Source organism: Manis javanica, chromosome 13 (genome assembly GCF_040802235.1).
Source record: "Manis javanica isolate MJ-LG chromosome 13, MJ_LKY, whole genome shotgun sequence".
In the NCBI taxonomy this organism is placed as follows: Eukaryota; Metazoa; Chordata; class Mammalia; order Pholidota; family Manidae; genus Manis; species Manis javanica.
Genome location: NC_133168.1, coordinates 4,294,261 through 5,447,693, shown reverse-complemented (window position 1 = coordinate 5,447,693; position 1,153,433 = coordinate 4,294,261). Strand labels below are relative to the sequence as shown.

General features: G+C 38.7%; 2 protein-coding genes, 1 long non-coding RNA gene and 1 other non-coding gene across 7 annotated transcripts; 2 read left to right on the top strand and 2 right to left on the bottom strand.

Annotated features, from left to right (window-relative positions):
• Positions 1-342,558: 342,558 nt before the first annotated feature.
• Positions 342,559-880,121, bottom strand: LOC140845796 (uncharacterized). Its single transcript, XR_012124706.1, has 4 exons — positions 878,323-880,121; positions 861,585-861,723; positions 724,359-724,448; positions 342,559-343,542 (listed from the first exon to the last, which is right to left on the bottom strand). It is a non-coding gene; the product is annotated as an uncharacterized lncRNA (long non-coding RNA).
• On the top strand, positions 591,892-592,022 carry LOC118971330 (small nucleolar RNA SNORA18). Its single transcript, XR_005059735.1, has one exon. It is a non-coding gene; the product is annotated as a small nucleolar RNA SNORA18 (small nucleolar RNA).
• Positions 880,122-891,393: 11,272 nt separating the features above from the next.
• HACE1 (HECT domain and ankyrin repeat containing E3 ubiquitin protein ligase 1) lies at positions 891,394-987,656 on the bottom strand. 3 transcript variants are annotated; one of them, XR_012124705.1, is made up of 24 exons: positions 987,340-987,656; positions 981,379-981,433; positions 980,282-980,371; positions 979,426-979,530; positions 974,206-974,281; positions 970,642-970,773; positions 961,679-961,761; positions 954,831-954,927; positions 953,638-953,739; positions 952,831-952,937; positions 948,541-948,691; positions 932,593-932,927; positions 932,026-932,094; positions 931,706-931,793; positions 917,788-917,899; positions 917,597-917,694; positions 917,330-917,417; positions 913,747-913,896; positions 913,035-913,231; positions 904,810-904,941; positions 898,684-898,782; positions 898,331-898,456; positions 893,839-893,952; positions 891,394-893,318 (listed from the first exon to the last, which is right to left on the bottom strand). XR_012124705.1 is itself a non-coding variant. In XM_073220855.1 (24 exons), the coding sequence occupies exons 1-24, from the start codon at positions 987,413-987,415 to the stop codon at positions 893,216-893,218; spliced, it is 2,730 nt and encodes a 909-aa protein (XP_073076956.1). In that variant the 5' UTR covers positions 987,416-987,655; the 3' UTR covers positions 891,394-893,215. The 3 variants fall into 3 exon arrangements, 2 of the variants coding, with proteins under 2 accessions (XP_073076956.1, XP_073076957.1); XM_073220855.1 differs by having other exon boundaries at positions 898,331-898,401; positions 987,340-987,655; XM_073220856.1 differs by lacking the exon at positions 980,282-980,371 and having other exon boundaries at positions 898,331-898,401; positions 987,340-987,655.
• Positions 987,657-1,024,572: 36,916 nt separating this feature from the next.
• On the top strand, positions 1,024,573-1,151,184 carry LIN28B (lin-28 homolog B). 2 transcript variants are annotated; one of them, XM_073220853.1, is made up of 5 exons: positions 1,024,573-1,024,934; positions 1,033,499-1,033,547; positions 1,040,774-1,040,958; positions 1,093,048-1,093,232; positions 1,150,079-1,151,184. In XM_073220853.1, exons 2-5 carry the CDS (start codon positions 1,033,514-1,033,516, stop codon positions 1,150,356-1,150,358), a joined length of 684 nt encoding a protein of 227 aa, XP_073076954.1. In that variant the 5' UTR covers positions 1,024,573-1,024,934; positions 1,033,499-1,033,513; the 3' UTR covers positions 1,150,359-1,151,184. The 2 variants fall into 2 exon arrangements, with proteins under 2 accessions (XP_073076954.1, XP_073076955.1); XM_073220854.1 differs by lacking the exons at positions 1,024,573-1,024,934; positions 1,033,499-1,033,547 and adding an exon at positions 1,039,953-1,039,962.
• The last annotated feature ends 2,249 nt before the right edge of the window (positions 1,151,185-1,153,433 follow it).

Sequence of the window (1,153,433 nt, the reverse complement as noted above, 5' to 3'; positions counted from 1 at the left end):
GCTGTGAGGTTCTAAGCCTCACCTCTGTTGATCCACAATTTCTCACCTGATGGCCCCCCTGCGACTGTGCCTGTCTTAGGTTGTTCCTCCCTTGAGGAATCTTACCCGTCTCTGGCTAACCAGTCATCTTCCGGGGCCATACAGGGAAATGTAAAGTTGATAAGTGAGAGAGAAGCAATATTGTTTGAAAAGCTTAGCTTTTTACTTCTTTGCAGATTTATGCCCTGTGGCTTCTATGCCCAGCACTTGTCTCGAGGTATCTTTACCACTTGGAAGAATTATGATACTCGGTGAATTCGATATGAGGCACGAATTCTATTTAAGGGTTGTAATTAGGAAGGAAGAAGAAAAGCTATGGAACTAGCAGACAGAAGAAAATATGGGAAGATTGATTATTTACTTGACATATATTCTTGTAGAGTAACTTAAGCATGTATAGGTTTTAAACTACTAATTAAATTGCACACACACATTGACATAATAGGAGTAGAGTTACATAACCAAAGCAGACCGATTACCAGCCATCTCCAGTGAAACCAAGAAAACCAGTTAGGCACCCTAGGCATTTGTGAAAATTTATCTATGATATGATGGATATTGTCCAACTGAACTTGTACAGTCTGAGAGAAATCAGACAAATTAAAGCAACCCATTCCTGGGAACTGTTCACATCCCATATGTTCTTTTAACAGTAGATAGTCTGTAGTTGTAAGATTTTGAAGTGCTACAACTTGCACTTCTCCTAATTCTTGGTTGAGTTCCAACAGTATAGATCCAGTCAAATTTGTTGTTTTACTGTATGCACAGGCCAGCTTAGATATCTCCTTCTTCATTCCCATGGCAAGTCCAGGAACTGGTGGGATGAATGCAGCTACAACTATAGCAGCGCCTGGATCTTTGTTGAGGTTTTTTGATGATCATCTTCTGGTATGACTCTTCCAGAAAGTGTTGATGTTGGAAGTTCTTCTTCATATTGTATCTTAGTTCATTTTCTGGGTAGGAAAATTCAGCTTTGATCCTCTGTATAAACACAAACAGACCCTTTGCCCACACTTTGATTTGCCCTTTATACCATTGTGTAGAACTCATTGGAGGTCACCACACAGGAACTGCATTTTTTTTTAAGAGAAAGGAATATTATGAGAAAAATGTACCTCCATAGCCAATCATCTGACACCCTTTAAGTGATCAAAATTAAGGATTTTAAAGCATGCATTAATCGTTGATTTACAGTTAGTTTTATCCTATCAGGGAGTAATCCCCCTTTTCTTTCTTTCTTTTCTTTCTTTTTTGGTTATCATTAATCTACACTTACATGAAGAACACTATGTCTACTAGGCTCTCCCCTATACCAGGTTCCCCCCCACAAACCGCCCTACAGTCACCGTCCATCAGCATAGCAAAATGCCGCAGAATCACCACTTGTCTTCTCTGTGTTGTACAGCCCTCCCCTTTCTACCACCCCACCCATTATTCATGCTAATCTTAATACCCCCCTTCTTCTCCCCCACCATCCCTCCCTACCTACCCATCCTCCCCAGTCCCTTTCCCTTTGGTACCTGTTAGTCCATTCTTGGGTTCTGTGATTCCGCTGCTGTTTTGTTCCTTCAGTGTTTCCTTTGTTCTTATACTCCACACATGAGTGAAATCATTTGGTATTTCTCTTTCTCTGCTTGGCGTATTTCACTGAACATAATACCCTCTAGCTCCATCCATGTTGCTGCAAATGGTAGGATTTGCCCTCTTCTATGGCTGAGTAATATTCCATTCTGTATATGTACCACACATTCTATATCCGTTCATCTACTGATGGACATTTAGGTTGCTTCCAATTCTTGGCTATTGTGAATAGTGCTGCGATAAACATAGGGGTGCATCTGTCTTTCTCAAACTTGATTGCTGCATTCTTAGGGTAAATTCCTAAAAGTGGAATTCCTGGGTCAAATGGTATTTCTATTTTGAGCATTTTGAGGAACCTCCATACTGCTTTCCACAATGGTTGAACTATTTTACATTCCCACCAGCAGTGTAGGAGGGTTCCCCTTTCTCCACAGCCTCACCAACATTTGTTGTTGTTTGACTTTTGGATGGTAGCCATCCTTACTGGTGTGAGGTGATACCTCATTGTAGTTTTAATTTGCCTTTCTCTGATAATTAGCGATGTGGAGCATCTTTTCATGTGTCCGATGGCCATCTGTATTTGTTTTCTGGAGAACTGTCTGTTCAATTCCACTGCCCATTTTTTAATTGGATTATTTGTTTTTTGGTTGTTTAGGCGTTTCAGCTCTTTATATATTTTGGACGTAAGGCCTTTATCAGATCTGTCATTTACAAATATATTTTCCCATGCTGTAGGGTTCCTTTATGCTCTATTGATGGTGTCTTTTGCTGTACAGAAGCTTTTCAGCTTAATATAGTCCAACTTGTTCATTTTTGCTGTTGTTTTCCTTGCCCAGGGAGATATGTTCAAGAAGAGGTCACTCATGTTTGTGTCTAAGAGGTTTTTGCCTATGTTTTTTTCCAAGAGTTTAATGGTTTCATGACTTACATTCAGGTCTTTGATCCATTATGAATTTACTTTTGTGTATGGGGTTAGACAATGGTCCAGTTTCATTCTCCTACATGTAGCTGTCCAATTTTGCCAACACCGTCTGTTGAAGAGACTGTCATTTTGCCCTTGTATGTCCATGGCTCCTTTATCAAATATTGATTGACCATATATGTTTGGGTTAATGTCTGGAGTCTCTAATCTGTTCCACTGGTCTGTGGCTCTGTTCTTGTGCCAGTACCAAATTATCTTGATTACTATGGCATTGTAGTAGAGCTTGAAGTTGGGGAGTGAGATCCCCCGTACTTCATTCATCTTTCTCAGGATTGCTTTGGCTATTTGGGGTCTTTGGTGTTTCCATATGAATATTTGAACTATTTGTTCCAGTTCATTGAAGAATGTTGCTGGTAGTTTCATAGGGATTGCATCAAATCTGTATATTGCTATAGGCAGGATGGCCATTTTGATGATATTAATTCTTCCTAGCCACGAGCATGGGATGAGTTTCCATTTGTTACTGTCCCCTTTAATTTCTCTTAAGAGTGACTTGTAGTTTTCAGGGTATAGGTCTTTCACTTCTTTGGTTAGGTTTATTCCTAGGTATTTTATTCTTTTTGATGCAATTGTGAATGGAATTGTTTTCCTGATTTCTCTTTCTATTGGTTCATTGTTAGTGTATAGGAAAGCTACAGATTTCTGTGTGTTAATTTTGTATCCTGCAAGTTTGCTGTATTCCGATATCAGTTCTAGTAGTTTTGGAGTGGAGTCTTTAGGGTTTTTTATGTACAATATCATGTCATCGGCAAATAGTGACAGTTTAACTTCTTCTTTACCAATCTGAATTCCTTGTATTTCTTTGTTTTGTCTGATTGCCGTGGCTAGGACCTCCAGTACTATGTTAAATAACAGTGGAGAGAGTGGGCATCCCTGTCTGGTTCCCGATCTCAGAGGAAATGCTTTCAGCTTCTGGCTGTTCAGTATAATGTTGGCTGTGGGTTTATCATATATGGCCTTTATTATGTTGAGGTACTTGCTGTCTATTCCCATTTTGCTGAGAGTTTTTATCATGAATGCATGTTGAATTTTGTCAAATGCTTTTTCAGCATCTATGGAGATGATCGTGTGGTTTTTGTCTTTCTTTTTGTTGATGTGGTGGATGATGTTGATGGATTTTCGAATGTTGTACCATCCTTGCATCCCTGGGATGAATCCCACTTGGTCATGGTGTACAATCCTTTTGATTTATTTTTGAGTTCGGTTTGCTAATATTTTGTTGAGTATTTTTGCATCTACGTTCATCAGGGATATTGGTCTGTAGTTTTCTTTTTTGGTGGGGTCTTTGCCTGGTTTTGGTGTTAGGGTGATGTTGGCTTCATAGAATGATTTTGGGAGTATTCCCTCTTCTTCTATTTTTTTGGAAAATTTTAAGGAGAATGGGTATTATGTCTTCCCTGTATGTCTGATAAAATTCCGAGGTAAATCCATCTGGCCCGGGGGTTTTGTTCTTGGGTAGTTTTTTGATTACCACTTCTATTTCGTTGCTGGTAATTGGTCTGTTTAGATTTTCTCTTTCTTTCTGGGTCAGTCTTGGAAGTTTCTATTTTTCTTGGAAGTTGTACATTTCTCCTAGGTTTCCCAGCTTGTTACAATATAGGTTTTCATAGTACTCTCTAATAATTCTTTGTATTTCTGTGGGGTCCGTCATGATTTTTCCTTTCTCATTTCTGATTCTGTTGATGTGTGTTGACTCTCTTTTCCTCTTAATAAGTCTGGCTAGAGGCTTATCTATTTTGTTTATTTTCTCGACGGACCAGCTCTTGGTTTCATTGATTTTTGCTATTGTTTTATTCTTCTCAATTTTATTTATTTTTTCTCTGATCTTTATTATGTCTCTCCTGCAGACGTTAGGCCTCATTTGTTCTTCTTTTTCCAATTTCGATAATTGTTACATTAGACCATTCATTTTGGATTGTTCTTCCTTCCTTAAATATGCCTGGATTGCTATATACTTTCCTCTTAAGACTGCTTTTGATGTGTCTCACAGTAGTTGGGGCTTTGTGTTGTTGTAGTTTGTTTCCATAAAACACTTTATCTCCATTTTGATTTGGTCATTGATCCATTGATAATTTAGGTGCGTGTTGTTAAGCCTCCATGTGTTTGTGAGCCTTTTTTCTTTCTTTGTACAGTTTATTTCTAGTTTTATGCCTTTGTGGTCTGAAAAGTTGGTTGGTAGGATTTCAATCTTTTGGAATTACTGAGGCTCTTTTTGTGGCCTCGTATGTGGTCTATCCTGGAGAATGTTCTATGTGCACTTGAGAAGAATGTGTATCCTGTTGCTTTTGGATGTAGAGTTCTGTAGATGTCTATTAGGTCCATCTGTTCTAGTGTGTTGTTCAGTGCCTTGGTGTCCTTACTTATTTTCTGTCTGGTGGATCTGTCCTTTGGAGTGAGTGGTGTGTTGAAGTCTCCCAGAATGAATGCATTGCATTCTATTTCCTTCTTTAGTTCTGTTACTGTTTGTTTCAGATATGTTGGTGCTCCTGTATTGGGTGCATATATATTTATAATAGTCATATCCTCTTGTTGGAATGAGCCCTTTATCATTAGGTAATATCCTTCTTTATCTTTTGTTACTTTGTTTATTTTGAAGTCTGTTTTGTCTGATACTAGTATTGCAACACCTGCCTTCTCTCTCTGTTGTTTGCATGAAATATCTTTTTTTCATCCCTTGACTTTAAGTCTGTGCATGTCTTTGGGTTTGAGGTGAGTCTCTTGTAAAGAGCATATGGATGGGTCTTGCTTTTTTATCCATTCTATTACTCTCTGTCTTTTGATTGGTGCATTGAGTCCATTCACATTTAGGGTGATTATTGAAAGGTATGTACTTATTGCCATTGCAGGCTTTAAGTTTGTGGTTACCAAAGGTCCAGGGTTAGCTTCTTTACTATCTTACTGTCTAACTTAACTCACTTGTTGAGCTATTATAAACACGGTCTGATGATTCTTTGTTCTCTCCCTTCTTATTCCTCCTCCTCCCTTCTTCATATGTTGGGCGTTTTATTCTGTGCTCTTTTTAGGGGTGCTCCCATCTAGAGCAGTCCCTGTAGGATGCCCTGTAGAGGTGGTTTGTGGGAGCTAAATTCCCACAACTTTTACTTCTCTGGGAATTGTTTAATCCCTCCTTCATATTTGAATTATATTCGTGCTGGATACAGTAGTCTTGGTTCGAGGCCCTTCTGTTTCATTGCATTAAGTATATCATGCCATTCTCTTTGGGCCTGTAGGGTTTCTGTTGGGAAGTCTGATGTAGGTAACCATTTTTTTCTCTCTGGCTAGCTTTAATACTTTGTCTTTTTCTTTGATCTTTGCCATTTTAATTATGTGTCTTGGTGTTTCCCTCCTTGGATCCCTTGTCATGAGAGTTCTGTGTACCTCTGTGTTCTGAGAGGGCATTTCCTTCCCTAGTTTGGGGAAGTTTTCAGCAATTATTTCTTCAAAGACACTTTCTATCCCTTTTTCTCTCTCTTCTTCTTCTGGTACCCCTATAATGCAGATATTGTTCTGTTTCAATTGGTCACTCAGCTCTCTTAGAATTCTTTCATTCCTGGAGATCCTTTTATCTCTCTCTGCATCAGCTTCTCTGCATTCCTGTTCTCTGTTTTCTAGTCCATTAATGGTCTCTTGCATCTCGTCCATTCTGTTTTGAAGTCCTTCCAGAGCTTGTTTTATTTCTGTATTCTCCTTCCTTAGTTCTTGCATATTTCTCTGCAGTTCCATCAGGATGGTTATGAGTTTTGTTTTGAATTCTTTATCAGGAAGACTGGTTAAATCTATCTCCCCAGGTTCCTTCTCAGGGGAAGATGTAACAGATGCCAAAGCTGTCTGGGTTAGTCTTGTCTGGATCAAATTCTTTTCCTTTTCATGTTGATATGTGCTATTCACTGTCAGCTGGGAGAGCCAAACTTTTCACTTGCTACTGGCCTTTCTTTACTGGGACAACTGCGACCTCTAGTGGCTTTTGTTGGGCAATTACATGTAGACTCGGTCTTTGTGTCTTGCCCTGCCAGTATTGAGGAAGCTCCCTTGCTGAGGGCATACCCGGCCTCAGGCTGTTTTCTCTGCTATGGCCGCACCCTGGAGGGTAATGGATGGGGGGCTGTTTGGCTGTTTACCTCTGTGAGGGGTTTCAGAGCTGTTGCCCAGGCGGTTAGTCCACCCAGGTTTCCCTTGAATTTCCAGCTGCTGGAGTGTGACCTGGGTTGTTTCCATCAGCTTTTGCAAACCTGTCCCTTTAAGACTTTCAAAAAGCACTCGCTTTTCTTTGTCACAGGGGCATCAGCTTCAGGACCCACTCAGAGGTCTTGCTGCCCTGTTTCCCTAGTTTCCAGCCCTCCACGCATGCACTGTGTCTGCGCTCTGGTGTGAATGGCTGGGGCTGGGTGTTCAGCAGTCCTGGGCTCCCTCTCCCTCCCCGCTGTGACTCCTCTTCTCCCACTGGAAGCTGGCATGAGGGGCGCTCGGGTCCCACCGGGCTGGGGCTTGTATCTTACCCCTTTCACCAGGCACTGGGCTCTTGCACGTGTGGATGTATTCTGGCTGTTGCCCTGTGTCTTCTGGTCTCTCTTTTAGGATTAGTTGTATTTGTTGTATTTTCAAAAATATATGTTTTTGGGAGGAGATTCCGACTGTCCTACTCACGCCGCCATCTTGGCTCTCCCCAGCCAAACATTGTTTTTATATATCAATTTTATCTTTTATTTCAAAAACTTCTATACATTTTAATAAAATTTAAGATCAGTCTTATGGAAAACATTCACATATATAAACAGAAGTAGACTGAAAGGCTTCCTGAGGCAAAAATCTGCCATGTTATTGCTTACAAATTTCATAATGCATATCACTGAATGATATAAGAAACTGGAAAATTACTATCTTCAGGATAAAATCCTATTCATATTGATTATATCTATTGCTGTCAAATTCTGAAAGATTCTTACTTGAAAGAAACAAAATGTCATAAGTTCCTTCTCTAGGAATTGGGAATGTGAAGTTGTAAGGAAGTGTTTCTAAGGGACCTTCAGCTAAAACTACACAGGGAGATTATGAGCAAACTCAAAGGATATCTTTCTAAGCCCTGTGACATTTGAAATGTAGTTCTAAGATTAATACAGCCTTAGATGCATGGATCATTCTGCCAAAAATTACATACAAAGTGTTAGGATTTACCTGTATCTTTTGGGGAAATACAGAAATACAATTCAATTTGCTGCATATAAATGCTTTCTCATTTCAAAGTAATGGATAACACTGGGCATGCCTTGTACATGAAATACAGACTGGTTTCTTTAAAAAGAAGATATATATTGAAGAAAAAAATGACCTCCATAAATATAAACACTAAATTTGTGTTTGTGAGTAAATGGATTCATGGATAGGATATACTCATTTACAAAAAAAAAAATTGGTATCCAGGGTGTAACTCCATGTTTGTTAATACCTTGAATATTAATATTTTTTAAAGAGACTTTACTCCCTTAGAGCAGTTTTAGGTTTATGGCAAAATTGAGCAGAGAGTACAGAGTATTCCCATATGCATAGTAACCCTTCGGGCTGTCTGTTTTGTTCCATTGATTAATTTGTTTATTCTTTCACAAATACCACAATGTCTTGATTACTTTAGCTTTAAAGTAAATCTTAAAATCAGATAGCGTCAGGTCTCCAAACTACTTCCCCTTCAGTAACATGTTGGCTATTTTGCGTCTTTTGTCCCTCCATATCAATGTTAGTATCCATTTCTCATATCTGCAATATACATTTCTGGGATTTTTATTGCGACTGCATTGATTCAATAGATCATGTTGGGAAGAAATGATATATTGACAATGTTGAATATTTCTAAGTATGTGTATCTCTCCACTTATTTAATTCCTTGATTTTGTTCATCAACATTTTGTAGTTTTCCTCATATAGGTATTGTACATATATTTTGTTTGCTTTATACTTAAATATTTCATTTATTTGGGTGCTAATATAAATGGTATTGTGGTTTCCATTTCAAACTCCACTTGTTCATTGATGGTATATAGGAAAATAATTTACTTTTGTATAGTAAACTTATATGCCACAAATGTCCTATATCACTAATTAGTTCAGAAGTTTTACTGAGGATCCTTTCAGGTTTTCTACACAGATAATCACATTCAATCTGTGAATAAGGACAATTTTATTTCTTCCTTCCCATATGTATCCCTTTTATTTCTTTACCTTGCCTTATTGCATTACCTAGGATTTACAGAACAATATGCAAGGAGTGATGTGAGGTGACAATCGTTCTCTATTCCTAGTGGGAAAACTTCTAGATTTTCGAAAGTGTGATGTTTGCTGTAGGTTTTTTGTTAGTTGAGCAAATTCCCTATTCCTAATTTGTGATTCTGTCAAATGCTTTTTCTTCATCTGTTGATATAATCCTGTGCTTTTTCTTATCTGTTGTTATGACAGATTACATTAATTGATTTTTTGCATGCTGAACCAAGCTTTCATATCTGAGATAAATCCCACTTGTTTGTGGTATATTCTTCTCATACCTTGCTCAGATTTGATTTACTAATATTTTGTTGTAGTCCTTTAAGTCTTTGTTTAGTTTCATATTAGGGTATTGTTGGCCCCACAGAATGAGTTAGGAAGTATTCCCTCTGTTTCTCTCCTCTTGATGAGATTGTAGAGAATTGGTATAAATTCTTCCTTAAGTGTAGAGTTACCAGTGAATCCATCTGGACCAAGTGCTCTCTCTTTTTGGATATTATTAATTATTGATTCAGCTTCTTTAATAAATACAGGCCAATTCAAATTGTCTGCTATTCTTATATGAGTTTTGGCAGATGTGCCTTTCAAGGAATTCGTCTATTCCTCCTCAATTATCAGATTTTGGGAAAAGTTTGAGCAGCATAGTCTGTAATTGTCATTTATAGCTAAAAGTTTAATGCTGAGTTTAAATATGAATTTAACTAATTTTCTACATGCTGGCCCTGTCCATTTCTAATAGAGGGTTGATGAAGTTTCCAACTGTAATAGTGGATTCACCTATTTCTACTTGCAGTTTTATCTGTTTTTGCATCACATTTTTTGATAGTTGCTAAGACCATTCAAATTAAGAATTGTTATGCATATTTGGAAACTTACCCATTAATTGTATAATACCCCTTTTTATCCCTGATAATTTTCTTTGTTCTATTATCTGCTTTGTCTGAAACTACTATAACTATTCCAACTTCTTTTTGATTAGTGTTAGCTTAGTATATCTTCATCTCTCTCTTTGCTTATAACATATGCTCTTTATTTTTAATTGGTTTTCTTGCAGGAGTTAGGCCATGTTTTTTATCCATCTTGACCATCTCTCTTTTAATTAGCATATTTAGATCATGCCATTTAAATTGACTGAAGCTGTATCTGGACTCAGGTATACCATATTTATTAGTGTTTTTTGTTTGATGTCTTTGTTCCTTTTTATTATTTTTGTAGTTCACTTTTTTTGCCATTTTTGGTTTTAACTTATCATTTTATATGATTCCATTTTCTCTCTTTTTTAGCATATTGGTTATGCTTATTTTTATACCCTAGAGTTTGCCTAGACTCTGAAGTATAGATTTACAACTAATTTAAGTTCAAATTAAATAACACTATACCACTTGGGTAGTGTAGAGTACTTATAACAACAAAGTATCCCTAATTATTCCCTCCCATCCAGTGTATCAATTCGGCCATTCATTTCACTTATGCATAAACTATAATCATGGAATGCATTATTGCTAGTATTACTTTGAACAAGCTGTTATCTGTTAAATCAATTAAGAATAAGAAATATAAATTTTTATATTGACTTCACTTACTCCTTTTATCTTTTTCCTTTATATAGATCTGAATTTTTGGCCTTATTATTTTCCTTCTCTCTAAAGAACTTATTTTAATATTTCTTTCAGGATAAGTCTACTGACTACAAATTCCCTTAATTTTTGTTTTCTTAGAAAGTATTTATTTCATCTTCACTTTTGGAGGTTAATTTCATGGGATGTAGAATTCAAACTTGCATTTTTTTTCTCAACACTTTATTTCACTTCACTCTCTTCTTGTTTACATGATTTTTGAAGAGAAGTTGGATATAATTCTTCTATTTTCCCCGTTGGAGCTAATCTACTTTTTCCTTAGAATTCTCCAAAACTTTCTTTCACTCTGGTTTTCTGCAGTTTGGATATGATATTCCTTGGTGTGGATTTCCCTTTGGTATTTATCCTGACTGGTATTTTCTGAGTTTCCTGTACCTGTGGCTTGGTGTCCAATAATAATTTATCCATTGTTATTGCTTTTCTTCATTATTATCCCTTTCTTCTTCTAGTATTATCATTTTATCTATGTCATACATTTGTAGTTGACCCACAGTTCTTAGAAATCCCACTTCACGTTTTTTAGCTTTATTCTCTTTGTTTTCCATTTTGCAAGTTTTCATTGACATATCCTCAAGCTCAGATGGGCTCCCTCATCCATGTCCAATCACTAATAAGCCCATCAAATGCGTTCTTCATTTCTGTTACAGTGATTTAGACCTCCAACATTTCTTTTTATTTTTTGGAATTTGCATCTGTTTACATTACCCATCTGTTCTTGCATCATCTTTTACCATTATAGAATTCTTAACATATCAATCATAGTTGTTTTAAATTCCCAGTTTGAAAATTCCAACATCACTTCTTTATCTGAGTCTCCCTCTGATGCTGGGTCTCTCTCTTCAAACTGTGTTTTTCAACTTTTGGTATATCTTATAATGTCTTTTCTTGATAGTTGTATATGATGTTTCGCATAGAAGACATTGCTGTCAATAGCTTTCAGTAACATGCTGGTAAGGCGTGGAGTGAAGGGGAACAGTTCTATGGTCCTATAATTAGATCTCATGCCTTTCGTGAGCCTGTGCCCCTTAGGCTGTGAACTTCCAAGGAGCCTCTCAAATTTTATTCTGCCTTAAGTAGGACAGGATGGTTAGAGGAGACTGGAATTGTGTATCTTCCTCTGTTCACATGGAAGGCTACAGTAGGCTGGAACTGGGAATTTCTTTTCCACAAAGATAGCTAGGCTACAGTGAACTCCAGTTGGTTAGGTTCTGGTAAGCAGTTAGAGTAGAGAGGAAGCCTGGTTAAGAGGAACGGGATGCTCTTGTATATTTCAAAATGATTAAATGATTACTTTCCCCCTTCTCCTGCCAGAAGTCCCAGAGGACTTTTGTCCTATATTTACTGTAAGAACCATATTACACTATAGGAGATAAAACTCACAAAGTATGGGAGTCTCCTGGAGTTTTTAACTCTCAGATTTGTCCACACTAAGCCTTTAGCAATTGTTCAGTTACAGTTCAGGTTTTCTCCAGTGGTACTTGTTCCTGAGGAGATTTATGCTTGCTGGTATCTAACAGAGGTAGTTGTGATTTTTCTCTCCCTGCCAATCTGTATCTCTAATTTGGGGATCAGCAGTGTGTGGTGACGTCGTCACATCTCCTCTATTTCTAAGAAGAGGTTGCTTTTCAGATGTTCAGCTTTATACCTCTTAGGACAATGAGTCCACTTCTAAGTTCTTAGACTTGAAACCAGAAATGGCACATGAATTTTGTTGTATTGTCTTTTTCTCACCCATTTCTTGAATGGGTGTATATTTATATCCTTCAATGTTATTTATTTATATCCTTCAGTGTAACTATACGTTGCTCCTTCCCTATATTCAAAGCTACTGATTAGTTTTTATATTTATATATATTTTTTCTCAAATATTTTAAAGCTAGAAAGAATTCATTTTATGTGTTTTACAGAATACATTTAAGTTTTTGAGGTTTCTTTTTTGTGAAAATGAAATAATTTTTTAACTGAAAACAGGCCTTACATACAAAACTAATCATTGATTTTTTTTAAAGAAATCACACTACTTTTCAATAAAATTTGTTATGCCTTACAGGCTGCACATTCAGTACAAGACCTTATTAGTCTCTTAGTTTATCATTTTTATCATTTATGCAGTGTGCACATTATCCTACTTACAATTTATATTTTAGAATTTAAATTTGTTGAATTACTATATTAATCTAGGTCCTGGCGAAAAGAAATTTAATTCAGATTATTTAATTGGAAAAACATTAATGTAGGACAATTATTGCAAGTGTGAATGTCCTAAAAGAACAAATAGAAGAAACTAACACACTTAAGTACCGGCAATGTCGGGAAAAAACAACTTCCCGGAGGAGCTGAAGAGCATGAAAATTGTGTTAATGGGACCATTTGAGAGTAGAGAAGTATCCGTCAGCCTGGATGGGGCATGGAGGAACCCAGCTTCTGCAAGAAAAGCTGAAAGAAATACCCTAATTTCTTTCTCTCTCTTCTTATTCTTTATTCTCTTTCTCTTTCTCCTTCCAGCGGCTAAACCCAACCAGCATCCTCCTCACGACCAGCATCCTTCCCACCACTGGCTCAGGTATGCATTCTGTAAGTGTAGAAAGCAGGGTGAGGATATGCTGGAGGTGGATATGGGGTGGGACAGGGGGTACACAGAGGATGAGTGACACAATGATTCTACTGTCGGACAGATTCAATTTGCAAAAGTAGGTGAGTGTCTAAAAAGTGATCCATGAATTAAAAAAGCACTTAGATATTACATACAGTTCACCAACAGTTCAGAAAGATGCCACGGCATTTCAAACAGAAGAGAACTCCCATCCTAGGTGGTACTGACACATACGGCCGTTAAGCCAAAGCAGCTTTCATTTTATTTTCCAAAAACAATACTGATCCCTCTGGGAAACCAACACAATCTTTAATATAACAACCTCAAGGTAATGTTTGAAAGTATGAAATAGATCAATTTTGTAAATCAAGGTTTAGAAGAAATATATATGCTTCTTTTAATATTGATGGAGCCCTCACAACAAAAAACAGAAGTCACATTTGATATGAAATTAGAAAACCTCTGTGAATGTATCATTATACTCTGAGATCAGAGGAAGTGTGTCTCGTCCACACTTCCACATGAGAAGATGATCCTACGTACATCACTGGTCCATAAAGCCTTAGCGCAGTTATGGTCACACATACAGATGCTGCCGTTCTGGGCATTCCAATAAAGCACTTAATGTGCTGAATTCGATCAACGCTCATTGCATATAGTATATACATTTATGTGGCAGAAGAGCAAGGCAGCATTTTATCTTGCGCTAATAATTCATGTAACAGAAAAATAGATGGTCTTCTTTAATTAACGACTATGCTGTAGATCGTAATACAAACTAACAAGTGCCCTGGTATCAGCCCTCATGACACCCTGGCTCTGTGTGTGCAACAAGGACAGTCATGTATACGAGAAAAATTAATTTTATCTGAATTCTAAGAATTCCTAGTCTTATCAGAGAAAAATAAATGGTGATCACTGATGCGCTTCCTCTTTCTTCATCAACCTTGAAAACATAATGAATGTTAGTGGATAAAACTCTCGGTCACCAAGGATGCACTTCCCCAGCATTCCAAGCAAAAAGGTGGTCTACGCATATACTTCTCTGCTGCTAACTACTTTTTCCCACTAAGTTTTGGGAATTAAATGTGAGATTTGAAATTGAAGAATGAGATAAAAAGATCTCTTCCCACACACATGTATGTGGGGAAAGAGCAAGACAACATTTATCTTGCGCTACTAAGTCATGTAATAAATGACATGAACAATGCTATGAAAATCATTTCTAAGAGTTCAAGTGTTGCTTGAGTGGCAAATCTTAGTGAGGCTCCCATTATCCATCTTTGCCTGAATTCTGAGGCCTAAAATATCATGATTTCTTAATGTTGATGACAGCATGATAATATCTTCAGAAGCCTGCACTGGAGGCTAAGCAGAGTGATAGCCAACAGTTTTTCTTTCTCAACATGTCTTCTCTTATTAGTGAAGGAAACTGGTAAAGTATCAAGTATATTTTTAAATTACTCCTAGTGCTGTAGCAGATCATGAAGAAATACTTTTCAGAAATGAAGACAAGATAAGTGGATTGAAAACAATAATCCTGTTTGCCAAGTTAAAACTTCAGAATTCCAACTTTTGAAAGAAATTGATCATTTTTGTATCTATTGGAGACAGAAAACAGTCTTCAGAAAGAAAGCGCACTCCAATTTCTGGGTCTGACTGTTTTTTGAATATATCTGAATCTCTAACACATTCATTCAAATTCTGGATGCCACTTTCAATGACACATAGTTGTCGTGACATTTAGTAGACACACATTTAGAAGACACGAATCTGACCACTCCTCATGGTCTTTATAACAACTTAAATGGATAACTTTAACTGTTAAAGTTTATAAAATATAAACCATTTTATTTTATATATTAATTTTATTTATTGTTTCATTTTAGTACTCATTTTATTTGTTATTTATGTGATACAATTGTAAATAAAAATATTTACTATTTTTAGATAAGATTAGTGATAACATGTAGTTTTTAAAGCTTGGTGATTAGTAAAACTAGTTAAAAGATAACACTTTTGAGAAATACTACCATAAAGAACATAACCTAAAATCTTTAAATGCCAATACAAAGCATAAAGAAAATAAATAGGTGGAGATTTAGGAAACTATCATCACAAAAATGAGGCTTACTTTTATATCAATAAAGCATGTAAGTGTGTAAAATCTACATTTGTACGTTCCAACATGTGTTTCAGGCAACTCAAGATCTGGGTAAGTGAGTCTGGGAAATTCTGCATCATATAACCCCAAATAAAGAGTTAAAGTGCATAGAAAAAGACATGCTATATCTTTCAGTTAATAAACATCATAATTTCATTTAACCAAAGACTTAAAAGGTACATCTGATGTTTTATTACATGTAATACTTCTTTTTACTAGCATAATTGGTGTTGAGTGGAAGATAGTTTAGGAAAAAGTCTAGATCACTGATTTCCTAACAATGGAATTTAGAACTGTGTAATTTGAAACAAAACAGATTATACAGTTTAGTTTTACAGACAATATGACAATAATTATTAGTTCATTAAACACTAGCATGTATTTGTCACTCCATGCATCTTCTTAAATCAATCCACTCAATACATGAGTTGACATAATAAAACCAAACTACTAATTAGAGCATAACTATACAGCATTTTTATTTATTTTATAAAATAGTTGAAACACAGTCTACCTTCCTTCTCGTTGCTTCTTAAAGTGCAATCACATTCCATCCTCTACACTTCTGGAAATGCTTTCATAAGAGCAGAAACCATCCTTATTAAAAATATCATATGCAAGTTAAAATGAAAAATTAATTTTACCTTAATTATTTTCCTTCCCTATAATTAGCAGCTAATCTTAACCACACATAGCTACAGGCTCAGAACCAGTAAATGCTTGACTGTTGGAATGATTGGGGAACTTTACTTTCTGATAATTACAAGACATAATTACTTTGGAGCTTTCTAAGACCTTTCAGTAATTAGAGAGTTTTCTAATTCAGTCATAACATTTGTATTACTAATAAACTAAGAAGTCCTACACTCTAATAGCTGACAAATTTTAAAGAAACACCAATTCTAAAAATGGTATTGCAGGCTTAAGGGGAAATCATTTAAGTATTTAAAAGCACTACATTTTTCAGAATCCAACTTTAGCATTTTTCTTTTATAAATAGATAACCAATTAAGATGTATGAAGCCAATGTTATAGTCATATAACAACTGTGTCTAGGAAATACAGAATAATTAATTTAAAAAAACATTTAACAACTTAGAAGAAAATGTTATCTCTCTCATCAGCAGTCAATATCCTGAACCAACCAAGAAAGAGAAATGTTAGGAAACTGACTTTCAGAGTAATTCACATAAAACTCTTTCACTAAGGATTTGAATGTCTTAAGATGGTAGGAGCAGTTTAAATTTTTTCATATGACAGTGAATATGACATGGAACTTGTTCCTGAATTGTAATCTGAATATAGCAAAGAGTAGAAGTGGGAAACTCATGCTTGAAAGTTGGGGGAAAGTAAGCAAATTCCTGAAATTCTTATTCAAGTTTACTTTTCTTTCTGCTGGAAACAGGTTTGGTTTGGTTTTGAAGTTATCACTGTCACTATGACCTAAATGTGGGAAAGCAATGACAGTGAGACAGGATATGCCACAGTAGACTTGGCAAAGAGCAGTTCCCCTTGAGCAGCAGGAATACCCGGTAGTGTTCTTTCCTGAGGAAGCATGAGATAAAACTTGTACATATTTAATTACCACTCCCCAAGCATATGCAATTGGAATATGTTTACTTGTATGGGAATCTCAGCTATATTGCACTGAGGAGTCTCGTGGAGGACCCTAAAATGCTTGGGATAAAACAGCAGAACTTTGTGTGTAGGAAGATGTTAAACAAGTTCTCATGCTACCCTCAGATAAGACATACAGGGAGTATGCAGCTTTACCATCTAAAAGAAATGTTCACAAGAATTACTGTACCATAAATGCAAACTAAAACATGCCACTTACTATTCAACTATAAAGTGTAAGATGGTGTTTTTCATAAACATGCTAATCTTAAAATTAATTATACTCAAAAATATTCCAGAACAAAATGTTATTTGACTTAAATCAGTATTACTCTGAACATGTTCATTGTAATGAATCATGTCAATGGAAATTCTTGACTGTATTCATAGATAATGACAAAATTCCCGACTCTTAAACCACTAGACACAGTCAAGCCCTATCTTTAATACAAATAAGTGAAGCAGTAACATAAAACAGCATCTGATCCTTTCTTACTTCAACATTGTAAACTTGACATTAATTATTCTTGTTATAGTAATTCCAAGTTTAATTATAAAAACGCTAGTATTTTATTACAAATAGGATACAGAAGAAGCTATAGGTTTTACTCCTGAAATTTCTATGTTTGAAGCAAAAATTGGTATAATAGCAGTGTTTGGCAGCAGTTCAGTACAATGAGCCACTCTTTGCACTCCCAAAATATAAGCTGTAATGTTCAATAACTTACACAAAGAGCCACGGCATGAGTTGGCAGTCACAGAAATGATTTCAATCCAGTCTTTGTCACTTATTAGCTGAGAAGTCTGAATTCTGAATACACTCAGTACTTACTTCCTAAGTTTGCTGTGAGGAAAAAGAATTTATTCATAGGGAGCATTTAGCACAGGTTCAGAAAGATATTAAGTACTAATAGTGTATAAAGATTAGTGCTCACTTAAAAGCATTCTGAATACAATTTATATTAAAGAGAATATACTTTTTTAATTGTAACTTGTAGCATGCTATGTGAATATGAGCTTGCTTTATATTATAAGATGCTGAAAAACCCATAAAATTTTTCTGATTGGTATGTTAATATGAGTGTTGATGGAATATGTTCTCTTCATTTTTATATAAAAGCAAATGTGTCAGTAAGAAGTGGTAAACTTCTGAACTTTGTTTTAATGCAGCTTTTGAAATGGTCTCCAGGCTAACCCTAAGAGGAGCTGGGACTCACCTGCCCAGGTGTATATTCCTCGTCAAACACATTTTTAGAACACTTCCTGAGTCTCCTCTTAAATGAACACATCCATCACTTTTAGAAATACATAAATTGCCTCAACAGCAGGAGATCTCTTCATCAGCTAAGGAGACAGAACTATGATTTTGGATTTTATTCTAAGTAGATTGGGAAGCCACTGGCAGGCTTTAAGCAAGAGCATTTCTTTATGACATTTATGGTTTAACAGATTTACTCTGACTGCCAGACAGGGGAGGGGTTTGGGAGGGGCAAGAGTGGAAGCAAGAGGTACAGTGCAGGGGCAACTGTGGTAATAAAGGCAAGAAATGAAAACAGTCCTTTAGACTTTTTAGTAGTATAGGTAGTTATAGGCAGACAGATTTATACATAATAAAGAATGTTTAACCAGCAAGTGCAGTCTGAATGTTCCCTGCAGCAACCATTGGCCTCCTCCTCTAATTTGGAAGGCAACAGGAAGTACAGGAGACACTGATTAAAATGTTTCAGTGACAGACAGTGACTCTAGGATGACTGCAGGGACGCTGCGAGGCTCCTCCCAGATCTTCCTTCAGGAATGCAGGACTTACAGAGCCAGCTGTCCAGAGTGCTGCAGAGGCTGGCCCTCAGCTGTCAGTCATCTGCTGCAGAGAACTACCACAGCCATGGCCCCAGCTCCTGCCAGGTAGCCGGCATCTGATGACCGACGGGTGCGGAGGACAGAAAGGCATAGCTCCTCTCCCTAACTCACGGAAGTTTTCAAGGGCTCTCTAACTTTAGAAATGCCTGTCATGTTGGCTGAGGGCATCACTTAGAGGGCTTTGCAACTCAAGTGCCAAATCTCGCTCTTTTTCTTCCCTTCCACAGGAGCTAATCCCAAGAGCACTTTTAAATGAACGGTCCGCACATACAGTGGCTTTGGTTCAGCCTCACAGGCTCACCTCCCGCATCTTGCCGTGCTCCGCTTGCCCTTCTCAGAACTCCTCACGCTTCCTCTTTCGGGAATTCAAGGGCCCTGATGCCTCCATTTAGACTGGCTTGTTGTCAGCATTGCGTCCAGTGCTTCTTTACTCACATTCTAGCCCAATTCAGTTATTTACTTCTGGAGAACTTCCCCCAACCCTTCACCCTACATGAAAGGCTTTGCTCACCCCCATCGTCCAGGCGGAGATTGACTTTGTCATTACATATGCCGAGACAAAATTCGTTTTCAGTGAATATCTGCCAACTGACTAGAGTGGGGAAAGAAACTTATGTATGCATCATATAATAAACAAAGCTGTGAGAAATTGATTCAAATCAACTGGAGCTATATTCCAGATCTTTTTCTGTCTGTCATGCAGTTTGACAAGCATTAATTCTAATAACAAGAATAATAATAAATACAGTAAGATTACCAATATCTAAAATTAATAAAGCCCTAATCTATTATCTACATCTAATACATACCTTTTTACACAAATGATACAAATTGAGTATATATTTGAAAATTGTGTAGATATTTTGATAATATATCATTGATACATGATATGTGATATTTATGATATATATATAATTGAATAGCTATTATATATCTCATATTTTATTTATCTTTTAATCTATTGGTGGACACAAGTTTATTTCTGTATATAAATAATACATTTTTTTGGCTATTGAAATAATGCTTCAGTGACAAGGGAACATGGTTTCAAGTTTCATTTCCCTAATGATGAGTGATATGAAGCATTTTTTCATATACCTGTTGGTCATTTGTAAAATTTCTCTTGAGAAATATCTCTTTGTGTTTTTCACCCATTTTTAATTGGATTATTGTTTTGCTATTGAGCTGTATGAACTCCTTATATATTTTGGATATTAACCCCTGATCTCATATATATAGTTTGCAGGTATTTTCCTCCAGTCCATAGTTGCCTTTGCATTCTGTTGATTGCTGCATGTGCAGAAACATGTTAGTTTGATGTAGTCCCACTTGTTTATTTTTGCTTCTCTTACTTGTGCTTTTGGGGTTATATCCAAGAAAGTATCGCTAAAACCAATGTCATGAAGCTATCCCTTATGTTTTCTTCTAGGAGTTTTACAGCTTCAAGTTCTACATTTAAATGTTTATTCCATTTTGAGTTGTTTTTTGTGTATGATCTAAGACAAGGGTCCAGTTTGTTCTCTGGCATATGGATATCCAGTTTTCCCAACACCACTCGTTGAGAGAATCACCTTTCCCCATTTTATGTCCTTGGCACTTTAGTCAGAACTTAGTTGGCTGTACATGCATAAATTTATTTCTGGGGTTCTCCATTCTGTTCCATTGATCTATATGTCTGTTTTTATGCTAGTAACACACTGTTTTAATTACTGTAGCTTTGTAATGTATTTTGAGATCAGGAAATGTGATGACTTCAGCTTTGTTCTTCGTGCTCAGGATTGCTTTGGCTATTCAGGGTAGTGAGTGTTTCTATAGAATGTTAGGATTATTTTCTTCTTCTGTAAAGAATATCATTGGGATTTTGATAAGGATTACATTGAATGTATAGATAATTGGGTAATATGGATAGTTTAACAGTTTTAAGTCTTCCAAACCATGAACACAGAATGTTATTCCATTTATTTGTGTCTTTAATTTCTTTCATCAATGTTCTGAGGTTTCAGTATACAAGTCTTTCATCTCCTTGGTTAAATTCATTCCTAAGTATTTCATTCTTGATGGTATTATAAATGCAATTGTTCTCTCAATTTCCCTGTTGGGTGACTTGGATAGAAACAAAATTGATTTTTATATGTTGACTTTGTATCTCATAATTTCACTAAATTTTTTCATTCTAACTATTTGTTTTACTAAATTCCTTTTTTCTAACTATTTGTGTGTGCATGTGTGAAGTCTTTATGGTTTTCTATACATGTCTTCTGCAAACATGTGATTTACTTCCTCTTTTCTGATTTATATTGCTTTGATTTCTTTCTTTTATTTTCCCTAATTTGTCCAGCTAGGACTTCCAATACCATGTTGAGTAGTATTGGCAGGAGTGCGCAACTTTGTCTTGATTCTAATCTTAGAGGAAAAGCTATAAATTTTTCTTGAATATGTGCTATACCTAATCTGGTAAGGGTTTTTCAACAAGAAGGGATGTTATGTTTTATCAAACAGTTTTTCTGCATCTATCAAGATAATAATGTGATTTTTACCTTTTGTTCTCTTAATGTGATGTGTTACATTTATTGCTTTGCATATGTTCAAGCATCTTTGCATCCCTCGGACAAATCCCACTTGGTCGTGGTTGTATGGTCCTCTTGATGTGTTTGGCAAATTCATTTTCCTAGTATTTTGTTGAGGATTTTTGTATCTATGTCTATCAGGGACATTGGCCTATAGTTTCATTTTTTGTAATGTTTTTGTCTTTGTTATGAGGGTAATGCTGCCTTCATAAAATGAATTTGGAAATAGTCCATCTTCTTCAATGTTTCGGAAGAATTTAAAGACTGGTGTTAATTCTTCTTTAAATATTTCATAGAATTCACCATTGAAGGCATTTGCTCCCGGGTTTTTCTTTGATGGAGGAGTTTTTATTACTGATTCAGTCTACTCATACAGTATTTATCTATTCGTATTTCCTGTTTCTTCATGATTCAGTCTTGATAGATTGGTATTTCTAGGAATTTATCCATTTATTCCAGGTTAACAAGTTTGTTGGTGTATAATTGTTCATAGTTATTTCTGACGATCCTTCTAACTTTTGTGTCATCAGTTATAATGTGTCCTTTCATTTTTTCATTAGTTATTTGTCTATTTGTCTTCTTTTTTCTTAGTCTAGTCTAACTTTGGCCATAGTTTCTTCTTCTTTTTCTAGCTCCTTGAACTGTAAAGCTGGATTATTAGAGATCTTTCTTCTTTTATTACTGTAGGCATTTATTGCTGTATTTTTCCTCTTAGTATTATTCTTACTGTACTCCATAAGTTTTGGTATGTTGTTTGTTCATTTTCATTTGTCTAAAGATATTTTTTAATTTCCATGTTGAGTTCTTCTTTGACCCAATGATTGCTCAAGACTGTGTTGAGTGATTCCACGTATTTGTTAATTTTCCTTTTGTCACTGATTTCTGGTTTCATTCCACTGTGGTAGGAAAAATATATTTGGTATGATTTCAGTCTTCTTGATTTTAAGATTTGATTGTGACTTAATGTGAGCTATCCTAGAGAACATTCTATGTGTGCTTGAGAAGAACGTCTATTCTGCTGTTACTGGGTACAATATTCTGCATATGTCTTTAAGGTCCATTGGTCTGTACTGTTCTTAAATACTGTTATTTCCTTACTGATTGTCTGTCTGTTCTATCCATTATTGGAAGTGGGGTATTGAAGTCTTGTACTATTGTTTTATTGATGCCTATTTCTGCCATCAGATCTATGTTTGCTTTGTGTATTTATGTGCTCTGATATAGGTACATAAGTAGTTATAGCTGTATACCTTTTATATATCATTTATATAAATGATATAAATATATATAATTATATATCTATGATATTGACCCTCTTATCATTATATAATGACGTTTTTTGTCTCTTGTGACTTTTTTTTTTACCTAAAGTCTATCTTGTCTGATATTAGTATAGCCACCCCTGCTCTTTTTGTTATCATTTGCATGGATATCTTTCTTCATCCTTTAACCTTCTATTTCAAAACAAAAACTAGTCTACTTTGATACCATAATTCAAATGTGTTAATAACTGTACTCAACACTAGAAAGTTTACTGTTTTTTAAAACCTAAAAATTATTATACATTTTAAACTGAAGGCATAACTTTTACAAAATTTAATGCTCAACAACTTCAAGTATAAAACATTTTAAAGTATGTACATGAAATACAACTTGTCTATTGATATGCAATAGTGATTATAAAAAGTTTTCCATGTACTTAAACACTTTTAGAAATGAAAAAGCAATAGACGGCAGATATGAAAAATACTGCTTATAGTTAGTTCTTAGCACAGGGATAGAAATGTGGAACATCAAAGAGGGAACCCTTCCAAAACACAACCACTGTGTTGAATTGTGTGTATTTGCATACACACAATTCAATGATGATGCGAATTGTGTGTATTTGCATACAACATTTGCTGTAAAATAAATGTAGATGAATAAAATAAAGATTTATTATCTTGTTTCTGATTCTTTGCATCATCTCAGGTCTACAGGAAACAAATCAGTTACAGTATTCTTTACTTATTTTCTTCCCTATTTTAAATTGCTTTTCTTGGCAAACATTTCAGGAAGTTTTACGCATGAGAAAAACAAGAGTGTTTGAATTGATAAAGGTTGTGAAGAGCAATATATTAACTAAACAGAATTTCTGTAAATACATTTTAAAGTAAATCTTATAAACCAAATGTCATAATTATTCCACTGATACTTATACTATTGTGACATGCTCACTCTACGAATGAGCAACTATTCACTAGAGAGTCAAGCTTTAAGCAGAAGTAGGCAAATGCATTTGTTCTGTGTTTCCTGACAAACAAAGCAATTTCCTTGGGTATTCTGTTTGAATAAATGTGCATGGAACACATCTGAAAACAGTAATGTTAGAATAAGAAGAGGATACACCTATAATGCAGTCTCTTCTCAAATAAAGAAATAAATTGTTCACTGAAAATTTTCATAAGTAAATTTCCTTCTTCTCTGACTCTTTTTTGAATGCTGCCTTTAATCTTTTGTGGTGCAGATTTGTAATTGTATCTAAAAGATACAATATTTATGTTATGGAAATGCGGGAGGGTGAAATATTTAGGTGTCTAAAGTTATCCCAAACCAAAATAATGCTACCCTGAAGCAGATCTCAGAAATATAACAAAACAGTTGCCTAATTTATTCCCTTGGTTGTCTTTGTTTTGATACACATATAAGTGCAATTTGATGAACTGTATCTAAGTAAGTAGATATGAAGGAATTTCAGCAATGAAAGCAATTGTAAAGATTATTACTTTTTTAATGTTAATTTATATAAGTAATCACATAAAGAAGTTTATATAAGTAATCACACAAAGAAGTTCCTAATGAGAAGTTAAGGGTTTTGTTTTTTGCCATTTTAATGTCTGGTAATTGTAGGAAAGAGGTTTTGATGAATTTCTGAAATATAATGAAAAAAACTAATAATCTGAAGCAATTTTATTGCTAAGAACAAATTTCAAAGTACTCCAAGTGAATATAATAATTTTGAATCTGGAAGTTTAATTAAGCAGGGTTTTCAGGACAATTACAAAATAATGGCCTATCCAGGCAGATGAATTATAATAAAATTATTTTATCAAGTGCATTAAGCCCATTCACATTTATTGATATCACTAGTATGTTTGGTCATAACTCTGTTTATTTTGTGTTTATCTTTAAGAAACTGACATAATCACTCAATGCAAAAATAGCATTATTTTGGATTGAAAGAAAGTCATTGTAAAAGTATATATTCTTTTATGAAACATGTGCCTGTATTCTAATTTTATTTTTTACTTTCCAGTTACAGGTCCTAATGTGTTCATATTATATATTTATTCTCAGTCATTTTAATTTTCTGAACTCAAGTAACCATATGATGTGAAGAAGTACTTGTTTTAAATTAAAATTAAAGATAGTACAATATTTTAAAACTAGTTTCTCCACTTTATATTAGTTATATTCTAGGTCACTGATTTTAAAAGAAATTGTACATGCCAAAAGATCAGCGACTGTAAATAATGTCAGAATATAGTAGGTAAATATTTTGTACCAATACATGATTTTAAACAGCTTTGAAAGGGTCTAAGAAGAAATTTTATGCAGTCAGTAGTATTTATTAATTTCCTATTTTGAACTCCTTAAAAGGCAACTGAAGATGTTCTAAATTACTAAACTTATTTATTTGATGAAAGAAAGTCTCCATTTCATTTCATAACTTTTATCCCACAGCGAATGACCACATAATTTAGTAGTTTCAAATGATCTTTCATAAAATTGAATATAATTTGCAGTTAAGCCAGATCTTTCATATTAGGTTTGATTGATTATTAAAATGAAATCATCAGTTTTCCCATAAGTTCATTAAAAATGATATGTATCACTAAACTTATCAATTAATTTAAAACTAAAATGGGCTAAATTGCATGGGGCATACATTCCATGTATTAAAACCTGAATTACAGTATATGTTAATGATATATGTGAGAAATCCTAAAATAATATATTGTTATCCAAGTTCATATTATAGAAAAAAATATGGTCATAATTTATGATAAATTATTTATATCTTTCAATGTAGTTCTGCATATGTCATTTCATGAAAGGTATTAAAAATTAGAACTAGATGGCAATCCATACTAAATTATAATTTAATTATTCAATACTCAGCATTACTCCCCATGTAGTGCTCTTTTGAATTTGTTTCTAGAACTTTGTTGATTTTCGTCAGTTTGTAGGCTATGTTTTAAAGATTTCTATATATGCTCAACTTATAAAGATAAGAGTTTGTACTTCTTAATCTACTTAATCCTTGCTTAAGCTAGTTGTATTTCCTACTATGTAGCCAGAACATTTTATTAGTGGATGGTATTATGAAATCCTGAGTTGGATAATAAACAAATAAGCGCATATCTGAAGTCATTATTTGAGAAATCAGTCCACACAAGAAAAGGAGCTTAGAATCAGGAATGAGTTTAGGAGAACTGTGTTCACTTGCATGTTAACTTGGCAGCAAGTTGCATTTTCCAAGTTTCTGTTTCAATTGACAATGCAGTATGGCAGAAGGAAAAGTAGCATGATATCGCTAATTCAAGAAAAAAGCAAATAAATGAAATAACTGACTTTTTGTCTTAAGAGATACCTTAAAAACCCATGAACCCAACCCTCTCATCTTACTAAAGAGGACATGGAGGTCCCAAAAGATAGTCACTTTATCAAAAATCAAAGCTATAATTGAGTATTAACCTCAGTAATCTTTCAATATAAACCAAATTCAATCATTTATTCTCAATAGTTATTTATCAAGCCCCTTCTGTATATAAAACACCCTTGTCAGATCCTGGCAATGCAGAAGAAATTGAAATGTTCCTTTAACATGTAACTTAGTTTTTATAAAGTAATTAGTATATTTTTCTCATTCAAATGGTAACTGTTTTAATAAAAAGAAACAATCAAAATGAACAATAATGATTACATATTAAACTTACTATCAATAACACCCCAGGTACATACTTAACTCCTCAACAATTCTAGATTTTCATAGAAGATTTTAACTATTGAAATTGGTTAAGTTTTTGACAGGAGCAAATATCATAAAGATAAACCAAGAACATTAATGCATTATCAAGTCTGATGAAAGACACTTCACACTCACATTATTTAGGTGTTAATTGTGATGACCCAACAGAAGATCCAGATTCACTTCATTTACCAAAATTTTGAGTGTGTAAAAAATGATAAATGTCTATAATGACGTTCTATTTCTGCCTCGATGAATCTGGAAGCCATGAATCCCACTTCTTCACTGACAGTACATTATAGTATTGGGCAAAATATTTCAAAGATTAATAGCTTGTCAGGGAAGGCTCAACCTGATAAGCATTATCTATAAAATTATATATCCCTATGTTTGAAATTATTTCATGCAAAAATGTGAAGAACTGCAGAGCTTGCCTATAATATTTTTAATGAATATGGAAAGTGTCAGTGTTTCATTTAAAGCTTTCATGAAGAATGACGGTGCAAAGTTAAAATAGAACCCTTCAATCAAGTAATATTTTAAAGATTGCAAGCCAAGTGCAGCAGTTTGGAATCACCAGCTGACAAACTGGCATGAAGAATCAGAGGAGATCTTACAGAAAGTATGACATCCTTGCAGATAGGTTAAATTAAAATCTATCAAAATGTAAAAAGGAAGGGGAGAGAGAGATTTTTCTTGACTCTAATAGAGGGAACCTGCTGGTGAATATAGAAAATTAGAAGTGTTGATTTAAGCAGAAAAGTCTCAAAAACTGCTATAGGACATTGACCCAGATTGCCTGGAATTTGAGAAACTTACCCAGACGCTGGAAAATTTCCATAACTATGTGAGATATACCAATCCTAACTTTATTCACTCTAACTTCAGAGAAACAGAAACAAGCTTCCTGAATATTGTTCTTACTTACCCCAGTGATCTCTTCTTGGAAGAAATCAACGCATCGCGAGGCAAGCTTAAGTGCCAGACTAAGAAATGAGTTCAGCATTCTGTAAATTTACAAGCTGTAGAAGAAGTGTAGGAGACACCCAATCTGAATATGTGAAGCTTTAGTAGATGCTGCCTGAAAGTCTTGCAACACACCCATTCCGATTTACATTCCTACCAGTTGTCTGTGAAAATTCAAAGTGCATAAAATCCTTCCTGTCTTTAATTTTTTGTGTGTTTTTCATTTATTTATTCCAGAGGGTGCATTACATTATCTTATTGGGATTTAAATTTAAGTTTTCCTAAGGACTATTACGGTAAAGCATCTTTTATTATGTTTAATATTTGATAGCTTTCTCTGTAAAATACCTATTCGAGCATCTTGCCCATATAACTATTAGGTTGTCTTTCCTTATTGATAGTTGAGATGGAAATCAAGTCTCATTTTTCTTCTTAATATGGACATCCAGTTGAGCCAGGATTGTTTATTAAAAAGATAACATTTTCCTCATAGTTATGTAGTGCAACCATGGTCATACGGCCATGTATGCCTGGGCTCACCCACACATATAGTGTGTGTGTGTGTGTGTGTGTGTGTGTGTGTGTGTGTGTGTGTGTGTGTATACTAAAGCTACAAATTTTTATAACGAAGCAGCTAGTGTGAGTTAAAAAAATTAGCATGTGAAATCTCAATTTTTCTGTTATTAATAATCAACTGGATTTCAGTAATATTTGTGTCTGAAAACTGACTTTTTAAATATAGTATCTTATAATGATACTGAATGAATTGACAGTCCTCCAAGTTTCTTTTTATATTTCTCAAAATGATTTGATAATCTTAAAACAAATTTGTTATTAAAGGTAGTGATGAAATGTTACCTTTTGTTGCTCTTTCCATTAATGCTCTTAATCGTGTCTATAGAAACCATAGCTTGAAAATAAGACGACATTGAAATGAATAACTCAAATGGTAAAGAGTTCATTTTAAAAGCTTCCATCTGTGCTTGAAAAAATGACTTATAGAAATATTTTGATTGACTTATTTTTAATGGATAAAATCATACTTTATACTAGAAGTTGAAAGACATTGAGGTATGGTTTCATTCCATTTAAACATGTTTGAACATTCAAAGGAATCAGAAATAGAGGTAACTCTTTCAGTGAGTTTTGTGTTATAAAAGTTTGCCAACAAATGATACCTGTAAAGATACTTTGTGGAAATGTCTGATCATTTCATATGAAAATTAAAAATGTTCTCACTTAGCCACATTTGCTCTGAGCTTCCTGAATACTTCAGAAATTGCAGAAAAAGTATTTTCTCAGTTAGTAACATTTTGGTTTAAAGATTGTCAAGTGATGCCAATAATTTCAGATTTATTAAACATAATATGTGATTTTGACATTTTTGGGAACTGTTACAGAAAAAAAGGCCATAAGATATGTTGCTTTCATTAACTGAATGGTGTGGCTTGCTCTCTCTCTCTCTCTCTCTCTCTCTCTCTCTCTCTCCCTCCCACCTTCCCCTGGCCCCTGACTTTGGAAAATATATTCAACAAAATAGTTATGTGTACAGAAAAGTACTAAGATCAAAATTATTAAACTTATTAATACTCTAATACTATAAAGCTCTGAATCTGAAGCCAGTTTGGAGTTGTTTTATTCTTTATTACATAAAATTAATTCTTCAAAAACAATTTTCATTGTTCATTAATTTTTCTTACTTTTTTTGCTCATTTTAAAATTTTTCGTTTATTTCCAATTTGGACTCTTCTGATGCACAATTTTTATTATTTCTGCACAAAAGCTGTAAGATGCTTATTTTTTTCACAATAAAAATGCTCAGTAATATGGATATGTAGGCATAACTTATAATCTGATTCTTTTTCTTATATACAGATCTTACTTTCATTCTGAGAAATGACTGACTGCATCCTTACTGACCTAATATACATTTTTTTCTTTTTGAAAATATTTTCTTATAAATTCTACTTAATTTTACTATAATAAGAGAATATGCCCTTTATGATTACTGCTATTTGAAGTGGAGGATCATCTGTTAGTTTAATTTTTTTCTCGTAATTATTTCACTAACTGCAGTAAAATGTATTATTACCATGATTTTTATAGGTCAGTTTCAGATGTTCAGAGGTGCCCTGTCGCATGGCATGTATGCAGCAGTTTTGAATTACAATGTAGGTTGTATATGTCCTTTTCAATACACCATGAACAGCTTGCCACATTTTTTCTTACTCTATACCTTTATTTATAAAATACTTATTATCTCTCAATAGAATATATTTATAGGCATATCTCCTTACCTCAGTCCTTAACCATCTTTAAATCATGTTCTGTACTTTTACTAAGAATCCCATTAAAACACAAATTTGCAAGCTCACATCCTTTTCCTTTAGACAAATTTTATTGACTTTCCTTTGCCAAGCTGAAGCCCAAGCTCCATAAAAAGGCACGAAAAATCTCACTGTGGTCATTGTTTCCACCCCATTCACTACACAGCAACTGGATATGGTTATGACTCCATTCCTTTCGCTGTTTCCTTCTACCTAGAGCTTTGTCTAATTCTTCTTTCTATTGAAAAAGTCTTTTCAGAAACCACATACTCCTTCAAACTTAGCCTACATGCCCAGTGAATCAGGACGAATTACAATTTTCCCTCTTTTATTTTGTTATTACTACATTACATAAAAATAATTATATGTGTGTGTATGTCTACATTTTTCACAATAGTATTATAATTATATTTTTGTTTTGTAGTTTGTTTAATTTACTAGAGTTCTAAACACTTGCAGAGCTTTTAGTTTCTTGCCCACAACTGCAGTTGGCTCACTGAGGGTAAGATAACTACGTGCCCGCTTGGCAAAGCTGAACTGAACATGCATTTTTTTTTTGAGTGGGCATCTCTCATACTTATTGATCAAATGGTTGTTAACAACAAAAAAATTCTGTATAGGGGAACCAATGCTCAATGCACAATCAATAATCCACACCCGACCTGATTCTCATCACTCTCTAATCTTCTGAAGCATAAGGAACAAGTTCTTACATGAACAAATTCTTACATAGTGAATAAGTTCTTACATGGTGAACAGTACAAGGGCAGTCATCACAGAAACTTTCGGTTTTGAACACTCATTATGAACTATAAACAATCAGGTCAAATATGAATATTCATTTGATTTTTATACTTGATTTATATGTGAATCCCACATTTCTCCCTTATTGTTATTATTATTATTATTATTTTTAATAAAATGCTGAAGTGGTAGGTAGATGGAAGATAAAGGTAGAAAACATAGTTTAGTGCTGTAAGAGGGCAAATGTAGATGATCAGGTGTGTGTCTGTAGACTGTGTGTTAATCCAAGCTAGACAAGGGCAATAAAACATCCACGGATGCAGATTTCTTTCAAAACGGGGGTGAGGTTCTAAGCCTCACCTCTGTTGATCCCCAATTCTCACCTGATGGCCCCCCTGCAACTGTGCCTGTCTTAGGTTGTTCCTCCCTTGAGGAATCTTACCCGTCTCTGGCTAAACAGTCATCTTCCGGGGCCATACAGGGAAATGTAAAGTTGGTAAGTGAGAGAGAAGCAATATTGTTTGAAAAGGTTAGCTTTTTACTTCTTTGCAGATTTATGCCCTGTGGCCTCTATGCCCAGCATTTGTCTTAAGGTATCTTTACCACCTGGAGGAATTATGATACTCGGTGAATTCGATATGAGGCACGAATTCTATTTAAGGGTTGTAATTAGGAAGGAAGAAGAAAAGCTATTGAAGTAGCAGATGGAAGAAAACATGGGAAGATTGGTTATTTCTTTGACATATCTTCTTGTGGAGTAACTTAAGCATGCATAGGTTTTAAACTACTAATTAAATTGCGCACACACATTAACAAAATAGGAATACAGTTACATAACCAAAGCAGATCTATAATTACCAGCCATCTCCAGTGAAGCCAAGAAAACCAGTTAGGCATCCTAGGCATTTGTGAAAATTTGTCTATCATATAATGGATATTGTCCAACTGTACTTGAACAGTCTGAGAGAAATCAGACAAAATAAAACAACCCATTCCTGGGAACTGTTCACATCCCATATGTTCTTTTAACAGTAAATAGTCTGTAGTTGTAAGATTTTGGAGCGCTACAACTTGCACTTCTCCTAATTCTTGGTTGAGTTCCAACAGTATAGATCCAGTCAAATTTGTTGTTTTACTGTATGCACAGGCCAGCTTAGATATCTCCTTCTTCATTCCAATGGCAAGTCCAGGAACCAGTGGGATGAATGCAGCTATGACTGCAGCATCGCCTGGATCTTTGTTGAGGTTTTTTGATGATCATCTTCTGGTATGACTCTTCCAGAGAGTGCTGATGTTGGAAGTTCTTCATATCGTATCTTAGTTCATTTTCTGGGTAGCCAAATTAGACTTTGATCCTTTGTATAAACAAAAACAGACCCTTTGCCCACACTTAGATATGCCCTTTATACCATTGTGTAGAACTCATTGGAGGTCACCACACAGGAACGGTTTTTTGTTTGTTTGTTTTTTAAGAGAAAGGAATATTATCAGAAAAGTGTACCTTCATAGCTGATCATCTGACACCCTTTAAGTGATCAAAATTAAGGATATTTAAAGCATGCATTAATCATTGATTTACAGTTAGTTTTATCCTATCATGGAGTAATCCCCCTTCTCTTTCTTTTTTTTTATCTTTAATCTACACTTGGATGAAGAATATTATGTTTACTAGGCTCTCCCCTATACGCAGTCCCCCCTATAAACCCCTTTACAGTCACTGTCCATCAGCATAGCAAAATGTTGTAGAATCACTACTTGTCTCCTCTGTGCTGTACAGCCCTCCCGTTTCCCCCACCCCCCACATTATGCATGCTAATCTTAATACCTCCCTTCTTCTTCCCCCCCTTATCCCTCCCTACCCACCCACCCTCCCCAGTCCCTTTCCCTTTGGTACCTGTTAATCCATTCTTGGGTTCTGTGATTCCGCTGCTGTTTTGTTCCTTCAGTTTTTCCTTTGTTCTTATGCTCCACAGATGAGTGAAATCATTTGGTATTTCTCTTTCTCTGCTTGGCTTATTTCACTGAGCATAATACCCTCCAACTCCATCCATGTTGCTACAAATGGTAGGATTTGCCCTCTTCTTATGGCTGAGTAGTATTCCATTGTGTATATGTACCACATCTTCTTTATCCATTCATCTACCGATGAGCATTTAGGTTGCTTCCAATTCTTGGCTATTGTAAATAGTGCTGCAATAAACATAGCGGTGCATCTGTCTTTCTCAAACTTGACTGCTGCGTTCTTAGGGTAAATTCCTAGGAGTGGAATTGCTGGGTCAAACGGTAAGTCTGTTTTAAGCATCTTGATGAACCTCCATACTGCTTTCCACAATGGTTGAACTAATTCACATTCCCACCAGCAGTGTAGGAGGGTTCCCCTTTCTCCACAGCCTCACCAACATTTGTTGTTGTTTGTCTTTTGGATGGCAGCCATCCTTACTGGTGTGAGGTGATACCTCATTGTGGTTTTAATTTGCATTTCTCTGATAATTAGTGATGTGGAGCATCTTTTCATGTGTCTTTTGGCCATCTGTATTTCTTTTCTGGAGAACTGTCTGTTCAGTTCCTCTGCCCATTTTTTAATTGGATTATTTGATTTTTGTTTGTTGAGGCATGTGAGCTCTTTATATATTTTGGGTGTCAAGCCTTTATCGGATCTGTCATTTACACATATATTCTCCCATACTGTAGGGTTCCTTTTTGTTCTATTGATGGTGTCTTTTGCTGTACAGAAGCTTTTCAGCTTAATATAGTCCAACTTGTTCATTTTTGCTGTTGTTTTCCTTGTCTGGGGAGATATGTTCAAGAAGAGGTCCCTCATGTTTATATCTAAGAGGTTTTTGCCTATGTTTTTTTCCAAGAGTTTAATGGTTTCATGACTTACATTCAGGTCTTTGATTCATTTTGAATTTACTTTTGTATATGGGGTTAGACAATGGTCCAGTTTCATTCTCCTACATATAGCTGTCCAGTTTTGCCAGCACCATCTGTTGAAGAGGCTGTCATTTCCCCATTGTATGTCCATGGCTCCTTTATCAAATATTAATTGACCATATATGTATGAGTTAATGTCTGGATTCTCTAGTCTATTCCATTGGTCTGTGGCTCTGTTCTTGTGCCAGTACCAAACTGTCTTGATTACTATGGCTTTATAGTAGACCTTGAAGTTGGGGAATGAGATCCCCCCTACTTTATTCTTCTTTCTCAGGATTGCTTTGGCTATTCGAGGTCTTTGGTGTTTCCATGTGAATTTTTGAATTATTTGTTCCAGTTTATTGAATAATGTTGCTGGTAATTTGATAGGGATTGCATCATATCTGTATATTGCTTTGGGCAGGATGGCCATTTTGACGATATTGATTCTTCCTAGCCATGAGCATGGGATGTGTTACCATTTGTTAGTGTCCCCTTTAATTTCTTTAAGAATGACCTGTAGTTTTCAGAGTATACGTCATTCACTTCTTTTGTTAGATTTATTCCTAGGTATTTTATTCTTTTTGATGCACTTGTGAATGGAATTGCTTTCCTGATTTCTCTTTCTAATGGTTCATTTGTTAGTGTATAGGAAAGCTACAGATTTCTGTGTGTTAATTTTGTATCCTGCAACTTTACTGTATTCTAATATCAGTTCTAGTAGTTTTGGGGTGGAGTCTTCAGGGTTTTTTATGTACAATATCATGTCATCTGCAAATAGTAACAATTTAACTTCTTCTCTACCAATCTGGATTCCTTGTATTTCTTTGTTTTGTCTGATTGCCATGGCTAGGACCTCCAGTACTATGTTATATAGCAGTGGGGAGACTGGGCATCCCTGTCTAGTTCCCAATCTCAGAGGAAAAGCTTTCAGCTTCTCGCTGTTCAGTATAATGTTGGCTGTGGGTTCATCATATATGTCATTTATTATATGTTGAGGTACTTGCCCTCTTATTCCCATTTTGCTGAGAGTTTTTATCATGAATGGATGTTGAATTTTGTCAAATGCTTTTTCAGCACTATGGAGATGATCATGTGGTTTTTGTCTTTCTTTTTGTTGATGTGGTGGATGTTGTTGATGGATTTTCGAATGTTGTACCATCCTTGCGTCCGTGGGATGAATCCCACTTGGTCATGGTGTATGATCCTTTTGATATACTTTTTAATTTGGTTTGCTAATATTTTATTGAGTACTTTTGCATCTACATTCATCAGGGATATTGGTCTGTAGTTTTCTTTTTTGTTGGGGTCTTTGCCTGGTTTTGGTATTAGAGTGATGCTGGCTTCATAGAATGAGTTTGGGAGTATTCCTTCTTCTTCTATTTTTTAGAAAACTTTAAGGGAATGGGTATTATGTCTTCTCTGTGTGTCTGTTAAAATTCCGAGGTAAATCCGTCCAGCCTGGGGTTTTTTTTCTTGGGTAGTTTTTTGATTACCGTTTCAATTTCTTTGCTCATAATTGGTTTGTTTAACTTTTGAGTTTCTTCCTTGGTCCGTTTTGGAAGGTTGGATATTTCTAGGAAGTTGTCCATGTCTTCTAGGTTTTCCAACTTGTTGGCAATTAGTTTTCCATTGTAGTCTTTAATAATTCTTTGTATATCTGTGGAGTCTGTCATGATTTCTCCATTCTCATTTCTGATTCTGTTGATTTGTGTTGATTCTCTTTTTCTCTTAATAAGTTTGGCTAGAGGCTTATCTATTTTGTTTATTTTCTCAAAGAACCAGCTCTTGGTTTCGTTGATTTTTGCTATTGTTTTATTCTTCTCAATTTTGTTTATTTCTTCTCTGATCTTTATTATGTCCCTCCTTCTGCTGACTTTAGGCCTCATTTGTTCTTCTTTTTCCAGTTTCGATAATTGTGATGTTAGACTATTCACTTGGGATTGTTCTTCCTTCTTCAAGTGTGCCTGGATCGCTATATACTTTCCTCTTAAGACTGCTTTCGCTGCGTCCCACAGAAGTTGGGGCTTTGTGTTGTTGTTGTCATTTGTTTCTATATATTCCTTGATCTCTATTTTTATTTGTTCATTGATCCATTGATTATTTAGTAGCATGTTGTTAAGCCTCCATGTGTTTGTGAGCCTTTTTGTTTTCTTTGTGAAATTTATGTCTAGTTTTAAACCTTTGTGGTCTGAAAAATTGGTTGGTAGAATTTCAATATTTTGGAATTTACTGAGGCTCTTTTTGTGAGCTCTATTCTGGAGAATGTTCCATGTGCACTTGAGAAGAATGTATATCCTTTTGCTTTTGGATGTAGAGTTCTATAGATGTCTATTAGGTCCATCTGCTCTACTGTGTTGTTCAGTGCCTCTGTGTCCTTATTTATTTTCTGCCCAGTGGATCTATACTTTGGGGTGACTGGTGTGTTGAAGTCTCCTAAAATGAATGCAATGCAGTCTATTTCCCCCTTTAGTTCTGTTAGTATTTGTTTCACATATGCTGGTGCTCCTGTGTTGGGTGCATATATATTTAGAATGGTTATGTCCTCTTGTTGGACTGAGCCCTTTATCATTATGTACTGTCCTTCTTTATCTCTTGTTACTTTCTTTGTTTTGAAGTCTATTTTGTCTGATATTAGTACTGCAACCCCTGCTTTCTTCTCGCTGTTGTTTGCCTGAAATATATTTTTCCATCCCTTGACTTTTAGTTTGTACATGTCTTTGGTTTTGAGGTGAGTTTCTTGTAAGCAACATATAGATGGGTCTTGCTTTTTTGTCCATTCCATTACTCTGTGTCTTTTGATTGGTGCATTAAGTCCATTTACATTTAGGGTGACTATTGAGAGATATGTACTTATTGCCATTGCAGTCTTTAAATTTGTGTTTACCAAAGGTTCAAAGTTAGCCTCTTTACTATCTTACCGCCTAAATTAGCTCACTTATTGAGCTGTTATATACACTGTCTGGAGATTCTTTTCTTCTCTCCTTTTTTATTCCTCCTCCTCCATTCTTCATATGTTGTGTGTTTTGTTCTGTGCTCTTTTTAGGAGTGCTCCCATCTAGAGCAGTCCCTGTAAGATGCCCTGTAGAGGTGGTTTGTGGGAAGCAAATTCCCTCAGCTTTTGCTTGTCTGGGTGTTGTTTAATCCCTCCATCATATTTAAATGATAGTCGTGCTGGATACAGTATCCTTGGTTCAAGGCCCTTCTGTTTCATTGCATTAAATATATTATGCCATTCTCTTCTGGCCTGTAGGGTTTCTGTCGAGAAGTCTGATGTTAGCCTGATGGGTTTTCCTTTATAGGTGACCTTTTTCTCTCTAGCTGCCTTTAAAACTCTTTCCTTGTCCTTGATGTTTGCCATTTTAATTATTATGTATCTTGGTTTTGTCCTCCTTGGATCCTTTCTGTTGGGGGTTCTGTGTATTTCCGTGGTCTGTTCGATTATTTCCTCCCCCAGTTTGGGGATGTTTTCAGCAATTATTTCTTCCAAGGTACCTTCCATCCCTTTTCTTCTCTCTTCTTCTTCTGGTACCCCTATAATACGGATATTGTTCCTTTTGGATTGGTCACACAGTTCTCTTAATATTGTTTCATTCCTGGAGATCCTTTTGTCTCTCTCTATGTCAGGTTCTATGCATTCCTGTTCTCTGGTTTCAATTCCATCAATGGCCTCTTGCATCTTATGCATTCTGCTTATAAATCCTTCCAGTGTTTGTTTCATTTCTGTTATCTCCTTTCTGGCATCTGTGATCTCCGTCCAGACTTCATCCCATTTCTCTTGCGTATTTCTCTGCATCTCTGTCAGCATGTTTATGATTTTTATTTTGAATTCTTTGTCAGGAAGACTGGTTATGTCTGTCTCCTTCTCTGGTGTCTCTGTGATCTTGGTTTGCCTGTAATTTTGTCCTTTCATTGTGATAGGAATAGTTTGCTGAGCTGGGAGTAGTGACGGCTGGTAGAACTTCCCTTCTTGTTGGTTTGTGCCCTTCCTCTCCTGGGAGAATAGTGACCTCTAGTGGCTTGTGCTGGGTAGCTGCACGCAGACAGGGCTTCTGCTTCCTGCCTGGCTGCTATGGAGTTTATCTCCGCTGTTGCTGTGGGCATGACCTGGCTCGGGCAGCTGCTCCAATGTGGTGGAGTTGCATTTGAGGGGGTGCGGCCAGGAGGCCATTTATCTCCGTAAGGTGCCTCTGAGCTCCCTGCAGCCCAGGGGATTAGAGTGCCCAGAGATCCCCGGATTCCCTACCTCTGGACTAAGTGTCCCACCCTGCCCCTTTAAGACTTCCAAAAAGCAACCGCAAAAACAAAACGACCACAAAAACAAAAAAACAAAAATAAATAAATAAATAAGTAAAATAAATAATAAATAAATAATAAATTTAAAAATTAAAAAATAGCCACTCATTTTTCTTTCTTCTCCAGCACCGGCCTCGGGCACCACTCACCGGACTTGGTGCTGCGTTTCCCTGGTTTTGGGGTCCCTATCCCTTTAAGACTTCCAAAAAGTGCTCCCCAAATCAAAACAACATCAACAACAAAAAATGGCTGCTCGCTTTTCTTTTGTTCTCTGGCTCTGGTCCCCGATACCCACTCACTGGTCTTGCTGCCTCTTTCCCTAGTATTGGGGTCCCTGTCACTTTAAGACTTACAAAAAGCACTTGCCACAACAAAACAAAAAAAAAGAAAAGAAAGAAAAAGAAAAAAGGTGGCCTGTCGCGTTTCTTTTGTTCTCTGGTGCTGGTCTCTGATACCCGCCTGCTGGTCTTGCTGCCCTGTTTCCCTACCCTAGTATTGGTCTCCCTGTCCCTTTAAGACTTCCGAAAAGCACTCACCACAGCAAAACAACAAAAAAAAAAAAAAAAGAAAAAAGAAAAGATGGCCACTCGCTTTTCTTTTGTCTAGTGCCAGCTTCAGGCACCCGCTCACTGGTCCTGCTGCCCTGTTTCCCTAGTATCCAGGGCCCCATGCATGCACTGTGTCTGTGCTCTGGTCCGGATGGCTGGGGCTGGGTTTTCAGCAGTCCTGGGCTCCTTCTCCCTCCCGCTCAGACTCCTCTCCTCCCACTGGGATCTGGGGGGGAGGGGTGCTCAGGACCCGCCCGGCCCAGGGCTTGTATCTTACCCCATTCGCGAGGCTCTGGGTTCTCACAGGTGTGGATGTGATCTGGATGTTGTCCTGTGTCCTCTGGTCTTTATTCTAGGAAGAGTTGTCTTTGTTATATTTTCATAGATATATGTGGTTTTGTTAGGAGATTTCTGCTGCTCTACTCATGCCGCCATCCTGGCTCCGCCCTGAACATGCATTTTTATATCAGTAAGGATGACGTATTTCCATGCTTCTCATAAAAATTAAAGGCAACAAAGTAATCTATTTCATCAAGCAATATTCTGTTAAAATCAAACTTATGACTGAAGGAATTGATTGTAACTGAGAAATAATCTTCAGGTTAGCATTCATTCTCAATAGTAAAATATGCAAAATTACTAATACAGTCTTAGATGTACATCATACTCAATCTATCACATCTTATTAGAATCTGCTTTCAAAACTATGTTTTTTGTTCCTAATAGGAAATATAATATTGAATTCACTATCATAAGCAGTTTAGTGGGCTGAATGATGGCCAAAAGTATATGTGCATATGCCAACCTCTGGAAACTATCAATGTCATCTCATGGGAAAAATGAGTGTTGACAGATGTTATTCAGTGAAGGATCTTAAGATAGGGAGATCGTCCTGGATTGTCTGGTGGGCCCTAAATTCAATGTCAAGTGTCCTGTAAGAATGTCAGTGTTCTCTCAGAGACACAAGGAGGGATATACAGAGAAGAGAGGCCAGGTAATGTGAGCATGGAAACAAAGATAGGAAGGATGCTTCTATAAGCCCAGGAATGCAGAGTTCCCAGCAGTGGGAAGGATTCTCCCCTAGAGTCTTTGGAGGGATTGCAGCCCTGCCCACACCTGTATTTCAGACTTTGGCCTCTAGTGCTATGAGAGAATAAATATTCTCAGCCACACAATTTGAAGTAATTTGTTACAGCAGCCACAGTAAACTAATACAAGAGTATTTAGGAGGTGCTTCCCTCAAGTTTATTGATAATCAATATAAATGATAACTAAGAACTTTAAAGAGATCTCCTTTTAAATATATAGGTTATAATAAAGTTTTATTTAACAAATCAGAAATAATTGCATGTTCTGTATCACCAAGAACATGCAAGGTGGTACTGAGAACAATGTTATTTTTAATGACTGAAAACCAAATAAGTCATTAAGATAAAATAGCTTATTTTATAGCTAGGATTTTCTCCTTCAAAATGCTACATTTCTGTCTCAGAAATATTTAACTAAGTAATAGTGAGAATTGCATTTGAAATTTGCAGAATAAGGCAAATTAATATAAAGTCGTATAATGAGACCCTTTTTGATAATGGTATATTTTCATTTCCTCTTATGTGTTGCAAGTGTTAATCCAGGCATCTTTTTCTGCTTTCAACACCACTACTACATCAGCTTGTCACCTAAATAACTGTAATTAAGCTTTCTCTCTAGTTGCTGATTACAGTATGCTGATGAACATTCCCATTAGATTTAACAGCCTCCTTCATAACATCTACAGTAATCATCACATATTATAATGTCTTTTTCACTGAAGACTTCTTAAATAATCTGAAATTTAAATTGAACAAGACTTAGATTATTGCAATCTAAAGTTCAACAGGCGCTTAATCATAAAGGTATAAGTATCATATCATTAACATCTGTAAGGAATAGAATAATACATATCCAGGGAAATAAACACTTAAACTCAGTGGTCATTGATCCACGTTATTTTAAAAATTAACATCACATCCTTCTCTAGAAATTTTTTTTCTAGAAAGTAACAGGCCAGAAAAAGGTGATATTTTTCAACTGAGCATTTATAACATCCAAATATTAAATTTTTGAGAGCTTTAAGATACATAATGTGCAGAACACTAAAATTTTAATCATGTTAAAGTTCTATAAGCACATATTAATGTTGTTATTTCAGTAGGTCCTTATTATTCATAGATATAAGAGAAAAATTCATGCATAATGAAATGTCCAGATATCCAAGAAATATTAAATTTTATTATGACTGTCCTTAGATTTGGCCAAGAGGAGGTGCCCCATAACATTGTTGAAGTCACACACACAACACACACACACACACACACACACACACGCTAAAATGCATATGCACCTCTGTCACTCGGCATCACCAGTATAGAGAGCTAGCATGATCCTAGCCCTAACCATCAGTTCTTATGACTTGCACACTTCAGTTTTTAGAGAAGTGCCTTTCCACATTTCTTACCCTATGGATGTGAAACAAAAGACAGCTGAGTTCTAATGCTATAATGCTTTGTGTTTTTCCACTGTCAGTATAAAGCATCTCATTTATCCATAGGGTGAGAATAAGAAATTTAATTAAGTAAATGTACACTAATATTGGAATTATACATGTCATTATTTTATTTATTCAGTCCATATTTCTGGTCCATCATTTTTCTGTGGTACTCTATAAGAAGAATATGGTTCAATAGACAAAAGAAACCATATCCAAACTTTCAGAGTAGGTGATTGGATCAATTTTAAACTTCTGTATGTATGTCATTTGCATATGTATATATAGTTTGAGTATTAAGTGAAATTCACTACTCTTTATTAAAAAATAATTATATTACAGCATAGGATATGAAGGGCCACTGTCTATTTGAATTGAGAATTATATGGATTAGATTTACAGCCTTAATTAACAAAATATATGCTATGTCCTTATTTTATATACCTAGCAACTTATTATTTGAAATATGCATAAGTATATTGCTAAGTGGTTGGGAAAGGCAGAGGGGAATATGCATGTAACACTGGAAACATTAAAACAATAAAAAAAATTAATGTTTAGGTCTACAACAACAAGAAACTCACCCATCTATAACACAATCTAATAATCCATATATATCTTGTCCTTAGCAAGAGTTAGACAAAATGTTGACACATTTTGGTTCATGAAACACAGCAATCCTTAATTGTAAATAATCTAGCATATCTCCATTTTTCACTTGTATTCTTTAAATCTAAAAATTATATTTGAAGCAGCCACCTGAAAATGATAATGCAAATGTCTTTTTACTGTAACTTTACATCTAATTCAAATCTTATGCATATGTTTTCACTGCTCATTATTTTGGTTATCCTGCCAGTACAAGAAGTGTGATTTTTTAAATGAAATTCTGTGTACATGTTTCTAATATAGTATTTTCTTTTCATAAAACCGGAACCGTGAAAAACCATCAACCTATTCAACTTTCAGAAGCCTCATACTGTTCATTAATTACTTCAGTTCTCATTCAAACATTTAGCAACACCTTTGTTCAAAAGTCATTCTATCTGAATTTACTTAAAACACTTAAATAAAATTATCTATCTAGTTTTAGAAAACTGTAACACACAGGATTATATACAATAAAAAGTATATTCTTCCCTTCCATGCCAGTGTCTCTTACCAAAGGTAATCATTATCCACATACATCTAAAATTATGCATATACAAGTCAGATACTTCATATTGTGTATCTATTTTTGTACAGGAGTGAACACATGTAACATCGTTATACATCGTGCTCTTACTGATATTAAGTAGTAACACATTTTGGAAATTTTTCCTTTAAGGCCTATATGAGGGACTTTATTTTTAATGACTGCATATCACTTTTCTATATTGATGTAACAAAATTTAAACAGTTCTATAAAAATGGAATTAAGTATTTTTTCTGCTACTCAAGAAATCTTGCAATGTATACCTCAAGACATAGAACAGTACAATTTTCCAAGTACATTCAAATGGCATATTTGTAGCAATTAAAATTCTATATTAAAGAACATATTCTTTGATTTTATTGAGAGATATTACTGAATTACTAATAAAATGATACCAATTTAGATTTTCAACAAAAGTTAACTGAATTAGTGACATTGGAGGTAATAGAAATGCATTACTCTCCATCTTGTCCAGGTTAAACTTTCCTTACATTAGTTAAATATACCACTTCTTTTAAATTGAGTTTTCCTGTTATTTAAAATCCTTGAATTCTCTTTGAGCTTCTTAAAGTTTCTATGATCATCCACAGTGAAGAAGGCCAGAATATGCTATTCAGTTTTGGCCTGGGAGCGGAGTCATAGTATCTCTCCCAAGAAAGAAAACCCATCATAATCTTGAAATTATTTTTATAAACTGTTGATGAAGCACCTCTCTTCTTCACAGACGTTAAAGTTTTGGTAATTCCCTTAATTTCAATAATGTGCTTTTCCTAAATGATGTACTGTTCTGTTGACAAGTCAGACCCAGAGAACACATACGTTTACCATTTGTAGGTTTGCCTACATGAATGACTGTGGGGTTGTGAGGAACTCGGTTCATTTCCGCCTTTTAATTTCCCATAATACAACAGAAAAGAACAGTGGCAGAAGAAATCAATCCCAACTTGTCCCTTGTTGAATACCAGCAAGCACAATGTCGCAAAACCAGTGGGAAGAAATGAAGCATAGATTTCCTGCGGACATTTGCAAAGTGTTGGTGTCAAAGTACTGCTCTAATACAGGAAAGGTTAGTCCTTAACAAATTAAAGCACATCTTCCTTTTAAACTGTTAGTTGGTCATTTGGATTAATTTTAATAGCTTTTTTCCTTGTAAAATATATAACTCCATGTGATCAGATACAATCCTTTAATTATTCTTCAGTCACATACAAATTTCTTTATCATAAACATATGGAAAATTTGTGAGGAGGACCTTTTCTCAGACTATAGATTTATTTCCTGTAATTAAAAAAACAAGAGTGTCTCAAAATTTAGTTTCTTCCCATTATGGTTGGCTCATTTCCCTTGCTTATTAAAAAATATTATATCTAATTTTCTCCTCACAGCTGTTATAGGTATTTTTATATCTAATATATATATTAAATAAATTTTTTCACTTACATAAGAAGAGATGTTATTTCTAAACATACATGACAATATATTTATAATATTAATATTTTATTTATATTTATCAACAGTTACACCAAAATAATTCTTTGCCACTTTTAATTCCACCGTAACTTATGGAGGACTTAAAATCAATGACACTTCAGGAACAAAGAGTATACTTCGTCCCTAGCAATAGAAACTAAAGATTCTTGGAAACAAGTGGGTGACTGCACAGCTGGGACAAGAATAATGTAGGGTGACCCTGGAATATATTCCTGCGCAAAAGGCAAAGAAGTGCTCTAAGAATGACGTCAAACGCTTTAGGAGCAGACTAAAGCTGTGAAACTCTGGGCATCAAAAGAAGTAATCAAAGTAAAGGATTTTACAAAAAGTCAAGGAGAAAGGAAGAAAGGAAAGAAGAGCTACATAACAGCACAATGTCAATTAATAAAACAGAAAAATGATTGAACTAGAAAATCACCATCAGACAACCGTCACGGTAATAACTGACTCAGACAAGAATCAAAATAAATTTTAAAACTATTCGGTGCCTATTTTGCGAGAAATTGGATATTTATATAAACTCAAAGTATTTATAATTATCTTTATGATTATCTTTAAAAATATTTATAATTATCTTTAACATGTGCATACCTTGTAGACAACACATTAACCAAGTGATCAGTGTAATACCCTGGGTAATGCAGCACCTGGTCATTGAGTGCCTTCTGATGCATCACATGATAGACAAGCGGACTGTGCAACTTCCGTGGTATTACTGCCCCACAGCCATAAGCTGTGCCTCATCATGCAACATCGTATGAGAAATATTCTTCAAAATACCTCCTGTAGTCTTTCAAAGTATTCAGGTCAAGTGAAAGAAAAAAAGAAAAGACTGAGGAACATTTCCAGATCGGAGAGGACACTTACATGCAATATTTGATCTTGGTTTAATCATGCACCATAAATAAGTGAGATCTCTGAAGATGATGATATTTTAACGATGTTGACTTTCTGATTTTGATAGATATACCAAGGTTATGTAAGGAGGGTTCTTGTTCTAAGGAACTAAACAGGGAAGTATTTTAAGGGTCATCATGGACTGTGTCTGATTTCTGAAATACTTCAGAAAAGTAGTAAGATGCACAGAGAGAAAATAAGAGAGACAGAAATTGAGAGACAGGAACAGCAACTACAGAAAAATATTGACAATCAGAAAGTCTGTGGGAAGGGTACAAAATTTTGTATACTTGTTGCAAATTTTCTGCAAGTATAACATAATTTCCAAAGCAACAGTGTAAAGAGGAGCAACGAAATCACATGCAGAACTCTCATATCCCACTGCTGAACTGAATGAGAATGCGCATTTTAAGTAAGGTCTTCAGGTGATTTTTATAGACCTTAGTTTTTGAGAAGCACTGCTTAAACGTGACTTAGTTGGGAAAATAAGGCATAAAGGTCACTTATAATTGTAAGTTGTAGATAAAACAATGACAATTTGGATACATTTAAGAGATATTTACTGAAATTCCAATAAAATGCTATGGTTTCTGAAATTTGCTTTGAAATATCATTAGGTGGGAATGAAGTTGACAAGGGTATAAATTAAATAACATTCAGCCTATGATGATAATTTTAACAGCAAGAAGAATACTTTGAATTCCCTGAGCTATTTCTTTTGTTTGTTTGTTTTTTGGATGTTTCTATCTTTGTTTATATAACTTTTCCACAATAACAGGTTCATATGAGAAAAAAGGTCTTGATAATAAAGACCATTAGGAAAGAACAAGAGGAAATGATTAAGTTTCCTAGGTTATTATCTAAAGACCACGTCCACAGAAGAAAAATTTGTTCCTCTTTAACTTTGTTCATATGATTCCCTTCACCATATTTCATATTTTCTTCTTTTTTTAATTGAAAACATTACTGTAAATAACTGGATTCAGCCAAGTTACAGAATACAAAATTAATAGACAGAAATCTGTTGCATTCCTATATACTAACAATGAACCAACAGAAAGAGAAATCAGGAAAACAATTCCATTTACAATTGCATCAAAAAGAATAAAATACCTAGGAATAAAACTAACCAAGGAGGTAAAAGACCTATACTCTGAAAACTGTAAGACACTCATGAGAGAAATTAAAGAAAACAAAAATAAGTGGAAATCTACCCCATGCTCATGAATAGAAAGAATTAATATTGTCAAAATGACCATTCTGCCCAAACAACTTTAAAGACTCAGTGCAATCCCTACCAAAATTCCAACAACATTTTTTTTCAATGAATTGGAACAAATAGTTCTAAAATTCATATGGAATCATGAAACACCCCAAATAGATGAAACAATCCTGAGAAAGAGCAAAGCTAGGGAGATTATGCACCCTGACTTCAAGCTATACCACAGAGCTATGTAATCAAAGCAATATGGTGCTCTCACAAAAAACAGACCCATAGAACAATGCAACAGAATAGAGAGCCCAGATATAAACCCACACACATGGTCAATTAATATACAATAAAGGAGCCGTGAATATACAGTGGAGAAAAGATGGTGCTGGGAGAGCTGGATAGCTACATGCAAAAGAATGAAATTGAATACTTCCTAACTCCATACAGAAAAGTAAACTCAAAATGGATCAAAGACCTGAATGTAAGACATGAAACCATAAAACTCATAAAAGAAAACATAGGCTAAAGTCTCTTGAACATAAATATGGGCAATTTTTTCCTGGATACATCTTCTTGGGCAAGGTCAACAAAATAAAAAATGAACAAGTGGGACTCCATCAAACTAAAAAGCTGTACAGCTAAGGATACCATCACCAGAACCAAAAGGCAACCTACAATGTGGGAGAATATATTCATAAATTGTTTATCCAAAAAGGGGTAAATATCCAAATATATAAGAGCACATATGCCTCAACACCAGAAAAGCAAGTAACTCAATTAAGAAATGGGCAGAGGACCTGAACAGACATTTCTTCTCAAAGAAGAAATACAGATGGCCAATAGGCATATGAAAATATGCTCCACATTGCTAATCATCAGGGAAATGCAAATAAAAACCACAATAAGATATCACTTCCCACCAGTTAGGATGGCCAGTATCAAAAAGACTAAGAACAACAAATGCTATCAAGGATGTGGAGAAAGGGGAACCCTCCTTCACTGCTGGTGGGAATGTAAGTTAGTTCAACCATTGTGGAAAGCAATATGGAGGTTCCTCAAAAATAGAAATACCATTTGACCCAGAATCCCAATCCTTGGAATTTACCCAAAGAAAACAATTTGTCAGATTCAAAAAGACATACGCACCCCTATGTTTATTGTAGCACTATCTATAATAGCCAAGATACAGAAGCAGCCTAAGTGTCCATCAGTAGATGAATGGATAAAGAATACACAATGGAATACTATTCAGCCATAAGAAAGAAACAAATCCTACCATTTGCAACACCATGGATGGAGCTGGAGGGTATTATGCTCAGTGAAATAAGCCGGGTGGAGAAAGACGAGTGCCAAATGATTTCCCTCATTTGTGGAGTATAACAACGAAGCAAAACTGAGGGAACAAAACAGCAACAGACTCACAGACTCCGAGAAGGGACTAGTGGTTACCAAAGGGGAGGGGTGGGGGAGGGTGGGCGGGGAGGGAGGGAGAAGGGGATTGAGGGGTATTATGATTGGCACACATGGTGTGGGGAGGTCATGGGGAAGACAGTCCAGCACAGAGAAGGCAAATAGTGACTTTGAGGCATCTTACTACACTGATGGGCAGTGACCGCAGTGGGGTATGGGGGGGACATGATAATATGGGTGAATGTAATAACCACATTGTTTTTCCATGTGTAACCTTCATAAGAATGTATATCAATAATACCTTAATAAAAATAAATGCCATCACACTCCTTGTAAGTGTGCATGAGAAATAATGATGCTGTACTGAAAGGAGCAAAGAATTCTTGTTCATCTGGCCTTGACATCCGGCAGTAGGGAGAGAACAACAGCAATAATAGTCTCCCCTGAAATTCATCATCACCAACCACTCAACATTCAGTTTTGACATTGCCTCAAATTCTCTCTGTGGCCTCAAAAATTCACACAGGTCATTTATTTTGAGGTGATCCTATATTCAGGGAGCCCCAGTCAACTGCAGGGGCATGATTTAAACCCAAACCTCTAGCAATTACTACAGATTCGAAGAAAAGTTAGTTTAGAATTAAAGACTTCAAAACATAAAAGGATAGTAAAGGAAAAAACAAAACAAAGCAGGAAACCAGGGTGCAAAACATCAAAACAATACAAAATTGAAGGAGACTGACAAACATTAGATAATGGATTTATAAAGCACAGAGTACAGACTCAATTTTAGAATCAATTAATAAAAGAGGGACTTTAAAATATAAGCTAAAGAAAAAAATTACCCTAAAAATGAACAAGAATATTTGACAAATAACCAAGTAGAAACTCCATAAACGGAAAGTGTAGTAATCACAGACTCCGTGGGAGACTCCTACAGTATTTTAATGCAAGGACAAATGCCTAGCTAGTAATTTCTCCATACTTTAAAAAATACTTTTAAAGAACAAAAGTCCATTATCTACGCCTACTCTATAACTAAGAAAGACAACTGTAAACCATGTTCTGTATATAACTTGGGAAATGAACTCTTAAAATAAGTGACAGGGGTGTCTGAGCCCCTTCTGTAGTGAGAAGTTCAGGTGGGGCTCTTGTAAAATGTGTGGTATGAAGGAAACCATTGGTCAGAGAACCCAGAGAACACCCACGAGTGTTTACTGTCAGGAGAGGACCCAGTTCTGAGTGTTAACAGTGAAGATTGTGTTTGGGAACCGAGTGGATCAAAGCACCGTCAATTAGGGTATTACAAAAAAGGAGTAAAAGCACGCAGATCCAGAGGCGGCAGTCTTAAGAAGGGGCCACTTCTGAGATGCTTGCAAAGGGATCCGTGGAGCAAGGAAATCGGGGTGAAAAGAAAACTGTAACCGATGACAAGAGCATCACCAAAATATGGGAGCAACCGGAAAACCAAAGGCAGCCAGACTGAAAATAGTATCATTACACTGAGAAAGTAGGAAAGCCATCCAGACCCCTGGTTCTCTCTGTTGGTAAGGCACCCAGCTACTTTATGAAACGTCCACACATTTAAAATAAGAAAGATTTCTTATTTTAAATGTAGAAAAATAAAAGCACTACATGTCTGAAAGATGTATAAGAGAAATGAAAAGAACATGTGAGCCAAAACATTTCATACTTAAGTATTTATCGGCATGAGCTATGTTAGAAAAAGAAAACTTTAGGAAAACTGTGATTTAAATTCAACTGCATTTTCAAAAGCATTGCAGATTGAAAAGAACAATAAGAATAAGAAATCTCAGAAAAAGATAAGGGCTAACAAGAGTAGGTAAAAAGGGAACTAATGGACCCAAGCATGAAGTTGAAGAAAAATAAAAATAACCTCAGAAATGATGACTAAGTTACCAGACACTCAGAAACAAAACATAGATAATAAATAGATATGCTGTGAAGTATGGAAAGAGACATAGAGAATAAAAGTGATAAAAGCAAGAAATGAAGGCATATAAAATGGATCTGAAAGATCCTAAGAAAAGTTAAATAATATAACACTTCAAAATCTGATTTGGAATATCATCTCAGGTGATTCAGGATAACAAAACTATTTTTTGTATTAATACTAAAATATTATTTACCTTTTAACTATCACTCTTGGATATGTACAGATAACTTCCAGAGACTACAGGATCTGTGTTGACATCATTGCTCTGATGGATGATGAAATGTGTGCATTCTTGCATCTTAAAAAATCTCACAGTTTTATTTCCTGAATTGGTGAATATTGATAGATTAAAATGCAAATAAATAAAACCTCTTTCTGCTTCTCAGTACATTTTGAAAATGTAACGAGCTTCTGAGACCAATGAAGACTGGAAAAATTCCTATGTAATTGGAAATACCAAAAAGGAAAAAAGTTGATGGAACAGAACTCACATTTAAAACTCTAAAAAGGAATCTTTGCTGATTTAAAATAAGACTTGGGTATGCATATTGAAAGAGTATATGGAGAACTGGGAAAATTAACTCAGAACTGTCAGCAATAAAATACATGCTAATTATATGTGCTATCTTAATATCAATTAGAGTAATGTTCATTTAAATATAGCTCCAATGAGACTCATGCTTGAGATTTGTTCCATTTTCAAAAACAAGATTGACTGTCTGCTAATGAACCAAGTTCCAGTGTTTGTCTCATGAAAGATGTAGGCAATTTGGTTAGCTTCTGTGAAACAAAGTTTCCTCATCTGTGAAATGAAAATAATAAAAGCTCCTACCTTATTTAGCCTCTCAGATTTTGTGGAGTTTAAAGAATTGATATCTAACAAAATGTAGAATTCAGAAATAGAGAAATCAAATAGAGAAAGCAATCAATAAATATTATAAATGCTATTATATTATTAATATTGAAGTAAACATTAAAATACAGATATGCTCAAACTTCCTGGAACAAAATTTCCTGGCTCATGGCACAGACATTTTCACTCCTGAAAAATTTCATAGGTAATTCCAACACTCACCATGTTTTGAAAATCATTTTATTTGCAATGCCTCATCATATTTAAGTATTCCCGTCATGTTTAGTATCGGTGTTTTCTTTAGTAGTCTAATACTTTTATCCATGTTCAGAAAACCTTCTTTCATTCCAGAATTAACATGAAATTTTACACTGAGTAGGTATGTGCTTTAATCAAATGACATTTAAGATGTCAAAACTGTCATGTGATTTTCTCCTTTGCACAGATGAACTCATTAATAATTTCCTTAAGTTTTGACTGCCGTTGCTGACCTACAATATCTCCAACTTGATTGTGTTCAAATGTTAATACACAATTTCACGCGATTTGTTATTTCTCTATCATTTCTCTCGACTCCTTTGAGTTCCCAAAGTTGTTTCAAATATTTTTTGAGGACCATTGGTTCAATGTTTAATAGTTCTCTCTAAAAAATGGATTATGTAAGTAAATATGTTTTGAAAATTATAGATTACATGAATTTAAAGAATCTCCTTGCTACTGAAATCTTCAGAATGAATTCATTAATATGGATTGAAAATATTCAAAGGACAGTTATTTTAGAGAATATTTCTAAAATTTATGTAGAACAGTGTTAAAGAATACTTTCTAGAGTTCTTGCAATTTCTAAAATGTTAACATTTCTGAGGTCATTTAATTTGGTTTGATAAGGAGAGGAGGCAAAGTCTGGGGCTGAAATCATCTCAGAATTCTATCATGTTTTTAGAATGAAGAAAAATCTTGGCAGACATATATTAGGAAACTTTAAAACTTCATTATTTAAGAATTGTCATTTAACTGCAGTCACCTCTCCCAGTACTATTATTTAATATATTTTTGATTATTAATGTTCCTGATTTAAAACTAGCTACAAAATAGGGCAAATGAACAATGAAAAACCTTTTAAAAGCACAATTACTATAACTATTCCCAAATATTAAATTTTCTAATTTTATCAACCATTAAAAATTAGCCTTTTCATTGTTGCACAGGAAATTTTCATGAATATATGTAATACAACTTCTATATATATTGAACAATTAACTATATGAATATTTCACAATTCCAAAAGTAAAAGTTTACATTCCATTTTGCAGCAAGCTAAAAACAATGCATTTCACTCTATTGTCTCCCATAAGGTTTGGCATACATGCTTTCATAAGATAACAAAGAAACTAAACATTTTAGAATTTGCCTAGTTAGTGCTGAAAAGTCAGTAATGACTATATATATATGCGCTTTTAGAAGTCAGTGACTAAGGATAATGAAATAATCTGGATTTAATTTGTGTTTAATATAAAAAGGGATTGGCTCTCAGCCAGTATTCAGATTTATTGAGTCAAAAATGCTGTCACAGCTCATGTGTACATGGAACATTAGTCATTCATTTTGGTAAAATAACATAATATGAAGTATAATTTATCAGGACATCAAAATAATAGCTTTTACTTCCTTTCCTCACTTCTCTGAGGACACGCACAATAGACTCTATCACTATGCGTGCACTCTATCGGGGCTAATTGAAAATAGATGGTACAATTAACCTGCTTCTTAGTAAAAAGCATTAACACTTACTGTAAAAAGTCTAATCTCAATAAAAAGAGGTTCACAATGGAAGGAAATGTGGTGAATAATTCAAACATCTGATTTTCTCGTACAAAGTAAATTAAAGAAAGAAAAAGTTAATATAACAATACCCAAAGCAGCAATTAGATAATTTGCATTCCTAATCTTTGCTTTCGTTGTCACATATATTCCATTTCAGAAGATTCTATAAATGATTTAACACAATGACTCAGTATTCAGGAGCAAGACAGCAGAACTGAGCAGGTGGTCATAGAACAAATAGGCTGTAAAGGTAATCCTTACAGTATGACAATTAACATGCAAGCTCTCATGTAGGAAAAACTCATTGATTATTTTATCTCAACAAGTTGAATTAAGATTCTTTTGATGATAAGCTATAATTTAACTCAGAACTCAATAACCTCTTCAAAGATATCGACATTATTCACTTGTCCTTTTAAAAATAAGTAATCTCTAAATGATGATCATTTCAAAATCTAAAACTTTCAGCTGTCTCCTGTTTCTTGTTAATGTGATTGAACTTCTTTTATATGTCTTATAATGTAAAATAAAAAAATTTTAAAGGTAGATTTAAAGCACACAGTTTGTAAAAGTTGTTACCCCTTTTTTCTTCTTTTTTTAGGGCAGACATCATTCATCAGTCTAAAACTATTCCCTGCTGGGTCTAGCCTTAGCTCTAGAATCCTTTATAATGTTCTCGAGGATGCAGCCCTCCAGTCTTAGAGATTGCTGTAATAAAAGGAAACCGTTTGACAAACCCAGCTTAGGGCTCTCTTTGCTTATGGCTGGAAATATTAATAAATATTAATATTTTAATGAAATAAGATTACATAAAATTAATTCTACAAAATTCATTTCAAAAGGGTCAGCATGTAGATTATGTAGGAGTATTATTTTGTTGTGACTTGAGGAAAACAATATCATATTTCAAACAAAATAAATAAATCTAGGATCCCAAAACTGTAATAACACATTTTCAGAACTCTTCAATTCATATCCTTAAACTAAATGAGTAACAGCACGAAGTCAGTCAATGTATACCCTATTCTAAGCCTGCTACCTCGGTCAGCTGTGCCAATGTGGAAGTGGATTTTAATTATCCCTCATTACTGACTATAAGCAATAATGATATTAAGTCCTGACCCTCATAGCATTCTTTTGCTTCTATTTCTTCTTTGTTTTTTTCCGGCTTGCTTAAGATATAACTGACATGTAACATTGTCTAAGTTTAAAGTGTACAACCTGTTGGTTTGATACACTTACAGACTGCCAAACGATCACCACCAAAGCAGTAACTAACACCTCCATAACCTCACACATTCACCATTCATTTTCTGTGGTAAGGACATTTAAGCCCTATTTCTTCCTCAGGCTTGGTGATCCTCACAGTCCCTCGAATGTACACATTTAACCTATGTGCCACAGCACAGGAAAGCTGCCTGACTCTTACAGGTGTGACTATTCCCAGCAGCCTGTATATCATGTTAACTTCTGCCTAATTTAAATCATGACACCCCAGGGTAATATATATTGCAGTAAATCATACTGACATATTTATTGTTCTAGTAATACAAAAAATACTCTGGACTTTTAAAACATTTAGCTTAAACTTTACTGAAGAGCCATTCTTTTATTATTTTTTTTATTAAGGTATCATTGATATACACTCTTATAAAGGCTTCACATGAAAACAATGTGGTCATTACATTCACCCATACCATCAAACCCCTCATACCCAATTGCAGTCACTGGCCATCAGTGTAGTAAGATGCCACAGAGTCACTACTTGTCTTCTCTGTGACTAAAGAGCCACTCTTGAAGCAAATTTTTGAGTTGACCTGCTAAGGATGGCTACTATGGAATGATATGAATAATATATGAAATTAGCACGTGGCTAATAATTTATGAAAATATCTCATAGAAGCTTGTTTATTCTATATTTATTAAATATTTCTATGAAGCATAGTTCTATACCAGAAACAATTAAATAAAATTAAATATATGTTTTCTAGGTTATACTTTTATTTCAATATAAATTGAGGACATTTTGTTCTGAGTATGGCTTGAGATAATTTTTGTACAGCAGTACATTGTGAGTCAGAGAGAGAAAGTTAGTGTACCTTTAGATAACATAGGTAAATGGATGCATTATAGAAATTCTGCACATCATTTATACGTGTCCAAATGTAATAGCATAAAAAGCATCATCATAAATCATTTCCCTTTCATTATTTAAAGTATAGTAAGGTCACCTCCAAAGTTAAGACAATATTAGCCATTTTATTTATTATAGGATGGAAAATAAAGCCAGCAACCTCTTTTAGGACTTCAGGTACATTTTCCCTTTGAATTTAGTTTCTTCTGCCTCCCTTTTATGATATTTGGTTTTACCAGGGAAACAAAGCCCATGATAATGTGAAACATAAATTTCCTGAGCTAAATGGAGTCCATTAACTGAAACACCGAATACAAAGCTGTTAGATAAGGAATGGCAGGTTACCATAAATTAAGCAATAGCCATTCAGGAGAGGATGACAGTAGAATTTTAAAAATCTCAGTAACTCATTTGTCAACAACTAAGACTATATCCTGTTTACAAAGATGCAACATTAAATAAAGAATGAGGAGAAAAACTTCATAAAATCCTTCTTTCCATTTTTGACAATACGTAAGATCCTGTCATCGGATGGCTGTTGAGTCCACACTGCCTGCTGACAATCTGGTTATTCAAGAGCCAGGAGAGAGTGAATCATTTTTGTGTTATTTTACATAAATTAAATCTGTTTATAAATCATTTTGAAGAGTGTGAGCTATTATGAGAAGTTGAGGGAAAGTTTTTGTGTCCTAATATGGAAAATGAGAGTTTACTTCTCACACTGAATGATAATAAGGGTTAGAGACAGATAATAGATAGGAAGTTAGAGAGACGGCTAGTTAGTTCACACTTTCTTTTAAACCAAACATGTCATATGCACCCTAAGAAGTATGTGTATTGAGAATATGAAGGGAATGACAGCATACATTTAAAGATCTCATATTGATGAGTTACAGTGGAAAGAAAATTCCTGTACCCTTAATGTTGATGTTGATGACAAACTTCCTCATGAGATGCTTCTCCAAAGAGTAATAATCCAAAAAGAGGAAAGAAATTATAGGATTGAGTAAGGGACTGATTAAGACACATGCAAATGTTCTTTACATAATTCCTATTACAGCTCATTACTAGCACTCTCTATTTCAAAGATTACAAATTCCTAAATAGTTACAGCTATTGTTTCCATTATTTGACAATATTGGTTGAAAGTCTTGCACAAGTACCCTAAGCCTATTTTGTTCAATAGTTTCGGTACTTGACATGTATTTAATGAGTAAGATTACAGGTGGAACAGATATTTTAGGTAACTTTATAAAGAGGTTCATCACAATTTTTTGTGTGATGAAAATAGAACGTAACTAAAAATTAGTAGCTCTAATTGTTTCATTTTGTTGTCAGGCATTATATTGACTGTAAACTCACCAGTGTAGTCTCTGTTTAGGTGACAAATAGCTTCATCTATACTTCAAATTCATATCCATCAGAATCATTTCTTACTGTTCATTTCTATTAAATTAGAAAACAATCGCTGTAAGTCATTAGGATTCAATATTTCAAAATTTTATCAAAATTTTGGGTATTTCAGAAAGAGTAGACACAGATAAAGAGAACTGTCACTGAAATATCCATTGCTTGGAAAAATGATGAGTATATCACACTAAACTCTAGAAATTTGACTTTTTAACTTTACAGAAAATGCCATGGTTCTGTGCCACAGATTGTAAAATAATTATTCAACGGTATGTATTATCTTAACTGGTCATCTCTTTCCTTCCCCAAAAAGCAGACCCTGAGAAAAGGACAAGGCATGTATCACCCATGAGGGCCGTGGGGGGACACTGGAAGGAGAGGGGAAGTGATAACGTGTAGGCAGCCAAGAAGGGGAGAGTTCATAAGCCAGCTATTGCCGTGAGTGACTGAATCTCAAAATCTGGGAGAAAATCTTGGAAATTTTATAAAACCTACTTCAAAATTATCTAGGGGGAAAAGGAGTTGGAGCAGTTACAGTTGTACGCATCAGTCATTCATTGCTTAAGAGCTGCATCCAAAGGGCCATTAAATCCTAGCCCATCCCAACCACGTGTGCTGAGAAGCAAAACATACTCTGGCAACCCAAGAACGGCTCTCTCGCCGTGACGTGGGTGCTGACCGCCGGTGGTCTGGCCGACAGACACCGAAATGGTAAGTGGATCTGAAGGTGCATTGCGTTCGCTACATTTCTCCTAAACAGAAGAATTCACATCCCATGTCAGCATGACAGTATGTTTATCACGAGCATTTTACAAAGTTCTTTCTACCCGTAGATTCTTTTTGTTGCTATATGTAATTAATTTTATATTTCAGTTATTCAGGTTGAAGACTTTGATCAGTCTCTTAGCGGGATGAACTACGCAAAGCAATTTTGACACACAAAGAGTCCATGAAAATTACATGAGAATACATGTAAAAGATTTCATTCTATTGAACATTTCTCAAATAAATTAGTGTAATATTTTTATGAAATATAGTTTGTTTATAGAAAATCAAATTTCTTGTGCTACAGATAAAAGTTATGTGAGGGTCTATTATTTTTGCAACTTCTCTGAAGTTTAAATTTAAGTAGTGAAATATTTTTGATTTTCAAGATGTTTTGAAAAGTATGACAATAAAAACATAAAAATGTGTGAATGTTATATATTTAATAATCATAATAAATCATCTATGTCATATGTGTCATACAGATGTGACACTGCTTAGCTCCCTTCTCACTCATCACCTTTGACACTTGATGGACTTTCAGGACACACACCAGGTTTTTATAGGCTTTAAAATGTAAACCATTACCCTAAAAGTATAGTACCAGGGCCAGGCTATGATGCACCCTTACGGGGAAATTGTAGCACAAGAAATGAGATGCTCCATCCTTGCCACTTTTCCAGAAGTTAAAACAAAAACATCTCTGTGAGCCAAAGATCAGATACAGACTGTTTAAAACAGCTGTTATCAATTACTTTCTTCCCTGATGACTGAAAAGCAGATGTGATAATTAAATGACAGAAGTGTCATACTTTAGGCAGAAGGAATAATTCCTCATAGTACTACTTGTGAGCAAGAAGAAATGAATCCATTGTCTAGAGGAAATTATAAAGTATGTGTGTGGACCTTGAAGCCTGGAAGAACTGCCTTTGCATGAGGCTTGTTTTGCTGTTATCCCTAAATGTGAGGCTGCCGATTACAGGCTCCCATGGCCTAGCTTCTTCACCATCGGGCTTCAGGGAGCATTCAAGGGACCGAGTCAGATGTTCTCAGGGTTCCTACCTGACACAAGGCCTATACATGTCTCGATGGAAGATCCCTTTTTTATTGTGCACCATGTATGTATGAGTAGCTGAAGTTTTTAATGAAATAACCACCCCCAAAAAAGAATAAACTAAAATAACACCACCATTAACTTATCAAAAAATAACAGAGATACTTCATGACATTAAAATGATCTCTAAAATATTTTATCTTACGAATCACCATAGGATGAAGAGATATCATACAGATAATGTATGGGAACAAAATATTATGATAGGAGACCTATCATTTACATACTACTTGATAACTTAAGTACACATACACTAAAATCTATTTTATTTTGGTAATTTACAATATATTTCCCTAACATTTCCTTATTTCATATAGATATGTGAACGTTTATAGACACTGAATTACATGATAAAGCTCTTGCAAACTTGCAAATCACTTGTTGACTAGAGCTCTTATTTTCATCCTGTTGCAATACATTTTCTAAGTAAGATATTATGTTTCTAGTTGAAGACATGAGTTAATAAATCGCTTTTGAAGGTGATGGAATGCAAAACAAAGCAGAATTGTTTGATAATCACCAAACCATCTGTTTGCAGTATGTACCAATATGCTGGACATTATTACTGCTAGTCTAAATTTTTATACAATAAAGGAAACCACAGTTTAATGTAGTCTGTTCCAAAGTTTTCCTGTTTTCAGTTTGATATTTTATCAGTGAATAAAGTAAGTAAAGCATATTACAGAAAAGCACAACATAACAGTATTTCTTACTGCAAATTAGTAGATTAGGAAATTGATTATGTAAAATCCATCGTTTGAAAGTGTTCCCCATTTGCTATTTTGTGAGTACATAGCCTTTCCTTTTGATTTCTACTGATACTTTCACATTTCACCTGTGAACATTTAAGTGACAATTCATGCCTTAAGGACGGGTCAGTATTTTTATTGCTGTAAGTCATCAAGTGCACAAAAACCACCTAAGAGTATATACTGAGAAACCAAAATGAGTTATTAGCCTACTGAGGGATCTAAATAATAAATATAAATTAAATACAATTTTTAATTACATAAATACTCCTTTATTTTAAATTTTGTAGGAAATTAAAAGAAACATTCCCAGTTATGTGATGTATTTCTCATTCAGATGATCATCTGTAAATTAACAAATAATTATATAATAAATTGTTTATAGATGGAGCGTGAACCAGCTATAAAGGAAAAAGGAAGAACAATGTATGTATCTCCACGGGCAGTGACTCTCAGAGAAAGGAGGCCTAGAACACCATCATGCAACATATCAAATGCAAATAAAAAGAGCGTAAAGAAATATAATGTTCTTTACTAGAAAGTCAGTTCTTCTTACATAGGTATGTAGCATTATACATGAAGGGCTAAAATATAACTAGAAATGAAAACATTAAAGTAATAGCAGAACTCAACAACAAAAGCTGAGAACCTTATAGCAATATTGTTAGCAAATAGGCCTGTGCCCTCATTTAGGAACTTGTCATTGTAACACAACTGTATTTGTAGTCCCATTTTACAGGTAAGAAAACTAAGGTACAGAGATGTTGAGTTTCTTTCCAAAAATAAGTGCATTTTGAATCTTCAGGCTATGAAAATGCATATTTCAAATTCTGAACTGTTATGCTATATATACTGCAAGTGTGTGTGTGTGTGTGTGTTTATGTTTAAATTCCTGAGTTTTTAGAATTCCAGACTTAACATGGAAACATCTGCATTTGCATGGCACTAAGCTAAGTGATCTCTCCTTCCTGCGCGAGCTCACTGCTGTGCTTGTAGGAAGACGGAGCTAGTTCCTAGGAATTGACTGATTATTGTTACATCGCCAGATCAAGATGTCTGGTAATCTACATTCTCAAACACGTACAGAACACTCAGTGCTTCCTATCTTCACGTGGCATCTTGTAACACTTTGACGCAGCATTTCAACCTAAAATTACAGCAGTACTTGAGAGAACACAGACATACACACACACACACACCCCTAATTTAAGATTTTAAATAAGAATATTCAATCTCATAGTACTAGTATAAAAAAAAACCCACAATGTGGTGATATGCAATTAACAATCAATGTAACTTTTGTAGTGTTAAACCAATCACTGCTATTTGAGATCCTCTATTCTCCATCCCTACCTTTGTGTCTGAATGATTGTCAAAAAATATATATAACTTGATGTTCATATATTAGCAGAAACAGATTTTCTTCTTCATCCTCTTGTAATATTGATTGTTGTATATGGGCAATTATATTTTTGTCTTCTAAACATAGGCAAAAATTTGGAGGTTTTTGTTTTGTTTTGTTTTTCTTATTATCATAGGGGTGTCACTCTCACCCTTGGGAATAACAGAGTAAGCGTTTGTAAGGATGCAAACAGCCCCGGCTACCTGTGTTTTGACATTTGTGTGCTAGCAGTGATCTGTTTCTCAGAGTTTTTTTTGTTTTTTACAAACCTTCTGGGCCAGGAAATAACTTTGCAGGGATTACAGTTTGATGGGTCATATAAGAAACAAGCTTTATATTAAAGCATTTATAAGCTACAGATACTAAAGGGAAGCTTCAATTAGATTCTCAAATTCTCATAGAAAATAAGTGTTCTCTTTCAGCTTTTCTTTTTTGAGAACTAATGCTCCAATGCACAAACTGCAATGCATTCCATATGTTTTACTCTTTCTTTCGTGGAACTCTTTTTTTTTTTTGATAATTATTTTTTATTGAAGCGTAGTTGACACACAGTATTACATTAGTTTCAGGTGTACAACACAGTGATTCAACATTTATATACATGATAATTCTAGCTACCAGCTATCACCATACCAAGTTGTTATAATATTTTGACTATATTCCTTATGCTATACATTACATCATGGTTACCTATTTATTTTACAATTGGAAGTCTGTACTTTTTTTTTTTTTTTGTAAGGGCATCTCTCCTTTTTATTGAGCAAATGGTTGTTAACAACAATAAAATTCTGTATAGGGGACTCAATGTTCAATGAATAATCATTAATCCACCTCAGGCCTAATTTTCGTCAGTCTCCAATCTTCTGAAGCATAATGAACAAGTTCTTACATGGTGAACAAGTTCTTACATAGTGAATAAGTTACATGGTGAAGAGTACAAGGGCAGTCATCACAGAAACTTTCAGTTTTGATCATGCATTATGAACTATAAACTATAAAAGTCAGTTCAAATATGAATATTCATTTGATTTTTATACTTGATTTATATGTGGATACCACATTTCTCTATTATTTTTATTTTTAATAAAATGCTGAAGTGGTAGGTAGATGCAAGATAAAGGTAGAAAACATAGTTTAGTGTTGTAAGAGAGCAAATGTAGATGATCAGGTGTGTGCCTGTAGACTATGTGTTAATCCAAGCTAGACACAGGCAATAAAACATCCACAGGCGCAGCAGATTTCTCTCAGAACAGGGGGAGTGATGTTCTAAGCCTCCCCTCTGTTGATCCCCATTTTCTCACCTGATGGCCCCCCTGCGACTGTGCCTGTCTTAGGTTGTTCCTCCCTTGAGGAATCTTACCCGTCTCTGGCTAACCAGTCATCTTCCAGGGCCATAAAGGGAAATGTAAAGTTGGTAAGTGAGAGAGAAGCCTTATTGTTTGAAAGGGTTAGTTTTTTACTTCTTTGCAGATTTATGCCCTGTGGCTTCTATGCCCAGCATTTGTCTTGAGGTATCTTTACCACTTGGAAGAATTGTGATACAAGGTAAATTTGATAAGAGGCACGAATTCTATTTAGGGGTTGTAATAAGGAAGGAAGAAGAAAAGCTATAGAAGTTGTAGGTAGAAGAAAACATGGGAAGATTGATTATTTCTTTGACATATCTTCTTGTAGAGTAACGTAAGCATGTATAGGTTTTAAATACTAATTAAATTGCGCACACACATTAACATAAAAGGAGTACAGTTACATAACCAAAGCATATCTATAATTACCAGCCATCTCCAGTGAAACCAAGAAAACCAGTTAGGCACCTTAGGCATTTGTGAAAACTTATCTATGATATGGTGAATATTGACCAACTGAACTTGAACAGTCTGAGAGAAATCAGACAATTTAAAACAACCCATTCCTGGGGACTGCTCACATCTCATATGTTCTTTTAACAGTAGTCTGTAGTTGTAAGATTATGGAGCGCTGCAACTTGCACTTCTCCTAATTCTTGGTTGAGTTCCAACAGCGTAGATCCAGTCAAATTTGTTGTTTTACTGTATGCACAGGCCAGCTTAGATATCTCCTTCTTCATTCCCATGGCAAGTCCAGGAACCGGTGGGATGAGTGCATCTATACCTGTAGCAGCGCGTGGATCTTTGTTGGGGTTTTTTGATGATCATCTTCTTGCATGAGTCTCCCAGAGAGTGCTGATGTTGGAAGTTCTTTTTCATATTGAATCTTAGTTCATTTTTGGGGTAGCCAAATTAGGCTTTGATCCTCTGTATGAGCACAAACAAATCCTTTGCCTACCCTTTTATATGCCCTTTATACCATTGTGTAGAACTCATTGGAGGTCACCACACAGGAACTGCTTTTTTTTTTGTTATCATTAATCTACACTTACATGATGAATATTATGTTTATTAGGCTCTCCCCTATACAAGGTGCCCCCTATAAACCCCTTTACAGTCACTGTCCATCAGCATCAGCATAGAAAAGTGTTGTAGAGTCACTACTTGTCTTCTCTGTGTTGTACAGCCCTCCCCTTTCTCCCACTCCCCCATGTATGATAATCTTAATACCCCCCTTCTTCCCCTGCTTATCCCTCCCTACCCACCCATCCTCCACAGTCCCTTTCCCTTTGGTACCTGTTAGTCCATTCTTGAGTTCTGTGATTCTGCTGATGTTTTGTTCCTTCAGTTTTTCCTTTGTTCTTATACTCCACAGATGAGTGAAATTATTTGGTATTTCTCTTTCTCCGCGTGGCTTATTTCACTGAGTATAATACCCTCCAGCTCCATCCATGTTGCGCAAATGGTAGGATTTGCCCTTTTCTTATGGCTGAGTAGTATTCCATGGGGTATATGTACCACATCTTCTTTATCCATTCATCTATCGATGGACATTTAGGTTACTTCCAATTCTTGGCTATTGTAAATAGTGCTGCAATAAACATAGGGGTGCATCTGTATTTCTCAAACTTAATTGCTGCATTCTTAGGGTAAATTCCTAGGAGTGAAATTCCTGGGTCAAATAGTAAGTCTGTTTTGAACATTTTGAGGTACTTCCATACTGCTTTCCACAATGGGTGAACTAATTTACATTCCCACCAGCAGTGTAGGAGGGTTCCCCTTTCTCCACAGCCTCGCCAATATTTGTTATTGTTTGTCTTTTGGATGGCAGCCATACTTACTGGTGTGAGGTGATACCTCATTGTAGTTTTAATTTGCATTTCTCTGATAATTAGCGATGTGGAGCATCTTTACATGTGTCTCTTGGCCATCTGTATTTCTTTTTTGGAGAACTGTCTGTTCAGTTCCTCTGCCCATTTTTTAATTGGGTTATTTGATTTTTGTTTGTTGAGGCATGTGAGCCTTTATCGGATCTGTCATTTTCAAATATATTCTCCCATACTGTACGGTTCCTTTTTGTTCTATTGATGGTGTCTTTTGCTGTACAGAAGCTTTTCAGCTTAATATAGTCCCACTTGTTCATTTTTGCTGTTGTTTTCCTTGCCCAGGGATATATGTTCAAGAAGAGGTCACTCATGTTTGTGTCTAAGAGGTTTTTGCCTATGTTTTTTTCCAAGAGTTTAATGGTTTCATGACTTACATTCAGGTCTTTGATCCATTTTGAGTTTACCTTTGTATATGGGGTTAGACAGTGATCCAGTTTCATTCTCCTACATGTAGCTGTCCAGTTTTGCCAGCACCATCTGTTGAAGAGACTGTCATTTCGCCATTGTATATCCATGGCTCCTTTATCAAATATTAATTGACCATATATGTCTGGGTTAATGTCTGGATTCTCTAGTCTGTTCCATTGGTCTGTGGCTCTGTTCTTGTGCAAGTACCAAGTTGTCTTGATTACTATGACTGTGTAGTAGAGCTTGAAGTTGGGGAGTGAGATCCCCCCTACTTTATTCTTCTTTCTCAGGATTGCTTTGGCTATTCGGGGTCTTTGGTGTTTCCATATGAATTTTTGAATTATTTGTTCCAGTTCATTGAAGAATGTTGCTGGTAGTTTCATAGGGATTGCATCAAATCTGTATATTGCTTTGGGCAGGATGGCCATTTTGACAATATTAATTCTTCCTATCCATGAGCATGGGATGAGTTTCCACCTGTTAGTGTCCCCTTTAATTTCTCTTAAGAGTGACTTGTAGTTTTCAGAGTATAAGTCTTTCACTTCTTTGGTTAGGTTTATTCCTAGGTATTTTTTTTTTTTATGCAATTGTGAATACAGTTGTTTTCCTGATTTCTCTTTCTGTTGGCTCATTGTTAGTGTATAGGAAAGCCAGATTTCTGTGTGTTGATTTTGTATCCTGCAACTTTTCTGTATTCCGATATCAGATCTAGTAGTTTTGGGGTGGAGTCTTTAGGGTTTTTTATGTACATTATCATATCATCTGCAAATAGTGACAGTTTAACTTCTTCTTTACCAATCTGGATTCCTTGTATTTCTTTGTTTTGTATAATTGCCGTGGCTAGGACCTCCAGTACTATGTTAAATAACAGTGGGGAGAGTGGGCATCCCTGTCTAGTTCTTGATCTCAGAGGAAAAGCTTTCACTATCTCGCCATTCAATATAATGTTGGCTGTGGGTTTATCATATATGGCCTTTATTATGTTGCGGTACTTGCCCTCTATTCCCATTTTGCTGAGAGTTTTTATCATTAATGGATGTTGAACTTTGTCAAATGCTTTTTCATCACTATGGAGATGATCATGTGGTTTTTGTCTTTCTTTTTGTTGATGTGGTGGATGATGTTGATGGACTTTCGAATGTTGTACTATTCTTGCATCCCTGGGATGAATCCCACTTGGTCATGTTGTACTATCCTTTTGATTTATTTTTGAATTCGGTTTGCTAATATTTTGTTAAGTATTTTTGCATCTATGTTCATCAGGGATATTGGTCTGTAGTTTTCTTTTTTGGTGGGGTCTTTGCCTGATTTTGGTATTAGGGTGATGTTAGCTTCATAGAATGAGTTTGGGAGTATCCCCTCCTCTTCTATTTTTTGGAAAACTTTAAGTGGAATGTGTATTAGGTCTTCCCTGTCTGTCTGATAAAATTCCAAGGTGAATCCATCTGGCCCGGGGGTTTTGTTCTTTGGTAATTTTTTGATTACTGCTTCACTTTCATTGCTGGTAATTGGTCTGTTTAGATTTTCTGTTTCTTTCTTGGTCAATCTTGTAAGGTTGTGTTTTTCTAGGAAGTTGTCCATTTCTCCTAGGTTTCCAAGCTTGTTAGCATATAGGTTTTCGTAGTAGTCTCTAATAAGTCTTTGTATTTCTGTGGGGTCCATCGTGATTTTTCCTTTCTCGTTTCTGATACTGTTGATTTGTGTTGACTCTATTTCCCTCTTAATAAGTCTGGCTAGAGGCTTATCTATTTTGTTTATTTTCTCAAAGAACCAGCTCTTGGTTTCGTTGATTTTTGCTATTGTTTCATTCTTCTCAATTTTATTTATTTCTTCTCTGATCTTTATTATGTCCCTCCTTCTGCTGACCTTAGGCCTCATTTGTTCGTCTTTTTCCAATTTTGATAATTGTGACATTAGACCATTTCTTTGGGATTGTTCTTCCTTTTTTAAATATGCCTGGATTGCTGTATACTTTCCTCTTAACACTGCTTTTGCTGTGTCCCACAGCAGTTGGGGCTTAGTGTTGTTGTCGTTTGTTTCCATATATTGCTGGATCTCCATTTTGATTTGGTCATTGATCCACTGATTATTTAGGCCTCCATGTGTTTGTGAGCCTTTTTACTTTCTTTGTACAGTTTATTTCTAGTTTTATGCCTTTGTGGTCTGAAAAGTTGGTTGGTAGGATTTCAATATTTTGGAATTTACTGATGCTCTTTTTGTGGCCTAGTATGTGGTCTCCTCTGGAGAATGTTCCATGTGCACTTGAGAAGAATGTGTATCCTGTTGCTTTTGGATGTAGAGTTCTATAGATGTCTACTAGGTCCATCTGTTCTAGTGTGTTGTTCAGTGCCTCTGTGTCCTTACTCATTTTCTGTCTGGTGGGTCTGTCCTTTGGAGTGAATGGTGTGTTGAAGTCTCCTAGAATGAATGCATTGCATTCTATTTCCTCCTTTAGTTCTGTTAGTACTTGTTTCAGCCATGTTGTTGCTCCTGTATTGGATGCATATATATTTAGAATGGTTATATCCTCTTGTTGGACTGAGCCCTTTATCATCATGTAATGTCCTTCTTTGTCTTTTGTTACTTTCTTTATTTTGTAGTCTGTTTTGTCTGATACCAGAATTGCAACACCTGCTTTCTTCTCTCTGTTGTTTGCATGAAATATCTTTTTCCCTTCCTTGACTTTAAGTCTGTGCATGTCTTTGGGTTTGAGGTGAGTCTCTTGTAAGCAGCATATAGATGGGTCTTGCTTTTTTATCCATTCTAATACTCTGTGTCTTTTGATTGGTGCATTCAGTCCATTTACATTTAGGGTGATTATTGAGAGGTATGAACTTATTGCCATTGCAGGCTTTAAGTTTGTGGTTACCAAAGGTTCAGGGTTCGCTTATTTACTACCTTACTGTCTAACTTAACTCGCTTATTGAGCTATTATAAACACGGTCTGATGATTCTTTATTTCTCTCCCTTCTTATTCCTCCTCCTCCCTTCTTCATATGTTGGGTGTTTTGTTCTGTGCTCTTTTTAGGAGTGCTCCCATCTAGAGCAGTCCCTGTAAGATGCCCTGTAGAGGTGGTTTGTGGGAGGCAAATTCCCTCAGCTTTTGCTTGTCTGGGAATTGTTTAATCCCTCCTTCATATTTAAATGATAATTGTGCTGGGTACAGTAGTCTTGGTTCAATGCCCTTCTGTTTTACTGCATTAAGTATATCATGCCATTCTCTTCTGGCCTGTAGGGTTTCTGTTGAGAAGTCTGATGATAGCCTGATGGCTTTCCCTTTGTAGGTAACCTTTTTTTTCTCTCTGTCTGCCTTTAATACTTTGTCCTTGTCTTTGATCTTTGTCATTTTATTTATTATATGTCTTGGTGTTGCCCTCCTTGGATCCCTTGTCATGGGAGTTCTGTGTACCTCTGTGGTCTGAGAGGCCATTTCTTCCCCTAGTTGGGGGAAGTTTTCAGCAATTATTTCTTCAAAGACACTTTCTATCTCTTTTTCTCTCTTCTTCTTCTTCTGGTACCCCTATACTGCGGAAATTGTTCCATATCAATTGGTCACTCAGCTCTCTTAGAATTCTTTCATTCCTGGAGATCCTTTTATCTCTCTCTGCATGAGCTTCTCTGAGTTCCTGGTCTCTGTTTTCTAGTCCATTAATGGTCTCTTGCATCTCGTCCATTCTGTTTTGAAGTCCTTCCAGAGCTTGTTTTATTTCTGTATTCTCCTTCCTTAGTTTTTGCATATTTCTCTGCAAATCCATCATAATAGTTATGACTTTTGTTTTGAATTCTTTTTCAGGAAGCCTGGCTAAATCTATCTCCCCAGGTTCCTTCTCAGGGGAAGATGTAGCAGATGCCGAAGCTGTCTGGGTTAGTCTTGTCTGGATCATATTTTTTTGCCTTTTCATGTTGACAGGTGCTATTGACTGTCAGCTGGGAGGGCCAAACTTTTCACTTGCTACTGGCCTTTCTTTACTGGGACAACTGCGACCCCTAGTGGCTTGTGTTGGGTAATTGCGTGTAGACTGGGTCTTTGTGTCTTGCCCAGCTGATATGGAGGAATTTCCCTTTCTGTGGATGTGGTCTGCCTTAAGGTCTTTCTCTGCTTTCGCAGCGCCCAGAGGGGTAATGGACTGGGGGGCTGTTTGGCTGTTTACCTCTGTGAGGGGTCTCAGAGCTGTTGCCCAGGGGGTTAGTGCGCCCGGTTTCCCCTGTAATTTCCAGCCACTGGGCTGTGTCCTGTGTTGTATCCATCCAGCTGTTATGTCCCTGTCCCTTTAAGACTTTCAAAAAGCACTTGCTTTTCTTTGTCACAGGGGCATCAGCTTCGGAACCCGCTCAGAGGTCTTGCTGCCCTATTTCCCTAGTTTCCAGCCCTCCACGCATGCAGTGTGTCTGCGCTCTGGTGCGGGTGGCTGGGCTGGGTGTTTAGCAGTCCTGGGCTCCCTCTCCCTCCCGCCGGGAGCTGGGGGGAGGTGTGCTTGCGTCCCGTCGGGCCGGGGCTTGTATCTTACCCATTTCACCAGGCGCTGGGCTCTCGCATGTGTGGATGTAGTCTGGCTCTTGTCCTGTGTCTTCTGGTCTCTCCTTTAGGATTAGTTGTATTTGTTGTATTTTCAAAAATATATGTTTTTGGGAGGAGATTCCCACTGTCCTACTCACCCTGCCATGTTGGCTCTGCCTTTACAAGAATATTTTAAACTTCAAATAGAACATGACCAATAGAAAAACTCTAAAATTTAAATTATTTTATAAGTGCAAGAAATATAGCTATTGTAGTTAAGCATTTACCAGGTAACAAAATTTTGTAAGACTACTTATTTGTTCCTTGCTATTGGCCCAGCATGCTGCTCTGTGTACTATCAAGTACCACATCTTGTTACAGAGTCTGGACTTTGGAATCAGATCCATCTAGGTTCAGTTCTCTCTGTGATCAGTTGCGTCATCTTCTGCATTTATATCATATATTAAAGCCACAACTTCTTTACAGAATGAAGATAGTTACCTACTTTGTAACTTTGTAAATAAATGTGATTATTGGTATTATTTATATGTGTTAAGTCTAAAACCTTGAAATTTGAAATTTTAAGCCCTTTCTTATGGATAAGAAAATAGATTCAAAAACTAATTTGACTGAGTATTGCATTACTAGAAAGTAGGAGAGAGAAAACTAAGCCTCAGGTGTGTTTGACATCGAAGCCTGTGTGCAATTCATTAGATTTGGCTGAGGGAAAATTTATATGAACAAAAAATGCAGAGAACCTAGACATACTGGAATATATTTTATGATGGAACAGCTCTGACTAAAGGTGGTGCTTCTGGGGTTTATAGAAAAGCAGCTCACATAGCCCTACTCTCTCCACCTGTCACCCTTCCCTGCTGAAGGAGCAATTAAAAGGGCCCTGTTAGTCCAGGAGCCCAGTGGAACAGCCTGACAGCCACTACATTATATTGCAAAGTTCTATAATGACATGCAATGTGTAGACCAAAGGAGACCACACTACAGAAAGTTCCCCTAATGCACACAAATTTGAAAATTGTAACTATAATGGAAAAAAAGATAACCAGTTGGCTAAAGCAGTATCAGAAATCCTGATGGGCCACTTTTAATTGAAATGAGATTATACCCCCTTAAGCTTCCATGCAGTGAAATGAGACAAGCTGGAGAATACAGCCACCTGTAGTTTTGCTCTAGAGATTGTTCTATTTATCTCCCAAAATGAATTAGAATAAGCTCTGAATGCACTAATATAGAGATAGAGATTCCATGATCCTCATCACAGTTTAGTCATCATTATAAATAATGCTTTCAATAAATTCATTTACCAAGGTAGATTCAGTGAATAGATAGAAACAAAGTGGTAAGGGTTGAACTGTAGATAGATGCTGAGAAAATGATATTACACATAGACTTCACTAGCTAAGAGTTTGGCTGTAGCAGGGAAAAGAGCTTGAAGGAGAAATAGTTAAAGGGCCTTTCTTCTCTATGCATCTTAATGGAATACATCGAAGTCTTGTTTGTTTTGAGGGAAAAAAAAATCAAACATAGGTGATAAGTAGCTTCCTAGAAGAGAGAGGAGAAGCCAGGTGTGGGGTAAATGGCAGAATTTCCAGTACTTTCCACCTGGCCTTAGTCCGTTTATATATCAATAGGTGTTTACAGCTGCAGCCTCCAGGCCAAGGGGTGGATAAATGGCCATTCTCTCTGCCCCTCCTCTCCATTCCTGGTATGTAATTGGTCTGGCGTCTGCCAGTCACCAAGGTCCCGCCCATGGAGTTCCTCCCGGAATGGGCGGCATCAGGGCTGCAGGGATACAGAGGGAGCCCGAAGGGATGGGATGTGGCCTAGCTAGCAAATTCGAGCAATCTGTGAGTAATAAAAAGTCTTTCTCCCAACCTACTCTTTCCCTTGACTTACCTTGGTTTCACCAGCTTCATAGAGGATTCGTGCAGGGCCGGGAACACCTTTCCAGGGAACTACACCAGGATAAAATAAACCCAGGTAGATGACTCAGAATAGGTGGAGGGGCAAAGTCCCCTTTATCTCGGGGGAAAATGGGAAATATCCATGAGCTCCAGGGTAGGTCTGAATGAAGTGTATCTGTGAGATCAAGTGTGCATGAATTATAATTGGAAGATGGTAGGAAATTCAGGAAGTTGACATCTAATTGTTTTTATTTTCTATTGTAATGTAAGAAATGACATCATCTCTGGGCAAAGGAAAAGGAAAAGGTAGTAAAGAAGACCTAAGAGCATAGTGGGGATTTTTAATACCCACCAAAGGGAATAGTGAAGGTGCTGACTACCTATAACAGAATTGCCAAGAAGTACTGAACTGGTAGCTGCTGTTTGGAACCATGAATTTCTAATGACTCAAGCAGTTTTGATTTTTCTTCAGAGCACTCAGAAGTGTGAATATAGAAACAAGAACATGATTATGGGATTAACTTATAATTGGCATTTTGCTTCATGGATCCAGGAAAAGGTAAAGTAAATGGAGCAGTTGAACATACAGGAAAGAGAGCATGTAAACACTGCAGAATCTTAGTTAAGGAAGGAAGAGACATGAGGAAAGGATTAATTTGGACAACAGATAAAACAGTAATAGAATAATGATAATGATATGCATAGTATGATTAGTGAGAATAACTAAGATTTATTTAGTGATCACTGAATGCCAGGAAATGTTCTTATTGAATCATTATAACAAACATATAAGGCTGGTGCCAGTATTAACTGATCTTACAGATAAAATAACTCAAGCAGAAAGGATTAAGTAAGCAGCCCAAGATTACTCACATAGCAAGTGGTTAAACAAGCTGAAAAGACTGAATGTCAAAATATCTTTGAAAATATGGTGAACTGGGAGTCACTGAGTAAGAGGGTGAAAAAACAGGATGCTAATTGTCAGGTATAATATTAGAGTCTGAGATTTCAAAAGAAGAGCATTCAATTAACAAGAAGATGTGCATACAGACAAGGGATTGTGTTGGCAAAATAATGGAAAGTTAATATTTTAGAGGCATGATAATTACTATTTTGAGTCCAAATATTAAAAAAAAAATTTGCAGTAACTGCTAGGGAGAAGATTGGTTTTTAAATTCGATCTCCTTTTCCTTATCTTTCAACCCAGGATTAACTGAGAGTTCTTTTTCCCTCCATTTCTTTGGTTTCCTAATGGCTCTCTTTATAACCTTTATGAAGAGAACATTGTCTGCATTTGTCCTCCTCATAAGGAATGTGTATGGAATATTTTTATTCAGGTCTAATAAGATAATAAAATTAACATTGGGAATGTCAAGAAATTATGATAGATGGAAGAAAGTTCATTTATATGAGCATTAGGTTCCTTGGGGTTTGTGTGTATCAAGAGCATAAGCCACATATTAGTCCTCAGTGTAGGACAATGGTCAGGAGATGGATGCCAGTAATCAAGTAGTGAAGCAACTGGTAAGTAAAATAGCAAAGGAAAGGAATCAGCAATGAGACAATCTGTTTGCAACTGTGCTTTTACCTCAGGGTGTCAGCACTCTGACAGTCCCAGGGAAACTGTGCCCACATTGAAGAACCGGAATTTGGACAAGGTGAGGAATTAGAGGCAAAAAGTAAGTATGTGGGATAACGTAATTTAAAGACTGGATGTGATGTCTTCAGAGTAGCCAGTGGAAGGAAGGATGGCATAAAAAAATTTGAAATAGAGCTGAGTAGAAACACTGAATGGAGAATTTCATCAAAATAAAGACATGATGAGTGGACATTTCTAATTCTTCTGTGAGAGTGTTTCTTATCCAGCAGATGTGAGAAAGAAAACAGGAAAAGACATCATCTTTTTGGATGTATCAGTATGACAGGAATGAAACATATATAACTAACCAGCCCCAATGCTTATTTATTTTTTAAGGGCAGGATGTCTTTTGGTATTGGATTCACTGAAGACACTCAGTATTGGGTGATATCTGATTATTCCAAGCATTCTTATGCCTGTAGGAATGCCAGAAATGACACCAAGCAATCAGTCCCGTGGAAGTACTAACCACTGCCCAACAAACAGAGATCTGAAGGACACCAAACAAAAGAGACCTATTTGTGTGCTATGACGTTTTCCACACATTCTTAAAAATGCCATGTATACTGCTGATTAATCATGACAGCAATGATCAAATCTGTCCTTTATAATTGCGAGGAGGAATTTAGTGGTTTACCCAGACTCTATGAATGATGCAAAATTTTAATCTGTGATATGTATAAATGACAAAGTACAAGTCATTTGTTAAAAGTAAACAATAGTGTCTTTACTGCTATGTGATTAACACCTGAGTTATCCAGACATAGGTTTCCTTTCATTAAATGTTGCCTTTCATTCAGCAAGAGTTATTATGTCACTGATATTTTCGAGGGTCACAATTTAGAATTAGATTTACTTATATGACAATGAATCTTTGGACACTTAGATCTCATCCTGGCTCTAAAGGGTTGGCATAATTACGGAGCGTAGAGAGTCACTCCTGAGTTTTAATGCTACATATATGATTTTCAGCTATGTGATCATAGGTCCCTAACCTTCCCTATGCTATGCAGTCAATACTAATACCTATTTCATAGTAGGCATTATAATGAAAAATGTAAAAGGCTTTAGACAGCATGTAGTCCACTGCAGGCCCACAAAACATGCTATTTGATATTATTAATGCTATTTTTCTAATTTATTATGGGTGTGGCTACAGAGACACCAGAAGAACAATGCAAGCCATGTGATAAGACTCCTTGTTTATTTGATGTGATTTATTTATTGTTAGACATGGACGCCCATGGAAGGTGTCTCTGGTTGAAGATTGAAGAATTCTCCAGTGCTCAGAAAGGGTGATAAGGCCATTCTTTTAGAACACAGTGAAAGAAAATTCTGGGAGCTGTTTTAATATGATATCACAACCTATTATAGAGCTTTTTTCTGTGCTCAAATGCTGAATAGGGTTCTTTGACTATGCCATTTGAAAAAGTAGAAAGGCTTTATCATTGTTTCTAAAACATATAACAAAAATTGATATTTTGTGGATCTTATACTATGCCACAACACAATAACAGAGTACATGTAAATAAAGGCAAAAGTAGGTCTAGAGAAAAGATTTCTCATGGTGGTAATAGAGTCATCATTATCAGAGGTTATAAAGTCAAATAATGTGATACAGATTCAAAAGCAGCTGCTTAATTAATTGCTCTGCACAAGCCATGTAATTACAACCTAAGGCAATTTCATAAAGGGTGAAATTTTTGAAACAGTATTAATTGTACTATATTAGTGTATTAGAAATTCTAGATAAATTCCTTAAGTTGCATAATGATGAGAGGAATATGAAATTATTTACATTCTATTGTAGTGAGTCTAGTTGTCTTTATTTGATGCTTAGAGGATGTCAGAAATACTCCCTTTGCTGAAAGTTATTCACTCTTTTTTTATTATTCTCTCCCAGTTTCCCCCATCATTACCATATTTAGCAGAATACAGGACAGAATGACTATTGAAGCTAGTAACAAGTACATGTGTAATAAAAGGACAATGGGGATTTGGAAGAGAGATTTGTAGGGAAAGTAAAGCATCACGGGGAGAATGCAGGCATCTAGATCCAGAACATCAGTTTTAGGTGATCCCCTTTCACTGAGTCTTTCAACAATACATACATTTTAAATTGTATTACCATGTGACAGTATTTTCCCAGGGATAGGTGATAGAGCAGTGAACAAGACAGAGTCCTTGCTTTCATGAAGCTGCCTGTCTAGTGTGAAAGATATTAAACCAATGTAGAATATAATGTAAAATCAAAGGATTTTAGGATCTGATTATTCTGTGTTACATAAAGAGAGAAAGATAGAGACAGACATGTAAATGTAACTTTCACTTGAGGTTGAAGTATTTTTCAAATATGGCGCTTGTAGTTCAGAGAATCATACAACACAGATTATATGGTAGGCATCTTAGTCTTCATGGCCATTTGCTGCTCTTTGGGTAGTCATTCAATTTGCATAGGAACCTGCAGCAAACTAAAAGTAACTTCACAAAAGGAAACAGTTATTTATTAAATAAGATACAACTGTGTGTCCAAAATCCTACAGGTTCCTCCTGTGTTTCTCCTATCAAAATGTGCTATATGATCCCTACAGCTTTTCCCAAACAGAAATGCATACCTCCTGAAAAACCAGACAGCCTTGGTTAAAAGGCTCAAGAGACAGGGATTCTGGCAAAGCAGCCTGAAGAGCCTTCTTTACCACGGGGCCTAACTGGAAACACGCCGACTTTGATGACACTTAGAAAAGAGGTCCCAGAAATAAACCCAAACATAATATATTGTACATTTAAAACCAGAGAAAATACACAAATTCAGAGCTGAACAACAATTCTGTTGTTTTCCTAAAACCAGCCAACACAGTGCCTTTTTTGATGACCAGATAATTCATGAAACCTTCAGGCCATACCAGACCTCTTGTACCCCGTATCTGAGAACTTGCAGAAAAACCCTGCTGGGCCTTTGCGCTGACTAACTCCCTCCAGCACCGTCCCCGAAGTTCAGTCAGTCTTCCCATACTTCGTTCCAGACTGAATCCCCACTCCCTTCCCGAAAAATCGATGTTTTTGAGCCATGTTCCACATACAAACAAAACTTAAAACTTACGTTTGTTTGTACCTGGAGATACCTTTTCATTTGGTGGGAGCTACTGGGCAGGGGGTGGGAGGAGGCGTTGTGTCTCAGGTAGCTGTAACTTCTTTTCCTTGATTGTAACTATACAGAATGATTGTTATATTCTTTCTCACTCTTGAATGAGGTATTCAGATGGCAGAAGGGAACATGACCTATAGTTAATTTCTGGCATGATTACTTATATTACCTGAAGTTGCAGACTCTTCTATATCTAAGACGTTGCTGTTTTTTGTATAATTGACTCAGTTTGCAGAGTTCACAAAAAGAGCTAAACAAAGGGAATTACTGGTGAAATAGATTGTGTACGTGTCCCAAGTGAAGTCACTATTTTCAGGGAAGACTTTTCAATATTTATACTATAGCTTATCAATATAAATGATTTTATAGATTTTATAGATACATTACATATGTATCAAAAACTTAATAATTAGCACAAATAAAAGATTGATTTTTTTTATTTGTGCATTTTTTAGGTTCCAGGAACACTGAAGAAAATGCAGTTATAGATAAATCCTTGTAGGTCCCAGATACTGCAGTCAGAAATCTAACTAATTTTAACATACTTAAAACATAAAAATAAAGATTAAAAAAAACATTTAGACCATGAGAGTGTTAAAATTAAAAAAAGTTTAAATGATATGAACACATGTGGTTCAATAGCACATCTAATAATTGACATTACTAGTGCTTACATAGTCAGGTTTGTCTCAGAAAAGGATACTTGTTCTTTTATTGAGAGGACCACTATTCTGTTCAGAACATTTCGGTCAGTACAGGATATATTCACTAGCAGTTTCAGTACTAGGTGAAGGCATCACGGGGGTATGACTTATGACACATGCTCTCATTAATGGTTACAGTTCTAGTTACCAGCTTCAGATTTTGTAATTTCCTAAGAAGTATGACTATGACTTTTACCAGCATGAATCAATAACTAACAAGAGATTTTAATAGGCAAATTAAAAACGTAAATGTAGAGTCATCCCTGTTTATCGAATGCTTCTGAGGATATCTAGGGCTACAAAACCTAAGGTAGCCTCTGTCTTCTACTACATACATCAGCCGAAAAGACAAACCATGTACATAAAACTTGACAATGGTGGACAAACAGTTGCAGTATCGTAAGATATACAAATTACTGTCATGTAAACTGAGTCGCAATCATGGTCCGGCAGAGGGCAAAGGATTTAAGCACCCTCTGCTTCTGTTAATACAGGCTTTATTCTACTTATCTATTTTGATCAGCAGAGAAAAACCTCTGCTGATGCAGACCCACCCATGCATAAATATTTGGTAGTATTCCTTGTTGGTTCAAAAACTGGTCCCCATACAGAGAGGGCCAGGAGAGACCGAAGAGAGAGGCAGACCGCTCCAAACTGTAGTGGCAGGTCTAAAAAGCAAGGGAACTTATTGGCAGAAATGGTCTCTGGTGACTGCAAGACAAGTAGACCTCCAAACTTGCCTGCAATCATCTCCTAAGTTTACAGAGAGGCCTTAACTGGATTTAGCCATGTGTTCAGTCTGGACGGTCTCAACAACACACTGTCTCCTCAAATCTGCATCCCTAGTAATAGCTCCTGATGTGGGGATGGTGAGCGGAATGTGTGCTCCAAGGACACAGAGGGGCCGAGGAGTCCTACTGCCCGGGGCCACTTGAGAGTCAGCCACCACTCCGTCCTCCTCCAATGATCCTCTGTACGTCCGTTGGGGTATCATCTAAGGATATTCACATGTCGAAACTTCTAGAAACATAAAGGATAAGCAGACTTTTATAATGCCACAAGTAAAAGACAGCTAATATAGGAAAAAAAAAATATATGGATCAGTGGTTTTTCTTTGTGATGATTTAGTTGGGAGTAAGGATTTGGGGTCATTATACATGCAGACATATATGGACTTTCAAATGTTGACACATATTTAGGCAAAACTAAAAGAAACTATATGTAATATGATTTGTGCTCAAGGTAATCCCCCCAAAAAAAAGACAAATTCACAAAAAGGAAGAATACAATTTAGAGATTAATAAAAGTAGATTCACACAGATAGATCTCAGGCAAAAAAACAGGAGCTCTATACCCTAAGTTACGTGTACAGTAGTCCCCCCTTCTCTGTACTTTCACTTTCCACTCTTTCAGTTACCAGTGTGGTCAACCACAGGCCAGAAGCAGATGATCCTCCTGACACGTCCCCACTAGCAGCCTGATTCTACTCATTTTCAACGCCTACGGCAGCCAGCTCACTTCGTCTCATGATCTAGGCATTTCATCACCCCACATCATCACAAGAAACAGTGAGCACAGTACAATAAGATATATTGAGAGAGACTACATCCTGTAAGTTTTATTATAATATAATAGTTATTTTGTATTGTTAGTTATTGTGGCTGATCCCTTACTGTGCCTAATTTACATATGAAACTTTACGGTAGATAGGTATATATAGGAAAAAACACAGTATATACACTGTGTTTGATACTGTCTGTGGTTTCAGGCTTCCACTGGGGGTCTTGGAATGTATCTCCCACTGGATAAGTGGGGACTGCTGTATTCTTTTAAACAAAACAAACAGAATTAATTTTTTCAGCTTAGCAAAGCAAGCTATCTATGTTAGCACAACAGGAATGCTGCCATTTTAATAGGATAGGAGACAAGTGGATTTACTCTCAATCCTTTAAGCTTCTACTTCAGGAGCCTGAAATGTGCTAAAGAAGTTTCTGATCCAATTTTAAAAAATATTTCAAATCCATTGAGATTCTCCATATCTCTGGAACATGATTATTTTAGGAACATCTGTACTTCCACTGTGCTGCCTACTTCTGTGTTGATATGAAAATGGAAGAAAATTGAGCAAGTTCATGTGGTTCATGTGAAGAGATAAACAGGGGAATAAATAGAGTGCTACTCAGTTGAAAGATGAAAATTTTCATGAAGTTAAAATTCTGTTGAGAACTTGTACTTAGCACTTTCAACTAGATTTCTCCTTATCACATGTTAAGTAATTATGGTTAAAATAAATTACAAAAAGTTAAGGATTATATTTTTAAAATAACATTCATTGTAGATTTTAGTTACAAGATACGCATATCCTTACTATAAACATTTTCTGTAAGAGAGGATTTAAGAAGAGAAGGAAAAGACTTAACTTCTGGTTTTTTCAATAAATTATATTTTGACATATTAAGCAACAGTTTGTAGCCTTAAAAACCTTTGTAAAGAGATGCAACAAAATATCCATATTGCTTCTGAAAACAATTGAACTGAAATGTGAACTATAATCTTTGAATATTTGAAATATTCTCCTTTGTTTTCCCCTTCTTTTTTATGCTTTATATAAATTCTGTAAGATATAACTGGCTTTGATTTTAAAGAAGATATTTCACTTCATCTGTGCTATTCTCAGAACATGTATATTCACTTATGACCTTTTATTGGTTTTTAGTTTAAGTAATACATAGGGGTCAAAGAGCAAAGTTAACCAAGATCTGAAAATTTCATAACAGAAGGAAATCAAAATGTCAGAATAAAAAATATATACATACACATGCATATATATCTAAGTATTTACAGTGTTACTACAGTATTCCACACCATCTCTAAAGAATTAAATCCTCAATCACTTCTTTCATTATCCCCATCACCTTTTGGCAAATGATTTCCCTAAGTCCTCCCTCTTACAGCCTTCTTAACTGGTGGACCATTTTTCCACCACAATTCATGTCCTAACTCCTGGAATTGGGAGTTAAGTGTCCTCTTTGCTTTCCATTGTTGCAGACAACACTGAAGTTCACACCATTGGTCCATATTACTACACCTGAATGAAAACTTTCATCTATACTCACAGATCATTCCCACTTATATTTTAGTTTCCTGCTTACTGTCAGTTCTTCCAGTACTGCCCCTGTATTAATCATAGGTAGTTTCATTACACACAGAGATAATCATTCTTTGAACATTTCTCTTCCAGTGATCTTACCCTGTACACCACCCCAGCTATTCTCTTCCATAGTCATGCTCTAGACCGCTACTGCAATTTTCCTCCGATTGTCATTTCAAGTATCCCACACTGTTATGGGCTGAACTATGTTCCCTCCCACCCCCAAGTTCCTATGTTAGAATTTGTAACTCCAAGAACCTCAGAATGTGACAGTATTTAGAGAGCGCACTTCAAGAAGTAATTAAGGTAAAAGTAGGCCCTATGGCTGGGCCTTAGTCCCGTACAATGGTGTCCTTATAAGAAAAGATCAGAACATAGACATTTGTGTTCTCAGAGAAAAGACCATACTAACAGAAAGAAGATGGCCTGCAAGCCAAGGCTTGGACTTCTAGCCCCCAGAACTGTGGAGAAATAAATTTTTATTGTTCAAGCCACCTAGTTGGTGGTTATTTTGTCATGGCAGCCCTAGAAAAACACACAATATCTACAACCAATCTACATACCATACAACTGGAATCTACATACCATATATGTACAACTTGATGAATTATTACCAAGTAAATGTTCTCATGCAACATGCAAACCATGTCACCGTGATGCCATGTAATCATATAACACAGTTAAACATTTGATCCCTCCTTGACTTTCTCTTTCTTCACAGGACTTGTTGGCATAAACACATTCCCGGTTAAATCAAATTGTCCCTCTTCTTTGCATTTGCATCTGTACAGGTAAATGAGTCTAGAAAACAATCTGCCACCACATAGATGTTGTCACTTTGAATTCAAGAAGGTCCTTGATGTTGATTACCTAGGTTCACTCTCTAACTTTCTAGGCCAGCGTTCAGCAAACTTTGTGCATAAAGACCAGATATTGAATATTCTTTGTGAACCACATGGTCTTAGATAATATGTAAAGAATGGGCATGGCTGTGTGCCAATATAACTTAACAAAAACAGGCAACAGTTTGGATTTGGCCTCTGGCCTACAGTTTGCTGATTTCTTTCTAGATTACTATGTAAAATCCTCTCTTCTTTCCTCAAACAAAACCTTCTAGCCCATTCTCATTCCTAGATTATGATTTTGGTTCTTAATCCATTAGAAAACTGAAGTAATCTTAAAAAAAAGAATATGAATTATCTCCCTCCATCAAGTCTAGACATTTGCCAGCATCTAGACAGACACTATTTTCTTTTCAAGGACTATAGGTTAACGTTTCATACTCCCGTCTAATGCCAATGCTTTGTTGTGCAATAGATTCTCTATCTTTATCATCTACCAGAAAACATAACTCAAGCAATCATCTTTCTCCCAACTCCTCATTTTTTTCTCTTTCTACTGGATCATTTTTGTCAATTGCAAAAAAAAAAAAAATACAACAAAAATTAAAAAGAAAAACCTCTTCATAACTCCCACATCCAGCTTATACCCCTGTCTGCTCCCTTGTGTAAATTTTGCCGCGGTTTTATATTATATTGCTTGAATCCAATTCCTCCTCTCTGCTTTTCCTTTATCCCACTCTAATCAGACGTTTTCTCTCACCACTCTTCCAAACTCTCTTAAGAGTCAGCAGTGATACCATTCTCACTGCAAAATCCCAGGGTCAGCTCTTCAATGTCTGATCTTCCAGTAGCACGTGGCAGAACTGACCCCTTCCTCCTCCAGCCCGTTTTTTTCTCGGAACCCTGCACGCTCTGGATCTCCTTTGTTGGTTACTCCTACTATGAGCGCATTCATATGCTGGGAGGGCTCAGTGCTCAGATCTGCACTCGTTCTTCCTTCTGTCAGCGTCAGGCTTAACGTGATTAAAACCCGAACCTCAGTGTCTGCTCTGGTCTACCTAGCCCTTTCTCATCTCAGTGAATGACAACTCCACTTGTCTGATTGCTAAGAGCAAAACATATTGCTGTCCTTGCCTCAACAATTTTTCTCACATTGCACATAAAATCCATCTGAAAAATTCTGTCCATTTTTATCTTCAGTGTATATACAGAATCTGCTACTTCTGAAATTCACTGCTAACGCCCTGCTCCAACCCAACATGATGTCTCATCTCTGCCTGCATTATTGCAAAAGCCTTTAAAATTGTTTAAAGCAGCCCATGATAAAGAAGGCGGTATTGATGCCACAGAGTACTCTGCCACAGACACACGTGGGACGAGCCCGGGGCCACCGCCCCGCTGCACGTCTGAACGATGTTCTACCCTTGATCCCGGCCGAAGCGCCTACGTTCCCTGTTCCATTTCCTGCCTCCAAATCCAAGTAATCGAATAGCCTTTTATCCCCACGGCAGTCCAGGGAAACCACGAGAGCATTGAGGCCCCAGCGGGTGGCAAACCGGCCGCCGACAGGGAGCCGCTGCGGCCGGCTGGGCTCCGAGCTCAGCCCCACGCGGAGCGGCGCGGGAGGCCGCAGACAGGTCCCCGCTGCGCCCGGGGCCGCGCGGGACGGAGTGCGCACGCGCCGCGCACGCCGCACGCCCCGCGCGGCGTTTCCCGCAGGCGGCGTGGGCATCCCCCGAAGGCCTGTGCACGCCCCTCCCTGCTCCCGCCCTCGGGTCCTGCAGTCTGTGCTCAGCCTGTCCTCAGAGGTAATTATTTCCAAGTATGAATAGTTCATGTCACCCTTTTGCACAAAACCCTAGAATGGCTCCACTTACAGAGCCTGCAGACTTGCAGCATGGCCTGCGAGAGCTGCACCCACCAGCTCCTGGCTTTCTTACTAACGTCTCCCTACCACCCTTCTTTTCACAGGACCCTCAGTCCCCCAGGGCTCCCGGGAGGTCCCTCGACGAACATGCACCGGCTTCCGGCTCTGCACGGAGACCCCCGCCTTCAGGTTTGTGTGTGTCGCCTTCCCTCACCTCTTTCAAGTCTTTGCTCATTTGACAGCTTTTCTGTCTGGAGGTGTGTTCTGAACCCCCCAGTTAACATTGCCATGCGGGGGCCCTCCTTGCCTACCCACTATGCCTCGGTTTGTTTTTAATTTTATGGTTCTTGTTAGCACGTGGCTCCTCCTAACTCACTGTACAACTCCACATTTTATTACCAGCAGCTGTATTACTAAGCTTCCTAGAATGCAAGGATTTCTTAAAATTTATTTTAATACCTACAATAACGAAAGCAGTATTTAGCTCATGGACACAATCAAAAATATATGTTTTATTTTGGAGACTGGATAGGAAAAGTAAATATTTGGATGAACAAATATGAGAAAAATATATGAAGACTATCAGTATATGAGTTTAACTTCTGGAATCATGCATTGAAACTAACAAAAGGTGCTTTGGGGAAAAAAGTCTAATTACCTTAAACTTGATCAGTTTTAGTAATTTCATCAAGATGTTTTGTTACCATATAAACAGGCTGCAGGTCTGTTTCAGTGGAATAAGTAGATTCCTAGAAGCTTGAAAATTTTTAATTCTTCACCATATGTCAACTCAACAAACCCCTGGTTATCAGGAAACTACCTCTGGCAGGATTTCACGTAAATACAGTAACTTTACTTGCTTAATTTTTAGAAAAAATTATGTGCCCCAAAATTTAATAAAACATAATTTTCACATACTTACCTAAATAAGCCATTCCTCTTACTGCTATGAATTCTTAGTCTACTACCTGAGCTTCCACTTCTACACATTTAAAGTTCAAAATTACATATGTGCTTTAATCACATATACAACTACATACACATGCGTATTTTAAATTGAAAGATAATAAAGGCAAAAGCCTAAACTGCATTCAATTTCAAGTGCTTGATAGATCATCACATACAAAGTTAACCCTTTATCTTTATGGTGTTAATGACTTTTTTAAGAAAGCATTTGATATATACTATGATAGGTAACTACCTTAATTTTTTTTTAAGGAAATATACCAGCAACCTCAAAGATGGATTAAAATCAAGAGTTAAGAAATCAACGTGTTTGTACAGATACATATTTTAGTTGAAGTAAAATAAACACACATATTATCAGGATGTTTGATCACGTTTCATTTTGCAAGTAGACGTAGCTTTAATGTTGAAAGCTTGATTCTGAACTGAGTACTGCTTCCAGGCCCAGCGACAGTGTTCATGTGGATGTAAAAAAAGTAAGTCGGCTACTCATTTCTACTTTTAAGACCTGTTATCTTTTAGCTAATAATATTACTATTATTAATGGAATGTTTGAACTCTTGAATATATATTTTGAATTTGGCTATTCAGCTTTGAAGTTTGAGGTTCGGTTTTTCTAGTCTATCAGAGATTCTGTCTCATAAATATTGGAACCTCAGGCTTGATATTCCAATATGTAGATACTGTGAGTGACTATTCTTAATAAATACTAAATATATTTTTCTCTTCACTGATGTTTCAAATGTGCAAATACATGGTAATATTCTCATTGAAAAGTTTAATCAGTTCAGAAATATGTAAACTAAAAAAGGTGAAAATCCTTTTTTAATAAGGCCCACATTTACTTCCTTATCTCAGAGGTAATTTACTATGTCCATTTGGTCTTTTCCTTTATATTGACATAAATACATATTTACACATGCATGTATATTTAGATTGATGAATTCTTATTGAAGATATTCTGCAAACCTGAGATTTTTTTTCACCTAATATTTCATATATTTGTCCAGCTTATTCTTGGAAATCTTTAACATTCCATAAACATGGATATGTTTTGAAGCTGGGACTTACCTAATTACATAAGATATGTTATTCTTCTATTGAATTTCTGAAACATGATACAAAACCTTTAGCCTTTAGGGAAGTTTAAAGTAGAAATGAAATATAACTCCATTTCAGAAAGGAATTCAAACATTACTTCATTTGTTTTTTCTTTTATTTTTTTCTGTTTTAAGTAAATTGCAGACCAAGTGAAGAATCTGTATTTTATTATATTTTCTAATGAGCAAATTTAAAGTATATGAGAACAACATTTAAAGAACTGTCTTCATATTACAAAGTATTTTACTATAATTTACCTCAGTAAGTTAAAAATTGTAGTAAACTATGAATTTGCTACTATTTCTATTACAGGTTACAGAATTGAGTCTTTTGACACATAGAGGTTTAATGTGTTGTTCAACTTACAAAAAGTAAAAGGCAGAACCTGAAATTGAGGGCTCATATCTTGAGACTCCAAAACAGAATACAAATATGACTTTTTCCTCTTCCAATTTACCATAAATATTTTTCCACATTTGGTTTTTGAATAATACATATTGGTGTTTTCTTTATATTCTAGCATTATGTATTCTAACACTTCTCCTTCCAAAAAACATTAGAAGTGGAATTTAGCAAGCAGACAAGACACCCCAATTATGAAATGTATTGTATTTGATGATTTGAGGCTTTTTATTATAAATCAATTTATCATTTAAGATAAGATTTAAGTTCAGACTATATTTTTTAAAAATTCAAAAAGAGATAAAAGTGTGAGTTTCTGTTTGTCAGTCAAAAAATAACAGCTAATGCATACTTAACATTGACTATGTGCAGACACTATACTAATATTTTCAAAATTATAGTATTTATGCTAACAACATTCCTGCAATAGATGGCTTAAATTCTATGTTGTACAAGAAAAACATAGACTTAGGTTAAGAAGTGCATTCAAGATAATATAACTAATAAATAGTAATATACAGTTCGTGTCAGCTGTTTAATTTCAAAAATATGTTCTTAACCTCTAAATTACTGTATTACATTTTCCTGTTCACATTAGTGAGTTATCCTAATGTTTAAATAGCAAAAAGTTTGTGTATTTTCAAGTCCTTTTGAAGAGATCTAGATAACATCCAGCCTTAATTCATTCCCTATAGAGATATTCTTCAGAATGCTGAAAGAAATGTTGCTTTTACCTTTATTTTCTTAACTATATAGGTTTTGACATTCAGATCCATGTTAGGGCTTAGGATGTAAATTGTACGCCTGTAAAATTTTCCATTTTGTTAATGTCTTTTATGTGGCAAATCCCTCTTGCTCCTTATTCTGGTCTATGAGTGTAATGAGTGTGTAATGATATCCAATATTCTGAATCATTTTATGTATATACACCATATGCATGCAAATTTGATTTGTCTAATACTCTGATCTTTAATTTGCATTTTCATAGAACTAGTTGAGTATTATGAGGTAGAATTATATTGACTGGTTTCAATATCTTAGAAAGTTAAATCATCATTATATGGGAGATGTTTGAAGGCATTAATTATAAATGAATCATGAAAAATATTCTCAAGGCACACATCTTGAGTTATAATGTGATAATAGCTACATGTCCTAAATATTTATTTTAGAGTTATGGTTATGCTTTGGTTAAAAAATTAAACCGAGCGACTTCAAGAGGAAAATATTCGTTTTTTTAACTTGAAATACTAATGTGAATATTTTTACATAATTCTAAGCTTATACAAATTAGACACAAATGCCATAGGTATATAATGGCATATAAAGTCCAGAGATACCAAGTGCATACAATGCATTAGAGATTTTTATTCAAGAAAACTAATGTTTACTGCCACTACATTTTTAAAAATAAAATAAAAAAGCTCCTAATCTGAATCATTAGAAACCATATGTGTCCTTGCATGAGACTTTTGCCCTTTATCTTCTGCTTGAAAACTGAGAGCATTTTCAAACCAAAAGGCTTGGGTCAGGTGATGGAGCTGAAGCTAGCTAGAACTAGGTTACTGTCCTAGTATTAAACCAAAGGCCTGCTAAATATGTGCAGGTATCTAATTTGAGAAATTACAGTCAAACATGATGAACAAAAATCCTGAGACATGAAAAATTGGGTAAAGGCAGGCAAGTATATGTGCGGTTGGTTTTATCTAATCAGTGTTTCTCAGTCCTGCCTGGGCACTCACATCAGTCTTCAGTCTTTTTAAGTATGCAAATAACTAAGTTAAACATCAATATTATGGAATCAAAATTCCCGGAAATATCAAGAGATGTATATATTTTAAAGGTTTCACATGTGATTCCTTAAGACCCACTCCTATACAAAGTGAAGTAGGAATTGGATGAAGACAAAGCTGAAGTACACTCAGGGGAGAGAGATGAATGAGACACATACCGAAGAAAACCAGGAACGGGTGCAGTTTCAACCAAAAGAAGTTTTATAGAGGGAAAAGCGAAGTAAAAAGAGAACTAAATAGTTTCACTGTAATTTAGGAACTAGCAGGTAAGGGCTGACTTCCAAAGGGTATTAACAGTACAAGAGTTGCATTGAAGGATGCAACTAGAATTCTGCATGAAGAGACCCAAACGTGAGCGGAGAAAAAAAAAAAGAGATAAGTATGAGCCAGTTTTTTGGGTAATATTTGGATAAGCTGGGTGAGATAAAATATCTTATTAAAATATATTTCACCTGTTTGTTTTTACATGTTTAACGTGGCTACTAGAAAACTTATTACGTATGTAGCTGGCATTATATTTCTACCGGACACTGCTGGTTTAGAGCTCATCTGCTGCCTAAGGACTGATTTGCCAAAGCACAAGTATTTGGACGAGATGAAGCCCAAAGCAGATCACTTCTCCCCTCCCACAAGTCCTAGGTCCCAAACATCCCTGTTGCTTATTTTCATGGAAGAAGGCAACAGCAGAAAGTAATGTCCACCTTCAAAGTAAAATGGTTATTTTACTAGCGAAATGAGTTTGGGAGTAGTGATTTGCAGTTCTGGGTAAATTAACTGTAGGCAAGTCTGAAGAGACAAAGGGAAGGTCAGCTTTTATTAGGTTTTAGGAGGAAATGTGAGAAGGGCTGTTTTGAACCAAAGTTCCCTGGACAAGAATAAGGGTTTGAGGTTATGGAGATTTTTCACTGGGTGCAAGCAGTGATAGTTCTGTGTGTGTGTGGTCCCGGGGGGGGGGGGGGGGGGGTAATCTACCCTATTCAGTGTAATTTGTGGATTTCACTTCATCCCCACTGAACAAGTGCCAGCTGCAAAGAGTCTAATGCCTGCCATACCATAAAGCATTCAAAATATAATAAAAACTGTCATTAAAGTACTTAGCCAATTTCTTGGCACATCAAAAATGTTTAATATATTTTTATTATTTTACTCTTATTCAAGGTATAAAATGATTACCATTTGAATATAAAAGTTTACAGTCAATTTTTATGGACTTTCTCTTTTAGCTCAGTTTTAGTTTCATAGAAAAATTGAGTGGAAAGTACACAGAGAGTACCCATAAATTCCCTGTCCTACATCTGCGTGCTCCCCCACCATCAGCATTTCACACCCAAGTGGTACATTTGTTACGATTAATGGACCTACATTAATATGTCACTGTCACCCAAAGCCCATAATTTACTTTAGGGTTCACTCCTGGTGGTGTACATTTTATGGGTTTGGACAAACGTGTGATGTATGTCCATCACATTATCATACAGAATAGCCTCAAAATCTCTCTGTATTCTGCCTCTTCATCCCTTCCTCCCCCTTAACCCCTGGCAACCACTGGTCTTTTTAGTATCTCCATTGTTTCCCCTTTCCAGAACATCACACAGGCGCAATCATAAAATATGTAGCCTTTTCAGACTGGCTTCTTTTACATAGTAATATACCTTTAAGGCATGTCCATGTCTTTTCAAGACTTTTTGCATGTATGCTCATAAGTGATACAATCTGTAGTTTTTTCCTATTATATAATCCCTTCATCTAGTTTGGTGTTAAGGCAATGCTGGCCTCATAGAATGACTTAGGGAGTAATCTCTCTGCTTCTGTCTTTTGGAATAAACTGTGGATAATTGGTATGTTTTTCTTCCTTAAATATTTGGTAGAATTCACCATGGAACCCAGCTAGCCTTGGTACTTTATGATTTGGAAAATTATTAATTATTGAATCAATTTATATTCAGATTGTCTATTTCTTGTATGAGTTTTGGCATATTGTGTCTTCCAAGGAATGGTCCATTTAATTTATGAAATTTGTGGATGTAGAGTTGTTCATAGTACTCCTTTCTTATTCTTTCAATTTTTATGGGATCTGTAGTGATGTCATGTCCTCCATTTCTGACTGGTAATATGTGTCTTCTCTTTTTCCTTAGTTAGCCTGGCTATGTAGTGCACTTTTTAAGAACATAATCCAAAGTCCTTGTTGGTGATATTTTAAAACTCCCCTTCTCATTTACAGAAGAAGAGAATTGGGAAAACCCTTTCCTTTCTCTATTAAGAGTTTTGCTTTTGGTCAAAAATATGGTCTACAGTGACAGATCATATACCTGTGTCTTTTTTTTTTATGTTGAGTCAAGATGTCATCTAACTATCATATGAATTCCTTCAATGATTAGGGATTTTAGCTATTTTTAATCTAAGACATATAAAATTCATGTTCCATGAACATATGAACTTAGCTATGGACTCATTCATCCATTCATTTAGTCATAAGTAATAATTGAGCACCTTGAGGCATACACTCTGATAGTTTCTGAAATGCACTAACCAATACACAATAACTCTTCTCTGGTGACTATGTAATAGTGGATAAATAAAGAATTAAACATACTCTGTTACTTAACCACAGGTAACCTCAGTATTACAAAAAGACTAGCTATTTTCCGATTTGCTGATGGACGCATCAGAACTAAACATTAAGTGAAAAATAACAATCCCGTGATTTTTCCTAAGTAGTTTTCAGTTAATAAAAATTCTATGGCTATATTATTATTAATATTATTAATCCTTTAAATTAATTCAAAAATGTGGTCTAGTTCTTTAAGGTGTAACTCTGCTTTATAATGTAACTCTAATACTTTAGAATGTAACTTAAACAAATTCTGTATGTTGGGATGATGTGTCTTTCATGCCCAGATCTTGTTTTGAATCTTGTCTTATATTCCCTGTCCCTCATTGCTACTTCCCAGAGCTGGCATGCATTTTTTTCATAAATATATCACTTTATTCCTGTATCAGAGCTTTTTTTTCTTTCTGTTATCTCTGCTAAGAACTATTTTCCATTATATTTTCCATCACATTTCAAGTCAAAGACTGTCTTCTCAAAGAATTTTTCCTTAAATCCTTACCTAAAACACTCCCTGCCCTTGTCACTAAGTTTTACTCTACCCTAATGCCCAACTTTAATACTTACTCCTGTGTCCAATTCCTATTTATTTAATATTTTTTTACCTGCTTATTGTAACATGATCCCAACATCACGAATATTCCATGCAGGTAGGTGTCAGCACTCTTTTCATCACTGCAACTAGCATTAGATTATTTTCTGACTCATAGCCAAAGTTCAACGAATAGTTCTTGCAATACTGAAATGTAGTAAGAGAAAAAGGCAAAGTACACTGTGTAAAGCAAATAGTTTTAATATATTCTTCTATTATATGCAATTTCTGATTAAGAGGGTTGCATCTCTCCTTTCTTTGTGTATGTATTCTCTAACCCTTGTGGTTTTATTTTACCTCAAAGTTTTATGTAACTTATTTCTACTTAAACACATTTATATTCATTTATATTCATGTATTTTTATATTGAATCCTTTGCTTAAAAGTTGATAAATTCTTAAAGTATTTTTTCAAAGAGTCATTCATATTAGTACCACTTTTTTGCACTCTTTGCCATTGTGAGAACAGCGAATCACTGATATTCTCATATATTGTAAGTGGAAAAATAATCTCTTTAGAAACATCTTGTTTTGCCAGAGTCAGAAAACATATTTAGGTGACCAAAATGGACAGTTATCTCCCTCAGAAGTTCACAAGTATCTATACATCCTTAGGTGTATGTACAGTTCGCCAACAGCTACTGCTCCCAGTCCTCTTCAATTCCTATACAACCTTGAATCTCTCGGTGGTTATATTTAAATGAATTCATATCAACTTAGGACATTCTGGAGAACTAGATACTTTGACATTAATATATATAGTATATACAGTATGTATATCATATAATATACATGTATATGTACATGTCATATAACATACAAGTGTATATTTTATTAAACAAATACACACACACACATGCATTCACTGAAATCAGGTTCGGTCAAGAGACCTCTTCCTTCCCATCATAACAAGCAGACTAGTGCTCTCAAAGCTCTGATGATTGTATTAATTACCTGCTTTAACCTTCCATGCCTTCCCACTTAATTTAGAATAAAATTTAGCTCCAAAAACCTACAAGTCTCTGAAGGCTGTAGCAAGCTAGAATGAGCCAGACAAAAACTTATCCTAGGCCCCCAAAACATTTCTGAACAACTAGTGTTGAGCATCTCTGAAAAATCTGAAAAATGTAGAACTAAACAAGACTGAGTTTGGGAATTCATTTCAAACTTGGGCTAGGAATGTTTTGAATGTCACTGGTATAATGACATGAACAGTGGGGTTTGAATCAATATATTTCAATTCTAGTCCTGGAGAGGCCACTAATTTATTATCTGTATGACATTAGACAGTTACTTTGTTTTTCTGGGGCCAAATTTGTTCATGCATAAAATGAAAGTTTTTCTCTGGAGCATTTTCTAGCATTGCAATAGCTAAAAATGTATTACCGTGGAAAATGATCTTTTAGAACTAAAGTATTCACAGTAGGAAGGCCTTGGGGTGTCTATGGGTTGTGATACTTCAGCAGCTGAAAAGAAGTTAATAACAGCATTAAATATAAGAACTGCCCATATACTGAAAACAATACTAGGGAAAGAATGGCACAATGTGCAAAAAAATTTTAACAGTGCCTTCTCTTTATAAACGAGTGAAATTTTTGCCTTGAACAAAATCAAATTTCTTCACCTTCCATAAGAATTTTTATTTTACTTAATAGGAAAATAGAAATTTCTGATATTTATACACATGAAATAAAATTTTTCATAAGTTTTGATAAATATATAGTTTAGCTAACATGCCAATTATCTTTACAACTGCCATGTACTTTAGTGGAGTTCAATATCATAAGGAATAGGGAAACTACAAAATTACTTTTCTATTTTGTACTTCAAAAGTGAAGTAATCTAGAATCAGCACACATCAAAAATGAAGTAATCTTTTTGATCGTGTGACCTGATTCTTTAATACTGTATCTTATACTACAGCCTAAAATGTAAAACCAAGGAAGGTTGTGTTTTCAAACCATACCTAGGAATGTTTTGAAAATGCTGGTATAATGGCATATTGATTAATTCTGATTAATTAAGAGATGTTGAATTTGAAAGAGGGAAAATTACAGTACCGAGGTGCCATCCCTGAGGGGAATCATAAATACCAGGGGCAGTAACATTTTAAACAGAACTATTAAGTCAAAGAAGACATTTCTATGTATGGAAGAAGTTGGGGGCCAACTTCAAACGCTGAGATTATTATTCGAATTGGGAAAATAAGGTTTTTCTATCTGATAAAGCAACTTCTGACATTAAAAAGTAGGTTGAGGGAAAGACTTGTATATATTTTTTTATTGAAGTATAGTTGATGCACATATTATATTGGTTTCAAGTATACAACACAGTGGTTCATCTGTTCCCCACATGATTAAATCTGCACCCCAACCAGTGCAGTTACTGTCTTGTCAACACAGAAAGATGTTACAGAATCATTGGCCATATTCTCCATGCTGTTCAATAATAAAGGATAGAAATTGATGGTAAAAAACAATAGAGAGGTCTCATAATGGAATAGATAGATACAATAATTCTTTCTAAGTAGAGATGTTGATAAGAATATAAGACTAAGAGACAGAATCTGAAATGGTTGTGCCGCATGAAGCTGTACCCCAAGCATGAGCTTATACCCCCAAAACATGTTAATCATTCGCTAGCCATTTAGACAAAGTTAACCTCCGCCTTGTCCTCGCCTGCAAAATCGCCTTGTTTGAAGTGTGGTTTTGACATAAAAGATGACTTGTAGTTGTTTCCTAACTTCTTTAACTCTGTTGAAATTTTCCAAGGTCAACATTATCTTACCTGCTTTTGATCAATGGCCATAATTGTGAATCTATGCACATAGACAGTTTTCAATAATAGTTGATGATGAATTTCTCCTATAACCTAGATTTATTTTCTTTCTCCTTCTATGGGAAGATAAAAGTGAGTTCAGTATCTCAAGGTGCTGTAGGCCACATCAAATTTCAACTATTCTTCCCATATTCTATATTTTATCACATAGCTTATTTGGAAAATAGATTTCTCTTTTACACTATTTTATTAACTTGATTAACTTTTCAATTTTCCTGTCTCCTCTATTGTCTGGCTCAAACATAAATGATTCTTTTAGGTTCTTTCTATTTCACTAGAGTCATTAAATTTTACTTATTATGTATGAAGAATATAGTAATAGCATCAATATTATTACTCTGCTTGAAGGGGATTTTATATGAGTGTACATGTGTGAAATGTGTTTTGAATACTCTGAAGTAGATACATCTCCCTCTTCTATATAATTTGAAATAATTATTGGAACACAGTTAAATGCAAGGTCACAGCCTAATGGGTTCAGAAAGTCAAAGGAAGAAAATGGTTAGAGTACTTTCATGGAGGTTGTTTATTGTGAGCAAATAACAATTATGGTTTGCTCTTCTCAGCAATAACAACAAGCAAGAAAGAACAGGGTCCTATATCAATTATTACACTAAGAGTTTTCAGTTCAAGAACTATCTAGTGGAAACAGGAATAATTTAATGCGAAAGTAGAGTGTAAATATTTTGCATAAACCAGTTATGGCAGTTACATTATGCTGATTTTGTGAAGCTGCACTTTAAAGAGGTTCTGTAGAGATAAACTTATATTTTCAATCACTTAGTATATTTACAGAATTCTGCCACTGTTTAGTCAACTGCTACTCTTAAATTTTCCTGCATAAATTCTTTCCTGAGAACCTTTATAGCTTTATAACTTACTACCTTTAATGCACTGATATGGATATTAGAATACTGGGCATGAACTGTGACCTTCTAGTAAAAGTATGGCATCCCTTTATCTCATATGCTTATACCCAGCTGACTTAAAATGTGTCATTAAAAAAAGGAACTTGGCAGTTGTTAAAATTATGATAACATATTCATAAAAAATAATGCAGTTTTATTCTATTTGCCAAAAAAAGATTATTCAATTGCCATTTGGTACATGAATTTCTTTTAACATTGTATGACTTGTATACTTGACAGATTGAGAAAATTATAGTATGCTAGTGTTTTATTGAACAAGGCAAAATTTTTTTCATAAACACTGATCATGATTGTTTTGTGTATTAGTTTAAGAGTTTGGTATTTTAAGAATCCCTTTAGTTTTTCCATTGTATGTGTCAGGAATAAATGGTTGAAATTCCTTGCTAATTTGTGTGTGTGTGCGTGCGTGTGTGTGTGTGTGTGTGTGTGTGTGTGTGTGTGTTTTTGTGTTTGTTGTGTGCATTTGTGTATCTTTTTGTAATCCTGGTTTCAGTTGTTGAGTTTCTATGGAGATTTACCTTAGATTTGGCACAGTCTTTTCTCTTTCCTGTTTTAGTGTTGCCCCAACACAGCCCTAGTCAATCGAGATGAAATACGCTTAGAAGAGAGAATAGGTAATAGCCCACATAGAAAATTCATCCAGATAACATTGGTAAACTGCCAAATCTGGCCTCCACTCTAAAACTTGATAGGTTCCATGCTTACAATGCCAGCTTCAAGGAGCATATTAAAAAATAATTTGTTCCCAGGAGATGTATGCTGAAAAGGTATTTTGTTTTCAAGATAGTTTTAAAATATTTTTGTTGTAAAAGCAAAATGTATTCTTTTCAAAGAAATTAAGGAAGAGAAATAAGCTAAAGGAAAAGAATAACAAACAAAAGCCTATATTTTTACCTAAAATTATTGAGAACCATATGTGTATTCATATCTTGAATGTAAATTATGCCATAGTATGCATTGTAACTTTCATTTTTAAAATATTCTTGAGAACGTATCCATGGCAATCGATATATTTCTGCAACAACTTGTAATAATTTGATAACATTTCATTGTCTTATATCTCACATATTTTATTAAGTTCCCACTTTGGTATAATTTCTAACCTACAGAAAAGTTGTGAGAATACTAAAAGGAATTCCCATATAGTTTACCCATATTAGCAGTTTTTATATTTTTTCTCTCTCTTCTCCTTCTGTCTCTCCTTCTGTCCTTGTCACTTTCTCTCTCTCCTTCTATTGTATTTTGCTAAGTTATTGGAGAGTAAGTTAGAGAAACCATATTCCTTGTCCCTAAATACCACAGTGTGTATCCTAAGAACAAAGACATTATCTTCATAAACAAATTATAGTTTTGAAAATTTTTAAAAATTCCATGATACAAAATGATTCTCTAAATCATAGTCTATATTTAATGTCATTAATTCTTCCAATAATTTCTTTTATGGCTTTATTTTCCTGAACCAGGATCCACCCACGATTTAGTTGTCATGACTCCATGTCCTTTACTCCTGAATATGTTCTAAGCATTTCCTTGTTTCTTGTTGACACTTTTGGGAATTAGAAATGGTTAGTTTGTAGAATGTGCCTCAACTTTGATTTGCCTGTTTCCTTGGGATTAAATTTAGATTTTGTATTGTTGTCATAATACAGAAGAGGATATTTCTACCTGCATTCATAAGAAGGCACTCGATGCCATTTTGTTCCAATATTGGTGATTTTAGGTTGGATGACTTTTCAGTGATATCTCCCAGGTTTCTCCACTATAAAACTACTATTTTCCACTTATAATTAGTAAGTGATTTAGGATAAGATTATATAAATACTATATTTCTTAGGAAAACTTCGTATGTTTTAGTATCCATACCTGGTATTTTTGTATAGGCACTCATACCATTTACAGTAAGGTCCATTTGATTTCTTCGTTTCCAAACTGCATGCCTTTTATCTGTTCTGTTTTGTTTTTTCTATTACAATGACTAGATCTTCCAGTACTATAGAGCTGACTAAGAGTGGTGTGAGCATACATCCTTACCTCCTTCCCTAACTTAGCGTCTGTCCAGTTTGCAGACCTCAATGTGGAGTCAACTGAAATGTTATGTCAGAGATAACTAATTTTAAGAATTTTGATAGTTATTACAAATTAAAGTTTGTACCGAATTATACTTTCACTGCTAGGGTATGAATGTGCCCATTTCCATATAGCTTATCAATAAGTGTTATAAGTTTTTAAATCTGTACTGAGCTTACAAGAAAAAAAATATTTGATAGACTAATTTGCATGTATTCAAATATTACAGAGGTTGAATATTTCCCATATTTTTATTGGTGTTACATGTTTATTCTTTTGTGAATTCCTCATGCCCATTGGCATGTTTCCATGTAAGTGACCTTTTTCTTACTGATTGGTAACAGCTCTTCATATAAACACCTTCATCACACATCAAATCCCTATTTGGTTTCATCTGTTTCAGACTTTTGTTTCACCAGTCTGTCAATTCCTATGCCATTGTCTACCTTAATTCCTAAAATTTTTTAATATACTTTAATATTTGATTGTATATTTTTTATTCAAATTTGAAACAAGTAGTAACCAAAGAGCATGAACGAAATTACACTGCACTCTAAGAGTTTCTAAGACTCAAACATGAGCAAATCAATGTCTTTACTTTTTCATGCTTCACTTAAAGTTAAGTCATGCCACCAAAACCATCAGTTATATTTCAGCACAATAGATCCAAAGATAATTCAGCTGCTTCTTGAATGTATCATAGAGCTGCAACATCTAATATTGCAATATTAGAAATTTAAAAGGTGACATAGTGCTACATAAGGTTTTCTTATCTCAGTCAGTGTTGGTCGTAGAATCCATCCAGGTTTGAAACCAAATAAAGCCAGATATGAGGAGAATATAAATCACAGAAGCTGAAAATCCTTATGGTGGATTTCATCAAATCATCATAATCACCAAACAAAATACATGCTGAATGTTAATGTCTATTGCTGTTATTCACTGTCATTTACCCTGAGAATCCATCTCTGGCAGGAATTTAACAGCTAACTACAAGCAAATTATAGCCCCATACCTGACCATAAGTTCTATGTCACACATTTCTAGGTACAGATGGATGAATCTATAGCAATCAACTGTGAAGGTGTTCTCCATTGCCAAGAGCAGGATTGTGTAGAAACTTCACAGTTAAACATTCTGATATTCTGTTTCCCAAGTATTCTTGAATTGCCAAGTAAAAAATAAAAAACTAACTCTTCTCTAGCCATTATAAATGCTAAATTCTAATTATCTGGCTCAGGTGTACCAACAGAGATTGTCTCAGAAATAAATCCCATAATCCTCTCATTTCGTCACCATGCCATTTGTTATTTCTTGCTATTAAACAGATGTTAATTGTGTTAGCAAAGGTTACTGTTTAATCTTAGTGGTTTTCACTTGTTATTTTATCATTCTGTTCATGCAGAAAAACTGATGTGGAGTTCAGATTTCATTTTTGGCACTTACTTTGGCAAAAGATTTATTTTCCCTGAGCCTTGGATTTGTATAAAGAAAATAGAAATATACAAAGTTTTTGCAAAGATTAACTGAAGTAACACATGGTAAATGTCTAAAATAGTGGTTGGTATATGCTTAGTACACCAAAATGTTGGCATCTGGTGAAGTTTTCATTTTATAGATACTGTTTTGTTTTGAGGTAAAAAAGTTAATAATTTTTTTCAAGGCAAAATAGTTATTGACCCATTCCAAACCCATTCCCTGCTGCTGAATAGAGCTCAAGGAACTCGGAATGCCTAACACTTTTCTGAAGAAGAAACAAAGAATAGGATAATGGACAGAGATAGAAATATTTGACCTAACTTGTTGGCAACTAAAGACACATCATAAGAAGTAAATTCACATGCCTTAGAAATTCTCAGCCTGATGCCAGAATGAACATAGCGCCCTCAACGTACAAGGCAGCTGAGTCTTATTACCTCCAGCTTCTTACTGTCAGCTCCTACTGAAGGTACTCTACTAATAGTAAGGGATTACCAGACTGTTGGTCGAGCTCTGCCATTTAGTTGCTGTTTGCCCTCCACATTTCCTTTCGGGAGCTGATAGCTGGACCAAGCAGCTATTATCCACAGTCCATTAGAGCTCAAAATGCTCTAATTGTTGACTTAGCTCAGTTACAGGTTATTGAGGGAAACAGGTTCTAACTGAAGATGTATTTATTGGTTGCTTATATGGGATTTAAAGTTCTCATTTTTATTTAGGCAACAAAATGATATAAAGAGATTCAATTAATGTTTTTGAGCAAGGCCACATACCTGCCTATTTGATGAGGATATAATCAAGTGCGGAGAAAGATACGGTCCTGATTCTGAGAAGCTTCCAGTTTTGTTGAGGAGAAACATGAGAATAAGAAATTGGAAAAAGAAAGCACAGCTTAGATAAGTCCTTCAAAATGGTTGCACATGATGTTATGAAATTCTATAGTGAAAGTTTTCCCTTGTCGTAGAGCCCATGGAACACTTCCCTTAGGGTGAGATATTGAAGCTGGGATCTGAAGGGTAAACCCAAGTCCACTTGGTGAGGAGGGACCCCAGGGGGAACAGGTTTCGTGCAGAGAGAGGCCGACATGTTAAAGGCCTGCAGCAGAAGGGAGCTTCACAGCAGCAAATGTACTAAAAGGAAGCCCACCAAGGCCGGAGCTGGAGGGTTAAACTGAAGGGAGAGGGAATCAGGCCCGACTGTCATTCATCCGCCATTTCTTTGCACTATTGTCCATTGAATATACACTAAGCACTAGCTAGATTGTTTTTCAAATGCTGGACTAGAGCAGCGAACAAAACGGACAACTTCTCTGAGCCAGCCCACAGGTAATATTAAATAACTTTTCAGAGAGTTAAATCAGGCTGAAATGATGGATGTGGAAAGTTTTATAGTGATATCGTCAAAAAAAAAAGTGCTTTCCAGAAGAAGTGATATTTAATAGGACAAAAAAAAAAAAATAAAGGGCTGTGTTCATAGTGAGAACAAGGGGAGGAGCATTTCCTGCAGAGAAACAGTTTGTGAATAACCTTATTAGAGTAATAAGCTTAAGCTAAGTTACAGAGAATAGAGAGAAGACCAGTGGGACTGAAGCATAATGAGCAAGAGAGAAGCGGGCTGACGTGACACTGGGGAAAGAGGCAGGAGCCGAAGCACAGGAATGTATAGACGGGGGAAGGGACTTTGTTTATCCTCAAAGCGATGTCAGTCTCTGAAGGAGGTGTGCTGGCAATGGAAATGGGGGTAGGAACAGGGAGTAGGGAGGTAAATCACCTCATCTCATTTCTAAAACACCAGGCTGGCTTCTGTTCATAGAATGAATCCTGTAGGGGCCAGATCAGAAGATCTGTTACAAGGTCATTAAGTCAGTCTAGCTGGGGGAGGATGACTTTTCGTACTGTCTGGATTAGCGCAGGGAGATTGGTCTCAGCCTGATAGGTATTCAAGAGGACACACTGATACATCAGGCTGAAATGGAGGAGGAAAGAAGCATGATGCCAATGTTCTGTCGTGAAATGTGGCATGGATGGTAGCGCTCTTGACTGAACTGCAGAAAGTGGAAGAAAAAGCTATTGGAAAAAAATCTCTGAAGTTCAATAGTTCTGTTTTGACAATTAAAGTTGGAAATGTCTCTTAGATATTCAAGCAAAGCTGTCAGGTGTATAGCCTGGTAAACAGATCTGAAGTTCCAGGTAGAAGTCAGGACTGAGCATATAGCCTTGAGAGTCATAAGCATACATGGTAGAAGATGAGCCTCCCTAGTGTGAAATGGAGATATTTAAGGTCGGATGGCTGCAAATCAGGACCTGGGTCAAACCTAGATCAAAGTTAGATTTTATATACTGAAAACAAGATTGTATCTCCACTGGCCTTTTACGTGAATCATTTGGGGTCAAGCAGAGTGTCCACACACACCTTTCCTAACCATTCACAGTTCCTACCCCTCAACTTGTCAGTCTGAGTACCATTCTCAGCTTTGAATCTATGAGGGAAAAAACTCTCATTATGCACTTTCTCCTGCTATACATTCACCCCTAGAAAACCTAGACACTCAGAGAAACTGCTTATCTATGCACAGTAATCTACCATTCCTATTCTATATCTTTCTCACACCTCTGCTCAATTCCAGAAAATTTTCAGCTATGCCCTGTGGAATTCAAAGGCCATTGGCAGCAAAACATTGAATTTCTCAGCCTCTTCTCTGAAAGTTTCTATTATTTTATTGCACTGAAATACTACCTGGCTTCTCCCCAAGGACACTGTTTCCCCTGCAATCCTCTAGGGGGTTAGAAGGCATTGTTATTAGTGGGCTGGGAGGTCTAGCGGTCCTTTTGCCCCTCTTCTCTTTTTAGAAAATTCTACAATCTGTCTCACTAAAACCCAGCTTTGAATCTCACCTACTACCCTTCATTTGTTACCGTCATGTTCAGATACCAGTCGCTCCATCTGTGTGTTCCAGAGATGCCTGTTCTCGGCTCACTGTCACTCTTTCCATACTATTCCAGCCTTAATTCTTGGTGATCTCAGTAGACATGGACTTGATCCATGTAACTCAAGGTTTCTCTTCCTTAACTGACCTCCGAATCATCTCGGCCCCCACTTGGCCTTAGCCACGTGCTCCCGAGGTCTCATCCTGGGGCTTATTATTGATGATGAAGGTCACCAGATGCCCCCCCCCTACAATAACAATTACATGCGCTTCATACTTTGAGCACCACTCTATCTTTTCAATGCTCTTTATTATCCTATTTCTCTGTAGTCCTTTTTGCACACATACTCAATTCCCTAGCCCTAATTTTGTTGTACTCATCCAGTAAAATCATAAACCTGTTTAATCCCACTTTCTGCCTTCTTTACATATGAAGTTGGTGCAGCATGAATAAAAAGAACAATATCCTGCTGCACTGACTGCTTACTACAAAATCATTATCATGAATGTAATATATTCCTTAATGTTTCTCAGGAATCCCATCATTCCTCCCTGCAGGTTTTTGCTCTCCTGCCATCCAAGGTGCAATTTCATGGCTTCAAATCTCTTCTGAAACTTAGTACCATCTTCTCTCTCTTCATCCTTAGATGATGGACTTGATCTCAGCTTCTTGGAGGAAAGACTGAAATAATGTGGAAAGGCCGTCACGCGTTCCCAGCCATCCCGGTGACCCCCATCCACGCTCAGGTAGTCCGCCTTCCACTCGCATACCTAAAGGCAGATCTTCACTTAGTGACCATCACCATGCTCTTAGCTCTTCCATAGCATCACTTCGCTAGTTCTCCTCGTTCCAACATCATAATTTTTACCTTTTTACTAAATCATTCTCACTGAATGTAAATATCCTCTTCATTAAAAAGACATTGTCAGCTCCACTTTTCTCACCAAGCGCCATGCCATTTCTTTATTCTCCTTTGCAATAAAACCCTCCTGTCTGTAATTCCTTTTCTCCCATCTGAAACAAACCCACATGAATCAGGTGCCATTCACAGTGTGTCAGCACCACCGCTTGCATCAGTGTCACCTATGATGACGACATAAGTGAGCATGGGGTTTTCAGTCTTAACCTTGCCTGTCATACCAGCGGCATTTCACATGGTCGATCCCTCGCTTTCCCTGACCCACCTCTGCCTGGCTTCCTAGATATTAGGCTCTCCTGGTTTTATTCTGTTCTCTTCGGCAGCTCCAACTGATTTTCTCCAATGGTTTTCCTCTTCTTGGCCTCTTCATTTTGTAGTTTCCCAGGGATTACTCCTGTTTTTTTTTTTTACTATCCTTATTCTTTTGAAAATGCTAACAACTTTCATGGCTTTAAATACTATCAGTATTTATGACTCACCAATTTATATTTCTGCTTTGTCCTTCCCCTTGAATCTCAGATGGATATTCGATTGCCTATTCACATTTCCACTTAGAAACCTAATAAATTTTGGCATCTCTAAGATGGACTTTGAATTATTTAGACCAAAACCGAGTATGCATCTTTGACTACTTTTTCTCACATTTCACATCCAATTCATCAGTAAATGTTTTGGCTCTGTCTTCAATATACGCCTCAGTACACTTGCCCTGACTGATCCATTTGTTTAGAATGTTTCTCTTCCCAGTTTCCACATAGCTAATTCCTTCACCTCCTCTACATTCTCAAATGTCACTTTAATAATCAACTCTGCTATCCTGTATAAAATCACAGCATCCTCAAACATAACTGTTACCCCTTACTCTCCTCTATTTTTAATAAGCTTTTTATTTTATAACAGTTACTGATTTGCAGAAAAATTGAGGATATAGTATAGTCAGTTCTCAAATACTCCACACCAAGTTTTCCCTATTATTAATATCTTACATTATTAGTATAATCCATTTGCTAAAATTAATGAACCAATATTGGTGTATTATTTTGAACTAATGATTGTAATTCCTCAGATTTTCTTAGTTTTTAACTAATGCCCTTTTTTTGTTCAGGACCTACTCAGGATACTACAACAGTATATTTAGTTGTCATGTCTTATTGGGATCCTCTTGGTTGTGACAGAGTCTAAGACTTTTCTTGATTTTTTTGATCTTGACAATTTTAAGGATAATACATCACACATTTTGTAGAATGTCTTGAGATTTGTCTTTTTTTTTTATTCTCGTTGTTACACTGGGGTTATGCATTTTTAGAGAAAGATCATAAAGAAAATGCTATTCTCATCACATCATCTCTAAGATATATACAACCTACATGATTTATTGCTGTTGTCTGAGGTGGTGTTTGTGAGGTTTCTTTACTATAAAATATCTTTTACCCCTTCCTATTTTGTACTTTTTAAAGGAAATCACTATGTGCAACCCACACTTAAGGTATGGGAAGGTATGTTCCACTTTCTTGAGGGTGGCATCTACATTAAATGTTTGGAATTCTTCTGCACAAATTTGTCCTTTCTCCCCTATTTATTTATATATGCAAATATTTATTTGCATGAGCATATGGCATAGATATTCATTTTATGCTTTGGGTTATATTTCTGTAGTACTTTATTTTGTTGTTCACTTTATTCCACGTTTTGGCCTTGGGAACCTTTAGTTGACTTCTGTGTCTCTTTCTTTGCCATATCCCCATCATTGTCTGGTTTACTTTTTTTTTTTTTTTTTTGGTAGAACTCTCTTATTTTCTAGCACTCAGAGATACACCAGGCTCATAGCGTATATTTTCTGCCCCAGTCCTAGAGTCATTCACCTCTCCAAGGAGTCCTGGTCCCTCTTACTGCAGCCTGAGTGCCGTGTGCGCACTATTACATGGATGTTGTTTTTAAGTCCTCTTTCCTGCAGCAAGGAAATATGCCTCTGGATACTAACCCGTGTATCACACAACTATAAATATTTCTACATGCAGCCATCTGAATTTGTCTTAAGCTAGTCCTGAGTTCATGCTGATGTCTCTCTTTAATCCAGTACCACCTGGATCATTCTAGGTTCCTTCCCAAGCTTACTTTGTAAACTCTCATTCCAACAGTGAAAAACCTGCCTCCCACCATTTGCCGTACACTTGTTCAATTTTTCAGTTGTGGCTCACATGTCTGGCAGTACTCCTAATGTTACCCCAAGCCCCCATGGGAAGCAGCTTTATCAATCGGAGCTCAGTATTCACATACAGTCTCCTTTGTCCTTATTCTTGCTGCCTTTACTTGTTTCTGAATCACTTAGGTCAATGTCATTTTCTTCTACCTCCTCAAAGATAATTCCATTTATTTTTCATACAGTTAGTACAGTTTATCACTTCTTGCAGTCCATCCTGGAATCTGGAATCCCTTTGCATTCGAATTGTTTTTTATTTTAACTTATACATATTAAGGTTCATTCTTTCTTATATAAAGTTCCATGGATTTTCATAATAAATATTGTCATATATCCACCATTACATGATCATGCAAAATATTTTCACCACCCTAAAATATCCATTGTCCTTCGTCTGTTCAGCTCTATCCTATCTCCCAAGCCCCTGACAAGTACTGATCTTTTTATCATTTCTATACTTTTCCCTTTCCTATATTTCATATAATTAGTTTTATAATATGTAGCCCCTTCAGATTGCTTCTACTTAGCAATATGCATTTAAGCTTCATCCATGGCTTTTTGTGCCTTGATAATCATTTGTTTTAATAACTGAATAATATTCCAATGAATGAATGAACCACAATTTATGTATCCATCCACAAAGGATCTTGGATGCTTCCAGTTTTTGATGATGATAAATAAAGGTGATACAAATTTTCATATACAGGTTTTGGTATGGACATAATTTTCAAATCAGTTGGATAAATACCTAGGAGCATAGTTGTTGCTTTGTATGGTAGGATTACATTTAGTTTTGTAAAAAGCTACCACAGTGTCTTCAAATTGTACCATTTTGGATTCCCAGAAGCAATGGATAGAAGTTCCTGTGCTCCATATCCTTAATAGCACTCAGTATTATTAGCTTTCTACATTTTACCCATTTTAATATGTGTGCAGTGGTTTCTTATTGTTGTTTCAATTTTCAGTTCCTGAACTTGCTGGGCTGAAGTCCTCAGCACTACACACACACACACACACACACACGAACACACACACACACACACGAACACACACACACACACATGAACACACACACACACACACACATGCACATACGTACACATGCACACACGCATACAGGACTGGAAAGGTATATTTGAAACAAACAGCAGTAATTATTTCTGGATGCTTGGTTTTGGAGTGCTCTTTTTATTCTTTAGTATATTAAAAAATGACATCTGTAGATTAAAAAATATGTTGTCTAAGTTCTTAGCAAACATGCATTAATTTTGAAATCTGAAAACATACAATTTTTAGAAAGCATTCGTTTTAAACTTAGGAAGTAAAAATATATCCACTAATCTAACTTCTAAAACACTTAGGTTGGGAGAACTTTTTAATCATCCCAGCTTTATACTGTATTTTCTAAAAGGCTTAAAATGAAGTTAGGAATAAACACAATAAAATGAATTCAACAAAAAATGTCAGACACTTATGATGTTGAAATTGTTATTATAAACTAATTGCTGTTGCAAACAAGAAACAAAAAGTGGAATTACTTCTACAAACTTGTCCAGATGAAATTTGCTCTATGCAGTGCCCTTTAAATGGGAAGTGACAGAGTATAAACGGACCATACAGTGCAGTGTGTGCATTATCAGTGCACTGACACGGCCTCCTTTGCCTTCTCCCTCTGATTTAATATCATCAGACACAAGGTGATTTAGAACATTCTTGGTAATAATGGAGAGGCTGAAAGCAGATGTGGAGATATTTTTAATGCCTTTTTCCTCCCCTAAGGTTTGTTCTTTAGTTAAGGCTACACTGTGGAGATTATCAGTTTGTTGCGGAACGTAATGAAAATGAATTATCAAGAGCAGATTACATTGACAGAGGGAAAAAATGTTTTTTTCTTCCAAACTAGGTTGCTACCCAGTACAAGTAAAAAAATGTGTGTCTGTGCTTCTGTTTGTGTATCTATGTGTGTGTCTTTATCAAAGTTTTAAAACTTGGTAACTTCTAATGTGCCCCTGGAGTAAAAAGAATGACTTAAATTATCAGATGATTAAGCAACTAATATTTCAGTCTTCATTAAAATGTTTAAAATAAGGGCACCCTTAGAAAAACTTGGAAATTTACTAATTCATAGCTTTATTTTTTGGTATACCAAACCAAAAATTTTTCTAAAAATTAGACATTGTTGTAAGATCTCTTTACATAACCATAAGGCATATGTTTTCTTCTAAGTTATGTACACAAGGGTCTTCACATACAAAATGAGGATGGTCTTTTTCTCAATTACTGTATTTGGATTTAAAACTGTACCTAAAATTTCTTAATTTATGGCTTGTATGGGTGGCAAGTTAACACATACAAATATCTATTCAAATTTACTTTTATCACAACATAGATTATCACACATCTCCATCAGTCTCTGATAGTTTAACCCTTTCTATCTTTACAAACCCAGAGGATCGCTAATAATAGTGAATTATATTTATATAATTATAGTGAGCATTCATTGGTCTACAAATGAGATACGTACTTGTGGAACAAAATTGGCTGCATGGAGGGCAGTGATAATGTGTTACTCATTTATCTCTGTTAAGAATTACTCTGTATTACTATTTATCTCTGTAAGTATTTCTCTTACACAAGTTTGCCTTTAGCTGTATCACAGCCCCTTCATATACATTGTGACTTGGCTCATGTGCCTTCAAGGACAGTAACTTTAAACATGACCTTTTTTTTTTATATCCTCCAGCAGCCAGGCCAAGCACAGACACAGCCAGACCTGAACTAGTCCCGAACAGTGCAGGGAGGGCATAAAAAAATGTCCTGTCGCTTCTTTTTTGCTGGGTCTCAAATTATCTTTCACTCTTAGCCTGGTGTCCTAAATGCCTGAAGCCAGAGCAAGTCTACTTCTCGAGTCCCTCATCCTTTTGGGCAACTTTGCTTTTTAAATTTTTTACTTTATTGCTTACCAGTAGCTGGACCTGTCAACTCATCAGAAAGAGTAAGATCAGGATAGAATTCTTCCTTCAGGTGCAATTGCTAAAGCTCCATTTAAATTCCTCCAAAATCCTAAACTGCCCATCTTCCAAGGGGAGGCAGGTGCCAATAGCCATCTTAAATAGACTCTTCATTGTACAACTCATCCATTTTGTTATTTTCATGTAATTATTATCAAAGACCTTTTTCTATACTCTGACACTTCCGTCTTTTACTCTTTAGCTTGCTATATTTGCCTTTCCCTTCCTCAGATGATTCCAAGTTGACACAGTCTGAATTGTCTTTTACATCTGTAGTTTTATACCTGCTTACAAATGTTTAAAAGATCCAATTTGATTTTAGTTCTTTTATTTGAAAAACTTGAAAGTCTTCATTACTCCACCTCTTCTACCAATTATCCCTAAACCATTTCTTCTGCTTCAGTCAGCTACCCTTTATTGTTGCACAATTTATAGGTCATTTATCCATGTTGAAGTCTAAAACATTCCTCCATGGAAACTTTTCTTATCCACGGATGTTCTTTGATGTTCTCTGATGCATTCTTAACCATGTGGATGCTAAACTCTGTCAAATCCTCCACTGGCTTCTCAGACTTGGCTACACATGAGAATCAGTTAGAAGACAAAACACAATTTCTTAGCCTGAGCCCCACACCAAGAGATTTGAACTTACCCAGTCTGGGATGAAGCCTACGTGTAGGTGACTTTAATATGCTGCCCACGTCCCTCCAGATGATGTTAATGTACAGTCAGGGAGAACTCCTGGGCTAGATGGTATCAGACAGAGACAAAATGTGAGGGGTGTATCTCCTTCTAGTGACTGTCTGATACGGAAGGACCCAACTAATAGACACACAACAAGTAGAGCACAATCAAATGTAAATTGTTTTGAGCTTCATATAAAAATTTGTGGGTAAAAAAATTTTAAATGACAGCTATAAGGAAAAGACCTGTGAAAAGAAGAGTAACCAATGAAGGCTTTATAGAGTGTATCAAGTTAAGCTGGATGGTGTGAATGGATTTGGATAAATTCAGAGAAGGGAAAAGGAGATTTTAAGACTTTGGAGGAGTGGCAGTGACAACAGATAAAAGCTCAGAGTCCTACTTAGCATTACCTGTGTGAGTGGAATACGTGTGTTTGAAAATTAGGAGAAAAATAGGTAAATAAGGCAAGAAAATCAGCAATGTATCTTCCTTTTTGCCCCATTTTGACCATTCCTAATGAAAAAAACATCAGGTCTTTGATAGATTAAAACAGTGATATGAAAACTGGTGTCTGACTACCACTGGGAAGTGTCCATGAGATGATGAGCTATGCATACAAAGAGGAACATATTTTCACTAACACAGAAAACTAGGAATATTCTAATCTATATGACACTAACATTAATTGTTTGGTTGCTAGAATGCAGAGAGAGCCAGATTAGAAGAGACATGGGATGAACTCTTATTTTTCACTGCAGTGAAAGAATGTTGGAGAAATAAGGCAAAGGCATCTTAATAAAATCATATTCTGAACCTTCCTTTGGAAATGTGAGTGCAGGGCATGCAGGATAAGAAACAGCAACCAGCACATACGGATTGAAGATTTCTATTAAGAGAGTGACTACAATAAGCAGACAGCCTGCAGGGCGAGTTTCCCTGTGAAAATGGGTGACTAATAAACATAGTTGTAGAAACCCACCCCAACGCCAGCCCCTGCTCAGAGTCAGGCCTGCAACCCTACAGCCAATTAGAACACCGACCCTTTCAGAGCTTTGTAGTGAGGCGATTTGAGATTCAAGTCCAAACTCTGTTGCTTACCAACAGGGTGACTTAAGGCAGTTTAACTTTTTAAACTTGGTTTTCTTATCTATAAATTTGAATCACTAGAAAAGTATCTACCTTATGGCTGTGTCATGTGGAATAAGTAAAATAATGCAAGTAAAGCAATTAGCTCTTTGTATATCCTAGAAAGTAGAGCTGTAGTCACAGGAAAAATAATTGTAGTGGAATTGCTTCCTTACAGAGTCAGCCTGCACAGGATTTGGAGCGTCAGGGATGCACGTCTTACCCTGAGACTGCCAAGCCTGGAGAGGCACTGAGGCAAGTACCCTGTGCCTCTGAGCCCCATGTGGCATTCAGAGTCTGCAGGAAGGAAATCCCAGATCTGTAAACATTCTCCTGGAGTAGATCCCCGGGAAGGGGGCCAGCCTGGAGAATCATAGCAACTGCCACTCTGAGAAACAGACTTGTTTACCATGAACAGAGACATTAGAACATCGTAAAAAGGTATTGATGGAGTAGAAGGAAGTGTGCTTAGAACTCAAAGGAAACAAAAAGCTTTTAAATACACAGTAGAAAATACGATAGGCATGGATTTATATAGTCAAGCTATATAATCTGTAAGAAAGAACTCCCTTTTACTAAATCAGACATAATAATTGAATTAATAAAGAAAATAATAATAAATGGAAGAAGTATAGCAATAAATTTAAAATGAAAAATAGTAAGATAACAAGTATATGTTTAGATTAACTGAACATATATTTCAAAAATTGGAAGATAAATACCAAATTTAGTGTCAAGTTTTACCTTTATGGATAAGACTGAGAGCACAAAGAGAGGTACTGGTGAATTTCATTGTAAGATGTTCAGCACTATTTGACTTTTAAAACTATTTATATAAAATACTGTGGAAAGTAATAAAATTAATTTAAAATATGATTTATAATAAAATAAAATATTATGGACACTATGTGAAAATTCTGAAAAATACTAAAAGGCAGTGATGCAACATAGAAGAGAACAAAAAATTGTGCTTGGGAGAGTATGTCTTCAAGGAAGGGAAGGGTCCTTGAAAAAAAAAAGGAAGTGAGCCTGTCTGTTAAATTGTAGGAAATTTAATACAGACTATATAAGACACTTTTCAAGAGATGGGAAAAAAAGATGCTTCGTTCACAGAAGTGAAGAGAAAGATACCTGAAAAAGTTGAAGAGAGGGCCAAAACAGCAATATTTAATTCACATCAGACACAGACACAGCATTGCATACTAGTCATGGTACACTTACACAGATCTCAGGGGAAAAATAAAAATACAGAATGAAATGAATGAGAATGAAAAATGATATTAACTACTGGCAGGAAGAAGTTAAGGGTTCTGGTCTGGGATTCCGTCCCTTCTGTAGGAGTGATGCCCAGGGAGGGACGGGGCAGAGGCGGGGGGCGTTGAGGCAAGGGGAACAAGCACATAACCTTGTGTCATCTTTCTGTCAACTGGACCTCTGGGAAAAGAGGCTAAGGCTGTTTGCTAGGAGGAAGAGGCCTTATCTTTGAACTAAGGATTTTCTATTGGAAATAGTATTCAGGATGTATGAGACCTGTTTCCCTGGGTAACAACTGCCCAACTCTGGGGTTAGAAACGGCAATGGTTCAAAATGGAACTCTTCCCACAATGGGAGATGATACTGTGAGCCTCACTCTTGAATCATGACTATTATTCTAGAACAGAGGTGCACATTCAGCAGGAAGACAGGATCTGAGAAGCAACCCTTAATGCCCCAGAACTCTCTGCCTTACGTCTTTTGATTTCTCCTATCTTTAACAGTACTTATTAAAGCTTGATATTTGATGAGATTTTTGATGCATTTAAGTCTGATTTGGCAATATTATCTGTATGTTAGCTCAATTATGAATGACCTAAAAATAGAGAAAACTAGATGAACTTAAAGGTAGTTAAATCTCAAGATGATAACTGAATAAATGCCAGAAAATATATAGGTCAAGATATTTTGGAAAGTAAACAAAAGCTGGAATCTACAAAGAGAAAATCTTCGTATTTCAGTATATATGTTTATATCCATTTTTCCATTTCCAGGTTTTCACACACACATACACACATACCCTCAAACCCACAAATCCTACTACATAGATAGAGATGATATAGATGTAAATGTAGGCATAAAGGTATATCGATATACATGATTTCTCACATGTTGCAGATGAAAAAAATAAGGTCACATGCTCAGGTCACTAGTATTAGGATTGCTTCATTTGAACCGAAAAAGCAATCTGCATTTCCAGCTTAAATTCTCAGATTGGAAGCCACAGGTTTCGGGAGTTAGGCATGTCTAAGTTCCATCCCGCTCTACAGTAAGAATTTCATACTTCTCTACGCATTTCTCTGTGAAGATTTGGTCACTACAACCACTTGTTTTCGCTTTCCATTAATTGATCTATGGGATCTACATAATTGGGGGTTTGGGCTTAATCATCATTAGTGTTGGACATACAGAATGAAATAAATGGAGATACTTAAACCACTCTTGATTTTTAATTATTTTAAGAGTAAATGGACAAATATGATAAAATATGAAGATTTGCAAGAGAATCCCTCCCAGAACAAAGAGAAAGGATGTGGGTAAACATCACCATTCCAGCTTCCTCTTACCCAGTCGTGGAATACTGGTAATCATGGTTTTGTGTTAGAGGTGGAAAATTTTAGGAAGGGAAATGAAAAATTTTAGCTTATAATATTTTTGTGAAATATTGGTTGGAACTGAACAGATTCCCAGAGACCATGCAGACCGTATTGTAGCCAAAAAAATATAAGTCTGTCCTCACAATGCTATTACTTTGGGACCTCCAAAGCCCTAGGATCACTAAGAAAAAGGGTACTAATAGCCAAAACAACGAACTCATCAAAGGCCATAACAGTACTAATTACAGGAGCTGCCAGATATATTATCACAGTTGCATTTTAAATGAAAGAGAAATGAAACACACAGGAATTAAATATTATGCCATGATACAAAGCAATGAAGATGTGATTTTGGCCAGAAATGTCTTATTCAAGAGTCCTTTCTTTACATATCCTTCCCACATCCCTCCCCACAATAAGTACTCTTTGGATTAATGAGTTACATTTTAAGATTTCTTGGGGTAGAAAACTTAAGCACAGAACTATGCCAATCAGCAAAGAACCTGCAGCTTCACAGCTGCTCTCATTGTTTTCATGGGCATATGCAAGTTTTTATGAGTAAATTGATCTCAAGAGATTAAATCCCAGTCCAGAACATTGTATGAGCTAATCCTTATTAATAAAGATTTGTTAAATGATTCACTAAATTTCAAATCAATACAAGCGTAATGTTCTATTCTGTTGACAGGTCCTTATTAGGAACCTTCTATCATATGCTAACCACTCAGATAAGCTTCTTAGATTATCCCATCTGAACTTTAGCAAACAATATGAACATTGTAAAGAAATCCTAGGGACTTCATTTACTGGGCTGTTACTTATTTTGAATGTTTATCACTTCCATACATAGTAGAGAATCGATTCTATTACGTACATTAAAATATAACCAAACTAGAGATGAACTAAATTCTGAGGAATTTTATTTTATGTGGTACTGCAAAAAGTTCATAAACATCCTACCTTTCCTATTGGAATGTATTACCTACTTTGCATGGCCAACTCTAAATTTTCCAGGTAAGCCTAAATATCAGTTCTACCATGATATTCATCACTGTAAATATCACTCCTCATTAGATACCAAAGCTTCTTGTTACAGAGTCTCCTAACAATCTGTATGTTCCTTTATTACATTTATCACAGTAAAATTGTATCATATTTTACATTCATGTATTCATTTCCTATTTCCTCCAGTTGACAAGTGCATCCATGAGAGCAGGAACGTTATCTCTGCTGCTAACTGCTATTTTCTGAGAAGTCTCCTGGCCTAGAACAAAATACTCATTCAGTTGTATTTGCTGAAAAACTGAATAATTTGCAGTATCTTGGAAGCTCAATCTTGAATCATATATACAAAGAAGCTAGGAGGTGGGAGGAAGAAACTAATTTGGTCGTTGCTTCAGGATTGAGATTTTGGTTCAGCTTGCCACTTACATTTCATGCATGATTCAGTTTCACGACTCAGACAAGCCTGTACGGGAGACATCACTATCCTTTCAGAATGGAGGATCCCGAAAATAATATACTCTCTAGCTGTATTCAGAAAGTGCAGATTTCACCAAGGTTATACCATGGTTTCCTTTGAATATAAAAGATGTTTCTGTACCTCAAGAAAGTGCCCTTTATTAACCATATGAATTATGAAGTAAACTGATCTAAATTGCTAGACCTTCCTGTGTTCCTGAGTGGAAAAGGCTGCTCTTTGCATGTGCTTGTGCGCGCGCGCGCGCGCACACACACACACACACACACACGCGCACACACACGCACACACGCACACGCACACACACACACACACACACACACGCACACACACACCCCTAACACACAGTTGTCATTATCTTTTGAATGCTCATTTATAGGAAATAAAATACTCCATAAAGTATATTTCATTTCCTCTAAAACTCAGCTCAGATATAAAACCATTTTTATGGTTTATACTGGTTTAAGTCATTTCAAGTAATATTTTTCAGGCACAAGAACAAAGCATCTTTGGTGTTTCTGAGGCCCACAATTTACTATCTAGCTGTCTATTCCAAATAACTACTCCAACACAGGCAGATTATACAAATATTCCAATATAGGTGAAACAATTTACGTATCTTATGTAACAACTTCTGTGAATATGCCAAAATGTAGCATAGAAACAATAGACTTTCTTCTTTTCTTTTTCTTTTTCAGTTAAGAAGCAGTAACAAGATTAAGATTAGAGTGATCTCTTACACTGATATACGAAGTCACAAAAAGCAGTGTGAAAAGTATAAATATTATTTAAATTTAATAAATATTTCCTAAATACCGTGTACTGGACACTCATCTGTACATTAAGCAATAAATAAGTTTTGGCCCTGTCCTCCTAAAACATATCATCAAATGTAGTAGTAAATTGATGAATAAATCATGTATTAGCTGATATATATATTTTTATATATATAATAAAATACAGTAACAATATAATATATGTATTACATAATACACAACACATAATATATATAACAAAAATAGAAACTTTTTAAAGTAGTAATACAGGAAAGCAAGTAATAAATTTCATCTGATGAGGTGGAGGGTAGGAGGTGGAGGAAGGCTTTACAAAGTGAACCCTTATATTGGTTTAAAGCATAACCAGGGTTTACTAGCAGAAATGAAGGCAGAAAGAAAATTCCAGAGGTAATGACATGAGTTGGAGATTGTCATTGTCTTTCCTACCAAGTAATATAAAAATAAAGATGCTTTTTTTTGTTGTGGTTCTCTTTTATGTAACTTATTGAATTGAGAGGTGAAGTTGGCTGGGATGTTTCTGAGTCTTAGTGACAAAAAAGCAAGCTTGATTTCTTATTAAGAAAAGGGAAACAATAATATAATTCACGTTTTTTTTGTCAAATCATCAGTGTTTATTTTATTTATTTATTTATTTTTTTTGAGAGGACATCTCTCATATTTATTGATCAAATGGTTGTTAACAATAAAATTCTGTATAGGGGACTCAATGCTCAATGCACAATCATTAATCCACCCAAAGCCTAATTCTCGTCAGTCTCCAAACTTCTGAAGCATAACGAACAAGTTCTTACATGGTGAACAGTACAAGGGCAGTCATCACAGAAACTTTCGTTTTGATCACATATTATGAACTATAAACAATCAGGTCAAATATGAATATTAGTTTGATTTTTATACTTGATTTATATGTGAATCCCACATTCCTCCCTTATTTTTATTATTATTATTATTATTATTATTATTATTAATAAAATGCTTACGTGGTAGGTAGACGCAAGATAAAGGTAGAAAACATAGTTTAGTGCTGTAAGAGGGCAAATGTAGATGATCAGGTGTGTGCCTGTAGACTATGTGTTAATCCAAGCTAGACAAGGGCAGCAAAACATCCACGGATGCAGAAGATTTCTCTCAAAATGGGGGAGGGTGAGGTTCTAAACCTCACCTCTGTTGATCCACAATTTCTCACCTGATGGCCCCCTGCGACTGTGCCTGTCTTAGGTTGTTCCTCCCTTGAGGAATCTTACCTGTCTCTGGCTAACCAGACATCTTCCGGGGAATGTAAAGTTGGTAAGTGAGAGAGAGGCAATATTGTTTGAAAAGGTTAGCTTTTTACTTCTTTGCAGATTTATTCCCTGTGGTTTTTATGCCCAGTATTTGTCTTGAGGTATGTTTACCACTTGGAAGAATTATGATACTCGGTAAATTCGATATGAGGCAAGAATTCTATTTAAGGGTTGTAATTAGGAAGGAAGAAAAAAAGCTATAGGAGTAGCAGATGGAAGATAGCATGGAAAGATTGATTATTTCTTTGACGTATCTTCTTGTAGAGTAACTTAAGCATGTATAGGTTTTAAACTACTAATTAAATTGCGTACACACATTAACATAATAGGAATACAGTTATATAATGAAAGCAGACCTATAATTACCAGCCATCTCCAGTGAAACCAAGAAAACCAGTTAGGCACCCTAGGCATTTGTGAAAACTTATCTATGATATGGTGGATATTGTCCAACTGAACTTGAACAGTCTGAGAGAAATCAGACAAATTAAAACAACCCATTCCTGGGGACTGTTCACAGCCCATATGTTCTTTTAATAGTAGATAGTCTGTAGTCCTAAAATTTTGGAGCACTACAACTTGCACTTCTAATTCTTGGATGAGTTCCAGCAGTATAGATCCAGTCAAATTTGTTGTTTTACTGATGCACAGGCCAGCTTAGATATCTCCTTCTTCATTCCCATGGCAAGTCCAGGAACTGGTGGGATGAATGCAGCTACAACTACAGCATCGCCTGGATCTTTGTTGGGGTTTTTTGATGGTCATCTTCTGGCATGAGTCTTCCAGAGAGTGCTGATGTTGGAACTTCTTCTTCATATCGTATCATAGTTCATTTTCTGGGTAGCCAAATTAGGCATTGATCCTCTGTATAAACACAAACAAACCCTTTGCCCACACTTTGATATGCCCTTTATAAAATTGTGTAGAACTCATTGGAGGTCACCACACAGGAACTGCTTTTTTTTTTTAAGAGAAAGCAATATTATCAGAAAAATATACCTCCATAGTCGATCATCTAACACCCTTTAAGTGATCAAAATTAAGGATATATAAAGCATGCATTAATCATTGATTTACACTTATTTTTATACTATGGAGTAATCCCCCTTTTCTTATTTTTTTTGTTATCATTAATCTACACTTACATGAAGAATATAATGTTTACAAGGCTCTCCCTTATACCAGGTTCCCCCCTATAAACCCCTTTACAGTCACTGTCCATCAGCATAGCAAAATGTTGTAGAATCACTACTTGTCTTCTCTGTGTTGTACAATCCTCCACTTTCTCCCTCCCCCCATATACATGCTAATCTTAATAACCCCCTTCTTCGCCCCCCCTTATCCCTCCCTACCCACCCATCCTCCCAAGCCCCTTTCCCTTTGGTACCTGTTAGTCCATTTTTGGGTTCTGTGATTCCGCTGCTGTTTTGTTTCTTCAGTTTTTCCTTTCTTCTTATACTCCACAGATGAGTGAAATCATTTGGTATTTCTCTTTCTCTGCTTGGCTTATTTCACTTAGAATAATACCCTCCACCTCCATCCATGTTGCTGCAAATGGTAGGATTTGCCCTCTTCTTATGGCTGAGTAGTATTCCATTGTGTATATGTACCACATCTTCTTTATCCATTCATCTACCAATGGGCATTTAGGTTGCTTCCAATTCTTGGCTATTGTAAATAGTGCTGCGAAAAACATGGGGGTGCATCTGTATTTCTCAAACTTGATTGCTGCGTTCTTAGGGTAAATTCCTAGGAGTGGAATTCCTGGGAAAAATGGTAAGTCTGCTTTGAGCTTTTTGATGAACCTCCATACTGCTTTACACAATGGTTGAACTAATTTACATTCCCACCAGCAGTGTAGGAGGGTTCCCCTTTCTCCACAGCCTTGCCAACATTTGTTGTTGTTTGTCTCTGGGATGGCAGCCATAATTACTGGTGTGAGTTGGTACCTCATTATAGTTTTAATTTGCATTTCTCTGATAATTAGTGATGTGGAGCATCTTTTCATGTGTCTGTTGGCCATCTGTATTTCTTTTTTGGGAGAACTGTCTGTTCAGTTCCTCTGAACATTTTTTAATTGGATTATTTGTTTTTTGTTTGTTGAGGCATGTGAACTCTTTATATATTTTGGACGTCAAGCCTTTATTGGATCTGTCATTTACAAATATATCCTCCCATATGGTAGGGTTCCTTTTTGTTCTATTGATGGTGTCCTTTGCTGTACAGAAGCTTTTCAGCTTAATGTAGTCCCACTTGCTCATTTTTGCTGTTGTTTTCCTTGCCCGGGGAGATATGTTCAAGAAGAGGTCACTCATGTTTATGTCTAAGAGGTTTTTGCCTATGTTTTTTTCTAAGAGTTTTATGGTTTCATGACTTACATTCAGGTCTTTGATCCATTTTGAGTTTACTTTTGTGTAGGGGTTAGACAATGGTCCAGTTTCATTCTCCTACATGTAGCTGTCCAGTTTTGCCAGCACCATCTGTTAAAGAGACTGTCATTTCGCCATTGTATGTCCATGGCTCCTTTATCAAATATTAATTGACCATATATGTTTGGGTTACTGTCTGGAGTCTCTAGTCTATTCCACTGGTCTGTGGCTCTGTTCTTGTGCCAGTACCAAGTTGTCTTGATTACTATGGCTTTGTAGTAGCACTTGAAGTTGGGGAGTGAGATACCCCTACTTTATTCTTCTTTCTCAGGATTGCTTTGGCTATTCGGGGTCTTTGTTGTTTCCATATAAATTTTTGAATTATTTGTTCCACTTCATTGAAGAATGTTGCTGGTAATTTGATAGGGATTGCATCAAATCTGTATATTGCTTTAGGCAGGGTGGCCATTTTGACGATATTAATTCTTCCTAGCCATGAGCATGGGATGAGTTTCCATTTGTTATTGTCCCCTTTAATTTCTCTTAAGAGTGACTTGTAGTTTTCAGGGTATAGGTCTTCCACTTCTTTGGTTAGGTTTATTCCTAGGTATTTTATTCTTTTTGATGCAATTGTGAATGGAATTGTTTTCCTGATTTCTATTTCTATTAGTTCATTGTTAGTGTATAGGAAAGCTACAGATTTCTGTGTGTTAATTTTGTATCCTGCAACTTTGCTGTATTCCGATATCAGTTCTAGTAGTTTTGGAGTGGAGTCTTTAGGGTTTTTTATGTACAGTATCATATCATCTGCAAATAGTGACAGTTTAACTTCTTCTTTACCAATCTGGATTCCTTGTATTTCTTTGTTTTGTCTGATTTCCATGGCTAGGACCTCCAGTACTATGTTAAATAACAGTGGGGAGAGTGGGCATCCCTGTCTATTTCCCAATCTCAGAGGAAAAGCTTTCAGCTTCTCGCTGTTCAGTATAATATTGGCTGTGGGTTTATCATATATGGCCTTTATTATGTTGAGGTACTTGCCCTCTATTCCCATTTTGCTGAGAATTTTTATCATGAATGGATGTTGACTTTTGTCAAATGCTTTTTCAGCACTATGGAGATGATCATGTGGTTTTTGTCTTTCTTTTTGTTGATGTGGTGGATGATGTTGATGGACATTCGAATGTTGTGCCATCCTTTCTTCCCTGGGATGAATCCCACTTGGTCATGGTGTATGATCCTTTTGATATACTGTTGAATTCTGTTTGCTAATATTTTATTGAGTATTTTTGCATCTACATTCATCAGGGATACTGGTCTGTAATTTTCTTTTTTGGTGGGGTTGTTGCCTGGTTTTGCTATTAGGGTGATGTTGGCTTCATAGAATGAGTTTGGGAGTATTCCCTTCTCTTCTATTTTTTTGGAAAACTTTAAGGAGAATGGGTATTATGTCTTCTCTGTGTGTCTGATAAAATTCCAAGGTAAATCCGTCCGGCCGGGGGTTTTGTTCTTGGGTAGTTTTTTGATCACCGTTTCAATTTCTTTGCTCGTAATTGGTTTGTTTAACTTTTGTGTTTCTTCCTTGTTCAATCTTGGAAGGTTGTATTTTTCTAGGAAGTTCTCCATTTCTCCTAGGTTTTCCAGCATGTTGGCATATAGGTTTTCATAGTAGTCTTTAGTAATTCTTTGTATTTCTGTGGAGTTTGTCGTGATTTTTCCATTCTCTTTTCTGATTCTGTTCATTTGTGTTGATTCTCTTTTTCTCTTCATAAGTTTGGCTAGCGGCTTATCTATTTTGTTTATTTTCTCAGTGTACCACGCCTTGGTTTCATGGACTTTTGCTAATGTTTTATTCTTCTCAATTTTGTTTATTTCTTCTCTGATCTTTATTATGTCCCTCCTTCTGCTGACTTTAGGCCTCATTTGTTCTTCTTTTTCCAGTTTCGATAGTTGTGATGTTAGACTATTCACTTGTGATTGTTCTTCCTTCTTTAAGTGTGTCTGAATTGCTATATACTTTCCTCTTAAGACTGCTTTCGCTGCGTCCCACAGAAGTTGGAGCTTTATGTTGTTGTTGTCATTTGTTACTATATATTCCTTGACCTCTCTTTTGATTTGTTTGTTGATCCATTGATTATTTAGAAGCATGTTGTTAAGCCTCCATGTGTTTGTGAGCCTTTTTGTTTTCTTTGTAGAATTTATTTCTAGTTTTATACCTTTGTGGTCTCAAAAATTGGTTGGTAGAATTTCAATATTTTAGACTTTACTGAGGTTCTTTTTGTGGGCTAGTACGTGGTCTATTCTGGAGAATGTTCCATGTGCACTTGAGAAGAATGTATATCCTGTTGCTTTTGGATGTAGAGTTTTATAGATGTCTATTAGGTCCATCTGTTTTACTGTGTTGTTCAGTGCCTCCTTGTCCTTACTTATTTTATGCCCAGTGGATCTATCCTTTGGGGTGAGTGGTGTGTTGAAGTCTCCTAAAATGAATGCATTGCAGTCTATTTCCCCCTTTAGTTCTGTTAGTATTTGTTTCACATATGCTGGTGCTCCTGTGTTTGGTGCATATATATTTAGAATGGTTATATCCTCTTGTTGGACTGAGCCCTCTATCATTATGTAGTGTCCTTCTTTATCTCTTGATAATTTCTTTGTTTTGAAGTCTATTTTGTCTAATATTAGTACTGCAATCCCTGCTATCTTCTTGCTGTTGTTTGCCTAAAATATGTTTTTTCATCCCTTGACTTTTAGTCTGTGCATGTCTTTGGGTTTGAGGTGTGTTTCTTGTAAGCAGCATATAGATGGTTCTTGCTTTTTTTTCCATTCTATTACTCTGTGTGTTTTGATTGGTGCATTATGTCCATTTACGTGTAGGGTGACTATTGAGAGATATGTACTTATTGCCATTGCAGGTTTTAAATTTGTGGTTACCAAAGGTTCAAGGTGAGCCTCTTTAGTATCTTACTGCCTAACTTAACTCACTTATTGAGCTGTTATATACACTGTCTGGAGATTCTTATCTTCTCTCCCTTCTTATTCCTCCTCCTTCTTTCTTCATATGTTGGTGTTTTGTTCTGTGCTCTTTTTAGTAGTGCTCCCATCTAGAGCAGTCCCTGTAAGATGCCCTGTAGAGGTGGTTTGTGGGAAGCAAATTCCCTCAGCTTTTGCTTGTCTGGGAATTGTTTAATCCCTCCTTCATATTTAAATGATAATCGTGCTAGATACAGTATCCTTGGTTCAAGGCCCTTCTGTTTCATTGTATTAAATATATCATGCCATTCTCTTCCAGCCTTTAGGGTTTCTGTCGAGAAGTCTGATGATAGCCTTATGGGTTTTCTTTTATAGGTGACCTCTTTCTCTCTAGCTGCCTTTAAAACTCTTTCCTTGTCCTTGATGTTTGCCATTTTGATTATTATGTGTCTTGCTGTTGTCCTCTTTGGATCCTTTCTGTTGGGGTTTCTGTGTATTTCTGTGGTCTGTTCGATTATTTCCTCCCCCAGTTTGGGGTAGTTTTCAGCACTTATTTCTTCAAAGACACTTTCTATCCCTTTTTCCCTCTCTTCTTCTTCTGGTGCCCCTATAATACGGATATTGTTCATTTTGATTTGGTCACACAGTTCTCTTTGTATTGTTTCTTTCCTGGAGATCCTTATATCTCTCTCTGTGTCAGCTTCTGTACTCTCCTGTACTCTGGTTTCTATTCCTTCAATGGCCTCTTGCATCTTATCCATTCTGCTTATAAATCCTTCCAGGGTTTGTTTCACTTCTGTAATCTCCTTCCTGGCATCTGTGATCTCCCTCCGGACTTCATCCCATTGCTCTTGCATTTTTCTCTCCATCTCTGTCAGCATGTTCATGATTTTTATTTTGAATTCTTTTTCAGGAAGACTGGTTAGGTCTGTCTCCTTCTCAGGCGTTGTCTCTATGATCTTTGTCTGCCTGTAGTTTTGCCTTTTCATGGTGATAGAGATAGTTTGCAGAGCTGGTACGAGTGATGGCTGGAAGAGCTTTCCTTCTTGTTGGTTTGTGGCCTTTTCCTGGGAGAATAGCGACCTCTAGTGGCTTGTGATGGGCAGCTGCGTGCAGACAGGGCTTCTGCTTTCTACCCGGTTGCTATGGAGTTTATCTCCGCTGTTGCAGTGGGTGTGACCTGGCTCCGGCTGCTCCTCTAAAATGGTGGGGCCCCCATTGGAGGGGAAGTAGCCGGGAGGCTATTTATCTCCATAAGGGGCTTCCATTCTCCCTGCTGCCCAGGGGGTTAGAGTGCCCAAAGATCCCCAGATTCCCTGCATCTGGACTAAGTGTCCCACCCTGCCCCTTTAAGACTTCCAAAAAGCACTTGCCAAACCAAAACAACAACAACAACAAAAAAAGAAGAAAAACACACGATTTTCTCTGTCCTCAGGTGCCAGCCTCAGACACCTGCTCACCAGTCTTGCTACCCTGTTTCCCTAGTATTGGGGTCCCTGTCCCTTTAAGACTTCCAAAAAGCACTCACCAAAAAAAAATAATAATAAAAAAATAAATAAGTAAAATAAAAAAATAATGGCTGCTCCCATTTCTTTGTTCTCTGGCGTCAGCCTCAGACACCTGCTCACTGGTCCTGCTACCCTGTTTCCCTAGTATCCAGCACCCCCACGCATGCACTGCGTCTGCGCTCTGGTGCGGATGGCTGGGGCTGTTTGTTCAGCAGTTCTGGGCTCCCTCTCCCTCCTGCTCTGACCCCTCTCCTCCCGACAGGAGTTGGGGGGAGTGGCACTCGTGTCCCATGGTGCTGGGGCTTGTATCTTACCCCCTTCGCGAGGCGTTGGGTTCTCCCAGGGGTGGATGTGGTCTGGATGTTGTCCTGTGTCCTCTGGTCTCTATTGTAGGAAGAGTTGTCTTTGTTATATTTTCATAGATATATGTGGTTTTGGGAGGAGATTTCTGCTGCTCTACTCATGCTGCCTTCTTGGCTCTGCCCCTATAATTCATATTTTTAATGCCTACTATGATTTATGCATCATTCATAACTTTTCACACTTACTAGGTTTTTCAATTCTCATAGCAACTTTTTATCATCTTCTGTTTATAGATAAGGAAACAAAAGTCCAGGAAGTTAAGTAACATACAAACGGTCACTGGAGAATGAGTAATACAATACCCAGAATGAGTAATTATGCCTCCAGAGCTTGTGCTCTAATATAAGGATCCAGTCTTTTGAAAAGGTAAATTCTAGACATAAAATTAGGAGTTGCACTTTGAATATGTTGATTTTGAGGTACCCATAAATTAAACCTATGCAGAACTGTTAACTTACAGGGACTTTGTGTCTGACAGGAAAAGGATTTTTAAGGTATAATAATAGAGATTTTGAAGTCATTCCTGTGAGGATAATAGCTGATATTCCCTAAAGAATGCATATATTCTAAGATAAATTCAAATGTTAGAACAACAAGAAATAAAGAGATACCAATGAAGAGAGAGAATGACAAAAGGTCATAGACAAAATGCAGATTACATTGTGATGAATGAGACAGAAAGTATGTGTTAAAGCTGGAGTTTGTCAAGGTGTAATTAAAATCTTGATAAACATTTTATACACAGAATGTATGTAGTACAGTATTCTTTAAAATTTTAATAAAATTCTAAATTTTCTGTGTGTACATTAATAGGTGTTGCAATTGAAATGCTGACCTTCATTCCTTTAAGTAATAATAATTGGTAGGTTCGTAACAATGTTTAATAGCTCTTACCTCAATGTTTCATTTGTCTCTTTATTTAATATTATTAAACTTTATGAACTCTTGCAAAAATGAAGCAATTAATCTTTATAACCTCCCCTGTGGGTAGATAGATGGTTTCATTATGATAAAAGAGAGACAGAACATGTTTGGTTAAGTCAATATTTCAGTATCAGCAATCTTTTCAACCCACAAGAAGAATTAATGTTTTTTCTATCCGTAGTCTCCTTTAAATATGCAAGTTATCACATATTCTTAATTTTGTTTATTCATTTTGCATTATTCTCAACATTGTAAGAAAAATCTACAAATATAGAAAGCATTTATTAATCATTTTTAAATAATTTAAATTGGGTTTAATAACAATCTTTTATTTAAAATCTGTTTCCTCATAATGTATGTTTTATCCTTAAATAAAATGTGAAACATTATGAAGTATATATACTGAAAAAAATGGTTTATAAAAAAATACATGTTTAACTGGATCCTAAAATAATTATGTGTAGCTATTATTTTCATTTTATGTATGGCAACATCTACTTTATTAACTTTGGAATTGTAGGTCAAAATTGAAGGAAAATCACCTACAGTGCTGAGATTCCTAATCTGTAATTTTGTTCTTGATTACTGTTTTCTAGTATCAGGGAAATTATTAAATTTCCTCTAACTGTGTCTGCAAGTTGTTCAAAAGTCTCAAAATATTTTTATTTCTTATTCTTTCATCAAATTCAGTTGTTTGAACTTTTGTTTATTCACAAATCTATGTATTTGTATAAATTGTTTTAAAATTAAAACAGGACAGATACATTGCAATTCCCAAATAACACCATTAGTCACCTATTTCCAGACAAAGATTAATAAACACAATATGCCAGCCACTTTTAAAATTATAGAAAGAAAATATTAAATTACTATTTTTCAACTTTTCTCCAAGAATACTGTGTAAGCCCTTTAGCAAAGGGCTTAGTAAAGTATAGATACAAATTGCCTGCATTGCTTGCCATGTCTGTACAGGTAGTAACCTTATCAGAAAAGCAAATAAGGTCAGACTGCCAGGACTTTTTCTTGACTGCCCATATTGACTTCCACCACCCAGCTCCAACCTCAGATTGAATTCTGGTTGCTTATGACTTTTCCATTTATAACTCTTTCTTTAGATTTCTCAGAATTCATATCATATTTACTTTTCAGCATCCATTATCTCCCAATTATGAAAATAGGGGTAGTTTGAATGTCAGCAGTTTTCTGTATGTTTTTTATTTTTGCCATTACTCAATGTTTTTTCATAGTAAGTTTCCAATAATTATATTTTATATTATTTGGCATTTTGATACTTTATTATCAATTTATTACTTAAGTAGACTTAAGTATACACTTGTAGAAACATCTATCTTTGGTGCTTCAATTACATTAACAAAGATCTCACATACAAATTCCAAAACAAAGTAATACCAGTGTACCTGCTTTAAATCATATAAAATCTGTTTTCTGCAAATTTCAGCTATTGGAATAGCTGTCTTGCTTGAGCCACACATTTTGATGATCATCATCCCTTGAGATTGGCTACCATCACCTCTAAGCAGACAGGGACAATTGAAATAGTGTAGTTTAGTCTGTATTTTTTTTTGACAATTAAAGCTGACAGGGGTTTTATTTAGTACACCTTAAATGCAGGAGTAGCAATCCCGGTCACAGCACCAAATATGTTACACATTGAGGTTGTTCTCTTTAAATAATGCTTACAAGCACTGTTATTTTGGGAGGAGGGGTTACCCCACCTGGGGCAAGTTTCTTATGAATTCCCTCAGAATGAAGGCAAGGTCATGAAGTTGGCAGGTTGAAAGGGGGTTTTTATTTTCACGGAAGTAGGTCTCCATCTCTCATCCACTCTGGCTTCCCTCTGCCTGTCTTCATTCTCTCCTAGCTCTCGTGCCAGGCTTCCCTTCCCTGCTCTCCGGCTCCCTGCTCCCACGCTTGGGCCTAATCCTCCAGGAGCCACGGGGCCCCGCCACTCTCACAGCACCCTTCCTGCTCTCCCAGTGGCCTCTAGCATCCCTGGCACCAGGAAGAGCTCTGTGGGTGGGTCTCTGGTGACCGGCAGATGCCTGGCCAGTTATTTACCAGAACTGAGGAGAGGAGAGAATGGGTGTTTCCTCCCCACCCCTCCCCTTGGGCAGGTACTCCTGAGACTGACCTATGCTCTGTGCCCTGTGCCCTGTGCCCAATAAACACCCTACTGATGTGCAAACAGGCTTTTATATATTATATATATGTGTGTGTGTGTGTGTATATATATATATATATATGTGTGTGTGTGTATATATATATATGCATGTATACACACACACACCCAGTGGGCACTATTAAGGCCAGATGGGAATCCTGGTTAGAAATTCCCATTTTCTCCACATGCACCTTTATCATTATTACGCAAATCACTGTAACCTATACAACCTTTTTTTTTAATTGAAGTACAGAATATAGTCTAGTACAATACAATGTAATTTATAGCCCTCAGGAATGTTGTTCTGGGGAGTATTTTCGAAGAACAACCATACATCAAACTTCCATTTAAGCCAGTTGAACATTTCTTACTGAGAAAGCCAGTTACTGAATACTGTTTTGAATAATGTGTGACATTTTCTGGAACAGCTCTGTTGTACCTATGAAGCTTTTATTCGGAAGTCAACAACTGAGAGACTAATCATGAATATCTTGAAACTATTCTGATTTCTGGTTTCCCCAGTTCAGACTTTTTCAGGAATGGACCTCTTGTTTCTGTGGGAACCAAGAGCAGACCCTGCCACCCTGACTGTGCCACTTTGGCATGCACATTATTTTGACCTTAAAACCACGAAGGCCCAAGAGACTCAGGAAGATATTTTGACCTCCCCCTCCCACACACACAACTGCATAAAAGGAATTCAGACGGACGGGCTGCTCCAGCAGGAGAGCTGTGTCCGAGGATACCAATACTGTAATGTGAACCAGGGGAGATAGAGAGGCTCCAGGCAAGCCTGTCTCTGTGCCCCATGTTTCCATGCGGCCCATCAGGTATTTGTTTGCCAAGCATTTACTCTTTTCATTTGCTTGCAAATTGCTTCCCTTTTCCTGTGAAGTCTCAGATGCCTACACCCTTCTTCCTGGTTCAGGATGACATATGCACCTCACTCTCCCTGACTGTCTTTGGAACCCCCGTCTATGGCTTCCCCTTACATATGTAATTAAACTTTCTGTTGTTTCTCCTGTCAGTCTGTCTCGTGTCAATTTGATTCTTAGATCAGTTAAAAGAACCTCGAGGGGTTGAGGACATTTCCTCTGCCCCAGCACTTCAAAGGTCATGGGGAAGTGAACCTAGTTGCAGCTCACCCATTCCTAAAAGTAAGATTCCAGCATCTAAATTATTTCTGGCAAGAAATTTAAGGGCTGTTCTCTGTGTCTCTTGAAAACTCACAGGCAAATTAGTGCATAATTGCAAATTCCCAATGGAAGGGGATTAGTTAATTTATCCTCAAGCTATAGTTTAAAAGGAAATTCTACTCTGTAACAACTGAAAAGACTTTTGAAAGTATATACTTAGTGCAGCTGGGATGGATTCAGGATCTGCCTTCAGCCTTGCAAGTCCAGAACTCAACCAGAGCTGGTCAGGAACCGATTTCGTATTTTTTTGAGAATTGTTAATTCCCCATAAGAAGCTAATTCATTGTGTCTATCTGGGTCAAATGGTGTTTCTATTTTTAGTTTTTTGAGGAACTGCCATACCAGGAAATCTATACATACTTAGAATATATCAAATAAAGTGAATATCTTTTAAGCTACTTGAATATCATTTAAGCATCTTGTATTATGTGGCATTTTACTACTCTCTGTGTGAACCTGAGTTTAGAATTAACTGCTAAATGGCATCTAGCAACCCTAATTCTCCTAGGATTCAATTTCATGTTTTCATCTCCAGCTCAAAATTTCAGCCAAGATAGCTCAGTCTGTGGCAGAGTCAGCAGAAATAACAGCTATGAAAATAATCAGTTCTTCTGCTACACTATGAAGACTTTTTAAAACACTTTATTAATGCAGTGTTTTCAAACTCTCAGTGCTAAAGACTCAGAAATTTTTTTGTTTTGTGTCAGTTTCTAAACTATAAGCAAAGAAAAGTAAAACATTAGAAAATTTAATTAAAAAGAAATAAAATATGTTTTTTGTTTTTTAACCTAAAATTACTCCATCAAATTGTGTATTATTTTGGGCATACTCACTTTTAATTTCTGTCTGGTTTCAGGCTGATAGTTTTTAAATCGATTCTGCTCCTCAGACTACAGTGATGAGACCGTCAGACCTCATACCATCTAACAAACGATGCTTAGAAGAACATTTAGAGAGGTAAGAGCGATTTCTACAAAGCAAAATATTGAAAAGCCGTAATGCCACATATTCACAGTAATTTTTAAAAATTAGTATGAAATACTTTGTTCTGCCACACAGTTTTATCTCATTTTCTTGGTTCCATTGGAACTTATTTTATATGGGAAATGGAGGTCATTTTGTATAGATTTGGTTCTTAGTTTTGGAATTGAATAAACTGAAAACTAGCTCTTTATGTGAGATTTCATTTCTAAAATGTTATGTTATCTATGCCTTTGCTTCACTTTGCTCTCTCTGCCTGAGTTCCTTTTCTTCTATTCACACAGAAAATTTAAAATCTGACAATCCAATAAAATCCAGTTCAATTGTTAATATCATCATGAAATCGTCCCACATTCTAGTAACTGAAAATTACCTTTCTCTGCTTCCAAAACTCTTTCTCCGGTCTTCCTTTATGGCATACAACTTAGAGTCAAGTCACGGGTGTGATACGATGTTTCTCCTAAAAAGGGTGCTCCATTCATGGGAAGTCTGTATCTTATCCAGTTACCTCTTCATTGTATTATTTTTCCTCACAACTCCCTATTGTGTTTATTCTCCACACTCACTGTATTTACTAATTTAATATTTGGATTGTTTTTTTTTCTGTGTCCTGAAATAAACTAAAAATTTGTGACACCAAGAATCTCATCTGACTTCTTTAGCACTCTATTTTGAGCAAATGTAATAGTAATAATGAAATGTATGTGCCAGAAATTATTCTAGGCCATTCAGTTCTAGATTGCAATGATTGCTTTATCATATATATTATGATAAAGAAAACTAAAGCACCCCTTTTAGGTAACTTATGCAAGGTATGACAGTTGCTTATTAATTAAGAGGCTGGGAGTGATTGACTCTCCAGTACTATTTTCAGAGAATGTAGTATTAACCGTATATCTTATATACCCCTAATGACAGGAATATGGTAGATGATCAATACATATTTATGAATAAATTACTCATTTCAAGGAAAGCTTCTATTTAAGATTACTTATTTTTCCAAAGACATGGATTTTATTTCAGAACACAAATTATAATTAAGATTTTTTAATGTAATATACCTTTTCAGAAAACAGGCCAGCTATTGCTAATCAACATATCTTTAATTTATTTATTAGTAAGCAACAATTTTATAGTTCATAAAGAACTAAAAGATAAAAGAAAAGCTGTTTATCAATTTGTATTAGAATAATAGCAATCTAATAAGATTTTTTAAATTAATTGATATTGGCTATTTGATTGAAGAGTTCCGTTAAGTTGGCATTGCTATGTAAAATTCAGTTCAGCAAGACTTTTGAGAAAAGTAACTGTAAGAGAACAAATATTGTTTGAGAACCTTTGACATTGTGTAGTGATTAGTGTAATAGAACAGTAAAATAATAAATTGTTTATGAGCAGACTACTACTTAACAAAGGCTTTAAAAATAATTTATATAAGGAATCTAAATATACTTTAATGCAGTGCACCATCCAGTGTCTCTGAAATAGGAAATAGAGTTTTTATTAATAAATAGGGAACAATTGCTATCAATAGCCTTAAGAAAAAAAAAACACTGTTTTTCCAATAACAATTAACCATGAGTAATAGAAAGTTTGCCCAAATGTCATTCAAAAAAAGATGCAGACAGTGTTTCCAGAAAGAATAACGAACTTGAAATACAGGTTCCTCACTGCCACTTTGGTTCAGATTGAAGATTTATGCTCTGGGTCATTTATGTTTCCAGAGAAAAAGGCAGGAGAATCAAAACAATTGAAACGATGCAATTTTATTATTAATGAAAGTAAAACTAATGTTGAAACATCATCAGCAGTTTCAGCTCCTGTTCACAATGGTGAGGATTGGATTTTACTCAAGAAAGTGAAGGGCAAGCAGGACAAAAATAATGGATATTCAGGAGAAAAAAAGGGAAGCTGTAGATCAAATCATCCAATGTAACTGTAATCTTCCATGAAACAAAAACATGAACTAGGTAAATTGTGAATATAATATTTACAGAACCTTACAGTTTTTCTCCAAAGCTTATCAAGAAAATACACACACACGCACATAAGGCCATCAGGAGATGCTAACCATTCTATTTTCTTCCCTTTAGTTGCTCTTCAGAATATTTATCCAACATTAGAAAACATAATAATCGGTAAAGGAAACAATAAAACCTAATCATGAAAATTAACCAGTAATTATTTAATTTTTATTGACTTAGAATGGGACATCTTTTAATATTGCTCTTCAAGGCCTGATTTGCATGGAAGAACTGCGCTGCCAAATGCAAATTACTGTCTAAGCGTCACATGAATGACCTGCCAGTTCAAGAAAAGTGCTTGAGTTTAGGTGGCTTCTTTGTGTGCCTTCAATTTATCATAAACATTAATTTAGTAAACTGCAGTTCACTTAAATATCTATGCAGAGAACCGTTGCTAAGGTTTTTTACAGGCAAATTTGACCAAAAATGGATCAGTTCAGTAACGCAGGAATAGATTAGATGTTTTTCTTTCAAGATTTTATCTCAGTTTTCAGATAAAAAACTCAGACTCCAGTGAAATTGATGGCTTTCATGATTGTGGGATCAGAAAAGGGGCTCTTCTCACCTGGTGAAATAGAATTATAGCAGCTTGGAGGCAGCTGGTTGTAAATTATCAGGTCATTACCAGCAAAGTCAGTCCAGATCAACCCACGTCAGAGGAGATGGAGCAGCTTTCAAGATGCTGGACAAAGAGGAGCATTCAGAGAACACAGTGAAAAAGAATTTGTTTACTGATCTTTTAACCAAGCACAGTGACTAGTAATCAACATGTTTATCCTGACAGTTACTTTTTATAATTCATTACAGAGGATATCTCAAATGAACAGGGGATTATCTTTTCAGGTGTGTTACATACAGGTCAACAATTTTACAATAGTAATGAAATATATTATTATTGGCCAATTAAAAGGATGCCCAGTGATAATTCTAATAAGGCAGGTTATAAAAGCAGACAGAAGCTTGTAAAAATAATTCAGGTTGTTCTATGGAAATAAAATTATTCAAAAATGAGAAGCTGTCAAGAAGAATTCCAAAATGTTAGAGAAAAAATGTATGTGAAATTAAGCAATACTTAAAAAACCTACTGTCAAAAGGAAAAATAGAATTTTTAAACAAAAAAGGTCAAATGACAATAATAGTGGTATAGAATGAGCACCAAATCTTCAATAAAAAAAAAGGTTTCAACTGTATTGAATTAATATCTCATTGCATGAAAGTTCTAAACATGGACCCATTTAGTACCAAAATTACTAAAAACTTGTATAGAAATGAAAGACACTGAAAGATATCTCTTAAAATATAAAATAGCATACATCAAGGGAGTAGCTTACACTGAGAAAAAATATGCATAATTTTGATTGGGGTCATGAATAATAATTTGTGAGGTAAGTAAATGTTTGGCTATTTTAAGTTCCACAGCTGTTGTATGGATTGAGGTTAATTTTTTTATTATTCTCAAGATGATGGTTATTTTTACTCTTTTTAAATGTTCTAAGATTTTTATATTGATGCAAGTTCTTTATCCTGTCCAACATGCCATCATAAACACATGGAATATAAATGGCAGCTTACAATAGTCATCAAAGAAAAATTTCTGTCAATCTTCTGTTAGTTTAAACATCAATAATTTTTTGTAAACCATATCAAAATCAGGCACTAGGTTAAATGCTGAGGAGAGTGTGATGATCCAAACAGACATGACCTTGGGGCACCTGACTGAAGGTCGAAGTGAAATGGTAGTGAGGTAAAAAGTAAAATGACCCAGGTGATGAGATGCACGTGAGTAGCTGTAGAAAATAACAGTGGAAGTACGATAAGTAGATGGCTGAGCTGTAAGTGAATAAAGAAGTTGGACCAGCCTTATGACCTTAAGGAAATGAAACAGCCTCATAACTTATATTATACACTTTCAAAAATCAGAATTATCTTAAATAAAATTATACAATATTCATTTTTATTAATATGTTGCAGCAAATTAAGTAATGTAGATAAAGCATGAAAGATGTTATCTGGTTTGTGCCATTACAGGCCAGTTGATAACAGCTAAATCTTTGGTCTGTGGTAACTGGCACGTCTGTCTTACTCAAGACTCACTCTCCTCCTGATGGAGTTAGTAAGTAATAAGAACAACAGACTGAGTGGATTCTGGAGTAAAATCCAAATAATAAATAATACTAATAATGTAAATTAAATATGAAAATATAAATAAAATGACCATAATAAAACTTACTATCTGTATGCCATATATACTATATTAAATAATCAGTGTAAAACCCAGAGCTCTGTTTTCTAAATCAATGTTCTTTAAGTAAGAGATTTACAAGCCTGGACTTAGCATCTGGATTTTTAAGAGTCGGTGGTAAAGGGGGGGAGTTCTAAACAAATTACAGATTTTCAACTTACAAATGTACTTTCCTAAAACTTACCTGCTCGAGAATGAGCCAGCAGTTCACACAGCTCTCGGGCTTCCTGTGTTTTCCTTCTCACTTTTCACAAGCTGCCTTCTTCCACAGAAGAAATGTAGCTACTCAAGCATCGCTGAATCTTAGGTTGGTGCATTGCCTAAGGTGTGAAACATCTGGGTGCCTATCACAGGAGTATTTTGAAAAAATTTACTTTTCCATCACCCTCTTGTCAAAGAATGAGTGACATCTAAGGGTGAGTCATTTGAAACAAAAACGTGGCATCCGAAGAAGCAGAGGACACAGAGGGGCGTCCGTGCCTCATTTTGTTTTAGAGTTCAGAAGCTGGAGAGGAGGACTGTAATTAGGATGCATATTAACATGCTAAGTTGACTTTTATTCCCAGGGGAGTGACTTAGCTGATAGATTTGACAGTAAAGACTGGCCTTTTCTGGTAATTTCCCATAAGCTGAGTCAACTAAATTTACAGCTTCAGAGTTCTGACAAAAATATAAGCAGGTGATTATATATGATAAATTCCTTTTTGCAGAAAGTACTGCAGTGTTGAAAAACCTTTAGGTTTTTCAGCCTTTTCTGTAGATATCAGATGAAACAAGTTGCTTCTAAATAAAAGACTTAAAGCATAATTAACATTCATTTTGTTAAATAGCACATAAATTGTGTGTATATGTGTGTGTATACACATATTACTCAACTTCAGAAAACATGGAAAGAAACAATTGATTTTTGTCCTATGAAGAAATTAATATAGTCCATTTAGGTGGGTTCCCTAAAAGCAATCAATATACCTAAGAAAAGCTGACAGCACAAGAGGAATTAGATCAGGAAGACAGCAGATTATAATCACTACATAAATATGCAATATTATAATACCCCTTCTTATTCTTGTTGAAATTATCCAGCATCTTCATCTTATCATTTATAACAAAAATTCACTTTAAAATATTCGTCTCAGAGTCTTCAGCTTACCTTTTGTTTTGGACTTCATATTTGCCTGAGTCCACTCTGCATATGTTTACATTACATTCCTTGGTTTGGCAGAGAGGTTTTCATATCGCAATTCTTTGAAACTCATTGTAGTTTCTCATTTCAGAAGCTGTTTCAGTTATATATTACCATGTTTATAAAATGCTACCGCAAACTTAGTGGCTTTAAACAACAGCCATTCTAGTTTCTCTCTCAGATAACGCAGCCCATGAATGTGGGCAGGGTTGAGCCCAGCGATCTTTCTGTACCTTACAGCAGGGACTGAGTCAGGTGCTGGTACTCGGTTGGTGGGTGGGCTGGTCTGAACAATCCCAGAGGGCCTCACTCACATGTCTGGAAAGGAATAGAAGCCTGCGCTTAGCTGGTCTGCTGCCAAGGGGGACTTTGTACACGGCCCCTGACTTCCTAGGAGGGAGAGTCTCTAATAAACCCGGTGGAAGCTGGGTGGCCTTTTATAACCTAACCTCGGAAGTAATGTAGCACTAAACCTGACATGCTCTGCTGGTGAAACATTCACAAACTCTCCCAGTTCTGAGTCTAGACATGATGAATCAAGGGAAGAATGCCAGAAAACCTTTTAAAAACCAGTATGGTTTTGGTGAACAATTATATGAAGTTCAACAATCTTTCTCAATTCAGACTCTTTTTTTCCCGTTCAAATTGAATACAAATATAACTAATACTTTATATTATTTAAAATCTCTTAATTACTGTGCATTACTTTCACAATTCTATAAAAATATTTTTTCTAAATATCTGTACTTCTTTTGGTATATAAACGTAGAAAGATGTCTGGAATTGTATTTATACAAACCAAGAAGATACACTCCTTCTGATAAGCCTTAGCCACTGAAATAAAATAATGAACATAAAGACCCTCTTTGTCCCCCCTTGTCAGCCAAGCTCCTGACATACATCTCCATCTGGTGAGGGGCTGTAAGGCATACTAGGATAGACGCTTTTTTGTGTCACTTGCTTTACAGGTGACTTGTGGAAACTACACCTAAACTCCTACTTAAAAAACTTGATCTATAATCTGGGTTTATGGAGGAGGAATAACAAATAAACTCTGTCTTACGATTTGATTTTAAAATCACTGAATACTTCCTCTGAAAAATGTGGGGTTTTGTTTGTTTTAAGTAATAGAACATTTTCCCCAAACATCAGAAAAAAAGCTAAAACAGTGACTATTGAAAGATAAAGTAACTGCTCATAATCATTTACACTTACACAGAACCATATTTTGGAAAGATGTTATGGTATTCGAGGCAGAGACTTCCTACAAAGTAAGGGAAGTTTGTAGAAGGAACAGGCGAGGAGGGTCTCAGGTCAGAGCTCCCCGTCCTGCCTGGAGCCGACACTGAACCAGAAAACGTGAAATGACTTGCTGATTTTATGTTTCAGGCAAAAGGTAAAAAGTGAGCTTTTAAAGGAAGAAATCAATGTGAATCAAATCATCACGGAAAAATTAGCTCTTTGACATGAAACCCTTCCAGCATTGCCTCATAAATTGGGAGACAGGTCAAGATGAACAAAATTGTTTGATTTCTGGAAAAACAAAGATCTTTAGAAAATGCACAGCATCAAAAACTATGGATAAGAACAGTAAAATAAAAATGTTTTCATGTTTATCCTATTACGGGATACACATGAATAGTTTTCCATGGTTATGTTTAAATAGTTTTTATTTTTGCAGTTGAGAGAAAAGCTGAAATGATCAGTTACCACTACATTTTCTAAATTGCCAGATAAATATTGTAGGCGGTGATTAGTTTAATACTTTGATCAATAAGCTAAATTGAAATATCCATTATTCAACTTATATCAATGATTCCTAGAGAAAAAAGTAGCCAAAGCCAATTTGTAGATAAAGAGGTATTCACTATAGAACATATCACTTTTTAATGGTTACTTAATAATAATAATATTTATTTTAATCTCTGGGCCAATTTATTATCTTAAATATATTCATATTAAAATGTTACTAAAATTCAGAATCCCAACTGTAAACTAGGTCCTTATTTTATGGAACATAATCGCCCACAATGTAATGCAGATGTCAGAATTTAATCAAAATTCTGCCTATAAGATATACAAGTTTATGCAAAGATGTTTGTATGTATTTTGATGTCATATAGGTATTTATATATATATATACACATATATATATGAGTGATTATAATTTTATTATTTGGTATAGAAATTACAGGAGTCACAGAGTCACCAATTATATTTGCATTTAGAAAAAAATCATGACTGTAAAATGTTCATATCCTCTGACTCATCACACTTCCTTATTTATTTATTCTAAAATACAAACTCATGTAAAAGATTTTCATTCATGCTTTGTATTTAATAGTATGACTCTTAATTCCAGTAATCACAGAATGGTTAAATTAGTATCATACCCATTGAAGTGCTTAAGGAAATATTTTAAAACATGGCAAAATCTCTAGAATATAATGTTAAATGAAAAAATAATACAAATGTGTAAATGTTACTTAATTGTTAAAGTTATATTAATAAGTAACATTTAAAAACGTTATATGATTATATAGTGATTATGTCTTTCTCCACAAATTGCATGTGTATATGTGTATGTCTGTGTGTGTGTATGCCCTTTCTATATAAATTTTTTAATTTTTCACATAATATGTACTAGCACTCTGCATTTTTCTGGTTGCGTGAACCTCCATGAACTAAAGATCTCTGCCCTTGTGGAATTAATGTTCTAGTGGATGGAAAAACAAATAATAGAAATATATAAATTATATATTATGTTAGAAAATCGTAAGTGCTGTGGGAAAAGAAAAAGTTGAGTAGGAAATAGACACTGAAAAGGCTGTCGATGTGGGTGAAAGTTGTCACTGTGGTTCTCAGTGAGGTGACATGAAGGCGAAGCCGTGTCAGGTGAGGGTGTTGAGTGGCGTACCAGAACAAGGATGAAGGACTGCAGTGACGGCTGCATCAGCACTCGCTGGTCTGGCCTGTTTGAGAAGGAATCAGTGTAGCCAGTGTGAACACTTAAAGGGGCAAAGACAGCAGGAGAAAAGGATGAGTCAGAGAGATACCAAGGGACCAGATCAGATCAGTCTGTGATCCTGGTGGCCGTGGCTTCTCCTCTGAGCAAGAGAGGGGCATTTGCAGAGGTCGGAACTGAGGTGTGCTACCGCCCCATCTTTTGAGCTTGTCCAGGATAAACTGGGTGACTCTCCTCCGGGTCCGAACAGCTCCTCTCCTGAGTCCGCAGTCGGTCTGCAGGACAGCCGGGGTGCTGCGGGTGGCAGCCCTGCTCAGCTGAAGTGGAATGTCTGTATCCTTCATATTCTCTGATTTTCCAGCAAGCTGACCTCTTCACATGTCCTCAGGTCCCAAGAAACAGCAGGAGGAAGGTCTGAGGCCACTTAAGGCTAAGTTCTGACTCACATAACTTCATTTCCAGTGCATCCTGTTGGTCAAATCATATGAGTCACAGTGCCAACCCAAGTCCAAGGGGTGACTCCACTTTTTGTTGAGATAGGGTTCAACAGCTGTTGTGACAACATTTGGAATCTAACGGTCTGTCCTCTGACCACAACTGCTTACAGTCCTCCCCAACAAAATATGCTCACCCTTATTTAAGACCCTAAAAGTCTCTTCTGTTATGGCATCAGGCTTGAAATCCAGGATTTTGTGATCTACTGGATCCAGATGAGCTTTGTCTCCTCTTTATCCAGAAACATATGAATTAAAAAAAAAATTATCTGCCTCCCTCACATATAACTACGATGGTGATACCAAGAAGGGTGACTGGAATAGGTATTCCATTAATGATTACTGATTTTAAACTGAAAGTTCAGTTGTAAAGAATGACTCTAAGTTGGAGACATATATATATATATATGCATATATCTCCACCCATATATAGGGGTGAACATTGGGGATAGATATGGAGCTTTGAGCAGAGAGAGCAGCATGTGCGAAGTATGTACTAGAGTTGAGAGTGTAATGTGCTAAAATCATGTAAGGGGAAAATGGTAAGAAAGGAAAGCAAGTGCTAGATTGCCAGATCAAAAGGCCTTGAAAAAGATTGTCATAGTCACTGCAAGGTGTCGATCACAAAAATGACATAAACAGAGTTTTGTTTAAGAAGATAGTTATGGTTACAGAGCAAAAGTCCATGAAGATTTGCAAGTCACAAGGCAGCAAAATCATGAAGTATCTTGGAAAAATTAAAGTTAAAATGATTTATCTTAACTAAGAAAGTAACAGTAAGAATGGAGTACAAGTCGATAATCAAAGACTCAGTCATGCTAGGTGGAAGAATGACAGGAATTGGTGACTGAGTGAACATTGTGAATGAGGTTGAATATGCAGATTTTTCTCTTAAATTTTTAGCTCGAATCAAATTAGAAGCACTGTTGACAGAGACAGGAATACATACGGAGTCTTTAGGGGAACAGTGTCACGTTTAATATTGGATATGTTTAGCTTTAAGAGGTCTGAGAAAGCTAGGATATAATCCGATACCTGGTTCAGTGAAGACATGGGCATTATAACCAGGCTGTGACCACATATCTCATTTAGAGATGCCTTTTGGAGCTAAGAAATCACTTCAATAGAATGGCAGAATGTGGGACGAGAGAAAAAATTAACAAATTAGGACTGCTTACAATCGAAGAGTTGTGAAAGGAAAGAGGAATAATAATGGCAGTTATAAAGAAGCTGCTACAATTGTTGAACTTAAATGACAACATGTGGACTTTGTTGTATATCTGCACAGCTAGTAAATAAGGTGTGATTAAAATGCAGAGCCTGTCTGCCTGCAGAACCCATGCTCTCCACAAACCACCTGGTGGGCCTTTTTGAGTTGTGTCCTTTACAGAACAAGAAAATACAAAAAAACTGTGTGACCATTTGTATACCCCAGAGAATGTGTGCTTTTTCATCTTCACTAAGGACCATTTAAAATACTGGGGAAAATAGTGTAGGGCAATAATCTGTCTTAAGACCATATAAAAATAATCCAGCTGCTATTAATCACTCACATATAAAAGATTTTTATTACTAACTTCCCAACAACCTAAAAAGTTCTAAAAAGTTTGTATTAAAATTCTTACATTGCCCTACCATTCCCTTGCAGAATTCCTGTTTAGAAAAGCCTGGTGTGTAAATCTCTAGCATCTATAAAGGAATTTCTCATAGATAAAATAATTGCAAATAGACAAAGTATTCAGTGAGCTTATTTTTAAGAGCCTGGTACATATATATTATGGTCAGCCCCTTCATTTTCTTAGTGTGACTGTGTTAAAACAAATTTTTTTAGTTCACCAAAACCAAAACCTGATTTTCCCACTTTGGTGAGTGATCAGTGTAATACAGTGACCAATGGTGTGCATTTTTGGACTTAGCTTTTAATAGTTTTGATTGGAATTCTCTTCTAAAATGGAACGTCATCTCTCAGACTTAGTATTTCTCCCAATTCAGTCTATAAACCCAGGGTTTAGTGTGGCCACCTGCAGCCTGACTAAGGGTTAGCAAAGAGATTTTCACACTGGACTGCACATTCAAACACTTCAGGAATTTAAAATGCCCTCGGCCAGCACCTTATCTCTTGAAATTTGGATTAACTACTCTACTATGGTGTGTACATATGCATCAGTAGTTTTTTAAAAATTCCCCAGGTGATCTTAAGATATCAGCAAATATGAGCACCAGCTTCATACCTGATCCACAGTAAATTTCAGCTAACATTAGTGTTTTTAATATTTAAAAAGAAGTATTTCCCGGTAAGTTATATAAAACACTTATTTTATGCTACCCCCTTATATTGAGTAACCAATTTGTTTTCTCTAGACAAGGCCTTTGGAAAAAAGTCTTGAGCAACTGTAAAATAGCAAAATTATTTCAATCAAGGGGTACTTTGGAAGAGTTAGCCCTTCAAAGAGATTTTAAACTATTGTAAATAATGTCTTTAATTTCACTTTTTAAAACTGATCTTACACTCTCACTGAAATGAAACTAAGGAATGCCATTCCAGGCTCCAGTCACTTCTGTGAGCTTTAACAACCCAAACACGGGCTGCGAATGGCGAATGGTGGTGAGAACTGCGACCTTCAGCAGTCATCATTCAGATTCACCCAATATCTTAAGCTTTGGTGAAGCAGGATGTTTGTTAGTGTGTTTACCATCTTTGCTTTTTTTTTTTTTTTTTTAGCTTCAAACTAAATGGAACGAAAGCCTTTCAGTATTTAAAACTCTGAAACTGTATAGCGGCCCATCTGGAAGTACTCTGAGACAGTCTTCTAAGGTAAAGCTGCCACAGTTTGCTTACCACTTACGTTTAAGAAAGAAGGAACAGTTCATAGCAAATTTCCGTATCCTTTGTGGAACCCTTAAAAGTCCACAGGAAACATGTCAGACAATGGGCAAGTGGACCTTCCAGACATACTTTTAATTGTATAAAAAACACCTGATCTATTTTCACAACCTACACCATAAAAAGTTCAAGAAGCAAATCTTGTCTCAAAAACCCTTAACTTGATAGGGATTTAGGTGGAGTTCTCTAGGTTTTGCATAGCACTTTATCTAGGTGATGGTATCAGTGCAGTAGAATATAAGAGCCTTGACATTAGGCATAATGTTTTATTTAATTTTTGTCTTCATTGGGGCTTGGTGCATAAATACTGAACACCTTATTTACTTAATCAGCAAGTGTATAGTATAACACTTCGTGGCATACACCATATAGACGACTTAACACTTTTACAAAGTAGAATTAACACTTTTACAAAGTAGTGTTTGTTATTTTAAACGTAGGTGGATCAGAAATAACTATAAGTAAATTTAGTTGCCTTACTCCAATACAGCATAATGACAAATGACAATAGCCATGCTGGAATTCAACATCAACAACAAATAATTAAACATTGAATGAACCTGACAGAAGACCTTTAAAATGTTGCCAAACTCTGTTTGGATAAGCTGAACGTTTACAACAAGCCTAATGATTTCATCAGTCTTAATTATAACTGTGGTTTAGTAAAAGACTCACATCCACTAAAAGTAATGAAGAATGTGTCAGATGTTTGAAGAGAAACAATTAACCACTGCCCAAATGGTTATCGTTTTGCAAATAATCAGAAACTGGGGAAAGTGATGGTAATTGCAAGAGTAAGTCTATTGTCTGTGAAACTGTACATCGATTCCCTCACAGAGCAGCTCAGGGTGATGAATTCTTAAGATTTATGTGCAACTCCTGCCACTTTCTGTAAAATTTCATAAAACATTTTTTCTGTGAATATTTTTCTTCAAAATAAAAAATTCAAAAAAGGCAACTTGTATAAACATTCACACCATTTTGCTTAAAAATATATATATGTAAGATAATTTGAGCAAAATATGTTTAAAAGGAAATTCAAGTTTTTACATGAAAGTTTCTTATATTAAAATTAGTACACAATAACATCAGTATTTGCCACTAGGAAATTATACAAACTGGTGAGCATTTCAGTATTGACCTTGGATTATTCGATTGTCTTCAAAATACATGCAAGCATTGTAATACTTACATTGATATGTAAGTGATTGAACATCATTGGGTCCATACTAACTTGTGTCCCACACCGATTAGCATTTCCTGTAAACATTTCCATCTTTGGAGAAGGGGTACACATTTAACATTTCAAATATGTACAGCATTCCATTACGTTAACCTTATATACTTTGCACAGAAATGATATTTCTGTTGGACATTTAGTTCATTTCTGATTTTTTTATAGAGGTTCTGAGGCCATAAACACTTTGCCTAATTTACTTTAAAATTTCCTCTTGAGGAACACTTTCCTGAGTGAATATTCCTAAAAGGAAAATGCAGATTTAAAGTACGTAGGTAATTTTGTTGGTTCATTTTTTTTAAATTGTGAAGTTTAACTCTAGAAAGAACATACCATATTTTAAGTATCATAAGAGATACATAAATTATGTGAACCCAGAAAGCCAACATGCCATGTTTAAGTTTTGTTTGGAGAGCTTAATAGGAATATAACTGTACCTTGAAATTGCTTTATTTTGCATCTCCTTAATGGCTACAAATACTATACTTGCCTTTATAAAATGCCATGCTGCCCATTATTCTTTATGTAATAAGTATCATAATTCTGGGGACTAAATACCAATTTAGATTATTACACTGATTCGGTACTAAGTTTATTCCTTGATGCATATGTTTCATGGATATTTTTTTATTCCATCAATTTATCTGTACACTTTTATTTCAATCTGGACATATGAACCCAAACATCCAGATTACCTCCAAAATTCTCATTGCAAATATGATGAACAAAAGAGCCATAACAGTGTTCCCTTCAGCAAACAGAAATCTTTAGGCAATTTCAATAACATAAGGTGTACACAGGGTTGAAAAACTATGAATGTCTTCTGTCTCAGTGCAATCAAATAATACATATTCACAACAAACTGCATTTCCCAGTCGCTATTCTAAACAGCAGTAGACCAGGAAATGTGTTCTCACTGAAACTTAGGAGGCAGGCGATAAAATTACTGGGTTAAAAATGATACCCATTTAGCATAAAAATCAGATGAACTGGATTCAACACAGTGCCGTTCTATTATAGATATTGTGCACAAAAAACCACAATAGTTATTTTCAGAGAGCAGATAACAGGCAGGACAAAACTGTGTTCTTTGAGAAGGGATACAAATGACGCGAGCCTGCTTTGGGCCGGGAGAATCATCCTGAGCTGGGGTGGAGGGAAGGGGAGCCCCGTCGTCAGCATGGCAGCCTCGCTGAGCTGAGGCAGTCGAGGTGGGGACTCGAGGACACTAGGTGTATGTCCTTTGTATGGCCGAGTACAGGAGAGAAGGATGCTGTGCGGAAGAAAGCTGTGGAAATTTTCACCGGGTTTCCTCTGACCACAGCTGTTCATGAAAAGGAAGCTGAACATGTTACAAAGTGAAGCTCCGTGAAGCTGGGCAGAGTGCAGGGGAGGAGCTGTGAGATGAGCAAACGGAAAGAGCCCGTGCAGAGCTGGAGGATTTTCCACTCCTTCCATCAACGGTGTAGGATAATTTGGGACTATTTGCACACCACACACCCCCAGAGGGACACACCATATAGGGTGGCTAATTGTAACTAGAACTGCTCCAACCAAACGTAACACCAAAAAAAAATGTAGGCTAATCGACAACTAAAATTTAAGAAGAAAGTTAAACATTCTTCAAAGAAGGAAGAAAACAAAATCCAGCACTGCCTAATGTAAGACTCATAATGTCACGATGCTAAATTACTAGACATGCAAAGAACTGGGGAACATATGATCAATAATTGGAAGGAAAATCAGTAAAGAGGAAAGGACCATGAAATTAAAGAAATCGTGGAAATAGCAGAGAACAGCAGGGCTGCTAATGTGGATTTTTTTCCCCTAAATATATTGGAAAATTATTTGAAGATTTGTGACAGTTTAAAACTTTATCTTCTCTAGCTTGCTTCGTTGTAAGAATACAGCATATAATACATATAACATACAAAATGTGCGTTAATCAGCTTTTTATGTTATTGGTAAGGCTTCCAGACAGCAGCTGTTAGTAAATTTGGGGGGAAGTCAGAAGGTACATGTGAATTTTTGACTATGTCTGGGAGTCAGTACCCCTTACCCCCACATTGTTCGAGAGTCAGTTATAGTTATTTATTACTGCATAGCAAATTTCTCCCAAATTCAATGGCTTAAGATAGTGGTATCGAACAATTTCTGTGAGTCAGGACTGGTCGCTTAGCTGGCTGCCTCTGTCTCAGTCTTGAACCACGTTGCCCTTAAGGTGTCACCTGTGTCTGTGTCTCATCTCAGAGCCCCAGGAATGCCCCCAGGCTCTCACAGGGGAGACACATGAGAATCAAGAAAGCTTCTGGGTGGTGCAGGCTGTGGGCAGAGACCAGCAGCGGCTGCTGAGAGTCCACCCAGAACCATCTCCCAGCCCCAGTACTCTTACACCATTGGGGGGAAGGGCGACAGAACCTGCAGCCCAAGGGTAAGGAGGAAGCTGCTCCATCTAGGGAGGGGGCACCCCACGTGCACCAAATCTCCTCCAAGACCCACCTTCCCTGCGTCCCCTAAAGGCAAAAGGCCTTGATATACAGGGATGAAGCCAGGAACACCTATGAACCTGAAGGAATAGGTAAAAATTCACTGATGGGGTAAGGAAAACAGACTAAACTGCTCACAGGGCTGAGGCTAGAGAAAGTGCCAGGTTCAGTAGGAGATCTGGGTGAAGGAGGGAGAGACTTAGGAAGGACCCCATCCCAGGACCCCGATCACAGTACCTGCTTCAGAGGGAGACTCGCTCTGATCATTAAGCAATGTCTCCAGCCCACTTACCGCCAACATGCTAATGAGCATCAAGTAAAAGATTCACAGTGGGAATCAACTGGAGAGCTTCTTCCCGGAGAACAGCGCTAAAGAAAGACCCAAAGGCAGGCTCTAAGAGAACCCTCTGGAAATGCTGCCCTCACCCCAAGCACAAGGGGTCACTGGAAGGATCTGAAGCCCTGCTGGCACGCGGACAGTGACCAGAACAACATGTCACTTGAAATCCAACCCAACACTTCATCAGATCATCAAAAAGCACCGCAGTCAAGATCTAGCAGAAGGAAAGCTATGCTCATCTGCAAGCATAAACTCGGTTTCTGTTGCCTACACAACTTCAGCTTTCAGAAGAAAAACATTTATTTTCTTCTGACAGTTTATACAATTTCTCTTTATGACTGTTTTTCACCAATATGACTATTGTATTTATATGTTGGTGAGGCTTTCTCTGCATTCATTATTTTGGAGCCTCACTGAGCTTCCTGAATCAGTGGCTTGCAGTTCTCTTCAAATTCACAAGTATTTCCACTATGATGTTTTCAAATATTTTTTCTTCACCCCCTGCCTCCTTGGAACTCAGTAACGTCTGTGCTGTATTGCTTGGTACATTCCAGCAGATCTCTGAGTCTGTTAATTTCGTTTTCAGTCTCTTGCTGTCCCATGCCTCAGTTTGGGTGACTTACACTGCAGTGTCTTCGTTGTTTTATAATGCCGTCTTCCATCTTCTGTTAAACCCGTACCGTGAGATTTTTATTTCAGATTCTGTTTGTTTAGCTCTGTCATTCCCATTGTTCTCTTTATATTTTCCGTTTCCTTAATCACTCTATTTCCATTATCCTTTAATCATTGAGCACATTTTTAATAGATGTTTTGAAGGTGTATTTTATTAATTTTATTATCTCTGTCTTCTCTTCCCCCTATAATTTGATATTGTTCTTGTCTTTGTGTCATATTGTCCTGCTGCTTTGTATGTCTAGAACTTTTTGATTTGATATTGCTTGTCTGGATTTTTTTGTCTTCATTAAAGAGTATTTTTGTCAGGCATATAAGGTGTTTCCAAGTCAATTTGATCCAATAGAGGCATATTTTTTCAGCTTTGTTCGAACATGAATAGAGTAGACTTTAATCTAGGACTATAAATGTATGATAGCATTTTTGAAGTTTCTCCTGAGTTAATCATATGGTGAAGAATTGTCTCTCCCCTCTGCCAAGATGCAGCTCATAGAGTTTAGCCCTGTGTGGGCCCTGAACTTTTCAGCTCAGCATCTCCCCAGTGGCTGTTTTTCCCTACTATGTTGTTTGCCTGCCTTAGACAATTTCACCATATACATCTTCAGATTATTTTTTAACCAAACATTCAAGTTAACCCTTGTGTGGATTCACAGACCTCTTTATCTGTGTAACTCGCTCATCTCTGATATTCTTTCCCATGAATTCCAGTAGCCTCTGCCACCCAGGGCTCCAGTCTCTATCTCCTTTCATTTGTGTTGCTGTGTCGTTTCTCTGCTCGTGTTAGTCTCTCTGGCCCCAAGGCTGGGAAGGGCCATGAGGAAAAATATGAGGATAACTCATGCCATTTAATTCCCTTCTCTTAGAAAAGTCAGCCAGTATGTACTCTTTCAAGTTTAATATCTAGGAATAATTTTGCCCAGTTTTCTACATTAATTTGCAGAAGATAGATTCAGTACCAGCTATCAGTGGGAGAAGAAGTTTCTCTTTTGAATTTTTAATTTCTGTATTACTTTCTTTTTCTAAAAATCCAGTTATGTTAAGTCTAAGTCTGTTCTTAATTTGGGTTTCTTTTTTTTCCTCCATAGAGATTTTCAGCTTCTTTTTTTTTTTTTCAAATACACTGATCCAGGTCAATTTATAATCTGTGATAATATTAACATAAGACATTTTTGTGAATTGATCAAATATACTTTCTTCAGGTATATGTGCCTTATATCCTCACAGATTTAGTGATTTCTGTGTCCTCATTTTACTTGGAGCATAATTTCTGGGAATTTCTGTGGCCTATGATGCAGGTACAATTCTGCAGATAGGCTTTGTGTCCGTTTCCAGGAGGGGTGTAAGAGGACTATTGGCCCAGGACCGCTCTAAATTCAGTTCAAGGCTTGAGGTTTCACTGACCCAGCAGCTTGTGTGAATGATGTGCACATATCTGTGGGAGGGCATCTCAAAGGGATAACTTAACTCCTCAGGGGCTTTTTTTTAACTCCCGCCATAACTCAGCACCAAGGCAATTTTCTTTGTATAATCTTGCATGTATAAAGACAATTGGATTTATTTTGGGGTCACTTTTACACCCCAGGTGGCATCTGCTTCTTGTTCCTTCCCCATAGCCCCTGAGGTCACATAACGGTATAACGGTACGCCCCAAAATCCACGGAGTTTGCGGCTATGTTCAGGGTTAAAGCTACTTCAGTTCTGATTTCTTCTGTAGCTCCTTGCCTGCACTGACCTTTTTGCCTAGCAGGCTACCAACTTGTATTCAGAGCCTTTTAGAATATTTAAAAATACCTACTTTTTCATCCAGAAGGGGTTATTAGTCCATTATCCCAGTCCCTATCGAATATCATAAGTGGAAGTAGTCTGACCTCATTCTCCAAAGATACAGTCAGAAAGTATAACATGACATGTATGAAAAAAATTAAACTCTAAACCCTGATTAATCAGGTGACATGTTTCTTGAATATATAGTTAGATAGTTAGAAAATATCAACTGTGTTCCAGATAAAATTTACAGCATGGCATCAGTTAAGAAGAAAAACTACTTAAAATGTTGAAGGACAAGAAGAAAGTCCTAATTTCTGTATTTTAAGAACTAAGAACGATATTTGAGAGAAGATATCTGCAGGAACTTGAGTTCCCAAATGAAAAACCTTATGTAAGTGATAAAAAAAGGAAAAAATATTTTTGAAGCAGAGGAAATATTCAAATGAGTCTATGAATAGAAAGGAATTTTAAAAGAGAAGAGCATATTGATATAGCTGAAGCAAATTCTATAAAGCAATTTTTTTAAAGATCCTGGTATATGGAAAGTATTGGCCCTAAAACTAAAATTATGCATTATGTTTATGAAAAGTAATTGAAAATCGAATCATAGCAATGAATAACATGGTAAAATTTTTCAATAAGAAAAAAAATGCAATCATCCAGGAAAAAGAATATAATATTAAAAATAAAGCCAAAATCTAATTTATCTCAGCCTTCTCCAATTTTTCAAATATTAGAATAATAAATAATTTAATAGGTTTATTAAGAAAAATGTTAGGATTTTGGAATTATGTATAATTACATAGAATTTGAATATATATAACTTCTAAATATACACACACACACATTTTGAAATTATAAACACAGCACTTTATTATTGAAATGTGAAAACAGTATGAAGTAGGGTATCTTGAGATCAGCAAGGACTAAAGAAACAGATACTATTTTTAGATAAAATACTTGAAGAATTATGCCAAAACAATAAAAGTAAAATCCAATGTTCAAATAATTGAGACCATAAATAATTGGGGATGAACTCTCAAAATTAATTATCTCATAAATGATCTTAAAAATATTTTCCTAGTAAGCTAAATGCCTAGAATTTCTCACTACATTTTCTATTTTTTGTTTGTTTTTATATGTACCATTCTTATTTGTTTTTCTGCATATTTAATAATTTTTGCTGAAAACTGGACATTTTGAGTATTATAATGTGACAGCTCTGAAAATCAGATTCTCCCTACTCCCTAGGACATTTTATCACTGCTTGTTACAAGCAGTGACAAAGATTGTTTAGTAACTTTTCTTGAACTATTGTTGTAAATTTTGTATTCATTCTGACATGTAGCCCAGCAAGTATCTGTCAAACTTAATAGTCAACTATTAATTTAACAGAGATTTCCTTAAAGCAAGATTTAGGTGTTTTTTTACTTTGATTACACTTTCACCTACATGCTGTAAACATTTGATTCAGTTCTTGATTTCTGGTAAGATGGATTCTGACCATCTCTGACATTTTATTCACAGCTGTTGTAGAGGAACATGCTTTTGGAACCTATTCCACCACTTTTGCTGACATAACTCCTATTTTTATTTTTAAAAAATCATTTCATCCTTGTTTTCATTTATACTCCTTTTTATAAATATAAAGGCTTGCTTTGATCCTCCTTTTCAGGTCATCCTGTGGTAATCCTTAACATCCATCTCCAAGTACATGACTCTGCCCTATGGACTACAAGGTAAGTTTGCAGTTCTGTCCCTCGTGGTTCAATGTTATGACTCAATGTAGTCATTTGACTTAAGAGAACTGGTGGTCTGTCTAATTTTAGGTCTAGCATTTTGTTACTGGATGAGACCCTGCATATTTCTCTCTTCCCCCAGCCTAGCACAGAGCAGCCTCTGAGACAGGGTAGCTCCACAGCTTGGATTTCCGACTGACTGCAGTAATCAGAGCAGACCTGCCCACCGGTGGGCTGCAGAGAATGTGAATGAGAAATTAATCTTTGCTGTGTTAAGCCACTAAAATGTTGGGAATCATTGCTATATCGTGACCTAGCCTGTTGGTTCTCAAATTTGTTGGCCACAGGAATCTGTTATATGCTTTAAATGTTACTGATGACTCCAGAGAGCTTTTGTGTATGTGGATTATATCAGTTGATATTATGATATTATGAAACCTTCTGTGTATTACCATAATTCTAAAAATTACTATTTTCCCAAGCAAACAAAAAAAATTAATGACATGCTCTATTTTTGAAATTTCCTTTATGCTTGATTTGATAGACTATTAGTGGATTCAACCAGCATCAATATTATCTATGGATTCTTAGTAGTTTCAGGATAAAGTCCCAATTGATGAGGCCTGTTACTATCAGACCACTGTTCACTTTTTAGCATCATCTGTTACTCTTCTCTCTGTGACACCACCATGAATTAAGCCTAGAAGCCAGGGGTGCCGGAGGCATTTTTAGCCTTGTTGACCCTGTTTGCCTTCTACCTACCCTGTGACCATCCTCCCAATTTCCCAGCAAGCCCTGATCACCTTTGACCTCTCAGTGTAGGTATCACTTCTTCAGGAATTATTTCAAAGCTGATTTATTTCACCTACTCTTTTCATAGAACTAGTCATACTGTTTTGCAGTTGTCTGTTTGCTGGACAATTAATTTCTGAAGATTGAAAAAATCTGTTGATGGCTGTGTTCTTTGGTTTGTTCTATAATGTTTGTTGATCACCTCTTGTGCTATTTGCTAGGCAAATATTGGAGGGCAGAGCACATGCAGGAAAAATATTTGCACTGTTAGTATTTTCTTTAGGGGCTTTACTCAAAAGATAAATAGGGAAAAGTTTTATTTCTGCAAACTCTGCATCCAGCTGGGTGGATCAAACCCATTATCACCAATGGGCAGTGGGAATCTTGATGACAACCCGATCCACCTCTTTGGGTTTCCATCATTTTCTATTATTAGAACAGTCTGACATTGGTTTTAAGAAATCATATATGTTCATTTTTCAAATACCAAACTGAATTCCTGTCCAAGATTCTTTACCTCCCCTGCTATCATCCCCCCTAAAGTTGATTCTTCGGTGTGTATACAAGTTTGAAGGGCAGGGAGGCTGTTGCTCAAACACCTCTCCGTGAGTGCTATGAGAGACCCGTCTCCTGATCTGACCGAGTGTGACTTCTGTTCTAGCGTGTTGTCCGAGGCCTCGAAGTGGACACACACTGCTTCCGATAGGCCCCACAGATGAGGGGCTAACTCAGGAGGAGGCTTCTTTGACATCTGTGTCTGCCTTCTAGACTCTGCCTGCATGTCTTAGCTGACTTCCAAGTGGCTTCATGTACCATTTCTCTTGCACGTGCTTTCCCCCATAACAAGGCAATATTTTTTTCTACGTAAGCTTTAATTTTCCTATTTCTTTTTTTTATACTATCAAATAGGAGGCCTGTACATACATAGGGCTCCATGTAAAATACCCGCTGGGGGTGGGGAGGCAGGTATCAGTAGCGGCTGGCATTCCTTGCTCCACGTCTGCTCGTCAGCCCCCCACCATGACTTCCCTCCACAGTTATCTTGCTCCTGTTCTGGTAGCACAGGGGCGTGTTGCCAAAGCTGTTGGCTGAACAGATGATCTAACCACAGAATCCTAGATTTTCATTCTTCCACCCATCAGCTGATATATTATTTCCTATGGGTTCCCACCCATAGGTTTTTTTTTTTTTGTAAAAAGGTATTTATTGTTGGTTTGAAGACTATTACTATGTCATTACATTCAGTTAATGAATTTTTTTATCGTAATAATAACTTGCGAGTGTAGAATTCTTTCCTGCAGATTCTGAAATTTTTTTTTGAGAGGGCATCTCTCATATTTATTGATCAAATGGTTGTTAACAGTTAACAATAAAATTCTGTACAGGGAACTCAATTCACAATCATTAATCCACCCCAAGTCTAATTCTCATCAGTCTCAATCTTCTGAAGCACAACAAACAAGTTCTTACATGGTGAACAAGTTCTTACATGGTGAACAGTACAAGGGCAGGCATCATAGAAACTTTTGGTTTTGATCACACATTATGAACTATAAACAATCAGGTCAAATATGAATATTTGTTTGATTTTTATACTTGATTTATATGTGAATCACACATTTCTCCCTTATTATTATTATTATTATCACTATTTTTAATTAAATACTGAAGTGGTAGGTAGATGCAAGATAAAGTTAGAAAACATAGTTTAGTGCTGTAAGAGAGCAAATGTAGATGATCAGGTGTGTGCCTGTAGACTAAGTATTAATCCAGGCTAGACAAGGGCAACAAAACATCCACGGATGCAGAAGATTTCTCTCAAAACAGGGGGGTGAGGTTCTAAGCCTCACCTCTGTTGATCCCCAATTTCTCACCTGATGGCCCCCCTGCAAATGTGCCTGCCTTAGGTTGTTCCTCCCCCGAGGAATCTTACCCGTCTCTGGCTAACCAGTCATCTTCCAGGGCCATACAGGGAAATGTAAAGTTGGTAAGGGAGAGAGAAGCCATATTGTTTGAAAAGGCTAGCTTTTTACTTCTTTGCAGATTTATGCCCTGTGGCTTTTATGCCCAGCATTTGTCTTGAAGTATCTTTACCACTTGGAAGAATTATGATAATCGGTAACTTCAATATGAGGCACGAATTCTACTTAAGGGTTGTAATTAGGAAGGAAGAAGAAAAGCTTAGAAGTAGCAGACGGAAGAAAACATAGGAAGATTGGTTATTTGACATATCTTTTTGTAGAGTAACTTAAGCATGTATAGGTTTTAAACTACTAATTAAATTGCACACACACATTAACATAATAGGAATACAGTTACATAACCAAAGAAGACCTACAATTTCCAGCCATATCCAGTGAAACCAAGAAAACCAGTTAGGCACCCTAGGCATTTGTGAAAATTTATTCTATGATATGATGGATATTGTCCAACTGTACTTGAACAGTCTGAGAGAAATCAGACAAATTAAAACAACCCATTCCTGGGAACTGTTCACATTCCATATGTTCTTTTAACAGTAGGTAGTTTGTAGACTCAAGTTTTGCAGCACTGCAACTTGCACTTCTCCTAATTCTTGGTTGAGTTCCAACAGCATAGATTCAGTCGAATTTGTTATTTTACTGTATGCACAGGTCAGCTTAAATATCTCCTTCTTCGTTCCAATGGCAATTCCAGGAACTAGTGGGATGAATGCAGCTACAACTGTAACAGCACCAGGATCTTTGTTGACGTTTTTTGATGATCGTCTTCTGGAATGACTCTTCCAGAGTATGTTGATGTTGGAACTTCTTCCTCATATCGTAACTTAGTTCGTTTTCTGAGTAGCCAAATTCGGCTTTGATCCTCTGTATAAACACAAACAGACCCTTTGCCCACACTTTGATATGCCCTTTATACCATTGTGAAGAACTCATTGGAGGTCACCACACAGGAACTGCTTTTTTTTTTTAAGAGAAAGGAATATTATCAGATAAATGTACTTCCATAGCTGATCGTCTGACACCCTTTAAAAGATGAAAATTAAGGATATTTAAAGCATGCATTAATCGTTGATTTACAGTTAGTTTTATCCAATCAGGCAGTAATCCCCCTTTCTTTTTTTTATCATTAATCTACAATTACATGAAGAATATTATGTTTACTAGTCTCTCCCCCAGACCAGGTCCCCCCTATAAACCACTTTACAGTCACTGTCCATCAGCATAGCAAAATGCTGTAGAATCACTACTTATCTTCTCTGTGTTGTACAGCCCTCTCCTTTCTCCCACCCCTGCTTTATGCATGCTAATCATAATACCCCCTTTCTTCTTCCTCCCTCCTTATCCCTCCCTACCCACCCATCCTTCCCAGTCCCTTTCCGTTTGGTACCTGTTAGTCCATTCTTGAGTTCTGTGATTCTGCTGCTGTTTTGTTCCTTCAGTTTTTCCTTTGTTATTATACTCCACAGATGAGTGAAATCTTTTGGTATTTCTCTTTCTCCGCTTGGCTTATTTCACTGAGCATAATACCCTCTAGCCCCATCCATGTTGTTGCAAATGGTAGGATTTGTTTTCTTCTAATGGCAGAGTAATATTCCATTGTGTATATGTACCACACCTTCTTTATCCATTCATCTACTGATGGACACATAGCTTGCTTCCAATTCTTGGCTATTGTAAATAGTGCTGCGGTAAACATAGGGGTGCATCTGTCTTTTTCAAACTTGAGTGCTGCATTTTTAGGGTAAATTCCTAGGAGTGGAATTCCTGGATCAAATGGTAAGTCTATTTTGAGCATTTTGAGGAACCTCCATACTGCTTTCCACAATGGTTGAACTAATTTACATTCCCACCAGCAGTGTAGGAGGGTTCCCCTTTCTCCACAGCCTCACCAACATTTGTTGTTGTTTGTCTTTTGGATGGTAGCCATCCTTACTGGTGTGAGGTGATATCTCATTGTAGTTTTAATTTGCATTTCCCTGATAATTAGCGATGTGTAACATCTTTTCATGTGTCTGTTGGCCATCTGTATTTCTTTTTTGGAGAACTGTCTGTTCAGTTCCTCTGACCATATTTTGAGTGGATTGTTTGTTTTTTCTTTGTTGAGGTGGGTGAGCTCTTTATATATTTTGGACGTCAAGCCTTTATCGGATCTGTCATTTATGAATATGTGCTCCCATACTGTAGGGTACCTTTTTGTTCTATTGATGGTGTCCTTTGCTGTACAGAAGCTTTTTAGCTTAATATAGTCTCACTTGTTCATTTTTGCTGTTGTTTTCCTTGCCCGGGAGATATGTTCAAGAAGAGGTCACTCATGTTTATGTTTAAAAGGTTTTTGCCTATGTTTTTTTTCTAAGAGTTTTATGGTTTCATGACTTACATTCAGGTCTTTGATCCATTTTGAATTTACTTTTGTGTATGGGGTTAGGCAATGGTCCAGTTTCATTCTCGTACATGTAGCTGTCAGTTTTGCCAGCACCATCTGTTGAAGAGACTTTCATTTTGCCATTCCATGGAATCCTTGTATTTCTTTGTTTTGTCTGATTGCCATGGCTAGGACCTCCAGTACTATGTTAAATAACAGTGGGGAGAGTGGGCATCCCTGTCTGGTTCCCGATCTGAGAGGAAATGCTTTCAGCTTCTCGCTGTTCAGTATAATGCTGGCTGTGGATTTATCATATATGGCCTTTATTATGTTGAGGTACTTGCCCTCTATTCCCATTTTGCTGAAAGTTTTTATCATGAATGGATGTTGAATTTTGTCAAATACTTTTTCAGCATCTATGGAGATGATCATGTGGTTTTTGTCTTTCTTTTTGTTGATGTGGTGGATGATGTTGATGGATTTTCGAATGTTGTACCATCGTTGCATCCCTGGGATGAATCCCACTTGGTCATGGTGTATGATCCTTTTGATTTACTTTTGAATTTGGTTTGCTAATATTTTATTGAGTATTTTTGCATCTACATTCATCAGGGATATTGGTCTGTAATTTTCTTTTTTGGTGGGGTCTTTGCATGGTTTTGATATTAGGGTGATGTTGGAGAATCTTCTTTGAAGAATTTTGGATTCCACATGTAAGTGAGATTATGCAGAAAAATACATTTTTCTGTGTCTGGCTTATTTTCACATAGCATAATGCCCTCAAGGTTCACCCACATAGTTGCAAATGACAGGATTTCCTTCTTAAAGCTGAATGACATCCCATTTTTTATGTACACACCACATGTTCTTTACATTCTTACCCATCAGTGGACATTTACGTTGTTTCCATATCTTGAATATTGTGAAGCTTCAGTAAACTGAGAAATACAGGTACTTCTTCTGCTTTCATTTAGTTTGGATATATTCCAAATCCCAGAAGTGGGATTGCTATGAGAGTTCTATTTTTTTTATTTTTTGAGGTACCTCTATACTGTCTTTCATCATGGCTGTACCAATTTCAATAATATCTTTTTGTGTGTGAGAAATCCTAATTTTAATAATTTGTGATTGAAGAATAATAAGGCAGAGCTTAGAAACCCCTAACTGTGTGGCAACGGAGGGAATTACAAGAATGGACAGGTGTCACCAGTGGAGTTGTGGAAGGCGCTGCCAGCTTAGGGAAACCAGGTGCTACTAACAGATCCTCTGTATGTATTGTTGAAAGTCTTCACAGTGTCTCCACATCCTAAAGGACCCAGTAATTGTCACACAGAATATTGAAAGAAGAAAAAAATCAGATGCGTCCTCCTAAAACTTTTGAACTGAAAGGATGAAGAATTTACAAGCTTCCAGAGGAAATTACCAAGTATCCTATGAAGATTCAGACCACCACTAGAATTTTCATTGCTAATTATTAGAGAACCATGGAATAATTTCTAAGCATTCTGAGAGAAGATAATTTAAACATAGAAGTTATACTTCATCAGTTATTTGCCAGGTGATGTATGCATCCATGTATAGATTTAATCAAAGCAATTTATCTTTCAGAACTATTGCTTTGTTTTTTTAAAGATTAATAAGACCTATAAACTTCCACAATAAAATGAAAGAACTGAGAAATAAAGAAAAATAAGAGGCAGATAAAGAGAACTTTTAAAAATATTCCTGTAGACAAATCATGCCAATAAACTTTGAAGACTTTGACAAAATATGTCAATATATAAGAACATAAAAATAAGCAACCTTAATCCAAGTAGAGAGGAAAGACTCTAATGCACATCTATGAGCATAATTGAAAAATATGATTACAGATTTGTAGTTTTTCTTAAAGTCATATACATTTTCCTACATCTAGTCTCTCCATGATTACACAGACACAGCAAAGACTCTACATAGATATACCTTTTTTACAATTTAAAGAAATATCTTTTTCCAATATAAAACTTTGAACCTCACTTTGCCATTAAACTTGATTATATAGCAAATTAAAGCTAATTACGTGACCCAATATTTTCTTCTATGTTTTCTTCACAATCTTAGCAATATTTAAAAGCAAGTGAATTTTCTAGATGTGAAGAACACAATGCTGTTGTTCTTCAAGAGGAACACTTACAAAATTTTAGTATATAGGTTCTCCACCTCCTTGTCTCACTGTTGGCTAAATAAATAAATGTTCAGTCGTCCAAAATGTAATTCTTGTATAATCATTGGTGGAAATACAGTGCATTACCAAAATATTTTTTCTTAATTTGTTTGAATAAAACATACATATTTGAAACACAACATCTTTTTTATGATGCATAGCTCTTCAATGGAAAATTTAATTTATAGAAATTGAATGAATATATTAAAATAACTTGGCTCTATTTGCCATTTTATTTAATTTTTTTCTGGCTTGTGTTTTTAAATAACTACTAAAAGAGCACACACTCTTGCTAGAGTGAGACACCTTGAACTCTCTGTTGACTGGTACAGAATACAAATATTCACATGGTTTTCAAGACTATGTAGATTACAAGACGAAACAGAATTGTTCACAGTATTTAAAAAAAACTTTTCTCTAGTGCCTACTAAACACTTCAAAGGACTGTGGAGTTTCCAATGGGACCTCATCTTCCTTGTTTGAATTATTTTAGACGTGAGAACCGTGAACATAGCTATGCATGAGAGAGAAACACAACGCACATTTTTATGTTCAGAATTTTATGCCTACTATGTCTCCCTTACCTTCTCTATTCTTTGCCAGCTCAAAATCGGCACAGGGTAAATCTAAAATATTGTATCAGCAAAATACTCTTTCCTCAGAAATCAAGAAAGCAGTAAAGCCATGGGGAGAGCACCCCTGGGAGACTTTATTCCACTGTGACCTAGGAAAGGAATATGTCCACTGCCTTTTCTCTTCCCTAATTTCCTCATGTGGAAATTAAGAAACAAGGGCATGTGTCTTGTCTTTTTTAGGGATTGTTGTGGGAATCATGTAAGAGAACATTTGGGGGCAAATTTGTAACCTGCAAGGTGCTGAAAAAATTTAAATGTCTAAAAAACACTAACGGTGAAAAACAAATAGTTAATTACCACCTTCTGGTAATGGGGTAATGTGATAATGTGATTGATACAAGCAAGTCTCAGCCTGCTCCAAAAAGGTGAATCCCCAATACTTCCTAACTGCATTCGTCCCCTCCCTTTTTTAATAAATTAAGTAGCCTATGCTATTATCTAAACTAAACTTCTGCCATAGAGAACTTTTTAAAAATTGCACATATAAAAATATAACAAGCCTTTCAAATTTCACACAGAAATTAGGTTTGGACTGCAGGTCTGAGACCTATTACTCAATATTTATTGACATAGATATGTGATTTAAACTAAGATGAGGATAGAAAAATGCAGTCATCATCCATCTATTTGGCATGTCTGTGAACAGCTATTATGACCTATTTCATTACACCTTTTCATTATGCTATTTACTGTGTTAATTGAAACTTTATGACGTTGAAGGTGTATGAAAGATTCTTTAAGCACGTAGCATATACCAGAATAAATCCCCTCAGACAGTACATTTTAGACCTCATATTTATGTTATAGTACAGACTTACCCTTGAGAACTCAGAGTAAAGATAAATGATTTCCACTTGAGGGTAGATGTGATCACCATGGCTCCTTTATCAATTGATTATTTTGTTACCAAGTCATCAGGTCCGGATCACAGCTCAGAACCAAAATCCTCACCTTTGGCAAAGATAACTGGGCCCCACTGGGGCAGAGCCGGCCGAGGCCCGCTGTCCAGCCCACAGTACGGCCGCACTTCCTACTGACGTCAGAAAGAAATTCTAAAGGCCTTTCTATTTCACAATTCAAGTTATGATCCAAAATACAAATATGTCTATTCTTAAAAAAACTTCATGAATAAATTTCATTGAATTTATCATGTTAAAAACTTTAAAAAGAAAACTAATAATATTTCTAATTTGTGCTGTCAGGACACAGCAAAAGCATTTTTAGGTGAGAATTTGAAATGTACAAGTGATGCTGACAAATGTATTTCTTCCTTAAAAGTTAGATTTTGTGGTAATGGATTTTTAAATAGGTGACTAATGTTTTTGACAAGCCTGAAATTTCTTGAAATGTTCTCTTCATTCATTGGAACAAAACGATTTGGCGTGAATCTCCAAGTCATGGGACTCATAAGTCTTCAGAAAAAATCATGGAGCAAATTTCCAACTGTTATTTTTAGATGGGGTAAAAATGCTTAGGATTAACATAACTGGCTATGTTCTGTGTTCTACAGAATGAGTAGAATATCATTTGTGAATTTAACTCTTACCTGAAATCATTTTAACAGTTTATAAAATGTCTTTTTTCTGTTTCAAAAATCCACTTAAAAATACAGTCTGTGTATGTACCTTCATGCTTTTAGAAGAAAAACTACACATAGTAATAAAATACTAAATAGCATATATATATATTTTTTGCCAGTTTGGAAAGTGGATCTTCACTCCAGGCACCTGACAGTGACAGTAACTTGCTAGCAGAATTTAACAAAACTTTACATACTAACATTTCATAAGTCTGTAACGGATAAGTAGCACTTTCTTTCAAAATATACAGTGGGCTATAGATTTAAGATGTTGCTTAAGAGGAAAATAATAACGATATAAGTTGTCAATTTTTGAAATACATTTCAAAATGTATTTGAAATACATTTCAAAATGATTTTGGATCATTTTACCACATCAAATACAGCTGCTTAAGCTTAACCCTTGTATAGCCAAATATAAACAATTACACACAGACACACACACATCTATTGAATAGCTGCCTCTAAGAAGACAAAACAAATTTCTGAATTTTGCTTCTAAGACGATCAAAAACCATTTTTATTTGTCTGAAATTTTTCTTGAATAGTATGTTAATCAAATTTTATTCTCAAGCAGGTGAAATTTAGCACTATCCATCTAACTCTAGGAATAGATACTGAGGTCCATTAATTTTAGTGATTTGTTTTCATTTGACCATAAGTATCCCAGAGCTTTTAATGGAAATCATACCATATAGCTAATATAAAATTAACATCTTTCATAAGGAATATTTGAAAGAATCCTATTACATGGTTTTCTCCCACACCATTAAATAAATGAATAAGTGGGGAGATTCCTTTGATGTAAGGCAGGAGACTGGAAAAGTACATGAGCCATCACACAGGCCAGTTCTGAGCACACAAAACGGTGTTATATTGGTCCTTAAAAGATAAAATCCCGTATTTTTTATTTGCAAACACTCAGCGTGTCGTGTGTTTAGCCTCTGTGTGGTCTGCTACCATGATACCATCATAACTGATGGTTATTCCAATTCTCATCCATTGCCATACCCAAGTTTTCTTATCTTTATAGCAAGATATTTTTTATTTATCAGCCAATATGACTGTTCCTTTCGATATTCACTCTTCTTTTCCATGAGAATTACATATTTTTATATTGAATACATGCGTTATTCTACTTCCCCTTTTGCCGTGAGCATATCGGTGGCTTCCCTGAGAAGTGCTTGCTCTCGGGCTGCACAGCCACAAAGGCGGCAGCTCGTCCCCTGTTCCTCACTCCTTGCTAAGTACCTTCTCTCTCCTCTTTCTCGACCTCAACTCCCCTTCGCCAACTCCTCCCCACTTCTAGTACCACTACCGTGAACTGGGTGCCTTCCAACTACTCTAAATAGGGCCACCTAAGCATTTTACATAAATGCTTGTCATTTCGTAAATATTCTTCTGTCCATTTTGGAGATTAAGCAACTAAAATCTAGACAGTTCTAGTAAGCTCTTTGTTCTAAACTTCATTTTCTTCCATAATCCACATTCAACTACCTAAACTTACTTGAGAGTGGCTGGTGTTTAGGGCTCATCATCATTTTTTTCACCAAGAAAAAATTAGTAGGAAACAAGAAGTATCTGTAATTTTGGTCACATTACCATAACCAAAAACATATCAAGAAAAATTCCATATTTCTTGTACTACAGTCTCATTTCCAGATCATGAATTATGGAAATCTCCCCTTAACCAACATAAACTTTCCTTTCTCTGTTTTTTCATTCCTGATTCCAAACATTATGCCATATTTCCTCCAAGGCACCCAGCCGTCAAGAGGTTTAAATAGTCCTCACCCAAAACATCATTCAAAGCTGAAACATGAATGTAAATATCCGTGGTAGGATCTTCCTTGTTTTGTCCTCCGTCTCTTTGGCCTGCATGGGTAGGGTTGTGGCCGAGTATTCCATCTGCTTCATTGTTTTATTTTGAAAAGCATAAACTTCTAGAGAGTTCCTGCATGCCTTGGTTGGGATACTCTACTGAAGACTAGGATACTTTGGTATAACTTAAGGTTAAGAGAAGACCTAGAGGAAAGGCTAGTGGGTCTTTGCCCTTTCATCCTACAGGTAATAGCTTATCCACTTAATGGAATGTCATAAACAAAATTCTAATTTAAAATTTATGAAGTTCATTAAAATTCACTCACAAAACATATTATGAATGTGACCCTTGGTTAAAGTTGGAGATAAATGTAACAGCAGCAAAATTAATATGAAAACACAAATTTGAATCTAATTTCCTTACTACTTCACTTATAAACGATTTCCATTTATTCTCTACTGTACCAATAAGTACCCTAACTATCAATAGTCTTTGAACAAAATGACACCTTTTTCAAATACCTTAAGGAATTTTCCCAAATACCACATTTTCTTCAAAGGCCATTCACACAGATTCTTCTCATTTACCTTCATGTACTTGGAAGTAAGTAGAGGCAAATTCAGTCACCAGTCAAAAGGTAATTTAAATGTAAAGGAATTATATGACTTTTCCAGTGGCTCAGCGTGGTAGGGCCAAGAGCAGACTGCTATGCAGACTTCAAAAGAAGTTACTCTAAGCCGACAAATCAGTGATGGATAGTTTCACAAAATTACTGCAAATGTTTGAGTGGCTCGCAATTTCCTTTGGCATCTTTAAGTCATATCAATATAGCTCTTCCTTTATTTGGCTTGCAATTTGAATATGCAAATTTCCTTAGGAAATATTTCACGAATATAGTTCCACAAGGACAGTCAAAGGAGATCAAGTGCTTATTCCATATGTAAATGGCCATGACAGGCTTATGGATGTTCACCAAATACAAAATACCTCTGCTTTATATCTATACAAAATTGTCTTATGTAATTCCTAAGTGTTCCTTCTCAAGGGTTAGATCAATTATTTTGTCTTTAATTTATTGAAATAGATCTTGGACAAATATGAAAAATGAAAATATTTATTTTTCATAACTATATGAAAAGAACTATTTTTCATAATATGAGCATATTTTAATTCACAGATTCCACATTACTAGTTAAGATTATCTCATGATTTTATCAGTAAAATTAGCACCATTATAAATAATAAACATCTACATCTTTCTATACACATTTATTTTCTTAGATTAATTATTTAGTAGATTTGATAGGGAAACTGTTTCAGAATATGCCAAATGTTTCTTTTCAAAAACCTTAAGATAGTTATATAAATGTTTCAAGGATAAACTTGGTAGACTTTTAAACAGAAAGCTTAAGTTGTGGCCAATCAGATTATGTAAATAATGTAAAGTGGGCCTGGTACATAACAGAGATATGGCAAAGTCAACAAACAAGTGTATGCACTCTGCAGACCAGTGAGATGTACTTGAAGGCATGTGGGCCATCGTTTTATGGCATCTACCGAGGACAGTGTAAGAGCAAACTGTGGCATTTATTTGTATGTACTTAGCTAGTTTAAAAAGCCCTTTAGTGACATTCTGGACATAATCTCATATGATTCTAGCAAAGCGGGTACAAATTCTTTAACCAAATACACACACACACACATATACTACAAAATGTTAGGCAGCTTTTGCAAGTGAAAGTGGCTTGAACCTCTCACATGACAGGTTTGTCCTCTCACATGACAAAAATCCAAAGAGCAGTAAATCCAGGGTTGTTATGCCGAGGCTCACCAATGTCGGGGATCTGAAACAGCTGCTCTGAGCTCTTGGTTGTCTATAAAATGGACGTCAGTACTTCAAACAGTAACTTTCCCGAGGTAAGAAGGAAAAGGAGTGGTGAGATTTCTTTAAATCTATCAGTTCCCTAGCACAATTCCCTGACTTTATAGTAAACTGAATTGGATCAACTTTCCAACTCTGAACTACTCTCTAATAAAAGGAGGAAGCGCTTTTCTTGAGTTAGTTGTGATACCCACCTACCCTTAGCACACCCCATGTCAGCTACTTAACAAGGCCAGTTCTGTCAGCAAGAAAATAGAAAATCTGTTAGAGACACAGGGAAGAGAACTAAGCAGCCTGTCTCCAGAAAGCCCATTTTATTTACAAGCTTTTTCATAAAAAAATGTCTTCAGTATTTTCCCCTACTTTTAAGTAACTTTTGAATCTGCTGGTGAATAGTTCTAAGAACTCTCATTTATTCCCATTTTTATTCAGTGGGAATAGCGATATTCCTTATAAAATAGCCTAAAATGGTCCACTCTCTGGACCCCAAAGCACTGAAAAGTTTAAGACATATTTATTAAGTACATCAAACGTGTGATCCAGAGAGAGAGAGTGCCCACAGCTTACCCGGTGGCAGTCCCCAGAGAAATGAGTGTCTGGGCAAGGTCAGACCCTGGGCAAGGTCAGACTCTGGGCAAGGTCAAACTCACAAATACGACACTTTGAAGCTGACTGTAGAACCTCATGACAGTTCCTAACCATCCCAGAACACCCAGAAACCTGAATAAGGCCAAAACTGTCCAGGGTAGTCTCCTACATGTCCAGAAGAAACTAACCTAAAGTACCAGTGGGATTCTAGAGTCAAGCACATCCTTAAAGGTAAATGGAATCAACGTCAGACTGAAAGACACCACCGAGCTGTGGCTGTTCCCCGAATCAGCAGGGCGCTCAGTATGCTGGCGCTCTGCTGTCCTTCTCAAAAGGAGGGGCAGGACTCACAGAGGGAGCAATCTCATTTCTACATTAAAAATGGAAGTGCATCAACTAATTCGATATGATGTTATTTCTTAGTGTGGAAAAGGGCAAAGTGAGGCCAACTGGAAGCCAGTAGACTCAGCATAAAGTCACAGAGGTGGCTCAGGACTGGGACAGACCCAGAAGCTCTTGTGTCACGGAGAGAGCAATACACCGCATTGTACCTAATAGGCAAGGAAATGATATTGATATTGCCATCTCTTCACAATTTTTCTCAGTGGAACACGTGGTGATTTTACATAAAAAAAACCTTAAGAGTCACTTCATAAAGAAAGCCAACTTTGCAATTGTTCTTCATTAGACTTTAGAAAGTGTTACTATGTGAAAGCCATGTCATTCTTGCAATGGAAGTACCTATATATTGTATTCTAATAACCATGTACCACCCAGGTCATTTTAAAAAGTATGTAAAAATGTCATATAATATCCCAGCAGATGAGACTTGGAATTTATTTTAAGGAGGAGCAATGATTATAATTTTCTAAAAAATTCTCTAGCTCCATTTCTATCCACTACATGTATTCTTATTTCTTAAAACTATTACCACAAAACCAAATTTCCTCATTTGAATTCTCTTTCATTTGTACATTACTCTGTAGAATGGGAGTGTTTTTATAATGAAAAAAACTTCTATTAAACTCACCTGAAAAATGTCAGAGTGACAGTAAAATGTCATATTAAGAGTACTAGTTTTTTTGGCATTGAAGGGCATGTCCTTCAAAGCAAGTGACTGATTCCTACCCAGCAGATCCCTTTTCATTAGAATCACCCTGTTTTACTTTCCCTGAACTGGTGTCCTTCTTCCTTTCCTGATCGTGGTGACATACGGTCCTGCGAACAGGCTCCTCCTCAAATGTGAATATGGTTTTTATGAATCCAATAATTCTTGGCTATGATATGTGTACCTCCTTGATATTTTCTCAATACATGGTATTTGAATTACAGTGCATGCCAGTTGACAAATTCCTGAAGCAAGATTTCAGATTGAAGAAAAAAATTAGAATAAGGCAAGGAGGGAAGTATATTTTACCAAAACTTGGTTTCTTTGAAAAATCATCAATATGTTTTTAAGTCAACTAATGCTTCTGTTAAACTCTTAATGCACTTATGAACAGGCATTTTAAAATTTAACATATTTTCCGTAGATGTGAAAAGCACAGTAGTACCATGGGAATAAGCAAAGCGAGTGTATGTGAAGTTTTATTTCCTGTGCCTTGACCTCAAGAAAAAAATACATACCTATGTAAAGTTGGATAATTAAAGATAACATTTATTTAACTACAGGATAAATAGCTTAGATGATAATTGCCATAGGGTGAGGGCGTTGCTCAAATGATCCACAGAATACTTACAAGCTCTGGAACACACTGAAAAGTTGTTTTGATATTAACAAAAATTCTGAAATTTGTCATCTTATATTTCACTCTTAAAACTCATAATTCACACACCACATTGCTCAATCTCAAAACTCATGTATCATCCAAACCTGTTCAATTTAACATAATAGTTTCCAAATTGATTTGATGATGGAACATCTGTAAACATTTTATGTAAATGCTTTTTATTCCTACACATTTTAGGAGATGCCCCTAAAGAGTAGGAAAGAAAAATGGGACTCTTAGTTGAGTCTCAGTTAGGCATTGTTCTGGAGATGGAACTTCTGAGTTTTTAGGAGGCAAGGATTTTTTTGTTTGCATAAAACCTTAGGAGAACATAGGCAGATAGAAAAAGAAACCAAACATTTCAATCCAGAGATTCAAAGGAATTTTAAGTCTCATCCCAATAATGAAATCACTCTTCAGATTCCAGTCCCATCCTTGGACACATCTAGTGATTGGAGAATCACTATTTTGTTCTGTAAGCAACGTGGAGCTTGTTGCCATATGTCTTCAATCAAGAACTAAAAAGACCTAACCAAGTATCTTCCCCTTCAGCAGAAGTTCCCTTGGGCTCCTTGGCACTGCTCTCTCAAATCTTTGGTATTGTAAACTAAACCTGCTGAAAAAAAAATGTAATAGCTTTCCGTATCACAGTTTGTCCTGCACTTTTCACCTGTCTTCCTTGTTATCATGTCATCAGCATTTTGACCACCTGGTAAGTACAATGAGATGAACTTCTCTGGAGGAATCCAAAATCTAACCTTCAGAAACATTCTACTCGATTGTAAGAGAAACCCATGTAGTTCAGGTCTTTACTCTTTCTGACCTTCATCCATCAATAGTAGTGCGTGCAATACTGGGCTATGTTTGTCAAGATGGAAAAAGTAACAGGATGGCTGGATGTTCCTGAAGTGAGATAGAAAGCAGGGTATGTGAACACCTATGATCCAGAGTTATCAGCCTTTAAAAGAGAACATTGAAGAGAGTCATCCAACATCAGACTGTCAGCCACACCAAAGATAATTGATGGAGAGGTATATCTGCTCTTATTCCATTTCTTAATGTCATTTAAAGATCTCACTAGGCAACCACTCCAGGCATAGCAGCCTGAGAGAACTGGATTACGATAACCCTGTGGCTATAGTTATCTTGAAAAAGCACATTCTAATCTATTTGGATATAAGAATGAATAGTCACTTATCTGTGAGAGATATATGCCAGAATCACTGCCTTCTCTGTGGTCATCAATCAACAGGAGAATTTAGAGATGATAAATTAACCTGGAGCACATGAAATAAATGTTTCTGAATCATCATGTGAAGCAAGGACCTTGACAGTGGGATCCAGCTAGTGTGACAAAAACATATTTTATGGATATTTGGAGAGGCTTGGTCATGAAAGGAGTATGTTGTTACTGATGAAGGGAGAATTAGTTTTCATACTGACTATTTCTGCGATATTACCTTGCCATTCAGGTGTTGACACAGATGATAGCAATACCCATTGTCACTATGGAACCATGGTGGCTAGGGTGCAGGTGACTGCTAAGGTAGGATATCACTTTGTATGAATCCAAGATCATACTTCAAATTTCCTTCTCATATTGTGTGTCTTTACTGATTGCAACTTAATGCACAGGCTCAAATCATAAAGGCCTACTCTTAAACCTAGAGCCAAATTCTCTAGAGTGCAGAATATTGAAGATGAATTAGAGAAGTTGGGCAGAGACATCCTTAAGCCATCCGCACTGTATGTAAATTAAGAATATAATTTAAGCCAAGAGTCAGAAAGTTTGCTTTATCTGGTCTCTGATTTAGGCTGGGGTCCCCAGCTGCCAAGGTCTCTCCCTGGCAGGGTATATGTACTTAGGAGATACATGACTTGACCCTCCAGCTCAGCGGCCCCTTCTGCCTACTAATGTCCAAACCCTGGCACTTTTTTCTGCCCTCTAACACCAGCTGACACCCGAATAACGTGACAGGCATTGTGAGGAGGGCTTTGTGACCTCAGCAGATGTTTTGAGTTCCTGCTTCCCTGACATCCTGTCAGAGGCAGTCTGCCCTCTCCCAGCCCTGCGGCCAGAATGGCTTCCTGCAGCCTGTGTCCGTATGGAACTCCGGCCGCCTTCTCAGGGATGGGGAAGGTCTGGTTTCAGCTGTAATGTAACTCTGACCTTTACACAGGCTCTTAGGCTGAGCTTATTTTCAAGGGCTTTTGATTACCACATATCAGAGGCGGCCCTTGCAGCTGCACAGTGAAGGCATCTAAACATTTAGGGTGGGAGTCAACATTTTAGTCACTTTAAAGTTAAAGTCTAATTAAAACACCTAAAAAAAGTAAGTTCAAGATGCACCATGGCCTGCCGCTGCCAGTCCGTTTTCCGAAAGCTGCTGCAAGGAAGAATGGTGGATCCGAGAGCTGTTATCCAAGGGAGAAGCTGAACTGTCCTTGCCTGTGTGATGAAAGCCCGCTTGTCTGAGTCTAATACTTGATCTGGCCACAGATTTCTATTTACGCAAGATTTTTCAACAGTTCAGCTTCAAGCACCCACTGAAAGATCTGCTTCTGGGTTTTTGCAGGGCTGGAAGTAATGCAGGGAATTTTTTGTTTCTTCTAAAAATAATTCGATCTCTCATTTATACTTATTTATGTAATTTACTATTTGAAGGTTTAATATGTAAATATGTGTATCAGTGTGGACCTTTTTCTTGAATAATATGCCATATCGAGGAATACCCTAAGTCTTTTCACATTTGGAGGTTTTTCATGTGAATGGGAGTGTGGGTCACCCTTTACTTATAGACTACTTACTGGATGACAACCTGAGGTAAAATGATAAACCCAGCCTGTCCACAGTTGCTCATAAAAGCAGTTCTCTGGATGGTGGCCATCCTAACTGGTGTGAGGTGATATCTCATTGTGGTTTTAATTTGCATTTCTCTGATAATTAGCGATGTGGAGCATCTTTTTATGTGCCTGTTGGCCATCTGAATTTCTTCTTTGGAGAAGTGTCTGTTCAGATCCTCTGCCCATTTCTTTTTATTAGTTTTATTTTGGTATCATTAATCTACAATTACATGAAGGACATTATGTTTACTAGGCTCCCCCCTTCACCAAGTCTCCCCCACATACCCATTCACAGTCACTGTCCAACAACATAGTACATAGTAAGATGCTGTAAAATCACTACTTGTATTCTCTGTGTTGCACAGCCCTCCCCGTGTCCCCCATGTACTATACATGCGAATCGTAAGGCCCTCTTTCCTTTTACCCACCCTTCTCCCTCCCTTCCAACCCATCCTCCCCAGTCCCTTTCCCTTTGGTAACTGTTAGTCCATTCTTGGGTTCTGTGATTCTGCTGCTGTTTTGGCCTTCAGGTTTTCTTTGTTCTTATACTCCACATATGAGTGAAATCATTTGGTACTTGTCCTTCTCCGCTTGGCTTATTTCACTGGGCATAATACCCTCTAGCTCCATCCATGTTGTTGCAAATGGTAGGATTTCTTTTCTTCTTATGGCTGAATAATGTTCCATTGTGTATATGCCGTTCTTCACTGCCTGTGACGGCTACCTGCACTCCTGGAGCAGCCACCAGGTTCATCTCCTAAGCTGCTGTGGGCGGCATGTCCATCAGAGCAGCGTGGAGCCCTGCAGGGAGTGGCAGGCATGCCAGGTACGCTCCTCCATGCTAGCGGCAACCCTACTGGGCAGCTCTGTGGCAGCAGCGGCCTTTGGGTCTGGCCCGTGCAGCTGTGCATTGGACTGGGATTCCGGTTGGCTCCTAGGAGCACACCTGCTCCCTCTGGCTCTGCTGCGGGTGCACGTGGGGCTTTTCCACACAGGCTTCTACAGGGCTCTGGCTTCGCTGCCGCCGGTGCATGCAAACCGCACCCGGGCTGTTCAGTCGCCCCGCTGTGGGCTAGCCCTGTGGTGCACGGATCTGCTCTTAGTTCCTTCTAGCGCTTCCGCCCCCGGCACACACTCCCACTCTCCTGCTACTGGGCCCAGTGTCGGGGTCCATGCCAGTTGGAGGAACGACTGGCAGGCTGCCTAGTCCTGTGAGGGGCTCCAGAGCTTCACTGCCTCCTTTTAGGGCGCCTAAGTTTCCCTGGTGTGCCCAGCTGCCAGGACAACTTCGTCCAGCCATGGGTTCCCTGTCTCTTTATGACTTGCAGAAAGCACTTGCTTTTCTTTTGTCTCAGGGATGCTGGTTGCGGGGACCTGCCCCCAGGTTTTGCTTTTCCATTTCTCTAATATGCAGCACCCCATGCACCTTGTGTCTGCATTCCGGGTGCCGATTTCTAGAGCTGGTTGTGTAGCAGTCCTGGGCTTTCACTCCCTCCCTGTTCTGACTCCTTTCTTCCCACCGGGTTTTGGGGTGGGGGAACGTTCAAGTCCCACCTGACCACAGCTTGTATCTTACCCCCTTCATGTGATGCTGATTTCTCACAGATGTAGATGTATCCTGGCTGTTGTACTGCATCCACTGGTATCTCTTTTAGGAATAGTTGTATTTATTGTATTTTCATAAATATATATGTTTTGGGGAGGATATTTCCTCTGAACTACTCATGCCACCATCTTCCCATGATCCTCTGCCCATTTTTTATTTGGATTATTTGCTTTTTGTTTGTTGAAGTCTGTGAGCTCTTTATATATTTTGGATGTCAACCCTTTATCGGATCTGTCATTTATGAATATATTCTCCCATACTGTAGGATGCCTTTTTGTTCTATTGATGGCGTCCTTTGCTGTACAGAAGTTTTTCAGCCCGATATAGTCCCATTTGTTCATTTTTGCTTTTGTTTCCCTTGCCCAGGGAGATATGTTCAAGAAGAGGTCACTCATGTTTATGTCTAAGAGATTTTTGCCTATGTTTTTTTCTAAGAGTTTTATGGTTTCATGACTTACATTCAAGTCTTTCATCCATTTGGAGTTTACTTTTGTGTATGGGGTTAGACAGTGATCCAGTTTCATTCTCTTACATGTAGCTGTCCAGTTTTGCCAGCACCATCTGTTGAAGAGACTGTCATTTCCCCATTGTATGTCCATGGCCCCTTTATCGAATATTAGTTGACCATATATGTTTGGGTTAATGTTTGGAGTCTCTATTCTGTTCCATTGCTCTGTCACTCTGTTCTTGTGCCAGTACCAAATTGTCTTGATTACTGTGGCTTTGTAGTAGAGCTTGAAGTTGGGGAGTGAGATCCCCCCCCCCACTTTATTCTTCCTTCTCAGGATTGCTTTAGCTATTCGGGCTCTTTGGTGTTTCCATATGAATTTTTGAACTGTTTGTTCCAGTTCATTGAAGAATGCTATTGGTAGTTTGATAGGGATTGCATCAAATCTGTATATTGCTTTGGGCAGGATGGCCATTTTGACGATATTAAATCTTCCTAGCCAGGAGCATGGGATGAGTTTCCATTTATTAGTGACCCCTTTAATTTCTCTTAAGAGTGTCTTGTAGTTTTCAGGGTATAGGTCTTTCACCTCCTTGGTTAGGTTTATTCCTAGGTATTTTATTCTTTTAGATGCAATTGTGAATGGAATTGTCTTCCTGATTTCTCTTTCTATTAGTTTATTGTTAGTGTATAGGAAAGCCACAGATTTCTGTGTGTTAATTTTGTATCCTGCAGCTTTGCTGAATTCCGATATTTGCTCTAGTAGTTTCAGAGTGGAGTCTTTAGGGTTTTTTGTGTACAATATCATGTCATCTGCAAATAGTGACAGTTTGACTTCTTCTTTACCAATCTGGATTCCATGTATTTCTTTGTTTTGTCTGATTGCCGTGGCTAGGACCTCCAGTACTATGTTGAATAACAGTGGGGAGAGTGGGCATCCCTGTCTGGTTCCCGATCACAGAAGAAAAGCTTTCAGCTTCTCGCTGTTCAGTATGATGTTGGCTTTGGGTTTATCATATATGGCCTTTATTATGTTGAGGTACTTGCCCTCTATACCCATTTTGTTGAGAGTTTTTATCATAAATGGATGTTGAATTTTCTCGAATGATTTTTCAGCTTCTATGGAGATGATCATGTGGTTTTTGTCCTTCTTTTTGTTGATGTGGTGGATGATGTTGATGGATTTTCGAATGTTGTACCATCCTTGCATCCCTGGGATGAATCCCACTTGGTCATGGTGTATGATCCACTTGATGTATTTTTGAACTCAGTTTGCTAATATTTTGTTGAGTATTTTTGCATCTACATTCATCAGGGATATTGGTCTGTAATTTTCTTTTTTGGTGGGGTCTTTGCCTGGTTTTGGTATTAGGGTGATGTTGGCTTCATAGAATGAGTTTGGGAGTATTCCCTCCTCTTCTATTTTTTGGAAAACTTTAAGGGGAATGGGTGTTATATCTTCTCTGTATGTTTGATAAAATTCTGAGGTAAATCCATCTGGCCCGGGGGTTTTGTTCTTGGGTAGTTTTTTGATTACCGATTCAATTTCATTGCTGTTAATTGGTCTTTTCAGATTTTCTTGTTTCTTTCTGTGTCAGTCTTGGAAGGTTGTATTTTTCCAAGAAGTTGTCCATTTCTCCTAGGTTTTCCAGCTTGTTAGCATATAGGTTTTCATAGTATTCTCTAATAATTCTTTGTATTTCTGTGGGGTCCGTCATGATTTTTCCTTTCTCGTTTCTAATTCTGTTGATGTGTGTTGACTCTCTTTTTCTCTTAGTAAGTCTGGCTAGAGGCTTATCTATTTTGTTTATTTCCTCAAAGAACCAGCTCTTGGTTTCATTGATTTTTTCTATTGTTTTATTCTTCCAATTTTATTTATTTCTTCTCTGATCTTTATTAAGTCCCTCTGTCTGCTGACCTTAGGCCTCATTTGTTCTTCTTTTTCCAATTTCGATAATTGTGACATTAGACCATTCATTTGGGATTGTTCTTCCTTCTTTAAATACACCTGGATCGCTCTATACTTTCCTCTTAAGACTGCTTTTGCTGCATCTCACAGAAGTCGGGGCTTTGTGTTATTGTTGTCATTTGTTTCCATATATTGCTGGATCTCCATTTTGATTTGGTCATTAATCCATTGATTATTTAGCAGCATGTTGTTACGCCTCCATGTGTTTGTGAGCCTTTTCGCTTTCTTTGTACAATTTATTTCTATTTTTATATCTTTGTGGTCTGAAAAGTTGACTGGTAGGATTTCAATCTTTTGGAATTTACTGAGGTTCTTTTTGTGGCCTAGTATGTGGTCTATTCTGGAGAATGTTCCATGTGCACTTGAGAAGAATGTGTATCCTGTTGCTTTTGGGTGTAGAGTTCTATAGATGTCTATTAGGTCCATCTGTTCTAGCATGTTATTCAGTGTCTCTGCGACCTTACTTATTTTCTGTCTGGTGGATCTGTCCTTTGGGGTGGGTAGTGTGTTGAAGTCTCCCAGAATGAATGCATTGCATTCTATTTCCTCCTTTAATTCTGTTAGTATTTGTTTCACATATATTGGTGCTCCTGTATTGGGTGCATATATGTTTATAATGGTTATATCTTCTTGTTGGACTGAGCCCTTCATCATTATGTAATGTCCTACTTTATCTCTTGTTACTTTCTTTATTTTGAGGTCTATTTTGTCTGATACTAGTATTGCAACACCTGCTTTTTTCTCTCTGTTGCTTGCATGAAATATCTTTCTCCAACCCTTGACTTTTAATCTGTGCATGTCTTTGGGTTTGAGGTGAGTCTCTTGTAAGCAGCATATAGATGGGTCTTCCTTTTTTATCCATTCTGTTATTCTGTGTCTTTTGATTGGTGCATTCAGTCCATTTACATTTAGGGTGATTATTGAAGAATATGTACTTATTGCCATTGCAGGCATTAGATTTGTGGTTACCACCAAACGTTTAAGGTTAGCTTGTTCACTACCTTACTGTCTGACCTCACTCGCTTATTGAGTTGTTATAAACACAGTCTGATGATTATTTCTTTCCCTTCTTTTTCCTCCTCCTCCATTCTTCATATGTTGGGTGTTTTGTTCTGTGTTCTTTTTAGGAGTGCTCCCATCTAGAGCAGTCCCTGTAAGATGCCCTGTAGAGGTGGTTTGTGGGAGGCAGATTCCCTCAACTTTTGCTTGTGGGGGAATTGTTTAATCCCTCCTTCATATTTAAATGATATTCGTGCTGGATACAGTAGTCTTGGTTTGAGGCCCTTCTGTTTCAGTGCATTCAGTATATCATGCCATTCTCTTCTGGCCTGTAGGGTTTCTATTGAGAAGTCTGATGATAGCCTGATGGGTTTTCCTTTGTAGGTGACCTTTTGTTTCTCTCTGGCTGCCTTTAATACTTTGTCCTTGTCTTTGATCTTTGCCATTTTAATTATTATGTGTCTTGGTGTTGCCCTCCTTGGATCCCTTGTCATGGGAGTTCTGTGTACCTCTGTGGTCTGAGAGGCCATTTCCTCCCCTAGTTTGGGAAAGTTTTGTGCAATTATTTCTTCAAAGACACTTTCTATCCCTTTTTCTCTCTCTTCTTCTTCTGGTACCCCTATAATGTGGATATTGTTCCATTTCGATTGGTCCCACAGTTCTCTTAAAATTCTTTCATTCCTGGCAATCCTTTTATCTCTCACTGCATCAGCCTCTCTGCATTCCTGTTCTCCGTTTTCTAGTCCATTAATGGTCTCTTGCATCTCGTCCATTCTGTTTTGAGGTCCTTCCAGAGCTTGTTTTATTTCTGTATCCTCCCTACTTTGTTCTTGCATATTTCTCTGCAAGTCCATCAGCATGGTTATGACTTGTTTTGAATTCTTTTTCAGGAAGATTGGTTATTTCTAACTGCCCAGGTTCCTTCTCAGGGGAAGATGTAGAAGATGTCAAAGCTGTCTGGGTTAGTCTTATCTGGAACAAAGTTTTTTTGCCTTTTCATGTTGATATGTGCAGTGGAATGCTATTGACTCATCTGTCAGCTGGGAGAGTCAAGACTGTTTCCACTTGGCTCCTGGCCTTTCTTTACTGGGACAACTGCGACCCCTAGTGGCTTGTGTTGAGGAATTGCGTGTAGATTGGGTCTCTGTATCTTGCCCGGCCGGTATGGAGGAAGCTCCCTTGCTGTGGGTGTGGCCAGCCTCAGGCTCCTGCTCTGCTCTGGTGGGGCCCCGGAGGGGTAACCTCTGCCCATTTTTTAATTGGCTTATTTGCTTTTTGTTTGTTGAGGTGCATGAGATCTTTATATAATTTAAGTGTCAACCCCTTATCAGACATGTCATTTATGAATATATTCTTCCATATTGTAGGGTGTCTTTTCATTCTATTGATGGTGTCCTTTGCTGTACAGAAGCTTTTTAGTTTGATGTCATCCCATTTGTTCATTTTTGCTTTTGTTTCCCTTGCCCAAGGGACTAACAGTTACCAAAGGAAAAAGGACTGGGAAGGATTGGTGGGAAGGGAAGCATATGGGTGAAAAAGGACCATTATGATTAGCACCCATAATGTAGCAGGGGAGCCACGAGAAAGGCAGTATATACAGAGGAGACAAGTAATGATTCTATAGCGTCTTACCATGCTGACAGACAGTGACTGTAATGGGGTGTGCGGGGGGGACTTGATAATAGGGGGAGTCTAAACCATAATGTTGTTCAAGTAATTATATATTAATGATACCAAAAAAAAAAAAAACAGTTCTCTGGTGTCTGTACTTCTGCAGGTATTTGTGACTACTTTGGGAGATAACCGTAATGCTTATTTACTCACTGCACTCTCTGAAAGAGCCACTTTGAAACTTACGTCTGTAAGATGCATTGCTAATATGCAATGTATTGCATCTACTGAAGTTCTAAGTTCTAGTAATTACAAAGTTTCAAACGTAGCCTCTTCTATCAAATATAGTATTGCATGTACAAATATAAATACTCCTGACATTTGTGACTGAAATATTCAAAACTGGTTCACTCATCTCTCCCCACCTCATGTACTGCATCTGCTCATGGGAGGCTTCCGGATTCTAATTAATTGCAGTTCAGTTTCAGAAGATCCCAGTGTCTTCTGGGTCCTTCAGAGAAATGTTTAAGAAGGCTGGTCAGGAGATTGATAGAGGCACCATGTATTTTCTGCAACTCATGATAAGCACCACATACCTTTACCAACACGTCCATTGCATTTGCTGGCATTCTGGGGTGTGAGGCCTTCCTGGTTCCATGACTGAAATCGCTCAGATTCATCTGAGCCACCGGACACCTTAAGTGAGCATTAGGTCGGCTGGGTTTCAGGGTAACTGTCATCGGTTCTAGTCCAGCTCCTAGATCGGGAGGGGAGGGTGGCTCAGGCTGCCTTCTTTTCTTCTGAATCTTTTCTCATCATCCTTGCCTGTTTTATATTTTCTCAACTTTTAATGTTTGGCTGCTTCTACCAGCATGTAAGCCCCAGGATCTACTCCTCTGAACAAGTAGAGATTCTGAAAGGAGGCATACATTTCATTTACTACCAATAAGACATAACTGTTCATAATGAATCTGGGGCTTCTCTCTAGAAGGTTCTACAGGATAATGTACTTAGAGTCAAACAAATATGTCTCTTTTCTTTAAATATTCCTGATTTTTCCTATGTATTTCCCTTTATGTGGTGTGTTTCCAGAAAGTGAAAGAGCAGGCCAAGAGAAGCTAAGAAACCAGAGAAGTCATTCAAACAAGTTGCCATTTCCAATTAGAAATAAATATGAGACAAACCCCTTTCTATGTCTTTTACATCCCTGAAGGACATTTGTGTACCATTTAAGCATCACCACAGTCCCACTCTGCCTGGTTTAAGGAATGACCTTCAGTGAAAGAGTCTGATGAAATAAACGTCCTCACCTTTCCTTCATATTCACCGCAGGGAATGTGTCTTTGGCAGCAGAATTCCATAACAGCAATTTTAAGTGAATTGTTTATATGCTTTTATTTTCTATCTTAAGAAATTTGTGTTTACAATTTATGTTTATCTCATGTTGTCTCCACCACAAAATATAACACCAATTTCAGGAATGAACATACATCACATTACACTATTAATCCTGACCAACTTTTCTAGGATTTACTTTTCTATTCAGTTTGGAAAATCCTAACAACTAAAGAAATAATACTACTTTGTAACAAATTTGGGCTATTTACAGATAGTATACACTGTTCTGCAGCATTGTCCTCATGATGGACAAATTTAGGTAATTAGAAAAACTCAAAAGACTGACACAAATGTCATAAAGAATATGTCCAACATTGACATCTTCTGACATAATTACTTGTCTGCTGACTTGCTCATCAGATAGTAGCTGTGGAAATTTAGGGAATTTATTTTTTTAACCATCCATTTCCTTATTAGTAAAGTGGGTATATTACTATTTATCTATATTAACAATGGAGGGGTCTTAGGAATCTATATTTTTAATAAATTTTTAGTTTTTCCTATGCAGCTACCCTGAATTTGGTCCAAAAAAAAGTGCTAGAAACTGCTGCCTGAAAGAAACTGTGTTTCATCAGATTTTTGTAAAATCAATCTGTTTATAAAATTAAATATTAATAAGTCAGTGAAAAATATTTCATGAAGAAGGGCCCTAAATAAAAACTAACACCTAAGAAAAGTAAGTCATTTTAATAAGTTTATGGGGGGCATAGTTTAAGTATAAAAATTGCTCTCCTGGGATTTTATGCTTTTTATCTTTACACCTATCCCTTCTTTTCCTTGTTATTTTTGATGATGCCTGCTTTTCTTGTGTGTTTGGGGGGGAGTGGGGCTTGAGGACAAGCATTCAGTGCACAAAAGATTTGTGCAAATCTTTCTCTCATGCGTCCTCATACAAGGGGTATGCAGAATAAAGGTAGAGAAACACCTCAGAGTTTTCATCATCGTACGTATCAATGTTATTGAATGGTGTCTTCTTCAGTATTGAAAAACAACATCTATTATTTCTGTTTTCTATAATATGGAAATTGGCAAACTAGCAAGCCAGATTTAGTACATACTGAAATAAATTTGTTTGCTGCTGTTGATAAACATGCCAAAGAATTTAGAGAAAACCCTCAAAGGAGAGAGAGAGAGAGAGAGAGAGAGAGAGAGAGAGAGAGAGAGAGAGAGAGAAAAGAGAGTGGGCAGTAGAGGTGCGTGAGGGGGGAGGAGGAGGAAGAAATAGAATATTAAAATAAAGATGTAATTAGCTTTTGGAAAAGTTGACAATCCAGAAATTTGTGTTATGGAGTTTCAGTGTTTAATCATATGGTGGGCAGCACACGTGAAGCTGTGACCTCTGAGAGATGACCCGATTGTCAGAGCCAGGAGTGTGTCCACGTCCAGAATGGAGATGACAAGGTCACTCGTCTCTCTCGTCCTTGGGGGGGATGCAGGCAGAGGCGGCATCTTCCTCTGAAAGCTTTTCTCACTAAGCAAGATTGGAAATGAACTGTGACTCAGAAATATTTATGCAATAAAAAAATAATAAATTAAATTACATACTTTTAAAAAGTATTCAGGAAAAGATGTCATAGGGAAATGTCAAAAGATGAAGGATAAAAAGGAAAAATATTTGCCACTAATGTTGAATATGGAAGGTAAATTTCCATAATAATGAATCCTTTTTAAAAAAGAATAAAAATGAAAACAAGACTAAAAAATATGAACAGATCATTCTGAAATTTGTGATATAAAAACATATACATTCATGATATGAAAATATATAAAAATATATGAAGGTTCTTAAATATATGAAAACATTAATCTCCCTCACAATAAAAAGTGAATTAAAATTACACTGAAATATGGAAACATGTCACCTACCAAATTGACAGAAATTCAAAAATTGCCAATGTTTCTCCTAACAAAACTGTGGAGCAATAGGAATTCATATGTGGATAGAAATGTACAATTTTTCAGACTTACAGAAGAGAAATTGGTAATAATTGGTAATATGTTATAAAACTGCATGTTCATTTACTCCTTAACCCAGTCACACTTTTATGAGTTTACCCTAAAGTCGCACCTCAAATAATCTAAACTACATGTGCAAAAGTTTATTAATTCTGGCATTCGTTTCAGTTAAAATATATGAGAAACAGTCTGAATACACATTAATAGGAGATTAATGTGAATAAATTATGGTATTTAACACAATGGAGTTCTATAAAACTGTAAAAAAGAGAAAGATATTTTGAACATATCTGAAATGTTTTCCAGAATATATTGTTAATGAGAAAAGCGAAGCATGAAAAAGCCCCACTTACGTGTAAGGAAAGGGAGATCATGTGTGTCTATGCCTGTCTGCATACACACACATACATGTTGTGTGTTGTTTTATCATGAAACAACATACTGTTTACCACAAAACACATTAAAAATAAATGAAGATGGAGAGATATTTAAAATGTAATACAAATAGATATATGAAACTAACTTCATGTCAGATACATTACAGAACCACATAGAAAGTAAAGGTGTAAATTTCATTATGTCCTATATATATATCAACAGTTAAATATGCATTTTACTATTATTATTATTATTATATATAACTATCAATGATCATATACATGTTAGTTTTGATATCTGAGAAGTTTCACAATCTAAAAAAAGATTCTCTGAGTGCCGTAGAGACACCTGTAAATATTCAGGGGATATTTTAAGAATATAGGCTCTGTAATCACACAGAATATTCAAATTGTGTTCTTTTGTGCAAATTCTTTAACACTCTATGTCTTCCTTATCTATGAAATGAGTTTATGAAAGTATCCATCCAGCAATGTCCCCCGTGAGGATTAAATAGTCATTAAACTTACACTGCTTAGAATAGCACCAAGCACATAAAAGGAGGCTAATAGATAGTGGTCGGTAATATCGCAGAAACCATTTCTCTAGGACCATCAGCTTGTATCTAAACACCAGTGATAGCTAAAAGCAGTGTTTTAGTGACTATATCCCATAATAGCAAATAAGAGTCATTCTCAACTCGGGGAACTCAACAGCATCACTGTTGACCTCTTTGAAATTACAAATGAAACACAAAGACCTGACATCACCAAAAAACTATTGAACAGGAGTTTTAAACATCTGGCCTAAGTCTTTATCAAGTTCCAAAATGTCTTAGGTGATACTGATAAGCACTCCCTTGCGAGGAACCCCTGTGATAGGAATGTTGAGGAAATATTATAACCGAAAGGAAGTAATAATGAGGCTATCACTTCAGACAGAGAACTGAGCATGAGTTCTTCTATTAGAATTCCTCAGTTAGAGTAATGATTCTATTCAAGCAGGGTCGGTGTGACAATTAATGGAGATGAGAGAGAGAGAATACCTAGTTCCTTATTAGTACTCAATGAATGATGGCTATTTTTTTCTGTTCTGGTAGAAGGTTGGAAAAAACACATAGAAAGAGGATATGTATTTCTAAGAGATCATAGATAATGTAATTTAGTATATTTTAATAAGATCTGTCATTTTGGTAGAATTTTAAGCTGTTAGTTTAAGACCATTAGTCCAAATCTTATAAAATTCAAAGATACCACCTATTTTCACAAGTAATTGAAGGTCTTAGTACAATTTCAAATAATGGATTTATGCTGCTGACTTGCGCAAATAAATGGGTGCCCTTGTGAACTGAAAGATATTCTGGCGTGTTCATCGTAGTCCGAGTCCGCAGCTGCATGCTGATCAGCGCCCCTCGCTCGTCCGCACACGGGACTCCAGCTCAAGCTCTCATCTGCACGCTCTTCGGAGCTCCTTTTTTCCGCACTATTCAAACAGCCAATGACCTTTGTAATTAAGAAAATTAGTAGCAGGTGGGAGCTTATTTTTCATGATGTTAAGAACAAACTGTTTAACTTAAATCTGAACTTTTTCTTCCAATCCTTTCTGATTCCTGACAGATATTAATCATGTGAAGCTGGAGACTCTTTCTCATTGTCTCTGATCAAGCTCTTGAACAAACCCTTTGCTTTTGTATGTAATTCATATGACGAAAACATTTAAAAATCATCTAAAAAACATTCTAAAAACATCTCCTCTGTCAGTCTTTTACTTTTCCCTGGAACCTCCAGTACCAACATGATAACATTGGGATTTGGCTGGTGTTCTAGCCGTATTCACACATTTACCTAGATTATTATAAATGAAACCGACTGAGGCCATTTCCTACAGGATTGTAATTATTTATTTTAATGAGCGCACATTAGTGGATTAGAAAGTTTCAACATCATAAATGGCAAGAATCGGCCTTGTTTCCTGTCTTTTTGCTTTAGAATATTCTTAAATCATATTGACTTGAAATGATCTTATTTCCCTATGGCTTCTCAAAAGAAGTATCAAACAAATTTTTCTTTTAGCTTATATTTCAATTGCTTAATGAATTAAATCGTAAAGACTGCCAATTGTAGTCACATCTAGATCATCTACAAATGAATTAGGTTCCTTGTGAACCTGCAGTAAATTTAATCTCAGACCAGTTTATTTATACTATTTAACATAGCTGTGCTCTGTAGTCTCCCACCACTCAAGAAAAATATGCTAAAGAAACCATCGTCATCTCAAGAATGGGAATACCAAAAGGAAAAAAAAGGAAAGTAACAGAAGAAATTTTTGAAACACTAACACCTGAAAATTGTCCCTAAAGTCAGACACAAAACCACAGTCCCAAGAGGGTCAGAGAACACCAAGAAGGAGGAATACAAAAAAACCCACAAAAAACAAAAAACAAAAACACATCTAGGCATACCATCTTCAAACTGTAGAAAATCAAAGATAAATGTGATTTATCCAGGCTTCTCTTAATTGAGTACTTTTATCTATAGAGGAGCAAAGATGAGAATTTCATCTGACTTTTCAGAAATCATGCAAACAAGGAAAAAGTGAACTGAAATACTTAAAGTGCAGAGATAAAAAAGACTACCAACCTAGAATTTTTTATCCTGTGAGATTATTCTTCAAAAGTGAAGGAGAAATGACTTTTTCAGACAAACAAAAATTGAGATCTAACAGATAAAATTTTGTTTAAAATGTAATTCCAAAAATACAGTTTCCTGTGTACATGTCATGTACATACATACGTATCATATATATGCATATATATGAGCACACATTTATGTAGCTTATGTACAAGTGAAATAAATGGCAACAATGATACAGAGACAAGAGGGACCAATTAGCATTATTTTGCTACTATAAGGCATTCATACAACCCATGGAGTGACCTAATGCTAACTGGAAGTGATCTTGGATTAGCTGTAAATGTGTTTTGTGAACTCCAGAACAACCATTAAAGAAAGTTTAAAAAATAATATAATTTATGTGTTAAGAAAGGAGAGAAAATGGAATCCTATAAAGTGCTCAATTAAGAGGAGACTAAATAAATTCAGAAATGAAAGAGAAGACCTTGGGTTCATCAGTTATAACAAAGGTACCAATTTGGTGGGAGATGCTGATAGTGGTATAAACTGAGGTCAACTCTGTTGAAACAAAAGGTGGGAGGGTTTTTAAATGCTGGAGTGCTATGAAGGAAAGGTACTGAATGACATCGGGGGTGGGGGAGTTAGTACAGTTAGGTCACTAGGTGCTTATCAAACTTAGAGAAGAGGCAGAGACTAGAAGAAGGAGGCCATATCATTCTGAGGCATACGTGTCAACGATACAGATCCAGGTCTTTGGTAGACATTCCTGGGTCATAGTAGATAAACCCCAAAGGGACCAAGAAAGAATTTGCATTTGCAGGTTATCTAAATTAATCCTTCTAAGAAAAGGGAAATCAAAGGCTCTTAGTCAGGTTTGGCTGGATGAACAGGAAGTTCAGCAACACTGAGCTTTCTCAGGCGCGTTTTTTAAAGGGGCTGGATTGTCATATTTGGAATATGACCTTGAGCTGATAGAAATGATGCTAATGTTTGCTCAAGTCTCTTAATGTTGGGGGTGAACAAACTCACATGTGCTAAGTGTTCGCAGTTCTTACAGGTCAAGGTTGAGGCCTAGCTGAGAAAAGGCCTGACCAGAGTTTGGTCAAAAAGAGGTCATCTGTCACCATATAAAAAGGTGAAGATGAATTTTCCATTTTCATAAGCAAACTATTGTTCTGGGAATTGTGGTTATAACACATTGCTTAAAGAATAGTTAACTTCTACCTTGACAAGCAAATCATTTTCTTGCTGTTGAGAAAGGCTATATTACTGTATTTCACTTTAATTGTATGCATATACTTTTCTTAATGGAAATAAAATGTTAAAGGTAATATTATTACCAGCTTAAGTTTATTTTTCAGCACCTTATTCAATACCAGATTATCTGTATCTGATATTCAATGATAAAAAGAATTTTAATTAGGTTATATTTAACATGTAAAGCTAATTTTAAAATAACTCATATTTGTTGTATTTTTTATGTTCCCTTAACAAAAATGAAAGTTGAAATGCATGAATATTGAGCACTATAAAAATTCCAAATAGAGTATACAAAAAGAAGAAAACACTTATGTATTCTGTATTAGAGGAAGATTACCATATTATAAACATGTAATTTTAGGAAAAAAAAGAGTAAGCACTTACAGTCATAGTAAGTGCTTAATTGAAGTTCAAACAGTTTCCTAACTCCTCCATGCTGCTTGTTTGGGGGTAACCCAAAAAAGAACAATGTACCAAACAGCTGGTGGAACATTAAACTATTCCTGTTAAACAACATGAAAAAAGAAAGCAACTTTTCAAACTTTGCCTGCTAAGCCATAATTGCACACCTCATGCTGACAAATTAAAAAGCAAACAAGTATATTCACATTTAAATAATAAGTATTGAGGCTGTAAATGTCAAGCACTTCCCCATGGACACTCCTCATTTTGCGACTCACATACATTTTGGGTAAGATATAATGGTAAGCATGACAGGAAATGAAGGTGCAAATGTTTATATTTGCATTGTAAAACCTTCCCCAGCTATGATGATTGTTCAAGATGAATAGATAGGTTTGTTTTTTCAAAAGGTCCTCAGTTATACAATTTATAGTAGGCTTCACAACTTCCAAAGAAAGAAAATGAATATTGGACCCAATATACATGCAGAGAGAAAATATTTGCAAGGCATGTAGCTTATAAAAGGCAAACCCAGGAACTTTACAATTCAGTAATTAAAGATAACCCAGTAAAAATTTGCAAATGATATGCACATTTACAAAAGAAGATATACAAATGTTTAACAAGCACATGAAAAGATGCTCGCCATCTTTAGTAATCAGAGAAGTGCAAATTAAAACTAAAATGGGATAGCATTTCACACCTGCTAGAATGGCTACCGATATATAACACAGCAAATAGCAAATCTTGGAAAGCATGTGGAGTAATGGAACTACTCATAAGTTGTTGGTAGGAATGTAAAATGGTACAATCACATTGGAAAAGAGTTCGACAGTTATCAAAAAGTTAAAACTACCATACAATCCTAGCAACTTCACTCCTAAGTATCTAAGATAAATGAAAACGCATCCCCACACAGCTATTTGCACACAAACTAGGTTACATGTAAGGTTCACTGCAGAATGACCTAAAATAGCCCAAAACTGGAAACAACCCTAAAAGTCATTTAATCGTACACTTGAAATGGGGGAATCATCTCATTTAAGTAAAGTATACCTCAGTAAAGTCATTGAAAATATTAAGCTTTCTTATGTCTATGTATGTACGTTTATATCTATAGTCTTATCATCCATCTGTTTGACTTTGAATTCAGATATGAGATAAATATCATGAGGATGTGTATTAAAAAAATTTTTACATATAAATACACACAGAGATGTTTGTCCTAACAGTGAGTAAGTGTGATCTGATTGATTAGTTTGACAATTGAGACCAGCACTTAAAATTAGGTTATATGAAAGGTATTTTTTCATAAACAGGGTGGGCAAATCTACAGTTCTGATGAAAATTTTAATGAAAACATAAGATATAAATGCAAAATCCAAAGAATGCAAAAAGTTTTGTGTAAAATAAGCTGCTGGTAAATGAAAAAATAATAGGTAAAAATTAATATTATTTTGCTTAATCCTGTTAGAAATTCTTGGATACCCTTTTTAGAAACAGAAAAAGTTAATAGACTCTAAAGCATTTGTAATAAAACTCTTTTACTATCAAGTGTTTCTAAATATGTGTTCATCAAAGTCAACATGAAACTATTCAGCTTACTAGATGTTAAAACACTTAAAATATATTTTATATAAGATTGTGTAATTTGGAGGATACAACTCAGAAGGAGTTCAAAGAATTGAGTGACATTATCTTTCCAAACTATTCTGTTTTTACCCACCTACTTTATGTTAAAAACGTTATCCTGTTCTTATAACTATAACATTAAAAATAGGCATACAGAAGATGCTAAAACCCATCTCGTGCATATATGAACCTAGGGATATATAAACCAATTGAAAAAACCTCTCATTCTTGGTGGAAAGAGAATCAAGAAAGGCAGTAGAAAGAGCCTATTGCAGTGACCCAGGCATTCAGAGAATGCACTGACAAGACAGGGTTAATAACTGGATTTTAGACCGAAAGAAGAGAAATAATTTTGAGCATGCAGACCTTAAAGATGAGGAAGAGGAAAGTTGTGTAAATGGTAGGAACGGAGTGTTGACCAGAAGAGCTTCTTAGGGTCAGTTATTAAAGTACATCAGGTTATTTGTCAGACCCGGCTTATAAAGAGCCAGAGAAGCTCCAAAACAATATGTAAATGCAGGGATAGAAGTGGGAATATCCCAGGTGTGACAATTTAAATATATAATCACAGATGAGCTTTCCAAGCCTGTCATACTGAGAGAAACAGTATCTAAATCCATGGGACTATAGCCATAAAGGAGTGGCCCTAAGAAGAGATGTCAGAGAGTAAAATAGCAAATTGGTACTTGAACGATGAGAAACATAAATACAGATTTATATTAAACTTAAATGAAACTGAATAACATCTTATGTTCAGAGCAAATGGTACCTTAATTTATGGTAGGATTTCAGAATCCGTATTTTTAGTATTTTAGAAACATAATTGTTCTGGCATATATTATTTCAATAGGCTAAATAATCATGTGAAAAGTAAGCACAAACAGAAATACCTCTCAAAACTATAACTTAGGCAAGTTTCTTAATTTTTATAAACTCAGTTTTATCATGTCGTAGTGAAGCATTTACCACTACATCTGGCATATAATATGCTCCCATAAATTATGGCTGTTCGGTAGTAATTGGTATTGTCATCATTCAGTGATTTTGGGTTTAGAGGCAAATAACACTGATCTCGCAAGCAGTTGATAATTATACATAAATACTTGCACTGGTATTTTAAAATCTAAACTTGATTTAAAAGGAACTGAATTCAGAGTAGGTTAGGGGCGTTTTGAGGTTTGAGTCAAATATTTACACTCATTCTGCAGGAGCCTTAAAGAGCGAATATGTTACAGGTGCCTGGATCTTGGGAAGCCTAATTTTCATTTCAGTTAAATCAGACTTCACTTGTCTGGTTCCCCTATTGGAAAGAAAAATGAGAGGGAAAATACCTACTTGTGAGCTTTGTTTTTGAGGTTAAAATGGTAAACATAATGTATGGGAAGCACCTAGACCAGTGAAAGCCACATCGTGGAAGCTCAGCACGCGGTTGCTCTGTGTACAGGTTGCAGCAGATGCTACTGCTGACCGTCCAGCCCTCTCTCCACGGTTCAACTTCTCAGTCTGTCCTCTTTTACCACTTGCCAGATCCACATGTTCCAGGGACCTTCAATTCTCACTTCCTAACACACTGGTACTATAATAAAGGAATCTGAAGGTCCCTTGCTTATCTTTCAAATGCCCTTTCAGAAGCTTATGTCATTGATGTTGTAAAAACGCTAAAATTGGAGGACTTGTTTTAAAAAGATGGACCCATAAGGTGACCCCTTAAACTCTAGTATAAGAAAAGATGCAAACAAGTTCATAAGACAAAATGTATTTTTATTCATGTAAAAAAAGAAAAGATATGTCCTGGATGTGTGATAGTTTTATCTCTATATCTTATTCTGTGCTGAAACATTGAACAGAGAGTAACGGTCCTTGATCCATTACTCAGAGTTCCCTCCCAACACTGCAAGTTTGATGAAAATTTTAATGAAAACATAAGATATGAATACAAAATCCAAAGGGAGGGAACAGGTATGCGTCTTTTGCTAAAGAACAACAGCACGTCTGTCTTTGGGTGCCCAGCCCCGTGAAAGTGATCCTCAGCCAATTTTCACGAGTTGCATTACGTAAATTGATCATTCTGTCTCTCTCTCTCTCACACACACACATACACACACACACACTAACCACCATGAGTTAAATAAGAAATACATCATGCTTTTAAAGTAGCCTGGATATATAGTGTATTTATACTTCATAACTCACCTTAAAATTAACACCCCAGAAGTATATTTATCATTCTGTATTATCTGAAGTAGGTGACAACCAGGAGAGAAATGTGACATTTTTTTCCACCATTAATATTTCAGATATTACCTGGCATTGAAGGGCAACCTGTATTTTTAAATCAAAGGGAGGACATTGTCTAATAGAAATGTCATTAGCTTGAAGACAACACATACAACTCCAAATACTGGCTTCATCACCTACTATTTTTGTGAGTCCAAACAAAGTAAATTCCTTACTCACCATAAAGGAATTTTGTGATACTCAAGGACAGTAGTATATTAGGACTGTTGGTTTGGATGGGTAGTGTTACAAGTAAACATCTTGTATCCATTTTTCTTTATTTAACAAAGTTTTTATGATCCTAGGGTACTAACTCTTAAAAAACTTACAAGTAAAATAAAAAAGCATTTTAATATTAAAATATATGCAAAATACACAATGACTGTAAGAGAGTAGTCATAAAGAAATTAATTGGTCCCACCACACTAATAATTTTTCAAATAGATTCAACATGATTAACTGTTACCTAGTATCATGAACACCGACACCTGTGTACACATGATCACATCCTCTAACAAGTACATGTGCCCAATAAAAAATCAGTCAAATATGTGCTCAGCATATTTTTAGGAAAAACAATCTTTAGAAAAGATAAACTAAACAGATATTTGGGCAGTGTAATAACTAACAGAAACTGACACTTCTTGAAAGCTGACCATATGTGGCACATACCCTGAAAGTTAGTGTGTTTAATCCTGGAGGCCAGTTAGTTTATCAGGAGGTGCCGTCATTATTTCCATAGTACAGATGAAAACGCAAGGCAATCAAAACAAGCACACCGAGAGCACATAAAGTAAGTTGCTTAAGGTGACTGGGCCAACAGAGGGAGAGAGAATCATTTGGCCACTCTAAGAAGTAGTGGGAGAATCTGCACAGAAGACATGTAGATATAGAGTCACTCTCTTTTTCTTATTTTAATTTTTTATAGAAGTATAGTTGAGATATATTAGTTTTAGGTGCACACCATAGTGATTCAACACTCATCTTTGTCCCAACACGCTGACCACAGTATGTGTTGTTGCCACCTGTCACCGTAAGTTGTTACAGTATTATTGACTATTTTACTCACGCTGCTCTTCGCCATTGCACAGCATCCCTGAGGTAGCTTCCAACTGGAAAGCCTGATTAAAGTCTCATGTGTCTATGTTTAGGAGTTCGTTGCAAATACCATAATCATAAGGGTGGGTGACATTACCTGCAACTGCTACTGAAAGAGTCAAATTCACTGATTTATTTTACAATGACTTCACAACATGAAGATCCAGTGAAAGTTGTTTCGAACTGTTTTCAGGCAAAGATGGTAATATCGAGTGTGCTTGACCTCCCCTTCACCCCATCCCTATTTTCTGATTGAAATCTAATGAAAATATAGAGACAAATGTTGAAGTTCAAAATCCCTTGAACCAGCTCAATTTGCTGTGGACATCAGTGCGCAGCCCACTTGGGGTCATGTTAGATGTACCGCCCAGAGAGGCTGCTGCGTGGGGTCATCAGAGCTGTTTCAAGATCCCTTCTCATTATTGCCCCTTTCTTCTATGACAACTGCAGGAATTTGTTTCTCAGTAATTCATAAGTTAGGAAGCTGCATCAGACAGAAAAATGTACGCTGTATATTGAAAGGTGAGCTAAATAATTAGCAAGGGCTAGAGAATGCAAGGGCATTAGTGCTGTCAACTTTCAGGGTTTTTGCACATCTTCTGTCAACAGAACCAGCACAGCTTGCATCAAATTTTCCAGAGATACAGTCCCGTCAGCATCATCAGAACACCAGACAGCAAGAACCGAAGCAGTGTCTTTAGCCCTGTAGAGCCACCATGCACATCAGTGGGCGTCAGCAGAGTATCGGAGAAGAGGATTCAAAGGGATGCGGTGCAGAGTGAGGCGCAGGGGGAGCACACAGCAGCCCTGCCCCAGGGGAGGCTGGAGGCCCCCTGTGACCTCCTCATTAAAAGATGAGTGAAGACAGAAAACTAGCATGAGGCCCCTGAAAACATTTTGAAAATCAGGATGGGCAGTTGATGTGTTGAAAATACAGAGCACATTTTTCTTTTAAGATTTAGCAATGAAAAGAATACTTTAAAAGCATACGATGTATTTCTCCAATAAACATAAAAACGGACTGGAATCCAAATGGCTTTTGGCTAATAGCCCATAATCTCCCTTGAAAATTTCCAGGAAAACAAAGTAAGTAACAGAATGAAACATAAAGAACTATAGCCGGCAAGTTATAGTTAGCCTTACTAAGGATGAAATCTCAACAGCATTAACAATAACTCTAAGTGAGGTGGGGTCCAAAGCACACACACAAGTCAAGTTTCAGTATATCATTTATTCCAGCTGTGCCTCATGATAGGAAGGCAGCAGGAACAATTTGCACAAGACACAAAGGTGGTGCTTGTTTTGAAGGTGGAAACAAGAATATAAAGGAAGCAGGACAATTGAAAAGTAAAACAGTAATGGCAGAGCCATGAAAGACCATCCATTGTATGAAATGGTATCGTTTCTATGCTTTAATTAGTAATCTTTGAATTGTACTTTCTAAGACATGATGGTGTCTGAATGCAGGAGGAACTATTTTTTTGTGGTAATTAAAATCCAGTTTAGAGATAGGAGGCTAATAATTATAAAAAATAAGAATATACTAATTTTTAGAGAAGAAAACATTTTAAATGTGCCTTTTAAGAACTCTTTATCATGCTAAGATATTGATAAAATTTCCATTTTTTTAATAGTAATTGCATTTTTAATCAATATAAAATGGAGGGCATAAAGCATAGTTATATTTCTGTAATACAGTTACTTTTTTTAATTAAGCAATTCATTAATCAGAAAACTCATTTATGAAATCTGGCATTAAAATTTCACCCAATGGCATATTTATATGCCAGGTAAGAGCTCATTTTCAATTTGGTTTGTTGAGGTATTTCTCTCAGCTCTGAAAGAGATGAATGGACTTTGTCAGAGACACCTGACTGCAGAGGTAAAGGGGGGCACAGTCCAGTGTATAAATAGTTAAAGAACAGTAATAATTATTTCATTAGGTGTTTTATAACCTTCATGACTGTTCCTATTAGCAAGCTTTCCTGCATTCCCAACAGTGAAGGCTGTTTTGAAACCCCTTGAACGTTTGTTCAATCTCTACAACAAACTGTCTGGACAGGAAGCTCCTGCAGGACCCAGGGCTGCTCAGAATCACCCTTTGAAACCCCAGGGGTCTTCTAACCCCATTCAGCCTCTCATTCTTGTTGTCTTGGTCTAGGACACCCTTAATATCTTGGTTCTCCTGAATGCATGAGCCCACCAAAGCATCTGGCCTCCCTCTAAATGAAGTCTAAACCCTCCAACATTGCTGACGGGCTCCAATGGAGTTATCCTCAGAGAGCCCTCCTTTATCACACTCCAGGCCCCGGCCACCCCAAGCTGTTCTCATTTCTTTATTATGTTTAGCTTTCTCTTATCTCCTAGGCTTCACATGTGTTTTCATAGCAGAACAATCATAACTAAAGGCATCTCTTCTCTTTGATAAGCCCTATATATTCTGTAGACCTTCCCTGAAATGTCACTACTAGGAAATCTCTCACAAACTCCACAATCTGAATTTGTGAGTTTCTGTACCCTTCTCCCATAATACCACTCTTCACACGCACTGTGTGACTCATTCATTTCTATCTCCTGCTGGAGTATAAATGTACCTGGTGCATCAGGGTGTGGTCCCGATCTATCAGAGGACTGGGCATCTAGTAGCACACATGTCATGGAAGTAAGAAAAGGAAAGAAAAAGAAGGAAAAGGAGAGAGAAGGCAAGGGGAAATTGTAGTTTAAAAACCTAGGTGTCTTCTGTTTCTAATATTGTATATTAAGAACTAAAAAAAAAACTGGCATTTTTTTCAGAGCATCAAAATGACTTGAACTCTCTGTCATCTCTTCCAAGAGGTTACTCTCAAACAGGCAATAAAAAGTTTGTTCACCTCGGAACATTCCCTTTCTGTAAACCACTAAATTAAGAAAGATTGCAATTATTTTCCATGGATTTCAATTTATAATTATCCACCCAGATTCCTCTGCCCTTCAACCTAAGGCTGGTTTTCAAGATTGCCACTAATTTGTTTATTCAACAAATATTTCTTAGGTGCTTATTGTATGTTAGATATCATGCTACTTTCTTTAGCAAATAGTCACTCATTTAATTCTTAAAACAACCATATGAGTCATATGCTATTGTTACCACCATTTTAACAGGTAAGTACACTGTGGCACAACTATTATCTAAGTTGTCCCTCCTCCCAGACAGCCTGACGTCACAGCCACCGCCTGTAATCTATGCTATTCTAATGCAGTTATTCCTTTTGTTAAAATCTCAATCAAATACATTTCAGTGCCGCACAAACTCCTCTCCCCTCTCTCTCCCTCACACACTCTCTTTCTTCTTCTTCACAGGGTTTTCATGTGTGTGTGTGTGTGAAATTTCTTACTAGATGTAAAATTCATGGTAGTTGTCCTCATGGCCATTCATAAGTTCTATAAAAAAGTGATTGAATTGTAAAACAACGTTATTTATTGTGTTCTTACTCTTGATTTCTGCGTATCTATTTCAGGTGCTAATACTAAGTAGAACTATATAATAAAAGGCAGAGGATGGTAGTTGTCAGAAAGATGTAGGAAAAAACCGTGCATGTAATGGGACCAAACGCGAGGAACTCCTGGGGTTTGTTGAAGCAAACTTGATGAGGGCTGACAGGGTGTCTGGCTGCCCCTACCCGCCAGTGGCTTGCTCCCTCAGTTCGCCTGTGCACCGTGCTCAGGAGCCCCACAAAATGCTGGATGGGCCCCCCAGGGCTCTTCAGAGCTGCGGCAGCCACACAGGCAGCTCGGGCTTTCTCACACGCAAACAGCACACGCTGCCATTGCTGACCTGTCTCGCTCTATGTCCCAGGGATCCTATCTCAGAGGCCATGGGTTTCCTCAAGAGAAGGACAAGGGCTCTCGCCCTTCAGATCCCATATCTGTACTGGGTTACCTGCTCCGGGAGCCCGCACTGGTCACGTGCTCCGGGGTGGGGGAGGCGGGCAGCAGAGTGGACCACATCGCACCCTGTATGCTGACCCTCTCTTTCCTGTATTAGGACAGAATCACACGGTCTTGTATGTGGGTGGGTGGGGAGCAGAGGAGTTGAGAGAGTGGGTGGTCAAAATAACTGTTTCTTTTGCTGTCTGTACGAGTTTTGGACCTTGTACATGAATCCTAGGCTCTTCTTTTAAAAGTAAAGGATTTTGTGCTGTTCTTCTCCAACGCCGATCTGATAGCTTCTCCCTAAAATTTATCATGGCCAGGGTATGGGCAGTCGGTAAGTAGAAAATTCTAGCTAATGTCTCAAATTATAACTCTGCTCTGTGTGTCCAATATGATCATATAACAAAAGAAAGTCAAAAGAACACAAATGCACCCCTGCAGCCCCTCCCCCGCCCCCACCAGCTCACATCTGGTCCTTATTCATTTAGATTCCGTTGTTTGAAGACTTATACTGAATTGATCATAAAGACCTGGCTCTCAGATTATTTGGGGCTTTGGTGTTAAAACATTTATCCACCCAAAAACCCACCACAATAAGCCCAGCTTCTCTAAATTTTTTTTTCTTAAAGAAAAGTCATACAAAGAAATAAGCCTCTGCTTTCAGTTCATCAACCCTGGGGGAACTGGAATGGGACCCACCCTCTGTGACCTGAACAGGGAGTTGGGAAAACTGAGCAGCTTCAGCTATGCAGTGAACACCGTCCATGCTTAGGTGCTGCGTGGAGACCAGTCTACGCAGTGCCCCTTCCCACAACCCACACTTAATCTCAGCACCTGCAGGTAGGAAACCATTCATCTTTAAGCACAACTATTTAGAAGAATACAGAGTCCCACAGTTGTCCTGCCTCGGAGTCAGGGATAAGATATAAGGAAATGCAGACAGAGAATCTAGACACTTTCTTTTTTAATTTCTTTGTCTACTTTTCCCACTAAAGAGTACTGTTTTCTTTATTTAAGACCCTGATATTAAGTCTCCATCTCCATTTGCCCTGCCAGTGAGTAAGGGGATGTGGGTGCTCAACCGGAGACATAGCCAGCAGTGCATCAGTCAGTGTGATTGGAAAATACATGCTAAACTAAAAACCCACAGTTGCACTTCCTTGAAGAAAAACCTACTATTTACATCCTTTATGGAGAAGCTCAGCCTTTGAGAAGCTAGGCACTTATTTTACCACATAAACAAATAAAAGAAAAATGAAAACAAAGCACAGTACAGAGTAATATATACTAAATTTCTAATTGCTTTCCTGTCACCCATTTGTTTATAATGTGCTGAGTACATTGACAGGATAATAACTGAAGAGCATGACAAATGTTTGAAATGTTTACAACGACCTCAGATCCATTGCCAGCATAAAATAGTCACGGCATGCGTCAGCCAGCATTTCCAGTTTTAATTGACCTGAAAGATTTGCAATTATGGGCCTCTCTTCTAAGTGTGTTTTTTATTTTTATTAAAGAAGAAATAGCCACCAAATTTTTTTTTGCATTAAGTAGGTCTCATTTTCTAAATCAGTTCTTCAATGTGAGTATTCATTCTGATAAACCAAAACCTCTCTGACATGTTTTCTGCCTCAAGAGAACATATTTTGCCTGCAGCAGGCGGCAGTTGCTGCGTGCCGTGCATCTGGGAAACGTAGCTCAGCCAGAAAGAGCCGAGGAAAGACAGAGCTGGGTCACATGGGGCTCTGCTCAGTTTATCCTCAGACCACTCAATCCTAGGATCCTGGTTTTTCTATGTTGTCGCTTGGAGTCACTGAAAATTCTTTCTCAACTGCCATTCAGACTGGAGAAGAGCTGTGGCAGCATCCTCTCGAGTCTCTGAGGTTGTGCACAATCTCAGAGGCAGCAGGTAGGCCTCGTTCTTCCCTCCAAATCTCTATGGAAGCCAATGGTACAGTATCAAAAAGGCAGATCGCTTTGCCTTCTGTGGCTGCAGGAGGCTGTGCAGGTAAAGGAAGGGCTGTCACAGAAACATAGAAACATACCGACCAGGCTTCCAAGGCAATGTAGCAGCTTGGACACATGTTTGTAGCACCTCCAAGGCCCTGAAATGAAATCCAGAGCTTTAATACCTATATAATTAAGGTGCATCGAAAATAAGTACAAACGAAAAGAGAAAATAAAGGAATTTGATAATGCTAGGTAGGAATAAAAACCCAAAGAACACAAAGTCTTTGTCCAGTTGTGAAGTAAAATCTTAGGTGGCATGAAAACTGGAAATGGGGATGGGAGAAATAATTAACGTCTCCCAACTATGAGCTAATCAAAAAGAAATTTATAAGGGAACTGAAAATTAAGAACAAAAAGAGACACTTTTTAAAATTTGAAGCACTGAGTCTTACACATACAGAGCAAGTACTAATCTCATATGTGGTCCTGAAAAGGTGGAGATTAACTGTCTCAGCGTTAGGTGTATCGTTTTTAAGACCCCAGGGAATAAACAAATGGAAACTTGAAAAGGAGAGGATGGCCGCATCACAACCCAAATTTGATTAATCTAAAATTTCATAAAATTTTCTATTACCTCTTTCAAGATGCTATTGTCAAAATCTGTTTGAGGTTATGGTGGTTCTTGTTCTTTTGTGGAGGAACCGATATTCTTCTAAAGAAAATTTTTGTTTATTCTCTATTTTTAGTGCCTTAAAATTTCAGAATGTCAGTGTGTGTGCATCTCTGTGTGCACAGATTTTTACAAATTCCATACCCATCTCTAGGCCTCTTCCTGCTGTACTTTGAAACATACTTTCTGCTTTTTGGGAAAAAAATCATTCAGTTTGGTCATGTCGTCTCACTAATTCATTTCTCCTCGTACGCCTGTTTTTTAGCTCATATTTTGAGCTCTTCTGTTTGGTAGTTTATTTATTCTCATTGAACAAATGTTTCATTTATATTATCTGTATTACTTTATCTTTGTGGACACATACAGACAACGGTATTTATCCCACATTTTTCTTTTTTTACTTAATTTTTTGCTCCGTTAACTGCGGTTCCCTCTGTTTTCAGTTTGTCGTTCAGTGTTCCATGCTGCTTCTGTGGTACTCGATTTTGGCAAATATTGATTCTGTGTTGCGCAGCCACCTTTATATTTGTTGTTTGTTGTATGTTTGTCCTGCTGGGCCTGAGGGGAGCCTTTCTCCAGGATTTTCCCAGTTATCAAGGGTCTGCGCTATTTCTACACCCGAGTTCTCAAACTTACTACGCACTCCTGGAGGCAGAACATACAGTGGCCTCTGCCTGGGCTGGGAGGCGGGTGTGGGGAAGAAAGCTGCACGAGGAGCCTGCCACCCATGGCTGATCCTCCCGAGAAACCTCCGTCCTCCCAGCCCGTTGGTGGTGCGGGGCGCAGGTAGGGGTCCCGAGGCCCCCAGGTCTCTCTGCTGAGGGCTGGATAATACGCACTCACAACAGCTCCGCACGTTTTGTTCTGTGGCTTCCTTCTTTGGTCCAGTTTCTACTTGCTTTCATTTTTCAGGAGTGTCCTAGATCTTAGATATTGTAAAGATATTCTTATACTGAACCCAGGATAGCCTAATTCTCCATTCTCTTGGAAATACTTAAAGAATGTTAGTATCACATTGTAAATTAGTGTTATCCCAAAAATATCTGCATAACCATTTGCTACTTGGTATCATCTTGTGCAAAAGAAATGAAGCAGAAAATGTGTTTTGATAGTTTTCATGGAATCAACTCTGCTTGGAGAATGTAAACGTATAATTACACATGGTTTTTTCCTACTTCGGGTAATAAAATACAGCAAAGTTGGAGAAGATGCCAGCACCTGTACCCGCTCTATATTTAATTTAATAGTAGCAATGCTGCTCAAAGATGAATACTGTCTTAAGGATAATAACTCTTCAAAAGCCATGAGCCATGTTGCTGGCCTCTTCCTTGCCTAACTCAGGGAACTACGAGGGTCATGGTAGCAACATAATTTTTTAGACAAGAGTAAATTATTCATTAAATATTAGATTCACGTGAAAAGTCTACAGGGAAAGTTATCCAAACCCATTGACAAAACTGTTTCAAGACATGTGTTGAGCCCTTTTGAATCCTTCGACTCTGGTCAAGCATAGTCCTGCCAGAGTAATACATCATCAAAGAAATTCACCCCACACAGATGATCAAAGTTCACAACATAATTATCATTAGAATGACTATTACACAATTATTAAAATAGAAAAACAAAAAACCATATATATGTGTGTGTGTGTATACATACACACACACACATATTTAGAGAGAGGAAGAAAACGTTTGCTTTTTGTGGTTTGTATGTAGTTGGTAATCGAAATAATATACTTCAAATAAAATGAGTACAAGTTAACAATTACACTGATTTCTGTAAGCACTATTTGCATTCAGTTATAAAATTGATCTCACATCAAGAAACTGTATGAAAAGGAAAACAAATTTCCAGGTAACATAATTACAGTCCAGGCTTTTATAAGAATTCAGAGACCTGTGTATATGTCAGTATCCTAGGGTCACTTTGTACTGTCGTTTTGCAAAACGTCACCAGTGGGAGGAGCTAGGCAACGTGTACCCACAACCACATGTGCATCTACAGTTATCCCAACTAAAGAAGTGAAATCTGTCTAATTAAAAAATACAACTAAAAAGTGACACATCAGGGGCTAATCTGGAATGAAATGGACTCTTTGGGGCCCAGGGACCTGCTGTCTTTCTGCCTTTTTTGCCTGTACCTTTATCATATTTCAAGTCTTTTAGTCCCTATTCCTCTTCCTACCCATCTACCAAAAGAAGAAAGAAATGAATTTGAAAACATTTTTTTGACAGAAGTTACTTAGGAAAAATCCATGAATCAATCTTAATAACACCATAGATATGTAGAAATATTAGCTACCTAAAAACAGAATTTTCTCACAAGTTCCACTCTGTATTTCACATTGCATGAATGATTATAGTAATAAATCATTTCTTGCTTATCAATCCATTTTTGAGAATCAAAATGCTAAATATATGTTTTAAATATTAAAAATAGTGTTATTCTTAATTTGACTCAAATTTAATGATTAAACGAAAAGACAAACATTCTAAACTTATTTGACTTGGGTTCTACATTTCTGCTCTTGAAAAATTCTGTTACTAGCAGATCCTCATTTCACTGGATATATAATGAATAAATATCAATTTCCCAAACTGGGTGTAAGCAATTGAATTATCTTGTTATTCACATTTTTTATTTCAGATGTAACATCACTGCAGAAAATCGGGTGATTTCACACATCATTTCAAATCACCAAAAATAATCATGCATATTTTTAAGAGTTTTAGTGTTCCATTTTATAGCAAAACATGAAGAATATATTTTTTCTCTTAGGTTTAAACTCTTTTCACTTGTTTGATTAACAAAACCAGCTAGATAAGACCATTCAATGCTCCATTTCCTTTTGTAAAAGTTCAAACACAAAATCACATTGTCATTACAAAGACTACTAGCAGAATTAAATGTGACATACAAAACATTACATCATTTTCCTTTTACCTCTTTTTAAAGAGAACATGTTTGAGCATGAGCTCATCTTCGATTGCAGGTGAAATGTGATCCCATCATCTGTACCCTCACCTAGGGAACAGAAACTGTAAGCTGTGTGCATTCGTCCATAACCTTAATATTTTGGAATGATCTCTTTTCTTTTAATTCACTGACAATATAATAATTACATCACTTCAGAAGAGACTAGAAACCCGAGCAGGCTCCACAGAGAATTTTAATTTTAACAGTTTTCTAGTAGTTTTTACCAGATGACACTCCATTTGGTGCCTGGGATTTGGGAGTAAGACAGCACCTAGAGGAAAAGACAGGTTTCAGGCAGCTGATGGGAAACTGTTAGTTTTGGAGTTGAGGTTAAGGCATCTACAGAATATACAAGCAGAAATCTCCACTAAAGGAAGTCAGCAAGAAGGCTGAATAGGGAAGCTCGGTCCCTCCTTCCCCCCTTGGTGACACCAGTTCAACAATAATACATGGACCGATTCCCTTTGTGAGAAATCCAGAAAACAATTAACAGGCTCCTGAACCCCGAAGAAGCATGAACCCACCCTCATCGAAGCCAGCAGTAAAATTTGTGGCACTGATTCTCTTTAGTCCCACCCATCATCTCAGTGTGGGCCAATCAGAAGCCTTCCAGTTCCCAGCTTCTTCCTGGAAAGAGAAGAATGTAACATGTGCAATGTGAACTTCTCAGGAGGCTACCCAAGAGAATGCTGTCTCTCTCGCTCCAATCTAATCACTGGCGGCATCAGGTTGGGGCCAGTGAGAATGGGGGTGGTTTGCACTAGGACATACTCACTCCCCTGAACCCCTCACCCTGGCTCTGTGTGGAATAAGCAGGAGAAAACCCCAGCTTCTCCCTAAGGAGGAAAAGAGAGTGTGCATCTATTGTTCTGGATTGGGGGAGGGCTGCCCCCAGGAACCTTCTCTCTCCCCTGACGTGAGCTGGCATGCCCCAGACGCCTGGGAACTGCTAGGAACCAGAGAGAGCCTGTGCTGCTCCGGGGACCCCCAGGGTGGCAGAGAGAGGCCAGCACAGCTCGGCAGGCTGCGCGGAGACCAAAGCAAAGCACACATCCAATACAGTGGCTTTTCAGAGGACTTCCCGAGGGGCTGGGGACCACCTAACTCTGACCACTAATGGGACCCAGCATTCTAGAAGTCAGGGAGGTGCAGAGAGCAAAGGACACTTAGGCCGTCTGTAGCAGCTCCAGAGAACGTGCAGAACTACACGCAAGACACCGAAGAGCCTTAAAAAACAGGGACATCCTGTCATATGCTACAATATGGACTGACCTTGAGGACATCATGCTCAGGGATACAAGTCAGCCTCAGAAGGACAAATACTGTATGATTCCGCTTAGATATCTAAAGTAGTCAAACTCACAGAAGCAGAAAGTACAATGGTACTTGTCAGGGGCCATGGGAAGGGAGGACTAGGGTACTGCTGTTTGTGGGCATGGAGTTTTAGTCATACAAGATGAAAAAGTTCTAGAGATCTGCCGTACAACAGAGAACATAGAGTTAACAATAGTATACTCTACACTTAGAAGTTTTTAGGAGACTAGATCTCTGTGATTCTTATCAGTTACCAAAAAAACTTAACACCCTCTGGTCAGTTTTTTCCTTGAGTTTCATGCTTAGAATACCTAGGAAGAAAAATGAAAACATTAGGAAGTTTTGAAAAATACTGCAAAAAATAAAAAAAGAAATATTCATAAGGCAGTCAGATGTATGAGTGTGAAACCATGCTCTTTGGTGGCTATATTACTTAGCATGGTGCAGCTGAATAAATAATCATTCATTTTTAGTTACCAAATTTCAAATTTAACTTTAGAAAAGTAACACTCACTTTCTATAATTACCCTTGTCTAGATAGATTACTCAGAATCTGAAATCCCTCTGTAGCTAGAGATTTTAGATTACTCATCTGACAACCAAAATTTACTTCACATTTTCTATTAAGCCAAGATCTTTATAACACATCATGAAGCTCTTTATCCCCAAGCTGAACATTTAAGATAAAACTAAAATTCACAAGTAATAATACCAAATCACAAATCTGAATGTTCTACCCAAGTGTGCTTGTCAGCCCTTCCCTTGTACAGCTTGGGAATGTTCCCCATATCAGAGAGAATTCTAGAGTGTAGTTTATGGTTTTCAAATCACATGGTAGGTATTTGTTGATAAAATATAATATAGTGTAATTTTACATATGATATCTGTTAGTGTCCTGGAGCCCTTTCTTGTTGATTAGGTCCTAAAGCAGATGTAGGTAAGTGGGGTACAGATTAGAGTGTTGAATGACACGGTTCATTCATACACTTTTTCTACCCCATACCAGCTACCCAGGGACCAGGCAGAACTGTCACATTGTCAGGTGAGTTAGGAGTCAGGTGAGTTAGGATACTATATTCTTTTTGGTTTCAATGGAAGGATTCACCTCGGTTACATCAAGTAATGGAAATCTGGTGTAAGGTTACAGACAGGCATATCTCAGCTACTTCTCACAAAAACTCTGGAGAGGTAAAACAGTCAAGCAGAAATTGAAGGACAGAAAACTGCATATAGCTAGGGTGGTCTGAGTGCACCTGCACTCAGTCTGTCAAGCTAGATTACCTTGAAATCCTTCAGCTACAGCCATCCCAAGAACTTGACTCAAAAACTGTCCCTAAACGTCGTTGTGCCTCTCTTTATGTAGCTATTTTGAATGTATGTTTTTGTCTTCTGCTTTGTCACTTACAACACTACAACAGGCCTGATGTCCACTGAATCCTGATCACCCCACTTCGGGAAGTACCTTGAAAGACCCCATTATGAGGTGCTGCCCAACAGACAAATTACCTGGGAGCAAGTGCCAGTTCCTGGATCAAAAATATGGAACCACAAGTGTGGTGTTGTGTTGTTAGTTCTGTGGAAGAAGCCCCTTAAAAAGGACTCTGTATGGATACAGGAGGGGGGGCCTTGAGAAGACAGGACCACAGGTTGACCCACAAGCAGGATTAGGACTATTAGAGGCTCCCCACTCCCCCCACCCCGTTTCTGTAATGTGCATTCTGCTTGCTTTCTCTGTTTTCAGACATTGACCCAAGGAGACAGACTTCAGATAGAACTGCGGATTTGAGGCTATCTCGAAGGTGCATGTGACTGAACTCAGTGAAGGCCTCTATGTGAACATCTAAGATTTGGCAGTGGAAATCTCCTCCTGTGGCCACCTGAGACAAACTAAATTTGGTAAGGTCCCTTGCTTATGAAAATTCCACCTACCAACTTGGGGTGGCCTGCCACTTCTCTCAGTCTCTGAGTACAGGCCTGGTGTGCAGACCAACAAGGGGAGCTGCCTCGCCCAGGACAGCGGCAGGCATTCTGTCCGGTACTCGCGGGGAGAGGTCCATTTAGAAAAGGTGATGTGGTGAAAGGGGAAAGGGGTTGGCAACCAGAGCAGCCACTAAGTGAGCTTACCACCCTGAAGAAGCTGTAGTCGGGTAGAAAAGACAGGAGACGCATGACCGAGTGCCAACTGAAAAAGAACAGCAGTCAAGATGGCGGTGGGAGCCATGGGTGGAGGGTGCTACTTGGTGTAAGGCTCCCCACACTGGGCTTCTCTCCTCATACCTCTCACCTGAGTATCCTGGGCTTTTTAGTTCATTCAGTGCAGAGAGTTCCCAAACCTCTGATTCTAAATTTGCTCCGGCACCCGTGTGTGGCCCGTGGACCTGGCAGTGTGAGTCCAGCAACTGCTCCTTCCGAGACTGTTTGCACCTCAGTTATTGTTTCCATGCACGGAAGGTAATAGGGTCCAATGAAAATTTCAGTCTCTGATGTACTCCCAACTTTTAACGGCTTCCTGTGGATGGTTCCCAGAGGGATGGGATGGGGACCGAGATGATCTCTTTTTACTATTTATGCACTCATTAAATAGTAGGATTCTACGTGATTGGTTTTTCAAGTAAAAATTTTTAAAAAGCAAGAATTTACAGAGTAACCGTTCTGGATATAGGTATAATTTATAAGTGTATATTTATAGACAGGACATTTTATATGTGGAAATTACATCACTGAGTAACAATATTATGGCTGAGCAGGGAAAGCTCTCTTTTACCGTCGTGTAATTCTAGCCTTGCTATGAAGAAAAGCTCAGAGATACGTACCAGAAGTATAACATTACCAGTGAAACATGGGAAAGGAAGGAAAAAAGATGAACTTGATTTGAGCACAAATATGCTTTACAAAAATCTTCCTAATAAGTCATAAAGATATAATATTAGTAAAATGATGTACTTCTATGTTCATATTTTAAATATTTCAATTCTTTTGTAATCAAGAAAAGAAATATGGCTTCAAGTTACCTACTGAAGTTCAAGGATATAGATATTTGGTTAATTTCATGCTATTTTGGTGATCTAATTTGAAATCAGGCAAATACGCAGATGCATTACCGTAAATTGACTTTGAACAGGGGTTCTGCCCATGACTACCTACAGCCACATTGAAATTAGACATTGTTTTACTTGAGTAATTGTTTCAGATAAGATCAGTCTTCTATTTCCATTTAATCAGAATGTACTGTTTAATGTTTGATCACACCAAAACTAAAGAGGAAATTAAGTTCTATTAAGTCAAAGGAAATTATAACCGAAAATATTTTTCCTTGTGGCTGAAACAAAATTTTAAAAATTAGAAGATAATTGCTGTGTTCTTAAGAAAAACACATTCATTGTTCTTTCCAAATAGCAAGTTATTTATGGAATAGATTCTTCTTATTAACATTTATAGTGATTGATAAAAGATTCTTTACTTTATAATACCATGAAAATAATTTGGGAAATTTAAATGCTACATTTAACTAAGTTTTTGTGAAGAGTTGTTCTTACATATTATTTAGGTCTTGTATATAATCTCATATATATAACACACATGATTATTGAAAGCTGTATGTTTACAAAACCATATAAAAGAATGTAGCAAAGGCCAAGAAACAAAAGGGTTGAATCACCGCTCCAGTCCAGTTGTTCCAGGATTTAAAAGAATGATAATAAGCTTCCTCTTTCTGAATACCTAAGGCTAGTGAGAGAGAGACGGAGAGACAGAGCAGAGGAGAGAAATTTGGCTCAGCCTTCCTCCCACAAAAAAACAACAAAAAAAAAGAAATTGGTTAGGGTATGATGCAAATTCTTGGCCACGGACAACCGGGGCTGAAGAATAGTAAACCTAAACCTTTCTGTCTGCCTTCTAAAACAATGAAGCCAGATATAATTCAGATCACATAGCCGATATAAACTATCTCTAGGTAGTAGAAAATTGTGAGAAATAAGAAAGTGTCAGAATTTGAACTTTATATAGACACATTGAGGGAATGAAAATTTGTATTTCCAGACCAAGTTTTTTTTTTTAAGTAAAATACGTCTGAAAGTGTGAGCAGCAAGGCCTGAAAGAACATACGGTGAGTATTGTAGTAGAAGAATGAGTATTTAGGAGAAGTATTATTTTGGTTAAGCAATTATTTTGTAAAAGTTGTCTTGAGTCTCCATGGTGCTTTTGGCTATTTTGTGGTACAAAGATCGCCTTGGGAATCCCCACGAGGCTGGAAACACAAGAACAGAAAATGCTAAGTAACAGCCAGTAAGTGGAGTGGGAACAGACGAGATGAAGAATTTTCTAGGGATCCCACAGAAAATTTAGAGACTCATTTTCCTCCAAACCCACATTGATCACGTGTTCCGGTCGCTCTGCATGCTGCTGAGTGGGCTTAGTTAGAACATTGATCATCCTAATTTGATCCAGGGCTCCAATACCTGCCTAAACGTCCACAGGGTTTAATAAACTGTCTCTGGATAAATCTCTATGAAAACGTCATAGGTACACAAATCAATGCTTAGGTGGAAAAAAAATTGTTTTACCCAGATTCTACATTTCATGGCAATACGAAGTGAAATGACTGCGGTCACGGATAACAGTTAAGCAGTTGGCAACCTCAGGGTCCATCGTAACCTCTCTGTCCAGAAGGTAACCCGAGGCTACACTCCATCTGTCTCAGGGTGATACCCCATCATCGTGTTCAGACACGGTCTCTCAAATACGGATTCTACCCTCTGGGCCCCTCACAGACCAGCCTCTACCCTCCCTTCCCATAGGGGCCTTTAACTCTACGTAACCCCTCCCGGAGGGCCGCAGTCACATCCCCCACCTGAGAGGAGCGGTCCCCCCGCCACAGCCGCAGGCATCTCCGCGGAACACTGAGCGGCCTTTAGTCGCCCTGGGCAGTAGCTGACTCGCTCTGCAACCTTCTGACCAAAATAACAGACCATGCTGCTCACCGAAACTATTATCCGGGAGCAGCAAGAGATGAGCAGTTCAGACGCCCTGCTTTCCCCATCGTTATCACATGCACACCCCTCAGTTCTTTCTCTTCTCTCACCAAACTGTTACCCTTGTTGCACAGCTGTTTTACTGGGTCCTCCTCAAGTTTTGTGGCATAATAGAAAACCCCTCTGCTTCCCACTTTCACCAGCTGTTTGCTTCGCCACCATGCTCCCGTGCTCCCAGCTCCCCCACAGCCTGGAGCAGGCGGTCCTGCAGCTCACCGGATTCAGAATTACAAAGCGACACCAGCCCTGGTATCACTTACACTTTCCAGTACTATAGCCGTTCCTCCTCCGCCTTCTTATGCAAAAAGAAGCGATTCCCTGGGAGCTCTGGTCTTCCGACTGTACGTACTCCCACACTCCCCCTTCGGGAGGATGCACAGGCCCGGAGAGCAGTATCTCTCTTGCTCCATAGCAGGCATAGCTCACCTTTCTGTGCTCCACTCACTGAGCTTTCCAGACACTGTGTTTTTTACACACTGAAGGCTGTGCCAACCCCTGCATCCAGCAAGTCTGTCTGCACCGTTTTTCCAACAGCCTTTGTTCCTTCACATCTCTGTGTCACAGTTTGGCAATTCCCACAATATTTCAGATTTTTAATTAATATTATATTTGTGATCCGTGGATCTTTGATGTTGCTGTTGCGATTGCTTTGGGGAACCACAAACCGTGCTTACATCATGGCGAACTCAATCAGTGAATATTGTGTGTTTCTGCTGCTCCGCTGGCCAGCTGTTCTGGGTCTCTCCCCCTCTCCTGAGACACAGCCATATTGAAATTAGGCCAGTTAAGAACCCTACAATGGCCTCTAAGTGTTCAAGTGAAAATGTATCTTTCACTTTATATCAAAACCTAGAGATGATTACATTCAGTGAGGAAGACATGTCAAAAGCCAAGACAGGTGGAAAGCTGGGCCCTCCTGCACCAGTGAGCCAACCTGGCTAAAGGGAAAGATTTCTTAAAGGAAATTCAAAGTGAACACACCCATGGTAAGAAAGAAAAACAGCCTTATTGCTGATTTGGGGAAAGTTTTAGTGGTCGGGACCGAAGATCAAGTCAGCCACGATACTCCTTTTAGCCAGAGCCCATCCGGAGCAAGGCCCAAACTCTCCTCAAGTCCATGAAGGCCGAGGGAGAGGAGGAAGGTGCAGGAGAAGAGTATGAAGCTAGCAGAGGTTGGTTCATGAGGTTCCAGGAAAGAAGCCATCTCTGTAAGGTGAATGTACAAGGGGAAGCAGCAGGTGCTGATGTAGAAGACGCAGCGAGTTATCCAGAAGATCGAGCTACACTAAGCAACAGATTCTCCATGTAGACAAAACTGAGGAAGAAGATGCCATCTAGGACTTGCATAGCTAGAGAGGAGAAGTCAATGCCTGGCTTCAAAGCTTCAAAGGACAGACTGACTCTCTTGTTAGGAGTTAATGCAGCTGCTGACCTTAAGTTGAGGTCAGGGCTCAATTACCATCCTGAAAATCCCAGGGCCCGTGAGAATTACACTAAGTCTATGGGGCTTGTGGTGTATAAATGGAACAGCTAAGCCTGGACAACAGCACATCTGTTTATAACATGGTTTGCTGAATATGTTATACTCACTGTCGAGACTTAGTACTCAGAAAATGTTGCCTTTATAAATATTACTCTCATTGACAATGCACTGGTCATACCCAAGAGGTCTGATGGAGATGGACAATGAGATGAATGCTGTTTTCATATCCACTAACACAACATCCATTCTGCATCCCATGGATCAAGAATTTTAACTTTCAAGTCTTATTATTTGAGAAATACATTTGTAAGGCTATAGCTACCATAGATAATATTTCCTCTGATGGATCTGGGCAAAGAAAATTGAAAACCTTCTGGAAAGAATTCACCATGTAGGTGCCATTAAGCACAGTTGTGATTCATGGGAAGCAGTCAGAATGTCAACATGCAGAGGAGTTTGGAGGAATTTGATTCCAACCCTCATGGATGGCTTGGAAGGATTTTTACGAGTTTGTGGAGGAAGTAACTGCTGATGTGGTGGAAACAGCAAGAACTAGAATTAGAAATGAAACCTAAAGATATGACTGAACTGTTGCTGACTCACGATGGAAGTTGAATCAGTAAGGAGTTACTTCTTATAGATGAGCAAAGGGAATGGTTTACTAAAATGAAATCTACTCCTGGTGAGGGTGCTGTGAAAACTGTTGAAATAACAACAGGGGATTTAGAATATGACATAAACTTAGTTGATAAAACAGCATCAGTGTTTGGGATGATTGACTCCAGTTTTGAAAGAAGTTCTTTTGTGGGTAAAATGCTATCAAACAGCATCACACGCTTCGGAGAAATCGCTCATGAAAGGAAGAGTCAGTTGATACGACAAGCTTAGGTATTGTCTTATTTTTAAGAAATGACCACAGGCACCCCAGCATTCAGCACCCACCATCCTGATCAGTCAGCAGCCTTCAAGATTTAGGCAAGACCCTCACCAGCAAAAAGATTATGACCCCCTGAAAGCTCCGATGGTGGTGAGCATTTTTTTAGCAACAATGTATTTTTTAATTAAGGTGTGTACATTGTTCTTTAGGCATAATTCTATTGCACACTTGGTAGACTACAATATAATATAAACTTTATGCAATGGGAAGACAAAAAATTTAAAAAAAAAACATTCATTGAGTTGCTTTACTGCAACATTTGCTTTATTGCTGTGGTCTGAAACCAAACCCACAATATCTCTGAGTTATGCCAGGACCTGGATAATATGAGATTACTCCAGTGCCCCTGGGAAAGCCAACCTCGTTGTGTTCTTTCTTGCACCCTTGATCTCCTCACCTCTGATGAACTTAATCTCTAGCCCACTTCAACTGCCCACTCATATTGCCACAGAAAAACTTGGTTACAAACCAGGAGCACTTCATCTCTGAAATATTAAATCCAAATGTTCCATCTTCTTATCATAATATGATTTTCACACATTTTACCACTGTAAATGTTCTCCAAACTCCTGAGACTCAAGAAATTCTTCTTCTTACTTCTTTCTGCAACATGAATGCTTCCCTTCCTGGCCTACCCACTTTGAATTGTGTAACTCACCCCTTTCCAAAATCCAACCTCCTCCCCACTTTACCTTCTGTTGTTCTAGGTCAGAAACATCAAAAACTGGAATCAACTAAAATATGCTCTTGTCAGAAAATCACACACGCATGTGAATGAATGCCTCTAAGTCATTAATGCCTAAGACTAGCGCCTCTTCCTGTTTGTCTTCTCTATTATCCTCTACCCGTAAGTGTTAAACCTAATTATGCCTACTTCATAAAGTTGGGGGTACTTCCTATACATCAATATACCTCCATCCAAATAATAACCTATTTTTATCTTTCAAAAGCAAAGCAAAACATCCATACATCTTGGAAAATAGATCTTTCATTGCATTACGGGTTTTTTTGGTATCATTAATCTACAATTACATGAGGAACATTATGTTTACTAGATTCCCCCCATCACCAAGTTCCCCCCACATACCCCATTACAGTCACTGTCCATCAGCGTAGTAAGATGCTGTAGAGTCACTACTTGTCTTCTCCGTGTTGTACAGTCCTCCCCGTGCTCCCCCACATTACACATGCTAATCGTAATGCCCCCTTTCTTTCCCCCGCCTTTATCCCTCCCTTCCCACTCATCCTCCCCAGTCCCTTTCCCTTTGGTAACTGTTAGTCCATTCTTGGGTTCTGTGAGTCTTCTGGTGTTTTGTTCCTTCAGTTTTTCCTTTGTTTTTATGCTCCACAGATGAGTGAAATCATTTGATACCTGTCTTTCTCTGCCTGGCTTATTATGTCTTTCCACCCCCACCCCCCATTTATTCCTCACCTGAATTCCAAACACAGATTGTTACATCACTCTGCCAGACATGAAATGGCTCCTGAGGACGGCTCCTCGAGTTTTAATCCATTAGATCTTCCATGTTTTACTTGGGCTCTTACCAGCTATTAGCACTTTTGACCCCCTCATTTCTTCTTCAGACAGTCTGTTCTCTTTATTTCTAGGATAACACTCTCCCCCACTTTATTGCCCTCCTATTTTTCCTTGCACCTTCATATGAATTAGGCTCTTCTGACTTTGTCCATGTTTTTGTGCCCAGCAGGTCTTTGTTCTGTGCCCACATCACACATTACAATGCTTTTTTCTGGAATTATCTCATTCAGATCCATAGCCTCAGTTAATTACACACCGATGACCCAGCAAGAGAAATTCTGAGATGAGACTAGTCTTCCTACAAAGCTCCCTAATATTACATCTAACTTCCTTCCAGATAGTTCGATGTGGCAGTCCTCAAACACCAAATGCACTAAGTCCAAACCTGAGCATCTGTCACTTTTTTTCTCTCATTCTTACTATCTACCAAATTGCTCCAATCTTGAAACTTACTTATCAACTTTGGCTTCTCTTTCTCTCCTGGATATCATTGTACTGGTTTCTTTATGTACTAATTCCCTGGTTCAGGCCATTACCTCTTTCCTAGGTCACTGGCAGACTGCTACACTATCTACTACACTATCTGATGCTTTCTGTAAATTTAATTTAAAAATTTAACAATGAAAATTTGATTCCAACACTCTGTGTCTTAAAATGCTTAATTGCTTCCCATTAACCTCTGGATAATGTCCAAACTCTGTGCTACTTACTCATGACCTTTCTTTAAAAGCCACTTCTCACCATTTCAGATTATTTCTTATTTTTCCTCTACAACCCTAATGCTATGCTGTACCTCAGTAAAGACAATCTACTCTTTCCTTATGTTATGTATAGCGCAGTTCCCTCCCACCCCCAACCTCATTTCCAAGCAAGATTCCTGAAATATATTGTCTGATCTACCAGCAAAAAGATTATGACCCCCTGAAAGCTCCCATTAACTTAATTAATTAATATCATTAATTAAATTAATATCAGCAGACTATCTCATTCTTAACTTTGTGTTTCCACTCAAATGCACCCCTGAGCATTCCCATGGACTCCTAAATCCAGATTAATGCATTAAAGCACAAGTCCTTGGTACTCCGAGCATACACTCTTCACTTGATGCATCATAGTTTGTCTTTCCCGTGTTGTCACTTGTTTGTGAATCCCATGATATGGTTGTGAATTCCTAGAAGGCAGAGACCATATCTGTCTTACCATATTCATCTATATATGCCAGTAATTTGTATATATGATACATCATTATTTGTTGAAATATAAATGAATGAATGAGAAAATAAATGTAATATCTCAAGAGAGATTCTAATTGTTTGGCAAGGCATAATCTAGCAGACTCTCTCTTTGGATAGAGAGCTCAGGTGAGGGCACTCCATGGGCTGCTGTCTAGTTAATAGAAGCCCAGTTTTGCTTCAGACATCCATTTCTCATCCAACCATCTGTGTCCAGCATAATGGGGTCATGTATACTATAAGCAGGCAAATTATGCACAAAAAGTCCCTATGAGGAAGTGATAGGCCTAGATATTGGTCATATTCACACTTCCTACAAGATAGCAAAACAAATGACAGGGTACCTCCTTAATCTGTCAAAGGTATCATTGTTCAGGCCTCCTTTACATGCCTATTTTTCTAAGAAGCTCTTGGTTCCCATTCCCAAAACTGAAAGAGGATAACTCTCCCAGACATTTCCTGTGTTTTATTATTATTTTTTTATCATTAATATACAGTTACATGAGCAACATTATGATTACTAGACTCCCCCCATCATCAAGTCCCCCCCAGATACCCCATTACAGTCACTGTCCATCAGCATAACAAAATGCTGTAGAATCACTACTTGTCTTCTCTGTGCTGTACTGCCTTCCCCGTGCCCCCCCTACATTATGTGTGCTAATCACATTGCCCCTTTTTCCCCCTTATCCCTCCCCAGTCCCTTTCCCTTTGGTATTGGTTAGTCCATTCTTGGGTTCTGTGAGTCTGCTCTGTTTTGTTCCTTCAGCTTTTTCTTTGTTCTTATGCTCCACAGATGAGTGAAATCATTTGGTACTTGTATTTCTCTGCCTGGCTTATTTCACTGAGCATAATACCCTCTAGCTCCATCCATGTTGTTGCAAATGGTAGGATTTGTTCTCTCCCCATGGCTGAATAACATTCCACTGTGTATATGTACCACATCTTTTCTATTCATATTATTCTAGGTCATGAGCTATTGAAGAGAATAGACTAACTTGGGTATTTAGTGGCTGGTAAGATCTGGATAATAGTAGATGCTTAATGTATCCAAGTTGAATGTTGAATAAAGGACTCAATGATCATTTGAATGAAGAAACGAATTCCTAAACCAAATCATATGAAAATTTTAAAAGGTCACACACATTTGTATTGTTTCTTTAAATACGTGTTCACCTAGAGGGTAGGTAGCTGGCAGCTTTACTGGTCCATTAACAAACTTACATTTCCAAAAAGTAAAGAAGGCTCCCAATTATTTATATCACAAATTCATTGCTTGAATGCAGTCAGCTATTTGCTTGTCAGTACAGTTCTCTGCACGGAGTGTATGTGCAACATGCACATTCAGCTAAATTAACCAAGTGGTTGAACTGCATTGAAAGTAGATAGTGTCTCTACATAAGATACTGAAGAAGACTGAATCACAAAATTCTGGGGCTTCTTTATCCAGTGAATTGAACCACACCGTAAATAATTAACAAAAATTAATAACATCACTCATGCTGGAATGTAAACTATACAAGACTTTTTTTATAGCATATTTATAAACTTCCCTCCCCTGTGAAAATTGTTCTTGATGAATTGGTAGATCAAGTCTTTATTACTTATTAAAATTGTAAACCAAAATAAGAATCAGTAATAGTCCTTCTAAATCAAATTGAAATAATAATTGTCTTTTGGAATATGTGATTATTCCTTAGCACAGTTGTCATCTGCAACATTACCCCTAATGTACTAAAAACGAATATGACTCCCAAATTAAAATACATCTGGTGACAGATGGTCAGATCTGTTTTTAAATATAAGAGGCCCATAGTGTATAATAACTGAACTGTATGTAATGTTTTTTCTTTTTCACTCAGTAGCAGAGCGGTCCATGAGGAACAGATGTCTGTTTCTCCTGCTTAAAGTGAGATACAGTTCTAACCACTTTTTGAGTGAGTTTTTATGTAAAAAAAATGTTCTCAAAAAATAATCTTTGATATACGTAAACTACTCTTCAATATCAGTTCTTTTATAGAACTGCTGCCTCAATATGCTTGAATCTGCCCGTTTTCTATAATATAAATACAATGAAATAAAGATACCAAATGGTGTGATGTTCACTTTTTTCTACCTTCTTATAATTGTTACCCAGTATTTACAAGCTGGAGAGTTTTTTTAAATGCTAATGAAATTATTACTAAAAAGGCTGCTTCTGCTGCTTAAAATGTTGCTGCTTCTTGATAAACAGTCCTTTAGTTTAGCCTTAATGTACATTTGCTTGAGCCACCCCCGTTCATCAAAATTATCCATTTTTCCTCCTGGAACTCCTCCTTCATACATTTCAGTGAGATACAATTCAGCAATTATATTAACCGAGAGGGATTTGAAATGGTCTTTACTTCTCTTACTCTGGAAGTGCTGGTGCCCCTGGGGCTTGGCCTGCAGACAGGTCCCCCAGCACTCCCCTGAGACAGCAGGCCCGTTCACCTGGCCCATGTGTGCCCAGGCTTCCTGTGCTGTTAGGGTCTCCGCCCTCCCCGGGGCAAGGGCACCTGCCCTGTAACTCAGAGGAGGGCTTCTTTCCTTCCAGCTTTACTTCTCAGTGGCTGAGCCGCGCTCTTCCTACCATACTTGAGATTGGAATTTTGGAGCTAGCTGACTGCCTCCGACATTGACACCATTTTCACTCTGTGCTTTCAGGAGTGGAGCCTTGCCTAATTTCTTCCTGTGGAACGCCTTTCAGTTCTCAAAACCCAAGACAGAAGTGTACTGGGTTGTCAGGTTCTTGCGTGGACATGATTTGCTAATCCCTCTCCAGGATATAGGCGTTTCTGTCCTGTTTTTCACCTGTGGTGCTGCTGTTTCCCTCTGCTCCTCCTTACCTTACAAATAGGTACCCTTTCCCCCCGGCGTGCCGTATGGCAGTATATATATATAAGCTACCACCGGGAGCTAACATTGATTGGAAAGGAATACAAGTCCCATTTCAGATTAGTTTAGATTTGTGATAATTTTAGAATTGTATTATTTTCCTGATTATATTGTATGAAGTTGATTTTTTTTAGTGTTGATCAGCACGCAAGTTAGTTTTCTTAAACGTCTTTGCTCTACCTGATTATTTTAGTGTGTTTTAGTGGGTTGTGTATTTTTTCCCTTGGGATAGTTACGCATTTCAGCCGTGTCATATTCCGACTTCCCACTCTATGTGGGGACAGCTGGTTGACGTGGTAGTTTCGTTAGTGCCTGCCTGACATTTAGAAAATGCTCTGTAAATATTTCTGTGAATTATGTAGCATATGTTCTTGAATCCAAAATCTGATTTAATATGACACTATAAGAAAAAACCTAGCTCAAAGGGCATAATTTATCCCCATTAGGATGTATGTCCCTGTGAGGAAGTATAATTATGATACTATACAAATAAGCCTTCTCCGACTTGGAGTCCTGTTGTACTTGGTGCACTGCACTTACGCGTAGCAAAAAAAATGTACGCTCTCAATGAGAACCTCCTTAGCATTCTTAAGAGGGACAGTAAGATATCAAGGTAAAATCAAACGTTTGGCTTAATTCTGGCAAGTACAAGTAATAACGACTTCTGAATTTAATCATCTTTCCTGAGAATCTAATTTTTTGGACATCAACTTAACGACCATTCCAACAGAAATGCAAAGCTGTCAGCAACAGTAAGAGACGCAGTTCTATGAATGCTTTTGTGCCCAAGTCTCCTACTAATATTAACGAGCTTAAACTTTTTCTTTTTTAGTAAATGAATTTCCCACAGGCTGATCAACACAATGCATTCTTTCAAAGAGCATCCACGCAGTAAAAGAGCAGGCAATAAAGCCCATTCATTTTCAGCACTAAAAGGAATTCAGCACTTTATTCACGGTGTTTTATTGTTTGTCATTCATATAGTCCAGTGGCATCATTGTTCAATTATATGGAGATTACCTTAGATCCTCATTGCATGAAAATATATGGAGGGAAAATTGGCTCTGTCTATACATACAGTAAAAGGTCAGAATTTGACAAAAATTAAAACGTGTAATTATGCTCCCCCCCAAAAATACGGATATGGCGAACTATCAAGGTGATGAGTGAGGCAGAGTTTTTCTTTAACTTTTCACCCTGAATATTTATCAATACCTTAAAAATGAGTCAGGTTCCCATGAGATAATGTGATCCTAACAAAACTTCAGGGAACTTATGTTTTATTATTATTTTATGGCTATAAGTTGATTTCAAACAGACTGGAATGGGTAGGATACACTGACCAAAACAATGAGGGACTGGCTACAGAGTGAATTCTTTACAAGTGACCATTAAACATGTGAACCTTTGCTCAACTTGAGCCAAAACAGAGAAACATAAACCAAGACACCCCGAGGGGGTGTTTCCTTTCCTATTGGCAGGCTTCCACAAGTTTAACAACATACTTTGTTAGTGAGGCTGGAGAAAAATAGGCATTCTCAACTGCAAGGTTACAAATTAGTGCAACCTAATGGGGGAGAATTTGGCAGGACTTCACAAAATTAGCCATTCACCTTTGACCCAGCAGCCCTACATCTATAAGTTTACACTGAAATATTATGTTCTACTAACACAAAACAATATGCATGCAAGAGTATTCATTGCAGATTTATAAAAATAAAATACTGAATATCATCTAAATGCTCACCTGTAACATTTCTGCTTTCAGCCAAATGGAATAGTTAGGACTATAGTTACCCTCCTGCCTGGAAAAAAAAAATTAACTAAATTAAAAATAACCAAATACATACAATAACAGCTTTCATTGTCCTAATTATTGAGCAACAAAAGACAGTGATCCCTCAGAGTTGGTGCATTATTCAAGGATCTCTACAGAATCACCAAGATATATAAATAGAGAGAAAGAGAATGGAAATGTCATTGCTAGGTATCGGCTCACCTGAGTGTGGGAGCTGAGAAGGCCCATGCTTCATCACGGGAGGCCCAGGAAATCAGGTGGTGAAGCTCAAAGGCCTGGGAGACCTGGAGCACATGATGTAGGTCCTAAGCCAAGGCTGAAGGCTTGGGAACTGGAGTGGGATGCCGATGTCCCCGCTGAGCCAGGTGTGCAGAGACCAAATTCACCCTTCCTCTGCCTTTTTCTTCTATCCAGGCCCGCAGCTGACTGGATAATGTCACCTACAGTGGGGAGGATAAACTCCTTTTTTTTCGGCCCGCCTATTCAAATGCTGATTTCATGCAGAAACACCCTCACACACATACCACATATAATGGTTAACCAGATATCTATGCGTCTGTGACCCAGTCAAGTTGATATGCTCACCATCACAGACAGACAGCAAATGAAGTGAACCCCGCCCCAGCTCCAGAGGGCTGCCTTGAGAGAGGTCCTAGGCCATGGCATGGGGAGGAGGCCCTGAGGTGGACCCAGCAGCCTCTTGGTGTTGAGCAAGATATGGCTGAGCAAGGAAACCAAAGTGACTGGCGTCCATAGAACAGAGAACCAGAGAAGTGAGCCCTGCACAGGAGGAGAATCCCAGATGTCTGCAGAAGGGTCACCACATGTGTGAGCAGAGTCAGCCAGAGGCCAGGGGTAAAAGCATCTCAAATAGTAGAGGGGGTAGTGTCCACACTCACACAGAGCTGGGAATAGTGCGTTCCTACCAGCAGGACTCACAGTTCACAAGGCGTCAGGTACAGCACCCCGGGAGCTCCTGCCTCAATAGAGGGGAGCAATCAGCCCGAGGCTGAACCCTGCTTCAGATACTCCCAACAAATCACAAATCATACAAACATAACCCAAAAAGGATCGAACTGTTTCCAAGTCACGTGACTGTGTCCCAGAGCAAAGGTCAAGAATAGGGCCCTGGCTGTTGGCTTCAGAATTCTGAGGTTAGGAATGAGGGAAAATCAGTCCAGCTAACAGACAATATGAATAAACGCGTATTTCTCAAAGCACATGAAAATGCTAGCCCCTGAGGCTGACCACTCGTCACAGGATCCCACCCATCCATCCTTCCGCCCTGCCCACCTTTCTCCATGCCCAGGCTTTGGAGTGTCAATTCCATGTCAGCTTGAATGAACTGACCTTGCTCAGCCTTCCTGCTTTATCCCAGCAGTTACTGGATCAATGGTTGGACCAATTTCTTATCTAACTTTGAATATGATGCTAAGGACAGAGAACTGAATAAAACCCCATATAGTAGTTCTATCTAGTGAGGGTTCAATAAAAGTTAATCCATTTGAATTTAATATATATTAGCTAGGCTTTTCTTGTGTTTTCTGCATTATCAAGTAGCTTCCAAGCATGTCTATTTTTGTGGCTAAAAATCTCCTGGTCCTACTTGTAAAAACACAGATCTTTACTAAAATACTTGAATGGCCCTGTATTTCTTTTAGCGGGGCTACAGCTGAGTGGATGAGATGTATACACAATCATAGGGTTTGCAGTAGCTTTAAACAAACACAAGTGGAAATCCAAAATGAAATGGGAACCACAAAGTGAGAGGTCTTTGCAGACAGTTCACTCACAGCAGGATTCATATTGGTCGTGATACTGGACTGTATCACACAGTTTCTGAAGACACTTTACACTCCAGCTATTTATTACACTTGGGCTCCAGCAGCCCAAGTCAAGGGAAGGATGTATGAGGGGGGAAGAGAAGGCTGTTCCTAAAACAGCTCTTAGAAGTCTCTGGTTCTTAAAGGAGGAATTCTCTTCATAACAAAAAGATTTCTGTAATGTTAACCATGCTCTGCTTTGCTTTCTTTATCAGGAAAGGGGGACACATAGATACTTGTTTATGGCTTTCTGAATTATATATGAAAGGAGACATATATGAAAACATGAACACAGACCGTAGACCACTTCTCAGCTTTTACTACTTCCACCATTTTGTGCCTGTATCAAAGTCATCAATGTGATTTTATGATCTTAATTGCCGACATCAGAAAAACGAATGCCTTCAAAAAGTCTAGGCATTCCAGGGAAGTCTGCCACTGGAAGCTAATTTATTTTCAGTTAAAAAAAAAAGTTCAGAAAGGGTCATTTTTTATTTTCTTGTTTGTATATCATTAAATCACTGGACAGAACTATATCTAAGATAGAAATTACCTCAGGCGATTGTGATCCCATGTGCATTTTTCATTAAAATCAGCAGGACTCGCTTATAAAACATAGTTTTTGAAAGGAATCAATTATTCCATAGGTCAAAACAAGAGTCTCCTAAATACAAGGATGATAGAATTTCTCATTTGGACATACAAAAATAGTCATGCAACCTGAAGGCTAAGTATACAGAGGGTCCTAATATTTGAAGTACCTTCTCCCAGCAAATGACACAATGACATGGCTGCTGCAGGCATTACTTACACAGGACACATAGTGTCTCCATCAGTGCATGATGATTGCCTACTTCTGTTACTGTCTAGAAAAATTCTCAACTATTGGACAAATGTATGGAATAGTTTAGGATATATTTTATATATTTGGGCAGAAAATCTCTCTTATTAATGGTCCTCAAACTTGACTGCATTTTAAATTCACGAGACCTTAACCAGACCCTGACATCAGCACTAAGGAAGCACGAAGGTGATTTCTACATGCAGGCAGTGGTTTGATCTTTAGGGTTCATCAGAATCACCTGGAGGTGTCAAAGCAAATCTGAGAAGGAAGAACAAAGCTTGGGGGGATTACACTCCCCAAATTCAAGCTCTACTACAAAACCATAGTAATCTAAACAATTTGGTACTGACATAAGAAGAGGCCCATAGATGAATGGAACAGAGAGCCCAGGTATAAACCCATACATATATGGCCAATTAATATATGGTAAGGAGGCAGGGATATACAATAGGGAAATGACAGCCTATTCAACAAACTGGTGTTGGCAAAACTGGACAGCTACATGTAAGAGAATCAAACTGGATTATTGTCCAGCCCCATCCACAAAAGTAAACTCAAAATGGATCAAAGACCTGAATGTAAGTCATGAAACCATAAGACTCATAGAAGAAAGCATAGGCAAAAATCTCTTAGACATAAACATGAGTGACCTCTTCTTGAATATATCTCCCCGGGCAAGGGAAACAAAAGCAAAAATGAACAAATGGGACTACATCATGCTAAAAAGCTTCTGTACAGCATGGGCACCATCAGTAGAACAAAAAGGCATTCTACAGTATGGGAGGATATATTCATAAATAACATATCCAACAAGGGGTTAACATCCAAAATAGATAAAGAACTCACACATCTCAACACCCTAAAAACAAATACCCTGATCAAAAAGTGGGCAGACGACCTGAACAAACACTTCTCCAAAGAAGAAATATGGATGACCAACAAGCACATAAAAAGATGCTCCACATCACTACTCATCAGAGAAATGCAAATTAAAACCACAATGAGATATCACCTCACACCAGTTAGAATGGCCACTATCCAAAAGATAAGAAATAACAAATGCTGGCAAGTGTGCAGAGAAATAGGAACCCTCCTACATGTTGGAGGGCCTGCAAATTGATGCAACCTCTGGGGAAAGCAGCATGGAGTTCCCCCAAAAAGTAAAAATAGAAATACCATTTGACCCAGTAATTCCACTCTTAGGAATTTACCCAAAGAAAACAAAATCCATGATTCAAAAAGACATATGCACCCCTCTGTTTATTGCTGCACTATTTCTAATAGCCGACATATGGAAACAACCTAAGAGTCCATCAGTAGATGAATGGATAAAGAAGAGGTGGTGCATATGCACAGTGGAATATTATTCAGCCATAAAAAGAAAAGAAAACCTGATATTTGCAACAACATGGATGGAGCTAGAGGGTATTATGCTCAGTGAAATAAGCCAAGTGGAGAAAGACAAATACATATGATGTCACTTATTTGTGGAGTATAAAAACAAAGTAAAACAGGAGGATCACAACAGCATCAGACTCACAGACACTGCGAAGTGACTATCCCCAAGGAAGAAGAGAGCGGGAGTCCACCTTGGGCACGTCTGCCTGCATCATCTGGCCTCTGCCTCTGTGCCTGTCCACCTCCTTGCAGCCCCTGGGCAGAACTCTTTATATGGTCAGTAATTAATAACTCATTGCCCACATGTGTGCAAGCCTGTGCCCACGAGCCTTGTATGTTCACATTGTGAAAGCAGAACAGGGTCAGGTGAGAACTCTGGCCATGGAACCTCCGTTTTCTCTATAGTCTAGGTCGTACTGCAGGGTATTTTATTAAGCAGGTGTTGTAGACTGAATATGTCCCTCTCAAAGTCACGTTAAGGATTGAAGCCCTTGGCCACAGTGTAATGGTATTTGGAGGCGGAGGCCGTGGGAAGGCATCAGGGTCAGGGAGGTCCTGAGGTTGGGGCCTAGACGGGCATGGAAGGTCGTAGGGTTAGCGCTCTTACAGAAGGAAATGCTGGGGAGCCCGCTGCCCAGCGTAGAGAGGTTATATGGGCACGCAGAGCTGGCAGCTCCCTACCAGCCAGGAGAAGCCAGCTCGGAATCACACCTTTATCACTGGCAACTTGACCTTGGACTTCTCAGCCTCCTGAACTGTGAGAGGTAGAATTTTGTGCTTTGTTATGGCAGCCGAAGTAGACTAATAACAGTAGGTCTGGAAATGTGCGTTTGTGATGAGGTCCCAAATGATGCTGATGCTGCTGGTCTGGCAAGCGCACTTTATGACCATGTCTGTGAAGCACTGCCCCAAACATTGATGTAAATACAGGCACCTGGGGAATCTTGTTAAAGTCCAAGTTTGATCCAGTGGTTTAAGAATGAGTGGGGTACAGATACTGCATTTTTAACCAGTTCCCAAGTGATGTTAATGGACTATATTTTGGTTCTTAAGCCACAGAGACTGAACATTCAGCGTGTTACCCTTGGAGCTGCAGGGCGGTGCCTGGAATAATTGCACCGACCCCTCCCAGTATCTCCCCAAACCCCCGCCTGTTTCACAACCTGGCTGAAGTCTCACCTCCTAGGAAAAGCCTTCTGTGAGCAACGTCAGAAGTAAATTGTCTCTTAAATTGCAATCCTTACTTATTAGCTTTACCTCTCAGTTACTGTTTTTACTGTCCTTGCTACCTATTCTTGAACATTAGCTAGATTCATGCACTGTGTGAAATGCTTTGCAAACATTTTGTTTCATCCTCCGAACACTAGGATGAAATGTTTTTAGCTCCAACTTAAAGTAACCAAACACAGAGGCCCAGAGAGTTTAAATACATGTCCTAAAGATGCAAAATCAAAGTGTGATGGGCTGAGGGGTTTGCTGAGTAGGTCCTACCAATGCCTGGCAGCCAGAATCATGCCTTTATCTCAACGCTCAGCAGCCTTCTTTTGAAGTGAAGTACAGTTGCATATTAAATACGTGATCCAGTATGCTGAATATGTGGTTCCAGATGAGAGACAAAAAGAGTTGTCACAGAGTTTACCATGTAGTAGAGGAGACAGATATTGATGCTGTAATTGAATTGATTAATTCATAGTTGCAGAATGAGCTACGTGCTCTGAAATAAGTGAACTGCACTGTTTGAGTGAGCATAACAGTAAACCTGGGGTGGGGAACAGGAAGGTGGGGGGGCAGGGGACTCTAGGTCAGGGAAAGTGTCCAGGGCCCTGAGATGCCTAAGCCATCTAAGGATGATGTGTCTGGAGATGAGCAGGTTGGGTTCCTTCCAGGTAGATGAAATCACAAATAACCTATCATGAGACAAAAATCTGCTACTTTCCAGAAATTGAAACAAGACCACTATGGCTGTACTACAAGGAGCTGGGGAAAGGGGCAAAAGTTATGCTAAGTGTGTGTTATTTTTATTATTATAATTACTTTTTGATTGCACATAAAAGACTTTATTCTTGATTACTGAGAGTTTATACCTTCTTTGTCTTCATGTTGGGGTTGCCAGATAAAATATAAGACATGCAGTCCAAATTTAATTTCAGGTTAACAATTTTTTTTTAGTGTGTCATGCATTATTAAGACATACTTACAATAAAAAAATTCATTGTTTACCTGAAATTAAAATTGAACTGGGTGTCCTGTAAATCTGGCAAGACCTTTATATTGAAATCTTTCCTTTATTTTCTCTTAGTTTCTACCCAGCAATAGCTTAGCACATTCACTAGCTCAACACATCTTAGAAATGCCTCGATCACATGCATGTAGGCACAGAACACATGCACCCCTGTAAGTGTTATGGAGCATATACTACACAACACACATGTTCTAAGTGCTGGGGATATCACTAAAGTGAATAAGATAGGCAACTTTCTGGTACGTACATTCACATCACACATCCCCAATACATATCAAACTTGCCATGTATCAACAGCCAGGGGCGGTGCTGTACATACATCATCTAATTTAACCCCAGCAGAGTTACTACTATTACATACAGCACGTCAAGGTAATTCTGACAGGTAATATGCATTAGGTCTTATTAACCACGTTATTATTGTGGTTCAAAAGTTGAAGAAATTGAGGCTTAGGGAGGTTAATGAGTTGCCTGTTGTAACAAGCCAAGGGCCAGCACATCTGTGTGGCTGGAGAGCTAACTACACTTATGTGTCCTACTGCACTCCCTCTAAAAAAGCCAACCCTGCCCTTCTCCCCAGTTACGGTTTGGATATTAAGTTACTTACTTATTAGGTTATTTTGTTGTTTTTACTTTGCTACTTTTAAATGAAGAAGGAGAAAACAGAACTTCCTTAAAATGCAATTATGTGATTATTTATTGCTAATGTGTTATTCCAGTGATGTAAGGTATCTTGTAAAGGATTCTGTTTCAATATGAAGTTTTACTTTTTACCATACTAGTCACTCATGAGGAGACAGATAATGGTTTTTAGCTCATGTACTTTCCCTAGTCTCAAATGGAAGCATTATAACTTTCCCTCCCTGCAAGTAGACATTGTCATGTTCTTTAAAAACTCTTTAAAATGAATATATCTTCAAGATGATGCTTATAAAATGATATTTGAAGAATTTATGGTCTTAAAATTCTACTATAAAGCCCCAAACCACAACAGCTTCTAATGGGGTAGCTAGAGTAGAATTTTCATGTTCTTTATAATTTAATCGTTTGTTGCCATACTTTCCTATTCTGGAATTGTGGCTGTTGTGACAAAACTGCTGTGAAACTTTTGAGGTTACTTATTGTTAGGCGACAGCCTGTAACATGGCTAGACAAACTGCAGTTTTACAGTGCTTTCGATTTAAATGTAGCCTTAGAGCTCCCTGACTCCAACATTAAATGTGATTTATGGTTTGTGATGTAAAAATACTAGGGCTCAGATGGCTTTAAGTAACTTTGAAAATTAAATAAAGAAGAAAATGTAATGACTAATCTAAACTTGCTGTAAAATATTAAGTATGCATTTCAAGTGAAAGAAGTAAGCTAGCAATAATTTAATCTGTGCCATAAAATAAATCCCAAACGGTACTCTTGCTGAAGGCGTTTTCTAAATACTTGATTTTTAGGTCACAAAGGAAATAGAGTTGAAACCATTAGTTACTGCATTCTGAGCTGTTTATTAAAACATTTTCCCCCAGATATCTGTTTTAAAAAAAAAATCTAATTTGAAAGGTAAGTGAGTTAGGGTAGAAGAAGAGGTCTAATCTAAAGAAGAATAGAGCATCTTGTTTGCTAGGTGAGACTTCTTAACGATCCATGACAGTGTAAAATGACGGCTGCTACACCTGAGTGGGTATAGAAGAAAATCTGACTGTAGGAGCAGTTGTAGCCTTTATTGATGACCTGCTAGGAATGTGGGCAAACTGCCAGGCCCGGACATGCAGCGATACTTCTCTGATAAGTGAGCATTCTAAACCTCCTAGATATAAATTTCCCCAAAATACCCAAGCCAGAAATAATATCCTAAGTATTTTGAATTAAGCAAGACACACAGGTTTGTCATCCATATTATATTAATCTTTGAAACGTATGGCCCAAGGAGGAGACATAAAAGAGAACAGATTATCTCTACTGGAGGAATTAACACTTGAAAAGGAAAAGGTTTTTAAAAGTTGCATCGGAAGGAAGCACAGCTCATCTTAAATCTGCAGCTCGGTAGGAATTTGCCTTTCCCAGGTGGATGTCCAAAAAAATTCTGCAGTAACACAAATATTTTGCCATAGCAGCTACTAGAGTTTCTTTTTTCCTCGAGGTCTGAAAATTAACGGCAAATGCCTCACTCAGGATTTGGATGGCAGTGTGGGGACAGCTCTGGGTCTCACTGTGAGAAAAATTCAAGAATGAACACAAAAAGCCATTGAGCATTCAGAGTGTATTTGGCAAACAAGATTATAGAAAAAGGCAAGAGTACAGGGCCAGGAGCAGGGCTGTGAGAAGCCCTGGAAGAGGTAAACCCAACGGGGAGCCGTTTTTATGTACCCGGGGATGGGGATGGACAGTCACCAAGGGAGGTGAGCTTCCAGGGGGAGCAGGCGGAGCCTTCCTGGAGTTGGGGCTCGCTCCGCCCTCCCACTGGGCGCAGGATTCTTAGCCACATTAGGTCCCCAGGGGCCCGGTCACACACCCGGAGGTGTGATTTTTTTTACAATGCTAATGACAGAGGGGTGTGATTTTTACTATGTCAATGGATTTTGAGGGAAGTTTGGGTCAATTCCTCCTCCATGTGCACCTAGCCCGTTCTGACCATCCTGTTATCTGTAGTCCCACTCCCCATGCTGCCTGAACAGCTTGCACAGAATGTGCAGAATGTAAGCAGGCACCGGCCACAGCCGCCTCCTTCTTCCAGTTCATCTCCCCCTGACTACCTGCTGTAACAAAAAGCAGTATCGTTTTGTTCCTTTCAAAGATGAATAGAGTTGAGTTACTCTAACCTATCCCTTGGACATATGAGGAGGCTTTAGTTTATTTATATTTAAGATACATATCAGCAGCTTTGAGCTGTTATTCAGAAGTTGAGCTCTCAGTCCAAGTCAATTTGGGTAAAATTGAATATTTCCACGACGTATTTGGAAACTTCTAATCAGAAATGGGTATTTATGACGCCAGCAACAAATGTAAACTATTTGCACATAAAGAGATGAAACAGAGTAAAACTGAGGAAGAGGAAAAAGAAGGGTCTTCCCTAAAATAGCGACCAAGTGTGGTTCCCTAACCAGCAGCACAGACATTGCCTGGCAGGCATCTTGTTAGGAATGCCAATTCTCAGGCCCCACCTCCACCTCTGGAACAGAGTGAGTCAGAAACTCTGGGGTGGCGCTGTGCATAGATGCTTTAACTATCTCTCCAAGTGACCCCGGTGCAGCCAATTGCAGGGACACCGCTAAATTTCTGATTTGATCTGAGAGAAAAATACCTAGTTCTCACAGAGGCAGACAAACATGTGAAAATTCACCTGGAAGGGTGTCACCTTTCTTCGTCCCAAAGACAAAGTTCTTTAAGGGCAAATAAAAGAGAAGTAATTATAAAAAAAGAAAATGGAGTCATGGTTCAGAAGAGCTTTAGAAAAAGGCTATAGAATAGGGCCACGTTTGAAAGTAAACATGAAACAACATTTAAAAATACAGTTTTTCTGATTTGATATTATTAAAAGAAAAAGACTATAAGATAAAGTGGTCAGTATGATAGTCTTTGTTAAACAAAAAAGCACATGCATATACACACTCTTATTAGTATTTAGATAGTTGAAAATATCTAAAATATCTAAATCTATTTACAGTGGTTATTGGTTGGAGAGATTATAATTAACTTAATTTCAGTGCTTTTTATGTTTGCTATGTTCAATATGTACAACTTCTATCACCTTTGAATTAAAATAATGCTATTTGCTTTACTGAGCATCCTCTAATATGAATCTAGGTTGAATAAAGCCCCTGTTGAGAGGTTGGCATGGTAACCTTATTACAATTCTTAAATAATTGTGAGTGGCTCCCAGTCTGTCTGCAGATTCAGATCCACAAACTCTGAAAGCTGATTCCCAGCCCCAAAGATTATGATTCAATTGTTCTGGGCTGTGGCCTGTGCCTTAGAAATTTTAAAAGATCCCCAGATGATTCTAACCCATTTGGAAGCCAGTGATCTACATGGTTTTAAATACATGTGTTAGAGTGCTACCTTCCAAAAGTAGAATTAGGGCCATCAGGTTGTGATGGAGGTAGGAGTTTAGAAGGACAAATTTCTGGTTTTTACCTTATTTTGATACTCCCAGACAAAGTTTTAGGATCCTGCCCTCATTCGTAACAGTCAGTGCTGACTCAATCTTGACAGCATTAAATATTATATATTCATCAGAAAGGGGAAGCTCTTTTGCATTGCTAGACACAAAGCCTCAGTGGCAGGTGTGCTCAGACAGGATTCATTTAACAGTGGAGCCAGGGTGCCGCTGTTGGAACAGCTCTTATGTGTTGCTCCATTCCCAGGAGCAGTTTAGAGAAGGGGTCCTTCCATTTTATGGCAACACTTGGCACTCAAGTTTACCATGAAGCCCTCTACCTTCTAATCAGCAGGAAAAGATCATGTAAAGAATCTCATGTGGGAGATCTACATAGGCCAAGCCTCAAAGCGAGCCATACAGTGGGAAGGAAGTCCCCCTCAGGATGAGGCCAGAAGGAGGCTGGGAGATGAGGTACCGTTTCCAGATAGAAGAAATGAAACTGATGGTTAGCTAGACCTGTCTTTGAAGATACCCACTTTTCTGGGTTTGTTAAAGAAGCTGAGCAATATCATCAAAGTGGAATCCTCACAACCTGAGCATTTGATTTAAAATTCATGCAAACATTATTTCCTGCTTGGTACAACATTGCGGAGCATACCCAGTTGGACATTATTGGAAATTATTATTGGGAACCTTAAAGGCTATTAAAGTCTCATGTTGTTACTGTTCTTTTAATGACCAAACACAAACTAAACGTCATACCACTGAAAAGACTGTCACAAAACCATTGCCCCTGGACAATATCAAAACACTACCAGAATGTGTATTTTTTTGCACATTCTAGAGTTAATCACTGGATTACTGACTTAGCCAAAAAATATCATGGTCTTGCAAAATAAATTAAATTGTCCTTTTTTAGTGTTAGGGTTTTTTAAGTGTCTGATTATTTTATTAACAGCTTTCTTGAGGTATAATTGATAGACAAACTGATCATTTTTAATGCATATGATTTGATGGGTTTGAATTTATGCATAGAGCTATGAAACCATCCCTACAATCAAAGTAATAAGCACATCCATCACCTCCTTAGTCTCCAGTCTTTTCAAAGACACACCTCCTTTTGAACACACTCCTGCTGAAAGGAATTCTCTTTGACAGGGTGCAGATTCTCATAAGGAAGAGCGGCTGCTGATCAAAGTCCGGAGACCACCACCGATGCTGATGATTATTTGAAGCTATGACACACCCATCTGTATACATGTGCACACATATACATATAAACTCATTCATATATTAGAGCTCATATTCTCAAAAGTCTGTGTTCAAAATTAAAAATGTTGATTATTTAAACAGAAAAATTGCACTTTTATTGGGACACTCTGTGTCATTCACTTGTTAAGCACTTGCTCAGAAGTCCCTGCATCGTGACCTCACTACAGTACTTCAGTTTCAACCATAAGATCGTCAATTGCATAAAAAATAAGTCAAAATCAGGTTATTTTCATTGCTCTGTGAACATTTTCATATTGATTGCAAAATCCCTTTTTTTTTTTGCACATTGAGGATTGTTCGTTGACAGAGAGATATAAGCATCCACAGATTTATGAGCTGAAAGATGCCATTGCCCTATTTTTGGAACACCAGGGAAAAGACCAACTGCTTCAGACTTCTAAAAAGATAAATTTCAGGGGAGCTCGGTGTATTTGGAAGATACAGTTAAAACTTTAAATACAATGAATGTAGAACTTCAAGGACCAGGAGCATCGTCTTTTTTGTCATCTTGTATTTCAAGAGCTTAGAGCTGAAATATCACTAGGAGTAGAGTGTACTAGTTCTAAAAATACATCAGTTTTTGACTTAGTGGAACATTCAAAGAAAAGATTCATGGAAATGATTTCTAGAAAATATGTAAAATGGAATTTAGTTTGTTTCCCAGGATGAGTTTATGTGATAGATTCCTGATGCGATAGCTTACAGTCTCACTTACCCACAAAAGGGAATCCCTTCCTGGTATCCCATTCTCGCCTCATGGTAGCCAAGAAAAATATTTGGAACTCAAAGTTGACCAGTTTTCTGAATAACTGAGGAAGTCTCTTGGATAAAGGCTATCCAGGAGTTGAGAAATACTGCTTTGTTTTCTCACAAGTCAGTCACTATTCCTTTTTTCATATATTCAGGAAGTTGTGGTTTTTGTTTTTATTTTTGTTTTTCCCCCTCCTTCAACTTCCACTATGAAAGCAAGTGGACAAGTTTGGTATTCAGCATGCTCTGTATTCTCCCCACACAGAGAAACCTTGTACAAATAGTAAATAATCACACTGATAACAGAAAATCCAAGGTGTGGGAGTCTATCTCAAATCCAAATGACTTACTTCCTAAAACTGCCACTGCTTTAATGTATCTTTAGTTTTATTTGATTTATTTCAAAATTTCAGATAGTATTAAAGAAAGGTAGGAGCTAATTATGTTTATCAAAATAGTTGCACCACTTGTACTAATGGTTCGCCTTTCTAAAACAAGACCGAGGGTCTCTGCCACTTCAGGGGTGTTTTCTGTTGTAGGAAAAGAAAGCTCTCACCAGCCTTCATATTAGCCTTCTCATAGGATCCCACCATTTTCCACCCAAATATTTAATCCATCCTCAACCAGGAAATCCTAGTTATTAACCGTATGTTTATTCTGGCAGTTGGGAAGGAGATATCCTGAATTACGGGTATAAAAATCTAATCCGTGGAAGGGGGTATCTGACATTGTAAATCAATATGTGAGCATTCTGCTGTGGAGAACGCCAAGGCCTTGGAATCATGCAGCTTCGCATCTGTCTCTGTCCGCTGGCTTCCTGAGCCACGTCGGGCAGGCAGTGAGCACCAGATCCATCCCCTTCATCGAGGAGCAGGCAGCCCTGTTTCTAAAGGCTGCAGTGACTACTGCATGACGTAACATAAGCACTCGGTTTGTTAAATGGGACATAATCATAAATACAAAACAAACGGCAGTTATTAAATCAATCCCTTTTCATACCCATTAGCTTGAGCCAGCCCTTAGTATAAGAAGTATCTCCTGAATTACTAACCATTGATTTTTCTGGACCACAGAATAGGACAAATCCCTGTTAAATGTGGCTGAGCCTTTGAGAGTAAGAGTCCATCCACTGATTGATGGCAATCTCTAGGTGGATTAGGTCGTAGCCACCTTCTTTTAGGACCCGAGGGGCTTCCCAACACTGAGGAGAATTTGCTATAAGTTTCCTTCATCCCCAGCTGTTCAGTGGGTATCTTGTGTCCTTTTGTGATAGAATAATGGCCCCCACAGGTGTTCATGTGCTCATCCCTGGAGCCTGTGCATATGGTTCCTGACCTGGCAGAGGGGCCTCTAGATGTAATGAGATGGGGAGAGGACAGCCAGAGCTTGCACTGGTCTCCACCTGGTCTCCGGGCTCTGCCCCAGGTGCCCTCGCCCTTGCAGAGCCCACTCTGGCTCCTTTGTGGCAATGCCATTTGTGAAGTAAACCATAGCCATTCTGTGACAGCCCTTCTGAATGCTTTAACTCCTTCTAGCCAATCATCAGGCTTGAGGGTGGTCTCCAGACCTTCCAACAGAAGGTCATAGACTTTTTGTTTAAGCTTAAATGATTGGACAGATGCAGAAAATCAGCTATTCATTAACTTGCTCAGTTAGTTTTAGAATTTCAAGATCAAATAACTTCATCTCCAATCCTAATTTACCAGTTCCTACACACACACACACACACAGTCATATACAGCGGCATGTATGAGCACACACACAAACATACAGACCACATTATAATGCCTTGACTAACAAGATTATTAGTCTGCATTCGCTGTGTCTCTTCCCTGAGGAACAATCTTGTCAACCAACAACCTACTTTACCAGAACATTTCACAGACAAGCACTTCTTTCTCTACTTTTGGTAGATTGGTACACGTCTGCATTATCCCCTTTCAAATACTTGCATTGAATATGAAATAAGCTAACATTGTAAAATGACAGTGACTACCAGGGAAATGCTTTCTAAAGGTCCCTTTCTTCTTTGTTCCTTCTTTTCCTTCTTTGCATGTTGGGACCAGGGGAAATTTTTTCCTGTAGAGCCCTCAGTTACAGTCTCTGAAAACTGTCCAACTTAAAAAAGTTCCTGAATTTTGAATCTGTTGAATTAGAGGCACAATGTCATGTTGATATGCTCTTGGAAAATTTGAGAGGTGATGTCAAATTGAATTTCTTTGTGCCCCTGTCACCAGTCACAGTAGCATATTCCCACAACATTACTTCATACAATAGTTTTAGACCATCCTGCAGAAATGGGACGAAGTTAAATGGATGGTGCCCATAATCTCCAAACTGGATGAATAGATTATTTAATTGCAACAGAAAATAAAGGTCTTTGTTTTGCTCACATACTAATATCTATATGAAGTCTGTTGTTTGTACCTTTGCAGGGTCATGGTCTCTGCAAAAATTTAGCAATGTGTTATTTGAAACAGCATGTTTCCTAAAGAAATAAGTGCAACACTTGTGTCCTTTGGGAATTTGTTTTAGTTTACAGTTTAAAAACACTATAAACACAGCTTTCCACTGGTTAAGTTAACATAACCTTCAAAATATGATTTTAGCTTCCAAATGTGTGCCTGTAGTGTCAACATAATTAGTGACCCTAAAAACATTCATGTGTGTATTCACATGAACACAACTATTTCTGCAGCATTCTAATTGAATTTACTACAGTTTAATAGTAATAAGTCTCTATAAATTACATGTTATAAAAAAATGAGACAGCATGAAGTATGGTTGTACAGATGACAAATATCAAAATGACTTTAAATGCATGCATTTAATATTATGAGTCTTTTTCATGTAAATAGAACTGATCATGACAGTATACTCAAAATGTTAAATAATTAATTTATGACTTCATAAAGCACAGATTTATGGAAGTCATGCTTGTCTTACTTTTAAATACAGTATTTGTGCTTCAGTTGGAAGTGCCATAAACTAATTTTAAAACAAAGCATATGGCCCCAGACAATGTTTTAAATGAAATCCTATCTACTAGACAATAAAACATCTCAGGACATCAAGTACTTCTAGCACTCAAGACTGGTTTGTTCAGATTTACAAATGTAACACACAACTCTTTCTAACTGCTGATTTTCAAAAGTCACAAGTGGAAAAGGAGGGAAATACTCCCTTAGAATATGTATGCTTAAACATTAGGTAGGTATTTTCTTACCGAGAAGTTAAGTTTCTTTATACACTTTTATCCAAAAGTAATTTTAGTGAGCTCTTCATTGAATAAAAATTGACCTCCTATAATAATCTTAAATACTTTGTAATGATTTCATTCAAAAATTGATAAACATCTCTAGGCATATGTCTGGGTGGTGATTCTGATTTCCACAAAGCAAGCGGAAAGAGCCTGGGACTTGAAGCCAAATCTGTTTGGTTTCAGCCTTGGACTGGCCCCTCCATTGACCACCTGATGACTTTGATCAAATTCATTATTCATTTTAATCCCATTTGATCTATTACATGAGGAGTCTATGTTTGTAATGACTTTTTAACGTGATGGCCACAAACATAACAAACTGGAAAATAACTCCTAACAGCAAAAGGAACAGAAAATGCCATAAAGCTGAGCAGAATTCTGACTTTTTGCATTTCCCTCTTCACAATTTTCAAACTCAGAAAATTCTGCTAAACCTTAAAAATAATTTAACAAGAGACAAGATGGCCATGCAGTCGTATGTAGTGTGCGGAAGTTGGGGGTGGAGAGTAAGATGATCAATATTTTCCAGGATCATGTCAAGATGATACAAGAATCAAGATGAATTTCTTTCATCCCTTTTTGAGATGACCTCCATCTGTGTGATGTTTTGAGAAAGCACATGCATCTCAGAATGAAAACATGTTAACATGAGAGATTTACTGGAAGTCTTGTGTTTTTGTACTTGAGAAATGAACCTGAGTCTTTGAGAGCAGAAATCCTAAGAAATATTTTATTGTAAACTATTTGATTTCAACAGACCGGATTTGGACTATGATCAAGGTTTCACTTGTATCCCACTGGCACTCCAGTCCAAGGAAATCTCCTCATGCCAGGTGAGACCTCAGCCTGGGAGAGGGTCTTCACTCTGATCAGGGAAGGATTCCTGAGCAGGCTGAGCAGATACAAGCAAAGAGCAGTTTGATGAAGCAGAAGTACACACTCAAGGGGGGTGCGGGCGTGCTCCCGAGGTGGGCAGCACGGTGGGGTTCCGGTGGGGTGGCCTTATAGCTGGAGTTTAAGCAGGGGGTGGAATGTTCACTGGGATAGGTGGGGTTTTCTTGGAATAGGGAGGGGATCTTCGGTGATGCCCCCTTTTAGTCCTTAGCTGGTCAGCCTCAGAACTGTCATGGGGCCCAGGAGTGTGACTTCGGTATGCGAACAGGTGTATAATGTACGTGGAGGTGAAGTCTGGGTCAGCTTCTCCGGTTTTGGCAGGTCCATTACCTATACCTTCCCTCCCTACATCCTGGAGAACAGTTTACAAGGAATGTTTAGAATATAAACAAGCATCTAACCAAATATAAACACTAGCCAATGTCCCCACCCCCCTCACTACTCATGTCTGGCTATCTACCTGCTACAACAGTGTTAAAACCATTTCTATTAACATTATAATTACTATTACTATTAATTTCCTATATTATTTACATCATGTGTCTTGTGAAATAATTGTTGTATCATTTTACTCATGACTTTATAAAACAGTATTTCAAGAGAGAAGAAAACTATAAGGATAAAAGTACCCTACTAACCCAACAAATGGATTAGAGGAAAGAACGTTCCTAGTATGATAGAACCTCGAAAATTTTTTGTGATCTTGTAAAGAGACGAGAACAACTTATGCTAAGGAAGTCATTAAATTTGGTTTATGTTCTTTAAACACAATGTATTTTCTCTTAAAGCATATTTTAGAGCTCACTATATTGTTTGTGACTTTTAAAAGTTAATTGAAATGCCAAAGTTTTGAGCACAAATCATAAGTTTCATTTGACCTTTTAGGAAAAATTGTTCTTGTATATTCTTCAGGAGATGAATTTGCTCCTCTACCAATCACGTTAGAATGAGCCAGGTGGCAGATTACTTAAATATCTCGCCTTTCACCTCAGGAGACTGGAGTTTAAATGTGGCTTAAAAGAAAAACCCAGGAGTGATTTGAGTCTATCTGGAAACCCAGACAGTTGAGCTTAAGTAGCAATTACTTGCAGCTGTGGAGATGCTCTTTCAGAACACATCAGAAATGTCATAGGACAAGATTGCAAGGTTTCAATAGAGGTGTAAAGGCCATCTAGACAGTCCATGTGGGATAAAGCTTATCAAAATAATGAACCTGAAGGTCTAGAACTTTCCTGGTCAATGAAAACTACCAAATGAGCTTACTGGTCTTAAAAAAAAAAATGGAGCAACGAAGAAAGAAAAAAGGGCCGTCTTAAATAGATGAGATTAAGCAGTGAAAGCATGCCTAAAGACGTGCTAATTATAATGGCATATGAAAATAAATAAATACAAAGGATGGCTTACTAGCGCCCTCTAGCGTACCTTCTCTGCTGTTTTATGTGGAGTATGTGTTTTTTGGGGTTTTTATCATTTTCTTTTTCCTACAGTCTTAGTACAGGTTTGAACATGAATTCTAGAACAACTGAAAACTTAAAAAAAGAAAGAAAGGCATGATAGCTGTAAATTCTAAAAAATCAAATATTAACATTAGGAAAAAATAAAAACAACAGGTAACCTCATGATATAATTACACTGCATTAGTGTCAATAAACTGACACTAGTGGCAAATTAAAGAAGGACCGACAGAAGAAGGTGTCTTTCTCCCTCCCCACGCTTGGGCAAACGGCCTTCTCCCGGGGAAACGTCTTGCCTCACAGTCACTCTGTTGTGCATCCTGGTTGTATCGTGTACCACCAACAAAACAGATTGTTTGCTAATTGATATGATAAAGCAAGACAGCCCAGTGAAGAGTGATAATTCTGGCTGCAGCTAGCAGCAGCTGGTGGAGAGTTTGATGGAAATGCTGTCATCTTCGACACAAACTGCTTGGAACTGACTCTTCACTGTAAACATAGGGAGACATGACAGAAGCCTCACACACCTACCTTTTTTTTTTTTTTTTAAATGAAATGATGATTCTGCTACAATATTTGTTACCAGCTGGTAGCATCTTAAAATAAGTGCAGCGGTATCATTTATTTTCTGTACAAAGCATATATAGGTAAGGTAAAAACTTTAGTCCCTTGCCAGATGCAGGCTCAGGAAAAACATGATGTTTGCTTATGGATTTTTAGAAGGAAATAAAATAGCCAGTACATGAACTTTTTCTCTATTAAATATTTGCAAGGTGTAAATAAATCAGAACAGTAAAAGGTATCTGTTACTTCAAGTGTTTATAAATTCAACCGCAGCATATTTGAAAAGTAAAAATTATTTTCACATGTGTATGCATCTTTTGCAGCAGAATACTGTATATCCCAATGGGACTTACCCTCTGAACATAGAAAAGAAGTACTTAAATGAAGCATTTGTAGGTGTGTAAACTGATATTATTAGGCATTAATAAATGTCTAGAGTGACATCAAAATGCGATTCTACACAGAACAGTCTTTTGAATCTAGGTCCCTAAAGAACAATGGCCATATGATAAAGGCAATTCAGGGAAAAATGGCAAATGAGACAAACGTATATGAGAAAGGAGGCCCAGCAATGAAGGGTTAGGAGATCTGCGGCTTCCTTCTCGAGGAGGAATACTGGGAAAAGGGAACAGAACCCATGCCATAGTATGCAACATTCTAGTGTGTTTGTGCAAAAGAGCAATTATTTGTGATATTAGTAACTCATTTATCCTTTCTAGTTCTTTGTACTTGATTAAATAATTTCACCTCATCTCAATCGCGACTGTAGAATAAAATATGATTAGTAAAAATAGATAGATTACACTCTGAGAATTTTCAAAGTAGAGGGAACCCCATATCACCTGTCTAATGTATCCACCCCCCAGACCCCAATACTTAGCAAATGAGGAAACTGAGGCACAGAGAGGTAAAATTAGATGTGTTTAAGATCATGCAGCAACTTAGCAACAGAAGTAAAGTAAATCTCCAGTATTCTATCCAATTTTCAAACTAGCTAATTTTTGCTGCAGTGCAAAGTCTTTTTAAAAGGCTTTAAAAATAGCTCAATTTTCTAACTTTTTAAGCTTAAGTTTTTACAATTTAGTTCTTAAAATGAGCAAAGGAGCAGACTCAAGGGAACAAGCTGCAGAATGGATTGAAATCCCATCACGGTCGATGGCAAATTGTTTTGCAGTCTAAAGTTAATCCTGAGGTAGGACCTGGAGGACTTTTAATTAAGTAATAACGAACATCTACACATCTGTGAGCCTGACTATTCACTCTGGATATTGAGTTGAGAACCATTAACTGACACAGTCTAGCAGTTTGGCTTGTATAACAAGTAACTCCACACCTCCGTTTTTCTTATTCTGTCATCTCTCCTCTCTACCCTAAATTCATAAGGAAATTTGTGAAGATAGTCATTGTATTTATGGTCACTATTGAATACAGTCTTAACATGATTCATTTCCACTGCTTTTTTCATATATTATTTTTATACTGTGTTTATACTAAAAAAGGGTTTTTCCAGATTTCCAAATGATCCTGATTGAATGTCTGCCTGTATCTTGGGGCTCAGCTCCCAGGCTTCTGAGCAAGGAAGCTGATTTCTTAGTACCCTGGGCCTCCGCCATGCCGTGGAAGGTGGATCCTTTGTGAGCACCACCCACAGGCCCAGGAAGGGAGGGAGATCTTAGATCACAACGTGTCAAGCAACACGGTGATTGAGATGCATTCCGCCGCCTCCTCCCCTCTGCTAACAGGACACGCTCAGCCTAAGAGAGTACGCAGCAAAATGCCCAGACCAAAAACATAAAGGGAGGGAGCTTGAGTTCAGCATCCGCTTTCATTTCATTTCCAAGTTATAATCCATGGATTTTTTTCCCCTCTCCTGTGAGCGTTAGTGCCGCTGCGCCATATGCCGCTGTTTGGAGCCGTGTCCCCCTGGTTATCCTTTAATGGGCTTGACCTGCGGGAAGGATGGTTTGCAACCAAGCTAATTACATAAATCCACGCCAGGCTCTATAAATTCCATGATAGACTGCTCTTCTGGGAGAGTAAAAGAAAGAACAATCTATCCAAAGTCTCAAACCTCTTCATATGTTTCATCTACCAAAAGTGCGCATTTTATAGCATGATGAAAGACAAATTATCCTTGCTGATAATTTGAGTTTTCTTCCCCCATAGAGTTAATGCATAATTAAGATTTAAAGCTGGAAAGCACAATTTAAGCAGCTAGTCATAACTGTAGTTAAAAATCTAATATTTCATTACCAATTTTAATTTTAAAAATTCTGATAGGGAAAAAAATGATTGAATGCTAGTTTCTCATAAGTATTAACTAAGTAAAAACAATGGGAAATGGGCAAGTTACCAAAGAAAACTCATTTATGGCTCTATCAACGTAGATAATTAAAAAGCAATAATACAAAATAGTCACATCAGAAAAACAGAAAAATTACCAAAAGCAATATGTATAGGAGAACTACCTGAAACCTGTAGTTAAGACCCAAAATCAAATGTCCCTTGTATTCTGGGCATATGTTTTTTTTTGACACATTTTTTATTGACACATCTGCCACACACATTTTATAGAGTAATGGCTAAATTTTACAGAATTTGGGTACATACTGAACAGTAGCTCTTAATTGTTTTGAACTGTGAAAGTGTTTAAATAGACCCATCTAAGAATGAAATTTGAACCATGCACGCTACTCCTCGTTTTAGCAGAGTAAAGATAAATAATTATTGAAATATTGAGAAGTATTATGCATGCATATCATGAAAAAAAAAATGTCCCATGAATTTATCTGTGCCCGCCAAGATCACTGTTTAAATATACCAAGTGGTAGTGCCTAAGGAAAACTTTAAATAATCAATTAGTCTAAACGTTTTTTTGGTAAATGACAAAAACAATTTAAGTAGTAATGCTGCATTACTTGAAATTAACTAAACATTTGTTTTCAAAACCATCAGCCTAATTTGTGGCTACTTTTTGATACTGCTTTAGTGTTTTGGTTAAATATGTGTCATTTTTAAATTGCATCAAAATATTTTCTTCAGTGGATCCATCTTTTGAAAGAGTAAGGGATTGATTATCTTGTGATACAAGTTAGAAAGAATGAACTGAACAGCAACACCAAAAGATTATGCTCTTGACATTGAGAGCTGTCGCTTATTTTAAGGAACCATTGCCTGGTGGCATTACGTCCAAAGAGTACTACTCTTTGAAAATGTTTTTCATGAGATATATGGACAACACTCAATGAACAATTGAGTACTTGTGAAAGTGCTATCATACCAAAGGACTTAAACGTTGAATTAAAACATGTTCTATGTAGCTACAGGAAGCTAAATTTTGATGAAAATAAAATGGCTTTGCTCCAAACGAAGGACTACTAAGAACCACAACGAAAATGATGGTAAAGCTTTCTGGGTGACCCCGCTAATAGAACTAATTGAAAAAAGCGTGGCATTTTCATTGCACGTAGTTTCATGTTTACACTTTACGGAAATACAGACTCCCAAGCAGAAAGGACTCCAGGTATTTTCTAGACTAATGTCAGCCTAGTAGAGTTAGGATGACATACACGTGATTGTCCGTTCTACTGATGGGAGGAGAATTCATTAGTTCACAAGGCAGACCCGTGTGTTTTTGTTTCTGTGTCCTTGAAATTTGAATGATCTGATCAGTTTTTCCCATAAATTCAGAAGGTGGACACTAACATCCTCTCCATATTACAGAACAGGAAACTAAATCTTAGAGAGATTTAGCAATTTGAGGAAATCATACACACAGCAATCGGCAAACCTGGAGTTTAAATCAAATGTTTCTGAACCCAAATCCTATTTTAACTCTTATATTCTCTCTAAGATGACTTTAAATTACATATTCCAACAACATTCCTTCTGTTGTAGACGGCAGGGTTTCCAAGTGACAAAGTCGAAGCCTATAGACACAGACTTTGTCCAATACTCGTCATGAAAGTGATACAAGTAAATATGAGACTAAGAAAAATATGACTTAGCATCATTAAAAAGGTGTACTTTGTTTTTCTGTACTGAATTAGCATTAGATCTGTGAGAAACCAAATCACTGTGGTTTTGCGTATTGATAACAAATTTCTAATCAGTGTTGGGTACTTACTTTTCATATGAAATAGTCATGGCTGGCTGGCTTAATTGACTCCCCTTTCTAAATTTATACAAATATATTTTGACCCTTATTATTAATGTAAAATTAATGTAATTTATGTTCCTGCTAAATTTCATCATTTTTAGTTATGTATTTGCATACAGGTAGGAAAAATAGCTACCCTTCCTAACTTTTTAATATGTATAAGTTTGATACATATTCCCAATGTGTCTTCATTCAAGGAACTGATCAGAATGTTGGAAAATACATGATCAAGAACAGCCCTTTAAGAGCAAGAATATTTACACTAATACAATAATTCATATTATAGGCACCATGATAAATAACATTTTTTTTAACATTTAGTTTTGGCAAACATATTGCAGTTTAATATTCATTTCCTTATTTACTCCTTACAACACCCTATAAAGTTGACCCATTATTATCATCATCTTACGCTGAGAACCCTTAAAGGGAACTTAAGTCATTTGCCTGGGGTGACACAGCTGGTAGAAGCAGAATCAAGGGGTCCGTCCCAGGATTTTCCAGTCCAGACCTGGAAGCAAGAAGCCACTTTCTGTTGGGGTCACAAAATGGTGAGGACTTGAGCCTGGTAGTATCAGCAGCTCGGGTCTCAGCCTTGTGGTAGTTTTCAGACTGGGAAAAGGAAGCCAAAACAGGGAACAAAAACAAGCAAGAAAGATACATACAAGAAAAAGAACTGCTGATTTGTGAAATTTGGAAAAGGGCTAATGCTACTGGAGTTCCAGATTCCAGACCATTCCAGCCACCACCAAGGGAATGGCATCCACTTGGTTTCCCTAGATCACCTGGCTGCTGAAATGTTTGCAATATAAAAATATATGGGAGAGGAGGGAGGGAAGAGGGGAAGGGAATTCTTTGAGACAGGAAAGGGAGAGGAAAGCAGGGCCTTGAAGGCTGTGCAAGGACTGGGTTCTGCATCCAGTCAACGGGGCTGCACTTTGAGGGGTGCATATAAATGGAGTCAAATACTTATGTTTATCCTTCACAGTGGTGTCTTCAGTGATTCCTGCATGTTTTCCTAGGGCAGGTCCATTTTCTCAATATTAAACACTGTTATTCACATTCATTCATTTTGTCATAAAGTCCAGTGTTTGGGTAAGAGTTCCATAGCTGCTTATCTGTATATTTGTTTTATTTCCAATTGATTTTATGTTATGTAGTTGTAAATGACAATTGTAAATGGAGCATAGCTAAATTTTGCATTTTCAACTCAATCCAAGAATGCTTGAACTTTAGTAACGTTACTTGGCCATTTCAGATTTTTTATAATTAGTCATATTTTGTCTTATTGCTGACATAATTTACTTTACTTTGTTTTAATGGAGTATACATATGCTTCTTGTTTACTAATCTTCCTTATTTCGCTCTTTCATGAAAAATTGAGTATTGTTTCTTGTCCTCTCTCCTACTAACCTGTAGTGGTTTACAAGTTCTCCAGCTCCCTGTTCAGTCTAGTGTATATCCTTAAAGTTGACGTTACTTATTTCTTCATCAAATGAAATTATAGCTAAGCAATATCTATCATTTCTAACTCACAAAAAGCATATTTAAATCTGAATTATAGATTAGCAGTATAAACAAATTACACCCACCACACACCTTTTATTATGCTTATTCTCCCTGTCTAGAAGCCCCGACTGCCAAGATTTTATTGAAATCAGCAATAATCTTAGTTTAAAGTGGGCATTATTTTTAATTTCTATATTTTGTTTCCTAGTAATTAAAATTTCACTATAATAACAATGGCTATTTAAAAACAACTGTGTATTATTTTCTGTTGTATGTTTTTTTTGAATTATTTATTCTGATTATAATTTTTTTTCTAAGTACATTTTGTTAATTTTTTTTTAAAGGAAGAATATATGGGATACGTTTCAGTTTCCTGCATGGTTGAAGAGTGTTTATCTTGTCCTCATATACAAATGGGTTTCAAAGACTCATACCCTCCAAACTCTATGAATGTTGTTAAGCCCCGTATGAGAAGTCTGAGAATCTGAGTTTCATATTTTTGTGGCTACACTAATTTTTCTTCCTGGAAGTTACAGGAGTCTCTCTCTCACCCTTGAGTTTAGACATTTTACCTTCATATCTGTGTGGGTATGTATAATTACATGTGTGTATGGTTGCTATGTGTGCAGATGTGTGTATTTACACCTTTGCATAAGAGTGTTTTCATATAATGTAGTAAATTTGCTGTTTTATTTTGGGGCAAGATGGGAGGGAGCATTAACCTCTGAGTTGAGTAACATGATATAAAATATATAGAATCATAAGATACAACTGAATAAGTCACAAGTGCAAAGGAGAGTTTAATACCTTCTTAGTCTTTGTGGCATATTGCTTAGTTTACCCCTAAAACCTGTCTTTCTTTCTCCCATAGTTACGAGGTTTAGATTGGAAACATGCTCGGCCAGGTGGAGACATTATTTCCCAGACTCCTTGGTGAGTCGGTATGGACAAGTGGCTAAGTTCTCAACAATGAATGGTAAGTAGAAGGGATGTGTGCCACTTCCAGGTATTGGCAGAAAACTTTAATGGGGTCAGTATACTCCAATGAAAGTATGGAAAACCGGGAAGCATTTTAACACAGAATACACACACATACACATACACAAATCCCTAAATAAGTTCCCTATTATTTAAAATACACAGTTCATAATTTATAACAACAATGAAGTTATTAAGTGAACTAGAAATAAAATTAAATATTAAGCAACAATTGGAATAGGTTAGAAAATAATCATTGCATTATTAGGAGATGAAACTCAACTCTATTTAGGGGAAAATTCAAAGCAAATTCAACAGGTCAGAGAAAGAAAAACTGAGTTGGCCTCACTATCACAACTATTCAGAATTTATCAGAACAGCTGGAATTCTCTCATGACTGACTTGCCCTGCCTGTTATTTCCCCAGGCCCTTACAGTTCTGAATGTGGATGTTAGTGGGATCCATTCCAAGAACCCAATGGACCAATTCTCCAGGTGAGCTTCTCTCGTACATGCATGAAATTGAATTATGGGCTAATATCTGCACTGTAACTTGAAGATTCTCTTTAAAACTGCCCATTTTTTATTGCAATCTTTTTTTCATAATAGATATCATGCATATGGTGAAAATAATTGACAGAAACATACGTTTTTTTAAAAAGGCAATGGTTTAGTGTAGGTAAATGAGCAGTTACATGGAGCAGATTTAGTAGCATTCTCCTTACTGCAAATCCCTTAGAAGACGTCTGAGAATAAGTAGTTCCTATTCTCTTCCCCTAAAAATACCAATCTGTTAACACTCAGGCTTCTAAAAATTCGCTAATCCCTAACTTCGCACGTTGCCAAAATTTATGTTACATTAAATCTTTGCTTTCCAAGGATTGGGAGTTTCCTTTCCTTAGTAAGAAATAAATTTACATAGGTTCCCCCCATCCCAGATTTGAATAGCGGCCTCTTGTTTAACACAGGTAATGATCCCCCAGATAAAGGTGAGACTCTACCAAGCCCTTGAGAAGGTTCCCTCCCCTCATCATTCATAACAATATTTCTCCTCTCTGTACCCTCTAGAAATAAAGTGTCCTTCTGCCCAAGAGGCGTAAATAACTGACAAACACCCCAAAGCACCCCTTAGTTGTTACTCTGGAGGAATAAAAGGCCGACTTCCTAACAAGCCATCTTCTCAGGTGTAACACACCCAGCTGGACATGTGCGGAGAGGAGTACTCAGTGATTTGACTCAAATCACTATCTTTTAACGTGATTTTAAAGCTTAAAATGAAAGAAGAGAAGAAAAAAAAAGAAACCATAGGATTATTAGAATTAAAAATCGAGTGGATATTTATAGAATTTTATATAGAGATAGGCATGAATAAATAGGAATATATCCTTTAAAACAGTTTAATTTGACCTCATAAATATAATCCTGCACTTACAAGGTAAATAATATTAAAAGGAAAATTACAGAAAAAAAGGTTCATTATCATTAGTTTAAACATTACAGATCAATAAAAAGTTGCTGTCCTATAAAAATAGCCAAAGGACAAAATTAGAACATTTTTAAATGTTGAAAGTAAATATCTGATAAATTAATTCAACCTCCATTTTTCTCAAAGATATATACTTGCATTCAACAAGCTGCATTTCATCTTCACAGTAGTACCTTATTTTTGGAGGAGCAAGTTTTTTAAATAAATATTTAAAGCTGGTAAGTGTAGGAGGAAATGCTCATACAGTTGGAATAATGTAAAAAGAGATAAACTTTACTAAAATGTTAGCCAAGAGATAAAAATGTATATAACTCTTTTTATCAACTGTTCAGGGAAACACTAAAATTTAATTATAGGATGCTAGTGTATTGTTGGTATACAAGCAGAAATAGTGTTGAGAATACCATGTAGGTTTGATTAAAATGCATTATAATCTTTGCAATCGAATTCTGTTGAACCATTAAATGTAATTCTGTAAAAATAACTTCTTAATGTCATGCCAAGTGTGATTTCCATTTGAAATAACAACTTTGGACTTACGCACTAAAATTCAAAATTGATGCATAGTTCAATTAACCCTGATGTACTAGTACAGTAGTATATGAAAAGGCTGGGTGGCTGCACAGGCATTTTGCTGAGGCTTTTGATGATACAACACATGTAAGAGGCGTATAATGTCAACCAATAAGAACAGTTCCCAAAAACGTTTAAAGGGTTGTAGCTATATAAAACTGGTGGGAAAACAGCCTGAACCCATCATGGGCTTCTGGACGACTCAGGAAGTTAATTCAGTAAAAATATTAGCAGCTGCAGTATGTTTGGGATACCAAGGATTGGTTGTGCTCTGGAAATTGCCTTTTAGAGCTGGGTCTTCTCTTAAAATAACTATGCATGTACTTAACTTTCATTGTTTTTATATTCTCGTAATACCCTTTTTCCTCTGAAAGTTTGATCTTGTAACTTCTCTCATCCCTCCACTTTTACACTTCCAACTCAAAGGAAGCAGAGGGAAATCAAAGAACAAAAACCACAAGTGCTACATAGCACAACTCACGTGAGTGAAATCCTGTCTTTGTTGCCTCCAACTAGAAAAAGCCCAGCTGGCACGTGAGGTTCAACGCTTCGTCCCACTGTGTGTTTTTCGGTCTCTGCCGTTAGCATCCCCAAGCACTCCGTGCTGTGGTAGCTGATTCAGGGAAGTTCTCTGCTGAGATGTTACGCTATTTGTGATTGCTGTTTTCATTATAACCATTAATTATATACCATGAGAATTTTTTGTTTCATCGTAAATATTTTTTGGATTGTGTTAGAACTATTTTAATGGAAACATTTGTAGTACATGCTATTTCAGTAGATGACAATGATCTAGGCCAGGGTCTGTTCTGAGAGGCAGCTTTGATTCTCATTTGATATTTTACAATGACTAATTTTTTAGTTAAGTGAACCCATCATGGGGTCTTAGATCTTCTACTACAGTCTACTCGTTTTTTTATTAAGGTACCATTGATATACACTCTCTCATGCCCAACATCTTTAATCCAAAAACCTACTACAGTCTACTCTTACACTCCTTGACACATAGCAGAAAAAAATGAAAGGAAAATACTACATTAAAAGAGATTTTTTTGTTGAATTATCTCTTTTTTTTAGATAGACTTTATTTTTTAGAGCAGTTTTAGGTTCACAGCAAAATTGAATGGAAAGTACAGATTTCCCATATATTCACTGCCCCAGCATGGGTATTGTTTCCCCCACTAACAACATCCCCCACCACTGAGAGAAATTGACATACCTGTGCTGCTGACACATCATTATTGCCTGGAGTCTTTAGTTTGCATCAGAGTTCATTCTTGGTTTTATGCATTCTTTGGGTTGGGACAAAAATAAAATGACATGTACCTGCCATTATAATATCATAAAGAGTAGTTTCACTTCCCCGAAAGTCCTCTCTTATCTGCCTATTCAACCCTCCTGTCCCACTAATACCTGGCAACCACTGATCTTTTAATTGTCTCCATAATTTTTCCTTTTCCAGAATGTAATGTAATTGGAATTATACAGTATGCAGCCTTTTCAGATTAGCTTCTTTCTCTTACTAATGTGTATTTAAGTTTTCTATGTCTTTTCATGGTAGCTCATTGCTCACATCATCTGCAGGTAGTGATAGTTTCACTTCTTTTCTGATTTGGAAGCCTTTTATTTCTTTTTCTTGCCCGATTGCTCTGGCTAGGACTTCCAATACTATGCTGAATAAAAGTTTGGTAAGTGGGCATCCTTGACTTGTTCCTGATCTTAGAGGAGAATTTTTCAGCTTTTCACCTTTGAGTGTGATGTTAGCCTCTGATCTTACCATATATGGCCTTTATTATTTGAGACATGTTCTCCTGTCTCTACTTTGTTGAAAATTTTTATTGTAAATGGATGTTAAATTTTATCAAATGCTTTTTCTGCATATAACAAGATTGTAATATTTTTATCTTTTATTTTGTAGCGTATCACATTGACTGATTTGCAGGTTTCAAGCCATCCTTACATTATTAGAATAAATCCCACTTGATCATTTTAATTTATTGTATAATTTGATTTGCTAATCTTTTGTTTAGGATTTTTGCATCTTTGTTCATCAGGGATATTGGTACTGGTTCAAGGTGACAGTGTAAAAAGATCTTGAATTACCTCTTCCCGTGGATACACTGAGTCTACAATACATGGAACAATTTCCTCTTAAAAAACCTAAAGCCTAGCTGAGTGATGACTGTACATCAAGCAAATAGAAAGAAAGCCACATCAAAGCAGTTACTGGGACACAATTAAATCAGGGGCTGGAACACAGTCTCACCACAAACTTCACCCCTGGTGCAGTGACCCAAAACTAGGAGCACGTTCAAAACCTAGAGTGAAGAGTTCAAACTTCCACATAAGGCACTTCAAATTTAAGACATTCACTTGAGAAATGAAACCCCAAAACATGTAATTTTTCCCTATTTTTATTGAAAAATGATTGACTTATATCAGCATATAAATTTAAGATACAGGGCATGATGGTTTGATTTATACATATTGAGAAATTATTACCACAGTAGATTCAGCTAACATCCATCTTCTTGCATAGATACAAAAGAAAGAACAACAACAAAAAAATATCTCCTTGTGATGAGAATAGGATTTCCTCTCAACTTTCCTAAATATCACACTACAATGTTAGCTGTAGTCATCATTTTGCACATTGCATCCCTGGTCCTTATTTATCTGATAACTAGAGGTTTGTACCTTCTGAATACCTTCCTCAAACTTCCCCTCCTTCCATCCTGTGCCTTGGGAACCAAAAGTTTGGTATCTTTTTCTATTTCATTTAAGTGAAATCTTAGTGTTTGTTTTTCTCTCTCACTTATTTCACTTGTGGAATAGGATTGGTGAGAATGGGCACCCTTTCCTCGTTTCTGATCTTAGAAGAAAGCTTTCAACTTCTTACCATTAAGTATATTATTTGTGGGCTGGTCATATAAGTCTTTATAATGTTGAGATATGTTCCTTCTATGCTTAATTTGTTAAAGAGTTGTTTATCATGATTGGATGTTAAATTTTGTAACGTGCTTTTTCTGCATCTATTGAAATAATCATATGATTCTCGATGTTTCATTCTCTTCATATGCTGTATCACATTGTTGATTTGTATTTGTTGAATTATCCTTGTATCCTAAGCATAAATCCCCCTTGATCATGGTGTATGATCCTTTTACTATGCTGCTGTTCAGTTGCAAGAATTTTACTGAGAATTTTTGTGTCTATATACATCAGAGATATTGGCCTATTTTATTTTGTAGTAGTATCTTTTCATGATTTTGGTATCAGGATAATTCTGGCCTTGTAAAAAAGAGTTTGGGAGAGTTTGGGAGTGAAGCCCGCTGGCCCTGGACTCTGTTAGGAGGTTTTCAATAAACTTGTTCAATCTCCTTATGAGTAATTGGTCTGTAGAAATTTTCTGTTTCTTCCTGATTCCATCTTGGTAAATTATATGTTTCTAAGAATTTATCCATTTCTTCTAGATTGTCCAATTTGTTGGTGTGTAGTTGTCCATAGTAGCCTCTTATGAGCCTATGAATTTCTGTAGTATCAGTTGTAATGTCGCCTGTTTCATTTATAATTTTATTAATTTGGTCCTGATTCTTTCTCCCTGGTTAGTCTACTTGAGAATTTATCCATTTTGTTGTTCATTTCAAAGAGCCAACCCCTAGTCTGGACAATCTTTTCTGTTCTGTTTCTGTTCTCTATTTCATGATTTCCTTTCTTCTGCTAGTCTTGGACTCCATTTTTCTTCTTTTTCTAGTTGTTTAAGGTGCATACTTAGGCTGCTTATATGGGATCTCTCTTGCTTTTTAATGTAGACATTCATTGCAGTGAACTTTCCTCTTGAAACTGCTTTTGCTTTATCCCCCAAAAAATTAAAACAAAATTTGTTCTGATATGTTGTATTCCCATTTTTTGTTTGACTCAAGAAACTTTTATTTCCCCTTAAATTTCTTTTTTGATCTATTGGTGATTTAGGCAAAAAATCCCAATTTTTTTTTAAACAAATGGGTCTTGTACCCCAAGAGGTGGTAATGGACTGAGAAACACCTCTTAAAGGGCTTGTGTGCTCACTCACCACCCCAGGGCCCAGCTTAGAGGCAGCTGTCATACCCAGACTAGTAATGAAGGATTCATTCATTAATGCAAACACTTAATGAACACCAACATTGTCAGTTACTGTACTAAGCCATACAGTACTCATATACAGTAAAATATAGACTCTGATCTAAAAAAGTACATTGTCTAGTAAGAATAGGCATTTAACTGTGTTTAGTCTAACTGGATGTAATTCAGTCTAACTAGATTTCTTCTGAGAAGGATCCACTTTCTTTTTCTAGACACCTTAAAGGAAAGTAAAGAAGAGAGAAATGCTGGCATACACAATTAGTGCCCTATATATTTGGATGGCTGCAATGTCGCCATTAAAATCCACATCCTGCAGCCATTCTGGTGGTGCCATATAACTAAGGTACCCTTTAGGAAGATCAGGTTATCACTGCTGCCCAGCAACCAATAATCAAAGTCTATTGTAATGATACTCAACAATTTTATACTGCTTAAAAATCACTTCTTTTTGTGTCTTTTGTGAATGTTCGGAAATTCCTTCATCTAGAGCACTTGTGATTATACCAGGTTTCCTCTGGTGTTAGTTATTTTCTTTTTATTTCTCCTTCACTAAATGATGTACCTCTTCACAGGAGCCATATTTTACTCATATGTATAGCTCAGGAGTATTGCATGCTACTTAGCAAGTGCTATTTGCTATCTTATTATTTCCACATGTATTGGGTCCTGTTTGCCACACAATCTTGACCTGTGCCTGTTGTAACGTTTCATATCTATAGGATATTCAAAGCCTTGCCCCAGGTATCCATGTCAGAGTTTGATACTGGCTTCTATAACAGCGTATCCAAATCCTATACTGAAAACCTCTTGTGGCCCAGCAGAAGTAGGGGTAATGAAGGCAGTATCTTCTTTTATAGACAACTGCTGCCATCCTTCCCCAGGAGCCCTGTGGACTTAGAAGCACTATAGCAGCATCTCTCCCATTGATTGTGGACTTTTCAATGTCTGCTTTTCCTGAAATAGAGCTAAATTGGCCAAGCTAGCCCTCTACAGTCACGTAAGTTCCTCACTTGGCAGTGTGCCTGAAACCCAAGGGAACACCCCTAATGATGTCTAGATAGGTCCTCAGCAAGCTGTTTCACCAAAACGGATTCTGGAAAGAAGGTCAGATACGTACAGTGTATAAAATAGTTCTTCTTTTATTAAAATAAAGATTTTGTTTAAAAAGCAGGTTACTGATAACTGAGGTTCAGAAAAGGTCTGTTTAGATTTAATCAACTCTTGGGAATTGTACCAAAATGTAGGCACAAAGTACATATGATAAAAAAATATCTACAAGAGGGAAATAACAAGACACTAAGTAAAAATAAAGGAGATATTAGGTAAATTATGAGACAACAATACAATTCAGTATGTTGCTGTGTACATTACATTGTGAGCACAGTGGGAAAAAAAACCATAAAACCATGAAGAATCCTTTATATAGCACTAAAATAAGGCTACTCAGAGAAATCTGTTCAATAGAATCCCCTCCCAAGTTGGTGCTTTTTCATCTTTCCACACTTTGGGGCTTTCTATTTATTTGGTGGTGTAGACACTGTTTCCTTAGCACAACCTTTGACATTTTTCAGGAGTTTGATGGCTTTTTTGAGGGGCTTCTGGAGAAGAAGGCCTGTAAATCCCACTTTAAGAACATATCCTTTTAGATGTGAGGTGCTTCATTTACCTGCTTCTTAGGGGGATTTGCGTTTTAGGAGTGGATGGCTAGACTGTAATTATTGTAAATGACTGAATTGTGAGCAAAGGCTTCAGCAATCAGAATATGTTATATCTGATTCTCCTTCAAATAATAAAGATGGCAGTAAATCCCTGGAGAAACACAGAGCCCATTCCCTTTGTAGCTCATGTAAAACCCAGTAGGGCTGCTTGTACTTAACCGTGGGAATTCTGATCATACCTGTGTGTTGTTCACAGGTCCCGGAAGGGTGAGTTGAGCTCAATTTTGAGAAAATTGTTATTTAAAAATTTTACATATTTATTTAACATATGGCAGCATCTCTTAGGAGATTCTCACTAAACATAAGTGATTAATGAACTTGGAGCCTAACAAGATTCACATGTGGGTAAGCTTTCAACATGGCAATGCTAATTAATATCAAAACAATCTTTATCTCTCTTGGTATTTGAGCTCTATTTCTTACTAATCCATCACATTTTCTTTTCAATATATAGATGCCAAAATTCAAATCAACAATCAGGTTTTTCTCAACTATGAATCAGTCAATTTAATTTTGAAGATATGGTGATTTCTCAAGTTGGGTATGTGAAAACACAGTATCCTATATTCTACTGATACGTACTAATTGCTGTTGGAAAAGGTCATTCACTCCCAGGTTTTCCGAGACCGAAAAAAATATAATATCTGCTCCTTCATGTTTGTACCTAAGAAGTCACCTGATTTTTTAAAATATTGAACAGTGGGGTTTTTTTTTTTTACATATATACACAATTTACTAACAAATCTCCTGTTGACATTAATTTTTTTCAATAAGGCTGCTATGAATAACCTTGTACATTTATCCTTATAAGTGCTTTTGCTGTACTTCAGCAGGATTATATGAAATGAAATTCTAGTATACTGCAAACTTTTTCAAACCATTACAGTTATTGGATACTTTTTGCTACAAGTCAGTGGCCACATTCTTTAAATGTACCCATGGGGCATTTATAAAAATAGACCATGTACTAGGCCATAAATAAAATCTCAAAAATTTTCAAAGATTTGGTTTAACATAAGCAAAGTATTAGTGTTAATAAAGTTAGGAATCAATTTTAAAAGATACCTTCAAACAAATATCTTCTAAATAGCACCAAATCAAATAAATTATAATCAGAAAGGGAACATGTTTGGAACTGAATGACAATCAAAAATTAGATGTCAGAACTTCAGAGATCCATCTAAAGTAGTCAGTAGAGAAAAATTTACTTTCAAAAATTTTTATAAGGAAAGAATAAAGTCTGAAAATTAATGAAGCAAGCATCCCACATATGAAGTTAGAAAAGAAGACAAAATGAGGGAAAATAAAGCAAGAAGAAGTAACTGTGCATATTACTGTATAAAGAAATTAATGACAGCAGTAAACAGCAAATGAATGGTAGTGGCTACCTGTGTGTAGATGAAAAGAAAATGTGTTTTGGCAAAGTATATAGAGAGCTGCAACTGTATTGGTTATGTTTTACTTCTAAGGATGGCAAGTGCATATGTGTTTATGCTTTCTATATGATGAAATACCTCATAATAATATTTTTTTGGTATCATTAATATACAATCACATGAGCAACATTGTGGTTACTAGATTCCCCCCATTATCAAGTCCCCACCACATACCCCAATCCAATCACTGTCCATCAGTGTAGTAAGATGGTATAGTCACTACTTGTCTTCTCTGTGCTATACTGCCTTCTCTGTGTACCCCCACAATGTTATGTGTGCTAATTGTAATGCCCCTTATTCCCCTTATCCCTCCCTTTACTCCCACCCACCCCAGTACCTTTCCCTTTGGTAACTGTTAGTCCATTCTTGGGTTCTGAGTCTGCTGCTGTTTTGTTCCTTCAGTTTTTCTTTGTTCTTATACTCCACAGATGAATGAAATCATTTGGTACTTGTCTTTCTCCGCCTGGCTTATTTCACTGAGCATAATACCCTCTAGCTCCATCCATATTGTTGCAAATGATAGGATTCGTTTTCTTCTTATGGCTGAATAACATTCCATTGCATATATGTACCACATCTTTATCCATTCATCTATTGATGGACACTTAGGTTGCTTCCATTTCTTGGCTATTGTAAATAGTGCTGCAGTAAACATAGGGGTGCATATATCTTTTTCAAACTGGGCTCCTGCATTCTTAGAGTAAATTCCTAGAAGTGGAATTCCTAGGTCAAGTGGTATTTCTGTTTTGAGTTTTTTGAGGAACCTCCGTACTGCTTTCTGCAATGGTTGAAATATTTTACATTTCCACCAGCAGTGTAGGAGGGTTCCCCTTTCTCCACATCCTCACCAGCATTTGTTGTTCCTAGTCTTTTCTATGTTGGCCATCCTAATTGGTGTGAAGTAATATCTCATTGTGGTTTTATTTTGCATTTCCCTGATAATTAGTGATGTGAAGCATCTTTTCATGTGCCTGTTGGCCATCTGAATTTCTTCTTTGGAAAATTATCTGTTCATATCCTCCACCCACTTTTTAATCGGGTTATTTGCTTTTTGGGTGTTGAGGCATGTGAGTTCTTTATATATTTTGGATGTTAACCCCTTCTCAGATATGGCATTGACAAATATATTCTCCCATACTGTATGATATCTATTTGTTCTGCTGATGGTGTCCTTTGCTGTACAGAAGCTTTTCAGCATGATGTAGTCCCATGTGTTCATTTTTGCTTTGGTTTCCCTTGCTCGAGGAGATGTGTTCAGGAAGAAGTTGCTCATGTTTATATTCAGGAGATTTTTGCCTATATTGTCTTCTAAGAGTTTTATGGTTTCATGACTTACATCCAGGTGTTTGATCCATTTTGAATTTACTTTTGTGTATGGGGTTAGACAGTGATCCAGTTTCATTCTCCTACATGTAGCTGTCCAGTTTTGCCAGCACCAGCTATTGAAAGGCTGTCATTTCCCTATTGTATATCCATGGCTCCTTTATCATATATTAATTGGCCACATATGCTTGGGTTTATTTCTGGGCTTTCTAGTCTGTTCCATTGGTCTATGGGTTTGTTCTTTATAATAATATTTTTATTAAATAAAATTGATTTTCTAATAAGCAAAATAATAAAATAAAAATTTCCAAAATGTACCTAATAATCTCCCTGATTAGTAACTTACTCATTACTAATTTACCTTTAGCAAAAATATTTTGAATTTTAAAATGTTTTGTAGCCAAAATATTATCTGAGTATTTTCTCCTTTGTCATTATTGTTTTTCAGCACCAAACCTAGGAAACATATGAGAGGAAATATTATAATTTTAAGACATTTATTTCCAATTCAAGGGTTTAAAATTATCTACTTATTCATTTAATCCTTTAACCTATTTCTTTTTTCTCTATTTTCTCTGCTCTAGATCTCTTCTGTTAACTATGAAAAAGCAGTGAAATGTAGCTTTTAAAGGGACTGAGTCGTAATAACCACAAAGACAAATCAAGCAAATTAAGTGCATGTAATTGCCATTAAATGATTGTAACAAATGGTCATGTAAGATTCATTTTGTCATACATACTGTATAATGTGACATAAACTATTCTTTTGTTTCTTTTCCCCTTTTTTTTTGGACTTTAATTTCCAGTTAGTCATCGGCTTACATCTTATCTCCCACCATAATGGCAGAAATTAATGGGATAAAAGTACTCTATTCAACGACAAATTACCATTCCACCGATCTACTTCAGTAAGTGCCAATTCCCTCCGCACCCATTAAAAGGTTTAGAACAGTAGAAATGTGCTAGTTAACTAAAATTGTTTCTTTTCTTAGACCATAAAACTTTCATTCATTTCATCTGTTAAACCCCTTTGTAAATACAGTAATTTTGAAGCCTTTCAGCGTTGTGTGATCCATATTCTGGCATTGTGGCTATTCTGGATTTCTTCCATGGTACTTTAATTTTGCCGTTCAGTGAGCAAAACTTCGAGTTCTCTACGAGGACTTGGACTTAAAACAGGCAGGGATGTACTGTGATGAGACAGTCAGTCTTTTCCCTTGATGAGGGCGTCTGGTCAGAAAAACCCTTTTGTTTTTAAACTAAAGAAAGGTTTTAAATAAAATTACTCCCTAAACACTAACAATGTTTTCTCAGTGTTATAAAGCATCATAATCTAATCGTGTTGAGAAAATGTTTTTAGTGGCTGTTGTTTAATGATGAAATAGACATCTCTGTTTTCTTCGTTTAACCTCTCCAACTCAAAAGAACAGTATTAGGGAATTCCATGTCAGAGAGTAAGTTAACAATGACGTATCTTACATCATTAAATCCTCAAAACAACCAATGAAGTAGGTCCTAGTAAATTTCATCTGGAATCTTAGGGAAGTTGGCTAATAATATCCCCAGAGACAAACAGATGACAAGCGGCACTTCTGGAGCTCAAACTCATGTCTTTCTCAAGGCCAAAATAAGCCAAATATTCTAATAAGACAAAATTAATAATTAATTTAATCAAAAATATCTATTAAGTGGCTAATATTTGGGAGGTAGTATTCCTGACATTGAAATAGATAAATAACTGTTAAACTCACTGTAATGGTGAATTTCACCTTTACTGATGGTGTATCTAGCTACCAATTTTATTACAATTCCTTAGTTTTGCTGTTACCATAAACTAGTTATCCCAGATTTATTGTTAGCTACTCTAGGCCACCATTTCTTACAGGATATTTTTATGAACCATATTAAGAAGACCTTCCTTTATAAACAAAAATTGAAATTATATCAACCAATAAATTTACATTATTAAAACATATGGTAAAGGCTAAATGCTTATACCTAGAGCATACACTTAGATTTAATACATCTTACAATAACTTACTTTTACATTTTGATTTTGAGTTTTAAGATTTCAAATACCCACACATACATTATTGAATTATTTTTATGATATCTTTTATACATGATTAAGGATTCGGGTGGAAATATCTCATATTAATCATTTTCAAGTCATCTATGATTTTAGGTGTTTCTTACAGTAACTTACCAAGGGAGCTCAGAGAGTGAGTATTACTTCTTTGGACTCTCTCTGCCTGTACAGTCCTTGAATCAGCTGCCCCAGTTTTTACTTGGTCTCTGGAAAGCCACATAAAGGGAAACCCTGTGGGTTCCAGCCCACTGACAAGCAGATCTAGAAAAGTTCTGTTGATTGCATTCCCACTGTTCTAGTTCATATTTTTCATCTATTAATTGCATAGTTTCTGGTCAATGACATTACTAGCTCCCATTTCTGCCCCTCATCTCCCACCGGTTATTGTAACACAGATTCTTACATATTTCCTTGAATGCCTGAAGCCGTGTTGCTGTGGGGCACGGGCGCCCTACCTCCCCTCCCAGATCTGGTGCATTTGAGTCTCTGACTCTGTCTCTCTTGGTTCGTGTCTGTTCCTTTCAACTGGGGGCTTCTTGAATCCTTTACCTCATCTTGAAAGATCTTTCCTTCCTAACTATTTAGGAAACCTTTGTGTTGGGGACTGCTGCCACCTAGAAGACAGGCTGTGCCACTCCATACATTTTGTTCTGTATTTACCCCACAAAAGCCTTATAGCCAGATTTCACATCATTCCTTTCCTTTAGATGAGCCCGAGCCAGGTAAGGCCATTTCTAGGGAATTGTGTGTATCAGTTAAAAAGCTAATCAAGAAATCATTTCAAGAGAAATAGCAAAAATATTCTTGAACTACCTAATTACCTAATTAACAGGTCCTAGCCTACAAAAATTTAGACACAGAATAAAAGAAACGCTTACCTGATCAGAAACACAGAGCAGCAGACTGACAAGTCCTTTAATACCTCAGGGCATCTGTTTCTTCATCTATGGAGTGAGTGGGTTCCATAATAACATCCATAAAATATCTTTCCACTTAAATAATTTATAATCTATACCCTGATCAGGGGAATCTCTTGGCAGCTGGGTTCTCAAAGGCAGATCATTGTGAGGCCTTATGCTTACTTAAGAGACTGTGTTTATATAGATCAATATTAGTTACCTGGCAAATCTATCTTCATGTTTATATCTTTATATCTGTTTTATGTACGTATCTATCTGTATCTCTGCTGCCATTGAGCAGTAAGGGATCCAATGGAAGGCTCGACTTGATACATGGAGTATAGAAAAGGAGGATCTTCCCTTTTAGAAGGCTCTGAGGAAGGTGATATTAATGGAAATTTGTTAGGAAGTGGACAACAATGACCCAATATGCAGAAAGATTTTCTGACAAAACAAAATAAGAAAATACTGAAAGCTGTGAATCCTTTACCCATTCATTAAAAGAAAACACATTCAAAAATGATTTCAGGGCATCTGTGGGCTCCCTGACTGCCATCCATGGACTTCAGGTTTAACCAGCCACTGGAGCGAAACGCTCAGCAGGTGAAGGGCTGTGCTAATTCAGGGTGGTCATATGGGAAAAGGAAGGCCATGCAAAAAAGGAGGGTATGAGGACAAATACCATTAAAAAGAAAAGCCTTAATTTTCCCTGTTGAAAACAAGGGGGTTTCCTCTCCTATTTTTTTCTTAGAACATTTTCTTTACAAAACTATAATTAGTTTCTCTTTTCTTTGAAATGTATTCAAATCTTTTTGAAAACTGGTTAGTTCATTTGTCAGCAATGTCTGGAATGTGTGTTCATTAGGAATGTCTTTCTCTAGCACCTGGGAACTATATCTTTGAAATGAAACATTGAGGGGATAGCACCCAATCTCCCAGTTTCTGTGGAAGAGTGGATACCTTTGTCACCCTGCAAAATTACCTCCTGTCATAAAGAAATGAGAAATTTGTTGTTTTTCTGGTTAAAGTTAGTTAGCTAACACAGATGGGCACTCCGGCTACAGCGATGGGGTTTTACCATGTAAAACTACAAATGACAAATGCTGTTTTCAAGTCTTCTACTTGTGTTAAAACCAACTCATCCAAGTAAATTTGAAGTTCCAGTTGGCTTTATTAAGCGATTCATGAACTGGGCAGCATCTCCTCTCTAGCAAGTACAGGGAGGCTCTGAAGGTTAACGGAAAGGGAGAGGTTTTTACAGGCAGGACAAGGAAGTCATGAACAGGAAAAAAGAATATTTTAAGTAAAGTCACTTTCATTTGGGGACAAAAGGGTCTTATTAGGTGGATTCCTTTTGGGGGATGGAGAGGACCCATGTGAAATTATCAGTGCTGACCAGAAAATCCTTGACTGCCTGCATTTCTGGGGGAGGTGAAAGCTGCAGTCAGGTTGGGCATTGAGCTCTGGGTGAGTCAGCCTGGGCCCCACGGGGAGCCTGTGCCTTTCTTTCTAACACTTGAGAGTAGCTGTTGTCCATCTAGAAAACTTGTATGTGGTGGGTTTGTAGTAATTTTCCCTCTACTTTTCTAGGCTCTTGGCTGAGACTCTCCGTAATACAAGACAGATCAACAGGAGAAAAACAAACAGAAATTTAATAACATGTGTGCCTCTTGTATCCATGGGAAATACCCAGGAACACCGAGTAACCCCCTAAAATGGTGCAGCCCACTGCCTTAAATACCACTCTTGTTAACCACAGAGGGGGTGGGAAAAGGGGGAAGCCAGTGATGGGAGGTGACCAGGCGGTGTGCAGTGATCGTGGATATATGGTGACGCATATTCCAGGTTAAGCTTATTCAGCAATGAAAGTGTTTTCTCTCTATACTACCTTTGTGGAGAGAATTTCTGTGTTGGAAGAGATTTCATATTTTAATTGTATTTCTCCTTCAAGGGTTGGGTAGGGATTATATATCTAAAGAAAATATAACTAACCAAATTCAACTTTCTAATCACGATGTTGGGTAAACCTGTGACAGGCATCCTGCAAATCTCATCTGAGTGTCTTTCCAGCAATCAGTGGTGGTGACATCCGGACCCTCAGCTGAACAAGGTGACCCCAGAGTTCCTCTCAGTCTCTGATTTTCTCACACCGATTTTCTTTGTGGAGTAGAAAAGTTGCATTCAATTAACTTCTCTCATTGCACTCATCAACACATTATATAAACACTTCTTTATTCATTGTTACTTTTGTGTCAATACTGTGCTATAGTAATAATTTTACTCCCTAATTTATATAAAAGATTATGTAGGTGGTAGGTATGTTTCTGTGTGTGTGCCAGACATCACAAAATACGAGGAGCAGTTTTTTTTTTGAGTTTTTGAAGCCTGGTTGCTGATTCAGTCCTGTCTCCCAAATGTTCTTTGTTGCCTATTTATAATTTCCTTATAGTCTTCCCCACCCCCATCCTTTTTTTATTTTGGAGTCTTTCCATCACCCCCTAATATTTTATCTACCGAAAGACTGCTTGCATATTTCTTAAATGTACAGTTCTTGGAAATTCACCCTGGTGTCTTCCCTTCCTTCTGGTTAGGGTTTCAGTTCCTTTGTAACCACCACAGCCCCTTTGACCTCAGTCAGTTTTCTCAGGAGTCTCCCAGTATGCATGCCGAAGCAAATGGTAAATACTGTCTGGACCCCCCGTTAGCATGCTTAAAATTTATTAGCTCCTCTCTTTTCATCCAGAAGCAGAATTCCTGCTTATTGAGGTGTGCTGGGATCTGGTATCCTCAGCAGCAGTTCTCTACAAGCTGGGCCCTGTGGAAAGCCTGGGTTAGAGGTCCAAGTTCACCACCCGTCAGCCGGGTGAACCACTGCTGAGGCTCCATTTGTTACTGTGCCGACAGCACTAAGCAGAGAGCCCCTGCCAGAGGAGGTGGCCTTATGAGGCCGCCTTGATTGACTCCTTTTGCTATTGCACAGTAGCTCCGTCCCCAAGACAAGCTCCTGGGGATGCAAGGTGCCGCTGAGAGCAGAGTAGGAAATGTTTGCCACCAGAACAGTGAAGGTAATATTGGAGATACAGGAGGAACCCTGAAAGGCTCCCAAAAAGATTTCTTGTTCACTTTCCACCTCTGGTTTAAGAAGGCAAAGAAATGGTGGCCTCTTCACAGTGTTTGTGAGGTGACCTTTTCTGTCTGTAGTGTCTGAATAGAACACTGTAACCCCTGGAGCTGGAATCAAAGAAACCTTGTGGAATAAAGCAGCATAGCTCCCAGGCACATCAGGCCTTTGACCATTTTTTCCAGAAAAGAATATGTATAAACAGAAGTTCCAGAAATAACATAAAGTCAGACTTCATGAACTGTTCATCACCTCTGCTTTAATGGGATCATTATAACTGGCATTCGGCATGTGTTAATGGCATCTAACACGCAGGAACTTCTTTAATATTTTGGCTGTTGTATGAATAATGATCCCTGATTTAGGTTTTCTTAATGGCTCCTTAATATCAACTCTCTGGGCAAGAAAAACTGGTCAAATGTATGAACATTTATATTAGCAGCATGGAACATGTGCATGTCTATAATCAAGGCAGATTTTCACATTGCAGTTTTAATGATTTCTTATGAAAAGTAGCTGTTTGTAAGGAGTGCATCTCCAGTGTATCAAATGGCAGCATATTTCAGCCAAAAATGAAAGTACAGACACTAGGACACTGATTTATAAAGCAAGAAAAATCTTGTACTTTTCAAAGAATTTATCACTTAATGGAAGCTTCATAGGCTTGCATTTTCCTTCTGTGTATCAGAAATTATTTTCTGCTAAAAGAGCAGAGAAAAGATGTTCTTTTGTCCCATTCTTACCTACGATTCTCCCTTAAGGTACATCCTGTACTTTCTGGTATAATGTAGGAAGAGAACATTATTTCTTTGGGCATCTCACATTAAGGAAATTTCTAGATGAGCAATAACGCTGTTATGTCCCATCCCTTAGAGTTTTTCTGAGCCTCCTAATCTTGGGCCACGTTAATTAGATGTCTAGATTTGTTGTGGATGTCGAAGAGAACTTCATGTGCAGGAAGGCTTGGAGGGGGAAGACAAACTGTCAGCCTGACCCAGAGAAGGACCTGCGCTTCTCCTGACAGTGTCAGTGCTGGTGTAGGTAGGAGTTAGTATGAAGGTAGAGAATACGGAAGCGTGTGTGATTGGAAAAGAGCTCATTTAAGTATTGTGTGCCGATCTCCTCAGATTATAAAATATGTTAACACTTGTTTTCCAGTGTTTCAGCTACATGCCTTGGACCCCCATATTGCCTCTGGTAAGAACATCTCTTCTCATCATTCCTCGTATGATAATCTTGAGTCCTTCAGCATGTTCACCCCTGTCTTGTGTTTGTTACACAAATTTGCATGGTCCTGCTCACCCACATTTCTGACTCCATGTCTCCATAGCTTTCTTCAGAGAAAAGGAATACTGTGTTAGCATTTCCAGGTCGAGAGGCACCGGTTCCTCTCCTCCATGTCCCTCTGCTCTGAAAATCCCCCGCACATTTCCCACTGGCTCCCCATTCCGTTCTTGTTCTCACTGTCAGTAGCCAGCAGACATATATGCTTTTCCCAATGTCACGTTCCCAGTCCCACAGTAAAACGAATCCTATCATTCCCAAGCCTTTTACATCCTGCCCACCTGGAATGACCATGCTAACATGGGAGGAAGGAGCTGAGCTTCTCTTCAGAATTGCAGTTATGATCATTAACATTACTTATAATCTTTCTTGATCTCTTTCTATTTTCTCTGAAAGAAGTGAAATAATGACAGGTTAGTATTAAATGGTAAAATGCTGAGATGTAATTCATCTTAACAAATATCTGTTAAGAACCAACTAGATGCTTACTCATATGCTAGAAAAAGAAGGAAATAATTACAGTTTAATGATTGCCTACTCTAAACCCTGTGTGCTGTATACAGTATACATCATCTTATTTAAATCATCAGAACTATGCTGTGGAGTATAAGATCTAATAAATTTAACAACCACTTTTAGTGGCCTTTGAGAGATACTTAGTCCTATTTACAAATCAAACATTCAAATATATTAAACTGTACTTAGAAATTTTCATGTGCAATCTTTTTAAATATATTAAGAATGAAACGCTTTTCATAAGTTTAGTAAGATTTAGTCATGTCTTTATTCTTAAGTGATCTCATATAACATATACACTTGTTAAGATTTCTGTTTAAAATCACAAATCTGTATCAGTTAGTCAATTAAAAATTTTAATTGAAACTGCAAGAATAACTTACATTAATTAGCCAAAATTGCCTAAACACTAAAAATAGTTTAACTGTACATACAATACAAACATGAATATAAATACTATGGTTTGATTATTTTAATAATTCTGCACTTAATTCCAAATCTCCTTAGGTCTAAAAATAAGTGCATATAAAGAAAATAATCATGTCATCAGAAACAATTTTTGAAGTGACTTTCTGTGGTTAAGTTGTCTCTAAGATTCATTATCTCCTTGTACATTGTACCAGGGTTGATCTTTATGATCAATAGAACAGAGAAGAAATGCTGGCATGTCACCCTCGAGATTACATTACAGAAGACACAGCAGGCTCCTCCTTGATCATTCTCTCCCTGGTGGATGGCTCACTGGGGGAAGCCAGCTACTCTGTGAAGAGGAAACAGCCCTGGGGAAAGGCCCATATGGTGGGGAACTGACACCCTCCAGCCAGTAGCCAATGAGGAGCTGAGTTCTGCCCGAACAGTGTGACTGAACAGGGAAGTTGATCGTCCAGGACCAGGTGGGCCTCCGGGTCACTGAGTCCCAGCCAGCAGCTTGGCTGTGACCTCATGAGGGCCTTTGAGCCACAACCACCCAGCGAAACTTCTCCCAGTTTCCTGCCCTTAGAAACTGCATGAAATAATTAAAGTTATCTTAAGCTGCTAAACTTGGGAGTAATTTTTTTGCACAGCAATCGATAACTGGTATACCTTTTATGCAGATTTCCTGAGTTGGCTTCCTCAGTTCCTGTGATTTTACTAAATGACCAAAAGTTCAGCAAGTCTGTGATTGAATTTTTGTAGTCAGTGCTAATGAGATACAAAGATCAACCCTGGTACATAACCTAAGGGATGCATATCCACCAGGCATACAGTTGCCATTTCATTGACCCTGTAATTCGAGAGGGAACCCAGAGATCAAGGTGGTCACATAATCTAATTTCAATTCAAATTCTATTACCTAATTCTCCCTGATAATAATAAGAGACTGCAAACTTCAGCCTCCTTCTATTCATTTGATTGGATTTTGTATTTCCTTGGCTTCTAAGGTAGGTAAATTTATTCCCGCCAAAGGCTAATGACCTTAAAGAAGCTTGCATTTTCTTTTCCACATACCTTCTGCTTGATGGCACCATACAACTATTACATATTTAATTTATATTCAGTGGACTTGTGAATATCTCTCATGGCTTTCTCCACTCAGGCACAGTGTCGAGCATTAGTGTGGTTATGTTTCCCATAAGCGGCCTTTGTTGTCTTATCTCTCTGCCTTTATCAGCTTCACTAATTCTGTCTAAAATGTTTTTCCTCTCCCGCTCTGCTCTATCAGATGATCTCTTATCCACCTTTTAAGGTCCACTTATGCAGAACTTTCTTGCCATCCTCTCTCAGGAAGATAAGACTTGCCTCTCTCTATGTTTCAATAATCTAAGTTTTGTAAATGAAGAAAAAAAACCACAACATTTCAATTTCTTTTTCTTATTGGCATGCCTTCTACCAGGCATGCATATGACTAAGAGCAGAGTTTTTGTGTGAGTTCATCTTTGCAACTCCCCCAGCATCTAACCCTGTTTAGATAAAAAGGAAATAACCCCATTAAACCACTTTAATGTGGTCAGAATGTGTTGGGTATGGTCATAAAATACTTTCTTTGCAAGCACTACTGCTATTAAACTCTAAAGAGACATTGCATAATTCTGTGCCAGAGCACTTGGGGCCTAGACAGTGCTCCACGGGCTGGCTTCAGTGGCGCTGTCGCCCGAGACGAACATTCTTTACTAGGTGTTCTGTCCATAACACTAAGTTTATTGGAGCACCTCACAGTGTATAACATAGAGTAAATGTTTGGTAAAGATATGTTGAATAGATGACTTAATAGTACCTCAGAGGAAGACACAATGCTGAGAAATGCACATGCATAAAAGACATCTTTAAGACTCTAAAATTGCTCTGTATTAAGAGATTTAACATGTATTGTTTCATGAGACCTGTGAGGAAGTATCTCTTAATTAGTTCCCCAGAGTAAAGCTAAGAATCCTGAATTACAGAAATAATTTTCTCCTTTTCTTTAGCTGTAGATTTTCAGAATTGCAAACAGCAATATAGGAAAAGAAAAATATATTCTTATCACTTAGCCAATGATAAGTGACCATTGTCTATTTTCATTTCTACATGTACATGGAAAACACTTTTGCTTTTATAAGATTAAAACATTTCTGGGAATAGCTTTAAAGTAAAGCATCAAAATGACTTTATTAATCTCACCTTCCATGATTTGTGTCTTTATTTTCAATATAAGAGAATTAAAGTTTAAGTGCATTTTAATTTCATTTTTTCCTACAACTGAAAATTTTCCATTTACTCATATTTTGCTATTTTGTAAATGAAACCTAAGCATATGATTTTTAAACTATGTTCTAAAAGAATGCGTTTCAGCTGGAATATATTGCTGAATAAAAGAAAGAAAAATTTGTAGGTCACTGTGTGCAGCACAATAGTAGAACATTTGATTTACTGCATAACTCTGGACTGTTTTATACAATGGAAAATATAATAGTGTCTGTTTAGCTCTCTTGATTATTTTGTGCAATAAAAACGGGTATTTTTCTTTCAATACAGAACTGACAAGCTATGGGTCAAACCTCAGCAAATAAAAGAGGGTCCTTTCTATTTACTCTGAAGAGGACGGTTTAGAAAAATACTCTGTTTTTATAGTGGAGATGCTGTGACAGCCTGTATCTTAGTGACTATTTATAATATTTTTGTGGTGTTCAGTAAAGGCGAAATGAAGAAATAAAATGGCCATTTTATTGGAGTCCTATCTAAGCTTTCACTCCCATGGCCAATATTAAGCATGGAAACGGTCGTTGATTGGAATGAGATGCTTGGTCTGGTCACAGAAAGATGGATGGCCTGAAGAATTCTTGCTTCACCAGCTCGGTGAAGAACACAGTAGTGTGGGCGCCTATTTGTCCTTTGTTAAAACCTCAGAGGTATTTTCTCCTGGCCATGTATGCTGCTTTCTTTTGAAAGTTTTTAACAAGATCAGTCTGGTAAGTGTGCATCAGGATTTATACCTCGAGTCCTTCAACCTTGTTTTCATTTTCCAGTTATGGAAAAAAACAGGCAGTGGAATATCAGAAGGATCTGACACTCATTGCAACCCAGAGAGAGAAAAGGCCGTTAACCAAAGTTAAGTTCATTGCAGCACACAACTTGGTGAATCATCCAGTGGCAGAGGAGGTAAGGATACATTCTCACCACAATGTTTCATCACCTACTTGTAATGGCTCTTCCGGCTTAACAATTCGACTTTCTCTCCTGACCTTACCTTACTTTCCCAAACCGATATTCAGTTTGTAAAGCCTGCCGTAGATGACGGAAATCTCTCATCAAATAAAGCCAAACATCTATCCTTTTTGTTATAGGGCCCTGGGTGTCTCCTGCCCTTTATGATTTGGTTTCTATCTCCTTTAATACCCTCACCTCTTATCACAGGATACCTGAAGTCGCAGAATTGCCAGGACACACCCTACTCTCAGGCAGTTCTAACACATACGTGCTGGTCTCTCTCCCTGGATTGTCTATCTTTAGCTTTCTGTACTTGGGGAGATCCTAGTCACCCTTGAACACACAGTTCTGATGTCATCCTCAATGTCACCTTTTCTTCTCTGTCCATACTGATTCCTTAGACATGTATTTATTATTGTAATTATTGCATTATTATTCTGTCTACTCTTGAGTAATCCCTTAGAATAGGAATTATGTTTCCCCTGTATTTACATCCTATGCTTGGTACCTAAGTATAGTCCCTGCACATAGTAGATTCAATTACTGTGATTGAATTGAAAAGTGCCAAGCAATTCACCACATCTCCTTGGTGGCTGTGTCTCTCCTGGTTGGCAAGCTATACTAAGAATCTACTTATAGAATTTAATTTTCTTTCATTTCTAATCCTTTAATGTTCTATCATTTCCTTTCATTTTCGCCTAAATTGTAAGAACTACATTGCTTGCTAAGCATTGTCTTCCTGTTAAAAACACAGATATTTTACAAGTTGTCCTACTGAATGAACCTGAACACCAGGAGTAATCTTAAAAGATCTTCAGCTACTACACCTGCTTCCCCACAGTCCTTTTGCAACCCACATAAATACTGAATGCAGAACAGTGAAGGGGCTGACCTGAGCTGCTGTGGGCAGCGTGTTGCCCCACAGAGGAAGCAGTGTAGTATCCATTTTCTACGTATTATTTTCAGCATTAATACAATTAGAAAGTCTTTTATTCTCTCCAAAAAGGCAATAAAAAAAACACCTCCCATTAGCACAATGTGGTCAGAACACTGAGACACCTGACCAGAGAACTCAGAGGATACAGACTAGAAAGGAAATGAAAGCCGCAGGCTATCAAAATACAAAGAGCATCACTTTTTTTGTTAGAAGGGAACCAGTGGATTCTAGCAGATTTTAAAAATCTTCTTCTCTTTAAGTCAGTTAAATTGACTTAAAAATTGTATTGGAAGTAGACTCCATTCAAACTCCTGAGCTGAGATGTAGTGTTTCCTCAAATAATAACAAGGACTCAGTTATAAGTAATCAATATTCTGTCAAAGAAAAAAGTAGCACACAACACATCGCAAAAGATAATAAGGACAAAAAAAAAGATGAATCAGGATCACAGACAATATATTTGGTTCAGGGCTTTTGCCAATCTTAAATTCTGGATTGGAAATTTAGATCAGAATTACCCTAGATAGGCTGCAGAGCCTGTTACATATAGTTACGCCCATGTGAACTATAGAGTATGAGTTCCAGTCATTATCAATCTTTTACATTTATTTCACTGATAGACAAACTCCTCTGGTGATTTACATTCTAACAAGTTTTGTACTTGGTTTTCATGCTAACAATGGATGGTACAGAACAAGCCATAATGTGAAATGCAGTAAAAGTAAAAATGCAGTCCTCCAAATTAATTTTTTTTAAATTGACAACAGACAAGCCAAACCATGCAGTTTATAGATTTTCAGGATAGGGGCAAGTGTGTCAATGTACTTGGGTGTGTTCTAAGCGTGCCGTTGCACACAGCAGGTGGCTTTTATCGGCCTGCTTCATTCTGAACCTGAGACACCAGCAAAGGGTTGATGGGGTTGGTTCAGCAACTATAACCAAAACAGTAATTTCAAAACAGGAAATTTTGTAACCCTTATAAACAAAGAGGTTAAAATACAGGACCATTCTTGTGCTTAAATGAACAGACCACAGGTATCCTTCAAAATGCTTCTAAAAGCATTTTCTGTAGAACATTATCCCATTAGAACAGATTATCTGCTCAAGAAAGAAATTCCATGTCCAAATATTTGGGAAATGATGCTGAAAGTTTTGGCAAATTGTTCTAGCTTTGCCAGTGGAATCTAAAACATAAAACAAATTTAATCCCTCATTCAAAAAGTCAAAAAAAAGCCATTTTTTCCCTTATAAAAACAATTTTGCTTTCCTGATTCGCTATTCCGGTGTTTTGAGAGCTTTCTGTTTTAACAAACCATCTGACAACTCCACTTAGTCATTTTTCCTCTAAAGTATGTTGATTATATTTAGTGGCCTTAATGATCACATTTTGTGGCTGCAAAATAAAAATTAATAAACATTTGCTAAAATTTTAATAATATCAGTTTATTTCGGAAATAAATGGAGCACTAAGCAAGCTCTAATTTAACATGGCTTTCTGTGCTCTAATTCACTTCTGTTTTCTCAGCCCCCGCATTGCTTGGGCTGTTTCGCAGTCTGAGCACAGAAATACACTTGGAAAAACTCTTGGATGAAACGTGGTAAGAAAAAGTTGAAATACATTGAGCAGCTCAGTCCCAGGACACCCCTAGGAAACTCTGGAATGTAACCTTTGAAAAACCTGGATGACCTTGTGAATTGACCAGAAACATCAAAACAGGAGGCTATGCTGCATATACATTCAGAATTCGAAAGACAGAGCCACCTTCTGTTGTGAAACAATGGCCTTTGTTCATCAGTGTCTGGGTTATGGCGGATTCTTGAGTTTGATGGGGTGAGACTCTAATTTAATTCTGACTACAGCACATTGGATCCTAATGAGCCAGTTTTCCCTATTGCCTGATTCGCTTTGTCTATAGTTAGATGCTTAGGGAGGCCCCTGCAAGCACATTAGATTGGAGCGCAAAAGCAGGGCCCCACGTGACCTAAGGGAGAGAATATATTTCACTGTGGAATTACAACTAAGTTTGTGGTTTACTGAAAGTTAAAACGATAAAGAAGCAATAAGTATTTATTTACTATTTTTTTAAACTTTTTTTTAACTGGAAATTAATATTCATTGTGAATAAAATGGTAGTTCTGTTCATTTGTCTATCACGACATCAAAAAATATATTCAAATGGATTTTTCACCGGATTTGGAAGTTCGTTTTGGAGTGGTCCGACTTACGGTGCAGGCTGCGTGGCGCACTCCACATTCACATGGGGATGGCAGAGGAGTACATCTCGCCCAAGGCCTGGCCTATACTGAGCCCTCAGTTTCTACTCAGTAAGGGCTGCTCTTACTCATTCCCCTCGTCCTCATTTTCCACCTAGAGGTCACTTACGGGTCGCAAAGTCCACCTGAATTCTTCCCTCTTTTAGTAACCACGTGTTGCCCCCAATCCCCATCTTTTTTTGTTGTTGAAGTTCTTATAATAGAGAAAATGTGTTAGTAAAATTTTCCTTAAGTTTCATGAAATAATTGTCACTTCCCTTTTTATTTTCTATGTAAGGAAGGGATCTGTGGGCAGGGTTAGTTTGAGAGGACGTGGAGTCACTGACCAGTGTTCTTCTAGGTCTTACTGCCCACATTTCCCAGCATCTTCATAGCCTGACATGCATACATCAGTCACCTCATTTGTCAGACAAACATTCTGATTTTGGTTTTCTTCTTGTTGTAAAAAGGAATGTGTTGCCCAGATGTGCAGCGCCCTGATTATGTAATTTTTGCTCCCACATGTGTGTTAACTTCCATCTTATAGTGAGCTCACGGCTCAGGGCGTGAGTCAGCATGACTGTTGCTGATGAAAACCTTATTCATAACCATTTTCAACATCTTGATTTCTGTGTAACCATAGGCAAAAAAGTTCTACCTAAGCTAACAGTCTTTTCCGGGATCTCTCCTTCAGTATGTGAGTTATAACATTTGCTTTTCTTGTGTGAGAACAAAAAAACACCCAGAAGTCTTCTGTAACCTGGCTTCTGCATATTTCAGAAGTGTTCTTATTATCTTGTTTCAGTTTCACTTTTCTTCCCATCATAATTTTCCCAATACTTACCATATTTATAAAAACTCTGATTTTACAATTTATGAAAGATGATACCATTGGTTTTATTAATGATTGTGTTCCTTTCTGATGTTTGAATACATGTAGTAAGCAAACATCATTTCAGTCTTTCTCCTTGGCTTTTGAACTAAGACACATACAAGATGCCTTACAGTTGACTGGTATTTTTCTTGTTGTAGTAATGTCTTTTTCACAGTAATTTCATAATATTTAAAAACTTCAGTGATTTTCATAACTCTGGCAGTTCATCACCTAGAAATTCTGTCACCAATTCTAAAAACATCATGAGGGAATCATAACCATTCAGTATCATAAAAATGATTGTAAGTTAATAAGGTCTATGGAACATAAGTAGGGAGCAATTGAGAAAAGGGAAACTGATGGAATGGAAATTATATGCAAGAACCAGTTGCAATTAAGAACTACTTTAAAAACAGCCAATTAGGTGAGAGAGCTTTCTATCTGAGAGAAGCCAAAGCATTCGTGAACTTTCTCATCAACTAAAAGTGGAAAGGCTATTATAGCAATGAAACACATTTATGGAAGTGATTAAGGACCAGAATGTAGAAGACAGAAATGGTTAAGGTTAATCACATTCATAACATCAAGCAACAGGCCCAGTGATTGTTAACCCTACAGTAAATGCTTCCTTTGAACTGTTTGTAGTTACGGTAACCCATAAATGAATTTGATGAGTACATCATGCCTTATTTAGTTTATATTTTTATTCTTTTGCTTGTTTGGCAATAAACAAGCTCTTTTGTATTCATGTGCTATTTGGGAACTTGATATTTTATTTCTGCAATTTCTTCTTGGATGCAACTTTCAAGCATACCTGCAAGAAAACACAGCATGTGGAACTTGGCATCTAAGAGCTATTCTTATCCATCTGTTTGCTTTGAAGTTGTAGACTTTTAAGATAAGGCAACTAACTTCTAACATTTTGAAAATGCAATCATCTAATTATACCACTAGTTACATTAGTATACTACATATGTTTGTGTGGTATTTTAGCAAAGTTTTCAAATTCATTGTTTCACTTGATCTTCGCAAGATCCCTTTGGCCAAGCAGAGCAGGTGTTGTTATCATTGAGACAAAAATAAGCTACAAGAGGGAAAGTGTCTTGCCTGAGAATTCATAACAAGCCATTTATTGGGAGGGCCATGATTAGAATCTCTCTTTCCCATTTTATTCAATATCTTTAACATGCTATTGTTCTGTTCTAAATTCTTTTCATGCTCTCTTATTACTTCCAACCACAAAGTAAAGAAAACTGTTTTAAGCATTCTCTATGGATAATCAGAAAAAAATGAAAGGAATAATAGCTTGGCTTCTAATGTCCCTACTTTGAGCCACCGAGTTAAGAAAACAAAACAAAATGTATGTTGATGGTGGCTGTGAGGCTAGAGCATCACAAAGCCTTGGTTTCCTGCCTCTGAACGTTGATCTGTATTGTCTTCCATTATTGGTATTTAATATAGACTGAGGTTAAATTTGACTCTGACCTTGCTTCTTAGCTAGTGTAGAGAAGCCTTCAGAAAGTCAGGGATCATTGCACCGTGCCAGCATGCATCACCTCCACCCCTGGGCTTGCCTGTTTTCTGCTGGATAGTGTCTCTGCCACAGTGACTTGGTGGGTTGAGCGTCAGTGTGCTGGCAAGTCACATAAGGCAGCTAACCGAGAAAAACTTCCCATCCCCTTACCGTGACTAAACGTTAGACAAATTTCTTCCTGACTTTAGGCCTTTGACTTTCCTTTTCTTAGAGCATTTTTGTAAGTTTTTTCTCTGATCCTTTGAAATGTCAATCTTCTACAACCCAGAAATGTCTTCCTCAAGGACCTGAGAGCCATCCTTATGAACTGTAGTCACCAAGAAAAACAGTGTCCCTGTCTCCCAGTCTCTGCGGGAGGATAGGACCCTAAGTCCAACAAATACCAATTACCAGCACGGATGGCCCGACCACACTGACCGCCCTTCCCCGTGTGTCCCCCAGTACTTTTCCACTGACTCAGCCCAGTGCCTAAAAAACTCTCCTGCCTTCTGTGTCAGGGAGTTGAGTCCAGTGTCTCTTTCTCATTGCAATAGTCTTGAATACAGTCTTCCTTGCCCATTTAACTCCGTGGCGACCATCGCCTCATCTGGCGCACCTCCACCTGCTACAGTTCTCTGACGTAGCTCTGCCCCATTTGAAATTGTGGAGGCCCTTTTCTTCATATTCCAGCAGGAGAGACTTCATGGAAGTTGTAGCTCAGTCTGATCAAGGTTTTCTTCCAAGTCTATCTTGTCAGGGCTGGGCCCCTGCAGGGTATTTCAGGTACTTCATGAACACTTAAAACTTAGGGAAAAACTGCCTCTTGTTTCCATAGAAAATGTTATATGTGAAGCTGGACTTTAAGAACATTTTCAATCATTTTGAGAATTTTTCACATTTAGTTGTGTCATAAAGGATATACATTTTCCCCTTAACTTCATTAGCACCCCCACTTTGTAACATTATATTGATGGTGGGGAATACTAGAGCCATATTATTCTGTGGCGTATATTTGTTTTCAAGAGTGTTCCATCTTATCAGAGAGAAAAAAAGGAAGTGTTTCCTGACATGAGTGAAATTTTACTGTATCCTGTATCAGTGATTCAGTCAAGGAACAATGTAAAAGAATGTTGGGATTTTTTTTCCCCAATCCTCAAAATCTCCTACCCTAAATGGAAAACCATAATAATTAATTGCCAAGAGCATCATTATGTCAAATAATCTTTGCTCCTTAACTGATTAAAACTTTTGTTTTATCGTTTTTTTAATACCACTATTACTATTATTATTCTTTACTACTGACCAATATCCCATGTCAATTTCTTAAAATGCAGAGATTCAAATGCTTAAAAATAACTCTAGCTGAAAGGCAAATAAAACCTATTGGCTACAAATGCCTTTATGGTCTAGCATATCGGTCAAGAAAAGAAAAATATTGAATAATATGCAATATTTTCAGATAATGTTATAAAAGTAGATAACAGCACAATATTGCAAACTATACTCACATGGCCAAGGAACGTTTGGATCAACTTCCATTGACTACAAGGGGTTTCTGATCTGGTCCCTAGTTCCAAAGATTTCTCTGTAATATTAACTTCATCTAGAGCTCATCTCAAGCTGCAGACCCCTACTTTCCGCATCAGCTCCAACCTGCACTACCCCTGAGCTACCCTGTGGTCTTTCTGACCACTTTTCCTTGGTCCAGGATTCTTGATCTCACCATCACCAGGTGTCTTCATATCACAGACCCCCCTTCTCTTCAGCTCTGCCGTGACTGAATTTCCCTGATGCCTGATCCGTGTGAGCCAGTTGGGGTTGACCCCCCTGCTTTTACCAGCTATTATTCTTTGGACAAACAGAAACAATATTATTAAGATGATGTCCCACAAGGCAGAGCAAGACAGTGTTAGAGCAGGATTAGCTAGAAAGGGAGAATGTGGAGGATGAATCACTGAGAAATAGGCAAAAAAGAAATGCCATTTCCTACTGCCTTTCCCAGCACCTCCTGGTGGTCTAGCATAATCACATTTTTCTTCCACTGATTTTATTAGCTACAAAGACTGCTGCTATGAAGACGTTCTGTCATTCATCTAACCGTTATACCATTTTGTTGGGCTTTTAGATTTGTCCAATGTCTCATTTTAAACATGGTGTAGATAGAATTATTGTTAATAAATCTTCATCTTTTCCTTAATTTTCCTTAAAAGATATAATACTTGGAATAAATTAGGCCAAGTCTATGTTGTATCTGAGGCTTTTTCATGCGCCCCTAGAGAATTTTGACCAACCTCCCATGTAAGTGTACTAGAATCAACCATATGAAATTCTTAGTAGTAAAAAATATGACCCTTAAATTGTGTATGGTTCCATCTAATGTGAATCATTGTACACAAAATAACAGTGACTAATACACTTTTCCATTTTTGTCTAAGTGGTTTATACGTTCCTTGTTTATTCATAAGAGCTCTTTAGGAATCTATTCTCACACTAAATCAGATAAATATTTTCCCATTAAAAAAATTAATTTGTGATTCATATTTGGAAGTGTAAAATTCTTTAAATTTTAACAGTGCATTTTGGAATATGGTATATTTATTATTATAACCATTATTATTATTATTATAGTAGTCATTCCAGTGAGGCTTATGTACTATTTATTCCTTTCCCCACTAATTTTAAATGCCATGTTTACTTTATATGGAACTATTAACTATTACAGTTGCTCTTCTTACAGAGCTTAAGAGATTCTGGGAGAAGGATGGGCTTCTCAATGTTAATTTCAAGTTTTTGCTGGAAGTAAGAAACCTTTGGTTAAAACAAAAACCATAGGCCAGCTAATTCTCTGTGCGCTGATGAACTGTCACCCAGGAAATACCTTCCATGCCCCTAAGGAATTTGAAAAGCAAGGTAGAGACAAAATAATACAACTAGCAGTAGGAAGGGACAGCTGGAAACCACTTCCTCTTTCTGCCTTCTCTTTTGAAACTTTTGTGTTTTTCACTGTCTTTCTGGCTCTCATGTTCTTTCTCAGATTCTATCTTCTGAACACCAGCTAAGCTGCTCAAAGTAGAAAACTGATAGAATATTTTGAAAAGTTAAGATATTCCCAAAAGTAGTTTTATGAAAATTTAGAGGTGGAATGAGATTGTACAGTCAACTATTCCATGAGTCATTGTATATTCAGTGACATTTGAGGGAGAGAGTGAAAAGTATTACATGTGTTCAGTCAGGAAAATAAAGGTCTAATACCAGTCCAGAATTTTCCTCTTCAACCACGACGTTTGCAGAACTGGGTTTACGTTTGCTTTTTATAAGTCAGACCTAGTGAGACCACTGAGAATTCCTCAGTTATATATTTGGTTCATGAGGATAGTTAGTTGCCATTTGTTGATGATATTACTGTGGTGTTTTTATAATTACATATCATTCTACTTGTCAAAAATATTTAAGTCAATTATGGCGTAATGTCTTAAATACTTGACGGACTGCTACTGGTGTTAGGAAGGGGTTTGGTCTGATGATGCAGGGAAGCTGAACAGGCAGGGAAGTCAAGAAAGCCAGCAGTTCCTTACACTCTGTCACAGAGGGGCCCTGACCTCATGTCAGACAGGCCTCAAATATTCAGGGAGAGATCCTTTCTATGGAGTCTCCAAGGGGTATTGTTAGGCAAGCAAGTGTTTGTTGACGGGCTGGCAATGATGTAAGCTAATTTTTACCTCACATGCTCTTTCCCAGAATTCTCTGATTGCCCACTAAGCATTCAGCTGCAATGCAGATTTATTTTAATGACTTTATAATGAAGAAAGGTAACTTCAGGACACCCCAGGAGCATGCCCAGCTGGACTCTAACTTGTGGAATGTTTCTGTGGTTTTACTCCTCATGCCAGGGATTTTCTCATTGGTGGTAACTATCTGCAGTCCTGCCTTCTCTGTGGTCACTGCAACCTCTCCTCCAGCTGATCTCTGGCTTCCTGCCTAATGATGGGAAGATCCTGAGGCTAGCAGAAATAGGACTCATATTTGGTAGTATAGAAATCAACCACAGAAAAAGGCTTTCTGGGAAAAATTACTGATTAGAAATATTTTTTAGACATTCAGATGCAAACATAGGTGGGGATTGTAATTACTGCAGCACAATCTGTCTTATAGTTTTGAATGCCCCCCAGACACACCATTTGAGAAAAAGCAATGACTAAAGAAGACATTGATAATATATAGTGTTGTCAGAGAGAAAGTAGATATAAATGCTTTATCATAGAAGTGAGCAAACCTTTTCTGTAAAGGACTAAATAGTAAATATTTTAGGCTTTGTAGGCCACGTGGTCTTTGCTGCAACTATTCAGCTCTGTCATTATGGTGTGAATGTGACCACAGACAATATAGAAGCAAATTACTGCCCCCGTGCTCCCATAAAACTTTACTTATGCACACTAAAATTAGAATTTTCCAAATTGCACTTGCCACGTCCTTTAACATATTTTTGCAACCATTTAATAATATAAAAAACAGTCTTATCTTGGGGACCATTTAAAAACAGCTGCAGCCGGATTTGACCCCAGGGGCAGTAGTTTGCTAACCTTTATTCTACACAATGAAATGAAATGACAGTTTCAGGTAAATGACTGGAATTCTCCAAGGTAGACCTTCTCCTTTCCCTAAGTCTAGGGAACAATCTCAAGTATTTAAATTTAGATTTTTAAAACAACAAGTATTTGAAATAAGTGGAAACTGTACCAAAAAGAAGCAAAACAGGAGGGAAACACCCAATCATAGTAGTGATTTGTTATCTTTAAGAGATGAGAAGAAAAATTATATCCTTTATCAAGTGCAGTAGCAATCAATACATGTGTCTCTAAGTCTAAATTATCTAACTATATAAAGTTATGTGGTTAAAAATGTTAATTGGCTTACTCATGTATTGCACTGATATGGAGAATTAGGGCTATGGAGGTTCTACCCTTCTCCATTTCACTTGGCACATATTGAAAATTAATGACCTTATTTGCCTCCGCACTGAGAAAGTGAGAAGTATCGGTAGACCTTCATGGTAACTATCCTTCATAAAAGAGGAAAACATCGTGGCAGTATATTGATTCAACATATATTTATTGCCTCCTTTATGCTGTGTGTTCTAAGCAGCAGAATTAGAATGATAAACAACACTGGTAGCAAGATTTTTATCTGATCTGTGTCAAGACAGACATTAACACAGGAGGCAGTAACAGCATTGCTTTGAACTTCAGAAAAGACTCCCATTAATTAAAACTCTACTTGGACATCCTAGCACTGTCAGATTAGCTGATATGATGATCTTATTCAGATGCACAACCGGCATTTTACAACACTTAATATGACAATGGAAAACTAATGAATTAAATTGAAAAATGCAAATAATTCTACATTCTTAGAATATGGCAACAATTTGCTTACTGAGTTATAAACAGGAGGATATTCCCCTAACATCCTTCTGGACAAATAAATGTTGTGTTGAAGGAACTGAGACTGGTTCCTATAAAAATGCATTAAAATTTCAGTGCCTGCTTGGGACATGTTTGAATCTGCCCTGCAATATTTCAGGAGGTCATAAAAAGAAACTTTTTGAAATATGATACAGAAGGAAACATATAATCAAAAATAAGCTCAGGGCACTGGTCATTGAAATAAAAATGAGTAAGGAAGAGGATCAAAACTGAAAATTATCGACTTTCTCTAGGAGGAACTATGTTATATCATATTTATGTTTAAATCCAGGTTTAATTTTAAAATGATTTTACAAGTGGGAAAAAAAAAAACTCCTAGCATCATAATTTCTAGTAAGTGTTCCAGGTAAAATTTATCATTAAATAGCTTAAGCTCATTTTTGTCCACTTGATGTTTATATGAAGGTCTTTAAGAGATACTGGAGCAAAAAAAGTTCAGATAGGGTTTTTTTGAATAGACACAAACATTGCCATATGCCATATACCCCTTAGGTCTATGTGGAATGCTTTCCATTTAAGTGAAATTTCTATATCCTTGAAAATTCACATCATTTTGTAATTAGCCTAAGGACTGAACTAGAGAATAGTTAAATAAATTAAATAAAAGCATGTAGAAAATATTATATTGCACTTTAAAAGTTTCATTTTTGTTTCCTGTAATTGCATCTAACTTCACTAACAGGGTATCTCCATGACACAAAAGAAAGATCTGGGAAAATAGCTAATACATTTGATATAAATGCTGCTAACTCCTTTTAACCTTATTTTATTACATTTAACATCACTTGTGAAATGACACTGGCTGAATTGTTTATGTGCAATATTTATTTTGAATTTTTTAGTGGTCTTGCTATCAAAATATCAAGTCATTGCAGAATCTCATGCTCTAAGTAGATTTCCAGATAGAAAGATATAATAGACTGGAAATATTTCCCTCACCAACAAAATCATCTAAAAATACAAATCTGACAAATAGGGTTGTCAGGCATTCTAAAAAATATGTATCTCCTTCTGCTCTTTTATTTTTATCTACTTTTCCCTTCTCTCTCTGCCTTTATTTAGTATGCAAGGGTAATGTAGAATGTGTATATTTTCAAAAATACTTTTGTTGAATTTTTCAGTTAATGTACACCCCTCAAATATTTTTTATTAGGAAGGTTACATCTTTTGACATTAATTAGAGGTCATCAATGTGCCACACAATGAGCAAATAGGCTTTCCTCTTGCAAGATGAACTGCAGTCTCTCTTTCAGTTGATAGGCCAACTGATTCCGAAGATTTTACATAAAGATAATATTGTACACTAAGTAAAACTGCGCTCCCCTGCCATACACAACAGTAAATGGGAACACAAAGAGGATTGAAAATACCAGGAAATAAATTGTATATTTTTTTTAGGAACGAATAGGGTATTGAAGCTTATGTTGTCAGGGTATCCCAAATTTGACTGATCATCAAAACAGGTGTTCAGAGTTTTAAAAAAAGTGTCTTGAGTTTCCACCTCAGATCTACTGAGTGAAAGTATACATGTATACAAATTAAAATACGTATTTTACAACACCCCTCCCTGGCCATGATGAGGGTTAGCAAGGTTTGGGACTAACACAAAAGTGCTGCTGGCGAGCATAGATGGGGCTGATTCGCTCAGACCGAGAGGTTAAAGGTGAGAGTGAGAGCAGCTCCAACGCAAAGCTACCCTTGGATGGGCTGGAAGCTTCCACTGGATTGCGATAGGTCCCTGTGAGCAGGATGATGACTGCGGGACTGACTGAACACCAGGAGGGAGCCAGGCACCATGCAGAGCAAATGCAAATTCTAAGGAGTGCGGCCTCACCGAGAAACACTGAGATGAGAGCCACTGCTGTCCCCGCCGATCCGGTGGACAGGGTCAGTGACTTCCTGGAGGCGGCAGCGCCGGCAGCAGTGAAGCCCCGGGGCTGCCTTGGCTCTGCAGCTAGTCGGCCAGCAGCAAATGCCAGGCTTTGGGGCAATTTAAGCCTCCCTCACTTGTTCTGCCCCTGCTTCTCCCAGGCGTTGGGGACAAGGTCGGAGAATCCAATCCCAGGAACTGGGGGCAAATCGTAAAGCTCTCACTCTCCACCCTCCTGACCGGCCTCGTCCGAATTCCCCTCTGCTGGGTACCACTGAGCCGAGTCGGCCCCTCACTGAGGCAGCACGTGGCTGAGAGAGCCCCGTGTGCCCCGTGGCTGTGCCCACGTGAACAGCTCTCCCCCATGCCGTGCGCGATCCTCTCCTAAGCTCCCCAGATTGCCCTAAAGCCGGGGTGGAAAGGCACGGAGACAAGCAGGCCCTTCTTCCATTGATGCTGTGGTCGCCACCAGCATCTTGTGCAGTGGGTGACTGGGCGCAGACGGGGTCGGGCACGTCCATCTCCAGATGCTCAGGGTCCATCTGTTCTCTTTCCTAAAACCTGGTTCCCGATGAAGTGCCTGCGCTGGAGGCCTTACGCGGGTCCTGCTTCTCTACCTCCTGTTTCTCCCATTTTGCAAAAGAAGGGTACACCTTCCTCCCGACCTGAAATCTCCCGGATGCTAACGGAAGGAAAGTTTAAAATACTGGTGCCAGAGGAGCCTCCTTTGATAAAAGACCCTTAAAATTGTGTTTATTCATCTCATTAAGAACACACACACACACATATCTCAGTATGTCAATAAAAAACTGTATATATATATATTTGGGAAAAATTCTTTGAGTAGATGTTGGTATAGTTTCTAGAATGCAAAGGAACAATGTAACATTTAAAAGAGAGATTGTTCATGTAACTTTTTTACATGAATCACTACATTATCACATATTGCAAATGTTTAAAAGAATTGACAGTGTAAAAATCGCAGATAAATGTAAGAATAAAGCTAATCTCTTTAAGAACAAGTGATCAGGCCAGATCAGCAGCTTTCCTGAAGTAGCAACGATGCAGAAATCCTTACAAAGCCAACACTTTACATTTGGTTTCCTAGAGTTAGATTTTCTTATTTGGAAAAATATTTTCTTTTTCAGTAAAAAGCTTGATTAGTGTGTTTGTGTGTGGGGAAGGGTGGTGGGGTGGGGATATTTTTCCCTGGGGGAAAGCACTCTAATTTAATGTTGTTTTCTGTTCCCTTTGTTCATTTATTTTTGATGTTCAAAACTTAATTTCTTCCTCAACAGGCAATCTTCAGTTGGAAATATCCCTGTTGACCTCTGTCTTCAGTTCTGTGTTAAAATGTTTGTGTGCCATTTTATAAGTTCACAAGTCTAATTTTCTCCCCAGAGGGTGTTCACAGTTTCTTCAAAGACTTCAGTGCTTATCTGTTGTCTGAGGTTTTCTTTAACGGGGCTCACACGTTCTGTCTTCAAGGTCTCCCCTGGTCAGCTCAGCAAGGAAAAGGAGACCCTGAGTGAAGTTGCTCTAAACTGGCTGCTGTTAATTAGGGAAGTCAGAACAAAGTGCCTTCTACTATGCTGTTTTCACTTCCAATGGTTTACCCAAAATCTAAATTGGACACAGCAGGTATCTAATTTGAAAATAAATATTTTTCCTCTCTTTGATCTCAACCTTTTTAACTTAGAGATGACAGCACTAAAAATGCATTAAAAACAAGTAAAGCAGATTCTAGAATGTTATAGGCTGTGATAGGACTCTGCTGAATGAGACCCCAGAAGCCCAGATCTTCATTAATAGGAGGCCTAATTTTCCAGATCTGTAATCCTGTAACAATTTTGGCTGAATTCGGTATAGCTCAGACTCCAGTAATTTTGCTTATAATGTTTGGATGATTAAAAAGGCCAGTTGTTCAAAAAAAACAAAACAGGAACCTTTAATACTCCGCATACCCATGAGTCGTCAGCTCCTCCAGCAAATGCGCCGTAACAGCTCAGGCGGACTCTTGACCTTACACTTCCCAGGACGAGCCCTGCCACACCCGTGTGCAGGCCACCGTATTGTCCCTCGTCCCGCAGCCTCCAGTCCCGGTCCAGCTCTGTGCAATGTCTTGAAACATTCTTACTCGGCCTCCCTGTAACTTTCTCTTCTGTGAAATTCCCTCACCTCTTACTGTGCTTTCTTGAAACCTGTCTCTCCTCTTGAAACCACGGCTTTCTTGCATCACTCGTAAAAGGGATGGATGTTTTTCTCTGCCTCTCCTGTGCCTCTGCGCTTGGAGGTGGGAAGGTTTATTTTTGTTGCTTCTCTGCAACTTCCCCTGATTCTCTTTCCTTCAACCCTACAAGTCATTTGCATGAAGCGATGTCATCAAACTGTTGCCTTGTTCCAAGCCATCTATTTGTCACCTTCCCCATTTTTAGTCACTCTTCTTTGTTGCTTAAAAGATTTTGGCTCCTGATACAGTGTTACTGTCAGTATCACTACATAGGTCATCATTCTTGAAGATTTCAAAATCAGTGTAGATGGTGTTTTCAACACCCTAGCTTCCCACTCTTGGTCTTTTCTGCTTCTCTGATTCTATCATCAACCATCCTGAGCCACACACTTCCATGTCATATTCTTAACCTTGTTGTTAACAATAATTGCAGGCCCCCTGTAATCCCACTGAAAGATATCCCATTCTCTAGCCACCCGGTTCTATCTTTCCAGGTCAATACCTCCGGTAGCCCTAAAGGAAGGTCCTCCTATTTTTCTTTTTTATCAGCATAAATTTGATGACTTACAATTATTACAATCCCCTCATTGTTTACCTCCTCAGCAGCCATGCTTCATGCACTCTCTTCACTACACCATCAATCATACTTATAATAAAATCTCCTACCCTGTGCAGGCACCTGTACAGTTGAACGCAGCTGAAAAAAAATGATTGAAGTGAAAGTTTAGGTTATTGATTTTAGACCTTTATTCTTTTCTAACATATGAACTTAATGCTATAAATTTGCCTTTAAACACTGCTTAAAAGAAATGCATACTACAGATTCTGGGTTTAATATTTTCATTTTCCCTTATTTCAAAATATACTTTCATTTCTTGAGACTTTGATTGGCCAATATGATATTTAGAAGTGTGTTGTATTTCCAAATGTTGGGGAAGAGGGTGTTTGTTTTTAGCTCTTGTTCCATTCATTTTTAGTTTAATTTACCTTAATTGATTTCTAGTTTAATTCTGTGTGGTTTCAGAATATACTTTTATATTCTTTTAAATTTGTTAAGGTATGATTTGGGAAGCAGATGTAGGTTATCATGGTGAAACTTTGATGCATATTTAAGACATGCATATTTTGCTGCTGTTGGATAGAATGGTCTTCTATAAATTTCAATTAGAATCAAGTCGATTAATAGTGCTCTTTGGATGAACTATATGCTTATTGATTTTCTGCCTGCTTGATCTTCAATTACTGATAAGAAGGAATTGAATCCTTCAAATATGATAGCATGTCTATTTCTTCTTTCTGTTCTATCAATTTTTGTTTTATATGTTTTAACCCTCTTCTTTTAGGTGCATACATGTTTAGGATTGTTGTCTTCTTAGATAATTAACTCATTCATCATTATGTTATGCCTGTGTTTGTCTGAGAATTTTCTTTGTTTTGAAGTCTCCTTTGTCTAAACCTAATATAGCAACTTCACATTTCCTTTGATTAGTCTTATATGGCATATCTTCCTGCACCCCTTTATGTTTAACATATTTGAGCCTTTATGTTTAAAGTGAGTTTCTTGTAGCTAACATATACTTGAGTCTTTTTTGCTTTATCTACTCTAGTGATCTTTGTATTTTATTTATTTAGACCACTCACATTTAAAGGGACTATTGGGATACATGAGTTAGTATTTACCATGTTTGTAATTGTTTTCTATTTGTTACCAGTGCTACTTTTTCTAATTTTTGTTTTTTTAGTTGAGTATTTTGTATGATTTCATTTTATCTCCTTAGTGTATTGAATATATTTCTTTAAAAATTGTTTTAGTTCTTTCCTTAGAGTTTTTGATACACATTTTCAAGAAATCCAAGCATACCTTCAAATGGCACTCTTCCAATATGTGTACTACAAGTACCTCATAATCTTTCCCTTCCATCCATTGTGACTTTGCTCTCAGTAATTTCCATAGTCCATGTACAGTAGTCACCAAATGCATGATTACTGTCATTATTTTAAACAAACAATATCTTTTTAGGTCAATTAAGAATTTAAAAAGTAATTTTTTGAACTTTCATTTATTTCTTCTCTGATATACTTCCTTTCTTTATGTAGTTACAAGTTTCTGACTTACGTCATTTTCCTTCTGCCTGAAAAAATTCTCTTAATATTTTTTGCAGGGGAGGTCTGATGGTGGTGAATTCTCTCAGATTTGTTTGTGTAAGAAAGTCTTTGTTTCACCTTCACTTTAGGATAATTTCACTGGATACAGAATATTAGATTTGCTTTTTTTTTTTCTGTTGACACTTTAAATACTTTATTCTCTTCTAGTTACATCGTTTCTATGAGAAATCCACTGTAATTCTTACCTTTATACACTCTGTAGGTAAGGTGTTTTCTTCTGGCTTCCAGTATTTCTTCCTGTCTTCAGTTTGCTGGAGTTTGAAGATGATACGACTAGGTGACTAGGTGTGGTGTTTGGTATTTATTCTGTGGACTGTTCTCTGAGCTACCTGGATCTATAATAGAGTCTACAGCTGTTACTATTTCAAATGTTTTTTTCTGCTCTATTCTCTCTCTCTCTTCTCCTTCTGGTATTTCAATTAACCACATCTTAGATACTTGAAATTTTCTCACAGATGTTGGAATATTTTTCCATTGTTTTTCTCTTTGACTTTCAGTTTGGAAAGTTTCTATGAACTCATCTTCAAGTTCACTGATTCTTTCCTCAGCTTTATTGAGTCTACTGTTAAGCCAAAGATGTTCCTTCTGTTACAGTGTTTTGTATTTGTAGCATTTAATTTTGAGTCTTTCTTAGAATTTCCATCTTTCTGCTTGAATAGCCCTCTGTCTGTGCAGGTTGTCAGGTTTTCCATTAGGGCATCTGACATATTAGTCTTACATATATTAAATGCCCTGTTATTTCTAACATTCGCATCTATCTGAGTTGCGTTCTGATAATTACTGTGTCTCTTCAGATTGTTCTCCCTGCCTTTGATGTATAACTTTGTTGAAAGCTGGACATAATTGGATGCACTGGAGATAAATAGGTCTTGTCTGCAGGGATTTACGTAAATCTGACAAGTTGGGCTTTGTTTAACATTTTCTGTAGCTGTAGGCGTCACAAGCTTCATGTGTCTCTAATGACCTTGTTCTTGCTTCCTGTCTTCACCTTGGGTTTTGTGAGTTCTCTCCCTCAGACACAGTTGCTGTTTGTACGTGTTTCAGCCATGATTCACCATTATTATATTGGAGCCCTGCTGGTGTAGTAATAACGTTATGGGGGGTGGAAGATTTCTGTTCTCTTCCAATTAAATCTGACTTCAAGCAGTCCTGTGCCTAAGGACTGTGACCCTCATGATATGACGTCCCCTACGCCTCCTGGATTCAACTGAGATGGGAAGGCTAAAGGGGGCTGGAGTGGGAGGAATTCCCACTCCAGGTTAGGCATGTTTGGATAAAGCTCTGGAAAAGTTCGCTTTTCAAGGGAAAGGAGATTTTTGTTATGGAGAGTCCTGGATGTATTTCACAAAGTTACTTGCATAGTCTTCCTGCCAGAATCATATGGTTGGTCTTTCTAGGATCTTCATTGTACGAATCTGGTGGACTTTCTGGAGGTAAAGCCTGTGACAGTGTGAAGCCCCACGAGAGGGTGTGGCTCTTAGATATTTCTCATTCTCATTCGTCAAATGAATTAATGAAGTCTCATTCACATTTCTCTAAGTTAGCCCCCCAGAATTCATCAAAGCTACCATTTAAATTTTCTCTCACTTCATGGCTCCAGCAGCCTCTGCTCCAGGTAAGCACCTCTCAGTGATGACCCTCTGGGTTTGCCTGTCTCTCCAGATTTTGAGGTGGCAGTTTGCCCTTAACTCAGCTCTCTGATGGGTCCAAGGAAAGTCACTGATTTTCAGGTTTTCCAACTTTTTCTTGTAAAAAATGCAAGAACAACTTTCAAGCTCTTCACAGGTCTGCTTTTCCTACTATAGTTTTTATCATCCGCTGTGGCTTATAATTTTACCTATTTTTCTCATCCTGTGACTTCATAGATAGAAGTTTGTTTCAGGCTACGCACATCATAAGCTGGTTCCTTAACTCTTTTAGAATATGAATTGTAATACTATATATTAGAATTCAGGTCAGTCAGAATTTTATTATGATAAATAATGAATTTCAAATAATATTTCATCGTATGTTTTAGGCTCTTTTATTTTGCACTGGGTTTCAATCGTGACAATAAAAATAGCCAGCATTTCTTAAATAATTTACTGTGTGACCTGTGTTATGGAGTAGAAATTTATCTTGTTTGTCTAATTTATTTTGTATAAAATCCCTATAAGATAGATATTTCTACCATTCTCAACCTTACTCATAAAGAGAATTCAGAAAGATTATGTAACCTGCTAAATATTACAAAGCTAGTAAGCAATAACAGGATTTGAATTTAAAGCCTGATTTTAGTCTTCACTCTTAATGTCTACATGCTGTCAACTCCCAAAATTTCCCTTAGAATTAGCCACGTGATTTACTCCCCAATGGCAAAACACAATATAAATACTATTTTATATGCTGTGGTCCATAAGGGAAACACACATTTGATCCTGGTACTGAAACCACCTCCATCTACCCAGGATGACAGGTACTCCTTACACTAAAACCAAAACATTTTCACCAATCCTAAAGAGCAAATTAATTCTACTTATTTTATGTCTTCACATAGGAGAACACTTTACACCTAATTTGTAATAAATGTGCCATCATATTACTTTAGTTTAGATTTTCCTTAAGTGTTTTATTCTAATTTTCCCATGGACATTGTGGAGAGTGTTTAATTTCTTCATAACGTACTGCATTAAAGAAGAGCATGGTGTTTCCACTTCTCTCTGTACTCCCAGGCCTTTTGCAAGGTGATTTTGAAGCTCTTCCAGTTAAGAGGTTTGGTTTATTTCTTCACTCTGTGAATTTGATGTAGGCTTGTGACTTGGTCAGCCTTATTAAACATGGCACAAGTGGTGCTGTGTCCATTTCAAGCTTAGGCTTCCAGTTTAGGCAAGCCATATGTTTCTGTCTTCCCTTTCAGATACTTCCTGACCCACCATATAAAAATAACCAACCAGTTGGATGATAGTTATTTGGATGACTACATATGACCCAATAACTCTGGCCCAGTCAACAGCTAGGCAATCAGAAGACGTGTGAGGTGGGGCCGTCCTAGATAAACCAGTCTCAGCTGACTAACTCAGACACACGAGCAGCCTCAGCTCAGATCAGCTGGAGGCGGCATAGATCAGAAGGACCACCTGACCAGCTTGTACTCTCGGTGGCAATAATAAATAGCTGTGGTTTTTAAACAACCAAAGTTGGAATGATTTAATATGCAGAAAAATCAGATACAAATCACATGCTGGACCAAATATATAGCAGGTGGTACTGTATGATGTAGAATTATTTTATTTCATTTGTTGAAAGGAAAATAAAGCTATTTTAAATGGAATATCTCAGACTTCCTATGGTTATTTAGTTATTCCACATAGATGCAGAATTCCGAATAGTTACAGTCATAGTAGTAGCAGTTGTAAGTATAATGGTAAACATTTATAGCATTTTACATATAATAGCTGTTTAATTCTCAAAACCCATGAAATAGGTTTATTATTTTCCCATTTATCTGTGTTCTCAGGCACAAATAATTTAAGACCTTAGGTCTATTTCAACAGTTTAAGACTTAGTTTTCTTCATTTTCCTAGCTAGGCTTCTTCATGTATACTCAGAAGGTATTTTTTTATTTTGTCAGAAGGTTTTAAAAGTCTTTAATTAAGATATAATTAGCAACACAACACCTGTACTTCAGGGTCCTGCCAATATATATATATATATACAGCACCAGCTACTAATTTGCAATTTGCTGTCCCAAATACATCTTAACCTGAGTTTAAAATATAACCCAAAATGAAATATTAACTACAAGATAAATAGTTCACCAATTTCCTTTTCTACATCAGTGTAAACTGACCTTTGGGGATCAAAGACCCTTGGAAGTATAATGGAAGATATGAACTGTCCCTCTAAAAAATGTGCACATGTAGCAAATATGTGTTCAATTTTAGAATTCCTATACCACCTTGGAAACCCATCTTGGAGCCTCAAAATAAGAACCTCTATTATAGATAAATAGAAAAATTAACTTTTTGACAGAGGCTAAATCATGGAGCTTTAGAGCTATGTATTTAGAAGACATCATTTATATATATCACTTCCCATCACAGCCCTTACTCTCCCCCATTGCAGGGCTTGTAATAATTTTCTAAAGAAGAACTCTGCCTTTCTGGCCCACAGGAAACTATCACAAGACAGTGGATATTGTATTGTGTCTAAGAATTTCTTCCACTTTATCAGTTAATGAATAGACTTGATGTGAAACCAAGGGAAATATTTTCAATTCTCAATGTCGGGTGAAGTTGTGCCTCTCTTAAGCAAATACTGTATGCTTATATTGTACAACAAATAGTTCTGTAATTGTTCATGGCTTCCTTTGGGCTTTTCAACAACTTTTATAGGGGAATTGTAACATACGTTTCTATTTACTAGCTTTCTTTTATTATGTTTTACTACTTGACTACCATTTTCCTTTTAGTTTTATTTTTATTTGTGCTTTCCTCTTCTTTCATCCTTTTTATTACATGATTTTAATTTTGTACGATTATCTCAAACCTTTGCAGAATGAAGTGGGATACAACTTCATATGTAAACAGGAATAAAGAGATAAATAAAGTCTTTTGAAATAGTTAAGTCATCGATGTTGTCCTTGTAATTTCCAAGGGATAATGAATTTCACAATGGACCTTGTCAACCTTTTCCGGGTTTTAAGTTTCTCAAAATGAAGTGTCTTTCACTTTGGAATTTTATAGTCAGATTGACATTTGTTGTGCAACATTATTTTGGAATGATAGAACACCTTTAGAATAACAGAATTTGGATTTTTTCTTAAATTCCCAACTCGGAGGCTGGCCTGTTTTTGCCAGGTGGCCAGATCCCCCTGCACCTGTGTTGCTCTGTATCTGAAAGTGGAGTATAAAATACACTAACTCCCTTCCCCTTGAGGAATGTGCCTTTAGACCTCCATCCGAAGCCACGTGCCGTTGCCTGTGGCCAGTGGCCAAGGGTTTCTCCCTTTGCTCCAGCAGGTTTCTGGTGCTTGTTCTTTGACACAAGGCTTGCGGTAGGAAAGGGGAAGTTTCCTGACTCCTTCCCCGGGTCAGACAGTTTTTGCTTCTCCCATTTACCTTTGCTGGGAATAGAAGCTACATTTTCTTGCCCCTTCCTCAGTGGCTTACAGGTTTTCATTCATATAAGAAAATGTTCAAGAAGTGAGTGTGGATTTCTGCATGTGCACCATAAAGGAGGAACTCTCTCTGGTCCCCTGCTCTATTCCCGGTCTTCCTCATGAGCACGTGACAGTGGGTCACAGTGAAGAACTCTGGGTGATTAGTGTCACATGTCCTAGATACTCTAGACTTTCACCAGGTCCTCTCTTGGCCTTTAAAAATGCATTAATATTTCAGCTGCTTTTTTTTACTCTATTATTGTATTGGTCACTTCTTACTCTTGTGCTCTGTGAATGTAAAACAGTTCATGTAAACCTCCTTTCCTTAAAAAGCTTTTCATCCTGGAATTTACTTCAGCCTTTACCTCAGTTCTCAGATGGACTTGAAGTGTTAAAATTTTGTAGGCTTTTTTCTGTTTTTTTTTTTTTTGGTATGTGTGCATGTTGTTTGGGTAGAATTGATGTTTTCTTGTGGATTTACACATTCTAAGGCATATCAGATCCTGTCCTGGGGTTCAAAGACCTTATGTTCAGCATCACCTCTTATTAAAATAGTTTCTTGGCATTTATAGTTGTAGAATTTATAGTAGCAACTCTATGCAATCCATTGGAAAACACATGCATTAATTTTCGATTGGAATCTGTGTTAAAATTGTCTGACTTGTGTAGTGAGCCTAGCCCAATCTTAGCTTGTGTGTGAATATAGCTGAGTCCCTCAATATTTGCACCTCAACCAGTCTTTGCTGTTCTTCATTGTTTTTCACATATGCTGGAAATAATAAATATGCCTTTCTGACATGCATAGATTTAACTATTTACAAAAATAATGGATAATATTAACAAATGTAAAAGTCTGTTCTGTTCTATTTAGAATATGTAGTAGATTTCATGATAGGTGTCTGACATCTTCTGATGTTCTATCTAATCATCAAATTAACAAAAACATAATATAGGCACATACTTTCCTTTTGATGATATTTGGGATGTGAATCATGTATTTCATATAGATAATCAAACACACATCAACTTTATGCCTATTTAACCTAAGAAAGTTATTTAGATCACACAATATAATTACTGTGTGTAGAATGCTAGAAGTAAATGTTTGGGGAGTGGGTGCATGTCCTGGTTAAGTGACTTCCTCAAGCATTCAGCCTTATAGCGTGCATCATGCAAATTTGCACTTGAAAAAATTAATAGATTAATCTGTGTCATGGATAATCACCATCAATATCATACTTTTGAAATAGTAAATATTAAATCTGTAAAGGGCAAAGACCTACTGTACCATAAGTGATGGCAATGCGTCATCATGATTAGCTTTTTGGCTGAATTAATTAATGTTTAAAAATGGACCCTAGCTTAAGTTATTAACATTTTATGAGATAAATACCAGCTTTTCGTTTTCCACTTTCCACTCTGAAAATTACTAAATGACTACTTTACTCGAAGCTTAATAAATATATTTAGTTGTAGCTTGATAAATATCTTACAGAAGAGATAAAACCAAGTTAATGATATGTGTCCAGTAGAAATAGTCTTCATATCAAACTATAAAAGTCATTCATCTCTTCTCTATAAGGAACCAATCTTCATAAGCTGTAAGAACTGCCCATTTGACACACTCTAGTAATTGTAATTAACACATGTACATCTACTTTGCTGTGCTGTTGTGGAATAGCTTTTGTATTTGTTCCCCGAATGGTGGTCTGTGTATTGTGAGTAATTCAATCCCCAATACTGTGTGTCATCACTTATGACAATATAACCTATGAAATCAGTCATCTTCTTTGTTTTTCCTTATGCTAATTAAAAAAATCTGTCAATATAATGACACTCCAATTCTGAGATGTGTTTGGATATAAATGCTCAGCTATTCTAATCATTTTATATTCACTGTCATGTCAGTCATGATGGTCTTATGTGGTGTTATTTGGATGCAATTTCATTGTAAGATCCTACAAAAATCTTTAATTTCTTGCTCAATTTAGTCAAGTCTATCTGCCTCAGCATATCCAGGCTTGGCAGCATTGCTGTTTTTTGACACGTCTGTCTGGTATGTGGGTATTTGAAACGTGGGAAGCAATGTGCAGGGAGCAGCAAGCCTGTCCCCCAAACAGTTTAATTCCAATGCCCTGAATCTGGTTCAGGTTCAGTGGTTTGATTTTGAAATGGGTTTTTCTCTAACTCTTCATCTTTCCTTCGGTAACTTGGATAAGGTCAATTAGACCCGGAGAGGAAATGTTCATACCTAATGTGAAAATGCAAATGATCGGCTTGTTGTTCTTGTGACAATGCCAGGAATTGCATGTGTTAGTATTACATTATGTGGTAGTAAAGCCGATTTGATCATGGAGAGCTGCTTTCCGCAGCTGTGAATATCCCCTTTCGAGCCAATGGAAAACACCAGGAGGCCCAACTGTGAACATTCTTTTGAAAATTCTATTTACAAAATGTATCCATTAACAAACTACCCCACAGCTTCCTGGGAATTAAACAAAGTCAGACCTGGTAAAGTAAAAGTGCTACTAAATAAATGGGTCTTGCTCATATTGAGTTTCTTGTATTCAACTCCCAGCAGAGTAGAACTGGTAGGTTTTCTTGGAAGTTTAAAAAATTTTTCAATTTGTATCGATAAGTGGCCCAACTAGTGTAATCACCAACAATCAAAGGTCTAAATGGGCTTTGTAATAAAAATTTAGATGATACTGTGCCTTACAGAAGTATCTATAATTTGGTTCCAAATTTTTCATGAACTGATTATAACTTACTTGAAACCTATTATTTATTGCCTTATGCTAGTTGTTTTTTCTTAATTGCTTTTTTCCCCAAATGACTGTAAGCTTTTCAAGGACAGAAGTAATGCTTTCCTTTTTTTTTTTTTTTGTCCATAGGTCTTAATACTTAATGGGCTTTTCATATTGCTTAATTGGTTAAATATACAAATATACTAATATTGGAAACATGTTTTTTAATTTGCTGAGATAGATTTGTACAAACATAACATTAAAATCAAATCTTTATTTCTCCTTTAGACAGAAATTTCACACATTTTTACATCATCAGAGTTTATGGATGTGAAATACACCAGTAAAATATACCATATATTTATGTTGTGTTCATCATTTTTCTTAATAAGATTAATAAGACACTGAAAATATATCAAACTCTTGTAACATTTAGCCAAATTGTATTTTTTTTTAAAAAAACCTTGTTATTTCTAAAATAAAGGTCAACATTTAGAAAAAGAAGGATTCTAGTTCCCTGTAATGACTCCAGCAAAACTACAATGGAATAATCTGATAGCTTTTCTTGAGGACTCCTAGTAGTGAGAGGTGCATTTTCTCTCTTTGGTGGCCTGTTTTTGTGCAGTAAGACTGAAATGTATGTAAAGGTTTCAATGAAGTATATTTTACCCTTTCAGGATATGGACCCTATTTCAGTCTAAATCTTTCTACAAATAATCAAAATTGCCTCATTTCTACAGATTCATCCTAGATCTTATGCAGTATAGTAGGTGGAAAAAATGTTAAGCTAAAGAAACAGCAGAACTGCATATGAAAGGTAATTCTTGTCAAAAAAAAAAAACAGAAAAGACTTAAATCTAGGTATAATCTGTGAACAATTGTTTTGAATTTATCTCCCATCTTCCCATAGCATACAAATGTATATAATTAAACAAAGAAACTCCAAATTATGGATCCTCCTAAACACAAATAAAAATACTAACAGTGAGTATTTTTACATAATGCATAATTATATATAATTTACATAATACATAAAATATGTATTGATGATATCTTTTTTTTATTGTAGACCAATAGTAGGTTTCTGAAATGTCATCATTCATGATTGAAATAATCATGGTTGTGCCATTTCTGTTAAATTAACATTTATTGAGGTAGGGTCTTGGGGTGTCAGATGGGGAGTCATGATTCAATGAAGACCAACCAGAAGGAAAGTGAAACAGAGAAGGCTGTTACTCACAAGCCCTGGAGGAGGCACACGGCTCGAGGGATGACCGAGGGAAGTCAAGGCAGGATGCAGGCAAAGAGCAGGGCGGGACCCGGGACTAACATGCTTCACATCATCTTCTAGGATGGTGCTCCATAAGTGGAGGGCTTTTGGGTTCCTGGGCTAGGGCTGGATAGGTCCATTCAAATTTTAAAAATGGGGCTTTGTTAAGATTCAGAGGGGTCTTACCTAAGGGGTGCAGGATGGGAAGGCCCCAGAAGGCAGGGAAGAATACTTATCATGGGGTGATGGTAGAGTCACATCAGGAACTTCATGTGCTTGTGACTCTGCAGGCTGTTACCAGGGCATGTGGTCATGGGAGGGGCTAGTGGCAGTTCAAGTCCCCTGCCAGGGCACCCAAAATGGGTACCGTGACAGCAATATTACGGAGTAGTTTAGCCGGCTCTCCACAGTCCTTTAATACAGCTAGCAGTGTCTTGCTATTTCCTAAGGAAAACTAGTCATTGGTAGGGCCTGTCCCAGCTGAATCAGGCCACCATCCTAGAAGATGAGACACAGTCATCTGTTCAAGGCAGCTTTAGATACACATTAACAACAACTGATTTTCCTGACATTTAATCCTGGAGAAGAATCCTGTAGTAACGCAAACATTTTAAATACACAATTAGTCTAAATCTCTATCAAGGAAGGACTCCTGTCTCACAGAACTCTCAGGAGCAGGAGAATAAGGGTGTGAGTTAGGAAATTTAATGCATGTAAATGTAGAGGGAAATGAGCCTATTTAAGAGCGCTGTGTAATGATGCTACTTGAACCTTCCATGACTCAGACTTTATGAAACACAGAAACCATCCACACTGAAATCACTGAACTCAAGCTTTGAAATAAGAACTATGTTCTATTTATGATACATTAACTTGATGGCGGACCCTTGATACGGATAGGAATCCCCATTCTTTTCTACCTAACACACATAGTAGGGTCAAAACTTCATGTATCAGAACCTTCACTTCGTAGGACTCAGAGGTAAATTGCTCAGTTCTGTGTTGCTCTCTTTCTGGGCTCTGAATTCCACGTGGTTCCTGTTCACAGCCCTAGTCTCTTTTGGGGATCGGTTCCCTAATTAGGAGCTGTAGAATGTGCTTAGTGTTCACAGCTGAAGTTTTCGAAGTTTACTCTCCGGATTAGGAATATGATCTTCCTTTCCCTCTGTGCACTCCAAAATAGGCACAGTTTTGAAATAAAGATCCGTGTCTATTTACACCAAGTTTTCTTTTCCTATGTGTTTCATTACCCCTTCCCTCCCTGTCTGTGGTCAAGAAGAAATATTAAAGAAAAAGAAAAACAAAACACTTCAAGGTAAGTGTGCTTCCCGGCTGAGCTGCGCCACGTCACTTCCTCTGTGACACCCTTAAACAGCCCCAGGACTTCGGTGCTCAGTCAGTATTTACAGATTATGTTTCATTCTTAGTAAGATGTGGGTTATCCTGGCACATGACTGTGCGAGAGTACTTTGTATGCCTTTCTTTTTCTTTTCACTTATCATTTTTTCTTATTCCCACCCTCAAGACAGATTATAAATGGGTAGAAATCATTCATATATATATGTATTTTTTATATTTCACAGCTGAAGGCATTGTAAGCTATCAAAATGTACCTTATTGTTTAGCTGAAATAACCATGGGTCTATTTTAAAAGAGAGAGTCTATTTCATCTAAGGAAATTACTAATGGAAAAAGCAAATGGTGAATCGTGTGGAAAATATCCTATCTACCTGCATAATCCATTTATATAATGATGGCAGATTTGTCTCCTGAGGTACCGTCTGCTTCTATCGGTCTATAATTACGGATTTCCAAATTGGGACGCTGCACCGCGCTCGCTGGGAGCACTCGCAGATATTTCTGTCCTGGTAGCAGGGCACCTTCTTCTCCAACTGCATTACATGCTGATCTTTCCCTAGCTCAGGGATTAGCACACTTTTTTCTGTAAATGGACAGATAGCAAATATTTTAGGTTTTGCAGGTTCTACAGTCTCTGTTGCAACTAGTCAACTAGCCCTTTTCAACAGTGTCTGGCATTTATTGAAAATAAGAAGTAAACTTCTGTCCAGGCGACACCAAGGAGCAAAGCAGAGTACCGGAGTTATTTTGGTTCCCAGCAGGCACATAGCTGAGGAAATGCTGTAAACTGGAAGAGATCTGGAATCTGGGCAAAAGTGAGTCAAAGCGAAACGGCTTGATTTGGTTGCTAGGGACCTCAGGGCCCTGGCAGCCATCTGCAGGAGTAGAAAAGGTCTCTGGGAGTGCGGGGAAAGGGCCTCATTGAAGGTAAAAGCCTGGCCCTTTCGGAGGAGGGCACGCTCTCAGAATCATTTCCAGGGGCTGTGGCCAGTTCAGATGGCTTCCCGGTGAGTCCAGATGGCAAAAGCTGGCTGTCCCTGGGGGCAATGTGCTGGGTGATGGTGGCAACAGCTCAGGTGTGCAGGCAGACGTACATCTGCTAGTGTTTTTACTCTGCAGCATCGAAGAGCTCTAGACAGTTGTAAACAAATAGGTGTGTCTGTGTTCTAATAATACTATTATGATTATTATATATATATATATATATATATAATACTATTTATAAAAGCCTGGATTTGGCCTGAGGGCTGTAGTTTGCCAATCTTTGCTCTAAGCCATTATACAGCAGCCCATTGGCCCTTTGTCATTCTTCAGTTCCCCAAACCAAGGAGGCTCCTCCCTGCGTCAGGTGCTGTCCCACCCCTTAGAATGCTCTTGTCCCTAGAGAGTCCGTCGTTGGTGCGTTGTCTAGGGGGTTTTATAGGCAATTGAGGATTTTTTAGAGAATATGAAAAAACTTAGGGGTGGGGACTTGGTAAGTGGTCCCTGAATATTAAAAATTAACTTAACTGTAAAAAAAAAAAAAGAATACTCTTGTCCCTGCTCTTCTGCATTCTTGACTTCTTTTATTTCTTTTGACTTCAGCTTAATTGAAACAGGCTCACGAACAAGGTGGCATTTATTCTGGTTTACCTGGAACAAACTTGATTTCCGTGTGTGGTCCCCGTGTAATTACTGATGTGTGTCACCTGTCACTTTTAAATGTGACAGGGTTGGGATGATAAATTAATGGTCACCCTCCTCAAAAAAAACTTCTCTGACCTTTCTATGTAAATTAGGACACTACCAGAGCATCCATTATTTATATGAGAAACACTTGCTAGAATTTGCTTTATGTATTTGTATTATTTACTCTGAGCCTTTCCCTAGCAGAATGTGAACTGCACGGGGACTGAGTCAAGTCTGTCCTGTTCACGTTACCTTTTCACTCCAAGTGTATTACACGCAGAATACACAAATGCTCAAAGAGGTTGGACGGGTGAGTATGTAAGTATTTGCTAAGTAATTTCAAATCTATGCATGGTAAAATTCTCTTGATTATGTTATCCACACTAACAAAATACTATCTCTTACATTTATTGCTCATTACTAGAGATTTTCTTTCATTTTCAACAAAGAAGTGGATGCAGGCACTTGCACTGATTGGCCTGGTGAGAGTGGGGTCTAGATTTTTGCTTCCTGTTTCTCTGTGGGTTTTGGAGCAGAGGTGGTCTGGACGTGTCTATACTAAGACCTACTTGGATAGTCAAAAAATAGCAGTGCTCTTTGAATGGGCCTAGTTTAATCTCAAGAAAATGAGACTTCTCTTTCTCCCTGTCTCCATGAAAAAAAAAAAAGGAAACCTATTGTCTTGCTGAGAATCTTTAAGAAAAAAAATCCCTCAGATTTGCACCACCTTTTTCCTGAATTACTACTTCAGCCATGATAACTTTTTTCTTAATGTAAAGGGATATGATTTTTCACTCCTTCCAGAAAGGTTGCTCGGTCTTACTAAAGGAATGCAATGACGTTCACTGGGAATAAAGGAGTTTTGTGAAGCTATGCAAAATCTACATAAGATGTAAAATTTTCACACACCTTCAAAGTACAGGAATTCATTTGTGCTGTAGCTGAAAATACAGTAATATATTCTTGTTAATTAAACTGAATTTTTATTAGTCTTAGGCTGCTGGAAAAAAGAAAAAAGGCTTCTACTTACTTTGGGGGGGAACCCACACAACTTGATATAAAATTTGGTAGCAATCAAAAGCTTTTATTTACTTCTAAATACGTGAATACAGTAATATTTTTAATTAGCATGTTCATTTTGCTTTTTGAATATATAAATTTCTGTTCTAAAACCTGCACCTCCATTAAAATACTGCTTCCTTATTCAAGTTGGGAATTAATCAAGTTGCTATGCTTTAAAAATATATTCCTTTTTGTTAAAGAATTATTTTTATTAAATAATAATTTATTTCATTAAATGTTAATATAATTGGAAAAACTATCAATGAGTTATACCCATTTTGATAATATAGGAATGATCCAATTTTGAATCATCAAAATCATTCATGAGTTATTTTCAGCTATATACAAAACATATGCAGAAATAAATAGCATGTTTTCCTTAGCATTAAGTGACAAAGTATGACATTAACAACAAAATCAGATGGTGTTATGGGCTAAACTGTGTTTTCTCAAAGTTCATATATTGAAGTCCTAACCCCCAGTACTTCAGAATGACTGTATTTAGAAATAGGGTCTTCAGAGGTAAGTAAGTTAGAATAAGGTCATTACTGCGGGTCCTAATCCAATATTACTGTTGTCCTTATAAAAAGCGGAGACTAGGACACAGATATGTATGTCTCCAAGCCAAGGAGAGAGGCCTCAGAAGAAACCAGCCCTGTCGATACCTTGATCTCAGACTTTCAGGCCCCACAGTATAACAAAAATAACAAATCTCTGCTGTTTAGGCTGCCCGGAAAATGTACTGCATCTCCTGAGGGTGACACCGTGACACCGTGGTCTCTGACTTCTACTCCAGGTATCTGCTCTCCCACACACACTGACTGCAAGAACTACACTTTACTCCCTGGTTGCTGCAGAATCTCTTCTCACTATAAAGGTAAAATTGAAAAATGAAAAATTACTGTAAAAAGATCCTTGAGTCTCTAAAAACTTAAGTCTGGTCTATTTCTAAGTATATTGACATTCAAATAAATTGTAATTTTTGTTATGATTCATAAAATGTTTTCACATCCACTATCACTGTTGTATTTTCATAAAATGCCATGCTTGGTGGGGTAGACAAAATTTTACTCTCTGTATTTTTTCATGAAAATCTTAGGCTCTAATGTAGCTCATAAAGTCGGTACATGGTACCCCTGTAATATTAATCAAGATCTTTTTATTTCAGTTATCTTTCTGGGATACCCCATTGCCCAATTCTTTATTTGAAAACCTTTAGGTCCTCAATAATATCGCTTAGTGCAGCATTCTTCAAATCGTAGGTTCTGACCCATTCCTGCCTCATGTTGTCAGTTTAATGTTGGACATTGCATCAGAGATGACATAAAGTGGAACAGAATAGATTAGAGCATATCACTGGAGCAAAGGATAAATATTGTTTCTTTCCAGGTTTTTTCTGTTGTATTTGAGGGATTTGCATGTTGCTTTCCTACTTGGTTGTAAAATAAAACAGATTTCTTAATATAGGTTACAGTAAGAAAATATTTGAAAACCATCGCCATGGGATATGTCTTTCATAAGCTATTTAAAAACATTTCTTTCTAATGCTTTGGGATTTGGTGCATGTGCTCACTTAGCTTTATCTTCTTAACTTGGAGGCAAAGCCCTGGACTGAGATTCTCCTTATTACTTCCCCCTCAGAGAGTGTAGCGCTGATGGTAGACACGGAGACTCAATGACTTGAGTGTCCGGTTGTTAGCTCTGAAAGTCACAAAAAATGATCCTGGTATGTCACTACTCTAATTTCACTCACTCACCTCCTGAAAGATGAACTTCTGCAGCAACCCATTCAGGTGGCACTTCACATGTTGTTCTGAGTATTAAACACTTTCTCCTTAGGCCATGTTCTCCCAGGTATATTTTAATACATATTTAAAAATTCTGTTAGGTGTTTAAGGGAAAGAACCCAAAGATCGACCCTAACTGTATCTTGAGAAAAGTAATTTAGGTCTTTCCCAAAAGTAGGCTTCAGAAATGAAAAAATTCCTTCTAATTTTTCACTTGCATTTCTTTAAATTTATACGTTAATATATTTATAAACATGTTGATATAAATTTATGTCAATAGTTGAGCATTATATAAATATTCCATAAACATGACTCTATTTTAATAAAGAAAAACACACATGCACACACACACATTCATTCAGGACTCAAAATTAATCCTGGAAGCAAAATTCCTACAGAGACAAATTGAGAAAACTTGTTATTAGGAAAATGCCAAACCAGAATGATGAGCTTTAGATTATGATCCAAATATCAATAAGGCATGGCTGTGTTACAGGGGAGAGTGGGAGGTTCACCCATCAACACCTGCCACGGGAAGGTGCTCATGTAGGTATTTGATGATTCAAATATTGAAGCAGTTAATTTCCTTTTGATTAATATTAAAAGCATATTGCCCAGTGCTGGGTGAACAACATACACACACACACACACACACACACACACACACACACACACCTACACACATTTATACATGTGGGACCTAAATAATTTTGAGTTTAATAAAATAACTTTTTTCAGTTTATTTGAAACAATTAGGAAAACTAGGAAATTTCAGATCATCAGCCAAGTATAATATCCAAGCTCTTTAAAGAAAAGCTCCTGGAACATTTGTGTTTCCTTTGTAATCCACATGGTTTCAAAAACTAAAATTCAAGTGATCAGTGTCTAAAGCAGGAGTAATTTTTTTTTTTTTTTGTAGAATGCCTGGTGTTAAATATTTTAGGCTTTTTGAGCCACGTGGTCTCTGTCACAGTTACACAGCTCTCCGCTTACAGTAAAAGCAGCCGCAGATCGTGCTGGAAAGAGGAGCATGCCTGTGTTACAAAAATGTTCATTTACAAAAACTGGCAGCGGGCCACTTTTGGACCCATGATCCATAGTTACTCATCCTTGGAGGGATAGAAATGAAAGTGGCTTTCAAACTGGATGTATTTAAGTTCTAATTTTTGTTTAGTATTTAAATTGTTATCCTCTCTAAGTGTGAATATGGTTGCCCTGCCCTTCTTTATAAGCTTATAGCCTGAAAAGTGTGTAAGTCTTTTAGTCTTTTTTCTCCGGGTTTAGGAACTGCCTCTAAGAACAACACTATAAAGTTCAACAGTTGATGGCATGTAAGGTGTATCAGCTGAAAGTTAACATTCTGAAATCTGGAGTCAGGTTTCCTAGTCAAAATGAAAAATAGTAAAAAAAAAAAGTTCGGTTTAAAAGCAAATAGGTTTTAAGAAAAATCTAGTCCTGTCAATCTTAAGGATGAAATCACCATCCATGAAAACATTCTTCGAAGTTTAGGTACCAATACATAAGAGAAAGTACACATACCTTTCTGAACTATCACTTGCTCATTTCTCTTGTCATACCCCATGAATCAGTTGTCACAATGCATGATTAATTTATGTTTTGAAATTTATGTGTATTAAAATATATGTGTTGTATACATAATGAAATTTATGCTTATTAAAATATACATATTTTATATATATATATATGTATGTAATACATATATAATGACCTATCTGCTTTGTTTCCTATTCATCCAGTGTCACCTCCCCACGTTCTGTCCTGTGTCGGTGGGTACTGTCAGGAAGAAGAAGGTTACAGTTGTATTTTCAACCTGGATAAATACTCTTTTACTTTATCTTATAGAAAATTCCAAAGGGCACCGTTACTTCTTTCTTAATAGTCACTTGAATGCCCGTCCAATGTGCTGCTTACTTTCAAAGTAAACATATAATATGAACTCTAATGTTAAGGAGGAACAAGTAGTTCGTGCTACTTGTCATATTTGAACAATATGGAAAAGTTACAAAGTTTTCCCCTCTTGGCAGATAAGAAATTAGTAAGAGATAAGACCTAGGAAGGGTTTGCTAGATACAGAGAAGTAATAACCATAAGTAATGTGTTTCTTCAATTTATAACCAGAAATATGCATAATTATGAATGATATATGTGTATAGTAGATAACGGAGAGATCTGACTTAAGATGTGCATACATATTCTCTCACACACACTGTACCAACACACAACTAAGTTCTTTTATATTGCAAACAAAATTCTTTGTATTATATGTATGGAGGCCAGGCTGTTGAAACATTTGGGACTGGCATTAATATATTCTTTACCATACAATAAATGATACATATGTATATATGTGCTTATATTCCAATTTGTACAACTTGTAATATTATTAATAATAAACTTCTTAATAATAAATTAATGGCATTTTACCATTAGTTATTAAAGTAAGATTTATAGAAATTAAAATGAATTTGATATGAAAACTTCTTTTAGTTACTTAATAAATAATTTATAAACTGTGGATTAGTTTACATACAGAGGCTAAATTAAGGTTTTAGATTTAGCCTAATAATTACGTAGTAGCAACATCTGATTTGATTACCATATATCCATATATCCATATTAATGTGCAAAATTAGTTTGGGGATTTATTTATTATGTTCAAAATGGAACTATATTTTTCTACCCACCTAAGCCATTTCATCAGAGATAAGGCAATTTTTTTCTTTCTGGAAAATATATAAAATATATTTTTTGCCATGGATTTCTTAGGTGAGAATGTTATTTGGATAAGAACTTTATACTTCCATATTAACTTATCTATGAAAGTCTGTTGAATATTTCAAGGAGGTTAAGAGAGAGGAAGGTCTAAATACTGCACCATCTTATGAGGCCACCACACGCTGAAGGGTGGGCCCAGAGTGATGCTTTACTAATTACTTAATTCTTCATGGAAAAATATGTCCTAACAAAAATAGTTAATAGAGTGAAATCTCTGATAATCATTCAGATATTCCTGGTTCAAGAAGGACTACGTCTAATTAAGTGTATCAATGAATTACTTCTCTCCACAAAATTTTCCCCCCTCCCTCCCTCCCCCCCTCCTCGTCTTCCTTCTCTTTCTCTCTGGTGATGTTCAAACTTTATATGACCAGTTTCATACCTATTTGTTCGTTCTTATCTCTTAAGTCTACGAGCTACTTTGGGTTACCAGAAATTCTGTTTTATTTTGTGGTATTTTCAAAATCAATTGCAGATATAACGAGGGTCCTGGATATTGAGGAGAAACACCAGGAAATGCGGATACAGAAATACAGCTGTGTTTGTCTCTGGTTTGGTTGACGGCCATCTGTCAGTACGGCAAAGTCAGAATCCTTGATGTGATGCTACAAGTCTGCAACCGTGCTTCTGGGGCTGAACAGCAGAAATGGAGGAGTTTGAATATTAGGTAAGTACCTCTGATTTCTTTTTTATAGGGCACCACGTGAGTTATGACCAGGGCATAGTCAGAGTACATATTTGGGGTTCAGGTCCTGATAAGACTTCACACTAGATGTGCACACTTGGACCTTTACTCTGCCTCGGGCTCCCTACCTGAAAAATGGGGCCGATACTAGCATCTACTTCACACAGTTATTGTGGCACTAATTACCAGAATGTAAAAAATCGCTGCGAGGTGAATTTTAGCTTCTTGTATAAGATTTTTAGAAGTTACTGTTATCTGTATCTTGGAATTTTGAATACTGTCATTGTAAATGAGAATTTAATTGATAATGTAACTGGCAATTTAAAATTATTTTTAGTAAATATTTGTGTTTATTGTATTAAGATTACATATTTACATGTATATGCATAATTAAAAATATTACATACTGTAATAGTGTTCCCTGAAGGCATTTGATAACATAAAACCTGATTTAAAGTCTTATTATACGACTAAAATATGTTTGTCTTTCACTGTCTAATTTTAGATTTTGCCCAAATATCTGATAGTGGAGTCGAAGACTTTTCTCCACTGACCTAGTCGGTGAAAATGAGGCTCCCCTTGATTAGACCATCCTTGGCTTTCTAATGATACAGCCTCTATGTGTTTTAGGACATAAATCTTTTGTCCTACAGTTAGAGCATCTCATCTTGCCACCAGGCTGCTCCTTCAGTTCCTGGAGATCTGCACTGTGGTGGTCGTCTGACCTCTGGCGAGGAACCATTAGGCCTTCTTGGCGGAGATGCTGTCCCAGGGATTGGTCCTTGCTCTGCTCACTGGAGGGATGGGAATGCAGACGTGTTTGGGGGCACGGGACAACCATGGCCTAAGACAAATGACATGGATGCTGGAGTCCAGAGGCTGAGATTAAATCTTAGCTCAACTACTTTCAGGGTGCTGTGACTTGGGGCAAGTCACTTAAGCTTCCGAAAATAACCATTGCAGGTTTCCCAGGGGTTGTTGTGAGGATAGAATGAAACAGTCCCCATAAGCCACCTGGCCTAGAGTAATCGCCGAGTCAGTGAGGACAGTGACAACACAAGCCTCTTCTCTGTGTGGCTGACTTTCCACTGCATGGCCTCCAACTGTCAGTTCTCTCCAGGGGGTCTTCTTGTGAGAGAAGTTTATGTATATCTTTCTCATGACCACATTTAGTACTAATGTGGCAAAAGCTTGGATTTGGGCACTGTGGGTGTATTTACACCACAGAAATTGGGAGTGCTACAAATCAGGGCTTTTCCCTCCTAGAGTGGCAGTTAAATATGTACCAATATGCCACTGAATAAACTTTATGTTAAAGCATTATAAACTCTGTTACGCTTTAAGAATTTCTTACACATATGTAAGAAAAACCAGTTAACAACTACCACTTATTGAGTGTTTAACATTCTCCTAGCCAATATAAATAATATTAAAAAGGAGAGAGCATACAAGTAGACCTTTCCCTCCCTGAGCCTCTAAATGAGAACACAGCCCGAAAGGCATTTTGATTAAAGTCTTGTAGAGGGCCCAGCTAAACTGTGCCCAGATTCCTGACACACAGAAACCATGAGATAATAAATGTCCATGTTCTTCTAAGCTACTAAATTTGTGGTAATTTCTATGTACAATAGAAAACTAATATATTGTATTAGGAAATTCTTAGGTTTTGTTTGTTATGTTTATTTTGTTCCTTTCACCCAAGATAGTTGACAGTCAAAACCTGTGCTCAAGAGACTTAGGACTAATGAATTATACTGCTGGAACGGAAATGATCAGAAATAATCAGAGGAAATATTTTTTCTTCTCTTAGAAGGGTTCCAGCCATGCTCAGACAATCTCTTTTCCCTACAACCCTTCTTAGTCCTTACTCTCTTTTGCTAGAATGAGAAGCTGGAGGCTTTGAAGATGGGAAGGAGTGAACAGACTTTTGTACAGAAGCATTTAGCCCCACATCTCCCTTGACTTTTTCATGCCTTTGAGAATGATCTTGACTTGATCTTTGACTCCAGCTATGTAAGGCTTCGTTTTCTGCAGGATCCCAAGGATAGGCAAATCTGAACAGATGCCTAATTAAGAAAACACAAGACCATGTATCTTCAGTTGGTTTTCTAGTAAATTTTTTTTTCAAATCCCAATCTCATCTCAGATAATGGACAACAATCAACAAAAGATAATTCCTGACTTGGTAAGAAAAGCAGAGTATTTCAGCAGCTGTTTGTGTTGCTCTGTCTGGTTTTAACCTGTGCTAATAAACCTGCTGTGAACATTGATGTACAAGTCTTTGTATGGACATACATTTTCATTCCTATTTGGTAGCTATCTAGGCACGGAATTGCAAGATCAAAGGCAAGTCAAACTGCCTGTTTTGTAGAACGATTGCATCATTTTATGCTCTCACTAGTGTTGTATGAGAGTCTTAATTATTCTGCTTGTTTGTCAACACTTGGTATTTGCCGGTCTTTAATTTTAGCCATGCTAGTGACTATGGAGTAGCATCTTATTATAACTTGAATTTGTATTTCATTCATAAAAAATGATGCTGAGCATCTTTAATCATACATGTGCTTTTTATCATGACATCTACTCAAGTACTTTGTCCATTTCTATTGAGTTATCTTCTAATTATTAAAAGGTTTTTCTACATATTTGGCATACAAATCTGTCAGATTATGATATTGAGAGTATTACTCCTTGCTTTTCTTCAACAATCTCTTCTGAAAAGCCAAAGTTCTCATTTTTAATGAGGTCCAATTTATCAATTTTTTAGTTAATACTTTTGTGTTCTAAGATACCTTTGGATATCTGAAGTTATGAAGATTTTCTTGTATGATTTCTTCTAGAAATTTAATTGATTGTTTTCTTACGTTATTAGTAAAGTATTCAAAATCCTATTGTAAGCATTTATCATGGATTATTTCTTCCCAGTCAAATAATGGTCATTTGATTATTAGCCTGTATTTAAAGATAAATTCAACTTTTTTCATTCTATCTTATAAAATTACACAATTATAAAAATTTCTAATAATTCACACTTTTTTAAAAATGATTGTTTTATTATAATCCATATTCTACCTATGGCCAAGTAATTCTCACCACGAGACTCAAGAAAACTGTCATTCAGTAAAGCTGAATAATAAACCACTTCACATAATTGTGAATGAAAACAAACCTGATGAGAATTTTGTATCTAAATAAAACGGACAGTTCTAGGTAGCTCTTTTAATGCCATATATGACATACGATGTCTTAAATCTGTTGTACTTTATAGAACAGAACTCAGTATAAATTGTGATCCAATAATCAGTTATAAAATTATTCATCAATCCATTATTTTAGTAAACTTTTGGTAACCATAATTGTCATCCACATTTTATTAAGCATGAGGGGGTAGGTAGAAGAATAGTTACAGAAGCTACAAAAGGTACAGTGCATTTCCAGCCTATCTGAAAATATAGAACATGTATAGTCATAATGGTTGAGAGGACATCTTGAAACTTTGCCCAAGCACCCAGCAGAGGTCTTAGAAGAGAGAATGATTCAACAACTACCTTCCAGCATGCACATGAGTGTGTATACAGCATTTTCATAGGTATTTTCTCATTGGATCTCTAACAACCTGTGAGGTCAGTGCTCAAGACATATTTGTTAAACGAAGTAATTCTAGAGAATAATTTCAAGGCAACATTACCTAAATAGTTAATATTTAGATACTTCTGTTTAAGGACAAAGAGAACATAAAGCATAAAGAAGGTCTCTATGAAATGACCTTAGTCAGGCTAACTAATTAACATAATATGTATCCTTATTTAAATATCTAGATAATCCCATTGGCATCTTGAGGGAAGTCATATTTTTAAGCAAGCACATAATACTTAAATTTGCTGCTTAATTATTCACAATTACATTTCATTTTGACTGTGTATATAGAAATAACGTAGGTCTTTAAAATTATCACCAATTTTCTTTGAAATATATTTAAAATAATTCCCAGATATAAATAAATAAGAGCAGTTCTCCCCAAAATAACTTATGCCACAGGTTTCCATTTTTTGCCACATAAAGGCATAGGATTTTAAATGTTTATATTTGGAGAATATGAAATTATAAAACTGGGCTAAATACAGCTGTGTTGTAACTCTGGCCCCTGGGTCTCATAACCTTTTTGATCATCATTTTGATTTTATTCCACTGAATCCAGAATATGTACCGTCTCAAGGTGCTCTTAAGAAGGTAAACGAGTTAATACTATTTTTCCCACATTACACATGAAAAAGAAGTTCAGCAAAATGAAATGACTTATACTCAAAGACATAGAACTCAGCCCATGTGAGAATTAGTATTTAGGATTCTTTCTTTCTGCACTAGCTTATCTGTCTCTTCTCTCATTCTCTTTGGTTAAATAAAATCACCATAATATAAATGATAGGTTCCTGATATATGTGACAGGTCATATTTTAGCTAAATGAGCTCTTTTCAACTCTAGTTAGGTTTTATACTCTAGATCCTTCCATGTCCTTCCTCAAGATAAGGATCAGCTGGAAATCTTACACATTGTTTTATTCATGGCTCTATCTGCAACAATAAAAGGGAGCTAAGTGTGTAGCAAGTAGTCAGTAAATATTTGTTGAATAGATGCATTATTCACCAAATACAGAAGAGGTGTATCTCTTCTCTCCTATCAAGGTCTCAGCACCATCCTATCCCCACATGGCCGATTGTCTGATAGTGTATTTCTCTGATGGTTTCATAATTTCCTCAACACATATCAAAGCCTTTTTTTCCTTAAAGATGTTAGCATGAAACTAGGTGGCACAACTAGATGTTTAAGAAAGAAATTTGTTATTTTGAACGTAACGTTTAAATTTGTTAATAAATTAAATTCATCACATTTATAGATGTGTTACAATTAAAAGTAAACCACCTTATTAAAATATAATGGGAAACGTTAGCACAATACCTGGAACCCAATAGGCACTTAAAAATGTTTAACTAACTTCTTATTCTTTCTATCCTCAAATTAGAAATAATCATGCCATATACTATATCATCAATTTGGACTTTTTCTGTACATCACCATAATCTTTACAAATGTACAGGTTTGAATTTTCAAAGTGTGGCATTCTTGAAAACTTTTCTTTAGTGTAAAATTCTGTACATTGGATGACAATTTCCTGTGGATTTTAATTATATCCATAATGTGATTATTCATTCAAGCATGAAAGAATATTGATTCTGTAAGTTAAATACCAAGCAGAAAGAAAACCAGAAGCAACCAGAACTCTGTGCTTAGGACCTGTTTTTTTCTGTATCTTGTTTTAATCTTGTGGGGAGCATTTCAAAGGCTACCAGTATATTGGAAAAATTTCTACTTTGAAGGTCATGTCAACTTTAATAATACATGCCAGGGAGTAAATAGGTTCCCAGTCATCAGGATATTGAATGAATGCATGCCAGCACACACACACACACACACACACACACACACACACACAAGCTTGGTAAGTCTGACATCTTAAGAAGCTTTATAATTTTTTATAGCATTAGATTAACTTTTTCCCTGTGGCTTTCCTTGCCATGGCACTAATAATTCTTACAGCAATATCAGCAAAAAACAACTCTTTCTACCCGTATCAGTTGATGATAATTAATGATGACACATCTACACAATGTCAGACCTCAGCAGCAAGGGGTTAAGCTCTGTCAGTCTATTCCCATTCTTTCCTCATGGAAGTCATGGACAGCGAACTCAAAGGCTTTCTGCCATCACTGGGCTCAAGCATTATCTTCTGTCTGCCCCACACATGGTAATTGAGGTAAAAAAAATTCTGGCCAATGAAGTTTAATGAAGTTCTTCAGTCCTATCGTGGCCTGTCTCTCTGCCTTGGTGCCAGAGGCTAGCATCACAAGAACTCAAGCTGCAGATAGAAAAGTTGGGTATCAGAAGTAATGATTTCTCTGGATCTAAATTCATCCACTCCTTTCTTGTTACTAGCTTACACATTGTTACTGACTTACACTTTTTTGTGGTCTTTCTATGAAAAAGCTTAAAGGAAATAAATTGAAACGAAGATGTAAAGAAACTAGTACCGATGCATGGATTCCTCTGAGACAAGGAAAAGTCTCTACAAGGTACCGTTGCTCATTAGCCCCCCTCAAAATGTAAAAAATACATAGTGTTCCAAGAGAAGCTAATAGGTTTTCATAGATTCTTATATGCCTCAGATCCTGAGGATAAGGTTTTTTTTCCTAACCTTTTAGGACTCTAATATGTGTGTTGAGACACTAAAATACTTGACATTTCTTTCTTGCTATTATAAATGGGCTCTGTTAAAATTACATTTTCTGATTATTTGCTATCATTTATAAAAATAAATTTTTCTATATATTACATTGGTAATTTGTAATCTTGCTAAATTAAACTCTAGGAATTATTTGGTACATTCCCTTTGTCTTTTTTTCAATAAATAATCATAAACATACCACTCAAAAATGGAGATAGTCCTTCCTTCCTTCCTCCTCCTTCTTCTTCTCTCTCCCTCTCTCTCTCTCTTCTCTTCTCTCTCTCTCTCTCTCTCTCTCTCTCTCTCTCTCTCTCTCTCTCTCTCTCTCTCTCTCTCTCTCTCTCTCTTTCTCTCCTTTCTTTCCCCTTTGGCCTTAATAATCATTAGGCCCTGCAGTGTAATAGAAATGATGAGATTTCAGATCCTTCCCTTGTTCTTGATTTTGATTTTAGAAGGAATGTTGTAAGTTTTTCACCACTAAACATGGTGTTAACAGTAGGGGTTTTGTATTGTAGACACAGCTTATCAGAGAGAGGGTTCCTTTTATTCCATTATTTGCTGAGAGGTTTTCATTATGAATGGATTTGAATTGAAATTGGATTCTTATTTTAACATATTTTTAATTGTGAATTGGTGTTGAACTGAAATGCTTTGTACATCTAATGCAATGACCTACTTAGTCCATTAATACAGTATTAGGTAGAATTCTAAGAGGGCCTCGACACTTCCAGCCCCTGCTGTGTATACACTGGCTACCAGTTATATAGTGAAACAATAATTTGTGTGTTGCCATGAAGGGTGTGGATAAAGTGAAGGTTCCTGTGGCCAGGATTCCCACCTGGCCCTGGCTGGCTAGCTCACTACACACGTGTGGGCAATACGTTACTATTAACTCTATATAAAGAGCTCTGCCAGGGCTCTGGGTGACGCAGTGGCACGGCTGCACGGCTGCAGGAGAGCAGAGATGAGACTGGAGTGATGGCAGCATCCAAGACAGAGACTGAGACAGCTGCGGGGTGGAGAGGCCCCGAGGCAGAGACCGGCCTCTGCGTGCATGAACATAAACCACCCCCTCACACGCCTATTAGCAGTCCAAGAACTGGTGGAGCAGGGAACTGTGGTGGGATTTACTTAATACTAGCAAATGGCCTCAGTGGCCCAAAACCCGGTTCTGAATCTGATGAAGCCTAGACCTGAGTGGCTGAACTTCCAGAATCTCGGGAACCAGCTCCAACACACGACATTTGTTGGCAACATTTGTTAGCAACGAGGGACACGTTTCTCCACTGTGGATGATGGTCATTTTAAATTCACAGATGCTGAATAAGTGGATCTAACTGGTGCCATTTGTGTTGCCTCGGCTGAGGCCAGCTGACGTCCAGGAATCAGGTTTCATCTATAAAAGGCTGGCATCCTTTTGAAACTTAAAAAAAAAAAAAAAGACTTTTTCACTCTGCAGCTTCAGGTGTGCGGGGAGCGAGCGGGTCCTGAAGGAGCGGCGGGGAGGAGGGGCCTGGGGCGGGGGCGGGGCCGAGACACCTGCTGCCCGGGGCGGAGGCTGCCCGGGGCCCTAGGACGCTGCTCACGCCCCCTGTCCCGCGCACCCCAGGCCTCGTCCCCTCCGCCTCAGTCACAGGAACGGGGCGCCTCACAGCTCTGACCCAGAGGCTTGCAGGGGCCGAACCGGAGGCCAAAGCGAGGAATCTGCTGCACATGCCTGGACCCCAAATCTGGAGCTGTCCTGGAGGCGGGAGGTGCCGGGGTGGCTCCTGGGGCCTTGGTGCGGAGCCCCGGTGGCCTCACTGCCCCTCTGCCGGCGTCCAAGGCCGCAGCTGGAACGCGCCGTGCCGGCCTCGGGCTGGTGTCTCCCCAGCTCCCCAGAGTTTAGAGTTGGACCTGGGAGTCAGTCCATTGCTGCCTGTCCTCAGGCTTTGCCCGGAGAACAGCCTCAGGGCATCGCTCTCTGCACCAGCACGGCTGCCAGCACGGCCCCGGGAAGCCGGCCTCTTCACCCAAGCCCTGTCTTCAGGAAGGTTCCCTTTCGAGCCATTCATCCATCCGTGGACGCTCAGACTTGCTTCCACGTCTGGGCTATTGTGAATAATGCTGCAGTGAACATGCGGGTGTGGCTAGGCTCTTTGGTGATTTCATTGTCTTCGAAATACCCAGAAGTGGGATAGCTGGGTCATATCGTAAGTAATTTTATTCTTCATTTTTTAAAAGAACTTCCATACTGTTTTCCATTGGCTGCACCAATTCACATTCCCAGCCACAGGGCACGAGGGGGTCCCCTTTCTGGCCAGCACTTCTCTCTTGTCTTTTTCATGCCACCTGTTCCAACAGGTGTGCGGTATCTCACTGTGGTTTGAATTTGCGGCTCCCTGAAGCTTAGTGATGTGGAGCACCTTTCACCCACCTGTTGACAGTCCGTATGTCTTCCTTGGAAAAATATCTCTTCTGCCGTGTATTGTATATTTGAAAGTTACTAAGAGGTTTTAAAAGTTCTCATCACACACACACACACACACACACTGTGTGTGTGTGTGGTGATGGTAACTAAACTTACTGTAATTATTTTGCCATATATACATGTATGTCATGTACATCTGAAACTAATATGTCAACTATATCTCAATAAAAATCAAAAGGTCAAACTATAATTATAAAAATAAGTAAATCCAAAGGATGGCTCTTAAAAAGATAAGTAAGCTTGGTAAAATCCAATTAAATAAAAAATTGGAGTAGAACTTCATAAGCTTTAGTATGAGAAACAAGCAGAAACAAAAACCCAGAGAGTTTAAAAGAATAATGCAAAACTGTGATGATTTGAAAGTCAAAGAAATGGGTAATTTCTTAGTCAAAATTATGTATTAGAAAAAATAATGAATTATACTGATTTTGTCCTTATTTATTTAAATATTTTTAGCATTTGATTTAATAAAGGAAATAAAGTAGCAGAATAATATGTACCTCGTAAACTTTTTATAAAGCATAAATAGCGATAATGGATAAAAAAGTGCTTAGCAGAATGTTACACATTGAACAGGTGTGTAACAGCTGGTAGACCCTTATCTTTGGCCATTAAGTTGATGCCAAGAAAGTCGCCACTTACTTTGTTCCATAAATCCAAGCCAAATGTTCTTGGGTACATTGACACTGGAATATGAAGGGATGACTATTAGGGAAAGTAGGGAAAGTTGGTTCAGATTGCTTCTGGAGTGATTTTGAACTCCCAGAGAAACTGTACCACTGAAGAGTTTCAACAAGCCTCTACTTCCACCCTATTCTTTCAACTCTACTAAACCTTTCAGTGCAGATAAAACTTTCATAGACTTTTCCATATTTCTGAGTGTTTAACCTACATCCTCTGCTTCAATTAATAAATGTCATGCACTTGGTTGTATTGTTTGCATATCCAAAAGATATCCATACCATTTTTTAGGTTGCTTTGCTTTCAGTCAATAAAGATTGATTTGGCAACTTAACCAAGAAGCAAGTGTATTGCAAAGTTTGTACCTGTATTTTTTGAGCTTAGCAACATGATCTTCGGATGTATGTGTGCTGGTGTGTATGTGCTGTATGCTAGTTGATACATTTTTTAAAAATACTTGATCTGTACACAGTTCTTAATTTCAACTGCAAGTGCCAAACTGTAAAGGAAATGTCTAAACTATTCTCAGGAATACTTGCTATCCCAAGTTTTATCTGAGTTAATATATTCCAAAGCTAATGCATTGTAATCAGAGCAGAAATTTACATGGTACAGATTATAGAAATACCCTTGTTTCATAAAACCCTGAAATGGTCTTGGGACATGGAGCACATTTCAGGTCTTGGGACATTTGTTTCTGCAGAGCTCAGAAGCTGGCCAAGAAACATAAATTGCTAAGAGTTGGTAAAAAGCACATTGGAGTTGGGCCAGATATTACCCCTGAATTAAAAGAGTAATTTAAAAAACAGGGGGGAAACTACATTATTTTTAAGCCAATAGCTAACATAGGGATTTCAGACAGAGAGATGTGTATTTTGATTAATTTTGCCCTTTTCAGAAGGATCCTGGCAGCTTTGTCCTTCACCAGCTGGAGTTTATGGAAGGCCTTATGGAACAAGTCAGCCAGCAGGGAATTACAATAATCTCATCTTCGTGGCCTGCATGTGCCTTGCATGAGCAGCTTGCTTAAGTAAAGCGTGTTTCGACTACCCAGGAGGTGAAGCACAGAGGTAATGCGGTTTTCCTCGTGGGACCAGACTTCCCTGAGAAGGTCAGGATCCTCATTTACTCCTATTTGCCTGATTTCTTGAATATTTTGGGTAGAAAGAGAGCAAAGGGAGAAGCTGTTAAGATTAATGATACTCCTTTAATTATACAGTAAATCTCTGTGACCTTCTAAATTTAAGAGAGAGTTAAGGTTGGCAATTTTCCATGGACTTTGATTCATCCTAACTGGCACAATTTTAATAAAATGTAGATAACCACTGCTGTATGCCCAGGTTCACGCTGGGTACAGCATGTCGAATTTTGCCTTAATTATTTAAATTTTGTGCATCTGCTTTGCTTAGCTCCCTTTCTTGGCTAAGAACAATTTAGGTACTATGTCCAATGTTGGTTTTTCTCTGAGACTAACACTTACAGTGCTTATTTCATATGGGATTGGCTTCAGACTGGTGCCAACGGTAAGTTTATCACATTCACACCCCTTCTTCATGGCCGTTTTCTAGCACAGTACCTATCACAGTGTATCTTATCCAAAACACAGTTGATCACATGAAAACTTCTTTATAAAGGAGAAATATCTTGTTGCATGGTCTACACCATGTAACAGTAACTCTATGACCTTTTAAGGCCACCACATAGTATAATTCCTCTTCTGCCCTAAAGAAGATGACTTCCTGACATGTGTACTCTTTGAGATATTTCTCACCAACCCACAGTTATACATCAAGGAGTAAAACTATAGGGCAAAGCCATTTTGACTAGAATTTCTAGACTATAGTCACTTTCGATCTTTGCCCTTTTCTAGCGGAAGTTTCAGATTTTCTTTGATTTTTAACATTCCCTGATTCACTGAGGACTTAACTGTAATTATTACATTTAATCTTTTCAAGTGTGGATAATGTTGACTTTTATGGTCTTTATACCATTTTATTCAGTCTAGTTATCTGTGTTTACCATTTAGACTTTTCCCCTTGAAAAGTAAAAAGAATAAATTAGGCTTTTTGTTTTGGATTTTAAATGTTGCCTTTTCTATACATCCATGTAAAATAAATTTGGGTTGAGCCGATGAGAAATTGTCCTATTAGCTCTACTGTGCGACCTGCGTAACATACAGACTAAAACAGTGAGATGTCAGCATGATCTCAAATGCTATTTCCAGACAATCTTCCCTTGTTCCTAATGCCTTTACTCCCCACGTCCACTGACTGCTCTGATTATCTTTGATAGTCTTCAATTATCTGAAAAACAGTTGATTAACAAGTGTTTGGTTTTTATCCCTTCGTTAGTGTTGTGGAATGGGAAGCTCTTAGAATAAAGTGATGGCATGAGAGGACAGGCGACCCAGGTTTACTCTGATTCCACTTTCTGCAGGAACATCTCCCATGATTCTCGAGGAATGACATAAACTAGGAACAGTAACACTTCATTGTTAACACGAGCTCTGACCCCAGATCACCATGTGGAACTCCAAAGGGCAGAACACAAGTTTATTTTGATCAGGCTAAGTGGCTCTGTGCTTTCTCCCCCTTAAGCCCATTTCTGAATCTGAGAGCTCGCCATGGTAGAGAACTAAAACCGACCAACGAAAACAGAACTCCAACACCTGCCTGGGGAAAACGGTTCAAAAGAAATGATAACAAGATGTTCTAGTAACTCCAGGCAGCTTTACTGCAACGACTTCAAGTCGTTCAACTCCTGGCTCCCACGAGCTGCACCCCAGAGCCTCTGAGCACTTGAAGTGACTGCATCAAAGTACTATTTTCACAGAACTCTTCTCTGAAGGCAGCCCCCTCTGCATTCCTGCTGCGGTTTCCCTCCCTTTCTTCTGTACGCCTGTCTTCGACACATCAAATCTTGAAGGCCTTTGAATTTTCATTTCCCCCAAAATTGGCCTGCTCCTGTGTTCCTGTTCAGATGCAGGACCGCAGCCTATCATTTTCAGTGGTCAGTGACTTCCCCAAACCGGATGGTGCGACGTCCCTGTTTCAACAACTCTATGCATGGTTTCCTCTGGCCTCAGGGTAAAGTACGAGCATGCAAAGGTCCTGTGGTCCACCTTCCACATTATCTTTATTACTCTGTGGCCAAACACAGTGCTCCTGTGTATGTCAAAAAGTGATTTTTTTTTTCATTTCCTGTGCATCTTGCCCACTTTTGCCTCCTGGTTTTGTAAAAGCTGTTCATTGACCAGTGTCATTGTTCCTTCTGTCTCCTGCATTCAGCTAACTTGTACATCCTGTAGGTTCAGCCCCAGGAAGCATTTCCCGGCTGTCATGGCTCCAGCACAGGTTAGCCGTTCTCCACAGCACCTGCCGTTTACCTTATACCGCTATTTACTGAGCGGCAGTGTCTCCCGTTCTTGAGTTTGCTGCAGTAAGACTCAGTAGCTACGGTAGGTCCTGTGATACTCGGGCCTCTACTCAAGCACATAGCAGACACTAAATAAATATAGCCAAATATACCAATAAACTTGACAGTCTCAACAAGATCATGTGCTTGGTCCAATATCATGCATGCATTTATGAAGTTCTGAGAGTTGAGGTGGGGACTCTGATTAACCCCAGTGCCTTTGCACTTGGTGGACAAACTCCACAGGGCCTTGTTATTACTACATTCTGGTGTTGGCTCGTATTAGGTGTACACTCCCGTTTATAGAACTCCAGCCCTTCCACGTTCTTCACTTTTGAAGAGCACACATGAACCCAGAATCACTTCTCTTTGCCTTCAGATATTCCTCTATTTGTAAGTACCTAAAAATTTTTAATTTAATACCCATGAGGAAAATATTTCTCTGTATTCTCATGTTTCGCATCAAGTATTTTCCATTCTTGAAGGCTGCATATGCAGTTATCACTGGAGCTAACGGTTCTGGTTGGTTAATGTGTGCTAGAAGACTTGCCCGTGTAATTTTCTATAGGACGATTGTCTCTGAGCTATAGTACGATGTGTTTTATGGTTTAAGAAGAACTTTCCCATGCTTCTTTTATTTAATCCTCAAAACAGCCCTTTGAGCATCATCTCTGAGTTATAGCTGATGCTCATAGACATTTTTAAGAACCAAATACAATACACAGTGTTCTATCTTCAGTTCTTTTGTGTACCAAAGTACAGCGTATGGTTTCCTAGTATTTTATAACTGTATTGGTTTTATATTAGATTTTTCCCCCATTTAAAAAAAGTACCCCAAGAAGAGGATATACGATTTATTCACGAAGATATATGAGAATTTTTGTCTTCTTATCTTTGTATGAGACAAAAAAATGAAAATGCAAGTTTTCCTTTTTATATTACTTTAAGATCATCATCTGGTACAGTTAATCCTGAGCAGCAAAGAGCATGAGGCCTGTACTTACACTGCAGGAGACTCACCAACCCCGCCGGTAGCTTCAAAGTCAGAAAATACGACTGTGTTTGGAAAAACCTCTGTTTCCCACACAGAAGATCATTTACTCCATTAATTTTAAAGAAAGGGAAATCAGCATAAATTTCACAGATTAACAATGGTCTGTGTATTTATTGTACAATGTATTTTCCATATATTTGTGTACATCATTCTTTTACCTTAAATATACTGAGGAAATACATAACTTTTTTTCATGGAAATTTCTAAAGTAATAGTTCCATAATCACAGGTGACTAGCATCAATATATTCCTGTTAAACTGCTCTCTAGGGAGTCAAGTCTTCTTGCCTCTTATTTTTATAGTGTTATTTCTTGAGATCTAAGTGTTATAAGCTTGTACTTAGATTGTGGACAAGATATTGCCGTGTGTGTGTGTGTGTGTGTGTGTGTGTGTGTGTGTGTGTGTGTGTGTGTGTGTGTGTACATTCTTATTTTACTTAACACCTTCCTTTACAGCTAAACTTCCAAGACGGTTCATGTCAATCTAGTTGTAGGAGTACACTGCTTAGGTTTAGAAAAGTTTCTGCAGTTGGTGAAAAATGGTGCATAAGCTGTTTTTAGAAATGTTCAGTGCTTTTAGGAGAGCGATTATGCCTTCGCAGATATGTCTTTATCTCTCCTATGTCTGTACTTCTATCTACATCAGTATATATATCATTATCTCTGTCTCTTTCTCCATCTATATCTGTTCATCTTTTCTGCTAAAAATAGAAGATCTGCTGACATGCATTCATATGGAGCAATGGGATCTTACTTGTTTTCGTGGAGCCTCTGTATTTTCGAGTTCTCCCTTTCTCTAGACACCAATGTCTTTCTCATCAGTAAGTCTTATAATTTAATCTCCAATTCTGCCTTCAGATAATTCCTTACTCTGTTCCTGTCTTCATTCGTCTAAGGTAAAACTTATTGTCTCTCTCCAAGATTACTGCAGTAGACGTTAAAGTGAATTCCCTGCTTTGAGTAACATAATATGTAATCATATCTCAAATTTCTAAGGGTTCTTTTTCTTTTTTTCTTAAATTGAAAAAATTTAAGGATGTCTTCTCTCTCATCCTTCTCTAGGGTGGAGTAGCTTGCTATTTTGATGAATGATATTCTGAGGAAGGACTGCTCTCCCCCATGCCAAAGAGCTTACAGGGCACTGACCTTCTCCTTTGCCCCTGCCCGCTGATCAGTGGCTCTAGGAGAATGGTCTGGGACCATCTAGTGGCAGCGTAGGAGCACGGTTTTCTTTGCCCCTGCTGTTGGAATTCAATGGATGTGAAGTAGATTCTCCCTTGGGTAGATGTGGGTATTTTAGAAATCCTATTTTCCTTTAGGTCCAGGTAGCATTTGTTATTTCTCCTTTGTCAGTATTTTTTTCTGCTTCGATCTTAAATCATATATGAACACAGGTCTGATTTACTGGCATCAATAAACCCCCAAACAAGGTGTGTAAGTTAGCAAACCTCTTGAAATAGACCCGGACATTCATTTTGGAAGCAAACTAACAAATGTGTTAGATTTATGTCAGTTTTTTTCCAGTTGTAGAGTAGAAGCCATCGCTGTTCACTGGTGACAGATGTTCTTGGTTTGAGTGCCAGAAGCAGGGCTTTGCTGTTGAGTTTGACCAAGGCAGCATGCCTGAGGAAGCAGTGCCATAGCCAAGAACAGAAAAGCTTTTTTGTTCCAGGAAAGAATAAAGACACAGCACAGCTGCCTCAATAAAGGCGCAGCTTCTGTGTAAAGAAGGTGGGGAAGGAGGGAGAGGGGCTCATGGGTTTGCTGGGTGGGACCATGTTGCCTCTGATGCCATGTTTCCCAGAGGGTTCCCAGACCAGAAGCATCATCATCTGGGCACTTGTTCAAAGTATGGACTTTCTGGCTCTGTTTCCCAGAGTTTGAGGCAGTGGGTCTAGAGTGTGGCTCAAGAATTTGGGGGGCAGTGATTTTGGTTTTAACGTTAACTGCCTAATTCTGAATTTACTTTGATCTTTAGTTTGTAAGGGGAAGGTGCAGTAACTGTAAGATAAATTCTAACTGATATAAGCAGGTGATGAGAGGCAAAAAACGGCCAGGCAGTTTATTTGAGCGCAATCCCGGGCAATGTTCCCCGGTCTGGCTAGTTACAGGCCGGAGAAGTCACGTGCAACTGGACAGGTGGGGAGCTTTTAAAGAAGGAAGGGGGAGGCAGAGCATAAATTTACAGCGGCACGAGGATTGGCTAGCCTAAGGCACATTTTTCAGGTTGGGAGGGGGCAGCAGCCGGGGACTTTGGCACGTCATCGGTGTCTGATGTGCTCACCCCTCCCTCCGGTGGTTTTAACTTTAACTGCCTAATTCTGAATTTACTTTGATCTTTAGTTTGTAAGGGGAAGGTGCAATAACCTTTGGATCTCAGTTTCTCCATGAAAAAGTGGGGGTATGTTACTCTGGGAGGAGGGGGATCCCCACTCTGGGAAAGTTCATTATGAATTTGGTGAGACCAAATAAAGACAGTCAAGAAAGGTCTCAGACCATGTTTATTCTCAGGGCAGTAGGTCAGTCTGTCCTGGCCCCCGGGTGCTTCCTTCTGCTGCCCAACATGGGGCTGTCTGCTCCCCTCCTAGCTCCAGGGCTCAGGGGCTTCCCTCTGCCAGCCGCCGTCCTCTCCTGTCTCTAGGCTTCCCTTCCCCAACCCCAGCGCTGGGAGGACCTCCGTGGGCAGATCTCTACGGTGACTGGCCGACTCCCGACCAGTCAGACCAGGTGCCAGGGTGTTCCCTGCCCACCCCTCCCTGGGCCTGTACTCGCCAAGGCTGACCTCGGGCTCTGTCACGGGGAGACATCCTGCTGCCCACAGATATGCCAAGCAGGCTCCTTCTGTGGACAGTGGGCAATACAGGCAAAGATACTGGTCACAAATTTGCATTTTCTCTGCAGGGTATTAACATGGTTGAAATTTGGGAAATTTTGCTATGATAATGTTTCTGAAATATTGCGATCATTTTACCTATATGAGTATATGTGGACTCAATGTATTTTCTTGGATGAGCTGTGTTTGAGAATTCACTGGGTGTAATTTAAAATGGGAAATAGGATGGGGAATCGTTTCTCACCCTTGGGCACGGTTGGATTGACTTAATTCACACATTGTTCTGGCCTTTTCCAGAGCCATGTCAAGACAAAAGCCAGTGCCAGCAGCAGTCCCAGGGCGCATAGAGGAACCCTGGTGGTGCTGAAGAGGCATCCTCAGGGCGGCGGCAGGCCTGCCTTCTTCCCACCTTGCTCTCCTAGACCTCACATTTCCAACATGCAATGACTGTTCCAGTCCTGAAGTGGTGATCATCTGGGAATATATCTTTGCCTCTCTTCTAGTCCCTCTTGACCTACTCATCCACAAAGGAGGGTGCTATCCTAACTCAGGGGTGCTATTCTGCTGTGTGTGTGTGGCTCTACGTTGTCCCTGCTCTTTTAAGCTCTGCCTGCCACAGTCTATAGGTTTTCCAGGTTCCTGCTGCCAGGGAGGCTTCTAGATCCTTGTCATGCAACACGTGGTCTGCGGGTCAACAGCAGGATCCTTACCCGGTTGCTTCTTGGAAATCAGAGTCTCCAGCGTTATTACCCTAGACCTGATGAACAAGAAATCAACTTTAAAAAAAACTTTTTTTATCAAGGTATGATTGGTATACACTCTTATGAAGGTTTCACAGGAAAAAACAATGTGTTTACTAGATTTACCCATATTATCAAGTCCCCACCCATACCCCAGTGCAGTCACTGTCCATCAGTGTAGTAAGATGCCACAGATTCACTATTTGCCTTCTCTGTGTTACACTGTTCTCCCCGTGACCCCTCACACCATGTGTACTAAACATAATACCCCTCAGTCCCCTTCTCCCTCCCTCCCCATCCACCCTCCCACACCCCTCCTCTTTGGTAACCACTAGTCCCTTCTTGGAGTCTCTGAGTCTGCTGCCATTTTGTTCCTTCATTTTTGCTTCATTGTTATACTCCATAAATGAGGGAAATCATTTGGCATTTGTCTTTCTCTGCCTGACTTATTTCACTGAGCATTATGTCCTCCAGCTCCATCCATGTTGTTGCAAATGGTAGGATTTGTTTCTTTCTTATGGCTGAATAATATTCCATTGTGTGTATGTACCACATCTTTATCCATTCATCTACTGATGGACACTTAGGTTGCTTCCATATCTTGGCTATTGTAAAAAGTGCTGTGATAAACATAGGGGTGCATATGTCTTTTTGAATCTGAGAAGTTGTATTCTTCGGGTAAATTCCAAGGAGTGGGATTCCAGGGTCAAATGGTACTTCTATTTTTAGTTTCTTGAGGAACCTCCATATTGCTTTCCACAATGGTTGAACTAGCTTACATTCCCACCAGCAGTATAGGAGGGTTCCCCTTTCTCTGCATCCTCGCCAGCATTTGTTGTAGAACTCAACTTCTTAACAAAATTCTTCGGTGGTTCATAAGCCATTAATATTTTGGAAACACTGATTTATTTATCCCAAACTTCCAAGATAATATGAATTATATGGGGTGATTTTTAAAAATTGAGATTCTTAAGATCCATCTTTCTTCTTCAGAATCTTCAAGGGCAAGTCCTAGAGAAATATGGGAAACATTGGAAGCCCATCTCTCACAGTCTCTACCAGCACTTCTCAAACTTCACTGTGTGTTCACATCCACTAGAGCTTTTTCTTGCATGCAAGCTCTGATTCCCTAGGTCACAGTTGTTGCCTAAATTTCTGCATTTCTAGCAAGCCCGCAGGTGAACCACAGGTAGTGCTCAGTAGTCTGGTCAAGACATCAGGGCCCTGGGTAGGAAGCAGTATATGACTTTGCAAATGTGTCTGATGGTCTGTCCTTTGAACAGTCTTGAGTGTAGGGTCCTAAGGTCAAGATGTACAGAGAGCAAATTAGTCTGTTTGGGGCCCAGGACTAAACAGTGTTCTCCAACTCAGACTGACACATAATGAAGTTGTTATTTTTTATCTCCATAGGTTTGATTTCTATGTCTGTTCCTAATACACGAAAGTGTTTTCGTGTATCTGTGTTGGTTTAAACCCAAACAAGGTTTAACAAATAAAATGACTGTGACTCATTTCCAAATCCCCTCTTCTCCACAGACAGTTGGACTAATATTGAATTTCTACCCCATCATCTCTCCCCAATAAACCATTTCGTTTTACCATAAAGGTGTCTCTAGGTGAGCTAAGATTTTTGCTAGATGCTTCTGAGGCCAGCTTTAATGTGGTCAGTGCCTGTCTCTGTGTGAATCAGAAGAGAGAAACAAGCATCTGTTAGCATTTTGCAGTTTCTTTAAGGAGTGAGAGATTCCACCGAGAGGGATTCTGGGAGCACTAAGTCATGGATCCCCGGGGCTCAGTTCAGCTGTGCTGGTGGCACAGAACTGGAGAATCTAAAATAAAGGAAAAAGCAAGGGAAATGTGGTGAGACTTTTGTGTCTCAGTATTTGCTGGGCACTGGTGTGATCTGCTCCTGTATGCTCAGGCAGAGCAAATGCTTTGGAGAAAAGCAGACATTTTGTGGAACAAGGCGAATGTGTATTTCCCATATATTTTTTCCATAGAGGAACTTATTTAGAATAAGCATTTTCATGAGGGGTGGAGCTTTCTATGGTTAGCCCCACCTTCAGCAAAAGCCATGAGGGCCAGGCTTTGGAGAGAAAAAGGAGTAACAAGCCAGGAGTATTGAAATTGTACAGTAGAGGCTTTTTAATTTTTTTTAGTAGGATTCATGTAGGATTCACATTTCAGAGCTTGCCAAAGATGTTCTTCAGTTTTTTTCCAAGCCAGTTTTTGTTATTATTGTTTTATTTAAATACTTTTTGTGTCGCCCTTGTTTCACAGTTTCTGTTGGAGGATAGGTGCTAACTTGTGTGGGTGCCTTGCCCACGTTATAAGACCATCTCTTGTCACAAACATAGGAGTTCATTTTCCCCTTGGATAAAGCTAGCCAGCTAGCACAGATGGCCACCCCAAATACCAAGTGAATATGGGGTGAACTGTGTGTGGCAAACGTGCATCCTATCTTCTTACTTGAGGACTAGTTATTACCGTAAAAATATATAGTAATGGGTTGTATTTGCTCGGCTGTATAAAAGAGGTAGGTTGTTTTTTCTGTCTACGTATTTTGTAGCAGATTGCCTGTGACGCCCATCACATTCTGGCTTAATGCTTATTGAATAATCAAATTGTTTCCTTTCTCTTCTACCTTTGTGGAGAAGTTTTCCAGATTTGGAGGAAATTTTGCTTTTAGTTATATTTCCCCAAAACTACATGAAATAGATAATCCTATTTCTAGAGTTTTAGAACTTCATCAAATATTAATTAGATAGCTTATATTAAGAAAAGAAAAAGACATCTAAAAGATTTCAAGATCAACAAATTTGTTAATTTGCTAACATAATTTTTAAATGTTCTTTTAATAAATCCTTTTGCAAACTAAATAAATTACATACATATGCACACACACCTTACAGGGAGAGGTCTTTTTAACCCCTCCTTTGGTGCATACGGACAAAGAATATGAAACCAAAGGAGAAGGCTGGAAGACAATTTTATTGACCAGAGGGAAAGTACACTCTTCAAGAGACAGTGGGCGGCCTGAAAGGTCAGGACCCGCCCACCCTGCTTAGCTGAACGCTTATTGGTTTCCTGGGGAAGGTTGAGGGGTGGGTTAAGGCAGAGCTACTTGATTGACAGGCTCAGATTCTATGGCTGCTCTGGCTCTGTGCATGCTGTTACCCATAATGCATGCAGAAAGACCTGGGCTGGGGAGAGGAGGACCATAATGCTAACTTATTCTGTGATTGTGTGAACAGGCCAAGGTTGTTCTCAGAGTGTCTTGTCTGGGTGCCCTTTGGGCAGGCATCAGCCTTGGGGATTTCCCAGCTGTGTCTTCTCGTTTCAGGCAAAAAGTGGGTGTCAACTTGCTTAGAAAGGTTAACAACTCCACCTCTCCCTTCCTGCCGCTCATCTATTTTTTTAACTGCATGCTCTAACATACGTGTGTGTATGTCACACACACACACACAATGTCCTAGTAATTATATGCTCTCTGAGAAGAGGACCTGTGTTTATACTTTAATAAATAGCCCAGCTACCTACAAAATTGTTCATTCCTTTTTGGTTCCTTGAATCCTTCACTTGTAAATCGGGTAACTTATTATCTAATAAATGTCAAGAAGGATTTTCAGTGTAGCCTGATTGTCTTGGTACCTGTAGTCGCTTGCTTACCTGGTTTATATCCTCATGGGATAAAATTATTATAAAGAAGTGCTTTGCAGTAAATGCCATTACTTAGATCCTGGGATCGATGCAGTTTCTAAATTTGCCACAGAGATGGTCAAACTGTCCTTCCAGCCTCTGGTCTTTGAAGCTTCAATAGTAGCAATAATCATTAGTTCATTTTTTTTGATAGTTTTGTCCCAAATGTACTTTATATGATCCATTTAACAGCAAGTCGGGTTTCTCCTTGCCGATGTGGCTCTATAAGGGCAATGACAATAAAAGTAAGTAAACAAACAGTACCTATTCCACCGTAAGAAGAAAAATTAAGAAAATGGGAAGTTAATCTACTGAAGTTTTGCATTTCTTCTTCTAAAGATGCAAAATAAAAGGGAATACTCAAAGCCCTTTGACTTGATACTGTTACTATGTGAGAATGTTGACTGGACTAATACTGAATCAATTTGAAAGAAGTTGTGAAATCTGTGTGCAGGGACAATCGTAGTCACTTAATAAAGAAAACACTAATATGTAAATACATGTTTATATAAAGAATCCAAATGAAATAAAACGATTACTGTTCCCTCTAAGATCATTGCTTAATGTTTAGTCCTTGTATTATAAAAACAATGGTGAATACTTAACAAGGTGAACAAAAATGAGTTGAGAAATTTAAACATAGTCTCACATTTTAATCCAGTATGGTGGTGAGATCTGTTCACATATGGGTGAATTTCTGAAGTTTTGGTGGCTCATGGACTCTGTCTATGGTGATTTGATGTTTGCCTTTCTCAAGCAAAATTTCGTGAAAACAAAGACATTTCTAAACAGCTGCCTGATTTTGGACTGTGGCTGACCAATATTAGGAGAGGATTGTTGTTCCTAATCAGAACACACATCGGTCTCTTTCTCATGCAAATGATTGCTTCTAACAGCACTTTGAGTAATAATTCAGCCAAGGATTGATTCTGATTGTATGGGGTTGCTAGGAAACACCCATCACTGAATGTGGGTAAAGTTACTTCTCCTTTACAGTGCAGATTTTTTAGGATGATGGATATTAAATTTTAAGATGATGTGTGAATTAAACATTGTCATAAGATTGAAAATAAGAGGTTTGGTTCCTTACAAAGATGTAGTTATATAAAGAATTGATGGCTTAAGTTTTAATCTAAAATTCCGGCTTTTCAATATTGAGTAAGTGCAATTTCCTTTACATGGCAGTGTTTCTGCTGTGCATCCACAAACATGAGAGGATATTAATTAGCATGTTGTTAGAGTGTAAGGGACTTTAATAGCCTAACTGGAAGGGCACCCACTTGTCCCTGGAAGATTATAAGCAGCAATTCATGAGCTATAACTGATAACCAGATGGATAAGTATGGATTTAATGTTATTTCTTCTGGGACCAGAATGTCAAAATGAATGTCTAATGAGGCTACTGAACAATTTTTAGGAACACAAAACAGAAATAAATCAAGCAGCAGTTTTAAGAACAATAAGAATGGAATAATGCCATCTTAATATTATAAGAAAAGGAGCGAATCTTGGGAATTTAATAATTATTAAATATAAGATAAATATAATAGTTGATGACTATGCCTATTTAAATAGAATGTGAACCTTATTCTAATTTTGCTTTTTAATTGGGTATTTTAAGCTGATATATATTGGTGAAATGTGTACCCATGGCTACAAATTAAATGGCAAAATTGTCTTGATAGCAGCTAGAGTAATTGGCTAAGCAATAAGAGTCATTTCTGCTTGAGAAAAATACACTCTTTGGTGTCTCTTTGAATCCTATAAAAAGGAAGCGTTTAATTTGAAATTTATATTAATAAATATTTATGACTTTCTCAGTCAATAGAAATGATTGAAATCTCTATGAGATAATAAAAGTTACCAGAGATGGTTGAGATAACTTGTATTGTTAGAACAGAGTCCTCTAATTTTATAGAATTATTTTGAGAATTTGGGTGGGTATGTGTATTTGTAAAACAAACATATTCCTTTGGAAGAACTTTATTCTTTATTCTAATCTCTTTGATTTTAATTGTGTTCAAGGCTAAAGATTGAATAGACCAATAACATAAATATGTGTTACTAGTTTTAACTCACCGATTTGAAGCATCTTGACACAATTAACATGCATGTGTTGTTCCCATACCATTTGTAGGATCATTTCTTATGCAACAGAGAGCATGAGCTACACATACATAAACACATGTCTTCACAGGTAGATATTTTTTAAATGAGTAGTGATCTTTGAAAGAGAATCTTTAAGAGAAGAAAGAGAATAATGGGATTTTTTTTTTTGAGCTGCCCAAAGAAATGGTCACAACATTTGGATGAAAGCCATCCAAAGACACAGTCAGTATAGCAGTCACCGTTAACAATACTTGTCTTTTCCACAGTTTCAGTTCAGAGGTCAGATGATGCCTCTGACCTATTGTCAGAAGGTCAGTAGTAGCCTAACGCAGTATCTCAGTGCCTGCATCATTCACTTCATTTCTTCATCTCACCTGTAGGCATTCGATCATCACACATCGTCACAAGAAGGGTGAGGACAGTACAATAAGATATTTCAAAGATAGACCAAATTCATATAGCTTTTATTACAGTACATCGTTATAATTATTCTACTTTCTACTTTATTATTATTTATTGTTGCTAATCTCTTGCTGTGCCTAATTTATCAAGTAGACTTCATCATAGGTATATATGTACAGGAGAAAACAATATATAGAAGATTCAGTACTGTCTCTGGTTTCAGACCTCCACTGGAAGTCTTGGGATGTATCCCCAGGGACAAGGGGGAACTACTGTTTGGTATTGTAGCTAAAGGCTTGAACTGTAGCGTCCTTCAAAACTGGGTTTAAATCTGTGACCTACAATTAAACGTGTTATGACTCTGGGAAAATACTTATTAAATAATCAGTTTCATCATCTGTGGATTGGGCAAATAGCATCTCTGCTATAGAGGTCCCATATGAGTTAAATGGAAAACAAATGTAAGACACTTTAGGTGTTTATCACATGGTAAACATGCAATAGCTGCTAATTATTATGGTTTGGTTAACATGAGCATCAGGTAAACATGAAGATGTCTGCAGTTCGGTAGGTTGCCTTTCTGTCATGAGTTGCTTTCTTTTAGCCACCATCATTTTTTACTTACTCTTTTTAATCTATGCTTTGGTACTTTTTAGGTCTGTTATTTTTTTTGAGTTGTCAGTTCCTTGTTCATATTCTTACATAGGTGGTGCTCACTCTGGAAAAGAAGGAGCTGTGAAAACCGAGCATTGCAGCTTCTAATAATCTAAGCAAGGCCACGTGTTTGGTAACGTGAGCCTCTCCATTACATGTACAAATGGAGCCAATAAACACCTTAAAACTCCTTCTTTTACCCAATTTCCACATAACTCTCTGCTTAAATATGTCATCAGTGTCCATATTAGAAATAAACTGTTTAAGATATGAATCTCTATTCCTGCAGATAAATCTTGTATAGACTTAAGCTAAATACTGCTCAGTTACTAGCACCCTAGGCTTTAGAAAACAAATATTAGCTAGAGTAAAAATTTTGAACTTGCTCTATCTTTCCAGAATTGTTTCAGATTTTGAGTGTTTTTATGGAGACTGTAAGGCCGTGTGCAAGAATTAAATGCTGAAATGGACTTTTCCATATAAAAATGCTTATTCAGAGCCAGTCATGACACAGGACAGCTTTGCAATATTTTTACAGTTATGATGGACTTACATTAATCCATATTCATTACCGTTCTTTTCAATGACTAATGGTATTTGCTGGAGCCTAGAAGAAGAGAAAAAGACACAAAAGAGGAAGCTATCCACCACTCTTCAGAGCTTGGTGAATGTATCAGCTCAGGTTCTCCAGGAAGATGCTGAAATACGAAGAGACATGGAGTAGATTTATTAAGATAAATCCTTGTGAAGGAGGAAGGGAGAGGGAGCCGGAGGAAGCAGGGGGAGCCCTCAGACCGTGGTACAGGATGGAGCCCTGTGAGGAAGGGGGACTGGGCGGGAGGAGCTTCAGGCAGCAGTGCCTTCTCAGAGAGACTCCAGCAGGCTGCAGAGCAGTTCCCAGAGACCCCGCTGTCAGAGAGGGCCCACACTGGGCAGGAAGGGTCCGGCTTTAAAAGCCCTTCCGTGCTCCATCATTGGTTGGGAGCAACCCAGGGGAAGTGTGTTCTGGCAAAACGTGTGACAGTGGGGGGCTGCCAGCCAGCCATGTCCTCTTGCAGCAAGTCACTTGAAGAGTAATCTGACCCCCTGGTGAGCCACCGCAGTAAGTCTTCTACTCAGATTCTTGTCCGGCTTCATCACAGAAGTCAATCATCAACCAGTAATATACACTTTGGCAATGCTGATTCTGATATAAGGAACCATGACTTCAAACTCACTGTAGGTCATTTTTACATCAATACCCCAGTTAATAGGAATTTTCTTAAGTATTTGCAGTTGATTGGTTTCTCTAGATCAGTATTGAAACATTCCTGTTTTCTCTCATTCCATAGGTTGCCTTTTCATTTTGTTGGTTGCTTCATTTGCTGTGCAGAAGTTTTGTAGTTTGATGTCATCCCACTTGTTTGAGTTTCATTTTGCTGCTTGCTCTTTTAGGTGTTAGATCCAAAAAATCATCGCTAAGATCCATGCCAAGGAAGGGGTTAGTGTCCAAAATACACAGGCAACTCCTACAACTCAATAGCGAAAGACAAAACGATCCAATTTAAAAAATGGGTGAAAGACCTAAATAGACATTTTCCCAAAGAAGATATTCACATGGCCGACAGGTATGTGAAAAGATGCTCAACATCACTAATCATCAGAGAAATGCAAATCAAAACCCCAGAGACCTCTTCACACGTGCTGGACTGGCCATTATGGAAAAGACAAGAGGTAAATGCTGGCCAGGATGTGAGGAAAAGGGAAGGAACCCTTGTGCCCTGCTGATAGAAATGGAAATGGAAACGATCTAACTCTGCTGACAGAAAATGGGTGAAGTGGGTGAAGAAAATGTATGTATAAAGAATACCACTTCTCCACAAAAAGAAAAGAAAAAGAAGAAATTCCTGGCCTTTGTAACAACATGGGTAGACCTTGAAGTTATCAACTAAGTAAAATAAGTCAGACAGAGAAAGACAAATATTACATGATTTCAATTACATGTAGAGTCTAAAAAAAACTCATAGAAATAGAAATGAGTGGTTATTGCCAGATGTGGGGGTGAGGGCTGGGGGAGTTAGGTGAAGGTAGTCAAAAGGTACAAATTTCCAATCATAAGGTAAATAAGTTCTGTGGAAATGTACAGCATGACCATAGTTAATAATACATTTTATATTTGAAAGTTAAGTTAAAAAAGTTCTTTAAAAGTCCTCATTACAAAAAATATTTGTAATTGTGTGAGGCAGTGGATGTCCACAACACTATAGTAATTATTTAGCAGTGTATTTATGCATCAAATCGTTAAGATGCACACTTTGAACTTTACAGCGCTGTGTTGTGTGACATACTGCATAATGTTGTGTGTCATTTGTATCTTAATAAAACTAGAACAAAAATAAAAATTAAAAAAACATATGAGTTTATGCTAACACACCCCCTTGCTGGCTAATATCCTAAATGATTATTTCATTTTCTTTTTAGTAAACCTGGACAAATTCTTCTCAATATAGGAAATCAGTCAATAAATCCAATTCGATATATGAAAGAATACTCTCAAGTTCTTATCACACTAGATACTCTAAACTATATTCCTTAATTAAGCCAGAAAACAGAGAGCTCTATACATGACCAGCACACTCCTTCACTGATTGATTGATGCATGAGTGAATGGATAGATAAATCAATTTATTTATTGATGGATTCAAATTGTTAAGGATAGTAACTAGAAGGTAAGTAAGACCTGCCTTCAGAGAATTCCCAGTCCAGCAGAGAATAAAGACTAGGAGACTGATCACAACAGTACAGCAGTGATAGTAGCTACTCTGCTATCAAACTACAGGAGAATCGGTAAATATATAGAAGAGGCAGGTAACTTATGATACCTGAGAAGATGTCTAGGAGAAAGTGACACCTCAGGTGAGTATTCAAATGAAGTTCTGTCAGACAAAGGTAGGAGGGGTCAGGCTGATTTCAGGCAGAGAAAACTGCATGTATGAGTGACTCAAAGTGCAGATGAGTGGGGCCAACGACTGCTTGCTTAGTGGAAGACGTTTTAAATGCCTACTTAGGTTCTGCTTAAGCAGATGTCAGGTACATTAACTGAATGATTACCACGAGAAAAACATTGTAGCAATGAGTACAGGAATTTTTCTATTCAAATATTTTTAAATTCATAGAATGACTGATAAAAAATGGCAAAAATGACAGTAGTGGAACTGGAGTCCTCCGTAGTGCTCCGTTATAACCAAACAAGAATTGAAGTTAAAAGCCCGGATTTACCTCTGGGCTCTACTGCTACTGAGTATCACATCCCTTGCTGTCTCCGAGCTGCGGTTCCCTCTGTGTGTCTCATGGTGTTACCGTGAAAGTGTGTGTAAAGTGTCTTATGAATTCTGAGTGTTACACTTATACGTAAGTTTTTGCTTTTGTTATCATTTTGGCAAATGTTCCTTATTGTGTAACTTTCAGAATATATAAAAGCATGGGATGCTGGAAATAGGGTTGCCATACTTAGCAGATTAACGTAGGGTGCAATACAGTATTTAGAATATACTTGTGCTAAAATGTCATTGTTTATCTGAAATTCAAAGTTAGCTGGAAATTTTGTATTTATTCGGAAATCCTAGTGAGAAGGGAAGTAGTAGTGGGGAAGAGGGGTCCATAACACTAATAAACATGTTTAGGAGGCGGGCCGTGGAGCCATTTTACTCTGTGTACTTTTTGCTTCCCCCTAGAAATGAGTACGTGTTCTGTTAGAAAAATTAAGAAAATAAATTCAAGCACAAAGGTAACAGTTGTCAGAATTATTAAATATCAGGTAATCCTTATTAGCACTTTTATGCATTTTCTTTCTACACATAGGTGTATATATCTATATAAATTTAGCATAACAAATAGAATCATTTTGTTTATATTTTGATATAAATTGAGTTATTTTTTATGTAATGATATATCATAAATGCCTATGTGAACAAACCCAGGTGCACATTATGTAGCTTATAGCCTGCAGGTCATTCCATTGCCTAGATCAACAATTGATTAAAACAACTCACTACTGTTGGAAGTTAAGTTCATAAAACCTCTGTATTACAGAATCAGCAGGAGAAGTATATAGGAAAATCAGTACACATTTTCTTACTTTTTTATTATTCCCTGAGTCTGGATTCTTTGAAGTAAAATTCTTTGGTGAGAGGAACAATTATTTGGCTAGATTTTGACTTAACATGACTAAAGTTATTTCAAAAATGTTTTATGCATTTAAATTTTATGAAATAGTACATGGACATAGTTTGTCGTATTCCAGCAAGAACTCTGCATTGTGATATCTTTGACCATTTCCTAAGAAGAATGGTGTTTTGTTGTCATACACGTTTTTTGATTCCTGATCAATTTTAATTGTTCGACACTTGTTGGCCACATCTATTTGTTCTTTGTCTCCTCTGATAGCAAACTGGCTGCTTCGACATCACCTCATTCCTGTCTTCAGTCCGCCTTCCTTAAGGTAAAGCCTAGCAAACTGGTGCTGTTTCCCAAACAACGTGGCTGGAGCCCACGCAGCCCCTCCTGTCAAGCACAGTCATGAGTTGGGTCTTGTTTGTTTCTTGTCCGTCTCCTCTGCTGCACCAGCGTTTGGGAGTCGCGTTGTCACTTCTCTGGCTTTCCCGGCATCTGACTGCAGTGGCGCATGGCAGTCAGAGCATGATTTCTGTTGGAGTAGCTCTCGCTGTGGCTGGGCATCACTCCTGGCCAAGTAGCACTGGAGATGATTTCTTTCCCCACCCTTTCTAGAAATTCTCTAAATTTACTAATGCTCTAGTTAATTCATTTCCGTGTGTTCAAGCTGTAGGAGATGCTATTTTAAACTACAAAGCCTGAACAGTATGCTTTCTTGTGTCCATTAAGCATTTATTTTTCTCCTGAGGTTCATACTTTATTATTAATTTGCAGTAGCATTTTACATGTTGAAGCTTACAGTTTTCCTCATCACGCATATTGTTTTCCCAGTTTTCTCTTTACTCTTTAAATGCGTCTAACAGTTGAGTGATTGTAAACTAGAAATCTTAGTCTCTTTTCTTAATATGTGAACGTATGAATCCAAAGCATCATAGAGCTACAATATTTTTAGAGTATTTAAGTTCACTGAAGAAGAACATTTGGAAATTAATGCAGGTCATAAATACAATGTTAGATATGCTTCCTAGTTTAGATTCCAGTTTCCCGCTCTTCTCGGCTGCACCTCATGTTCCAGCAAATATTTGCTTCCAAGCTGAAGTAAGGAGAGACAAAGACATCAATTAGAGTTAGACTTAGATGCACAGGAAAGAGAGGTGAAACCCCCAGTTTTCTTCCCAGAGAAATTTTGGTGGAAAGTGGAAGAGGTGAGAAAGGACAGGACAAGTAGAGATTGAAAATTAAAGTGCCTCAGAGAAGGTGAGGTGTTAGATACCTCAAGAAATGTGCTGAGCCTAATAGTCTTTTAAAGTAATAATATTGAGACTTTGAACTCAAAGCCTCGTATAATTTCCCTGCTCGCATGCGGGGATGTACCCCACTGAAGTAACCTTGAAGGAACAGCGGATAGGCACTGCATTAATGGTTAAAATTGTTAATTCTTAATACTCTTTAGTTAATCCCTCCTGGTCTCCGCAGAAACGTTCTGTAAGCCTTCTAACCGAACTCCTCGGGTGAAGGCAGATACCGACACTCCAGTGTGAGCCGAGGTGAGGCTCGCCAGCATAAGCTGCACCGGCCGTCTACCTCAGGTGCAAAGGCCCCGGGGCTGGCAGTGCCCAGGAAAAACAAAGACTGGTGGGCGACAGACGAGTAATTACTGTGGATGTCACAATATCTTTCACCTCATGTTTTTCTTAAAAATTGTCTTATATGCTTTCGACTATGTGTTCTTCTATATTAATGATCACTTTACCAGGTTATGTGAAAACCCATATTTTTTTTCTTTTATCTGAGTAGCACTGAAAATATAGATTAGGTTGGCATCTTTGTGAGACTAAATCTTCCCATTCACGAGCCTAGTTTATAGCTCTATGTATTTATTTACTTATGTGTATTTAGATGTATATGGATTTCTGATTTGTTTCTAGTCCATGTATTATTTATTATTTTTTCTATCAAGGACACTATATATATAATATCTACTTACACATTTTACAGATACAGCTACTATGTATCCTAAGGGAAGCAATGGTTGGGGTGATTAGAGAGTCACCCCACCATCTTATCCAGAGTCCCAGTGAATTCATTCCTTAGTTTTATTATCTGAGCTGATTCTTTAAAATACCAAATTTTATAACCAAAACACTGCTTTAGAATCTTTTGAAAAGCAATTGCTGGCCACACTGTATCAAGCTTAAAAATGTCAAGAATAACTGAGCATGGAATTGCATCTTTAGAGACAGGCTAGTAGTTGAAGCAAGAAAATATCAATAAGAAAATGCAGAACATACCTTTTATAAAGCTGAGTAAATATTTGAAATGGAAGCAGACAAAATGGAATTAGAATTTTGATGGTGAGTATTTCTGCAGGTCATATGTTATGTGTATGCATATTATTTACACTTATTTCATTAAATGATGTTATGGATTCTGAAGGAGAAAATTAACGAGTATTTCACACATCTTAGTTTCAAGCTCCAGTTGAAAAACCATTTTCTACTTTGTAATCAAGAATATAATCTTAACTTTATGAGAAATAGTTTTAATGTTTTTGCTTTGAGAACTGATGTAAGCTATTTTATCTCTCCATCATTACTTTCTCCTAAATTGACTATTTCTTGAAAGAAAACAAAATTTTTTCCAGTAAATGTTTTATCCAGCTGTTGATAAAGAGCACCATGCCCAGCACCCCTTTCAAAGTGCATATGCAGCCTCATTATCGTGATTTTTTAAAATTTATCAACTTCTGCTTCATTCAGCAGAAGTTGGTCATAACCAATAAGCTTTAACCTCAATGCTATTATTTTTTATTTAAGCTCTTCTCCTATTCTTTGGTATCTAATTCCACAGTTTCTTTTTGGCTAGATTAGTTTGGTACTTTTTCCTTCTAAGGCTATATGCCTATAAACAAAGGGGGTGCTGGAATAAATCTTGGTTCTTTTCTGACAGCCCATTTCAGAGACTCTGCTCTCTCCCAGGTTGTTGATTCGGCCATCGCAATTGTACATCACAAAATACCCGTGAGGATATGTTTTGACCCATTGTATTCTGCGCAATGATCAATTGCCTGTCCAATTTGGCTCTGCACTTATTATTTTCATGGAAATTTCTTTCTTGGTCTTTTTAGGTTTGCTCTATTTCCTTCTGCCTCCACCCATACCTACTCTTTATGCATCTTAGGGGTTTCATAAATTAAACTCTAACATACACATAAGCTGTTGAAAACATTAATGTACTGACAGTTACAATCAAAACCATTCCTGTAAACCTGTATTAGGAAATGCTGATTGCAGGGAACTTAATGGAAGGGCCCTACTTTCTGGAGTCATTTGTTTTGATAAGAGCCTGTGTGTAAATTCTGTGCAAAACATAGACAGCTATTATGCAGTTAATTATGCACAAAGTAAACATGTGCAACTGCAAACAGCCAAATGCCACCTAATAATGGATAACTCCAGATTTATGGTATGCATGCCCAATCTATAAAGGCTTCTACTCATGAATCTAAAATGAATGGAACATTACCTAAATGATCCTGAATGAAGGATTTAATACATTGCTCTGCCCTTATTGCTACTCACTTCTTGTCAGCAGATTTTTCATTTTACCTTAATTTATTGTACATAAACACTATGCAAATGTTTGGGTCATATTTAAAAACATATGGCTTGTGCTTATGATTACTGGGTAGGCATTTTATTACAAATTACTTGCTAAGCAAATCACTCTCTTAATTATACAGGTCAACATATAATCACCGTGCTCACATGTACTTGTTATACAAAGCTCTACTAAGTAAACATACTGTGCATAAATTAGGGAATATGTTTACGTATTGTCCCCAGCATGTGTGTCAGGAATGCCTCCTGATGACTTTCATCATCAGTGAAAATGGAATTTGTTTTATAATGAGCACTTCAAATTTTGTATCTTCTGCTAGTATGAAATTGTTCTGAAATTTGATACCCAATGAAATGTATTATTTGATAGTTTTTTATCTATCTCCAAATGAAAATAATCAATGGAAAGTTAGCCAGTAAATTACAATAACATATATTATTGTTACATAATTTATTTGTTCTTATCCTGCTTTATTATAGGAAATTAATGACTTACAAAAAGGCCAAAATTGCAACAATTTAGGGAATATCTAAAAAAATATCTGCAGGTAAAGAGAAAATAAAGGTAGAGGAAATAAGATACAACATGATTAAAATTAATTCACAAAAATACATGCTGAGAGACTTCAGAGAGCTGGACAGGTTTTTTTGAATTCAACCATCTTATTAGTCAAAACACAGAAAAACAAATGGTTAATGACACAGTATGTCAAACCAGTTCACTGCTTCAGAGAAACACATTTACTCATGGTTCTGAAATTACTGAAATGTATCCTTTTGGAGAAAACACTTCAAAAAAGATCCCATATGTGTCAATGTAGGTTCATAGATTATTAACAAATGTGCCACTGTGGTGCCGCATGTTGATAGTGGGGAAGGTTGTGTGTGCGGTGGACTGGGGGTTTGGGGAGAGAGTATATGGGAACTCTGTACTTTCCACTTTATTTTGCTGGGAACCTAAAACTGCTCTAAAAAGTTTATTAATTTAAAAAATCCTGAACAATATCATCATACTTACTTCTCATGACAGGTTGTAGGTTGTTCCACATTCAACCCTTCAGAGTAAAAGGATAGCATAATTCTACATATAACTGAATAAAAGCTGCCTTCTTTGGGCGATAGGAAAAGTGATGGGTATACAGGTCAAAACAAGGCAGTTTTGCTAAGCAGCATTAATAAATGCCTCCTTTAAAGTATTTCTGTAAATTGATATGTATTCCAGATTCTAAATTGATATATATCCCAGACTCTTGTGTATATTTATATGAGTAACACACAGGTAAGGCGTGCACAGATAGAAGAGATAAAAAAACAGACAGAGTAGTTGGGAATGGTTGGTCAGGGGTTCATTATAGGCAGCATTTTGCTTTTGCAGTTGCAAATGTTTACTTGGTGCATAATCAGTAAAAACAGACAGCTTCACTTGTGGCTTTAGTTGTCTTCCATACATTCTTGTGCACCAGGGCATTTATGGAATTGGAGTAATCGAAGGGCTAAGTGCCTCATTTACTTTGAGAAAAATGTTCAGCTACTTGGATAGTTCAGCCAACTATGACTTAGAACAAATTCTGTAAGGTGCAGCTATACATCACCTTATTTCTTTCAAAAATGTTTATCTGATCATTTCACAAAGACAAAACAAAACAGGTAATAGCAGATACAAGTTCTTGTTTAAGTCACCATTGTTATTTTGTGCTATGGAACTGGAATAGGTGAAATGCCAATGCATATGGCTTTTCTCTTTCTTGCATAATTACTGCCTTGCCCTTTCCCATTGCTGTTACTATCAACTCTCTTCAGATGAGAGGTTGTAGGGTGTGGGGGAACATGATATTATGTACTCTTCAAATATGCTTCTGGCTTGATTACACTGCATCTCTATTTATTCTAAAAATCAATAACTATTTTCAAAATGTGAATGAGATGAGAGAGTTGAAAAAGTATAAGAAATGTGCCAGAGCCTTCATTTAAATATTTTCTATGTACTAAATATTTTCTACATTCAATTTCTTTTAAAAAGTAGTCTGTTTACTATATTCAGTTAAAAAAGAAAGTCAGATTATAAACCTTTCAATAGATACAAAATTCAAGTTGTCAAGATTCTCTTCAAAATTCGAGTGTGTAAATCAGTATTGTCTTATATTTCAGGCAAAAACAAGCCATTCTATTTAACTTTTCTGTGGTGACTGTACATATTTTGGAAAGTTTTAAGCTAACTTTCAATATAAATGTTGCTTAGCAATTAATATTGGAATATTGAGCTAAAGTGCACTTTATGCATTTTCCACATGCTTCATCTTTGGAAGTACAGAAATTCTTATTTTTTTGCTATTCTCTTAAGAGTGTGAAGCTCATTTACAAGATTTTAAAACCAGGTTATCTATTAACAATATGTTTTGCCCACATATGCACAATTGAATTTTTCCCTTTTGTGACCGACCATATTATCCTTAAGAGTAACTTCTTTAAAACTTTGAGGATTTATAAAATACTTCTGTCAGTACTTTCATTGGAGTGGCCTTAATCCTTATAAACCTTGGCATGTATTTTCAAATAGGCAATCTAAATTTGACACGCTTATCTATGAAAAAAAAAAATCCTGTAGATATTTGTGTAGAGTTGTTTTACTCTAACCAAGGAGTTGTAAAGGAAATTTGTTTTTATCACAGTAAATGCCACCTTCCATTCAGTGTGGTTATTTTCATATTCCTAGATACAGCCTAAGTGTCTCACATCTGATTTAAATTTGCAAGAGACATGACTAGAGTGTTGTAGAGATGTAGGTAAGATTTTTAAACTGCAGAGATCTATAGGTAAATTTTTTGTCCTATGCCCTCTAAACAATTCTAATAATAACTAATAAAGGAATTAACATTTATATTTTAGAAAGTTTTCTCTCCTTACCACCAATCGAAGAAAAGCAGCTTTCAAGAGAACTTACTGAAATGGACAGAAGCAGAAAAAAACAACACAATAGTAAACTGGAATATTAGTGGCAAAATCAACTTCCCAAAACCCTTGGAAAGGGAAGAAAAAGCAAATGGAAAATATTAGGAAAGCTATAAGAAAGGAAACCTGGAAGCTGAATGAAGAGATTTAAATAAGGAATATCATCCCTATAATATGAAAAAAAGCTGGGAAATGTATCCATGTGTATACCATTTCTTTGTAATACTGTGTAATTCTAGTAATCCCATTTCCAGTTCTCTACATTTCTTTCTGTAGATACATATTTCCATCTGATACCATCATGTTCTGCCTGAAGGAGTTCCTCTATCATTTCTTGAATGTGCATCTACAGGTAATAGAATCTTTTAGCTCTCATATATCTGAAAAAGTTGTAATTGAGCTTTTGGTTTGTGAGATAATTTGCTAGGTATAGAATCCTAGGTTGATGGCTTTTCTTTCAATACTTTATAAAGATGTTCTACTCTCTTGCTTATGCTGTTGTTGATGGTAAACCCACTGTCATTCTCACTTCTCTTCCTCTAAATATAACAGGTCTTTTTCTGTTTTTTTTTAAAGATATTTTTCGTTATCATTAGTTTCAATGTGACTAAGTGTAGTTTTTTTTTAATGGTAATTTGTGTTCTGGGGGCATTAAGTGTTTTGAATCTGTAAGCCTATAGTTTCCATTAAAGTTGGAAAACTTTTCAGGTACTATTTCTTAAATATATTTTGTCTCAACCTTAAATGCAAAATACAATTGAATGCATACTGGCTGATTGAACTTGTCTAACAACTAAGTGATGCACTATTCATTCTTTTCAATTCTTTTTTTTCCTAATTCATTTTATGTAGCTTCTATTGCTATGAGTTCAAGTTCACTAATGTTTACCTTTCAGTATATAATTTGATATTAGTCAAGTATATTTTCTTCTCAGACACTGTTATTTTTATCTCTAGATGTTTTATTTGGTCTTTTCTGTATCTTCAATGTCTATACTTTACTTTTTGAGTATGTGGAATACATCTTTAATTACTATTTTAGTGTCCTTTTCTGCTAATTCCAACACCTGTATCAGTTCTTGGTTAGTTTTTAGTTTTGATTGATTTTTCTCATTATGGGTCATATTTTTGTGCTTCTTTCCAAGCCTGGTGATTTTTGTTGAATTTGAGAATGTGATTTCAACTAGTTGGGTGCTTTGTTTTGGGAGACAGTTATATAACTTAAAAATAGTTTGATCCTTTTACATTTTACTTTTGAAGATGTGTTAGATGAGTAAGAGCCTTTTGATTATATCACCTTATGCTCACTAATTATAAAATTGTCCAAACTTACTAGACTGAGTAGGCACTATTCCATACCCTAATATGAGTGTCTAGTATTATTCCCCTCTAATTCTTTTCGGTAATTCTTTCCCTGGTCTTTGGTAGTTTCCTTAATACTTGTGCTGATTAGAAATCTGAATACTAAAAGAGAATCTCTGCAGATATGTGGGTTTCTCTGTGTAGCCTTCTCCTGGGTACTCTGTCCTGAAATTTCAGTGCCTTGGACTCCATGGATACTCATTCCATCTTCTCCACTCAGAGAGTGATTGGATTCCAGCTCTTTGCACAATGGCCTGGGCATTTCCTCAAGGCAATAAGCTATGGAAGTCATCAGGTCTATTATGTTTCCTTTTAATTTCTCTCAGGATCACCATTGTTTACTGTGTCATGTGCAATGCTGTGAAGATGGCTGTTTCATGTAATTTTTTTTCTAAATTTTTTTGGTTGTTCTTTTGTCAAGTGCTGAGAGAAAGGAAGCAAAATCCCGTCCGTGTTACTCCTTCATGTCACAGGAGAAATCTGTCTAGAGTTTTATGTGCTAGGTTCTCACAGTGGGTTTAGTGGTTTTATGGATAAATGTAATTTTGTTTTCATGGATATTGGAAGATCATTTTAAAATGTAACATTGTACTTCTCTCAACAATATGTGAAAGTATATTTTCCTATGTCACCTCAAAAATTGGTTGTTTTTAAATGTTTCCAGCTGGGTAAAAAGTTATCAATCGCCTTTAATTTGATAGGTTGCATTTCTTATAATTCAATTTAAGCATGATTTCTTACGCTTTCTGATCACCTGAACTTGCTCTTTGTGGTTGGCTGAGTCACATATTTTGCTCGCTGTTTTTCTGTCGTGTGGCTGCCCATTTCCTGACCAATTTGTAAAAGACACATCATGTCTTTGAAAAAAATTGATCCTGTCTGCAACTTGCACTGTAAATATTTCTCTCAAACATATTTTTTATTTTCTAGCATTTGTTTATTGGTTTTGTCTTACACCTGATTTTTAATTTTTTAAATTTTCATTTAAATTATTTGACTGAAAATAGCACATTGTTTCTTTTTATAACATCAAGGTTTTATAGTAGCTTGGTTAAGAAGGACAACCTGGATTTTTCCTGGATTGCACAGGTAGTGTTCTAGAATTCATTGGTAGTGTTCTAGAATTCCTTGCAAGAGCTAGGGTCACTGAGGCTATAAATAGGAACTGGAACCAGAACATCAATTTCTATGTCCCTGCCATTTTACCATATATGTTATTGGAATAATCATAGACTAGTACTTAAAATAGACTTTCAGTTTCCAAGGAAGGGAGAGACAGACAGAAAATTAAGACGTTAAAACATGAGCTTTTATTAATTCAAAACATATGTATCTGTTACATCTAGATTATTTTGAGAAACAAGTTATGTTGTTAACTGTCATCAGCATATCTAGCAAATGAGATTCAACACATTTCATAAAGTTTTGTTTTATCAATCAAATCTCTAAGCCAGCTGGTAATAATTCTACTTGAGAATGGGATTTGAATGTGTGTTTCAATACATACAGTGGTGATGAAAGAAAATATGAGTATATAGTATTAAATGTCATAAACTCTTTTAAAAGCATCCTCTTGAAGGTTTCAAAGTTCCAAAGAGATACAAGATGGTAACAGATAGATGTGAAACACGTTCTGAGACTATGTCTACCTGCAGGTGGAATAGTTCATTTTCAGTTGAACAATAATAGTATGCATTTCAAAAGTTAATCTTCTCTCTTGTTGCAACTCTAGTAGAATAGTCATACACTAATTCACAATTGGAAGAACTTGTCTTTTATTTTGGCTTTAATAGCAAAAGAGTTTGAAACTCTAAATTTTTGTTTTGCTTTATGTACTTTTGAAGCTGTCCAAATTTCACTCAGTGCTATTCTTCCCTTAACATCATAAAAAATCTGATGAAGAAAGTGGACATCCAATTAACCACTCACCTGACAGCCAAGCTTCCTCTTAAGAATATCTTAGCTTTGAGATACACTGAATCTTGACTGTCTCATGACATTTCACTATCAAGCATTCAGGTGAGTTGCATTAAGGACCTTAATTTCCCTGCCCATCTCTCATAGTAGTGCTTCAGAAATGTCCACTAATACAGCAATTAATGCAAGAAGACCTAAATTCATTGTCATAATACAAGTGTTGTTATTCAGTCTGCTGTACTGTCCTAACCTGCAGCCCCAGACAGTAGTAACATTTATATGTGATGTGTCTTTGTAGAGTCAGTACATTATGCCATATTAAAAAGAAATGGAAAGAATACATCTAAGTGAGTTAGAAACTACAAAAAACAAAATGTTTTCAGATTTCACCAAGTGAAATATTCTATTCAGAATAAATATTAAAAAGATTAGTTTTTTGTTTTTAAAATACAAGCACAGAATTTTTGTAAATTTGCTCTTCATTCCATCGAACTCATTCATTGTCTACCCTTATTATTCCAGCTTCACTAATAGTCTTAACAATTTTTCAAGTTTAATATTAATTATTCTAATATACTGTCAGTTCCTCAAGGCTTACCCTGTGATTTTTATGTCTCTTGTATCTCCCATGACCCATGCATGACTGCATATATGGCAGTCAAAAAAATTATTGATTTTTTTCTTCAACAGTTTAGAAAAATATATTGGATACATTTCATGTGACATAACTACTAGTGAAGTAAATTAACACCTACTCTCAAATAACACATATTCAGTAAGGATGGTTTAAGAAACACCATAACACACACACACACATGCACACACACACACATTCACACACACCATACACACACACACACATTCACACACAAGCCAAACAGAAATTAGAAGAAATCACCCATGAAGAGCTAAAAAAAAATGCTCTGAAAGTTTAGAAAAGAGCTTAGAAAACTGACTGAGTAAAATAAAAAATTCTCCATGAGGAAGGTAATTTAACTGGCTTACTAGGGAGTTTAAAAACAAATGGAGGGGAGGCCATTCTGTATAAAGAAAACACACACCCAGCAGTTTGAAGGCATGGGTGATTTTCTTAAGAAAAAACAGAACCCATTTGATCCAAACATAGGGAGTATTCACAGGAGTGGAGTAAGGTATTGTTAAGAAAGGAAGTTCAATAGAGTAACTTTGAAGATCTGATTGCCTTTATGAAGCAATTAGTGCATCAGGCAGCTTTCCCTCTTAGCAGATGGAGAGACGCTCTACTGAGCTGCACAAAAGGAAAGGCTTTTAAAGGTAGAGAGGGAGCAGAAAAAAAGGAAATTACTAGCCAAGGATCCATGGTTTCCGTCAAGGTCACCCTCCTAAGGGGAAAGGAAGGGGCCTAGAAGTGAATTCCCTAGTGCTGACCGGGCCATTCCAGGTTGATTGGACGAAGGTCACTGCGTTCACGGGCAGGCTGAGACTGCAGTTGGGCGAGGCATTGAGTTAGTTTGCTGACAGAGGGCCATTCACCTGTGTGACTCCATCTTTGGGCCTGCGGTTTTCTTTCTAGCAGTACAGTATCTGAGGACACATTACATAGCTACAAACATTGGGAAGCAGAGGAATTTAGGTTGAAAATGTGTTTTCCAGTAGATAAATGGAGTGACAAAGCAACAACCTTAAATGCACTGAAAGATATATTTTCAGCAATATTAGAAGACTAAGAAAATCCCCAAACTCAATATTGTCAATATTTCTGGAGGCAACAGATCTGGGCAGAGGGGGAATGAAATTAGATCTCAGAAATCTCCAGGAATTAGTCACCCCTTAAGGAAGAGCCCTAAGGGGAACTGTCACATTCAGCCTGTTGTGAACAAGGCAGAAGGGGCAGGGATTGACTGTCCGGTAAGCGTATAGAGAGATGACATGGGGATATCAGACTGACCCGGAACCCGAAGTTCGGAAGGTAAAAGGAAAATAACGATTTTATACCTATTTACATGATCAGGTAACTCACTATAAAGTCCAAACAGTGTCTCATGCCAGCCAATAGCTTGTGAAGAAATGCGAAACTCTGAGCTGATATTAAAAACCCTCCTGTGCCAGTTTAGTTTAGGGTAGGTAGAGAAGTCAAGGTCGCAATCTCTAGGTGTAGCAAAACAAGAGAGAATTCATGAACAGGAAAAGCTGGAAAGCTCCCTGGCCCACTCATCCCGTCCAGAGAGCATGGTTATGAAATGAGTTGTTTGGGGAAATGTGCCAAATGTAAATAGGACCAACAAAATGAAAATATGTAAGATTGATATAAAATGTTGCAGAACACAAGTGAAATTTAGCAGTACAAGGTTTTTCTAAAAACAGATCTGCAAAACTCATTACAAAGATGTTGTCACAAAGTAGACACATTCCAATATGAACTTTTTTTTTAATGAAAGAAGCAGTTACTTCAATAAAGAAAGACCAGAAAACATATATATAAAAATTCTGAAATAATAGAGCCAGATTGCAGGCTGGTAATCAGAACTCAGAAAATAAATACAAGAAAAAGACAAAATCATTTGAAAATGAACCCTAAATTACAGGAAGCACATGGGAGAAAAGATCTCAAATAATACCAGTAGTAGATATAAATTATAGCACTGAAAAAAATTTAAAAGGTGTTCTTCAAAGAAGTAGAGAAAAAAGTGATAGATACAGAAAACACTCAAGAGCGAGTCAACATACTGGATTCAGAGTGCCAAAATATAAGACAGCAAAATATAATAAAATGTTCCCATTGAAGTGAAAATATGATAGCATATTATTTTAAATGGCATTATATTTAGATTGCCCACTTCAAGTTAACCTTTAATTATAAACATCAATTCAGTTATCAATGTCCAGCTTGATTTTAGATATCTGTCCTGTTCACATCCATATCTCAAAATTTTATCATCTTAAATGCCTAGTCAGATACTACATTTCTCAGGAATTTCAGTATCCCTAAAATTATCTGCCAAATAAGATGAGATCACTTGCTTGTTTAAATTTCAGAGAATTCATGACAGTCATTACAGCTTGAATTTGCCTTATAATCTGTTATTTCATTTTATTTTTGTCATTCATCATTTTATTAGCATACAGATTTTATATGATTTTCTGAAGTGACATGGTAATAGATAAACTACTCACCTTTAAAATATTTAATATTTAGAATGTGCTGTTGAACATTGTGGGTATTCAGTAAATATTTGCTGATTTAATGAATCATGTGTAAGTGTTGATGACGAGGTTAGATGGCTTTTTTTATGGGCTCAGTCCAATAAAGGTTGTACTTTTGTCATGTACCCATGCATTTTATATATTGTAATTTTCATTTGCAAGGTAAGATAACTTGAGCCATGATAAACAAAGAATGTTATATGTATACATCCAACATGATTTGAGATTGAACTTACTAGATCTCCGAATCAAACGTAGGAGTTCAGGCTGTAAATGTTAACATATTTCAGAGACTTCTTTCCCCACTACACTTGTGTCATTAATTTTTATCCTCTCCAAAGTTTGTTCATTTACAGATGCTAATTAGATTCTTACACTTTCAGGCTTTATCCATCATTTGATTTAGCCAGGTTGAAAAAAGAATACAGAGATGGTAGTTTTCATATTACATATTACGGGTTCATTATTTTGTGCCTCCAGACTGTCCGATACAGAATTGATTCATGTCTCTCTGTAGCTTTTAAATTGCTTTGCATTTTGTTTAACTGTCCACCAGCATCTTCCACCACTTTCCTACTTGAGGGTATACCTTGAATGATACTGAAATAGATCTCATTCTTTATGCTTTTTCACTCCCTGGCCTCTTCAGAGTGTTCTTGCACCACCATTACTAACATGAAAAATTGATGCTTAGGCTGAGAGCTCTCAGTGTCTTTCCTTCATTGGAAGGGCATATTGAATCATTTTTTCTCTGCTTTTCTCATGCTTTTTGTATTCATCCATCAGAGCTGTTGTCTTGATGAGTTGTAATTGTTTCCTTTTACGCCTCTGCCTGCTGGGTTTTTAACTCTTCAGTGATGTGAATGTTATCATAATCTTTATAAATCCGTTATTTTAGGCAGTGCTTGGAACCTATGGTGCTCCATGAATGGTTGGTAATTATTTACTTATTTTTTACTTTAAGTGAAACTAAACTCAGTTTCTATTTTCTCGCCAATGAAGTTCCAGTAAAGTTGATTTTAAAAAATGTTCAAGTCTTTGGCACATGTGGCATTATAATCTGTGGTCCTTCAGGAACCCTGATCTCAAAAACATTCCCATTACAATGGATCTTTGAGTAATGTGCCTTATCTTCACTTTTTTTTTTGCTTTCCCATCCCCTTTGCTGGATAACCTGAGCAGGCACCATCATCTCTCTGTGCTTCACTCTCAGCTTACGTAAGGTAGGGATGATAGTAACACCTACCATGGAAGGTGCTTGTGAGGATTGAATAAATTTCTATACATCAAGTACTCTGTGTGTGTGTGCATACCCACGTATGTGTGTATATACTTATTCCCTTAAAATGGTTCCTGCCAGTATTACTATTTCCAGCTGTTTTTAATCTATTTCCTTTGTATTGACTTTATACAGTGCCCAAGTGGGAAAAGACCTTGCAGTATCCCCTTGGGATGCCACCCCATCCTGTTTGTGGCAGTTCCTGACAGAGGGTGCTTCCCAGGTCCTCAGGGGTTTTCAGTGTGTCTACAACAGATGGAGGTTTTTTTTAAAAGCTCCACTGTCAATGGTCAGAGCCGTTCCCCAGAAACAAGATCATTCCCATAACTTCCAGAAGCAATTCATGGGGAATGAGAGTTTTCACCTAATTGTGCTTAATAGGAAGTTGCATTTTTTTTTTTTGCATATAGTTGATTTTTTTTTTGAGAGGGCATCTCTCATATTTATTGATCAAATGGTTGTTAACAACAATAAAATTCTGTATAGGGGAATCAATGCTCAATGCACAATTATTAATCCATCTCAAGCCTAATTCTCATCAGTCTCCCATCTTCTGAAGCATAACGAACAAGTTCTTACATGGTGAACGAATTCTTACAGAGTGAATAAGTTCTTACATGGTGAACAGTACAAGGGCAGTCATCACAGAAACTTTAGGTCTTGATCACGCATTATGAACTATAAACAATCAGGTCAAATATGAATATTCGTTTGATTTTTATACTTGATTTATATGTGGATCCCACATTTCTCCCTTTATTATTATTATTGTTATTTTTATTTTTAATAAAATGCTGAAGTGGTAGGTAGATGCAAGATAAAGGTAGAAAACATAGTTTGGTGCTGTAAGAGGGCAAATGTAGATGATCAGGTGTGTGCCTGTAGACTATGTGTTAATCCAAGCTAGACAAGGGCATTAAAACATCCACGGATGCAGAAGATTTCTCTCAAAGCAGGGGGGATGAGGTTCTAAGCCTCACCTCTGTTGATGCTCAATTTCTCACCTGATGGCCCCCCTGCGACTGTGCCTGTCTTAGGTTGTTCCTCCCTTGAGGAATCTTACCCGTCTCTGGCTAACCAGTCCTCTTCCGGGGCCATACAGGGAAATGTAAAGTTGGTAAGTGAGAGAGAAGCCATGTTGTTTGAAAAGGTTAGCTTTTTACTTCTTTGCAGATTTATGCCCTGTGGCTTCTATGCCCAGCACTTGTCTCGAGGTATCTTTACCACCTGGAGGAATTATGATACTCAGTAAATTCGATATGAGGCACGAATTCTATTTAAGAGTTGTAATTAGAAAGGAAGAAGAAAAGCTATAGAGGTAGCATATGGAAGAAAACATGGGAGGATTGATTATTTCCTTGACATATCTTCTTGTAGAGTACCTTAAGCATGTGTAGGTTTTAAACTACTAACTTACTTGGTGCACAAATATTAACATAAAAGGAATATGGTGACATAAACAATGCAAATCTATAATTACCATTCATCTCCAGTGGAGCCAAGAAAACCAGTTAGGCACCCTAGGCATTTGTGAAAATTTGTCTATGATATGATGGATATTGTCCAACTGTACTTGAACAGTCTGAGAGAAATCAGACAAATTAAAGCAGCCCATTTCTGGGATCTGTTCACATCCCATATGTTCTTTTAACCGTAGATAGTCTACAGTCATAAGATTTTGGAGTGCTACAACTTGCACCCCTCCCAACTCCTGGTTGAGTTCCAACAGTACAGGTCCGGTCAAATTCGCTGTCTCACTGTATGCACATGCCAGCCTAGACATCTCCCTCCTCATTCCAATGGCAAGTCCAGGAGACGGTGGGGTGGATGCAGCCACAACCGCAGCATCGTCCGGATCCCTGTGGAGGCTTTTTGATGATCATCCCCCAGCAAGAGTCCCCCAGAGAGTGCTGATGCCGGAGGCTCCTCCTCATATCGTATCTTAGTTCATTTTCTGGGTAGCCAAGCTAGGCCTTGATCTTCTGCGTAGAAACAAACAGACCCTTTGCCCACACTTTGACATGCCCTCTATACCACTGTGCAGAACTCATTGGAGGTCAGCACACAGGAACTGCTTTTTTTTTTTTTTTATTAAGAGAAAGGAATATTATCAGAAAAGAGTACCTCCATAGCTGATTATCTGAGACCCTTTAAGTGATCAACATTAAGGATATTTAGAGCATGCATTGATCTTTGATTTACCAATAGTTTTATCCAATCAAGGAGTAATCCCCCTTTTCTTTCTTTCTTTCTTTTTTTTATTTATTTTATTTTATTTTTTTAATCTTTAATCTACACTTACATGAAGAATACTATGTTTACTATGCTCTCCCCTATATCAGGTCCTCCCTAACAACCACATTACGGTTACTGTCCATCAGCTTAGCAAAATGTTGTAGAATAACTACTTGTCCTCTCTGTGTTGTACAGCCCACCCTCCCCTTTCTCCCTCCCCCCATACATGCTAATCTTAATACCCCCCTTCTTCTCCCCCCCCTTATCCCTCCCTGCCTACCCATCCTCCCCAGTTCCTTACCCTTTGGTACCTGTTAGTCCATTTTTGGGTTCTGTAATTCCACTGCTGTTTTGTTCCTTCAGTTTTTCCTTTGTTCCTATACTCCTCAGATGAGTGAAATCATTTGGTATTTCTCTTTCTCCGCTTGGCTTATTTCACTGAGCATAATACTCTGCAGCTCCATCCATGTTGCTGCAAATGGTTGGATTTTTCCACTTCTTATGGCTGAGTAGTATTCCATTGTGTATATGTACCACATCTTCTTTATCCATTCATCTACCGATAGACATTTAGGTTGCTTCCAATTCTTGGCTATTGTAAATAGCACTGCAGTAAACATAAGGGTGCATATGTCTTTCTAAAACTTGATTGCTGCGTTCTTAGGATAAATTTCTAGGAGTGGAATTCCTGGGTCAAATGGTAGGTCTGTTTTGAGCATTTTGATGAACCTCCATACTGCTTTCCACAATGGTTGAACTAATTTACATTCCCACCAGCAGTGTAGGAGGGTTCCCCTTTCTCCACAGCCTCGCCAACATTTGTTGTTGTTTGTCTTTTGGATGGCAGCCATCCTTACTGGTGTGAGGTGATACCTCATTGTAGTTTTAATTTGCATTTCTCTGATAATTAGCGATGTGGAGCATCTTTTCATGTGTCTGTTGGCCATCTGTATTTCTTTTTTAGAGAACTGTCTGTTCAGTTCCTCTGCCTGTTTTTTAATTGGGTTATTTGCTTTTTGTTTGTTGAGGCGTGTGAGCTCTTTATATATCCTGGACGTCAAGCCTTTATCGGATCTGTCATTTTCAAATATATTCTCCCATACTGTAGGGTTCCTTTTTGTTCTATTGATGGTGTCTTTCGCTGTACAGAAGCTTTTCAGCTTAATGTAGTCCCACTTGCTCATTTTTGCTGTTGTTTTCCTTGCCTGGGGAGATATGTTCAAGAAGAGGTCACTCATCTTTATGTCTAAGAGGTTTTTGCCTATGTTTTTTTCCAAGAGTTTAATGGTTTCATGACTTACATTCAGGTCTTTGATCCATTTTGAGTTTACCTTTGTATATGGGGTTAGACAATGGTCCAGTTTCATTCTCCTACATGTAGCTGTCCAGTTTTGCCAGCACCATCTGTTGAAGAGACTGTCATTTTGCCATTGTATGTCCATGGCTCCTTTATCAAATATTAATTGACCATATATGTTTGGGTTAATTTCTGGAGTCTCTAAACTGTTCCACTGGTCAGTGGCTCTGTTCTTGTGCCAGTACCAAATTGTCCTGATTACTATGGCTTTGTAGTAGAGCTTGAAGTTGGGGAGTGAGATCCCCCCTACTTTATTCTTCTTTTTCAGGATTGCTTTGGCTATTCGGGGTCTTTGGTGTTTCCACATGAATTTTTGAATTATTTGTTCCAATTCATTGAAGAATGTTGCTGGTAATTTGAGAGGGATTGCATCAAATCTGTATATTGCTTTGGGCAGGATGGCCATTTTGACAATATTAATTCTTCCTATCCATGAGCATGGGATGAGTTTCCATTTATTAGTGTCCCCTTTAATTTCTCTTAAGAGTAACTTGTAGTTTTCAGAGTATAAGTCTTTCACTTCTTTGGTTAGGTTTATTCCTAGGTATTTTTTTTTTTTGATGCGATTGTGAATGGAGGTGTTTTCCTGATTTCTCTTTCTATTGGTTCATTGTTAGTGTATAGGAAAGCTATAGATTTCTGTGTGTTGATTTTGTATCCTGCAACTTTGCTGTATTCCGATATCAGTTCTAGTAGTTTTGGAGTGGAGTCTTCAGGGTTTTTCATGTACAGTATCATATCATCTGCAAATAGTGACAGTTTAACTTCTTCTTTACCAATCTGGATTCCTTGTATTTCTTTGTTTTGTCCAATTGCCATGGCTAGGACCTCCAGTACTATGTTAAATAACAGTGGGGAGAGTGGGCATCCCTGTCTGGTTCCCGATCTCAGAGGAAATGCTTTCAGCTTCTCGCTGTTCAGTATAATGCTGGCTGTGGGTTTATCATATATGGCCTTTATTATGTTGAGGTACTTGGCCTCTATTCCCATTTTGCTGAGAGTTTTTATCATGAATGGATGTTGAATTTTGTCAAATGCTTTTTCAGCATCTATGGAGATGATCATGTGGTTTTTGTCTTTCTTTTTGTTGATGTGGTGGATGATGTTGATGGATTTTCGAATGTTGTACCATCCTTGCATCCCTGGGATGAATCCCACTTGGTCATGGTGTATGATCCTTTTGATACACTGTTGAATTCTGTTTGCTAATATTTTATTGAGTATTTTTGCATCTACATTCATCAGGGATATTGGTCTGTAATTTTCTTTTTTGGTGGGGTCTTTGCCTGTTTTTGGTATTAGGGTGATGTTGGCTTCATAGAATGAGTTTGGGAGTATTCCCTCTTCTTCTATTTTTTGGAACACTTTAAGGAGAATGGGTATTATGTCTTCTCTGTGTGTCTGATAAAATTCCGAGGTAAATCTGTCCAGCCCCAGGGTTTTGTTCTTGGGTAGTTTTTTGATAACCGTTTCAATTTCTTTCCTCGTAATTGGTTTGTTTAACTTTTGTGTTTCTTCCTTGGTCAGTCTTGGGAGGTTGTATTTTTCTAGGAAGTTGTCCGTTTCTTCTAGGTTTTCCAGCTTGTTGGCATATAGGTTTTCATAGTAGTCTTTAATAATTCTTTGTATTTCTGTGGAGTCTGTCGTGATTTTTCCATTCTCATTTCTGATTCTTTTGATTTGTGTTGATTCTCTTTTTCTCTTAATAAGTTTGGCTAGAGGCTTCTATATTTTGTTTATTTTCTCAAAGAACCAGCTCTTGGTTTCGTTGATTTTTGCTATTGTTTTATTATTCTCAATTTTGTTTATTTCTTATCTGATCTTTATTATGTCCCTCCTTCTGCTGACTTTAGGCCTCATTTGTTCTTCTTTTTCCAGTTTCGATAATTGTGATGTTAGACTATTCATTTGGGATTGTTCTTCCTTCTTCAAGTGTGCCTGGATTGCTATATACTTTCCTCTTAAGACTGCTGTCGCTGTGTCCCACAGGAGTTATGGCTTTGTGTTGATGTTGTCATTTATTTCCATATATTGCTGGATCTCCATTTTAATTTGTTCATTGATCCATTGCTTATTTAGTAGAATGTTGTTAACCCTCCATGTGTTTGTGAGCGTTTTTGTTTTCTTTGTAGAATTTATTTCTACTTTCATACCTTTGTGGTCTGAAAAATTGGTTGGTAGAATTTCAATATTTTGGAATTTACTGAGGCTCTTTTTGTGAGCTAGTATGTGGTCTATTCTGGAGAATGTTCCATGTGCACTTGAGAAGAATGTATATCCTGTTGCTTTTGGATGTAGAGTTCTATAGATGTCTATTAGGTCCATCTGTTGTAGTGTGTTGTTCAGTGCCTCTGTGTCCTTACTTATTTTCTGCCCGGTGGATCTATCCTTTGGGGTGAGTGGTATGTTCAAGTCTCCTAAAATGAATGCATTGCAGTCTATTTCCCTCTTTCGTTATCTGTTAGTATTTGTTTCACATATGCTGGTGCTCCTGTATTGGGTGCATATATATTTAGAATGGTTATATCCTCTTGTTGGACTGAGCCCTTTATCATTATGTAGTGTCCTTCTTTATCTCTTATTACTTTCTTTGTTTTGAAGTCTATTTTGTCTGACATTAGTACTGCAACCCCTGCTTTCTTCTCACTGTTGTTTGCCTGAAATATGTTTTTCCAGCCCTTGAGTTTTAGTCTGTGCATGTCTTTGGGTTTGAGGTGAGTTTCTTGTAAGCAGCATATAGATGGGTCTTGCTTTTTTATCCATTCTATTACTGTGTGTCTTTTGATTGGTGCATTAAGTCCATTTACATTTAGGGTGACTATTGAGAGATATGTACTGATTGCCATTGCAGTCTTTAGATTCGTGGTTACCAAAGGTTCAAGGTTAGCTTCTTTAGTATCTTACTGCCTAACTTAGCTCGCTTATTGAGCTGTTATATACACTGTCTAGAGATTCTTTTCTCCTCTCCCTTCTTATTCCTCCTCCTTCTTTCTTCATATGTTGTGTGTTTTGTTCTGTGCTCTTTTTAGGAGTGCTCCCATCTAGAGCAGTCCCTGTAGGATGCCCTGTAGAGGTGGTTTGTGGGAAGCAAATTCCCTCAGCTTTTGCTTGTCTGGGAATTGTTTAATCCCGCCATCATATTTAAATGATAGTCCTGCTGGATACAGTATCCTTGGTTCAAGCCCTTCTGTTTCATTGCATTAAGTATATCATGCCATTCTCTTCTGGCCTGTAGGGTTTCTGTTGAGAAGTCTGATGTTAGCCTGATTGGTTTTCCTTTATAGGTGACCTTTTTCTCTCTAGCTGCCTTTAAAACTCTTTCCTTGTTCTTGATCCTTGCCATTTTAATTATTATGTGTCTTGGTGTTGTCCTCCTTGGATCCTTTCTGTTGGGGGTTCTGTGTATTTCCATGGTCTGTTTGATTATTTCCTCCCCCAGTTTGGGGAAGTTTTCAGCAATTATTTCTTCAAAGAGACTTTCTATCCCTTTTCCTCTTTCTACTTCTTCTGTTACCCCTATAATATGAATATTATTCCTTTTGGATTGGTCACATAGTTCTCTTAGTGTTGTTTCATTCCTGGAGATCCTTTTATCTCTCTCTATGTCAGCTTCTATACGTTCCTGTTCTCTGGCTTCTATTCCTTCAATGGCCTCTTGCATCTTATCCATTCTGCTTATAAATCCTTCCAGGGATTGTTTCACTTCTGTGATCTCCTTCCTGACATCTGTGATCTCCCTCCAGACTTCATCCCATTGCTCTTGCATTTTTCTCTGCATCTCATCCCATTGCTCTTGCATTTTTCTCTGCATTTCTGTCAGCATGTTCATGATTTTTATTTTGAATTCTTTTTCAGGGGGACTGGTCAGGTCTGTCTCCTTCTCAGGTGTTGTCTCTGTGATCTTCGTCTGCCTGTAGTTTTGCCTTTTCATGGTGATAGAGATAGTTTGCAGAGCTGGTACGAGTGACCGCTGGAAGAGCTTCCCTTCTTGTTGGTTTGTGGCCTTCCTCTCCTGGGAGAATAGCAACCTCTAGTGGCTTATGCTTGTCAGCTGTGCGCAGACAGGGCTTCTGCTACCTGCCCGTTTGCTGTGGAGTTTATCTCCACTGTTGCTGTGGGCGTGGCCTGGCTGGGGCTGCTCCTCCAAAGTGGTGGAGCCCTGTTGGAGGGGGAGCGGCCGGGAGGCTATTTATCTCCGTAAGGGGCCTCTGTTCTACCTGTTGCCCAGGGGGTTAGAGTGCCCAGAGATCCCCTGATCCCCGGCCTCTGGTCTAAGTGTCCTGTCCTGCCCTTTTAAGACTTCCAAAAAGCACTCTCCAAACCAAAACAACAGCAACAACGAAAGAGGAAAAAAAAAAAAAAGGAAAAAACGCGCCATTTTCTTTGTCCTCAGGCGCCGGTCCCAGGCACCCGTTCACCAGTCCTGCTGCCTTGCCTCCCTAGCACCAGGGTCCCTGTCCCTTCAAGGCTTCCAAAAAGCACTCGCCAAAAAAAAAAAAAAAAAAGGGAAAATCACGCGATATTGTTTGTCCTCAGGTGCCAGTCCCAGGCACCCACCCACCAGTCCTGCCACCCTGCCTCCCTAGCACTGGGGTCCCCGTCCCTCCAAGGCCTCCAAAAGGCACTCGCCAAAAAAAAAGGGAAAAACGCGTGACCCTCTCTGTCCCCAGGCGCCGGTCCCAGGCACCCGCTCACCGGCCCTGCTGCCCTGCCTCCCTGGCACTGGGGTCCCTGTCCCCCTAAGGCCTGCAAAAAGCACTCGCCAAAAAGGAAAAAAAAAAAAGGGATAAATGCGCAATCTTCTTTGTCCTCAGGCACCGGTCCCAGGCACCCACTCACCGGTCCTGCTGCCCTGCCTCCCTAGCACCGGGGTCCCTGTCCCTTTAAGGCTTCCAAAAAGCACTCACCAAAAAAGAAACCGCTCTGGTTTCTTTCCATCCACCAGGAGCTGGGGGGAGGGGCGCTCGTGTCCCACCAGGCCAGGGCTTGTATCTTACCCCCTTCGCAAGGCGCTGGGTTCTTGTAGGTGTGGATGTGGTCTGGATGTTGTCCTGTGTCCTCTGGTCTCTATTTTAGGAAGAGTTTTCTTTTTATATTTTCATAGATCTATGTGTTTTGGGGAGGAGATTTCCACTGCTCTACTCACGCCGCCATCCTTGCTCCACCTCCTGGAAGTTGCATTTTTAAAAGGGAAAATAAATCAGGAATTATTAAATCATAATTATTAATGTTATTACTTGGTAATTCATATCTGTGTTATGGGCATATTGATCTAGGAACCATAAACTTCCTGCGGATTATTACTATAATTGTTACCGACCCTTCTGAGGAAATAAACAGCTCTGATTCTGCTGAGAAATATGTTTTTACAGTCAAGTGGGTAAAGCTAAGATGAAAAGGAGTGATCTGGCTCATCTATAAAATATTTGGGGTAATACTTGTCTGTGAGTTAAATATGATTTCCAAGGGCCTAAGACAATGTTTGACATTCAGTTATGAAAATGTAAAGAAGTTTTAAAAATTGCTGCAAATGCATATGCATAATACTTAAAAATCACATTCTGAAAATTATACATACATATATACATAAAATTATATATAATTCATTTTTAACTGATGTTTTGGTGACTAATTCCTGTGTGTTCAGCCCATGTATAGAAATTAATTTTATTAAGTATACTTCAGAGACATTTCCTCCTTCGATTCATTGCAATCCTGGATAATTATATCATTTTCTTCTACTTTTCCTTTTTTTTGTATGTTATATTACAAATAGATCTTAATAATTATCTTCATTCGGGTCTGCTTCTTTGTCTTCATACCAGATCTTTCCCTCAATGTTGTGTGGCAGTTTGCATGTACTTGTGAGAGAAGCATTTTTTAAAATTTGACAGTTTATTGGAAATTCAAAAGAATCACATTTAATCAATAATTACTGAAGTTTTTGATCTCCAGATTTCTGTTGGGATGCAAAATTTCAGACATTAAATTTTCATCATTTGATTCAATCAAATGCATCTTTCAATTCAGAGACTGTCTACATTAGTTTTGAATAGTGTGTATTATCCAATGAATTCTGTCTTATGGTAATGAAAGCTATCAAAACAAATTAGGAAAAACTATATTTACATTTAGCATTTATATGAAAACAAAATTTTGTGAAAAAATCATTAAGTGCACAATTATTTCTTCATTTATTTAACACATATTATCCATCATCTACAATGTAACAGCATCTGAGACACTAGAATCTTTGTCAAACACAGAATCTTTGCCCATACAGAGCTGACCTTCTAGTGCAAACGTGATTATGTAAAAGATGTATACCACATGATATTAAAATTATACATGAAAGACTGTTTTGTTAGTTATCTTTTCAAATGAAATATTTTGCCAGATAGAGACCTGGTGTTGGCCTTGTATCTACTCATGCAAATACTTACTTCTAAAATTCTCCAGCAAACTGTGCAATGCTTTAATTCTTACAATGGGGGCTAGCGGCATAAAGGGGCTTTGTATTATGAGCCTCTGCCTTTATTTTTGTGTTTTCCTATAATGCTTTCCCTAAATGTTTTAATGGACTAATCTCTCATGTCACTCAAGTTTCTGTTGAAATTCCCTCTGAGGGAATGTCCATCAGTCTTTCTAATAGAGTATGTCTGTACTCTCTGTCCTCACCTGCTTTATACTCTCTGGTACATTTACCATCCCCTGATGTATTACATGCTTTTTGCTTACTGTCTCTTTTACCAGGTAGAGTGAATGTTTCAGGATAATGCTGAATTTTTATTCAATCACTACCATATCCCCATGTTTATAACAGTGGTAGGAATTCAATAGATGTTTATTAATAATGCGTTAAATAAGGATGTTCATAAATGAAATCTCAAACAAATAGTATATGTGGGGAATTTGTTATTTGAGATTGGGAAGAGTCTATTCTGTTCTTTCTGGCATAATAATGATCTATTTACTATAAAAGAAGATTGTGTACCTTTCTAGTAATTACTTTTTATATAAATACTAAGCTTAGTTCTCATCATTTTGTAGTTTGGCTTCTTTTTTAACCTTTTAAAGATCACACACAAACTGCCTCATCCAAACAAGCAGTCTATTTTAAGACAAATTCTTATTTAAAAAGTTTTTCCTTTTCCATGTGGTTTTACTCAGAATGTAACCAATCTGAAAATATTACAGACTGTTTTACCAAAGCTTTTTACTGTATTATAAAACTAATTACTGGAGCAATTTTTAAAAAATGCATTCCTTCTAGGGAGGCTGAATAATCTCATTTCTTTTAATCTCAGGTTATCTTTAAATAAATATTCATAAAGAAATTTTGTCTTACCAGGGAAATTATATAAGGAATATAGTGTGATCTAAATGGTGCCTTGCCAATTGATTTTCAGTATATGTGTCTGTTTCTTCATGGTAAACAAATATACAAATACTTGATAAAAGTGGAGAAAGACATGGAAAGTTTCATGTGGAGTCTGAGCTCTGTGTAGTCTTGGTTGGTACTAGTTTTGAGCCTAGTGCATTGTAATAATAGTTAATGAATCATTTTTAATAACTTAAAAATATTTCCTATGTGGTATATTGTATAATAGTATCTAGGTTTAGTTTGGCAATCAAATCTTAAAAGTTTCTAGAAAAAGATTCTTGCTTTAGTTTTGTAATATTAATTTCCTAATATTGTTAGAATCAGATAATTGAGTCTGTGTGAAAGACATTATGTCACAGTCTGAAACCAGGTAGCTGAACCCTATTATTTAATAGCTGAGAAACCACAGTGAGGATAGTTCAATGCAAAAGAATCAAAACAAAAACCAAAATACATGCACTTATTTTACAGCTTCTAAATAACAACTGAATTTATTTCATGAGAAAGTAAAGTGTTATCTGAACACTGAAATAGTTTGTCTCACCAAATTTGAAGTGGCATAACTCATAAACCACAAAAAGTGAATTACTATAAAAATAATCGTTTCAATCACCTTGATTCTACTGATACCTAACTTGCGGCACTTTTAAAATACAGTTTGCCAAGATAATTGGTGGTCTCTTCTTTCCTGTTCCTTCCAAACATCTCTTTCTGTTTTAATTTTTAATGTAAGTTTTTGAATTTCTAAACATAGGCCTATTGATAATATGATTTTTCATATTTATTGTCAAGCATTAGGACCCTTTCCCATATGTCATTTCCAGTAGTATGATATTTTTTTCCTCATCCTGACTCCTTAAAGGAAGTGATCCTACAACTAAGTGAAAAGCTGAGTCAGTGGACATGAAATGTCAGCCCCAAGATGACATATCTGTCACATTAGCACATGCATTGGCTGATAGGAGTCAGGAAGCGGTTTATAGAAATAAATGTTTCCAGGGTTTTTTTTGTGTGTTTTTTTTTTGTTTTGTTTTTTTGAGAGGGCATCTCTCATATTTATTGATCAAATGGTTGTTAACAACAATAAAATTCTGTATAGGGGGGTCAATGCTCAATGCACAATCATTAATCCATCTCAAGCCTAATTCTCGTCAGTCTCCAATCTTCTGAAGCATAACGAACAAGTTCTTACATGGTGAACGAATTCTTACATAGTGAATAAATTCTTACATGGTGAACAGTACAAGGGCATTCATCACAGAAACTTTCGGTTTTGATCACGCATTATGAACTATAAACAATCAGGTCAAATATGAATATTCGTTTGATTTTTTTTTTTTTTGAGAGGGCATCTCTCATATTTATTGATCAAATGGTTGTTAACAACAATAAAATTCAGTATAGGGGGATCAACGCTCAATGTACAATCATTAATCCATCTCAAGCCTAATTCTCGTCAGTCTCCAATCTTCTGAAGCATAACGAACAAGTTCTTACATGGTGAACGAATTCTTACATAGTGAATAAATTCTTACATGGTGAACACTACAAGGGCAGTCATCACAGAAACGTTCGGTTTTGATCATGCAATATGACCTATAAACCATCAGGTCAAATATGAATATTCGTTTGATTTTTGTACTTGATTTATATGTTGATCCCACATTTCTCCCTTTATTATTATTATTGTTATTTTTATTTTTAATAAAATGCTGAAGTGGTAGGTAGATGCAAGATAAAGGTAGAAAACATAGTTTAGTGCTGTAAGAAGGCAAATGTAGATGATCAGATGATCAGGTGTGTGCCTATGGACTAAGTATTAATCCAGGCTAGACAAGGGCAGCAAGACATCCACGGATGCAGAAGATTTCTCTCAAAGCAGGGGGGGTGAGGTTCTGAGCCTCACCTCTGTTGATCCCCAAATTCTCACCTGATGGCCCCCCTGCGACTGTGCCTGTCTTAGGTTGTTCCTCCCTTGAGGAATCTTACCCGTCTCTAGCTAACCAGTCATCTTCCGGGGCCATACAGGGAAATGTAAAGTTGGTAAGTGAGAGAGAAGCCATATTGTTTGCAAAGGTTAGCTTTTTACTTCTTTGCAGATTTATGCCCTGTGGCTTCTATGCCCAGCACTTGTCTCGAGGTATCTTTACCACCTGGAGGAATTATGATACTCGGTAAATTCGATATGAGGCACGAATTTTATTTAAGGGTTGTAATTAGGAAGGAAGAAGAAAAGCTATAGATGTAGCATATGAAGGAAACATAGGAGGATTGATTATTTCTTTGACATATCTTCTTGCAGAGTACCTTAAGTATGTATAGGTTTTAAACTACTAACTAATTTGCACACACATATTAACATAATAGGAATACGGTGACATAAACAAAGCAAATCTATAATTACCATCCATCTCCAGTGAAGCCAAGAAAACCATTTAGGCACCCTAGGCATTTGTGAAAATTTATCTGTGATATGATGGATATTGTCCAACTGTACTTGAACCATCAGACAAATTAAAGCAGCCCATTTCTGGGATCTGTTCACATCCCATATGTTCTTTTAACCATACATAGTCTATAGTCATGAGATTTTGGAGCGCTACAACTTGCACCCCTCCCAACTCCTGGTTGAGTTCCAACAGCACAGATCCGGTCAAATTCGTTGTCTCACTGTATGCACATGCCAGCCTAGACATCTCCCTCCTCATTCCAATGGCAAGTCCAGGAGACGGTGGGCTGGACGCAGCCACAACCGCAGCATCGTCCGGATCCCTGTGGAGGCTTTTTGATGGTCATCCCCCGGCACGAGTCCCCCAGAGAGTGCTGATGCCGGAAGCTCCTCCTCATATCGTATCTTAGTTCATTTTCTGGGTATCCAAGCTAGGCCTTGATCTTCTGCATAGAAACAAACAGACCCTTTGCCCACACTTTGACATGCCCTCTATACCACTGTGTAGAACTCATTGGAGGTCAGCACACAGGAACTGCTTTTTTTTTTTTTTTAATAGAAAGGAATATTATCAGAAAAGAGTACCTCCATAGCTGATCATCTGACACCCTTTAAGTGATCAACATTAAGGATATTTAAAGCATGCGTTGATCTTTGATTTACCAATAGTTTTATCCTGTTAAGGAGTAATCCCCCTTTTCTTTCTTTCTTTCTTTCTTTTTTTTTTTTTTTTTAATTTTTAATCTACACTTACATGGAGAATACTATGTTTACTATGCTCTCCCCTATATCAGGTCCCCCCTAACAACCACATTACGGTTACTGTCCCTCAGCTTAGCAAAATGTTGTAGAGTCACTACTTGTCCTCTCTGTGTTGTGGAGCCCACCCTCCCCTTGCTCCCTCCCCCCCATGCATGCTAATCTTAATACCCCCCTTCTTCTTCCCCCCACTTATCCCTCCCTGCCCACCCATCCTCCCCAGTTCCTTTCCCTTTGGTACCTGTTAGTCCATTTTTGGGTTCTGTAATTCCACTGCTGTTTTGTTCCTTCAGTTTTTCCTTTGTTCCTATACTCCTCAGATGAGTGAAATCATTTGGTATTTCTCTTTCTCCGCTTGGCTTATTTCACTAAGCATAATACTCTCCAGCTCCATCCATGTTGCTGCAAATGGTTGGATTTTTCCACTTCTTATGGCTGAGTAGTATTCCATTGTGTATATGTACCACATCTTCTTTATCCATTCATCTACCGATAGACATTTAGGTTGCTTCCAATTCTTGGCTATTGTAAATAGCACTGCAGTAAACATAAGGGTGCATATGTCTTTCTCAAACTTGATTGCTGCGTTCTTAGGGTAAATTCCTAGGAGTGGAATTCCTGAGTCAAATGGTAGGTCTGTTTTGAGCATTTTGATGAACCTCCATACTGCTTTCCACAATGGTTGAACTAATTTACATTCCCACCAGCAGTGTAGGAGGGTTCCCCTTTCTCCACAGCCTCGCCAACATTTGTTGTTGTTTGTCTTTTGGATGGCAGCCATCCTTACTGGTGTGAGGTGATACCTCATTGTGGTTTTAATTTGCATTTCTCTGATAATTAGCGATGTGGAGCATCTTTTCATGTGTCTCTTGGCCATCTGTATTTCTTTTTTAGAGAACTGTCTGTTCAGTTCCTCTGCCCATTTTTTAATTGGGTTATTTGCTTTTTGTTTGTTGAGGTGTGTGAGCACGTTATATATCCTGGACGTCAAGCCTTTATCGGATCTGTCATTTTCAAATATATTCTCCCATACTGTAGGGTTCCTTTTTGTTCTATTGATGGTGTCTTTCGCTGTACAGAAGCTTTTCAGCTTAATGTAGTCCCACTTGCTCATTTTTGCTGTTGTTTTCCTTGCCCGGGAGATATGTTCAAGAAGAGATCACTCATGTTTATGTCTAAGAGCTTTTTGCCTGTGTTTTTTTCCAAGAGTTTAATGGTTTCATGACTTACATTCAGGTCTTTGATCCATTTTGAGTTTACCTTTGTATATGGGGTTAGACAATGGTCCAGTTTCATTCTCCTACATGTAGCTGTCCAGTTTTGCCAGCACCATCTGTTGAAGAGACTGTCATTTTGCCATTGTATGTCCATGGCTCCTTTATCAAATATTAATGGAACATATATGTTTGGCTTAATTTCTGGGGTCTCTAATCTGTTCCACTGGTCTGTGGCTCTGTTCTTGTGCCAGTACCAAATTGTCTTGATTACTATGGCTTTGTAGTAGAGCTTGAAGTTGGGGAGTGAGATCCCCCCTACTTTATTCTTCTTTTTCAGGATTGCTTTGGCTATTTGGGGTCTTTGGTGTTTCCATATGAATTTTTGAATTATTTGTTCCAATTCATTGAAGAATGTTGCTGGTAATTTGAGAGTGATTGCATCAAATCTATATATTGCTTTGGGCAGGATGGCCATTTTGACGATATTAATTCTTCCTAGCCATGAGCATGGGATGAGTTTCCATTTATTAGTGTCCCCTCTAATTTCTCTTAAGAGTGACTTGTAGTTTTCAGAGTATAAGTCTTTCACTTCTTTGGTTAGGTTTATTCCTAGGTATTTTATTCTTTTTGATGCAATGGTGAATGGAATTGTTTTCCTGATTTCTCTTTCTATTGATTCGTTGTTAGTGTATAGGAAAGCTACAGATTTCTGTGTGTTAATTTTGTATCCTGCAACTTTGCTGTATTCCGATATCAGTTCTAGTAGTTTTGGAGTGGAGTCTTTAGGGTTTTTTATGTACAGTATCATATCATCTGCAAATAGTGACAGTTTAACTTCTTCTTTACCAATCTGGATTCCTTGTATTTCTTTGTTTTGTCTGATTGCTGTGGCTAGGACCTCCAGTACTATGTTAAATAACAGTGGGGAGAGTGGGCATCCCTGTCTGGTTCCCGATCTCAGAGGAAATGCTTTCAGCTTCTCGCTCTTCAGTATAATGTTGGCTGTGGGTTTATCATATATGGCCTTTATTATGTTGAGGTACTTGCCCTCTATTCCCATTTTGCTGAGAGTTTTTATCATGAATGGATGTTGAATTTTGTCAAATGCTTTTTCAGCATCTATGGAGATGATCTTGTGGTTTTTGTCTTTCTTTTTGTTGATGTGGTGGATGATGTTGATGGATTTTCGAATGTTGTACCATCCTTGCATCCCTGGGATGAACCCCACTTGGTCATGGTGTATGATCCTTTTGATATACTGTTGAATTCTGTTTGCTAATATTTTATTGAGTATTTTTACATCTACATTCATCAGGGATATTGGTCTGTAATTTTCTTTTTTGGTGGGGTCTTTGCCTGGTTTTGGTATTAGGGTGATGTTGGCCTCATAGAATGAGTTTGGGAGTATTCCCTCTTCTTCTATTTTGTGGAACACTTAAAGGAGAATGGGTATTATGTCTTCTCTGTGTGTCTGATAAAATTCCGAGGTAAATCCGTCCGGCCCCGGGGTTTTGTTCTTGGGTAGTTTTTTGATTACTGTTTCAATTTCTTTGCTTGTAATTGGTTTGTTTAACTTTTGTGTTTCTTCCTTGGTCAGTCTTGGGAGGTTGTATTTTTCTAGGAAGTTGTCCATTTCTTCTAGGTTTTCCAGCTTGTTGGCATATAGGTTTTCATAGTAGTCTTTAATAATTCTTTGTATTTCTGTGGAGTCTGTCGTGATTTTTCCATTCTCATTTCTGATTCTTTTGATTTGTGTTGACTCTCTTTTTCTCTTAATAAGTTTGGCTAGAGGCTTCTATATTTTGTTTATTTTCTCAAAGAACCAGCTCTTGGTTTCGTTGATTTTTGCTATTGTTTTATTCTTCTCAATTTTGTTTATTTCTTCTCTGATCTTTATTATGTCCCTCCTTCTGCTGACTTTAGGCCTCATTTGTTCTTCTTTTTCCAGTTTTAATAATTGTGATGTTAGACTATTCATTTGGGATTGTTCTTCCTTCTTCAAGTGTGCCTGGATTGCTATATACTTTCCTCTTAAGACTGCTTTCACTGCATCCCACAGAAGTTGGGGCTTAGTGTTTTTGTTGTCATTTGTTTCTATATATTCCTTGATCTCTATTTTGATTTGTTCATTGATCCATTGATTATTTAGTAGCATGTTGTTAAGCCTCCATGTGTTTGTGAGCCGTTTTGTTTTCTTTGTAGAATTTATTTCTACTTTCATACCTTTGTGGTCTGAAAAATTGGTTGGTAGAATTTCAATATTGTGGAATTTACTGAGGCTCTTTTTGTGAGCTAGTATGTGGTCTATTCTGGAGAATGTTCCATGTGCACTTGAGAAGAATGTATATCCTGTTGCTTTTGGATGTAGAGTTCTATAGATGTCTATTAGGTCCATCTGTTCTAGTGTGTTGTTCAGTGCCTGTGTGTCTTTACTTATTTTCTGCCTGGTGGATCTATCCTTTGGGATGAGTGGTGTGTTGAAGTCTCCTACAATGAATGCATTGCAGTCTATTTCCCTCTTTAGTTCTGTTAGTATTTGCTTCACATATGCTGGTGCTCCTGTATTGGCTGCATATATATTTAGAATGGTTATATCCTCTTGTTGGACTGAGCCCTTTATCATTATGTAGTGTCCTTCTTTATCTCTTGTTACTTTCTTTGTTTTGAAGTCTATTTTGTCTGATATTAGTACTGCAACCCCTGCTTTCTTCTCACTGTTGTTTGCCTGAAATATGTTTTTCCATCCCTTGACTTTTAGTCTGTACATGTCTTTGGGTTTGAGGTGAGTTTCTTGTAAGCAGCATATAGATGGGTCTTGCTTTTTTATCCATTCTATTACTCTATGTCTTTTGATTGGTGCATTAAGTCCATTTACATTTAGGGTGACTATTGAGAGATATGTACTTATTGCCATTGCAGGCTTTAGATTCGTGGTTACCAAAGGTTCAAGGTCAGCTTCTTTAGTATCTTACTGCCTAACTTAGCTTGCTTATTGAGCTGTTATATACACTGTCTGGAGATTCATTTCTTCTCTCCCTTCTTATTCCTCCTCCTCCATTCTTCATATGTTGGGTGTTTTGTTCTGTGCTCTTTTTAGGGGTGCTCCCATCTAGAGCAGTCCCTGTAGGATGCCCTGTAGAGGTGGTTTGTGGGAAGCAAATTCTCTCAGCTTTTGCTTGTCTGGGAATTGTTTAATCCCTCCATCATATTTAAATGATAGTCGTGCTGGATACAGTATCCTTGGTTCAAGGCCCTTCTGTTTCATTGCATTAAGTATATCATGCCATTCTCTTCTGGCCTGTAGGGTTTCTGTCGAGAAGTCTGATGTTAGCCTGATGTGTTTTCCTTTATAGGTGACCTTTTTCTCTCTAGCTGCCTTTAAAACTCTTTCCTTGTCCTTGATCCTTGCCATTTTAATTACTGTGTGTCTTGGTGTTGTCCTCCTTGGATCCTTTCTGTTGGGAGTTCTGTGTAATTCCATGGTCTGTTCGATTATTTCCTCCCCCAGTTTGGGGAAGTTTTCAGCAATTATTTCTTCAAAGACACTTTCTATCCCTTTTCCTCTTTCTTCTTCTTCTGGTATCCCTATAATATGAATATTATTCCTTTTGTATTGGTCACATATTTCTCTTAGTGTTGTTTCATTCCTGGAGATCCTTTTCTCTCTCTCTATGTCAGCTTCTATACGTTCCTGTTCTCTGACTTCTTTTCCTTCAATGGCCTCTTGCATCTTATCCATTCTGCTTATAAATCCTTCCAGGGATTGTTTCACTTCTGTGATCTCCTTCCTGACCTCTGTGATCTCCTTCCGGACTTCATCCCACTGCTCTTGCATTTTTCTCTGCATCTCATCCCACTGCTCTTGCATTTTTCTCTGCATCTCATCCCATTGCTCTTGCATTTTTCCCTGCCTCTCATCCCATTGCTCTTGCATTTTTCTCTGCATCTCTGTCAGCATGTTCATGATTTTTATTTTGAATTCTTTTTCAGGAGGACTAGTTAGGTCTGTCTCCCTCTCAGGTGTTGTCTCTGTGATCTTTGTCTGCCTGTAGTTTTGCCTTTTCATGGTGATAGAGATAGTTTGCAGAGCTGGTACAAGTGACCACTGGAAGAGCTTCCCTTCTTGTTGGTTTGTGGCCTTTTCCTGGGAGAATAGCGACCTCTAGTGGCTTGTGCTGGGCCACTTTATCTCCGTAAGGGGCCTCTGTGCTCCCTGCTGCCCAGGGGGTTAGAGTGCCCAGAGATCCCCAGATTCACTGCCTCTGGTCTAAGTGTCCTGTCCTGCCCCTTTAAGACTTCCAAAAAGCACTCTCCAAACCAAAACAACAACAGCAACAATGTGAGAGGGAACAGAAAGAAAAAAAAAGGAAAAAACACCCTATTTTTTTTTTTTTTTTTGTCCTCAGGTGCCGGTTCCAGGCACCCGCTCACTGGTCCTGCTGCCCTGTCTCCCTAGCACCAGGGTCCCTGTCCTTTCAAGGCTTCCAAAAAGCACCCACCCACCGGTCCTGCAGGGAAGGAACGCTCGATATTCTTTGTCCTCAGGCGCTGGTCCCAGGCACCCGCTCACCAGTCCCGCCGCCCTGCCTCCCTAGCACCGGGGTCCCTGTCCCTTTAAGGCTTCCAAAAAGCACTTGCCAAAAAGAGAGAGAAAAAGGGGAAAAATGCACCATTTCCTCCGTCCTCAGGTGCCGGTCTCAGGCACCCGCCCACCGGTCCCACAGGGAAAAACGCGCGATATTCTTTGTCCTCAGGCGCCGGTCCCAGGCACCCGCTCACCAGTCCCGCCGCCCTGCCTCCCTAGCACCGGGGTTCCTGTCCCTTTAAGGCTTCCAAAAAGCGCTCGCCAAAAAGAGAAAAAAAAGGGAAAAACGCACGATTTCCTCCGTCCTCAGGCGCCAGTCTCAGGCACCCGCCCGCCAGTCCCGCTGGGAGAAACGCGGGATATTCTTTGTCCTCAGGTGCCGGTCCCAGGCACCTGCTCACCGGTCCCGCCACCCTGCCTCCCTAGCACCGGGGTCCCTGTCCCTTTAAGGCTTCCAAAAAGCACTCGCCAAAAAAAAACGCTCCTGTTTCTTTCCACCCTCTGGGAGCCGGGGGGAGCGGCGCTCGGGTCCCGCCGGGCCGGGGCTTGTATCTTACCCCCTTCGCAAGGCGCTGGGTTCTTGCAGGTGTGGATGTGGTCTGGATGTTGTCCTGTGTCCTGTGGTCTCTATTTTAGGAAGATTTTTCTTTGTTATATTTTCATAGCTCTATGTGTTTTTGGGAGGAGATTTCCACTGCTCTACTCACGCCGCAATCCTGGCTCCCTGTTTCCAGGTTTTTAATTACTTTGCACTATCAACTTACTACTGCTAGAAAAAAATTAACATGGAGTGTTAACTAAAACACTATAAAGAGATAAAATAGAGGTGGAATATGCCAAGTTGTAATTGGTTCCCAGAATAAGCTTTATTCTTTTTTTTTTTTTAAGAAAACTGTCAAATAAAAAAATGTCTGCACTGGCAGATTTTGTTATAGTACATGACTCTGACAATCACATGTAATGGAGAATAACATTATGTATCTGCTAAAATATGATGGGTGGCAGTTTTTATCCTTGGAAAACTTAGTGAAATAGAAGTGTATTTTCCTGAAGACCACGCTAAAAATGATTATTTTACTTGAAATGTTATGCTTATAAACAAACGTTCAGTTTCCATTACAAGAATGGGTTTTGAATGTTCCAAATGAGTTTTTAAATATGTAATTTTATTTGTAGTTTGCAGTTACTCAAAGAAGACATTCCTTTTGATTTTAGGCATATGGAAAATAAGGGTTATCCATAAGAGTTTCCCAACTATTTATAAAGAGTCATCAATACCTTTAACTTGGAGAGTAATCATTGAGGTAGAGGAATGTGTTAGAAAAAGTAGTGGATTGGAATCAAATTAGTGTTTGAATTCATCATCTAGGTGGCTAAAATCAAATAACTTCCATGAATATTAAAAAGGGAATTGGACTACATAAATTGCTAAAATCCTGTATGTATTTAAAATTCCATGATTCTCAGAAGATCAAACCATAAATTGAAACTCCCATATGACCATTTGTTTCTTCAAATTAATCTGTTCATGTGGCATCAAATGATTTATTGAGACAAATTGGCATCTACCCTAGTGGTAAATTTACAACTTAGCTGCAAAAAATTATCTTCCAGTTATCGGTAGGTTAAAAGTTACACACCTGCCTCTAATCAGGATGACAAGAATTTATTCCCTTCTTTGTGATGGCTAAAACGTAAATACCCCTAAGCTGTAGTTCTGTTTTTATCTTCCTCCGTTTCTAGCCCCTTGAATTCTACTCCCACCCTAAGCTAACTTCCCCCCACTTTCTTCTCTCTTTTCTTCTACTTTGTCTTCATCCCTTGTGCTCTGTGCCCTCTTTCTCCTTTTGTTTTTTGTTGCTCTTTTCTTCCCCAAATACTCATTGATATATATAGGAATAAAAATAATCCTAACACCCCATAGGGTTTCTTAAGGATAAAAATGACATAATGTACACAGGGGACTTAGACTACTGCCTGACTTACATGAATGCATAGTGAATACTATTTTTGGAGTTAGTGGTAGTAATGATCATAGACATAATAAAGCATGATTTAATTAAGAAATCACCTAATTCCAGATGTTCTTTCCAAATATTTTGCTCTGATAAGCAGTTTTGTGATGACATCCTTGAAGCTAAATCTTTGTGCTAATACTTTATTGCATTCTTATAATCTGTGAATGCAGAATTGTTCATTCAGAAATTCCACACTTTGAAAATTTTAATATTCGTTTCATCAACTTGCTGGCCCAAAGCATACTTACTGTATTTCCATCAGAAAATTTGAAGACTTGGTAAATACGTGTCCATCCCATTTGTGACAATTTATCCTGTAACCTGCTGCATGTGAGTCTGTGCATTGCTGCAGACTTACCTAGCAGGATGGCTTCTCATATTGGCTCTGAAAGTTAGCTATCAAAAGATATCACGTTGGTGTTTCATTTTGGATGTGTTTAATTATTTGTGAAATTAAATATTAATCTTGTTTATGGGCATTTTTAATGTCTGCTTTCATAAAACAGTCCTCTTCGACACAGTTCAGTTTTCTCCTACCTTCTCAATTCCATCTCTCTTATGTTTTTCAACAATATTATGTATTTATTTATTCATTCATTCAACTCTATTTTTCCAACACTTCTAGAAAATTAGGGTGATGAGAAGGGGAGGCTTCCTTGGGTACTCAGTCTTACTGTTTGGTACACTGGGGAGCTCATGTATTTGTTATTGTTTGTTTTGGTGACTGGGATTCTCAGAGGAGTTACTATTTGGGAGGTGTGCTCTAGACAGCTACTTGAGTTAGATGAGAAGAGCGTGATAATTTCAATGTTCAGCATAATGTTGGTATTTTAAGATATATGTTATACATCAAAATACCTTGCTGTTTATCAGTGTTTATTTTTTAATTATGTGACACTTAAAGTTTCTTTATTTTAAGTGACTATTCTTTATCACTAAATGATGATATTTTAGCTTTCTGACCCAACTGCTGAAGCAAATAATTCCCTTTCATTTCAAAGGGAATATATTATACTGAGGATCATCATTATAGATGAATGGCTAACACTACAATCTGTTCACTTCTACTTCTAATGCAATAAATATTTGTTACTCAATGAGTGGCTTCTAAGGAAAAAAAAGTGCTAAATCCTATTTGAATATTTTTTTTCTCATGGAAGTGGACAAAACGTTCTTCAGTTTTGATTCAGATAACAGTTATAAATTCAGTAAAACAGAGTATTTTGGTTTCTCTTAGAGTAGTCCACTTACAAAAGGTTGTCTTAGAGTTGTTGGCACTGCATATAGATGGTACTATTTTTACTAAATCTCAGAATATAATACAGCAAACAGAAACCCATGCCTATGAGACAGTGGTTTCTCTAAGGAGAGTGCATATTATATATAGGACAGTGTGATGCCTGATATATAAATATTATTGAATAAAAGAGTAGTGAATCGAATTCACTGTTTCTTGCCTTCCATGGTACCATCCTGGACCTGTTTAGCAAACAAGTATGAAAGCAACCCACACTATATAATGGATTCCAGGTAGAGAGAGGTAAGGCTATAAAATTTCCAAAGTTTCAGAATACATTTATAGTGATAACTAGTTTGATTATGTCTTTCAATCCCATTAGGACTTACAAACTTTTTACAGAACTGTGTTTGAAAAGAAGGAAAATATATGACCTAAAAACACACATGAGAGTAAACATACCAGATACTTTAGAGTAGGATGGAAAAAGCAATTTGATAATTTGATATTAAACTTCCTGGAAAAAATAAGGATTGATAATAGATATAAAATGTTTTCTTGGCTTACATCTTGGCAATACAGACTTATATCTGCCTTCCCAGGACATTGCTGTTACATGTAAATGTATGAACTGGAATAACACAGGATGTAAATAATTGGCTTTATTATGAAAATACAATATACTGATATTATAACTCACTTTATTCAAGAAACTGTTGCAGAAGTATTTCAACTGAGTCAGATATGTTTCAAAATAATATAGGATTGTAGAGCATTCCATCCAGAAATGAATATCCCTGGTTTAGGTATATTTCGTGTAAATATATTCAGAATATGTAAATTATAAATGAAAGACCATGCTAAATTATAGCCCGTGTGAAAAATCCTTTTTTTATATTTTAATGACATATGTACAACAATAACAGTCACATATCGTAGACCACAGAAGGTGGTCTAAGGAAGAATGCTTTCTTCCTGAGCCTTCACAGGACATAGCTGTAGGGAATTCTTAAGTTTGTGCACTTGCTGTTTGTGGAGAGTAGAATAGAGATCAGTAAATGATTGAGCAATGTCCAATCTTGTGTGTATGCGTGTGTGTGCATGTGTGCACAAAGTCCAGTATTGTGTGTATGTGTGTGTGTGTAAACATGTTTGTGCCCATGTACTCAATCTTTACAAAGCTATAAATTACATAATAAAGGAATGACTTACCGCTCTGTGAAAAGCTATGCATTTAGATTTTCACATATTATATTTGAACAAAAGAGATGTATATAATCTTTTGGAAATGGAGATCCTGAATTTTGGTGAGAAAAATACTTTACAATTTTGGCAATATTAGAGGGCCTGTGATTGAATGAACATGAATTTTGAACTTTATTTAGCTTCATCGTCATTTTTTCAGCTGCTGCTTTAGACAGTGTTCTTTCCTCCAAGGTTCAAGGTAAAATAGCATTTAATCATTTGCTACCTTTCCATGGAAGGTCACTGGTGGGCCAAATAAGAATTCTCAACTCATTTACGAGAAGTGTCATGAGCCCCTCCTTTAAAAGATGACACTTAGGACTTTGGGAGGTCTTTTTAGCCTCCTGAGTGGAAAGGATGTTAAAAACCATTTCGCATTTTGATTTCTTCTATGTAAACTCCTTCAACAAGCGTATGCATGTCTCTTCGTTTTTTGCTTTGCCATGGGGTTTATTTAGGGGACACTGGGGATGCCCAGTGGCCCCCAGCTTGCGGTTCCGAGTGTAGATATAACAAAGTGACATAGTCCTGACTGAGGCACATCACATAAAAGGCAGAGGTGCCTGAAAGCTGTCATTTTGTTATGGACCCCACGCTGCTCAGCAAACAGCATGCAGCCAGTTCCACGCTCTGTGACCACAACTTGGAGGTCCCCAGTCCCTCATCTCCCTCAGAGCCTCTGACGCTTTCCTCATACGGGACAAAAACACCTGGCTGTTCTTTGTCTTTAAAAGATTCTCCCTCCCTGGAGCCCAGTCCCGAGGGCCCATCTCACACTGTGCAGACAGGGTTCCCCACTTGCCAGGGAAACGCTTTCACAAGCACTGCGTCTTTTAGTGTCTAAGCAGAGACAAAAAACAGTGAAGGACCCCAGCTTGAAAAAAAAATTCATTAGAGTTCCACTGGGCAGCGGAGAGTGACAAAGGGTTCACCCCCCAGGGACCTGCAGGTGTCTGTGCAGTGCACTGTGCTTTCTCACGGGCTGCAGGGAAGTGCAGAACCCATGTTCTCTGTCCCTGAGTTGCAGTGTTACTCGGGCTGACGTCTAGAGTTGAAATGAGCAATTACTTCCAAAAATAAGAAAATTTGCCTTTTTCCATCTTTGGATTGAATTACTGAAATTTAAATTTCATGCCACTTGAGAAATAGAATTGATGTAGGAGAGGAAGACAAGCTTCTGCAAGAAAGAAATGCCTCATTGCAAAGTATGTGGAGTGTCTTGCACATCAGGAGCCCCTCCAAGCCCGCTTCCCCTCCACTTTACTTAAGGATAAGTAAAATGCTGGGTGATGGATATGTTTACCATATAATGTAAATAACCAGAAGAATGTTAGAAAATGGAGCCCTTTATACACATGCTCAGGCTTTTAAAGTTCAAGTTCAGTGATGTCACTAACACCGTGACTTGAAGCTGTTCTGAGGGAGCTGCAATTCATGATGAATTTGTGACATGCCATTCTACCCAGCATTGTGTGGCTATTAAGATCCTGTCAGCTTGATGTAGGGGAAAGGTTTCTGGAGTTGCTCTGCTTTGTACGCCAGTGGCCCTCCTTCCTACACTGACTGTCTTCCAGTGCGGAGGACCGAGATAAGAATCAGCCACAGAGGGAGTCTGATCGTGAATGTGGAGTTGATTGAGTGATGATATCCAAGCAACAGCGATGCTCTTTATAAAGCATCTGGGCACAATGTGCAGCCGATAGTCTCCCTTTGGTTTAAAGCCAGAAGGCAATAAATCTATTTAATATCATTGAGTTTATGGGTTTCTCCTGAAGAATTTCTCCTATATAAATGATGCTGTGAACGTGTGCTGTGTTTTCTTAGCTCAGACTCATTTAAGCTTTAGATTTCAATAGAGACTGTCTTTTATTATTCTATAATGGATGAAAGCAGTAGCTAGAAATGTGTTTTGTGGAAATACATATTTTTGTACTGAGAAATGCCTAACAGTTTTCTCTTCCATAATTGAGTCCAGCAGATAGCATTCTATATTTCTGCTTAGCTGGCAGGGGGATTCAGAATTCTGTCCACTTTCTCCTTCAAATGGCGATTTAGAAGACCTGAAGGTGGTTCCTCAGGGCCTGCATCTGTTAGAAACTGTCGGGCATATGAGCACCCTGAACACCAAGCTATAACCAAAATGTCTCCTAAAATTTATAATGGTTTTTAATATTGCTCTCAATGACCCAATGTCAAATTTGGATAAAATTTGAGTGCCTTCCCAGCTCCTAGGAAAACAGAGTATTCTTTCATAGGAGAGTTCTCCCTGTCATTTTCAGGAAATTTGGAAAGACATCTGGCAATGTTTCAAGTTTTTCTTTTGGGGAAAAAATACTTAGTGCTACCTGTTTTCGATACTGTAAATGTGAAAATACATCCCATGGAGAAGGAGTTAGTTTTAGGCCATGTATATAGAAAGCAGAGGTTGAATCCATATGGAAAGAAGCATACATCTTAAAAACTAGGTAAATCTGGGAAAGCACCTAACTACTACAGCTCTGGAATCTCCTTGACAAGTTCAGATTGTTGGCCAGAGCATGACGGAAACTCAGCTTTATGTGCGAATATCCAGGTAGGCCAGAGAAATTCACCTCATGCTGGCTGAGAGCAGAGTGTGACTGGTGCTCAGCCTTTAAAGGTGTGAAGGACACTTTGTTAACAGGACAAAGATTTGATAATCCTCAGATTGTTAGGCTTGGTATCAGCAGATAGAAACTATGTGACTAGGAATTCAATAATACTTTTAAATAAATTTGTTTTTCTTATTCACCCCAGTACTATTTATCCACATTCACAAAATAGTAGTGTAACATTACACTCCAAATTCCCCCAAGGCTCAGCAGTCCATAGTTACAAATGAGCTCATATTAACAGAAAAAAGTTTCGCCTATTTGACCTATGCTGTGTGCTTCAGGATTTTATTTCTGTCACTTCACCAGTGCATTTCTAGTCCAGATATTTCTGAGAATGTCTGTGATTTCATCACATGCAGGCACGAAGAGACCTCGCACGTTCTTCCACCCTGGGGCCCCTCTGTTATTACTAACGAAGCCACACAGTGGCAACTCTGCCTGATACAATCTCTGCAATAACTTCCAGCCACAGAAGGATCAGTAGCTAATCAAATGAGGGTCACCAAGAGTCAATGGATGTGCTCACCATAGGGCCCCTGAGATCAGGGGTAAACAGAGAGCTTCAGGAGAGAGAACTGCCTAGAAAGTTCCCCAGTTCTAAGTGAAACCTGGTCATGATTGGCACTTGGCTCTGGCAGTCCTTTCAAGTGAGCAAAGATTCTTCTCTCATGTCTCAGGTGTGGTACCCTCCTCACATCCTGATAGCACTTTCTAGAAGGTTGACCCAATTGTTGACTTCCTCTTCAGAAGCTGTGTGTATGAGTGTATGCGTGCACACGTATAAATGATACGGTTCACACAAGCATAACCATTACTGTGTTACTGCAATATAATTTTGCCTGTTTTTGTCTAGGATACGCCTGATGATCTAGCTATATAACTTAGCTGCTTTTAGTTTCATTATGTGGTTTTCTCCTGGTTGCCCATGTTACCAATTTTATATGCTATAAATTATATGGTCCTTGGGAAACTAGGGGGTGAGAATTATTTGCAAGATAAGATTTACACAAAGCCAAAAGGTGAAAGTAACTCAAATGTCCATCAATGAATGAATCAACAAATGTGGTATATCAATAAAATAGAATATTATTCTGCCATAAAAAGGAGTGAAGTACTGACAAATACCACAAGACAGATGAGCCTTGAAAATAAATGAAAGAAGCCAGATTCAAACATAACATATGGTATGATTCCATTTATATGAAGTATCCAAGATAGGTAAATCCATACAAACAGAAAGCAGATTGATGGTGGCAGCTCAGAGGAAGAAGAAGGGTTGGAGGGTGATGGCTTAATGGGTATGGAGTTTTGTTTCTGACTGAATGAAAATTTTTGAAAGTTGATAGAAGTAATACTACCACAATATTGTGAATGCACTAAGCGCCCCTGAATAGTGTACTGTGCAGCACCTGACTTTATGTTAGGTAAATTTCACCCGAAAAAATAAAAAAGGATTGATAGGGCATTTCTATTTGTTTTAAAAGTAATTGGTTAATTTTTAAAAAACAATTCTCTAATAATTGTTATACCATATTGTTTAGGTCGGATGAATTATCAGCTAACCTTGCATTATTTAGTTTATCCATAAAGATAGCATGTGATAGGAACCACAAGACTTTGACTTCCACACCCGCCACGTCAGCCTATTTCTGGTGAGGACATCCCCAGAGCTGCTGAGAGGAAATGAAAAAAGCTTCAGTGTCACAAAATTTTTTGCACTAGCCTCAGGTCTTTTACTGAGATATATCACTTTCAGCAATACCTTTTTGCCGTGAATCTATGTATTAATTAGGGTATCTGTCAAGAGAGACTAGTTTATGCTACAGTAACAAACCTCCAAATTTCAGTGACCTAACACAACAAAAATTATTGCTTGCTTGCCCCACTTGTTCACTGCTGGCCTGCTGGTCAGCTGATCACTGACCCTCAGAACAGCCTCCGTGGCTAATGGTGTTGGCCGTACTAGCAGGGAAAAGTTCCCTAATGGCAATCAAGGTGTCTGCCTGTACCGGTACACAGAATTGTTTCTCCTGAGTCATCCATCATAAGTAGACAAATAACATTATCTAACCTTAAAGGGAGTAGGATGTGCAATGCTACTTTGTGCCTAGAGCTTAAAGAACTGGAAATAATAGCAAATTGCACCAAAAATAGAATGATGAGTTAGCATGATTTTCTAGGTTGTCAGTCATGCCCACTTAACAAATAATGTCTCAAATACTTTAAAACTATGTCTCACCTATTGTTTTTCCTTTGTTAAAAGCTCTCTATCCATTAGGTCCTCTTTGTACTTTCAATTACAGTCTTTCTCAAACTCTATTCAATCAGACCTTTGGTTGCACATGGGGAAGGATATGTTAACAATAGTTTAAAAGGATGATCAAGATTTGGAATGTTGAACTATAAAAAAGTTCCCCCATTATCACAGTATTTTATGCAGTATGTCATCCAATTAAGCAGTGTCACTTTTAAGTAGAATTGTCTACTGCCCTGACCTCACTGTTTTATCTTCCAGAAATAAATGATTTTTCTTTGGTGCTTGGGTAAAGGTAAATTATACCACTTACAGTGTTTTTATACTTAAACCTCATTTCAATATTTTAGCTGATAAAAAAACACTGTAGAAGTCTAAATCCACAACTGATGCAGAGGTAAGAATGATGGCTTAATCACAGTTTGATGGCACCCCAGGGAGAGGCACCCTCCCCCTCTCTCAGCCTCTTTGCTTTCATGCAGGCTGCTCCCTACCATTACTTGAGGGTTTGGGGGTTTGACAAAATTATTATACTCATGAACTCCAGGAATCTGAAGTGTAGTGTGAATTATCAATGATTGAAGCATATTTAATATGGAGGTAGAATAAACTGTATTTTACTGACTTTCTAGTTTTCCTTAGTTTTCTTCTCCTCCTCTTCCGGCCTGTCTCTTTCTCTCTCTCTTTTCAAGTCAATCCATGCATGTGTGGGTGGTAGCCTCTAGTAATGAGAATATTCCTTGAGAAGCTCTTTTCTTAAATCAGAAGGTGAACAGAAAGATGACTTTAATAGAACACCATTCCACTCTTCATTATCTGTAATGGGAAATCTTATCTATTCATCATGGATCTGCGGCGTATTTTCCAGGGAGGTATAAGGTTGTTTTTAAATATAAAATAAGATGTAATTTTGACTAGAGAAAGGCAAAGAGTAGAGGGGAAAATGGTGATAAAATCTTGGGAACTATAGACACTGGTATGTTTAAACTTTTCTAAAGGTAGAGAGAAGAATGAGGCAAAATCTATGTTTCACCTGCCATACAGCTGTTTTCCAGAGGATATAATAACTTCTCAAGAGTGTATATATATTTAAGGATTGCTGTATTAGCTTTGCCAACAGTTTCAGCATGACAGATTTTCATGCCAAAATGGATTTAATGCTGTGTTACTTGTTCTTTGTAAAATTTACTGAAATATAGTTGATACACAATATTCTATTGGTTTCAGCTGTACAACATAGTGATTCAACAACTATATGCATTACCAAATGCTCACCACAATAAGAGCAGTTACCAGCTGTTACCATACAAATATACTACATTAGTGACTATATTGTCTATGCTGTACTTTCATTCCCATGACTCATTTATTCTACAGTTGGAAGGTGTACCTTGTTAATGCCTTTCACCTTTCTCACTCATTCCCCACTTCCTCCCTATGGTACCATCAGTCTGTTCTGTGGTGACTTTCTAGTCTCATAGTTTATGAGTTTGTTTCTATTTTGTTTGTTGTTCATTTGTTTGTTAGATTCTACAATTAAGTAAAATCAAATGGCATTTGTCTTTCTCTATTTCACTTAGCATAACACTCTCAGGTCCATCCTTTTGTCACAGATCACAAGATTTCACTCTTTGTAGGGCTGAGTAGTATTCCATTGTATATATGTACCACTTCTTTTTCATCCATTTGTCTGTTGATGACACTTAGGTTGCTTCCCCATCTTGGCTATTGTAAGTAATGCAGCAGTAAACACAGGAAATGCATGATCTCCTCAGGGATTTTGTTTTCTTTGGATAAATTCCCAGAAGTAGAACTGCTGGGTCATATGGTATTTCTATTTTTAGTTTTTTGAGAAGCCTCCATACTGCTTTCCATAGTGGCTGCATCAATTTACATTCCCACCAACAGTGCATGAGGTTTTCCTTTTCTCCACATCCTTACTAACCCTTGTTATTTCTTGTTTTTTTTTCATTTGTTTGTTTTGGTATTAGCCATTTTGACTGCTGTGAGGTGATATCTTACTGTGGTTTTAATTTGCATTTCCCTGATGATTAGTGATGTTGAGCCTCTTTTCATGTGTCTGTTGGCCATTGTATGTCTTCTTTAGAGAAATGTCAATTATATCCTCTGCCCATTTTCTAATTTGATTATTTGGTTTTTTGTTGTAGAGTTGTGTGAGTTCTTTAGATATTTTATATATTGGCCCCTTATCAGATATGTCATTTGCAAATATATCCTCTTATACATTAGCTGCCCTTTCATTTTGTTGATTGTTTCCCTTCCTGTGCAGATGGTTTCCTTTTTGTTTCTTTTTTGTCAGATTTAGCCCACTGGTTTATTTTTGCCTTTGTTTTGCTTGCCTGGGGAGACATATCCAAAGAAAATCTATAATGCTGATGATCAAGAGTTTATTGCCTATGTTTTCTTCTAGAGTCTTAGGGTTGCAAGTCTTACAATTAGGTCTTTGATCCATTTCAAGTTTACTTTAGTGTATAGTGTAAGACAGCAATCCAGTTTCATTCTTTTGCGTGTAGCTCTCTAGTTTCCCCAATACCATGCAGTTAAGAGACTTTTTCCTATTTTAAACTTTTGTCTCCTTTGTTATGTATCAATTGACTATATACACATGGGTTTATTTCTGGGCTCTGTGACTATTCTACTGATCTATGTGCCTATTTTTGTGCCAGTATCATGCTGTTTTCATTACTGTAGCTTTGTAGTATAGCTTAAAATCAGGGAGCATGATACCCCCAGCTTTGCCCTTCTTTCTCAAGATTGCTTTGCCTCTTCAGGATCTTTTGTGGTTCTGTACAAACTTTGGGATAATTTTTTCTAGTTCAGTGAAAAATGCCATTGGTATTTTGATAGGGATTCCATTAAACAGGTAGATTGCTTTTGAGTAACATGGTCATTTTAGCAATATTAATTCTACCTATCCATGAACATGGAATGTCTTTCCATTTATTTGTGTCATCCTCATCAATGTCTTGTACTTTCTTATACTTCATCAAAGTCAATTACTTTCATCAATGTCTTATACTTTGCAGCGTACAGATCTTTCATCTCCTTGGTTAGATTTATCCTAAGTATTTTATTCTTTTTGATGCAATCGTAAATGGGATTGTTTTCTTAATTCCTCTTTCTGCTAGTTTGTTATTAGTATATAGAAACATAACAGATTTTGGTATACTGATTTTTTATCCTGCAACTTCATTGAATTTATTTTGAAAGTTTTTGGGTGGAGTCTGTAGGGTATATAATTTCATGTCATCTGCAAATAGTGACAGTTTGACTTCTTCCTCTCCAATCTGAATGCCTTTTATTTCTTTTTCTTGTCTGATTGCTGTGACTAGGACTTCCAGTACTATATTGAATAAGACTGGTGAGAGTAGGCATCCTTATCTTGTTCCTGATCTTAGAGGGAAAGCTTTCATCTTTTCACCATTGAGCATGATGTTAGCTGCAGGTTTGTCATACATGACCTTTATTAAGTTATGGCCTTCTCTCCCCACCTTGTTGAGAGTTTTCTAAGTACATGCTTTTTCTGAATCTACTAAGATGAACATATGGTTTTTAATCCCTCCTTTTGTTAATGTGGTATAGCACAACAGCCTTGCATCCCTGGAATAAATATCACTTTATTACAGTGGATGATCTTTTTAATGTATTTTTTAATTGTTTGCTATAGTTTGTTTAAAATTTTTGCCATTTTTTTTTCAATAGACTATTTTTCAAAGTAGTGTATTCTCACAGCATTATTGAGCATAAAAGAGAAAATTCATATATACTTCATGCCCTTGCATATATATACCTTCCCCTACTATTAATATCCTGCATCAGGTTAGTACATTTGTTACAACTAATGAGCCTGAACTGATGGACTGTTATCACCCAAACTCCATATTTGATAGTAAGGTTCACTCTTGGTATTTTACATTTTATGAATTTGACAAATATATAGTGACACATACTCACCTGTAACTTGGAGAACAGTTTTGCTGCCCTAAAAATACTGTATGCTCTGTCTATTCATCCTTCTGTCCTCCCTAATCCCTGGCAAACACTGCTATTTTTATTGTCTCCAAAATTTCACCTTTTCCTGAATGTCATATAGTTGAAATTATACAGCATATACCCTTTTCAGATGGCCTTATTTTACTTCATTTGCATTTAAGGTTCCTCCATGACTTTTTATGGCTTGATAGCTCACTCATTTTTTAGTGCTAAATAATATTCCATTGTGTGGATATATCAAAGTTTATTAATCCACTCATCTACTGAAGAACATCTTGCTTGCTTCAACATTTTGGCAATTATGAATAAAGCTGTTATTGACATCAGTGTGTAGGTGTTAGTGTGGACGTAAATTTTCAACTCCGTTGGGTAACTACCAAGGAGTATGATTCCTGGATTTTATGTTAAGAGTATGTTTAGTTTTGCAAGAAACTGCCAAATTGTCTTTCAAAGACTACCATTTTGCATTCACACTGTTCATGAGAGCATTTCTGTTGTTCGACACTCTCACCAGTATTTGGTGGTGTCAGTGTTTAGGATTTTGGCCACTCTAATGGTATGTAGTGGTACATTTGTTATTTTTTTATATTACTATTACTAAGGCCAAAGAATTAAATAACTTTCCATAGTGCTTATAAACCAATTTCCAAAAAAAAGCTGACCCCTAAAACATACACAGAACAAAGATATAGAAACCCAAGAAACTGAAAGAAAGGTATTAAGATAGGCTTAGTTACTTCCTGTCTGCATAAACTATTTACAAGGATTTAGGAATATTTGGTAAAATATAACACTCCTTAAAAATATTAAAGAAGAGACCAAAGTGAAATGAATTCTGAAGCTAAGGATATAATTGTGATTGATGAGGGCTGTGGGTCCTGGATGCTGTATAATGTACTTCAAGGCATTTTAATTTAACATTTCCCCCAAACACTCTATTGAACAAATAAAACACATCAATACAAGTTCAACAACAACAAAAATATAATAGGCAAATCTTGTTTATACTGTACCTGTCAGGGAAGCAAACTGAGAACTATGAGAATATAAAAATTAGTACCTTACCCAAAAGGGATATATGCACAAGGTTTGCTTTTATTGTGTTTTTTTGTTTTTGTTGTTTTTTTTTTAGTGAGGCACTCAAAGGAACATCACATTTACACAGACCCATGTATCTTATATTCTTCTAAAATCCCCATTTTATACTGTACACTCCATGTGATAAAACCTATGCATGACTTTCTAAGCAATAATTTATGAATCTTAGGTCTTTACAGCCTTCTCAGAGATTTGGAACATCTTTAAATTGTTCATATTATTATCTCCATTCATATTAAACTACTCATTTATTTTCTCTACATTGCTTTTATTTTTTTTTAAAGTTACTTTTTTAAAAGTTTAAAAGTTTTTTTTTTAAACTTACCGTGTATAAGTTTATGTTTTAAATAAAAATCACTCATCTTCCTCTAGCGGGATGACAAACCTCATCATGAGGAATCAGTTCCCAAGTCTGTGGACACAGTGCAAATACATTTTGGGAATAAAGTTCAAAGTCATGCCAGGATAGGGATTATGAAATATTTAGATTCATATAGTTTATAGGAAATTGTACTTATCTATTTGACTTGATTTTTTGTTGTTGTTGTTCAAAAAGAGAAAAGTATAATAGTTTTAAGCCTTCCTGTTGTTTTTGGTTTTTTTTTTGAGAGGGCATCTCTCATATTTATTGATCAAATGGTTGTTAACAACAATAAAATTCTGTATAGGGGACTCAATGCACAGTCATTGATCAACCCCAAGCCGATATCTCAACGGTCTCCAATCTTCTGAAGCATAACGAACAAGTTCTTGCATGGTGAACAAGGTCTTACACGCTTTGATATGACCTTTATACATTGTGAAGAACCTATTGGAGGTCACCACACAGGAACTGCTTTTTTTTTTTAAGAGAAGGGAATATTATCAGAAAAATGTACTTCCATAGCTGATCATCTGACTTGATGTTTTATGGTCATATTTTAAAAATATATGATGAACAATAAGTGCTAGAAGTCATAAATAGTAGTATACTGACACTTCAGGAAGAAAATACTGATCTACAATGCACCAAGAACTTACATGTGAAAGCATTTTTATAATTTAATATTAACCATAGCTTTGTGAGGAAGGTATTCTCATCCCCAGGTTCCAATGGGAGGACCTATTGGGAACCTGTTTATATATTCATGGACTGAGTGATAATTAATTAACATACAAATAATTTACAGTGATGTGTTCTAATGTATCATATAGAAATGATAATTATAAATGTTAGATTTTAAATGAAATAATAACTAAAGTAATGATTGAGGCTTTTCATATACCAACTTTTTAGAAGCTATTACTGAGAGTCATTGAATAACTCCAAATTATTTTCATAAACATCTCCCAATGGACACACTTGCTATTGAAGCAGAATTGAGGACTCCCTTCAAAAGGAGAATTTACAAATTACCTCTCAGTGTCCTGTATTAAAATAGCTATCCTTTAAAACAGACAAATCAAGCTTTTCTCAATTTGTAAGCCGTAGGGGAGTTACATTGTTCAGAGGGAAATAAGATGGATATTCTAAATAGAATGTTTTTGGATGCCTTTCATGAGACATCAGTGGGTCTTTAAAGAGAGTTTATTGATTCTGCAGGCAATACCGGAGGCAGCCCAAGATCTATTGCTCTGTCACTTTAAAAGCGGCAGCCGACGTGTCACTTTTCCTGGGAGATCTTTCTCTCAAGACTGGGAAATTCCCACAAACCAATTGCATCTGTCATCTCCTGTTTGATCCACTGAGTCCCACAGGCCATGTCTGAATGGTTAAAATATATATATTTTACTCAAAATTCTTGTTAGAACAAATGCATTTTTAGGGCAGAGACTCTAGAAAGGAAAACTAAGCACCCAAATCTGTAAACATTAGTGAGAAAGCTATGGAAGGCAGCAGGCTGAGTGGGATTCTGGGAAAGCCCCCTGGAAGCATGGCCCTGGCCCACCTGGTGGAGCCTCTCAGTGACACACCAGTTGCTTTATGGGTACTTCCAGGGAAGGGAAGCTCGCTATTTTTTAAGGAAAGTAATTGTATTTGGGGGAAGGAAAACTTTTAAAAGATTATGTCATTCCAGAATCCAGCGTCCTGTGACTTTAATTCACTGAGGCTAGTTCGATACTTTGAAGATCGCTATTAGGATGACATAGACTAAACATTTTTTCTTTCAACTTAGTATTTACAGCAATCATTCACCCTCCTCATCCCTTTCCTTGAGAAGCACTGGATTGTACAGTGTTTCCTTAAAGTGTCTAATTAAAAATGTATATATAACCTAAAGTATAAAGAAAGTGTAAGTAAAGTTTTTCCTTACTATTGGGTAAATATTCAAATTAACCTGAACTCATAGAATCTTCTAGGTTTTGGCTTGAATTTTTGCAGGCCATTGGATTAAGGATTTCTGAAAAAACTGAACCATGATTTTCCTTTCTCAAGAAGAAAGCATAGTAAATGTATTTAGGTGTAGGCACTACAGATGATTTGTCTTTTCATATACCTTTTAATGTGTATAGAGAGGTAAGCTTGCGCTTCTTAGCAGAAGGTAATCTCAAAAATTATTCTATATTAGACTTATTTTTAAAGTCAGATTTACTGCCTAATGTGGTTTTATCAGATAAATATGAACCTCTGTTTTTAATGAGTAGGTGTTCACATCCTCTGAATGCACCAGTCATGAATCAAGTTCCATTTCCGAAGCAGCAATCTTGTAGAATTATAGTGCAGAGATAAGAGCGGGAGCTCCGGAATCAAATTATTTCATTTGCTTCCTTCTTTTTCGTTCCGATGAACCTGCTTCTCTTTCAAGAGTCTGCTTGTCATGCCTGCTTAATCTGAGTTGTTCATGCGCTTGGATCAGTGAGCACAGGCCGACTGCCTCGGGGTAGTAGGGCCATCCTCTACTTGATAACGTGTTGCGTGGAACGAAATGATACCTAAGATCCCCCATTAGTGCAGAAGGCTTGGTGTCGCAGTGCAGACTGTATCTTCGAAATGTGGAAGGCGAACGATCTCCTGTGCACCTGTTGTGGTGTGAACTCAGTCTTAGGTGTGTACCACTCATACTGTGATTCAACTTCCTGTGTCCTCTACTATGGATGGTATTTATTAGATTGCCCATTAAATGATTCCACTTAAAACACAAGAGACAGTGATGATATCTCCCCAGCATTCCTGGCACAAAAACTACCTAGAATACTCAAACTATTTGATATTAATTTTTTCAATAGCAAGATCATGAGGAAATCCCCAGAGGCTGTAACCAGAAAGCTTCAATCCCTACAAATTAGGAGGCGTGGAAGGTGTTGCCTGGGAGCTCGTCCCACTGACCCCTGCTGTTCCAGAGTGTCGGCTCTATGGGGCGCATGTGAGGGGCAAATATTGAGACGTCTCTAGTGGAGAGGAGAATGAGACATACAGAATTAAGCCAGAACCCTCCAAAGGTGACACACTTGCGGCTGAAATGAGAAAACAAACCTGTCTTTTGGTGTGAACTATTAAGCAATCTTTGCCTCTGAGTACCTTAAAAAATAATAAATCTCTAATTGATTACCATCCTCCCCAGGTTAGGGACTAGAAATAACACTGATTTGTCCTGAAATCTATAAGTAAAAAATTTATTTTAAGTTGGTCCTTATGTGCCTGGTAGACATATATGCAAATTCAACATAGGCCCCGAGATATTCAATAGTAAACTTCCAGGGAACACGCTTTCTCAAAAACAAAAAATAACTTCGTAAAAAACATGAGGAAAGAACTAAGATTCTGTGAGAGTCAACGGAAGTACAAACTACAGAATGAGTATTCAACTGCTGACATTAAAATTGCCATCATGGAATATTAAATATACTAAATATGTCTGAATAAATGAAAAAGTGTATCAAAATTATGACTAAGAGATAAGGCCTTCAAAATGACCAAATGGAACTGAAAAAGAATATTATAGCATTTCTAGAAAAATATATGAAGCCCAAAGACCAGGCTAATCTAAGAATTACATGTAATGATGAGAAAAGTATTATAATAAAAAAGTCATAAGGGACATATCCAGAATATTTTATCTCAGAAAGGTGAAATAAAATTATGATGAACAGGTTGGGAGACACGTAGAATAAAGTGAGAAGTTCTAACACTCATGCTTTCATCAAATTGAGTCCAAGCAAAAATTAGAATAGGAATAAGCAATGGAGATACTCTCTAGAATTTTCCAAAATTAAAAGAAAAACCTCTAAGTAGATAAATGAATCTTGAAACTTCCAGAGCAGGATAGGTCAACAAATAACTACACGTAGGTATATGAAACTGCAAAACACCAAAGAGATTTTAAAAGCTGCTGGGGAAAAGCTTGCCTTTGTAAGAAAGGAAACCTGGTTTCTTAACAGCAATAATAAAGGCAAAAGATTGTAAAATAACATCTGCAGAGCTCTGAATGCACCTAGCAACGTAGCATTGAATATTCAGTGAAATTATCTTCACATAAACGGGTGACATAAAGATATTATCAGATTCATTAGGCATTTCTGCTTTCCTCAAATTGATATTTATCCTGATAACATCTCAGTAGTTTGTTTTCATATGTCTAAGGTAACTGAAAATCATACTGAAGAACAAAAGTTCAATAAAAGCCCAATAAACTTGGAGGTAAAGAAATGAAAGGCAAACACATGAAAGAAGGTGTAGTGACTTAATCAGATAATAAAACATTTAAAGATGTACAGATTTAAGACTTCCTAAAGAAAATGGTACTAACTAGGAAAATAAGTCACCTCTTTGGAAAAAAGTTCTATTCCTACTTTATAATCATACACAAAATAAAAGCAGCTGACTTAAGGACTGAATTATATAAGGCAACAGTTCAAAAGTTTTTGAAGAAAATACAAGAGATATTTAAAAATCAATTTAACTATAGGGTAGGTATCGATTTTGTCAACAAGACACAAAAATAAGGAAAAAAAGGAACCCTAGTTTGGGACATACAGGGTATTTCAAAGGTATTGGTTATATTTTAATTCTTAAAGTGGGTCTAAGTACGTGTGCTTTCTTCAGATATTATATCATTAAGACCATGAACTGTACGCATTTTTCTATGTTTATGATGTATTTTTGCGGCGTGAAGATCTCCACAAAGAAAGAAGCCATTTTCCATAACCATCTTTAAAAATTACTGATTGTTAATCTTTATGCCACTGTAATTGGTTTTTCAACACCCAGAGTAAACAAATAGGCCCCTGTCCAGATCAGTTTAGCATTATTTTTCTGCCCAACTATATGCAAGGTTCAATGTAGTATTTTGCCAAATATGGGAAATGTTTACAGTAATGAAATGCCCTCTGGCATTTCTTCTGTAGCAGCATGGATCTGCTTTAATTGATTTTAGCACCAATCTAGCTTAATGCTTGAGAATAAAAATTTCAGGTCAAAATTCTGGCAATTCCCAATTAATTTCTGAGTAGGAGAACGGCAAAGGGAAAGCAAGAAGATGTCCCCCCACCACCAACCAGTCTCCATCCCCAGCGAGCGTTCCAGCGAGCTCCCAGGTGTGTGTGTTGAGTTAGGTGCCTAGTCCTCAGACTGAGATTTTCTTGAGAATTTCTTTCTCATGTGTGATGTTGCAGAGAGCGGCCAAATGTTTAATTGTGTCATAGGGCGGTCCCCATATGTGTGTGTAGCTCTATAGAAAGACATAGGTGTATTTTATTGTGTTGACAGAACCTAGGCCTAAACTATTAGTGAAAATTGTATTCACCTAAAGGCTCCATGCAGGATCTTAACAAGTATGATCCACTCTAGGTTATCCTATTATAATAAAACTCCTGTAAAGATAAAACAGTTCATTTAAAGAAATGACTTAAAACCATGTCATAGACACACAATGCAAACCTGAGAATAAATTAACATGAATGTTATCTTTTTTAGTATAAAAAATGTTCTAGTCTTAGGGCGAAAGAGCTGGGACTTGAGCAACTGCCTGGCACTTGGGCTCTATCACAGTTTGCCAAGCTGAAGATTCACATTGGAAAATGTCAACAGGGTATTAATGGAAATGTTATCTTGTTAATACAGTTAACCTTCTCCCTTGAATAATGTCGTGGATTTTTTATTTTTAATACAGCAAACTGACTTTTAGTGAAAATTAACACAAATATTTGGAAATAACATTTTGTTAGAGAGTTTGAATATATTGTTAAGCAAAGTCTGTTTAAATTTATATATCACTGTTAATCAAAATAGTGTTCTTAAATTTGAAAATCATATTCAGTACTAGCCTAGAGCAAAATTTATTGTCATGAAAATCAACAGATACTTAACCAAAGAAGTGATACTGTACCTCTAGCTTAATGCTTACCGAAAGCACATATAAATTATATATAGTGAGCAAAATAATGTGGAGTTGAAATGAGTTTTAGAGGGTGGACTGAGTCTTGGCTTGTCTTCTCAACACTTCAGTATTCAAGTGTCCATTTGCCAAAGGCACAGAATGGAGTTTAGACCTCTGTGCATTTAGTAGTACTAAGATATGCTACATTTCATTGCATTAGTCCTTCAGTCATTTGATTTTCAGAAAAGTGGAAGGGATGTTGACTGCTGCCTGTTTGCAGGTTCATTTTAACAAACTCTAGATTGGTAAGGTCCACTCCATGAACATGCAGGACAAAGACATGATACCGACATAGGTAATGCAGGAATTCATTACGTCTTTTACAAAAATTCGTTTGATTTCTGAAAATAAGGCATCCCCGGTTCCCGCCACAGCTGCTCCGCTGGTGCGCCTCCCCCTCCCTCATCTCACCCCCTAGCCCCACCAACGGCCAGTGGGAGGCCTGCATTTCCCTTTCCTCCTTGGAGAACAGGGTTGGGAGGCGGAACGCTGTGCTATCCTCAGACGCCCCGAGTGGTTGCCTGCCTGTTGGACCTCTAATCACTCACTATGAGGAACTGGTCAGTTCTTAAAGAGGAGTTTTTTGTTGACCTCCGAGCTTGGTTGCCCACATTTCCTTTCTAGTCTTCAGAAATCTGGTATTTCTCAACTAAGATAAAATGTGACATGGCTCTGTTAAAATATAAAAGAATTTTTTTCTTTTTTTGCAAACGTGATGATGTGAAAGTAGAGCCCTTAGGATGCCAAATAATTTTCAGTAAATGCACCACTGTCACGTCCATGAACAGTTGGATATCACAGCCACCTTCTGCCAACGTGTAGATACCGAGGTGGGACAGGAAGGAGGCGCGGAGATCAGAGCCGACGGCTCACAGTGCACGCTGTGCCCCTGCAGAGCCGGGCCGGGGTCTTAGGCCCGAGCGGACAGCTGGTGGTCAGGCCCTGCAATCAGAAGCCATCACTGACGGAAGGACGCTACTGTGGTTTTAATCAGTCTTTGGCAAAGCTGGCAGTAAATGCCCCGAGTGGATATGTTTTCCTGAGAATTGTCACTGTGGCCGCAGGATTCTGATTGAATTGAGGCTGCATGATTCAGCATTGAATCAGGGTTGATAGAATTAAACATTTTCCTGGTTCTGAGCCCAGGTTTATTCTATAAAGTCACTCTGATTCTTGATCTAAAGAACAGCATTTTTGGTTCTTCCCAAGGCAGAGACCCAGAAGGCATATGCACTGTGTCTAAGGCATTAGTTAAGTGGACCCTGGAATCTGTAATGAAGAGTTGAGAAATCTGTGTTTTATGTTTAAGCAAAATGTAGTTTTTATATCTATACATACCAAAGCAAAATGTATTATGGTTCAGGACATTTAAAAATATTACTAAACTGTTATTAAAATAAAATACAGAATGGAGACCAAACTTGAAAATTCCTTGAGCAGATAAAACCTAAGCAAGACTAAATCTAGCTTATTTCATGAACATAGATAAAACTTAGGTTATTGTAAATATCTCTGATAATCAGAAACCAATAAGTCATTTTCTAAACTGGTATCAGATCATTACTTTTAACTAATCCCCCGCCATCCGGAACCCCCACTGTAATAACCATTCAAGTTTAAACAACTTCATTTTTACTTCACAAGCCATCCTATAATGTCACGCCTCTAAGCTTCATATGGGTTTGAAAGCTCCCAGCTCACGAACTATTCTTATAAGCACAATAAACCGTTCCTAACTACTATTTTACTAATCTGGTTTTAACTTTTACTGTTTCTGGATTTTTTAACACTGCACAAAGTTTCCGTTGTTCCTATTTTTCTACTTGACTTTACAGTGTTCATGAGTTCATTTTCTTTTGACACATGTAACTAATTCGCAGACATTCCCTGCTCTGTGGCGTAAGCATTGTGTTGAACATGCATGACTAGTGGGGAGTGAACATGAAGCCACTACATTTTTATCTTTTCATGCCACTTTGAATCCTCTGTGTGGGTTCTACTACTCCCCAAGACAGAAAATGGAAATCATATTCCGTGACTTAATGGATATTCTGGTAGTTCTAAGTCACAGTCTCAATTCGTTGTTAAATAGGTCCAGCCATCTGCGATGATCAAAGTCAAAATTCGATTTCAATTTGGGCTTCTCTCTCACTTGTCTCAGTATAAAAGAAAGGAGGGTGCTGTTTGCTGGAAAAGAGAATATGATGGCTTCTTAGCCTTTGATTTCTCTTCTCTCCACTCCCTAGAGTCAAGGAAGCTGTCCTTAAAACACAAGGGGGAAGTCCAGGAGAACTGCAAAGATGCTGACTCCACGTTGGAACAACTAGGCCAAAACCAGCAACTGCAACTACCAGATTTCTTTTACTTAACGATAATCAACCCAATTTGTTTCAAGTAGAGTTTAAGTGACAGCATTACCTGCAGCCAAGTACATTTCAGACAATATAGTCTTTAACTGTTATTGGAGTGATTTATCTGCATCTGCTGTGATAATCATGTGGTTTTCTTTTTTCTGTTTTAATCTGCTATTTAAGTGAAGTACCTTAAAGATTTTTTTTAATGATAAAATAGTGCATATGTATGTCTGTGATGAACTCAAGTTGCATGTACACTTCTTGAAGATATTCTTTACATGATTTTCTCCTAATGATTTTTTCCTAAAGAATAAGATGTTTATTCTCATTTCATCTCCTTGTCTTTTGTAATTTCTACCTTTTTTCACTCTGTGCTTTAAGTTCTGCATAATATTTTTATGTCTACCAGTTTACCAATTCTCTGTTTAATTATTGTCTATCCAGTTTACTGGACATATAACTTTTCAAATTTCTCTTGTTTTTTTTTTAAATTTGCCTTTTCAACTTTTGTAGTCTCCTGGTTTTTAATTTTTAATATATTCTTTCATTTGTTTTTAAATATATTACACATATTTGTTTTACAGTGCATGGCTAAAATTCCAGAATTTGCATGTGGCTGAGATATTGTTTCATGACTCTCACTCCTGTCTTTTTCTTCATGTGATAAGTGGTGTTTGGATAATTGGTTCATTTTCTTTAATACCTTAGCATAAGGAGGCCTGATTTTAAACTTTGTCCAAAGGAGATCTGCTCCTAAGGCCCTGAACCTTCAGCTTCTTTTAGCTTCTCAACAATGTCCAGCAGCACACTGGGGTTTGCACAGTCCAGCTTGTTTTCACATTTAACATTTTAAGCATAAAATTTCTCATTTTCAAGTTTCCTAGAATTGAAATTTTCCATCGTTATTATTACTTCTTTGCATCGTCATTTCTCATCTGATTGTTTACCCTGACAGATCACAGTTTCAAAATTCCAAAGAAGCAGGAAATGATTTTGCTTAAGAAAGATATTCAGTCATCTGTTTCTGCCTTTCAAGCTGGATATGGAAGATAACTTATACATTTTCTAATAGCTTTCATATATTGATATTGAGAGTTTTTATCTCCCAGCTCTGTAATTTTCAAAACATTGACATCTTACAGAATGTCTTAATTTCCTTCAATTCTCATTTTTGTAGAAGTTTTCACTCAGATGTAGAAGAACTAAGCTGTATTTATAGGTGTCAAAGAAGGAGCTGAATAATCAATATATTATGTTATGTTTAGGTCCCAGTTAAAAACCAAATGTTCAGTGTGATGACAGTAATGGATAATATTGATGAAAAACAGACTGACCAAAAATTGAAACAATTTTTAAAGCAATATTTCTGACATACTTTTGATGGCTATAATTGCACAGCTTCATATTGCTCCATAAATCATGTATAAAACCTGCTTTGTTTTTTCATTTGAAACCTCTACTGGTATTTATAAAATAATAATTTACTTTGTGGACCTTAAATAAGTAGAAACCCATTGAGAATAAGATTCAAAGTGGCTTACAAAATCCAAGAGAAAGAAACAAATCCTGGTGTTCAAATGTCAGAGCTGACAATCTATTAGGTAGTTTTTTGTGGTGTCGGTGTCATTTGTACATCCTAATATGTTCCCAGGGCAAATGGCTTATACACCCTAATATGTTTCCAGAGCAAATGGTAACAAGGTAAGTACTCAGTGGCTAAGAATGTACAGCTGTGCAGTCCAACTGCTACTGGCTGTGTGGCTCTCGCAAGATCATAAACCCCTCCTTTCTTTGTTACCCATAACTTGTAAATGTGGGTAATAGTAAGAGAGGTACTGTGAAGATTTTAGGAAGTAGTATTTTGAAATCTTCAGCATAGAGCCAACGCAGAGAAGTGCCCAAATGGACCCTCGTCTTCTTTTCAGACTGAAAAAATCAGGATTTTCAGGGGGAGTCTGGGAAAATAAGCTTCAGTGTTGAAACAGGAAGTAGAAATTTTAGTCAATGTCATATTTATATAGCCAAAAGTCTTCTTCTCTCCATGGTTTATCTCTCAAACAGATTTAATAGAGAGCAAGCACATAAACTTGGTTTCCGACCATGGAAGTGGGTATGTTTACCATGCATCCCGTCACTTGCTCTGCATTTTATTTCTTGCACAATATTTTGAGTCTTTGAGGGGAATGAGTGACTGAACACGTTGGTTTGTGTCACACAGACCTGGTTTCTCAGAGACTAGATTTGATTACATAGTATTTGGTGACCTAGAACAAGACCATAACTTGACAGCATAGGGCCGAAAGCAAAGTAAAAACTCAATAAGCACTAGTTATTTTTATGAATAATTTAAGAATCAATGAATTTGCTTTTCCTTAATGCACACAAGAAATTTTATATGGAAAACAACTTAGGCTAGATGCAAATTTGGTTAAATCATCTAGAAAACCCAGAGATGTTTCTCTAGTTCTTTATGTTAGAAAGTGCTTGAATTATCGGCTCATTGCATTTGCTATGGAGGATGTAACTTTTTTTAAAGGACTTTGCATTTAACATCTCAATTTATTCTTGTAATTTCCCTATGTGGTAGGACAAAAATTACTGCTGTTATTCAGAAATGAGAGCACCAATTCACCAAGTGGCTCAGAGACTTGACTAAAATCACAAAGCCGCACCTTTGTGGCAGAAGTATGGGGGACACAAACAAGAGACCCGGGTTTTGGTCCTGACCCCCCCCCCACTCTAATGAGCTTGTATTTGTATATACAACAGGAACAAAGTTCTTTGCTCTACCTAAAGGCTCACAGTATCATTCTAACAAGCAAGGACAATAATATGTATGTGAAATTACCATTAGACCTACACAGTGCTAGACAAGTATAAGATGGTATCATGCAACATGAAAATCATCTTGTACAGTTCAGGCAGAATCTAGCCCCAACTTCTATATACAAGAAGAAACATGACATTTCTACACCACTCATGGAGAGAAAAGTGACAGAAAAATCTTTTATGATAGAAAAAAATTTTGTATTTCCTGAAGAAAGGAAAGTTTTATTACTTCCTACTAGGAGAGAAAAGAACTCTTAGTGAAGAATGTGGCAAGGGTTATGAAGTTTAAATCAGGATATGTGGGTTTAATTCCTGCTTTGGCACCATGTAACTATGCAACTTTTCTTAGATTCTTAAAAAACGTGAACGTTAATTTACTTCATGTAAAGTGAAGTTACACTAGAAAATATTGAAGATCTTTTTCAGCTCTGATACTCTTCATTGCTATAATTCTGCATTCCAAGTGGAGGGCCTTTGTGACATTGCTAAATACAGTAACACTTCAGTTGAATTGTGGGTCCTATAAAAGCCATCCTCTTAATCATGGAATTTTCCAGTTCACTGGGAGGTAAGTTTATCTCAGTTTCTTTCTTCTTTTTTTGTTGGAAATATAGTTGATATACAATATTACACTGATTTTAATATACAACATAGTGATTCAGAAATTATATACATTATTAAATGCTCACCACAGTAAGATACTACAATATTATTGATGATTATATTCTCTATGTGGTACTTCCATTCCTATGACTAATTTATTTTATAGCTTGAAGTTTGAATCTCTTCATCCCCTTTACCTACTGCAGCCACCCCCCACATCCTTAGTCCCTATGATAACCAAGTCTGTTAATTGACCATGTAAGTGTGAGTTTGTTTCTGGGCTCTGTGTTCTGTTCCATTGATCTGTCTTATTTTTAAGCCAATATCATACTGTTTTGATTAGTAAGCTTTGTGGTATAGTGTGAAGTCAGGGTATATGAAACCTCTAGTCTTATTCCTCAAAATTGCTTTGGCTTTTTGGGATCTTTTTGGAGTCTTATGAAGTACTTGACATAAAATCCATCCACAGAACAAGCTTAATAAGAAAGAAATAGCCAGTGCAGATGAAGTCATGACAATACATACTACATAGAATGACATAAGAGGAGGAAAAGAACAAAGCTATGGGATCACAAGAAATAAATGAGAATATTAACGTGAGAGAAAGATGTGAGAATCAGGAGAGTGTCATGTCATGGAAACTGTAGAGAACATTTTTTTCTTGGCTGTCCGTCATTGACCAGGAAAGGATAAGATCTGTGACACAGGATAGACCAATTGAATTTTCTAAGTCTCTGAATCTTAACATGGTGATTCAAATACAAGAAAATGATATCAATCCTTATTCATTCTGTAAGTGATGTAGCCCCAAATATTCCATTTCTGAATTTGCTTCCCAAGTGTTCCAATTCATCTTGAAATATCTTTCCCTTAAGATTTGGTATGTGTTGCCTATAAACAAAAATCTCTGGTAGAGAAAGAAAAGAGTTACCCTTGTTTAGAGATAAAATAAAAACTAATAGATCTCCATTGGATTTCAGAAGCTGAAATAATCCTTCCACAATCCTTCCATCCATGTGGACCTTACATTTCACTCACTACCTTCTTCACCTATTTAGCTGCTTCTCTTCATCTGTTAGGACTCAGCCCACAGTTTATTGCTTAGAAATGTTTTCCCTGGCATCCCATAATCCATCAAACTTACCTTGTCAAATGCTGTGCTTTGCTACCACTGACCATGCCTTCACTAATGGTGTCTCCCTGGCGAAACCGTCACGGGATTGTCTATACCTAGCTCAACACTTGGCATACAGGGTCCTTCAGTGTGTTTGAGTGAAGAAAATAATCAATGGCATTATATACAAACTTTCATTTAACAATCGCTCTAAATTTGTAAATGTAAGGGCCCATAATGAAGGTGTTCTTTTAGGAAAAATTGTAAATTTGCAAAAAAATTGTAAAACAACTTGCAAAAGATTACTGAGTGTTCTTTCAGTGGAATGCTGTGTTTCATTGTTTTGACTAGGCTGTATTATAGCCATGTTTATTGTAGAGGAGGATTAGTAATGTAAATGACTCTTGTCCCAGAAATGCAAATGCCTTGTGCATCACTAGAGATACAATTTCTGTCCTGTAAAAAAGACGACTCCATATATTATTTAATGCCCTATAGAATAACAACTGACTTTTCAAATTCCTTTCACCTTCCTGATTGCATGTATGTCCATTTTTCAGATTCTCCTTCAAACCAGATGTAACACCTTATTTGTTGTCTAATTAATGAGTTAAATAATGTAGTTGATGTGTGTATATATTTTGTATGATCTTTAAAATACAGGTACCAAAACCAATCACCTGTCATTGTCATGCATTCAATAAATATGTTAGTAATTGTTTATGATTGACTCATTTGTTGGAAGATTTAATATACAATAAGGTTGTAACATGACCCCTTCATTTTACAGAGACACACACATATATATAAATAATGGTATGAACATGCATGTGTATATATAACTATGTATATATGTATAAATTCATGTCCTCTGGTACATTTTACATATGTGTGTATATACATATTATATATATACACACACACACACATATGAATAGGTTGTCTATATGGAGAGAGAGAATTTCTATTCTAATAAGGATTGGAAAGCAATAGGTACTTCTTTTCATTTTGCACAAGAGCATGTATTGATTAAACTGCTGGTACTTTGTGTGTTGTACTGGCATCAAGGACCGCCTGAAACAGTAAGATCATGAATATTATCAGGCTTTTCCCAGTGTTAGTGACACTGATTGCAAGATACAGTTTTAACCAAAAAACTACCTCCTGCCATAGACAATGAGAGAAAAGAAAAACATTTTAATAGGTTGTTTTCTGAAATGTCCTTTTTTAAACCATAATACAAATTCTAACACAAAGTTTCGATAACCAATTCCTCTTTTTAAAAACTTGAAAATAATTTAGTCAAATATAAAAGACTGAGAAAATTCTGGGAAATAAAAGAGGTAGTTCTGGTCCAAACAGAAATTAACTCCAAGTGACTAACAATACAATAGTTTTGTTTGTGTGTTTTACATGTTTCAGGAGTGGTACTGAAAGAAAAATAAAACTGCTTATGCGTGGGAAATTTCTGCATAAAGTATGTTTAATTCAGGAGTTTGGGGTGATGTGTGTCATTATATGTCTTTGTTTTTGTCCTGTTTGAATGTGTCTTTTATTAGTTGTATATGTTATTTTTAATAAGAAAAGCCTTATTTTCTCATCTTGAGTGAAAGTATATATTTTAATATTGCTTTATGTACTCCCAGAAATTGTTCCCGTGATCAGTAGGATAAGAGTAGATAGACGTAAAAAAAAGAGACGAAATGGACTGGACCATGTGCAAGCCATTCGATGGATCATGAGAAACACTTTGGTTCTGAAAATGGGATATGAGCTTGAGTTATTCTTCAAAAGAACTTAGGAGCCTAGAAGAATATTTTATTTCTTATGGCCAATGGGACTTGGCAGATGTGATTAAGTTTATGAACCTTCAAAGAGGGACAGTGTCCTGGATTCTCCATCGGAGCCCCAGCTAGTGAGATAAGCCCTTCAAAGCAGAGTACTTTCCCCAGTTGGAGGAAGAGGAGATTCGAAACGTGGGAATGGCTTGATATGTCCTTGCTGGGGTGAAAATGGAAGAGGCCACATGACAAGAATCCAGGTGGCCTTGATCATCTGAGACTCCTGGCTGACAGCCAGCAAAGAAATGGGAGGCTTAGCCACTCTACACCCTCAAGGGACTGAATTCTTCCAACAACCTGAGTGACCTGAGCGAAGTTGGAAGCAGGTTCATTTTTAGTGCCTCCGGGAAGACAAACAGCCCTGTGGACACATTGACTTCAACCTGTGAAATTAAGCAAAGGACCCAACTGAGCAATGCTATCCCAGGACTTCTGACCTACAGAGCTGTGAAATAATAGATGTCAAGGTGCTAAGTTTATAGGAATGTTACAGCAGTTGATAGAAAATTAATAAGAGTCTTGAAAGGAGCAGAAAGCAGACTTCAGTCTAAGACAGCAAAGATAAGACTACTTGCCTCTGATGGGGCAAAAAATTAATTACAGAATGAAATGAATAAGCTGATGGTACAAAACAACCAACAAACAGAAGTATCACAGAATGAGAATTCAGTAAAAAAAAAGATTTGTATACTAGGCCAAAAGAAGTGTCAGTGTAAAAGCCACAACTGAAACATTGAGAAATTTGATTATATGAAGAGGGAAAGACTTTTACATAACGATGTTGACATAAAGTTAAAAGACAAGCCATAGGATGCATTTGCCTTTTACATGTAGGTTTTCTAAAAAAAAATCCTTCAAATTAAGAAAAATGCAAAACAGAAGAAAAGAAATGCCATGTAACTATGAATATTAAAACAATGAGACACCATTTTTCATTCACAAGATAGATAGGTGTTATTCGCATTTGAGGAAACAAGTATTCTTATCCACTGCTGAGAGGAGTTGGAAACTAATTCAACTTTTTAAAGTGCATTATGGCCGAGAGTCTTAGCTTTATATATGCCTCTTCTTTGGTGAGGAAATTTCATGGTAGGCATGTGAGTTTCCCTAATAACAGTTCAAGTACTGATAACTCTATGTTGATCTTGAAGATAAATGGTTATCTAATAGTACAACTATACTAAGGAATGCTGTGCAGCCCTATGAAAAAAATGCAGCAAATCTAATATATAAGGACACTGAAGACCTCACAGACACTTGATTTGAGAGAATCTATACAGTATATGAATTCACTAATTTAAAAAGGCCACAAAATGAAAGCATATATTTCTACATGCCCATATATACATACATATATGTGAATACTTAGAAAATAGTTTGCAAGGTATTTGCTGATGAATGGTAGACTACAGCATCAGGTACTCAAGGAAACAAATAATTGGTGCTGTTTGAGTAAAAAACAAAAGTAGAAAAGAAACTAAAATGGACAAATTACACTGAAAGCAGTTTTACAGTGTGCCCTCCCGCAGCAACGTGTGAGGGCAGCCCCAGGAAAAAAAGATGGTTTTATCCCTGGCATTTGAACCAAGGAAAGGATCCCTGTGTCATTTACGGAAAAACCGAGGCTGTTGTTACACAAGGAGTTTCTTCTTCCAAATGTAAGGGTGCCACAGATGAACAGCAAATGCGCTGCCCCCTCCCGAATCTCTCTGGAGTGTGAGCTCTCACAGGCACTTCTAAAACCACCTCTGAGGATTGGCATGTCAGTTTCCAACTGGGGGAGTCAAGGAATGTAGACCAGGGTCCAAGACGGAAAACCACAGATCTCTTAAATTTCAGAACTTCCCTATGCTTATCATTTTTATATTTTCTGATCTGTTTCACTTGTGCTTGAAGAGAAAGAAACTGGGAAATTGAGGAAATCAGCCAATCTTAAGAAGCAATATTTAACAAAATATTGAGTAAGTGACAGTAGCTTCATGAGGAAAGTCAAGCAGAGACCTGGGGTTCACTGGTGTCGTTGGCAGAACAGACTCCCCAACGATATCCACATCCTAATTCCTGGAAGCCAAACGTTACCTTACATGGCAAAGGAGACTTCGCAGTATTTAAGGATCTTAAAGTAGGAAAATTAGCCTGGATTATCCAAGTGGACCCAATAGAATCACAAGAGTCTGTATAACAGTGAGGAAGGTGTGTTTTGGAGAGGGATGTGTGGAGATGTCCTACTGCTGGTCTGAGGGAAGGAGCTGTGAGCTAAAGCATCACGGAACCCCCAGGAAGACCTTGATTTTAACCCTGTGAGACCCATTTTGGATTTCTGACATCCGGAACTGTTAAGGTTAGTTTGTGCTGTTTGAAATCACTAAATATGTAGTAATTTCTTACAACATCAATAGGAAACTGACACAGATGTGAAGTGACTTTGAAGACAAAACCATTTAAATGAAAGATATATATGGTTCTTCCCAAGAAAGAAAGACCGGTTAGAAAACACATTCAAACAATGCTTTGAATAAGGGTCCAGGATGGCAGCTCAGAAAGAGCCTGAACCCCCTTCCTGCTACATATAAACTGAGTCTACACCACATACAGAATAATTCTACCTGCAGAAGAACTGAAGGTGGAGTGAGCAGCATCTGCATAACAAAGGAGAGAGAGACACGGAAATGGTGGGAATTCTACCCACTACGTTGAGACCTACAGTAGGGAGGGGTATCGCTGAGGGACCCAAACACAGATTTGCTCTCCCTGGGGCAGAGAGGAAAAAAAAAAAAAAAAAACACTTGGTTTAAAGAGCAATTTGACTACAAGTGGAGGAAGCCAAGTTGCAAAACTTCAAGCACCGAGTGGGGGTCCTGCTAGAACTCTTCTTTTCTCTGGGATTCAAAATGCTGGCAATTGCCATTATTTCTGTCCACCCTCCACCTTAGCGAGCCTTGTTCCCTAGTCCAGATGGCTTCAGGTGTCCCGAGGAAGTCACACTGCCCGAACCCAAAAGGGCAAACCAAGTTCATTAAAAAGATCATTCACCATTACCAAGTGGTATTTATTCCAGGGATGTAAGAATGGTTCAACATCTATGAATCAGTTAATGTGATAAATTACCAAAAGGAAGGGAAAAGCCACACAACCATCATATTCAATGCAGAAAAATTATTTGACAAAATTCAACATCCATTCATGATAAAAACTCTTAAAGTGAGTGGAGAAGGAACTTAGCTCAACATAAGAAAGGCCATATAGGACCAACAGACAGCTAATATGCTCTATGATAGACTTAAAGCTTTTCCTTTAAGAAGAACAAGACAAGGTTGCCCACTCTCACCACTTTTATTCAGCATGGTACTGAAAGGCCTGGCCACAGACAAATATAACAAAAGCCATCCAAATTGGCAAGGAAGAAGTAAATTTGTCACTATTTTCAGATGCCATGTGCCTATATAGAGATAACCCTAAAAGACTATTAAATGAATTCAGTAAAGTTGCAGGATGCAGTCAGTATACCCAAATCTGTTGCATTTACACATACAAAAAATGAACTAGGAGAAAGAGAAATTAAGAAAACAATCCCATTTACAATGGCATCAAAAAAATAAATACATCAGACTAAATCTAACTCAGGAGGTAAAAGATGTATATTGTGAAAACTGTAAGACATTGATAAAGAAATTGAAACGGACACAAATAAAATGGAAAGACATTCCATGCTTGTGGATAGGAAGAATTAGTATTGTTAAAATGGCCATTCTACCCAAAACAGTCTATAGATTCAATACAATCCTTATAAAATGCAAGTGATATTTTTCACAGAAAATAGAATAATCCTAAAATTCGTGTCAAACCACAAAAGACCCTGAATAGCTAAAGCAATCTAGAGGACAAAGAACAAAGCTGGAGGTATCATGATCCCTGATTTCACACTATACCACCAAGCTTACTAAACAAAACAGTATTGTGTTTGCTTAAAAAAAGACACACAGATCAATGGAACAGAATACAGAGCCCAGAAACAAACCCACACTTATGTGGTTAATTAATATATAACAAAGGAGGCAAGAATATACAATGGGGAAAGGCAGTCTCTTCAATACATGTTTGGGAAACTGGATCACACTCTCACACCATACACAAAAATAAGCTCCGAATGGATCGAAGACCTAAATCTACGACCTGAACCCATAAGACTTCTAGAAGAAAGCACAAGCAGTAAATTCTTGAACACTGGCATTAGTACTTTTTTTTTATGGATATGTCTCCCCAGGCAAGGGAAACAAAAGCAAAACTAAACAAGTGGGACAACATCAAACTAAGAACTTCCTCCCCAGAAAAGGACACCACCGACAAAACAAAACGGCAGCCTACTGAATAACAGACCATATTTTCAGATGACAAATTGAATAAAGGGCCAATATCCAAAATGCATTAAAAACTCATACAACTCAACCCTAAAAAAAACCGAATAACTTAGAAAATAGGCAGAGGACCTAAATAGACAGTTTTCCAAGGAAGACATACAGGTGACCAACAGAGGCATGAAAAGATACTGAACATGCTATTCTTTGGGGTAATGCAACGTAAAACCATAGTGTGAAGTCGTCTCACACCAGATACCTAGTCAGAATGACTCTATCAACAGGAAATACCAAGGGTTGGCAAGGATGTAGAGAAAGGGGAACTTACTTCACAAATGTAAATTGGTGAAGGCACTATATAAAACAGTATGGAGGTTCCTCAAAAAGTTAAAAATAGAAATGCCATATGACCCAGCAATCCCACTTCTTGGAATTTCCTCAAAGAAAATAAAATCACTTATTGGAAAAGATACATGCACTCCTGTGTTTATCACAGCATTATTTACAGTAGCCAAGATCTGGAAGCACCCTAAAAATCCATTGATAAATGAATGGATAAGGGAGAGGTGGTACATATGGAATATGACTTAGTCATAAAAAAAGAAGGAAATGTCATTTGCAAAAACATGGATGGACCTAGAGTGTATTATGCTAAGTGAAAAGTCAGAGAAAGACATAATTTATTTGTAGAATCTACAAAAATAAAACTAATGAACAAATAAAACAGAAATAAACTCATAAATACCGAGAACTGGTGGTTGCTATAAGGTGGGTAGGGAATGGGTGAAATAGTTGCAGGGGACTGAGAAGTACAAAATTACAGCGACAGATAATAACTATGTTTTTCTGGGTGAGCATTTTGTAATATAGAAAATTGTTGTATCACTATGTCATACACTTGTAACTAATATAAAACTGTGTATCAACTATACTTCAAAAGAAAAAAAATGAAACTCCAAAGAGCTTATTGTAATTGAGAAGGTCCAGTGCCACACTTTACCTCCATAAAGTAGGTTCCTATGGGAAGAACTGTTTCTCTTCATCCTTGTTCAATTCCTGCATTTCTCCTATTATGAACATTCATTATCTGATGTGATGAGGATATTAAAAACAATAAGCTTACCTAGATTACCCTTTCCCTTATCTTTCTTACCTATTGAAAATGTATTCTTTTTGTATTCTGTGCCATCTTGTAAGGCAATTTAAGTACTTTGTGTGTGGGCAGGAATAAATTATAAATAATAAACAAAATTAAGCTACAAAAACACTTTGAATAGAAGACGCTGACTTTATATCTATTCATTATTTTTAATGCCCTTTAAAATTTTCTTGTCAAACGCTTTCATATTACAGATAAAAAACAGGCCTCAAAAGATGAGGTCATCCGATACTTAGCGACAGATTTAGACCCAAGCTGTGATTATCTCCAGATGGAAGAAAAGAAGGTGAAGGGATAAAAAGTGTAGCTCCTCCCCTTTTCCTCCAACTCTGTGTAGCTAGAAAGTTTTTAAATTAGCTGGCATTGGGTATATACTCAGGTTAGCCTGCTCCATTTGCATGGCAAAGGAATATGTTAATAAAAGCTGGAGATTGCTCAGTGCATAGTCGAATTGTCAAGAGAAGATGTATGTAGTCAAATTTTAAAGGAAATAAGATATTTACTTCTAGTTTTCTCTGAATTCCTGTGGAGTGACTTTAAAATGGTGTCTTAATGAAAGGTAAGAGCACAGAGATGCGTTCCTTTGCATGCTAATAGATACCTAACCAAAGACTAATAAAAATTCACTGATCATGCTGATTAGATTACTCTGGATTGTTTTTCACTGTGCAGGCAGTGCCCCTACCCAGTTTCTATTACAAATTATGCAATTAAATGTAGCTTTGGAAATGTGTATCAATCACAGAATGTCTGTTTACTGTAATGGTGCGTAAGGATAGTGTCCTAAGTTTCCAGGATCAAGATAATCATCTGAGGCCTTCTATAAAAGCTAATTTTTTTGTCTTGACAACACACACAAAGGACAAAAATCTTTGTATGAATCAATTTAGAACTCAAGATACTCTGAATTAGAAAGCTTTTGAAAAGACCACTTCTTAACATGAACTTAACTTGGGAACACTCTAAGCTATTATACTATGATATTTTTGTTTCTACCATTAAATCATGACAATGAGACAACTTGGAAAAAAATATGTATTATGCCAAATAGAGCTGTAGAAATAAAAATAATGAACATCTCTGATGATTTCAATCCTTTTTAAGTATGCTGGAATATCTTGAAATTAATGTTTCTTAATCTATAAGTGGATGTTTCCAGCTGGTATTTCCCATCTAATTGAAATGCACAAGAACAAGTCAGCACAACAACCTTATATGTAATTAAATTTTGGATTTAGGTTAAATCCATTTGAATCACAAAAGCTCATGGACAAATCTCTTCTTGGCAGTAATGTAAATAGAAATATTCACATTATGAAATACTAATTTTTGGACACTAGTAGCACATAATACACACAGAAAGATACTTAGACTGTTATAATAATGAAAAACATTCATCCAAACTGACATTTACTTTGAGATGAGTTAGTTCTGCAATTTCTCATCCTAAAACATCATTTGCACCATTTAATATAATTCAAAATCCCTCACCAGCCTGTAAGCCTGGGAAAAAGTTCATATCCTCGTTATTTCTAAGGCCATCTTTTGATTGATCCTCTCTTTTCTAATGTAGCCCTATAGACTAACTTAAGCCATAATGTGGATACTTACAATAAGTAGATAAGAAAAAAGGAAGAATGTATCATGTAAAAAGAACCAATGCTTCGGGAGCTTTCTAGAAAGTTGAAATTAAAGTGTGAAGCTTTTCACAGCTGTTCATAGACCTTGATCCCCAACTCCTGCACTTGGGAGGGTCATTGTGAAGGGTTAACCTTGTGTTTTAATACTTGCTGTGAAGGTATCATCCAGAGAAAACAAACGACCCTGAGAGGACTTTCAATAAGATTGTTCAGCCGTAACATTTTTTAACAGCTCCCAGCATCTTTTAGACAGTCTGTCTGAAGGGGAAAACCAAAATGCTGGTCACACATGTTTTAAATAGAGCCTGGAATGTACAATTTTCTGTTGACCTTTTTATTTAAACCCATAATATAATATAAATAGTTGAAAGTAAATTCAATTTCCTCTCCCTTTGTCTCTCATTAAATATCTTAATTGGCTAATTATCAACTATAACAGAATGTTGCAAGCTTAACCTATATGCAGGTTTGTTTCTGTCTGACCAAGTACAGACCAGATAATAGTCCACGTGCTGCCATCTAGGTGTGATTTCGTGGCTTCACAGTATCAGTCACTTAGCATCTTTCTATTTTACCGCTCACTCCCAGAATTCCTGCCACAGTGCACCCCAACATGGCCCCAGATTGTTCTCCAACATATCTGAATTCTTAATCATTAAAGAAATAACCCAAGAGTCACACACGTCAATTCTCTTAATATCCCAATCAGAGCTGTCACAGGGCCACACGTAAATATTTTGAAAGTAGTCGGTATTCTGGTTGTTTTAAATCCTGCTAAGTATCAGTGGTGAGGTTATTTTAGAAGAGAGAAAATAGATATTAGGGGAAAAAATAGCAAGTCTTGGCAATATCATCCTAGTCAAATTTTACACAAATCAAAATAATTCAATATTATTATTGTTTTTTCAATATTATTTTTAAAGGTTTTAAAAAACATTTTTTCAATCATTGAATCCTTTTGATGGTGCTACTTCTAGAAGTTTCTCCAGGCAGTGACTCAGGATCTAATCCTTGTTCTTCACATCATCGTGTATCTGTCCTCTGCCTGTTGTCTGCTACTGATCAGTGTTTTCTTTCCTGAATCAAGATAAATTCATTTTAGATTAGCTTCTGGGTCCAAAGAAGTATAAAATAAATATATAGGATTTCAAAGTATAAAATAAATATATAGGATATAGATATAAGGGAATAAATAAATGGAAGTGAATAGACGAATGTCTCATTCAGAAGGATTCAAAAAATGTATTCAGATTCCTTGCCCTCAACGAGGTGGAACGTAACTGCACACTCTTTAAGTATGGGCTCTGCAGCAGAACTTCCTCCCAAGGAGCAGAGTACAGAAAAGAGAGAAAATAGAAGAGCTTCAGGGTGGAGAGACCTGACAAACATTACTTCAGCCAAGTAGTGATCCACAGTGATAAGTCACCTTGATGGTTTGTATCCTTGATATGATGTGATGCAAAATGGCCCTTTTACCTTCCTAATCTTCTTCCCAAAGACCTGTAACCCCAAACGAATCACGAGAAAAACACGAAACACATACCAGCTGGCGGAAGTGGTACAAAATACCTGAGTAGCACTTTTCATAATTTTCAATAGCATAAAATATAAGAAATGTAACTGAGAAACATAACTAAGAAGAATCTGAATAAACTCTGTTACTGTGTGGGTCTATTCAGGGTGCTGTGGCAAAACACCACAGATTAGGTAGCTTCTAAACCACAGAAATGTATTTCTCATGATTCTGGAGAATCAATGAATTTGAATACCTAAGATTTTAATATTTCTACCCAATTTAAGAAACAGCCTAAATGAAAGCACATTTCAGCCATAAGAAGAAAACAAATACTACCATTTGCAACAACATGGATGGAGCTAGAGGGTATTATGCTCAGTGAAATAAGCCAGGTGGAGAAAGACAAGTATCAGATGATTTCACTCATCTGTGGGGTATAACAACAAAGAAAAAACTGAAGGAACAAAACAGCAGCAGACTCACAGAACCCAAGAATGAACTAACAGTTACCAAAGGGAAAGGAACTGGGGAAGATGGGTAGGAAGGGAAGGATAAGGGGGAAAATGGGGCATTACGATTAGCACACATAATGTAGGGGAGCGACATGGGAAAGGCAATATATACAGAGAAGATAAGTAATGATTCTATAGTATCTTACTATGCTGTTTGACAGTGACTGTAATGGGGTATGTGGGGGGGGGACTCAATAACAGGGGGAGCCTAGTAACCATAATGTTCAAGTAATGGTACATTAACAATATCAAAAAAAAAAAACTGCCAAAAAATATTTTCAGCATTTATGACACATCTGGGGTTAATTTCCAAAGAATAATAAAATAGAAAAAATGTATTCATATGTGCATATGCATACACATACATATAAAAATGATATATATTTATAACTGTCTTGCTTATAGAAGTTGTTATATATAATTTCTTATGTAGCAATAATTTCTGAAAGGTTTAACAAAGAGCTCTTAAATGATTTTTGCCTCTGAAAAGTGGTTGAGTTTTATGATAGAAGAACTTAGTATTGTATTCCCATCTTATTCCATTAGTTGAATTTCTTACACATACGTATTTTTCTTTAAAATTTACAAAATTTGTTTTAAAATGAAAATTTCAGATAAATATAATCTTTAAAGGACTTTCAAAAACATCGAAAATAGTGACTCGAAGGAAAGAGTAAGAAAAGGAAAATCCAGTAATTTTGATGGAAAAGTGACTTTATGGTGACTCCATAGTAATGGCCACTGATGTTTGGTTTCCTTTTTTTAAAATTAATCTTGAATTTGTCTTCAAGTCACATTCTTAACCCTTTCTTCTAAAAATTGAAGTACAGATTTCTAGAAAGATCCCAAATTTGGATATTAAAGCATATTTAAATATATTTTGTGCTCATACATAACCACTTTTTCTTCCAGTCAAATATTTTAAACAGTTTCTTTTAACTTTCAGAAAAGAAAATGATACTCAATTTCAGGACAACAAAGTATATTCATCCAAGGACCAATTATCTTAGGAAGCTTTAAGTGCATAAAAGAAAGGATGTGTGCTCGAAGTACTTTATCAAGTACAAAAAGGATTATTATTGCCTCTGAAAATGCCTTAATATTACTTGTTTTAACAACAAGATTTGCCATTAGTATAATTGCTCAAAGTAGTTTTTAGTGAGACGTTTTAAGTAGGCAGTAAGGTGTGACTATATGCGCTATTACACACTATGAAATATGGGGTGCGGGGACTTACAACGGGGATTCTTCAGATCCTGTAATTTATTTTCTTTTCTAAACTCCTATTACCTTCTCAAATATTATAAATTATCCAACCCACAGTAAAAGCTTCAAACAGGGAATCTTTTGAAATATAAAAGAATGAGCCATCGTCTGCATCTTTCCAGAAATTGAAGTGATCTCGATTATATGACATAGAAGGAACACTTACATAGTAATTACATCTAGAACAACATATTATGCAATGGGAGGTCTACTGGACAAGAGTAGAACCTTTGTAGCATCTCTGAGTTCCTGCACGACTCAGAAATAGCCTTAATTTCCTCCCTGGCAGAGGCTAAGGCCACAGAGAAAGGAAACCAAACAGGCAGCGCTTCTGACTTCTGAGCCAGAGCACCTGAGTGTGAGCCATTCACTGCTGTTCCTCGATTTTGTGCAGTGATGGTCACCGCCGATCCACAGAGCCACGAGGGAGGTACTGGCCTCCTTCAGTCCTGCCTGTTCCCCACGAGAACACACCACACCAACTATGCTAATTCTTCCAAGAAAGCTTTGACTCTGCTCATGAGAATGGGGGCCCCCATTCCCTCCGGTCTCGCATGTGCAGGCCTGAGCAGGGATCCTTGGCCTCACATTCTTTTGATCCTGTTCACTGGAGCCGTGTCGTCCCTTCCTGTGTGTTGAGGCCCCTCTGAGATGCAGGCATATGATGTGGCTGAACATCGTGCGGTAGTGAAGCGCTCCTCAAATCCCCCTGCCCTAGTCAGTGGCTGAAACAGACGTTCAAGGCCTGAGCCACACTCGCACTAACACATTTGAAGACCCAGACCATCGGTAGCTGGAATCTGGAATTCCACTGCTGCCCTCAGACTTGAGCGGGTCTAGTAAGGCCCTCGGCATGCTGTGCGGTGAGTGGCCCCTCGCATCTGCCCCCCTGTACTGTCCTTGTAGTGACTGTACGCTTGCCCCATTCCCCTGACGCCAGCCTGAACTGACTGGGACCACGAAAATCAGCCCAAACTTTTCCAGGCCCATCTCTTAGAGATTTAACGTTATGATTTTTACCTTCAACTACTGCTTGTTGTTTCATTTCAATCCATTTATCGACCTCCTTGCATAAGCCAGACTGCATAAGAATAAAACAATTGCCCTTCATGTTTCTGCCCTCTTGCTCACGCTGACAGCCAGAAGGGGGTTACGGGTACCGGGCCTCGGTGGACATGTTTTCTTTTATCATACTTATTAATAATAGTACAATGATCAGGTGAAAAATTATTGCAAGTATAGTACATTAAGAACTAAAATATTTGCCTCACTAATCTAATTCTATCCTTTCCAAAATTAATCTACTTTCCAGCCACTGTGTCTACATATAATATAGAAAATGCTTTATCAAAATTATGAATATCATCATTAAGCTAAAATACAGTTAAACATACACAAAATTAGAGCCTAGGGAGTGACATCAGCATCATGGCAGCATGAGTTATATTTTTTTCTCTCCCTTTAGTTTGCAACTAATTGGACATTCATGACTGAAAAAAAGTGCTTTTGTACAGCATACAAGGGCACTCGAGATCCAGCCAACTGTGTGCGCAGAGGTGGGTGGACTGGACTGCAGAGCGGGCAGTAGAGAGAGAGGTGGCTGTGGAGCTGGAAGAGGCAGTGACAGCAGGGAAGGCGGTGGCGGGCCTGTCAGTGGACCAGCATGACCTTTCTAGCACAGGAGGCGGAGTGAGGTTGGTGGGCAGGGCTCTGCCCACCACACACACTGCAGCTGGAGGGACCGGTTGTGCCCTCTGCTGGGAGACCACAGTGACTGGGGGGAGGGAAAGGGAAAGGACGTAGGCAAAGGGAATGGAAGATGTCCTGGGAGACAAGAGGACTGCCTATGGATCTCGGGGACTTCCCCACCGCTGAGGATGCTCATTCTAGGGCACGGGCACACCCAAAGCCCCAGGTGTTAAGTACCCCCCCCCAACCCTGCTCTGCTGCCACTCTTTGCCTTTTTTTATGTGATGCATGGGCTCTCAATTCAGTGGCAGTCAGCTCATTAGATAAACTGGAAACTTGTACTTTTTCACCATCTTCTGGAAGACAAAAAGAAGGCTTCTAACCATCAACTGTTGAAGTGTTAGAATCAAAGTAAACAACACTTGCCTGTTTAAGAAAGGGATTTCCTACTTCATAGGTGATGGCAGAGGCACTTTTCATCAAACACCATGAAAAATCATAGCAATATATTATTAAAGAAAATGACAATTTTCCAGCAACTAAGCCCAAAGACATGGAATATTGTGATCTAACTATTAAGAAGAAATTCAGTGAGCTACAGGAAAACTCAGAAAAACAATACAGTGATCTCAGAAGGGGTACTTTACCATAGAGATTGAAATTCTAAAAAAGTGAAAAACTTCTGGAGCTGAAGAGCTCAATAGATAAGATGAAAAATGCATTAGGATGTCCTAGAAATAGATCAGAACATATGGAAGAGAGAAGCAGTGAGCTCAAGAGAGAAATACACGAACGATTCAGGTGGAAGAGGAGAGAGAACTAAGAGTTTTACAAAGTAAAGAAATCCTGTGAGAACTATCTGACTCCATTAGAGGAGCTAACGGAAGAATAAAGGGTATCTCAAAAGGAATAGAGAGAAAGAGCAGATCTATTTAGAGAAATACTAGCAGAGACTTCCAAAACCTGCAGAAGGAATTGGATATACAAGTCCACAAAGCTAATAAAACATCTTGTTATCTCAATGAAAAAAGACCTCCAAGACACATTATATTAAAACCATTAAAGGTCAGTGATAAAGAATTTTAAAGGCAGCCAGGGGGAAAAAAAAGACAATAACCTACCAATGTAACCCCATTAGGCTATCAGCATAGTCCCAGCAGAGATTCTATAGGACAGGAGAGAGTGGAATGACATATTCAAGACATTGAATGATACAAATTGCCAGCCAGAGATATTCTCCCCAGCAAAGTTATCCCTCAGATGTGAAGGAGAAATAAAGCTTTCCCAGACAGGAAATACTGAGGGGGTTCACCACTACTAGACCTGCCTTACAAGAATATGCAGAAAAGCTCTTCCAGCTGAAATGAAAAGACAAAACTATACAAAACTCTGATTAAGGTGGTGAGTAGAATTAGAACACTGTAACTGTATTTAGAATAGTAAGTCTGTTTAACTCTTAACTATAGCATAAAGGTTAAAGGCAAAGAACATTGAAAATAACTACAGCTATTATAACTTGGTAACAAAATCACAGGATAAAGAGATAATTTGTGACATCAATAATATAAAAGAGGAAGAGTAAAAGGATGGAAGTTTTAGAGATGACTAAAGATAAATTCCTATCAGCAGCGAAAGGACTCTTTGGCTTATGTTTTAGGTAAACCTCAGGGTAACCACAAAGCAAAAATCTAGAGCAGAGATAAAAAACAAAGAGAAAAGGGAGATTGAGCAATTCACCATGGAAAATCACCTACAAAGTTTAGACAGAAACAGAAGGGAAAAGAAACAATGGACAGACAAAATAACCAGAATGCAAAAGATGAAAAGGTAGTAGTTAATCTTGACATATCAATCATTGCCCTAAATATAAATGGATTGAATTTACTAATCAAAAGGCACACACAGTAGTTGGAGAGATTAAAAAAAAAAAAAGACCCAACTGTATGCTGCCCACAGGAGACTCATTTCAACACCAAAAACCCACACAGGCTCACAGTGATTGCCTCTCCAGGCCCACACTCACCTCGAGTACAGCGCGAGGAAGGGCGGGTAGTGTTCAAACCGTTTAAACTGGGTGTGTGATTTCATCTACACTTTATCTCCAACCTAAACCTTTATAATTTCCAGACTCTGATATCTCCAGCTGAACATGTCAACAGCCATTTGAACTATAACGTACCCAAATGAGAACTCGGATTTTCCCAGCGGACACCAATGCCTCCTGCAGCCTTCATGTCAGGAAACACAGCCTTGCTTTTATCTGGTTGCTTAGGGCCAGAAACTTAATCATATGCTCTATTCTTCTGATTCTGTACTTGCTAAAACCATTTACAAGTGCCTTGACTTCATTCTTTAAAACATACCTGGATTCGATCGATTCGGTTTCCCAGCTGGACTTGGGTCACCCCAGTCAAGGCCAGGTGACCTCTCATCTCACCAGGACACCCAGTCTTTCTGCTGCTACCTTAATTCCCATCCCCATCTGACAGATGCTTGGATTTGCTGTCCACGTATCTCATATCTAATACATAAATTGGATCGTGTCAATACTAGGTCCTGCTTAAAAGCCTTTTTTAACTGCCCTCACCTCAACCAAAATGCAAGCTCTTTACCTTGAGGAGCCCATGCCCAGCATTCCAATCTCATTCCTTGCTCCTCTCATTCTTGACTTTTTCTCTTCTTTTTATTGTCTTCTTTTATTGTCATTAAGTTCTTTACAATTTTGCAGCTGTGCCCAATAACCAAAATTCCATGAACTTAGTTCTTTCTCAGACATTAGGATTATACTTCACAGCTATCTCCAAGAAAAGCCTTGACTGACTGCCCTGATGACCCTTCACAAAGCACTCTGTTTTCTTTATTGCACACACATCAGTTTTGTAAACAGTTTTGATGTAAAATTGGCAATAAGCACGTATTTAAGTGATAAGATTGGACCTATCTTAGCACCCATGAAGCCACCCACAAAGCTGAGATAGTGAATATATCCATCACTTCTAACATTTTCCTCCTGTCCTTTTCCAATCCCTTGGCTGCACCCCTGATCACCTCATCTGTTGCCACCCCCCACAGCCCCCCATCCCCAGGTAACTTCTGATCTATTTTCTGTTACTAAGTTTTGCATTTTCTAGAATCCTCCATAAATGGAATCCAACTCAAGCATGGCAACTGGAATTCCAAATGTGTGTACAGCTTTGTGCTATGTGGAGGTAGAAATATTAAGAAAATAATTTCCCTAATTTTAAGAAGATAAAAAAGAGAAATGCCAAAATCACAAATGTAATTAGAAGTAAAGTGAAAAACAGCTGTCGGTGAGATATTAACACTTGTGTGTAGCTTTTGGGGAGACAAGGACCACACCTTGGTGGGGGAATCAAGAAAGGCTTTGTTAAAAGAGAATATTCTGAACTCTGACTTGAACAGAAGTTTTAAATTTTGATAGGTAGAGTTGATAGGTAGAGTTTTAAAGAGCTAGATAAGGAGCTATTCCAGGCTGGTTAGGAACTACACCAGGCAAAGGAATAACATAGCCCATGGGTTGAAAGACAGAAAATGTGAATTTTATTATTTATGTGGGGGATACTGAGTGATCTGTTTTAAGCAGAAGTTTCTGCGAACGTAAGGGAGACTATGCAGGCATATTAGGGCTGGGGCTTTGCGGCCTTTTTAGTGGCATGAAAAATTGACCTCAATGTTGTAGGCACAAATTGCTTGGGATTCCAAGTCCAATAGATTTGGAGTCGGCTGTCCCAAGAATGAGGGTGCTCAGAAATATATTCTCATTCTGCAATTTTGGGGCACATGTTGACTGAAAATCTGTGATAATCAATGACTACGGTCAGTGTCTTTCTAAGCTCTCTTTCCAAGGAAATGCAGTCTAGGAGCCTAAGAGTCTTGTAACTCCCCGGTCCTCAGATTTACATTGTGCTTCTTGGCGCTACTAGCGTACTTTTATAAAATTAATAAATAAGGGGAAGAATCTTTAGAAAACAAAAGGATTCTAGGCATGGCATAGTGAAATACTTAAAACTCCATTTTTTTTCATACGCACACACTATTTAAAATACTATTTGCTTAAATATATTATGCGTTTGTTTAATCTTTGAGTAAGGAAGGGCTTTTCTTTAAGGAAACAAAAATCAATGATTCAACCAGACAATAATTTTAAAGAATCTATACTTTAAAAAAAAAACTAAAAGGAAACAACAAACTAAAAGATATTTACCAAATATGAAGCTGATTTCTTATTCACTTTTGCTTATTCAAGAAAAGCCATAAAATTTTAAGTGAGAAATAACAATTTAAATTGTTGCTTGAGAATCCACCTGTCATCTCCCTCAGTGGGCAGAGAGCTTCTGCCTTCAGCTCTGGAATGTCTGATGTGACACCTGAAGGAACGTCAGGACGATTTAAACCCTTGCGTTCATTCTACTGCCTTACACTGAAATATGGGAAACACGCTGACATCCTAGAATCCACAAAATAAGTGAGTGCATCTTCCTATCCTATCATTGTAGTACAAACTGGGAAAATGTGTTTAATTTTAATATTAAATCCTTCTCTCTTATGGCATGTGATACAAACTTCTCATAAGTTTGACAGTCTAAAAGCTACGACCATAAAGTTGCTTGCCGGACCCCCGTTATGGCCCTTGTATTATCCTTTGATTTTAGAATATTTAGCTGTAAAATTTTAAGAACCCTAGAGCAAAATATTTTCCTTTACTGACAGTTAGAGACCATTTACTTTCACAAAAATCCATTTGCTTTTTCCCTGCATAAGCATGATGGTTTGATATAGTTAAGTCGTTAAAAATAAGAAAGTGAAATATTGTGTACTACATAACGGCCATGTTTGCAAAAGAGTCATAAGATAGTCTTAGCTTCCTTGAAGCTCAGTGGGATGGCAACTGCATTTACAACCACCGCTCCTCCACTGCAATTTGAAAAGACTGGAGAATATCCCAGTATCTTTGAAAACTGAACCTATAACCTCAAAAATTTCATAGAAGCTCTGGAAATTTTTGTGTGTCGTAAAGCCACATAACGTTGTCCTCTACCAAAAAGGGATACTTTACTGTTGTTCCAGAAGATTGAATGGGCAAAATAGCTTAATTCTACTTTCTAGTTAAATTTGTCTTTGGGTAATTATATATGTTGACGGCCTTAAATCTGAGCCATTATGTTTTCAGTCAGACTTGATGTTCCTCCTGGGTGAAGGAATCAATCTGGTGTTACATGGTGAATTGTAAAGCAGATGCCACATTCCACCCTGGAGTATAATATAGTGGAAAATGCACTGGCTTCTACATGTCTGCTTAACAAACTTTGTGCAATCAGCTGCAATAGAAGGCGCCACTCAGATAAAGAATGTCTACTCAATGAAATGAATGGTGTTTTTTACAAAATGCAATGATAGCAGTGTGAAGCTTAATCAGTTCTCTTTTGGTGCCACCACCTTTAGTCATTCATTTATGTATTAATAAATAATTATTGAACACCTACTATGCAGCAAATTGGCATTCAATTAGAAATAAAAGTATGCATAATAAACTTCCAAAATTTATAGTCTAATAAGTAAAACCAATACTCAACATAGTTAGAAAGCAAAATGGGATATAAATGAATTTCTAGTCTATTATGAGCAAATGTGAACTTTAAAGAGCAAAAAGGTTGATATACTTTCATAATGAGCAGTATTTCCTAACGTTATATGACTTCTGTAAATTTCCTGATTTTTCTCTGAAGATTTTATAGTCTCCACTTTTATTTTTTGTATGTTATATGATAAGGTTAAATAATTAAAACATGCATGTTAAAAATATTCACAATATATAAAAAATTCTTGTTACAGATTCTGGTGTCCCCCCAGAATTCCTATGTTGAAGTCCTAACCCCCAGAACCTCAGAATGTGACCTTACATGGAAATAGTTTTATCAAAGATGTAATTAGTTAGATGAGCTCATACCTGAGTGGATTGGGCCTCTAATCAAATATGACTTGTTTTCTTACAAAGAGAGGAAATGTAGACACAGACAGGCACACAGGGAACAGACCACGTGAACACGAAGGCAGAGATCAGGGTGACGTGCCTACAAGCCAACGAACAACCAAGACGACTAACAGGCCACCCAAGGCTAGGGAAGAGGTGTGAGACAGCCTCTCCTTTACAGCCTCAGAAGCAACCGACCCGGAGGACACACTGACCTCAGACTTCTTGCCTCCAAAACTGTGACAAAGTCAATTTCTTTAGGCTACCCAGTTTGTGTTACCTTGTTAAGGCAGCCTTAGGAAAATCTTGCAATTTTTTAAGTATTTTTAAAACAAGAAGACAAATGTCGACTTGTTGCATTTACAGGTAAGGTGATGGATTACTTCATATGAAGTGTATATTAAAAGTTAGGTTGAAAAAACTTGCATTTTTGATTATGTTTAAAATTCTTGAATTTTGAACTCAATGAAGAAATGGATCATGAATTACACTCACCTTGTCTTCACTAACTGCCATACACTATCTTCGTGTACTCAGACCCTCTCAAACTGGTCCAATTTATAAAGTACTTAAAATCTCTCTGTATATTTAAGACATAGAAAATAAAACACATACCATTCACTGAAAACTACAAAATATTATGGAAAGAAATAGAGGGATATACCACATTCATACTTTGGAAGACTCAATATTTTAAATGTGTCCTTTCTCATCAAACCAATGTACAGATTGAATGAAATACCAACAAAACTCCAAGCTTTAGGGTGGAAATTGGAAGACAAATTCAAATATTTTTATGGAAATACAAAGGGCATAGAATTGCAAACACAAAAAAGCACTACACAATGGAGTCCTACTACCACATCCTATTTATTATAAAGATTTAGTAATTAAAACTTTGTGGTATTGACATAAGAATAGGTAAATAGGCTAATGGAATAGTATGGAAATTACTGTCCCAGATCTGTTTTCAGGTTTACCAGACATCCATAGAACCCTTCAGCATTTGAATACAGGACTTCTGTTCTTCTGGAAAGATTTCTTGAATTATACTTTTAAATATTAATTGGGTTTCATTTCTTGGTTTTTCTTTCTCAGAGATTCAGGCTGTTAGATATTCCTTGTCTTCCATTTCAATTTCTTCCTCTCTGGCTTTTAAATTTTTCTCTGCCTCATTTCCATTCTCTTGTTTATTTGCCTGCTTATCTCAATGCCCCTTATTAAATTTTTATCTTAATCCATATCACCTTTGAGCATTTTTAAAGTTAGTCTTTATTTCTGAAAAGGTCTCTGTCTCTTCCTTTCTGTCTTTCCTGAATTCAGTGAACTTGTTTTCTTTCCCATTTCTGTTTTCAGCTTTGTATTGCTTTATTTCTGATTAAAGATTTTTCCATGTTTGTTTGTTTTACATATCCCCAAATATTATAGATATATGATTCCATTTGGACTGTTATGATAGAAGTTTCTTTTTTCATATTTAATTTTAGAAGATGTGAAGGTTTTTATTTTCTGTTTTCTTCTGGTAGTAGCTTAGTGTAGCTGAATGCTCTTTGTATTTATGTATTTCATCAACAGAGTTGAAGTTTGGGGGTGAAGGGAAAGGCTTCTAATTTGGTACTGTTTCTTCAGTTAAATACAGTTTCTTTAATGAATAGCTTTTGTAGGAGATTGCTGGGGAAAGAACTTGCATTTCTTTTATTCTTGAGAATCCTACATTTTTTTCTTACTCCCCTTTTTCTCCTTACCATTCAGTCTCCAAATGCTACTTCTGTTTCCCTTTTTACCATTTTCTCCCAACGAAATGCTGCCGACATGCTTCCTCATGTCCCATATTTCAAGGCCCTTGTCAATGGCCAGTACTTTGATCTGCAGGATTCCTTTTTTAACACTTTCACACTTGGGGCTGGACTTTTCGTTGAAGGAGATGACTTCGTTTAATACTCTCTTGTCTTTTCTATGCAAAGGCTTCAGCAGGAGCTTGAGAAAAATCTTGGCTAGAAATTGTTTATTTGCATGATTAAAGACAACATTTTCTGGCTTCTAGTCTTGATGGAGGTCTGGAAAAATGTATGGTTATTTTTGTTATTGATTTGTAGGGTTTGGGGGCAAGTTAGTAAAAGATTCACTGTTAGGCAGCTACCATTACCTGACTACTAATGTTAATTTACTACAATTGGGCCATATCAGTTATGAGCTGTATTTGGCAACAGAAATCCAAATAACAGCTCGAAGAAAATAGGAGTTTACTTTTTGTCCTTAGAGAAGTCTGAAGGTCGGTAGTCCACTGTGCTTAATGGTGCCATTACCCCAGGTCCTTTTGACCTCTTCTGTAGACCATTGTTAGCATGTAGCTTCCATTCTCAAGGCTGCCTCAATGTTGCACATGCTAAAGACTCACTCATCACTTTTGTGTTCCAAATAGAAAGAGAATGAATGAATGATAAAATGGGGATATTCTCCCAGATGACTCAGCTCCCTTTAAATGAATGTTCTTAAAATTCTGTCCAGTAACTCACTAGCCACCATTACCTGCACAAGTGATATGAAAATGTAGTATTTTGGTTAGGCACTTCTTCCAACCCCAGTAAAATTATTGTTCTTTTAATAAGGAGACAGGAAAATGAGTACCTGATAGGTTCTAGATGTTTCTTCTACAGGAAATTTGTTTGGATAATATGGATGGCTTGGTTTTCCTCTACCCCTAATACATTCCTATTTCTAGGCCTCCATTACCCTAAATGACTTTGCATTTGAAATGAATAATAGGATATATTTAGTTCAGCTAACTTATTTTAAGTCTGTACATGCATTAACCATATTTTATATTAAAATGTGTTAGCTCAACTTTATAATCTAAAGGTATTAACTCAGCAAAATATGGCAAGTTAAAAAAAAATCTTATAAATTTAAACAACTGGTTTAGCCAGGAAAGTCAAATCACTGTAAATTTTTCGGTTATGCATGCATTGGAATACTCTTTGATATTAAATCACTGTATTTTCAATGTAATAGCTCTAATAATAGCATTGATATATGTCTTTCCACTTGAATCATTCAATATTTTACTACTGACTAAAAATTTCTGGTTTGCAGTATAACCGTCATTCAGCTTCTAGCTTGAGTTAGACACTTATTTATTTAATTAATACTGAACTTTTACTACTCGGAAGAGCTTAAGGCAACAAATGGCTAATTCAAACCTTGAAATATTGAACATTTCAAAGGCAAAAAGAGTTGAGGCAATAAATAGAGTGTAGAAAATGGGAGTAGAAGTCAACCAGTGACAACTTTAAGCCCAGGTAATACTCTAGGCAATGTTCTCTAAGAATGATGCATTACGGAAAGAAACAGATCCCCGATTCTTTCCCTTTAATGGCTGCATTAGTAATTTACCAGGGGCAAAATTATCTCTTCCCAGAGTTTATTTTTCAGATAATGAAACTACTGCATATACCCTCCAAACTTTTTCTCTCCTGGTTTCACAGAAACACATATCTGTGCATTTATACAAAAGGGGCATATAATTTTAGACGGTTCCCCCATATGCTGAAGCATATCCAAAAACCCACAGTTGAGAGCCAGTGACTTAAAAATTGAGTTTGTCATCTGGACAGAAGAGGGAGGGAAGAAGATATTATTCATGGCAGATAACATAGATAAGCAAGAGTTTCAAGTTGCCATAGCTTCAACTTGCACTATTTGGGTACTGCCAATAATTTTATATTTACTTCAAAATAACAGGTCTTATAGGAGGATTGTGAGGACAAATGAGCACATAAAAGGTTGTTCACAGATGATGAAACCATGCTGGACTTTGCAATTTATATGTTTATTTATTTAACAATAGAACTGATGAATTTCCAATGTGCCACTGTAATAAACTTATTTTATTGCCCTACGTTCTGCTATTTTGCCTACCTACCTGTGCTTTATTGCTGCCTGCAATTGGGAAGTTCTGTCTGAGATCTCTTTTCTAAGAATTTATTTTCCATGAGTTAATCCTTTTAATACCCTTCCTTCCTGGACATTCATTCCAGTCAGTCTATTTTTCTCATTGACTACCCATGACACAGATAGACACTGAAGGCCGAGTGCTAAGCAGGACAAGCTCGATCTTAACCTTTCAGGCTGTCTATCCTGAGAGGGGGTCAGTCATAAATGAGTGGTTGTTATTTAGAGCCATAATGAGTGCTGTAAAGAGAAAGTACAAGCCTTTATTGGTCTGCTCAAACGGCCACGGTTCCTGGTGAGGGCTCTCTTCCTGGCTGGCATATGGCCACCTTCTCTCCATGTCCTCCGGTGGCCTTCCCTGTGCACATTCTCAGGAAGAGAGGGAGAGAGAGGAAGTGCAGCTGCCGGGCCTCTTCTTCTGTGACTATTCCTGTAGGTTCAGGGTCCTACTCTTCTGACCTCAATTGATTTTGAATCACTTCCTTAGGGGTCCCACCTCCACATACAGCCACCCTGAGGGGTTGGGCTGCAACATGAAATTTGGGAAGACACAATCAGTCCATAACAAAGTCTGATCAGAATGATTAATGAGGCATCTGGCTGCACCTGGATTATTAGGGATTGTTATGAGAAGGTGATAGCTCAGCTCTGAAAATTAAGTCATGAAACATAAGATGGGGTAAAGTCACACAGACAAAGGGAACAGCAACGAGAAGGACCCAGACTGGGAAGTTGGATGCCATCTCATGGGAAGTACAGCAAAAGCGGTGCTGCGGTAGGATGCGTGTGGGAAAGCCTGGCAGGAGGCCAGCTGCGAGGTGGGCAGAGGTGAGAATCTATATGGCCTTGAAGGCCCAGACAACAATTGGGTAGACACTGAGTAGCTTTTTAAGCATAGGAGTGGCCGAATTAGATTTGTTTTTAATAAAGGAAATTGCCCTGACTGCAGTATAAAGCACCAGTTACAGAGGTCCAAGAAGGTTGTTAGAAGGGGTGGGCACTATGCCGGGCGAGACCATGGAGAGAGAACGTAGTGACTCTGGAAACGGGGAAAGGTAGATGGAATCAAATACACAGTATCGCTTTCCACGTTTCATTTGTCCCCACCTTGGTCCGGAAGCAGGTGATCCTCCTTCTGACATATCACCGGTAGCCTAACGCTACAGGGCAGTGCCCGTCATTCACCTCGCTCCCTCTCATCATGTAGGCAGTGCATCATCTCACATCATCAGAAGAAGGGTGAGAACAGGACAACAGGGTATTTTGAGTCACATAGCTTTTATTATAGTATATTATTGTTCTATTTTAGTATTAGTTATTGTTGTTCATCTCTTATTCTACCTAATTCACAAATTAAACTTTATCATAGGTATGTATGTATAGGAAAAAAGCTAGTCTATATAGGGTGTAGTATTGTCCAAGCTTATAAGCACCCACCGGGTGTCCTGGAATGTAACCCCATGCATAAAAGGGGACTACCGTATTTTAGAGGTGGAATTAAAATAGCCTGAGGATTGATGTGGTCAGGAAGGGGTGAAGAGGAAGGAGCCAAGGACAGCTCAGGTAGGATTTGGACCCATTCTCTGCCATGGGGAAAAATAAAACTCTCTAGTGGAGAGTGGATGGAGACAGAGACCCAAGTATTTAGTCTGGGCATGGGGAATTGCAGGTGCCTATGATATACGTGCAGCAGATTATTTTTAAAAGCTCTGGGATAGAGATTTTAAAGGAGAATTATCCACCACGAATGATAAATGAAGCCATTAGTTCTAGCTGAGATCTGTCAGGGGTAGAGGACAGAAAAGAGCAGAAGCTTAGGGCAGATCTTGAAAAAGGCCAAGGTTTAAAGTTCAGTGAAGGCAGGAAAGGGCACTGTGGGGTTACCGGGGAGACGAGGAAAAGCCAAGGGACGTGCGTATTTCACAGAAGGAAGGAACAATGGGGACAACTACTAAGAATCAAGTAAGGTAAGGTCCAAAATTTGACAAACGTGTTTTGCCAAGTAGAGTGAATGAGCACCATTTCGGTGAAGTGGTCGGAACCGAGCTGGAGTGGGCGGGAGATTGATTGGATGGGACACAGTGGATCATGGTGAGAACAGGCGCACCAGAGACCTCCTGCCACAAACCTGGAGATGTAACTGGAAACCCTTACAGCCGCAAAACTAATAGAGAAAAAGCAAGGATGAATTTGAATCTTAGAATACCCAAATTTATTTCATTAGAAACCGAACAACAATGCTCAATTCCATTTCTTTCCTGATGCCATAAAGATTTATGGGGTGTTTCAGGGCTTGTGCATTATTTGAGTAGCTTTTCACGACCTAAACAAAAGAACTAAAATTGAAATGCTCTGTACTTTATCAGGGAACAAGAACACGATTCCCAAAGACTTTTATTCTAACAATAAATTCAGCTCGGCCAGGAAAAAAATGAAACTGATATTGAAAATAAATAGGTGAAAGTCTAAAAAAAAGGATTAAAAAAACTGTGTATTGTGTTACTAAAAGAAGTTAACTAGAAGATAAACTATTTTATGATAAACATAAATCATTACATGGGTCTTCACAGAATACTTTTAAAGATACAATGGTCATAGTAATAGAAAATGGAATAATCTTAGCATGTATGTGGTGAGGTCTATAATAGAAAGATAAGAGAGATTTTCTGGAAATTAAATGTCCTAGAGACATTGATAAAAAAGCATCCAGGAAATACTGATCCACCACTGGAGGAGGTAACTAATACACAGCAAATTCACTGCAAAGGATTTCAGTAAGAAGTCATGTCCTAATAGAATCTGCTAGAAGTCCTCCATGATGTATGACAGCAGTTTTGAACACCAAGGGCAATCTACAACCCTTCATTATTCAATTTTCCCCAAACTCATATTAGTCTGTGAAACAATATTTTGGGGTTAGACACAAGCAATTGCTCAATTGCCACTAAGAACAAGACAAAAGGAAATAGATACAAGCACTCATACAGTCAGAATTCTTGGTTAAGTGAATCATTGCATGTGTCCCACAATATCTGTAACTAAATCAAGTGCTAGTCATAAGAATGAGCTAATAAGAATCACCGTGGGACCAATTTCTTTAAAGATTTTAGGGACAGGGGAAACGTGCTGTATGGGAAGAGTATAATTCAGTCCTAAAAGTAGACAAGAAGGTACTTGTGTGATTTTGACTTACTCTGAGTTCACTATGTTTAAAGATGGGGGAAAAAATGGGAAGAAGAAAAATATCTTTGCTGAAGCAGATTGAAATAATGCTCTAGTAGAAAATGTTCTGAATAAATGGTTCATGTAACCAGACTTGCTGCACAGTTCTAAATGTTTACACACTTGGAGCCAGTGGACGACTTTCAGAATGTCTATTAACCACTCCTATTCTGGACCCAAACATCTCCCTGCTGCGAATGGCTAGTAAGCACATACAAGCTGTCCAGGGCACCTCTGAGCCGGATTCCACGTACGAATCAGCGTGTGTCTGTGTACAGCCTGCTTCACGAGCACAGCACACCTTCCAGAAGTTCAGACTTCAGTTTAAAAGGGAGAGAGGTGGGAAACCAAATCTGTTTGGCATAAATAACATGCAACTTTCCTCAACCTACATTTCTCTCCTTTCTCCCTCTCAAATGTCACAAAGAAAACTCAAGTACCAATTGATGATTTATGTAAGAGGAAACCTCAAGGAGACCTGTCCCCTGCACGGCCAGGGGAAAGAGAAGGCACACAGGTTGGGTAGAGAGGATGATGACAAAGACGGAGGACTCCATTGCGGGGATATTTGTTTAAAGGCATAGCTTTTGGAAAAGTAGGGATGAAACAAAACAGAGACATAAGTGAAATACAGAATAGGGTTGCCCACAATGCTTACATAGAATGACAGCAAGGAGAGAAAAATAATTGAAGCACTCTGTTCTGAGAGGTTTTAAACTTTGTCATTGTGTATCATTTGACCATATTCCTTCATAAAAGGAAAATAAACAAACAAACAAATAAAAACATTGGCACATTTCAACAGTGGGACCCTGTAGTCCTTCCCATAATCAAGCACAATACCTGACAGAGAGTAGGTACTCAATAAATGTGGTCAGAGAATAACGTCTAAACAAAAGCTCTTGACTAGAATTTCAGGGCAAGTGGGCATTTCAGGAAATAATGTGTATGAAAGAGTTCTCTCTACAACCCTTTAAAGACTGCCCAAATTTAGCAATCTACGTGTATAGACTGTATGGCAGCACAGAAATATGGAACCTTACTAACTCAGGTCAAGTAGGAGAAAATCAGGACTGAATGGTAAAAAAATTCTGGCATGTTGTTAAAATGAATGCCATTGTATTAGTTTTAACTAAGATCTTCACAACTAGACTAACAAATTCCTATAGAGGTATGAAGGAACTCAGTATAAAAAAACAGAAATGCCTCCAACCTGGCATGTAAATTGTAAGTATGTGGGTGTTTCTGAAAGTGTTTCAAAATCATCCGTTCACTTAAGCATTTTAAGCATCCCTCCTACAATTTAGCTCCAGCTGCAATTTAGAACAATTTGAGAGAAAGATTTGCAAAGTGAAAATAATTATCCATCAGCCCCCTTTTCCAAATTTTTGTAAACTTTTCTTTCATAATAATAGCTTTTCTCATCAATTAGGTTTTAATGCCATTCAAATTGGAAAGTAAAGTCCCTGGTCCTGGCTGATGTATGGTACATTATACAGTTGTTAAGAAGTATTATCCCACAGCAATGGGGAAAAAGGAAACGTCTTCAACATAAGCAAAGGAAAGCTTTTTGCAAATCTGCCAGAGACGTACACCTTCTGAGTCATCTGCTTAGTCCAGCAGCCTGAGTCGGGGGAACTCTAGTCATGGACGGCAGCTGGACTGGCTCGGAGAACAATCAGGAACCTTCTGCTAAGGATGCCACTGAGCCCTGATTCCCAAGGCAGGGCATGTGTGCAGACAAAGGGCAGGGAGGAGGCAGGCGCATGAGGGGAACATTTCAGAGCAGCATAAATCAATGTTTACTCAGTTTATCTTGACAATGAAGTGTCTTCTTTATATTTGAGGGGTGGATTCTTATGTTGACAAGGACAAGTTATATCATACAGTATGTCGTATGGTTTCCCTAGAGCGCCTTTTATTTACACAATTTAATCATTTTAATTTCCACATGTGCATACCTAAGACATTAACTTCTGTGTACACAGGTGCATGCAAATATTCTCAATCAAAAGATGAAGCATTACAAGTGTGACATAGTTTACTGTATTTACTCTCATCTTTATTACAAGTGCTTCACAGAAAAAAAATGATCCTATTTTTAGGTTTCAAAAATTCAGGAAATGCTATCATTCTTTTCTAGAATTATACCTCAAAAACACTTGATGAGGAAACATTTTGTGTTTGAAGACCATCAGAAGAGATCCACAAACCTCAGTAATGCATTCCTGAAAAAAGGTACCTTAAAACTTTTGCCTGAGGAAACTATTTTCTATAATAACATGAATTCCTCAAATAGCAGGAAAAGCCCATTTCCCACTGTTAGCTCTCAATAGGAAGGAGATGAATAATTTTTCTTCATATCTTTTAACAATGTTTAAATTATTCCCCAATCTTCTCTGTTCCACACTAAACAATTCCTCACTCCCTGAGCGCTTCTTTAAGGATGTTACTTGAAATTATCATTGTTCTCTATTGCCCTCACTTCAGAGTCTCTTTGTGAGTTATAGAAACCTAGACTCAAAAATTTAATAAGAATACAACTCAGATTTCACATTTTTCATAGCCTTACTTGAAGATTCTGATCTTCTAGTTAAAAAAATAAGAGAAAGTGAGAAAACAGCCACACTACATCCTGGAATTTATTTTCTAAGGCTGCCCCTGTTTGTGGTTGCCTCCAAATGACTTGTCAGCCACCCCCACCCAACCTTCATTCCCATCATTTCCAGAAAACTGGTTTATACACTGAAACCTCTAAGCTATATTAACAATCACTCTGAAGTAGGGCCCTGTGAGAATTTAACTAAAATGACAGCACCAAAGTCCTTTGTTAAGTTAGGACAGGATTCTGTTACAAAGAATAATACCAATTTCTCCAGTGGACAGAGTGGAATGTTTTTAATTTGTTTAGTAATGTGACCTTGGTTCCCATACAGATTTATAATGCTTAAAAATTTACCTAACTTGGAGGATCACGGGAAGATGGCGGCATGAGTAGTTCAGAGGAAATCTCCCCAAAACATATATATTTATCAAAATACAATAAATACAACTATTCCTAAAAGAGACACTGGTGGATGCAGTACAACAGCCAGGATACATCTACATCTGTGAGAACTCAGCATCACACGAAGGGGGTAAGATACAAGCCACGGCCAGGTGGGACCCGAATGCTCCCCCACCCCAAAACCCCCACGGGAAGAAAGGAGTTGGAACGGGGAAGAAGTGAAAGCCCAGGGCTGCTAAACAACCAGCTCTAGAAATCTGCTCCTGGAACACAGACACAAGGTGCATGGGGTGCTGGATATTAGAGAAACGGAAAAGCAAAACCTGTGGGTAGGTCCCCACAACTGGTGACCCTGAGACAAAACAAAAGCGAGTGCTTTCTGCAAGTCTTAAAGAGACAGGGACCCCATAGCTGGACAAAGTTGTCCCGGCTGCTGGGAATACTGGGGAAACTTAGCCGCCCTAAATGGAGGCAGTTCAGCTCTGAAGTCCCTCACAGGACTAGGCAGACTGCCAGTCATTCCTCCAACTGGCGTGGACCCCGACACATGGGCCCAATAGCAGGACAGTGGGAGCACATGTGGGGGGCGGAAGTGCTAGAAGGAACCGAAAGCAAGTCCATGCACCACAGGGCTAGCCCGCAGTGGCGCGACCGAACAGCCCAGGAGCAGCTCGTGTGCACTGGTGGCAGTGAAGCCTGAGCCCGGTAGAAGCCTGCGCGGAAAAGCCCCACGTGCACCAGCAGCAGAGCCAGAGGGAGCAGGCACGCTTCCAAGAGCCAACCGGAATCCCAGCCCAATGCACAGCAGCCAGGCCAGACCCAAAGGCTGCTGCTGCCACCGCTAGCAGGGTCACCGCTAGCACAGAGGAGCACACCTGGCATGCCTGCCATTCCCGGCAGGGCTCCGCGATGCTCTGATGGACACCCCGCCCACAGCAGCTTAGGAGATTAACCTGGTGGCTGCTCCAGGGTGCAGGTAGCCGTCACAGGCAGCGGAGAAGGGCAAGGCATCCAGCAAGCAGGAAAGGACTTTCTTCTCCCAGCTGACACACCCACAACCTGCCTACAGACACTGCCATCACAATGAAAAGGCAAAAAAATCTGGTCCAGACCAAGGTAGTTACACCTCAGAAAGGATCTGCAGAGGCAGACCTAACCAGTCTCCCTGAAAAAGAATTCAAAATAAAAATCATAAACATGCTGACAGAGCTACAGAGAAATATGCAAGAGCTAAGGGATGAAGTCCGGAGGGAGATCACAGATGTCCAGAGGGAGACTACAGAAGTGAAACAAACTCTGGAAGGATTTATAAGCAGAATGGATAAGATGCAAGAGGCCATTGATGGAATAGAAACCAGAGAACAGGAACGCATAGAAGCTGATGCAGAGAGAGATAAAAGGATCTCCAAGAATTAAACAATATTAAGAGAACTGTGTGACCAATCCAAAGGAACAATATCTGCATTATAGGGGTACCAGAGGAAGAAGAGAGAGGAAAAGGGATAGAAAGTGTCTTTGAAGAAATAATTGCTGAGAACTTCCCAAAAATGGTGGAGGAAATAGTTGCTCAGACTACGGAGGCACACAGAACTCCTGAGAGATGGGATCCAAAGAGGTCAATGCCAAGACACATAATAATTGAAATGGCAAAGATCAAGGACAGGGACAGAGTTTTAAAGGCAGCCAGAGAGAGTAAAAAGGTCACCTACAAAGGAAGACCCATCAGGCTATCATCAGACTTCTCAGCAGAAAACTTACAGGCCAGAAGAGAATGGCATGATATATTTAATGCAATGAAACAGAAGGGCCTTGAACCAAGGATACTGTATCCAGCACGATTATCATTTAAATATGAAGGAGGGATTAAACAATTCCCAGACAAGCAAAAGTTGAGGGAATTTGCCTCCCACAAACCACCTCTAAAAGGATATCTTAGAGGGACTGCTCTAGATGGGAGCACGCCTAAAAAGAGCAGAGAACAAAACACCCAACATATGAAGAATGGAGGAGGAGGAAAAACAAGGGAAAGAAATAATCATCAGACTGTGTTCATAACAGCTCAATAAGCAAGTGAGGTCAGACAATAAGGTAGTAAACAAGCTAACCTTGAACCTTTGGTAACCACAAATCTAAAGCCTGCAATGGCAATAAGTACATATCTTTCTATAATCACCCTAAATGTAAATGTACTGAATGCACTAATCAAAAGACACAGAGTAATAGAATGGATAAAAAAGCAAGACCCATCTATATGCTGCTTACAAGAGACTCACCTCAAATCCAAAGACATGCACAGATTAAAAGTCAAGGGTTGGAGAAAGATATTTCATGCCAACAACAGAGAGAAGAAAGCAGGTGTTGCAATACTAGTATCACACAAAATAGACCTCAAAATAAAGAAAGTAGCAAGAGATAAAGAAGGACATTACATAATGATAAAGTGCTCAATCCAACAAGAGGATATAACCATTATAAACATATATGCACCCAATACAGGAGCACCAATATATGTGAAACAAATACTAACAGAATTAAAGGAGGAAGTAGAATGCAATGCATTCATTTTGAGGGGACGTTAACACACCACTCACTCCAAAGGACAGATCCACCAGACAGAAAATAAGTAAGGACACAGAAGCACTGAACAACACGCTTGAACAGATGGACCTAATAGATATCTACAGAACTCTACATCCAAAAGCAACAGGATACACATTCTTCTCAAGTGCACATGGAACATTCTCCAGAATAGACCACATACTAGCCCACAAAAAGAAACTCAGTAAATTCCAAAAGATTGAAATCCTACTAGCCAACTTTTCAGACCACAAAGGTATAAAACTAGAAATAAATTGTACAAAGAAAGCAAAAAGGCTCACGAATACATGGAGGCTTAACAACATGCTCCTAAATAATCAATGGATCAATGACCAAACTAAAATGGAGATCCAGCAATATATGGAAACAAATGACAACAATAACACAAAGCCCCAACTTCTGTGGGATGCAGCAAAAGCAGTCTTAAGAGGAAAGCATATAGCAATCCAGGCGTATTTAAAGAAGAAAGAACCATCCCAAATGAATAGTCTAGTGTCACAATTATCAAAATTGGAAAAAGAAGAACAAATGAGGCCGAAGGTCAGCAGACGGAGGGACATAATAAAGATCAGAGAAGAAATAAATAAAATTGAGAAGAATAAAACAATAGAAAAATCAATGAAACCAAGAGCTGGCTCTTTGAGAAAATAAACAAAATAGATAAGCCTCTAGCCAGACTTATTAAGAGAAAAAGAGAGTCAACACACATCAACCAAATTAGAAACAAGAAAGGAAAAATCACAACAGACCCCACAAAAATACAAAGAATTATTAGAGAATACTATGAAAACCTATATGCTAACAAGGTGGAAAACCTAGGAGAAATGGACAAATTCTTGGAAAAATACAACCTTCCAAGACTGACCCAGAAAGAAACAGAAAATCTAAACAGACCAATTACCAGCAACGAAATTGAATCAGTAATCATAAAACTACCAAAGAACAAAACCCCCAGGCCAGATGGATTTACCTCGGAATTTTATCAAACATAAAGAGAAGACATAACACCCATTCTCCTTAAAGTTTTCCAAAAAATAGAAGAGGAGGGGATACACCCAAACTCATTCTATGAAGCCAACATCACCCTAATACCAAAACCAGGCAAAGACCCCACCAAAAAAGAAAATTACAGACCAATATCCCTGATGAATGTAGATGCAAAAATATTCAACAGAATATTAGCAAACTGAATTCAAAAATACATCAAAAGGATCATACACCACGACCAAGTGGGATTCATCCCAGGGATGCAAGGATGGTACAACATTCAAAAATATATCAACATCATCCACCACATCAACAAAAAGAAAGACAAAAACCACATGATCATCTCCATAGATGCTGAAAAAGCATTCGATAAAATTCAACATCCATTCATGATAAAAACTCTCAGCAAAATGGGAATAGAGGGCAAGTACCTCAACATAATAAAGGCCATCTATAATAAACCCACAGCCAACATCATACTGAACAGCGAGAAGCTGAAAGTTTTTCTTCTGAGATCGGGAACAAGACAGGGATGCCCACTCTTCCCACTGTTATTCAACGTGGTACTGGAGGTCCTAGCCACGGCATTCAGACAAAACAAACAAATACAAGGAATCCAGATTGGTAAAGAAGAAGTCAAACTATCACTATTGCAGATGACATGATATTGTACATAAAAAACCCTAAAGACTCCACTGCAAAACTACTAGAACTAATATCGGAATTCAGCAAAGTTGCAGGATACAAAATTAACACACAGAAATCTGTAGCTTTCCTATACAGTAACAATGAACTAATAGAAAGAGAAATCAGGAAAACAATTCCATTCACAATTGCATCAAAAAGAATAAAATACCTAGGAATAAATCTAACCAAGGAAGTGAAAGACCTATATCCTGAAAACCACAAGACACTCTTAAGAGAAATTAAAGAGGTCACTAACAAATGGAAACTCATCCCATGCTCCTGGCTGGGAAGAATTAATATCATCAAAATGGCCATCCTGCCCAAAGCAATATACAGATTCAATGCAATCCCTATCAAATTACCAACAGCATTCTTCAATGAACTGGAAGAAATAGTTCAAAAATTCATATGGAACCGTCAAAGACCCCGAATAGCCAACGCAATCCTGAGAAGGAAGAAAAAAGGGGCAGGGGGATCTTGCTCCTCAACTTCAAGCTCTACTACAAAGCCACAGTAATCAAGACAATTTGGTACTGGCACAAGAACAGACCCACAGACCAGTGGAACAGAATAGAGACTCCAGACATTAACCCAAACATATACGGCCAATTAATACTTGATAAAGGATCCATGTACGTACAATGGGGAAATGACAGTCTCTTCAACAGATGGTGCTGGCAAAACTGGACAGTTATATGTAAGAGAATAAAACTGGATCATTGTCTAACCCCATACACAAAAGTAAACTCCAAATGGATCAAAGACCTGAATGTAAGTCACGAAACCATAAAACTCTTAAAAAAAAACATAGGCAAAAATCTCATGGACATAAACATGAGTGACTTCTTCATGAACATATCTCTCCAGGCAAGGGAAACAAAGGCAAAAATGAACAAGTGGGACTATATCAAGCTAAAAAGCAAAGGACACCATCAATAGAACAAAAAGGTATCCTACAGTATGGGAGAACATATTCATAAACGACAGATCCGATAAAGGATTGACATCCAAAATACATAAAGGGCTCACATGCCTCAACAAACAAAAAGCAAATAATCCAATTAAAAAATGGGCAGAGGAGCTGAATAGACAGTTCTCTACAGAAGAAATTCAGATGCCCAACAGGCACATGAAAAGATGCTCCACATCGCTAAGTTTCAGAGAAATGCAAATTAAAACTACAATGAGGTATCACCTCACACCAGTAAGGATCGCCATCATCGAAAAGACAAACAATAACAAATGTTGGCGAGGTTGTGGAGAAAGGGGAACCCTCCTACACTGCTGGTGGGAATGTAAACTAGTTCAACCATTGTGGAAAGCAGTATGGAGGTTCCTCAGAATGCTCAAATTAGAAATACCATTTGACCCAGGAATTCCACTTCTAGGAATTTACCCTAAGAATGCAGCACTCCAGTTTGAAAAAGACAGATGCACCCCTATGTTTATCACTGCACTGTTTATAATAGCCAAGATATGGAAGCAACCTAAGTGTCCATCAGTAGATGAATGGATAAAGAAGATGTGGTACATATACACAATGGTATATTACTCAGCCATAAGAAGAAAACAAATCCTACCATTCGCAACAACATGGATGGAGCTAGAGGGTATTATGCTCAGTGAAATAAGCCAGGCGGGGAAAGTCAAGTACCAAATGATTTCACTCATATGTGGAGTATAAGAACAAAGAAAACGTGAAGGCACAAAACAGCAGCAGAATCACAGAACCCAAGAAGGACTAGCAGTTACCAAAGGGAAAGGGACTGGGGATGATGGGTGGGAAGGGAGGGATAAGAGAGGGAAAAAGAAAGAGGGCATTATGATTAGAATATATAGTGCATGGGGGGCACGGGGAGGGCTGCGCAACACAGAGAAGACAAGTAGTGATTTTAGAGCATCTTACGACGCAGATGGACAGTGACTGTGGGGGGGACTTGGTGAAGGGGGGAATCTAGTAAACATAATGTTTTTTCCGTAATTGTAGATTAATGATACCAAAATTTAAAAAAAAATAAAAAATTCACCTAACTCAATGGATTTTGTTAAAAGATGTGATTTTTTTTAGTTTTATTGAGAAATCATTGGCATATATAATTGTATAAATTTAAGAATCACAGCATGATCGTATGATTTACATAACTGTCAAATGATTACCCCAACAGGTTCAGCTGACATCCATTTTCTCATAGATATAATACAAAAAAACAGAAGGAAAGAAAGAAAAAAGGAAAAATATTTTCTTCTGGTGTTGGGAACTCTTAGGATTCCCTCTGAACACCTTTCCTAGGTATTCATATAAAAGCATTAGCTCGAGTCCTCATGTTGTACATTACCCCCAGTACTTGCTTATCTTATAACTGGAAGTCTTCACCTTTGACCACCTTTTTCAGATTGTTTATTCACCATTCCCTGCCTCTAGCAACCAGAAGTATGAGCTCTTTTTCTAAGAGTTTGATCTGCTTGTTTGTTTCAGATGCCACACATAAGTGAGATCATACAGTATTTGTCATTCTCTGACTCCTTCCACTCAGCAGAATGCCCTCAAGATACACCCTTGTTGTTGCAAATGATAGGATTTCCTCATTTTTTATGGCTGAATAATATTCCCTTTCGCATATACAGGCCGACCTCATTTTACTGCGCTGTGCTTTGCTGAACTTTGCAGCTACTGTGTTTTTTACAAACTGAAGGTTTGTGACGACCCTGTGTGAAGCAAGTCTATCAGTGACACACTTGTCCAACAGCATTTGCTCACTTGTGTCTCTGTGTCCACACTTCGGTAATTCTCACAATATTTCAAATTTTCTCATCATTATTGTATTTGCTATATATGCTGATCTGTGATCAGTGATTATGACTCAATGAAAGCTCAGATGATTGTTAGTATTTTTTAGCAATAAAGTATTTTAAGTTTTGTACATTGGTGTTTAGACATAATGCTACAGCATACTAATAAACAAGGATGTAGTGTAAACGTAAGTTATATGCCCTGGGAAATCAAAAAATTACCATTCCCTGCACCTCCTTCTGCCCCTATGTCTTTTCTGGCTGCATCCGCTACTCCTCCGTCTTACTCTCCAGGAGCTCCCAGATGCCCCTGGGCTCACCAGGCAGGTGCTCGTCAAGGCCTTTCACTGGGTTTCCTGGGCTGTGTTAGTCCCTCACTTCCCCTGGGGCTGCACTAAGCAGTCAGCTTCACGCCATGCCTTCCTTGGCCACCTACCTCAATTTCACACCCTTCCCCACCCCATCCCCCCAATGTTTCATCTCTCTCGGCTGCTTTTTGCTTTCTCATGTCATTTATCACAGTCTAACAGGTTTATGTTTTTCTTACTTTCATTGTTTTTAATCCACGGACTCCAACAGAATGAGGGCTCCATGAGAACAGAAATTTTTGTCTCTTCAGTTCCCTGTTGTTCGTGGTCCTTAAAAAGGCATCGGGTATATAACAGTTGCTTAATAAATATCTGTTGAATGACTAATTGAGCAAAGGTATGGTTATAACTAAGGAAAATTTAATTGAAAGGAAAGCATAAGCCCCATAAGTCTGATCATTTGTTTTTGTTTGGTATCTGTTACTCCTAGAGATGCAACATTTAATTAAAAATAAAACCGCTTCACCTTGCATTCTTAGTATTTCATGTACTTGGATTCAAGGGCTGGTCTCTATGCAGGTCTCATGCCCACTAAGCAACATATTATGTGTTTCCATTAATGGAAAGAATAGAGCTAGGATTTTATTATACACAAAGGTGAGAAAATTCAAAGTGGGAGTTGCCATACCAACTATAACTCAGGCCCTGAGCTCATATGAATTTTTGCTGTTACTTATATCTGCTCTTAACTTTTATGCCTTAAAACCTATAAGGCAATTTGTCTGCCTTACTACAGCTGTGGGATTTGTCTACAATTTATGCTTCAGGGCTCACCACAGGACTCTGACAGAACACAACATACAAAATTCTTCTTTCTGTGGCATTAAGCAATAGGACGTATTTGCTTTACTACTGAAGTCCACCCATAAACTAGAGTTCGCTTTTTAAACTTGCTGCTCCACATTTGAGGGGGAAATAAAAGCAGAGTACTTTCACCCTCCACATCGGCCTCGTGCTCCCCCAAAGCCTAGGTCTCAAGAAGGTATGTTCTCCTGACATACGTGATGCTCATTTTTAGCCATCTTACTGACGCCATGCACAAAGCCTCCTCTTTAATTTTGTAATTCATATGGAAATTAGAGCCATACAGATTTGTCTGTCTCAGTGAGATTACTTGTCTAGAGCTGTCTCTGAGAAGAAATAATGGAATTAAAATAGCTGGATGTCACTTTTTAGGACCTTTGCAGAATGAATATTTGATGCCATGCCATATTTCATAACCTTAATTTGTTTCTGCCATCACTATAGAAAACTAAGTATGACTTCTGAGCTTTTATTGTATCAAATGTGTGTATGTTGTATCTGTAAGATGACACCCTAATTAGACTAAAACATAGACTAGGTCAAATCCACCAAGGTCTATGGTAGATATACAAGTAAGAGGACATTAAGGACTCTGCCGCTCAGCAAACCACAAATATGCGGTCAGCAAACCAGGTGAAAAGACTTATTTCAGTGAGAAATAACATGAGAGGAATAATTTACTCTCTTTTAAAATTAAGGTTAAATTTAAATGTTTGTAAAGATACGTGTTTACATGGTCCAAAACAAAAAAATAGGCACAGGTGTACATGACAAGCTTCCTTCCGGACCTGATGACCCATCTGCCCAGTTCTGCCTCCAACCCCCAAATAAAGGCCTGGAATCAGGAGCCACCCTTCTTTACTTTGCCACAGACCCTTCCAGAGTGTTTTATGCATGTCCAGGTAAACACAGAAGTGCATGTTTTCCTCACTTTGAAATCAGAAGTAAATAGGATAAAGCTCCAAATAAATAGGACAAAGCATGGCTAAAATTTGCTTACATTTTCCTTAATACTGATTACACCCCAGCAACCCCTTTCTTCCCTTATTCTTCCAAAAGCATTATGGTAAATCGATTTTTTTCATAAAGTGTGGTGATTAGTTATTATTATTAAGTATATATTTATTCTGAAATATAAAACTTTAAGATAATCTTGAAATAACAGAAAATAATTTACTGCTGTCACTTCTTTATAACTACAGAAAAATTAAGAATTATTTACAACTGTGCTTAGGAGCTGTGGTATAGATTAGTTTAAATATGTAAATAGCTTTCTGAAATCAATAGCTTATTGTGGTTTAGCTGGTCGGTAAGAAATTATCATCTTCAATTTACAATTTGTGTATTATAGTGAGACTTTTATATAAAAATATAAAATGAAGTTAATTCTGTAGGAATTAGGTGTATCTTACATATAACATATGGCAAGCTCATGGTTAATTCTAAGTTCTGATGTCATATACTTTATAGCTTTTTGTTTTTTGGGGTTTCTTTTTCTTTAGTGCAGAATTCGAATTCCAGGGCAATAATAACATACTCTCTGTAGCATGCCAATTTTAAAGGGGCTTGGGCACTGGGGGGTATTCCCCTTTTAGAGATAATAATTTAAAAATATATATCGACTTTGTAAAGCAGACTGTTTTAGCAGAAGGGTGATTGAATTTGAAGGGAGGAAAAATCATTTTATATCTAGTTCTGCCACTTCCTAATAGAGTGTAACTTTGAGCAAGTTACTTGATCTCTGATATTTTAAAAGAGTTTGACCAGTTCCAAAACTATTTGGTTCCTCCATGGGAATTAGAAATGAAAGAGAAATCATGGAGGGGGGAAAAAAAGAAATTATAATGAAGTGACTAAAACTAAAAAGAAAGAGAATGAAATGAGACAAGAAACAAGAAGCAGAGAAACTACAAGTTAAAAGAGTATTGATAGTTATTCTTTACAACTTAATATTTTCCTTATTCCTTCTGTCCCTCCTGCAAATATGAACCCCAAGAAAAGCTGTTTCCTTTTCAAGGGACTCATTAGTGGTTGGTTGTGCTAGAGGGATAAGGTGAGGAAACACTGTTATTACTATTGTGCACCTGTTACCTGTCAGCTGCTGTACTGGGCCTTTTACCCATTAGCTCATTCCTGTGAAGAGAACCTAGTACCATCTATGAAGTTGCTGCAGTCAGGAAAATTTAGCTCGAAAATTCTCTTTTCCCCTAGTTCATTTACTACTGTGATGGTTACTCTGTGTGTCAGCCTGAATGGGACACAGGTACTTGGCTCAGATATTTGGTCAAGCATTATTCTAGGTGTTTCTGTGAGGCTGCTTTTGGGTGAGATTAACGTTGAGTAGGTAGACTGAGGAAATCAGATTGCTTCTCCCTGTATTTATGGGTGGGCCTCATCTGGTCTGTTGAAGATCAGAATAGAACAAAAAGACTGAGCCTCCTCTAGAAGGGGGACCTTCTTCTGCCTGGCTGCCTTCACACTAGGAACCTGGCTTCTTTCCTGCTTCCTGACTCTACCTTCAGGTATCAGATTTTCCTATGTTTCAAGCCTGCCGCTCATCGGACTAGGACAACACCATCAGCTCTACTGAGTCTCCAGCTCGCCCGCTCACACTGATGATTGAGGACTTGCCAGCCTCCATGAGCATGTGAGCCAATTCCTTACAGTAAAACACGCACTCTACATGCACGCACACACACACACACTCACTCACTATTGTTTGTTTCTCTAGAAAACACTAATGCAATTACATTAGAGTGCCAGTAAAAATAACTTGGTGTTATGAACTGAATGTATGCATGCCCCCAAAATTTATAAATTGAACCCTAGCCCCCAGCGTGGGAGACAGGGCCTTTGGGAGGTAATTCAGGTTAGATGAGATCATGAGGCTCGGGCCCTCAGAATGGGGTTAGTGCCCCTAGAAGGAGAGGCACAGAAAGTGCTCTCAGGTGCACGTGGACATGCACTCTCTCTCTCTCTTTGGGATATTTCCATTCAGCTCCCAGCTCAACCACACAGATGCTCTCTGCTAGACCTAATGGGGCAATACTCCGAATCCAGCCCTTAGCCACGGACTTTTGGAGAGGTTCTGGTTAAACTGACTTAGCAGGGTGTTGGCTAAAACTAGATTTTACAAGAAGTGCACAGATGGGTCTAGGAGAAGGTTCAGGATCTGGACTTTCAGAAAGTTCTTTAATTCTTGACATCCTGGGGTTGAAAAGCTACAGGATGCACAGTAAAAATGTATTGAAATGTCTTCATTAAGGTAAACCGAAGAAAGTGTTGATTGGGTGTAGAGAAAACCTAAATGAGCTAAGTCTATGAGACTGTGAAATAGACGCCCTAGGGACAGCCCCTCGAAGGAGTCTTTCAAAATTACACAGGCAACATTGTTTCAGGCAGGGACCATAGAATTCTTTTTTCCCCTTGATTTTTGGAAAATCAGAGTATGTGAATTAAAGAAGTACTTTTCAAGCCTATAAGATGTATGACTCTGAGTTTCCATTCTTCCCTGAGCATGTATATATTCTCTGATCCTTAATATAAATATCTTAGAAGCCTGGCTATGCTGCCACCCCTGGACTAGCTCCTGCCACGCTCAGCATGCATGTTCAGAACCAGGTCCTGGCTGGAAAATGCTCCCAAACAGCATGAACTCGGGCTTTCAATTGAAACCCCAAGAACAGTCATGACTTAGGAGTAATGTATATGCAATAAGGTAAGGGTTGTGTCTTGGAACTAGCAAAAAGGCAAAAATAAACAAGCACTTCAGCATCTTAAAATTAGGTCACATGCAGAATTCTAGACAAATTGTATTAACTGTCTACAGCTGCTTAGAAGGTAAAACTGCTACCTAACCGTGGATACCTATGAACTTTCTGATCCTTTCCAGGGCAGTTCATAGAATTTTAGAAGTTTATAGAATCCTAATCCCTGGTTTTCCCTTTGACTATAGTTTCTCACAACTTTTTGAACACTTAGAATTTTTACTAAGCTCCGGATACAGATGTCAACTGATCTCTAGTTCCAGCTTAGACTGTTCAGACTTCCGACTCCTATGCTCCTCTGCCAGTAGGTAGTGGAATATACTTTATTCACCAACTGGCCTTACCTACAAAAGCTCTGACTCTTGCTAATTTCTTGTCTCATTTGGTCACATGTGTATAATATCTGGTTTACCTTGATTCCTGGGTTCAAGTACAGGTCTGTGATTTCTCCATTGTCCCTCCCCACGATCTCTGTCTTGTTCTCACGCCATGTTTCAGAATTGTATCAGTCACATCGCATCTTCATACAGACCGTATAATGAACTGGCTGGGAGAAAATGTGTAAGGTGACCAGAAGGAGGAGGAGTACCTCCTATTAATTGACATTTTATGTATCTCTTCATTTCACCAAGTAACTGGTACGTATTCCAGACCACACAACGTGAGGAAACTATACAAGGCCCTGGGGCTAAGAATGTTGCAATGATAGATTTGCTTTGTTGTTGTGAAGGAAATAAGTTGTTAGCAGAAAGCTGGTGACCACAGAAAATAACTGACAATTTCCCTTGGTAGTTTCTGATGAATTTTCTTGAAATAAAGTACAAGTCGATGATCAGATTATATCACCTGTAAATACTTTAGGCTGTGGCCACAAGAAGCTTATTTTAACAGACTTATATTCAAGCTGGGCTAAAGGGGAAATCCTAGTAGGAAGTAGAAAATTGGATCATTTCTAAATTTATGCCTGGGGGATTACTTTAATTTTGTCCCTTCTAGACATAAAAAGAATAGAGAGATTCTTTGAGAGAAATTCTTTACATGGTTTTCAATTCCAGGAAGCATATACTCATATCATCTCATCACTGAGCTAAATTCTAATAAAACATAATAAACCACTAAAGCAAACAATACAGTTCCATTTATCCAACAGCACAAAACTACTTTTGTCTGTTGTTACATAATGCCAAAGCTCAGGTTCTACATATGATTAGCCATTTCACCTGTCCAGCAAAATTATGTGCCATTGTAATGAAAACAATGATAAGAAACAAAAGAAAATGGATGTTAGTTTTAAATAGTACCTTCTTTAATAAATCTTAGGTATTTGCAAATGATACATCCTATAAAAGGGCCTAATATCAAAAACATATAAAGGACTCATACAATTTAATACCAAAAAAAAGAAACAATCCTAATAAAAAATTTGCAGAGATGGCCAACAGACACACACAAAAATGCCCAATATTACTAATAATCAGGAAAATGCAAATCAAAACCTCAATGAGATATCACCTCACACTAGTCAGAATGTCTAATATCAAAAAGAAACAAGAAATAACAAGTGTTCGTGAGGATGCAGAGAAAAGGGAACCCTGTGCACCATTGGTGGGAATATAAATTGGTGCAACCATAAGGGAAAACAATATGAAGTTTCCTTAAAAAATTAAAAATAGAAATACCATGCAACTGAGTAATTCTACTTCTTGGAATTTACCCAAAGAAAACAAAATCACTAATCTGAAATGATACATGCACGCCTATGTTTACTGCAGCATTATTTACAATAGCCAAGATATGGAAGTAACCTAAGTGTCTATATATAGATGAATGGATAAAGAAGATGTGGTACATATATACAATGGAATACTACTCAGCCATGAAAAAGGAAATCTTGCCCTTTGCAACAACATGGATGCACCTAATGGGTATTATGTTAAATTAACTAAATCAGAGAAAGACAAATACCATATGATTTCACTTATGTGTGGAATCTAGAAAACAAAACAAAAAAGCAAACAAAACAGAAACAACTCAAAACACAGAGAATAGACAGTGGCTACCACTGGTGGAGGGATGGGGGATGCGTGAAATAGTACAGGGGATCAAGAGACACACCCTTCCAATTATAAAATAAATTAGTCAAGGGGATAGAAATACAGCATAGGGAGAATAGCCAGTAATATTATAATATCTTTGTTTTGACAGAAGGTAACTACACTTATCATGGTGAGCATTTAGTTACACATATAATTGTTGAATCACAATGTTGTACCCCTGAAACAAATATTGTATATCAACTCTACTTCAATAAAATAATAAACCTTGAGTTAGGGGCAAGCAGACTCATCTGTTTCATATGATAAAGAAACATGTGTAAGAATTCTGCTGTGCTTCTGCTCCAGTACAAGGATTTTCACACTTCTGAAGCATATGGTTTTGTTTTCTCAAAGTTATCTCCAAACTGTGTTTTGCAGAGTACAATCTGCATTGATACTTCTTAGGGAGTAAGGCTAGGACAATTTCTGGCATTTAGGTAACGAAATAATTAATAGTATATTTCATGGAAGTTTTGTGTTCCCAGAAGGAAATGATGATGAAGTGGTTTGGTAGTTTCATACCATAGTCCAAATAGCCCAACCATGATAGGGTGGAGGTTGTAGATCTGATTCCCAGCTTTAGGTTCGATGTAGAACCCTGCTGTGTGACTAAGTCTGCTGATGGTGGGCCAAAAATGAGCACAATAGAGTAGCAGGGAAAGACAGAATTTGAAAAGAAAGCAGGAAGCAGATGACTATGAAGTTCAAACTTGAGAGCCACATCATCTGTCTTCTAGGTCACCCTCCTAGGTCTGGAATTAGCAGAAAGGATCAGCCATGAGTGTTGAATTTCCTCAGTCACTTATCAATACTCCCAGGACCTGGTGCTGCAAGCCCTGAGCTCAGACTACCCATGCTTATTCTAAGACATGTTCTCTCCTGCCCCTTTCTCTCTTATTCCAGTCATAAAGCCTAGAATGCCTTCCGCTTGTCCCCTAACTACGTGCTGGTTAGTCTGCCTAGTGTCCAGGGTTCCTTTAGGACCATTTTGCTAAGTTGTTTGTGGCCCTTTCCTGCATGTCTCATTGTCTTCTTAGAATTCCCTTGCTTGCATCAAACAATATACATTTACTTGAGTCATACTTCAATCAAAAGAAATCTGGGATACTTTTAAAATCTTCTATTTTTTAAGATAACAACCATCATGAGTCTCTGCTGGCATAACCTGCTCACCTGATTAAACTTCTCTGAATCACAGCTGAACTCTGCACCTTTTAGACAGAGTTCCTTATATATAACTGTGTCCAAAGGAGTTTCTGCAGTTGGATCTGATCATCCAGGCCCTACATCGGGTAAGTCTTCTGCAGAGAATCAGTTCTATCCTTTAACTTACACCATTAGATGCAAAACATGTAAAGAAGACAGTCTTCTTTCTTTACATGGTCTGCATCTGTCTTTCAATCTACTTTAGTGTGCATACAAGTTGACACCCCCACAGCCTCTGTCTTGGTTCCCACAAAATGAACCAACACCCGTGGTGCCCTTCCTCAGAGATTTCACATGGCCTTAGTCACTATCCATATTCTCCTGGAGAAATGTGCCCCAAACAGGGCAGAGTTCAATTAGATAATTTTTTTTCAAAGACTGATTTAATCAACAGATACTGCTGAGTGTTTATCATATGTCAGGAACTCTTCTGTGTGATAAGGATGCTGTAGTAAGCAAAGCTTAGACTAAAAATTTATAATTGTTGCTTTGGGTAACATTCCAAAATGTGCTTAATTGGGACTTCAGCAATAGTGAGAAATCTAGAAGGCTTCTGCTCAGGAACTATATATTCCTTGTTCTGTACTGCAATTTACATTCTAGATTCCTTATATATGTATATTCATTTGGTGGACTCAGAGTGACTCCTTACCCACAGCTCCTGCAATATCCATATTGCTCTAACAAGCAATAGGGATCTTGAATTCAGATTGGTTTTCAAATTTATGTAGCACAATAGACTTCAATATGTTTCCTTGTATTTTAGAAAAGATACAGAATACAAATAACACACCATGCACAGCAACAGTTTAGCATAGGTTTCCTGAGTAGGGTTAGCAGAGTGACTCTCAGTGTAGCTCCTGCTGAACCTGTGCTGTCTGGAACATACTTAGTAACAGAAGAAGGGGATGCATATACATGCTCAGCTCAATTCAGGAAGCCATCAAGTCGGGAGCTCCTGCACATTTTATACCTAGCTATCCTAGCAGTTCCCTCAGGGAAACTGGGTTAATTTGCATTCTCAGTGCAGCTCCATCTTATCAGTGCCAGTTACATTACTTGTTTAAAAATCTTGATAGTGAGGTACAGTTATTTTTCAGCCAAATTCCCGTTTACTTTAGATCCAATATAGGTAAACTCCTAACAAGTCCTTGAATACTATTTAAATACTTTGATATAATTAATACTCAAGTATCTTTGAGGCTAGAGGAAAGACATCACTACCTAACCTTTCCTCCTAATTCTATGGAGCAGTTCTTACGCTTAGCTCCACCTGACATGTACTATAATTCTTCATGACAAAACTTTGACAAAATGGGAAATACATGGGTCTGGTATCACTCCCATTGCTATGAAGTCTAAAACAACTTTTATTCCTTTTTAATTTTTACATATTTTCTGCTCCAATTTAGAGACAGTATCATGGAAGAGCAGTTGGCAAATAACTTTCCAAGCCAGTTTATTTCTTAAGGGGAATTTAAGCTAATCCCTTCATCATTGATAATATATTTTAGAATAGATAACAGGAATATTCTAATAACCTTCATAGTTTTTCACTCATAAGTTTAACATCAGCTATGACTGCAGTTTCGGTCGTGTATTTAAGTATATGTTAAGTGGTTAGGTTTAGCAACACTAATTACAAACAAGTAGTTTGTTCAAAGATCAAGAAATTTAAAAAATAAATACGAGGTATATAGTGCTCTGTTTCCTGCATCAAAGAAATTCACGAATGGGAAATCACTTTGAAAGTTTGCAACTGCCATATTTCTCAAAATGTTTGTTTCACCTGGATCTTGTTTCCCTTCCTAATTGACATATATAGTAATACAGTATAATGCATCCTTCTTAGAGTAAAATGCTGAGCTCTGAAAACTGCATAGTCACAGAGCTATACCACTATAGCAAAACACAGAATTGCTCACTCACAATTCCTATGTGTCCCTTTGCTGTCAACCAATCTTCTGACATTCAATCCCTGGAAACCACTAATATACCTCCTGCCTCTAAAATTTTTTCCTTTACATATATATAAAATTGCACATAAAATCACACAATACAGATAATTTGTGAGTCTGGCTTCTTTCACTAAGCATAATGTATTTAAAAGGTATACATGATGTTGTATGAATCAGTAAGTAGAAATCCATTGTATGGATATAATAGAGTGATTTTTTCTCTTTTAATCCATTCACCAGTTGAAGGATTTGGTAACTTTCACTTTGGGAAAATTATTCATAAAGTTGCTATAAACATTCATATACAGTGTTTTGTGAGAAGGAAAGTTTCATTTCTTTGGAGTAAATACATAAGAGCAGGAATAATGAGTCATATAGTAAGGGGAGGTTTAAGTTTATAAGAAACTGACAAACTGTATTTCAAAGAGGGTTTTTCAATCCCCACCAGCAATGTATAAATGTTTCTGCTGCTGTACAACCACACACTTGATACTGTCAACAATTTAAAACTTTGCCTTTCTAGTAGATGTATAGTGGTTTCCCACTGTGGTTCTAACTTACATCTCCCTAATGAAATACAGCCACCTTCTCAATGGGCTTCCTTGCCCTCTGGCTATCTTCTCTGCTGAAGTGTTTATTCAGACCTTTTGTCCATTTTTGTTTTCTGGTTGTTTGCTTCCATATTGAGTTGTGAGAGCTCATTTTGTGTTCTGGATATAATTTCTTGGTCAGATATGTTATGCAAATATTTTGACCTACTCTGTTTACTTAATGTTTTTCATTCTCCTAGTGTCTTTCAATGTAGATGTTGTAAAATTTGCAATACCCAGTTTATTCATGACATTTTGTGAATGGTATCTTATTTAAGAAATACTTGCCTGACTCAGGGTCACAAAACATTTGTCCTATATTTTCTCTAGAAATTTTTTAATTTAGTCACTGAGTGACTGGAGTTAGTTTTTGTGTATGATGCCAGCCATAGGTTGAGGTCCATTTTTCAGCATCATTTGTTTAAAACATTACCCATTTTAATTTGCTATTTCATACCTATTAAAACCTGATCTTAATTAAAATGCTTTTATGTTCATATCCTAAATATGGAATTACAATAATGAAATACAATAGTAGTAAAAGCCATCTTAGTTAAACTCTTAAATTACACCTTTATGGTATTTAGAAATATAAAAGGGATTATATTTCTGGAAAGAGAATTTTTCTAACCAATAAAAAATTATGTTGAATGGAGGTATCTTGAACTGTGCCTAAAATTCTATAAATGCATAATACTTTTTAAAATAGTAATGGTACTTACTGGAAGTAATGCAATGTTCATGAAAACATGCTACATACAGAACTGTGGAGTAAGTTCTGATATAACAAAATTAGTCCATAAAAGCGATTATGCCTGGCCTCCCTATACTGAGCATTACAAAAGAGCTACACTGGGTTTGGCAGTGACTTGATTTACCATTAATAATATACTCTGACACAACCCAAAATGTGGATCATTGGGCATAATTTTATAGAAAGCATCTAAAAAGACTATGCAAAGATATTAAAAAGGAAAAACAAACCATGATTTTGCCCAGTCATGGTACTGCACCACCATTATAGAGCTATTTCTCCATGCATTGTACACCTGCTTTCTGGTCCATTAAGTCCTGCTGTCTTCACAAGGAATTGAAGTCGTAATGTCTTTCCCAAATGCATATTTTTATGGGACCATGCATAACAAGTACACATGAATGTGCATGTTGCTAACCTCATTTTTAATATGTTCAATCTAACTGGAACAGGAAAATCAGCACCTTAGAAGACAAATCTCTTCATTGCTTAAAGCTCTGCAGCAGTCATTTCCTGACAAGCATTGCAAGAATCCCCTATAGCTGTGGAGAATTATTATTCTGTTCACTTATACATTCCTAGAAACATGATCTGATATCATTTTTCATAAAGAAGTGGTATTTAGGAATAATAATGTGCACATCATATTTTATTTTATTTTTATGCACATCAAAATTCCACTGCACCGAACCCCTGCAGTCACCCGTCATTACAGTAATGCTGGTCGGCTCTTTCTGCTCTTCCACTGATGCACACGGGCCACTTCCCAGTGATATTTTCATGGTTTGCAGAACATATCACGACTTACCTAAGAAATCATTTCAACAGAAGACTTCCATTGGGAATGTCAATGAGCTAAAAGTATTTCGGACACACTCTCTGAGTTCCTGAGCTTTATTTTATTTGCAAGATTAAAAACGTTTTAGGTGAGAGAAGCAGTGATCTGTATGTGATGAAACAACAGTCTTTCATCAGAGACGTATGTGTGTTGAAAAGGCAAGGCAGCTGCTATATAAATTTGAGGAGAATATAAAATTGGGTTCTAGGGCTCTTTGAAATATTACCTGGAACCTAAATTTGCACCTTTAATTTTTTGATACAAAGCTTCAGCAGTCATTGTTAACATATTTATTTTGCTGTGAATACTTATGCGGGTTATTTTTTTTTACTGTCTTAGGTCATCTAAAATTAAAGGTTACATAAAATTGTCATGTAAATATAATTTTTAATAATTTACATTTACAGTTATTAAAAGACAATATTTCTTACATACCATAGACAAAACTACATATTTTCTCTCAATACTTGGAAAATATTGAAAAGGGATAAAATGTATAGTAGCAGCCTATTCTTCCAATTCCTATAAAAGAATAGTATTTAAAGAAAGAGAATAAATGGCAGCTTGCAACTTTTGATTTAAGTTGAAAGGAGATACCCTTTTAAATATTAGTATTTTTTAATTTTTGTTTAATGATACTACTTTTAAAGAAATAACTGGAACTATTTGAGAAAATACAGATGCCACAATAACCAGAAAATAATCTGAACATTTAAAAAATCTTGCTATATATTTTACTCAGTTTATTCCTTTTTATGTGTTTTCTAATATTTTCTCTCCATATTTTGTGAATTTGGGATTGTTATTATGAAGAGGCAAACGGAAAGAAAGCAAGCCCTTCTCAAGGGCAGAGTCAAAGTACCAAAGGGAAAAACCAACCAGAGAAAGAACAACCATTTGTTCAGTTCCTTATAAAAATGTAAAAAATACATTGTCTCTCAGCAGAGGAAACATTAAAAAAATAGTTCTTAGGAAAACTAACAGGTCCAACTTCAACAGTTATTTTATTTACATTTTCACATTATTGTTTCAGTCCAAGAGTTGACTTAATAAATCATACAAGTCCTTCACATCTCTTCATTACAACCGGTATGGGTCAAAGATAACGGGGGGAGGCTTCGAGTGAATAGAGGAGGAATTATCTGCCTTGCTCAGTGAAAATAATACGAGTGGGAAGACAACCAATGTCTAAAACTTGTATCACATAATCTTACTGAGTTTTTAAGTCACGTAACTCCTTGGTAAGCACACTGACTCTTAGAAAGGATTTCCAAATTATATCAAAATGCTTTGTGATTTGACTTTGGGGGAATATCTCTCCCTGTGCTCGCTCTCAGGGGTTCAGCAATAGCAGGGCCAAGGGAAAGCCAGTTCTTGATTTTCATGGACTTATGATGCACATGGTCAACTGTAATGTTAATCAGTTCTGTACCAGTAACTATAAAACAAAAATGTACTATGTGTTTGCACCTTCATTACATGGACCCCGTTCTTAAAAGTTCTCAGGAAAAATTAGTCCCTCATTTCTACCTTACATTATTAAAATTTTGAAATTGTTGTAATCAAATGTTATATTAAAACTCAACTAAGTAATGAAAGATTACATTTTGGAAAAGCAAAACTGTGGAGACAGTACAATAAAAATCAGTGGAATAAAAATCTCCTCAGGAGAGTGGGGAAGTGGGACCAGAAAGACGCAGAGCCAGAAACATCAGGCAAAGTGCCACAGTGTATAACTGGCTCGGTCTGGCAGGGAGCTCTGCAGACAGACATGGTAGGAAACACTTCAGAGCAGCCAGGATCAAAGGTAGAGTGCTGGAGTATTTTAACTCTCAGGTCTAAAATCCTTGGCTAAGGGCTGGCTTCAAGGGGACATACCTTTTAAGCGTTTATGACTCCTGTGTGCACAGGCAAAGCAATGCAGCCTGACACAGTCCTCCAACAAAGATTCACAGATGTTGGCTTAGGCGTGAAAGCCCAACAGGAGAAGGTGTGCACGGCAAGGGGATCTGAGCATATGAAAGAGGCAGCATTACAACAGATACCAGAGAAATCCCAAGGATTATAAGGGACCACTATGAACAATTATATACCCAAAATTGGATAACCAACAAGAACCAGATAAATTCCTAGAACGATGCAACCTACCAAGTCTGAATCATGAAGAAATAGAAAATCTGATGAAAAGCTTTTCAGCTGGAGAGCTGAAAAATGAGTACTAGGAAAGGGATTCAATCAGTAATCAAAAATCTCCCAACAAACAAAAGTCTGGGACCAAATAGCTTCCCTGGTGAGTTCTATAAAAGATTTAAAGAAGAATTAATACCAATCCTTCTCAAACTCTTTCAAAAAGTAGGAAGGACTAATTTCAAACTCATTTAACAAGGTCAAAGTTTTCTTGATACCAAAGCCAGGTGACACCATAAGAAAAGAAACTTACAGGCCAATATCCCTGATGAACATTGATGAAAAACCCTCCAGAAAATATTAGCAGACCAAATTCAACAATACATTAAAAGTATCTTGCACTGTGATCAAGTGGGATTTTTACTCCAGGGGTGCAAGAATGGTTCAACATCTGCAAAGCAATCTATATGAAATACTACATTAACAAAATGAAGGATGAAAACTATGTATTCATCTTAACAGATACAGGAAAACCATTTCACAAAATTTAATATATACCTACGATAAAGACTCTCAACAGAGTGTATATAGAGGGAACATACCTGAACATAATAAAGGCCACATACGACAAACCCACAGCCAACATCATACTCCATGGTGAAAAACTGAAGGCTTTTCCTCTAAGATCAGAAATGAGGAAAGTGTGCCCACTGTCACCACATTTATTCAACATCGTACTGGAGGTCCCAGCCACAGCAATCAGACAAGACAAGGGATAAGAGGCATTCAAACTCGTAAAGAAGAACTACAACTGTCATGATTTGCAAATGACATATTATACGTAGAAAACACTAAAGACCCCACTAAAAAACTGTTAGAATAAACAAATTCAGTAAATTTCTGAGATACAAAAACAATATACAGAAATCTGTTTCTATATGGTAAATCAGAAAGAGAAATTAATAAAACAATCCCATTTACAACTTCATGAAATAATAAATAAAATGCTTAAGAACAAATTTAACCAAGGAGGTAAAAGACCTGTACACTGAAAACTGTAAAACATTGATAAGGAAATTAAAGACGACATAAATCAATGGAAAGATATTCTATGCTCATGGATTGTAAGAATACAGTTAAAATGTCCATAGTACCCAAAGCAATCTACCGATTCAGTGTAAAACCTATCAAAATTCCAATGGCACTGTTCATAAAAATCAATCCTAAAATTTGTGTGGAAGCACAAAAAGAAAAAAAACTCAAGTCACAAAAGCAATCTTGGGAAACAAGACAAAGTTAGAGATATCACATGCCCTGATTTCAGACTATATTATAAAGCTATAGTAATCAAAACATTATAGCAGTGGCATACAAAAAGATCAGTGGAACCTAACAAAGTGCAGAAATAAACTCACACATATTTAGTCAATTAATTTACAGTAAGTAGCCAAGAATATACAATGTGGAAAGGATAATCTTTTCAATAAACTGTGCTGGGAAAACTAGGTAGCCACATGCAAAAGAATGAGACTGGACCACTATCTTACAATGTACAGAAAAATGAACTCTTAACGGACTGACAACTTGAACATAAGATCTGAAAACGTAAAATCTCCTTGGAAAAAAAACAGGTAGGAATGTACTTGCCATTGGTCTTGGTGATGCTTTTTTATTTTTGGATTTGACACCAAAAGCAAAGGCTAGAGGAGCGAAAATAAACAAGTGAGACTACATTGATTTTAAAACTTTCTACAACGGAGTCCATCAACAAAATGAAAAGGCAGCTACCAAATTGGAGAAAATATTTATAAATCATATACATTACAACTCAATAGAAGAAAAGTAATCTAATCAATAAAATAGGCAGATCTAAATAGAGATTTTTCCAAAGATAACACACATGGTCAACAGGTACATGAAAAGGTGACCAACATCACTGACCCTCAGGGAAACACAAATGAAAACTGCAGTGAAATATCTCCTCGCACCTGTTAGAATAGCTATTATCAAAATGACAAGTGTTGGCCAAGATGTGGAGAAAAGTGAACCCTTGTACACTACTGGTGGAAGTGTAAATTGGTGCAGCCACTGTGGAAAACAGTATGGACATTTTACTAAAAAAAATAAAAATAGAACTACCATATGATCCAGCAATTCCACTTCTTGGTATTTATCTGAAAAAAATGAAAACACTAACCCAAAAAGATACATGTACCATTATGTTCATTGAAGCATTATTTCCTATAGCCAAAATATGGAAACAACCTAAGTGTTTGTCAGTGGATGAATGAATAAAGAAACTGTAGTATATGTATGTGTGTGTATACACACACACACACACACACACACACAAAATGGAATATTATTTAGTTGTAAGAAGGGAATCTTGCCATTTGTGACAGGAGAGATGGACAATCACGGCATTATGACAAATGGAAAAAGCTGAACAGAAGACAAATGCCATATGATCTCACATATTATGTAGACTTGAAAAAAAAACAAAAAAAACCAAGCTCATAGATAAAGAGGACAGATTGGTGGTTCCAGGGAGGCAGTGGGGGAATGCTTAATGGGTGAAGGTAGTCAAAAAATACAAACTTCCAATTAAAAAATAAATAAGTAATGAGGATATAATATACAGATGGTGACTATAGTTAATAATACTCTATTATGTATTTAAAAGTTGCTAAGAAAGTGTATCTGAAAATTCTCATCACAAGAAAAAGATTTATAACTATAGTATTGAATGTTAACTAGATTTCATGTGGTGATCATTTTACAATATATAAAAATATTGAATCATTGTACATCTGAATCCTATATAATGTTACATATCAACTATCTATTTAAAAAAAAGAGTGGTACAACCAGATGCCGTGAACTTCTTAGAAATAGAGGGCTCTGCACTGGGGAAGAAGAATACTTTCAAAGAAGCTGTGAAGACCCAGATGCTGGTGTCACCTCCCAGACCTTCGATCGGCCTTCCCCCGAGCGATCTAGAGGGGATGGGATGCAACTGGGAAGTACTACGCTTCATTCAGGGTGTGAAGGTGTAGAGACTGATGCATGGGAGCTTGTTCCCATGCAAGAGGACTACGGAGGGTACCATAAACATATCACAGAGGGAATAGAACTAGAATGAACCTTGGGGAGAATACATAGAACAGGCTTACATGTGGGATGACGCCAGGAGTGAGTGGCACGAATGGAATGAATTGCTTCAGGATTTTAAATGACATCTTCAGGTAGTAGCATGGTTTGTATTTAAGGGGGTGGTGGCCTAGCAGGGAGAGGCAGATTGGGGTTGATGGGTGAAAAGCGGGCATTGAAAAGAAAAGAGTCATAGAGTAATATTACCCTCAAATCATAATGGGAATCAAGATAAAAAGTTTATTAATGGAAATGATGATGATGGATCCTCAATTATTATTTTCATGAGTTAAAATACCTATCACTTATGTTTTAGGGTTTATATAACTGATCTCATTTACAGCAATATATTATGTTTTGTCAGATGTAGAGAGGATGCAAATTTTTTTGTACTGGGTAACGTCAGAGAATTTAGGGGCTCTAAATTCTGAAATTGAAAGTTTCCCTATGAGATAGTAGGAAAGAGTATAGGTCACACTTGACTCTACGCGGCCTTGGTCAAAAAGCCACTTGACACAAGATAGAATTTTGGTGAAAGTAGTTAATATTTCCCCTCAGGCTAAAATTTGAACACTGTGTGGAAAAGGCTTGCTTTCTTTTTTATCAGTCTTAAGTGCCCTTGACAGTAAGTCAGACATTTAATGTGTATTTTAAGATATAAAAATAAATGAATAAAATTAAACTAAAAAAAAAAGACAATAGCACAAAATTGGTTAGGGGAATTAGTCAAAATGACAAACAAATCTTAGTATTATGAAGCCTGAAGTTTATCCTAATTGACTTTTTTTTTTTACTGGTAGCAATTACAACTGGCATGTTGAGCTTATTTTATAACAATTGATTTTATTAAAGTAAATCTTTTCTCAAAATTAAGCATTTTTTCCCATTCATTCATTCACGAATACAAAAAATGTTTATTGAGTCTGTGACATGTTCCAGGATCAGATAAAACAATTAAGTGTACAAAGGTAAAACAGAAACACACAGCCCTCATATTTCCCTCCCATGCAGTTCAACTAGATTACGTCCAGTGACTTAGGCACCAACTATGGAAACTCACATGATCAGATAAAAATTGAAAGTTTGAAAGGTGATTAAAATATTAAAAAATCAAAAAATCTTTTATGTTCACATTAGTATATGCAACTGGATATATGAGATTCATGCTGTTTAAAATTTATAATATATATTTTAGTTTTTCACAGTTTCTATATTTCATCCTAGTCAAATCCCTAATAAGTCTAAGGTTAAACCCAAACCAAAGATATTTTCCCCTTCATTTCAATGTTAACATAAATTTTATCTCTATATGATGCTCACAACTTACTGAGTAACCATGTTTTATTCCCTTATTTTTTTATTTCTATGGCTTCCTCACAGTCATGAACCAATAAATGATTGCATAAAAACTCCATATTCCCTGACAGATGTGATTTTTATATCGGATAGAGGAGAGATAAACAGTATATACCAGGGGTGTAATTGCCAAAGTCAATTTAAAGGGATGGGAACTTTGGTCTCTGTTCTGTTATTACCACATTCAAAATACGGTAGCTAACAAAATGTATACTGATGTCAAACAAGGAGATGAGTCCCAGGGTATTCCATTCATTTTTATTTGCAACTACTTTCATTGTATCTTATATGAAATGGGCTCTGCTTATCTAAGTGGATTTTAGTCATTTTAACATATGAATTCTGGCTTTGTGACAGCTGTCATAAAGTGGCTAATGTGAGAAATACTGAAGCATATTTTTAGTAGTGACAAGGTCTATATGCCATCCCATAGTTGCAGATTCTTTAAATGAAGGTTGAAAGACTCAAAGGATATACTAATAATAAAGTCAAACTTTTAGTCTGTCTGTATGTCATACTAAGCCATTATGAAGTGAGAACTCAGACAACACAAAGTTAACCTTGCTTGAGCCCATGAGCTTATGTGTAGTAAATGTGTTTCTATCTTTACATTATTGCTATTGTATTTCATCTGACATTTATTTTTAGTTCTCCATTCATAAGACTGCTGATCAAATAAAATGCTTAATGAATGTATGTATAATAAATGAGCATTTCAGTATTCCATTTGAAAATATCACATGTCTACATGTTTAGACCATTTTCCAAAGGTTACTCTGAACAGTTTTCCAGTTGTAGAGCTACCAGTACTTGAGGGATAAACTCATTTACCAGAAGAATTAATTTTCTGATTGAGAAATTTTTATTGATAAGTAACTGTTAGAAACATTCATTTCTCTAAAATCTGTTGTCAGCTATAATCTACAAAAGCTAATTATGCTCAAATTATAATGTTCAACAAAGTGAATTAAACAAGTAAAAAGCAGTTACCAATGAACTAAGCACAATGCATTTTATGTTTTCTTGCTGATTTGTTAAAAAATACTATTATTTAACTGATTCATGACTTATGATGTCTCTGACCATTATTACTAGAAATTGTCAATCTAGTGATTCTTATTAAGTCAAACTAGCCATAGTTACTGGAAAAAAGGGGCTCCCTTTCCTCTGCTCCATTAAAAATGCCTTTCTGGAGGAGACAGGACTCTTGGTTCAATATTTCCAGTTTTATATGGTAAGGAACAATTAATTTAATTTTTTGTTTTTGAGATATTTATATTGTGTCACATGCCTTATGTAGAGATCTGCTGTCTCATGGTGATTTGACATGCATATTCTCACAGCTGTGAAATTATTGTTACAAAGGAGACTGGATGGATTCGGAGTCCTGATTTTAAACCCAGCATGTTGCAGAATCTCCAATAATATGCATATATTTTATTCTCCAAACTGGATTTCCACATAAAGAAGGTAAAGAATGATTAAATAACAGACTTCATGACTACGTAACATGGCCATGATGAGCTCAAATATCACTGGCAATGCCAATTTCCATACTCACTTTCTAGGCCCATCTACATATAATGAAATCATACATATGAATTTTTAAAAATATTCCTATACTCTTTCTTATATTGGCTTTGAGCAACAGTATATTCAAAACTGAATTGGTTGTTTCAGATACACTGACACATATACATGTAAATGACTTCTAAGTGTTTTAGCTGGAAACCTACTAAGGAACTAATAGAACTGGAAATTGAATGTTTTTAATGCAGAAACAACATTTAATTAAGACTACCCTTCATTTTTAACACAGGGAACTCTGTCAAGACAGGCCATTCTAGTCTGTTCAAAATATTCCGTAAAGACTACACAGCAATTCTTGGGTCAAATGTTGTGTGTGAATTCATCCACAGCCGTGAAGGTTTTCTTCAAAGAACAACTGGCAGCCACCTATATGGCTAGTTCTGTGGAGTGATATAGCTTCTATTTCAAGATCAAACTCCTGCAGTATGTGAGTGCATACAATAAGCATATCAGTTTTCATTACTGAAGTGTCACTTGGTCCCCAGTTTTAAAGACTACATCAAAATAGTTTATAAACATTAGAGAACATCCACCCATGGGCAACATAAAGGCACACACAGCCTTAGGAATATGAGCCTACGGCAAATATACTGTGTCTTATTTTATATCCAGAATAATCTTATGAGATGCCTTGGTATCATTACACCAATAAATAAGGCAGTCAACTTTCCAAGAGTTACAATAATTCTGAGATATATTTTGCATTGGAATATAGAATCCCTTCTACATGATGGATTTTCCCATTGAGGAAAACTTCCTGCTTTTATATATTTGTGGTAAAGTCTTATAGAAGACTAGTTATTTTGTGGTGTCTGCAAAGCTCTCTTAGTGTATGTGGATACCAAATGAGGAGGAGGAAGAAGGAAAGGTGAGTATGGCTTAAAGAGATATTTTTCTGACTATTCAGCTCGACTGAAAGGCACAGTGGTCAACCAGGATACTTGCAGTGCTCAGGGCAACACGATTTGCATGCCTTGAGAAGGGGCTAGAAATGTAAATGATAACAGTTGGGTTCGTCAGCATCATTGGAAATTTTTCCAGGTTCTAATGAGGCGGCATCACATTGTTCCTGATGGGATGTTTGTCATCTGATCACATATCCATCAAGACAGTAAATCATTTGAGAGGAATATACTATCAGCCCTTGAACATACACTTCAGTTGGTTGCTGGTAAAATCAGAAGCTAAGGCTTTTGGAGACACAGATGCAAAGCTAGTAGAACATACACAGGATATAAAAAGCAGTGCTGCATTAGCAGAGAAGTAAAGAATCTGGCAGAAAGCTGGTTGTAAGGCTCACGGAGGTGGCAGCCCTTAAGTGGCCAGGAGCAAGGAGATTGTAAGAGCTGAAGAGACAAAGTAAGAGCAACCTCAATGTCAAGGGGCTTCGGTGCTGAGCAAATCCTTGATCTCAGCTGAGAAATCAAGGATTTATACTCTTCTATTTAGGGCAGGATGAAATGTCCTAAGTTAAGACTCACGGGATGAAGCATATGTATAACAAGGGGACCAACAATGACTAAACTCTCAGTATAGAGAACCATGTTCATTTTCTTACACAACCAACCCAGATATATTTAGATAAAACAATGCTGGCACATTTATATATATATATTCCTATGTCCTCTTTATAAAGAAATAAATCCATAGCCTAGATAACTTATTTGATCTAAATTTTTGTCTTTTGTTCTGGGCTGTCCATTTTGGTGTATAAGCTGTTCTTCCTAGACAGTTTTAAACAAATTATCATTTCATTCTTGTTCATCTCTTTTTCTGAACATACTCAGCCTTTAAGAATTATCAGGATCAAATCACCCCAATGGAGGTTACCTTTCCTAATACATGTACAGAATGGTGGGTGTTTATAGTTCTACTTTCAGACTGCTATTTTTGATTCTTAACTAGCAAAAGTAGGGTAGTTTATACTCAGTTTCCATTTGTGGGGTAATTTTCTGATGGCTCTGGACTGAGAACTGATGTCCCATTCGGGGAAAGTAAGAATGCAGTAATGCTTCTTATACCTTACTGCAGGCACCTTTTTAAATCATCACCTGCCTCACATCACACAGGCTACACAAGCCTGGGTAAAGTGGTTCCTATTAGCCAGTGTTCCTCAAAAGTCTGAACATAAACAACCTGGAGTGGACAGAATCTTATAAAAAGTGCATCTTTTGGAGGACCCAGTATTTTGAGTCAGAAGATCTCAGGACAGCCCAGAGACTCTGCATGTTTAGAATAACACAATTCCGCAAGTGATTTTAATACAAAATAAGGTTGATATGAATTGTGAGGTGATGCAATTTACAAATTCCAGGTAAATAAGATCCCTTTTTCGAGTCTTATTTTATATGCAGAATAATCTTATGAGATGCCTTGGTATTCATAATTCCCTCTAGTATTATGACAGGATTCAGGATCTTACTGGAATAAATTAGAACACCTGGAACACTTTGGTCCAAGCCGAGTCCCAACTTAATGTTGAACAAGGAAAAGTATCAAAGCTTTTCTAAGTGTTAGCTCTTAATTTGGGCTGAATCATCCTGAGAATGGATATACATATTTAAAATAGAGTTTGGTACATACACAGAAACTACTGTCAGGTTAACAAAAAGTGCTTCCTGAGAGCTCAGTGTATGCAGTTAAATTGGACAAAGTATATCACTGATCTAGGTAACTGAATCTTGAAAATGTAGGGAACCTATAATTCTGAAAATTAATTATGTTAATAGAAATCATTGTGTGTAATTTTTATTTAAGTAGGTCATGGCAAATTTGGCAAATGAATAAATAAGGCATTACTTTTGAAAAATATAATTTTCATCAAAAATTATTTTAAATACATTGATCATTTATAAAGTGTTATATTTTATGATAGAACTGCATATATTCACATATATGTTAATATGGATTATATTCAAAAGCATAAAATAACCACACCCTAAAACAAAGATTATGTTTTAGTTGTGGAGGAAAGGGTGAAACACACAAAACAATTAAAGGGGCATCAGGAGATGGACCCATGGAAGCTCTAACCTCAGAAGTAGTTGATGAAAAAAGTCATCAACACAAACACTGGCTAATAGGAACCACTTTACCCAGACTTGCTTGGCTATGAAAGGAAATACAGATTTGAAAGGCAAGAAGCAAGGGAGAAAGGGGTCCAAGTTGATGGTAAAAGCATGAACCAAAGAGCAGAAATGAGTATGCACAACATGAGGGTGGTAAAGAGTTTGACTAATAGTGTAATGTAGGTGATGGGTGGGGAGCAAGGTTAGTTAAGTCACACTTAGGAAAACAAGACAGATATGAACTTGATGTAGTGGGAGATACAGCCGTTGTTGGATTTTAAACATGAATTCGATCAAACTAGTATTTTGATGATTTGAAAATAACAGTTGTGTATAGAACTGGTTGACTACTGGGCTGAGAAATGGGGAAAACAGGCCATCTTTGAAATAATCTTAATACACAAAGCATTTAAGGAGATCAGGTTCAATAAAAAAATAACTGATACTTTCCTATTTTAACACAGCACACAGAAGACAATGAAGAATTTAACATAGGAAGTTGCCATCAACTTGAATGGCACTACAAATCGTATTAGTTCCTTTCTGCTGCTGTAACAAGTACCACAAACTTAATTACTTAAAACACAAATTTATTCTCCCTTTTATAAAGATCCTTGTAATTACATTAGGTCCACACAAATAATCCAGGATAATTTCCTATATTAAGACTTTTAATCCATCTACAAAGTCCCTTTTACCATGAAAGGTAACATATGCACATATTCCAACGTTTCAGCTTTGGGCATCTCTGGGTGCCATTATTCTGGTTACTACACCAAGAATGAATGAGGAAACAACTAATACTACTGAGGCAGACACATAATCTCATAATGGCTAATCTCTTATCTCCAACAAATTTACAAGAATAGAGAAAAGGAACATCCCTACACTTTTATGACTAATAAGATGCAGAACTGAATCTGAACCTAGTCCTGTTTGACTTCAAAGACCATATTAATGGAAAGGTTGAGGATCATGTTTTGGGGCTATTTGAGAGGAAGGGGCTGTGTATTCTGTTTTAAACATGCTGCTTTTGAGTAACTATTACAGACAGTTGGAAACAAACGACAAAAGTGAAGTATCAGGGATACAGATAAAAACTTAGATATAATCAACAAAGAAATAGCAATTGAAATTATTAGCACATTTGTATAATTAAAGATAATTTAAAAAGAATAATCAGCACCCTTAAATGAGTTCAAGGGAGGGGAAGGAAGGCCCAAGGGATAGCAAGGAAAGTGAACTATTATGGAACGCAGGAGGGTGAACATGCTAATGAGACCAAGACCAAGAATGGAAAATGCTGCCAAGTGGGGGAGGGAGGGAGATGAAGGCAGGCTGTGGCTTTTGGTGGGGAGAAAATAATCTTTTTAGATCATTAGTATCTTTTGATTCAAATTATTTGGATAATAAGTGACCTGAAGGAAAGAGTTGATCTACATTTTAAGTAAAGTTTACGTTGCTGCCCTTTGAGTCTTTTATCCATAAGAAAAGATGCTTTGGTATTGTTTGCATTTTAAATAGAACATAATGTTCTCTTTTTTAGGGAAAAAAATCAAACCACCAAATCTTTTTCAACAGTTGAACAATTACCAACTTGTGCTCTAAGATGTCTTTTGAAGGTCCTTCAGGATGACTGGCTGGGCTCTCCCCTCCCACCTGTTCTCTTTACACTCACTGCCCTCCCCTTAAGGGAGCCCCAGAATAATAAAGATGAGGACACCTGGGTAATTAATTGTATCAACAAAATCAATCATGATAACCACAACCAGGCAGTGGAGTTTAAGAAGTAAGGCATGCTAATTTGTGCATGTTAGTAAGTTGCATGAGTGAAATGACTATCTGTCCTGCTTTGCTTAGTATGAACCCCGTTTACACATATACTGGATCATGGATGTGTATTGTAGGTCATAGAGACAGAGACAGAGATGTGAAGACATCATGAGACTTTATACTTACATATTTCAGTGAGTACCTCCTGAAAACACATTAACCTATATAACCAAAGCTGTTATTGCATCAGGAAACTTAACACTGATGCAAATACTATATCTAATATATAGTCTATATTCATGTTACCCTAATTGACTCAATGATGTCCTTTATAGCTTTTTATCTTCTTTATAGCTCTTTTTTCTATCCATCATATGTGAGTAGATCATGAATGACACTTTATTGCTATTGTCTCTTTGGTTTTTATTAATCTAGAAGAGTTCCCAGACAATTTTGTCTTTTATGACACTGATTTTATGAAGTGCCATTGCTAGCTGTTGAAAATAATACTCAGTTTGTCTTCATCTAATTGTTTCATAATGACTAATTTTTTATAATTTTGATATATTATATTAAGTACATGTAAGTTTAAAAATATTTAAAACCACTGGTGTGGTAAGCCATATATAATTTTGTGTTATCTTAATTCATTTTATTGATGCATAATTGACATAGAACATTATATTAGTACAACATAATGATTCAATATTTGTGTATACTGCAAAATGGTCACCACAATTAGTCTTGTTAACCTATGTCACCCTAAGTAGTTAAAACTTTTTTCTTGTGATGAGGATTTTTTAAATGTACTCTTAGCAATCTCCAAATACACAAGTATTATTAACTGTAGTCACCATTAACTATAGTTACATCCCATGACTTGATTTAGAGCTGAAGGTTTGTACCTTTTGACCCTGTTCATGCATTTCACCCACCCTCCACCCTGCCTCCCACAGTACCGTCTCTGATAAATATCAATCTGTTTTCTGTAACTATGAGCTTTTTTTTTCTGGTTTCCATGGATAAATGAGATCATATAATATTTATATAGTCATTATAGTATTTTCTGTTGACTTATTTCACTCAGTATAATACCTTCAAAATAATAAAGGCCACATATGACAAGCCTACAGCTAACATCATACTCAGTGGTGAAAGGTTAAAAGCTTTTCCTCTAAAATCAAAATAAAAATGCCCAATCTTAGCACTCCTATTTAAAGTAGTACTGCAGGTACTACTCAGATCACTCTGGCAAGAAAAAGAAGTAAAAGGCACCCAAATTTTGGGGGAGAAATAAAACTGCATCTGTTTGTAGATGATATGATCTTATAAGTAGAAAATCTTAAAAATTACCTCAAAAACTCTTCAAATAAATTCAGTAATGTTACAGAATACAAAACACAAAAATCTGTTGAATGTCTATATACCAGCAACAAACAATATGAAAAAATTATAAAAAACACATGGTCCTGTTAACAATATCAAAAGTATAAAATGCTTATGAATAAATTTAGCTAAGTAAGGAGAAGATCTGTACACTGAAAACTATATGACATTGATGAGACATATTGAAGATGATACAAATAAATCATAAAGATGTCCATGATCATGCATTGGAAGAATATTGTTAAAATACCACTTACTCAAAGCCATCTATTGACTGAATACAATCTCTATCAAAATTCCAATGGCATTTGTCACAGAGATGGAAAAAACTATCCTTAAATTTGTATGGCACCACAGAAGACCCAAATAGCCAAAACCTGAGAAAGAACAAAGCTGTGGATGCATCACATTTCCTGACTTACACTATCACAAAGCAATAATAATAAAATAATATGGTAAATTTTATTTGAGTCTGTGTCCTTTGTTTTTGTTTTGTGTAGGTAACAGTTTGTCAATTTTGTTTACCTTTTCAGAGAACCAATTCTTAATTTCATTGATTTTTTTTCTATGGTATTCCTATTCTGTATTTCTCCTCTAATCTTTATTTTTCCATCCTTCTGCTAACCTCAGGTTTAGTTTGGTCTTTCAAAAGTTCCTTGAGGTGTGCGTTTAGGTTTTATGTGATTTCTTTTTTCTGAATGTGTTTTTAGCTATAAACAGCCCTCAAAGAACTGCTTTTGCTGTATCCCATAAATTTTGGTATATTGTGTTTCCATTTTGGTTTCAAGAATTTTATTTCCCTTTTGATTTCTTCTTTGATCCACTAGTTGTTCAGGAATGTGCTTAATTTCTGTATATTTGTTGATTTTGCAGCTTTCTTCCTATTATTGATTTTTAGGGTTTTTTTTTACGGTAATTGGCAGAAAAGATACTTAATTTCTACCTTCTTGAATTTGTTGAAACTTGTTTTATGGCCTAACATATAATTTATCATTAAGAATATTCAGTGGGTATTTAAGAAGAATGTGTATTATTTTGTTTTTGGATGGAATGTTCTATATATGTTAGGTACATTTGGTCTATAGTGTTGTTCAAATCCACTATTCTTTTATTGCTTCTCTGTCCAGATGATCTATTGATTGGTGAGATTAGGGTATTAAAGCCCCCAACTATTATTATATTGGCATTTATTTCTGCTTTTTATTAGTATTTCCTTTATATATTTAGGTGTCTGATAGTGGATGCCTAAATATTTACAATTGTATCTTCTTGATGAATTGACCCCTTTACCATTACATAATTACCTTCTTTGCCTCTTGTGACTTTTGTGACCATTTTTAGCTTACAGTGTAGTTTAGCTAAGCTACTTCATGGTATTGTTACCTGTGCATCCATTTCGTTTGGCCAAGTAGCCTGTAGTTATCTTTATCTGGCATTAGTCCCTCATGCAAGCATCTGCCCTACATAGCTGCTGAGTCACAAGCAATGTAAGTTCCTGATAGGACTCCTTCCACAGACTTGTGATCAACAGCAGCCATTGTCTTCCAATGCTTTCCACTTAGGTGCACCTTAGATAATAACCTCATGGGCTTCACTGAAACCTTGCTCTTTTGAATTGACCAGCCCAGTCTTATCCCAGAAACCCTAAAGCCTGTTACCTGTGGATCCTAATAAAGGTGTGTGCTCCAGGTTCTGTTCTGCCTGCACCCTGCCTTGCTTTCCCTGTGAGGCTCCTTGAGGACTACTGGGTACTTCCCCCAGAACTTGTAATTAATAAAATACATTTCAATTTCTTTTGTTTGTTTTAACTATGTCTTACCATCTGGTCCCATGAACTCCACTTAACAATTGTTAATTTGACAAATTCATAGCTTGTCTATTTTGTGTAATAGAAGTAAAGAATGCTATGCCTGCTTTATATTGGTTAGCATTTGCTGTGAATATCTTTCTCTATCCCTTCACCTTCAGCCCATGTGAATCTCTTGTTGGATCTTTTTTTTTTATCCATTTAGCCCTTGCCTGTCTTTTGATTGGAAATTTTAATCTATTTATTTGTATTATTGATAGATAAGGACTTATTAAAGCTGTTAATTGTTCTTTGACTTTTTTGTAGTTCCTTTCCTCCTCTCTTACTACCTTCTTTCATGATTTGATGATTTTTGTGTGTCCTTATGCCTTGATTCCTTTATCATAATCTTTTGTGTATAAACTACAGGTTTTTCTTTGTGGTTACCATGAGGCTTACATAAATATATTCTAGCTATAATATCGTATTTTAAGCTGATGACTTCAATAGCACACAGATACTCTTTACTTACTGCCTCTTTACATTTGATTATTGATGTTATAGTTTATATCTTTTTAGTATTGTATATCAATAAATTATAGTTATTCTTCATACATTTGTTTTTTCACTTTTAAACTAGAGTTGTGATTTACACACCACCATTAGAGAACCTGCTTTGACTATATAGATACCTTTACCTATGAATTGTACACTTCATATGTTTTTACAATACTGGAGAAGCTGAAAGTCCATCTTGGGCTCTCTTGCACCCACTGGAGAATCTATAGGCCCGAGGAGTCCCTCTCAGCATGGCACTGTGCCAGCCTTGAGCAGGGGCAGTGCAACCTCCTGTTTCCTCTATTATTAACATCTTATATTAGCAATACACGTGTCACAATTATTGAACCAATACTGATGCATTATTATTAACTGAAGTCAATGCTCAGATTGTTTTTTAAATAGATTATGCTTCTTAGTCCAATCTTATGTCCTTTTTCCTCTTCTAGAACCCCCTCTTGAATATCACACTGCCTCTGGTCTACATGTCTCTCCAGGTTTCTCTTAGCTAAGATAGTTTCTAAGACTTTCCCATTTTTGAAGGCAATGGCAGTTTTAAGAAGTCCTGGTGAGGTATTTTATATAATACCCCATTAATTGGGACTTCCTGTGGATTTCTATTGGGCTGGGTGTATTAGCCAGAGTTCTATAGAGAAACAGAACCAATGGGATGTATATAGACGTACAAAAAGGACATTTATTACAGGAATTGACTTGCATGATTACAGAGGCTGTAAAGCTCCCAGTCTGCTGTTTGCAAGCCAGAGAACTAGGAAAGCTGATGGTATAATTCAGCCAAGTCATGACATGTGTGTGTTGATGTTAATTAAGTCACTAGCTGAGGTAGTGTTTGCCAGGTTTTTCTACAATGAAGTCACTCTTTTCCTTGTTTCCATGCTGTACTCCGTGGAATGAAGTGACTGTGCACAGCCCACTCCCAAGGAGTAGAGAGTTACGCTCATGCTCCTCAAGGACAGAGTAGTTACTTAAATTATTTGGAATTCTGAATGGGAGATTCATTTATTCTCACCAATTTACTTATTTATTCAATGCTTTCTTAATGTCAGTATGGACTTGTGGATATTTTCACTTCGGGTGAAAATAGAGTATGTTTGTTTTATTGCTCAGATTTTCTGAAGTTGGGAGGTCTTTCCTGTGGCTCCTGTTTCACTTTGACATGTCCCTATGCCTTTTTTTTCTTTCTTTAAGCATATCTTACTTCCTCAAACTATAAGACGCTCTAGAGCTGTCAGATGTCTATTTCCTGCTCCAGTCATAGAACTAGTGATTTTTTTAAGAAGCCCTGATTCCTTCTATTGGAGAGTGGTATTAAAAAACAAGATTTGAGTTATAGGTATGCTTGTTGGTGCTGGGATACCATTATTTCTGTGCCCTCAACTGACAAAATGAGGAATTTCTGTGTGTATATAAACTTGTGAATGTACACATATCTGTATTTCTAGATGTATCCATCTATGTCTCAAGTGCACCTGGTGCCATACTGATGTATCCAACTTTAATGGATTAGAGCCTCCTCCCCTTGATTATTGGTATAGTAGTTTCACAATTGTTCATCTATATCCCCTATGTTATATCAACTGGGTACTGTGCTTATGTCCAATAAATAAAACCTTTTGTCCTTAGCTTCACAGACTGCACTCATTTCTTAGTTCAACACCTTTCTCACAGACCCTTCTTGGAGAAGTGTTTCATACATTTGTTAGATTTTTCTGTCATAGTGTAAATTCTATTCTGGGATCCACAACATCCTAGATGATATTTTTCTATTTCACACATTGAGCTTCATTCTTTGTTTTGTAAAATTCTGTGGGTTTTGACAAATGCAGAGTGTCATGTATCCACCATTACAGTAACATACAGAATAATTGCAGTGTTCTAAAATATCCTCCCCCTCATCACTGAATCCCTGGCAACCACTGATCAATTAAGCATCTTTATTGTTTTTGCCTTTTCTAAAAAGTCATATAAACGGATGAAGTGTTCTATAAATGTCAATTAGATCAAGTTGAGTGATACACTCTGCAGGTCACATATATGCTTACTGATTTCCTGTCTGCTACACTTATCAATTACTGGCAGAGGGATTTTGAAGTCTTCAACTATGAGGGCGGATTTACTTATTTCTCCTTTCAATTCTGATTTTGCCTCAAGTATTTTGATGTTCTGTTGTTAGCTGCATAGACATTTAGGATTGTTATGCACTCTTAGAAAATTGACCCCTTTGTGATTATGTAATGCCCTTTTTATTTCTGATAAACTTTCTGTGGTGTAGGTCCTAAAATTAAAGCCCAATATTACATGCAACCTTGACATTTGGTAAAAGTAGGAGGGCCTCAAATGGCCTAAAACACAAATTCCCCTCCCCATGCTTGCTGCCTCAAATAGGATCCTTCTAGCCAAACAACCCTTATCTTGGGGACCACACACAGTTCCAGCAGGTTTTAGTTCCCTGCCATTTGGTGGAATTATTCAAACAAGTTAATCACACCCTCCTGCAGGAACCAGGGAACACCCCTTTCTCTAGATACTGCAATGCCTGCCTCTTGGCCCTGTTAACCCTGTTGCCCAATGCAACCCCCATGTGGTCCTGGGCTATGAGCCTGTGTGACTGATAAGACATGGTGCTCTCTTCTGGTCAGTGTCCGGTGTTGTGTGTTCAGCCGTTGCCATAACACCAGAGTAAGGATCCTTCCTCACTAACAACATGACAAGGAAGTGACTAAAGCACTTCTTGTTCCGGAGCCTTCTTTGTCTGAATTAATAGAGCTATTCCAATTTTCCTTTAATTAGTGTTAGGATGGTATACCTTTTCCCATCTCTTACTTTTAATGTATCTGGCCTTTATATTTAGAGTGAGTTTCTTGTAGACAACATGGTTGGTCTCAAACTTTCACTCTCCAACTTTTAGTTGGCATATTTAGATCATTTACATTTAACACAATGACTGATATAGTTGGATTAATATCTACCTTACAGATAGCTGTTTTCTGTTCATTGCATTTGTTGTTTCTCTTTCTGCCTTCTCTGATTTTAACTATGCATTTTATATTTCATTTTATATCCACTCTTCCTGCATTATATTATACTTATTGAGAAAACATTTTAGTGGTCTCCCTAGCACTTACAATCCACATTTTTAATTAATATAACTCACTTTCAAATAATTCTATGCCACTATAATCCTTGATTCTTCCCTCCTGTCCCCTGTGACATTGCTGCCACTCATTTCACTCACCCATGTTCTCTCATCACCCAATTCATTGCTACTATTACTGATTTAAGCACATTGTTTTTAAAGTAAGTCTGAAGGACAGGACTAATTTCAGACAATATGTGATGAAAGTTAGGGTCATTTTATTCTTATAAAAATATATTGTAGACTTGTAGACTTAAAATGAAATATTTAGAACATTTATGAATAACATAGCAAGAAATGTAAATACATAAAAGTAATATCATTAGGCTGAAAAGAAGGATTTAAATTTAACAATCCTGGAACTCTGGAAGGATTTATATGCTGACATTAACAAATTTGTTAGCCTTCAAATTAGCTAGGAGATAGAATAAAATAGGGCATGGAATTTTTATTATTATAATAAAATCATTAGATGTCCTACACAAAATACTGATTGCTTTGAAGCATTTTAAAACTTTAAAAAATTTTTGGTATCATTAATATACAATTACATGAGCAACATTGTGGTTACTAGATTCCCCCCATTATCAAGTCCCCACCACATACCCAATTAGAGTCACTATCCATCAGCGTAGTAAAATGCTATAGAATCACTACTTGTCTTCTCTGTGCTATAAAATTAAACATGTATTAGTCCACCAATAAAGTATTTAGCCCCTGACCTAAAGGTTCTATAATTTAAAATACTAGTAAAAGCTTAAACAAAGCACCTGATGATTCAGAAATTTGAAACACTCTTAAATAACTAGTAGGTAAAAGGCAAAATTAAAAGCATAACATGTAGAAAATGATGAAAACTACTCTTTGCCTACTAAAGATACAAAAATAATGAAGAGATCACATGTACAGCCAAAGCAGGGTTGAAACCCAAAGTAATTTTACTCACCTGAAACAGTTTCATTATTGAATGAAATATTTGACTCAAATGTATTTTTAAAAACCTAGGAAATGTTAATTCATTCATTTAACCAATATACACTGTCACCTGCTTGGTGCCAGGAATATTATAGACACTGGGGAGACAATGTTACACAACTGGACATTGTCTCTACATTGTTATGAAGCTAACACATACCAAAGTTAAGAGCAGAAATTATTCAAAAGTAAATTTTTAAAGAATTGATAAATAAAATTCAAAATTGTAAAATACATCATATATTAAATCCTTGTAAGATATTTTTAAAATATTTTTTTAATTTTAAACAAATTTAATTTTAAAAATGAGGCATGGTCATAAATTTTTAGATTCAATAAAAGCCACTATGGGTGGAGCCAAGATGGCAGCGTGAGTAGAGCAGCGGAAATCTCCTCCCAAAACCACATATATTTATGAAAATATAACAAAGACAACTCTTCCTAGAATAGAGACCAGAGGACACAGGACAACATCCAGACCACATCCACACCTGCGAGAACCCAGCACCTTGCGAAGGGGGTAAGATACAAGCCCTAGACTGGCAGGACTGAGCGCCCCTCCCCGCAGCTCCCGGCAGGAGGAGAGGAGTCAGAGTGGGGAAGGAGAGGGAGCCAAGGACTGCTGAACACCCAGCCACAGCCATCCAGACCAGAGCACAGACACAGTGCATGTGTGGGGTCCTGGATACTAGGGAAACAGGCCAGCAAGAGCTGTGAGTGGGTCCCCGAGGCCGGCGCCCAGGGACAAAGAAAAGCGAGTGGCTTTTTTTTTTTTTTTTTTTTTGTGAGTGCTTTTTGGAAGTCTTAAAGGGACAGGGACCCCAAAACCAGATGGAAGCGTCCCGGGACACTTAGTTCAGAAGCAGGGAATCTGGGGAATCTGTGGGCACTCTAACCGCCTGGGCAGCAGGGAGCATGGAGGCCCCTCATGGAGATAAATAGCCTGCGGGCCACTCCCCCTCCAACGTGGCTCCACCATATCAGAGTACCAGCCCAAGGTAGGCTACGCCCAGGCAAACAGCAGAGATAAACTCCATAGCAGCCGGGCAGGAATCAGAAGCCCTGTCTGCACGCAGCTGCCCAGCACAAGCCACTAGAGGTCGCTGTTCTCCCAGGAGAGGAAGGCCACAAACCAACAAGAAGGAAAGTTCTTCCAGCCGTCACTCATACCAGCTCTGCAAACTATTCCTATCACCATGAAAAGGCAAAATTACAGGCAAACCAAAGATCACAGAGACACCAGAGAAGGAGACAGACCTAACCAGTCTTCCTGGAAAAGAATTCAAAATAAAAATCATAAACATGCTGATGGAGATGCAGAGAAATATGCAAGAGCAATGGGATGAAGTCCGGAGGGAGATCACAGATGCCAGGAAGGAGATCACAGAAGTGAAACAAACTCTGGAAGGATTTATATGCAGAATAGATAAGATGCAAGAGGCCATTGATGGAATAGAAACCAGAGAACAGGAATGCATAGAAGCTGACATAGAGAGAGATAAATGGATCTCCACGAATGAAACAATATTAAGAGAACTGTGTGACCAGTCCAAAAGGAGCAATATCCATATTATAGGGGTACCAGAAGAAGAAGAGAGAGAAAAAGGGATAGAAAGTGTCTTTGAAGAAATAATTGCTGACAACTTCCCCAAACTGGGGGAGGAAATAATCAAACAGACCACGGAAATACAAAGAACTCCCAACAGAAAGGAACCAAGGAGGACAACACCAAGACACATAATAATTAAAATGGCAAGGATCAAGGACAAAGAAAGAGTTTTAAAGGCAGCTAGAGAGAAAAAGGTCACCTATAAAGGAAAACCCATCAGGCTATCATCAGACTTCTTGACAGAAACCTTACAGGCCAGAAGAGAATGGCATGATATACTTAATGCAATGAAACAGAGGGCCTTGAACCAAGGACACTGTATCCAGCATGATTATCATTTAGATATGATGGAGGGATTAAACAATTCCCAGACAAGCAAAAGCTGAGGGAATTTGCCTCCCACAAACCACCTCTACAGGGCATCTTACAGGGACTGCTCTAGATGGGAGCATGCCTAAAAAGAGCACAGAACAAAACACCCAACATATGAAGAAGGGAGGAGGAGGAATAAGAAGGGAGAGAAGAAAAGAATCTCTAGACAGTGTATATAACAGCTCAATAAGTGAGCTAAGTTAGGCAGTAAGATACTACAGAGGCTAACCTTGACCCTTTGATAACCACGAATTTAAAGCCTGCAATGGCAATAAGTACATATCTTTCAAGTGTCACCCTAAATATAAATGGACTTAATGCACCAATCAAAAGACACAGAGTAATAGAATGGATAAAAAAGCAAGACACATATATATGCTGCTTACAAGAAACTCACCTCAAACACAAAGACATGCACAGACTAAAAGTCAAGGGATGGAAAAACATATTTCAGGCAAACAACAGAGAGAAGAAAGCAGGGGTTGCAGTACTAATATCAGACAAAATAGAATTCAAAACAAAGAAAGAAGCAACAGATAAAGAAGGACATTACATAATGATAAAGGGCTCAGTCCAACAAGAGGATATAACCATTCTAAACATATATGCACCCAATACAGGAGCACCAGCATATGTGAAACAAATACTAACAGAACTAAAGGAGGAAATAGACTGCAATGCATTCATTTTAGGAGAATTCAACACGCCACTCACCCCAAAAGATAGATCCACCAGGCAGAAAATAAGTAAGGACACGGAGACACGGAACAACACAGAACAGATGGACATAATAGACATCCATAGAACTCTACATCCAAAAGTAACAGGATATACATTCTTCTCAAGTGCACACGGAACATTCTCCAGAATAGACCACATACTAGCTCACAAAAAGAGCCTCAGTAAATTCCAAAAGATTGAAATTCTACCAACCAACTTTTCAGACAACAAAGGCATAAAACTAGAAATAAATTCTACAAAGGAAACAAAAAGGTGCACAAACACATGGAGGCTTAACAACATGCTCCTAAATAATCAATGGATCAACGAACAAATTAAAATAGAGATCAAGGAATATATGGAAACAAATGACAAGAACAACACAAAGTCCCAACTTCTGTGGGACATAGCGAAAGCAGTCATAAGAGGAAAGTATATAGCAATCCAGGCACACTTGAAGAAGGAAGAACAATCCCAAATGAATAGTCTAACATCACAATTATCGAAACTGGAAAAAGAAGAACAAATGAGGCCTAAAGTCAGCAGAAGGAGGGAAATAATAAAGATCAGAGAAGAAATAAACAAAATTGAGAAGAATAAAATAATAGCAAAAATCAACGAAACCAAGAGTGGTTCTTTGAGAAAATAAACAAAATAGATAAGCCTCTAGCCAAACTTATTAAGAGAGAAAGAGAATCAAGACAAATCAACAGAATCAGAAGTGAGAATGGAAAAATCACGACAGACTCCACAGAAATACAAAGAATTATTAAAGACTACTATGAAAACCTATATGCCAACAAGCTGGAAAACCTAGAAGAAATGGACAACTTCCTAGAAAAATACAACCTTCCAAGACTGACCAAGGAAGAAACACAAAACTTAAGCAAACCAGTTATTAGCAAAGAAATTAAAACGGAAATCAAAAAACTACCCAAGAACAAAACCCCAAGGCCAGACGGATTTACCTCAGAATTTTATCAGACACACAGAGAAGACATAATACCCATTCTTCTTATAGTTTTCCAAAAAATAGAAGAGGAGGGAATACTCCCAAACTCATTCTATGAAGCCAACATCACCCTAATATGAAAACCAGGCAAAGGCCCCACCAAAAAAGAAAATTACAGACCAATATCCCTGACGAATGTAGATGCAAAAATACTTAATAAAATATTAGCAAACCAAATTCAAAAATATATCAAAAGGATCATACACGATGACTAAGTGGGATTCATCCCAGGGGTGCAAGGATGGTACAACATTCGAAAATCCATCAACATCATCCACCACATCAGCAAAAAGAAAGACAAAACCCACATGATCATCTGCATAGATGCTGAAAAAGCATTTGACAAAATTTAACATCCATTCATGATAAAAACTCTCAGCAAAATGGGCATAGAAGGCAAGTACCTCAGCATAATAAAGGCCATATATGATAAACCCACAGCCAACATCATACTGAACAGCGAGAAGCTGAAAGCTTTTCCTCTGAGATCGGGAACAAGACAGGGATGCCCACTCTCCCCACTGCTATTTAACATAGTACTGGAGGTCCTAGCCATGGCAATCAGACAAAACAAAGAAATATAAGGAATCCAGATTGGGAAAGAAGAAGTCAAACGGTCACTATTTGCAGATGACATGATATTGTACATAAAAAAAACCCTAAAGACTCCACTTCAAAACTACTAGAACTGATATCAGAATACAGCAAAGTTGCAGGATACAAAATTAACACACAGAAATCTGTGGCTTTCATATATACTAACAATGAACCAATAGAAAGAGAAATCAGGAAAACAACTCCATTCACAATTGCATCAAAAAGAATAAAATACCTAGGAATAAACCTAACCAAAGAAGTGAAAGACCTATACCCTGAAAACTACAAGTCACTCTTAAGAGAAATTAAAGGGGACACTAACAAATGGAAACTCATCCCATGCTCATGGCTAGGAAGAATTTATATCGTCAAAATGGCCATCCTGCCCAAAGCAATATACAGATTTGATGCAATCCCTCTCAAATTACCAGCAACATTCTCCAATGAACTGGAAGAAATAGTTCAAAAATTCATATGGAAACACCAAAGACCCCAAATGCCAAAGCAATCCTGAGAAAGATGAATAAAGTATGGGGGATCTCACTCCCCAACTTCAAGCTCTACTACAAAGCCATAGTAATCAAGATAATTTGGTACTGGCACAAGAACAGAGCCGCCATCCTGTGGAACAGATTAGAGACTCCAGACATTAACCCAAACATATATGGTCAATCAATATTTGATAAAGGAGCCATGGACATACAATGGCAAAATGACAGACTCTTCAACAGATGGTGCTGGCAAAACTGGACAGCTACATGTAGGAGAATGAAACTGGACCACTGTCTAACCCCATGACACAAAAGTAAATTCAAAATGGATCAAAGACCTGAATGTAAGTCATGAAACCATAAAACTCCTAGAAAAAAACATAGGCAAAAACCTCTTAGACAGAAACATGAGTGACCTCTTTTTGAACATATCTCCCTGGGCAAGGAAAACAAAGGCAAAAATGAACAAGTGGGACTATATCAAGCTGAAAACCTTCTGTACAGCAAAAGAAACCATCCATAGAACAAAAAGGAACCCTACAGTATGGGAGAATATATTTGTAAATAACAGATATGATAAAGGATTGATGTCCAAAATATATAAAGAGCTCACCCACCTCAACAAACAAAAAACAAATAATCCAATTAAAAAAAGGGCAGAGAAACTGAACAGACAGTTCTCCAAAAAAGAAATACAGATGGCCAACCGACACATGAAAAGATGCTCCACATCGCTAAGTTTCAGAGAAATGCAAATTAAAACCACAATGAGGTATCACCTCACACCAGTAAGGATGGCTACCATCCAAAAGACAAACAACAACAAATGTTGGTGAGGTTGTGGAGAAAGGGGAACCCTCCTACACTGCTGGTGGGAATGTAAATTAGTTCAACCATTGTGGAAAGCAGTATGGAGGTGCATCAAAATGCTCAAAACAGACCTACCATTTGACCCAGGAATTTCACTCCTAGGAATTTACCCTAAGAACGCAGCACTCCAGTTTGAAAAAGACAGATGCACCCCTATGTTTATCACAGCACTATTTACAATAGCCAAGAATTGGAAGCAACCTAAGTGTCCATCAGTAGATGAATGGATAAAGAAGATGTGTACATATACACAATGGAATACTACTCAGCCATAAGAAGAAAACAAATCCTACCATTTGCAACAACATGGATGGAGCTAGAGGGTATTATGCTCAGTGAAATAAGCCAGGCGGAGAAAGTCAAATAGCAAATGATTTCACTCATCTGTGGAGTATAAGAACAAAGGAAAAACTGAAGGAACAAAACAGCAGCAGAATCACAGAACCCAAGAATGGACTAACAGGTACCAAAGGGAAAGGGACTGGGGAGGATGGGTGGGTAGAGAGGGATAAGGTGGGGAAGAAGAAAGTGGGTATAATGATTAGCATGCATAATGGGGGGTGGGAGAAAGGGGAGGGCTGTACCACACAGAGAAGACAAGTAGTGATTCTACAGCATTTTGCTATGCTGATGGACAGTGACTGTAAAGGGGTTTGTGGGGGGGGACCTGGTATAAGGGAGAGCCTAGTAAACATAATATCCTTCATGTAATTGTAGATTAATAATAACAAAAAAAAAAAGAAAGAAAAGGGGGATTACTCCCTGATACAATAAAACTAACTCTAAATCAATGATTAATGCATGCTTTAAATTTCCTTAATTTTGATCACTTAAAGGTGTCTCAGATGATCAGCTATGGAAATGCATTTTTCTGATAATATTCCTATCTCTTAGAAAGAAAAAAAAAAGCAGTTCCTGTGTGGTGACCTCCAATAAGTTCTTCACAATGGTATAAAGGGCATATCATAGTGAGGGCAAAGGGCTTGTTTGTGTTTATACAGAGGATCAAAGCCGAATTTGGCTACTCAGAAAATGAATTAAGATACGATATGAAGAAGAACTTCCAACATCAACATGCTCTGGAAGTGTCATTCCAGAAGATGATCATCAAAAAACTTCAACAAAGATCCTGGAGCTGTTGCAGTTGTAGCTGCATCCATCCCACCGGTTCCTGGACTTGCCATGGGAATGAAAAAGTAGATATCTAAGCTGGCCTGTGCATACAGTAAAACAGCAAATTTGACTGGATCTATACTGTCGGAACTCAACCAAGAATTAGGAGAAGTGCAAGTTGCAGCGCTCCAAAATCTTGTGACTATAGACTATCTAATGTTAAAAGAACATATGGGATGTGAACAGTTCCCAGGAATGTGTTGTTTTAATTTGTCTGAATTTTCTCAAACTATTCAAATTCACTTAGACAATATCCATCATATCAGATAATTTTTCACAAATGCCTAGGGTGCCTAACTGGTTTTCTTGGTTTCACTGGAGATGGATGGTAATTGTAGGTCTGCTTTGGTTATGTAGCTGTATTCCTATTATGTCAATGTATGTACACAATTTAATTAGTAGTTTAAACCCTATACATGCTTAAGTTACTCTACAAGAAGATATGTCAAAGAAATAATCAATCCTCCCATGTTTTCTTCTGCCTGCTACATCTATAGCTTTTCTTCTTCCTTTCTAATTACAACCCTTAAATAGAAATCGTGCCTCATATCGAATTTACCAAGTATCATAATTCCTCCAAGTGGTAAAGATACCTCGAGACAAGTGCTGGGCATAGAAGCCACAGGGCATAAATCTGCAAAGAAGTAAAAAGCTAACCTTTGCAAACAATATGGCTTCTGTCTCACTTACCAACTTTACATTTCCCTGTATGGCCCCGGAAGATGACTGGTTAGCCAGAGACGGGTAAGATTCCTCAATGGAGGAACAACCTAAGACAGGCACAGTCGCAGGGGGGCCATCAGGTGAGAAATTGGGGATCAACAGAGGTGAGGCTTAGAACCTCACCCCCCTGTTTTAAGAGAAATCTTCTGCATCCGTGGATGTTTTGTTGCCCTTGTCTAGCTTGGATTAACACATAGTCTACAGGCACACACCTGATCATCTACATTTGCCCTCTTACAGCACTAAACTATGTTTTCTACCTTTATCTTGTATCTACCTACCACTTCAGCATTTTATTAAAAATAAAAAAATAATAATAATAACAATAAGGGAGAAATGTGGGATCCACATATAAATCAAGTATAAAAATCAAACGAATACTCATATTTGACCTGATTGTTTATAGTTCATAATGCGTTAGCAAAACTGAAAGTTTCTGAGATGACTGCCCTTGCACTGTTCACCATGTAAGAAGTTATTCACTATGTAAGAATTTGTTCACCATGTAAGAACTTGTTTGTTATGCTTCAGAAGTTTGGAGACTGTTGAGACTTAGGCTTGGGGTGGATTAATGATTGTGTATTGAGTCCCCTATACAGAATTTTATTGTTGTTAACAACCATTTGATCAATAAATACGAGAGATGCCCTCTCAAATAAATATATAAATAAATAAATAAATAAATAAAATCCACTATATATATTTGAAAATTTTTTAAATGTTTTGATTTCTCAGAAAATATTGTCAAAATTGGTTAATGAGGAAGTCTATAAACATGCAAATCAGAATAACTAAATATTTCTTTCAAAAAATTAAAGTTTTTCAAACCTCTAAAGTTTTAGCTTCAGTATTTCATGATATGTTATAGAAATTAAAGAGAGAAAAGTATAGATGCCATTAGAATAAACCTGATATCCCAAGTAATATTTCTACTGATCACACTGCATAGGATACAAGAAGAAAATTTTAGTAACTTTATTAAAAAGGAATTATATAACTTTAATAATAAAAATTGTCTACCTTAAACCCAAACTAACATTATATTCAACAGTAAAACTATAATAACATTCTTATTCAAATTAGGAACAGGAACAAAATACCTGCTATCATCCTATTATTTAACATTGCTCTGAAAATACTTGTCAGTAAGACAAGAAAAAGAAATAGCTGGTAGAGTTATCAGAAGAATAAAATACTTTGTTTTCAGAAGATGTTTTTATATTTATTTATAAGATTAGTTATATGTATCTAGAAATCCCAAATAAAAGAGGGAAAATATCCTTTAGTACTCAGAAGACTTGTGTATATATCAAGCAAATGGGAAATTAATAATTTCCCTTCCTAACATCAATAACAAAGTACAAAATGCAGTGGAAAAATACTTCAGTCTAAATGTTGATACAATCTGTAAAATATCTACAAATAATCTTAAAAATGTGTGGGGCCTATAAAGACAGCCATAAACTTGAAAGAGGGACATACGATGCTTATATAAAAGAACATATAATGGCTCTAATATGTGTAAGTTATTTTGACATATTGATTCTTCCTGTATTAACTCAGAGAGTTAATAATATTCAGTCCAAAATCCCTGTTGAAATTTGACAAGGGTGATTCTAAATTTCATTCAAAAGAAATCGTACATGAGTGGAAACACATGTCAAAATTCATCAAACTGCACTAATATTTTGTGCATTTTATTGTACATATCTCAATATGTACAAGAATGTGTGGAAGCAGAGAAAAAAAATATAAAAAGCAATCTTGAGAAAGAAAAAAGGTGGAAGTACCATGCTGACTTCAAACTATATTACAAGGTTACAGTAATCCAAACCGTATGGTACTGGCACAAGAACTGGCATAGATCAGTGGAACAAAAATAGCCCAGAAATAAACCCAGGCTTATAGAGTCAATTAATGTACGACAAGAAGGCAAAAAAATACGAGGAAAAGACAATCTCCTCAACAGTGTTGGGAAAAACTGGACAGCTACCTATAAACGAATGAAACTGGATCAATGTCTATACCATAAATAAAAAATCAACTCAAGATGGACTAAGACCTAAATATAACATCTGAAACTATTAAACTACTAGAAGAAAATAGGCAGTAAACTCTTCAATACTGGCATTTGTAAATTTTTCTGCATTATGTCTCCCCAGGCAAGGGAAACAAAATAAAAAATAAGCAAATGGGACACATAAAACTAAAAAGCTTCTAAAAGCAACAGCAGCCATTAACAAAATGAAAAGGCGACCACCTAGTCTATGGGAAAATATATTTGCAAATGATATATCTGACAAGGGGCTGATACCTAAAATATACAAAGAATTCACATAATTCAACAGCAAAAAAAACCAAATAAGCCAATTAAAAAATGGGCAGATGACCTGAACAGACATTTTTCCAAAGAAGAAATACAGATGGCCAACAGACACATGAAAAGATGCCCCACATTGCTAATCATCAGGGAAATGCAAATCAAAACCACAATGAGATATCACCTCACATCAGGTAGAAAGGCCACTATCCAAAATACAAAAAATAACAAGTATTGGCAAGGTTGTAGAGAAAAGGTGCCCTCCTACAATGCAGGTGGGAATGTAAATTGGTGCAACCATTATGGAAAGCAGTATGGCGGCTTTTCACAAAAACTGAAAATAAGAATACCATATGACCCAGCAGTTGCACTTCTAGGAATTTACCCAAAGAAAATAAAATCACTAATTCAAAAAGATATGTGCAGTCCTGTGTTTATCACAGTAGCCATGATAAAAAAGCAACCTAAGTGTCCATCATCAGATGAATGGATAAAGATGTGATTCATATACACAATTCAGCCGTAAGAAAGAATGAAATCTTGCTATCTGTGACAACATGGATGAACCTAGAGGGTATTACCCTAAGTGAAACAAGTTAGAGAAAGACAAATACCATATGATTTCACTTACATGTGGAATCTAAAAAAAACAAAACAAACATAGACACAGAGAACAAACCGGTGGTTGCTGTAGGCGATGGGATGGTGGTGGGTGAAACAGGGGAGGGGGAAGAATAAATGTAATTCAGAATAAAGAAATCAAGACTAATGTTAGAAAAACAATGTGAAAAAAAGGTAAAAAATAAAAGTCATTTGACACTCTAGATACAAAAATGCATAAGTAGAAAATAAAAACATTGCCATCAGCCTGAAATTTAACTAGAACACCTCCTCCCCTCCTGGCCCCATGAAAGATATTTTTCCTACATATTTAACAGAATAAAGGAGAATTTTAAAAAAAAGAATATCTGAATAAGAAAGGTAGATTATTTACTATATGGTGATGGTGATAATAATATAAGGTTATTATCAGGGAAAAATTTTCCTTTCTAATATGTCATCCTCTAAATTATATCCTCGATGGCAAGGGAATGAAAAGACAATTCACAGAAGTAATTTAAACATTTAATAAATATGAAATTTTTTTCAGTCTCAATAATAAAAAGCAAATTGAAATTTTAAAAACTATTTATCAAATTAAAGTTTTATTCAACTACTATTACCTAATTTTAGAACTAGAGTTAAAGTAGTATTTGCCCTATACAAAGGCAAAAGGATTTTATCATCAGATATTTTGGGGAGAATAATTTAGTTAACCATCCTTATTTGTGCACATAGAACTAGTACTTACACGTCTAATTCATTACATTATAAATTCACACATTATACGCTAAGCTATTTATAGTAGATCTATTACCATAATTTGTGCTCTGTAACAAATTACACAAATTTAGCAGCTTTGTAACACTATTTAGTAGCCACAGTTCTGTAGGTTAGAGGCCTGGTATGGTGAAGCTCCAGCCCAAAGCTGCTCCCTCAAGGCTGCACTCCTTGGAAGCTCTAGGGAAGCATCCACTCTAAGTTCAGTAACGGTTTGGGGAAAATTCAATTCCTTGCAGTTACAGGACTGAGGTCCCTTTTCTTTGTTGGCTGAGCCTGAGCCACTCAGCTGGAGAGACCATCCACATTCCTCAGCCAATGGCCCTCTTAATCGTCGAAGCTGCCAACAGTACATAGAAACCTTCATGCGCTTCAATTGCTTTGATTTCTTCTGCCACCAGAAGAAAACTTTCTAAAGGGTCTCACAGGTCTAGAACAGGTTCACCTGGATAATCTCCCTAGTTTAAGGTCAACGGTGGCATATGCCTAGCAAACCCTGGGAATGATACCTCTGGGTCTTCACAGCTTCCAGTTATATGGGCAGAGAAAGCTGGGAGGCCACTTTCGAATTCTGCTGGCCACAACAGCATTCTTTTTAACAGTGAAAAGTTAGAAAACAAGTTGGTTAGTAACAGAATGTTTAAAAAATCATGATGTATGTTCATTTCTGAGCATTGGTGTTAGTATTTCTGAGAACCACCAGGGAAGCCTTGCATACTCCACGAATCCAGTCTCATCGTCCTTTTCTGTCTTTTGTTCAGGATCCCTGCTCTCAGCTTCTCGCAGCCCAGTAACCACGTCTCAGTGTCACGTGGCAATCTGGAAATTTAATGAGCCACAAAAAATGTAAACACAGTCTCCTTCTTGAGTTCCCACAAAACTCAGTTAACGTAGGCCACTAATTTTAACTGAATTTTATAAAAGGCTAGATAACATGAATATGCTGCAGAGCAGAAAGCCCAAGCCTGAGGCTACGTGTCAGATGCCTCCCTTCCACGAGCCGTTTGCCCTGCGCCTACTCAGGGCATTCCCAGCTGGCTCCTGACACTCACTGCAAACACACCCAAAGGGCCCTCTTACTTCTCCGAAATGAGTCTCCTTCAGTCATGCCCTCTGTCTTCTAGGATCTCGTACACTACTTGACCCTCTTACAGGAGCACCTCTCTGCTTCCAATTCAAGATTCATTTCCTTTTCTCTTGTCGTGTGTCTTGAGCAATGTGGCACAACATGTACTCTTTTCAAAGAACATGGCTAAGATGAGAGAGTCAACAGCAAATTTCCCATGTTCTTGGTTATTCAGTTGGTTAGATGTCCCACTCAGGGGCTGCTGTCAGTCTAGCTGTTGCAGCTCTCTGTCCAACCTGGTTGAATCCCCCTGGGTAGTCTCTACTCCTGTCAAGGTAAAAGAAAGATAAACCTGCTCTGTCTTCCTGGACAGGTCGGTCTTGCAAAGCTCTCTAGGCACATGACTCCTAAAAACAGTATTTCCCAGAGAAAGTTCACTTTAGAAAAAGAATTCTACAGGCAAAGAATCTACTGAAGTATATTCATCTAACAAATACACAATATAATCGACACCACAGCCGCAAACCTCTTATTTGGGTTACTCAAATAAGATTCCTATGGAAAATGGAGGCCTACCAAAAGAATATATGTCTATAATGATCTTGACTAAACTTCTCCCCCAAAAAGGTTCCTTTCAAAGAGAAGGCAAGGCCTATGCCAAACTTGAGCTTCACCCTAGGCAGAATGCAAGCAACTGGGGAAATGGCAGTTTTCTAGTGACAACATTCAAGAAATCCAAACTTCATCTCTAGGAACATTAAAAGCATCCTGACAATTTCAAGTTAGTCTTCGATACAGAAACGCTCACCCATTTAAAGATGTACTAAAAGAAAAGACACAAGCAAATAAGAGCTGTTATTTTATGACTTTTAGTTTATTTGTATGTTCCTCTTAGTTTATACTCTTTATATAATATATATTCACTTAAGAATATATTCTTAAAAAATAAATACAGACATATTGGGTCCAGCTTAATCCTTATGTAGGCAATTTGTAAGATTCCGAGTAATAATTATTCTTTCTAAGCTAAATTATATTTTCACTATGTTTAAGCTGAGAAACACTGAGTTTTTTCCAATGTGTACAAGAACAATTTCAGGGAAAAAAAAGATCAGTCCATGACCTGAGATTATTTTAAAATGAAAATATTTATTAGTCAACTACTATATTATAAGTTGCCCTCTGCAGATCTCACCCCCAACAGGGCTCTGCACCCTCCCCCCGACTTCAACCTACCAGCTTTTCCCATTTCCTAAAACCTTTCCTCTGGGCCATCTGGAATTCCCAGCTAATGATTAACAAAGTCCCTAAAGTTCCACGGCACTGCGAATGTTTCTTTCCTCTCCTTGGCCTAACTAAAACCTGACTTTTCCCTAAGGAAATTGCTTCTTCTGGAAATGAATGTTCTATTCTTCCATTCTGCTCTCCTAACACTAAGAATCAAAATAGATTTAAGGAGATGGGAACTAAATGTAATACATGATCCCAGGTTATAGTGGGCCAGGAAAAATCGACTACTACTATCTCAAACACTGTATCAACATCAGTTTTTTACTTTGATAATCATATTATCAAATAATTATATCATATATAAATCACATAATTACACTGTGGTGATATAAGATATTGTCCTTGTTCTTAGGAAATCCATATTAAAGTATTTTGGAACAAAGGGACATAATGTTCCAACTTACTCTGAAATGTTTCAAAAGTTATGTGTATATGGGCATGAGAGACAGAGATACAGAATACCAAAATGGAATGAGGCAGAAGTGAACGGTTCCTGGGTCTAAGTAACTGGCATGCAGGTGGTACGTTGCAAAATTTTTGTAAGAATTTAAAATTTCATCCACAGAAAAAGTTATGATCGATCATGGTTGAGCCCAAAGTTTTGAACCTGAATGATTGGAACAAGGGGCACCCATCAAGAATGCTGGAGGAAAATTGAATGTGTGATCTGAGGTATGACACATTCGATAGGATATTCCCAGGTAGCAGCCAGAACTCCACAGCCAGAAAAAAAGACAGTGGCAGAAAGACAGACACCCCCCTGTCATTATTATGAAGGAACTGACACAGACATCCAAAACTCTCCAAGAAAAAAAGTGTTAAGAACGATTATGTGCGGGTTATTTTAAAGGGCCAAAGGAATCAGAAAGCTCACGGAATAAAAAAACTCAATAAAATGTATTATTCACAGCTCAGAAAATTACAGAAGAGTATCTTAAACTAAACTCTGATTTAATGCAGGCTGATCACTGCCCTTTGTTTCTCTAGATTGTATTGCCTCGCAAATCTTGAAGGTTAGACTGATGTCAGTTGTTACTTTAATTGGATACAGGGAATAAAAGGGAGATTTCATATGTTAGCGTAGCGTTTTTTTTTATTCCTGAGTGTACCTGGGAATATGCGGCCTTGCGGTTACACTTTGGAAGTAGCTCCTGACCGCAGACGGTGCTGCATTTTAACAGACAAGCTTAACTGTTTCCTGTTCCTGAATGACTGATGTGCGGTCGCTCTAGTAAAGCTGAATGCCACGTGTTCTGTAGTCATTTTAATCATCGAATCGCCACATGGCACCAGTTATGGATGCTACCAGTCTGTAACATGACAAACATTTTAAGGGCCATTTGTTTTTCTATTTATATTGCACTGATGAATTAAATTTGAGGAGATATTGACGGTCCAAAGGGACTCATTTTGGGTAGGGAAGGACATTCCTGTCTCTAAAACAGTGCTCCCCGGACACCCAAGAACCCCTCCACCCAATCAAGAAAAATGTGTTTGTGTTTCAGGATTGCCCAGACACACTGAGAAAACTTGTGTGAAGCTGTCTTTTATTTTCATCTCCTAAAAAAAATTTTTTGTCTTATTATAAAACTGAAATGTTACTCACACAAACAACTATTTTAAGAAAAGACTGCTGTAAGGATGCTACACACCAGAGGGGATCTTTTCAACAACTTCAGTCTCTGATGCAAATCCATGTCTTAGATCACACCACACAGCTGTACGGTCAGTCTATGCTCTTGGCTATACTTATGATACATTTTTTGAAGTAAAGCAAAGGAGCCTTGATTATTAGTCAACTACTATATAGTAAGTTGTCCTCTGCAGATCTCACCCCCAATACTACTCTGCATCCCGCCCTCCTCAACCTACCAGCTTTTCCCATTTCCTACAACCTTTCCTCTGGGTCATCTGGAAGCTCTCACCAGAACTAGTTCATACCTGGTTTTTGTTTTTTTTTTTTCACCTTCACAAATTTTTACTTTCATACATTTACCTCATGTAAATTCCGCAATTGAATCTCTCTCTGAAATGTTAAGGCAGAAGATTTCAATTCCTCAAGATGTCCAGAGAGAAAAAAAAGAGAAAGAGGACAGGGGAGGATGGCAGAATGGGAGAAATAAAGAAAGAGGAGCTGTGCCTGTTAGAAAATAAGTGAATAATAAACTGCTTTTCTCTTTTACAAAAACAAGCCATACAAAGTTAAAAACATTTGAGCTGATACTTCGTCACAGAAGAATAAAGGTAATTTGAAATGGAATTTACATGTATTTTAATAAATTGCCAAACAATTGTTTAGATATTTGCGAAAGGGGACATATCTATTAAGACTAAGGATTTTTCTCTTGTCACCAATTGAAAAGAATGTATTACAATTAGTTATTAGAAGCAATTAAAACATAGTATAGTGTAAACTTTAAGGGGACTTAAAATCTGGTTGAAACAATCCCTTGGAATATTTATAAGGATCTCTAGGGTGTCTACAAGGCACCCTCACATACTACAAGGGATTAGTGATTTAGGAACAGAGCAAAATCACACCAATTACAATATTGGAGATCTAGAACCATAGGTTTCAGAGAGAAAGGAAGAACAGATCGGGTTTTGTGAACAATTAATGTCAGGGGATGTTTCCGTTTGATGTGGTGCCACCTGTCTGTTTTGGCTTTCGTTGTCTGTGCCTTTGGTGTCATATCATGAAATCACTGCCAACACCAAGGTCATAAAGCTTACTCCCTGTGTCTTATTTTAGGAATTTTATAATTTCAAGTTTTATACTTAAATCCTTAACCCACTGTGAGTTGATTTTTGTGTATGGTAGAAGATAGGGGTCCAAATTCATTCTTTTACAAACAGACACCAGTTTTCTCAAAACTGTTTATTGGTGGAACATGTTCATTGATTCCATGGCACAAAGAACCATGGAAGCGATGCCGTAATGATGACAGTACAAGTAGCTACCGTTACGCACGGTCTAACAGAATGGAAATGGTATCTGACACAATTCAATAGTCAGGAATAAAGTTTGTAATTAAGAGCATGTATTTCAAGTCATCTAGAGAATAGGGGTCGTTACACTTAGGAGAAGGATCAGGATTTTAAGAGAAGACAACATGTAGTTAAAGAAGGTGGAGGTCTTGAGAATACCTATGATGAGTGAAGAAAAGACTAGAAATGGCAACAGAGTAGAAAGAAAAGCAGGGCAGGGCATGGTCACAAAGCCTGAAGAGGAAGGACCTATAACTAAGAAAGCACTGCATGCATCTAGTGCACAGGGACACAGGACATGGAAACGCCATTGCACAAGGCACGTGACTTAGCTGCATACACGGAGTCGTTTTAGAATCGGACTGGGCAGATGCCAGTTTTAAAGAAAAGGAATGAGGCACATCCTTATTTTATCTTTAATCTTTGGAAAGAACTTAGCATGTTTTAAAACAGAAGGGGTAAAGGACAAGGGAGAAGATGAGATTGAACGTGTGAAAAAGGAGAGAGGTCACGAGGGCAGGAACGCTTGAAATGCAGGGTGGGAGGAAGAGCCTTAGAATCCTTTCTCTGTCCAAGGGGAAAGAAGGCAGTTTATAAAAACACAGGTCACAGAATCCTTTGGGGTGATGAAGTTCTTTGGCCCAGCGGCCTGTAAGTATGGTATTTAGGTGATTTGTTTGTGATGCTCACGGAAGTGGTAGGAGTAGTGCGATTTCTAGGTCAAATAGTAAAAATGTAATTGCAATTAGGAAGAATTTTATGGAGAAAGGTAGTCATGCTGATACTATAGGATCAAACCCACATTTGTAGGGAGTGATTTTTTTCTGAATATGTGTTTAGTTGAGGAAGTCAGAAGGCAATTAATATAAGTAGAGATGCTAGTATGGTATTGGTCGCTATCACTAAGAGTAGATGTATTATTTTCTTCTGGGCTTAACCAGAGCTTGTTGATTGGAAGTCAACTGCATACTTAGAAAATAAGAACCTCATCAGTAGATAGAGACATATAGGAATAGTCATACCACGTCTGCAAAGTGTCAGTATCACTTCGTGCTAGCCGAAGTTAGATAAGATTTAAGAAAGATGTTTGACAGCACCGGAGCTGCAGCACCGAAGCCAGCCTGTTCCCTGCGCCCCGAAAACTTGCCCGACACCATAGGCAGCAGCCACCACCAGGAGGAGCGCTGTGCAGGGTGCCAGCAAGTCAGAACGACGTTTGAGCTGCTGGGAGAAATGCGATAAGCAGTAAACAAGATATAAAGAATGGCCAAGTGATAGTTGCTGCTCAAGTGAGGAAGCTCAGAATGGATTTGTGTTGGACAAAATGTGTGGGGAGGCATAGTGTTCTCCAGTTAATTTTTTGCTATTTCCAGACACAGGAAATGAACAAAAATGGCAAAAATTAACCAACAGAGGCATTTCTGTATGTGTACTTTTTCAAGTACGTATATTTTTCAGTGTGAAGTAAAACAAGGCTTTTAAGAAGTCTTTGAAAAAAAGCCAAGGACAGAAATTAGTGCTTTCTTTAGAATAAATAATTGGCTTAAGGAATTAATCAATGAACCGAAACCTTTTCTTCAGCTGGAATTATGGAATTAGAAAAGTTTTGAGAAAGATGAAACTAACAGCTGAGGGATGGGGGAAAAATAGTAAAGGTCAGATCTTGCTGTGGCTAAGCTGACACAGATAAGTTTCTCCTGCAGAAGAAATAACACTAATATTGATAAATCTCAAAGCATAAAGGTGAGCTTTGGAAAACTTAAACACCGTATCTAACTTTGTTAGGAAAGGGCTGGGTTAAATACGGGTTCCACTGATCAGTTAATCCTTGTCAAGTAAGGACGAAGAAAAATATCTAGCATGCTAGTCATTAGTCATCACAGATTAAAATAAAACTGAGTTTTTAAGTGACAAAGTCTGACGTCCCAAGAGAAGCATGAAGCTGAAGGAGAATTAAATCTAAGCTATAACCACCTGGTTATCTAAACAGTGATAGAAGGACCTGACTTCATGTGGCCAGACCAGTTAATGTATAATTTTCATATTATGGGCTAACAGTTATGTCTTCTTAGATGCTCAAGCCTATATTAGTAAAGGTTGATAATTTCATACAGGTTAGGATTTTTAGAGAGCCAGTGAATAACACCTCTGATTTTTCCACCCAAGAACTGAACCAACTGAGAGAAAGGATGCAGGTCAATGGTCATCAAAAATATCAGCCCGGCCCCTGATAGAGCTTGTAGAACAAGGCTCGGTTTAGGGAAAAATACAGGCTTCCTAATAATGAACCTCTGAATTAGTCTATTGACCAGACTAGTCACAGCAACCTCGGAAGTGGCAGGGTCCCTGGAAGGTGAGGGATGTGGCAGCCCCATGGGTCATGTGGCCGAGAGCCAGAGCTTATGGTCCCTGCAGACAGACAGCTGCCAGAGGGGAAGGGGCAAGGGGCAAGCCACAGATGCAGACCCACCTCCCTCGCCCTAGGCAGCACGGGAAGGAGGGCAAATAGAGGCCAGGAGGGAACAATGATGGAGACCCTGTGGGTGGGGGCATAGGGTAAGGAGGTCCCCCTTACCCTATGTAGTGACCACCAGCACTACATTTCACAGAAACAATACTTTATAAGCTGGGTCTTCTCTTGGGAAAGTTGCAAATTCAGCCTCAGAAAGACTGATCTTACAAAGCCAGACGTAAAAGCGACAGAAACATCTCAGCTTAAAATGGGCTGGATAATTGCCGCTTCTCACTGCCTTGTTTTGACACGGGAAGACAATTGAATGGGGCGTCCCTGGTTAGACTCTCCTACACGATGGGAAAAACACACTCCTGGCTGGGTTCTGAACACACGATTTTATCACCTTCGCAGCATGAAGATGAGCTCTGGAGAAATGTGTTTCATAATCCTGTGTTTAATTCTTTATGGAATATATCCCTCTCTCTATAAGCACAGCCCAGCCTAATCCCCAGAAATGCAGTTTTTGAAAACAGTAACCAAGAATGTCATATAAAATGAATGTCAGTCTTCACAGCATGAGAACCCAAGTTCAAAATTCTTTTCTTTCAACATATCTGGGAAAATTCTGATGGGTTGCCTAGACGTTTTAAATCTCTTCCTGAATCTTCTACAATTTGACTTGCAAGTGTGAAAAGACACCCAATCAAGTTCCCAAAGACTCTGAGACTTTGAAAAACCATTCCATTAGTGGACAGATTCTCATCGTATTCCTGTCGGTGAACAGTGTGCTTACCGCCAGTCCTGTAGTTGCTGTTGTTGTGTTTCCTACAAGCACAGGGCCTGACAAGATACCTCATTTAAGTCTTCTCTCATTTTCTCCTGTTTTCCTTTCTCCTTCATGCCATTTTCCTAAAATAATACTGCGTAGTTGACATTTTGAGAGGAAGGTGCTTTGTCATTCTCAGCTTTTATGAAGGGCGTTAGTACTGTGAGTGTGTCAGCTATTCCTCTCCTCGATGTGCAAAGAGCAGTGAATTGTGGGTGGGAAAAACATCCTACAATCTGACCGCCGCCCTCAGGGTGTTTATACCATCACAGGGGGAAAAAATAGTAAAAATGTAATATGTGTGGTCTTGATCCGTGATATGAAAACTCACTCACATACATGTAGAACCAGACTTTAACAATATGCTGTGTACTCCAAATATTTGAACTTCTGATGGCCAGATAGTTTAACTAGCCTCAACTTGCCATTTCTGAGATCTTCAAACTGTGAAGGGACTTCTTTTTTTTATCAAATGACTTTAAATCTGGTGAGGCAATAAACCAAAATTAAGGTTGATTTTTAATTAGCATAGACTCAAAACAGTTATAATTAAGATCCCTTAAACACAATTTTAATAATTCAACGTTTCCATTACACTTAGTTTTCCTCTTTATGACTTAAATGATGAACTGAAGATGGATTTTTAAAATTCAAGGCTTTCTAATATTTCCATAGGAATGTATTTCTATGGATGAAACTATTTGAAAATAAGCACATTTCACCTATACTGAATAGATAATGTTTGATAATTGTAGTAAGTGTAGAACATAAGAGTAACTTTCAGAACTCAAACTAGAGACTTCTCTCAAAGTAACTGAGTAGAAAAATCCACTATGCTCTCTTATTGTCCAGAAATTACTTTCTTGACTGAGACCTGAGATGGCTGGTCAAGGGAGCCTTCCCATTCAATTAAAGGGTTAACAGATGAGAAAGAAGGAGTGGCATCCTGTGGAGCACGACATGATACCTCATACACGTGACATAAATAAAAGCAATCGCACTTGCAGACCTCCATTATGTACAGAATTAGACTGAATGTTGTCATTTAATGTCACAGGATGAGAGAACAAAAAATTGAAAGGTAAACACATACATTAAGTGTGACACATATTTATCACTATAAACTTGACGAAATTAAGGGTTCCATTAGCTTAGAAATGTCTTATAATAATCACATCACTTGTAGGGCAAGACAAAGTACAGCTTACAAGTTGTCAGGCTCAGAGGTGGAAGCCATCAGTGTCTTTGATCACCCAGCTGGGGTAAGGGCCGTGAAAATGAGCTGGGGACATTTGAAAATGTATGAACCCAAAATGACAGGAAGGGAGAATGAATGACCACACGTTGGCTTTTTGAAACAAGCTAACTGAAATTTTCCAAGTGTTTCTGTGAACTTATTTACATTGTATATCATTTCATCCTATAAGAACTGAGAGAAAAATTCATGTTACCACTAAGTTTGTTCTGCCTATCGCGTTATCGCGTGCCATGTGGGAAAGCATATATTAGAGGACTAAATGTATAAATATTAAGATTGAATGATGTAGTTAATATTTTGAAAACTTGAATGGTTTCTAAAGTACTCTGCTTGGAAGGGTCACATACTAACAGTTTTACTACACTTAGATCTTTACAAAATAGAGAGAAGGGGAGACAGAGAGAGACCCTGCAATTGAATGGCATTTTTTTCTAATGAAAGTTTCCATCTCCTCTCCCAGTAATAAAATTAGAAGCTCTGGAGAGAGATTAATGATATAAATAACAGACTTCTATAACAGTTTTGCTAAAATGAAGTCAGTTTTTAAAATTATCATTAGTCAACTATAGAAAAAAGCATAACAAGAGAAAATGAAATTGATCAATTATTAGCACAGGTTACTGATGACGATGAAGATATAAAGGAAAAGTGAAATGTTCCAAACCCCATCAGGCATATATTTGAAGAAGAATTTCACACTGTTATTCTAAATAAAATTCCACTTTTATATTTCAGTGGACTAAATTCTATAGTTCCCCTAGGAAGGGCACTATTTTACCAGTAAACTGCTTTCTTATATTTAAGATATCACGTAGTATTTGCTAGCCAAATCTGCTTTCTCATTTCATATGACTCTTAAGGAAAATTAAATAAACCTTTTGTTGTTTATAGCCTACCTTGAAATAAGTCAGACCGTGACTTCCCATTGGTTTGACTTATGCAATATAACCTAAATTATTACTTGAACATGTCCTCCAAAGTTTGTGTTTTTGGAGACATAATTATTCCTGTTATGTCCATTCAATAGGTGGACTATTCCCCTCAGTTAATTCACCCTTTCTCAGTACAGGTGACCAAATTCAAACCAACTCCCCCCAATCATACATAGAATGAATTATATCTGTTGGCATCACATTAACTCTGCATGTAAGCATTTCAGAATATGTCAATTATCCCTACCCAAGACTGAGAGCATATTTTTAATGCGTTATCTAGCACCAACCATATTAATCTAGAAGATTTCATACATTTTCTGCTTTCCAAATATTTTTCTATTTTTATTATTTATTTTTATTGAGCCATAATGGGCAAACAACACTATATTAGTTTCAGGTGTGCAACGTGATTCAATATTTGTATGTATTATGGAATTATCACCATGCTTAGTCTAGTTAACACCCATTACCATACAGTTACAGAATTTTTTGTGATAAGAACTTTTAACTTTCTTAACAACTTTCAAATATACAATACAGAACTATTAACTATAGTTGCCATACTTAATAATTACATTCCATGACTTATTTTATAACTGGAAGTTTGTAACTTTTGACTTCCTTCACCCATGTCACCCACACCCCACCCCACCACCTTTGACAAGCACCAGTTGCCCTCTGCATCCATGAGTTTGTTTTTAGATTCCACATATAAATGAGATCTTTGGTATTTGTCTCTGTCTGACTTATTTCACTTAACATAATGCAGAAATATTTTATGGTTATATAAATTTTGTGGTTTATTGGCTAGATATCAAAATGGGATTTTCTTAAAATAATATAAATAAAACATGTATGTTCCAGACTTCCTGCCTGAAATACAAAAGCAAAAATGTAATGAAATGTACACAAGTGTATGTAGAAAAGAAAACTAAAATTTCTAATATCCTATTTCAGGTAAAGATGAATTGGCAGGTTTATATCACATCCATTTCACCTGTTCCTGATTGCATTAAGAACATTAGTATCCAAAATGACACTTTCTAAGGACACTATATATCAATTGCTCTGACACTAGTGCATAAATAAATCTTAATTTCAGGCTCTAGTTGGTATTTCAACTGGCTATTATAAATTACTTGAATTCTTGTATAAGTGAATTTGATTTAAAAAGCCTCTAAAGGACAGGATATAACACTGGCGAGCCTCTATATTCCCTGTGAATTTTAGACGTGCGTATCTGAAGTCTCTCAATATTTATTTGATTGTTGCCTTGCAAGAATTGCCTTTAAGAAAAAGATTTGGTGTATGTATGATCATTTTTATGCAGTATATAACTGATCGTCACAGATTCCAAATCAAAACACACAAAAAAATTCGTTCTAATAAATAAAAGTGTATCTCTTCTTTATTCCTCCATGTCTCCTTCATCCCCCTCTCATACTTCTTTCTTCCCTTTCCCCACCTACCCACCCCCCCATCCCAAGAGCCTTCAGGGAATCATGACTAATGACAAAAGCAAATCTAAACACTGAGGTTATGTTGAGATCTGTGCTGTGTGGTTTACATGGAGACCATGTGAAGCCCTTGTATGCATGACCTCATTTACAGATGAGAAAACTGAGGCTTTAAACTGTTAAATAGCTTTACCTATATTACAAAAAATGGAAAGATAGGGTCTGACATCTAGCTGTGTCAAACTCAACCCCCTCGCTTTAACCTAGGCTTTCTGGTATATCTGGGTGTCAATCATCTGACTATATTTCATATTTTTGTTTTGTCCACATACTTAAATTGTGCCCCTTTCATTACTACCTGCAAGCAGAAACAAAATAACCTACAAATTCATTTAAAAAATCCAAAGGGAATATTATCAACATTACCAAAAATATTATTCCTTATGGGAAATGAGCCCTCAATTTGTTCTACATGCCTCACAAAATGGTCACAAGCTAGTGAAATAGTTTGGCCCCAGGAAAATAGTTTCCTGTGTCTCCCTGATCATTAAAATATAATCTCCTGTCTGGCTCAGGCAGGATTAGCTCCTCATTAGAGGCTCACAAAGCTGGGCTGGCGTACATCCCCAAGAGTGAGCACATTAGCTTATAGCACCACCCTCACTATTTTTAAAATTGTCTTCTCTCCTTTGTAACGTTTTCTGTTCCCTTTTTTCATTTAACACAGTCCTCCTTCCTGTCCCGTCTCTTCTCTCCACCCTTATTATTCCTTTGCTTCGGTCTCTAACTTCCTACTAATGTCTTAACTTTAACTAAAGGGTTTTCACAACAGTCCTTGTGTTTGACCTCCATTCTCCTGACTTCATTTTGTCTACTTTCTTTTGGTGAAAACGTCCAACATCATTAAATTTTTATATACCTAATAGAGTGTGAATCCCAAATTCCTAAGCAATAGTGTGCCAAGAAGTTGCCCTCATGCCCAGAGCACACAAAGAAAAACAAATAATATTGACACCTACTACCCATCCGGCATTTTAGACATGTTCTCTGCAACCTCCCTTAAGATAAAGACCTAAACATAAAGTTCAGACATGTTGGGTAGTGCACTTTTCACCACAGAGCTAAAATATGACGACACCTGGACTTGAACCTGTATGTTGCTTGAAGTTATTTTCTTTTTATTCCACCAGACACACTGCTGCTTTTATGGGATTCCAGGCCCTGAAATTTTTGCCTGACTCATAGCTATTTTAGCTTTGCCCGTTTATTTGTATTAATTCTCAGACTCTGAAAAACCTCCAAATATTTCTCACTGTTCTTTTTTCCTTGTTCATCTTTGAATACAGTAGATGATTGGCAATTTGATACAATTGTTGAAGTTGTCTTTCTGCCTTACAGAGTTTTCTCATGTGTCTCAGACCTCATTGTTACAGGAATTGCTTAGTCCCTCACAATTATGAGTCTGTATATAGACACAGTTATATGGACACACAATTATATACATATGCAATTACATAGACACACATATTAGACTCTCCATTTTGTAGTTTAAGTATCAGCATGCACCCCTCATTAACTCAACGTTCATGCTAAGTTTTATTCAGAGTGCTTCATTCATTATTTCCAGTTTACAGTGTTACTGTATAAGACTTCACAGGCTATAATTGATCCAAATAGCTTCAGCCAGCATGAAGCAAGGCTGGAAGGCTGTGCTAAAGCAAACTCTCCAAAATGAAATTATACTGTAAAAAGATGATTGAAATCTTTGTGGTTAATCATTATCCTAATACCACTCATTCTATAAACAAATATATCTTTAAATAAAATTTTAAAAATTAATCTTAAGACTAGCATGTTGGTATTCCTAAAATTAAAGATTCTTACTAGGCACATAGAATGATTCCTTAGCCAGCCATACCCCAAATTTTCTTAGATAATTATACAAATCCTGGTCAGTAAAATTCAGATATTTAATCTAATAACCATGCTATCTAACACAGCTTAAATGGTCAGAAATCAGCATGATTAATGATTTAAACTGAGTGGAAAGCTTTTTATTCTTTTTGAGACGTTGCTGGCAACCTCCTCCTTAATACTCGGCCAGGGTGCACATCATATTGAGGAAACTCACCCACAGACAACATGATTTTTATTTAAATAAGTCCTGCCTTAGTTGTGTTTTCTGCATTAATTCACAGTACTATCACTTCTTATCAAACATTTTCTTGGTCCTCTCCTCCAAATATGAAACAAATTTTACCCTCAAATAAATGCCCTAGACTCCTCTCCACACTTTTCATAATTTTTATTTTAACACACTCATCTAAAAAAATGAATACTTGGAGCACATGATTTCCCAAATCCTTCCAGCTTGAACAGTCTGTGTGCCTCCAATTGATGGAAACCGTGTGCTGCCCAAGCATGGAAAACAATTTGCAGCCTCAAACACATATTTCCAAATTTCAAGCCCAGCAGTTACTGTCATAAAGTTTTGCCCAGTCTTACATCTCACTACTTGAGTAACAGCACTTTCATTTCAAAACCCAGCCAATTATAATGTAAATGCCTTTTTTTTTTTACCTGTATGCAATTATGAACAGAGAGGTAGCATATCAATGTGTTAGAGTCTAATCAAGAGTTAAAATTTCAGAAAGCTTTAAAAGGAGTTGCTGAAACTTGCCTTATATCCATCACACACCTGCCTTTCAATCTTCTGTGACGGCTTCTTTCTCGTCCCCTTACCTCGGATCTTCCACTGAAGTAACATTTCATTTATTGCAAGAGAAAACTCCTCCGGGTGTTTCATGAGAATTTTCGTCAGGGTTTACAGCTCTCTCCTTGTGTTTACTACATCCTTTAATGTATTCCTTGGCAGATGGTGAAAGCAAAGTAATTAAGGAATATAGCTTTATTACTGATTATGGATTTGATATTTATGACCAGAAGGTAATTTATAATCCTTGATTCTAAATGCCATTATCCAAAGCAAATGCTTTATTTACACAGTCAAAGGCACAGTAACAAGATATTAAGGTGCACTGAGTAGAAACAAAAACAGACTTGTAAATTTGGTTGACAATAGACCTTAAATACTCATATTTCTAAGTTCTTAAATAAAAAATGTAAAGCCACAAGAATGTTCATTCCTTCTTTGTTTCAAGGTGCTTTCAGACAACTGAGAGAGAAGGAAAAGCAGGTGACTGATGGAACGACGACATGACGAGAGAGTGGGAGGAAAGAGCGTGGACAGAAGCAAAGACTAAAATACAGAATTTGGTTATGAAAGGCCCGTGAGACACAAGGGGTCACATGGTATTTCAGGACCAGTGAGCCAGACGGGGGAAAAGAAGTGGGGCCAGGGAAACACTATTCACACAAATCTTAGCTAGTATGTGAATTCTGCGAGGAAGAACCAGACAGCTCAAGCTAATGAGGACGTGGCTGTCTTTGTTTATAAGCATGAGCGGAGGTGGGCTATGAGCCTACGGTAAGGTGGTCGTAGGATGCTGTGTGGCTGGTGGGAATGTCCCAGTAAAGTCTGACTACTGCAGTCATATTAACACTGAAGGAAACATTCAGTGGAGTCCTACGTCATGTGCGTTCAAGTTTTATCCTTGCAATGTGTCATGTTATTTCTTTTTCCTTGACTTTTTTAAAGTTTTAAGTTCACAGCAAAATTAAGGGGAAGGTACAGAAATTCCCCATATATTCCCTGGCCCCACCCATACAAAGCCCCCTCCATAATCTTCATCCCCACCAGAGTGGGATGATTGTTACCACCGATGAACCTACTGCACACCGCGCTGTTCCCCCAGAGTCCATAGTTTACACCAGGGTCGCTCCTTGTGTTGCGCTCTCTACGAGTTTGGACAGACATGTAAGGGCGTGTACCCACCGTTGCAGTATTACACAGAGTAGTTTCAATGCCCTGTAAATACTCTGGGCTCCACCTACTCTCCCGGCCCCTCCCTCAGCCCATGATCTTTTCAGCATCTCCAGTTTTGCCTTTTCCAGAATGTCATATGGCAGGAATCATAGGGTATGCAGACTTTTCTGATTGGCTTCTTTCATGTAGTCACATGTGTTCAGGTTTCCTCCATGTCTTTTCAGGAAGGGTCATGTCACTTTCTAATGTTTTTTTTTTTTATAAACAAGAACACCATGCAAGGATCGCGATGATAAAACAATGGGAAGCACAGCAGAACTGGGGCCGCCTCAAGGAGCAGTGGATTCATCTCTCACTGCGAGGCCAGGACTACTGATGAGAGAGGCAGGTGGAATCACTCTCCTAAATCATTTTATTTTTCTTGAATGCAATTTTTGCCTGTTTCACTTTTAAATATTTTATTTTTGCCAAACTCTTATGTTTAATTTTTTGTCAGTTTAATGTAAAATAATATGAGTGTACTCTATGATTACGATTTTTTACTGTCTCAATAGAGTTGTATTAAATGATACTATGAACAAAAAAAAGTAGACATTTGTGCAGGAAGGTTCTTTCTTCTGTATACTGTATAGAAAATAATGAGCTGAGGATGAAGTGACCTTGAAAGGCTTCACCATCTGCTCCCTCCACTGGGGCAGATGTTTATCTGCACAGCTCTGCACAGCAGAAGTTACAGTGGGTGTAGATGCATTTCCGTGGGTGCTCAAGCCTGCTGTTCACCTACAGCAGCAGGATTCCCATTCATCAGGTATAAGAGGGACTTGACTTCCTCCAAGCATGACGATAAGAGGTAGTGATGGGCTTCCTGATCAGAAAGACATGCGGGAGTGTTTGGGTGTGTGGCGCGTGGAGAGCACCCGCCCCATCTCAAGGAGGCAGTGTGATCCCGCACTTGCAGACTTTTGCTCTGCGGGAAGATGAACCTCGTGTTGTCAGATCTTCTGATAGTACAAAGGAAGCTGGGAATTCAGATTTGTTGTAATCTCTCTAAATTTTCGCAGCTAATTCTGTGCTGCCTAACACTGTTCCAATCCAACAAAGCGCATTTTCAGGCTGGATGGTGCTGAAAGCCATAGGGCAGGTGTAAGGTTATGAGGCTGATCCACTCATTAATATAATTGAAGAACAAACTCCAACCCTGAAGCCACTTTGATCAAAAGTGCATTTCCCGGAAGAAACAGTATAAGAGACAAGGTGTCCCGGGAAAACACCAGGCCAGAAATGCCCCGTATGCTGACCTGGACACACACAGGCCCAAACCCTCCCTATCCATACCAGATATACAGCAGCTAGTATGTGCCAGAAAATAGCATCTTCCAATCCCTCTCACTCTATCTTCCTAACATGTACCTAAGGGTCAGAGAGCAAGAGAGAGAGGAAAACATAGCTTAGAAGTAATGATATATCAAGAGAAACACCCTGACAATTGCCTGGAAGGTGAAAGCTTGTGATATGGTGAACTACATGCAAAGCCAATTGAGAGTGCTGTAGTTTTTAAAAGCAAGAGGTGAATATTTATTTAAAAAGCTAGAAATTTTTTTAGAAAAATCATCCTTAAAAGCTATCTTTGATTGTAGTTTAAAGTAGATTGTAAATTCCTTTTTCTATTTGCCCTATATTTCTTCATGTTTTTCCTAATACTTAGCACACTACATTGCACGTGGCAGATACCATGATAAGGTGATGCATTGATTTGTCATTGCAAAGATAGAAAAAGAATACTGCTAAAAATACTTTTTTCTATCTCAGTGTAAAATTCGCTACACAAGGACTTAACAAATCCCACAGAAATCCTTCAACGTCTGATGAAAACGTTAAAGAAAAATAAATATATGAACAGGAAATAGCAAAAAATACGTTCTTTTCTAGGTTTCTTTTATTTCTAATTAAAGTGGAGCCTGAAACTAGTTTAAAATTATAGGAGAATCAGCCTTACTTGTCCTCAAAACAGTGGGGAAGAGCAGTGAGAAAGAGAGAGGGGAGGACAGGAGCTGAGAGTCTTTGAACATGCATGTGTTTTCTCATAAGTAGGGAGGAATCACAATTCAGGACAGATTTCTCTACACCCTTCAGCTTCTCCTGTTAATGGGCTGCATAACTACTATTGCTACGATTCCATTAATACTTGAATATCTGTTTTCCTAATGCATTTTCTGTTCCAGGATCCAATCCAGTGTTTTATACCTCGCTTAGTTGTCATACTCCCTTACTCTCTCTTTGTCCTTAGAATGCTGACATTTTGAGTAGAACTGGTCAGGGATTTTGTACAGTGTCCTTCGAATTGGGTTCATCTGATGCTTTTTCATGCTCAGATTGAGTTTATGCATTTTTGACAAAAATCACACAGAAACAATATTGTGCCTTGTTCACTGCATCGTACCAGAGCAGGGCTCATTCTTTTCAACTGCCTGTATTACATTACATCAGAGTCCACAGATGTACATCATTAACTGTTTATTCTTTTTTTAAAAAAATACTAAGAACAATGCTACAATAAACGTCTCTGAAAAATACCTAATGCCTCTCATATATGAGTGTATCTGTAAAATAAATCCAAAAACAATTATTTATAGATCAAGTAGAATTCCTGGCCCTTTTGACAAGTATTGCTAAATCACGCCCCATACAATTAGAACTAGTTTACAGTTTCATCAACAGTGTTCTCCCCACCAATTTGAAATAATCTATCCTTTCCCCCTAATTTCAAATGTAGCTGTTTTTATCCCTCTTTATATTATAATAATTTGCACACAGTTTCTTTCTTGATATATTGTCAACCTATTGAGTACTGAATTTGTCTCTCAGTGTTTCTAAAATGAGGTATTCCACCTGAGAAAAATACAGTAAATAGTCATTAAATAAGTAAACAAGGTCAGTATTAGACTTTATATTAGACTATACATTAGACAAATCATTATTATTATCAAATAATTTTGAGCATCAAGCTCTCTTTGGGCTGTAGGAGTTAAATACAGTTCTTTTATGGAATTCCTATATTCATACATATTTGAGCCTTCTCTTTGAGGGGAGACAGATGGTTAAGGAGAGTATAGCTATTCCCAGCAGCTAGAAATACATTTCATACAGCTTCTCACTGTAATAAGCTATTACATATAGAAAGAAAATTTAATAAACCTCAGCCAAGTTTCCTTATTTAAAAAAGGAAAATATCCAACTGTTTATGCATTTAAATGGTTTTGTTCTTACTAGTAGAGAAAAGCTTGTTCAAGCAGCCAAGTTTATTGTCTCTTGAATTCCATCTTCTTGAGTGACCTGCCCTTAGTAAGAACTCTTTGAGTCAAATTTAATGTTCAGAACCACCTGCTAATCAGGATTCTCATTCAACACAACCTGCTCACGGGGAAGCCACCACACTGTAAAGACAGTTTAAGAGAGCAGCAGTTCTCTCTGGGGCGGGTTCTCAGCCTCTTACACCAACTCCATAGCCCTTAGTGGGTATCGGACGGAGCTTTTTCTTAGGGCACAGATCGGGGTCGTCATGGATGCCTAAATCTGTTAAAAGCCTTAGAAAAGGAGTTGGGAAAAACCTAACTAAAAGTAATATGATAATAACAGAATTACACATCAGCATTTTCATTTTCCCAAAAAAAAAAAGAGAATACTGTTTGAGACTCATTCCACACCTACAACAATAGGCTAAGAAAAGACCTGAAACAGCTATGTCCACGTATGTCCTTTCAAAGACAAAGGTGTCAATTACTAATTTTTTCCATAAACACTAGAAGTTTGTCTGAGAATCTTCAAAATTAGAACTTTAAATGTCTTCCAATGAGTATCTATAGTTAATGCTATTTATTTTAGTGCAGGAAAAAAACCTTATCAAACTTATACTTCCTCATAATTTTTTTTGTTGTAAGTAAAGGGAAAGGTTCCCAGCAGTTTTTGGTTTGATATGGGGCTTTTATCATATTTTGATAGATCTCACAAAAGCTTTAATTAAGTTTAATTATAACCAATTTTTGAAAGTCTATCACTCCCATTTTTTTTTTTTTTTGTCTCTTTTAAATCTGAGGTTACTTGAGCAAAGAGAGCCATTAAGTGATGGTGACTAATAGATATGCCCCCTTGTGATACTGGATCCTGATACCTGAAAAAGAAGCCTCAGATACTTCTCCTGATAGTTCCAGATTTCTGGCACTCCACAGTCACAACCACAGAGGTAACCCTTCATAGAAAGCTCGAACTCACCCTTTATTTGTCTCAAAAGCAGTTCAAGCCGGAATGGTGAGATTATAGATTCAACATTTTAACTTCATATTGCCTCTCTACCCACTGACACTCTAATTTAGAAAATGTCTTCTCTCTATTCTGTGTCTGAAATTCACTTCATAGATGGAAAGTTACACATGAAAAACATTTTGCTCCTGTCTAAACAAAATCGTGATCTTGGAATAAATGAACAATTTAGTCATTTGGGTTTCAAATGTTTGAAAGCTTATAACCACCTCTCAAAGTAGTAAAGCTATTTAAACCTCTAAATATAATAATGAGCAATAAACACACACAGTTTGATACTTAATAACCCATGCCTACTCTCGATTAAAGCGATTACATCATAATGAGTTTTGCCTCATGGCAGGGGAAACTTGTCTAAATATATGTCACTGGTATTTCAGAGTAAAGTCAGATTTGCATGAGAATGCCATCGGAGACTGGAAACTCCATGGGGACATTTTGTTGTGGAAAACGCTGCCATTATTAAACAATCCTCACTCCACCTGAGCCATTAGGGAGGCGGTCCAGAGGATGAACCACGTGTCCCATTATTTGCCTCTTGGAAGGCTGGCCAGTCAAAATGCTGAGAGCCCAGGAGCCTCAGAGCCAGAATTAATTTCAAAGAATCAGAAAACCTCACAGACTCCTCAGTGCAGAAGAGTACAGATCTCAGCAGACAATTCTCTGCCTGCAATTTCACACACTCTTAGAAATAAGCTCTTTTTCAGACTAAGAGACCTGCTTTTTGAGGGGCAAGCATTCGTTTTGTGTGAAGTACACCTAACAAGCAGCTTCATGGAAGGAGAGGCCATTCCTTGACCACCAGTTAACAGACAAAGTTGGGGGAAAGAGTATCAGGCCTGCCTGCTTTGAAGGAAGCTCAGCGTTTCCCCTCCAGGGAGTATAAAAGGAGTAGCCCCTGCTTGAAGCAGGCTGATCACAAGTGTTCCGCCTTCCTGCTTCTCTCGGAGCTGCTCTGATGCCCAGACGCACAAGTTTCCCGGGTCGAGTGGCTGGAGGGTCTGCCCTACTCTGCTCCCAGCAGAGAAGCGTAACCTGCCCCAGGGCCGACCGCATAACAGGAGCGCTGATGGGACTGAAGGGGAGAACTCGGAACTGTTTCAGCCAAGGAAAGTATTTGATGATTTTATATAAGATGGACCAGAGCCTCTATGGTTCTTCTGTCAATTCAAGACTTTCTAGAAAGTTCTTGAAAAAAGGGCATCCAGAAATTCTGAATGAGAGTGAGGAGGCGGAGCCAAGATGGTGGCGTGAGTAGAGCAGTGGAAATCTCCTCCCAAAAACACATAGAGCTATGAAAATATAACAAAGAAAAATCTTCCTAAAATAGAGACCACAGGACACAGGACAACATCCAGACCACATCCACACCTGCAAGAACCCAGCGCCTTGTGAAGGGGGTAAGATACAAGCCCCAGCCCGGCGGGACCCGAGCGCCCCTCCCCCCGGCTCCCGGCGGGTGGAGAGAAACCGGAGCGGTTTTTTTTTTTTTTTTTTTTTGGCGAGCGCTTTTTGGAAGCCTTAGAGGGACGGGCCCCCGTTGCTGGGGAGGCAGGGTGGCGGGACCGGTGAGGAGGTGCCTGGGAACGGCGCCGGAGGACAAAGAATATCCTGCGTTTCTCCCTGCGAGACCTGGGGGTGGGTGCCTGAGACCGGTGCCTGAGGACGGAGGAGGTCGCGCGTTTTTCCCCTTTTTTTTTTTTTTTTTTTTCTCTTTTTGGCGAGCGCTTTTTGGAAGCCTTGAAGGGACGGGGACCCCAGTGCTAGGGAGGCACGGTGGCGGGACTGGTGAGCGGGTGGCTGGGACCGGCGCCTGAGGACAAAGAATATCCCCCGTTTTTCCCTGCGGGACCGGTGGGCGGGTGCCTGAGACCGGCACTTGAGGACAGAGGAAATCGCGCGTTTTTCCCCTTTTTTTTTTTCTCTTTTCTGCGAGTGCTTTTTGGAAGCCTAAAAGGGACAGGGACCCCGGTGCTAGGGAGGCAGGGCGGCAGGACTGGTGAGCGGGTGCCTGGGACCGGCACCTGAGGACAAAGAATATCCCGCATTTTTCCCTGTGGGACCGGTGGGTGGGTGCCTGAGACCAGCACCTGAGGACGGAAGAAATCGCGCGTTTTTCCCCTTTTTTTTCTCTCTTTTTGCCGAGTGCTTTTTGGAAGCCTTGAAGGGACAGGGACCCCGGTGCTAGGGAGGCAGGGCGGCGGGACTGGTGAGCGGGTGCGTGGGACCAGTGCCTGAGGACAAAGAATATTGAGCGTTCCTTCCCTGCGGGACCGGTGGGTGGGTGCTTTTTGGAAGCCTTGAAAGGACAGGGACCCTGGTGCTAGGGAGACAGGGCAGCAGGACCAGTGAGTGGGTGCCTGGGACCGGCACCTGAGGACAAAAAAAAAAAAAAAAAAATCGCTTGTTTTTTCCTTTTTTTTCCTTTTTTTTTTTCTCTTTGTTTCTGTTCCCTCTCTCATTGTTGCTGCTGTTGTTTTGGTTTGGAGAGTGCTTTTTGGAAATCTTAAAGGGGCAGGACAGGTCACTTAGACCAGAAGCAGGGAATCTGGGGATCTCTGGGCACTCTAACCCCCTGGGCAGCAGGGAGCACAGAGGCCCCTTACGGAGATAAATAGTCTCCTGGCTGCTCCCCCTCCAACGGGGCTCCACCATTTTGGAGGAACAGCCCCAGCCAGGCCAAGCCCACAGCAACAGCGGAGATAAACCCCAAAGCAACTGGGCAGGAAGCAGAAGCCCTGTCTGCGCACAGCTGCCCAGCACAAGCCACTAGAGGTCGCTATTCTCCCAGGAAAAGGCTACAAACCAACAAGAAGGGAAGCTCTTCCAGCGGTCACGTGTACCAGCTCTGCAAACTATCTCTATCACCATGAAAAGGCAAAACTACAGGCAGACAAAGATCACAGAGACAACACCTGAGAAGGAGACAGACCTAACTAGTCTTCCTGAAAAAGAATTCAAAATAAAAATCATGAACATGCTGACAGAGATGCAGAAAAAAATGCAAGAGCAATGGGATGAGATGCAGAGAAAAATGCAAGAGCAGTGGGATGAAGTCCGGAAGGAGATCACAGATGTCAGGAAAGAGATCACAGAAGTGAAACAATCCCTGGAAGGATTTATAAGCAGAATGGATAAGATGCAAGAGGCCATTGAAGGAATAGAAGCCAGAGAACAGGAACGTATAGAAGCTGACATAGAGAGAGATAAAAGGATCTCCAGGAATGAAACAACACTAAGAGAAATATGTGACCAATACAAAAGGAAAAACATTCGTATTATAGGGATACCAGAAGAGGAAGAAAGAGGAAAAGGGATAGAAAGGGTCTTTGAAGAAATAATTGCTGAAAACTTCCCCAAACTGGGGGAGGAAATAATCGAACAGACCATGGAATTATACAGAACCCCCAACAGAAAGGATCCAAGGAGGACAACAGCAAGACACATAATAATTAAAATGGCAAGGATCAAGGACAAGGAAAGAGTTTTAAAGGCAGCTAGAGAGAAAAAGGTCACCTATAAAGGAAAACCAATCAGGCTAACATCAGACTTCTCAACAGAAACCCTACAGGCCAGAAGAGAATGGCATGATATACTTAATGCAATGAAACAGAAGGGCCTTGAACCAAGGATACTGTATCCAGCACGACTATCATTTAAATATGATGGTGGGATCAAACAATTCCCAGACAAGCAAAAGCTGAGGGAATTTGCTTCCCACAAACCACCTCTACAGGGCATCCTACAGGGACTGCTCTAGATGGGAGCACCCCTAAAAAGAGCACAGAACAAAACACACAACATATGAAGAATGGAGGAGGAGGAATAAGAAGGGAGAGAAGAAAAGACTCTCCAGACAGTGTATATAACAGCTCAATAAGCGAGCTAAGTTAGGCAGTAAGATACTAAAGAAGCTAACCTTGAACCTTTGGTAACCACGAATCTAAAGCCTGCAATGGCAATAAGTACATATCTTTCAATAGTCACCCTAAATGTAAATGGACATAATGCACCAATCAAAAGACATAGAGTAATAGAATGGATAAAAAAGCAAGACCCATCTATATGCTGCTTACAAGAAACTCACCTTAAACCCAAAGATAAGCATAGACTAAAAGTCAAGGGATGGAAAAACATATTTCAGGCAAACAACAGTGAGAAGAAAGCAGGGGTTACAGTACTAATATCAGACAAAATAGACTTCAAAACAAAGAAAGTAACAAGAGATAAAGAAGGCCACTACATAATGATAAAGGGCTTAGTCCAACAAGAGGATATAACCATTCTAAATATATATGCACCCAATACAGGAGCACCAGCATATGTGAAGCAAATACTAACAGAACTAAAGAGGGAAATAGACTGCAATGCATTCATTGTAGGAGACTTCAACACACCACTCACCCCAAAGGATAGATCCACCGGGCAGAAAATAAGTAAAGACACACAGGCACTGAACAACACACTAGAACAGATGGACCTAATAGACATCTATAGAACTTTACATCCAAAAGCAACAGGATATACATTCTTCTCAAGTGCACATGGAACATTCTCCAGAATAGACCACATACTAGCTCACAAAAAGAGCCTCAGTAAATTCCACAATATTGAAATTCTACCAACCAATTTTTCAGACCACAAAGGTATGAAAGTAGAAATAAATTCTACAAAGAAAACAAAAAGGCTCACAAACACATGGAGGCTTAACAACATGCTACTAAATAATCAATGGATCAATGAACAAATCAAAATAGAGATCAAGGAATATATAGAAACAAATGACAACAACAACACTAAGCCCCAACTTCTGTGGGATGCAGCGAAAGCAGTCTTAAGAGGAAAGTATATAGCAATCCAGGCACACTTGAAGAAGGAAGAACAATCCCAAATGAATAGTCTAACATCACAACTATTAAAACTGGAAAAAGAAGAACAAATGAGGCCTAAAGTCAGCAGAAGGAGGGACATAATAAAGATCAGAGAAGAAATAAACAAAATTGAGAAGAATAAAACAATAGCAAAAATCAACGAAACCAAGAGCTGGTTCTTTGAGAAAATAAACAAAATAGATAAGCCTCTAGCCCAACTTATTAAGAGAAAAAGAGAGTCAACACAAATCAACATAATCAGAAATGAGAATGGAAAAATCACGACAGACTCCACAGAAATACAAAGAATTATTAAAGACTACTATGAAAACCTATATGCCAACAAGCTGGAAAACCTAGAAGAAATGGACAACTTCCTAGAAAAATACAACCTCCCAAGACTGACCAAGGAAGAAACACAAAAGTTAAACAAACCAATTACAAGCAAAGAAATTGAAACAGTAATCAAAAAACTACCCAAGAACAAAACCCCGGGGCCGGACGGATTTACCTCGGAATATTATCAGACACACAGAGAAGACATAATACCCATTCTCCTTAAAGTGTTCCACAAAATAGAAGAAGAGGGAATACTCCCAAACTCATTCTATGAAGCCAACATCACCCTAATACCAAAACCAGGAAAAGACCCCACCAAAAAAGAAAATTACAGACCAATATCCCTGATGAATGTAGATGCAAAAATACTCAATAAAATATTAGCAAACAGAATTCAACAGTATATCAAAAGGATCATACACCATGACCAAGTGGGGTTCATCCCAGGGATGCAAGGATGGTACAACATTCGAAAATCCATCAACATCATCCACCACATCAACAAAAAGAAAGACAAGAACCACATGATCATCTCCATAGATGCTGAAAAAGCATTTGACAAAATTCAACATCCATTCATGATAAAAACTCTCAGCAAAATGGGAATAGAGGGCAAGTACCTCAACATAATAAAGGCCATATATGATAAACCCACAGCCAGCATTATACTGAACAGCGAGAAGCTGAAAGCATTTCCACTGAGATCGGGAACCAGACAGGGATGCCCACTCTCCCCACTGTTATTTAACATAGTACTGGAGGTCCTAGCCACGGCAATCAGACAAAACAAAGAAATACAAGGAATCCAGATTGGTAAAGAAGAAGTTAAACTGTCACTATTTGCAGATGATATGATACTGTACATAAAAAACCCTAAAGACTCCACTCCAAAACTACTAGAACTGATATCGGAATACAGCAAAGTTGCAGGATACAAAATCAACACACAGAAATCTGTAGCTTTCCTATACACTAACAACGAATCAATAGAAAGAGAAATCAGGAAAACAATTCCATTCACCATTGCATCAAAAAGAATAAAATACCTAGGAATAAACCTAACCAAGGAAGTGAAAGACTTATACTCTGAAAACTACAAGTCACTCTTAAGAGAAATTAAAGGGGATACTAATAAATGGAAACTCATCCCATGCTCATGGCTAGGAAGAATTAATATCGTCAAAATGGCCATCCTGCCGAAAGCAATATACAAATTTGATGCAATCCCTCTCAAATTACCAGCAACATTCTTCAATGAATTGGAACAAATAATTCAAAAATTCATATGGAAACACCAAAGACCCCGAATAGCCAAAGCAATCCTGAAAAAGAAGAATAAAGTAGGGGGGATCTCACTCCCCAACTTCAAGCTCTACTACAAAGCCATAGTAATCAAGACAATTTGGTACTGGCACAAGAACAGAGCCACAGACCAGTGGAACAGATTAGAGACCCCAGAAATTAACCCAAACATATATGGTCAATTAATATTTGATAAAGGAGCCATGGACATACAATGGCAAAATGACAGTCTCTTCAACAGATGGTGCTGGCAAAACTGGACAGCTACATGTAGGAGAATGAAACTGGACCATTGTCTAACCCCATATACAAAGGTAAACTCAAAATGGATCAAAGACCTGAATGTAAGTCACGAAACCATTAAACTCTTGGAAAAAAACATAGGCAAAAACCTCTTAGATATAAACATGAGTGATCTCTTCTTGAACATATCTCCCCAGGCAAGGAAAACAACAGCAAAAATGAGCAAGTGGGACTACATTAAGCTGAAAAGCTTCTGTACAGCGAAAGACACCATCAATAGAACAAAAAGGAACCCTACAGTATGGGAGAATATATTTGAAAATGACAGATCTGATAAAGGCTTGACGTCCAGAATATATAAAGAGCTCACACGCCTCAACAAACAAAAAACAAATAACCCAATTAAAAAATGGGCAGAGGAACTGAACAGACAGTTCTCCAAAAAAGAAATACAGATGGCCAAGAGACACATGAAAAGATGCTCCACATCGCTAATTATCAGAGAAATGCAAATTAAAACTACAATGAGGTATCACCTCACACCAGTAAGGATAGCTGCCATCCAAAAGACAAACAACAACAAATGTTGGCGAGGCTGTGGAGAAAGGGGAACCCTCCTACACTGCTGGTGGGAATGTAAATTAGTTCAACCATTGTGGAAAGCAGTATGGAGGTGCATCAAAATGCTCAAAACAGACCTACCATTTGACCCAGGAATTCCACTCCTAGGAATTTACCCCTAAGAATGCAGCAATCAAGTTTGAGAAAGACAGATGCACTCCTATGTTTATCGCAGCACTATTTACAATAGCCAAGAATTGGAAGCAACCTAAATGTCCATCTGTAGAGGAATGGATAAAGAAGAGGTGGTACATATACACAATGGAATACTACTCAGCCATAAGAAGTGGAAAAATCCAACCATTTGCAGCAACATGGATGGAGCTGGAGAGTATTATGCTCAGTGAAATAAGCCAAGCGGAGAAAGAGAAATACCAAATGATTTCACTCATCTGAGGAGTATAGGAACAAAGGAAAAACTGAAGGAACAAAACAGCAGCAGAATTACAGAACCCAAAAATGGACTAACAGGTACCAAAGGGAAAGGAACTGGGGAGGATGGGGGGGAAGGGAGGGATAAGGGGGGGGAAGAAGAAGGGGGGTATTAAGATTAGCATGCATGGGGGGGAGGGAGAAAGGGGAGGGTGGGCTGCACAACACAGAGAGGACAAGTAGTGACTCTACCACATTTTGCTAAGCTGATGGACAGTAACCGTAATGTGGTTGTTAGGGGGGACCTGATATAGGGGAGAGCATAGTAAACATAGTATTCTTCAGGTAAGTGTAGATTAAAAATTTAAAAAAAAAAAAGAAAGAAAGAAAGAAAAGGGGGATTACTCCTTAACAGGATAAAACTATTGGTAAATCAAAGATCAACGCATGCTTTAAATATCCTTAATGTTGATCACTTAAAGGGTGTCAGATGATCAGCTATGGAGGTACTCTTTTCTGATAATATTCCTTTCTCTTAATTAAAAAAAAAAAAAAAGCAGTTACTGTGTGCTGACCTCCAATGAGTTCTGCACAGTGGTATAGAGGGCATGTCAAAGTGTGGGCAAAGGGTCTGTTTGTTTCTACGCAGAAGATCAAGGCCTAGCTTGGATACCCAGAAAATGAACTAAGATACGATATGAGGAGGAGCTTCCGGCATCAGCACTCTCTGGAGGACTCGTGCCGGGGGATGATCATCAAAAAGCCTCCACAGGGATCCGGACGATGCTGCGGTTGTGGCTGCATCCAGCCCACCGTCTCCTGGATTTGCCATAAGAAGGAGGAGGGAGATGTCTAGGCTGGCATGTGCATACAGTGAGACAACGAATTTGACTGGATCTGTACTGTTGGAACTCAACCAGGAGTTGGGAGGGGTGCAAGTTGTAGCACCCCAAAATCTCATGACTATAGACTATCTATGGTTAAAAGAACATATGGGATGTGAACAGATCCCAGAAATGGGCTGCTTTAATTTGTCTGATGGTTCAAGTACAGTTGGACAATATCCATCATATCATAGATAAATTTTCACAAATGCCTAGGGTGCCTAAATGGTTTTCTTGGCTTCACTGGAGATGGCTGGTAATTATAGATTTGCTTTGTTTATGTCACCGTATTCCTATTATGTTAATATGTGTGTGCAAATTAGTTAGTAGTTTAAAACCTATACATACTTAAGGTACTCTACAAGAAGATATGTCAAAGAAATAATCAATCCTCCCAAGTTTCCTTCATATGCTACATCTATAGCTTTTCTTCTTCCTTCCTAATTACAAACCTTAAATAAAATTCGTGCCTCATATCGAATTTACCGAGTATCATAATTCCTCCAGGTGGTAAAGATACCTCGAGACAAGTGCTGGGCATAGAAGCCACAGGGCATAAATCTGCAAAGAAGTAAAAAGCTAACCTTTGCAAACAATATGGCTTCTCTCTCACTTACCAACTTTACATTTCCCTGTATGGCCCCGGAAGATGACTGGTTAGCCAGAGACGGGTAAGATTCCTCAAGGGAGGAACAACCTAAGACAGGCACAGTCGCAGGGGGGCCATCAGGTGAGAATTTGGGGATCAACAGAGGTGAGGCTCAGAACCTCACCCCCCTGCTTTGAGAGAAATCTTCTGCATCCGTGGATGTCTTGCTGCCCTTGTCTAGCCTGGATTAATACTTAGTCCATAGGCACACACCTGATCATCTGATCATCTATATTTGCCTTCTTACAGCACTAAACTATGTTTTCTACCTTTATCTTGCATCTACCTACCACTTCAGCATTTTATTAAAAATAAAAATAATAATAATAATAGGAGAAATGGGGGATCAACATATAAATCAAGTACAAAAATCAAATGAATATTCATATTTGACCTGATGGTTTATAGGTCATATTGCATGATCAAAACCGAAAGTTTCTGTGATGAATGCCCTTGTACTGTTCACCATGTAAGAATTTATTCACTCTGTAAGAATTCGTTCACCATGTAAGAACTTGTTCGTTATGCTTCAGAAGATTGGAGACTGACGAGAATTAGGCTTGAGATGGATTAATGATTGTACATTGAGCATTGACCCCCCTATACTGAATTTTATTGTTGTTAACAACCATTTGATCAATAAATATGAGAGATGCCCTCTCAAAAAAAAAAAAAAAGAAAAAAAAAGAAAAAAAAAAAAAAAAGAAATTCTGAATGAACATTTTGTGACATTCTACACCACCCAGGGGAAATGCAGAGAGAAGTAGTAACACATGGGTCTTGTCTTTCAAGGTCATAATCTAAAAGATGCATTTCCACAAACAGCCCTAAGAAAATGTCAGAGGGGAAAGTTAAGGCAGCTTTTCACTAAAATCGGCAGACGATTTAACTTCACCCAAAAGAGTCTTTTATCTTCAGATCCTTTGAATCTCCAGGAGAAATATTAAAATATGATTCCACATTAAAACAATAAATATTCCAAATAAATGACACATTTAGGACAAATTTGGGGCTGTATTCTATTCAACTCTATGTCCTTATGCGAGACCTCAATTTTCACACAAGACTCTCTGCTCTCCCCAACTTAGCTCATTGTTACAGTGTACTGTTGGCTCTGATCCACAGACACAGAGCACCTACCCTCCCACCTGTCGGGGAATATAACCCTGGCCCACCGCAGCAAGGCCAAGCAAAACTTGGTCAAGAGAAATAAAGAATAAATGTGCAAGGGAATTTGCATTGATTTAAACATTTAGTTACAGAGCCCTCTTTCCTTCCCTTCCTATGGGAAGTAGATACCTCACAGAGGCCAAAAATTAGAGGCAGTCAACCTCAGCAACGTGTTCGGATCTGTGTCTCGTGTACTTTCCTCTGCATACCTAATTCATGACTCCCTCCATCTATGGACCAACGTCTGCTCTTTGAGTTTATAAAGCTGGCGAAAAATGTCGTATCTTGACTATATATGAGCTTATTTTATAGGTTCAGCCTCCCGACGAACAGCTGTCATCACCTCTCCCTCTCCCTCTCTGTCCCAATTCTAGGTACATGGGGAAAGGACTATGATTGCTCAGAAAGTAGCCTGACTGATGATGAATGAATAAACTATGGGCAAGGAATAGACAGGATCAAGAACAAAGACCAGCATGGTCCATTTTACATCAGATCCTACCCCTAATCCAAGTGGTCAAGACTATGTTTTGCAAAATCACTGCACTGGACTTGTGAATATGTGAAACATAGAGAAAACAATGAAAACATCTTTGGGGGTGTGGGAAATGGGAAGGCAGCACAGTAGGGTCCACAGTGGATATCCAGAGCACCCATTTCTCTAAAAACGTAAGATGCATAGTTTAATTAAGCAAAGGGCAGCTGACTTGCTAACAGCAGCAGGGACCGCCCTGAATCAAACCGTGGGTCATGGTGGTGGCGTTAGCCTACCAGGAAAGCGTTGACGAGAAGCACGTGCAAGATACTCACTGTGCAAACAGTACTGGGGACCATGTTCACTATTTCAGGCGGACAAACAAGACACGTGTCTCCAGCATCTCAGTATTGGGACAAATGTTTTTGTTTTATGCATCTTGAGGTTGTGTAACAAATCATGCTGCTCTCTTTATATTTGCTACTAGAAACACAGAAGTGCTAAGTACGTTTTCAGCTACCTTTGGTATATTATCTTCCTACCTTGGTTTGCCTTTTTTCCCTTACACATTATTTTTGTCTATGATCCTCACTATTTTAAATCTTTTTTCTTATGGGCCTTAATTTTTAGCAGCTCCTTTTATCTTATGTAACTGCTTGCAATATTAAGAAACTAAGTTTGGGAAAACATCTTCATTCTCATCTTCCTGCTCATGTCTATATCTCAAAATAATTTTTTAAATGGCAAAGCTGTACAGTTGTGTTAATATAAAAATGCAGACATTTTCCCAGTGTTTACTCAGCAAGTTTCAAGATATTTTTCTGTTTTGCAGTCCGAGGTAGAAATCTTTCCTTTCCTCTGTAGTTTCTTATGTTCTGTTGTTATTACTCTTTCCTGGTCCCACAAGCCTTTTTCAAGTCCATCCAGAAGTAAAGAAAAAAATTTTTTTAATTCTCATGTGGTTATAAATTTGAAAACATACTAAAAGGTACAACAGGAGAAGTAATGCCTTGTTTCAAGTGGCTTTCAAGTGTCAAAAAAAGACCGCCTGCCCATGTTTCACTCCACAGGGAGATAGGCATGTATGTGGCCCTCCTCTGACATACCGCCTCAATATAAACTCTTCCAGAAACTCTTTCCCCACCCCGATAACACCAACTGACTGCTCAAACACAAACCATCAACCATTTCATGAGTTTTCAGGCACCACTGGGAAAAACATGTTTTCTCCTCATCAACTTATGTTTGACCTGTCTGACTCTACAGAAGAAATAACAGTGATGTATTAACAATGAAAGTAATAGATAGGCAAGTTCTCTTGGAACTGTATTTCAAGCATACTCAATTTCCCTCTTTCCAAAATCTGTGGTGATGCTAGCACGTTGCTAGCAGGGAAGAACCATAACTTATCATAATGAACTAAAGGCGAGTGAACTCTGACAGGAACTCACTGCTGGCGTGTTTAACATTAATTGCCTATTTGTTTCCATTCTCTCTATAAACATATATTAAGCATCAAGCATGCCACAAGCATTGGAGTCACAGCACTAATGAGACACCTTTTCCTTATCCTTGAGCAGTTTAGAGTCCAGTGCAAGAGACAGAAAGTAAAGAATTAAGTTGTGACCTCATGTGTAAGGGAAAAAAAACTGAGTGACAGACATTCTTAGAGTGCATTAATAGGACAAAGGAATCCATTTGGCAAATCTTTTTAAAGATAAACTGTTCTCTGAGCTGAATTTTAAGATGGGCGATTAGAGGTTTGGTAACTAATGAAAGGAAGGGACGTCAGGGCAGCTGCCCAGGCATGACCTGTGGAAAGGCCACGGCAGGGCTTCTAACCTAAGTACTACCAGCATTTGGAGCTGCTAATTCCTTGTCATGGGAGGCTGTCCGGTGTGTTCTAGCATACCAGCAACATCCTTGGCCTCTACTCGGTAGATGCCTATAGCAGCGTCCACCCACCCAGTTGTGACAACCGAAAATGCTCTCCAGACACTGCTAAATAATCCCCGGGGTAGAAAGCAGTACTCCCCCTGGTTGAGGACAACAGACCTTCAGGAGCTGATTAAAAAGCACCAGATATGGGCAGGGACTGGGAGACTGTGGTAAACTGTGAAGGGTCTTATATGTGATACTAAAACTACATTGAGTGATTCAGGATATTTTTACAGGTAGTCCTAGGTTTTGATTCATAAATTGTGTGTAGTGTTTTTCCAAATCCTTACTTACTGTAGACATTGCACACAGTTTAATCCCTTGTATATCCGAGATATTAAATCAGTTTGCAAGTGTGTCCTATGAAAGGCTATTTCTGGCTTTCACCATATGTCTAGCTGTACAATTGTTCCCAATCTTGTATAATCCTATTTCCAGGAAATTCTTGGGTGCCACCACTAAGACCACTCTAAGAGCACAAAATTAAATCAAGCACAAAATCAAGCCTTGCAAGAATGTTATTCAATAGCTATTTTTTCATAAATCATTGAATAGATGAATGCACAAAGTAATTAATTTATTAAAGTAGAGATGAGGGAAATTAAGGAAAAGAAAGAAAGAATGGTGGGGAGAAAGAAGGCAATCTTCTATCAATAAAGTTAATGAAAGATGTTTTTCTTAAGTAGTCAGGAAATTCGTTCTGAAGAACACTAAGCAATGGCATCTCTTCTGGAAAAGATATATTCTCCCAAGGAGACAACTGAAGGCATAAACATTCTCTAGTAAACAAGAGTCCCGGTATATTGCTGAAAAGTCAGTCTCACTATTTTACAGTTAAACCTCATATTCAGTCTTTAAAAATGACTAACAAGAGCAATGCTAAATGGAGGACTGGTAACCAAGATATTCAGGCAAAAGGCAACGGTGTGCTTTTGAGCTTGGTCATCACCCAAGCCAGAGCTTTGAGAGCCTGACAATGTGAAGCAATTGCCTGCTGAGAAGCAAAGGATGGAAACCACAGTGTGAACAAGTTTCCTGCATCTTAAAGGCCAGGACTGCCTCGCACATGGGGGTGCAGGAAGGCACGGCTGCCGGGGACACACAGCTCACAGGAGACATTCTTTTTGAAGACAGTCCTTGCAACAATATGATGTGGAATGCCTCCACTTGCTTCAGGAAGTTTTTCAAGAGGAAAGAAGGCAACAAAAACAATAATCTCTAGGTTCAATTTCTAGAAAAGTTTTCTGGTGATGTTGAGTCAATCAGTGTGTCTCCCTGAAAGAGGCCCTTTTAAATCCTTTGACCGATAAAAGCGCGCTCTCAGTCCCCTTCCTCTCAGCTAAGTACGTAAAGAAATCATGAAGAATTTTATATAGTGTGATGTGTTGCATTAAACACAATTTTACACCGACTTTGTCTAGTTACTGTGCTTCTTGAGTGATCTTTTTCCCATTTTTTTATTGTGATAAAATACACATAATTTTCACCATATTAACCATTATCAAATGTAAAGTTCAGTGGTATTAAATACATTCGTACTGGGGCACAACCATCGCCACCATCCATCTATGTGATTTTTCACTCTGACATGACTCTTTGGAGCATTTTTTGCAGAGCAGGTCTAATGGTAATGAATTTCCTTAGCTTTCATTTATCTACGAGTGTCTTAATTTCTCCCTCTATACCCGTCAAACAATATCTCCCTATTCCTTCTTCCCCTAGCCCCAGGCAACCATCATTCTACTTTCTGTCTATGAATTCAACTATTCCAGATACCTTACTTAAATGGAATCAGACATATACAGTATTTGTCTTTCTGCAACTGGCTTACCTCACTCAGCATGATGTCCCCAAGGCTCATGCATGTTGTAGCATGTGTCAGAACTCCCCTCCTTTTAAAGGCTGAGTACATATACTACATTTTCCCCAGCACCATTTGTTTCAGACTATCCCTTCCCCATTGATTGGTCTTGATATGCTTTTCAAAAATCATGTGTGCTTATATGTAAGGATTTCTTCCTGGCTTTGCTATGTTCTCCCATTGGTTTATGTCTTTATGCCAGTGTCATACTGTTTTGATTACTCTAGTTTTGTATTAAGTTTTGAAAAATGGAAATGTGAGTCCTCCAGCTTTGTTCTTCTTTTTAGATATTGTTTTGACTATTTAGGGTCCCTTGAAACTCCATATGAATTTTAGGATAGGTTTCTGTATTTCTGCAAAAAACATCATTGGCATTTTGATAGGAATTGCTTCTGTCATTGAATCTGTAAATCACTTTGAGTAGCATTCACAACTTAACAATACTGTTTTTTCTAACATGGGATGTGTTCCTATTTGTTTATGTCTTAATTTCTGCAGTGTTTTTGTATTTTTCATGGTACAGGTCTTTCACCTCATGGTTAATGCCTAACCGTTTTGTTTTTTTATACTAGTGTATGTAAATGGAATTGTTTTCATAATTTCATTTTCATGTTGTTTATTCTTAGTGTACAGAAATGCAACTGATTTTTGTACACTGATTTTGTGTTATAACTGTGTGTCCAAAACCAAAATAATCCTTTAAATACTTTAGTATCTTAAATCATGAAGAAACCAAAAGTACACTTATAATCCATTGCTACATTACTAGTTTTTAGAATTGTTCATATATCTATTTTATTGAAATCTTTATATCTTCAAAAGGCTTCTGGTTACTGTCCAGTGTCCTTTCATTTCACTCTGACATGACTCTTTGGAGCATTTTTTGCAGAGCAGGTCTAAATGGTAATGAATTCCCTTAGCTTTCATTTATCTAGGAGTGTCTCAATTTCTCCCTCAGTTTTAAAGGATTGTTTTGCCAGATTTATTATTTTTGGTTAATGCCTTCTCTTAAAAAGGCATCCTTAAAAAAATATACAAGGTTGAAAATTCATCAGATAGTGGGAATTTTAAAAATTTTAATAGAATATCAAGCATTTGTGAAAACTACTGACATGAATCTAAATGTACCAATATGAAAATGTTTGAAAGAATCTCAAATGAATGAACAGCCTCATGTGTAAGATGAGCCGTTTGTGATTAAAGAATATGTGTGTGTGTGTGTGCCCACAGCATGTGTAAAACACAAGCAAAGGAAAGGAAGGATACACCTCAAAAAGTTAAAGAGAATTTGCACCATGAATGGAATAAACTTTCACAATGAAAATACATTAGTATATTATACTTAACTGAAATTGTAAACATTGTTTTTAATAAAAACAAATGCTCATGTCAGAACCTCAAACCTGGAAGGTTACAAAAATAAAATAACTCCTATTCCCACCACTCCTGAAGAATCATTACTAATATTTTAATGTAAAAAATATCCAAATAGAACATTTTTACACTTTGCATATGTATTTCCTTTACAAATTGTATCACACAAATGTTTACAACCCTATATTTATCACTTTTATGCTGTGTATTCCCATACTAATTAATTTTGTAGCTGAACTATAGTCTATTTAAGTTTCTCCTCTTGATTGTTACTTTATTTTTTGTCCTTATAAACAATGATACAGCACCATATACTTCTCATATTTGTGTAACCGTTTTCTTTTATGAAAGTGAAGGAAATATTTACCAGAATTCATTAAAGGGGTTTACTAGTACTTAGCCCACACAGAACAGCTTCTTTTCACCCCTTTTATCTCTGGGGTTCCAGCTAAACTTGATTTCATTTGTCTATAAAATGTATTTAGTTCTCTTGTCTACTGCTATATATATGTACCTCAAGCAAATTCTTATTTAACATGGCTGTAATAGAGCTAATTTCCAGGGAATCCATTTTTCAGACATTATGTTTCATACTTAGCCTAGGTTCTCTGAGTTTCCTTTACTATTGTTACAAAGTAATATTACATAAAAATAATTTTTAAAATTACAGAAGTAATTTACTTAAGAATCCAATTCCTTAGTGATTATAGAGAGCTAGTGGTGTGAAAATATTTTAGCACAATAAACATGAATATACAGTTAAAAAGATAATTCTCCTCAATAATCAATGAGAAATATAAGTGGAGATTTAGAATGACAAAAGAAATAAATGTCTATTACCATAACTGTGAACTTTGCACAACTGAACAGATATAACATATATTAGATAAACTCTAAGATTCTAACAGGTTACTATTCAATGACCACTGTGCTTGTCTTTCCATTTTTTTAAAACACACATCCCAAGATATGCTTGTCTAGTTTTATTAGAGATGGTCAGATCTTGATATATTTATCTGTAGGCAGATATTAAAGCTTCATTTATCAAGAATGACAGGAAATAAAGTTTGTGAACTAAATCATTATGCAGCACTTCCCGGTCAGTCCTTTTAATCCCTTTATGCATAAATATGTTTTTGATCTTATTACAAATTTTCTACGGATATTTTTTCCATTGTTTATTACCATATATTGATAAAAGAACTCAATCTCATTAAGAACAATTATTGAACTGAAGCAAAGAATGGCAACTTCAGTAGTTTCTGGAGTTGGTAGAGCTTTTAAATGCCTCTGTACTATCTGACCCCAAAATAATGTGTTAAGATCTATTACATAAATTATATGTATGTTAAATCTATTTACATGAACGTGTCTAATTTTCCAAAATTTGTTTTGTCTAGCTCCTCTGCTGGTTCCTGTCATTTTGCCTGGCTGCCGTTGTATTTTGCTGGTAAATCTGCTCCCTTCGTGTATTACAGCTTCTCCAACATTTACCATTAATAATCATTTTATAACGGTATTCTCAGTGTTACATACACGACTAAAAGGAATTTCACTGTATAATATGAAGGACATAGGAGAGAAAGAGGACAATTACTAGATCCCTTTCCATCTTACCAACACAAGAACACACTTCCCTGAGTTCCCCCTCTCCACTGCATTAATTTTTTCTACTTGATCATTCATTCCCTTGCACATACAAACATCCTGTTTTCCTCCCATCTTAAAAATATATTTTTATTTTCACTATCCCCATCACCACTCCCCTTTTCTGGTTCTATGGAGAAAAATGCCTCCAAAATGCGTCAGTGTTTCCAATTCTTTTGTCTCAGTCTCCCACTTCAACCTGGACTTTACCATCTACCTCTCCGCTAAAACTAATCCTGGTAAAGTTGCCCAATGACTTTCGTGTTACTAACCCTTATACTCAGTCTCAGTCCTCATTATACTCACCATAGCATCAGCATTTGACAAGTTTAATTGCTCCTTCTTTACACACTTTCTTAACTTGGATTCAGAATAATTTTCCTCATTGTTCCTTGTCAGTCTCCTTACTTGTTCTATGACATCACCATAAATCTTTGTTTAGGAAGGCTGCAGGACCCAGATTTTAGTCTTCTCTTTTCCATCTGCACTCACGCCACTGAAGATGTCATTTATTCTCCTGGTCTTAAATACTATTTCTATAAGGATGACTCCCACATGTACATATCTAGTTTAGATATGTCTCTAAATTCCACAGTCATATATCCAACTGTCTACTTAACATGTCCTCTTAAAAGTGCAACTGACATCTCAAATCTGACATCCAAAACTGAACTTCTGCTTAGACCCCCCCACCAAATGCAGACAAAACAAAACAATCCAGGCTTCCTGATGTGAGTTTACAGCAAAGTGGACCATCAGGCCGCACAGTCAGAAGCCCTGGAGTCACCCGTGGCTCCCACAACCCACAGCCAGTCGGCAGAAAAGTGTATTTGTCATTATTCTACCTTCAAAACACAGTTAGAAAGCAAGCAAGGAATAGGGGGGAAATTGGCCCAAACTACAACTAACTCAGAAAAGAATAATAAGGGTGTGAAAGCCTTCAGAAGACTGGTCAATAAAAGAGAGAAAACACAAAATACCAACACCAGGAATGAATTGGTACAGTTCCTGCAGACATTAAAGTGAGGAAGATATTTGGCATGATTCTATGGCAAACTATTGGAGAACCAAATAAAATGGACAAATTCTTTGAAAAGTACATCTTACTAAAACTAACAAGAATAAACTAAAAAACCTATCAGAAACCTTTCCATGGAGAAATATTCAGGCACAGTTGTCTTCACCAGTGAATGCTTCTGAACAGTTACATTAGAAAAACATCCATCTTATGCATGCTCTTAAAATACGAGGGAAATAAATAACATCTACCAACTCTTTTTTTGAGGCTAGCATAGCATTGAAGTTCAAATCACACAGACAACACAAAAAAAAAGGAAATAAGCTAATTTCATGAACACGGTTTCAAGCAACAAATTTTAGCAAACTATGTCTAGTGATGTCACTATTTTCTTTCGATTTTGATGGAATGTTCTAGCCAATGCTATTAGTCAAGAAAAATAAATAGTTATAAGGATTGGAAAGGAAGACATGAACAAGTCCTCATTGATAGAAACATAATTCTGTCTCTAAACAAACAATGTAAGTAATAAATTTTACAAAAATAGAGCCCAGAAACAGACCCATATGTGTATCATCTGATCCATGACAAAGATAATGAAGAATATTGTTCAGAAAGACTAATATTCTCAATAAATGGTGTTAGATCAATGAGATGAGTGTTGGAAAAAAATGAATCTTGACCCTTATTTTACTCCATAAGCAAAAATTCAATTCTAGGTAGAGTGTTCAGCAAATGTGACAGTGAAAACAATATAAATATTAAAAGAAAGCATAGGGAAACATTTTTATGACCTTGAAGTAGGCACATATTTCTTAAACAGAGCATCAAAGAATGTTAACTATAATGAGATTTTTTTAAATTAAAACTTCTCCACTGCAGCATTATTTATAATACCTGAGACATGGAAATAACCTAAGTGCCCCTCAACAGATGAATAAAGAAAATGTGGTATATATTACACACAATAGAATATTGTTCAGCCTCAAAGAGGAAGAATATCTTGCCATTTGTGACAACATGGATGAACCCGGAGGGCATTATGTTAAGTGAAATTAGCTAAAGAAAGACAAACACTGTACATTCTCACTTTCATGTAGAATCTAAAAAAATTAAATTCATAGAGAGCAAGTTGGTAGTTACCAGAGGTGGGCTGGGTGAAGAGGGATGGGTAAAGGTGGTCAATGGGTATAAATTGTCAGTAATAAGTAAGTTCTGGGGATTAGATTTGTTAATGTACAACATGGTGATTATAGTTAACAGTACTGTATTATATACTTAAAAGTTGCTAAGAGAATAGATCTAAGAAGTTCTAACCACACACACACATACACACAAAATGGTAACCATGTGAGGTGGTGTGTGTGTTCACCTTACTGTGGTAATCATTTCATAATATACACACACACCGAATCATCATGTTATCTACCTTTAACCTACACAATATTACACGTCAATAAATGTTTTACCTCAGTAAAGCATAGATCGGCATTCAGAAGATATTTGATAAAAAAAAAAAAGAACTTCTCTTAAAACCACAGTGTTAAAACTGTGAAAAGATAAGCCACAGTGTCGATGTTTGTAATAAATATATACTACAGTGAATTCTACACTGGTGTTCTGTTGTTACCATAACAAATTAGCAGCCTAAACAACCCAAAAACATTATTCCCTAGTTCTGTAAGTCAGCACTGGGACACAGCTCTCACTGGCTGAAATCACGGTGTCAACAAGGTTGAATTTCTTTCTGGAGGCTCTAAGGGAGGATCCATTTTCTTGCTCCTTCGGGTTGCTTGTAGTGATGGGATGGAGGATCCCATTTCCTGGCCAGCTGTCCGATGAGAGTCGTGTCCAGCTTAAGGCTGACACACGGCTCGGTTCAAGGCCCTTCGTCCACGTGCACAGCCAGCAGGGGTGCGTCCAGTCCTTCTCGTGTCACACCCCTCTGCCCTCTCTCTTCCACTTTGAAGAACTCATGATTGGGCCATAATCTCTTCATCTCAGGGTTCTTATAACATTAATCACATCTGCAAAGTCCCTTTTGTCATGGAGGTAACATATTCACAGGTGCCAGGGATTCAAATATGGACATTTTTGGAGGGCATTACCCTGCCTACCAATGTAAAAATAACTTCTATAAGTCAGGATGAGAAAGAAAGACAAACCAGGAGGGGAAAAAATGGACAAAGAGCCTAAAACAGGTACTTCACAAATGAGGACCTGAAATGACTATAAAACATTTGAAAGGTCCTTGACTTCCTAGCCAACAAGGAAATGACAACATCACAATGCAGTTCTGCTCCACATGCACCAGAGTGACTGAAGTGTGAAATAAAGGCAGTTCCAAGTTTTGGCGAGGACACGGAATAACTGAATTCAAATCTTGCTGATAGACATGCAAATTGGCAAAACTGCCTTGGCAAATGCTTTGGCAGTAGCTACTAAATTTGAACATAAGCTCTGTGACCCAGTAACACCTCTCCTATGTGTGTGTTGAGTAAAAAAATGCAGATAATAAATGCATTGGAAGACGTACAAAAATGTGCATAAGGAGCACCATGTACAGTGGTTAAAAAGTATCAACAAGTCAGATGGTTACCAACAGGAGAATATGGACAAGATGTGGCTCCATCACACAACAGGATCCTAGCCAGCAACAAGGATGTAGGGAGTGCGAATACCTTTTACCAATAAAATAGTAAACCAAATATACCAAATACAAAGAGTACATAAATTACAATGTAAAGCTCATCTTTGTAGTGTTACAAGTCAAGATAGAGATTTTCCCTGGCGGGAAGCAGGGGCTGGAAGGTGGCAGAGGGAAAAATTTGGTATGGGTGCTAGCAGGATGTTTCTTGATCTGAATGCTGACTCCACTGGTGAGTTTCTTCTGTGAAAATTCAGTGATTTGAGCACTTACTGTTTTGTACATTTTCTGTACCTGTTATATGTCAAAAAGAATTATATCACTTTTCTTTAATCAAATTCCTGCTAGGGCTTCCCATTATTTTCATAGTAAAACACAAAATCCCTCCGAGGAACTCAGGCCCTGCATCTCTGGGCCGCCCTCACCTCTCTGCTCCCGTCTCTTCCTACTGGCTGCTCACTCCCAGGTAGCCGACCGGCCTTCTGGTTGTTTCTGCTGTCAGTTCCTCTCTGACCTGAGAGCTTTGGCTGTATCTTTTCTTTCTGGAACACTCTGCCAATACATTTATCTCCCTCTCTCTCTAACCTCCTTCAGATCTTGGTTCAAGTCTCCCCCATCTGGTAAGGCCTACCCTGACCAATTCTACCCCCAGCAGAAGTACAAACTCCAGCTGTCCAATGCTCCTTACACTACAGCTCTTTTTTCCTATAGCGTTCTCTCTTTATCTTCTAACACACTAGTTTGCTTATTAAGTCTTTTGCCTGTGTCTCTTCACTCACTGTAATCCCTCATTTCCATAAAAGCAGAGATCTTGTATCCCCAGAACCTGTGCCTAATGCAAGTTGAATGAATTCAGTGGAATGAATTAATCAAATAAACAGCTCAGTCTCAGATGTATTTCTCTCTTTAATGCTTAGGAGAGTTATCAGAGATAAATGATAAGATTTTCCTCCCTCAAAACACTGTCCATGGCTAGCTGTTTATGAAAGGAAACAGCCTGGAATTTTTAACTGCGTAGTTTCTATCATTCAGGAACAACTTGCCCGACAGTTAGGTACATGCTTGTAAGGAAAGAATAACCCTTGCTCATTGCACAAAAGGCTTAACCTAGCAAGGTGACAGCTATTTTTAGAAGGGCTTGCTCACGAGGTTGGCCAATGGCTGACATATATCAAACTTAGAGTTCAGGAGCTTTTCCACTATTCCTTAATTGACGACAGTGGTTTATCTGTCTAGAGTCTGAAAACCATGTGATTTATGCTAAATGCCTGCTTTCCTTTTGGGAGCCTGAAGTTTTGGGACGTGCTGGGAAGAGAGTCCCTACAATCAACCCCAGTAAAAATCCTGGGACCTAATGAGCTTTCCTGATAGACAACATTTCACATGTGTTGTCACAATCGGATGCTGGAGGAATCAGTCATGTCTTGTGTGACTCCATGGGGAGAGGGTTCTCTGAAGTTTGTACCTAATTTCCTCCACATTTCGTCCCATGTGCCTTTTTCCTTTGCTAATGTAGCCTCGTATCTTTTTGTTGTAATAAATCTTAGCCATGAGTATGACTACATGCTGAGTCCTGTGAGCCTTCCCTGCATATCAGTGTACCTGAGGGGGATCTCGGGAACCCTGGGCACACTCATCATGCACAGGTAAGGTCGTAGAAAATGTACAACAGACACTTCTCATTTTACACAGTGGCTCTGGAACACATGTCTAGGTTGGAAAGGAATGCAGATCTTGTGGTACCCAGACTTCCTCATTAGGGAGATGCCTCAGCTAAAAGAATGGAATTTGGCCATTGAGAATATAAAGAAAGTGAATTTAGCATGAACGTCCTGGTCCCAAATGCTTCTTAAAAAAGTAATGATCTTCATGCAGACCAGTAGGTAATATCTGAACTGCTTCTGATCATTTATGCTAGGTGCTCACAGGGACCAGGAAGACGGCATGCACAGGATTCAGCAGCCATCCAGCAAGGGCTGCCTGTGACCACGCCGGAACTGGAGCCTCGGACTGTCACGACTTTCTATTTTTCAAACTAGAAAAACATATTTCAAAGCATATATTAAACTAAAAAGATCCTGCACAGCATATGAAAAGGCAACCTATCATATGGGAGAATTTATTTGCATGTGATATATCTGATAAGGGGCTAATATCCAAAATATATAAAGAGTACATAAAACTCAACACCAAACAAATACATAAATAAATAATCTGACTAAAAAAGGGGCAAAGGGCTTGAACAAACATTTTTCCAAGGAAGACATACAGATGCCCAACAGGGACACAGGCAAAGATGCTCCACATCACTAAACATCAGCGAGATGCAAGTCCAAACCGTAATGAGCTATCACCTCACACCAGTCAGAATAGCTGATATCAACAAGATAAGAAATAGCAAGTGTTGGCAAGGATGTAGAGAAGGGGAACCCTCCTAAACTGCTGGTGGGATTATAAATTGGTGCCACCACTATGGAAAGCAGTATGAAGGTTTCTCAAAAATCCTAAAAATAGAAATACCATATGGCTCAGCAATTACACTTCTGAGCATTGAGCCAAAGAAAACAAAATCACTAATCTGAAAAGATATGCGCTCTTATGTTTATCGCAGTATTATTTACATTAGCCAAACTATGAAAACATACTAAATGTCCATCAATAGATGAATGGATAAAGAAAAATTGGTACATACATACAGTGGAATAATACTCAGCCCTGAAAAAGAATGAAATAGCACTATTTGTGGTACCAATAGCAATAATGGATGGACCTAGAAGGTATTATGCTAAGGGAAATAAGTAAGACAGAGAAAGACAAATGCTCTATGACTTCACTTATATGTGGAATATAAAAAACAAAATAAATGAACAAACAAAATAGAAACACACTCAAACACAGACAACAGAGTGGTGGTTGCCATAGGGAAGGAGGCTGGAGGTGAAGGGGAAAGATGAAATAGGTGAAGGGGAAAAAAAAGCTAGTGAAAATGCTTAATATCTTGATCTGGATGATGAATATGAATGTATACACATCAAAATTTATCAAGCTCTACACAAAGATTTGTGCATTTGGTTGTACATACCCCAATTTTTTTTAAAGCATATTTTTAAGTAAAGTCTTATAATGTTTAAACCTTGGTAACAAACTAAAACAATTTTTCAAATGGCCACAACATATCCTACATGGTCCACCAGTTCAGAAGCTCTCTGGCATGAAAATATATGTATCTATGTATTTAATGCATATCCAAAACATTCAACAAAAGGAGGGAAATATAAACCAAATTTTTATATAAAAGTATCATAATAATCTGGGATCATTAGATAAAGTAATCTTAACGCTTACTTAAAAGTGAATTGCTTTTAGAAAATGCAATTAGAAAAGTTCATGAACAGCAAAATAACATCAAAACCAACATCATTAAAATAGTTTGAATAAATTAACAGGACCAGAGTGTTTATTATTTTATCCCCCAGAATGGTAACCTTTACTTTTATACAGATACCAAATAATAATGTCGACAATTCTTTAGCCCAAGGGGACCTCAGCAGAGAAGCTGACCTGTGCTCATGATTCCAACCCACACTCATTCTCAGGATGAACAGTTCCAGAATTACTACTTGGCCAAAGATCCGGTCTCATTAGGATTGTGAAAATGCACTCAACCATGTTAAGATTGTCAGGTGTTTTAACTCTAGATTTAAGACAACCATTTTGCCCCCTTTCTGTCTCTTACCATTTGCTTTTACTCTGAGTTATTGATTTGCTATCCAGATCAATCCAAGTAAAAAAAATACACCTTTATAGAAAGATCTTCTCAGTGGGTTCCTAGTGGAAGTTTGAATCCTCTAAGCTGGACTGCTGGTCAAAGCATGATCTCACAATCTTGTTCAATTTGAATGTGATGTGATTCTAAATCGACTATTTATTTGCTTGTCCAGAAAAAGCTGAGGAGGTAGTAAAGCAGCATATTCAGAAGTAAAACTCTCACAACATTATCCCAAATGCACATGCTGATGATGACTATTCTGGGCAGTTTATTTTGCTCCCCCTCCCTGTTTGCAAGGTTGTGATTCAATGGCAGACCTCTCCTTACTAAAAATAAACCATCTGTCTTTCAGAAATTAACTGAGTGTGTCCCAGATTTGTGTGAGGCCATATACTTAATCGTATAAAATCTCAAACAGTTGATTTCTTCAAAAGTTCTAGAGAAAACTAAAATGTTCAAACAGCTCCATCCTGTGTGTCTGTATTTACACATCTGACACACTCATAAATCCTCATTCAAGAAGAGTATATATTTGCTTTATTGCAAGTTGTGGTGTAAAATTTAACTTTAAAACTCTATTATCTCATTCTGTTTAGTTTCTTTCATGCAGCTTTTTCATGCTTTGATAGGGCTAAGCATGAAATTTTAGAAAATAAATATCAGAGGTACATTTTGATCATTATTTCTTGAGGAAAAATAGTTTTGCATTAGCTTTTTTTTCTTCCCTAAGTAAGAGATCAATTCATTTAGAGATAAGAATGAAGCCAATGAACAGGGTCAAGTCGACTGGGGCTTGGGAGACCCCTATTTATTTCAGGATATTCAAGGCACCTCCATTCATCACAGAAGTAGCTGGAGTAGGTAATGCTCTACAGGGCACCAAGAAAAGTCTGTCTAGAGATTTGCTCTATCACATATGGCCCTCATTGTTTCTGCCAGAAATTCTTCAGGTTGACAATTCCCGGCTTTCTTGTACATTTTCCTCATTCTGTGTCCCTGTCTTCAAACACAAACACCCTTGAAAAAGTAATAAATCAAAGGAATCACATCTTTACATAAGTAGTGCTATCAGATCACTCTCCTCCTCAAAAAAGCACCCATGAAGCTCTCACTGTCAGGTGTTAGGGGCTCCTGCAAAGGTGAAGAGGTCGGGGGACAAGAGGGCTTAAAAGTGACTGAAAATTAACTTCATCTATTTCACATATTCACCATCTTTGCAATAGCTGAAAGCCTTTCCTCATAATTACCTCCCAAATTATCATTTGGATTACCTTAATGATAATGAATTTTACTAAGCAAATAATGCATTTTTATTAATACAAATATGGTGCTATTAATTTTTAAAAGAAGTATGTGTTTTGTTCTATAAATGATTTTTATGCCTTTTAAGCATAGCAGTGGTGAAGGTTTCTTTATGGGTTTCCAACAATCTGACACAATCAGTTTTATGCTTAAAAGGAAAACATATTTATTCCAAGTTATGAGAAATTCAAATAGAGGTCAGTGGGGAAAATACTGATGTTAAATACGGTGGACTTGAGTTCCAGTCCATGCTCGGTTTCCAGCTCTAGAAGTTGGTGGATCTCACCTTTTCTTCCCTGGGAAAATTTAGCCCTAATTGTATTAAATATATATTCAAGTATCTCTTCCGGGGGTACATGAATACGTATATGGACAGGATACAGTTAATTTTCAATTGAACTGGAAAGGCCGATCCTTACCTCTGGGGATTCCGGATGTTAGCTTTGACCTTTGGTCAAACAAAGGCAGTGGGATTTATGATGTGGATTTTAAAGTCCAAAACTCCCCTGCATTCCCCCAGAGCCAGTTTATTTACAGAGGGCAACTTGTTAACCAGTGTGGCTTGACTGTATAACCAGAGGGGCTGAGTACCTCTGCTGGGAACTTCTGCCTTGAACTTCTGACCAAAGGCAAGATTTTTCACACATATCTTGATGGTTTAATTCACAAAGTACATCCTTGGACGAATAGGGGCCCTGCAAAGGTTGTGCCTGGATGTCTATCAGGCCCCAATGCTTTCCTGAACTTTCTCTGCACTGTTATTTGCCTGTAAATAAAAACCTTGTGTGAGAATGCTGTTAAGTTCAGGGAGGCCTTTCATACCACTGAATTTGTGGGATTGTTTCAGTGTCTAATACACTGACTCTTGTAATCTTTCAACACCACCAAACTCCCACAGTCCACTGGAATCCCCCTCCACATTCCTCTTTCTTATTAGGGGCTGACTGTATACAAGGCTCTGCCATCTGCCCTTGTTCGGTTCACAAACGATTCTTGTTTTGCAGAATCATTCCCCCAAATTAAAGCTGTATATAGTTTTTTTCTGTACTTTTGATTACTTACATGTTGTATACAATCACAGTAATATTAATAGCACACCTAATATACCCTCGGCAGGTAAATATTAAATCTGAAGTTCTGATAGGTGTCATATTTTGCTGACTGACTGTGTCAGACACGTGGGAAATGACTGGGGCAGAGTGGTACAGACACATGAGAGTCAAGCTCCTGGTAAGCTAAGTGTGTAAGAATTTGCAGGCTTAACAAAAGCAATCAGCAAACAATGCATTTGCTGGAGATTAAGAACAAATAGCCGAGAGAAAATAGGTTTCACCTAGAATACCAAAATCCATAAAAGGCAAAAAAGATGGCCTTGGCCAGGCTTGATCAACTAAGTGGGCCTATTTGGAATTTCCCGTTCCTCCGGCATGCTGGGTACAGCGTGTGCTCTGGAGTTGCCAGGTCTGTGGATCTGCTTGCATGGAAGGACGTATCTGTTCCATCAGACTAATAGCTCTTCCAGATCTTCCCGGACAGGCGATGCTTAGCAAATGACTGGCCAGGGGCCAAACGGTTCTCCGCCTGTGAGTTACATCAGCCGGAACGAGCTGACTCCTCTAGAGCAAACCGAATGAGAGCCAGCACCTTCTCTTAAGACAGAGGGCAACACAGTGGTTCTGAGACATTTGAGGCAACTTCCAAAAGGACCTGCTGACCTTCACCGTTAACTCCGAGGCACCCAGAAAGTATGAACAACCAATGGCAGAGAAAAGGGGAGGCTCTGTGCTGGTCATTTTTGTAGAAAAATACACTTTCCTGCCCCTGGCATTCCAGTGCCCACCACCAACCCCCTTCCCACCTCCCCAGAATGCCTTGGCAGAACAGGATAATTTTGTCTCACACTAGTGACAACTCCACTCACAGGTGTGTGGAAATCTGAGGCCGACTGAGTCCCTAGCTGCTACTCTCCATTTTCACTCATCTAAATAATTGCATACCCCAAGAGAAGAACAGGGATTCAGAGCTGTGCTGATCCATAGCATTTAGCAGCCTTTTTTAATCGTCTCGATAATCATAAAAGCTTTGTGTCATTTTGCTTTGGTGCCTCCCCATAATTATTACTTGACCACCTATTAGTCTTAGGATCTCTGGTGGAATAAGACTGTGAACTTGCTGATCTGTGAACACTTGCCTGGCCGCAGAGAGGCCTTGGACGGCACTGGCTGAATCAAATAAAGGTGGAACTAAAGCTGTTCACTGCTTAGTGACAAGTTGTCCTTGATCATCCCTGAACTAGATTATTCAAGCTACCAGTGAGTCGCCCCGTAATCTGCTCTGCCAATGAGGGCCCATTTCTCCACTTCATTCCCACTAACCTTGTTTCACAGGGACAAGACATTTTTTCATGATGGGCTGCCTCGTTTTTCCCAGGATCCTTGATGCCCCCATGACTCTTTCCTTCCTGTACCCTACACTTTACCCAGCACCACCCCTGCCCCCAGATATGACCTGAATCCTTGGGTATCTATTCCACTCTGGGACGGGTTTCCGTGTGCTACACTCCCTTCCAAACTTGATGTATAATTTTTACTGCAGTCCCTGGACTGAAATTCCAGTTCCCATCACTGTCTTCTTCCCTGTGGAAGTGCCCCCACCCCTCTGCTCAGCCCGTCTCCCCCAGCATGCTACCGGCTGCAAGGGTTTCAAACCCTCCTGTACGTTTCACCACGCGGGCACCCAGCCACCCTTCCTCAGGGATTCCCTTGATGTCAGCGGCTACTCCCTTCCATTCACTTGCTTCTGTGATTCCACAGGCAGCAGGTGCTTCGAAGGGTTTGTCAGGCCAGCCTTTAGGGTCCGTCATCTTCTACCCCTACTCTGCCCTCTACCAGGCCAGATGAAAGGATTTATAACGTTTGCCCTGGGAAAACACTGTGTCATGCCAGAATCGTTCATCATGTTCTGACAAACTGGTTTTTAAGGCTTAAGAAGCCAGCTTAAGCAGCCAGTGCATTTCAGGTACATGCCACCCATCTCCTCTTCAGGATCAACACAGTCGTCCGATCACCCCTCACCCCCTCTGCCCTCCTTCCCTTCCGTCACCTCCATCTCCAGCTGGACTGGTAACCTGCCCAATCTGCCGTTTCATCATCTGCCAACGTCCCTCCAACCATATGAGATTTGGAGCAGGCAACACAGGAGCTGGGGTGGGGAGCACGTCAGACACCAAAGAAACAGACCAAGCAGGAAGGTCGCAGAGGAGACAGAGCTGCTCACGGCAGATCGCCAGCTTGTTATTCATGAGCATGTCTGAGGGTGTCATTAGGATTATGAAAATAAAAGTGTCCTGCTTCATAAATTAGAGTTCTGATGTCAATTATCCATAGATTTATAACCCCAAAGGACTTCTGAGGAAATATAACAGTGTCACTTAGATACACTGTATATGCTTATAAAAGGGGAACATCAGAAAAATCTGGAAAAATAGTGTGTGATTTGGGGAATTGTATGCACACACATGCATGGGAAATCATATGATCACAATAGCAATGCCTCCCTTTAGGTGATGGCAAGTGAGGTTTACTGCTTTAGTAGAGTATTTTCTCCAACATATATGACGGAAGAAAATACTTTTCACTAATAAGTCATTAGTAAAAGCGTAGGCTATTTTTATTTCCTCTTACTGCAAATTTTCCACCACATAAAAGGACAGCAACTCTTGGGAAGGACAGTCTATCTGCATTGATCATTCCCAGGAATAGGGCAAATAGTCTCAGTAACTAGTTCAAAAAGAAAGTTTGTTCTGCATGTGAAGTCCAACTTCAGCTTGAAGATCATTCTAAGGAAGATAAAAAGCTTACTCTTGCAAAGTTTATCACTTTACCCAGAACAATGTTCAGAGTGCCGCACAAAGAATCAAGTTTCAGTCACTTTAGTTCTTAACAGAAACTTTTGCAAAGGTAAGCTTTTTCTACAGTTTTCTAAACAGATACTTGCAGGTATAATGCAAAAAGCTATTTTCCTGATCTGGTTGAACAACTGTGAAAAACCATTCATTGTAATGATCATTTCTCTTTCCAAAATGAGCTTTCAATCCTTCTTCCCCATTACTTAATGAAGTAGTTTGGTTAATAACAGGCAAAAGCTTGGCTTACAAACTTAAAATCATTCTTCTGATGAGAATTCATTGAACTGGAACTGTGCTTATTTTTATGCATGCATACATTATCCCAAAATGGATATGTAAAATACAGTAATTATTGTTCTTGATAAACATGAATTAGGGAGCATTCATCCACTTGTCTTTTTGATTCATGAATACTTATCAGGTATCTTCCAGAAAGACGCTCCAGAAAAGACTTAAATTAAGTACTGTCCTTCCTACTAAGGTGCCTGACCTCTAGGGACCAGGTGAAAGAACTCAAACATTCCCACCTGTGAAAGGAATTTGTATTTACAACAGAATTCTTAATACTACCAAAAATGTCAAGTCAATAAATACAGTCACACCCCTTATTTTTTGCAAGTTTATATAAAAACTCAGTTGTACTTGATAAAGGATATATAGTGACAAGCCTTGTATACATCTCCACCTGGTTGTAAACATGGTCTTGAGAACGTAAGCTCTCATGGGGAGCAAAATGCGTTTCTCAATCTTTCTCAACCCCCTTTACACTATGTGTGTGACTGTACCATCCTCTCAATGGCTAACACCCTCCTCCACCTCACAAAACATCATTTTCCCAAATCACATCTCTTTAGAGCTAAATAGAACCACACTAACCCCAGATTAACTCAGAGAGAAAATATCCTCTGAAAGCAAAGGAGAAAATTAATCTAGTAACACATATTCATGTCCACCGAGCTCCAAGGATCTTATACCACCATCTGACATCTTTAAAATTCTTGGCCCAGAAAACATTTTGAATTGTTTTTATTTCAGCTGAATTCTAGAATGCAAACTTGTTCCCAATGAGAGAGAATATCTAGCCCTTTACGACTTTGGTCACAATTCAGACAAGCCCTATCATAATGTTTAGAGTTAGCCACTAAAGGTCATACTTTCAAGACAGCTAAGGAAATAAGAAACTCAGCCCATGTTTACAAAAATGAAACTTAACAGTTCCCATGACTATCAGCTTCAGCACACAGGTAAACCATTTCCATGTCAAAAAGGGAAACATGCAGTTTAAAATCAAAAGAGCTAGTTTATACTTATTTATAGCAGATGCATATGAGCTGTTAGATTTAAAACATTCCAGAGGTCTAAGTTCCAACCTGATGTCATGTGCTCATTGCCTCTCTGTAATTGATAGAGCAGATTAAATTAAGCAGTACAGGTTCTGCTACTAAAAATCCACAAGCAAAGGGCAATGAAGAAACAGTAAAATAGGCATCAGAACTGAAGCAGCAAACTGCCTTACCAAGGAATTATTCTGGAATCTTAGCAAACCAGATTAGTTAGTCTCACCTTCTACATGTCTACTACTCCAGAAATACCTTGAGTAGCTTTAGCATCCATTCAAAGATGTGATCACTTGGGAGCTTGTTAGAAATGCAGAATCTCAGGCCATATTCCAGACCTACTGAAACAAAATCTGCATTTTAACAGGAGTCCTAGGTGACTTGAGTACATGATGAGGTTTGAGGAGTGCTAGAATATTAACAAAAACTGAGACATTTTTTCTTAGTTCAGGGCAGTAATGCAACACAATGATTACACTGACATAGTACCTTTTCAAGACAGTGAGGAAATAGAGAAATTCCAGGGAGGTACAGACATTTTTCTTCAATGTATGGGGTAAAGAATCATCATAAATTCTCTCAGTGATAACTCCAGAATTTTTATATTGGTGGAGGGATTAAATAATTGATCTGGAAGCATGTCTTTTCTGTAAGACTGAAAAAACATCTACTCTCCATAAAAGAACGGGGAAGTAGAATGGCATAGACACCTGGAATGTCCCTCTGCTGTGTACATACCAGCAACTATTTTTTGCCAATCCCAAGAAGTTCCTTTTTATTGTTATCACTGAATAGTGTACAAGCATCCTCAGGAGAGGGATATGGACATCAGTAATTTTAGTTAGATACTATATTTGTGAAAAATTCCATCTGCCTATTTGAATAGTAGTTGAGATATCTTCCTAATTCTTCTTGATTTATTCTAGGCATTTTCAATTTGGGGCAAAGCTGTAGAGTTAAGAAAAAGGAGTTGAAATGCATTTCAGTTACCCCATCATTCAGTTGTGCAATAAACGTTTATGGAACATCTATCAAACTCCAGGCTGTGTAGAAGGGCTAAGAGCTAGAAACGCCATGATGAAAGAGAGCTCCTACCCCCAATGGCACACAGACCAGCAGTGACACTGCAATGTTTTAAGTGCAAGGAGAGAACACAACACACTAAAATACAATAAAAGAACCTTCTAGAAGTGTTCAGAGAAGAAAAAAACACATGACCTGTGACTTTGATTTTACTACTATGTGTATTTCATTAAATCCCATTGGCCTTTGTATGCCATAATTATTAAAATCTGGCTGACACCTGTCTCAATGCATGGCTTTTGAAAGCATGTCATTATTTATGCTATAAAAAGCAGCCACACATAGTAATACAGTAATATTGTTACTAGGAACACCTAGGCTGAATATTTTGTAAACAGACTGAAACATAAAACTCCAAAGAAATGTCATGCTTGCAAAATATGCCACTGTGGGTGGTTTTGCCCTTGTTCAATCTGTGAATTTTAAAGTCCTCTCTGAAATTTTAAATTTATAATGACAAATTTAAGAGTGACTGGCTGTTAATGTCATTTACAAATAAAATCTTGTACCTGTTTTAATTGCAAAGAGCAACATCTGGTGATATTGACTATGGAACAAAAGGTAACTAAATCAATTGTAGTGAGTCAGAGAAGAAATTGAGAAAAAAAAAAGGTATGGATAACCTCTGGAAAAGCTGGTTTGACATAAAACACAGAAAGAATAAATATCATAGTGTCTGGGGTAGAGCAGCTCTGTCCCCAACCTCATGTGAGATCCAAGATATTTTTATGTCAGTAGATAGAATGGATCAAAATCCTCCCAAGTAGAAACATGGTCTCACAGAGTAGTTCGTTGGTTTTATGTAATAGGTTATACTTAGGTAGATAAATAAGAGACTTCAGCCGGCTTCTTGATCTTTGTAAAAGAATTGTGAAACTGAAACTTTCTTTGCAATGATATTCCATTATCAGTACTCCCGAAGGCACCTCTGGCTTCACCTTCGGGTCGGACCATTCTGTTGGGGTTCGGATGACAGCGACCTTACTGTAGGAGACGGTAGTACACACACATGCTCACTTACGTATGGGTGTCTGGAGACTCTAGTTTTAGATGGCATTTTTAGAAATTATGTGGAAACTTTGTCACATTGCTTAAAATATTTTAGAAGATTCTTTTCTAAGTTACCTCTTAATCATCTTAAATGAAGCAATCATTTTTTTTCCTCTCTGGGTAAATTTGATTTTTTAAATAGCCAAGAGCTATTCAAATCCAAATCTGGTGAATTACATATATAATCATGAGAGAGCTTTTAAAAAAAAAAAATCAGGCCATGGGTTGGGGGAAACATGATTACAAAGATATTGGTTTTCTAATAATGCTTAAAACCAATTTCAAGGCCATTCTCCATTTCAAAAAATGATACTAATATTAGAATAAACACAGGCTTCAAACGTAACCACTAATAATTTTGTTCTAAGGAGCTGATAATATGAGCTGTTACACATACCAAGACATGATTTATCCTTTCTACCTTATATTATGGAAATGTCCTGATAGGAAATACAGTAATTGGTTTATATAATGGTATTTTCCTCTAGACTAAGTTTCGAGGTAAATTTAGAGTTTAGTTTCCCTGTAAATTGTGGGAATTATAACTTAAATTAACATTTCTAGTTCCTAAGAGAGTTCCTGGCACAGAGGTTCCACTCAATAAATGTGGAATGAACAGGTAAATGAGTAAAATAAGTAATTTGGCAGAATCCATAGAATACTGTGGACTACATAATACATGAATGTAACCATCTTCCATACTAGTCTGCTTTAAAGAAATCCCATATATTCCCCCCAAAATAACCAAAGGCCATGAGTAACAAAAACTTCTTGTTTAGAAATCATTCTAGCAAAATATTCTAAAAAAGATGAAAAATTATGAACACCATATTCAAGTATTGGTCATACCCCTCATATAGAAAACAAACTCTGATATCAAGCTAAGAATAAATACCCTTGCCAGAGTCCTCAATCTTTCTATGGTTATGAGGGCAGATATACTTCACTCCTACATCTGCCCCCACCAAACACAAGTGCACCACATTCTGTGTTATTGCAGAATGTTATCATTTTTCATAGGGTATACTTGAATCCCCTAGTAAGTTTTCAAAAACTATCCATTAATTTAAATTTTTCTGTACCTATTTACATTTATAGGGCCTCTATTATTTATATACAGAAACGTGTATTGAATAATATGTATGTAATTTATATGCTCACAGCATTCATATGTGTATGTGTATGGTATAAACAAGCAAATTATATGAAGACATTTAAGAGGGAAATAAGCTAAGTGGAAAGAAAATGTCCCCAGAACAAACTGAAATTTAAATTCCTAAGAATATGTGACCACCTTCCCCCCCAAAAACAGATTTTCCTCCTACATTTTGTTGCACATTGATAAAAGAAAACACATCAGAGGTCTTGAAAAAAGTTTAAAATATGCAAAAATTTGGAGCCCAAAAATCTCTAGTCAAAGCTCCATTTCTCATCCCAGGCTTTCTTTGCACATGGAAGGGAATGGACTAATTGTCACACCTGAGTGGTGTTAACAATTCACACATCCAGTGGCAATAAATGTCTCATCCCAAAGAGAAAAACACCAAATTTGATTCATTTCTCCCTAACAAACTGCTTCAAACAAAAAAGCATGAAGTCATTTGTTTTATAGGAAGTCTTACAGACTTTATAAGAAAAGACCCTAGGAATATAAATTCTATTTGACTCTATATTTAAAAAGAAAGATGCTAATAAAAGCAACATAAGAAAATTTTGTGCCAGAATTTGCTGCCAAAGCAAAGGGCTGCCCTAATAGAAATAATATGAATATTATTAAAGAAAATTTAGCAATGGCTGTAGTTCATGTATACAAAAGTCTGAAGACCTCCTCCACACAGAGGGAGACTCCTTAGAATCCTGAAGCAAGAGAACACAATCAAAGACAGCAGACACCTTGAAGTTGATGTTCCTACAGAGGGATTGTCACATAGGGCAGTGGGAAAAAGTGTAAGACGTCCGTTACACCAAGATAAATAGGACTTTCAACACCTGGAGATAGCTTCCTTCCAAGACTATAAATTCCATAGGGAGATACAGAAATCATGAGAAGGAATTGTTCTAATCATTCCTCAAAGGCTTCAGTGAGAAGTTCAGACTTAGAATCGCTCAACCTGAAAAAAACTGGATGATAATCCAATTTCAAATCATTTAAACTGCCAACAATCCACAGAAAATGAAAACTGAATCTGATATGAGAACTCTTTGAAATGTGTTATCTTCTCCAGTTTACTGTGGAAGGTACTGGGTGTTTAAACACACACATACACACACACCCCTACCCCACACGGGCTGAACACCAAACTCTAATTTATAGAAAGTCCCAAATATAATGGAGACAATATTAAAGATGTTGGGAAAGTGCTCACACTTACAGACTGAAGACATGTCAAACCACCACAGACAGCTTGCTATCACAACTTACACATGATTAGAGGGTCCGAATGGCATTGAGATACAGCAATTTGGGAAAGTTTACCAAGGGTAACATGACAAAGAATGAGGTTCTGTTTTTAAAAAGTGATCTTTATACTGTACTGTGGGCTCTCAACATTATATCTACTTAATGAGAACCCAAAGGATGCCTTCACTAGCAACATTTTAAGGTTGGAAAGCAACCATTTCTTTTACTTATTTATTTACTTATTTATCTATTATACATCTTAAAAAAATGAGTAGTGACCCAAATCTTTAAAATATATGGAGAATTTTACTGCAACCCAAAATCTGTTCTGAGTTACCTTCATCTCCAGTACTAAGGAAATAGCCTAGTAATGTTTGAAACATGTTTGCTTACATATTCTTTTAAACATTTTTAAGTCAACAACTAAAAATTTCATTATGAGCTTAAATTGTTGCCAAAGATGGATTTTTTTATTCTACAACATATATCTCATTGAGTCTAAAGGACATCTTCCAGTTAAAATACATATATGATTAAACACTTTTTTTTAATATGTAGAAATGTCAGGTTGTTTCTTTTTCTAGAAATGTGTGATTCCATCCTGTTGCCCATATGGAACCTTATGTAATACATATACACAATTGAAGTATATATTGAAAGTTCTGAACTGTCACTGGATCAGTAGCCATTAGCCACTAGCCAAATGTGGCTATTGAGCACTCTAAATACGGCTAGTTCAAAGTCAGGTGTGCTGTAAGGTAAGATGCACACCAAATGTTAAAAGCTCAATAGGAAAATGGAGAATAAACTATCTCAGTTTTCTACTGATTACATGATGCTGAAATAGTATTTTGATATATTAAATATTAATTTCACCTGTTTTTAATATAAAGTTTAACTTACATATGTGTTTCACATGTAAAATTCCATTAGAATTACATTTTGATTGGCTAGTGCTGGTTTAGAATCTTGTATTGATCATCTAACAAACTTTTCTGTAGTAATATCTGTAGCTTGAATCATTTTCATTTTCTGGGTCTATAACATTCTAAATTCTTTTAAAAGATATTTTCAATTATCTTTCTCATTATTGGTGGAATAAAGTTGATGAAAACAATAAATTTTAAGATACTTCATTATGAAGAAAAAAGTTAAGAATTTTATGAGAACTGTATATCCTAATGAGATAGATGGGAACTTCCCACCCATTAGCTGATATACCCACAGATGAAAAATCAATTATCCCAAAATGATAAAGCTTAACAGAAATTCATTTTACATTTTTAATTTTTGTGGCCACCTTAATCACATCAGTAGGCAGGAGCAGAGGTTTGTTTCATTTCTTAATGTCACCAAATTATTTGAACTCCACTCCAGTTTTATGACAAAAATCCACAGCGGCCTAGCAATAAGTGTTGTTTTAACAAACACAAAATATTTGTGTATATTTATGCACACTTAGCCCGATGGCATGTACATTTTTTTGAAATGATTTCCTCCATTTTTACTAAAATTGATTGGTGTTTCTTTAACTCCAAAGAAGATTCCTTAGATTTATAAGATATGATTAATGAAAACATTAACTTTACCAGTGGTAACACATTAATTGGTTCCTTTTTCATGTATTTTATCACAGGTCTGGGAAAAGACTATATGGGTGCTGCCCCTAAAATAAAATAACCTCCACATCAAAATGTCTGAAGGGAATGTAGCTAGAGGGTTAATCAATAGTAAATATACACGGTTGACAACACATTGCAGTTGGGTACCCTGAACTGCAGCCAGTTGTGGATGGCATCAATTTTGTCTTTAAAAGCATTTAAGGCAAGTTTGCCAGCTGTCATTATCAGACTATAACTTTCCCGTTGTCTTTTGAGTAATTTAAAAATCCTGTTGGATTTCATTTTATTAACAGGTTAACAGATCTATCACACTTCCGCTAGAGTACTATTGACTAATTTTTAAAAATTATCTACCTTGACTCATGTTACTTGTGAAGCACTTTTTTTTCCCAGTATCAAAGTATCAAAGTCAGAAATGCTGACGGTCTTGAAGCACAGTTTAACATAATTTGATCAACACAGAACATATAGAAGCAAAAAAAGTATTATGGTGTTTGATCAAAGATCTAAATTAAAAGTGCACTAACACCACACCACCATTTGTAAAATTATGGGAGTCAACCAATAAACCCAAATGGGACTCATAGGTAAAACTTATTTAAAGAAGTCACATAAAAAATATTTAACAAGCTGCAGAATATTTATTTCACAAGCAAATATTGATATAATCTTATTTATGAATCATTCCAATCAATACTTTGGGCAGATAATCATAAAATATTAGTGGATGTAAATTATTCACTGTGTTCATGCTCTAGAGATGGTGTCTGGAGAACCACAGAGAAAAACTTAGACCAAGTGAAGGCTAATGGACCCATATTGTGTTTTCCTCAAAGATGGTTCACGTAACACAAGATTGTTATGTTTTAAAGAAATGTATGCCTGATAAGTGATTCTAAAAAGTAGGTATTACATTTTTAAAGTGGTCTTATCATTACCAAAAGGTATAATATTCCCATTTCAAGAAAAATACTGTCAGAGGTCTTTTTGATCTTGGAAGTTAAGGTCTTTTCTCAAATTTTCCCACAAGGGCACTATTCACCCTTAATTAATATAGAGTTCACAATGGGTGTACAAATGAATTATGATTTAGAATTAAGGTTCTAATGAGATCTTCATGAAATAGTGGAGTAATCACAGAATTATCATCTGTCCTTTGCTTAGACTTAAATTTTGAAAGAGGTGCATTAAAAGTTGCTGAGGTTTTTATTCTTCATAAAAGGTAATATATAAAGAATAAATATACTTTCTACATACTGCCACCTTTTTAAATGCAGTTTTCGAAAATATACAGTTAATGCCAAAAGAAGTGTTCTTCCTAATCTGAAAATTCTAGAGAGCTTTTCAAATAAGAATTTTGACATTTTTATTTTTGTAAAAGGCTTTGAGGTCTTTTTCTTTAAAACAATGTTTCACAGCAAACCACATCACATACCAGTTTGCACTTGGATATTTTAAAGCATTAGTGTTCCACAGTAGAATTAGTATAGTAGTGTTTCACAGTAGAATTAAATATACATACAAGAAGAGACTATTTTTCTGTAATATTGTTTGAAGGTAATTATAAACTATATTTTAAAGCACACATAATACATTTTAAAAGATACATTATCACAAGCATTATCCTCTAATTATATTTGAGGAAGAATAATAATTTATGCTTAATGTAGGTCTAATACTTGGATAATGCAAATAAAATGTTAAAGAAGTTATATCTTAAATATGGTTATATTACCTGAGCATTAAAAAGATTGAAACTAAATATTAAATCATATAGAATTATATTAATTTTGCAGAATAAATATTACTTTAATTTTTAAAACTCCTTAAAATAATCATAACTTTGAGTGAAATATACAATAAAGTTTATGCTCTTCAAGCATCTGAGTCTGCAGAACGTATATTCAACAAAGAAGGAAAACCTGATAAAACACCATAGATATATTCACTTATTCTGGCTTAACAGTTTGTTGGTTTTAGGCAAGAAATGAAAGATGTTGGCTTAACACAAAAATACCCTTTTTTTTTCCCACAGCTAAGACAGCTAACCATGGCTTAATGGGTCTATGATATTTAGCATGCTGATGGAACTCAACATTTTAATTACCATTTTACTTGCATGACAGCAAATATTCAATTATTTGTAAACTTCTTAATGACTAATTGAATTATATATAAATTATCTGCAGTGTTCAGTGGTTCTAGAATACGGAGATGGCCATAATTGAAAACAGCCACCTTTTCTTGGCAGGCAACTCAGTGAGCTAAAATGAGAAGCTATCTTCAGCACTGCTCATCACTTAATCTCTTACTCATCTTTCTCCCTACCTCCATGACAAGCAACTATAATCAGTGTGAACTCCCAAAATATGACTGATGGACAAAGCATTATGACAGATAATAGCCGACTTCACTCCAAGCAATCCTACTGCCACCGCTTCCTCTTTCTGCAACCCGGGAAGTAGATACAGAAAAGCAAATTCACTTGGCAGATGTCCCAAGTCAAACATCTTAGAGCTGAATGGAATCTGGAGATCCTTCCATTTTATAGCCACCTTTTGAAGGTGGCTAAGTTAACAATGTATTTACTGAAGTTAAAAGTAGATCAAGATTGGATATGGATTAAAGATGGCAGTGTGAGAGGAGAGACAGAGGCTTCCTCCTAAAACTGGATACAATTAGAAAATTTAATTGGCGCAACTAATCCTGAAAGAGCAACAGGAAAGAGGACGCGTCAGACTGCACACACCTGGAGAAAAAGAGCAGACCTCAGCGAATGGGGTAACGTACCAGAGCTGTGGCTCCCGGGGACACAAGCCTCTCGCCCACCCCAGCTCACCGGCGGGAGGGAGACAAACGGAGCAGGGAGGGAGTGGAAGGCCTGGGACTGCTGAATACCTAGCTCTGGAGATCTGTGCTGGGAGCACAAAGCTACATTTCATGGTGCTTTCATGAGACTCGCATGACTACCGGGTTGGAAAGTTAATACAGGCAGAGTTCCTGGGGAGACTGGGATTCTGGCTGCTTGTGGAAAGCAGGGATCCATATATGGCTGCTCTGGTACAAAAACTTATAACTGTGTGCCCGGCCCACTGGCTCAGGCAGTGGAGACAGGCACAGCAGCCGGGAGGCAGGAAACAGCTCTTTCCTCCCCCCAGGCACCAGTACTGCTCCCCTGCAACCCCCAACATTGCTTCAGGGGCACAGCAGCTCAGGTATAGAGCTTCTGGACACTAGACGGTGCCATATACAACATGAAACGCCAAAGGAACCTTGTCCAGAGTAAAATTGATATACAACTCCCAAGAAAGATTTAAATGATATGGACCTCGTGACTCTTCCTGAAAGGGAGCTCAAAATAAAAATAATCAACATCCTGGGAGTTCAAAATAAAAATAATCAACATCCTAATGGAGGAAAGACATCTAAGAACTCAGGAATGAATTCAGGTCAGAGATCCAATCATTAAAGAAGACAATGAAGCGTATTAAAAGCAGGTTGGATACGGTGGAGGAGACAATAAACGAAATAGAAACTAGAGAAGAGGAATATAAAGAAGCTGCGGCACAGAGAGAAAAAAGGATTTCTAAAAATGAAAGAATATTGAGAGAACTGTGTGACCAATTCAAGTGGAACAATATTCGCATTGTAGGGATACCAGAAGAGGAAGAGAGAGAGAAAGGGATAGAAAGTGTCTTTGAGGAGGTAGTTGCTGAAAACTTCCCCAATCTGGGGAAGGAGATAGTCTCTCAGGCCACGGAGATCCACAGATCCCCCTACACAAGGACCCAAGGAAGACAACACCAAGACACATAGTAATTAAAATGGGAAAGATCAAGGATAAGGACAGACTGTTAAAAGCAGCCAGAGGCAGAAATAAGATCACATACAAAGGAAAGCCCATCAGACTAACAACAGACTTCTGAGAAGAAACCTTACAGGCCAGAAGGGAGCGGCATGATATATTTAATGCCATGAAGCAGAAGGGCCGGGAACCAAGATTACTTTATCCAGCTAGATTATCATTAAAATTTGAAGGAGGGATTAAATAACTTCCAGATAAGCAAAAGCTGAGAGAGTTTACCTCCCACAAACCATCTCTGCAGTCTATTTTGGAGAGACTGCTCTAGATGGAAGTGTTCCTAGGAGTGCACAGCTGTCACCAGAGGTAGGAAAATTATGGTAGGGAGGGTGGAGCAGCTGATTGCAAGGCAAATGCAAAATTAAATTGACTATCCCCAAAGCCAATCAAGGGATAGAGAAAAAAGTATAGAATCTGATACCTAATATATAAAGAATGAAGGAGGAAGAAAAAGGAGGAGAAATAGAAAAGAACCTTTAGATTGTGTTTGTAACAGCATACTACGTGAGTTAAGTTAGACTCTTAGATAGTAAGGAAAGTAACCTGGAACCTTTGATAACCATGAATCTAAAGCCTGAAATGGCAATAAGTACACACCTATCGATAATCACCCTCAATGTAAATTGACTGAATGCACCAATCAAAAGACATAGAGTCACTGAATGGATAAAAAAACAAGACCCATCTATATGCTGCTTACAAGAGACTCACCTCAAACCCAAAGACATGCACAGACTAAAAGTTAAGGGATGGAAAAACATATTTCATGCAAATAATAGGGAGACAAAAGCAGGTGTTGCAGTACTAATATCAGACAAAATACACTTCAAAACAAAGAAAGTAACAAGAGATAAAGAAGGACATTACATAATGATAAAGGGCTCAGTCCAACAAGAGGATATAACCATTCTAAATATATATGCACCCAACACAAGAGCACCAGCATATGTGAAACAAATACTAACAGAACTAAAGGAGGAAATAGACTGCAATGTATTCATTTTAGGAAACTTCAACACACCACTCACCCCAAAGGACAGAACCACCAGACAGAAAATAAGAAAGGACACAGAGGCACTGAACAACACACTAGAACAGATGGACCTAATAGACATCTATAGAACTCTACACCCAAAAGCAACAGGATACACATTCTTCTCAAGTGCACATGGAACATTCTCCAGAATAGACCACATACTAGGCCACAAAAAGAGCCTCAGTAAATTCAAAAAGACTGAAATCCTACCAACCAACTTTTCAGACCACAAAGGTATAAAACTAGAAATAAATTCTACAAAGAAAGCAAAAAGGCTCACAAACACATCGAGGCTTAACAACACGCTTCTAAATAGTCAGTGGATCAATGACCAAATTAAAATGGAGATCCAGCAATATATGGAAACAAATGACAACAACAACACAAAGCCCAACTTCTGTGGGATGCAGTGAAAGCAGTCTTAAGAGGAAAGTATATAGCAATCCAGGCATATTAAAAGAAGGAATAACAAACCCAAATGAGTAGTCTAATGTCACAGTCATCAAAATTGGAAAAAGAAGAACAAATGAGGCCTAAAGTCAGCACAAGGAGGGACATAATAAAGATCAGAGAAGAAATAAACAAAATTGAGAAGAATAAAACAATAGAAAAATATCAATGAAAAGAAGAGCTGGTTCTTTGAGAAAATAAACAAAATAGATAAGCCTCTAGCCAGACTTATTAAGAGAAAAAGAGAATCAACACACATCAACAGAATCAGAAATGACAAAGGAAACATCACTACGGACCCAATAGAAATATAAAGAATTTTTAGAGACTACTATGAAAACCTATATGCCAACAAGCTGGAAAACCTAGAAGAAATGGACAACTTACTAGGAAAATACAACCTTCCAAGACTCACCAAGGAAGAAACACAAAATCTAAACAAACCAATTACCAGCAAAGAAATTGAAGCGGTAATCAAAAAACTACCCAAGAAAAAAACCCCTGGGCCAGATGGATTTACCTCAGAATTTTATCAGACATACAGAGAAGATCTAATACCCATTCTCCTTAAAGTTTTCCAAAAAATAGAAGAGGAGGGAATACTCCCAAACTCATTCTATGAAGCCAACATCACCCTAATGCCAAAACCAGGCAGAGACCCCACCAAAAAAAGAAAATTACAGACCAATATCACTGATGAATGTAGATGCAAAAATACTCAACAAATATTAGCAAACCGAACTCAAAAATATATGAAAAGAATCATACACCATGACCAAGTGGGATTCATCCCAGGGATGCAAGGATGGTACAACATTCGAAAATCCATCAACATCATCCACCACATCAACAAAAAGAAAGTCAAAAACCACATGGTCATCTCCATAGATGCTGAAAAAGCATTCGACAAAATTCAACATCCATTCATGGTAAAAACTCTCAGCAAAATGGGTATAGAGGGCAAGTTCCTCAACATAATAAAGGCCATATATGATAAACCCACAGCCAACATCATACTGAACAGCGAGAAGCTGAAAGCTTTTCCTCTGAGATCGGGAACAAGACAGGGATGCCCACTCTCCCCACTTGGATTTAACATAGTACTGGAGGTCCTAGCCACGGAAATTAGACAAAACAAAGAAATACAAGGAATCCAGATTGGTAAAGAAGAAGTTAAACTGTCACTATTTGCAGATGACATGATATTGTACATAAAAAACCCTAAAGACTCCACTCCAAAACTACTAGAACGGATATCAGAATACAGCAAAGTTGCAGGATACAAAATTAACACACAGAAATCTGTGGCTTTCCTATACACTAACAATGAGCCAATAGAAAGAGAAATAAGGAAAACAATTCCATTCACAATAGCATCAAAAAGAATAAAATACCTAGGAATAAACCTAACCAAAGAAGTGAAAGACCTATACCCTGAAAACTATAAGACACTCTTAAGAGAAGTTAAAGAGGTCACTAACAAATGGAAACTCATCCCATGCTCTTGGCAAGGAAGAATTAATATAATCAAAATGGCCATCCTGCCCAAAGCAATATACAGATTTCATGCAATCCCTATCAAATTACCAGCAACATTCTTCAACGAACTGGAATAGTTCAAAAATTCATATGGAAACACCAAAGACCCTGAATAGCCAAAGCAATCCTGAGAAAGAATAAAGTAGGGGGGATTTCACTCCCCAACTTCAAGCTCTACTACAAAGCCATAGTAATCAAGACAATTTGGTACTGGCACAAGAACAGAGTCACAGACCAGTGGAACAGATTAGAGACTCCAGACATTAACCCAAACATATATGGTCAATTAATATTCGATAAAGGAGCCATGGACATACAATGGGGAAATGACAGTCTCTTCACCAGATGGTGCTGGCAAAACTGGACAGCTACATGTAAGAGAATGAAACTGGATCACTGTCTAACCCCCAAACACAAAAGTAAATTCGAAATGGATCAAAGACCTGAATGTAAGTCATGAAACCATAAAACTCTTAGAAAAAAACATAGGTAAAAATCTCTTGGATGTGAACATTAGTGACTTCTTCATGAATATATCTCCCCGGGCAAGGAAAACAAAAGCAAAAACGAACAAGTGGGACTATATCAAGCTGAAAAGCTTCTGTACAGCAAAGAACACCATCAATAGAACAAAAACGTACCCTACAGTATGGGAGAATATATTCGTAAATGACCGATCCGATAAAGCTTGACATCCAAAATATATAAAGAGCTCACATGCCTCAACAAACAAAAAGCAAAAAATCCAATTAAAAAATGGGCAGAGGAGCTGAACAGTCAGTTCTCCAAAGAAGAAATTCAGATGGCCAACAGACACATGAAGAGATGCTCCACATCGCTAGTTATCAGAGAAATGCAAATTAAAACCACAATGAGGTATCACCTCACACCAGTAAGGATGGCCACCATCCAAAAGACAAACAACAACAAATGTTGGTGAGGTTGTGGAGAAAGGGGAACCCTCCTATACTGCTGGTGGGAATGTAAATTAGTTCAACCATTGTGGAAAGCAGTATGGAGGTTCCTCAAAATGCTCAAAATCGACTTACCATTTGACCCAGGAATCCCACTTCTAGGAATTTACCCTAAGGATGCAGCACTCCAGTTTGAAAAAGACAGATGCACCCCTATGTTTATCACTGCACTGTTTATAATAGCCAAGATATGGAAGCAACCTAAGTGTCCATCAGTAGATGAATGGATAAAGAAGATGTGGTACATATACACAACGGAATATTATTCAGCCATAAGAAGAAAACAAATCCTACCATTTGCAACAGCATGGAAGGAGCTAGAGGGTATTATGCTTAGTGAAATAAGCCAAGCGGAGAAAGATAAATACCAAATGATTTCACTCATCTGTGGAGTATAAAAACAAAAGAAAAACTTAAGGAACAAAACAGCAGCAGAATCACAGAACCCAAAAATGGACCAACAGTTACCAAAGGGAAAGAGACTGGGGAGAATGGGAGGGTAGGGAGGGATAAGGGTGGGGAAGAAGAAAGGGGGTATTATGATTAGCATGTATAATGTTGGGGCTGGGGGAAAGGGGAGGGCTTTGCAACACAGAGAAGACAAGTAGTGATTCTACAGCATCTTGCTATGCTGATGGACAGTGACTGTAATGGGGTTTGTGGGGGGGACTTGGGGTAGGGGAAAGCCTAGTAAACATAATGTTCTTCAAAAAATAAAAATAAATGAATTTTTAAAAAAGTAGATCAAGATTGTAAAGACTTCTCATCAAATAATCCAAGTATTGGATAAAATATTCTGTAGTAAAAAAAAATGTTTTTTTCAGAGCAAAGTCAGAAAAATAGGAAAGCATCTGTTTCTCCTTCTCTTGAAATCTATGTTCCATGGAGCATCTCGCCTACTCTACCGTATGAGAGTCAGGAGAGTAGAAACAGTCACCGAGCTGAGTTGTTACCCAGGGGTACTTGCTAACTTGGATGGCTGTAGGAGTCAGTGGGACTTTCCTGATAAGTTCAGGAAGGGTAAGGATATGTATTCTAGATCATAAAATGGTATTTTGTTAAAGTTCTTCAAATGCTCCATATAATGACTATTTATTTCCTGTGGTCATTCTTTGCTTATAAAACTAGGTCCCCTGTGGGAAATCTCTTTTCATGGATAATATCTTACTTAAAATGTGGTCCTTTAAAAACTAGATGGCCAAGCAATTTTTCTTCTAGCATTAAATACTACCTTGTGCTGAATCCTGGCACCCTAAATGGCGCAGCCTGGCATAACTGAGAACGGGAGGGAGGGGCTGTTGGTCATAACACAGGAAACAACCTCAAACCAGGATTGCTTTTAGTAAGTCTGAGAGCCTGACACCCTACATACATTTACCATCCGAGTTCATAAATTGCTTGACTCCAAAGTATCTTCATTTTTCTTTTCCAAAGAATTTGAGAATAACAAAAGCATTTTTGCAACATGGAACAGTACTGAATGCAGAAGAGAACGCCATCCTTCTAATTTTTCAATTGTATTTCTCTGAAAATGTTAATTTTATAAATGTCCAAAATAGTGGGTTTACCCTCTACTGGAAAGACAGAGTTTATTTTATTCTTTCACTAGATAGCTTCACAAAAAAACAGGACATTTTTGAGATTCCATATACATAACATTGCACAAGAAAAAATCTGTAACTATCTGTAACTCTTTCCTCTCTCTTGCTCAATCAATGCCCTTGATTTAGTTTATCACTAAAAACATCACCTCACCTCAATATCCACGGCTTCCTTTCTCTATCTTAGCTTCTCTGTATATGTAGTGTCTGATGGTTGGATGATATATTTGAAGCATTAGGTGATGTGTTTCCCCATCCTCTGTCCTGTCCAACGTCTTGTACTCAGAGGGTCCAGCTTCAAGTTCAGAGTCACTTCCAGTTAGACGTGATTCACTTACCCCCAACTTTCAGGGCAGAGCCACCGGAGGGGTGAAAAACACACACAATTTAATGTAAGAATTAGAATCAAGTTCATTTTAATAGAGAGTTCCAAATGAAAACAAAAGACTTAACAGCTGGGGAGAAGAGGATCCCAGAGACAGCAAGAGCAACTTGGATAGAAGGTTGCAACACAGAAACAAGGCCAGACCCTTCCCTCTCCAGCCACTCATGTATGGCCTTTAAACAACCAAGCCAGAAAGTGATCACTGATTATGCAGCAGGAGCAGTACTACCTTGCTACACCCCGAGACTGCTCCACATCCCTCCAACGGCCCCCACCACCCATCTGAAGCACACTGGGTGGACAACCCCGATTCAGTTTGTTAGAACTCATAGAAAGTCCTGGAATGATGGGTAGATGGGCCACTGGGCACCTAGAGCGATGGTGGTGGACTGAAGGTATAGCCTCTGTACGTGTCAGACAGACAACCAGACAGAATCCTCAGATCTCCCACTGAACTGAATTTCTCCTGGCTCTTCCTTCCCTCCAGGGCATAAGGAAGGTAAGTATTCTTCACCCCCTCCCGTGTAAGTGGTGGATCCCTCCAACTGTGCTCTTACACTCGGCTGCCCCGTCCTCTTCAAGGCTGGCTCCATTAATTTCCTGCCCACCATCTCTCACTTTCTCTTTCACTCCAAGGGCCATTTCCCTTCCCCAGCCCACACTGAAGCTCACAAAGGGACTCAAAGGAATTGCTGACCTAATTAGGAAGCGTTAATTCCCTTCTCTGAGGTCTACTTGCCAGACTGGTATTTCCCCTCTGAGAATTAAGTTAATACCGTCTGAGATAAGTTAAAAAAAAAAAAAGATAGAAAGGCAACTCAAAAAACACAGAGAGATTCTAAAGTATAAGACAGAAGGAAAAATCTTCTGCAAAGAGGACTAAGGTGCAGAGTAGACTCTGAAAATGAAATATCGGTGAGAGTGATCCACCTTCTGCCCACCTCAGCCACAGATAATCCATTATTTAACACTCCAGGAGACCTACAAGGCCATCTAAACCACTAGCTGCATCCCACAAATGTCTGTAGTGTATGTAGTGGATGCTATTCAAACAGATTCTAACTTTTCTTGTGATTTCTTCTTGAATCCAATGACCACATAGAAACTTTCGTTTGATTTCCATAACTTTTGGGGGTTTCTGGTTATCTTATTGATTTCTTCTTTAATTCCACTGTCAGCGAACAACATGATTTCAATATTCCTAATTTTATTGAGACCTGTTTTATTGCCAGAACATAGTCTATCCAGGTAAAGTACCACTGGCACTTCAAACGAATGTGTTTTCTGTCATTTGGGCTGTACTGTCCTATGAATATCCAATTGTTCCATCAGTTCTTGAGAGCGGCTGTTAAAATCTATAGCTCTGATTGTGCACTTGACTGTCTCTCTTTAATCATCAACTTTTGCCTTATGCCTTTTGAGTTTGTTATCCAGCATGTGCACATTTGTGAATGTTAAGACTTCCTGAGGAATTGAGCTTTTTATCATTAGCAACAGTCTCTCTTAATCGCTGGTAACACATTCTGTTTTTAAATCTATTTTACCTGCTATTAATAAGGCAACATGTAAAGTTCAGCCTTCTTACTGCTGGCATAGTATATCTTTTTCTAGCCATTTATTTCAAACTGTGTTTATATTTGAAGTGCATCACTTTTATATGGCATAGAGGTGGATATTGTTTGGAGGTTTTGTTTGAATCCATTCTAATAGTCAGTCTTTATTTGGAGTGTGTAGTCCACTATTAACACTTAATGTCATTATTGATAGGGTTGAGTAGAGTCTACCACTTTGTTTTCTACTTGACTATCCTATTTCTTCAGTTCCCTCTTCCTCCATTCCTGCCTTTGGTGGAGACAGTATTTGAATATTTTTAGAATTCCATTTTAATTTTCCTGCTGGTACTTTAGCTATCTGTCTGTGTGTTCTTCTTAAAGGTGGCCTAAGGATGACTATATCCTTGACACCTCACATCCATAGAGTTAATACTGCTATCTCATAAAATATAGAAATCTTGCACGCTTACAGGTTCATCCTTTATGTTATGGTGATTGTTTACACTTACATACAATGTTATACTTTGTACTGTAAATGCTTATGCAGTTTATCAAGATATGAGGGAAAAGACAAAACAAAAATTTCCTTTTGTTTTTACCCAGATATCTGCCATTTCTGATCCTTTTCATTCTTTCCTGGAAATCAGATGCCTATCATTCTTTTCATTCTAAAGAATGTCTAAGGAATGTTACTAGTTAACAGGCAGAACGTTTTGCTAAGCAAGATAAATAAGCCCTAGAGATCTGCTGTACAACATTGTACCTGTAGTCAACAATAATGTATTGTACATTTAAAAGTTTGTTAAGAGGGCAAATATGTTAAATATTTTCACAATAAAATCTAATAAAGGTTAATATATAAATAAAATAATGCATATCTTATAATGCCAGTCTGCTGGTGGCAAGTTTTCTTTGTTTTTTTAATCTTGAAAATGTCTATTTTTCCCTCCATTCTTAAAGGATCATTTCAGTGAAATATAGCCCTGGATTGAGAGTTTTCTTTTGTCTATTTCTTTTCAATGCTTTAAAGATGTTGTTTTATTCTCTCCTGGCCTCGCTGGTTTCTTATAAGAAGGCAGCTGTTAATGAGATGTTGTTCCCTGTATGTAATGTCATTTTTCTCTTCTTTCAAGATTTGCTCTTTATCTTGACTTTCAACAGTTTGACTATAATATGCCTCAACACATAAACATATTTGTCTTCATTCTGCTTGGTGTTTATCATCTTACATCTATATAACTTTTTTCATAAAACCTGGGAAATTTTGGGGTGTACCTTAAAATTTTTTGCTCCAATCTCTTGAATGTTAATTTGTGGAGAGTCTGAATTTTCCTCTTTTTCTCCAGTGAGTGGTTTCCTGTGTTTCAGCAGGTGATTTTTCTAGCTGGACTTGAATTTCCAACCTTGCTCCTTGGGCAATAGCTCCACTCTCATTTCTCTCTTTCCTTTTCCTTTTCTTCTTTTTTTTTTTTATCTGAGCTGCTCTCAGTTTGTTGTTTATTTTCATTCAGGGGAAAGTCAGAGATGTAGGTAGACAGTTTGGAGGTCCCCTCTCTAGCTCTTTACCTGCTGGGATTCTCTGCATTCCTCAGCAGTCATGGTTTGCCAGCTTCACTTTTGTGGCCCCCCCAGGCCAGAAAGACAGGGAGTCTTCCCACCCAAGCCCATGGCAGACTGCGTCACCATCAGTGTTCACCGTGTCACTCAGAGAGACTTAACCCTACACAATAGGCCTCAGAGAGGGAACTCGGTGATGAAGTTGGTCATCTTTCCTGCAGAAAGGTATGCCCTCCTCACTAAGGCCTCCTGACTTCTGTTCCCTCTCTAGGAGCTTTAGAGAGCTGCTTTTTGCATACTGTCCAACTTCTATAGTTGGTTTCTGAAGTCAGATCGTCCGGTAGGGTCTTATCCTGACAGACGTGGAAGGAGAGGATCTTGGATCATTTTTATCTCCGCTCTTTCCCTCACATCCCACGCTTACTCCTTTCATAAATCTTGCTGACTGTGTCTTGGAAATACATCCATCATCCAGACACTTCCGTGACCACCACAGCGTCTGCAGCCGCCAAGCCCTCCCGCCTGCATTCCTGCCACAGCCTGCTGACGGGTCTTCCTCCTGGTTTCCTCCCCTACAGAAGAGAGGCATTGCAGCTAGAGCGATCTTTCTAAAACAGGAATTACATCATGTCACTTCATTATTCAAAATTCTCCAATGGCTTCCCATTGCACTCAGAGTAAAAATTCAAATTCCTTTCAGCTGCAGGGGTTTCAGTGACCAGGGCCTCAATAATCCCTTAATATCCTAATGTGTCCCACCCTCACTCGCTCTTCTCCAGAGGGTGGATTCCGTCTGCTTCTCCTTCGTGTTTGCCGTCCTTCTTCTGGAACACACTGGCCCAGAAATGTCCACTGTTCAGTCTTCCCTTTTTTTTTTTCAGATCTCTGGTCGAACATCACTTATAAATGAAGGCTTCCCTGATCACCCTGTGTAAAACAGCCCACACCCTTCCCTGCAAACTCCCTCCTCGGCTCCCCATTCTTACCCGGCCTTTTCTTTCTCGGCACTTAGATCGCTGATATTGTATTCAGTGATCTCTTTGTTTCTTGCTCTACCTCGAACTCTCTGAAAGTTAAGTTCCTTTAAAACTTGTTTTGTTCCTTCTGTATATCTAAATCTTAGATTGCCTAAGTCATAGTAAATAGTGATTAATGTGCTGAATGAATCAACAGTTTGAATTCCATTTTGATGAGCGTCATTCATAAAATTTAGATGTTCTTACATATTTGAATATCATTAATATAATATGCAGTTACATTTGTTTCCTATTTTTACACACCTCAGAAATTTTGTAACTGATAGTGCACATAAAAATAGCTGAATTCTTTTAAGCACTGCTTAAAATTTCCGAATCAACATCTGTTGTTTAAAAGAAACTGAAAGTCTGAAATTGGAATATTAAAGGTTTGTCCCAATAGATCATCCCAGTGAGAGTGAAATCTACTCCTAAACTTAACATTAGAGAATAAATAGAATGTAACTGATTTACTTTTTTTTTTTAATCCTATCTAAACCCTCTAATTTTATAGAACCTTACTAAGGAAAGCACACTTACTCCAGGTGAACTGAGGTTACCTCCTCAGCCATTCAAGGATGCAGGGTGCAAAATTTATGATCACTATACACAGTGTTATTGGCCAGAGATTTATGACCAGGAAGGTGTGCTATGAGGGTGCGTACGTCCAGGGCAATCATCTTCAGTTTCAGATGAAGATACTGAGCTCTTTAGTGTCACAGAACAACAGCGACTCAGACCAGTCCATTCACATGGGACTGATAAACAGGATCTCTGCTTCAGTGTGAATGTCTAGCTCACTGCCTGATTTTGACAGTGGTATTCTTGACCCCACCTTGGTTTCTTTACAACCTGAGTGTATTTAACCCATCTGTTAACCGACCGCATCTGACCATTAGGCAGCGCTTTATGAGGAAAATGAATTCTGACTTAAAATGACCTTAGATATCTCCTTCTTTCCCATTTAATCTTATTTTACTTAATTGGGGTAACCTGAGAGGCTTATAGATGAATTCAAGAAACAGAAACTCCCTCTGAATCATCAGTCGCTGGCTCCCCTCTCTTCACCTTCACCGTCGCCCTAACACCCCCAGCTGTTCTCCTCGGGGCCGTGATGTACATTCCTTGCTACCATAATGACACAAAGCCACAGGGGAAGGTTTCTGGCCCTGTTATTCTGACCAAGGTGGAGAAAATCTGTTTTCTTCTTGACCCCAAGAGGGAGGCAAAGTTATGGCTTTACTAAGAAGAATTAACAATTATTTAGTGTCTATTATGTGTCACTTATGATACTCCACTAATGTTTATAGTGAAGCACTTCTTACCCTATTTCACAGATGAATAAACTGAAGACTGGAGAATGACAGTATATTGCTCAAGCTCACACAGGCAGAGCCACAGCATATACCTGAGTATGTGTGACCTTCCTTCTCCACCACTGTGAGTCCATGTAAGCAAAATCCTATAAATGGTCAAGAGGTCAGGTTCACAAGCATACGTTCCTTATAAGAAGTTAAAATTGATTTAATTAGTGAAAAATACAAACTGACTTGGTGGAAGCAGCTAAGATACAGCCTGCCCTGATTCTTTGTTGATGGTTAACTCTGTCTGGGCTGACACTGGCAAAGAGAGGCTCATCAGAACTACTCAAACGTCTTGTCTCAGTCTTGGGCCCACAGCCAAGTCTGGATGGGTCTCCATCCCTCAGTCCTTCCATTGAGTGCATACCTCGCACCGTCCCTTCTGCATCTGCTGTTCTGATGATCCACCCAGGGAGCTGGACTCAATGAGAAACCACGGGGCCTTGAGGATAAGGTCAGGAAGGGCCATCTTTTCCAAAAGGCTCACAGGAAGTTTTCGGCTTTAATGGCCAGAAGTCATTGGAAGGAAGGCTCAGGTATCTATCCTAAAAACGGTATTCAGAGAAGGCGGAACAGACATGTGAGAAAGTCCCCTTTGTGGGGAGAGAGGAAAGTCAGGAAGTTAATGACAAAGGAAACTGCGAAAGTCAGGAAGTTAATGACAAAGGAAACTGCCACCAGACCAATCATTGCAAAACCCAAGAATGCAAGCAGGCTGTTCAGGGAGCCGGACAGCAGGTGGCATGGTGCCAATTGTCAGAATGAAGATACAGGGAATGTAACAAGGGTTTAAGAAAGACTAAGAAGAGTGGGACACAGCTGCAGTCCTGAGGGTTTCTACAGGTGACAGCAGAGTCCCGTGACAAGATCTCAAGTGTCCAGCAATACAACCAGAATCTCAAGAACTTCAGCTGCTAAGAAAGGGGAGATTTGTTCCCAAAAACCAAGGCAGATGGGATTTCTTTTATAATCCTGGTAGATATGTAAGACCAACAGCAAGGTTGATCTCTTGCTGAATTATAGATCCTTAAATTCGTCCTGACCTTCTTGAGAATAGAACCAGTGCCCGTGCCTGGGGAATTCTAAACGGGAAGATTCAGGCGGGGCAAACCCCAGCCTCCTAGACTCCAGGTGGAGGCTGTGTTTTCCTTTAACTAGGCATCAGCAAACCTTGTCATGAAGTAGCAAACAGTAAATATTCTAGGGTCTGAGGGCCACACAGTCTATTCATTGTGGCAACCACGCAGCTCTGCCGTTATGGCAAAAGCAGTCACGGAAAACAGGCACGTGACCATCGCGCTACGCCAGTAAAAATGTATGCATGTTGAAATTTGAATTTCATAGAATTTTCAGGTATCATGCAATGTTACTCTTTTTATGAGATTCCCCAGTGCCCAAGCCATTTTTTCCACTAAGTCATTTCCTGCCCCCAGGTCAGCTTACAGGCCGTACCAAAATAGGTGGCAGGCCAGATTTGGCCTGTAGCCCATAGGTTGCCAGGCTCTGCATTAGATGACACGGCACCTTCAAGTTTCCTGTGCAAGGGACCCCAGTACCTCCCCTATCATTTGTAGGACATGGAGAAGTGACAGCTCCTCAGCTGAATGACTGGCCACACCCTCGACATACGAAGCCCTCCCCAGTGTGTCTGTATTTCTCCAACACATTTTTATTAATAGAAAGTACAGTGGAAGAAACGTCCACACACCACTTGGGCATGATTCTTAGACCCTCCTTTCCAAGTGCGATAAGGTAACATGCAGAATGGAGTATCAATAGCCATGCAAACGCATACGTACTCAGTCAATCATCTTCCAGGTTACTAGCTCCTTCCAACTCTCAAGTTTTTCCGTGATTTATTAAGTTATCCCTCCTCTCTCCTTCCTTCTTGGAATAATCCTCAATAATGCTGTCACATATGAATCTATATTATCACAGGTACAGTCATATTTTCCAGGAAATAAAGGAGAATTTTCCCTTTACACAAGCTCACCTGGTACTGGTACTCTCATGAGATAAGCCCAGACTCCACAGAAATATCACCTTAGTCTAAAATCAGCTGATGACCTGATCAAGCCCAGTGATTCCGCCAGAAGGGGAAAAAAAAACAACACTATTAACAGCTGAACCTTTGAAGTTTTCCCTGTGTTTCTCCACACATGAAAAATTCTCTGTTTTTTTCATAGTGGCTATTTTTTTCTTTTTTTTTTGCATTTTAAAAACTTTCTTCCTGAGTATCACAGTAACACATGCTCATTGGTATTTATTATTTCAAGCCACTCCCCTCCATCCTTTTGGCAACTTGCAAAATAATGCTTTAAACAAGTTTTGGGATTCTGCTTCCCATCATTATTCTCTGCTACTGCCCCACCTCTCACTGTAATGAAGTATGAAAAGGTTAAGGCACGCATATCAGGCCCACCTAGAAACAGCCTTCTTCCAACTTGAAAAGAGAATTAAATTCTAAAATTGGAAAGTAAGAGGTAGGAGGGAGGAAAAAAGTAAACCTCTGCAAAGGGAAAAGAAAATAGGATTGAAACAAGAAGTGCCCCCAAGATAAAAGAAATTCCTTGTTTGAAAAGGTTGTATGGTGCATGCTTCATTATTCACACTAACAAAGGACAGGAGACATAGAAAAATGAATAAACCAAACTACTTCTAAGTCTATTGAAGGTCCAAACCCTCCAAAGTCTGAGGGTTTATGTCTCCTTTAAAATAATGTGACGATCCCACCACAGCAAAATGCATCTACACATTCATTCCATTCGTAAATAGTTGGCAGAATCCTCTAAAACTATTTATAAAGCTACCCCTCAACGGCATTCTAAACTCACCAGTAGTTCCAACAAAACTGGAAATTAAGTGAACAGATGCATCATTATGCACAGATTAAACATAATGAATAACAACAACAATCACAGCCACCGTTTGGGCGCTAACCATGTGTCGTGCACTGTGCTGCACCATTTAAATGCAATCTTCATTTCAGTCACTCAAATGCCCTATTGAGGAAATTATATCTTGATTTCTATTTTATGGATGGTAACATGTTTAACTGGCAATGAACCTTTAGGATTTTGTGGTTCTCTTCAGGAAGCTGGATTCTAGAAGGCTGTGACTTGCAATGGGTCATATCTCATGAACAAACTGTGGTCAGCAGAGCCCCAGTCCTTAGAGTCCACTTCCTCCCAGGCACACTCCTGTCACCCAGGGTTTTGCAGAGTGGACCTTGCCCAGAGCCATAGTGGGGGGTGGGGGTCTGCCTCATGGCTGTTTGTTGTAGAGATCAGAGCCTAGTAAATGCTAAATATTCCTACTTCACTCACCAAATATTTATTGTGCATTTAACTCTGCACCTAGCATGGTTCTAAGAGCTGTGGCGAAAGCAGTAAACAAAATCCCAGCAGGCCCTGCATAATGTTTATCATTTTCTGGGAAAAACACCTCTAGCCTTGCAATACCCAAACTTCATGGAAAATGTCTTCCAATGAAATGGCTTTAGAACCAATATTTAGGAAATAAAAGTATTCAGAAAAACATACATTTTTCTAAAACTCACAAGTTTTTAACACATTGTACATTATATGTCTCAAGTTATACTGTGAAAGCAATTGTAAACCAACAAAATCACATGTCAGTATTTTGCAAATGATGATCATTGCAGGGGATATGCTTTTGGGATGCCTCTGGCTCTAAGAAGTGACATACTTCTGCAGAAAAGACACTTGTTTGTTAACAACTAGATTATCTGTTTGGAGGATAACAAAAGATTTTTTTCCCACATATTTTACATTCTTACATGACAGTAAAACATTATATATAAAGTAAAAAAAAAACTATGGTTTAGTTACATGTTGGAAAAGGGGTTTGGGGTTGACATACAATGCATCACACTTTACCCCCAGTGATAATAATGGGAAATAAAACATATAATCTTCTGGGATGGATTTTAACATTCCACGGGAGATGCCCGGGAGGCAGAAATCCCTGCTCTGGTGGGGCTTACATTCTAGAGGGAATAAAGGCAGTAAACAAGATGAATGAATTACTATGTAGTATGTTGGAGCATGATAAGAACCAAAAAAGAAGAATGAAGCCCGGAATGGGCTAGGGAGTATGCATACGTAGGACAGGGGCGAAGACAATTTCTGAAAGGGTTCTGAAGAAAGGCCTCACTGAGAAAGCGGTTAACTGAGCAAAACCCTGAGAGGGTGAAGAAGCCAAATACAGACCTATGTTCGCCCAAGACGCTCCAGCCAGAGAAGGAGGGGGAATCAGTACATAGTCTGAGTTCCAAGCACGTTAGGTTGGACCTCAGCTGGAGGCGTGTAAGTGAGGGACAGAGCAGGAGGTGACGACCCCAGAGAGGCAAGGGCCAGTGAGGGACAAGGGCAGACGGAAGTAAAGACGGAGGGAACAATGGGCCCCAGTTCTTTCTCTGGTATTGAACTACTGTCAGTCCCCCAAGGTATTTTCTTTTCCTACTTTACCTAGGATAGCAGCCTTGCAGGTAAATCTTCCTATGTCTGCTTCCTTGAGAAGGGTGTGATAATAGGAACACAGTTCCTTATGGGGAACCAATCAAATCCCATGGAGCAAAGTCCCATTCGCATGCCCTTTGGTTCCTTGTTCCCTAAACGCACAGGCAGAACAAAATAGCCCCCAGAGCATGCTGTCCTCTGCTCGGGCCAGCCCACCCAAGCCCACAGGACACGTAGGTGGGCAACATTCCTGTATCTCCCATCCCTCAACATGTTTAAGAATGGACTCCCTTCCAAAGGACATGACGTAGGTGGACTTTGATAAGCCCTCTCAACACAGTGATTCTATTATTTCTCTCCAAGGACCTCTTTTAGAGGTAAATTATTTAATGATTATAAAGAGATTTTATTTTCTTCCCAGGGCAATAACACACTACATAAATCACAGATAGATTGCTGTCAAGTTGGAATATTGCTCAAAACCATATACCTCTAACCAGATAGTTTTTTCTTTAAGTACCAGCAGGCTGCTGGCAGGATATTTAATTTGATCCTGAGATGCTTAAGACGAGACAAGAGGGAAGTGGAGGTCAGACACAGACACCTGGGTTGGGGAAAGAGCGATGATCCAGATACTGGTGACAGCTCTGTGCCGACCCAGAGGCAGATGAGGAGAAAGAGACAGAAGCTTTGAAGGTGAAAAGGGGCATTAATCAAAGCGGGGGGTCTGGAGAGTAATATTTTTAAAAAGCATTTCCCAGGCAAGTGGTAGGCTGAATTATCTTTTCTGATGATGCCAGGATGTTTCTTTCTACTTAAGAGCAGCTTGGGGTTTAAAGAAAGGAGACTGTTATTCAAAGAATCTAAAACCAGGAGGGGCAGACGAAGTACAGAGTCAAGCGGAAGTTCCACTTGGAACCGAAACATCATGGAATGCCCGAAGACTTACTAGAACAAAAAGAAAACAAGTGATAATATCATTGGGAAAGTAAACTCCATTTTATTTTATCATTACATCCTATTCTTGCAGAATCAAGGTTTTTAACAAACTAAGAGTTAAAACCTATTAAAGAACCTATGAAATAGGTGTAGCATTAACTTTTACAGCACATTTTTAACAGAAGCATGTTTTCCAACCGTGGATGGTATAAAATGAAAAACAAATTCTATTTGGGGAAAGTTGGTTCCAGCTTGGAACTGTGCCAGGACCGCGAATCACCTCCCCTTCCTGGCTGGGATTCTGTCTGGGCAGTTCTCCCTGAGTTCTGACACTAAGTCGTCATGATGGGTGGGGAGGGTATTTTGTTGTTAGAATCACTTTTCTCAGGTGATGGGGAGTGAGAAGAGGAGAACTCCATTCATCATATTGCTTTATATCAGGGGTTATCCTTAAGAATTATTTTAGAATATTGTTCATGTGTTCAGAACTCCTCAGAGCTAGAAATTGTGGTAAAAGAAATTGTATGCTCACAGAGTTCTTAATCGTAAATGTTCACATAACGCATACATACATGCAATATACTTGCCTTAGAGAAGGAGGTTCTTCTCTTACTAATAAAAGATTTGAATAAGACACTGTACGTGTTAACCAGATAAAGATTTCCTGAAGAATAGAGCAAACAGATCAATGGGCACCACATCCCAGCTTTGGTGAAGTGGAGAAGAAATGAGAGGCACAAACTCAAAAGTGGAAGGTGTTTACTTAGGCCCGAGGCTCTTGTGCCCTTCATTGCAGCAAATGAATTTTGGGAGGAAGTGACCAATTTTGATACCACAGAAAACATGGCCTGCACAGTCATTCTCTGACTACAGCCTGTCCCGGGGCCCTCCTTCCTGATGTGTGAAGGCTTTAGCCACTCAGCCCTATGGCTGCCTCGTGTCTTAGCACAGGGAATAGCCTTGGGTTCAAGGGAATAGATGCAGTTGAGACCAATATATAAATGAGGTGGCATTTTCATTTATAAAGAAAGGATTAGAAGAAAACACATTCACAAAGGTAGAATGTTATAGAGTCCAAGGTGTGAACTAGATGTTCATAGAACCGAGAACTCAGCTCTGAAAGCCACTTTGGAGGTAAGGATGTTTTCTCCTCTCACTTTCTTTTAAACAACTGAGGTGTGAACAATTAAAGTACCTTGAACAATAAATGCTTAATGCATGTGTGGTAAAGGATGATCTGCCGTTTTAGTTTATGGCCAGATCTCTTCTTCAATCCTTTTTCCATCACATGCCACATCTGAGCCCCCTCTCGCCCAATTGAAAATGTCATGGGCCTGGCTGGGTCCATTCTAGGTGTACCACTAATTAAACGTAAGATCTGGGCAAAAGCAATTTCCCTCTAGTCAGGAGCGTGTATTTACGTATCTCTTAAAAATTGCGAAATGTGTTCCTTAGTTGAAGGGTCCATCCTTGCAGTAATTCAAGTTACCTGGCAGCTAATATTAAACCATAGGCAAGTGATGCATATTAGTATTTCTTAAAAGTGATTAGTAAGATTATTTTCTCCTATAAACCCCAAAGTTGCATTATGATAGATCAGAACCCCTCCTGTGAGGCTTATTAAAAAGTTGCTATTGTCCTTGTTTATTTTCTGAAATAGATGCAAGACAATATGGCCTTGCGCCAAGGTGTATTTCATCCACTCAACCGCAGTCCCTCCTGACAAGGCAGAGCGGAGGAGCCAGCCTCCAAGGACCCAGTGGGGCAAGCCCGCCGCTGGTCTGACAACTAAAACTCTTCTGTGCCAGTTAATATAAACAATTTATCTCTGGGTATGTCTCTGTGGCTTTCCTCTCATCTCAAAAGAAAGCCAATCGACTATGAGAGAATTTCTGAATCAGTGACTTATTGATACTATCACTTAATTTAACAATCTATAAGCCATCAAGACTAAACTGCCAGAAATCACACTCACATATGTGCATGTGGCCACCACACAGGCATAGCAGGAATCCAATATTTGTGTTACTTGTCAATTTAATATCCAGCCAATGGATAATTTTTAAAGTCTCCTTAATTACGTTAAATAAATAGCATTTGCTTTTCTCCATGATGAAAACCTTATTGTCTCCCTGTTCTTTGTGCATTCTTTGCTCTATTATCCTTAAATTTCATGGCTCTTCCTCCCTACCTCAACTTAAACTAGCTTTTTAACTATATTTTTATAATATTCTTGTGTTAATATTTTCAATAAACGTGGAAAATCATTTTATGCCCTTGCATGTTTAAATTAACCGTGACATTCATATTGATTTCTCTTGAAATTCATAAGGTAGCAGATGAAACTATTGCCATGTATAAATGCAAATATGTGTGTGTGTGTGTGTGTGTGTATATATATATATATATATATATATATATATAACACTGTAATTAAACCTTGAAGTAAACTAAGTCACTCTTAAACTTTTGGCTGTCAGATTTGGGTGTATCTAATGTGTTGGCTTATTTTCCTCTAATTAAGAACAGTCTGGGAAAATCCTTAGGGGGGAATTACTGTGGCGACAAGTGATTTTGCTCTGGTTATCCAGGCATTGTCTCCTCAATTAATTATAACTGTGCTGGGGAAGGTATGACTCCTGAAGCAATTAACATATTCTTTATACAAGAAGAATAAAGAAATCAGCAAAATTATGGTGATGGGGTGACCTAACACACAGAGGAACTAACTTATTATCAGACATGGCTCTGAAAACAAGATACAGGAAGGTGAGAAGAGATAGTTCTGATTTATAGACACTGAACAAATTCTTATATCACCAAAAGAAGATGTTTTAAACATTCTATCAGGAAAAAACAATATTTTAAGTAACAGAAGGCTGTTGCGGAAGGAAAAATAAGGGGCTTACGGTTTGTGTACATACCCAAAAGAAGACGTAATTCATGAATTTAAGTCCATTTTAAATGCAGGTAAGGTCAAAAGATCAAGTATACTAGATTCCCAGTTTCCTCACCTGTAAAATGAAGATAATATTAACATCTACCTTTAAGGACTGTTGGAAAATTAATTGAGATAATCTACGGAAAGCCAGTTATAAAGACGTCTGACCTGTAGTATTGCTATAGAAGAGTATTAGCTACAGTTAGTGTTATTATAATTCCTGGAAAGTTCTTACATGATCCACCTTGGGTCATGCTGCTCCCTCCCCATCACCCACTCGATTTCATTCAAGTAGGTCTCCCCTCTGCCTGGAGATGCACCTTACTTGTCTGTCTCTAGGTGAATTTGTTTCCTAGGGCTACCATGACAAAATACCACACACTGGGTGGCTTAAACGATGTAGTGTCTCAGGGTTCTGGAGACGAGAAGGCTGAAATCAAGGTGTAAGTGGGGCTGGTTCCTTCTTGAGGACCTAAGGGGAAAATGTGCTCCATGCATCTCTGCTCACTTCCGGCAGTTGCTGCAACCCTTGGCTTGGTGCGTTACCTGTCTCTGCCTTCATCACCACCTGGCACTCTCTCCCTGTCTGTGCCTATGTCCAGGCTTCCCTCTAATTACAAGGATCCTAGTCAATGGATTAGGACCCACTTGAATCCAGTATGACCTCACTTCAGCTTGATTACATCTGCAAAGACCCAATTTCCAAACTTGTTTACAATCAGTTACCAGTAGTTAGGACTAGAGCATATCTCTTGGGGGAACACAATTCACCCTCCAGCACTAGGTTTTGCTCAGATTCCCATTCTTAAAATTCTCTCCCTCCCACCTGCAGTTTGTATTTCTGTTCTTCCCATCCTTCCCTGCTCACTTAGTTTCTAAAGCATCCCTAAGTCCTACTACGATCATCTCTCTTCATATTGCCAAGCAGTCGAACACTTAATGTTTCTGTCTGCCAAGCTAGACTCTGAGCTATTAAAGAGCAAGTCAATCTTAGGACACTTCCCACTGCCCATCGCACCAGCGTGCATCTGGGCAGAGGACCCTTTATAAATACTGGATGGGTTTATTACTTTGTTTAATAAATGCACGTATGTGTATTCTTTGCCTCTGCTTATGAAATAATTTGGGAGATAAAGGAACAACATATTCAAGCTGTCTTATTTATGGTGTTGATTAGACCAGGGAAATGAGCTTACGAGCAGTTTAATAAGCCAGTTTAACAAAAAGCTAATAGTCTTCAGTCCCTGTTCAAAAGCAACTTAAAATCTAGTTAGAAAGATAAAGGATAGACAAGGCAGAACAACTAGAGGGAAAGCAAGCTTTATGGGCTCTGGGTTATATAATTATAAACTAAATTTATGAATTCTGACACGGCAATAACTAGAAGATAAGGCAACATAGGATAAGGAGTTAATTATTTGGGACATACTACACAGGCAAAATAGAAAAGAAGAAATCAAAGTTTTAAACATAAATATGCCTTTAGAGATCTTATGGATTAGGGGATGGGGGGGGCAATATACTCTTGTTTCAGTTAATTCCTTGAACAGCTGTGATGTCATACGATTACTTGACCATTAGCACAATGCCTTACCACTTGAGGGGCGCACAGACTGCTTCACGCATTCAGAGAGAGCAAGAGAAAACTGTTTTGCTTATGTAAATGTCAGGTTAACATCACAGACTTTGAAGAGACCCTGACCCAGTGTAGGGCCTCTTCTCTCTGGCTATGATGGAAGTTGAAATCCTAGGACCAAACGAAACCTCCCAACGGTTACCTCTTAGGATGACTCTGACTAAAGAATGTCAACCCGTATGTTATAGCTGAAGGCTGTCTGTCGGACGTTTTGACTGATCAGTCTGGTCCTGTTGGGCCACCCAAGACCAAGTTTAATCCCTCTCCCACATGACAACCCTTCAAAGAGCTGAAAGCAACGATCTGTCTCCCTGCGTTTTCCTTCTCTCTAGCTTAAGCCGAATGACATGTCACCGACACACTCCCTGTTGATCCCGCCTGCCTGGGGGCGCCCTGCCTCGTCTGTCACCCTGTTAAAAGGTGATGCCAGAGCTGAGTCAACCTTTCAGGGATCCACTGACAGCCACGACATATTTCTGGCAATATGGGCCCAGAAACCTCTCATGTCTCTTGTCTGCCCTCCATCCCACGGTGTAAGCCCAGGTCTTTACTTCAGAGAAGTGACTTAGCAGCCTCGTTACTGAACCACTTGCTCCTATAATCCTCATGCTTTTCTACTTCCTTCATAATAATGCTGTAAGATAGAATAGCACTTCTACATGCTACATTGTATATATTATAAAATATGTAATACTATACATTATCTATTACATATACTATATATATTATATAATATATATAATACTATACATCGTATATTATAATACTATATATATATTATGCATTTTGGGGGCTATATTGTATCCCCCCCAAAATTCATATGTTGACATTCTGACCTCTTGTCCTTCAGAATGTGACTGTATTTGGAAGTAGAGTCATTGCACCTGTAATTAGTTAAGAGGAGGCCATCATTACGGGCTCTGATGCAATATGACTGGTATTCTGATAAAAAGGGGAAAGGCAGACACAGAGACACAGGGAGAAGGCCCTGTGAAGATGAAAGGGCCACCTACAAGCCACGAACGGAGGCCTGGAACAGACCCCCCTCTTGCAGTCCCCAGAAGGGACCTCCCTGCCAACACCTTGATGGGAGACTTGCAGCCTGAGGAACCGGGAGGCCTTTCCTGTGTTGTTAGCCACCCAGCGGGGCTCCATTGTCAGGGCTGCCCTGGCAAACTGACCCACCACTTTTTACCAACTCTCCCCAAAAAGTGCTGAGTTCCAAAGAATGAAGAATGAAGATTATCTTTTAATACCTAAGAAACAACCCTTAAAGTGAATCATTTAAAACAACAACCATTTATTTAGCTCATGATTCTGCAGGTTGGCAAATTGAGCTAGGCTTAGCGAAGCAGTTCTAATCTGGGCTGGTTTCAGGGGCCTGCTCCTGCATCAGGGATGGGCGGTGGTCTCCTAGGGCTGGCTAGGACATTTGAGAAGACAAAAATCACCCCTGCTGGGGAACCACTCAACTTGAAGACATATCTTCTCTCCCAGCTCTGCCCCCCTCACCCACAACTTTCTGCATATTGATTTTATTTATTTGCTGTAGGATGAAGGTGTCCCCCATGGACATTTGGCAACATCTGGAGACATTTTTATCACAACCGGGGGGCAAGAAACTGCTACAGGCATCCAGTGGATAGAAGCCATGGTTGCTGCTAAACGTCCTGTATGTGCATAGAGGCAATCCCTCACTACAAAGAATTCTCCAGCCCCCAAACACCCATAGTTCTGTCATCATAAAACCCTGTTTTAGCCTAAAGTTTCTTACCAGTGCTGGAGGGACAGACTCTACTCACTGCCACCACTTTTCAGAAGTCTCTTTTGTATGAAATGCTCAGGAGCAATAAAAGCATTTCTTTATCCTCCACAGCAGGCAACCCCTCTCTGTCCTGACCATCCTCCCGGGCCTTAGGGACATGAGGAAGAAATGACTCCATCGTGCTTTCCAAGAGCCCTGTGTCCAGGAGATACAGGGCTCCTGAGCCATCCAGTGGTGCCTCTGTGAGCCAGCCCCTGTCTGCACGTCTGTGGTGCGTGACAGCTGCTCAGTGTGGTGTGCACCTCCCATTACAGGCTTCTTCAGGGGAGACAGTCTCTTATTTATCTCCACATCCTCAGAACCTGTAAGTGTTGCCGAATCACGCACGTGAGGGGCGAATCATAGTGAGGGTCCCTCTCTAGCCATTATGTGGTCAAATCAACGAGGTATTTTACGTTTGAACGCTCAAGGATGCATGAGGAGCATTAGAAGTGTTGTCAGCATCTACACTCATGCATCTCAGATTCTGCCACCGCTATGTATCCCTAATGATAAAGCAAAATTAACACTATGATTTTATTTTCCCATAGAGATTAAGACTCAGCGAGGTATCTGTGTGAATTATCAAATCTCCTTCTCTAGGAGAGCCATCTTTTATGTGACTGCCCAGTGCCATTTAAGGACATCACTATTTTTAGGTCACAGAATACGTTTATTTAATATTTCATTTGTGATGTTTCGCATTGAAAGTCTTTCCTCTCTTTTTCACTGGTTAATGTCCCTAAAAATGTTTTTTACTATTTGTTTGAATAGTCTAACATTTTACTCCCACATCGTTTAGTAGACATTGAAAAGTTGTCATTTAAAAATACTTCCTCCCATGTGCAAACATCTGGGCTACCCACTTAGCATTTGAAATAAGTAGTAATTATCTAGACTGTGTTTTGGCATGATATTGGGTGACAACTTAAAACCCCAGCCTCTGTTCCCAAACCTGGTTGCTGTTTGTTACTGAGCAAGAATTCTCCCGACAGGAACTCAAGAGTTTAATTTAGTACAGCATAGTTTCGCCTACCAAAATTCATAATTACGTGCTTGGCACTGCCAAGCTACATATTAAGTGAAATAAGAGAAACTAAAAATGGTCTGGGTATTGGACATAGGAACGGCAAGAAAATTTTGCCATGTGGATTCTAAAATAGTGACATCCTGGAATTAAAACTGTTTAAAATTGTGCCTGGAACAGGGAGAGGAGGAGAGGAATCTCCTAAAGCTTTGCTGAAGACACCTGCATGGGCAGGAGCTCGATCAGGCCCCCAAACGAGGCTGGCCCCTCGCATCACCTCTACTGCTATTCACTGGAATAACACAGTTTAGGTAAGTCTCTCTTCCTTCCCAAATCTGGCCAATGACGAGCCTATTTCTTCTGGGGTCGGCACGTCTACACTTCTCAGCCTCCCAGAGGGGGAGGGCCGTCACCAGGCTCTGGCAAAAGTAACATGAGCTGAGGCAAAGTATGTTGCATGCCACAATTCACAGCCGTTCCCCCCTCCAGTCGCACAGCCACCTCACGAGACTGTGCCCAGGGAGGTAAAGCCCAATGCCAGGGAGACCTGGATTTCCAAGTCATTGCTTGCAGGAGAGCTGCTGGGTGACCCTGAGCACTCAGACTATTTTTGATGACTGATAGAAATCAATTATTATGCCCAGTTACTGGGTTTATCTGTTGTAGCAGCCACCATTACCTTAACTAATACCCAGCTCTTTTTAAAACATTCCCTAGGGGGATAAAGGGAAAAGGGAGGTTTGCAAAGGAGAGCAGTAGACAACAAGGGACTTACTTCTTCATTAATTAATTCTTTATACCAATACTAAGTTCCCAGCTTGGGTTTATTGTTCTAGGAACTAGAGATAGTGAATAAAAAAGGCATCTGCGTGGAACGTCCATTCCAGTGGACAGAAGGGGGATAAATAGGTAAGTAAATATCTAGTATCTCAAAGAACATGTGTGTGTGATGAAAAGTACCAGAAAAGGGAGAGAGTGTAGGGGAGAGGGGGCAGGAATGGAACGGACTCTGATGGAAGTATGTCTAGTGTAGAGTCCAAGTGACACACAGGGCCGCTGCTTTCCACAGGGAGAAGGTACAGTGGGATCGTCCCAGTGTAGGGTGGGCGGGGTGGTGGGGGAGACCGGGAGTGCCACAGGTGGGCTAGGGGAGCGGGCGTTCTTGTAAGACCACCCAGAGATTTCAGCATCCATCTTTCCAAGAATAGAATACTCTGTAAGGATATCTGCACCTTTAATAACAAGGGGAAAAAATAGGCACTTACATGGAACACAGACTTGCCGTATGAGAAGCAAAGAGACCGGAAGCACCAAATCTCCTACCTGGGATGCCCGCCTGCTGCTTCTGTCCACCCACCTGAAAGGGCTAGAACTATGTAGATAGAACAGGAGGGCAAACATTTTCCAAGGAAAATTTGATTAGAATTTAGAACTACATTACAAGTAACAGTAGAGTGATGGTAACATGCTAGCTACAGTTTCTACTAATCACAAGAAAGAATTAAGGTCAGGAGCAGAAGTCGATCACATTTAATATTCATGTACACCTTAAGAAAACTGAATACATACAAACTCAAACCAACAAATCAAATAACTTAGGGAGTGATTTTTCTGTTAAAAATGAAAGGATTTATTGATCTAAAAGGGTTACTCCGTGATTAGTTTTCATACAAAATTAGTGTTCAGTGGTTTTCTATCCCAAAAGTATAAAGACTTGCCAAGCCACGAACTTTTCTGAACCAAAAGGGACTCATTTTTAGTCTATGAGAATTTTGAAAAGCTTTGAACAGAAGCACATTCCTGAATCATTCACACAGATTTTTTTTCATGTAAGGACAGTGTACACAGGAATGTATTTTCTCATTTTTTTGCAGAACACAGATATCATAGATACCTTCATTTATGGGGGAGTGAATATTGTCAAACATTTTAATTAATACATACCATGTGCACAAACATTATACACAACATTCTCCATTGAAAGAGCATTTACTAGAAACTACACTTTTGGGAACAGCATTATCATCCAATATTCCAACCAATAGGAACAAAAAGTCCCCCAAAGAGAACTAAGTGGTGTCATGAATATATATGAACCTCACCCACATAGAAAATAGATTTATACCAGCTACGTAGCCCATAACTATAAACTGTGGCAGAAGATGGGATAGGAGCTTATAAACAATAAAAAAATGAATTAAAAATTAAATTGTGGCTAGTGATTAAAAATATTAATGTCCATCAAAAGTGTTCACAAAATAGAGATAATAGCACATTTCCTGGGGTTCTGCCTGGGGGCTTCATGATGTAATAAAGAAGGGTAAGAGGGAAGCTAGGCAGACCCTGGTTTGTGGATGAAGTCTTTCAACTAGAGAATCTCTACTTCAGCATGTTATTAAACTTGGAGTTCAATGTAAGTTTGGAAAAACTGGTTTTCCTGCTAACATTGTTTTATAAAGGTTTTTATAGTTTTACAAGGTGTGATTTGACCACACACATTTTACAGAGGAAAAAAAATGTAATCCCAGAAAGATACAGTGTTCTCCCAGTTAATTAATGCTATCTCAAGTCTCCAGACTGCCCATCTGCTACACTTCCGGCTGATGGCGGTGGTATCAATAAATACACTAGAATCCATAGCATATATTGGTGGAAAAGAGGATAGAGAATTACTATCCCAGAAATACTGAAGATAAAATATAACACAGGGCATTTCTTGGTATTTACCTAAAGGGGATGAAAACTTATATCTATAGAAAAACCTGTACATGGATATTAATGGCAGCTTTATTCATAATTGCCAAACTCGCAAGTCACCCAAAATGTCCTTCGGTAGATGAATGGATCAATACACTATGGTTAATCCAGACAACGGTATATTATTCAGTCCTAAAAAGATATGAACTATCAAGCCATGAAAAGATACGGAGGAAGTCCAGGTTCATATTACTAAGTGAGTGAAACCAATCTGCAAAGGCTGGAAACTGTATGATTCCAACGATGTGACGCTCCAGAAAAGGCATATCTGTGGAGACAGTAAGAAGATCGGTGGCTGCCAGGGTTGGTAGAGGGGAGAGGGGAGGGATGAATAAGCAGAGCACAGAGGATTCATAGGACAGCGGAAACACTTGGTATGATGTAATGATGGGTAAACGTCAGATGGTTATACATGTGTCCAACCCATAGGCTGCACATCCAGGAGTGAACCGTAATGTACACTGTGGTGATGACATGCCAGTACAGGTGTCTCGGTTGTAACAACTGCACCACTCTGCTGCGAGAGGTTGATAACAGGGGAGGCTATGCATGTGTGGGGGCAGGGAGTATGTGAGAAATCTCTATACTTGCTCCTCAATTTTGCTTTGAATTTAAAATTGATCCAAAAAAAGGGCCTTCATTTAAAAAAAATATGCAAATAACATGTACTTTCTTCTACTGTATGACAGGCACAATTCTAAACTTTTTATAAGTATTGCCTCTGTTAACACTGAAAATAGGCACTGTTAGTAGCCTATTCTATTTAATGGAAAATAAAATTCAGAAATATTAACTTGCTTTCCCCAGGTCATACAGGGTAGACGTATTTTAAACCCAATGATTTATACTCCTCTGACTTCAAGGATGTATCAAATGAAGGTAACAGCGGTCCCAAGGACTGATATTTAGAGAGGCCACCAATACAGAATGGAACTGAAATCCAATAAGGAGAGTAAATGGTCAGAGAGATCAGATATGGAAAAGCGCTAAGATTTTCAAGAAGTTCGTATTTGATATCCACTCACTTATTCTACAAATATTTACTTAATGTCTACCATAAGTCAGCTCCATTCTAGCCACTGGGGAGTAAGACGTCAGTGTCACGTCTCTGCCTCCCATAGATCTTATGTTTTAGTTGGGGGATCTGTACAATAAACAAGAAATGCACACGTGCAGTAGAAAAATATCAGAAAGTAGTAACTAATATGCTAGCGGATTTGAGTCTGGTGATAGAATAGAGAGTGAGTGGGGGCTAGCTGGGAACAACGAGAGCCTGGAATGAGCTCTCTGAAGGGATGACATTTCAACTGGTATCTGTGAGACAGACGGAGCCACCCTGAGGGGTTCAGCGGGAAGAGTACTTCAGGCCGGGCAAACGGGGCCACGTACGGAGCTGGGAGGAGGGGGGTGGTTGGCGTCACTGTGAGCAGCTCATTGGACAATGGCTTGAGGTCAGATTGGAGAAAGAGGTGCTGAGCAAGGTCCTAAGCTGGGAATTTCCAAGTGCAATGAGAAGACATTGGAAGATTTTATGCAGAAGAGTAACATGCCCCGATCTACATGTTAGGAGCACCGTGCAGCAGGTTGCTTATGGACAAGGAGAAGGGTTTGTAGGAAACTAGGGTGGACATGGGATGGGGACTAAGAAGCTTATTATTGCAAGATGTAAGGCAGGAGAAAGACAGCAGTTTGGACAGAGGTGTTAGAGACAGAGGCGGGGAGCGGTGGAGTTGGGGGAGCTGTTGGGGCGGTGGAGTAGACACAGCCGAGCTTGCTGATGGGAGGAATGAGGGAAAAAGAGGAATCTGGGTAAACCCTTGACACTGTAGAGTTCAGGAAGAATAAGAGCTGGGAAAACACCACACTCATGGGAAAAAACTCATAGCGGAAACACTCCCAAATTATACAGAAAAGGAAATAATCACAGAAAGACATATGTGGCTGCGGTTCAAAGACAACATAATAACAGTCTTTAAAAAACCATTATATGACTGCTACATTTGTCATTCAAATGGCGTAGAGCTGACCAGGGAATTCGGATGAAAAACAACAGCGACAGGAGATACTTGATAAAAGTTAGAAATGCAGAAGTTAAATAAGGCAGATTCACCTCACTTAAAGCATATTTAAGCCTGCGCAATTTGCATATTCATTTTATTTTTATGAGGGCGTTTGAGTAAGATTTTGGAGGGTTTTTGCTCCGCAAATACATCAAGAAACTATCCCCTTAAAAGAGTATTGGCCCCTTCAAAATAATCACTCCAGGAAAAAATAAACTTATTCTAATGACACTGCAATTGCTCAAAAAAAATTCTGGAATGCCTATGAGGTTTACTTTCAGAGTCAGCAGCTTATCCTCAGAGCAACAAGTCTGTGTCCCCTGAGGGTGGGCTTCTGAAGAACTCCATCACACACAAAAGCACTCAGATGCAATGGAATTCCTGTACGCACGTCTGATGGGCAAGTTAGCCTCAGGCTGAATTTTGCATGAGCAAAGCCACGGCTCTCAGAGACAAATCCACTCTGTATCCAGGGGCAAATTCTTGGGGTAACCTCTTCAGGTCAGTTCTGCTCCAATTTTGTCAGGTTTTATTAGCTTCTCTCTCCACCATCCTAGATATGAAACATTTTACCATTAATTTCTATGTCTTCATACCTTATGGTCCCACATTTTGGGGTGGAGGGTAAACCCCTCATGCCTAATATGAGAATTTCCATGTGGTTGTTCTTCAGCATAAAGTACATAAGCAACTTTTCAGAGCTTCCTTCATTTCTTAGTTGCATTAACAATATGTACACATCTTTGTCTCAATTATGTTCTGTAGCTCTTGATCTGAATGCACCAAGTGTCTGACCTTTTCAAAGATTCTGTAGATCACAGTGTAAATGGATGCATGGTCCCAACATTTTCAGGCATATCCACTCCACCCACCACAGAAAACAATCAGCATTGCTTTTTCTCATAAACTTTTGACATATCTAGGGTCTCATTTGCACATTTGTTGAGCTACACACAGAAAAAAGAAAAAAAGGATTGGAATTATTTGCTCTCAGAAATCGCCACTCATTTATATGGTGCCACATAAGCAACACGTAATTCTCCTCTCTTTCTTAGCTGACACAAAAATGACTGGGTCAGACGTGAAAACACTGTTGTGCGGGTAGACAGGAATTGTTATTACCCTTCCACCAGTTTGGATTTAATCACACCTGTATTCAAATTTACTGCACAGGATAAATTAAGGACAGCTTCCTTTCTTTATAACTGATTTCATAAGGATTTTATTTCCTCTGAAAACCAAATGGAAGTATTTCATATTTTTAAGAAATTCTTTTCCAAATCTTGAAAATCTCTCACCTTTTCCTTCTACCCCCTATCAAATACCACTTGGTAAGGAGAGTTCGTCCCAAAGACAATTATGGAAATCTGTTACCTGAAGGCAAGATTTACTTTTGAGACTAGAGAGCTGGGCTCTAGCCCCCAAGAGGGCGAGAGAAGAAAACTAGTATGACACAAAATGGTCTTAGGAATGCACCTCCATACGGGTTTGCGCCCTCTAGTAAAAATTTACACTGTAGTAGAGCTGATATGAGAGCCTCTCTTAACACTTCCTGGGCTCTCCTACCACAAATATACAGAAAGGAGAAGAAAAGCTTCAATAGCCCTTTGTAGCCAACAGTAAAAGAACAGTCCAAGTAATTTTTTCTTTTATCATTAGCACAAATGTATTAGTTTGATCCAACTTGAGATCAACAAAAAAGTTTGTTATTAGGATTTCTCTTTCATTTAAAAGCAAGCAAAGGTCAATTGAAAAGGCATTATCCTTTTCTTTTCAATACTATTCTTCAAGCAAATTAAGACAAGTCCCAATTTAAATGTCAGGCACAGTCATATCTTTAAAGATGGACCCCGAATGGGCAATAGCTTTATTGGTATTGTTGATAGGAAAGTGTTTGCATCACCTATTATCCCCTAATAAGTTATAAAAAAAATGAACAGTATCAAAAATGTGCTATTTGCTGCTAGAGAGAGTTTTATTTGAAATACTGTTTCATTTATCAATGCCTAATAAGCCCTTAAAACTGAAACCATTGGGGTATACTTAAGCCTTTCAAAGCTATACAAAACCTACAGAAAATTTAATACATGACTTAAAGGATTATTTCTTCTAAAACTCACTTCCAATTATTATGACTCTAAGAATGTTAATTTCTCAAATCAACACACAAGACTATAAGTGGATTCATCACCTATTTAGGATTTTAGGTACACTCAGGGTACCCCTGCCACCATGAACAGGCAACCAATACACCCGATATTCCTCTCTTACTACAATGAATCCAAGGCTAAGAACATGCAAATGAACTTAGTTAAGGAGCCACGACATAAACAGGCCAAGCTTGCAGCAGACGTGCACAGCTTTCACCGTCCTGAGGAGCAACTGAGAACAGTAAAACTGCTTGACTATTCAGATTCTTCCACACAAAAGTCATCCATGTGCGATGTAAGAGTGTTAACGTCAGGCGTTAACCTCACCACATGTAACTCAGATCTGGGTGCCTCTAGGTTTGAGATAAACCAGTGCAGCACTGGAAAAGCCACACAAAGTCCTGGTGCGGGTCCACGATTCCATTCCTGCAGAGGAGCCTACCTGCAGATCTGCATCCTCCGCTGACTAACCCCTTCCCCGTTCTGCAGCATGGGATTTGCTTCAGGAGGCCAGCTTTCCTGACTTCTGTGTGTTTCGTTTTTACTCCCTTTTCTCTTCACTGATATCCCATATGTTTTGTTTAATATCTTTCTAACTCTCTGCTTTGGTTTCATGATCACTTTCTTTATCATTTCTTCTTGTGTTGCCTTTCTATTGCTCTTTCAACCATTCCTCGGTCTTTACCTCTTTTCTCCTTTTGTGACCTAGAAGAGGATGATGAGTCCAACAGTTCAGTCTAATTTTCCTAAGCTTTTTTTTTTCTTTTGAGATTTTCTTTCTCAATTATTTCTTTTCTTATACTTCCGTGTAGTTTCCCAGCCCTCCAAGAAGCAGACACCAAGACAAGATCAAATGTGCAGAGATTGTGTTAGGAGAAAAGACAGCGCAGGAGCCAGGTAAGATTGGAGGAGCATCTGACTGCTGTGCAAGCCTGACCTGGAAAAAGAGAGAAGGATGGGGAAGCACCCTGGACTCCATACAGTGTAAGGTGGATGAGGGTGGGCAGCACCTACCAGCTCACAAGTGCGAGCCCTTATCAGGAAGGGTAAGCCACCTCTACGTGCCCGAAGAGTCGTACAGATATTGTGGCACCAACATCCTCAGAGATATCCATCTAAATGTCTCCTCCCGTGATTCAGGTGTCCAGATTATCCTACCAGCACCCTGGCATTCCCAGGGACCTGCCTCCTCTGATCATTCAAGTGGCTCTGAGCACCTACAGGTGATAAAAGCATCTTGATAGGCTAGCTTGCAAGTCACCTGCTTCTTACACTCACCTTGCTTGGTAAGAGTTCTCAGTGTCTCCTTACTCTACTCTCTCATTTTTATTATGCAGGGTCTCAATACAACTTAGCAGAACCCAGCCAACTCCAATGACTTGTAGGCATGGTGTCATCTCAAGGTCCCAGCAGAACTGAGCCTTTCTGCCCATAGCAGAGTCCTCAATAACACCGATCTATGCCAACACACCGCATCTCATTTTTTTCTACTCAATCACTCCTGTTTCTGGAGTGGCTCCTCCCAAAGTAATTATTTGCACACAAGTCCTTGTTTCAGGCTCTGCTTTCCAGGGAACTCAAAACTAAAGCAGTTGGTTACTAGAATATCCAGAGATCAGGCCCTTGGGATGGGATTCTGGACCTAGAACACTAAATGCTAGTGATGATGACCTTGGCTGGGCTGGACGGAGCGTCTCAGAATCCGGCTGGCTGCAGTTCTGGTACTAGAACAGTAGGGGCGGTAGTGTGCTCGCGAGGACTGCGGCGTTGGCGGCTTTAGTTGGCTTGGGAGTCAAGGAGACGTGCAAGGATGCAAAGGATGCCAGGGCTTAAAAGATCTTATTATATTTCTCTTCTATTAACATGAATGATCCTGAAAATAAAGAGATCAGGGAGAATGCAAACCCTAGCAGAAGATACCCTCAGGGCTTTTGGCACTTGGAATGCGGTCATTGATCTGTTGATTGGACTCCCTTGTGACTCAGGGTGAAGACAGAGTTGGGGTACCAGCTGAACAGTGGGCAGAAAACCAAGGGCAGCCTGGACAGGCAGAGACGACCACATGGTGAGTGAGGGCAGCCCAGCCAATGCGGGTAGCGGCTGCAGGTAAACAATCAGGCCCCCTTTGCCCCCAAGACATTTCGTACAGGCAGTCTCTGTTTTGCAGAGGTTCTGGTGACACGGAGCCCATCTGGCCTCTAACAGTGGCATTATTTATGCATCCCCTGTCATGTTCTCCCCACTCCCTCTTCCCTGCTACCTATGGTCACCCCCAAATAAATCAAATGTAACCAAGTCCTTGTCTCAGGCTTTGCTTTCAGAAGAACTCAAACTCAGGCAGAGTGGACAATTATTCGCTTTGCCAATTCCTGGTGGTGTTCAGCCCACATGACCCCAGGACTCTGAGGGGGTCTGTGCCCAGCGAGCACCTGGCCGGCTCTGCAATGCCTGCACCAGGGCGTGTGACCCTGCAGCACAGGGGTTCTCGAGACCTAGGCAAAGAGAGTCATTTTGCTCAAAGGTGCCGTTTTAGAGCAAGTTGCTGGGCTGCACTCCTGGACTGTGGTCCCAGGAACAGCAGGGATGCCCCCCTGGCCCCTAACATGAGGCAAGGCCTGAGGAACGCAGAGCTGTACTGGGTCGGAAGGAGAAATCAAGGAGAGAGGAACGAACTCCTGTCTCACCTGCTTTCCCACACCCAGTGGCCACACTCCCGGAATAGCCCTCCCTGGTCCCTGGGAAAAGCTCACCTAACCAGTAGTGGGGGGACTGTGGTGCTGCCCCAGTGCCCCCCGCTCTGTGGGTAACCCCTTAGCCAAACTCACTGACCCACCAAGCCGGACTTGCCTGGGTCTTTCTTTGGTCCCTCGGGTTCCCTCACAATCCAGGGGAAGGGGCTTCTTTGAGGCACCTCTGGGAAGTTCTGACACTCACTGAGGGCACACCGGGCACAGAAGACGCTCTGGGGTCTGCTCTCTTCCCTCCGCTCTGACACCCTCACCTGATGCTAGGTTTCCAAATCCAAAGTTTAGCTATATAAGTTAGTGAAGTGTCAAAAACAACTGCAAGAACAAGATAAAAGCAGAGGTTGATGGCTTTAAAAAGAAAAAATGAAGGCCGGGCTGATTGAATTAGAGATTTAGACCAAGGGGAACTCTGTAGGACTCCAGTTACAAGAACACGTACTAGCTGGAGATGTGGACATGGGCGCAATATGGAAGTCCTGTCGTTGGGATTAGCCCTCAGTTTAAGCAGCATACTGATACTTACCTGTGGCCTCATCTCTGTAGCACTCGCCCCAAACTCTGAAATGTGGTTGAGTTGGTCCATGATCAGTCACTTGGGAGGATGAGGACTCGCCATGGTCCTGTCAGCGCAGAGCTGGCTTCACAACTCAGAGCTATGGTGATACCCCTCGGAGGCCTTGCCCAAAAGTGGGAATGAAGCCAGAATGCCAACCCTGCACGATTCCTAGAGATGTTAAAAATCGTTCCATGAATTAAGCCTCAGAAAGATCTCACTCCTGTCTCTCATGTGTAAATTGGTTCTAGATAATGGGTCTGATTCACTAATTTTTCACTGTCGTCTGTTATTACTAGATTTTTTAAAAGGTGTTTTATGGATGTTTATGACAGTACATAGACCTATTCCTTTCTAAATTCCCTCTTCCTTTTTCTTGATCAGGGTATTAGCCTAATTTCTTTTTCCATATGTAAGAAAAACTGTGTCTATTAAACCATAATTTTTGACCTTGTATTTTCTGTGTAGTACCCCCAAAACTTCTTTAATGAAACTCACCTTATAATCAGCATGCTAAATATTATTCCTCCCTTACAATTACCTTAGTAACATGTAGGAATCTGGTCTTTTATTTTTTATATACATTAATCCACATTTTTCACTTAGTCTTTAAAAACAGCATTCTAGTGCCACCTCACCACATCTGTTTCCATGGCTGCAGGTTACGTCCCTCTTCATGTAATCTGAACTTCATGCCCTATGTCACACTATCACTTACATCCCATTGTCAATTAGAATCAGAAATTCTCTCACTTCTCTCAGTTGAAAAGTTTATTGGCTAATATATGTCAAATACAGCAATGCAATCAATGCTATGCCCCCCGCTCCAGACAGATAAATTGCTGGGCTCAACCACCTTTGAAATAAACCCATAAAACCAACTTCAAATATTAAAAAATGTATATTCCCAAATTCACACAAAATCTTTTAGTGATGCTGAGACCTATAGGCAGTGATTTAGTGCTGTGTTATTCATCTATGGGAAACCCTCTCTATTAGGCACTGACCTGGCTTGTAATAATGCTAATGCTAACATTTTCCTTTTAAGACAATGTAAACTACACACCTAGGGCAGAGGAGATAGAGCTTCACAGTAATGGTGACCATCTTTATCCAGACACATTTATAATGCTGCTGTCTGATTCTACACTGGGAATCAGACAAAGCAAGTTTCACACATGGACATTATTAGGCCTGGCACAGGCCAAACCAGGACAGACTAAACCTTGGCAGGCAGGGACTAAGAGCTGAAGTGGAGAAAAAGGACGGAAGCAAGTCTCAAGGATAGTCCAGGAATCGACAGGCAGTAAGACCCGAAATTAGGTATTGAAGCCAAATGTGAGGTAATAAGGGTCCAAAGTCATGGAAACAATTATTAGTATCCTACAGAAGAGGCTGTGATGCTTATGAAATGAAATGATGCAAAATGCAGAAACTCAAAAAGATGGCAAGCTAGTTTTTAAGAGGTCAGAAAATCCAGTTTTGGGGATAACAACATTCAGAGGCTGGAACCAGAATTAATAGAGGAACAAGCAGAAAATCTATAGACGAGAACAAGACAGATCCCCAGCCACTAAGCGACTGAGGTAACGGAAAGGGAATACATTCATTTGTAGTCAACTGGATTTTAAGATGGAATGGGGCAATGCTCTCCAACTTCTTTCTGTTGGAAGGTTTATTGACTAACTGTATTTGAACTACCATTTGGGTTATTAAAATTGCTGGGTCATATATCCTCTTTCAGCACTTTGTAGACATTGCTAATCTGTATTTGAAAATTGAACAGTGCAGATGAGAAGTCGGAGGCCAGCCTGACATATTTCCCTTAATAGGCAACTTGCCCTTTGTTGCCTGGATTCCCCCAAAATTATTTGAAACCCACTAACTTTACAAACACAGTTATAGCTTTTGATGCTCTGTGTCAGTTTTTCTTAAACATGCCAAGGAATTTCAATTTACAGATTAAACATGTTTCTTAATTTTGAGCTTTTCTTATGCATTTTTAAAAATATAGTCAAGGATGCATAATAAAGTGACCATCTTACTATTTAAGTGTAGAATTCAGTGCCATTCCTTACATTCAAGTTGTTCTACAATCATCCCTGCCATCCATCTTCAGACCTCTTCCTTTTTTTTGTAAAACTGATACTTTGTACCCATTGAACAATAGCTCCTCCTCCCCAGCCCTTGGCAACCATCAGTCTACTTTCTGTCTCTGTGAATTTGATTACATCTCATAGAAGTGGAATCATCCAGTATTTGGCCTTTTGTGACCAGCTTATTTCACTTAGCATCATACCCTCAAGGTTCATCCGTGCTGTAGCACGCATGGTTCTGTGATTCTATGATTATAGATTTATTCCCTGTTTGTACTGTCTCAGAGGATACGCCCTAGTCACTGTGGCTGCCTGAAATGTGGCCAGCATGACTTAAGATCTGAAATTTAAATTTACATTTACTTTAATGGAAATCTAAATTGCCACATATGACGATGGCTCCTTCTTAGATAACACAGCTGTATATAATCAGCAACCATTTTCCTGGTATATTCACTGTAGATATGATTTTTATTGCTATGACATGATTTAGCTCATGTAACTCTTTATCCCATCCAACCACTAGCACTTTAAAATAAGTTTCTGTTGATTTTGTAACTTTAAAACAATGCACCCATCTTTCATGTTTAATTTAATCTCCGGAAGATGTTCTGCAATTGTATGTTTGAACATGAGTTGGGTGCATCATTTCAGTTGTCTTCTGGAGACATTATGCATTGTACCTTTACCTAAAATCTGCATCCAAAATTATCTCCAGAGCTCGTTTTCAATACTGCTCTCCATGCCCATCAATATGGTCTAGCAGAGACTTCTCTAGAAGTTCATTGTGATTACACTTTGATCATATATTTTTCTTTCATTTTTCCCTAAAAATAATGAATCTATAGTCTACCTTCCAATGTTTTACCATGTTCTCTTTGAGCTATTTTTTCTTTGTATTATTCTATATCGACAATGGTTTCAAAATTTTAAAAAATCCCAATACATTTGCACACAATAAGCAATTATTGTTTATTCTATGACAACATTCTTATGATCATGTCTTATTTGTTATTTTCTTTTCTTGTCATCTGCTTCTTTGTTTTATAGTCTCATTATTTATATGTGGTACCAACTGTTCTTTGGTTAGTACTCACATTTGAAAGAAATTTTATTTTCCAGACCATATTTTTTTCAGATCTATATAGGAAGGAGCTACCAGTCTCTCTCGCCTCTCTTCATAAACAAGAGAGGGTGATTTTGTAGTCAAGGCAGGTTACCCAGGGCTCTGAGGTCTGCAGTGAAGCCATTTCCTCTTCTAGTTTCCACTGTCCCTCCCTGGACATCCCAAGTTCAAGCAACTCTTCCAAGTTTACGCCCAGTCTCAGCTATCTTTTATTGCACGAAAGATAGATTTTATTGCTGTTTCTGGTCATCTATGTTTTGGGGTGACTTCCAAAAGAAAAAACAGTATCTTCACATTTCCAGTCTCAAACCTGAAGTGCCCTTTTTGCCCAGTTCTGTCAGGCAAGTCAAAGGACCCCTCTCCACCAGTATCGCAATCTGCTCTAGAATAGTCACACCTTAACTGTTCACACTGCCTCTTGTGTTTTATTCTGCACTACCTTCATTTAAGAATCCTGAGATGTTTACTTTGCATTGAACCAAAGAACAATCTGAGTGGTATTATGATACCTGGAAAGATTCCTTTTCATCAATAGCATTAACTTTCCTGGACTTGGGATGAAGGACTCACTCCTTTCTATGGTTGTCGAACCCTAGCAGGTTTTCTCTAAGAAGCTGAGGGCATCCTTCAACTCCTTCTGGGAGGGAGTCCACCCTCAGATGTGCTGAGATTCAAATGCTTGTTCCACTTTTTCCTTTATATTTCTCTTAAACAGCACTTTGAGGGATCTTTGTTTTCTATATTCTATTTAAGTGTCATAAAAGTGATATTATAACAGAACAAGACAAATTCTCCTTCCAAGAAGCTGAGGGAGAAATAAGCTATTTGAAGTTTCTTGAAGATAGCATTCCATCCAGCCCCTGCCACCTGCTATCAGCAGTTACTGTTTATCAATAATGCCGCATGTGCTGTCAATTACTGCTGACATTTGTCCTCTGTCCTTGTTTACTGCCCTAGCAGCCAGCTGGGGCTGAAGAAGCCTAGCAGGAGCAGGTTCCTTCCGACACTCTGCAACGCCTGCCTCCACAAGGTGTCATCTTTTCACCATTTTCAGGTCAAAATAAAGTCAAACAGACATGTATAAAATTTAAGATCATATTTAGAATTCAAAACCTGCCGAGCTTTGGACAAATTACTTACCACACCAGATCCTTTTCCAACATTTCCCTTCATGTGATCTAGTGAATCTGTATCTCTTACTAAGTCATTCATTCCACAGCTTTCCATATCTCCATGTCCTTATTTAAGCAGGTCCTTCCATCTCATGATTTCTCTCTCCCAGTGGTTTATTTTTTTTTGTCACCCAAGCCACCTTTCATGGTACAGTTCAAATGACACCACATTCATGAAGCCTTTCTGATTGTTACCAAATAGATGTGATTTTCTTTCCTCGGCTAAACTACAACATACCATTTTCCTATAGTCCTTACCATTGTGTCCATCGTAGTTTCTTGTGAATTTGTTTCAAACCATTTCTTAAAGGAAGCATCCATATCTTTCTTATCTTTTAAACTCAGAAGCCCTTGAAGATTACTTGACATGTATATGTGCTTAAGAGGCTACACTGAAAACTACAGGAAGAATATTATAAATAAAGACTGGAATGAAAGTACTAGTTAAGTAACATGCATTTCCAAAATGAAGGAGGTTGCTAGAAATCAAGGAGTTTCATTAATCATTTCTATGTGCTAGGCACTATCCTAAGTGCATAGACATATTTTGAAGTGTATAATTACAATAATCCCCTTTCTCCAAACTTACCCCCCTCACACAGAAGAGGTCTGTGGCAATCTTTTGAACATAGTTCACCTCCCATCCTAGCAGCTGATTGGCCAAAAGGTAAACACAGACACAAGCTGGGCCGACTGTATTGTGTCACAGGACAAGAGCCTGTGGCACTGATACCCCACCATTGCGTACACAGAGAATCAGAAAAGATGTGTAAGAGGATAAATGGATATTTATACTTCGCTGGGCATCACACCAGCCACCTGGTCCCCCATTTCAGGTGCCATGTTTCAGCCCCCCTGTCCTGCCCACTCCTCTCTCAGCTGTTCTCCCCAGTGACTACATGCTTATTAACGTACTTACTGAAGAGTTCATCCTTCGCTTTGTTTCACTGACCTCGTTCCAAATTATGCCCTTGATTTCCCCTGCTTGGCAGGTTAGAATATAATATGGTACACCTCTTGGGTTTGTCTGAACAACCACCAAAAAGTTATTTTAAACAAATTTTCCCACATCTACATCACGTCCTGCCAGCAAAATGATAGAGGCTAGTGACAGTCACAAGTGCCATAGAGGCCTTTCCCTGGTACTCGTGCGCTGCCGAGGGAAGGGAGCATTTCTTAAAGAATATTTCCAAGCCCCTGAGAGTCAAAGCAACACGTTCCCCTTCAGCAAAGCTCCAGGGTCTTCTAGGAAGGAAGGGGCATAGGCCAAGGTGCTGGGTTTTAAAACACTAAAGTGAACTTAACTTCACGGGAGCTGTTGTCTTGATTGGAATTGATGTGGAAATAGGAAGAACTATTTCATTGTGTCATTATAGCTATTACATCTCATTTCTAGACATATTATCTTGAGTCTCTCCTAGATGGTGTTCATATATTATTCCAACCCCTGTGTCTAAGTTCTCATTTTATACTTGAAGCAACTGTGAAATAGATACTCTTTTTCCCAGGAACTTCCAAGAAGAAGAAACAGGCGCACCACAGGGCCTGCTTTCTGCTAAGCTGTCCCAGGGATTACATGTTACTTTTATGGGCAGGAATGTCCCACAAAGAAACACATCACTGGTGTAATAAGGATTTTAATGACTTTAGTGAGTCATGTGTGGATTTAAAATTCAAAATTGCATTAGCTAAGTAGGAAGGGATATTCTAAGAGGCCCTGGAGTTTTAATGCTATGATTTTGTCTTTTGGGATTACTTTATTTGCATGTGCGGACTATTTAGGAATGGAGAGAAAAGGATTCTGATATTAACCCAGAATTTTGCAGAAACAACTGTTATTTCATCACAGGCCTGCATGTTCCTAGGTCTTTGCTACTGCCACTCAATGCAGCTTTATCTTAGATATTATCATTATCGTTAGTATTATTTAAACCACAAACACTAGTAATACTGCATCATTGCACAGTCTGAATAACTTATGGAGGGGAGCTAATAGTCCTCCCAAGGGGGTGGTTTCACACTGAGAAAGTGTTAATAGATAAAAACTGCAATTTGCTAAAATCGGTATGATTTCCTTATTATACCTTCTGAGCTCAATGGTCCAAATTTGACACTCTAAATTGCTATAATTTGGAGCTTTCCAGTTTGTTAAATAGAAGCCTAAAATTGTATATATTTTCAAAGAAAAGATAATGTTCCTAAAAATTTTTTTAGCAATTAGTTATAATTACATGTGACACTGTGGTATTATTACCTTCCTTGAAGACTAAGAAACAGGTCGACTTTTCAAAAGGTAGATAGATCAGGCCACAGGCACAGAGGGGTCAGCTTGGTAATAGCCTAGAGGTGGATAGGCCAGGTGATGCTCAGGGAAGTGGCAAAAAATATCGTTTTATGGCAAGAACTTAAGATACAGGGGAAAACTAAAGATAAAACTGGGAAGGCAGACTGGGTTTGGGTTGCAGATGTCTTTGAAGGGCAGCTGAAGAAACCATTTTATTCTGTGGATATAAAGTTTAAAGCGGGGTAGTGATATGTCAGGAACTGTTCTCAAACTCTGGAAATAAAATTTAAACCTCAGGAAGACAGAGGGACTAAAGGTAGGGAAGTCATTTAGGAAGTCATTGCACATCAATAAACGTGTTATAAATAGAATTATTTTTTTAAATGATGCTTGTAATTGTCATTGTTTGAAGGACCCAGGTCACTGACGCTTTAGGACTTGGCCCGATATTGCCAAATCTCCACCCAAAATGCTCAAGGGACTAGAGTATTAGTTAGGCATTGTTCTCTCTACTCCAACACCTTATCAACAGTCTTACATTTATAGAAAGTGTTACCATAAATCGGAAGTCTGCTAATTGCTAAAGATATATTCATTTCGTTTATGAATTGTCTGTGGCTGTTTTCACACTGCAGCGATAATGTCCAATACTTGCAACAGAGGCTGTAGGGCCTGCAAAGCCTGTCTTTTACTATCTGGCCCTTTACAGAGGGATTCGCTGGCCCTCACGTTAGAATGCTCTCTGCTCTGAGTGAAAGACTCCTTTGTTAATGGCTGAACAATCACTCCAGAAAGGCCTCACAGTTTCTTGCTAGATTCCTCCTGCCCTTGTCAGTTAACACTGCCTCTTCTCATTCCTCTATTTGCAGTTCAGCATCTGGAAATAATACTGTTCCAGAGAACACCTGCCCCTCGCATCAGCCAGGACTGGCCAGTGGACACTGCCGCTCCCGTGATTGCTTTGTCTCCTGTGAACATAAAATGTGCAAGACGCATCTAGGTGGAGTGCTCACACATCCAGGACGATTCAGCAGCTCGGGAGACTAGATTGCCCGTGCCGCATTTCCACACGGGTCCCTGCTACCGCCCACTTCTTACTGTTCCAGAACTTTACTGCATAGAAATACAGCAGGAAAGTCTTCAGTGCAATTCCGAAAGATGAAACGGACTGGAAAGGGGTAATAATTATGTTTCCACTCTTCTCATCTAATTACAAAAGAGGCAAAAAAAGAAAGAAATATGCGGCCTGAAGGCTTGCAATTTTGTCGTCACTGGCTAATAAATGTCCCAATGAAATCAGTGATTTATTTGGAGCCCTGGAAGCTCCAGCTGTTCCCCCTTCCTGCAAAATGAAGTAGTGAGCAGAGCGCTCTCACGAAGCCTAAGCTGACAGCTAGCTGCTCGTTATTGCCGTAAAACAGGCAGGTGTTTCTTGACAGTACACAGTCGCTGATAAACTCTTAATAGCGTTCATAATTTTGTGCTAAAAGGTCATCTTTATTCATTTCTCTGCACATTCAAAAGAGGATACACCAAATGAGAATTTTTCCCGACAATGTCAGAAAGCCAATGAAGAAAAAGTCTCCTTCTTTCAATGTCTACGCACTATCTGTGTGGTGCATTTTAGTATGAAACTATAATCTGAATGAATAGCAATAAACATAACAGGGAGCAAGCAGGATGACAGTCAAAATGCAGCAAAATGCAACATAACACACTTCCAGAACACTCAGGATGCAATATAAATATGAAAAAGGATCTGAAGAACTGTTTTAATGCCTCCCAAAGTTCTTGGTGTCCTTTGTGTGATACAACAAAAACAAAACTTAAGCCAATGCATTCCCCTGAATTCTTAGAGCAAACAGCCCCCACAGCTAGATCACCTTGATTTGCAGAGAACGGTCACCTAGAACTGTTCCCTGCATGCTTCACTGCGTTCCCAGCCCTGTGGACCTGTGTGCAGGCTCAAGGGATCAAAGGACGTCTGCTCCCACAGGGGCCACAGCCAAAGATCCCAGGGGAAGACAGGGATGTGAACACAGGTGATCAAAAAGGAAAATGTTTTCGCTCAGAAAGGAAGTAGCTCAGATGGTTAAGCATGTCAGCCGTTCAGAGTGAACGATTAACCTGTTGGTTATTTCCTCTGGTATGCGACAGCCTTAATTCAAGGAGAGGTGACAACATCAACGCGATGCTCCAGAATTTGTATAATACGTAACACTTTTGTTTTTCCCTAAAAACACTTTGATGAATAATCTTTTCACAGCTGAGCAGAAAGTACATGAGCATTAAAGGTAAGGAAAGAGGGTTGGCACCCCAGATCTTCCAAGTTCGCTTATTCCATGTATGAAATCACTCGGCCTTTCTCAGCTTGCATTGTCTCACCTGGAATTACAACCACCTCACAGAACCGTTGTAAGAATTTAATAGTGTATTTAAATCAACCAGCTACTATACTGTTAATCTACTTTTTGGCCTTGCGAAAAATTCAGTGAGATGGTAGGGGAGGTATTACATTTTTCGTGGTTGTTTTGGACATGTCATTATCAGCTCAGAAACAGAGCCAGGAAAACTGCCCGAGTGTCCCCACAGCCTGCTTTGGATACTTCCTGCTCTGACATTATGATGGTCATTAGACCGGCTGCAAAGTGGATCTATTGCAAGAAGCCCAAGTACACAGGTTCACACTGAGTTGCTCCTGAGTTCACGAAAGGGTACTTTGCTGTAACTGTGTCAAAACGTGTGCTCTGTAGTGAGGCAGGGAAGTTGTCAGCCAAATATGAATACAATCACTGAGAACACCAAAGGTCAAAGACGACCGCGGTCAGAGCCCGGCAGGGGCAGAGACAGATCACCAAAGTCTCAGCTGGTGAAAATTCAGATGCGGCCAAGTGTCAGTAGGGGATGCAATCAGAAAGCAGTGTTTCAGAAAAGGTAAGTTTGAGCGACATCGTCTAAGTGTGGTGTGAGGACAGGGCAGCAGGGGCTGATGAAGATACGATAGGAAAGAGAAAGAAGGCTGTTCTGAAGATGCAGAAATAAAATTGCTCAAGTTGTTCTGTCAAAAGCAGAGCCTCTGCAGATGGCTCATTCTCTCAGGCCTGGAATATTGCCTGCACTTACCAGGAAGTGCCTGTAGCTGTATCACTCGGCTTTGAAATACCCCGGTTGCCTGCTTCACTGGCTAACCATGAGCAGCTTATATCCCTAGTTTAATCCTGTCACTGTTCAGAGTACTTATTGTGCAAGTGGGAGTTTTCTGCAGAAGACACCATTTTCCGCGTGGTATTTTTCCTCTGTGCTTGTTGGAAGAAGACGATTACAGTTTTTCATCAACCTCTCCCCTCTCCGGCCACGGCAAAACATGCAGCCACAGTATTTCCTTGCAATCCGACATCCCTCCAAATTCAACGTCACATAGAATGTCATCAAATTTTAGATTATGAAAGTCTGCCACAGCAAATGAGTTTGAACATTCAAAATGACATTTGGATATAAGTAAACCTATAGAACTTACCCTGATTTATTTAATGCCACACTTAGTGACTCTATGAGACAGGTCTTAATTGTATTCGAAATTATAAATAGTCATATTATTGAACATTTACGTAACAGGGTGTTTTTAAACTGTTTAACTGCATTTATAAAACACATAAAGAAGACTTCCAAAAAATTGTATCCACGCACACAGAACTGAATTTCCTTATTATGTAGCAGACTACCACATGCTATTGAATACTAAAGAGTTTTTTTCAACACTAAAGAAAAAATTACATCTCTTTAAAGAAAGAATAGTTTAGGCAGTGTTACAAGGGATATTCCAATAAGAAAATCCACATACGAAAGCGAATTAATTTGGGTCCATTAAGTGGACTTCACTCACACCTACGCAAGAAGAGCCTACAAACTATACTAAATAAGTAAAACGAGCATTTCCACCCCCTGTCCTTTAGTGACAAGAAAAGTCCTCCCCAAAATTTCTCCCCACACAGTCCAGAAAACACATGCCATCTTGCCAACACATGCCACCGAACAGTACTGATGACAGTGCCTATCTATCTTCTCTCGTGCAGTTCATCCTGCAACAATGCCTACTCCCCTGGCAAGGGTCTTTTGTCCCCCAGACCACTGGAGAGAATGGGCAGTCCCAGGCGAGGTGAGAGAGACAGGTGTATGCGGGTCACATCCGGGTTTCTGTTAGGCATGGACTTCCTGCTGCCGCCGAGTTAACCACCAGGTTCACTTTGATCTGGAAGACAGCAGACATGGCGCAGTAACCCTGCCTGTCTCACTTTCATTGAGGATGTCAGCAGAAGCCCCTGGATTTTCAAGCCCAACCTCGATATAGGCTCAGTCCCAACATGAAAGCAGGCGGCTGGGGGCCCGGGGTGGTCCCTACAGAGGTTCCTCAATGTGGACGGAAGGTAGTTCGTTGGAGGGATAGCTCCAACCTTCCCCTCCTGGGGAGTCTAGGAGGTCTGAAATGCCCAAAGAAAGTCCTTTCCTGCCTGGCCCAGCAAGAGTGGGCTCCCCGGAACAGAAGCCCCTGTCTCATGCACTGAGCTCAACTTTCCGTTTCTCAGTATCTCCTCTGCTCTAGAAGACAGTCCTGTGCACCCAGTCCTTCCCAGGAGCACACACATTTGCCGTAACACAAGAACCAAAAAAAAAAAAAAAAAAGGAATTCTCTTTACTTTAAACCTTTTCTAGCTAGCAGCCCTTCTCTGTTCCCTAAGGAGAGTTCTTGAAAAATTATCCTCACGCCTGAGGGTGATTTTCAACCCACTCCAACTGTTCGCTGTCTCCCCGCAGCACTGAAACTGCTCTGTTGAGCTGCTCATGGCCTCTGTGCCGCTGGACTAAGTGGAGGCCCCTGTCTCTTGAACTCTCACAGCTGCATTCAGTGAGACATTTCTTTCTTGAAACTCTCTGCTCTCTGGGCTTCCGTGACCATGTCCTCCTGATGTCACCCCTCTTGTCCGTATGCGCTCAGCCACTCCCGTGGCATTCAATTTCATCTTTCTGTAGACAACACCCAGGTTCCCGTATCTAGACCACAAATACAATGATCTAAGTGTTGCAGAATTGCTCTGACAGGGAGCCTTCACTCACCTCTCTCAGATAGTAGGAGTTATCTAGCAAAGCATTTTTAGACCGTGTTGTTCCTCTGTTTAGAACCACCCACTACACAGGGCAACATCCAAGCCCCCTGTGCCCGGCCCCTGCCTCACCCTGATGCCTCTCGAGGTCCATTCCCCAACCATGCTGAGCTCCCAGGCAAACTGTGGGGAAACTGACATTTTCCCAATATAACCTTCGCACGGGCTGGCATCTCTGCCTGAAATGCACTTCCGTCCTGCTTTCTGAATGACATCTTGCTTCTCTTCCTTCCGGGCTGAACGGAAATGTCACCCCTTCAGAGAGGCCACCCTGATCACATGTATCATCAGTTCATTGGACGCTGAGTTTCACACAACACCCCCCCACCCCGCTTCAGTGCACAGCCGCTGTGGGGTTGGAGGTGATGGCGCCCAGCCCCAGGGGTGATGTTCCCTGAGCCCCAACCATTTCTTTCTTCTCTCTTCCTTGTCCCCCACGCCCCCTGCTCACCTAAGTCTTTCCTGCCGTCAAATCCGCTCCCAGAGCAAACATTTATACTCAGCATTACGGCTTGCTTCTTCCCTTTAAAAAAGACAAAGAAAAACTTTACCTCTAAGTGGACATCAGCCTCACCCTCCCATAGAAGAGGCAGATTTTTGTGAAAAGAGGAAAAGAGTGTCGTGCTCTGATCCCGGGCCCTTCCCAACACCAGGGGAAGCAAAGAACACACCTGCTAGGATTCCATTTACTTTGCCTCCCATGGCGCCACGTCACAGTTTTTATGAGTAAAGTCCTATCATACCCACCTCGTTACCAGTGTTCCTGAACTGCTCAATGGAAATACTGTAATTCTCAGACGCACTTTCTCAATCCACAAACAAGATACGAAGTAGGCTGGTGAATATGCCAACACAAAAACAAACCCCCCCACCCCCCCATGCAAGATCTGCTCCCAGTCATGAGAGCCAACGACCTCCTCCAGCCTCGGGCCCACGGGCGAGTGGCATCTCACACCGGAGGCACACAAGCAGTTTGCCGTTTGCCCAAGACAGAGCAATCCGTCCATCAACGTCACCCACGAAGGGGTTTCAACGGGGCTGCCACTCGGATGTTCTCTGTCATAACAGGGCATCAAGAAGATACAGGCAACAAAGTATTTAATTTGATTATATTTTTAATTGTAAATTTTATTAAATTCTGAACCCAAGAAGATGTTAAGATCAAGGACCCAAGCAATCACCCCAGATCATAACACAAATCAATGTGGGAAAGATTTAATTTATATGAATTGGAGCAACCACCAACTTCACAGACGCACGCTGTTCTCAGCTATGGTGATACCTGAACGATCCCCCCGCCCCCCTCCCCCAGCTATGCATAAAGCCCAGATTTTAAGGGCAAACGAAACAAACCCAATCCTTGCATCCAAATCAACAGAAAGCTGCAATTAAAGGTACTCTTTCATTTACATGTTATTCCTGAACGCTCACACGTGATTTGCACCGCCAGTCAGAAAACGACAATTCGACTGAGGCTGGCAGTGTACTAGAATTGCCTATTGCATTTGCTTTAATTAAACCATCAGAATTTACTTCAGGGCTGCTTATTTGCCATTTCTTGAGGTCAGCTTTGCAGAGAAAATCCCATTCGCTACTGGAATTATTCTTTCTCTAGAAAGAGAAATGAGGACGATTGTTTCAAAAGAGACACACTGGACAGTCAGCCTCACGTGATGAGCTTAGCCGCTTATCATCCCGGCTGTCGTGAAGGAATTTCCTCCCTGCACTCCCCTGTCCCCAGCAGAGCTGGCTTTCTGCCCTCATGCACACACCCCAGGGGACTGCACCCAGTAGGCACTGAGTCATCTGGCATCTGCCACCAGATTATAAACACTAGGAGTCACACAGCAGCAGAGACACAGTTTTAGAGATGTCATTCCAGCTAGCGCCATGTGAAGCTGCCGGATTCCGGGATGCTTGCAGTGAAATGGGTTGTCCTCTAAACGGTTTCTTCTAAAATTGTAATTGCTTTGTTCTGGGTTCAGAAAGGCTTGGGAAGGAGAGCTCGATTTCCATCCCTGCCTGCGGCCACAGACTTCACCCCACAAAAACAGGGGCTAGTAAGACAATACAGTCATCATCTTTTATCTCAGTGCCAGATTGGCTTACTTTGGCTTCCAGACAAAATTCACTTAATATATTGTGGGTTGGCAGTGGCTGCTGTCTGGAACTTTGTAAGTGCTCCAGTGAAACCAGGGTTAGCTGCCGTGTGCGTCAAGCTGAGCAGGTGACCCCCCCGTACTGCAGGGCCATTTCCCTCACAGAGGCAAGTGTGCATGTAATGCAGAAGCTCAGCAGGCAGGAAAGGGACCACAGTGGGAATGAGCATACTGCAAAGCACACGTGAGATGCCCTTTGGCACATTTCATGGAATTTGACATTTTAAGCCTAAAGAGTTTTATACCAAATACTGTGTTTAAAAAAAAAGTGTGGATTGTTACCCACAGAAGTGCTTTTAGCAACATATCATTCTAATTATTCTAATGCATTATTACCCATGTGAAATTCATGTAAGCTTAAATACTTACACTGGAGGCCCTCAATGTCTATAGCGCCATCTGTAACAATTTTACCCAGTGTTTCCAATGACATGTGTTCCCTCACGCTGCCAGAATCGACCCACATTGCCTTCTTTATTTTTTAAACTCTTATTAAAGAATTGGAATTTAATCATATGCCCAGATGTATTGAAAAGAATATTGTTTGACATAATCTTATGACAACAGTTAATGTTAGATGAAGAAGGAGAATGATAACGGAAAAGCTTGAATTCATTTACACACACAATTTTTCTGTCTAGGTTATTAAAAAATGAGCACATTTTACCTACCTCTTTCAAACCACAAGTTTCTGTGTATAAACTGCCTTGAACTATAGAAACCCAGGCTCTAAATGCTTTTGTCTATTGAGGTTCAATCTACACAAAATTGTTTTAAATTAAACAGGAAAAAGATCTTATATTTGACATCAGTTTGTGAAGTATAAGTTTATGATACATCATATAATTATCCAAGGCCACACACCTAGGAACTGGGGGACCCTGAACTCGGCACCCTGGGTCTTAGCTGCAGGTTAAGTTACAGTGACATGTTCCCCCCCCTCCCCCAAGTGTCCTGCATTAGCACCTGTTCACCATTTTTCAGATACATGAAGACAAACCACTTTAACAGCACCCATGCCCCACAACACACACACACACACACACACACACACACACACACAGTCCTTTAGATTTTCTAATCACTGCAGCAGCTAAAACTGGTATAAAAATATCACAGTGTAGCTGTCTATGCTACGCAGTAAAGGCCACAGACAATGGGCTGGAAGACAGCATGATGGAGACCTGTGTTACTGAGATCAGAAGTCCCCCGTCCTCAGGTAGAGGCTATGCAGGTAGGACCCAAATCCCTATCAGCTGCAACATACATAACACCCCCCACACACACATACACACCCATCCCCATCTTTACTGGCTGGAAACAGTTGTGCCAGAATAGCCACTGCAGGGAGCTGCAGTCAGGCAGGAGGCGCCTGAGCACACCAGCCCCCGACAGCATGGAAGAGCATCCGAGCGTCCTTTGCAGCTGCAAGATCATGAAGTTAGTGGGAGCACGAGGCTTACGAGCACGCTGGCAGGCTCCGGGGTTCCTGTGGGTGCAATGAGCGGATGCCGCAAGGAGGAGGCAGATGGCAGCGGGTGTGCCCAGGACTCCGCGGGACCCGTGGCTTTTCCGGGGCTGCCAGGACGGAGGAAGGTCCACACCCAGACATACCAGTGTCTGTGTGAGAGATGCAATATGCACAAATTCTAAGAGCCAAACGCCCTCCCTGATGCCATTTTTATATCCCAGGACTACTTCTAGGAAGGAGGAGAGACAAAATTCTGAAGCAAGTATATACTATGGGACTTTGGCCATCAGGCAAAAGAGACGTACAAAATACAGAATAAAGTTATTACAGATACATACACTTGCAAGTACCCCTGAACACGTGTGTGGATAAAGTGAACATTACTGTGGCCAGGATTCTCACCTGGCCCTGGTTGACTAGCTCACTGCACACCTGTGGGCAATACATGGCTGTGGACTCTATATAAGGAGATCCGCCCAGTGCTCTGAGCAGAACATGGTGGCAGGGCTGCAAGGCTGCAGGAGAGCAGAGCAGAGGCTAGAGTGGTGGCAGCGCCGAGGACAGAGGCCCAGGGGCAGAGACCGGCTTGCTGCGTGCAGACTCGCTCTGAGTGAATGGGATTCTAGTGACTGACCTGCCACCTGGAAATAAAGTTGCGTATAACCCTTTCACCCCAAGAACGTTTTGCTGTCAATTTCTTTGGTCACATTGACTCCATAGCGAACTTGCCCGGGGCTGAAACCCACTGGCAAGACAACGTGAAACTGTGTAACTCTGACACAAAGGCAAAAGCAATGAAAGACTTTTCTTTTTTGCAAAAGGGAGGGGTCATGCTCGCTCCTGAATGTTAACTAGAAACATTCCATCTCAAACGTGAAGGATCAAAATCCTTATTTCCTAAAGGAACAATACCTCTCTGAGAACACTTCGTAAGACCTACTATTTCCACATTCCTTGACCTAAGTCATAATTTCTTGCTCTTTGAGGAAACATTTAGGTCTCTTACTGACTTTCTGCTATAAGCCAGGGTTTCGGTAGGACCTCCCATGAGACTTCTGGAGGACAGGAGACTCTGCCTTGTTCAAGCTTCCCGTGAAGATCGATGTTGCAGCGTCGGATGTGAAGGCGAAGGGGGCTCTTGGCCACCCCTACATTGCAGCACACCTCCCCAAGCCTTACAAAGTAATGTTGAAGAAACCCGTAAGTAGAGATGGACGTTTGAATAACTGTAACTCACCCACAGATAACACAATACGAACTATGGCAGTGGAACCTAAGTCACGGTTCTTTACTCTTTCCTGCCAAAGTGTAAACTTTGCAGCTGTTTTTGTCAAGGGGAAACAAAAATTGGAGCCGACCCATGACTGCCACCTTGTGGAGAGATCCAGCACTACCTCGCCAGAATTTTAGTCTCTCGGGTGTTTGAGTAAAAATGCCTCAGAGATTCCTTAGGCACTCCTTCCATTTAACAACCCTTCAGGCAAGTAAGCCCTGCCTCCCAGCCGACCTAAATCCCCGGGTTATGTCCCCCAGGTGCGGGGAGGAAGTGCCGCCCCTTGCTGAGCTGTAATGCTTTACCGCCTCCGTCAGGTGTTAGCATTACACCTGTGACTTGACTTTTCCAGGTTAAGAAGCTCCACCACGTGATCTGACGTTTCCTCTGTTACAGCTCTTACTAAGTTTCCAGACTTCTTAAAACTTAACTTGTGTTTTGTGGGTTTTGGTCACATCTACACATGTTTTCTCACTCCATGCGCAGTTTTTAAGGCATTTGAATGGACCACCTGTCTGTCTGCGGGAACTCTCCAGAGACTTTGCACAGGGCAGCACCGGGTGCGTGGGGTCTACCGCGCCCACTGCTCCTGAGGGAGCACGCAGAGCCCAAGGAGAGCCGGGACACACCAGCACTCTTGGCCATCGCTGCGGGAACCCACTCACAACGAGGGCAGCCCAGAACCATCTTTCCCTCCCGCTCCTCCCCCCACACCGTTAATTCCACCAGATCAGTCCACCGCAAATGCATCATAAAATCACTTTGAAACTTCCAAACCATTGGGCAATTTCCCCTTTTCTTGATCACCACATTCAACACTTGTGACTTTGTTTTACAACAAGTTGCGAAAGATGCTCTTCCCTTACACACAGCATCCCCAGACAGCCAGCAATCCTATCAGCTCTCCTTGCAAAATAAATCACACCATTTCTTACCACCCCGATGACCTAGAACTAACTCCAAACCAACAGCACATCTGGTGTGGATTCAGGCAACAGCCTTCTGGCCTATGCCCCTGGTTCTGCCCTTGCCAACCTGCGGTCTGGGCTCAACACACAAGCCAGGAGGACCCAGCTGACACCGGAGTCAGATGATGGCGCTTTCTCCCAGGCTCAAAAGCCTCTCAGGATGCCGACACTCAAATGCATACCAACGTTTGTGCCTCCAGTGGGGGCACCAGCCCCCATTCTCTCTCCTCCATCTCCTTCCCCCAGGAGTATTGCCTCTCTGCTACTCCTCACACAGGCACACCTGCTCCTGCCTCAGGGCCTTTGCTTCTACTGTTCCCAGTACATGGAATGCCTCATCCTCCCCCCTCCTTCTGGCGCACTCCCTCTCGGTCTTCAGGCCTTTTTCCAGAATCCACGGTCTCTATGAGACCTTCCCCTGAATTCCTAGGTAAAATGCTATCCATCCTCCCATTTACTATCTTCCTTTTATTTTTACTCTGTAGCATGCATGACCTCCTGGCAAATACTCAGCTTGTTTCTTTCATTGTCTAGTTTTCTATTGCTCTCGTAGTACATCACCACACATTGAGCAGCTTCTTAAAACAATGTAAATTCACAGTCTCACTCACGGTTCTGTAGATCGCAAGTGCAGTGGGTTTCTGGGCTCCGGGTCTCCTGGCGAGGCTGGAACCAGGTGCCGGCAGGCTGGCCGCTCAGCAGGAGGCTCCAGGGGGCAGCGGCTGCCAAGGTCACCCAGGTTGGCAGCTGTCCTACCAGTGTGTTTCAGCCCTGAGCAAGTTCACTGTGGATTCAGTGAAACCAAAGAAATGACAGGGAAACGTCCTTGGGGTGAAAGGGTTATACCCAACTTAATTCCCACGGTGGCAGGTCAGTCACCAGAATCCCATCCACTCAAAGCAAGTCTTTAGGCAGCAAGCTGGTCTCTGCCTCTGGGCCCCTCTGCCCTCCCAGTTGTCCTCCAAGCCTCTCTGCACAGTCGTCCTGCACAGCTGTCCTCTGGCCCTCTGTCCTCGGCGCTGCCACCACTCCAGCCTCTGCTCTGCTCTCCTGCAGTCTTGCAGCCCTGCCACCGTGTCGTGCCCTGAGAACTGGGTGGAGCTCTTTTTATAGAGTCAACAGCCATGTATTGCCCACAGGTGTGTAGTGAGCTAGTTAACCAGGGCCAGGTGGGAATCCTGGCCACAGGAACTCTCATTTTATCCACATTATCATATACACGGGAACATTTTGAGAAGGCAAGTGGGGCCCAGTGAATATCCTGAGTGGAGAGGCTTAGGTGAGGATTATCCCAGGTGAACCAGGAGGTACAGCCATTTCAAGAATTTGATGACAAGTATGGCCCACTTTTCAGAAATAAAAAGGCACTACATGTCCTTTATGTATCATTTTGAGGAGTTCGTATCTTCATTTTAAGAACGCTTGGACTAGATGCATTTATCCAGTATTTATTTGTTGTTTGTTGTGTCCCAGGCACTATTTTTAGATGCTGGAGATACAACCATGCACAAAACCAGTCAGGGTAGTTTGGCAATGTGGTAGGCAGATGTGGATAAAATGAGAGTCCCTGTGGCCAGGATTCCCACCTGACCCTGGTTGACTAGCTCACTGCACACCTGTGGGCAATACATGGCTGTGGACTCTATATAAAGAGCTCCACCCAGTGCTCTGGGCACGACACAGTGGCAGGGCTGCAAGGCTGCAGGACAGCAGAGCAGAGGCTGGAGTGGTGGCAGCGCCGAGGACTGAGGCCCAGAGGATGGCTGTGTGGACAGAGGGGCCCAGAGGCACAGACCAGCTTGCTGCCTGCACACTCACTCTGACTGAACGGGATTCTAGTGACTGACCTGCCACCTGGAAGTAAAGTTGGGTATAACCCTTTCACCCCAAGAATGTTTTGCTGTCATTTTCTTTGGTCACGTTGAATCCATAGCAAAGTTCCCCAGGGCTGAAACCCATTGGCAAGGCAAGAAGTTTTATGATTTTTCTAGATTCTCAAAGGTGCCTGGTCCAACAAAAGTTTAAACTGTTCCAATCTCTCCAAGCTTTTATGTAGGCCTGTACATAACTTACACAGACAGAAGTCTATCTTCTTTTCCTCATAATATATAAATGTCCCCTTGAAAACACATATGAAGGATTTTCACAATCAAGACAAAGACCAAACTGACTCTCCAAACCCCCCAATAAACTATCTCACCAAAATACCACACCACGTCCCTTACACATATGAGGCCCAGCAGTGGGCATGCAAGCGAGGGGGTGGCACGGAGAAGTTGACCACACTGCCTTAGATGTGCCCATCTGTTCAGTGAGATGACAGAGCGCTCCGTGCCCCCTAACATTTCCTAGAAATACTACACTAGAGAATTCTCAGTTCAGCAGATATTTATAACAACCTCAATCATTTTAACTATGTTCATGTTTTGGATATAATGTGACTGATAAGAAAAATACAGAATATTTAATAACTATACCTCAAAACTGAATAGATGGAAAACATTTCAGTTATCCCAATGTCTTTCCTTTATTTCTAGGACGGTTGTGTAATAAGGAAGATGAACCTGATTAGACAATCTGATGGGCCTTTCTGTTTTACCTGTTTTGTCTTCCTTTTCTGCTTTTATGAGACTTTTGGGTTTTGTTCACTGTCACTCGCAGAAATTTGTTTATGACCTTAATGCCTGATCACCAACTCCATCTAGAAATTTAAGGGCAAAAATATGGCCCCTGTTGAGAAAATTGGCTAACTGTCTACATCATTAAGGAGTTTAGGGACTTTGTATAGCTTTATAAATCTATCTTTCCTTTCCCCACCAAATGCTTCATTTAGAGGCTTTTTTAAACTTCTAGTAAATGCAAATAGTTTCTCATCAGCCACTCAAAGCAAGGAATCTCTGTGTGTATTACGTTTTAACTATAAAAAAATGCAACAGCTGAGATTATAAATTCCATTGCAAGTTACATTAACAAAGCAACATGCCACAGAAAGAACTCAGAATGAATAAGCGCGTCCCTCACTTCAAGCACGTTATTCTTATAAGATTCCCTCGTTTTCTTGGTCCCACTGCCCCTCTAGCATAGGGACATTTTTACTCATCTGTGCCTATAGACACACATTTTTCCTCAGGGTCAGAATCGGCCCACGTTCTATATTACAGACCTCAGATGAACGTTTGCCCATTTTCAGTGTTTCAAGAGCACAGCCCTATGGTTCTAACTCATCAATTCCTGGGATTAAGATGAACCATTTTGGAAGAGAAAAACAAAATCAAAAACAAAACTCTACCCAGAGTGAAGCCTAAGATGTAGGATGCTGAAAGGGTGAAGGCCTCCGGTGACCAAGACAGCTTTGCAATCCCCCCATATAGGATAGTGAGGACCAGGTCTAGAGGTCTTTGAAGGTGACCGGAAGCAGCTTTAAAACACAAAGAAACTGAGAGAGAGTGATTCAGAGGGTTTTCATCTGTGCCTCCATACTTTTCAAAAGCAGCCGCTGAAGGAAGAGGAACGTCACAGGTAGAAGCAAATGCTGTGTGTAAAGGGGGTGTGGGTGAGGGTGGGGGTGCCTGTGCTCCGAGATGACCTGCCTGCCGACCTGGAAGAGCATCAAGAAGGCACCTGGTCCAACCCAATCTTCCTCTGCTCTCTTTTTCTTTTCCCCACACTACTTTTCCTTCTTTTTTGTGTGTGTGCATGTGGTAAAATACAAACGACATGTGTAAAATACGTAGACATTAAATACATACCATTTTAACCATTTGTAGGTGCACAATTCTGTGGCATGAAGTGTATTCATTGCTGTGATACTATCACCACCATCATCCGCAGAATTCTTCTTATCCTGCAGAACTAAAACTCTGTACCCACCAAACAATCACTCCCCATTCCATACCACCCACCGCACCTACTTCCTAAATTAACTTATTTATTAAAAACTCGTTTCTAAATTGAGGAAGGGCTGATGGATAAGAACGTCTCGCTTGTTGGCACATGTATACCTACTGAAAATAGCCTTTTCCATGAAGCCTCATCTACTACAGCCTATGAGCACATCAGCCCGGAGTACTTTGTTTGCCAATGACAGGAACTCAACTCAAATATTTAAGGAGGAAGAATGGAAAACTAAACAAAACAAACAACAGCAAAAAGGATGCCAGCTGCTTCATGTAACTGTGGAAAGACAGGAGCACATCTGAGGCCGCAACACAACCAATACTTGCAGAATCTTTAAGGCAACGTCCGTAAGAGGCGCCTGCCACCTCCCGTTTCTGCTCCTGTCGCTGTGGTTTTCCCCTACTTGCCTGTATGTCAGCGGCGGGGTGAGGTAAAGGTGCTCCCCGGACGCACTTGGCTTGTGCGGGTGTTCCTGGAGGTCAGAACTGAGGAACGCTACTGCCACCTAGCGGGCAGGTGCCAAAGAAGCTTTTAAACACCCTGCGGTGCACAGGACTGAGAATTTTCTGACCCCAAGAGGTGACATCGCCCAGGTTGAGAAACCTTGACCCAGGCCAGGCTGCTTTTCCACCCACTCAGTCACATGAAGGTGCCAGTTTCCTTGTCACTTTGCTGGTGGACTGACATTTCTCCCTAGGATCAATTTCTAAAATTCTCCAGGAAGGTTTCTAGTTAAACGTATCAGAGTCCGCTGACAATGACAACCTGGGACGGAGGGGTCACAAGCAAGTCTGACCCAGGGTGGCCCCTTTCTTTGGACGGACACCATTCTAAAAGGAGGAGAAAGGAAACAAGCTGCGTAGACATTCCAAGTAGTGTGCACCAGTGAACAGCACTTTCTTGGTATATCTGAACTTTTTTTAAAAAAAAAAGGCCTTAGTGTTTGCTCTCTCTTTCTGAAGCAAATGTTCTGAGATGGAAAAATCTGTGACTGAAGTAGTTGCCATACTGAGATTTATTTTTTTATGTGTAACCTGCTAAAGTGTTTAATCATCTAGTTCTAAGCAGAAATCATTTGCCAAAAACATTAAATTAATTCAAGTAATGAGCTATGCAAAACAGAGGGGGGAAAGCAGAGACATTTATAAGGTTCCCTTTTGAAACTGGCAAAAATAATGAATCTTCATGTCTGCAGTGATAAAGTTGGACTCCTCTTAGTATCTCCATCTTCTGTTAGATCGCTTGCAGATCCGCTGAAATTAGATGTCAGGGTAAATTATGGGGCAGGCCGACTTACTAGCCGAGGCTATGAGAGGTAGGCGCGTAAAAACAAGGTGCTATTGAGTGTAATTGCTTCTGATCTTAAAATTCTTAAGTGACAAAATTGATGCTGATGTCATATTTGCATCAGGGACTCCCTATAATTGACACTAACTTAGTTGGAGACATTTTTTTTTTTCCAAGTGGTTTTACTTTTCTTCCTAATTCTTAAGATCCAGAACTGGAAAGTCAGCATCTTATAACTTGGATAAATAAGAGAGGCAAATGACAGTAGGTAGAAGGGGAGATCTCCAAATTTCTTGCATGGCCCGTGGCCCTGGGAAGTCTGCAGTGAGAAAATGAATCTGTATAGAGAGCATTTGGAGATAATACTTGGAAAGAAGTTAGCAGTTTCTTGGACCTTGCTAAATTAGGAAGAAAGCCCCATTTGCAAATATTTCCAGTCTTGTCTATGTCAATAAGAAGGAAGATGAAAAAGCCACGACCCTCAGGGCTCCTGGAGGAAGGAGATGCCTGGTTCTTCCTGCTCATTTAAATACTTAACAAGCCACAGGGAGAAAAGAAGACATCCCATTCCACCGCCCATAACATATGTCAGTAAGTCATAAAAATAAATCAGACCGCGGAGGGCTTGTGAATGTTGCTGGGCCTCCTGTGAGACATTAGTGCTTGTTCTTGAGCCAGAAAAGCAAACAGTCCAACTGTCTATCTGATAGTTGTTCTTCCCCTGCCGTAAGAAACAGTTTCCTGGAACCAGGGAGGGTAATTAGTTCATTCTTGCCCTGTCTTTATGGCAAAGTTACAATGTTCTCTCTCATAGTTTTGTGACAGAACTTCTTGGAATTAAAGGAGACTATTTCAATAATATTCCTGGGTTTAGCAAAACTAGAAATTCTGAAGGAAACTATAAAGAGCTGCCTTTATCCTTCATATGGATCAAATTCACACACGTCGCCTGAAAATGAAGGTCTCTGGGGATCTAATATTGAGTATTAGGCCATTCGTTACATGAAAAAATAACAAATGAGATTTTCTTTTATGCTTTACTGCATACTTAAATTTGACTAAAACTGCAGAGTAACCTGTTTTCAGATATTTCCAAGAGTCCGTCTAGCTGGCTATTGGGGAAAATGTGGGGGCTCCTCCCACTCATAGGAGTAGTGCCCGGTCGTCGATGCTGCACATGATACATACCCTGGGTCTGGCTGCTCTTCTAGGGGGTGGAGGAAAAAGGGGCAAAAATGAGGTACGCAGGGGTAAAATCAAGTTACACTGGAAAAAAGCAAAATATTATATGGCTCTGGGGCTCATCCATTACGGTGGACGTGTAGCACCCTCACCACCACCACACTCCACTCCCACCCCAACTATTCCTGGCAGCCCCAAGGAAAGGTCCCATATGCTTACAGATAAGGCCTCTCGACCATCACGGGACATCTGACTTTCCCTCTTCCCCTGCCTCTTGTCTCTTTAGAATATGTTCAAGGTCTGTGCAGCCATCTGATGCTCGGCATTTCTGACAGATGGCTCCCCCAGCATCCCAGCCCCACCGGGTGCTCAGTAAACAGTCGGGAGGAACCTCTGAGGAGCTGCCTGTCTCAGCTGATGCTGTCCCGTGTGTCCTGCTGACCCTGAGCGCTCTGATTCCGAGCAGCGCCAGGGTGACAGTGCTTGGTGCAACTTGCAAAGATACCAGCAGCTTCTCTCACAGATGCACGGATGGCTGCGCCTTCCCTGCTTGGTCTGCTGGGCCTGGAACCTGGCTGCCTCGGTGGCCTGCTCTTGCCCGTGTAAGGACTGCACCACATCTGGGTCATGCATCTCTGCTCCGTTCTTCCGGGGCCTGGACCCAGCTGGGTTCTGCCCACAGGTGCAATGATGTCCCCTCCCCCTGCACGTGGTGCTGTGTGACATCTGTGCCAACATAGCGTGTTTCATGTTTTCGATGGTTTACTTGCCAAGAAGTGGTAAGGGAAGGCATGTAACTGCCTGACACCCCGTTACCCTCACCCCTGGGCCCTGAGTGTTACTATCAGAGCAAACTCTAAGGCCCTGACTGTCCACTGAGAAGTGGGTTTTCCCTTGAAAGCCCTTTACCCCGAGTAGGACAAACGCAAGCTGACTCCCCGCGGGCCCAGCGGCAGAGCGGGAAGCAGAGCTGAGCTTCACCCACGAGACCCAAAGCTCACGCTCCAAAGTCCACCTTAAACTCAGTGTTTTAAAATTTAAAAAAATAATATATCTGCTTCCTCTGCATGTGCAGAACACACTAATAAACAATGAAGGGCTCATAAGAAACAAACTAAAAAGAAAAAAAAACAACTAAACAAAAAGGCAATCTAAAGAACAAAGTGTCAGACCAGGGATACTGAAATCCTAGGCTTCTTAAAACCAGGTGTGTCTAAAACCAACAATATCCTCATAATCTTTCTGTCTCTCTCCCTCACACACACACACACACACACACACACACACACACACACACACACACGGTGACATTCAGTCAGCACCATTTCTAAGCATGCCTGGTATTTATTTCCTTATTTTCTTTTTCATTCAAACCATTTTTCTTTGTACCTCCAATGATAAGAAAAACCAGCTAAGGCTTCTCCCCATTTTCTGCCCTCTCCCTTTTCCCATTCAAACTTTTCATTAGTCTCCTTGTGAGGTACAGATACCCCTGTTAAACTATTAGGAAATAATATATAAAATGTCTCAAAGTAAACTTCAAAGACATAAAATAATCACAGCAAAGAAATTAAAATTTTAAACATCAAAGAATTCTACATAATTGCTAAAACTGAGAGAAGGGGCTGACATCTGTTTTGGGGGTGAGAGGACCTCACGATGTGAAAATTCTGCTTTAAGAATAACTGAAGATAAAGTAATTATGTTTTAAAGGACACAGATGTAAATAGGATGTGTTGTTTGTGTTTATTTCTGCCGGCTAGCTATTTTTTTCCCACGATATATATATGCAGAATTCCAATCTTAAGAGTTCGTGCACACCTCCGCTTTCTTTAAAAAAAAAAAAATCCCTGCCTCCATTTTAGTCATTTAAGTCAGGCATGCATTTTGCTACACAGGGTGGTTCATGCACAACTGAAAGACGGAGCATTCAGTGACCTGAGATGGGTGCCCCTTTCTGCAAGGTATAATATAGTTTCTCCAAACTGATAATTGTCACCAGAAGAAATTCATATTAAAATCTTAATCTTGTTTCAAAATTCTCTTGGCAAAAGCCTATAATTTGTGCAACCCGATGTATCTGTCAGAAACAGATACATTAGCGTCACCTGCTCCCAACACAGAGGACACTCGCCTATCCCACTGTTTCTGACTCTTGCTTTAGTACCGATTCCATCATCTGCTTTCACTCTTTTCTTCAAACATCCTGCTGTTTTTTATCTAAAAGCTGAATACTAATAAGGAAATGCCGTTCAGGCTGAATTTGAGTTTCCTTTGGGATTTTTCACTACCCAAACTGCATCCTTCTCGTTTCTTTCTCCCCACCTTTTGTTTAATCTTACCACCTCAGTTATATCATGGAAATTTGAGACAAGTCCATGAGGTCAAATCCACTTCCATTTACCAACCAGTGACTAAACCAACATTTTTCAAAGAGCAGTTTCCTGTCATCATGGATCTTTGCCGAAGGCCAGACTAAAAAAGACCAAACAACAAAAAAAAGAAAGAAAAAAAAAGAAAGCATTCTCAATGTTGTTTATATTTGGGCCTGTTTAGCCAATAGTGATGGACGTACTGTTGCAGATGAACGAAGAAATGCAGCTTCAAGACGGGGTGGAGGGAAAAAAGGAGAAGGGTAAGTAAAGGAAGAAAGAAGAGAGTCGTGGGGCTCTACTAAATAAAAAAATGAAGGGAAATAAAAAGATTCCCTGAGACAAGACTGAAAACAAAACTAAGCCATTTTTAAAAATCAATAATTTAGAGAGACCCAATTGGAGTTACTTAATGCATTTTAACAATTTCAGTTCAGTGTAAAAGTGACAATTCCACTTGCCTAAACATGTTTTAGTGTGTTTTTCTTTTGTTTACAACCACAAATGTTTCAATCACTTACCATCACATTCAGTCCTTTAATCTTTTTAAATCCTAGGATGCAAATACAATTCATTTCTAATAAACATTGACAAAACATAAAAGCATATATTTGGTAATTATCTGTCACAGCATATGACACAAAGATGGCTCAACATACACATTATTACATTGAACATTAATAAAAGTGTTTTTATGTTGAAGATTTCAAGCACTTTGAAGGCTGTGCTCTTTCAGGCAACAGTGTATCTGGAGATATTCATTCATGGGACCAGCAGTGGAGAGAAGGTGGGGATCCCCTCCTTGAAGACATTAATGTTCCTCACATGCAAATAACGACAGTATCTAAATGTCACTCAATGTGATACAAGTTTCACTGGCCCATAAAAATATCACTTTCCTATGAATGAAAAACAGGATTATGATAAAAGAATAAAGGCCATAGTTTTAGAAGTTGGAGATAAATTATCTACAAAATATCTGAGTTAAAAAAGCTGGACCAGAAAGAACAAAGGTACTCATCTATTCTCTGCTTGGAATATGTGTTTTCTCCCCACATTTTTAAAGATTAATTTGTTTTCTGCACTTTCAGCTGTTTAGAATTTAAATTAGAACCTTCTCTGACATAATCTAATTTTCCTGTTGATTCTCTGGCCTAACGACCACTTTTCTAATAAATAGGGTTAGGACTTGAATGAATCATCTTGGGACCTCTGGTAAGTGAATGAAATGAAAAGGAATTTCAAGAACGTAAGATATTCTTTGATAATGTGCAGCTGGATCATGAAGAAGGGCAATACTACCTGATGGAAGGCACAGCTTTGGAAGTCAGACGTGGCTTGGGTCCTCTGTGCCCCACTTACTAACTGTGCGGTGTGACCTAGTCAGCTCTCCTTTCTGAGATTGCTTTTCCTCATACGTAAAACTGGGATGCTAAGTCCAGCCTTGCAGGGTGTTTGAAGGACTTAGAAATAGTATGTCAAGTGGCCAGAACAACGAGGCAGAGTCTTAGAGGATAATAAACAACGGTTCTCATTATCATCCTCTTTTTCTTAAGACTGTGTTCTACAAAAGTAAAGCCAAATTCTGGTTGCTTGTCTTAGTTGGTTAAATGCAAAATCAGAAGGATGCTGCTTAAAAGAACAAAGTCATGTTTGGGACATGTCATCACCACATTGTCAGTTCAGAGCTATTAAAAACCAGCATTTATCAGCATTCCAAACACAGCAGTGCCAACCCTCCAAATCTGTGTAATAGAGGAAGCTTCAAGTAAATCATAAGACTTAGTAAGTCTCAAGGTTCACCAGATAATATTGGCCCATACTAGGCAATAAGTTGACTTCATCATATGTAGGGATTGCGAATAGTTTGGCTATGTCCTCGGAGTTCTGTATAACTTCCATCATGTAGCAGGTGTTCAATAATTGTTTATGGTATAATTAAGTAGGAACAGGGCTTGAAAACTATAGAATATCGGAAATATGTACAATACTAGTTTAACACCTTCATATTAACTAATGGCTTCATTTTGAATCTTTCACAGATCCAACAATCAACAAATATTTACCAAATGTCGTGTATAGCACCGTGCCAGACACTGGGGATATGGAAGTGAGCAGGTCTTAAATAAAATCCTGCAAGCAAACAACAGAGCCCTTGGCCCAGTGAGCTCCCAGCTAGCAGGCGAGGAGGACGGGTCACACAGCAGGCATGCAGAGGTCCTTGCCAACCCTCTCTCTCTGGGTCAGTCTCTGTTTCTGTCTGTCGGTCTGTCGTCTTTCTCTCTCTCTCTCTCTCTCTCTCTCTATATATATATATATATATATATATGTATATATATATATGGCACATACACACCAAAACATTTTTAATGTCTGGTTCTATCACCCAGAAATTCACAAGAAAAAATGAACTTTTGTCCAAGTAGCTTTTGTTTCATTTTATTTTTTTCTTCAAACCATGGGCTAGTCATAAAACAACCTTTCAAAGTAATGAAAAAGTAGTTGCTGCCATCAAAGGCTCTCCAAGAATCTTCAAACTTTCTGCAAATTGGCAGCAGTCTGCTCAAGCCATTTAGTTCCCACAGAAGTGAGTCTTTGAAGCTCACAAGGTGTTCATGGACAAAGCAACCGTTTGCTAAAGAATCATTATTTTTGTTTTACTCAAGACCTAGTTAGGTCTGATTTGGAAAAACGAAGGATGGGTTTCCAAAACCACTGCTGGACCAGCAGGACAGACTCCTTCTGACTGAGCGATGGCCGAAAGCCCCCCGTGCAGCTGCTCAAGGGTATCAATGCTCGCCACGGGTCTCTGCCTCTCCTTTGCCCTGTCTCAGGTCGCTGAGTACAAGGCAAAGCTACTCTGTCAAGAAAATCACAAGCCAATACAATGACAGCACATTCCCCTCCCATGGGCAAGCCTCTGAGGCAATACAGGGTGAAGCGTGAGCTGGCAGAAGAACCTGGCTCCGAGACCGGGCTGTGTTTCTCTTTGGGTTCATCTTATTTGGAACTCTCTGGGCTTTCTGGACCCGGATGTCTGTCCCTTTTCCCCGGTTTGGGACGTTTTCAGCCATTATTCCTTTGAATGACCTTGCTGACCTTTTTGTTCAGTCTTCTCCTGCTGGGACCCCTATTATGCAAATGTCATTCTGTTTGATGTTGTCTCTGAAGTCCCTTAAGGTATCCTCACTTCTTTGAATTATTTTTTCATCTTGCTGCTGTGTCTGGATGTGGCTTCGTCATCCAGTTCACTGATTCATGCTTTTATTGCATCCAATCTGTAGTTGAACTCCTCCGGTGTATGTTTCAGCTCAGATTTAACTTCTGTTTGGTCCTTTCCTGTATTCTCTCTCTCTCTCTGTTGGAAGTTCTTGCTGTGTCCATCCATTCTTCAGTAAGCGCCTTTATGACCAGCACAGGGAACTCTATTGGGTAGGGTGCTCATCTAAACTTCACTAAGGTCTTTTTCTGGGGGTGCTGTGGCTTGTTCTTTGGAACAGAGACCCCTGTTGCCTAATTTTCCTGTCTCCCTCTGTGCTGTCTGTATGTACTAGAATGGCTACTCCCTCACTCTTGAAGGAATGGGTCTTGTGAAGGAGCCGTTCTATGTGGCCCAGAAGCACAGTGCCTCCCGATCATCAGAGCCGGGCACTTTAAGGGTCCTCCCCTTACATGTCCCCCCAAAAATGAATAAAATAAGAAAAATATATACAGACGTCAAGTATGGAAATGACAAAGTAATCCAGAGAGCTGACTTTCCTGTCTTATTTAGTCGGATTAACTTCTCTGAAGTCTTGACATTTTAAGTATTTTCTAGACTGAGTTTTAACCCAGTGCAAAAGGCAGCAGAGTTTTTAATTTCTTGCTGATAAGTAAAAAGGATGATGAATATTTTCAATCTCAGTATGGTCATTATGAGCCAGAGTGCATAACAAACATACAGAAAAAGAAAGCATGTTCTCTTTGGATTGAATTGAACTAAAGGACATGTGCATTTAGCAGTTCTGTAGTAAATACATTAAATATTCAAACCACGGAAAGGGAAATAAATATCCTATCAACCCTGATTCTGAAAAATATTTGAATTCAAGCTAAAGGTTTTATTAGAATTTCAACACTATAAACTCATGTAAGTCTTCAATGATCCATATTTATATGGAGATGATTATCTCCAAGTTGACTTTTCACCACAGAAATTTTAAGTAACTGGAAAAGCTTTGTTCTCAGTGCACAAACATTTCCATGGCATCAATTAGTTTCCTTTACTATGAATATTTTGTGAGAGTTTACTTTAAATAAGAGTTATTTTAAATATGTAACTCTTTATATGTTTATTAAACTCAAAAACTTGAGGTCTATCCCAATGGGCCTTTTTCTGTAGACCTACATCATTGGAAACGCTTCATAGAGTATGTATGTGGTTTCCTTTACTCACAGAACTGTGTGTTAGCTCTGTGGGAAAGAACTACAAGACAGGTCTGTTACACCTGTGAAAGAACCAATACAGAATTGTTTTTTAATCTTAAGTATTTGCCTATCCCAATGATCTATACTGTTCTTATGGTATGACAACTTAGGTATGAAAATGATTTAAACTTAACTCAGGGTTAGAGGGTGTCTCAAATTGAGAACTAGGGAGATCCATCTCCTTGACCCTAAATGTATGGGAAGTTTTTGAAGGATGCCCATCTTCATGGAGAGCAAAGAAGCTGAGCTAAAAGAAAATTAGGCTGACTAATAATAACTGGATTGAACAAAAGTTGATTTTAAAAGGACTGTTTTTATTGAAGATCATGCCTCACTTTGGAGAAACAAAGGCAATTGGCAGTGGAAGGAACCACACATACTAAGTTCTTAAAAAATTTACTGACTTATTTGCCTGTTACATAATAAAAACAACCCTTTCCAGTTTTTGTAGGAAAAAAAAACCTCAAACTCTCTGACAATATATATTTGAGGAATTACCTCATCATTGCCTCATAAAATTGTTCCATATTATAATCAGAGGAGATTCATTTTATTCTAATGCTAAGAAAAGTCTTTGAGACAAAGCAAAAAATAACATGATTTAAAATGTATTATCTCCATGTTCAGACATTTTAGAAATAAATAGGTTAGATAAATCATCTTACTTGTTTGATTTTCCTGGGGAATTCCTGTCCCCTCAAAGAAAACAATAGACACACCTTTAACTGTCTACAGAAATAACTTTATTTAAGAGGACCCTTTCTATAGACTAGAGGAAAACTATTTGGAAGTAATCCCAGAATTGTTTTTCTCTTCCCTCAAATTGATTCTGTCATGAAATAATACAATAAGAACAATATTTCCATACCAATTTAAAGATTAAACAATGTTCTTTAAATAGCTGGATGGGATCTTTCTTTAACATTTCAAAATACTTCTAAAGTTCATCTGAGAGAACAAATAAATCATAAACATAATGAAGAGATTTTTCGATATGAATAATAATGGTACTTCAGCTTAACAGATACTAACTCTCTTATAAAGCTGCAAAATTAAAACCATTAGCCATCAGAACAAAAGGAAACAAGGTAATACAGCATATTATATATACTATCAACCTTATAAAAATCTATTTTTATATAGCCTCAAAATATATTATAATATATAAAAAATTAAGTACACAGTGAGTTAAGCCATAAGGATATTGATACTTTTCATTCCAATAAATTAAGGAAGAAATGTTTAGTATTTATTTCACAAAAATACTGCATATGACTTAAAAATTTAAACATATAAAATCAAGCCAGAAAAAAAAATTAAAGGAAGAAAATTAATGTAAAGCTTTCTATGCAACTTCCATTCCTAACTATGACAGAGTAATCCGTTTCAGATATGCTCTCCTATTATAAATAGTTTAAACTTGGCAAAATATAGGAAATTACTTTTTTGAGACATTGGACAATTGGCCTAAGTATTAGGCATCATATTTGCCTCAATTTTCTGCCTGGGGAAGATCATGAAGGTAGAACAAAGGCAGAATGCAGCAGCTTCTGGGAAAATGAGAGTTTGTAGATTGTAAAGAAGCTGTAATTTGCAAGGTACATTGCCAGAAGGGTCGGTGATAAGGAAAGGTGTCTCCCAGAATCCTGTGTGGAATTCTTCAGAGATCCTTTGTAGGGCAGGGCTATGCATGCTCAGGATGGGGCTCTGCAAAGCCTAGGAGCTGTCGGGGGCCGAGAGCTGAATGAATACACCAGAGGCTACACAACTCTGGAGTTATGGTATGCCTGGTTCAGCCGTATTGAAGAGATCTTGCTGAGACATCATGAATTCCTCAAGTCCCCCCAAAAAACCACTACTCAGGAATAAGAATCATTTACACAGAAACTGAAGTATCACAGGATTGAGGAAAAAAAACAAATAACTCATTCTAACAAAGAAGAACTAAAATCTGAGGACATGGAATGCTTTCAACAGTGTTTTCACTCCCAGCCATAAGAAAACTGGATACTCCTTAAAGGAAGACAACATAATTCTGACTTCCTACAAATAAGCCCAAATATCTAGCATGATCTTCAATGAGTAGCTCTGCATAGAAGCAAGAAAATGTGATCCCTTATCAGAGAATAAAAACAGTAAGTATAAGCAGAAATAGCAATTCAAGATTACCCAGATGTTCGAATTAGCAGCAAAGACTCTAAAACTATTGTGTTCAAATGCATAAATTTTGCATAAGGAATGAATAGATAGTCTCGAAAAAGAAGTTTCCAAAAGAACGAAATGAAAATTCTAGAACTGGAGAATACAATTTCTGAAATTTCTGAAAAATGCAATGGATGGGGCCAAAAACTAGATTGAAGACTGAACAATAAAGAGTAGTAAACATGAAGAACTCAATAGAAATTATTCAATATGAAAAAAAGAAAATTAAAAAAGCGAAAAAAACAAAGAGCATAAGTGACCAGTTGATTATGCATCCTAATTTACATACCCAATTCTGATAGGTATGTAGTGATATTCATCATTTTAGTTTCCATTTCTCTAATGGCTAATGATGATGAAAATTTTTTGTGTGTTTATTTGTCATCTACATGTCATCTACCATCACACGTTTCTTCACGTCTTTCATCGTCTTTAGTGTTTTACTGTTGATCATTGAGACTTAATGATATATTAGATACTAGCTCTTTATCAGATATGTGATTTGAAACATTTTCTCCCATTACGCAGCTAATAGTTTTATTTATTCTCTTACCAGGGTCTTTTGCAAAGCAAAATATTTTTCACTGTGATACACCAAATTTATCAATTTTTTCTTTTACAAATTGTTCTTGTAGTGTCACATCTAAGAACCCTTTGCTTGTCCATAAATACTGAAGAGTTTTCTCCTATGTTGACTCTAAAAGTTTCATAACTTTATGTGTACATTAAGTCCATGATTCTTATAAATATTTGTATAAGGCATGAGACTTAGGTCAAGGTTCACTATTTTGTCTCTGGATATCCAGTTGCTCCAGTGCCAAAAGGCTATCTTTCTTTCATTGAATTATTTATGCTTCTTTACCAAACATAAGTTGTAGGTTTTCTGGGGGTCAATTTCTGAGTTTTCTCTTCTGTTCTCTTGATCTATCTCTAACCAGTCACACAGTATTGATTATTAGATCTATGAGTCTGAAGTAAAGTAACTCGATCCCTCTCACTTTATTCTTCTTTTTCAAAACTATGTTAGCCATTCTACTCCCTTTGTCTTTCCATATAAATGTTAGAATAATCTTGTCTATATCTACAAAATATGGGGTTTGCATGAGAACTGCACCTGTGTATCAATTTGGGAAGAATTCACCTCTTTGCTATGTTGTGCCTTCCAGCCAGTCCATAAGCAGAGTTTTTTTTAGGTCTTCTTTGATTTCTTATATCAGCGTTTTGTAGTTTTCAGCATCTGAGATCTGTATGTATTTTGTTAGATTTACACATGACCATTTCATTTTCTTTGAGCAATTGTAAATGATATTGTATTTTTAATTATGGCATACACTTATTTCACTAATATATAGAAATACAAATTATATGTTTATTCAATATTCTTTGACTTTGCTAATTCACTTATTAATTCCAGAATAACTTTGTTTTTAAATTCCTTGGGATTTTCTATGACAATCATATCATCTGCAAGTAAGAATAGTTTTATTGTTTCTTTTGCAATCTGTATGACTTTTATATCCTTTTCTTTTCTTATTGCACTGGCTGGAACTTTCACCACTGTTGTAAGTAAAGTTGGCAGGAGTGAAAATCCTTGTCTTGTTCTTCATCTTAGGGGAGAAACAGTCAAAGCAGACAATCTTTCACCTGTAAGTATAATGTTAGCTGTAGCTTTTATATAGATGCCCTTTATTAAGTTGAGAAAAATTTCCTCTACTCCTGTTTTCCTGAGAGTTCTTAGTCATGAAAGAGTGTTTAATTTTGTCAAATGCTTTTCCTGAATCAAGGGTATGATCATGTGATTCTTCTAATTAACCTGTTAATATGGTGGATTATATTGTTTGATTTTCAAGATGATTCAGCATTATATCCCTAGAATAAACCCTGCTTGATTTATCAGGGGTATATAATTATTTATAGATTGCTTAATTACATTTGCTGATATTGTCTTAAGAATTTTTGTCTCTGTGTACATGAGGAATATTGGTTAGTAGTTTTCTTCTTTCTTTTTTTTTAACTCTCTAAATCTGGCTTGGTATCAAGATAATACTACCTACATAAAATGAGTTGAGTAGTATCCCTATTCTCCTATTTTTTGGAATATATTGTGTAGAATTGGTATTAATTCTTCCTTAAATATTTGTTACAATTTTCTGGTGAAACCATCTGGAGCTAAAGGTTTATATTTTTTAGTAGTTTTCTTTTTAAATTGCAAATTCAATTTCCTTTTTACTTACAGGGCTGCCCAAATATCACTTGAGTTGTGGTAGTTTGTATTTTATCATGAAACTAGTTAGTTTCATCTGTTTATGTCTGTAAAGTTGTTCATAATATTACCTTATTATTGTTTCTGGTATCTATAGAGTCATCTCCTGTTTTATTCCTGATGTTGGTATTCCTCTTTCTTTTTCCTTTGGCAATTTTGCCATGACTTCATCAATTTATTGATCTTTTCAAAAGACCAACTCTTTGTTTTCTTGACATTCTTTTCACTATTATTTTTCAGCTCTAATAAAGATTTTATCAATTTCTGCTCTCTTATTTTTTATTTCCTTCCTTCTGCGTCCTTTCAGTTTATTTTCCTCTTCTTTGTCCTTCTTTTTCTAGGATTGTTAAGTATGAAGAATAGATTATTGATTTGAGACAACTTGTTTTTTCCAATGTATGCATTTAGTGCCATAAATTTCCTTCTCAGAACAGAGTTAGATTGTATGTTTCAAATTTTTGATATGTAGTATTTTCATTTTCATTCAGTTCAATGTACTTTTTATTATCCTTGAGATTTTCTCTTTGAAGAACAAAAAAACTGGTGATATCACAATCCCCAATTTCAAGTTATACAACAATGCTACAGTAATCAAAACAGAGTAGCATTGGCAAAAGAACAGACACATAGATCAATGGAACAGAGTAAAGAGCCCAGAAATAAACCCACGTATATATGGTCACTTAACATGTAACAAAAGAGGCAAGAAAACACAATAGGAAAAACACAGTCTCTTCAACAAATGGTGTTGGGAAAAATGGACAATTACATGAAAGAGAATGAAACTACATCACTGTCTTGCACAATACACAAAAATAAACCCTGAATAGATTAAAGACTTACTGTACACATGAAACAATAAAAAAAAACCCTTAGAAGAAAACATAGGCAAGAATCTTGTATGAGTAATTTTTTCTCAATATGTTTCTTTAGGCAAGGGAAACAATAGCAAAAGTGAACAAGCAGGACTATATCAAACTAAAAATAGAAATACCATATGATTCAGCAATTCCATCTCTGGGGATTTACCCAAAGAAAACAAAATCACTAATTTGAAGAGACATATGAACACCTATACTTATTGCAGCATTATTTACAATAGCCCAGATATGGAAACAACCCACATGCTCATCAATAGATGAAGGATAAAGATGATTGGTCACATACACAGTGGAATATCACTCAGCCATAAAAAGAAGGAAATCTTGGCATCTGTGACAATGAGGATGAAAGGTATCATGCTAAGGGAAATAAGTCAGAGAAAAAGACAAATACCATATGATTTCACTTGTAGGTGAAATCTAACAAACAAAACAAACAATTGACAACAGACTGTTGGTTACTAGAAGGGAAGGGATGGGGGAGAGAGGTGAAGTATGTAAAGGGGATAGTGGGTATAAACTTCAAATTATAAAACACATTAGTCATAGGAATGGAAGTATAGCATAGAGAATATAACTAATAATACTATATTATCTTGGATTGGTAATAGGGGATAACTACATTTATGGTGATGTGCATTTAGTAATGTACAATTATCCAGTCACTATGTTATACTTCTGAAACCAATATAATATTTCTATCAACTATATTCCAATAAAAAAAGATTTTCTCTTTGGGCCATGGATTTAATATTTTCCAGTTTCTAAATGTTTGGAGATTTTCCTGTTATCTTTCTGTTATTGACTTCTAGTTTGATTCTCTTGTGGATGGAGAACACACCCTGCATGATTTCAATTATTTTAAATTTGTTGAGGTTTGGTTAATGATCCAAAATATAGTCTGTCCCACTACATGTTTCCTGAGCAATTGACAAGAGTGTGTAGTCTGCTGCTGATGGTTAGAGAGTTCTGTAAGAATTCACTAGACCCTACTGGCTCATGTTGTTGTTGAATTCTTCTACCTGTTTGCTGAATTTTTATCCAGTTATTCTATTAACTGTTAAAACAGGTATAGTGAAGCCTCTGACTATAATTGTGGATTTATCTGTCTTTTCACTTGGATCGCTTTTCGCAAAGCTCATATCATTCAGCTTTATTACTTGGTTTATATATTAGGATTGCTATGATTTCTTGGTAGATTGATCAATTTATCATCGCAAAATGTCACTCCATCTGTGACAATTTTATTTTTTATTCAGAAGTGTACTTCATCTGATATTAATATGGCCAATCCTTCTTATTTTGGTTAATGTTTGCATGATAGAACTTATTCCTTCCTATTACTTTCCATCTCCCTACATTGTTATATTTGAAGGGGATTTCTTGAAAATAGCTTAAAGTTGGTCAGGGTTTTTAATTCGCTGTGCCAATATCTGTTTCTTAGTTGATATATTTAGACTATTCACATCTACTGTAATCACTGATACGTTAGAGCCTACATCTACCATTTCATTTTTAGTTTTCTGATGCTCTCTTTGTTGTTTGACTCTGTTTTCTTTTTCCTTCCTTCCCATAGGTTACTTAAAATTTTAATATTTTATTTTGTGTTATCTACAGTGCTTCTGAGTGTGTAGCTATTTCAGTGGTTGTTCTGTTCCATTTCATATATGTATACGTAGTTTATCAGAGTCTACTGGTATCACCACTTTTGAGTGAAGTGCAGAAATCGTATCTCCTCCATTTATAATATAGTTACCTTAAATATTTCATCTACTTACCTCTCAGACTGCATTAGAAAGTGTCATAATTTGTGTCTCATATTAAATATAGTTAAGACAACTCAGGAGGAAAAGTAGAGTCCATTGTATTCACCCAAATGTTTGCCTACCATGTTCATTCTGGGAAATGTCGTTCCTTAAACAATGATTCTAGAAAATGTACTTCCCAGAATGCAGAACAAAGCACTTAATTGAGAAAAACCAATTGAACCCAATAGGGAAAAGGCTAAGTGAATTGTGGACACAACTGCAGTTCCGAAGAGCATATTTATTCTCATAAAATCCTGAGATGCACTTCAAAATCCAGTGTTCCATGGTGGAGTCAAAAGGAGTTTTATATCTAGCTACTGGAAAGTCGTAAGTTATGAAAACTTCTGCCACAATAGAAACCTCTTTAATGTTACTTTTAACCACCTTTGTCCAAATTCAACTGATGCTAAGAACACACATTAGGAAATGGTAATGCATTACCTAAGCATTAAATTATTTCACAAAGTGTTTTAACAATATGGCAAATTAGTTATAAAATATATACAAATGAGGAACTTAAAAGGCAAGATCAAAATATAAATATAACTTGTAACATTTCTCTTCCAAGCCCCAGATTGTTAATGTTTACATCCACTGGAGCTAACCTACTCCTCCATGGAGACCATAGTTCTCCTAAAAAATGATCATTTAAAGTAGGCAACCTCCACCAATACCATCAGTTCAATTTAAACTTCATAAGAAAGGAACATCATTTTATTCACAGCTGTATCTCTAGTGCCTAGAAAAGTTCTTAGCTAATATTAAATAGTCAGACAAATGAGCAAATTTATGAATGACTAAATGAACTACTGAGTTGTTATTACGACAGAGCTGTTTATCTCACGGGAAAGGTAATGAATGCAACAGCAAAATCTGTTTTGGGGAGATGTCTCTGGGCTAAGAATGGAGGATACATAACCATTAGCTAGAAAAGAGAGAGGACAGACTGCTTTGAGGAAGGGGGGACAGCCTAGTGAAAGGGTTGGGGTGACTGCTGATTGCAACAGAATCGGGGTGAACAGAGAACAGGCTGTGTGGTGAAGTCAGCAACAGTGAAGTGGAAAGCACGAAAACTGCGCGAGAAAAGACGTAAGGTGCCATGATGCGGAGTTGAGATTGGTCTAATGTTTGCACTGTAGAAAACAGAAATGTTCCCTTGGCAGCAATGTCTAAAATTGGAGACAAAGCTGGAGGCAGGAAATCCAATAATTGCATTGAATCAGGTGAGAAATAAACAGGGAAATACCTCTGAGGCATCAGCCGTAGGAACAGAAGGAAGGAGGGGTCTAGAGAGAGAAGAAGGCAAAAATGACAGATTTTAATCACAAGTTAATATGAGGTATTAAGAAAGAAATGAGAGTGTTATGGTCTAAAAGACTCAGTAGGAAGTGGTGTAACACAATAAGGGAATCATAACAGCCACAACTGAACATACAAACATTGCCTCTATTCTGTGAGCGTCTATTGCAGAACCCAGTATGAGGTCTGAGGAATTTCCCTACCTCTCGTCGTGTGCCTGAGACCAGAGCCAAGGTGTGAAGGATCTAGGGCTGCATCCTGGGCTTCCCAGGTATGTGAATCCATAACTTCTGGGGTTTCATCAAAGCCCAATAGTCCTGGGATGTCTGATACACTTAAAGATCTTGACCCTTTCTCCCGAAGATGTTGCAAGTATCAAATGATAACACCTATGAAAGAGAAACTATGTGATTTCTGCCGCACAGTGTCCCCAGCATCACTAGTTAGCTCTTCTTCAGTGACCCTTCCAGTTTTGCCTTTCAGATTATCAGTTTACTGCAACACCGCCTTAAACTGGCTACGCAGCACTACGTGGGCGCCATTTCTCCTCCCCACACAGATCACGGCCCTTCTAGCTGGAGGACGGTGCACATTAGCCAGCGCCACCAGGGTGTGGACAGCCTGACAGAAGAGCTCGCGGTTTAAGCTGTGTGTTCATGTTATTACTGACTGAGTCCATTGCTGACAGTACCCAGGACATGTAGCACCATACATGCTCATAGACTGAACATGACATCAGAACTTGCACCTTACGTGTGCTGCACACATCATGCACTTAAGACAAGATTTCCAGGCCCCAAAGGGAAGCCCTGGTACTTTGGCAGACTTCCTAATGCCCCCCATGGATCTGCCCGGTGCCACCATTTTCATATGTCATACTTAGATTGTTCGGCGTACCTGCATAAATAAGCCAGGACAGAAGCTCGAACTGAGGATTCGAAACATCCCTCAGATCTCAAAGTCTAAGATGAAACTGTGATGCATCTTGTTTGGAAAGAAGGGGACAAAAATTATGAAAGATTTATTTCACAATCCATGAGGGATGCTGTGGAGTTTCAATCGTCCAAACTTGCCAGGCCTGGTGATTTCCTTCTTGCCCTTTTCCATCACTGCCAATATGCACGCAAAGTCTTCTCCAATATACAGCTTGCCGGGTGTCACTGAGTTAACTCGGAAAATCTCAGAATTGTCCTTGGTATTCATTATAATGAAGACCTACACCCGGTGTTAATTTTCAATTCCCCAGGCAGAGTTTTTCACTGTTATGAGGTGAACCTAATTCCGTGGTTGGCCATTAAACACCTGTGCTTAAATCGTGGGCTTCTTGCCTCGTGCTTTTGAAATAATCTCTGGGTTAGCATTGCATTCTGAAAAATCCTGGATTTTATGTGACATATGACCTCACGATCTCAACTCTCACTGAACAAGCAGGCAGACTATGTCATTAAGATTGAATGAAGCTCTGGGTGATAAGTAACAATGTCAACAGATTTTATTCTTTTTGGTGACAAAAAACTAAATGCACCCTTGCTCTCTGAGACACACTGCTTGATCAGGAAGAAGGCAAAAAGCATTCTAATCTCTCATCACAATGCCCTCAGGAACAGCGGCGTGTGCGCATGCATATGCTGTTATCTTTTGAAACTAATAAAAATCAGTCACACAGGAAATGTAGTGACATCCATTAGAGGCAGAGCTGTTCGCTGTCTGTGGTGCTCACCATGAGCAGAGATGTGCAGTGAGGAAAAACTCGCCAGGCAGAACCCGTAGACTATATAATCTTCACAAAAGTGAGAAAAAATAGTTTTTGTACATTGTGACATTTCACAGAACACACTGAAGTTGGTCTTCCCACGAAGGGAAAAGGCCATAAACCAAAAGTTTGAAGCAGAGCCCGATTTTGAAGAGCGCAGAGAATAGTAAACTCTTGGATGCGGTAATGTTTCTTCCAACGTGGAATTATGGATATGATTGAATGACCAATAATCCAAGGTGGAGATAAAGTTTATTAGGTAAAGAGAATGGAAATGCCTTTGCACTTTTCTGAATAAAAAATAAAGAATAGTTCAAAATTCCATTAAGTTATTATTAAAGTAGCTGAATGTCAGATACTGAGAAAATCAGAGGCAATATTTTACAAATAAATTTCACTTTTCTGGAAAGTTCATCAGATGCAAATGAAGTCTAGGTCTGTATCTTGTGTTTCCTACACAATATGCTGCATGTAATAAATATTACACACAGATGTAATGATAATTGAAAGACCCAGTTCAGATGTCACCTCTGCCATGAAGTCTCCCGCATTCTACCTTCGTCATTCCAAAGACTCTATATAGCACAGCCCTGTCCTTCATTGGTCGAGGTCTAGATCTCTGTCTTGGAAGATTTTACCTTCTTCATCTTTGGATGACCACAGTATTTTACACACTGTAGGTGAAGACTCAGCAGATGTAGGCAGAATAAAACCATTGAATAAATAACCCTAACCCTCACCCATTTGTATTTAAATGTCAATTTCCATTTTCTTACAAGCTGACACCCCCAATGCTTTTGAAAGATATCTCTGGAAGAGGGAAGTAACTTCAAAGAGGAAAAAGAACGCACGAAGGAGGCCACTAGAGCAAGGATCAACCACACGTATCACTGCTATGAGCTACGCAGCAATATTACTTTACAGAGAAGTAAACTGAGGGTCAGATAAATTAAGCAGCGTGTCCCAAACTCCAAAAGGGCAGCATCAGAACCAGAGCCCAGGGCTCTGACCACTATGTTGGGGCACTTTTCACACTACCCTGCTGATGCTGGGAAGTGTAAATTTTACTAGGACTGGGAGTGTATATTTTCTCTCACTTTTTTGTGTGTGTCAGTTTGCTTGCCACCCACATTTGATTCCTTGTATCGACTCTATATGTCCTTTTCCCAAACTCCCCACACAGAACAATACGTAAACTGGACACATACAAAAAAAAAAAGAAGAAGAAGATGAAGAAAAGAATGAACAAAGGGATGACATGGAAATGCATGCTGTTCTGTAAGTGAAGTTCTTCTTGGTATTCTTTTTAAATGTTCTGTAATTCTTAAGATTTCTATAAGACTGTACGTACTTTTTCCCCTCACTTAGTTGGATGGGGCAATGTCATATTCTGTCCCCATATCATCTGGCACTGAAGTATGTCTCCAGGAATGTTTTAGGCACTAAGGGTCTTAGATGAATTTCATAGAAGGCAAATTAACCAACACACTAAACACATGAGCTAAAGGGGAAATTAAATGAGAATAAAGCTCAACTTTGAGGAAATTACCCATCCTTTGGCCATCAGAAAAGTCTAACATTTTTTTTAATGGAAATAATTTCAGTGTTTATGAAGGTTTTGTGCCTTTGCATTTGGCACACTTTTCTTTCTTAAAAAAATATTAATTACATATAGCAAAGAGTAGATACAGTAAGACATAAGACATAGTACATTTTTGCAGAGCTGAGGGTCTCTAGAGAATTTCATCCTGCTTTGCTGAGACAGAAAAGAGCAATAGTCAAGACAGCCAAGCTAGATATTAGGTGAATATGGTACAAACAACAACATCTGACACAAAGTAACCTCTCAATAAACGTTAACCATTTTAATGAGAGATGGATGGTGAACAAAACAAGCCCAGTCTGAGGCCTCAAAAAGCTTCAATGTTTCTGCATGCTTAAATAATTTTAGCCTGGTTATTCAACTTTTCCATCTTGGGAATTCAAGATTAAATCAAATGCACTATTACTATTTATGTTTAATAATGAGGTGATAAGAAAAACAAAGCAGGTGACTTGTATTTTTTATTTAAAAAGGAGAAAAGAAAAATGTTTGGCATTATTATTTCCCAATCTCTGAGTTAATTCTCAATTTTTAGAAAATAGATAAAAACCGTAAATGACCTCTTAATTTCATCTAGGGTGGGAAAAAAGTCAATCTTGTCACCAAGGCAAAGAATAATACAGCTTGCCTTACAGACTTCGTAAAAAAAAAATTTAATGAAATTTTTGCAATTATATGCACCTAAACCTTTATACACACAGACCAACATGCACACGCACACACACAGGAATATATAGATGAGTCTGGGACTGTTTCTGTAAGATGTTGAAATAATTAGTGAATTCAGTATATTCACTGGCAAAATAAATCCTGAAAAAAGATTTATTTACAATAAAAGATTTTTAATATAGAAACTTTAAAATGATAGAAAGTACATAAATGTCTTGCATCTATTAGCTATAATAATTGAGGATTTTTTCCCTTAAAATTGTATTCAACTTTCAAGCTTGCTGTGGGTAACAGCAGCAGAGAAATACAGGAAAGAATTGTATAGCTTTGGTGGTCCATGTGGTTTTCCTTTCATTTCCTTTGTCAGGTGGTTTTGCAATAGACAAAAAGTGAACAAATAAAACTGTCCCATATGTTTTAACTTCACTTTGCAAATTCACTTTTTGAAAATCCAGAATTTGTAGCCAACATTTGCTAAATCAAATCACTCATCTTTCAAAGCAAACCAGTTCTCCAGACAACCTAAATCCCAGCAATTTTGCCACTTTCACTGTCAGCAAATGCATCTACAGAAATGCTGTGAACATTTGTTGGGTCTATTTTTTTCTTAAGTTTATGAAGTTGTTTAAATGACAGAGTATTTCAATTTATGGGGAGTGTTCGATAAGGTTTAGTGTGCATAACCCACAGGCAGAGAGATCACTAGTTAGCATGCGAAACTGCTAACTGCCTCTTTCAGCACAAATGGACACATTTTTCTCCTATATTAATGAATTTTTAAAGTAGAAATACTGCAACTCCAGGTCGTATGGTTATCCATAGATAATCAGCCCCCAGAGAATGCCTCCACCTGTCAGAGGTGCCGCTTGCCAGCCCCATCATGCCTTCCTGCTTCCAAATGTGCTGATGGCTACAACCTGAACATTCTTGAGGCGTGAGCAGCATACAGAATTTATGTGCTTTGCTCATTTGTTAAAATTATTAAGACCAGCTAACACTATTGGCAAGGCTGTGTACACTTTTACACTGTCGTCATCACCACAAAATTTTAGGATGTGGTTTTGTATTACAACACCATCAATCAAAGTCCATTTTCTGACATGTGTAGAGAGGCAATATGTTCCACACCGGTTATTTCTGGGAATGTATTACTTACTGCCATCGAGACCTGTCACGCAGCTATTGCACCCACTGTACCCACCCTGCTGGGGCTGCCGGAGCTGCAGCCACTCTCACACCCTCTCGAGTGTGCACAAAATAGGGTGATGGGGTGGGGAAGAGAGTATTTGCTGGTCATTCTATGTTATTGACCAATATGCAATCTAAATCTACATTTGGTTTTCTGGATTTGACTTAAATACTAATACCTTAATCCTCTAAACTCTTTATTTAGAACATAGACCTGATATAACTGGCCTTCAGAAGACCAAAACGGTGTACGTAATTTTTTCATGATTTACTTAATAAGAACAACAGAAAACTCTAGGCAATATTAAATATTTATCTGTTTAAGAGAGATGCAACATCTATTCTCTATTTTTTCACAGCTCTGTAAAACGTGCTGTAGCCAGGAGGCAGTCCTCATGAAAGGAGAAAAGGAACTTCCTTAAAAAAGAAAGGAGAGAAAGTTGAAACAGTTTCTTTCCTGCACTTAATTCCACATGGAATCTGCCTGAGTACTTCAAGGACAGAATGGGGGTTGAAAATGGCAACTGACAAAATGATAAAATAAGTTGGTTGGAATTTCACAGAAAAATTAGAATACCCTTAAGTGTTGCTAAAGACAGCAATGTGCACACTGCACATGAGGCATAACAATAAGGAGAGCCTTCTTTAACTGCAAGGAGAAAAAAAATCCCTACTGCCAAATTTCATTCCTTCCCAGAATTTAACTGCCTGAGATTTGACCTGCTCCATCAGTGCATTACGAAAATCAGTCACAGTTACTGTCAAACGCACAAGGTTCTGCTCCAAACAGCTTTTGAATTATATCTATTGCAAAATACAGCAAGGAAACTGACCTAGCATGTGTTTATATTAAAGGATCTATTATTTGAAATAAATCTTTTGCCATCATATTCTTTGTATTTGGGGAGTTGGGGAATTGAGTGTGTAAATTCGTTCATATCTAATCAGCTTCAACACAAACGGAAATCCCAAAATTAGCAGAAAAGAAGGACAATAGGAGCAACTAACATGCACTTTGACCTTGTGTTAAATGTCTAAAATGATCAGAATTGTTTCTATTGTATTATTATATATTGTCATATATAAAATTATATAATATTCATATTACATATTCACATATATGTGAATATATGTGATATACAATAATTCACATCTATATATGATATATAATAATATATGATATATTATTATATATTGGGTATAATGGATATATATTATAAACAATATGACTATTATGCATAATATATATTTTGCAATTGAGTATTGTCATTTTAAATGCCCTTAAGGTTAATTTTAACATACAAAAAGGTGCATATATGTGTATATATTCAAAATTGTAATACATAGGACAGACAGACAGATAGGGAGGCAGGCAGACAAACTGTTTCTCAAAGCAAAAAGGCCTACAACTTAATGACAAATGACGGAATGTGAAATCAAGTTAGCAGGCTAAGTATTTATGTAGATGCATAAATTGTGGGTAAGTTCACACAGCATTTTCTTCTAAAATAAAATCAAATTCATCACTGATTTCTTTTTCTAAAATCTCGTTGAAACTACGATTTTATTATATATATTTCCACTCCATTATCCCAAATTTTCTATCTTTCATTAAAAGTTTCTTAAGATCCTTTGGAAGTGGGTCACAGGCCATTCATTCTCCAACCAGAATGCTTCATCTGCCAGAGTGTGGAAAGAGAATCACTAAGAACATATAACTGGAAATCAGAGTACCTGTTACTCACATTAACAGAATCACAGGCTTACAGATGACTTCCAAGTTCATTATCATGGCATCTGAAGAGTTCACGATTCCAGGGAGGAAGCCAAATCTTAAAAATATATATCCTGGAGAGTACTTGACAGCACAACCTTTGTGAAATGATGGGAGAAAAAATTACAATCACTTTTTCAGAATGTCATGGTTCCAAAGAAAGATGTGACAGTGGGATAGATTGCTCCAGCGACGTGGAAGGTGACATTAACTCTCTCACTTGCCTATCAGTTCATAAGAGAGCAAAAGTCAGTCCTATCTGAAAGTAGCTACACAGAGCTTAATGCAATGAAGTAATGGTTTTAGCCCATTTCCAGACGTCTCCATCACATCATAAAGATTTGCATTAATTAGGACCTTATTTGTAGAGACTGATCTGAGAATCTAAGGAATAAACACACACACCCTGAACTACACGTCTTCTAGAGACACAACAGTGGCGTGTTTCTCTGAGCAAAGTGCTACTGCTGTAAACATGTAGCACAACACATAGTATGTTTATGCTAATTTATGAGGTCTTAGAGGACCAGAATCCATCTGTGTATGCTCTCTATAAGGCACCAACATACCTTCACAAAAGTTTGCTATTTAGCAAATAAATTTTGATGGTGATGGTGATGGTGGCTCTTTAAAGAAAATCACTCTTAACCCACTCACTCTGGTTGAGCTGCTTCCTCTCTGTGCCCCCTCCATGCCCAGTGAACAAATCAGTCACTGCTCTTATAAAAGTCTTGTATGTTGATATGCCTGCCTCTTTTTCTGGATTCTGATCACCTTGAAGACACATGTCTTAGTCATCTCTGGATCTCCAGTACCTAGTGTGCAGCCCACCATTTGTACTTAAAGCATGTTGGTTTACTTGGTTGCTTACTCCCTCTGTCCCTCCCACAATGTTGCCCCCATAACACCCATCTGCCTTCAGCCTTTACAGAGGGACTTCACATAGACACCTGAGTGCCATGGATCATTCTTTGTATTAGGAATATAACTTCAGATATGGCCCTCTTGCAAGGTCAGGTGCAGTTGAAAGCAGCAATGGAGGAGGGTCTTTGGATCACCATCAAGGTACTAAATCTGTGACTATAACCAGGAGGTTAGCACAGGCTTCCAAAAAAGCCATATTTCAGATGCAAGCTCTATAGCCAGCACTAATGACACCCCCAGAATTACAAAGGGTAAGGCACATTCTCCTTCTACCCTGCATTTTCCCTACTGGTGCATCTTCTGATCTCCCTGCATGGATGGGAGAGTGGAGCTGGTGGCTCCATCTGTAATTCAAAATCACTACAGCTTTCTGCACAGAACACAAGTTAGGACTATTGGTGATGGGAGTGGAACATCTGCATGTAATTTTCATATAGTCACTGACAAGGTTAGTGGTCTTACTGCCTCTTTTCATTAAGGATTCTAGAAGAAAGATTGTGGAGTGGATATGAATCTCTCTACAGTAAGGTATATATATGTGCCCTCCATACATGGCTTAAGCTCTTCATTCTTTACCTGACTAGAATATAAAAATTATAGCCTCATAGAGTAGCAATGATTTTTTTTGTCATTTTAATTTCCCATATCACTTATACAATGACCTACCTGCCGTGTATCCTCACTCCTGGCTGTCTATGCCAATAAACACTTCTGGATACATTTATCCATTATTACCTCACATCCCATTGAGGCAGACACAGAACCTATGTTTAGAGTTTGGAAATTTTAGCTCAGAAATATGAAAGAATTCCTCCCAGCTTGGATGACCCCCATTGTTACTCTGCCTAACAGAAGACCATACAATATGCGGATGGATGGAACTGAAAATTTCTTAACTTGAATTGGCTTTGGAGGATCCACGAATGTACTGAAGTTTATACAGTATCTTGTCCCTCTTTGTAGGTCTCTTTGTATTGGCTAAAATTTCTCAGTTTTATCAGTTTCTAAGAAGGATCCATGGCAAAAAAATATTAACAAACAAGAGAAAGGATATGTCACCAAAGAGATTCTTCATTCCTACAGTCAAGTATTTTCTAAAACATTCCTGCCATAAAAATATTTCTTTTATGCCAAGGGGAATACATGGCAAATGTGACATCCGTGACTCCCCCAGAGGTTTACAGTCTAGTAGGAAGAAAAGGAACATACAAAAATGAACACAAACAAGGCAATACATAGGTTTTATGTGAGTTGTTCAAATGCTCCATGAAATTTCAGGACAGGAACATCCTTTTTGTTTGGGTACAAAGGGCCAAGTGGCCTTCAGGCTGAGCATTAACACTGTAGATTTCTACAGACAGTGCTGGGAGTGAGGAAGGGGAGACAGGTGCCATTCACACTCGAAGAATAAAATAACCAAAGCAGGCTGGCTAGAAAGAAATAACTTCAAAAATTGAAAAGACATTGGAAGAAATTAGTTTGACCACAGACTCTGTGGCATGACAGTGGAAAATAATTTTGGAAATACAGGTGGTGGTTTTAATTATGAGGGGAAAAATTTGGACTGTAATATGCAAAATACAAAAAGTCACAAAAGGTTTGGGACTAGAAAGTGGCATTATTGGAGCAATGTTTTAAGATGAATTACCCTCAGCAATTGCGCAAAAACGCATTGTTGATGGAAGGAAGGTTCAGAGGGAAAAAGACCAGTTCAAGGTTGGGGCAATACCAATACAACTATAACTGCTTATGCCACTGACAGAAGGGCTGGGTAAGGGACAGACAGCATGTGATTAAGAAATCAACAGGACTGGGTCTCTGTCCTTAAAGTGAGGTAATGGTGAATCGTTGCTTCATAGTTTAAGTATATAAATGAGACAATCCATGTAACATGGTCTGGCACATATAATAGGATACTAAGCATTAATTATTGCTATCGTTGTCATTCGCTATAAGGGAGAAATCAAATCCTACCAAAATTCGAGTCCAGTTATTTGATACACTTGCAAGTGCATTTAAAAAACAAGGGGTCAGAGGCAGAGCCAAGATGGCAGCATGAGAGCAGCAGAAATCTCCTCCCAAAACCACATTTATCTATGAAAATGTAACAAAGACAACTCTTCCTAGAAAAGAGACCACCAGAAGACACAGGACAACATCCAGACCACATCCACACCTGCAAGAACCCAGCGCCTTGCGAAGGGGGTAAGATACAAGCCCCGGCCCAGCGGGACTGGAGCACCCCTCACCCCAGCTCCCAGTGGTAGGAGAGAGGCCTGAGCGGGAGGGAGACGGAGCCCAGGACTGCTGACCACCCAGCCTCAGTCATGTGCAGCAGAGCGCAGACACAGTGCATGCGTGGGGTCCTGGATACTAGGGAAACAGGGCACCAGGACCAGTGAGTGGGTACTGGAGGCCGGCGTCAAAGGACAAAAGAAAATCGAGTGGCCATTTTTATTTTTTTTTTTTTGGCGAGTGCTTTTTGGAACTCTTAAACGGGCAGGGCAGGACACTTAGTCTAGAGGTACGGAATCTGGGGATCTCTGAGCACTCTAACCCCCTGGGCAGCAGGGAGCACAGAGGCCCCTTATGGAGATAAATAGACTCCCGGCCGCACCCCTCCAACGGGGCTCCACCATTTTGGAGCAGCAGCCCGAGTCAGGCCACGCCCAGAGAAACAGTGGAGATAAACTCCATAGCAGCCAGGCAGGAAGCAGAAGCCCTGTCTGTGCACAGCTGCCCAGCACAAGCCACTAGAGGTCGCTGTTCTCCCAGGAGAGGAACGCCACAAACCAACAAGAAGTGAAGTTCTTCCACCGTCACTCGTGCCAGCTCTGCAAACTATTTCTATCACCAAGAAAAGGCAAAATTACAGGCAAACCAAGATCACAGGGGCAACAACAGAGAAGGAGACAGACCTAACCAGTCTTCCTGAAAAAGAATTCAAAATAAAAATCATAAACATGCTGACGGACATGCAGAGAAAAATGCAAGAGCAATGGGATGAAGTCCGGAGGGAGATCACAGATGCCAGGAAGGAGATCACAGAACTGAAACAAACCCTGGAAGGATTTATAAGCAGAATGAATAAGATGCAAGAGGCCACTGATGGAATAGAAACCAGAGAACATGAATGCATAGAAGCTGACATAGAGAGAGATAAAAGGATCTCCAGGAATGAACCAATATTAAGAGAACTGTGTGACCAATCCAAAAGGAACAATATCCATATTATAGGGGTACCAAAAGAAGAAGAAGAGAGAGGAAAAGGGATAGAAAGTGTCTTTGAATAAATAATTGCTGAAAACTTCCCCAAACTGGGGGAGGAAATAATCAAACAGACCACAGAAATACACAGAATCCCCAACAGAAAGGCTCCAAGGAGGACAACACCAAGACACATAATAATTAAAATGGCAAAGATCAAGGACAAGGAAAGAGTTTTAAAGGCAGCTATAGAGAAAAAGGTCACCTATAAAGGAAAACCCATCACGCTATCATCAGACTTCTTGACAGAAACCCTACAGGCCAGAAGAGAATGGCATGATATATTTAATGCAATGAAACACAAGGGCCTTGAACGAAGGATACTGTATCCAGCACGACTATCATTTAAATATGAAGGAGGAATTAAACAATTCCCAGACAAGCAAACGCTGAGGGAATTCGCTTCCCACTAACCACCTCTACAGGGCATCCTACAGGGACTTCTCTAGATGGGAGCACTCCTAAAAAGACACAGAACAAAACACCCAACATATGGAGAATGGAGGAGGAGGAATAAGAAGGGAGAGAAGAAAAGAATCTCCAGACAGTGTATATAACAGCTCAATAAGCGAGCTAGGTTAGGCAGTAAGATACTAAAGAGGCTAACCTTGAACCTTAGGTAACAACGAATTTAAAGCCTGAAATGACAATAAGTACATATCTCTCAATACTCACCCAAAATGTAAATGGACTGAATGCACCAATCAAACGACACAGAGTAATAGAATGGATAAAAAAGCAAGATCCATCCATATACTGCTTACAAGAGACTCACCTCAAACTCAAAGACATGCACAGACTAAAAGTCAAGGGATGGAAAAATATATTTCAGGCAAACAACAGTGAGAAGAAAGCAGGGGTTGCAGTACTAATACCAGACAAAATAGACTTCAAAACAAAGAAAGTAACAAGAGATAAAGAAGGACACTACATAATGATAAAGGGCTCAGTCCAACAAGAGGATATAACCATTCTAAATATATATGCACCCAATACAGGAGCACCAGCATATGTGAAACAAATACTAACAGAACTAAAGGGGGAAATAGACTGCAATGCATTCATTGTAGGAGACTTCAACACACCACTCACCCCAAAGGATAGATCCACCGGGCAGAAAATAAGTAAGGACACACAGGCACTCAACAACACACTAGAACAGATGGACCTAATAGACATCTATAGAACTCTACATCCAAAAGCAACAGGATATACATTCTTCTCAAGTGCACAGGGAACATTCTCCAGAATAGACCACATACTAGCTCACAAAAAGAGCCTCAGTAAATTCCAAAATATTGAAAATTCTGCCAACCAATTTTTCAGACCACAAAGGTATAAAACTAGAAAATAAATTCTACAAAGAAAAAAAAGGCTCACAAACACATGGAGGCTTAACAACATGCTCTTAAATAATCAATGGATCAATGAACAAATCAAAATAGAGATCAAGGAATATATAGAAACAAATGACAACAACAACACAGCCCCAACTTCTGTGGGATGCAGCGAACGCAGTCTTAAGTGGAAAGTATATAGCAATCCAGGCACACTTGAAGAAGGAAGAACAATCCCAAATGAATAGTCTAACATCACAATTATTGAAACTGGAAAAAGAAGAACAAATGAGGCCTAAAGTCAGCAGAAGGAGAGACATAATAAAGATTAGAGAAGAAATAAACAAAATTGAGAAGAATAAAACAATAGCAAAAATCAATGAAACCAAGAGCTGGTTCTTTGAGAAAATAAACAAAATATAGAAACCTCTAGCCAAACTTATTAAGAGAAAAAGAGAATCAACACAAATCAAAAGAATCAGAAATGAGAATGGAAAAATCACGACAGGCTCCACAGAAATACAAAGAATTATTAAAGACTACTATGAAAACCTATATGTCAACAAGCTGAAAAATCTAGAAGAAATGGACAACTTCCTAGAAAAATACAACCTTCCAAGACTGACCAAGGAAGAAACACAGAAGTTAAACAAATCAATTACGAGCAAAGAAGTTGAAATGGTAATCAAAAAACTACCCAAGAACAAAACCCCCGGGCAGGATGGATTTACCATGGAATTTTATCAGATACACAGAGAAGACATAATACCCATTCTCTTAAAGTTTTCCAAAAAATAGAAGAGGAGGGAATACTCCCAAACTCATTCTATGAAGCCAACATCACCCTAATACCAAAACCAGGCAGAGACCCCACCAAAAAAGAAAATTACAGACCAATATCCCTGATGAACGTAGATGCAAAAATACTCAATAAAATATTAGCAAACCGAATTCAAAAATATATCAAAAGGATCATACACCACGACCAATTGGGATTCATCCCAGGCATGCAAGGATGGTACAACATTCGAAAATCCATCAACATCATCCACCACATCAACAAAAAGAAAGACAAAAACCACATGGTCATCTCCATAGATGCTGAAAAAGCATTCGACAAAATTCAACATCCGTTCATGATAAAAACTCTCAGCAAAATGGGAATAGAGGGCAAGTTCCTCAACATAATAAAGGCCATATATGATAAACCCACAGTCAACATTATACTGAACAGCGAGAAGCTGAAAGCTTTTCCTCTGAGATCGGGAACAAGACAGGGATGCCCACTCTCCCCACTGTTATTTAACATAGTACTGGAGGTCCTAGCCATGGCAATCAGACAAAACAAAGAAATACAAGGAATTCAGATTGGTAAAGAAGAAGTTAAACTGTCACTATTTACAGATGACATGATATTGTACATAAAAAACCCTAAAGACTCCACTCCAAAACTACTAGAACTGATATCGGAATACAGCAAAGTTGCAGGATACAAAATTAACACACAGAAATCTGTGGCTTTCCTATACACTAACAATGAACCAATAGAAAGAGAAATCAGGAAGATAATTCCATTCACAATTGCATCTAAAAGAATAAAATACCTAGGAATAAACCTAACCAAAAAGTGAAAGACCTATACCCTGAAAACTACAAGTCACTCTTAAGAGAAATTAAAGGGGACACTAACAAATGGAAACTCATCCCATGCTCATGGCTAGGAAGAATTTATATCGTCAAAATGGCCATCCTGCCCAAAGCAATATACAAATTTGATGCAATCCCTATGAAACTACCAGCAACATTCTTCAATGAACTGGAACAAATAATTCAAAAATTCATATGGAAACACCAAAGACCCCGAATAGCCAAAGCAATCCTGAGAAAGAAGAATAAAGTAGTGGGGATCTCACTCCCAAACTTCAAGCTCTACTACAAAGCCATAGTAATCAAGGTAATTTGGTTCTGGCACAAGAACAGAGCCACAGACCAGTGGAACAGATTAGAGACTCCAGACATTAACCCAAACATATATGGTCAATTAATATTTGATAAAGGAGCCATAGATATACAATGGCTAAATGACAGTCTCCTCAAAAGATGGTGCTGGCAAAACTGGACAGCTACATGTAGGAGAATGAAACTGGATCATTGTCTAACCCCATACACAAAAGTAAATTCAAAATGGATCAAAGACCTGAATGTAAGTCATGAAACCATGAAACTTGTGGAAAAAAATATAGGCAAAAACCTCTTAGACATAAACATGAGTGACCTCTTCTTGAACATATCTCCCCAAGCAAGGAAAACAACAACAAAAATGAAGAAGTGGGACTATGTTAAGCAGAAAAGCTTCTGTACAGCAAAAGACACCATCGATAGAACAAAATGGAACCCTACAGTATGGGAGAATATAATTGAAAATGACAGATCCAATAAAGGCTTGAGGTCCAAAATATATAAAGAGCTCACCCATCTCAACAAACAAAAAAACAAACAATCCACTTAAAAAATGGGCAGAGGAACTGAACAGACAGTTCTCCAGAAAAGAAATACAGATGGCCAACAGACACATGAAAAGATGCTCCACATCACTAATTATCAGAGAAATGCAAATTAAAACTACAATGAGATATCACCTCACACCAGTAAGGATGGCTGCCATCCAAAACACAAACAACAACAAATGTTGGCGAGACTGTGGAGAAAGGGTAACCCTCCTACACTGCTGGTGGGAATGTAAATTAGTTCAACCATTGTGGAAAGCAGTATGGAGGTTCCTCAAAATGCTCAAAATAAACTTGCCATTTGACCCAGGAATTCCACTCCTAGGAATTTACCCTATGAATGCAGCACTCAAGTTTGAAAAAGACAGATGTGCTTATGTTTATCACAGCACTATTTATAATAGCCAAGAATTGGAAGCAACCTAAGTGTCCATCAGTAGATGAATGGATAAAGAAGATGTGGTACATATACACAATGGAATATTATTAAGCCATAAGAAGAAAACAAATCCTACCATTTGCAACAACATGGATGGAGCTAGAGGGTATTATGCTCAGTGAAATAAGCCAGGCGGAGAAAGACAAGTACCAAATGATTTCACTCATCTGTGGAGTATAAGAACAAAGGAAAAACTGAAGGAACAAAACAGCAGCAGAATCACAGAACCCAAGAATGGACTAACAGGTACCAAATGGAAGGGGACTGGGGAGGATGGGTGGGAAGGGAGGGATAAGGGGGGGAATACAAAGGGGGGTATTAAGATTAGCATGCATAAAGGGGGGGTGGGAGAAGGGGTAGGGCTGTACAACACAGAGAAGACAAGTAGTGATTCTACAGCATTTTGCTATGCTGATGGACAGTGACTGTAAAGGGGTTTATAGGGGGGACCTGGTATAGGGGAGAGCCTAGTAAACATAATATTCTTTATGTAATTGTAGATTAATGATAACAAAAAAAAAGAAAGGAGGATTACTCCCTGATAGGATAAAACTAACTGTAAATCAATGATTAATGCATGCTTTAAATATCCTTAATTTTGATCATTTAAAGGGTGTCAGATGAGCAGCTATGGAAGTACATTTTTCTGATAATATTCCTTTCTCTTAAAAAAAGCAGTTCCTGTGTGGTGATCTCCAATAAATTCTTCACAATGGTATAAAAGGCATATCAAAGTTTGGGCAAAGGGTCTGTTTCTGTTTATACAGAGGATCAAAGCCTAATTTGGTTACCCAGAAAATGACCTAAGATACGATATGAAGAAGAACTTCCAACATCAGCACTCTCTGGAAGACTCATACCAGAAGATGATCATCAAAAAACCTCAACAAAGATCCAGGCGCTGCTGCAGTTGTAGCTGCATCCATCCCACAGGTTCCTGGACTTGCCATGGGAATGAAGAAGGAGATATCTAAGCTGGCCTGTGCATACAGTAAAACAACAAATTTAACTGGATCTATACTGTTGGAACTCAACCAAGCATTAGGAGAAGTGCAAGTTGCAGTGCTCCAAAATCTTGAGACTACAGACTATTTACTGTTAAAAGAACATATGGAATGTGAACAGTTCCCAGGAATGTGTTGCTTTAAATTGTCTGATTTTTCTCAAACTATTCAAATTCAGTTAGACAATATCCACCATATCATAGATAAGTTTTCACAAATGCCTAGGGTGCCTAACTGGTTTTCTTGGTTTCACTGGAGATGACTGGTAATTGTAGGTCTGCTTTGGTTATTATGTAATTGTATTCCTATTATGTTAATGTGTGTGCACAATTTAATTAGTAGTTTAAAACCTATACATGCTGAAGTTACTCTACAAGAAGATATGTCAAAGAAATAACCAATCTTCCCATGTTTTCTTCCATCTGCTACCTCTATAGCTTTTCTTCTTCCTTCCTAATTACAACCCTTAAATAGAATTTGTGCCTCATATCAAATTTACCAAGTATCATAATTCTTCCAAGTGGTAAAGATACTTCAAGACAAATGCTGGGCATAAAAGCCACAGGGCATAAATCTGCAAAGAAGTAAAAAGCTAACCTTTTCAAACAATATTGTTTCTCTCTCACTTACCAACTTTACATTTCCCTGTATGGCCCCGGAAGATGACTGGTTAGCCAGAGACGGGTAAGATTCCTCAAGGGAGGAACAACCTAAGACAGGCACAGTCACAGGGGGGCCATCAGGTGAAAAATTGGGGATCAACAGAGGTGAGGCTTAGAAACTCATCCCCCCTGTTTTGAGAGAAATCTTCTGCATCCATGGATGTTTTGTTGCCCTTGTCTAGCTTGGATTAATACTTAGTCCATAGGCACACACCTGATCATCTACATTTGCTTTCTTACAGCACCAAACTATCTTTTCTACCTTTATCTTCCATCTACCTACCACTTCAGCATTTTATTAAAAATAATAATAATAATAATAACAATAATAATAAGGGAGAAATGTGGGATCCACATATAAATCAAGTATAAAAATCAAACGAATATTCATATTTGACTTGATTGTTTATAGTTCATAATGTGTGATCAAAACTGAAAGTTTCTGTGATGACTGCCCTTGTACTGTTCACCATGTAAGAACTTATTCACTATGTAAGAATTTGTTCACCATGTAAGAACTTGTTCGTTGTCCTTCAGAAGATCGTAGACTGATGAGAATTGGGCTTGGGGTGGATTAATGATTGTGCATTGAGTCCCCTGTACAGAATTTTATTGTTGTTAACTGTTAACAACCATTTGATCAATAAATATGAGAGATGCCCTCTCAAAAAAAAAAAAAAGACAGGTGGGGACTCTCTTATCCCCTCCTGGCATGAGCGGGAGCTCTGTCCTTTCACTTTATCTCTAAATAAAAGCCTGTACCTTGTTTCCTAAAAAAAAAAAAAAAAAAACAGGTCAGAAGTAAAGGAGGAGGGCATTAAGGACAAAGAGGAAAGTACAGATAGAGACGGTAACATTGGCTACAGAAATCTGGGGCTTCACACAACTGTGCATCTAACTCTCATCAAGGGGAAAATAGCAATTACATGCTATTATCACATAGTTATACATATACCATGTATACAAAATTACATATTTTTGCATATACACACATAACCGTGTTGTGATAAATAAAAGCAATAAGGGATAACACATATAAAGCACACAGCGCAATAATAATATATAATAAATAATAAATGCTCAATAATAATAATAATAAATGCTCAAAAAATGGTAGTAAATATTATTAGCAATGAGTAAGTAGTTTTCCAATTGGTTAGACATCCTAAATGCAGGTGTTTTTTAGTAGAAACAAAAAGTGAAGACCAAGAGACTCTATCTAGGGACTGAGATGCAGCAGCCTATTTGAGAAAGATCTTGAGTATCAGTGTGACACATGGCCATTGTCCTTCAGGAAACAGAAGGCCATTTATGTTGTTTTATCAATATAGTGACATGATCAAAATGTATTTGAGAGGTAATCTTGAAGTGGGTAATCAGGATGATTTGGACAGAAGACTGTCTTGTTAAATTCACTTCCCATTGCTAATGTTTTTATTGACGTATAGTTGATATGCAATATATTATGTTGGCTTCAGGTATACAACATTCTGATTTAATAATTATTTACTTTACAAAATGTACATCCTGGTAAAAGTGTAGTTACTAACTCTCACCATACAAAGATACTACAGTATTATTGACTATATTCCCTTTTCATTCCCATGACCTATTTTATACTTGGTGAAATAATGCAGAGAAAGACTAATACTGTCTGATTTCATTTATATGTAGAATATAAAAAATAAAACACAAATGAACAAACAAACAAAACAGAAATAGACTCAAACACAGAGAACAAACTGGTGGTTTCCATGGAGAAGGGCACAGGGGGATGGGCAAAATAGGTGAAGGGGATGAAATGGGACAAACTTATTACAAAATAAAGAAATCCCATGCCAATTGTGTAAAAAGACAGCTGTGTGGTTGTTTCAGTTGTCTGGATATTTGCTCCTGAGTACCCGTACCCCAGGTACTCCTCCTGTATTACTATGTGCCATTGAGACCCCTTCTACCAGGTATATATAGAAGGGATTTTTTTATTCTAATCATTTCCAGCCTGAATATGGGACAAAAAAGTAAAATCTTCAATTCTAGTTATGACAAGGATTTTAAATAGCTACCTTTTTAAAGTGTATCCTGGAAGTGAAAACCTAGACTATGACCCCCCTCAATTCTCCCTACCGTGTATGGCTAGAGGCTCACCACATGCCAGGAATTCTGCAAGCCAGTCTCCCATTTACTAAAAATAATTGCTATTCTATGTCTGTTCAGGCATGATGCACTGAAATACAATACAATGCACAGCAGCTTCAATTAACAAATACAGCTACAATATTCTTCAATTCTACATAGATTCATTTCACCCCAAGGATATTAGAACACATCACAAAGTTGACTATTACTCCTGTAACATCTTTCATCAAAACCAAAATCATATAGCTAGATTCACATAAATCACAGCCAACCCGCCATCCTGCAGTAAGAGTCAAACATCCACCCTATGCTACAGCCTTCAAAATATGGCGGTAATTGATAGACATTCTTCTTTTCTCATCTCAGCATCAAGGTTTCCCTTCAGAAGAGGACCACATGATGAGCTCACTTCTTTTGATTCTAACAGTGAATATTGTTTTCATAATTTAGTATGCAGTGTGCCGGTCTGAATCGACATGTTTGTAAGGGATGCTATCATGTCAAACAGGGGAGACTGGAAAATCTGACAGCAGGCATTTGTCGGATACGGCCAAATCTCTGCTGGAACCTGCTTTCACTGCACAGTCCCTGAAGCATATCGAACTTATCCCACTCTTACGAAGCCGTGCATGAGTGATAACTGGGGGTAGAATTTCAAGTAGAAATTGATGACTTAGTAAAAGTGTGTATAATTTCCCCATTTAAAAGAGAAATGGAAGGCACACCAAGAAAACATTGTTCCGGAGTCAAGGTGATTAAAAATCCAACAGCCCCTTTTGAAGTCAAAATCTCACAAAACTCATCAAATCTGTTTAAAAGTAGATATCGTCAATAAAGAAAATTGCCCGGGAGAATTAAGTAGCAGCATTTTGGAGGGGCTGTGGCTCTGTCTGTCTATATTTAATACAGAAAAACCACTAAATCAGAGTGGAAACAGGTAGATTTGCTTGGCAGATTAGCAAACACATGTGCTCTTCAAACAGGGCAACAGTTCCAACCACTTTATGCAGCAATGCTGTCTTTAAATAAATATTCTTGGTTTTTATATTCAAAATTCAGTGGTTAGATAACTAGACCATCTGTGTTTTTTTTGAAGTCACATTTTTTAATAAGTTATTATTGGACCCTGGACAAATACGGACATATTTATAACTGAAGCAAGTACAGAAAAATTCAAAGGAAATGAGACCAATTTACAATGGGATGAAGACAACTCTTCACAAATTTCAGTCAAGAAAGTGGCTCACTTTTGATCGATTTTAGCTATTTCAATAACTGAAACTGAATCACTTTCATTGTCCTCTGCAGTGAAGAGCGGGACTGTGGGGTCGGTCTGCCTGGGCCCAACCCCAGCCTTACCATCTAGCAACTGTGCATGTCACTTATCAACCTGAGTCTTGATTTCTTCATTTGTAAAATGTACTTAAAAACAGTGTCTACATCACAGGGCTGTGATGAGCCCCAAGTGAGTTTGTATATAAGGAGGGCTGGATACACGAAAAGTGCTGCATTAACTTCAAGCATAACATAACTTCAGTAAAACCCACGAACTTGAAGGTTCTCGCCACCGTCTGGGTTCTCTCTTGCCTCCATCCGTCTTGTCTGGTGTTGCACATTCATTATTACTTTTTTGCTCAGATCTCATCTCCATTATCATAACCATCATAGTTTTGGATAGCCATCATTGATGGTAACTCTTCTTGGAGAAAGGGATAGAAATAATCATTTCTATCCCAAAACAACTGATAGAAGTATCTTAGAGTCATCCGTTATAGCCTCCTGAGGTTAGTGCGTGGGGAAATAGCTCATGAAACTGATACTGCGTGTCATACTGATGACCACCCACCACCACTCCGGAGTGCGCCACTGGGGAGGGAGAGATGAATGGCAGCCCTTGCTCAAAACTTGTCATGGTAAAATGGGAGAGGCAGGCTACTAAGCCACTTCCACCCAGTCTGAAGTATGGGGCAGAGTGCTGAGTGGCTGCGCCCCTGAAGACTGAGGCAGACCTGGGGGAAGAACAGCCTTAGAGGAGCAAGACAAAACCAGAATGGTGAGTTGTAAAGAAGGATGACATGGGAATAAGAAAATTACAGAGGGATAGAGACTTTGCAGAGATATGAGGGCATTAGAGAACTGTGCGCCTTCTGGAATGGCTGGAACTCGGGAATGTGGGGGTGTTGAAACTCAAAACTGTGCTAAAGAGAAAAGGCCATAATAGGAGAAACATGGTAGACACTGGAGAGAAAGGATACCAGAAGGAGCAGCGTTCAAAAATAAAGGGCTGAAAGTAAACAATGAAATTCCCTTTTCCCCAAGTCCATGGGAAGGAAGGGTACTGGAGATGAATCTTGCTGTGGGAACACTGGGGGTGTGTTTCAGTGCGAGGTGATGTTTAGACAGTTCCTGTCTGATGACCTCCATTCGCTCTGTGAAGAAGGAATTGATGAGACCATGTACGAAAATAGGAAGGGAATGGAAAGTTGGAGGCTGGGGAAAAGAGTTAAGAGAGCTTCCTTGATACATAAAAGGATCAACTGGGAATATTTGAGCGTGGTGGTAGCTGAAGAGACTATTTTTCGGTGGTGTGCATGTGGTGAAGTGGTGTTTTGCTGGTAGTATAAATACTATAGCCACGATGTTAGAACCAGATGAAGTAGGCATGTGGCTTTCTCCCAGTTTGGTGGGTCTTTTTAGGTACGAGGAAGAGAAGGTTAAAGGGCTAATAAAGTAGGTAAAAAACAAGAACAGTTTATGTCATAAATAATGCAATAACAAATACTCTAGGTGACTGGAAATATAAATAAAGCCAAAAAAAGAGATAGTTGAAAGGAAAAAATGGTGTAAGTTGCAGGAGGAATAATCAGGGAAGAAAATAAAGAAATACTTCTGAAAGCCTGATGTTTTCTTTGTGTGTGAGCTCAAAATATAGTATTGTTACCTATAGACACAACATTATACAACAGATCTGCACAACTTACTCAACTTGCATGAAACTTTATTCCCATTAAAACGTGTGCCACCTTCTTGTTTTTATATGCTGTGTAATTGATAGACAACATCATATTAGTTTCAGGTGTACAACATAATGATTCAATACTTGTTTGTGTATACTGTGCAATGATCATTATAATAAATCTAGTTAACACCCATCACCATGCATAGTTTACAGAAATTTTTTCCTTGTGATAAGAAATTTTAAGATCTACTCTTAGAAGCTTTCAAATATGCAGTACAGTATAATTAACTAGTCACCGTGCTGTTCATTACATCCGATAACTAATTTATATTATAACTGGAAATTTGTTTCTTTTCACTCCCTTCACCTATTTCAAGGCTCCCCTCCCCCCACCTTAACCTTGGTCTCTAGCAACCTCCGTTCTAGTCTCTGTATCTGTGAGTTTTTGTTTTTTAGAATCTTCACACAAGTGAGATCACATGGTATTTGTCTTTCTCTGATTTCACTTAACATAATATACTCAAATTCTGTCTATTTTGTCTCAAATGGCAGAATTCCTTTCTTTCTCATGGTTGCATAATATTCCATTGTGTACATATGCTGAATCGGATGTTCTGAAACCAATTCCAGTGGGTGGGTGGGGGGGCTCCCTACACACACACCAAGCAATCAGGGTATCCCAAAAATTCAACTCGGTTCTAACACTCTCTGCCCAGAGAGAGCATCAGATTCCACAGTTTAAGGGTTCAGTCCCATAAGATTGACTCCTAACCACGAGTTCAGACACCAGTCACAAGCCCCAGACTGTTAATTCTGCTCTGACTGACTGGCTACAGTTTGGAGGATCCAGTGACCTCCTCCTTAGGTTTGATTAATTTGTTAGAGCGGCTCACAGAACTCAGGGGAACCGTTTCTTATATTCACCAGTTTATTAAAGGATATGATGAAGGATATGAATCAACAGCCAGATGAAGACTATAGCGCAAGGTTTGGGGAAAGGTTCTGGAGCCCCCACACTCTTGGGGATTCCTACTGTCTTAATTTGTGTCAACCATCTCCTACTGTACTCGAGGGTGCGAGATTACTCATGAAAAGCCTACCAGGGCAAATGCTGAGCAAATGAACACCTGGAATCAACTATATATCATTTGAATAGTCCTTTTTAACTGAGTAAGTCTAGACACGTAAGAACGCTAATTTGCACTCCCAACCACTGCACGATACTGTGTCTCTGATTCCATTTCCGGTGCTCCAAACCTCAAGATGACTGCACATCAGTCAGGATCTCTTTAATAGATAAGAGTTGCATCAAAGTGCATCTAACACATTTGGATATTTCTGATGTTAGCAAACACAGAGACCAGGATTGGAAAATCTTCATGTGTAACATACATGCTCTGGAAAGTATATTTCCAAATAATCTTTCAGATTGTCATGCTCCTCGTTGGAAAAAATACCCAACTCCTTTTATTATTAACTAAGTGAACTACAGTTACTAGATAAATATAAGAAGAAATGCTGATGGAAGGAGATGATGGGAGGACCTGATTCACCAATAACATGAGTTAAATTCAGCAGCTATTACTTCTTACAGTTAATACACAGTGTTACACTATAGTCCTAAAGTCAGTTGGAGATGACAGACACACCTCTGTCAATGTGAGAAAGGACCACTGAAGCTATTTCTATACCATAAAGATTTCCATAAATCCATGTTTCCTCTAAAATGAGGATGACTTGCCAATAAAACCTTCAAAATGTAAAACTGCACCTCCGCTTTAGTTATTAAATGCATCTGAAACCCAGGTATCCATAGCATCAATTTGTAATCAGCAATTTGCATCTTTAACAAATTCAAGTAAGGGCTCTGCACTATTCATTTCAGTGTCTGTGCATATGCCTAATTCTTACTGACTTACTGCTCACTTGCAACATACTTTCTTTTGCATGAAAAAAAAAAAAAGATCATACTCACAGCATAAGTCAGCTGGAGACCTGCTCAGGAAAGTGAAATAGTTTTAAAATGAGCAATGCCCAGAAGCAGGGTTAAATAAGATTGGACTGTGTGCTGGGAGATGTTAGTGTTATTATGACCTGAGGATTTCAGACTAGAGAGAAATAGGCAGGTCCAATTTCTAGCTGGCTGAAGACCCATGTTAGCATTGATTGTAGCACTGGCCCCGAGCCTTCTGCTCTGCCTGTGGCTAAGAAATTGGGTCCTTAGTGGCGATGCCCCCATAAAGGAAAAAAATAAATACAGAAGTAATACAGAATGTTGATTTAACCTTTGAAACAACAACAACAAAGAAAAACCACATCAAAGTCTTGAACATTTGTTTAGATAGGAAGCTTGAAAAATTTTTGGAGCCTGCAAATCTGTCCTAAAAGAAGCCTCATAAGAACAGGATTTCTTATGTGATTTCTGGTGCTCATTTCACTGTTGTTCTAAAATATCACCAGAGTAGGTACCCTCAAGTAACTGGGTTTTTGTTGTTTTTCTGTCTGATACAGTAAGAAAGGTGAGAAAAACCAAATCCAGAAAGAAAAAAAGAAGACGGGATGAGGAAATTTTAGGACTCAGGTAAGTTTCAGTTAAGGACAATTTTGTGTTTGCAATTTAATTTTGAATAAATGCATCCCTTTATATCAAACTAATTCCCTTTGATATGTTGTCCTTTTTTTCATCAGTTTCTCTTTTTCCTTCTCCCATCATCCTTTAAATGAAAATATCATTGTTTAGCAGTATTATCAATATCCCTCATGCTCTTATACTCCAATGTAGAACAAGATTTTTCTCTGCGATGTCTTTCTTTAGGCGACTGAGGAGTGTTTAAAGCAGACTTATTAAACACTGTCAATAAAGTGCATAGATCCAAACAGAGATGTTTGCAAAGCACTTAGCAAAGACCCAAAAGAACTGGGCTCAAATTCCTGGTTATGGGTCCCCATGAGTGTGACCTTAGACACATCAGACTTCCTCCCCACTTCTCAGTACTCTCATCTGTACAAGTGTGATCAAATAACTTTACATGTTTTGTTTATTTGACAGGAGTTGAATTTAAACATGTATCTCTAATATTATTTTAAAAAATGTAAGTGCTACAGAAATGGAAACTACAATTTGATTCTAGGAATTATAATGAAAACCAGGGAAGCACCCTGAGTTGGGCCAGGCTAAAGTACGGCAAGTCAGAGGAGAAATGGTGCGCTTTATTACTCAATAGTGTCAAATAGGGTGAATGACATTACACAGTCAGACAATGTCATTCAGCAGACTTCTCATTCAGTCCTTTGTGCGATCGGCAGTCGTATGCTGGCTGTCCTTCTCAATGTTGGATAAACAAGGGATACAAGCAGAGCCAGCCAAGCTCTCCAGGGTCTTACAGTCAAACGGTAGGTTCAACAGGTAAGCTGACAACTAGTGCGCAGTTCAGGGATGTTCTTGTGGGTACCTGAATGGGCACAGTGACAACACCAGAGAGAAGCCTCAAGTCCAGCCTGACGGAAAAGAGGCAGATGATGGAGGCTTCTCAGAACAGCTCTGAGCTTGCAGGAAGGCGGGGTACACAGAGCAGTCAGGCAGAATGTAAGAGGGGATGAGAGGGACACCCAGACACCTGCAAGTCTCCACATCGCTGGACAGAAGAAAGGATAGGAAAGCAAGACAGCAGGCCTAGAAAGGTTTGCAGTAGTCAGATCATGTTGTGTCATGGTAAGACTTTTCATTCTTGGAAGCAATAGGGAGTTGCTAGAGAATTCTAATTAGGGGAGAGGCATGACAACACTTGCTTTTTAAAAAGATGACAGGCTCTATTTTCTCGGTAATTCATAGCCGTGCCACCATCAATCATACCATCATTCAATGCTTTGTTCATTCATTCTTTAACAAATATTTACTGAGCACCTGTTATGCACTTCAAAGTGCACACACCAGAGCAATGAACAAAATGGCCAAAGTTCTCACTCTCAAGAACTAGTGGGGAAGAGAGATAATAAACAAAAAATAATATATGCCAGGTGAGGAAAAGTACTTTGAAGAAAAATAAAGCATGCAAAATGAAGGACTCAGATTTTATACAGAGTTGACAGGAAGAGCTTTCTGATAATAGCATATTTGAACAAAGATCTGAAGTAAAGAAAAAGTAAGCCAGGCAAAGAGAGGAAAGTCCTGCTACAGAGGCAAACCTGGCATCCTCTGTCACAAGAGATCTCATGTGGCTTGGGCGGGCGGGGAGCACACAGGCTCAGAGAGGTGGATACACAGGAGGAGACCAGGAACCCACATGGAGATGTCAAATAGGCAGTTAAATATATGAACATAGTCTGAAAATACACACATTGTGGACTGAACGTTTGTATACCCATGAAATTCATACGTTAAAGCCCTCACCCCCCAAGTGAAGGAAGGTATTAGGAGACAGGGCCTTTGGGAGTTAATTAGCCTCAGATGAGTTCATGAGGGCGGGGCACCAGGATGACAGGGGCGTCCTTACAAGAAAAGGCAGACAGACCAGCGCTCTCACTTGCTCAGACACGTGAGGACGCAGTCGGAGGGCAGCCGTCTGTGAGCCGGGCAGCAGGCTCCCACCAGACACCGCTTCTGCTGGCACCCTGAGCTGGGACTTCCTAGTCTCAGGCACTGTAAGAAATCAATGTTGGTTGCTTAAGCCATCCAGTCTATGACATTTTGTTATAGCCGCCCAAGCCACCTGAGACTGGAGGCACAAGTCTGCATAAAGCACCCAGGGAGTGAGCATTGCTAGAAAAGACAGAAGGTCCCAGGACACAGCCTGAAATGCTTTCATAAGGTTGAGGGGAGGATGATCTGGCCTGGGAGACTGAGCAGAAGCAGTCAGTCGGGGCAGAAGAGGAGGAGAAAGAAATCCAGTGCTGAGTTTTAAGGAGAGGTGATCACCTGTGGAAGGTTCAACCCAGATTGAATACAATGCGGAAGGTACTTAGCAGTCGGGGGGAACCTTCAGGGGTGCGGTGTGGACAGAAACCTGATCTAAATGCAAGAGAAACTAGGTGGAGGCCCTGAGAAGAGACACTTTCTAACAAGGGTTTCACAGTTAACAGGGACAAGAGATGATGTGGTGGCTTGAGTAGAATGCAGAGAAAAAGGGTTTTACCTAATGGGAGATAGGACAACACATTTTCCTGCTATTGATAAAGGTTCAGTGCAGAGAGGAATATTGATGATGCAGAGAGACAGATCACTTTGGAGAGAAACCCTTGACAGCAGGGGATGAGGTCCAGTGTTTGAGAGAGGACGGAGCCTCCTGCAGTCAGTCCCCCAATTGAAAAAGGGAATGAACAGTTTATGGATATAAGTAATTTGGTATATTTTGTGGAGATGCATGTGGAAGTTCTCTTTAATGTCTTCTGTTTCCTCAGTGAAATAAGAAGGTCCTCGGTGGACAGTGAGAGATAGTGGGGGTACCAGACGTTAAAGAAATGAGGACTATAAAATCCTGTGTTCAGTGATTGCCAGCGAATGGTACCAGGATCCTTGGGCAGCTCTAAAAGCTCCCCTGGGTTTTGCGATCATAAAGTGAAGCCAATCATTATGATTGTGTGTTTTTCTCCAGCTGCATTCAGCTTCTTGAATGCAGCAATGGAGACGGTATGATTAGTCCACATGTTGAGCGCCCACTATATTAAAGGCTCGGCACCAGGGATAAAAAGTGAATAGGACTTTATGACGTTCAAAATCTGCTGGAAATTGGGGGGAACTATATAATCAAATTAAAGGCAACAAAAATACAAATAATAATGAGCATACAGATGGAGGTCACTGCATCATGGCAGGGCAGGGTCAAAGAGGCTGCCTCCAAGAAAGGTGCTAATAACCTCCCTCTCTGGCTGATGCACCAGGTGACTGCAGAACTTACTGGGATTCATAAGTGACTGAGAGAATGGTTTGGTCACAACAGTGACTTGTCACAGTCGCCATGATCCCACGCAATCCTCAAAGGTCACCAACTGAATGCATTCCTCTTTCTTCCAGTCCAAGACCAAGTGCTTTCAGATATCCAACGAGAAAAGGAAGTGAGGCAACATGGATATGCTAATATTCCTTTACTCTGACTGTCAGCCCGACGAGAGGGAGAAATAGCAGGTCTGAGCTTTCCCGGATGAGATACATCCTGTTTAGGAAAAACTAAATTAATTAATAAGTACCACTTTCTTTGTTCCGTCTTTCAACCCTCCTCAGGTTTCCACTAAGAACTTCCACTGAGGTGGTCAAGGACAGCCCAGAGCATCCCATCCCACAATGCTGCTTTTCTATATTCAGAGTGAGCTTGTATATCCACCTTTGTGGACTGTCACGTCATTATAGTGCGAGTCGTGTTTTGAGGTCTCACTGTAAGTCTGTGAATTCCTTTGTCCATAACCTTAATGCTATTGGTCTCCTTCCAAGGAAGTGCAAATATTGTGTTTCAGTGACCTAGATGCTTCAAGGAACGGGAATATTTGCTTCCCCTGTACATTATTGACACTATTGATAATCAATGACTTGTTTTTTCATTGTTCTCATACCTTTAGGGTTTTTACCGAAAACATGGCTTTTTTTCTTGAGATGTTACAGGCTATTTCTGAAATACTATTTAAACTTGAGTGCACCAATTTATGCGGTTTGATGCATCATTACAATCCTTTCAAAAGTGACATCCAAAAGAGTTATCAAAATATAAATAAAGAGTTTCCTGGCAGAAAGTTGAGAGTGGAATTTCTAGCAAAAGATCAGCAGAAGAATAAGAGGTAAAGCAAATCCCACATGAAAACACACCGTTCTCAAGATACAGGCAGCAAGAAGGGAGGGGTGTTTTCTGACTGGCCCAGCCCCTTCACGATGATTCCATTTTCGTGCCAGTAATTCATTAGGTGTGAACATGGGAAGCAGGTCTGGCCAATGGCACATGAGGAGAAGCCTGGAGTGGAGGCTGTGGTACTGGTTTCCTGACACATACAAAGAGATGCTGAAAAAGCTCTCTCTTCCACTAGACATTGTCACGTTTGCATATTTCCGTGGAACAGTTCTCGTGCAAACAGAAGTGGCCCTAATTGAAAACCAGTCAATAGGCTGAGGAAGAGAGAGTGAAACTTTGACAAAAATATGAGTTCCGAATGACGTCATCCAGAAGGGGCTGAGTCACTCACCCAGAAGCTGCTCTTTCTTGGGAATTCTTCTTCTATGATTTATTAAGTCTAATTTTTAGAAAGGAAGGAAGGAAGGGAAAGAGGAAGGCAAGGAAGGAGACAAAGAGGAAGCAGAGGAAATAACTAAAATACCTGTAGAGTTTGAAAACTCTAAAAATTATTTTTAAGTGACAGCCTGGTACAATTTCTCATTAGCGAAGTGTTCTTTCTCAGCTTGCAGACACAAAAGTGCTGTGAAAAACACAGTTTCACGCCTCTTATTCGATAGATAGGAAGGCTGAGGTCCAGACATGTCAAGCCCTCACCCAAGTTCACGATGCTAGGTGTCACAGGGTCACAGCCCTGACTTGAGGTTCTCAATTCCATGTCCAGTGTTTAGAAGTACCATTGTAACTGTTTTAATACCATCATAGCTGTTTTACTATCTGTGAATAAAGATGATGACATTTGCCCTAATTACCTCAAAGGAGAAGCCAGTGTCATATGTGTGACTCATTCTGAATCCTAAGCAGTGTTATTTCACCATAAATAAAAGACATTAATGTTAAAAACCCATTGCAGATCTTTGGATTCAAAAAAGATAGTGTTATATACAAATAAATGACTCTACTTCTAATTCATTAGTTAAAAATCGTATAAACACATGAAAGTTCTTGCCTTTTCTCTTTAAACTGTCCTTTGATAGAAGCAAGTAATATTAGATTATGGTAATATTGAATTTCTTGCTTTTATCCAATTTCTATAAAGATAATAGCAAGGTCAACGTCTATTCAATTTCCCTGTCCTCTAAGGTCATGCCAATCATCCTTTTAAAAAGCAGTGCAAGCGTATTTTTAAAGACCTTTAATGTACTATTGCTTAATATTTGTCTGTTGTAAGAATAAATGACTACATGGCCTCACACTCACTTAGAATCACTTTAATTACCTTCTACATTTTGTCACAAAGTAGAGCACCTACTTTGCAAACTTCTTTCTTCATCCTTTTTCATCTTAGTCTGTTCGCAGGTAAAAATTAAGTTGGATAATATTTAGTGTATAGCATATAGCAAGTACATAATTCACATGTATGCACGTGCACTCAAACACACACATCAGTCTTTTCAATCAATGAATCTTTGTCTTCCACCTGGAGAGACATAAGCCAGCTGACAGCATTCTCTGAGCAAAAGGGGGAAAGAGGGGTAAGATTCTCACACTATCCCCTGTTCTCGTAATTGTCCCCAATTTCTTAGAGAGACCTTGTGTCTGTGGGTGGAGAGTACCTCTGGTTCGACTGCTCCATGAGCAAACCTCCCGTCTCTCTGGAGGAGGGAGAGCTGTGCGGCTGAGTGTGGCAGAGTGGGTGACCTGTGGTTTTTGCTTCTTAAAAAGACTTTGAACCAACTTTCCTGACTTCACAGTTCTAGTGCTCCAAATTTATGGGATTTTTAAGGTTTGTCTTCTTGACTTTGCTTGCTTCTTCTTGGATTCCCTCCTTGTAGGCTTACAATTCCACTTTCTCAAACCTAGTAAGTCAATAACCACACATTCATTTGCTTTTGTGTTTCCAAAATTTCGTTGACATCTCTTGATTGGCGGTGCCTCCTTTCTCATTAACTGTTCTCACATGGGCTTATACTTTTTTTTGCTTTTAGTAGCATTTTTGTGTATCTTTTGAAGGCAGCAGAGATAAATGTTTGCATCCAGTTGGTGATTTTCAAATGTTGAACCATCCTTGAATTCCAGAATAAAGTCAATCTGACCATGAAATATTACTTTTAGTATATTACTGGGTTCTCTTCATTAATATTTGATTTTCGGTGTTCATATCTAGTTTCATAAGTGGAAGTTGCTTATTACTTTTAATCCTCTCTTTCAATTCTAGTGCCAAGGTAAAATTAGCATCATAAAATCAGTTGGTAGCTTTCCTCTTATAATATAATCTGAGAAGTTTGTATAAAACATTCCTAAATTTATATAATAATAATAATATTAATAAAAGTAAACAACTAGGCTCCAAAACATTATCTGAGCATGGTGTTTTAGGTAGGCAAGTAGGAGTTTTTAACAACAGTCTTTAATACTTTTTTCTTATTCAGGTTATCTATTTCTCCTTAAATCACTATTAATTTGTTTATATTCATCCTGAAGATTTTTACATTGCTTCTGAGTTTTGAAATATATAGGTGTAGAGTTTATTAACAGACATTCTTGTGATTACTGAATGTTTATATCTTATATTTGGACTTATATGTCCTTTTATAAAGATAATATTCTTTATTTGCATCTGTGCTGTTTATCATTTTGTATCAAATTTGACAGGTTTATTTCATCATTCTTTTCAGGAAACTCTTTAATTTTGTTAAGGATTTTTATTTTGTGGTCTTTTTTCCTATGTCATTAACTTTTGCCTCCATCTCTTTAATTTTCTTCCTTCTAAATTATTTTTCTCTGTTGTTCCTTTTACCTTGACTTTGACAATGACTTTATCTTTTCAAATATTTACATTGTCTTAACATAGAAATTTAGAATATAAATTGCTCCCTAAGATCCACTTAAACTGTATCTTCCACATTCTGATACACAGTGCTTTCATGTTTATCCAGTTTTAAGTATTTTCTGATTTCCACGTTATTTCCTCTTTAACCCACAAATTATTTGTAAGCGTACTCTCCCTCCAAATACTCAGGATAGGTAGATAGAGGAAATTTTAGAATTTTTCTGATTTCTAAAATATTACCACATTGTGGTTGAGAATGTTGACTGTACAATGTTAACACTTTTATAATCTGTTGAGATTTCCCTTGTAGCCTTACATAAGAAAACTTGAAAAATAATCCGCATGCCCTTTGAAATAATGCTCACTTTCTGTGTCAGATACAACCTATTAAACATATTTATTCAATCAAGCTTTCAGTGTTTTAATTTAAACCTCCCGGTCTTTCTCTACTCTGGCTATTTGTTCTGTGTTTCAGGAGGAAACACATTAAACTTCCTTTTATGTTTGTGGGTTTGTCAGTTTCTCTTTGTTGATCCTCTTTATATCTATCTTTCAATCCATTGGGGTTAGGAGCTTTGAATGGGGGGAGATTAAAAAATGAATTAGGAGTTTATAGACCAGTGGGAAAGACTGATGGGTACACTTAATAAGACCCAAGGCCTAACACAAGTGATATAAGATAAAGAAACAGAGTGCTGTAAGTCTGACAAGTGACAGGCCCATCTCTTTTTCTGAATCATCTCTAATTTTAAATACCTCTGAAGGATGTGAACCCTCTTCTTTTACATCCATGAAATATTTCCAGGGCAAGTTGTGGAGACAGAATCTTTGTCTCCCTGGGTCTCTGCTGCCCCCTGCCAATTACTCCCCTTCAGATCAACTTTTCTTTTTCTCCACTACTCATTCTATCTTTTCCCTTAAATAGTTCCATTTTTCTTTTCCTCTTTCTGTCACCCTTAATTACTCATAAATTGGAACTCTAGGACTCCTGCTTGTTTTAGTTACTGAATAATGCTTATGTTTGTTATTAAATTATGTTCATTCAATTCAAACATGCATAAAGTGTTTGAAGAAAGAAATGTGTGCAAATTTTCCCCTTAATTTTTAGGATAATCATTACAATTTTTTTTAATTTTATATGTCTACAATTGCTTTTCCCTCCTTTCATTCAGCACCAATGTTTTTTTTAAAATTCCTTTTACAACCCCACATTCCTACTCCATCCATTTTTAGTGAGCAAAGAATTTACAAGATCTCCATTTTGTAAAAGATACTGTGAAATTAGTATGATTTTTGGAGCTTTTGAGCTTATGTTGTCATCGTAGAATAGTTAAAGGAGACCATGTGTGGCTGATTTTCTTTTGAAAGATTGAAAAAATGCTTTTTTCCAACAACAATAGAAGACTGCATCTGGAAAGGCAACCGATCTAATTGGTACAAGACCAGACCAGGCTGCTAAAATGCAATGCTTAAATATCACAGAGACACGGTACAAAGAAAGATTATCACTAAAATGTAAAATAGCTTATTAAATTCAAATAGAAAGAGCATCTCCAAGGTTGCATTGCCTTTGTCGTAGCATGGCTATGATGGATGCTTTGTTAAAGCTATAAATAACTTTGGCATTTATAGCTTTATCAAAGAGTAATTATGATATAAAGAAAAATGAATATACCTGCCTCTAGAATTTCCAAACTGTTCTTAGAATTTTCAAGGTATATTGGGCACACACGCACATTCACACACATACACACTGTCATTTTCCCCCACTATCAAGAGATTACATGAAAAGACTACAGTCGGACATCATAGTAAACCCTGCTAGGCTGCCTAAGAGATAGTTTGTGTTCCATTTTATGCAATTTTCTGTCAAGGTGATTTCTATGGTAACCCCCATTTGCATTCTTTCATATGGTGGTAAAATCTGATGTATCACATTAAATATTGATAGCAGTGTTTCAGCCATTCTTAAACCCACTTGGGAATTCTTCATTTTACCTCCTGACTAGGACCATTCTCCTGTGGCATCTCCACATCAAGCTTTTTGCTGTTAAAATGTTAATTAGATGTTTATAAGCATTTTTATAGATCTGCTCTTCATTTCAATTGCCACAAACATATTTATTTACAATTCCATAATGTTCTCATTAATATGCTATGGAAATCTGCTATAGTGCACAGAAGTTAGCTTAATAACAAGCTGCAGAAATATATCCTTAAAGACATCTGTGGAGCATCTGTAGAATTGTAATGACGCAAAATAAGTTTTCAGCAAATGAGATAATAAGCAGACGATATTTAAGGTCAGCATTTTTTATGACCATAGCCTGACTGTTAGTATGACTATTTCATACACTTAATACCACCATTATGATTACCTGCTAATGGTGAGTTGCTACATTCCATGCTCATTAAAATTGATACACATATAGCTCAGAATATCCTGATGTCCAAAATAGACACAAGCATAACATTTATTTGTAAACACTTTCCTCCAAGACATATGAAGGAGAACTACCCATATCTCTCTCACTCACCCTGCACTATTTGCTTAGACACGTATTTCTCAATTCACAGAAAACATGGATGCTAAAAGCCTAAATGGCTTCTTTGTACTCATAGAACAGGTAGGAGACAACCATGGAATTTCAAGGTGCATGAGTACAGATACCCAAGTAAATGTAATCTGCTGTGCTGTCAAGACTTCCTAGCAGAAATAGCCCTGAGTTTATAGTGAGAAGGGTACTTGGATTACTACCTTGGGCAAGTCACTTAATGTATCAGAATCTCACTACTTTTTTATTTGTCAAGAGGGCAAAGCATAACCACCTCAAAGTATCTGGTAAGGAATTTAGAGTTTTCTAGCTATAAATTCATGTTATCTGTGAACAGAGAAAATTTTGCTTTTCTCTCTCTAATTTGAATGATTTTTCTTTCTTCTTTCTAATTGCCCTGGTGAGGACTTCCATCCTAAGTTGAGTAGAAGTGGTGGAAGTGAGTATCTTTGCCTTGTTTTTGATCTTAGAGGAAAAGCTTTTATCTTGCCACCATTGAATATGATCTTTGCTCTATGGGTATTTATGTATGGCCTTTATAATATTGAGGCAATATCCCTCTGTTCCTAGTTTGTTGAGGCTAATTTCCCTGAAGCTTAGAAAAGATCATATGTAAAATTAAACATCACCTGGACGAATGAATGAACGATAGGCACATGGATACATGTGGTGCTTTGCAAACGATAAAGCATTATGGATTTGAGATTACTACGTTATGCAAGTCTGCCCATTTGCAGAAAAACTCCCCATATGGAGATAAGCATAATGTATTAGTTTGCTACTGCAGATGTAACGAACTACCCCAAACTTGGTGGCTTAAAGCAACACAAATTTATTATCTATAGTTCTGTAGGCTAGAAGTTCAACATGGGTCTCACTAGGCTTGAAGTAAAGGTGTTACCCAGAGCTGCATTCCCTTTGGAACATACATCAGTTTCTGGAGATGAGGCCACTCACATCCCTCGGCTCATAGCCTCTTCCTTCATCTTCAAAACCAGCAATACCGCACCCTTTTATGATAAAAACCCTCAACAAACTAGGAACAGAGGGATATTGCCTCAGTATTATAAAGGCCATACATAAAACACCCACAGAGCAAAGATCATATTCAATGGTGGAAAAAAAAAAAGCTTTTCCTCTAAGATCAAAAACAAGGCAAAGATACTCACTTTCACCACTTCTACTCAACTTAGGATGGAAGTCCTCACCAGGGCAATTAGAAAGAAGAAAGAAAGAAAAATCATTCAAATTAGAGAGAAGCAAAATCGTCTTTGTTCACAGATAACATGAGTTTATAGATAGAAAACTCTAAAGCATTCCCCCACCCACACACATGGGTGCACACAAACTGTAAGAATAAACAAATTCAGTAAAGTTGCAGGATACAAAACCAACACACAAAAACCAGTTGCATTTCTATATACTAACAAACAACCCAAAAATAAAATTAAGAAAACAATCCCATTTCAAATAGCACAAAAAAAAAAAGCACAGAACCTAGAAATAAACTTAACCAAGGAGATGAAAGATGTGTACACAGAAAAATGCAAAACATTGCTGGAAAAAATTAAAAGACACAAATAAATGGAAAGACATCTTTATTCAAGAACTGGAAAACTTATTAAAAATGTCCATACTACACAAAGCAATTGACAGACTCAATGCAATCTCTATCAAAGAGAAAAAAATACATACTAAAACTTATCTGGATGCTCAAAGGACCTGAATTACTGAGACTATTTTGAGAAAGAAAAACAAAGCTAGAGGCCTCACACTTCCTGATTTCAAAACATGCTACAAAGCCACTGGCTTGGTCTGTTCAGGGCCTTGTAACAAAATACCAGAAACCCGGTAGCCTAAACCACAGAAATTTACATCGCACAGGTCTGGAGGCGGCTCCGCTCTTTCTGTGGTTTGCGGATCGGAGCGGCTCCTGGAGCTCACGTGACCTCTCCTTTGCACGCATGTGGACAGAAAGAGCTCTGGGGCTTCTTCATATAACAGCACTAACTGTTCAAAACTTCTGGAGCTTCCCAGGTGGGATCTGAAACTGGCCCCCACACACACGGAGGGCAAGGGAAGTCGGAAGAAAACGGCCAACCCTCGGGATTGGGAGGTGCTAATAGGCAAGGAACTTTCTCACGGAGCTGGTTTTGGGGTGGCTGCAAGATGAGCCAATCTCTGCACCCACCCACCAGAATCTCAAGTTCATAGAGAGGCTCCCACAGGGTTCAGTCCCACACACCAGCCCTGTGGTCTCAACACCTGACTCTCCCAAGGCTGTGTCCTGGAAAACGGCTCCAGCTGGAGGAACTGTGGGTGGGACATACCCTCCCAGGACAGGGATGGAGTGAGAGGCCGCTGATTGCCCAGGTCTGGCTCTCAGGTCGACTGCTAATAACTTCCACTTGGTGACCTCCTTCACACGTCACCCCTTGAGACCCACTCTTACAATCTCACAGCCCCCACCCCCTTTCAAAGAAATGAGCAAGCGGTTCCCTAGCACGAGGTGGCTGGCTGCTTTGACGGCCATCCGGGTGCATAGGAGATAGATACCACAGCAACAGCATAGGCACTGGCAAGAGAAAACACAGATTAAAATAAAGATTCCCAGTATCACTTTTTCCACCAGGAACCCACGATCTGAACCATTGATTTACTAAGTCTCCCAAGCTGAGAGTCAAATCACTGTGTCCTCATATAACTTAATAAAGATGACACATAAGTTCACATCAGGTGTGAACACACAACACTGCTTGGATAACAGCACAGGCATCTCCTTTTGAGGCAGTGGTAATGCCCACGGCCATTCTATTTTGGAAGACAGCTTTTCTCACTAAAGACATGTCAGCTTTCCTGACTCATTTAAGGTTTGTTGGGTGAATTTAGTAAGGGTGTCTATGTGTGCTCTTGTCCAGGTGTCTGAATCAGTGTGGATAAAATCAGAATAATTAAAAGTACTAGTCCTAGCTCATTCTTCCTTGACATATTGCTTTGGGCCTTCCCATCCCCTCCCTGGGGTAGGGATACCCACACAGCAATCTGATAAACTGCAGAGAGACAGCTGCCCACATTTTCAACAGTTGGGTGCATTCCTTTCTTGGGCCCACAAGTGGGTCCTCTATAGAAAGGTTATTTCCCTTAGGGCCCCATCCTGTGTCTAGACACCACAGGAGCAGCAGAAGTCTAAGACTGAAAAGACAGACATTTGTAGGGACTTTTGTGGGAGCGTCTTCCCCTTCTACAGGAATTACACGTGTGGCCTGATCTAGATATTTAATATGGCTGCAGCTTTAGGAATCCAACCTGGTCGTGCATACCCGACTGATTGGCCAGGGAAGCAGCACTGTCAGGTGTGAGGAGAAGGACTGGAGGGGTATGATGCCAAACCAGGACCCCCATCTCCCCTCTTTCATGGTGCGTGTTCCACGCCATGCATAGTGCTTTCCCACAGGTCCTACTTACAGCAGGACCATGGGATCCCACTGGAGATGGAGGGGTTCCCCTTCACCCAGGGGTGCAAGATAACTCACCCATCCCGGTGGGATGTCCCATTGCAAATTCCAGTAGTTAATGCCTTTCCCAGGAATAGTGGGATTTGGAGTTTCCAGTAGTACAGCACATTGATCCACGGTGAGATTCAGAGCAATGGCTGTTTCCCACAACTTCCAGAGCTTCATGGTCTGGGTGTCTCCGCAGGAGTCCCAGTTCTAGCATTTGGGGCAACAGGCACTACTGGTTGATCATTCAAATGTATTATAACCTGGGACAGTACTTCAGTTAGCCCAGCCAAAGTGGTTTCACTTGTTAATAATTTAATCTGCTACTTTACTATCCCCTTTGTCCTTTCTGCCAACCCGGCTACTTGCAGTTATGGAGATGGAATCTCCATTCAGTGCCGTTCTTTTATCCAGTCTGGCACATCATGACCTTTGAAACGTGACCCACAATCACCATGCAGGTAGTCTTGGGAAAGCATTTGAAAGGTCCATTGTTGTCTTGCCAGTGGGTTTCAGCCCCTGGGCCAGTTCACTATGGATTCAATGTGACCAAGAAATGGCAGTAAAATGTTCTTGGGGTGAAAGGGTTATACCCAGCTTTATTCCCACAGTGGCAGGTCAATCACTAGAATCCTGTTCACTCAGAGCGAGTCTGCAGGCAGCAAGCTGGTCTCCGCCTCTGGGCCTCTCTGCCTGCACAGCCGTCCTCTGGACCTCTGTCCTCGGCGCTGCCACCACTCCAGCCTCTGCTCTGCTCTGCTCTCCTGCAGCCTTGCAGCCATGCCACTGGGTCACCTAGAGCACTGGGCAGAGCTCTTTATATAGAGTCAATAGCCACATATTGCCCACACCTGTGTAGTGAGCTAGCCAGCCAGGGCCAGGTGAGAGTCCTGGCCATAAGAACCTGCATTTTATCCACAGTTGTCGTTCCATGTGAAGACAAACTGATCTTGTGCCTCAGCAACCAGGGATAGAGTGAAAAAGCGTTTAAGTCCAGTACAGCACGGCACCCTCCCAGCACCATGGCCAAGATATCTAAAATGGTGACAATGTTGGGCTCCACCCCACGGGTGAGGGACACTACTTTGTCAGTTCTGGGGAGTCTATGGTCATCCGCCATGAGCCACCTGGCCTTTCCATCATGCTCGGATGTTCAAAGCACTATGGGCAGGGGGTATGTACAACACCTACTTGGTGCAGTTCTTGGACGGTTTGTCCTGTTTCTTCACGCACCCTCCACTCCCCATGCAGTTTATATTGTTTGACAGTTACCTCTCCTATGAGGGGCAGGGAGTCAGCAGACGTACTGACTTCCAGCTGGTGTTTTACCTCAGCACCAGTTTGATCCCTCTGACCTGGAGAGATCTGCAGGGTGGGACCTTGCAGGACATCAATGCCCAGTGTGTCACCAGGTATTGGAGAGAGAAGAACCTTGTATTCTCATGGAGAAGAACACCCAGTGTGTAGTGTCAAAGCGACCTTCCTGCTCATCACAGTTTGTCCTCTGTAACCATCGATGGTGCCGAGAGGGCCATGAAACATCCGAGGGTTACTGTGTATTCAGCTCCAGTACCCTCCACAGCCATTGTCCTCTGTTTATTTTGGGGGACTGGTGAATAGGAAGCTCAACACGAGGCCTCTGATTGCCTACAATGGCCCTCACTCACCTAGAAGCAATTTTGGTCTATGTCCAAAAACAGGCTTGTGGGAGGCACCCACCCCAAAAAGGACTGTGAGGATAAAGTGAAGGTTCCTGTGGCCTGGATTCTCACCTGGCCCTGGTTGGTTAGCTCACTACACACGTGTGGACAATGCATCATTATTGACTATATAAAGAGCTCTGCCCAGTACTCTGGGCAACAAGGTGGCATGGCTGCAAGGCTGCAGGAGAGCAGAGAAGAGTCTGGGGTGGTGGCAGCGCTGAGGACAGAGGCTCAGAGGACGGCTCTGCAGGCAGAGGGGCCCAGAGGCAGAGCCCGGCTTGCTGTGTGCAGACTCGCTCTGCGTAGACGGGATTCTAGTAACTGACCTGCCACCGTGGAAATAAAGTTGGGTATAACTCTTTCACCCCAAAGACATTCTACTGTCATTTCTTTGGTCACATTGAGTCCATAGTGAACTTGTCCGGGGCTGAAACCCACTGGCAAGACAGACTGTATCCAAAGAGGCCTCTGTTGGGGCAGGTGGGGCCTCGGGGAGGTAGCAGCAGATGGAGCAGGTGGTAGGGGCTGCACCGTTGTTTCAGCTTTAAGGCTGTCCACAGGCTGACCAACACAGTCAGGTTACTGTGTTGCCAGTTTATCTTTTCAGGTGGGGTCCTGGCAGCAATGAGGTCAAGCCACATCTGCTTCTGGGTCCTTTTCTCAGACCTACTGCCAACTGGGATAGCTTTTTGGCTTTTCCAGCTCCGTTCTGTCCTGGATCGTCCCCACAGCCTCTACACATTCCTGGGACTTGTCGGTTTCCCCACATCAGCCCTGCATCACCCAGCAACATTAATGCCTTGTCCCCTGCCTGGGCTCAGCATGGACATCAGCATCCCATACCACCAGATGCGGTGGGCTGGCTCCCGCTGCGGGGGCAGTGGGCACAGCGTACATTCCAAGGACACGGGAGTGGGTGAGGGGCCTCTGACTGCCCAGGTCCAGCTCACAGGGCAACCAGCAGTCCCGTCCTCTGAATAACTTCCTCCAACACCAGCCCTACCAGACCAGGGCCCCGCCACTATCTTTATCACCTCCTCACAGACACTTATCACCTCCTCGCATGTCTTATCTCAAGATGCCGTCACATTGGGGTTAAGGCTCTAATATATGAATTTGGCGGGACACAAATCTTGAGTCCATAACATCTAAAGTAATCAAAACAGCATGGCACTGACATGAAGACAGACGTGGAGACCAGATGAACAGTACAGAGAACCCGGAAGTAAACCTTCATGCATATATGGTCAAATAATCCTTGACAAGAGTGCTAAGATTACACAATGGAGAAAGGATAGGCTCCTCAATAAATGCTGGGAAAACTGGGTCTCCACATGACGAATGAAGTTGTACCCTTACACCATATGCAAACACTAACTCAAAATGGATTAAGGACGTAAACATGACGTAAAACTGTAAAACTCCTAGGAGAAAACATAAGAGAAAAACTTCGTGACATAGGATTTGGCAATGTTTTCTTGTCTATGACCCCAAAATCACAGACAACAGAAGCAAAAACTGACAAATGGCACTGTATAAAACTTTAAAACCTCTGTGCAACCAAAGAAACAATCAATAGAGTGAAAGGCAATTTATGCAATGAGAGAAAATATTTGCAAGCCATACCTGAAAATGAGTCAATATCTAGAATAGAGAACAATGATAACTCTACAAAAATAACAATTTGATTTAAAACATGCCAAGGACTTTATATAATCAGCTTTAATTCTTTAGTTCTCCTGTTTTTTATATGCCTCATTTCTCATGTTTAAACAGCATATGATACATATTCGTTCAACTCATTTCAGGGCTGTTTAATTTATCTATGCTTGTGAAAAGAGACAGGGATTAAGTCAAAATGTTGAGATACAGAAAATCAATTCACAGCATTTCTTTTGCTTCTTCAAAATCTGAAAGTTATGTTTCTAAAAATGGTGATAATAGTAAATGAGGATACCGCAGGGAGTTTTCAACACTTTCTTCACAAGAATTTTAAGATAGGCAACATAACTACCTCACCCTCCAGGCTTTGAAGGACAATCTGACCTATTAAAGAGTAGGAAAATCTTGACCCTCCAGAACATTGCCAAGAAGACAGGATGGAAACCAGGTGTCTTGGGACCTGCGGTCTGAACTAAAATTGCTCACATTATATTGGGAACTCACATATCTTCTTAGACGTTCCAGAGAGTTCTGGGAATCAGACAATATTCTTTTCCTTTTGTATCCCAACCTGTCCTCACATACTTCTTCCTCAGTTCAAGGGCATCATGTGTACTTGGTCAAGGACTCAAGGAACCCGCCAGGACAGCGCGATGGGGCCAGAGGGCAGTGCTCTCTGTTTTCATGCCCTGTTTTGAGTGTCTTCATTCTTCCATCCTAGCGGGAGGCTACATTTCCAGCTACATGATATAGTCTTTGGTTTTCCTTGTTGTTTTATTGAAATAGTTAAAGACAAACTCCATTGTCTCTCCATGAAGTTCAGTCAGTATTTCTTCTATTAAGAGAAATTGGTTCATTTTTGGTTCCCTTCCACTACTAAGGCTTCTGAATATTCTCTGAGGGGCGGCTCTGCCTTCAGTGGGCAGAATCCAAAGAAGGGTGATTATGCCAAGAGAAGCAAAATAGCGCTACTGAAATAATTCCCATCTTTGCCCTGTAACCACACTGGCATAAAAGACGCAGACAACAAAGCCCTGGATGACACGTCCACCCGTTGGTGAGAATTTAACCTTAGATTTCCGTAAAAGCCTTTTATCATCTCCGATCCCCGCCTCTCCCCCCAAGCTGACCCAATTTAATGCTACACAATCAGGTTAACTCAGCAGGAGATACAGGAGGTAGGAAAACAGATGACTGTTCTTTCACACGGAGAGAGAAAGCCAGGAAACTAAGAGCTAAAGTTGAAAACTTGAAGGAAATGATTTTAAAGTTAGGGGGGAAAAGAAAGGACCGTTAGAGAAAAATAGAGGTCAGACATCCATTTTTCTTACTGGGTCAAGGAAGGAAATATTGCTGTTATATTTTTATGGTATCTACATACACAACAGGGGAATTAATTCTGAGTTACCTACGCTGCACTAATAATAACCAACATAAAATGAGAGATTCCTATTCACCAGCACTACATGTAGAATTTTTAATGGATTAAGGGACTAAATTCTCACAAAAGACGCTTATCTGCACCCTCCCTTGTGGGGGTTAGAAAGCTTGAGTTTACGCAACATGCCCAGCAATAGGGAAGTCAGGGTACCCCAAGCTATTCAACTTTTGAGTCTTTTTCCTTAACAGCTTTACTATTGTTTTCAAAGAATGATCGATGGACCATGCCCATTAGAATTACTTATAACTTGTTATAAATAGCTTCCTGATACCCATCCTCAGCCAACTGAATCAGAATCCATGGAAATGGGGGCAGAAATCTACACTTTTACAACTCTCCTGGTGTTCCCAAAATACACATAATTTATATTTAGAAGTTTATAGTACTTAACAGGCATTATATAATAAACCTCAAAAGCATAGTCACTGAAGCCAGGAGACCTGGGTGCATATCTCAGCTCTGCCACTCACTAGTTCTCTGACTTGAACAAATGACTTACTTTCTCTGTGGCTCAGTTTCTATAGATGCATTCCTTAAGGGATTTCATGGGCATCTGCCTGTTCATAGTTATAAAATGGTGCAGTGAATTAATTTTTCTCATTTATAGGAGCAGGCCAAAGTATGAATGATGTCAAGGTTAGATAATACTAAAATAATTAATGTTACATGTTACATTTTGGATGTATTACATTGAATATTCATTTGATATTCTATTAACTTAATTTAAAAAAAATAACCAAAACAACAAATGGTGTATATATTTTGAAAATATAAGAAAATGATCTGGGTTTTTTTGCCTTAATTCCCTCTGAAATATGTTTATTTCCTTGCCTTCCCACTCAATTATTTCTTGTAAACCACAATATGCTGCTTTATTCTCCTCTCTCTCATGCTGACCATCTTTTATGCTATCCCATTTCTGCTGGAGAACTTCTGAGGAGAATGAGATGAAAGGTGGGGGAATAGGATGCAAGAGAGAAAACAGATAAGAATTCAAAAGAAATATTTGGGTAGCAAATCACTTCAATATATACAAAGAATATCTAGTTTAAAGAGTATATTAAACCAACACTTATCTAAAATAGGTTAGCTGCAGTAAAATGGAAGGTAAGATTTGCCAGATAATTAGCCCAGTGATAGGATGGCATTTTGATCGTCAAATAAGTCTGATCAGATCCTTCTTAGGACTAGAAAACTCTGCCTGTTTGAAGGGCTTAAGTTTGAAGGTTGTAGGGGGGAAAAAATCAGTGAAGATAGTCACCACTTGAAATACAGTATTTACTATGTAATATAAAATGAGTGTTCTCCTGAAATAACTTTTATCCTTAAAAAGAAAAGAGAAGCATGGGCTTAAATTCAGTAGATTCACATATGCACACTTTCAATAATCTTCAGACTGTCCCATACTTCAGCAGCTCATTTCTTAATAATTAAAAGAAAACTGTAAAGTCTTGGGAAGCTAGGAGGCCACGATGAGCTCTGCTTCGGCACCTGCTAAATGAATCACCTGCACAAAAGGTACATAGAGAGCTTGACTCAAATTCCGGCTTCATCAGGATAATACGTCCTCATTAAAGTGTTAACTTACACAGGAACAGGACCTCCCTCTATTTCATTTACTCATATTCCCAGAAAGGAATTTAATAATTTAATAATTGTGCAATTGCTGAATTAACATGATTTTATAGGAATTTAATAGGAATTTAATAATTGTGCAATTGCTGAATTAACACGATAGGTCATGGACTTTTAAGTGGTTCTTAAATAGTCAAAGTTGCACATATTAACTCCTTAAGTGCCAGGAGAGATAAACAACTCCTTTAGCCAACTTCACAATTGCAAAGTTGGGAGAAATGATCAAGATTTCCTTCAGTCACTTTTCCCAAAGAAGATATACAAATGGTCAACACGTGTATGAAAAGATCAACTACGTGAATATCCAGGAAATGAGTATCAAACTACAGTGAGATATCACCTCACGCGTGTTAGGATGGCCACCACAAAACAAACACAAAATGACAAGTGTTGGTGAGGATGTGAACAAAAGGGACCCTGGCACACGGTCAATGGGAGCATAAGCTGGTACAGCCACTATGGAAAACAGTACAGTTTCCTCAGAAAATTAACAGAACTACTATATGATCCAGCAATCCCTCTCCTGTGTATTTATACAAAGGAATTGCAATCAGAATCTCAAAGAGACATTTTCACTCCCGTGTTTACTGAGACATTCACAAGAGCCAAGATATTTAAATAACCTACCATCCATTGACAGATGAGTGGGCAAAGAAAATGCAGTATATACATACAGCGGAAATTACTCCGCCTTAAAAAGAAAGGCCTGCCATCTGTGACAACATAGATGGATGTGGAGGACATTACACTATGCTAAGTGACATAAGCCAGACACAGAAAAACAGCTGTCTTGCCCGAGGGTTTCAGCCCCAGGCAAGTTCGCTATGAATTCAGTGAGACTGAGGAATGACAATGGCACATTTTGGGGTAAAAGGGTCTATACCTGGCTTTATTCTCATGGTGGGAGGTCGAGAACTAAAATCAGGTCTGCATCCAGCAGTCTGCAGGTCTGTAATCCTCCTCCGTCTCTGCCTCTGCCCAGAGCACTGGGCAGAGCTCCTTATATAGTGACTCTGGTCTGTAATAGCTCATTGCCTAGGGTGTGGAAGCAGTTGCCTAGCAGCAGGCCAGTTACACCATCAAGTAGTTTAGGGCCAGGTGAGGATCCTGGCCACAGAAACTTGCATTTTCCCTGCAACAGCTACTGTGTGGCCTCATTTCTCTCTGTGGAATCTAAAGTAGTCAAACTCATAAAAGCAGAGAGTAACAGTTGTTCATGCAGGGGTTGAAGGTGGAAAGAGAAAAGGAGAGGTGATGGCCAAAGGGTACAAAGTTTCAGTTGTGCATGATAAATAAGTTCAAGTGCCTATAGCTAACACTATACTGTAGTCCTAAAATTTGCCCAGAGGGTAGATCTTATGTTAAGTGTTCTTACCACACATAATAATAATAATAATAATAATAATAATAATAGAGATGGGAGGAAGCTTTGGAGATGATGGCACGTCTATGGCCTTGATGGTAGTGATGGCTGCACATGTGCCCACTTGTGTCCAAGATGAGTTGTGCACATTAACTATGTACAGCTCTTTGCTGCTCACAGTTCAATAATGTGACTTAACAACTTTTTAAATTAGTTCTGTCACAAATGAACATCCAAATCTGTATTTCAATGTGCTAAGAAACTTGACATTTCTCAAAAAAAGCCTTTGAGGAGAGGAACTACCTCTGAGGATGACTATTCACTCTCACAGAAGGTCTTGTTGGCCGTCGGCAAACACTAAGTTCCCTGTGAGCTTTTTGTGTGTGTTTTGCTATGAAACACAAAACATGAGAGGGGGTGACAGAAAGACAGCAGGTGTCCTTTCTTCTCTCATTTTGCCCGCCCTGATTTCTTCTCAGCTCTTAGCTAATTTTTGACTCACTCTGAACATGAAGGTAATCACATAGTGACCAAAGAAGCCTTTGGAGTTACATCCCTACCCACTCCCCTCAACCTGAGGTCCCCAAATTAGTGAGGCCTGCAGGAGAGCAACCTGAAATTGCAGATGCCTCTGTCAAGCTCCACGTTGGAATGAGATGAAACACGCTGCAGGGCGCTCCTGTTTTGCCGTGCAGCCGCCACCTTCCCCTCCATTTACTCGGCGCTCCATCTAAATGTATCATAAAACCAGGCTGTGTGGACCCTCAGGAAGTGCTACCTTCTTCCAGTGGAACCTTAACGATGTCAGGGTGTGCACCCTTAACAAAGCGCTGTCATTTTCCTAAAATGCAAGCCGATAATAAAGCATTTTGCCTTTGAGCTGAAATATTTCATTTAAGATTTAGTTACCCAGGGATGCGTAGACTCTTTATAACATCCTTGCTTAGAACAGCTCTGGAATAAATGAGAGCTGTTAGGATAAAGGGGAGGCAGCCCAAATTGGGCCTCACGGGCCAGTGGCCCTGCTGACATCCCTCCTGCAGCTGAGCCAGAGCAGGGTCCACCCTGATCAAGGGCGGGCCAAGAGGTGTGATCCAGAGCCCACCTTTGTTTTTGGTTTAATCCAAACACTGCCAAGCCAAAGCAAAGCTGAGCTGTGGAGTCAGAAAGCGTATAGCATCCATGAGACTGAAATGATGGGTTAATCTTTTGGAAATCCCCTCCTGAAAGGAAGCAGAGGAGATGAAAGGGGCTGGTGTTTTGAGCTGCCGCAGGTGCCTGGGCTCCCCACACCAAAGCCCCTCCTCATTTCTGAATGATATTGTCACTGAACTATGACCCCACGTTTGCCACAGATAGGCCTAATGGATATATGAGGAGGATTCAAGGTCTGTGATTTTTTTTAAGAATAAAAAGCAGTCTAGGTTTTGTCAAAAGCTACAAACTGTTCTGTTTGGCCATTGGAGTGCCTCCTGCTCAAGGTCATGGGGTCGCGGTTGCTGACCAAGTGCACACACTGAGGCTGAATGAAAAGTCTGAAGCTGAATGTCCACACCTGGGTTATGCTCTTTGAAGCAGCAGCCGGGCCAGGAGCTCTGATCTTTATTGTGCAGAATGACTGTGCTCGACTTTGGGCATCACTGCGTTGGGGCCACACTTTGACAAAGAAGCAAACAGGGCTGTGTTCGTGTGGAGGAAAAGAAGCCCCGGGAGGTTAGGCGGAGCGAGGACGCAGTGGAGGTGCAGGGAGGGGATGCCTGGCAGGTGACGCAGGTCGCCGGGAAAGACAAGTCCTGGATGATAACTCAGCTGGCCCGCCACCACCTCCGGCTTTGAAAGGGCGCCAGCGCGCCTACTGTACCACCAGCTCATTAATAGAGTCCGCGATCATTACGGGTGGTACAGAGAGAACGTAACTTACATATTAAGTAGTTAATCGTGGATTCCTTAGCACTCCGACTCTCAAATGCATGCTTTTCTAAAACACATCAAGGGCACAGTTCAGGTTCCTTTCAGCACATTACAGTCTTCTTCTGTCTATAAAAAGGACGCTTGTGAAAAGTTATGATTTCAGTACAATTGGACAGGCTGCTTCGCAAGGTGAGCCCATGACCTGGTGTCTTAATGGAGGTGGGAACTTTTCCAACGTGAATGATTATTCCCACTGACATTCCGATGGAGTTAATGGACACAATTTACATGAAGGGTCACATTTGAGAGCTCTCAGTAGGGGTGGGTATGAATAATATTAACTTTTGAAATGCAAAACCATAAAAATCAATTAATTTTATTATCATCATAAATAAAATTTTATTAAGTAAATTCTCTTCTTTTTTTAAAGATTTTATGGCTGCCAGGACGGTTGGATGACTTTTCAAGGTCCACACCTTTCTACTCTCGTTTGCCACAAACAACCGTGGGTTGCGAGCAGGGTAGAAAGAGGCCAGGTTGGGATAAGAGTTTGTTGATAAACCCTAATAGGGCCTCTGGTTGCAGTTATGGTAATTAGGTAGAGCTGGCCTGTATGTGAATGCTTTTCTTAGAAAAGCAGTTTCCAATAATAAACATCTTGGTACGTGGCACAGCGTAACGATGTGGAATAGCCAGTGGTTCTCTGAGGGAGGAAGCAGCTCAACAGGTCCACCCCTTTTCTTTTCTGAAAAACAGATTTATCCCAACTTCTGCAGGATGCGCAGTGGACATTCCCATGGAGCAGCAGACTGTATGGCTGCAAAAAATCTGCCACAACAGTGATATTCTGGAGCCCTGATAAGGACCATATTGGAAGATTTTTAAAATACATTTATTTTTTCATTATTAAAATAACATATTAAAGTAATACATTATTCAGGACTGTGCAAATAGCAAAAATGCGTATCATCCAACTCACAACCACGTAGCTTTTTGGTGCTTGTTTTCAAGTATTTTTTTCCTACTTACCTTAATCTCTCACCGTCCAGGGACACCAAGGAAGTGACACATGCTGTCATATTCTATTTTCATTGCGAAGTGAGGAGGGTGTGACAGTAGATTTGTTTTAATAAACACGGTCAAAGAACATTTGTGTGTTTGGGGACATTTCCATATGTGTAACCATTATGTGTTAGTCATTATGATCATGAGATTAATGAATGTTAGATGATCATATAGACGTCATTAACAGTAAGCCATGCATGAACGGTAAGCCAGCATTTTCCACTGCTTTCTGGAATCTTATCAGAGCCTACTTTCTTCCACACCCGGGACACACAGAGTCGCTTATTAGCTCAACATCAAGGTCTCTGTTTCTGCAGCCATTTGCAGAAAGGACGCTCCTTGTTGCTGTCACTGTCACCCTGTATTCCGCCGTTGGTGTCCTCCTACAGACAGTCTTTCTGCTCTGTTTCCGGTCATCCGTTTAAACCACTGCGTATTAAAAACTCAGTCAAGCCCCATTCTCGGCACCAAGACTATTGACCTAAATAAAAATCAACATCCCTTGGCCTTTTCCCGCATTCCAGAAAGGCTTTCCATTTGAAGATGGTTGAAGAAACAGGATCTAGCCTGGTTTTAATGGTTGTAGAATTTCTTCATTTGCTCTCAGGCCTGGTTCTGTGGTGGAGGCTGTCGGGGAGGGAAACATTTTCCTCTACCCTTCATGGTTATTTGGTTTGTCTAAGAATTAAATTGATATGAGACAGATTAAAAGGAGAAAACTGGATTTAATTACGTACAATCAGGGGCTCCATGAGAATAGAAGCCTCGCAGGAAATTAGGCAACTAAGGCTTCCATGCCAGCCATTGCTAAGGAGAAGTGGGCAGGGGTCTGGGACTTTGAAGAGAAGGGAGACAATTCAGAGGAAGCTGGAAAAGAGTGGGTGTTTGGTAAACAACTGTTCAGGGGGCCACACAGAAACCGCGGGACACAGAGAAGAATTTTAACATAGAGACTTTGCTAAGTCCCACCCTGTCTACCCCCCCAGGTGAGAGCCCCCTTTCTGGAGCAGGTTCTCCTCCTAAATTATTTTAGGCAGTTGGGGGGAAGGTCAAAGGTTCTTCCTGAGCCTTTGTTTCTTAAAAATAATTAGCCAAAAAAATTCACATGCCAAAGAGCAAATTTTGCTCCCTGACGAGGCTACCTACCTAGTCAGCTCTCTTAGAAGGCAAAGCTTATGGATGCTTATTTGGGTCCACAGGAAGCAAACAGCTATGTCAGTCCCTGGAGGAATCCTTCTGTGTGGGCAATTACAATGGAAACCAAGGGATTGATTTACATTAGTTGAATCCATATGTAAAGAAAATTCTACCTAACTGACTGTAAAATTAACTCCAGCATTCAAGTAAATATGACTGTAAAATCTAGCATCTCTTCTCTTGGGGGCTGAGGACTTCCTGGCCACTTGGATGCTTTAGATGAGAAAGGTGTTGAGCAACAATGTATTTATATTCTTGGCTCAGCATAACAACCAGGGAGAAAATTAAATCCACACCTTGGAACTTCTCATAGCCCCATTCCCAACTATTACAGAATATATAGAGAGATGTATATATGTTATGTATGTATATATGCTTTCCCCAATAAATAGTTGTTCTAACAGAATGTTCTAATGTGTTTATTTAGAAAATTGGCAAACCTCTTGAAAGCGATGGGGTACACATTAATATCTGGGGAGGAATACTGCATAGTAGGGATAGTTCATGTGACCCTTACAAGGCTTACCTTAAAGAATTTTTATGAAGTCACACAGGTGGTAACAGGTCCAACCGAGTTTCAAAAGCAGGTCTTATTGACACTGAAATCCTTGCTGTTTCTAATCTGTCAAATTGTCTTAGGAAAGACAATTTCCTTTCCTTAATCCCATACCATTCCCATTCTATGAAGGTCTTGTTTCTTTATTCATGCCACAAATATTTCTTTAGTACCTGCCATCCGAATGCTGTGAGAAGTATTGAAACCACTGTTTGTTTAACAATGGTTGTGGGTGCTTAGCTTTATGGCTGCCATTATTCAAAATTACAATTTTAATGTTTCCATTTCTGAGATATTCTGGCATAATGAATTACACATTAGTTAATATAATAGACCACCTTATCATTGCCCACACTTAACACAAGCAAATATTGTACATCAATTTTGTCTTATTTATTAAGAACCAAAATCTGTGGCTCCCGTACCTCCATCCCCAGAGTTTGTCACGACCTAGAAGTTGGTATGTATGATTTATTTGCATGCATCATGTTTTCATACTTCTACTACATACATATTTCTAAAGGCCCATTTCTTTCTGTTCTACATGGTATGAACCTTAAGGAGATTTATCCCTTTCTAGCCCTCAAACACTTTCTGTAAAACACTGCTCACCAGCCCCATTTCTGTGAAGGAGAAATGGGTGTCTATTTGCCTAGTTCTACAAGCACCATTGTATCTTTACAGTGAGCACCATGAGATCAGAGATGGTTATGAGGTTGAATTTATAGAATTGGTGACTAGAGAATAGAGAGTAAGCAGAAGGGAAGATTAAAGGAGATTAGCAGGCCCCTGGTTTGGGGTTTTTGTGTTCTGTGATGCCCTTGACTAAGACAAGACGAATTGCTAAAATAGGGCAGGTTTTAAGGAGGATGGATATCTGAATGTAAGTACTAGTATCTAGTGATCCTTCTAGCTAGAAATAGTTGAATTATGGAACATATTACAGAAGAGAATGTGTGTGTGTATGTGCGTAAGGATCATAAGTTTAATTCACATTAGAACTTGAATGAACATAAAGAAATGCAGTTTCTTACTTGGAATATCAACTGGTCTGATTCACAAGTCCCACTTACTAAAAGGAGATGTGGGAGTAACTAAATGGCCCATCTGATTTGAAGTGTTTTCCAGCCACTAATTTAGTTAGTCTTTTAGGATTAATTGTCTAGACTCTCTTATTTTCAGCTGTACCTCCCATAACCCCTTTACTACTATCCCATGGTGTGGGAGTGGGGTGTCCATGCAACGTCCTGATGGGGGAGTGAAGGGCAGAAGGCCAAACAGCCATCCTCAGAGGATAGATGGGGAGGTGCTATGTACTTATGCCTCCCGTTGACATATGTGATCTATGTGAACCAGTTCTTGTCTGATCCCTCCCTTGGTTCAGGCACAGCCTGGCAGCCCCTCTCTGCTGGCATCATCTCTCCTTGTGACTCCATGGTGGTAGATGCCTGTTCTCCATCTGTCTCTTCATGCCCAGAGTGATGGACTCCTGCTTCTGTAACAGACCCACAGCAGGAGGCCCAGTGCAGGCCCCAGCTTCCACCTCAGTGTATACACCAGAAAGGTTGAGCAGGCAGAAAGGACTCTCCTCTCTGCTTGACCACAGGGCTGTGCCTGCCCAGGCTGAGGGAATTAACTTGCTCTCAGAGGTCCACCTTACCAAGCACTCTCCTCCTGAAGTCTCCAAGGGGTGGGATAAGCCTGTCTGCTTGGTCGATCGCTTTTATCTGAAGTCGGGTGAAGAGACCAGAACCCACGTCTAACAGTCTTGCATACTTCTTCCCTTTTGCTCTACCTTGCTTAACAAGCCCCCAGGAGCAGAAGGGGTACTTAAAAACAAAAACAAAAAATGGAGTCCCTCTGATCCTCCTCCCTGGCCCAGCCTCCTGTCTGGCCTTAAGAATAAATGCGTGTATTTGCTATACAGGGGAAGAACTCAAAGAGTCCTCTAAGTATAAACTTTATATGTTAAACAAGAGACTAAGGAAATTTACAAATCCACCCTTTCTGCATATAATTTGACTTTCAAGCCCATTTTTGTGCAGGCATATCAAGTACAAAGCCTTTTCTTCTAGTAGGCCACAGGAAAGCAGACTACGTCCACCCCCGCGCTTCCCCCACAACTGGAAATGTATGAAGAATATTGCTAGGTAAGAGTGACTCTTATCAAACAAATGGCTTCTGCATAATAAAATGGCAGAGCAAAGTTCACAACTTAATGGTGAAAATCAAAATGCCTCAGTCTAATGTTGCACAGTATTAGTTTCATTGCATGTAAATTTGAAATCATAGCTAAATAACTCGTAATTGATAGAACCTATAAGAAAAGACAAATGAAGAGTGTAAAGGGAGAAAAAGCCAAATACTGAGAAACGCCACCATTTGAGGAGCAAATGGTAGGAGAGAGGCCAAATAAAAGGAAAAGGAAGAGAGAAAAAGAATGAAGGAAGTGAATGAAAAGTGAATGGCATCATGGGAAGTTTCAAAGCTCAGCAGTGCCACATGCTACACAAGGTCAAGTCAAGTAATGCAATCAGCACACTGCGTCTGAAAATACAGAAGTCATCGGCAAGTTTAGCAGGCACAGCTCTGCTGGAGTGATGGGGTCCCGAAATAATTAACAGGACTAAGGGGTCAAAGAGAAGTAGAAGCATTAATGACATAATTCCTTTTAAGGAAATTCACAGTTAGGGAAGAGGACATGTAGCATAAGAGAATGTAATCTTCACCTCAGGAAGGTTGTATTTTAAAAAAGAACACTATGTCTGTCAAGATGGGTTGTTATACTGCAGTAATAAACGACACCAAAACTCTGAAGCTGTATTTCAGCTGTGTAAGACAGACCTGGGGCAGGTCCCCGAGGACCTGGTACGTTCATTACAGTCACTCAGGAAAGTGGAGGCTCTATCACCTTGGCCCTAAGGAGCTTTCAACCATCAGTGAAACTCGTCACCTGTTACTTGCTAAAGTACGTCACATGGCCATACATAACTTCAAAGGGAACAGGGAAATGTAACTGTATTGTGTGAATGGACAGAAAATATCACTGTTTGTGAATTGGTGTACTGATGACTGTAGGCAGGAGTGGCTTGTCCATTCCAAAGCTGGTGCATCAGTAGAGACGGAGAAGGATGGAAAGGTTAAAGACAGACCAGAGTCAGGAATTAATGGAAATAACATGGTCTGAGGGAGAAGAGGGAGAGAGAATGGAGAGCAGATGACGGGGGAGCCTGTGTGGAAGGGCTGTGTGTTCTTAGAGGTGGGCAGGAAGGAAGTGAAGGCATACAGATGGAGATGAGTGAGTGAAGTTCATATCTGATAGCGGCCTTTATATAAAGTAGGAGAAAATCAATCACTGGGCATGAGACCATCAGGGTTAGAATAAGGATAGTGAAGGCTTCAAGGCAAGTTTAGAATTACTCTAGCAAATGGGAGAAGAGGGGTAAACGGAAGTTTTCACCAGAATTTCCCACCTTGCTTTGATAGTGGTGTGTGGAGGAGGGCCTATTTCATACCAACAGGCCATGGCAGACAGGGCTGCGGCAAGGGGTGGAAAGAAAACGGCCATTCTGAGAGGGAATCGGGGTGACCCGAGATGGTTGGACTGGTCAGTGTTTGGAGCACTGCAAGCAGGTGCATCCCACTGTTCAGGGGATGGGGGTTTTAAGGGCATTGGCAGGAAAGAGGCGGAGGAAATAAACCCAGAAAGTAGCTCTTCAACCGGGTGGAAAGAAATGTTGACCAAGTTCTTTTCCTAATGGAAGTTATGACTTTTTAGACTCCCTGATAAAGCAAATCCCTTGGAAATATAATGGCAGCTGTATACTGAAGTCCAATTAAATCAAGTAAGATTTCGTGCTCTCTTTGGTAAACCTCCCAGAAGAGACTTCTAGCAGAACTACTCTGTCATTGGGAGTTACGACTATGCAGGTGGCTAATAAATCTACCCCTTCTGATGAACACATGAATGTGTCATGTGAGCCTAATATATTTCAGCCAGCAAGAAAAAGATGGATTCTAGTAAACTTGGTTTGTAATTCTGAAGACATAAATCACTTTAAGAGTAATCATTAGGACTAAAGACATCAACATAATAGAAAGCCTGGGAATCATTTAAGAAGAACCTTTATTAGAACCAGGTAACATATATAAACTCAGAATTCGTTTTTATAGGATCAACCTTTTTGAAATAAATTCTAGATTGGGGGACATTACATTTAGGAATATTTCCTTCCCTGGTTTAAACTTTCCGGATAGAGCTGGCTATTGAAAGCTCTCACATCTGGCATGCTGATTTCCATTTCTACTTCCCATTTACATATCCAAGAATGTGAGGATTATTTCTGTAGAGAAAGTTGGGAAGCTGAAATGATTTTATGCTCCTATTCCCATCATTTTTTTTTCCTTGGGTCACAGGTTATTTCCTTTGCTGCTTCAATTCCAAGCCCAACTTGAACTGGACACACTTTTTACTATCTTATATCTCTTAAATTAGAGATTTAAGAACTAGAAAGTGAAGACCCAGGGTCCCTTAGAAAAGGGGAGGGATGAGGCCAGGACAGATGCTAAAATGTGGAGAGAGAAAAAGAGAAGACATTGATTTAAGAGGAAGTATTATATCTGGTGGTAAAAATAGACCAGAAAAAGTACTGGATGAAAAGGCCAGCTTGGTCTGACCCTGAAAACTTCAACCAAAAATGTAACCTGTGCTTTAGTTATTGCCAATAAGGACTGGATCAAGTCCCGAAGGAGGTGGTTGGAATCAATTGTTTTTTAGGAGAGTCTATAACCTACTGGCTTGAAAATCTTTGAACGGTCAGTCTTGGAGAGATACAGCAGACTCGCCAAAATCGCATTACGCTTCAAACCATCACAAATTACACTGCACTTTAAGTTTTATTACCAAGTAAGACAGCACACAAATTCATTTCCATGTCTGTTGCCAATTTAAATGAATGGCAGGCTCCTGCCAGCCCAGGAAGACACAGGAGGAAATGCCGCCCAGATCACTGGTGCATGGGATAAATGATAGCAGGCCCCTTGGTCATGTACTATCAGCGCAAAATTTATATTTTAAATGGGTTTTAAAAATGTAATGTGACTTATGCTGCATGAGGGGAATAATTCAAAAAGGCAACCATATTAAACACCTACTATGTACTCAGAACCATTCTAGATGCTGTGAATGATACAGATCTAAAAGATAAGCTCTCTTCTCAGCGCAGAGAGAGGGAGCTTCCTCTGTGACTGGTCAAAATAAACTAATACCCAGTAAAAATTTAAGACATTATGTAATTAGGGTTAAATTGCTTGGTACAAGGATTCAAAGAAAAGGAAGATCAACAAAAAACTATAATAGTCATGGGAAGCAAGGTCTTAAAGCTCTAAAGGAGAGAAGAAAAATGAATGCTCCTGACAAAGAAACAATGTGAACAACAGCAACAATGTAGGAACTGGTAGTGCAAATTCCTGGGGCTCCTGGGCTTCGTTTGACCTAAAGGAGGTTTGATTAACAGAGGATCCTTGGACATACTAAATATGGCCAAAACATAGAAAAACTTAAAAACCCTAGCAGACATTGAATATTGAAGAGAGATGAGTTGTAGTTCACTCCCTATTGTTTCTTCCCCTCACTTCTGACCCTGAACTGTATTCATCTATATTCATCTGTGATCTCCCTGGACTAAGAGTACTATTGTGCCAGACTGAGTTGCATTAGAAAGAAAATCAGTCTGGAGGCTGAAAGGCAACGCAGAAATAGAAAATGGCCAACCAGAACTAGAAAGTGAAGACCCAGGGTCCCTTAGAAAAGGGTTGGGATGAGGTCAGGACAGAGGCTGAAATGCAGGGAGAGAAAAAAGAAGACATTGATTTAAGAAGAAAAAGAAAAAGGAAATTAAAGGTCAAAGGATGAAGACTAGAAGGTTTAAGAAGCTTGAGAAATAAGATACAAAGTACACAGACTGTTACAAAGAAATGAAACTCTTAGGAGAGAAGAAGAGAAAAATAACCTACAAGTTAGTGGGAAGGCCAAACAATCAGGAACTGAAATAGAGCAGAAACAGCAGGAGACTGAGGCAATGTATCATGAAGTGCCCAGGAGAACGGGTAGCAGCAAAAGGGAGAAGGCCGGGAGAAAAAGAAAGTGTCAAAACTGGACAAAGGAGCTGAGAGAGCGTGAGGACATCACAGGTAAACACACAGAGAGGAGCGGCCAGAGGAGCAAGGGCAATAAACCACTTTGGGAAATAGAAAACGTCCAACGTAGCATTTCCTCCCTTATCCTCCCCCAGAATCAGTGCTGCCAGTGTCAAGCCTCCCGTGAACGCCACCACGCTGAGAGAACCACCCCCCCCAGCTCCCACCCCACCCAGACGTCTTTGGGGTGTGCCAGGCGATTCTAAGGCTCCACATTCAGACTCCAGAACCTCAATCACAACATGATGCCACGCAGCACTTTTTCATTGACTTGTATTTACCTTTCTATTATGTTTCCCATAGTACAAGTTCCTACAATTTCTCCCTCCACCAGCACTCGAAACCGCCCATTCTGCAGATCCCTTCACGTTCCCTACTACTGTGTCTTTTGACTTCTCTTTCTCACAACTTTAAGGTTTCTCTGCATCCTCAATCAAGTCTTCGCTTACCTAGCCTTTGGTTGAGAAAAAGGAAGGGAGAGAGGGGGGTGGAGTGGGCAAGAGAGAAGGAGAAGGTGGGGAGGGGGGAGAGCAGGAGAGGAAGGGCGAGAGGGAAAGGGAAGAAGAAAGGGAAGAAAAGTTTCCCATTTTCTCCAATGTTACTCCCCCCATGCGTTCCCCACCAGTCCTCGCTGGACCCAGTAGCCCTGCCTCCTTAACGTTCACCCGTTCTTCAGTGAGCCTCTTCTACAAACCCTGGGCTTACTTGAGGCTTCTTCTGTTCAGAACTTTTGTTCTTCAAAACTTGTCTCTCTGGCCTCAGCCTCCAAAACAGTCTTGACGTTTATCCCTATTTAACAAAAACACACAGGTGGACACCTCCTTCCTGAAACTCCCCCCGCCACCTCCCCCACTCTTTCTTCTGCCTCAGGATTCTTAGTTGCAAACAATGGAAGTAACTGGTGAATAACGTAGAAGAGGGATTTATGAAAAGGTTGTTGAGTGGCGGACAGAACTGTTGGAAGGGCTGAAAAACCAGGCTTGAGGGCAAAGCTCTCAGGAACGGAGCCCCAAACCAGCCTTTGAGAGCAGCCTCGGCTGGCTTGCTCCTGCCCACAGCCTCTGCTGCACACCACGCACTACAGCCTGAATTCCTGCCAAGAACCTGATTCCACTACATGAATTCTACCACCGACATAAATCCACTTCGGACCAGACACTGTCTTGCGCCGCAGTCTGCACAACCCCAATGCCTTTGCTTCCTCCTTTGCCAGAAAAACAGGTTGCATGCAAACTTCTTTCTCCATATTGCTCACTGCAGAACTGAAATCACACAAGTGCAATGGGTTCGAGGTACCCAACAGGTGCTCAATGTCTATCAGTTGAATGAAAGAAAGACAGAAATAATAGGGAACAAATTAGAATCATAATTGTTAACACTTGATACACAGGGTAATTCATTTTTTCTTGGCCTCCATTTGAATTACAGTCACACCCAGAGCCCAACCTGTCCATGGCTCCATTACTGTTGTATACTTCCTGGACGAGTAAAGAAAATTCTATTAGCTACCAACTGGCACACATAGATGGGAATTTGTGTTGTAAACTGCTGCCCAAGTCAGCTTCCTCCGTGCTGCACCCATATGCTACCCCAGATGTTGTGAATGTTTTATTTTAGAGGCCCTTATGCCTGCCTCGTCTTTGCTTCCGGTACATCTATGCATACACTGTAATAATTCCTGCAGTCAGAGACATCTGAAAAGCTCTGTAATAGTGAAATGATGGTTTTGAAAATTAGCATAAGTCATATCAATTCATGGCTTATGTTTTCCTTAGTATACATTCTATGTTAGCATCAAACCAATGCAATAAAAACTCATTAATCCAAGCCGCACTCATTTCAAACTCAGTCTCCACTGATGACTCAGTTCTGCTACTGTTTCTCGCCTCTCACCTGGAACGCTTCTCTCATTCAACTCAAATTTACATCCATCAGCTCCTTGCAAACTGAATTCAAGATTACCTATTCCGAAAGCCGTCTTCGATTAGACCCACCTGATTCTGATCTCTCCAGGATGCTGTGACCTATCAGAACTTGTAGACTCTGTGTGGCTTTCACTGTGGCAGTTGTGAATGTGACACTTTTATTGGTTTTATGCTGTTTTCTATGTGTATGTTTCCTCCCCAGCCAAAGGATAGCTCCTAGGGAGAAGGGGCCATATCTTCTGCTTCCTGTATATACCCCACCCCAGAGCCTACCTCTGAACTGCCCTGAGGTAGCTGTCCAGGGCATTCACCCAAAGGAAAGGACTATACTCAGGGTAAAGGCAGAAAGTGAAAAATGTAATTCATTCTCTTGATAATCATTTCAAACCTTCATCTTACCAACAGTGGAAGTATGCCATGAGTAACTGACAATATCTTACAATGTCATCTTTAAAGATGATGAGAAATGATGGAGCCGCATATGCAACATACAACAGCTAAATAACGTAAACAGAAAGACACTGTGGAGGGATTTCAGCACCGAACCTCTGATGTGATCTATGACAGGAAACTCCCCACACATCTTGCTGAATCGTCATAACCCAAGTTACTAAGAGAATAAGAGGGAGAATATTTCATTCCACAAATACAAAGAAATAATCTGTTTGCTTTAATGTGGGACTGAAATTTTAAAAGAGCTAAGGCTTTTTGTGAATTATCTGTTTGGCGATTTTTCAATGTGATGAAATTTGTATCCTTTTTTCCCAAAATAATCTGTAAAATTATATTTGATGAGACAATATGAAACTTGAACCCTGAGAAGATATTTGACAATTTTTTTCTCAATTTTAGAGGACTATGATAATGGTAGTATGACTATTTGAGCAAGAGACCTTGTCCTTTAGAAAGGCACACTGTAATATTTATGAATGAAAATCTGTGGTTTAGTTTGAGATAAAAAAGCACCCTATTTATATTAACTATTATAACACCTTGGAAAGTAGATGCTGTTCTGCTTATTTTACAAATGGGGGAAACAGATTTAGAAAGGTCAAGTGTCCTGCTTAAGGTCACACAGCTAATTGACAAAGTCAGAATCCAAACTGAGAACTATTTGACACCAAGTTCCATGTTCATAACCATGAAGACATACTGCCTGTAACACAGCCTAAAAACTGAGATATTCCTTTGCTGCAGAAAGAAATCTTTATTAAGTGGTACACAATTACAATTTGATACCTTTCTATTAGAAGGTATCAAAATGGCCTTTCTATTAGAAGATATCCAAGAAAATATAATTTATTTAAGCAAACAAAATATTCAGCAAATTTGTCAATCATCTATGACTGATAAAGTATTGCCAAGGGAATAAGTTTATGGACATAATATGTATTATCATTCATATTATCTTTTTGAAAGGTTTCTGGCTTGGGTTCATCATCTCACAATTTCCCACACCAATTCACCTAAAGAACATAAACTGCTTAAGAAATTATTAATTTGATTAAATACACTTTTATTTAATACATTTTATACTTCATGTCCTGTGCATAAATCAAAAAGTCTAATATATAGGTTAGTTATTGCCTTTCCCTAGCACCATACCTTTTTGGGAGCAAAAAGCTTAGAATTTAGTTACAAAGAAAGGTTATAAAAATGACCATAAAACAAAGTGTAGTATGCACTGGGAGAAATGAGCAAAGTTCTAGGGGTTCAAAAAAGAGATTACTTTGAGTTGGGAGAATGGCAAATGCATCATTGATGAGAGAATATTTGAGATTAATTGAGACGTCGCATGTATTAGTGAGGGTGTAGACCAAGCTTCTGTAACATAGAGCTTCCAAAATACTGGGGCCTAAAGAAAATCAACTATTTCTCCCTCCTGTCCATGGCTAACAGGAAAACTGCATCATCTTATTGATTCATGGTTGCTCCAGTACTTACATTTCTCAGCCAGCTGGAATGAGGGAAGAGAAGTCCACAGCAAACAGCTCTTTAAGTGGCAACCTTAAAGTTACACTATCACTTGCACTCACGTCCCATAGTCTGTAACAGTCACATGACTGACTCTAGCTGCAAGGGAGGCTGAGAAAAGAAGTCTCTGTATTTCTGCAACTCTGTGACCAGCAAAAAACAGAGTCATTTACAAAAGGGAAAAGTGGGGCATCCACACTGAATGTACTCAGCAGACCCTCTGCTCAACCAAGTATCATGTTCGGGTGGACGTGATATATAGAGAAATACTTAACCCCACCAAGGGAGGCACCCAAAGCCCATTCTGACACTGAAGCCAGTTCAGAGTCAAGGATCTTGGGGCGATGCGCTGTCCTTGTCATCTCTGGATAGGGCTCCTCAAAGTCTATAACCTAAGGAACAATTAGCAAATGATGTGCTCCCCAACACATAATAAGCAAATAAAAGCAGAAGAAGGATAACCACTGGGACCACAATGGGATAACCACAATCGTCATTCCCATATGGAAAGGGGGAGAATGCAGGAAATCACTAGTCATCCAAAGTATCAAATCCCCTGGATAGGAACTGCAAATGCTCTCCACAATAGCAGCGAAGAAAGTTCCTTGATTAGCTCATCTGACTGACCTTTCTTTGTTTTGCTCTCTAGGAGTAGCTTCCTTGACCATCATCTAAGGTTCTTGGCTTTGCCCTCTAGAACATGGCTTGTCAAACTTTTTTCTTTATGAGCCATTAAATAAATATTTTAGGCTTTGTGGTCTATATATGGTGTCTGTTGCACAATTTTCTTCTTTGTTATTGTTGTTTTTTATTTTATAATTGTTTAAAAATATAAGACAGTTAAGAATGTAAACTGGCACAGTCATTATGGAAAAGAGTATGGAATTTCCTCAAAAATTTTTAAATGCAAATACTAAATGACCCAGTAATCCACTTCTGGGTATTTATCTAGAGGGAATTAAATCACTATCTCAAAGAGCTATCTATACTCCATATTCATTTTAGCATTACTCTCAATAGCCAAGATGTGAAAACAACCTAAGACCATCAGTGGATTAATAGTTAAAGAAAATGTAATAAATACACACACACACACACACACACACACACACACACACAGAGGAATATTATACAGCCCTAAAAAGGGAGGAAATTCTGCCATTTGTGACAACATAGATGAATCTGGAGAGCATTATGCCAAGTAAAATAAGCTAGACAGAGAAAGACAAATATTGTACAGTATCATTTATATATAGAATCTTAAAAAAAGTCAAATTCATAAAAACAAAGTAGAATGGTGGTTGTCACAGATTTAGGAGTGGGGGAAATGGGGAGATGTTGGTCAATGGTACATGCTGTCAGTTATAAAATAAGTACTAAAATAAGTAAGCTCTAATACACAGCATGGTGACTATAGTTAATAATTCTGTATTGTATACTTGAAAGCTGCTAAAAGAACAGATCTTAAGCATTCTCATGAAAAAAGGTAACCATTTGAAGTGATACATATGTTAATTAGCTTGATTGTGGTAATCATTTCACAATGTATAAATACATCAAATTTCCATGTTGTACACTTCAAATGCGTCACAAGTTTATCGATTATACCTCAATAAAGCCAGAAAAATAAATTTCATTAAAAAAAATAAAACTACACAATAAAGTAGGTCATGTAAACAGAGTAATGCCCTCTAAAACACACTTTCTTAATTAAAAAATAAATAAACAAAAATGTGAAACACTTCTTAACTCCTAGGCCATAGAAAATAGGCCACAGACTCAATTTCTTCCGAGAGCCACAGTCAGCCAACCTCTGCTTGAGAGGGTTTTTTTGCCCATTTTCACAGGTGGCCCCCTCTGAATTGGCTGTTGCGTCACACACTCTGCTTGTGATCTGCGATCATGGGAGTCACCTGGGTATATACGTTCCCAAAACTGTATCTCCTGCTGGCACAGTTTAGGGAAGCCGTGAGTTGTGCTAGGTACTGAAACAGCACAATGTCCGGCCCTCTCATTGGCTGCTTTGGCAATACAATCTCCCCCACAGACTTTCTAGTTTTCACTTCTATTTGCCTCCAATCAATTCCATGTGAAAGTAACCACAGCCAGAGCTCTCTGCTAGTCATGAGTTTAAACTTGCCACTCCCCTCTGTTAGTCACTGGATTCTGTGTTCGTCTTCCTCAATTTCAGGGCTGCTGCCTCACAGTCACCTGAGACAAGGTGCTGGGCAGTACTCTTAACCTGAGCTTCATGGCTACAAAATCTTGGGCAACCATCTGCTTTCTTGTATTTTGGTGGACAGAAGAAGTTGGCTCGTTCGAGCTCCTGAGGCCGGAAACTTCTGAGCTCCTGCTCATTTTAGATTGTGTGCCATAGGCAAAGAAAACCCCCCTTAACGTTCCACCTCTGCTTACAAACTGGCCAGTCCTTGCCTGAACTCAGTTTTCTCATGCAGCATTTTCTAAAAGGACCAGGAACCAGCCAAAACTCACCAATGTTCTGCCTGTTCTAATAATTTCCTCTGGAGTCAGGGGCTCCAGAGTCAGGTGGCTTACCTTCCTGAGAGCATGTGGTATTTTCCTACATATACATATATATATATAAAACAATATTATACCCAGCAGTAATAGTAGCTTAACTTCATCTGGGTTCCCTGACCCAATTCCAATGTATGTAGGTATGAGAGGGGGTCTTCCCACACATACTTACACCAAGCAATTCTTGATCACCAGCAGGGGGCCAGAGAACTCAACTCAATTCTGATGCCATCTGCCCAGGGACAGCACCAGATTCCCCAGGTGAAGGGCTCTGTCCTACAAGACTGCCCTCCGCCCTGCACCCCAGACACTGGTCACAAGCCCCAGGTAGTTCCCTGTGCTTCTGACCTACTGTCTACAGATTGGAGTTTCCCACAACCTCTTTCTGGATTCGATTAATTTGCTAGAAAGGCTCACACAACTCAGGAACACTTATGTTTACTGGTTTAATAAAGGACACCCTAAAGGACACCAGTTAACAGTCAGATAGAGACACACACAGGGAAAGGGCCCAAATAAAGGTGCTTCAGTCCTCGCGGAGCTTGGGTCCTGGCTCGGTGGCCCGTGGAGGCGTCTGGTTCCCCAAGGCCGAAGCTCTTTCTGACCAAGAGGCAGAATCCAACCAAGCAGAGCAGAGAAATCAGCTCTTCTTGGGGGCTTTTTGGCTTTTTGTGAGGACTTCATTGCATAGTCATGATTGACTAAATTATTGGCCATTGGCTGATTCAGCCTCCAGGCCCGCACTTGGGTGGGAGTCCCAAAGTCTCTCATTAACATAACAAACACCTGTTTCATCTTTAAGACTCTGCAATGTTGTCAGGAACTGTGGACAAAGACCTGGAGAATTCATATTTGGTCATATGACTTCCAAACTACCATAGGAGAGAATTTTGCCTTTCAAAAGAAAATAATTAACTTTTTGAAATAGAAATTAAAGGCCTGCTGACATGCATCAGGGAGCATCTGAAGGAGAGAGAACTCCCTAGATGAAGCAGAGATGGAGTTTCATAGCGTGAAAAGCAGACAGACATGGGCCTTTGTGGTGCGGTTCATGTAGAAGTGTTTGCCTCTCAGCGCTGCAAAGCTTATTGCTGCCTCTGGCTTAGGATAATTGCTGCAGTCCTAGCTCAGTAACTGGCAGAACAGTCCTTTCTGCATTTGCACGTCTTCCAGTTCGTCAGTTAGTTGAGGTTCATGAGGCAGGGGAGAAGCAGAGGTGGGCGCACAAGGGTCAAGCCAAGGGGAAACCGAGGACCATCCTGCGTGTCCGCTTCAGTCCTTTCACTTAGATAGTGTGTCACAATCTAGAGTTGTAGTCACACACTGTAATGTGATGTCTGACATGCAGAAGTCGCTTCTTATTAAGACTTATTCCAGGAGAAAAAGGGAAGGACCAGGAGGTTCTCGTGCAAGGATATAAAATCAGGAGACCTATAGCTTCGTAAAATAAACATGACAGCTGGAGAGCAAAATCAAAGGTGCAGAGAGAGAAGTTTCAAAAAGGCCTGAAATCTGATGAGGGCAGGGAGAAGAGAAAAGGAAGGGATGGATGGGAGAGGCTCAAAAAACAGAATATGTACAGCTGAAAAATCAAGTCTATATAGAAGCAAAAGAAATGTACTTTGCCTGGATAAGGGTAAGGATAAGGGACTGTTATGAGAAACAGAGATACCAGATAAAAGTGTGTTTTGCAATTACAAGATGAAATGCTATTAAGCAACCCAGAATCAGATATTAAACATAGAGCTTCAAATAAAATTCTAAAATCCATGCTGTAGGCAACAGTTATCAGTGCAGACTTGGAAGTCATACAAAAGGAGATGATGTTCACTAACGTAACAATGAATACGATTTCTGGAAGAAAAGGAAATGGAATAAGTTCCTGAAAAATGCTTAATTACATTTGGATTTTAAAAACATGTATTGTGCCATATGCATAGAATGATTTCCCTCAGCCATAAAGAGGAATGAACTACTGGTACACATAGCAACTTGGATGAATCACAAAAAAAAAACAAATAACGCCAACGGAAAGAATCCAAACCAAAAATGTACGTGTGTGTGATCTTACTTGTATCAAATTCTAGAAAAGGAAGACTAATGTGGAGTGACAGGGCAGATCAGCGGTTGCCTGGGGCGGGAGGAATGGACTGCAAAGGGCACAAGAGACATTTTGGGGTAACGGAGATGTTCTCTAACTTGGTTGTGAGCATGATGGTTACCTGAGTTGATACATTGTCAAAACTCAGAACTGTATGATTAAAATGGGTACATTTTATTATATGCTACTGATAGCCCAATAAAATTAATTTTTTAAAAGTTCATGTTTAATGCTCAGAAGGAAGAAGAAGGGACACAATGGAGTAAGCACAGAAGGGGACAGGTTGGGGGCTCACAGATGCCCAAGAAGAAGAGTTCCAGTAAACAAAGTGTGGTGGCTTCACCCCATGCCAAGACACAAAGGGAGGGGGGCTATGAGAATGGGTCTGGGCCACCGGAGGGTCCCTTCTGACATGTTTTAATAGATAGGGTGTGAGTAGAATCTAGATTTCAAGACGTTAAAAGTTATTAAATGGTAACTAGAATCATTTGCTTAATTTCCCCTCCAGAGCAAGGCAGATATCACATCATAGCTCACCGAGCGGGAGGGTCAAGGGAAGATGTCAGGGTAGGAGAAAGATGTCCCCTGTTAGAAAGCAGAGAGCCGCCGGCTTGGAGGCCACGAAAATGGGCGACGCAGATAAAGGGAGAGTGGGTTAGTGGGTGAGTTCTCAACAAGGGGAAGAAGAAATAAGATCAAGGGTTCGAAGAGAGCCATTTGCCCATCAAAGAAGAAATATGTTAAGAGGAAAAGCGCATGAAAAGAGAGAGAAAGCTCTTCGGGTAAACAGGAGGAAATAGGAAATGGTCTCAATCATTTTGTCAGTAGAAGCAGCAAAGTCCTCCATGAAAAGTAAGCAAGAGTTTCTGGGCAAGGGTGTTAAAGGAGGAGAGAACACCTGATATGGGCATTTCCCTCAGAAAGTACTTCTCCAATTTCAACGTGTGCATGAGTCACCTTGGGTTCTTGTTAAAATACGTATTGTTTTGGTGCCGGGCCTGAGGTTCTGCATTTCTGTCAAACTTCCTGGGAAAGCTGATGACCACACTTTGGGTAGCAAGGCCAGAGGGAGCCTGTTGGCAGTGAGCAGAAGGATTGTGGTGGGGAGGCTGGTCCAGAGCTGGAGCAGTCCTACAAACATGCAGGAATCTCCCAACTAAACATTAAGCACCAAGAATGCAAAAACAATTTGCTGCTCCATTCTGGCATCTGATACCATGAGTGGCACAAAGAAGGAACTGAGTATGTCCCAGCAGTGACAAGTAACCAGTGTTGGAGAATCAAACGCAGAAACAGGAGAACAAAGAGAAAGGGCGTGAATGCGTGAGAAATGGCTGCCCCCGGACTCCAGGTAGAGAGGAGAGGAGAGTGATATTGACACAGGGGAACCCACCAGGAGAAGTCAGAGGAGATGAGAGACGACCGACCACAATAAAAATAAAATACAGACTGAGGGGAAAATGAAAAAGATAAATACTTGGAAGAATAGAATTTGTACTCAGAAAGAGCTGAGTATAAGAGCTTGATAACAAAGAAACTGAAAACAACTCAAAGCACTAGTATGGCCCGGCTGAAAGATAGCTCATCATGAACTCATGAGATTGAAGATATTTCTAATAAATTTATTCATTTCACCATGTCAAAAGTACATGAAAGTCCAGCATAGCAGCTAGCCTCTCCAGCAACTGGAATCTCAGCAACAAATATTAACTATTCCCACTCAGCATAATAGGAAAGTTTCATACCACTGGTATAATAAGCCTTGAGTTGACTTTACTTGGCTAATATGCTCTTGGGATTCACCAAAAATAGTATCTGCTTAGGTGATAAGGACTCATATAGAAGTGATATTTCATGTCATCTTGAGGCAAATTTATATAGCTCCATAAAAAAATTTTCAAGATGAAAAATCAGATTACATGATGAAAATGCTAAAGTGAAGAATGGCTTATTGACAAGAGCATCATGACAATGTGCTCTGTAAGAAAGGTGTATGTGAGGCAAATATTCAAATAATCTATATTTTCAAAGTAACTACTGATGAGCCAAAAAAAAATCATTTTGCATCCAAACTGGATGAAAAATTATTGACTTTTCAAGAAGCTAATGTTGAAATCTTCTTCCAAATGTTATTAAAAAGATCCCCAAGGTAGAAATAGCCCTTATAACAAAGAGTATATGGAAAAGTGCCTCTATATACATATGTGTGTACACGTACCCACAGACAAGCATATACAGACATGTGCCTGCTCCTTATCCTTGCACAGAGACACTCATGCCAAAGAAAAATAGGATCTCAAGCCCTTCTGAGGCTGAGAAGGAAGAGAGAAAGGAGATGCAAATATCCACTGTGTGTCAGGAACCCCAGGGCTTCACGTCTGTTCTCTTACTCACTTCCTCCATGTCATTCCCACCACTTATGTTGGTAGAACTTACTATCTTTATTTTGCATACATGGAAATTGATGCTCAGAGAAGCTAAACAATTTCCCAGGTCACACAGCTACCAACAGACACAGCCAGTCTATCTCATTATTTCACAACTCTTTCTGCTCTGCCACACTGCCTCACGGTATGATCGTAATTATTCTTACCCATTCCATAAATATGCATTAATTTATTCAGACTCCAGGCACTAGAAGTAAAAGTGTCTGCATATGAATAACACATAGTGCACTCAAAACACACGGTTTATGCCCAAAGTCTTACATGCAAATAATGATGCATTATGTGGAGCTGGCAGGTGGAAAGTGTGCCTAGTGCCAGACAGAGGGGTTCTGGGGGCCCCGAGACAAACATCAGGTATGTAAGTGGACTGATAAGGATTATTGCACCCTTTGAGCAATGAGGGAAAGGACTACCTGGCAGAGGGAACAAGCAGAGCCCATATACTGGGAGGTGTACACAGTTGAGAACATCAGGAAAGAAGACACAACGCATATCCTGTGTCTACCATCCCTGGGCCTGAAGTGACCCATGGTACATCTGTGACCCTGGATCTGCTGACCATGAAGTTGTTCCCCTTCTGGAATATGTTACATGCCAATGCGTATACTCCAGTGCCCTATTTTCGGAATTCACAGAAGGATTCAGCCTTGAGAGCTCTTATTCCACAATATTTCTTAACAGACGGCAAATTACAGTATCTTGTTAAACAGTGTCTGTCTGTGCCCAGTAACTCAAGAGCAGTTGAGTATCCCTCAACATCTGGATTTGTGAAAAATCATAGGAAGTCCACAACTGCAATGAGATATAAAGTAAGATTTATATACGTTATAATAGAAGAATGTAAAAGTCTTAGATGCGTCAAACTAAGAAATAATAGAAACAAAATTTCAAGAAATGGTACCTTATCTCAAAGAGTTGAGTTAGACTCCAAAGTGCTTTGTTTCTGAAAAGTGTATTTCTCTAAATTCTTTAAAATATGGTAGATATAAAAATGTTGTTTCTTAATAATATTAAATAATAAAATCTCTTGTCTCCATTAATTTTTTAAATAGAATGTTCTTGCTCTAATTTGAAGTGCTTCAATTTTTAATGAGTTTGGACATCTTTCTCATCTGTTTATTGAGCATTAAATTCCCTCTTTTGTGTAATTTCACTTTCTGCTCCTTCCAACTTCAATTCGAGCAGTAATATGATTATTATTAGTTTCTAGTACCTAGTTGTACTTAAATTGTATATATACTTAATTGTGTGTCCTTCAATTTCCCCCATCATTTGGGAATATTTTGTGGTATGTCTTTTCCTTTTGTCATTAAACATTTTTGCAGGGGTAGGGGTTTAGGATGCCAAGGAGAAACCAAACAAGAAAAGGGAAAGTTGGTATTTGCCTACCTAAGACCAACTAATTCATTTCACATCATTTTGGACATTTTGTCTTTTCCCCTTTCCCCTTTTTTTGACTGAGGTGTAACACACATACAGTAAAGTACACAAACAGTAAGTGAACTTTTAGGTATGTGTGCGTGATATAGCCACCACCCAGATCGAAACAGACCATTTCCAGCATGCAGCAGGTTCACTTGTGCCCCCCATAGTCCATGCCCCTCCCAAAGGAAGCCACTATTCTGACGTCATTACCATAGTTTAGTTTTGCCATTATAAAGAATACTTTAATATCCCATTTTGAAAATTAATAAAGACTTTCAATACAAGAGGTCCTTTTAACATCCTAAAATTAATTGGGCCATGTTAACAGATATCAGAATAAAGTTTCTTTAAAAACCTGAAAATATATATCCTGCTAATGAGGAGAAATTATGGAATGATGAAGTTTATAAGTCAAGATGAATATTTCTAACTGCAAATCTGCTAAAGCCGTTACTTGTGAAGAACACACAATACCTGAATCATGTGTTGTACACAAATCTAATCTCAAAATAATAATTACTCTCGATTATTTCCATGACTTCCTAATTGAATGCAGATTTCCATTTCTATATTACACTTTTTTGTCTGTTTTGGAGAGATACTATTTTTGTTTTACAGATAGAAAGAAGTATAAAGGAGATAATTGACTATATCAAAGCTAAAACCCATTTTTTCTCCAATAAAAGTACTATAACATATTCAAGACAGCAATTGCTTTCAAACACTAGTACAATACTCCCAGAAATCCAGAAATAGGTAAGAACTAAGGTTTTCCTACCACTTACTAAGAATCTTGCATACATAGCTAAACCTCCACTTAGAAAAAGTGTGTCTGTTGTTTATTTCTTACCACTAGGGACCAATTTCCTTTGATAATATGTTTGGGGCAGTAAATGCATGAGTTGAAAAGGAACATTAGGCACTAATATTTCAATTTGTTCTTCTCCAGTATTTATATTACTTTCCTCTTTTCTCCATTTTAGAAGATGCTAGCAAGCATGTGGCCCAGAAGGCCACGCCCAGTGAAGAGAGAGAGCAAGAGAGAGAATGCAGAAGTAACCAATGAGTCAGCGCACTTGCCAGAGGCCAAAAACTGGCGGGCAGTGAGGGTTCTGGAACAGCGCATCCTCACCTGATCCTGAGAACAGGTAAAATGCAGAATAACCAGTAGCTGAGCATAAAAAGGACACCTGATCACAAGGAGATTAGTTGTAAGGAATATCTACTGCTCTTTTATCTTACTGGTTATTTCTGAAAAGTGTTTTTCTCTAAACTCCTCAGAATGTGTGGCACAGAAATGACCCTGTCTTCTTTAACAGCATCAGAACATAGAAAACGCCTGCACCATGAGAGTTTCGAACAAAAGGTCAGCAACCGAAGGTTGCAGGTGTGAGCTTGCTTCCTGGCCCAGGGCAGCCTCAGAACAGGCACCAGGTCCTCCCCCCGGGGGTGCAGGCAGGCTGAGGTCCCCCCGGGGTGCAGGCAGAGGTGGGCCAGGGGGAACAGGCCTCAGCCTGCCGATGTCAGCAAACCACGGTGGTGCCGGGAGCAGACATAATCACTGTGAGACTCACCGACACTTTCAAAGCTCTCCTTAAAATAATCTTTGTACTGGTTTTCACCAAATTTAAGCTACAGTGTCTGGTAAGCAGAATGAGCAAAAAAAAAGAAATTTACAGATCTGAATAAATTTTAAAGTTAGAGCCAGGTAGAGAATCTAGGAAAAAGAGACCCGCCTTGAGCATAAGGAAACATAATATCCTCAACAAGGTAATGATTTCCCATATGTCGGAGCTATGGGGTCTTTGCCTTTTTATTATCTTTGCAAATACTGGTTTTATATATTACAGAATTTTAGTCAATCTCCAAGAGCTTCATTTTTTTCAGTGTCAACCTCAAGACACTCTAGACATGGTGGAAATATTCCATGAAGACCCTCAAGGACTGTGAAAGGGAGGTCTGTCCTCCCCCTCTGCGAGGAGATGAGATTCCCAGCCCTGGAAGAGGCCGTCCGAATGTGGGAGTCCCAGCGAGGTGATCACGGATGCAGGGAGAGAGGGGTGTTTATTCCTCTAGAGCAGGCTTGGGAATTGAACCTAACATAGTCTAATTTCAGTTGTGAGTTAATTTGGAGGGTGGACGAGAAGAATACATATGCAATCGTTTTTTTAATGTACAGCTTTCTTTGTGAAATGAATGCATTCCATTAAGTGTGGTTCAAAAGCGACTACAGAGCACAGTAGGAAATGCTTGGAATTTCCAGTTTCTAGTTTCTCCACGTCAGGGGTAAACCAATTAACCTCTCAGAGGCTTAATTTCTTCATTTGTAGATTCACACTCCAATCACGAAGGAATGCTGTCAGAAGAAAATGTGGCACTACGCTTAACGGCGATGTGCAGATTCAAAAGCATTATACAGCAGTTCTTACTATTTCTAAAGAGCACACGCCTTCTTCCCGTCTTCCCTGCTATCGTAGGGGCCGCTGAGCCATTCCCTTTTCTTCTGTGGCAGCTGTCTGGCTCCTGGATCTCCCCTCTGACAGGCCAACCTTTCCTTCTGAACTCTCCCTGTGGAGTTCAGGCATTCATTCTGCTCAGGGTTTTCACTTGACTCCATATAGACTTTGCTCCTGCGGCGTCCCGGTGGCTCTGAGATCTGTGACACCCCGGAAAGCTGGACTGCAGGTCACATTTCCCCAACACAGCCCTCTGTCCAAAGCCCTGTGTCCTCATCAGGAATTTGAGCTCCCAGCCTGCAAATTGTTCCTTATTTCATCATCTCTACAAGTTCTTTCCTACTTTTGAATTTACTCAGAACGAAAACCATCTGCAGCTTCTAAAAAGGTAAAGTCCTTCACTAGCAATTGAAAGAACTTATACGCAAAGAAGCAGAGGCTACACGGAGACCCCTGGTCAGCAGGCAGTTATAAATCCACCAAAAGAGAAAGTCAGTGACTCAGCCATTAGGTCTGGGGACGAATTTAGAGATCATAAACTCTACCTGCATCGGATGGAGCATAAGGCATGAGGCTCTGACTGAGTTGAGCGGGACCCTGCTGATCGCCCCGATTTATACGTGTTTTCACCCTATGCCATCACCAGGGGCAGCAAGCCCTTTTTTCATGAAGCTCCTCATACCTGCAAGAATCAAATGTGACTGGACCAAATATTTAATTTCTTTAAATCCACCATGCCTATTCTTGGCATGCAGTGGAAAGTATCTGCCTGGGGAGGGGAGGAAACTGCCCCTGGGTACAATCCATAAAGCACAGCATGGCATGTCTATCTTCACATCTCCAAAATGGAGAGAACAGCAGCTCAGGAATTATCTGCACTTTCAAATGAGGAAACTGACTTTCTCAGGGTTAATTAGGCAGGAGATGAAAAGACTTAGGCCTCAACTCTATTTCTGAATGTAAAGTTCATACCCTCCATCTTCCAATTCCATTTAAAAAATTTTTTTTTATCATTATTTTCTGGTATTTTATAATACACTGATGACTGACAGCACAGGTTTTAAAGACAAGCAACCAAGTTCTGCAGGCAGCCTGTACAGTTTGATGAGCTGTGTGGCCTCCTGGTCTCATGTAACCATTGCTTTACATCTTGGTGTATTTATGTCTAAATGTAAATGATAATTTAGCTCTCTTAGCAGAAATGTGAAAACTAAATAACATGGTGTGGATAAAATGAAGGTTCCTGTGGCCAGGATTCTCACCTGGCCCTGGTCACCTAGCTTACTACAATACTTTGTAATTGGCTTATATAAAGAGCTCCGCCCAGTGCTCTGGGCGACACGGTGGCACGGCTGCAAGGCTGGAGGAGAGCAGAGGCTGGAGTGGTGGCAGCGCCGAGGACAGAGACTGAGACGGCTGGGGGTGTGGAGAGGCCCAGAGGCAGAGACTGGCTTGCTGCCTGCAGACTCGCTCTGAGTGAATGGGATCTAGTGAATGACCTGCCACCATGGAAATAAAGTTGGGTATAACCTGTTCACCCCAAGAACATTCTACTGTCATTTCTTTGGTCACATTGAATCCATAGTGAACTTGCCTGGGGCTGAAACCCATTGGCAACATATATGGTATATGTAAGGACCTTAGCACAGTGTTCAGCATGGACTATGTATGGCATGAGTTGCAGCTAATACTCATTTTGTCTTGCTTCTATATCAGTGTAAGCCTTCCACCAAAGAACATTTAACCTAAACACTTCTCTATATATGGGTATAGTGCATGTAAACACAGGCTATGTTTTCCATGTAAAACCCTTACAAAGATGGTATTTTCAGGGATCCAAATGTCTATATAGCCTTGCTCCTCGGCATGCAAACCTGGGGATCAGTACCTCAGTACCGTCTGAGAGCTCATCAGAAATGAACACTCCCCAGCCCCATCCCAGGCCTGGGGGTCATCGGCGAGGTAACGAGACTCCCAGGTTTCCTGAGTACATGTACGAGTCTGAGAGGCCCTGGTCTAGAGCAGGATGCGGAAAGCTAAGTGAGGTGTGGCACACAGGCGGCCACATCAGTCAGCTTCAAGGCCAGAGGCTGGGATTTTGTTTGGCAGCAGCCCCGAGGTCATTGGTTCCAACTTGGGAAGTTTTCCATTGCTGGGTACTCTGTCTGGTGTTTGGTTTCACGAACTTATCATCGACTTCTTATTCTCCCTCAGCCCAACCGTACTACCCTCAACTCAGGAGGGTACATTTATACACACTTAATGGATCAACATGTTCTGGAAGCTCATGCAAGTTAAAGTTAAATAAAAAAATTAAAAAATTAAAAAAGATATAATCCAGAAGTTTTCTTTCCATGCCTCCCTTTTCTCCTTCCCATCCTAACTCAGCAGTTGCCGAGGGCACATGTGGGGGCTTCTAAAATTGAATCAGAAAAAATTATATTTATTACTGAGGTTGGAAGGGAAGGTGACATGTTTGAAGGTTAATTTAGGTAAATTAATTGAGAAGAGAACAAATAAAAAATCAATCCTCCTTGCTTAGAGTAAACACGTGCTATTTTTCAGTTGTTCACTTTTTTATCTCCCTTTACAGCCCTCCCTCGAAGAGAAGATCCCTGGTGACGGATGGAGATGGGACCTCATTGTTTTTCTTTGATCCCCTCAGTGCCAAGGATCTAGGGCTCCACCCCCTGGCCGAGCTCTCACGGCCAGGACAGACTGGAACAGCACGAAGAAGGGTTCACCCAGACCGACCGCCACACTTCCGCCAAAGGGACCCCAATACTGAGGACGTTCCACTGAGCAACAAGCTTTCTAAAGCAAGAAAAGGTTCATATCGCAGCAACAATAAGAATGTTGTTATAAACAAGGGATTTAAAGATTGGCAGGATAGTATCGTCCTGAATTATACTCATGGGCTTTAGAAGTGTGATTATTGTGTTTGATGCCTCAGCCCTTGGTTACGTAGGTATGTGACTGTGAGCAAGCTCTTCACTCTCTGAACCTCAGCTTTCTCTACTCTAGAAATGGGGTACTCCTACCTAAGCACTAGGTTGATGTGAACTTAAATTAGGATGCATGTAAAACACCAGATTCTGTGCTACCCTTTAGCAGAAGATTAGTAACTATAGTTCCCTTTATTGCATGATATTATATAGAGATTTGATTATCGATAAACATGATGGAAGAAAAGTTTTCCATGCAGATGCAGACTTCAGGGAAATGATAACAGCTGATTGACGTGCACTGTGATTATAAGCCAGAAATTCAGCAGTCCGTCAGCAGAGCATCCTGATTCTAGCACCTTCTTGGGGAAAATGATTCTGTACCTCTGTTTGCTTCACCTGAGATGCTTGTCTGATCAAATTACACAAAACGTTACCCTTTTTTCCCAAATTTTGCTGCAATAATTAGTTACATTAAAAATATACCGCCTTATTGGAAGGTGATACAAAATGGAAAATTCTGCTACTATGATATAAAACAATAATTTCCCTTATTGGTTTTCCCAAAGGCAGCCAGATAGTGTCAGGGACCATGCGCAGCTCCAGTATCATAACTGGCTGATGTGTTTGAGCTGTTAAACTTCCCATGCGAGATAAAATGTGCAAATTTGAATCAAATTCCATTTGGGTAGTAGAAATAAGCATGTTTCTCCTTTCATCTCAAACACACACATGCACGCACACATATATACTCCTGGAACAATTAGATAGATATATGCAAAAAAGTAACTCTCTATACTTCACATTTCATATGAAATATTAATTCAAAAACTATATCACAGATCTAAATGGAAAATGTAAAACTCTAAAGCATTTAGAAGAAGACATAGAAGAAAATTATTGTGGCAAAGAGTTAGGCAAAAATTTCTTTGATTTGACCCCAAAAGCATGAAAAAGAGAAAATATTAAAAACTTGGACTTTATAAAAAAAATTTAATGTTGCTCTGCAAAAGACACTGTTAAGAAATAAAGCCCTGAACTGGGAGAAAATATTTGCAAATTACACATCTGACAAAAGACTTGTATCTAGAATATGTTAAACTCGAGAATAAAAAAAGAAAATTTTTTTAACTGAGACTACCAAGTTCTAACAAAGATGGAACATAACCGGAACTCTGGTGAAAATGTACATGGTGCAGACACTTTGGAAAACAGTTTCTTATAAAGTTAAACATACTCTTGCAGGTATTTTCCTAAGAGACATCTAACTTCTATTTACATACAATTAGATTCCATCTGTGTAATTTTCTAGAAAGCAAAATTTAGGGATAAAGAACAGTTTGGTGGTTTCTAGGGTTTGTGAGGAAGGAGAAATGACTAGAGAGCCTTTCGGGGGTGATGGGCCTGCTCTTTATTTCACCTGTGGTGTAAACAGATGACGTCATGCCAGAAGTCATACAACTGTGTGCCCCGAAGAGTAAATTTTACTATATGTAATTTAAAAATTGATTTTAAAAAAGCACTGAAGAGGAAGACACAGAATTGCTCTTCTAGCAAGTTATATAATTGCATACATAAAAAACCCAAAAGAGTCTCCAGAAAAATTGTTAGAAATAATAGGAGTTTCACAAGTGAGATGGATGGGAATCCATATACAAAAATCAATTGCATTTCCTCACACCAAGAGATGTTACTGCTAGAAAATGTAAATTTACAAACAGACTTGTTTTTAGAAAAAATTAGTTTATGAAAAAGCATTAAATACAGAAAAATAGATATGCATAAATGGAGAAACCTACCATGTTCATGACAAGTGAGATGGTCAATTTTACGTGGCAAAATGGCTAGTCTAGAGTCCTCAGTTATTCAATCCAGCACTGAGCTAGGTGGTGGTGTGAGGGTATTTTGTAAAGTCTACAACCAATTAACTTTAAATTCAGGAGATTTCCCAAAATCATCTGGGTGGATCTGATTCAATCAGGTGAAAGGCCTTTAGAGCTAAACTGAGGCTTCCCTGAAGAAGAAATACCATGGATGGATAGCAGCTCAGTGTGTCCCCCAAACGCCCTGCCTGACCTCCTTCATGGACTGACCTGTGGCTTCAGACTTGCCTAACCAGCCGCACAATGGTGTAAGTCTACTCCTGGCAGTAAATCTCTCTATAAGTGTCTCCCACTGGTTCTGTTTCTCTGATGAATGATAACTGGTACAAAGAAGGCTGAACTTTATAAAGCATCAATTTTCCCGAAAATAATCTTTGCATTGAGTACAATATTAATCAAATTCCTACCTGTATTTCCAAGTCACTTGACAAATCGATTCTGAAAATCTTAAGAAGAATGAAAGCTCAAGAATTGCCAAGATATTCTTGAGGATTAAACACAAAATGGGAGTTTGCCCTCCTAAATATCAACACTTCTTATAAAGGACAGTTACAACAATGTGGTATTGGAATAGAGAATCTTAAAAAGAAATTTGACCCCATGGAACAGAATAGACAGCCCAGAAACAGACTCCCAGACACACGGAAATGTGATTTACGACACGGCAGGGCAGAGCCCTGTGGAAAGGAATGAGCTGTCTCACAGAGCCATCGCGGTGAATCTCGGAAACAGGACACTGCGTGAAAATGACAAGCCAGACAGATGGATGTAGTCCTATACACCTTGTATAAAACTCAGAGCAAGAAAACAAAACAACACCTTGTTTAGAGACATATACGTGAGTAGGAAACTTTTTTAAATAGCAAAGGAATGATACACACATACTCAGGAGAGTCGTTATATCCGAGAGGGAAGCAAAGAGATTGAATAGGAATGGGGCAACAGTATATATTCAGTGGCATTGATAATGGCCTTGTTCTAAAGTTGGGTGGTGATAGGGGAGTCATCCAAAATGTTCACCACATGGTAGGATATATTATCAATTAGAACAGAAAAAGATAGAAATGATGGAAACAGCCCAAGGCTGCACGCCCATGGAAAGTCAGCCCCAGCAGGGATGTTCACAGTTCATTATGCTTCCTAATGCACGGTTACACTTTTCATAGATCTTAACTTGCATATAGTAAAAGCTGTAATGGCTGTCAGGTATGTGAAAGGGTGCTCGAAAACGCTTATCATTAGGGACATGTAAATCAGACCCACAAGGAGTCATCACCTCCCACCTATTGTTAAGGGGACAGGAGATAACAAGTACTGGTGAGGATGCGGAGAACAGGGAGCCCTGCCCACTGTTGGTGGGAATGTAAACTGGGGCAGCCCTATGGAAAACAGTATGGAGGTGACTAAAAACTTAAAGATAGAAATGCCGCATGATCCAGCAATTGCACTTCTGGGTATGTATCCCAAGGAAATGGAAACAGGATATAGAAAAGATACCTGCCCTCCCATGCTCCTTGCAGGAATGTTCACAGTAGACAATCTAGGGAAACAAAGTGTCAGTGGATGACCAGATGAAGAAAATGCAATGTGTGTGTGTGCGTATGTGTGTGTACATATATGGCAAACTTCACATGGCAATTAAAAATTTTCTTCTCTCTAAACCAAATAGAACAGAAATAATCTATGTGATTCCATATAACATACTAAAATTTCAAACTTTAGTATCTTTGGAGCTCCAGGATTCTGACTGATGATGTGATCAAACAAGGGAAGAAGAGCAAATTTAACATATCAATTCTCAAAATTGTGGGAATGGATGAAATACACAAAATGGGTATTTCCATAGGGCCTGTCACAGTTTGGAATTTTAAAAAAAAATCCCGTAGCTACTATTCCCATCATCTCCCTAACCCCCGTGACCTACACCCAAAGAAACAAGAATAAGGATGGCCTGTCAGACTGTAACCACACCTCCCTTCCCATTACTGTATTCCTACCACCCTGAAGGATTATTTCTTTATAGTAAGTCTGCAATTAATATTTTTCCATTAATAATGAAATAAAAGAATGTCTCTGTAATAGCTCTTCACAAATAAAAATAGTAAGTTTAGTCAGGACGGCCACAAGGTTAGCAAAGAGCTGTTATAAGGACAAATCTCTATTTTAACTTCAGACAACACACTCATCTTTAATTCCATCACAGAGTAGCTCAAAGACCAACCCTAACTGGGGGTGATAGACAGGAGCTACTGAGTTCGCGCCATAAGCAGAGTTTCTGTGACTACTGTTTGTGGGTTACAGAAGAACAAGAACCTCTTGATTTGGCTCTAATCTCTATAATTTCACAACATTCTGTTCTCTAAACTCAGAGATGCATTTTGTTAAGCCCAGGAAGTCTGTTGTAATTTTGAGATGTTCAAATTCACAAAAATATACTCCTCTTCCCCAACTGCACCCACATACTTTAATTGGATTTGATGGGAACCAATAAGTCCAAATGCATAGTATAAAAGAATATCATAAAGACAATATATGAAGTTAAAACACACCAATGCTGGTTAAAGAGATTAAAAATCATCTCTAAGGTACTGGTGATTATCCTTGGTTGATGAAGATGGTCAAGACCATAGAGGCAGTAGAACATTAATAGAGAATGAATCCTCAGAGCTTCAAAAGGTAACAGGAATGCCAAAGACAGGAAGTAGAGTGAATGAAAGAAAGAAGAAAATACGGACATTGCAAAGAAGCGTTATTACAGGGTGATCGTGAAATTGTGAGGGAAATAGAATGGTGAGAAAAATGTTCTGAAACGGAATCTAACTTGAATACAGGTAACACCAATGAACTCATGTTTGCAATATTTTACATTTTGAAAATGTTCTCATGTATATACTATTTTTTCTTTCCAGCCAACTCTTCTGTTCTTACGTTACAGAAAAGAAACTTGACGTATTGAAGATTTAGCCAAGATCATCCAGAAATCTAAAGAAAGTGACAGGAGCAGAACCTAATAGGCAGCCTGATATTTTTTCCACTCTAGACCATTCTCTCTCTAAAGAAATCCAAAAATTGAATAAAAATTATACTAAATTAATCAACTCAAAAAATAAAATAATTAGTCATTGATCATTTGTGCAAAACCCTACATCATCTATTTGATGGGTTTTCTTTTTTAATGATGGCTATTCTTGTACCTATAGAAAACAAAACAACCAAGTGACATAGTCAACTGAAATGAGTTTTTTTTAAAAAAGCAATTTTTATGTTGTTCAGTAGTAAAAGATTTCAAAGTACTTAATCTCACTAAAAAGACAATGGTACCTTGTGGACAGATTAAAAATATGAATACTGTGAACTCTTAGAGCCTTAAAATATTTTTTAAGTTAGGCCTGAACCCATTCACCATCTTTTTATAAAGACCTTTCATTTGCATCCCTACTAACACAACATACTTGGTGGCCCTGGGTGGCCTCTATGTCATCAATGAAGGATGTAGTGTATGTTGTGGGAAAAACAGCGCTCTCCCCTATGTATACAAACTTAAAGTTGTTCATTAGTAACTTTAAATGAAAGAAGGCAAAACTGTTTTATTCTTTTTTAAGTCAACCAAGGAAAAAATTTCCACAGATGAAGCAGCAACGAAGGTCATTCTGATCATATAACAACAGATGGACAGGGGCTGAAGAGGGAATGTGTCCTAGAATAATGTTTAACACAATTAACATAGAAATTGAACCTACTCAAAAATCTTAAAAGGTAGCTCCTTATATCTTTTAGCCTTGATTTGCATCATAAAAATAATATTAAAATTATAAGTGCACATATTGATAAGTGACATTTACTTTTGCATTTTCTTTTTACTTCCGAGGTTTCCCACATTGTCATGAGAACAATTCATTCTACATTTCAGCCCGGAGTAGGTACCCAGTGGGGTCACTGGGCCACAGGTGGTCACCCAGCATCTCATCTTAGTGCATTTAGGAATGATGTGAACCTCCTCTTTCTTCAGTGTGGATTGGGGGAACTTTGTAATCATTTTCTAAAACATTAATGGACAAGCACATTGCCAGCTGGCAAAAAATGGCAACTGCGTCAGAATGTAACCTTGACATGTGGTGGAACACAGCCAGCGCCAGGAGCCACGTCAGAAAGAACACACCTTCTGTGACTTGTTAACCACTAGGGTTGAAAGGTCAATATGTATCAATAAAGAAAATCCAAAACCCGATTTTCTTTACTCTGCTGACAATCTTCAGACTGTTTGATGAAGATCGTCACAAACAACACAGGAATGTTCACCTCTGAGCAACCTCAGTGGATCAAATGCATGAACAGCCATGATGAGCAATTGCCTGCAAATTTCATCAGGACCTTTTCCAAAGTTGTCACCATGACACCTGACTTTTTTTCAAAAAAGGCCTAAAAAACAAGATCAAAGTTGTTTTTTCATTTTACTCAAGAAAGCCCATCAGGAAATAGCAGAAAGAACACCAGCCTCGATCAGATCTGGCTTTTCGCCCTCATCCTAGGGCGAGCAAGGTGGACGGCCATCATCAACTGACCTAATCTTGCTAAAGACTAATATGTTAAATGAGAAGATGACTGACAGTCTTTAAGGTCATTTCCAGTTTTGAAAAACTGAGGCCAGGATTAACTTCCTTTAAACTTTAGTATCACTAAACATTTACGTTTGCTGACTGCACTGTGCTAATCTCCAAAGAAACAAACATGAAATTTTCAGAATGAAGAACTGTGTCTCCAGCAGGGTGAAAGCACTTGCACTCCTGCCAGCCCTCTCTGCTCCTTTGCCTTCCTCTTTCTCTCCTTTCATGCATCTCTCACCAAAATGTTTCCTTGGGTCTCTGCTTTTTCCAAACCTTGCTCATTTCCAAACCTGAGCAAATCTCCATAGACCCCAGAAAGCCCCCTGCAGCAAATCTCACTAATACCCTGTCTCTTAAATTCGATCGTTCTTAAATCAAGTAACACACGGCTGTACTTTGCTATCTCTAACTATTTCATGTCTGGGGTACTGGTCTTCCAGGACTATGTGACAAACCCCTTCTTACAACAGGAACTGCACAGACTTTTCTTGCCCAAGACCTGGCAAAGTATCACGTTAGGCTTTCATAAAGGTGCTTTTGACTAATGAGTAGCTCAGCCTATGGGTGTCAGAAACAATTACCATACATTTACCTCATAAAATCTTTACATCACTTAACAATTCCAGTTCGCTTGACCCTTTTCCAGCCTTAAACAATGACATTCTTTTAAAAGCTTCCTCTTCTTTGTCTGCATAACTGTAAAAGCACAAGAAACAAGATGGACTGTAATAGCTGTCTGACTAATGTTGCGAAAGATTTTTTTCTGGTCTCCATCCTTTTCACATTTATTCTTAACATAACCTAGGAATATGCCGGCAATTTTTTTCCAACGGTAGCACCATAATAATGGCTATAATTTGTACTTACATTCACAAATCTATTTAGTTATTTGACTTAATGATCAGGCAAATTCAAAAGGAGTCAAATAAGTTTATACCTCTCAACATATTTTGGGGCCAGTATGACACCCAAGACACCCAGTCCTTTTTCCACAATGCTCATTCTGACCCATGCATTCTGCTCTCCTGGTGTCCATTACCCTCTGCTTTCTTAAAAACACAAACGTCATTCAGGCTGTAGGGGCGTCTTTCTAATATTATCATCATTTGAAGCCCTACTCCTTTCTTTCTGAACAAATCTACTCATATGAACAATCTGTTAGCATGTTATCGTTCACTTCATAACAGATAACTGACTGATAGGGTGGTTAAAATCTCTGCAACTGGCTTCAGGGAAATTTCTGTATGAACACACTCAAATCTCAACTCCACTTGAGAAGAGATTCCTTTCCAGATAAACTTCTTCTCCATGTAGGAATCTCAATTTCAGCATTCCGCATTTGGGAACATTCTTCTCCTAAAGAAAGAAAAAGCCTAACATCTTACATTGGTGATATGTTTTCAAAATACTGCCAAGTACTTTTGCATGACCCTTGGTCTACATTTCCCATTTCAATAGAATGTATTGTCTAAACAATGCAAAAACATCACATGAGTGAACTCAAAACCATCCATCCAACTAGTAATTTACTTATCACATCTCGGCAAGAAGTGGGTCCATCTGCTTTGTGTTGAGTTGACAAACAAGATCCAAACCCTCAGCTGTCTTTTCCCTTTATTGTTCCATTTGTTGCATTTTTAATAGTTACGTATGTTAATAAGTTAATAGAAGCTTCTGTGCAGAAAGAGAATGGACTCAATGAAGTTATTGTGTCTTACTATGATTCTTGGTCTCCCTTTAAGGCTGTATCCACTTATACATTGTTTTTCCCTTCACTTTTCCTTTTATTCTCTACGTTAGTTATCATGATGTTCTTTTCGAGCAAATGGGAGTGATTTAAGTAGCTTTCATAGTTTATATTCACAAGTGAGTCTCCAAATCACACTCGCATATGCTATGATCCATATCCACTCACACTGTTCTTGCAAGAAAGGTAAACTTTGTCTACATACAATTTCTCTGCTTGTAGCGGAGGACATTTTTCACCTAATAACAAAAGAAATTCATCTTATCCTGCTAGCTAAAAATCCACTGAAGGCAATGTCCTGACAACTATAAGACTGAACACAAGTATAATTACAGGAAAATGAATCATTTGCCAAAAACTCCTTATGAAGTAGCAGTAACATTTTTCCATTCAATAGTTATTCATGTAACAGATTTGCTATGGAATGTAAACTATCTAATGTGTGACCTTCCCTTATGTCTGGAAGGATTTTTAAATATTGCAATGTCATTTAAATATAGTTCTCTTTCTGCTAATTCCTCTACTTTAGATTTCACAGGTTGAGGCAATTTTCTGACTGCCCAGTGTCAGGATTATATGAATGAACCAAATTCAGTACATACCCAGAAGGGACAGGAGAAGTATAACAAGGTCCTGTACGTACTCTGCTGGAGGGATGGGCACAGGGCAGCCCTCGTGTCTATTTCTTGAGAGGAATTGTTAGTTTTCATGTAATCTACCTATATTAAAATTAGAGCAATGTTGTATTTGATGAATTATACAAAACATACATATGAAAAGGGAAGACATGCACATAAAATAGGAAAAAATAAGCAGAAACATAACTTCTTTCTCTATATGCCTTTTAAAGAACCTTGAGCTAGACTATCTGTACTTCACAATGAAGCTCCACATGCAGCCCCTGAACCTCCTCACTGCAGGTACAGAACAGGTACAGAATGAGAAACTCAGAGAGCTGGTGAAGGCTGCATCTGCTCAGTGGAACACCACACACAGGTTTAACACAAGGGGTTCTACCACTGAGACACACTGGGGAAATTCAGAGACACACCCCAGTAGTGTCATGCAGGCTGCGGTGTGTGCCATAAAACAAGGCAAAGTGCTTTAAAAACCAGCAGAAGTATCATGATTGGAGCTGAGTTGCTTCATTCTCAGATATGCAAAAAAGGATAAGAAAGACCAGCCCTTTGAGATGCTTTGCTACATTCTGTCTGTTCCTTTCTCAGAGTCTCCAAAACTAGAGGGGAAACCATGGAAAACTATCCAAATCATGTTAGCCCTAAATATGTTTGCCTTCACATCGATTGTTTTATAGCAGGGAATATTTCTGCTGGCAGTTATATTAAACACTCCCCCTTCTTGCAGGTTACCATTTCTTTTACCTGTTTATTTTCTTGAGTGCAAGCTCAGGTCTACACAACAGCCTGCTCAGCATTCTGGCTTATGAACCAATATGCAAACCTGGTGGTTTAAAGTCCAACATTCAGCGTGCACGCAACTGTGCCTCATGATCGCTATCCTTCTGACGGGATCTTATGTTGGCGTGGTCTCAGATTCTAAACCTCGGGAGCAAAAATCCCAAGGAGCAGAAAAGAGAATCACGATACAAGAAAGACAAGTTGGGAGCCTTCCTGCTCATCGTCGGCATGGGAGTTAATTGTGAAGAAACAGCTTCCCAAAGGGCGCCCTCAGTAGGTTTGTAAATGCACCAACCAATCGCGCAGTGGAGTCTGCTGCGAGCATCGCTCAGAAATAGCTGTGCAGGGCGACAGCCACAATCACTAGCATGTCATCTGACACGTATAAAAATGTGCCACTGCAACATTTGTCTACGGAGCGAATGGTCTCACAAATTTTAACGTGGAGACCCGGCTACTCCACTAGTAAAAAAAGAAAACAATTCTAAATGAAAGAAAAATGTCAAAGGTCATATAACCTTATGTTCAATCGATGCAATTAGTATTTCTGAGTATGTATGGCACACTCTGTTTTCTGGGGTACCTCAACTTTTTGCTCTGATATTTCCATTACTCCATATTTTATAGTGTGTATTTACGTCTGTACATATAACAATAGCAAAATCCAAAATCATACAATCCGTATGATTTCTAGAGTCCATTTTCTAGCACCATTTGAAGGAGAGCCCATATGTGGAGGATTTTGTGTATACAGTTGTGTTTACATAGTTGAGGGTCTACACAGAATTCCTCGGGCCTAACTGATCAGATCAGTTGTTCGTGGGTCTGGGTAAAAGTGTCAAGGCCTCAGGTCCGAACTCCAGGGAGGCCCCTTAGCTTAAAGCTGTTTCATGCTCACATGCTTTAGCCTCACGCCCAGTTAGCTGCAGAGCAAATACTAGTCACTGATTAGATCATGTGAAACCAAAGCTACAAACAATACCAAGTGTACTGTTCAGATCTATCAATGTTGTGTTCACAGTAAAGGTGGCAAAATAGGGCTTGCTATATAATATTTCATAATAGCTGCAATTTTATGCCTCTGTAGCAGGGAAAACCAACCATAAATCTCTGAGATGCCCGTCACAGGAAGCATGCAAATCTCAGCCTAATTACCCTTGAGGCTATTTTGGCCCTGGTAGTAAGACCAGGTCACCCACATGGGGCTGTCATTGGTAAGAGCCTAGGGTTTGTCCCCACGATTTTGTATTTTATACATATGTTTACATCCTGAGTAAATATTCATTTTAATAGGCATCAGTGTGATCAGGAACAATATAATTTGTGCAGCAAGTTACTTATTGTACTCCAAGGACACATTTGGGAGCCAAAGAAAGAATATTTTAAAAGAGCTAAAGAATAAATCATTGTTATTTAGCTGTTTCCTTTTAAAATCAGGCTCATTTCCATTTTGCTACCTCTGAGTTGTTCATTCCAATCTGTTTAGTCTCACTTTTCCCTGTACCTTGGGAGTCAGAACTACAAGCTTCAGAAGTCAGTTCGGATGGTTATCTGCAATTTCTCTCCATAGCGCTCTTCGAGGTCAAATCCATTACAGCATATGTTCAGACTGACTTTGCACACTTAACTCCATTGGGCTTTCAGTAACATACTCAGCGCTTCACCTGAGAACTGTTATCCATAGATACAGGGGATGTTAAAAGTGATAGACACACAAAAAAAAAAAAAAAAAGAAAGAAAAAAGGAAAGAAACAAAGAAAGAAAACCCTCATTCATGCCTATACAGTACATTGATGGCCAACTAATCTACAACTCCTACAATCATCTAATAAAGACCATGCCACCTTTTTTAAAGATTAAAGTCTTTTTTACTACTAACTGGTGCTATTCTGTCCCCAAGTCATCTGGGGTTCCAGTCAGAGAGGCATGAAGTATCACCTCCATCGATTCCTGGAAAAGGACAGCAAAATAATCTTGTCATTGCATAATTTGCCCTCCCTGAGGGAATGTGGGGCTGTAGATGAAGTTCACCAAACATGAGCAACTGCTCAGAAATAGGAAACACTGAGAAATTTTCCCTTCCCATGAGGAATATAATACACTGAGCATCGCAACTGCACCCCTTAGGTGACATCGACTTGGTTTCTTCTTGGAGGATTTCTTTGCACTTTAAAAATACAACCTGGTATGATTTTCTGAAATGACTATTGGTTAAGGCAGAGGGGCCCAGGAGATGGTAACATGCAAATAGGGTTTGTCAGTTCCTTAAATTTGCCATTCATTGCTTCTTAGGAAACCCCAAACATGGTTATACAGACAATAAATGAAAAAAGTCTTCAGATTGTTTCCACTATAAGTGATGTTGCAGGAACAGATGAGGTTTTGTGATGTTATTATTAAAAAGTCCACCTGAGAAAACTGTAATAGAGCAAAGCACACACCCAGCACAACCTCAATGGTGTTTTTGTAAAACAGTAGTGCTTAGGAGCTGAGCTTTTCCTTGAGAGACACATACAGTCTGCAGCCAGCCAGAGAAGGCCCAAAATGGCCTCAAAAGCAACTGGGCCATTGCTCCAGCCACTCACTTCTCCCTCTACACCCTCACACACAGAGGAGCCCATCATGAACAGCAACCTCCCAGGGCCGCTCAGCAGCAATACCCACCCACATTTGAGAGAAGCAGAGAACAGGTGAAATCTACTTGATATGTTTTACGCATGTTTCCTCTGCTAGACCCTCTGCAGAAAATATATAAATATCCAGCTCTTAACTCAAGAGAGGTAAAACTCCAAAAGCAGAGAACAAGCTGCCCTTATCCCTCTGAGAATAAAGTTCCTCCTCACGTTAGTAATTTCTGCATTCATCTACACAAGCACAGAATTTTAACACTTGTTTTGACCTTTTATACTTTCTGACCACCTCTTGCCCCAGAGTCCACCCCAAAATATCCTCTCCTAGCCTTGTTTCTTCCTTCCTGTTTCTAGCATCTATTTCTTCCTTTGAAGCCACTCTAATACAAGCCCTTATCACCTAACAGGTGGTTGACTTCGAAAGACTTCTAAGGTCATTTCACTGCTTACCAGAGGTTTAGGTCAACACCTAAATGAATACTCTGAGAATTTACCTGACATTTTTGTAAACCTACAAGTTAGTCCACAATAGTTTCATAGATGCTGGAAGAAGACATAAAACTCTCAGGGCAGAGACAAGTAAATTAAAATAAATAATTGATAAATATAGTTTAAAAACAAATACATTTATTTAATTCAAAATGAACTACTCAAGGCAATAGCACTAAGTAGCCAACGTGCCACCATTCACTCCACTTCCCTGAGCCTCAGTTCTCCCAGGGCAACGTGAAAGGATGATGGGATTCCTACACCTTCATTCTAGGAGAGCAACCCTGAGCTTGGGGAACCCAAATCTTTTATAATGGATAGTAAGCCTGCTCAACCTTTGCCCCCAAGGGAAACATTGTTTTTATTGCACCAGACAACAAAAACACCTGCCCTCTGGTCCAGAAGGAGACACTAACTCTTTCAAAGCTGTGCAGACATCCATGAAAAGTTAGTCTAGAAAGAGGCAGCCAGTGTCCCTGCTCTAAAGATGTACAGAAATGCAAGACATCCACCCAACACTTTAGCCTTGGGAAGACTAACCAACCTCTCAAAATTTAAGTTGCCTCACCTATAAAATGTGAATAATAATAATACCCACCTCACTGGACTGTTGTAAAGATTACATTAATTAATGTACTTTCAAAACATTTCAGCTCATTGCCTGACTCAAAGTATGCAATAAACAATGTTATTGCTGTATTGTGCAAGGTCCCTTCCCACCCAGGCTGGGCTGAACAACATCAAAACTTCTCAAGTATTTCTCACCCATATAGTACATGTGTGTTTGCTCAGAACGGTCTACTCACTTCCAACTAAGGAGATACACGTCTTCCTCACCTGAAATCCCTCCCCATTTCCCACTATAACCCCAACCTTTCCCAGCTAGCTGGATGTCTGCCAATTCTTCAAAATCCCCCCAAGTCCATTGCAGGCCCTAGAGAACTTCCCTTCTAGAAACTCACATTTGCATATACCCCTCAATCAACGCCAGATTCCTTTCACCTGATTATATTTACACACTGTGGATTTAATTTCTCCCAGCTGGTCTCTCACTTGACTTCTTTTTAACATTTCCACATGGGCTTTCTTGCTTCCCAAGTAAAAGTCAATTATGTGTACAAAATAAATTATGTGATAATACAGTACCATGATACAGTTCTCAGCGAGAACCCTTTTTTCCCAACACGATTAAGGAAAGCTTAAGCTTTTTTTTTCTAAGTTCACCAACTAAGTTTTATACATTCCATTCTCTCAATAGTACCTCTGAATTTTTTTTTTAATCCTGAAAATAACTGTTCCATGTAGGAAAAGGACCTGCCTGTAACATTAGCTAACTCTCTGAACCAAAGCGAAGTTAAGCACAAACTGGAAGTTAATTCACTCTTTCTGGGCAAGTGGCCTACACTGAACTGAATTGGGAGTTCAGTGCAGGTGTCTCCCTGTCACCAGAAATGGCCATCACCCTTGATGTTCTGGGCTCCGGAACCTTAGCAAAGGCACAGGATGAATGAGGCTGATATTTGAAATGGCATGAGTCACTCCTATCAGCAATCCTGCAGAGAATGTCATTTAGATCCCGGGCTAAGTCTCCAGGGAAATGTGTGCCTCAGCTCCACAGCATTCCGCTTGTCTCTCTGCCCATTTCCAAGAGAACTAAGTGTACTTCCAAGCCTAGAGGCCAGGCGGGCAGCACACCTGTAAGAGGGCTGGGGAGGGACGGCAGCTGCACATCAGTACAGGGCTGTGCGTAGGCTCTTGACCAATGGCTCAGAAGGAAACTCAGTCTTGATCTGAGTCCATTTCCAAGCTCCTTGTTGAAGAAGAACCTTTTTATAATACAACATAGCACATACCATCTACACATTACCTCCATCAGTTAGGAGCCTGATGCTTCCTAGAAGGCAAGGGAGACCTCTAGGTGGTAGCCTGGTCGAGAGGATGCTCTGTGGTGATGCAATGCCCAGCATCGGTGCTTTCCAGTGTGACAGCCACTAGCCACACATGGCTGCCGCGCCCTTGAAAGGGGGCTAGTGCATCTCAGAAGTAAATCCTTCCACAAAGGAGCCACATGTGAAGAGCGGCTCCTATACTGGATGGTCCAGCACCAGGACCTCCTGTGAAAGTCTTGGAACAGCTACGGATCAGGGCTCTCTTTCCTGGCTGGACATTAGGATCACCTGGGAGCTCTGACAATCTATCCAAGCCTGAGCCCCACCCTCAGAACTTCTGGTACAGCTGCTCTGTGAGGAGCGTGAGGCACATGCACACTAGTCTGTAAAATCTCTCCAGGGATCCCAGCGTGCAGAGATCCAGAGCCCTCGCTTGTGAGGCCAGCAGTGTAACCACCAGAGCTTCCGTCAGGAGAAGGATGGTGTCCGCCCCGCAGCCGGCTCGGGGGGAGCAGCGCTGGGAGGTGGGGAGAGTACCACACAGCAGAGACTCCTCAAGGAAAACACTAGCCTACAGCCGAGAAGTGGGTGGCACATTCTTGTACCAACTCCTGTGCCCCAGAAACCATCTGCGACCTGCTCTCCGTTTACAAAACCATGTGAGCCCTGGTCCTGTGACTCGTTTGTTGTCATAATTCAATTCAACAAATAATAATGGAGGCTCTAGAATGTGCATTATTCTTCTGGGCCAGATAGAGAGGCTAAGATTTAAAAACTGCATTTAGAATCTGAAAGTCCAGCAAGGACAAAAGACACAAATCGTTCAACACGATGCATTACTTGCTGAAATAGATACAAGTACAAATGTGAGATGGGAGGTCCAAGTACAGAGGAGGGAGTGGATTAGAGTAACTGTGTCACTAAGAATAAAAGCCAAAGGCCTTACAGGATCTGCCGAGCCCTTGACCCCTCACCTCTCCAGCCTGGTCTCCAGCCACAGCCCCGCGGCTCACCCCAGTTCCCTGGGTCCTCCGGAAACACTCCAGACAGGGCCTTTGCTCAGGCAGTTCCAGTGCCTTGAATGTTCTTCTAATAGGCACACAGCCCACTCCTGCACTAGCTTCCAGTCTTTTTGCAAATGTAATCATCTCAATGAGGCCCCTCCTGCTGACACTACTTAAGACTGAGACCCGTTCCCATCTAACCCCAACGCCTGGGCTGCGACCCCACTTACCCAGCTTCATTGTTTTCACTGCACATGTCACATTCCAGCATAAAACACAATTCACTTGTTATGCTTCTTATTTACTGTCTGGCTTCCTGCACCAGAATATAAACTCCATAACTGCATGGATTGTTTCACCCATCAATTAATCTCCAGTGTCCAAAACAGTGCCTGGCATAGGCCGGGCACTCAACACATTATGTTAATAAATGAGGAATTTAGTGAAACTTTCACCTAGCCGTAGTCAGCCTTCTTTTTATTTTAATAGAATCTAATTTGCTATTCTGCAGCCAGTGTACTGCTGGGTTGGGACAGTTAATAACGGTCCACTGGACCTTCGGTGGACAACCTTTCCCCCTAACTTCTGGGGGAACACTGTCAATCATCCATCATTCAGTCCATCAGTCAACAAATATTTATTCAGCAACTATTTTATGCTACATGCTGGGGACTGTGAGCATTCACAATTCTGAACTCAAAGGGCTTAATGCCTGGGGAAAAAAAGATAAGGTCAACACACAAATTAGCGCAGTGAGAGGTGGGATGTGCTGAGAAGAGCACATAGAGCAGGATAAGTCTGGGGTCCTGAGAAGGTGCCTGAAGTATGACACCCAGGACAGAAACGCTAACAGGATGACACTAAATGGTTCATTTACCAAAGACGGGGTTGCCAGTTTTGGCCTCTAATCAGCTGCTCCCCTCCGTGAGCTGCCGCCAAGGGAGATGAGAGATGCCGTTAAGCTTTCTAAGCACACCTGAACTGACTTTCTGATAACCTTTACCTACCAAATCAGCCGTGACAACCACTGAACAATGGTTAAGACACTTTCTATTTGCCTTTTCCCCCTGACTTTAAGGCATTTGACTGTTCGTCGTAAGCCAGTGCAGCACGGAATGTTCCAGGAGAGGCCTGCAGAGCGGAACAGCCACCCCTCAGCAACGGGGCTCCTCTTCTGAAGCTCATGCACATCCTCCCCATAAACGTGCAGTAGCTTGGATCAGAATGCATCGCTGCTTCCCCACGGAGGTGAGCAAATGACCCGCTCCCAGGAGTAGAAGCCGTCAGACCAGCAGTGATCAGCAGCCTCATCACAGGGCAGTTGGCATCAGTCACAGAGTTCATTTTAAAGACGGGAAAATTAAATAGTGGTTGCTATAGTCCTAGCCGCTCTTAATTATTGTGATGGCAAATTATGAGCAATTTTCTGTCACTTTCCCTCCTAAAGCTATTGCTGATATGTGCCTTATGGCCGAGCTGTGCGGAAACTCCCTAAACAGGAGGCTGTCTGGTATAATGCTTTGCGGGCTCATATTCAGAAAGCCGTTTGGCCTGCAAAGTTTCTGGATTATCTGTAAACACAGTGAAAGGGGACAGCGATTGCACGAAGCAGAGGCGACGCTCCTGAATGCCAATAAGGCAAATGTCATGACAGGAACATGAAGCCAGCCTTCCATGTGACCTTTTAGATAGAAACCAATTTGCCTGGTCTGATCACAAACAGAAAATGATGGTGTAATTCCTCATGTCAATACATAATTTATTTTGTAATAAATAACTACCCACATATTTATGGAGCACCTCTCCCCTCATCTTTAATGATGCTTTCAGGCACTGTCTCTCTCTCTCTCTCTCCAGCACACATTACCACCGAATCATTGCAAAGCTTTCTGGTTTTAAGGCTGTTGTCTTCTCTCAGCTGGGTGATGATTGAGAAAAACATTATAGAAGTAAAAGCTACTTTCTACCCCTGCAAAATAACCAAAGTTACTTATTTTCTTATTTTCAAATTACCTAACGTCAGGCTGAAGGATCTGTGAGACCAACTTAAAAGAGTCACCAACGAGATGCTGCATTAAGCCCCATCTAAAGCACATTTCCTAATAAAGGAGAGCCTCTGCATTTAAAGCTGTGCTAAAATCAGGCAGTGAATCAGCAAAGAATTTCATCCTGCCCCATGCTTCTACCCCTTTAAAGGCATCTGCTTCTCCATGGGAGGTATGAGGACAGGGCAGCCTCCCCCAGTCACCTCACCCTCTGTCTTTACAATGCAAATGGGGTGAGTTGTCCAGAGGCTCTGTCCTTTCCCCCCTCCAGGTCAGCACTTTGAATCCCCCCGGGTTGGCACTGACAGGAGATCTCCCCGGCTGACAGCTGGTCACTGACCCGGTTGCAAGCAGCTGGTGGTCTTCCCTGAGCCTTGAGCCACAGGTCACCTCCTCACTGGCCTGGCGATCACAGCGGCAGTGAGCGTGCTTGGCACAGGGCCTCTGTCAAGGGCGAGGGAGGCAGTGCGGAGTGGGCAGCGGCCTGCCAGCAGCCCTGCCTCTGAGTCACATTCTTAGGTAACTGAAGAGATTTGGAACCTTCGTGGCTAACGTCCAGCCCCTTTAATAAACTCCAGATAAATGGAAAATGAGGGCAACTCACAAGACAGAAAATAAGGAATACTGTGTACGCTGCTTGGAAACAGACTGCTTTTGTAGCTTTGGCTTCTAAACATCTGTTTTCAGTATCTGTTAATGAACATCACTTTACAATGTGGGTTCCATCCCTGGTTAACTTCTGTAGCTTCATTATACAAAGAAATGGTGAAGTTAATAGGAGACACCAGAGTCATTCCTTTGGAAATTAGCCCCCATTCCACACAATACACACACACACACGCACGCACGCACACATGCACACACGTACACACACCAAACCAAACACATTTCTTTGGCTTCACAGGAGAGGCAATAACCCATAATATGGAGAAAATAAGAGCTCCAATTCAAATACAACATACTGAGGAGCAGAAATCAATGCCCAGAGAAGGTTTTACATAGCACAGATATTATTTTTAATGAGCTGCTATATAGAACTACCACAGCTGAATGGGGTCCAGGATTCTCAGAAAGCTAATTGGCTTCATTCTTCCAGCATGCCGACAGAGTAGATTCTCTTCATTTTGGAAAGCATATGCTGGGGCCAAGATCAATGAATATCAATAAGAATATATTAGCCGTCTAATGGATGCCCAGCAGAAAGATCTCTGGTTGCACCTTCAGAGGAATATTTTCTGACTATGTGGTCATTTCCATGTAAAAAATGCCTTGTCCAAATAGATACTGAAAACACATTTCTGATATAATCTTCAGGGTTCTCAATTTACCCAGCATAAATAGTCTGAATTTTCATGCTTGTTTTGCAAATAAAAACTAATCATGACATTTACTTCTTTAAAATCAAAGCTTATAAAGCCCCTGCCAAATTATATGGACAAAAATGCATCTATGCATGTCATCTAGTAGGATAAAGAATAAGGTTCAAGCAATACAGCATTTAACAGGGTAGTGCTATTGTTTAAAGCAATAAGTAAATTAACTCAGAGAATAATAAGATAAAACCAAATCCTTAAACATTAAAGGTTTCACATTATTTTCACACATTGGATTGGACAGGAAGATACAGGCTCTCCTATAGTCTTACTGTTTGAAGGGTTATTTTTAGAAGAATTGTGACTATTCTTCATCACTACTGAAGACAGAATTAGATTAGAATTGGCTTATGCTGACACATGAAGAATTCATATAAGAAGCAGCCATCTGTATATATATGACATCAGTGATCACTCGGTTCGATTGTTGAATATACACACAGGGAGAAAATGAGGCCTGGAAAGACTAGGACTAGCACAAAAGTATGCCACTGAAAGAACAAACATTTATTATCTCATAGTTTCTGTAGGTCAGGAATAGGGTCACCACTTGTCTGGGTACCTCTGGTGCAAGGTATCTCGTGAGGTTGAGTCTAGGAAAGCCGCCAGCCAGGGCTGCAATCTCATCTGAAGACTCGAAAGGGCAAGGGGGGAGGAGGAGAGAAGAGTGACTCACTCCCCAGTTCCTTCCTGTGGTCGGTGGCCCGCCACGTGGGCTGCTATCCACGGCAACTGAGAGGAAGGGATGTGAGGGAAATTAAAGGAGCCCCCAAGGTGGGAGCCGCGGTCCTTTTATAACCTAATGTTGAACGTGGTATTCCTTCACTTTCGCTGTATCCTCTTCAGCAAACGCAAGTCCTGAGGTTCAGTCCACATTTAAGGGGAAGCAATTACACAAAAACATCTTAGATGGATTCTTTCCACTCCCCTGTGTTGGATTTTAATGCGTAACTTCCTGTTATCAAAGGTTATTAAGCCTTGAACAGGGTATTTTAGAAGACTGTAGGGTCTCCATTGCTGGATGCCTTTTGTAATAGGACGTGCTTCCACCCATATAAGAAGATACGGATAGAATGGGGTCCGAGTGGCAGGCCAGCTGAGTAATTTACTAGGTGAGGCAACTCATTTGTTCTCTGGGCGTTTCCTTACCACCAAAAGTCAGAAATGAGACTAAGTTTTTACGTTTCCTTCAAACTACAGTAAGTATTAAGTCTCTGATTCTGCTACAGCCTTAAAACAGTGACTCTCACACCTGATCATCTCCAGGATTGGGCCTACATGTAAGTAATTAAAGGACTATTCCCAGGATTTAATGTAGACACAAAAACGTCCCACTCCAAAATATTTCTCACTCTGACTTTAAATCCAATTCTCTTCTATTAAAAGCTTCTTCTGAAATGCAAAAGTGTCATCTGGAATAACAAATTAAACAAGTCATCCCAAATAAAATATTTAAGTGAATCTGCTTCTTTTGTTAAATAACATATCAGCTGGTAAGGATCCAGAGAATGGATAAAGAAACCATTAAGTTTTAATGAAAATGAGTTTTTTTTTTTCCAAAAGGTTTTAGGGTTTGGAAAGAAAGAGTCAGGCAAAGCTGCATATTCCTCAAAAGTGAAATATATGGGTACATGAAATGATGAAAGCAAATCTAAAGGAAAAAAAACTACCAATAGAGGCCAAGTTCTGAGGGTATGAACCCCTTTAATCCCTCTATGGAGGGTCTCTATCTTAAACACACCCCATGCGCAAAACTTCCCGTTACCAAAAATGCTTCCTCCTCGCAGCCTCGGGTGTGCATCCTCACAGGGGCCCCTGGACGTTTTCTTCACCTCTCCGGCTACAGACTGGCCACCCGTCTTCCCGACGGCTTCCTCTCTACCCATACAGCCCTCTTACCTTTCCTTCATTCTCCAGAGCCTAAGACTGATTCATACAAGTACGCCCCTGCTCTTTTCTGAGCTTGCCGTTTTCTCTTCATCACCACACTCACCAAAAACCCCCAGCTCTGCCTGAACCCAATTGCCTAACTCACCCACACCTACACCTGTGCGGCTGAATGATGCCAGAAGGGGAAAACAAAACACCTAGGCTTGTTGGCTTCACTGTAAATTCATGATGACCAAAATGAACAGTCCGCCTGGCCAGGCCCCCCAGCTTGCTGTGCTCTGTGCACCCCAAACCTCCTCCTCTCAGGAGCTCCTACGAGGTCTCACTGCTCAGACTCACCCACCCTTCACAACTGCTTCTCACCCTTCATGTTTCCGTTTAAATTATCCAAAGGGGTTTCCCTGTCCCCATCTCCCTCTCCCCATCCAGTGAAAAATTTTTACAGCATCTATTTCACTCATGATACAAGCACAAGCAGTAATTATGTATTTGCTTGTTTTTTATCTACTTACCATTTGTCTTCCACTCTAGAGGCAAATTCCATGGGACCCTAGGACTCTGATTTTATGATTTATTGACCTGAATATCCTGCACTGGCTAGGACATAGTAGGTGTTCAGTAAACACTCACTGAATGAAGGAATGAACCAATTAATGGCAGTCTGAATCTTCTCAGCCAGGAGCTGCCCTAGCTACACATCTTCAGGATTCCTGGAGCTTCTCTTCTCCTTGTTTCTTTACTCCATCACCATTCTTTTAAATAGAGATTTCTAATGGAAAGGCTGGTACAGGCTTTGCTTCCACAATATAAACAGCTGCAGCAGCTGACATGGAGCTCGCTGTTACCACTGGCAACAATTAAATTAGATACACAAAACCTGACATAAGAGCTGCACCATCCATTCCATAAAATAACCATTCAGTCTCTCAGCAAAGGTAATATTGACCTGTGAGACTGTGCTTTTAGTGCATGAGCGAGAGCTCAGCACTGCCTTGCCCAAGACGAGGGTTAACACAGCTACAGACTCCTATTTCCATAGTTACTTAGAAGGGTTGCCTAATTAATTGATTGTATTGACTCTCTACCAATGCCCATCTGTTCCCTGGTAAGCTAATGAAAAAGCAGAGGAACTATTTTTGTAAAATATAAGAAAGGGATTGTGGATGTCCTCTTTTATGCAACAAATCATTGTAAATAAAAGTAGCGTTGACATGGTTATTGACTGCTTAATGCCAAGAGATAGACATGAGCACATCTGTAGATCTCTGTGCCAAGACAATGGCATTTTCTCTGAATCAACAGATGATTCTCAAGCCCTCACAGCTGTGTGTGCTCACTCTACCCTGCCCCCACTGGCAGTCTGCACCTCATTAAACCAAAGACCCAGTATAGTAAGTGCTTTTCTAGAAAGATAGGTCAGTCTAAGAAATCAAGGCAGAGCATGGGTCCAGTCCCCCGGAGCCGACACATGCTGCCTGAAGCCTAACCTTGTCTGATCCTCACAGACAGTTCTTGTGTACACATTATTAGGCCTATTTGGCAGATGAGAAACTTGACTGTTAAGGAGGGGTGACCCTTCAACTTTATATAGCTAGGAAGCCCAAGTCCACGCTCTCCAAGTCCAAAATCTATAATCTGATCAAGTACCCAGGCAAGAAAATAAAAAGGCCTAAGCTAAAGCAACAGGCATGGAAATGGAAATAAAGATAAAGGGACAGACTTGAGAGAGATTTACAGAAGTGTAGGGACTGTGGCTGATTCAAGGTAGAGTAAGAAAAGTGGTTTGCGACCCAGGTAAACAGAAAGATTGAAATGTCACTCCCCAGAAAAGGGAGGAAGGAAGAGCATATTTAGGCAGATGGGGAGTAGAGAGGAGTAGAGGGGACAGATAAAGGGCCACATTTATGTTGGAAAAATTATGACCATGGGATGCCCCTGGGACGTGGCATATGCAGAGTTAGGTACAGGAGTTTGGCTCAGAAGTAACGTAGCAATAAGATCCAAACGAGAACTGCTGTCAAAGAGGGAAGTAAGATTTGTTTGAGGAGTTTTCACTGGAATTTGCAACTAGAAGATTACTGATCACCTTGGAGGAAGGAATTTCACTAAATTAGAGGGCAGTCCAGTGGTAGTAAAATAAAGAGGTGAGTGCCAGGAGGGCAGGCTAATGTCCCAACAATTTTGGTTATAAAAGAAAACATACTGAATGTGTAAAATCTAGAAAGAGATGTAGGGCCAAAGAAGAGTGGGTTTTTTTTTAAGTGTTCATTCCAAAATAAATTAAGACTTCCATAAAATCTGTAAAAGTATTACAAAGTATTCCTGTATACTCTTCACCAGATTCTCTAAATGTTAACTGATATTTGATATAATGTATATGTATTTGTGTGTATGTGTGTGTGTTTAAGGTCTCTGAATTATCTCAGAGGAAGTTGAAGACATAATTCCCCTTTAACCCTAATATTCTAAATATTCCAGTATATGTTTACTAAAAAATAATAATATTATATTCCAAAACTACAGTACTATTATCAAAGTCAGGACCTTAACACAAACACAGCCCTGGTGAGAGTGATATCAGCCAAAGAGTGGCATAGGGATTTCTAGTACCTGTAGCCCCCAGAGACATCAATTTCGACAACTATCCACACACAGATACTTTCACAAGAGCCAGGGACCGCAGGTAAGGGGTCACAGCCCCTCGTGAGGTACAGAAATAAGAGAAGATGCAGTAAAAAGAGTAAGGAAATGGATTCACGCTACCCCAGCACCCCCCTCCTCGGCAAGCACTGAGCACTGAGAGAGACACCAGCCCAGCAGGGGAAGGAGGGTCAGGTGATACCCAAGCTCACCGAGAACCTCAGAGCCAGCCCACCTTCATACCATCCTGACTCCAGTGGCCCCATGCAGCTGCTGTAGCCCCTGGCACACAACCAGACCCCCCGGGTTCCAAGAGCCAGGCTTCCTCCACACATCCAGGCTTTTGACTTACCCCAGCACCAGGCTAGGTCCCATGGCCTCAGGCCCCCAATGCATCTTAATAACAGGCCAGCCTCTGAAGACCCAGGCTCCTCGCCTGCCCCAGTTCCAGGCCAGCCTGCAGCCACAGCCTCAAAGCCACCTGGCCCACCCCACACCAGTCAGCTCCCACAGCACCAATCTCTAGGCCAGCCCCTGAGGCCCCAGGTTACAGGCCAACTCCCAGAAGCCCAGGCTCCAGGCTCACCTTAGCTGTAGGTCAGTCCTCATGACACAGCTTCCAGCTCCCATGTAACAGGCCCCAGCCTCATCACAGGACTGGGCCAGGCCTCACTGGCTCAGAGAGAAATGTCTCTCAGACAAGTGAACCCATAAGGCAATCAGCAGACTCCTCAGGAGAAACCTGGAAGGCCAGGGAACAGTGGGTGATACCCCAAAGTGCCAACAGAAAATTAAAGTGCCAACCTAAGGTACTTTCCCTGGCAAAGCTCTTTCAGGAAGGAAGATAAAGGCTTCCTCAAACAAAAGCTGAGGGAATTTATCACCACAACCTGCCTTAAAAGAAACAATGAAAGTTCTTAAAGCAGAAATGAAAAGATGCTAATTAGTTACATGAAAACAATGAAAATATAATACATAGTGGTAAAGGTAAGTATAATAGTCAAATTCAGAATACTGTCACACTGTATAATAATGGTATTTTATCACTGAAATCTAATATAAAGGTTTAAGGAGCAAAAGCATTAAAAGTAACTATAGCTACAAAAATTCACGAATGAATATACAACAGGAAAAGTGGTATCTTGTGACATGAAGAACATCAAATAAAAGGTAGAGGAAATGTGGTGTCTGTTTGCAATTAAAGTTAAGTTGTAATCAGTTTAAAATACACTGTTATATCTGTGTAAGCCTCCTGGTAACCAAAAAAGCAAAAACCTGCAGTAAATACACCAAAGAGAAAGAGAAAGAACTCAAAGCATACAACTATGGTAAATCATCAATTTACAAAGAACAAGGAACACGGGAACCAGAAAACAGCCAGAAAACAATATATGGGCATTAAAATTCCTTATTTATCAATAATACTTTAGATATAAATCATTTCAATTCTCTAGTCAAAAGGCATAGAGTGGCTGAATGGAATAAAAACCCAACTACATGCTCCCCACAAAAGACACATTTAAGCTTTAAGTACTCACAAAGGTTTAAAGTAAAGTGATAAAAAAAAGATATTTCATGCAAATGGAAACCAAAAGCACAGAGGTAGCTATACTTTTATCTGAGAAAATAAGGAAGAGACAAAGGAGGTTATTATGTAATGATAAAGGGATCAATCCATCAAGAACATATATTAATTGTAAATACATATGCACCCCAAGGTATTTTAGGAATACCTAAAAATGATAAACATCAGATCTGAAGGCAAAAATAAACAGCAAAGCAATAATAATAGAGGACTTCAAAACCCCACTTTCAACAATGGACAGATCATTCAGACAGAGAATCAGTGAGAAAGCAGTGGACTTGACTATACATTAGACCAAATGGACCTAAGAGACAAACAGAACATTCCACCCAACAGCAGCAGAATGTAGATGCCTCTCAAGCACACATGGAACACCCTCCAGCAGAGATCATATGCTAGTTTGCCATGAAACAAGTCTTCACAAACTTAAAAAGACTGAAATCATATCAAGTATCTCTTCCACCCACAATGATGTGGAACTAGAAATCAATAGCAGAAGAAAAACTGGAAAATTCACAGATATGTAGCAATTAACAAACTCCTGAAAACCAAAGGGTCAAAGAAGAAATAAAAGAGAAATAAAAAAAATATTGAAACAAACAAAAATGGAAATACAACATACCAAAATTTATGGAATATAGCAAAGGCAGTTCTAAGGGGTAAATTCATAGTGATAAATGCTATGTTAAGGGGGAAGAAAAGAAGACTTCAAATAAACAGCCTAGCTTTATTCCTTGAGAAACTAGAAAAAGAAGAGCAGACTAAGCCCAAACTTAGTAGGAGGAAGGAAATAACAAAGATCAGAGCAAAAATGAATGTACTAGAGACTAAAAAGATAACAGAAATGATCAATGAAACTAAGAACTAGTATTTTTAAAGATAAAATAGACAAAACTTTAGCTAGACTTACAAAGAAATAGGACTAAAATAAGTAAAATTAGAATGAAAGCAAAGACATTATAACTGATATTATAGAAGTACAAAGGATCATGAAAGAATAATATGAACAAATACATGCCAACAAATTGGGCAATCTAGAACAAATGGATACACAATTACTAGAAACATAGAACCTACCAAAACATAATTGTGAAGAATTTAAAAATCTGAACAGAGCAATTACTAGTAAGGAAGTTGAATCAGTAAAGAAAAAAATCACCACAAAGAAAATACCAGGACCAGACGGTTTCACTGGCAAATTCTACCAAACATTTAAAGAATTAATGCCAATCCTTCTCAAACTCTTCCAAAAAATAGAAGAGTAGGGAATAGTTCCAAAGTCATTCCAAACAGCATTACTCTGATGCCAAAGCCAGGTAAGGGCACTACAAGGAAATAAAACTACAGGCAAATGTCCTTGATAATGCAAAAATTTCAACAAAATATTAGAAAACCAAATTCAAAAGCACATGAAAAATTTTGTGCACTACACTCAAATGCACATGGAAGAACTTTGCTTACCATGATCAAGTTCACACTATGATTCAGCAGCGCCCTGGGACACAAAGATAGTTCAACATATGCATATTCATTGTCATGATACCCACATTAATAGAATGAAAGATAAAGTTCACGTAATCATCTCAGTACATACAGAAAAGACACTGGACAAAATGCAACATCCCTTCATGCTAAAACTCTAAGCAAATTGGGTATAGAAGGAATGAATGTACCTTAACCTAATAAAGGCCATATATGACTAACCCACAGGTAGCATCATACTTTGCAGTGAAAGGCTGAAAATGTTCCCACCAAAATCAGGAACAAAACAGGGGAACCCATTCTCACCACACCTATTCAACATCACACGGGAGGTCTTAGAGCAACTAGGCAAGAAAGAAATAAAAGTCATCCAAATCAGAAATGAAGAAGCAAAAGTTTCTCTGTTTGCATATGATGTGATCTCATATATAGAAAACAATAAGATCATCAAAAAACTATTAGAGCTAAAAAGCAAATTCAGTCAAGTTGCAGGACACAAAATCAACATCCAAAAATCAGCTGCATTCCTATACACTAACATGATCTGAAAAAGAAATAAAGAAAACATCCCATTTCCAATAGCATCAGAAATAATAAAATATTTAGGAATAAATTTAACCAAGTAGGAGAATCACCTGGACACACATCCATAAGACAATGATGAAGGACACTGAAGGAGACACACATAAACGGAAAGGTGCCCTGCATTCATGGATCAGAAAAAGAAGTACCATTGAAATGTCCCAACTATCAAAGCCTCTATAGCTTCAATGGAATCTCTATCAAAATTCCAACAGTATTTTTCACAGAATCAGAAAATACAATTCTCAAATTTGTAAGGAACCACAAATAAAGAAAAAGAAAGAAAACCCTAGAAATGGCCAAAGCAATCCTAAGAAAGAACAAATGTGGAGGCATCCCATTGCCTGATTTCAAATGATAGTACAAAGCTACAGTAATCAATATATTATGGTTCCAACATAAAGACAGACACACAGAACAACAGAAGAGACTCAAGAGCCCAGAAATAAGCCCACATATACAGGGTTGATTAATATTTGACAAAGGAATGAGGAAGACTAAACTGGAAAGCATAGTCTCTTCAAAAAGTGGTGCAGAGAACACTGGATATTCACATGCAAATGGATGAAGTCGGATCCCTATCTCACACCACTCACAAAATAACTCAAAATGGATTCAAGACTTAAATATAAATCCCAAACTGTAAAACTGCTAGAAGGAAACATAGGGGAAAGCCCTTCTAATTGGTCTTGGCAGTGATTTTTTGGACGTGACACCTAAAGCACAAGAAACAAAAGCAAAAACAAGTGGGACTACGTCAAACTAAAAGGCTTCTCTAAGCAAACCAGCAACAAAACAAAAAGGCAACCAATGAAACTGGAGAAAATATTTGCAAACCACATGTATACTAAGGGGCTAATGTCAATATATAAAGAACTCATACAACTCAATAGAAAACACACATATACAAATGAACCAATTTTTTAAAAAAGACGTTTCTGCAAAGACATCGAATTTGCCAACAGGTTCGTGAAAACAAGCTCAACATCACTAATCATCAAGTAAATTCATACCAAAACCACAATGAGACATCACCTCACACCTGTGAGAAGGGCGTTATCAAAAGTAAACAAGAGGGGACAAGTTTTAGCAAGGATACAGAGAAAGGGAAAACCCTGTGCATGGTTAGTGGGAATGTAAATTGGTGAAGCCACTATGGAAAACCTTATGGAGGTTCCTTTAAGAATTAAAAATAAAACTACCATGTAATCCAGCAATTGCACTTCTGGGTATCTATCCAAAGGAAATGAAATCACTCTCTTGAAGAGATATCTGCAACCCTGTTGTCATTGCAGCATTATTCATAACAGGCAAGACACAGAAACAACCTAAGCATCTATCTGTCTGTCTGTCTATATACTTATACACACACACACACACACAGAGGAATATTATTCAGCCTTAAAAATCCTGCCATTGATGACAACATGGGTGGATGTGGAAGACTGTTAGGCTAAGTGAAATAAGCCAGACACAGAAAGACAAATACAGGGTGTTTTCTTTTCTATGTGGAATCTAAACAGAATCCACAGACACAGGGAGTAAAACAGGGTTGCCAGGGGCTGGGAGTGGAAGGCAGAAGGAGCTGTCATTCAAAGGGCACAAACTTCCATATATAAGATCAATAAATTCTGAAATCTATTGAACATACTGTAATTAACAATACTATATTATATACTTGAAACTTGCTAAGAGAGTAAATAATAAATTGTATCACCACAAAAATTAATTTTATGAGGGGATGGAGATGTTAACTAATCTTATTATGGTAGCTCTTTGCATTATATACATGCATCAAATCACCATATTGTTTACCTTAAACTTATACATATCAAGAATATCTCAATAAAACTGGGGAAAAAACACTAATAAAATATTATTTAATCAACAGACTTTATGAAAATTTTTCTCATGTGTCCCACTAATGACCTTTAAGCAAAAGAAAAAAAATAGATTTTAGTTCAGAGTTCAATCCAGAATCACATAGTGCTTTTAGCTAGTTGTCATATCTCTTTATTCTTCTTTAATCTGGAAGCTTAATATTCTCTCTTTCATGACTTTGACATTTTTGAAAACTAAAGACCATTTATCTTTGTAGACTGTTTCTTAATTTTGGTTTGTATAAGGTTTCCTTATGGTTTGATTCGAGTTAAGTGTTTTTTACAAGAATATCTCAAAAATGAGATTGTTCCTTCACATGCATCATATTAGAAAGAGCAGACATCTATTTGTCCCTTTACTGGAGATGTTCACTGTGATATGTAATTAAGGTGGTATCTGCCAGTTTTCTCCTCTATAGAGTTACTAATCATCTTTTTGTAATTAAGTATCTTATGGAAAATTCTTTGAGACTATGCAAATATCCTGTTACTTCTAAAAACATTCACCCAGTAGTTTTGCTTCCATAGATGATCCTTACCTAAGATAATTCATAAGGTGGCTACCAAATTGTTATTTTCTAATTCAGTTTTATCTTCTATTTGTCGGCATGTAAGAAAAAGCTTTTTCTCCACTGTCTATCCATTTTTTCAGGTATTTTTCAAAATCGGTTTGGACTTGTGGGTTTCTTATTATATTCTGCAGAATATAAGAATATTATATTCTTATTATGTTCATTATTTATTTTGATATTCAAATTTACCCAGATTTGACCAGTGGGAGCTAAGAGAGAAACGTTTCCTAAGGGATCCAATAGAGAGAACAGATTAAAGAGGGTCCACCACTGATGGACAGCAGTGCTTCCGAAAGCAGAAGGGACTAGTATGCAGGGCATAGGTGGGAGGATGGTGGCAGGCAGGAGAGGAGATAGCTCAGCACTAAACTCATGGAAAAGAAGGAAACGAAATAGATGGCGGTCCTCATGAAGCTGAGACGTTTGTGATGACCTCTACCTCTGGGGGAAGAAGGAAGTGAAATGGTCTGCTCATTGGCAAGAGGCTGTGGGAGGACAGGATGCCAAGGGACAGTGACGGTTTGCATGACAGCCTCTTGGGGAATGGAGAAGCAGATGGCTTGCGACACATAGTGAAATCAGCAGTCCCTGCAGAAATCGTATAGTCCGTGCTGCCCAGGGCATAGAGTTGTCTAGATCTGTTAGGTCTGTGCAGCCAAGTTGTAAAAATAACTGCACTGTACACAGTTGAAATAGATGAAATAGAAGTATGGAGGGGACAGGTGAGTGAAATTTTTTAAATAGTGCAATTAGAGCAATGGGATTGTATCATCTGCTCTGGCTAGAAAAGAAGTAAAAACGAAAGAAGCTGATGAAGAAGAAATGTTGACGGATCAAGGCCCTGGGAGTTCAAAGAGACAGAGAGAAGGAATGGAAGTGAGATGAATGAAAGCTGGAGGTTAAGTTCCAAACATGGGATGCTGGAGATTACGAGAGAGGGGTAGCCTTTCTAGGCAATGACAGTGTCTCCTCGTTTAGTACATGGCATGTCAAGATTCACACTTGGTCCAGAAAGAAAGGATGTAACGCTTTGGCTTACTCAGAGGCAGCACCTCTCAAACCACCACCCAGAATTCAGCCAACATCCAGAAGGTGAGCAAAAAATGCTCCTGACAACAGTAGAAATAGATGAGAATTTGTGCACCAAACTCATACTGTTTTCCATGAAAGATCTTGAAGTATTTGTTATCTTTTCTTCAGAGAATATTCTAACAAAATGTGGTTTCTGGCACACCAAAAGGATCTAGGGAGGTGAGCTGGGGGAGGAAAGTGCTACGGACGGTCACATTTTATCCCCTTGATAGCAATATTAAATGACAACTGAGAGAGCCGACACCCATCTGCATGTCACCCACAGTGACTCTAGAGACATGCTTCATGTTGGGGCATTGGGGTGAGAGGCTGTGTGTACTTGGCATCAATAGAGTCAGCTGTGAGCAGACTCCACAGAGGCCCAGGGCTACTTCCCCCTCCTCTTCCCCAGTTCACAAAAGTCTAAAACCCTGGCCCTACCTGTGATAAGCTCGTGTCAGAGCTCAGCAGAACCTAGCATGGGACATTTACACCTCACTCCATCAGCCCCCTCCACCAGACCTCAAATTCTGCCTCCCAAAGAGAGGAACGGTTCCCCAAGGCTATAATACACGCTAAACACATTGTCTCACTTCTCAGTCTCTGATTTACAGTTGTAATCCACAGAGGAGAAAAGATAGAAAACTATTTCAAAGCAGAAACAGAAACCCAAAAAGTATACCAACATTGGATGGCCTAGTAAAAAGGCAAAAATCCTTTATTATGCAGTAATGCCAAAAGGTAATCTGGCTAAAGCAAAAATACGATCATTTGTCTCCATTCTGTTAGTCCTGAGCTATCTAGAAATGGTTAAACCATGTTGAATGTACTCAGGTCAGCAAAACTCTATTTTAAAAGGTTGCCATATTAAAGAGTAAAATAGAAGAAGTGTTTGGTGCTTTAAAGGAGATAAACTGCAGTTTTTTGTAATAGTCACTGTGAATTCCCTTGAGACCAAATACAAAGACAGAAAGACAGAGTTCAGTGTAATGTTTATTGGACATTTTCCACCATACAGGCACTAAGCCAGGTCCTTAATGTGTTTTATTTCTTATAATTCTTACAATAGCCCCATGAGTGCTATAGTTTTCCCAATTTACTGCTTGAAACCCTGAAGCCTTAAAGAGATTAATCTGCTTGTAAATATCAAAGCAGGATTCGAACCCAAGCTCCCTTGTCCTGGAAGTTGCTGTTTTAATGACATTACTGTGATGAATATCCAGACTTTAAAAAGTATCCATCGCAGGTAAATGCCAAGATAAATAAGAACTTGTGCATTTTTTTGTTAATATTTTTCACCCCAAAATATATTGTTACATACAAATTCAGCCTAAATATTTTACCCAGAGGTAACTGTATATGCAAGTTGAAAACAAAATGACACTGTTTCCTTACAGTTATGATACTTTTGAAGTTGAAAACTTCCTAATAATAATTCTTCAGGAAAGCTGTGTTAATGGATGATATGTCATAATCATTGATGACCTAAACGATATTAGATCAACAAACTTATTTCCTTGGCAGGAACTAGATTAAGTGCTTGATGCTCTGATTCAGTGGTTGATCTTAGCCAACGATACAGAATCAAAAATGGTACACAGAGGATATTACTATTTTGGCATTTTGTTACTAAAAATCTTGACTAAATTAAATTTTTTACAATAGCTGTGGTAGACTGTTTTCCAAAAGATCGTAATTCACTATGGTTTAATTTTTTTCTATTCCTTCATATTAATTAAAAGATAGGAAACCGTGAATGATTTGGGCTCAAAGAGACAGTTATCGGTCATTTTTTATGCTATATCCATGTTGTGTTTACCAGAACAGCGTTTCTGTCCTTTTCCCTTTCATAAAGCTATAGAGCCTTGTATTATGCAGAGCCAAGAAACTCCTGCAGAAACCAAGTATTATTCAGTATCTTCCCCAAAGTTCTTCTAGTTTTTAGGGGATTTTTTTGCATTGCAACATTTTTAATATGCTACTCCTGGCTTTTGTAACGATCAGTCTAAATTTGCCAAGCTAGATTTTCAACCATGGCAAAACATCAATGAACCAAGAAAACTCCTTTTCCACGTGTGCCAGATGCCACAGAAAACCAAGTGGGTGACGGGGTTATCAGCGAGGGCAGGGTCAGGGAACGGGGGTGCCATGACCCAGAGCCAAAGTCCATTTGAGAAAGCTGCTTGATAAGGTTAAAAAGCCGCAGCTGAAAAAAAAGTCCCATTCTGCTACTGCTAGAACAACTCCTCAGTTTAGAAACGTCAGTAATGAACAACCAAATCAACAATTGGGGACGGTTTAAGTACACACAAAAAAAGATAGTTGTATTTGTCACACTGAAACTGATTGTTTTGGTATTAAATGAATACAGCTATTGGCATTACACACAGGATTTTTCTATTTGATCTTCATTTACAAGGCATTTCAGAGGTGGGGGGAGGAGCACACGTGTGCATGCACCACATATTTTAATAGATGATCATGATACCATTTAAAGCTAATTTTCCAAGCCTCAGATTTAATCTTAGCATTTTTATGGAAATTACAATGACCGATGAAATCTTCAGACCGGTTTGTCAGAGGAAGCTGTCCTAGAGCAGCCCCTAGTGGCTTCCTACAAACGCCCTAGGATCTGCAAGAGCCATTTAAAAACTGAATCCTCTTCAGAAATTTTAAATAAGACGTGTATTTCAGGATAATGTGCACTCTCCATTTTTCATGCCCGTTTTCAAGTCGTTTAGTTACCGTTTGGTACAAGCTTCGCCCCAAACACGGACTTCTTTTAATCTGGTGATTCTATCACGTGGCTAAAAAGAGTCTCCTTGGTGGAAAAAAATAAACAAAGAAGGCATGGATATATTTCACAAAGACATTATTCCATAACCAGATATGAGTTCATGAAAAGCCATGAGTAAGAAAGGCTACCTGTAAATTTCAAAATAGCACATAGAACAGCTGCAGGAAGACTTAGTGAGGTTTGCTTTAAACCATCAAGAACCATGTGGTTATTCGAACATTTTGTTTTGATACATGTATCTTTAGAAATAATTGGGCTTGTTTTAGGGACTCGGCTGGAGAATTCAGAACCAGCCTTTTAATTCCTTGAAAATCGTTTGATGCCTCCAAATCCGGCTGCGAGTTTAAAATTCTTTTTTGTCAGGTGTGCTACGGAAATCCCTTCACTTCTTCCAACAGCATAATCGTAAGTGGAGAAATTCTCCGGGACTCATGTGCCCTGTCTGCGGAGGTCTGCAAGATCACAGTCCTCAAATTGATTCAAGAAATGTTGACATTTATTCCATTCCCCGGTCGTGTTATAATCATTGTCAGCAGCATGAATTTGTGAGGCTTTTATTTTATGTTCTTGTCAAAATCTCTGTCCCAGAAAAGAGGCCAAAAAAGTTTAATGCTTTTCTGTGCTCGCTGACAGATGGTAATAACTCCAGCTTCTCTGACCTCCTCGGCGTTTCAAAATGTAGTGGCTGGTTAGCGCTGCTCATTCCCTTTGCAGACTCAGCGGCCTGGGAAGCCGAATCATCCCCCAAACGAAATGCGGGGTGTAAGTCTGGTTCGGGGCCTCCTCTCCTGCTAGGAACCAGGCTCCTGGCACATGTCTGACCTCTCCACCCGCACCAGGGTTATGTTAGGCACCTAATTTAAACCTTCCCTAATGACACTAAATATAAAGGAGAGCAGACAACACAGGTCCTTCTGTCAAAAACAGTGAAATGTTCGACAGGCTTCACAATCCAGATACCTGATGTTACAACCAGAGGTTTTTAAAACCTAGTACAGTTACAAATTGTTAATCGCGGTGCCCTGCAATGTGGGGCCCAGCCAAAAGTGTATTCTGTCTCTCTTCGTTTGTCTCACAGTTGTTTTAGTGAACCCTTGCTTACTTAAAATAGTGTCAGAATCATGAATTTAGCGTGAGGACTGAGAAAGCAAATGTGTGGAGACGCGGCTTTATTTTAGCATGAGATGCTCGAAGGCACTACTCACGTCCTTAGGGAAATTTTATTGGAATTTTTTATGCTTCCCAACAACATTATCCTGTTGTCTTTAAACACAGAAAAGAGCAGTTTCTTTACCAAGACCATTCTTACATGGTTCTCTCCTTCCATTTTTCCAGGACGGCCGGGCACTGCCCTTTGCTGCCTTACCTAAACCTCCTTACACTGACCCAAGAGCATCCTTTTAACACTATATTACCCAATTTCCAGGCTAAAAACAGGTGAGTGTATCCTGTGTTAGGACACACACATGCAAACAAAAAGAGTCAGTTAAAAACAATTTCAGTAAGTGTAACGAAAAAATCCAACTTTTCCCACAAATTCTTTCACGTGGAATGAGTCATTATGGTGCCTATGTGAAGACACAGCCGAGATTTTCTTTCCAGTTGGTTCCACGGCAGGTGCGATCTGTCTTCCTGCCACCTTGCCTTCTACTTCTAAGATGCAGTTGCTTTTACATTAATATATTTTTGGAGAGCCTTGGTTGGGACTCAAGTATGAAAGCATTTTGATTGTAATGAAATCTAAATGCTAAATACTGTGAGTTTCCATCCTACTTGCTATAGCCTAGAAATAATACATTTTAGCCTAGCATTTTCATTCCTCCATGACTCAGCACATGATTTGTGAGTTTAAGAAAAAAGTACAACTGCAGTGTTAATTTCTGTATTCTACACAGACTGCTTAAAATCAGTGTCAATACTTGGTTACCTGACAAGATGATGCTCTAAGATTAATTTGTTACACTCTGGAACAGTAGGTGTATATTGAGAGAGCTAAGCCTGTTTAAAAGCTCCAAATGGGTTTAGTATTCTGCATCCGAGAGAAGCCCTCGTGAAACAGCCGAAAGAAACACTAAATGGCCCTAAAAGACATCTATTGAATTCATACTCTCCAGGCAATGCTTTCTAAAATGTAGAATTTCATCAGTTCTGAATTGAAAAGATTGATCTGCTTGTCATGTTGAATAGACTCTAAAAGTAGTTTAAGCAACAATTGACCCTGAGCACAGTACCAATGGAGGCTTCTGGGCTTCTGGGCATCAGGCTAAGACAGCTTCAGATTTCTAAGATAACTGAAATTGTCTCTGTTGTGAAAAACAGCAAAGCAACTCACAACAGGCAGAAATGCTCAAGAGGATTTTCATAATTACGGCTAAGCGAAATGAGATTTCCCGGAGGCTGCATTTGCATCAATATGGCTGTGTCTTTCCTCACAATTCCTTCTGCTTTAAAAAATATCAGTTCCATCCACTTTTCATAATTCCATTTGCTTCCCTTTTTTTTCTGAATACCAGCCAACTAAATTTAAGCCATATTATAAAAGGCAACTGTGAATTTCTTTATTAGCAATTAACCTAATTACATTACTGCCTTGTAATTTTTGCCAGATATTGCACACTACACCCAACAACAAAAAATAGGTATGTGTCAGAATTCACATGCTTTAGTCATCGATGAAATGTACCTGTGGAACTCAAAGGAGAACAGATATAATAATAATAATAAGCAAACATACATTCTCTGGATGGAGAAGAATGCTCCACATGAGCTATGCGAGAGAGGTGAGCTGAATACTAAAGGCACCTTCGTGATAGGTCAGTAACTGTTGGCTTCAGAACATACACAACACCCTGTTACATTCCTTCATATTAATGACCCTGCATTCCTCTTTGTCTGGTTTAGGCCCAGTTTCCTTTTTCTGTTCTTTGAGCTCCTTATGAAGGGACTTACTTGTTCTCCAGCTAAGCTACTTGGGTGAAGGGAGACGAGAAGGGATGATGCAGCCACGTGGTGGCTGCCACACATTGTGGCCGCCACGCATCATTGCTGAGGTCCTGACTCACCTGGTTGATGTGAAGCAACATCTGGGGCTGTACCTGAAGTAGGGGGGGACATGAGCCAAGCATCATGATTAACTTTTCCTGCCTATGATGAAAATGCTGAGATAAAAACAGTATATTGAGAACAGGAGGGGCCCCATATGAAGGCTAAGATTCCATTTCAAAAACTAGGGAGTTAGGAGGTGAGATCCCTAACGCATTCTTTGGGAATCAGATCATAACCCACCGTATCTTAAAGCAGGGCAAGCAGTCCTAACTGATATGTTCCCAGTGCTTGAGGGAAACTGTTAGGCAGGAAAATAGATATGAGCAGGGGTGGAGAGAGAATAAGACCAGTAAAGCCCACTGAAAGAGACTCAGAGAGTTAACCAGTTAAAACTAGAGAGCCAGAAAAGACACAGAGTTAATGAGTGAATCAGTTGAAGCTACAGAGGCCAGGAGAGACTTGGAATGTCCAACTATTCCCCAGATAAATAAAAGTTTCTGAGCATAGCCCATGTCTTCATTGTGTCAATTAGATCATGCCATTTTAAGACATACTTCAGCCTGCTAAAAGGCCCAGCTTATTCTTTAACTTAACCTATATACTATTTTTTCCTCCACCTCCAGCCCCTAATCAAGTAATAGCAACCTGGGCAGGAGACAAGCATCATGATTAATTCTGCAAACAAGCCCAGCTATAAACAGCATAGGAAAAACAGGAAAGATTCCATCCTAAAACTAAGATTGCATTTTAAAACCCAGGAAGTTAAGAAGTAAGATTCTTAACGTATTCTTTAACAGACAAAGTTCAGCACACTTTGGGGGCAGGGCAGGCGGTCTTAATTGCTATGTTCCCAGAGGGAAGCTGTTATCCTGGGAAGGAAATGAATCAGTAAATTTCTTGTGTTGACTTTGCAGAATTACCTGAACTACTGATAGTAGAAGAGAAGAGATAAACATCTTGAGACCACTTAACAAGTCCATACCCCTAGCCCTTTGTCACATTCCAGAAAAATCCTTAAAAGGAGGAACCCCCAATCTTTCAGCACACCTCTTCTCTGAGGTAGCCCACACTCCTCTTTCTCCAAGTATGCACCTTGTTGCCATAAACAAAACTTTTCCTCAACCTTTCAAGGAGCGCCTCTCTCTGAGGTCACCCACACATTCCCTCTCTTTAAATAAAATGTAAACCTTTCAGGGTGCCTCTCTTCCCTGAGGTCATTTCTCTCTTACGTGTGTAACTTTAAATAAAACTTCTACTCTGCTTCACTACTGTGTCTCTGCCCTTCAATTCTTTGTTGTGGTGGGGACAAGAACCAAGGAAAATAACCAATGCCCCCCTAACAAAACCACACTACCTTGGAGAGGAACTGGATCAAGAAATTCCTTGTGTTAAGTTCATCTTACAGAATTATCTAGAGGACTGGCTGTAGATAGTGACATAATGTCTCTCACTGGAGAGATACATCATGAGATCAAGGGTCAAGACTATGCCCAACAACTACCACCCCTGCCCTTTGCCCCATACTTGAAAGCCTTAAAAGACAGAAGCCTAAGCCTCTCGGGTTGTCCGCACTCCTCTTTCTTCGAGTGTGTACTTTTAAAATAAAACCTTCTTACTGCTCAACTTACTGCATTTCGTCTCTGCGCTCTTCCATTTGTAAGCTTAGTTCACTCTATTTTCTAGACTTTAGCACAAGTCTTCACTCCCTCTATCCTACGTTAGCTTCCTTGCTCTCTGCTGCCTGCAAGGCAGCTGCCACTTCCGGCTACTCTGGCTTTACTGAATTCCTTCCTTACCTACACTCCTCTGACCTGCTCAAGAATTTTTTCTCATTCAGCATCAAGAACCCTCCCCCATTCAGGTTGGCATTTCACCTGGTGTGCAGGGAGAGACCTCCCCAGACACAGCTGCCCAGCAGCACAACTGATTGCCTTCCTGGGGTTCTTCTTCAGCTTCTCTGACTCCTGGACCAGGAGTTGAACTCCATGTCTGGGTGGCCCAGACTGCTGCAGGATACACTCATCGCTAAGGACATGTCACCCAAAAGGCAAAAGTGAGGTCCTCCTGAGAATCCTTTGTCAAAGAGAGCCATTTCTCATAGCTCCTGACAAGTCACTTTGCAAGCAGCAGATGTGCCCAGTCCCTGTACCTAGAACCTCCTAGATGAAGCCTTAAGAAACCAGCACAGCAGATGGAGGGAGGGCTGAACCATTTCCACAGCAACTGAAAGTAAACTTTCCTCATTACAATGCTAAAAGCTCCTCCCCAGGACAAGCTAAGAGCTTATCTACACAGCACATGATCATCTCACCTCCACAGTAATGATGGACACTGGAGCCACTTCCCTAATCTCCAGAGACTTTCAAACTGAAGTCTCACCCTCCCCTTGGGAAGGTAGGCTTTGGAAACTATCCCCAGTGTTCTCCATACTTACACCAAGTAATAAAGTTTGTTCCTGCACGAACCTTGCCTGGTGTGACTTTGGCTAAAGCTTCTGTAGAGGCGAACCCATTGTATTCAGTAACAGTCAGAGGCTACAAGAGCACACAGAGTTTCAGTTTATCCTCTGGGGATTCCAGCTCACGTTTGTGGGTTCCAGATGCTCATGCTCTTCCCTTCCCAACTGCCCACCCAGGGGGTTTCAAGCCCCAGCCTCAGAAGCGGAGACAACAGCCTTACAGAGAGTGTTTAACCAGCCCCACAATTTTGTAAGCCAGATCCCTGTACCAAAAACAGAACGAATTTCTAAACTTTTAGTATAAAAATTAATATTACATTACTATATGTGTTTATATGTATATCTGTTATACATATACATAACAGATAGATGCATGTATATTCTAATTCTGTGGTTATACTCTCTTTAATACAGAATTTGGTTTGGAAAAAACAAGTGTTTGAAAAACCTTGTCCAGATAGTAAGTATTTGTTGCGGAATGTTTTAGTGACATTTAACTCTTAGAATAATTTTGTGTTCAAGCTGAACAGGATTCCTGAGGTTTTCAACACTGGCTCTCCTCACATTAACTGAGAGCCCAGTAGTTGTGTCATAGCCATGATCTAAGAACGGAGGCACTAATGTTTGAAAATATGGGATTTTCAAGGGCACAAAGGGGCTTTGGAGAATGCCCAAGCACAAAATGCACATTTCACCCACAAGGGCAGTGACTGGTCCAGAGAGAATGGTAAGCCCAGCGCATGCTTCTGGAGATCAGCTTAAGAAAGAAAAACTGCAGTTGACTGAGTCTTTTATTGGGAGTTATTTTGGTGCCTTAAGTAGTAATTAGGTTCTAAATATTAGAAGATGAAACAAATGTTGCCATCTAGTATAATGTTACACAAAATAGAAAACACTGGATATGAATAATTGTTATTTTTCCTTTAGAACACAACAGATTGGTTCATTTTAGAAGTATCAATTAGGGACACTGGCCTGATTTCTACGGAATGGCAGTGACTTCCCGCTGAGTTGCAACGATGCTTCAGATCTGAGCAGCAGAAGCCACAGTCCCTCTGACGCATCCTTTTTCTAGGGGTTTATAATTTCGTGGTGTTATTTCTGGCATTCTGCTGGTTAAACTTGATAGTAACTGTTCTTCACCTGTTTAGTCATTTATTTTTCAAAAATTAAACTTGCTGATCTTTAATTTTACACAAGATAAACAGAACACAACTTTTTCAATATGGCTCCAGCCCAGATAAATTCTGTGTAAGCCACACTTTGAGAATTTTACTGTTCTGATTAGACCATGCCGTAAACTAAATGGCGTCAGGCACATTACAGAGGGGAAAAAAAATGACCTCCTCTGCAAACTTAATTTTCCCTCTTTTGTTTGGAACACAGCATTGCATCATAGGTAAAATTCATTTTAGAATGCATCAAATTCTTAGGCATGCCACTCGCTGTCCATCTTACTGATTAGATTAATACACTCTGACGCACTCTCTGGTCACACCCCTACAAAATGACTTTCCTCCAATCCACAATGCTGCTGTTATTCTGATTAAAAAGAAAACATGAAGAATTAAAGTTTACTTTTGATGCTAATACACTAACAATCAATCAAGCTCACCCTCCTTCTTTGAACAGTTTTACTTGAATTTTATACCAATACAGTACAATGAAGCTGAGTTTATTTTATATTCTACTTTCTCCTTTAGTCAACTGTATTGTAAAAATATCTTTCTGATGTTCTGAATAGAAAATGCTCTATCTGGAGAGGTAGTTTATCCAAATTCAAACTAGACCATTGTTCAGTCTTACATAGTTTGGCACAGCCTCTGCATTATTAAATTACAGCATTTTTTGATAACATACTTAGCATTTATGCTGCAGAAATTCAGGCTGCCCTTTTTCAACAAAAATAAATGACTCTTCAAAGTCAGCCAACAAAAATAAAAAGAAAGAAGTCTATTAAAAGGAAAAGGAAAGAAGTAGTGATATTATTAAAGATAAAGAGAAAATGTGAGTCATTATCTAGTCATTCTGCTGTGAGGGCATTAATATCCAAATATCACCAAACTAGGAAACACAGCAAACATTAGGTTTCAACATTCTTAAGTTTCTTACCTCCTACTTTATTTTTAATAACAATTAGAAAAAACTTGACATTTTAAAAGTCTAAGTTAATAGAACTCAATTTTTCTATTCATGTCAATGCCTATCTCCACCTAAGGAGGAAAATACAGGGTTCTTCTACTATTTAAAAAAGTGAATCTTTTTCATGAGTTTGGAGAATGGCATATCTTCATTGTTTCCTAGCCAAGTAGGCTTTAGGTAAAAGCAGCCTAGAAGTCCAACCAGGAGATGGAATTCTGGGAATTTACCCAGCCTATTCTATCAAGATTCTCTAAATGAACCCTTCTCTCCAATTTGAGAGGCAGTACCTTCACTCGTTTTGGACAATACAATCTTAAAGTCATAGGCCCTTTTATTAAGATGTTCAATGCGCTTGATTAAATTCACATGTTTATTCTAAAAAAAAATCACAACTGTGAGGAATAAAACTAAAACAGTATCAAATAATAATATCCTGCATACTAGGCACTTTATGAAGAAGGAGTGTAATATAGATGTATTTACTGCCTTCACACTAAAGTTAAGGGAACAGGGCACACACGCTTTTCAACTTTGGTTCTACTGGCAATTGGAAGCAAAACCTTTACAACTACAATTGCTGAAAGAGTAAAGAAACAGACAATCACTGCAAAAGAATCAAACATCAATGTGGGATTTTAGCAAAGGAGAAATTCAAAGACCAGATAATTAAGAAAGGCTTAATTATCCAGTGAAGCTTGGATCGAATCTATGAATGAGGTAAACTGAGATCAGTAGAGGGATGCATAGGGTTTTCTAGGAAGAATGAAAAACATAGGTGAAGCCCCGGTGCTAGGGAGCCCCAAACGTACAGTGATACAAAGTGATCACCTTTATTTTCTGCTTATGCAACAGTTCAATGCAGATACTCTTGCCTGGTGCCTTCCCTCCACACGTGATTCAGGTAACTGGGGTCATTCTGTCTGGAATCCCCCTGTCCTCCAAGGCCTCAGACTTCTTATTCAGTCAACAGAAGAGACCAAAGAGTCTGGGAAGGTAAACCCACATCTCAAGTCCCCGGGACTGGAATAAACACCCACCGCTTCTGCTCACACTCCACTGGAAAATACTGGATAATGGCCATATCTGGATTTTAGCAGACACTGGAAAATGTTACTTCTCACTGGCAACTCAAGGCTTTGATGGAAGAACGTGTATTCTGATGAACTGCTCGCTCTCTCTCTGCCCCTCCAAGGCTGGCAAGAAGGTGCGGAAGGTGGTATGTTCCTCTTTTGCGGTCACCCAAATAGGACAGTTTCTTAAAGGTGCCACAATAAGCTGATGTACAGAGCAGGGGAAGATTTTAAGTCAGAGAATGAAATGATCAAAGGAACATTTAAAAGAGAAGAAGGGCAGCAGGACCCAGCAGGACTGCAGGTAAAATAAACACTCTCTAAAACAGGCAAAGGGGCTGGAAGGAGAAGGTGTAGAAAACCCTGGTAAGAATGTGAAATCTACTCGTAAGAAATGAAGTGGCTGTGTGATGAGAATGGGGAGTGGAGGGTGAAAAAGAGGCGAAGGGGAGAGGGACGTGGAAGAAAACCTTGAACATTCAAGCTGCCAGGAGGGCGCCCCTGAGGACAAGCACAAAGCCCTTTTAGAAAGATGAGTCCAGGGCATGTGTTCATATGCTCCACGGAAGGAGCATCTACACGGAGCTGTCTCGCTGGGGGTCACACAGGACCAGATGAAGGTAAGAAGTGGCAGAAGAGGCACTGGTGCCCCAGCTCTCATCCCTGGGCACTTCCTCCTGAACTACTGCAGTATCTACAAGAGGCAAATGAACTATTCCATGACTTGGCAAATCCATTCTCTCTGCCCGTCTACACAGTCGATACCAATCACCACAGCCAAATTGACCTGGCTGCAGCTCCCATCAATTCTTTGAAGACTGAGACAAATGGACCAGCCGGGCCACAGGCCAGCCATTCCGCATCCTCAGACATGCCCGACTCAGCTTCAAGACGTATGAGGCCAGCAGAAGAGGAATTCAAAGTCCCCACCTGTGCGTGGGTTCAGGCTCTAATATCACATGTAGTTTTTAGTTTCCACAGCTGCCTAAGCAATTTTGATGTGAAAATTAAGGATCCATTTGTTTCCATTTTTTAAGTCAAACCAGTAATATGTGAGCCTCTTCTACATGCAAGGCTCCGTCTTGGATAAAGTGACCTCTGATAAGATGAGAAAAGAAGCCTATCAACACCCGACCACTCTGCAACCCTATTCGAACCCCTTTCAGTCCGATTTGAGAGGAGAAAGTAATGGGCCAGGTGTTCTCTATGTCAGGTACGGCTCCAGTGTAGTTCTGCGTGTCGTTTGCTTCTCATATTAGTCCAGCAAAAGCATTATATCTCCATTTGAAAGGAACTTAATCATTTCCTCAAAGGGACATACCTAGGAAGTGACAGAAGTGGCAATTAAAGCTTCGGTCTGACCCATAGCTCAGGGTATTTGGGGCCTCAAAGCCTTTCCTGTGACCCCAACTAGGTCCATTAAAGCAGCCACATAAGGAGCGAATTCCCGCCGCCATGCAGCCAAAATGCTCAACTTATTTTAATCCTCTAATGCTGACTTAGAGAATCAACGCAAGAGTTAAGAACAACAAACATCTCCCTGGACATGTAATCATAATAAGGTGAAACTGAATGATTATTTTGAACCCTGAGGATAGTGAAGGACAAGGAAGTAAATTCCACCTACTCCCGGTTCATCACTTCTGTCTGCGAAGCAGCCTTGAATTTGCCAAATGCACTAAGATGCATCCTTGACAAAGCAGAAAAATACACAGCCATCTGCTTAAGAAAGCAAATCTGCTTGAGGTCCAGGTCAGCCTGTGGCGCATGAGGACAGGTCTCGGGGCCCCTCCAGGGTGAAGCCGGGCAGCACAGCAGGCCCCAGCAGGGTGGTGTCCCAGAGGCCTGGACAGGCCATTGCAGTATTTCCAGGACACTGCCTGCAGTAGGTGTGGCCCGTGTCCTCCAAATGCATATACTTGAGGCAAGGGAAAGTCCGGCCGGGCTGGCTAGCCCGTTTGGAACCTGACTGCCCACGCACCCCAGGCTAGGCCAAGGGGTTCCGGACCTAGAGTCAGTGTGGACAGAGACTACGGGGAAGCTGGAGAGGAAGGAGGTGAGAAGCAGAGCGGTGAAGGCTGCGTCGTTTTTATCGAGTGTCATAGCAAAACCAGAGAGGATTGTAAAAGCTAGCCATGGAGCAAAGACATATTTTACCTTGCAAGCTGGAATATCCACAGGCTGTGAAAGATCAAGGAAAATAAAAAGAATATTGTTATTGCCGGAGCGTCAGAGAGAAGCACCATTTCAGAATCACCCCTGAAACAAACCACAGAATGAGCTCAATCAGCTTCTCTACAAGCCCTTGCTTCCCCCTCCTCAGCACACACTCAGGGTTAAGTGGCAGATCATTTCTTTTCTAAAACTCACTAGAATGTGTGCCCCTCCTTTGTGTTACATTTCTTCAACACCGTAAAATAAGCTGCACGATGTATGGAGTGTTTTAATTGCCTATCGTCTTTGGAAAATCATACTAATAAGACATTTAGTGAAAAGAGTAGCTGTCCAGTAAGTGGCAATAATCTTTTACGAGAGCCACTGTGAAAACTCCCAACAAATATGTTGACCTTGAAAGTCCCGGCCTTACCGTGGGTACAAGAACAATGACACAAATATTCATTTAGATGAATGCGCACCGTGCTTGGCCTTATCATTCTGAGCTACCCGCGTTTCAATTTTCCTAGTTATGCTCAGAAACTATGGCTTGTGATGGACAGCAAGAGAAACGAGATACTGTTGCCATGGTAGCAAAAACATGTTTTTTTTCCTCCCTCAAAAATAGGATATCAGAGACCAGAGGGGGGAAAAAAATAATGCTAACTACCCTCACAGAGAAAATTAAATTCAAGTACAAGTTCTTGCAATTTTACCAAGTGCTGTTTATATCTTTTCATCTTAATGTGCAAGGATGCCTTACAACGGGCTTAGTGGTTAAAGCACTGGTTGCTTTTCTCAGCCTTCAGCAGGTTGCCCAACATGCAGAATAAATCACTTTAAAATCCATGAATGAATGAAAAAGTCCAGATTTATAATTGTGTAAAATGATATTTAAAGGAAGTTTTAAAAAACTGCCTTAGCTTAATTCAGCTATAAAAAAATGACATGCAAATATAACAGTAACAACCACAAAAACAATCACTGTTCTGCTATGGAATCCCTCTGCGTCATTCAGGTGGGACATTACCCCCGTCAGTGCTGACTGAACAACAAACTAACGAACCAACCTGGGCTGCTCACACCCCTAATGCATTTCATTTTGGTGCTACGATTTTTGCAGTTACTACATTGACTTCCTGCAAAATACAAGCCCTAAAATATTCCTGCATTCAAGGAGCTGTTGGCATTTTTTAAAAAGAGAACATGCCAGTAATGCTGCTGTCTTAATTCTGCGCAGGTCTTTCTCGCCAAATTCAGTGGTGGCCCTGATGTCACACACACGCAATCCGTTAGAACCACAGGCGCCTCCCCAGCTGCTGTTTTGCTCCTGTATTTCCCATCCTCGGCGTAGTTTCTCTTTTATGTACTAAGATGAATGTCCGTGTCAGATCTTCAGAAAAGCTGGTGACTTTTTACTGCATATTCAAAAACATGTTCTTACTTCATATCTCAACTGCTCCATGACAAACATTCTAATTCAGAAATGTTTGTTTTTCGCACAGAAGCCCTTGTGAAAATCAACCCAAGACGTGTTCTAATGTAATCATCACTTGTAAATGATCATATGGAACTGTACTTGTTTAAGAAATTGCTAATTGTATTGTTTCTTCCTCTGCTCATTTATCAATGTATTTATTGAGATTTATTTAGAAATAAATCTACTCCCAGACCTTATCCCAACCGAAGCCATTTTATTCTCTGAAACATTTCTCCCAAAGAAAAATCTTCTACCGAACAAAGAATGAAGAAACTGGTTACTATATTACAGGGACCAATTATATTACTCTTTCCTGGGAGAAATAAAAAGCAAGAGTCGTTATAGCTCTGTTTGGCTGTGGGGAAGACTTTCTGTCAGGACCATGTTTTTCTTCAACGCCAGCACAGTGCATCGCTGTCTTTCACTCTGTGATTTATACATGGAGTTTAAAAGTACAGAGAAACCAGACTGGTCTTTGCAGAATAGACTTCTTAGGTTTACTTCAAACCCCTACTCCCCTTTAGCACTACCCTCACACTCTGACAACAAAAAATAAAGCAATACTTTGGTTCTCTGGGGAATAGTCCCAGTGAAAGGAGATCTGTGACCCTGAGCTAAGTTGGACCTAAAGGCAACAAGGTGAAATCAAGGGTGGCGGCCCTGTGGCAGGCAGCTTTCTCAAGATGAGACTACTCAGGGCTTCCTAGGAGCAAGGATTGTGTCTTTAAGGATCACTCTGTTTTGTGAAAGTCATTTTCTGCTCCTCCGCATCTTTATGACGTATAAATTCACTGTTGGTAATTGCACTTTGAAGTATGATTTAAAGACTGTGTCGCAGCCAGGACCTAAGAGCAGCATAGCTACAAGCCATTCCCTCTTTGGCCTCATCTGTGACTGCTGTCACAGACATGCCAGAAATGATGCGAATGATCGGAAACAATGGGCTCCTATCTCCTTCTTCTACTAGCCTCTATCCACTCCTCACACTGATTGCTCTTAATGTCTCATAAAGAATACATTAGACTGAACTGGGTACCAGTTGCTAGTAAAATTATCTTAAATAGAAAGGATTACTTCTGCAAGAATTATAGGGGATGAAAATAAATGATCAAGCATAAAAAGTGCCCAGAAAATCAGTCACATAGAAAATAATCATGCAGTGTTTTCTGAAACCAAAGGAGCATGCATAACCACAAAGACAAATTTGCCAATTCTCACCATAATGAAACTGTACCTGCCCCTGTATTAAACCATGATAGTGGCAAATCAATTTAGTTTTGACAATAACCATTTTCCCTAGTACTCATAAGGAGTTAGAAACTCATGTTCTGGACAAAACAGATGAGATACAAGTGGGACAAAGGGCTTAGAAGATTCCAGAACCCAATTTGGTGCCTTTTCCCATAAAGCCTTCACATACTTCATTTCTAGCTTTCAGTGAAAATACGATGATAGGGTGCAAGCTAATCAGCTAACGGCCATCCAGAGAGCAGCCAGCCATTCAACAGGTGGCCATCTGCAAACAGCTTAGGGGACCGGCACTAACTGCGAGGCTGGCCTGGGACCCCATGATCCTCTCCTCTCCTCCACTGCTCGCCACATGAGGCACCTAATGCCCTGTTCTCTTTTACTTGTCTTTTCTTCTAGGCGATTCTCCTTTGCCTACCTTTTTGCCTGTCCTCGAGAAAAATACCATGTTTTGTTTCTTCTTTTTTTCTTCCTACATGCAGAAAAGCATTTTTAACTCAACTTCCTGAAAAAGTAGGGTTTTTTTTACCCCAAACCCATTTGCTCACCTCCTGTTTACCCCTCATATTTCTGAAATTGGCTCCTTTCTTGCCCCCAGCACTTCTCAAAAGCTGCTATCAGTGTGCCAATATCCAAAACCGGAGACCTCTTTTGTGGATGTCTTACCAGACCTTTGTGTAGAGTCTTACATTTCTTTTCTAGAAACTCTACGCTTTAATTTCTGCAATATTCCAAACTTTGTCCTCCTACTTCTCTGAATGTCTTCTCCATTTCATTTCCAGATATTTCTGAAAACTCTTTCTGCCAACTTCTTAAATATTGGTATTCTATGAATACCTCCCTTAACCCTCTTTTCTTCTTACTTTACACCATTTTCTGAAGTGATGTCATCTGTTCCCACATTACTGATGACTTTCAGGTCAGTCTACACATAGGCTGAGTTTCTAACATTTACACAAAAATTGCTGAGGCCAGAGTAATGGCCACATGAGTGTTGTGCAGATACTTTGAACTTAGTATATTCTCATTATTTTGCTCATTATTTTGCTCCGTAAATTTGCTTCTCTGACATACTGGATCTCGTTATCATCACCTCTCCAGCTCCCAAAGCTGGAACTCTAGGAGTGATCCTTCCCCCCTCAATGTGTACATCCAGTTAGTTCCCAGTTACTGAGTAGGGGTTTACAGTTTTACATGGAAATTTGACATCGCCGCAGCATCCACCATCTTATTTTTCTAGTAATTCATTTCCAGCAGATGTTTTAAACGGTGATGTTCCTAGATTACAAATTTCAACAGGAGAAAGAAAGAAACCTGAGCTTCTGTATAGATCATTGGAAAAGCACCAGTGTCAACCATTTAGGCCATCTGAACCTGATGTCCTTGAGCATACTGGGCAAACAACGGACACTCCCCCAAGAAAACAATTCACAAATACATTACAGCGTAAAATTAAGCATATGGCACAGATGGCTCATGGATTCCCTAAAACCCATGTTTAGCGCCCCCAGAGTTGTAGAGTTTCCAAATTTATAACTTTGATCCACGTTGACAAAGCCTGGAACTGCCTTGTCCATAGCCTCCTCGGTTTATTTACTGCGATAAAGGTTCCACATGGGCATTAAAATCCCGGAATGCACGGCATGAATTCAGCACACACAATACTGAGGCTCAGAACCGAAGGTTGGGCCTGCTGAGCAGGGGCTGCCAAAATCTAACGTGACTTTTAATAGTTTCTTCAGGTGGAATTAAACAGTTAACTAGTGAATAATAGAAGAGTTGTGCCCTAGCCTAACTATTCCTTACGTGGGTTACAAAGTTTTGAGACTCAGACCCACCATTTATAGGAGAAGAACTGGCTCGGATATACTGGGTCTATAATGCTAGGAAACTAGAGAATCAACCTCTGCGAGTCCCATGCTATGGCCATCGTCCATAGGTCTTTATGTACTTGATCTCACTCCAAATTAGAATTTCATGCAGCTCATAAAAACATAAAGAATTCAGTGTGGTTTAAAAAAATAAGTATGTTGTTTAAACCTGAGAGAATGGAAAATAAAGTGAGAAACAGCAAGCGCTCTATGAGGTCAGGGGCCACGGCCACTCTGTTCTCCACACACTGTAAACGGCACATGCGCAAGATAAAGGCAAGGGTGGCATCCGCACACAGAGGGCAGATGGGCGGGTGGAAGTCTGCGGCTTGTTGGTCTTTGCCACCAAAGCAAAGAGATCATTGTCGAATGGAGACTGACCTTGTCTGTAGGTGTGATTTCCAGGTACTCAGCGGAGTTGCTGCTTTTCTCCCGCAGTTCAGGCACCTCCTCCTGTGGTAGTTAAGCTCCCTAAAATCAAGGACAAGAAACATGACATCCAGGATAGACAGCTGCTTCTTAAAATTCCCTTCAGGGCAAGCTCAGTACACAATATCAAAGCGCACTTCAGTAAACCTGATTCCACAGGGACCGAAGAAACGCCCTCGAGGGCAGCTCCTTGATGGTCGGTCGGCTTAACACAGATGTAAAACTTGGACAGGGTGTGCAGGTGAAGACCCATCACCTATTTTTAGAAGGAAGATTCTTGGAACACAGCCACGCCCATTTGTTTACATAGTGTCTGTGTCCACCTTCAAGTGACAGAGACTATCTGACCCGCAAAGCCTAAAATATTTACCATCTGGCTGTCACAGAAAAGGTTTGCCAGTTCTTGCTCTAGTGAGATATATGGACTTTTATTTATTCCCTGTGCTCTCACACTGAGTTTGGGAAGCACAAAAGTTCAAAGTCATATTTTCAGGAAGTATCTGCCAAACAGCTATGCTGTCAGCTTAGGGCAGGTGTATGTGATTTGATGAAGCTGCAAAGGTACTGTTGATAACATCTACCTCAGCCCAGCCCCTGGATGCTTATCCCTTCACTTTCTGTATATGCCCTGAATAAACTTGTAGCTAAAAAGCATTAGATAGGTGATTAATGCTCCCAACTAAGTATCTAGTCTGGATTTCTCTCTTCTGCTCCAGAATTAAGCTCAAGTAACCAAGGGACCTGAAGGTGTCGAATCAAAGACTGTGCAGAGAAATGGAACCCAACAGATAGGAATGTAAACAGTTCTGACAAGAACAACGTGAAGTGATTGATTAGGTGCATCACCAGAGCTCTGTGGTCTACTCAACACAGGTTGAGCTTCACAAAGTCAAGGTGAATACAAACAAAGCCTTCAATTGTTTATGTTTTTGTAACCGTCTGCATTAGTTAGGGTAACACATAAACCCACACATCTCGCAGCTCAAGCCAAGAGAAATTTATTTCTCTCCCCCAATGCAATACAGATGTTCTTGGTCAGCAAGCAACGTTTCTCTCTGTAATGATGTAAGGACCGGGCTCCTCCTAAGAGCCCAGCAGTGCAGGCGTGAGAGGTTCCCTGGATCATGGGTAGAAATGGCCCACATCACCTGCACACATGGCCACACCTAACCACAAGGGACTCTAGGAAATGCAGTCTAACTCAGAACCAGACCGTAAATAGTTAGGTATGCCCTTCCATACCTATTGTCAAAATGTGACACCTAATTCAAATTTGCTCTGCTGATCTGAAAGATGCAAGCAATTTTCCAGGAATTAAATCAAGAAATATCTTTGAAAAGCATACAAAATGTCATTAGAATATGCAGGAAAGAAGCTTTGCACTACTACTCCAGACATTTCACCCAGAAATGGTGTCATGTGTATGTTGACCCCATCTTCCAATTGGACAACTCAGAGTATGCCCTTAGCTGCCCTCTTTCATATTTTACACCTGACATATTTAGCTGCAGAATTTATCTCTTTTAGCAAATTGCAGCAATACTGTTAGACATGCCACTAGTGAATCAAAGTGAAAAAGTACGACCCCCAACAATTAAGCCCTGAGGTCACTGCAACTATCTCTTTGTTGCTGTCCCAGACTTACAGACCCTGCCAGCTTAATAAGGATGCTCTTTGCTCTGGCTCTTGTGCTCTTTATAATTAATTGATGTTTAATGCCTCAACAAGGTCGTAAGCTGGCTACCACAGCCTTATCTTTTAATGTCAGGATATCTATTTACTTCAGCTGAACAAAATGCATAGACTCCTCTACTGGGCTACAGCCAGGCCTGCTATAGGCCCAAAAAGGCAGGAGGAAAAGGATATAAAAGTACATCAAAGTGGCATGAGCAGGATGGCTTTATATGGTGGGGGGTAGACTCTAACACAGGAACATGGCTTAAAGGTATAAAAACTAAGCATGTTGCGCTGGCCTTCTCTGACCTGGAAGGTCTCTCTTCTCATGAGGACTCCACTGACCACTGAATTACGGACTCACCTCTAAAGGAGGTAAGGACCATCTGGGCCCCAAGTCCACCCATTTACCTGGGTCCTTCTCACATATATACCTTTGGTCAATTTGCTATTTCAATAAAACCTGAGGTGAATATCATTTCAAGTAAGTCTGCTATATCATCCTTGTCAACCTTTTAACCCAGCCCAAACTCTTTGCATCTGGTCTAGCTCAGGTGCCTTATATATTCATTAGCCCTGACCTCTCACAAGCTATTGACCTATCCCCACCAATCTTCTAGGTGTTTCCCCCTGGGATGTCGCACAACTTGACAAGCTCCGCCCCATGTTCCTCCCTATCAGAACTTAGTTTAATGATGCTATCGTTTCTCTAGGTGCCTCATCTTAGAGCAGGAGTCCTGTTTCACTCCTCCCTGTCCCTGCTCCCCTTACGTTCCAGCAGCCACCAAGTCATACCGATCCTTTTCCCAACCAGCACGAGACTACAAAGAGTTGAAGTAACTCTGGTTAGTGTAAGTAGAACCCCATGATGTTGGGTAAGCCGTAGGATGCCCAGAAAGGCCAGAGAATGAGGCCGGAGAACTGGGAACCATGCCCCAACCTGTGCTATACCACCTATTCCAGCAGGATGCAACTGGCACCGTCTCAGGGAACAGTCACAACAGGTCACGTCACAGACGCCAAGAACGCCGCTTCTGCCTGCGGTCTCTGCGCAACGGTACAGATCACTCCATTACTGCTCCTCCCACCGCCACCACCTTTACCGGAATGGCTTCAATGCTGGCCTCACCTCTTCACATCACTAATGTGCAGCGGCATGTCTTGGGCATGTGGATCTGATCAGTGGAGCTCAGGTTCCGTGTCTGAGCCACAGGGAATGCTGGCCACATAAGAAAAAGGTTCAGATGCAAGATATTTGAGGCAGGTACTAATACTAAGCATCCACGTGAGCATCCTTTCGTCTTCTAAACCTCACTTTCTTAGAAACTCTTTTAACACAGTTCTGACTAAAGAAGAGAAGCAGTGCCCTCTCTTCTGCTTTCTTGTCCTCCTTACCTGCAATATGAGGCTGGTTCTGTGTCAGGCATTGTTCGCATTATGTCATTCACAGCCATCCCAATTCCGAATAACACAGAACCTGGTAACTGGAAGTGAGAGTTGCGAAATTAGCTCACTGAGAGCTGGGAAGCTGCTGGCCTTTACGGCGCGCTGGTGAGGTGCTAGGTCACACGAGTCACCTGCTGGATGCGGAATGCAGAGCGGGCAGCTGCCGAGACAGTGTTAGAAGACATGGAGGGACATTCGCCATCAAGTTGGCACCTGCTGACTCCTCGCTGTTTGCAGCCACGTCCTAGAAGTGAGGCATGAAGCACAGCAGAACTACCCGTCTGCAAACAGAGACGGAGGACGTACTGCTTTGCTGAGGGAGGGGCCTTCTGCCTAAAACTGCAATCCGGCTGCATTGAGGCCCACGGTGCTGAGCCCCGCGTGTTTGAAAAAGCCAAGTCCTCTCTGCCCTGATCCGTGATGGTCATAAAGGACGGCTGGACGGGGCCTGTCTTAACGGTAGATACGTCTGAGGCCCCAGAGCTTTCTCAGACACTGCAAAAGATACAGGAAGGACCTCACTTCCAGTATTTTGTTGAGATACCATTCAGCTCATCCCTCCATACTTCCAGGCCCCTTGTTGCGTGAGAAGTAAGCCCCTATTTGACTGGGGCTGTTCTTTTTTAGTTGATAATCCTACTGACACAGGTCCACTAAATGACAAATGTGCATAAACCATCTTACAAACTATCCCTCACATACGACATTCCATTCTCTCCCGGTGCTTTGTCCTGGAGTCCAGGACTGCAACAGGCTTGGCACTAACCTGCCAATTCTCCTGCCCTCTGCTTCAGCCCCAGAAACTACACTGGATTTGTAGCTGTAGCAGATCCTCAGACCAATGCATGACATGCAACAGTTAATCCAGACCTGTTTGCTGCAGATACTACACAAGTGTAAACATCACTGCCTGAAGAATCAGAAAATTATGTATCAGCCCCCATTTGGCAGGTTCAATGGCATGACTTTAAACAGTTCCACAAAATATTTCTAGACTTCAGGGTCTTTTTTAGTCCAGAAGACAAATCTATGTATTGTCTACTGATAGATTGATAGGAGGTATGTGTGAAAGTCCTTTCAAAATTATGAAATATTATAAAAGAATTATTGTTTTGGTAATCCTTATGTTTAAAAGTGCACAGAGATCTAAAGTTGTTTGACACATAAAATAACTAATTTAGAAGTCATGACCATCTATGTAATTCTACTAACAGGTTCAGTATTTGGAAAGAGTATTGAAAGATATTAGAAACATAATTCCCATTTAATTTTCACTGTCAGGAGGTGACCAGAAGATGTTCAGGAGGCAGAAATAACTATCTGCTACTTATTGTGTCATAGCATAGTATTTACTCTCTAATTACATGGTCAATGTTTACTTGGTGATTACATAGCTTTTCATATGGTTGCCTGAATCCAATAAAATAAAGGAAACACTGTTATCTTTCCCTGGGGATAGATTGGACAAAGATAAACTTTCTTGAAGGTCTTCTGCATTGGTTTATTTAACTCTGAAAATTGCTGATATTTTGAAAGCATAGGTAGCTTTTGTAGCATAAGCTTTCATTTGTGAATTTCAAATTTTAGAATAAAATTTTAAATTGGTAGGGAATTTAATAGCAAAGGGCTACACCTTTGAAATCCCCTCCTCTCTGCCTGCCCTCCCAGTATCTAGGGAAGTATTGCTCAAGACAAGTAAGATTGCTTCAGTTTTCAAACTTGTCACATAATGTGACTGAAGATAAAGACCAAAGCATTTGAGGCGGCCTCCAAATCCCAAATCCCAACATTCTGAAAAGACTACTAATATATATTCGTGGTTCTCTCAAACCTGTCTTACAGATTGTAGGGAAAGATCCTTGAAAATTGTCTGTGTTTCTATTTTTCAGTTTCGCACTGCAAAACGTCCCTTGTGAGTTCACGGGACATTTATGAAGGTGCGTTAGGAGGATCGTCTACTTTCAGAAGAGGAAAGGGCTGCCCAGTAGAAAAACAAGCTGCTTCCGGAAAGCACCTCGGGATCCAAAACGCTTCCCATCTGAAATGCGCCACCATTCCCAATGTATGGCAGATTATTGTTTTGCAGGTACAGTGAGATTTACTAGCCTTGTACTTAGGAAGCCATCTGCTCACCTTAAGACACTTCAAAACTTCTAGAACTGAGGCGACTGAATTCAGGTGAACAAAATCTGAGGTGAGTCTATTCCAGGGAGAGGAATCCAGACAAGAAGGAAAAAGAATGCTACAAAGCTTTTATGCACATGAAAACCCAGCTCCTAGGCTCAGTAGACTTGAAAGGAAGGAGAAAAAAAGGTTTAATTGCTTGAGTTTAATTTAGAATACTATTGGATATTGCCATACTTAATGGATCTACATATTTCATGATCACCCTAATTGCTTGTATTTATGAGATGGGCAGGGTAAAACAAATATTGGTTGATAAATACAGCATAATGGCATGTATGATGCTGTTTTTATTGTTGAAATAAGAGCAAATAACATAAAAACCACACTCATGGCCAGCAACAGCATTTCCTTCATATTAAAAAAAGGGCCAAATTGGCATTGTTTCAGAGTTATTTATGTTTCAGTGGTACTTATCGAAATGTGTGCTTTCAAAGACTGCAAAGTTGCTCCTAAACCAGCCCCTTATCATAATAAACACAGCAGAATAAAAGATACATGGAAGCATTGTACAACCTGAATCCCCCTAGTCCTTTGTTACTTATACTTCATATATTTCCAAAAATGAAATAAGGCCAAGAAAGAAAACGTGTGTGTCTCTGTGTGTGTGTGTGTGTGTGTGTGTGTGTGCGTGCGCCTGCCTAAAGGTGCACATGTTCGGTGTGCAGAGGAGAGAAGACATGTTGGAAGAGGATATGTCACTGTGCCTTTGAAGTGAGCATAAAGAAACAATTATATTTTTTGCAGAAAGGTAGAAAACCAGGCATGATGATTTTTAGAGCTTTTCTTCTATTAAAAGCTTTTACAACACATAAGTTCACTATCAAAGGAACCAATAAGATAATGTGTCAAGGACCTCGCATGGACTCGGGCACATGACACACTCAATCTGTCTTAGTTCATTCCCTCACTCATCCATCAAATGCTTATTTGGCACCTACTGTGGACCAAGTGCAGTCCTGCTAAGTGGGAATTTGAAATCTGAATAAATTTTTCCCATGGCATTTTTAGGGAAGAAAAAAAGAAAATGTTAGACCTCACATACAGATTCACAAAAGACCCCTCTGTGTACTGCCACCACCTTCTGCAATTCCCGGGTCTCTTGCGCTTTGGCTTCAGGGCAGGACTGGTCAATGGCGAGCATCGGCAGGAGACTGGAGGGCCTCCGTTCCCACCTGCGGGAAGTACTTCCTCACATGGTCCTTCCAGGCACGGGGTGATTACAGCTGCTTAGCATTGCTAGTCTTTGAGTTTCCCCCAAATCCTTTTTGGCTTCTCAGCTCTTCCAGCAGCTACACAACAATCTTTCCACATTACATTCCCTGTACTCAAAAAGTCTTGGACTTGTTTCTATTATCTAGGCTAGATTTCAACTGGCTTTCCCACACCGAAATGTAATCCACACGAAAACAGGAAATTTGATGCCAAGAGCACTGCCCAGCCTGTACTGAGTACTCAATAAATGTATTTTGAATGAAGGGAGTGTCGAAGTATTTCTCTATGGCGACAAGTCATTTGGAATATATATAGTTAAAAATGTCACAACTGAAAAACTTAAAATCTTACACAGCTTATTGGAAATGATAAGTTTTATAGAGGATCCGGAGTAACTAGGATAAAGTCATCAAGACCAAAATAAAAATTCAAATTCAAACTAAATCAGTAAAAACAGGCAAAGGGCTCAGATGACCTGGGTATAAAGAAATTACTTTCTGAAGGTCATTTCATTCCACTAATTTGGGTACCAGCTTCAAGTTATTTTTTTTTAAGTTTATTTTATCTATAAAATACATGCTTTCATTAAATGCACCATTACTTTTATGGCCCTTGTAATCAATCTCCTTGTTTTCCCTTCTAAACATGAGAAACAAATAAAACAGACACAAACTTTTATATTGATGAGCTTTAAAAAATACATGGGAGACGGCTTAAGGGAAAAGGAATTAAAGATAGTGTTACGATAAAATCTACATTCAGGGCAGAACCTAAGCAACTAAGGATTCTGAGAGTATTTTGCAGCTCAGAAAATACTCAATCCATAGTAAAATGGACTCAAAACAGGGCTTGTACAGAATAAGAGAAGATGAGTAATTAAGGCCTGCTTTAAGACACTAAACTCCTTTCAAAAAGAAAATTGTGATCATGGGGCTTTTCTTTCTCTTTAAGTAAAGCGATTTTTAAAACAGTAAAACAGAGATTGCATTTCGAAGGCTTGTTGGTTGCACCTGCCTCACAGGCTGGTTGTGTTTGACACACACACAGTTATTTTATTTCAGTTTTTTTTTTAATTTGTTGCCAACATTTAAAAATCTGGAATTTCACATAATTCATAATTAATTACATATTACTATTTCACATAATAACAATCTGGAATTTCTGCAAATTTTCATAAGCATCTGGAATTCTCATATGTCTCAAAATCCCTGCCACGCTAGGCTCCACCTGAGCAGTGGGTGCCCTTCCACCGGCACGTGCTCTCTGGGCAGCCTCACTACTTCCTCTCAAGCTTCATCGTCACCCACGTTCTCCAGTTTAAGTCTCCTGCTTGGCCCACTAAGGGTTTGTATCTTGTACACACGGCAGGGAAAACATACCACTTCACTTTCTACTAATCTGAAATGTCTTCTATTCGCAAATCAGGGCGATTCCCATTTTTACTTCAAGAGGGAATCCTTGGGGCAGAGACATACAGTTGGTGTTTGCAAGCTCAGGTTGAGGAGTGGGGTGAGTAAAGGAACTTTCCAGTTTTACCTCTTTCCCCAGCAATAAGGCCTCCTCTAGACGCCTGGGCACGTGTGTAGAGGGCCAGCGCTGCAGCTCATGCTTCAGACAGCAATGCAGACTCTTTCTCTCTGCCACCATGATGCATGCATGCCCAGATGCTCAGGTCATAGCCCTCTGTTTACAAGTAAAGAAGAAACCAGTCTCTGAGGGTGCAAATCCATTAGCTTCTAGAGAAGAACTGTTTCATCTGTGGTGTGGATTTCATCCAATTTTCAAAGCAAATATTCAAAATATTAAGTGCATCTAACTCTCTTTATCATATACCAACTGCCTCTAAAAAAGAAGACCATGTGATTTTTCTCATATTCAGAAATTTTTCTGCTGGGAAACATTCACCGATTCCAGTATTCATAAGGACAAATCCTTGACATTTGAAACAAACCTTCTTCCAAGCTGAAGACTAATTCTCATAAGAGCCCCATTTATTTTTGCATTAATTGGTAAGAAGTTGACTTTAAAAACTGACTTTCAAACTGCAAAGAAATAGAATTTTTTAATGGTTTAATGACAACAAAGCATATAACCACAATACTCATAAAGGTTTTTGTCTCTTGTAGTCCCATTTTCACCCCCCTTGATTCTATGGTTCATAATGACAAGCATTATAAAGAATCCCCGGCAGCTAAAGAGATACCTCCTGAATCCATATTTGGGTGTATGAAGGGAAAGAAGCTGCCAATTAAAAATTCAATAGCGCCCACTACTGTTGATTTATGGCCATGGAGGACATAACTTTTTCTCATTTTGGTTATCCAGTTTGGGTAACAACCCAGTTGCTATGTGAAATAACTTGATTTTCCCCATCGATGTGCAGTCCTTCTAACACTATCATTTGGCATCCTGACGACGGGATAAATTTGCTCGACTTTTACTATGAAGCATTTAAATTGTTCTTTTGCATGAAGGTTTAAATTTGCTTTGGAGCAGCCATTAGAGAATTATTTTAAGCACTGTTTTGTTTTCCATGATACTGGCTCACTGTCTGCATTAGATTTTTCTCCCTCTCAAGGTTATTACTACTAATTGTCCTTCCCCTCCCACTTTACTAGAGCGCATAAGACCCAGCATCCAACCGGAAGAGATGGAGGCTAGGGAAAGAAGAGAGTATAGAACAGAACATGCCCACCTACTTTCCCTGCAAACTTGAGCTATAGCATCCCCCGCACTCTGAAACCACTGCCCTCCAGGACCTGGGCTGTCCCGTCTTCTAGGTTTTGATTGAACAGGCAGGGTCAAGAATCAATTGGACTTTTTATAAAATTATAGTTCCAACAACATGCAAAGCCTAGAAATCCATATGCTCTGCACCAGAGGAAGCCTCACAACCTGTTTGTGATTCACCAAGAGGAACTCGGGCCGCAGTATTAGACCATAGGCAGTAGACGCATGGTCCACCTTCAGAAAGATCTAGAAAGCCACAGGGCCAGATGCCCAGTAGATATATAGGTACAACAGAGAACCGTCTCTGGAATGCTGTCTGACAGAAAGTCCTCACCAGGAGTCACTTCTTTTGGTTAAACACATGCATTATCTCCAAGAAACCACTACAAAAAAAAATCCCTGTATTACTGCAAGGGTGTGAAGAACGGCCTCCTGTGAACAGCCTGTGAGTGACTGCATGTGGAAGAGCTGTGCTGCCCAATGCCATGGCCACTGGGCACATAGGGCTGCTCCATACTGGAATGTGGCTGGTCCAACTTGAGATGTGCTATAAGTACAAAACACACCAGATTTTGAAGACTTAGTATGAAAAAAAACCATGAAAAGATATCTCACTAGTAAGATTTATATTGATTACATACGGAAGTGGTATTTTTGGATATATTGAGTTTAATAAAATACATTGTTAAAATTTATTTCATTGGAAAGATATTGCACACTCATGGATAAGGAGAATCAATATTGTTAAAATGGCCATATTGCCCAAAGCAATCTACAGAGTCAATGTAACTCTTATCAAAATGCCAATAGCATGTTTCATGTAACTAGAACAAATAATCCTAAAATATATATATGGAACCAAAAAAGACCTGAATAGCCAAAGCAATCTTGAGAAAGAAGAACAAAGGTGGACGTCTCATGCTTCTTGGTTTCAAACTACACTACAAAGCTACTGCATAGTTTCTGAGATAAACAAAAAACTAAAAATAGAAATACCATATGACCCAGTAATTTCACTTCTGGGAATTTACCTGAAGAAAAAAGAAACACTAATTCAAAAATTCAAAAAGATATATGTACTCTTATGTTTATTGCAGCATTATTTACAATAGCTAAGATATGGAAGCAACCTAAGTGCCCATCAATAGAGGAATAGATGAAGCTGTGCTACATAAATACAAAGAAATATTATTTATCCATAACTGAGGCAAAATGGGTGGAAACCAGAAGGTATTGTGCTAAGTAGAACAAGTCAGAGAGAAACAAATACCAGATGATTTCGCTGATACATGAAACCTAAAAAACAAAACAAATCAACCATCAAATAAAACAGAAATGACGCATAAACACAGAGAACAGACCAGTGGTTACCAGAGGGAGAGGGGTGGGCAGGTGAGTGAAACAGGTGAAAGGGATGAAGAGGTACAAACTTACAGTTTTAAAATAAGTTAGTCACATGGATGAAAATACAGTGCAGAGGATATAGTCAATAATATGGTCATATCTTTGTGTGTTCACAGATGGTACTGTACTAATGCTGGTGAGCATTTAGTAATGTAAATAATTGCTAAATCACTATGCTATATACCTGAAACCAATATAATATTGTGTATCAACATATTTCTATAACAGTATAAAATAAAAAATTAAATTCATCCCACTATTTCTCTTCTCTCAATGTGGCTTTTTAAATATAAAAATTCTTTCAGTACATAATGCAGTAGGCATTATATTTATATCAGACCATGCTACAATAGAATTGAGAGAACTGTTGCCTTCCTGTGTTGATTAATTTTATGTGTCAACTTAGCTGGGTTAAGGGAGGCCCCCAGAGCGGGTTAAGCATGATTTCTAGATGTGTACGTGAGGGTGTTTCTGGAAGAGATGAGTGTTTGCCTCAGGAGACAGGGAAGGAGAACCACCCTCACCAGCGTGGGTGGGCATCACACAACACATTGGGGGCCCAAATGCAGCAAAAAAGGTGAAGGAAGGGTACATTTTCCCATCTTGATCTGGGATGTCTGTTCACCCCCTGAGACCTCAGAGCACCTGGTCCTCAGGCCGTCAGCCTTGAACTGAATCATACCAACCACTGGATTTCCTGGCCCTCCAGCTTAGAGACGGCAGACTGTGGGCTTCTCAGCCTCCCCGACAGCATAAGCCAGTTCTTACAATACATTTCCTGTCTATCAATGCTTTTATTCTGTTTCTGTGCAGAACCTTGCCAAAATACACTTACAGTATCTAGACTTTGATCCCAAGAGAAGATAATATAGAAGAGAGGATGGGTGGGGACGCGAGCTTGAGGTGGCATCTTGGGAGCAAAAAACGTGAGATCCAGGGGCCAGGGGCAGCCTGGACGTGTCCACTCAGTGGCAGCGGTCCTCGTGCAAGGAGGGCCAGGGGGAGGGGGAGGAGGATAGAAGGAACTAAACAGACATTCCGCTGGTTTTATCATTTTGCCTACAACTTGGCCTTAGGAAATGAGAGAAGGTATGAACTTGACAGCCCATGTAGTGCAATTAGAATCTCTCTGGTCACTGAAAGCTCTACTCAAATGGGCTTATCAAATAAGAATCTATTTTTTTCCCATTGCTGCCTTCTGTTTATGTGATTTGCATATGACTTGAGTTGTGACATACTAATTTCAGGCAGGATAAATGGTGAAAACTAGTCTAAAATCTCAGGAGCTTAAAATAGCACAGGTGTATTTCTTCCCCGAGCGCACCTATCAGTAGTACATGAGGCTCTGCTCCACTGGCATCTTTATTCCTTGCACCTGGGGCTTTGCCAATCAAGCATCATGGCAGAGGGAACAGGGGACTGAAGAACCACAGGCCAGCTCTCAACTCCTCTGCTCAGAAGTGATGCACGGCACCTCTGCTGACTGGCATTGGCCGAACCAAGTCGTATGTCCCTCCCTGAGGTCCACAGGGCAGCAAGATAGCATTTTCATCTACAAAGAGTTCTGAAGGGTAGAAATGGGACTACCTGACAAAGAGTAATGCCATTGTCCTTGAGCAGTGGGGTCCTATGGAAAGACTGGTGTCCCAAAGAGCTTGAATATGGCTCTCAGTAGGACATTTTGTCACCTCCCTAACACAGCGCATTCCCCAGCGCGTATATTCTCCATCTTCAGACGACCGAATGAGCCCAGAAGCAGAGCTCGGACAGTGGTGAATTCTTGAATTCCAATGCAGAGTTCAGGTGGAGGTGGCCATTTTTATCCATATGCAACACATAGAAAAGCTGGCGGGTGCAGGTAAAGCAGATTTAGGAAGAGATGCAAATGTAAGACCATTAGAGAGACAGTGAGAAAAGAGGTGTGGCCACCTCAGTCCCAGAGGGTATCCACTTACCAACTGTATCCCCAGATACTTTAACACCTCTCTGTGCTTCATTACTGAGAAATAACCCCCTCCATGTGCTTTCTACAGCCCACTTCACTGGAGCTATTTTCCCTTTGGTTAGATTGCAGCAATCCAGCATCAGGAAACCCAGCCAGACGGACTGGGTGAGGAGCATGACTCCCTGCACGGCGCTCTGCAACCCCAGGCAAGCCACTTTGTGTGGGCGTCCTCTATAAAACCGTGATAATATCCATATGTGATCTCACTGGGTGCCGTGAGGATTAAATGAGTCAACGTTTATCAAATCAGTAAGATAAAATGTCAGCCATTATTACCGTGTTATTATTATAGCCCAAAAGCTCAGAATACTTCTTCTGAGATGTTTGTTTCATGATTCTTGGCACCTACCCCACACAGTAGCTTTTTCAGCGAATGTTAATGTTGATAAAGTTCTCTGAGGCCTGTGAATGATTAGGTTGTGAGATGCCCCCACTTCTCCAAGCTGACTATGTACATGTGATGCAGACCCCAGTCCTCAGCCCTGACACATTTGGACAAGGAAAAGGGGAGATACGCACCAACAAAGCTTGGCCAAAGTGTTCACAGTTTCAGTTGACAGCTGAAAGAAGATTAAATAAGCATTCCAAACTCACGGAAGTATCCTTATTTATTAGTATTCTTCTAAATTAGCACTCTCGAGATCTGCCAATCATACATAAGAATTCTTTGACTTTTCTGCTTTTTCAGAAAGGCCTCTAGGTTGAATTTATTCTAGGTATGCATATGCTCGTAACATATGGAAAAGAGAAAAAAAGAACAGTTTACCAAAGGGTTCTTAAGTCTTATTTCTAAGAGAAATGTTTTTTTGTTACAGGATGCTTTTCAATGTTTTCCCCTTTTAACTGAAAGAAAAAATTAATTTATGGAATTTTTACTGATATTGGTGTGAAGAAGGTTGACTTTTACTATTGATTATGAAAATAAAAACTCAATATTCTCTTCTCAGACATGGACTTCAATATTAAGTCTATGTCCTTGGAGAACTTGGATTCTAAATAGAAAGATAGGACAAGAAATGTTGTTTTAAATAACGATAACCAGCCACAGTTAATGCTACAGAGCAAGAGTAGGTTTCCCCTGAGCCCTTTACCCCTTTTGTTTGCCTTTCCCCAACCTTCCAGTTAATACCTTCAGACTTCAGAAATTCTTTCCTCTTTTCTCCATTCCCCCTTCCAAAGTCTCAGAGATCTCCTCCTGGCCCATCCCTGTATGCATTACAGAAAGGAAGTCTGTCAAACTTTTTTCAAGGATAAGGTCTAGAACCCTTATTCAAGAGGAATATTTTGGAAAAAGGTGTGTCAAGTAGACACTTGGTTACAAGATGTATCTGGGTACCTGCCCTCCCCTCCAGGTGATGCTAACCTGATGAGCACACAGGCAGTAACAGCTCCAGTGGGTCTTATTCCTAGTGGTGCCCAATCACAAGCATAATCCCATTTCTAGAAGATGACATGAACACTTACAATTTTGGACTGAATAGTATTTTAAAGTCAAAGACCCAAGGGACATAACCACAAGAGTCACTGTGCATAATCATTTCAAGAAACACTGGGATTTAAACCTGTCTAGAGAAGTCAGGAGGAATTCTGTCACTGCTGGAAAACTTTGTATTCTATGCAGGATATAAAACCTTTGATTTGTGCCTTTGCCTAAATCTCCAGGAGTACCTACAGTGGCCATGATGGGAGACACTCATTCTGCCCTCAGTAACTTGGAATTCAAATCTGAGTGTCATTGCTTCCCAATTGTACCCTTCACACACATTCATTTTGTTCTTGCCCAATAACTTCTCCAACATTCACATGTCTTGAAATGAAAAGCAGACATGAAAGCAGAATTTGAGTAGTATTCACAATGGATAATCTGGTGTGGAAAACACTTTCGTATGTAAAACAGTCAAATGAACTTGTCCACAGTTGAACCAGCTCACCTGACAGGCCTCCCACAGAGGGCGCACTTCCCAAATAAGGGGCGTCCGTGGCAAGGGTCCTTTTTCTCATTATGTACAGATGGAACCAAACGATTTCAACGCCATTTAAGGGGCCAAATATCATGGTAATATATGGCTGAGACACGCGACCCAAATACTTCTGAATACAAATTCTACGTAACTGGTGTCATTGCAACCCAACAATCCTAGAGTAATTTTCATATTTCTTTTGTTGCCAAAAACATCTTAAGAAGAAGGAAACCAATCAAGGAGGAAACTCCTAAGTGAAAAATTTAGGGGCTACATAATCAGCAGAAAAGCACAGCCAGGCAAGAAGACTTCATACCGGAGTAGTAACAGGAACAGGTCAGCCTGGCCACTCCCAGGGACACACGGAAGCTCATGTCAGCCAGAAATTCACCAGGTTCTAATTCGACTTCCAAGAACGGTGGTAGATAGGGGACCACTAGGGGTCTAGTTGACAGGGCAAGTATGAGCCCTGACACAAGCCCAGATGCTTAAGGCTCCCTCTCCTATTCCATCTCTCTCTCTCTCTCTCTCTCTCTCTCTCTCTCTCTCTCTCTCTCTCTCTCACACACACACACACACACACACACACACACACACACACACACACACACACACACTAAAGCTCCTTGGGGGAAACAGGGAAATACATGCATACATACATACTATGTTTATCAGAAAAGAAATCATATTCGCTCTTTCCAGTTTTTTTCTTCCTGTACACCCTTAATAGTGTCAATTGCTTAGCTGTTCTAAGAAACCTTTCATATATTTTATTAATGAAGTTCATATAATTGGAAGACTGGTAAACTCTCGAATCAGAAAGGGGTAAAAATCTCAGGCATTTTCCCAGAGGACTGTTGTTCTTAGGCATTGCTTCTAGGTTATTCAATTACCCTAAAAGGCAGAAAGGCACCCCATGCAGCCCTCAGTCATGCCCTCCTCCAGCTCCAACTAAGCCTGGATATGCCAAGTTTCTGAGCAATTGATTCAGAACCAATTTGTGGCAAACAAATGCTCTCCCGCTACTTAGAGTAGAAAGATCTCTCCATGCACTCTTGTCTAGCCAGTCTCAACTACAGGAATACGATGTGTTTGCTGGCCCTCCAGTGATTTATTAAATGCCAAATCCATACAGCACAGGCACTAAAGCTTAAGAAATGGAAAAATAGCTTACCCAGTGGACTTGTAATGACTTATTAAGATTATGTTGGCAGCAAGACTTACACAGTATCAATAAATAATAGAGATCTATCAAATAACTTTGGTGCAAATGGTAATATTTAGAAATATCCCACTTAAGGTGAGTGAAATGCCCCCACTGGGGATTGGCATGGGAAGTACTCTGTGCAGCGACGTGAAAGACTCTCAGTCCACTGCAGCCATTCTGCTTGGAATCTCAGTTGCCTTTAAAAAATAGAAAGTAAAGGTAAACCCTCAACTAAAACTCAGTTTCCAAAAACAAGGGCACCGATCAAATTCTGCCCAAGAAAAAACGATGGTGTTTTACTATGAAAAACTTCTTCACCTTATTTTACAAATTAAACAGATGACTTATTATACTTATCATTCATACCATTCACATTTTTAATATTTCCTTTGATGATCCTATAAAAAAACAGATTCTTTCTCCTGAATTTCCTAACTGAATGTTAAATACTAGCAGATATGTCAGGGAATTGTTACAGAAAGAGGGAAAGGAAGATGGAAAAAATTCTTCAATGCTAAAAAGAAAAATCTTGTTTGAAAATAGAAATATCTTTTGACAGATGTTTGCTAAATAAAATTTTTCCCTATCATCAGAGTCAAAGTATTTTGTTGCCAGATATTTGTCGATTAAGCTCAGCCATATAGCAACGAGAAATTTTTTAACTGTTTCTTTGTGAACCATAAGACAGACTTTTAAAAGGCATCATCTACCATGTGAAATTGATTGTTACAGTGCTTTTAGCAATATAGACTATTCATGAAGTTACTAATGTGGCTAATTCCTAATTTACAACACTATGAAAAGCACTGTTGCTAAGAAAATAGATGTCTATTCACTTTCTTTAGGGGATATTATTCAGAAATCATCTAAAAATCCATTAATCTTTAGAAAAAATGCTCTTTTTGATCAACTTGGTGCAACTAAAGCAATTTTCTCAGAAATAATGTATGATTGATTTCCCCAAATTGTTCTTTTTAATATTTAAACATTCATTATACTCAAAAATTGTAATGAGACTTTTGACAGCTATAAGATGTATATTGTTTCTCTGAAGTTCTTCAGATTATTCTCACAGCAGACAAACAGCAAGCTGTTGGGGCACCATCTCTTACTGTCATTTCCTAAATCCTCTTCTATCACCATCTCAGCCCCACGGGAGCACACAGCCAGGGCTGGCCCCAGCGGCTATCAATGAGTGTCTGCTATGTGGCAGGCACGGGGCACGGGGCACTTTGCAAATGGTTGGTTTTTATTTGCTATTCCTAAAAGAATCTATGTAAGCAGTGACACTCAATGAGGCGAAGAACATTTTTTGTACGTTCACCCTGATGATTTGGGGGGGCCAAAATCCAAAACCATACCAGGCTCCAAAGTCTCTGCAACTTTTAGCACCCCTTTTCCACAAAATTTAATTAGACCTAATTCAGAGCCTTTGACACAGGAAAATTGTGTGGATTCAGGTATTTTAAATATAGGTGGTCACAACTAATATTTAGTTGTCTTTTCCTAATTTTGGCAAATTTAACATAGGCAATAAGCATTTCAGTTTGTTTTATTTTCAAATGAGAGGTGGTATGTGCAGTGGCAGACAAAAATATAACTTGTGTTCTAAAATATTTTGGACTTTTGTTAGGAATGATTTCGGTACCACCACATTTTTAAGGTGAAATAAGTCTTCTACACAGTGTTAAGTAATGGGAAAAATAGGTAATTTCATTATTTTAAGTTAATAGCAGAAAAAGTTGACATTCCCAACGGAAATTGGTTCTGAACGTTATTTATTCGCTATGTTTGAATCTTTTTTCCTAAATTTGCTGGGAGGCTAATATATCCACTAAGCATCCAGAACAACTGAACACAGACACACACAAGGGTACACATGTCATTGTAAAATTTCAGAACACCTGGGACAGAATGAAGCCAATTTCAAGACAGCATTTAGCTGTCAATAGCAACATTGTTAGAGAGAGGGATGTAACAATGCTTTCAAAATCATTTCCAACATATGATCCTATTCTTGGCCAAAAAGACAATCAGATGTGAGTATAGAAAAACTTCCCACATTTGCTAATTCCCAATCCATCTAGATTCAAGGCAAGCTCTCTGGTGGAGGTTCCACTAAAATGATGGAATGAATAAAGTTAAAGACAATGGACCCCCAAAACAGAAGACCCCTTGCAGGAGAGCAGTGCCAGGGTCCTAGGACAAACGTTCCCCATGCAGCAGGTTCCGAGAACAATCTCCGGGGAACAGAGCAGAACAGAAGTCTCCAGGAGAAATTTCTTCAAGATGTAAAATCAATTGAATATATTGAGATGAGAAATACACAACTGAGGAAGCTTGGAGATAAATTAGTGGTAGACACAAAGAAAATGAAGCAAACATTAACCCAGTTTTCAATCCAAGGAAACAAACAAACAAAAGATGGTAGGAAAAGTGAAGGGTATTTTGTATGCTCTCTATATCAGCTTTGATTAATATTCATACATTCCTCAGAATGTAAGCACTAAAAAGGGATCAAGCCAAAATTAAGATGTAACTAAATTTAAAGCTTGGGGCAGGAAGTGTTAGATGTGTGTGGTTTAGGGGATTAGGGTTGCAAGATTTAGCAAATAAAAACACAGGATAATCGATAAAGTTTGAATTTCAGATAAACAGCTGATAATTTTTTGTTTAAGTATGTCCCAAATACTGTATGGATAGAGGTGGAGGGATAAGAAACAATTATATCTTCATCCTTCAGAGTGGAAAGCCAAAACTGAAAAACCAGTAATTAGCATTGCAAGTGAAATAACTAAGTACTAAAATATACAAAAGTTGTTTTCTCTGGAGAGCTAGAAATTATGAAAAGGAAGGTGGGGCGGTCCTGTTTTCCACACCAAGTTTTTCTTTTAACAATTTTATGCTTTCTTTACACACAGAATTTGATTAAAATACAAACTGCATTGTTTAAATAAATCTGAAGTGAATATGACAAAATGTTATAATTTGAAAAAGCAGGGCACATAGGGGTTTGTTATATTATTCTTAATCTTTTTTTTTTTTTTTTGCCTATAAACCATTAGAACTATCTAAAGAAATTTCAACAACTATTTAAAGACTATTGCTTTGCAAGCTTTCATATTATTGTCCTTTGAGGATTATGGGGGTAAAAATTATGGAAGGGTTTGGAGCCACGTCTTTTTATGAATTCATTCATGTAACAAATATTTATTTTGCACCTATTATGTGGGTGGAACAGATTTAAGTCACAGAAAATAAATTTGTTAAGCACCAATTTAGAAAGACCAACTCGACAATCAGTTATCAAAATTTCAGTCGATTCAAGCCAATTCCCCACAGTTAAGTCCCTTCTCAAAGACCCCAGAGGCCGCCCCATCCTCCGGCACTGGCCTGGCAAACGGACCGCTTGAGGTTGGGGTCCATGCGCCCGGGCTTTGAGGAATGCTTCCCAGCTTAAAACAGGGAGGACAACAGCATCCGAGGAAGAGCTCAAATATTTCTTGAAAGAGTAAATAGAACAAATCAATGAATAAATAAACGACTATAAAAACGAGCTGTATTTTACAAGCTCTGACAGTAATAAAAGTCTTTATTGGAAGGAGAGAGAATAGAGTTAGACCATTTAAGAGGCTGCTGAATTAACCTTTACATAACTACCGTTTAAATAATGCAGAGGTGATAGCGGTGAGTAGAAAGGGGGTCAGGGGGGAACCCGAAGGGGATGTGAAGAAACCATAGGGCTTGATGATAGCACAGGGGGAGGGAAGGCTGAAGAATCAGGGGGGCCGTTCAGCAATCACCCAGCTTGGGAGCCTGGAAAACAGGGGGCCCCACTAAGAGAAATACGGAAGAAGAGCCAGCTTTGGGGGAATGAAGAATGCAGTTTTGTGCATATGAATTTACATACATGGCCTGTGGGCCACATTTTTAAAAATGTAACTGTGAGAAGCAGACGGGCAGCTCCTGCTTTTTGTCACCTCGAACAGCATCGATTTGAGTTCTTGGAAGTCTCTGCACATCTCCATTTGACTTTCTCCCTCCTTCATCAGCTCATTTATCAGGCGCAGCCATCGCTTCAGGGATCAGCTCAGCCCAGCCCGCCTTGGGAAAATCAGGGTTCGCTCCCCTATGCCGGAGCGCCATCTAATGGTCAGAGAATGTCACTTCAGGGCTAGACTGACAGGCAGATACGGGACCGAGGAGCGGGAATACTGCTCTGGTACAGTTTCCAGGTGTTCTCTGGCCAAAACCCCCGCCATTCACTGTCTAAATATGACTGCATGACAGCATACCCAGCGCAGAACTAAGAACTTAAGTAAGCCTGCTTTTTTTTTTATGTCCTTGTCAAACGATACAGACGTGGGCTAAACAGAGAAAACAGGGACACCAGTATAGCTCTACTTTGCTTTCTTTTTGTTTCTCATATTCGATAAAGAAATGGAATTTGTAGCCATAAATGCAATGTGGCTATCTTCATACCATTAAAGCAAAGGTTTACAAATACCTAACTTGCACACATTTCACATATCGGTGGGTCCCTTTCCCTGACTCTGCCCTCATTCAAACGAGTTGCCCCCCTTCAGCCACTCTCAGCACAACCCGGATTCATTCTGAAAAAACATTAAGCCGTTTTGACGCCCACTGCCCACAGCCATCTTTTTCTCAGAAGGTCCAAAACATTTTGTCAAACCTTGACAGCTCTTTATATGCATGTCTTATCTCCCTTGCTAGGCTGTAAGCTTCCTGAAGCAGAATCCATTTCTGACTTGTGCACAAAAAAACAGCTGATTACCAAACGGTGTTTCTAACAGTAGGGATGCAAAGCCTTTCAGAACCGCATGCAGTTGGTGGATCCGCTGGCCGGAATATATGTGATCTGCACCTACATGCAAACATTTGCCCATATTCGGAGGGATTCCAGCAGCCCCCTTGAAGCCCATTAAACATGCTGGCCCAGTTAATAAATCCTGACCTAAAATGAACTTCTGGGACACAGCCTATTGATAGGTTGGAGCATCCTGTACGGGTAAAACAGGTAGATGCCGAGATACAGAATAATGCCTGTAAGCATTGACTCCCCTACATTGTCAAATATCCACCGGGGGGGAAGAAAATCTGCTTCTGCTATTGAGATTAGAAGCACAGCTGAAATTCTCAAACTTGGGGGAGATGAATGAAAAGTGGAAATGGTCATTCAAGAGTCCAGACTTTACCAAGACCCCTTATTTTGCCAGAATCCTGAGGAAGGCCAGCCACCCGCCCGTGGGGCCGTCTGGCATCCTAGTTGTTTGGCCTAAGTATAAAAAGAAAATCTTTCCCTGTGTACTAAGCAATATTAGATTTTTTTCCACAGTTAACACTTTATCTCTGTTTCTCAGACACACACTTTTTAAGTGAAGAATATGTCCAAAACACAAAAATAGGAATCTTAGCCTAAATCTGCCTGGGGTTGGCTTGGATGGCTAACCTGGGATCTTTTATTTCCACCTTAGTTTTCCCCCAAAGCCCCTTTCTGTCTAAGAGTGTTGATGACCCATTCATTCCCAGCCTTGGTTCCCTTCCTCCTTCGAAGAAAAAAAACTAGACCACAAAAGTCAGTGATGTATTGAATGTTGCACAGGAGATGACTAAGGATGGACAGTGCCTTCCAGCCAGGTGAGGAAAGGCACCCTGGGTCTTCATGAAGCCCACTTTAGCACATCAATACCAAGGCCCCTGGCTACCCACTCTGCAGGGGACTCCCTCCCCTGCTCTTGGGAATGGAAGTGTCTTCTCTCCACAGGAAAGTTTGATCTTCCCCAGCGATTTTCAATAAGGCTTTTAAAATATATTATCTATTTTCACAGCACGGTCCAAATACAAACATTTCATCAGAAGTTAGGCAAATAAAGTTTTGAGAGTTTGCAGTAAGAAGAAATTAGTCATCAACTTTCCTTGGCAGCTTTTGCACATAGAGGAGAGAAAAGACACTGGGGAAACGTAAAACGCAGAGCCCTGGGCTCAGGGCGGTTCTGAAAGGACTGAAGCGTGTTGCCTGGCAGATGATTCCACCTTAGGCAAGTACACGGCAGAGGGACCTCAACCTCACCACGGATGAGGGGCCAGGACCAGCTCAATGTCAGCCGTGATGCTGTCGGGCGGTTGCACAGCTGGCAGAGAGGTCCAGCACGGGTCAGAAGGCTATTAAGGCAACCAAGAGGAGTTCCAGTGGCCTGCTGGTGAGGGCCGGATGGGTCAGACATGAACAGGTAATCAGACAGCAAACAGAGGCACTGCCAACATCGCCTTGAGCAGGGGTAAGAGCCAAGACACCTCTGGCCAGCACGGCCCTGGCCCCAACATCTTGGGACAATGCCCAGCTGATGCCAGCAGCTGCAGGCCCACGTGCGGAGCTGGGACGTGCTGCCAACGTTCAGCTCAGAAGGGAAAGATCAGCAAGAGGCCTCCAAGGAAATGATGGGTCAGAGAAGCACATTCTTCCAGCCTCCAGGGGACTACAGGACTGCACACTGAGTCCTTAAGACAGGGACCCTCAACTCAAGACTGTTGGCACCCCAGGGTGGAACATTCTTTGGGGTTGGGGGCTGTCCTGTGCTTTGTAGGGTGTTGAGCTGTATCCCTGGCCTCTCCCATGAGATGCCAGTAGCGTCCCTCCTCAGCTGTGACACCAGAAGTATCTTCCAACATTGCCAGGTGTCCCTGGGAGCAAAACTGCCCCCTGCTGATAACTGCAGCTCTAAGAACACTTTAATGGCCCACAGACCCTGAAATAATGCCCTGACTTCCCATGGCATCGCCTCCTGTGCTCCCTCCTGAGCTGGACCTCGCAGGCGTCTCCCTGTTCTCTTGACCCTGACCTCCATCTGCTCTCTGATGCTCAGCCCTTGGCATCTCAGACTACCTTCACCTCGAGCTTCCCCTTTATCTAGGATGTAATGCACCGTGGGCCAGCTCTGGGTCAGAACCTTCTTCTCTGAGCCTCAGCCCATCCCTCTGTCCCCCAGGGCTCCACAGCCAGGATCCAGCCAGCTGCTCCTTCTCCACACAGAGCAGGGTCTCCTGAGACCCCAGCAGCCCAGGGCCCAGACCCCGTCCCAAAAACCTCACAGGGGCCAGTTAGGAGGCTACAGCTGTTCCCTCCTTTTCCCAGGGATCCCAGAGGCTGACAAAAGTCTCCTCCCCTTCCCTGTACCACCTGCTCAGGGGACGGGGCACCAAGGCAGTGCCTCCCCTCCAGCTTGCACCAAGTGCTAGAGGAGGACCCCAGGAGAGGACCGCAGTGCACCCCTCCCCTCCCAAACATCCAAAGGCCCAGCCCACCTCGTCCCCTCTGCTCACAGGGCCCCAGCTGCTCTCGATCTGTAGTTTTCCTGCTTGTGGGTGACTTTGCGCATTGCACCCTCAGACACCGCTCTGGCCCATGGGGAGAAGGTCTTTTTTCCCCAAAGGAGTTCCGACTACCTGGCACCTTATTCTCTTTTAGGAATTTTGACCAGTGATGCAAATTTATTCAAAAAGCCTTCCCTGTGAGGCACTTTCTGTAATAACATCTTCCACATTCCCACAGTGCAGCCACCCTGGGATTTTCTGAACCCCTCCTCCGGGACGCTTTCTTAATCTCACTTCTGCACCTCCGCTCCCCTGCGATGTGCAGGGCTCCCACCTTCTCCCAACCGGGCCATTCACTGTGTGGCACTGACAAACGTACTCAGCTCCTTTCTGCTTCAGTTTCTGTACCAGTTGAAAAGACACTATTGATTCTTGCTTCTTTTTCAGATAAATCATTAGTGGTTAATAAGGTGGCACATGGAAAATGCAATGAATTCCACCAAAATGCCCAGTGAAATAAAATAAAAAATTCCTTCTCTGGCTGGCTAACAAAAAACAGGGCCTTCACTTCAATAATGCATCATATTTTATCCCATATAGAAAAAAAACAAAATGTACGACTGGTCCTGGAACTTTAATAGAACAATGATCTTCTTAGCAAGTAGAGGTGTCAGCAGTGAGAAAGACTGGCATATGGATGAGGGGTCCCCCATCAGTGAAATGCCTCAAGGACAGAGCAGGTGACCAATGTCAGGGGTTATGTGGTCAGGATTCTCGTGTGGGGTGCAATCTGTAAGTAAGCGAACTCTGAGGTCCTTTGTGGGTCTATAATTGTGATAAGACCTCTCTTTGGCCACCAGTAATATTCATCATGATCTAGGATGGGAGATTCCCTTACAAGGGGGGGCTGTTGTCCTAAATAGGATGTTTTTATTACTATATTAAGAATTGATTTTTGGGCCTATGTTTAAAAGGCTAAGGGAAGAGCTAGTATTAATACCTAAACAAAGGGAGTAAGTTTTCTCTACCTTCAAATCCTTCCCAAGATCAGATGTTAGAACTTTTTGTTCCATGACCATGGCTGTCCTTCTAGGGATCAACTCACTCTCTGTGTCAGAGTTCTTCCCAGTTCCCAAGGACATTAATAAAGATGTTTCCACAAGGACTGCTCACACAGACCTCAGACAACCTCAGGGTGCTCAAGAACAGCAACTCTGTTTCAGAATTTTTTATTTTCAGGATCCTTTTATGCTCCCAGAGAAATTTCTAGAAAATCAAAGAACTGGATTTCCAAAGTATTATTCCTGCCATAAATCTCCCTTTTGCATCTCTGCAATAAATACATTTCTCCTCGGGGCAATGGGAAGGCCCACAACAGAAGGAAGGAAGGGTCATGTACAAGAAAGTACAAAGATTACCCTTGCAAGATGTCTTTATACATGTAATTATACTATATAAGACGATTCTACTGATGGTGGAAGACTGTCATTCATGAATAGTTTGGCACTTTGGGGGGTGGTACAAACATGTCTTTAAATAACATCATGAAAAGATTCATTAAAGGAACAGAGAAAACTGATGTGACAGCCACCCTGTTGGTAAGAGTGGTGTCACTTAGGATTTAATAATGCATATAAATGTGGAATCACTATGTGGTATTCTTGAAACCAATATAATAATGGCTTACTTCAAAAAAATATATATTAACAAAAAAACATATAAAAAGAGTGGCTTCATGTAACAATGTAGGTCAGGACAGAAGCCACAAGAAAGGCTGCCTGCAGGTGAATGTCTTCCAAGCATTAGAAATTACTGGTACATTTCATAAAAGCATGAGCTACACTTTGAAAATAAAAATTGCTACTTCCACAATTAATAAGATGCTTATTCAGTCATATGGAGCCCTTCACCAGACCTTTAAGTACTAGATTTCTTTTCCATCTTATTAGCTACACAGAGAATAGTGGTAAGCTGATAAAATGCTCTGTGGAATTTAGTATCCTTTTATCTGTCTTTCCTTGGCCTTCAGTTTACTCAATTTTTTGTCTCTCAATAGTTTAATTACATGTGAAAAGATTCCCAATAACACACTTGTGGTATAGCATATTAGAATTAAATGAGGGGAAAAACTTTTCATTCCATGGTTTTATCGTTATTCATTTGTACATTCATCTGACAATACTCACTAAGCTGCTGTGTGTTCTCTTAAGCTGCAAATATTTTATATCCCAGAGATCCATCCAAGCTACATATTTAAAAGCATTGCTTGTTTTTTTAATACTATATAGAGATAGCAGAATTTCAGCAGGTTCTATTTTCATCCATTATGAAGTAATCTTACATAAAAGCTACAGTTTTCCTTGTAAATGAACCAATTCTTGCCATTCCGGTACCAAATATGACATATGTGTTAACAAAAATCAAAATCAAATGAAAATCATCACAAAAATCCATTATGTATGAAGTTAGCCATTATAAAGGAAACAACCCAACCTAGTCAATGGTTTAAGAAATAATTCTCACTTTATTTAAAAAAATCACACACACGCACACACACACACACACACACACACACACACACCAGTTAAATGCATGGAAGAGCTCAGCTAAAAATATAATGCATTTCAAACAACCATTTTCCTCACCATAAACTGAAACCTTGTTTTGAGTAAGATTATGAGGAGCTAAGTCTTAAAGGAAGAACATCAGAGGGTTCCTTTGATACTGGAAATAGTCCATCCCTGTTCTGAAATAGTTTTGCCCCCTAATGACTCTACTCCCAAGGCAGGCTTTTCTGGCATAAGTAAATTTAGCTTTATTTCTGGAACAAGTAGTCTTTCTTCATAACTGTCACACTGAGCTGGGCTGATTTAGCTTTCTGTCTTCTTTATACCAGCCTTAGCAAGTTTCAAAATATATGGCCATTCAAAGCAAGTTGTATTGCAAGCTTTTCTCATTTGTTTTCACTTATCAAAAAGTTAGAAGAATTATGTGAAGTCAGAGTTCTTCAGGTAAGATGAAGTCAAGGTCGGAACTCACCGGTTAACGGGGGTGTTTTTTCTTTTATACAGAACATGTACAAATTCCCAATTTTCACTAAAACTGAAAATGGATCAACCCCAAAGCTCTTGAGCAAGAAATTAAGGGGATAGGAACCATATAGACCCAAATTCTCCAAATCACTGCACTGCTTAAAGATTTTAAATATGCTTTTTTGCAAAGAGATTTCAATTTATGCTAGCAGTATCTACCCATAAAGAAAAGAGGTTAATATTAAGTCCACCACAAAGCAAATGCTTTTCTCTCATGCGCGTTTTAAGTTTTGCTTCCCGACATGATTGCTATATACAGCTGTGTCTAGGTTTTATGTCTGTCTTTGTATACCTGCATGATGCCAAGTTCTTTTTCACAAAGGCTCCGGCTGATGTCCTTCATGACATTCGGGCGGTGGGGATTTATTCCCTGACCTTATACTTTTGGAAAGGACAGCCTGAAATACTCAAGAAATTGTGGGCCTTCGTAGATTATCCTATGAGTTATTTCTCTTTCCCAGCAGAAGTATTGCCAACTGAAAGCAGAGGCCAAAAGGGGCCCCCTCCTGATTGCCAATATCCTTGCAGAAGGGCCATTTCAGCAAGATACTGGTCAGAATGCAATCTGAGGCTGAGGTGGTGGGCATGACACAGAGGTAGCGCTCTGGCAACGTGTCATCATTTTTGAGACCTTGTGATACACAGAGAAGACTGACTCCATAAAGGCATCAGCATGGAATTAATGACTGGTACCAAACATGGCAGGATACCTTGTTTAATTGTTTTAAGTATCACAAACAAAGCAAATAAAAACACTTTTTCTGAATCACATTCGAACTGAACTTTTGACACTGACTTCATGTTCAAAATGTTTTGACATTCTGAGTACGTATTTATTTATTTACAGCATGAGCCAAATTAAAGAAGAGGACCCACACTTAGCACTGGTTTATCGACTAAGCCCAGAAATCATACTGAATGATGTATTATCTATTCCTTTGTAATGATTTTGTAATATCAACATAAAAATTGTGCTATTTCACTTTTCTTGTGCTCCTTTTCTATGTCTCCTGTAACACTGACCCAACGACTAGTTACTAAGCACCTACTTAGCCATGTATGGGGCAATACTCCAGGTATGGGGGCAGTAGGCTTTGCAAAATAGGGGTCTTGAAACTCTCCGGCAAGTATAATCAATGCTTGGGGTTACAATGGATAAGCTATAAATTCAACTCTAAATGAGTGTGACTTCCTGTCATTCTACCCCTACTCCTTCACTTCCCACAAGCCTCTGCATGCTTATGCTCTGAAGTGGATGACAAGGGACAATCACCAACCACTCCCCTCAGCCCCCTCCCCCTGCTGTAGACGTGCTCCTCCACCTTGGCCAAAGGGCAGCTTAGGGGGCTCCCTGACACGCTGAAATACCCCAATCTCCCTCCGTCTGGGCTCCTCTCCTGAGCTGTGGTCCTACAAAGTCAGTTGCCTCCTGACCTTTTGCCCTGCACACCTAGGACCTCTCCAAAGGCTCGTCTTGTTGAATGAGGACACCAGCAGCACAGTGTGGCCAAAACGTGTCATCTCTACACCATTCCCCAACCCCGGCCCTCTCTCCCTCACGCATGCACACTCGCTCGCTCTCTGCCACACACACACACACACACACACACACACACACACACACGTGAGTTACCATGTCACCACTTCTAATGAGGGGAACTTTAATTGTAAATCGAATAGCTGTTATTCTCAATTCATCATTTTGGTGGTGGGAGTTTTGAGTCAAAGCCATTAGGGTTAATATCTTTCTTTGATTCAATGATGCAATCAAATATAAGACCCATGTCCAATGTCCGTTTCAGAAACACTGAACTACAGGGAGGACGTGTGCTACATAAAGCCAAGAACAGACTCCCCCTCTCTTCCGTTCTACAGGAGGAGGCCCTGCGACAGCTTCATGTCTTCTTGGCCATCTGTACGTATTACACATAGAGATGAGCGCAGTTCTCTTTTGTTCCAAAATATTTTGCTCCCCCATTTTTACTAGTTGAATGTAGGACTTACATGGTTGATCTATTGATGGCACACATGGGTGAGGACCCAGATAATTCCACCATCATCAAGGTGTTGAGTAAAGCCTGGCTGTATTTGGGGAAGTCAGTTACAATATGTGGTAAGAGCTCACAAGAAGATGAGAAGTCCAAGCATGAATTTAGACCACAGATCTCTCCTGCTTGCTTTATGACAAAGACTCGACCACTTACTACAGATGTAGATTATTCTAATGACGGGAAGAGTATGTGAGACAAACTGAATTAGAGAAACTGCATATAGAGCAATAAAACTCAGGTGAATTTTTTAATATTAAAATAGGAGAGGTGGTTAAACCCTGATCAAAATATAATCCATTTGAGCTAAGCTGGAGAGAAAATCTTTCTCTCATGCCACTACTTATTTCATAGTTGAATAAAAAGATACGAACCGGGCAAGGCTCTGTCTTATCTTGACCCCTGCCCCCAGGATTGAGGGGACCACCAAGAAATAGCTTAATGGCATTTGCAAATTTTATTTCTAGCAAGTGTGCCCATTGCTACAGTTCATCAAAATTGCCCGGATTGCCCACACCCTCTCCACTAGCTCATACTCTAGTCTAAGTCCTGGTAATTCATCACCTGTACCTCTGTTACAGTCTCCTAACTGCTTCCCCTGCCACTGGTCTCCCGTATGTCAATCCTTCACAGTTTGCATTTCATCACAAACTATAAATAGACGTATGCATTTTCTTACTTCTCTGCCTCCCATGTCTGTCCTTAAATTCCATAAGGGCCTCTCTGTAACTCAGCATTGTTACAAAGCTTAAGATAATGTACCAAATAAATAAATACATGACAGCAAAACATGGCCTTTCTTGGATTTAAACCTGATCCTGAGCTAAGACAATCAAGGTCATGAATCGTTCAGTACACCCCACCTTCCTGCTTCGTGGGACCCCGTCTGCAATTCTTTCTCTAACCTCCAGGGCTTGGTGAGAACACCGTCCCCCTTCCTCACTAGCTATTTAGCTCACACTCATTCTTCAAAAGTACCATCAGGCATTCCGTATTCCAGCAAGACTCCCTGGGTTCCCACCACCCTCTCCTAGCCTAGGCCAGGGGCGTCTCCTCTGGGCTCCAAGTGTGCTCATCGCTACTGTTCATCAGGGCACTGATGACCACAGGCATCACTAAGCACACTGCAGATACTTCTCAAGTGTGTATTTAATACGTATGCCGCTCAGATGTCACCAAGGAGATACTCAATCTTCGGCTGATATCACAGCAATGGAAGAAAAAATTCAAGTAGATTATTAGATGCTCCTCTGACATCATCTGATCATCCTCACACATTGCTTGGAGATGGCTTCCCTTCCATCTGTCTCCCCGCTTGCCCATCACACCACCAAATTTCTATTACCTGCCTGTCACACTGTCAAATTTCTGTTACTGCTCACTCCAAACATCTTAGACCTGTCTTTTTCTTGACTTCTAATTCAAGTCTTTCAGATTTTATGCTCCACTCAGATAGAATTTCCCAAAAACAGTTCCCTCACCATTATGAATTCTTACTCATTCTGCCTAGAAAATAATCCTTCAGACCTTGCTGTAAATGAATGACAGAGACTGACAGCTAAATGCATTTTGGCTGGGCCAGCAGAAAGTAACTGTGCCCCCGCTGAAGGCAGAGCCCAGGAGGACTGACACCTACTGGTGTCAAGAAAACAGAAAAGGAACTTTCAAAACTTTGGCAAATGTAAGTCACAAAGAAAAGAAAATGTGAAATAAACTGGAGAAGAAAGACAGCATGAAAATAGAGCAAGAGGGCACAAGAGAATCCAACCCAATTTCTATGGCAGCTACTAAGCATACATTCAGACAAACCATCTCCCTCTTTCTCAACCAACTCCTCCCCTTTACCCAAAATGTGAAATAAATCAGAAACTTTTGTTACAAACATAACTATAAAAGTTTATGTTATAGACACAGCAGAAGTATGTCTCTCAGTTCCATGAGATAGAGAAAGAAACTAGCCAGAAATTTTGAGGGACCCAAGAAGATACGTTTAAAGTATTTACATTATAACCTAGACTTATCCAGACAATCAGGTCAAAAACAACCTTGACGTCCATCTTTTCCTTCCAGGTCTTTATTTTGTGGGCTCTGTGTAAATGTCTTTGGTTTTCTTCATTCTCTTCATGATCTCATTCACAGTATGAGAATAACAAGGACTTAGCATAGTTGCAAGACTAATGGAATGTTTTCCAAAACTTTAATGTTATGTGCAATGCTAACCCAATGCAGCACCTCTTGTTCCGCTTGGAATCAAGTTTTCAGGCATGGCTACATCTATCACTCTGCAACCCACCTTATTTTTTCCGTCCTTGGTTTTCATAATAAAAAGAAGAATATTTTATTTTTCTCAATTTTGAAATGAACATTTTTTTCCCTGGGTTATCTTTTTAAACAGGTGAGTCAATACATTCTTTCAGAAGGAATAACAGCTATGACTCAGGACCATGGAAGAGGCCCCCCTAATAAATTACGATGATTCGTGCTACTAGACGAAGTGCTTCAGCTCCTGTAGCAAATTCTTCCCAGCTCCTTTCATTAATCAGACTGCTTACCTGGCGTTATCATTAGTGCCAGGCCTTTCAACTTGGTGCCTGAACCAATTAATACGTAATTTAAATCAGAAGCAACTTTAAAATTCTCTCAGAGTACCCTGCAGTGACTGGAATACATCATCCTGCATTAATTCCATAAGTTTGTTGTAAACCTAATTGATTATTGCTGACAATAATAAGTTTTCTGAAGCAACAGCTACCTACCTTTTTTTAAAATTCAGTGTTCCTTTCTGCATGAACCGATAGTATTATCTGCAAAGTTTAATGACAAGCATCCGTGGGACGAAAAATGTCTTACTAAATTCACATCCACCTGGCCTGGGAGATTTTTCTTGAGGTTTCCAATCTATCCCATCAATCTCAGCATTGGCAGTAACAGGAAATAAAACTTGCAGAGATGCAAAATCTTACAAAAAAGTAAGTCAAACTAGGTGGAACTCCTACTAACTCCCTATTCACTGATCTCATGAATGAAGAGGTGGATGACAAAGAGTCCCCAACTCATCGTTTTTCTGCACAACCTTCAAGTAGAAGACCATGCACAGAGCCTCCAAAGACAAGCCACTTGCCAGGAATGAAAGTGAAAACAAAGGGCTTTGCTTACAGGGTGCCAGGCACCATCAACGGCTGATGGTAGAACCTTTGATCATCATTCTGGTTCCCACTGTAACCAGACTTCCCACAGCTGTTCAGAACCTACAGCCCTATTAATGTGGTTGCCCCAGCCTGGGGATTAGACTTCAGCAAAGGGGACAACCTTCTCTTAGAAGGAAATATCCACTTGATGCTTTGCACTGGAAGAAAATTGTTTCAGGCATTACTTGTCACCCAAGAGTCATATGCACACCAATCCCCAGTACACACAGGGATGCACACCGAGTTCTTTTTTGTGAGAACCCCTGATTTTTTTCACTTGCTGGTGGTCATGTGCCTTAACAGAACTTAGACTCCTTTCCAGCCCTGGGTGATTGTCGTAAGGATGGCAAAGCCTGATTAATATAGACTAGTCATGATAATTCCTTTTTCCTTGCTAAGTGATGGACTTAAAAATGGTCAATTTTAGGTCCATTAAAATTCTAGCAAGAGCAGCATGAGGAGGATATGCTGTGGGACTTCTGGAATTTTTTTGTCATACTTTAAATTCAAGATTTATCAGAGAAAACTGTTCTTCCTCCTGCCTTTGGAGTTTGCAGCGATTGTCGGAGCTCCTGCAGCTGTCTTGAAACAGACAGGCTTCTTCGAGGACAAGTGGCAAAACACTGAGGATAACAGAGCCAAAAGATGGAAAAATGTGGATTCTCGATGATGTTGTTGTTCAGTTGTCCAACACTGGAATCACTGCATTTCAAGGCTTCCGCTTACGGGAGATGATCAACATCTTTCTTCTGTAAGTCATTTTGTTAAAACAAATTTCTTATTTGCATTTGAAAGCATCTCATACAACAGCCAAGGTTCTTTGCCCATTATCTTCCAAAGACACTTTATTTTCAGAGAAAAATGACCTCTACACATGCTAAACTCAAAGTACAAACTGAATTGGACAGCCAGAACAGTATGGCACCCTTGTTTTTTAGTTAGATCTGTTCATTCTAATTGCCTATGTAATTTCATGTCAAGACATTAGAATCATGTCCTGTACTTACATAGTAACTATCAGAATGCAGTCCCAGTACACAGTACAACAGGGAGATTAAGACTTCAGGCTCTAGATTTAGGTACATGGGCACTGGCCCTAGATCTGCCCCTGCCTAACTATGTGAACTGGACAAACAGCATAATTGCCCTGAGCTTCAGTGCCTTCATGAGTTGAATGGAAATAACAATAGTACTTTTTCTCTGCATTAATGTTGGCATGATGAGTTAATTCATATACCTGCCTCAGCACTTAGCAAATAATAATGAGTCAATAAATGCTGAGTACAAAAAAGTACTAAATGCAAACACCAATATTACAAGGAAATAAGAGCTCAGGTCTTCAGCATATTAAAAATATCACCCTACAAAGCAGAGCTATATATATTATCCTGCTAATGCTATTCAGAAGTAAAAAAAGTAAAAAGAAAAAAAACTCCACAAGGACTTGTGAGAGAAATCTAAATCTCATTTTTACCCTCAAAAGAGCAAAATCAGATTTAATTAAATGAGGATTATTCAGATAACAGCTTTATTTGGAGGTAATATGCTCCATCATTTATAATTGTATTAAATCTAAATCCTCTTGTGTAACATTATTAGTACCTAGGAGAAAAGGCAGCAGCTCCCAGGGAAATACTTAACCAGGTAGCATTCGGGTCCTGCACATACTTTCCCTGAAGTCTCGGGGGGAAGGCATCAAGTCAGCTAGGGAGGGACCTTGTTTTAGCCAAAGCTTAACATTTTCTCGACCAACCAACCAATTGTCTGGTCCTTATACATTCGCCATCCATGAATATGTGAGCGTGTGCGTGGCCAGCATAGGACCCACGCTGTCTCACCAGCTGCATTTCACCAGCGCCCGGCTGTCCATGCTGATCCACTCGGCTGTCGCTCCCTCCCAGGATCCTGGGGCCACTTGCTCATTTCAGCTCAACAAACATCATTTGCTTGTGTTCCTTCAGCGAGGAACGCTGCTAGAAACTAAGAAATGCAAGCTAATAATGTGCTGTCTGGGACATTCCCACCTAGAGGATGAATGGGTTATTTTAATATAATTTGATATCTGATGTAAGACAAGTATGCATGGGGTCTGGGAGAAGGCTGCTGGCAGGACACGAGGTCTAAGCAGAGCTCTGAAGAACAGGGGAGAGTGAGTCCCACAAAGAGGAGGAACAGGGGATTCTAGAAACGGAACAGCATAAGCAAAGTCATTAAAGATTATGGAGAGTGCAGAAAAATAAGATTTTCATTTCGATAGAATGCAAGATAGGGAATGGGGGGACAGGGAGCTGGACAAGCGGACAGGAGCAGGGGGACGTGGGTTTCGCCATCACAAGGATGTCAAAGTCCACTTCATCCTGTGGATGAAGCACAGCCACTGGAACACATTAAGCAAGAGAGGGGAAAGGTCCTATATTTGCATTTTCACTAGACCGGTCTGGCACTCTGGCCACCCGGGAGACCGTTAGGAGGCAATCACAGCTATCTCGGAGGCAGATGATAAGCAGAAACTGGGGTTGCACAGAGGGCAGAAACAAGAAACACTCAGGACGACCTGGGAGGACCTAGTGACTGACTGGAGGAGAGGTGAGCAGGATGGCAGTGCCCACACGGGCCACGGTCATGTCATTGCCCAAACAAACGGGGGCAGTCTGGGGAGTGCAGCAGGCTTGGCCAAGAGCCCAGGAGCTCACGAGCATGTTAATTTAAGGGCTATGCAGGCAAACGTGCCCAGCGAGCAGAGTTCTATATGAGGCTGCCGCTTAGGACAGGAGCGGTGGTTCTGGGAGGAACTAGCACATAGGTCAGAGGTCACAAACTGGCAGGCACAGGTCAGGTCTGGCCAGAAGATAAGTTTGTTTGTCCTCCTGAGCACTGATTGAATCCATTTTTATATTTTAAATGGATTAGATTCAATCCATTTTTACGTATTCCTTTAACACTTTTTAATCCAAATATATGGCCCCTCTTGAAAAACTGGGAGCTCTGGCAGCACTGAACCTACACCCCTTGTGGCACCAATTACAGAACTGAGTAGCTGTCCTCATTCAATCCAAGGTTGGTCCTGACTGACGTCTGTCAGCTGCTAAGATCAGGGCCAGCTGCTACTTATCACATGCTTGTACCATTGTTGGTTTCCGAACAAATAAAAGGAAAAGTGAAATCATTATTGCATTTTGATTACTGTAAAATATTAAAATTATTATAGCTACATTATCTCATTATTCCTGAAACATGTGCATTTGCATTCCTACTTTAGACTTTTTTTTAAAGAAATAAACACTTAGAAATGCATTCCAACTTCTAATAAGCTAACACTACCTTCCTGTCTGTTGTCTCTGTCAATATCTACAAATTACAAGGTATTGGGTTAGTGGATGTTTCGGGGTGGACAGACATATGTGATCTCCTGAAAGTGTGCACATGTAGAACCTAACAAAACCCATCAAAGCCTTTTATTTTTGTATATCTACCATCTACATCAAACTATCTGGTGGTTAATATAAATATAAGATCAGATATTTTGGTCAAATAACACAATTTCGAATAGTAAAACTTCATCCTACAGAATATTACAACAAAGAACACAGCATGAGCCAGTGATTGATAACAATAGCAAAACATTTAGATTTTGGAATGTGTGATGTATTCAGTGTTTTCTTTCCATCTTGCCTTGGAAAAAAAATGGAAGCATGAATGTAATTGCTGAGACTTATTTTATGTTTAAGGAGGGGAAGTTCTCATAACTTGAGCCTGACTGTGTCCATTACAACTTTACTATCTACCACTTAAGGCAAAATAAAATCTGGATACATTATAATCCATGTTGTTTAAAGAGCCCATTTTAGTCAAACAAACCAATATGCATTTTTACTTTCATTACTTTCTCTGTACCTCATCCCCTGTACACATTTAATTTTGTCCCAAAAAGAAAATCAAATGATAATCTTTTTACTTGCCATGCTTGGGATGAAGTTATTGAAATAACTTCCTAGATAGGTCCAAAAATAAATAATTCAGCCTGAAAATTCATTTAAATCACCTACAAATGTACATATTTTCATTCTTTCTTTCAGGGAAGGCTTACAGGGCGCAACTGCCCTTGGCCTCAAAATCGACTCTCTGCCTTTTCCAGTTGCACCGTCTTTTGCCTACTCTCTGCCCCAAACACTTCTGGTTGTTCTTGGATTAGTTCCCTTCTGCCTCTAGGAAAATACCAGCCCCACCACATGGCTGACAGCAGTGTCTCCCCTCCTCCTGAGACAAAGGATCCACGAAGGGGCTGACAAGGTCCTGTTCACACCGTTCAGGGGGAAGGACCGTAACCTCATGTACAGTCAGTTGCCTTCTATTATGTTTCCTACAAATTTGTTTTACTGTCCTGTTGAAAGTCACTTTCTGTCCCCCCTTGAATAGCCTCCATGCCCCTCTAACTCCCAGTATCTATACAGTCTACACGATACATCCCTTTTTCATGACTTACTGCATATAGATATGCTGGGGGACCATTATTTCAAATGATGAAAAACATCTCTGTTCGGAAAGATGCCATAGCATCTTTGACAACCTAAGTTGTTTCATTATTAATTTAAATTGAAAAAGAAAATTCGAATCCTCTCAGATAATGCTGAAATCAAAGATGGCTTGGACAGCCCTGCTGAGGTCTCAGAACATTTACTTCAACATACACTATTGACTTCAGCTGGACTAGCCCGTGAGTTTCTTAAACAATCACTAATCCCAAACCTCTATGAGCCCCATCAGCTTCGTTCTTGCTTCAGCTTCTTGTGCAAAAAAGGAAAACACTTTTAATGGCATTTGACAGGATGCTGTAAGCCATGCATGTCACTGCAGATGGAGTAAAGACAACGGGAAGGCAAGGTTACTGACTCCATCAGAGATGCCCAATCAATGAAGAACCCTATCACGATGTAAGAAACGGACGCTGTGATTCATCTGGAATTCCTCTCAGCAAAATAGCTTCCTATTCACACACTACTCTCTCTCCTTATGGGTGAGAAGGCATAAGAAAATATAAATCACATTACGCAGGTATTCAAATAAGGCTAAAAGGCACTTAATACACTTGGGGCTCTTTCAGAGTGAGAATACTTTGGAGCACGTCCTCTGCTCTGCCTTCCCTTCTAAAACATCTTGGTAATTGTGACGCTAGCAACCTTGTCGCTCAAATCCATAATTACAAGGAAGAAAATAACTTAAAACATAAATTGTCACTGGCATTAGCCATCACATTTACGCATCTGCTCAACCCAGTAATTGCCGTAAAAGCCGATCTGATTTTTAAAAGCCAAAATGTAAAATGATTAAATTGTTGTTTTTAATTCTTTTGAATAAGCAGCTTTATTTAACTGCAATTTTTTTTTTAAATCCAGTCTGTACCATTCGGTCTTGAATGACAGCCTATTAACAAGGCAGGAAAGGAAGTGGTGAGTGTTTAGTGTAAGGATGTCTGCAGCTGAAATGAGCATCTTGCCAACGATACTGGGCGACCCCAAGGAACAGCACCTGGAAAAATGACCCAAGGCTGCCCGGGGGGGCGATACAGTACCCCTGGCTTATTCCGGTGAGGAAATGCTCCTACTGTATTTTCCCTTAACACAAAAGTGAATTTCTTCCTTTGGAAATACTTAATGTATAAAGTAGGACAGGCTAGTTTAACTGCAACAGTAACTATCCTAACTCACCACAAATTCAAAGTAAGCCTACTTTGTCCACCTTAAATTCCAGGGATTTCATAACTTTCCTTCTGGTTGTCTTCAAAATAAGAGAAAGAGAAATATAATAAAACTCATTCTTTTCTAGATTCTCAAATTCACGCGTTGACTTGAGACTCAATACTGGCTTGCAGAATCATGCACTGGTCTAGCCAGCACACGGGGATGGCACGTAGGCCAGCAAACTCCTCTCTCCCTCACACATACCGGGCTTTGTCCTGAGGAATTACACAGAAGGAACAAAGTCTGTTCTCCTGAATCCTCTCTCCGGCACTTCCTGCCACCACTGAGACCATATTTAATACACAGAAGAGGACCACTTAAGCAAGCTGAGATGTGCATTGATGCCAGGGAGGCAGTCAAAGGAACATCCGATCAAGAGAATGAAAAGAAAAGGAACAGACTGTGAGAAAATATTTATAAATGACACATCTGATAAAGGGCTCTTACCTAAAATATACAAAGAAAGAAAGAAAGAGCCTCTTCAAACTCAGCAGTAAGAAAATAACCCAGTTAAAAATTGGGCTGAAGACCGTAACAGACATCTCACCGAAGAAGTTGTCTATGTGGCAAGTGAGCATAGGAAAACATCTCCACCTCATATGTCAAAAGGAAAATGCAAGTTACAATAAGATAGCACTACACACCTATCAGAATGGCTAAAATCCAAAACACTGGCATCATCTGTGCTGAGAAGGATGCGGTGAAGGAGGAAGTCTCATGCGTTGCTGGTGGGAATGCAAAACGGTGCAACCTCTTTGGAGGACCGTTTGTCAGTCTCTTACAAAACTGAACATACTCTCGCCAAACGACCCAGCAATCTCACTCCTTGGTATTTAACCAAATGAGTTGAAAACTTACAACCACACAGAAACCTACCCATAGATGTTTATTGCGTCTTATTCAAAATTGCCAAAACTTGGGAGCAACTCAAAATGGCCTTCAGTAGGTTAATGGATAAGCAAACTATGATACATCCAGACAATGGAATATTATTTGCTGTTAAAAATAAATAAGCCATTAAAAGATACGCTGGAAACTTGAATGTTTATCACTAAGCAAAAGAGGCCCATCTGAAAAGGCCACGTACTCTTATCGTTCAAACTGCGTGACATTCTGGAAAAGGCAAAATTATGATAATCAAAAGATCTCTTGTTGCCTGGGGTCCTGAGGGGTGGAGAGAGGGAGAAAGGGATTATAGGAGGAACACGGAGGATTTTTAGGGCTATGAAAATGCTCTGTATGATACCATAATAATGGGTACATGTCATTTGTCCAAACCCATAGAATACACAATACCAAAAGTGAACCCTGATGTAAACTATGGACTTGAATGATGCCAACTATGATGTTTCAATGTAGATTCATCAGTTGCAAGTCTGATGGGAGCTACTGACAGTAGGAGAGCCTGTGCATGTGTGGAGGTAGGGGGTATATGGGAAATCTCTGTACCTTTCTCTTAATTTTGCTGTACATCTAAAACTCCTCCAAAAAAAAATAGTCTTTTTTAAAATCACACAGAAGTAAAGAAAATCTGCAACTCTAATTTTGAGGCTATTATTGCTATGAATAATTATAGCATAGGAAGTATCTATCTGGCACTCTGTCTTGATCATTTTCCTCCCTGCATTAAATTATTTAAATGAACATTGTCTCTGGCATAATTTCTTAAACTTTGACTCAAAGTGCAATGCATTTGACAGCTCTTAACCTTCACATGCCATCACTGCACAATCAAGACCTTAGGTGGCCAAGATACCTCCTGTTTACTTATTTTCTCTACCCAGCCATACTGCTACGCTATTGGGAAATGTCACCTTCCATTGTATTAGCACAGTAAAAACCTTTTCTTGCATTGCAAGGGAAGGGAAGTCACAATAAATAATGTCAACCTTAATTTTCAGGTATTTCACTAAATCACAGAGAAACCAAGTGTGAAATGCTTGGACTCATTTTCCTCTATTCTCATTAGTAGTCATGGAAATTTTGAGAGCTGGTGAAAATTTCACAAACCATCTAGAGTCTACCCCTTTGATTTATGGAGGAGAAACTGAGGCACAAAGACAACAAATGCCTTGTCCAGGTCGCTCATGTCATCAGGGGCAGAAGCAAGCACAGACCCTAGCTCCAAGCTGCCCTTTACTTCCCCTCACCGTGATGGACGTGGCTTGTGGTACAACAGGATGAAAGGGGTTGAAGGAGGCCCAACATGCAGCAAGTAACTTTACATTCTCAGAACCTTCAGTGTTGAAAGCGATACTGTAGATATATATAGATATATATAGATATAGATAGATATGTACAGGCCTGTGTTCGAAGACAAGAGGGTTCTAGTCATGAGCCTTCTCTTTGCTCCAAGGAACCTTGGTGGCTACTGACAAAGAAACCCATTCAAGGTAGTTAAACAAACAAAAGGGGAATGTACTGGCTTTTGTACCTGAAAAATCCAAACTCTCCCTGGGCATGGCTGAGTCTGGTGGTTTAAACAATGTCACCAGACACTTCTCTTTACTCTTCCCACCGTTACAGCTAAACCCTGGTTTTTGTACATGAAACAAAAATAAAATGACTCTGAAAGGAGAAAAGGAGAAGGCATATTAGCTGGGGACCTTGGGACGCAAGGAAAGACACTGCGGCCAGTTCCCTGAGTTCTCTTCTTGACTCACATATCCCAGACTTGCAGCTGGCAAGGCCAGCAACTCAGGAACACCGAAGGTGCAGACAAAAACAGGCCCCCCAAAACACGGCCCTCAGCCAAAAGACCAGGAAAGGGAAGTCTAGCATGGGAGTTTAGACGGCAGCCCCACTCCAGCCAAAAAGCATGGGAAAAGCAGCAATCCACACCCCCAGCCCCCTCGGCAGGACTGAGCCGGGAGCCTCACCTCCCACCGGCCAGGTGGCACTGACATTCTTAGGGGTGTCTGGGTGGGCTGGGTAGAGGGCTGCACTTATATCTTCATTCTCATCCCCACTGGGCAGTCACAAGGTCCCTTTCCCATGTAGTGTCATAGGGGCTGCAGGGGGAACCTGGGCTTCCATCCCCACCTGACAGTATGGAGTGACTCTTCAACATTACTGAGGCCCAACCTCACGGCGTCAATGGAGGCCGAGTGGAGAGAGGTGGTGAGCCACCCCAATTCTCCCCAGGTCTGGTGATGCCAGTATTGGCCTGGGTGGAACCTGAGTCCCCACACCTGTATGACAGCAGTGGGGAACCTCTAACTCCCCACTCACACAGAGTCAAGGGAGGCCGAGTGGGGGACCTGCATTGCCCCCTTGCCTGGCGGAAATGAAGCAGCGATGCCTTCCCTTACCAGCATGATGTCAGAAGAGGCCTTCTAAAATACAAAATTAAAAAAAAAAGATCTAGAGTCTCATAATATAATACCCAAAATGTCCAGGATACAGTCAAAAATCACTCATCATATCACAAACCAGGAAAAGCTCAACTTGGAAGAAGAAAAGGCCATCAATAGATGCCAACACTTGAATGGCACAGATGCTGGAATTCTTTCACACGTATCTTAAAGTGACCATCCTAAAAAAGTGCAGGAGCCATTACAAACACGCTCGAAACAAACGACGAAATAGAAATGCTCAGCTGAGAAAGAAGAATTTCCAACAAAGAAATAGGATATATGAAGAAGAACACAACAGGAATTTCAGATATGAAAAATAAGCAACCAAAATTTTAAAACTCAGTGGATGGGCTCAACAGCAGAATGAAGATGACAAAGAAAAGAATCCATGAACTTGAGAACGGAACAGTAGCACTTACCCATTCTGAACAAGAGACCAAACAGACCGAAAAAACTGAGCACAGCCCCCGGAAACTCGGGAACTATAGCAAAAATCCAGCCCCACATCCTTGGGGTTCCAGAAGGAGGGGAGGGGGTTCTCCCTCTGCCAGCATCCCTCAGACCTCTGATGCAGTGCCTGGAAATTGCCTTTGCAACTGTCTTTCTCTTTTCTAGACGCTAAGCTCTAGCGGGGCACAGACTGTTTCCCAGCTCCGCGTTCCCAGTCCCGACGACGGCGTCACGCTCATGGCGAACATTCCATAAACGTCAAGTGAATTACGGACTCCCTTTCTGCATTTGCGTGTGTCTTAGTACATTTATATGGCTCAAAATCAAGATTCCAATTTTGGAAAGTTTTATTCTACTTGTACGGATAAAGTGAGAGTAGCAAATTCTTTTAAAAATCCACCCACAACCAAATAAACTTCTAAAAAGTGGGAAAACGACTTTGTTCCCGAGAAAATCTGCAGCTCGAATCAAATTCAGTATTGAGAGTGATACTTTGACGTGAATACTTCGGTGGTAGGACGCTGAAGGTGTTCTGAACTTTCTCATACACAATGATGTCATTAAAACAGAACAAGGTTATGAAAGCATTTTTATGAAGAAATGGGCTCTTTATTCAATTTCTCATTTAGAGCACAGTAATAAAAGTCAATTCCTATTCTGAATTTTTGGAGACACGCTGGAAAATCTATGAAGTAATTTCATGTTTTATGGATCAGGAAACTATACTTCAAAGATACATCATTTATTATCTGTTTTTGCACTTGCTTTATTAACTACTTAGATTGAAGAACCCTAAGAATTCCAAAACAGAGCTAGGCTGGGTGTGAAATGTTTTGAGGAGAAATATGAGGCAAGGTCTCCCAAGTTGATCCTATTATTATATTTGAGAAGGGATCCATGTTAAGATTTTAGTATCCCCAGGAAAAAGAAACCCAATAGCTAGTCTCCTCAGAGAGATCAGAAGCCTAAGTAAATGTCCTGTGGTCTGACCTCAACTTTATCAGATCTATAGACCTGACAGGATTCATTCAGATGATGCCTCACGCTTCTCAAACTCGGAAGTAAATTTGACCACCTATTTACAAGTATTCAGAGGATACTTTCTTTCTATTCACCAAAATGTTCATGTCGATAACATTCTGTTCCTGGTACCAGCAAAACTTGGGAAATAACTGGTTGGCAGAATTTTACGTGTGTGCATAGAATCACAATACTGAGATTCTCCTAAATGTCTTCTACTTGCCTCTCACCCTCCTCACGTAAACTCTACGGATTGTATCAATAGATCCTGGGCCCCCATCCTTCCGGTTGGAGAGCCCTAGCACAGAATCAGGGAGGGAGGAGAAGGCGATTAGGGCATTTATTCCCTCGCTCCCTCTCCTGAGGTTTCCTCTGACTGGCTGGGACCCTTCACCAGAAGGTCACTCCACCTCTGAAGCCCATGGGATCCATGTAACACTCTTCTTTCAGGTTCTTATAACACCTTCTCTTCTTTCTATGCTTCAAGCCTGTAAGTGGTGAAAATTTCACTGTTAACTCTGGGCATTTGCACCATCTCTTGTGAGTCTCTGACATCCTATCTTTTCATGGACTCTCAGAAAATACAGCCTCCTTGAGGCATTACTGATTTGGATGTGCTCTCTCTTCTATACTGGAGCCCTGATTGACAGACACAAAAAAGAAGATGGCTAATCTCAGAAGACATATGTCCACTGTAAGACTCAGAAATGATCACAACCCCACGGCAGAGCACCCCTCTTGTACATGTGCCCTCCCATTCTCTGTCCCTCTGTCCCTGCCCTTTAGATATTTCTGAACAGACATTGCCAGTTTTTGTTTCTTGGAAAACCCCCCCTTTTTCTACAAGCTTTGCTGACCCTCCTCTCCCAACCTGGATTTGTTCAAGTACCTACTTTCAGAAAGAGGGCCGTATAGATGATTATCTATACTGAGTTTATAATCATTTTCCCCCAGGCTTGGCTCTCTGACATTTTCCACATTATTCTATGGAAGGTAAGCTGTTCCTAAAATCTTCAATCAAATAATTAAACCTCTTGGTTTACTATCATAGACAACTAATCATTTTCATATTTTTTGTGGAATTTACTACTTTAGCATTGAATATTAATCTTATTTTCCTTATTTTAAAATATAAAGGAAGAATACTGTTACCCCATGCAATATAAAAAAAGAACTGAAAACCTTAAAAATGCATATTCTAATTAAAATCCAATGAAATAAATCTTCCCTCATGAGGAAAAGATTAAAGCCAAACAGAATTTGACAATTAAGATAGCAATATTAGAAATGTCTTCCCTTTTCAAGTAGGGCTTTTCACAATACCGAAAGTCTAAGGTCTCCTACGTAACTGGAGGAAGAATTATGCCTATGCCTGCTCGTTCAGTAGTTATCAGTCTGAATTATAACGCCTGCTCACAAAAGCTTAGACCCAATGCCTGGAGCTTCTTCAGGAATGCACAGAGAAGAACTAGGGAGAAAATTTAGAATTCATGTAGTTGAGTTTTTCCTACAAAGATATAGTACCTTGTTGAGAAACTAACAAACACACTTCTAGCTATAAATGACATAGTTTAGATCGAGAACCAAATGAAAATACCAAATCCCCACTATAAATCAAGAACCCATCCCATTAATACATTCTCCTCCTTAACGTTTGCTTTTCTTTATCCGCTGAGGAGGGCTACATTGTTTTCCCCTTGGAGAGTTTTCTGCGCCTTAACTGTTTAAAACCTTTTCTTGCAGAGCTTCAGAGGAACGAGCCCTCAGCGTCTCCCAGTAAACGATGACCCCAAGGTGCTCCACCTGCTCCTTCAACTTGACTTTCTCCCAAGAATGCCGGGCCTTTTCCTGCTCTTTCCCTTGTACCTGCTTGATTCTAAACTTCCTCTTGAAAAATACTGAAATGTACATACAAATATTAATGAACAATTAAATGCCTAAATATGCAGAACTGGTCTTACCCATTTAACTTGACTAATTTATGCACCATAACTGCAAAATAATTTTATGCAAAAACAAAAATAGAAAACCTTCTGCCAATAAGTCATTCTTCAATAGAAGAAATATTCACTATGTCATCAACGTGGAATGGATATTTCTTTTTCTTTTCTTTTCTTCCTTCCTTTTTTATTTTAGCCACAGCAAGATATTAGTGACATTTAGGGAAAAAATGATCCCTACTGAACAAGGCAGTTATGTTACCATACAGTTTACAACATTAAGATTTATTTTTGCTTACGGCAAAGTTAAGATTAAAGACACAATGTCGCTAACAGCACACAGGCTCATAAAACACTAAGCCATTACTATGACCTTAATACGGAACTTAGGATTCAAGGCATCAATATTGCTTTATAATAGTCTCATATTCATTTAAAATTCACTTGTAGTTTGTCATAGTTCTATTTCCCATTTTTGCCTAAACTACCTTGAACTTCGGTTGCACAAAACACTTTAAAAATTCACAAGATACAAAGGTGAAAGACAATAAAGTATTTAAAATATCAAGAGCCATCCACCTCATTTTCTAGTGTGTGATACTGTTCAGTACCTTTGCAGTAAGGGGATTGCTGTGTGTACTAGTATCAAACAATATAACAAGAGGGTGTTATGGAAAATTACTTGGTAATTATTAAAAATTACATTTTTTTCTCAGTGTTTCCCAACTACATATATTCATCTACATATCCAAAAATCACAGTTCTGCCAGACAAACTGATGATTTCTTAACAACTGTAGTTTCGATTTCTCATCTGTAAAATAGCTCTAATGACACTTCCCAAAGCCTTTGTGATAATTAAATGAAACGACATAGTACAATGCTTACCATATAGTTCAGCTCACTTTGACCCCCTCATTCCATTCTACATGGGGAGCTCTAGACACTGAGCCAGGATTGAGTAATAAAGATTTATAACAAGATAATAGGAGAAAGAACATCTACTCTGTAAAAGAAATTATAGTTGTATCCTTCATACTTGAAGACTTTGCATATTCCTATGCATTAACTTACAGAGATAGAATTGCTTTCCACATTAACTATGTTTTATTAATCTGAAAATACTTCAACTTCCCTTGGGTAAGTCATTTACTATCTCTTGGACTCAATGACTCATCTGTACAATGAGGGGGTTGACCGAGATCATCTCTAAAATGTATTTCAATTCTAAGTTATAGTAGGACTAACGAGTTTCTGAAAAATCTATGAGGGAGATATCCATATAGTCCTGGATATAAACCATTCAGAGTATTTCTGAATTAGTTAAGGGGAAGGCTAGGCTGCTATAACAAAGAAACCCCAAAATAAAATGGCTTAAACAAGACTCGAGTTTCTTTCCCTCTTAGGTCACTACCCAGCCACAAAAGTTGCAGAGCCACATTGATACCCAAGATCATTTGGGAGCTCTGAATATTTGTTCTTTCACCATCCCCTAAGCTGATATTCCCAAGGGGAACTCTTTCCTAGCACTTCTTGGAGAATATGATGTCTTTCAAAATACTGAATTCTGAGAAAAATCACTTGAGAGGTAAAAAAAAAAAAAAAAAAGGAAAAATGTATCAGAATTTTCCCATGAGAATTAAAACTTTTCAACATACAGAATTACTGGCTCACGGGACCGCAAAGAGGAGGGTCACCATGTAATCAGTCTTGTTGGGAGATGTGCTGTTGTGTGTGTTCCTGGCCCTGCCTGCTGCTATGGTGAATCATTCCTGCAAATAAAATAAATACATTAGTCAGTTTATACACATACTATATTTTATATAAATCTTATGAATGTTGTTATGAGAGAGAAGTTTTAGTGGTAATGTAGTCCTTAAATTGACAATCTCAACACACGACTTAACATGGAGCAGGTAACCTTCCTGGGCGATCCAGGCTACCTTATTTGACTACCACTCAAATAATGTTTACTGGCATTTCCAGCATTTCAGTTTTCCTTATAAGTTAAAGTTCTTCAAAAATATGTTAACAGAAGACATACAAAGAGGAGAGGGTATAAATATTTTTGCGGGATAATCCAACATTAAATCAGAAACTGACCTAAAAATCTGAATAAGAAAAACAATTTTATTTCAAAGCAAAATGAACATCCGTGCAAGCAGACCAAATATTTTCATCACTAAGAAAAGGAAATGACCTCATGTCAGGAAAGAGGTACCCTAACAACCAACCTGAAGGTGTCTGGATATAATCCAAGCAATGTCAGCATCAAATGAAAGAAAATGTTTACAACTTCATTATTTGTCACAAAACAAAGAGAAACACTATCAAGGCAATTAATGCTTTCTGTGCTTTAAAATATCATTTTACAAATGCTCATCTTTAAATATTAAATGTTGGTGGTGGTACTTTGAATTCTTAAGTAATTATCATTTGGAGTTTATACTGTGTTAATATTTCTTTCATTTAATGCCTTCTGTTATCCAATGTCAATACCAGGTAAAGTGTTTTCTATATGTTACTGAAGCGTATACTCTTACCACAATATAGTTGTTCACCGTAATAATAATACACCATGCATTTATCATTGCCTTTTTTAAATTCAATCACCATCATTCAGGGGTTGCTTAATTCAGAAGCAAGCATTATAGCCTCAGTGGGGAGCAGTCCAGGAATTTGAGACTCTATAGAACTAATCCCTTAGCATAGCTTCAAAATTCAGTGAAAATATGATACGTATTTTCTAACGTAGATGATTTTCATGCACTTTCTGACCCTCAGAGGCTGCTGTGGATACCCCGCGCCAGGACTGACTGCCTGGCCTCAGGTTGGTTCCTGAATCTATGTCTCTGTGATTGGAATGCAGACTTAGGGCACGCGGACCCTATTTAAGAGTCTTCAGATAATGCCGGTAGCTACTAACTTTTGCACTGATTCATTATTTCAAGAAAGAAATCGGTCATCCTAAGCGCTGAATTATCCCCAACCAAATTTAAAGGCATCAGTGAAACAATACAGCGGCAGAAGAAACCAGGGCAGCAAGTGAGGAAACCTGCGTTTCATTCTGAGCGCGGCCCCCGCTGACGTTTAGCTGGTCATCTAACCTCTCCAGACCGCTGCTGCTTCATCCATTACATGAAGGGCTCAGACTAGCTGATGACTCAGCTGCCATTATAAGATTCCCGACAGAAAGAACCTTTACAAAACAAATCAAGTGGAACAACAGCTATGATGGAAGATAATCAGTCCCAGGCCTGAGAATGTGAATCTGAAGTTGGAGAGGTTTCAGGACCCGGCTGGATGAAACCACTTGTCTTCATCTCACAGGTCGGGAGGGAGGAGTCAATAGATAATTTATGTCAAGCACTAGGCACAATGCATGGTACACATAACTAAGTCAGTGAGAGTGGTTATTAACATTTTACATTTACACCTTAGAGTTTGCAATCTGAATAGTGTACCAGATTCTTATATTCTAATGTCACAATAACTTAAGAGACATTGACATGACCCTGTTTATCCAAATCCTATGAGAGGGGAAAGGAGAGACACGGGGTACTGCCTTAAACAGTGGCTGTGAGGACTGGAAATAAAGTACACAAAGTCCTCATCTACAGACACTCATTAAATGCTAGCTCTTAGTCCACTGATGAATACTGGAAAACGCTAAATAATCAAGAGTCCATTCTGTCTGGGCTCACTGTAAATAATGGTATTTATAATGCAAACACCCTGGTGCTCTAAGATTTTCTTTCTTGGTTTAGATATTATACTCAGTCACTGAGCTAAAAAGAAATTCAATCTAAAGAGGGGCTAATACAAAATTGTCAGAGGGCACAATAGTACACTGCCAAAAAAAACAATTATATTTGGTTCCTTTTCTCAAATCATCCCTCAGAGAAACTTACTTCAAATACTTTTGGACTTATGCATGAACCGAAAACTTGCAGAGGAATCTAGGTGTGGAAAAAAATATCTAAAGAGCAGTTGGAGTAAAGATTTATTAAGATTGGAAAAAAAGTCAAGAAACAGTTAGATTTTTCATTACAAATAATGAAAGATAGCCAATTTCTGTCTCCTAGATTTAATACTTGTGGTTTCCCCAACACAGCCATTTCACATTTGTTGTGGAAGCAATTTTTTCAGCTACTGGTAGTACACTAGGATTGAAATAATAACCTCGCTTCGCAATGCAGGTTAACGTTGTCCTCCCATATAAAAAAACATACTCTCTATGATGGGCATCACACTTCCCTCCTTCACTTTTAAGTTCAGTTCCAAATATTGCCTACAAAGTAATCCCCTGCTGGAATGATCTCACATATCCAGCGCTCTCCTTTGACGTGGCACTGCCTACAGAATCCAAATTAAATTCCTTACCTAGATGGTCAACCTCATCTATCACGGTGCTTCTAGAAATTGCTCTTCGCTGTTTCCCTCAGGGATGCCCCACTCGGGGTCAACCTCCTCTCCTGTTCCCTCTTCCTCCCCCTTATGCCCTTCCTCTCTGCTCTGTATAGCCGAATGTGGGGTGTCCGTTCAGTTCAAAAAGAGCTTCCTTCCAAATCCTCTCACCTTTCACCTAATACAAAAATCTCCACTCTCTAAACTTGCCCTTCGCAAACATATTTCATGAAAAGTAATCTTTCTAGAAACTTTTGAGTCCATGTCCAGTGTTACCGTGAATTTTTTTTTAACAGGGTGTAACTGCATGGCTTTTAGGTAAACCTGCGCTTATAGCTGCATCATTGGTAGTGTCTATCTCACTCTGGTATTCAGTCAAAACATTAGCCCTACTTGGAGTCAGTCAATAAATATTTCTCAGACTAGGCCCCGTATTAGGCACTGGCAATTCAGCAGAAGATAAAAGTCTCTGCTTTCTTGGAATTTATATTCTAGTTGAGAGGAAAAGACACATAAGCAACATCAAAACAACAACAAAAAGGATCATTTTAGACAGTGATGGATACTCAATGTGCTTCAAAGTACTCAGAAAAATGGTTCTGACCATCATTTCCCTAAGGCCTTTGAAATATTCTGTAGTAGAAACATCCCCAGTGTGATTACAGACACCTCGCTTACACACAGCACATACGGACAGCTCATCTAGGCCCTTAACCAGCTGAACGTCACAGTCAATTACAGAATTCTGGCAGCAACAAAAATCCTGTGAAGGACATGCACTGTGATGCCATTGCGGAAGCACCTGGAAAAGTCCCTCTTCTTTTTCTTTGCTTTGACCTGCACTCAACGCAGACCCACTTTTTCTCTTCCTGAAACCGAACATGTAATGGTGAGGCCTCAGTCACTTTTCTTATTGGCAGCCGAGGCACGTATAACTTCACGTGCAGTCACAGATGACATTTTAGGAGCGCCAACTACTGATAAACATCAGCACCTCCACAATTACCTGAGAGACGAAAACCTGAGAGATGCGGCCCACCTAGACCTCCGCTTCTACTTTTTGGAGTGTTTCCCTCAGGGGCAAAGTTTGAGAACTATTTCAGAAATATCAACAATATTACAAAGAAAGGAAGCATGTTTCTTAAAAACTTGAATGTAAACTTAAGCCTTATAGTTATTATGTAAGGAATTTTGAGTGAAGAGGTTTTTTTACTATGCATAAGAAAAAGCTCAGTATTTAAGTAATATAGTTTGCATTCTTTCCAGTATAAAATGAAATAAGGGATATGGTTGAGATATTACAGATATGATAATTCAGAAGTTAAAATTTTCCAATTATATAGCAATTGAATATGTTTGCCCTCTATTAATATGCAAATTAAATTCAACAAAAATAATCACTTTCATCAAATGTATACAACATTAATGAAAACAAAAGGCAATAAACATTGCAATTATCTATAGCTTCTAGATCCTCCTCTACGGATCTTTATCTGTTAATTTCCTAAGATTCCAGGGAGAAGTTCATTTCTAGAAGACCAACATTCTACCAAGGCCCTTCTGGAAAAATTCAGTGTTAATTATGAGTCATAATTATTAAGAACATTATTTATCTTTTTTAAGAGAGGCAGATAGACTCTTCTAACCTGGAAAAAACCATTTGCACCAGAGGGACCTCTCGTTTATTTCCTATCAACAAGATAATTAGCCTATAAGGGTGCCCTTATTGTCCTTAAAACTACAGGAAATTATCATCGTTTTTTATTTTTCCAGTAGTAAATACACATCCCATGTGAGGACTTCATACAGCATGTTTCAGTGTAAGATTCTGCCCCACACCTTCCTGGCTTTTGTATGAGTTATATAACTATGCCGCACAGCAGCCATGTGAAATGGTTATTATTACACCTGATTTTAGGATCAGAAAACTGAGGACAGAGGTGTGGTGACATACCCAAGGTCCCATAATTTTTTAGTAAGCCTGGGACCTCAACTTCTTGCCTCATCTTCAGGTCCCTTCCACTCTGTCCCCGAGAAAATTGTAGGTGGTATCCCAGGCTGAGGCCATGGAAATGACATGAAGCAAGGAAATAATACCAGGACACAAGAAGAAGGAAAGTAAGCAGGGATTCTGTGGAGAATCCACCCACAGGAATCCCTAGGGGTCAGCCAGAGTCACATGTAACAGCTGAGATCCCCATAGAAGCCCGTGGTCACAGCCAAGGAGAGATTATGGGCCAGGAGCTTCACCTTCTGGGCCTCTTGCTGCAAACAGCAGGCCCCCTAAACAAGAGCGGCAGCAGTGAGTGTAGTCTGTTAGTCTGTTTACAGAGCGGGGAACCGCACTTGACCAAGCACTTCACATCTGCCTCCCGTGGGCAATCCACAGGAAATGTAATGGTACACATAACTAAGTCAATGACAGTGGTTATTAATATTTTACATTTACACCATAGAGTTTGCAATCTGAATAGTGTTCCAGATTCTTATATTCTAATGTCACAATAACTTAAGAGACACTGACATGACCCTGTTTATCCAAATCCTATGGGAGGGGAAAGGAGACTTAGCACCCACTACCTCCAGGAAGTACAGTTTCTTAGTTTCTCTATTTCCTTTAGTCATGCCATGAAGAATATGAGACATGAGTTTAAAAGGTCCAAGAGTTTTCTTTTTGATGCCCTAGAAGATGTTGTGAGAAATGTACAGCTATTTCAATATAAAATAATATATATATGAATGATGTCAGACAAGGTGTCACTTTTGTTAAAGAATTGTAGGTATTTGAAATACATATATTTTCCAGATTTGAATAGTACTAAGATTTTATCAAAAGTTCTGACCAGGGTCCTTAAGAATAATTACTACTAAATGGAAAGAATATTGAATTAGTTTGAATGGATGTTCCTATTTTTGTTTTCTTTGTATTATTTTGTTATATGTTTACTTTTTATTATGGTGAGTTTGTGGAAAACATATACCAAGGAGGAAACAATGATGTAATAAACAATAAACAATAAATAATAAACATCCTTGTAGGTACCACTGTGCTGTACCTATTAACTCCTGGTTTTATCTATAACATACTCAGAGCTTCAAAGCATTAAATCACTCCAGATCATTAAAGTAAATCTCAAATATAATACTATTTTGTCTGTACAAATTACAATATGTACTTCTAAAAATTCTTACCCAACATCTTAATTTTTTAACCAATCACTTAATAAATTCACAGAAACTATTTAATATCCTAAAACATTTGGTTAGTCTTCAAATTTCTCCAACTGACTCATTTTTTCAAATGTGTTTTAATTAAGATTCCAGTAAATTCTATACGTGATGATTGGTCAACGGGTCTCTTACGTCTCTTGATCTAGATTCCCACCCTCTTTTTTTCCTTCTTCAAATGTATTTGCTAAACAAATCTGAGCTCTCTGTGGTTGGGATCCACTGAGGCTTGACCGCGGGGCTGTTTCACACACTTCTCCTCCCTGCATTACCTGCAGAAGGGCAGCTGAGTAGGACTCCCTACATACTCTGTGTTTGCTGGCAAGAAATCCCATGTCTGTGGGCCCAAGCTGTCCCATTTGTCGCAGGAATGACGCCTCCTTCTTGATGCACGTGCTCTTTCATTTATGGAGCGACACGGAGGACCTGCTGCAATGCCTCCCGGGGCTGAGCCACAAAGCTGACTGCGGCCCTGAAAGGAGGTGCTCGTAGGCGAGAACTGTGCTTACACAAGTGTGGATGAAAACTTCCCTTAACACACACAAGAAAAAATAAATTTTATCTTAATATCCTGTTTACCTTAATTTTCTAGCAGTGGTTGAGTTGCTTTAATAAGTGCTTTGTTTAATAAATCCTCACCTCAACCCTGCAAGGGAGGTAGAATTCAATCTTTATTTTCCTTCTAGATGTAAGGGAACTCGGGCTTAGAAAGGTTCCATGATTTGCCCAAAGCCCTGTCACAAGTCAGCAGTGGTGCAGGGATGTGAGCCTGGCCTGCCTAACTGCTGCGCCCGTAAAGCGAACCATGAGGCGGCACTGCCCTGCCTTGCTGTGTGCCCCAGACTCCGTGACAGAAAAACTGAGAAAATCCCTGGCTAACTGGTAAAAGTCTTCGGATCGTTTCTTCTCATGAAATCATTTGCATCCGCTGATGAGTGGTGACCGACAATGTGGTCATTAATCAACAGACGTGGAATGAAGTTTACATCCATGCTGTGAGGCGGCAGAGCGCAGGCTTGAAATCACACCGAACTGGCTTGAATCGTGTGATTCAAGAATATGATGCAACTAACTCACTATAAAATGTCTGGTTCCTACTGTCCCTTTTCTGTCTCCTCCTCTCCGGAAAACATGGTCTTGAAGCCAAAGCTTTGGATTTGCGTAGCCCAATTTTTGGCATTCAAAAGCTGAGGCCAAAGGAAACCTTGAATACTAGATCCCATCAAGAACGGGGAAGAGACAATTACTCTTCCCCAAAGCGCAAGGCCGTGCCTGGTGCGTGTGTGGCCCCAGGCAAATATTTTGTTGCAATTGAAAACTCCTATTTCAATGAAGATTTATAATGGGTAGAAAGAAGGTACTTCTGTATGTTTATTGTCTAATGAATGCATAGAAAGATTCTGCAACCTGTACCTGGCATGAAAGCCACCCAAAATGAGCCTCTCAGCACCATCCTGGCAATTCCATGAAAAAATACCATGCCAACCAGCCTGAGCCATCAGCCCACCGGGCTGCCCTCCTTGGACCAGCGGGTCATGGGGCACTGGAGCCTATGACGTCTGGAATCCCAGAGCTCCTTCACCGACTCCCTGTGTGGCAGAGGGAGAGTCTAAGAGCAAGCCAGGAGGGGTCAAGGGCACCAGGGCCCACATGGGTTCCCATCTAGCCCCAGGGTGCCCCACCCAGATGGCACTGAGGACCCGGGCTAGCCCAGGCTCAGGAGGTGGACTTAGAAACCTAAGCAGAAGGCACCCTTCAGTCAGTGGCCAGCTGAGGCACGGGCCCTGCATGGGGGCCCTACGTACCCCAGTCTAGGGGTGGTACTGCCAAAGGGAAGAAAGAGAAAGGCTTGACCAGGGAATGGGGTCACCTGGGACCCAAGGCTCTGCATGCTCCTGTCCTAATCACCCCTTTTTCACATGGGTTGGCAGGTGTATGGAGGGGAAATGACCTATATTTGGAGAGAACTAGAGAAAACCAACCTGGGGACTTCTCCCAAAATTGGAACAGGGGTGACCCCCACCCAGCTGCATTAGTTATAAGAACTTAAGCAATTCCTTAACTACCTTGAATTTTAGTGCCTTCGTCTATAAAATGGGGATTATAATTCTGCCTCCAAGAATTGCCGTAAGGATCTAGTGAGCTAATGTAGGATACACGTCTTGCTTCTATAAGGCACTGAATCCATGCTAAGTTTAATATAAATATTTTGTTCTAATTATATAAAAAACATTAATCGGGCATTAAATACAGGAAGCAGAAAAAGAAGTGGAAGGTCTTTTTTCATCACCAAGGAATTTGTGCTTTAGAGCAATAGCGACTTGTCATATAGGAAATCATTAAGAACCACCGAAGTATGAATCTATTGAGAAACGTGAATGCGGAGGCAGTAAAGAGACAGAGAAGAGACACGAATAGAGATCATTGCACTTAACTGGAAAGACTTCCCGGATCCGAAGAGCTTTTGCATCCAACGTGTTCACAAGGTGAGGGACAAGAGTGGTAGAGAGAAGGAAGGACCCCTCGCAGAGCAGAAGACCCACAGACGGACTTAAACGGATGGGCATGACTTTCTTAACAGAAAAATGAGACCCCAACACCACCCTGACAGGTTGGGTAATTCTTTCCTGTCGTAACAACTGTCAAAGGCAAGCCCAGAACACACGGCAGCACGCTGAAGGCTATGTCATATATTGCAAATAAACGCAGCCAGAACGTTGCTAACACTGATTCTTCAAAAGCAAAGCCATGCTGGCTTTTGTACTTGACAAAGTTAAGTGTGTGAATGTCCTACCTCCCTCAGGATACACATACCGAGTTTACAAAAGGTGAAGCCCCAGGTGAAAACGTCGCCACACCAACCAGAGGAAGCAGGAATCTCAGCTAACTCAGTTGCTTAGCGCCATGAAGACTCTTTGAGGCTGTAGGAACAGAGAGATGTTTGGGTTCCCTTAAACGGAGGATTAGGGCTTGCAAGTAAGGAAGATAATGCCCACACAGCTCACGGCACTCAGTATGCCTCTGGGGGCACCGTTGCAGTTCTGGCAACCCCACGGGATCTCCAAGAGCCATTGTCTCCAAAGGGGCGCCCATCACTGTCTCCTCGAGCACTGGGCACAGTGCTGGCAAATGCTGCATAGCAGGCTCTACAGCAGGAGCCTGGCTTTGAAGCTCTTGTCAATTTCTTTTGTGTAAGAATTCCCTTCAAGGCCAATTTCAAGCTACCAGCAAGCAATCACCTAACAAATAGGAAGAGACAAGCCCTGAGGGCTTTGGGGGAGCCACCAGCATAACTCAAAACCTCTAGCTCTGCTGCCCAACTCCCCCACGCAGTGGACTGACCTCGCACTGCAGCACGAACCTCTCTCGCCTCGGGGCTTTCTTGGAATTTTTCTTTCTGTGAACTTTCCCATCACTGGCTGTATGGCTCATTGTTCAAACTCTCTAAGGGAGGGCGTCTGATTGCATCAGCCATTCCCCAGCTAGGAGGGAGAGCTCCACGTGGTGACGGTTCTCTGGCCGGCCAGCCTCCATCTCTGATCCGGTTCTCTGGCCGGCCAGCCTCCATCTCTGATCCAGGCAGCTATGGCCGGTCAGTAGTTGATGCCTGCTACCAGAGGAACAGGAGTCGTTTAGGACGTGGTCTGACATGGCAGACACCTTAAGTGGACCATGTGCTACTTTACAACATGAACGACTCATCACCTGTACTGTGCTTGTGTCAGATGACTGGCTTTGGCATCATTCCGAAACATTTTCATCCAGACTCCATTTCTGGTGGCTTGCCCGGTTTCACACTGGTCTGTGTCACTCCACAGGTGGGGGCACCGTAAACGGCCAAGCCCTCTGAACAGGACATCAGGTCAGAGACCTGGGCCGAGAGCCAGCCAGCAATCACTTTGTCTTCTTCGTGGACAATCTCCCTTAACCTTTCCAAGTCTGTTTCCTCCTTTATAAATGAGAGAATCGCTTCTTCCCTACCCAATTCTAGAGGACGTTTTACTGGAATAGAGGAGGAGGAGAAGTACCCTCATAGAATCGAATTTAAATTTTCATAAAGCAAAGTTAACCTGTTTTTACAAACTTGTGGGTCATACGTGTGACATTGGAGCTACTCTGCTTGAAAGAGATGGCAGCAAGGAGGAGCGGGCAGCGCCCAGCCTGGGTGGCCCCCTCCCTGCACGCTTGCCGTCCCCTGACCGTGGAATTCTGGAAGGCCTCAGAACACGGCTGGGAAATGGCTCGCCTACGCCAATGTAAGATATTTGGATGAGCAGAAGTTTTCCTCCTGTGTCAACTTGAAACAAAAAAGTTGTTCCCTACAGAAACATTCAGGAATCCTAGAAACAAAACAAGTACCTCTGAAATTTTACTGTGACAAAAAAAAAAAAAGAAGAAGAAAGTGTTGAGGCTCCTGGAATCACAATTTCTGATCTCCTACCGGTAGCTAAGTCATGAATGGCCCTTATTTCTACAAAAGATACAGTAAAATAACGTTTTGTTGCTCAAGGGAGGAATAGAGAAGTTTTATCCTAACCCTTCATCTTATTTTGCCTCCTGTATCTCTAATTTCTGCAACTCACATGCAATGCGATCTGAATCAGAATGAGCAGAAAAAGGCCACATGCAAAAGTACTTATATTACTCTTGTTAATAGCACTACTGTTATTAATATTATTGTATTAGCCTCCAAAACCATTTTCTTGACCTTATCAACGTTTTGGATGTTACTGGATAGATAAATATCAAAGGAAGTTTAAAAAAAAAAAACATTTGCGTTGTTGGTTCTCTGAAGGGTGAAATGTCAGTTTTGAGAGTACAAGTCTAATCACAGTGAAGGTTATGGAGGGAGAGAAATATAATGTTAACAACAATAATAATAAACGTGCTTTCACACTATAACCTTTTACATCGGATGAGAGTGGATCCACAATGTTCTGTTATCAATAATTTCTACAGTCAAAGGTGGAAGCTATAGTCAATCTGATCATCTTTAGCTGAGTCAAATAGTCACTGTATCAATCAGGGTCCCAATAGGAAATAGAATTACTAAGAAAAGTTCCAGGAAGGATTATTGATAAAAATATTAACTACAAATTTAGTAGAGTGGGTAGGGTATTAAGGGAACTGTGACTTTACACATATTTAAAAGATAATCCCAACCAAAAGGCAGTTAGTCCCTCTGCTTACAGGGCGTGCAGACACATGGGAATTGTGCCCCAACAATTTTTCTAATATGCAATGTATCTTCAATACATTTTCCAGAGTTCAAAAACCTTCCATTCCTTGGATAAAGTCTGCTTTATCATGGTGCAATTTTTATATATTTTTGGATGATGATTTTCTAATTTTCTATTTTTTGTGTTTTGTATCTATGATGTAAAAAGAATTATATCTATAATTTACATTTCTTTTATTGTCCTTGTCCATTTCTGGTATCAAAGACATACTAACCATATAAAAATGAATTAGTTAAGTTTTCTCTCCTATTCACTAAGTGAGTGTATATAAAAAAAGAATTCTGTTATTTGAAGAATAGGTAAAAGTAGCCTAGGAAATCATCTGGACTTTGTGTCTTTAGAGGGAAAGAAAATGAATTATTTCCATTTCCTTATCAGTTATCCACTTAATTCTTCTTGTGTTGATTTTGATGATCTTTTTCTCAAAAGTTATCCATTTCTTTTTCAAATACATCTGCATAAAGCTATTTATAATATTAATTTACAATTTTAATATCCACTCTATTTGTACTTATATCCTCTCTTTTAATATGTCCATATGTAATCTATGTATTTCCTATATATTCTCTCAAAAAAATCCAAAATTTTTTTGTGCCATTTTGTCCTTTTTCTTGATCAGTCTTGGCAAGAGTTTGCTAAAGAATTAATTCTTACAAATTACTAGTTTTGAATTACCCTGATCTTCTCTGTGCTTAGGGGGTTTTTACTTCACTAATTTTTGTCTCATCATAATGATTTCTTTTTATAGTTTTATGTTCATTTATTTTATTTTTATTCTTCTAGCTTCTGGAATGGAACATGAGTCATTTATTTTCAAAATTTCATTTTTTAATAACATTACCTCTAAATCTCACTTTTGCTGCATCCCACAACTTTTGGTATAGAGTAGTTTTATTTGTACAGCTTCTGCACTGTGCTTTCTTCCTTAACCCATAAATATTTAGAAACACACTTTTCAACTACCATTTTCACTGGCTTGTGGCCAGAGAACACGAAAATATGTATTCTCCATTAACTGGAGATGATACAGATAAAGATACGTAATAATGAGTTACATATGATACATACAGAGAATTAGAGAAAGATTCACAGAGATTTAATTTACTTTCCAATGCTTACATAAACTTGATTTTATATTCATGTCTGTCAGTTTCGTTATGATTGAGTATTTTCTGCATATTTCCTTTAGTTCTTGCTTTATACATTGTGGGAGTGTTTGTTACACACACATATATATGTTGATTGCTGTGACATCTTGGTAGATTATTTCTTTTTAAAATTATCTGGTGGTGTTTCTCTTTACATATATATATATATGTATGTATATATTACATGTATATGTATGTATATATTTTTCTGCTTTAAATTATACTTCATTTGTGACCTTACCTGTCTTTCATTTGTATTTGTACATTGGATCTTCTGTCATCCCTGCAATTTCACCCTTCCAGCATCATTTGGTTTCAGTATTTCTCTTGGATGCCAAGGAAAGTTGGTTGAGCTTTATAACCAACCCGATAATCTACCTTCTAACAAATCAGTTTAATCAGTGTACATTTACTGTGATCATGACATCACTGGTGTGTAGATCCCACCCACTAGTCTCTCCTCTCTGCTTTCATTTTACCAGACTGTTTCATGGTCTTTTCTTCACTGAATTGCTTCCTGCTGGGTTGATTATTTTTATACCTGTATTTTTTCCTTCTCCTCTTTTAAAAATTGTAGACTGCATTGCTATGATTTTGGTGATTCACTCTAGCATATTCAGATTCAAACTTAACTAAAATGTTTTCTAAGACGACTTTCAACAAATATTTCTACTTAAAATTAAAACAAGGGTATACACCCTGGGAACCCTTAACAGCTCAACATCTTATTATTTGTATATAGAGCTTCACTTTTAACTCATTTGAACAAAGAAAGAAGCATTTTTGTAATCAGCAATTAATTAAATTTGCTAACACATTTCATTCATTTCTGTGTTCTTTCTTGTGTCTCATGTTCGGCATCACTTGTTTCTTGCCAGAAAAAAATCATTTTGTGGTTGTGAAATTGTGAATGAGAAAGTCTTCCAACTCTTTATGTATCTCAAATGGCCTATTTTGCCCTTATTCTTGCACAATTTTTGCATATACAATTCTGTTTGCTTACATCTTCTCTCAGCACTTCTAAGATACCACTCCAGCCCCTCTGGTGTCAATTGTTGCAGAGTAAAGGGTTTCTGTTTGTATGGTTGTTGTTAATTGCAGATAAATTTGTGTCCTTTCTCTGACAACTTTCAAGATTTCTCTTTATTCTTAATGACCTAGTTCGATTATGATATGTGTAAAAGTGGATTTATTGTCACTTCTATACAGTTTTATACTCGGAGTGTGTGACTGATAATCTTAAATTCTAGAAATGTTACTAACAACTATCTTTCACATATTGATTCCCTAGTATTTCTCCCATTCTCACTCCTTGTTATATAACTCACATTAAATATTGGAGCTTCTCAATTAATCTTCCGTGTTTCTTAACTGCTCTTCCATATTTTTTCTCTGTCTGTGCTGAATTATGGACGAGCACTTCAGTTTCTATCTACAAGTTTCCTATTCTTTTTGATGTGCTCCTTCCAGAATCTAATACACTGCGTTTTTATTTCACTGCCTAGAATTTTATTTCCAAGACATTTGATTAGATCTGTTGGTACGTTGTGTCATTCCTATCTAGTTTTATCTATCATTTTTCTGTTCTTTTAACAACCATTTCAAAACCTTTCTCGGGCAGCTCCAAAATTAATTAATCAGAACATGATTTTATGTTCTGACCATTTATTCATTTGTGTTCTGTCTTTTTTTTTTTTTTGACTATCTTCCTTAGCATCAATTTTTTTTTTATGAGTTTTGGAATTTTGGTTCAAAGACTAATTTCTTTGAATAAGAGATTCATTTCCTCTTTCTCCCTTCCATGTGTATTTCTGCATGCCTAGTGGATCGAACTGCAAGAGCCTCCACCCAGGCAATACAGAGCTGGCTGTTCTGGTAACAGAAGACAGTCACGTGTGGTATTAATACATAGCGCACTTCCTTCAGAACACCTTTCCTGAGGCCCAGATCTAGATTAGGTGCCACTTCCGTGCTCTTCTTGGACACTAGAATATAACTGCTATTTAGCCTTGATTTCTCCCTCAGCGAGACGGTATGCTCTATGAGGACAAGGTCCCTGGCCACCCGGCTCCCCGTTATATAAGCCCGCACCAGGAGCAACGCTTGAGGCACGGCAACACTCAGTATGAGTTGCTGGATGGAAGAAACACATGCCTGCATTAGGGAACAATGTGACTGATGATATCGCCATCGTACCGTTTCCTCGGGACCCACGCAGTTAATTTCAATGCTCCAGAGCTCATGACTTTTCTAGGGAGCAGGCGCTCACTTCTGATAGTAGTTTAGTAAGCACTTGGCCTCTGGTTCAATCAACACTTCTTTCTTTCTGAGTTATTTTCACACTGGGTGGATCTGATAGGCCAGCACAAGAAAGCTGGCCAGAGGAGAGAACATCTCCTCTGCAATTTGTTCTTTTGGTATAATTACTATGAAGATCAAACCTGCTTCAAGTTATTTTGATTCCCTCCTTGAAACCCAAAGATGAGGGGTTTCATGCTACACAGTCTTTTCATTTCTTTCTGAACAGAAACCAACTAAAATCAGCTCCCAGTCATTACTGGGCTGCCAAAATGTAAGTGTCTTCATGCTCTATTCCTGTCAATACTATCTGACAGTCCTAGAATCATTTAAACCTCACAAGTAGCTGTTGGGCAGCATATCATTTCGCGGTACCTCTACAGCTTGCTGCGGATCGTATTGAGACAGTCTGTAAAAGCATGCAACAATGTCCTTTGATGTTTAGAAAATATTTTAATTTTATTTACACATACTGTTTTTCTTCAAAACCTCTAGTAATTACTATAAGGACAAATAAACATACACATGTTTTCTTTTTACCTAAAAGAAAGTCATTTTATTTTCTGTCAGGCTTACTGGTAATTTTTATCCCAATATTTATGCTAAGATTGGTTTGGAAATAAAGTTTAATCTTTATTAAATATGCTTCTTTAATGAAGACAACAGCCATCATCTAAACTTTTTTTTAATCCTTTAGAACAGACACAGAAACACTATTTACTTAACAGGTCTTAAAATCTATATGCCTCTAAGATAATGCTGAAAAAAGTTCACTTTATTTCTGCTTTTCTTTACACAATAGGAAAAATATGGATTTTTTTTGTCTCTGAGGAATTTGAATATTTCCTTATATTTATCATATTTCTGATCTCTTAATTAGGCCTAGAAAAGTCATAGCAATGGTTTCTTCCAAATATTACAGCCATCTTTATAGTACAACTTCTTTGCATGTAGAGACCAGCTTTATATATAATTTGCATTCTAAAACCTTAATTTACCTGAAGACTTCAGAAGAATATATATATATATATTCCATGGTTGCAATTTCTACATCTGAGGGGTTTTTTTTGACTAGTTTTACATATTTTCATAATTAGGGCCAATGATGGTCCTTACCTGGTTATAGGTTAGACTGATAGAAGAAAACTATGATCAAGGAAAGAAGATAAATACACTTACTAACCTTTAAGAAAGTGCTCCTTTAGGCAATTGCATTTCAGGAGTCACTGAAGTTCACATATTCTGTACAATCACATAAGAAAATTACACTGACAGCATAAATAATGTTTACTGAAACCACGGATTATGAAACATTCAAAATTCTTGGAAGTTATAAATTTAGATCTGAAGACTATCAGAAATAAAGTATCCTTAAGTATAGTATTGATTAAAATACATTTAATGTTTTAAGTGTTGAAGGAAATAAAAAAGGGAGGGTCATATATGAAATAAACAAAAATTCCCATCTCATAATACTATTCAACCACCTAGGTAACAACAGATTGTCCACAAACCGTGTGAAGCTTGAATGTAAATTCTTACACTCCTAAGTGTGATTCTGTGGTGATAAAATCATTATAACTTAAAATAATTCATTTCTACACATGTTGTTGAATGCCTACTATGTGTGTAATAGAAAAGACACTATTCTTTGCTTCAGGGAATTCACCAACTAATGGGAAATAAAGACAGATTCCAATGGTAGAAAGATTTTTTAATAAATCTTCAATTCTTCCCATTAAGAAAAGATTCATGTGCTTCTGTAATTTATGGTTAAAAACAAGTGACCTTTTATATTAATAAATACAAACTTCCATTCCAATTAAGAACTAATATAAAACAGTCACTCACTTCTCAGTTGCCATCCCATTAGCTAATGTGTACAGAAAGAGGACAATTAACTGTTAAGTGCCCCAAACTGGTTATTCTGTTTTACAAAATAACTGCCACAAAATGCTTATGAAATATTTTGGTGAGAAGAAATGACCAGGATATGAGACTTCACTTATTCCACATTGATGTAAAAAAAAATTAACTGGTTTTAGAATCAACAAATTATAGAGGACCTTCTGTATTTGGTTTTCTTGGTATTCCCATCCCAAGAAGTTCTCTTAAACTATGTTCCCTACGTTTCCAAATTTTAAGTAATGAATCATCACCTACTTCAAAAAGGTTCATGTAAGAGAGTAACAGTCATGACTACCACTACCCTCTTATGCAGGCAACACTAGCTAATATCCTCCTTTGTAGAATGAATGTACACCATGGCATTCCCTCAAGGAAGTCTATGCCAGATAATAGGACAGAAGAGTGAAATAGACAGCAGCAGATTCTCCCAGAAGCACGCTGCCATGCAGGGGCAAGGCTGGGCGGAGCTTCCTTGCAGCATGGCTGCCTCCGCCGTCTTAGGCATTCCTAGCAACAAGCCTGCCCTCTTCAGAGCCAGACTTCTTCATGGAATCTCTAGCTCATCAGAAACAGCTAAATTTACTTTGGGTTGTGCATATGATGTTCCTGGCACAGGAAACCTTCATCGGGCATCTAAAGGTTAAAAGAGTCACCTTTAATACAATCCAACCACCATATGCCCAATCTCAAACCCTCCTCAGCTATGTAGCAACCTAATGGCCAAGTTTACCCACTACATCCAAAAATAGTTTTACCAGGTCACCTCAGAAGCTGCCTGCTAGTCTGAGAAACCTCAGTCTCTAGACAATATCCTGTTCTCCTCTAGGACTCTGATGAAATTATCCAGCATTTATCCCACTGAAGGGTAATTTTCTGTTGACTCAGACATCTCCCCATTTGGTCTGAAAACTCCCTGAAGGCTTAGGTGTATCACATTCACATTCGATATACTGCCGCCTGGCTCAGTATTTGGACGTATGTCAGTTGCTCAGTAAATTGACAAATGAATGCAGGAATGACTGAATCATGCTTGGTATGATTTGTCATCTCCCCATCCACTATTACATTTGATTCTTACTTTAGTCCCATGAAATTAAATGTGCAGATACCAGAGTCCCTATTATGCTGACAAGAAGACAAAAAGGCCATCTTCTACAAGATTATACCACTAGTAAGTCAAGGATCTAGATTTCGAATCTAGGTCTCTCTGGCTTCCAATGCAGTGCTTATAATGTCAGTATGCAAGGATGCCTCACACCTCATCAGCACAGAAATGTAGCCTCCTCTTGGGCCAGACTGCCTGAAACTTCTTCTCTGTTCTACAAAGCACTTGGTGATTAACCTCCACCTATCTGAATTATCCCTAGTTCCTTCTCGGTTCATGCCTCAGCGGTATTAGGCGGCTCTCTCGGTGGTTTCCATGCAGACAGAATGCCGAGCAGAGCAGAATTACAAGATTAGCACATCTGTGAAAGTAGGCTGGATTCATTCATTCAACACTACCCACACCTTCTGCCCTCACACCAACTTCCTAGCAACGTATCCTTGGCCAACAGAGACAGTTTAAATAATGTGGATTGATCCTGGCAGACCGAGAAATTGGCTCATTGAGTCTGGTGTTCTAAAGCAAATAAGAAAATGAAGCAATTCTAGAAGCCAATTATTCTGCATTTCCAGGAAGAGAATGCTACTAAGGCAGAGAGAGAACTTCCTCCAGCTTCTGATAATATTTACTGAACCTCTAACGTCTGTTTGTTCCTATTGCAAAGAAAACTCATAATATCATTGGGCTTCTAAGTCCTGCATTGACCTGCCTGTTTATCCCATATTTTTCTTTCTCTTTGCTTAAGTTATTTGTAAACTAGTAGGAGTCTACATACTGCATCTGCTGACTGATTCAAAGGAATCCTAGAACATTTTCAAAATAAAAGCAATAGTATCAGTAGCTCCTTTTTACAGAGCACCTTTGCAGTACAAGGTACAGTGGTAGGGGGTGAATATGTGCTGACTCTGTTATAAACACAAAAGTCACAAAGAAGTATTATGTATACCCCTTCCCAGATGGGACAATTAATGTGCTGAAAGGCTGTGGGACTTTCCCAATATGCCCAAGTTGCTAAATAGAAGAACAGACTTTGAACAGTTGTATCTAACTCCAAAGATTGTGTTTTATGCCACTGCACCACCACGGTACATAGTGTGTGCTCAACAAATATCTTTATGTAAACAAATCAGCTATGGTGGAGCCTGTTTTTACCTAAAGTTGCTAAAGCTACTCGTAAAAATGAAGCTTACGACACAGCATCAGATTCGACCGTCTAAACTACTTTGTTAAGGAATGTGCTTTAGGGTTTAATCATATTACTTTCACCTAAGTGGCCAGTGCAACCATGAATGTTTAATTATGCTACTAGTTTTATACCTAATCAATCTTTTTCATTAAATTCCAGTGAAGCAGACAACTGAGATAATTACTGCAGAATCATCTTAATTAAAAATTTTAGCTTCTAATTAAGAGTCATTGTTTATCTCCTCAGGAAACAGTTAGGATTCATGCAAAGGCTGCCCTGTTCATTAATTTTTTAGTCTTTTTTTGAGGTTGGACATAGCATATGATACTCTTAACTATGTGAGCATTTGCGTTTACACATGCACATATGCATGAGTATATTTCAGGGCATTTTAATTTGATCACAGGAAAGTGTACTAAAAAGCATGAAATCCAATGGAAGTTCTGTCAGTGAAACCCTTGATCCAGTATTTATATGTCAGCTAATTACAAAATATTCAAAAGTGAATTATTTATACCTCGATTGCTAAGTGGAATACACAATTATCTTCACAACTAAACAAAAGCTGTCTTAAAACTTTTTCTCACAAGTTATGCATGTAAGCAAAGACTGCTGAACATCCACTCAAGTCCCAGCTACATAAAGAAATAATTGTTATTTCCCTAGACTCCTATTTCTGGAACATTTTCTTTTTGCCATGAAAATCTATGCTGTGAATCATGCATAGAGCACTTCAGAAATAAGTCTAGTCTTCGTGGAGTGCAGGGAACTCCATCCATTCAGATGGTAAGTCCAGCCGTGATGTGTTGTGCCCTGAGAAACTGAGCTTCATTGCACCACAGCTGGACACCAGCCTCCAAGCAATGTGTTGTGGTGCAATTCTTAACCAAACACTAGCAAATGCTCTAAGTCAGTATCCGGTACTTCAACAGCAAGAAACCACTCTTTAAATCTCATAATAGTAATTCACAAATCATTGTTCTATCTAAACTTGGATAACATTAATTACTGAGATTGGCTTAAGGATAATTTAAATGTTATGCATATGAGCCAGACTGAAAAGCACCTATGTGGAAATATTTGGAGGCCGAAGATCTTACATCAGCTATGAGAATGACCAGCCTGACCCCTCACAGAATTACAGTTGCCAACAGGCAGTTCAAGTACGTTAAGCCTAGGTGGAAAAATCCCACTCGATTTTTCCATGCTAGCAGTTGAATGACACAAAAGGTATGGGGTTGGGAAGGGAGAGGTAACGACAAAATATAAGGTTCAATCCTTCATTTACATCAGTTTTAACATTGTCCTCTGAAGAGAGAAGACGCAGGAATTTGGGGAAATGAGTATTTGCTTCCCCACCAACAATCTCCAGTGCCCTCCCGCCCCAAGAACAGTGGACGCTATAACTTTCTAACCAAGTAAGCAAATATTTGCTTGGCACTTACTCTTGGACAATGGACATAGGATGATCTTTACATGTTTAGCATCTTCCTAAAGGACTTCATAAATCATTTGAAATTGTAAAGGGGACCAGGATAAGGGGATAGAAATTAAGCCCTTCCTCGAACAAGTCTTAAAAGTAATTATTGCTCTCAATATGAAAAAAAAAAATAGAATGGAAGCAAAGAGAATTATAGTCTACAGCCCCCTGTACCAAAGTCACTAAACACACCTGATTATATTATACCAGGCTCCCTTTCCAGGAAGTATCATTCCTCAGACATAAAACAAACAAAAAGCACAGGTTTTAAATATGCATACAAGCCAGACTTCCAAATGAACACAGCATTCAAATTTTTCCACGAATTCAAAGGTGCATTTTCCCTGGGAACAAATGGTACACAGACACAGTTCCAGATGTTTCCCCTTCCAGAAAATAGCAGCCTCGGCTTAGCACCCATTTTCCTCGCATAAACAAGGGGTACCCAGAATCCTGTCGGCTGCAGCACGGCCCAGACAGCCTGCCGTTAGTTAGCACAGCCAGGGCCTCACCAGGACCTGTACTATTTACTGATGCTGAAATCTTTGTTCAGATAAGTTACTGACTGGCAGCAGATGAGCTGATAAGGAGAGAGCACCATTATTTTGCAAAATGGTCAGTGCATGGTGCTATAAAGTAAAAATATCACCAAGGAATGCTCCACAGACATAGCACATTTCACGGCAAAGGGGCTGATGATGAATGTGCCCCTGGGGACCCTGGGCTCTTCACTCCCTGCCCTGCCTGGGACATGTAGGACAATGTTAGGCTGTCAAAGTGCCCGGCCACCAGGGTTAATCGGCTTATAAATTCTTTTGGCAGCAGAATACTGATGGCTTGATAATCAGATTATTAAAATAAAGGAGCACAAGCGCCTAAATGAGGAAGATTCTGACGTAGGTGCCGAGGCTTCCAATTCCTGACTCAGCTGTCACCGAAGGATAAAGACAACTATGCTTGCAGCCACCACGTCTCGAGCACTTACCATGTGCTGGGCATGGGCTTATGCATGGGGATGGCTAATTTTATTGCTCTACCAAGTCTGATGCTCCGAATATCTAGGAATATAAAAATTCTAGTTTTCTTAGAAGGCAAAGAATTACAGTTGCCAATAGAGATTTTTTTCTGAAAACTATTAAAAGAAAAACAGGAGACACTTGATTCCATTTTTAAAGATCATCCGGTGGCAAAAAAAAAAAAAAAAAATCCATTCATAGTATAAATATCACTATTGAAGCTCAACTCTACAGCAAAAAATTTTTTGTGTATTTCGCATTATACTTTAAGCACCATTAATGCTGGCAAGCATGAGTCGATTGGATATCTTACAAAGCAGACGCCACACATACATAGACAATGTAAAAACAACCACGAAGCACATCTAATGCAAACACAAAATAAATTTTTAAATATTTTATTTGTAGATATTATATTTATCCACCTGCACCCTCAATTGTGAAATAAAATAATCTATTTTAGAGGGGAATCAGACCTTCAGCTAATACGGTATAAGTCTCATGTTTGCAATATGGCAAAATTATCTCAAAGTATCGGGGCACTTGTAACTATTATGTAACTTCTTTTTATTGAACAGATAGTGAGAAGATAGGTGGGTGGATGTATATACGGATGGATGTATATATGGACAGATAGATAAATAGATAGATAGATAGATAGATAGATAGATAGATAGATAGATAGATAGATAGATAGAAAGAAAGATAGATAGATAGATAGATAGATAGATAGATAGATAGATAGATAGATAGATAGATAGATAGATAGATAGATAGAAAGATAGAAAGAACAACTGAAAGGAATTTTCATTTACAAGCAAACATCAGTATTTTTCACACTTAAAAGTCAGCTAATTCTAATTCCCCAATACACAATTTAGCCCCTAAAGGGCAAAATAGATCATATTTACATTAAGAGTTTCGTATTGCTGATGTTACAAATTACACATCACAACAACACAAACTGATTGTCTTACGGTTCTGGAGATCAAATGGGTTTTGTGGACTAAATTCAAGGTGGCGACAGAGCTGCTTCCTTCTGAAGGCGGGAGGAGGAAGTCCGCTTCCTCGCCTTTCCCAGCTTACAGGTGCTGCCTGCGTTCCTCGCTTTGGGGCCCCTCTCTCCGTCTCAAAGAACATCACCTGAACCTCTGCTCCCGTCATCCCATCTCCTTTTCTAACTCCGACCTTCCTGCCTTACGCGTACAGTGAACCCCCCCTGGGTAACCCGGGATAATCTTTCATCTCAAGACCCCTAATTTGATCACATCTACAAAGTTCCTTTTGTGGCATAAGGTCACGTACTGGCAGTTTCTGGGAATTAGGACACGGATATCTTTGGGGGGCCGTCATTCTGTCCACCATAAACACCCTGTAAGACAACTACTTCGGTTCGCTGGGGGAAGGAGGAGTGCCGGGACCTTCTTCATCTAAGGAGGCAATTGATTGCTAATCGTGAAGGTGGCCGAAGGAAGCTAGACCTCAGGGACCATCCCTGGAATTTCTCTTATATATTCACTGCATCATGTGATCTCATTCCGTTTCACAGTCTTAAATACCATGTACATGCTAAAGACTGCAAAAATACTTCTGATCAAGCTGCCTACTCAACACACCCACTTGGGTATCTAGCAGGCACTTCTGACTCAACACGTCTAAAACTGAGCTCCTGACTCCCCCTCACTCAAACCTGCTTTTCCCACAGTCTCCCCATTCCTCACTGACAGCAAATCTCTCCTTCCAGTTATTCAGGCAAAAAAAAAAAGCTTGAAATTATCCTTGACTCTTATCTTGCTCTCACAGCCTGCATCCAGTCCATCAGCCATCCTGTCAGCCCTCCGTTCAACCTGCATCCAGAGCCCTGCACCTTCTCATCCCCTCCACCGCCATCCCACTAACCCAGGTCACCACCATCCCTGTCCTGGGCTTTTGCAAAGCCTGCAAACTGGTCGTCTTCCTGCCACTGTTTCTCTCTACGGCATATTCACGACATAGCAGCCAGCATGGTGTTCATAAAACCTATGTGCACAGGATGCTACCGCCACCACCCAGATGCCCCCATCCGAGCGGAGCTCCTTGCTACCCCAGAAGCTGGGAGCGCTGGTTGTCAGTGGCTGGCATTGAGTCCCCTCTTGGCACTGCCCTCATCCACCTGGAGCCGCCTCACTGAAGTTTTGGCCTTCCCTTGAGGCATAAACGATGACTGATGGGTGCAGGGGTACAGAAGTCCCACCCCTTTCCTCAGCTTGGCACAACTCTGAAGATCCACGCCAGCTCCAGGACTCCCTGCAAATCAGCTGAGGCCTCCGTCGTAACTGTGTCACGTCTCTGCCTCCCCCTCTGCCCCGTTCTGCTCCCAACTTTCTGAGAGGAGTTGCTCTGAGAAACTTCCCAAAATAAATCTACTATATCTCAGGACCTGCTTCCAGAAAAATTGGACCTAAGACACCAAGTCAGGACACATCACTCCTGTGGCCAAACCCTCTAATTACTCTCCATTTCGTAGAAAAGCCAGTGTCTTCACAATGGCCTAAAGGTCCTAAGTGGAAAGACCCCTGTTGCTTCATCTACTACTCTTGTCCCCACTACATGGGCCAAGCACATGCCAGCACACTCCCTGCATCAGCTAGCCATCTTTCTGGAATGTTCTTCCCCCACATATGCACACAGTTTACTCTCTCACCTCCATCAAGTCTTTGCTCAAATACCACTTTCTTAAAAAAGCCTTTTCTGACCATCCCATGGCATTAGAATTGCCCTGCATTCCCATACTCCATACCCGACTTTGTTTTTCTCTGTAGCACTTACCTAACATATGCAGAAATGCACTATTTAATATGCATGTAATCTTGCTGAGTTCACCATCAACATGTTGTGTCCATGTCTCTTTCATTTGCTGCTGTATCCTCCATGCCTCAAACAGTACCTGGCACATATAGGTCCTCAAAATACTTGCTTAATGAATGAATACCAGAGATCTGTCTGGGCATATTTGTGTCTATTATCTCATTTAATACTTTACACCTACCGAAAAGAGAAGCATTATGAGATCCATTTTTCAATTGAGAAAACAGACTCAGATACTCACACCAGAACACCACATATGTAAGAACGGACAGAGTCCAAATGTGAATTCCTGTTGGTCCAAACTCAAAGCCAGATTTTTTCCACTCTACTATTCAGGTATATACTTTGAGCACATAAGGATGGCTAACTGACTCTCTCAGAGAGCCTGCCCTACTGAAGCTGCGTTACTCTCTTCCCAGACAAATCTCATTTCAAGCTAAAAAGACAATTCTAAGTAGAAAGATTGAGGAGATGGAAATCATGATCATTCATTTCATAACATGTCCATGTATTCACTGTTACTGTAGACGGTCTATAAAATGTTTAAGATTCCTCACTCCGTAGGAATTGCTGAAGTATATGCCCACAAGGGACTAATGAACAGTCAGGTAACTACTTGCACAGGCACGGGAACCTTACCGAAAGCTAATTACAATGTTAGTAGTATTTGGATCAGTAGGGGGCAGGCAAGGGGTGTGTGTGTAGATCGAAAAACGGCTGGGTTTTATACCTGAGTTAATGGAAAAAAATAAGTCACTCTCTTTCTTCCACTTTGCAGAAGAAAGCTTCATAAAGGAAGTGGGATTACAAGAGCTTTCTGAACTCCAGAAAGGAGGAAGTTCAGCAGATTGACACTGTGGTCTTATTCAGAGCTCAACACCCCCTTAACTTCAGAGAAAGCTCCTAGCCTGGATCAGCTGGGCAGGATGCAATGCAAATGGAAAAGGAGCCTGACCCCATCCCAAAAACCTTTAGCTCCACACACATGTGGGGCTGATGGAATCCACTGACATAAAAGGAAGGTGAGAAAGCTCTAAATTGGCTTTTACCATCTAAGGATGCTCACACACAAAGCATGCATTGTACCTACTAATGAAAGACATGTGCTGGAGTGGTTACACATTGCAACTGAATGAAAACTAATGGCATGAAACGGCCACAGTGCCTCTAGACTGACCCCTGTAAAACCTCGGGCCTGACTTGTAACAGGCAGAGCTAAACCAATTTATCACTGAATTATGCATCATTTAATAAAGACTGGTGTGACTCAACCTGCCAGGAATGCTTAAAGCTTGAGGAAATGGCCTCCAAAGTTCCCTTGTCCATTTCACAAGCTCATCTTTAACCCTTCAGTGACTAATGGGCTGACTGAAGTAAAAGTCTAAACTTTATAAACTCTACTATGTAACCTTCGGGGATCCTGGGGTCACTTACTTGAAAATTACTATTCTGGCAAAATTAACTCCGGTTTCTGTATTTCAATGGAGTGTGAATTAATGAGAAGGGAGACTTTTTCCTTTTTTTGAACCACCACTGGCATCCTGAAACCATAGTTCAAGGATGTTTCTATAAACCAAAAGCAAATTGATTTTACTAGTGTCATTTACAGAGTCATAAAAAATACATTTTAATCTAAATAAAAATGAATCCTATAGACTTAAGCTCCTCCCACAGTTTTAAATTTTCAAGAAAAAGAAAATTCTGCTAACGTCATTGTCATAGAAACAGAAAAATCAGGGCATTACGGGAAGATGTTTCAATAGGAATGAATCATACAGGGTTCAGAATAGGCATATCCACATTACTTCACAGCTCATCGGAGATAACTGATTTAGCAAAAATTCGATGGAAGTCAGGGAAATCATAGCAATTTCTACCATCAGTCCCATACAAAAGCTTTTTAGTAATAGCTCAAGAATGTAGTTAGATATGCTCTAGAAAGTTAAGAAACTTCCTAAAATCTTTTCCTTATTTTTCTTTTTGGCATGCAATCATTTTTGTATGGGAACAAATTTGTACCGCTGTAGAAATGTTTAGGTGCCTTGAGATTTTATAAAGCTTTTCTTTTTCTTGGCAATGCACCAAGGATCATTTTTCTCTTTAAGCCAAAAAAGTGGATGGAACCAAAATGCGCATATTATTAAGCTCGGCAGCCGTGGGTTATGCTGGAGATGGAAGCACTTGTAATGCCCCTGCGTCCGGCAAGAACTCTATTAAAGACCTGCCCATTGTGCTTTTACATTTCATGCCTTCTTCCACCAAGGTAACGGAAGCATCCCAAGTCTCGGAGATATTGGACAAAGAAAATTGAAAGGGGCCTTCACAGCCCGGAAAACCATCACTAATCACTGAGGGTTTGAAACCGTCTTTTTATTAACCTTTATTTTTCTTGAACCACTTTATTATTTAAGATGTTTCAGGCCAGGAAAAATATCTGGGATGAGAGACAGAGACTGTTCTAAGCACTTTATGAGTATTGACTCAATTGGTACTCATAACAACTTCATGATAAAGGTCCTATTACTATCCCCATCTTACAGATAGAGAAACCAAAGTAGAGAGAGAAGCAATTTACTCAAGGCCAATAGCTCTGAACAGTGGAGACCAGACTCAAACCAGGGTGGTCGCACTCAGGAACCCACGCAGTCATTCATGCCATACTGTTTACAGAGAGGGAATGAAGAAAACCTCAAGTTTCATTTTAATAGTAAGCCAAGAAGTTCTTCAGCCTCTGGGCACTCTAGTAAGGTCCCCAAAACGTGGTGTCATACATTTCAGTGCATCTCTCTCAAGTGAAAGCATGTGTATCCTAAGTTCATTTCAGAATTTTGTACAAAATATGAAGTATTCTTTTTTAATATAAAGATGGTTCATTTCTATTAAGAAGACAAAACATCAAATGCAAAGAGCCAGGAAGAGATGTTCAGTCTAAGTTTCATTATTTTCAGGGTTTAGTTTCATGTTTCCAAATAACCACATCAGAGAGTCTCAGAGAGATGGTCCCATAGCCCCTTCTGACTATCTCCATCCTAATCATATCTGGGAAGCAAGATACAAATTACCAGAAACTAAAAACAAGGCACGTTCTTTTGAAAAAGTTGAGTGGATCCCAGACTAATCATAAAAATTCAAACGTCTATCTTTAAAGAACAGCGAAAGGGAAATAGAAACAAAAAGCCAGAAGGAGCCTGGTCCCTTTCTCCCCACTCGGCTCTCCTCCGTAGGGTGCGTCCTAAGCTTCCCCTTCCCATTTCTGGGTGCCCAAAACCAGGCACCTTTGATTTCCATCTGCCGTTACATGAGAGGACTTTACACATCTTTTAAGCATTTTTACTGTTTAAATGGAAAATCGAAATCATTATCTCCAGAGACTCTTGAGAAAGCTGGAGGGAAAAAAAAAGTCTAAACCCAACTTCTAAAAATGAGTATTTCCAAGAAACTCCAGAGTGGAATAACTAAGTCAACCCAACAAGTGGAAAGTTGATTGACCTCCATAATTAAGTATTTCCTTTGAACATTTTTCTCTATTGTTACAAAGAACAAAAACAACAATGCGTGAATGCGTGTGTACACATATGCACATGTTATGTGCTTTTGAGAGGGTCTGCCTTTGGCAGAAAAAAGCAAGAATCTCACTGAAGGCCTTGAAGTATAGAGTAGGTGAGGGACCACTGACTGTCTCGGCTTCTGCTTAGTGTCTGCAGACAACCAGAAGGGATGCTGGAAAGAACAGTCCCCCTCCAAAGCGCCAGGGCCTGGGGCACCCTGTTCTTTATTTTACCTTCAGATCAAGTATGGTGGTCTGCACTTTACAGGAGATTGATTGCTGTTGACTGGTTTTATATTGTCTGAAAGAGTTAGAGGGAAATTTGAAAGTTAATGAACAATTTCATTCTCCAGAGAATTTCTGAATCCTCTGGAGAATTTTGGCAGTACAGACATGCCAGCCTTGGAAAACCACTGTGATAAAAGTAAAATAAAATAACACTGGGGATAGCTTAGAGTGTTTCTTATTGCCCAGATCACTTTAGAATGAATCTTGACAATGATCAGCCATGATACATTACGGGTGGCGTGCCAATAGAAACCCAAATGGGGAACATCAGCCATGAGCTAATGCTTCTCTGATAGGCATGATGTAAAGCTAGACCATTATGACCTTCAACTACCCGTAAAGATCCATTTTATAAAACACTATTATTATTTAATTCTGAGGGTGGCAGTAGGCTCCAGGTTTTTGTGTATGCCCTGAAGCTATTGCTAAAATATTTCAGATAACGTAAAAGCATGTACTTGTGTAAACGCTAATAACAATAATACTGCGGCAGAGCAGAGCAGAAAGTTAAGAAATAGATAAAGCCAAACTGTGGGGGGGGGACTCTGGTAATTGGAAGAGTCAGTGGCTGTATGATTCAAGAAAATAGCCTCCCTCAAGAAGGAGACTGATTGCCCTGCATTTATACAGCAGCTAACCAACACTAAGCGGACTTTACTTTGCATATTATTGGTGCCAGCCCAATGAGGCGGAAAATTGCATCGTGTCATTTAATTTCCCAATCTTTGTTTTCATTGTATTAATCTTTTGGCTTTGCTTCACTTTATAATTTGAAGGCTCAGCAAGAAGCAAACCAAATGGAAATTCAGCTTACTTTCATGTCTAGCTGAATGTGTTGGGTGCAATTTCCGAAAGTTTAATTCTACGTAATACCGTCCATGAATAAAAATAGGCTGCTTCTGCAAGCAGACTCATTAGTGTTTATTAAGGGTTGCCTTAAAGTTTCTGGGAAATGTGCCCAAAAGTCAGTCACCAAAACATGATTAACAAATTGGTTACAGAAGGAGAACAGATAATTTTTTAAAATAGAAGTATATCACCCTGTCAAGAAATAAGAACTAAAAACCCTCAAAAACGGATTTAACCTAAGTGTGCTTGTCTTACACTCTTTCTTTCTCCTCTATTCCCTTTCTTTACCCTCCTTCCTTTCTGTTATCCGAGTAAAGAAAAGGAAATAAATATGAAACAATGCAGAAGATTTAGATTCCAATGAGTCACACAAGTTAGCATCTTGGGATCTAAATGAAAGGCATTCATGGTTTCGGGGGAGGTGACAGTGTCGAGCTTTAAACTCTGTGCACTTTGGAGGCAGCCCAACCTAGTGTCATATCTGCCGTCTCTACTTGCCAGCTAAGTGTTTTCTGGTGAGTTATCTAACCTCTCCAAGCTTCACTCCCTCATCTGCACACAGGGCTCCAGCAGGAGTGTCTGACAGGTCATTAGGTGAGTGTGCAATGCGTGCAAATGCCTAGCAATGTGCAGGCCCGTGGGCACAGGACACCCTCAACAAAGGGCGTGTGGCATTGCTGCGGCTGCTGTTGTCGCCAATGTGTACTGGATAGTAAGTAAATGAAGGGCCGTAAAAATTAGCCAGGTCTCTTTTCTCAGCCACAATGACCCGGGCGTCCCAGAGAGTGCATCTGACAACGCTGGGCTTCAGATACGAAGAGTTTCCTGTTCTTTCTGACTTGTGTAATTTTTAATGATTGCAAGCTTGTAATATAAATCTATAATATATTCCTTGAAACTGGAATACATCTGCTACATAATTTTTTCATTGCTACTTATGTTGTATCAACCTGTCCACTTCACCGAAGATATTGGACTATTGGTTTTTTTTGTTTGCGGCCCATCTAAAGCCTGCTGTATGATGAGGCACAAATAGCAAAGAAATACCCGGGACCCCAGGCGGAAGGCGTGAAATCACACCTGGAGTAGACGGCGGGCTTCCTTAGCTTCTCAGATGTCACGATCGCTAAGGCCCTCTTCAAGCCAACATTGTAAGCAGCCTGTGGGTCATACAAACATGGGTAAGAAGAAAAGAAACAGAGAAAGGAATTCATTACATGTCCTTAAATAAAAGTAAACATTCAGTGGGAGCTCCGTTTCTGGTGAACATTGTCTAGTTCTTAGTGAATACCAGTTCCTTCGATAGATCTCAATTCATGTGACACACCAGCCTCATGGGATATGTAGGGCAGGTCTTCTGACTTCATTTTAAAAACAAGGAAAACTGAGGACAGAGAAGATTACTGATACAGCTAAAGATACATAACTACAAGGCAGATCTGAGGCTTTTAATCAAGGTCATCTGACTCCAAATCCAGTGCTCTTCACAGGCGCATACCGGTGCTGAGCACGTCACAGTCTAAACCTCCTGCCATCTCCATCCAGAGGGAAATACCCTGGTTCAAGAAACAGCCTTGGTCCTGCAGAAATGGGCTGGTAAAGGCTCCTTCTGAAAGGGAAACGTCCGCCTTACCTCAATCGTGGAGTGCTTAAAGAATATATCTCTCTGCAAAGAACTGTGGGTGGAATTTTGCTATTTACTTTTGTTTATCCTCCTTTGAGAGGAAACACAGCCTCATACTTTTTTCTTTTTAGTTCAAAAGCTGGAAAACTCTTTTTCTCATTTTCTTCAGGTTCTTCTCATGCTCTTTGGGCCAGACGACCCCATTACAAATTGTAGAAATGACATCCCACCCTCATCTGAGATCTTCAGCTGCCTACATACGAGTGGCAACCAGAAATCCCTCGGCTTCCTGTCACTCAGACTTAACTTTTCCAAGAGTCCCTGAAACCAGGTCAAATTGCAGGAATTTGCATTCCTAGTCAGCTCAAAATACCTGCTGAGATCGTTTCTCTACATCCTTCTCAAAGTGAGTCGCCGCAGTTATAAAATGAATTGGTCTTATATACATGTCAATTCTGGGTTATATTTGTCAAGAAACTCAATGTGTTTCTAACACCTTGTTTGAAATCAGAGGATGGATGAGCTTCTATCACGCCGTATACCATGGTATAAATTTATCAAGCCTAGTTTTTGCCCAACCGTAGAGGTGCCTTAGGAAGTTAATTATCAGCACTTTGTGCTAACTGACAAGCAACTTCTTAGCTCCATCAATGTTGCACTAAATAATCATGAAGCTAATACAGATAAGGAAGAGGTACACATGCATCATCAGAACAAGCAAATTATTTCTTTGAAAAGAGATCATTATGAGTTCTGTAGCTAATGTTCAAGGTTATTCTTTAATGCTCTTACCAATTGCCTTTTCAAAAATTTTCCGCAAGATCTTTTAACTGTTAAGGTATCTTTTTATTAGCTCAATTCATTTGCTATTAGTCTTGGAATTTAACGAGGCTTCATGGCAAAGCAGGTCTGGAAGAGATCTTATTAACTTTCCCTTAAGATAATAAGTCCCATATGGAATAAAGAGAGAAATCCAACTCCCAAAGACACAAGTCATTAGAGGCAGTGGAGGGTTAATGTGGTTTTTAATAGGAGACCCATTATACTCCTCAGGGCCCAAAAAGCTGGTACCACACTGGGCATCTATTTACATATAATCAGAGTGGTCCTTCTCCTGCAAAGAAAAAGTAACAACTTTCTCCCTACAGTCTCAGATATTTCTCAGAGAATTACATAAGCCCTGTCATCGCTTTTCTTGTAAGTAAACAAGACAGTCATGCCTGTTTTCCCTCAAAACTTTTCACTACTTAAAAAAAAAAAACTTCTTTCAGTTGCTCAGAAAATAAATTCAAATTTGGAATTAAGAGACTACTGTGAAAAGCAATAACATAAAATTGACATTTTATAAATGTTTTAATAGGTATGCATGCATATAAAATATATAAATATATTTTCTGCCATATGTATTACTGAATACCCAGACTTCATCTATAGCCTCCTCTGAAAAGCATCAAACCTAGCAACAGAAAAGAGACAAAACAATTCAAGAATTAATTCAGAAAACTAAAAATGGGGATATTTCCTATCCACGTCATTGAAACTGCATGAGAAAATAAAGATGGTCATTTGGTAGGGCCTCTGGAGATTCAAAAGTACAACAAAAGAAAGTTGTATCAGAGATGAGGGGATAAATATTAGTTTAGGATTCCGAAGGCCTGGCTTGGGCCCCAGTTCTGTCTCAAACCAGAAAAGTGACTGTGGCCGAATCATTTCACTTCTAAGAGCTTTCATTTCCTTTATCGGTAAAATGAAATGCTAGACACGATCAGGGACAGCAAATAGATTTCTCCTGAAGTCCCATAAATACTGAACGAGTGATGGCCGCCTGGAGGACAGACTGAATCCGGGCTCGGAAGGAAAGAGAGTTGTGTGCAGTTAACAATGTCTGCCATGCAAAGGGACAGTGGGGGCGGGTAGAGCACAAATTTACCACCGCCAGATTAAATGATTCATAAAATTCTCTTTCAGTTCTAACATTTTGTGATTCTATTAAACTATACCATAGAAGAGATTTTTTTTCCTTGTCCGGGATTTTCACTTGTGACAAATGGTTAAACGTAGCATCAACTCATAGCAGAGTGAATCAAGTCACCAACTGGAAATACTGAATAGGATGACACCTAACGCTACAAAAGAGAGATTCAAAATAAAGAAAATGTGTAGGGAAATTTGGGCGCAGAGGCCTGAAGACTGCCTGCGGATCTAAGGTTCTACAAGGAAAAGAGCAATGCTACTCCCGCTTGCCCACCTCACAGACAAACAGGCAAACACCTAATGAACTCCCAAGAACAAGAAAATTGTTTTCATTGAAGGTGACCTGGAAAGAATCCATTTTTCCCTCAATCCAATGACACACCAATATCCATTGCTTACAATGAAGTATAAAGACTGGATAATGCAGATTAAAGTATCACCAACTTCAAGGTTTATCAATAAGCTGATTTGCAAGACATATTTTGGATCACGTGCTGTAACATTATTTATCCATGTTTAATGAGCACTTTGTAAGTTTTGGCAAACAAATGAGAAATGGATTACCACAGAGAGGTGATGAAGTATTTATAATGCACAATAGCTACTATTACACTGTAGCTGTTCAAGAAATCTTAATAGTAAATTAAATGGAAATATGGAAATATAATACTGTAATGGATGTGGAAGTGTTTCATCAGCCATTTGTAATGAAATACGAAAGTGTTTAAAGAAAGTAAATACATTTGCAATGTGTTTTTTTTTGGTATCATTAATCTACAATTACATGAAGAACATTATGTTTACTAGCTCCCCCTTCACCAAGTCCCCCCCACAAACCCCATTACAGTCACTGTCCATCAGCATAGTGAGATGCTGTAGAGTCACTGCTTGTCTTCTCTGTGTACATTTGCAATGGTTTTTGATTAGCTGTAACTATATCTGATTCAACTATCCATTACAAACAGTGTGTAGATATTATGATGGCTTATAAAGTTTACAATGAAGTGGCAATCTTGGAGAAGTTTTCTAAGAATTCTTACATGTATCACTTCCAGTAATTAAATCTGAACCATTACTATGAAAAAAATTCTTCACTTTTCTGAACATTTTATATTGTATTTCTTGAACAAGCAATCCTTACTTATGATTAGCAGTAGTATTTTGTAGTACTCTAGTGGTATTTATTTTAAATAAATCATAAATTTGACTCCTATTTTTGCTCATATAAAGCTTTCTATTTATAACAAATGGGCCAAAACAACAAAGAATTATAGCAGACACACCCACACACACTTACACATATGTGTGATGTGTGTGGGTATGGATCCTCTACCAGGAAATTAATTTTCTTAAAATTAAGACAACAGTGTAGAATCATCAAAAATTTCACTCCCCAGTATTATTACAATTAACATATCTGTAATTCAAATGTCCCTTCAATCCTCTGCTTAACCCCCTGCAATGGCTTTCCAGTTGACACAGGATAGGGACAATCATCCCCACAGGGCCCAGAGAGCACGACAGGGTCCCTGCCCACCCTGCGGGCTCATACCTCACCCCTCCATTCGGGCTCTCCAGGCTCCAGCGGCCCCGCCTTCTTTGGAAGCCTCAGAGTCCGTCCTCCATCTCTGGTCGTTATACTCCCTCTGCCTGAAACGCCCCTCCTGCCTCACGGGCCCCAAATGCTCTTCAGAGCTCAGCCCCCTCATCGCTTCCCACAGGCTGGATCAGACACTCCTGCTGTGAGCTCTCCCAGCACCCTGTTTTTTAAGCACTTGTCACCATTGTAACTAGATAACTAGTGGTGTCTGTAAGTCCTCTCACACCTGACCCCCCTACTAGAATATAAGCTACACGAGGGGAGGTACTGTGAGTCTTTTACGTCCTAATTATCCCCAGCCTTGGGGCAGCGTCTTGCATGTAACAATGTTCAATAAATGTTAATTTAGCCAGATTTAGTCAGAGAATAAATTATGGATCTACAAACAAAAACCTCACTCACAGACATTGTCAACTGCCAAGAAGATAAGAAAGTAGAGCCTAAAATTACTTGCTTAAATCTGAATTTGCTTTAACAGAGGCCAACTGTTACAGTATCATCAGAATATTATGCACTAGTTCAGGCATTTGTCTTTTAGGTTTGTAAAGTGTTCCTGCCGGTGGACCGCAACTCAGAACCCATGATATTTTCTCATGACTCACTCAACTCACTCTCAGCTAATCCTCCAGCTCTCCGCACAGACGCTGAGACAGAACCTGGTCAGGACCCAACCTTTTCTCCTCTCTCCTTGACTCTATTAAGAACTAGAATTTCACTATCTAATGGAGAGCCCTAATAGGACAAGACAGATATCCTTGCATATTTTACCTCTGCTTTATACTGGCTAAAGTAACAACAAAAACAGCACAACAAGAAAAATAGGGCTATATCAGTCAGAGATCTGATACATATATGTCTGTATGTGTACACATATGTGCGTACATCTGCATAAGTAGATTACAGAGATAGAGGTAAAAACTGGGAAAGACAGAGAATGAGATTTCAGGGAACTGGCTCATTTATTTGAAGAAGTCAGTTGACTCCTCAGCTGTGGAAGCTGGTACGTCCAGAATTCACAGGGCAGACGGCAACTGGGGCAGGATTTCTGTTTGACCCTTGAGACAAAATACCCTCTCCTCCAGAAAACCTCAATGTTTCTGCTTAAAGGCTTCAATAGATCGGAGATGTGGCCCACTCTTAGGGGGTTTACTTTCCCTTACTAAAAGTTAACTGATTATAATTTTAAATCGCATGTCCAAAGGAGTTTCTCAGGGTCCAGGTGGTGAAAAGATGGCAGAGAAGGACGGCAGGGCGAAAACCTCCCCCGGTGTCCACACTGAGAAGCAGCTAGAGAAGCCTGAACACTGAAAAACAGGCCATCCCTTATTTATTTCCAGAACTATTGAGATTTGAAGATGGTTACACAGGAAAATGACAACCAAAAGTGAGTGATACGAGACACTTTGGACAGAAGCCTGTCACATTTTGATGGCATATGGCACTGTATCCAGTCCATGTGTGCTACCAAAAGAATACACATCAGCTGTGGTGAGACCAATCCTTACCTGGATACATACACAGCTTGGCCTCTGTCATAGAGATTATATGTTTTATAAAACATAAGTAGAACTACTTAAAATTTATTTAGGACTTACTATGTTTCACACATTCTTCCAAACTCACCATAGACACAGGGGAATGTGACATAGTTTCTCCCTTTGGTAGTCAATCAACTACTGCAGGAAGCGATCCATGTCCATGTGTAGAATGATGGGAGTTGGACGTGAAACTCCGCCTCGTGAGTGATGGCTAGGCCTCTGGCAACCAGAGCCTTCCTCCCAGGCCTTGAGACCTGACGTGGTACTTCTTTCCACCTATTGGCTCTCAAGAAAGATCCATTCCTTTTAAAACCAATATTCATTTACCCATCTTTCCACCTAAACAGAAAAACGGCTTTGTTAAGAGAGCACAACAACTGAATGACTGTAACACAATGACGGCTCAGAATCCCATCTTTTCTCCCACTGTTAAGTCCCTTATGGAATTCGAATCGAAACGACACCTCTCAACATTCAACGTTGTCCATCAGCTGTGCCAGCCGACGCCTCCAGCGGTACCTCCTCCCACGCCCAGCTGGGGCACTCCTCTCCGTCACCTTCCTCGGCACTGCCCAACGGCTCTGGCCAGCTGCTGGCGAAATAGCCTCTGTCTCTCAGCTTCACACTCATCCTTCTCGCTTGGCTTCGTGGCTGAAACTGGGCTCTGCAAAGCGCGCGTCTGTTTTGCCAGCTGGGCTCTGGCAGTAAGGGGCATTCGAGGAGAGAACTGGGAAAGGAAAGAGATCTGCCCTTTCCTACGCGCTCCCTGCCTCGGGCGGCGTCTGGAAGAGTTGGGACAGCCCATCGGTTCTAGCTACAGGAGCAGCTCCAGTTTGCTTTTTTTATTTCTCAGACTCCCAGAGCCGACTTCAGCATAACCCCCAGGGACCCAGCACCGGTCCCCTTCTGAGGCTGGCGTCCTGCCTTCTTGGGATTACCCCTCCGCACTCCTGAATCCTAACAACCCCAGCATGTCCCTGTCCCACCGACCCGAGAGATGACGGCTGCTTCCTGGGTTGGCTGCCCCCAGACGTCTCTTCTTCCCCTTTTGCCTTTTCAGGTCACGAGTACCTGGTCAGTCATTCTTTATAGTAAGTCCTCCCCTGCTCTCGTACTGGATCACAACCGATACGCCATAAACAGCGTGTTTACTCTTCACTCTCGACTTGGTTTTGATCTTGCTTTTATTCATGTTTTCCCTTCAAGCCGAATGAACGGTCGCTGCTCCTCTCATCCTCCACAGCTTGACTCTAGCCGTGTGTCCTTGACGAAGACCTTTGCCCCAGCTGTCTCTTCTCTGACCTCCACCAGTGCCGTTATCACAGGAAGATTCACCGACCGCGGAATGCAACCTGGAGGACTAGAAAGAGACCTTGACTCGGACTCGGAAATTCTGGTCCAAGAATCAGCTCTGGTTCTCACTACTCCTGTGAACTGGGGTCTTTCTGGGATTCACATGTGTCACCTATAAAAAGGGACAGTTGGATTAATTAATCTCTCAACCCCCTTGTAACTCCACTCTCCAAGAACTCTGGATTCTGTTTCTCATTGGCAGATCCTGTTTTTCCAAGAGATTATACCTTCCTTAAGGCCAGAAACTTTGACTGAAACTGTCTTTGAATACCTGGCACAGTTTTGAGGGCTGAGCACCCAGGCAGAGCTCCCTAAATCCTTTCTAACTTTTCTAACTAAAACCTCAGAATTATACTGAAGATCCGTGTGAGTCGGAAGTTGCAAATTGGTGCCCTGGGAGCCAAATTTTGCCTCACAGACATGATTTGTCTTGCCCATGGTAAATTTTTGTTAACTAGTTTTTTTTTTAACTGGGAGATTTTATATACAAATCCAAAATGCATCGTTCAGATTACACAGATGAGAAAGTTTGTGATGAGAAGATAAAAGAAATTGTCCAATGTCAAGGACACCACCAAAAATTAAAAAGTGACTTGAATGTGAATGTCTCCTTTGATCAGGGTTTCTGAACGTCCTGGCTTCGGTAAAATGATACCATGAAGCGGGGGTGGGTAACAGAGAGCTACAGCAAAGGCAAATTTAGATCTTAAATTATACTTGAACTCATCACTTGCCAAATCCTCTCATTTATCATCAATGTATGGCAGGCTTAAATACTCCACATGATAAGGCTGCCTTAAAACTTTTTCAATGAGATGTTATTATTCAGGTAATTATAAAAGATAGACGATCCATTCCATTTGTATCGGCATTCATAGAATTCACTCACAGAATTCACTGTGATTGGTTTTGAAGAAGATTGATACCAAGGTATTTGTTCTATGTCATGGGAAATTAATATCAGATGCATGACAGAGGGAACTTTTTCCTGCTGTTTCCATAGTTATTAAACTTTTGGACTCTACTCTCTGTGTTTCTACCCCACACACTGCCTGTCCCCCTTACTAATCTAATTTACAGCAGCATTTAAAAGTGTTAGGTACTCTCAAAATTCTCTTTTGTTGCTTTCCACATTGAAGAGACAGCAGCCACCATTTATTGAACACTTACTCTATACCACACAGTAGATTAAGTGCTTGAGAAATGCCATCTGGATTAATACATGAAAGAAGTTTTAAAAGTGATATTATCAAAGTACAGCACAGAGAAGACAAGTAGTGACTCTGTAGCATCTTACTACACTGATGGACAGTGACTGTAAGGGGGTATGTGGGCGGGAAATGATAATGGGGCAAACCCAGTAACCAGAGTGTTGCTCGTGTGATTGTATATCAATGATGCCTCAATAAAAATAAATAAATAAAATATATGGCACACCATTAAAAAAAAGTAATATTATTCCCATTTTATAGGTGGAAACAGACCAGGCTCAGAAACAATATGATAATTGCCATCAATGACACTTCCGGGGTCCAATGGTGCTAGTGTCCCCCACACGATGCCATCTCCCTCGGTTTCTGCCACTCCTTAACCTCCTTCTCAGGTCTCTCTTCTTCTCCTGGATCCCGAGGATGAAGGCTTCCGTCTTCATCCATGTCATTGATGACTATACTATGCCAGCTGTGCCCGTGCATCCCAGGCTTCTCTCCTGAGCTCAAGTCGGTGCACAGTGGTAGTTAAAAGTGGGATTTGGAGCCCGGGGACACTGGCTCCACTCTTCCCAGCTACATGACCTCAGACAAGGTACTCTCCAGGCTTCATTTGCTCATCTAGAAATAGAATAATAGAGCTATTCCAAGGACTACAGGAGGTAATACGTTTAAACCAACAGATTTATATATCCAAGAAATATTCAATATATATTCAGTAAATATTAGCTATCATGATAATTATTTCAAACTGCCTGCATCATCCCAACATGAATACGCCAATGCCCTTCAAACACAACCTGTCTACGACAGAGACTTCATCTCATCTCCTCTGCATCATCTTTCAGGGTCAATGGTGCTGCCCCTCTTCACTGTTCCACTCAAATCAGAAATTCAAGTAAGTCCTGCTGTAATATATTCACTCTCCTAGGGGTTAGAAGAAAACTGCCCCAATTGTTTTTAGCTAACCTCTAGAATCTATCGTCCACACTTATTTAAGAGAGGTCTCTTTCCAAATTTCAAATCTGTTCCCGTCTGTCCTCCTCATTTAAAACCCCTCAGTGGATCATCTTCAGAATGAGGTCCCAGTGCCAGGGCAGAGCACACACTACCTTCAATATCCAGTCTCTGCTGACGCTCCAGTCTCACCTCTCACCCCCCTCCATTCCCTGAAGGGCCAAGATTATTACTGCTTCCCTTAACAGAAACTCAACTTCCACATCTTAGGATGCTGGCCAATGAAGTTTCAGTGAGTCGGGAGTGCCCACCCCACCACCTAACTCCTCCTTGCCCTACCAAATGTTGCTCATGGCCCCTTCTTTGCACATCTTCAGTAGCTCCTGAAGTCTGCAAGGCCCCTGCTCTGGGCAGCCGTGGCAGCCTGCCTTTATGTCTCCCCCAGCACTTTCACAAAGGATCCTCACTGTTATTTTGTTGCTCAGTCTCCTGGACTCCAAGGCTCCTGAGCTGAGTCTATCAGCTCTGTAACCTGGCGTCAGGACAGTGTCTGAGAGTCACAGGACAAGGGAAACTCCACTAGGAAGCCAAGCAAGTCCTTAGGTGGAAAGCAGGCATGGTGATGGCACAATCACAGATCTGTTTGTGTAAATACCAAATCGTAGGGCTGGGGACAACTTTGCAAGTCTAATCAAATCCTTTTAATTTGCATATGAGAACCAGGGAATTTAAGAAGCTTAAATGGTTTATTCAAATCCATACAGCTATTCATTCAGTCCAGGCTCATCCTGGAACCAGTTTCAAAAAGGTATAAGCACTCTGAACCTGTGCCTCAAATGAAAACAGAGTCACTCTCCAATTTCACATAAATAATTTATTTACTAATAATCTGTCATGCAACAGAAAATGCCTCAGACAATTGGGAGAAATACTTAAAAGGAAATAAGACTTGAGTTTTCTTACAGCTAATGAAGGAATCCTATGATGGAGTTTGTGGAGACTGAAACAGAAGATGCAGATTGGGTAGAGTGGCAGGAAAATGAAAACTGGGAAGAGAAAGGCTAAAATACCCAGTGAGATCAGTAAGAAACCCCTGCTGTAAGATCTGGCACATTTTCTGGGAGTGGATTACAAATTTGCCTGCCAACTACTTGGCAGCCAACACAGAGAGGTAGGTAGAATCTATTCCTGAATCACAGTGTAAGATAAAAACAAACCAGTGGTATAGGAGAAACATTCCTAACACTGAAATCTGAAAGGAATTTCTTCCATAGGTTTTTGTGTAAAATAAACAACATAATTTTGAGTTGCATGCTGTCATTTTGTACAATACTCAGTAAAGACCCAGAGCCTTAAATAATACAGTTTAGGAAAACTGGGCCCATTGGGTGATGGGTAAAATGATACAGACAATACATTTCTCTATACAAAATAGACTGCAAGCTCAAAGAGGGCAGGGCTTCTGTCTTGTTCATTGTCTTGTTCCCTAACTCACCATCTACCATAGCAGGGTGGCTCAGTGGTTCAAATGTTCAACAAAAAACCTCATGAATAAACCTACATGAGCAGTTCATGCCTCAGTCAGTCAAGAGAGAAAAGTAAAGTATGAAAAGTTATAGCTTTTCAAGGCAAAGCCACATTACTGACTGTGATCCCAGCAGACATCAATTCCAGGCCCTCGATTGGTATGCAAAGAATTTGAACAACAGTTTCAGAAGAAACATTTCAAGTTTGCAGTTAATATTAAATTGGAAGAGACGGCAAATAATGAGAAACAAAGCAGGCCGATAAAAGGTTTTAGATATTTCAAGTACCTACCCAGCTAATAAATGCAAATGAAGTTCAGTGCAGATAAGCACAGAATGATGAGTCTGGAAGCACAGAAGAAAAAAGGACTCTCTGCTTAATGGAATGAGCTGCACGGTGCTGACCAGGAATGAGCTCTGGGGAATTACTGTGGGAGAAATCCCTCAAGCTTTCAACCCGCTCTGCTGCAGAGGAAGAGAAACGTGATGCCAAGCTGTATTAAACCACCACACACGGCCACCAGGTCACGCTCCACATTGGGTGAAAATGAAACCAAAGAATAACTTCTATTTAAATTTAAACTGTCATTCTATTCAGGGCAAGACAATTCGTGATTTTTTTTTTAATCACAACCTTAAGCAATTGTCTTCTACAGATCTACTGGGAAGCAGTTTCTTATGATTTCTCATATTCTTTGTCATTCCCCATACCATCCCACAATTCTTCAAGGATCCCCAGAATACAGCCATCGCACCTGATAGGAGGGGCCACCACTGTAAAAATCAGAAGACTGTGTGTTGGGTTGCAATAATAACCTTACTTCAGAGATGGCATTTTGTTTACCTAATCAGGAACTTCAACATAGATAGTTGATAAGAATTGATAGTGGTTCAATTTCCTTTTGAAGTTGGAAAAGCTGTAGTATCCTGTGGGCAACCTGTAAGTTGACTCAGTGACCCTTACCTTCTGGTATTCATACCCACAGGGAATCCTCCCTGCTGAGTGTGTGTCAGACCTATACTCTGCTCACTTCTAGAAACAGAATGCAGAAAAAGTGTTAAGATGTCACTTCCAAATTAAGTCAAGAAGAGACTGAGGCTTCCACCTTGCATCTCTCTCACTCACTCACCTACCCACTTTGGCAGATGCAGATGCCAGGCTGTGAGCTGCCTTATGGAGAGGCCCACGGGGCAGGAAGCCAAGGGAGGGTTGAATCCTGCCAACAACCACACAGGGGTGGTTAGAAGCAGATCCTCTCCCGGGTGAACCTTCAGATGACACTGCATCCCCAGGAAGCACTTTAACTGCAGCCTTGTGAGAGAAAGTGAGGCAGAGGACCCCTGACCCACAGAAGCTAAGATAATACACGGTTGTTGTTTAAAGCTAAGTTTTGGAGTAATGCGTTACACTGCGACTGATAACTTACAGGCCCAGAAAGCACTTTCAAACTGTCTTAGCTCCCTTATGACATTTCTACTTTCACCCACCCTATTTACATAGTAAAATTCTGTCTCTGTTCTGCCTGCTTGAGCATCTGCTGGGACTGAGACGAGGCTGCATGCAAAGATGCCAAGTTAAAGGATAGTAACACTTGACCTTTAAACTCATTTTTTTCTTAATATAATCCCATAACAACATTGCATGGGACATTAACAAACCCTAGTCAAGTGTCTGTTGTCTATCATTTTAATTATCTGCTCAACCAATCAGAACTTGATGATTTTCTTTCCTGGGGTTGCTTTGGGGAGTCCCTAAACTCAGGTAACCAAGGGATACCTCACCCTCTCCACCTAAAGAAGGGCTGCACATCTCCAGCCTTCTACCAGTTGGGGGTATTACAGCCAATATCTCTTTTAGCAAACAATTTCCTGGTGGCGCCCTGAAGTTCCCAGCTTGATTCCGCCACTCACAGAGGCAAATAAAATGTGCTAAACTTCAACTAACACCAGCAAAGAAACTTAAATCAATTAAGACCAGTAAGAGTTTGTAATTCAAACTGAATTACTTTTGGATTAAACACTGTCATTTCTCTAACATAGACTCAAATTTATTTAGGGAAGCCGGAGGATCTCTTACTATATCTAAATGCATAACACCTGCGCTTATTTTGAAAAGCTGAAAAAATTTCTCCAGAACACTGCATAAGGTTGCTCCTATAATCCCAAAATAAATACAATACTGATCAAAAGAGACAGCCCCTATCTAGCACTGCCACTGGTTGTTAGCAACAAGGCACTAGCAGTGGGTCTTCATGATCACAGCAGCCACAGTGATGTCAGGCTTTGCAAATTCAAAGGGGCAGTTCTGGACTACGGAGAACTTCCAAATATAAAGACAAAACATGCATTTAAAAGACCTTGGAAAGCTTAACTCCCTTGCCCCATGGCCTACCATGAGGGGAACCAGTCCGACCAGGACAGTCAAAAGGAAGAAAGTCTAAGAGAACCCCCCCTACTTCCAACTCTTTGTTTTAATCTTTCCACAACATCAGCCTACATAAAAATCAATACACACACCGACCTTTCATCATAAACAGTTCTTTTAAATAGGCTTCCATTCTGGGAATAGCCATAGATTTAAGGAGGCCAATCCCTGCACAGCACCACTGAATGCCAAGCAGGAAAACCTAAATTTAGAATTTTGCCCTCACCGCTCTGATCCTTCCTGCCACCACCTAAAATTTACCTTCATAAGTGGAACTTTAGGGGAAGCTATGGAAGGACATATTTTGCCGCAAACTCTCCTTAATAGAGCTCATCTAGAAATGAAGAAATCTTCATTTGCCAGATTCAGTAAATGCTCAGGCATAGACTTTTTTAATGTATCTTTCACTTTTTTCCAGTTTTATTGAGAAATAATTGGCACACATCACTGAAGGTATATAGCATGATGATACGATTTATGTATATTGTGAAAGGATCCCCACAAGAGGTTCAGCTAACATCTATTGTCTCATATAGATACAAGAAAAAGAAAAGAAAGAAGGAAAAGAAAGGGAAAAAAAAATTCTTGTGATGAGAACTCTTAGGATTGAATCCCTTCAGAACCTTCCTGTATATCCCACAGCAGTGTTAGCTCTAGTCATCATGTTGGACATTACATCCCTAGTACTTATTTATCTTATAACTGAAGTTTGTGCCTTTCACCACCTTCCACCAATTTCCCCTCCCCCAACCCTCCACCTCTGGTAACCAGGAGGCCGGTCTATTTTTCTATGTATTTGATTGTCCTTTTTTTTTTTAATTCCACATTTAAGTGAAATCACACAATATTTGTCTTTCTCTGTCTGACTTATTTCATTTAGCATAACCCCTTTAGCTTCCCTCCATGTTGTGGCAAATGGTAGGATTTCCTCATATTTTATGGCTGAATAACAGTGTGTATACCACAGCTTCTTTATCCATCATCCTTTGAGGGAGGCTTTGGTTGTTTCCCTATCTTAGCTATTGTAAATCATGCAGCTGTGAATATGAGGGGGCAGATATCTTAGTGTTTCCATTTCCTTTGGATATATTTCCAGAAGTGAAATTGCTGGATCATGGGGTAGTTTTACTTTTAATTTTTTTGAGGATCCTCCATACTATTTTCCATAACTGTTATGCCAATTTACAATCCCACTGATGGTGCCCAAGGGTTCCCTTTCTCCACATCCACAACAGCATTTGTTATTTCTTGTCTTTTTGATGATGGCCATTCTAATAGGTATTAGGTGAAATCCCATTGTGGTTTTAATTTCCATTTCCCTAATGATTAGTGATGTTGAGCATCTTTTCACATACCTGTTGGCCTTTTGTGTATCTTCTTTAGAATAGTGTCCATTCAGGTCTTCTATCCATTTTTTTAATGGATCATTTGAGTTTTTGCTGTTGAGTTGTATGAGTTCCTTATATATTTGGAGTATTAATGCCTTAACAGATAAACAGTTTGCAAATATTTTTCCTTTTCCATAGGTTGTCCTGTCACTTTGCTGATGTTTCTTTTGCTGTGTAGAAGCCTTTTAGTTTGATAGTCCTACTTGTTTATTTTACATTTTGTTGCTTGTGTTTTAAGTGTCATTCATTACGAGGACCCATGTCAAGGAAATGTATTCCTATTTTCTTCTAGGAGTTTCATGGTTTCAAGTCTTACATTTAAGTCTTTAATTCATTTTTTTAGTTAATTTTTATAAGTGATACAAGATATGGGTCCAGTTCATTTTTTACATGTGAATATCCAATTATCCCACACCATTTATTGAAAAGACTGTTTTTTTCTTCATTGAGTATTCTTGGGTCCCTTGTTAAATATTAGTTGAACATGTATGCTTGAGTTTATTTCTGGGCTATCAATTCTCTTCCATTGGGCTAATTTGTCTATTTTTATGCCAATACCATACTGTTTTGATTATGATAGCTTTATAGTATAGCTTGAAATCTGGTAGTGTGATGTTACCTACTTTGTTCTTTCTCATGACTTCTTTGGCTACTCAGGCTCTTTTGCGGTTCCGTACACATTTTAGAAGTGTTTTTTCTACTTCTGTAAAAAATACCTTTGGAATCTCAATAGGGATTGCTTTTGGTAGTGTTAACATTTTAACAATATTAATTTTTCCAATACATGAATGGAGGATATCTTTCATTTAATTGTGTCTTGTTCAATTTCTTTCATTAATGTCTCCCTTTTCACTTATAATTTAGTTTATTTGATCCTTTCTCTTTTTGAATTTGGTTGGTATAGCTAAGGCTTTGTCAATTCTGTTTACCTTTTCAAAGAACCAACTCTTAGTTTGGTCTTTTCTATTATTTTTCTGTTCCCATTTTATTTATTTCTGCTCTAATCTTCATTACTTCCTTTTTTTTTTTTTTTTTTTTTGCTAACTTTGGGCTCAGTTTGTTCTCCTTTTTCTAGTTCCTTAAGGTATAGGGTTAAGTTTTTTATGTGGGATTTTTCTTACTTCTTAATGTAGGCATTTACTGCTATGAAAAGAAGTTACCTCTTCTGCTGCATCCCACAAGTTCTGGCATGTTGCATTTCCATTTTCCTTGTCTTAAGAAACTTTCAAATTTCCCTTTTAATCTCTTCTTTGATCCATTGGTTGTTCAAGAGAGTGCTGTTTAACTTTCATGTGTTCATGAATTTTCCAGTTTTCCTCTTGTTATCAACTTCTAGCTTGGTGCCATTGTGTTCAGAATAGATACTTGGCATGATTTCAACCTTCTTGAATTTGCTAAGATTTGTTTTGTGTCCTGCCATCTGGTCTATCCCAGAAAATGTTCTATGTATGTTTGAGAAGAATGTGTATCCTGCTGTTGTTGAATAGAATGTTCTGAATATGACTGTTAGGTCCATTTGGTCTAAATAGTGTCCAAATCCACTGTTTCTTTATTGATTCTCTGTTTGGATGAATCTATTCGTTGTTGAGAGTGGGATAAATAAAGTGCCCTACTATTATTGTATTGCTGTTAATTTCCCCTTTTAGCTATTAGTTTTACATATTTAGTTGCTGCAATGTTGAGCTTATAAATATTTATAAGATATAAGTATGTCCTCTTGATGTATTGACACCTTTATCATTATACAATGACCTTTTTTAGTTTAAAGCCTATTTTGTCTGATGTAAGTATAGCCAACTCTACTTTTTTCGGTTACAATTTGCCTGCAGTGTCTTTTTGAACAATTCACTCTGAATCTATGTCCATCTTTGAGGCTAAAGTGAGTGTCTTGTAGGCAGCATATCACTGGATCTTTTTTTTAATACATGCAGCCATTATGCCTTTTCATTGGAGCGTTTAATCCAATATGTTTAAAGTAATTATTGATCAGTAAGGCTTTACTATTGCCATGTCATTAATTTTTCTTCTAGTAGTTTTGTAGATCCACTGTCCCTTGTTTCTTATCCTGCTGGGGTTTTTGTTTTTTTGTTTTTGTTTTTGTATTTGTTTCTTTCATGTCTTTTTCTTTATCAGTATGTTTTGACTTATTTACCACATTCTTTTGTATAATTACTACAGGATATTCCCTGTATTTGCCATAAGGTCTACATAAAATATTATGTTAAACTTACAACGACCTATTTTAAGCTGATAACAACTTAACTTCAATAGAATTCATGCACTTTACACTTCTACCTCTCCTTGCCCTCACATTTTAGGTTATTAATGCTATAGTTTACATGTTTTTTATAGTGCAACTAATAGCAGATTATTATTCTCTATTTTCTTTTTATTATTTTTAAGCTAGAGGAGTAAGTGGATTATGGATCACTGTAACCAAACTGCAGAATCTAACTATGAATATATAGTTAATGTTACTGGTGAGATTTACACTACTTTTTTATGTTTTTATGATGTTAATTAGCCCTTTTATTTCCACTCAAAGAATGAGCTTTAGCATTCCTTGCAAGGCAGGTCTGGTGGTAATGAACTCCCTCAGCTTTCGTTTGTTCAGTAAAGTCTTTATCCCTCCTTCACTTCTGAAGGACAGCTTTGCTGGATATAGAATTATTGGATGACAGTTATTTTCAACCATCAACTATGGGAAGCCATGGCTGTGTTCTCCGTTCAAGTATGCAACTTGCATCTAACTTCTCTTTTTTTCTCTTGCAGCTCTTAAAATTCTTTCTTCCTCTTTGACTTTTGACAACTTAATTATAATGTGTCTCAGTGTAACCCTGCTTGAGTTCAACTTATTTGGGATCTTTGGCCTTCTAGATCTCAATGTCCATTTCTCTCCCCAGGTTAGGGAAGTTCTCAGCCATTATTGCTTTAAATATACTTACTGTCCCTTTGTCTTTCTCTTCTCCTTATGGAATTCCCATCACGTAAATATTGTTTCTTTTCATGAGTCCTATAATTCCTGTCTTCACTCTTTTTATTCTTCCTTCTTTTTGCTCTTCTGACCAGGTAATACCCAGACATCCTAACCACCAGGTCACTGATGCTTTCTTCTGCATGATCAAGTCTACTTCTGAAACTCTTGGACCGTGCAGCTTCCAGGAGTTGTCTCTAGCCCTTCTGATCAGATGGGGCCAGAAGAGACCCTCCGCAGCAGGTGGGGCTGCGATTCAGCCTTGTCTGGGGGTGGCAAACTGGGCTCCAGGGCTGGAGAAGTCCTCCTTAGAGGATCTGAATCAGGCAGATCTGCACCCCACTGTGTCCCATGGTCAGAGGGCTCCCCAACTTGGCTCTGCCCATGAGCAAAGCTGCTGGTTGGGATTACTACTCAGGCACTGCAGACAGGAACCCAGTCTGCCAGGACCTGTGTGCTGGTGTTGCAAGTCCCTTCCCCTTTCTCTGTCACAGTCAGATTCCCAATAGCTGAGCCCCAAATACTCCCCTGCAGTCCCCATTGTGAGATCAGAGTACGGGCTCCCATAAAGCAATCCATAATTCTGAGGGGTGCTGGTTGCCACCTCTGGGCTCTCTTCTCCCACCAGAGAACACAGAGGCTCAGGGAAGCCCCACCCCACATGCGGCACTGGCCTGGGTGCTAGAGCAATGCAGTCAGCCTTCAGCCACTCCTTTTGTCCTTCCCATGCTGTCTCTCTTGGTCCCTGAAGTGCAGAGGGTACCTCAGCCTCATCCCCATGTTCTAGGATTCTCTCAGTGGTGTCTTGTTTGTGAATAGCTGTTAGTTGTTCTTTCCATGATGGGGATAAAGGCAGGCATCACCTATGTCACCATCTTGGCGACATCACCCTCCCACCACTCAGGCATACATTTTTTAACCTATGCCCCTTTACATTTACACTAGTGCTCAGGTATTTATGGAAAAAAAAACATTAGAAAAGTCAGTGACCCAAGGTTTCATGCCCAGAGCAAGCACAAGGAGCACAAAAAGGTGAACAGGGACAAAGACAGTGGCCTTTTCAAGTGTCTTAATGTTGCTACCAAAAAACATGCAAAAAACACGAGGGTTGACTTAACTTTTCACGAAGAAAAACGAAGTTACCCTATTTCCATGCACGCCTTTGTATTTGTCTTTTTATTCTTCAGATGGTTAGCTGTGCTTTTTATGCTCTCTTTAAAAATAAAAATTATTGTAGCTGTTATCAAAACAGGCAGCATTTTCCGTAACAGGTGAAATTCATTATGCTTTCAGGGAAAAGCGTGTGACATAGTCACTTAAACACTGCAGGAGAAAAGGAGAGGTTGTTATGAAAATTTCCTTACATCCACACTCCTGACTTTTAAGGAAAGCCAAACTGCATTCATCTGAAATAGCCATATGAATAACACTATATTCATTATCAGATTAATGAATATATAGGTCAGAATAATAAATTCTGTACACCAAAATTAAGGTGCTGAATGTTTCAATGTATTCATTTTATAAATTATTTAATATTCTTCATTAACTCTTCCTGAGAAGCTTCCCAAACTGTATCTACATTAGATTGCCCAATCCCTTAAAAGTATAATTTTATTAAGCTGTTTTAGTAAAATAACTCCGTGCTCTATAAATAAAAATGATTTAAAAATCTGTCCTTCACGGCAGGAAAAACTTCTGAAATCCAAAAAAAGTCTGTAGTTTAATAGTATAACAGCGTTAATTCCTTATTTTGATAAATGTACCATGGTTACGTAAGGTGTTAGTATTAAGAGAGGCAGCATGAATCATATACAGAAACTCTCTTTATCATCCTGCAAGACCTCTATAAATTTAGGATTATTTAAAAATAAAAGTCTTCTTAAAGAAAATCATCCTTTGAATTCCAACTTGAATGGGCAGTTGCAGAAGAAAAACGTGTAACATTTTATTTGGAGCCTATTCACAAACATGCAATTAACAGAGAACATGTGTTTTCAGTTGACTTCTGACCCTGAGGCTCTTTTATAGTTCCAGGGACCACACTAAAGCAAAGGGGTTACAACTCCGACATGAGCACAACATATTTGTATTCGCACTCAGACCAGAGCCTTTCAAAGTCCCTGTAAATCAACACCTATTTTCAATCACAGAGAAGTAGGGGAAGCAGTTATTTCTAGAAAAAAAATCTACAACCTAGCAAAGCATTTTAAAAATCACATATTACAAAAAAAATCAGTATTCATGGAACAAAGCAAAACATTGAACTTACCTATGTTCATTATTTACATGGAAATATTATATAGAGAGCTAAAATCTATCTTGGCTCATGAGAATTTTGAAGACTGTGTGACTGGCAGACCTGTTATGTATTCCCTCAATGAACAGGGAAATCCGTTATCCCAAAGTATGATGGTGTCTACATGTCTGCTAATGAAGAAACCCACTGGCAGCTCAAACCCCACGTGGATTACTCTTTCTGGCAAAAAAAAAAAAAAACAAAGTAACCCCCACCTGACCACAAAGGGAAACCAGAAAATTACTCAGATGGAAATGGAGAAATGCGCAAGTGAGAAAATAGGCAGAAAAGTTATATTCAAATAATAATGGATGCAAACATTTTGCAGCATGTCAGAGGGAGCAACCCATCGAAACAATACAAATGATGGGGGCAGAGATCTTTGAGAAACTGCAGATTCAGTGAAAATTCTCTGCAACTAATAAAACGAGTTCTCAACAGGAAGGTCATGATTCCAGCACAGATGAATGGGCTAAGACAAAATGTCACACAGGAACGAGGACGCGGAGAACCTGAACGAATAACACGCAGGAGAAATGGGAACCAGACCAGAACAGAAACAGTTCCCCTGGTGATGAGAGATACAAAATTCTGAGTATCGCTTTCTAATCAGGAGGGGCCAGAAACAAATGGATAAGGGCCTGATGTTTTTGTTTAATATAATTGCACTTAAATCAATAGTACAGTAGAGTATATGCAACTCACATGCCACGGTATGGATTCACTCATTCTCCATACCTTTACTGTCTTAAACCTGAATTAAAGAAACCCTCCAAGTCTTCCTAATCCTGCCATGTCTCCAGACGGAGTGACCGCATGGGGCTCACTCTTTGCCTGGAGGGGCTTAGGAGGCCACAGGGTGCAGGAGGCTAATACCCTATGTGACCCTACCAAGCCTCGTTCCTGGGTGCTCCAGGTTAGTGTCATTCATTTGACTATGCTTTACATTCAAAGCGAGGGAGCGATTGCCACCAGGCTCACAGGAGCATAAAGAGGTGTTTGCTTCTCAAAAGAACTTTCTGGTATTTATCCATGTTAAAGACTACTTGTTTATTATTATTATGCTTAATGACACTGAATATATGTTATGAATGTTGTTTTGCATAAATCTTTTTCTAATTAAAAAGAAAAAAAACTGCTGAAAGTTCTAAAATGACATGTGTGTATACATTTACGTATGTACATACATGTATGTATACCTACATACAAAACATATGCATTAGTTTTTATCTTTGTTCTTCCAAAACCATTTTCAGGACATATTTAATTTCACTCTGTAGTTCTTCAGGGGCAGTTGAAAGTGCTGCATATTATCCTAGTTTTCAATACTCGAATTGACTAATAAAAAATAACTCTCTGAGCATCACACACTGAATCAGTGAAAGGGACAATAAGGAATAACTTTGCGAGCATTATAGTATTCCATAGTTCAAACAAGTTGTATACTTTATTAATATTTTGAAAAAAATTTATTACTTTAATATTAGTAAAGCATTATTTTTAAAATCCATTAAATCATAACTGTACTATATTTGGAGACTATCATCCATTCCACAGGTCCCCAGAAGTTCTGAGCGTGCACAGCAATAAAATGAACATTCTTACCATTTTCTTCTCACTTACACAACTTGAGGTTAATTGTAAGCTTCTAAAAAACGATCCAGGTTTTGCTTGAACTAGCTTCAAATGAGAGGTCAGCAATGAAATGAGCAAGAGCTTCTAGCTAGAGGTCTGGTTTCAATGAACAAATATAAAAAATACTCATTCTTTAATTCCTTGAAGCATTTTTTTAATCGAATTATTTAGTAAAAGCATTTGGCCTGCCTTCCTAAAAGGAATGCAAGTGCTAAAAATCAAACCGTAAGGCAACTGGGGGATATTTTAGCGACATGTAAAAATCATTAGACTATTTCAGACTAAAACTCAACACTTGCCCAAAATAACTCCACACCCTCACAGTCCCCAGGAGGGCAGCCCCTACCAGAAGGGGAAAGGGGAAAGTCAGAAGAGCGCCATACAGCGGGCTCAGGGAGCACTCGTCCATATTTTGCAACAAACACTTGCTGAATGTGTGTGTGTGGTTCAGGCTGCAAGCGAACAGGGACACGGAACAGACGCCGCAGTACCTCCCTCCCACCTGTCTGGTAGGAGAGTCGGACAGCAAACCAAGGGTGTGATTTGCCTTCTGATAGAAGAAGAACTCGGCAAGGATAAAGAAGCTGAGAGGAATTCAAGAAGGAATTTTCCAGCCTGCATCAAAGGTTCAAGTACATTTAGGGAGGTGGAGTGAGTCAAGAGAGGACCGTCCATCCTCTTACATAACAGCAACGAGATGAAACCAAAAACAGCTTCTCTTTGGAGAGCTCGTTCTGTTAGAAAGTATAAGCATGCATTTGCCCATTTAACTCTCACAGCCTTGAGGAGGGAGGGATAGGTTTTTATCCCAACCATTCCCAGTGGGAAACAGGCTCTCAGTGTAAAGGGATGCCCTTAAGGTGCCACCATCCAGGCAGTGAGCCCATGTGGGGACAGTCTCCACTGTGGTGAGCCCCGGGGGACCCACACACCTACCACCCAGCAAGAGGAATCCGCTGGGCATCCTGGACAACTGGGACACAGCACAGGCCACTCCCGGGAAGGTCCCCAGGACCAGGCTTCTCCTCCCTCAACAGTCTGAGAAGTGTGACAATCGTGTCTCTCCCATCTGGGGTCCAAAGTAGAAAATATCCCCTCCACAGTCCTAGAGACCCAACGAGGCAGAAAATCTCTTACAAATGGACCCTGTCAGAAAGAGACCTGGTACAGTGATCTCAAAATGTGACATTATTTCATAACAACATAAAAGGTTTAGAGAGGGACAGCACATTCTCTTGCAGGAAATATTTTCTTCAAGGAAAATGAACCAAATCAAGCAGGCCCCAACAGCGTCCGGTACCTACCCTCACAGACTGAGAGAGGACCTTTCTGTCTTCCACCCAGCACCGGGTGACACAGGCAGGTGCCTGAATAACCTCCTTACTTCCCTGCCATGCTGCCCGTGTCTCGGCCATGTGTGTGCCTTCTCTATGGAAGGCAGCTCCACAAAACCGAAATACAAGATGACCTCAGGCAAGGCTCCACAGTTTGTCTATAAAAGAGGTGGCGGCGCCGGGCATGCAGCCCCACCCACGGCCTGTGGTTGCGGCTCCCTGGGAGCTTTGCAGGACTGCATTGCAGGAAAGGGTCTCCGTAAATGAAAGGCGACAGGAGAGGGGGAGGGAGGGGGCCAGGTTGCAATTTCCTCGTGTGCATTGAGCTTGAGCATTTTCTATTCCTGCTGAATATGAAGAATCATGGCCTTGTTTTAAGGATTTCAGAAAAAGAAGACAGTTTAAAGCCACATGCCTGCACTGTGCTGTGGCAGTTCCCCTGGCAGGCTGTAATTTGTCGCGGATAGATAGTGGGAATTCAGTGTGGGGGTATAATCCGTGGGCTGTTTATCAGCCAGGGAAAGCCCAAGGATACCAGTAGCAGCAAATCTTTCTGTCTGGAAAAACAATCTTTGGACTCTACAAAAGAAAAAAGAAAAAAAAAAAGAAGGAAAGAAATCTCATTATTTTAACATAAAATGGAGTTCCATTTCATTCCTTTGTAGGTAATTCTAAAGCAGAAGGAAGAGATGAATGAAGAAAATGAAAGAATCTGCAGGACAATAGGCATGTTTCGTGTCACACACGGAGCATGAATGAACATGTTCGCAGAAAGGTGCTTCATTCATGTTCAGACATATCTTCTGATCACAGCCTGTAAACACACCACTCCCCTGAAACTATGATCGCCACCACGAGACACGTTTGGGGGGAGGCTGGGGAGGTCGGGGACGTCCTGTAATCAATGTGGGCAATAATTTGGTACACTTGGGGTTTTGTTCTTGTCATTCTCAGTTTTGAATTTTCATTCCGGAAGAATCAAGTCCCCAGTAAAACCTCACCCTGGTCTGGAAGCCTTAAACGAGTGATCAGTTTTGTAGTGAGAAATAACGTAGATGTAAATGTGATGGGCTCCTTAAGACCCATGGAATGCAGACTCCGAAAATTGCTCCTTTGTCCACAGATATCAGTATTTACCTCAGAGTTTCCATTTTCTAGGCTGCCTGTTTTACCCTGAGAGATAATCTTGCTTCCTCTTTTCAACGTCAGTATGCCAGTCTTCAATTGAATCGACAAAAGACGACTATAGAGCCTATGAAATAATAAACAGAAGATACATGCCGAGACTACAAAAACACCGTGCAAGTGCACCTCAGAATATGGGAGCACTAAATTCCCATTTCAACGTATCTTGCAGCCACACTACATAACGCTAAAGACACTGGAATGGAACGACATTTCAGGCCAGAGTTCCCCTGCGTGGCTTCCATCTTGATCAGTGTCTGCCCTGTTTGAAGGAAAAGAGGAAAACACATAAATCATCAGTCTGTTCTCCCGCTTAAATGTCCCTTACTGATATTTCCTTCTCTGTAACCATCAAGTGAGCTTCAAAAGCGAATTCAGCCATCAGCATCCAGCCACACAAACAGCAGACCATTTTAGCCCATCTTCTGATTCTTTGGGGGAACAGCTGCTCCCTGCACCCACACAGTCCAATTTCACCAGGCCCCTAATGGGTCTGCGGGGGCTCCGCCTTCACAGCATTCGGTGCAACGATCCCCGTAAAGAACATCACACGGGGGCTGTCAAGTGGGCTGCTGCCTCACGCCCAGCAAGCACTCAATAAATCATGAGTTATCCTTGGCATTATCATAATTCGTGATTTCCTAGTGTTTTTTCTTAGACTGAAGACTTCTCAACAAAACATCGTAATACATCCAGAGGAAATTGCATGACTGTTAGGAGGACTTCATCCAAATTTTGGCTTCATCACCTACAAGCTCACAACCTTGGGCAAAGTACATTAATTCACGGAGCATTAGTTTACATATCTGTCTAATGGAGATGGTAATACTTAGTCCACGGGTTGCTGTCAGGATTAGATACTAAACCACCTCACCCCATGAGAGAGAATGGCAGATGGGTACCTAACATGGAAACTGGGCACAGATGCTGCCAATTACTCTGTGACCTTGAGGGTTCTCTATTTCTCTGTGCCTCAGTTCCTCATTGTCAAGTGGGCATAACAAGAGTGACTATCTAATAGAGCTGCTGTAAGGATTGAATGAGGGGTAAATAACTTCCAGATGAGTGTCTGGAAGGCAGTTGTTATGATGATAACTGCCTATTTTTCATTTAGTAATGAGATATTTATTGAGCAACTACTGGGTGTCTGTCACTGTGAGTCACTGAGGATACAAAACAGACATGATCCCCACACTCATGAAATTCAGAGCCTGATGCAGAGATAAACATTAATCCAATAATCACACAGATAAATGTGTGCTCACAGACTGCGATGTGGGCTCTGAAGAGAGGGAATAGTATTTTGAAAGCACAGGTAAACAAGGGAGCCTTCCCTGGGGAAGGAGCATCCGCGCTGAGAGCTGAAGGCTGAGGAATTAATTAGGCAAAGAGGACAAGGGCCTTGAATCCAGGGAAAAGTTTCTGTATGTGCAAAAGGAGCATGTGGCACCAGAGGGAGTGGCGAGCCTGGAGAAACGGGGAGCAAGGGAGCAGCTGAGCTGGCGACGTGGGCAGGGGCCGCCCCAGGCAGGCCGGGGGGCCAGGGCGAAGCGCTCGTGGACATCATCTCAGAGGCCTTCTCCTCCGCCAGAGAAGAGATCGCGTGGGTTCTGGCCCTTCGCCTTGCTGACACGCCCCCGTGGGGCACTATTTCTAAACCTGTCTGTCTGTAATGAGTCTTGTTTTCTTTTAAGATGCCGCTCACTGGTGGCAATCATCTATCCCTTTACAATGACTTTTAAAACACAGACTCGCACTTAACAAGAATCAAACATTTATTGGGCACATACTACATGCCATGCCCGTGTCAGGTGCAGGGGACTGCAGGCTAAGTGGCCCATCCCGTGTCAAGGATCGGGAGTCTAGTGAGGAAGATGGATATAAACTGATTAATATGAGATGGAAGCGCTGAAATCAAGGCATGAATAAATTGCGAAATCCAGAGGTAGATAAAATTAATTTCTGGCTAGTGAAGTACATAAAACCTCTATAGAATTTGTTGTAAAACACAATAAAAACTAGATAGCCTTTCAATTAACAACTCCCTTCTAGCATTTTGTTCTTGCCCTTTAACCTCACTGCAATTGCTTCAGAAATGTTTCTCCTCATTATCCAGCGACTCTGTTACATGGACAATTATGTCCTGGAAGATGCTTGAGGATTTCCTTCACTGATAAAAGAATTAACCTTTCAGACTATGGCAGCCACTTCCTGCTGGCCACAACTCTCAGGGATTCTGACTACTTGGGAAACAGAGCATCTGCTTAGCATGTGTACAGCCAGACAACTATTCATGAGAGTAAAATTTAATATAGTGAAGGGATTAAAGAATGGTAATCCTCAAATCATGCTTCTAAAACAGTGAAATATCTATGTTTTTTTTTTTGAGACCTCAAAGAATAGAAATAAACAATCATTGGCAGCAGGCCAATGACACCATCAAGTAGTCTGGGGTCTTTTTATTACCCCTTAATTAAGTCTGCAAGAGTTCTGGGAATTTAAGAGACTGTCTTTAAATGCTCAGAGTTAAGCATTTGAGAGTTGGTAGGTGTGGATAAAGTGAAGGTTCCTGTGGCCAGGATTCTCACCTGGCCCTGCCTGGTTGGCTCACTACACATGTGTGGGCAAAATGTTTTATTGACTCTATATAAGAGCTCCACCCAGTGCTCTGGGCGACACAGTGGCACGGCTGCAAGGCTGCAGGAGAACAGAGGCTGGAATGGTGGCAGCACCGAGGACAGAGACTGAGACAGCTGTGTGGGCAGAGAGGCCCAGAGGCAGAGACCGGCTTGCTGCATGCAGGCTTGCTCTGAGTGGATGGGATTCTACTGACTGACCGGCCACTGTGGGAGTTGGGTATAACCCTTTCACCCCAAGAACATTCCACTGTTACATCTTTGGTCATGTTGAATCCATAGTGAACTTGCCTGGGGCTGAAACCCACTGGCAAGACAGTAGGTCTTACATATTTATTTTTCTGAAAATGAACAAGGCTGTGATGACTATATACAACAAGCAGTATTCCTTTAATCCAGATTTTAAAAATCATCTTAATGTGGCATCATCAGTTGAGATGACTGTGTTACATAATCTGCCTAGTTTCTTCATTAATGACCTTTAAGAACATCAACTTGACTTTAAAAGAGGAAAACCAAGGTGCAGAGGCCCTAGATCCCAATGTTCATTCGGTTTCAGAGCCACCACTACAACCAACCTTTGCCTTCAAGAGCAAATTCTGTGATATAAAGCTGCCTTTCTCAGAATGAAGGAAACCCTAAGACTTAATATATTTTAAGCTTAACACTTCTTATTGCATAGGCTTTTTTTTCAGTAAAATAATCAAGAAGAACTCACTGAGAAACCAATTTTAAATTTTTGTGGATAAGGTTCCTAATTTTAAGTAATTCCATTTTACCAAATACGAGAAATTAAACTGTCCTTGAGACAGTTAGGAGGGGAAAGCACAACGTATAAAAGATAAAGTATGCTTAGCTTCTGCAACGCAATAGACAGCACTGGCTGGGGAAGCCATCTGCCCCTGCAGGTAGGAGTATTTTTATTACTGACATGGTTTTAAATTGCTGAAGCATGGAAACAACAGAAAACAGACCGACTTGGTTTTATGAGGGTCTTAAAATTCCCTACAGGTAATGCACCCCGAAAAGACTGCCCCAGAGGTGGCCAGCTCCCACCTCTGCCCCTGGCAGGCCTTCCCCAAAGCCAAGTGGGAGGCGTGCTTATGGACAAGGCAGGGGCACAGGTCGCTGCCCCCCCCAGGGCTAGAAATCATATTGGAGAGACATTGGGAAACATTTAAGATCTAATAAAAGAGTATCCGACTGCATAGTCATGAATCAACGGCAGGTCAAAATCCATCTTAATGACCCCCCTGGAGGCGAGAGCTCTGCATATATGGCGCACGGAAGTTCCACGAAGGGAATACAGCACTGTTCTGGGGTAGCCCTTGCCCTCTGCAGACCAAAGGAATTGGCCTTCAATGTCTCCGTTAGGATCCAGCCCTGGTTTGCCAACGCCATCCATTCATCAGTGTATTAATTGTTAACTGATTGATTAGTATAAAAAAAGAAAAACAGTGCATGTAAATACCACAGAACAAATTCCATGAAGCTGCAAGAACAGCTCAAAAGGTGATGTGGGCGTGCACGCAATTTAATTAGTAGTTTGTTAAAACCTATACATGCTGAAGTTACTCTACAAGAAGATAGGTCAAAGAAATAATCAATCTTCCCATGTTTTCTTCCGTCTGCTACTTCTATAGCTTTTCTTCTTCCTTCCTAATTACAACCCTTTAGTAGAATTCGTGCCTCATATTGAAAATTACCGAGTATCATAATTCCTCCAGGTGGTAACGATACCTCAAGACAAATGCTGGGCATAGAAGCCACAGGGCATAAATCTGCAAAGAAGTAAAAAGCTAACCTTTTCAAACAATATGGCTTCTCTCTCACTTACCAACTTTACATTTTCCTGTATGGCCCCGGAAGATGACTGGTTAGCCAGAGACGGGTAAGATTCCTCAAGGGAGGAACAACCTAAGAGAGGCACAGTCGCAGGGGGGCCATCAGGTGAGAAATTGGGGATCAACAGAGGTGAGGCTTAGAACCTCACCCCCACCTCCCTGTTTTGAGAGAAATCTTCTGCATCCGTGGATGTTTTCTGCCCTTGTCTAGCTTGGATTAATACTTAGTCCATATGCACACACCTGATCATCTACATTTGCCCTCTTACAGCACTAAATTATGTTTTCTACCTTTATCTTGCATCTACCTACCACTTCAGCATTTTATTAAAAAATAATAATAATAATAGTAAGGGAGAAATGTGGGATTCACATATAAATCAAGTATAAAAATCAAACGAATAATCATATCTGACTTGATTGTTTGTAGTTCATGTTGCGTGATCAAAACCGAAAGTTTCTGTGATGACTGCCCTTGTACTGTTCACCATGTAAGAACTTATTCACTATGTAAGACCTTGTTCACCATTTAAGAACTTGTTCGTTATGCTTCAGAAGATTGGAGACTGTTGAGAATTAGGCTTGGGGTTGATTAATGATTGTGCATTGAGTCCCCTATACAGAATTTTACTGTTGTAAACAACCATTTGATCAATAAATATGAGAGATGCCCTCTCAAAAAAAAAAAAAGGTGACGTGGAGGAAGGATCTTCCATTCCCAACTCTCTGCAGTTCTGGGTCATTCACCCATTCCTTGCAAAGCCCTCTCTGTGTGGGCTCCTGGGCAGGGGCCCCAGGGCCTGGCCTGTGAGGCAGGGGTCACTTTCTTCACTCACAGCTCAGTTCTAACCTTCATGCAAGGCACACATGGGCTTCACAAATAGGGAAGCTGACATTAGGCTATACATCCCCCCATCTTCTGGTCAAGGATTCTGCCATCCACGTTTTCATGGTCGAATCATTAAGGTCAATGCTGAGTACTATATCCTCCTCTCAGAGAATCACAGTGACTTTAGTCATATCATAGGTTCAAAGAAGTCATATGTTGAAGAAACATGTTGAACATTGCTTTACCAGGTGTTTCTGCAAAATTGGTAGGGCACAGAACCTTTTTCCACAGAGCATCGATTAATATGAATATATTTAGACCAGTGTTCTAAATTCAGAACTGATGGAATTAAGGAATTCAACTTTCCTCTTAAACATATTTTCTGAAACACAACAATCCTATGCAAAAGCAAGTGCTTATACGTGGTTGTATGAATAAAGGAATCACTTGAATTACAGATTCAAAAATACAAAGACCAGGCTTAAGTGATGGTCAAACTTGAAAGTGGAAACCCTTTGCTGCATTATTAGCATTCATGTATATGTTAAATTTAATAATAGCACAACAATGTCAAATATTTCATTGATTGTATGTACTCCACATGCATATGGGTATACAGAGCCCATAAGCATTCAGTTGCTCGCCTCTACTTTTTCCCCAAGAGTTCTCCAAGAATTCTTTCTTTTTCTGATTATGAAGTACCAAAGGTAAAAAAAAATGAGTTTTGCTTTTACTTTATTTTCAATCTAACTCAACGACGGTTTTCTCTTAATCTGGATTTAGAGTATCTCCACTTTGCAAAAATAGCCACATTTCTTAGAATGTATGTAATCGTTTTATAGGAAGTTTTAGTTTTGAAAATGCCTGGGCATCAATTTAATTAACGTGCTATGTAACACATTTCTAATCACCAGTTATCCTGACACTACGTTTAGCAGATGTGCTCTGTGAGGCCAATTAGGTTTTTTCATCTGAGGAGGGTGTGGGAGGTGATAGATTACTGTCGCCATGTAAGAGGAAAACGTCACATTCATTATTACCAATTAAAGTCTGTTTTTCTCGCACCTCTAATTTTTTTGTCATATTCTTTCCTTTACCCTTTGTAACAGTGTCTGTTAGTGGAATTTCTCTCCTGGTTAGTTACAAGATGCACTGAATCAGATGTCATTAACTGATAGGACATTCATCTTCCAAGATTAGAAAAATCACCACATAATGATTAGAGACAGAGAGTTTTTAAATATCCTAACCATATATCTCAATTCAATATTGATTTAAGTGATTACTTTTTCTATGATGGTACAGAACCCTGACCAAATATAGTATTTATAAGTCACATTAATCATAGTTTACAGTTTTCTTATAGATATGATTGATAGCGAACATTTTATAAACCAATAAACTAGCAAAAAACCTTTCAGGACTAGAAATATGAGAGCAGACAAACAACCCACTCAATTTTTGTCTTTTTAGGATTACAGCAGTCTCTTAATTCTAAATTCACTTTTTATAATTATAAGTTCATATTTAAGGGTTTCTTTAATCAGCTTGTTCTTATCATTATGGTGCAATAGAAAACAAGTTCAAAACCTGAAGCACTTTAATATGATGACAAATTGCAAATAGTAGCTAGCAATGGGATTTATCCAGAGAAAAGGCTTTAAGTAAAACTGTATAATCTGATCCATATACATTTCATTTCCTTGGAGAACAGTCAAGATTTAAAGTTTAAACCTAAAGTACAGTCAAAAGAAGTGTATCCGGATTTTGCTAAGCAGAACAGAAATATTGTGACAATAAAGGTTTCCTCCCATGATTTTGAATTATCATAATTGGGGGTTTTTTTGTCAATTTTTATCCTTAAGATTTTTCACTCATTCATACCATTATCTTATGGGTGATTGATGGATTTTCATTTATTTTTATGTAATTTTGCTTGTCACCGTTTTCATCTTGTGCACTTTAGTTCCATCTCTAATTCTTGTTGTTGGAACCCAAGAATTACATATGTTCACTTTCAGAGGAGTTTCCCCACCCCCTGCTTGCCCATCTCTAGCAGGAAGAAATTGCCTACCCTGTTCCAACGGCTGCTCCTTCCCTGGAGCAAGTTTTCCAAAGACAGAATTTGAGCAACAGTCCTTCCATCTTGACATGGGCTTGAATGGAGCATCTAAGTAGGTGGAGCTAGAAAGGGGATCTCAAGGTAAATATGGGACCATATCGCTTGTTCTCCCATGCCCCTGGACTCGTCACTACCAGAGCAAACATCATGACAAAAGGCTCATAATCGTGACATGTGTAGCTCCGGAGTTCCTGGAGCCCAGGTGGATCCACCCAGTGGGCAATTTGGGAAACGGTATCCTCTGCCTGTCCACAGACAGCACCCAAGGCCCCGCCCCTGGACAGGGTGCTTGATCTTAGGAAATTGACTCTTGAAAATTAATTTGAATTTAAAATGTTACTTCTCTGAGTTTTGCATTGAATCGGTTTCCTCAGAGAGTTTCAACCAAGAGATGCTTCCGTTTACTCAGAAAACAGCCCAGTACTTGAAAAAGTAGAATCTGAAAATTCTCCGATGCTCCCAGTGATATAAAATATGGGATTCATTCATGTAGAGCCTCCTTTTGGGGTATAAGATTAATATTAGAGAAGGCAGCTTGAAAACACTATTTTACGACACCAGTGTTTCATTGTGTTTCACTCAACAGACACTTAACCCAGAACCTGCTACGGAACAAGCATTTGCTTTACACCAAGCACTGAAAAAAAGGGTAAGTGGTCCCTCTCTCCAGGAGCCGGAGTCTAGCGAGAGATAAAGAGAGCAAATACTTCGGAATACAAGCAATGGTACTGTGACTCAAAGACATGTATGTTTATGGCTGAGCAACTATTCTGAGGAATAGTCAGGGCAGACCCCAGAGAGGAAGTGACTCCAAGCTGACTGTTAAAGAACTGGTGAAAATCTTCCAGAAGAACATATGTGCTCCAAGAAGAAGGAAGAACCATGTGCAAAAAGCACAGTCATGCGAGCCTAGTGTATCCTAGGAAGGATAAAAAGGACTCTGAGACCACAGTTTGGGTGTCCGAGGATTAAAACATTGGCAGGAGATGAAAGGGAAGCAGGCACGTGGAAAGCCCCTTGTGGTAAACTTCTGCTGTCTGCCTGTTGTTCGGTCTTTGGAAGAAGGGTGTCCCTACTCCCCCCAGTTACGGAAGCTGACCACACCCTGTTCTCGGCCCCAGCTGTGGACAAGTGAGCCAGGCCTGGCCAATCACAATGCTCCATACAATGGACTGGGTGATAGGTTCAAGGACAGATGCCTAACCCAAACTGGGCCAGTTGGAATCCTCATCAGGGCTATCAGCCGGCCTGGCTTTGTTGAGTGACCTGTGGTCATAAAGACCTTGTGCTCAGAAGGATCCTGCACTTGGTTTAATGCTCTGCTGGTCCCATTCTGAAACTCTTAATGATTTTATCTTTGAGCTTGTGCTTTGTGAGTGAAGCCCAGTGGGCACGCCCATGAGCTAAGGAAATGCACGGTCCGTCTGCAGTATAGCATTTATGAGACCCCACGAGCACAGCGTTCCCGGGGACCCACCGTGTGCAGCAGTTCCGTGAGGCTCCAGCTGAATGCACGGGGAGTATGTTACCTTGAAAACTGAATGAATGGGGCTGTTGACAGCCCCAAGAGGCCATGCTTTCTATTTGAACCAGAACTTTCTTCCCATGAAGACAGAAAACAATGGCATTTTAAGAAGTAAGACCAAGTAACTTCATCATATCCTTTGTTACTTGTGTTACTTCCCTTTATTAGACAAAAAATCACTGAAAACTATGATATAGAAGGAAAGGAAATATAGGCCAACCCATAGTCCCTTTTCCCTTCATTTTTTCCTTACTTATCTGTAGGCTGAAGAGCATCAGTAGAATGTGATGTGTTGAGAAGTAAAAATAAAAACAGCTATATTCACTTTGCACAGGATTTCCAATGGCCGAGTAAGAAGAAAAATGCATATTTATATACAAAACATAAATTTCAGAGCTTCCATGTGAGTGTTAAATGTTCTTACATTTCCAGTGAAAATGGGCATTACCCAGCATAAAAATAAGTGGTAACATTCATACTCAATCTTAAATTTTAGTTTTTCTTTCTTAGATAGTAAATTAGAAACTTCCAAAAAAATGCCATGACAAGTTGAAAAAGAATACAGAAGAGATGAAAACACCTTATATTTTAGGACCTTGGGTTCTAAAAAGGAGGCCCACAAATTAGGTAGCCAGCCCCGGCTATCAGGGGAAGATGCTGATTTTCTTCTAGGATCCCAGGGGAGAAGGAAAATGTGAGCCGAAGCTGCAGGCATCTGTCTTCCCTGGCCAGGCGAAGCCTGTAGTAAGACACCAAAGCCAAAACGCAAAGATAACACAGCTGACGGACAAAAAGGACACAGAGAAGCCACATCGTTCAACCTCCTTGAGGTGGCCAGACGCAAAGCTCAAGGGCACACCTGCCCTTCTTTCTGATGTAAGTGAGCAAATTCTTTCCTTTTTTAGGAGGAGAGGGGAGGGGAGCCTGAAATACTTTGAATTGGATTTCTGCCACTTGCAGCCGGACTATCGGCTAACAGAGCCTTGTATGTATGTTAAGCAGGAATGGAGTCCTTAAATTCAGACACCTAGGAGTTGATGAGCAGAGGCCTCAGAGAGCCAAGAAGAAAGGTAATCTGGATTATCCATTAAATTATTTTATAATTTCAATAATATAATATTCACAAGAGGTGCAAGGTAGAATAAATACCAATAAAAATGAAGATGCATGTAGTCACCGCCCTGTTTAAAAATATGTCCCAGTGACTTTGATGGCACCATCAGACCTTCCATATTCCACCCCGGGCATCCCCGTACCCATCCCAGTGTAACCACTATGAACTTTGTAATTAGTCTTCTTTTCCATCTCCATGTAAATCTGGTGGCTTTCCTGGTGACTGTGGAGGAGGAACTGAAGGAGGCTAGTCCGCAGGCCGGGAGACCAGGCAGGAGACAGCGAAGTCTGAGGTCAACTGACCACCATGTGTGAATGCTCTGCGTAGCCACCAGACCATTATAAAATTTTGTAACAGATAAATATACAACATTACACGTTCTTCACAAGTAGAAGATAGCCATCTTTGCCATTTTTTTTTAAATTATGGGCAACTATTCAATGAGAGTAAGAGAGAAAGCCTCACTGTACCATGACCCTGCTACGGGAGCACAGAAACGAGCTTCAGTCTTGGTCTGGGGAACAAAGGGCAGGGGGTCTGCTACTTGCCTCCACCAGTGACAGCCAGACGGGGAGTAGAGCTAAAAAGGAGGAAGGAAAGGAAGAAAAGAACAAACAATTCCATGCCTCTTCCTACATGATTCTCCCCTAACATGTAAAAATGCTACTTAGTACGTTGCTTCTCATGACTTTATAAAGGACTGTCCTTATCCCTCTATCCCATTCATTTTAAATGAATCACGGGAATAAAAGAAAAAATAGCCCAGGGAAATAATCTCTAACTGTAAAAGTTTGAGCACCGCAGCCTGTAGTTGGAGGTCCATGAGAACTGGGTTTCCTAGTGTTACTGGAACCTCCTTTCACGCCCCCATGACCTTGCTGGCTCACAGAGTAAGAGGTTCTGCTCCAGCGATGGAAACTGGAGTTACCTGCATCCTGCTCACCGGCTTCTGGTAGGGGAGACTTCTGTTTTGTGCTGAGAGCCTAACATCCATTGGTACACTTTTCAGTGTTGGGTGGGTCAGTGGGTTCAAGACTGCTATATGTGAGTGGCCTCTCCCTCGGGTTCTTTGGGCCCAGAGGGTATGAGGTGGGCCACAGTCCTTCAAGAACATGACAGGAGAAATACCTCTCTGTAAGCCCAACCGATCCCTCACGGAGGTCCCACCACCAAGCTTGTGGCAGAGGAGAGCAGGAAGCCCATCTTGGCCCCACATCCAAGCCACATTCTCCAGTTCTATCTGTGGTACAGTTCCTGTGTCTATTTCCCTGTTTTATTCTCAGTGTCCATTTCCTGTGTCTACTTCTCAGTTGGTTCAGAACTCAGAAGGGAGATGGAATGGATTTATTGGCCCCTTCAAACCCCAACACCCTTCAAATGATATAATTCAGTTAACCATTTATGAGAGTGCCTTTTAAATCATAGAAAATTGTTCCCTTCTTATGAAGAAAATTAAATGGTATGACGGTTATGTAATACAATTCTGAGGAGTAGAAAAAAGATAGATACATGAACTCTTACTATGAAAATTAATTTTCGCCCTAATCTTCAGGAAAACAGTATCATTTTTTTACCCTCCTATTTTCCTATAAGCCATAACCTCATCAAATACAAACTCAGGATCTATAATGTTCTCCAGGCTCCATGCAATAATCTCCAAATACTTAAATCAGCAAAACCACTTTACCCATGAGCAACCTGGGAGCTCCCAGCATCAATTAAAAATAAGTGATATAAAACAAATTGACAAGGGATAATTCTGATGCAACACGACTTCAGTTTATATAATGCTTTCCATCTCTAAAAATACGAAGACGGGAATAACAACAACAAAAAAAAATTTCCCTAAGAAACAAACATTTGTTCCATTCAGTAAGAACAAATTGCTTTTATGTTCTCTGAGAGGGCTCAGTCAGACAGAAATATTGGCATTGAACCGCAACATTTTAATATTTTGGCAGAAGTGCTTTTAAACCACTCCTTTCTGTGATTTGATAAAAATGCCACTACCATTGGAAAAATGACGGAACAGAAAACTTTGCAACATGCAGTCAAGTTCCTATAAAATGTAAACATTTTAAAAACAATGAAGCTTTATTGTGCGGCCAATGATTTATGTGGGACTCACTCCTTAATGCCCTTGAAATTATGTATTTTTAAAAGATGGGCTTTAAAATAACATAAGATCACTCCACATGCTACAAAATACGATTTTTTATTTTAAAATTATTGTCTCAAGATAAATGAGGAAAAGCTTTCTCTAAATAAGTTATCAGAAATCCTCATGTACTCAGTACTGTTCAGGGCCAGTTCTCACGCCACCCCTCAAAATTTAAGCTTCTTTCCATCAGTTGCTATTATGATTGCTCCAACTCCTCCCCACACTGCTAGGACCCCAGTACTGTGTCGCCCACCTAACTCCCAGCGATGAGCTTGGAATGCCGAGACAAACAGGCTCTCACCTGCTCTCCTCTCCTCCTGGGAACCTCCGTCTTCACGCACCCTCACTGCCCTGCCCACTTTCATGTTCTTCCTGTTTCAGACCAACCCCAAGAAGCTCGTCCCTTATTCGGTCTTGCCCTCTACCTGTGCCAGGCCCCTGCCCACCCCCCTGGCAGCCACAACACAGACACCTCCCCACCTCCTCCCTGTGCTCAGGACTCCTGTCCCTTCCTCTGACGAACCACCCAACAGACATTTGGATCAAATTCAGGCCCAAAAGGCACTTGCTCACAGAGGCCAGTGGGGGGGTGGTTATCATACGAATGAAAGACATGAGCTCTTTAGGGATGCGGACCGTGTGTTGATCCACAAAGAGCACGTTATTGCTTAAGGTGGTCAACCGATTGTTGCCAAGAGGGAGTGAAGGCCCCGAATTGCATCTCCCAGTTTTTTCAAGGGAAATAAAAATTAGCTTTTATACGAAACCTCCCAATTTGTAAATGTTGCAAACCAATGTTTTAATGGAGGACAACCATGCGTAAGTCACTCAGCGCACACTTGTGAGGCACATGTGCAGCCAGGCTGTTTCCTGGGCCTCCGGGCCCTGTTCCGCACTGGGCTGAGCCTGGCTTCCCACCTCACCAGCGGGCTGAAGCTCAGCACAGCGCCCTCCGGCTCCTCCTCTGTCCTTCCTCTCCCTGAAGTGCACAGCGCTGACACCAGTGACTGACCTTCACGACCCACTCACACTCCCAGAGGTCCTCTCTCTCTGTGTCCATGACCTGGTGTTTTCCTGCTTCTCTTCTCCCCTCTCTGACTTCTTCTCCAGACCCTCTCCCTCCTCCCCACCTACACAGCCTTCTATACCATGACATGGGGGGTTCACGTGGGAAGAGTCCCGTACGATAAATCCCACAAGGGCAGTTTCTAGAAAGCAGGATCATTTAAGGTAAGCAGCAACTGCGCTTCTGGCACAAAGATAGTTGGCATTGTTCTGACCCTCAGATGCCCGCTAAAATCACCTGGGATGCAGGATTTAATTGGCCTGGGTTGTATGTAGCCTGGCCTCAGGATTTTTTAAAGCTCCCTGGGTGATTCTACTGTGCAGCGAAATTGAGCACCTGGTCTGCATGGTCACTATGTAGGTGACGACTCGAAATCGATGGATCTCACCTTGTGCAAACAGCTGCATTCAGGGTCAGCCAGATAGCGCAGCCTCGCACATTCATCCCACCAGGGTCCCTGACTGCTAAGGTGCGTCCTGCACCACCAGCCCGGAGGAAAGCCGCGGAACTGGCTGACCAACACAAGCTGCCGAACGCCCTGTCAAAGATGAGACCTTGTATGATCTGAATAAACTTCTCTGGGAAAGCAAAATGTTTGTTACATTGGAATATAATTTGTAGAACCTTCTATTACACCACGGCTTTTCCCTTGGTTTATAAATGGAAATGTTCCAAATCTGCTGCCCACCTCGCCAGTTCTGAACAGCCGCATGAGCCTTACTTCTGCATTTCCGACCACCTGGTGACATCGCAACGTCTCTTCTTCCTACTCCCCTGATCTTCGCCTCCCCCCTTTCCATTACAGGGTTTCCCTCTCCTGCCCACTGGAATGTGAAATCTTGACACAATCCCTAATGCTCCCTCTAGTTTCTCCTTTATATCCGACACTGATTCCTTCCTCACGGTCTCCGCCATCTGGCTGCGCCTCCCCATTCCCACTAGACTTTCCAACTCGAGACATTGCTCCTCCACGCTCAGCCTGTGGCGATGGTCCTGAGTGGTCCCTGCTTCCCTCTTCCTCAACCAGCCCACTGCGCTTCTACAATTGTGTCTCCTCCTTCTTACAAGCCCTGCTGCGCCCTCAGGAACCGCATCAGATGGGCCTGCGGCCTGGGTCTGCTGGGCGATGTCACTCCACCACCCTGTCTCTCAAGTAAAGACACAGAGACCGGCTGAGCTCATTCTGGAACAATTTCTTGCGCCTGGTGAACAGACAGACCCAAGTCGGAGTCTACTGCTCAGCCAGGCAGGTGACCAGGAGACTCTGAAACCCCTCAAGGATGCCAAGGTGAGCCCTTGCTCCTGGCCATGTCCTCACCCAGGGTAGTAGACTGGGCAGCAGAAGTGGTCTCCCTCGGGCAACAGGCCATTCTGCCACTTGATGCTTTATACTTCCAAGTGGGTATGTTTCTGGATCCTTGGCCAAGGAAGAACTTTTTACCCTCTTGTGGTGTCGCTGGCACCTTTATATTTTCTACATCACCCTCCCAAAGTGACAGCCCCACAGATCCCACTCAACAAGTAGGGTTCATCCCCCCTGGGGCCGGCGCTCCAGGCCCATCTCAATCTGGCTTCGCCAGTCCTTCTGGCGTTTTCTCCCACCACACCTGTATTCCCGCCCTGCGCGCTGATCCCAATGGGCTGCTTGCAGCATGCATTAAAGCCAAGAGAAATCTGAAGCACTGAGATGTTCCATCCAAAAATGGGTATGGCCTTTCCTATTTTCCACTTACTGAACTATAAAAACACAACATTTCAGAAGGTAAAATTCCATCATAATGTGAAATGTTGGAAATGATAATGAAAATCATTCTTGTTGATTTTAGTTAAGTACGAGCATTTCTCACTTTACCATGATTATAATTTTATATAACACTTGATAGCACTTGACAACATGCTTTGCTATATTAGCTCTTTAATCCACACAATCATGTGAACATTTACTGATGAGGAAATGAACACATGGATATATTATTTTGATTTTCCCAAGGTCCCGCAGCTTAGAGGGTGCACCAATGGTTACCAATCCCACATCTCCTGATTTTAAGATCCTATTAACATTCTACTACCCAGACTTGCTTTATTTACTAATGTAAAATCTCCACATTGTTGACCAAAACTCCCAGTGAAAATTAATAAAAGAAATTACCTTTGAGAATTTCAGTGCAAAAGCTATGCTTTCTTGATGCTGTTCTGACTCTTTCAGAGCTGTAATAAGGGGTATATGCCTCTCTGCAGATCCGTGCCATTAGGAACCTCATATACCCAACCAAATCTGTCCACAGATGGAGGAATGAAAGCTTGTAAAGGGTGCTGGAATTGAACAAAAATGATAATAACGAAAAGAAGAGAAACAGCATTTCAGCAATTTCATTGTTCTGCACAGAAAGCTGTCCATCATGGAATATTGGCCTCTTTACGTTGTCATGCAAAAATCTAATTGCACCATTTACCTGCTATACTGCTGAATAGAGATCAAAAGAGACAGGCATCATTTCTGTATTATTATCATTTGCCATGGATTCCAACACTAGAAGGAAGATGTAGAGGTTCTATAAAACTGTAAGAATCGACTCTGTTCTAATCCTGGTGAAGATAAATATGTGTCTTTGAAAAATCCCTTGGCATCCAGATGAATGTGGAGCTGGGAGCAGCTGAAGAAAGAGGACAAGGCCTGGGATGAACTCCCGGGGCCCGCCTGCCTCATGGCCCACTGATGGGGGGGCTCAAATGGCTCAATTTAAAAGAGGCAGATATGCATATTTTTCACTGAAAAAATTTTACTAACTTTTGAAAAGAAGTGCCTCCCAGTCTTTGACTCAGCTATCGCACATCTAGGAAGGTATCTAAGAAGAAACACACGTACACATACACCCACACATACACCCCCACATGTGGGAATGGCAGACTGAGGAACGTGGTCCGCGAAGATAAGGAGGGATTGAAAGAGATTTAATTTTTACTGTATTCTTTTGTTCCTTTCGGCTTTTGTCCAATGAACCATTATATATATGAGAAATTAACTTTTGTCCAATGAACAACTATTATATATACAAGAAATTAACACCTATTACATATATAAGAAATTAACATATACAAGAAATTAATTAATTAAGCAGCATTGTTTCTAACCCATGCTTCCAATACATATAATCTGCAACCCAGAAATTTCTCTTTAAAAAATATTTATGACCAAGCACCAGAAGTATGTTCAAGGATACTTGGTAAGTAATGTTTGTAACACAAATGACTAGATGGAATCTAACTTCCCATCAGGAGGAAAATGGCTCAAGAAATTCCAGCACATCCATTTAATGTAAAACTCTGCAGCCATGAAGAAAAAACCAAATGCAAAATAGTCTTTTTTTAAAAAGCAATGTGAAGAACAACACATATAGCTCACTATCACTGTTCCGTGACCAGCAGAAAATAAATATAGATATAGATGTTGCTGTTGCTGTACATCTTAGAGAGTCCCTGGAAGGGGACTAAGGAAACGAGGGTTTCTAAGAGACTGATGGCTTGGGGTATATTCTCTTTTTTTGCTTTTAATTTTTAGCCTTTAACTTTTCAATTAAAAAAAGATCTTAAAAAATTTAGTGTCTCACCACAATGACAGAAAGATACCTGACGTCAGCTGCCTACATGAATCAACCTCGTTCTTCATTCCCAAATCTGAACTAACAATCAAGCAGGAACGGTAAGTGCCTGAGGAGCAACCATCTAAAGGGGGAGGACCTAGGTGAGCCCAGAGAATAACTGGCACAAGATGAAAGGAAGCTGCTTAGAATTCCCAGAGATATTTAAGATACGACAACCTCCCCTCACCGAAACCATGAGGAAATAGAAAACTTAAATTGGAAGTTAAAAATATGATTGGTAAGTATAAAAAGACCGTGCATCATACAATCAAAACAAAAAGAGAAATAGGAAAGAAAAGTTGGTCCATAGAGGGTAAGTCCTCAAGAACACCTATTTCTCTAATAAAAGTTCCTGAAAGTAATAAAAAAAGAAAGACAGAAAGATAAAACAATCACATAAATGATTGAAGAAAATCCCCCAGAGCTGAGGGAGACATGAGTGTTCATACTGAGGAGCCCAGTGGAAGCCAAGAAGACGTGAACAAGTCCTGGTGAAATTCAAGACCCCCAAGGACAAAGCAAAGGCCCCAAAAGACCTTCCCAAGGATGACACAAACCAACAAAAAACAAGTTTCTTACATAGGAATGAGGAACAGAATGGCATCAGATTTATCCTCAGTAACATTCTGCACTAGAAGAGAGCAAAACAATGGCCTCAAATTCAGAGGAAATAATTTTTAACCTGATCAAATGTGAAGATGAGATAGATGCTATTTTCAGACAAAAAAACTGAGTTTATTTCCCTTGTGCCCTAATGTAGTAGCCTTGTAGCTAACAGTTAATCCACATTGAAAAAATATTATGATTAAGCAGCTGACTAATCTTAAGATATGAGGTCTTGTATAAAAAGAAAAACCTTACATAAAAAGAAAAACAATTTGAAATATTAAGAGAAACAAACATAGAAAAGAATATGGTCCAAATAAGCAGTGGCATGATTTTGAACAATTGATAGAGTGGGTTTTTTTTAATTGAAGTCCATTTAAATATTATGCTTAAAACATTCTTTTATAAGCAACACAAATTTTGTGACGTGAGGATTATATCTTCTTCCGTAGGTCCAATCATACTACTGGTTCTCCAAAGAAAATATTTACATAATCATAGTTTTAAAATAGCAATTCTTTGTTGATTTTCAACTTCAGAATCAACCTACATACCAACAATGAAATATATAAATATATTTACAAATATATATATATTATGTCATATAAAAGTATATCTGGATAATATACTAGTAATAACATATCTGATGATAGTTGAGAGTTGGACATAGTATATAGAGTATATAGTATATCTGAACATATAAAAGTTAACCCCTGGACAATATATAAGTATATAGTATATCTAGACAATATAAAAGTAATAACATATCTGATGATAGTTAGGAGTTGGTGATATGGGAAAGCAAATTGTAAGCAAAGAGTATTGATTTCCTCACGTATTTAGCAGGGGGAAGCCAGGATTTTGTCTAAAGTTTGACAGATCAAGAAATAGGGCTTATAACTTTATATAGTTATAAAGGTAATTAATAGAAAAACTAAAATATAATTAAACTAAATGGGGTTCAAGGGAAGTGGGGGAAGAAAATGACAAAGTAGTTAACATTCACCAATAAGTGACATAAGTGTATGCGAGATATTTTACATAAAAATTTTAAATATTTCTCAATGGCTTCCTCTGAGAAGTAAGTTAGATCGAAGAGCAACTCTTCATGTTTGTTTTATTCACATTTATGCTGTTTGAATTTTTACATCAGTGTTCTTATGCTTTTTTAACATTTCCTTAAATGTGCTGCTTGTATAAATGGGCTACCTCATAAATGCTAATCAAGACATTTATATAAGTTTTGTTATTATTAATTATAACAATAATTATGAATAATAGCTAAATTTGACTGAGGGCTTTTTATGTACTAAAGGTTTAATGAGCACTCCCATTGAACCATCGCAACAATTATGATATAGATACTGTTCCTTTCTACAATTTATGCACGTAGAAACTAAGAGGTTAAGGTGTTTCCCAAGGTAAGACAGCAAATGAGAAGCAAGGAGGGGCCTGGGTTCAAACCAGGTCTGTCTGACTTCAAAGTTCGTGTTTATAACCATTAAACTCTCCGGCTGGTCCTTCTCCTCTTCGCACTGGCAGCTTGCAGGCTCTGCTCTCTCTCCTGGCTTCATCAGCCCTGCAGATGCTTATTTGAGCTCAAGGATGGCTCCTTCGACTAAAGACAGTTTCCAAAACCAACATTTATACATCTGTTGCACTAAATACTAGTACACAGCAAAACAAAGGCCACCAATTCAGAGGAGAAAATGTTGACTACAATTCAATACCTGAGGATGCCATCAAATGCCGTAGTGAGACAGAGATATCTTCACACATAAAAAGGACTAAGAAAGTTCATTGCCTTTGTACCCTTTCACAAAAATATACATGAAGACTTATGCCAGGAGGGATACATGAGTCTCTGCACAACTGGACTTCTCGAATTAAAAAATAAAAAGTTCTGTCATTTTGCTTCCTAGAAAGCTTACAATTAGGAAAACAAAGACAAGCCAGCATTGCTTACTTCATGTGACAAGTTACCTAGTTTCTACTTTGGCGAACAGGACCGGATTCTGATAATTCAGGCATTCAGCAAGTGTTTAGAGTGATGCTGGCTGGTGCTGCGGACATGGCAGTGCACTATCAACACAGGTTTGAGGAGCTCCTGATAAGCCGAGGAGCAGTATGTGGGGTGCTTGAGGCCCCATCACCCCAACCCGGCCCCTGTGCCTGTCCTCGCCATCATGCTTCCAATTTCCCATGCTTACTTTAGCACCAGGAAAACAAAACTTCAAGCCTTCCACATAGTCCTCCCCTGCAAGAGATTGTACCCAAGGCCATCCTATATAAAAACTCAGGAAGCTTCACTAGAGCTTAGAGTCTAGTGGGAATAAACAAGCAATTCACCAGAATTATATAATGATAACATATATGTGAATTATGAAGTAAAGTGTTCTAAGTCTTGATTATTTATAAGATTTGATTACTATATTAAATGGAAGAATGAGAAATTATGGGCCAAGCCATGCAACATAGTTTCAAGGTAAAGGATAAGGACAGTCAACCGTATTTCTTATCTTCAATATATTTTTATGTTATTTTTCCATTTCAGAAACATTAACAATTCCCACATTTCTCATAAATGTATATATACCAAAATGTCTTTTGGAAGTACATATTTTTATTGACCAACTTCAAACAAGCCTCGGGGTAGTACATATTATTAAGATAACACAAAATGCACCCTTTTTTCTGAGTCCTTTTTCATGAAAGCCAGATATTCACAGAAGGCTCTTCAGCTTAAAATAGAAATTCTCTCCTAGAGAGAGCTGAAGATTTAAAATGAAGAAGGTTAACTGATCTTTTGTGGGTCACAGCGCTGATGTGCTTCAGCCCTCAGAGCACAGCTGAACTTTTAATCATTGACCAGGTTTCCATTTCTTTCTTTCTATCAGTGACTTTAGAGCTGAGTTCGTTTGGCACTTTTCGTTTATTGACACAGGCACCCATATATGGTAAATTTATTTGATAGTTCATCCCAATCCCTTCGTATTACATGGTAAAGTTTGGTTGGAGATGGGAAAAATGACACTATCCATAGTGGAAAAGAACAAAATCCAACCCTCACTTGAAGGGTGCCTGTGTGCGGGTGTCCCCTCGTCTCTGAATACCCTGGCCCTCAGGAAAGGGAAAGGGGGACCCTCTGCATCCCCTGATTTCTTGTTCCCACTGCCACAGGTTGGTTTTGACACAGGTGGCATGTGGTGTAATTCTGGGCACTGTGATGTGCAGAAAATCTGGGAAAAGTGCTTCTTAGTAACAGTCCAAATGGTGTTTGGAGATAAATACACCCTACTGCTGGATGTCATTGGGTCCTTGAGGGTCCCTAGAGCTGTGGCAGCTATCTTGCAACCACAAAAGGAACTAAGTCGACAGGTCCAGGAGAGCAGAACAGCAAGACGTAAAGATTTTAGGTTCCCAATCTTGTTGAGCAACTGAATCAACCAACTCAGAGGTGCCCCATATTCAGACTTCCTACTACGTGAAATAGTGAATGTCCCTCACTATTTAAGCCATTTTGAGCCAGTTTTCTGTTACTTAGCAGGCAAACACATTCAAACTGGCATATATGGATTAGTTCTCTGTTATCCCTTTTTTCTTCCACTCAACCAAAATTTTAAATATTCTTAACATAATTGAATTGGTATTAACATTTTCACATAGGTAGACTTCAATTTTCTTCAGTGATATTTAAATGTATCCTATGTTTTATACTTTACCTTGGCAATCGACTCTTAAGAAGGGAATCTTATCAGAGATATCTGGGTACCATACCCTACTTATTATATTCTTAAAGTCATGCCCATCGCAGTATAAAACTACAGTGTTTTTGATAGCCTAAAACAACACTTTTGACCAAAGACCCTTTTCTCCTAGTAAAAAAGAAAAGTAAAAACTGAGTTATATGTGGAAACTTTCTAATTCTTATCTCCATTGTGTGTGTGTGTGTGTGTGTGTGTGTGGTGTGTGTGTGACAGACTTTCATTACAGCAACTTCTTGAAGCCTGACTATTTGACTCTCAGTTTTAATTTCTTAGCTTTGAGTTAATATTATTCCCTTAATCTCACTAATCCCCAGAGGAAGATGAGCATAATGGTGGACTCCATGTAAGAAATTTTCTATTAAATTTTGAAATGATTTGATTAGATACATAAAAATAAAATATGAATCCACATTGAATTTATATAACTTCCTGCCCAAATTCCTGAATTTAAGCCATCTTTTTGCCAGCACCACTCCCCAATGTCTAGGGAGCTGTATCAAGATGAGTGTCAGAATTCATAAAATCAACCAGAGCAACTGAAAGGCCTATGTTAATTATAAATCATAACACAGGCCAAGGTTAATTACAATTAGATTTTAAGTGTTTTGCTTGAGGATGCTAAGCTTATTAGTCTGGAACATTTTTTTTAATGAAATGCTTATTATGAGAGATAACTACACTAGAGCTGCTGGGGGTGGGGGTGGTTAGGAAGCACCACCCAGTGCTATTTAAACATTACAGATTCATCTCAAAAGTAACAAAAAATAAGTACTTTGAATGTAAATTATTCTCAGGACTTTCTGCTCTTAAACAGAAATGTAAAGGTCATAATCCCTTAACTACTTCCGAGCAATAACAAGTTTTTTTAATTCTAACCCAGATGAAGCTAAGATGACAATGATCATTTTTAGAGTTTGCAAGCAATTTTGTCATTCATGTGCTTTACTAATATTTTTTCACTCCTGTGTTCTGTGCTAAGAGGTGTTCTCCAAACAAAGCTTCAAGTTTAAATCAAAGGCAAATTATTGGAACCCATCCTACCATATTTTTAGAGGCTCTATCACTCCTTACAAGGAAAACTACTGGAGATGGGATTAGAACTTTTAGAAGCAACTGTGAGGATGTGACGAAGAACAATCTTACCCAGTTGGAAAGTGGGCATGAGATTTCTAAAGTCCATGAATAATGGACAGTCTAATATGAAACTGAATGGAGATATGCCATAAGGAAAAACAAGAAACCCTTTTCCTTAAGGAAACTTGAAGTAATTTTGAGAATTGTGCTTTAGGTATGTAAGAAATAAACATTCGGGGGATCTAGTGAGGATATACAGACTTCTTATTTTTGTAATTTTTTGAAAAGCCTAAAATTACCACAAAATGAAAAGTTTAAAAATGCTTTTAACTGTTAAAAATGATTATTATTTTGGCATGAGAAATGAATTCAATTATTTAAAAGACTTTATTTTCTGACCAGGGTCAAAGTACGTAAAAAGATTATTATGCTAGAAAAAGCTTCAATAAGTGGTCCCTGGCCTCAGTTCTCATCTTGGCTCTCAGTGGCATTTAAAGACATCAATCTTCTTAGATAGATTTTTATTTTCACATAGCTTAGTTCTATGTAGAAGAAATACTAAAAAAAATAAAAAATAAAAAAAATAAAACTCCATAGATAAATATAAGCCTGAGTTCACTTGTTAAACTTGAAATCTGGTACTTGAAATCTGACTTAAATACATTGCTATTTAATTTAGTAGTTTATTAGTTCTTGTCAAATTAGTTCATAGCACTTCTATTTTTATGGCCCCTTAAAAATAAATCACAAAATTATAGATTTAAAATGGCCCATGATCATAGACTTTCGGAGCTCAAAACGATAATACAGGCCATCCTAAGCCGTGCAGGGATGTGAAGGACTTACCCAGGGCCACACGAAACAACAAACACGTATCACACCCCCCGATGTAACACACCAGCCAAGTGCAGTGTGGGAACCTAGACTGGCTCCTATAAAAGACACTCTTATAACAGCTGGGGAAAGTTAAATAGGGAATGGCTACTAAATATTGTTACAGTATTATTAATTTTCTTAAGTCTAATAAGATATTTCCACTGTCTTCATTCTTAGATGATGTATGTGGAAGCATTTATGGCTTTGGAACTCATTACTAGTTTTCAAGTGGTACAGCATGTGTGTGTGGGTGTGTGGGTGTGTGGGTGTGTGGGTGTGAATATGTGTACAGATATGCTACTACTGAGAGGGTAAGACAAATTAAGGAGAAATGTTAACAAATACGTTACTTATGTGGCAGGCACCAATTTTTCTGTGTTTGAAAATACGGAGCAGCTCTGTACTTCACCAAAAGCCATGCCAGCCTCACAGAGCTGGTGCTAAGGACTTTGTTTAGAGCCTCAATGACTTTTTAAACAGTTCTTAACAAAGTTGATTTTTCTGTTTTTTTCAGAGTATGGTAGATTAGAAGCAGAAAATCAAAAAGAGAGAGAAAGGGGAGTTAGAGACAGTCATGATCCACTTGGCCAACATGTATGACGCGTCTACCAGACTTGTGAAACAGTGACGGCTAAAATGATCCCGGCCCTGAAGGAGCCCGTGGGCCAGCTGGCAGCACGGACATGCGAGCCAATAACCGCGGTGGCGACCGAGATGCCAATGCGCAGGGCGGGCAGCAGGTGCAAGCGGAAGCAATGAGACTCAGCCGTGGTTCTGAGGCAGCCGTAAAGGGCAAGTTTTATTTCATGAACGTGTAGAAAGTTAGAGAAATTAACATCGGCCTTATAAATATTATTCTGAAAGTTAGCATCTACAGATTTATAGCTTACAGAGAAATGTTTTTACTTATATTTCCCTGGATAGTGTTGGGGAAGGAAAACATTTTCCCTTCTACACTTCCAGATTCTTTGCCTGGTCTAATAATAAAATTAACACACAACCGATGAACAGGAGAGAGACACGCTTAATTATTTACATACAGGGGCCAGGGACCGCCTAAGAGTGGGAAACCCAGCGGCAGTCAGGCGAATGAGGCTCTCTGCTACCCTGAGCTGGAAAGAAAAGAGAGTAAGGTTTGGGACTTGAAAGGGGAGGAAGACGACTGAAAGGAGACGGGAAGAGCAACTGTCTGGCAGACAAACGCCTGTCGCGCGGCGTGCAGAAGTCTCTCTTACAGGAAACCAAGTGATCTTTGGGGCAGCTGTCTTCCTGGCGCAGCCTCCCTGTCTAAATTCTTCAGGGCAGTTACAGGGGAAATAAAAAGAAAACTTCTTGAGTCTTCTGTTTCTTAAAAATAATCAGGTTAAAATTATCCTCATGCCAAAGAGACACATTTTAGGATGGCAAATTTTGCTCTTCTATAGTAGGAAGATTCAATCTTTTTTAAATGTTAAGCTTCACAACCAGACCTACTATTTCAGTGCAATCCCAATCAAAATCCTGAAAGTTATTTTGCTATTTTGTTTGTCAACAAATACATAAACTGAAGCTTGTAAGAAAAGACCAAAGACCCAGAAATAACCAACACAACGTTGAAAAACAAAGTCTGAGGACTGACACACATGACTTGAAGACATGCTATAAAACTCCAATAATTATCAAGACAGTGAAAGAAGAGACAAACAGACCAATGGTACAGAATAGAGGGCTTAAAAGTAGACCCACACAAATATAGTCAACTAATCTTGACAAAGGAACAATGGAAAAAGAATAGTCTTTTCAACAGATGGTGTTGTAACAACTAGACATCAATATGCAAAAAAATAAAAAAGACTCTAGACACTGGCCTTACACTTTCCACTTTTACAAAAAAATGGATCATAGACCTAAATGGAAAATGCAAAACTAAAGAACTTCTGTAAGATAACAGGGATTGAAAACATAAGTGACCTGGGGTTTGGTGACGTTTTTAAATAGAACACTTGAAGCATACTCATGAAGGAAAAAATTGGTGAGTTGTACTTTATGAAAATCAAAAACTTGTCCTGTAGAAGAGAATGTGAGAATGAAAAAACAAGCCACAGACTAGGAAAAAAACATTTGCAAACCAAATCTGATGAAAGACTTGTATTAAAAATGTACAAAGAATTTTTTAAACTCAACAATAGGAAAACAAGAAACCCAGTTACAAAATGGGCAAAGGATCCAATGAGACAACTCACAAAAAAGACACACAGGTGACAAACATATAAAAAGATGTTCAACGTATGTCATTAGAGAATTGCAAATTAACACATCAATGTGGTACCGCTATTTAACTATTAGAATGATAAAAATCAAAAAACTAACAAATCAAATGTTGACATGGATGTAGAACAACAGGAACCCTCATTCATTGCTGGTGGGAGTGTAAAATGGTACAACCACTTTGGAAGACAGTTTGGCAGTTTCTTACTAAAACTAAACATAGTTTTACCATAAAATCTAGCAATCATGCTCAAAAATATTTACCCAAATGAGTTGAAAGCTTACATCCAAACAAAAACCTGCACACAAATGTTTATAGCGACTTTATTCATAATTGTCCCAAACTGGAAACAACTAAGATATCCTTCAAAACATGAATGTATAAACAAACTGTGGGACATCCATACAGTGGAATATTATTCAGCAATAAAATAATATGAGCTATCTATCTTACTAAACTGATACACAGTGACTGCAGTGGGGTGGGAGGGTACTTAATAATATGCGTGAATATTGAAACTACAATGTTGCTCATATGAAACCTTTATAAGATTGTATATTAATGATAGCTTAATTAAAATATATATATATATGAGCTTTCAAGCCAGCAAAAGACATAAAGGCATCTTGAATGCATATTGCTTAATGACAGGAACAAATCTAAAAAGGCTGCATACTATACAATTACAACTATATGATACTCTGGAAAAGCCAAAACTATAAGGGCAATAAAAATACCAGTGGTTGCCAAGATTTCAGGGGGCATGTGGGAGAGGGATGACGAGGGGGAACACAGGAGATTTTTAGGGCAGTAAAACTACTCTGTAAGATGCTACAATGTTGGATACAGAACATTACACATTTGTCAAAACCCCCAGAACCATACAACAGGAAGAGTGAACCCTGATGTAAACTATGGACATTAGTTAGTAATAATAATGCGGCAATATTGGTTTAATCGTAACAATGGCACGCTGTAATGCAAGATGTTAGAGGGGAAACTATAAATAGGGGAGAAAAGGAGTATATGGGAACTCTTCACTACCTGTTCAATTTTCTATAAAGCTAAACTGCTTTAAAAAATAAAGTCCATTAATTTTTTAAACTTATTTTTTTGTGTAATACTCATTTTCCCCAAGTGCCAAATAACAAGGTTTTATTGGAATAAGCATGTGTTGCCCACAGTTAAGTCTTTACCTACACTAAAATGGCTCTTTATGAATTGTCCATCACTTTTAGATATGCTCAAATAATGAGCACATAAATTATGGGTAGGCCCTGGGCAGGGTTTTGAAAAGTGTGGCCCTTAAACCACCTGCACGAAAATTGTCTAGATGCTTGTTAAAAATCATATCCCTACTAAATCAGAACCTCAAGAGGTGGGCAATCTAAATTTTTAACAAGTTCCTTGGAGACTGTGATGCATGCCAAGTGTGGGAGGCAATGCATTAACAGTGTGTAAGGAAACTTAAGGAATACTCCTTTTATTTTATTGCTTATAAAAAGCAAACAATTAACACACACCAGCTGCCCAGTAATTAAGAACAGGTTTCCCTTCATCTCTCTGGCACAAGATGACAATCAGTGACTTATTTTGCAATTTCAGGCATTTCCAGCCATAAGGACTAAAGTCTCCAGACGCCCTTTACTATATAACACCATATTTTTTTAAATGCAGGATTTTTCAAGAAAGAAACGACTAGATAGTGAAGACTAGCGTGATGCTTATGGACTTTCTGTATGTTTTTTTAATTGAAGCCTTATGAATCATAATTTTAATAAAGGATTTAAAAAGAAGCCTTCTGATGGCTGGTCATTTATTATTTCCCAAAGTGAATAGGTATTTTTAATACAATTTTCAGAAGACTTTGCCGATTTCTTTTGTCCCCCAGAGAAAATTTATTTCAATGAAATAATTCTGGTCTTGCCCTTTTCAGGGAGATATCATTTCACTGCATTTATATCAAAGAAGGTCACAGAGTCAGGACACAGGGCAATACCTCACAACAGCGCCCTAGAACAATTGCAGAGTGGGCCGGATCGATCCTGGCTGTCATCATTTCTTTCTGTGATCTTGGCAAGCCACCTCTAAACTGCATGGGGTGTGGTTATTACCCACATTTATCCAGTGGTCAAACTTCGAGCAATCTTAGTCATTCCAAATACAGCAGAGACATGTGTCTTTTAAATTTTCACCCTACCTTTCTGCGTCTTTTCCTGTCCTTCTACACATTATGTATAGTCCTTCCTTAGCAGAAAGGATTTGACACTAGTCATCCATACATATAATCTAAGGCAGTGACGGTCAGACTTGAGCGTCATCACAGTCCCCTGGAAGGCTTGTTAAAACACAGAGTTCTGGGCCCCACCCCGAGTTTCTGATTCAGTGAGTCTGGGATGCGGCCTGAGAGTCTGCATTTCTATTTGAGGGATGGTAACGCTGCTCGGCCTGGGACCACACTTTGAGAACTACTGATACAAGGTAATTTGCCAACTTTCTCCTGGCATTTGTTCCAGACAATGTCGTGACAGGTGTTGTAATTTATATAAATCATCCCAAGGATAGATTGGTACACTGGAGGTGGTGTGGACGGGCCACTCCTGCCGACCGTGCTCAGGGCTGCCACGGGTAATCACTTTTCTATATTCGTGAAGACGACAAGCCACAAAATCTCAGATTAGCACATGAGAAGTCTGGCTTGTTGTTTGTTGACCAAATCTTAACCAGCGGACCCTCTTCATCTGCCCCAGCCGTAAGCACTGCCCCTCGGTTCCCACGTGCTCGCCTTGAGGTCTTGGCTGCCCTGTCGGACTGGGACCCACTCCATGAAGAACCCCCTCTTCCCACTAGAAGACCACCCCTCACTGCCACGCGCAGAGCCCGAACCTGCCTTTTTGATCTCCAGTCAAGGCTCCTTTCCAAGTTCCCTGCCGGCCTTGGCCCCCTGGGTGCCCAAGAGGTGCCAGCCCACCGGTGTCTGGGCTCCGCAGCCCCCGGGGGTGCAAGAAGTCCCTGCAGCACCTGGTCCTCTTGGCGCCCGCCCCCGGCATGACTCAGAGAAGGGAGTTTACTCTCTTCTAAAGGGAATTAGAAGAATGCCAGAGCCGAGGGGGGGCAAGGGCCACCCCGGGAACTGGGTAAGTGCCCGTACCCCTCAGCACACGGCAGGGGGAAGGGAGCTTTTTCACACATCATTGTATATTGTTGAAGAAATATCAAGTCTTGCTTCCTTTGATTTTCTCTGACATTTTCGTTAAGTCAAGTACCAAGCAGAAGGCTTCTCACTTTAGTGTAAGAGCGGCACACCCTGCTGAAGGATGTTGCAGGAGGCACGGTTAAGTCCTGAGGAACCAGGGAGTGAGAACAACGGGCCGCTTGGCCAGCAGAGGGCAGCAGAGCGCATCAGCACCGGCTGCCCGGCCAGGCAGGTCCAGGTCAACACCTGCTGGTAACTATGGAGACGAGACGCTGAGGGGGTACTTGGACTGTGATTATTGCTTCCATGTTACTGTTCCTCCTGCTGGAACCCTAATAAGCAGTTGTCACGACTGTGTACGAGCACAGGCCTGGGGCGTCTGAAAAGCCGTATTCCAGAATTTTCTAGCTGTTCGACCTGGCCAAGACGCCAGTCTCCATTTTCTTACCAGTGAAATTGAGGGAAAAAAACAATAAAAACCCATCACAATTTATGCGACTCATCAACTTCCCAGGTTTGCTGCGGGGACCAATAAGTAAAAGGGAAAAGAAATCTGCATGTACAAACATTAGCTATGTCCCGGGGTGTGAGCTCAAGACAGAAGAAGCATGTTAGCTGCCCAAGGCCCCCCAGTTCTTCAAGCCCGTCTGCAGGGGCTGCGTTCCCTCCAAGCGCATCACTACGGCAGAAAGCTGTTCCGGGCACTGGGCTGCAAAGCGAGAGGGGATTTCAGGAGTAGGAGTTCGTTCAGGGAGACCCCAAATCCCACTCAGTAATGCACGACACAGACCCCGCCACCCCAGTCAGAGAGGCTGGCAGAAGAGAAGCCAGGGCACACTGCGGAGAATCGAAGGGAACATATTTAAGAGAAAGACCAGATGCAAGGCTGTCTTTCCCAATTACTGAAAATTGCAGAACCCAGGCAACCTCTGGGAAAATATTCCTTTGACTGTGTGGCTGCATCTTCCACAGAGCACACAGGGGCACTGCCTGGCGCTGCGAGGCAGAAACTGAGAACTATGGTAGCTATACTGCGCCTTTGCAGGGCTGCTATGCTTACCTAACACTGGAAGCAGCACAAAATTTTAAGGCCAAAGTTAAAATCCCAAATTCTGGATTAAACTACAAGATAGGAGTTCCAGATTATTTCATTCTATTTTTAGATGACATGCTATTATTAATTGCAATCACGGCACAGAATTTTTATTTTAGAACAGCAAAGGTTTCTCTTGCCTCCAAGTCCCAACCAACATTGTCCTCTCTGCTGGGGACGTTTCTCCAGCCAATCTTTCTGTCATTTATTTGCCTCATGGGCTTGTTCAAATTGACATTTGAGAGTGAATTTACACCTTTCTATTTTGCAAAAACAACCCCAGAAGAAGGTACCAAATGATCTATCCCATTTGAGTTATAAATCTAAATTCTAATTTTCAGTCTGTGCTATGAATTATACAATTGGGAACCCTTGGGAAGAATACTCAGACGAATTAGGGAAACTTTTCTATCCTTTATTTTCTCAACATATCTGAGCTGGTTACTTATAAATCTACCTCTCTCTTCCTTAAAATCCAGCTAACAGACAAATCATTACAAATAATGCCTTCTGAAAGATGTCACCACTGAATTCTTCTACAAGGAAGTCATTAATATAGGTAATGTATTATAACAATATCTGGAACAGTCATGCCTTTTCTGAACCTTAGAACAGATCTAGGGACCTTTTACAATTGCAGCTAATAGGTACTATAATTTTCTCAAAGCTAACGTATTTAAAACCAACATAGATTTCTTCGGAATACCTGTGACCCTACATCGTGACTGGCACTGATGCTTGCCTGCCTTCTGGGCATGTGTCCCTGTGCTTGTGAAATTAGGCGGGGCCAGTGAACTGCTCTGGCCAATGAAATGGGAGGAAGTGCATGTGTCATTTCCAGGCAGAATGTTATAATAACCAGTGCCTGATTGGTCCATTCCCTCACCCAATCACAGGGTCCAGCTATGTAGCCTGGCCTATGAGTAAGGAAATCATGACTCAGATGCCTCTGAGCCAGATGGACAGGTGGTAGGTACCCAAGGCTGACGAACAATAAATATCTGCTGTTTCAAGCCACTGAGATTCGGGGGTTGTTTATCCCACAGCAAAACCCAGCCTATTCTGAGTGATGCCATAGCAGAAAATCTTACTTCAATAATGCATCAGGGCACAAGCCTCTGAAGCAGGTGGAGGTCAGGGAGGGTGTGGCCCAACGAGACTGCAGAGGGATCCTGTTCTCAAAACATGGTAGGAAAATAGAAAGAGCCGGGCTTTCAAAATCGAGACAGCCCAGGTCTGATCTGGCTCTGATACTTAACTACCCTTGGTTACAGAAGCAAGTCCCTTCAACTCTCTCAGCCTATTTCCTCCACCATAAAATGAGGATAAGATGAGAACGTATGTGCATTCGGATAAGGACCTACATGCAAAATACCTTTCGCATAGTACATTTTCAATGCACATTAATAATAGCTGCCATTATTATCACTTGTTTTTATGGAAGAAAACCTGAAAATGGGCAGTGCAAGAGCAGGATAAATATTTCCACTTGCTCATCTTTGAAAAATGTTATGTTAAGCACTGCCACTTGTATTTTCTAGTTAAACAAGCTCTGGACAAGAAGCACAAATTTTATTCATAGCAGTACATAGCAGTACTGGCATTTTATGAATGCAGAAAATAATGAATATATAGATATTAAGTACACAGCAAGGCAATGGTAGAGAGATTTATTTATTTACTCAACTTATGAAATTGTGACCTTGAAACTCTTATGTGAAAATGCCATTAATACCAATTTGTAAAGTGCATGAAACTGCAACAGGAGTGGTAATATAGATAAAGGACAACACAGGAAAAATCAGAATGGCTTTTAAAGCAACATTTGTCTGCTCCCCTCTCATTAAGCCTGTTTTAAAAGGTGAGGTATATTTCTGACCCTAAAAATTTAAATTCCTCACCCCAATCAGTCTGGTCTTGTACACTGAGATATACTGCCTTCCTCCACAATCTCTAAAAGACTTCATAAACCGTGGGGTACCCAGAGATGAATTTCTTAATGAAAGTTCCATCTGCAGGCTTTAGATATTATTTACTTCTTCCCTGGGGAGCCATTTGTGAGCCTTGCCCAACATGGCAACGTAACTTCTTCCTCTGGCACATGGAGGAAAACTGATCGGATATGTCCATGGAATAACACATGGCTTGATCCCCATTTTTTTTTTCTCACACCTCACATATGGCCTTTCTATTTACTTTCTGCCAAAATAATGCTGACATGCCAGCCACCTGGCAACACATAGATTTTTATCTAAGAATCTTCATCTTTGTTTAGTAGATGATTCCATCCGTAACAGATTCTTTCTGCTCACCAAATTCTCTCCGGAAAAAAAGACAACTCAGGCTTGTCCGTTTGATTCACCTTCTTAAAAAATTTGCTTAAACTGTCACTATTTGCAGATGACATGACATTGTACATAAAAAACCCTAAAGACTCCACCCCAAAACTACTAGAACTGATATCGGAATACAGCAAAGTTGCAGGATACAAAATTAACACACAGAAATCTGTGGCTTTCCTATACACTAACAAAGAACGAATAGAAAGAGAAATCAGGAAGACAATTCCATTCACAATTGCATCAAAAAGAATAAAATACCTAGGAATAAACCTAACCAAAGAAGTGAAAGACCTATACTCTGAAAACTACAAGTCACTCTTAAGAGAAATTAAAGGGGACACTAACAAATGGAAACTCATCCCATGCTCATGGCTAGGAAGAATTAATATCGACAAAATGGCCATCCTGCCCAAAGCAATATACAGTTTCGATGCAATCTCTATGAAACTACCAGCAACATTCTTCAATGAACTGGAACAAATAATTCAAAAATTCACATGGAAACACCAAAGACCCCGAATAGCCAAAGCAATCCTGAGAAAGAAGAATAAAGTAGGGGGACCTCACTCCCCAACTTCAAGCTCTACTACAAAGCCATAGTAATCAAGACAATTTGGTACTGGCACAAGAACAGAGCCACAGACCAGTGGAACAGATTAGAGACTCCAGACATTAACCCAAACATATATGGTCAATTAATATTTGATAAAGGAGCCATGGACATACAATGGCAAAATGACAGTCTCTTCAACAGATATTGCTGGCAAAACTGGACAGCTACATGTAGGAGAATGAAACTGGACCATTGTCTAACCCTATATACAAAAGTAAATTAAAAATGGATCAAAGACCTGAATGTAAGTCATGAAACCATTAAACTCTTGGAAAAAAACATAGGCAAAAAACCCTTAGACATAAACATCAGTGACCTCTTCTTGAACATATCTCCCCAGGCAAGGAAAACAACAGCAAAAATGAACAAGTGGGACTATATTAAGCTGAAAAGCTTCTGTACAGCGAAAGACACCATCAATAGAACAAAAAGAAGTCCTACAGTATGGGAGAATATATTTGTAAATGACAGATCCGATAAAGGCTTGACATCCAAAATATATAAAGAGCTCACATGCCTCAACAAACAAAAAACAAATAATCCAATTAAAAAATGGGCAGAGGAACTGAACAGACAGTTCTCCAAAAAAGAAATACAGATGGCCAACAGACACATGAAAAGATGCTCCACATCACTAATTATCAGAGAAATGCAAATTAAAACTACAATGAGGTATCACCTCACACCAGTAAGGATGGCTACCATCCAAAAGACAAACAACAGCAAATGTTGGCGAGGCTGTGGAAAAAGGGGAACCCTCCTACACTGCTGGTGGGAATGTAAATTAGTTCAACCATTGTGGAAAGCAGTATGGAGGTTCCTCAAAATGCTCAAAACAGACTTACCATTTGACCCAGGAATTCCATTCCTAGGAATTTACCCTAAGAATGCAACAGTCCAGTTTGAATAAGACAGATGCACCCCTATGTTTATCGCAGCACTATTTACAATAGTCAAGAATTGGAAGCAACATAAGTGTCCATCAGTAGAAGAATGGATAAAGAAGATGTGGTACATATACACAATGGAATATTACTTAGCCATAAGAAGAAGGCAAATCCTACCATTTGCAGCAACATGGATGGAGCTGGAGGGTATTATGCTCAGTGACATAAGCCAAGCAGAGAAAGAGAAATACCAAATGATTTCACTCATCTGTGGAGTATAAGAACAAAGGAAAAACTGAAGGAACAAAACAGCAGCAGAATCACAGAACCCAAGAATGGACTAACAGGTACCACAGGGAAAGGGACTGGGAAGGATGGGTGGGTAGGGAGGGATAAGGGGGGTGGGGAGAAGAAGGGGGTATTAAGATTAGCATGCATAATGAGGGAGCGAAAGGGGAGAGCTGTACAGCACAGAGAGGACAAGTGGTGATTCTGCAGCATTTTGCTATGCTGATGGACAGTGACTGTAGGGGGTTTTGTTGGGGGGACCTGGTATAGGGGAGAGCCTAGTAGACATAGTGTTCTGCATATAAGTGTAGATTAAAGATAACAAAAAAAAAAGAAAGAAAGAAAAGGGGGATTACTCCCTGATAGGAAAAAACTAACTGTAAATCAACAATTAATGCATGCTTTAAATAAACTTAATTTTGATCACTTAAAGGGTGTCTGATGATCGGCTATGGAGGTACATTTTTCTGATAATATACCTTTCTCTTTAAAAAAAAAAAGCAGTTCCTATGTGGTGACCTCCAATGAGTTCTACACAATGGTATAAAGGGCATATCAAAGTGTGGGCAAAGGGTCTGTTTGTGTTTATACAGAGGATCAAAGCCTAATTTGGTTACCCAGAAAATGAACTAAGATACGATATGAAGAAGTACTTCCAACATCAACATTCTCTGGAAGAGTCATACCAGAAGATGATCATCAAAAAACCTCAACAAAGATCCAGGTTCTGCTACAGTTGTAGCTGCATCCATCCCACCGGTTCCTGGACTTGCCATGGGAATGAAGAAGGAGATATCTAAGCTGGCCTGTGCATACAGTAAAACAGCTAATTTGACTGGAGCTATACTGTTGGAACTTAACCAAGAATTAGGAGAAGTGTAAGTTGTGGCGCTCCAAAATCTTACAACTACAGGCCATCTACTGTTAAAAGAACATATGGGATGTGAACAGTTCCCAGGAATGGGTTGTTTTAATTTGTCTGATTTCTCTCAGACTGTTCAAGTTCAGTTGGACAAGATCCATCATATCATAGATAAATTTTCACAAATGCCTAGGGTGCCTAACTGGTTTTCTTGGTTTCACTGGAGATGGCTGGTAATTATAGGTCTGCTTTGGTTATGTAACTGTACTCCTATTATGTTAATGTGTGTGTGCAATTTAATTAGTAGTTTAAAACCTATACATGCTGAAGTTACTCTACAAGAAGATATGTCAAAGAAATAATCAATCTTCCCTTGTTTTCTTCCGTCTGCTACCTCTATAGCTTTTCTTCTTCCTTCCTAATTACAACCCTTAAACAGAATTCGTGCCTCATATCGAATTTACCGAGTATCCTAATTCTTCCAAGTGGTAAAGATACCTCAAGACAAATGCTGGGCATAGAAGCCACAGGGCATAAATCTGCAAAGAAGTAAAAAGCTATCCTTTTCAAACAATATTGCTTTTCTCTCTCACTTACCAACTTTCAATTACCCTGTATGGCCCCAGAAGATGACTGGTTAGCCAGAGACGGATAAGATTCCTCAAGGGAGGAACAACCTAAGACAGGCACAGTCACAGGGGGGCCATCAGGTGAGAAATTGGGGATCAACAGAGGTGAGGCTTAGAACCTCATCCCCCCTGTTTTGAGAGAAATCTTCTGCATCCGTGGATGTTTTATTGCCCTTGTCTAGCTTGGATTAACACTTAGTCTACAGGCACACACCTGATCATCTACATTTGCCCTCTTACAGCACCAAACTATGTTTTCTACCTTTATCTTGCATCTACCTACCACTTCAGCATTTTATTAAAAATAATAATAATAAGGGAGAAATGTGGGATTCAGATATAAATCAAGTATAAAAAATCAAACAAATATTCATATTTGACCTGATTGTTTATAGTTCATAATGTGTGATCAAAATGGAAAGTTTCTGTGATGACTGCCCTTGCACTGTTCACCATGTAAGAACTTATTCACTATGTAAGAATTTGTTCTCCATGTAAGAACTTGTTCATTATGCTTCAGAAGATTGGAGACTGATGAGAATTAGGCTTGGGGTGGATTAATGATTGTGCATTGAGCATTGACCCCCCTATACAGAATTTTATTGTTGTTAACAACCATTTGATCAATATGAGAGATGCCCTCTCAAAAAAAAAAAAATTTGCTGACACCAGTCCTTGCTTCTCATCTGTACTAAAGACACTTTATTTTGCACTTCCAGAGCTATTAGCTCTCTTCAATAATTGCTCAGGGCTTAATTATGCCCTCGGAGGCAGAAAAGACAAAAACACATCTACTAGCCACCACCACGTGCCCGCCTGTCGGCTACCCAGGCCAGTCAGAAGCCCGGGCTCTTCGGGGTTGCCTGTGTTTCCTGATGCACTAGCAGTGTGTGGGCTCCAACACAGAGCTCTCGGGGCCAAAAGGAGAATACATCCTATTATGTTCCCTCCGAAGTTACCAGTTCAGGTCATAAATACTTCCACAGAGCCCCTCTTTCTCACCAGGGAGTCGAAGCATGAACACACTCGACTGCACAGTGGCACTCCCCGTAAGCTGTGCCCCCAAATGACCTCTCTGGCCAGCTGCTAATCATTCAGCTAAACTTAAATCGGGGGGGAGAAATAACAATAATAAAATCAAAACACTCAAATCCCATAGCACATCCTAGGCTAATCTCATGCAACACCCACGAGCCCAAGAACATAGAGAGGGTATTTCACAGTTGACAAATGCCTCTGATTTTCTCTAGGACTAGGAGAGAAGAGACAATAAAGGAGACATTTAAGTGGAACTGCCTAGAAGCCTCCAAGTGCTTCCGGCTGAAAATCACCAAATGCGAGGTGGAAATTGGCTAGGTGGTCTGCACTTCCTGCGGGTCACATCCTGGGATCTGGTTGTAATCAAGGTCATTACTGATCAGAACTAAACTTTGGTTGATGGTGTATGAAGTGGTGCAAGGATGTGGCCTCTTGTGTGCCAAGGTACACAGTTGGTTGACTTTACTCCCAAATTCCCACACGGTGCTCATGAAAGCAGTGTAGGAGCTGCCCCAGAGAGGAATAGCCTTCCAATTCCAAGATAGGTCAAGGACACCGCAGCCGGAGAAAGGAATTCCAAATGACAGATGTTGGACTGTTATAAGTTCAGAACAGCAAAGAAAATGAGAAACAGGAGCACGAGGCTGGGGTTAGAGAGGCTCCTCTCCTGAAGGCCTTGCACACAGCAGAGATAATGAATTGCCATAAAGGCCTCCCCAGAAGGCAACCCACAAGAAGGCTGTACCCGACATGCTAAAGAGCAGAAAACTGCCGACATCTGGGTCGCAGCCTAGAGCACCACAGGTCAGAGAGAGCTGGCTTAGAAGCCCCCGGTAAGAAATAATACTAGTCTGTTTTGATAACACGCCATCCAAAAAAAGTTGTGCCTGCTCCTGCTTTAAGACCAGCCTCACAACAAAGCTATTTTTAAAAACTTAAAAGCAAAAACCTAACTCCAAATCATTACTGAAGACTTTCACTAAGGGAAGCTGGTTGGGAAGCGAGAGAAGTGTACATTACAATACCCAACACACGGTAACACTTTCCAAAAGTCCTCTTTACTCATCTCTGTCCCCCAAAGTCCTGCTTCTTGGCACAGCTGCCCCTGTTCCCATGCTCTGTCTCTTAAAAAATCCAGACTCGGTCGGCTGAACTGCTCACTGACCTGCCAGTGTCTTCCCGTCACTCCTGAGATCGTGTCGGGCACTTTCTCCTGTTCAGGCCTCGGAGCTCCACAGAGTCTTCAGTATCTCTGGCCATTTCCCAATTAGATCCAGCAGTTCTGCAGGGAGGAATCCCAGCGCCTGACGAGGAAAAGAGGGAAGAGCATTTTATAAATTGGTATTTGAATATTCATTTTTCGTTGTACACACACAGGTACAGACCCTCATCTACCACAGTGATAGGCTGTGTGGAGAAGCTAAGTCATTTAAATATTCGGTAAATGAGTTCTGTGTACTGCACACTTCTCACAGCAGCATCTACGCACTCCTGTGCTCTCTGAGGTCACGTGTGCTTAGCATCCGGCTTTATTAGTTTCCTATTCCTGTACACTAAGTGCTGCGACACGACCCAAAGTCATTCTCCTACAGTTCCAAGGTCACAAGTCGGAGGTGAGTCTTGAGCAGATAATATCAAGGGGTTGGCAGATTCGCTCCTGGAAATTCCAAGGGAGAATCTGGTCCTCGCCTCTCCCAACCTTTAGAGGAAGCAGGCTTCCCTTGGCTGGCGGCTGCCCCTCTCCTGTCTCTTGCTTCCATCACCACATCCACTACTCACTCTGACCTGCCTTCCTCTTAGAACGACCTCTGTGCTTACATGAGGCTCACCTGAGTAACCAGGGTAAGGACCCTTCAGATCCCAAGAGCCTTAACTTAACCGTATCCACCAAGTCCCATTTGCCAAGTAAGGTGACATTCTCAAGTTCCACGGATCAGGGTATGGACATCATTGGGGAGGCCGTGATTCAGACAACCACACTGACTATCAGATGTCACAAACTTTATTAAAAATTTAGTAAAAATTCAATGCAAGACAACTGCAAAGTGAAATTGCCAGACTTGCAAAAAGATGAACGAATTCATAAAGTCACCAAAAGTTATGGTTGAGAACTGCTAGAATTATCAGCAAAGCCATTGACAGATGATGATTCAGCAAAGACAGAACATTTTACAAGTGAGAAAATAGAAAATTAGCAGGGATAATAACAGCTGGGTACAGCAAAGAAAAAATTATTTAAATACCACCTGATTAAAAGAGAATCTTAGGAAAACTGATGAAGCCTCAAGTTTTTTTGCTTATGATGCAAGAATGTGAAGTAGATGACATCATATACCATTGTCTTAGAAAAAATTTTCTACCAAAACACACATCAATCTTGATTAATTCTTGTTCACTCTGAGTTCATAATTGCAATTATTGCTGATTTTATTCCAATAAACTTATTTCCATAAGTTTTAGTTTTAGTTTTCAAGACAAATAATCACTTTAAACCTTTTCCAGTATTTACCATTAAGTTCTGGTCCCTCTCTAAGCAGATTTATTTTAAATGGCTATTTTCCAGTAAAAATGAGTCTTAGAAAAAAATGGGTTGGGGGGAATCTTCAATGAAAACAAAAACGTGCTCTAAAGTGGTGGGCGAGAGGCCTGATGCATAACTGTGGAGGGCAAAGCCACACACCCTACACAGGCCAAAGATTCGCCTCTTATTACAGCCTGACACCTTAGCTGGAGAGGGAAAAAGATCAGTAATCTGGCAAACCGACCACTATAAGGTGATCACAAAAATCACAATGTCACATGGGAAAGTATGTAACATTTCTGAACACGGAAAAAGAATCTACCATTTACTAAGTAACTCCAAAAAGCCAAAAAGGGTAGGGTACACTGTCACCAACCCTCTGGAAATTAAGTACCATCTACCCTGTACTGATGAAGTTGAGTTTCTGCAAAAGTTGAATAATTCTCCTGAGTTCTCACGGGTAGGAAATAGCCAAGTCCTAGAGGGAATGAAGTCGTCCCCACCCTAAAGCTAGTTTCACTACCCCACGTTTCTTAGCAGTATTGCATGCCATAAGCAAGTGCTTCCTTGGTCTCCTGGACCTGCCACTCCCTGTCACACAGCAATAGATGAGACTGACTGGGTGGTAGGCCATATACTTAGACAGAAAGATTGAGACTATAAGGGAGAAAATCTGGGCCTAGGCCTTTTCAAGACTTGTCATGACTGTGACTTTGAGCAGTAAGGGCATTTGGAACCTCTCAGAAGATCTCCTCTTCCTCTACAAAGTGATATTATTACTAATACTTATCCTCCTACCTTTGTTGACTTAAGAAAACTCACCTTAAAATTCAAATGATAGCTAATAAGACTAGTATTAAGGAATGTCCATTTAATGCTACCCCAATAAAGACACCAACAGGAATATCGGTAATGAAACAAGCTAATTCTAAAGTTAAAGTGGAAAAATAAACTTACAAGATTCATCAAGAATATTCTGGGAAAGGAGAGTAATGAGAAGGTAAACCCAACCAGAGAGAAAAAGATATTATAAAGCTATGCTAATTAAAGCAGTATGGTATTCGGCTCGAAAGGACAACAGTGTAGCACAGAACAGAGTCCTGAAATGGACTCAAATACATACAGGAATTTAAGATATGATAAAAACATCCTTCTAAACACTAGGTAAAAGAGGAATTGTCTAATAAATGTTGTTAGAAGAACTGAGTAGCCATCTGGGGAAAAATATATTTGTACTTATTTTTCACAAAAATTAATTATGGGTGGATAGATGATCTCAACATACAAAAGGAGAAAACATGGGAGAAATGTTTGTAATCTCGGATGACGATGGCCTTGAAACCACTTAAAACTGTAATATAAAAAATAATGAGTTTGTCTACATAACAATTTTAATTCCTGTTTGAAAAGAAATCTCCAAGTGGAGAAAAACAGCCTCACTGTTCTTCCTGTTTTTTTCTGCCCACCTCAGGGTATTTCCCCTTGCTGTTCCCGCTGCCAGATAATGCTCTTCCTCCAGCTTGCAAATAACAAGTAGGAGAACATTTTTGCAATACATGGAAGGATTCCAAGAAATCAATAAAAAATAGTAACAACGCAAAGGGAAAATGGGCAAAAAACAGTATGGAAATACATATGGCTTTCCAGCATTTCAGCAGGTGGTCAACCTTACTCAAAACAAGCAAAATTCAAATAATACTATGATTCTACTTTTTAACTCTCAGACTGGAGAAAAACGAAAATTTGACTGTGTGTTATATTGGAGAGGTGAAACAGATACTTTCATACAGTGTGGGTGGGAACATAAGGAGCCACCTCCCGAATTCTCTGGGGTGAAATCTGTACCTGGCCCCTGGACAGAGAGAGCAGAGAAGAGGCACCCCGTGCCACATCGGTACGTGGCAGGTTTCCTAAGCAAGGGAACTTCCGTACGAGCCTTGATTTGGGGTAGCACACCGTGAACAGTTCTGCATACCCACCCCGCAGAATCTTAAAAGCTTATATAGAAGCCTTAATGGGGCTCAGTCAGGCATAAATTTGTACATTTGTATTACAAATTTTTAATGCACAAATTCCACTTACATCAAAATTAAATACCTATGAAAATTTATGTGCACATATTTGGACTGCAATATTATCACAAATAGGTATGTGAAGGGAAATTTAAATGTAACTTTTTTTGGTAATAGAAAACAATCAGGTAAAAATCAAAACCCTTTAGTTGTGGACTGGCTGAATAAGTGACACCACATATATACAATGAAATATTCTGCAGTCAATAACAGGTGTGAGATATCTCTAAGTGAATGAGCCCTGAGTAACATTGCTATCTGAACGAAATCACGTTGCAGAAGAGAACATGTGGTCTGCTACCGTTTGTGAGTGTTTTGAGGCATGTCTGTACTGTATACAGTTACAGGTGTACCTTGTAGGGTCAAGGATGGATGACAACTTTCAGAATTTTTATCATGTTCATATATAATCTATTCCAAAAATTAAGAAAAAAATACTCAGCTAAGGCCTTGAAACATTTGGGTAATTATCTGTGATTTACTGTTGCTGGCACGATGAAGCATTGTTATTGATACAGATAATGAAGAACTGAGTGTATATCATCTTTCCCTGTTTATTGAGCGCTGAATTCAGTGAAGTCTGAAATTCAGTGGGAGATACAGTGCAGGGCAGACGCACTGTAAGTGTTTGGAGTCAGCCCGGGTTCACTTTCTGGCTCCATGTCTTTTAAAAGCTGTATCACCTAGAAAAAGGCACTTATGTTTTACACATCAGTTTTCTCCATCATCAGTAGGGACAGAGCCTATTAGGGTTTCATGTGAGATTTCAATTGGGTAGTGATGAAATTGACAGTGCCATGTAAACTTAGTGACACCAACATGCTAGTTAATATCTAATTAATAGTTAAGAATTCAGAGCCATATAAACCTAAGGAGACATAAACAAGCTAGTTAATATATAATTAATTTTGAAGGATTAGGAAACTCAGTGACCTGAGTAGAAGACAATAATCTGGAAAATTCTCGATGAAGGTCACATGACAGTGAGGATTCCATAGAAAAATCCTCGGCTATGTCAGGCAAGTTTTGCTTAACTTTCAGAGGCAACGTCGTTGGCAGTTCCTCAGGTCAGCCACCTCGCCCCCGTCACACACCTCTTTTCTGTCTGCGAGATGGGCTCTCACACAGTCTGTTCCCAGTCATTGTTTCTTGCTCCTTGCGTAAATTGCATTCATCACTCGGAAAGGACGTGAAACATCTTGACTGTTTTCTCTTACGTGGGACTTGAAATGCATCGATTCCTGTGGCTACAGCCCTAGCTATATGTTCACTATCTGTCAGTTCTAGTTTATTTAGAAGTTACCTCTACAGGACCTAACAGTCGAAAACCAGCTCACAGAAAGAGAGAATCAAAAGCCGTACGCCATCCACCCTCCCAGTTCTACTGAACATGTCTGTCCTGGAGAGGCCCGTGGCATCTGAGGGCTCTGTCTCCTGAAGCAGCCCGTGAAAAAGCTCTCTAAATGCGTCAGTTGCCAGAATAGACCAAAGTCGCCATTACTTGGATCGAATTCAGAACCTCTTGCTATTACCGCCACCGTCATGAATGTACGTTACTCGGCAAAGTCACGGGAACCCCAGTTGCCATGAAGTCAGGAATAGGCGTATCCCTAGGTAGGTCCTGGCAAACGACCTCAGAGACATAAAGGCAGGCCTGGGAGGCAGAAGGCGAGCTCTGCAGCCAGACAGACGTGGTGCTGGCAAAGTCTCAGGTTCTCTTCAGGGGTAGTTTTCTTCTCTATAAATGGTGATGATAATAGCTCACTTCCAGGGTTCATGTAAACATTAGAAATGATATCTGAAAAAACTTGTTTTCATGCTTCACAGGTCCTCAGTAAACAGTAGCTATTGTTATGGAAGGAAACTGGTCTCATAGCTTTCCTTAAAATCTGAATTTCTTTTTAAAGTTACACATGCACATATTTTAAATGGTCAATTGGAGCTCATAGTCTTGTTATAAAAACACAAGCCCTTATGTTATGCCTACTTTCCACTCCACAGGCAGTGCCAAGTGGTTTTCCAAATTGGTCGGATCCATTTACACTCCCAGGAGTCCACGGGCTCTTTGATTCTGGAAAATTGTCAGGTGATACTGGGATGCTTTAAAATGATCTTTCGGTCTACATTCTGGCTAATTTCTCCAACTTTATCTTCTCACCTTTCCACTGAATTTTCATTTCTTCTGTCATAGTTTTAATTTTCAGGATCTTTGTTTTCTGAATGTTACTTTTCACAGTCACTATTTTTTGCCTATTGTTATAGTATCTTCTTTTCTCTGACGAATAATCTCCTTCGGTCGTATTTTCTTCTTCCTATTGCCTTCCTAGTGCCTGTCCCCTCCCAGATGCTTGCTTTCAGATCGTTCTGTCTGCCTTACTGGATGCTTTTCCTAAAGGTCTGAAGATCCCTGGTTGTCTGTATCTCTTTACAAGTGTTGCTCTAACAAGTTTACGGAAGCTCTGTGTGCATGGGGGAGGCTTGGCAATTTTGGTCTTCTGGGTAGTCATCTGCCTAGGCTGTTTCATTGGCAAACACTCAATGTCAGGAGATGAAGGTCTTTTTTCTCTTGGGCCGGTCATATTTTTCACACAAGACTCCCCCAATCTTTATATAGGTAAAGCCTGACTCTACATCCGGGGAACCGGTGAGAGAAGCAGGGCAGGAATAGAGTGACAACTGTCAATATGTAAACATTGTTAATCTCCTTGTTTGTAGTATAATCCTGCATAAATAAACCCCTAGTCCCCTTCCAGGGCAGGCAAGAGGCAGTCGCCTGCTTATGCAAAGTGGGAGAGAAAGCCTTCAGATCCTTAGTTCCTATGTTAATCAGGGAGGTAATTTCTCTCTTGAAATACAGTTCAGAAGTAGGCAGGTGGTCCTGGAAGGGTAGCCTTTGCTCATAAGGAAAAAACAAAAAACCCAGGTATATTCTATTTGTTGCTCCACCTTCTCCTAGGAGCTCACGGTCACATGGTCCAAGGTAACTCATCACATGACACCTACATTCCAGGCCACAGGAGAGAGAAACTGAGGGGCATCAACTTCCCTAAGGGCCCAACCCATGGCACCCCATTAGCTAGAATGCACTCACGTGGCCATCTCTCTCTCCAAGAAAAGCTGAGGTCACTTCAACCTGGGCAGCATGTGCTCAGCTAAAACTTGGTGACCAGGCGGGGTCTCTTCCAAAAGGAAAAAAATGGCCATTGGGCTTGGGAACAGTAGTTTTCTCTGCCACAACTTCTCATGCTTGGCCACACCTCCACTTCCCTTTCTAGAAGAACCTGTGACACCAATGTGGGGGCTTTCGTGGGGTTTTACAGGGCTCATCTGATTGCTTTTTCACTTTGCCAACTGTGCGCCAGGGTCCCGATTTCCTGAATCTGTTTTGGTATTTGCAACTAAGCCATCTGCTCTCAGCTTCCAGAATTCCACAGCTGTTTTCTTCTCCTGATCTCCTTTTCCTTGAAGACATATGCCTTGCTAAATAAATTCTCTTACTCTCATTTTAGTGAGATTTGGGGAAGGAGCGGTGGTTAAAAATGGGTGCTCAATCGGTCGATTTTAAACAACTCTAATTTCACCAATTCTGATATTCAATTAGGATTAAAAGTGACAGGCATCTACTTCTGGTCCTTTCATTGTCTCTCTTCATTTACCCATCCCACAAGTACCTATTAAGTGTCTGCTATGTGGGAATCATAGTGAGAGACGCTGGAGAGACAATGGCTTTATCCAGCTCTTTAACCCAAAGGCAGAGGCAGAGAATACATATATAAAAGGTAAACACGGAAGAAAAATCAAGAAACATGCAATGAGGAAGGAAACATTATACTGGGATAGAAAATACAGAGACAAGGGAAGTCCTCTTTGAAGTGGTCACATTCGAGATAAGATATGAGGAGGACCTGGTAGCCATCAAAGAGCGGAGCACATGCTAAGCTGGCTCTGTTTGAGACACAAAAATGTTGCTGATTTTATGGCTTCTTATCTTTACGTCTCACCTCTTGACTTCTAAAGAGTCTCTTGTGTTCCCTTCTCAACTGATGTTTGGCGGTGGTAATAATGAACAGAACGTTACCCTTTGACTTAAAAGATAGTGGTTCAAATTCCAGCTCTGCCATTTTCCAGGTGGGTGACCCCACAGCCAATTGATTTAACTTCTCAGAATTATTATTTAATTTAAAACTAAATATTAAATACTTCCTTGATATTTGCTAAATCAAATTAATATTGGATTATTTCATTAAACTAATGTTCTAAATTTTTATTTTGCTTCTCAGACCTTCATTTCCTTACTTGGAAAGTGAAAAAACTACAAAAGACTTATTGTAAAAATCAAACTAGGTGATTGACGTGGCAGTGCCTGGCATTTAGTGGGTACTCAAAAACTGCTAAAACGAAATCTGAGTACTGAGCACATTCTCATCTAGTACAAAACTTGAAATCTCCCCCCAAACTAATATAAAGGCTCATGAATTCATTCTCTATGCTGACAACTCGGGGAGTGGGGGAGAGGGGGACATGCCATCTGTGAATGTGACAAACACGTATCCTTATTGATGAAATCAGAATGACTGGGTCAGATCCAGAGATTCCCCACCTTAGAACTTCATCTGATGCCAACATCCAGACCTCAGCTGTGTCCAGCAGCAGCGGTGCCCCTGACATCTGTTTCAGGGGTGGGATATGACCTGCCTCAACACCCTACTCTCCTGTAACCTATTACAGAATTACAGTTAGTGGACTTATCGAATGAGTTTTGAGTAACTCTCTTGTTTTGGCCCATGTGAACTCTTGGAAGGCATAAGATTCTTAGGTCTGCACTTGAAGTACTCACTTACTTTTCCGTAACTTACTGTGTGGAATAGCATGCAATGCCCCCTAGTGGTATTATTTAGGCTGACTTCAATAACCCTTCATCATTCACTTCCTGTACACACAACACTGTGTAAACATGCTGGGAGGAGCAAAAAGTCGATCCTAATATTTGTGATCTAGAATATAGTAAAATACAGATAATCATATAATTCCAAAGTTCCTTTTTCAGTGCTTCTGAGGGCACTTTATGATCTTACAACATTCCAGAATAATCATTTATGAATACCAGTTACTATTCTACGTAGTCATGCTTATAAGGAGAGGCTGAATAAGGCCTATAGGATACAAAATAGTGGCAGAAGAGTGAGCCGTGCTCCTGCGTCCCACAGAGGGCGCTCGGTTCCGCGAGGACTGGAGATGAACACTGTAGTAACCCAAAAGCAGGAAGAATTGCCCCCCAGATTCTGAAGTGTTCAGCACCAGATCTGTGTCTTGTCCATTTTTGCTCGTCAGGACCTAAAATCAGGTGAGGCACGCAGTGTGCATTCAATAAGTGCAGAGCATTGATGGATGGGGCATAGGAGGATGGATATCTAAGGCTTTCTCTATTTATTGCTCTAGAAAACATACCCTGGTAAAATTTGATATGAAAGACACTCTACTATCTCATCCAACCTCAGCATTAGCACTGCATGTAGTGAGGCTGCCATTTCTAGAGCAGCATCTGTGAGTGTGACTAAGGGGTTAACATCAGGCCTGGCTGAGGCAGGCCTGCCTGAGAATGACCTCAGTCTCCTATGGCCCTGTTTCCTTGGAAACAGAAGAGTTAAGATAAATGGGGAACAGTTGTCTCTCCCTCTGCATTGTGTGAACCAAAAACCTGGGCTGGGGGATCTGCAAGCTGGCGTGCAGCTCAGGCTTGATGAAAACTGAACACAAGGTTGGGGGGGCGGGGGCTGCGGCCTCTCTGTGACAAGGTGACCCCACATGCCTCGGCTCTCACACGTTGGCCCTACACGTAGAGGGGTGGGGAGCAGAAAGTAAAGAAGCTGCGAAGAGGTTAGCTGCTAGGCCTCCCCATGAGTTGGGGCTTCTCTCTGCTGTGTGTCTCCCGCCACGTCTGCTAAGTACGGATTAAAGCCTAGTAAGGCTTGTCTGGGTCTCCCCAAGTCTGATCTGCCAACTCGGACCCAGAGCTGCGTGGTCGCAGGTGTCACACCTGGCCTCCTGCCTGCCAATGTCACTCCTATCACGGAGAAGGTGGTGTTAATAAAGAAAAACTAAACAAAAAAGTCTCCAACACTATGCTCCCAAGGATGGAAAATAAAATGTTTGTAAACATTTGGGGTGCCATGAACCCCAGGGAAAACCCAGACCAACTCCCCAGAGATCAGTAGGCGTGATGGTCATACCCCAGCAAAATCAGAACAGAGGGGATTAAAATTAATCCAAGTGGCAGTGTCTGGAGTCGGCACCGCACAATTCCAGCTGCCTCACCAGAGAAAGGCCATTTGGGAAAGGAAGTGCAAAAGAGGAAAAGCAGGATGAGGGTAATTTGATGACTAGGGAAAGGTCAAAGGGGCATATTTGCTGAAGGCCCACCTGGATCAATGAAACAAAAGGGAATAAAAGCCTATGCATGTTCATGGAAGTTAAAGACCCATTCAGGTTGTCCTATGTGCTAAATTTTTATGGCTTGAAAATGATTTTAAATTCCTGAAAGCAAATCCTTCCCCCCTGCGTGAATCAGTTTAGCCGCTTTAAGACGCTGTACCCGGGAGCCTGGTACGAGACCTCAAGCCAGGAAGAGTTTTAAGAGTCTAATATTCCCGTCACGCACATGTATTTGTTTTGTCAAGGACCAGAGTCCCTAAGCTAATGAAGCGTAAAGAGGTCACTTAGGTGGCATCAGAGGCCCACCCAAAGCACCTGGCTCAGAGCCCTGAGAACTCTTGTCCACTAGGCTGACCAATCTTTGCTCTCATTCATTCATTATCATTCTTGTTTTTACCGTACTGAGAGCCCACCACGAGCAAATCAAAGTGGCCCTAAATTTTTTACTGCATTTATTCCATGTGCTCCGTCTCAAAGAGAAGTAGTCTATGGGTCATTATTCTCCATATATTTAAAAACATCTAAACAAACTTTAGTGGATCAATTTCAAGAAATATCAACAGTTTTAGTTATATCAACATAAAATTAAGGTAGATGTCTGTGAAATGACACATCTTCCTCCAATAAAACCCTGAACACTATCTATTTTAAATAGTCCACACATACTGATACTATTTTAAGTGAAATTGCTTATATTCCTATAGCCCTTTTATGTGCAAACATTGCCGATAAATCATCGCGTTGATATTCTCAATAACCTTGTGGTGTAGTAAGGCAGATATTATGATCAGTATTCAGCTCTCTCGGAAACAAAGTGCTTTTAAAATGTCCATAACGACACAGCAAGCTGTGAAACAACCTTAAACTACAACCCAGATATTCTGACGTCAAGCAAAATACTGTATTACAGAGCACAATAGAAATCGATGCACAGCATTTTTTTTCTGCTCACTTCTATCAAATTTCAAAGTTAGTGAAAACAAATATAAGCTGTTAAACAAACATCTCTTTCCCTCAGTAATAAAGTAACTAACCAATTCATCTGAGAGCTATCAGGTAAAAATTTAAGCTTTTGAAAAACATGTAGCCATTTTTGTAAAGTGACTGGGTAAGGAATGTCTTCTACTTCTATTTCCCAGGAGGGATTTATTAGACAAATACCAAGTTTGAAAATTCATATAGCTCAAGCGCAAGTTCAAAAAACTTAATTCTAGCAATATGAATACCTTAATTTCCTGGGGACAAACACATTTTTTAAAAATCAGACTTTGGACCCACTTCTTTTAGTATTTATTCTAACAGTTCACCAAGCTCTGTATTTTGTTTCAGAACCGACCTGGTGGGCATCAACCCACTGAGGTCATCTTCGGATTTGCTTCCAATTCTTCTGGAAGATTCATACATTTATAGTTGGAAAAGGAAACTCATGACTTCTGCAAAGGAGAGGAAAAAGTACTTATAATGGGATGTAGGGGTGCGAGCTTTGCAATTAAAAATACTATTTAAACATTTTACTTAAATCCAACCAAACTGGAGTCTCAGCGCAATTCCATTCGTTAATTTTGACATGATTTACTGAGTATAATCTCCTTAAGTCAGAAGCTGACCTCCACAGCACTCAAGCTTCCTGAGGGATCAAAAGGAATAATAAGAAACATGCTACTACTGTAAAATAAGCAAGTGTGGTGCTGTGTGCAAGTCTGTTCCTACGCTGTCAAGGAGATGAGCGTGCGACAAATGCTCAGCAATAGCAAAATAAATGTCTGGAGACGGTTTCCCAACCAACAACCTGACAGCTCAGCAACTTCAAACAGATTCTTTTTTCTTTCGGAGCCAATTCACTTGCCGTGTAGGCTGATAAAGCAGTATTAATCTCCTGCTTTAAATCAAGTTCCTGTCACTGGGCTCCATTAATCTCCCCCCTGTTATCAAGTGTCTCCATGGCAGGAAATTATATTTCTAAATTGAATTTTGTTCTGTTTCGATGTAGTAAGAAATATTTTCCAGACTACTAATAGGATGCATAAAGGCTGTGACTCTGACAATACCGTTAGATAAATAAAAGCCATAAATTAAAACCACGTTCATTCACTAGCCAGCATAATAGCAAAATAGAACACATTGATTACCTGGAAAGAGTAATCAAATAAAAGATTTTAAATGAAAAGTGAGGCAGCAGATGGTTAACTTTTTAATTTACCTTTTTATAGCAATTGCCCATAAAGGTAAAAAGAAAAAAAAATCAATCCAGCGAGTCTCTCGGTGCTAATAAAACACGTATTGATTCTTAGTGCATATGCTTACTCCACGAGATGCGCAAACTGGGTTCTCCACCACCGGTAATGGATACTGTTTACGAGCACTTCATGCAGACAAATTTACAGTAAAGAAATGTCTTTGGGCTAGATTTATTATCAAAGAACAAAAACTTATAACCACAGGCAACAAAGAGATTTCATTTTATGAGCAGAGAGCCACTCACAGCAGGCCAGGACAATTCAGCCAAATGGCATTTCAGGCACTGGAAGAGGCCTTCAAAATTGCAATCTCCTTTCTTGTTGGTGAACAGTGCAGTGATTTCAATGAACTTTAGATTTTTTCCATTGGTATAAATTGCTTTGCACTGCCTCATTTAACACAGGTCCAGGTTCTCTTTGACACTGGCAATTTGGGGGAAGTCTCTTCCACATGTTATTAAAAGCATGGTTGCAAGGTGAGTCCATTTAAAACTTCCCGTATTTAAAGAAACACTGCAAAAAAGGAAAGTTTCATTGTGCATCAGTTAAGAGCTTGCAGAACATCTAAGAAATGCTGCTATTACCCAGACGCTTGATGGATAAGTACGATCTGACAAAGGTACAAAGGAATGGTGGGAAAGTTTTCCAGACAGAAAAGAGATGAATGGATACCAGCACCTCTTTCCCATTCTAACCTACAGCTCTTGGCCTGAGTAGATAAGATATGTTGATCGAATCACTGTACCCTCTTTAACTTCACATTCAAAGTATTTCAAACAGAATTATCAGAGTACAGCTAAACCACTGTTACACATACTATCTTCATAGATTTAAGCATTCCGAAGCTCCATCAAACACGGAAAGGTTATTTATAATGGAGAAAGAAATTTTAATATTGGAAGTCACCGGTCTGAAAGTTTATAAAACTAAAAGTAAGAATCTGATGAAAATTATAAATAGCTTCAAAGTCATAAATAAATACTAACCAGAACTGGGAAGCACACTGATATGAAATAAATTACTTTCAGAAGAGGAAGAAATACATGTTCTTTTTTTTATAAATAATACCAGGTGGTAAAAGGGAAATCAGCATTTGAAAATCATACATCCTCCTTCTTTAACCTTTGAGCCGGTCTCACCTACGTGCATGAGAAAGAAATTTCAAGCATCGTGAAGCAGAGGTCCTAAGTCACACCTCCTTAAGAGCACTGTCATGGTAAGTTTAGAAAACTAGGAAGCTGATTTGTATTATCATTATTATTTAATATAATTTTGACTAGAGAGTGCAATACGCTCTTGGGAGAAACGGCAACAAAAGAAAATGACGATCATTATTTTTCGATGTGCTGCCATTTGACAATGTACTTTGCATAAACACTACCACCAGATGTCTAGCCTCTGGACTCACTTTTTATCAGAAAGGCCAGCCATCTCATCAAGTGTGAACGACATTTCAAGCGTTTACACCGGGCTCTGTTTAACGCTGAAAGTCTGGGCGGGGTTCCACACGAAATTAATCTGTGCTCCTGCAAGCCAGCTCAGGACAGTCTTAATTTTCAGCTAAGTCCAGCTGCCAAAATGTTGCTTCCCACGTGAAATGTACTTGCCAGGTGCTACTTTTCAGAAACACCTCATAGTCCCATACTGACATATAAAATGTACTGTTCATTAAGAGGAAAAAATCTATATTGCCTCAACGGAGTATAAAACAGAAGTCACAAACTGATGGAAAGTCACTGCAGTCTTTCAGGTGAGAGATGCTTATACTGCATTGATTAGTTTTCTGGCATCAGACAGTGTCTTAGGCTGAAAGTTCAAAACTTTCCACCATTAAATGGACCCATTTGAAAAGGATCTCTTTACTTGGCAAAATCTATCTAGACACCTGGTTGTGTTGGTTCAAAGGCTTCTAGTTCTAAATGTTTAAAGGTAGAAATGAGAAGCGTTGGGAGTCTCCTTCAGCTTGCCTTTTTCTGAGATTTGAAAAAGACTGACTCACCACACACACACCAGAACGGCAGGATGTGGCCAGACGCTTCATTATCCTGCCTTGAGACAAAATTTCCTCATCAAGAACACTTTAAATAAGATATCAAGAAACTAAGGACTATGCCAGTCACCTGGAAAGAGCTCAACATATTCAGAGGACAAAAGTGTTCAACCAAGGTCTTTCTCCAAACAGAAAAATCATATACCAAGTTCAGCCAAGGAGAAAAAGATCACACAGGATATTCTATTTCTCTCCCCCCCCCAAAAAAAAGCACCCATTTTTAATTTTTAAAATGAATATCTTTAATTACTTCCAGTATAGCTTTAAATATATTGAGAGCTTTGCTCTGAATAACGGTGCTAGATTTCCCAAGGGCGTGTTTCCCAGGCTGTTCATCTCGAATGTCAAATTGTCCAGGATGCTTCTTTATGAGAGCCTCATTTTAGAAGATACCAAACTTTAAATCTCGAGCTAAGAGAACAGATGCTTGATTTCAAAGACTTCTTGAGGTTCTAGCTGAGTAGAAGGGACAAGTCGCAGGGCTAATGTAAGTGTCCTGGAAGATCCAACTTCATAAATGACTGGTTAATCAAGTGTGTAAACTGAAGGAGGAAAGCAAGTTCACTGACATGGCTTCTTAACCCCTGCCTGGTTCCAAATAGCCAATATTTATATTAAAAGGTTAAAGCTAATAACTCCTTGTCTGTGTCAGTCTTAAGAGCCAGAAAGACCAACAGTCTCCTAGAATCCCTTCAGCTAAACTCTTCAGCAACATCTATCACCAATCCACGACACGCTGAAGACAAAGGGGATACAAACAAGAGGCCAGAGACCTTAACAGTTTTATGAATTTTTAATGCACTGATGCATAAAATATTTTAGAGATTTCCCATACATATCCAGATTTCTGGCTTTTTTTTTTTAATTGGTCGAGCCAGCATCACTGGACCCTCATTAATTGATTGGCACTGAGCAGCTGCTGCTTAATCTCTGGGCCCGGGAATCTCCAAAATCCTTCCGGGAATGAAATTGTGAGTGTCTAAATATGACTGCAGTACATCTGCTGTTAAACTTTTCATTCAAATAACATAAACAAATAGAATTCATAAGTATGACATTCAGAACACTTTGAAGTCAAAGTGAATTCCAAAATTGTGATTTTTGTTTTTTTTTTAAGATTATAGGGCAGTACTATGCAGGATCATCATAGCACAGCAGGTCACAGGGTAAAACCAACCTGTCTCAGCACAGCCAGATACTAGCTCAAGCTCCCTACTAGCGGGTGAGCGACCCAAAGCTTGGTGAATTCTGCTTCACAATGATAGAAAAGCTGACATCAAAAGATCAAACAGCAGGATCACTGTAAACACTGGGCCATCACCAGCCAGTTATCCCGGTGAACACTCTTCTGACACCACCTGCTCAAAACCCAAAGGGTCAGAAAGATTGTGAGATGCCACCCCACCCCCCAACATGGTCTATATTCATACTGAAAATCAAGAACAAATGAGCTCTGCTCTCTGCTCCACCCGAGGTTTCTGTCCTCCCAGAGCTCGCCCCTTAGGACACCTGCCTTACGGTTTGACGGGTGAACTGCCCCAGTCCCGGGCAGCAGCCTGCCAGCCCCCATGCCACTGTGCTTGTTAAGGGATGCTGACAGCACGGCTCACTGACAGTCCTCAGTCATGTCTTAGAGGGCTGGGCACCATTCCTGTCCAGGTTCGTCTGCTCCAGACCCTCAGCCTTGAACTGCAGCCTCTTGAAGACCTCTTCTAGGGCTTCCAGGTCTTGCAGCCTTAATTCTGAACCTCACTACACACACACCACCCCTGCACAAGAGGAAGGAGGCAGCCAGGGGTGAGAAGGAACGGGAGGGGTAGCTGACCAAGGTGGGCCAGTGGCCCCAGGGCCAGGCCAGACCTGCCACGGCCAAGAAAGAGGGGGCTGCCAGCACGCCATGCCCATTCCCTCAGGACCTGACACAGAGGCTGACAACTGCATCGTGCCCCACCTGCCTGTCCACAGCTCTGTCTGGCAGCAGCCCCCAAGCCCCAGGCTGGCTGAGCTCAGAGAGATGTCTCTATGGCATGGCCTGGGCTGCTTCATCACGAACCAGAGCTACGCATGTGTGCCCCATTGCCACGATGATGCGGAGCCTCACTCGCTACAGCTGGCTGACCTTTGTGCGGCTGCTCCCGGCCTGTCTCTTCTGGAGACAGCTGCCACCAGCTGGCCCTGCGGGGCTTGCCCTTCACCCTGCTCTGCCCCAAAGGGTCGGCTCCGTGGACCCGCATCCCGGGAACGCGGCAGCCTGAGCCAGCTCTGGCTGGAACACAGGACAGCACCTCGCGGGGACAGCACCGTGCTGCTGTCCACTCTCTCCTCCTGGTTCCTGCCCTTTCACCAGCCCTCTCTGCAGCTCCCCAGCCTGCAGCACATCCCCCGCCCGGTGCTGCCTCCCACACCGGGCTCACAGGCAACACGCAGTGAGCAGAACCCCACTGCAGCAGCAGGCGGAGGCCCCAAGGACGAGGGGCTGAGCACAGCTGGCCCCCACCACGCCACACAGCTCCCAGAAGCCGCAGCCAACAAGTGCGGCCTGGTGGCCAGGCTGCTGCTGGCCCTGGCCACAGGCTCATAGGGCCTCCTACCTGCAAGCAGAGCTGCAGCTGTGGTCTTCCTGCTGGTGGCCCCTCAAGCCTGGGTGGTCCTGAAGGAGGTGTCAGGGATGAGCTCCCCACTGGCTGCCCTGTGGCCTTGGCCCTGCCCCCTTCTGGTCCTGGCCTCCTGCCCGCCCACGGTGTCCACCTGCACAGTCATCACAGGCAGGCTGTCTGCCAGGTCAAGACCGGTGGCACCCACAGGCACTGGAGCGGGTGCCCTGAGCCCTCCCTGCCAGCACCACTCTGCAGCCCAGAGATAACCAGTTCTTGCTGCACTGCAGGCCCGTCAACCCTGCCAGCTGGTCTGGGGGAAGAAGGGTTCCCCAAACCTCAGCTACATGCAGAGCCACCTACACACCCTGCCGCTGCTGGCGTTCAAGACTGTGGGGTACCCACTCCAGGAGCACACCGCCCACAGCACCTGCCGGCCCGGCGGCCCTCCCGGCTCTCTGTGCCAACACCGCCCTCCAGTGGCTGGACCAGGACCCGCTCAGCCGCCCCAAGTGCCTCGACAACGTCCACAAATCTGGGATGGAGATCTGCTTCCTAATGGCCGTGAACACGTCTGGGCAACACAGGAACGTCACGGTCACCCTGCACAGCTGCTGACTGGTGGCCATCCTACCCATCAGTGCTGGGGACCATCGCCAGCCTCTGGCCCAAATACTGCCTCTGCCTGGCACTCTTCCTGCTGCACCAGTCCCTGGTGTCCCTGGGCATCCCCCTGCCCTGTGGCGCTGGGGCCAGGCCATCCCTGCCAACCCCACACTCATCAGCTGGCTGTCCCTGCCCGAATTCTTCAGAGCTCCCGACTCTACGGACCTCATCAGTGACTCCACCTGCTGCTCTCGACCGCCCAGCAGCCCCAGGTGTTTTCAGCCAAGCACACAAGGGGTGACAGGGTATAGCCTGCATCAACACTGACCACCTGGAGCCTGCAGGAAGGGCCCAGCCCCATGCCCAGCGTCACCCACTGCGGTCCTACCTGGCGTACTGAAGGTGGCCAGCTTCCCCACCTCTTCACACTGGGGCTGCCCACATCAGAACCTTCGGGCTGGCCTGCTTCTGTCTACCTGCTGCTCTTTACCACCACCTGTGCCCGCCTCCTGCTGCGGGGCTGCCTCCTCCTCTGCACCACCATCACCTCTAAGAACATCTCACATCTCTGTGCTGCCCATAAATGCAGAGCGACTTCTGTAGGGTCATCAGCTTTCCAGGGTCGTCAAAGGCTACGATGTCCCCCAGGGATAGGCTGGGCGGCGACCAGGTGCACCTGCTGCCCGTGGGGAGGCCAGCGCCCTCTGAGACGGCACCGTGCCTTCCGCAGCCAGGCCTTCTGCAGATCCGGGCCGAGCTCCGAGCCACCCACCCTTCCAGGGCTTCACCCTCCACAACACTGCCCACCTCCAAGGCGCCCAAGCTCCCCCACTGTATGTGAGAAGTCCCTGGGCCCGCTGACAATGCAGGGGGCGCGCAGCCGGGCCAGGCGGGAGCAGCACGGGCTGCGGCGGGGCAGGCGGCCTCCAGGGCCCCGGAAGACCCGCCAGGAGCCAGGGTCTCCCGGCCGCGGGGGCAGGGACGGCGGCCCCGGGGGACCACGCCTCGTGCGCCCCCACACCCCCACCCGCCACCAGCTTCCCGGCCGGGCCTGCCCGGGGCCCCGCGGGTCGGCACCGAGGACCCTCCAGGCGGGGTGACACGCGAGGGGGCCCTGTGATGGCAGGAGCGGGAGGCAGCGACCCGGGGGGCGGAGCAGGCGGAGACCCGAGGCCAGGCCGCAGCCCCGGCCCCACGAGCCCGGGCCAAGGGCTCTTGCGGCTGCGCGGCCCCGGGAGAGCGAGCCGTGCACCCCACCGCGGTGCCGCAGCCTCCGAGCCCCGGGGGGGGGCACTCTCCGAGGGGCAGGCCGGGCAGGGGGAGGGGGCTGGCGGCCAGCCGGGACCCTGGCCCGACGCAGGCCCAGGGCTCCTGCAGGAGCCGGCGGCGCCCGTGGCCCCCAGAGGCTGGCAGCTAAGGAGAAGCCCGGGCACGCAACGCACACCAGCCTGCGTTTCATGAGGAGGAAGAAGAGCCCCAAACCCCGGGGACCTGCAGCCACTGGGGCGGACCACAGGGAGGAGCGGGCAGAGGGGCAGCTGCCGGGAGACGGAAGGGGTGAGGGTCTCAGCTGCAGGGCTCCTGCAGGACCCTGGCCCACGGCTTGTGTCGGCTCCTAAGGAATTTCCTCCATGGCACTCTGCATACCAAGCACCTCCTGGTCACCAACACCATGTCCTCATGTCCTGGCCAGTGTCACTGACTTAATCATCAAAATGTTTGGCTTCTTGGGCCCTTGGGAAGCATGGAGGCTGTGGACCTGACACCTGTCAGAATCCCCGTCCCGCACAAGCAGGTGTCGGCGGCCTTCTGGTCGTGCGCCAGGGGCACCCTCAGCCCTCACTGCACAGGCCCAAGCCGGGGCAGCCGGGCCGCCAGCTCATCCTGCAGCTGGCCGTCCACCTGTAGGAGCTCTTACCCTGCCCGCCGTCAAGGAGGATATTCGGCCAGAACACGGCGGCCCAGCTGTGGCACTTGGTGAAGGGCATCGACCTTGCCCGGCCCTACGGGTTCTGCTGCGGCCACCCTGCCCCTGCTTCCCCCTCGGCTTCCCGGGCCCCTTCTTACCCGGAAATGCAACCACGCAACCTCTCCCTCTTCTACAGGTTTCACCTGCTGGCCAGGCGTAGCCCCAAGGACAGCCCCGGGGCACCGTGGTGCCAAACGGGGCCCACGTGAAGTGGGGGCTGGACAGCTACCCCTCCAACATCTCCGAGCTTCACCTGCGACTGCCAGGAGGACCTGACCCCCAACCACACTGGGCAACGGCGTCCGGCCGGCCCGCGTGAGGTGCTTCCGACCGCAGTGTTTACCCCCAGCCTCTTCCCCAAGTACCTCCAGGCCTGAAGCCAACCTGAATGCCTGAGGTGCTGGGCCGTTGAGCAGCTGGACTGCCAGGCCGGCGGCAGCCTGCTGCCCAGGGTCATCTTCAGTGACCAGGTCAGCCTGCCCGGTCTCGGCTTCCTGGCCGTCTGGAGGATCCTGGGGCACTTGGTCGTGTCGGTCACCAAGTTTGTGCGTGGCTTCTTCAGCGAGATCCACGCTCCGGCGTGGTCAGGGGTCTGCCGGGTGCAGACTGCGCTCTCAAGCTCTGCAGCTCCTGGTGTGGGAGACGTGGGAGCCGGAAGTGGAGGAGGGGCTGTCACCCGAGCTCGTCGTCCCGTAAGGCCCACCTGAGGCCACAATCAAGGGGGCCTGCGAGGAGGAGGAGGGGCCATCGCCACGCGTCAGTAAAGGAAGGGGCGCAGTCCGAGGGCTCGGGGCTGATGCCTCACTGTCAGTTGTGATGCGGCCTCCCAGCCCGCCTGCCGCTGCCGTCAGAAGGGAGCGGCGTTCCCTCCTCGGCCCGGTGCAGGACTGCTCTTCCCCCAATGCACCTGCTGGGCCCAGCACAGCCCAGCAGCGGCCAGCGCGTGGCACTAGGGGACCCTCCCTTTGCCATGTTTACTGTATTGTTTTCTAATTTAAAGTTTTTATTTATGCAAAAAAATTTTTTTAGTTTTTGTTTGGGTAAGGCAGTCTCGTGCAGTCTTCCAACCTCGCTGGTCACGTAGGCATGGGCCGTGGGCTGGAACGCTTCCTTACCAAGAGGTCCAGAGCCCACATAGCCATGCCGGGTGTATCATGTGTGAGAGAATATTATCTTTTCTCGTTTCAGACTCGAGTCCTCCTTTGTTCTGCTTAAAGATGTACGTCAGTGGCCCCCAGGAACACCCCCAGCTTTCAGTGTGTCAGTCTCCAGAAGGCGGGGGTCAGGCCTCTGCTGTGGCACGAGAGGGGTGTGTGTAGGCCAGCTGTCTGCGCCCTCTGCCTGGGGCACCTGCAGGCCACGAGTAACTGACATATTCTATTAGATATTATCTCACTATGTCTTTGTGTGAGTAAAAGCATTGATCCATCCAGTGCTTGACTGTGTTTTGTTCCCCTTGGTGAGTCTGATACCAAGATACAGTGGGCAGAGCGTCTGGACGCCTGCTCCTGACAGCTGGCAGTGGGACGATCTTTGCTATCTTCCATGTAGCTTGAGTCCTCGCCTGGCATTGATTCCTGGTACACTCCACGGGCTGCTAACGGACACCTGAGTTTATCTGGGTGATGAAAACAGTATAAACTTAGATCATTATGATGGTTGCACAGCTCTACAAATATACTAATAGATGGACATAGCAACAGTCTGTCTAAACTCTTCACTAAGTTCAGTGCCAACTCACTGAAGTTAAAACCGTATAACCACTCATTTCTGTAGCTTAGCTCAGTGTAAACATACTCCCAGGGTGCGTATACTCCTGAGAGAGGGCTCCTTCAAGCCAGGCTTCTCATCTCCACTTTAAACATCCAGCCAACCTCCGCATTCAGAGAGATCAAGGAGCCTACATGAAGAAGGAAGCTGTGGGGAAAGGAAGGGGTGGGAGACTTGCCTCTTACTCAGGCTGGTTTCAGTAGTCTGAGTACAAGAAACGTCATTTGCTGATCCACCAGAGGTAAGACTGCATGTCAGCTTAATGTCATGTCAGCCTCCATTTTATCTACAGCTCTTGCAGGCTGGAAATGTAATTTCAGGCAGTAGGCTTAAATTTCACCTAAATCAGATCATTCATTCTTTAAAAGGTGATTTAAATTTTAGCAGTCTGCTATTTCAGACCCTTTGAAAGCATTGTTTTTTTCTCTTAAATTCCTGGGTCCTGTCAGAAGGGGAGAAGAGGGGCATGCCTATATCCCCACATGCTTTTCATTGTTCAGCCCAGAAGAGGACTCCATTCAACTCCAATGCCGGTGATGGTCAGCATTGCCGGCCTGGGGAGCAGGGTGGCACCTGAACAGTGTTACGACTTGGCAGAACAGTGGGCACTGATCAAGCTGCTATTATATGTGTACTCTTCCCTCCCTCACATATGCCTGGGGGCACTTTTGTTTGGCATTCACGCTCCCCGATCTTATTACAAAACCACACCCCCAAGTACTGCTAACTCAGTTTTCTCTTCACTACATTCGATGTAATTTTCACATTGTGTTTCTATAGACTGGACAGAGTTAAGAGTTCAGCTTCTAGCCAAAGTTTTTAAATGTGACTAGACAGTAGCAATTGCTTTTTAATCTAAGCAAAGTGATCTGTCAAAGACAATCAGCTCAGGGAAGTTACTCCGGGAAGACCCTGGTAATGCCAAGGAGTCACCCTGCCCTACGCAAAATGCAGCTGCTCAACTCTTGACACAATATGTCACAAGTACTTAGAGAAGCACACACAGCTGAAGTCCACACTGACACACTCTCTAGCCTCTCCTGCAGGTGATGGGCACTGCACTTGGCCGGGTGGAGGACACCGTTCTGTGCAGTGATGGCAGTTCTTATGTAATGGTGTTACACTGAGTAGGATCGGGTTGCATAACCCACGGTCCTCACAAGCATCAACAGCATACTCAATTCCTCTAAAGGGTTTTTTTTTTAACTCAGCTACTATCATTTAAACAAGGGTTTCTGACCTCTTAATACTGCCTTTTGCAATTCAGGGTTTTACTGGTACTAATACTTTCAGCGCGTTGTCTTGCTCATCACCAAACCACCGCACTGAGAGGTCAGGAGGGATGGTGACATCACTTGCATCACTCGTAAGCCAGAGACTGGACAGTCCAGCCTAGAGCTGATGGCTTGGGGTTTGGGGGTCTTCCTGATGCCGTAGGCCTTCCTGGAGCTTTGCTGTGGTGTTAGGATTACTAGGGTAAGTGGGCTGGTGGGATTGCAGGGTGAAGAGTCCTCTCCCTGGGTAGGGCTGCATTTCTTCTGTCGGGGACCCCTGCTCCATGCAGAGAACCCTACCAAACTTTAGGTAAGGAAACAGAGTGGACGGGGAGGCAGCAGTGAGTGGGGTCTGGTGGACGTGGGGCTGAGTATTCTCCCTAAGTGATGGGACAGGCGTGCTTCAAGAATGAACCCCTCCTGTTAACAGTGGGAGGGGACCTTTAAGGGAAATAATGACTCAGTGCACTCAGTTCAATCAAAGGGCAATGAGAACAACAGGCTGCCTCGATGAGCTTGAAAGAATGATGACAGTAATAATAGTTAATGTATACTGAGCACTTAATATTTCCTACTGTTCTAAGTGCTGTATGCCTGTTCATTTATTAAATTCTCATCACAACCCTATGAAATAGGTCCTGTTATTCTGACGAGGAAATGGAAGCAATGGGAGGTTGATTACCCTCCTGTGCCCACACAGCTAGTAAGTGTTAGAACCAAGGTCCTGCACTGGACAAACTGACCAACCTGTGTTCTGATGATTGTGTGGCACTAATACTGAATTTGGAAAGGCTTCCTGAATTCTAACAAATTTTATTCGCTTTTCTGATTTAAAAGCAACAATGACTATTTCCATTCGGGCCATACTGCAGCCTAGATAGTCTGACTTGACTGACCCTCCCATTGAAAACACCCAAAACTCTTGCCTAAAATTACAAAGAAACTTTTAAAGACATGCTAATAAGGTAGCAAGAAACTAAGGAATACTGAGGAGCCCGAAATGACATGAGAATGAGGACCTAGAAAGGTGAACTGAACCCCAAAGTCAGTTTTCATCCTATTATGTTCATTGATCCTGACCTTAACCTTTGACCTTAACAGGGCACGGGGCATAGAGTCACAAGTCAAAGTCCAGGGCCTGACTGACGTGGAGAATCTCCCTGGAGACACGCCAGTGACCCAGAGTTCCTACATTAGAAATAGTAAAAAACACTAAGTTCTCAACCCCTAGGGCTAGTTGAGGAGCAAAAAGGTCTCTAAAAATTCGTAACAGCACAACAGACCTTTATTGGGTTTCTAGTCCAAACTCACAGTAGTAGAGTAACACCAAAGAAGAAGCCGGTTAGGACTCTGGGTTGCGTTAAAATGGGTCTGGGTCGGTAGAGCCCTCGGATGCCTGGTGGAATCGGAATACACCCCACCCTGATGGGGCTGACCACACCGTCAGTTCCCGAAGAATTCCCACAGATAAAGTACCAAACAATAAAAACTCGGGGCAGAATATCACAAAACACACAGACAGAACCATGAGAGTAGACCCAGTAGAAACTATAGTTTCAAGAACTAAGACTGGATAGGCCGGCAGATAGTGCAGTCACGCCACAGAGAATGAGGCGCGGCCCAGGACTGCTCGGCTTCAGCGCGGCCCTGCCTCCCGGGCTCCGTTCCCGGGCTTCTCTCTGGGAGAGGATGTGCCCACAGACCAGCTAGGCACTCACACGTGCGGATCTGCAAGTCCTGGAAGGTACCACCCAGGGGGTGACCTTTGGCCAACGGGACAGGAAAGCTAATGGGTAGATGCTCTCGTCTTTCACTCTTCCGTGGACAATTCTGAGGCGACAGCCCTTCGGAAGGTCCTGGTGGGGCTGAGCCCCAGCTGCCCACCGAGGAGACGGATCCCTAAGACACCCTTGCACTGGCCTTCCCCCCTTCCTTGTTTCACTTATTTCCATCTCCCACTCCTGTTCCCTGGGTTCGCTTCCCACCATAAACTTCTTGCCTGAAAATTTTAAGTATGAATAAGGAACAATAGAGTAAAACATGAAAAGGTCTGGAAAAAATAACCAAACACAACTTCTAGAAATGAAAAACAATTTTAATTTAAAATTCAAAGGATAGTTAAAAAGCAAGAATAGATATAGCCTAAGAAAAAATAAACTGTGAGATAAATCAGGATATTTTGCATAATGCAGAAGAAAGACACAGGCATACGGAAAACATGACAGACATGGAAGAGTAGAAACAGCTACAGAGTCAAACTGGAATTCCTGAAGGAGAACGCGGGGAAACTTTGGGGAGGCAATATTCAAAAATAAATAGTGACTGGATTTTCCAGATTGAATGATCTGAAATTTCACATTCAGGAAGCTCTAAATTGCAGAGGAGAAAAGCATAGTAAAGCTGGAAAAATAAAAAATATAAATGTTTACATTAATTATAGACTTAAATGGAAAAATAAACCTATTTGAAAAATAAAGACTATCAGATTGAATAAAAATAAAATCTACTTACAAAGGGGTTTTTAAAATAAGCCTGTGACATAAGGATAGTAGTTGAAATTAGAATGAATAGACATATAGAGAATGCACATAACTAAAACAGAGCGGATGCTATTAGTATCAGACAAAACTGACTTTAAAGCAAACGGCTTGGAGACAAACTACACCTTGAGTGGTCTGTGTGCATTAGTTCATTACGTAATTAACTCACCATTGTACGTAAAAATTCTAAATTCTACAGACAGCTCTAGGTCTGCACTCCTCATTCTCTACTGCACTGCCGCCTGTGGCGCTAGAGCATTGTTTCCAAAGGCTGATGCATCGGCGGCTTAGGCAGGGCACATTCACAGAGGAGCATGTTTCACATAAAAAAAAAACTGTGACTATTGATATACTTTTGATACACCTAAATTATGGTGAAAATAACCAAAGTTTTTAATATTAGCTGGAACCCACTCATAGAGATGGCTGCTATACATACATTTTCCATTTGACAAAAGGGTTACACTCTGAAAGCTTTTAAGAACATTTTTGGGAAACTTTATAAATGGAGGCTGAGTTTCTAGTTTAATCCCTAAGAGCATAAGTGATCCTTGATATAGATGAATGATAAAAAACATGTTCAACCATGTATTCCTGTGAATGGGGTGTTCACATAGAAGCGTTTTCTGTTCTTGGGGAGAAGACTAGAAGTTGACTAAGTTAGATCACGGGCAAACTCAGCAAGAGCTGGTGATGGGTTGGATGGCGATGAGAGAAAGGCAAGAAAAAAGAACGACTTCATGATTTCCCCTTAAAGCAATGAGAAGGTGGTGCACATTCACTGAGACAGGAGAGATTAGGATGGGGTGACAGCTGGCAGGGGCACACTGGGGAAACAAGATCCTCTCTGGATACATTTAAGGTTTGAGAATCTTAATAAACATCCAAGTAAAGATGTCAAGTAGCCCACTGCATATGGGATTTTGGAAGGTATCAATTTTACTTTTTTCTCTATTGCCAGATATTAGGAAAAGAGAAATATTGTCTAATACTACTTACAGCTACTGTACAGACATCACTTTAAGTACGCCTCCCCATTCCTACAATAAGCTTGCAAAAACAATCTGAGATTGCCACTGTCCTGAGGAAAATGTAAAGCCATCTGCGGACATGGTTGGTAAAAGTCTCAAATCATGAAAAGCACCAGATCCGAATTCCCAAGGAGTGACCAGAACCTAGAACTGAGCAAGCTAGTTAAGTCACCGATTGAACACTCGAGAACAACCCAGGGACCTCCATCATTAACCCTACCTTACTGGAAGGTTCCTGTTTTTAACCTTTTCAGTTGTTTGTTCAATCAACAGGCTCATCAATTTATTCGTCTGCAGACCCAAGAGGGGAATGTAGTGACTCAGTTAGGCCGGGTGCTTGAAGCTGCCGTGGACACTCAGTTTACATTAAACCCCTCTTTTCCTGGTATACATTTCTGTAGCTGGTTTTTATGCTTAATCATAGGCTACACTGCACAGATTTAAAACCTGTCTCAAATATGCCTTCCATCTGCCCAAGTGAATTTTATCCCCTAGTCCTCAAACCAGTGTTAAATACATTTAAAGGGAATTTGTTGAATTACCGGAACGTCATCTCCACTGCCAGGCCCCCACCCAGGACTACTACCCCTCCATTTCCCTCAGCCAGATTCCATTCACTCACACAAGTGTATAGCAATAGTTGTCATATTCCCAGTTTATGGTTTTAATGGTTTTGCAACAGTAGATGCACAACATATTTCCAAGCATCAAGTATGCTTGAAATTGAACATTTTTATAAAGATAATAAAAGTTAATGACTACCCATGATCTATGATCTGACAATACATCTGTTCTTTTTCATCTTGAGATGGTAAAATACTCACCCTAGCTTATTGTGACACAGTGGGAGAGAAGAAATATAGTCCTATTAATCACTCTTAACTCTCAGCTTATTAAGTTATAGTTTCCCCACAGGCTTGTCTTACATGACTGTTAATAGGCTGCAGGTGTTTTTCTAAAAGAGTCTTTTTATAATGCAATTATATCACAAAGAGACAGCAAGGAATAAAAGAAAACCTCATGGACTAAGAACCAGAAAAATCTAGGCTCTAAACTCTAGCGAAGTAGCCAAACCTTAAGCAAGCCATCACCTCTCGGGTCTTCCAATTTTCTCATCTGCAAAACAAGGGGACTGGTTATAAATGAAATAAATTTGTGCCAACTTATACCAGGCCAATAGGACTTAAGAATTTCACAAAGGACATTCTAACAGAAACCCACCCACATTAAAACAGCTTAAGCCAAACTGTTAAATTGTTTTTTTTGTTACTATTGTTAACCTTGAAAGTAAATTTTGTTGCAACATCTGTGGAAATACTCAGAAACAGAGGAGCATGTTTCACATAAAAAAAAAACTGTGACTATTGATATACTTTTGATACACCTAAATTGTGGTGAAAATAACCAAAGTTTTTAATATTAGCTGGAACCCACTCATAGAGATGGCTGCTATACATACATTTTCCATTTGACAAAAGGGTTACACTCTGAAAGCTTTTAAGAACATTTTTGGGAAACTCTATAAATGGAGGCTGAGTTTCTAGTTTAATCCCTAAGAGCATAAGTGATCCTTGATATAGATGAATGATAAAAAACATGTTCAACCATGTATTCCTGTGAATGGAGTGTTCACATAGAAGCGTTTCCTGTTCTTGGGGAGAAGACTAGAAGTAATTGTTAAAGTCACCTCTGTCATGCCTTTCTGCTCGTCTTGGTGACCCTTTTATATTCTGGTACGGCACGCAGCCCTAATCGTGCTGCTGGAACAATCCTATCCACTCCAACCCACCAAAGCGTTCTGTATTCCAGCAACCTTCCCTCGAGCCTCCAAACGGTAATTCTACAACCATGGAGCAACTGGTGGACATTTCAACAATAACCCAGAAAATCCTGCCACTCCTAGCCTACAACTAGTGTGGAAAGAAACAACCTGTTATTTATTTTTTAAAAAAAAACTATTAGAAATCTAAGTGTTAAAAATTTTAGAGAAACGGTCAAATTATGATACATCCATACAACAGAATATTATGCCACCATTTAAAAAAATGTTTACAAGTAAGTGGTAATGATATTGGAAATGTTTAAAATATAATGCTCATTAAATAAAAAAGATACTAAATACTATGTTCTTTATGAACTCAGATATGGGGGAAAAATGCAAAAGACTAGCAGCAAAAACAAGACGTGGGTAGTGGAATTACCATTTATTGCTTTTTCCCACTTAGTACATGAATCTATGCTTCCTAGATTTTCCCATATGAAATAAGTACCACTTGTCACTAAAAAAAAAAAAAAAAAAAAAAGGAAAATTACGGGAAAAAGTATACATTTAAATAAATCTCTCATTGGTAGATTTTTAGAGAGCTATAAACAGTGCTAATTATCAGGCAATGTGGAAATATAAAGCTTGACTGAAAAGGGGGCATTCCTCTCTTTGACTTTGTAAGAGTTTAATTATGAGACTTACTTTAAATTAACCACACTATAAAAAGTTTTGAGATTATGAAAATACTGCTGTCGCCTGTGCAGTGACATTTCACAGACCCAATACAACCTATTACTGATACTTGTTTCCCTTGATTAAAGATACTGGAGGTTTTCTTCTAATATATATTTTATATATCACATAGAAAATAACACAAACAAGAAAAAAGGTTATGTAGTGCAAAAGGCTTCATTCCATCTTATAATGCTTTCCCAGATATAACAGTAATCTATGGCCCAGAAAATTTTCTTGAGTATAAACCCCATGTACATTGTATTTACACACTAATTACTATTCTATACACCTTATCTCACTTTACATTAGAAATACTTATGTATCAGTATGTATAAATACATTCAATCTTTGTAAATACTAATTAATATTCTACTGTATGGCTGTAACACAATTTATTACTAACCCTTTACTAATAAACACTTAAATTATTTCCAGTTTTTTTCTGTATCAAACAAGCCTTCAGTGAACATTCTTATAAAAATATCTTTTGTACATGAATATAGCCATAAGATAAATTCTTAGAAAGGAGTCAAAGAGTATGTGTACATTTTAAAAATTTGATATTGCCAAATTACCTTCCAAAGAATATGTACCACTTCACACTCCAAGGGAATATTTCTCACCAACATGGATTCTTTAAAGCAAACTCCAGGGCTGTTGATGACTAGGAAAGTAACATAAATTAGTGAAGCAGGAAGGGGTAAAAAAATGGCAAACTGGAGAACGCACTCAGTCACTTAAAGTGGCAGCTTCTACTCAATCCCAGTCCCCTAAGCCTTCTAGAAACCTGTGCCCAACATGGTTAGATTGATTTTTCAAAAGCCAAAAATCTGGACTTCGGCATGAAATCTCCAGATTTTTTCATGTTGGCAACTCATTAAAATTTAAATTGCATGACAAACAAAATACGTGTGTACGTGGGAATCACCGGTTGGGCCTCCAGCTTGGGACGTGCGCTTCAAAGCTTTCACTTCCCCTCCACACCCAGCTGAGGCCCGCTGCGCAGTGGGAGGCGGTGCTCAGCCTGCTGCGCCTCCCTGGGTGACATCGCACCTTCTTCCAGGATGAGCAGGAAGGCGGATTTCACTGACCAGGTGGCACGAGCCGTCTATTTGAATGACCTGATCTCCTCTTGCCCAGATGTTCTCGGGAGCCAGTCCCTATGCACGCTCCCCCGCCTCTTGTTCTGACGCCCTCAGTGTTTCTGTTTTCGTGCACATGGAACCCCCACGTGTTTTAAGAGTTGAGTCATTTTCTTATTGTGTAATCTTCTTTGGCCCAAATGGGTAGAAAACCATTTTTCCATTCTACCTCACATTCAGCATGTCCCTGTAGATATAGAAGGAACTGTGGGGATAAATTAAAAAGACTTGCCACCTTCTAGTTTAAATGGTATTTTTTAATGTCATTTAATCCATATAAAATCTTTCTATATTAACTACATTCTTATAGCTAAAAAAATAAAGACAATATAAAAGAATAAACCCTGAAACTGCTTGATCTATATCAAAAAATATTCAAATTAATGGATAAAATACCATGAGATTTTTAATGTTTTATTATCTCTTCCACATAAATTACTTGCAAAAGGACCAACTGACAAAACCAATGTAGTACATAATTATAAACAGAAATATGTCCGTAAACATCCAAATTATAAGCAATGTAATAATAGTAAAGCCAGTCACTTATTTGAAAACACAGAAGATAATGATTTCTACAATTAAATTTCAAAAACCAAGATTTTAAACATTAGCTTCATTTACTACAAGTAAAGCATCTGAATCTTAATTTTAGAGCTAATAGTAATTTTTAAAGAATTCATAGTTTTTAAAGTAATCTGTTGAGAAATGTTTTAATATTAGAAACAAAACCCACAATAAGAAAAAAGGACTAAAAGTCATGTATTAAAGAAGATTCATAACTGAGCAAAGCTTTCGATGTATATGTCTATATACACAGATACACAATATGCATTTGTCTATACTGACACATCCATTGTCTGTATTTTTCAGTCACAAATACACCAGCTGCTCATATGAGAAATCAGCATGGGCGTCACCCTGCCAACAGCGACTCCCCTGGAGAGTCTACTTTTAGTTTCCAGAGGTAAGGTTTTCCTCAACATCACAAATTCCTCTGTTAGCATTTCTCAACGTGTGAGTGGTTCCTACTTCCCCTTAAAAAGTACGCTGTCAATACCCAAGGGAAGTGTGTCTTTTCAAAAGAAAACTGAGAAGACCCTCCTGAAATTTAAAAATCCCACACTCTGTATTTGGCATACATCACTTAAATGCAATATTTAATCACAGAAAGCAAATTTAAGAAATAAAAAATTACATATTTAAATTGTAACCTACACATCACATTACTTTTTCAAATGTGCTAGGGCTCACAGATAGAACAAAAGTAATGAAAAGAAATATGGTAAAATACATTTAAATTTACCTAAAGTAAAAATTTAAATAAGGCATAAGAAACCACTTGAGACCACAATATATATATATGTATATATATGGAAAATTGACGACTGAAAACTGCAAATAATTTATACACTAGAGCATAAGCTTTAATATATAAATTAGATGTCACTTCATCAGCTGTTTGTAAGTCACATCAGTCTAAACTTTTTATTGTATATTAAAATATTAAAAAGCTAAAAAACATCATTGTAATATAGATTCAATATGGAAAATACCTTATTTGTGGTTTATACACAATCCAAATTAATCCATTCTATACAATAGTTCTCCAAAATATAAATGGCACTTTACATGCTATAGAACATACCAGGCTGGATGTCCTAATATAATTTAATATATAGGAAAATAAAGAGAAAACACACTTTCAACAAGACAGTTACATAGCAGAGGTGGGAATGCAGAATAAGATTTTGTTTTAACACAATCTTGGATACAACTAAAGTAATATGAAAAAGGACAGTTCCTACTACTTTCAGTTAGCATTCTAAAAATGAAAATACTACTGTGATTTTATATTTTCTAATTGTATCACAAACTGAGAAAACATAAAAGGGAAAAAAGACAGGGAGGAAAAAAAGAAGCCCTGATCCTTTATGAATTTTAAGCATCAGCCCTGCTTACGGGCTGCATTTAGGCTGCTTTTCTGCTGACAGTTTCCTAAACAATTTCTGCCACTCTGAATTGCGCATCAGTAGTCAGATGGGTTTTCCAGGCTGGCTATGCCATTGTGTAACCATAGCTGCCACAATGTAGTGCCACAAGAAGTCTGTCCTTGAGTATTTCTTTACTTGGGTATTCAGGTAACTTGAGCATGTTGATGCTTTAAAAGAAAAATATGCCACATTAAATGGGAGATGTATGAAATTTTTTATTGTTTTGTCTAGCAGTGAAAACACTACTCAAAATTAACATAAAACCACCCCTTAATTTGCATTCAAATTGGAAAACCCTGAAATAGTAGTTAAAAAGAAAAAAAAAAACCTGCTGCATTGCAGTTTCCTTTAGCATGAAAATGTAAATGGAAAAAAATAAGTTCCTTTCAGCCTAAAATAAATAAGTAATAGGGAATTCGGTTTGAAGTACTGGTGTAACTCAGTGATACTTACGCCAGGGTAACGTTAGTGATACCTGAACTATTTTCAATTCAATTATAAGTAGTTTCCCCATACATTTTCCCTGCCAAAAAAGGAGCAAGTACTTATCAGTGATTCCAAAATGCTGATAGATCACTGCTGAGGCTTTCCTCTCAATGCAGCAATACAGTAGTCAGACCTTTCATTATTCAAAATTAATCAAAGCAATTCACAGTGCATTCAAATAAACCAATGTAAATAACATACCATGTGCTTGAAGTCGGCAGAAGACTTGGAGTATATGGCACAGCAGCGATTGTAAAGTTTTGCAATCCACTTCCACCCATGATATTAGCAAATCCACCATGTGGGACCCTGGAACTGCAAATTCGTATCTTAGTAAGTTGTAATCATGAAAGGAAAATTTTTGTGACTGCTGTATTTCAAATTCTGAGTTAGGGTAAAAAATACATTCGACTCTAGGCCGCTGACAAGACAATGTTTTTGAATCTGCAAAATTTCGCCTAATTACTAAAAACTGCACTGTCGACAATCAGCAAACTTCCATGGAGAGGCCTCTACATGCCTGTAAGCCATACCACACGTCTGATTGGCCACAGCACAATACCTCTACGACTGCATTTAGCACACTGCATGTACAACTATCTTCTTTCACGCATCTCCCTACTAAACTGAGGCTGATATGAGGGGCCCATGTAAGCCATATTTGTATTTGTATTCCTGGGATTAGCAAAATGACTTACATCTAGTAAACATTCATTAAATTAATGTTTGGTTAACTCATATAATCCAAATGATTTCCCTGTTTGAAAAATATCTAGGGCCAAAGGGATTTTGTTTTGTTTTTCACTGTGAAAACTAGAGAATTATTCACATTTCTTTCCAGAGATTCAGAATACCAAATTAAAAAATTTTTTAACATAGCCCAGCATAATGAGACCTCAGGAAACCTAACCCAATGCACAAGCAGCACTAGTGTTGGGAAAACTGGATATTCACTAGAAAAAAATGAAGCTGAACACCATATACAACACCATATACAAAAATTAACTCAAAATGAGTCAAAGACCTAAATGTAAAACTAAAACTACAAAATTTTTAGAAGAAAATATAGGGGAAAAGCTTCACAATGCTGGACTTGGCAGTGACATCTTGGATGACAGCAAAGGCACAAGAGAAACAGATAAACTGGACTTCCTCGAAATCAAACACTTGCCCATCAAGGACAACACAGAGTGAAAAAGTATATCCACAGAGTGAAGGAAAACATTTTCAGGTCATACATCTGATTAAGAATTGTACCCAGAAAATATACAGAACTCCTACAACTCAACAATAACAAAACTCAATTAAAAAATAAGGGACTTGAACAGACACTTCTCCACAGACGATACACAAATGGCCTATGGGCAGATAAAAAGATGTTCAAATCAAAGTCACTAGTCATAGGGAAATGCAAGTCAGACCTCCCATTAGAAAAAATGAGATCCCCCAATTTTAACATCTAAATGAAATTATTCTGTAAACTGATTATTTACAAACAATCCCTGAAACCTTACTCCTCTTCTGAACTGTAACACAAGTATGACGAGACCCCATACTTGAATGATCGGCGCATCTTATGGTAACATCATGGCTCATCAAGCTTAAGCATGTATGAGAAAAATAAATGAAATGGTCTGGAGACGAGTATTATGGCAGAAGGATTACACAGTTAAAAACTGCAATTAATTAAAACGACATACCTCTGAGTTTTTTTCATTTTATTATATTCCCCTTCACCTACTTCACCTATCCTGTACCACCTCCATGGCAACCACCAGTCCATTCTCTGTGTTTGAATCTATTTGAATTTTGTTTGTTTATTTTTGACATACTTTCATTTTAAATGCAAAGAAATCAAGTCTGATTTTCACTATTCTTAAGAGGCAACGAAACAAAGAGTAAGACACTTAAGACAGTTTTATAGACAAAATACTGTCTATAGACAACAAAGCATTGTCTCCCCCATAAAAATATTTAAAAATTACTTTTTTGTATTAATTCTTGCTTCTACCATTGTAACATATTTGACTTTTCAGTAAAATTGAACTAAATCATACTTTAGAAATGGAGGAAGATATGTTAGTATCTATAAACAAAGAAGATAATCCGAATTTTCCCAGAAGGGCTAAGGAAAAAAGTACACACTTTAGGTTTAGAATGGCAAGTGCTATTCCTACGCTGATAATGCCTGGAGGATCTAAAGTAAGAGGAAAGTTAAAGTTTGAAAGGACTCAAGACTTGGTTTGAATTCAAAGCAAGGGCTCTGCAGACTACGTGTTGAAAAGTGGCTTCTTCACAACCTCAAGTTGAGGCTCTAGGTCTGTGGTTTCCCCCAGGTTCCTGGGCTTCTACTCTTTCCACCCACATCCTTTACCTCCTTTAAATGGACTCACATGCCACACTTCATGACCTGTTAAATAATAAACAGTGCAGTTCTTTCCGGCATTGCTAGAAACGACTACACTGTTGGCAGGGGGAGGGCACTATGTATTCCTAATACAACTGTTTTTTATTCTATGAGAGCAATTTAACAGACATTTTTAATGCCAAAGAAAACTTGAGTAATTGTTTCCTGCATTTTAAAGACTCATACTGACCAAATTACAGGAGCAAATATAGTAATTCACTAAATGGTGTTTAATTATAAACTATTAAAAAACAACAGAAGAACCCTACACGTCACTACATAGACCAAAATGAAGTCCAGATGGCTTAAAAATCAGAATGTAAAAATAGGAATAAAAAGTCACAGAAAAAGTACCAAAAAACCCATATATGCAAAATCTTGGGAATAAGAAAGGATTAATAAAAACCATAAAGGAAAGTACTGATAATTAACTTGCAACATAGTTTAAAACTCTACATTTTATAAATTAAATTTATAATTTAAATTATATGAAATATGTATAAATTAACATAATGAAGTTAAAAGACAAATGATATACTGGGAAAAGTATTTGCAGAGTTAATGTCCCATATAAAGAATGTTTAAAACTGAATTTTTGAATATATCCGTAATGCACAAAAAAATAGGCAATTCACCCCACATAAGAAATTACATAAATAAGAAATTATATGAAAATAAAATGATTACATCCTGTATTGATAAAATAAAAGGAACAGGCTCTCTCATTCCCTGCTGAAGAGAACACTGATACCTTTCTGAAGGGTAAATGAACATTATGTATCAAGGCTGTAAAATTTATAAACTTTTGTATGCAAAAATTTCCCTTCTAAGAGTTTATCCTATATAAATAATCTAATTGGCCCACAAATATATTAGCATAAGAATTCCTTACTTGTTCAGCATTATTCATAAATGGAAAAATTGAGCAAAAAAGGACAGTATCAGCTAAGGTCTAAAAACTGAGGAAGTGCCAGCATTAAAAAACTACATTGAAATGGGATGTTTTAAGATATATGGCTAAGTTCTAAAGTTGTAAGAGGAACCATGTTTGCAAAAAGTAAAAATCTATGCAGGAAAAATTCTAGAATAATAGCCAAAATGTTAACTGTGATGATCTTCAGAGATTTAGAGGTGATTTATTTGAATTGCCTAACCTTCTTACATCGAAAAAATAAATCTTGTTTAATTCTTTTTATTAAATTCCTGAAACCTGTGGGTATTTCTTGGCCTTAAGGAGCCAAACAAGCCACGCTAACAACAAATTTTCTTTCATATCTTTAGTCTACAATATGTGAATATTCATGTTTTATTCATTCTTTAAAATTCAGTGTCTAGTGTGGCTCCAACTATTTTCCTAATTCCACAGTTAAAAGACTAAGAAAATAAAGCAAAACATTAATAGTGTTCTCTCTCAACAATGGAATTACTTAATGGGATTTCCATTTTCTTCTGTCTAGTTTCTCCACTTTCCAAATTTTCTATAATGGTTAATGTATTACCTTTCAAATAAGAAAATAGGGGACTTTAAATTACATATATATTTTTTATATAGATATACACTCACAATTATATTTTTTAAATAGGCAGAGAAAATAGAAGTAAATACATCAAACTGCTTATAGCGGTTATTGCTAGCAGGGGGTGTTTTTTTTATTTCTTCTAATTTTCTGTATGTTCCAACTTTTCTGGAAGAATAACGTACATTTATAATGCAACAAGTGAACTTATTTCCACAAACAGAAGGACACATATGAAATTCTAAGTTATCAAGAATGAAAATCAGACTCTTTTTTAACAAGTTAAGTTTAAAACCATCTAGTTTTCTAATATCTGTTCCAAAAGAAGACTTGTCAAAGCATATCACAAATTATTTTTTAGGCTTGAATCTTGAGACTTTAATGTTTGATAAGAAATGGGGAAAAATTATTAGATATGAATATTAATTATTGTGTTGTATGTGTTGTCCAGCAACATACAAATATGAAATATTTGGCTACTATCACTGACTTACCTGCAGAGTGAAAAGATTACCAAATTATAAAATGCAATATACATGCCAATAGTCCTCATTAGAACAGTTAATTTTTTTATACACTAAATAAACTCTTATGACCACTATTATATGTTTTCTCTTTAATCCCTAAATAAACTTTCGCTTAATACCTAAAAAAGTGGAAAGGGAGGTAAGAAACTGAAAATTCATAGTAGTTAATTCATTTGGTTGTTTTTCTTATAAAGATGGAATACATTAAAGTTTTTCCACATTATCATATAAATGCTTCTTACCTGCCAGTAACAAACTGCAGGAGAAGAACTCTCTCCTCTGGAGTAATGCCTTCCACAACTTCCCAGAACCACTAACAAAAACATCAACAAAAAATGTGCTTGTATTTCTGAGCAATTGCAGACTTCCTAATAGCAGAGAAATATGCAACATTCATAAAGCATATTTTATTCTGTGAAATTCATTTATCAGAAATGTTTTCATACAAAGCTTTCATATGCAATATTCCCATGAGAAGAATTTAGGGAGAAACTTTACTTTGTTAATTAATGTAGGTTTTCATCCAATATGCTTAAAAGCTTGCAAAATTAAATGGCAAAACTCAACTTCATTCTAAGCTCTAGAGAGATATTACCTGAATAACCGGATCTTCTCTTTCATAGCCACTTGTGTATTCTGTATTTTTTATCCAATCACTCACATCAATTTCTGGCATGCCAGAAAGCAGTAGCTCCTTTGGGGAAGAAGAAAAATATTTCATTAATCTTCATTGGGGAAAAAGAGCTTATTGCATTTAAATAGTAAATTTGCCTTAATTACAAACTAATCCAATGTAAACCTGATTTTTGCGACAGTTTCTGCATGTCATCAAATCATAAGCACTACATGGGAAAGAGCTCTTGATACTGATCATCTCAAATATTCTGAGATCTGGAGGTGTCTCCACATTGAATTAAAACAGAAGAAGAGATCAGAGTTTTTGTTTATACATAAATATATATGCAACAAACAGCTTTTATATGCAACGATTTTATGAATACTATCTTTGGTTTACTTTTATTTTATGAATATTTACTTTGGTTTTACTTTTATTTTATGAATTTGTTAATTTCTATAAAAGAGAACATACTCTCAACATGGACAACAAAGACCTGAATAAATCCAAGGTTAGGCAAAGGAGAAAATCATCAAGGAACCCTAATCACTTGGAAAGAGTACGTAATATAATAAAAATACTTTTTATTTTTAAAAAAAAAGATTTAGGCCTTTGCAAAACTCTGTTCTCGAATAATTCAGGTCCTTTAAAGTCAACTTTTCCAAGGTAAGACAAAAATGCAAGTTTCCTAATGACTTTTGGTGGCCTTCTTTTTTTCTACAAAGATTATCAAACAACAAAATATCAAATAAAACAAGTAAGTATGAAATTAAGTACCTAGCATTATGTACCCTAAGAAAAAAGAGACTCTAACAAGAGCTTGTCCCCATCTCTCAGATCAGTCCATTAGCTCACTGCTGCATGTGCTCAGGTACGTAAAGCAATGACTGGCCTCCACTTACATAAACACTGACAAGCCAGAACACAGATACGATGTGGTTCAAAGTCATGTCTCCTACAGCAACTGTCCATGACATATGCTCGACTAGTATGAAGTGTGCTCTGCAGGTTAGTGAAGGTTAATATAAGGCACTGCCTGAGAACTCTTGGGGTTTCTGAGATGTATTCAAAGAGTCTGCAAAGTTCCCCATTTTCCAGTTTATCTGAGGCAGGCTGAATTTTCTCTACACAATTCAGCCAAACAACACACCACAGCCAGTCATACACAGGAGCAAACATGAGAGCCCAACTGTCTTCTATTAAGCCAGACACTTACAAAACGTACAACAATGCCACTCTTCCCACTGCTTTTTATTCTGAAAAATGCAGTTTTCTTATAAAAAATGTTATCTATGTTAATATGTAATGGACTGTTATTTTTATATGAATTACTGAAATATTTTACATAACTATTAGTTAACATAACCTACACAAACAAAAATCTTTTGTTATAAGGGGGGGGTCCTGAAACCAGAAAAGTCTGAGAACTGCTAGCCTACAGTGTATTTGTCTTCCTTTCCACCATGCACCATGTTATAAAGTAGTCTTACTAGATGAAGACATTCTGCTTAGCTCCATTTACTGCCCGCAAATACATTTCTACCTCTCTGCACAGCTCTGTGCCCCCGAAGGCCAGCCCTGAAAACCGGCTCTCTTGCCTGCCAGTCTCAGGTTGGGTTCCACCACCGGGAAACAGGCAGGAGCCTGGAGGTGAGGGAACTTTTGGCTCCCTCCCAGCTTCAACACATTTCTGCAAAAGCCGTATCTCCTCAACTGTAGCTGCCACCAGGCAGCCCTCCCGTGGTGGCCCAGAATCTCAGAGGGTCCTCACGATGCAGGAGCCCCTTTTCTGTGGTTTCATCCTCCATGGTTCCAGTTGCCTGCCACCACCCACCGTCTGGAAGCAGGCAACCCTCCTGATGCGTGGTTGGGTCGCTGAGAGCCCAGCGCTGTATCCCAGCGCCCACATCTCCCATCCCATTTCATCCCACCATGTGGCCATTTATCTCACATCATCATTAAGAAGGGTTAGTACAGTAAGATATTCTGAGATAATTCTGATAATTATGAGTGCACAATTCTTACAACAATCTGGTGTTTTAATTTTTGCAGTTCATTATTATTGCTGTTAACCCCTACTGTGCCTAATTTATAAACTGAACTTTTATCATAGGTCTGTATGTACAGGAAAAAACACAGTGTATATAGGATCTGGTACTATCTGCGGTTTCAGACTTCCACTGGGCCCTGGACTGTGTTGCCCACAGATGAGAGGGGATCACCAGAACCCCTCCACCCATCTCTTCAGTTCTAGAGGCAACAAAGGTTCTCCACTGACGCCAGTCTCTTAACGCGTCCCCGCACCTCGCTTATTCTTTACACTGCCCACACCTCCTCTGATAGTCTTTTTGTTAAAGTTTCCTTATTTGAGCCATCTGAGGAAATTCTGTTTCTTCTCAGGACCCTAATACAAATCTGCCAAAAGGGAGTGGGAAAGAATTTTATGTTTCTTAAATCCATGAGTTTAATCCTCTTTCCTTCTAGGATGTGGTTAAGCTTTTAATAATATTAAGCATGCTTTTACTGTTAATAATTATGGAGAAAAACGATACCCTATACTCTCAAGAAACTGGAAGCATTTCATGACTATAATATATTATGAAATATATGGGATGAAAGGTCTTTATTAGGCAATTTAACTCCTAGGCAAGAAGTGTTATTAAATTGATGGAAAAACATGTAGATGAAATGTGGATTCCATATTAAAAAGTACATATAATAAAAAGATTTAACCCCAATTAATAATTTATTATTTTTAAACATAACAAAATAACTGAATTAGTCTGTTGGAAATGGGTATAACACACATATCTCGTACTAATGGGGAGAAACTGAGTTACACGAATATTCATAGCCATCAACTTACCTAGTATTCACATGGCTCAAATTCATACTGGAAAATTCATAAAAGCACAGTATGGAAGCACCATCCCTCAGACATTTGGCAGGCACCCCTCAGGAAAGAGTAATGTAAGAGTATTCCAGACATATTAATGACAACAGTGTTGTCACCATTTTGAACCTGACCATCACCTCCTGACTTGGGACTGCGTCCTGTCCACAGTGGATGAGTACAGCTCCCACTCAGGACACTGACGCCACAAGACACCTTCTTGCCACTAAAACTCTAGAATCTAACCTGCATCCTTTAACTCAGATGCACATCTAACTTGGAGGTTTGTACCAACTTTTTCATAAAGGTTCTCTATCTCCGTGGAGCACACACAGCCTTTTCTATGAAAGACATAAAGTCACACAAAATATTCTAAATCCCAGTCCCAGTTAGAACTCATGCTCTGAGAGGCCGTTTGGCAAAATTGATGGAGAGAGAGAGAGAGGCTGGGCCCAGGGCTCACAGAGCGCCTCTGACTCATTCTCCATGAACAGGAGCAAGTTCTGCACCTTCCTCGGCCTAGTTTTCCTTGTCTGTAAAACAGTAACAATAAAACTTACCTCAAAGGTCTATGACGAAGATTTTAAAAGTTAATATATGTAGAGCAATACTGCATGTTTAGTAATAGTAATTGTCATCACTACATCAATTAGCGTCATGCCTAAAACACTGCTCCACAGTTTGAGTCGGCCAGAGTGTGAGACGGAGTAGGAACCCTGACCTAAGTGCTAATATAAGAACCACAATTAAATACTTACCAGTAGCAGACTTAACTATGAATGACAAAGGACTAAAGATTTTAGGATAAAGCATAGGAAAATACCTTCATGACCTTGGAATAAGGAACAGTTTCTTAAAAGGGCACAAAAAAGCTCCATCCATTAAAAAAGAAAGGAAAAAACAAGTGACAAACCAAACTGTGTTAAAACTAAAAATTTTTATTCACTAAAAGACACCAGGGTAGGAGAAGGTAATCACAAGACATCTATCTCCCTGAAAAAGACTCCTGTGAGGAATACATAAGGAACCCTCCAGATCAGCAACAACAAAAATTACAGGAAACAAGAGAAAATGGACAAATTACCTGAACAAAAACACTTCAAAACTACAGTCCACAAGTGGCCGATAAACATATAAACACACTCGGCTTCATCAGTCATCAGGGAAGCGCAAATCAGAATCACAATGAAAGACAACTCCTAATCCACAAGAATGATGAAAAGGAAAACAGAAAACCACCAAACGCTGGTGAGGACGGGACACCCTGAACCCTCAGACCTGCTGCGGGCGGTGTAAGCTGACACACCACTTTGAAACACTGTTTGCTGTTTGCTGGTGCCCAGAGTAACAGCAAAACATGTACCCTACACCCAGCAATTCCGACCCAAGGAATGTAACGTGCAGAATGCATCCGTGTGTTCTAGAGACACGTGCCAGCCTGTTTGTAGCAGCCTCTCAAACAGCTCAAGACTGAAAAGTGTCCGCCTGATGTTCATCAAGAGTGGAAAAGCCAAACACACACACACACACACACACGTGAAACACCACTGACATACCACACAGCATGAAAATGAACAAATGACAACAACTACAGGCAACAACATGTATGATTCTCACAAACAGAAAACCCAGCTAAAGAAGTCAGACGTGTTCTAGGTTATTACTCCACTTACATCAAGTTCAAAAGCAGGCGACCTGACCTATGAGATGAGGGATTGGGAGGGAGGTTTCCCACCTGGAGGGACAGTGACTGGAAGAGGACGAGAGGGACACTGGGTGCAGGATTTCTGTTTATTGATTGGGGTGCTGGTTTCATAGGGATATTTAGTTCGTGAAAATTCATCAAGCTATACATTAATAATTCATGTACTTTTCTCTCCTACAATTAATAAAAAGTTGCAAAAAACTTAGCAGTACCTATAAGTCCTGAGGCAAAGAGTCTGTCAATTATTTATGTTATTTGGTTTTTATACACAGGTACAGAAAATAATGTAATTCTCTGCTTTGAATTTCAAAAGAGTTATTCAATACTCGTATAGGATAGGAAAAGTCGGATTTCCGCCACGCCTACCAACAGTTGAGAAGTACTCCTCCATTTTTAAAAAAATGCTAAAAATACACTAACTAACTAATGGTGATGCAAAAACTAGACAAGTCTACGCTAAACAAAACCACTACTCTGAAACCTAAAAACACAACAAAAAAACCCAAAACTGGTATTTAATGAAACTAAGTCACAGTGGACTTCAAAATTAATTAGCAAATTTTGTCCACTACTATACAAGATAATAAGCCCTGAATGATAAACTGAAAGCACTGGTAGACGTGTGACCCTAAAGGCGCACATCAGTGCGCCGGCGCATGTGGTGAAGGGTAAAGTGGGCAGAGCTACTTAATGAGACAGAATACAAACCAAAGGATGCTTTTCCATTGATCTAAAATTTACTATTCTAAATGATAATTTTTTAAATAAGAAAGCAACCAGCCTCTATTTTATTTTGTTTTGCTCACCTACCTCCCTGTAGCTATCCTCTATTTAAGATTCTGTGTTTATTAAAAAGGTAGACTACTACTCAAAGAGTTTGGAAGTAATTTATTACCAAAAATAAAATAGAAGACTATGATGTGAAATGCACACATAAGTCATATACAATCAGAAATCCTGTTAGGCCACAGTAATACGCAGTCAGATCAAAGAAGCAAAACAGAACATCCATTAGCAACGTCAGGTGAGCAATGAGAGGGGGCTCCACATGGAATTAAAATGGAAAATCATAAAATTATATGTATGATGAAGTAAGAATTGAGAAAATTAAACAAATAAAACAAGAAAAATGCTCTTTTCTATTCTTCTTTTTGGAAATACAAGACGTTAGTATCAGTATCCTTTACATCATATGGCCAAATACTATGAATACTGCTTTCAGTAAGACTGGCCATCAGCATCTCTCATGTAGAACATTTTGGAAATATTATACTGCATTTTTTTTATTACCACCTCACCCCATTTCACGTTAAGGAATTGCAAATCTTCTTATTAAGCTTAGAGAAGCATAGTCATAAATCTTATAACAAATCTCTAAACATGAATGCTAAACTATGATGTCTTAGTATACATTGTTGCCTTCATCGTAGCACTCCAAAATTAGGTGTGAATTACATCAACTGGAGTTTTGTGTTGTGTAACAACGAAAGAAATGTTTTTCCCTTACCAATTCATACTCATCAAAAAGTTGTATGAGGGAAGGAGGGATGAACGTATGAAAGCCTTGTAGAAAAGCATTGATCTGAGGCTGAATGGCCCTCGTCATTCGAAGCTCGGTGACAAGCTGAACATACTCCGCCTACAAAAAGAAAGTTTTGGTGATGATTTTTTTTTTAATTTCACATACTTAAGATAATACCAATATGATCGTCTCTTGTTTAAGAGGTAAAGGTTTAGCATTAATTTGGCACTGATATTCATAAATCTCAACGAACCAGAAATTGCCACTCACTAAGGTATTTAGGCCAAAATCCTAGGAATGAATACTCGTGATTCCTCCCCCACCCGGCACCAGGCCGGAGAGCGTTCCCCGCCAGACCTTGTCTCGCCGCCTCCATCCACTGCAGCGCCCTGGGCTGGGCTGTCGGCACCTCTCACCTCCATCCCTGCAGCATCCTGCACCCGGATCCATTTTGCCTGTGCACTGCTTTTCCACACCAGTCATTTTTTTTTTTGAAAGAAGTATTTTTTATGTATAATTTTATATATCATTCTGACCACATAACTCCTGCTCAAAACCCCACGGTGACGTCCCCGTGAACTCCTTCCCTAGTCTCTAGGGCCCTAAATGATCTAGCCTCTTCTGCCCGGCTCTCTCATCTCATGTCCTTCCACTCGCCCCCTTGGTCCCCCTCTCTGTTCTTGGAACACAAGTTCGTTCAGGCCTCAGTGTCTTTTATACTTCCTGGTGTCTCTGACTGAAACGTCTAATTAGAATGTAGGTAGGTAGTCTCCGCAGGCAGGGGCTGTGTCGTTTACCAGTATGCATCCCCAGGTCCTAAAAAGTGGCTCAACAACCTCATGTAATGCATAATTATAACTTGATAAAATGGCTCACTTAAGTACAGCCAATTTGATTCTGAGTTAAGATAAGCTACTTTAAAAAAATACATCATCATCATCATGGAAAACAGTGTCACTTAAAATTTAACTGGTAGTAAAAAAATCTATTTTGGCTCAGACCAGAACGAATTATCATATCTATACAGATACATCGAAGCGAAACTTTGTAACTTAAAAGCAATACCCTGTAAATAGTTTTCCCTTCCCAGGAATGAATGCTCTAGGCACAGAAGGGAGAAAGTCTGTTTTAGGCCTCTTCATTTTGGGCGGCACTAATCTGATGCTCTGCGTCCCCCACCCCCCAGAAGATAGACCGCAAGCACTGAGCCAGCACGCTAGGTATGACCAGGCGCTGTGAATTCTCCATACAACTCAGAGCTACGGAAGCGTCATCGTGGCCTGCCACGGTTCTCCCCACGCCCCACACGGCTCCTTGCGCGACCTGGCAGAGGGAAGCTGCCATCCCTGCCCATCTACCCCCACTCCCAAACACCACTCCCACCAACCCAAGATTCTTCTCTACTAGAAAGGAATTAGTTAGTTACTGCAAGTTATACACAAGTAGTTACTGGAGAGAGAGAGACAGAAATGTGTACCAAACCATCAAACAGAAACGTAAACTAAATTTTCAGGGTCCAATCCAAGAAATATGTCTAACACACTTCCAACTTATAGCCAGCAGTGATTTCGCCACTAGCACATGATCACTGTTTAATGTATGTCTGCCGTAACTACAATTGTTTACTCAAACCAAAAACACTACAATTTTTTTGCTCCATTCATTCGTTAATTATGTTTCAGGTGCTATATGAGACCCTATCTTCCCTTAACAAGAAAAGCTCTGTCCCCAAATGTTTTGCTTTTATAATCTTAAGGTACTATTCAATAATCTTTGTTCAAGACCTTAACAAATTATCAAATGTGAAAGTCAAAGATTAGTAAGTAGCTCAAGTATACTTTACCTATTTTGTCATAGCAGTCCACATTTATCAGAATGGTATACATTCTTTTTATCAATTAATTTTATTTCCTCATATATTCTATTTTTAAAATGAGTTTTCACAAGTATACTAATCTTTCCTCACACGTTTCCTTCTCTAGTCCTTCAAATAATAATTATTTTCCACATTTATTTCCATATCTTTTACTGATATGGTTATTTGATTATCAATTTGTGGTTATTTGATTATCAATTTGTGAAAATCAGCTCCTTTAGATACCACATTCCACAGTGAGTTATTTGAATAAATGTGGATGGATCTTGGTTTAAATTATTTTTCAGTAAAATAATAAAATCCTAGCTATCACAAATCCTTCTGAGCTAATTAATAGTAAAGTAAGAGTTTTCCAGATATTTGCAAGATGACTGTTGAACAGGAAAACTCTAAATTCAACTGCTTCTTAAATGTTTCCCTGCTTCCTGAAATAGCTCGTGCTCAAAACAAAATAACATAAATTGACATTTCCTCGATGATACAATTATTACAATGAACAGTCACTATAATTACACACTAACATTTGGACTGTTCCTACCATGCACAAATACACTGGCTGCATTTCTATTTCCTATTAAGGCATTCAAGTGACTCACCCCCATTCTTTAGAACCTTGCATAACTACCTCAAATATCTTACATACTTTAAGGAAACAGTGGGCAGCTAGATGACAATCAGTCCACAAAACACTGGCATAAAGAGTTGTATAATTAAACATTAAATATAAACCAAGGCTGATATCTCACTTTGTTCTAAGGTATTAAAAGAAATTATGTAACCTGAGGGTGGAGATTATTTTACCCCCAACAAATGGCATGTCCTAGGAGTTTTGCTGTCAATTCTTTGGAGACATAAAAGACTACTAAATGCCGCAGAATTAAAGTGGAAAATTAACCACATTAGAGAATTCTGAGTTAGTACTTGTACTGGTGAAAGTTACATAAAGTTTCAACTTAGAAAGCCTCAGCATAGAGATAAAAACAACAATAAGGAGCCTTAGCAACTTTTTTTCCAGCTCAACCACTAAGCCTGGCAACTGATGTGACATAGGTAAGCAAAAATTAAGTGCACAGGAAAAAAAGTAAAACACTAAGATTGAGGAGGCTCAACTTTCATTATGGTCCCATTAAATTACATGTCTAGTTAGACAAACATTTTTGTTTTAATAATCTAGTTTTTTGAAGGTGTGGAATGAATGATAACACTCCTCAAAAATCTTCTCTAAAATTTTTACTACTTTGCAGGTTTTGACCCTGAATTATATCTTATGAGCAGCGGTGGTAATGTTCAGTACTGACACGTTTTTTTAAGCCATTTTTCTTTTTGAAAATGTTTCCACTATTTCTTAAAAGAGATCTAATTAGACCATGTTTACTTAAATAAGTTAACTTTTAATAGTGAAAACAAGGTGTTCTCCCCCACCAAACCCCAAGTAGACTGATAAACTTTGTCACAATTGTAAAAACTCTTTGGAATAGTTATATTTTTAGCAATAACAGTTTAAATAGTATTATTACTGGCAGAATTCATTTTACTGTTTGAATATAAATCATGTGGTAATAAAAGCTCCTTTCCTGGTTTACCCACTTGATTATTAATGTTCTGGTATATAAGAGTTGTCACTGAAAGTTTCTCTACTGAGAACTCCAAAAATACCACGTTCCTTTTGTAGAAATAAATAGAAGAAAAGGGATACACATATTTTTACAACATAACATTTTTCAATAATTTCTTCTTGCCCGGTACATTCTTATTTTTTAAGGTCACAAATTAGTTACAAAGATTGATGGTCTAGTAAAAATCCTATTACTTCAGTTTCCTTCACATAAATTCAGTCACTGAAAACAGTAATTCTTTAGGTTACAATTTCACATACTTGGTGATTTTTAAAGTGAAATTTTAGAATATACTAACTAAAATGCAAGGAGAAGTATGTTCTCCTTGTTGACACTAAGATAACTGAAAATCTAATCTAATAATACACACACACACACTCAATATGGAGAAACTTAGACCTGACCTGTTTTCAGAGTAACAAAAAGCCATGGTATACTCTTAAGACAGAAATAAGGAGTCCACTTTAAGTCAATTGTCCATATTCACACACCTGTATTTTGTTCTTGTACATGTGTCAAATGTGTTTGTGTGTGAAATAAATCGAGTGAAATAGCTAAAATAAAATATAAAGTATTGACCGTGTAAAAACGAAGTGGGGAAAAACACACTAAACCTGTATTCGCTACGCAGTCACGTTCACTGCCTTAGTGAGGCGCAGCTGTCACACAGTCATACAGACCCCAATTTAAAGTGTCCACCAGTTCCTAATTTTGAGGCCTGAGGCAGTTATTTAACTTCTAAAGAAATACAGTGTCCGAATTACAAGCTGAGGCATGAAACTTACAGGCTACCTGAACGCGAATCCTAGCTCCACCACTTGGAGGGCTGGAAACAAGCCACTTGACCCTTTTAGGCTTGAGGTTCCTTTCCTGCAGAACGGAATAGCCACCCTTCACGGGACTGTGTAAGTATAATACACATAAAGCTATGTGTTCTTATACTATGAACAGTACACAAGCACATCAAAAGCACCTAATAAATGTCAGATGCTTTTAAAATTAAAGCTCTTTCTACACTGAATAGAAATAAATACATCAAAAGGCTGTTTAGTAAATGAGAAATGCACTGAGAACACATCTCAAATAGATATACGCCAAGTACGGGACAGGTACCTGCTGTCTTTATCCCCAGCCAACAGAGCCGACCTGATGAGCGTGACCAACAGGAGGGTGCAGCACCGCCAGCCGCTCCGGGACGGGCCACACAAGGGCAGACCCTTAAGCCCTTATTTCCCACCTTCCCAGACAATGAACTACCAAGCTCTGTACGTTTCTAGATCCTCAGAAGCTGCCTCAGTTCCTCCACCCTCAGGGCCACTAACTTAGAACACCCCTCCTGCAAGCTCCCGACACCTCCCAGTGCCCTGGGCCCCCAGCGCTGCCCCAGTTCACTCTGTTCTGCCAACTGCAAGCTCAATGTGTTTCTTTCTTTACGCAGAAATCCGTTCACGAAACTCCCCTCCAGAACATCCGCCATCACCTCCCCAGCCCAGAATGATCTTCGAATTCCTAAGTGTGGATGCCGAGTGTGTCAGAACTTGGCCCCCGTCTACCTCCCCGGCCCCCGTCTTCCTCTGTTCATTTACTCTGCGACGTAAACGAAGACCCTTCTCTCCTCCCTGCTCCCACCTGAGGACCCCCCGCTTCCCCTCCAGAATCCCACTGGTGCTGCCCGACACCCTGTCTCAGCCCCCACCCCACCCCGGTGTTTGCCCCTTGCGGCCTGAATGGACTTTATGATTATATTCTAAAAGTGTTGTTAACATTTAAAACCCAGGGAGCCTACTCTTTAGCTCTGAGAGAGAGAACTGAAGATCTAACCCCAAAAAAAGTCACTTCTAACTTAAATTTTATGCTTCTAGGATTCTGACTTTTGGTCAAGAATAAAAAAGTGGAAGTAAAACTGAAAGAAAAAAAAAAGATGAAAATACTATTTAAATGTAAATTTCAGGTCCTGGTAATTCAGTCATTTTCAAAAGTGAAACTAAGGCTTTTCAGGGTTTTTCCCCCCCTCTAGATTTTAAAACAAATGATTGACAGATACAAAATTAAATTCAAAAGAGCATATTTCAAATGTGGAACTGATATATTCTTCTGTCTACATTACTTGTATTTATTTAATGTATTCCTTCTTAAACAAAGGTATTTTCATCTATTTGGTTTCACTCTTTAATTATCAAAGCCTTCCAATAAAACAGGAATAAATGACTCCCCCATGTGGAGATCAACTTACATAGACTTTCTCGTATTAACAATCTTGGCAAGTCATTTAAACTTCAATATGCTGACAAAGTTTGAAGTTGAACTCCAAATGTGACACTTATAACTATACCTATAAAGATAAGTAACTAAAAATTGCTGACCTGAAAGTAACAGAAAAGTTCAGGAAAGAAATTATGTTAAAAAATAACAACAGTATCTCTAAAAATTATGGTTTGAAAATATCATTTGTAAATTGAATACTTCAGCAATTTTAAAGCAAATGATCAATTTAAGATATAGGTATGTTTCTAACGATGTTTGATTTTTAAAAGATCAGTCAAAGTGCTTGTTGAATAAGCATTAAATGTTTAAGTATCAACAACCTCAAATACAATTACACTTGACTCTTAGTGGTAATATTCAAAAAGGAAGAGGCTCAACTTATTGTGAAGATGTTTATGTCAGAAAAATGAAAGCTATGAAGAATTAACATATTAGTGATTGAGATCTTGCTTTTACCTCTATTACAAAAGCTCATCATTAAAAATCTTTAGCCTATAATCAACTAAGCAATTAGTTAATATAGTTAAATAAAATGTATTAAACTTAAAAACAAAAGTTTCAAACTCTTTAATATTACAACAGTAGCACAGCCTCAGACTAGACTCAAGATGAAGGGTATACCCCCCCTGGGAGTATATTCTTATTTATTATTTATTCAATATCTTTCTTCTTTCTAGATTTAAAAGACACAAATGCAAAAGAATTAATAGAACATGTATTTTAAAAATCTAAACAAAAAAAAATCCCATCATAGTGGGAGGGAGGCTGTCAGGGAAAAGAAGTATAAATACAGCTGTCTATCATGCAATTGCTAAGGGGTCTTTCTCTGTTGTCATATATAAACTCCACCTGAGAAGAGTGACAAATCCACTCACCAGATACGGTATTGTATTCACAGACAGGAATCATGTATAAGGCTCTCTGGTAAAAATCACTGCTTATAATAAAGACTCTATGATTGCATTCCCGTTAGGTCTCCAGTGTAAAATAGAATAATAAATGCATTACAAGGGAGACAATCTAATTACAAGAGTTTAGAAAACATTTCATTCACTGGCAAACTCATACAGATTTAAAAATCTTATTTAAGCATTTTATTATTTTAATCTTCTAGAGCTGAACATGATTTACTATACTAAAAATCAACATCTTCCTCAATATGATTAATATTGCGGACAGTATAGAGAACATCAGACTTGAAACCAGGAGACCCAGATTTTGGCCCCAATATGCCATAAAACATATGGCAAGATTATATGTACAGATGTTCAAAATATGTTCAGCTTTTTAGGCTCCAAAACTCAGCTCTCGATTTTATTTTCAATAATTAAAGTTTATTTTTTTCATATTTTATGGTATCTAGGTTTCCAAAAATAAATTACGTAGCTTAATATAGGTCTTCAATTCCCTAAATATGTCTGAAATGGCCTATTTTTATAGAAAACTAGCCAATAAGAACTATCTTTCGTGCTGTGTTTTTCAGTTTACAAAATGTCATTAACAGTTCTATATGGGAGGTATTATTTTCCTATGTTACATAAAACCAAGGCTCAAAGTGGTTAAAACATGGCCGTGTCTTTTGGCCTTTTTATTAAAAAAAACACTATTTTACTAAACCCCTAGTCTAAAACATGGTCCAATGGACATTATTTTTTATAGTTAGATGATTCTCAATCTGTCTTGGAATTCAAAGCCAACTAATGGAAAAATAAAGGTTTTAGTCTTGCTTAAACAAAAAATGCTACTGGTAAATACAGAACTAGAATTCCTAAAACAGATTTTCTGACTCCCAATTTCCTACATAATATATCAAAATATAAAGTAAAACTGTACTATAAAATAACATGACTTTCAACACTAAAATTTAAAACATATGCCAAGATTAAACATAAATATGTACAGATGTATGTAAATTATTTCTCATTAAAACTAAAAAAATAATATTATCTACAAAAAGGAGGTATCATAACAAATAATCAAGTTTCAAAGTTAAAAAAATAAAGGTCAGAACTTTAACAGATTTGCTAGATCCCAACAGCATGTGCAAAGTTTAAACACTGGGATTTCCTCTTTTCTCTATTGGAACTCAATATTGTACTTTTAAAACATAAAATAGTGGTTAATGCAAATGTGATCTTGATGTAAGCCTGTGTTTCTAATCCAATTTTTCAACATGCAGATGCCCAACTTATTCAACTGAGTTGTGCTCTAGGCTGCTTCTAGGTGCTCAGCTTATCTAACACAATACTGGAATGATCCTTTCTAATTCTACACTAGCCAATAGGAATTTGATGATTTAGTGAATTAAATATTTGGTCTGTTTTAAGAAATATCAGGAAACTCTTTTTAACAGTCCGTTTTTCTAGCTAGTGCTGGGAGACTTCAGAGAGTCACCAGCAGACTGTCAGGGCCAAGTCACAGGCAACGACTAAGGTAAAAATTCAAATACTCACTTTGTTATTTTGTGTCACAAGAATACTTCCACCCCCAGGCTTCAAAGGCACCTCTTCCATTGCTCCAAACACATCAGTCTCAACAGAGAAAGTTAGTTCTAGACCCAGATCACTAATATCATTATCTAAAATCCACTGTAAATTTTTGGCATATTCTGGATCAATGGATGCCACATCCTGGTAATTTACAGGAATACCTAAAAACACAAACATACAGCAAGCAGTTACAGCCTGTTTCTGCCTTTCCTGATCTGTTTAATGGTAAAATACTGCCCTCTATAGACTCTCTATAAAACTGCAAAATATAATCCAATTCACAGTATGATTTAAATGGTTTGCTAATTCCTGAATTTGGAAGTCCGTTAATTTAAGCTTATGTTTTTTCCACATTTTTACAGTGTCATCTGTCTCTGAAACAGCTACTCAAGAAATTATTATAAACTTCAGAGAGTGCCAATCCTCTTAAGTGTATTCATATTAAAATGCATTCTTAGCATAAACATACATACACTAAAATAAAAACCATTTTCAGCAAAAGAGTAGGTTATTTTCTCTCTCCCTCAGGCCCCCAAATACTTTACATACAGATAGTCTCCAACTGAAATAAAAATTCTCACCCAAAATACCACCACTGATCTACTTAGATTTCCCTAAAGACTATAAGAAAAACACTTTAAATAAAATGCCTATGGAAATAACAATAGAGCCATACCAAGAATGTGCTTGTAAAATGATCTTGTGAAGTAAATGTTGACCAGCTGCCTATGATTCAAAGCTAATCCCAAGATCTGTCCAGCAAATCGGAAATAGTTCAAGTGGTCAGGGTTTACATAGGAGTTGCTATTAGGCTGAAAAGTTGTTCCTATTAAAACAAAATAATTTATTTTTAAGACTCTAGGCAGAAGAGAGATTATTACAAAGCAGACAAGTCAGTTTACATACAATTTGCAAAAGTAACGTTGAATTATTTATAAACTACCTCAGGAGTGTTTGTAGAATATGTAATAAGCAGTGGAGTCAGAAGTACAAAATATTATCATTCATTCACACGTACTTTAGATTAAGTCTTTTTGAAGAAAACTTAGAATACTTTTAACTGCAAGTAGCCAAGGATGTGTTAGAGTGGTCCTGGCAAATAACACCTGAGAAGATGACACCCGCACCCCCGACACCGCCCCCCACCCCCGAAACACACACGTTCTCCTGGACAGTGAGGAGAGAACTGCCAGGCTGTGAATCAGGGCAGACATTGCCTCACTCATCCCTGCACGCCCTGTGCAGCAGGTAGTCATCTACTCTTCGCTCTTTAAAGACTGGAGTGCTACTAGAGAACAAAATTTTAAAACTACATCTATTCTTAAGTGATGGACCTTGTCACTGAACTTGACGCCTCTTAAAAATTCTAAGAAAATCACTAAAGTCCACAAGTCAACCAGTTCTTCCTCATGACAATAATGAGGTTTAAATAAGTATACCTCTGAGGTCTAAAAAAAGTACAAATGGCAAGGGCAATGTTACTGATTACTGTCAAAATCGGATGCAATGGACCATGATTCTACTTAAATGAAAAAAGATCTCACTGTAGATAGAGGTGATCGTTATGCAACATTGTGAATGTATTAAATGTACATGTATTAAATGTAAATGTTTCAAAATGGTTTAAAAAGATAAATTTTTATTATGCTTAAAAAAATAAAAAAAATCTAGCAGAATGGAAAAATATAATGCCAAAAGGCTGACTTCAAATAATGCTTTCCCTCTTTTTGCGTGATGATCACCAACTAGGACTACAAATTCATTCATTCAACAAATTTTTACGAGCTCATGCTTCCAGACACCTGGGCTAAATCTAATGAAATAGCACAAAATTAAATAAATAGAAATAGAAAAGTATCGGAAAGTGAAATGTTTGGGCATACAGCATATACGTATTTTGACAATAATTCAGTTTGCACTTTGTTGGTCTTTGATTTCTCACTGTTGGCCCTGGACTAAACTGTTGTGACCAGTTTACTTAAATAAAAGGTACAAATTTGGAAGCTTATGGCTGAATGACTTAAAAGCACCATATGAAGCTATAAGTACCTTTTGAGAATCACTCCTAGTAATGTTGTAAGACTATTAAAAGCCAAAGTGAATTTTGTGAAATTAAGAAAGTCTTAAAAGACAAACATAACAATAATTCCAAACTTATAATATTCTGAGGATAATCACAAAAATATTTTTTACCTACTAAAATGTGAATACTTTGGGTTACTGATGAACCAACCAAGATTTTTGATGACTCAACTTTCTTCCCCTAGGTCTGTGTTTAATTCCTTCTCTAAGTACTTTCTGGGAAATCTGGGTTATTAAAAAGAAGAGGTAAGAAGCAACCAAAAGAAAAACAAGAAATAAAAGGGGGGAAAAAAATCTTCAGGAAATTCATAATTTTTAACTTGAAAACTACTTAAAACACATTATAAAGTTTGTTATGTTTTACACTCAACATAAATGTGACTCCGACACTCTGAGCTGTTTCGTTGCCTCAGAAAAATCCTACTGCACGAGAAAATACCATTTACTACATTATTTCACAATAATAATAGCATATAACATTTCTGCTTTCCCTGGGCCAGGCACTGGGCTAAGCATTTGTACACATCAGCTAACTGATTTCTCACTATGTTACAAAACATAGGTTATCATCATTTTCAAATCAAGAAACTGAGGTCCAGAAAGATCACAGCGAAAAGAGGAGCCGAAGCAGGATTCCCACCCAGGAACACCACAGGCCAGACTCTTCGCCACTATACAGCACTGCCACTCTGCAGAAAGCCTCCTGATTTAATCAGAAAGCAAGTATTCAGGAAATCACTGTAACATTAGGTCTATCCAAACACTTCCCACATTCAGGAACTCTGAACTCCCCTAAGTGTAATTCTCTTTATATCAACTAAAGATTAGAAAAAAATTTTTTTAATATTTCATCTGAATTTTAATTTATTAATACTATGACCCCAAAGAGAACACTTAAATAGTTTACAAAAAGGACGAATCACAATCTCTGTGGTCTGTGTGCTCCCACATACGCTCTGCTATAAATCCACACCACAGTATGGGGACATGCCTAGACTCATCATTCCATGCCATATCTATTTTTCAGGTATGAAACTAAACAGACACAGAATAAGGAACTATAAGAAAAGAAATAAATCTAAAATACAATGCTCTAATGCTATATCTTGCTTCAACAATTAGGCCAGGTAAACTCAATACCCCACTGAACTTGTCATAAAATCACAAAGATACGAAACTGACCTCAGAGCAAATAATCAAAGGTTACTGAGTTAAAGCAACCAGTCCCATACTCCCAAACAAATCTGCCTCTCTTACAGTCATCCCTCTTACTCAGGGCAGAGTTGCTGCTTGTTTTAATGGGATGCAATCAGAAACTACAATTAATGAGGCCCCCTCTCCTTATGAAAGAATGTAAACACAGGGAAAGAAAAGGTATTCAGGAAATAAAAGCAATTGTGAAAAGCATTTAAACACTAAAATCCCACTTTCACTTGTTTATGTCTTTATTAAGTCAGAGAACTCCCCCAAGTACACCTCACCCAAAGAAGGTGGTAACCATTTCCCTTCAGCCTGCTGTAGCGAATTACAATTCTGTAGGCTGTAAGCGCCATTTGAACAGAGAATTTTTAATCTGTATTATATGGTTAAATAAGAGCTTTGTAGTTGCAAGGTCTTGATCTTTCAAAAGGACTGAAAACTAAGTTAGTATACGTGAATAGATTTTCAGTTAAACATTTAACACCATGACTTTGCCTTTCATGCCCAATAAATTTTATTGGAAACTCAAATAGGATTACAGTGAATTTTAATTTTTCCAAATAAGGACTTGAATATTTTTAAGCCCATTTACTGCACTATTTCACCAGAAGAAATTTTAACCTGAAAAAAGTAGACTATAGGACAATCCTTACATCGAGCACATCTAGTTTTATTTTAATAAAGAACTAACGAAAACTTCCTTGGACCAGCCACTAGTCCTTGAGGCCAGCAACCGTGACCCGCCTCTTCAGAGGAAGGAGTGCTGGGCTGAGCCGGGTCCCACTCATGACCCTTCCCCCTCATTATCTGTATCAATGTAGACAAAAACCCTGAATTCCAATCTTCTCTTCTACGAAATGGCAATACCCCACCTAGCTCAGAGGGCTACTATGGGAATCAAAGGAAAAAAAACGTACTGAAGCAGTTTGAAAATGTGACAAGTCACAAGAAAAAGCCATGTGGATAGTACAACTTACCATCAGCTGACTGGGTAAACAATGCATAATCAGGATTGACTATCTCATTAGACAGAATATCAAACCACTCACGCACAACACCTTGACCCTGAGTTCAAGAAAATAAAATTAAGTATCAACAGAAATACATTATGTGGGAAAGTTTTTTTCTAAGTAATACAATTAAATGCATACTACATTTCTATTATCAATTTAATAGTAAACCTTCTTCAAGTGCACTTCAACCTTTTACATAAGTGATCTGAACAGCCCTTATTTTATACCCACCATGCCTTCTTCTCCGTGGAACCGCACAGCAAGGCCTTGCTTTAACTTTGCACGATTGGCTTTTGACACAACTTCACAGCTACTCCTAAAAATAGAATCTAAATATGTAGCATTGGTTAATTTAACATATTAAAATGTACAATAACTAGTATTTGTGCCTCTAATACACATCAATTTCTCAGTTAACATACCTCTGTGAACCAGCAGGATGTCATTTTCATTCACTGGCCTGTGCACCATGTCTGAATCTGGTTGCCCTGAATGCAAATGTTCATAGAACCACTCACAGCGATCTTTAAATGGCTATCCCAACAAATAACAATAAAATGTTAGCAATATTTCAGTCACCCAACTATCAGATTTCCTTAACTAGCCTCCTAAATGCCGTTTCTACAAATACTCATTCTTAGATCTTTATTTTTAATAATTCTAGATAATGTTCTGACATTGCAGCAACTATTCCCAAAATGGCAGATCTTATCTAAATGTTTCAACTGCCTATAGAGTGTATTTTTTAAAACTCCCTCCATTTTCAAAGGAAAATATTTGATAACTCAGGTTACATCTGAGAACTTAATATCAGATAATGTTACTGAACACACTTACTTGCAATTTCTTTTAAACCCAACAAGGCTTATAAAAATGAATTTCCACATCCAGAAAAATTACATTTCATGTACCACTTTTTTTATGAAAAAAATTTTACCTCTAACTTTATCCTTATTCTATCTTTTGATGTGCAGTATAAACCCTGACAGCTGGTTTGCTTCTACTTTTGTAACGCAAGCACCTGACTCAAGCTTTGACTGACAGAGGCCTGCACTCCAAAGACGCCCATCTCAGGGAGACACAGTGCCGGCCACAGGACTAGACAGAGAGCGATGCCACCTCCCCTCTCTGAGGCTCTCTGCTTTGGAGATCTTGGTTGATTTCAATAACTGACCGTTTAGGCCACCTGTTTTCTTCACTTCCTGACCTGCAAATTCCCACTCTTATGTTTTAAATTCACCACTAAAGAGTGAGCCCATGAAACCCTAGGCCCCCACCCCCAACCCCAATCAAAGCAGACTCCCAGGCCCACATGTCCTCTCTTTCTCTCTACCTACAACCCTGCTCTGTGGCACCAGGTGGGCTGTGTAATTTCTAGGTCCTGTAATAAACCTTTATTGTTCCAAAATTTCCTGAGTTATCCCTGGAGGATGTCTTGCGATCATAACAAGAACCACAAGGCCTGCTTCGGCCACAGCACTGATTATCGCTATGCTGAGGCCAATCGGCACAGTAGGCAAGAAGGACCTTGCAATTACCCGAGAATGACCTTTACCTAACTTAGCTTGCTAACCTCCTAACTCAGGTGGGCAACACCATCGGGAAAGAAGCACCGCTCCTGGGGCATCTCTCCCGCTGCCGTGTGCTTCTGCGGGTGGTCTCTGTCGTGTGTCACCTCTGGTTCCCAAGCCAGAGGCCATGGCTGCCGTGATCATCTAACAATCTTCCCAGAGCAGGCTGAGCGAGGCCATGAGGTATGGTGAAATGATTAGATATCTGGTACCAGGGTCCCCCAAGAACCCTGATAATATACCAGCTCCTCAAAAAATGCAAACGCCACGGCAGCTTCCCTGACTTAGCTCAGTGCCATGGCACACCAACATGCCGAGACCCTGGTGTTATGCTCCAGCCTAAGGGCTTCTTCCAAAGACCCTGTGCCAGTGGAGGCAGCCCCCAACCAGGAGAGGCCCCTGGGACACCCTGGAGAGGACAGCCGCCACCGTGACAGCATCCAAGACATTCCAGTGACAACACGTTACTAGATAAAAACAGGACAGAACAAGTAGGAAATGAAATGAAAAAACCATGCTTTAACTGAAATTCAAACCTTTCTTAAAGATTTTATACAGCAGTAAGGAGAGCGGGAAGCTAATTGGCTATTGCAGGTTTTGTTTGTACAGAACATATTTTGAATTGTTACTTGCAGCTGCCAAACGCGTCAACTGGCCAGTATCTCCATAGAACCGAGAATCAGGTGAATGTCTTACAGCTCCGTCTGGGCCTCACGCCCATTACCCTGAGATGCCCCAGCCCTGCCTCCAGGCGAAAAGCCAATAGTGTTATGGAGGCCTCCGGTGAGAAGGAGACAGAAACGGGAAGGCAAAGGCCCCGAGAGCCGCCGATGCACACCAGCGCCCTTCCCCTCCCCACTTGGATGTATGGTCTGGCACTGCCCATCCCCTCACCACAGTGAGCCCTGCCGTGGCCCATGCTGGCTGGGAAACATCAAGCCACACACAACACTGGCACGGCCCAGCGGACTCATCACTTCCATGACCACAGGGACCCACATGACCCTCTCTGTTCATTCCAACCCTGAGGAGGCCCCATTTGACTCTGAGTCCATAGAATTATTCTCTCGGAGGTGCTCACCGGTTACAGGGTAGTGCTACGACATTTTCAGGGGCACTGCCAAAGCCATCCAAAAGGCACTAAAACTCCTAGGGGGAAAACTTACATTTTCTTTCCCTGTCCCTTGAAGATGTAAATCTTACAGACCCCAGGAGTTAACTAAAACGGCCCACAATCACCTGAGACTGAAGAAAAAACAAAACAGGGGGAAAGAGGCCTTTTAAAATACAAAATGCTAGGATAACTCTCTTGTCCAAAATCTAGTCCACAGCCTCCTTAATGTTACTTATCAAGGACAAATCCAACCTTAAAAGTTCTCCCCACAAACATTAATAAAAAGTTTTAGCCATTGCAACAGGTATCCTTATTTTGTTCCATCTGCCAATTTGGATTCACCTGTTATTTATAAACTAGTAAGTTTTATATTGTACCTCATTTATGGCTAAAATTTTGGAATGGAAGCTAGGGTCTCTGTGTCTGCCTGCATGTTTATGCATGTCTACAGGTATATATATATATTGTGTGTGTGTGTGTGTTTCCTCTCTACCTCTGGAAGGTATTGCCAAAATTTCAAAAAGAGCTCTGTGTAACTGGCTTAAAAATAAGTGCTTATGAATTAAGTATTCCTAAAACTCAGAAATATAGAAACTAACCCAAATATTTTTCAAGTTCACATGATCTGGGATAATCTTTGCTAAATAAAGGCTAGTTTAAGTTTGGTTTAATTAAAAAAGGTATGTGTTCAGAGTTATTAGCATTAAATATGATACAGGTAAACAACTTCTATTTTACCTGGGTTTCCTAATCAAATAAACTGATGTTATCTCTATACAAAAAATCTGTCAGCAAGAAAAAGAGCTTGGAGTGATGTCTGACTCTCTACTAAGGAAGTTTTCCCAGTTAGTCTAAACACAACTGTTGGGAACAAGTGATTCAGATCTAAAAGAGATGATAGTTTTTAGGTGAACTTTTCAGCAATAAGTACGCACTATGGTATGTCTACTTAAAAATACTTTCCAAATCTTTGATAACTTCCACGTTAGAATTTTACTAAGTTAAACTGAATTATGGAAATTCACTGAATGTGTAGATCATTTCCAAATAAGATGAAATACCAAAACATTAATCGCTGAGCAAGTCTAACTTTACCTACTTTTGACCTCTTAGAGGAACTAAGAATTTGAGTCTGTAAAGAAACATGTCTCACAGCAACTAAACAACTGTGCTAAGAAATGTATGTTTCTACAAATTAAGAAATCCATTCATACATTTGCCAATCTAAAGAATGCTGATGAAGTAGTTCATAATTGCTTATTTCTTAGTTCTCACTAGAAATTAAGATTTCAAGGATTAAGAATTCTAATTAATATATGTCATTAAAGCTACAAGAAATAACAAAGGAAACATCTCTCTACGCAAAGGAAGTAAGATGCATTTTTGGCTAATAGACGGTATGAAGTATGGAGATCCGTTTTTGTTAAGGAAAAAGAAAGCAGATTTGTCCTAAAGTAAAACTGATGACTTCAGAATGGGAAAGAGGAAAATAAAGGACAAAATGGTATAGAAAGCTGGGGAGACAGAATATTTACCTTGTGTGGTCAAGTTAGCTAAAAACAAAATTGTCATGACAAAATTTTTTGTTTTTTAAAACAAGCTTTAATTTCAACAGTATGCTTATGTAATTTTCTTTCATCTGCCAGAAGTACAAAGTTATCCTGGAGAACTGATTTGCTCCTCGTATGAGAATATGAAAGGTTTTTCTTTACCTTTTAAGTATCTAGGTAGAAAACAAAGATTTTGTGTTTTACCAAAACAATTTCCTGTGTTCATGTTTTCTTAATCAGGTTTTTGACTGCTTAAAAAAACTGAGGCTTCTCAATATTAGAAGTGCTAATTTTTGCTCACAACTATGTGACATTCTTTAAATGCTTTTGTCACTTTGGTTAAGTAGATGTATGTTGCACAATTACCTGTGATCGTATTTAGTCAAGTATCTAAAACCTTTTGATATTTTTTGACAGACTTAGAAAAATCAAATTCTAAGTGAAGTGTTTCTGACCTGGAAGTAACCCTGGGATTTTGCAGAGGGCCCCTGGACCATCTCAAAAGATTGTTCTCCTTATAAAAAGAAAGACATTAAACTAATTAGGATTGCTTGGTATGTTAAATTACATGGGAAGCATTGTCAAATAAAAAATAATGCTAAACTTTCTTTATGGATATCCTTGTACAGATATATGTTAACATGAATGTTCCAGAAATTATATGAAATTCCTAAAAATATGATATAAAATGTTATCAATCCTAATTCCAGTTATCATCTTATAATGTGTCACAGAAATCACCAAATTTCCTTGTCAATTTCATTATAATGAACTCTTGTCAGAACTTTAACCATGGGCATTTTTAAGTCTTTTGTCATTTTTACAGTTATTATTTTATTGATGCCTTTGCAAAAGTATTCCATCTTCAAGGAGATTCGTGGAAAGCACTCTGACAAGCACAGGTTTCTGATAACTTTCAGATCATATCACTCAACTGGGTATGAATTTACAGAACTCTAAGAAAAAAACTGCATTCATAAAACTGCTAACAAAATATCAAGATGAACTGGGGAGGATGGGTGGGCAGGGAGGGATAAGGGGGGGGAAGAAGAAGGGGGGTATTAAGATTAGCATGCATGGGGGGGAGGGAGAAAGGGGAGGGTGGGCTGCACAACACAGAGAGGACAAGTAGTGACTCTACCACATTTTGCTAAGCTGATGGACAGTAACCGTAATGTGGTTGTTAGGGGGGACCTGATATAGGGGAGAGCATAGTAAACATAGTATTCTTCAGGTAAGTGTAGATTAAAAATTTAAAAAAAAAAAAAGAAAGAAAGAAAGAAAAGGGGGATTACTCCTTAACAGGATAAAACTATTGGTAAATCAAAGATCAACGCATGCTTTAAATATCCTTAATGTTGATCACTTAAAGGGTGTCAGATGATCAGCTATGGAGGTACTCTTTTCTGATAATATTCCTTTCTCTTAATTAAAAAAAAAAAAAAAAAAAGCAGTTACTGTGTGCTGACCTCCAATGAGTTCTGCACAGTGGTATAGAGGGCATGTCAAAGTGTGGGCAAAGGGTCTGTTTGTTTCTACGCAGAAGATCAAGGCCTAGCTTGGATACCCAGAAAATGAACTAAGATACGATATGAGGAGGAGCTTCCGGCATCAGCACTCTCTGGAGGACTCGTGCCGGGGGATGATCATCAAAAAGCCTCCACAGGGATCCGGACGATGCTGCGGTTGTGGCTGCATCTAGCCCACCGTTTCCTGGACTTGCCACTGGAATGAGGAGGGAGATGTCTAGGCTGGCATGTGCATACAGTGAGACAACGAATTTGACTGGATCTGTACTGTTGGAACTCAACCAGGAGTTGGGAGGGGTGCAAGTTGTAGCACCCCAAAACCTCATGACTATAGACTATCTATGGTTAAAAGAACATATGGGATGTGAACAGATCCCAGAAATGGGCTGCTTTAATTTGTCTGATGGTTCAAGTACAGTTGGACAATATCCATCATATCATAGATAAATTTTCACAAATGCCTAGGGTGCCTAATAAGAATTATATATGGCTGGATGAACTGGTAAAGATGGTTATAACTTTTATAACTTTTATTTAAGAGGGGGTTGCTAGTTCTCACAGAGAAGACAAGCAGTGACTCTACAGCATCTTACTAGGCTGATGGACAGTGGATGCAATGGGGTATGTGGCGGGGACTTGATAATATAGGTGAACACGGTAACCACAATGTTGCTCATGTGAAACCTTCATAAGGTTGTGTATCAACCATACCTTAATAAAAAAGTTTTTTCAAAGGTTGCTAGTTCTTTAATCTTTTGTTTCCCAGATTTAAGGAAATTTTCTCTTAGGCTAGCTATGACTTACATCAATTTGGGAAAGTATACCTTTGTGAACATAGATAAAAAGATTTCTTTTTTTCTCCCTACCTGATTCCTCTAGAATTCAAAACTGTAGGTATTCTTGTATTTTTAAGGCAATATAGTTATTTGCATAAATTCAGTAAGAATGTAACGGGACACAATTGGAAACAATGGTTACATAATGAGGGCTTTGACTGGAATGTCCTATTTGAGAGAGACATACATAGACTCGAATATGACCAGACAGCTTTAAGGAACTAAGGCTAACCTTATAAAGCCAATGAAGTTCCTTGGAAAAACAGGCCTGGTACCTTGCTTACAGGGTTCCTGGCAGCCTTACCAGGTGAGTAAGGAAGGTCACCTCCTGGCAGGCTCAGGAACCTCAGGGTATTTTGGAACTTCCAAAAAAAGGAATTCATTCAAATCTGTAAGTTTGCAGGCAAAGGTTTACGTCAAGTCCTTTGCTTGGCTTCCTAGCCTTGAAAGGCTTTTAAAAATTCCATCTGAGATTCACTAAGAAAAATTCTAGCAAAACAGACTTAGATGAATCTATATGATCAATCGACTTTTCCTGCTGCATTTATGTAAATAACCAAGCCAAGTTTAATGAGAATAGATTTTATAAACAAATTAGTCTCATTTTTATTATCTCTGATAGAAATGGGGGTAACTATAAAGAAAAAATTATTTCATTAATATACCATCGTGTATTTCAGATTCTAGTGCTGTTAACTGACAAGCAGGTTTTGTTTTTCATCTATATACTAGACTGGAACCTGAAGTTTTCCAGTTTCCTTCAATATCTGGCTATAACTCTCAAGTTAACATTTCCAATTTTTCTCCCACCCTTCTGACTTGGAGTAACAGAGAACTAAAAGTGCCCTCTACCTGAAGTCATGCAAGCTAAAATGGGACATATAAAAAAATGACACTTCATAAAAAATTCAGAGATATTACCACAACAGCATAATTTTCATGCCTGGTGCTATATGGGCCACTCAGAAGTTTACCTGAGCACCCAGTGACATCATCACAGACTTCATTCACAGACAACATCACAGTGACATTCAAACCACAGACTTGCTTTGAGCCTAATTAATGTCTAGACATCTCAACTGGTTGCTCTTAGCAAGCAAATTGGGTTTATATTTGCTCCAACCATTATAAACTTTGTTCCCACAGAATTGCCACCTATTAAACACCTGATTTCTCATATAATATAGACCTGATGTTGGGAGCCCACCTGCAGCCCACCTCCTGAAATGGGATACACTGTTTAACTGAACTGACCTGTTTTCATGGCTGGACCCTTCAAGTTTGGGACAATGGCTACAGACTGGATTTCAGACTACTGACAGGATAATTTTTATAGGATTTGCTACTATAATCCTATTTAGATGTGTACTGTCTGGATTACACTGTGCCCTACGCATGACTTTTAGCATATTAGCTACCCAGGCAGTCAATGTCCTCACTACTGACTCTAATGCCTCAGCCTCACAGGGTGAATCGCCCTGTAACCCTGACAGGTGTTTGTTTTTCTTTTTGTAACACGAGTGCCTGACTTAAGCTTTGACTGACAGAGGCCTCCACTCCAAAGATGCCCATCTCAGGGAGACACACTGCCGGCCACAGGACTAGACAGAGAGCAATGCCACCTCCCCTCTCTGAGGCTCTCTGCTTTGGAGATCTTGATTGATTTCAATAACTGACCGTTTAGGCCACCTGTTTTCTTCACTTCCTGACCTGCAAATTCCCACTCTTAGGTTTTAAATTCACCACTAAAGAGTGAGCCCATGAAACCCTAGGCCCCCACCCTCAACCCCAATCAAAGCAGACTCCCAGGCCCACATGTCCTCTCTTTCTCTCTACCTACAACCCTGCTGTGCGGCACCAGGTGGGCTGTGTAATTTTTAGGTCCTATAAGCAATAAACCGTTATTTTTTCAAAGTTTCCTAATGGTTATTGCTGATGGCTGTCTTGTGATCATACGAAGAACCACAAGGGCCAGTCCGGCTATAACGTTAGTTATTGACAGGCTGAGACCAAATGCACAACAGAATATATGCAGCAACTAAAAAGGAGTTTGTTACCCTTTTTCTTCCCCTCCTCCACTCCAAAATTTGAAGAATAAGATCTCTTGAATAAGAAGACTCTACCTGTTGTTCATTTGCCAGATATGCAAACTGCAAGTGACTTGTGATACTATGATTAATGAGAAAATACTACTGAGTACCTAGTGTCAACAGGGCAGGTAACATAAGAGCTGCAAAATCTCAATTTCACTGCTAAAAACTGTTTAATACAGTTAAAGAGATAAGACTAACAGAACAACACAACACACCTGTATATCAAGTTTTGGACAGTGAAGTGCAGACTACCCTGCACTATGGAGTTAGAAGTCGTGCAGGTGAGCAGAGTTAAAAGCTTCAGGAGGTCACGGTTTGAGCCCAGACTTGAAGCTGGCTGGGACTAGCCCAAGCAGGGAGCAAGGAGCTTACCAGGCTGAGAGACAAAGGAACAAACGCTCAGGAGGAGAAACTTCTCCCTGGAAGATGTAATGAATGCACTGGCATGACTACAGTCCTATCCCTACACATGTTAAAGGAAACAGTTTATATGAATAAATCAAGGACATAATCATGGATCCTGAGAATCAAGTAAAAGATCACTGGTGGATATCTGGTCGAAGAAATAAGATCACCAGCACAGTAATTAAAATTGGAGTAGCGCCAGTGTGAAGGGAGACCATCGAGGCAGCGGCTGAAATAGTAGGTACTGAGTGATAAGGTCCTGTCATGATAAAAAGAGTAACCACAGAGTGAACCTACGCGACAACACTCTGAATACAGACGAGCAGTAAGAGACAATCCCTAAGAATAGAGCTTAATAACAGAAACCCCTTAGTGGCGAAAAACCCTTCCCTCACAATTTACCCCCATGGAAAGCACTAGTGGAAAGATAATGAGTGAGATTTCACATATTCTGAATTTAAGGTTATTTAGGATATAACTACTAAGGGCTTGGAAATGAACACTGGAATGTGTTGGGGCTGAGACACTGAAAACAGTCATGAACAAAGCTGAAGTTGAGGACAAATTAAGGTCCCTTGTTCCAAAGATTAAAGATAAGGGAACAAAAACCAAGAACGAGGAAGTTTATGGCTACAGGTCAGGACTGAGAACTTGCTTAACAAGTGACTCACACAGCTAGAAAAAAATCAAAGGAGAAGTAGGGTGGTGCAATAATACCGCAAGGGCCACCGTCCCCAGAGACGGGCGTGATCAACACCCACCACCACGAAGACGTGATCTTCTGGGCATTTTTTTAGGACACCAGTAAATTTTTTCGTAACAGCTAAACTGACTACTAGTTTTGCTTCAAAAGATTTACTCATCACTTTTTATCAAACCATAATCAAAATATTATAAAGATAAATGGTAAAGAGATTAACTTCTGTCTTCTAGTATCTGCTCTTTCAGTAAGAAAAGAGTAATGTTCCCTTTTAAAAAGCTAAGTGTGTAATTCTGCCCATACTCCCAATAGTTGTCCACATTATGAATAAAGCATTGCTGTTACTATATTTACTGCTGGGCATATAGACTGAATATTCCATATTTGCTAAACAAGACTAGAATGTAAAGTGCTTGAAATTTTAAAATGCTGATTATTCCTAAACCTTTAGTAAGAGACAAAAAAAAAATTACATGGAAATAATTTATTTAAATATGGGCTTTGAGGTTCGACAAACATGGCTTAAAATCCCAGCTCTGTGACTACTAGGTTTGTAAGCGCAGGGAAATTACTAGTCCTCTCACAACTATAGTTTTCCACCTGTGAAAAAGGGGAAATAATACCTACTTCAAAGGCTAATTGTGAAGATTAAACAAAATAAGGCAAATACACAACATAATAACCATAAATTAGGTAACATTTATTAAAGCATTTCTAAGTCAGGTACTGTCTTAAGCACTTTACATGCCTGTTCACACGTGATCCTCACAGCACTCGTATGAAAAAGGGACTCTTATCACCCCCATTTCACAGAAGAGAAAAAAGCACCAAGAGGTTCAGTATCTTGTGGAAACAGAATGCTCAATGAATAGATGCTGTTCCTACTTCTGCTGTCAAAGTTAAAATTACTGTGAATAAGTACTTAAAATGACAGTAAACTTACTTATCATACTAAACATTAAATTATTTATCTACAAAATGTGAACCAGTAAGCAAAAAGAAATAGCAATTTTTTTAAAGTAAATCAAAAGACATGTTACAAAATACAAAATACTAGTAAGACATCTGTAAGATCGAACCAGCCACACACACACGGTGCACACCCACACAGCTGAAGCGCACGTTTTTGTATGGACACTTTGAGTACCTGCATTTCCATAAACTAAGTCACAGAGCGGGACTGATTTCAGACGCCCTCCTTACTAGCACTTGCACAGCGATACGAAATGGCTTTTGCCTACAGGCCACCTGAACCACCAGCACAACAGGAAGTCAGTCCCTTCACAGGGGCAGTGGTTTCTGTGTTTACTTTTTTCTTTTTCTTTTTTTGGAACAACCTCCAAGATACAGAAACTTCTAAGCACAATAGAGAAAAGGCTGTGATTTTCCCCCCTAATGTGAAAGTTGCCAAGATGATGTTCAGTCACCCCTAAGTCTTTCTTCCGTGTGCCTTTCCTACTAACAGAGAATTCTCCTACATTACCGGATAACTACCATTACAACCAGGAACTCACACTGACATAGCACCACAGCCAATCCTTAGACCCCACTTCAAGTTCTGCCCGTTTCCTAATGATGTCCCCTTAGCATAAGGTGAATGGATCACGTTCAGCTGTCCCCTTTCACTCGGGCACAGTTCTCAGTGTTTTCTTAATTTTCATGACTTTGATACTTTCAAGGACTACAGATCAGTTGTTTTGCAGAATTTCCCTCAAGTGGAGCTGGTCTGACACCTTCTCATGATTAAATTCAGGGTGCACGTGTTTGGCAGGGACATCTGCAGGGATGCCCTCTCAGAGCACCCTTTCAGCGGGCCCACTGACACGCCTGCTTTGATCACTGCCAGGCTTCTCCCCCGTAAGGTCCCTTTCCAGTCTTTGTACGTACTAGGTGTTCTGTACAGAGACTCTGACACTATAAGAACAACCCACCCCTCGTCAAACTTTCCATTTATTCATTAACTTGTATAGTACAGACTCATGGATTCCAATTGTATTTATACTTTAGTGCCATCATTATTTATTTTGATGTTCCAATTGTTCCACACTTGGCCAGTGGAGTCCATTCAAGCTGGTTCTGAGTATTCTGACGCACCCCACCACTCTCTGAACAACTTTCCAAGCTCATCTGGTACCTTCCCTGAGCCAGCCCTGCAGTTTGCCACTTACCCAGTGAGCGCTGGTTCACTGGGAATGGCACTTAGAGACCAAGAACTGGGTGCCAGGTTTCCCATATCTACATACCTTGAAAACTATGAATTCACACCAGTATCTTTAATTCCAATCCAACAGCACACAATTCATTCTATCTTCCTCTACTTTGTAAATTCTTTCTTCAACCGTGAGAAACTAGGCCCCCATCATCTTTCTTACACTTACTTGACCAACCACCCCACCCTGAATGTGACCGATCTCCGGCAGCCGGCACGGACCCTCCTCCACACAGATGCCCTCCACCTGACTGAGGCTGTCAGACTACTCCGAGCAACTGTCACCGCCGTCCACGCCGGACACCGCCCACCTCACATGCTCCATGCTGAGACCCTCCTCCACACAGACGCCCTCCTTACCACACCCAAACCCCCAAACCCCACCCCGGGCCACCACCCTGCACGTGGGCACCTTCCTCAGCCTAGCCAGCCAACAAAACCCCTCAGGGGATCAAAAAGGTGGAGAGCTAAAACATGCTTCTTGACTGAACTATTCAGGAAGGAAAAAGGGAAAGGAGAGGGAAAAGCAGAGATAGTATTAAAGATAGCAAACTACCTCTTTCAAAAGCTCAAAGCTTCTTTCACCTATGATCTCATTTGCCCTTGAATGGAGTCACATTGTGTAGATTAAGAAAATGAAATAAATTTTTTCAACTATTTAAGTTTCTCAATTAAACCAAATTCTCCTCTAAGGTAGTAACAACATTTTCACCTCTGTTAGGTCTTCATGGACAAACTACATATAAATCTGTACGTATGAAATACTCACCTATCTGTACTAGCCTGGGGGAGGGGGGAGGGAGGGAAGGAGGGAAACAAACTTAAGAACCAGACACTTTCAAATTCTGGTTCTTTCACTTAATAGCTGAATCTTACTACCCATCTCACATGATTGCTATGAAAATAAAATAATTCACATAAAGCAAATGCATGAAAACTGACCTGAAGTTAGCATTCAATAACTCATTATTAATATCTTCTTTTACATTATCATTATTACACAGATCTCAAAGGATACCTATATGCATGTTAATTGCTTTGTAAGAATTAGTTCTCAGTTTTCTTTAAATTCTGAAAGGATCAGTATCCCCCAAGACATATAAAATCAAAAACATTGTTTGGATTTATCTTATGACTCCTAACCAAACCATGGCCTCGGCTCTATCCTACATTCCTGACAAATAATTTCCTAAAGGTTTGCCAGGATCACATCATTCTCCTGAAGCGAAGTTACCAGCGGCTCCTGACAGCCTAGCAAACAAAGAGCTTCCAATCTGACAACCAAGGCCTGACGAGTCAGGACTCCGACCTACCATCTCCAAACTACATCTCATTCCTCACCTACACAGAATTCTGCTTCAGCCGCTGTAGTTTTATACACTTTTCCATCTATATGCCTTGGCCCATATCTTGGCTGGAATGTTCATCTTTTTCACTTATTCCTATCAAAACTTTGAATGTTTTTCAAGGTACAGCTTAAATTCCACCACACCTCTTTGAAATTTCCTGTGACTACAGCCAGCCAGGAGTAAGCTCTTCCTCCCTTAACTCCTAAGAACCAGGTAATACTGTAATTACTATTCTATAAGTACATTTATTACCTCCTTTTTATTACTAAGTTGAATTAAGATGCTCTTGGAGAAACGACACGTTTTCTTTCTCCAAACAACTACGATTCACTGAACAAACATACCATCACAATTTAAAACTTAAGTTCTTCACAATAGGTTTAATGAGGTTGCTGTCATTATCTATTTTTGTAGATGAAGGAACGAAGGCTAAAGGATGTAGGAAATGTGCCCAAAGTAAGTAGCATGGCAAGCTTTTCCCTAGCACGTTTCACCAAACACGAGATACGTGGAATGAACCCTGGCAGGGGAAAGGTTCTCAGGTCAAGTAAGTTTGGGGGATTAGCAAAGTTAAATCACTTTTTGACCAAAGGGCTTCTCAAAGCCTCTAACAAGCTGCTGATACGCTTTATCAGTCTCTAAAAGAGGGTATATTATGTTTCCCAAATGTTTTTGGAAACCAAAATCCTTTTCTCAAGGACCATAACCTTATATGACTAGTGTCCCATAAAACTCATCTCAGGAAGTGGCACCATGTTCTGTTGTCTTTGTGCAAGACTTCACACATAGTAATCACTTTCTTCTTGAAGAAAAAAATTGTTCCTCATACTAAAGTAACATTACGTAACTCCATATACTCTAGCAAAGAATAATGTCATGCCATTTAGAGCACGAGATCTCAAGTACAGTAGTTACTTCACCAAAAGTTATCAAATTAAAAACATTTATTTTCCTTAGACTAAAAACATTAAGAGAGATTTCTACCTGTGCTTTTATGATATGCATGAATCTTGACATCAATTCAGGACATTCAAGGAGGAAGTGAAAGTGGTCAAATATAATTTTGGGATTTCTAAAAGAAAAATATATTTCGTTTAAATGGACAAAAAGGATAAGTAATGCAAATTTATATATACAGATACTGAAACAAGAAAAATACATATTAATCACATCTACTATACTTTCACTTGTCATTAAGCATTTTTTGAATGGTAACAGAAGTAACACTTTTCTGTTGAGATGAAAACTGTAAGCAATGAAAGAAGAGGCTGCAAGGGCAGCCCATGAACCTAAGAAAGCCTTACCTATTAACAAAGCATTTCAAAACTTCATCATGTTTGCACACAAATTCAATGAAACGGGGTGAAGTCATCCTGTAAGGGGTAAAAAACAATGAGAACACAGAGAAGTTGGTGATACAGCAGATTTAATAACAATGCATTGAATTGGACTGGCTTCTAAATAGAAAAAAAAGAAGAATTTGGCTTTGGATCATCTTCATAAATTTAGGAGACCGGGGCATGCCTAGTCAACTTATAAGACGGAAAAATACATAACTTTTCATTAACAGATGATATAAACAGGTGACTTTTTAAAAACCTTGACATTTTAAGCATCTCTGCTCTATACACCTTGAATACACAATCAAGTGATCCTTTATAAAGTGACATTCACCATCGTACATATTAGTAACCGATCTAATGCTTAAAACTCCAATATTTTGTACTAATTCTAGACTAGTAAACATCCTAAAACAAAACCAGATTAGAACCTAAAATGAACAAATTATTAGTTGTTACTAAAATTACAAAATGAATCATAGCTTTTCTTCATCTATCAGAGAAGGAAATAATCAGCAGAAACTTTCTTACCCTGGAGGCATCTGACAAGAACAGCACATGTAGAAAGCTTGAATGACAGCACTAAGCCGGTTAGCTGTCACAGAAATAACATCCTGGCAGTCTGCGCTGGCTTCCTGTTTCCCTCCGAGAGCATCTGGTTTAGATTCCCGTGTGCCAGGGGAGAGATTTTCGTAAGTTCCAGGTCCTGGAGGTTCAAACGGAGGAATGGAAGCAGCACCTTGATCTTGGCCTTTTTGTTTGAGTAAAATAGAAGTGATATCTGTGGAGTCCTTTTTGTTTTTCATCAGTTCTGTAGCTATTAGGACTAGCCATTCATCTAATGAGTGCCAAAGCAATTCGAGAGGCTACGAGAAAAAGAAAAGTGGTCTTTAAATATCATTCTCAAACTCCAGGATTAGACACCCCACACAGTGAAACAAGTGTTACAAAATAGTAAATGTACTCTAGATACTTCTATATTCCCAAGTTAACATGACAGCACTGCCTAGAGGAAAGTAACAAAAATGTGAATGTCATATAAAAGACAATTTTTTCATTCTTTAGCAAAAATTTAATTTGCATTTATTTACTCTTTAGAATAAAAAGGGAAAACTAAAATCTAACAAAAAGCGTATAAGCCAATCTTTCTTTTAAAATTTTTCTAATATTTATTGTAAAAAATATAATGACTTTTATACAATCCCCCTAAAATTTACTGTATTTAAAAAAAAATGAGAAGTCCTAAAGAACCTAAGATACAACTTAGGTTACTGTGTTCCTTTCTTTACATGTAATTCCTACAGTTTTGAAAATGACAAGAAATTTTAAAATATGAGACATTTATATACCCATACACATACACATATATGATATACACACACACACACATATTTGCTTACCCACACACATATAAAATCCATCTCTAGTTAACCTATCAAATATGGCTAGCAAATTCTTAATTATAAAAATTATAAATAAAGTGACAGTTTAAAAAAGAAAAAGGGAGTGAACTGTTTATTTCTACACTATTTAAAAGATTAATTTTGAGAATAATGAAATGTCTTTTATAAAAATTAATAGCAAGTCAAATTTTATTTTTAAAATATTATGTGATCACAAATGCTACAATTGCTACAACAGGACTAACTACTAGAGAAAATGAAATATATATATCATCTCTAATAATTAGTTTTTACACAAGCAGAAATATAAATGCCCAACTACTGTTAAAACACCTGCTGCGGAGATCTAGTGCCAGGCCCCCGGACTCAGGCTCTCAGCACTGTGTCGCCCACTTGACGCTGCTGCGGAGTAAAGCTTCACCGTCCTGACCACCACCACAAAACGGGGAGCCCGCCAGGTGAGGGACGTGTGCACTGACCTTACCGCGGCGAACAATTTGCAATGTATTTGTTTCAAATCATAACACCATATGCCTTAAACTTACACAATATTTATGTAAATCGTACCTCAATAAAGCTAGGGGGAAAAAAGCCCACCTACTAGAACATTCTTAACAAATAAAGATTATCAGTTAAGTAGCGGGAGGAGACAGTGGTTAAATGGTCCTTCATTCCTACACTATTCTAAATATTCCTATAGAGAATAACAAACTTTGGTCAAATGAATATAAAACTTAATTTTCTGATTCCTATACAATCACAGAATGCTACAAAGGAGCATATGTCTCTGAAGGACCCACCCATACGATATTTCAACGAGAAGAAATAATCTTATTTTAAAGACCACTATGGACAGAGATTATATAACCATATTTGGAATCCTAGAAAACGTTTAAGTAACCTTGTTCTACCAGGAAATTCTTTCGTTATTATCTAACAAATTGCTCTGTTATATTTTTAGGTTTCCAGAATATTCTCTTTTTGAGAGTGTTTTACCTACTGAATTTACAATTAAATCACCCCTAAGTAGTCCCGATTAAACACTAAACCCAAAAGCGGAAAACAAAACAGTTTTTGACAAAATACCCCACCACCATCAGCAAAATCCTAGTTCAACTCACGCAATAAATATTTAATTAGTACTTCCTGGGTAAACAGGTAAGCAAAGTGAGAAACTAATCACGCCCTCTCTGAGGCTGAAATGAGCACCCCTCTGCCCCACACGCGGCTCGGGCACAGCGGTGCGACGACCCAGGGGCGCGGGCAGGGCGCTGCCTTCCCTAAAACGCTTCATTCCAATCATTCCAGTGCTCCGACTGTGAGTCTAGAGTTTTCATCATGAGTAAAACATTAAACCTCCTATAAAAAATGAACAAGAGGCGGAGCCAAGATGGCGGCGTGAGTAGAGCAGTGGAAATCTCCTCCCAAAAACACATAGAGCTATGAAAATATAACAAAGAAAAATCTTCCTAAAATAGAGACCACAGGACACAGGACAACATCCAGACCACATCCACACCTGCAAGAACCCAGCGCCTTGTGAAGGGGGTAAGATACAAGCCCCAGCCCGGCGGGACCCGAGCGCCCCTCCCCCCGGCTCCCGGCGGGTGGAGAGAAACCGGAGCGGTTTTTTTTTTCTTTTTTTTTGGCGAGCGCTTTTTGGAAGCCTTAGAGGGACGGGCCCCCGTTGCTGGGGAGGCAGGGTGGCGGGACCGGTGAGGAGGTGCCTGGGAACGGCGCCGGAGGACAAAGAATATCCCGCGTTTCTCCCTGCGAGACCTGGGGGCGGGTGCCTGAGACCGGTGCCTGAGGACGGAGGAGGTCGCGCGTTTTTCCCCTTTTTTTTTTCTCTCTTTTTGGCGAGCGCTTTTTGGAAGCCTTGAAGGGACGGGGACCCCAGTGCTAGGGAGGCACGGTGGCGGGACTGGTGAGCGGGTGGCTGGGACCGGCGCCTGAGGACAAAGAATATCCCCTGTTTTTCCCTGCGGGACCGGTGGGCGGGTGCCTGAGACCGGCACTTGAGGACAGAGGAAATCGCGCGTTTTTCCCCTTTTTTTTTTCTCTTTTCTGCGAGTGCTTTTTGGAAGCCTAAAAGGGACAGGGACCCCGGTGCTAGGGAGGCAGGGCGGCGGGACTGGTGAGCGGGTGCCTGGGACCGGCACCTGAGGACAAAGAATATCCCGCATTTTTCCCTGTGGGACCGGTGGGTGGGTGCCTGAGACCAGCACCTGAGGACGGAAGAAATCGTGCGTTTTTCCCCTTTTTTTTCTCTCTTTTTGCCGAGTGCTTTTTGGAAGCCTTGAAGGGACAGGGACCCCGGTGCTAGGGAGGCAGGGCGGCGGGACTGGTGAGCGGGTGCGTGGGACCAGTGCCTGAGGACAAAGAATATTGAGCGTTCCTTCCCTGCGGGACCGGTGGGTGGGTGCTTTTTGGAAGCCTTGAAAGGACAGGGACCCTGGTGCTAGGGAGACAGGGCAGCAGGACCAGAGAGCGGGTGCCTGGGACCGGCACCTGAGGACAAAAAAAAAAAAAAAAAAAATCGCTTGTTTTTTCCTTTTTTTTCCTTTTTTTTTCCTCTTTCTTTCTGTTCCCTCTCTCATTGTTGCTGCTGTTGTTTTGGTTTGGAGAGTGCTTTTTGGAAATCTTAAAGGGGCAGGACAGGTCACTTAGACCAGAAGCAGGGAATCTGGGGATCTCTGGGCACTCTAACCCCCTGGGCAGCAGGGAGCACAGAGGCCCCTTACGGAGATAAATAGTCTCCTGGCTGCTCCCCCTCCAACGGGGCTCCACCATTTTGGAGGAACAGCCCCAGCCAGGCCAAGCCCACAGCAACAGCGGAGATAAACCCCAAAGCAACTGGGCAGGAAGCAGAAGCCCTGTCTGTGCACAGCTGCCCAGCACAAGCCACTAGAGGTCGCTATTCTCCCAGGAAAAGGCTACAAACCAACAAGAAGGGAAGCTCTTCCAGCGGTCACTTGTACCAGCTCTGCAAACTATCTCTATCACCATGAAAAGGCAAAACTACAGGCAGACAAAGATCACAGAGACAACACCTGAGAAGGAGACAGACCTAACTAGTCTTCCTGAAAAAGAATTCAAAATAAAAATCATGAACATGCTGACAGAGATGCAGAAAAAAATGCAAGAGCAATGGGATGAGATGCAGAGAAAAATGCAAGAGCAGTGGGATGAAGTCCGGAAGGAGATCACAGATGTCAGGAAAGAGATCACAGAAGTGAAACAATCCCTGGAAGGATTTATAAGCAGAATGGATAAGATGCAAGAGGCCATTGAAGGAATAGAAGCCAGAGAACAGGAACGTATAGAAGCTGACATAGAGAGAGATAAAAGGATCTCCAGGAATGAAACAACACTAAGAGAAATATGTGACCAATACAAAAGGAAAAACATTCGTATTATAGGGATACCAGAAGAGGAAGAAAGAGGAAAAGGGATAGAAAGTGTCTTTGAAGAAATAATTGCTGAAAACTTCCCCAAACTGGGGGAGGAAATAATCGAACAGACCATGGAATTATACAGAACCCCCAACAGAAAGGATCCAAGGAGGACAACACCAAGACACATAATAATTAAAATGGCAAGGATCAAGGACAAGGAAAGAGTTTTAAAGGCAGCTAGAGAGAAAAAGGTCACCTATAAAGGAAAACCAATCAGGCTAACATCAGACTTCTCAACAGAAACCCTACAGGCCAGAAGAGAATGGCATGATATACTTAATGCAATGAAACAGAAGGGCCTTGAACCAAGGATACTGTATCCAGCACGACTATCATTTAAATATGATGGTGGGATCAAACAATTCCCAGACAAGCAAAAGCTGAGGGAATTTGCTTCCCACAAACCACCTCTACAGGGCATCCTACAGGGACTGCTCTAGATGGGAGCACCCCTAAAAAGAGCACAGAACAAAACACACAACATATGAAGAATGGAGGAGGAGGAATAAGAAGGGAGAGAAGAAAAGACTCTCCAGACAGTGTATATAACAGCTCAATAAGCGAGCTAAGTTAGGCAGTAAGATACTAAAGAAGCTAACCTTGAACCTTTGGTAACCACGAATCTAAAGCCTGCAATGGCAATAAGTACATATCTTTCAATAGTCACCCTAAATGTAAATGGACTTAATGCACCAATCAAAAGACATAGAGTAATAGAATGGATAAAAAAGCAAGACCCATCTATATGCTGCTTACAAGAAACTCACCTTAAACCCAAAGATAAGCATAGACTAAAAGTCAAGGGATGGAAAAACATATTTCAGGCAAACAACAGTGAGAAGAAAGCAGGGGTTGCAGTACTAATATCAGACAAAATAGACTTCAAAACAAAGAAAGTAACAAGAGATAAAGAAGGCCACTACATAATGATAAAGGGCTTAGTCCAACAAGAGGATATAACCATTCTAAATATATATGCACCCAATACAGGAGCACCAGCATATGTGAAGCAAATACTAACAGAACTAAAGAGGGAAATAGACTGCAATGCATTCATTGTAGGAGACTTCAACACACCACTCACCCCAAAGGATAGATCCACCGGGCAGAAAATAAGTAAAGACACACAGGCACTGAACAACACACTAGAACAGATGGACCTAATAGACATCTATAGAACTTTACATCCAAAAGCAACAGGATATACATTCTTCTCAAGTGCACATGGAACATTCTCCAGAATAGACCACATACTAGCTCACAAAAAGAGCCTCAGTAAATTCCACAATATTGAAATTCTACCAACCAATTTTTCAGACCACAAAGGTATGAAAGTAGAAATAAATTCTACAAAGAAAACAAAAAGGCTCACAAACACATGGAGGCTTAACAACATGCTACTAAATAATCAATGGATCAATGAACAAATCAAAATAGAGATCAAGGAATATATAGAAACAAATGACAACAACAACACTAAGCCCCAACTTCTGTGGGATGCAGCGAAAGCAGTCTTAAGAGGAAAGTATATAGCAATCCAGGCACACTTGAAGAAGGAAGAACAATCCCAAATGAATAGTCTAACATCACAATTATTAAAACTGGAAAAAGAAGAACAAATGAGGCCTAAAGTCAGCAGAAGGAGGGACATAATAAAGATCAGAGAAGAAATAAACAAAATTGAGAAGAATAAAACAATAGCAAAAATCAACGAAACCAAGAGCTGGTTCTTTGAGAAAATAAACAAAATAGATAAGCCTCTAGCCCAACTTATTAAGAGAAAAAGAGAGTCAACACAAATCAACATAATCAGAAATGAGAATGGAAAAATCACGACAGACTCCACAGAAATACAAAGAATTATTAAAGACTACTATGAAAACCTATATGCCAACAAGCTGGAAAACCTAGAAGAAATGGACAACTTCCTAGAAAAATACAACCTCCCAAGACTGACCAAGGAAGAAACACAAAAGTTAAACAAACCAATTACAAGCAAAGAAATTGAAACAGTAATCAAAAAACTACCCAAGAACAAAACCCCGGGGCCGGACGGATTTACCTCGGAATTTTATCAGACACACAGAGAAGACATAATACCCATTCTCCTTAAAGTGTTCCACAAAATAGAAGAAGAGGGAATACTCCCAAACTCATTCTATGAAGCCAACATCACCCTAATACCAAAACCAGGAAAAGACCCCACCAAAAAAGAAAATTACAGACCAATATCCCTGATGAATGTAGATGCAAAAATACTCAACAAAATATTAGCAAACAGAATTCAACAGTATATCAAAAGGATCATACACCATGACCAAGTGGGGTTCATCCCAGGGATGCAAGGATGGTACAACATTCGAAAATCCATCAACATCATCCACCACATCAACAAAAAGAAAGACAAAAACCACATGATCATCTCCATAGATGCTGAAAAAGCATTTGACAAAATTCAACATCCATTCATGATAAAAACTCTCAGCAAAATGGGAATAGAGGGCAAGTACCTCAACATAATAAAGGCCATATATGATAAACCCACAGCCAGCATTATACTGAACAGCGAGAAGCTGAAAGCATTTCCACTGAGATCGGGAACCAGACAGGGATGCCCACTCTCCCCACTGTTATTTAACATAGTACTGGAGGTCCTAGCCACGGCAATCAGACAAAACAAAGAAATACAAGGAATCCAGATTGGTAAAGAAGAAGTTAAACTGTCACTATTTGCAGATGATATGATACTGTACATAAAAAACCCTAAAGACTCCACTCCAAAACTACTAGAACTGATATCGGAATACAGCAAAGTTGCAGGATACAAAATCAACACACAGAAATCTGTAGCTTTCCTATACACTAACAACAAATCAATAGAAAGAGAAATCAGGAAAACAATTCCATTCACCATTGCATCAAAAAGAATAAAATACCTAGGAATAAACCTAACCAAGGAAGTGAAAGACTTATACTCTGAAAACTACAAGTCACTCTTAAGAGAAATTAAAGGGGACACTAATAAATGGAAACTCATCCCATGCTCATGGCTAGGAAGAATTAATATCGTCAAAATGGCCATCCTGCCGAAAGCAATATACAAATTTGATGCAATCCCTCTCAAATTACCAGCAACATTCTTCAATGAATTGGAACAAATAATTCAAAAATTCATATGGAAACACCAAAGACCCCGAATAGCCAAAGCAATCCTGAAAAAGAAGAATAAAGTAGGGGGGATCTCACTCCCCAACTTCAAGCTCTACTACAAAGCCATAGTAATCAAGACAATTTGGTACTGGCACAAGAACAGAGCCACAGACCAGTGGAACAGATTAGAGACCCCAGAAATTAACCCAAACATATATGGTCAATTAATATTTGATAAAGGAGCCATGGACATACAATGGGGAAATGACAGTCTCTTCAACAGATGTTGCTGGAAAAACTGGACAGCTACATGTAGGAGAATGAAACTGGACCATTGTCTAACCCCATATACAAAGGTAAACTCAAAATGGATCAAAGACCTGAATGTAAGTCACGAAACCATTAAACCCTTGGAAAAAAACATAGGCAAAAACCTCTTAGACATAAACATGAGTGATCTCTTCTTGAACATATCTCCCCGGGCAAGGAAAACAACAGCAAAAATGAGCAAGTGGGACTACATTAAGCTGAAAAGCTTCTGTACAGCGAAAGACACCATCAATAGAACAAAAAGGAACCCTACAGAATGGGAGAATATATTTGAAAATGACAGATCTGATAAAGGCTTGACATCCAGAATATATAAAGAGCTCACACGCCTCAACAAACAAAAAACAAATAACCCAATTAAAAAATGGGCAGAGGAACTGAACAGACAGTTCTCCAAAAAAGAAATACAGATGGGCAAGAGACACATGAAAAGATGCTCCACATCGCTAATTATCAGAGAAATGCAAATTAAAACTACAATGAGGTATCACCTCACACCAGTAAGGATAGCTGCCATCCAAAAGACAAACAACAACAAATGTTGGCGAGGCTGTGGAGAAAGGGGAACCCTCCTACACTGCTGGTGGGAATGTAAATTAGTTCAACCATTGTGGAAAGCAGTATGGAGGTGCATCAAAATGCTCAAAACAGACCTACCATTTGACCCAGGAATTCCACTCCTAGGAATTTACCCTAAGAACGCAGCAATCAAGTTTGAGAAAGACAGATGCACTCCTATGTTTATCGCAGCACTATTTACAATAGCCAAGAATTGGAAGCAACCTAAATGTCCATCTGTAGATGAATGGATAAAGAAGATGTGGTACATATACACAATGGAATACTACTCAGCCATAAGAAGTGGAAAAATCCAACCATTTGCAGCAACATGGATGGAGCTGGAGAGTATTATGCTCAGTGAAATAAGCCAAGCGGAGAAAGAGAAATACCAAATGATTTCACTCATCTGAGGAGTATAGGAACAAAGGAAAAACTGACGGAACAAAACAGCAGCAGAATTACAGAACCCAAAAATGGACTAACAGGTACCAAAGGGAAAGGAACTGGGGAGGATGGGTGGGCAGGGAGGGATAAGGGGGGGGAAGAAGAAGGGGGGTATTAAGATTAGCATGCATGGGGGGGAGGGAGAAAGGGGAGGGTGGGCTGCACAACACAGAGAGGACAAGTAGTGACTCTACCACATTTTGCTAAGCTGATGGACAGTAACCGTAATGTGGTTGTTAGGGGGGACCTGATATAGGGGAGAGCATAGTAAACATAGTATTCTTCAGGTAAGTGTAGATTAAAAATTTTAAAAAAAAAAGAAAGAAAGAAAGAAAAGGGGGATTACTCCTTAACAGGATAAAACTATTGGTAAATCAAAGATCAACGCATGCTTTAAATATCCTTAATGTTGATCACTTAAAGGGTGTCAGATGATCAGCTATGGAGGTACTCTTTTCTGATAATATTCCTTTCTCTTAATTAAAAAAAAAAAAAAAAGCAGTTACTGTGTGCTGACCTCCAATGAGTTCTGCACAGTGGTATAGAGGGCATGTCAAAGTGTGGGCAAAGGGTCTGTTTGTTTCTACGCAGAAGATCAAGGCCTAGCTTGGATACCCAGAAAATGAACTAAGATACGATATGAGGAGGAGCTTCCGGCATCAGCACTCTCTGGAGGACTCGTGCCGGGGGATGATCATCAAAAAGCCTCCACAGGGATCCGGACGATGCTGCGGTTGTGGCTGCATCCAGCCCACCGTCTCCTGGACTTGCCATAAGAAGGAGGAGGGAGATGTCTAGGCTGGCATGTGCATACAGTGAGACAACGAATTTGACTGGATCTCTACTGTTGGAACTCAACCAGGAGTTGGGAGGGGTGCAAGTTGTAGCACCCCAAAATCTCATGACTATAGACTATCTATGGTTAAAAGAACATATGGGATGTGAACAGATCCCAGAAATGGGCTGCTTTAATTTGTCTGATGGTTCAAGTACAGTTGGAAAATATCCATCATATCATAGATAAATTTTCACAAATGCCTAGGGTGCCTAAATGGTTTTCTTGGCTTCACTGGAGATGGCTGGTAATTATAGATTTGCTTTGTTTATGTCACCGTATTCCTATTATGTTAATATGTGTGTGGAAATTAGTTAGTAGTTTAAAACCTATACATACTTAAGGTACTATACAAGAAGATATGTCAAAGAAATAATCAATCCTCCCAAGTTTCCTTCATATGCTACATCTATAGCTTTTCTTCTTCCTTCCTAATTACAAACCTTAAATAGAATTCGTGCCTCATATAGAATTTACCGAGTATCATAATTCCTCCAGGTGGTAAAGATACCTCGAGACAAGTGCTGGGCATAGAAGCCACAGGGCATAAATCTGCAAAGAAGTAAAAAGCTAACCTTTGCAAACAATATGGCTTCTCTCTCACTTACCAACTTTACATTTCCCTGTATGGCCCCGGAAGATGACTGGTTAGCCAGAGACGGGTAAGATTCCTCAAGGGAGGAACAACCTAAGACAGGCACAGTCGCAGGGGGGCCATCAGGTGAGAATTTGGGGATCAACAGAGGTGAGGCTCAGAACCTCACCCCCCCCTGCTTTGAGAGAAATCTTCTGCATCCGTGGATGTCTTGCTGCCCTTGTCTAGCCTGGATTAATACTTAGTCCATAGGCACACACCTGATCATCTGATCATCTACATTTGCCTTCTTAGAGCACTAAACTATGTTTTCTACCTTTATCTTGCATCTACCTACCACTTCAGCATTTTATTAAAAATAAAAATAATAATAATAATAGGAGAAATGTGGGATCAACATATAAATCAAGTACAAAAATCAAATGAATATTCATATTTGACCTGATGGTTTATAGGTCATATTGCATGATCAAAACCGAAAGTTTCTGTGATGACTGCCCTTGTACTGTTCACCATGTAAGAATTTATTCACTCTGTAAGAATTCGTTCACCATGTAAGAACTTGTTCGTTATGCTTCAGAAGATTGGAGACTGACGAGAATTAGGCTTGAGATGGATTAATGATTGTACATTGAGCATTGACCCCCCTATACTGAATTTTATTGTTGTTAACAACCATTTGATCAATAAATATGAGAGATGCCCTCTCAAAAAAAAAAAAAAAAAAAAAAAAAAGCATTTCAGTAGTTGGGGTGAAGCCAGACTAATAAATATTTTTGCTCTACAATGAAAAAAAAAAATAAAATAAAATAAAATAAAATAAAAAAATAAAAAAATAAAAAATGAACAAGAACTTTTTTTATGTGAACAGAACGACTTAGCTTTCCATCAGAAAATAAACTTCCAAAATAGAAAGAACAGGGATGATGTAAAGCTGCTTGAAGCAAAAGGAAAAAGGAACAGCCGGCCTCTAAATGAGAAGGGCCAAAACCTGGGAAACCAACCCGTGGATGGAGGTGAAGCCCGAGGCGGGGACAGCCGCCTGCGCCAGGGGAGCCCTGGGCCTGAGCCGCAGCCCACTTTCAAATACTGACCATGTACAGAAACTAGACAATCCAGAGATTTTTTTTTAATCGGATGTGTATAAAAAGGATAGTGACAATAAAGATACTGAAAAGCTAGAAAGAGTTTTCAAAAAAGAAACTCTACAAAGAATTAAAAGAGGATGAGGGGGAAATGTAAGCCACCTTAGGCCTTTACTTTTCTCTCTTCCCCACCTTTTCTGCCTGCATTCACACGTGCACTACAGCTAAATCCCTACCTTAAAGCACTACCTTTGAAGATTTGTTTAGAAAACTAATTCCTCAATTACAAAAAATATAGCAGCCACAGACAAAATTAAATTTAAAACTTAAAGATAGATCATTGTAAACCACATCTGTGTTGCTTTCTATAGTCATAATAATGCTTAAGAAAATATTAGGTAAGATACAAAATACCATACATATCAATTGTTACTGGAAAAAAAATGAGTCAATGACTAGACAATATTAGCATTGCTTCATTTCACTGCACTGAGTGACCTTCACCACAGAATTATATTCTCTGTACAGGAATAATGATGTGACAATCATACATGACTTTCAAAATATTTCAAGTTATATTTCAAAGCTGTAACATATAATCCCAAACTTGTTGGACAATTCTAAAAAATTCAAGATCCATGTGCCAAAGTGAGATACAAATCTGACAAGAAATCATTACTAACTAAAGTTCTTTAATAGTACCTTGAAATTCTCTGTTAGTCTAACTATTCTCAACTTAATAATGTCAAATGCCCCAACCCAAAACATAGGATCACAAGAGTTTCTCAATCTTTTTGGCCTTCCCAATTTTCTCAATTATAATTCTATGAAACTGTTACCAGTCACAGCTTACAATTCACACAAAGAAAGAACCTATCAAGATTCAAGACGCCCACATTTGATAACCAAGACGACCTTCCTCAGATGCTGCAAAGTTCCAAAGGCACTAGATAAAAGTCTCTTAACTCTGAAAAAATGGCTATAAAAAATGTGTTTTTTATATGTTAAGATTAACTTAAAGGACTTCTAAGATAAATCAGAAAACTAGTAACAGGATGTTAAACAATTTTACTTGTTAAAAACATAAGGCTATAAACCCACTCATTCGTAATGGAAAGCCCATTAATTGATTCTAACAGTGACGTGACATGTTAAAGTACCTAGCTAATGAAATGGAAAGAAGGCATCAATTGCTACCTTAGACAAAAATGTGGTAAAAATTAAAATGGTACTTCCATACTCACACTGCAGCCACTCAGCAAATGGTTAAGATTTTTACAACTTGAATCACCTCACGATGAACAGAAGACCTTATATATATGGATGAAAATGTAGTTTCTATTTTTATCTTTATAAGTGGAAGGGTAGATCATTTTGCCATCCCCCACAGAGTCCACATTTAATTCAGAGAATTAGATGGAAAGAGACTAGTAAATGCCTTAAAGGAATACTTAATGTTTTTTTAATTAGCTGAGTTTTATAATAAAAATGGTTTTCAAAATTTAAGACAAAATAAGTGATCAGAGACAAAATCAGCAGTCAACAATGCAGACAGTAGTATCTTGAAAAGGAAAGATACTAACAAAAAAAAATAGAATAATACCACAGATATCAATGATATATGACAATCAAAACACAGAATCTAGATTGCATAAAAGAAAAGCTAACAGAAAAATAGTGATATCCTTTTCTAGTCTGTTATATCTGTGCTGACTATCTAGATAAAAAAACTAACATTTAAATCAAGCATTTAATGCCCATAAAGAGGCTACTGAGCACATACTTATTTTCTGGTATCATTAGCAAATAGGTGGCAGATTCAAATTTTAATAAACAAAAAATACATGAGCTAACAGTGAATATAATCTCTACCCGATTTGATATTTTATTCATCATTACAGATGAGCAGAAAGGATCAGTAGAAAATCAAATAAGGGGTAGTTCAGGAACTAACAGCATGAGCCACTCCAGAACATATTAAGAACAACTTAGAGTAATGTAAATCTTTGAGCAGTAAAACTCTCATAAAACAACACTGGCAAAACATTGCATCAATATAGATTTGAATTTTACAAAGACGGGGTAAATTACCACTTCTAACTAGCATTACACTCAGCAGTATGTGAAAAGCCAAAATGTGAATTACAAGAAGATGCATAACTGCCTTCTTCCAGGAGTTGGCACAACAGTTGGTGGAGGGGGGGGACCCGCACCCACACACATACATGCAGGGCTGAAAACTTTTGTACGTGGATTTAAAATAAGAGTGAAGCAAACAGATGCACAGACACTTTCATATATATATATATATGAAATAGGTATACAAATACACATTTGAAAAGAAACGTATATATCTGGCTATCATACCTATTATAGACATTAAAGAATCTACTAGCAATATACTTGCAAACTCTTTGTGTTTGGCAACAATTTTCCATTTAGCACAGATCATTAGTTTAACTTTGAACTTAACAGTGAAGCTATCATAGTTTTCGAGGAAGTGACACATAAAAACGTTTTATCACTTTTTGGATCCATAATGTATACATATACTCAAAAGACTGTTCCAAGAAATAGAAGTCTTCATGTATCCAAAGGCAAATATTATGCTATGAAATCTAAGATAAATTACCTTCAAAAAATAACATGAAAACAGCTGTTAAATTACACACTTGTCCAAAATCTGTTATATGAAAATAGAAAGCCACAAAAAACGATTAACAATAGCAATTACAGCCATGTTCACATGTTCTCTTTGTTGACTTCCTAAAATTATAACTAAACATGGGTAGCGACATTGTCTTGGGTTTTATATGGAATGATTCTCCCAAGGATTCCATCTATAAATATGCTTATACAGGAGAAGCAGCTGACACAAAACATTTTGATAAAATATCTCAATAATTGTTCCTTGAAGTAATCCCAATACTTAATTGTTAGTAAAGGCAGTAAAGGAAAACAATCTTACTCTTAAAACACACACACAGACACATACACACATGCTTACTTTTTTTTTACTGACATATTATTGATACACCATCTTATATTGGCTTCAAGTACACAACACAGTGGTTCAGCAGTTACCCAGATTATTAAATGCTCACCCCACGACTACAGCTACTATCTGTCAACACGGGAAGATGTTACAGAATCATTAGCTATATTCTCCATGTTGTACCCACTGTCCCTGTGGCCAACCTACATTATGATTGAGAATTTTTGTGCCCCTTTATCCCCCTCACCCTTCTCACCCATCCCAACTCCTGATGGTAACCACCAGTCACTTTTCAACCATCTATGAGTCCACTGTCATTTTGTTCATTTTGTTTTGTTTTGTTTTTAGATTTCACAAATAAGTGAAATCATGTATTTGTCTGTCTCCACCTGGCTTATTTCACTGAGCATACCTTCTAGTTCCATCCATGTTGTTGCAAATGGCAGGATTTTTTCATGGCTGAACACTATTCAACTGTGTAAACATGCCACCTCTTCTTTACACGTTCATCTACTGATGGACACTCAGGTTGCTTCCAAATCTTGGTTATTAAAAATAATGTGGCAATAAACAGGGGAGCATTTATCTTTTTGAATCAGGGATTTTGTTTTCTTCGGGTAAATTCCTAGAGGTGGAATTACTGGGTCACATGGTATTTCTGTTTTTAGTGTTTTGAGGAACCTCCGTATTGCTTTCCACAGTGGCTGCACCAATTTATATTACCAACAACAAACAGTGTGGGAGGCTCCCTTTTCTGCACCTCCTCAACAACACTTGTTATTTCTTGTCTTTTGAATAGTGGCCATTCTGACTGGTGTGAGATGGTATCTCACTGTGGTTTTGATTTGCATTTCCCTGATGATTAGTGATGGGGAGCATCTTTTCATGTGCCTATTGACCATCTGTATTTCTTCTTTGGAGAAATGTCTGTTCAGGTTCTCTGCCCATTTTTTAATCAGGTTATTTGTTTTTTTGGTGTTGAGGGATATGAGTTCTTTATGTATTTTGCATGTTAGCCCCTTACTGGGTAAATCATTTACAAATATATTCTCCCATCCTGTAGGGCGCCTTTTGTTCTGCTGATGCTGTCCTTTGCTGTACAGAGCTTTTGAGTTTGTTGCAGTCCCACTTGTTAATTTTTTATTTTGTTTCCCTTGCCAGAGGAGATGTGTCCAGGAAAAAAATTCCTCATGCTTACTTAAAAACACACACACATAACATGCATGATAATACAATCTATACAGAAACTGGGTATTCTCTTTCCTTCTGAATAAGAACATATTTTTAAAAACCTGATGGCTAAATATTGCCATATTAAAAACCTATAATCCAATAAAAAAGTAAATCTAATCAGATCTGACCATTAAATATCTTTACCCTAAGAATAAAACACTAATGGAATTAGAATTTTACTTGTAAAAGATACATAGAAAGCTCACCACTTAAGATTTGCTGTTGATTAGACAGAGGCGAAAGGAGAAAGATGTGCCTAACTTAAAAAGTGATACACGTATGAACCAAACTTATGTCCTGCATATGAAGTTTCTGATTAATGAATGCATGCTTTGTCAAATTCACCTCTTTTATGTCAATCTTCCTAATAATGTCATATACTTTCCTGACCTTGAACACCTGGCTTCTTGGAGTTTTATTTCCATTGTAGCCCATGTCGATTCCATTACTGGGAGAGGATGGACCAATTCGAAAGACATGACAAAATATCCTCACAATCCTTAAAAGGCTCTTCATTTGAGCATCATAATTACTAGACAGGCTGAAAATTAAAATTAAAAGAGATTACATGGAATGAAACAAATTACATCTTAAAATACTTACTTTAAAACATTCTCATCACATTGACAATCTGTTTCATAACTAGTAAAATTCCTTTCCTATTAGGTTAGGGGACAGAATGTTTTGTTTAACAAGAAGTTACCAAATATGCATTATTTGGATTGCAAATGAATGAACTACTAATTTTTAAGGCACCAGAATATAACCCATGATCAAAGCATAAAGCATGAAGGAAATCACCACTGTAGAACAGCCAGTTTCTTGCGCCACCAACTTCAAGGCAATCTACACCTTTCACTTCCAAAAGTATATTTGTAAATTAAACTGATTTTTTAGAACCCTGAGAACAGTTCACAGAGGAGCAATGGTAGAAATGTTGATTATGTTTTAAGGCTGACCCACAACTCAGCTGCAGTGGCTGACCTCTCTCCTATTCTACCCATGACCCCATTTCCTCTCCCTACCCCAGCACAGTAACCAGCTGTTCACATACGGAACATTCACAAGTTAAATGACCCTTAAGTGACTATCAGCATCAGGTGATTCCCCATATAATGGGTTATTATATAAGCCCACCTATAGGGCATTTACCCCACTATGAAAAAAAGAGAATCAAATCCAAATTAGCACTCAACCATAGTGTCTGGGGTTGTTCACCATCGTCAGTATCGACCATTACTCTTCCACAGAGAAACTGTAGGAATTAGGCTAAATATTTACTGAATCTATGACAGATGTGTAAAAATATTTTGTTGTCATTCAGTGGGTGGTTTTATTTTGAAATTGCTAACATCAGTTATGCTGTGTTACAACAGCTGCATGAAGCAGAACTACATTAACTTTTGGACAGAATGGTATGATTATATAAATTTAACTACAAAGCTTACCCTATCTCCCCCTCAGTGCATTTTACCAAGTTCATTAATATATTCCTCCATGATATTTTTAGGTATCCTTTAACTCTAAAAGATAAGGATAGTAATTTATTGCAGAAATAGAAAATACCTACTGCTAAGTATTCCAATTTGGTAAGTGCCAACTTACAGAGTATTTTCTATTATGCTGACATGTGAGTCAAAATTTCCTGATATTTTCACTTCGACATCCATGTTGTTTTCTCACTCTAAGAATTATTAAATTGTTGAAAATAGTCTGTAAAAACCAGCTATCCGTTACAAGTGTTAGTAAAACATAACTGTGTGAGACTGGAGAAGCTACGGCATGTCAGCAAAACCTTTCTGTTTTAGGAACTTTGAGTCAAACATCTATAGACTCATTAGTTAGGTTGCACTGATTTTACATCTTGGTTTTACAAAGTGTTTCTAAGTTCATATCATAAGATTATTGAGACTGACAATATAGAAATGTAGTTTTGTTGAAACTATTTCCTTCTCTCACTGGGTTGCAGTTCTTGGACCTCTTAAGTACAATGACACAAATTCTTTTAAGAAAAAGGTGTGAATTTGATTTTCCTCTGCAAAACTACCATGTTTATATAAATATGTAAGTATTTGATGTAGGGAACACTTGAAGAGTTATCATAAGAAATATTTTCTTACACAATGGAATCTGAGTATCTTCACCCATTAGTACAGGCTAATAATAGTTACTTTACCCAAATCAAACTTCTTCCAAGCTGATTGCTAATCTGAAAATGATTATTTTTCACTTTTCAGCCACTGAAATATCTCTTTTATAGTCTATAAAAAGATTATAAAATCCAAACTTCCTCATATCCTTCTCTAGTTGATCATAAAATAGTTTTTTCCCAAGCTACCAGGTCTCAATATAAAAGTTTAAAAATTAGTTTCCTAATTCAAAGCCTTATCAATGTACTTACCTTTGGTTTATATAAAAGTATACTTTCAATTAGTATCTTACTGAGCAAAGAGCTGTTGATATCTCTGTTCATATGTACATTGATAACTATCTTTACCTTCATCATAAATACAAAGAAGGAAAGATAACACCCTCAGTAAGACAACATCATGTGCAGAAGGGCCCTCAGTAAATATGTATTATCTTTAGCAAATATTCCTAGAATCGGTTACACAAATGGCTATCCATTTTTCCAAAAGTGTGCTAAATAACATCTCAACCTTCACTAATTATTTGAATCACTACGTATTTGAATCAATTATTTTTAATTACATTACACTGTGGGTTAAGAAACAAAATGATTCACATGTAATTGAACAAAAGGAGACAATCTGTGAAAGTACAATAAAAGATAAATTGGTTGGGGTAATAATTTTTGAGACCCTCTTAAAAATCTACCCTGGTAGCTCTGAAATATTACAAAATATATATATATTTTGGTCTCTGCCCCTAGTTCCTGGCACAGATCTCCTAAACCCTTGTGACTTCCTAAGTGATTACAACACTAGGAGCATTTTGTTCTAATATTTGGTCTATGACCCCTGTTCCTGACACAGAGTTCCTAAATCCCTTGCAATTTCCTGGGTGACAGCAGTGTCCTTTTTCTACTGACGTGACTTTGTCATTCAGTGGGTGGTCTGAATAGAGTCTGGTCACCAAAAAGACCAAGCCGTGATTAAAATCTCTGGAATTTTAAGCCCACTCCTCATTCTCCAGAGAGAAGAGAGGGACTGAATATGGAGTTAATGACTGACCTGCCTACATAATGAAGCCTCCACAAAAAGCCAAAAATATGAGTTTCCAGGAAGGTGAACACATCCGTATACTGGAAGGGTGATGCACCTCAACTCCACGGGGACAGAAGCTCCTGAACTTCAGACACTCCAAGACCTACTCTGTGTATCCCTTCATCTGGGTGTTCATCTGTATCCTTCACCATATTCTTTAATAACTAACAAAGTAAGTAAGTGTTTCTCTGAGTTCTGTGACCTGTTCTAGGAAAAAACTGAATCCAAGGGGAAGGAGTTATGAGAACCCCAATTTGTAATGAGGTCAAACAGAAGTTGTGGGTAACCGGGGGACCCAGTACTTGCAGTTGGCACCTGAAGGTGGGGCAGTCTCGTGGGACCGAACCCTTAACCTGTGAGATCTGATGCTGCCTCCAGGTACAGACGGTATCAGAGCTGAGCTAAACTGCAAGACGCTCAGCTGGTGTTCAAGAACTGCTTGGTACGGGGAAAAAAATCTACATGTCTGGTGTCAGAAGTATTCGAAATGTGGTCCTAGTGTATAACACAAGAGGAGGGCTGGATTTTCCCAAAACAGTAACAACACAATAAATTCTAACACAATACTGATAACCAACACTCACTACCAGTTCCAACAGAGGTATTTACTGTCCAAAAGCGGCCATAATATAAGATCCTATAAAGCATTTGAAAGGTAACATTTTAAGTGCTGAGGAGCCCAAGTTAGCAAAGAGCTGTGACTCTTTCTCCAGCTAGCAGCGTGGAGCTGGGAGGAATGAAGTCCTGTGGCAGCCAGAGGTGAGAGAAAGCCGCCACCTGCTCTGAGACTGTCAATGTATTAGGAGAAAGGAAAGGAAAACTACGAAGGGGAAAGGATCCATGAGGTGGGCCAAATCTGTAAGCTTAGAAATAACACATTAACCATTTCTGAATGGCTCTTTATTCCTACTTGGGGTGGCTAACTACACTCAGAGAGCACAGGTGCAGGAAAAGGCAGTATGCATAAATTCAAGTAATACAAAGGCATTAACCCTGTGGACCTACAGACGGACCTCATCAGAGAATCTCCTGGACACACAGAGAACGGAACTGAGGGGAAGGAGTGCTGAGGGTCTCCCGAGAAGTTGAACTGTTGCCTATACAGTTTTATGAATCTTAAGTGATCAAGATTCCTCACCTACTTTCTTGATTTTTCTTTATGTCCATTTCACTTACATTACTAGCCTAAGAAATCATTTTATAAAATTTTAGACACATGATGGCCAGATGCACTTAACTCTCTGTCTTTAGTCTCTTTAGTGTCCTCAGTAACAGCTGATTGCCCTGGTCCCTTGAAACAAAACAAATAATGGTAAGTCAGCAAATTTTTCGAACATCTTATAACTTGACAAAAGGCATCCAAAAAAATAAAGAACTCCCTGAAAAGCCTAAAAGGAGACAAAGCTGACACATACTAGTACTTATTGATCTGCTTAGATTTGGAAACACTTACCTAAGCAATTTATGACCATTGGTGGTGGCAACTTCAGCGAGGCCCGTCAGCATCTTTAAGTGCTGGCTCTCACTCTGCTGAGACAAATGCTCCAGGACCTGCCGTAACTAAATTTTTTACACACAAAAAAATGTGATTATGTAATAATTTATTAAACCTTATCAAGAAATTAAGAACCTATTAATTTAGTAAGTATCCCAAAGCCCATTGGCTCACAGCAAGTCCCTTATAGTTACCCTGCCCTGCATCAATTCAAAAGCTAATGCAGAGATAAGATGACATAACATCTTTGTACAAAATCACCCGGTAAAAAAGCAACAAAAAATATAAATAGATGGAACAGAATCACCATGTTTATTTACAGAAATCTAATTCCAAACTTCTAAAATTTAAGAGAAGTTTGCTGCAATTTTTCAAATTATAAATACAGAGCTATTATAATTATATTATAATTTATAAAATGTATAAAGTATTATAACTGTAAATGTATAAGCCATTACAAATACAGAGCTCAATAAACTAGTGATTACCAGTCATGATATGATACTCCTCCTTAGATGTTTTTTCCTCTACCTCTGGGAAAAAATCCAATTATCTTAAGAAGAGACCAAAAGCCCAAAGAAGATTAATAGGGTCAAATTTATTATTTTATAATTCATTAAATAATGATATCCTACAGTGAGTATAAGCAAATTCAAATTAAAATATTTACAATAATAAAATCATTAAGACATTTGTAAAATACTATATATATTAAACATGAGCAAAGCTTGTTCATTTAACAGGCTACTAGCACAATGATATTACCATATTTTCTCTGAGATTTTCATTCTGTGTCATTTGAATAATTGTCTGGAAAAGCCTAGGATGATACTGAATTAATACTTCACAGGTCTCTCCATATCCACCCTAAAAACAAAATTTAAAAATTATCTAGGTTTAAAAACAAAGTTCCTAAAGGAAAACACATTTCCTCTACACACAAGCCTGACACCAAATATGTGGGGTTACCATACCCAGAAATTCTCCAATTCTCCATGGGCACCAACTTGGTATCCCACAATTTAATTCCACTCTGATGCTAACTCTGCCCAGTTAGTACAGAACCCCCAGGTTAGAGACTCAGTCCCACAAGAGTGCCCCCACTTCAGAAGCCAATCGCAGTTCCAGGCCACCCATACTTCTGACTAATCATCTTTAAGTCAGGAGTTCCCCGGACCCCCTCCTAGAGTTCAAAAATTTGCTAGAACAGCACAGAAAACCCAGGGAGACACTTTACTTACTACTCCCTGGTTCTTATGAAGGATGCAACTCAGGATCGGCCACACGGAGGGTATGCACACGGTAAGGTGTGTGGGAAGGCGCACAGTTCCCATGCCCTCTCCCAGCACTCTGATGTGTTCACCAACCCAGAAGCGTTCTGAGAACCCCACAATCTAGAGTCTTAATGGAAGCTCCACTGCAGGGCACCAATAATTTAATATGGCCACTGGGGACGGAGCTCCACCCCTGGCCGCTCTCCCAGGGCTGCGGGAGGAGAGCCCACTAAGCGCGCAGCAGGCTCCGCTGGCAACCGGCCCCCACCCGGAAGCCACCTAGGAGCTTTCAGCCACTGCCAGTCATCTCCTTAACATGCAAAAGGGCATTCTTATCACTCAGGATATTCCCAGGGTCATGGAGCTCTTGTGTCAGAAACTGGGATGAAGCCGATATGTATTTCTTATATCACAGTTCCTTTTAAAGGCCATATTCCTCAAAGAATAAAAATCTTTGCACCTACCCCTCATGTGAAAAAAAAGTGCTTTTGCCAGTGTCAGTTTCTATTATAAAGTAAGGGGCTAAGTTCTTACCACGCTGACGGACAGTGACTGCAATGGGGTATGTGGTGGGGACTTGATAACGGGGGGAGTCTAGTAACTACAATGCTGCTCCTGTGACTGCATATTAATGATACCATAATAAAAAAAGTAAGGGGCTAAGAATATCTGTCAGCAACATACCTGTGCACACAAGTCCAGAGGAGTCACTCCGCTCCCATCCGGCAGATACTTGGCCCCGCGCACCAGAAGAATCTGTGCCGTGTCTCTCTGACCATGACTGCGCAGGAAGAAAACTACGTTAAAAATAACATAATTTAAAGTCTTACTCCATGAATTACGGGAAGTTAATGCAGATCAACAGAGGGTCAGCGATTTTCGAAGTCAGAGGAAGATCGGAGCTGCGTCCTCAGTTATCCGGGACACTTCTCCCAACGGGAAATCGTACTTCACTATGTACATAAGAAACTGACCTGTTAAATCGTGGAATTGAACTTGGGACACATTACCTACAATATGTCATATTTTGAGATAAGCAGCTGCTAATCAGGCTTATGCTTTTTTTCTTCCAGTCGCTTCCTTCTCAACTCTAGCCTGACATCGTTCCTATCACACACATCCAAGCCTCTGGACTTCTTAGTTCAAAAGAACCTCAAGACTCAAAACAGGAATACATTTTATGTCACTTAAACACTGGGTAAAAAAAAATAAAAAGGAAGGAAGAAGAAAAGGCAAATATCAAAGTAAAAGAAAGGAGTAAGGGAAGGGCTTAATTAGTCAAAACTACTGTCTAGCTTCCAACCTTCATGTTACCGACCCACGCAGTTTGGCTTCTGCAGACAGCTATGACCAGAAAGAACAATTCTCTAATCCATATGCCCCATTCTCTCTAATTGCTCTTTTTCTAGAAGGAGTAAAATTAGTAACGGCCATGTTTTTCAGCTAGGAAGAAGCTACTTTGGGGCTAGCAACCACTAGACTCTACATCTCGTTATTCAACGAGCTAATCTGATCCTAGATACAGGAAGTGAAAAGTGGGTTTACAATCCAGGGACATTAATGTCTAAAGCTTAGTTTTATGAAATGCCCACTGAAATCATAGAGTTTGGAAGACTATCTGATCAAAAAATTTTACTTAATAAATGAGAAAAGCTACCTACTCAAGCACAGGTGAAATCAAAACCCAGCTCTCTGGTTCTCTCAACCAACACTCTTTCCACATACTATCACCTGAAAAAGTATCACATTATGCAAGGAGAAAGACTATGGAGAGTTCCCAGAAACTTAAGAAAAAAAACTTACTCATTCTTTTCCACAAAATAACATTGCATAAAGTATAATTTATAACCAATTGTAATTGGGTAATTTTTTTAAAAATAGTATCCTACTATAAATCTGGTGACAGATGCTATAGGTATTCTGCTTTGTTGATACTTTACTGTAATACTACTTTCTTTAAGACAAATATCAGTAAGTCAAAACTAACTTTAGACCAATACCTAATTTACTCCAAAAAAAGCAGAAAATCAAAAAACCAAGTAAATCAGCCATCTCTCCAAAAGCAGAAAGTTTTTATCAAGCATCATTTGTTGTTAAGCTAGGAGGACTGGACAACACATCCTGTATTACAGCTAATAGTAATTACTTTACAATTAACATTGTTCTACTGTTCATAATACCTAAAAATAGAGGCTAATTAAATAGAACTAATGACCTTAATTTATTTAGACTCTGATGTCCTTGCAAGTACCAGAGTTCTAAGAAACCCAGACTTACAAAGCTATTCTGTTTAACTTTAATAGCATTCTCTTTTACAGTCATTTAATATCCATGTGTCTGATCTTTCCAAGTAAACTTCCTGACAATGCACTTGTTCCACAGCACCAGGAATGATAGCTGGCTTATAACATGTAGTCAAAATATTTGTTGAATTCTATTGTTTTATCTTCAGACACCACTCATTTGATGAACAAGCATTAATTTTGCTACTCTGTAGTACATGAAGATTCTACACTACAGAAAATAACAGAAAGAGATTCAAATCATAATTTATTTAGGATCCACTAGATGACAATCATACTGTTCAGCTCTCTGTACAAAGTCTGACTTAATCCTGACAGTCATAAGGTAAGTTTTCACCCCATTTTTTCAGATGAGAAAATGGTAGCTCAAGTGTAATGGAGTCACTCAAGACCAACAGTTACATACGGAGTAGAATTTGAATCCAGAACAGTCTGATTCCAAAATCCTTCAGCTATATCATACTGCTCCACCAAGATGCATGAATACAGGGTTCACCCTCAAGGGTGAATAACTTAGGAGAAGATGGTGTAAGGTGCAAGGGGATATGTGCTGGGGGAACACCATGATGGGAATCGCACTGTATGAACAGGCAGGATCGCCATGCACAAACGGGACGCCATTCAATACATGTGCTTTTTAAAATAGCCTCAAAATAATTAATTTTGTACCATACAGAACAAAAAGGATAACTCGCTTTAAGAAAAAGAAATAACACTATGACACTATCAGAAAGCAGGAGTTCTAAAACTGCATTAAAATCTTATATATAATCAGGTGACATTTCACTTCAAAAATAAAAGCAAGAAACAACAGCTAATAATACAGAAAACCTAAGCAAACTGCGCAGTGCCGCGAGTGCCTCCCTGCAGTTACTGCGAGAGCCTAGGAGTATTCCACAGCAGACTCCTCAGGGTGTCGCGTGGAAGACTTTTCAGTTCAAATAACTGCAGAATTCTCCTCAATGGATAATTATTCATTATTTCCAATGAACTTACTATTTTTTACATTGAGCTAATACTCCCTTCAAGGAAATGCCAATATATCTTCTGGAAACTAAAAAGCTGGCAAAGATTTAACTAATAAGAGATCTATAGTGTTTTGTAAACACTTAGAAATTATTTCTCAAATACTTTCAGTCTCCTAACTAGGTTTTTTCAGCAATATGATTTGAAAACTTGGCTAAAGTACATTGAGTATATATACTGCAATATTTTTTGGAATTGTTTATGAAAGAGACCACATTTTCTAATGGTCCTTCATATTCTAAAAGTTTACAGTTTGGCATCTGTGATTGTTTTACGTGGCTACTTTGATTTTGAGTTGCTTAGCAGTAGCTAAACAGAATCTTACTCTTTCTCACTCTATTACAGACTGCTAAAATCTCACCTAATTCACTGTGTCTACATGACCCCAGTTAAACCCTGCTTTTCCTAATACAACAAAAGTTATCTGCAGATAGAAAATACTTGAAAATCATTATACATCTAGACCTTTATTTGAAGAACCCAGCTAAGGGAATGGGAAGCATTATGACGTAATATTGAACTATTCTAGTAATCTATGGACTCGAAGCATCTGTAGGTAACACATAAAATCCTGAAGACAAAAGTGTCTAAAGATGGGGAAGAGGAGTACAAAGGTGTGTCTACAGTACACATAGAAGAAAATGAATTGCAACATCTTGTGCAAAATACCCAGGCAAGCAAAGTACCTGGGTAATAGTTCCTGTTATACTTTCAGGTCAAAATCAGTCTGAAAATGATCTATTCACAGAAGCACTACATTCTTCAGTACCGCTCAGAATTAGAACAGAAGCAATACAAAGGAACAACGAAAGGGTCTGTGTGGTAGGAGAAAAATCACTGTTCTTAGAAAGAACACCCTGTACAGAAATGAAACTGAATGGTGACAATGCAGCCGTGTGCTTACTGGGTAGTGGAAAAGTGGTAGAACTTAGTGTGCGCTTACCAGCCACTAAATGAAAACACTCTGCAGGACACACACAAAAGGACTCATTCGATTCTTACTACAGCCCCACAGGGCAGGTGTCTTGCCTGAGGTGTCCTGCTTCAACCCTGAGCAAGTTCACTATGGATTCAGTGAGACTGAGAAATGACAACAGAATGTTCCTGGGTGAAAGGGTCTACGCTGGCTTTCCTCTCATGGCGGGAGGCCGAGCACTAGAATCCCGTCAGCATCCAGCAGCCTGCAGGGCTGTAAGCCTCCCTCATCTCTGCCTCCACCCAGTTTATATAGTGACTCAATCAATAACAGCTCATTGCCTACTGGTGTAGATGCATTAGCCTAGCAGCAGGCCAGTTACACCTTCAAGTAGTTTAGGGTCAGATAGGATCCTGGCCACAGAACTTCCACTGTCCCACAGTAAGTATCAGCATTTCCACTTCACAAAGAAACGAAGCAGAGGTCAAGAAACCTGACTGAACAGTTGCATGGCTTTGGGGCCAAGAACTGAACGCTGCCTCCAAAACCCAGGTTTTTTCTCCTACATATCTTACTACTTTTTTAAGTTAATTCAAAACAAATTTTTTTAAGTTATTATAGTTGATCCTTGAATAAGGCACATGATAATATATCTAGTAATACTTCTCACTCAATAAAAACTAACATTAAGTTCAGCTTTTCATCTTAGAGCCCTATAATGTTTGCAGGGACAACTTGTTCTATTTCTCCACATTCCTTTCCCTTTCATTTATCAGAGATAATATGGTGGGAATAACTTGTATTTTTAATGTATACCTATATCTAGATATCAAGAAAACAATTAAAATTTGTTTGCCTAGAAATATACCATGCTCCATAATGATCATCCTGCTAAAATATGTTTATTTTCTTTTTTCAATTTTAATCAGATTTGCTTAACCATCTTTGTTCAAAGAGATCTAATGTTTGCTATGTTAAAACTTAATTATGGGAATATAATAATAGCAGTAAGTACTTGTAAAAAAATTATTTTACAATATTCCTATGTTCAGACTAACTAGATGAACAAACATACCAATTTTATAAATACTGATATACCTATATTTTACTATTATACATGGCATTGTTTTACATAAGATTCTTTTTAAACATGTAATTACAGTGATTCATTCATTCAAAAACATTTACTAAGCATGTAAGCACAATGCACTGTGCTACACATTGAATACAAAGCAGTGAATAAAATAAAATTCTTGCTTTCATTAACTTTCAGTCTAGTAGGAGAGACACAATATAAACAAGTACATAAACAATTACAAAATACAAAGTGCTATGAAGGAAATATGATACTGTGATAGGAAATCTGGGGAGAACCTACTTAGATGGGTCAGGAATTGCCTTCCTAAAAAGTAAAAAAAAAAAGTAAGCGTTAAGCAGTGACATGAAGGAGTAGCCTCATAAAATGCCTGGGAACAGCCCTTCAAGCCACACGAAGAGCACACAGAGAGCCTGCTAGAGTCGGCTGTGCTTGGGGAACCCAGAGACCCAACATGGCAGAAGCACACTGAGCGAGGCGGTGGTCAGACCACGCCGGGCTCACAGCCGTAGGGGCGCTCGGATTTTATCTGAATGCAACAAAGAGGCACTGAAAGGTTTTAAAATACAAAGCTTAAACACAAAGTGACACAAGCTGATTCACTTTTTTTTTTTTTTTTAAACATTGGTTTGGCTGCTGACGAAAGAACAGATGAGAGAGAAATACGAGGAATCCGGAAGACCAGTGAGGAGGCCTCTAGGATCATGGGCAAGACCTGGCAACGTAACTGCCCAGTCAACTGGGCAGAAGTTATGAGACTCAGAACATACTGCGAAGGTAGAATTTACAGAACTTACTAATAAATTCCAAGTCGAGAGAGAGAGAAATAGAAAATACTGATATAGGTTTAAACCACCAGAAGGATAAGGGTTTTAATCACTGAGATGAGAAAAACTGAAGGGAAGGTTTGAAAAGAAAAATCAGAAGCTAATTTTTAGACATAATGACAACTGAGATTCTGAGACTTGCAAGTGATGACGTAAAGCAGGCAGGTGGCCATTCAAATCTGAAGCTTCAAAGAAAAGGCCTTATCTAGAGATAATCCCCTCAAGGTAGGGTATGATTTCAGGGACTCAAACAATGATATTATTCATAAATGCAGGACACTATGGGAAGAACTGGTTTTCCAACCAAGAAACAGAATCATAAGTATAATGTAAGAAAGTGGCTAGATTCACACAGGATCAAGAAGTCTAGAGATCTAGAGTCCCTATAGTCTGATAGAAGGTTGTTCCATGACGACTGGAGTAAGTCTGAACAAAGTAACAGCAGAGACCCAAAAGAGTAGCTAAATAAGAGGAAAAGCAGGTCTTTCAGTCTAACACAAACCTCCAATAAAATAATATATAATAGAAAGGATAAAAGATGAGCTTTCTACAGAGCTATATATCCGAACTTAAGAACTTAAATATTGCAATTCATAAAATCTAAATCAAAGAGAATACTCACTAGTGTATTGTGAACTGCTCCAACTGCAGACTACACTTAGGTAACGTACCAGATGTGTGTTTGAGTGTTATGTGTGTGCATGTATGTTTATATATGGTGTGACAGAAAGGTATATGTATATAATTATTACATTGTTGGCTTCTTGAGGACTGAGGTTTGTTTATTACTGTATCACTACTGTATAAATAATGTACAGCATATAGTAAGTGCTAAGTAAATGTTTATTACATGAAGGAATCAATGAACAAAACATATACTTCAAGAAAATGAATCAAGACAGAAATCTAAAAATAATGCATAACTTAATATCTAGCATGAGTGATTCACAAATTTTTCTAAAGGTTATAAATCCAGAGAAAGCAAAACCACGGCTCTGGGCCAAAACATAATTTAAAAGCTTATCTCATTGGAAGTGACCTGGTTAAAGAAAGAAAACTACGGAAATTACTGGATTATTGATATGTTTGTTATTACTTATTAAGTAATCAGTCTAAAATTTAAATAATCAAGTAAATCAAAAGTTCTCACCTATAAAATATAAAAGCACTGGCAGTATGATAGAAAATAATTTTCCTCATGCAGTCAAATAACAGAACCATAATGCTATATACTTCATCTTAAAAAGTAGCAGTATTTGTGGGAAAACAAGCACTTCAGAAATATCAGACATGTTTGTGTTTGGAAATACAATAGATATACCACATTCTGTAACGGTAGCATCTGGAAATATGAAGTATCATACCTGCAAGCGAAGTACAGTGGAGTGGCTCCTGATACATTTGGCCTGTTAATATCAGCACCACTGTCCAGCAAGCACTGCACTGTCTGGGGGCAAAAGAAACAATTAAAGGTAAAGCCAAAGATGTCAAACAAACACACAATTATCACAATTTAATTCACACAAGAAAAGTTCTTGCAAGTACTTGAAGCTTTAAAGAAGAATGAGTAGGAATGTGAAAATTACGATGGCTAAACAAGCCCACTCTTTGGGGAGCTCTCTGGGTCTCTCAGGCACTTCCCGATATGGGGAATGATCAGTACAATAAAAAGTGTGTGAACCTAGGAAGGCTCTAGAAAGTCGCCGACACATGTACTCTCCAAGGACTCAGAATGTGGCTAATACAAAGGAACGGAATTTTTTATTTTGCTTTTATTATAATTAAGTTTAAATAGCCAGATGTAATTAGCAAACTGGACAGTGTTGCTCTAGATATTTGAATTTAAAAACCAGAACTTTTTGCCTCTGAAAAGATACCAGAGCTATAACTTTTTCAAGATCAAAGAATGTATTTATTTTTAAAAGTATTAAAAAACTAAGAAGTCGTTTTGCTATGAGCGGTAGCCAATACTGACTCATTTTCTCTGCTAGTCATTCACATGTACTGTGTCTCCCACGCTCCGTTTCTGCAATCGTCTGACCCTGTAAGGGAAAGTTAGCTAATGCAGAACCCTGAAAGTACATGTCTGATAACTAGATAGGGTGAGGCTTGCCTGCAAACCTTTAAAAAGATCATCTTTTCTGGTTTTATGCCTATGGCCCTCACTTGAGTTCTCCTGTAGAAAGGAAGAAAACATGTAAAAACTTTAAAAAGTTTTGGGAATTAGACTTTTAACATTATTTCTGGAATGCACACATGTTCAATCATCATTGTTGCTCGAAAACATACTACAATCTCTATTAAACAGTAAGCCTGTAAGCCCATGAGGAAGAACTGGGAAGAATCCAACAGCATGCTAAGTAAATTCTGGGAAAACCGCCACCAAATAGACTGGAACCGGCTCAGCAGGTGAAACGAGGTGAGGTCCAAGTGCCTGCAAACGGGGACTCAGTGACAGCCAGCCCGGGCCTCGCCGCAGACCACACAGACCCGGAACGGCAAGTACCCAGGGCTAAGAACCGGGGTACAAGTTGGCAGCCTCTGAAAGAAACAGCCGGATAGTGGCCACTCTCTCTCCCTGTACCGTCTCCGGTTTATTCTCTGGACAGAGGGAAGAGGGAGGCTCGGGACCGGCCAGCAGGCAATACACAAGAGCAGGGATGCGGGGCCGCGCTGACATCAACCAGGGGCGGCGACCTCGCGCCCCGTGCTCGGCGGGGCTCCCGGGCACCCAGCGGCCCAGCTCGCAGCCTCAAGCAGAAGGACAGTGAAGCCCCCTCTCAGGGGACCGGCCCCAGAGGGGCGCCCACAGCCCCCGGCACTACTGCGCTGCGGCGGGAGAGCTCCGCGGTTCCCAGGGGGCATTCAGCAATGCGGGGAGATTTTTTTTTTTTTCCAATGACTGAGGAAGGGATGATGGGGCTGGAAACTAGTGGGCGGAGGCCAGGGGACAGGTCTAAACATCCCATGACACGCAGACGCCCCTGCCACCAAGCATTTTCGAGCCCCAAATGCCCCTAGTGCTGATATGGAGAAACCGTGGCGCGTCGTCAGGCCGAACGACAGACTCGGCCCGTGTACACCCGCTCCCAGCCAGCGTTTCAGGGCCTCGCCGCTGCGCAGGACAGGCGGACGGCGTGTAGGAGGCTGACGCAGGCACCCAACCCGAAATACAGAGGTTAAAATGAACAGTGAAAGGAAGTCAGAAAAGTGAAGATAAAAAAGGGAACCGGAGGAAACAACAGTAAGAATTAGAAAAGTAACTGATACCTTCAGAGGAAAGACATTACATCCATGAGACAAGAACAAGAGGCTGGCAGGAGAATATTCAGAGAATAAGAAGTTAAAACATGATGGAAGAAATAAAAAACTCAACAGATGTTTGGAAAGATATTGAAAAACTCTGTAAGAAAGTAAAACAGACCAAACAGGAAAAACAAGAAAATGAGTAGATTGATTCAGGGAGACATGCTGTAGAAATCAACAATAAAGAAAATGAAGCAAGATGGAGACCAAAAGAAAGTAATCAAAAAACAACACCAAAAAGTTTCCCAAAACTGAAGGACATGCCCTGCCAGATGCATAAGGCTCGCCGAGCGCCCAGGTCTAATACAACACTGGGAACAAGTCCTATCAAAGTCGAGTTTCATATTCCTGGAGATACAACATTCCGGAGAGAAACAGAGGTCAGTGGGCATTAATTTTCTCAACAGCAATACTCGAATCTAAAACGGTGAAATGCCTTCAAAATTCTAAGTTAAATGATTCCGAATAGCTAGCCAACCACATTATCATTCAATTATATGGTTTTAAATAAGAAATATGCTCAGCTATGTAATATTTTGAAAAAAAAACTACACCAGTGCACCCTTTCTAGAGAAGCTACTGGAGCCTCTCCTCCTCCAAAACAAGGAGATACACAGAAGATGCAGAATCCAGAATACTGGAGACAGGACACAAGAGACATGGAGAAATTCCCCACTTCGGAGAAGTTTGCAGATTCTTTTTGTAAAAGCTTTAAAACAGGAGGAGAAACAATAATGCAGAATTCAATGATCGATTAATTGGCATAACAGAGAAGGAGCAAGAAGTGAGATACCCTAAATCACAGGTTTTTTCTGAAAACTGAATTACTTACATGTACATAAAGGGTAAAATAACTTTGAAACTAGTAAAAATTAGGTGGAGGAGAGTATTTATTAAAATAAATACGTAAAAGTTATTGAAGAAACAATACTACCAGAAGATTTTAAATTGTATAGACACATAAGGCAAAACATAATTAAAGAGAATAAATTCTGAGTTCAACTACTAAAATCCCTATGGACTGTAAAAAGCAGGAATTTTCAACAATAGATAAAAATAAATCAGATAAGACCTTTTTAAGAATCAATACCATTATAATATACACTCCATTTACAGTAGCCAAGATATGGAAGCTACCTAAGAATCCATTGACAGATGACTGGATAAAGAAGATGTGGTGTGTATGTGTGTATATACATATACACACACAATGGAATATTATTCTCAGCAATAAAAAAGTGAAATTTTGCCATTTCTGATATCATAGATGGACCAAGAGGGTATTATGCTAAGTGAAGTAAGTCAGACAGAGAAGGAAAAACACCATATGACTTCCCTGACATGTGGAATCTAAAAACAAAACCAATAAACAAACCAGAAATAGACTCATAAATACAGAGAATAAACTGGTGGTTGCCATAGGGGAGGAGTGGGGGGGGGTGAGCAAAATACGTAAAGGGGATAAAGAGGTACAAATTTCCAAATATGAAATAACTAAGTCACAGGGATACAGGGAATATAGTGAATCATATTGTTAACTTTGTATGATAACAAACGGTAACTACACTTAGCAGAGTGGGCATCTCATAATGTAACTGTCAAATCACTACACTGCACACATGAAACTAATGTAATAATGTATTTCAACAATACTTCAATAAAGGAGAATCTGGAAGAAAAAATACACTCCCCTTCAAGGGTGTAAAAGAAAAACACGACACACATTCAGAAATTCAAAGTGTGGCAGAAAAAGCTGGTCAAAGTGGTACTGCATTTGACTGGTCCATTCCATCTCTTCAACAAAAATTTCAATTTTTGTCAATTGACCAAGACAAAAGACATAAGAATATATGTAGTAGCTACATGGTGATTCTCACTGACCAGAAAAACTGCCAGGATTCTCTAGGACAGATTTGGATTCAATTTGGTTTGGCACATTTCTCACCCCTAAACCCCTACACACAAGTATTTCTGGGAAAACTTTACAGTGTTTAACAAACTATAAGCCACGAAATCCAAAAAATATATAATTGTTATTTATAGCGGTCATAAATTCTTCTGCTTCACTTTATGGCTTCTTGTTTACTTGCAAAAATTAAACTTAATAGCTTACAATTAAGCAAGTACAAACATGTAATGGTGCACCAATATAAGCACCTATGAATAATGGCTGATTACCTACATTTTTCAAGTTAATACAACATACATAATTTTAAGAACTACACTGAACTGAAATTTATATGCCTAATTCAGATCACCAAAATATGCTTTTTAAATAATCCAGAACTTCAAATTCCCTTGTCCAACCCTGACCCGCTTAAAAAAGAGAAAAGCAATTATCCAATTCCTAGATAATCTACAATGGCGGTCTCCCTCCTTACACAGTAAGAAACTGCTGGGATGGAGCCTTAGAAGAAAGGCAGTGAGAGGGGCTTCTCATACGGCCCTCAAGAAATCCTTAAGAAGAAACACCACATTTTCAACAGACTTCATGACCTTTCAAGTGATAAAACAATATCCTGAATGGAAAACTAATGTGCATAGTTAATGTTTGGGTCAATCTCAAAAGTCATTTAATTGGAGGCAGTGCCTAACCAGGACCACCTGTGCCCGATACACCAATAAATTATGAAGCAAGAATTCCCAGGCAGCTCTACTCTGTCATGTCAACCTTCTGAACAATACTGACCAAAGTAGAAGGGAAAGATACTCAATATTAAAACTACAAGTAAAAATCTGAGTTGTGGTATTCCCATTTGCTAAAAGACAAAACACCAACAAAAATATTTTTATCTTTCAATAAAAAATAACTGATGACATGACTCAACAGCAATGCACAAATAACTTATGCACTAAGAAAAATGGCCAACTCACTGATTAGTGACCGTTTTATATAGGTCTTCTCAGGAAACCCGTCCACTTTAACCTGTCACCTATTGAGGCTTTGAACTCTCATGCAATAGCTAGCAAAAATCAGTATTGTCCAGTTTCGTTAGAAAAATCACAGTAACGGGAGAACTTTCTATTATTTGCTCACATTTCCCAGAAATGATTAAAAGAGAATTCTAACATTACAATAAACAAAATTACTCTGAACCTAGAAATACAATCCGAAATGTAACCTATCTACTTTTGTGCCTCAAGACTGAATGCAACAAATATTTTTGCAAGCTTTCAATTAAATTTGCATGGCTGGCCTGTAATTCTCAGGATGGAAAGCTTGGAAGCTGGCTAAAGATTTCAAGAGAGTTGACCGTACACAGTGAGTTGAGCCCCGTTCTGTAACAAGCCTACAATATCAGTAAAACATGCAGTCTGTTCTAAGAAAGGTGGTCTATAATACCAGTGATAACTGTTGTAAAGTTTCAGGACCTTAAATCTACTCAAAGCAGGGTTCAACTATCATTTTACATTGTTTGTGAAACTTCATCTATAAAAATTCAGCAATATAAAGTTTATTCTGATAAAAATAAAATGTCTCTTTTAAGTGAATTGAAATTAGTCTACAAACTAATCCTGCTGTGTACTATTACATAAACTGAGATTCAACAATTTGACAGTTCTCTAGAGTTTCTAAATCCATGGTATTCCAGGAAAATGTAATCCACCATTTGTGGCAATTCAACACATTAATAAATCTTAAAAAGAACCAGCGACAAAGAAAAATTTACCAAAAAGTAAGTTCAACTTACAGCCAAAAAAAAGAAATTGGGAGTCAATTACACCTAGGTAGCATATTAGGTTTTACCATACTTTTTACAAATGAAATAAAAAAACAAACACATTGGGTGTGGCTTATTGCACAGGAGTAAATGAATAAGGATCCTAATAGTACTCTCTGTACTTTTCCTGCAGAATCACATCATCCATGCTAATAATTTCAGTAATAGTACCAATACTATTACTGCTCTGAAGTATCTTCCAAAGTGTTACCAACACTTTGCTTAATTATATAATCACTACACAGAATATACCTTAGGAGGGAGATAAAAGCAGGGGAAGAAAAAGTTGCCAAACATTATATAAGCCAGCTGAATAAGCAAACTCTAGTATTTTTCAATCAATAATATCAAAAGACAAACCATAATTGATATTGTACAGGCAGTAATAGCTGACCTAAGGAAAGTTACAAAAATTAAGTTGTTGTGGTCATTCCTTCCATCCCATCATTTTCAAACAAGAATAGAAGTAGGTTAAAATCATAATGCTGCTATGTTGCAAGGGCAAAAATGGTCAGAATGCACTGTTCAACTGCCAAAACCACTTCCTTCCAACAAGAGGATAAGACCTTTATCTTGGTTTACCTCTGACTAAACAGATGCATCTATATGAAATGATGGCAAAGATGAATCTTCCTTCCAAATCTTATATCTCTAGAAAAGTAATGTCAATGACAAGCATTTCCTGTCCTCAAAGAATATAGTATTCAATCATAAATTCTACAAAGCTTTAGCACTCTTGAGCCAGGTGCTCAAAATCTTCCCATGCACCACTCCTGAGATTTACCCTAGAATGAGATGAGAAGGTAAATTTCAGAGGATTTCTTTATCATATCTGCCTCTTTAATTTGAAAAAAGCTGTTATCTTTTTAAAACTATCTTAAAATAGACTTTCTTTCCCCCTTTAAGGTTTTACATTCTATTCTATAAAACATATAATCAATCTGCAAGCTTTTAAGCTTAAAAATAAAACTTGAAACCTATCTGCACTGGTATATGTCTGCACAGACACAGTTTTAATGAGTTTATTCAAGAACTGGCTAATCTGAGGCAATGGAAAGGCAATTTTCACTTGCCACCAACCTAAGTCACTAGGACACCTAACAAAGTATTTTGGACTCAATTTACAGTGTTCAATTTACAGCAAGACACACCAAAGGTTAAAAAGAAACCAACAATCCCTACCCTATAATCACCTATCACCACTCACAGCCCAGCTCAAGGTAAAAGGACGTGCCCACCCACTAGATTTGAGCATGTCCCAGAAAACACACCCTGTCATGAGATGCAGATAATACCCGCACACCTCTCCGCACAGACTGGTAGAGGCGTAATTCAGTCTGGAGCCTAGAAGAGACTAATTTTTAAGATTCCTTCATGCCCTAACTGAAGGTTTAAAAATGCATATAATGACTCAGAAAGATCGGCACTAAACATATTCTGGTCGATACCTGTAACTGACCAACTGTGACAGAATGGAATCCCACTCACCAATCCGATCAACCACAAACCCACACAGCCTTTTGTGCCCCCCCCCCCTCTACTGTATCTGCAAGACCTCACTCTGGAAAACTCTTCGCCCAAGTGAAGTCAGTGCCTCTATAAATCTTCTAATACAATTCTTCAAAGGCATTTAACCATGAGGGCTTCTCTTTCTTTACCACACCTGCTTTAGGTTGTAAACCATATGGAGCATATTACACTAACTACCTCCAATAACTTCAGAAGGCAATTCTAAATTTCAAGGCAGCCTGTGATGCACATGTTTTAAACCAAGGTTTTCTTAGTAATTCTTGCTTCTTCACTGGCTCGAGGCAACTAAAATTAGCTTCTGTAGACCATTTCTAATCTGAATTCCAGTGTTTACCTGTACAAGTCCCTGGGCACCAGGTAGGGTCTGCAATCTTCGTGAATGACATTCCGCTCATCTGTTACAGCAGAGAGCGTTTATCTTAAAGTAGGTGCTTTTCTGTCCTACAGGGGCTACCAGCAGGACTCATTCTCTAATATGCAAAAGGTTGCTTAAAAACCTAGGCCATTCAAAATTAGGACATTTCAGATCATTTTTATTTTCACATGGAGTACTTTTTAAACCTAATAGTGTTGACTCTGAGAAAGTAAAAACTAATGAGAAGGAACACTCCTTGAACAATTGGGTTAGTTTTCAGATGATAAAAGAGAAAAAAAAAATTAAAATGAACATTGGTATTCAGACCAGGGAAGAAAAATACTACTATAATAAGAGTTGCATAAAAGGAGGGTCTTTCATCCAACTCTTATTAAACATCAGACAGTGTCAACTTTGGGCTCACTATCTTTAAGAAGTATAATAGTCTATAAATTAAGAATTAAGAAAGCATCTAAACATGAAGAATTATACATCCTGAACCCAGGTTAGGAAAAAAGTGTCTGCAGAGATGGAAATCCAGATTCCACTAGGAATTCTCCCAAAGAGAGAATATATACAAAAAGACTCAGAGAGAATACATACAAAACAATTAAACAAACTTCTATGTTTTTACAGTCACTGAATTTTTGGTTTTGGTTGGTTTTTATTGTTATTGCTATGATTAACAAGTAAATAAATAAAATTCTATTACTGACAATGTTAAATGTGAAAAAAAAGAAACCAGAATAGGAACTTACAGCAAAGCGGTAATTCAATCTAAAATCTTAAGCTAACAATCTTTATACAAGGCAGAAAATTCTCCTCATAAGAGAGAAAACTATTAGTAATTTTAAAAGCCAAATGTTTGCACACAGGAATAACTGGAAAATATTGCCATAAACCAAATGAACCATTATAGAAAACTGAAGTAAGAAAGAAAACCGCTGTCACACTAGAGTACTTGTACCATATCCCACAACAGTAGGAAAATAGGATAATCAAAGTGGAAGTGTGAGAGTGATGTCAGTGCTCACGTTTTTCACTAGTACCAATAAATGAAGCTTAATGGTAAAAAATAAAAAATGAGCCATTCACTTAACTGAGAACAGAATAAACATAACTTAAAATTACATATGAATATACACTTAAAATTCTAGTATACTCATGTATCAAAAACCTATGAATCAAAAATAAAAATGAAATCCAAATCACAAATATTTTAAACAGATTTAATAGCATTATTTTATATTCCTTTTATCCACATAGAATATATTAATCAGGAGTCTATATGATGCAAATAATGTTATATTTCACTACGATGCTTCATACTCTCAATTACAGTGAAAATGTTTCATGAATTCAAAGTTTTCAAAAATAAACACATGCAACTTAGAGTCCTCATGGGGAAATTTACCGTCTTGTGACCATTCTGGCAGGCCACATGCAGCGCTGTCTGCCCCATCGCATCCTCCACATCGACGTCACTGACGTGTTGTACGAGGTCATGGAGAAGTTCTGTCCGCCCATTCACAGCCAGCCAGTGTATCTGTGCAGCCATTCAGTTACTTAACATTTATGCAAGAGTGTTTCATATAATAACAGCAGATAAATAATGCTACTATTTCTCAACTGTGAGCATGGCACACACACTAAAGATTAAAATTTAAATTTAAATTTAGGCCCTCATACATTTTTCCTGTATTTTTATGTGTGGAAAAAAGACACAGCGAGATGTAGGTACACCACCACGCATTTCAAAACGAAGCACTTCGTGGTTGAAAGTAGTTAAATATCCTAGAGTTCAGATCACCAAATATCTGCTTCTTAGATGACCCTAAACTCTAAGCATAGTCTGTCCCTAGAGAAAAGGTACTGGATGTTTTTCCTTCCCAAGAAGCAAACGTAAGTTAAAAAGTAATACAGTAGGTATCATATCCTTTACTTTCTTTATTTTCTAAGTAATGAATTTATCATCCTAAATAATAAAATATATAGGGAGGATAAAAAATACATAAAATACCTATAAGTCTACCACTCAAAGATAATCAATGTTAAAACTTTTGACTATGCTATCCATGCATTTTTTGGACTTTTTTCCATTAAAAAGCATATCATGAAACTTCTGTTTTAAAATTACAACTTCAATACATGCATCAGCCTCCCCAGACACCAATGAAATGACAGTAAAGAGCATTTTTTTTCTTTAAGGGCAGATCCATTAAGATAACAAAAAGGAGAGACTACAAGATCAAGACATTTTGGAAGCGGGAAGCTTTTGTCTGACTTGTCAGAACAAAGAACTGAACCTCATACCGACATTAGAGAAAACCAACAGGGAAGGTGATTCAGGTCCCAGGGCTCCCGGACGGCTCGAGAATCAGCAGGAAGCACCTGCGCCTCTTGATGTAGGGGTGGACGCGGAACTAAAAGCAGATCGGCTGAAAGTTTGTTTAGTAAGATTTAGACCCTTAAATCCCCATCCCTCCCCAACTCTGTGAGGCCAGGAACTGCCCCTCCCCAATCTGACGGAACACAAGAGGCCTGAGGAAAAATGTCCCTAAGATAAGAAACACCAGACACACTGAAACAAGAATATCACCCTGAAAAAGGGAGAAGAAATGCAAGGTTAACGCTGAATATCGAAATCCCAAAGCATTATCCTCTGCCCTGAAACCAGGATGCCACCATCCACCTGGCAGTCGCACGAGCTTTCTGGGCATCTGAGCAGCTCGAGAGTAAACGCCTGAAGCAGCTGACACGAGGAAGGACCCTAAAGGCAGACGCCCAGCACATCGCCGGACACGAAGGCCCGCGATGAATGCGCCTCACCCGATCAGACAGTGGTCGTATAGCTTCTTCCTGTCCACCAAACATTTGACAAGTGCATCTAATTTGAAAGACAAATATAAAACAAGGGACTTCTAGGTCCTTCCATGACAGGTTGCTTGAGCTTTCCCCTCTTCTGGATCAGGTAGAAGCAGTTCAGGACAGGGAAAGGATGTCTTGCAGGACACCAAGGTGCACTGTGCCTGAAAACTTTGACCTTCCATTGTTCCTTCACATAGAAGAAGGCCACAAGGAGCCCATCTCTGGCTACCTAAGGTGCACAGCTCCACCCACGTTCAGCATTACCAGTCGGGCCACCTGAGGTGAGGAAGTGGGTGTCCGCACAGGAGCTTGGACCCCTACAGGCAGGCCACAGACCTGGAGATGCTGCAGTGCGCCTGGAGGCAGCCCCTGACCCTGGCTGATCTGGACGGCCCCATCCACCTCGCTGCCCTACATCTGGAAACTGTATTTGTCAGCCAAGAAGTGAGGGACTGTCACTGTCATACCTCCCCTTACCAATTGGCTGGCTGTTATAAATTCCATTAGATTTCATCCTATAAGTAATGAAGAACTGGTCTTCCCTGAGCAGCTGAGACTTGAGATGTGAAGGGCAGTTTTGGCTTAGCCACTGATGAGAAAAGCATGAAGGGCACTGGTGGAAGTTTGAATCTGTGACCCAATCCTGTCCCTTTCAGGCTTCCTAACGTATGTCTGAGACGCTTATCTCCTAAATGTAAGAAAGTTTCTACAGGCAAAGATATCCAATAAAATAGTTTGTGCAAAGCCAAAAAATACATACATATAAGACAAAAAGAGCACAAAAAGAGACAGGAACCATGAATATTTAAGAAAAACTTCAGAAGAAAAAACTGTATTTAATACTCTCAGAGGCAACATACTGACTGCATCCTTGAAACAAGAACAGGACATTATTTTTAAAGGGACAATGCAAAACAAACCAATAAAAACATGCAAAAAAAACCTCTTAGAAATAGTATGATGGAGACAATGCAAACTCAAAAGAGGATTTAGAAGATAATACTGAAGAAAGCTCCCCAAATGCAGAAAAAGACAAAGAAATGGAAAAACAGAGAAAAGGTAATAAAATTAAAAGACTAGCCCAAGAAGTCCAATGTTCAAATCGCTGGAATTCAAAAATAAGAGAGAACATGGAAAACAGAGTGAAATCATCAAAGAAATAATATATGAAAATTTCTCATGGGTTCATATTACATGAACCTCCAGGCTAACAAAGCCTCAGTTATTACCCAGCCAAGTGGGTAAAATTAATCCAAACCAAGACATATAACCTTAAAAATTTAGAACTATAAGGACAAAGTAGATTCTAAAAGTTTCTAGAGAGAGGATTCATAAAAAGAACCAAGAATCAAAATTGCACCAACCTCAAAACTGAAAGCTAGGAGACAACAAAGCAATGATTTAACAATTCTAAGGGAAAATGATGTACAGCCTAGAATTTTACTGTGAACTAAAATGTCAGTATCATAATTAGAGTCAAAGACTCAAATAACATTCTGTTATGAAAAGTATCAGCCAATTTACCTGCCATGTACCCTTTCTCAGTTAAAAACTGGAATATGTGCTCCAGCAAAGTGACAGAATAGTTATCAGGAAAGACAGACACGGAACTTACATAACAAAGAACCCAAAACAAGAGAAAGGCAAAAGGATAATCCAGAAGGCTGTGAGAGACATTCCAAACAACAGCTATAAAGCAGACATAGAAACCAACCAATCCAGCTTAGAAAGAATGTTGTCTCCATACGAGATCCCTTCAAAATTAATCACGAAGATGAAAGGTACTGAGTACATATTATGAGAATATTTACAAAGCTCAGGGAAAGTTTTGATAATGCATTAATAACAAGTACTTAGAAAACTTTTAAAAATTTAAAGCTGCAAGAGGCAAAAAAACAGAAATAAAAGACATACAGATTGGAAAGGAAATGATAAAACAATCTCTATTTGCAGATGACATGATTGTCTACACAGAAAACCCCACGGTATCTACAAAAAGAACTTCTTAACTGCCAAGAAGTAACTTGCAGAAACACTTGGACTGCATTCTCTCTTCAACGTTATTTTCTAAAAAGGATTTTAAAACTCAAATAAAATTCTTAGTACTTACTGCTGTAAGGCCTTCATTATTACAAATGTTGACATCAGCACTGTATTCTAATAATTTACTCATGCATTTCTTCTGCCTGAAAAGAAAAAGAGACAATCACAGACAACTGGTATTAGAAAAATAAACAAATGATGATTATTTTACTGAAAATATTAACTACACTCAACATTAGTGGATGTCACGTATCAATCTACATCTGCAATATTTAAATAAACACTGTAACACTTGAAAAAAATAAATAATTGTTTCTATGACTCAAAGATAACAGGATAGAGAAAAGGGACAATGAGGTTTTCATGCCATTAGGACAAATTCATCATTCAAACTGCTGAGAAAGTTCTAGAGTTGACTGAATATTTGGAATAGTAATCTTCATTAGAAATATAACAAACACAATGTAAGTCTAATGGAAGGGGAACGGATATAGCAAATGATGTTTCAATGGCGTATCCTACATTCCTGATTACAAAATACTTATAAGTTAAACAACACGGAGAATATGACTAATAATATTGTAATATCTTGGTATGGTAACAAAGAATACACTTATTGTGGTGAACATTTCATAATGTATATAATTAGAGTCACCATGTTGTACATCTGAAACCAATATAATATTGTGTACCAACTATATTTCAATTAAAAAACCTGTATTTTTAAAATAATAAAAGTTAATACTAAGATGTTATAAAAACTTAAGACACATAAAAAAAACCAAATTAATAAAATGCACATCTATGCAGGCCCCTACCCACTACATTGTTTTCAGTTATTTTTATGATGGTAAAATACACCTATAATTCATCTTAACCATTTTCAAGTGCACAGTTCAGTGGTATTAAGTTTTTGCACACTGGTGTGCAGCCACCACCACGGTCCACCTCAAGAACTCTTCTCATCTTGAAAATGCGAAACTCTACACCCATTAAATAGTACCTCCACATTCCCTTTCCCGCCAGCCCCTGGGAACCAACATTTTACTTTCTGTCTCTACAATCTGGCTTTATCCAAGTCCCTCACAAAAGTGGACTAATATAGTGTTCGTTTGTTTGTGACTGGTTTATTTCACTCAGTATAATGTCCACCATGTCAGTATAATGTTCATCCATGTTACAGCACATGTCATGTCAGAATTTCCTTCCTTTTCAAGGCTAACTAATAGACCATATTTTGCTTTCCATTCATCCATCAACAGACATTTAGGTTGCCTTCATTTTAGCCACGGTGAATAATGCTGCTATGAACACGAGCATATAAGTATTTCTTCAAGATCCTGTTTTTAATTTTACTGGTTATATATGCAAAAGTGGGACCACTGGATCCTACAGTAATTCTATTTTCAGTTATTCTGAGAAGCTGCCAAATTGTTTTTCAGAGCATCTGTACCATTTTACACTCCTACCAACAGTGCACAATGGCTCCAATAACAGCTTCCCCATATTTTCTGTTTTTTTTGCCATACTCATGAGTATGAACTGGTATCTCACTGTAGTTTTGATTTGCAGTTCCTTCATGATTAGTGATATTGAGCATCGTAGCAGGCTCTTGCCGGCCATTTGTGTATCTTCTTTGGGGAAACGTCTGTTCAAGTCCTTTGCCCACTTTTGAACTGCCTACCCATTTCATTTCCTTCACAATGTTTCCTCTTGGCTTGATCCACTCCTAGTCACTTCATTTCAATTTCCACTTCATTAAATAATCAAAAAAGTCATGCTTTGTAAACTGGTGGTGATATATACACACACTATATATAATATACTAAATATATATACACACACACACTTGACTATGCTCAGTACTGAACTGATTAAGGAAATATGATATAATCCAAGGCATGAAGTTTATGATACAGTTGACTAATTATATACACATATATTTAACATATATGTATATAAACATGAAAAACATAATGTGTATATACTAGTTTATTATGGAAAGTATGTTATATAATAGAGTATATATGGTATGTATGTACAGTATTAATATATACACAAGTATACTGCATATATAAAGCATATGATATATATACAGTATATAGGACACAGAGCATATATGTGTAATATTACTGTTTACTCAATGAGATAATAAATTTCTTCATACTATGGATTATATCATTATCTCTAATCAACTCAATATTAAGCATAGCAAGGTGCTCTGAATAAAACTTCATTAACTGATTAATTATTCAATCCTATAAGTCAATAGTTAAAGCTTTTATTGTCTGAATAAACCTTTTAAAAGAACAAATTCGTTTTCTTGTTTTGATTTTTATACTGAAATGATGTTAAATGTCATTTAAAATTATCATTATGATCAAAGAAATGGAAGAAAATAAAGCTCTGAGTAAACTTGCAAGTTGAAACATCTACAAAGTTCCCTCATCTAACACACTGTATGAAAACCTTAGGAAATAAATCTTCAAGAATCATGAGACAATAGACCAGATGGTCCTGTTAAAATGATTACATTATTTAAAATGTGTGCGTCTGTACCCATACTACTAGATTTCTAAAATCTATTCATAAGCCTGTCATAGACCATTGGCCCACTGCCGTAACTGCTAAAGTGGATATGAGCGAGGGAAATAGTAACAAAGAAGTGTTTAGGGCAGGAGTTGACGAAGAAGAGCAGCAATCCGTAATGCTTCCCCCTAACCCCCAAAAAACTAGCTGCAAAAGGTATAGGACAGTATGAGAGAAATACATCCTCTTTTTCCTACTCAACGATCATTATCAGTATACCGAGAACCTGAGTAAGTCAAAACAACCTAAGCGAGCACCTATTTTGCTAAGACCTGGAGCTAAAATATTAGCTATCACACAGACGCTGCCCTTTCTGAGCTTACCATCTAGCCCCCAAAATAAAAAGCCATGTTTAAAATCTGACCACATGCAATATAAGGATACATAATAATTTTGAAGCCATCCCTTCTAACATTCTCAATCAAGAGCCAAGCTAGATCCTCCTTGACAGGAAGCAATTATTTTCCTGGCCAGACAGTGCAACAATTACAGGAAGCCTAGCGCAACACAGACAACACAGGGATCAGCCTTCCAAGTACTGTGTGGCAACGTAACGGGTGCTCTACTGGAAAGGAGAATACAGCACGAGTGCACCCGGCACTGAAGGGTGAAGAGAGAAGCAAATGCAGGCGATGAGAAATATTCTACCCATCTGACAATGATGCATGAGGAACAAAACAAAAATCTAATCCAAGAAGAGGTGATGCAGCTAAAGGGGCAGAACTCCCATGACTTATTACAAATTATAGTAATAAGGTATTTCTGAAAACATCAGAAGCTATACGAAATATAAGGACTCAAGTCACTCAGCAAACATTTACTGAGCACCTCTATATTTGCATAAGGCACCCATTCAATACTAAAAACCAAAACAACAGTTAAGTATTGAATATCAAAAGTAATCGTTATAGAAATAGAATCCAGATTAGACACTATGTCAGGGTCATGAACTCTTCTTGATCCTTGTCTCCTCACCGCCTGGCCACATGAATCATGTATTATCTGTCATAATTTCTCCATCTTTACATACAACCGTCTCCAACTTATATGTTCCCACCAAAATAAATGAATAGATTTGTGAGGTGATGGTGAAGGCTATGTTTAAATGGTCAGCATCCTTTCACAATGCGTTAAGTGTATCAGATCATCGTGTTATACACTTTAAGTATCTAATCATTTTATTTATCAATTAGACCTCAACAAAGCTGGGGGAAAAAGTCATAGTCTCCTAAATGACTGAGTCTCCTACGACAAACACAGCACTTCATCCCTGCCTGCTCTGCACCAATCTGTCCTTTCATTCACAGCGTTTGTTTTTCTATACGTAACTTTTTCAAAGAGCTTTGCCACTATCCTACCAACACTTGGGATAATGTGTCTAGGCCTGGGACCAATTCTGCAACAAAATGAATGATGCACTCCATGACCCTGGATGTAACACCCTACGAACTTACCTAATGTGGCCAATTATAAAAACAGTTGTTTAATCAGCATGTTGTCACCTATCAGAACAATGGACAACTAAACAGGAGCACGTGCTGAATCAGGAAATGGGACAGACCGGACAGGGTCAAACGGCGACGCCTCACCCTGTCCAGCCCAGACATCACAGTGCTTCTTGTCTCCTTGTTTCCACTTTAATCCTGAAATGAGGTCGTGTAAAGATTCGACCTCAGATTCAAGAAGTGGACAATTTTAGCCCTATATCCGTCTCATTTAGGCAGTTACCTCAACTACCTAGAATCCCAGTTCAAAACAGGAAACAAAAATATTTTCAAGAGCAATCAAGAGAAAAGATACATAATATACATTCATAGAGAAGTTTCATAGTATTCAAAAAAATGTTAACAAAAATCAGTTCCTCAAGTGCTGAATCAAAAACTACTTATTTTATTTTAAACATAATTCCAGCCATTTTGGTTGGGTTTCTAAGTCCAACAGAATTTTATGAAGTGCAAAATACTGGTAGAGGCAGCCACAAAGATGTGGAATCTGAAATTCCTAACAGAAAAGGAGAGAGAAACCCATAAAAGGTGTAGGTTTAAAATAGACACAATAACATAACGCTGTTCATAATAATGATCAGATTTACTGGGAAAAGGAAAAAATAGAATCACATTTTGGAAATATTACTTTTATAAAGGGAAAAAAATTAACAAATAAATCTAAAAGGAGGGCTAGTAGGCACATTATTTATTTAGGAAACTTTTTTGTCATAATTAAGATAAAAAATAGTTCTGGCACTGAAAGGACCAAGCTACCATTACCTGGAAAGCTTACTCTAAAGCTCATTCTAACCAACAATTACAAATAAACTGAGTACATTTACTCTGCCTTTAATTCCAATAAAATTAAGCAAGCGATTTGGAAAACAAGCCATGTAATGAGAAGTGGCAAAAGATGAGCAGGAAAATGGATAGCAAATAAAGAGATGGAAATTATTATTTTCAGAAAATAAAATGTCATTATAATACAAGTAAAAATAAATTTCAATAAATATATTTTCAAGAACAAAAATATCAGCAAACAATTTAATAAATTATGAAATATGATAGTTACTTAACAGTTAAACATTAATGACCCAAGACCCTCTTAACCAAGGGTAAAAAAAAAAAAAAAAAAACACCAAATCAAGTATAAAGTACCCTGAACACTGTAAGTCATAACTGAGAATACAACAAGGAAACAAAATATTTACCCATTTCTAGCTGCCAGGTGAAGGGGTGTGCAGCCTGAAATATCCTGATAGTTAGGATTCGCTCCTCTTTTTAACAGCAGAACCAAGCATTCCACCGATCCACAACTAAAACGGTATTAGAAACTATTCAGATACATTCAACAAACAGCCACAGCTGACATAACCTAATTAAAAAAACAAACCTCTATTAAACACATTATTTTGGAGGTCCATATAAATCTACAATTTAATTTAGCTTCTCTCACAAATAGTAAATTTCAAAATGACACATTCTACTTTGAAAGCCATGAAGTATTTGAGAAGTTCAAATAAAGCAAGATAAAATATTAGTACATAAAAGAAACCATACAGAACTCTCAACATTTTGGCTCCCAGAAACCAAATTTATTATGAAAAATGAATTGTAACACGCCTACCGAAATCCTGAAAGAGGCTGGATATCAACTAATTAACTGATTAAACATTGGAAGATCATGAATAAAAATCATTCTCATGTCTAAGTAAAATACATAAAGCCAATGACTTCATGTGCAGTTAGCATATGAAATCCCATATTAGTAGAATAAAAGGAAAATTTTAGTGAATATAATCTATTAAGTACATCCAGGAAAGATAATCCCCATGCCTAACCCACTCTGATCTGGTGTAGGACAAGCAAAGAAAACACGTATGCGTCCAGTCCCAAGGTTGACAGCTTAGAGAAAGCAAGCAAGCGTCGCACACTATGCCCTAAACCAAGGACCTCTCAGCCGTCTGGTCTCAGCTCTCTCTGTAACCACTGCGGGGTGACACTGATTCAAAGCTTACTGATCGTTACTCCAGATCAGAGACGAATCCCAAACATCTTTAGTCTTACTTTGCTGCAATATGAAGCAAGCTTCTCTTCACACGTCCAAATGCATAATTGACATCAAACTTTGAATTTGATAGTAGTTCAGAAACAGACCTACACCAAAAGAAAACAGTCAGCATGTCTAAAAAAAAAAAAGGTTAGATCGACAGTTTTTAAAAACGTAACTCAAGTTAATAATTCTTTAGTTACTCTTACCAATTATTCAAAAGGTTCTGTCCCACATCAACAGAAAACCAAGACACTGTTCTCTCGGTGCGGCATGGCAGCCAGAGCGAGTCTTCTAGAACCAACTGCCCTGACCTATACACTGGTGCTGAGGGTTTCCCCGTGTGCTGCTCTGACTCTGTCACCTGCCCTCAGGACACCTGAGCTGCTTCGGCTTCCCCTAGATTTTTAACAAGCAGAGAGCAGGGCTGGCTGCTTCCCCTACAGAAAGCTGAGCTGTATCTGGCCTAATTTTGGCCAATAAGACAAATCAAACAAAAACATGTTCTAATTAAATGAGGCTGGAAGTTTAAAGCAAAAAAATCATTTATTTTTTAAACCTGTTTCAGAATATAGTTCCTCTTCACTTTCTTCTCTTTATACCAAAGTACCCACTTCTATAAGGATAAACACCTCATCGCAGATAATTGTATCTTATACATGTAAAGAGTGTCAATAGTACATCAATGAAAAGAACATCAAAATAGTAGAACATTAGGGAAAAACGCTGTCCACTAGCCCTGATTTTTTGTTATAAATGCCAGTAGCGACCACTAACAGAAACCATCACAATGTTTTTCCACTGTCAGTGACCAACCAACACTTGCTTAGTATCTGTCTGTACATTTAGACATCTTTGCCACAGAATTTTACAGCTGATAGGAATCTTGGATAATCCTGTTTCTTATTTCACAGCGAGAAAATTATAACAGAAGTTATATAGCTTGCCTCAGGACAGCATATATGTTCAAACTTTGTGTTTCTGCGTGTGTGTGTGTATGTGTGTGTGTGTGTGTGTGTGTGTGTGTGTGTGTGTGTGTGTGTGTGCGTGTACACAATTATTTATGTTAATGTGTATTTCTCAAAAAATATAAATTTGTAAAATAGGCACTCACCTGTGTTGATCAGCCATAACCATTGGCATTAATGTATAAACAGCAGTTTCATTATCTGAGTAAAAAGAGAAGAAAAATAATTAATTTATGTATTTTTTCCAAAGGGTGATAATTAAGACTATTTTGGAGTTTTCTTAATTGCACGTAAGAAGTCAGAGGAGGGGGAGGAAGGTTAAGGATTGTGCAGAATACCGGAAGTATTGCAAAATTTGCAATAATGCAGAACTCTGCATATTCTGTGAATCATCACAAAAACGCTTAACTTCTGGATTTGAAGGGAAAATTAGCACTTCTGTTCAGCCTTTAAAATGTGGCTGTAACAAATGAAATTTCTTTTAATTCCAAAGAGGTGTTTATCAGCTTCATGTCTTACCATACTTAATACAGTTTCGGCAAATTTCAGGTATACACGTGTGTTACAGACCAGTATGCTAAAATAATTTTAAAGTATTAAGTATACGTAGTATTTGCTTCCTGCCAATATTATATCAAAAGAAATTATTTTAGAAGCTGTTATGAAACAGCATTAAGGTTTTACTTTTACTTATTACTAAACACTATTCACATTTTCATTTACATCTTTTATAGAATAAATGCACAAAAAAGTGATCCAAAAATAAAGGGTAAAAGCCAAAAACACCTATATATACATACACTGCCATACACACTTCAGTGAATTACAGGTAGTGTTTAAGTGTATTTGTATATATAGCTGACCCTTAACTAACACAGGGGTCAGGAGGCACTGAGCCCCACTGCAGTCAAAAATCCACATATAACTTTTGGCTCCACCAAAACTTTAAAACTTTAAACTATTAGCCTTACTGTTGACCAGAAAGCCTAACAAAAGCATAAAACAGTCAATTAACACATATTTTGTATGTTATATATATTAGACACTGTATTGTTACCATAAAGTAAGCTGGAGAAAAGAAAATGTTTTTTCAAATTGTCACAAATCTCCAAAAAAATTTTCTAGTATATTTATTGAAAAAAATCCAGGTGCAAATAGAACTGTGCAGTTCAAACCCTGTTGTTCAAGGGTCAACTATATTACTAATGGTCATTTCTAAGTTCAATGCATTTTGGAGGTTTATGTTTTTTAACAAGTGATTTACAGAAAAGTAACCCTGACAAGTCCCATTAAGCTCTTTACAAAGTTGGTATCGATGCTAAAATCAATGAATTGTATATTGAAGAAAAATGGGTTTTCGCATAATATCAAGGAATCCTCCCAAAATATTGATCAATTACAAAGGAAAAACAGCAAATTTACAGTGGAGAACCCAGAAGCCACCACTTTAACCAACTGATAAAGGATAACATCACCAGAAATTATAATACATAGCCGTGTCACACAGCCAGCCCGACAGGATCCTCAGAGAAGGGCACATCACTTTTGTAGTATCCTTACCAAAAATGCAGAACTTTAATCCAATCATGAGAAAACATCAGCCAAACCCAAATCAAGGGGAATTCCACAAAATACCTGATCAAGCCTCTTAAAAAGTCTCAAGCCCTGTCTGAGGAAAGCATCCTGGCGGGTTGTTAGGAAATGTACTAACCATTCTGCCTCCAGCCTCCAAGCCTGCTGCTCCGACGTACAGGTCGGGTCCTTGGTCTGCAACAGCCAGTGGGGGCTCAGCCCGCAGGAAGCCCTACACCCCTCAGACCAGCCAGACCCCTCACTGAGTTTCCATCAGCCAGTTCCTTCGTCTATCCTGTGGCTAGTTTTCTCCAAACAGGGATTTTGTATATCCATGTTTAAAAAATAAAAAAGTCTCAAGGTCATTAACAAAGATAAGGAAAGACTGAAGAATTATCCATTTGGGGGAGGCTAAGGAAACATGACGACCAAATTCAATGTGTGTGAAATAGAAAATGTCTCACACTAGTGGGAAAACTCATGAAACTCTAGTAGTTTGTAATGCAATTAACAGTCTTACAGCGGTGTCAACTCCTTAGCTTTGCTAACTGTACTGGACACTAGGGGAAGCTGGGTGAAGGGCTCATGGGAACCTTGTACTATTTGTGCAACTTCTCTGGAAGTCTAAAATAACTTTAGAAAAAGTTAAAGGAAAAAGACAAACGAGGGGGAATTGCTATCATTAAAAGAGTCTTAAGAGATGAATCAACCAAATGTAATGTGTGGACTTTGTATACTGATTCAAACAAATCAACTGTAAGAGGATATTTTTGAGAGGGGAAAACTGAATATGGACTGGATATCTGATGATAATAAAAACTTGTTAATTGTGTTGGCTCCAATATTGGCAAGTGATACTACTTAGAAATACACACTGAATATTTAGAGAGAAGGAAAAAAGTTAACACCATTTTTTCGTTTTTGTTCAGTTTTACTATCTGTGAGTATACACATGAAAAGCAAATTTAGTCCTAGTCATCATTCTCAAGATCAGTACTCAGAGGCAAAAACTCTTTCACTGTAAAAATAATACCAAAGAATCCTGTTAAAAACAGCCAACATGTTTTAAACCATTATCTTGAAGGCACTGTTCTGAACACTTTTGCATGTCATCTCTTCGATCTTCACAACCACCTTATGAAGTAGGTACTTTTATTATCTCCATTTTACACATGAGAAAATGGAAGCAATAGGTTATGTAACAAGCTGTGTGATGGTGACATTTAGTGGCAAAGCTGGAATTCAAACCTGGCTCATTTCAGAGCCCACGCGATAAAAATCTTACAGGGCACTCACTATACATTATATGTAGCGCCCAAAAGATCCACAGTACCTATTCCTAATATGTGCAATACACTATAATTTGTTCTTTTCTATTTCATTTTTTTAAAGCCCTGACTACGACCACTATAAATTGTTCTCCCTTACTACCAGTGAGTCACCGTCAGGAGCCGAAACGCACTGCACTAGGCCTCCCGGGGCACGGCAACATTCCTTCTCTCTCATACAACCCACACCCCAGTAAGAATCTGAAATTCTAAACCGGAAAAATTTCAATTAAGTGCCTCCACAATAAACAAAGTCATAAACAGGAAACACCCTTGTTTGTGAATTTCCATTTATAAATCAAAATGGTACATAGTTTTAAGTGAGCGTGAGTGAGCATTATCAGGTTCCGTGGGTTTTATTTATGGGGTGTTTGTTTAGGTAAAATTTAGATGTAGATCTTATTTTTTAAGTCACATCAAACCTTGTAAATTATATATATAGGTCACATACACCAACCGGTATGAAGATAAAACTACAATGGTGCAACAAGGAGACTATCCAGGTAAAACTACACTAAAAAAGAACTAAATAAAATTTATAGTCAGTTACACCAACCTCATGAAGACACCTTGAGGACTAGGTATATAATTAAAGTTCTCAGGATGATAAGAAAAGTTTAACCTCTCACTTTATTAGTTATGTTGGCTTTTTTATTAACTGATCAGTTTCAGGACTCAACTAAAAAGAAAATCTTGAGGAACAGGGAGCTTGGATTCATATTACATACAATCACTCCTCAAATCATTATCTTTTAAAAACTGACCATCCTAACTATCATTCAAACATATGCTAAGATGGGCTCAAGTTCTATCATTTTAATAAACTACATTCACTGTAAATGCAGTAATTTAAGACTGTTTTTTCTATACAAGTGACCAGTAAAAGCCAACTTTTTAAAGTCCACTGAGAATCCATATCCCTAATGTAATTTCTTTCCCTTTGGTTTCTTTTTCACAAAAATATTCCTATGTCAGCCCTGCATGCAATGACTCAACAATCTGCACACCATTTCCTGGTGGTAATACTCAAGTTTTCATCATCCCAAGGAAACATAAGTGTGTCCTACAAATATCCAACTCAGCAAACCAGTATCTGTAGTTTACTCCTATGCAACAAAGGTAATTTTAGAGTGAAAGCTGATTGAAAACTTTCCAAAGTTAATAATTTGTTCCAATTAGATGCATAATTATTAATCACTGAATTCTAACAAGGCAAAATACATATCTGATTATTTTCTAAATTTAGAGACCTCAGCACTTCTGTTCAGCCCTTAAAATGTATGCACAAAAATCTTAATTTTTATAATTAAAAAAATTAAAAAACATGTATCTATGTATACACACACACACATACTCACACATACACACACACATATACTTGAAAGAGCCAATCTCTGAGATTTCAAAGATTCATCAGAAATTAAGGACAAAAACAAATTAAAGGAATAAGTTGAGGAGACTCATTATAATCAAAGAAAAATAAATGTAAGCAAGATGTTACTTCTGCCTAGCAACATGGGAAAAAAGCTTTATTTCTAATTACTCAAATGTCCAATATCTCTCAGCCTGTTAGTGGAACTTTCCAAAGAGTAAATTGATAGGTTGATATTCAGAGCCTCAAAAATGTTTATATAACTAGGTCTGTAATCTTCTACTTATTAATCCTAAGGAAATATCTGACAGAAGCAAACTGACTTTAAATGAAAGTGCAAAGCTTTATAGATCATAAAATCTATAATGAAAACAAAACTTAGAGTCAATATTTCTTACATGTTTCCTATGAAATCCTATCAAGTCATTAAGCATATTTAAAGATATAAAAAATGTGGTATATTTTCAAAAGCAAAAGAAAAGACTATACGCAGTAAGATCTTAATTTCATAAAGAAATAATAATGGAAGGAAATAAAATGCTGACATTGTTTACTACTGGAGTGTGGAGTGACAGATCTTTTAGTTTTCTCCGTTTTCAAAATTTATCTACAATGAAAACATACTACTTTTAAAACCAAGAAACAACATCAAAGTCTACTAAATCACATTTGTGTAAAAGAAAATGGGGTATAAACTAAGCAATACAAGTTGTCAATGAAACTGTGCAATCTTCATCATCAGCCTGTCCCACTAATTTGTGAAAAATGAGTGCAGCACTTAAGAAATGGACTCAAAGGTGGAAGGTGGAAACAGAAGTTCAAGGTGGGAAGTGTAGTTTAAAATCGGCATTATTTTCAGTCGGTTACTTCATACGAGCAAAGTACTAGCAAACCATCCCTATTCTGAATCATAAGGAGAGACCACATAAAAAAATTTTCAAGGAAATTATCCCCAAAGCCCCCAGACCCACATTTCTGTGATGATTCTCTCCCAAGGTCTCTTTCCCTAACGTACAAATCACCTTTCCCGCAGCGATTCCAAGTTTTAAAAAGAATGAACATAAATTAATACATTGCATTAAAAAAAGTTCAGTAGCTGTAACCCCTGACCGTCTCTGCGTTGGGCACATAAAAGCCAAAGCCTCTGAGAGGCAGCGCTAAGTCCCTCTGCTACTCAAACGTCTGCCCGCCGAGGCTGCAAAGAGAGGGCTGTGCTTCCCACCCCTCGGCCCGCCCGGGCTTCCCCTGCCCTGAAGGAGCCCGGGCCCAGGGAACCAGATGCCTGGACAGGATCGAGCCGCCTCCCTCGCGGTACGAGCCTCCCGGCCCCCACCCGCGTCTGACGAGTACATGAAGAATGAAGGCACGCGTGCATGTGCAACAGCGCGTGTGCACACACGCAATACCTTAAGGGTACGTGTTTGGCATCTGACACCCTTTCAGTGATCTGTTTAAGGTCAAAATACAATAGTGTTCTGCATTTTCAAAAAGGAGAGCCTGCTTAACACGGCCCCGCACCCCCGCAGCTTCCAGGAAATAACAACACTATTCGGGGGGAACATCTCTATTCCCAGCAGGCACGACTGTAAAATGACCCACAACGGCGCCGTTTTCTGAGCCCGGGCCTCCGCCGTCCGGCTGCATTTCTACCCCTTCGCCCATCGGTTGTCGGAGAGATGTTCGGCTGTCCTGCTTCTTCCAGCAGCAGGACCGCACTGCCCGGGCCCACGGGGGCCGCGGCCCGGCCCCTTCCAGCCCAGGAAGGTGAACGCGGGCGTCTCCCCAGCTTCCGCACAGTGCTCCCCGCGGCCCCGCCGCCCCCGGGTCCCGCTCACCGTCCGGCAGCTCCACGGTGCGCGCGCGGCGCAGCGAGCGCGTCAGGCGGTTGAGCTGCTCCATCGCCCTCTCCATCCTCGGCCAGCCGCCTGCGCTCGCCCCGCCGCGTTCGCGGCCTCCGCGCCCAGCGCCCTACATCCCGCGCGGGCCGTCGGCGACACGCCCCGGCCAGGGTCCGGGGGCTACGGGAGGCGCTCCGGGCCGCGCCCTCCGTCCTGGGGCCGCCGCGCCGACCACGGAGAGGCACCCGCGGCCCGCGCTCGCGCCCTTCCTGCCGCCGCCGCCGCTTCCCCCGGGCTCGCGCGGCCTTCTGGGAGTCGTAGTTCCTAGCCGGCCGAGCCGTGCGCAGGGGGCGGAGCCACGCCGGGGGCGCCCCGGGCTCCGGGCCCCGCCGTGCACATGCCGGGCGTAGGGCGGTGTGTACCGGAAGCGATGACAAGAGTGGGCGTGCCCCCACGTCCCTGGAGAGATTTCTCGGGTGTCCCCACGCCCCCTCCTCCTGTCCTCCACGGTGGTGTGGGAGCAGCTTCCTTCAATACTATCACACCCCTATATAGCAGATTGGGCATTTTGCACAATGGTTCGTAAATCCATCATCATCACCTTCCCGGTTTTGATACACTTGTTTTCCAGATACATGAACTATTGAAATATTATATTTTCATATGTCAAGTTTGAAGGAGAATAAAGTCAAACAAATGCAAACTACACTTTTCCTCCACTGCAAGAAACTTAACCATAGTTTATTTGTCTCCCCGGCTGGGTGACTTCTGGAGGGCAAGAACACCACTCCGTTTGGTGCCTTGTATAGCTATACCTACTACCTGACTTTGAAAGTTGAAACTCTGGAAAAGATATGGGAGATAACAGCCTGAAAGAAAATTTTAATTTATTTGATACAATGTTGCAGTGTTAAGGTGACGACAGAGCCCTATGGGAAGCCCGAAGGCTTTGGCTTGGTGAGCTGCCAGAATACTTAACAATACCAACAAAGTGTGGAAGAAATTAATTAGAAAGAAATCAGTGGTTAAGATCGTATTTGTCAACTCTAATAGGCAAAAGTTAAGCACAAACCAGAATAAAAACAGAAATTTAAGCACCTGAAACATCAAAGAATTAATCCAGTCCTGGTAAATCTGAGCCTGGCTAACACCCCTGACAATAAAAACTTAAGGGAGGAATTTTCTCTTCTTGGATGTAACCAGGGACAAGATGCTGCTGAAGAGAGAAACAAAAAGCTTAGACTTTCTCAGCTTCTCCTTCAAAGAGGCGAAACTATTCCTACAATGAATGAGAATATCTTGCAGCTTTTGTTGATGGCTCATTCTTGGACCAGCCTGCAGGGGCAAGCTATCTGAACTGGCTACTCTCTGAGGAGCCACGTTCATGGAGAAGTGCAGTTCCTGAAAGGTAGGAGCCAGAGAGATGCAAAATAATGTACCGTTACAGAGGATGTGGACTTATATACTCAACTCTGAAAATCTGTTTCTGGGAAATAACATCGTTATTTGGTACATCCTTGATATCCATTCTTCCAAATGTTCTGTTTAAAAAAAATTTTTTTTCTCCTTTTGTTTGTCCTTCCTTGCTTGCATTTATCTCCTGAATTCTTCTTCATTTTTAGCGCTACCACACCTCCAGGAATTCTTGATTAATAGAATATCTCAGCACTGGTTGATTTTAGTGAAAAGGAAAACTGAACTGATCTAACAGAAACTACTGTCCCCTCTACCTTCCACAATAGTCACTGTGGAAGCCACCTCCCCACCACTCCCTTGGCCCAAATTGGCCATTTGAGACAGGGTCAAGAATACCTGGTCACCCCCCATTCTGAGACTTGGAGGTGGCAGATTTCATGTTACCAACAGAAACAGGATAACTTGAGCTTACAGCTTTATTTTACCTGGACACATATCACAGCTCCAAAGTCCTTATTTAACTTCAGCTGTACCTAATTAACCATTGACTTCTGTGCCCCAACCTGCTTCCTACTAAATCCCACAATTCCAGTTTAACCCCTATGTTTAAACATTTGGGCACTAGTTCTTCATATTACATCTATAACTCGGTATGCCTACACATTCACAAAGGCAGGGCATGGCTTCATATGGAAATCTGGGCAGAAAAACAAGATAATTGGATCTATCTGTTTGCACAATTACCTAAAATATGGATACCTGAGAATACAAGTGTATAGATTTAGAAGTAGAATGTGGAATATCTTTGATGCTTAATGCAGTTCCTTAGCTGAGCACTAGTTCAATTGGAGAGGAGTATTTCTTTTCATCTTCTTAAATAGTCTATACAGAATCTTCATCTTTCTTTCTCTGAATTCCAACACAATAGATCCAGCCCTACTTCTGGAGTCACTGTGGAGAAAGTTTTGGTGGGGATGGGGGCAGAAGGCAGATGAAAAGGGAAGTAGATGCTTTGGACAGGATCCCTGAGTGGTGGTGGTGTGTGTTGGGGGCACCATCAGCACTCTTGTGCTCAGACCCAGTGATGCGTGGAAGGGCTTCCTGTTAGAAGAATTACAAGGTCTCAGCTACCTCATTTCTGGAAAGACTAGTTCCCTGAAGCATTGAAGGTGGGAAAGACTCTGATTCTCACATGGCCATGTGCTTTTTACAATGATGCTCAGGAAAGTGCCCATAAGTTGGCACTATTCGATTATAGCTACTCTATTACAATTGTAGAATAGCTACTGTAGTAGCTACTCCATTCTGAACAGCTTTTTATAATTGGTTTTATTATAACTTCAAACATTTTGGGAAGACAGGATCAACTGTAAGGCTAAAAGAATAGCCTTTCCTCCTCTGACACTTCTTTATTTCTCCAAATCCGTACTTCATCACGTGTTCAACAGGGGAAACAAATGCAGATTTATTTATCAGAAATACTGATAAATATAAGTTCTGTCCCTGTATATAAGAGAATAACACATGATAGCTGTGGTAGAGATGGGGGGAGAGGTGAAAAGCATGGCAGAAAACAGGTTAAGACATGCACATTTTAATTCACTGAACAAATAATTTATTGTGTGCCTGTTTTGTTTGTTCCAGGCACCATTCTAGATATTGTGGATATAACAGTAAACAAGACAGATGATATCCCTATTCCCCAGGGTTTATCCCTCATGGGTTTCTAGTAGAGAAAACTTAAAATATGAAAATAAAATTAAATAATATAATACTAGCCATTTAAAGTACTACAGAAAAAATGTAGAAGGAACCACAAGTATAAAAGTCATGAACTGTATTTTTGAACTGGAGAAGAGCTTGGGGTATTTGAAGAAAAGCACAAAGCCCAGTGTGATTACAATTCAGTGGGCTCCAGAAAAAGTGCTAGTAAAGAAGTTCAAAGGGGTACTGGGGTGGGTAGACCATGGTTTGGATGAACCACCAAATGGTTTTAACCAATGGCATGATGTAATCTAAAGTATATTTTAAAAATATTTGCCTGGCTACGGCATGGAGAGCAAAGTATAGGAGTCCAAGAGTGCAAGCTACGAGGTCCCTTAGGAGGCTGTTGCAACGATTCAATAGAGGGATGGTGGTGGCTTGAACCAAGATTATTTTAATGAAGGTGGTGAGATATGATGGTTTTTGAGAATTTTCTGGTGGATAGGATGAAGGGTTCAAGAGATAGACAGAAGTCAATAGTCCAAGATTTAGAGCCTAAGGATTTTTACCCAAGTTTCTGGGTGACTGGAGTTGTCATTTATCGATTTGGAGGACACTGGAGGAGGAGCTGGTTGAAGCAAGGAACAATCAAGGGTCCTTTAAATTTGAGATGCTTAGTACACATCTGATGGGAAATGTCAAGTAGAAGGCTGGGTATATGATTCCGGCATTGAGGAAAGGAGTAGGGCTAGGTATATTTCATTTCTTTATATTTACATTGCATGTTTCATCAACATTAGAGTGTAATAAAACCACAGAACTGGATGAGAGCCCTTAGGGAATGACTGCAGACTGAGAAATTTGAGGTAACAAGCCATCCAACATTTACAGAGAGGAAAACATAGATAGATCTACCAAAGCAGTCTCAGAAGGAGCAGTCAGCAAGAGTCGACAGACCAAAAGCCAAGTGAAGTGCTTAAAGTACTTCTGAGAATTAAGAGTAAGAAGACTGAAAATTGACTATTATTTTTTAAGATTAATTCTGTTGAAGGCAGTTCACTGATTTTTTTTAAAACTGTATTGTCGAGGATTTCCAGAAAAAAAATGGTGGAGTAGGAAGGCAAGGTAGAAACCTCCTCCCACAAACACACTAAGGAAGCAACTGCAGAAAATACAACTAAACCTGAAAACAACCTGAGACTGTAGTACAGACCACCTATACCTGGGGGAGAAGAGAGGACCACACAGAAAAGGGTAAAGTGGCAGAGCCACAGTCAAGTGGGACCCAAGTCCTTCCGCAATCCCAGCCCACCGGCAGGAGGAAGAGGAATGGAGCCAGCAGGGGATAGGCACCTAGGAACTCTCCATGCCTGGCCCTAGAGAGCTGCTCTGAGAATACGAGTCTACATTCACTGGGTTGTGGTGATTAGTGCGGCTGGACATCAGGAACAGTTGGGGCACAGTGGGAGGCTGAGACTCTAGCTGCTTATAGAAGACAAGCACACTCCAAAAGTCCCACTGAGCCCCAAAGCAGAGGAAGCAATTTGAGAGACTTGCCAGTAGTGGGAGGAGTGCCAGAGGGGCAAGGGTTGGACTGCGCTTTCACTACAGGAGAAATGCAGATGGATGATACCTCCATAACCCTTCCTCAGCTCAACAGGTTAGGCACTCTTTGGAGTCTCAGATGTCCCATCCCTCTCACTTGGAGGTTCAGCCCAGAAGCATTCCCCTGCACAGTGCTGGCACTCCGGTCTGCTCAGCCCAGCAGTGGCAGAGTTTATTTCCTAGCAGGCGTGGGGAGGCTCTCCCAGCTCTCTTGGCCCTGTTCAGCCCAACTGGGGAGGTGACTGAAGGAGCACAGGAACACAATGAAGCTGAGAAACAGAAAGAAAGAAGGATCTCTAGGAGTGAAAGGATGATAAGAGGGCTGTGTGCCCAACCCAAATGAAGCAATATTTGCCTAATAGGGGTACCAGAAGGAGAAGAGAGAGACAAATGGATAGAAAGTCTCTTTGAGGAAATAATTGTTGAAAACTTCCCCAGTCTGGGGAAGGAAATAGATATTCAGGTCATGAAAGTACAGAGAGCCCCTAACAAAAGGAACCCCAGGAAGACAACACCAAGATGTACAATAATTAAAACAGCAAAGATTAAGGCTAATGAGAGAGTATTGAAAGCAGCCAGAGAGAGAAAAAGATTACCTATAAGGGAAACCCCATCAGGCTATCAACAGACTTCTCAGCAGAAACTTTATAGGCCAGAAGGGAGTGGCGTGAAATATTTAATGTATTGAAACAGAAGGACCTTCCACTAAGAATCCTCTAACCCAGAAAGATTTTCATTCAAAACAGAAGCAGGGATTAAACAATTTCCAGATAAATGAAGCCTCAAAGAATGTATAACAACTAAACCAGCATTACAGGATATGTTAAAGGGACTGCTGTAGATGGAAATGTTACTACGGTTAAATAGCTTGCACTAGTGAAATTAAACCCACAGTAAAGGTAGTATACCAATAAATTACCAAGAAAGTACAAAATTAAAACAAAACAAAAGAAGCAAAATCAACTATACACAAAATCAGTCAAGGGATATATAAAAAGTGCAGACTGTGATATCTAATAAAATGCAGAGGAGGAAGAACAACAAAAAAGAAGTACCTTTAGACTGTGTTTCAAACAGAGCAATCAGCAACTTATATACACTGTTATGTAGTCAGGAAGCTATCCTTGAACCTCTGGTAACCACAAACCTAAAGCCTATAATAGATCCACAAAAAATTAAAACAGAAATCCAACCACAACACTAAAGAAAATCATCAAATAACAAGAAAAGAGTATAAGAGAGAAAGAAACACAGAGGAGCTATAAAAAGAAACAGAAAACAATAAAATGGCAGTAAGTACACTCCAATCAACAATTACCTTAAATGTAAATGGACTGAATGCACCAATCAGAAGACATAGAGTGGCAGAATGGGTACAGAAACAAGACCCATCTATCTGAAGCCTGTGGGAGACTCATTTCAGAAGCAAAGGCATACACAGACTAAAACTGAAGGGACAGAAGAAGATATTTCATGCAAACAATAGGGAGAAAAAAGCAGGAGTGGCAGTACTTATATCAGACAAAATATATTTCAAAACAAAGAAACTAACAAGCGTCAAAGAACAACATTACAAAATGATAGAGGGGTCAGTCTAACAAGAGAATATAACCATTACGAATATCTATGCATCCAACATAGGAGCACCTAAATAAGTAAAATGAATACTAACAGAATTAAAGGGGGAAATATATTACAACACATTCATTTTAGGAGACTTTAGCAAACCATTCACATCAACAGATCAACCAGACAGAAAAACAAGGAAGCAGAGGCACTGAGCAATACATTTGACCAGATGGATTTAACCGATATCTAAAGAACACTCCACCCAAAAGCAGCAGGATACATTTTTCTCAAGTATACATGGAACATTCTCCAGAATAGAGCACATACTAGGTCAAAAAAGAACCTCCATAAATTCAAAAAGATTGTATCAAGCAGCTTTTCAGACCACAATGGTATGAAACTAGAAATAAATTACAGAAGGAAACAAAAAGGCCCACAAATACATGGAGGCTAAACAAAATGCTTCTATTAAACCAATGAATCAATGACCAAATTAAAACAGAAATCAAGCAATACATGGAGACAAATGAAAACAAAAATACAACAGTCTAATATTTGTGGGATGCTGCAAAGGCTGTTCTAACAGGGAGTACATAGCAGTACAGGCCTACCTCAAGAAACAAGAGCAATCCCAAATAAACAGTATAAATTCACAATTAAGGAGACTAGAAAAAGAAGAACAAAGGCAACCTAAAGTTAGTGGGAGTGACATAATAAATATCAGAGCAGAAATAAATAATATAGAGATGAATAAAACAATAGAAAAAATAAATGAAACCAGGAACTTGTTCTTTGAGAAGATAAATAAAATAGACTCCTAGGCAGACCCCTAGGCAGGCATATTAAGAAAAAAAGATAGTGTACACAAATAAACAAAATAAGAAACAGAAAAGGAATAGTCACAACAGATACCACAGACATATGAAATATTATTAGAGAATTCTATGAAAAACTATGCCAATAAATTGAACAACCTAGAATAAATGAACAACTTCCTAGAAAAATACAACCTTCCAAGATTAACCCAGGAAGAAACAGAAAATCTGAACAGATCAATCATTGTGTTACACTAGTATGATGATATCACATGATACTCAATCACAAAAAGCTTAAAGCTTTTCCTCTAAGATCAAGAACAAGACAAGGATGTCCAGTCTCACCACTCTTATTCAACATAGTACTAGAAGTCCTAGCCATAGCAGTCAGACAGCACAAAGAGATAAAAGGCATCCATATTGGTAAGGAATATGTTAAACTGTCACTATTTGCAGATGACACCTTACACATAGAAAACCCTAAAGACTCTACCAAAAAACTATTATAACTAATAATTGGATTCAGCAAAGTTGCAGGATACAAAATTAATACATACAAGTCTGTTGCATTGCTATATAACAACAATGAACTAGCAGAAAGAGAAATCAGGAAAACAATTCCATTTACAATTGCATCAAAAAGAATAAAATACATAAGAATAAGCCTAACCAAGGAAGTGAAAGAAAACTATAAGCTACTCATGAGAGAAATTAAAGAAGACACAAATAAGTGGAAATCTATCCTGTGCTCATGGACAGGAAGAATTAAATTGTCAAAATGACTATTCTGCCCAAAGCAATTTATAGATTTAATGCAATCCCAAAAATTCCAAAAGCATTTTTCAATGAACTGGAACAAATAGTACTAAAATTTGTATGGGACCACAAAGACTACAAAGAGCCAAAGCAATCCTGAGAAAGAACAAACCTGGAAGAATTATTCTCCCTGACTTCAAGCTATACTACAAAGCTACAGTAATCAAAACAATATGGTGCTAGCACAAGAACAGGCCCATAGGTCAATGGAACAGAATAGAGAACCCAGATATAAACCCACACATCTATGGTTAATTAATATATGATAAAGGAGCTATGAATATATAATGGAGAAAAGACAGCCTCTTCAACAACTGGTGTTGGGAAAATTCAACAACTACATGCAGGAGAATGAAACTGGACTATTGTTTAATTCCATACACAATAGTAAACTCAAAGTGGGTCAAAGACCTGAATATAAGAGATGAAACTATAAAAGTCTAAGAAGAAAACACATGCAAAAATCTCTTGAACATAAATATGAACAATATTTTCCTGGACACATCTCCTCAGGCAAGGGAAACAAAATAAAAAATGAACAAGTGGGACCACATCAAACCAAAAAGCTTCTGTATAGCAAAAGACACCATCAGCAGAACAAAAAGTCATCCTACAGGGAGAATATATTCATAAATGATTTATCCAATAAGGTGTTACATCAAAAACATATAAAGAGTTCATATGCCTCAACACCAAAAAAACAAATAACCTGATTAAGAAATGGGCGGAAGACCTGAAGAGACATTTTTCCAAAGAGTCACACAGATGCCAACAGGCACATGAAAAGATGCTCCACATCGCTAATCATCAGGGAAATGCAAATCAAAACCATAATGAGATATTACCCCACACCAGTAAGAAAGGCCACTATCCAAAAGACAAGAAATACAAGTGTTGGTTGAGGATGTGGAGAAAAGGGAACCCTCTTAAACTCTTGGTGGGAATGTCAATTGGTACATCCACTGTGGTAAGCAGTATGGAGGTTCTTCCAAAAACTAAAAATAGAAACACCATTTGACCCAGTAATTCCATTTTTAGGAATTTACCAAAAAAAAACAAAATCCTGATTTAAAAGATACATGCACCCCTATGTTTATTGCCACATTATTTACAATAGCCAAGATATGGAGGCAATGAAAATGTACATCACTAGATGAATGGATAAAGAAGAGGTTGTACATATACACAATGGAATATTATTCAGCCATAAAAAGAAAAGAAATCCTTCCATTTGCAACAATATGGATGGATCTACAGGGTATTATGCTCAGTGAAGGAAGCCAGGTGGAAAAAGACAAATACTGTATGATTTCACTTATTTGTGGAATATAAATACAAAAACAAAACAGAATAAAAAAATACAGCAGTAGACTTACAGACACTGAGAAGTGACTGGTGGTCACCATGGGGGAGTGGGTAGTAGCAAGGGGGATAAAGGGGCACAAAAATTCTCAATCATAATGTAGGTTGGTCACAGGGATAGTAATGCAGCATGGAGAATATAGCCAGTGATTCTGTAACGTCTTCCTACGTTGACAGGTAGTAGCTGTACTAGTGGGAGCGAGGATTTAGTAACATGAGTAACTGTTGAATCACTGTGTTGCATACTTGAAACCAATATAAGATTGTATAGCACTTAAAAAGAATTGAACACACTTTTTAATGTAAAAAAAAGACACTGACATGTCAGTATATGGGATAGCTTCATGCTATTACCCTTGTTTACCAAATCAGATGATTATTTATGTCCCTACCAGTGATTAGATGCTGTTATTGTAATGAGTGTTTGCTCAATAGAACAGAACAACTGACAGGCAGCCATGAGCACATGGATGACCCAGAAAAGAGGTGTCAAACTCCACATGTAAAGCTGTAATTACAGGACAGGAGCAGAATCCACCATGACTGGAAGTCTAGTTGTGGTTCAGTACTGTGGCATCAGGAAAACTGAAGAACTGTTTCCACATCACTACTGCCAGGTGTTTCACAGCTCCAGGTTAACAGATTGTCAAACTACATGGACTGTGGTAATAGTAGGCAGACAATATTTTCTTTTGTCTTTGAAATTCCATCTTTTATTTTGTTTTCTACACCAGGAAAGCTCTGAAGATTTTCATTAGCATAATGAGACAACAGATTAAGTCCTAAGATGAAATATGTATTTTAAATAAAAGAGTATATTCCTATTTGATGACTATCTCTCAAATTCAATTAAGTTTAAAAAACAATATTGCTAGAAAAACTTAATACAATATAACATATATGTATAATAGAATTATATATTTATAAGTTTACATATCAATATTAATTCATTTTTTAAAAGCCTACAAGAATAATACCTGATAATAATGGTGTCATAATGAAGGAACATTATATTAGGAGAAGAAAAGTCAAGGTCATATGCAGCAATTTATACTTTACATGTCTCTGTATTTTTTTAAGTTTTGACCAAAAATATCCCAAATTTTATTAAGTACTAATTTTTCCGGTTAAAAAAACAAACACACTTGTGAATTGGTAAAGCAGGATTTGACCCAGTTTACATGGAATTTCCCATGCCCTTTAAAGCTCTGTTAATATGACACAATTATACTACAAGAATGTTTTACATAACATAGTCTAGAGGTAATTTTAATATGTAATTGGTAATTTACTACATCACGCAGTATAATTTTATTCATAAGTCTTTTTTCCCCAATTATTTAAAACATTTAAAACTTTTTGTTATGGGTTATCCAAACACAAACAAAAGTAAAGAGAATATATATAAGGAACCCCAAGTATCCATAATCCAGCTTCAATAATTATCCAATAATGGCTAAACTTGCATGCGTAAAATGAAAACTTTGCTTCTCTACTCATATAACTTGTTCCTCTTTGTAATCATCTTTATCTAAAGGAAAAGAAGATATTTTATGAATATCTGGGTTCTGATCCATTCATCATTCCAAACAAGTGTAATTAACTTTTAAAATCATCTTCCATTAATAACATGGTTCTATATCCGAATTTCACAACTATCTGGGGCAAATTTGATTAAACTCTAACTCCCCGAAGAATTTCTCTGTCTTTGTGACAATTAAAAAATATAAAAATCCTGTGCAAAGAACTAACATGATAATTATGACTATAAAGCTATCAGCATGCATTGGAAGACAGCTAACAGTTAAGTAAAACAGAGGGGATCAGAAAAGAAAAGAATTTGGGAAAATCATTAAAAAGTTGTATCCACATTTCACATTTTCTTTTAAGCCATGGTCTTTGGTTTTAAGCAGCAAATGTCAAATGAAAGTAAACTCAGGAGACAGACGCAAGCCCACTTCACTGTTTTGGTACCTCCACGTAGGATCCTCAAGGAGGTGGTTTGCAACTTAATATAGTGTTCTTGTTCAATCTATGGCAAAGCAGAACTGAGTGGACAAGACCCAATTAGGCTGGGGAGCACGGTGAATGGGGTGTAACCACGTGGTGTTGGAGCAACGGTGATTCAGAACCATGGACAGTGATTCAGAGCCTTCATCTCCCTTAATACCCCTACTGTACACAGTTTGCTCCTACAGAAAGACACGTGTTACTGTATATCGGGAGCGGCCGTAGTGAAGGCACAGAGCGGTTCCGATGCCAACTGCAGAAGTCAATTCAGCATCCACAGAGCCCAGGCGGAGGCATGGTAAAGGGCTTAAAATCCAAAGACAGATACCTAGGAATCACATTCAGGGAGAAGAAAAGCTAAATCTGAGGACAAGAGGAAGGATTGGGGTACAAGCTAAGGCTGAATAAAATAGGAAGGGGAAGGCATTCAGACTTGAGGACTAGAAACAGTACTTTCAAGTATAGAAGCCCGCAGGCAGATTCAAAAGAGTGCAACTAGAATAAGGGTGAATTCAATTCAATTCAAGTTGATCCAAATCCATAAGCACTCAGGGCATGCCAATAATGGTGAGAAGTTTTTAAGCAATAATCCGATGGTGGGTAGAAAAAAGCTAGCAGATCTGCACTGCTCCCAGGCATGACAGGATGGAACGGATGTTACTGATTACACTTGTGACCTAGGCCCTCTGGAGGCCTTATAATCTTGACATTTGGAAGCAAATACCTTAATTTACAACCAATTCTTTTGCATTAACCCAGAGAAGAAAACAGAATGAATGCACAGCTTCTCAGCCCTGTTGAGGCCCTCTGTCAGGAAATTCCCATGAAATCTAGTATGGTGCGCATGCAGATGACCCACCTTATCATTGCAAAAAAATGTTGATATCATAAGTTACTTTTTTTCAAAAAAAAAATTCTCTTATATATAGCATTTGAGTTTTACTTATTAGTTTTAACCTGAATGAAAAGAGGAGTGAAGCAGTTGGGGAAGAGAAAACTGATGAGTATTGACATGAACATTCCCATCCTCATCTCAGATATTTCAGTTTAACATTTTTTACCTCTCAAGACAAAAAGAGACTTTATATGGACCTCCTTGAGGAAGAAAACCACGTGTGTGTGTGTGTGTGTGTGTGTGTGTGTGTGTGTGTGTGTGTGTGCATATAAGTTGAGAAGAACTTCTGCTTTAATTTTATCCAAAATATCTAAAGGGATGTCAACACACGTGGGAGAAACAGACAAGCATAGTATACAGAGAAAAGTTTTTTCTATTTAGGAAGAAAACATCTTTTGCTTAAAGATAAGAAGATAATCCTTAGAACTCTATTTTTAAATATTTTAAATAAAGGACCATCTTACTGGAAGAAACAAATCAAGAGTACAGTCGGTAAGACTTTTAACATCAGAGGCTACTTTCTCAGAGATTGTCAATGCTGCTAACTTAGTGGGAAGAAACTGTGTATAGAAGTCAAGTATTTAGCAAGTAAATACACAAAGGTAGCGGAGGACCATATGCCCACTTCATTTGGTTGCATCACTGGCAAAATCATCATGGATGCCAATGTCATCTGGCAATAATGTTAGTATCTTCATCGGCCTTTTCGGGTAGATTTTGTATGCGACTATGTGGATGTCCTCAAACATCTTCAATGCATCATGTACTTTTTCCAAGTTTGTGTTTTGTTGGTTTATAGAATATCTTCCTGGGTAGGAGACTCATTCTCTGGTCAGAAATACACAGGAAACCATCCTTCTCCTTAAATCATAGTCTGGTCTTGCTTAATATCTAGGAATATCAAAGGCCGGCCCTGGTCCATAATGATTTTTCTTCTGCAGAAGCTGTGATTAGGGGCTTTGAGCCAACTCCTAAAATAGAGGTCAGCAAAGTTTTTCTGTAAAGATAGCAAATATTGTTAGGTGTTTGGGGGCCACAGATTCTTCTCCATCATATATTCTCTTCTGTTTAAAAGAGTCTTTTAAACAGGAATTTAAAATGTACACAACAATCCTAGTTTAAACAGACCACAAGTCAGATTTGAGCCCTGGGACATTCTGCTAACTCCTGTAAGGAAAATGTCAGAGGAAGATTAGAGTTGCTTGGCATCAAGGAAGTAGTCAGGTGAGGGCACATCAATGCAACAACGGAAGATAAAGAACTCCCTAAGAAATGGAATGGTCATGCCATCTATGTCTTCTTTTTTTGACACCTAAAATTAATTTGTCCCTTGGAAAAGGATGTTTATATGAGCAAACTGATTAAAAAAGGCTGCTGACGAACTTAAGTGGTGTATTCACTACCCTCCTTGATTTCTTCCTATCAGAGCTGTTTAAGCAGCAATTCAGGAGAAAACTTTCCTCCTATACGATGTAGAGAAAATCTGTGTTTGTATGTGTGCACATTTGTGTGTAGGACTAGATAAAATACATGTGTGTTTACATAAGTAATAATGAATATATAAAATGTGTACATATAATAAAGTATATACACACACATATTTATATTTCCTCTAGTTCCAGTAACTACTTTGTAAAACACAGCTTTCATACATCATTTCAAAAGATGTTTAATAGAGCTAATAGAGTATATAACTGGATGAGTAGGAAGGGTCATTTTACAGCCATCTGGTTAACTAGTTTTGTGTAATCACTGCCTCCACACTCATTCATAAAATACTGAGTGTATCCACTAGTGTAGCAAAGAGGTTTCCAGTGTCACTTGACAGACTGGTACTCACGTCTGGAGTGAAGAGGGCACTGTGTCTGCCTGATGACCATTGCCAGGGCATGCCTTACCCTTTTCGGTTTAATCAGTCAGCTGTTCCTCTTAGAGGAGAAAGTTCTTCAGAGATCCATGTATTTAGATTAAACTTACAGGCAAGGAGGTGACACTGCCTACTGCAAATGGGTCTCATATGTGCTAATTACCTTACGGGACACAGAAGCTCTACAGAGCTTAGGGTAATGACTTGAATGGATGAACAAATAGGTCAGCTAGAGATGAGTGAACTGATTTGTCTAATATTAGAACCCAGCCCTACAACCCCCTCCCCTGAACCAAATCATTCAATTGCTCCTGCAGCTTTAGAATTTAAAGTATATAGTTTTAAAATTTTGGAGTTTTTAATTTTCATGGTCTTCTGCCTCTGAAGAATTATAAGAGAAGTAAATACATACTCTCTAAAAATACCTGTATTCCTAAAGGTTTATGATTTGTCAAAAGATTCTCCCGTTCTGTAAGACTTTCATGATTTCCCTAATACTCGTCATAGAAAGGCTAGAGCATGAAAATCCACAGCAACTGCATGGGCTCCAGTTATGAACAAATACCAAAATGTAACATAAAGATACCATCACATTTATCAGCAGATTGGACTGCATGATGTGAGTAGATAATGTACGTTGGCAAGTTAAGCAGCCAGCACAGAGGGTTTGCTGATCAAAGAGTCAAGGGATGCAGACCCTTACTTAGTTCATGTCTGCCTTAAGGGGCCTTGGGAAGTAAGACACTTAAGCCCTCCATGCCTCATTTCTCTCCTTATAATATCGATGTCACAAGCTGAGTTAATGCTAAAGTTCTCTAAAAGGAAAGGGTTTTTCTATTTTGCATCTCTCCCTGCCTTTCAAATACATCCTTCTCAGTCTTTATCTCACAAAAATAAAAACCAGATTTAGTGACAGTATAAGGCTTATTGGTCAGATAAAAGAGAAAGCTAAGCTATTGGCAATATGATCTGATTTAACACTTGTTTTGATTTCCTTAGGCAACCAAAGACCATCTCTGTATGTGCTGTCCAGACATCTCATCTCTGTGGTGGGAATTAGGCCAGTGAGTTTAAGTAAGGCCAGTTTTACCACCATAGGAAAAACTGGAGGTTACTCACCCAATTGGATGTAGTGGGCCCCTACGGAGTCAAAACCAGCATTTAGACATGTCTAGACCTGACTTGAAACCTGCTTTTCTTTTCTCCCCTGCCATCTCCCCCACCAGCACACTCCCGCCAATCATACAGCACAGGCCCGACACAGAGGGAACTCTACATCGTATGTCTTGGATACTAGTCCCCTGGTTCGACTCTGTTAATTCCTACTGGAAACTTCTAGAAAGATAAGTTACAAAATAAATGCCAAGGAACTTTATATGACACTCCAGAAACAAGGGGACGCAGCTTGACAGAAGCAAGGACGAGAGGCATTCTCCACGAGTCTTCTCGCAGCACATGACTTTGCATCACCAATAGCAGCTTCTGAAAATGCAGGACTTCTCAGCACCTGCAAATCTGACAGCTCTGAAAGGCACAAAAGACGGCAACCCTCAACAGATGCAATATTCTATTGGAAGTTGTCAACAAAGGCAGGCAACACTTTCAGGGGCTTCTCTTTTGGAGCAGCACATTACCCAGAGGGATTCCAGAGCTGGTGAGAGGGCTGCCTAAGCTGGTGGGAGACATGCCCTGGGAATTCAGAGGGGAGCCTGAAAGTCCTGGGGTAGCAGGTGGGGTTAGGAATGTGAAATTTGATCACTTATTTAACTCCATTTATCCCCACAGGCTGGTGAAGACTGAGGAAGGAATTCAGCTTATGTGGATTTTCTGCTAAAATCCATATATCAAATATTCTTTCCATGATGTTCATAAACCATGGAAATGCACACATTTGATCTTCAAATTATATGCCTGATTTGGAGGCAGAAACATGGTGACCGTATTCATATGTTGTCATCAGAGAAGTGGAGGGAAGAACCCTTGCTGAAAGAAAATTCATTTTCATTGATTTCTGAAATCCCACCATAAATAATTTATTGATTTTTGCTAAGCACGGCTCTCTGAGAGCAGAATTCTGTTATTTTATTGGGCAAAAAGGAGAGGGAAAGGTGTTGAACGGGGGGGAGGGAAGAAGTGAAAACGAGAGGAAAATGTCTCATGCCCCCCAGTCTTAACTCGTGCTGTCCCTCTCGTTGGCAGGTGGGCGGAAGGGCTTCCAGGCTCTGCGTCCGCCTCCCCCTCCCAGTGTGTCTCTGAGCAGCTTCTGGTTGTGCCGGTGAGATGGGGTGGCACAGTTTGGTGGCGGGATCACTGAGTTTAGAAATAGGACCCTGTCCCTCTACCTGCCTAACAGGCTCTTGGGGTGGGGGTATGAGTGGGGAGAAGACAGACGTGGTTTGCAGTTTTTGCCAATTCCCATGATGTAAATATTCCCGACGTCCCCTGTTTCAAGGAACCAGCCTGATGTTAGTGAACGTGGAGTTGTGAAGAGCTGCCAAGCGGCACGCCTTTACACAGTACTGCCACCGCACAGATACAACAGACGTACATGGGCTCAGGAACATGGATGGGGACAGAATATAGTAAGATAATTAGGAAATGATGAGTTCCAAGTATTTCTTATTGTGTGTTCATAATAGCTAAATGTTATTGAATTGCCACTGTGGGTCAGAGTTTGTCTTTTTAATCAAGGTATAATTGGCATACAATAAACAACATATTTAATGTATACAATTTTGAAATCTTGACATTTGTAACAACATGGACGGATCTAGAGGATATTATGCTATGTGAAATAGGTCAGATAAAGACAAACCATATGATTTAATTTACCCATGGAATAGAAAAAACAAATGAACAACAGCAAAATTAAGTAAGCAATTTGGTAATTTTTGACATACGGTTGCACCCATGAAACCACCAACAAAATCAAGATGATGAACGTACCCATCACCCCCAAAAGCTTCCTTGTGCCTTTTTATAATCCCCCTGCTCCCACTCTTTCACCCAGGCAACCACTGACCTGCTTTCATCACTGTAGACGAATTTGGACTTTACAGAAATTGATGCCAGTAGAATCATATAGTGTGTGCCCCTTGCTATCTTGCTTCTTTCACAGCCTTTTTCCATCTTTCACAGATATTTATTCATGTTGAGCATATTAATAGTTTATTCCTTTTTATTGTTGAGCAGTATTCCATTGTATGAATATACAAAAATTTGTTCGCTTGCCCACCTAGTAACCGTTGTTTGGGCTGTTTATATCTCAAAGGTCATTAAAATGCTTTTTAAAAAAGTTATTTTTACTCTTTGGGTTTCATTGTGGACAGTTTTTATTGCTATGTATTCAACTTCACCAATCTTCTGTAATGTCTAATCAGCTGTTAATCCAGTCTATTTTTTTCATCTCATCTCTAAAAATTATATGTGGGTCTGTTTTTTATGTACTTTTCATGTTTCTACGTAAGTGTTGAACACATGGAATATAGTTAAAATGTTTTACTGTTTTTCTGCTAATTGTAACCTCTCTATCTGGTCTGAGCTGTAGTAATTGATTTTCTTCTTACAGCTCCTGTTTTCCTGATTCTTTGAATTCTTGGTAATCTTGGATATTGGGAATTACACTTTGTTGAGTACTGCATACTTTTGTTCTCCTCTGCATTTATTTTCTTGAGCTTTCTCCGAGATGTCGTTAAGTTACTTGAGAACAGTTTGTTCCTTTTAAGGACTCAATTTTCATATTTTTAAAGGTGGGGTCAGAGCCGTGCTTAGAGTTATTATTTCCCACACCGAAGCAAGACTCTTCTGAGTATTCTACCCAAATGATGAGTTTTTCTAGCTGGTGGGAACAGGCACTATTTCAGGTCATGTGTGAGCACAGAATATCATCTCCTCTAATCCTTCCAGACAGTTCTTTGGCCGGCCTCAAGTGATTGCCTTAGGTGCACGTGAGTAGTATTCTGCAGATTACTCCAGACAGACCCTTCATAGGGTTCGCGATGCTCTTTCGGCAGCTGTGGCGCTGTGCCCTGAGACCTCTAGCAGCCTTGTTCTTCCAGGACCCCCAGCTCCGTCTCCTCAACTCAGGACTGGCTGGGCTCTCCCCACCTTCTCTTCCTCTGCTCCTCAGCCTGGACCCTTTCTCAGGGCAGTAAACTGGGGGCGATTGTAGAATTCCCTCAATTGTTTCTCATCTCTCAGAGATCACTGTTCTTTGTCAGCAGGTGTCCAGTGTCTAAAAAACTGTTGTTTCATATATTTTGTCTGAGATGTTGTGACTGTTTTTTTCTTGCAGGTAGACAAGTAAATTCATGTCCTCTACTCTTTATCTTGGCTAGAAGCAGAAGTAATTAACCTTTACCTTTAGGGTAATTTATTTCATTGTAAGTTCATACAATTTAATTTTTAATAACGGCTGTGTAAATCAACTGGCTTACAGTAGTCTTGAAAATTTGACAATTGACTCTCACAAGCCCATATAATATAGCTGGCTTGCCACATCCACTGGGCAAAAGATTTTATGCAATATAAGACTACTTCTAGTTATTAAGTCTTACTTCCGTGGCCTTCAGAAATGCTCTGATTGGATTGTCAATAATTTTTTAAGATGAAGCAAATAAATTAAAACCAGTAGTTCTTCAGGATCCAGAATCAGGATTTAACCTTCTGTACTATTTCCCCCTCTCTTTACCCAATCATCCTCTGCCTCTATGCAGGCCAAGGCAAGTTTTTCAGCTCAGGCCTTTGTCATCACTGTAGATGTGCCCTGAGACCTCTAGCAGCCTTGTTCTTCCAGGACCCCCAGCTCCGTCTCCTCAACTCAGGACTGGCTGGGCTCTCCCCACCTTCTCTTCCTCTGCTCTTCGGCCTGGACCCTTTCTCAGGGCAGTAAACTGGGGGCGATTTACTGCAGAAATTACTGCAACTGGTATTTCTGTTTTTAGTTGTGTTCCTCTTCAACTCTACTCTCCATGGCATCAGGGGGACCAGTTTTCTGGAACCACAGATTTTATCCGGTGTTTTCCCATTGCCTGCAGGATGGAGTCCAACCTCCCTTAGGATGATATATAAGGCCTTTGCAATAAAAGAAATGTAACGAAATGAATCACTCCCAAATCTTATTCCTCTCCATAGTAGCATATATCCACACCCATGTCATGGTGCCGTGAAGGCACAGAGTGTTTGCCTGCCCTTGGACTTTAGACTTGGCCATGTGACTACTTTGGCTAATGGGATGTTAGGAACATGACATGAGCAGAAGCTGGAAAGGAGCTTGCGTGGCTGCGCTTATGCTTCTGCTATCACTATAAGAAAAACACACTCTGATGGCCTTTGTCTCTGTAGCCTAAGCCCAGAATGAGATATGTGGGCTGGACCCAAAGCCTGAAGCTGAGCATCCCATACAACAGCCAATCTGCAACTGAACTGCAGACCAGCGATCATGGAAAAAAAAAAGCCATGCTAATTACTGTAGGCCACAAAGATTTCTGTGGTTATTATGCAGCAAAAGCTGATGGATACAATGACTAACATTTTATCCTTTATTCCAAGCCAGGAATTTTCACATCTGTTATCTCATTTAACTTTCCCAATAACTCGTGAAACAAGTCTTTGTTGCATTGTATAGATGAGACAAATCATACTTAGTGGCTTAAGTTATTTGCTTAAGTTTACATACTAAGGGTGGTGGATATGGGATTTGAACTCAGATTTGCCTTTCTCCATCACTTTCTTCATTTCCTACTGCTCTCCCAATTTCTCTATTTTCTGCTTTAGCCGAAATACCTTATACATCTCTAGCCTTTGCACATGCTGTACCCCACTAGGCATATGGTATGTGCTCAATAAATATTTGCTGAGTGGCTAATGAATAAATGGCTATCTAGAATGCCCCTCTTTTGTCATCTGGATAACTCATAAATAATCTTCAAAACCTAGTTTAGAAATCATTCCTTTGTGAAGTTTTTTTTCTTCGTCTCTTCAATAATTTCCTCCTGTGTGCTTCTCTGCCACAGTCAAAAATTCTACCTAGAATACTAAATTGTAATCGCTTCATAACACATTTATTTTCCTTACCTTAAAATGTCTTGATGTTAATTTAAGGCTCGTAATAATTCATTTTGTACCTCTAGGACTAGTCTGGTAATAGTACATGGCTAAGAAGTGCATGTTTTCATTCCGAGTGTTCTTTGTGACTTCCAAAATAGTACTAGATCCATGTTTCCAGGCAATCCCAATGAATTCAAGCATCATAACCATCCAGCGATGCTATCCACATTTATAAACAGGCACTAAAGAAAGACTTAAAACTAGTAAGTTTTAGGAGGTTTAGGAAACTCCTCATCTCTACCCTAGAACTTGCCACCCCTCTTCCATGCTTCTTTTGAAAATCATTGCATGTAGCAGGATGGTGTGATGGGAAAGCACTGCACTTTTAAATGGTATACTTAGAAGGCAAAAAATGTTTGAAAATCCTGTGTTTAACTTCAAGGTTTCAGAATGATTTTTCTTAACCAAAGTATTTTCAATGCATAGAGTTTTATAGTACAAATAAAATTACCTAAGTTTTAAAGTACTTTTTAAACTTCTTAGAATGGAACTTGCAGACAAGACCTTATCAAAGCATTTTAGTCTTTTATCAAAGAATAGCAACCACCACTAGATGTCAGCACTCAGGAATGGTAGCCCCGTCAATGGCTCTGACGTTACTTTAATTTTTTTCTCTAAGATTATGATTTATGATAAATGATAACTGGAAAACACATAAAAAGAAATATGTAAAATAATACATTTAGAAAACAATAAACTCAATCATGGTGCCAATTCTTATAACAAGAATAAAAATCTCATAATAAGTGACCATTTTGCAAGCACTAGAGGTCCACAGACTGGTACCTGGTACTAGGACTAAATTCTACACGCAAGAACTCTTCACAGAAAATACCTTATCATCTCAAGAACCAAACAGGTAGACTTTGAATCCACGTATTTGGGATTTTCTTCAGGTCACGAGAGCAAGATCCTCTTCTTCATGAAAGAACCACAGTAGTTATGGTCCTGCACATACATTCCCTGTGTTACTTCTACTCACCTACCCAACAACTGTCTTCAGCTTCTTTTTTTAGATGTAAGCCACGAATCACTAAATTCCCTAGGGCTCCGCTTTTGAAGCCTATCAAACAAAACAAATAAAAATCAGTGCACTGACAGGCTGCTTAAAATTCATACGGTTTGTTGGCAGTTTTCGTTCGTTTTTCCTAGAAGACCAAAGTCTTTCTTGGGCTGCTTTGAATAGCAAAGCGGAGTTAGATGCAAGTGCCAGGAGCACAGCGAAGGTGTGTCCGCTGGGCGGGGTCTGTGAGCCTGGGGCTGAGGGTAATCCAAGTCTAATTAGCTGCCTAATGAACCATTATTAAGCTGTCTGGGTTAGGGGACGAGTGTACTCACTTGGTTCGACTGACTGGCATCATTTTGATCAGAGTCTGAAGTGAAAGGACAGAATTTGGTAGACCATTAGATTCTTTCATAGGTAACCTCAAAATTTCATCTGTAACTGAGGTTCTATAATATGGGGCTAATTAAGTAGCGCCTGTTTCTTGTACCAGCTGAACTTAATTTTAAGATAATTGGTTTTTATTCTTGTTTCAAAATAAAAACTTGGCATAATCACATCCCAGAATTAACATTTCTATTGAGTGTGCTTTATACGAGAGAAGTAAAATACGCGCTAATATTGCTTTCCATTTTCCCCAACACCAAATTTTTGTTTGCATGCTCTGAGAATTTTTTCCTAGACTATTATAGTGCAATTATTATTATACATGAAGATTCTCTTGCAATAAGCATAAGGCTTATATTTTGCCTTCTAACTATAATTACCAGAGTTATTTATACTTAATTCTGTGGTTAAGTGGATTCAGTATATATTGATAGTCCTTTCCTATGTAGCTTGATCATTTATTTTTTAAGGATGAAGAAAAAAATTCTTAAAGTGCACTTGTTTATTTGTTTTAGCAAAGATTATCTGAAGGGTTAGGACAGAGTTAGGGTTACTTGACGTGGCCTTGTCTTGTTTTGCAGGGTCCATATTTTCTTTACTTCTAGAGAATCAAAGCAACTATGTGCAATTTTGTTCTTCCAAAGCATGCTCCTCATCTGTATTTCTTCCATCCTATTTTGGTTTTGTTCCAGAATTCTGTCCAGGTCTCATGTGGGTGTTTCTTGCTATTTGCCAAAAAAATAATGCAGTGCAATCATCTTAATGCTTTTCCTTATTCATCTGAGGACCTTTTGAATACTTTGCTTAGAATATAAGAGGATGTTTCATTTTGCTTTTTAATTTTATAATCAGTCCCCTAATTACCTAAGTGGGGTGGTAAAATCCTGTGGCTCTACGTAGTCACAGTGTTAGGGTTTTATGTAAAAAGCCCTACCATTATCCAGTTATGCCATATTGCGAAAAACAAAATTATCTTTCTTATTCAGTGGGATGTCCTTGGGTATTGGTTTATTCTCTAATTAAAGAGTGAGACATAGAATTCAGTAAAAAAATCAGGTTAGTGTGACACCCCACGGTTTGTTAACCATTTCTTCCCTTTTTATTTTTTCTTTCTTTCTTTTTGAGTGGGTCAATTTGTTCTTTTCTCCATCCAATCAGTTTTGTCCCTCTACTGCAAACCGGGCTCCTCATATAGGATCCCCTCTGCCTTACCCTTCAAAGCCCCCTCACTCAGATCAGACCATGTTTTAAATGGTAGCTAGTGGCCAAAGGGCCTTTATGACTGACCCTCCATGTGGAGGAAAGGGCTCTGGACAGCTTGGGTTTGCCCTTGTTGTTCCCATGCTCGCAGCCTTGAATCTTTAAAATGGGGTTCCAGTGGGCACCCTATTACCTTGACTTACCTCCAATAACACTACAAATGACCTCAAGAAAGGGAATACTTTGTTGATATTATGGAAAAGCATGCACCGGACTCTTTAGCTCTGGGAATTCTACTTGTGACATTATGTACTTTATGCTCTGGTGTATTCGGTAAACTTGTTTCATTTCGCTCATTTTAAGATTGAAGTTTAAAAAATTAATTAGCTATAATGTTGCAGCAAATACAACATTTTAGCACACTGGAAATCTAGATGTGGAATGGTTACATGTAAAAAATAAAATATTTTGCAGAAAAATTGGATAGAATTAGGATTAACAAAGTAGCAGTAATGAAGATTTTGCCAAATGAAGATAAATACACTAGAGCGAACACATGGACTGAGAAAGTGTGCTAATTTTATAAACATGCAATGAAACTGTATTCAATGCAATCTAAATATCACTTTGAAGAAAGTATTGAAGAAAAAGGGGTCTGAGGCTTATTGAATTAACTGACTTATTTGGGAAATGTTAAAATATTTGAGGATGCTGGAAGTGCTTTTGCATTTATTCACATGTTCTGATTTTCACAATTATCATGAAAACTATTCCAGTTCAGTAGACCACAGACATCAATTACAAGCCCTTGAAACAACTTCCAGTGTTTCCATGAGATGGTGATTGTGTTATAGATGCTTGCATACACACACACAGATGCAACTTGAACCTGACAATTTCCATAATATGCTAATTACTTTTTCAACCCTCTCTAGGTCACGTAAACCCAGTGTCCAGCTAAGTCGGAGTGCCTGTGTTCCAAGCCCTTGGAGAACTCTGCAGAAACCTGCGAGCCTAAGGAATCTGAGCATCTCCAGACCACTGAATCACTATTTTACGTCTAACTGCCCCACGGCTTTCTTCTGAATATAGAGCTCACTATAGCAAAGTGGGTTGATAGACAAAAACACTGTTCTGTGAATCAGTATCATAGATAATATTTTAGTCCCAATCCTGCTTCTTACTGTGTGAAACACAGCCCCCATTTTCTCATATTCACATGTTCTACTATTGTCCAAACAACCTTTGGGGAATCACAGCTTCCTGCACATCTCTGCGCCATGTGGGAGAGATGAGAATTCTCTTCTCTCCGCATGAGCAGGACTGGCACTCCCAAGTCTGTTCCCTTGACTAGCCCATGTGACTCATGCTCGTGTTTGGTAAACATTCAGAAGACTGTCCCTTGGCAACGCTTTGAGGTCTACTGCTTTTCCACTCCCCTCTTGTCCGGACATTGGCACACTTCTCTGCATCTGCAGCCACCATGTGTTCCCTGTCTTTGTGGTATGGACCCCACAGTGGAAAATGGAGAGATGATAAAGTATGCTTATTAAATGATACCCTTTTGGTCTCCAAGTATAACTTACTATGAAATGACTTCTCATTCTACGGAAAAGTCCCCTCTGTGAGGGCAGGCGCCAGTTCTATCCTGTTCATTTCCACATCCCCAGGACACTCCTTGGCACATGGTAAGCGCTCAATAATATTTGTTCCATGAATGTTCTAACTCTCTCAAGGATTGGCTAGAGAGTATTTAGATGACAATACTGACCTTAAAAATACCCTTTCTGGTGGGTTTCTTTTTCAGAAAAGATGGCACAGACTTGTTTCTCTTGCTCTGGGTAAGTATAGCTATACTCCCTGGAAATAATGGAAGAGACAGCCTCCAATACTGGAGGGCTCTGACAGGTGAGAAGGAAAGCAGACTGGCTGGGGCCCCCGCCTGAAGGAACAGTGGCCCACTAGCTTGTGATTTGCCTCACCAGCAACAAAGGCAACCCAGACCCCATGTCTCCTGCACCCTAGCAGCAGACGGTGGCCCCTGGAGGCTCATTCCTCTCCTAGTTAGAGCAGGCGTCCTGCCAACACCACCCGAAGGCCAAGGAGCCAAGATAGCACAGCAAAGGCCCTGAAAATCAAGGAGAACCACCATCTGCAAATGGACCAGAAGCCTGCATGCCAAATCTAAACAGAATGACTTCTAAAACAGGAGATTTAAATATAACCTAGAATTTCCTAATGCAACAGCCCAAATGTCCGGGATACAATAGAAAATCACCTGTCATATTAAGAACCAGGAAAGCCACAACTTGCATGAGAAAAGACAATGAAAGGACACCAATACTCAGATGAATCAGATGTTGGAATTATTTGACATACATTGTAAAGCAGCTGTAATAAAAATGTTTCAACAGGCAATGACGAATTCTCTTGAAACAAGTGAAAATGCAGAAAATCTCCACAAAGAAATAGGAGTTAAGAGCAAATGAAGAATAGAAAACTGAAAACTACAATAACAAAAATTTAAAAAAAAACAACATTGGATGGGCTTAGTCACAGAGTGGAGATGACAGGATAGAAGCAGTAGCTTGAGGACAGATGAATAGAATTCACTAAATCTGAACAGAAAAAAATAAGGCTGAAAAGAATATCTAGTCCCTGATGATTGACAAGAACCTCTCTTTTGCTGTGGGTGAAGTCTTTTTCCTTCTTGATGCATCCAGGCCCACTCCCGTTCTGCACAAAAGGTTGGGTGGATTTCATCTCCCCTCTTTGTTCATGATTTCATTATCACGGGGACCTATATGTCAGTCCCAAAGCTTTCTCCAAGCGCTCCTGAGACTCTAAGCAAAAATGAAATTTTGTTACTTGCTTTGAGGCTCCGGTTTGGGTTGATTAATAACCAGTATCAGTTTCTGCATCCTCCCATCTCCCATCCACCAGACATTTCTCACAACTCCTCATGTAAGACAGTGCTGGGCCGCTCTATCAGGGCTCAGCAGCACGGTCTCTTAGCTGGAATCTATTTATGACAACCCTCTGTGCTCCAGGAGTTGGCAGTGTAAATTTTAGAAGTATAGGTTAAAATCTAAACATAGAAACTTTGATTAATACTATAAATTAGCTATTCACTATACAAAGTGAAAAATATACAAAAAGTGATATAAAAGAAATATCTTTATGGGTACAAGTCACATTCCTCTCAGAATAAACCTTAACTTTTATCAAGAACTCCTTAATCTTTTTCTTTACTACCTTTAAGAAAAACAGACATCTTCCACTTGTAGCATTTTGGACCCGTTCGCACTTATATTTGCTGTTTCAATTTGTATGTTCTATTTTGGGAGCAGCTTTGACATCTAAAACCTCACTTGAGCTGTTTCAGCTGCCTTGTAACTTTAGGTTTTCAGAGCTTCCACTGGAAGTCTGTTGTCAGCTAATTAGCTCTGGCTCATTACTTGCATATTCTAATTGCCCTAGCTATCTATGCCCAAATCCACCATAATCTCTGGGACCTGAATTCTGGGCACTTCTCTCACTTGTCAGGTGTGGCTTCCCTCTGTTCTGAAGCTCATCTGCCAAACCCTCTCCTTCCTGAAACAGGGACTCAAACCACAAATCAGAAAATGTGACTCCTGCCACTTCTTTCCCCCAAACTCACGATAAGCTCATTATGGTTATTCACACACAGAAAATTCAACAGGCTTAAGGTGTTCTAGGCGAAGTCCTGGTTTATTGAGAAAAGAGAGCTGGCAGGAACCACACACACGTAAGCATCTCCCCAGACGAGCCTGTCTTCTCATCTGATCAGTGGGGCTTAGTGTTGATGCTTTGCTTATTATTTTTCCTCAGTTGAAATCATAGCTTAAGGACTTACTTTCTGTGCGCCCATGAGCCAACTATTTAACACCCCCACCCCACCCAGGTCTCATTTTATCCATTTATAAAATAAGAATTATATTAGTACCTACACCGTGATTCCGTGGTCAGTAACACAGCACCTGGAGTATAGGAAGCTCTTGTCACTCTTACTCGATTATTGAATTAAGTTGCTCCATCTCTTTTATCTATTAAGTTATTAATTCTTTGAGGGCAGGGCAATCCTATTCATCTCTGTATACCATTTAGGAGGCTTTTCCTGAAGCTGACTGACCCAGTTTTATGGTCACTATTGCCATCACCAACATCACCATTGGCGCAGACTGTGTCCCACTTCCCCAACCGAAACTTGGCCACTGGCTACAAAGAAAGCAGTCACAATAGCCTTGTCACTTTGGGAAATTCTGTAGTTGCTTTATTGTGATGTCACCAAATAAACCAAGAGGCAGCAGAGATGTCCTTAGTTCTGTTTTTCTCAAAACCCCAGTTCAAGGAACCACAGAGCAATGGCCCTGGAACCTGGCATCTGCATTTGCCATTATGTCAATAATTAATTCACATAATGTGTCATGATTTCATAGGGTATATTGAATCTTTCCAAGAATGGTGAACTTTTAAGCAAGGTTAACTTGGTAGGGAATCTGTATGGAATCATTTTATTTCTGTGCCTATGTATTATCACTGGGAGAGAGGACACGGACTTAAGGCACTTGTCAGAGGTAAATGCTTCGCCCACAAGTATTCCACCAAGCACTCAGCCTATGGAACTGAAGCTTACTAGATGTTACTTATGTCCCCATTTTGTAAAAACAGGTGCCTTATATATACTCATTTGTATTCTAAATACCTCCCAATACAAATGGATTAATACCTATACGTGACTTAAAACTGTCTTTAGAACCTGGCCAGAAGCTATGATTTGTCTCTCTTACCATTCTCTGCACTTGACATTTGAAACAATGATTGCAGGTGAGCAGGTCATTCTAAGGGCTCGACTTGGTGAGAAGTATTAGCAAGCTTGATTGGTTGCTGATCCAAGCCCTAGTTTTCAACGCAGCTTTTTTTTGTTTTAATCTCCATCTGTCTTGCTTCTCTGTATTTATCTTAATTGGCTCAGAACTGGGAAAAGGGAAACAGAGTAATATTTAATGCCTCATCAGGTCACCAGAAACCAATGACAAGTCCAAGACACAGTACAGGAAGAAGAAAGATTACTGTATTATGAGAAAGTAGAAAGGAAAGACTGAAATAAGGAAATCAAAACAAAAAGAAAAGGGTGTATTGCTTTAGGTGCTGTTTCTGACAGTCAGCTGAGGAAGAGCAAGCCTAGCATGTTCATCTCTTTATCATGCTGTCTTTATTTGTAGGTAAAATTAGTAACTGTCCATGTATAACAGAAATGTAATTATAATACAGATACTGGTCACTAAGGAACTTTGTCATGAACAGAGGTGGGTTAACGTGTGACTTTAACAACCATCCACCTAAAAAGAAAACTGTCGTTTATTTTATAACTTTTGTATAATTTAGTTCACCAGTTCTTTTCAAAGTGTCCTGGAATTTATGACTCAGGAGAACCTCAGCTGAGGTCCAGGAATCTAAACTTCCATTAAGCTTCTGGGCGATACTGGTGCGTGTGATCTGTGGAACACCCTTTGAGAAACATGAAGTGAATAACTTTAAAATCCTCCTTGGTAAATGGACAGGGTTATGCTCACTTCATAGGTTTCTCATGAGATATAAATGAGATAATGTATAGAAATGCTTAGAACAAAGTCTGAAACTTAGTAAGGGTTAAACACGTTGATTCTTTACCCCACCCACTTCCTTTCTATTTCAGAAGTGATTTTCCCCTGAACAAAAAAGGAAAAGTGCTGACTTACAATATAATTTTCCCTACTCATTCAGATCACAAATACATTCTGGTATTCACCTAGATTTCCTTCTGAATAGCTTTACTGACTGCTTAAAACTGGTCTACTACCCGCCCCAGGTTAACATCTATTATACTGTGTTCTAATCAGTGTAAATCAAGACGGCTATCACAGTATTTTAATTCTGCCTCCTAATTTGAGCTAATTTATTCGTGTCTATCTTAAGTACCAAATACCATTCGTACTGTAACACTATCTTTCCATGACTTGAACTGTAGGGTTGAAAGCACAGCAATTTCCGTTACTAAGGTCAGACTGATGGGGGAATCTGCTCTGGACAGATAATCAGTTGGAAAACCTTCACCCATCAACACTATAATGATTTTTTAAAAAATCAAGTGCTTAATATAATCTACTTTAAAGCTAAACAACAAGAAAAGCTGTGTGTATGTTGCAATGAAATAGATCCAATTTCTACTTTCACAAGATCTATTCTTATGGACAACTCTTGAACCCTCTGAATTTTTGGAGGGAGAATCTAGGATCTAAAAGTTGAAAATGAGCTCGAAAAGTAAGCAGAGACATTTTCTTCATGCCTGTCACCACCTACAATCCTGGGGTGGGGTTCCTAGACCAAGAAAAAAACCATTTAAAAATTATTTATATTTATATTTTCTTATATGTTGCGTTTCTGACAAAACTAACAGCAGATGACTACAGGCACTCCTTTTCCAGAGTCGTCAATAATCACAACAGAACCTTGAACTGTATTGCCGCAGTACCTCTTATAATTTATATTTAAAGAAAGTTCTGAGTAATATTATTGAAGGGAAAACTGTAGAAAGCTGAAAGTTCCTGAATTTACTTTTATTTGTATGTCATCCTTTAACCTTTATAGTCAGTGGCCAGTGAGTCAGAAATAATTTTAGATAAAGAAGATGGGCATGATTTGAAGATCAGCAAAGGGTTCTCCATCTATGCTCCCCAAATACCACTCCCCATTCCCCCACCCTGAGAGTGACTCAGAACAAATTTGCCCGTTCTGGAAATTCTCCCCCAAGATACTGCTTAGAGAGAAAAGATGGAAAAATTGTGTGAGAAGCCACACAAAAAATACTAGCCTATGATTCCATGTGCACAAAGAGTTTATTTACCAGGTTAGTTCTCATGAGAGAGCAGGTGGGATGGGATAAAAATGGAAGGGTAACAAAGAGGCCATGGAAAAATGCCTTGACACACTTCTCTAGAAGATGTGAGTGGGTTCCCACAACCTGGAGACCTATGACAGAAGCTGGTGGAGGGTCTGAGGGTCAGAATTCATATCAATTAACTTTTGCTATGTAACAAACCAGCCAAAAATGTAATGGCTTAAAACCTCAAACGCTTAATCATTTCTCATATATCTGTGGGTGGGCTGGTTGATTCTTCTGGTCTAGACTGGCTTGGCTGGTAGCCAGATGGTCTTGATGGCCTTAGCCAAGTGGGTAGCAGCTGGTCTGCTGGTTGACCTAGGGGGTACTCAGCTGAAGCAGTTCATCCTTGCTTCTCCTGTGTTCTCATCTCCCGAAAGTCTGTATTTCTTCACTGTGGTCTTGATTCCAAAGAACAGCAGAGAACAAGCCCCAGGGCAGAAGTACTTCTCAAGCCTGTGCTTGCATCTCATCTGTCCCATTGTCCAAAACAAGTCACAGACAAGCTCAGTCAGTGTGGGAAGGGAATACCAGGAGCATAGAAATACAAGGGCATTTCTTGCAGCCAGTTTTGCATAGAATCTGCCACACGGTTGGAAGCTACATTTGCCTTCTTACATTTTTATCTAGGGTTGGCACTCACTAGTCATCAGGTTTGCCATTTTTTTGTATTCTATTCCTCTGAACTTCAACTTCTATTAATGTTCTACCCCGAGTTATTGGAAGGTTGGTCTTTTCTTGAAAGTAAATACTTCAATTTTTTTATATTGTTAATTTCAGGAACAGAAATCTGATCATTTTCCTTAAATTTAAGACCTATTTAAATGGGCTGTATGTATTTCAGGTAGAAATTACTAATAAACATAGTTACACTATCAATTTTTATACTGAACACTGTCAGTCCCAATAAACCAGGTTATACTTTCGTAATGAGGAGAGTAACTCCCATATATCAGCAGCATAAACAGCATGTTCTAAATCTTATTCTTGCTACATGTCTATTTTATATTGACAGGGGCTCTTCTCTTTGTAGTCCTCATTTCAGGAGGCTCCACCATCTGGAAAGTTGCGGGTCCCAGCAGCAGGAGAGACCCTGAGGGTTCATAATGGGACAATGAAATGTTGTGGCCCAGAAGAGTTGTCAGTTCCATCCCTAAGCCATGGGCTCAAAGGAGTCAGTGGCCCTGCCCAACAGCAGGTGAGATTTCTGAGTCGCCAGAGAGGAGATGTGCATGTGGGGGAGCACGAAAGTCCCCCCTTGGTCCACTCCCTTCACCCACATAGCCACGTACCTCTTCTTTCCAGACACAGTACCAGTAATCTCCTTCCCAAGGAAGACGACCCCCAAATCCCATCTGTTTATTACACGCTGCTCAAAATTCTGGATCTTTAGTGATTCACTGGTCTCTTCACTGGGTCCCCATGTGAATCCCCTTGATTCCAATATATACGAACCAAAAAGATAGGATGTTCGCCTCTCACTCCCTGACCACACCCAATATCTAATGGCAGAGCAGGCCCTGCAGTCATCATTCTCGTTCTGGAACAGAGAAAGAAAGACATCTGGTCTAAAGCAACTTGGGAGTCCTGCTGGGTGGATGCGCTGAGGCCCCCAACCCTGGTGTGGGAAAATCTCCTTTGATTAAGTCATGATTTTCCTCAGTAAGAGGAGCTGCTTGCTTGTTGCGCTCCACAGCCTCTGCTCTCCTGTCCCCACCTCGTCTCCCCAACCCCCAGAAAATTATTCCTTTACCATTGCCTCTTTGGCCTTATCTGAAGTGGCTGTTGCAGAATATACTTTCCTTGGGAGCTGCACACATTTCTCAACCCTCTCATTGCCCACAGATTGTTATAAGCTTAAGAGTAGTTGAAAGTCTAGAAGAGTTTAGAACAGGTCTGGAAATTTTAGACCAGGTTGGTAATGCCTTTGGCAGTAAAACTCCCAAATTCTGGCTTCTTTTCTATATGATAACAAGCCAGTTACTGGCTCCATGTGCCATTACAACAGCTGTAGTTTATTTTTATTTGAATTACTCCCTCTCTTTCTCTCTCTTTAATGGCAGATGGTTTGAAAGATCCACATCTTAGCCCATTTTCCGAGACATCTCAACCTAATGAAAAGATATATGGGTGCCACATGGTTGATTTAATCTCTGCCCTGAGATATTTAAATGCCTTTAGAGGTTTTTAATTTGGCTTCTGCTTCAAGACCAATTTTTAATTAGCCAAAGCTTTTCAAACTCTTATGTTTTACTACATGTTGGCTTTTTAAATGTTTCAGTTCTCTGAATTTCTGACCTTGTGGCTAGTGCTAATAAATCCTTTTCTGCCTCAAAGGCTTGAGGGAATTGGATGAAAACAGTGCAAATATTAATTTGCTCACTCTGTTCTTCATTTATTGTGTACCTACTTCAAAGAATTAAAAACCAGCAAAAACATCTATCCTCATGCTAAATTATTACACTGTCACATATGAAAATGATGCTACTAATGCACTATCATTAAGTCTTAGATCTTAGTTTTCCAGAATTAAAGGAATGGGGATAAACTGCTATTAATACGCACTTTTCTCTATTTTCACTGTGTTTTTAAGCAACAGCAAGGCAGGATAAGAGCTGTGCACAGTCCCTGGCACTCAAATCCAGTGGTCTCCAATTGGGATGGGCACAGGACACAGTCCAGTGGGGAATGGGAAATACAAATTATAATTTGATTTGTTAAAATTTCTACCTTGTATGTGTTTTCTAATGCATGTAATCTATCAGTGTGCAAGTATATGCATAAAGTCTATAAATAAATAAACATATATTAGAGGTGGGTGGTCCAATTTATTTTTTACTGATGGGGAGCAACATAAAAATTTTTATATTATGGCTCTAGTAATTTAAAACACAATTATAATAAAAATTTTAAAGTGAACAACAGTGATTTTTCAGAAGTGGAACTAGATGAGGAAGTCCGATTTAAAAAGTTGGGGTCTATAGACCTACTATGTACAACTTTGAACTATAATAATAAATAAGCATTCCTTTTCTCCTAATAGGTTTACTTGACCAGACTATGCATTCAAAGGAGACATTACTGGTTATTTATAGCTTTTTGCCTTAAAGCCCTGAATTAGGTAGCTTCCCCCAAAGCCAGGCATTTTAGGCATTAACAATTTTTAAGTAACATCTAATTTTACTAATTTTTTAGAAATTTAATTTTAGATAAGCCATGATACTTTATAAATTTTAATGATTAAGAAAACAATAAAAATATGAAAATGTTCAAACAGATTAAGTTAGAGAGACTAGTACAATGAACTGCCATGTAACTACTACCGAGATTCAAGTTACCAAGATGCTGCCACATTTGCTTCACTAATCCACTATCTTTCATTTTCTGAGATCCTTTTAAACAATTGAATTTTCAAAAAATGGAACAGTTTTTAAGAGTGTTTTCTGTAGAAGTAGCATTACTAATTTTCCATACTGTACTGTTTTTATTAAAATGTTTCTGAATAATACACTCACATAGTTCAAATATCAAACCCATGTAACAAGCATATATCAAGTCTCACTCCCACCCCTATTCCCATCAACGAAGGTCTCCTTCTTTTTACAATAGGCAACCATTTTGTTTTTGTGTATCTTTCTAGTGTTTCTATAGGCAAATAACAATAAAATAAAAATACATATTTTTATTATTTGCTCCTTTTCTCACACAAAAGGGAGCCTATACTGTGTCTGACATGCAGCTTCCTATATTTAACAATGTATTCTAGAGTCCTTTCCATATAAGTAAGTACACAGGGATTTTACATACATTGTATCAACGTACCATTGTTTGTTTACTTACCCAGCCCCTGTCCACAGACACAGGTTATTTTCATTCTTTTGCTATGAAAGAAGTACTCAAGCTGGGCACACACGTAACTTGCCATGTGTGCATTTATATTGGCAGGATAATTTCCCAGAAGAGGGATTGCAAGATTGCTAGGTCATACAGTATGTTTAAAATTGTAATAGATTTCACCAAATGGGCCTCTCTAAACGTTGTGTTTTTGCACTCCCATGGCAGTGTATGAAGTAGCAGTTTACCTGCAGCCTTGCCAACAGAGTGTGCTATCAAACTTATTTTTGTCAGTGCCATAGGCAGGTACAAGTTTGTCATTATTTTTGTGAATGTTAAACTTTTTGCCCATTTTTCATTTTTCTATATAAGGGAGAGTTCAATAGATTCATTATAATTTGGGTGATAGTACTCTTTTATAAACCTTTCATTTTGAAAATAAGATAAATTCTATTTGTGATAGGCATACAGAAGTCTAAAACAAGTATATGTGACTAGAGTTATTTCTTTTACTATAATAATGGAGAGAAAAACAGATAACTTTTGTGTGGATTTTATCAGTGCTTTCAGTGAAGAAGCAAAATCATCTAGTTCTAATAATGACACATTATAGGTTGGATTGTTCCCTTTCCAAAAGATTTCAAGTCCTAACCCCAGTATCTGTGAATGTGACTACACTTGGGAGGGAATACAGTTATTGCTGATGATCAAGATGGGGTCATTAGAACGGCCTCTAACAAACAAACAGTAATCTTTCCTTATTCTTAAGCTATACTTCAAAAATTGTTTCAGAAACAGGAGAACAAGAAAAGACCCTAGTTTTTCAGTATTATAACACTCAATCCTTGTAATTCATAAAAGCAAAATGACATTATGTCTGGGACTTACTCCATGTACTCCAGTCATAAAAAATGGAGGGGAGTGAGAGAGAACATGCAGCCTTCTATACTTTCTAATGTTTTGTTATTATTTGCTTGGAAATGTAATGAGCAGCTGTAATTCTCATGCACTAAATAAGAAACAACATTTCTTGCACTCCTACTATGTGCCAGGCACTGTTGTAGGCATTGGAGATGTTAAGAATAAGATAGAGTCTTTTCTGTTGAGAGAGTAATTATCAGATATATTTTTCAGAGTAAAACAAATTATCACCATGACCCAGGTAGACAGATACGTTTTTAGAAAGAAATTGCCAAGAGCCATATGTAAATGATAAATTCGTTTGCCTTTTTCTTTTGTCGATTTTCATCCACTTCTAATAAAAAATATATAAAGGGTATAAAAACAAAGGTGGCAAACTTTAACTTATGACTAAAAAGTACACCTGCAAACCATTGTTGTGTAATGATGACCGTTCATTCTTTAGAAAGTGCTTAGTCTACCAAAGTTCATCTCCCCTTCCTAGTAGCTCATAGGAAATAATACATTCAGTATTATAATGTCCCATTTTTCATTTTTGTGACAGCAGCATGATGCTATCATGGTAATTACTTTGAAATCAAAAGGAAAGATGACCTCTTGATTGTTTGGGATACCAACTTCACGTTAGTTTTAATCTGTTTTAATTTTTATTTTCTGCTTTCAGTTCTTCTCTGGACTTTAAACAGGTATTACATAAACATATCTAAGCTCTTACAAAGGACCGAAAAGACAGAGTTACTGAAAAAAAAAAAGAAAGCCCTTTCTGTAAGTGCATCATTTGTAATCCGCTCATAAATAAAAAATTACTATAATGCTTTTAAGTCAAAGTGCATCATATTTCAGATGGTGATATATAATTAATTGTTCTGTTTTTTTACTTGTAGTGTTCAATGTCTGCATCCTTTTCCACTGAATTATATTTGGAATCTAAAACATGTAGCCTTATAACAATCAATTGCAATTGATTGATACAATGGTTATAACTAAGAACTGTATCTAAAAGAATCCTCTGTGTTACTCAATGAGTAATATAAGAAATACTTTATGTGCTTGTCAATGAAAAGGCATCTTTACAGTCACATTCTACACAGGCTCAATGGAAAGCTGGGCAGCCATCTAGGGAATATGCCTAACATAGCCAATCTGGAAAATTCTTAGGGAATCACAACGGAATTTTGCTTCTGATCAGCTTATCTGCTCTTATCTCACCCTCCAGGCCAGAAATGTTTTTTCTAGACCATGGTTACTCCAGAAAGATGAACTGGTTTCCTAATCCTAACCCAGGAATTAGAAGAGAATATAGAGTCATCATTACACAGCAATGGTTTAGAGACATACTTTTTAGTTATAGGTTAAAGTTTGCAACCTTTGTTTTTATACCGTACACATATTTTTATTTTTGAACACATCTAGTTTTTAGTTCGCTTAAGTATTGATCCTTTTAATCAGTTCTACCAAATACATATCTTCTCTGATTTACGATGAGGCTATGTCCCAATAAATCCGTCTTAAGTTGGAAATACCATTAAGTCGAAAATGCACTTACTACACCTGACCTACTAAGTATCATAGCTTAACTGAACCCACCTTAAATGTGCTCAGAACACTTGCATTAGCCTACAGTTGGGCAAAATCGTCTAACACAAAGCTTGTTGCATAACGAAGTGTAGAGTATTTCTTGTAATTTACTGAGTCCTTTACTGAAAGTGAAAAAACAGAATAGTTGTGTGGATACAGAATGGTTCGAAGTGTGTTGTTCACCCTCAGGATGCATGCTGACTGGGAGGTGCAACTTGCCACCACTGCCGAAGTCAGGAGAAAGCATCCTATGGCCTGTCACTAGCCCTGCAAAAGATCAAGATCCAAAGTATGGTTTCTATGAATTAGTATCAATTTCGCACCATCTGAAGCCGAAATCGCAGGCTGAACTATGGTAAGTCATGGACCACCTGTACCCTATATCTGGTCAGACCAGATGACAGGTGACAAGGCTATGTTGTTTGTAGCAGGTCAGCCAATGGTTGACCAGGGCTATCTGGTTCTGAGAGTATAAAAAGAAACTACGAATGACAAGAAAGGACTATGAAGTCTTCAAGTAGAAAATAACAGGAAAGAAGGCAGTGATACTTTGGGAATATATACCAAAATAGCAAGGTTAGGTGTAGGATGTCACAGTATTTTTGGCCACAGATCTTTTAGCACTTGGTGAGATAATGTTTGTATTCAATTTGAGGTTATTCACTATGTGGGAAAGTGCAAGAGAGTACAGCTGATGGAAGGCTCCCCAACTTCCGACACTATTTACCCCCCTCACTGGATTCCGAGACATAACTGTTATTGGAATTGCAGTTAGGAATTCACTATCTCGTGGTACTTCAAAGCATGCAGTTTGGACGACGCCGCGGGCCGACGGCACGACTGGCACCTTCTTTCAGTCCCGCGCCCGCCGGCCTCCAAGCGCACCCCAGGGACCGCCCGCTGGGGCTCGAGACCCCCGGCTGCGCGCGGCGGGCACCGGGGGCAGGTCCGCTCGCTAGGAGCCTCCGCGGGAAGCCGGCGGCGACGGCCGTGCGCGCCCACAGCCCGCGCGGGGACGCGCCTCGGGGGTGCGGCAGGCGGCGCGCGTCCCCGGGAGCCCGCGGGCGGAACCCCGCCACCGCCGTGCGCGCGCGCCCCGGCCCAGGATGAATGGGAAGTTCAATCTCGCGCGCCCGGCGCCGGCAGCCAATGACGCGGCCGGGCGCGGCGGCGGGCAGGTGTGCGCGTGCCGCCGGCTGACGCAGGGCCCGAGCCGAGCCGCCCGCCGCCGCTGCCGCCGCCGCCCCGCGGCCCCCTCCCCGGCCGGCCCCCCTCCGCCCCGGGCTGCGGCGGCGGAGCGGCGGCGACAGCGGACTCGCGGCCGAGCGCCGCCCTGGCTGCGGCCCGTCCGCGCCGCTCCCCTCGCCGGCGGGCGATGTGCTGACCCTCCGGCCCCGCCGCGCGCGCGCGCACGCGCCCCGGGCCCCGGCGCCGCGCCCCCTCAGGGCGGGACAGGCTGCAGGTCCCGCCGCGCCCGCGCCCCCGGCCTGGGCGGCACGCACGCGGTCCCGCCCTCGGCCCCCGGCCTCGGCCGGCGACGCGACCATGAGGCCCCGGAGGTAAGGGCGCGCCCGCGGCCGGCCGAGCGCGGGGGAGGCCGGGGGTGCGCGCGGGTGCGGACGCCGCTCGCGGCCCCGGCGCCGGCACGTGAGCAACGTCGAGGGGCGCTCGTCGCCGCGCAGCGGGAGGGACGGGAGCGCGGGCGCCGGGGCGGGGAGGGACGGGGCGGTGGGAAGGGCCGGCGCTCGCGGCGAGCGGCCGTGCGGGGCCGGCGCCGCGTCCTTCCTCCGCCGGCCCTGGTTTATTGCCCCCGTGGCAGCGCGGAGAGGCGCCTGGCGATGTACTTCCGGGTTCACACCTTTCTCTCCCCGCTCGGCGCGGCGGAGGCGGCGGGCCCGGGGCTCGCAGCCCGGCGGCCGGCGGGGCTGGGGGCTGAGGCCGCGCGGGCGGCTCGCGGCCCCGGTGCGCGCGGGTCGCGGGCCCGGCGTGAGGTCCGCGCGGCCGCTGCGGGCTCCTGGGACTCCGGGGCGCGCCGCCAGGGGGCGTCCGCGGGAGCCGCTTTGTGGCCGGCAGGCGTCGGGGCTGCTTTTTGCTGCGGTGTCGGCGATGTAAATAAATGAATTCAGATGCAAGGCTTTGAGAACGCAGGAAAACTCACTCGGGTTTAGGTTGCTTTTGGAAAGGAAACAGCAAAGAAGAAACGATGCATCGGCAGGAGCGTTAACTGACTGACCGGAACGCTGCGTGCGGGCGTGTTGGGAGGATTTGTACTCCAAAAACTTTTTTTTTTTAATTGCACGTTGGTAAACATTGAGTGTTTTCGAGTAACATCTTACAGTATGTATTTAGTGTCCTCATTGCGGAAATTTCTTAAATGTAAGTAATAGTCCGCCATTTTGAATTGTTTGGTGGAACACAGGCTGAAATCTTAGGTTCCTGTGTTGCCTTGAGTTCCTTTCTGTGCTTTTTTGTGCATTGGTTTTCATCCGTCAGTTTGTAAGGTTTCCAGGTATTATTACCACTGCTCAAAGAACTCAATTCTCCAGGGAGGATATTTGTACTGATAGTTGTTAACGGAAGGGAAAAGTAAATTAGACTTGTGTTTTATTGTAGCTTTTATTTCTTGGTCACAGATATTGCAAGTTCAAATTACGCATGACAACTAGTATCAGAGTGCATTTAAAACATTTTACAGCATTATTGGAAAAATACGACTTGAAGTGATTTTTGTTCAGATCCAAAAAAAAATCCTGTTTATTTTGTGCAGATTACTACCATATTTAGCTAGGGGCAGATATTTAGGATTACTACTATATTTAGCTATTCAGAAATGGTTTATAAAATGCATCAGTTGGTAAAGCAAAATGGTAAGTCCAACAAGAAGTTATAAAACATTACAATTTAATTCAGTGAAAGATTTCAGGAAAACTTTAAAAAACTGAGTTTCTGGAAATTTATGCCAGTCTTATGTGATTTTTCAGAATATAAATTGGACGGTTAAGAAATTTATGCCTTTTTTTCCTGCTATGGATCAGCACAAATTTGATAAGAGGAGTGAGGAGTCCTACTACAAATTAACCACAGAGTATGTAATAATCATTATTCCACTTAAATGAATAATGAGGCCCTTACCCATTTGGGAGACAATTCTTGCTTCCCAAATTATCTCCAAATGTATGAAGTAGGACAATGCGTTGTGCCCAAATGTCCTTAATAGCTTTAGGAATTAAACTGACACAGGCCTTTTTCTAGTACTTGGTGGGGAGGGGAAGATACTACAAATGAATAAAGTGCTTTATTTGACTTAACTGTTTTACAAATGGGATCAGTTAATCTTTGTTTGATAATAAAATGTCATGAGAATTTAAAGATCTGAATCAACATATAATGCATATTGGTTATTAGAACTGTTTATAAGTGCTTCTCAATAGATCTGGAACCCAATGATTCAAGGATCAATTCTCGTTAATCTTTGTCAAATTGTAAAGTGCCTTCTTATATGACTGTGTTTCAAACTTATTTCATAAACAATAAAAAATTTGCTGTGAAATTAGAATTTAAATAAAAAACCCCACGTTATGGGGGAAATAGGGTTAACTGTACTTTGTAGGTGAAGCAGGCTGAGTTTTGGTGTAGTACTGCTCAAAGTTAGACTTCAAATGACTTAAAGTGTGTTTCATTTGTAAATTCCACAAAACCACCAGAATTTTAGTTAAGTAAAGAAGATATGTATAATTTTTCCCCCTGTTTACTCTGAAGAAAGGGAGGATTTGACAGATGTTATCTGATAGTTTGATGATGTTTGGAATCTGATTCTGCAACTCTTTTTGGTATTTGTAACATACTGCTGTTATAATTTACAAGCCATCATTAAGGGAAAAACAAGTTGGTAAACAATATATATCTGTATATGTGCATGACAGCCTTCAGGTATAGGACTGATATCTCTTTAATTGAAGCGCTATTCCTAACGACCTAATTTGGGAAACATGTTGGAAAGCTCCAGTCAGGAAATGATCTCTCAACATTTATCTTAATCCATAGCTGAGTTGACTTAAAAAAAAAAGGAAAGTGGAAATTCAGAGAGGAATTGATGTAGAAGTAATTAAAGCTATTGGTTATGAAAGGGACATTGCAAATTTGTGATCTGCTAAAGTGTTTTCTTACTTGGTAATTATTAGTAGAATCTTATTTTCTTTTAAACTTTTATAGTCTACAAATGTTTTTATGTTCAAATGCTTTAGAATCTGTACCTGATTTTCTTGCCTTTCAAAGTACTGTTTTCTGTACTACTGTTTTTGATGATCCACAAGGTAAAGAAAAATACCTAGCTTGTCTAGCAGAACAATGAAAATTCTTTACCTTAAAAACTTAAGATGGATTTATATGAACATATTTAGGAATATATGAAATAGAGAATCACATTGGTTTGAGGAACTTGTCTAAAGTGCATGTATACTGTGTTGGATTTCTCTGGCACGAGGACTCGCTCTGAAGTCGCTGACCATAGTGCTGAACCAAGACAGCCATATTGGTCCCTGAACAATCTGACTGAAACTGTACACAGAAATTGTGTAGCGCTTCAGGTAACATCATCACTGTAGGAAGTAAACACAAATATTTCATATGTACTTTTTTGTGTATTCTTTCTACCCAGCTTCATTGAAGTCAGCTGGAAATGGTGATAGAGAAATTTTATCCCGGAAGTATACTAATTTACCATATAACATTGATTTTTAAATAATGTCAGTAAAATCAATGGGATCCACGCTAGAGGTTTTTTTTCTCTTTCTTTGAAAGCTGCCACTTGCAGATGAAGACAAGATTCTAAAACTAATTTAAGCAATCAGAGTTCTTCCAAAAACTACAATTTTAGTTGACACTTCTGTAAAGTTGAGTAGGAACTTGGTATTTACAATTTGCAGTTCAGGTTTATATTCTGGCACTATTAAAACCAACATCAAAACAGGTGATTGTCAAGACTAATAAAATTAGAAGTCACTCAGGAAATAAATTCTACTTAGAAACAATGATAATAAAAGCAATTTTCTAAATGGAAAAATACAAATTTTGGAATTATCAACAGTTTGGAGAAATTTTCTATGGTTTGAAGCAGGATATAAACTCTAGGTTGTCACTGCTTATAATATTACTGTGTTCTGCATTGTGAGAAATGAACACTGGTGTGAAACCACTGTAGAAATTACCTGAAAAGGAATGTTATATGTTTAAATTTCAGTAAAAAGTACTATTTTAGGCACAGAACTTTGACATTATTTCCCTAAAAATAGAATGGATTGATATGCAGGATCATCAAATTAAGGGTCAAAGGTGACAAACCAGGACAAAGGGCATGCAGCTCATTTTCAAGCAATCAGTGTCTAGTTTTTTCATGGCTGAACAAAAGCTTAATTATACAGAAAAAGGACTTAGTGTTGAATGACCAGTTCTAATGGTGGAAAAACATGTTTTAAATTTTCTAGATATTTTCAAATTAGTAATTTATTTGGGAATACAACAACTGAAATGTAGTGTTTAAATTTTTCAAACAATTATTTTATGTAACATTTCTTCAGACCCTACAAAAGTATTTCAGCCAAGATATTCTATACTGTATAGGGTAAAAACAGACCTTTTTTGTACATTTAAAAAATTTATAGGAAAAAATTCAATTATATCTTTTTGCATTAGTCTTGCCATAATCTCTGCTAGCTAAAATCCTGTTTTCAAAATTTGTATTACATTTATTATAACATTCGATTACTGGCAGTGATGTAAAAGTAAGCAGCATCTAAAACATCTCTTTATTATATTAAAATGTTTATTGAAACTATTTGGGATGTACTGAAAGTTCTCATGTAGTTAATTTCTTCTGATATAAATTTTTTAAACCGTTAATGTATATTAAAACTTTAAATGTGTATCAAGTAAAATTATCTTGTTAGCTTTGTAATTAGAAGTGTTCAGGTTTGCTTTGAATTAGTTTTGTTAACCATATCAAGAAACTACTTTAAACTTTTTATCTTAAAGTTATGGTGGGCCTTCAGAGTATATGGAATTAGCTTCTTTAGACAGGAGTTTTGCTATTATTTTGACTCTTATTAATCTGAAACCACATTGCTTTGTTTTTCTTTTATCCAGTGTGACCTCAACCATGACTTGACTGAGCTTTATTATATAAAACTATTGTTTCATATGGTGGAAAATACGAAGTACTTGCATCAACAAAACCAACTGTGGTGTATGTAGCTCAATTGTGTTATAACATTCACATTTAAGTTAAGGAATTGTGTTTACTAATTAACATTTCTGCAATAGTCAAGGGCTTTACACAATCTAGACAGTATGTCAATTGACATAAATTATTATTGACTGAAGTTCTAGAATCAGTTGTTTTTTTGCTACAGCTTTTCAGAATGCTAATTACTATATCTTGTATAAAAACAGTAAAATTTCAATTTGTTAAAAGATTGAGAAAGTTAAATTCATCCCTGTGATTCAGCGCTATTACAAATATTAGCCTCGAATTTAAGGTTAAGTGTTTATATAATGCATTACAGTGAATGCATTATAACTAAGAAATAAAAAATGCGATTTTGAAATGTTTTCCCTAAACTAATAGACCTTTTTTCAGTCTCTCAAGATAGTGCTCAAACTATTTGAGCAAATATGAAGTTTCCTGTTTTAATACTCCATACTTACCATTTTTATTTTCTCTAAAATTCTGTGTACCTGCATATAATTGAAAGTATAGCATTTTCAGTTTTATCTAAAAATACAGTAGGATGCTCAGTTAAACTACAAAACAATTTACCCTGATTTCACTAAGGCAGCGTTTGAATTTAGTCTATTGAATATTTTGCAAAATTACAATGAAGTATTTTAATAAAGATTAAACCTTCCTTTGGAGGACAGTGTAAGAAAATGTTTTCATAAATCACATGTTCATTTGCATGTTGAACTTCCACATTTAATATTTTATTTCATATGTGTATATTATATTAAAGTTATAATAAATGTAAATATGCTTTAGATTTTTCTCTGGTGTTTGTGTAGTATGTTTACTATAAGATTTTAAGTAAGAGTCTTTTAAAATCTTTTCTCCCAACTATGTTTTTAAGAAAGAAAAGTCCCATTGTTGCCTGTTTTATTCCAAAGAATGTGTACTTAGTTCAATGATAGTTAAAAAATACTGCAAATAGACTATAGTTTTGTTATAAACATAAGTAAATATTTAGTAAACTGATATATTTACAGTATTTTAGAAAATACTGAAAATACGAAAAACAAAATTTATCTTAAACATTTTTTAAATGTTGAGAAATTATGAGAAGAAATAACTTTCCTTTTATGGTGAATATTGTTGATTGCTAAGTCATTTTTTTTTGCCAAATAAAGTAATTTTTGCATTTGATTAATATTAGAAGTAAAAACTAACATTGTATAAGTTGAATTGAAATAAAATTCTGTGTAATATGTTATGAGTAATTATTTTTTTATTGCTCAATTCTCTGAGTTTAACAGCTTGGTACTTTTAAATAATTACAGTGTATAATGCCTATAGTAAACACTTTCCTTTACATCAAGTAGTTACAGTAGTGGATTAATATGTGAAGTACTTGAGAATAATATTATATAGTTTAATAGGAGATATGGAATCTAAGTGTAATGAATAATGTTTGTTAGGCAGCTTTTTAACAGTCTGTTTAAAATAAAAATGAAATCACTTTATATGTACATATTTTACATTTGTAATAGTCAAATTATTAGTTGCCTATCACATTCTCTTTTTATGAAAAGTTGGTTTTAAAGTCCATCTAATTTATAAAAGTCATCCAAGAGATCATCAATCCAGGTTCACAAACTCATTAAATCATTGACTGATTAAAAAAATATGTATTAAACACTAAAGAATGTTTGGATTACAATGATGACTGAAACATACACGCCTCCCACCACAGAGCGTAAAGTCAAGTTGGGAGAGAACATCTTCATGAGCTAATACAGTCAATTACAGTATTACAAGGTAGAGGCATTGTACTCATTGTGGACAACCGGAAAAAGAGATGTAAGTGGAGATTTAAATGGTGAACAGGAATTATCCTATTGAAGAGGCAGAGAAATGTGTGCTGGAGTATCACAGTTTCAATTAGGTTTTTGTTTTCTAATATTTACAAACAATGATAGTATTAAATACCCATGTATAAAATTACAAATAACTGTTTTTGGAGTATTCATGCACTTAAAGAATTACTTTAAATTCTTTATTGTTATTTCATTTCGGAAATAGTCACCTGTAGTAAGAGTATAAACATTTAATATTGTGATAAACATTTAATATTGTGAACGTTTAATGTAAGATTTAGCTCTTTTCACAGTTCTTCAGTAAACGGATGGATATTAATATCCATATTTAAACTTCTATTTTCTTTACAAACTCTTGTTTTTGAGAAAATTAAAACATTACTTAACATCAGTAAAATATATTGTCTGTGAAATAATTCCACTTGCTTTTCCTTTGGAAGGGAAATAATATTAAAACTATCAGTAACTAAAAAACATGTGCATTTGGATAGTGAAAAATCTGAACATCTTTATCATGCAAATGTACTGGCTTTCTCTAAACCCAGGAAGTTCATAGTTAGAGCTCTTAAATTTTGTTAGGTAGCTAATTTTCTTACACCATTTGATTTTCACTTTATTAAATCCGTAATAATTTATCATCTGAATTTTTAAAGGTTTTTTTTTTTACAAACCCTATTGATTCTTTTCACACATCTTTAGAGTATATTGACGAGCTTTTCTGTAAATATAAGCAGAGAAAATTAAGCATAGGCTGTGGGTTATTAGAACTGAAAAATATGAGGTAGGGTTTTGCTGAAATTTACGTGTAATATTTAAATACAGCCCCCACATAAACCAAATGTGCAAAATAAAACAACATGGAGTCTATGTAAAGGGAAGCTCTGTTTCAGTAAGTTTTAATAATGAATTTTGCTAACTTTATGGTCTGCCATTATCTTTTGTCTTCTGGTTGTAAACAGGGTAACTGCAGGATTTAATGTACAGAGAGGTTCATGTGCCTTTTGTTTGCATTCTCCCTCTATTCCTTTCAAATCTTACTCAGTGGGATTGTCATCCTTCGTAAGAAGAATATTGGGTCAACATTCAGTAGATCTCTGCACTTGAAAAAGCCTCCATTTTGTTTTGAGAAGAAAATTAGGTTGCAACTTAAGGAATTTACACATAATGATTTATTTTTCATGAGTTGATACCGTAGATATAGTGTGTAAAACTTAGTTAAGGAAAGAAAGACAACTGTGGGTGGTAGCAGGTGAGTGGATGCATGTTCAAACCAGTGTATCTTCAAAACCTTCATAACTCTGACCCAAGGATAAAAATGATGCATTGGCCATCATGAGTGACTCCTCCAATTACTACATTCCTGGATGACCTCTTCATTGCAAGTTTTATTGTGTTGTGCCATCTGCTAGCAGATGTATTAGAAACATCAGTATGTACTCATATTTTAAACAAGAACTGCTTTTGGTTTTTAAAATCTAGGTTAATGCATATTAGATATATTTAAATATGCTTAATGATTAAATGTATTACTATTAAACTAATTTCCCCCCAAAATTATTTGTAATAGACCCAGTATCAGTGGTCTAGTGCCACAGTTAGAGTCTCAGGACTTGTCTTCTAAAATACATCTGAAGAGAATAAAATGAGTTCATCTAGAAACACAATAGTGTATGTTGGGTTGATTTTTAACTGGTTAAAAAAAAGGAATGGGATTCTTGAATCACTGTGTAAAATCAAACATTTAAAAACTTTTAAAACTGTATTGTTCATGAAATTGGGTCATAAACAATTAAGATGTCTTACCGGTTTGTTTAAAATGTTTTTAAACCAGTGTCCTTTAATAGGAGTAAAAGGCAAATTTATGCCAATTGGTTATCTAATTTTGCTAGGTGAGTCTTAAAATAGTATAAAAAAGTTTACAGGTCACTTCAGAGTCAAAACCTAGCCATTTTATTGTTTTCTAATAAGCCATTAGGCTAAAGAAGAGGCAATTAAATAGGCAATTAATGTAGTACTGACTCCAGCTCTCTGATTTTAGGTTCTTCAGAAGAGGATGAGGCCATTCAACCAGGTTTCATCAGCCCCAGGTTAGTCTTATCTTTTTTTTTTTTCAATTAAATATTTACTTCACTTATGTCTTAAGAGATTACTAGAGGCATTTGAGAAAACTTGACAGCCCTCAGGAATTCTGCACTTTGGCAAGAAGGTGGGTACCATGTCCTGCTGCACTCCAGATTACTTCATCTTTATTATTCCCTCCAGAGCTGCCTGAGTGAATTCTTCTAATTAACTCTTTTTCCTCCTGATTTTAGCAATATTGAATTTTATGATTCCCTCTTCCATAACTCCGGCAAGATAGATAATAGGTATTTAAATGCTTACGGAGCTGGATGAAAAGTATTCATGGCTTGTTCATTTTTGTAACTGATGGCAAAATAGGTGCTCACAAATATCTTCTGGATTAAAGACAGAGGTGTGGTGCTGTTTTCAAAGAATTTACAATAACATAAATAGCAAAATATACTAGACATTTTTCAGAGAATTAGGGAGTGTCCCAATAAAAAAAAAATTTTTTATATTGCTGAAGTTAACTCAAAACACCGTATTTTTCACTAACAATTTTATTTGATGGTAAATGTACTACTCTGGCTTCTGTTCTGATGAATATCTTTGCTCTACACTTGATTAAATACTACTTTGAAAACACTTTAAGAGCTGTGATATAGCAAAGTTTATGAGCAATAGTAAGTACAAGTAAAAAGTAAAAAGATGTTACTGTGTTGTTAAGCTTATCAAACAGGATTGTAGGTAGCGAGAGGAAGGTAGTGGGGATGAAAATGTTTAATGAGGAAACAAACCATTGAGAGGCATTGCCATTTGACAAACACTGTACTTTTTTCTAGAATGAATCCTTTGGCGTGGACATGATGCTCTAATGGGTATCATGAAAAAGAAGATTCTGAGAAGTTGTCTCAGTATTTTAATTTACTAACTGGTTTCCCCTTACTAGTGATTGTGGGGGCAAATTGGAGGCAGTCCAGAGACCTTTTTGTTTTCTGTTGGGAAATAATGTTAACACCAATGTGTTAAGTGACTGCAATAAAGTTTCATGTCTGTGTTTCCTTGTGATTGAAAAGGGGTTGGCTGGAGAGAGATTCCACTTTCACCAAAAGAAAAGTTATTTCTAGAGATTACATTTAAACAGAAAGACTTGACGTCAACTGGTCCAGTCTTCTGTCTTTGCAGATGAGAAAACTGAGACCCGGAGAAGCTTAATGATTAGCCCAGGGTCACAAGTTCATCAAATGGGACCAGAACCCCCGCCTCCAGTTTCTAGCTGGATGCCTTTTCTCTACACATTGGCTTCCCGCACAGGCACCTTTAAAACTGGAAAATTTCTTGTCACTTGCCCCATCTTTTACCCCCACACTGTTCTTTTTCTTCCCATTTTCCAAGTACCTGTCTCCTTCCTCCAAAGTAAAAATACTGCAAGAAATACCTGGGAACTGACCACACTCATATTAGTTGATTATTTCCTTTGATAAGGTTAAATTATAAAGAACAAACTTTCATTGCTTTGAGAGAGGGAGAAAGAATGTGTACATTACTTAGTGTCATTTCTACAGACAATATTTACTTCAAAAAGATCTTTTATTGAAGCATACATGTTCAAGTAGACCAGGTGAAATACGGACTCATTTTTCAAAGAAAAATTAAATTCATTTTGTGCTATTTTAGGCAAAGTAATGTAATGCTTATTAATGATTTTTTAATCTATTGCTGTTCTAATTAAAATCATTCAAGTATTTCTTGAGTCCAATTTAGAATATATTTGGGAGTAGCATATAAAATAAGTAATTCCTTTTCCTTGGGGGAGAAATATGTTAATAGACTAGTATTTTTTTGCTATTCCAGATTTTTAAGAAGAAACTTTGAACAAAACGGTGGTCTTAAAATAATACCCCTTTTCTCAATTAATTCTTTTTCTCTAAGTACTTTGCTGAGACATAACTCACCAAAAAGAAGGGGACATTTGCAAATGCTTGTTTTTTTGAAACGTGAAGGAAATTTGTCTAGCAAATTTCAATTGATTTATGCCAATCAATTCCTGAATTTCCATAATTTAATTAGATCTTGGGAAATGTGTTAAGAAAATATTAAAGAAAAGCTTAAAAGAGAATTTTACAGCTGTGTCAGAATTCTCAAATTGGAATAATTGTGGTAAGCCAGAGAGCATTTGCTTCCTGATAAGGAAATTAAATGAAAACGGAATTTTGTTTTTTGGAAACAAAAACAAAATGCCCTCAGGTTCTGCAGTGCCTCCACTGTAAGACGGACGCACCAGCCGAGTGCCGCACTCATCTGACTCCACGGAGTGAGAATTAGAAGGAAGTCATTGGCCAGCCAAGTGGCTTACTGAGCGCGGGGAGAGGGGGCAGGAGGAGTTTGCCCGACGTGCGGCCCGCGCCTCCAGGCGGGACACCTCGCGGCGGCAGGGCGGGCTCCCGACCGCCAGCCCCGCCGCCGAGGCTCTGCGCCCCCGAAGGCGCCCCGCGGCACCCCGGGGCCGAGGACGGCTCCGCCGCGGGCAGGGCCGCCCGGGCAGTGGGGGCCGCCTTCCCGGGTCCTCTGGCCCCCGCCCCTGGCGTCCCTGCGCCGCGTGCGCCGCCGCTGACATCTCACGGATGCCGAGATCAGATCACAAGTGATGTATGTCCGAGAAGGCGGGCGAGGAGCCGGTTGCGCCCAGGGCTGCCGTCCCGGCGGTGAAGGCAAGGGCTCCTTTTGTTCGGTGCTCCCGGGACAAAGTGACACATGTACAAGCCCCTCAATTAGGCAGCAATCATCAGCCGCCTGTGGAAAGGCTCGGCCCGGAGGAAGGAGGAGGTGATGTGGGAATCGAGGGAGAGGCGGCCGGAGGGGGCGCCGGCGGAGGAAGTTGCGGGGGGCGGGAGGTGAGGGACACGCGGCGCCGCGGACGGGGTGGCGGCGACCAGGCGCGAGCTGCGCGCGGGGACCCCGGCCCCGCGGGGAAGCGCGGGGGGCGCGCGCCCGCCCCGCGCCGCAGCCCCTCCTCCCGGCTTTAGGAAGAACCGGAGCGTTGTGGCTGCGGTCGTGGAAGTCACCCGGTGCCTCTAGTCGGGAGCTGCGACGGTGGGCGGTGGCACCTCTTTCGGCTCCTTGCATCGTAGTGTGGAGATTTTAAAAAACAGAAAAACCACGTCGGCCGAGAAAATGTGTGCTTCCTTTGCCAAAGAGAAACCTTAGGTTTTGATGACCAACGGGCATATAGGATGCGTTTTTTCCTTGATTTTTGCCCCCTCTGCGTTGACTATTTTTTGTAGCTAGTTGAACTCATTTTATAGACATTTTGAAAGAACTATGATCAATCAAGCTACTAAAACATTTGGCCTTCACAAGTACAAAACATGCGTTTTGAGTCAAGCGCAGGTCTTTCTGGTACTAAAACAAGTAGGAAATGAGAAAAAAATTAAAAACAGAAGACTTCAGGAAGGTGACAAATTGGAAAGCGTTGTAGGAGATTCATAGGACTATTTTATGTGAAAGAAGCCATCTGTGAGTTTAAAAAGATTACGGTCAGTTTTATAAAATGATCTTAGGCTCCAAAGATTGGGGGAGGAGCGGGGCAGGCTAGAGAGAGGAACCTATTTAAAAGGCAGTGCCATATCCCCGAAATGGTGATTTTTTTGTGTCCCTTCCTTCATTTTTCTCCCTTTGCAATTTCGTTCCCTCCTCCTATCCTTTCTTCAGTCCTTTCTCCCCTCCAACCACCTTCTTTTACTCTCCTCACCTCCTACCCCGCATGTAAATGAATTTGCTTTAAATTCTTTGTGAATGAATGTTAGTGGATTTCTCAGAGTTCCCTGTTGGAAAAAGCCTTCCACCCAACTTGAAAGGCTGATGTCCCTCTCAGGAAATGAATGAGTCGATAACCTCTGACCCCAGTGACCAATGCAGTGAACCCTACCTTAATTCCACTAATACTGGAGGCCCCTAATCAGGCAAGACTGGCAATCTCAGAACCGTACCATCCAATGTGGGTCAGTTAGTATTTCACACTTTGCATCTATGTATTGATAGGTTTGAGTTTCATCAGACTTAATGATAAACAAGGATTTAGAATCCACCTATATATTGCTTCTGATTTGATGATTAAACTATTTTCTAATTGAAAACAAACTTGCAGATAAACTATTGTTTACCATAAATGTGTGCCAGTGACAAACCTATACTGGCTTATTTATAAATTTTATAATTAGGTCTACATAAATAATAGCACTTCCTCTTAATTTAAGTGACTATCTTTTCAGATAATTTCTATTACCAGATGTTGATTTTTTAAAGTATTCTATTTAAAATATTTTTTAAAAAAACTACATAACTTATTTTAAATAAGTTTTTCTATTTCATAGTATGTGAAATATTTAACCTGGAACGCCATCCTTAAAGTTAACTGCACCACAGGTCAGTGTTATCAGTTGATTTCTACTATTAAAATAATGCCTAGTAAATGTTTTGTTAGCAGATAATTTTTTGAGACCTTCAAGCGATTGTTACACTTAAGCATTTGGATTCTTACCCTTTTTCTTTCTCCCGCCTGCCAACTGGCACATGGTTGGTTATTCCCCCCAAATAAATAAAATGAGCAAGCTTTGCCCCCTTTCCTAAGAAACAACTAAAGAAACAGAGGAAAAATCTTTCCACATTCATCAGGCTTGATCATCTCCTTTTACCACAAACAGCTGAAAGTAACATTTATATACATCTATTTTCAGATGTAAACCAATTAGTATATTTAGTTGTTTCATACGGGGAGGAGGTGTAAATAGGTGCATTATGTGGGTTTTCAAAATCTTTTAGATGCAGAATCCCTACATTTTTAGTTTGTGTGAAACTGTTAAGAGTTGGGAGTGTGGACGTGTTCGGAGACACAGGGCGGGGGATTGCGGGCACGGTGGGGGAGGGTCGCCTCGGCAGCTCTGCCTGCCGAAGGGAAGTGGTATCTGTACAGTTTCTCCATAAACTGCTTGTTTAAGAAAATGGGGGTGGGGTGGGGAAGGGGTGGTAGTGCGTTTAAATGTTTCAAAACTGGTGATATTTTATATTTTAAAGGAGATAACGTATTTCTAGGTGATCTGTATTTACTGTAGTATTCAGTGTGGGCGGTAATGGTGCTGTCAGCATCTAATAATCAACAATCGTTGGAACCAATTTAAAAGGTAAAGGGTAAGCATTTTGAAACTGGGGGCGGGCCGGGGAAGGGACTGTAGGAGCCTAATCCGTTATTAAATTTTCATTTATAGGACGCTTCTATCCACTGGTGGTGGACCCTTTAAATGTCAGGGCCCAGTCACTAGGATACGAATTTACCTTTTTCTCCTCTTGCCCCTCGCCTCCCCCTCCCCCGGCTCTGCAGCCGCGGGTGCCGGCGGCTCCTCATCACCTCCCGCCCGGCGCGCCCCTCCCCCTCCCGCCCTGCGTCCTTCGGCTCTTGGGGAACAATCGCCACTGATTGAGGTTCACTCTACGTTAGGCGCTGGAAAACTGGGCTGTTATTTAGGAAGTCATTAATCACATCTCCTCCCCCGGAAAGAGATGGCGGAGAAACCTGTGAAGTCAATTCCATACCAACCCCCTGCAAAATGCTCCGAAATGATAAACCTCAACACAATTTGACCACATGTAGGTGATAGCCATTTTCCGGCGGGATTTTTTACTTTAAATTTGTAAAAATGTCAGGTAAGGGTGTGCTTTTGTCTTGCTGTAGGTGTAGGTTACCATTATCGAAAGTTTCATGGCGATGTTATTAGGTTTGATTAGGTCTTCTGTAAATTATGTATTTTCCTCTAAGAATTGAATTAAATATGAAATTTATAAAACGAGGTTTACTGGTGTTAGAGCGGCTGAATTCTTAGGGGGGGGGAAAGCGTAACATTGGTTGCTTGATCTAAATGGCTTTTCTCCCCTAAATGAGATTATTTAGACAGGCTTGTGTGTATGGCACGCGTGTGCACATATATGACTGTGCCGTTTTTTCTAAATCGACGATTTACAAGGACCCTCCATTGTGCTTAAGGAAAAGCCCGAAATCAGCATTCTGATTTATCGTAAAGAAGCGTCCCAAATTGTCCTTAAGATAACATGTTTGATTTTTCGTGTTCATTCATAAATTATTTTGATGTCAGCATAGATGAAATGGCGATTGGTTATCTCTTCCTCTTGCCAGCCCCTTAAGGATCCGAGGTGAAATTAGTAGCAAGAAAGCATGTAATTGACAAAGTCACGTGGCACAGGGGGCCAGAAACTGGAGAGAGGAGAAAAAAAATCAAAAGAGGGAAAGCACATTAGACCATGCGAGCTAAATTTGTGATCGCACAAAATCAAGATGTTAGATTGATGCAGAGGATCACTCCGTTCCAAAGGGAAAGTTTTCATCTCACGAGTTTGGAGCCGAGGGCCCGTGGGGCAACATGGCCGAAGGTTAATTTTCTTTTCTATTGTTTTACTGTGATTTTCTCTCTTCCTTTCTTCACCCCCTCCCCCTCTCCCACCCTTCTTTGCCCGTCCCCCCTTCCCCTTTTACCCCAATACTGGGCAGTACCCCCACCCCGCATCGCGCAACGGGTCTGTCTGCAACCTATTGTTACAGATCTCCAAAAATGTTTTGTACCGCCCACACTGATTCACAACTTGAAAAGCTTTCAGGGGGCTATTGTTTGAATTGTTTGAGTGTGATTAAGCGCAGTTTCAGTTAGTGAGCCCAAGAAAACTTTTATACACCTGCCCCCTCCCCCACTCCACCCCAACTTTAATTGAAAGTTATTGGGGGGAGGGGAATGCACACTGCAAATAGCTCTGGGTTCACGGCTGCCGCATGTGCATTAACTGGTTCTGACCATCTTCACGATTTCTCTTTGCTCCTCGTGCCCGCCGGAGAGAATAGTTTCGCCGAAAATTTCTCTTTGTGAATGGGATCAGTGTTAAATCAGCAATATGCAAGTAAAGTATCGTGTGCCGTACTGTGCTATGTGGCAGAAAAACGGAGTTAAAAAGTACACGTATGTACAGAAACGTGGAAGTTGCTGTGATCGATAGAACAGTGTGGCTCCCCCTCCCCCGCTTCCCTTTTAACCCTTTCATTTTAAATATTTTTCCGTAGAAGAAAAGAATCAACCATTAATAGTGTTTTTCCTCATTCCTCCCCACCCACCTCCCAAGCAGTGTTTTTTTCTCTTTCCATGGACAGTGTGGGAATGCAGATTGACTGACTTTTTTGTCCGGTTCTACCCAGGCGGGGCCGGCAGAGGTGGAGAAGAGCCCGGGAAGCTGCCGGAGCAGGCAGAGGAGGAATCCCAGGTTTTGCACGGAACTGGCCACTGTAAGTGGTTCAATGTGCGAATGGGGTTTGGATTCATCTCCATGGTAAACCGAGAGGGAAGCCCTTTGGATATTCCAGTCGACGTATTTGTACACCAAGTAAGCCAAACTTTTTTCTCCCTCTTGACCTTCCATGTGGAGGAGCTGATCGCCGGTTTTGTCAATGAATGTACAATACTGTGCCCTTGAGTACATTGAAAGGCAAACAAACTATTCCTTACAATCACGAGTTAATCCAGTTTTTAGTGTATGTGTATGAGCCCCCTTCCTAGGTATCTTTTTCTGAACAGAAAATGAAATCTTTGAAATTTCAGCGCGTGGGTGGTGGTTCACTTTTTGAGCAAGTTCTTAACTTAATTCTACAGCAGAACCGCGTTGGTGTAGCTTCCGGTCTTACCGGTTACAATATACTCTGTCGCTTACGCCTGGAGAACGAGTGGGAAAATGAATGAAGAAGCAGTGATCATTTTAATTAAAAGACCCAATTTGCCGTTATCAGTGTTCTGTAGATCCCCTTATTTTAGAAAGCTCTAGTCACAGTGGCTTCCCCTGTTTATTTCATCTCTGCCTGTCCGGGGATCATTTATAGATTCAATCAAAGTAATTTGATTTCACAGTACGAAAAAATAGAACACTGTTGGCCTAATACGCATTTGAAGAAATGCAGGTGAGGATGCTTCGTAATCAAACATTTTAGAAAAATGTGCTTCCTGTAGGGCATAGGTCCAAGGATACTGTCTCTTTAAGAGGCTGAACTTAAAGAAAAAAAAACCATGTGGCCAGAGGCGGCTCTGGTTTGTATGTTTAAAATGTGATAGACTGCTGCTACCGGGGGTAAATTTCCACCTTGGCTTAAATTGTGTTGTAATTTTTTAAGATGCTTAAATACGAAACAAAATGTCATTGCTTCCCATTTTCAAAATTTTATCCAGAAGCAAGAAATTCTTATCTGCTCCTCTTTCAACCCTCTCTGTTCCTTAATCTCTGTATAGTAAAAAAATAAGGTTAGCAAGTTTGATGACTTCACCGAAAGAAATTAAGGAAATATAAATACTCTGTAATGAATTCTTAGATAGGCAAAGGGTTTTTAAGACTAAATAGGTTTACTTTGGCTTGACATCTAAGTCACAAAGAATTGAATGAATGGCTATCAATACTGCAGGTTGACTGACATTGGATACAGCCAGGAAATACTTTTGCATTTGTATGAAAATTATATATTTTACTTGGTTCTGTATTGCATGTTCCTTGTGATATTTACCACCTCCTTTCTCCCCTAAGGAATATTATCTTCAAATTAAGTATAGAAACAATAGAAACCTGTGAAACCATTATGTATGGATCTGTTGTCCTGTGGTGCTTGGTAGCTTCCTGACCTTGCTGTGTGGTGTATGTTTTCCTTTCTTCTCCTAAAGGCCTGGCCATCATTACTGGCTGTTTACATGTGGTAGGATCAGCATAATCTGTGCATTGAAACAGGGTTTAAATACATAAATAGAAGTCTACAGACAGGCTACTGGATTTTATGCCTCCTCCTTTATATTGCAAAATGAAGCCACATTTTCTGGTTTTTCCCTCCCTGGATGGAATAACTGAAATCTTTGACAAATCCATTTTCTCCCAGGCTCTGGCTTTTTCCCCCTTTGAACCTTCTTTAGGTTGTTAAATTGTTCTTTACGATCTCATAAATTTGTTTTATAGATGAATGAAAAAAAATAGCCCTTTTCTTCTTTGATCACACCTTGTTATAATTTGGTTTTCCATGTTTACTTTTTAATATATTCAAATATTAGACATTTTATTAACCAATATTAATGTTTAGAACCACAAGACATCCAAATTTAAGCTATTTAATGATTAAATGTTGATAAACGCTCCTATATCCGATGAATTAAGAAATACTGTATTGCTGGCAGAGTTTTATATATAGATAAGGAAAAGTCTCTGGATTACAAACACTGATTATTATTTGACTTGTTTTAATCTTTTGACACCTATGTATTGACTAAGAGAACAGTATTAAAATGATAATTTTCTTAAAGTATGTAATTTGTATTCTTCATAAGAATGTATCTAGTTTGTAAAAAGTCAATTAAACTAAGTTTTAGCATTTTTGTGATATAAAAAAACCAGAGCAGGGGTGTTCTTTAAAATGAAAAATGACATTTTGGGGGGATTTTTTTTTTTGATGGTTACAGTATTTGTTTTTTTGAACTATATCTCATTTTTTTCCTAGGGAAAAATTAATTAGGTATCAGTTTTATCTTTTTGCTTCTTGACTTTAATGCTCGATAAAGGGGTTTTTGTCTTATATTGGGACTTAACATAAATTGCTGGCAAATCATATGAATAATTGTCTCGAGGAAGGCAGGAATCCTACTGATTTTAGCCAAATAACTACGACTAATAAGATGGTCACAAGTGATGTATGAGTTACCATGTAATCTTCATTTACACAATCAGGTTGCAACTTAGGAACATTTTAGAAAAGTTTTCAAAACATTTTTTGAAACTACCTTTTTGCCTGCCATTTTTATTGTGTGAACACTTTTGAGAGCATACTGGCTTTTTTGTACAGTTATGTTGGATTTTTTTCCCACATTATGTCTGTATGCTATTTTGTTATGAAAGATTTAGCATCAGAGGTAATTAGGAATTTTAAATGTTCAACTGGACTAATATCTAGTCATTATTTTAAATATGTGAAATAGGTTTTTTGAGTGTTCAGAAGTAAATGTGACTGGATTTTTTTTAAGTGTTCTGAAACACGTTTTTATAGTATATATCTGAGGAAATAAAAAATAAATGATTTTTAATTTCTTTAAAGTAATATTTAAAAATTCATGTCAAGGAACCCAGAATACATCTTCTCTTTTAAAAATACTGACTGCATATACTTCCAACAAAAAATTTTTTTAAATAAAAATTAAGTCAGCAAAAGACATGCATTTACAAAGAAGTGCACATTAAAAACAATTCAACAAAAACAGTTGCTATGAAATGAATATGTGTGTGTATTTTTAAAATAGAGCTGTACATAGTTACATAATTCTATTTAAAATTTGTTGAAATAATACAACAAACTTTCCTTCAGTTTCTGTGATGTGAGCAACTCCTCAAAAATAAACACATGGCTTAGGTGCTGTATTTTCCCTATCTTCAGACTTGTTGATAAATGCAGCGAGGTTCTTCTGTTTGAGGATGGTGGTGTGTGACCATTGGTGGTTTAAAATGACAGTCTTCATTCGACCTCCTAATATTAACTCGTGATTTAAATAGCTTGGTAATGAATATGTGTAGTCTGATGCATGTAACTACTGAAACGTTGATGGAGTTTAAAAATAATTTTTAAAACTTGACAAAAGTGTAAATTAAATTACAGTAGTGAATTTTGTCACAGCTCAGTGAGGTGTTCCTTAAAATATGCATTATTTAAAACTTGAAAATTTTGATGGTGATTTAGTTTGCAAGTAAGAAATTTGTAGGGATTTCTTCCTTAAGAATCCAGTGCAAAACACAAGAGATTTGTCTCTCAGTTGAACTGAGTATACATTGTTAATACAAATGTGTAAATCAAGGTTCTAAAGTGATTTCATCAGTTAGAATACAATCAATCTGTAGGTGCTAATAATTAATACTGCTATCTTTTTATTGTTATTAATAGGTCAAAAATTTTGCACCCACAGTTAGATTGTGGGTTAACATGTCTGAATGACATGGGGAAGGTCTCTGACAATTTTTGAAATATTACAAGCTTTAATAAGTCTTAAGTACTTTAGATTAACCATATGGCAATCAAATATTACATCTGTTTGGGAGAAGGGCAATGTTACCCAATAACAACCTGTTGATGTTGGTTATCATCTAAGTTTTTCTTTACGTAGATTTTGACATTTATTTCCAAAGTCATTATCTTACCTAAAGAGGTAAAATGATCGAATGAACCTCACTTTGTTCAGGGAGGGGTAGAATCCATTCTCCTTTTGCCCTGTCCTCAGCTCATTTGCATAATGATATTTTATTCACTTGTAGGCTTATATATTTGGAAACCTTTGCCGTCAAGTGTGTACAGAGAATTTTTCACATAGATGTATTTCATTTATTTCACCATTTATGTAAGACTTTTTCCAAAGAGAGCATGATTTCAAAATGACTAATTTACTGCCATTACTCAGTAGTCTGAAATATTTCTTAATAATTTGGTTTCAAGTTCTTCATTTAACTTTCAAGTATTGATGTGTTCTTCTTATGCTTTTTATTTCTGATTTATAGTTTGATCTTTATGGAGAATACAAATGTCCATATTACAAATACTTTACATATTTTGTTCCTTTTCTTGCTTTCCTCAGAAAACATCTCAAAGAGTAATGGAAATAGAAGAAATAATATTAATTATTGTAACTGAGATAAATTTAAAGCACTTTTATAACAGTATAGGATAAGAAAACATTTGGAGATGACTTAATATTTAAATATATAAACATTTTAACTATAAACAGTTCAATTGATGTAGCATAGAGCTCTTGTCTCTGTTTTTAATATTAATTATACAATTTATGAAAATAAAGTTATGTAATATGTTCATGTTTCAGAGTATTTCATAATATTTTATCACTAACTTATTAGCCATATTTTGTCTTAGTTTAGCAAGAAGTTTTTCACATGCAGAATAGATGTGATTATTATTGAACCTAAGGAAAATGTCAATTTCAAACATTTAGACAAAGAAATCTTGGAAATTTTAAAAATATGATTATATAACAGTTATAGCTCATTCGTTAATGAATTATGCATTTTAATGTTTTGAAAATAGTCCCTAAAGCTACCAAATTTTCAAGATGATTTGCCCAGCTGACCAATTCAGAAGAATCCCAAACAAAATGCTTCAAAGCTATTTAATCATAAAATCACATTTAAAGGCATTGAACTCAAAATTTTTTAAGAATTTAATTGTATTAAAAGATATTGGATACTTTCCTTCTAATTTTCAAATATTGGCCCATTTCAGGACCCTTGTTTTGTGTACTTCTAAAATGATACTCTTTTTCAATTTAAACGTGTAATATAAATTTGCTACATATTTAAGACAAGAGTCTTCCCTCCTTATCTTAAAGATTACTGATGTAACTCCCCAGTATTTTCTTCTTACCATTTTTGATTTTCTTAAAAACCCATTCACAAGAAACAAAGGCAGTAAATTGAATAATTGTTTTTAAACAAATATGTAAGTGAAAAACCACTTGCCAGTATTCAGCATAGCATCTCTAACCTAGCTTTAACTCGTCTCCAAGTTCTTGGGTTTCATAAGTTAAAAACTTCTTTTGTTACCTGTGCTCAACGTGGTAGGGGTGCGTCTGCTGTGAATGTTGTTGCTCTTGCGCAGCTGCAAGGCTCACTTACTTGAATTTGGCTGAATTCTTCTTGTAAGAAATTATATACCTACTGCAGGTAGTTTTGTATATTTTAACTGAGCAGTTCTTTTGGTACTGTCATTAACCTTGAAGTTATTAGTTAAAAATATGGCATAGTCTAAACAAATAATAAAGTGATACTTCTGATTATACTTAAAGTGGAAATGTATTACTTTTAATGTGCTATTCTGTAGACTTGATTTGGAACTAAATATGGAATAAATAAAATGTTATCTAATTATCAGTTCTTCATGTCTTGAGATATTTCTCACTGAATTTTAAGTAACTGGAAATTCAGTTTGTTCAATAGACAATTACTATAGATTATGGCATTGTAACATAGAGTCCATGACATATAGTTCATGCTTAAATGGCTTATATTCCTTTAGTATAATTTGTGTAACATCTGCTAATATCATAAAAGTTGGTAAGAGTAATATTTTAAGAAAATACATTGCAGATCAATAGGGTACATTTAGAAATCATTTCTTACTGAGCACTCTATCCAATAAATAGCAAGTGTTTATGTTGCGTTTTTGATGCATCACGATTAATTTTATCTCCTATCTAGCAGCAAATTAGAAGATTGCTGATTGCTCCCCTTCCCCCAATATCTAAATATTTGACAATTTGGAAATGCTATCTTATATTTATAGATAATTGATGTATTTAATCATGTATTTCTTTCTATAGTCAACTTCAAATTGGAGTAATAATCCCTAACTTTTAAGGTTGTTATGAAGAGTAGAGATACTGTTACATAAATTGTCTGCCAAGTATGTGTTGAATAAAGAAACAAAAGTAGTCTTTGCCACAATTAAAATCACCAATAAGTTGTATTCAGTGGCATATTCTCATAGTGGAAAGTTACATTGGGATCTTCTTTTATGTGCTATCTTTAAAATTGGGCAAAATGTGTTGTATAATATTAACAGCTTAATTTCCATTACAGTGAACAACAGGCTTTTTGGTATAATTTCGTGGTATAAGACATTATTTAAAGTGTCAGGATATAGACTAAGATTTGGACATAATTCTGTTACACAGAAATTTTTGCTTTAATTGTTTCATGGTAATTGACCTGTGTATTTAGTTGTACATACCCAGTTTGGGTATTCTTCAGTATAAGCTAAGGAAAAAATTGTCTTAAAAAGACCTGCTATGGTAATTCAGTGCCTGTTGCTCTATTAATAATTACTTAATCTTTGCAAGATATTATTCAATGGTATAGAGTCTGGTCAAATAGATAGTATTCAAATCCCAGTTTATTTTATATTTGTAGAGGAAGCACCTTGGCAGTGTCTTGGTGTCCTATAAATGGGGCCAAAATGTACCGACTTTTCATACAGTTATTATGAGGATGAAATGCCATGATACAAGTAAAGCATTTAACACAGACCATGGGAAATAGTGAGGACTCAGCACTGTTGTACACAGTTATTGCAAAGGAGAAGTAGTGCGGTAGAATGAGGGAGAAAGCATCGGAAATGAATGTTTGGGTCTGATTCTGCAGCTTGCTGGGTTTCTTCCTTTTCTTGCGAGTCATTTCTTTGGAGCTTCAGTATTCTCATGGGTAAGATGAGTCAATAGTATCTTTCTTCCCTATTTCTGAGGGTTAAGGTAAAGGGCAGTTAAGGAAGTATATGTGAGAGTAATTTAGGAATTGTAATAATCCCAGGTTTTAGTTTTAATCTTTATTTTTAAGTACTATATCCTTAGTAACACTTTCACCATATAAATCATGTGAGAGTTTTTAAAAGATAGTTAGCTCATGTCATTTATTTTAATTTGCCTTGTCAACTTTATTGAAGCATAATTTATATATAGAAATCACCAAATTTTAAGTAAACCATGAGTTTTGGCAAATTGGGTAACCACCATCACAATGACGATACAGAACATTTCATCCCCCCCAACCCCCCGTTCTCTGTGTCCGTTTGTAGTCACTTGTGAAGAGAAGAGGCTCAGTCGTCCTATTTGATTTTTGATCTGTCATATCAACTGGTTAACTGCCCCTGACTCCTTTTAGCTTTGTGTCATTAGCCATAAGCTACAATCCAGTATCTTTTATTAAATTGGGTATGCAACCCATACTTAATTTTCATGTTTTTTGTTTCTCTTCAGTTATTTCTGCTTGACAATTACCTTTTCCCCAGCAGTTTCTCTACTTGTGAAAGTGAGATTAATTAGCATGCAATCCACAGATTTCCATTTTAATTTCATTTATACTTATCGTATCATACAGTATAAACTGCTTACCTAGAGGGCATAAGTAAGCTTATCGATATTCATATTTCTTTCAAGGAAATTGAGTTTCTGTTTCAACTGAGTTTTTGTATAAACATTCTTAGAGGTGTAAATCAACAAGGTGACTTACTGTCCTATAAGAAAATGGGTACTCTAGAAACATTTCTGGTTCAGTAATTTATCTACTCAGCCATCTTTTTAGTTGATCACATACTAGGTATAAAGCGCTGTGGGATGATAGACTTAAGATTTCTGCTCTCCACCTTGCTACATATTCTTTCTGTTTTCTTCCTTTCAGCAAACTTTTTGTAAGATGTTTCTAATTCTCATTCTTTTCATACAAGACATAAAAGCAAAGATCATTTTTCCCATGTACTATTTACTTTTTTTTTTTTTACAAAGTCTAGTTATTCAGCCTCTACCCATTTGGGGATAACTATGATAAAAAAGTGAGTGTTCATTTTAAATTTGTTAACTAATTACACTTCCTTGCTTGTGTTAAAATATATATTTCTCAAATTTCATTCATAGACATTATCTTTCCCAATGCTTAGAAACATTATTTTATGGTGCTATTGAGAATATGCTTAATTTTCACCGGCTGCTTAAACCTTTTGTTTTAATTGTCCACTTTTTAAAACCAAACCTACTTAAATTTATTACTTTGTTAAAGTTGGCCTCTTTCAAAATCTTGTAAGTTTATTTGCTAATAACTCTGAGATTTTTGTTCAGTTTTATTGTGCTATATTACACAAGGATTCTATGTAAATTTCATATAAATTTCACCTTGATCATGATTTCTTCAAGACCATTTCTTTCCTTAAGCTTTGTAATCAATTTCCTGGACTATAACTATAGTACCTAGCATGTTCTCAGCTACTATAATCTCAGTTCTTTCATTTTAACATTTTTTCATTCAAATGAGTTGTCTTTATCCTTAGTTCAATCTGTAACAGAAGTCTGACAACACATGTTACTTCTGTCACCACAGAAACAGTAATAGAGCATTGATATATTGTACTGCTTGGAATGAATTGTCAGCCTTTTTTCCAAGGTTTGATTTTAATAATACATCATTTTGCTTACAATATAGAAACACTGGTGCCTGGAAACTATTTTCACTTTTCAGCAACTTCTTTAAATAGGTTAAATATTAGAGACACATACCTAACAGAGTTCCGTAAAAGCCATACCTTTAAAAAGATAAGTGAATGAATTTTCTTCAACTTTAAAAGGAAAAGAAAAGGCTTCTCTTTTTAGAATTGCTTCAACTCAGAGTCAGAAATTTAATCATAGTATTGACCTCATTTTTTAGCTCTCTAATTAAAGCTTTTAGTTGAATACTAAATCTAAGGGCAGTTGGATTTGCATGTTTGCCCCTTTCACTGTCTCCTCCCCCATGCCATTGAAGAATTTTGAATGGTGAGGAATTTGCGGCCTTTGGCTCAGGTTGCAGACCCACTTGATCAAGCCGGAGGAGCTGGGGTCAGAACTATTCATTGCTTATCTTTTCCTTGGGCCACTTGTAAATCCTGCCTTTCTGCTCTGGAAAAAAAAAAAAACTCCTTAAATTAGACTTATAGTAAATCCTGGAGATTTTATAATAGTTGATGCTTGATTGTGACTCCACATGGACTAATTTCACTACCAAGTTTTTCATTGCATTGCAGCTTATTTGATATATATAATTTTATTTAGATACATGTTATTTCATAAGATACTGTAAAAGCGTCCTGTTGGTAGGGAAAGTGCAGTGGTACGATCTGTCTCAGGTTGAGATTTTTACACCTTTGAAATATTAGTGATTACTTTAAGTAAATTGAATTAGTTTGAATGAGATTTATTAAAAAGCCCTAAAGTATTTTGCTTTGATATGCTTAATGTCTAGCATTTATGCTGACACTTAAAACTTGTCTGAATCAATTACAGCACAAGTTTATGAACTGTATCAATAATGGTGAGGGGACTTTAAATACAGACCCAGGTTTAAACAAACACCAAACACTTTGTTCTTATCTCAGCATCCCTTAAAAGTATACAGCTCTGGTTCAGGACCTCGGGACCACCCATCACCCTGGACATTGGATACCCCTATTTATTCAAGAAGCTTGTGAAGTATCTGTGTGTCAGTGGGGGATGGTGTGTGTATCTGTGTAGGGAATCACAGTTAGGTGATTTTACCCCAACAAAAGTAGCAACATTGTTTATAAATTTCATTATGTCCCTGTAGAATGTTCTAGTTGTAAAACCTAACTTACATTAAATGCTTGTTGTTTTGTGTAAGCACGGTTGCATTTTTTTTATGCTTTCAGAGGTTAAAGTGGGCCCCCATTAAGATTAACCTCAATCCATTACAGCTTTTGGGTTTGCAGGCCCCACCCATCGGCCTTGGATCGCTAATACCGCGCTTTTGTTTCTTCCTGTAGAAAGGAAAGGAAAGGAAAGAAAACTGTTCCTTCTCGTTCATTGTGTAAGTCATGTGACTTCCCTCTTACAGATAGGGTTGAAGTGAATCTCAAAATGAATGAAATATCAGTTTTATCTTTATTCAAAGTATTTATTGAAATATACCACTTATTTAATTCATGTGTTTTATACGTAAAAATACTTGTTTTGAACAACTATACCTTATTTTACATACATGCTGTTTTACAGGAAGCCACAGAAGGTTACAGAATAGATTTTTAAAATAGTACTGATCTTTTTATCTACATACGGTAGCTTATTAGTGTACTTGTGTTTCATCAGTTATCTTAGCGTCCTTCAAGGTTTCTGAACTGTAGTTTATATCAGAAGTCACTGAGAGTATAAAGAAATGGATGGTCATGGTTGGGATGATTTTAATAAGGAAAAATTGCTGGTGGAAAAAATATTATAAGACTGCGTGTAAATATAAGAAGGAATTAATTGGATATATTTATTTCTTGTTCCTCTTTTGTCTCACCCGTCAATAACTAATGTAGCTAGCTAGCTCTTTGAGAGAAAATGCTGTCTAGTTCTTAGAATGTTTACATCATCAGTAAACTAGTATTTCCCTGTGAAGTTAGATAGGTGAGGGTAAATGTTTATGTTTAGTCCTGATTTGGTGATTTAGTCATGATTTTGTAAATTTAGTATGAACCATGATTTGGTCTCTGAAGTAATTTTAATTTGTTCGTAAGCTGTTTTTCCAAACATTTAAATTGTGTTAGTAAAGAATATAACCGTCACCAAATAAAAAGTAAAATATTTGAAGCCAGTAGTTTTAAAAGAAGTATCCTCTCAATGATTTTTAAAATATAATGTTCTTTGGTGTGTCATATTTGCATGGGAATAAGTACTCTTAAAAATTTCTTAGAATGGTATTATTTAAAAATACAGGGTGCATTTACTTAACATACTAAAATACTGTATTTCAATAAAATGTTCCAGGGTATTGTTAAATTAAAAAACACTGTTTCTTACATTTTCATAGTCTTGTAGTTCTTGAAGAGCAATGATATTTAATACTATGATTTTACTACCAATCTAAGATAACTTGGTTAATTTGATTTGAAAATATGAAAAATTTCTTGAGATATATGAAACGTGACTTAAGTTTCTGTCAGTAGCCATGGGTTATCAGCTTTTCAATAACTGGGATCTAGTATGAAGTCTGTAATGAATGAACTGGTCTATGCTTTTATTGACATTAAAATTTATAGTAAGTTATTTATTTTGTGCTTTACAATTGGGAATTTCAACTTCTGTTTAATTAACTTCTAAAGTTTGATACTTAATGTATAAATTATCACCAAAATTTTGTTTTTGGGAAAGGTTTAGGATACCAGATCTTTGACATCTGTGATTCTCCTTTATTTACCTTTTGTGTAGCGAGATATTCATAAAACACCAACAGTCTGTTGCTAAATACTTGAATCTGATGCTGACATTTATTGTTGAAATAATCCATTTAAGCAACACTAACTGTCACTGTAATTTTAAAATAAGAAGATTAGTCAACAAAAGCCTACTTTTCAAAAATTGTGCCTGGGGTTTTTGTGTACATGTGTTTTTTTTTCCCAACACAGTTTGAAAAGGTGAAAATTTGAGTGCTTTCGCCTTTAAAACACTTTTCTTCCTACAAAAATTTTCTGTCTCTTGTATGGAGAAAAGTCGTTTTTAAAATGAATTTATGTGGGTTGCAGTGTCTTTATGTTCAGTCAAAAGTACAAGCCTCGTTTGTAGGAGTAACACTGTTTCCGGTATTGCTACTTGCTCTCATGTGGATTATGTATTGTAACTATATGGTTGATGAATGATTTGACTGTGAATTTTCTTTCTCCTGAAATAAACATTACAATAAAATGAGAAATAATTTTTCAAAAAGTTGCGATGTGTGAAGGGCCAAGTACAAATGGACATTTATTTCACTGCATGTTCTTCAGTTTAGGGTTAGGTGTTTATTTTTTAAAAGTTACTCTGATATTTAAGAAATATTAACAAATAATGTTTGGGATATTGTCTTGTTAGATATTGACCACTTCTCCATCCTTCTGCCTTTACTTTTAAAAGTATTTGGTCACTATTAAGTCATTAATTTACAAAAAGGTAATCCAGAATTTGCTGTGAGATTCTGTATTCAACATATTTTCAATGTCCTAAATTTACAAAATCTAAATGATTTTTGGAGAATATTGTGAGACATGAGAGATGTTTTCAGAGTGAGATTTTAGTAGAACAGAGTTTATTACTTTGATGTGTATTTTTCAGTTTTTAGCTGTGAATTGAATCACCCAAATTATTAAAGCATTATGTCCCCAAATGATTCCCTGCCCTAATATTAGCATTTGGTCTGCCACCAGGAATTATTACCGCCCTAAGTGGTCTCTCGCGCTCCCCCCTCCCCCTCCCCCTTCCTCTCCCCTTCCCCCACTCCCCTTCGGGAAGGAAGTCTGACACCCCAGCTCTAGAGATACCAGGAAAAAGCAATCACTCAGCAGAAAGTGTCTGTCTTTAGCAGAAGTAGCATCCATCCCTTGGAGAGGAGTACAGTTGAGAAGAGGTTAGTAACAGAACATAGTTTTTTGCATTTATTCTGAATTAATTAAAAATTGTTTTTGGTAGAGCTGGATATTCCTATCATGAAAAAGAAGTCCACTGTGTCTCTTTAGGCACTCTCTAGTCAAATCCAGCCCTTCATCGCGTTATTTTCTTTCCTTAGCTTTGGTTAAATCTTTTACACCTTTTCTGAAACCTGTGGCCAGTGATTTTGCCTACAGTGAAAAGCAGTGTATGGTTAGGTAATTTCTGCACACTTATTGGTACTTGTGTTTACCTAAATTTCCTGAGAAAGTATACACGAAATGTCTTGCTCTACATCATTTGTCGTCTAAAGATAGTATTTGTGAGTATAGCATATTTTTGAAGCCACAGACTGACTCATAAAATAGGCTAACAGTGAAACTAAGTTGATATTGATCTAGAAATGTTTTAGTTATTTACTTCCTTAGACTGTTAATGAACTCTCTGTTTTCTGGGTGGGTAAAAAAATGCAGATTCAGGAGAGTAAACACTGCGGTGTAAGATTACTGTAGGGCCCATGTTTCTTCTGTTGAGCTATAGGTATTTCTGCCAGCATTTCTTCATCTTAAAGGGCAGTCCCTTACTTAGCTCCACATACATTTGTTTTAAGTCTCTTACGCTTGTTGACTCTTGTATGAAAAACTTAAGCAGAATGGTGTGGAATCTCCTCACTAACTTGAAGAGGATGTAGAAGCCATAATTTATATCCAAAAGATACTAAAAGTGAATATTATATAATTAGGTTTTATGGGGTCAAATATTTTGAAAGTTTTTTGAATATTCTTTACTTAAAGGGCAAATACAAAAATTTAATAGCAAGTATATTAAAGGCAAAATAAAAGGTGATAAGCAATCTTTTGATAGAGTACAGGTAGAATATAATCGTGTACTTCTTTTTACCAGCCCAGACTCTCTTGAGATCAGCAAACATTTGTATTTGTCTTGTTTTAGCTGCTTACTAATGGAAGCTTCCACTACTGCTGTGCCTGGAGATAGACTCCAGTTCGCCCCCGTTTGATCCTATCTCCCAATCGCCCAGAAGCACTAGTGTAACTTCCCCCTCTGCCGAGGCTTCTGTTCTGCTAACACAAAAGAACCCTTCAGCTAAAGCCGATCAGTATTGTAGCAATGATAGTAATCGTGACGTTAAGATTGATAACAATAGTATCACATAACTTTTTAGAAGTGCCAAGTACTGTGCTAAGCATTGTACATCTATTAAATTTTCACAACTCTGAAAGATATATTATTGTCTCATTTTTACAGATAAGGAAAATGATCTTAGAATGGCTAATTGTGCTTTTAGTGGCACGGGAGGCTTTACAAAGGAAGAGACCATTTGAGGATGGGCCTTAGAAATACCTAGGAACTTGCCAGCCCAGAAGGCATTCCATATTATAAATGTGCAGGTGGGGAGAGGTGCAAGAGCCTCTTAGAAATGCTTTTGTGTAGCTTAGGGTACCAGGCGTGGTGGGTAGAGGGAGCAGGGAAGTGGGTGGTGGGGAGTGGCGGAAGATGCAGCTCAAGCTGAGGGTGGGGGGCCTTGTGATCAGGCCACTTTACCCTTCTTTGGTCCTCACCCTGAACATTGCTGTTGGCGAATTTCTTGAAAATACTTACTCCTCAAAAGCTTCACTGGCTGTTTGTTTTGTGAATAAAATTTAGACTTTTTAGCCAGGCATCCAAGCTCTTCATGATCTGACTGAATCTGCTTTTCCCATCTTCTCATATTTCTTCTTTTAAATTGTTTGCTTTGCCAAGTAGAACTTGTCACTTTGTACACGTTCCCTGCACTTCCTTGCTGCCTCCCACGTGCACCGACAGCACTGCCTCTTGCCTCCGAATATCTTAGTCCAGTCACGTTTGGAAATCCTTGCCATCTTCCAGAATCCAGCCCCAAATTCAGATCTTTCTTTCCCTGAGACTTTTCCCCATCTTTCTAGCTAGAACTGCTTACTTCCTTCTTACAAACTCCAGAACTCTTGATAAACAATAGGTTATTTTCATAGATTGTCTTCTGTTCTATTTTGTTTTCTTGTTTCTTTTATTAAATTGTAAACTCTAAGTGGAATTGTTTTACCAAGATGTGTATTCCCTACAATACATAGGTGCATGCTTTTCATATAATTCCTACTCAAAAACATTTCTTAATGAAAAAAAGTATAATACATTAGGAACATTTTCTTCCCCAGATTTTAAGGAACTAGCCGGATTCATATTGTCCAAGAGAGCATAGCTGAACTCATCTTGTTTAAGAAAACCTTATGTTCAAGTTAAATTCAGTTTCCTTTTAACATCCCTCTTACTTGTTCATTATGCAGTGAATTATATATGTGAAACTTGGCATTTGTGGGCCCAGAACCCTTTTGAGCTTCTGCCCGCCCCCACCCCCTACACTTTTTTTAGAGCAGAAATGAAACCACAGTTTGCCGTTAAGTCTCAAGTGTCCATGGTCTATTGTAGGGGGAGGACCTATTTGTCTAATTCTTTGTACGTGAGGAGAACAGTGACATGGATATTTATTCAGTTTTTTAAGTGGCAGTGTCATTAAGGAGATGAGATGATACTAAATGTAAACAGTGGACACCTTGGAGTGAATAGACCTGGGTTTGAATCCTAACTGCAGTGCTTACTAGGTGTTTGAATTTTGCCACCTTACCTTACCTCAGTTTCCTATCTACAGAAACTAGATAGCAATACTAATTTTATACAGTCTGTGGATTTAAGGTAATGTATTTTAAGTGTGTAGCCTGGTACCTGAAAGGGGCATGAGGGTATTCTGACTGTCCTTTTACTTTAGCTCATTTTTTAAATAAAAAAAAAAATGTATGTATATATGCTACAATTGATACGTTGCAGAGAAGGATATTTGCTGTAAAGGACAATAGGGCCAAGACTTAGCAGATAAATGAGACTAACCACACATTATGAAACTTAATGGAGAAAAATGTAGATATTGGCATCTTATTTAATAACAAAGTAAAGAGCATAATGGATGTCAGTCAGTTCCATAAGTATAGGGTAAGGCTCCACTGTCTTGATTTGATACCTGCTTACATGGAAAAGCTGTAAGTTTTTTGCAGCGCACACTGTTGGGGGCACGGCCAGCATCCACTTCTCCGTTTCTTCTTTCTGATCAAAGCCTCCGTTCTTTTGCTCATGTGTCCAGCTCATCTCCTTATGTCCCTGGGAAAGGCGGCTCCATCTTCAACATAAAGGGAAGCTGCTAGCAGTCAGTGTGAAGCACATGGCATCCTCCTGGCAGGGATTTTTTTATGTCCCAGAGTAGGGATGAGACTGAAGTTGGCTTATCTTGAATCTTGAGGGAGCTGTTGTTTACATTTTACTGTTAACAATATCACTAGTCTTTTACTTCTGCTTTTTACCTTCTCTCTGCCTTTGGAACTTCCAGCAGTAACAATTCCTTTTCTAGGTACTGATTTCCCGTCTGGAGGCTGCACCTCTCACCCTTCCCCATCTCAGCCTCTCCATCCAAGTCTGGATCACTCGCATTTGAAAATTCCGTATCATTTCTGACCCATGACTCTTTGCTATCCCTCCTGTCCAATGACTGTTTTTTCTGTTTGTAATCTCCAAAGCCACCCAACTTACTATCATCTGGACTTGCGGTCTTAATTAGCAGAATAGTCTTGATTGGCAGTCAAATGATCCATACCTGAAGGAGCAAGGACCTGAAAGTGAGGCACACCAGGTAAAAGAAGCTTTGGAATTAAAGGCAGGCATGTTACACGATTTGATTTTGTGGCCTTCCAGTGGCGAGCTTCTGCTGGTGGGTCCCTTTCCCAAGAGAATGTGGTGGTGGGCAGTCTCCATGAGTTTATTCAATAAACAATTATTGAACACCAAGTATGTGAGACACAACAAGACAAAGCAACATGAGTAAAAATAGCTGTGCCAACTAACACTACCCCCTTCTCTTTTGTATATTCTAACTCCACTGTAAAAAGTAGGAACATAAGCTGACAGTATTCTGTACAAAATAATAGCATCATTAATTAAAAAAATAATATTTCAACTCTGAAATCAATCTCAGGAGAATTGGAACATGAGGAGTGTAAAAGCAGAGGGTATTTCAATTTGGGGGAAAGAGTAAAAATAATATATGATTCAAAGTGTGAATTCTAAGTCATTCTAAGAATTATACTTTGATGTCCATGTAATAATATTTGTAATGAAGAGAAGTGGAGGTTAATGATCCACAGCATAATTTTTCAACCTCATCCCTTTGGGGCCAGATAAATCTCTGTTGTGCGAGGCATCCTGGGCTCTCTGTAGGTCCTGTGTCAGTATCCCTGTTCTCTACCCACTAAACGCCAGCAGCACACCTCCCAGTTATGACACCGAAAATATCACCCAACATCACTAAATGTTCCCCTGAGGGCAATGAAGAGTATAAAGGTGATGATCAAAATCACCCATTATTCCACAATTTTACAGAGTTGTATAGATTTAAGTTAATATCTTCTTAAGTGTGTAGACTGATGCCTGAAAGGGGAATGCAGGGTATTCTGACTGTCCTCAGAAATAACTGCTGCTTACCTTTTAGTTTATTTTCTTTTACTCCTTTTAACTTAAAAACAAATGCTGTTTTTGAATCACTTATTTTTTAATGTTGCTTGCATTAATGTTGTTTACAACTAGGGAAAGTAACTTTCAATCCTTTCTGTCAAATCATTGCCAATTTTAAATTGGGGGAGTTTAAAACTAATTACATTACAATAGGAAAAACAGATTTATAAACTAATTTGGAAGTTGAGAAAACAAAGCATAGAGAAACACATATGTGCTACCTATTGGTGTGAGAGTCTAAATAATACTTGTTGCTGAAGTACATTTTTAAAAATAAGAATAGACCCAACATCCTATATTATTTTCACTTTAATCTACTTATAATTTCACAAGTCTGAATATGTGAGGCACTTATTTTTTAAAATTTAAATCCTTTGGGAAATGTTATCTGGGACAATTTAGAAGAAACAATAGAATTTTTATTAACATGTCTATTTCCATGTGCAAAATATACCAATGTGCCACATGAACTGGACACATGGGTGTTTGGTATATGTATTTACTTTGTATAAACATTTATGAGGTCATCATACAGTCTTAAGCTAGTTTTTCAGTTCAGTAGGCAAGTCAGTATTTTTTCCAGCTAAGAAATTTATTTCTGCCAACTCTATTTAGAGATGAATGTCAGTTAAAGATGCCTTATTTAAAATTCTGTAATATAGTTGTCTTAAATTTAATAAAGGCCATTCATTCATTGCTGTTAAAATTTATAGGGTTAGACACATTTTGAGAAAACTGTATATTATAACCAAAGCATTCAATACCTTGCAGGGTCATTTGAATTGTTAGTGGGGCGAAGTAGAATTTTAATTTCTTTGACAAAAAGGAAGATGTTTCACTGCAGAACAAGGAGAAAAAGCATTTCGGGCAGGGAAAATGATGCAGGTGTGAAAAGGCGGAAACAGTCCTTTGAGTTTGAAACTTTTCTGTGACATAGGGAGTTTCCAAGGAGCCCTTCTCGACTTTAAATTCCCAAATGGGCTTCAGAGATGCACACAGGTATGTATTCCTCTTTATGCCCACAAGATCGTATGTTGACCTAAATTTAACTGACAAGTATATTTCAGGTTCTGTCTTGCATTATAGAAATTAAAAACCTATGGTAATTTTCATTTAATATGAAAGGAAACAGCTTTTATACCCTTGTGAAGTGTTCCTTTCTCAACAGCACTTGATTCATTATCTGCTCATCCACATACTGGTTGTTGTCCATCTGTCGTCTCTATACAGTGAGATTTCTCCTCTGCACTCAAATTGAATTAACCTTTTACTGTAATGTCCGTTTAAATCGTTGGCCATCCTACTGTTTTTCTCAACACAACCACTAAGAACAACCCATCCCTAATCTACTGTTACCAGTTTTATTCCTACCATGTGTTTTATGTCAGTTGCCTACCATTTTCTGCTGTGTATTTCATGCTATAAATTTCTGTGGTCTTCTAGTCACTTGGTCTGTTTGTCAGGTAATGCTGATCAAAATTGAGATTGGACACCACTACATTCTGGAATACTTTATTTTAGCTAGAAAAATATGTCATCGATGCAGCACACACCCTTCCACATTATAAATTCATCTTAGCTTTTGTTTCCTTTTCTGTTATTTCCCACCTTTTCTACAAACACTGCTATTTTAAATTTTTTTGCTCATTTTGCTCCTCTCGCCACTGTTTGTGTGTGCATGCGTGTGTTTTTCTCCTCTTTCTCCACTTCCACCCCTACTCCCTCTTCCTGGTGTAAAGAGCTTCTGTAGGAAATTGATAATCGGTGTCTTTCTGCTTCAAAGACTTTAACACATGGAGCCAGGCTGCTAAGAGAAATTGACCAGGTTCCTGTGATCCTTGTCAGTTTCTCTGATTAATCAATTTTTCTTTACTGGAAAAGCAGCTTTTAACAAAAGAAAACCAGCTTGAAATTTCAGTCACTTGCCCATTGCTGCCCAGCTTGTATCTGCTCTTCGTTTCCTATCACTTTATCTTTTTATTATAAACTTTTAATTCTTGGCTTTCATTTACTTCATTTGTACTGAAGAGTGAAGAGCCAGTTTCATATATAATTCATGTATCCTCTATAATTCCAGTGAATTCTAAAGCCTGGAAAATTTAATTTATAAAACTGCTTCCTATTCAAAACGTATTTGCAAATTCAAATGAGTGTATTTCTTCCCTAATTTTGTTGACTTCCCTGCAAAAACCAAGGCAGAGCAATTCCAGAGCATTAGAAGAAAATCTTGCTATCTGGGAGCTAATGAAATGATATCAGAAAAACCAGGGAAAGTTACTATATTGCTCCTATTATAGGTGTATTTCTTTTAACATGTCAAGTACTGTTATACTTGATACACTGTGAAAGGAATTTGTCTTTAGGTCATGGGCAAGTTTGAGCAGCCATGTTAGCTTGAAAATAAGGTTATAAGATCTGATGAGAAAATGTACAAAGTGGCCCAAATGTATTTAATATCCCTTAGGCATTACATAAAAGTGTTTGCATGCAATATATTAGACATAGACTGAGTAAGCAGGAGTTAATTTGAATGGCCTTAGTGATGAGACTGAATGATGGTGAATGCTCTAAACCATGTTTGCAAACAAGTTCAATGTTTTAGTGTTTCCTGAAAGGAAAAAAAGTCTTTATTCAGTAAGTTTATAGAGAAAATGTTTATACATATATATAAACCAGCACTATTACTTTAAGCACCACTGCCTTTAACCTGCTCTCAACCTGAAAATGTCTCACCACTTACAACTGCCTAAAATTCTTTGTGCTGAAGACTAAACCTTTTATTCTACAAGTAGAAAAGAACATGATCAAAAAGTATAAATGTTTCTGTATCAGTATCTGTAATTTTGGTGATTTGTGGACCAGTAAATATTTTTTAAAAATTCGGGTGGTTTGGTAAATGTTTAATAATTGGCTTTACAAAAAAATGTGTGTGTGTTATAAATTTTACTTGTGTAAAGGATGCAGGTATATCTGATAATAATACATATATAATACTCTTCATAATAAATTCCATGTAGCGACTTGATTCTCACAGAATGCTTATCTTGATTTTTTTTCTGATCTCTTGTATCTGTAGCCCTACTTTGCTTGCAACTGATGAACAAGTGTAGTTCTTACATGAATGTTTTAAATGATACTTTATGATATTTTAAGGAGTGACAAAAATGAAACAACAAAGAGGAAGATACATGTTGACACTTTATTGTGAGCAACCTCTTTGCTGATTTGGGTAACACTGTTGAATATTGTAAATATTTCCTCAATTGTTGTGCTAGTGTAACAGCTATAGACATGATACCGTAATGTTTAAACTGTGTTACTAACACTTTCTCCATCACTTTCCTAAGTGTCTAGGCAGTTACCAATGCAGTAGGTCAAGCCCTGATTTGTAGCATTTGCTGATTTCCATGGTGTAAATGGTTACACCATGGCTTTTTCACATCAGTGTGATGTCAGTGAGTGTGGAGGTGGGAAGACATGCATAGAGACACACCATTATGTAGTATTTCCACTGTACAGATTCATCAGATGCAAAGAACCTCAAGAACATAGATAATAGTAAAATATAGTAAAATAATAAGGAAGTGATGACTTTTGAGTATTTTTTTACCATTCTTTTCATGTAATTCATTTAATTGTATCTTTTTATAATTTAATTTTTAATAGTTGCTTTAACAGCAATCTCATGGAATTACTACAAATCTAACAGATCTAGCACACTGCTGCATCACCTGTTTCTTGCTTTGCCATGTAAGGAATTTATTTGTAATTATTACTGTTTCGTGAGAGGGATATCATCTCTGAATAAAGGAAAAACCCTGAGGAAGATGACTTAAAGCATAAACGTGGTTCTTAGTTTTTACATTTCTGCAATGCAGTGTTCAGAACATCTGCATTCTTACACAGCTTTTTGGCAACCACTGCCCTGGGTAGTGTAATTTCATGCAAATGAAGCTAACTTTGATTGTAATCTAGTGAACACGTACCAGTGATCTCCCAGATACTTTTCTGTTTTGGTAGAGATGGTTAAGTTCCTGTTAGCCTGGAGAACTTCATAATCTGAGTTTTCTTTGAGTAAAATCGTAGGTGCTATGTGAAAAATACTGTTACCCTGGGACTGTTATCCTGGGGTTATTTTTGAACTGTAGGATAGGCCTTGAACACCACTTTGTACACTACTTCCTGCAGTTTACGAGGTATACATTTTTTTAACACACTGCTCTTTCTCCTCTTTTCCTTCCTCCCGCCTTGATACTGAATTAGTTTTCTGTTTCCACAAACTAAGTGGCTTAAAACAACACCCATTTATTACCTCACAGTCTATAGGTCAGAAGTTTGGCCCTTTGTGGCTGGGGCTCAGCCCAGAATTTCATAAAGCTGCCGTCAGGGTGTCAGCCAGCTGTGTTCTCATCTCTAGCTCAGGTTTTTCTCTCTAGCTCATTCCTGTTGCTGTAAGTCGGCTCCCTGTGGTTATAGGACTGAAGTCTGCATTTTCTCATCGCCAGTCAGCCAGGTACTGCTCTCGGCATCCAGAGGCCACACGCACACCCTTGCCTGGTGGACCCCTTCCATCCAATGCAAATATTGACATGAACAAAAATGTGCAAAAATCAGCCTGTGGTTGAATTAAGATGTGTCTATAACAGTGGAAAACCTTGGAATCATTCATTCATCTAATATTTATTGGACAACTATGTGCCAAATACTTGCTTACCTCTGAATAAAGTATTAACCATCAAAAAAATAATTTGAAGGATAAATGATTTAGAAAATGTTCATTATGTAGTGTTAAGTGCTCTAAAGCCAGATTTATTCAGTATGATACTAGTTTCGTTGCCGATATGCATTAAAAGAAGAAGTGCATTTTAAAAAGAAATTTTGATTGGTTCTTCCTTGATTATGAAGAGGTTGAACATCTTCCTTTCTTAGCTAGTCCCGATGTTTACACTCTGGTGATCTGTAAAACATAGCTGAGTTCATTTCGTTTCAAAATGTGTTATGTTTTTGACATATACTTTAAATTATTTTGATGAAATACTTTTCAGTATGATAAACTGCTATATATTATAATTTAGTATGATCTATAGCATGGAATACTTTTCTGATACCATTGAGTTTCATATTATGTTTTTCCTACGTATTGAGAGAACAAATCTCTGGGGTGGGGGGAAATGAAGAAAAGAGGAAAATATCCTTTTATTCAGAAGTGAAAGAAAAATAACATGGTTTGGTGATTTCAGAGGGAGCAAAGAGCCTATTCAGGTGGGAGGAGAGAGGGAGTGGCCGAGAAAGGCAAATCACTTTTAGTAAGTGTCTAATGAGGGCCAGACACTGTAAAATGCAAGTTGATATTTCATTTCATTTAATCTTTAGATTCACCTGGGTAAGATACTTATTTCATCTTAAAACAAACTTCACTAAGGTCAGACTAGTTAGCACAGAGCTGGTATTCTCATCTGTGACAACAGAGACTTTCTTATATTTTCGGTGGCAGAACGGAAACTTAATTGTATGCTTTCAGGATTGTATAATTTCAGTGAACCTACAGTAATGTCCTTACTGCACAGTAAAATGTCCCTCTGAGAAATAACCTAAGCACCTTTCCATCCAACATCTGAGGTTTGATTTAATGGTGAGAGTAGAAAAGCAAAGTTTATACATTCATAAAAGCTTATGATGAAAGAAAATAACTTATCAAGTGACAAAACTAGATATTTTAGAGTATGTATTGTATAGCCAGTTCTTTTAAGTTACGTTTCTACAAAGGAAATATTTAGGGCTCTGCTGTCCAATACGATAACCACTTATAAAATGTAGCTCTTTAAATTAATTAAAATTAAAAATTTAGTTTCTCTGTTGCCATAGCCACATTTCAAGCCACATTTTAGTAGCTACATGTGTCTAATAGTTATCACGTTGGGCAGTACAGGTATAGAATATTTACATCACCATACAAAGTTCAGGTGGATAGTGCCAACTTAGAGACTTCATTCTTAGATTCTTTTATTTTAAAGAAAGTAACTTAAGTTTGTTAGTTGTGAGTTCAATATTTTGCTATTATAAACAACACTGCACTGAATATTCTCTTAGTTTTCAGGTGTGCTTATGCAAACGTTTTTCTAGAGAATATACTCAGAAGTAAATTTTTTGAGTGATAAGGTATGTGCAATTTCAATTTAAGAAATGCCAAATTATTTTTTACAGGGGTTGTGTCGGTTTCTACTCTGACATCATGAAGTTTTCTTACATTTTATTTTTAAAGCTTTAAAATATGTTGTTTCACATATACGTCCCTGATATAATGTGTTTATATTAGTGTTACTAAGGTTACTTTTGCTGTTGAAAAAATGGCCATTGTTTTATTTGTTCATTTCAGGATTTAGAAGGTAGGAACTTAAATCTTGCCTGTTTTCTTGTGAGCATCAGCCCAAGTAGCAATTCCAAAAGCAATATATTGATCATCTTGTAAAGTCACTTTTTCTTCTAGCATTTTGCAAAGAAGTTATTTATATCTAAGGATGTCATTCAACTACACCAATACTTGATAGAATGTACTTGAACTTTTGATGTCACTCTTAAGTGAAGGTTCATGGTAAATTTTTATTTTGCTATGAATTAGCAAATCAGTTATTTAACTTACTATTTTGTTTTGTGGCAGGCATTGTGTTAGATATTCAGGATCAAACATGAATTAAGTCACGGGCTTTCTTCAAGGACCTTGCACATCAGAAAAAGAGGAAAAGCTGTAAATACAGAGTGATATAGATGCTGTCAGGAAAATTTGTACATCAGAATCCCAGAGGAGAATGTGTTTCCTTTGTCAGGGTGTTAAAAAATATTTCATATGAGGTGATTATTAAAATGAGCTTTGTGAAAGGGGAGTGTGTTAGACATCTAAGGGAAGTGATTCTCAGTGGAGGGAGCATTATACGCAAAGCTTGGCATTTTAGGACACTTCAAGTAGTTGATATTGTAGAAGGGTGAGGGGACAGTGTGAAGAGTCCATGGGAGAGGTGGAGGTTTTGGCCTTTAGCTTATTGACACCCAGGAACCACTGAAGGATGTTAGGCAGGGAACTAATTTGAACAGAGTCACTCTGGGCAGTGTCTGCTGCAGTATTACATTGATGATGGATTTGAAGGAGGTAAGAGAAATAAATGCAGCTCTGGAAGGGCAGTGAAGACCCGGAAGGAAGGTAGTAACATTGGATACAAACAGGAACATGAGAGATGTTAAGAAAAACATAAAAAATACCCAAGATTTGATAAATTATTCGTTGAAGAGTGGAGGAAAGTATATGAATTACTACTAGATTTTTTTATTTTGGTGATTGAGTGGATGGGAGAGACATGAGGATGGAAATTAGAGGAGGAGAAGGAACAGCACGTTTGGAGGCAGATACTCAGGTCTGTTTTAGGAATGTAAGCACAGGAGCCCTGTGACTATCCTTTGGGTACCACACGAGTCTTAGAGGGGCAGTTTGCATTATAGTCACAGACTTGGAAGATACCAGTTCTAGGTGGTAGTGAAAGTGATGTGGAGAGCATCATAAGCAGAAAATGGAGAGTGGGGAAAAGGATCCCGGAGCAGAAAGTGCCAGGAGATAAAAGGGGTTAATGCTGGGTTCTTAACCTTCTTTGTAGTGATGTAAAGATACATAAGTAATTTGGATCCGTATGGAGCTTATCTTTTTTTTTTATGGTATTGAGCAAATGTATATGTACTTGTAATGGAAAAAATTACCTAACATATAAGTGCGTGCATGAAATGTAATACGAATTGTAAAAATATATACTGAAACTGAAAATAGCTTGGTGTTAGGCAGTAAAGAGGGAGTTTTTAGATATGTGTTTTGAACAAGATAAAAATAAATTTTAAAAAGCATTGTACATATATAGTAGTATGTGTGTGTATATATAATTGTAAGTTGTCAGAAGTTCATACTCATATTGATGTCAGAATTTATAAAATGTAAATATGTAAATAGTTGCCATCAGGAACATACTTGAGTCAAACAAAACTGGATTTATTAACTTGTGGCAATGAGGGACAGAGCATGGCACGTGGATCTGTGACACGTCTCTCAGGGAGAGGATGTTAGAAAGGACTTGCAGGATTTGGGTTTGTGTTAGGTGCTGTCGGGGGAGGGTCAGGGAAGCAGGGCTTCGTGATACTGTCAGAAAGCAGGAGTAATTCTGTGATTGGTCACCTTACCAATTCTCATCTAGAAAACGGGAAGGACAGAGCAGTGCTAACACTGCAGTTGAAAAGGAAGCAGACATATTAGCTAGAAAAGGGGAGTGCTTGACGCCTCCTTGCTTTTGGACAATATTCTTGTTTCTGTCTCTGTTCAGGTAAAGTCACAGAAATGGCCCTGTGTGATGTTGTGTTTCTTGGAAATTGCTTATGTTCAGAATAAAATTTTGCATCATGTACACCCTGGCTTAGCCCTGAGTGCCAAGCCAACTCCCAGCAACACAGGCCTGACTCACAGTGACAGGCCACCCCCTGTCTGTCACGGGCTGATCTTGTTCTCAGACTGTAACAGCGATGAGGGGAGGGGAGAATTCAGCAAAGGTTTGAAGGCAGGGCCAAATGTTGGGGGTCACTTGGAAGTTCTCTGCTAAGTCTGTGGTTGGCATATGTAAGGATAGGAATAGAGGGGTGGAAAGGTAAGGAGAGCAGTTGTTGAATGGTTTTAAATGATGAACTTGGAATATAGTTCGGGTGGATTCTTGAGCCAGGCTGTGGTGTGATGAGGTGGGTGTTCGTGAACAACAGCAGCTGCCTTTTAAAATTAGTAAGTATCTAAAAATGATTCCAGGGAACATTTTACCTTGCCTATAACTCAAAATAACTATTTTTCTTAAAAATATCTGTTCATATGCATGATATGATTTTGTATTATGAACTTTAAAACGTTTTTTGTTTAATGTGCCATTGGATACTTTTTTCTGCATTGTTACCTCTCTTGAAGAGGCTCATTCTGATAGTTGTCTGTGAGGCTATTGGTTTTTGTGTGTGTTTGTTTTTCAGAAAGGGAAAGGCAGTAATATAAAGGAAATGGCGAACATCTGGAAAGAGGAACCTATGAACCTCTATTACTGATAAAGGAGTAAAGAAAAAGAAGAATAAAAAATTCTGAACCCTTGACAGTGACAAACTCGAACTGTATCTGTATACTTAGTTTCTCAGTTGGATAATGTATTTTAATACAGTATCAACAAAACTATGAAATACCCACCCGTGCTATTTCTACAAGAAAGTTGCAAAACAATTGTTGAAATGATAAAATGTTCTTTAGGTTGAAAGCTTTGACATTTGGTAACAATGGCAGAAAATAATGATGAGGGTGGAATTTGCTAGTGGTAAGTTCATCCTCTCATTGAAATCCGAATTTATAATCTGTGTTTGTCTGGGTTCACATCCCATAAAAACTAGTCTGAGAGCATCAGCGAAGGCTGAGACTTCCGGATTTAAGATGCCTGGCATCCCTGTTCGCCCTCGTGGTATTCCTCAGAGGGAGCACTAGCCTTTCATCTTTAATTTATTCCCTTGTGCCTTCTTGATAAGGTTGTCTTCTTTGGATGCCTTTGAAAAACTGACTTATACACAGCAATAAACTGAGGAGAGAACGGTTCCATTATTGGAGAAGCCTGATTGTTGGAAGGTTGTTTTAAGCCTTGTTATACTGTTAACATTCAAGTACTTTTCTCATCCACCTATTTGTTTTAATCATATATAGAGTAGTTTTAGATAGGATATGTAATACAAATCCAACCATACCATAATAAAATATTAAAATGAACATGCCTTATTCATGGCCTGTAATTTTAAGAAGTGTTTCATGTTATAAAATTCCATAAGGAAAAAACCCTAGAAATTACTGAAGTGCGTGTAGTAGAATTTAACCTATTATATATTTGAAGTCCTGAGGCTGGATTTCATTTATAAAGCAAAACGTTCAGCTGAAAGAGCGATGTGAAATTCATTAATATTTTACTATCATTTTATTTAGATTTTCCAATGTTAAACTTTAACACAGAATGTACTTAACAAAGAACATAACCCCAAGTAATTTAGGATTAGTTGATTTACTTCAGCTACTTTCACTGTGTTGGTATAATAGTTTAATTTATTGTTAAAATACAGGCAGTAGTAATCAAGTTATTACTTGTGATTTGAACATTTTTTTACCTTGGCCATTTATATTTAACTGCTTTTTTTCTCTCTAAACCTGCCGGGTGTGTCATGTTACAACCATATGTATAAAAAATTAATTTCTTTTTGCCCATTCATTTCCTCTTAGAATCCAATATCATTAATCATTCACTGATGTTGACACCTAAAGTCGATTTTATATATAGCTGACCTATTATTTAGAAAAGTAATGATCGCTATTTATTTAATGAATGAAATATTTTATTCCATATATATTTTAATTTCATAAAGTACAGTTAACTTACACTTTGAAGTCTTATGTAAAATGAGCAAATTATGTATAAGTACTTATCTAAGGAATAGAGTAAACCAGATTTTTTTTTATATTATACGTGGCCATGGATCTTCTTCATATTAACTCTTTATTATTAATTAAACTTAAAACACTTTTAGAAGCTTGTTAGGAAATTCAGTTCAAAGGCAAAGTGCCAAGTAAGAAAATTATTTACATATGTAACCAAGCATTAATGTCCTTGCAATGTAAAATGTTCTGTGAATTAGTAAAAAAAACCCAAAAATCCTTGTATATAATGAACAAAGGACAGAAACAGAAATACATAAAAGTATGGTTATAGAAATTAAAGAATTGTAAGTTTAAAACAGTACTTAATAGATGAAAGTTTGGCTCATTGTTATTTTAATGATAATGATAACGAGTTGCAGAGAAATAGTCTCATATACCTCTGGCAGAGACATATACTAATACATGTTTCTACAGTGTAATTTGGCAATGCATGTCAGAAGCTTGTAAATAAGGGTGATTTTTATCACAGAACTTATAATAACAAAGAATTGGAAATGACTAAATGTTCATCATCGGGTGATAAGTCATGAACATCCATGTAGTGTAACATTGTGTAGCCAATTTTAAAAAATGATGTTTTCAAAGTTAGATTGTTGCACTGTATGCAGAAGTGTCCTTGATTTCCTTGGAGGGGCCTTGGCGACCACGGGAGAAGGTGACACCAAGTGCAACTCCATTCTGCTGCAACTAGAGCTGCTCTTTGTTTCTTATACAGAAGTTTCAAGTTAAAGAGTTTGCCTGGAGTTAAGGGAGGGAGAGAGTATATTTGGCTACTAAAAACATGGCTGTGTAGCATTCAGTGTGATAGAAAGATACTCAGTTGCCTTGCAAATGAGAAACAGCATAAAACATCAGGTATAGTAGTATTTCAGTGTTAAAAAAAAGAAGTTGTATCTTCATCTGTCTATACATATGAGAAAATGGAAGTTTATGGTAATAGTAATAAAAGTTTTAAAAAATGGTAACAGTGGTATGATGGGAATTCAGGTGATTTTTACCCACTGTTTTTATTATCTGTATTTTTAAAAATTAATAGGTACTCTTTGTGATGGGGGTTGGGGGAAAACAATAGCAATTACTTAACCAACATTTCAAAAATGCTAATCACATTGCATGCAAAGTCACCTTTTAATGTTTGTGTGGTCTCAGTATAGGGTTGACTATATGCCAGGTGCTGTTCTAAGCAGTTGACGTATATGAACTCATCTAATTTTTATAACAACCCTACTTAGGCATTATTATTATTATTATTATTATTATTATTATTATTATTATTATTATTATTATTATTATTATATACAGAGAGCTTAAGTAGTATAGCCGAAGTCATGCTGCTGATTCATACTGTGATAACATCGCCTCTTGTTGTAAAAAAAATTCCATCTCCTTGAACCCCAGTTCATATTACTAATTCCCTTAAATGTCAGAAATAGGTTATAAATGCCAGGTGCGAAAACACACAAATATCCTGACATTTGTATATATTTTACATTTTGTTTGTATTTTCAGTTTTTTATCTCATCCCACTAGAAGCCTTTGACCTGCTGCTATTACTTCATTCATTGCCACCGACATATGCAGATAGGAAAGGAGGATCTTCTAAGTCAATCCGATGCCCACCCTTAACCAACATTTTTCAGAAGCCTGTCTCTGGCCTAGAGTCACTATGTGTGTTTTTAAGCAAGCTGAGCATCACACTTACGTGGATATATACAGTGTCCATATGCTGTGCCTTCTGGAACACATACAAATCACTTGCCCTTGGAACACACACAAATCACAGCTTTTTATACTTGAAGATGACATTTCTTTTGGTATTATTTCCTGGTCCAGATCTCCCACTGTCAGCAAGATTTATGCTTGACTTATTTATGGTAGTAAGTGATTGTGTTGAGCCATCCACGACCCTGTGGGCCTGTACAGGGCTAGGTGAACAGACTGGGAGAGGGCCGAGTGCAGTTAGAGGTCGGGGTTCTAAGGGAAGGGACTTGTGTAAGAGAAAGGGAGAGTCATTAATGAGGGCGATGAGGGGATGGATGCAGAGGACAGGAGAAAATAGTGTAAGGAAGTGCGCTGACAGGAATACAGAAGCTGAAACAGTATTCCTGAAAGATGATGGCCTAATTGAGGAAATATTACGATATCTGAATAAAATGAGCCCTTCTCCAAATCTTTCTTGGTATCAAAAAGAAACCTATGTCCCTGGCTGGAAGATAAATTTTTTTAGACAAATATTTTAATATTAGAGAAAGGGGAGGGGGAATAAAATGCATAGCATGGTCATAAGTTAATGAAGTTCTTCCCTAAAATGACATCCTTTTCTTTTCTGTCTGGTTATTTGGAGCAAGTGGTTAGTAACGTAAAAATTGTAATGTGGCGTTGCTGGGATGTTGCCTTACATGTATCCAATGATTTATCCAGTGGAAGAATTAGAGCAGAGTTGTGGAACTTGTTTCATGCCTGGAAAGATCCCCCGGGGCTTTGTGACCCTTCTGTGATCATTGGAGCAGGCTGGGCACTTGAAGAGACCCTCTGAGTTTTTTTAGAGGAGGAAGGTTTGTTTATTCTTTGCCCAACCTTGCACCAGCCATAAAGGTTTTTTCCCCCTGCTATATAATATCCTGGTCTCTGATACATAGATTGGAAGATCAAGGTGGTCCTAGAGTTAATAAAAACATTTGAAAATAATGTGTCTCATAGTGAGTGCCTAAGTTAATTCTTTTACATTAATAGTATAGAGATATAATTTATTTTTAAAACCCCTTTGCAAAGTTACCTTTTAGATCTTTATGGCATGACTCTGAGACTGGTTACCAAGATGGTAGTCACTAGCCTGTGTGACTGTTTAAATTTAACTTAATAAAAATTAAATAAAATACTTGAATTTCTCAGTTGTGCTAACCATATCTTAAGTGCTCATTAGCCACATGTGTCTAGTTGGTACCTAACATCTTGAATGGTATAAATATGGACAGTTCCTGTCATTGCGTAAAATTTTATTTCAACACTCTTATAAACACATACATACATACATATGTACACACACACATGACCCAGCAGTCTCACTTCTGCGCCTTTATCTGAAGAAAACAAACACACTAATTTGAGAAGGTATATGTACCCCCACGTTCCTTGCAGCATTATTTACAATAGCCGAGATATATGGATGTCTTAGGATAGCCTTATCCATGGCTTTTAAAGTGAAGTTGATTGAAATCATTGTGATTTTTCCAAACTGGACAGATGTTTTATAACTTTGACAGTATATTATAATGCTGGTAGATTTGCAAGTCAGCTAACTTTACTATGAGGAAAGTTTCCTTTAAGTTAATCAGTAATAGAGATTGACCATGTTAAGGTATAAGATACTATAAAGTTGGCTTCTGGGAAACAGCACTGTGTAGGTAATAAAAACACTAATTTTGAAGACAGGAAATGTGATCTTGTCCCAGCCACCGCTGCTAAGTAGTTAGAAGACTTCAAGCAGTTTTTTCCCATGACTTAATTATTTTATAACTGAAAATTTATACATTTGATCCCCTTTGTCCATTATACCTGCGCCCCACTTCTGGCAACCACCAATCTGTTCCCTGTTTCTATGAGCTTGGATTTTTTTTTGATTCCACATATAAGTGAGATCATACCACACTTGTCTTCCTCTGTTTGATTCACTTTACTTAGCACAGTGCCCTCCAGGTCTCTCCACGTTCTTGCAGATGCCAAGATTTCATTCTTTTTGTGGCTGAATACTATTCCATTGTGTATATATATGTATATATATCCCATGTTTTTCTTATCCTTTCATCTATCAGTGAACACTTAGGTTCCTTCCAGATCTTGGCTATTGTAAATAATGATACAGTGAACCCATGGGAGTGCATGTATCTTTTTGAAATAGTGTTTTTGTTTTCTTCAGCTCCCCAGAAGTGGAATTGCTGACTCACATGGTAGTTCTATATTGAATTTTTTGGGGAATCTCCATACTGTGTTCCATAGCTGCTGCACCAAGTTACATTCCCACCAGAGGTGCACAAGACTTCCCTTTTCTCCATGTCCTACCAACACTTGTCATTTCTTGTCTTCTTGATACGTGCTGTTCGGATTGCTGTGAGATGATGTCTCATTGTGGTTTTGATTTGCATTTCCCTGGTGATTAGTAGTGGTGAGCATCTTTTTGTCCACCCCTTGGCCATCTGTATGTCTTGAAAATTGTCTATTCAGACCCTCTGGTTTTTAATTGGATTTGGATTGTTTTTTTTTTAGTCAGATTGGGGTGTATGAGTTCTTTACATATTCTGGATATTAACTTCTTAGCAGATATATGATTTGCAGAGATTTTCTCCCATTCAGTGGGTTGCCATTTCATTTTGTTTGATGGTTTCCTTGGCTATGCAGAATCCTTTTAGTTTGATGTCCCTACTTGTTTATTTTTAATTTTGTTGCTTTAACAACTTTGGACTTTTGATTTTCTAAAGTTAATTTGGGATTTAGACTTAAATAAAATATTTCTTAAAAAGTCTGTTTTTTTATAATAGCTAATTTTGGACACTTTGTTCCCTCAGGTATAATTTTTATAAAAGTGCTATGACTTTGAATGGAAAACATAACAGAATGAGAAAGAGGAGGTGCGATGAGGCTGCCAGGAGAAGTCCTGCCCTTAACTTCCAATCATTTTAAGGGCAACCAAGCTGTAGAAGCCCCTAAACCACTGCCCAGGAATATAAGGACTCTCCAGCAGTTTATCATAAAATATTGCTTTCACTATGTTCTGCACAAAACCTTCATTAGCTTCTCGGTCATGCAGATCTGGATTAGATAGCTTTTCCCCCGATCACTCGCAGTGTGGCACTCGGCAGTTATATGACCGTCTGCCTCAGTTTCCTGTTGGATGGATGGACTCAAGTGGTGCCATCCTCTGGAGCTGCAGTCCATTCAGAGGGGAAGACACAGTATTGCAATAGGCAGGCACGTGTCTCATAGATGTGTACCAGGCATACCAGGTACGAGGCCGTCCAACTGAGGCTGGGCCAAGGGCGAGAAGTGGAGAGGGGTGGGAGGGCATTCCAGGCAGAGTGAAGAGCATGTGCGGGGACCCTGGAGTGGGAGGTCTGCAGGCCAAGCATAGGGCGGTGTAGAAGAGCGCGTGGAGTCAAGCCTGGGAATAGAGGCAGAAGCTGGGAATTAAGGGACTGAGGAGTCCGAACTTCATGCTGAGCACTGGGAACACCCTGAGAACATTTGAGCCTGTATATATAGATATATGAGCAGGGAGATGTGGGGAGAGAGGAGCGGGTCTGTGCTTCAGGATGCCCGCTGCAGCAGCAGTGTGGAGAATGGACTGGAAGCAGAGACCAGTAGGAAGCTCTTGTTCCCCTTGAAGTGAGGCATGAAAAACTGTTTCAGGAAAATGGATAGAAGGGAGCAGATTCTGCAGGTGTCAAGGAGGTGAAATTTGTATTAATTAATTCAACTTGGTGACTCATTGATGTGGAGCTGAGGGAGATGGAGGTTTCTATGCAAAGCAGTGGGATGGACGATAGTGACTTTTCCATGGGTGAACAATACTTTAAGAGGAATTGACCGGTGAGGTCACACGGTGTGACTAAGAGGCTGTATTTCGAAGCCAGACTGACTGGTTTTAAATCCTAGTGACATTTATTAACTTCGCTGACTGGTTTAAAATCCTAGTGACATTTATTAACTTTACGGCCAAAGGCGTGTTAGCTAGTCAGTCTTACTAACTTAGACTAGTTAATCTCTTTGTGCCTTAACTTTCTTAATTCACTTCATTAACACATGAATTAATGTGTGTAAAATACTTTGACTCGTTTCTGGCATGTGAGCGCTATATGTGCTCATTATTATTTGCAGAGGCTATCAGTTCAATTTTAGAAATAATGAGAGAGAGTTATGTGGAGCTATGTAGAAAGCAGATATATGAGGCTGGAGTGTGTAAAGAAGTGTGGTGTGGAGATACCATAATGGGAGTTATGTAAACAGAAGTTGAAAGTAAGGGAATATAGAAAATACCCCAGGCAAAGCTTTATAGGAAGATATAGTGAGAAGGCCAAGGAGGACCATTCGGAAATAATAATTTAAAAATCAAGGAACATGAACACAAAACTGAAGAGTACACTGGGTTCACACCAAAAAGGTCACAGGCATTTCTGTAGAGTTCAGGGCCGAGGACCCTTTACCCAGGACTGAGGAGTAAATGGCTGAGGAAGCATTGGAGATGGTGAGTTTAGATCTCTCTCTTTTGATTTTGTTTTTTAAATTAATTTTATCAAAGTAATAGTTTAAAGAATCAAATAGTTCTATAAGGCATAAAGGGGAAAGTGGAAGAACAGTCCTATACCTCTTTCTTCCCCACCCCTACTTCCTTTTTGGTACAGTGAACAGAATTAAAATAGTCTGGCTGCGGCTTCTCTTGTTGATTGCCATGTTTCACAGTATTTCTTTTTTCTCCCCAGTTACTGTCTATTGACTTCCTGTAGCAGAAGATAAATATTTAACTTTTTTATACTATCCCTTCCCCCAGTCTTTAAAGAAACAGGTTAGCACAATTTTTGGTTAAATAAATATTTAGTATTTATTATAGCTATGTAAATATTCACAGAGGAATCATAGTATACTGTAGTTGGTCGTCCCCCCCTTTTTAAGCAGCTGTTAGAGTTAATAATTGCTTTTTCTTTTTCTTTTTCTTTTTTTGGCTCAGTTTTCTATGTATGTATCATTATTATGTCTCCAAAATCTTCAGCGGAAGTGGAAAGGTACTCAGTGACTTCAAACATCTCATATCAATTGCCAGTCCATTTTTTTTTCTTGGAGTTTACCACACTCTTCTCCAATCTAAAGTCTGTCACTCTGTACGGGCCTATTGGGCAGCTATTGTCCCACGCTTTCCTTTAATCTCACTTGGAAATTTCCTTTGCCTCTCCTATTTCTGGAGCTCATGTCTTTGTCTTTCCTGGTTTTCTCCAGTGTTTTGGTGGAACACATCCTTCAACTGCTTCTTGAGGAGGAAGTTTTCAAGACTGTGTATCTGGGAGCTTGACTAGGAACTGAGTTCGCTTGGAAAAGTGCCTTCTTCAGATTTGAAAATGCTTCTCCGTTATCTTGCAGTGCTCATTGTTATTGCTGGAAATTCAGATGCCATTCTGATTTTTATTCCGTTTTATAAGACCCTACCTTTTCATTTGTTGCCCCTCAGAAGCTTTTAGATTTCACCTTCCCCCCCAAACCTGGGTTGTCCTGAGGTTTCCCATGACATTTCAGGGTAATTTTTTTCCCAGCTTGGTTCTTTCAGTGTGAAAACTCATGTTACTCTTTTCTTGAATTGTTCCCAGTAAAGTCTTCCCGCCCTTCTTAGTTCATTTTTTCTGTAACTCTTGTCAATGGAAGTATTTTAATTGGTCTTTCACTCTAATTTTCATCATTTCTATCTTTCTGCTCTTTTTGGAAGATTCAATTTTCTAACACTTCTGTTGAATTTTTGCTGTTCTTAATTGCGTATTTACTTTTTAAGAGCTCTTGTTTTCAGGAGGATACTGAATTGTTTCATGGATGTGATATGAAAGGTACAATCTTTTATCTATCTGGGGATATTAATTGCAGCTTCTTAAGATTCTTGTCCCTGCATGTGTCTTATTTTCTCCAGGCTCTTTTTTTTTTTTTACTGTTTGCTTATTTTGGCTCCTTTCTTCCATTTTTAAGTGTCTGATGATACTTGGCTGTTCTTTTTTATTTTATTTAGTTATTATTATTAAGATATCATTGATATACAATCTCATGAAGGTTTCACATGAGCAACATTATGACTACAACGTTCACACATATTATCAAGCCCCCCTCCGCACCCCCTTGCAGTCACTGTCCATCGTTGGCTGTGGGACTTTAAAAGTCACCGAGATACTTTGTTATGTGGCAGTTTTACTAAAAGTGTTGACACCACATAGCATGGATTGCCATCCAGTATAATTTTTCTTGCCTCCCATTCACCAATCTGAAGATTATATTTTAGGTTTGGGGTATGGCCACAACTTACTTGTAGATTCCTTTTTCTGTACCACTCAGAGGACAGTGTAGGCTATGTTTGAATAACAATCAGTCTCAAACTTTCAGTGGCATACACAGTGAATTAATCTCCACACCACATGTACAATGTGGTATATGTAGTGTCTCATAGGAAGGGAAATATGGTAGATTGTATACCAACTTTAAAAGCTTCTATCCAAAAATATCCAAGCCACTTCTACTCAGATTTCATTGGCCAAAGCAAGTCACATGGTCTGCCTAATTTAAAAGACCATAGTGAGTTGGAAGTCCACCTTTGCCCTGAAGTGAGGGCCGCCAGAATGTTTTAACAGCTGTAATGGCTGTTATCATGGCATTCTACTTATGCACGTTCTGTAATTTATTTTTGCCCTTGCTATTCTAATGCATTTTACAATCTATTTATCTTCCGGAATGAGATGCATTAAATTCCCTTCCAGCTTCAAATTCTACAGCTCTATGACTTAAGAACTGCTGCTCACTCCTGACAACTTGTTGAAAATTATATTCAGTAAACATAGTGAAAATAAGAACATTAATATTCTGTAAAAGATGTGAGCTATTTTCCTCAATAGCAGTATCTTTAAAAAAAAGAAAAAGGGAAAATGAATTCAGAGTACTCCTCAGGAATTCAGAAGCTTCACAGAAATGTAGGACATTCTGTTTCTGTGTTGAACCCCTGGCAATGTTTAACAACTGCTTGCATCCTTGAATTATAATTGTCCAGTTGGGTGGTTTTAACTGATCAGATTTCCTCAGCTAACTTAACTTTCCTGGTTGAAAATACACATGTATATTTTTAAATATATCCTTTTGAAAATTATAAGTTATTCTATGCTGTCATTTAAAAAATATTGCAAATATATCAGTATTCTTCTGTCAGATCAAATTTCAGTTGCATTTCTTTTATTTTGTTCAAACTTTAACTTTATTGCTGACCTTATTTCTGTAAGCCCAGTAGTAACATTGTACATACATCACATTGCTAAATCAATAAGCTGCTTCCCTGGCCATTCCTGTTTTTTCCTTCCTATTCAATTTAGTAGCTTATTTTTAATGATGTTATTTTGTATTCTAAACCACTGTTCTTCGATTTACATTAAGCATAAATTAACAGCCTTACTTGCATTCTGTATTTGAAAATACATTGTCTGAACAGCAATCATGTGAACACTTAGCTAAATTTCATTATTTGAAACCTATACTGAGAATTTTTTATTTTCAGTAAGAAGTATCACAGTATCAAATAATACTTGCTTGCCTTTGAATGATTGTTTTATATGAATGTTTCGGGCACTCTCCATGTCATGGAAACAATTGAAGATTAACTGTTGTTAGTTTAATGGAAATCGTTTTACCTTGAGTCTGAAGACTTGATGCATTTCTTTTTACATGTGCTGCTTTCTAAAAAAATTTTTTTTTATTTTGGTATTATTAATGTACAATCACATGAGCAACATTGTGGTTACTAGATTCCCCCCAATATCAAGTCCCCACCGCATACCCCATTACAGTCACTGTCCATTACATGTCCTGCTTTTAATCAAGAAATAGAAATCTATTTTCTAGCTTTAAAGGTCGTTATTTTCTCTTCACCCTCACACCGATACTCAGCTTGGAAGAACTCGCAGGGGAGTGTAGAGCACGGTCATGTCCACTTGTTATAAACAGCTCACAGTTACCTTACGTGCCTAGGTCTTGCCACAGTTGTGCATTATCACGTGTTGTCCAGTAGTAAGTGCACTTGTTTGATTTTTTTTTTAATGAAGGGCCGTGAACAAGCCAGATGCTTTAATAAAAGCAATAAAGATCGTAAATCAGAAGCACACTGTTAATACATGCACTGAAAGACACCAGTAGAAACTCCTGAAATCTGCACACACACAAAAGATATGTAAACCTAGTGCTACCAAGTAACATGTCAGGGATTCCACTGATTTAATTTAGAGTTTAGTGTACCAATGTTGTCTATTACAGATTTTAAGGTACTTTAATAATATACTTAAAATAGAAATGCAACTCAGTTAGTATAGATTCACTGAGGCATTTCACTGAACTCCAGGTTTTTTTAAATAGCACGGTTTAAAAATCACTCTTTTGCAGGGCTTCAGATAGGCATAAACAGAAGGAGTGGTAGAAAACTGAGTTTTGGTGTTTTGTTTGGTTTGCACTGGATAAAGCCAAAAAGATAAAGTTTGGAGTTTTTGTGATCTGTCAGCTTGAGAAGTTCCCAATATTTTCTTTAGCTTTAAAGGGAATGTGGACACACTTCTCACTGATCCATCTTCCTTGTATCTGTCTCTATCAGCCATCATTGTAATAAAGTATGAATACTGTACTGTTGCCAAAGCCAGTCAGTTCCATGCAGAGGCCAGAAACTGCCTTGGAGGAAAGGATCAAGGGTAACTCCTCTTGGAAAATATGCTAAAAAGGAGCAGGATCTCCGTATCAGTGGTTCTCTTTGGTTTCATCATCTCTGTCCCATGTATTGTTCTCATAATCACCTCCTTGCTGCCTTTCAAATTCAGGCATCAGCCAGCAGCCAGAGTGTACATTCTGAAAATAATTCTGCATTCACTCCAAAGTTCTTACATCCATATATTTTCAGTGCCATTCATGTTCATATACTCATTGCTTCTTACTCACCTCTCTTTCTCTCCCCCACATCCACTTTATCCCCTTTTCCAGTTATACAAGTAACATAAAATGTCAGATTGCAATTGTCACTAGAATATTTAATTTTTTAAAATGTGTTGGCAATGTCAGATATAGTGCCATGTACATGCTGGCTTTACTAATAAGAACTTTATTTTCAACTTCAAAGTGTAACTGTATACACACACACACACACACACATACACACATCAATATATAACAATATAACATTCAGTTTCCACTTACTATTTTTTAAAATTCAAATTTGTTTGCTAAGATATCTCTCACCCATAAAGCATTGGCAAAGATGTGTTTTTAAATGAAAAATTTGAAACATACAAAGAAGTTAAAAGAATTTTAACAGCAAACGTTACATCAAACATCTAGATTGTGTAACATTTTCCTATACTTGTTTTTTTCATGTAACTACATCTGTTACCTCTCTGTGGATCTATTAATCTATCTGTTTGATGCATTTCAAAAGAAGTTGCAGGCATCAATACACTCCCACCCTAAATCCTTCAGCATGCAGATCATTAAGTAGAGTTCAATATCTTTTTTGAGGTAAAATTGATATACAATGAAACATACAAATTGTAAGTGCACCATTCAATAACTTTGATGTATGTCTACACTTTGGTAACCTGAACCACTCTCAAGACATTGAACTTTATCATCACTCCAGAAAGATGCCTCATGTCCCTCTTCAGTTAATCTGTATACCTGCCTACTCACTCACCCACAGGCAACAGATACTGTAATTTTTTTCCTACCATAATTTAGTTTTGTCTGTTCTAGAAACTCAAATAAATGGAACTACACAATCCATACTCTTTGTTGAAGGCTGCTTTTACTCAGTATTGTTCAAAGACAATTTTCCCTGGGTCTCTCAGATGCTCCATGTCTGTGAGTGAGGCACTGACTCTTACATTCTGGATTATCTTTTTAAGGATGTTTATATAGCAGAGACCCCAGGAACGAGTATATAGTGTTTCCTTCCAGAGTAAAGGGCAAGCATGCCTACTGTCCATTATAAAAAATTCAGGTCCCCTAAGGCCAGTGTTCCTCTTGTCAAGCAACCCACTGTGTGCGTAGGTTTTATTTGACCTTCACATCACTATGTGGGAATAGGGGCTTGTAGTGCTGGGGCAAAATTGCTGATTCTCTGGTTATTGCTATTGCTCCAAATAGTAAACTGTCCTTTGTCTTTGACTATAGTATTGTGCCTTCTACCAGCATCTATGAAATTCTAGCAGGCTAATATTTTAGCTTGCACTTGAGGTAAAATCAAAGACCCTTTGCAGTTCTTGACAAGTATTGTGATGTACACTATTACAAATACACCAGGAATTCATTCCTTTTTATTACTCAGTAGTATTCTGTTGTATGTATATAGCACAATTTATTTATCTTTTCTGTTATTTAAGGACATCTACACTGTTTTTAGTTTTTAGCTATTATCGATAAACCATAATAAACATTTGCATACGAGTCTTTGGGTAGACATGTGTTTTTATTTCTCATGGGCAAAAACCAGCAATGAAACAGTGGATCATAGGATAGGTATATATTTAATTCCATTAGAAATTGCTGAACTTTATTCAAAGTAAATCTACCATTTTATACTCCCACCAACAAAGTGTGAAAGTTCTAGTTGCCCCAGAAGATTCTAATTCTAATTCCGATTGGTAGATTTTTTTTTCCCACATCACCCAGCAATTTTCCAATACCAGCGTAGTGTCCTATAATTCAACTCAGTTCTGCAGCTACCTGGAGAAAGCATCAGATGCCACAGGACTCTGTCCTACAGGACCACCCACCCACCCATTTCACATGCCAATTGCAGGTGCACCTTATCACCTGTGCTTCTGACCTAATGACTGTCGATTGGAGGTTCCAATGACCCTTTCTTGGGTTTGATAAATTTGCCAGGGCAGCTCACAAACTCAGACAAACATTTTATTTACTAGTTTACCAGTTTATTATAAAAGCCTGTAACTCAGGAACACCCAGATGGAAGAGATGCACAGGGCAGGGTGTGGGGAGGGCATGGAGCTTCCATGCCCCTTAAGGTGTACCGCTCTCCCAGCACCGATACATGTTCACCAACCCAGAAGCTCTTCGAAACCAATTTTTTTGGGTTCTGTGGAGGCTTCATTACAAATACAGGATTGATTAAGCTGTTGGCCATTGGTAGTTGAACTTACTCTTCAGCCACTCTTCCCTCCCTGGAGGTCAGCGGGATGGGACTGCAAGTTCCAACTCTCTGACTGTCTGGTTTGTTCCCCTGGCACCCACCCAGTGCCCATCCTTAGGTGTTCTCCCAAAGTCACTTTATTAACACAACAAAAGGCACCTTGAGGGAATCCCTGGAGTTTTAGGAGCTCTGTGCCAGAAACAAGAACAAAGACTAAATACATTTCTACCCCCCTTTTTGCCCTTATTAAAGTGGCTAGGACCTCCAGCCCGATGTCGCATAGTCATCCTTGCCTCCTTCCCAGTCGGAGGAGGAAAGTGTTCAATATCTCATTATTAAGCTTTTTGTTTTTACGTAGAGGTCATTGAGTGGAGTGTGGGTGTTTGCTTTTCTGTTCCTAGTTGGATGAGGGTTTTTGTTGAATTTTATTTCCAGTTATTATTTTCTCTTTAAATTAAGTCGTATTTTTTCAAAGAACTATCATATCTCCTAAGTTGTCCATTTTATTGACAATCATTTATTCTAATATTTCTTTCCTATCCTTTAAATGTCTGTAGGATTGGCAGTGAGAGGCTCTCTCCTCATTCTGTAATTTGTGTTCTTTCCTTCCGACCAGCCTACTAAAGGGGTTTATTAGTTTTGCTCAAAGTGCCGACTTTTGGGTTTCTTAATTTTCTCTAATTTTTCCCCCATCTTCTTGATAAGCTTTAGTTCTTATAATTTTCTTCTGTTTACTAATTAAGGTTTGCTTTGCCTTTTTTTCCCCCCTAGTTTCTTAAGGTGAAACCCTATGGTAATGGTTTGAGACCTCTTTTTTCTAATATAAGCATTTAAATTTGTAAATTTTCCTCTATCTATGGTTTTTGTCACATACCATAAATTTTGATTTGTTATATTTTGTTTATCATTCAGTTAAAACATTAAACAAATTTCCTTGGTATTTCTTTCATCTGTTTATAAAATTTACGATATTATAAAATATAAATATATAAAACATAATATTGTAATATAAAATATATTATAAAATAATTTTATTGATTTTTATCATTTTAAATATGTGATTGATAATTTTTATTTTTATTAATATTTGACATATTAATACACTCATTTATTTTATATATTATAAAATATAAATTTTATTAACTTTATATTAAATATACTGTTTCATATAATATAAAATATATAATTATAATATATAATCAAAATATTATTTATATATTATAATATTATAATTTGCTTGTCTACCTATCTTACTGGTATTGGTTTCTATTCTAATTCCGTTTTACCAGAATATATATTTTGTAAGATGTTCTGAAATGTATTGAGACTCTTTTTTTGGCCTAGCTTAGGTCTAATGTGGTAAATGGGCCATGTGGAATTGCAAGGTGTCTACTTGGTAGTTGATGTGTGTACTTTAGGGCAAAGGTGTGTTAATTAGGGCAAAGTAGTTAATAAAGTTTTTTAAATAATCTTTTGTCCTATTATGATTGGGATTTGTCTTTTTATAATTTTGTCAATTCTTGATTTATACATCTTAGAATTCTGTTGCCAGGTAATTTATGATTATCACATCTTAAAAAGTTGTGTTTAGTTCATTATGAAATAGCCTTCTTTATTTCTGGTAACATCCTTTGTCTTGAAGTCATGTTTACTGTTAACATAGCTGTCGCCTTCTCACTGCTTGTCATTTTCATGGTATGTCTTTTCCATCCTCTTTTTAAAAATATTTTAGTAACTTTATAGTTAAGGTGGTTCTCTTGTAAAGAGCACATTGTCAGATCTTGCTTTTTTTATGTTTTATCAATCTTTGCATTTTGACTGGAGTGTTAAGTCCTTTTATACTTAATGTATTTATTTATATGGTTTGATTTAGATCTACCACTTTGCTATTTTTTGTTTAGCTCATGTATTTTCTAACCTCTTTCCTTTTATTTATGCCTTTTTCTATGTTAATATGATATTTTTAAAGTTCCATTTAATTACATCTTTTTGTATTATTTTTAGTTTGCCCTAAAGCATTCATTCTCAAAGAGGATGGTGTCACAAGAGGGTGAACATTGGTTTTGGGAGTGAGGACAAAAACATCCTAGAAATAACAGTGGTTTGTGGCTCTCCAAAGAACCGCAGTACATAAATATTCAGTACACCTGTGTTCTTAAAATTTCTTGGGGGAAATTTTCCATAATATACATAAGACTTATAGTGTCTTACCACTTCAGGTAAAATCAGAGCTGTATTTTTAAATCAGTCGTTTTTATTTATTTGTGTAACATTTTAAGTTATGCCCTTTTTTAAATACTTTATTTTTTTAGAGCAGCTTTAGGTCACCAAATTGAAAGAAAGCACCACGGTTTCCCATAGACCTACTACCTCCGTATGTGCAGCCTCCCCCGTTATCATCAACCCCTGCCAGGGAGGTACATTTATTTCAGTTGATGAACCTTCATCAATACATCATAATCACATTAAAGTCTGTAGTTTATATAATGACTTACTTTTGGTGCTGTACCTTCTGTGGGTTCAGCCGACTGTATGATTATAGGTATGCATTATTATGGTATCATTCAGAAGTATTTTCACTGCCCTAAAAATCCTTTGTGTTCTACCTGTTCATCCCTTCCACAGTCTGCTCCCAACCCCTGGAAAGCACTCATCTTTTTACCATCTCCAGAGTTTTACTTTTCTCAGAAAGTCATATAACTGGGATCAGACAATATGTAGCCCTTTCAGATTGGCTTCTTTCACTTAGTAATGTGCATTTAAGGTCCCTGTGTGTCTTTTTATGGCTTGGTAGGTCATTTCTTTTCAGTGGTGAATAACGTTCCATTCTTGGATATACCACAATTTATTTCTCCATTCACATATTGAAGGACATTTTAGTTGCTTCCAAGTTTTGGCAGTCATGAACAAGACTGCTATAAACATCCTCATGCATGTTTTTATGTGGATGTAAGTATTGAACTCCATTCAATAAATACAAAGGAGCACAACTGCTGAGTTGTAGGGTAAGAGTATGTTTAGCTTTGTTATTAAAAAATTGCCAAACTGTCTTCCAAGGTGACGGCATCATTTTGCATTCCCACTATCAATGGATGAGAATTCCTGCTCCTCCACATCCTTCTCAGCATTCGATGTTGTCAGTGTTCCAGATCTTGGCCATTCTAATAGGTTTATAATTGTATCTCGTTGATGTTAATTTACATTTCCCTGATGACATGTGATGGGAAACACCTTTTCCTATATGTCTTTGCCATCTGTATATTTTCTTTGTTGAGATGTCTGTTAAGGTCTTTGGCCTGTATTTTTATTTAGTTGTCCATTTTATTATTGTTGAGTTTTAAGAGTTCTTTCTATATTTTGAAAAACAGTCCTTTATCAAAGGTTTTTTTTTACAAATATTTTCTCTCAGTCTATGACTTATCTTCTCATTTTCTTGACATTGTCTTTTGTATAGTAGAAGTTTTTAATGAAGTCCAGCTTATCAATCACAACAAAACAGTTAAGGGATAAGAGATGACCATGAGTTGAGTAGAGAGGCCTTGCTAGACACCTATAGCTTCGAGTTCGTAAACCTTACTATTGTGATTATGGTGTTGAGGGATAATTGAAATAATTACGGAAAGTGTTACACTACGCATCATGGTATACAATGGCTTTGGTGTCCACAGATGTGGCTTTGAGTCCTGGCTCTACCATTCATCAGATTGGACCTTGTGCCTCTAAATGTCCTCAACTGCAGGAGAGAAAGTCACAGCTACTTTCTGCTTTCTCTAACTCTCCCTTTTCCCTTTGTTCCCCTCCACCTTTATTCTCTTCCTCTGCCTTGATTATATACTGAGTACCTGCTATGTTTTAGGGATGGTTTTAGGCATCAGGATGTAAATGAACAATTATGCTATTTCCTTTGTATCCTTAGAAGAAAACAGACAAATGATGATACAGTCTCATAGAAGTCACAGCGGTGATATATACTCTGTGTAATTGGAGCACTGGAAAAGGAGCGCCTGTATTTGCTCTAGAATGTCATGAAGGGATTTAAAGATGAGATAATGTTTAAACTAAACTCGGTAATGTGCAGACATTTTCCAGGTGGGGGTCAAGGGGAAGAGTAGGTTGGATGAAGTTAATAGGTGAAAACCTTCCCCACAGCGTCAGGGTTAGAATAGGTTATTGAACCTGTTCGTTTCCCTTGCTTCCCCTGTACTTGACTGAGTGGGTAGAGGAGCAGACTGGATACTGATATAAATAGTAGAAACTCTTTATTTAGGTTCTGGTCAATGCACTAAGCACTGTTATAGGCATTTCACATTAATTATTTGGGATCTAACAATAACGACTGTAGTAGATATTTTTTATTCCAAAAAGATATTATTATTCCCAGTTGATAGATAAGGAAAATGGGGCACAGAGTTTTTTTAAACACACTATGGTCATGTAGCTTGAGGTGGTAATTAGCACCCACTATCCAATCTACCTTTCATCCCTGCATACTTTGTATTACGCCTTTTAAAATGCCATTCCAACAGTGTGCCAGTTTCCGTGTGTGTGTCTCAGTGTTGAAGTCCAAGCCAAATGAAGGGATTTACTTAAGACTTCTTTTAATATTCAAGAAAAGTAGAAAAATCTCTTTTTTGTCCTATTTATGTGAAGTTTAGTGATCTGATTGGGACTAAACTGGATTTTATCTACTTGGGTAAAGCTCAGTAAACATTGGTTTCTACAGTGCCACTGTATTCCTTTTAGCTTCTGTTTTCCTGAAGATTTTAGTTATGTTAAGAACTAAAATCTTGCTCCCCTTCAGTCAATTGGGAAACAGTAAGAATGTATAAAGGGAAATTTCAGATTGACTAACAAAGTTACTGATTCATTTCTATCTATGTCTACATAGAGTGAAGTCATAGAATTTTTTTGAAAAATGTTATAATAAAGGCTAGAGACCTGAGTTGTATAACAAAAAGAAAAGAGGGAGATTCACCTAATAGTAAGCATTTTGTCTATGGTTGTGCAACACAGTAACTGGGGCTGATGCTGGATCCCAGATGTCCCGATATTTAGTCCCTTGATCTTTTCCTTGTGTTCTTGTGGGTCCTCAGGTTTAATTATTCCTGGAGTATCTTGGCATGTAGACTAAAAATGTGTAGTCTTTCGGAGTGTCAGTTGGCCATTACTCATGCATATCGTGTAGTATCTCTACCATTGCATATTGTATAATAATTAATTGCCTATCACTAATTGTATATTTTTTCCACGAATACCTTAGAAAAGAATGGTCTTTGCCTCATTAAAATATTGAAGAGAAACAATATATTTGAATTTGAGTTTTTAACAATAAATTGTTACGTGGGGAAGTAATAATTTATAGCAGGTGATATGCATGACTCCTGAAGTGTTCTTCAAAACCAATTCCTCCTCTCATTTTTCAGTTGAGTTGTAACCATCTCTGGGTAGGACCGTGACAGTGGCTTGTAACAGGCATCCCACATACATTCCTCATGTGTCCACACATCCACGGTATTGTCAAAGAGATTATGTGTGTGTGTGTAAATATATTTTAAGCTGAGCCTGGCCTTTAATGAAAAGTAGCAGCTTGTTTATATACTCTTTGATTACATAAAGTCAAGTATAGGCATTGATCATTTATTTGACACACAGCATGATTACATGAGTTTGGAAAATGAGATTAAATCACTTAAATCACTTGGCTCAAATAACTAGAGATTAAATCACTAGTTACTGTGGTCAGAAAATCTTGCAAAGGTCAGGTAGGTGCCAGACTCCTGGCTCCTTTACAGATGACTGTCTGAAGTTTGCTTTTCTATTGTTTCTGTGTAGGGCTTTCATTCTTCATAGTTATACTCTTATTCTTAATCTCCGAGAACTTATACTTTTTAAAACACAAATTTGATCTTGCCACTTCTAAAAGCAAAAAATTAAAATACATTTTTTTAAACCAGTAGTTCTTTATTTTGGACAGCCTAAAATGCTTAGGATGTCAATCAAAAATACGTATTACCTGGCTCTGACTTGCATTCGCCAGCCTCATTTTGGGGCACTCCCTCACAGTCATACACTTAAACTAAGCTTCTTGCTGTCCCCAGACGCGCATTAACCACCCTGTTGCACAAGCATATGGTTGAACTATTTAGCTCAGTTTGGATTATCTTCAATCTCCATTAAAATTTCATTCTTCTTGAACCCCCAAATAAAAACTCCCACAATGCCTCCACCCAGTGTAGATCTCTCCTGGGTATTCCCTTTAGCTCTGGGAAACTTACTCATTTCATAATGTCTCTTCTCCATCTTCTGTATCTCTCGCAGGAACTCCAGTTCCAGTTGGATATACCTCCTCTGTGCTTCTTTTCTCTCACGTATCTCGTTTTTGGGGGGGTCTGTTTATTCTGTGTCCTGAGAGATTTTCTAACCTTTCGCTTCCAGCCCACTTAATTTCAACAATCATTTTTAACTTTCTGAGGGTGCTTTGTAAATTCTCTCGTTGTTTTTGTTCTTGTTTTAGTGATGTTATATGGACTCAAATATCTGAGAAACGAATTCGATGGTATATAAAACTTCTTCTGGTTCCTCATTTATCTTGGCCTTTCTCCATTATGCTGCTTGTTTTGTGATTCTTGGCCGGCCTTTCCGATAAAGGGCTGACGGGTAAGAATGAGGATAGGAATGATTTAAGGTTGAGAAGGTAGGGAGCCACCTCCTGTACCAGCAGCTTCCTAATCATCAGAATGAATAGGGGTTTGTGTGCAGGGTCCAATATTTCACCAGTTGTGCAGCTATTTCCTTCAGTCTCCTAAGAGCAAGGCCTCCCATTATGTGCGTTAGGGTAATGTTTGAGTGTTTTCATGTGTGTAGGTGGGCACAGCGGTGGGAGGATGACATGGGCATCTCTCTAGCCCATCAACAAACCTCCCATCATCCCCCTGTGTTCAGGCCCACCGCTCCCTCGCCCTTCCTTGTGCCTGTGTCATCTCGGCGTTTTCTCTGGCTTCGGTCAGGAATGCTGGTCCCACCTTCTGCTGACGCCCTTTTGATAGGTTTTCTAGGGTGAGGAGGCTCTTTAAGTCACTCAGCACTCTAACTTCCAGAAATGTCTTGAATTCTGCTTTCTGTTGATAGCAGCTCTCTTACAGTCTTCCCCATTGTGACTCTGTTCCTTTGTATTATTTTACTGTCATTTTGATGGCTTTTAAAGAGTAACCTGAGGCCCACTTTTTTCCAGCCTCAATTGGCTTGTGCTTCTTAGAGAAGAAAATACACTCTTTCAAGGAGAATCAAGTATAAAACTAGCAACACCTCAGTCTAGCTGGAGAGAAAAAGCATGTGCCAAGAGAGAGAAGTAATCTCACTACTAAGTGGAACCTGGGGCAGAGATACTTGGCAAATAAAAGATAGCATTTGGGCTGGTTTCATTTGACTCAGTATTCCTGTTATTTTTTTTTTTTTTAAGTAATTTTAAACTGATTGAGAGGAAGAAAGTGAGTATATCAAGGAAATTGAAAGCCGGTATTTTGATAATTCTGAAATAAATTTGTGCCACAATGAATTTGAAATTTGGAATAAAGGGAAGTGGGAGTAAAGGGAACCGGATCTTGGTGGAAGAAAGAGGAACACAAATTAGTGGTGTTACTGAGTTAACTTAATATGTGCACCTTCAGGATTGGCCTGTCCCCATTGTAAGTGACTGAGACGTTAGTCAGCATGTCAGCAGCTTCTTCTAAATGCTTTCTCATTCATTTGGTCATTCCTTTATTCATTTATTCACTCAATAATTGTGATTCTCTTCCATAGAGAATAAACTCCTATTTTGTCCAAACAGATGTCTCAGATGACGTTGTAAGCCAAGAGACTAAAAGACCTGCCGTAAGCAGGTCTGACGTACAGATTAAACTAAAACCTACGTCAATCTGCATTCCTGGTTTACATGGGCAACAACATCATGGGTTATGAGGCTTATCGGTGAGGATGATTAGAAAATAATGGGTAGAAGGAAGAACAGGAAATTAGATCCATATTAACTTCTCTGTGGAGTCAGAGAATAACATTATTACCGTGAACCATTATAATCCTATCAGCATTTTGTTCTAAATGTACCATACACAGTGTCACCTTGACATTGAAAATGAGAAGTTATTTTATAGTAGAAATATGAGTTGCAAAATTTGACTTTGCATGAGCAACTCACTTAACTCCTTAGAGTTCAGTCCACCTTTATTTCAAGTGGGAGTTGGACTTGAAATAATCCTTAAAGATTTTACTGATGCTGCATTTACAATGCTGTTAAGTACTTATTGAATGACAGCTATTCTCAGGCATTATGCTAAGCCCTTTGGGAAATACGAAGATATATATCACAATCCCTGCCCTTCGGGAGAGGATAAATACCAAAGAGCACACAAGTACAGCATACACCAGGGTCTGCATTACACAGCAGTGTATTTTAAAAACTGTATTAAAGAATCACTTAGTGAAAGAGGAGAAAATTTCCAACCTGGAGCAATTGAGAATGGTTGCATAAAGGGTCATTTGAATTATGCCTTGAATTGTATGATTTTGATAGCCCTGACTAGCAGAGTACATCCCCACCGGCTTACACAGGAGGACAGAGTTGAGAAAACCTGAAGTGTGTTCAGAAAGTACAAGTCAGCAGCTTTATTAATGGAGGGGCTGTGTTTTAGAGAAATGGGAAGGGAAGTGGGAAATAGAACTAGAGGTAAGATTATCAATCGTCTCCCCTATGATCTAAGAGCAGTATTGTAGGTTTTTGAGACAGGAGCTTAACAGGCTAGATTTATTCAGAGAGAATTTGCAGGTGTGGGAGATGCTACGGAGTAGGAAGGATGGAACCTCGATGCTAAAATATCAGTGAAGAAACTGTTACACTTACCCAGGCAGGAGATTAGGACCGGAAGTAGGTCAGTGGCAATCCAGTCAAATGGTTGGGGCAGATGAAATAGTTCATGAAGTAAGAACACAAGAGTTAATTAATGATTTGGATAAAAGTAAGGATTGGAACCAGTGTGACTGGAAAAATGGAGGCACCTTTAATAAAATTTTTCAAGACAAGGGAAAATGTTAATTTTTGTGAAGAAATATAATAAGGTAATTCCCCATCTTTGAACAAATCTTTCCCACCTACATAGTAGCAATTTTGATGTCATAGCAAAGTAAGAATATTCTCTGTGGTTCCTTGTTTTGTTTTCTTACAAAGCTATTACAGTTTCTTTGGAATATTATTAAGTTGCCAAATACTAGGAATCTCACTTGCCTCATGTAGTAATTTAGGGATCAAGGAGTAGTACATGATGAAATTTAAATATTATTCTTTTAGGTCATCATCCGTAATAGCCAGAACTTCATGATTGTAAGAGGGGAATTCTACTTTAGGTTTATAAGTGAACTTATACTTGTCAAAAATTGTAATAATAGAAAATAAAATCAAATTAAGTGCACCCATCCACCAGGACTGTGCAGAAATAAGGAAGTGATAAAATTATTACAGAAAAAAAACGTGAACATTTGAAAGCTCTAATTAAAACTGCTCTCCCTTCCTTCTCTTAATAGCTGTAGTTGACCTATGGTCCTCTCTATCTAATTTGATAATCTGAACTTTCTTGAGTGGGGACTTAGAAAAGAAAGAAAAATAACTTTATAATTAGTAAAGAGCTACCTTAGGAGGATAATAATAGAAGATTTGGAGATGTTAAAGTTTTAGAAACTATGATTTTTTTTCAGTGTAGGCAGTTGTGATTTTTTTTTTTCTGATTTCTACATAGCATCAAACGACAGAAAAGGTGCTGCCAAATGCAGACTCCACGTGAAGGGCTTTGCAGTGTCAGATGACCTGCACTAGAAACCCTGTTGTCATGTATCGTATTACCTTCACAATGAATAGTGTCTCCTGTTGCGCTGAATTTCGAAGAGTTGTTTTTATGTGTTCCATGTAATTATTTGGTTGTGTGTAATTACTTAACTGCCTTTAGAGTCATGGGCTTGGGAGGGGTGAAGACTTTCTGGCCTGGTATTTCCCAGAGTATGCTAGTCATCTGCAGTTTTAAAGAAAGGGCTCTGGGATCAATGAGGTTGGGAAATTGCTGGGTTAAGTAAACACAGTCAAACAAGATTTTTATTTCATGGTGGTGGGGGAGAGGATGGAAAGTCAGAGACATTAATATGCTAATGTGCCTGAAATGAGAAACAACGTACACCATTTCACAAACTTACTTGACCACAAAATCCTTTTATTGCTGAGTGTTTTCTGAACTGATGTTCCTCAGAACACAAGTGGGAAGCTCAGATCCCTAAAATTTACAGATAAACACAGTGATAAAATGGCTCATTCGGTGTTGTATGGCTATTAGGCTGAGCTTGAGCTAAGGTCTCCTACCATGTTTAATTTTGCTTTCTTTTGCCCCCAAATTCAGGAAGGTCTTTAAAACTACATGATATTCCAGAGTAGATCTGTGAAACATACATAGGGAGTTTGAAGAAATCAATAAAACCAGTGACTTACTTTTAGTATATTTTGAATTGGCACATTGGTGAAAGCTTGAAAAGAGCCAATTAATATTTGTAACCAAGGTTATACTTTTGCTATAGGAAATCTTTTTCCCCCCCAGAAATCAACTAGCTTTCAAATTATGAAAATCTTATCTTTTTTCAAATTATAAAATGCTAAAAAAATACAATCCTGTGTATATCAAAGCTTCCCCACTTTCCCAAAAAGGACCAGAGAAAATGTCTGTTTATGATTTGCTAAATCTATTGTTCTAGACCCCATCTTTGCAAAAAGGACCAGAGAAAATGTCTGTTTATGATTTGCTAAATCTATTGTTCTAGACCCCATCTTTGCATAAAGAAATTAATTTTTAAAAAATTTTCTTTGCATAGATGGCATTATGATAGACACAGTGTTCTTTACCCATAACTTTTTCACTCAGCAATATTACTTGTTTATTCTCCCACATTATACATGTAGATCTTCCTTTAATGCGTCAATGTTACATTATGTTATTCCACTATAATTTATTTAATGAGTTTCCCATTGATGTACATTAGGGTAGTTGTAATTTTTTTATCAGACAGTGCTGTAGTAAATTTTGATATAGGTCTTTTTTTTTCTTTAATCTTTGTGTGAGTATGTCTGTAGGACAGTCCTTGAAGTGGAGTTGCTGGGTCAAAGACTATGCACATTTAAATTTTTGTAAGTATTGCCAGATTGCCTTAAAAAAATGGTATAGATTTATTCTCCCACTGCCAGCATTGCAACAGGAAATCCTTAAATGGTATAACTTTGACCGAACTTAAAAAAAAAAAAAAAAAGACTTTATACTCTGTAATGGATGACAGAGAACTTCTTGCCATGTTAATCTTAAAATCATAGAGATAATTTATAAAGCACTAATAATCATGATCTCTCTTTCTCTCCCCCTGCCTCCCTCCCTTGCTTTTTGCAGAGCAAATTGTTCATGGAAGGATTTAGAAGCCTAAAAGAAGGAGAACCAGTGGAATTCACATTTAAGAAATCTTCCAAAGGCCTTGAATCAATACGGGTAACAGGACCTGGTGGGACCCCCTGTTTAGGAAGTGAAAGAAGACCCAAAGGAAAGACACTACAAAAGAGAAAACCAAAGGGAGATAGGTAATCACTTTACTTTGTTAATTTACGAATTTACTGAATTGGAAAAGATGTATGAACATTTATTTATATTTTTATTATGATATCAGACTTTATATAGTCTAGCCAAAGTAAAATAAAATGCCGGCACCACATGGCTGAATGGGCTGAATATCAGCAATATAGGCTGTCTTGCAGTTTGAACTGTCTGCAGAATGTACCTAACCAAGCATTCGGCTGTGAGCACCGAATAATCCCATCAGCCCCTCCTCAGGTTCCATTAATTTGCTAGAGTGGCTCACAGAACTCAGGGAAGCACTTACATTCACAGTTAATTAAAGGATGTGATAAAGGATACAGATGAACAGCCAGATGAAGAGATATGCAGGGTGAGGTCTGGGAGAGTCCCCAGTGCAGGAGCTTCCCTTGGGGTAGAGTTGGAGTGCCTCGCCTTCCCTGTGTGGATATGTCCACCTGTCTGGAAACTCTGAATCCTGTACTCTGGGGATTTTATGGAGGCTTATATTGACACAGCCTTATATAGACATGCCTGATCATTAACTCTATTTTCAGCCCTTCTCCCTTATCAAGAAAATGGGGGGCTGGGGTGAAAATTCCAGGCTTCTAATCCTGGTGTGGTCTTTCTGGCGACCAGCCCCTTCCAGGATCCCACCCAGATTTGCCTCATGAGAACAAAATTTCCCTATCACCAAGAAATTGCAAGGGTTTCCCGGAAATACCGTGTCAGGAACAGAGGTCAAAGACCAGTATTCGAATGAGAGATGCTCCTAAATGTTACCACCTAGGAAATTGCAAGGGTTCTAGTTCTATGCCAGGAACTGGGAGCAGAGACCAGTAGATGTGTCTGCTATCTCATTCTCTTGTGTATTTATGACATTAACTTTTTGTCTCAAATAAGATAAATAATTGTTTCAACTTGTGAAATGTATTTTAGCTTTAATTATAGTAACTTTTAAAAATACTTCTGAATTTTTAAGTATTTTTAGTTCTGAATTTTTAAGCAGGCAAGTCTGTCACTCTCTACTTAATGCTACCTGACCGACTTCTATCTGCTTTTCCAAGCTACCAAATTAAAAACATGCCATCTTCATCTACGTTTTTTTACAGAATTTTTATTAGTTTGTCTTTATAAGTACCTCTCTTCTCTTTGTATTTTGTTCTTGAGGAGATGGTTATAAGGATAATAGCTTTTCTTTTCTCTCCAGATTACTAGTTAGTTCTCTCTACAGCACTGATTACCTAGTCCATATTTTCCCACTGGCTTGAAAAGCCATCATAGGACAATAAATTCAATTTCTGTCTATATTTTTAGGAGATATTTTATATAAAGGAAATTCCATGAAAATGTGCAAAAGTATAATTATACGCTTAACTGTTAAAGTGGTTTTCTGCTCATAAAGATAGTATACACGTACATACACACATGCAGGTAAAGCAAAGAAAAAATAAAGTCCTTTTTTTTCCCCTTATCTTTTAGATAAAATCTTTACCTATGGTTCTGGCATGTTTTTACATGTATGCTGGATTGAAATCAGTAAGGGGAGAGTAGTTGAGGCTGAGAGTAAAGATCTTGTAAGATAGCGGGACATTCCTCATGCTGCGACCTTGTTAGCCATAGTAAGGATTTTGATTTGGGGGAGATGGGGAAGTCATTGGAAAATTTTGAGTTGAAATGTAGTATGCGCTGATTTACCTCCTTTGAGTACCATCTGGCAGCTGTGTTGGCAGCACAAAGGGGAGAGGCCGGGATGGAAGCTGAGACCACTTGGGAGGCAGCCCGGGAAAACGGGAAGGAGATAACGGTCGTTCAGTCCGGGACGGTCAGGGTGGTAAACGAAAATCCTGGCATGAGACAACAGGATTTCCTATTGGATTAGATAACGGACTGTGAGAAAGTGAATGTTCAGGATGACTCCAAGGTTTGTTTGGTCTGAGCAGCTAGAAAGATGGACCATTTACCAAGATGGAGAAGACTGGGGGAGGAGCAAGAAATCAGAAATATGGTTTATTATTAATTAATATCACTAAGTTAAATGTAGATTTGTTTAATTGGAGATGTGCAACAGACATCCAATTCAAACGTATGGAGTTCCATGGCTAGAGATGAGAAATTTGCCAATATTAAGCAAAAAGATATTTACAGCCTTAACACCAAATGAGAGCACCATCTGGTGAGTATAGATAAAAAAGAGAGAGAGAGAGAGAGAGAGAGAGAGAGAGAGAGAGAGAGAGAGAGAGAGGACTGAGCCCTGGGGGCATTCTGGCATTTAGGGGTCAAGAGGAGGGGGAGGAATAGCAAAGGGCCCTAAAGAAAGAGGGAAATAGAATCAAGAGAGGCTTTTGTCTCAGAAAACAGGGAAAGAAGTATTCCAAGGAGAGGGTGTCAGGTGTGCTAAGTGGCGCTCAGGGTGAAATGCTGAAGGTGACATCAAGACTTGACCACTTAGCCACAGGGAAGTTCAGTGAAGTTGACAAGATCAGATTCAGTGGACTGGTTGGGAATGAAAACCGAAGTGGGATGTGTTTAACAGAAGCAAAGGAGAGGAAGAGGAGACATTAAGTGTAGACGCGTTTTTGTTTTCCTGTACATGGGAGCAGGAAAATGAAGCAGTCGAGAGGAAATCCGACCATGTTTCTGTGTCCGTGGGAGAGGTCTAGGCGAACTGCGAGACCGAGTACGCGGAAGAGAGGGCGATTGCCGGTGTGATGTCCGCGCGTGCGAGGGAGGATGCTGTTTAAGGCACAGCCGAGAGAGCTGCTGGCCGCAGGAGGGCAGACGGTCCACTCCTCACAGCTGGGGGCGAGGCCCAGCCCTGGGCAGGTACACGGGGGAAGGTGAGATTCCTCACCTTTTTCGATTTATCTTAGTGAAATTTGGAGAACAGTTATCAGCTGAGAATGACAGTCGAAGAGGAGGTCTGGGTGTTCAAAAACGAAGGAGGAGGTGTGGAATGGAAAAGTAAGAGTGAACACAACACATTAGGGAGAAAAGGTAGAATTCCAGGCTATGCAGAAAATCCACTTAAGGTGAGTGAGCATGAATGTCAAGTCAAAAGTCAGTCGATACGATTGTGTTTTCCCTCCAGTCATAGTTGACTTCATGGCTACAGCTGTGAAATAGGCAGAAAGATGGGCTTACGTAGAGTTGGGGCTTTCCTAGTTGAGAATGACCCAGGAGAGAATCAGGGGCTCCAAGCGTGTATGCAAGGGAGCAGTCGTAGTGACAGGTCATAGAGAAAGTGGCAGGCTTATGGCCTGTGCGTTGAAAATGGGCGTCAAAGAATCGCTGTAGGCGGGACACTTACTAGAAGGCTGGGGGTGGTCAGAGGGTAACTGCTCCCACTCCTTAACCTGGGTTGTACGTCTAATTGTGATGAAAGCTTTTACACCTTCGTTATCTATGATTTCCAACTGGCTAAGTTCAGGATGTCTAAAATGTTTGTCTCTCGGATCAGCAATTCCAGTTTTCCATGTGCTGCTTGTTTTTAAAAAATTATAGAGACAAACTGTAATAACAAATTTAAATAAGCAGAGACTCCTGTATAAGAACAAAAACAATGGGAAAACGAGATGTCACAGGGTTAACTGACTGCTGGAACCGGGGCGTGGATTTACTCCCTGAACGTTTAAGAGACTTCGGAGATCTTCGGGGGCTCTCCTGATTTCTTCCGTGGTCATTCACCATGTCCTGGGGCAGCTTTAATAATGAGAGTCAAGTGGTGCTTTGATCTAGATCTCCAAGTTTGTTATCGTAATTTTGTAGCCTCAAAAATCTTGAAATATTCTGGATTTTGTTACTTCCTATTGCCTTTTTTTTTTTTTTTTTTTTTACATTTTTCCTTGGTTAGGTATTTTATTGTATTTTAAAAAGCTAGCCCTTGGATTGGTTTCTGTTACACTGGGTATTTTCCCCTACTGTTTTCTGATTATTTTTATTATTTTCTTCCATTTCATTTTATTTTTACTTTTGATTATGAAAATTTTTAGAATACCAAAAAGTAGAAAAAAGGTATGGTCAGCATCCATATATAACTATATCATATATTTCAATAATTAGGAACACTTTTGTGGAAACATTTTTTAAATTTGTTAAAATTATTTTTAAATTTATTTAAAATTACAAATACATAGCACTGTATCATCCCTATCAAAAAACCCACAATTCTTCCTTAATAGCACCTAATACATGGTGCATATTAAAATTTCCCCAGTGTCCAAAGCTTAGTTTTGTGGCAATTTTTTTTGAAATCATTTCCTCTCATTGTGTCCTATCGGATGGCATACACTCTTGATTTTTCCTCTTACTCATGTTGAGGTCTTTGACCACTTGGTCAAGGTGGTGTCTGTTGGACTACTTCAGTTTCAAGTTATCTTGTCCCTTAGTAATTGACTAGCATTTTGTGGGGCGATCCTTTGAGACTACGTAAATATCCCATTCTTCGTCAGCCTTTCCAGTTTTCATTTATTTATTGTATCAATATGGACTGTGGGTTTTATATTTTTTTCAATGGCATCATCTGTAGCCATCAGTGTTTATGGTAATACTCAAGGTTCCCAGATATTTTCAGTAAGAGCCCCTTCATGCTGGTTTCTATCCTTTTAACTATTCTCATCATTTTTGAGTACTTCTTACTGGCATAAGAAACTTTCAAATTCATCTTAGAGCCTACAAAATATTTAAAATAGTGGCACTAAATATTATATTTGCTTTGCTGAAGTACTAGAAAGCTAGAACTCTAGTTAATTTCTATTAAAAGAGGAGGTAAGTACTGGTATATTTATGTGTATTTTGTTTGCTTGGGGCATTGTTTTTATTTTTTTAATTGTGACATAGTAAAATTTTTTTCTTTTGGTATACAGTTCTGTGAATTTTAACACATGTGTAAATTTGTGTAGTCACCATCATAATTTGGATCAGAACATTCTGTTACTCAGAACTCTCCCTCTGTCTTTTATAGTTACCCCTTTTCCACCTATAGCTCTTGGTAACCACAGACATATTTTCTATCACTATAATTTTAGTTTTTTGTGAATGGAATATCACTAGAATTACACAGTGTGTAAGCTTTTCCCCCCCAGTTTTTATTGCGATATGGTTGATATATAACACTGTTTAAGATGTTCAACATAATGATTTTGTATAGATACGGACATGATTACCACAATAAATTTAGTTAACATCCATCACGTAATTAGAATGCTTTTTTTCTTGTGATGAGAATTTCTAGGATTTAGTCTCTTAGCAACTTAGTATTGTTATAATACAATACAGTGTTGTTAACTTTAGTTGCCATGCTATAAATTAAACCTCAGAACTTACTGATCTTATAAAGTCTGTGCCTTTGACCACCTTCACCCATTTTGCCCTGCCCCCCACCGCTGGCAACCATCAGTCTGCTCTTTCATTTCTGTGAGTTTAGTTTTATGAAACCTTATGTTTTTTTTCTAGGAATTTGTAATACAGTTTGATATCAGAGAGCATGCCACCTCCAGCTTTTTTCTTTCTCAAGATTGATTGCTGTGGCTGTTTGGGGTCTTTCTTGGCTCCCTATAAATTGTAGGGTTGTTTGTACTATTTTTGTGAAAAATGCCATTGGAATTTTGTCAGGGAGTGTATCACATCTATAGATCACTTTGGTTGGTATGGACATTTTAACAAATTCTTCCAGTCCATGAGCACAGAATATCTTTCCGTTTATTTGTGTTTCCTCAATTTCTTTCATCAGTCTTATAGTTTTCAGTGTATAGTTCTTTTATCTCTGGTTAAATGTATTGCTATATACTTTTTTCTTTGTGATAAAATTTTTTTTTTTTTTTTCTTTTTTTTTTTTTTTTTTTTTTTGAGAGGGCATCTCTCATATTTATTGATCAAATGGTTGTTAACAACAATAAAATTCAGTATAGGGGGGTCAATGCTCAATGTACAATCATTAATCCATCTCAAGCCTAATTCTCGTCAGTCTCCAATCTTCTGAAGCATAACGAACAAGTTCTTACATGGTGAACGAATTCTTACAGAGTGAATAAATTCTTACATGGTGAACAGTACAAGGGCATTCATCACAGAAACTTTCGGTTTTGATCATGCAATATGACCTATAAACCATCAGGTCAAATATGAATATTCATTTGATTTTTGTACTTGATTTATATGTTGATCCCACATTTCTCCTATTATTATTATTATTTTTATTTTTAATAAAATGCTGAAGTGGTAGGTAGATGCAAGATAAAGGTAGAAAACATAGTTTAGTGCTGTAAGAAGGCAAATATAGATGATCAGATGATCAGGTGTGTGCCTATGGACTAAGTATTAATCCAGGCTAGACAAGGGCAGCAAGACATCCACGGATGCAGAAGATTTCTCTCAAAGCAGGGGGGGTGAGGTTCTGAGCCTCACCTCTGTTGATCCCCAAATTCTCACCTGATGGCCCCCCTGCGACTGTGCCTGTCTTAGGTTGTTCCTCCCTTGAGGAATCTTACCCGTCTCTGGCTAACCAGTCATCTTCCGGGGCCATACAGGGAAATGTAAAGTTGGTAAGTGAGAGAGAAGCCATATTGTTTGCAAAGGTTAGCTTTTTACTTCTTTGCAGATTTATGCCCTGTGGCTTCTATGCCCAGCACTTGTCTCGAGGTATCTTTACCACCTGGAGGAATTATGATACTCGGTAAATTCGATATGAGGCACGAATTCTATTTAAGGTTTGTAATTAGGAAGGAAGAAGAAAAGCTATAGATGTAGCATATGAAGGAAACTTGGGAGGATTGATTATTTCTTTGACATATCTTCTTGTATAGTACCTTAAGTATGTATAGGTTTTAAACTACTAACTAATTTGCACACACATATTAACATAATAGGAATACGGTGACCTAAACAAAGCAAATCTATAATTACCAGCCATCTCCAGTGAAGCCAAGAAAACCATTTAGGCACCCTAGGCATTTGTGAAAATTTATCTATGATATGATGGATATTGTCCAACTGTACTTGAACCATCAGACAAATTAAAGCAGCCCATTTCTGGGATCTGTTCACATCCCATATGTTCTTTTAACCATAGATAGTCTATAGTCATGAGATTTTGGGGTGCTACAACTTGCACCCCTCCCAACTCCTGGTTGAGTTCCAACAGTACAGATCCAGTCAAATTCGTTGTCTCACTGTATGCACATGCCAGCCTAGACATCTCCCTCCTCCTTCTTATGGCAAGTCCAGGAGACGGTGGGCTGGATGCAGCCACAACCGCAGCATCGTCCGGATCCCTGTGGAGGCTTTTTGATGATCATACCCCGGCACGAGTCCTCCAGAGAGTGCTGATGCCGGAAGCTCCTCCTCATATCGTATCTTAGTTCATTTTCTGGGTATCCAAGCTAGGCCTTGATCTTCTGCATAGAAACAAACAGACCCTTTGCCCACACTTTGACATGCCCTCTATACCACTGTGCAGAACTCATTGGAGGTCAGCACACAGTAACTGCTTTTTTTTTTTTTTAATTAAGAGAAAGGAATATTATCAGAAAAGAGTACCTCCATAGCTGATCATCTGACACCCTTTAAGTGATCAACATTAAGGATATTTAAAGCATGCGTTGATCTTTGATTTACCAATAGTTTTATCCTGTTAAGGAGTAATCCCCCTTTTCTTTCTTTCTTTCTTTTTTTTTTTTAAATTTTTAATCTACACTTACCTGAAGAATACTATGTTTACTATGCTCTCCCCTATATCAGGTCCCCCCTAACAACCACATTACGGTTACTGTCCATCAGCTTAGCAAAATGTGGTAGGGTCACTACTTGTCCTCTCTGTGTTGTGCAGCCCACCCTCCCCTTTCTCCCTCCCCCCCATGCATGCTAATCTTAATACCCCCCTTCTTCTTCCCCCCCCTTATCCCTCCCTGCCCACCCATCCTCCCCAGTTCCTTTCCCTTTGGTACCTGTTAGTCCATTTTTGGGTTCTGTAATTCTGCTGCTGTTTTGTTCCTTCAGTTTTTCCTTTGTTCCTATACTCCTCAGATGAGTGAAATCATTTGGTATTTCTCTTTCTCCGCTTGGCTTATTTCACTGAGCATAATACTCTCCAGCTCCATCCATGTTGCTGCAAATGGTTGGATTTTTCCACTTCTTATGGCTGAGTAGTATTCCATTGTGTATATGTACCACATCTTCTTTATCCATTCATCTACCGATGGACATTTAGGTTGCTTCCAATTCTTGGCTATTGTAAATAGTGCTGCGATAAACATAGGAGTGCATCTGTCTTTCTCAAACTTGATTGCTGCGTTCTTAGGGTAAATTCCTAGGAGTGGAATTCCTGGGTCAAATGGTAGGTCTGTTTTGAGCATTTTGATGCACCTCCATACTGCTTTCCACAATGGTTGAACTAATTTACATTCCCACCAGCAGTGTAGGAGGGTTCCCCTTTCTCCACAGCCTCGCCAACATTTGTTGTTGTTTGTCTTTTGGATGGCAGCTATCCTTACTGGTGTGAGGTGATACCTCATTGTAGTTTTAATTTGCATTTCTCTGATAATTAGCGATGTGGAGCATCTTTTCATGTGTCTCTTGGCCATCTGTATTTCTTTTTTGGAGAACTGTCTGTTCAGTTCCTCTGCCCATTTTTTAATTGGGTTATTTGTTTTTTGTTTGTTGAGGCGTGTGAGCTCTTTATATATTCTGGACGTCAAGCCTTTATCAGATCTGTCATTTTCAAATATATTCTCCCATACTGTAGGGTTCCTTTTTGTTCTATTGATGGTGTCTTTCGCTGTACAGAAGCTTTTCAGCTTAATGTAGTCCCACTTGCTCATTTTTGCTGTTGTTTTCCTTGCCCGGGGAGATATGTTCAAGAAGAGATCACTCATGTTTATATCTAAGAGGTTTTTGCCTATGTTTTTTTCCAAGAGTTTAATGGTTTCGTGACTTACATTCAGGTCTTTGATCCATTTTGAGTTTACCTTTGTGTATGGGGTTAGACAATGGTCCAGTTTCATTCTCCTACATGTAGCTGTCCAGTTTTGCCAGCACCATCTGTTGAAGAGACTGTCATTTTGCCATTGTATGTCCATGGCTCCTTTATCAAATATTAATTGTCCATATATGTTTGGGTTAATTTCTGGGGTCTCTAATCTGTTCCATTGGTCTGTGGCTCTGTTCTTGTGCCAGTACCAAATTGTCTTGATTACTATGGCTTTGTAGTAGAGCTTGAAGTTGGGGAGTGAGATCCCCCCTACTTTATTCTTCTTTTTCAGGATTGCTTTGGCTATTCGGGGTCTTTGGTGTTTCCATATGAATTTTTGAATTATTTGTTCCAATTCATTGAAGAATGTTGCTGGTAATTTGAGAGGGATTGCATCAAATTTGTATATTGCTTTCGGCAGGATGGCCATTTTGACGATATTAATTCTTCCTAGCCATGAGCATGGGATGAGTTTCCATTTATTAGTGTCCCCTTTAATTTCTCTTAAGAGTGACTTGTAGTTTTCAGAGTATAAGTCTTTCACTTCCCTGGTTAGGTTTATTCCTAGGTATTTTATTCTTTTTGATGCAATGGTGAATGGAATTGTTTTCCTGATTTCTCTTTCTATTGATTCGTTGTTAGTGTATAGGAAAGCTACAGATTTCTGTGTGTTGATTTTGTATCCTGCAACTTTGCTGTATTCCGATATCAGTTCTAGTAGTTTTGGAGTGGAGTCTTTAGGGTTTTTTATGTACAGTATCATATCATCTGCAAATAGTGACAGTTTAACTTCTTCTTTACCAATCTGGATTCCTTGTATTTCTTTGTTTTGTCTGATTGCCGTGGCTAGGACCTCCAGTACTATGTTAAATAACAGTGGGGAGAGTGGGCATCCCTGTCTGGTTCCCGATCTCAGTGGAAATGCTTTCAGCTTCTCGCTGTTCAGTATAATGCTGGCTGTGGGTTTATCATATATGGCCTTTATTATGTTGAGGTACTTGCCCTCTATTCCCATTTTGCTGAGAGTTTTTATCATGAATGGATGTTGAATTTTGTCAAATGCTTTTTCAGCATCTATGGAGATGATCATGTGGTTTTTGTCTTTCTTTTTGTTGATGTGGTGGATGATGTTGATGGATTTTCGAATGTTGTACCATCCTTGCATCCCTGGGATGAACCCCACTTGGTCATGGTGTATGATCCTTTTGATATACTGTTGAATTCTGTTTGCTAATATTTTATTGAGTATTTTTGCATCTACATTCATCAGGGATATTGGTCTGTAATTTTCTTTTTTGGTGGGGTCTTTTCCTGGTTTTGGTATTAGGGTGATGTTGGCTTCATAGAATGAGTTTGGGAGTATTCCCTCTTCTTCTATTTTGTGGAACACTTTAAGGAGAATGGGTATTATGTCTTCTCTGTGTGTCTGATAAAATTCCGAGGTAAATCCGTCCGGCCCCGGGGTTTTGTTCTTGGGTAGTTTTTTGATTACTGTTTCAATTTCTTTGCTTGTAATTGGTTTGTTTAACTTTTGTGTTTCTTCCTTGGTCAGTCCTGGGAGGTTGTATTTTTCTAGGAAGTTGTCCATTTCTTCTAGGTTTTCCAGCTTGTTGGCATATAGGTTTTCATAGTAGTCTTTAATAATTCTTTGTATTTCTGTGGAGTCTGTGGTGATTTTTCCATTCTCATTTCTGATTATGTTGATTTGTGTTGACTCTCTTTTTCTCTTAATAAGTTGGGCTAGAGGCTTATCTATTTTGTTTATTTTCTCAAAGAACCAGCTCTTGGTTTCGTTGATTTTTGCTATTGTTTTATTCTTCTCAATTTTGTTTATTTCTTCTCTGATCTTTATTATGTCCCTCCTTCTGCTGACTTTAGGCCTCATTTGTTCTTCTTTTTCCAGTTTTAATAGTTGTGATGTTAGACTATTCATTTGGGATTGTTCTTCCTTCTTCAAGTGTGCCTGGATTGCTATATACTTTCCTCTTAAGACTGCTTTCGCTGTATCCCACAGAAGTTGGGGCTTAGTGTTGTTGTTGTCATTTGTTTCTATATATTCCTTGATCTCTATTTTGATTTGTTCATTGATCCATTGATTATTTAGTAGCATGTTGTTAAGCCTCCATGTGTTTGTGAGCCTTTTTGTTTTCTTTGTAGAATTTATTTCTACTTTCATACCTTTGTGGTCTGAAAAATTGGTTGGTAGAATTTCAATATTGTGGAATTTACTGAGGCTCTTTTTGTGAGCTAGTATGTGGTCTATTCTGGAGAATGTTCCATGTGCACTTGAGAAGAATGTATATCCTGTTGCTTTTGGATGTAAAGTTCTATAGATGTCTATTAGGTCCATCTGTTCTAGTGTGTTGTTCAGTGCCTGTGTGTCTTTACTTATTTTCTGCCCGGTGGATCTATCCTTTGGGGTGAGTGGTGTGTTGAAGTCTCCTACAATGAATGCATCGCAGTCTATTTCCCTCTTTAGTTCTGTTAGTATTTGCTTCACATATGCTGGTGCTCCTGTATTGGGTGCATATATATTTAGAATGGTTATATCCTCTTGTTGGACTAAGCCCTTTATCATTATGTAGTGGCCTTCTTTATCTCTTGTTACTTTCTTTGTTTTGAAGTCTATTTTGTCTGATATTAGTACTGCAACCCCTGCTTTCTTCTCACTGTTGTTTGCCTGAAATATGTTTTTCCATCCCTTGACTTTTAGTCTATGCTTATCTTTGGGTTTAAGGTGAGTTTCTTGTAAGCAGCATATAGATGGGTCTTGCTTTTTTATCCATTCTATTACTCTATGTCTTTTGATTGGTGCATTAAGTCCATTTACATTTAGGGTGACTATTGAAAGATATGTACTTATTGCCATTGCAGGCTTTAGATTCGTGGTTACCAAAGGTTCAAGGTTAGCTTCTTTAGTATCTTACTGCCTAACTTAGCTCGCTTATTGAGCTGTTATATACACTGTCTGGAGAGTCTTTTCTTCTCTCCCTTCTTATTCCTCCTCCTCCATTCTTCATATGTTGTGTGTTTTGTTCTGTGCTCTTTTTAGGGGTGCTCCCATCTAGAGCAGTCCCTGTAGGATGCCCTGTAGAGGTGGTTTGTGGGAAGCAAATTCCCTCAGCTTTTGCTTGTCTGGGAATTGTTTGATCCCACCATCATATTTAAATGATAGTCGTGCTGGATACAGTATCCTTGGTTCAAGGCCCTTCTGTTTCATTGCATTAAGTATATCATGCCATTCTCTTCTGGCCTGTAGGGTTTCTGTTGAGAAGTCTGATGTTAGCCTGATTGGTTTTCCTTTATAGGTGACCTTTTTCTCTCTAGCTGCCTTTAAAACTCTTTCCTTGTCCTTGATCCTTGCCATTTTAATTATTATGTGTCTTGGTGTTGTCCTCCTTGGATCCTTTCTGTTGGGGGTTCTGTATAATTCCATGGTCTGTTCGATTATTTCCTCCCCCAGTTTGGGGAAGTTTTCAGCAATTATTTCTTCAAAGACCCTTTCTATCCCTTTTCCTCTTTCTTCCTCTTCTGGTATCCCTATAATACGAATGTTTTTCCTTTTGTATTGGTCACATATTTCTCTTAGTGTTGTTTCATTCTTGGAGATCCTTTTATCTCTCTCTATGTCAGCTTCTATACGTTCCTGTTCTCTGGCTTCTATTCCTTCAATGGCCTCTTGCATCTTATCCATTCTGCTTATAAATCCTTCCAGGGATTGTTTCACTTCTGTGATCTCTTTCCTGACATCTGTGATCTCCTTCCGGACTTCATCCCACTGCTCTTGCATTTTTCTCTGCATCTCATCCCATTGCTCTTGCATTTTTTTCTGCATCTCTGTCAGCATGTTCATGATTTTTATTTTGAATTCTTTTTCAGGAAGACTAGTTAGGTCTGTCTCCTTCTCAGGTGTTGTCTCTGTGATCTTTGTCTGCCTGTAGTTTTGCCTTTTCATGGTGATAGAGATAGTTTGCAGAGCTGGTACACGTGACCGCTGGAAGAGCTTCCCTTCTTGTTGGTTTGTAGCCTTTTCCTGGGAGAATAGCGACCTCTAGTGGCTTGTGCTGGGCAGCTGTGCGCAGACAGGGCTTCTGCTTCCTGCCCAGTTGCTTTGGGGTTTATCTCCGCTGTTGCTGTGGGCTTGGCCTGGCTGGGGCTGTTCCTCCAAAATGGTGGAGCCCCGTTGGAGGGGGAGCAGCCAGGAGACTATTTATCTCCGTAAGGGGCCTCTGTGCTCCCTGCTGCCCAGGGGGTTAGAGTGCCCAGAGATCCCCAGATTCCCTGCCTCTGGTCTAAGTGACCTGTCCTGCCCCTTTAAGATTTCCCAAAAGCACTCTCCAAACCAAAACAACAGCAGCAACAATGAGAGAGGGAACAGAAACAAAGAGAAAAAAAAAAGGAAAAAAAAGGAAAAAACAAGCGATTTTTTTTTGTCCTCAGGTGCCGGTCCGAGGCACCCGCTCACTGGTCCTGCCGCCCCGTCTCCCTAGCACCAGGGTCCCTGTCCTTTCAAGGCTTCCAAAAAGCACCCACCCACCGGTCCCGCAGGGAAGGAACGCTCAATATTCTTTGTCCTCAGGCACTGGTCCCACGCACCCGCTCACCAGTTCCGCCGCCCTGCCTCCCTAGCACCGGGGTCCCTGTCCCTTCAAGGCTTCCAAAAAGCACTCGGCAAAAAGAGAGAAAAAAAAAGGGGAAAAACGCGCGATTTCTTCCGTCCTCAGGTGCTGGTCTCAGGCACCCACCCACCGGTCCCACAGGGAAAAATGCGGGATATTCTTTGTCCTCAGGTGCCGGTCCCAGGCACCCGCTCACCAGTCCCGCCGCCCTGCCTCCCTAGCACCGGGGTCCCTGTCCCTTTTAGGCTTCCAAAAAGCACTCGCAGAAAAGAGAAAAAAAAAAGGGGAAAACGCACGATTTCCTCTGTCCTCAAGTGCCGGTCTCAGGCACCCGCCCACCGGTCCCACAGGGAAAAACGGGGGATATTCTTTGTCCTCAGGCGCCGGTCCCAGCCACCCGCTCACCAGTCCCGCCACCGTGCCTCCCTAGCACTGGGGTCCCCGTCCCTTCAAGGCTTCCAAAAAGCGCTCGCCAAAAAGAGAAAAAAAAAAAAAAAGGGGAAAAACGCGCGACCTCCTCCGTCCTCAGGCACCGGTCTCAGGCACCCGCCCCCAGGTCTCGCAGGGAGAAACGCGGGATATTCTTTGTCCTCCAGCGCCGCTCCCAGGCACCTCCTCACCGGTCCCGCCACCCTGCCTCCCCGGCAACGGGGGCCCGTCCCTCTAAGGCTTCCAAAAAGCGCTCGCCAAAAAAAAAAAAAAACCGCTCCGGTTTCTCTCCACCCGCCGGGAGCCGCGGGGAGGGGCGCTCGGGTCCCGCCGGGCCGGGGCTTGTATCTTACCCCCTTCACAAGGCGCTGGGTTCTTGCAGGTGTGGATGTGGTCTGGATGTTGTCCTGTGTCCTGTGGTCTCTATTTTAGGAAGATTTTTCTTTGTTATATTTTCATAGCTCTATGTGTTTTTGGGAGGAGATTTCCACTGCTCTACTCACGCCGCCATCTTGGCTCCGCCCCCCTCTTTGTGATAAAATTTTAAATAGAATTGTCTTCTCAATTCCTCTTTCTGATAGCTTGTCGTTAGTGTATAGACAACCAGCTGATTTTGTATCCTCAACTTTATTGAATTTGCTAATTAGTTGTAACAGTGTTTTGGTAGTCTCTGGAGTTTTCTATATAATGTCATAACATCTGTAGATAGAGATGGTTTTACCTTTTCCCAGTTTGGATGCCTTTTATTTCTTTTTCTTGTATAACTTCTCTGGCTAAGACTTCTAGCACTATGTTGAGTAAAAATGGTGAGAGTAGGAATCCTTGTCTTCCTCATCTTAGAGGAAAAGCTTTCAGATTTTCATCATTCTATGATGTTCACTGAAGGCTTTTCATATATGGCCCTTATTTTGTTGAGGTGTGTTCCCTCAATTTCCACCTTATTGAGAGTTCTTGTCATGAACAGATGTTGAATCCTGTCAAATGTTTTTTTGGCATCTATTGAGATGATCCTATGGTTTTTAGCCTTCATTTTGTTAATACGGTGTATTACATTAATTGATTTGCAGATATTGAACCATCCTTGTACTTGCAGAATAGAGCCCACTTGGTAGTGGTGTATTGTTGAATTCAGTTTTCTAATATTTTGTTGAGGATTTTGCATCTGTGTTTGTCAGGGACATTGCACTATAATTTTATTTTTTTGTAGCATCCTTGTCTGATTTTTGTCATCAGGGTAATACTGGCCTCATGAGTTTGAAAGTTTACATCATCTTCCATTTTTGGAAGGGTTTGAGAAGGCTTGGTGTTAAGTCTTTTTTGTTTGGTACCATTTACCAAATAAACCATGTGGTCCTGGACTTTCCTTTGTTGGGAAGTTTTTGATTGATGATTCAATTTCCTTACTAGTAGTAATTGGTGTTCTCAGATTTTCCATTTCTTCATGTTTCAGTCTTGCTAGGTTATATGTTTCTAGGAATTTCTCTCTTTCTTTTAGGTTGTCCAATTTGTTGTGTATAATTGTTCATAGTAGGCATTATGATCCTTTGTATTTCTGTGGTATCAGTTGTAATGTTTCCTCTTTCATTTCTAGTTTTATTTATTTGCATCCTCTCTCTTTTTTATGGTTAAGTCTTTGTCTATTTTGTTTACCTTCTCAAAATACCAATTCTTAGTTCCATTGATCTTTTCTGTTATAATTTTAGTCTCTAATTTATTTCCACTATGATCTTTGTTCCTTCCTTCCTTCCTTCTGCTAACTTGGGCTTAGTTTGTTAATCACCTTTTGAGATTGGCTTTTTTCACTTAGCATAGTGACTTTGAAATTCATCCAAATTGTTGAGTGTACCAATAGCTTATTCCTTTTTATTGCCTAGTTACTAATAGATATATTGTATGGATATAACACTGTTTATCCATTCATCTGTTTAAGGGCATTTGGGTAATTTTCTGTTTAACAGTTATGAAGAGAGCTACCACAAATGTTTGTGTACAGGTTTTCATGTGAAAATACATTTTCATTTAAGTAGAAGTAGGATTGCTGGAGAATATGGCCAAAGGTGTATGTTTAACTTTATAAGAAATTGCCAATTTTTTTTTTCCCAGAATGATTGTACTATTTTTGAATTACCACCACCAATAATATGTAAGCGTTCCAGCTGCTCTGCATTGTTGTTGCCATTTGGTGTTTCTTTTCTTTCTTATTTTAACCATTCTGATAGGTGTGTAATGATATCTCATTGTGGTTTTCGTATTCATTTCCCTAATGGCTATTGGTACTGAGCTTTTTAAAATATTTTTGTGTCATCCTTGTAGCCTCTTCGGTAAAGTGTCTGTTCATGGCTTTTGCCCATTTTTTTTACTGGGTGTTTTCTCATTGTTGTGTTTAAAGAGCTCTTTATATAAATTGTGAACTTAAGTCCTTTGTCAGATAAATTATTTGAGTATTTTTTCTGAGTTTGTGGTTTGTCTTTCCAATCTCTTAAGTATCTCTTACAGAGCAAAAGTTTAAAATTTTGGTAAAGACATTTGTCAGTCTTTTATTTTACATCATGTTTATTTGATGTTTAAAAAATCTTTGCTTAACCTCAAGTCACAAACATTTTCTTCTCCATGTTTTCTTCTTTTAGTTTTATAGCTTTACATTTTACACTTACATCTGTGATCCATTTTATGTTAGTTTTTATATGAGATGTGAGGTTTATATTGAGGCTTATTTTTTGTCTAAGAATTATATGAACTGTTCAAACACCATCTGTTGAAAAGAATATCTCTTTTCTTGATATGTTTAAATTAAAAAGTTTAATTTCTGTCATTTCATATTAAAATTAAAGTTTTTATTACCTGGAATTAATATATCTAACAGATTCAAAATTTGGTTCCATCATTCAAGAGAACTTACTTTTCAATTATAATATATCTATCTATCTATCTATCTATCTATCTATATATATATATATATAGATATATATGGAAGAACCATATTCTGTAAAGATATTTGTCTCTGGGGAAAGGTATATAAAATTATCTTTAATATTCTATCTTTATTTATTTACCAAAAACCATGGGATTATTTATTTCATTCTATCTTAAAATTCTGCTAAAACTAGTGTTCAGTGACAAATGTTCAGTTACTCAATAGCAGTGTCTTCTTGTTTTATTTTAATTCTCTACATTGAAAATCTCTTCTTAAAATTTCAAATATAGTATTTTCAAATTAATTTTGCTGTTTACTTTTTCTTATGTTCATTATCAGGAGTAAAGAGATTTAGTGCCCCCTATAAATCTCCTTTTATAATAAAATGAAGGTTGTTTTTAATAAAAGACTTAAAATCTTTATTTTTTCTCTCTAAAACAGGCCTATAATTGGTACCTTTTTATTCTTTAAAAACACCACAGTTTGCTAAGAAGAAAAAAAAAGTAACTTCTAACAGAATGAAATTGTAGGGAAGACAGTAGAATGATCATTTTTTTGTGTGCCATGTTGATTTTTAGTATTTATGTGAAATAATCATGTTCAATCTATAACAGAATTAAATAATTCATATTTTAGTTTATTTAGTTTATTTAACAAATGTATTATATTAGTAAAAAGGATGTGGACTGAAAACAGTGATCTGGAAATGTTTTTATGTAAATTAAATGATTTTGATCCTTAATTAAGGAATAAAAAATACAAGTGATTAAAAAAAATTTGAAGTGCATACATACATTACTGTTTATATGGTGTATACATATGGCTTGATATCTTTTTTATTTTTTATGGTTTCGTTTTTTACCTCCCTTTTTATTCCATTTTTTTCTAATGTAGTGACTGTCTTCTTTGTTCTTAACCTTCCACATCTTTTGACCCAAACACACAGTCCAAGAAGTGCTGTTCATAGTAATGCAAGTTCCCTTTCAATAATGTTGACCTGAGATTTTTTTTTAATAACTTAGGAAATAATACCAATATTTTACTGCTTTCATTCCATTCCAGTATTTCATTTGCATCCCTGAATTAGCACATTAGTAAGCTCTTTGATTTTCTACATGAACTGATGTTTTAATGTATTTTGTTTAGAAAGAAAGTTAATCATTATGATATTCAGTATTACTGCTTTTGTTGTGAAGGGTAGGATATTCCTTGCATTTGATATTAGATTTATCATTTTCAAGATGCTTTTCTTTTCAACTTTAAAATTGATTATGAAATTTGAAATTCCTTATAGTTAGTCCAGTATTAAAATGGTAGTAGAGTGGTACTTTATTCAGATAATTACAGTTTGTGGTCGGATAGACCAAGGCAAGCATCAAATTATTTTATATGTCTAATTTTTTCTCAGCTCAAAAGAGCTAACTTGTCTTTTCTTTCTTTCCTTTTTTTAAAAATAAAAGTGAAGATGTGTGATAGTAAAGTTATTTTTATAGGACCATAATTTTGCAGTTTCAAATTCTTTAAATTTGCAAGAAGGTCCTGAAAGCTGTAAGATTTTTTTGTTTTCGTTTTTGCCTATTTAGACTTTCCTCATTGAAGGACTGTATATTTTCATTTATTAAAAAGAAGTATTTATTTAATTGCCTCATTCCACCTTTAGAGCAAGTGAGCTCAAAACTAGTGATAACCCTCCTTTAGCCCCTTCCGCACAGATCTCTCAGCTGTATAACCTCTTCCACTCATTATCTCTGTGGGGTAATTTGAAGTTTTCCAGGTACTTTGTTTGTAGTTAGGAATTCGAGTGCTGTATCTTTTGAAATGTACATAGAAGTCCTGAAAATAATAAATCTATACTGAGGTTTTGATGTCATTTTATTAAGGATATCTGCTTCACATTAAAAGCTTTTTCAGTGATTTTATTTTTGTATTTGTTATATGTCAAGATCTGCTCTCAGAAGAAAAAGAAAAACGTTCTTCTGCTGCTAGAGATACTTGAAAATTGTCCATTGAAAAATTCCAATAAGTAACTGTTTTGCCCTGATACTTGTGTGATTAGATTTAGGAATTTGCTGTTTCGTAGGTTCCTATTGTGGAAGAGAAATCTCTGAGGCATGAATTGATAGTCCAGATCCTTTGAGGTCTGTCTATTCTGACCTATGACCCCTATTCTTACAAGGTCAACATCTGAGGGCAGGAGATTAAGGCAGTTTAAAGACCGGAATGGTAAATGGAATGGAAAAATTAGCCAGCACATTTTGGGTGCAAAACATCAAAGTCATCAAATAGTTTGCTTATTTTAAACCTGGCTTATTGGTGTAAAAAGCTAATTTTACTGTGTTGGAATCAGAAAAATTTAATAACCGTAATTCACTTCAAGATTCTATTTACATAAAAATAAATTTGCACTATATAATGCAAATTAAATTTATAAAATTTAATCTCAAAATATAAGGAAATGCAAAAAATAATTTGTCGCAAATACAGTACATTTAAGTCTTGTGTCCAATTTGTATACTAAGTTTAAATTTAAATTGGGAAAACATGTTTACCATGAAGAAAATATATCAACAATGCTGAATAAAATATATATATATACACGTGTATACCTCTTTTTTGCTGATAATTTGAAGTGACTAAGGATTTAGGAATAATTATATATTACTGACTTCTAAAAAATATTTTTTAAAGGTAGAGTTAAAAAACAGAAGAAAGTAAATTGATCAAGCAGAGACAATTTATCCTTTCTTTTCTTCGTCTTAGATTTTGCTCTTTTATATTTTACCTTTCCCTTTAAAATATTCCTTATGCCTTTACTTGTATGCATTTCACTGTAATCATGAAATGCAGACTTTAAATCTTCCTAACTTCTGTGGTCCCTTGTAAGCAATTCCCCACCACCCTTTATTTTACATTTGTTTGTATCCTGGACAGCTGTGAATTTACATCTTCTGCTTCCTACTAATGACTGGCAAGGGCTGGAGTTGAATAACTGAACTCTTGCATCCAAGCTTCCATTCATTCATATAGTGACTAAGGACATTTAGTAAAACCAGTAGAATACCCAAGTCTCCTTAATTCTTCTGCATTTTTTATTCTACCTCAAATTTTCCTTATTACAGACTTAATGTTAGGGTGTTTTTCCAAAACCTTTCTTCTTGTGATTATTTGGCCAGAGATCTCTTAATGAGGCAATTATAGTTGTTAACTTCATTCACATTATCTTAGCAGATGCTCTCCCTGCTGTGACCTCTGTTCAGACTGGGCAGACAATGTGCCATTCTCATCACCCTCTGCAGCCCATTGTGCGGTGCTGAGCTTCATTTGGTGCTGCATAGGTCTCCCAAGATGCCTGATGAGAATGGTCAGAAGCCAAGTGGCAAATAATCACAATTTTAGGTTGGTTTTTTTAATTGCTGTCTTATTCTGAACATGAGCATAATAAGCAACAGAACAATTCTACAGAAAAAAGAAAGTTCCAGAAGCAACTCTTAGTAATGTTTCAAGTGGAAACTGTAGGTTTAAGAATGAACTTCACATAGCTTTCTTCCTTTAGACTGGTTTTGGTGAAAATTAGATTAAATATTTATTGTATGGTTTCAATACAAGGGAGTATGAAAATGGGGTAATATTTCAAAATTTGTAGACCCTTTTAAAAAGGGTATTTAGCCTTTAATACCAAGGATGTATATTTTTAATGAAACCTTGACATTGTTCAGAGTGTCACTTTTAAGCTCTTAACAAACATAAATTCTCATGTTTATATCTGCTAGGATGTCAGATCTGTTTCCACGTGAACAGCATAAGGGCTGTTTAGGGTGAAGAGTAACCAATAGAAAATTTCTATACTCCGCATTGCTAAATCCCTCCCCTGAAATAGTCCTATGCCCCAAGCTCAAGTAATAGTCCAGGGAATTAATAATTTGTTAGTACCCTCCAGCTAGCCTTCCTTTTTTCTCCATTAATAAGGACATAAAAGTCAAATTCTGCCCTGATGAATTGGAAGAGCCTATGCAGAATTTCTTCCAAATTCATTCTGAAATTGTAATGGTTAAGATAAACACGTTAAGAGCTGCAACTTGAAGTATTCCCATATTACGAAGAGATTTTTCTTTCTGTTGGTGTAAACAGGATTACCTTATTTATTATAATTTGTAACATAAGTAATATACATTTTAATCTGCTTGCATGTAGCAGCAAGTGGTCATTTAGTAAAGCAGGTTCCATTTTTATAAAATCAGATTCAGAATCAGTAAGTTTCCATATAAAATAATATTTTTAGCATATGCACTTTCACATGATGAAGGACTTTTTAAAGAATAGGTCCTTTGGATATAAGCAGAGAGCAAATACTAACTTTAGAAAAAGATTTGTAAAGGGAAAATGCTCCCTCATGACCTTTTCTTCAAAGAAAATCTAGACCAAGTCAAGAAGTGAGAATTCAAGAATTTTAGCTTCCAAAATTTATAAGTTCAGTCTTGCCTGCTTGATTATTGCCTGTATGATCATTTTAAATATATGGGTCAATAAGGAACAAAATCAAGCGCATCCCTTCCTTTGGAGGGAGAATTATTTTTTGATGTAAGTGGCTATAGAAAATATTTCGAATTCCTGGAATGCCAAAAATATATTGTAAATGCGCTTATGTCCTTCCATAAAGGCTGAAATATCATCTGTACTTTTTACAATTATTTGTAGAACTCTCAGTTTTTCAAGAATCTTGTACTAAGGACAACTGAGTTTCATAGTTGCCCTCATTAATTGGGAAAGCCAACTATGATCATAGTTAAGAGGAGTTCAGTAGCTTTGTGCTGAATTTGAACTAGAGACTTTTACCTTGTCTGCCTCCTTAGTAGCCATTCTGCACTGTCAGAGATAAAAGCCTTTACGGATAGCAATTTTTTTCCAGAACCATTGTAAGTAACTGCTGTTCAGTCAGTTTCTGCTTTTTCTTACTTGACTGACCTGAGACTGTTACCTGGTTTAGCATTTGCTTTTATTCACCTCAGTTTTAGTAGCCCATTTAGAATCCCTTTTTGGGTTTATTATTGATAATACTGGAGATACTACCAATGCAATAAGAGAAGAAAACAAAACAAAAAATTTAAGGATTGGAAAAAAAGAAAATGCTTTGTTATTCATAGCAATATGATTTTATATCCATGGTTATCAACAGATAAATTGTTGGGTAAGTTGAAATAAGTAAAATAATTTAACAAGATTACTAGTTATAAGTTCAATACATAAAAATTGAACTAAGAACAATTGAGTATCAGGGGTATAAAGACAATCCTATACCTCCAAGAATTCACAACTAGAAACTATAGTTTCAAAAAAGGTTTTTTTATAATTGGAAAATAAGCCAAAATATACTGTACCTAGAAATACATCTAACAAAACTATGAAAGACTTTTATGGAGCAAATAATAAACTTAGAGATATAAAAGGAGACCTAAGGAAGTAAAGAAAGGTATTTTGTCAATGAAGGCAAGGCTCAGTATTTTAAAGAAGGTAATTACCCATAAAGTAATCTACAAATTTAGTGTAATTCCACTCAAAATTCTGTCGCGCGCCCCGTCCTCGCCGGCAAGAACAGCACGCAACAACAGCAGGATTCTTCTGCAGAAAGCTTTATTCTTCAGCTCTTTGTGAAACAAATGCGTTGGGCAGGACCCAGAGGGGAAGGAGAGGCTTGCTTATATAGTTCTCATGCTCTGACCTGGTTGGTGCGGCTCCATACGCTTCATTAGCATAACAATTTGGTGGGTCTCATTGGTCCTTATGCCAAGGCACAATTAGCATGTGGTTTAGTGGCGTGGGGTGTTTTGTCACTAGGAAGTTCGGGGCTTTCCGGCTGCCCTGCATTGGGCGCCATTTTCTGAGCGCGGCTGCCAACATCTCCCCCTTTTTTGTCTAATAGAAGCTCAAGGCGGAACTTGCCAGCAGAGGCGGAGACAGAGGCCTGACCTCCATCACACTTCCTGATGCCCCCTTTTTGGAGAGGGGTTCTGGGCATCTACCCCTATGCAGTCAGGCATGCCTCTCAGAGGGGTCCAAGACCTCTTGCAGTGCTTTGCCTCGCATCCTCTGGCTGGCGTTGGGACCGCTTGGTACAAAGGGTTTGGACCTTTTTTCTCAACCCTCTTGCACCATGAGCTTCTTAGAGAAAGCTGTGATTAAGCAATGAGGTACTCGGGCCTGGTGCAGTGCCACATGGGCTCAGGGTGCAAGAGCTACCTCAAGCTAAAGCCGAGCTTCCTTCTTAAGCATGTTGAGCCACACTTGGGGAGAGGTGCCAACGTCTATCGCCATTAGGGCTTGAGCAAGGATCACCTTGTCCTGCTTATGTTGGTTGCGGAGTCTGCATAACAACCAGAGTAGGAGCATGAGACCTCCAAGCATGAACACGCCCATCCCAGCCATGCCCGCCCACTCCTTGACGTGGGAGAGAGCTCTGAGGAACCAGGAAGAGAGTCCTTCTGCTACGGAGATATCTAGACGGGTGGAGTTGATGTGGATTATTTCTCGCCGCAGTTCTTCTAGTGTCCCATTGAAGTCTTGGGACCAGTTTCCTGAAAGATACTGGGACAGGTCTCGTGACAGATTAGCTGCCCGTGTCCTTGGCCCGTCAGCATATCATATGACCACGCAGGCTGTCCCTCGGCTGCGTTTGTGCGTGCCTGGGCCATACTGATATCATGCCACAGTGCCTTCCATTCTATGTACTGCCCCATACTAGAAAGGCATGCCTTAGTTACATATTGCCAGTCTGCGGGTGTCATTGCTGTCTCTGTTAGTCTTTCAATCTGTGCTATGGTGTAGTTAGCACTGACTCCATAAGCCCGAACGGATTCCGCTAACTCCTTAACTTGTTTATGGCTCAGGGGCTGGTGAGAGCGTACGCCATTATCCTCAAATACAGGAAACATTTGTCTAATTGCCTGAAGAGTATCTGGGTGGCAAAAAGAGAGTGCGCCGCTCACGTAAGGTGGCGGGGCAACGGGCGTTGGGGGACACCCTGCTTTCATTTTTTCCTTGGTCCGCTTTTCGACTTTGCTGGTTCCCTTACTTCTGCACTCTGCGGTTTTATTTTCTTCCCCTTCCTCTGCGGACGTTAATTCCTCCTCAGATTCCCTACTGGAGAGTTGGAGGTCCCTCAACTCTTTCCAGGGGTATTTACTATTTTCTCCGAGGTGATCGTCACTCGCTTCTCAGGGCTCTTTCGCTTTTGCCCTAGGCGGGCTTTCTCCCTCACTCTGGGGTTTCTTTACTTTCGCTTTTGTGGCCTTTTTTTGGCCGCGAGCTCGCTCTGTCTCCCGTTCGTTTCTGACATGCTCCTAAAAAGCGCGTCTCTCGGAACTTACCCCTCCGGGTTTTCTTCTGTCCTGCAGTTCTGAATCCTCTCCAGATGTCTGAAGGGTCCTCCCTGTGCCGGTGATGTTCTGGTTCCCGGGTTTCGGCACCACTTGTCGCGCGCTCCGTCCTCGCCGGCAAGAACAGCAGGCAACAAAAGCAGGATTCTTCTGCAGAAAGCTTTATTCTTCAGCTCTTTGTGAAACAAATGCGTTGGGCAGGGCCCAGAGGGGAAGGAGAGGCTTGCTTATATAGTTCTCATGCTCTGACCTGGTTGGTGCGGCTCCATACGCTTCATTAGCATAACAATTTGGTGGGTCTCATTGGTCCTTATGCCAAGGCACAATTAGCATGTGGTTTAGTGGCGTGGGGTGTTTTGTCACTAGGAAGTTCGGGGCTTTCCTGCTGCCCTGCATTGGGCGCCATTTTCTGAGCGCGGCTGCCAACAAAATTCCAAAAAGTTTGATTCTAAAATGAATTTGGAAATTCATGGGGCAATAATAACAACACAATTTTGTAGATGAAAACCAAAAGTGTGAAAGCTTTTTCTATCAGATACCACTATTTGCTGCACAACTTTGTGAGGTCATGTAATTAAATGAGGTGCTGGCCCAGTGAGAGACAGATAGACCATTGGAAAACAGAATGTATATAAATCTTGATATATGGCAGAGGTGTCATTTCAGAACTTGGACAATGATAAGATTATAAATGGTCCTGGGAATCTATCTGCTGATAGAGAAAAAGTTAAAGTTGGATACCCACCTCATACCACATTTAAAAATGTAAGAGTGAAAAGCAAAACTTTACACGTTATGAGAAGGAAACATATAGGAGAACATCATTATGACTTTACATCTGGGGGAGATTTTTTTCTAATTGGCACAAAAAGCACAAACCACAAGGGATAAGATTAAATTGACTGCTTCCGAATGTAAAACTTGTACCTGCTAAAGGTTTCAGTCTGGGAGAGAAGAGAATGGGATTGGAGGAGGATGTTCGGCTATGCAGAACCATGTATTCAAGTTATTTTGTGTCCTTCAATAATATTCCATACCTTTCCTACGATATTTATCCTTAGGTATTATAATTTTTTATGCTGTTGTGAATGAGTGTTTTTCCTTTGGTTTTGACTAGTTGCTGCGCTGATAGAGAAAAGCTATGGGTGAGGGAGATGGTTTCAACTCTTCTCGAATAGTTATACCTACTGTTTCATTTTCTTATGGAATGGACTAGAATTTTCTTAACAGTGTTGAATAATACTGTCTTCAGCAAGCATCCTGTCTTCTGACTTAATAAAAATGTCTTTAATATTTCAAATTTAATCTGTTTGCTATTGTTTTCCAGTAAAGAACCATCAGGTTTAATTCCTTCTCTTTTCTTCTCTTTGGCTCAGAGGTTTTATGATAAATGGGTGATGAATCATATCAAAAGTCTTTTTGGGAACTGTTAACAAAATTTCTTAATTTTCCACTTCGATTTATTCCTGGGGGAACAAATCACTTCTTAGTCATGATACACACATTCAGTTCCATAGTATTTATTGGTCATAAATGAACTTGGATTTTCTAATGTGTTTTCTTCACCATGTTTTAAAGTTATTCTAGCTTCATGTTTTAGGGAGTTTTCTGTCTCTTTCTGAATAATTTAATAGACATAAGAATTAAAGTAGGGGTCTCCTGAGTGGAAGGCTACAATCCAAGGGATTTTCATACATGAAAAATAGATCAAAACTTGTATTTGTATTTATTTGCTTTATACTTTTCTGTTTTATAGTGTATACTAGTACATATCTAGTTTACAAATACAAATAAATAAACATATTGGGATGGATGGGTGTTCTAAAATATTTTACTGATAAATGTGCATAATCAAAATAATTTGGCACCCGCAGCTTTAAAAGGTGATAGAACTAAGCTACCAAACATCCAAGCCCTTTGAATTTGTGTATTTCAAAGAGCCTTCTCTTAACTGTTAGGTTTTTCTGCTTCCTATTAGGTTAAATTTGGTATATTTCACTGGGAAATTATTTACTTTAGATTCTGATTTGTTGCTATAAGTTGCAAATAAGATTTTCTTATTCTTTTAGTCTCTTCAATATGTGCAGTTGGACTTTAATAATCTCTAGCACTTTCTATTTTCTGTTTCTCTCATTTTGTTTAGCCAGGCTTCTTGTGAATTTACTTTTTCAAATAATTGGCTTTTATCTTACCTACATTTTCTGCTGCTTTTGTTGGTTTTCTGTTTCTTTACTTTTAGATCATACCTGTATAAAATCTTCTATCCTTTGTTAACTGGGTTATATTTTTTCTGTTTTTCTTACCTTGAATCCTTAGCTTATTTTCAGACTGAGGATTTCAGACTAAGCGTGTTCCTTCAAGAAAAGCTTAACTGTGTTGTGCAGGCTTTGGTATGAACTTGTAATTATTTCCATTATTTCCTAGATAATTTAAATTTTAGCTTTAATTTTCAGTTTGCTTTAAGGGTCATTTACATGTTTCTCATCTGACTGGAGACAATAGTGGTCGCTATTTTTCTGCTGTAAGAGGAACCAACTCAGAATGGCTTAAGGCAATCATTCTCAAGTGTGGTCTCGGGATCAGCATCACAGGGATCTTGTTAGAAGTGTGAATTCTCTGGCCTTATCCAGACTTCCCCAGGTATGGATCCCAGCGATCTGTGCTGTCTTTGTTTTAAACAGACTCAAGGTAAATTTTGATGCACTCTGAAGTTCGGCAACCATGGGTTTAGGGAGGAAAAAAAGAAATGTATCGAGTCATATAATTTATAATTCCAGGAATCAGACCAGGTCTAGATACATTTGGATTTGAGTGCGCACTCCAAGTGCCAGGAGGGAGAGAATTACCAGCAATTCTAACAAGTTCAGCATGGATTTTACAGACCTAACCGCTGACGTTGAGTCTGACTTGCTAGACCCGCATCTTTTGCCCACTCCTTGATCTGAGGAGTGAGGTGAGCCCTGTCCAAACGACAAGGATTAAAGGCAGGAGACTGCAGGCTCGCCAAAAGGAAACCAAGGTGCTATTGTAAAAAGGGACATTGGATGAGGTTGGCCGAAAACAACTGGTAACCATAAAACTGAAAACTGTATCTGTTTTTCAGCAACACAGGGAGCTTGTGCTCTGTGAATCAACATCCTGCTTCCTTCATTGAGGAAGTCTTGCTACAATCACAGTGTCACTCATACTAAATGTTCATTTCTTCCTGGGCTTGGAAATTTCTTTGGTTCTTTGTTTGCGTGTTTCTCCTTTAGGATTCCTTTTCTCCTCTGGAACTCCTGTTACCCAATTGTTCATGCTCCTCAGTTGATCTTTTAAGTTGCCTTTCCTCTCTCTCTCGGCATTTCCATCCCTGGTTTTGCTTTTTGTTTTAAGGTGACTCTTCTTGAGGTCCCAGAATATTGAGTTCACAGGTGTGACTATCCTTTCACTGTTTTTTTTTCTATTCAATTTTATAATTTGAAATCATGTTTTTTGTTCCAGAGAGCTTCTCCCCCCCTACCCCCACTGTTCTAAACTAATTGGTTTATATTACATTTCTCTTCAGAGAATTTCAGTAGGAGCCACACTTTATAAAAGTGCGTCTTTCTTCTTTGGGTCACGTTATCCCTGTGAGTTACCGTTTTTTTCCTCCAGTTGTGGTTTTTCTTCCCTTAGCAATTTTACAGATCTAGCTTTTAGCATTTCTTGAACAGAGACAAATCTCTGCTCTGTGGAAGGTGTAGTTTCTGTGTTCCTGAGCTGGCAGTAAGCCATCAAACCATGACCCGCCTGCGAGGGGAGATAGGATGGTGGGATGAATGGCCCAGGAAAGAACTTTGTATTTTATTCTGCCCACTGAAGAATATATTCCATTTTTAAAAAGAACAAAAAATCAAAATAGGAATAAAGGAATAAAGCTTAATGTAGGTATGTAGGACCTAAATGGATAGAATAAAAACTATACATTGGTAGCATAAAAGAAGGTAGAGTGAAACAACACTCATGAAGTCTATCCTGGCTTATGTTATCTGTGAGTGTGTGTGTGCGTGTCTATACTATTGAAAATGGGATTTCTTCCTTCATTTTTATCATCTTTTCCAAATAGGATTGATTTTCTGTAATTTTTGTAACCAGCTATGCTGCCTTCTTTTACTGGTTTTAATAAATTTCAATGTATTTATGGACTTCAAGTTATGAAATACCTTTACCTAAAAATAATGATTTTGCATCACCTATGACAATTTTTGGCATCTCTAAGTTCACTGCTCTTTAATTTTTTTGAGTTTTCTTTCAGTTTGTCTGCTTCTTACCCATCTGATGATTAGATAAGTATTGATCAGTATTATTTTCTGGTTTACTTTTTTTAACTCTTAAATCTACTAACACTTAATTTGTAACTTCTTATAATGTGAAGTTTTAATTTTAATTTCCCCATACCTAAGCATCTCTTGCTTGAATTCTTTCCACTGATTTGTAAAGCCTTTTATATTGTATGATTTCTTCCGTGATCACTTCTAGTATGTAGGTTTCAAGGCTCTCTAATTTTGCATTGTTTGTTCTGCCTTTTCTTCCCTCCCAGTTGTTTTAATTTCTATATATTTGTAATACTTTATAGTACCTAAGAAACAAATTCCCCTTTATTGTCGATCTACATGAACTTTAAAATCACTTTGTCAAGTCTAACCCATCACTACCAAGAGAATCCCACTAGTATTTTGATAGGAATTCAAGCTGTTTTGTCCATGAAATTCCTGTGGTCCAGGAATCCCAGTTTTGCAGTTGATGAATCTGAGGTTACAGTGCTGTAAATAGAAATATTAATCCTATAATGAATCCATACATATAGCTATAACTGTAAACTATAGTTTTTATGCCCTAAGAATGTGGTCATTGGAAATTATTTTAAATAGCAACAGTTTAATGTCTACTCATATTTATTAAAAAATTACTTCTGACATTTAATATCTATATAGGACTCAAAATGTAGATCTGTGATGTTAGAAAGGTATTGTCAGACCCAGAAGGGAAAACTAATGGTATGGGCATGTGTATTATGAGTTCTAACAGTTAAACTGTGGAGAGCAGTAAAAAGAAAAAGGTGATAAATAATCCCTTCAAAGACTGAGGAAAATTATGGAAATACCCAAAGGCACTGTTTGTCTATTCCATGCATATTTTATATAGGCAGGCCTGTTTAATTAAATTCTGAGTGACCCACTCATTTTAAATCCACTCATTTTAAATCTTATTTTCTTAAATTAAAAAGCTGTCATGTCTGCACCGCTGGATAGTGCTAAAACAATCTGCCCTGCATTGCGTGGCTGGACTGCTTGTCAGAGTCCGGTTGGTGGGCCACTGAGCAGAACCTGGCCACAAACTCAGAACTGTCAACTTAACTATGTCTCTCTCCAAACAACTGATATACGAGGTGCTGTCTAATACCACATAAAAAAAAAAATCTAAAGCTTAGATGCTCTTTCATCCATGTACTGTTTTCATTCTATTTCCTAAGATGGAATTGTTTAAAGTTAGCAATTTGAATTAGTACTAGGTTATTTAAACATGTTTTAAAATCTCTTTATGTTTTTAAGTACCAGGCAGATTGAAGGCCTCGTTAATTTTCTTAAAATTCTTTCTTGTTTAAGTCAGAAATCACCAAAATATCAGAGAAGTGTTCATACAGGTATTTTGTTTTATTAGGAAATCCAAGATGTGGTATAACGTAAGACTGTTTTGCAGTGATGCTGTAAAGTGTCTGTAGACTCACCTGGCTGAGTAACTGTATCTAAAAGAAAAAAAAAAAGCATTTGTATCGGTCAGTTGCTGAGAGAATGAGTCTTAAAAATTGTCATCACAAGAAAAACTTTCTATAACTATAAATGGTGCTGGATGTTGACTAAGACTTCTTGGGGAAATCATTTCACAACATACACAAATAATCGATCATTATGTTGTATACCTAACATTAAATGTTACGTGTCAGTTATACCTTGACTTTAAAAAAGAAAGGAAAAAAAATACAGTGATTAATAAAAGAAATAAACATCCAGGGGACACATAATTGTAATTGAATTACTAAGAAATGGTGCGTTCTTACTTTATCCTGTTCTGTCAAAGGACTTTTTTAAAGTTGTGAAGAGGTGTGTGTAATAGAGCACAGGCCATGAGGCCTTGAGTGGAGTTCTGATGTGTAAAGTTCATGAGGGTTTTGGATCTGATATTCCTTATCCATCATTCATTATCCAGCTCTAAGCACCTAGGGTGGTAGATACTAAGTTCCCAGTAAGTATTTCTTGAATAAATTAGCTGTGACCTTGGACAGTTAATTTTCCCTGTGCCTCCGTTTCCTCATCTGTGAAATCACTTGCTCCGCCAGCCTTTTTTGCACACCTGTTGTGTGTCAGGCACTGTTCTAGGCACTGAGCAAATACCGGAGAATGGGACACATAAAGGATTTGCCATTCTGGAGCAAACATTTCAGAGTGTGAGGCAGATAAACATAAACCAATAAAGACACAATGTAAAGTCAGGTAGCAGTAACTTTTGTGAAGAAAAATACAGTAGGGTAGGGGGACAGAGGGTAACAGTAGGGCTTTTTCAGGTCAAGGGGTCAGGAAACGCCTGAGGAGACGACATCTGAGCAGAGACTTGAATGATCAGAGAGAACAAGCCTTGTACGGCTCTGGGGGAAGTGATTTCTATTCAGAAGGCAAAACCTATGCAAAGACTCTCAGGCAGTCATGAATTCGGCCTGTTTGAAGGGCTGCAGGCAGGCCAGGTTGACAGAGTGAAGTAACTGATAGGAAAGGTGAATGGTGAGAGCTAAGAAATGGGCAGGGGCCAGACTGTATAGGGCCGTGTAGCACAGCTGTGTCTGAAGTTGGACTTTATTCTTGATGAGATGGATAGCCCTTGAATGGTTTTGAGGAAATGAGTGCTGTAATCTATTTTTTGTTTTGCAAAAGTCACTCTAACTGCTGTGTGGAAATAGACCTGGGTGAGGAAAGAGTGGAAGCAGAAAAACCAGTTTGGAGGCTGTTAAAATAAGGCAGGTCGGTGAGAGGTGATGAGGGCCTGGACAGGAACATGGACGTGTATGTGGACGTGGATTCCATCGAGCAGGCAGGATTTGCTGAGAGACTGGACAGGGGGTGTGAGGGAAAGAGGAATTAGGAGGACGCCTGTTTCTGGCGTGGGCAGTTGGGTGACGGCTGGTTCCTGTAACAAGGGGAGGATGGGGGCGAGCACAGCGGGAGGGTCCCGGAGTACTGTTGGGACATACTAAGTCCGTGCTGCCCCTCTGGAGCAGGGAAGTCAAGTAGATATCTGGGTGCTTCTTCCTGAAGTTCAAGGTAGAGGCAGGGACTGTCAGTATGAATTTGGGAGCCATCAGGGCACTGACAGTATTCAAATCCATGGGAACAGACAGAGCGCTGAGTACTGAGAAAGATTTAGAAGTTGAGAGTAGAAGGTACATCAAAGAAAGAAGAGCAAAGGAGGAGATGAGGAGAGGTGCCCCGAAGGCCAGGTCTCAGAGAGAGAAACGTCTCAAAGACAGTGACGAACCGTGTCGACATGCTACCGAGAAGGTAAAAGGAGAAGCGGCCACTTCGTTTGGCAGGATGGATGGTGCTTAGTGCTTGGAAATGAGTTACATTAGATGACTCCTCCTTCTGCGGCGAGAAATTTCACTTCAGTATTCATTTTTATATGCATGATATATGTAGTGTTCCGACCTTAATTTGGGAAGGTATTTTCCCATATCTTCTTTTAATAGGTTTTACCTTTATGTTTAGGTCTATTACTCATAAATGAATTCATTTTGACATATGGTATGAAGTAGAGGATGTGGCTCATTTTTTCCCCCCATAAGTTTATCTAATTTTTCTAATGCCTTTTTGATGAAGACTTAGATTTTTCAATGATTTACCTTGGCATCTCTGTTGAAAATCAGTTGACCTCATAAAGGTGGCATGTTTATGGATTCCACTCTTACATTAACCTGCCCGTCCATCCTAATGCCAGCACCACACTGTCCTGTTTTTGGTGTCTCAGCTGGGGTGATTTTGCCTGTAGTGGACATTGGCAATGTCTGGAGACACCTTTGAATGTTACAGCTGAGGGTGGGGTTGCCCTTAGCATCTCTAGAGGCTAGGGATGCTGCTAAGATTCTTACAGTGCCCCTGACAGCCCCCACAAGAGTACCCTGTCCTAAAGTGTCGTCATGCTGAGACTGAAAAGTCCTGCCGGAACTTTACAGTGAGTCTTGAAATCAGGTTTCATCAGTCTTCCAATCTTGTTTATCTTTTTCTAAAATACCTTGGGTATTCTTTGCATTTTTATATAATTTACAGATGAACTTGTCAACTGGAAATTTGTTTGGGGCTGTGTTTTAATCTGTAGAATAATTTGGTGAATATTTACATATTAACAATTTTCAGTTTCCAGATTCATTACCCTGAGATATAACCAATTATTTTTCTTTTATTTCTCTTAGTAATGTTTTGTATTTTTAGCATAAGAAGTCTTCCATATCTTTTGTTGAATTTATTCTTGAGTATTTTACATACTTTGAGGCTGTTGTAGATAACCTTTTAAAATTTTGTTTACTGTTTGCCCTAGTATATGAAAATAAAATTGATTTCTTGACTATTATATTTACCTATTGTAGATTCCTTAGGATTATTATATGTTAATAATCATGTCTGAAAGTGAAGATGTTTTCCCTTCTCCTTTTCCATCTTTATGCCTTTGTTTTGGCCTTATTACACTGGCTAGGTACTTCAGGTATAAAATACTAAAGTGATAAGAGTGGATATCTTGGCCTCATTCTTTGGAGGAAGGCGTTCAGTATTTCACTATTAATTATACTGGTAGTCCTTTGTCAATTTGAGGAAGTTTTCTTCTGTTTCTAATTTATGACAGTTTTTAATCATGAATGAATGTTGGTTTTGGTCAAATGCTTCTCTCAATGTGTACTAAAATGACTATTTTTATCTTTTATTTTGTTAATATGGTGAATTAATTACTTGACTTTTTATATGATAATACAACAAATACCTAACTGTGGAATAAACTACAGTTGGTCATTATGCATGATCCTTTGTATATATTGCTGGGCTCTTTTTGCTAATGTTTTGCTAATGATCTGTGTGTCCATGTTTATGAAGGATACTGGTGTATAATTGTATTTTCTTATACTGTATTTGTCAGGTTTTGGTATTAGGATTATTTAGATCTTATAAACAGTTTACCTCCTTATACTGAAAATGGTCTTGTAAGATTGTGTCATTTATTTAAAAAATTTTTTCTTTAAATGTTTGGTAGAGTTCACCAGGAAAACCATCTGGGATTGGAGCTTTCTTTGTAGAAATTGTATCACAAATTCAGTTTCTTGAATAGATAGAAGGTGTAAAAGTCAGAGATCTCCAGGGAAACAGAACCAGTATAATTATTATACTGGTATATTATTTTATGTATTATATTATTTATGGCATATATTATATGTAGTATGATATTGTGTATCTCTATTATACACACGTACATACATATATATAAAATTGACTGATGCCACTGTGGAGTTGGCAAGTCCAACATTGGCAGGGCAGGTCATCAGGCTGGAGACCCAGGGAAGAGTTGATACTGCAGCTCAAATCCAAGACAGTCCAGAAGCAAAATTCCCTCTTCCTCGGGGACCTAGTCTTTTTCTCTTACGGCCTTGAACTGATTGGATGAGGTCCATCTGCGTTACAGAGGGTAATCTGCTTTAGTCAAAGTCTTTTGAATTAAATGTTGATCACATTGAAAAATGACATTAGCAGAAACGTCTAAACTGGTGTTGGACCAAGAATTGGGTATCATGGCTTAACCAAGTTGACATATAAAATTAACCATCACAAAAGGCATTCAGATTTTATCCTCATTCTCATATCAGTTTCCTTATCTTGTGTTTTTTCAGCAAATGGGTTCTTTTTATCTAATTTGTGAAATGTTTGGGCATAAAGTTATTTATAATATTCCTTTTTGTCCTTTTAATGTCTGTAAAACATATAGCAATATTCCCTCTTTTATTTGTGATATTTTTAGTTTGTTTATTCTCTCATTTCTTGATCAGCCTTACTAGGAATTTATTAATTTTAGTAATCTTTTTTCAAACCAATTTTTGATTTCTTAACTTTTCCATTGTTTGTTTTCTATTTCATTGATTTCTACTCAGAATTATGTAATTCATATTACTTGGGGTTTATTTTACTTTTCTTGTAGTGTCTTAAGATCAAAACTTAGATCCACTGGTTTTTAGACCTTTCTTTTCTAATATAAACATTTAAGGCTTTAAATTTCCCTCTAAGCACTGCTTTAGCTGCACCCCACAAATGTTAACATACTTTGTTTTCAGTTTTTCTACTCCTGTGATTTCTTATTTGACCTAAGTGTTATTTAAGTATATTGTGTAATTTCTAAAATATTTTGGATTTTATGTATGTCTTATTTCTAAATTTAATTCCTTTGTGATCTGAAAACATATTTGTAAGATTTCAACTTTTTGAGATTTATTGAGACTTCTTTTATGCCCTAAACATGTTCTATCCTGGATGATATTCCATTTGCATTTGAAAAAATTGCATATTTTGGAGATATTGAGTGTGTTGTTCTATAATATCTATTAGTAATGATGGTTTATAGTGTGGCTGAAATCTCCATCTTTCCTGGTGTGTGTGTCTACTTGTTTTATCATTTACTGAGAAATCCATCCATGATTGTGAATGGCTCTCTTTTTCCTCTGAGTTCTGATAGTATTTGCTTTCTGAGTTTTGAAACTGTTAGTAGCAGATTAGTTGCATTCACACTTGGGAATATTGTGCTTACTGAGGGGTTGACCCTCTGTGTTTATGAGATTTCCCACTTCTTCTTTTGTGATATATCTCATTTTCTCAGATGCTAATATAGCCAAACCAACTTTTTTGGTTACTGTTTGCATGGGCTTAAGTTTTGATATCGATGCAAGTCTACCATTTTACTATTTGTTTTCAATTTTTCTCATTTGTTTTGTTTATTCTTTGTTTTCTTCTTTGGTTAGTATTGTTTTATGTGCTGTAAAATGTAAGAACTTAACAGGATAATTCCATTTGTCTTATGTCATCCTTTCTTCTAGTGTGTCATTTAGTTACTTCAACATTACATAAATCCCCCAATTCACTGTTACTACTTTTGCTTTCAGTTGATATTTATCTTAGAAGTAATTAAGAGTAGAAAATAGACAGCATTTTATGTTGCACACATTGCCCATTTCTAGTTCTCTTCATTTCTTTGTGCAGATTGAAATTCCTGTGTGGTAACGTTTGCCTTAAGCCAGAAAAATTTTGTTTTTCAGCATTTCTTATGGAAGTCTGCTGGCCAGTTCTCTCAGCTATCTTAATTTTACCCTCATTTTTGAAGGATATTTTAAATAGATTAAGAATTCTCAACTGCAAATATTTTTTCTTTCACTACTTTTCTGAATATGTTGTTCATTCATCACCTGGCCTCTGTTATGTCCGAAAAGACATTATGTGTCATTCATTTATTTGTTGCACAGAATGAAATGTGTCCCTTTGTTTATTCCGGGGGGAGGCAGGGATAATTGAAGTAAGTATCATGTGCCAAGGTATGGTTTTCTTTGTATTTATCATGTTTAGGATTCTCTTGAGTTTTTTTAATCTATTGATACAAGATGTTTTCTGTGAAATTTAGGGAATATTTGGCCATTATTTCTACAAGTATTTTTTTCCTGCTGTTTTCTCTTCTTCTGAGACACTGATTGCATGTATAACACACTATTTCATATTATCTCTCATACCACATAGGCTCTGTTCATATTTTTCAGTCCTTTATTTTCTCTGCAATCAGTTTTTAGTACTTATTTCATAGTCTATCTTTAAATTCACCAACTCTTTTTCTGCAGTTCCCACAATGCTGTTATCTGATCAGTGAATTTTCCATTTTACGTATGGCTTTCAGTTCTAGAATCTCCAGTTGGTTAATTTTTATGTTACTGTTTCATTTTTTCTGCCAGGATTCCCCATTTCTTTTATCCATTGTGTCTTCCTTTTCTTTTATGTTTGAACATATCTATCATAGCTATTTTGAGCTCTGTGCTTCCATTTCCAAAATTTGGGTCATTTCAGGGTCTTCTCTATTTTTAAAGATTTTCTATTTTCTGTATTTTTTCTACAAATAGAAAAAAGGACCACTTTTTTTTTTCATTGAATATGAGTTGCTTTTTCCTATCTTTATATAGCTTATAACTGTTCTTATTGTACACAGAATGTTGTGGGTGGTAGGTTGTAGGGAGTCTGGGGTTTTATCTTCTTTACCAGGTGTTGAGTGTTGTTCTGGCAGGCAGTTGAATTAATTACTGGCAGATTTTTATTCTGCCAGTCTTGTTTTCATTCTAGGTTAGCACAGATCTGTTTGGGTTTTGTGTGTCGTCCTAGGGTACAGCCCTTCCTGTACAGTATGGTCCTTATTCCTAAGGCATGAGCTTCCAGGGATCTCAGCTGAATGCCCAAGGTGCTGGATTTAAAATCTAGTATAGTCTCTGGACTACCTGGGTAGAACTCTTGTATCTCCCAGCACTGTGTAACCTTGGGTATCTGCTTCTCTCTCCACCAAACAATGGCCTCTTTCTGTTATGCTTTGTAGTCTCCCTCTGTGTATGGGGGTGCGGTGCTCTTTGCGCAGATCTCTCCAGTAGCCTTGCCGTTGAATTCCAACTGTTTCATAAACCATGAGCGCTCAGATCGGCACCTCTCTGGCTCACTGTCACTGCTGTGCTCTACCTGGACTCCATGTCTTTTGACACTTACTTCCAAAAGTCCACTCAGTCAGAAAGCCAGGCCAGATACGGTGCTTGTTTTGAATGTTTCCCTTCTGTTAAGCATCTCAGGTTTCCACCGCCTGTTGTCCCATCCAGTAAACAGTTGCTTCATCTGTCTTCCCCAGTTTTGTAGTTGTTCACTGAAGAAGGGAAAGTCTAGTAACAGTAAGTCAGTTATGGTCAGAAGTCCACTGAACCTATATATTATAAATTTCTTTTGTAACAGAGACAAAAAAATCTATATTCTAAAAATTGCATGTTGAGATTATTTATTTTGGGGTTGCAAGTTTTTTTTCAACCTTACTGTGATACTGTCTCCAAAAACAGTGTAACCTTAATACTGTTTTCTTTATAACCTCTTCTATTATTTTTTGTTTTCCAATCCATCAAGTATTCATCACCAATTAAGGGATATGGTTTCCAAGGTCTTTTTATATACTTGACCCTGAATTTATATCTCAGTATGTGGTAGAATTAAAAGATACACAGCATGTTTTCCACCATATGTACGTACTTCATTACTATTGTTTACCATGTTATGACATGAATTAATTAGACACTATACTTACAAATTAAGGTCTAACTCATTTGAAGAGTGTCGTATTTTCTCACTTTTTATGTCGATCATTTTTAAATTTGCCTTGACTTGTTATGCTGCTTCATTTAGAGTGTTTTTTCCTTTCTCCGGTCTATCTGTACACCCACACTAGTTTTTATTCTGATATTCCCTTGCACCTGTTGTTTTTTATTTTTCTGTACTTGTACAGATAGTTTCTCTTAAATCTCTATTTATCACAGATAAGGGCAAGCACTGACAATTTCATTCTGTCTTTTGCATGGTTTTGTTAATGCATCTCTGAAATATGTTATTTTCCTATAAATCTCTTTTTTCTCCTATATATTACAGTTGAGAAATATACATAATATATGCATATATATATATATATGTAGATCACATATTTTAAATTTCAGAATAGGATAGGAATTTAAATTTCAGGGTAGGAATGGGGACATTACAAAAATATTTATTATTATAAAAAGTAAACACTGACCTGATGGTGTTAAGAATGATCGCTTTAAACATATCAAACATATTTATTTTGCAGTCTGAATCTGATCAGCCCACTATTTCAAGTCTTTGAGTCTGATTCTGCTGGCTGTAGTTCATGGTGCCCTATTTTCTTTTATCTTTCATGATTTTCTCTTAAACAGTCGTACTGAATTTTTATGTGTAGGAACTCTGTGACTCCTGGCTGGAAAGATGCATTTTTCCAGCGATTTTTTTCAGTTTGCTTTGTCATGTGCCTGGAGGCCCTTACACCAACTGGGAACCACGTTATAATAAACTTTCAGCTTAAGCCATATCCCCACTTGAGCTGTAACGCCAGACACAGTCTGGGCTCTGGTTATCAGTTATCAGAGGAGATTTATTTTCTCTTCCTCCCAATACCATGTTGGGGGTAGACAGGTTTCCATGCCATCCTCTTCCTCAGAGCAAGTTTATTTTTCACCTATCTTTACATTGGGGGAGCAGTTGGGGATGGGAGGGGTTCCAGTTCTATGGGGCAGGATCTCCTGTGAGACTTGTAACTTCCTGACAGGTCTTAGACTTTGTTTCCTGACCCCTCTGCTCCCTCTGACCCCTTACAAGGTTAGAGCTTAAGATTGGCAGTGTTCTGTGGATGCCTCCAGGGTGAGAGTCAGTTTTAATGCCCCACTTGACCACCCTAGTTCCCTCTTTGACTTAGTTTTTTACTCTGACATTCCTTACTTTCTTGCCTGATCAGTAATGCATTTCAAAAAATGTTTTAAAAAGATTTTATCGAGTATTTTTAGTTGTTTTCAGTGGTACAGCCAGAGTATTTTTATATGCTCTTTTGAAGGGAATATAATTCATTTTTTGTATGATTGATTTTTGTTTGGATTTTTATTTTCGCTAGTGTGAGTATTTAAAAAGTATTTGTCACTTTTCTCCCTCCTTTTGTCAGTTTCCTGTTTGTGTCTTTGTCTATTTGTCTATCCTACTCTGGTGATTTTCAGAAGAATATGTGGTCTTCAGCTTTGGAAGGAGTTTCTCCACTCTGAGGAAGTCTGCTTGGAAGACCATTTTCCTCAGATCCGCATGTTGGACTCTGAGGGAGTGAAGCTGGAGGCGGCACTCCAGTTCGGTGTTAGTTCCTCCGTTCCTGTTTATTCCTTGTGTGTTTTACCTGAGACTTCTGCCTACCTCCCGCTTGCTGAATCCATCAACCTATTTAAATACCTCATCTTCTTTGGTCAGTGATAGCCACTTGGTCCAATATGACATGGCATTTTCTTTTTCAACTAGGGAATTGTCTCTTTTCTTGCCTTCCTGTGACTTCTCTGTTCCTTCTTGGATACCTAACTGGTCCTTCCACCTGACAGTCAGTAGATCGAAGTACTTCTGCAAACTTTGTCTGCAGTCCTCTTCTCCCTTCACATTTTGCTAGCTGACCTCTGTCCTGTGACCCCGACCACCATCTGTCCTCGGAATGATGTCCCCCAATCCATGATTCAACTGTAGCATCTCCTCAGGCCCCAGACTAGCAGGACTGCAAAGGCACCACATTCACATGTACTTCCAGTTCTTGCATTACCACTTCTTTGAAAACTCCTGAAGCTTAGTCAAAAAATTATAAAAGGCTTGCATAAAATGATTTAAGGAAATTGAGCTGAATTTAGGCATTTTTGTCCAGGAGAAGAGGTTTCTGCCATAGGGTTAGGTGATAACTCAGTGGGTACCTGTGACCCTGAAATATTGTCTAGAATACATGACAGTAATATTTGGTACAGAAAGTATGGTAGGTGGGGAGTTGTGCTTTTATGTCTTTTTGCCATATGCCACTCTACACCTCCCCTACTTTAATGACGTCGCCCATGGGCAGCCCCTCTTTTTCACCTTCACTCATGTTCTAACAGCTCATAATAGTATTCCTTTTCATTATTTTTATTACACTATTTTAAAAGGTAATGCAAAGTTACTGACTTAAGTTTTTGTTTGCTTCCCTTACACTATTGAAGGTAAAACTAATATGGTCATCACTGGTTGGTGATTGAGTGGGTCAGGTGGGCTGATGGTTGTACTTGGAGTATCACTTAGCCTTTAGCATGACATAAAGACAGGGGACCAGAAAACTGTCCCCAAATGGGCAGGAAACTGAGAAGACTATTCGTAGGTTTAAGAGTTGACTCAAGAGTAAGCTTTATGTTTCCATTTTGCTTTAAAAGGACAAAAATATAGTGAAGATCTTAATGATACCTTGTCCTTTTCTTTGAGCCAACCAAGTAATGTAGCAATAAATATTATGAATACAATGATGAATGATGGAACTTACAGGAAAATCTGTCAGTATTGGAAGAGATCTGGAAACTAGGGATCAAATGGCCTTGAAGAGAGAAATTGAGTTTGAAATTACAGGAAGACATCAAAGTGGGAAGAATTGGTGAGTGATCAGCATAAAGAAAATACTTTGTTTAAAGGAATTGAATCAATTTTTCTAAGGATACATGATAGACAGAAGTTTAGATCTTGGTGAATCCAAGAAAGTATTGAAAATAAGATAGGAAAATAGTCTAAAAAGGTATAAAGGAAATCAATATAATGGGATATCCTGAAAGAATAGTTACTAGAACACAGGAATAGTGAGTAAATCCCCTATACATAAAACTATACTATACACAGATTAATGCCTTTATAATTTTCTTCATCTATAAAATTTTCTGATAGAATTTATTAAAACATACTCTGAGACTTGATTTTTAGGGACTCCAAGATACAAATAATAAAAATACTGAGCATTTCAACAGCGACCTATATATATATATATAGGAAAAAATATACGGCATCTGCAACAAACTGATTTACTAGTATCTCATCAAAATTCAGGAGTCAGTTTTTCTAAGGATACATGATAGACAAGCGTAAGGAGATGGTAAATCTCAATGAACAGAAGTGGGGAATGCAGATTACTTACAGACCATCCAGGAGATAAGTGAAGTATCTCTACTAGGCTATTTAGTTTGTTCTCTTTACTGTTCTCGAAAAGGAAAAAAATATCTTAAGACGTTCCTGTTTTTTATTTTTGCTCTTCCCCCCTAATTCGTGAGGACTTCAGCTCTTCTCCCACTGATCCTCTCCCTGCTAGCAGGGTGGAAAGCGCTTTGGGAAGATGACGCTCAAGTTGAGGGAAAGAAATCGCACCCACCACTTACACAGGGCTTCATAGTTTGCAGAGCATTTTTTTTTTTTTTTAACGTTTTGCTCTCATTTTATTTGGTCACACTGAATCCATAGTGAACTTGCCTGTGCAGAGCATTTTAAAATATTTATCTCATTTGAGACCAGCAGCAACCATGTGAAATAAATGGGAATTCCTATCATCTTTAAAAAAGGGATTTCTGGCTGATGAAACTTACTTATGGATGAGGGGACCCAGCGAGATTAAGTGATTTATCACGGATCAGTGGAGCTATCGGCTGAAGCCCTGGGCTGGCCTTTATGGGGTTCACGGTCACAAGCAGTGTGTCCACTTCGAAAATCGGTTCTTTTCAACTATGAAATGAAAGATTTCTAAAATGTTGAACTATAGAGTGTATTTAATATTCTGCTTAGTAATCTTGGTTTCCATTTTCTCTTCCAAGACAGCCAACTTGTCCTCCAAAACGTATCCTCCAGTTTTCCACTGCTGTCTTCTTACTCATGCCGTATATCCACCTAACATGATTTTTTCTTCCGTCTATATAAACCTTTCTCATTTTTAGTAGTTTTAAACTAGTTATTGTAGCCAGGCCACCTCCTTTACAAACCATTCCTACTTCTCCCAGTAATTGTGATCATGTCTTCTCTTGAAAAGTTACAATATTTTCTATCTCTTACACTATTTATCAGAGTCCACACTTTATTTGCCACCAATATACCAGGAAGCATAGTCATCACCATTTACCACCTGAGTCCAATGGACCCTTTAAAAATACATTTTAAAAGTCATTTTACAAATAATTTACACATATAAAAATGTGGAAGTCACTTAAATGTCCATTGATACATGAATGGATAAAAGGGAAGTAATACATATATACAATGAAATTTACTCAGCAATAAAAAAAGAATGAACTCTTGACATTTGTGACAACATGGCTGGACCTTGGGGGTATTGAACTAAGTGAAATATGTCACAGAAAGAAAAATATCGAATGATTTCACTTATATTTGGAATCTAAAAAACAGAACAAAACAGACAAAACAGAAATAGACATGGAGAACAGACTGGTAGTTGCTGTAGGGGTGAAGGGTGATGGGATAGGTGAATAAGTGAAGGAGAAAATAATTATTAAGACTTTGATATCTTGATCTGGGTGATGGTTACATGAGTGTAGGTATATACATGTCAGAATACAGCAAGTTGTACCTAAGATTTGTGCATTTTATTGTATGTACCTCAATACAAATTTTTTTTAATATATATAAAGGGATGTTGTAAGAAACAGCTGTATTGGAAATTACTATGAATCTAAACATAACAAACCCAAATTTTATTCCATATGGTGTGAAGATGTACCTACCCCAGATGGGCAATATCCAAAGCAACTGCTCGTGGGTGAGCGTGGAGCACACCCGTCTAATAAAACACTGATCCAGGTTCCAAATACATTACTGGGAATTTTCAGCTTCTTATACTGCACTTTTGGTTCTTTTTCTTGCACTTCTACCCTCAAAATGCCATGTGTTGAACATTTTCATGGCTCATAATTTTGTTGCAGAGACAGTGGTCATTGTCTTTAGTCTAAAATAACAAAATGTTCTCATTTTTAGACATTGACCAGAACGATCAGTTCTCTGAACTTCTCACTCTGTGCCCCTCATCCCCTTTCTGTCAGTGTCGTCGGCATCTAGCCCCTTATGAACCACACCAGAGAAAATGTTCCAGCAAAAACATGGTATCAAGGTGAAAGAATACTGTCCCATGTCCTTCCAGCAAAAATTTCTTGTCAAAAAAATACTGCATGATGACATCGTCCCTGGAGAATGACTAACTGCGTAATAGATGTCCTTTTTGTCCATAGGAATATATTGTGAACTTAATTCTTGAGTTTGAGAAAATAGTCTAAGGTATTATCTTACGTAAAGACTCATAGTCTAAGATTCAGCGACACGATCAATGTTCCGCTCACGGGCGGCCCCCGGAGTACGGATGCCTGCCTTGGGGTATGTGCTCTTCGATCATCTAATGATCGCAAAACATCCGTCAGTTTTCTTTTCTTTGCCATTAAGGACAGAAAATGAAAAATTCTGTATTCAATGAAAGGTTAAAAAGAAAAGGGCCGCCAAAATCCTGTCTCCTGACATCTCTTATCCCTTCTGGGAGGATCAGACAGCACCTTGGGCAACGCAGTAAGAACACTGGAGGGTGAAGGAACGGTGATGATTTAGTTCACAATTTTATCATCCTCTGGATAATCCCAGCATTGTTAATTTTTTTTTTCTGTGAGAGCTTTAAAGTAAAAAATGCTTATTTCCCAGTGCACAGAAAATTATTTAATTGTATAATCAATAGAATACTATGGGGGCAGTACAGAATAATATCGAGCAGATTAAGTTCTCTGCCAGCAGTTTTGAACTCCAGGATTGCAGGGACACTTGAGCGATAATTTATATAATCTTGATTCTAGTTGAACTTGTAGTGTAACTGATATTTAAGGTTATGAAATTAGAGGAGATTGAGGCAACTGAGTGTAGGTATTTGAAGTCCTCCCTCCTTTTTTTTTTTGTTATCCTCTGAGTTCCTTCTGGTGTCAGCTGCATCTCCTCCCAGTTTGGACTGACTTATTTTAATAATTCTTTTATGAGAAACTAGTGCACCACACTCTTGTCCCTTCTGCGCATCCACCTTTCTGTCAGTGTTATTCTCTTTGCCCTATGGACAGAAAATGAAAATTTCCAAATTCTCAACTGCATCCAGTGAAAGGTTAAAAAGAAAAAGACTGAAATGCTAGATAAATTTGGGTCTCTTGCCCACCATGAGGATAGAGATGTATCAAGATCATAGGCGTTCAAATAGGGAGAGAATCAAGAAAATTCAAATCCTACGTCTGTCTTGCAAGTGAGACGGAGCAGAGCCAAAAATGAGAGCCAGAGACTCATGGCCTCCGCTTCAGTGTTGTCGCCCATGGTCAGTTGAGATACAGGCAAGCTGAGTGGAAAATCCTATAAAATATGAGAAGAGAAAAAGTATTAGGGTAGCAGGAAGTCCGTCCTGTAAGGGCAACAGTCTTCCTTTTTCCCCTCCAGCTTTATTAAGGTATAATTGACAATGAAATTGTAAGATATGTAAAGTGTACATTGTGATGCTTTGATGTACATACACTTGTGAAAGGATTCCTCTTATCTAGTTAATTAACACATCCATCACCCTCACTTATTTCATCCTGTTTTTATTTTTCTATATATTTGGTAAGAACAGTTAGGTTCTACTGTCTTAGCAAATTTCAATTATTACAATACATTGTTATGAACTATAGTCTCCATGTGATAATTAGATCCTCAGACCTTACTCACTTTATAGCTGAAAGTTTGTATCCTTTTACCAACGTCTCCCTCTCTCTCCGGCCCCCAGCCCCTGGCAACCACTTGTCTATTGTCTGTTTCTATGAGTTTACTTTTTTCTTTTTCATTTCCGCATGTAAGTGAGATGATACAGTTCTTGTCTTTCTGTGTCTGACTTATTTCACTGAGCATGAATCCTTTGAGGCCCATCCATCCATGTTGTTGTAAGTGGCAGGATTTCCTTTTTAAGGCCGAATAATGTTCCACTATGTATGTATATGCCACATATTCTCTACCCATTCATCCGTAAGCGGACACTTAGGTTGTACCCACATACTGGCTATTGTAAATAATGCTGGAACAAGCATACCAGTACAGATATCTCTGAGATAGTGATTTCGTTTCCTTTGGATATATATTCCCAGAAGTGGAACTGCTGGGTCTTAGGTATTTCTATATTTAGTTCTTTGAAGAACCTCCTACTGTTTCCCACAGTGGCTGCACCAGTTCACATTCCCCTCAGCGGTGCACAGGGTTCCCTTCTCTCCACATCCTCGCCAACACTTGTTCTCCCTTGTCTTTTTGATAATAGCCATTCTAACAGGTATGAGGTGACATTGTGGTTTTGATTTATGTTTCCCTCATGATTAGTGATGTTGAGCAACTTTTCATGTTTTCCTTGGCCATTTTTAAATCTTTTTTGAAAAAATTAAAATTTTCTTTATTTTAAGCTCTTTTTTTGCATAGTCAGGAATAATTCCTGGGATTATGAAAGAGAATAAACAGTGTTTCAAGGTTTAGGAAAAAAGTAAGATCACTGACAAGAAACACAAAAACTAAACTTGGATCCAATAACCCTGAGAGTTAAAGTTGTACATTTAAATTACCTTTTTTCAAGCGTCTATGTGCTTGAAGTACAAGGTCATAGTGACGTCCTAACGATCTTTGCATCTCACCCGGTGGCTTCTGTGGCACACATTTACTGTATGAGAATTAAAGGGTAATTTTAAAAAAATGTAGCGTCAAGACTCTCACAGATCTCAGATAAGCAAGTGTTAAAGAGTTATTTTATGTAACTCAGTTAAACAGGCAGGTGTTATAACCTGTTCAAAGGAGAGCCTAAAGAAAAGACACCTTTGTGGCGCAGAAATATTGAAGCTAACATGGAAATGGAGGCAAAATCCAGTTCTTCCACAGTGGGAGAGGGAAGTCAGTTAAACCTGGCCGCACAGAATCTGCCTCTCAATAGGCAACTATAACTTGGCATTGCTCTCGGGTGTTGGCAATTTAAAGGGCTGTAAAATAACTCCCAGAGAATCAGAATCAGGTAGTCTGTTAAGTGTGATCTCTAGCTAGACAAGGCACAGTTTTCCACAGAAGCACAATTTTTTCCCTGCATGCATGATGAGCTCAGTTAGTTTATCAAAATAAAACATAGAACATCACAGGGTGATAAATAGCAGTTTGTCATGTGCAGCCATCATATTTTTGGACGTTTATTTTATGAAATATGTACATTTTTAAAGTAAAAAGTCAAGTATTATCTTAAAAAGTTTACTCCTCTTAGAACACCTGCTGGATATTTTTCAAGATTGTTTTGTTGTTGTTGGAAACAGAAAAAAAAAATTGTTCCTGGCTTTCCTTCGTTCGTCTCACTAAGAGAATAAGCCAAATTCTTCATGGTTATTAACATGTACCAGCCAAATTCAAAGGATGTTGGAGATGAAAACTCCGTCATTCAAATACTCAAGGAATTGTCTTTAGGACAAGCCATTTTTTTGGCTTAGAGCCTAGGCACAGCACATTTTGTTAATGTGTAGATTCCAGCACCGGTAGTCAGCACTTATTAAGAGTATTTGGATGTGTGTAAATAATGCTCCATCCAGGGACTCACCTGCTACTCCTCTCGTACCTACTACCTTCCGTTTTCACCTCCGTCCTGGCTTGACAGCCGCCTCTTATTAAATCAGTGGCCATGTGTTCACAGAATCACAGCCTTAAAATGCTCAGTAGGGAAACAGGATTCCTTAAGGGATCCATGATCAGTGCAGGAATCTGCAGCGATGCCTGAGCAGCTTGGCCGTCAGGCTTTCTTCAGAGGAGAAGCTGGGTGGCATGAGGGCGACCCCGGATCAGCTGCACCTGCTGAGGAAGGAAAAGGGGAAGCAGACACGGGGCCAAAGGTGCCGGACATGCCCCCCTCTCCTCAAGCTCTAATTTGCACGAGCAGACCTGCACGGGGAGGAGATAATATCACAGCTTACGGAGGTTATCCGAGCATAGTAGCAATTTTGCTTCTTCAATTTCCACCCACCTACGGACATGGTGAACAATTTAAGAACTGCTGATTCTTGGCGAAGGGCAATATCTAGTCAGTCACAGGAAGACCAATTGGGCTGGAGGGGAAGTGGACAGAGCCATTTACTTCTCATCTGTACTTCATCATTATCCTCAGCAGTAGCTGGTGTGGAACAGGAGATCAAACGTATTGATCATCAGAAGCCTCTCCTCGGTGATTTCAGTGGAGTGGTTTTAACTCCTTCTGATTCCTGAGTAGCTGTAGAGATGGGAGACAGTTCGGCACAATCTTCCTGTGCCTCTTGCGCACAAATTAATCCTGGGGACCATTCGGGATAGAGCACATCAAGGGCAGAGGGTCCTCTATAAGTATCTCTTAATGCCACTCATATGAACTTGTCAAAATAGGAAGTTTACACATAGTTCTTTCTAACTCAGTAATATAGCAGTAATTCAGTGTTAATATTGATTCAGTAATAACAATTGGGAGGTGTTTTAAAACTTCATAGAAACTCAAATGCTACCAACATTGTTAGTTGCATCAAAGGCAACCCAGTCCAGGGAACTTCAAAGCTTTGAATAACCCATTCGGCTAAATAATAATAATCATAATGATAATAATATCTCACTTGGCTAAAAGTAGGACAACATTTGAAATTAGCCCTCTTTTGGACTCTAGCTTGCAAATTAACTGGTCTAAAGCTGGGATTGTTATCTAACCTTCTGTACAGTTCATCAATCATGCCACTGAAATTGATTCTCGACCTCTAGACATCTTTTCTTCCTTTGAAATTTCTCATGCTATCTCTTCTATGTTTTGACACGGGTATGTGTGATAAAATATGAGCTAGATTCTTTTTCCTTTTGCAGTCCTTATTTGTATACCTAAGGTATTGTTTACCGAAGGTATTTCTATTATATATTTAAATTATTTCATATATTACTTCGATGTTTACATCCACTTCTCTAAATAACATTACTGCTTCACTTATCAGGTAATCATGACGCAAACCCTCTTCTAAACTTTGGTGTGCTTCTAACCAAAATATTTAATAGTAAAAAAAGAAAAATTTCAAAGTACACAAAAAGAGAAAGATGTAACAACCATTAAAAACAAGGCTGGCCTACAGAACCCAAGCCTGGAAGAAATCATGTGATGAGCAAGAAAACAAAATGTATAAAAGTCGACACAAAAGCACTAGCAGAATTGTATTTCTTCAGACCAAACTGATGCTTATTTACAGCAGATGTCACACCTCCGATGCTGGTTGAGTGTGAAATGGTCTGGCGGAAAGCAAGCAGACGTAGGGCTTTTAAATTTGCAGCAAGGCTGCTGTTGTACATAAATGAACCAACATTTTCAGATTGCATGTTATAATCTAATTCTTCCATTTAAGTAAACACCTGATTTTAACTATCTGAAGGTCATTTAAATGTTGGCTGTCTTTCCTTTCCTTCGTATTTGATACCAGCGCTAACCTTCTAAAAATAATCTATACCTAAAGGTGAGTGTGACCAAATATGATAGAAAAACTGATCTTGGTTCCAACAAGGATGACTTGAGACCTGCAGTTTGGGTGCTTACAGCACTGCCACTGCAGAAGTGCATGTGTGTGTGTGTGCATGCGTGTGCATGATGTCCTGACCTGGACACCTCGGGGGAGGGGGGTGCATGTGTGTGTGTGAGATGTCCTCACCTGGACACGCCCCCGGCAGTGCTGCCTTGGTGAAAGCAGGGCTGGCGGAGTGCCAGTGCCTATGCGAGTGGGCCCCATTTTATAACAAACTGCTTTTACTCCCAAGAAATTGGAAAGCTCTGAGTTATCTGTGTTGGAGTACATCTTTCTCCTTGTTTTTTTTTTTCAACTTTTCCATTAGCCAGAACAGATTACCTGTCTGGGATGTTGTTTGTCACATAAAAGAGAGATAACATTTCTATTTCAAATACAGACTTAACTTATGACCTAGAATTCATTATTATGCTTCTTCTCAAGTTATGGTACAAAGTAATAGACTCTCAACAGATTACTGTTGTGCGGAACTGCTGCAAAATCTACCAAATACTCCTAAACATAATGGGATGAAATACCAAAATGCCTGGCATATAATTATACCTGATTGAAGTGCCTTGACATGAAAAGGACTCCCTTTGCCCCCATTTCTCCAGTTATTTCTCTCCCCTCCTGTGTCCTCTTCTCTTTTAAAACTGCTCCATGTTCCATCCCTACTGGTCTTGATAGCCTTCACTGCCGTTCATCACGTACCTGTTCCCCACATTTTCCATCTTTTTGTTTGTATAAGATGATGAAAGATTTGCAAATAGAGCTATTACTGTGTTTCAGCTGGTTTTCAAGATACTCTGGTGCATTTTTTAGCTTGAGTTACGATACAGATGACAGACCATGGCATTAATCAGAGTGTCCAAAAGCTAATAAACATCAGACTATCCAAAAAGCAGTGAGGAGAAGACATGAGACAAGATAAAATAAACATATAGAACCTACCCTTCCGGATAACTATCCACATACACTTCATTAATATCTAGTACAAATTTGTACTCTTATTATTATTAAGTGATTTTCTTTCTATTTTCCACTTGAATTTATAAAAATGATTCCATGGGTATTATAAGCAGTTGATTTCACTGAGAAGCAAGGTAGCTGGATAATTTTTCATCATACAACCAGCTGATCAAAGACATTAGAACAGTAGTTGGTAAGTAAAAAACACCCTTTGAACTCAGTGCAGACCCCAGATCAGTTTAGTAAATGGTCTAAAACTGAGTTTCAGAGGAGACATGGAGTATTCATTTGTCCTGCCAGCAGGCTTGCAGTTTGAATTCACATTAATACCACACCCCAACAGACTGGCACTTGCTAATAACTATGGCTAAAATTAGGCAATACATGGCTATCCAAACATCTACTGTTCATTCCGCACCAGGAAGAACCACATGGCAATTACACTGACTAAATTTTGCTTTTTAAAAAATGACATTGAAAACCTACCCTTAGGTTGGTCTAAATAACTAAGCAAACAGGTTTTAAACCATCTATTACGCACTAAATAACCAACAGAATTTACAGTCTATCTATGCAAAACAAGTTTATGTGCTTTTTAGAATTGTTTTAGATGCAGCCAACAAAAGATGGAGAATTAGAAGAGTTACTATGGGAAATCAATAAATGTTAATTGGTAATGATGGTTGAAGTTTAGGGAAAGTAGCCATCGATTCATGAGCTGTAAATTATCACCCATTTTGATGACACAGGTGCCTGTACATTGAACCCATCCTTGATTGCTGAACTAAGAATTGAATAATGGTCTCCGAAACAGAAACCATGTCTGAAGCCAAACTCAGTAGATTTTTGCAGTGTTTTCCTTCTAAAATAAGGAGAGATCAGTGATGGTAAAAATTGTGAGCTTTTGTGCTGTCACAGCCATAAATTTCAGGGAATCATTTTCCTTCCTTCCTTCCCACCTTCCTCCCTTCCAAGGCATCAGTGACCTGTTGAAACTCCAGAACCTGTTTTGGGAGATTTACTCTGTTTTGAACTGCATTCCTCGTGGTTGGTGTTACGGACTGACCCCTAGTAAGGCTGTTGTGCTAAAGCCTGGTTTGGGTACAGCTGTGTCCTTGCCGTCACCTGGGAAGCTCTTAAGCCTGGGACTCCACCCTCAAAGATTCTGGTTTTATTGGTCTGGAATAAGGCCCAGGCATAGCGTTTTTAACAAGCTTCCCAGATCAGATGATTTTAGGACTGCTGGTATGCAGGTTCACGGTCAGATGACCAGCAATAGGAATGAAGGTCAAATTACAAAATGGAGGTGGAACTTCATCATTACTTTTTTTTTTTAATTACACAGTTAACAGATAAAGTCTTTTTAAAACAGAAACTACACAAGAATGTATGGAATAAAAATGAAAGTCCCTTTTCACCTTACCTTTATTCTCCCCCACAGATGTAACCACTGTTAATTTACTGTTTATCCTTCTGATGGTTTTTCCATGCATTTAAAATAAAAATGCAAAGTTACTTGTATGTAGTGTTTTTGAAACATAAATGGGATTATAGTATATTTATCCTGTGGGTTGCTTTTTTCACTTGCCTTGGAGATCTTTCCATGTCAAATGCATATCCATCTACCTTATTTTCAAAAATATCTTTTTACTTCATTCATTTTATTGTCTGTAGAGTGTTTCTCAGTATATGGGCTTTAATTTCTTTTTCATTTTCACATATTTGTAGCTCAGTGGCAGAGAGCATGGACTTTATAGCCAGATTATCTGATTTTTGTTATAAGTATTATTGTTGTTAGTATTATTATTATGTAATTTTTCTATTTTTTACCAATATGGGCAATACTGTCATTAATATCTTAGTACCCAAATTATTGTACTTACTAGTGAATAGTCCTGTAGGCAAATTCCTGGAGTTAGAGGTGCTGGGTTAAAGGGTATGTGTATTATTAATATTTTGAAATATGCTGTCAAATTGCCCACCAAGAGAATCAGTCTCAATTTATACTTGCTCCGGCCAATAGAATCTCATTGTGATATTTATTTCAAGGTCTAAATAAATTGTCCACGTGCCAGTATGTCTTCCTGGCTTAACTAAAATGTCAGGCTTCTTCGTTTTGGCTGGAATTTCATTGAGTCAGTTTGACAGCCCTCATTATATAAACACGTCAATCTAAAGTTCTGATTTACAGCCTTAAACATGATTAAGGAGAAGGGCAAAATTGTTTACTGGTTTTGTAGACAAAATTCTCAACGTGTAAGTCACAAGAAGGGTAGAAATAAAAGTGGGCTTTGGCAGTGAAAAGTGGACTAGACTAGTTCTAACATTTCACTTTATAGATGGCAGAACCAGAGACAGATGCTCACTTCCCCCACAGCATAGTGCCAGAAGTAACCCAAATCTCCAGAAAAATCTACGTCAGTTCTGTGTGTGTGTTTGTGTGTGTGTGTGTGTTGGTATTTTAAATTCAGGACCCTATATTTTTTAGACTTACTATATAATAAAACTTACATTACTATTGTTGGGTATAATGTATACCCAACATTAATGTATAACATATAGTGAAAATGCAAGTAAAATTTATTGTTTTCAATTAACATTTCCTTTTGTGTAAACTGTGAGTCTTACATTTTTCATCAACAGTGTAGACATTGTAGAAAGTACTTCATAGAGTTTGAGGGAGGATTAAATTACATAGCATACTAAAAACGTTTTACAATGTCTGGAACATAGTAAGCTCTTAATAAATTAAATTGAACCTCTTACTATTTTTTTTTACTTAGTTCTGTTAACAGTATGTTCATCCCTACAGCATATATAGATCATTTTATTTTTAGCATGAACTAGGGTACTTGAGGGAGATACTGGCTTCTTTATTTCAAATGATACAAATAAAATTTTTGGTATAATAAAAACCTTTTTTAAAAGGACATAAACCACCACTAACCAATATTTTAAAAACTGTCTTTTTACTACTGTTTTTAGAAAAATAGATAAAATTTAACTTTATTAAAATGTCTTATTATTGAATTGGCTTACAGTCAAAGGAGTTTGTATGTAAGAATGAAAATAAAAGAAACAGAAATTCACATAAAGAATAGGTTGCTTTGACAGAGGTCAGAAATGTGTGCACGGTTATCAGAAGGCCTGTAACTGCTCTGGTGTGTCAGAGTTTTCTAACTCTCCTCCTGGTATTTTGGGCAGATCCTGTGAAGTGGATAAACTATACCCTGGTGTAAATTTAGATTGTTTGGAAGTTATCACAACAAAACGGGGTCTTCTGAAAGGCTGGTCTCAGCGTCTGCCTCTCTGACCTCAGGAGGTGTGGTGGGCAGATTGCTTCCGCCCAGAGCAACCCTCTGTCCGCTCCTTCCCTCTCTTCAGCTCTCGGGTCGTCTGATGGCATCTCTGCCCATCCACTCCCCCCACCCCGTGCGGGCATCCAGCTCTCCCAGGTGTTTGGTTGATGACACGCAATTGAATTAGATGACAGGTGTTCAGACATATTAAAATGAAAACAGTAGACTCGTTGAATGTCATTTCTGGGTTTTATTTGGACTATATCAGGGTTAGCAATGATAAACAGTGGCTCCACAGTGTCAGTTACTGTTGTTCCATATTCGTTGCCGAGTTTCTTCGCCACCTGTGACTTCCCTTCCTCCCCTCCGGCCTCATGTTTGGAGACCCCATCGATCCTTTCTGTCCCTCATGTGCCCTTCCCCGTATTTATTCCTGCTCCCAGCCGTACAGTGCGCCCTTCCCTGTCTGCTCTCATCTTTCTCCCCAGTTTTGCCTGCCTTGTGATTTCACCATTTCCTTCCTCTTGAGAAGCTCACACATCTCTGTGACCTTATCCTTAATGTCCCCGTCAACCTCTCCCCCTTATATGGATTTAAGTTTTATTAGATTAAAATTAAGCGAAGAACTTAAATTCTTATCAAGATACCATTTTCAAATATTTTGAAGCACCCAAGTTGTGTGCTTTTTCCATGACACTTGGAGATAGGCAAAGCTGGCTCTCTATCTGTAGTGTCACCCCTCTGCCCAATTTTTTATCACTTTTGGGACCCAGAGGGAATACAGTTGGCGAAGTCTTTCATTTAAGTCATTGAGGTATCATTTAAAAATTAACATTTATATTCTAATCTAGTGGGCTTCAATTGGGCTCAGTTCTGACCATTATTGCTGGTATCATTTGAAAATATAATTGACTTATACTGTGGTTGGGATCTTCCAAAATGAGAATTCTTCTAAGGGTCATAGCAGATCTAAATCCTAACTTCTCAATCAGAATTTTCATTTTTACTGCAGAATCCTCAGAACTTTGGATATGTTTTGATCAAGTTATTAACTAATGTGTTTGGCTTAGTATATTAAGACTTACCTAATTATTTATTTCATAATGTAATTTAATAACTCCAAAACTCTAAAAGATTTGTCTTTATTTTTGCCATTCTATGTGCTTATCCTACTGTATCTATTGTTGGCATTCCCCTTTCATTTAAAAACTTTATTTCGGTAGCTTTTTTAAACACTGACCCCAATTTGATTGTTGTATTTGTAGAATGTGCTAACTCAGAATTAAAATATTTATGATGTAATCTTATGAAGAACTTAATAAGGTTCCAAGTTTAATCTGAACATTTTTTTGTTTGTCTTTAAAAATATTCTTTGTGCCATTGTTTTATCATTTTGTAAAATACTTAGAGTGAGTAATTTTACTTTTTCGGGCTATGGGAATGTATAATGAAATACGGTTGTAGTTTTCTTTGTTTATAGCCTTTTGTTTGTGAGTCTGTGTTCTTATGTTTCTTAAGCAAGCAGCTGATAACGTGAGCTCACATGCCATTTTTATGCTTACGTCACAACGTAAAACTCCTTGATTTGGAGAGGTGTGGAGTGTGAACAAAGGAGACTAGTCCCATGTAGAGCTTATATGGAGTATGTAGTGTTAACCATCGGTGAGCTGAAAGGTAGCCGAACATCCTCATTTTGGTGTCAGTCCCTTGGGAAGGAAGGGGTTTTGTAATGGGGTGATATCTGCGCTCTTACTAAGGGTGATTGACACTGAGTGATTAAATAGAAGAGGAGAATAAATACCACTCCTCCCCTTTTAAGGCTAAGCACATATACACTGAATGCCATCTTTCCAGAGCGAAAGACAGTCTGGCCTAATGACAGCATGCATCTGAACAGCTGGGGGTGATTAACTATGCAGATGAAAATGCAAGGGCACCAAAATCATACAGTACCCTTAAAAATGACGTACAATCCTAATGCAATGGTAAATGCACATAGAGAATATGATGGAAGACCCCATTTGTGAAAGCGGAAGCCTGACATCAGGCCCTGGGTAGATGATGGGCCGAATGGTTCCTGAATTGGGTAACACAGTGCATACGTACCACAGCCACTGAGGAAATTGATGGACCTGCTTTTTTACTGAGGCCTTTAACCTATTTTCTCTCTCTTCGAAAATGAGCTCCTGAGTGGATGTTACCCTCAAGGAAGTGAATTTAATTCAAAAGCAGATATTTTATAGAGGGGCAAATTTAATTTAAGAATTTACTTGTCCATTATAAAGGAGAACTGCATGAGAAGACATTATTATAAGTAGAGGGTTGTATTTTTTTCAAAGATGCCATTTTTGAGGGTGCTGTTTTGGGGACCTGATTTTCCAGAATTAATCAGTAATTTTTATTATTCTTTAATTTTGCATTATCTGTTAGAACACATGGCTGAAACAAGTTTTTTATGTTAAGGTCTACAATTGCGCAATAAATGATATAATCAGAAAAAGCAATTTCTTGGTTTTTCCCTTTAATTTTTGAAAATCTGATGCATTCTTTTTTCCTGAAGGTAAATACTTGTTGTTTATTGCAAAGAATACAAACCCACTTGTGAATCTGTTATTCTAAAATCTGTAAAGTAATATCAACACCTGGAAGGAGCAGGCCATAGTTAACCTAGTGTTTGCCAAGTAAAAAATAGTCACTCTTCATAACTTATCCCAGAAGATGAAATACGAAGCATCCTACAAATACTGCTCAGTGGGTTCATAGTAACCTAGTGGTTTGTCTTTGAAATACATGCTAATAATATGTTGCTAAGCTTGCCGTTCACACACACCTAATTAATTGTGATTAGCTCTTTTGTTGTCATCATGGATTAAGCTGATTCTTACAGCATTTATTTTGCAACATTTTTTTTCAACACTTGATTGTGCCTCATAGTGAGAACTGTGGCATAATGAAAGTCTTTGAAAATGAGTTTAAAATAGAAAGCTCTTAAAGCATTTCATTACAGAGACATCAAAAAACAAGTTCTGTACTCAAGTAGATTAAAAAAAAAGCCTTTGCAAATACCTGATTTTATTTCCTCCACTTTATGCTGTTCTGTTGTTTTAATATAAAATTTTAAAAGAAAATCTCACCGCGTCATGCCAATATTATCTTCCAAATAATTTAACTTTTTAAAAGCTAAGTCAATTTTTTAAACATCTAGTACGAAGCCACGCCCCCAGTGTGCATTCAAATATTGATGGATTTATGTTTATTTCAACGTGAAGAATTCACTTTAAAGGCAAACTAATTTCTTACCGAAAGAAAAGAAAGTAAATTCTTCCTGTCACTGAACTAACGCCGACCTCTCTTAATCCGGTCTAAGAATTTGGAAGCTTTCTTTTATAGTACCCTTCTGATGCAGATACTTGCTGTATTGCTCTAAAATTACTTGGTAATTTGCCAGATATCATTCACCACAGGCCTCTCTCTTATCTATCAAATTTCACCGCGCCCCTTAATTCGTACAAAGGAACAAAAATTCTTCCAGGTCAGCTGGTTTCCACAGTCAAAATAATTAACACCCAAAGAAATGTTACAGTGATAAAATTTAATTCGGTCTGTAATTTCCCCAATCGCTGAGCAGGCTGCCCCTGCGTACGATGTCGACGGCTGTGTGCGCGAGCAAGTCTCGTGCACGCCCGCCGGTCGTTTTGTTGAACGCCGGCCGCCCTCTCCTGGGCTGGACTTGCTTTGCAGTCACCTGTCGGAGCAAAGTAAGAGAATCAGCTCTCGGCGGCAGCGACGGAACAGTCCTCAGGCTTTCAGTCTTGTGTTTTCGCTGTGCGTTGTATTCAGTCCCAGCAGCCTTAAAACTCGCGGGGGGTGTTTTGGCGACCCCGGTCTGGGCAGCTGGTGTGGACCGGGGTGCCCCGCCGGCGTGGGGGACCGGGGCGCCCCGTGCACGCTCCCCGCCGCCGGCCTGGGGGGCCGGGGCGCCCCCTGCGCGCTCCCCGCCGCCGCGCCGCGTCCTCACGGTGCCCTCTCGTTGCAGATGCTACAACTGCGGCGGCCTGGACCACCACGCCAAGGAGTGCAGCCTGCCGCCGCAGCCGCGGAAGTGCCACTGCTGCCAGAGCATCGCGCACATGCTGGCCGCCTGCCCGCACAGGGCCGCGCCGCCCCCGGCCCGGGAGGCGGGCCGCGCGTCCCCGCCGGGCCCCCGGGACGCCCCCGGCCGCTCGCCGCCCGACGCGCCCCCCGCCAGGCCGGCCGCGGCGCCGGACGAGCAGGGCAAGAAGGGGCCCTCGGTGCAGAAGCGGAAAAAGACCTAAGCGCCCTCCGCGCCCCGCGTCGCCGCCTTTCCCGTCGGGAAGTCTACCTCATGCGGGCGCAGGCACGGTGTGTCCCAGGCAGCAGCTGGCCTGGCATTTTTAACTACTGTTGAGGAACTGTGAATTTTTTTTTTAAACAGACAAATCAGTCTAAGCAGATCACACTCGAGCAGGGCGTCGGGTTTTAGTGCCGTTCGCAGAGCGAGATGCTCTGTCTCTGCGCGCGGGTGTGGGAGGGAGCCCGTCGAGGCCGCGTGTGTGCAGGAGGGTTTCATGCAGGAATGGGGACACACATATATAAAGAGGGCTTGTCTTTATACATGTGTGTACACACAAAGCACACACCCTCCCTCACAGAATCGGACGTCCCCAATTTTTGAAAAACCCATGCAAAGCATATTTTAAATGGTTTCAAAAATAACCCCTGGAGTTTTCTTGAAGTCCCACCCCCTTTATAGCACATAAAACTGGAAGCACGACTGTTACTTTTTGTGTGAACCAAAGTATACTTCACGTCACAGAGCTGCCAATCATATGGTACTAAAGGTTTTTAAGTCGCCAGTGTTCCCGAGTTTGGGATTGCCTCGTTTTCCTGAGATCTGTAGTGTCCCCACCCTCCAACCTCCACTCCCCTGGAAAGCAGGACCTTAATGACATATGCCAATGGCTGCCATAAGCTTTTTTGAGTCTGGGATACATAACTCCAGAAAAGACAATGAATGTGTAATTTCTGTGCCGATATTTCAATGTTTTTAATTCATGTTTGGATTGTGAAGTAGATGCCTATTAAGAGAAATGAAGGGGGAGGGCAAAGTATAAAAATGTAGTGACTTGATTTTTTTCAGTGGTATTTCGATACCAACTCATTACAATCTTTTACATGTTGTGAAGTTTTTAAGGGATTGTGGCAGAGTCAGCTTCCCTCAACTCAGTCAGTCCTCTGACCGTCGCTCTGAGCGGGGGGGCCCCTCCTTGTTTACGACTGAAGACCTTGGAGGGACACCCGTATCATCTGTTGTGTGTTTTTGGTGGCTGTTTTTATTCCCCCTGAAGAGAGATCTGACCTGTTTCTGAAATAAACATCACAGGTAAGAATAAAATACCGGGGTTGAGAATGAAAATAAGTGGGTGTCCACAATTGCCCGATCCTGATGACCTGTGAAAGATCCTAAGAAGTGCAGCGTTCGGGGGCAGGCAGCTGGAGCCCTGTGCCCGGGGCAGAGGTTCCAAAGCCCGTCCTCGCAGGGAGCTGCCCGCCTCTTGTTCAATAGCATTAGCCTAAATGGAGGTTCCTCCGTGCCTGCCGCCGGGGTCTCCTGTGCGGTGGGTCCAGGGTGAGTTTAGTGAAGGGGAGAGAGACGCTCCTCGGGCCGGGCCTCCACCTGCAGTAGTTGCCCGGCTGGGGAGCAGTCATGGTGTTGGTGCCTTTAGGTTCCAGTCATGGGAGGGATTCATTTCGGTGTCATCCTGGTTCTAGATGTTGGGAATTTCTGAACCATCTCCGAGAAGGTGCCAGTGAGTTATAGTGCCGAACATTGGCAGTAAGTGTAGTTTGTATGAGCCTGTCGGTGTAAGCTCAGATAATCAGAAAAGAAAATAGCATGATTGAAGCGAGATACACTCTTGGAATAGTTTCTGCTCCTCCCCCACCGGTCCTGCCCTGGGAGGCCTGAACAGTTGCTGATGGATGATTCAGGAGCCCTGCGTTCCGAGACCATGCCCCAGGCCGGGCTGGCAGCCCTTTACAACTCACCTTGGACCCAGTGTTTGCTAGACTCCCCATGGTAGACACTGAAATACCGGTGTGCTGAGATGCAAAGCTTACCTTTGACGATATTGAATGTGATTTATAGCTGTAGAGAAGTTCTTCCTTGCCTTACGTGAGGATTGTAAGCTTATTTAAATTATGTAGACAAATCAAAGTGGCATCGCTTAATTTTTTAGCAGGTATAATAATACGCAGGTTAACAGTAAAAAAAAAAAATGCAAAACATAGTAAGTCACTTTGAAAATCCAAACCAAAGTTCCTTGACCTTATAGAAATAGGAAATTACAGACTTGAGAATTGGACATTCCCTGTTTACATATAAGAAGTTCAGAGCTGAGATCATAGTTGAAAAAAATTTTTTTTCATTTTCATGTTTCAAAAAAGAAACATATCTGTGGACCTTATGGGTGCATTTTTAAATCATTTGAAGCATCTTGCCAGACTGAACTAAGAGCACATACCAAACCTATCTTATGCTTAAAAGTCGGGGTTTATTTTTATATAAGAATATTATCACTATTACATAACATACTCAGGACAAAGAACTTTACTCAGGGAACATGCCATCAAATGTTGTTTCTTTGCAGAACAGCCTACAGTCCTGCTTATTCAAAACAAACCAAATAACTTAGATCTTTGTATAAGTATTAAGTACTGATGTGTTAGTAATAACTACCTCTGAGTTTGACAAAGATCAAAATTTCCAAATATCAGCTGTCAGTTCTGCTGTTCTTATTTCACACAGAAGTGCTCTGGCAGAATTCCCAAACTCCTTGCATATGTGAATATCACGGGTGTGCGCACAGTGTCCATTTACATGGGTGAAATATTACTCTGTTTACAGCAAAAGGCTACCTCGTAGTTGACGCCTAGCACACCTTTATGCTGCTTCAGCCTTACAGTGGCTGAGAATTCTCTGGTACAGAACTTTTTATCTCTATTGTGATAGTAATTCACAATGCATGTTTCGGACAAACACTTGTGAATAATGAAGCATCTCATTTAGTTAGCAAAGTCCCCAAACATTTCCTTAAAAAGTTCTCGTGTATTTAGTTTAAAGACTTATGGGCACTCTAACACTGAAGCGAAACAGAACACAGAAGCAATCTCGAAAATAGCTGCTTTGCCCAGAGGTCGGGGACTGGGAGGGGCCGCGGGAGGAGAGGTTGGCGTGTAAGTGTGTGTGTGCCGGCCAAAAGTCTAAGAGCTGCCAGTCTCCGTCATTCGTGTCTGTGCTGCATTGAGGCCAAGCGTTTTGCAGCGCCGTCGCCACAGGCACCTAGCTGACTGGCACTGGCTTGCCGAGG

Bases quoted from the DNA above. Each gene is read 5' to 3' on its own strand.
- LIN28B (XM_073220853.1), top strand. From the start codon at position 1,033,514: ATGAGGCCATTCAACCAGGTTTCATCAGCCCCAG. The intron at 1,040,959-1,093,047 runs GTAAGCCAAACT...TGCTTTTTGCAG, and splicing joins TCGACGTATTTGTACACCAA to AGCAAATTGTTCATGGAAGG. The intron at 1,093,233-1,150,078 runs GTAATCACTTTA...CTCTCGTTGCAG, and splicing joins AGAAAACCAAAGGGAGATAG to ATGCTACAACTGCGGCGGCC.
- HACE1 (XM_073220855.1), bottom strand. From the start codon at position 987,415: ATGGAGAGGGCGATGGAGCAGCTCAACCGCCTGACGCGCTCGCTGCGC. The intron at 970,774-974,205 runs GTAAGTACTAAG...ATGGCTGCACAG, and splicing joins ATAATGAAGGCCTTACAGCA to ATACACTGGCTGGCTGTGAA. The intron at 961,762-970,641 runs GTAAATTTCCCC...TTTTGCCCCCAG, and splicing joins GCCAGAATGGTCACAAGACG to ACAGTGCAGTGCTTGCTGGA.